Source organism: Geotrypetes seraphini, chromosome 2 (genome assembly GCF_902459505.1).
Source record: "Geotrypetes seraphini chromosome 2, aGeoSer1.1, whole genome shotgun sequence".
In the NCBI taxonomy this organism is placed as follows: domain Eukaryota; kingdom Metazoa; phylum Chordata; class Amphibia; order Gymnophiona; family Dermophiidae; genus Geotrypetes; species Geotrypetes seraphini.
The window spans coordinates 405627189-406780621 of NC_047085.1; the positions used below are offsets into that span (position 1 = coordinate 405627189).

Consider the following 1153433-nt stretch of genomic DNA (forward strand, 5'->3'; position numbering starts at 1 on the left):
GAAAGAGGGTACATGATGGAAGGAGGGGATAAATAAAAGGAGGACACATGATGGGGAGAAAAGGATTGAGTTAGGGAAACACTGGAGGGGTGAGGGAAAGAGATGGCAAGCTTAAGGTAGCCAGCCGTGGTGGTAGCAGCTCTGATGCTCAGAATTCTATGAGCGTCAGAGCTGTTACCACTGTGGCTAAAATCCACACTACAGTTTTGTAAAATAGGGAGGGGTTAGTGTGTGATTACATATTCCACACTAGGCGAAGGTGTTTCCTGTGTTCGAAAGACATGATTTTTGTTAGGATTGACTGCAGGATTGATCTGTACTAGTCTGGCTTGTTTAGTTTTACAATGGGAGTATTGATGTTGTACTGCTCACTGCAGTATGTAAGATGCTGTCTTTTCCTAGGTACTCATGTGTGACGTGGCTTGTTACTAAAAATCATGTTTTTCATACAGATGGGGGGTGTGTGTCAAAAAATGATGGGCCCTGGGTGTCACATATGCTAGGTACGCCACTGCTGCACACAGCATTTGAGGTGTGGCCATACCATAGAGTGATTTAAGAGCTTTATAACATTTTCATATTGGTTTTCCATTCCTTTCCTGATAATTCCTAATATTCTATTTGCTTTCTTAGCAGCCACCATACATTGAGCTAAGGGTTTCAACGTATCTTTACCAATGACACCTAGATCCTTTTCCTGGACTCTTAACACAGAACATAGCATCACATAGCTATAGTTCCTCTTTCCCACATACATACCTTTGCACTTGCTCACTTTAAACATCATCTGCCATTTTGATGCCCAGTCTTCCAGTCTCACAAGGTCCTCTTGTAATTTTTCACAATTCTCTTGCGATTGAACAACTTTGTGTCATCATCAAATTTAATTATCTCACTGGTAATTCCCATCTCTAGATCAATGATAAATATGTTAAAAAGCATCGGTTCTAGGAAAGACCCCTGGGGAACCCCACTATTTACCCTTCTCCATTGAGAATATTGATCATTTAAACCCACTCTCATCCTATCTTAGCTTTAGAAAACTAGTTAAAACAAACTTATTTAACCAACTCTTAAAGCCTTATCTCTGTATTCTACTTACATGTACCCAGGGCCGGATTTAGATGAAAAGAGGCCCTAGGCTATTCCACTTATGAGGCCCTTTCACCTCCCATTTTTAAGTTTGTAAATTACATGAGAGATAATAAAATACATCATTACTGTGATATATATCAATATGTTAAATGAAACATGTTATTGGTACTAACCTTTATAAAAAATGTGACACAGATAATAAATTTAAAAAAGTCGAGAACACTTATTTGGACATTTATTCTCAGCATCATGTACTTGTAACAATAACTAATCAAACTTAACACACAACATTGCCCCTTCCTATGTCCATAGTGCCCCCAATGCGTCCTTCCTCACCTCACACCCCCCTCTCCGATGCCCGCCTGCCTCCCATCCCCCTTCCATTGAACACCCCCCCATGCCATCCTGCCTGCCTTCCATTAAACCCCCCCATCCCCCCTCTGATGCCAGTCTGGGCCACCCTGTCCTGACGGATCCATGTTTTGCCTCTCTCCCCGCGGGGCTGGGCTTTATCCAGCTGTTTCCGGACTGACGTCTTTCCCTCCCCGATCCTCCTCCCAGGGCGAGAAAAAGAAAGGGAGAAGCCGAGTCGGCGCCCCGTTGTGGCCGGAGCTGATTCCGATCCCGAAGCGTAGAATTTCTCCTTATTTTCGGTTCAGTGTTTTAGTGTTCACTGTTTTTAGAATAGTGTAATTTTAATTTTGCTAACAATTTGAATGTAGGCCCCTCTTGATCTTGAGGCCCTAGGCTGAAGCCTAGTTAGCCTATAGGAAAATCTGGCCCTGCATGTACCCTATGACCCTACATTGTGACTATTACTCTGATTTTCTCCCTTTCTCTGATTACCTCTATAACCTACATACATGTATTCGACTTTCATTGTAATTATTTTGCTGATTGTCCAGCTCTTCTTATTGTAAATCGCCTCGAACTACTATGGTTTTGGCGGTATATAAGAATAAAATTATTATTATTTTCTGTCTTTCAAGCAGTTCTCAATCCTTAAAAGGACTATCCATAAAAGGACAATCCATAAAAGGACTATCCCATGACTTTCTAATTTCCTCAAAAGTCTTTCATGAGGTACTTTGTCAAATGCCTTTTGAAAATCCAAATACACAATATCAACTGCTAGCAGCCTAGTTCCACCCTGGTTAAGGTAGAGCCCATCTTTGCAGAATAGGCTCCCCCTTCCCCAGTATGTCACCCAGTTCCTAAGAAATCCAAGACCCTCCTCCCTGCACCATCATCTCATCCACACATCCGGAGCTCTGCTTGTCTTTTGGGACCTGCATATGGCTGCCTATGGAGAGGAGGAACTCAGTTGGAATCATTAGCAGAACTGAGTCCATCAGTCATTCCTGGAACAAAAAGGTCCATGGAACAAAAAAGCTTAGCTTTCCTTTTTGACACTGTATATAGGAAAAGGAAATCTTGGAGTTCTTGAGCAACATTAGAACAAACTTAATATTGTTTCCTGGCAGAACATGGAAGATGTCGATGTTGAAGAATTCTGGGTGGATGTTATCAGTTATACAGATACTGCTGGTGAGTATGAGTTCAATGAAATAGGGAAGTTTTGCCTTATTCTTGTTGGCTCTCCCATTCAGTAACGCAGCTGTGGAACGGACATTCTCTCAAATGAACCTCATAATTTCTAAGTACCTATTTTACTTATAATTTTAATGCACCCTATTGTCTATTTTTCTGTAAACCGCTTAGAATCCTAACGGAGTTTAGCGGTATATAAGAAATAAATTACATTACATAAAGCCTAAACTCAGGAACAGAATGCATCAAGAACTATTAGAATCAATATTGAAAATCCGTGCATTCATGTCTCAACACAACTTGTACTGCAACAGTTTCAAGCCATCTGCATCAATGTTGTGCTGTTTTTCATTGGATACCTACAGTACCCCAGATAATGAGTTTGAAAATGTTGATTTTTAGCCTCAGCAAGTCACAGCTCTCCCTATTTACATTGTGTTTGTTTTTATTGTGTTTTTCCTGAATGTTTTGTCTTTGAGTTTTGGCCTTTTGTAAACCATTATGGACTGTTTGGGATATGTGCAGTGCATAAAAGGATTTTGCCAAATTAGTATTGGGGATTGTTTTCATTGCGCTGTAGGTGCAAGAGTGAATTTGTGAGAGCCAATGTTAGAAATTATGACAGAGCATAGCTATGAATAAAGTTTCAGATAGCTATTTATGCCCGAGTGTATAAAATATGTAAGTGACCCAATAAATGAACTTTGAGATCATTAACACAGAATGCAGTTTAGAATATTCTACACATTCTTTTACATCGCAAGCAATATCACTGGAAGCCAAAAGAAATGAAATAAAGCACCACATATCAATTTTTGAAAGTTATTATTAATGCGGAGTTTCTGGTTTTCCATTTGCTTTGCTGCTGACTGCTAGCACTTTCAATGTACTTTTCAAAATTAAGTCCATAAACATAGCTACACTTCAAGCTCAGGCTGGGACGATAAGCACAGCACTGTATAAAGCTTACTTAAATGCAGAGGAAGCCTAGATCCACACTCAGGGGAGGAACACGTAGCCTCAGTACACATTTTTAATGTCTGCATTTTCCAGGAGTTATATTATCATGCATAGTTATGCTGCCAGCAATGGTTACCATGGGAACAGTTATCAAAAAGCACCATAGAAATCACTGTAAAGAGAAACCGTCCTCACTATGTATTACCTCACACAGGTCTGGCTCTCAGGATAGCCAAATTAAGGAAATTAAATTACCTCCGACTGGATAAAACGAGTGCAAATATATCCCATCTGATATCCATTCTAGAAATCCTGATAACTAGACCCGTGTGCAGCACTCAAGGCCAAGGTTCACCATTTCTGTGTTGTGCAGTCATAGGAAAATAATAATATTCCCCCTTATACAAAGCCACGCTAGCTAGATTTAAAGGGTTTGGGGACTTTTGCCGCATGACAGCCGCTAGAGCGGTTTTATAAAAGGGGGGGGAGGGGATAGACTTAAGAATTACAGATGTTACAAGAACATGCACAACACACTTGCTAGAGTCCAGCAGATTTATTTAATTTTATTTATTTTTTCAATTTTCTATACCGTTCTCCCAGAGGAGCTCAGAACAGTTTACATGAGCTTATTCAGGTACTCAAGCATTTTTCCCTAGGAAAAGTTACCCTCACTCCATCCAGACCATGTCCTTGTGAATCTGGCATGGTCTCCTATTTTATAAATGGGTAAGACCTCCATACGCATTATTGATGATTTCTGCATGCATGTTGCTAGGTGAAAGAGAATTTTTGCCTCTTGGCTAATTCTTTGTTCTGCACTTATTAGACCCAATCCATGATTGCATTTTCTTTTTTTTTAGATATTTTGAGGCCAACCCAAACTTATAGGTCCTTTTACAAAGCTGGGCTGCCAAGCAGCATGTGCTAAATGCTGAGTCACCCATTCTCTTCCTATGGGTGACTTGGCATTTAGCATGCGCTGCTCAGTAGCAAGCCTTTGCAAAACCCCGTGTTAGTGAGATGCCCTCTAATTGTCCAAGGGTTGGAGTGGAGAAATGGGTACCGTGAAAAGCAGAAGTAAATAGGGCAGGAATGGTGGAGTGGTTGATTTACCAATCTCATGGTGAACAGCATCTTAGGAGTGCTTGGATGATCAAACATGGTTATGAAAGTGATCCACCCAGCAACTCTTTCCCTGTAGGTACATGCTAAGCTGTCGATGGACATCATGGGGGTAATTCTTGAAAGGAAGCCTAAAGTTAGGCACCAGGATAGAACACGCTAAGTACAAATTCTACATCAGTAGTTGTGCGTGCAATTGCCTCTATAGAATACTAGTGTAAGTCTGTATTTGCACGCCTAACTTTAGGAGCGAGCGCTTACACTGACTCAATGATTGATGTAAATGTTAGCGCCTAACTGTATTCCCTAAATTGTGCTTGCATCTAGACAGTCACCAGACCTGCCCATGCCCCTCTTAGATCCACACTCCCCTTACATCTGTGCATGATAGTTTGTGTGCACATTTTATGCAATATTCAATACTCAGCTCTTACAGTATAAGTACCTTGCTCACTTAGCAATGCCAGCAAATACAATTGTATCAGTTTATGTAATAGTCACTGTCAGTTATGCATGTAACTGCTAATTAGTGCCAATCAACACCAATCATAGCCAATAATTAATGCCAATTAAACAGCTTATTATTAAATTGTAATACACTCACCTGACACTATTATATAACCCATGCTTGCTATTTTGTAAATTAACAGCCTAATTCTATAAATGGCACTAAAAATTACATGTTCTAGAAGATGATGATATAGAAACCTTTGTAATGCGCTATAGTTCTAAGAGTAATCTTGTGGTGAAAATAATCAGGAAGAATTGGGAAATGATGAATTTGTACCCGGTTTTTGAAAAGAAGAATTTAAGAATAGCTTTCTCTAGAAATCAGAATACCAAAGAACGTCTGTGCCCTTCAATGATCAGATCCAGATCTGCACCACAAACCATGAACTGAAATCTGTAAGAGGTGGTGATAGAGTAAAAAGATTAAAACAGAAGGAAATGCGCTGGATCCATAAACTTCAAAGTATGCACCCAAATGGACTTAATACTATAGCTGATTGGTCAGTGTTTATCTGAGCTTTGGCCAATATTCATTGTTGCTGTGTTGTCCAAAATGATGACACCGCATACATAATAATTGAATGAAGACCCTTTGAATGGTGTCATGCATCAAAGAAAGTTAAAGCCAATGATTTCTGCACACATTAGTAAGGACTGCGCACGTGTGAGCATCTTTGTGCTTAAAGTGCCATTTTGAGAATTCAAGTTTGTACAGCAACAAGAATTGCCTGGAATGCTGGAAGTAAGTCAAAAGTATTTTATACTGATGTATGTTTTGCAATTAGTTACTCTAGCTGAACCTGACTTTTTTGTGCTTAGGTACAGCCCAACATTTAAGCCCTGAAGAAGCCAATATATTTTGGTGAAACAGGTTCCCATCGGAGGATGTCTGGATTTAATACCAGTGAAAGTTCTAGCCGGTCTTGAAGAAATGGCGTATTCAGTTCTGGTTTGGCTTGATGCATCGTTAAAACACAAGCTAAGTATAGTTTTGTGTTTTATATGATAAGTGTAAATTAAGATACACATTATTTATAATATTTATAATCACTTATGATGTTTAAAAAAAAGTTTTTAAAAAATAATTAAAAAAAAAAAAAACCAAGGAAGAAAATTTTTTTATATAAATTAATGAGCGATTAGAAAATTTGAATAAGACTGTTAAAATACCCAGTCATGCAAAAGTGAAGGCTTGGATTGATGAAAGGTAACCTTAATCACCATAAGATCCAAAGGAGAATAGTAATATGATACTTGGGTGGTCGTCTGAGATCTTCCCTTCACGGCAGGCACTAGTTTATTGGGTTCAAAAAAGGAGGCATGGCCATGAGAGGGTCATGGGTGGATCAGGGGTGTTAGTGTAATTTATGCACACGGTTATAGAATATGGGAGATCTGTGCCTAATTTAGGCATGAGGATTTACAGCAGAGTTTAGTTAGTGTAAATTCTCATGCCTAAAGTTAGGCGTGGACCCTGGCACCAAGTGCTATTCTATAAATTTATTTTTTTGAAAACTTTCTGTACCGTATAAAAACTAGGCGGTTTACAAAATTACATGCATACATATTTAAAAATGCTAAACATATTTCAACAAGACAAACACAATAAAACATTAACTAACAATATCATTATTAAAACCTTCTTTTAAATTCATCCTACAAGATGGAAAGACAAAATCCCATAAAAACATTTACAGGACGGGAAAGCATTAACAGAAAATAAGCATTAGCACATGAAGGCATTGACAAATAATTGCGTTTTCAACATTTTCTTAAAGTTCAGTCTCCCATCACAGAATCGCAGAATACCAGGCAGCACATGCCAGAGCTTGGCATCTGCTACCGACAGCATTGTTGCCCCAATCTTAACATGAAAGACTAGCATCTTACACTCCAAACGCAACTTCATACTATTTTCAGATCTCAAACATTTTCTGGGTTGATAGATTTCAAAAAACTCCTTTAGTTGCCACTGGAGATATGCGATATAAGATTTGCTATAAATGGCATCCAACTTTGAGCACCATTTATAGAACAATGTTTAGCACACTTTGTCTGTGCTGATTATTTGTTGCCATGTATAGAATTCAAATGTAAAATTGGGCATGCAAGTTTGTAGAATTAGGGTGAACATCTGCATGTATCTTTTCACATGATGTCTCTTTCTGTCTGGCATACTGGTGTGGCACATGTTAACATAGTAACATGGCGGGCCATTTTCCATATCAGGTCTTCATCCAATTTTGTACCTTTTGAGAAAAATGTCCAAAAATCGGATAGAGAAAATGTCCATTTTCAAAACCAGAAGGCATCTTTTTTTTTTTTTTAATGATCTTACTATAGACATTACTGGCCCTTACTACATTTATCTTTTTTTGCCCATTTTTAAATATGAAAATGTCCAAATGTAAAAAGTCCAAAACGAAGCCATTTGGACATAGGTGGGGCCATCATCTATACTAGACTGGCCACACAGACATGCAAGTAGAGCAGTGGGAAACCTTAGGGACACTGCTATGAACTTCAAATAAAGGGTGCCAGGTACATGTCTCACCAGAACCCCCTTGCATTGAATGCTGTGCCCTCCAAAACACCCCCCAAACCTACTGGACCCATCTGTCTACCACTGCAATAGCTCTTATGGCTGCAGGTGTCACCTATATGTAGGTACAGCATATTTTGGTAGGTTTTGGTGGGCTCACTTTTTTCCACAAGTGTACTAGTTAGTGTGAAATATGGGCCTGGGTCCCCTTCTCTGCTCACCAGGCTACTCCAGATACCTGCTTGCTGTTGTACTAGGACTGGCTATGCTATCTGAGGCTGTCAGAGACAGATATGTATTGTTTCATTCAGATCTTTGCGGAATGGGAGGGGTCAGTGACCACTGGAGTTGTGTGTGTGGAGAAGGGGTCATGCCTTCATCCCTCCAGTGATTATCTGGTCAGTTTGAGCACCTTTTTGATCCTTATTAATTTTAAAACAAAGTCTAGACCCAAACATCTAAATTGTGCTCCAGACGTTTTATAAAAAGTTTGGTCATCGCTGCAAAACATCCAGGTGATAAGCCCACCCAAATCCAACTCATAACACAGCTCCAACACGCTCCCTTGAGATTTAGATGCACTGTAGACAGTTTTTGCAAGAAAAACATCCAAGTGCAACTTTATGCCTTTTTTGGACATCTTTCTGTTTTGAAAATGAGCCCCATAGTAACATTTTAAAGACCTGTGTGGTCCATCCAGTCTTCCCAAGAGTCATGCTTATCATCAAGGCAATGTTGAACCAACAATCAAGTATTTATTCAAGTTACTTGCTAAGTTCATCTATAAGAAGTCCTCCCCACCCCCATCCCCAGTACTTGGATTATACTGCACAGGTCCTGGACCTGTTGGGCCACCGCGTGAGCGGACTGCTGGGCACGATGGACCTCAGGTCTGACCCAGTGGAGGCATTGCTTATGTTCTTATGTACACATATGAATTAGATATAAAATACACATACTTGCCCCAATGCTGGAGTTGCCATCAAAGCTAACTCCAGCCTATCCCTGTGTGTCTTGCTATATATGGGACAAAGGCCATAGACGTCCGTCTGATATCAGCTTCACTTCCCCACTACCAGGGCTGAATTTAAACATCACTCTTGAGCATCATAAACTTATAGTTGTTGATCTGATGAGTTTTGTGTTGATACTGTCCTCTTTTTATTCAGAGTCCCTTTGTGTCTGTCCCATGAATTTTTGAACTCAGTCACTGTTTTTGCCTCTACCATCTTTAAAGCGAGTGAATTCCGACATCCACCACACTCACCATGAAAAGTATTTCCTGACATTACTCTAAAACTATCACCCTCTAACCTCATATTATGTCTTCTAGTTTTACCACTTCTCTGTCTCTGGAAAAGATTGGTTTGTGTTATGCCTTTCTTCATAATGTGTGTCCTTTGCTACAAAGTTAACATAATTTCTGCTCTCTTCTCTGCCTTTCCAGTTCATGTGAGTACGTGCCCTGGCATTGTTTCCTTTGTGTGCATTGGGAGTGGTCCTCTGTTGTAAGCAGTGTAAAGGCACATCCTGTTTCAGAGTTCTTTACATATTGTCTTTTTGTTTGTCTTGGTTATTTATGTCGCCCCTGTTCTGCATACCCTGCCTTTAAATTCTTTCTTCATGATATTTTTAACATAACTGTAACCCCATTTTAACAGTTTCTTCTACTTCTCTCTTTTGTCTTTCACGCAGGCATATGTGCAGTGGCTTGCATCTATAAACTGGAAGAATAAAAAGAATGTATACCTCTGGGCTGAGCTAAGTAGAGTTGGGTCTGGTTAGTACCTGGATGGGAGACCAGCTGGGAATACCAGGTGCTGTAGGCTGAGGGGCCCTTGTTGGGTAGCAGTGACATAGTAGAGCTACACACTGCGTAGGAGAAGGAAATTGCAAACCACTCCTATACTCTGCCATGAAACTTCACAGTGTTGATACCTCACTCTGTGTGTTGCAATGAGTCATTGGTCAACTCAGTGGCATAATCCATCCATCCATACCTCTGGTGCTAAAGAAGCACAACACAATTTTCCTTTCATAGGAAATAATGGCAGCTAAGCAAGCGGAAAGGAGGCCAGCTGAACTATCACAATGATGAGCTGGTGAAAAGTATCAGGAAGTCATAAAAGACATAAGGCATAGGCAGTGGAATGGCAGCATCAGCAAATAAAGAGCTTCATGGCAGGATAGATTTGGCTTCTCCAACCATACGGTGTTCCACAACCCCCTCGCATACCCTCCTAAGCTGTGGTAGAGGTTTCTACCATGGCCCAGAGCACAACGCTGCTCCAACACTCATGGAATTCCTATGAGCGTTGGAGCATTTAGTGGTCCAGGCCACAGTAGAAACCGCGGCTTAGTAAAAGAGGGCCATAGTTTCATGTCTAAAATAAGAGATGGGGGCAGCAATTCTAAAACTGGATACCTCCAATTATCATATTAATGAGCCCATAATCTAGGTAGGAACATTATTCCTTTTAGATTCAAACGGTTTTATTGATGCAAACATCAAATGCAACAAACATCAAGGCACTGATTACAAAAATAATGCATCAAATATAATAAAATATACATATTCCATTTTCAATAAATCCCCACTTTATCTATATGCGAGTATGTGTTTGAACCTTTCAATAACCTCTACCACCCCATTCCACACCCTCCCCACCCCACCCAATGGTACTCTCTACCCTAGCTTATCAAAACATACCAGTATTATTTTCATTCAATTAAATACAAGCCCAACCAAGAGACCCAACTTAAAACTGCACTACGGCCCTTAGGAAGTAAATCTTGCAAATATGAAGCCCAGGTTTGTAGAAACAACAACTTTCGCTTTCTAGTAAATCCAGGGCTGGTAATAGTGTGAGCTCCTATGTGCAGCATGGAAGTGTGTAACTTACAGTATTCTGTAAGCAGTGTTGTTCAAACAACTAGACCAAAGTACCTTAAGTAAAAGTGAAACTAAATGCATATTTTAATACTTAATTAAAAGTACAGCGAAGAGCACATTAAAAAATTACTTTAGTGAAAGTAAAGTTATTGCCTAATATAATACTTTCTGAGTAAAAAGTAAAAGTACAGCAACTACAATGAATGCTACTATTAACATTTTTATCTTAACTTTATTATTCTACAATTCAATCCACTTCGGCCCAGATTCTAAAAGCAGTGCTATAATTGGCAGGCACCTGTCACTCACATTATGGTGCCATTCTTAGAATCGTGGCCTATGTCAAAGGTAGGCACCGGAAATGTAGGCCAGGAATTTAAAGACATGGAGGGGCATAATCGAAAGGGACGTCCAAGTCCCTTTACGTCCATATCGCAAGTCGTTCAAAGTTAAAAAGAGCCTAAGACATTTTCGAAAGATACGTCCAACTTTTTTTTACTTTCAAAAATCGTCTAATTATACGTCCTGACGATCTGATCATCCAAGCCACTAAATCGTCTATCTTTATACCACATTTTCGTCCAACATTCCGTCCAAATCCAAAACGCCTAGAACAAGCCCTGTTGGACGTGGGAGGGGTCTGCAAAGTGATGGACTGCACACCCAGACATGCCACCTAAATAGTGGGGTACCTTATAGGGCACCGCTGTGAATTTCACAAAAAGGGTGCCATGGCTTCTCCTTACTACAGCTCCCTTATAGATGATGGTGAGCCCCCCAAACCACCTCCCTAATCCCCTGGACCCACTTATCTACCACCCCAATAGCCCGTATGGCTGCAGGAGCCACTTATGCCAGTAAAAAAGGGTTTTGGGGGTGTATAGGGCAGTGCACATGTTTCAGTATCAATGCAGTGATTACAGGTGCTTATGGGCATGGGTCCTTCTTTCTATGGGTCCCTAACCAACCCCCAAGACGACTTAAGCTGCCTCTGGGCTGGACAACTAGGCTTTCCTATGCCAGGCGGCTAGAGGATGATGGTCTGGAGGCTGAAATTTAAAGTTGTGAATAAAATTTTTATGGGGTGGGGGGGGGGGTCTGTGTTATGTGTTTGCAGTGCTTATCTGGTGAGTTTAGGTGGGTTTTTGTGACTTAGATCACAACATCCAAGTTCCATCTAGGCTCTGTTAAACTTTCTGTTATACATGCTGAACAACTAAGTCTAAGCCAGCCCATGTCCCACCCAACTCCCGCCCTCGACACGCCTCCCAAAATGCCCCATTTAGCTTTAGACGTTGAGCGGCACTATGAAGGCCTAGGTCGTTTTTAAATACATCCAAAACTTGGTTTTATTATTATCAGCGCTTGGACATTTTTGAGAAATGTTCGTCCAAGTGCCGACTTAGGCCGGTTTTTGGACGTATTTCTCTTTCGATTATGAGCCCCCTAGGTTTTAAAGGGCTACATTTCCGGTGCCTTCCTTCAATGCAGAATCATATGTAGTGGTGTCAAATTTCAACCCTGCCCTTAACCAAGCCTTTTTGTTGATGTTCAGCACTGCTAGGCATCTGCATACATGTGATTCTGCTGCTGTGTTTTATAGGCGTCTCATGGCGCCTACTTTTTTCTTTATTTTTAATTGATTTTTAACAACGCGACCAATTACCACGCTGTTAATAGCTAATTAAAACAATTAATTTAGGTGCCGGTAGAGCACCTGACAGCACCTTCCTAACACACTGGCCCAGATTCACTAAACCCCGATTGTGTCTCCGATCCATTTCCGATTGCATGCAGACTGACGAATTCACAAAAGGCATGCATGCAAATGGGGATGATCGTTGACACGCCCCCCACCCACAGCACGGATTGCTAGAGAGCAATCCTGGAGCATGTGCAGACTGACAGTAGTGACAGGAGAAGGAGCCTCCTGTCACTGCTGTCAGGCTTCTGACAGCTTTTTTAATTTTTTTAATCGGGCAGATATTTTGCATGTATTACACACGCAAAATAAATGCTCAGTTAAAATAAAGAGCCCACACCCGAAGTGCTGCCTCCCTCCCCAAACCCCTAAAAAAATGCCCCGCACGCCGATGCCCTGCCAACACAAGGTAGGAGGGAAGCCAACTCCCTCCTGCCATCTTAAATGCCACCTGGCCCGACCCGGCCCACCTCCCTCCCTGTAGTAGGCCGTCCAGCTGGCCAGGCTCTGCACAGCCCACTCCCTTCCCCATACCTTTAAAGTTGTTGGAAGCAGGAGGGGTGCCCAGTCCCTCCTGCTCCTGAGGCCTCCTGTGATCTTCAGGAAGAAGCCTAATGTCCTGCTGCTTCTGCCTCCGCCGCGATACTGGCCTTAGGCCATGCTCTGATGCATCATCTGATGCACTGGGAGGGACCTGTGGCGCCTCAGCCAATCAGGGACTTCCTTAGGGAGGAGTCTAAGGAAGTCCCTGATAGGCCAACATTTTTATCCTAACAGGCCAATCAGGGACTTCCTTAGATTCCTCCCTAAGGAAGTCTCTGATTGGCTGAGGAGCCACAGGCCCTTCAGCCAATCGGTACCTTATGCCCCTCCCCGTGTATCAGATGATGCATCGGGGTGGTCTAAGAACAGTATCACGGGAGGCCTCAGGAGCAGGAGGAACTGGGTACCCCTCCTGCTCCCAACAATTCTAAAGTTATGGGAAGGAGGTGGGCTGTGCAGGGCCCGGACAGCCTACTACAGGGAGGGAGGTGGGCCGGGCCAGACCCGGCCAGGTGGCGTTTAAGATGGCAGGAAGGACCCTCCTGCCTTGTGTTGGCGGGGCCTCAGTGTGTGGGAACATCGGCAGTGCGGGGAGTATCGGTGCAGGGGGGGGGGGGCGCAGAGCAAGCTGTGATTTTTTTTAAAAAATTAACTTTTTTACATAGGCCAGAGAGCCTGTGGTTTTAACCCGTGGGTTAAAACCACAGGCTCGTAGTGCGGGGAAGGAAAGGAGAGGTTTGTGGCAGCAGAGAGCAGGATCGGTAGAGAGCAGGGCATAGAGCAGGGCTAGAGCTAGAGAGTCAAAAAGATGTTTTCGAATGGTTCCCAGCAGTCGCTTTTTGGATTGATCGGCCAGCCTAGTCGGATCGGGAAATTTGTTTAGTAAATTGCATCCCTACCTACTTTGCATGCAGCTCCCCTCATTTGCATGCACGGATTGGAAGCAGATTGCAGGAGAGGTTAGTGAATCGTGCTGGAGGGAAATTTGGTCGCTAAGGGGTCGCAAACCGATCTGAACATGATAGGTTTGCTTAGTGAATCTAGCCCACTGTTTTTAGAATCCGGGCCTTCATGTTTAGTACAATTAAACTTTTAAAAATGTCACTCGTGCGAGTGTGCTTTTGTGTCATTATCCAGCATAGCTAAAAAGGTTCAACAATTACACTAGTGGAAAGTGGATTGTTCAGTTTAATAAAAAGTTCCTCCATATCAGGCCAGATTGCAATATTACTGATGTATTTTGACTGGGTCTGCAGGTTATGATCAAGAGAATCTCTGAAACACTTGGGACTTCCAATTAGCAAAGAGGACTTTGTCATTATTATTGTCATTATGACCTGCATTAGAAGTTGTGCTATCTAATTCATCGCTTGCATCTTCATCTTTATCTTTGTTATCATTGTCATGCTGTCCAATTATGAAGAAGGTTTTTTCAAAGATGGAATCATTGTCGGTTGCTCTAACAATTTTTTATCTGATGGCAAAATTTGTTTGAATATCTTTGAAAAGTGATGCAAGAAGGTCATACAGTATATACTAGAATATAAGCCGACCTGAATATAAGTCAAAGTAACCTTCGCCCCCCCCCAAAAAAAAAAAAAAAGTTGACTCAAATATAAATGGAGGGTGTTTTCCCATACGACAGACTCCGGAAGGGCGTTCCAGTTTTCTACCTCTCTGTGTAAAACAGAACTTTCTTACATTCGTACAGAATCTATCCCCTTTCAATTTTAGAGAGTGCCCTCTCACTCTCCCTACCTTGGAGAGGGTGAACAACCTGTCCTTATCTACTAAGTCTATTCCCTTCAGTACCTTGAATGTTTCGATCATGTCCCCTCTCAATCTCCTCTATTTGAGGGTGAAAAGGCCCAGTGGAATCCTTCTTCACACCAGCACCGCATCCACACATTGACTGCTTGCAGCTCCATCTGCCTCTTCTCATCAGCCCTGGGTACCGGCAGGATCTCTGAGAATGCTATCCTCTGCGTTCTGGTTTTCAGCTTCCGGAACTGGCCCTTCAGTATTTCCCTGTTGTAGTTCCTGTTCCTCATGTTGTTCGTCCCCACATGGATCACCACTTCTTCCACACTGTCGATGATCCTGTCAATGAGGCTCATTATGTCTTCTACCTTGGCACCTGATCCAGTCTTCCTCCTGCTATGTGGCTGTCGACTTGTCTGATGATGGAGTCCCCCACAACGATTGCTGTCCTCTCTATCTTCTCTTGATTCTCCAGCTAAGTGTTTTTGATGGAGGTTTGTATTATAAAACAGTGCTAAGTAAAGTAGACGCGACCAGCTCGCTACTGCATTTAACCATTTACAATAGGGCTGCTGGTCTATGATTTAATATCTGAAGGAGTATATTTGACTGAAATATAAACCAGGAGATTAATATTAAAGTGCCCTCCCCTGCCAGGCTCTGCACCGAGCCTTTTCTCCCTCCCTGCCCTGTCAGGCTAAGCACCCTTTCCCCCTTACCGCCATGCTGTGTACCCTTACCCTTTCTCCCAAAGCCTTGCAAGCCTCCACCAGGCTTGTCGTAAGACCTGGTGGTCCAATGGTGGGCCCGAACAAGAGGGATCCCTCCCACCTCCTGTCCCAGCCAACTGTGACAAACTTTTATCTCCCTCCCATCTCTTCCATATATCTTTCAATTCCCTGGTGGTCCAGTGGTGAACCAGAGCAGGAGCGATCTTCCTGCGCTCCTGCCCCATGCAAGAACTCATGAGGTCATATTTCCCGAACAGCAAAATATAAGATAAGGTTTGCAATAGTACAATTAAGTTTTGCTGTTTTATTCGATTTATTGCGCAACTGTCACTTACGGTATATCTTCCTTGCGCTTTTACATTTTACTTTTAACGGAAAGCATCAGATGTAACTAAGTAAAAGTAATAAAAATTAGTGAAATTTTTACTTCAGGAAAAACAACAAATGTTATCATGTACTTTTTCACAAGTAAAAATAAAACTTTTGCTTAAATACAGTAATTGGTTACAATTGCTTAGTTACTGTATAACGCTGTCTGTAAGCTACAATACATGCATAAGTGGGAGTTATGCCTGGGTTCTACTCATACTTCACCCCTGTGTACTGTTCACTCATCTTGCAAATGCATAATATGCAATTAAAGCAGGTATTTTTAGAATAGCACCTGAGCACCATGCTAGCATTTAAGCATATATGGATTACACATATATTGGATCACTGACAATATTTTAATAATATTTACCCATGCTATAAAGATTGTGCCAAGAGTTCTCCATAACTGAAGGTGTATGATCAGGTTTCAGGTGACACTCTGATCCTGTTAACCAGATAGTTTCCATGAGCTGGGATGCTGGCACAGCTCTGGTTATACAATCTGCTGAATCTGATTAGAGGGAAGATATGATAGAGATGTTTAAATACCTACATGGTGTAAATATGCATCAGTTGAGTCTCTTTAATTTGAAGGAAGCTCTGGAATGAGAGGGCATAGGATAAGTTAAGAGGTGATAGACTCGGGAGTAATCTAAGGAAATACATTTTTTTACAGAAAGGATGGTAGATGCGTGGGACAGTCTCCTGGAAGAGGTGGTGGAGAAAGAGACACTGTCTGAATCAGGGCCGGATTTAGATGAAGAGGCCCTAGGCTATTCCACTTATGAGGCCCTTTCACCTCCCATTTTTAAGTTTTTAAATTACATGAGATAATAAAATACATCATTACTGTGATATATCAATATGTTAAATGAAACATGTTATTGGTACTAACCTTTATAAAAAATGTGACACGGATAATAAATAAAAAAAAGTCGAGAACATTTATTTGAACATTTATTCTCAGCACCATATATAGTACTTGTAACAATAACTAATCAAATATAACACACAACATTGCCCCTTCCTATGTCCATAGTGCCCCCAGTGCGTCCTTCCTCAACTCACCACCCCTCCGATGCCCGCCTGCCTCCCATCCCCCTTCCATTGAACACCCACCCCATGCCATCCTGCCTGCCTTCCATTAAACCCCCCCACCCTCCTCCGATGCCAGCCTGCCTGCCTCCCATCCCCCTTCCACTGAAACTCCCCACCCCCACCCCCGATGCCAGTCTGGGCCGCCCTTTCCTGACAGATCCACGTTTTGCCTCTCTCCCCGCGGGGCTGGGCTTTGCCCAGCTGTTTCCGGACTGACGTCTTTCCCTCCTGGATCCTCCTCCCAGGGCGAGAAAAAGAAAGGGAGAAGCCGAGTCTGCGCCCCGTTGCGGCCGGAGCCGGTTCCGATCCCGAAGCGTAAAATTTCTCCTTATTTTCGGTTCAGTGTTTTAGTGGTCACTGTTTTTAGAATAGTGTAATTTTAATTTTGCTAACAATTTGAATGTAGGCCCCTCTTGATCTTGAGGCCCTAGGCTGAAGCCTAGTTAGTCTATAGGAAAATCCGGCCCTGGTCTGAATACAAGAAGGCGTGGGATTTCTTACAGAGGAAGAGATAATGGTTACTGCAACCCTGAAGCAGCACTGTTTTGTAATACAATACTGCGAAACGCTGGCCACGTTGGCGCTGTGGGACAGGATCCTGGTTAGGCCTAGTTGCCCCTCTGAATCCCAGTCCCAAAGTTTGAATAAAGGCAGTAGAATACAGCTTTCAGTGCCTCCCACAGATTGCACACAGATTCCTTTGTTGAATAAGGCAAAACATTTTAATGGCAAACAAAAACTCAACACAATGTAGGTATGGCATGAGCACAAGAACCACACACACAAAAAAGGCTTCTGTAAATCCAGTTAATTCTTGTTGAGAAAACAAATAAGTTCCAACTCAGCACAAACAGTGCTCTAGATAAAGTTCAATTTCTAAAACAAAAGTCCAAAACCTCTCCTTCTGGCCCCACTCTTGGGCCTATCCAAACAGTGCATTAAACAAACATTTTTCCTTTTGAAAAAAAAAAAAAAAAACAACCAACAACCCATACATTCCCTGCTCTGGCTGTGGTCCTGTTGGGTAGTGCCGAATCCCCAACAGGCTGGGAGAAGATAGGCCTGTACACCTCAGGTGTTGCCGCCCTCCCCAAAAGACAGGCTATGGTTTTAATTCCTCACCCCCAAAGCACAACTCAGAGCAGTGTACAAGCTGCTCCAAAACTAAAACTAAAAAACTGCAGCTACTGCTTCTACAGTTCTTTGGGGTGGCTGAACATACCCCAGAATGTCCTCAGCACAACATTCTGGAAGGTTCTAAAACACACTAAAATGCAAACTCCAGTGAGGAAAAAAATAACTGCTTGGTTTAACAGGTGCTGGCTCAAGTTCAGCTGGAAGGACTGGCCTCCTTTCCAGCCTACGTTCAGTTGCTTGTTCCAGCTGTTCCCACCGCCACGCCCCCTCCTAGCAGGGACAGGCAAGATCTTAAAGGCCCTGCACGCTCAACATCAGCCTGAGCTCTGGACACTCTTAAAAGGGGCGGGCTCCTTTATAAAGCTCTGCCCAAGATCTCTAAACACTAAAGGATATTTACTAGACCTGATAACAAGGTTTTTAATGGGGCTTACAGGGACATCCTCCCTGTTTCTGGTGAGACTAGCAGGATTCCTGTCACAGCGTATGGAGAAGCGGCTGACAGTTTGCATATTAAATGCAGCATATAAGATAAATAACAAACACATTTTTTGAATAATATATTTTTTGCAGATGCACAGTGGACAGTGTTTCTCAATATTTTGAATGTTACCAATCTGGTTACTACTGATATTTTGATATATTTATTGCTGAGTGAAGATTGTATTTAAAAGAGATTTTGAACTGAATGATTATTAAAAAAAAAAAAAAAATTATAAAAAGAAGAAGAAAAGAAAGGAGAAAAAATATGGTTGATGTTTTTTTTGCCTGTGATTATAATGGGAGTAATATGAATATCATATACTGACACCAGATGGTGCTACACTCCGGACTTCAGGCTTTTTTCCACCATTACCATACCTTGTTTTGAGATTTGGGGTTTTTGGTATCATTCTTTTGTTGTATAGTGGATGATTGAATGTTTCATAGATCAGAAAACGGCAAGAGCAGTATGACTGGTGCTGGACAATATGGTGTGTTCAGATGCCAACTTTGAATGGAACTTCAAGTCTGATCTAACTGGGGGAGCCTGTTTGGGTTCCTTGAGGTATGGGTCTTAAGGTACTGGGTTCTTGAAAAGGAAGGTTTTCACAGCCCTCCTGAAGTTCCATAGACTGTCATGTGCGCTGATGGATGGGGGATGAGGTTCCATAGTCTAGGTATGAAGTATGAGAAGGCGCGCCTGTGGGCTGTTTCGGTCTTGAGGGAACATCTAGGGAGTAGGGTCAGTTACCTCTCTCCTTGGGATCTCAGTGGTCGGCTGGAGGTGTAGGTTGGTAATTTGGTTATCATATAGCCTGATATCAACTTATGGAAAGTTTTGAAGGCAAGAACTAGGGCTTTGAAGGCACAGTGTTTTTGGATAGGCAGCCAGTAAACTGATGCTAGTGTAGGGGTGACGTGGTCATGGATGCTGAGGTTTAATAGGCGGACTGCATAATTTTGTACAAATTGGAGGAAGACAGGGTTTTAGCAGGTTTACCCACCAGTAATGCATTACAGTAATCCATGCGGGATAATTCAAAAGCATACAGTAGTTGAGTGAATTTGGGTTCTGAGAAGTATATACAGATACACTTTAGCTGGCAGAGGTAATAAAAGGACATCAACACTAATACATTGTGTAGTGCTAGAGATGAGGGGGTCACTGTGGTGAGAGAGAACACCAGTCAACAGACTGAAGATTTCTGAAATTGTTGGTAAGGATCAGTCATTTCTGGGGGGCAGAGTGATGAGTCATGAAAGTTATGAGATCAAGATCAGAGAGGTGAAGAGCTGAGGTAGAGAAGTTGACAAGATCAAGGCAGTAGCCTTTATGGAGCATAGGGGTGCTGGAGCACAGCTAAAGGTTGAAAGAGGATATAAGGGCAAGGAACTTTGAGGTGTAGAAGTTGGTAATGTTCTCAGCATAAATGTTAAAATCACCAAGGATGAGGGAATGTGATGAAGGTTCGAGAAAGACAGAGTCAGGAGTCAAGGTCAGTGAGAAAGGACGAAAGGCATGTCACAGGGGGTTGATAAATGACCACTATTCGGAGAGGTGGAAGACAGACAGAGTGGATTTTTTTTCTTTACTTTTTATTGAAACTATAAATATAACAAACAAAATAAATTTGCAACAGGATTGGAAAATTAACATCCTAAGTCGCAATGACTATTCCAAGTTGATACATATTAGAGGAAATTTAAAAAAAAAAATCAAACTATTTAGTCCACAAATAAGATCCAAGAACAAAGTTTACAAAAAGTAAATAAGGATAATTATAAATCACAATTAGACATATTAGAAGGCATGATCTCTCCCCCAAACAGCCGGTTCGTTATACTGCGGACATAGCCATTGAACCAATAGTCACCCCTCCCCCTTCTGTAACTACAATAAATTCTAGCTTTGCTTCATAAAATAAATTTTTTTCCCCTTGAAATGAAACACAGCATTTAACAGGAAACTTCAAAATATGATGCCCCCAAGGCAATTACCCTTGGGCGGTAAGAGAGGAAATATTTTTTCTTCTGTGTCTCTTTAGATATATCATTTACTTTTTTATCTCTGTGCCTTTAAGAGCGTTTCTAGCTCGACACAGCAGTACTTCCGGCTCCTTTATCAAGCAGCCGGGAGTATTTAAATTCAGCCAGCCCACCAGTGGGCCATCTTTTGAATGTCTGAGGCGCTTGTTGCGTCCGTTTACAAGGTATGTCCTGTATTGGTCTTTATATCTATATTATTATCATTTTAAGATTTTTGTACTGTTCCAGTTTTAACTTGATGTTTTTCTGGTTGTAGTTTTGATCAGAGACGTTACACCCTGAGGTAGCTGTAAAGTGAAACGCTGGCCACCGTCGGTGTACCGATCATCTAAAGTTAAGTTGATAAGATGTTTTTTTCATCTATCATTCAGTACATTCATTTTTGAACTTTAAAACAGTGCAGTGTTTTGGCAGTTTAAGGAGGTTTTTTGAGCCACTGATGTGAACGCCTTACTACCGCTATTCCACCATTGTGGAGGTGGGAGGGCCCTTGTCCAAGACTTTTTCCTCCATTGATAACTAACATTTAACCTGCACTCTGTCTTCATCACACCATCAGACAGTTTACATCTAACCCTTGTAGAAATGTTTCTTTATCATATTTGGTTTTCTACAATATCTGAGTCTTTTGTGGCTATTTACTTAGGAAAGTGGATAAGATGGCCTCTCAAGGATGGCAGCGACCCTCAATTTTTCAGCTTCCTGAGACTCTTAATGTGAATGCCACCTGGGTTGAATATATGAATCTAGCCAAGAAATTGGTTAGAGCTACTCTCCACGGGGCTACCCTATTGGAATACTGCAAGAAGGAATTCATTTCCAAGGGTCTAAGGATTGTTAAACCCCCCTACTTTATTTACAGAGGACTCGATCTTTGTCGCAATTGGCTGGCATTTTAAATAAATGCTCATTGGATCTGATGGTGCTTATTATTGAGAAAACAAGAGTCACTGCAGAATCTATACAATTTGAACTGGTTCATAGACAACCCCGCGAAAGACAAAAGCGCGCGCCGACAACTGAGCGCAAGATGGAGGCGCATGCCGAAGAAAATTACAGTTTTTAGGGGCTCTGACGGGGAGTTTTGTTGGGGAGCCCCCCCAGTTTACTTAATAGAGATCGCGCTGGCGTTGTGGGGGGTTTGGGGGGTTGTAACCCTCCACATTTTACTGTAAACTTAACTTTTTCCCTAAAAACAGGGAAAAAGTGAAGTTTTCAGTAAAATGTGGGGGGTTACAACCCCCCACACCCCCCAAAATGCCCCCACAACACGGCGCAATCTCTATTAAGTAAAGTGGGGGGGTTCCCCCCACGTCCCCCCGTCGGAGCCGTACAAACTGTAATTTTCTGCGGCGCGTGCCTCCACGCTGCGCTCAATTGTCTGCGCGCGCCTTTGTCCCGGCGCGCTTTTGACCCGACACCATTTGAACTAGACACTAAACTTGGTGAATTGAAAAGTAGTTTAGACACAGACACTTATGACAAAGAATTTGCTGACACACAGAAAAAGATTGAATCTTTCAGGGTGAATTTACAGAAAAAGAAAAAAACTTTTACTTAGGCCAGGGAGCCCCTGGTTTTAACCCATGGGTTAAAACCACAGGCTCGCAGAGCGGGGAAGGACAGGAGAGGTTTGGGGCAGCAGAGAGCAGAGTCGGTAGAGAGCAGGGCATAGAGCAGAGCTGGAGCTGGAGAGTCAAAAAGATGTTTTCAAATGGTTCCCAGCAGTTGCTTTTTGGGTTGATTGGCCAGCCTAGTCAGATCGGGAAATTTGTTTAGTAAATTGCGTCCCTACCTACTTTGCAAGCAGCTCCCCTCATTTGCATGCACGGATTGGAAGCAGATTGCAGAAGAGGTTAGTGAATCGGGCTGGAGGGAAATTTGGTCGCTAAGGGGTCGCAAACCGATCTGTACACGATAGGTTTGCTTAGTGAATCTAGCCCACTGTTTTTAGAATCCGGGCCTTCATGTTTAGTACAATTAAACTTTTAAAAATGACTGTCACTCGTGCGAGTGTGCTTGTGTGTCATTATCCAGCATAGCTAAAAAGGTTCAACAATTACACTAGTGGAAAGTGGATTGTTCAGTTTAATAAAAAGTTCCTCCATATCAGGCCAGATTGCAGTATTACTGATGTATTCTGACTGGGTCTGCAGGTTATGATCAAGAGAATCTCTGAAACACTTGGACTTCTAATTAGCATTACTCCTGCAACAACATGTGATATTACTACAGCTTACTAAATGACAGATTACTGTACGAATATTCTGAGGGCTTCCTACAGACATGCTGCTTGAATTGCCAGCTGGCCTACAAAAGTTCTTTAATCTAAGAAAAATAATGCAGAAAAGGTGAAAGACTATATCATTAATAACCTAGATATTAGTGCTGGGGAGGATACTGCTGTCTTGGTTTGTGTAGGCGCCATCAATGACATAGGAAATTGTGGGAGGGAGGTTCTGGAAGTCAAATTTAGGCTCTTAGGTAGAAAGCTGAAATCCAGAACCTCCAGGGTAGCATTTTTAGAAGTGCACCCTGCTCCACGTACAGGACCCAAGAGACAGGCAGAGCTCCAGCGTCTCAATGTGTGGATGATATGACGGTGCAGGGAAGAGGATTTTAGTTTATTAGGAACTGGGCAACATTTTAGGGGAGGGGGGGAGCCTATTCTGGAAAGATGGGCTTCACTTTAGCCAGGATAGAATTAGGCTAATCTTGAAGAATGAATAATGATAATGAATGTAAGATTTTAATTGATTGCTTTTGTATTCTCCCCCTTAGATTTTACAGCTTCTGTAGATGTAAATTACCTTGAACTTTTAGTATAGTCCAATTAATAATTTTTGTATTAAATTAGATTAGTTTTAATCGGTGTGGTAGTTGAAAAAAACAATTAAAAGCTCATTTAAAATGTAAGCACCAGAATTGCATCTATGAATGGCACATGTTATCATCTGCAAAGAGTTAAATCTTACCAGATAGCCTTTCAGCAATATCATTTACAAGAGTGTTAAAAGGAACAGGCCCATGAACTGGAACTTGAGGCACACCGCTGGTAACATCTTTCCTCAGAGCCATCTCCGTTGACCACTACCCTCTGTCGTTTTTCACTCAACCAGTTCCTGACCCAGTCCATCACTTTGGGGCCCATCCTGAGCTTATTTGATAGATGCCTGTGTGGAACACTGTCAAAGGCTTTTCTATAATCTAAATATACCACATCTAATGCACTCCCTCTATCCAATTCTCTGGTCACCCAGTCAAAGAAATTGAGATTTGTCCGACATGATCTGTGAATCCATGTTGCCTTGGGTCTGATAATCCACTAGATTCCAGAAACTTCACTATTCTGTGGTAAGTAAATTAATGAAAACTCTTTTAAAACAGAGAAGTCAGACTTACTAGCCTGTACTACTTCTTCCATACTTCCACTTTTGTGAAGAGGGTCCTCATCCACCCTTCTACAGTTCTCCAGTACCACTCCTGACTCTAGAGAAGCATTGAAAATGTCAGCTAGCAGAGCCACCAGAACTTATCTATTTTCCTTGAGAACCCTGGTCCTATTGTTTTGTCCACCTTTAGGCTAGCTAGCTCCTCACGAGCGCAATCTTATGAAAATCGATCAAGGTCTACCACATCTCCAGCCCTGTTTGCATTTGTCTTCTGTGGTTCTGCTCCGTGCACTTCAGCTATGAACACAGAACAGATATTTAAGCAATTCAGCCATATCTTTAGCATCTTCTACAGTACATATTTCTCTCCTTCACTTTGAGTCTCACAATGCCACTTTTGTACTTCTTCAATCACTAATATTTTTTAAATAATTGCTTGCCTCCTTTTTTTACTGTCTCGGTTTATCTCTGAGCTCAAGCAAGCTTTATTTTAGTTTGCCAGAAGGGGGATCTGTGAATGTTCCATGAAGATTTCATGATGATTTGTTTAGTCAGAAGGAGAGGAGCTAATATCAATGTGATGCTCAACCTAAAGAGAAGAGAGGAGAGGAAACTGAACAACAACGCAGCAGAGCAATGCTATTTCATTCCAGACACCATAGGCTGTCCTAAGAGGATCATGAGCTCCCAAAACCTATCCAGTAGCTGATCCTAAAGTACAGAAACAAAGGAGAGAGAGTACCTGTGGTTTATGACCGTGTAAATGGAAAACGGTTTTAAATGCAATATTGTTAGAACGGTGATTTCATGAGAGAAGAGGGATGTGGCTGAATTTGACTGCCTGTACTACAGCAGAATTTAAGGAAGCGTGTGACAAGTACATAGGATCTCTAGGGGAGAGGAAAGAATTTCAGAGCTTAGTGGGTTGTGTGGATGGGATGTTTTGATAGGCAGCATGATTCTTATCTACTGTCATTTTTTTGTGTTTCTATGGGGGGGATTATTTTTTTATTGGGATTTATTAACAACTTTTATGATGAGATTCACCTAAGGTGTGTAACTTGGCAATTACAATGTTACAATTGGGCATGCTTAGCACCAATTCTACAATGGCACTTAGGTGCACCTAAGATAAATAGGGCCCAAAAAGTGTGTTTACACTTAAACATGAAAAAAATCTGCATAAAAAAGTTTTGACTCTTCTGATGGCCACACAATGGCTTTTGCCATTGTGTGACTACTGACATCTTTACAGACAACATACTATGTACATTGTCACCATAATTCAATTCAGTTGAAGTGTACATACATTTTTGACCTCTCTGTGTATATATTGTCACCGTGCATCACCAGGCCAGGCCGCGCCCAAGCGGAAGTGGCCAAAAGAGCCCATAGCCCATGGTGCTGACCGATCGGATTATCAGTACTAATTAGAGTTGGTGGATCAAGTAAAAAACACCCAGTTTTGCTTCCAACACAAAATTCTTTTATTCCCATAGGAACTTCAGCTTTCAAACCCACAATTGCATTCACAGTTCAAAAGGAAAAATAAACTTGTTTTTCCCAGCTATAATCCAAAAATGACTCCTCTTCTCCCAAACTACTCTCAAATTGCTTTCATGCCGTTGGATACAGTCTCTTGCTGGCAATCACTTCTGGCAGCTTTAGACTGGATCTGCCTCTGAACTCTTTGGATGCAGAGCTCTGGGCAGAAGGGGCCTCCTCCCACAATGACCATTGGTTGTGGTCCCTCCCAACTAGGACCCACCATCCAGTCTAAGGAAAATCTCCCAAAGGAAAAAGGTCTTCAAACTACTGCCAAGGCTGTGCAGTGTTAATTGCTCCAGCCTAGACACTTTGTGGTTCTTGCCCAAAAGGAATGTAAGGAACCCTCACATGCCGCTAAGGCTTTCAGTAACCTTTCTTTTGCCTTAAGGTTACAGAGACAACCAGCCCATTAACTAACACAACCGGTCTCAGCCTAACTTCCTTTAAACCCCATCGGTTTCCATAGCCCACTGGTCAGAATCAACATTTCCCTCTTTAAAGTCCATGGATTCTTCCTGGTCTAAAAAGTCTTCATTATCAGAAGCTTCCCTCATTAATTAATTTAACATTTCAGCTTCCATAAAGTTAGATCTGACCTGGGTGTTAGACTGAGGTATACTGCTGCGTGCCCTTGGAACTGGTCTCCTGTCTCCATTCTGTTTCCTCTCCAGTGTGGGTTGGTTCAGTGGCTGCCTCCTTTCTGAGTACTGTTGCTGATCCCTATAAGCCTCAGGATAATGAGCAACAGGTGTGACTTGTTCCTGGCTAAATTGAGGACTAGAATGTTCCTGGTGTTGCCTAGAATTGTGTCCCCCATGAATGTTAGGAGATGTGTGGTTCATCCTCCTCCTAGGAACAATATCCTGAATACTTTTAGTTCCCCTTATCCATTGTTCTCCCTTCTCTAATTCTGGCGAAAACAAATAAGTACTTCCTTGCTCTTCACTGAACCTTCCTTGCCTGGCTGTAGTTCTGGGTTGAGGTGTTGGTGTGGGTAATGTTTTATCTCTTTGGGTGAATATTTTCCTCTGCCTAGCCCTAGGCATCGGCGACCTCTCACTACCCAGCTCAGTCGCAGGGCCTACCCTGTGACAATATGCACACATACCACACACACACTAAATATATACAGTATGTACTGTGTATGTGTGTGTGTGTATCTTTATCTATCTACACACACACACACACACACATACCCCTATTCAGAGCTGCATAGGCACATGAGAATCACAGAAAACAAATGATAAATACAATATAAGAAACAGCTGCATGTATACTATATGGTAAAGGATGAAAAGAAAATCAATACAAATGGGGAATAACACGATGCATTCTTCAGAGAAATAACTACTCATTACCATGAACTATGCTGATGTCACTGTCACTATGACAACATTATGACAAGAACAAGTCACTCGTGCTACCTGGTAAAGCAGCTGTCAACTCTAATTGTTTGAATAAGGACAAAATGCAACAGAAACCAGCACACCCTTTTTCTTAAGGCAGTGTTTCACAGTCATATTTCACTGTGCATGGCAGAAAGTAGAGCCACATCTTGTTAAGTTGCCAGTAACCTCTGGCCATCATCATAATGATAAAAGGACACCAAGAGCCTTCTTTCATTCAGTCAATACAAAATAGGGGAATAATCAGTTTTTATTTAAATGTCTTAAAATAAAGAGCATTTGACGTTAGTTTTTTTCCTGACTCAGTCTAATGTACAAAGTGCAGTGTTTTATTTCTGCTGAACAGAACTAATAATGTTTTATTTCTGCTGAACAGAGCTAAAATGTTGCCAGATGGACTAAATCCTTTTATAGGGGGGGGATCGGTGCAGGCATTATATCCCCAGCACTTGCATCATTGTATCACATAGATGGTATCTGTCAGGTCATTTTTCTCCTAGGTTATAAGAACTCATTTGCTGGCAATTTTACATTCGCAGGCATGCCCTCACCTTTATTAATATCTTGCATCCTGCTTTATTGATATATCAAACCTTCCTAAATATGATGTTATATGTGCACCTTACAGCACACCAAAAATACTGCAATGCAAACTTGAGAGTTGTCTCCAAAATTAAAAACATTTTTGAAGGAGGCAGGAGGTATGATAGGCAAGCCCAAGGATGGTGAAATGATTTACTAGATATAAGGTTAGTTATAGAATATGAGGGGTAACATAGAAACATAGAAGATGACGGCAGAAAAGGGCTACAGCCCATCAAGTCTGCCCACTCTGCTTACCCACCCCCTGTCTATGCCCTAATGACCCAATTTCCTTATATTGACCCTCGTAGGGATCCCACATGGGTATCCCATTTATTCTTAAAGTCTGGCACGCTGTCTGCCTCGATCACCTGCACTGGAAGCTTTTTCCAATGATCAACACTCTCTCTGTGAAGAAATACTTTCTGGTGTCGCCATGAAATTTTCCGCCCCTGAGTTTGAGCGGGTACCCTCTTGTGGCCGAGGGTCCCTTGAGAAAAAAAATATCATCTTCCACTTCGACACGTCCCGTGAGGTACTTAAATGTTTCGATCATGTCTCCCCTCTCCCTACGTTCCTTGAGAGTGTAGAGCTGCAATTTGTTCAGTCTCTCTTCGTACGAGAGACCCTTGAGCCCCGAGATAATCCTGGTGGCCGTCCGCTGAACCGATTCAATTCTGCGCACATCTTTACTGTAATGTGGCCTCCAGAATTGCACACAGTACTCCAGATGAGGTCTCACCATGGCCCTGTACAACGGCATTATGACTTCAGGCTTTCGGCAGACGAAACTTCTATTGATACAACCCAATATCTGCCTTGCCTTAGATGAAGCCTTCTCCACTTGATTGGCAGTTTTCATGTCTGCACTGATGATTACTCCTAAATCTCGTTCTGCTGAAGTCCTAGTTAAAGTTTCTCCGTTCAAGAAGTACGTCCTGCATGGATTTCCGCTTCCGAGGTGCATGACCTTACATTTCTTAGCATTGAAGCCTAGCTGCCAGGTTGAGGACCAACTTTCCAATGTAAGCAGGTCCTGCGCCATATAATTCTGTAAACTACATTCACTTACTATATTACATAGTTTGGCGTCATCGGCGAATAGTGTTATTTTACCTTGAAGCCCTTGAGTCAGATCCCCTATGAATATGTTGAAAAGGAGTGGACCCAGGACCGAGCCCTGCGGCACTCAACTGGTCACCTCCGATGTTTTAGAGAGGGTACCATTAACCACCACACTCTGAAGTCTGCCACTCAGCCAATCATTGACCCATGCAGTTAGTGTCTCTCCTAACCCCATCGATTCCATCTTGCTTAGCAGCCTGCGGTGTGGGACACTGTCAAAAGCTTTACTGAAGTCCAGGTACACGGTCTTAGCCCAACCATGAATGGAATGATGTGAAGCCATGAAACTTACAAGTTATTCCACGTATTCACCCCTAAGTTCAACACACTTAGCACATTGTCTCTGAAGTTTGTGTAACCCTTCCAAGAAATACTCTGATGTCTGGTCACTGCTCCACTGCTCCACTGCTCCGAATCACTCAAACATTGTCGCCCTTTTAAACTCTTTTTAAGGTTTGGAAACAGAAAATAGTCAGATGGAACAAGATCTGTTAAGTAGGATGGATGGTCTGAAATTAAACCCCCAACTGTGTCAAAACATCAATCGTTTTGCCAGCCTTGTGAGCAGGTGCATTGTCTTACAAAAAGAGAACTCCTTTCTGCAGCTTTCCTCTCCTTTTTTCTTTCAATGCCTCCTTTAATTGGCACAGCAAGTTATAGTAGTATTCTACATTAACTGTTTGGTTCCTTGGAAGATACAACACCTTCCTGATCCTAAAAAACTGTGGGTGTGACCTTTCCTGCTGACTTTTGGGTTTTGAATTTTCTTGGCCTTGAAGAACCTGAGTGCCACCATTACTATGCAGGCCAACTTAGGGAAATTTTTTTTATTTGATTCAATTTGGCCTATTGAATTGATTTTTCAATTTGATTTGATTCACTTTTCCTGTTCAATCTCCAAAACTGAACAAAATACTCCAAGTGGGGCCTCACCAACAACCTGTACAGGGGCATCAATACCTTCTTTCTTCTACTGGTTAAGCCTCTCTTTATACAACCCAGCATCCTTTTAGCAGCAGCCACCGCCCTGTCACACTGTTTTTCGCCTTTAGATCTTTGGACACTATCACCCCAAGGTCCCTTTCCCCATCCGTGCATATCAGCCTCTCATCTCCCAGCATATACGGTTCCTTCCTATTATTAATCCCCAAATGCATTACTCTGCATTTCTTTGCATTGAATTTTAGTTGCCAAATATTAGACCATTCCTCTAACTTTTGTAGATCCTTTTTCATGTTTTCCACTCCCTCCTCGGTGTCTACTCTGTTACAAATCTTGGTATCATCCTCAAAAAGCAAACTTTTCCTTCTAACCCTTCAGGAATGTCACTCACAAACCTATTGAATAGGATCAGTCCCAGCACCGAACCCTGAGGGACTCTACTACTTAAGAACATAAGAGCATAAGAATTGCCACTGCTGGGTCAGACCAGTGATCCATCGTGCCCAGCGGTCCGCTCCCATGACAGCCCCTAGGTCAAAGACCAGTACCCTAACTGAGGACTAGCCCTACCTGCATATGTTCCGATTCAGCAGAAACTTGTCTAACTTTGTCTTGAATCCCTGGAGGGTGTTTTCACCTATAAAGGCCTCCTGAAGAGCATTCCAGTTTTCTACCACTCTCTGGGTGAAGAAGAACTTCTTTCCATTTGTATGGAATCTATCCCCTTTTAGCTTCAGAGAGTGCCCTCTCGTTCTCTCTACCTTGGAGAGGGTGAACAACCTGTCTTTATATACTAAGTTTATTCCCTTCATTATCTTGAATGTTTCGATCATGTCCCCTCTCAGTCTCCTCTTTTCAAGGGAGAAGAGACCCAGTTTCTCTAATCTTTCACTGTACAGCAACTCCTCCAGCCCCTTAACCATTTTAGTTACTCTTCTCTGGACCCTTTTGAGTAATACCGTGTCCTTCTTCATGTATGGCGACCAGTGCTGGATGCAGTATTCCAGGTGAGGGCATACCATAGCCCGGCACAATGGCATGATAACCTTCTCCAATCTGTTCATGATCCCCTTCTTAATCATTCCTAGCATCCTATTCATCCTTTTCGCCGCTGCTGCACATTGCGTGGATGGCTTCATCGATATGTCGACCAGCACTCCCAAGACTCTTTCCTGGTGGGTCTCTCCAAGTAACGCCCCGGACATCCTTTTTTCGTGTATAAGATTTTTGTTACCGACCTGCATCACCTTACACTTATCCATTTTGAACCTCATTTGCCATGTCGCGGCCCATTTCTCAAGCATGTTTATGTCACGTTGCAGATCTTCGCAATCCTTCTGCGTCTTCACTACTCTGAATAACTTAGTATCATCTGCAAATTTAATCACCTCACTCATCGTACCAATTTCCAGATCGTTTATAAATATGTTGAAGAGCACGGGTCCAAGCACCGAACCCTGGGGCACTTCACTGGTGATGCTTTTCCAGTCTGAGTATTTTCCATTTACCCCCAATCTCTGTTTCCTATCCGCCAGCCAGTTTTTAATCCACTTGAGTATTTTACTATCGATTCCATGGCTTGCAATTTTTCAAAGTAGTCGTTCATGCAGAACCTTGTCGAACGCCTTCTGAAAATCCAGATATACAATGTCAACCGAGTCGCCTTTGTCTATCTGTCTTGCTCCCTCGAAGAAGTGCAGCAAGTTCATCAAGCAAGATCTTTCTTTACTGAAGCCGTGCTGGCTGGTCCTCATCAGATCGTGTCCGTCAAGATGCTCAATAATGCGGTCCTTTATCAGCACCTCTACCATCTTTCCCGGTACCGAGGTCAGACTCACTGGTCAGTAGTTTCTTGGATCACTGCTCGAACCTTTCTTGAAGATCAGCGTAACATTTGCCACCTTCCAGTCTTCCAGAATCCTTCCCAATTTGATTGACAGATTAGCTATTAGTTGAAGCAGTTCAACTATAGCCCCTTTCTATTCCTTGATTACCCTTGGATGGATGCCATCTGGACCCGGTGATTTATCATTTTTAAGCCTATCACTCAGCTTCCATACCTCTTCTAAACTGGCTGTCAACCCAGTTTCCCGTCTTTGTTTCCCGTGTATAGCCTGTCGGCTTCCAGTATGGTGTGTATATCCTCTTCGGTAAACACAGACGCAAAAAATGTGTTCAGTCTGTCAGCAATGGCTTAATCCTCCTTTAGCACTCCCTTTATTCCATCGTCATCCAACAGCCCCACCGCTTCCTTCATGGGTCGTTTCCCCTTAATATATCGAAAGAACGGCTTGAAGTTTTTTGCCTCCTTGGCTATTTTTCCCTCGTAAGCTCTTTTGGCCCCGCTTTATGGCACCTTCTTTGATGTTGTTTGTGATTTTTTTCCAGTTTTCGTCCGTTTTTGATCTTTTCCATTCCTTAAACGAAGTCTTCTTGTCTCTGATCGCTTCTTTCACCATTACAGCGAGCCACGCCGGTTCCTTGTTCTTTTTCCTCTTGGATCCCTTGCTGATACTCGGTATATATAGATTTTGTACCTCGGTGACTGTGTCCTTAAAAAGGGACCATGCTTGTTCTAGCGTCTTTACAGTGCTTATCCTCTTCTTAATCTTCTTCCCCACCATAAGTCTCATCCCTTTGTAATTCCCTTTTCGGAAGTGCAGCGCAGTGCCCGTCGTTCTGGATCGATGTTTTGCCCCTGTGTCCAGGTCAAAGCGGATCATATTGTGATCATTGGTTCCCAGCATCCCCTCTACTTCTACACCTTGTGCCGGTCCTTGTAGTCCATTTAGAATTAAGTCCAGAATTGTGTTTCCTCTCGTATTCTCCTTGACAAGTTGTTCCAGGAAGTAATCACCTACAGCATCAGGAACTTGGTCTCCCTACCACTGCCGGAGGTGCCTAGGTTCCAGTCTATCCCTGGATAATTGAAGTCACCCATGATAACTGCATTACCTCCCTTTCAGTTGTGTTTAATCTCGTTCATCATTTCTCCATCAATTTCTTAAGACTGCCCTGGGGGTCGGTAGTAGATGCTGATCTTCGTTTCCGTTCCATTTGTTCCATTTTGACCCATAGAGACTCTAACTTATTCTTCGTGTTCTCTCCGGTAGACTCAATTCCCTCTTTGACATATAGAGCAATGCCCCCACCTTTTTGAGCCACTCTGTCTCTGCGGTATAGCTTGTATCCCGATAGCACAGTGTCCCAGACATTTTCCTCATTCCACCATATTCTCACCTTTCCTTCCTCCAAGCGACTTCCATTAACCACCAGCAGGTTTCAGTTGTTATAAATCCTCGCGTCCAGTTTTGGGCATGGATCCTGGTTTTAAGTGCTGTGGTGCCAACAGAGGCATTCTCCAGTTAAGTGCTGCTGTATATAAGCACCTGGCCAGGCAGAGCAATTTAACTGCAAAGGAGTAATTCAACTAGGTAGGTTAAATTACTCTTAATATTGACCCCCCAAAAGTGGCAATGTTACAAGCAAGTCAATTGTGTTTCAAACAAAACAACATAGTACAGTTAGTTTTGGTTCCTAGTCTTATTATATCAAAACACAAAACATTTTGATCCCAAGCCACAGTAAGATCTCCATTAGGAAAAAAAAAGCCAGTTCCATGTAAAAAATAAGAATGTCCTTGGGTCCAGGACAGTCCCAGTACTTCAATGTGCACATCATATATTTGCATATTTTTCTCACCTATGTAGGATTCAATAGGGATCACCCCAATCCACACGAACAAGTAAGATATGCTTAATGCAGAGAGAAAACAAACCTATAATACATTAGAAAACTGCTGTGCTCGAGGAACTGCCTGCATGCAAGACTAGCATGTTGCCTATATATAGAAACACTCAGTAGTGGCATCAACATTGACGGTTCTTGTTACCTTTGATAGCTCAATCAAAGATTTATCTTTCAGAGCTGACTACTTCTCAAGAGGTAGACCAGGAAAAGACCTCAGAGCAATGAAATTATAGAATTCAGCACTTTTCTGTCCTTTTAATAAATCAGAGTCTAGCAAAGCTTTTTCCCTCACTCAGAGAGAGTCACAACCAGGTACTACCTCAGTATAACTCACAGGGTTTAAATATCCCTTTTCTCAGTCTTTAGCCAACTTACCTGGCTCTATCTTCAATACCTCTTAGGAACATGCTATACCCTGGCTTCCCATAACTTCTGCTTCATGTACAAGGACTTTTTCTAAGGGAAGGCATAGCGTGGTACCATAAATCAGCATTTTTTTCCTGACGCTCTTCTCACTCTTCGCTTGACTTCCCCAGGACAGCATTGTTTTTAGAGTTCTGTGGGCTATTCCTGCTTCAGTTACTTGGAAGGGAGTATTTTCTCCTTCAAAGGAAGCAGTGTGAATGGAGTGACTTTACATATCCATAAATGGTTAATCAGTCTCATGCTTAAGAAAATATGGCAGCTAATATATTATATTGTTTGGAACTGGGTGGGCTTCCAAATGCTTTTATATACTTTTATTACTGTCCAATCTATTGGTATTTAGCCTCCCACACAGCTGCTGTTCTGGTTATAAGTAACAATTTTTTTTAATTCACCAACATTTCTATAGAGGTATTTTCTATGGCCTGATAGAGTTATTTGAATTTGTGTTGTCTACACTAGAAAGAGACTTAAAATGATGAGATAGAAATAATAAGCATCTCAGAGACCTGGTGGAAGGAGGACAATGAATGGGACACTATGTTACCTGGGTACAAATTATATCGGAAGGATACAGTAGATCAAATTGGAGGGGAGGGGGGGTTGCGCTATATATTAAAGAGAGAATTGAATCAAATAAAATACATATTCTGCATGACGTAGATAGCAGTGTGTTATCCCTATGGATAGAAATTCCATGTGTGAAGGGAAGGAAGATAAAGGTTGGGTTATACTACCGTCCCCCTGGACAAAATAAGCAGACAGATGAAGAACTGTTTTCAGAGATAAGGAAAGCTGGAGAAATGGGCAACACTATAATAATGGGTGATTTCAATTACCCCAACATATGAACAAAGTTGGACAAGTTCATGCTAAACTGGTGAGACTGGACTCATTTGGAGCACTGGTCTTGACATAGGGGCTGCTGCGTGAGCGGACTGCTTGGCAGGATGGACCACTGGTCTAACCCAGCAGTAGCAATTCTTATGTTCTTATGGACAAGTTTCTGGAGGAAAAGTCCATAGTCTGTTATTGAGAAAGATATGGGAGAAGCCACTGCTTGCCCTGTATTGGTAGCATGGAATATTGCTACATCTTGGGTTTTGGCCAGGTACTAGTGACCTGGATTGGCCACCGTGAGAACGGGCTACTGGGCTTGATGGACCATTGGTCTGACCCAGTAAGGCTATTCTTATGTTCTTGTTCAGCATTAGCATAATAGAGCATTGTAATACAAATTTAGGGCCTGTCCTCTTTCAACTTTGATTTGTAAACTAGCATACAATTCCCACATTTATCCTATGCTGCCATCTTTGAACTAACAAATTTAAAAGAGAGAAAGATTCATTCTGTGGATTCTGTCAAGGTCAACCATATTTGGCAGAGATCCCAAATCTGCATACAAACTAATTAAATGGGCTATTAACAATCAGTTATTAAAATTATTTGGCACTAAGTAAGACTCATATGCGCTGATCTGGCTATGCACTATTCTATAACTCTACGTGCCTAAATTGTCTTGTGTGTAACTCAAAGGGTGAGGGGAGGGGCATGGGAGGACAGGAGTGTTCCCAGCATTTAGGCACAGTGCTATAGAATAGAGCCATTTATGCACCCAACTGCCATTGGTTATATGCTAGTATTTACCCCAGGATTCAGCAGGCATAAGTTCTCAAGCTAAGTGCTATTCTATAAAGACTTTTATAGAATTGGTGCTTGACACCGATCTTCCTGGCACCTAACTTTGAGCATCAATTTTAAAATTCCTCCTCCTCCTCCCCCCACCCCTCAGTGTGTGAACTGAAAGACAATTGGAAGATTTTTCTTCAGTTCCATGGACCAAACTGGAGACAGTGCTACTCACCTGTAACTGATGTTTTCTGAGGACAGCAGGATTGATAAGGCACAGAAGTGGGTGAAGTTATCTGATGATACTAGAATGGAATTTTAAAGTTCTGAGCATACATGGCACTTCCTGTGTGTAGCAGTCTCTTCAGGAACTCAGTTGGTTCTATAGCTCAACACAGTTAAATAACTCTTGGGGAGATGGAAGGGACTATGTACCTCATTAATCCTGCTGTCTACGGAAAACAGGCCATTGACAGGCAGGATTGTGTCAACACACAAGTAGGTGACTGCTAAGCTTAGGGCTGTTTAGCAATTCATTATCTTTGTCTTCAGAGCAGCCCACACTGTCACCTGCATGTGGTGTTAGTTGACAAGGTCGAGTTGGCTAATACTGCTTATCTGAAGGTGCTGTCATGTGCAGAAGTCTGATCCATACTCTAGTATTTGGTGAAAGTATGAAGAGAAGACTAGGCATAATAGCTGCCTTGCAGACTGTAGTCATTGAAGCAGATTTCAAGAGGGCTCCTGTACCTGCTGTAGCTCTTATTTGATGGATATATGATAGTTGATATGATAGCTACAAGGAAGAGTAATTTCAAATGAGACTTCATGAGTGAAGCAAGGACTAAATTCGGGTCCAAAGTATATGGGATTTGATAATGGAGAATTTACTGAAGCCAAGCCTTTCATGAAACATGCAACCAGCTGTGATTACAAAGCTAGAGAGTTACTTATTGGTAAATGGTAAGCTGACAATGCAGAGAGATAAACTCTGAGAGAAGAGGTTCAAATCCCAAGATGATATAAATGCTGCAGAATCATTACAGAAGGATAGATAACAGGATCATGGCTATTAATAGAGCATCAGATGCCTTTACTATTTGAAAGATATGTATATTTGTCTAGTAAAAACAGATTGGCCAAGGATCACCGAGAGTAGATGCTAAAGATTGATATATTTTGAGCTTTCAAAAGCTAGTATGAGGTTTTACAGGATTTGAAGCCATGAATCCATACATAACGGACTGGCCACTTGCAGCTGAGCCACAAAAGCCAATCAGTTATAACCCAAATTTAAGGAAACATGAGCTCCACTGATAACAAAAATTGTTCACCACCTGGAGGAGCTCATTGGATCAGCAAAAGGTATATTCTAATCAATGATCTTATATAAAGAGAGTAAGGTAGACAGCCTAGATAATACCAAAGTTCTTGGTTACTCTGCCCTGTGTTTACTACAACCCAGCTCCTCTTTATTACATAATAGATCATTCTTCTCTATTGTGCCATGAGCTAACTAACATTCTTCTAAGTTTCTGTTCCATATCCAGTTCCTGCTTCACTCATTGTTTCTACTCCATACCAGTTCTTGCTGGTCTCCTGCACTTCTCCACCTTTCCTTGGGCCTAGCTGTTGGCCAGGGACAGTCCTTAAAGCTAGAGACAAGTTCTTTGTGAAGAAGTTGGCCTTCTTGTTGAGTGATCAGTCCTAGGAATTAAAACAACTTGTAAGTAGGTAGAACTATTCATCAAATTCTACTACTATGGATACTAGTCTTTCCTGTGCTTGTGCAGAAAGAGCTAAAGAGAAGATTTGCACCTTGTAGAAGATAGTGTGCATATATCACAATATATAAAGCTGATGAGTATCAATTCTTGCTCAGAGTTAGCTCCCTGAAATACTGTACTTTCTTTCCTATATGATCTATCAATCTAGAATCTTTGGCAAGGTTTTGAGGAGAATATTAGAATATCTCTGAATTTTGTTTTTTATTTTCCACTCATGACTTAAAGTGTGACAGCTGAACTTTATTAATTCTTGGAGATGAACAAACTTTGTATTTAATAGAAACAGATAAAGGCCAAATGGCCTCTCCAGTCTGCCTGCACACACAGTCCACAGTCCACAGCATCCACTATCTTTTCTTCTCTCTAAGAAATTCCATGTGCCCGTCTTACACTTTTTTGAATTCAGACACAGTCTTTGCCTTCACCATCTCTACTGGGAGACTATTCCATGTATCTATCACCCTTTTAAATGTTCAGAAACTGGCTTAATAGAGAGTGAGTTTTCCCACATTTGAAAATGTTGGTCTTGAGCATGCCATATATAGGCACTGCCACTGTCGTTTTTGTGACCTCTATATAGTGGTGTTCAAAAGTCGGGAAAAAACACTGCATGTGGAAAAATAAGAGATTTGGGAGTTTCATTTATTAGGGAAATGCATTATTATGGAAATGATTAAATGCACAGTGGGTGTAAACAGGAGACTATAAGATTATGATTTAAAAGCAGCCTTAAAAAGGTGGGCTTTTAGAAGGGATTTGAATAGGACCAGGGAACCTAATGTAAGTGAGGCCCTGCCCTATCTTCCTTGCAACTGCTTGTATACTGCAGGAATTTTCCATAGGCTAAGCCTGGAATAAGGTATCTGGGACTTAAGCCAGCTAAAGAGTGGATGGCTTGTATCAATTCTATTCCAAATATTTGCATACAGCTGTGTATTTTTAAAGGCCAAAGACAAATTATCTGGGCTCTGTTTCCTTCTGAAAGGGAGAGAATACATCTTTAGCCATCTTAGGGGCCATTTTACTAAAGCTTAGTGCCTACTAATGGAATTATTCTGAGCTAAATGATAAGAAGCTCATTTTCTACTTATGGACATGGAGGGGCATTTTAGATAGGACTACATCTGAGTTTGGACGTTTTGGGGGAAAAATCCAGAAGAGAAAATGTCCATTTTCAAAACAGCAATATATCTTTTTTTTTTTTTTTTAAATGACATATCTAGACATTTTGGCCTTTAGTACATCTATCTTTTTTGGCCATTCTCAAATATAAAGACTTCCACAAGAAAAATACACAAAAGAAAGCTTTTCAGACATCAAAGCAGTCAGCATTCTTAGCAAACTGTTCACAGAAAGCTGAGCACAGCAGAGGGGCACTCTAGGGGGTACTGCAGTGAATATCACATTTCAAAGTTCCAGATCCATATGTCACTAAAAACTGCTTACATTATATGGTGAGCCCTCCAAAACCCACCCAAAACTTACTCTACCCACCTGTACACCACAGCAATAGTCCTTATGCCTGCAGGTGTCATCTTTATGTAGGTACAGTAAGTTTTGGGTTGGTTTCGGAGGGCTCACCATACAATATAAGCCATTTTTAGTGACATGTGTACCTGGGACTTTGAAATGTGACATTCACTGGAGTACCCCTCTGCTCTGCTATTCTGGGCTCAGATGTCTGTGTGAAAATCTGAATCTGTACAAGAGGGTGCTGAAACGTTCTTAGCCCAACCAAGAAGAGAATGACGTGGATATGATTCAATCAATGATCTGAAACAATGTCAAACCATAGAATTTTGTTTCTGCAAAATGGCACTTAATAAAATAACTCTTTTCAGCTACAGTGGCAAAATAACACTCAGAATTTAGGAAGTTGGTTGGTTGGGCTGAATATAAAAACACCACTGTTGATTATTGGCACCAATAAGAACATAAGAATAGCCTTACTGAGTCAGACCAATGGTCCATCTAGTCCAGTAGCCTGAGTTCACAATGGCCAATCCAGTTCACAAGTACCTAGCAAAAACCCAAATAGTAGCAACATTCCATGCTACTGATCCAGGGCAAACAGTGACTTCCACTATATCTGTCTCAATAACAGACTATGGATTTTTCCTCCAGGAACTTGCCCAAACCTTGATGCGTGCTAATAGCACATATTTCGGGCATCAGTTTATAGAATTGCTCAAATGTGACTTGGAACTAGGTGGCTTCCCTTATTATAAACTCTTAATTGACCATTTGATACAGGTCAGTCTTCAAAGTACCCTCTGCCAATGTTTAAAATAATGGTGAGATGGATATTGTGCTATTTGCTGTGGCTTCTTTTCTGATCTCAGATTTGGTAAATTAACCCCTATTCTAAACACTTAGGCCTAAATTCTCTATTAGTACGTTTAACTTAGGCGTGCTTTGGACGTCCGGTAAACGTAAATACCAATTAACTATATTTAGGCGTGAGATAGACGTCCCGCGAAATAGACGTGCGCAAAATAGACGTCCCTCGTCGCGCAAAATAGACGTCCCTCAAAATAGACGTGCGCAAAATAGACGCAGGTTTCTGAACCGTCTCTAATGGACCCGTGATAGACCTGAGTACGGGTTTGTTTTTTGTTATTTGTTTTTTTTAAAAATTATACTTTATATATACTCTTTATTATCACACATTCAGCATTGATAAGTATAGGATGATGAAAAACATAACTAAAACACTGTATCAGAATTGTACAATTTACCATTAATACAAGGAAAAGAAATATGTTATGTTTCAAAGGAAAACTAGAAAATGAAACGTACCGAGTGGGTGTTGAACTTACATTATCAGTAATGGAAGGTGGGAACCAGTAGATGTGTGCTACACAGAAAGCTATACAAGAATGTCATACTCACCTCATATTAGAAGTGGAAAGGATAGGACTTTGAACACCATATAGACTTTTTATAAACTTCGTTTAACTTCCACAAAGACTGGCAGGAAAGGCACCCTAAGTCATCCAATAAGCTTTCTCTCGATTTGCCAGAGACATTATTTCAGAGAGGATAGTTTAGAAGTGATATCTTGCTCCAAAGAACACTCTCCTGGTCTTAAAACATTCCTACTATCAGCTCATTCTTCACAACAAGAAACAGAATCAAAACACAGATTAAACCTGAATGTGGCTTCCAGTTCACAGGAAGAGGAAATAGCAAGCAGCACAATGCTGATCTCATTGTGACATCATCAAGGTGCACCTGGAAGGTAGATATACCACAAGTAAAAGACAAGCCGGGACTTGAACTCACAACCTACAGATGATCAATATAGTGCTTTTACTCACTAACCTACACTTGTGTCTCTGGTTCCCCTGTCAAAGCATACCTTAGTGATGCAATGATTACCCCTTGTCAAATCTTGTACCTAAAGCCATTTCTGGAGACTCCCATTCCCAAGTCCCCACCATAGCTCAGTGCTTAAAAGCACTGCCTGTATCTTCCAAAGGTCAGGAGTTCAAGTCCTGACTAAGGTTACCAAAGACATAATATTTTTTTTTTCCACCCACCCAAACATGCATGTGAACCTCACTTCCCAATCTTCACTTATTTAATTTGTCATTGTGTTTGGTGGAGGTGGTTCATTCTGCTGTACTTTTTTGTATAACAGCGATATCGGCGTGGTTTAGGATGTAATTAACAGTGTTGATGTAGTGCGGAATTGCCACCGTAAGCACGCCCAAGCGGCACAAACACGTCATCGCGTTTTTTTGCGTTGTGACATCATAGAATCGGCTGTTCTTCATACGCAGTTATTTCCTCTAAAATGGCAGCTAGGAGACAGCCAAATTTCTCCACAGAGGACTCCAGGCTGCTGGCCAGGCTCTTTTTAGGACATGAGCACCACTATTTTAGAGTGGCAGGCCATCGCAGGTCATACCTGCAGTTCAGGGACTCCTGGACCCGCCTGACCCGGCGGTTCAATCGTAGAGCCTCCTGTCCCAGGGAAGTAAGTATTCCAAGTCAGGCCCTCACAAATAATCATGTAAAATGTAATGATGGAAACCTGTCTCAATCAAATTGTTCATGTTTTTGTGGGCAAATTTTGATTCCTTTTAAAAACTACAATTGTGCATAATAAATCTTTTACATTGAATACTGAAATTAAAGCACATCCCAAAGGAGCAGTAGTAGGATTTCAAATGTCAAATTCAGCTCCTAGAAGGCATCTATTCCATTCACAACATGCACACAACTAATTTTTGGGTCACAAGCTTCGCATTTGTAATAGAAACATCTTGAAATCAACTTTGCCAAATTGCTGCTATGTCATTTCAAATACCTTCACCTTTCCTGGATCAATCTGCTGGTCTAGGGAGATAGTGGCATGACGTTTAAAGTGACAGCGTCAGTACCCTGACGTCAGGGGTTTCAAGCCACGCTGCTCCTTCTGACCAAACTATGTTATTGCCCCTGCTGTATGATTGTAAGCTCACCAGGACATGCTGTAATGTGGGGCAGTGCTGATAGGCTACAGCCTCAGCACCCTGGGGTTGTGAGTTCAATCCCACACTCCTCCTTGTGATGCTGGCCATGTCACCTCAAACCCCCCCCCCCCCCCCACTGTCCCAGGTACAGTAGAGAGATAGCGATGCCTCCAGCACAGAAAGGGGAAAGAGCTGGAGTACGTGAATACATTCATGTAAAACATGTGGCAGAAGGGGGTAGAGGCAGGCAGCAAAGCGGATAGCGGCTCTTGGAGGGCAGCGTGCTCCATTTTTATGTGCTTATAGAGGTCAATACTTAAGTAAACATGTTATGCCACAGTGCTAGATGGCACTCATCATATCCCTCCCTCTCTGTTCTTTCTCTCTCTCTCTATTATCTAGGTTGAGGATCTCAGGAAAAGGGGGCGGCTGCTGAGGCGCCAGGAGCGGGCCTTCCTTGAGGGGGTGAGGGAGGAATTGCGCGCTGAAGCCGGTGAGTAATGAGTCCAGCGTGTGTTTCTTTGTGATCAGCCTACCAGAATAAATAGATGAAAATGCTTGAGTAGCTGTCAACCATTCTTAATCATAAAATCTGCAGTAAAGCTGCTATTGTGATATCATGTCACAATGGCTTTATGGTGTTCTACTTGCCTCACTTACTTACGCTACATTTTGATGTTTACAGTGGAGTAGGTGCTTTGCATCCTGTTATTAGCATTTGAAGAAAATAACGTAGTAAATAATGTCATGTTCAAAAGTGTTGTTGACATATCTGACTGTATCCTATTTCTCTCTTGTCAAGCAGCACCGCAGGCACCCCCTCAGGAGGCCCCGCAGGTGATGGAGGGAGCCCCACCCTGGTCCTCAGCAGAGGAAGAGGAGATGGAGGAGGAGGAAGAGGAGGAGGAGGCCTGGCAGCCCTCAGGACCGCCCACACCACCACTGCCCCCTGGACCTCCACCACTGCCACCTGGACCTCCACCACTGCCCCCACCACTGCCCCCTGGACTGCCTGCCCCACCACTGCCCCCTGGACCCCCACCGCCTGCCCCACCACTACCTCCTGGACCACCACCACCATCCCCTGTTGGACCTTCCCCTTCCCCCACCCACAGCCCTTCCCCTCACTCTCCTGCCCTTCCTGTTCCCATCCCACCCCCTTTCCTTGCTGTTCCCCCCCAGGAGCAGCCCGACCAGCCTCAGGAGGGGGCAGCCAGGGAGATGGCGGCCTACTCTGCCATCTTGGAGGAGGTGCAGGTAATGAGAGGGTGTGTGGAGAGGATGGAACATGCCCTCTTGCGGCTGGTAGCCGAAAGAGGGCATGGTGCCAGCAGCCATACACCCTCTCATTGACTGCACCTCCTTCCGCCCCCCTCGCCTGAGGTAGCTCAAGCTGCTCTTGGGGGGCACCTACCCTCTTTCCCTGTGTTATGTGTATGTAAATAGTTATTTAAAAAAAAGTTTTAAGTTTTTAAAAGTTTTAAAAAGTTTATATTTTAATAAAAAAGTTGGTTATAGTTTAAACTTTCCTGTGTGGTTTTAACCATGTAGCATCAGCAGTTTAGTGGACAGAGTCCAAGGTAGATAGGGGTTCAGGAGGGACTGCTGAATGGGCCCTTTTCAATATACAAGAAGGTGACATATAGAAAGTTTGACAATCTTTATTGGGGTCTGTCATTCATTCTATTACCTGCTAGCCACTCTGATGTCAAATCATTGCAGAATCTAGGAAAAAAGTAAGTGAATGCAAGGGTATATGCAACTATAGGTAGATAACGACATCTCAGCTATGATGTGCAAAATAAGGCAGTCCCTGTTCCAAAGTAAATGGCTACATAAGGAAGAAAATATAAGTCACTGTGGTAGATTTGTTGTTAAGGAATAGGGTTACTGCTACTAAGAGTTGGCTCCACACCAGGAGAATCCAAATGAGACATGTGGGTTTTTCTTCCTTTCACGGAAGGTGATGGAAGTAAAGGCCACATACCTCAATCTATCCTCCTGGTTCTTGAGCTGCACTATTTTGGTTAAGCAGGTGTGGAAACCACAAAGATGCTCACAGCTGCACTGCTCTCAGTAATACAAAACTCCATCTGACAATACTGCAGTTGCCTGTTTAAGACACCTGAAAACAGAAAAGAGGAGAAGCTGGTTTACACAAGGTTCACAAACAGGGGGTTCAACCCCCAAGGTCCATATCTATCCTCCCTTCCCTGAAGCAATGTGTTAACCTCATTTATGTTGAGCTGCTGTTTGTGTGCATATAACAGCAGGAATGCGTGCCATGGTGTTCTATGAGGCCAACATTATCAATTTACTATTGTTCCTGAAAGTCATCAAGGATACCTGTGTGAAGAGAACAATAGAAGTGTGAAACATTTATTTCACTCATCAGAAGAGTGACTCAAGTGAAGAATAGTAGAGTATCATTCTCACCTACAACTGTTTGGCTAGGTGCAAGCTGGTGTGCTGAGCTGATGAGCAGAGTTAACCTGAAATGAAGAATAGAGAAACTGTTAACAAAGATCTATGTCTCCAAAATGAAACACTGAAGTTGTGGCAGAACACACACCTAGAAGTAACAGAAGTGCTAACATACCTTTAGACTCCTTATTAAAAATGGCAGCCATTAGCCACTCATTAGGAGTTTTCCACCTGAACCATGTACACTGATTGGATGTCCACTGAATGGCAGTGTTCCCCCCCCCCAACACACCCAACCTGTTCTTATCAATGAGTTAGTACACAGAACCATTCCTCACCTGATTTTAACTTGCCTGTAATTTGATTCTACAAAGAATTAACTTTAGCTCTATGAGTAAACCCTCTCAGATGTATGAACACATCCATTTTACTTATATATCCATATTTCTACCAGCAAAATTTCTACCAGCATGGTCTTTATCAGTCTTCTCAGTCATTTTTGTCAGCCCTGTGGAATGAAGAGTAAGAGATATCAGAAATAAAATAACTATTATAAACAATAGCACACAATGAAAGCCCATAAAGAGAAGTCAGTTTTTGCTGGTTGGTTTCTTTAGTTCTATCATAAGGACACCTAAGTAGCTTACAAAATATCATTCTCACCTGGACTTACTATCTGAGCTACTTCTAGAAAAGATAAAACAACATATTAGAATGACATGTAGCTTGTTAATGGCTCTGTGGAATAGAGAGAAATGGGAGGCAGAGATAGGAAAAAAAAAAGTAAAAGACTAAGACAGAGTAAAGTCTCAAACATCTGCATAAGGAATAGAACAGAATAGAAAAGAAACACTGCTCACCTGGACCTTCTTATACCCATGCACGCCTAATTAACGTCTGACGTCAGTAGGACGGGAAAGGTTTCTCAATGCCTATTGGGCACCGTTCGGGTGCGGTTCCTTGGCCCGCTTCCTAACCACGCCTATCACACCTCATTGGCTATTCTAATGGGGGTGTGTTTGAACGTGTTCTACAAGTAGCCTGAAAAGATATCTTCACCTTACAACATGGCTCCAAAACGGAAATCGAATTTCTTGCATGGAGAGTTGCAGATATGGAAAATGGAAGTGGGGCAGACCATGACATTTTGAAAGCAGGGAGAGTGGTGGGTGTAGGCATCTGTGTGTAACCTGGCCTGGCCCCTTCTTTTCCCTAACAATTGATTCCCCTCCACACTTAACACAAAATTTAAGTCCTCAACAATCCCTCACACCAACACCCAGAAAAATCCATAAACGAAAGAAATACAGATAATGGGGGTGGGGAGGAGTGTCAAAGGCAGAAGGGAGTATAAAGGAGAACAGGCAAGTTTCATAGCACAAAGTTTCATCATTGAGGAAACGGAACACCACAAACACCAACTCACATGAGGGGGTCTTACATAGGGAAAATGGCTGTGCCAAAGCTTTCTATATACTAAGCACGCCTAATTAGCGGCGGACGTCATAGAAACCGTTAGGATTCAAATCTAATTGGATGTGCATTGGATGTGGTTTTGCAATATACAGCTGTAGTGACGTTGTAGTCATTTCCTTCACATCTCTAAGCTCTATGTTCTAAACAAAGTTACCTCTATAGCTCTATGCCTTAAGGCATTGCTTTTTTTCATCGTCCATACATCAGGGGGTTCAAGTCTTGAGTAAGGTTAGCAAATAGGTTATATTCATTTCTCAGCCAGGACACCTGGTAACTCTTTAGCCTTGCCTTTACATATCAATATTTTGCTTCAGCTTTTATTATGTGCAGCCCATTGTCTAATAGTTAATGCAACCTGTTCTCTCTCATGCTGAACACCCTCCCCCCACCAAAAACATCCCCCCCTAACTGGATCATTCTTCAACACCTGTCCAAGCCCTCTGAAGTTTGATTTAACTCATAGAAAACAAATATGAAATATGTATTAAAGAATTGCAGCACAAAGAACGCCTAAACGGAACCGATTATTTACAGTCCTATATGCATTAGTACAGTGCTTAGAATGAAGATTAGCGTGTGAGAAAAACGGAGCTCCACCTCACATGCATTCAAGCACACTTGGGAATATGGGTTTGGGGCTCAGTGAAAGCAGCCTACTATGACATTATAGCTAAACTCCTTTTCCCTTAGCACTTCACTAAGATATGATATGACAAGGGAACCAGAGGAATTGGAGCTGTGGGTCAGTGAGGAAAGGCACTCTCTACCAATTGTCCGGCCTTTGAGGGTTCAAATCCCAGCCTGTATTTTACTTGTGGCGTATCTGCCTTCCAGGTGCACTTTGATGATGCTTTCCACTTCTTATAGGAGTTGAATATAACATTTCTCCATTTAAACATGGCATACGTTGTTAGTTTTTATCGTGGTAAAGTATACATTTCTGAAATGGTGAAGAAATGGCAGAAAGCGGTATAAGCAAATCCAAACTGCTATAAGCACAAGAAAGCATTTGTAGCTCAACACGCTAATGCTCCTTTTCTGAGCTTTGCCATCTAAAACTCCCCAGTTCGACTCCCACCTTTGCTAATTTTAATAAGGTCCTAGTTTTTTGCTATTAGCTCTTATAACATTTCCCTTTGCAGGCAAACCTATTTTCAACTTACCATGGCTCGGACATCCTAAGCAGTGATGAGAGACACCTTTCCTCTGACAGCAAGATGACATTTGTGGATCGCCTGGTTAATGTGCTCTCATCACTGCTTAGGATGTCCGAGCCATGGTAAGTTGAAAATAGGTTTGCCTGCAAAGGGAAATGTTATAAGAGCTAATAGCAAAAAACTAGGACCTTATTAAAATTAGCAAAGGTGGGAGTCGAACTGGGGAGTTTTAGATGGCAAAGCTCAGAAAAGGAGCATTAGCGTGTTGAGCTACAAATGCTTTCTTGTGCTTATAGCAGTTTGGATTTGCTTATACCGCTTTCTGCCATTTCTTCACCATTTCAGAAATGTATACTTTACCACGATAAAAACTAACAACGTATGCCATGTTTAAATGGAGAAATGTTATATTCAACTCCTATAAGAAGTGGAAAGCATAATCAAAGTGCACCTGGAAGGCAGATACGCCACAAGTAAAATACAGGCTGGGATTTGAACCCTCAAAGGCCGGACAATTGGTAGAGAGTGCCTTTCCTCACTGACCCACAGCTCCAATTCCTCTGGTTCCCTTGTCATATCATATCTTAGTGAAGTGCTAAGGGAAAAGGAGTTTAGCTATAATGTCATAGTAGGCTGCTTTCACTGAGCCCCAAACCCATATTCCCAAGTGTGCTTGAATGCATGTGAGGTGGAGCTCCGTTTTTCTCACACGCTAATCTTCATTCTAAGCACTGTACTAATGCATATAGGACTGTAAATAATCGGTTCCGTTTAGGCGTTCTTTGTGCTGCAATTCTTTAATACATATTTCATATTTGTTTTCTACTTGAAAACGTTCCAAATCTTTAGCCATTCCTTTGCTTAAACTTATTTGAGTTCATCCTGACATGATACCTAATGAAGCACGGACAGTTAAGTCAAGCAGCTGTAGCTCTATCGGTTAGGAGCCCAGCCTGTGCTGCTAACATCCAGAAGTTGTGGGTTCAACACCCACCACGTCTTTTAATTGTGGCATATTACTGGAAGATGCAGATTGATGAGGTCACAATGAGGTCAGTTTTGTGCAACTGAACACCTCCATTTTGCAATGAGGGAAGCTGGATTGTTAAGGTGTGTATCTGTTTATTCTCTTTTTAAGTGCTGATAATGTGTGCTGGTTTTTCTTTGCTTTCAAAAGAGAGCCGATTGCAGTGCTGTTTGTTGAGACAAAAAAGGGGGTTGTAAAAGCCATGTGAAAATTATATTATGGTTTGGGATGAAATGTGGTTTGTTATCCATGCAATATAATGTGTTCCATTGTTATGGTGTCATTATATTTATTCGGACAGAGAAAAGATGAAATATACCTATTGAAATTCACTATTGGAATTATTGATGAAAAACACAGCGGACGTCTGCCTCGCGTCTAACAAAGAGCCGCAATTACGATAGTTGAAACGGCATTGAAATCCAAGCTAGACCAGGGTTTCTTACGTCTACATAATTCACGAGATTTAGACGCACGCGTTCGCCCAAGTAGCGCCTATCTAGCGTCCCCACTTGGCACGCCCAACGGAACGCCCATGGAACGCCCACGTCCAGAGCTGCAGACGGGACTATGCGTTCAATAGACGTTAGTTCGTTATGTACTACCTAGGGACGTCTATGTGTCGTTAATTACCCAATTAACATCAATTAAGACCCTTAACTCCGTAATTATTCACTTGCAGCGGACGTCCAAAGCACGCCTAAGTTAAACGCAGTAATAGAGAATTTAGGCCTTAATTTCTACAATTATTTGGTGAACCTCAGATTCCTGTCTCCTGTACAATAATAAATACTGACTTAAATACTGACTACAAATAATATGAGTTGTTTTAATGTTGTGTTCAGTTTGAGTAGACATTAGTTCAGGTTATGTGTAATTTTATGAAGGGATAGTATTTACAGATAGCTATAAACCAGTTTTGTGAGCTGGGTGTGTAATGATATGCCTCTTTATTTAATATTTGACTGTTTACAGTTAGTAAAAATATACATTATGCATTATTTGAATCTTTTTTTTTTTTAAAATTTTTCATTAAATGCAATACACATAACAAAGACTATGGAACAATCAAACAAATATAATACAAACAGATTTTCCAAAAATGATCAAGCCCACATTATTGAGAGAAGACTGCTTCAACTTCAAAATTAAACAATAAAGGCAAATTTTTTTTAAAAAGAAATTTTTCCAAATGGGACAAACCCATCCCACAAGGAATTTTCTTTTAAACTCTCAGCACTACAAAATATTTAAAGATCCTTCAGTCAGAATCAGAATAATCACTTAAAGGGGAACTTTTTTTAAAAAAACGTAGCTCCCAGACCCAGAGCTCTGGATTTTAAAGCCAAAAAGGCCTTCCTTCGGAGCTGTGTGGGTCTGGCCACGTCAGGAAACATCATATTCTTATCACCAGAAAATTTAGCCTCTTTATTCTTAAAATATAATTTCAAAATCAATATTTTGTCCACTTCATTTAAGCAGGAGACCAATAAAGTGGACCTTTTCTATATCATCTTGAGTCTTCAAAAAAGTAAGTCAAATTAAGATCAACAGACACAAGTAGGTCCACTCCATGCTCTCCCGCTACTTATGTCTTTTGAGGTACTGTATATAATATATATTGGAAAAAACTAATGAGTCCGCGTTTGCCATACCCAATATCTCCTTAAAATACTTCCTAAGGAGTATCTCTGGGGAGATCAAATGTGTCTTAGGGAAATTTATCAAACACAGATTCTTAGCCCTTGCCAAATTCTCCATCATTTCTAATTTCAGGTAAATATTGTGTGAATCCTTAATTGATGATGCACAAAAGGAATGTAAATTTAAAAGTTGTTTTTCAGCTAAACCTGTTCTATGATCAAGAATTTTTATATTAGAATCAACATTTTCAAGTTTATTCACCACTTCTTTAGAGAAGACTTGAACTTGATTAGTAACTGATTTTAACATATTCTCCATCTGTACATTTTGTTCCACAAATCTCTCAATGTAACTTCCTGTGGTATTTCCTGTTGTTCCTCAGCCACTCCAGAGCAACTAATAAATTATGGAAGTTCTAAATATGTCATACTCATGGAAGGCCAAGGAGCAAGAGAAATTTGGGAAAGACCCTCCTCTGTACCATGTCTTAATCCCTTATCCGTAGGTATCTCTGAGAGAGGTAGGTGGAGTCCTATCAGGAGAACTAAGGGAGGCTTCAGATATTGATTCTACTCTATTAACCTGCATTTTTTACTGCTCTATTCTAACCAGGTGTCGGTCTATAGGGCCAGACTGAACTGGCATTGATACACAAATTTTAGCTTTACGTTTACCCATAATAAACAATAAAGTCAGTAAGCACTTATCGTTTTCTCAGGTTGGCTCTCCAGGCTCTTCATGGCTCCTAAGGTGCTCCCAAGGGGCAGGGCGTGCCCTAAGGCCACTAAAGCGTCCGCTTTTTCACTCCAAAGAGTGAAGCTCCTGCTGACTGGTAGGTGGCTATTAAAATTGCCTGGTGTTCAAGTCAGCACTTTTCAGGGTCCAGGAAGTCAACCCTAGCAGGCAAGCAATGCAAGTAATCAGAAAAGCACTTCAGCCAACACTCTCCGTCACTAGTGCTGCTCGGGAACAGCTTCTCTACAGTATGTATTATTAATCAGCAACCAAGACATCCCATCCAGGACACAAAGAACCACCACCAGCAGAGAAACACAGAAAAATTAAGAAACAAATAAAAAAGAAAAAGAAAAGTTCTGTTTATTAAAACAATGCATTTAAAAATGACCAAATATTACTGTTTATTCATACTGACACAAATACAGCACATTTATTTTGCATATTATATATTTTTCTTGTTTTATGTGACTTCTTTAGAATGTTATTTTTTAGGTTTTTTTTTAAATAAATCTTTATTAATTTTTCATATGAAAACGGTGCATTGAATTATACATACAATTGACAATTATTCAAAGAAATACTACAAACATTCCCCCCACCTATTCAAGAACCCAAACTCTTTAATTTGGTCAATTAATACAATAAAATATAATACCACCCTCCCTGGATGTGTTATGTTAATATGTTTAATGTAAACCCCTTCTTCTCAGACTGAGGCAAAAGGTATCCCTCTTGAAATAAGTTTTATTTTGTAGTTGTGCACACCGAGGGTTAAATGGATACCTTTCCCCAGGAGAAGAAGTGATTTACATAAACAAAATAATAATATATAATAATATGGTATAACCTTGGAATAAAAAATATTTATTAAACATATAATAAAATAAATATAAAGAAGCACTAAGGATTCAAAATTGAATATAGAAATAAAATTTAATAAACAAATGCTGTATATCAAATCTAAACAAAGAAATTTTACTTCCCCTCTGTAAAGTTCTTCTTTTTCCCCAGATTTTGGTATTTGAGGCTTTATGTTTTTCTTTGTAGGGGTACCACGTGGGTGCGCTGTGAAGTTAAAGAGGTATGAGGAAGGGAAGGTAGGAGGGGACAGGAAAGGAGCAGGGGTAGAGAATAGGGCTGGTGAGTGCCACCACCACTACCCTTGTTATGCCACTGATTGAAGACCTCCTCCCCGGCAGCAATGCAGTTGGAGGACCCCCGCTCAGCTTAGAGGGAACAGTGCTTGGAAAGAGAGGAAACAGAGATAAGCAGAAAAGAAAATCTGGATCAAAGAGAATGGAAAAGTAGTCACACAACAAAGGTTTAAAAATATATTTTATTCGGAATTTATTAATTCATGGACTTTTGGTTCAACACAGTATAACAGTAGTTAAATATTAAATTGGTCTGCATTCACAAAAGTCCAGGCTCCCCTCAACAAGTGCAGATTATAACTAGAACTATTCTCCATGGAAGTCACAATACAAAACTATTTTGATTCTCATGTCATCTGAGCAATAGCAACAGAAATCTCTCTGCTACCAGGTACACTGTGAAATCCAAAACTTAAAGAAAATCAAAACTCAACATACATTTAGCAAACATGACATACAACAGTAGCAACAACAAGAAGAACCCTACCTATTACTCATGGGAAATTTGGCGCAAAATGAAAATTTCTATGTATAAAGTTTGGAAATTCTATGCACAATATTTTAAAATCCTACATTATTTGTAATTTGTTTGTACAGAATTTCCCTATTCCATGTTCTACTCCAGCTCTTTTTCACCCTGACTTAAATTGAGGATGGGAAACTGACAGGGTTGACAGTCAGTCAAGAAGATGTATGCAGGCAGATTGATAGGCTTAAAAATTATAAATCCCCGGGACCGGATGGCATCTATCCAAGAGTAATCAAGGAACAGAAAGATGCTATAGCTGAACTGCTTCAACTAAAAGTCAATCTGTCAATAAAATTGGGAAGGATTCTGGAAGACTGGAAAGTGGCAAATGTCACACCAATCTTCAAGAAAGGTTTGAGGGGAGATCTGGGAAACTACAAGTCAATGAAGCCATCCACGCAATGCACAGCTGCTGCAAAAAGGGCGAACAGAATGCTAGGAATGATTAAGAAGGGGATCATGAGCAGATTGGAGAGGATTATCATGTCGCTGTACCGGGCCATGGTATGCCCTCACCTGGAATACTGCGTCCAGCACTGGTCGCCATACATATAGAAGGACACGGTACTGCTTGAAAGTGTCCAGAGAAGAGTGACTAAAATGGTTAAGGGGCTGGAGGAGTTGCCGTACAGTGAGAGATTAGAGAAACTGGGTCTCTTCTCCCTTGAAAAGAGGAGACTGAGAGGGGACATGATCGAAACATTTAAGATAATGAAGGGAATAAACTTAGTAGATAGAGACAGGTTGTTCACCCTCTCCAAGGTAGAGAGAATGAGAGGGCACTCTCTAAAGCTAAAAAGGGATAGATTCCATACAAACGTAAAGAAGTTCTTCACCCAGAGAGTGGTGGAAAACTGAAACACTCTTCCGGAGGCTGTTATAGGGGAAAACACCCTCCTGGGATTCAAGATAAAGTTAGACATGTTCCTGCTGAACCAGAACGTACGCAGGTAAGGCTAGTCTCAGTTAGGGCATTGGTCTTTGACCTAAGGGCTGCCGCATGAGAGAATTGCTGGTCATGATGGACCACTGGTCTGACCCAGCAGAGGCAATTCCTTCTCCCAGCTTTCTCTTTCCCCTTATTCTTTCTTTCCTCTTAGCCCCCAACCCCTACCTCTCTAATCTTTCTCTCTTTGCCCCACTTTACTATGTCTTCCTCCAAGATAAGTGGGATAAGAAGTAAGTGACAGCACATCACTTTCAATGCCTCTGTCAGGCTGAGCCAACTACTTATTTGAACCATGTGGACTCTTACAGCCATGTAGTTCAAATAAGCAGCAAAGGAAGAGAAACCAGTTTGTTGTGGAGCCATTTGTTCCTTATGCCACTTGATCCAGAAGGACAGGTTAAGCGAGGTGTGTGTGTATGGGGGGAGGGAGGGGGGTTACAAGCAATCTGTGAGTATGTGCTGCAAGGGGAGGGGAACAGAAACAAAACACAGTTTCTTCCTTCTGTTCACTACAAGAATTCTGAAAAAAATCATGACTGTGTTGAGGTGCAGAATTCCTTTAAAACTAATCTATGAATAGGCAGCTAAAGCAGAACAAGTGTGACTAACACATATCTCTACTGAGAGACTATATGCAAATGTAACATTACACCACAGTCACACAAAATAAAGATAGACCCTCATCAAACACAGACCAAGGACTCACATCAATAATAATAAAAACCTAATCGCGCATGCGCACTTAGGGTTTCGTGATCCCTGCCGCCATGTTTTCTGTTCCCTGGCTAAATTCTATTATAGAACACGGCAGCAGGGAACACTCCGGAGCTTCCCCCCTCCCGCCTTCACTCACCAACTGCTGCCGATGCCTTCAAAGGAGCCTGGTGAGGATTGTGGCCATCTGTAGCAAACTTTGCAGGCCGCATAGCACCTCGGTAGCACGTTTCCTCTGACATGCGCGATTGCGTCAGAGGGAACATGCTATCTCAAAAGCCGGCCGCAATCCTCCCCAGGATGCAAACGACCAGGCTGGACTGGGGGAGCAGGTGAGGGGTGCTGCTGGACCGGGGGAGCAGGGAAAAGGGACAAGGCAAGCAGGGAAGAGGTGCTGCTGGACCGGGGGAGCAGGGAAGAGGTGCTGCTTGACCGGGGGAGCAAGGAAGAGGGACAATGGGAGCAGGGAAGATGTGCTGCTGGACCAGGGGAGCAGGGAAGTGGGACCGGGGAAGCAGGGAAGAAGGACAGAGGGAGCAGGGAAGAAGTGCTGCTGGACCGGAGGAGCAGGGAAGAGGGACAGTGGGAGCAGGGAAGAGGTGCTGCTGGACCGGGGGAGCAAGGAAGAGGGACAGGGGGAGCACGGAAGAGGTGCTGCTGCACAGGGAAGTGGGGTGGGGGAGGGAAATGCTGCTGGTGAGTAAAGGGAGCTGGGGCTGAAAGGGAAAATATGGGAGAAGGGGGCTGGAGGGAGGGGTAAAAATGGGTTTGGAACTGGAGTTGGGGCTGAAAATAGGAGACATGTGAGGGAAGGAGGCTTTACTAGCACCCGTTAATGTAACGGGCTTAAACATTAGTCCTATATAATAAAAGGTTAGTGGCGCATGCGCTTTTAAAAAGCGTGATTACTGCGGCCGTGGTGTGTAATCCGTGGCCGTGTTCTATTTCAGAACCCGGCCAATGATCACTCTGGCCACTCCCCTCCTCCCGCCCTCACCAACCCGAAGGAAGCTCAACAGACCTCCCGCCCTCACCTCACCAACCCGAAGCAAGCTGGACCATACCTCCCGCCCTCGCTCACTGCTGCTGTCGCTGCCGCTGCCACTGATCCTCCTCTTCGGGGCAGCCTACGATCGTGGCCGGCTTTGGCGGGCCTCATGGGCCACTTTCTGGCCTCAGTGGCACGTTCCCTCTGATGCACGGGATCGCGTGCTTCCGGGTTGGGGAGCGGCCTGCGAAGTTCGCTGGGGCCGGCCACCACGATCGCAGCCTGCTTTGAAGAGGAGCAGGCCAGAAGATGCCGGGATGGAGGGAGGGTTAATTTAGGGGGCCAGAGGGAGAGGGAAAGGGGCCATGGAGAGATAGGAAGAGGGAAAGGGGGCTTTGGGGGAGAGGTGTCCTGGGGGAGACAGAAGGGGCCATGGAGAGATAGGGAGAGGGAAAAGGGGCTGCTTTGGGTGGGAGGTGTGTGCTGGGGGCAGATAGCTTTGCTCGGGGGGATCCATTGTAATCACGATCTCTCAGATACATGGAGCAATCCATCCGGTATGCCACAAGGATCATCACTATCCCCTTTGCTCTTCAATGTTTACATGTCTTCGTTGGGTGCACAACTATCCCAGATGGGGATAAAACTATTTAGCTACGTTGACGACTTCACGATATTCCCATTCACCAATTCTGTCTCGGAAGTCACCCCCAAAGCAACAGAAGTATTAAATCGGATGAAGCAATGGATGACCGAATTCAGACTAAAACTAAATTTTTCATAGCAGCGCCATACCCACTCGACACTAAAGCACCAATGTGCATTAACAACCTCAGCTATCCAATTCAACCCTCTATGAAGATATTGGGTGTAACATTGGACCAAAACCTGACCATGAAAGATCAGGTGGACTCCTTGATCAGAAAAATCTTTTATACTCTCTGGAAACTTCGGTCCATCAGAGCTTACTTCGATGCCTCATCATTTCGAATTCTAGTACAATCCCTTATTCTGAGTCAACTCGATTATTGTAACATCGCCTACTTGGCAATCCCCCAGAAATACATGCAACGATTGCAACTGGTTCAAAATACAGCGGTTAGACTACTTTGTGGATTGAAGAAGTTTGATCATGTGACACCTTCCTATCGACTTTTACACTGGCTACCAATGGAGGCATGTGTGAAATTCAAGTTTGGTTGTTTTTGCTTCAAGGTACTCTATGGATTAGCCCCTAAATACATAACAGACCTTTTCTCATTCTCAACCAACATACATAAGCGAAGCTCACACCTGAACTTCGTTTCTCCACCGGTTAGAGCTTTTAAATTTAAAAGTCATCATCAACATCTTCTAGCACATCAAGCAATCAAGCAGCATTATGGGGTAAAGACCTTGAACAATTGCTTGTGCCTACTACCTATGGAGAATTCAGGAAACGTCTGAAAACACATCTATTCCTGAAATACTTAGGAGACCAACCCATTCAATCTTAGTCCTTAACAACCGAGCGCAAGAATCACCTGTCGCTAAATCTGTACTTTGTTTGTTCATTCAATCTGTAACTCTGTTTATTCACTCAATCTGTAACATTTCTAAGCATTGTAAACCGCATAGAACTTCACGGTCCTGCGATATATAAACTGTTATTATTATTATTTGGGGGAGGTGTGCTGGGGACAGACAGTTTTACTCTGGGGGGAAGACAGAAGGGGCCATGGAGAGACAGAGAGAAGGAAAGGGGGCTGCTTTGGGGGAGGGGTGTGCTGGGGAGAGACAGAAGGGGCCATGGAGAGATAGGGAGAGGGAAAAAGGGGCTGCTTTGGGGAGGAGGTGTGCTGGGGACAGACAGTTTTACTCTGGGGGAAGACAGAAGGGGCCATGGAGAGACAGGGATAAGGAAAGGGGGCTGCTTTGGGGGAGGGGTGTCCTGGGGGAGACAGAAAGGGCCATTGATAGGGAGAGGGAAAAGGGGCTGCTTTGGGTGGGAGGTGTGTGCTGGGGGCTGACAGTTTTGCTCGGGGGGGGGGAGACAGAAGGACACAGACAGCGGTCAAGGAGAGAGAGAGAAAGAAACACAGACAGACAGACACTCTATTCTAGTACCCGTTAATGTATCGGGCTTAAAGACTAGTTAGAAATAAAAAGACAAAAATTGAACTTGGAACCCCAAGAAGTTAAACTGAACATGTACTACAACACTGTAGAAATAAAAGCAGAAATGAATTTCCTTTGTACTGAACACAATACTTAGATAGCTATGATGCACATTTCCCAGCACTAGCATATTTCAGTTAATAATTCAAAATAAAACCCTTTTTTCTATCTTTGTTGTCTAGATGTTTTATTTTTCCATCATGCTGGAACCAGTTTCTCTTTTCTGCTTTCCTATCTGTTTTCTGCTAATTCTGTTTCCAGCAGCCACTATCCATTTGTTATTTTTCCTCTCTTTTTCCATTCCCTCACTACACCTGTCTCTGACATATCAGTCTTTCCTTGAAGTCCTCTCCTCCCTTTTTTTCTTTCCTGCTGCTCTTTTCATTCAAATGTTACCCTCTCACTCTGTGTTTTAACTTTTCATTTACCTATCAGCATTCCATCCCCTTCTTACCCCTTTTCCTTTTTATCTACTTCCCATTGCCATATTTCTTCCCTCGCTAATCACTATCCTCCTCTTGCTCTTCTCCTTGACCACCTCCCCATGTTCTCTCCCACATGGTTCCACTATTCCTAGTATCTCTCCCATTTCTTACTCCACCTGTCTAGCCCAGAATCTCCTCCCTCTCTCCTCCATATCCTCAAAGCCTATCATCACTCTACCTCATACTCTATACCAACAGCATCTCCCTGTCTCCTCTCTCTCTCTCCTCTCCTGAGTCCAACATCATTCCTTTTCTCCTTTCTTCCCATGTTCCATATCTCTCCCTCCTTTCCTCTATTTATACCATCAACATTTCTCCATCCCTCCTTCTGCTCCTTTCTGACATCTCCTCGTCCTTCCCTTCCATTCTTGAAACCTCTCCTGCCTTCCCTCCCTTCCTCCACCTCTTCCAAAATCTCTTGCTCCCTCCCTTCTGCCCTTCCCTGAGTCTCTGACATATTTCTCTCTCTCTCTAGAGTTTACCTCTCCCTCCCCTTCTGTTCATCATCCATCTGATATATCATCTCCCCTCCATATTGTCTCATCCCTCCCTATTTTCTAGCACCCCCTCCTTCCCTCCCTTCTACCCCAGAACAATACCCCTCCTTTCCTGCTTTCTGTCAGCAATATCTTCTCCCTTCTGTTGTCCAGCATCACTCAATCTCTCCCTCTCTCCTTCTTCATTTCCCTTGCTTCTGACAGCTCCCCTTTCTCTCTCAACTCTCCATCACTACAGTCTTGACATCTCTGCCTTTCTCACCCAAACCTCCTACTCCCTGAAATCTGGCACCTATACCTTTCTCTCTCAAACCCCCATCCCTACCATGATCAGGCATCTCTGTCTTTCTCTCCCCACCCTATCATATACCAGTACTTTAACTTGCCTTCTAAATATTACCTATGGCAGAGGCAATCCATATATATTGCTCTGCCAATGGCCTTGGAATCATCTCTGAACTGCGTTCCTCCCCTGAGGAAAGAAAAAGGTATATCAGAGAAGGAAGCATGCAATACAAAGAAGACTCTGAGGTCTGCAGCAGGGTGGCATATGTGAATTTCTGCTGCCGCCAGTGACCTTTAGAAAGAAAATGGAATGGATACTGGGGGAAGAGGGAAGAGACAGGATGAAAGGTGAGATGCTGGACAAAGGAGAGAGATGGAAGAAGGTTGATTTTCCTCTCCACTAAAACCGTGTGGTTGTTCTATCAGTTGGTTAGAAAGAGTTTTATAAGGAATCCTCAGCAGCGTTTGGAAAGACATTCCTTTAAGTTTCAGGGATAAACTGGTCTATACAAAAGCTAAAGAAACCCACTAAGTCAGTGGCATGCAGTGAGGGTTTTCAGGGAATTCAGTGAATCCCCAGCTCTACAGCCCTGCTTTTCTAAAGTTTTTTGTGCACTTTTTGCTTGATGCAGTTTGATTTGTTGAGTAGGTAGCCTGTTCAACCAGTCAAACTACATGAAACAAAAAGTAAACAAACAAAAAAAAGAAGGGCTTTTGGTCTGGGGATTCTCCAAACCCCCCCGAAGGCCCCAACAGTACTGATCTGAATTTGGCTGAGCAGCATCTGCCTGTTGCCAATCAAATTCAGAGCAGTACCCTTAGGGCTTTAGGGGGTGAGCCCTGACCGCACACCACTGCACCAAGTACTTGTTCAATTAGCCAGTTGGAGGAGAAAATTTCATAAATTCCAGTCAGGTTTCCATGGCAGAAGGAGACATATGGGAAGCCAAGAGAAGCCCAAGTTTCTTATGACTTTTGCTCAAGTGGCATAAGATGTACTTTGTGATTTTTTTTTTTTTTCCCTCTTATGTTTCTTGCTTTGGACTGCTGAATTCTGCCAACTGTTTTTATTGATATTTGTACAACTGAATCTTCTAGTTTGTTTTTTTCAGTAAAGTATACTTTTGCCTAGAAGAAAATTCTATGTTCCCCTTGAACACCATCATTTAATTCTGTTCTCCAAAGCATAGCCCTTGATCCAAAACTTCAGTGAGGTTGCATTTATCTACAGTATTCAAGTATGGCTCCTTACTAACTAAAGATAATGACCTGGAAAAAGGAGCCATATAAATACACAGAGATGCACATTTGTTTAAATAAAAATACAATGAAACAAGCTGTTTCATTTCAGGACATTTTAAAATGAAACAAAATAAAGACAACGATGCAATAATAATGTTATCATTTTTATTCATTTCACTTGCTATTTAACATTATGTTTATATTTATTAGAATTTCATTATCTGTCCTTCTTAAAACACATCAAGGAGATATATAATGGCAGAATTATCCAAATAAAACATCTAAAGGCAATTAAAAACAATGCAAGACTGAAAACTGAAAACATCAAACAAAATAGGGGAAGATAAAGGCAAAGAAGACAAAAAAGTAAAGCAAAAAGAAAAGAGGTAAATACTAGTAAGTGCTGACTGTTAATAATGATGTTCAGCTACTGTTGTATGCACCGATCATCTGATGATTAGACTATGGTAGTGTTCTCTGCAATGGTCTAAAGCAGTGTTCTTCAACCACCAGTCCATGGATTAGTGCCGGTCCACAGAAATTTCCTGCCAGTCCACAGTGCCAGCACATGCATCAGGCTCAAAACAGTGTTCTTCAACCGCCGGTCCACGGTGCGATCAATGCAGCGTTATCTTCGAGCCAGCTCCCTCTTCCTAACTGAATCAGTGCACAAAGCCACGGGCAGTTGCTCCTATGGGCATCCTGTGCCTGAACCGGAAGCCTTCTCTCTGACGTTGCAACGTCAGAGGGAAGGCTTCCAGATGAGGCACGGGACGTGCCAGGTGCAATTAGTACTATTATGGGGCGGGGTCTGGGGTGGAGATTGGGTAGAGATGGGCGGGGTCTGGCCCACGACTTAGCCCAGTGTTCTTCAACCGCCGGTCCACGGACCGATGCTGGTCCACAGAATATTTTATTTCTGCCGGTCCATAGGTGTAAAAAGGTTGAAAAACACTGGTCTAAACATAGTAACATAGTAGATGACGGCAGATAAAGACCCGAATGGTCCATCCAGTCTGCCCAACCTGATTCAATTTAAATTATTTAATTTTTTCTTCTTAGCTATTTCTGGGCAAGAATCCAAAGCTTTACCCGGTACTGTGCTTGGGTTCCAACTGCCAAAATCTCTTTTAAGACTTACTCCAGCCCATCTACACCCTCCCAGCCATTGAACCCCTCCCTAGCCCATCCTCCACCAAACGGCCATATACAGACACAGACCGTGCAAGTCTGCCCAGTACTGGCCTTAGTTCAATATTTAATATTATTTTCTGATTCTAAATCCTCTGTGTTCATCCCACGCTTCTTTGAACTCAGTCACAGTTTTACTCTCCGCCAACTCTCTCGGGAGCGCCTTCCAGGCATCCACTACCCTCTCCGTAAAGTAGAATTTCCTAACATTGCCCCTGAATCTACCACCCCTCAACCTCAAATTATGTCCTCTGGTTTTACCATTTTCCTTTCTCTGGAAAATATTTTGTTCTACGTTAATACCCTTCAAGTATTTGAATGTCTGAATCATATCTCCCCTGTCTCTCCTTTCCTCTAGGGTATACATATTCAGGGCTTCCAGTCTCTCCTCATACGTCTTCTGGCACAAGCCTCATATCATTTTCGTCGCCCTCCTCTGGACTGCCTCAAGTCTTCTTACGCCCTTCACCAGATGCGGTCTCCAAAACTGAACACAATACTCCAAGTGGGGCCTTACCAATGACCTGTACAGGGGCATCAACACCTTCTTCCTTCTATTGACTACGCCTCTCTTTATAAAGCCCAGCATCCTTCTGGCAGCAGCTACTGCCCTGTCACACTGTTTTTTCGCCTTTAGATCTTCGAACACTATCACCCCAAGGTCCCTCTCCCCGTCTGTGCATATCAGCTTCTCTCCTCCTCCCAGCATATACGGTTCCTTCCTATTATTAATCCCCAAATGCATTACTCTGCATTTCTTTGCATTGAATTTTAGTTGCCAGGCATTAGACCATTCCTCTAACTTTTGCAGATCCTTTTTCATATTTTCCACTCCCTCTTCGGTGTCTACTCTGTTACAAATCTTGGTATCATCTGTAAAAAGGCACACTTGCCCCAGCACTGAACCCTGAGGGACTCCACTACTTACCTTTCCTTCCTTTGAGCGACTTCCATTAACCACCACCCTCTGGCGTCTGTCCGACAGCCAGTTTCTGACCCAGTTCACCACTTTGGGTCCTAACTTCAGCCCTTCAAGTCTGTTCAACAGCCTCCTATGAGGAACTGTATCAAAGGCTTTGCTGAAATACAAGTAAATTACATCTAGTCCTCGATCCAGCTCTCTGGTCACCCAATCAAAAAATTCAATCAGGTTCGTTTGGCACAATTTACCTTTTGTAAAGCCATGTTGCCTCGGATCCTGTAACCCATTAGATTCAAGGAAGTACATTATCAGACAAACAAAAATCTAAACCTTGGTCAAACCCCTGCGGAGTTCCCCAAGGATCCCCTCCAGTGGCGTACCAAGGGGGGAGCGGGAGGGGCGGTCCGCCCCGGGTGCCAGCCCTGAAGGGGTGCTCCCGGCCTTGCCGTTCAGTCCCCCCACACCCCTGAAGGACCGCTCGCCCCACTGACCTTCCTGCACCCCTGTGAAGCAGCAAGCAGCAGGATCGCGAGGTCAGCTATCCCTGAGCTGCTTGGGCGCTGCTTCTTGCGCCGCGGTCCCGCCCCTCCTCTGACATAAGAGGAGGGGCGGGAACGCGGCGCAGGAAGCAGCGCCTAAGCAGCGCAGGGATAGCTGACGTCGCGATCCTGCTGCGGCTGCTTCATAGGTGGTGCAGGAAGGTCAGTGGGGCGAGCGGTCCTTCGGGGGTGGTGGGGACTGAACGGCAAGGCCGGGAGCATAGGTAATGCTGCTTCATAGGTGGTGTGGGGAGGCCAGGGGGGCGAGCGGTCCTTCAGGGTGGGGCGGGTGGGCAGGCAGGCAGGCATTCAAGGGGGAGGGGGGTGACAGGCAGGCAGGCCTTCAAAGGGGGGGACAAGCCTTCGGGGGGGGGTGCAGACCTTCAAGGGGGAGGGACAGGCCTTCAAGGGGGGGGCAGGCAGGCCTTCAAGGGGGACAGGTCTACAAGGGGGACAGGTCTACAAGGGGGTGGGCAGGCCTACAAGGGGGTGGGACAGGCCTTCAGGGGGGGTGCAGGAATTCAGGGGGGGTGCAGGCCTTCAAGGGGGGGACAGGCAGGCAGGTCTTCAAGGTGGGGGGACAGGCCTACAAGGGGGAGGGACAGGCCTTCAAGGGGGGGACAGGCCTACAAGGGGGTGGGACAGGCCTTCAAGGGGGGACAGGCAGACCTTTAAGGGGGGACAGGCCTTTGGGGGGGACCCTGGTTTAGAAGTACACGAAGGGAAGGGGGTGTTCAAAGAGATGTGCATATGCCAAACTTGGGGGGGGATGAAGAAATAATGGGTCTGAAAATAGAGGAGAGGGAGAGAAATGATGGACTATGGGATTTAGGGAGGGAAGGAACTGAAAGGGAGAGAAATTGGACACAAGGGATGGTGTGGAGGAGGGATAGAGATACTGGATAGGAGGGTAATTGGGAAAAGAAAGGGAGAGATGGTGGACTCTGGGGTGGTGGGGAAGGAGGGAGAGATGCCGGATGAAAGGGTAGTTAAGAAAAGGTGGATCTGTGGAGGGAGATGAAAAAAAGGAAAGATACCAGACTTCCTGGGGAGGGAAGGGAAATGGAAAGGGAGGACAGAGTTGGCAGATGGATGGTTAGCACGCAGAAAGAAGAAAGAAGGAGACCCTGGCAAGCAAGTTATCAGAAGAAAACCAGAGCCTTGGACCAACAAGATTTGAAATATAACCAGACACTAAAAGGTAGAAAAATTAATTTTATTTTCTGTTTTGTGATTATAATATGTCAGATTTGAAATGTGTATCCTGACAGAGCTGGTGTTGGACTGCAAACGTGAGCTAGGATTTAACAGAGAGAGGAAAAGTCCTTTTTGTTTCTTTATTTTATTTACACCACAGCGCCAGTGTGGTTAGGAGAAGCCAAAGGGGGTGAAAAAGCTATAAAACCCACCAGGAGTTTTGAAAAAAATCACCCAACTGGGCAGGAAAATCGAATTGAAAAACCAATTCAATAGGCTGAATCGAATCGAAATTTTTTTTCCTGAATCTGGCAGCATTAGTTTGCGCTACTGTCTTAGACTTTAGGACCTAGGATTGGGGAGAGATGGCATCCTCAGTACTTTATAATGCAAGTGAAACGAGGATTTGGTCAGACTTTTGAAGGGTCTGCAGAAAAAAAATATTGTATAGGCCGGGGACATGAAACAGCAGGAAATGGGAACTTTTCTTCCTTCTATTTTTGTGAATGGAAAGGCTGAGGATGTCAGAGAGTTCAGTTAAAATATGTGCTTTATAAGAAAATATAATAATGTGTTTTATAAAGTTTATAGCATAGCTGGCCTACCCAGTGAGGTGTTCCTAGTGGTGATGGTGGCAGCGTGTCAATGTGTTGAGAGGAAGAGGTGGTCTGGGAAATTCTGCTGAGCAAATTCCGGGCCCATTTCCATCCCCCAGTTAGTCCACTCCACTCAACTGGTTCACACACTGAGTGGGTCTTTGGGTGTTGTGTTGGGATCTCTTCCAGTGGTTTATCAGTATCTCCTTCTGGTCCAAGGAAGGAAACTTTGTTATCCTTAGCATTAACCTACAGAATATGTTTGTAACAGCGCTGCTTGTGTGGCATTAGGCTATGTAGTGATCGAAAGAAAAAAAACAGACCTTTGTACATTTTTGCACTATATGGTGGGTGTATGAGGAGATTCACATTTCCTGCACAGCTAAGTCCATGTGAAGTTACCTTGTGCTGTATTTGACATCTAGCAAGGTCTCTGTTTGAAAGGAAAGATCTAAACTTAAAAATGAAGTGGCCAGAAGTTATGGTAAAACCAGATAGTGTAGCTGGTTTTAAGAAAGATTTGGACAAATTCCTGGAGGAAAAGTCCATAATCTGTTATTAAGACATGGGGGAAGTGTCTGCTTGCCCTGGATTGGTAGCATGGAATGTTGCTACTCTTTGGGTTTTGACCAGGTATTAGTGTCCTGGATTGGCTACCATGAGAATGGGCTATTGGGCATGATGGACCATTGGTCTGACCCAGTTAGCCTATTCTTATGTTATGTTCTCATCTGTAGGGGCCTTTGTTTTCACTTCTTATTTTAATGTATTTTTTTCTGGGAACTTATCAGTGTTTTTTATAATGGGAACAAAAATGGAAGAGAATTAATGTGTGCGGGATGAGGGGGTAACTAATTTCTTCAGCTAAATAATTCAATCCACCTCAAACAGACATAGGAGAACTCACGCACCATTCACACACCCTCCAACCAAAAACGTCAAAAGAAAAAAACTGTTCGACAACCTCCTAGCCATTCGAGCTGCAACACTCGACCCCCAACCCTACAACCAATTGACATCGACCACATGCTGCAAAACCTTCAAAAAGAAATAAAAACCCTTCTATTCAAAAAACACATAAAACCGAACTAACACAATCAGAACTGTCCCAAGCATCACCTGCAACTACTCCATATGTACTTCTGATGTCATGACAATTCAGACATAATTTATGTTATGTTATGTTTGGAATATAAGAAAATTTTCACTGCCTGTTTCTATTCTGACCATTTATTCCGTTTCATGGTCATTACAAAAAATATTTTTTTACATGGGGGGGGTGTCAAAAAATGATGGGCCCCGGGTGCCACATACCCTAGGTACGCCACTGATCCCCTCTATCCCCGACTCTCTTCAATCTCTATACAGCCTCCCTCAGCTCTCACCTGGACAAACAAGGCATAACCTCCTACAGCTATGCTGATGACATTACCATTCTCATACCCTTCGATTAACCTGAACTCTCCATGACGAACACAATATACCAAACACTAAAATCAATAGCAACCTGGATGAAAGATCACAAACTGAAATTGAACCCAGATAAAACGAAATTCATCCTCCTAGAAAACAACAAAATACCAACCATAACCAACATTGAAATCAACGCAATCAACTACCCCATACAAACCACCCTAAAACTGCTAGGAATAACTGTCGACAGATGCTGCACCATGCAACCGCAAATCAATAAAACAATACAAAAGTCATTCTTAGTCATGAGAAACTTAAGACAAGTTCGGAAATTCTTCGAGAAAACTCAATTCCAGCTCATAGTTCAGTCCTTAATACTAGGCCTACTTGACTACTGTAATATCCTCTATCTCCCATGTCCTACAACCATAACAAAACAACTACAAACTATCCAAAACACAGCACTAAGACTCATCTACTCATTAAAGAAACATGATCACATTACAGAAGCATATCTCCAATCGCACTGGCTTCTGATCCCAGCAAGAATACAATTTAAATTCTACTGCCTACTATTTAAGACTTTATACGGAGACAGTCCAAACTACCTGAATAACCGCCTCATCCACAACACCGCAACCAGACATAGGAAAACTCACACCCCATTCTCATACCCCCCAATTAAGGAGATCAAACGGAAAAAACTATATGATGGCCTCCTGGCCACTCAAGCATCCAAACTAGACAACCAAATTGCCAATCTACTGACGGCATCCCTCGACTACAAGACTTTTAGAAAAGAAATAAAAACCATACTCTTCAAGAAAACTCTGAAAAAAAGAAATAATACCGCAAGTCTCAAACTCCACCTCTCACTAAAGCCAACTACCCCAAACAAATAACCTTACCCATTTCTTACTCTTTTTGAAAATGACCAATTTTTTTTTTTTTTTTGTAAGTTCTTGTTGTAATACATCTAGGATAATTCTTTTGTAATCCGCCTTGAACTGCAAGGTAATGGCGGAATAGAAATCCCTAATGTAATGTAATGTAACTATCCATTCTTTCAGCAACACTTCCATTATTTTTCCAACAACTGAAGTGAGGCTCACCGGCCTGTAGTTTCCTGCTTCATCCCTGTGACCACTTTTATGAATAGGGACCACATCCGCTCTCCTCCAATCCCCAAGAATCACTCCCGTCTCCAGAGATTTGTTGAACAAGTTTTTAATAGGACTCACCAGAACCTCTCTGAGCTCCCTTAGTATCCTGGGATGGATCCCGTCTGGTCCCATCGCTTTGTCCACCTTCAGTTTTTCAAGTTGCTCATAAACACCCTCCTCCATGAACGGCACAGAATCTACTCCATTTTCTCGTGTAATTTTGCCAGACAATCTCAGTCCTTCTCCAGGATTTTCTACTGTGAACACAGAACAGAAGTATTTGTTTAGCACATTTGCTTTCTCCTCATCACTCTCCACATATTGGTTTCCAGCATCTTTTAGCCTAGCAATTCCATTTTTCATCTTCCTCCTTTCACTAATATATCTTAAAAAATTTTTGTCTCCATTTTTTACATTTTTAGCCATTTGTTCTTCCGCCTATGCTTTCGCCAGAAGTCCTCTGCTTTTAAAAACTAATACAAAGAAATATTTCTTTACGCAATGAATAGTTAAGCTCTGAAACTCATTGCCGGAGGATGTGGTAACAGCGATTAGCATACCTGGATTAAAAAAAGATTTGGATAAGTTCTTGGAAGAAAAGTCTGTAGTCTGCTTTTGAGATAGACATGAGTGAAGCCTATGCGTGCCCTGGAATCAGTAGCATGGAATGTGGCTACTATTTGGGATTATGCCAGGAACTTGTGACCTGGATTAGTCACTGTTGGAAGCAGGATACTGGACTAGATGGACCATTGGTCTGACTCAATATGGCTATTCATATGAAATTACAAAATAATTGTGAAGCTCCTAGTTTATTTATATATTTTCTTCTTCTATTATATAAATATATATTAGGCTACTAAACACATAGATTGTGATCCCATCTGGGACAGATGGAAAATCTATGTTCCATGGTATGGTTGAATCTGTCTTTAATGTTAACAATTTTCCTTGATGTATTCTTGTTGTTCACTGCCTTGAACCGAAAAGCATTTGTGCGGTATATAAATAAAAACTTATGTTATATCGCAAATTTGATGTAATCAGCTCTAGTTACAAGTTACCTACAGAGGTTAATTCAAGATCTTAGGGCTCCTTTTACTAAGGTGTGCTAGCGTTTTTAGCGTGCGCTAAAGATTAGCGTGCGCTAACCATGCGATAAATGAAAAATACTAACGCACGCTCTATGGAGGCGTTAGCGTTTAGCGTGTACAGTATTGTAGCGCAAAACCACTAGCACACCTTAGTAAAAGGAGCCCTTAGTCTTGAATTATTGTGCACTTTTCATTGACTTCTCCATATACTGTATCTAGCTGATTTGCTTATGTCCTATATTCCTCTGCATTCCTTATGTTGCTTACAGCAGAGTTTAATAACTATCCTTTCTCCTATTAGGATTCATCTTGAAGCTATGTGTTTCTCATCATGTGCATATTTGGCCCTACTCTTTTAGAATATGCCAAATTCAAGCACAAATATAAAATATAGCATATAGGTTTAATTTGTGATGGCAACACACCTTGCCAATTTTGTTCCATAGGGTACAGGAATTTTAATTTGAGGAGGTAATGTTTTCTTCTTGATATGATTTTTGTATACATGGGGATTATGTCTGTTTTACTGTAATCCACTTAGGTTTTAAGTGAAATAGACATTTTATAAATAAATAAAATAAATAACCTGATGAAATTTTTGAGAACCATTCCATAGAGCCTGCAAAGCCTTTCTCGAAATGGATATGAACATTTTTAAACTGTGACTACTAATTATGAACCGGCAGTAGTTTAGAAATCAAACTGACAGAACTAGGCTGAGAAGTGGCATTAGTATACACCGTGACATTATTCAGCTAGTTATTGTGCTGTAAAGAAAGAGCACTTTAGATTAATGAGGCTCTTATATACAATATTTACTGGCTTATTATTAAAGTGGAAGTTCCTGGAAGTGAACAACGGCTACTAAGTGGAAAGTTCCACTATATTAACACTGAAAGAATGGTTGCAGTACTTTCTAGTGATTTATTTTTGGAGTTGGATGAAAGGAAACCACATAACAAAAATTGTGCACTCTCTGATATGATCCAGTTGCTTGATCCATCAACAGGAATTAACAAAGTCGCTTATCATTTTGAAATCATGTTTGCTGATAGTTTATGGAGATTTAAGACAGTATAAAGCTGCATTTTATGAGAAATTACACCATGTAATGTGTTTATCCTTTTGCTGTAACCTAGTAACAGCTCTCTGGCTTTCAAATTACCACAATGGTGAAGAAAATTCAAAATAATCACAACCCTCACTTCCTACATCAAAAGATTCTTCTCACTTGTAAGAATCACTGTTTCTGCTCATAGAAAAACAGGATTGCTATGGCAGACAGGGATAGTAAGATGTTACTGTATTTTAGCCCTGGAAATAGAAGAGGTGAAACCATTACAGGATGAGGAGGAATTGATTTGGCGGCATAACCAATATTTAATAAACTTGGAAACTTAACTCCTGTGGTCAGCACTAACCACTGATATTCAATATAGGGCCATTTTCGATGGCCAGCATTTAATATCCAGTCTATCTTTGGCTGGTTCAAATTTAGCCAGCTATGTCAATTTAAAGTGCTGGCTTGGCTAAGTTATAGTGGTCAAAGGTAGATCTGCTTTTTGCATGGCCCAGTTTGGCCACTAAGCTTGGTCAATCAGCGCTTAAAATGTGCAGAAATTGCACAATATGTCCAAGTTTAAGCCACTAACTGCTAATATTCAACAGAGACAGCCAGCTATCTCCCACCTGGCTGGTTAATTAGCATTGACTATCGGGCCTGTAATGTTCAGAGGCAACGGCCACTGTGATGGTTGATGACTCATTTATGAGGGGCATAGAGGTATCCATCAATTAGCCAAGTACCAAGATCCAAAATATCACAGAAAGATGATACTGTTACATATTTCATCAAATATAACCAAAGTGACTTTGTGATTCTGGGAAACAGAGTGAAGCAGATAGGTTTTCAGCTGGTATTCTCCTCTATCCTTCCAGCTAGGGGAAAGGCCAAGGCAGTGAAGCTTGATTGAATGCATGACTGCTTGGATGGTGCCAGTAAAAGCATTTCAGCTTTCTGGACATGTGGTAGTTTTCCGAGAACTGCTACGCAAAGATGGTGTCCACCATTCAATAAAAGGGTGAGGTATTTCCCATAGCAGACTGGCTAACCTACCGAAGAGGACTTTAAACTTGGCTTGGGTGGGGGGGGGGGGGTGACAAAGAAAACAAATTATACAGTGAGAAAACCATGACAAGAAGATAGAAATAAAACACAAAAACAAAGGGATAACCACAAAAATATTTTAACTGTTCCCCAATGAAAATGAAATGATAATATATAATACCATTCGGAAACTCAAAATATACTCATCATTGTTTGATAAAATCATATATGTAGCACTTAGTATAACAGATTGGAGGAGTCTTCAACTCATGACTGGACTGCTGCTTGCATCTTAATGTTGCTGAGTAGTTAGCATAGGTGCACTGCAAGCCCCAACTTTCACTCCAAGCATTGGGTTTTCTGGGTCAGGGCTGCTCCAGGTCCAGCAACTCTCTTTCCCCCTCTATCCTGTGGCAAATCCAGGATGAGTTCAGGGTTTTCTCCATTGAATAGCTAGGATTTGCATAAGGTTATATTTGAGGTTCTGTCACTTTAAGGCACTCAGATTCTAGAGGCAGGGATGTTTTGCTTGCTTCTCAGTATGAAGTGCCTGATACTATTTTCCCACCCTGGCTTAGGGGGCATGGTCTAGAGCTGCTTAAAGTAAGGCTCAGGTTACAGAGCAGGGAGGAGAGCTACAGAGAACAGGGGGCTTTAGAAGGAGAGTGTCTGAGAGCAGGTAGACCAAGAGGCCAGCTAGGCACCAGCAGGAGCTGCCTACTAAAGCTGAACCAGCAGACTGGGGTATGCAGGAGGTGGGTGAAATTCCTTCTAACCCAGCTATTGAATTTAACTCAATGCCAGAAGCTATGGTAATTGGAGAAGGCATATTTGAGTTCATTGAAACTGTAGAGGTTTTGCAGATTGATTGCGCCTGTAAGTTATGTTCCTCTCTCATTCTACTGACCTGCTGACTAAAAAAGGATTTGTGTTTTTAAGAAAGCACAGTGTTTTGGGAAAAGCATGTACAGAAGCAAAAGTATTTGAATTTGTTTCATGCTGGTAGCAGGGTACTTTTCCGTCTGTGCTGATTATTGTGCTCCATTCAGCTATGTTGCTCAGAGTGGTTGCCATGGACACCTGTAACAGATTGAGGTCTGCAGGCTGGGAGCTGAATACTGTCCTGTTTGCTGCTAACGTTTTCCACCACTATATGGGGGTTTAAAGCTGCTTAAGGAATATACTGCCTGTTTTTGTCTGCCTGAGTGTGGGGGAGGTGCTGATAAGAAGAGCTGGCAGAGACTGCCTGAAGCAGTTGTATGCAAGCCAACTCAGCAATAAGTCCAAGCTGGAATTTACAAATCAGTGCATAGTAATTTTGGTGCTACTTTTTGGACTCTTTTCTGATCTTCCCGGTGAAACTAACTAGGACAGTCTAGTCAAGTTCCATTCTTGTGCAGAGACTGAGAACTGTGTATTGCATTTGAACTGTTTTGGCAATATTCATGACAATTGTTTATTTATGAAAACCTGATTGGCCAGTGGTTGGAATAAATCTTTATTTTGTTCTGAAGCCATTCTGACTGGGTGTCTGTTGAAAGAAAGTCTGCTGTATTTACCTGTACCTGCACTGTTAGGCAGTTGCCTAATTTGAAGGAGATCATCAAGCTATAGAGGGCACACTGGGGAGAAGGTTGTCAGAGCCCAATGTGCTAACCAAGCCAGTTAGGCGCCTAAGGGTGACAATCCCAAAGGTCCAGTTTCTTTCCCTTTACCTCCCCTCCCAGTTCCAGCATCTGTCCTGCTCCTCCCTCCCTGTTATCCCTGTAACTTGTCTCAATCGCTGCTGATAGCAGCACTGCATCAACTAAATCAGCCTACATTAGAGCTTTATTATATTACATTGCATTACCTATTGTTTATATTCCACCTACACCAACAAAAGTTTGAGACAGTTTACAAAAAGTGAAAAACAGCCCAAGAGACTGGGAATTACAAACAACATTATTTACCTTCTCTGTGGTATCCTGCCCCTTCCCCACCCCAACACAAATTCCTGCTTCTGTGAGAGCAGGACATGTCACAGGAAAGGCCAAAGTCATAGGAAAGGCTGATTTAGTTGATGCAGTGCTACTTCTAGTGGCAACTGAGACAAGTTAGAGGGACTACGAGGAGGGAGGGAACAGGACAAATGCTGGAAGTGGGAGAGATGTTGGACCTGTGGAATGAAGGGGAAAGAGAGGTGCTGGACACAGGGAGGGAGAAATGCAGAAGGTGCTGCTCTGCTGGACTTTGTTGGGGGTGGGGGCAGACAGAAAGGTGCTGGTCCCAGGTGTTGGATGGACAGAGAGAGGGAGAGGAATAGATGCTGGACTGAGGAGTGGAGGAGTGGAATAGAAGGGAGAGAGAAAGACTGAGACTAGTGGAAAATGAGGGGAGGGGGAACACTGGACCAAAGATGGAGAGATACTGGGCTGGGGGGGGGCAGGAATAGAAGAGAGAAGGAGATAGATACTGACCCCAGGAAGGAGAGAGAGGAGGGATAAGGAGACAGAGAAGAGATGCTGGGCATGGAGGGAATATAGGGACAGGGACACAGAAGGGCAGTGCTGGACAGAGAGGGAATAGGCACACACAGGGACAATGCCATGGTGAGGGATATGGACTCGGGTAGAAATGCAGGACAGGTCAAGATAGAGACACAGAGGAGAGATGCCAAATATAGGGGAAAATAAAGACACAGAGAGAAGATGCAGAACATGGAAGGACAGGGACACAAGAGGGGAGATTCTGGACAGAATGGATAGGGAAGTGGAGGGAAGATGGATGGTGGACAGGGGAAGAGAAGAAATGTCAAATGGGAGGCGACCCTGCAAAGACAGGAAAAATAATGAAAAGCAGAACAGAGATGCTGCGATTAATGCAAATAGGAAAAAATGCTCAGACAACAAAGATAGAAAAAAAGTATTGTATTCTAAATTTATTAACTGGAATGTGCCAGCTTTTTGGCAATGCAAATTTCTGGTACGAGACATTTCAGTTTCCATTTCTATGTTATTTTGTGCAGAGCCTGACTTCCTGAGGTTTCCAGTTCAGTTTCTTACTGTCACGTTTCTATCGCTGATATGCAGTCCTTATTTCATATTTGTCAAGGGTGTCTGTGTTTTCTATGTGACTAAGGTGTGTCATTCTGCATGTAGTGCCTTCTAGAGATCTTGTTGCAGTTGTGTTTGTTTTATGGTTTTCACTAAGTGGTGTATTGATTTTTTTAGGGCATAGTGATGCTTATTTAGGGCATAGTGATGGTTTTTCACACACAAGGTTGCTGCTCTTTGAATCTTGGGAGTTAGTGCTTTTAAGATACACCTCCTCCTTTACTAAGCATAGCGCAGGTTTTAGCGCCAGCAGCGGCGGTAACTGCTCTGACGCTCATAGGAATTCTATGAGCGTTGGAGCAGTTACCGCCACTGCCGGCACTAAAACCCATGCTACGCATTAGTAAAGGAGGGGGACAGTGTTTTTGCATTGTTTTTTTCAATGGAGGAATTGAGGTAAAATCAAAACTAATCTCATTCCAGTTTATCATAACATTATAGGGGGGGTTTTAGAAAAATTTTCAGAAATGTTTTTTATTGAGGTGGTTGTCTTTCCGGCTTAAATTATGAGACACTGAGACGTCAATATGACATCTAAAGTCTGAGTTTGGATGTTCTGTGAAGTGCGTCCAAAAACTGGGTAGAGAAAGTAACTGTTTCCTAAACTGCAAAACGTCTTATTTTTTTATTTTTGACAATGACCTTTCTAGACATGTTCACTCTTTAAAGTGTCTATCTTTTTGACCATTTTCAAAAAAAAACAAAATGTCTACATGAAAAATACATAAAACAAGTTATTGGGATGTTGGAGAAGTCAGTGTTTTTAGTAGTCTGGCTACACAGATATCCCAGCAGAGTAGTGGGGCACCCTAGGGGGTACTACAGTATACATCTCACCATAACTGTCTTACTCTGCTAAACTGTATAACTCCTCAATAGCCTATATATCTGCAGGTGTCACCAATATGTCAGTACTGTAGGGTTTGGTAGGCTCACACTTTCCACCATAAGTGTACTAGTTACACTGGGCTATGGGCCTGGGTCCCTTTTCTCTGGAGTCCATTGTACTGACCACCAGGATACTCCAGATATCTGCTTGCTGCTCTATTAGGACTGGCTATAACATATGCTGCTGTCATACATACACATATGTACTGTTTCATTCACATCTTTGCAGGGGGGGGAAGTGGGAGGGGGTCAGTGACTATTAATGAAGTATGGAGGGGGTGTCATACTTACATCCCTTCAGTGGTCAGGTTGGGCAATTTGTTGGCACTTATCAATAATAATAAAACCCTTAGCCGTGCATGCGCACTTTGAAACTCCGTGCCTCCATGCCACAAACGCATGCGCAGTACAATAGAACTGCCGAGCAGGGAAGCGCTGAGGAAGCCAAAAGTGTGCAATCCTGGAAGCCTTTTCACACCCTGTCTTCAGCTCCCTCCTTCCACCCTACTCGCATTCAGTCCTTCCCCCTCCCCAACCTTAACAGCACGAAGGTGCATCTACCCGCCTGAGAAAGAGAGCACAAAAATAAGGCGGTTTCCACCAGTCTCTTCCCTCCCCCCCCAAGGTCTTGAGGCACACTCCGGGGCTACGGTGTCCCACAAACCCTCCTTTGCTCCCCCAGAGGTGGCTTGTGAGGAGCTGTGCATGGTTCTGCGCTTGGAAGAGTCCGCACAGCAGCAGTAGCCGCCCCGCACTTCTAGCTCAGCACATCTCTCCTGTCCCTGGCCGCCTTCACCATGCGTTCACCAACCATAAAAGCATCTTAGCGCACAATAATATCAATGTCAGCGTCGGGGAAACAGGCTTAAATCAGCGGCGGTGGCTAGAGAGGCAGAGAAAGAGAGAGACAGAAAGACATGCAGGGGAGAGAGACAGACAGACAGACAGAGAAGGGGCAGGGAGAGAGACAGAAAGAAGGACAGTGAGGGGGCAGGGAGAGAGACAGAAAGAAAGACAGACAGGGGGCAGGGAGAGAGACAGAAGGAAAGACAGACAGGGGGGCAGGGAGAGAGACAGAAAGAAAGAAAGGCCTCAGTGCCCCATGGTGTTAAAAATCTACACATCTATTCTAGCACCTGTTAATGCAACGGGCTTAAACACTAGTTTGTTAATAAAACAAGTTTAGCCCCAAACCTCCAAACTGTGTCCTGGATATTTTGTGAAATAGCTATCACTGCAAAATGGCAAGGTCATAAGTCCATCCCCTTGAAATGTAGATAAACTACTGACAAGCGACATAGAAAACCATCTAGAAAATAGTTTTAAAAATGGAGTTTTGGACTTTTGAGCGATTTAAAATATCCAAGCGCCATTTTTTTGGATGTGTGTGTCTTTCAAAAATGGGCCCAACTGCCTCAAGAGGGCCATTTAAATGCAGTTGAATTGTTTCTTTAGATGTGTGTGCAGTTTAGTGTTGTTGAGTGCTTGAAATAATTGAGTTTAAATATATAACGTGTCATCCATCATATAGAAATCCATTTTTACATACATGTGAAGGTATTACTTGTCAAAAAAAGTAGCCAGCAGCCCTTCCTTGGGCTTCAGTTCCTTCACCACTTGCCAGATTTATATATTGAATGGTGGGTGGTGCATGTCACTCTTCCAGATGTCAATCACAAAAAAAAATCATTCACCAAGAAATGCCAGTGCAAGGACACAGTAACTATCTAAGTAAATGGAGGAAAGACCTCAGTGTCACCAGGGATACAGAATATACTGATATCCTGAGGACTCACCTGCTTCAAATTTAAAATTGAGGCAAGGTCAGAAAAACTCCACTAACAGGTCAACCCCTCAAATCCATTCTTCAAATCAATATTACAAAATAAACAAAATAGCCAGTCACTTATCCGTAAACAGTCCAATTTCTCAGCAACACAGTGCAAGAATAGCAGAAATTAGAGTTCCAGAGCTTGAACATAATATTTTCTGAAATTTACACCACTAATCCCAAATGCAAGCTCCACTTCATAGGAGTTATACAGTTTAGCAGAGTAAGACAGTTATGGTGAGATGTATACTGCAGTACCCCCTAGGGTGCCCCACTACTCTGCTGGGATATCTGTGTAGCCAGACTACCGTATTTTCACGCATATAACGTGCGTGTTATACGTGTTTTTACAAACCATGCATAACCTTGCGCGGTATACGCGTGAGCGCGCTATATAAAATTTTTTTTACATAGTTCCCCCCGACGTCCGATTCACCCCCCTCCGCAGGACCGCTCGCACCCCTACCCCGAAGGACCGCTCGCACGCACCCGCACCCCCACCCCGAAGGACCGCTCGCACGCACTCCCACCTGCACCCCCACCCTGAAGGACCGCTCGCACCCCCACAGCCTCCCGACCCCCCCCATCATGTAGAAGCTCCTACCAGTGTCCTGCTGCTTCCTCTTGGCGGTCCCGGCCCTTCTGTGAGCCCTGCGCCTGCTGCTTCCGCTTCCGCAGTTCGCCCTTTCTCTAACGTCAAGCCCTCTTGCCCCGCCGACTCCCCGACACGATCGGGGCAAGAGGGAGCTCAAGCTCTCTTGCCCCAGTCAACGGCGGCACCCCCGACACGATCGGGGCAAGAGGGAGCTCAAGCCCTCTTGCCCCCCCCCGACACGATCGGGGCAAAAGGGAGTCCAAGCCCTCTTGCCCCGCCGACTCCCCAACTCCCCGACAATATCGGGCCAGGAGGGAGCCCAAACCCTCCTGGCCACGGCAACCCCCTACCCCCACCCCGCACTACATTACGGGCAGGAGGGATCCCAGGCCCTCCTGCCCTCGACGCAAACCCCCCTCCCCCCAACGACCGCCCCCTCAAAGAACCTCCGCCCGCCCCCCCCCAGCCGACCCGTGACCCCCCTGCGTCGGCACGACCCCCACGACACCCCCACCCCACGGGAGCCAAACCCGCCTGTCCGGCAGGCAGCCAACGATGGAATGAGGCCGGATTGGCCCATCCGTCCCAAAGCTCCGCCTACTGGTGGGGCCTAAGGCGCCTGGGCCAATCAGAATAGGCCCGGGAGCCTTAGATCCCTCCTGGAGGCGGGGCCTTGGGCACATGGTCGGGTTGGGCCCATGTGCCTCAGGCCTCGCCCCCAGGAGGGACCTAAGGCTCCCGGGCCTATTCTGATTGGCCCAGGCGCCTTAGAACCCCACCAGTAGGCGGAGCTTTGGGACGGATGGGCCAATTCGGCCTCATTCCGTCGTTGGCTGCCTGCCGGACAGGCGGGTTTGGCTCCCGTCTGTCCGGCCAACTACACAAAGGTACGGGGAAGGGGGGTGGGGGTGTCATGGGGGGTCGGCCAGGGGGGTCGCGGGTCGGCTGGGGGGGAGGTCGGAGGTTCTTGGGGTGGCGGTCGTTGGGGGAGGAGGGTTTGCGTTGAGGGCAGGAGGGCCTGGGATCCCTCCTGCCGTAATGTAGTGCGGGGTGGGGGTAGGGATCGCTGTGGCCAGGAGGTTTTGGGCTCCCTCCTGGCCCGATATTGTCGGGGAGTTGGGGAGTCGGCGGGGCAAGAGGGCTTGGGCTCCCTATTGCCCCGATCGTGTCGGGGGGGCAAGAGGGCTTGAGCTCCCTCTTGCCCCGATCGTGTCGGGGGTGCCGCGGTTGGCTGGGGCACCAGGGCTTGAGCTCCCTCTTGCTCCGATCGTGTCGGGGTGCCGCGGTTGGCTGGGGCAAGAGGGCTTGAGCTCCCTCTTGCCCCAATCGTGTCGTGGAGTCGGCGGGGCAAGAAGGATTGATGTTAGAGAAAGGGCGAACCGCAGGAAGAGGAAGCAGCGCAGGCGCAGGGCTCGCGAAAGGGCCGGGACTGCCAAGAGAAAGCAGCAGGACACCGGTAGGAGCTTCTACATGATGGGGGGGGGTTGGGAGGCTGTGGGGGTGCGAGCGGTCCTTCAGGGTGGGGGTGGGAGTGCGTGCGAGCGGTCCTTCGGGGGGGTGCGAGCGGTCCTTGGGGGGGTGAATTGGACGTCGGGGGGGGGCATCAGGCTTTCAGGGTGGGGACAGGACTTCAAGGGGGAGAGGAGAGTCGGGGCGGGCGAAAGGAGAGTCGGGGTGGCCAGAGGAGAGTCGGGGCGGGCGAAAGGAGAGTCGGGCGGCGACGGGAGAGTCGGGCAGCATGCGCGGTATACGTGTGTGCGCGGTATATAAAAATTTCTGTACATAAATTTGTGTTTTCCGCGCGCTATACCCGTGTGCGCGTTTTACACGGGTGCGCGTTATCTACGTGAAAATACGGTACTAAAAACACTGACTTCTCCAACATCCCAATAACCATTCATAGGATTCCCAATAAGGCCCTGTTTCATGATTGTTTCATCAGGGGAAACACTATAAAATATCCAGAAAAGTATTTCTATAAATAAAAAAAAATGAAATAATAAGATGTAAACATGCAACACAAAAAATACCTTCTAAATGCAGCTTCTGCTTCAATAGCTCATTGCAAAATGGTTCCTCAGTGTCTGGCACGGCTTATAAATACATCATGATGATGTCATGATCACATGGCACCAATCCAATGTAGGAAATTCTCAAAAAGAGACCCGCAATGGAAGTAAGGAAGACAGATTGAGGCATCTGGGTTTTACTTCCATTGAAAACAACGGAAGTAAAACCCAGATGTCTTAATCTGTCCTCCTTTTTCTGGAGCCATATGGTAACCCTGAGTTAACCACTGAGACTGCTGACTGCTTATTTTATAAGTGTGAAGCAAAATGTGTCCAGGAAAGCGTACCCTTCAGCCTGCTGGGATTTATCCTGTGCCCAGCTCGATAAATAAAACTCTGTTTTGTAGATCCTGGTCAAGGTTAGGGTTGCCAGACATCCAGGAAAACCTGGACATGCTCTCTTTTTAGAGGACTGTCTAAGTGCCCGGATGGACTTTCCAAAACCCAGCAGTTTGTCTGGGTTTTGACAAGTAGGGTTACCACAGGGCTCCAGAAAAAGGAGGATGGATTGAGACATTTGGGTTTTACTTTCACTAAAAGCAATGGAAGTAAAACCCAGATATCTCAATCTGTTCTCCTTTTTCTGGAGCCATATGGTAACCCTAGGAAAGCTCTGGCCATGTCTGGAGAGCCTCTGAGTATGCACGGATGATGTCAAACATGTCTGCTCAAGCTTGGAAGCCCTCAGACATGACCCGGAGGTCAGAAATGAAAACACAAAGCTTTCTGGGGCTAGAGGCAGAACAGGACATGGCCAAGATGAACCATAAATATTGACAGAAGTTCAGAGACAGACACTCTTTTTTTACAATGTCTCGACTGCCTGGCAATTTTCATCAACAACAGATCTCCTTTATAAACCAATTTTGCAATGGAGAATCATTGAGATCAACATCGGAAAGTGTTCCTGCAAGAGCCTAATGTGCTCACAATGCTGGAGTTAAAGACCCCAAGTGCTGCTACTTCTGTCCTCACTCGTGCTCCAGGGAATCTCTATCAGCTATGGCAATGATGTGGTCTGGCCTCTGGAAGGCCTGAGGCAAAGCTGGACAGGCTCAGGTCCCCCACATCTTCCCAGGATAATGCCCCTGATATGCTTCACTAATGTTCAAGAATAAACTAAGGGGTAGATATTCAGCTTAATGTAGTCAGCAGTTTTTAAGCCTCTTACAGCCATAGGCTGAAGTAATCCCAGATATAATAATAATAATAACTTTATTCTTCTATACCGCCATAGTCAGATGACTTCTAGGCGGTTCACACCGAAGGCAGGACAATCAGCGAATTACAGAATGCAAATAGTGAATGTACAACATATTACACAAGAAACAGAAAGAAGCAAAATATAAATTTAGTGTGGCTTCCGTTTAGGAGATAGATCTGTTAAACAGTACAGTTAATTACTCTCTGAAAGGCGCTGTAGGTCAGCCTGGCTCCATTGATGTAGTTACCCAACCAAGACTGCTGTTTGCTTGCTTGAAACATGAAAGACCTGTCCAAAAAGGATTTATATTTACAGCCGGTGATCCTTGGGTATGCAAATATGTTACAGTTTCTGGTTGACCGTATGGGGTTGTGTAATACGAAATGTGGTAGAAGATAGGAAGGCGCTAGTCCCCAGGCCTGCTTGAAACAAATACAGGCAAACTTGAACATTATTCGCACCTCCATTGGCAACCAGTGTAACAGTCTGTAGAAGGGGCAAATGTGGTCGCTTTTCTTCAATCCGAATATAAAGCGAACTGCCGTGTTCTGTACTATTCTTAATTTTCGTACTGTTTTCTTTGGGATACCTAGATAAAACGATATTGCAGTAGTCCAGTATTGATAGAACCAAAGACTGTACCAGTAATCTAAAGGATGTAGGGTCAAAGTATTTTTTAATGGTCCTTTAATTTTCACAGTGTGCAAAAGCAATAGGCTGAACAATGCCCAGGCTCCAGCACTGAATATCTGAATACGTGTCGTCACCTGGAAATTAACTGAGCCCCAGCTGATATTCACACTGGTGCCAGGTTAGCTCAGTAGATAAAGTTAGGACAGTCTTTTTTTGCTGTGCTAAGTTTATCCTTAATTAGCTGACTGAATTACTGCTAACTGGTTAAGTTCCAGCTCCATATGGCAAACAAAACAGGGAAAAAATCTCCATAACTACAAAACCGAACAAAGCAACAGTGGAGATGTTCAAAAGTTTCTGAAGTACAACTTTATTTCAAAACTCTGCCAAAGTGTGCGAAGGCTCAACACACACGTGTTTTGGCCTCAGAAGCCTTGCTGCTAATTTTGAATACTACGCAGAACAACACATTATTGCAAAAAAATCAATACACTTGTAATGAGCTTTCCTTACTATACAGAGTGTCGCTTATCGTAAGTAACCATTTGAGCCCCTTTTGAATAAGCTTCTTTTTACGTACCATTGAGAGTTTGGAAATAAACTTTTGAACATCTCCACAGTTGCTTTGTTTAGGGTTACCAGATGTCTGGATTTCCACGGACATGTCCTCCTTTTCGAGGACATGTCCGGGGGTCCAGACAGCTTTTCAAAACCCAGCACTTTGTCTGGATTTTGAAAAGCTTCCCATCAAAATCACGTCGGGAAGAGGCATCCACACATGTGCAGATGCAACACGGTTACGTCATGCACACACACGCGTGCGTGTGACATCAGTGCTTTGCATCCGCACATGCACGGATGCCGTCTGAGGGCGGGGTTTAGGGGTGGAATGAGGCATGACATAGATGGAACTGGGCAGGTCTGGGGGCGTGGCCATGGGGCTGGATTTTCCTTCGGGGAAAATCTGGTATCCCTAGCTTTGTTAAATTCCAGCTCCACCCTAGCACTGACCAGAGAATGCCAGAGTAGTCAAAGGCAAGATTCAGTAGCACTAACTGCTAAATATTGCTGAATAGCCAGTTCAGTAGGGTTTAGCCAGGCAGGAGCCTCTTCTGCCCAGTTAAACGCTTTTGAATATCAAGTTCAAAGGCTTCAGGACTCGCATCACTGACCCCAAAGCAAAAAGACAGTGCAGTTAATTTGCTGACTGAAAGGGAGCTTAGTGAAAAGAACCAAACTAGAAGATCAACAGTCAAAGTTGGTAGCAACAGTGATATAACCTTTTCTTTTGAAATATCTTAAAGCTACAGTGACTATCTTTCATTGATTACAGAAAAATGGTGTACACACTAAAAATACAATGAATATAAAATACATTGTTTAAAATAAAGAGTTAATAAAGAGAGGAAAAGCACATATGTTGGACAATTTTGCAAAATAAAAAGGTAGGAGGCAAGTGATAACACCATATGCCACTCATATATTATTCTGGGTGGCTGCAGAGCTGAAACCAGGTGTGCAGAATAATACAGAGATAAAGGGCTCCTTTTACGAAGGCATGTTGGCAGTTTAACGTGCATAATAGCGTGCGCTAAACTGCCGGACGCGCTAGCCGCTACCGCCTCCTCTTGAGCAGGCAGTGGTTTTCCAGCTAGCACAGGGGTTAGCGCGTGATGAAAAGTCAGGTGCTAAAGCGGCTTCATAAAAGGAGCCTAACTCCTAGAGCCATTTTGGGTTCAGGGAGAATTAACTTTCAAGACCTTATCTCCTCTGAGGAACACAGTTTTTCCAGAAGCATATCATAGATCTCCAGTGCCTGGGAGGGCAATCTTTAAGTTTTCAACCTCAAAACCCCCCCCTCCCCCAATCCACACACATAATCACCTGCCATTTCTCTGCCCTGTCCAACACAAAAGTCATGTTTTCAAGAGGTGGTGACACAGCAGGGCCTTGGGTGTGTGAATGGCTCAAAATCCCCAAACTTATATTTGATTTCAGTGCAGTTGGGTACTTCTTAAATGTCTACCTCCCATGGGCTAGTGATGGGGACCATGACTCCCACCCATTCTCCCCAGGACTTAGTATACCACTGATTCTTCATCCTCTGGCTGTACCACTCCTATAAACCCTCAGGCACCTCTGGCCAAGCACAATTTATTCCGGTGTAGTCTTGTTAGCCCCTACTACAGACTGCTACACTGGCTGCCAATGGAGGCACGAATAATATTCAAGTTCTCTTGCAGATGTTTCAAGCTGGTTTGGGGACTAGCTCTTACCTACCTGCTACCTCACTTCGTATTATACAGCCCTACAAGACAAACCAGAAACTGCAATCTATTTGCATACCCAAGCACTACCGGCTGTAAATACAAAACCTTTCTGGATAGAACTTTTATGTACCAAGCAAACAAACAACAACACTGGCTAGACAACTACATTAATGGAGCTACACTGACCTATGACGCCTTTAGAAAAGCCATAAAAACTGCCTTATTCGACAGAAATATCACCTAAAAAGTATCTACACCAATCACTAAATCAAATTCTATTATTTCTAATATGTCCACTCCTGTGTATAAGTCTGAAATTTTTAACAAGTTTTAACAATCTGTATATTGTAATTCGCTGCTTTTTAAGATTCTGCATACTGTAATTCACTGACTATCTGCATATTGTAATTCGCTGACTGTCCAGCTCTCTTCAATGTGAACCGTCTAGAAGTCACACGACTATGGCGGTATAAAAAAATAAAGTTGTTATTTTTATTATTATTAAGCTAAATAGGCAAAAACACATAACATGAGGGAATAAAAAAGCTATCAAGCACTGTAGGGTATATCTTTGTTATCTTTAACTGTTGCGGTAGCAGTTTTATTTCTGGAGAAAATTAAAGGAAGAATGAAAAGAAACCCAAAGGATTGATAGAGAAAGGGAAGCGGAGATTGGAAAAATAGAAAACAATGAGAGCACAGGAACAATGAGAGCACAGGAACTGGGGGCACAGGAACAAACAATGGATGGACCTTGGCATGTGTGTGGAGAGGGAGGAGGGGTAGGAACAGGAACAGGGTAGTAGACAGATGGGCCTAGGGAGTGGGGGAGGGAAGGGGTAAAGAGCAGAAGCTGCCTGTCCTTCCCCTTCTTCTATGACTCCTGTACACCAAATCCTTTTCCTAACACTGACTTTCCCCAATCTCTCTCTTTACCCTAAACCACTTAACCCTTCACCACTAGGCCACTCACTTTTTGATTTCACCACCTCACTCTCTTCTCAGCCCTAAAGCTTCAACACTTTCTCTTTCTTATTCAGGTATCCCCACTCTACCTGAATGCATCTCAACTGCATTGCAGCCCCTCCCATATTTCTCCTACACTTATCAGTATTCTCTTACTCCTTCTCTTGCTCTACAGAGCACATAAATCCCAATCCCGGTCCTCCTAATCAGCCCTCTCCTCCAATGCCACCTCCAGACTGTCTCTTCTATCTTGCTGTGCCGTATGCATGGAACAAACTGCCTGTCATTACATCAGGCACCATCTCTGGCAGTATTCAAATCCAAGATAAAAGCCCAGTTTTTTTAATGCTGCCTTCAACTCCAAACTCCCCCTCATCATAAAATTAACTATATCCATCCTGTCATTCTTTCTGCAAGAAACTCCCCAACCCCTATGTGTCTGTCCAATTAAACTGTAAGCTTTTCTGAGCATGGACCGTCTATTGCATGTTGATTGTACAGTGTTGTTTATGCTTTTCAGCACTATAGAAATGATAAACAGCAGTAGTGTAGAAAAATTTATGGTATTACTTAAATTAGCGTAACATAATTAAATTACGTGTATCATAAATTAAATTAGCGTAACGTAAATAAATTACGTGTATCTTCGTTTTCTAGGGGAAAACCATAATCTCCTTACCCAAGGTTCTTTAGTTTGCCAGTTTATACTAAGAACTAGTATTTTAGCCCGTTACATTAACGGGTGCTAGAATATATGTTTGTGTGTCTTTATTTCTGTCTCTCTCTCCCTCCTGATGTCTGTCACTCTCCCTGGCCCCCTTTGTCTGTCTGTCTTTCTGTGTCTCTCCCTTCCCCTGTGTCTTTCTTCTTTTCTTTCTATCTGTCTCTCTCCCTGCCTCCTATGCAGCAGCATTTCTCTCCCACCACTTTCCTGTGCAGCAGCCACAGCAGCATTTCCTCCCCCTCCATTTCCCTCCCCCCCACCACTTCCCTGTGCATCATCAGCGTTTCCCCTAACCCCCCTTTCCCTTCCCGCGATCTGGCCAGCTCCCTTAGTCCCTTACCGCCCCCCCTTCCATTCTCGCGGTCCCGACAAACCTTCCGATTCCAGCAGCGTCTGCAGCACTCTACACACTGCTGCTTTGGGGCCTTCTACTGCCCAGCAAATCAGGGCAGTAGAAGGCCCCGAAGCAGCATGTGTAGAGTGCTGCAGACGTTGCTTGAATCGGAAGGTTTCAGGACCCGCAGCCATTGCCGGACCCGAAGCGAGCTCTGGGGGTTTTGGGGTTTTTTATGCGGGCCCAGCCGGAGCAGGAGGAGAAGCCTGGGAGGCAGGCATTAAAGTTCGTTTGGGAGGGGAGTAGGGAGGAGAGCAGCTCCTCTCCCTTCCAGCTCCAGTCCGGCCCCTGCTGACGTCGCCCTGGCCAGTTCACGCTCCAAAGCCGCAGGAGACGCTGCGCTGTACGACCTCTTCTTTCTGCTGCCGCGTGCGTGGGCTCTGGCCGACAGGCTCCGCGCTGCCGCGCGCATGCGCACTCCTACTTGCGGGTTCTTACAGCGCACGGAAAACGGGAGCACGCAGGTGGGAGTGCACATATGCGCTTAGGGCTTTATTATGAAAATAGAAAAATATAATTCATAAGCCAGCAGCAATAACTAATTATTGTTCACAAAATATCCGATTACATATAAGAAAATCAGTACACAATTATTACAACACACTTGCTAGATAAATAAGTAAAACTAATTCTTACACTCTATAATTCCTTATAATAATAATTCCTGATTAGCAGCAAACTATTACAGATTATCACCAAGGTGCTTCACTTCTCCTTATCCCGAACTACAATAGGATTCATTTATCTAACCCCAGCTGATAAGATAATAGAATTCCGTATTCTCACCATCCAATTAGGCCTTGGCACAAAATCAGGTGAAAGAGAAGACGTCCTCTACTCAGCACTGAAGATAAGAATTCTTTTGGTACCGGAACAAGAGTTCGTCAGCCACAGGAGAAGCTGTAACTTAGGTTGGCAGCAAAGATTTCCTTTATGTGATGGAATCCAGATCTGTTTAAAGGTCCAGTTCTTTCTCTCAGGTAGAGAGTCACAAGAGGTAACTGTTCAGGTCTTAATTATAAGATGTGCAGAGAATCCAATGTTAAGATGTAAGCTCCCAGAATAATTATAATTAACATGTTTCACTTGGATCTCGTCAGATGACCTCCCTTGACCAATTCAGAAACAGAACTTAGATGAATAGCCTCTCTGTATAGTCTCGTACAGGCTGTGAGACAGAGGCGCCTTCGTTAGATAAGAAGTATAAGAGCAATTCCTCCCCCAAGATTCACACAGGCTAAGCATGGAGGCATAGCTGGATGACCTTGACTAGAATACAATCTGGTACATACCCAGAATGCATCAGGCAGAAACAGCAAAGATGTGTTCTTCTTTCTCTTCTTGCTAGGTTCAGGCTGGAATGATTTCTTGCAAACAATGGTTCAGGCTTGATGATGTCATAGAGGCCTAACCTTCAGGTGCAAATAAGGATGAGAAAAAAAGTGTGTGAAGCACCAATGAAGGCATTTGTCTGTCCCAGAGACCACTAGTATGATAAGGAAAAGCATGGGAGAATAGGGCATGTGCAAGCTTAGCAGCTTATAAGTAGAGTCCTAAGCAAGTTCACAATCAGCAAGTTGCAGCTTTCAAATATAGGACACACCGACTTACAGTAGTAGGGAAATTCATGTTTCATGTTCAGATTTACACCAAAACCTGTTCATTTACCCTGTTATGGAAAATTGTTCATATAACTGACACAAAAAATGTTGTGTTTTTCTTTTTTGCTGATTCCAAGTGATTAACAAAATACAACGGCATAAAATTACTGCAATTTGGGACTCGCATTTATGACTCTTCTCTGCTTTTCTATCTGCCTCTCCTTTTGGCTAAAAAGGTTAGATTTCTATTAATAGGCCATCTTTTCATTGTAATCTGTAACGCTGCTTGTTGTTTGCCTATTTTAAAACTGGTGACATTTTGTTTTGAAGTTCGAGGCTTTATAACCTCAAATAAGCCTGATTAAACAGAATGCATAATAAGAGCAATAATAATATGCCTAATAATAATACTCTGTTGCAGACTCCCTGTAAATGCCTTCTGCCTATTTCTGTGATTTTCCAATGTGCTATTCTATGAACTAGTGCTATGTTTATGTTCCATGCATTATATTCACAAGACAATCATGTTATTGATCAAAGACAAAGGGAAAGCATGCGGACAGTTAAAATTAAAATGAGCAAAAGTTACCATTTCACTTTTACTATCACATCCTAAACCTTTTAGCATAACTGAAATGTATTTGGGCTTGAGCTTTGTCAACACTGTGAATTTTTTCCCCTCACTCTTGCCAAATGGCATTAGATAAAAGAAATATATGCCTATATATCCATTCTTAACCAATTAATTTACTGGTTCTACATTCCCTGCTATATTGTATACCACAATGAGAACAAAAGCTGCAATTGTAGAAACAGAGCATTTGAAAAAAAGAGTCATTTATCTTACTAGTGAAGCTTCTACATGAAGCAACATGCTTTATACAAATCAGCACCCTTCAGGGCATTCATCTATTAGCCTGTTTTAAACTTAGTGATTGTACCATGTTTACAAGGGGCTGTGGGTCTTTAAATAAAGTACTATGGCCAGGATTCACTAACCTGCCTGATTGGGCCCGATTGAGGCCCGATCCGGGCAAGTCCGACGAATTCAGCAAACTCCAACATGCAGATGAGGGCGATCAGAGGAACGCCTCCATCTGCAGGCACGGATTGCGCTATAGCGATCCCCGCACATGCGCAGACCATCTGTAGATGGTCTGAACATGCGCGGGACCTCCAGGCCGTTGGAGTTGTTGTTTTTTTTTGGGGGGGGGGGGGAGTTTACATTGAGCGCAGCCAGGGAACAGGCATTAAATAGATGATCTTGGAACTTTTGGGAGCCCGTGGTTTTAACCCGCTTAAGCCTGCGGGTTAAAACCACAGACTTGCAGTGCGGGGAAGGGTGGGAGAGTTGGGGCAGGCAGGCAGAGTGTTCAGGTTTGGGACTGGAAGGCAAGCACATTGGGGGCTGCAGGAGGCATTCGGGGCAGCAAGAGATTGGGGCTGACAGGGCAGAAAGCAGGGCAGTCGCAAAGGGCTTCAGCGACTGGTCCTCAGAAGTCGCTTTTTTTTTTTTTTTTTATTGGCCAGCCCAGTCGGTGTTGCAGGGCTTTGTTTAGTGAATCGCGTCCCTGCCTACTTTGCACGCTGTTGCTCTCATTTGCATGCGCGGATTGGAGGATGGTCGGAAGACAGGTAAGTGAATCGGGCCGGGGTCGCAAACCGATTGGTACACGATCGGTTTGCTTTGTGAATCTAGCCCTATTTTCTCCTACAGTACTTTTCAAAAGGAACAAAAAAAGAAAACCCTACATATGTATATTCTCTTTGAAAACTGTCCATAGGGCCCATGGATGTTGCACTTTCTTTTTCTGCAAGCTGATTTCTGCAGAAAAGCAGCACACATGGATGTATTTTGTTTTCCAATCTTATTTATTTACCCCTCCTTTACTAACACGTAGCGTGGGTTATAGTGCCCGCAGCGGCGGTAACTGCTTAGTTTGCTTTATACCAATCATTATCTAATACAAACAGGCCGATACTGGGCAGTCTAGCATGGTCTTTGTCTCGGATATGGCGATTTGGTTAGAATGGGATGGGGAGGGCTTTGATAGAAGCTCCAGTGAAAGAATAGTTAGGATAGGCTGAAGTGAGCTTTGATGGCAATTCCAGTAGTAGGGATCTAAATATGGTATCGCCTGATCTTCTACGATCTATGGCACAGAAATATTAAAGAAAAAGACAATTTAACCATGAATGTATAATGCGTGTGACGACTGAGCGGACTGGATGGACAATTCAGGTCTTTATCTGCTGTCATTTACTGTTACTATGTTACATTCTATATGCAAATCAGATCTCAAGACCTTCCTGTTTAAGGATGCCTTTGATCCATGACCTGCCTCCATACCATGTACTTGATGACCAGACTTGGATAACAGTGATATAAAATATATTCTTCTCTTTCCTATACCCAGATGTGCTTCCTTTCATATTTTCTGAAACATATTTAATGTATTGTTATAAATTTCCCATAAAGTCCCCTCATTGGGCAGTATATCAAGACTTATTACACTTGAAACTTTTTTTTTTTTTCATTTTTCTTTTCATTTTTAAGCATTTTTATTTCTAAATGCAGAAAACCTTGCATTTAATCCCAATGAGCATGTGTGGCGTTTTTACATCTTGTTTTCGATGAACACTGTTTATTCGAGTATGAAGGCAAACATTGGTAAGTTTTATGACCAGCTTAGAATCTTTAGAATTTATTTCTCAACCAGGCTCACTTTTTATTTTGATAGCTCTTTTTAGTGAGTTATGCAGTATTTTACAATTATTGTTTTAAACACTGTTTTTTAAACCTGTTTATTCATAAGTTTGTACTGTTCTCCCTCTTTTGATTGATTGTCTTTTGTTCATAATAGTTTTTTTTTATTATTAAGGGGTGCTTTTACAAAGTTGTAATAAAAAGTGTGCTTAGCACACTCTTATGTGAGTTTTTCCTGTTTGATAAGGTCATTCTTACTGCAGCCAGAAAATTGACCATTTTTCCATTTTCTGAATTAAAAACTTGGGAACTCCCTTGTTCCCAAGAATTTATCAAAGAATAATATTAAACCACAAACAGCTTTATTAGCATATTCTTATTTAAATATACTGTATTCCATAGCATGCAATTGAATTTGCAAGAAAGTAATCAGATTGATTATTACCAGACATCAATATAAAGTATTGAAATTGGTTTTGAGCATATTAGGGAGCCAAAACAAGATTAGGTATAATACATCAGTTATGCTCCTCACAGCTGAAATGTACTGTATATATTTTCCACCCTTTATCTCTTTTGGTTAAAATGCTCCAACACAAACCTGGAAAGATTGAAATGGCATTTGGACTAAATTCTGGTGCAACTCCCCCCCCCCCCCCCAGTGTTCCCTCTAAGGTGAGCGCATGAGCGATTGCTCACTATTTTCAGTGGCGTCGCTCATGCGCTTTCTCCTGTCGCTCACTCGAGGGCGAGGTGAGAGGAAGCGGCGGCGGCCTGTATTTTAAAGTTGAAATATGCAGCGGCGGCTCCTCTCAAGATCCCTGACTACATCGGACTTCCGACGCAGGTGGGGATTTGTGAGAGGAGCCGCTGCTGTGTCTTCAGTGTCATACCGGGGAGGGGGGGGGGCGGTCCGCCCTGGCTGTGCACCCGCCCTAAGGCTGCAGTTGGAGAGGAAGTTCGGGCCAGCCAATCGCTGCCTGGCTGGGCGGAACTTCCTCTCCGACGGCAGAATTGACGTCGGGGGAAGCAAAGAGAGCTTGGGGCAGCCGCGGCAGTGGCTTTGGGGCCTGTTTCCCCCCGATGGTTGTGGTGGTGGCTTTGGGGCCTGTTTCCCCTGATGGTGACAGCAGTAGCTTTGTGGAGGGTAGGGAGAAAGAAAGGGGGCAGGCAGGGAGACAGAAGGGAAACAGAAAAAAAGAAAGGGGGCATCAAGAGAGAAAAAAAAAGAAAGGGCAGGGAGAGAGGAAGAAAAAGTTGGGGGAGGGAATGAGGTCTGGAGGAGAGGAAGCATACAGGCTGAAAGAAGGGAAGAAAAATTGGATGCACAATCAGAAGATGAAAGTGCAACCAGAGACTCATGAAATCACCAGACAAGGTAGGAAAAATGATTTTATTTTAAATTTAGTGATCAAAATGTGTCTGAATTTATATATGCTATCTATATTTTGCACTATGGCCCCCTTTTACTAAATCGCAATAGTGTTTTTTAGCGCAGGGAGCCTATGAGCGTCGAGAGCAGCGCTGGGCATTTAGCGCAGTTCCCTGCGCTAAAAACTGCTATTGCAGTTTAATAAAAAGGGAGGGGGGTATATTTGTCTATTTTTGTATGGTTGTTACTGAGATGACAATGCATAGAGTCATCTGCCTTGACCTCTTTGAAAAAACCCCAGAATAGGAATGATAACATTTTCTCAGCGTATAGTGTGCTTTGTGTTTTTTAATTTTATTGTTGGTAGATCATTTTGTCTTGATCATTTTAAAGTAGCTCGCAAGCCCAAAACGTTTGGGCACCCTTGAGCTAGAGTGTTGAAGCTGTGTATTTCTATTTTATCCCCCCTTTTACAAAACTGTGGAGCGTTTTTTAGCGCCAGCCGTGGTGGTAGCAGCGCTGATGCTCTGAATTCTATGAGCATCAGAGCTGTTACCACCGTGGCTAAAATCCACACTACAGTTTTGTAAAAGAGGGAGGGGTTAGTTTGTGATGACATATTCCATACTAGGCGAAGGTGTTTTCTGTGTTCTGTGTGTTCGAAAGACATGGTTTTCTGTTAGGATTGACGTTGTAGGATTGATCTGTGCTGGTCTGGCTTGTTTAGTTTTACAATGGGTGTATTGATGTACTGCTCACTGCAATATGTAAGATGCTGCCTTTTCCTAGGTACTCATGTGTGACGTGTGGCTTGTTACTAAAAATCATGTTTTTCGTACAGATGGGGGGGGGGTGCCAAAAAATGATGGGCCCTGGGTGTTACATATGCTAGGTATGCCACTGTATGTAAAGATACCAGAAAGCTGGCGAAGCAAAAACTTTAAGTAAATTGTTATTCTTCTAAGTTTTGAGTATTTAACCTTCCCACAATCTCATGGGCACTCGTTTCAAGTTTCAAGTTTATTGAGATTTTGATTTAAACGCAATATCAAATATTTTCAATGTGTATAACAAAAATAAATTTGGGGAAATAAATAAAATCATTTGAACAATAAACATACAAACATATCCATAGATGATTAAAAATACATAAGGAGTACAAGGATAAACTACATTTGTTTAAAAATGCGTCCTCCGCGCCTGCTCATAAATTTGTGGAGTATGTAACTTGTCGCTCATCAGTGTTCTCCCCAGGGCCTTTCAGCCGGGCGCTCCGCCCAGCTAATTTAGATGAGCGCCCGGCTGTAATCTCGATCGCAATCCTGCTGCTGCTGCCGCCTTCTGCTCAACATTTTTTAAAAAAACCTTTTCACCGGCTTGGAGATTTACCGGGCTGACTCGGCACAGCCTGAATCGCAAGAGCCTGACTTTTTTTTGTTTTAGATTTTAACGCCAGCAAGCGACTTGAACCCATGCTCCCCGGCGGGGCTCTAACGTGCATGCCGCTTCCCTCTGAAACCGGAAGTCACGTCCCGAGGGGGGAAGAAAAGGGAAGTCGGCATGCACACGCCCCGGAGCATGGGTTCGCTATAGGAGACAGGTCAACTTACAACTTGCTCTTGCTTGCTTTCTGTTTCCGTAAAGGCAGGACCCGGCAACGAGGAAGGCCCGAAGCAAGCAAGAGCAGCGAGTTGTAAGCTTCCCTCCGTTGCTGACTTATGGAAGATAGATCAGCGATGGAAGGAAGCTTACAACTTGCCTTAGTCCAGCCCTGCACAACATGCGGCCCAAAACGGATGTCACTGCCGATATGGCTCTCACTCCGCTCTCCTTTGAAGATTAGCTCAGGAGGCAAGATTTAGCCCGAGATCAGACGAACATTAAAGGGCATCTGAGCAGATTGAGGAGAACATGTCCTGTTTTTCCATGCCTAAAAATACCATCTTGTCTAATGTAATCTCTGATCAGATCCTTAAGAGTGATGCAACTATGTATGCTGGACAGTCTCCTCCAGTAAACAGAGCTTTAAAGCCTGCAGCCATACAGAACCAGATAGTCAAAGGGCTCCGAAGTGTAGTATTGCCAAGGGATCTGTCTCACAAGTTTCTGCTGCTGGCAGATGTAAACACAGCACAAGAAATAGAGACTTGTGGCATTCTGTGTGGAAAGCTGATGCATGTAATAGTGCCAAAGCAGTCTGCTGGACCAGACTACAGTTCAGTGATATGGGGAATATGGAAGAATTATTCAGTGTTCAAGATCAACATGATCTCCTCACAGAAGAAAGACGGAGAGAAAGAGAGAGGCAGATACTGGAGAGAGGGGGGGGGGGAGAAGGGAAGGAGATAGAGATGTCAGACCATGGGATGGAGTGGCAAGGAAGGAAAGGAGAAGAGAGAGATGCCAGAGCATAGGGGAAGGGTGGAGACAAAAAATGGAGAGGGGTTGAAGCTGAAATAAATCATGTACAAAGGAGAGAAAGGGCACAGGATATAGAGTTTACTGAAGAGACATAGAAAGAGGGAAGATACCATATGGAACAGAGAGAGAGCAGACACTGGATGGAAAAGGCAGAAAGGGTGGACAGTGGATGCAAGGGGCAGAGATAGGGTGGACAGTAGATGGAAGGGGTAGAGAGAGGGTAGAGGCTGGGTGGAAGGGGCAAAGAGAGAGGACAGATGTTGCCTGGAAGGGAGCGAGGACAAATGCTGAATAGAAAGAAGAGAGTGAAGAGAAGATGACTAAAGCAGAAACGACAAAAGGTAGAAAAAAAAATATTTTTTTTGCTTTACGTAGAATCAAGTAGTATTGTAACTGTATTGATTAAAATTTATCAATAGGAAATGGAAATAAGGCAATTTTGGGGGGGACTAAACCCCTTTCCTCAGATCAGGACAGGATACCATAACAGCTGTTTACTGTACTGTCTTGAAGAAAGATTTGGCCTCTGAAAGCTAATTGAAAAATGGATTAGTCCAATAAAATGGTATTTTCATATTTCTCATTATTTGTTTTATTTCTATTTGTTAATTTGTAAAGTGGTGACTTATGTAGAAGTTTTTTTTCAAATTTACATCTACTGTCTTTATATTTTGCACAGTATTAGGGGACATGTGTCACTGTTTCTGTGGTGTTGCATTGTATGCAGAGTCTGGTTTCTTGGTTCAGTTTAACTTTTGACTACATATTTCTATTTTTAGTTTGTGATTATTCCATATTGGGCGAGGGTGTATCTGTGTTCTGTGTGTATGAAAAGGACATGGCTTTCTGTTAGCATCGACTACAGGATCAATTGACTGTAGGATCTGGTTTGTTTAGTTTTCCAATGCGTGTGTTGGTGTTCTAGTGCTCACTGCAGTGTTTAAGATGCTGCCTTTTCCTAGATACACCCTTATTGTGTGACTCATGGATTATTACTAAAAATATCTTTTTTTATATAGAGGAGGGGGTTGTTAAAAAAATAATTAGCACTGGCTGTCATATATACTAGGTACACCACTGGATTTAATGACCCTGTTCTAACTTTACTGTTGACGTAGGTGTTGTCTCCCCCAACACACAGACACACACATTATAAAGAATTAAATTAAAGTTGTATTATCATCAAGCAGCTTTCAAATGACATTATAAGCAAATAAAAATAAAATATTTTTAATACATTGCTAATTATTACCTGCATCTTTACCTATACTGTTTTGCCCTAGCTTTTACTTTGCACTATAGCAAAATAAAAAAGAAGCAGATAAAGATCAATCACACAGGTGCCCTTCAAGGCTCAGTAACACCTCTCCCTAAATTATGTGGAAGAGGTCTGGAAGTGGGGATAGCATCTATTTTATATCCTCAGTGAGACCTCAGGAAGGAACCTAGTGATCAAAACATTATTAGAGGTGTTGTACAGCCATTTTTTGTATGACTGTATGAGCTATATTTATCTTTTTTTTTTTTTTTAGTTGTTTAAATTCATGCAGAAATAAATGGTTAGATTGAACCTAATGACTTCATTAACGCATTTCCCTTTTTTAAACCTCTATACCATTTGAAAGAGGGTGAATATCTAATTATTCACTTCTAGAATTGGATACTTCTTAGATTTAGTAAAAATATTCTGGCACAAGTGTCAAACCTTAAAGGAAGTCATATCGAGCATTGGAAAATAATAATAATTAACTAATAAAAATAGTATACATTTAATTTTCTCCACTACCAAATTTCCCCGCCCCGCCCCACCCGGATACTTTTTCATGCCACCCGGCTGGAAAAAATTTCTGGGGAGAACACTGCTCATGCATATTTTTTTTTTGCACACACTTCATCAATCCTTAGAGGGAACATTGCCCAGGACCCTCCCTCTTCTTCTAAGGACCCATGGAGTTCAACCCCGGTGGACAGCTGAACTCTGTGGTCCTATCGGAAAGCAAAGATAATTTTAAGGACATTAAGAAAGAGATTTCTCACCTTACTGTAAAAATTACAAGGGTTGACCCTTGGCTTTCGGTGTTGGATGAAAAAAAAATAACAGCTCTTTAATGAGGTGGCTGTACAGCAGTGGTGGGGTTGATGAGCTATCTACATCTTGAAACTCTTTATGAAGATTTTGGCAACAGGAGTCGTTGCAATAATTTGCAAATTTCAGGACTATATGAAAAAATGGAAGGTGATCATCCCATTCCATATTTTAAATCCTGACTGTCTAAAGTGCTTAATCTCTCCTTTGAACGTCTGTTTGACATCAAGAGGGCCCACCGTGTGCCGGCGCGTGCACTACAAGGAGATCAGTGGCCACATATGGTGGTGTTAAAAATCCATCATTTTCCTCAAGTGGAAGAAATTGTGGCTAAGATGCGATCCATTCAAAAAATTTGGTGGCAGAGGCAAACCATCTTTACGAGTATTTCACCCTACTTACCAAAGAAATGGCAGATAAGAGATGTTCATTTCTATCACTGAGATCCCGTTTAAAAGCTTTGGAGGCACGATATGGTATTTTGGCACCAGCATGTATGAAGATCACATATCAGAATAAAACAAAGACTTATGTCCATCCAAAGGATTTGGTCACCTTTATAAAAGATCAAGAAGCTCTTGTAAACATGGACACTGGTAATTCTCAGGATAAAAGACCTGATTATGAGATCTTTTCATATGACATCTAAAGTCTAAGTGCTTGTTAGCTTACAATGCACATGTATTTAGTCTATATAGTCATATGTTTCATTTCGGTGTATAATGATAAATTCTATGAGCAGTTTCAATATAACCTTTTATATGCTTTGTTTTTGTATTTTATTATTACAATATGTAATGTGATCCGCCTTGTATAAAGGCAGAATATAAATAATAAATTATAAACTATAAACTTGTTTTTAGGTTTTCTTTTCTGATTTTCATTCATGGGGAAGTGGATCTTGATTTGCTCTCCTCAACTGAGCTTCTCTCCTCTGGCCAGTGGGGTGGGGCTGGGGGGGGGGCTATACGTGCTGTTGTTAAACTTTCGGTTATACATGCTGTACGACTGAGTCTAAGCCGGCCCATGTCCCGCCCATCTCCTGCCCTCGACACACCTCCCAAAACGCCCCGTTTAGCTTTGGACGTTGAGCGGCACTATGAAGGTCTAGGTTGCGCTCCCGGGAGAGGTGGTGGAGAGTAAAACTGTGACTGAGTTCAAAGAAGCGTGGGATGAACACAGAAGATTTAGAATCAGAAAATAATATTAAAAATTGAACTAGGCCAGTTACTGGGCAGACTTGTACGGTCTGTGTCTGTGTATGGCCGTTTGGAGGAGGATGGGCAGGGGAGGGCTTCAATGGCTGGGAGGGTGTAGATGGGCTGGAGTAAGTCTTAACAGAGATTTCGGCAGTTGGAACCCAAGCACAGTACCGGGTAAAGCTTTGGATTCTCGCCCAGAAATAGCTAAGAAGAAAAAAAAAAAAAAAAAAAAAAAATTTTAAATTGAATCAGGTTGGGCAGACTGGATGGACCATTCGGGTCTTTATCTGCCGTCATCTACTATGTTACTATGTTACTATGTAAATACGTCCAAAACCCGGTTTTATTATTGACGCTTGGACGTTTTTGAGAAATGTTCGTCCAAGTGCCGACTTAGGCCGGTTTTTGGACGTTTTTCTCTTTCGATTATGAGCCCCTTAGTAAACAGCTTTGGAAACCTTTTCCTGAGAGTATCTGTTATAAAGTTTATTGAGAATTTATTTTTTTGTGATTTGAGGAATAGGAAATTCTGGTGAGGGAAAAGGTATAGGGAATATAAATTATCTGGTTTTGCTTTTTTTGTTGTTTATTTTTAAGCTTAGGAAGTATTTAGGCAACTTTGGGGTTATTAGATTAGGATAGTGTTTTCCCTTATTAATTTTATTTTAGTCAGAGCAGTAGGTCAGTTCCAGGAAGAGAGAGTCTGCTAACAACAGCGCGCCAACATGGCCCCTACATAGAAAGGACATAAAGCCTCAAATACCCTAACCAGAAAAACCTCCAAAAAGAACTATACAAAGGGGAAGTAGAATTTCTTTGTCTAGATTTGATATACAGCATTTGTTTATTAAATTTTATTTCTATTTCCAATTTAGAGTCTTTAGTACGTCTTTATATCTATTTTGTTTATGATTTAATTAATTTTTTTTATTTCCAGGTTACATTACATTTTATTATTACATTCATTATTATTATTTTATGTAATTCACTCTTTCTCCTGGGGAAAGGTATCAATTTAACCCTTGGAGTTCACGACTCCAAAAAAAATCTTATTTCAAGAGGAATACCTTTTACCTCAGTCTGAGAAGGAGGGGGTTACAATAATAATAACAGTTTATATACCACAGGACCGTGAAGTTCTGTGTGGTTTACAATGATTAAAAGATGCTACAAGTTGAGTAGAGTTAATAAAGTTAAAAGCTAGTGATTAACAGCTCTAAAGATCAGTTATTGTGGAATAAGATCGTACAGATCAGTTTCCTAAAAACTTCAGGAACAGAGATAATAATAATAATAATAATAATTTATTGTTTATATACTGCCAAAGCCAAGATAGTTCGAGGCGGTTTACCGCCAAAGCCAAGATGTTTTTAGGTGTTTCCTAAATTCCCCATAAGTAGTAGGCATAAGCAATTGTTCCGGATCTTGACCCCATAATTCTACCTGATGTGAGAAAAGATGTTGATGATGTCTTTTAAATTAACATTCTCTAACTCAGCGGTCTCAAACACGCGGCCCGCGGGCCACATGTGGCTCTCCAAGTTTTTATTTGCGGCCCGCAGTCTGGACTGGATAATTCCTTCCTTTTGGAGCAGCAGCGGGTCTGGCCGGTTCGTTCCGTTCAAAGCCGCGGGTTGGCGGCTCCTTGCGCTATTCGCTCCTGCATCGGAAGCCTCTCTGACATCACAACATCAGAGAGGCTTCAGACGCAGGCCCGGATCTCGCAAGGAGCCGCCACCCGCGGCTTTGAATGGAATGAACCGGCCAGACACGCTGCTGCTCCAGTGGCGTACCAAGGGGGGGGGGGGGGGCGGTCCGCACAACTGGTCACCCTTCACTGTTCTTCATAGAGTGCGGCTCGCGGCTCGTCTAGAGCAGGGGTGCCCAACTGCTTCCCTTCCCTTCTCACCGCCGGCACCATGCTCTTTGATCTCCCTGCTTCTCTCGCTGCCTGACCTCAATTCTGACGTCGAGAGGACGTTCTGGCTAGCCAATCGCTGCCTGGCTGCCCGGAACGTCCTTTCCAACGTTAGAATTGACGTCGGGCAGCGAGAGTTGGTCGACCCCGTGGAGATCTCGGCCTGTTCCCAATGGCGCCAGCAGCAGCCTATTCCCCGGCGGCGGTGGCATGGGGGAGGGCAGGAAGGAAATAAGAAAGAAGGGGGGGGCAGGGAGCCAAAAGGAAAAAAGAAAGAAGGGGGGGGGACAGGGAGCCAGAAGGAAAAAAGAAAGAAGGGGGGGACAAGGAGCCAGAAACAAAGCAAAAAATGGGACATGGAATCAGAGAAAGACAGACATAGAAAAAGAAAGAAAAGTGGGGGGAGGGAATGAGGTCTGGAGGAGAGGAAGCATACAGGAGGCAGAAAGAAGAGAAGAAATATTGGATGCACAGTCAGAAGAATAAAGTGCAACCAGAGACTGATGAAATTACCAAACAAAGGTAGGAAAATGATTTTATTTTCAATTTAGTAATAGAAATGTGCCAGTTTTGAGAAAGAAAAGATATTAAACTTTAAATGTGAGTGCTGCAGAAAAAATAGAGTACTTGGAGGGCCGCAGAAAAAATAGTTAATGTCTTATTAAAGAAATGACAATTTTGCATACAGGTAAAACTGTTAAAGGAAAGTTTTATAAACTATAAAGAGTTTAACCTCATGCAAAATTGTCATTTCTTTAATAAGACATTAACTATTTTTTTCTGCGGCCCTCCAAGTACCTACAAATCCAAAATGTGGCCCCGCAAAGGGTTTGAGTTTGAGACCACTGCTCTAACTGGTGGAGAAACAAAATTCAAGTGTGAGCTTCTCTTATGTCTGTTGGTTGAGAAATAGAAAAGGTCAGTTATATATTTAGGGGCTAAACCGAATAGTACCTTAAGGCAAAAACATCCAAACTTAAACTTCACACGTGCTTCCATCGACAACCAATGCAGGAGTTGATAGGAAGGAGTTACGTGATCGAACTTCTTCAACCCCAAAATTAGCTTGACTGCCGCATTTTGCACCAGTTGTAATCGCCGCATATTCTTCTGGGAAATTGCCAAATAGGCAATATTACCGTAATCAAGTTGACTCAGTATAAGACTGTACCAGAATTCTAAATGATGAAGCATCAAAATATGCTCTAATGGACCAAGGAGTCCATTTGGTTTTTCATGGTTATGCTCTGGTCCAATGTTACACCCAATACCTTCATAGTTTTTTAATGAATTAAGCTTTAGTCTGAATTCAGTCATCCATTGCTCCATCAAATTTAGTACTTCTGTTGCCTTAGGAGTAACTTCCAATTGGTATTTATAATGACCTTGAAGCAGCCCTAGGTGAAACATGACCATGTCAGGCATTTGGGTTTAGTACCTGGAGCAAGATAAGTGAATAAAGTCTACTTTTTATCTTTACATCGGCTTCTGTTCTTATTGTTTCAGCATTAGAACATGGCCATTCATACAAGAAATATAAAAACACCATTTATACAGCTGCAATAAAAATAGCCTTAGCATGCAGGTAAAACTAGCATAAGAGCATGCTAAAACCAATTTTTGCTGCAGCTTAGTAAAAGGACCCCTTAATGATTCCTTCATGCTTTTTTCAGATATACCAGGTGTTTAATGTGTGAAATTTTTTTTTTAAATGTTAACACACCTGAAAATGTATAATACAATCTTGTTTACATGTGACCAGTTAAGTGTTTAATCCCCCGTACTTGCTATAAGATTCTGTTTGAATGTAGTTTGACTTATTTAAAACAGATTCAATAAGCATTTCTGAACATTTTTAGTCCACAATTAGGAGAATGAACAATAGCAATTATATTTTTAAAAAGCTCAATAACACATCCTGAATAGGAAACTAAGGGCTCCTTTTACTAAGGTGCGCTAAGAGTTGTAGCACGCGCTAACCACGCACTAAACACTAACATGTTCATGATAGTCTTTGGACACGTTAGCGGTTAGCGCGCGTGTATATTTAGCGCATGCTAAAACGCATAGAGCACCTTAGTAAAACTAGAGGTAAGATCAGTGCCGAGAAAGGGGCCGCTGAGTTGATGGCCGCAGGCACTATCAGTTAAGCGGCCCGGCAACCTACCCACCACAACCATCGCGGCAGGAGTGATGCCTCATCTCCCCTACCGCGATGCGATCACCCCTCTACCCGAACTGCCGCGACCCATGGAAGGAGAGATGCCCAATCTCTCCTGCCGTGGGTTGTGGCAGTTCGGGTACAGGAGTGATTGCATTGCGGCAGGGGAGATGGCCAATCTCTCCTGCCGCGATACATCATCCCCCCTGATGATATCGGGGCAAGAGGGAGCCCAAGCCCTCTTGCCCCAGCGATCGTGCCCCCCCCCCAACTTGATATGGCCAGGAGGGAGTCCAAGCCCTCCTGGCCCCGGCAACCTCTCCCCGACATGAAGAGGCCAGGAGAGATTCCAAGCTCTCCTAGCCCCGGCGACCCCCCCTCCGACACGAATGGGCCAGGAGAGAGCCCAAGCTCTCCTGGCCCCGGCAAACCCCCCCCCCCCCGACCAGATTGGACCAGGAGAGAGCCCAAGCTCTCCTGGCCCCGGCGACCTCCACCCCACTAAAATATGGGCAGTTGGGGCCTGAGGTGCCTGGGCCAATCAGAATAGGGGGGGGGGGGGTCGCCGGGGCCAGGAGAGCTTGAGCTCTCTCCTGGCCCAATCCAGTCGGGGGGGTCGCCGGGGCCAGGAGAGCTTGAGCTCTCTCCTAGCCCGTTCATGTCGGGGGGGGGGGAGGTTGCCGGGGCCAGGAGGGCTTGGGCTCCCTCCTGGCCATATCGAGTTGGGGGAGGGGATGATCGTCGGGGCAAGACGGCTTGAGCTCCCTCTTGCCCCGATGTCATCAGGGGGGGGTTGGGGGGTTGCGGTTCGACGGGGCAAGAGCGCTTGGGCTCCCTCCTGCCTAGATCGTTGTTGGGGGGGATTCTGTAACCGGTGTTGTTTTTGACAGACACTGGTTACAGAATCCAGCTTTTAGGCGAAGGACTGGCTCCTCCTTCGCCTAAAAGCCCTTGTGTTGGACGTTTGGGGCTTAGGCGTTTTTTTGGTTCATTATGGGCAAAAAGTGTAGACGTCGTGGGAGTGTACTTGTAGACGTAGTGGTGATCTGGGCGTTTAGTAGAGGCAGGCCATAATCAAAACAAGGACGTTTGTTTTGGTTATGGACACTATCCCTGCTTCTGCTTTGAACGTTTAAGGACTTAGGCCAAAAGGGGACTTAGACGGTTTTTTTGATTATGCCCCTCCACGCGTTTTAGCATACGCTAACCACACGCTAAAAGCTAGCACATATGTTAGTCTTTGGACACATTAATGGTTAGCGTGCATGAATATTTAGCGTGCGCTAAAACGCATAGTGCACCTTAGTAAAACAGGGGATTAATGTAGGTACCTGGCCCTCAGAGACTTTTCATTATGAGTTCATTGATGCACCATCCTATTCTGTAATAGGGACAGATTATTGGTTGAAATCTTTTTTGCTTTTCTTCCTGTGATCCTAGGCCTGTGGTTCCTGTTCCCTTATCCTCCATCATCAAAGGGTCTCTGAGCCTGGTAGAGAACCACTTATATGCTGATATTTTCTGTGATTAAATTTAGACATAAACAATTAAAGATTACACCCCAAAAAGCTTTATCTTCCTTCGTAACCAGTCTGAAGTGGCCGTTGTCTACATTAGTTTATGCTGATAACTTAAAGTCAACATGAACCTTGTCATTAGTCTCACAGTTTTGTTTTGTTTTTTTAACAATCACTCATGCCGGTCCTGAATTTAAGACACTCCAGCACCTCTTTCCTGTTTCTGATGCCGTTGAGGACTGAGGGTGGTTCGATGGTTTCTTTTCTGGCAATGTGGCTATGGATTCAAAGGTCGGACGGTGGTTGGGCCCTGCCTCTGTTGTTTATTGTTTTACTGCGACAATGGTATGAAGGCCGTGGGGAGATTCCTGAGGGAGGAGAAGGCTGCCCTAGCTGTGCTGCCTCGAACTGGAAAGGAGGGCCAAGTTTGCATCGTGACCTTGACTGACATACAGCTCTCAGCTGCTGAGGAGATGATCTTGCCTGGCTCAGGGATATAGTACTGTACAGTTTGAAATACAGGTAGTTTAATCTAACAGGGTCTTATTTTATTTTATTTTTATTTACTTTGTTTTGGGTTAATTTTTGCTAATTTTGTTTTTTGTTTTAACCCTTCTGGGGTTTTGTTTATGAATTTTGGTTTCTTTTTTCCATTTGTTATTTATTTAGTATGTAAGTACCGTATTTTCACATAGATAACGCGCACACGGGTATAGCACGCGAAAAACACAAATTTATGTATAGAAATTTTTATATACCGCGCACACCCGTATACCGCGCATGCTGCCCAACTCTCCTTTCGCCCGCCCCGACTCTCCTCTGGCCACCCTGACTCTCCTTTCGCCCGCCCCGACTCTCCTCTCCCCCTTGAAGTCCTGTCCCCACCCTGAAAGCCTGATGCCCCCCCCCGACGTCCGATTCACCCCCCCGCAGGACCACTCGCACCCCCACCCCGAAGGACCGCTCGCACGCACTCGCACCCGCACCCCCACCCTAAAGGACCACTCGCACCCCCACAGCCTCCCGACCCCCCCATCATGTAGAAGCTCCTACCGGTGTCCTGCTGCTTCCTCTTGGCGGTCCCGACTCCCCGACACGATCGGGGCAAGAGGGAGCTCAAGTTTTCTTGCCCCAGCCAACCACGGCACCCCCGACACGATCGGGGCAAGAGGGAGCTCAAGCCTTCTTGCCCCAGCCAACCGCGGCACCCCCGACATGATCGGGGCAAGAGGGAGCTCAAGCCCTCTTGCCCCCCCGACTCCCCGACACGATCGGGGCAAAAGGGAGGCCAAGCCCTCTTGCCCCGCCGACTCCCCAACTCTCCGACAATATCGGGCCAGGAGGGAGCCCAAGTCCTCCTGGCCCTGGCGACCCCCCCCCCCCCGCTAGTTGCTCAGGCCAGGAGGGAGCCCAAACCCTCCTGGCCATGGCGACCCCCTACCCCCACCCCGCACTACATTACGGGCAGGAGGGATCCCAGGCCCTCCTGCCCTCGACGCAAACCCCCCTCCCCCCAACTACCGCCCCCCCCAAGAACCTCCGACCGCCCCCCCAGCCGACCCGCGACCCCCCTGGCCGACCCCCATGACACCCCCACCCCCCTTCCCTGTACCTTAGTGTAGTTGGCCGGACAGACGGGAGCCAAACTCGCCTGTCCGGCAGGCAGCCAACGATGGAATGAGGCCGGATTGGCCCATCCGTCCCAAAGCTCCGCCTACTGGTGGGGCCTAAGGCGCCTGGGCCAATCAGAATAGGACCGGGAGCCTTAGGTCCCTCCTGGGGGCGGGGCCTTGGGCACAAGGTCGGGTTGGGCCAGGGGGGTCGAGGGTCGGCTGGGGGGGCGGTCGGAGGTTCTTGGGGGGGGGCGGTCATTGGGGGGGAGGGGGGTTTGCGTCGAGGGCAGGAGGGCCTGGGAATGTGTTCCCTCTAAGCTGAGCAGGTGTCCTCCAGCTGCATTGCTACCACTAGGGGGTGGAATATTTTCAGTCGCTAAGGACAGGTATGTTCCCTGGAGTCCTGCAGAACTTGCCTGTCCCTCACAATTGAAAAATGTGACAGTAAAACAGCACCCTCTATTGGTGAGACTGTGGGTGGAGGACTCCTGCTCAGCTTAGAGGGAACAGTGCCTGGGATCCCTCCTGCCCGTAATGTAGTGCGGGGTGGGGGTAGGGGGTCGCCGTGGCCAGGAGGGTTTGGGCTCCCTCCTGGCCTGAACAACTAGCGGGGGGGGGGGGGTCGCCAGGGCCAGGAGGACTTGGGCTCCCTCCTGGCCCGATATTGTCGGGGAGTTGGGGAGTCGGTGGGGCAAGAGGGCTTGGGCTCCCTTTTGCCCCGATCGTGTCGGAGTCGGGGGGCAAGAGGGCTTGAGCTCCCTCTTGCCCCGATCGTGTCGGGGGTGCCGCGGTTGGCTGGGGCAAGAGGGCTTGAGCTCCCTCTTGCCCCGATCGTGTCGGGTGTCGGGACCGCCAAGAGGAAGCAGCAGGACACCGGTAGGAGCTTCTACATGATGGGGGGGGTCGGGAGGCTGTGGGGGTGCGAGCGGTCCTTCGGGGTGGGGGTGCGGGTACGTGCGAGCGGTCCTTCGGGGTGGGGGTGCGAGCGGTCCTGTGGGGGGGGGAATCGGACGTCGGGAGGGGGAACTATGTAAAAAGAAAATTTGTACATCGCGCTCACGCGTATAACGTGCAAGGGTATGCGCGGTACGTAAAAACCACGTATAACGCGCGCGTTATATGCGAGAAAATACGGTAATTGTTTATTCAGGTGCTTTAACTAGATTGTGAGTACCTAGTATTAGATATCTAATTGTTTGGGAACCGCCGTGAACTTCGAAGAGGTATTGGCAGTATGCAAATAAAAATTGTATTGTATTGTATTTACAATATTTATTCCTTTAAATGTGTTTCCAATAACATTACAGTGTGAAATTTAAAGAACTTATCTGGCTTTGAAGAGCCCTTGCCAACTTAGCCATGTTTCGTTTACTGCAAAGAGGTAAATGCTCCTAAAAACAAAAGGTGAACATAAGTGACATCTTTTCACCTATAAAAACTTTATCTTCACTGCTGTCCACCGATCTTATTTGTATGTGCAGTTTTTTTTTTTTTAAAGAATGTCTCGGGTTTTTAGATTTGGTGCCAAAACGGCTGTGTTAGCAGACTGTAGCTTTTTAATGCGGGTTTTTGAAAATCCTGGTCTCAGTTCATTATGCAAACTGGAGTATCAAGCTGGCCGAGTCCCATAGAGTAGATGTGTTTTACACTTTATATATATATATATATATATATATATTTTTTTTCCTGTTGGTCTCATTACTTGCTAGGAACACCATGCACACATGCATTAATAATGCTACTGAAGCCACTTTAAATTGGAAGGTATTTGTAGCCTGATTAGTGAAGGGAAAGGAGGCTGTTCATCTTTAGCAATGGCTTGTCAGTTTATATGTTCATTATTAAACTACCCAGATTAAATACTTCTCACTCCAGTAGCCCTCCCAAACATTTCAGCGGCCATCGATAAAATGTATTTTTAGTGTTAGTTTATTGGACTAATTTAGATTCAAGAAATGAATCGCTTTTTTCACAGCATCTTCTTAGCAACATAAAACAACTACCAAAGCTTTTCTCAACTGTGAGAAAATTGAGATACTGTGGGTCAGATTCTACAACAGCCACTGAAAATTAGGCGGCAGTAGCCGCCCTACCACCACCTCACTTAATTGGGTTTAAATTGCACAATAATTGGTCACGCAACTAAAACCTAATTAAAACCTTGTAAATAAAATAAATAGCCATTAAGCAGCTTCCAGGACCCGTGCCTAGGTCCCTGGCGGCTAGCAGCGCAAAGTGACGTTGAAGCCCGGAAGTGGGATGATTAGGGGTGGTACCGGACTTCAGCATCACTATGCGCTGCTTGACGCCATTTAGGAAGGACCCTGGCCTACATTTCCAGCGCCTAGAGTCATTGGGAGCTGCTATTTTGGAAGTGGCGCCTGTAGGTGATTAACACGTGACACCTGCCATGACAGGCGCCACTTACACATTCAGGGCTTATGAGTCTGTGTCCAACATTTATAAGTTAAATTATAATGGGTCAGCGTACTACTATGCAAAAAGGGTTAAAATATACTCGGCAGTAATTATCACAAAGATTTTCCCATCTTATGGTCTAGATTCCATTTAGTAGCAGACGGCATAATTTATAGAACTGCTCATGACTTAAATGTGACATCTGTCTTAGACTCTTGTTTAGGGTTGAATAAAAATGATGGTGTTAAATATTGTTATCCAAAGGGTAAGAAAAACCAAAGCAGTCCTACTGTAAATCAAGCAAAAGACAGTGGGAATGGCCAATTAGGTAACCAGGATGATTGAAAATAGATTCTTTATTTGTAAGTCCAATAACTTGATTGAAGGTGGACTCAGCACAGGCTGTGTTTCATCAGGAATCCACATAAAAACCAAATATATATATTTTTAAATCATCCTGGTTACCTGGTTGGTCATTCCCACTGCCTTTTGTTTTTCATAAATATTGTTAAGCATCTTACCTATATTGTTCAGTATTGGTACTGTATCTACACTGTAGAAAAGAACCAGTGTCTGCCTACATATAAAAAATAGTTAATTTGGACCCGACAGATCTCAATTGTTATAACCCAATCTTTAGCCTACTGTTTTTGGTGAAAATAGTTAAATGTGCTGCTTTGCTTCAGTTACAGGAAATGGCCAGTTACATACATAGCAGTATTAACTTTGAAACAATTGTACTATAAAGAATTTGTTAAGTGTTGGATTGCCTTACACTGGCTACCTGTCAAAACTCGTATCACCTTAAAAACTATCATGCATTATGATCCAAATCTTATGAGCATAAACCGTTGAACTGCTCATAAACTTATTTGTCAATTCCTGATCTAAGTCAGCCAGAAAACTGAAATTGCTTCAACTGCTCTTCCTATCTCCCAAAGGGGTTAAATCCAAAAGCATATTCGACTCACTTTTCACATTTCTTGGCACTACGACATAGAACAACCTCCCAACTGACATCAGGATGGAAACATTCTACAAACAGATTTAAAAAAAAAATTAAAATTTTCTTCTTTGAAAGCATGCACACCATAGACAACTAACTTGAAATACCTGATGTCACTAAGGGGTCCTTTTACTAAGGAGCGCTAAATGATTTAGCGTGTGCTAATGATTAGCATGCGCTAAATTCTAAGGTACCAATAGAATATAATAGGCACCTTAACATTTATTGCATGCTAATCATTAGCACACAATAAATTGGTTAACGCACACTAAATCAGTTAGCGCGCCTTATTAAAAGGGCCCCTATATTCCACACTTTGCTTAAGTGCTATACCAGGAGTCTTAGAACCTCCATTTTCTCTTCCCTATAACTCCATTCATAATTCTTCCCTCCTCAAACTGCTATAATGTAGCATATTCATATTTTTTCTGTATTGCATTCTTAATTATTACCAAAAGATGATGATTATATTGTGTTACATATGAGAAAATCTATGGCATTTTAAAACAGTATCAGAATTCCCCTGATAATAACCACTGAAAAGGCTGGATGCTCATTAGCCAGAAATTTAATGTGTTGTGAGTTGTGTAGAATGTATGTTTTCACTAATAGCACAAGGAGGATCTTCAATACAGCTTTCTCTGTTTATTATTTACATTACATTAGTGACTTCTATTCCGCCTGTACCTTGCAGTTCTAGGCGGATTACAAAAGAGCTAACTGGACATTTCCAGGATAGTTACAATTTTTTGTTACAAGTGAGATAAGAAAGCTGGATATTTCCAGGAGAAATTGCGAATTCGATAACAAATAAGATAAGTGGACATTTCTAGGCAATATTACAAATAGGATAACAATTGGGAAAGCTGGACATTTCCAGGAGCTTTACATTTTAGGGGACTGTAATCTTGGTTGATATTTAGAAGAGGAAAAGATTACCAGAGAAGTGGAGGCTTTGAGAGGGGATTTTACCAGGGAGGAGAGGAATGAGGGTGAGAGTTAAGGTGTCTGGACAAATTTCTTGAATAGCAGGGTTTTGATCTCTCTTCGAAATGTTTTGAGGTCGCTCAAAAAATCAGATTGTGGTACAGCATTTATTTCGCTCAGAGTACTGTATATGTACAGAATGCTTCAGCAGCAAACTATTATCTTGCTGTAATATACAATACTTTTGATGCTATCCCCCAATAACTGAACTCGTGCTATAATGGATCAACTTGGTGATAGCTTATTTTCCTTTTTTTAATCTTTTTATTGTCGTGATGCCTGAATAATTTAACAGATTAACTTGAGACATCACTTCCTAATTAACACTGACATTCTTAAATGTAACTAGTGCAGCAAAAATGCTCAAGCATTTTTCATGGCCCAGTATTAACAGCCATTTATGGGATACCTATGTGGGATCCCTACGAGGTCATGCCAAGGGATAGGGTCACTAGGACTGAATGAGCGGGTCAGTAGAGTGACAGTATAATTACAATTATTCTTTAGGGGGTCAGTAGATTTAAGAGGGTGGGTAAATAGTGTGGGCAGACTTGATGGGCTATGGCCCTTATCTGCCATCATCTTTCTATGTTTCTATTTAACTTGGCAGGAGAGGCTCTTGCCCAGTTAAATGACACTCAGCCCCCTGGCCACCGATATTCAGAGGCACTTATATGGATCTTGGGCTGAGCTGGTATTTAAGCGATTAGCAGCTTGCCGCTAACCAGTTAAGTAAGCAGATCAGACAGCAAAAAAGATTGTCCTAATTTTATCTGTCAAACTTCCTGTAACTGCACACTTGTGGTTATCTCCTTATGACTTTTGGACTGTTGTCCAGGGAATGATACTAACTAGATTGGATTACTGTAATTCCCTGTTTCATGGCGTAGCTAATACAAAGTGTAGGGTTTTGCAGTTGATTACTGATGTTTCACATTCAGAACATGTGAACGCCTATTTTAAAACAATTGCACTGGCTACCCATAAAAAAAAAAAAATTAGTATAAGGTGTCATTGATAGTTCACCAAGTTTTATATCATTCAGCCAATGTATGATTTCAACAATTAGAGATATATCAACCAGGAAGATCATTAAGGTCAGAACATGGTATGCGGTTGTCAATTTGTGGAGAGATGGAAGTACATAATGCAGATACTAGAGCTTCTCTATGTTCTCAATAGCAGGGTTTAGGCTCTGGAATGCCTTGCCCGGTCAATTACACTTAAGTTCAGAATTAACCAGTTTTTTGTTGTTTTTTTTAATTATTAAAAACACAGTTATTTGTTAGTGCATTCATGTGAATGTGGTGCTAGTTTGAACAGAAGTGCAGGATTTAAAGCAGCTGTTGATACAGTTTGGGGCTCATAATCAAGACAGAAATTCATCTATAAACCCGCCCAGATCGGCACTTGGATGACCTAAAAGACAAGTCGTCTAAGTGCCAATAATCGAAACGGGTTTATAGACGTACCCAGAGACTTTTTTTAGGCTTCTGAATCCTGCTGTGTGCCAAGAGCTGAAATGGGTATTTTTAAAAGAGTGGTTAGAGTGGGATGTGGGCCGACCTAAACTTAGTCGACCTGCAGGGATAATCAAAAGTTTTACTAGGCTGCCTGGACTGAACTTATATGTTATGACTTAGGTGATCTAAAAACAGGTCTAAGTGCCCAGAAGGTATTCAAAGTGACCAGATAACCACTGCAGACACAAAGTACAGACCCCCCACACACTCCCCCAGTGATCACTGACATCCCCCTGGTACTGTATTTTTTATTTTTTTTTTTATGCATAGATGTTTTTGGACCCCTGTTCATTTGCAGAAATTAGATAGTTCTAAGTCAAATAGATGCTGGCACTGTCACCTGGATATAGAGACAATGGATCATTTATTATTCTATTGACCTTTGATACTTAACTTCTGGAGATCTATTTGGGGACATATTAATCTGATTCTGGAGACTGTGATTACACTGTCACATAAAGTGGTAGTATGTGGGACGCTCTTATTTCCTACATCTCCAGTAGACAGGCATAAAAACAGGTTATTGGGCATAATGACTGGGGTAGCCATCCAAATGATTATGAAAAATTGGAAAACTTATGACCAACTAAATTTCATATTCTGGTGGAATTCGTTATGCTTATGTTACCGATATAAGAAAATGTTTTCTGATCAAAAAGGTAATAAGTGGTTCAATCTGACATGGGGCTCATTAACTAATTTTATTGATTCTAATTAAACAGTTCATTATTCCTTTATTTCTGGCTATCAGTTACACATCCAGGGAGGGGTGGGTTGTATATTGGGATTGGTTTATCAAATTATATATATATATATTTGTATATGTATATAATAAATTATGTATATAATATATATTATACATAATTTATTATATACATATAATAAATATTATATATATATATTTATATATAATATATATATATATATATTTATATATATATAAAATACATATACATATAAAATACATATACATACACATTTTTATATATATATATATATATATGTGTGTGTATATATATATATATATATATGTATATATATACATATAAAATACATATACATACACATTTTATATATATATATATACTGTATATATATATATATATATATACACATATATAGACGGAACATGGACATTGTGACTTAGACCATGTAAAACATGGTCTAAGTCACAAAAACCCACCTAAACTCACCAGATAAGCACTGCAAACACATAACACAGACCCCCACACACTACCCCAGTGATCACCAACCCCCCCCCACCCCCATAAAAATTTTATTCACAACTTTAAATTTCAGCCTCCAGACCATCATTACCTGGCCACCTGGCATAGGAAAGCCTAGTGGTCCAGCCCAGAGGCAGCTTAAATCGTCTTGAGGTTGGGTTAAGGACCCATGGAGAGGAGGACCCATGCTCATAAGCCCCTGTAATCACTGCATTGATACTGAAACATGTACACTGCTCTATACACCCCCAAAACCCTTTTTTACTGGCATATAAGTGGCTCTTGCAGCCATACGTGCTATTGGGGTGGTAGATAAGTGGGTCTAGGGGATTCTGGAGGTGGTTTGGGGGGCTCACCATCACCTATAAGGGAGCTATAGTGAGGAGAAGCCATGGCACCTTTTTTGTGAAGTTCACAGCGATGCTCTTTAAGGTACCCCACTATTTAGGTGCCATGTCTGGGTGTGCAGTCCATCACTTTGCTGACAACTCCCATGTCCAACATTGCTTGTTCTAGGCATTTTGGACTTGGACGGAAATGTGGTATAAAGATAGACGATTTAGTGGCTTGGACGATCAGATTGGCAGGACATATAATTAGATGATTTTCAAAAGTAAAAAAAGTTGGACGTATCTTTCGAAAATGTGTCTTAGGCTCTTTTTAACTTTGGATGACTTGCGATATGGACGTAAACAGACTTAGACGTACCTTTCGATTATGTCCCTCGATTATGCGGTTCAAGGCGGATTACATCTGAGTTGTCAGGACATTTAGGAATACATTAGGAGTTGTCTGGACATTTTCAGAGGTGCTAATAAAGGGTGAAGATGATTGCAAATGGGGCTTGAGATGGATCTTACTATGTTAGTTTGTCTTTATGTAGTTTTTGAATTGCAGGGTTTTTATTTCTTTTTTGAAGGTTCTGTAGTCTGCAGTTGAGATCAGTAAATTGGAGAGCTGGTGGTCTAGTTTTGCTGCTTGGGTGGCTAGGAGGTCATCGTACATTTTTTTTTCGTTTGACGTTTTTGATTGGAGGGTATGTGAATGGTGCATGGGTTCTCCTATGTCTGGTTGTGGTGGTTTGAATTAGTCGGTTGTTCCAGTAGGCTGGGTTGTCTTCATTTATGGCTTTGAAAAGTAGGCTGTAGAATTTGAAGAGTATTCTTGCTTGTATTGGGAGCCAGTGTGAGTCGAGGTATGCTGCTGTGATGTGGTCGTATTTCCTCAATGAATAGATAAATCTTAGAGCTGTATTTTGTACTGTTTATAGTTGTTTTCTCATGGTTACGGGGCAAGGGAGATAGAGGATGTTTCAGTAGTCTAGTAGTCCTAGAACTAGGGATTGGACCACTAGCTAGAACTGTTTTCTGTCAAAGAATTTTCAAACTTGTCTTAGGTTTCTCAAGACTGCGAATGATTTTTGTATTGTTTTGTTGATTTGTGGCTGCATGGTACAGCCCATGTCTATCAGCATTCACAGAAGTTTTAGAGTGGGTTCAATGGTGTATGTGATAGAGTTTATTTCAAGGTTTGTTAAGGTTTGGGTTTTGCTATTTTTGAGGAGGATAAATTTTGTTTTGTCAGGATTTAGTTTCAGTTTGTGCTCTTTCATCCATGTTGCTACTGTTTCTAGTGTTCTGTGCAGCGTGTCTGTCATGGAGGGCGCCGGTTGATCAAAAGGAAGGAGGATGGTGATGTCGTCTGCATAGCTGTAGAAGGTCAGGCCTAGTTTGTCAAGGCAGATGCCGAGGGAAGCAATGTATAGGTTGAAGAGTGTGGGAGATAAAGGTGATCCTTGGGGTACGCCACAGGGATTGGATCATGGTTCTGATTTTTGTTTGTCTTTACTCTGTAAGTTCTGGATTGTAGGAATCCTTTAAACCATGATAGTACCTTGCCTGTGATTCCTATTGAGTCTAATATTTGAAGTAAGATGTCATGGTCTATCAGGTCAAAAGCTGCGGTTAAGATCAAGTTGAATAATTAGCATTTTTTTTTGCCTGTGCTAAGGTGTTGTCTAGTAGTGTCCATGAGGGATCCTAGTAGTGTATCAGTGCTGTAATTGGTTCTGAAACCAGACTGTGTAGGGTGGAGTAGGTTGTGGTTTTCTAGGTATACGGTTAGGAGTTTAGCTACGAGGCCTTCCATTAGCTTGACGTAGAGTGTTATTGAGGCTATAGGTCTGTAGTTGGAGGGTTGATCTATTGCTCCTTTGGGGTCTTTTAGGATCGAAGTGATGATGATTTCGCTGAGGTCTTGCCGGATAAGGCCGTCTGTGAGCAAGGCTTGTATGCATTGTAAAAGGAGGGCGCGGAATAACATACTGGCTGTTTTTAACAGATATGGGGGGCAGTGGTTGAGGTCACAGGCTGCGTGGCTGTATTTATTGTAGAGTTTGTTTATGGAGTGGAGAAGTGGAACCAGGTTCTGTCTGCTTCAACTGATTCTTTTTCTGTGGGGGGTATTGAGATCTCTTCTAGGTGGCTAGAGGTTCCAGTGACTGTAGCCCTTGTAGTTGTGATTTTGTTTTTGAAGAATTCCACTAAAAGGGTGGCTGAGGGAGGGGGGAGTGTCATTATTAGGTAGGGTTTGGTGTCTGTGAGTTCTTTTAGCAGTTGGAATAGTTTTTTTACTGTCTTGAGATTCTGTTCCTATTTGGTATGAGTAGTATATCTTTCTTTCAGTTTTTGTTTGTTTGTATTGTTGGTTTAGTTTTCTCCATGCTGTTTTAGTGGGCTCTTGATTACTTTTTCTCCATTTTCTTTCTAGTTGTCTGCATTGTCTTGAGTAGGAGTAGTTCGTTGTCGAACCACTTATCTGATTGTCTGCAGATTCTGTTTTTTATTTGTTTTGGGGCTAGCTCATCTAGGGTTGCTGTACTTAGACTGCACCATTGTGAGATGAAGTCCTTGGGTTGTAGTCTTGGATTATTGCGTCTGTTTTATTCCAGAATTTGCAGGATCAGTGCATTTACGTGAGTTGTAGGTTATTCTTTGCATTTTTGGTTTGCTTTTGCTTTTGGAGAATTAGAAGGCCTTGAGCATACGCAGATGCATGATCAAAGCCCGGCAGAGGCAGGAAGTTCTTCAAGCGGCATCGGCACTTCCTGTAGGCTGTAGGTTGTTCGGGTGGGGAGTGCTGGTTTGCACATGGGGGGGGGTTGCTGGTTCAAGCAGAGGGGAGCGATGTCGGTTCTCGAGGGGGGTGCTCGCAAATTGAGTCAACACTCGGTTTGCGAGACAAGTTTTGTGAGAATGTTTTTCTTGTCTTACAAAACACTCGCAAACCGGGTTACTCGCAAACAAAGGATTGACTGTAATTAATATTCAAGTGCAATTAAATTTCTTTGTACTTTACTAGAATCTGTTTATCAAGTATAAGTACAATACTTGATTTTAGCTTTAACCAAAGCTCTATTTCAGCTGGTTTAGTTAATTATTTTGGTGGAGTCAAATTTCATTGACCGGGTTTTCTCTCCTTTGATAAATTTTCGCTGACAAACCCTTCGGCAGCACGGCCACAGAACTAGAGAGGCAGCAAGTGATTCTCTCAGCGGTGGGTCGTGTCACATTTAAAATGATTTTCTATTTTTTTGTATTAATGTCCATATGCTAATATTGCCAATAGCAAGTGATCATTTTAAAAAAAATACTGTGTAAGTACTAACCACCATCCATTTTGCACGCAGTATTCTTGCACTAATTAGGTTCTGCTTATGTAAATGCACTAATGGCCAGATTCTTTATATGGTATCTAAGAGTGCCTACATTGTCGGCGCTGCTCGCTGCAGTTGTCAATAAACCGCTAGGTGTCCTTTATAGAATCCTGCCTAGTAGTGCCTAGGCATCCTCGTGGTAGGCACCAGTACATCTAAGGAAATTTTTTTTACAGAAAGGGTGGTAGATGTGTGGAACAGTATTCTGGAAGAGGTGGTGGAGACAGAGACTGTGTCTGAATTCAAGAAAGCCAGGATAGGCACGTGGGATCTCTTGGAGAGAGGAAGCGATAATGGTTACTGCGGACGGGCAGACTGGATGGGCCATTTGGCCTTTATCTGCCAGAATGTTTCTATTAGGCTAGATTTTACTTGGCCTAAGTTACCAGCGCCTAACTAGGAAGACTAGCGATGCCTAAATCATCCAAGTCTATTCTTTGCCTCTAATCAAGCCTACTTTTCAGATAGGCATCGTTAGGCACCTTGACTTAGGCATCACTAAGCGTCCTATGAGTTTTGCGTGGAATTTTAATTGGAGATTTAATTTAATTGGCTGAAAACTGGCGTAGTCAATTATGATGCCAATTAAGCCAATTTTTTAAAAAAGTTGCACATGTATTCCAAAGTTAGGCGTCGCTAGGTGTCCTTGATTAGGGCACCTAATATAGAGGTCCTATAAAGAACCTAGCCCTAATTGTTTAGGTCAACAATGTCTATTTTCTGAAGTAGTGGGATCTCCATTGCAAGATATTACGAGAAAATCCCTAGATGACTCATGCAATTCCAGCATCTTCAGCTGGATGTGAGAGACACTTCTTCAGCTCATTCAATGCTCAACACATAATTACATCACAACGGTATGTATCCTGAAACTGTTAAATCATGCTTGAGGGGTACAAAAATAGGCTGATCAAGTGATTTTGGAACAGTTATTAGCTCAGGCAGACAGTACATGTAGTCTTTGTTATTGCAGTCGCATGACACACGATTTGCACGTAGTAGTACTGTGACCATTAAAATTGTGATGCATGTCTTTCTGCCATTTATGAATGAATGGAAATTGCACACAGTAATCATAAAAAATAAAACAAGAAGAGAACTTGCACCATTGCTGTCATAATTAAAGCTAGTTTGGCAGTTAATAACGCAGTGCCAGTTAGCAAGAGGCCTATATTCATCAATTGTAGCCTTACCTGCTGACGCTGTGTTTGAACTGTTAAAATGCACTACAGGTCATGGGTCAAATGCATCATGGATCACAAAACATGCCCTCCTGTCAGATCTGAGTGGAACTAGGAGGTACTTATCAATTATTGTATCCTTGTAAGTGTGCTGTTAAGTATATTTTCTTTGAGCTAGATCATTTACAATTTCTTATTGAGGCTAAATAATCAAAGTGATTATTTTGATAGATTTGATCAATGGAGTTCTAGAAAGAAGTAACTGTTATTTTAGAATCTTTCCTGTTGGTTTCTTTTTACATTACATTAGTGATTTCTATTCCGCCAATGCCTTGCGGTTCAAGGCGTATTACATAAAAGTTATCAAGAATTACATAAAATTTTACAGGAATAGCATAAGAGATATCATGATAGTTACTTAAGAAGTACCAAAGAGTTGTTGAGATCTTAGGTGATAAATGTTGGGTAATTAGAAATATTTTAGAATTCGTTGGGTAGTTAGACGCATATTAGAGTATATTAAGGGTATAAAGAGGCTAGGTGGGGTTTGGGTAGAGACTGGCCATGCTAGATTGGTTTTATGTATTTTTTGAAGAGTATGGTTTTAGTTTCTTTCTTGAAGGTTTTGTAGTCTATGGTCGATAACAGAATGGTGATTTGTCTGTCCAGTTTAGCTGCTTTGGAGGCTATTAGGTTGTCATAGTTTTTTTCATTTGACATTTTTGGATGATGGGTATGTGAATGGTGAGTGGGTTCTCCTGTGGCTGGTTGAGGAGGATTGAGTTAGTCAGTTATTCCAGTACATTGGGCTTTCTCCGTTAATAGCCTTGAAAAGTAGGCAGTAGAATTTGAAGTGTACTCTTGCTTGTATTGGAAGCAAGTGTGAGTCATGGTATGCTTCTGTGATATGGTCATATTTTTTCAATGAGTAGATGAGTCTTAGGGCTGTAATTTGTATTGTTTGTAATTGTTTTATCATGGTCGCTGGGCATGGGAGGTATAGTATGTTGCAGTAGTCTATTAGTCCAAGGATAAGAGATTGTACCAAAAGTAGGAATTGTTTCCTGGCAAATTTTCGGATTTGTCTTAGATTTCTCATGGTTACGAATGATGCTTTTATTACTTTGTTGATTTGTGGTTGCATGGTACAGCCTCTGTCAATTATTACTCCCAGAGGTTTTAGTGTGGGTTGAATTGGGTATGAGATTGAGTTTATTACTAGATTTGTTAAGGTTGGAGTTTTGTTGTTTTCTAGGAGGATGAAGTCTGTTTTGTCAGGGTTAAGTTTTAATTTGTGCTTTGTCATCCATGTTGCTACTGTTTCGAGTGTTCTGTGTATTGTGCTTGTCATGGTGGGTTCTGGGTGGTCGAAGGGGAGGAGAATAGTGATGTTATCTGCATAGCTGTATGAAGTTATGCCATGTTTGTCTAGGTAGGAGCTGAGGGAGTTCTTATTTCCTTATATATTGACCTGTTGCTTCAAAGGATGTTTCCTTCAGTTTTTCCTTATATTTGGGGATCATATAGCACTTATTTTCTTTCCTTTCAGGTCTTATCTGGTTTTTATCTTGGTGTTTGATTTCTGAGGTGTGTTTTTTCTTAACAAGTGACTTTCACTTTGCTTGTACAAAATTGTAAATGAAAAAAAAATAAAAATTCAGAGATCTTGTATAATTCTCAAAGTTTTCAATTTTCCAATATGTCAGTTCTTTATCTGTAATTAAGGTAATCTGAATCCTCTTTACACTGCCCGTATCTTCCTCAACTTTATTAAGCTTTACCTGGAGTGATTTAATATCCTCTGTTACTTCAACTGAAGTTTTATAGGAAATTTCCACCACATTTTATATATTTAGCAATAGTACTGTGCAAAGTTGTAAGGGCCTCACTATCTAGGATAATGGAATCTGGTTTAACCAAGGAAATTACTGCAGCCATAGTTTCCATGAAAATTCCTTGCTGAGGCTTACCAAATAACTCTATGCTTCCAACTTCAAAACCAAGAATTGATGTACTCATGACTGAGGCCACCATATTTGGAAATAATCTCCTTGCATTCAGGCATACTGTCAAGCTGGGAGCCCCCCTCCCCAGGAGCTGTGCTGTCATGTGATGTGCAGGTCATTTGCAGCTGGTGATGCTGAGGCAGGTAGAGAAGGTGCCTGCCATAACACAATGCCGAGTGCCATGCTGGAATCTCCTAACTGCCACTTCCATGCTGTCAGCAGGAGGAGCCTGCACTCCAAATTGGGTAAGGTGCTCAGTGGTAGTAGTTTGCCAGCAAAAGGTAGAGATCTGGGACTTTGAGGGAAAGTCCTGTGTCTTACCCTTATGTTTCTTGCTCATATTCTGGGGAAGTGGTAGATATGGACTGGAACAAAGCAGCGGCTACAACCAGCAGCAGCAAGATGCTGCTAGCCTCCATGCGAGGAGCATGCTTCAAGCAGATGGTATTAGAACCCACCAGGGATCAGGCAATCCTGGATCTATTGCTCACCAACGGAGACAGTATCACAGAGGTATCAGTGGGAGATACCTTGGCCTCCAGCGACCACAACATGGTGTGGTTCTACCTCAAGAAAGGAACCACTAGGTCAAATACATCGACTAAGGTCCTAAATTTTAAAGGAACTAACTTTCAGGGCATGGGGGACTATTTCTACAAAGTACTGCAAAACCAAAGCACGACGGACAGTGTAGAGGTTCTATGGTCGGCTCTGAAATCTACCCTACAAGAAGCAACCAACATATACATAAAAACCGTGAGCAAACGACGCAGAAAAAATAAACCACAGTGGTTCTCCGTGGAGATCTCAGAACTAGTAAAACAAAAGAAAAAAGCTTTCAATACCTACAAACAATCACAATGACCGGAAGCTAAAGAAACTTATCTGGCAAAATCTAGAAAAGTTAAAACGAAAGTCAGCGAGGTCAAACTCCGGATGGAAGAAAACATAGCTAGGCAGGTAAAGAAAGGGGAGAAATCCTTTTCAAATACGTTAGCGACAGGAAGAAGAACACAAGCAGTATTGGGCACCTAAAGAAACCTGACGGCAACTTTACAGACTCAGACGCAGACAAAGCAGAACTACTCAATAACTACTTCTGCTCAGTCTTCACCTGCGAAGTGCCAGGATCCGGTCCCCAGCTACAGACAAAAGGGAGCTCGGAGGACCCATTCCGGGACATGGAATTTACTGCGTGCAACGTCTACCACAAGCTATCAAAACTAAAAGTAAACAAAGCTATGGGCCCAGATAATCTACACCCTAGAGTACTTCGAGAATTGAGAGATGTCCTGGCAGAACCGTTAACCGAGCTCTTCAATCTTTCCCTAAGTAAGGGAAGAGTGCCCCTGGACTGGAAAACTGCCAACGTTATCCCGCTCCACAAAAAGGGATGCAGGTCAGAGACTGAAAATTATAGACCGGTGAGTCTCACATCAGTAGTGAGTAAACTCATGGAAACGTTGATTAAAAACAGATTGGATACAATTCTGGATGATGAAAGATTAAGGGATCCCCCACCAGCATGGCTTTACGAAGGGAAGGTCTTGTCAATCCAATCTGATAAGCTTCTTTGACTGGGTAACAAAAAAACTGGATGGGGGTGAGTCCCTGGACATCATTTATTTAGACTTCAGTAAGGCTTTTGATAGTGTCCCACACTTTAGGTTATTGAACAAGATGAACTTGTTAGGACTAGGAGAAACACTGGCAGCATGGGTAAAAGACTGGCTTAGTGGAGGACTTCAGAGGGTAATGGTAAATGGTATTCCCTCAAAAACGTCGAAAGTGACCAGTGGAGTGCCACAGGGCTCGGTCTTGGGCCCAATGCTATTTAATATCTTTGTAAGGGATCTGACTTGGGGACTTCGAGGCAAAATTACATTATTTGCCGATGACACTAAACTATGCAATATTGTGGGCAGGGCAACAGAACCTGACAGCGCAACCAGGCCCAACACTATGGAGCAGGACCTACTTTCACTGGAACAATGGTCCAGTACTTGGCAACTGAAATTTAATGCCAAAAAATGTAAAGTAATGCATCTTGGAAGCAGAAATCCATGCAGAACATACACCTTGAACGGTGAAAACTTACTAAGAACTACTGCAGAAAGGGACTTGGGAGGACTCATCCGGGAAGATATGAAGGCTGCCAATCAGGTGGAGAAAGCTTCAGCAAAGGCTAGACAAATGCTGGGTTGCATCAAAAGGAGCTTTATCAGCCGAAAGCCTGAAGTCATACTGCCGTTATACAGATCCATGGTGAGACCTCACCTCGAGTACTGTGTCCAGTTTTGGAGGCCACACTATCAAAAGGATGTGAAGAGAATGGAGTCGATTCAGAGAATGGCCACTAGAATGGTCTCAGAACTTAAAGATATCCCATATGAAGAACGTCTGACCAGATTGCACTTATATTCTCTAGAGGAGCGCAGAGAAGGGGGAGACATGATAGAAACATTCAAATACATCACGGGCCGCATTGAAATGGAGGAAGAAATCTTTTTTCTTAAGGGTCCCACGGTGACAAGAGGGCATCCACTAAAATTTAAGGGGGGAAGATTTCATGGTGACACCAGGAAATACTTCTTAACCGAAAGGGTGATTGATCGATGGAATGGTCTTCCACGCCAGGTGGTCGAGGCCAGTAGCGTGCTCGACTTCAAGAGTCGATGGGACAAACAGGTGGGGTTGCTACAGAGTTATGCTTAACAGATAGATTCTCAAGGGAGGGAGGGTTCTTGAGTGGGCAGACTTGTTGGGCCACCAGCCCTTTTCTGCCGTCATACTCTATGTTTCTATGTTTTCTATCAAGATGTCATGTTGTATCTCCTATGTCCTTTCTTTTTCTTAAGATGTCTTTGGCTTTAATAACCATGTTTCATAACACCATCATACTTAAAGCAAAATAAAAAACAAACCAACAACTTATTTTATTAATTTTAAACTACCCAGGTTCTTTGGGATATGGCACCCCATCCTCATCTGACTATTCTAGATCACTGGTTCCAGTTAAGATATGATGACCCTTCAACTTAGTTTTAAAACTAGGTCAGGGGGAGAATGCCAACAGTCAATCTACACTCTTACTGCCCTACAAATACATTCACTCAGCTGCCTCTCACTATATCTCTTCACTTATCTCCCTCTATGCACCCCCCCCAATGAGCTCTGCTCAGCTGATAAGACCCTCTTATCTATACCCTTATCTTCATCAGACAACTCAAGACTCCTTCCTTTCTACCTTGCTGCGCCATATGCTTGGAACAAGCTGCCCAAATCCCCACTGCAGGCTCCGTTTCTGGCAGTGTTAAAGGCCCACCTCTTTGAGACTGCTTTCAACTCCTAACTCATAATAACATAAGAATAGCCCTACTGGGTCAGACCGATGGTCCATCAAGCCCAGTAGCCCGTTCTCACAGTGACCAATCCAGGTCACTGGTACCTAGCCAAAACCCAAGGAGTTCCATGCTACCGATCCAGGGCAAGCAGTGGCTTCTCAATAACAGACTATGGATTTTTCCTCCAGGAAATTGTCCAAACCTTTCTTAAAACCAGCTACGCTATCCACTCATACCACAACTTCTGGTAACGCGTTCCAGAGCTTAACTATTCTCTGAGTGAAATATTTTTTCCTCCTATTGGTTTAAAAAGTATTTCCCTGTAACTTCATCGAGTGTCCCCTAGCCTTTGCAATTTTTGACGGAGTGAAAAATCAATCTACTTGAACCCATTCTACTCCACTCAGGATTTTGTAGACTTCAATCATATCTCCCCTCAGCTGTCTCTTTTCCAAGTTGAAGATCCCTAACCTTTTTAGTCTTTCCTCATATGAGAGGAGTTCCATCCCCCTTATCCTCTTGGTCACTCTTATTTGAACCTTTTCTAGCATCGCTATATCTTTCTTGAGATAAGGAGACCAGAATTGAGCGCAATACTCCAGATGAGGTCACACAATGGAGCGATATAGGGCATTATAACATTCATAGTCTTGTTAACCATCCCTTTTTAAATAATTCCTAGTATCCTGGTTTTTTTTTTGGCCGCCACCACACATTAGGTAGAAGGTTTCATCGTATTGTCTACGATGACACCCAGATCCTTTTCTTGGACGCTAACCCCCAAGGTGGACCCTAGCTTCGGTAACTGTGATTCCGGTTATTCTTCTCAATGTGCAACTCCTCTCACCTTGGGTTCTGCATCCCTAACACTATGGGCTCCTTTTATCAAGCCGCGCTAGCGGGGTTAGTGCGTGTGACTTTTAATCATGCGCTAACCCCTGCGCTGGCCAAAAAACTACCGCCTGCTCAAGGCAGGTGTTAGCGGCTAGTACAGCCGGTGGTTTAATGTGTGCTATTACGCGTGCTTGATAAAAGGAACCCTATATGTCATGTCTGACTATTCAAGATATATTGTAAGCTCTCCTGAGCAGGGACTGTCTATTAAATGTCTAAATGTACAGCGCTGCTTATGCCTTTCAGTGCTGTATAAGTGATAAATAGTAGTAGTCACCTAGGATCAAATGATTCAGAGTGAACTGTCTTCAAAGAATACTATTAAGCCAGAGAAATGACAGTATCCTGAGAGAGAATTCTTTGAGATGCACAAGGACTTTCAGCTGAATGTTTCAAACATAGGCTAGTGACGTCTTTATTTGTGCAAAGCTGTGGGAATGTTCAGGATCCTATGCTTTCCCAAACTCTGATTTGGAGGTGGAGGAGGTGATCAAGCCTAAAGTGTACTAACTTAATCTATAACTTTTCACTTAACTCTTCTTCCGAGCATTTAAAAATGTAAAAATGTTTTGTAGCAACAGCATAATGCATAAGTTAGTGCTAAATACATGCCGCTATTTTCTTGAGTTAAAAGCTTTTACATACTGTCATTATTTTTCATTTTACAGTGTAATTGTGTAAGCCCATTACTCATCACTGTAGCCACTTCTTATGTTTCACGTACAGCTTCCAGTGCAATTGCTGTCAAAGCTACTAATAAAAAGAACAGATATTCTGCATTAACCTTTTATGTATAAATTTGTTTGTCAAATTATCCCATGCCTTGCCTAAAATTAAAATGTGCAGTTTGAAAGTATGGGGGTGTTTGCGTGATTCATTAACAAAACAACATCAATAATTTATGCAGTTGTCGGTGTGACTAGTTTTCTAAAGACAAACTGTATTGTAGATTTTCTGGAGTGAACTCTCAGGGTTTCTAAGCTGAAGAAGAGTAAGGTTTGAAAAGGCAATAGAAAAATGTATTAAGATGCTGAGGGTGGCATGTCAAATTCAGCTTTTTATTACATCCACATTGGTTCTATAGAAGCAAAAACTCCTCTCATCTGTGAGCACATTGAAAGAAATAGACTAATGAGAGCCAACATGGCTTCTGCAAAGAAAGATTGTGGCTAACAAACTTACTGTACTTCTTTGAGGGGGTAAACAGCCAGATGGACAAAGGGGAACCCATAGACATCAATTTATCTCGACTTCCAAAAGGCCTTTGACAAGGTACCCCATGAGCGGCTACTTAGGAAGCTGTGGAACCACGGGGTGGAAGGGGAAGTACACAGATGGGTTAAACACTGGTTGGCAGGCAGGAAGCAAAGGGTTGGAATGAAGGGCCACTACTCGGACTGGAGGAGGGTCACGAGCGGAGTTCCGCAGGGGTCGATGCTTGAACAGCATTGTTCGAGAGTGGTAAATTCACTGGCACAAAGTCAAGAAGTATAAAGACACAGAAATTTTGCACATCACTTTTGACCTAGTATCTGATCATCTCTTAAAGATTTGTTCAATAAATCCTTAGATATGGGAGAGGTTGCGCGGGACTGAAGAAGAGTGGATGTGGTCCCTCTTCACAAAAGTGGTCACAGAGATGAAACAGGAAACTATAGGTCGGCAAGCCTCACATTGGCTATTCGAAAAATAATGGAAATGTTGCTTAAGGAAAGGATAGTAAAATTATTAGAATCTAATGAATTATAAGATATGAGGCAACATGGCTTTATTAAAGATATATCGTGCCAAACAAATCTGAATTATTTGACTGGGCAACCAGAGAATTGGATTGAGGATGTGCGCTAGATGTAATTTGCTTAAATTTCAGCAAAGCCTTTGACACAGGTCCCCATAGGAGGCTCTTAAATAAACTTCACAGGCTGAAGTTAGGACCCAAACTGGTGAACTGGATTAGAAACTGGTTGATGGACAGATGTCAGAGGGTGGTGGTTAATGAAATTTGCTCGGAGGAGGGAAAGGTGAGTAGTGGAGTGCCTCAGGGATTGGTGCTAGGACTGATTCTGTTCAATATGGCTGTGAGTGACTTTGCTGAAGGGTTAGAAGATAAGGATGATATAAAGATTTGTAACAGAATGGGCTCCTGGAGGGAGTGGAAAGCATGAAAAGGGATCTGCAAATGTTAGAAGAATGGTCTAACATCTGGCAAATGAAATTCAGTGTGAATAATTGTAGAGTGATGCATTTGAGGGTAGAAATCTGTGGGAACCATATGTGCTGGGAGGTAAGAAGCTGATATGAATGGATGGGGAGAGGGACCTTGGGGTGATCGTGTCTGAGGATCTTAAGGTGTATGATAAGGTGATGGTTGTAGCCAAAAGGATGCTAAGCTGTATAGAAAGAGGAGTAACCAGCAGAAGAAGGTAGGTGTTAATGCCCCTGTATAGGTTTTTGGCGAGATGATACTTTGAATACAAGTGTGTTCAGTTTTGGAGGCCATATCTGGTGAAGGATATGAAAAGACTTGAAGCGGTCCAGAGGAAGGCAACAAAAATGGTAAAAGCTTTGAACCAAAAGAAGTATGAGAAAAGACTCCACACTCTGGAAGAGAGGAGGGCAGGAGAGATATGATAGATGTTTAAATATTTGAAAGGTATTAATAGAGAACCAAATCTTTTCCAGAGAAGGGAAAGTGGTAAAACTAGAGGGCATAAATTGAGGGTGAGGGGAGGAAAACTTACGAGTAATGTAAGGAAATTCTTTTTCAAACCACGCTCATGTTCTTGATGGCAAGACTCGGTAAATTTAGGTGTGTCAGCAATATTTTCAACAAAAGGAAGGTTCCAAAGAGTTAAAAATGAAATATGCTGGAAAAAAAATTAAATATGCTGGATCTTTAAGTCTAATTTGAGAGAATTGAGTACTATTTTTGTATTGCAGGGGATATCCTTGAAACAGCCAGATAGCAAAACCTGTCTGATTTGAGTCCCAGATCGATTTTATAAATGGAAAAGAGATGTGTTCTAAAATATTTTAAATTTTGAAAAAGGATTGATTAAAACTAACCCCCCCCCTTTTTTTTTTTTTTTTTACAAAACCGTTTAAGAGGTTTTTAACGACGGCTGGTACGCTGAATGCTCTGCACTGCTCTGACGCTCATAGGAACTCTATGACCGTTGGATCAGTGCGGAGAATTCAGCACACCGGACGTCGCTAAAAACCTCCTTCATGGTTTTGTATAAGGAGGGGTAAGTAAACAAAAAAACCATTTAGAATAATGATATATACTGTATGCACTTGTGTATGCACATAAATGTGATAAATGCCCAAAGACTGCCTAAGTGTTATTCTGTAAATATATAGTTTGAATTCCAAAGATCTGATATACTGGTAGGAGCAAAAATCCAAATCCTCAAACTAATAATTTTAAAGCTCAGTGCCATTTTATTTCATAACAATGGTGATGCAGTATATGAGTAAAACAGGCCTCAGTGGTGACTCATTTCATGTAGATAACTCAACCTGTGATTCATCCATATCATCATCTTAATCTGGTCTGTTATTACTATCAATATATATTGAAACATCCAACATCTATGTACTTTATTATTTAGATGCACTTATCTTTGACTGATGGATACTGCAGCAACTCCCATAATTTAAATCAGGACCCCACAGCTGACATGGCCCATATTTCACAACAGCTTTATCAATGTAACTAAGCCAATTTCCCCAACATTATACCCACATCACCTTAATAAATAAAGTGTGTCCTTCTTCCTCCATATGCTAATTAAAAATAGCACCCTAAACAAGAACTACTTTTAAAACCCTAGTCTCCTGACCCCCCAAACTTATCAGATTTGTTCAAGAGGGGAGAGTGTGGCGCAGTGGTTGTGGGTTCAAACCCACGCTTCTCCTTGTGATCCCTCATTGTCCCAGGTACATTAGATAGATTGTGAGCCCACCAGGACAGACAGGGAAAACTGCTTGAGTACCTGAATAAATGCATGTAAACCATTCTGAGCTCCCCTGGGAAAACAATATAGATAGATAAATAAATAAATTAAACCTCCCAGGGCTACAGGTTTTAAGGTATAAATCCACCACTGCACTTTATTAAGTTTCCACATTACCACCCATCTCAGTTTTATCCAAGATTCTCCAATGTATGTCATCAGTAGAATGATTCACTGTTATCCAGTGTGATACCAGCAGTCCCATTAATACTCGATTGTGAATCCTTGATTTATGTTCGAGTCTCGTTTTCACTGCCCTTGAAAAGTGTCCAATATAAAAACGGTCACAAGGGCAAACAGTAACAGATAACATTTGCTGAATCACAATCCAAATTTATTCGTGCTGTTATTACCCTATGGAATGAAAATAGATCAAGGATTCACAATTGAGTGTTAACAGCACCGCTTGTATCACATTGGATAACAGTGAATCATTTCTCTAGGGAACTCCTTGCCACAGTTGGAAGAGCATTCAGTTTGTATTAAATTTTTTTTCTATGTCTAGGCTAACAAGTTTCTGAGCCCCCACTGTAATATAAACATACTTTAAAACCCCTACAAATGGGTCCTGAAAAGAAAAACAGCAGAGGGAAAAGCAGTGGGAAAGAAGTTCTGCTTTCAAATTCTCTCTCCTGATTGGAGGACAACACACAAAGGACATGGAATAGATAAACCTCTATGGTAAGTAGTGGTTCAGGTCCTTCCTTTTCTCTTAGGAGCTGACTACCAGAGCTAAACTTGAAATAGCACAACTGAGAGGGACCTCCTAAGCCAGGGGTGTCAAACTTAATCACATAAAGGGACGAAATCTGAAAAAAAAAGGCTAAGTCATGGGCCAAAGGGGTCCTTTTATTAAGGTATGCTAACTGATTTAGCACACACTTAAATGCGCACCTTAATAAAAGAACCCCTTAGTCTTAGTAGAAGTATAGGGTTACAACCTCTCCAACCCCACACCGGCTCTGTGATGCAAACAAAATAAATAAAAAAGACAAAGCTATGCTGTTTCTGAAACACCAGTATCAGGATTGTTAACTGAGATCAGATAATATTGCATAATTATTCACTTACTTTGGGGTAAATGATGAAAAAACCTGTGCTTAACTAATGGTGGGAGCGCATGAAATATGTCCAGTTTATTTAAAATGATACCTCTAATGATTTTATATTGAATATTTATATATAATTTTGTTTTGATTTTTGCCTGACTAAATGATAACTTCCTAAGAATACCAGCCCCAAAATACCTTTCCTCAGCTGTGGTCCCGTACGTGAGAGGAAGGGTGGGACCGCACCAGAGGGAACATGCAGCTGAGGCTACAGCGGCTTGCTAGGATCACTGCTGCCAACCAGCGATCCTCTGCAGGCTGTGTGAAACTACAGATGATGTGGCGCTTGTACCGACAGGCCAGCTTTAGGGGAAATTGGAAATTGTCTGGGAGGCCAAATTTCAGTACCCCGCGGGCCAGATTTGGCCCACGGCCAGAGTTTGACGTTTGTCCTAAGCATTTTGGGCCCTAGCCATATGCCTAGTTTGCATCTAGTTTTAAAACAGGGGATAAGTGCTTTTTCTAATAGCTTTGAGCAACGTCTATGGTTTAATAATAGTTAACAGATAAGGGCAGGAGGGGGATCATGAGTCAGTGAGGTTAATTCCCTTTCTAGTATGATTGTTAAGGTTTTACAACACACAGGGATCTGAGGCTCTGTGCCCTTTGAAAATAACTGAAAACTATTAAGATGGTTATGAGCTTCTCACAGTAGAATAACACCTCTGAATAATTCTGATTAAGATTTTTGAAAATTTTTTGAGAAGAGTATTTTCTTTTTAAATTCTTTATACATTTCTTAATTTTACAACAAGTGTACAAATAATAAAACATTTAAAATTAAATACATCACTTGAATTTCTTTCTAGTATAACATCAAATAAATACATTTATTCCCTCCCCACCCATCCTTTTCTTTACCAATTAATCAAAAATATACAAAAAGAAATATTCTTTTCTATTGATTAAACCTACAGTAAAATTTTAATTCACCCTCCTCCCCCATTTGCAAATATACTTTCAATAGAAAATGGTATCTACTCATTACAGTAAGTTGTCAATGGCCCCCAAATCTTTATAAATTTATTATAATACGCTTTTTGAATAGCAATTATGCTTTCCATTTTATAAATGTGACATAACAAATTCCACCAGAAGGTATAATTTAATCTACTGCAGTTTTTCCAATTACTTGTGATATTTTGAATGGCGACCTCAGTCATAATCAATAGTTTCTTGCCTTGTTAACATTTATTGTACTTCATCTATTAAACTCAATAAAAATTTTTGAACTAAAAAAAAAAAAGTTTATTGTTGTTTGATGAAATCTGACTCCTTGTTCTCACTGATGTACCGAATAGAATAGTATCATATGATAATGCTACGAAGAAGAGTATTTTCTAAAGAATTATTTGTTCTTTCTCATTTTGTATACAATTCTGGTAAGTGAAATATTCCCCTATCTAAAAAGTTCACAGATATATTTTTCATGGGAATATTTATGCAAATCAGAAAGAAAATGCTACAGGGAATATTGATGGAGTGTAAAGTTCATAATTTCTTTCAGCCATTAGCTAAAAATTTTAAATTTCTGTCAACAGTCTTTATATATTTGTTAACCATATCTTCTCTACATGAGGTAGAACATATTCAGACTTATGGATGCATGTTCTAATAAGGTTGAATTTTTACCAAAGTCTTATGAACAATGTATATAAATTAAGGTGGTCCATAAGACCATGGTAAATGGTTGACAGAATTGCAGTATTGTACTTGTCACTGGCAACAGAGAAGAGAGGTTACTCAGAGTTCCAAAAATTGGTTGTAGAACTGTCAAACAGCAAGCTGAAGCCTGCCTTGCAATACTAGATGAGTGGAGTCTTCAATGATGAGTTCAAGGATTGGTGTTCAATATCACTGTGAGTAATATAGGCCTGAAGAATGGTGCGTGCACCTTCATTGAATCATCAGTAGGACAGGAGTTAGCATGTTGATACTATTTGATGGAACTGGTGCTTGGAAGCATCATCGCCCAACTGTTTGGAGTTAGTGGAGGACCAGATTTCAGCAAAATTGGCCATACATAGTACAGGATTCATATGAGGATGCTGCAGACGATATGTTTGATGCAGACATGTCACTCTTTTGGAAAGAACTGCCTTGAATGCATCACATCCAAGGGAAAACTACAATGAGCTTCTTGAGTTCTGTTTAATTTTTCTTGGCAACTTCTTGGATACAGATAAGGCAAAGCCATAATTTCAAGCGCATGGGGCTTTCTACCATGCACGGTGAATGGTGAAGGCTATCTACAGAATTAAAATATGATGTTCCAGCAGTGATTCTCTCTTACTGCCATAGAAAGGCAGAGCATCAAATAATTAGTTTTTTTTTTTATGTACAATAAATCTACTACTGGCACGAATTACCTCATCCTGTAAAAGCACCACTTAATGACTTGATTTTTGAATTCCAGAAATGTTAAACAAGGCTATTGCCAAGGCTGTATCAACAACATTCAACTTTACTCAGTTGCTGTCAACATTGGCCATTTTAATCCAGGCTATGGAGATACTACTTCAAATAAATTTTTTTTCACATTTTGTCATTATCATTTCTCGGATACATCAGAAATATTTGGACTCCTGATGCAGGCTTTTTAGCCGAAACACAGTCTGTGTCAGGCCCATTTCAGTCCTATACTGCATAATCTTCTATTTAAGTTTACTCTTCAGTTTGATGACTCGGTTCTCTCTGCTGTTGTTTTATTTGCTTTCGCTTTGTGCAGAGGTTTTTCTCCAGTTTTGCTGCAACATTCACCAGACATCTATGGTTCTTGTCAGAAATGTTGGATGGTCTCATCTTTTTTGATGAAAGACTAAGCAATGAAATAAAGTCCAAGATGATAGCAAACCTTCAGCTTCCACATTCCATAAGTACGGTAAAATGTCTCGACTACCCTTCCGAATCACTCAGTCCCATCGGCCTGGCATCATATATAACAAAGCGAACTTATATCATTTTTAGTTTTATTGACACAAAATGGCCAAGAAAAGGCTCAACAATTTCTAAAGATTCTGCAAACTGGAGAGATGATCCAAACTGCCAGTATTTGAAGTACTCATTATCATCAATAACAGTAGTCAACAACTCTGCTAAAAGAGCAATTACTACTACTACTTATCATTTAAATAGCACTGAAAGGTGTACGCAGTACTGTACAATTTGACATTTATAGACTGTCCCTGCTTGGAAGAGCTTACAATCTAACTTGGACAGACAGACATGACATATAAGGTTGGGGATGCAGAACCCAAGGTGAGAGGAGTTAGGAATTAAAAGCACTCTCAAAGAGGTGGGCTTTTAACTTTGCCTTGAACACTGTCAGAGACTGAGCCCACCATAGGGATTCGGGCAGCTTGTTCCTGGCATACGGCGTAGCAAGGTAGAAGGGATGGAGTCTGGAGTTGGCATTTGAAAAGAAGGGCACAGATAGGAGGGACTTACTAGCTGAGCAGAGCTCATGGGGGGGGGGGAGAGATACAAAGGGGGAGCTAAGCAAAGAGAGATAGGAGGGGCAACTGAGTGAGTGCAGAAGTAGCACCATTTTCACTTTGTTGATCAGCACAGAAAGACCTATCCAACTTGCTCCAGAGTCATACTGATGAACACTGACTGAATGTAGGACCACCTTACAGTGTTTGTACATAAACATTTTGTATTTACTGTGGATTAATGACATTAGTTACTAGTCATCACTGAACATTAAACAATGTAATATAATAATTATTAGGCCAACAAGTCTATTTTCAGCTGTAACAAAGAATGTATTTTAACTTCTTTCCATGTGCATTTGTTCATAATTCAGGTTTAGATGGAAAAGTAATATACATTTTGTATTTGCATTTTATATATTAAAATAAAAATCGTCGAGCGACCTCTAAATGGTCATGAAATTTAAAAAAATGGAAAATTGCTGGACTAGTGTATAGCCCTCAATGGACACTGCTCCAACTTTGTTGGTTGGGCTCAGAACTTTTCAGCGGCCCCTCGTGTATGTGTGTACCTTATTTATAGAGAGTCTAAGCCTGTCCTGCTGCTCACAATCAGTTCAATTCCAGGAATGGCCAATGTTTTGCCAATCTGCTTCAGGGGGTACTGGACTTCTCATTTCTATGGAAAAATAAATGAAGTGAACAATCTGAATTCTTTCTGCTATCATATAGGCTCAACATCATGACAGTTCTATTTATACACATCAATTCAAATCATCCCAATCAAAGGTTTCTTCATGATAGACACTGAGTTAGTCTATCAGAACTGAATTAACCTATTGCAATGTTGGTATTCATTTTCTGTCATAAAATCCAGCTTAGAAAATATGTTGTCAATCAGTTTTTCTATTCAGACCTGCGTAAGTGATGAGGCTCTTTTGAACCTGGGAGTGGCAGCCTATTAAAAATGGACAGCTATGTGGTAGAATGGGCAAGCATGAAAAATAAAATAACCATTATATTTTCATTCCATTGCTCTGGATTTACTAGTCAGGGTTTGTTTATAAGATAAGGACCTATCCAAGGGCAAAGGAGGAGGGTTTAAATGGCTAGATAAAATTACAATTGGAGAAGCCAGAACACAAACCAGATAAAACAAACAGGGGATAATATATTGACTAAATATGTGTTTTGTGCTGAGGTCACTGGAAACAGGAGTAGGCCTTCTCTCATGTCACTAGAATTAATATATAAGCTCTGTTGAAGACCAGAGAAGATACACACAGGCTGTAGCTTAGATTTATGAAGTCCCATTGTTTCAATGTGTGTCCAGTCTCCAGAGACCTGCAGAACAGATAAGGTTTGGCTTTTGACCTGGTTGCTTTAGAGATGGACTTTTCTTCTTACTACAGAGATTACATTCCAGGGGAGGGGGTTTCCCTCTTCTTTTTTGCAGGGTAAAGTTAGAAATGCTAATTGGATATGCAAAATGATGAATTAAATTTTAGTGAACTAATAACATAGGGACTTTTATATTTAAGGGTTCAGATTGGAATATAATTACCTCTAACAATTGTACTGGAGGAGTCATATAGGAAAATGTAGGGTCTGTGGGAGTGGATTGGCCACTCCCCTTTTCTTTCACTGAGACACGGGATTTTCAGTGCATGCTCTTAAATGACTTAGTCACATGGGAGCAGTAGTTGACTTTTAAAGAGAAATGATTTAAAGCTGTGTGAATGGATAATTTTTCCTCTGTAAGTATATTATATTGTAATACTTTTTCCTGGTTTCTTCTGTACTTTTTCTTTATTAGATAAGCTAGTATTAAAATGTAACTTTTAAGAATTCTTGTGTGAGGGGGACGGACACTCCCCCAATATGCATACAAGTGCCTTATATGGTATCAAGTATTCATGACCAATTAGATGCAGGCAGTAAAATGTCGTCATGCATTAGGTATATTTAAGTGAACCTAGCAGAACAGATTTTTGAGGGCATTATGTCAGGGAAGTTGCATTTACACTCTCTGACTTGTAATGTTCCTCCATTGTACAAATAAATGCCTTGAAACAGGACTGTCTGTTGAATTTTAATAAAACAAGATTTTATCTGGAATATTTGTACAATTATCATCATTTCAGTGCACCTATGGGCAGGGTAGAACCAAAACTCTGCTCAGTAAGTTCCAGAGACTCCAACAGAAAAATCAATTTTTGCTCACATTTCAAAAGTTGACATCTACGATTACTACTACACGATCTCTGAGGAATACAGTCAAGCACAAAGAAACACAAAGAGTGAAACATGCATTTTATCCACACAGTTTGCCACTAACAGAGCCTCTTTATTTTGTATTTTTAGTCTGCTCTGATGATCTTCTTGAGGACTTTGAAAGCTCTTGAATTTTGTCCAATATAGATTTTATTGCAAGGGTAGAGAATATAATAAACTATATAACCTATAATACTTGGAGTGTGATGTTTTGATTTATACATTTTTTTTCATCATTGCAAACTTCTGAATTTCCTAATTCAAAAATAATTATATAGGTCTGATAATTCCCACACGTGGAATGTTCTGTCACCCCGGTTTTACTATGCTAGCATGTTTTGACTACTCAGAAAGGCACAATGCTGCCTTTACATTTTTACCTCTACTTTATTCAGTTCTCAATGAAGTATTTTTAAAACCTGAATGTGATAAAATATTCCAATAGTGCTTATAATTTATTTAGTGCTATATGTATAATTGGGACCGTTTATCTATATGTATATATGCCTATCAACCACAAATTTTATACAAAATTGTTGTATTCAACATGGTTCTCCACTAGTGAAGTACTGAACTCAGACCCCTGAAGAAGGAGTATCAGCCCTTGGTAAACAACATTTTATTGACTTTAATAAAAGTTCCTAAACCTTGTACATTTTTCTCTGCAGTTCTTTTTGTTTTTCATTTTTGTTGCCAAACCATTCCAATTAATTATTTTCAAAAAATATTATGTAGGTGGATTTCTATGGCATTTATATGTAGTGCATCAAAATCTCAAGAGGACATAACAGAGACATGGTTTGGGTGGAACTAGGGCAGGCATATGATTTACATTTTTCTGCAATAATTGAATATTTTAGAAAATGTCCAGGGCACAATTGGATGTTTGGATCTATGCTTGTTTTAACAATACATAAGTGCCAAAAAGGTGCCTGAACTGACCAGATGACCACTGAAAGGATGAAGGCATGAACCCTTCACACTCCACCAGAGGTCACTGAACCTTCTTACCTCCCCCCCAAAAAAAAGAAAAGAAAAAAAAAAGATGTGAATGAAACAGTACATACCTGCCTGTATGATAACTTTAGATATTATGGCCAGTCCTAGTAGAGCAGCAAGCAGGTTCCTGAAGTAGCCTAGTGGACAGTGTAGTCAACCATAGAGATAGGGTCTCTACCTATAACACTTATTGTGGAATATGTGAGCCTTCCAAAATCTAGCCAAATCCTACTGTATCTACAAATAAGTGACACCTGCAGGCATAAGGGCTATTGGTGTGGTGTATAAGACCCAATTTGGGACTAGTGGAGCATGGTCACAGGATTTGTTGGCTGGGTCTACACAGCATGTGTTGAGAGCAGCTTCTTCTGACTCTTCTCCAAGCGAAGAATTTTTCTTCACCTGCTTTGGTTCTGATACATTTAGGTGGTAATGATATATACCATATGAAGCAAGACTTGTCAGCTGTTTGTCCTTTTCCTCATGCACGTTTTGTCCAGTCCCATATGATTCCCTGTAGGGTGTGGGAGACATAGTTGGGCAAGTAATATATTACTAAGTAATATCTTATGGTTGATTGTCTATTATAATTTAATATACAGTACCATCTTTCTTGAGGAGATAACAAAACAGTACAATAGACAGAAGAACAGTAGACAATAAATCTAAATCTGAGAAGAAAGAAGGCCAATTAGCAAATGAAAGGAAATGAATTGAAAGAAGGCTAAGAAAAGTAATAATAATTACTGAAAATATATTACTTGCAACATATCACTAGTAATAAAGTAGTAAATTCAGGTGAGCAACATTATATTATATGTTTGATATTATTGCTTGTTACTTAATGTTATGGATTTCATTTTGTACTTGTGATTTATGAACGTACTCTTGGAACCCACTTAGGTCTTAGGCAGGCTATAAGCTTTTCTACTACTACTACTTATTTTATTTCTTTTTTTTTATTTTTTATAAATCTTTATTAATTTTTAAATATTAACAGTGCAATACACAGCTGACAAGTCTTGCTTCATATGGCATATATCATTACCACCTAAATATATCAGAACCAAATCAGGTGAAGAAAAATGCTTGGCTTGGAGAAGACTCAGAAGAAGCTGCTCTCAACACATGCTGTGTAGACCGAGCCAGCAAATCCTGTCACCATGCTCCACTAGTCCCAAATTGAGTCCTATACACCACACCAAGAGCTCTTATGATAGAAAGAGAAATGTTGGGCATGGGGCTGGAGGGCAGGGACGAAAGATGCTGCACATGGCCCAGGGAATGAGAGAAGGAGAAATGTTGAATGTGGCAGTAGGAAGGGAATAAGAGAAAGAGAGGCAGTGGACAGTGAGTGAGAAGATGTTGCACAAGGGGTGGAAGAAAGAGAGAAAGGAATGATGTGGGGGGTGGGGAGGGGAAAAGAGGGAGTTTGATCCAGGACAGAAGAGAGTGAGGATGCTGTGCAATGGGAGGCAGGGAAGAGAAATGCTGGACCATGGTAGGAGGAACCAATGAACAGCAACGTGTTGAAGAAAAAGAGGAACTGGAACCAACTTGATGGAAAAATAAATCTCCAGGCAACAAGGGTGTTAAAAAAAAAAAAAAAAAGGAATTTATTGACTGAATATTTTAGCTTTTGGAAATGTATATAGCATATATTTTGTATTGTGTTCAACATAAAAGGAAATATATTTCTGGTTTTATTTCTCCAGTGTTGAAGTACTTGCTGATCCTTGCTGTAGCTGGTGGGGATCCCCAAACATTGCCAGCTGAAGACCACCTCCTCCAAAGGTGGCCAGAACTTCCTTCTACCAAGCGTAGCAGTCACTAGCAGCATCCTTGAGCCACTGAGGTGCCAGCATCTGTGGCTTAGAGATGTTGCTGCTGCCTGCCCAGTTTGGTAAAAGGGATTTTAGCCACCTTAAAAGGAAGTCTTCAGCTGACATGAGGGTCCTCATCAGCTGGAGTATTCATATTTTAAATTTACATTAGAGGCTCTGCCAGAGACCCATTTACAAAGTATGTATTCTTCCTAATTAATATTTCCAAATTTAAAAAGTGTATTTGCTTATTTGCAAATGGGTTTCTACCAGAGCCTCTAATTCAGTATCATAATTAAATGAAATAACTACTTCTGAAGCTTATGGGGATGGAAGCGGTAACTCACAGGGATGGGCAGGGCTGGATTTGATTCTACTGGGGATGGACAGGGGCGGGTTTAATTTTAGCGGGGACAGGCAGAGATGGATTTGATTTCTGTCCCCGCTCAACTCTCCCTTCCCCAGTTTCCTTGGAAAGCCTTCTCAACCAGCCCTCCAGTTCACTCCCTTGTGGGACTTTAAACTATCTAGAAGCACTGGGGAGCAACCTCATATGGCTCAGCTTCCCAAGGATACTGAGGAGATTTCCTCTCCATTCCTGGACTTTCAGTTCAAGTCCAGCTCTTGGGGTTATCTTGGGCTGGAACTGCTAGCTGAGGTCAAAACACTACAATCTGGAAAGCCAGACTGCTCAGCCAGCCTGCTTACTGAGGGAAGAGGGTGATGGGAGCTCAATTCCCATGGGCTGGAAGGTCTCTAAAGGGACAGGGCTCATTTTCTCCGCTGCCTCCTGGTATTTCTATTACAATATTCAAGGATGTGTTTTAAAGAACTGAGGTCTCCTTTTACTAAAGTGCGCTAACGATTTTAGCACGCGCTTAGCATGCACTACAATGCCGTGCGCGCTAAACGCTAACACCTCCATAGAGCTTCCGTTAGTATTTTTCATTTTGCGCGTGCTAAAAACGCTAGCAAACCTTAGTAAAAGGAACCCTGAGTTTCATTAAGATTTGGATTTTCTTCACTATTTCCTACGCAGTCTTAAAACTTGTTTAATTTTACTCTGCAAATCACTTGAGATATTTACCATAAAAGGTGGTATAGATAGAAACTGACCAATACATAAATTTATATTGCTCACCTTTCTTAATCCAAGGTCTACACAATTACAGTTAATATGTCAGTATTTTTTCACCTATTTTACAAGTTTCTTCTCATCACTGTCTGCTTCTTCACCCATCAATCAATACTCTAGGCTTCTTCTACTTTTGTTTTAAACTCCCAAGGCAATTTTGAATTTCCGCCAAACATTAAATAAAGGGTGAATTTCAGATGGAATTGTACACTTTATTTCTTCATGCTAAGACAAGCTTGACTAGGTTTCCATGCCATCTCTACTTTTCCATTGTTAGTTATAACTTCACACATTTTTAAGATTAAAGCACTCCTTTTCTGCATTACCTTAGTTCAGTGGTTTTTCTGTTGTGATACACCTAACAGACAATATTCATGTGTGTGACGCACTGAACATTAAAATTCACTGCAGAACGAAAAACTCATAGATATTTTATTGTTGACAGTAAACAGTGTGAATTTGTCTACTATTTAATCATATATTAAGCAATTGTATGTAATACATCAATCCAAGATATATCATTTGCCATACAAAATTATATATATTCAAATTCTGGTGTCACCTCAGTAATTACAAAATAAAACAGGGGAAACAAAACCCTTTCATTCAAAATTTGGTTTATTGCATGATGATTAAGATATTCTCTTATTTTCTATTCTGGTTTTAAACCTATTTTTGTTCAGTTTGCATTTCATCATAGGTGTTTTGTGTTTTTGTAGCTTAGCAATCTTACTCTTCCAAAGTATTTATTTGTATGATTTTTAATGTTTTTAGCAGGTTGATGATGGTTTATTAAATATTGAATGTAAACTATTAATTTAGAAATCTTATCAAATGTGCTTTTTAAATTTTATTGAATGAGATGATTAGTGTTACATAAGACAAATATGAATTTGCTAATCTTGATTTTATGAATTCATACGTGGGCCATTGGAACTGACGTGTGTTTTTGTGTCACTTGTATGTCTCTATGTGTATTCTTTGCTGTTATTATACATTAATTGGTATCATGTGTACATTTATATATTTATACATTAATTAAATATTGTATGTTTTTAATTTGTTTATATCCATGTATGTATTTATAGACTCCTGATGCAGGCCGGTTAGACCGAAACATGTGCATGTCGGGTCATTGAGTCATTGGATGAATTTTATGAGGCTTTGGATGAATAAAGGCATTTGGATTTATCAGATGAGTTGAAGGACACTTTTTGTTGAGTGCGCACCATTTTGATTGGGACAATTCCACTTTGGTTTTGTACGTTAGTAATTACAACACAAAATCCATCTATTGCTAGATATTGTGAAGCAATACAAAGCCCTGCAAATATGCAATTTGGAACCTGTGGGCAGCAGATCTTAAGGACTGGGGAGAGTAGGTGGAGGCTAAGTTTATGCATGAGGTTTTGGAGAGAGCTTTGGAAATAGTGGTGCTAGATATCACTGAGTTTTTAATAGCTATTGTGCTTTTAGTACAGACTATACTTTTTCATCTATACATCAGGTACTAAGCATTTTTAATGCTGCTCCTCCCTATATGCTTGTTTTGTATACTTATTAAAGTTCATTCTTCTGAGCATAAGCATAACACATTGTTGCTAATTGATTTTATGTGCTACATTTTACATATTTATATTAACTTTCAGTCATTTTTACATATGTTTTATTGTATATTAATATATTTCCTTCCCTTTTACAAAACCATTTTAGCGCCAGTCGTGATGGTAGCAGCACTGATGCTCATAGGAATTCTACGAGCATCAGAGCTGTCACCGCTGCAGCTGCTGCTAATAATGCGCTACGGTTTTGTAAAAAGGGGGGAGGGGATTATTAGGTGTATTTATGATAGTTAAGTGTTTTATAGATGAGTTTACATCTATTTTATATTACAATGAGGCTCATAATCAAAAAATAAAGGCATCCAAAAACCGTCATTAGTTGGCACTTGGATGTTCTAATTGCTGGGATGTTCAAGTGCCAATTTTTGAAATATCTTTTTGGACATTTTGCGAGGTGTTCTAGCCACTGTGCATCCAAAGATCCAGGGGTTGTGTTGGGAGGCATGTTATGGGCAGGTTTTGGACATACTTAGATTTGGATGTTCAGCATCTATATCGAACGTTTCCTAAGATATCCGGGATAGAACTTAGATGTTCTGAGCTAGATCAGATTTTCAAAAGTATCTAAATGCAAACAAAGTACCCAAACTGACCAGATGACCACTGGAGAGATAAAGTTATGAACTCCCACAGTCCCCCAATGGTCACCAGGGGATTTTCTTTCTTCAAAACCACAAAATGTGAATTGCAAATTAAGAAACCACACACATTTATTTTGGTGAGAGATTCTTGACAAGGGCAGAATTGCCAAAACACTGTCAGTTTTGCATCTATGCTGCTGACAAAATAGTTTGCTTTGGATTGTCCACTACTGTACAGTTAACATCTTTTCCTCATGACTCTTGTGTCTGGATGGGCTAATAAGCCATAGAGAGGAGGTCCATAAGCCCCTCTAACCAGTATGCTGTATTTATGGTAGAAAGTGTGAGCCCACCAAACCCCACCAAAATCCTACTATACTGCCATATAAGTGCCACTGACAGTTGTAAGAGCTATTGGGTGGTAGACAGGTAGGTAAAGTAGGTTTTGGAGGGATCACCACAAATTATAAGGGGTTGGTGAGATATACACATGACACCCTTTATGTGAAGTTCACAGCAGTGTCCCACTGCTTCACTGGCATGTCTATGTGGCCAATCTATTATAATGCTGGCCACTCCCACATCCAAATGGTCTAGATTTGGATGTTTTCAACTTGGAATTTTCAATGGTCGAAAATGGAAAATAAAGTTAGGTGTCCTAAGGTTGGACTTCCTGGTGGTCAAGATGTCCAAGTAGAGATTTTCAGAAAAAAAGAGTACGTCCAGCGGTTTAAAAAATGGATGTTTCTCCATTTCTAAATTTGGGAAAAGTTCAAGTTGGACTTAAATGTCCTTTCTGAAAATGTCCCTCCATGACCGTTTTTTTATCTTTCACTTACATTAATGATATTGTTCACACAGTACATTTTTACTATACTTTTTATTATATTTATTTTTGTCTTGTTTTCATGATTTATTTTAGCTTATATCCTGCTTATACCTAAGTGAATTACAAAAATAAAATACTGCTTTTTAATCACTGAAAAAGCTTCTATAAAAAGAGATGTTTTTAATCATTTTTTTTAAAACTCTGAATGTTATTATTCATTCTCATTGTCCAAACAGATAATTCCAAAACTTCACCCCTTTCACCAAAATAGCTCTAGAACTAGCATACTTCACTTGCTGTAACTCAACAGATACATAACCCTAAACATTAATGTATTTATTTATTATTATTGTGTTATGCCTTTTGGATTTGTGGTGGATTTGTTTTTCACTTTTCATCTGACAGCAGATCTGTAACATTTCCAGTTATTGTTGAGGATAGCCAGGAAGAAGAAATAAAGGACAACTTATGGAGCCTAGCTTTCTAAGGATCTCTGCTCTCCCCAACTTACAGACACAAATGGTTATTCAGGAAAGCACAGGCTTGTTGTCTACAACGAATTTTTTGTGACACATCTCCCACCTCTGTGTATACTGACCCACTGGTTGAGAACCACTGCCTTAGTTTAAATTATCTCGTATAGTTTAGATTTCTTTATTCTGCTTATTTAGAATTCTGCCCTGTATGGAGATAAAGCTTTTTCTGCTGGTCGTCTGTTGTATCCATGCGAAAGGGCTTATATACAACTGCACGGTAGTATACACATATAAGCATGCTGGCTAAAAAGACTAGGGAGTTAATATTCAAAACACAGCAGGCAGCCTGGCTATCTCCCATGGTCAGCGATAAACTCGGATATTCAATTCTAGGACCATATCCAGCCTTTGGCATTGAGGGGGAAATTCTACTGGCGCCTAAATTAATTGAAGAATACCATTAGAAATGGGAAAAAAACAGCAAAGTTGAAGCGCCTACCAGCACCTAAATAAAAGGTGCTGGAATTATGCCTTTGTAGATGCTTTAGGCTTCTGAATGCCAAAGTAAGCATGGCCAACACTGAAAGTGGCATTAGGTGGCCTAAAATGTTTACTTAGGCATGATTCACGCAAAGAAAGGTACTGGAAATGTAAGCTTGAAAACCCTGGCCTACATTTCCGGTGCCTATCTTTCCCATAGGTGTGATTCTGATGCTGGTGCCAATGATCAGTGGCCGTCAATATTGGCAATGGGTACAGAATCTGGATCTGAATGTCTGGATTAAATGTAACCACCAAAGACAACTGGCAAGGCCAATATTCATCTACTGCAGCTAAGGCACAGCAGCCAATGATAGACCTGCTTTCTAAGCCTCTAGACTTAGACTTAGCGGCCAAAGATAGACCTGCTTTTCTAAGCTTCTAGATTTAATGAGGCACTGCTGATATTCATTGGCGACATAGCCAGTCACCAGCAAGTCCACTGGCCGGGATATAAGCGAGAGATAGCCAGGTATCTCCCGCTGAATATCAGTGGTTAGCTGGCTTAGCAGTATTTAGCAGGCCAGGAGCAATTCCCAGCCAGCTAAATAGCAGTGAATATTGGGTGGTGTGTGTAGATGTTTCCTGGTGGTATAGTTTGGGCAGATTTGATAAAATACATGAGTAGATGCACACATTTTGTACCTTCTTCAGAGCAGGTGTTTAATTTATATGTTTGTTAATTTGCTTGCTTCTGTGTGCTTATTTTATATATAAACTTCCGTGTTTCCCATATGAAATAAGCATAAATATATGCCTTTTTGTTACTTTGACATAGGTACCCTTTTATAAAAAGGACATCCAAAATGGACTATTCATTTTTGTACAATAATTTTTATTGTGGTTCAAGCTACTTAGTTTTTTGTTGGAATTTCTAGAGAGAAATGTGTAAACACATCTGTGAGAAGAAGCAAATTCTCAGTGCCATCTGTTCCTGACTTCAGTCCATTGCCAATACCTCTAATGGATAGGATACACTGAAGAATTGTAGGAAAGTTTCCTGGCTAGGAGATAAATCTTTCACTAGAATGCATTGTTTACAGTGGTTCATAACTGGATTTGATGGTGTTGCATTACTGACCTAGTAACAATTCCTAAAAGACTCTGAAGATGCCATCTGTTTCAAAATACCCACTATAGACAGTTTGCATCACATTTTTCTAAGATCTTGTATTAGCCTTTTTAGCAGTAGGCCCCCTTTTATGAAACTACATTAGGCTTTTTTATCGCTGGCCATGGCGGTATTAGCTCCCACGCTCATAGGAATTCTATGAGCTAATACCGCCACAGCCAGCAATAAAAAAAAAAACTAACGCGGCTTCGTAAAAGGGGGGGTAGTTTGTCATATATTCCCCATTATTTATTCTAAATTAAGTGTTCAGCTAGTTAAATTGCATAGACTATAGTCAACTCTGTGCACTCAAGTGCATTTTTCTCAAGGATTCTACAGAACATTTCAGCAGAGGAATCTTAATTTAATGGCCTACCACCCAAGTCATAACTGGTGTAGGGGATAGTTTTTCTCTTTGCTCCTCAAGTAGTTTGAACATCTCTAGGTTCCAGTCTTGAAAACTTGTAGTTTATTTATTTATAATGAAATCTTTATTGATTTTCAAATTAAAGTTAAAGCATACCACTTGTACAGAAAGCAATAATAGTAATAGCATAAAATTAATTATACATCCAATAAAGAAGACATTATTTTACTATTTATATTCAAGTCTTCTTTCTAGATCCAAGTTTTAGAAACAGCAAAAAAACAAACAAACAAAGAAAAATAAATTATATTATAGCAAGATGCTAGAAGCTATAGCACTGAGGATGAGATCTCATATTTATCATATAGGGTTCAAGATATTTCTCCATCCAGACGAGACATTGCCACAAAAGTTGTCAATTGAGATGGTTCAAAGAACACATACTTAACAGAGCGGTAATACACTATACATTTACATGGATGTCTCAAATAAAAGGTAGCCCCCAGATATGTAACCCCAGGTTTCAAAAGTGTGTAGTTTATAAACATCAAAGCCTTGGGAGTTCTTGATGTTCTACTAAATAGTAGAATAACAATCAAGAATCTCTCCAAATTACAACTGACTGGCCACTTTATTGGGTTTATGACATCATTAAAGGACATAATTAAGCATACATAGTTGGTACATCTTCCAGTTGAATTACAATTGCTTCATTAAGGTCCAATGATAAACTGCATACTCTAGCAATGTTCTATTGGTTAGTTTCCAGTCACATGGTTTCTCATTAATCATATTTCATTAGTAATTTTCCCTAGCAACAATAACAACTTAGTTATCACATGCTATTGGTTTCATCCCTGTCAGCAATAGAGGGGATAACAACATGTTCACTTAGGACTGAGCACCCCTCCTGCTCCCAACTTAAATGGTATGAGGGGTGGGTTTGAAGCATCCCTCCTGCCTTTTTTTATCAGGGGGAGAGTAGGGGATGATTGGCGTTCGGGGAGAAATTGGCACGGGGCCTTCGTGGCAGGAGGGAGTGGGCATCCCTCCTGCCATTTAATTTGGGTTTGGGGTGCACAATGGCTCAGGGGTATCTGGCTTGGGAGGGAGCCACATTTGTTGAGGTTCATCGGGGAGGGCCGTCATTGGTGATGGGGGACTTTTTCATTTTTTTTTTTTTTTTTTAATGGGACAGATATTTTGCATGTGTAACACATGCAAAATATCTATGCCATTGAAAATAAAGGAAAAACCCCCAAAACAGGCAGAACTGTTGGTAACACAGGCAAGAGGAGCCCAGTGGCAAGCCTTTGAGTTTTTAATGACTTAACGAGTCTGCAGCACTTTGGTGGTCTGCTTTTGTCTGAAGCTCGTATTATTGTATTATCGTTGAGTTCTTGTGACCTGATGTAAAAACTTTCTCATGCCATGTTGGGTAGTACTGAGAGTAATTATTGGTGGCTGAGTTACCGTTTATTAATTTATTGGGTAACACAGTTACCGACGGGTCCCAGTCGGTTTTTTACGATCACTAAAACACCACTTGGAATAGCCAAGCAATGTTAATGCATCAATCGCTTGGCTATTTTGAATGGGATTTTAACTAATTTGCATGGCCGGATCGGAAAATGGGCAATTGTGGGGAAAAACACGTGGTGGGCCGTTATGTAAATTGAGTTGGTAACAGTGATCGTCACTAACGCTGTGAAAACAGGTTTAGCGATGATCGCTGACTTTAGTGACTCTAGCCCTAAGGCTCCAGATTTTTACAGTTAGTGCAGCTTAGGGATTCCTACCAGCAACAATATTTGTTTGAATGGGTGATGGTGGTAGTGGGGGGGGGGGGGGGGGGGGGGAGGAGAAGAGGGAAAGCAAATGATAAGTGCCAGGCAACCATTTTAACATTTGGCCCTCCCAAAGTTTAGCTCTGGCTACATAACTGGTATGTGTCAAGTTATTCTTTGCAATTTCCTGCTAATGATTCTAATTTAAAACTGCAATAATTTGTATTGTTTCTTATGATTTTTTTGGAATCCATGCCAGTATATACATTTTTTTCTGCTGAATTTGATGGATTATAGCATCTAATTCTTTATAATTTGAATTCCTTCTTAATATGAATAACAAATCGATAACAGTGTAGGCCAAAACTCTAGTGCACTTTCCAACGGAATTATTATTTATATTTTTCTTCGATTTGTCAGACAGTGCACTGGAGGTGCTGAGCAAAACACGTAAGATCCTAAAAACATTCTCGGCTCAGTTATATTCTTTTGAAACTGCTCAGCACTTCAGAATGTGTACTTTGTCCAAATCCAAGCCTGTACTCTTTCCCGGTACAGTACAGGGCAGAACATATACTTTATTAAATAGCAGTTAAAATGTAGTAATTTCATTTAACTCTTATTTTTTGACACAGTTCTAACTTGCCTATCTGCACATTTTAAGCGAGACGCACAAAAATATCAGAGAAAGACATGGGGGAAGCCACTGCTTGCCCTTGGATCAGTAGCATTGAATATTGCTACTCCTTGGCCTTTGGCCATGTACTAGTGACCTGGATTGGCCACCATGAGAACGTGCTACTGGACTTGATGGACCATTGGTCTGACCCAGTAAGGCTATTCTTATGTAAATCAAATCAATCAGAAAAGTGACATAAGCCCCCTTTTACAAAGCAGCGCTAGCAAGTGCATTGCGGCAAAAGTCCCAAAGACCTTTAAATCCCTATGAGTTTTGCAGCTTTTACTGCATTGGTCTGCACTAAAATGATTTGTAAAAGAGAATTATACATAATTCTAAAAGTATTACAGCAATAAAGTCAAAGGGGCACTTTTATTAAACTGCGCTAAAAAGTGGCATCTTGAGACTTCCCAGCTTGAGTCTTTCCCTCATGCTGAGGTCACTTTTATCATGGCAATAAAATGTCCACATTTTCCATTATTCCCATTAATGGCCACACACTAATTTCTCTATTAGCATATGAGCACTTACCAGTAACAGGCAAATTCTGTATAGGACGCCAGTCTCGCAGCCACCTAAGAAGCAGCTGAAAATTGCACACTACCATCCTATACAGAATTGTGTCTGTCCTAATAGACAGATGTCTAACCCCCCTTCCCCACATGATTCTCTAACCGGCACCCATGTCACAGGTACTAATCATAAAATTGTGCCTGCCTGATCAGGGATCCCTTACCATCAGCTGATTGCAGCAAGGGAATCACCGATCAGCTGAGCTGAAAGGCCTCCCCAAAGCCGTGGCCTGGTGGAGTTCTGCTGGCTCAAGGGTAAAAATACCCCTGCTGCGATTAGCTGCATTGCACCGGGAAGGAGGCCTAAGGTCGCTCTGAATGCCCAGGTGCATAAGGCCACTCCTATGGGAGGGGACATAGTCATCTGAGCCAATCAGAGCCTTAGGCCCTTCCCCGCCTGAGAAGGGGACTCCTGACTTCGGCAGGAGGGATGCCAGAAAAAGAGATACTCACTCTCTCCTGCCAGAAACCCCACTGGAAATTCCAACCCTCTGCAACCGGCAACACCCCTTTCTAAATCCTCCCAACACTCCCCCCAATCCTCTAGACCCCCGAGCCCGCATTCCAAAGCCCAGCACCGTCACCCTCAACCCCCCGTACCTTTGTAGGTGAAAGTCAGGCCGGAAGGGTGTTTACTCCCTCCGATCAGCAGTCCCACCTCTTCAAAATAGCAGGCCTTACCCTTCCCGGTGAATCCTGGGATGCACCAAGGAGGGGCCTAAGGCTCTGAATGGCTCAGATGCCTAAGGCCCTTCCCATAGGATAGCCTTAGGCCTCCTTTCTGGTGTATCCTGGGATGCAATGGGCGTAGCGCAAGACTCCAAATGGCGCAATCTGAGTCTTAGGCCATGCCCATTGCATCCCAGAATGCACCAGGAATGAGGTCTAAGGCTACCCTGAATAGCCCATGTGTATAAGGTCACTCCTATGAGAGGGGCCATAATCATCTGAGCCAACCAGAGCCTTAGGCCCTTCCCCGCCCGAGAAGGGAATGGCCCGCCATTTTAAAAGAATGGGCCTGACGACTGGAGGAAGTAAACATCCTTCTGGCTGGACTTTTATCTACAAAGGTACAGGGGTGAGGGGTGTCGGAGGGGGGACCTTTGGAGTGTGGACTTGTAGCTCTAGAGGCTTGGGGGAGTGTTGGGGGGGTCTGGAGGGGCAATGATTGGGGGGTTTGTAAGTTCCAGAGGTGTCCAGCAGGAATGAGTTTGGAGATTCTGGCAGGAGGGATTAGGCATCCTTCCTGCCGATGTTGAGGGGTTCTCTGCTTCAGCCAAACTTTGTGACCACTATATCTGCAGAGGTATAATAAGTAAGGGGTTATCCTTGATAAAGCTCTATAGTGAACATGTCGGTGTTATAATCCCCTGCCAGAGACCACATGACTAAGCTAAGTGATATGCTTAAAATTTAAAGTTTAGTTCTTAAGTCTTAAATAATTTTATTAATATAAAATACACAAAAAGTTAAGTTAAAGAAAAAGAAAAGTTTAAAAATAGTGATCCGATGACGAATTGACACGTAAAGCTTGGAGCAATGAGATTGTTTTGAGCTCCAAGTGGTGCCGCTGAGGATCGTGGTAAAATCTATACGCACATAAGGGCACTAAAAGGCTTACTCTCTGTCCCCAGCATGCACCAATCCCAAAATTGTCACGGGGCACCTGAGCATACCCCATGATAGTGTTTTGTAATCTGCAGTAAGCAAATGTTAGTGCATATCACAGCTTAGTAAAAGGGCACCTTAAACTTTTTCCTAAAATAGAGGTAATCAGTGTACTGATTTGGAAAAAGTTGAAGTTTTAGAAAACTACAAAGAAAGCTTGAGCCCATGTATTAGATCTCAGAGCAGCATCTGTTGCCAGGGTTACAAGATGCCATTGTGCATTTGAATAAAATGATATGAGGTGACACATAATTTGTCCACAAAGATTATGAAGAACAAATTATCAATTCTGTATTTGGGAAATAAATGTCCTTATCATAATCTCTAGGTCTACAACTTCATAGTGACTGAAAAATTAAAAAATTGCTTGTGTGTATTAACATCTATTAGATATTTAAATTTCTCTATTGTGTCCCTTTTCTCCTCTAAATGGACAGTGGGGTGTCCAACTCATTTCAGTGTCACTGTGTCAGGCTACATTTAGATAAAACTGGGCCCTCTGTTAGCAAAGGCAGCCACATTTGCATATTTAATTAGGAATTGATAAGAACAAAACAGAAAATAGAGAATAACGTATGCCTCTGTTGTTCTGTGATGCCACTGCACCTTGAGGATTGTATACAGTTTTGGTCATTGCAGCTCAAAAAAGATATAGTGGAATTAATAAAGGTACAGAGAAGAGCAATGAAAATGATAAAGAAAATGCTCTTCCCTATGAGGAAAGGCTAAGGGGTAAGGGCTGGTTAGAGATATAATACGTAAACAGGAGTTGGTCCAGAGGAAGGCTGCTAAAATGGTTGGTGGTCTTCATCATAAAACATATAAGGATGGACTTAAAGCTCTCAATATGTATACTTTGGAGGAAAGACAGGATAGAGGTGATATGATAAAAACGTTTAGATACTTACATGGTATAAATGTGCATGAGGTGAGTCTTTCAATTGAAAGGAAGCTCTGGAATGAGGGGGCATAAGATGACAATGAAAAGGAATAGACTAAGAAAAAAACCTCAAAAAAAAAATACTTTTTCATGGAAAGGGTGGTGAATGCAAGGAATGGCCTTCCACTGGAGGTGGTGGAAATGAAAATTGTATCTGAATTCATGATAGCTTGAGATAAGTACACTGGATCTCTGAGGGGGAGGAAGGGATTGTATATGACATGGATAGGCAGACTATATAGACCATAGGGTCTTTATTTGCCTCCATTTTTCTGTTTCTAGGTCTGTGAAACCATGGGTGTTAAAAGTAGGAAATACAGCTGGATTTAAAAATAGTTTAAATAAATTTCTGGAGCAAAAGACCATAAACCATTTTTAATTAGGTGAACTGAGGAAATCTATTGCTTACACTTTGGAGTTAGTAGTATGAAATCTATCTGCTTTTTAGTATCCTGTTAGACCTTAAACCATGCTTCTCTGCAAAGGAGCCATATTTTTTGACCCCACTTTTGCAGTGAGGGACCTGTTTTGATTTTAAGCCATGTGTCTCCTATAGAGAGCAATAGTTTTTGGGCAAAATCAAAGTAATGCTTCGCAAGAAGAAGATCATTAGAGACTTCCCAAAATATGACATTGAAAATATTCCATCAGAGTATTGGATAAAACTAGACAACAGATTTGCCTGTCTTGACATAGAAGATAGAGATCCCGAACAGTTATGGAATGACATCAAAACCATAATTAGTGATGGAGCTAAAAAACACTCCAGAAGAGAAAGAAAACCAAGAAATTGCCTTGGATCTTAGAAGAAATCAGAAAAGTAGCAGAACAAAGAAGACAAGCAAAGCTTTCCAGTAACAGAGAAAAAGTATCACAAATGAGCAGAGTGTTTCAATGGAAAAATATTGAATGATCCAGAAAACATTAAAAAAGATAGAATATATGGAAAATCTATACAAAAAAAGGCAACGAGGATCACATTGGGGAAATTGAACAGGAAAATGACGTTGAAAAAGAACCAGATATTTAAAGAAAGAAGTCATAGCAGCAATTATAGCTTTATCAAAAAACAAGTCACCTGGTATTGATGGTATTCCAATTGAATTAATCAAAGCTCAGAAGGTGCTATTATGGCCCTCATTTGAATGTGTCAACAGATTTGGAAAGAAAAAAAACATGGCCAATTGATTGGAGATAATTGTTCATACCTATACCAAAGAAAGGTGATGCTAAGGACTGAAACAACACAGAACAATCACATTAATTCCACACGCCAGCAAAATATTGCGGAAAATAATACAATGAAGGCTACAATCATGCATTGAGCAAGAACTACCCGAAGTTCAGGCTGGTTTCAGAAAAGATTAAAAACAAGAAACATTAATGCCAATTAGGTGGATATTGGTGAAGAGCAAAGAATGCCAAAAACCCCTATACTTTTGTTTCATCGATTACAGCAAAACATTTGACTGTGTGGATCACAATAAACTATGGAGAACTCGAGCACAAATAGGAATACTCAAATACGTAACTCACCTGATAAAGAGCCTCTACGAAAATCAAGAAGCTGCAGTGAGAACAAAATATGACAACACTAATTGGTTTCCAATAAAATGTAGCATCAGGCAAGGAATCACCTTACCTGGTCAACCTTTATGGCAAAGCCATCTTCAGAAAAGTAAATTTGGAAAAAGAGAGCATTGGCATCAAAGTTGGTGGCAAAAATATAAACATCCTGCGCTATACAGATGATACAACACTCATCACCAGCAGCACAGAAGACATGCTGAATCTACTGAGAAATGTCAAAGCCGAAAGTCATAATATGGGATTAGAACTGAACATATACAAATTGAAGATCATGAACATGGAAAATAATGAAGATTTTGACCTTGAAGGCGACAGAATAGAAGTTATAAAGGATTTCAATCTCCTGGGCTCTTTCGTAAACTAAGTTGCAACTAGAAGAAAAGAAATTCTCTGCAGAATAGCACTGGGTCATTCTTCAATAAAGGTTCTTGACAAAGTATTCAAACGCAAAGAAATAACACTCCAAACACAGATCAGACTTGTCCATGCACTCATTTTCTTAGTGGTCAATTACGGATTTGAAAGCTGGACACTATGGGGCTCATAATAATTTTTTTAAAAAAATTTCAAAAAGTGGCCTAAATCGATCAAAAAGACAGATGGTCCAAGTACCAATAATCAAAGCTGGTTTTAGATGTATTAATAACCAGCTTAGACCTTTACCCTACCTCTGAATGCCTAGAGCGAAAAGAAACATTTTTGGAGGAGGGGAAAGGGCGGGAGGTGGGCAGACCTAGACTTAGTCGTACAGCAAGTATAACAAAAGTTTAACAAGATTGTCCAATCGGAGCTTATACGTTTTGACTTAGACCAAGTCAAAACAGGTATAAGTTCTAAATAGGGGCCACTGAGCTGATCGCAGCTGCCGCGATCAGCTCAGCAGCCCCGGCAACCTGCCCACTCCCTACGGCAACAATCGCAGCAGGAGATGCCTAATCTCTCATGCCGCAATCGTGATCCTTCCCTCCAAACTTCCGTGAACTGCGACAGGAGAGATGCCCAATCTCTCTCCTGTCAGCACCCCAACCCTCCCAACAATACTGGCAGGAGGGAGCCCAAGCCCCCCTGCCGAGGTGCAGGCCCCCAAATACCCCAAACCCCGACAATACTGGCAGGAGGGAGCCTAAGCCCTCCTGCCAAAGTGCAGGCCCTCCCCCATGAACTTCCCCCCGACAAAAACATGGGGATGACCCTGGAGGACCTTACCGGCCTAGCACAAAACCAATCTCTTTATGGATGTGTAATTCATCAAGTTACTAGAACTCATGCATGAGTCAATGGCACTTAACTAACTAATTTTTGGGCCTGGGTCCCCGCTTTTTCATCAGGAGAACCATTTTAATCTTAGACCATGAATCTCTGAAAGGGAGCAGTCATTTTTAGACCTGGAACCCCACTTTTTCAGCAAGGGAACCATTTTTTATCTCAGATGCTGCTTCTAACAATGCTTGTTTGAACATTGGTTGAAGAAAAAGGATTTGCTAATGAGAGTAAATATTAAAGATGTTTTGAACTGAGAACTTGCTTTTAGATCTGTTTTGCCTGTGAACATGGAGGTGCAAAGAGTTTCCAATTTCAGTTCTGTTGGGGACCCCCCTCTTTTTTAGTGAGGAAATTGTTTTGATCTTAGATTACGTTTCTCTGAGAGGGACCCCGCATTTGCAGTGATGGGACCATTTTTGATCTGAGACACTGCTTCTAACAATGCACTGGCAAGACTATAGGTGGAGGAATCCCACTCAGTTTAGAAAGAATAGTGCAGCTCCTGAGTTACCTTCAGTGAGGGCTGGGAAGGAATGTTTCATTAGACCTGTCCAACTGTATGGTGGTGACCTCCAGTGTGAATCTTCTCAGGCTGAGTAGTGCATGGATGTTGGTCCTCCCTAGAGGTCTCATTGACCATAAACTTCCTGGAGATCCAGACAGTCTTCTTAGCTCTAGTGAAGTTTCTTCCCCTATTGTGGGAAAGAACAGTCTGTTGACAATATCAACAAGCAGGGAGGAACTAGGAGTCAAACAGTAGCCCTGAAAGCAGCAGCCCTTTGTCATTTGGTGGAGTCAAACCTCCTAGTACGGTCGGCAGTCCATTTAGCCAGCAAGTGAAACTGACAGTTTGGTTTTCTTGCCTTTCTTTTAAGTACTCTATGGATGCTATTGATGCAGACTCTGCTCTTTGACATCTAGTGACATAAATCACATTTGAAAAAGTATTTGTGATCCCTGTGTCAGGTTTTTTTTTTTGTAATCTGTCGGTGCTTTGCCAATAAAAGAGTGCTTTATATTCTACACTTGTGTACAGAAAAGCTATTGGTCTACATCTACTTCTGTGTGTTCCTTGGTTCTGCTATGCAGGAATTTTCTTCTTTCTTTGTTTTTTTCTTGTGTAGCAGAATTAAGGAACGGAAATTTAGGTATGACTAAATTTCACCATATGACTTTTGGTGAAGACCACACACCATTTTAATTGTCTTTCCTCTGGACTACCTCTGGCCTATCATTATGTTTTCTCAGGTACGACATCCAGAATGGTACATAGTTTTCTAGGTGAGTCCTCACAGTGACAGATGCAGAAGGATTATCACTTTCTTTGGGTTTTTTTCTGCTAGTTTAAACATTTCCATCTAATGCCTCTCTGCCTTACAGTTTTGCCTCCTTGAGATCATCAGACATCATCATCCATTGCTCTTTTAATTTCTATGGATAAAAATGTCATACAGGATGGGGAAGAATGAAGTGGTAAGATTGTGTTAATGACCATATAACTAGGATTGTAAAATATACTATGGCATACTAACAAAGATTACATGGGGCAGTTAAAAGGAGAAACACAACCATGGTTTCCAGGTTTAATAGTCATTTTGTTTTCCTGCCTATTGGAAGGCCTTCTGGGCAGCTTATAATCTACTTAATAACATAAGAATAGCCTTACTGGGTCAGACCAATAGTCAATCAAGCCCGGTATCCCATTCTCACAGTGGCCAATCCAGGTTCCTAGTAACTGGACAAAACTCAAGGAGTAGCAACATTCCATGCTACCGATCCAGGGCAAGCAGTGGCTTCCCCCATGTCTTTATCAATAACAGACTATGGACTTTCCACCAGGAAGACAAAGACAAAGAATTGATTGAGGACATAGAGAACATCACTTTGCGTGGTGACACAGTACTGTTAGGCGACTTCAACATGCCAGATGCAGACTGGAACACCCTCTCAGCAACTACGAGCGGTAGCAAAAGAATAATAACCTCCATTAAGGGTGCACAACTCAAACAAATGGTATTAGAGCCCACCAGAGAAAAAGCAATACTGGACCTGGTACTCACAAATGGAGACAGTGTCTCGGAAGTATCAGTGGGAGACACGCTGGCCTCCAGTGACCACAACATGGTATGGCTCAACCTCAGGAAAGGCTTCTCTAAATCAAACACAGCAACGAGGGTCCTCAACTTTAGGGAGGCAGATTTCGACCACATGAGAGACTTTGTCCATCAAGAGCTGCAAAACCATGCAGAAACTGACAATCCGGAAACTATGTGGTCAAATCTAAAATCCATCCTGAACGAAGCATCTAGCCGCTACGTAAAAACAGTAAGCAAACGCCGGAGAAACAAAAAACCACAATGGTTCAACAAGGAAATTTCGGACCTCATTAAAATGAAAAAAGAAACATTTATCACCTACAAACATCTTGGGAAAAGGGAGGCAAAAGAAGACTATCTGGCCAGATCTAAGGCTGTCAAAAAGGTAGTCAGGGAAGCCAAACTTCAAACAGAGGAAGATCTAGCACGGAACATTAAAAAAGGGGACAAATCCTTCTTTAGGTACATTAGCGACAGGAAGAGAAACAAAAATGGAATAGAACGCCTTAGGCAATCAGATGGAAACTACGCAGAATCTGATACTACCAAGGCAGAACTGCTAAATGAATACTTCTGCTCAGTATTCACCTGTGAAGCACCGGGAGATGGTCCACAACTACAAATAAGAGACAGCCAAAATGACCTGTTTCGTGATTACGAGTTTACACCTAGTAGCGTCTACCACGAACTTTCAAGACTCAAAGTAGACAAAGCCATGGGGCCAGACAATCTACACCCCAGGGTACTCAGAGAGCTGAGTGAAGTTCTGGCTGAACCACTATCCGTACTCTTCAATCTTTCCATGCGCACGGGAAAAGTACCCCTAGACTGGAAAACAGCTAACGTAATTCCACTCCACAAAAAGGGCTGCAGAACAGAGACAGGAAATTACAGACCGGTGAGTCTTACATCCATAGTGTGCAAACTCATGGAAACACTGATCAAACAGGAACTTGACAAAATTCTAGACGAAGAAAATTTACGTGATCCACATCAACACGGATTTACCAGGGGAAGGTCCTGCCAATCTAATCTGATTGAATTCTTTGATTGGGTGGCCAGTCATCTGGATGCCGGTGAGTCCCTTGACGTGATATATTTGGACTTCAGCAAAGCTTTTGATAGCGTCCCACACCGCAGGCTGTTGAACAAACTAAAATCGATGGGATTAGGGGATACATTCACTACATGGGTAAGGGATTGGCTAGATGGTAGGCTTCAAAGGGTGATGGTAAACGATACCCCCTCCAAAACGTCAGCAGTGATGAGTGGAGTACCTCAGGGCTCCGTCTTAGGGCCGATTCTATTCAATTTATTTATAGGAGATTTGACCCAAGGATTTAGAGGAAAAGTATCACTGTTTGCCGACGATGCCAAACTATGCAACATAGTTGGCAAAAGCAGTGTGCCTGACTTTATGACGCAGGACCTAAGACAGCTTGAACAGTGGTCATCAACTTGGCAGCTAGGCTTCAATGCTAAAAAATGTAAAGTAATGCACCTAGGCAAAAAAAATCCACACAGAACTTACACACTAAATGGTGAAACCTTGTCCAGGACCACGGTGGAACGTGATTTAGGAGTGATCATTATCGACGATATGAAGGTTGCCAATCAAGTAGAGAAGGCTTCGTCCAAGGCAAGACAAATGATGGGCTGTATCCGTAGGGGTTTTGTCAGCAGAAAACCTGAAGTCATAATGCCACTGTACAGATCCATGGTGAGACCTCATCTCGAGTATTGTGTTCAATTCTGGAGACCACACTACCGAAAAGATGTGTTGAGAATTGAGTCGGTTCAGCGAATGGCTACCAGGATGGTCTTGGGGCTCAGGGATCTCACGTATGAAGAAAGGTTAAAAAAACTGCGGATGTACTCACTGGAGGAGCGAAGAGAGAGAGGGGACATGATTGAGACCTTTAAGTATATTACTGGGCGTATAGAGGTGAAAGATGATATCTTCAGTCTTACAGGGCCCTCGGTAACCAGAGGACACTCGCTGAAAATCAGGGGAGGGAAATTTCGGGGTGATGCTAGGAAGTACTTCTTCACCGAAAGGGTGGTCGATCATTGGAACGAGCTGCCTCAGCGGGTGATTGAGGCCAGCAGCGTGTTAGATTTCAAGAGAAAATGGGATATTCATGTGGGATCTCTAGGAGAGTAAGAATCAGGGAGTGGGTCATTGGTATGGGCAGACTCGATGGGCTATGGCCCTTTTCTGCCGTCAATTTCTATGTTTCTATGTTTCTAAACCTTTCTTAAAACCAGCTACGCTATCTGCTCTTACCATAACCTCTAGCAATACGTTCCAGAGCTTAACTATTCTTTGAAAGAAAAAATATTTCCTCCTATTGGTTGTAAAAATATTTCCCTGTAACTTCATCGAGTGTCCCCCTAGTCTTTGTAATTTTTGTAGAGTGAAAAATTGATCCACTTGTACCTGTTCCACTCCACTCAGGATTTTGAAGACTTCAATCATATAACCCCCTCAGCTGTCTCTTTTTCCAGCTGAAAAGCTCTAACTTTTTTAGTCTTTCCTCATACAAGAGGAGTTCTATCCCCTTTATCATCTTGGTCACTTATCTTTGAACCTTTTCTAGTGCCGCTATATCTTTTTTGAGATAAGGAGACCTGAATTGAACTCAATACTCTAGGTGAGGTCACACCCAGGAGCGATAAAGGGGCTTTATAACATTCTTAGTCTTGTTAACCATCCCTTTTTTAATCATTTCTAGCATCCTGTTTGCTTTTTTGGCTGCCGCCACACATTGGGTGGAAGGTTTCATCATAATGTCTATGATGACACCCAAATCCTTTTCTTCGGCGCTAACCCCCAAAGTGGACCCTAGCATCTGGTAACTGTGATTTGGGTTATTCTTCCCAATGTGCATCATTTTGCATTTGTCCACATTATCATTCATCTAGCACTTGGATGCCCTGTCTTCCAATTTCCTAAAGTCTGCCTGCAATTTTTCACAATCCAATTGTGTTTTCACAACTTTGGAACAGTTTAGTGTCATCTGCAAATTTAATCACCTAACTCATCATTCCAATTTCCAGATCATTTATAAATAAGTTAAATAGCAGTGGTCCCAGTACAGATTCCTGTGGCACTCCACTATTTACTCTCCTCCATTGAGAAAAATGAACATTTAACCCAGGGGTAGGGAACTCCGGTCCTCGAGAGCCGTATTCCAGTCAGGTTTTCAGGATTTCCCCAATGAATATGCATGAGATCTATTTGCATGCACTGCTTTCAATGCATATTTATTGGGGAAATCCTGAAAACCCGACTGGAATACGGCTCTCGAGGATCGGAGTTCCCTACCCCTGATTTAACCCTACCCTCTGTTTTCTGTCCGATAACCAATTCCTAATCCACAACTGAACTTTGTCACCTATCCCATGACTCTTTAATTTTCTCAGGAGCTTCTCTTGAGGAAATTTATCAAAAGCTTTCTGAAAATCTAGATACACTACATCAACCAGCTCACCTTTATCCACATGTGTATTTATACCTTCAAAGAAGTCAATCAAATTTGTGAGGCTAGATCTCCCTTGGCTGAACCCATGCTGACTGTCTCATTAAATCAGGTTTGTCTACGTGTTCCACAATTTTATTTTTTAAATTGTTTCCACTATTTTTCCCGGCCCTGAAGTCAGGCTTACAGGCAAAACATTGGCCACCCTCCTATCTTCAGGTACTACAGACTATTTTAGCAGTAGGTTACAGATCACTAACAGCAGGTCAGAAATTTCATGTTTGAGTTCTTTTAGTACCCTGGAATGTATACCATCCGGTCCAGGTGATTTATCACTTTTTAACTTAGTTAGATGTGGCTTAGTTCATCTTCCAGATTCACTGAGATTTCTTTCAGTTCCTCTGCATCATCACCCTTGAAAACCATTTCCAGTTCAGGTAGGTCTCTTACCTCTGCCGTAAAGATTGAAGCAAATAATTTATTCAGTCTCTCTGCTATGGCCTTATTAACCCCAAGCACCCCTTTTGCTCCTTGATCATTCAACGTTCCCACGGATTCCCTCACAGGTTTTCTGCTTCTGATGTAGAAAAAAAAATTGAGTTTTTGCCTCTTTTTCAAGTTTCTTTTTATGTTCTTGCTTAGCTTTCTTTATCAATGCTTTGCATCTAACTTGCCAGTGCTTGTGTCTCTAGCGGAAACAGGAAGTTGTCAGAGAGGGCAAGCTTCAGTGGAAAGAAGACGCTGGCGGCAGGGTGGTGCAGCACTTTTATAAGAAATTAAATAATAATAATCTTTATTCTTGTATACTGCCCAACCATAAGTTCCAGACAGTTCACATCAAAGAAGGACTGTACAATCAGTGAAACATACATAAATGCAGAGATACAACAATAAGCAAGTTGCAAACTTATCAAAGATAAGTTTTTAATAACTTCCTAAAAGCATAATATGATTGTGCTTGTGGAATCAGAATACTTAACCAGAATTCATTTTTCCTAACTGAAATGCAAAAGTCTTGTCCAAAAAGGTAGACACGCGGTGGGCAGGTGTGCGGAAGAGAAAAGGGGGAGGAGTATATGCCGGCGAAAGGGCGTGGCAGAGAGTGCCGACCAGCGGGCACAGTGGCCGGTAGCAAGATGCTGTTCTCAGCCATGCAAGAAGTGTTTTTTCCCCCACAGGATCCCTGTCAGGCCCTGTTATAGAACTACGGGAAATTTGGGGGGAGGCCATGGTCCCTGTGGCCCTCCTCCCCGTTCTGACACCTATGCCTTATCCCTTTATATATGGGGAGTAAAGTCAGCACTGAGAAAATTTCCTATAGCTCCATTTCATGGTGATTGCTTTTATTGCCATTACTGGCTGAGGGACATAAACCACTCATTTGAATTAGTCTAGTAGAACTCAAGGAATTGAAAGCATAGATAAATCCACATTTTCCTATTTCATTATTATACCATTTTTGTTGTTTTATAGCTTTCATTTCAAAGACCTTGGTCCTCAGCACGTCAGGAAGCAGTTTAAAGTGACAGGTTTGCCTAAATTTTGCATTATTTGTGGTTTTCATTTTGTCTTGTCTTAAAGCTATGGCTATAGAAACTTCTTTTGCTGCCTGCTGCCTCATGGGAGTTCTTTTAGAAGGGATTCCAAGCTATCAATCCCTCCCTTCCTTCTGGTTCTCAACTTATCAGTTGGACTGACTTATTTACCTCAGTTAGGATTTTTACTGGGCTCCTCCCAATTCTTTCCTAATATGGGCTGTACCTTTCTGGGCCAATTGGGATAATAGGCTGCTCTTTAGGCTTTCCACTCTGGGCAGTTTCCTGTTAGACTTCCCCTGCTCCCAGCCCAAGTCATACCTCCCAACTATCTTCCAGCTGAGCTAGTTTCTACATAATTCCTCCTTCCCTTCCTTGGTTCTTTAAGTTCCTACCTCTAGTACCAAGCCTTATGGAAGTTGTAATTTCTTTCCTCTTAAAGAGAAACAACCATTTTCTTTGTTTATTTTAACTCTAACCAATAATAAGAGATTCAGAGCTCCTTGTACCAGTCATACTTTATAGTTGTGAGTGAACTGCTTTGGATGTTTTTCAGCTGGTAAATCAATCTATTTAGTTTGTTTGCAAAAATGTATTATGCCATAATTAATACCAGAGACACAACACAGTGGTTTATAATCTAAAAACAAATCAGGTAGTAAGATAGAAGTAGAGGGAGGTGGACAAAATGAGAAACACTCAGAAAAATGGTGAGAAGGTAAAGGAGAGAGCAAAAGTGGAGGACAGTTTATTTCAGTATTAGGGGGCTATGAAAAGCCATACTGGAATTGCCAGGTTTTAATTTTATTATTTTTGAACTTGGAAAGAAAGGATTCTTGCCAGATAGGCAAAGTGAATGAGTTCCATAGGAAAGGCCAAAATAAATAAATAAGGTGCCCTTTTACTAAACTTGCATTAGGTGCTAATGCACGCCTAAGACAGCAAAAAAAGAGTACCATGGGAATTACTCTGGCTTCCTGCAGTAACTTTGAAATGTATGCGTGCTGTGTGCAAAAAAGCAAAACATTTTTTGAGGGGATATGTCAAGGGCAGAGAGTAAGCAAAATATACTACCAATCCCCTTCTTATTTTGTGCGTGTTTTAAATTTTATTGATTTACCTTAGGAGTGCTCAGAATTAGAGAATGACACGGGGACTGTTTACCGCGGTAAACTGCGGGTCATCGCAGTAATGGAGACATTTGCAACTGGTTTACCATAGGAATGGAGACAAGACCTTTCACCGCCCCACGGGAATGGGGACAAGACCTTTTACCGCCCCGTGGGAGCAGTGAAAAGTCTTACTCCTGTGGTAAAAAAAATTGCACCTGTATCAGACTCAATATCTTCTCCCCTGCTCCTCTTATGCCTATCTTACCTTCAGGAGCCAGCCATCCCACGATGAAGACAGAAGGAACCTAAAACCAAAGCCTTAGCCCAATGTGATTTGAAAAATAAAATTACCAGACAACAAAAAGAAAGAAAAAAACACATTATTTTATATTTTGTGATTAGAATATTTCAGATTTGAAATATGTATCCTGTTAGAGCTGGTATTAGACATAACTGAGGACCGCAAAGTCCAGGCTGTGCTTCTTTAGCTTCCAGCTGGCTTAGGGCTCTCTCTCTGACCAGGGGGCAGTTGCCCTAGTTGCACTCCCCTAACATTATTCTTGCCATGTGTGACTAAAGTATTCTGTTAACTTGATTTTTCTGTGTAGCATTCTGTAGTAATTTCATTTGTTCAGTTTTCACAGTAGTGAAGGGGATATTTGTGAAAGGGAGGGGAGATGGGTTTTATTGAACCTTGCTCTGTTTTATTTGTGTTTATAAAATGACAATTGTCAGAGGAGAAGCTTCCACCCACACACATGCGACTGCAGAGCGGCATAGGCAGGCTTCGCCGGCATCAGTTTCTTTTCTAAAGCACCACGAAGGTAATGGGGAGGGTGGGAAGGGGGCCACACATGCGCGCGCGATCGGTGACTGCATGTCTTCCCTCCCTTAAGTTTCTTTACACCGCGAGGGTAAGGGAGAGGGAGGGAGATTCTCGAGCTGCTGAAGGGCAGTGAGGTGGCGAGAGGGAAGGGTGGATGCTGCTGGGACAGGGCGGTGAAGGGGACAGCGGGGATGGGGTGGTGAAGGGGACTGTGGTCCGGTGGCACACTTATTGCCAGCATGTACTAGGTACTGACCAACTGATAATACCTGGATCGGGGTGGGTGGGGGGGAGTTTTCTTTAAGGACAGGCACCTCTTAGGCAGTTATATACTGTATTGTGTGCCCTTGGGGCAAATTTTATATCGGCCACACGAGAAAGGTTATTAAGGTGCGTATTGCTGAGCACCTCAGTAATAGTAGGTGCCAGCATCTTACAGCCCCCGTGGCCGGTCATTGGTTGGAGTCTGGCCACACCATCGAGGATGCCAAATACATTGTGTTATTGAAAGCACAGAAAGTTAAAGGGAATGTTTCCCAATACTTACTTCAACAGGAACATCGGTTTATATTTCACTGGCACACTTTGTCTCCTGTGGGGTTGAACAATGAAATAGACTGGTTTCAGATTTAGGTTGCTTCTGACAGGTCCCACAGTCCCTTGTAAGCCCCGCCCACCAGCATCGTACATCATGACGTTGGAGCATGGGGGAAGCATTTTTAAGGACTTGTCCTGCTCAATGGCGGCGTGTTGTCAGAGTTATCTGTCAGCTGGGTGGAGGAGTTATGCATCCCGGTAAGCCGAAGCAAATATATTTAAATGTTTGATTTATTGGAAGTGTACAGTCAATGTGATTTATAGTTTGGGCTTCTAGAACGCCGTGGTCCCTATTTTCACTATGGTGTGGTAGTAATTTGTGTTATGTTTTCTTTATAGTAACATAGTAGATGATGGCAGATAAAGACCCGAATGGTCCATCCAGTCTGCCCAACCTGATTCAATTTAAATTTTTTCTTCTTAGCTATTTCTGGGCAAGAATCCAAAGCTCTACCCGGTACTGTGCTTGGGTTCCAACTGCCAAAATCTCTGTTAAAACCTACTCCATCCCATCTAAACCCTCCCAGCCATTGAAGCCCTCTCGCCCATCCTCCCCCAAACGGCCATATACAGACACAGACCTTGCAAGTCTGACAAGTACTGGCCTTAGTTCAATATTTAATATTATTTTTTGATTCTAGATCCCCTCCTGAAGAAGCCAACCATGAAACCCGGGTTGCGGGGTTGGAGAAAGTATGGCAGTAACAGTTTAGTAGTGACATAAGCATGTACCCGGAGCAGTTATAGAGCAGCAGCGTCGCCACTCCACTTGTCAGATAAGTAAACTTTGCGATACCTAGTAACACTTTGGGTTTTATGTTGCAATTATTTGCAAGTATTGCCTTAAAATAGCAGGTGGCGAAGGCAGTGGATTATCTGTGATAGTCTGTATTATAACTGGCTCCGCAAATTTTCACTAGAGTTTCGGTTATGGGTCTGAGCGTTCACTTTGGAGCCTAAGGGGCTCATAATCGAAAGAGAAAAACATCCAAAAACCGGCCTAAGTTGGCACTTGGATGAACATTTCCCAAATACGTCCAAGTGCCGATACTAAAAATGGGTTTTAGACGTATTTCTAAACGACCTAGGCCTACATAGTGCTGCTGAACGACCAAAGCTAAACGGGGCGTTTCGGGAGCAGTATCGAAGGCGGGAGTTGGGCGGGACGTGGGCCGGCTTAGACTTGTATAACCCACCTAAAGTCACCAGATAAGCACTGCAAACACATAAAACAGACCCCCACACACTACCCCAGTGATCACCGACCTCCCCCCCCACACACCCATAAACATATTAATCACACCTTTAAAATTCAGCCTCCAGACCATCATCACCTGGCCGCCTGGCATAGGAAAGCCTAGTCGTCCAGCACAGAGACAGCTTAATCCGTCTTGGGGGTGGGTTTGGGACTCGTGCAGAGGAGGACCCATGCCCATAAGCCCCTGTAATCACTGCATTGATACTTAAACATGTGCATTCCCCTATACACCCCCCAAACCCTTTTGTACAGGCATATAAGTGGCTCCTGCAGCCATAAGGGCTATTTTAAGTTCTTGTAAACCGTGTTGAGCTCCATTCTCATGGAGATGATGCGGTATATAAACTTAAGGTTTAGATTAGATTAGATTAGATAAGTGGGTCTAGGGGATTGTGGAGGTGGATTGGGGGGCTCACCGTGACCTATAAGGGAGCTGTAGTGAGGAGAAGACATGGCACCCTTTTTGTGAAGTTTATAGCAGTGCCCTGTAAGGTACCTCACTATTTAGGTGGCATGTCTGGGTGTTCAGTCCATCACTTTGCAGACCCCTCCCACGTCCAACAGGGCTTGTTCTAGGCATTTTGGACTTGGATGAAAAGGTAGATGAAAATGTGGTATAAAGATGGACGATTTAGCCACTTGGACGATCAGATCTGCAGGACGTATAATTAGACGTTTTTCGAAAGTAAAAATATTTTGGACGTATTTTTTGAAAATGTGTCCTAAGCTATTTTTTACTTTGGACGACTTGCGAGTTGGATGTAAACGGACTTAGACATCCCTTTCGATTATGCCCCTCCACTTTTATTGTTTGTATGACTATTTGATTGATATACTAGTGTTTTGAAACATTATGGTGATTAGTGTCTGAGATATATATTCATCACCTTAGGACAGAGAAGTTCCCTTCAATATTTGCGTGAATTCTTATGAAATGAAATATTCCATATAGAACTCCAATCCTTGTGAGGTGAAAGCTATTACAGATTATAGGTTGTTTGTATATGCTTTTAAAACATGGCTATTTCTGATTGCTTCGAGTTTTGATTGTATATTTTTTCTTTTTCTGTTATCTTATCTTGAGGTTATTGTTTTTTGTATTAGTATATAAATTTTAGATGTGTTTGGTTACATATTTTATTTATTGTTGAATTTTTAATATTGGTGCTGTTTTAAACAGAAACATAGAAACATGATGGCAGAAAAAGGCCAAATGGCCCATCTAGTCTGCCCATCCGCAATAACCATTATCTCTTTCACTCTCAGAGATCCCACGTTATCTTATGAATATTTTTGTGTATAAATTTCTGGTATGCACTTGATTTTCTTTGTTTTGTTATCTATTTTATAAATCTAGAGATGGAAAAGCAGGTTATAAATCTTTAATTTAATTATATGGACCCTGATGTGCTTATGAATTTTTAACACCATTAGTATACAATGGCTGTATGTTTTAAAAAATAATATAATGTGGTAGATTGAATGTAACCATGGTGTTATGTCAATATTACTGAAGAAATCGTCGGCTGATTCTGTAGATTTCATATAAATATTTGGAAGAGTATTCAAAATTTGACATATGGCATAGAGGCTGAGCTGTGAATCAAGCTCTGAAGCTCCATTACAGTTTAACATTCATTTGCTTATTCTAGTGCAAGCTTAAACAGCAAAACTTAAAAAAAAAATTCTTTCACCAGCTTTACTAGAACCTTTTGGCCTATATTCTCAAGAAGTTACATGTTTGCTTGCAATTGGTGTCACATATGCTAGGTACGCCACTGTTAAAAGGATTATTCAGAAAGACATAGCTGCAGAGGTTGTGCCATCAATGTTCTGCAGCTGCTGTTTTACTGTCGCCATGCTGTGCTGATCTATTTGCTTCTTCAGCTCTATGATGAGCTCATCCATCTCTTGCTGCTGTTGTGAGTGCTGAGCCCTTGGCACTATGGGTTTCTTTCTCTCTGTTGCACTTCTTGTTGCTTTAGCTGCTGTCGGAAGCAAGCAGTAGGAATGGAGCAGTACACATCAACGAGGGACCTGTCCATTCCCACTTTGCTTGCTTTTGATGGTTCTTCGTGGGTTTTTGGTCTTTGTTTTTTTTGTACAATTCTTAGCTGATCTCAGACCATCCTTCATTTGTTGCATTGCAGTGGCATGTCGCTGTGTGAGAGATACTAAAACAAACAGCCAATTAGTTTCATGCCTCTAACCTATATTTGCCATCGATTCTCATATGCCACCATACTACATAGATACTGAATTTTTCTCAATATGTATCCTATGTATTTGTTTAAACCTCATTATATCCTTTCTGTTCATTTTTTTTTAACCACTGTCCTTTGCTTTTAAACAAAATAGGACAGAACCCATTCTTCCCTGTTTTGTAGTAGCCAGTCCCATCACCACTTCATTCAATGTAACCCAGATTGTCTGCCAGACCTTACTGGGAGTACTGTCACAAATCTGTCCCTACTAAAGATGACCACCAGTGCAGCACACATAGTAAAACCTCAGCAATATGCCCTATTGCAAGATGGCCACTGAGAAGGAAGTGATGTCACATAGTTGCCCCTACTAAAGATGGCCACCAGTAAAACACACATAGGAAAAACAAGGCCAAATGCCCTATTTCAAGATGGTCACTGCAGCACTTCATTTTTAAATGTGTTTAAAGTTCTAGGGATCCCAGTCCACAGGTGGTTCAATATGAGGACACTCTTTGTAGACTAAGGGCAGATCTGCTAAGTCTCCTGCATTTAGGGTTACCATATGGCTCCAGAAAAAGGAGGACGGATTGAGACGTCCGGGTTTTACTTCCATTGCTTTCAATGGAAATAAAGCCCAGATGTCTCCATCTGTCCTCCTTACTTACATTGCTTTCAGTAGAAGTAAAACCCAGATGTCGCAATCCGTACTCCTTTTCCTGGAGCCATATGGTAACCCTATGGGCCACATTCAGCAGTACACTACTGTTTTCATGAGTCATTTCCCATACTCCCACTGGGGGGCGGGGAGAGAAAAACTTCCGTTCAGCATTCTCAAAGCAGAAAACCATTTGTGCTTCTCTCTCTTGCTTCCCTCCTCCTGCGATTTGGATTTCCTCACTCCATTTGCTCTGCCCCATGCCCTGGTCTGGCCATTTGTCACTCCTTTTGACCTCCAAGCTTGTGTTAGATTGCTGGTGGCATCACTCCACCCACACTGTTTTTGGACAGCCTCTGGGACTTTCTTCCTGCTAAGTTCCACCTTTCTGATGCAACTTCATGTGTTCAGAGGGCAAAACCTGGTAAAGGAAAGGCCCCATAGGCTGGTTGGAGACAGCTCGAGTGCAGATACCACTGTTGATGTATTCCTGGGAAAGTGGGGAAGGAACGAGAAGAGACAGAAATATTGAATCCAGAGAGTGGGTCTAAAGGGAGAGAAGAGAGAATAAAACATGTAGGTCCCAGGATTGGTGAAAGGGAGACAGAAGGGAAGGAAGAAGTGGGAGACATGCTACTCCCAGGGTTGGGGGAGGGGAACATACATATCTTAGAGGAAGAAAAGAAAAAGGAAGGAGACATGCTGCCTCGGGGTGGGAGGAAGAGAGATAGAAACTTGATAATCCCAGAAAGGGGACAGTGGTATAGGACAATTTGGGAAAGGTGAGAGGCAAAGTGCAACATAAGGAGGGGTAAGGGACACAATATTCAACATGGGAAAGGATAAAGGACCTAGGCCTAGATTCTGAGCTACTGGGAGGACGGGATAGAAATCAAATAAATAAATTCACTAAGCTTACCGATCGTGTCCTGACCAGTTGCAACCACTTTGCGACCCCGACCCGATTCACTAACCTTTCTCCTGATCCGATCCACACCCAATCTGATCCATACATGCAAATGAGGGGAAATAGCATGCAAAGCATGAAGGCAGTGATTCAGTACACTAAAGAAGGAACACCGATTGGGCTGGCCGATCCAAAGAGAAGAGACCAGTCACTCATATCCTTGCCGACTGTCCTGCTCTCTGCCACCTAGAGGAGTGCTGTTGAAATGGAAGCGTTCACCCATGTCCCTGCCGAACAGCCCTCGTATGTCACACAGGATTCTCTAACTTTTGCTGCACTGGGGGAAGTTAGGTCTGGAGAAAACTCAGGGAGAGCACACTGGGACTGCTTGCGAGCCCGTGGTTTTAACGTGCGGGTTAAAAGCGTGTTCTGTTCCTGGCTGCAGCGTGCAGGGTGAGGGGAGAGGGTTAGAATAGGAAGTTGGGAGTAGATAGACACTGTCAAACAGCTTCCCAAGAGTAAATGGAAGGCTCTGACAGTGCTTTGGGAGCATTTTCCTGCAGGAAGCCACTGCTGCTGCTTCAGATTGTGACAGGTTCGCGCGTTCCGATCTCTCTGCTTGGTTTGTCGGTGTCTCTAATACCTTGGCTAGCTTTGGATGAGGGGGGGTGGGGAGCTGTGCATGCTTCCTGTGCCTTGGCCACCTTGCTAGCGAAGTCAGGGAGCAAGCACATGCGCAGACCATCTACATGCAAAAAAGATGGTCTGCGCATGCATCAGGATCGCTCTGCAGGATCACTCTGGGGTCGCTCTGGGGCGTGCCTCCGATCGATGCAATTTGCATGAGGAGGCTTGGTGAATCGGTTGCCCGGGAAGACTCGGCCAAGGATCAGATCGCTTAGGTAAGTTTAGTGAATTTAGCCCATAGAATCTAGCCTATAGAAATGTGTGTGTGTGGGGGGGGGGGGGGGGAGGGCATAGTGGTGATGCTAGGATGCTAGCCAGATAATGAGGACAGGGACCCTGAGCAGCAATTATGGGCAGAACAAGAATAGGGACAGGGTGGAGATGGTATGAGGCTAAACATGGTATGAGGTTAGGAACAGGGAAAGGGGAGATGCTGTACAGGATGATTAGGAATGTAGAAGGAAGATGGACGATGGTCATGGAGAGAAAAGAAATGTTCAAATGGATAAGACCAATGCAAAACAGTTAAGAGAAAAGCAAAAAACAGAGACTGGGATAGCACAATTATGAAAATAAAGTGATAGATAACAAAGATAAAATAAATCATTTTATTTTCTATTTATTGATTAGAATATGTCATTTGCTAGATCTGGTGTAAGACATGGCTGGGAGCCACAAAAAACTCCTCACTTATTGACCCAAAATCTCCAGTATACTGGTGGCAAATCTCTAGTATGTTGACAGCAGGAGATGCGTTAATCAGACATCATTTCTTGTAACTGCAGGACCAGTCTCACGATAAGAACTTCAAAATTACATAATCCTTATCGCTGCTGCTGACAGAGGGGAAGGTGGCTTGTTTGTATTGCAAAGAATTTGAGAAAGAGAAGACTGCAATTGAGGTGTGCCGAGATAGGCCAGGAAGCGGAGTGGGCAGAGTGGACAGGGCTAGAGGCATGTCTCAAAATCTCCTTTATAAAAATTGGGCCCCCTTGGCTACTCTGCAAGGGTAATTCTTCAGGTCACCTAAGGCTGCTAACAAACTTTTTTTTTTGCCAGAAAAAATGCAAGCCCTGCAGGAGGTAAAATGGCTATAGCCTTAGGGCCAGAATCTAATAATGGTGTCATAAGTTAGATGGCGTTAGGCATTCTAATGCCACCTAACTTAATTGTTTAAATTGGTTCAATTGGCACAATAGTTGACTGTGCTGATTAAAAACCAATTAAAACACCCTTTACAAATAAAAGTGCCTAAACCAGAACCGTTCTCTTATCTAAGAAAGCGCCCTACAGCACCTAAGGCCATTATGGGCATGGTTAACGCTGGAAGTGGCCTTAGGTGACATTAGACGCTTCCTTAGATGTGATTCTTCTCATGAAAGGTAGGTGCCGGAAATGCAGGACTTTAAAACTCTGGCCCACGTTTCTGGCACCTATGTTTCGCGTAGCTGCGATTCTGCAAATGCTGCTGTTGTGTGATTGACATGTTATCGGTGCTGTGTTTGGAGGTGCCACCCAATAACGGTGCCGTTTGCAGCCCTCGCAAATACCGCCTGTGGTAGGATAGCTGGGGGGGGGGGGTATTTTAAAAAAAATATTATTATTATTAATAAGTGCTCCTAGTACAGCGACCATTTAGCTGCAATCCTCACCCAGTGTTTGTGCCCCCTCCCTAGATGCTTATTGTGTTTTCATTACATCCCTCCCCCTTTCACCCCCCCCCCCCAATACTGCTATAGAAATTCCTGATGCTGCTAATGGAAAAGGCTGAGTTCCAGCTCTGAGCATACGATCTTGCAGGGAAAGCTCTCCCCCTCTCTGTCACACACACACTGCTCTGTGCAACGTCTCTCCAGCATACCTGGTAATTTGCACTGAAAGGTTTTTTCCCTCCTGAATGCTGCTGCAAAGATCCCACAGCTGTACTGTAGCCCCAGACTCTGCAAAACGCACGTGGAGCAAGGCACTAGAGGGGAGGCTGCTCCCTGTTCTGCAGGTAAGGAGAGGGGCAGGAGCTAAAACAAAACGCTGCCAAGCACCCTCACATTGGACTGGCCTTATGCCGGGATTTCGGGTGTTTCCCCTTTCCTGTCTCTCCTCCTTCCCCTGTTCCTTTCTGTTCTCCTGTTCTTAACCCTTTCTTTTCTTAAGCCATTTTTGCTAACCCCTCTTGTGTTTCTTCTGTCTGTCCCTCCCTCCTGCTGTTCCTCTGCCTCTTTTCTTCTTAACTCCTCCAACCCCCTTTCTCGACCACCCTAACGCTCGGTCCATTTGTGTGCGGCCCCTTCTTAACACAGTTGCCTTTCTCTTTTTTTGTCGTCTTTTTTTTTTTTTTTTTTTGTAGCTTATAAATTGATCAGTGAAGCCAACAATTTGCAGCAGCTTGCTTCCTCGAGGATTTTCTGCAGACTGATTTTGCCTCTCAGAAATAGGAAATTATTACCAACTGAAGCGGTCCTGTTCCTTGGAGTCTCCAGCTCTGCTATTTTAATTAGCACAGTCCTATATGCCATTCATCTGACATTTGAAAGGGAGCTGTACAATCATTATGACTAACCAAGACAAGTGGGTCAATCTTAGCCCAGCAGAGTTTTCACAGCTGCAGAAGTATGCAGAGTGTAAGTACACGTTTGACTGGTTCATTTTTATGTTGTGGCTGTCTTTAATTGAATTGCCTTAGGTACAACAATTTCTGAGGTCCTATAATGGGAATTTAATTCATTTTCTTAAGCTATGGATTTGGAAAAATGCATTTTTTCCCTTTTATTATCTAGGAGCATTAATGTGCATGCCTCCTTTCGTTTTCTAAAATGATAAACAAATGTACATTTTTTTTTTCCTTTATCAAACAACGCATGATATAATTTCACTGGCTCATCAGATTTGTGAACTACTGTGTTGGACCTATTGGTGATTTGACAGTGTTTATTATACTGCTTCTGCTTATCATTTCTATAACTAGAAGCAGTTTACTGTCAATCAAATAGGCATATAAAGTACTTGCAGGACTCTCCTAAATTCTTTAGATTGCTATTTCTTACTACACGGAATTGTCAGTAATACAGTTATGTATTTTGAAACAACAAAAATTTGCCCCTGGACATGGAGAGTATTGATCCTTTTTAAACAACAGCACTGCTTTCGAACACTGGTAGTAACACTGACATAACAGCCCACAGTTCATTCTAACCATTTGCCAGACAACTAGAGAAGTCAACACCAGGCTGTAGTGTTGCATATTTCTAACCATACATCAGTGCTCAAATCAAAGCAAGAAAAGTAAATTGCTGATGGACAACACTATCTGCATTTGAGGGTTTTGAAAAAAAAAACAACAACAAAAAGCCAGAAAGAGACAGTGCTTTAAAAAGGAGTGTGCTCCTCTGTGTGAAAAATCTTAAAATAGAAAGCTGTGTCCCACTCGTGCCTATACACTGGCGCACACTCACGACGGAACCGACAATTTTGAAAAATGAATTACCAGGACTGTATAGGATTGCAACACCTGCAGCATTCAACATAAAGCTGGGCCCTTGCTTATTGCTTTCATGCATTGCTAGACTATATTTGTTTGGCTATGGATTAAGGGAGAGCCATGGTTAATTTTATGTTGGATATTTCAGCCATTTATTATATGGTCAACCATGGGCTAATGGATGACTGAAAGTGTCTGGGTTGGCAGTTCCATGTTGAAATACAGGCTTCCCTCCCAAAAAATTGTGAACAACTTATTCCTTTCATATTTGCAGGATTTTGGCTACATCCTTGCAAATACCGTAAATTTGGGAATAATGTACATTCCCTCCATATTCGTGAGCATGGATTGATTTAAAATAAGCAAGTTCTTGCAGCAAAACTCAGTCACACACTCACTTCTCCGATGCTGGCCTTTGCCCGATCATGCTGAAGCCAAACCCCGTCACATACTTCTCTGGCGCTGGACTTTTCTCTTGGCCCCACCCCAACCAGGGTGATCTCACTCGGGGGGCAGAGTCAGCTGTGTCCTGGATGAGATGAAACTGCACGAGTGAGGCTGTTTTGTTTGGAATGGTATTCTATAACCAGCTCGCAAATAAACGGTTGCGAGTGCCAAACCTGCAAATATGGGAGGAGACCTGTAATTTTGCTGATTTCTGCAGAGTGTTACATGATACTGGCACAGTGTCTATCATCTGCTTGAGAACTGGTCTGCGGTGTACTACAAGTTCATGTTTCATATTTCTCTTATCTACAAGGCACCATTGTGTTTAAGGAGTGAGGACTGTGCGATTATTGCTATGCTGATAACGTATAAATCTATAAACTGTGCAAAACTATATACTAAGAACATAAGAACATAAGCAGTGCCTCCGCCGGGTCAGACCATAGGTCCATCCTGCCCGGCAGTCCGCTCCCGCGGCGGCCCAAACAGGTCACGACCTGTCTGAATCACCAGAAGGGGCTCCCTTGCCACCTTGGTTTCTCATTGAAGTCCTATCTTCCCATCGTAGTCCTAACCCTCCGGTCTTGCACATGCACGACCTGTTGGGTTTCTATACTTATTACCTGGTTAGCTTTCTATACCTGTGTTACATCCCAGCACCTCTCTCAGTATCCCACGATCCCTTTATCCCTCAGGAATCCGTCCAATCCCTGTTTGAATCCCTGTACCGTACTCTGCCTGATCACTTCCTCCGGTAGCGCATTCCAAGTGTCCACGACCCTTTGGGTGAAAAAAAACTTCCTTGCATTTGTTTTGAACCTATCTCCCTTCAGTTTCTCCGAATGCCCCCTTGTACTTGTTGTCCCCTTCAGTCTGAAGAATCTGTCCCTATCCACCCTCTCTATGCCCCTCATGATCTTGAAGGTCTCTATCATATCTCCCCTGAGCCTCCTTTTTTCCAGAGAGAAGAGCCCCAGCCTATCCAACCTCTCGGTGTATGGGCAGTGTTCCAGCCCTTTTACCAGTTTCGTTGCTCTCCTTTGGACTCTCTCAAGTACCGCCATGTCCTTCTTGAGGTGTGGCGACCAATACTGAACGCAGTATTCCAGATGTGGACGCACCATCGCTCAATACAATGGCATGATGACTTCCCGCGTCCTGGTTGTTATGCCCCTCTTTATGATGCCCAGCATCCTGTTGGCTTTTTTCGAGGCTGCTGCGCACTGTGCAGATGGCTTCAGTGATGCATCCACCAGCACACCCAAGTCTCTCTCAAGTCTGCTGTCTCCCAACAATGCCCCCCCCCCCCCAATTTGTAGTTGAACAACGGGTTCTTTTTCCCTATATGCATGACCTTGCATTTTTCCATGTTAAAGCGCATTTGCCATTTGTTTGCCCAGTCTTCCAGTTTGTCCAGGTCCCTTTGCAGGTCCTCACACTCCTCCCTGGACCTAACTCTACCGCACAGTTTGGTATCGTCTGCAAATTTTATAACCTCGCACTTTGCCTCCTTTTCCAGGTCATTGATAAATATGTTGAAGAGTAACGGCCCCAGCACCGATCCCTGTGGCACACCGCTCGTGACTCCCCGCCAGTCAGAATATTGGCCCTTCACTCAGACCCTCTGCAGTCTACCCGACAACCAGTGCTTGATCCATCTGTGCACATCCCCACATACTAAAAAGATATAGATTTAGGAAGACTGTTGGAAATTAATCTGTGGGGGTGGTGGGGTGGGGGGTGGGGTTGCCACAAGTAGCCAAGTGACTTTATGAGAACAAACTGTAACTATAATATTGAGAAATCAAAGGTAGTATGGGGCAGAGGATGGCTCCACATCCAGGTCCAAGTTGGAGAGGGAGAGAGAAGATCACCTGTGGGGCAGGGTTCTTCTGCTCACCCAAAATTAGATGTCTGGCTATACCTCTGAATGATAGTATATTACATTCCAACTTCAAGATCATAAAATAGCCAACTTATGTTATGTTATGTTATGTTATGTTAATCAGGTTTTCTATGCCGCCTTCACCTATTCAGTTCAAGGTTAGATTACATTGCAAGACATTGGGTCAGTTATCCAGGAACTTACAATGGACAGAGTGACACGGACATTCAGTAGGGTTGCTAGTACAGGTAGATCAGTACAACTATTAATACAGTTAGATCATAGTTATAAATACATAGTTTTAAGTTCAATTTGGTCATCGTTGGCTATTTGTTTTGTCCCAGGAATTGCATTAGATAGTTTAGAAACAGGTTTTTACAATTACCATTCCAATTACTTTAGGTTGGCTCCCTGTCTTGGTATAGAAATGCTTTTAAACGTTTCTGAACCCGAGACAGTGATCACAAGATCGTAGTTTAAGTGGTAGTTGTTTCCAGCATTTTGCTAATTGACATTGGATGGATGCTAATTTACATTGTTGCATAATGGGAATTTTAAGTAGAAAAGATATCTAGTAGAGTATCTGTTGGAGGCGCCCTAGAGTAGGATGGCCAACTCTGTTAGGTTCCATATATACTCAAATATAAGCCGATCCAAATATACATTCCCCCCTAAAAGGAGAAAAAATGGTTAACTCGAATATAAGATGGGTGGCTTAATATTCAAATACCCTCCCCTTTCAAGCTCTGCACCCTGCTCCCTTCCCTCCCTCCCCTGCCAGGCTCTGCACCCAGCCCCCCTTCCCTGCCTTGTCCATTGTACCTCCTCTTTGCTGCATACCTGGAATCCCTGGTGGTCCAGAGGTGTAGTGGACAAGTGCAAGCTTTCTGCACTCCTGCCCCGTTGCTAAACTGGTCGCTGCCATGAGTTCTGACTTCAGCTGTACCAAGCAGGAGTGTGCTTTGGTGCTGCTGCTCTGCACTGAGTGGTTTCCCGAATGGCTCCCACAAATTCTCGTGAGACTTGCCACAGCCATTTAGGAAGTTGAGCAGCGCCAAAGTACACTCCTGCTCTGTATAGCTGAAGTCAGAACTCGCGGCAGTGACTGGTTTAGCAGCAGGGCATTAGTGCGGAAAGCTTGCTCCTCCTGCCCGCTAAACCTCTGGACTACCAGGGATTCCAGGTATGTGGATCATAGGGTATGCAGGATATCAGTAGAGAGGAGGTACAATGGACAGGGCAGGGGGGACAGGGTGCAGAGCCTGGCGGCCCAGCGGAGGCTTCTGACAAGACCAGCAGGGGGATGGGTGGGTGCTGGGCACTGGCCCGAATATAAACCGAGACCCCCCATTTTTGGCCCAATTTTTTGGCCCAAAAATCTCGGTTTGTATTGAAGTATATGTGGTAGTTGGGGATGTTGCCTGTCAGAATCTTAAAGGTAGAGATACCTAATTTAAATTTGATCCTTTCAGTTATGAGCAGTCAAAGTAGTTTCATATAGTAAAGCTATAGGTGTTCTGATTTCCATAATCCGCAAATGAGTCTTACTACTGCATTTTGAACTAGTTGTAGATGCGATAGCAACCTTTTAGAGAAAAGAATTAGTGTTGCATTACAGTAGTCTAGTCGAGATGGCATTAGGGATTGCACTAAGATTCAGAAGCCTTGTTTCGAAGGTTCAAAACAATATCTGACCTGAACTGATTTATTAAGGAAGGGGAAGGTGGTTTTGATGCTAGTGGCCTTCATGTTTTACTGGTCCTGATCTGAAACCCAGATCAGATTCCAAGAGAGTTAGCCTGTAACCAGGGTTACCTCCCTGAAGTTGTGCCCCTAGTTTGTCACACAGCAGGAAATAGCCACTGTGAGTGTCTCCCAGACTGGCAAAGGGGTTATACTAGCATTGATGGAAAAAGGTTTTATGAGGTGTTGTTGACTTCAGTAGGGTTTTTATTTATTTCTTTGTACTGTATTTATCAACCACGGCTACCTCAAAATATAAAAACAGATCTTACTAACAGAAAATTTTGTCATGTCTATCAACTTTTGACTTTCTCAAGTGCAAAATTCAATTTCAGACTGTAACTCAACAAAATGATCTGTTGAAACAGCCAAGACTTTGCTTCTCTTCTGTAGTGCCTTTTATTGTATTTCGTTAATGATGTAAATCACTTTGAATGATGATGATGCTTCCAAAAGTGCAAATAATTAGTTTGAAATTGCTGTTCACAAGCTAAAACATTCCATAACCAACACACATTATTCCATCTTTTGTAGATGAATGAGAGCAGGAGAAAACCCAAGATGCTGCTCTTCATTATTTTCCATATTAACACACAGTAATGACCCCACATCAACCCCAACTAGTTGCAAATGGTAACAGTTAACATGCTGTATTGCTAGTATGCTGCTTTGTTAAACGGTGATCTTAAGATGGCCATAGTGAAGAGGCAACGGCGACAGCTAGAAGGATGCTAGGTTGTATAGGGAGAGGTATGGCTAGTAGAATAAAGGAGGTATTGATGCCCCTGATGAGATTTCATTTAGAATATTGTGTACCTTTCTGGAGGCCACACCTTTAAAAAGATATAAACAGGTTGGAGTCAGTCCAGAGGAGGCTACTACGTCATAAGGCATATGGGAACAAATTTAAAGATCTCAATATGTATACTTTGGAGGAAAGGAAGAGGGGAGATATGATAGAGACAAGTCTCTTTTCTTTGAAAGGAAACTCCGGAATGAGAGGGCATAGGATGAAGTTAAGAGGAGATAGGAAATACTTACTTTTTTACAGAAAGGGTGGTAGATGCCTGAAATAGTCTCCCAGTGGTGGTGGTGGAGGCAAAAACTGTGTCTGAATTCAAGAAAGCATGGGACAGGCGTGTGGGATTTCATAGGGCGAGGAAGAGATAGTGGATGCCGTGGATGGGCAGATTGGATGGGCCATTTGGCCTTTATCTGTCATCATGTTTCTACTATGCGTTATAGTGAATTGAAATAACCTGCATTAATGTTGTAATGTGCTGCTCATGATGTTTTGATCTGACTATGACATCTGCTATATAAATGGCTTGAATTTTTATATAATTAGAACTCACCAAGTCTCAAATTCATGTTGCTGCTTGGCATAGACAAGTGGAACCTGCATCTCCTTGATTGCCACTCATTTCTTCATCTAGACCAGTACAGATTGATTTTGTAGAAGATGGACAAATATCCTGAGAGTTTGATAACTAGGCCTTATAGTGAATTAGAATAATCTACTTAGGGCTCCTTTTACAAAGGTGCGTTAGGGCCTTAACGTGCGGAATAGCGTGCGCTAAAATGCCGCATGTGCTAGCCACTACTGCCTCCTCTTGAGCAGGCGGTAGTTTTTCAGGTAGCGCGCGCTAATCCGGTGCATGCGCTAAAAATGCTAGTGCACCTTTGTAAATGTTAATGTTGTAATGTGCTGCTCATTGTGTTTGACCTGGCTTTAGCACTCAGTATGTACTGTAAATACCGTAGCTTGAATTTTTATGTCCCAAATTCATGTTGCTTCTTGGCATAGACAAGTAGAACCTGCATCTCCTTGCTTGTTGATGTAAAACAGGGATTTCAGAGTCCCTCCTTGAGGGCTGCAATCCAGTTGGGTTTTCAGGATTTCCCCAATGAATATGCATTGAAAGCAATGCATGCACATAGATCTCATGCATATTCATTGGGGAAATCCTGAAAACCCGACTGGATTGCGGTCCTCAAGGAGGGACTTTGAGACCCCTGATGTAAAACATGGCTGTTTTAGACAAGTACTGATTGATTTTGAAGATGATGAACAATTATCCCGAGGGAGTAAAAGATGTGGAAAATGTTGTCTGCTTTCCATCAGGCTTTCTGTGTTGATGAAGGCTGAAATGGGCTGCCTGGGTTGTGTTGGAGCATTTGTTATCAAGGCACGACTATGCTCAAGTGGTGCAAAAGAGCCATTTTTTTATAAAGTTGGCTTTGGATGTTCACTGTAACATGGTCTCAAGTACTGGTAACAGTAATGGATAAATGTAGTAGAATAGACCACCCTCATTCAGATTTTATTAGCAGCAATCTGGAGGAGAGGCCCAGAATATTTTTCCTGCAACCGGACAGGAAGGCACATTTTAGCAGCCTGCTATTTTATTATCAAAGTCACTTTATTCTTCTTCCTTGGACCCTTTATTAGAATACCTATACTGTATTTGTTTAATTGATAAGCGGTTACCGTATTTGTCTTTTTCTCTTATATTTTATAATTTACCATTGAATTAAATAAATTTCCTTAGCAACAGCAGCAGATGAATCCAGAGACCAATGGGATAGCACCCATCTACCAGCAAGTGGAGATAGAGAAACTGATTAACAGGTGGTCCTATTGGCTGGCACACCTCCTGCATCTTCAGTATGCTCTATCTCCCAGCAGGTGATAGTCGCTATTCAATTAGCGCCTGAATTCTGGCTGTGACTGGAAAATGATTTTCTCCTGTTGAGGTTTTTCTTCAGTAAGACTGCCATTCTATTTCTCCTGTTGAGGTTTCTCTTCAGTGAGACAGGGGTGTCCGGCTGAATGGTGCCGGCTTTAGGGGTTACACCTGGGCCCCCCCAGGTACCTGCCTCACCCTCCCTCCAATGATAGAGGGTCTGACTGGGTCTTGATTTTTCTTCTTTCCCTTCACTGTAAAAAAACCCCAAAAACAGAGACCACAGTGACAATTAAACAATTCTGCCCTCATAGTGCTGAGCAATCAGCATCTCCCGGCAATATCGACAAAGTTGAGTCTACAGAAGGAATATGTTTTTTATCAAATGCTATATTTTATAGAGTTGTGGAAATGGTTTAGTGACTGACAAATAAATTTACATTTGTATGAAGTTTATTCAGTAAAGGGCTTCAGCTGTATGGATAGAGCTCTGTTGACAGAACTAGTGCCTTCCCGTGTGTTGTAGCCACGCGCTTGTTTTCATACTCTGGCAGCAGCACCACAGCAGTAGTGGGATTTCTCCCTGAGGCAGACTCTGCATGGCAGTTCCCGCGGCCGGGTGGAGGTAAATATTTGGACGGCTCCGGGTGTGTTCTTCCCATAGTTGGTTCCTGACTGAGTGCAAGAGGCGTGTGCTTATTTTCCTAAGATGAGAATGAAGCAGCATTCCTTTATTTCTCTCCAATGTTTATTTTAAGCATTTTATACCATGATAGTGGGAAAAATATTTTAATGGTTGGCTCCGGGTAGGTTTTTAATGCATTGTGGAGCCAGCTCATTTCATCATGAAAAAGGCACGCACTTGGGTCTCCGGCGCTAGCGGGAGCACCGCAGTGTTCATGGAGTTTATTTTGCAGCTGACTTAGGTCACTATCCTGTGGCTTCCCTGTTTTCGGGGTTCTACGCATCAGGAATGTTTCAACAGCTTTTGCCATTGTTGCGGTGATATACCTTGTGTGTGTGTTTACCCACTCTCTCTGCTTGAAAACACTTAACTACTTTAATTGAGTCTGTACTGTTTTGCCTGACGGTGCTTAAGAAAGAGATTCTGCCCTGTGCTCAGCCACCCAATCTCGTTTTTTTTGCCGTTAAGGGTCGGCAGAAGGCAAATTGCTGCAGTGATGTCAGCGGCATGAGAGTACCCTGTGTTTCATTTGGGTATCTTCTTGTCTCTCTCGGTGTCCCTGAAGGCTGAGTCTATGTAGATTTAGAGGTTTTCTTATTCTTAGTGCCTCTGTGCAGCGCTGTGTGTATCTGGTAGCACTATAGAATTGATTCCTGAACTGTCTTTTCTATTTCTAATGTGCCAGAGACTTCAAGTTTCAAAGCGTCTCACACAGATTTCTCAGGTCGCCATCTTCTCATGGCACCTGCTAGACAGTCCCTCAAACTGGCAGAGCTGTGTGGCTCCTTCTAACCAGGGACAAGCTACCTATTCTTCCAAACCCACAGAGTAGCAAATGCTATGTGGCTGTTGGAATCATCCCTGAAGCTCTCTTTAGGGATGTGAGCTTTAACTGATAACAATTAGGGTGCAGATTGTTTCCCATGGGGCGGTCAATGCAGCTTCTAGATTACGTCTAGTACGTCTTCACTTTAAAGGCAGTAAATTTTTGGCTAACATTACATGGAGTTAGTACTGTTTTCAGAATTCCAACATACTCCATCTTACATCGCAAAGCTGGATTTTTTCAGGGAAAGTTCCTTTCTTCTTCCAGAATTTATAGCTCTAGTCCAGTCGTTCCCTGACTGCCTGCTCTTCATTCTGAAGGGGTCTTCACTTCCTCTGGTAACTCTTTATGCCTTCTCATGAGGGGGGAGTCATTATGATGTCAGGTCAGGGGACTTTGGGCATTTTTCAGGATGCTTGCAACTTTGAATCCTCCTCCCATTTCAGATTCTTTCTTAGAGTGATCATGTATTGAGCTTCCAAAGGTTACATTCGTGTGAGACCCTTTTTAAGTGTTACTGGTACTCGGGGCAGTAGTTTTAGTTCTTCCGGAACTAAGGGAAGTTATTCCATTTACTTCATAGTGCCTAAGATGGGGGAATGGTCAGACGGGGGCTGGATCTCATTCTGATAAATTAGTCTCTCAGAGTTAGACATTTCCAGAGAGGAAAAACTGTGAGAATATTTACAATTTCCCTATGAACAACGAATTTGCATTATCTTCGCTTGGCTCTCATCGAGCAGCGCTATCAGTTTTGGCAGATGCCATTTGGCCTAGCCACGGCTCCATGAACATTTTAGAAAATGGGGGCAGTAGTGGCGTTTTGGCGCAAACAGGAGATTCAGGTACTTTCTTTCTTAGACGACTGCTTGATTCGGATGTCTTCCAGCCAGGTCAATTTGTCAGACACAAATGGGTGATTTCTTTTATTTTAACTTCTTTTCTTCAATTCTTTGGATGTGAATCTTCAAATTTCCAAAGAGCTCTTTTTTTTTTTTTTTTTTAGTGCATAGCATTCTTTGCAATCTGTAGGTTTCTAACGACTTTTAGTCATTTAGATCACCTCTTTGTATTCTTCAAGGGACACGACAAACGTATGGCAGCGTCCAAAGCCTCCATCGCTCGAAGGGTCCAGGAGGACATTCTTTATGCTTACTTGATGGCAGGGAAGCGGTTTGGGGAAGAACTTTATGCCCATTCAGCCAGAGCAATGTCGGCTACTTGGACTCAGTCCAGAGGTTTTTTTCCTTGGAGGAGTTTTGTAACGCGGCTACTTGGTCTTCCAAGAATACTTTATCTCAGCTTTACCGATTGGATGTGGGGGCACATGCAGAGGCTGCGTTTAGTGCTTCGGTTGTTGCGGAGGCAGCGTTTGCTTCCCACCAGATTGAGGATTGCTTTGCTACATCCCATTGGTCTCTGGATTCATCTGCTGCTGTTGCTAAGGAAGGAAAAATTATGTTCTTACCTGTTAATTTTCTTTAGACGCAGCAGATGAATCTAGAGCCCCACCTTTTCTGGTTATTGACTGTCATTTTTTTCTTTTGCAACTTTCGAAATCTGTTATTATTGATAGTTGTATTCTGTATTATTACCTTTTGAAATTTGGTATAGGAAAGAAGTTTTTTACATGCTAAGCATATTGACGTTACGGCTGCTTGGGCAAGGAGCAATACTGATGATGCAGGAGGTGTGCCAGCCAATAGAACCAACTGTTAATCAGTTTCTCTATCTCCACCTGCTGGTAGATGTGTGCTGTCCCATTGTTCTCTGGATTCATCTGCTGTGTCTAAAGGAAAGAAAATTAACAGGTAAGAACATAATTTTTCTATAGTCAAACTGCAAAAAAAAAAGAAAGAAAATGCAGATGCATTCTTAAGTATATGCACACATTTAATTTCTTGGGAGCACATGCAAATTTATGTCAGAGCATTCACATACTTTGTGGAATACTTCTGGGTGAGTTTTTGTAGCGCTTAAGAACCTATGTGTTGCTTTTGTATAAAACAGATGTGTTTTTCAAAAATATAAACAAAAACAAAAAACACTGTGGAGAAGATGTCCAAGATGCAGGCTTTATTGAAGATACAATCATTTGATCCACATCATAAAATGTCTCTAGAACCCAAATGAAGGGGACTATGGACCCTGTCTTCCTTAGGGGTCCCTAAAAAGTCCTAAGGCGAAAACACGTGGATCAAGGCTAAAGAAAGTCCAGCTCGAAGACTCTGCTCGGTAGAGTGATACTCAAATGTCTAGTTTCAGTAGATATAAGTAATAGATAGAGGCCTAATTACTAACCTGTGGGCCCCCTTTACAAACCCACGGTAGTGATGCTGCTGTGGTAAATTCTCCAAAACCCATAGGAATTGAATGAGCTTTGATGCATTTACCACAGCAGGATTGCGACCATGGCTCTGTAAAAGGGGCCCTGTGTCAAGTGTTAAATACAGGTTTTATGTGTACACATTAATTGAGTTAAACATCAAATACAGAATTTCTGCCTAAGGGGCAGGAAATGGGCATGGATTGTGTCTTATAGCAAATAAAGGGAGGGGGGTGTCATATGCATTAGCTGCTAACTCAGCAATTAAAGTAGAACAGCTTTTCCTCCAGAGATAAAGGGCTTGATTCACAAAACTTACCTATCCGATCTGCACTTTCTATTGATAAAAGAGACTGACATTTCCCAAAATTTCTCAGTTTTGTGGATGTGCTGCAGCACCATCATATAAGTGGAGTTAAAAAAAAAATTGCTTTGATTGTCTTATTGTTTCAGCAAGCCAATGAATAATAGTGGAACTGCATTATTAGACTGTCATGTTTGGATCCTCTGCATGTGAGAAAACTTCTGATAATGCAGTTCCACTATTATTCATTGGCTTGCAGAAACAATATCCCACAAAGTACCACACAGAAAAAAACATCTTCAGTACTTAGCTGACATTTTCAATTCAGCGTGCCACTGTTTCAGTGAAATTTCTCCAAATTGTCTATTGTCCCTCATCAGCCACCTTAGATTACCAACTCTCCCCTGCACTAAACTCATGACAGCAGTACCCTGTTTCGCTCCATGCATCATCAGGGGATAATGTAGAGAGAATCCAAAACCATCAACGGCTGTTCACTTCTTTATTAGAAAGTAGAGGGTTTTCTGAGGAGGGGGGGGGCTTGCTACTTCTGTCCCATATACTGCATATTAATCTTAGTTTCCCAAGATGGAAGATAATTTTGTAACAGGTCACCTAAATTGGAAGTCCAAGTGGCACCTACGGTATTTTGAGTTCTTTATGAAATGGTCTTGCAAAACCTGCAGAAACCATGACTAAAATGTGTACATTTCTACCTACTTGGGTGTTGGTGTAAATGTCCATGACTACTTATCCCCCCTTTTACTAAGCCGTACATACTTACCCCTCCCCCCTTTTTACTAAGCTGCAGTAGAGGTTTCTACCATGGCCCAGAGTGCTAAATACTGTCACATCCCGGGTTCTTGCCGATGTTGCAAGCCCCAGGAAAATGACCAAAACTCCAGTCCTATGTGTCCCTTGCTACTAAGGGATCCTCCAGGTCTTACTTTAGGCATGCATGCAAGGAATACAGGTTTCAGTCAGAATGTGGAAAAAAACAAAAATAGCTTTATTTCAGCAATGGTAACATAATTCAAAAGCATTCAGGCATCAGCCTCGCAGTGCAGTATGCAGTCACAGCACATGACATCAAACTCATAAAGGTTCCAAAAACAAAACTCAAATAACACTGTAATTACCAACAGTCCCTGCTTCTGGGCTTGCAAGCTTATGTGTCTCAGTTCTCTTCACCAGAGCAACAGTGTTTTAAATCAATATTCTTTTATTCAAACAGTTCATTTGTATGTTCCAAAAATCATTGATATATCACAAATCTTCAACAGCACATGTATGTTTCCCTTCTCTGCAATAGTGCACTGGGGATTAGCCACAGCTGAGAGAAAGCAACGTGCTGGCTCAGCTTGGCAATCAGCCAGGAAGTACAAACACTCATACCACGTTATATAATTCAGGGCTTTAAAGAAAACTTCTGCATTTAAGCTTTCAGGGAGAGTTTTAAAACTGAAGTTTCTAAACTTTCAGATTCCCTAGCAGCACAGAGGAATGAACAGCATGAGAAAACATCCAGGTTTAAACTCACTATATTTCCATAGGCAATGGCTGAGTTTCAGTGCTTGCCTGGGTGTCCATTGCTTCCTCCTCTGGCTGCTCCCAAGGCTCCCTGATATGAGCAGCAAAATTCCTCTGCTTCTAGCATGGGCCAGTCTGAGAGAGTCTGGCTCTCTCCAGCTTCATACCCTCCTGGGTATTCCTCTCCCGGGTGCCTCGTGAGTCTGGCTTCCCTTGGCTGCCTCCCCCTCTCTGTTCCCAGCAGGCTCATTATATCTGGTGGAAAACCACTCCCCTTCTGAGACTGTGGGGGAAGGGTTTTCCACCCACTGACTTGCTTCTTGCACGGGATACTTTCTAGTCCTGGTTTTAACTGGCTGTTCAAATTTCCTGAGGTATTTAACAGTGTCAGGATGAGGTATGCCTAGAGTGAAACTTTCACCCTTATCCTGCCCTGTTTCTGTTATTTCCATTTCCCAGTCAGAGCTAGAGTCAGCTTGATTAATTAATTGGTCAGTTACCTGATCCGCTCTCCTGCACCTAGGTCAGGGGTGTCCAATGTCGGTCCTCGAGGGCCGCAGTCCAGTCGGGTTTTCAGGATTTCCCCAATGAATATGCATTGAAAGCAGTGCATGCAAATAGATCTCATGCATATTCATTGGGGAAATCCTGAAAACCCGACTGGATTGCGGCCCTCGAGGACCGACATTGGACACCCCTGACCTAAGTGGCTTGTGCACATTCCCGCTCACTGGGACAAAACCAGGAATGGATCCGGGTTTATTGTGGGTAAGACCCGAAATGGACCTGGGTTTGTCACAATACTCTAACACTGCTGTAATGCTCTTAGGGATTATATGAGCAATGGAGCAGCATTGGAGCATTTAGCCTTACAGCAGTTTAGGAAAAAAGACCCTTCTTTTATAAACTATTAAATAATTGATGACTGCCTGCTTTTCCATCCAAAGTAAACATACCTACTCAGGCCAGTACACACCTGAGCTTTTATGCTCAGGGTAATTGCATGCAACAGATTATAAGATTTATGTGAAGATTTCCATAATACACGTAATGAATATGATTAATGAAAATTGTTTAAAAGCTTCACATTTTATTATTATTTGATATACCGTGCATAAGAGGTACTTTCAGAGCAGCTTACAATTTGTAAAGATAGTAAAAGGGGAAAAATAAATTAATAAAATAATATGAATGACAGATTTTTAAAAAATGTAATACTTCTTTTTGCATATACAAAAATGTTCGATTTTCACAGTTTTTCATATAAAAGAAGAAATATAGGCCCCTTTTATTAAGCCATGGTGGAGGTTTCTACCACGGACCAGGGCGCTAAATGCGCCGCCACTGCTCCAGTGCTCATAGGAAATCTATGAGCATCATCAGATCAGCATTGGAGCATTTAACGCTCCAGGCCATGGTAGAAACCTCTATCGCAGCTTAGAAAAAGGGGGAGGGGGGGTTAATGAACATATGAAGATATCAGCATCCTATGATCTCTTCACAGAAGAGATGTTGGAACCTTTATTCTGGCAGACTTTTAAATTGAATATTGCCTTGTGCCCATAAATGGTTAATAATGCTATTTTGTGTGTTTAGTATTGAGATGTTCGGATTCCTAATGATATTCTCTTAGCTACTGTAATGATAATCATTGTCATAAAAAAAAGTAGACTTGAGGTCAGCATTTTTGTGCTCACAGTGTAAAACCTCTGGTAACAGTTATGTAGAGAAGTAAGGAAATTTGAAGATTAAAATGTTTCAAATATGTATAAACAAGCATACCTTTTGTTGGAGCAGGTTGCTTGCGTTGATTGCCTTGTCATTTCTGTTACAGATTCAACCAAGAAAGTTAAAGATGTTCTTGAAGAATTCCATGGTAATGGTATCCTAGCAAAATATAATCCTGAGGAGGTATATACCCTTTTTTATCTTCAGATATTGATATAGAATTTAGTTTTCATATACTGTATTGCAACTTTAGATTAGATTCTTATTTGGTAGGTGCAAATTTCAAGAACACATTTGATAAACATGCCAACATGCAGGTGATCGAGGCAGACAGCGTGCCAGACTTTAAGAATAAATGGGATACCCATGTGGGATCCCTACGAGGGTCAAGATAAGGAAATTGGGTCATTAGGGCATAGACAGGGGGTGGGTAAGCAGAGTGGGCAGACTTGATGGGCTGTAACCCTTTTCTGCCGTCATCTTCTATGTTTCTATGTTTATGTTTATTTGAATTTTATATTGTGACTAATTTATCGGAATCTTACAATGCCTAACCTCCTCTTCTATGAAACTGCGCTAGCAGTTTCTAGTGCGGGGAGCCACGCTGAATGGCCCACGCTGCTCCCGATGCTCATTGAGTTCCTATGAGCGTCGGGATCAGCGCGGGCCATTCAGCGCGGCTCCCTGCGCTAGAAACTGCTATCGCAGTTTCTTAGAAGACGGGGTAAGTTTACTGTAAATCTGTATTTAAATTAGGCTCAGGGCCTGATTCTACAAACAATTAAGTTAAAAGCACCACAAGGCGCCCTAATAGAGGCTATCTAACTAAAATCTGTGCCTAACCTAAATGAGTTCAATTAGCTTAAACGGTGTGGTGATTTGACTACGCCATTGATGTTAATTGAATAATTAATTTAAAAAAAATTAAAATTAAAAGATAGGTGTGGAATTCCTCATGGTGTCTAGTGACACCTAAATCGAGGCAGCTTCCAATGCCTAATGACACCTGCTTGAAAAGTAGGTATGGTTAGGGGGTGGAGAATAGGTGTGGTTGACTTAGGTGTTGCTAGACGTCTGAATTAGGCACCGGTAAATTAGGCCTGGTAAAATCTGGCCTAATATACTGTTGCCTGCCTCCCGGATGCCTGGTAATGCCCAAGCACGCCTAGTCGCTGCTAGGCAGGATTCTATAAATGGCACCTATCAGTTGATTGACAACTGAGCCGAGCGGTGCCTACAGTTTAGCTGCTTCTAGGTCACAGGTGTCAAAGTCCCTCCTCGAGGGCCGCAATCCAGTCGGGTTTTCAGGATTTCCCCAATGAATATGTATTGAAAGCAGTGCATGCAAATAAATCTCATGCATATTCATTGGGGAAATCCTGAAAACCCGACTGGATTGCAGCCCTCAAGGAGGGACTTTTGACAGCCCTGTTCTAGGTGCCGTTTATAGAATCTGGCCCTAACTGCCTGATATTTAGCTCTATCTAAGCAGTCAGGAATGTCTCCTTGTTGATTAAATAGTACTAAGCCAGCTAAGCATTAATATTCAGTGCAAGATGGCCACTGAATATTAGTGCTTAGCAGCGAGGCTGGTCACTGGTTATTGTGCCAGTATTAATTGGCTGACCAGCTAGTTTAGTGGCCAAGTAGACCTTCATATCAAGTTTCAAGTTTTATTAAAATTTGATATCCCGCTTATTATGCTTCTAAGCAGTTTACATATATAAAAATATAAAATCAGGTAACGCAGACTTTGACAAAAGACGCACTGTAACAAGAGGGATAAGGGGGAGAACTACATATTGAATAGGATAGAGAGCCACTGAAGGGTTGTTCAATAAGGGAGGGGGGAATCCTATCTGTAAGTTGAGGGTGAAGGAGAGTTAATAAGCCTAAGATCAAAGGCATCTCTGAATAAAAATGTTTTTAGTTTTGTTTCAAAGCATTCTAATATTGTTTCTTCTCGTTAGTCTGTGGGTCTATCTTTGACCGCTATGACTTAGCCAGTCAGCCAATGAATATTGGCTTAACCGGTTATATAAAAAACAGCTATAAAAAAAAGAACCGTAGAAATTTAATGCCAGTTGGCAGATATGGCTAAGCATTGAATTTCCAGGTTCAACGCCGACTACAGGAGTTAGCTCAGCTAACTCCCATTGTCTAAATATCAGCCTTTTAGTGTTACTGTTTTTGTATACCACAGCTATTAATTTTGTTGTATGTGAAATGTACTGATGCAAATAATTTAGAGACCAATTACCCCAATTTATTTTGACATCTGGAGGTTGCTTAGTGAAAAAAAAAAGTTGTCATAAAATTAAATACTCAGACAAAGGAATGCTAAGAACAGTCTGAGTAAATATACTTGCGGCATGCAGAGGGAGGCGGTACCCCAGATGTTCCATTAACTGCCTCTAGTACACCAATGAACATGCCTGAATGCATCTATTCACCCACAGAGGTACACATCTGATGATTATCTCTGGAATCCCTCAGACATAAGTCATGTAATTCTGGGGCAGTGATGTGCTGCACACACACAGACATTTTTAAAACCTATTATTACCCTGGGGAAAATAGCAAAACAAGGAGGAATAAACTATCTTGCTTCATTAAATAAAACATAAGTAAACATTGTCCCAAATTTTCTCTTATTTAAGTGAATAGATACATTTCTGTTTTATTGAAGGGCTAGTGCTCTGTTTCCTATAAGGAATTGGCACATACTCTGTGCTTTTTGGAAGTTGCATGATTTCACTTTGAGACCCACATTACTATAAACATGCAACATCCGTTATCAGATTAATTGTATGTTTTCTAAACTAAACTAAAACTTACGTTTATAGACCGGGTCATCTCCAAAAAATGGAGCTCGACTCAGTGAACAATCATATAATAAAAAAATGATAATAATGAAAATGATGAAGTAAAGAAAGGAGGGAAAAGAAAAATAGCCCAAGGTCATAGAGATGGCTTGAGAAAAATTAAGAGGAGTGGGTCGTTAAATGTTTTGAAAATAATGATGTTTTCAATGTTCTACAAAATAATTGAAAAGAATTTAGATCTTGTATTGTAAGTGGAATTGAATTCCAAATCTTTGATAATTTAAACATATATGAATGTGCCAATTTTTCTACAGATCTAATTCCCTTAATTGGAGTCAATTGGTCTTTCAGGCAGCATATTAAAATGGTTTCAGGGGTTTTTGAGCAAACGGTCATATCAAGTCTACAGTGACAATAAAAAAATCCTTTAGTTGGTTTAACTCTTGTGGAGTCCTGCAGGGCTCTCCTCTTTCCCCCACATTGTTCAACATCTACCTTGCCTCATTGGGGAACTTACTATAAAGTTTAAAGGTTAAATTTTATTTCTATGCTGACGATATCATCATTGTTATTCCCCTTACTACTCTGACCTCTGAGACAAAGACTCATCTATGATCCATTCTAAAGGAAATCGAACGATGGATGACCGAATTCAAATTGAAGCTCAACACCGACAAAACTAAATTTTTCCTGACAAGTCCTAATGACAAAATTAAAGACTCTTCGATCTCGAATGGTCAGGACTTCCCTATTAACCACTCCATTAAAATCCTGGGAGTTACCCTGGACTTCCCCCTCACTCTAAATATTCACACAGACTTACTATTTTAAAAAATGCTTTTCAGTACTATGGAAACTCAGAACCATCAGAAAATACTTTGATGCACCATTTTTCCGCTTACTGGTTCAATCTTCTATCCTGAGCTTGCTCGATTATTGCAACATTATTTACCTGGGTTCCTTCAAAAAAACCATTCTAAGACTCAGAGTCATTCAAAATTCGGCAGTTCGACTGATCTTTAGGCTGAAAAAATGGGAACACATAAGCCCCTACTATCAAAGACTCCATTAGCTGCCCCTAGAGGCGTGAATCCTGTTTGAGTTCGCTTGTCTATGTTATAAATCAATATTTGGTCTGGCCCCCACTTACCTGGTTTCCCAACTTATCTTAGGCAAGTTATCTTAGGCCCACACGAAGAATACATCTGTTCACCTATCAGACAATAAAAGCCTGCCACTACAAAAGATTCTTGGACAGAACTCTTGCCTTCCAGGCAGGCAAATGGAACGACTGGCTTAGTAACGTTTTTGTGCTCTCTTCATCCTACTTCAATTTTAGAAAACTGGTAAAAATGAGTTTGTTCAATCGATTTGTTAACTAAGAATCTACTCAGCACTGCTTATTCAATCCAGTAACCCTAAGAACTTTATAGCTTTCTATTCATTTATTATGTAAGATTGTATTGCTGACTTTGATTGTAACCTCTTCGCTGATTATCCAGCGCTTCTTACTGTAAACTGCCTCGAACTTCTATGGCTTTGGCAGTATATAAGAATAAAAATTATTATTATTATTATTATTTTTAAAAGAAGGAAAGGAAAGTTTTAATCTTTGAGTATTTCACGTGAATCTGGATCTTTGGGCATTCCAAGTGAACGGAACCAAAGGTCTTCATGCTTTCATAATTTGGATTTAGCTCACACCTTTTTCAGTAGTATCAAAAGGTGGGTTACATTCAATTACACTAAGGCCCCCTTTTACAAAGCCGCGTTAGCCATTTTAGCGCGCTCTAAATCTACGTGCGCCCTAAATGCTAACATGCCCATTATAAGTCTATGGACGCTTTGGCGTTTAGCATGCTAAGGGCTCCTTTTATCAAGCCACACTAGCGGGGTTAGCGCGCGCAACTTTTAATCACGCACTAACCCCCGCGCTGGCCAGAAAAACTACCGCCTGCTCAAGGCTGGCGTTAGCGGCTAGTGCGTCTGGCGGTTTAACTCACACTATTACGTGTGTTAAACCGCTAGCGCGGCTTGATAAATGGAGCCCTAAATCTATGGGCTACTTTTACAAAGGTGCGCTAGCTGCTACTGCCTCCTTTTTAAGCAGGTGGTAATTTTTCAGCTAGCGCACGCTAATCTTGTGCATGCGCTAAAAACGCTAGCGTACCTTTGTAAAAGGAGCCCTATGTGTGTGCTAAAACGGCTAACGCGCCTTTGTAAAAGGGGGGGGCCTAAGTATTTTGCTGTTCTTGGAGCGCCTATAATCTAAGGACGTCTTTTTGCTAAAGATTATTGCATGTTATCTGCTGCAGTGCCCCAAGGAATGAGTACTGTGGCAGATAACATGCCCTAACCTTCAGTAAAAGATTCCCTAAGAGCTCCTTTTATCAAGCCGCGCTAGCGGGGTTAACGCACGCAACTTTTCATCACACACTAACCCCTGCGCTAGCTAAAAACTACTGCCTGCTCAAGAGGAGGCTGTAGCAGTTAGCGGGGCCGGCGGTTTAACGCATGCTATTACGCGCGGCTTGATAAAAGGAGCCCTAAGTTTGTACCTGAAGGAATGACAGGTTAAGTGACTTGCTCGGGATTACAAGGAGCAGCATTGGGCTTTATTTATTTATTATAAAAATTTATATTCTGCATATCCGGCAATTCTATGCGGAGTACAATAAGACATACTGAGAAATATCAAATTTCAACCTGCACATACAACACATATTTCAATAAAACAGCATAGTACAATAAGCATATTACAATACAAACAAAAAAACATATGACAATTCTACCAACAATGAGCAACACAAACAAAACTACTTAATTGTTGTTACTTGACTGAGACTTGACTGCTGGTTCATTACACGCCATTACCGATTGCAAAAGCACGCAAGAACAGAGAGTTGTTTTCTAAACTGTAAAACCAAAGCTGCTTGTCTAAGATCCATAGAAAGCCTCTTCCAACATCACTTTCCGGTGACTCAAAAGTTTAACCACAGACATGGCACATCAAGACAGAGCTGATCTGTAGATCGTAAACTCCATGCTGGAGCGGAAAAGTGTACCAGCTTTGAACCGAATTTCCCGAGATTGTAAGCCTGGTGCTCTAACCACTAGGCTGCTCCGCCATTTCTTCTAACGATTATACTTGCCTGCATAGGCCTTTTTGCATTTGTAGAAATTATTTTCTATAATTTTCCACTTAATTGAGAAAAGGGTAGCATCACACAAACCATAAGATTTTCATTCTCTCCATTCTTAAGATCCAGAATCAACAGGTCTCTCTGAGCAAATCTAACCCTCAAATAGACTTTATGAATGGCTTTAACTGGATATCCTCATTGTTTAGAATCATTCAGTTAATCCCTTTACTTGATATTTAAAATCTTCCAAATTTGTACAAATTCTCCTTAATTTTAGAAACTGGTTTATTGGAATATTAAACCACTGAGGTCTTTTAGAATATCTAACTCTTTAGAAGAAAGGAGGGCCTATTGGTTAGAGCATGGGTATCAAATGTCGGACCTTGAGGGCTACAATCCAGTTGGGTTTTCAGGATTTCCCCAATGAATATGCATGAAATCTATTAGCATACAATGAAAGCAGTGCATGCAAATAGATCTCATGCATATTCATTGGGGAAATCCTGAAAACCCGACTGGATTGAGGCCCTCGAGGACTGACATTTGACATCTCTGGGTTAGAGCTACAGCCTCAGCACCCTGAGGTTGTGGGTTCAAATCCTGAATTGCTCCTTGTGACCCTGGGCAAGTCATTCAATCTTCCATTGCCCCAGATATGATAGAAAGGGACAGATAGGGAAAATGCTTGAATGCCTGATTGTAAACCGCTCAGATAACCGTGATAGGCAGGTATTCATATTACAGGACACAAGGTAATAGACACATGTTGTCACATTCCTTTCTCATGTACTTTATATCAGTGTTCTTCAACCACCGGTCCATGGACCAGTGCCGATCCACAGAAATTTCCTGCCAGTCCACAGGATCAGCACATGCATCAGGCCCAAAATAGTGTTCTTCAACCGCCAGCCCATGGTGCAATCAATGAGGCGTTATCTTCGAGCCAGCTCCCTCTTCCTAACTGATTCAGTGCACAAAGCCACAGGCAGTGGTTCCTACGGGCATCCTGTGCCTGAACCGGAAGCCTTCTCTATGACGTTGCAACGTCAGAGGGAAGGCTTCCAGATGAGGCACGGGATGTGCAAGGTGCAATTAGTACTATTATGGGGGCAGGGTCTGGGGTAGAGATTGGGTAGAGATGGGCGGGATCTGGCCCACGACTTAGCCCAGTGTTCTTCAACTGCCGGTCCACGGACTGATGCCAGTCCACAGAAAAATTCTTTTATTTCTGCCGGTCCATAGGTATAAAAAGGTTGAAAAACACTGCCTTATATCATATAAAGCACAGTATACAACTGGCTATGCAAAAACTGACAATATACACAATACATTTTTAGAAATTAAAAGGAGCATAAACTGTAAATGCACTCCCCCATCGTTTTGTGTAAGCTCGAAGCCATGGCAGTGAGGTAGGATATAGCTGGGACTCAGTGGGCCTTGTGCAGGAGGACTGATATGCCCCCAAAACACAAACATGTACATACCCCTGGGGTTCAGTGCTCCCCCAAGCTGGTGCCTTCTTGTGGGGGTGGGGCTGGAACAGGGTAAGTCCAGGTGTCCTCTTTTTTTTAAAGAGGAAATCTGGGATTTATCCTTTGCTGCATTCCACCCACTGGCAGTTGCATCAGTATGGCAAGACATGATAGAGGATAGCGCTCTCTCTGATGCTTTATCTGTGAAGGACCCGGGCAAGTAACTGAATGGGGTGGGGAGGGCAGGGAGATGCTGAACCTTGGTGCTCAGAAGGGAAGGTTTTGTTGCATGCAGCCCCTACCATTGGGCAGTCCTGGGAATTTTTCTGGACTCATTCAATGGTAGATACACCCTTGTCTCTCCTGAAGGTTTTCTTTGTTTCATATTTGGTGGATTGTGTGTCTTCTTTTCTTCCTATTTTGCATGTACTGGTTCTCTAAATGAAGAACCAGCACAACATGGTATAGCTAGAAAAGGAAACCCATGATGAAACAACAAATTATGAGATCTGTCTTGTCTTCCACACGTAGCTCCTGATTGGTGAGGCCCGACTTTAGCATACCGTGAGGGTTTTCTTTCACTTGCCAGCACTCCAGCTGCCCTCTCCTGTCTCCCCTGCTAAAAAACATATTCGCGGTTTTTCAACATTCGTGGGGGTTCATGGAACAGAACCCCCGCGAATATCGGGGGAGTACTGTAATCGAAACCACGATCGCTGAAACCACAAATATGGAGGGAGAAGTGTAACAAAGTAAATTGTTCAGTCTGATAAAATGTTATTCAAAGGAAGTCAGGTTGCATTATTTCTGATGTCTTCTGACTGGGTCAAGGGGATCTGTGAAACACTTGACTTCCATATAGCAAATAATACTTTTATAATCATTGTCATTATCATCTGCATTATAGGTAGTACTGTTTAGTTTGTATTTGCATCTTCATCTTTACCTTCATTATCATCATGCTGTCCAATTACAAAGGTTTTCACTAAGTTGGAATCATTGTCTTTGTTCTAACCATTTTTTTTTTTTTTTTCTGATGACAAACTCTGAATATCTTTAAGAACTGATGTTGGAAGATGGCTATGTCAGTCAACCAAGAATTGCCACCAGCTTCAGCTTTATCTCTGCTTTGAAGTGACTAAGGGGTCCTTTTACTATGGCACACAAGCTGTTTTAGTGTACGCTAAATATTAGCGTGCACTAACCGCTAATGCATCCATAGACTATAATGGATGCGTTAGCGTTTAGCACGCGCTAATATTTAGCTGTTCTGTCTGGAAACCAGTAAGCAGTTCAGCTCCACTGTTCTTTTAGGCTTTATTCAGTGAACAGCAAAATTTAAGCCGAGATGATCCATTGTTTGTGATAAGGCTTGCAACAGCAAAATCCTGTGTCTAGTTTTGTTCTTTCATTTACCCTCTTCCTTTACAAAGCCACACTAGCTTTTTTAGCACCGGCCACCAGGGTAAGAGCTCCGACGCTCACAGAATGCCTATGAGCAATCAAGCTGTTACCGCCACGGCTGGCGCTAAAAACTCTAGTGAGGCTTTGTAAAGGAGGGGAGGGGGGGTTAGTTTACTGAAGAACTATTGTTTATATCTCGCTTCCATTTTTACTTTTTACCCTGCAACTGCGCAAAAGAAGTAAAAATTAGTAAGTAAAAGTAACAAATGTTATCCTGTACTTTACCCGTAAAGTAACAGAACTAGTTACATTTATTTAGGCCCCCTTTTATCAAACCGCGTTAGGGTTATCATCGGCTGCTATGTTAAAGGCTTAAACGCTCACAGAATTCCTGTGAGCGTCAGAGTTTTTACTGCAGCGGCCGGCGAAAAAAACCTCTAACACAGCTTGATAAAAGGGGGCCTTAGTTATTAGAAAACACTGTATTTAATTGCTTTTTAATGAAGTGGTAACATTTTTCAGTCAAGGTAGTTTCAATTAATTTAGTTTAACGTTGTTTTATCTGGAAATTTATCTGTATCCTTCAAATCAGAATTTGATTTCTAGTTCCTACTTACTCAAAGTAACTTGAATTTAAGTGAGCTTAACACTTAAAGGCTAAAATGTGTTTTCTAATGTTAGCTAGCAATGAATAACATACTAATTCATTTTCCCATACAAATCATTAATATCAATATAATGTACTCATATGTTACTGCTTTATTTTTTCTAATATTTTTATTTTCTTTCATGCTTCCAGAAACAAGATATTCTTAAGCAAGTAAGCCATTTACTTTCCTTTTTTCTCCTTTGACCATTATTTTTATATCTCAAATAAGTTAAGGTCTGTGGCACCCTAATTTAGAGGAATTATTGCCATAACATTGAAATATTGATGAAAATAATTGCAACTGGGCTTAGAAAAATCAATTGCTGGGATTTTTGGTAGATAGAGGAACACTTCTGGTTACCCCTGATCCTGAAGTAACCCTCTATCCTGGGCAGTGCATCCCTCTTTTGATGCTAGCTGTAGATGAGCTTGTAGATCTGGACCGAACTTGAGTGAGGATGCATAGTGATTATGTATTAGTAAAGCTGACTTGCAGCAGGCTACAGTTAACTGTAATGGTGGGGGAGGTGAGAGCAAGAACAGTAGTGAGCGGACTGCTGGGTGCGATGCAGTGGTGTACCTAGGGTATGTGGCACCCGGGGCCCATCATTTTTTGACACCCCCCCCCCCCCCCTCATGGAAAATTTTTTTTTTTTTTTTTTTTGCAATAACCATGAAATGGAATAAATGGTCAGAATAGAAACAGGCAGTGAAAATTTTCTTTTATTGAACCTCATTTATGTAACCATTATTCCAAACATAACATAACATAAATTATGTCTGAATTGTCATGACATCAGAAGTACATATGGAGTAGTTGCAGGTGATGCTTGGGACAGTTCTGATTATGTTAGTTTGGTTTTATGTGTTTTTTGAATAGAAGGGTTTTTATTTCTTTTTTTAAGGTTTTGTAGTTTGTGGTCGAGGTCAATAGGTTGTAGAGTTGGGGGTCAAGTGTTGCAGCTCGAATGGCTAGGAGGTTGTCGAACAGTTTTTTTCTTTTGACGTTTTTGGTTGGAGGGTGTGTGAATGGTGCGTGAGTTCTCCTATGTCTGTTTGAAGTGGATTGAATTATTTAGCTGAAGAAATTAGTTACCCCCCCATTCCACACACATTAATTCTCTTCCATTTTTGTTCCCATTATAAAAAAACACTGATAAGTTCCCAGGAAAAAAATACATTAAAATAAGAAGTGAAAACAAAGGCCCCTACAGATGAGAACATAACATAAGAATAGCCTAACTGGGTCACACCAATGGTCCATCATGCCCAGTAGCCCATTCTCATGGTAGCCAATAGTGCTGCCCGATTCAGAGAAAAATATTTCATTCGATTCGATTCACCCTGTTGAATCGATTTTTCGATTAGATTCACTGTTAATGACACCGCTTTTTAAGTTTAAACAAAGTATAACAATAAATTTCACAACAACAATAAATTTCACAAAGTACTTAAAAAAAAAAAATCACATTTTTCCATTAAAGCAGTTCTGGAGACATTTGCTTGAACAGTCTTTTTTCCCAGTCCATAAGCAAGCAATATGAAAAAGATTTCCTTAATTATCTACTCAAACATTTTTGCTATTTACTTTCATTGTACCTAGACTATTATTCAGTAGAAAAAATTTAGTTTGTTCAATCAAGCAGAACATTCACTCATAGAAGTCCAATGTCCACACAGGATTTGATTGAACAAACCATATTTTTTCTACTGAATAATAGTTTAGGTATACTGAATAGCAAAAATGTTAAAGCCACACAGAAAAGCAGTAAAAGTCAATAGGTTCTCCAAGTGGGAACAACCTGATGTCTCAGCACTTGAGGAAAAGACCACGTAATAATGTTTATAAGATAAATCATATAAATGATTATACTGAAGCAGGGTGTCCTCAGCGTGAGAGGTAAGCGAGAGGAGAGAATTCTCCAGTGCTTTACACAATAAGGCTCCTCTGCCTGCAGTGCACACCATCATAGGACACCTCAGGTGTGCTCAAATTAATCATGTGATAAATTAAACAGTGATAAACAATTGGTCAATCACAAGAGTACAAGATCAAACAGGTTGTTCCCACTCAGAGAACCTATTGACTTTACTGCTTTTCTGTGTGAGTAGATAATTAAGCAAATTTCTGATAGCCTACAGAACTGATTCTCACCTTCCATCCCCAGCCCCCAAGACTTACCAGACCCCCCCTGCCGATGCATTTACTTACTGCCTGAACTGGATACTAAATCGTGGGGAAGAGAGGAGAAATGCGGGGAAAGAGCCAGCCAAAACTAGTATTTGTTGCTGCTGAGTGCACCAATCCAGGGCAAGCAGACGCTTCCCCCATGTCTTAATAACAGACAATGGACTTTTCCTCCAGGAATTTGTCCAAACCTTTTTTAAAACCAGCTACGCTATCTACTTTTAACATAACTTCTGGCCACTTCATTTTTAAGCTTAGATCTTTCCTTCCAAACAGAGACCTTGCTAGATGTCAAATACAGCACAAGGTAACTTCACATGGACTTAACTGTGCAGGAAATGAATCTCCTCATACACCCACCATATAGTGCAAAAATGTGCAAAGGTCTGTTTTTTTCTTTCGATCACTACATAGCCTAATGCCACACAAGCAGCGCTGTTACAAACATATTCTGAAGGTCAATGCTAAGGTTGACAAAGTTTCCTTCCTTGGACCAGAAGGAGATACTGACAAACCACTGGAAGAGATTCTAAAACAACTACCCAGAAATAACACCCAAAGACCCACTCAGTGTGTGAACCAGTTGAGTGGAGTGGACTAACTGGGGGTGGAAATGGGCCCAGAGTTTGCTCAGCAGAATTTCCCAGACTACCTCTTCCTCTCAACACACTGACATGCTACCACCACCACCAACACTAGGAACACCTCACCGAGTATGCCAGCAATGCTTATAAACTTTATAAAACACATTATTATATTTTCTTATAAAGCATATATTTTAACTGAACTCAGCCTTGCCATTCACAAAAATAGAAAAGTTCCCATTTCAAGCTGTCTAATGTACACTTTTCAAATCTAACATATTGTAATCACAAAACAGAAAATAAAATTATTTTTTCTACCTTTTGTTCTCTGATCAATATTCAAATCTTGTTGGTCCCAGGCTCTTGTTGTCTTGCTTGCCAGGGTCTCCTTTCTCCGTGCTAACCATCCGTCTGCCATCTCTGTTCTCCCCTTCCGTTTCCCTTCCCTCTCCCGGAGATCTGGCATCTTTCCTTTTTTTTGTCTCCATCCACAGATTCACCTTTTCTCAACTCCCCACCACCCCAGGATCCACCATCTCTCCCTTTCTGTTCCCAACTATCCTCCTATCCAGTATCTCTATCCCCCCTCCACACCATCCCCTGTTTCCAAGTTCTCTCCCTTTCTGTTCCTTCCCTCCCTAAATCCCATTATGCACCATCTCTCTCCCACTCCTCTGTTTTTAGACCCATTATTTCTAACCCCCAAAGTCTGGCATATGCACGTATCTTTGAACCCCCCCTTCCCTCTCTCCCTCTGTGTACTTTTACACCAGGACCCCCCTCCCCCGAAGGTCTGTCCCCCCTCAGAAGGGCTACACCCCACCCCTGAAGACCTGCACCCCCCGAAGGACTTTACCTCCCACCCGAAGGTCTGTCCCCCTCTGAAGGCCTAAACCCCACCCCTGAAGGCCTGCACCCTCCCCGAAGGATTGTACCCCCCACCCGAAGGTCTGTCCCCCCCTGAAGGCCTGCACCCACCCCGAAGGCCTGCACCCACCCCGAAGGCCTGCACCCACCCCGAAGGCCTGCCTGCTTGTCCCCCCTTGAAGGCCTGTCCCCCCCCTTGAAGGTTGGCACCCCCCCAAAGGCCTGCACCCCCTTGAAGGCCTGTCCCACCCCCTTGTAGGCCTGTCCCCCCCCTTGAAGGCCTGCACCCCCCCTTGAAGGTTGGCACCCCCCCAAAGGCCTGCACCCCCTTGAAGGCCTGTCCCACCCCCTTGTAGGCCTGTCCCCCCCTTGAAGGCCTGCCTGCCTGTCCCCCCCTGAAGGCCTGTCCCCCCTTGAAGGCCTGTCCCCCCCCCTTGTAGGCCTGCACCCCCTTGTAGGCCTGTCCCCCCCCCCTTGTAGGCCTGTCCCCCCCCTTGAAGGCCTGCCTGCCTGTCCCCCCCTTGAAGGCCTGCACCCCCTTGAAGGTCTGCACCCCCCCCCCCGAAGACCTGCACCCCCCCTTGAAGGCCTGCCTGCCTGCCTGTCACCCCCCTCCCCCTTGAAAGTCTGCCTGCCCACCCGCCCGCCCCTCCCTGAAGGCCTGATGCCCCGACCCACCCCGAAGGACCATTCGCCCCCCTGACCTCCCCGCACTACCTATGAAGCAGCGGCAGCAGGATCGCGACGTCAGCTATCTTTGCGCTGCTTAGGAGCTGCTTCCTGCGCCGCGGTCCCGCCCCCTCCTCTGACGTCAGAGGAGGGACGGGACCGCGGCGCAGGAAGCAGCGCCCAAGCAGCTGAGGGATTGCTGACGTCGCGATCCTGCTGCGGGCTGCTTCATAGGTGTGCTGGAAGGTCAGTGGGGCGAGCGGTCCTTCGGGCGTGGGGGGGGACTGAGCGGCAAGGCCGGGAACACCCCCTCAGGGCTGGTACCCGGGGCGGCCCGCCCCCCCGCCCCCCCCTAGGTACGCCACTGGTGCGATGGACCACTGGTCTGACCCAGCAGCGGCAATTCTTATGTTCTTATGATGTCTTAGCAGAAGGGAGTGGGCATCCCTCATGCTGATTTATGTTAAAGTGGGGAAGAGAAGGGGAGGGGTTGATTCGGGGGGGTTCTGGTTGGTGAGGGGTCAGTTCTGGGGGGGGGGTCACAGCAGTAAGAGGGAGCGGGCATCCCCCCTGCCAATTTTTATTGAAGTGTGTGGGGGTGGTAGTTTGGTTGGTGCCTGGGGGAGTGGCTTCACAGTTGCAGGAGGGAGTGGGCATCTCTTCTTCCTCTATTTTGATACTGGGGGTCTTTGAGGGGGGCACTCTTTCTTTCTTTTTTTTTTTTTAATGGGACAGCTATTGTGTGTAGCACATTCACATCTGTGCCATTTAAAAAAAAGAGAAGAAAATGCACCGAACAGCTAAGTGGCAGGAGGCTGCTTTGGGGCTTTTCCTGCTGCTCAGCTATTTGGGCATCCCCAGACTGGCTCTGCGCATGTGTCAAAGTCCCTTTCATAGCAACTGATCAGACAGGTGAAACCTTTGCACAAATCATTTGCATGCAAACTTGTTGGAACATCAGTCACTGTTTCAAATCAGCCGAACAATTGTTCCACAGTGACCCACACGGTTTTGGCAACTGTGTTTTGTGCATCTAGCCCCCAGTTCCCTAGGATCTCATTAGGCTTGAAATGAGGAATTACTGCATAAAACAGTATTTTGACTAGTTGGACTAGCCCAAAATAGGTGGGTCTGTGCCCACCTGGGCCCACTTATGGTTACATTGTTTCATTTATGTGCCATGAGATGATAGTGCATATTTTGCCAGTTGGTGTCTATAAAGCAGAACTGGGCAGACCATAAGTAGAAGTTGCAAATATGCACAGACATTATATTCTAATCGTTGAACCTACTGCATAATGCAGGCATTGGTTCTTGGCTGCACCACAGAAAGAGTATATCGTAATGCATGACCCATTCTTTTAAGGCACCACATTGTCTAATTAGTCATGAAAACGGAAGCTTATGGTGTTGCTCTGAAGTAGAGAATGACAAAAAGACAGGGACTTGTGGGTACCCGCGACAAATCTGTGGTTAAACAATGGGACATTTTTACTGTGTAGGCAAGAACAAAGCAAAGTTACAGCAGAAGGAGGGACTCCGGTACAGGAAAAATCCAAGAGCAGACCTCAGAAGGTTGTCAGTGGGGTTGAGAGCCAAAAGATATAAATAGGGCAGGGGGTGGGGTGCTGTGCTACTTCCTCTACTGCTGACATCAAAACCTTGTGTGTGTGTGTGTATGGGCTCCTTGTGATCCCGAGCAAGTCACTTAACCTGCCATTCCCTCAGTTACAAACTTAGGGCTCCTTTTATCAAGCCGCGCGTAATAGCATGCGTTAAACCGCTGGCCCCGCTAACTGCTACAGCCTCCTCTTGAGCAGGCAGTAGTTTTTAGCCAGCGCGGGGGTTAGTGTGTGATGAAAAGTTGCGCGCGTTAACCCTACCCCATCACCCAAACCACACTCTTCAAACCACAATATTTAGCGTGCTAAAACAGCTAGTGCACCTTAGTAAATGGACCCCTAAATAATGCACCACATAACACTGTCCTTCCCATCCATGAAAGGAATAAAATATGAGTCCACACCATAACTCGCTTCCCACAAAGATCCGTACAACCTCCACTTACACGTAAATTCCTAAAATCATGGCCAGGAGACTAACCCTACCCCATCACCCAAACCACACTCTTCAAACCACAATATAAACATGCCATCCTATGAACTCATGGCACAAGAACTCTATACCAGGAACAAAACCTGAACTGTCTCTGCATTTGATTATCTCCTGATTGTAATGTAATGTAATGTAATGTAATTTATTTCTTATATACCGCTACATCCGTTAGGTTCTAAGCGGTTTACAGAAAATATACATTAAGATTAGAAATAAGAAAGGTACTTGAAAAATTCCCTTACTGTCCCGAAGGCTCACAATCTAACTAAAGTACCTGGAGGGTAATAGAGAAGTGAGAAGTAGAGTTAGAGGAAAAATAAAAATAAAATAAACATTTTAACAAGACAGCATTGATTTAAATACTTTGTACTGAATTAACTGCATTTTGAATTACTCATACTGCACTGATTACTATTGTTTATACTGTTATAACTGCTTATCTTCTACTTGTATCAAATTAATTGCATTTGAAATACTCATACTGCACTTGATTACCGTACTGTGGTGTATACTGTAATAACCAATACTATACTGTTCTCTTGTTACACTGATCATTGTAATCTGACTCAAACTCCACTCTGGAGGATTTGGCGGGATATAAGACCACAAATAATATAATATGGGGAGGATAGGAAGACAAAAGGGAGATAATGGGCTTGAAGGGCATAGGGACACAGGGGAGGGGATAGGGACATAGAGTGGTGATGATGAATGCAGGGAGATATGGGAGCTACTGGAAAGGGAAGTATAGGAGACACAGTGAAGCACTGGTGTGGTGAAGGTAGGAGGCACTTGGGGCACTGCGCCCTCCTCTCTGTCCCCTCTGCTCCTTCTGCACCCCCTCCATTCCTTCCCCATCCCCCATGCCACCCTCATGCCCTTCCTTCCCCCTGTACCTCTTTAAATCTTTTCAGCGCAAGCAGCTTCTCTGGCCTGCTGCTAACGCCGGCATTGGCTTTCCCTCTGACATCACTTTCAGGCCCCACAACCAGGAAGTTATTTCAAAGGAGAGCCAGGTCAGCGTGAGCAGCAGGCCAGAGAAGCTGCTTATGCTGGCGAAGATTTGCCCCCTCCTTTAGAAGTTGCGCTAGCATTTTTAGCAATGGCCACGGCGGTAACAGCTTGGATGCTCATAGAAATTCTAAGAGCGTCCGAGCTGTTACTGTGGCAGCTGGCACTAAAAACGCTAGTGCGGCTTTGTAAGAAGGTGGTTAAAAAGGTAGTGGGGAAGAGAGGATGCAAGCGTGGCATGGGGTGGAGAAGTGCTGGCACCCCCACCAAGAGGGCACCTGGGGCGATCCGCCTCCTTACTATGCCACTGCAGCCAGGGGAGATGCTGAACATGGAGATTATAAAGGGAACTCACAGCAGTCATTCTGATGACGGCTCTGCACGGGGCAGGAGCATAGGAAGATCACTCCTGCCCCGCTTCACCGCTAGACCATCAGGTAAGGTTCCTGGGATGTAGGAGGGAGGCGGGGGTGGGTCAGAGCCGACCGAGAGATAATTTGCGATTTTTCACACTTCGTAGTCTGGCTCTGCATCTAACCCCTGCGAATACCGAGGGAGAAGTGTACTGTATATCAGGGTTTCCTGCACAGGTTAACTTATCTGCAGAAAAGAATACTGTAGTTCTTTCATCAGACTCATACAAACTATGCCTCAACATTTAATATACAGTACTCCCCCGAAATTAATTTTGAAAAACCGCAAATGCTTGTCAAAAAGCAGGGGAGGCAGGAGAGAGCAACTGGAGAGGCAGGAGAGGGCAGCTGGAGCGCCGGCGGGTGATGAAAATCACTCGCGATCTGCTCCGACCGCTTCTTCCTGTAGTAAAGTTGGGCTATACCAATCTTGAGCTGCGTGTCAAAGCTCCTGATTGGTATAGCCTGACTTTACTACATGTGCCTCAGGCCCCGCGTTTTCTACGTGAAAATACGGTAGTCTCTTCAGGAAAAGATTATCCCTCCCTCCCTCCCATTTGTGCTGGTGTTATGTTTTGTGTCAGTGTTGTGGGGTGTGTGGAGGGGGGAGGTACAGGTTATATGTCAACTTGGGTGGGTTTGGTGGAGATTATGTGGTTTGGGGGAGGTGGTCGCAGCTTTGGGTGGGGCAGAAAATGGGGTTTGGCCCAGTTGGATCTGGGAAATGAGCAGTTAATAAATAAATAAATGTAACACTCGTATGCGATACTGCTGCGAGGGGAAGCATGACCTTGCGTTACCATGGGTCATGTTTGAAGGAAGGGGAAGCGTGGCCTTGTGTCACCATGGGTCTTGTTTGGGGGGAGGGGAGGGGAAGCATGGCCTTGTGTCACCGTGGGTCATGTTTGGTTTAATGTTATAAGTTTAAAGACTTAATGGGAGCTAGTTTTGACACCAAATAGCTCCCTGGGGGTGTGTGAAATATGCATTGGGGGTTTGTTGGGTTTTGGACACAGATTGTATTGTAAGTGGAGATAATATTCAGATAGATAATAAAGCTGTGGCCAAATATTTATTCCAATAAAATTGAGTTGTGTGATTATTGATTGATGGTGATTAGCTTTCAGTTGCAGGTGACAGGAATGCGAATGCTAATGTTAATGTATTTTTAAACCCAGTTATACATTCAAGACAATGGTAAGGCATTTCTCTAAGCAAATTAATCATTTAAATTTCTGATGAAAGTTTCTATTGCCAGGATTAAAACTTGGACAAAAACAGGCAAACAAAAATGTAAACAATCTGTGAAAGTTAAAAAAAAATTCATCTTTTGATCAAGGATAAAAAGTAATTCTTGCCCAGATGGATCTAAGAGACTTCGGCAGAGAAGTACCAACTTTCAGTCTAAAAAATATTGCATTATAGGTAATAATATGAGAGGGTGCTGAAAAGTTCTCAGGCCAACCAACTTCATACATTTTGAGCATTATTTTGCCACTGTAGCTGAAAAAAGTGTTATTTTTATTTGCAAACTACCAATTTGCAGAATCGTAATGCTATGTTTTTGACATTATTTTATATCATTGATTAAATCATTTCAGTGAAAAATGTGAAATTTTCAAGTGTGAAACTCCGAGCTGTCATGAAGTTCTTATTCCTGCAGAAGAAAATTCTTAAAGAAATCTGTGATTATATGATGCAAACATTGTGTGAAAAATGCCCATCATATTCCACAGTGAATATGTGGTGTGCAAACTTTCAGCATGAAGATTTCAAGAGCGAAGAAGCAGCAAGGTCTGGGAGGCCTCAAATGGTATTGTTGACCATATCCATAACATGATTTTGGCAGATCAGCAAATATTGGCCAAAACAATTGCTGATACACTACAGATATACAGGGAACATGTTAGGTGTAAATTCATGAGCAGCTGCGTATGCAGAAGCTGTCAACTAAGAAGATGCCCAAATGTTTGAATGCTGGCGAGAAACAACGTTGAGTGGACACTTCCAAATTGATTTTGCTGCATTTTCAGTGAGCTGATGCCAGCTTTTTGGAATGACTGGTTACTTATGATGAAACATGGTTACACTAAACTGATAAGAGGTATGGAAAATTTTACATACGCTGACAGGTTGAAGATGCTGGGGCTGTTCTCCCTGGAGAAGAGGAGACTTAGAGGGGACATGATAGAAACCTTCAAAATCCTAAAGGGTATAGAGAAAGTGAATAAGGACAGATTCTTCAAACTGTAGAGACCCACAACCACTAGGGGTCACTTGGAGAAATTGAAAGGGGACAAGTTTAGAACTAATGCTAGGAAGTTCTTTTTTACCCAAAGGGTGGTGGACACATGGAACACGCTTCCGGAGGAGGTGATAGGCCAGAGCACTTTACAGGGGTTCAAGGAAGGTTTGGATAGGTTCCAAGAGGATAGGGGGATTGAGGGGTACAGATAGAACTAGAGGTAGGTTATAGAAATGGTCAGGTCACGAACCTGGTGGGCCACCGCGGGAGCGGACCGCTGGGCAAGATGGACCTCTGGTCTGACTCAGTGGAGGCAACTTCTTATGTTCTTATGTTCTTATGTTCACCACTATGATCTTGAGAAAAAGACAAAGCAAACAATAGTCTATTGAATGGCGGCACTCAGGTTCTCCAAGGTCAAGGAAATTAAAGACCCAAATGTCAGCAGGAAAGGTCATGGCCACAGAGTTTTGGGATCAGGAAGGCGTTGTAATGACTGCCTATCTTCCAAGGGGCCAAACAGTTAATGCAGAATACTACTGTAACGTGCTGTGCTGATTAAAGGAGGTGTTGGAGAAAAAAAAAAAGGGAGAGGGAAACTTCAGAAAGGAGTTCTCTTTTTGCAAGGCAATGAACCTGTTCACAAGGCTGGCAAAATGATGGATGTTTTGATGCAATTGGGGTTTCAGCGCATAGACCATTGATCCTACTCACCAGATCTTGCTTCATCTGACTACTTTCTGTTTCCAAACCTTAAAAAGAGTTGGAAAGTATGCGTTGCGTTAGGATAAAAACTTGCATTGAAAATCTTGCACTTTAATGATGGCAAGTTGTAACCCATTAATTGTATATTATGTATGTTAACCTGTAACACATTCTGAGCTCGTTGGGGAGAATGGGATAGGAAATAAATAAATAAATACATATTTTTGAGTGATTTGAAGGTGATTGCAGCAGCGGAGCAGTGTTTCAGTGACCAGATATCAGAGTATTTTTATAAGGGTGATAGAAACTTCAGACACGATGTTCCAAGTGTATTGATCTTAGGGGTGAATATATGGAATAACTTTTATGTTTCATGGTTTCACATCATGTCCTTCTTAGTTGGGAACTTTTCAGCACCCCCTTCTACACTTTACTGAAGTGTTAAAGATTTTCCATTCTCTCATGCAAAATACAATTTGCAGCATTTTTTTTTTTAATACTATTAATTGTTTTCTTGGGTAGTGTCAAGGCTGTTAAGAGGCTCCATTTTGTATTAAATATTTAATACTGTTGCAGAAAGAGATGAACCCTGAGAAACACCATGTTTCATTAACAAATACATGTATTCTGAATAATTTTTCCCATCCAACACATAGAAATAACGACCATCCTAAAAAGACTGAAACCAACTGAACACTGTACCAGTAATCCCAATTTTGCTTAGTTTGTGCAATAAAATATAGGGCTCCTTTTACTAAGGTGTGCTAGGGCTTTAACACGCGGAATAGCGCACCCTTCTTTGCCCGCTTGCTAGACCTTAACGCCAGCATTGAGCTGGCGTTCGTTCTAGAAGCGTAGCGCGCGGTAATTTCCTACCTGCGCTAAAAACGCTAGCACAGCTTAGTAAAAGGAGCCCATAATGATTAACTCTCTCAAATGAAGATGATACATCTAAGGACACCAAAACAAAACTGTCACCTCTGTCAAACCCAGTCTGAACAGTATCTAACAGAGAAACAACAATTCTGTATCATGATCGTCCCTGAAGCCAAATTGGAACTTATCCAGAATCTGATTTTCAGTCAAAAATTCAGTTAACTGAAGAACAACACTCTTCTCAACAATCTTAGCCAAAAAAAGGTAGATTAGAGATGGGACAGTAATTGTTCACATTTGACACATCTAAAGTTGGACTCTTTAATAAGCAAGTAACCACTGCTGTTGTTAATGCTTGTGGCATATGCCCCTCTTTAAAGATCTTAATCACAATCTTACAAATCGCATTCAAAGTGACATTCTTTTAAACTCTTTGCCAAAGAGGGATGATACACATCAAGTGGACAATATAAATTACTCACACTTTTTAATAAGGAAGATGCTTGTTCATAATTCAAAACACCAAACTCAGACCAAGTAGTACATATCCATAGCCCCAGGTACGTTAGATAGATTGTGAGCCCACCGGGACAGATAGGGAAAATGCTTGAGTACCTGATTGTAAAAACCGCTTAGATAACCTTGATAGGCGGTATATATAAAAAAATCCTAATAAACTACTACTACTAATAATATGTCGGGTACCGGTTGTGTGTCGGATGGAGAAAACACCCTCTCAAAATGAGATGTAATTTTCGCAACTTTCTGAACTAAACCCGTAGCCATACTGTGCACAGTCAACAGACTCTTATTTAAGATATCCTGGGAAGTTAATTTAGCCTTAAACAGCTCCTTCGTTTGAGACGGAGATTCCTCAATTATCTTATTGTAAATCTGTTTGGGTTTTTTTTTTTTTTTTTTTGTATCTTAAGCTTTAAAACAGGGGTGTCCAACCTTTTGGCTTCCCTGGGCCGCATTGGCTGAAAAAAAATTTTCTGGGGTCGCACAAATGCGCAAACGCTGCAGCAAGACAGAGGAGGGAGCCGGCAAGACGGTAAATATCTGGGGGCAGCAGAGAAAAACACTGCATCGCCCTCGACCGGGGCCACACAAAATACTTCCCGGGGCCGCAGGTTGGAAACCCCTGCTTTAAAACATTAAGGGCTCCTTTTACTAAGCTGCGATAGCGTTTTTAGCGCATGCGGAATTTTAGCGCGTGCTAAACCTGCGCTACACGGCTAGAACTAACGCCAGCTCAATGCTGGCATTAGCATCTAGCTCGCACGGCAATTCTGTGCACGCTAAGTGTGCACTAAAACCGCTATCGCAGCTTAGTAAAAGGAGCCCTAAGATTGCTGACACTCTTCATCAGCATCTAAATTCAGTTGATGGGACGCTCCACGCCACTCTCTTTCTGCCTTCCTAACTACCTGTTTACTGATCCTCAAATCATCATTATACCAGGGCGCAAAATAATTTCTAAAAACAGAATCACCGATTTCTTTGAAATGACACTATCTAAAGAAGTTGCCAAGGCCTCATTCTACATTTCCATTGCTTCGTCAGAGGTTTTACCAGAAAACTCAAGATTCTCATACAGGGGACTAACTCGGCTACCACACCTTTTTCACTACCAAACACCTGTTAACTTAGGAACATACCTTTGGAAAGTTGCCCTCTTAGTAGTCCTTTTACTAAGGTTCAGTAGCTGTTTTAGTGTGTGCTAAACACTAACGCAAGCTAAGGCGTCCATTATATCCTATGGACGCGTTGGCATGCCTTAGCATTTAGCACGCGCTAAAATGACTAGCGCGTCTTAGTTAAAGGACCCCTTAATTTGTATGGTGCGATATTGGAAATCTCGTCGGTAGTAAAATAGTGTGTAGCTGCAGAGCTGCTGAAAGTATAGGACTTGATTGTAGCAAGAGCTGTCTGATTAAATTATATTTTAATGCAAGGCACTAGGGTATGAGACTTTTGAAATTCAGCCTTAAGTAGCTCCCCTTTCTTATCTCCTGCTCTCCTCCCTCTCTCCTGTTCCCTGCTCCCCTTCTTTTAACTCCTTGCCCCCTCCCCCTCCCCTTCTCTCTCTACATCTTCCCACCTGTCTCTTCAAATGCCTATAATTTTTTTGTCCTGTAACTTTATTGTGACTGTCGATTGTAACCCATTCTGAGCTCCCGGGAGAACGGGATAGAAATCTAAATAAATAAATAAATGTTATTTCTTTTTCACTGCAGGCAATTGATTTTGAAGGTTTCAAATTGTTTATGAAGACTTTTCTGGAGGCTGAGCTACCAGATGACTTCTGCCAACATCTCTTTATGTCATTTAGCAGTAAAATTCCTCATCCCAGTCCTCTAATGCAAACCAAGGTGCTTTCTGGAGGTGGGTCATGAAAAAAATAACAATACCATTGATTCAAACAGTATTGTTTTATTCTTCTCAACCAAAGGTACTGGAGGGTAAGATTAGTTTTTGAATCACAATTATTGTTTCTTTGGATGGCATACAAGGTACCAAGGGGCCAGTTTTCAGACCACAAGAGGCAGCCTGGCTACTTCCCATGGTTGTTGTATCTGGCAACATAAATACCATATACCACTTAATATAGGAGAAGCACCCTGCATATATCTCACTAATATTCGGGAAAAGGCCTTAGAATCGGAGCCCACGTGTAGTCCTATCATGGACTGAACAATCAGTGTAGTGTTACAGCTCCATGCTCCAGTCATAGGCCAAAAACCCAAATCCTATAATAATATAACTTAATTTTTTGATTTTCAAACTTTTTTTAAAGCTTTTATCCAGTGCAGCTTAAATATTTAAAAACTTATTACTAACTGTTCAGAATGCATAACTCCTTTGGTTAGAAAAGCAGTTGACAGCTAATTACTTATCTTAAAACATTTTCCGTTGTTATTTTCTCGTTCATTTAGCTTGTATACTGCCTGTGTAGTGCCTGTGCCGACGCGGCCAGCGTTTCGTGGACTTTCTTATAAATCCACTGCTTCAGGGCCAGTAGCAAAAAACATCAAGGCATCTAAAACAGAATAAAATAATTGATGCCATATCAAAATCTACATTTAAGCCTTAAATCAACTGTTCCTCACAACTGAATTCGCAACTGCCAAACTTTCTCAACAACGGCAAGATGGCGGCAGCCTTTTCCCGAATATTAGTGAGATATATGCAGGGTGCATCTCTTATATTAAGTGGTATATGGTATTTATGTTAGTAGAGCATTTTTTGACCACTTTGGGTGATAACAGTTTATGTTGTATCTGGCAACCAGCATTGAATTTTTGATCTATTTTTAGCCACAGTTGAAATAGCCTGCCAAATCCATATTCATCAGCTGACCGGCTAGGTCGGAGCAACCAAAGAAAGACTAAGCTAGCCACTGACCAGGATATTCATCCGCTGAAAATGAGCAGTTGGCTAGCTTAGCACTATTTAGCTGAAGAAGAGCCATTCCTGGCCATCTAAATAGTGCTGAATATCAAGTGGCAAGTATTTAAACTGGGATAACATAAGAACATAAGAAACGCCTTCACCGGATCAGACCGAGGTCCATCTAGTCCGGTGATCCGCACACGCGGAGGCCCATTTAGGTGCTCCTTTTTGGAGACCCGGATTTCCCGTATCCTTCAATATGATCTGCAAGAAGGTGTGCATCCAACTTGCGTTTGAAACCCAGCACAGTATTTTCTGCCACTACCTCCTCCGGGAGAGCATTCCAAGCGCCCACCACTCTCTGTGTGAAACAGAACTTCCTGACATCTGTCCTGAACCTGCTGCCATTCAGTTTTAGGCTATGACCTCTTGTCCGTGTCACATCTGAAAATGTCAGTAATGCTGCTTCCTGGTCAATTTGATCAAATCCCTTTAATATTTTAAAAGTCTCTATTAGATCCCCACGCAGTCTTCTCTTTTCAAGGGTGAACAGTCCCAGTTTTCCGAGGCGTTCCATGTAGCTTAAATTCTCCATGCCTTTGACTAATTTTGTGGCTCGCCTCTGTACCCTTTCCAACAGAATTTTATCCTTCTTAAGGTATGGAGACCAGTGTTGGACACAGTATTCTAAGTGTGGTTTGACCATTGTTCTGTAAAGTGGCATTATAACATCTTCCGACCTACTCGTGATCCCCTTCTTAATCATGCCCAACATCCTATTTGCTTTCTTCGCTGCCGCCGCACATTGAGCCGATGGCTTTAGGGTTCTGTCTATCAGCACCCCCAAATCCCTTTCTTGTTCGCATTTGGCTAATGTCACCCCCGACATCTTGTATTCATGTTCTTTGTTTTTCTTTCCCAAATGCATCACCTTGCATTTGTCTATGTTAAAATTCATCTGCCACTTTATTGCCCACGTTTCCAGCTGATTTAGATCTTTCTGAAGATTCTCACAGTCCCTTTGAGAGCCAACCGCCCGACATAGTTTTGTATCATCTGCAAACTTGATTATATTACAAGATGTTCCATCTTCCAGGTCATTTATAAAATATTATTTTGTGTTTAAAAAATGTTATTAGAATTCAGTACTATGGGGACAATATTCAGACCATAGGAGGCAGCCCGACTACCTCCTGTAGTTGGCGGCAAATCCAGCACTAAATTTCCAGGTTAAATGCAACCACAAAGGCTTAGCTGGCCAAGCTTATATTTATCAGCTGCCAAAGTTAGACCTATTTTTTTTAGTTGGGTTTATCTGACTTAGCTGATTAGCCAATGAATACTCTATTGGTGGTGACTGGCTATATTGCACAATATGCCGGTCACTGGCCAATGCGCTGACCGGGATATTCATTGGGAGATGGCCAGCTATCTGTTGCTGAATTTCAGCGGATAGCTGGCTTAGCAGTATTTAGAAGGCCGGGAGCCATTCCCAGCCAGCTAAACACTGCTGAATATCAGCCAATAGGATATTAGAAGCAGTTTCTCTTTGATATTTATTTTGAACATTGTGATTGTCATGAATTTATGTAGTGATGTCATAGTTCGAGCTGTCATTACCAGAAACTACAATGAGATGTGAAACACCACTGATGTTTTTAGGAATGTGCAAACTTTTTATTATTGAGCTCAGGTCAAGTGAACTTCAGCCTGTATTCATTTAGCTGTACTTTTACATATATCGCTGTGATCTTTCGGAAAATCTGTTGTACTTTTCCATTTAGCATTCAGGAGGCTTGGATATGGATTCTTGGAAATTTGAAAGAGACTCTTGAAATCCATGTTGGATTTTGCTTGAATCCGTGGTGAACTGTGTCATTACTATTTATTTATAACATTTCTAACCCATTTAAACCTAAGCAGTTGCAAAATAAACCATACATAACTATAAAATAACACAACATTTGTTATTTTGTCCCAATATTATGGAACAGCTTACCTGTGGAATTGAGAAACTTTTAAAAGACATCTAAAGGCATATTTTTTTCAAATGGCCTTTTTAAATTAATGAGATGAATTCGGGACTGCAGTCTGCATTTATATATTTTTATAATTTTTAAAATTTGTATTAATTAATTTTTAGTTTCATTTGTTAATTTGGATGTAATAGGATATTATGTATTAGAAATGTTATTCTTTTTCTTTCCTATTTAAATGGAGTTCTTTTCATAAATTTGGTTGAGTTATATTGTAAACCACTTTGATCCTTTTTGGCTGTATATGCGGTATATAAAGATTTTAATAAACATAAACATAAAAGCAGAATATTTATTTATTTTATTTATTTAAAAATTTATATACCACATAAAAACTATGCGGTTTACAAAATTACATACTAGGTTGCTCTCCTTCAAAGAGGTTCATCAGGCTCATCTGAGAAACTTGAGAGGCTGTTTGAAATTGAATTTTGAACATTGTTTAAAGGGCTTCATGAGTCTTTAGTTAATACAGGCAGGTGAGTTCCTGAGGTTAAATACCCCTTGCACATATAAATGTAGATAAAATTAATATTCACGTGTATAAACGCCCTAATTAAAACTCCACCTCTTCAAGAGTGCTTTCAACTCCTAACTCCTCTCACCTTGGGTTCTGCATTCCCAATCCTATATGTCATATCTGTCTGTCCAAGTTAGATTGTAAGCTCTTCCAAGCAGGGACCATCTATAAATGTCAAAATGCACAGTGCTGCATACGCCTTTCAGCGCTATATGCGATAACTAGTAGAAGTAGTAGTAAACACTATTCTATAAGGATGCACTTAAGCACTGTAGTGCATAACTGCAAGGGAGCATATACGTGGGTGGAGCATGGTGGGACATGAGCAGAGCTTTCAATATTACAGATTTATTTAGCTTGATATATCACCTCGTTACAAAAGCAATCGAAGCGGTTTACAATTAAAATGCATACCACACACAATGAGAAAAGAACTCTATAAAACAAATAGGAAAGCCCCTCCCAGAGTCCATCCAGTCAATCTCAAACATAAAACTACCAGAAATATACTATTCAAGATGCTCTTCCCCACAACAAAAGCATCCATGTCCCCTCTATACCAACCTCCAGAAGGTGAACCAGGAGAGGCCTGCTGAAAAATGTGTGCCTTAAGCTGATTCTTAAAACAAATTTAGGAACGCTCCTCCCACAATTGAGTAGGAAGAGTGTTCCATAAAGCTGAAGCCTGGTTAAAAAAAAAAGATTTTTTCTGTCTTGTTGCCAAGTGAGTGGAGCCAACAGTTGGGACCTAAACTTAACCCTCAGGCACTGGAACGCAGTACCCGGTCAGGCACATAGAACATCACCAGCATACTTAATGATTTAGAAACACCCATGTGTACCACATTAAGGGTCAACAGCAAAATACAGTAAAACCTTGGTTTGCGAGCATAATTCGTTCCAGAAGCATGCTTGTAATCCAAAGCACTCGCATATGAAGGTGAATTTCCCCATAGGAAATAATGGAAACTCAGACGATTCGTTCCATAACCCAAAATCTTTAATACAAAGAACTATATGTACTTATATTGCAAGACCTTGCTCATTTAGAACAGTCACTACATTCCTGCAGCATCAGAGAGAGAAGAACCATCAGCTCGGTTGTGATGATATATACTGTATGTATTCGTATTGCAAGACTTTGCTTGTTTAGAACAGTCATTACACTCTTGCAGTGTCAGAGAGAGATCAGTTGTGATGTGTGTATATTGTATGTACTTGTATTGCAAGATCTTGTTTGTTTATCAAGTTAAAATGTAATCAAATGTTTTGCTTGTCTTGCAAAACACTTGCAAACTAAGTTACTTGCAATCCAAGGTTTTACTGTATTACTATTAAGTGTATTTTCTTTTTTCTGTAAGATTATGCTATAAAATATCTTTCAAGTAATTTATCTTACCCATTAGAAAATAAAACAGGATAATGGGAGTGAAATATTCATTTGCTTTGGTTTCATATATTTTCTTTTTTATTGCACATTATATTTGAGGTTTACTAGGCTACTATCTTCTCTCTAAGGGATATATCCCTGGGTACATCTGAGTGCATCTAATCTAATCTAATCTAATCTGTTGCTTATGTCTCATGCTATACCTATAAAGGCTCAAGGTGACTTACAGTGAGAAATGAAGAATGTACTTTACATCCTTACAGAATCTAGGAGAACATTGCAAAGAAACTTTGCAGGGCATTACAAGTATGACAATACATTAAGCATTACATTTTGAACATTACTGAATTTTAAGGAGACATTACAATGCAGGGAGCGTTAGAAGTCAATTAAGACCTTGGGATTACTTAAAACAAGGATATCTGGTCTGAAAGGAGAGGGATGGCCTGTAAAGAGATCTGTTTGGGGTACATTAATAGAGCAATTAGGGGAGAAGAAGAGAGCTGCAATTACTCTAAGAATAGGACAACAAAGTCAAGAGAAGGAGGCATCTGTAATGGTTATTAGCTGATTACATTACATTACATTACATTACAATACATTTCTAGACTGCAATACCTTCCAGATCAATGTGGTTTCCATCATCAAGAGCCTGCACACTGCAGTGAAATACCAAAGGGATTGTAGTAGATGGAAGTTGGACTTAGTTGCTAGTAGAGCACATGGAGTTGAAAAGGAGGGTCTTTTGTTTCTTCCGAAATGTGGAGTAGTTAGGATCTGTCCTGACATTTTCAGTGAGGTTATTCCCAAGTTTTCACTCCCAAGAACGTGAACATTGAGTAGAATATTCATTTGTACTTGAGAATTTTTGTTGTCGGGAGATTCAGTTGTATATGTTAAGATTTCGGCGTGAGGCGGACCATACCTAGAAGAATGGGTGAATAAGTGGAGCAACAGAGTTTCCGTAGAGTATGTGGCGTATAATGCAGTATGTTTTGAATTTTATTCAGGATGAGATGGGTAGCCAGTGAAGTTGTTTGAGGTAATTGGAGACCGAGCCATATTTTTTTCAGCTTGAATATGAGTCTTATTGCTATGTTTTGTATGAGCTGCATTTTGCAGACAAGGGTTAAGTTAATTTCCATGTAGATGGAATTACAGTAATCTAGCTGGGGTTGGATGAGCATCTACACAACTAGGGCAAAATGGTGTTGATGAAAATATGGTCTGATGAGTCTTAGGGCTCCTTTTACTAAGGTGTGCTGGCGTTCTTAGCGCACGCAGCAGATTAGCGTGCACTAACTCTGTGCTACAGGGCTAGAACTAATGCCAGCTCAGTGCTATTCCACACGTTAATGTCCTAACGCAGCTTAGTAAAAGGAGCCCTTAGTTGTCTCTGCATGGAAAATCCTCAACTGGGATTTTAAAGTTTAATTGCATTACTAGATCTGTTAGTGCAGTCTCATGTTGGGCATGAAATTGTAGCATTTCATCTTGTTGTACTACTTTGGTTTGTCTGGGACACCTGGAGCAATCAGGAGATTTAATTTAGACTCATGGTCATTTCAGGGGTGTCAGGTCAAAAGCGCGCCGGGACAAAGGCGCGCGCAGACAATTGAGTGCAGCGCGGAGGTGCGCGCCACACAAAATTACTGTTTTTACGGCTCCGACGGGGGTGGGGGGGGCGTGGGCGTTGTGGGGGCATTGTGGGGTGTTGTAACCCCCCACATTTTACTGAAAACTTCACTTTTTCCCTGTTTTTAGGGAAAAAGTTAAGTTTACAGTAAAATGTGGAGGGTTACAACCCCCAAACCCCCCACAACGCCGGTGAGATCTCTATTAAGTAAACTGGGGGGGCTCCCCAACAAAACCCCCCGTCAGAGCCCCTAAAAACTGTAATTTTCTTCGGCGCGTGCCTCCGTCTTGCGCTCAGTTGTCGGCGCGCGCCTTTGTCTTTCGCCGACTTGTCTATGAACCCATTTCAGGAGTACCTCTGTCCTGGCTTTTAAAAAGCTTATTCTGCAACACTGGGTGGGAGAGGTGCGTCCAACGATCCAGCAGTGGCAGGCTAGTATGTCCCAGATGGCGATTTGGGAGCAACAGCGCAAGAGGGGTGCCACTAGTTGGCAATCAGTGGCTTATTTGGACTGTTGGAGTTCTTTCTAAACTGGGTCAGATTCCTAGGATGCAAGGGGGGGGGCTTAGAGGGGGGGCATTGGGGTGGAGGGGTGTGGATGGGTGGATTTCTGTATTTCTGTATAAAATTGGGACTTTGCCTTGGAGTTCTTTTTATTTGTTTGCTTGTTTCATTCTTCGCCTGGTAGCAATGTTCACTTGTTTTGATGTTTTTTATTGTGGTGCTTCCAGCTTGACCACTGTCTATTTCTCCTGTGCTTTGTTCCTTTAATAAACATATATTAAAAAAAAAAAAGATACATCTGCCTTATTAGTATTAATATACTATGAATCCCATGTACATAGAGATTTGCTGTCCTAATGGTATTAATTAACTCACAACAAAAAAGGATAGATGATTTAATTAAAATATATATGAGGTCAGATGTTGCAGGAAAGTATAAGAAAATGGTATACTGTTGGTGATAAAGGCATCCAGAATCTATTTCCACACAAAAGCAAATTCATGAATCATTAAAAATAGAAATATAGAACATGTTGTCAATAGTAGTCTGATGTGTGTTTGTCTGTTCTTATGCATGTTACAGGTTTTGCTTGATGCATGGGCTTGTCCCTCCCTCTGCCAGTAAGGTTTCTGAAGTAAATTTTATAAAGTGTTTTTTTTGCATGTAAATCCTGTTTTATTTATTTATGTTTTATTTAAAAATTTATCTCGGGCTCATCTAAAAACACAAGTGGTTTATGTATAAAAAATAATCTTTATTACCTTATATACTTGAATATAGGATGAGATTTTTGGGCCTAAAAAATGGCCCAAAAACAGGGATCTCGTCCTATATTCAGGTCATCACCCAGTAACCACCCAACACTCTCCCAGACTTGCTGCAGACCTGCAGTTAGGCCAGGACAGGAGGGATCCCTCCCGTCTCCTGTTCCGGCTGATACAAATAATTTTTTAACCCTTCCCTTCGTACCTTTTCCCTGGTGGTCCAGCGGTGTATAGGCAGGAGCAGCGAGCTTTCCGTGCTCGAGCCCCTCCTTCCTATCTCGTGGCCAGCAGCTAGCGGCACACTTGGGCTGGCAGGCAGAAGCAAACTTTTTGAGCTTCCGCCCAGCCCTGCGCCGCTCCCTAAATGGCTGCCATCACTGTTGGTGGATTTTGACATCTCGCTTGCCTTCTTTCTTGTTTGTTTGTCACATATTGAGGCAAGTTTATTCTCTCGTCCTTTGTTCTATACTCCGGAATTGTACACAATATTCTAAATGAGGTCTCACCAGAGTCTTATAGAAGGTCATCAATACCTCCTTTTTCCTACTGGACATACCTCTCCCTATGCGTCCAAATATCCTTCTAGCTTTTTAACCTGTTTGATCACCTTATGATCATCACTTGCCTGTTCCATGCTTTCTTGAATTCGGACAGTCTTTGTCTCCACCACCTCTGATAATGCTCTGTCTAAAATTGTTTCTATCTTTAGTGAAAGTGCCCTGAATTGATATTTACATGGTGACATTTACATACTTCCTCTTATCCTCCAATGTGTATGTCTTTCCCTTAAAATATTCCTTCACTACTTTTGGAAGATCAGGCCATTGCCTGGAATAGTTCTATCTCTAATACATAACATTAGCATTCACATTCCATCATCTGTAACTGAAAGCTAAACACCATCAATCGATAAGCACACAACTCAATTTTATTGGAATAAATATTTGGCCTTAGCTTTATTTTCTATCTATCTTAATATTATCTCCACTTACAATACAATCCATGTCCAAAACCAACAACCCCCCAATGCATATTTCACCCTCCCCCCTCCCAGGTGTTGAAACTAGCTCTCGTTAAGTCTTTAAACTTATAACATCCCCTCAAACATGACTCATGGTGACTCCAGGCCATGCTTCCCCTCTCAGCGGTGTTGCCTACGAGTGTTACATAGCTCCAACTGGATCAAATCCCATTTTCTGTCCCGCCCAAAGCTGTGACTGCCTTCCCCCAACCCCAAAAGCTCAACCAACCCCACCCAAGTCGGCATAAAACCTGTAAACCCCCTGTCCAACACTGACACAAAACATACCACCAGCACACATGGTAGGGAGGGAGGGATAATTATTTTCCTGGAGACTACTCTACTCTTCCCCTTTCCTCACAGAACTCCCTCTAATCTGCCACAAACATCCAACCAATCCTGTGACTGATCTACCCCCATCACCTCAAAAACCTCTCCAATCCTTTTCATTCTTACAAGCTCTGTCTATTAACCCTTTCTTACCTCCTCTTATAAACTTGTCAATCCTTATTCTACAGACCCTTGACATCACCTCATATATTCCCCTCACCCTCTGTCCCCCCTATTTCACCTACACCTCCATCCAATAAATATTACCAGCAGGTGACCTCAGCTTTGCTAACGTTATATCACACCAGATGAATCTGATGTTCTTGTTTATCTTCTAACAAGAATGGTTTGTAATGCAAAAACGATAAAAAACCGTCTCTCTGGTATAATGGGAAATCATGTTTTGCTAAGTGAAAATAATGTAGGGCAGAAAGAATGTAGCATAAATAGAAAACAAAAGTCTGGCATATTTTAAACAAGATATATATTCACACAACTATCCACTCAAGGATGCAAAACGTTCTTATTTTGCAAATTTATTAGCCACTTCTACCGATAAACCTAAAATATTATTTCAGTTTCTTTATAAATTAGCATAGGTCATAGTGCCTTGATTATGCAATTCAGTATGAGTTCTGCTTTCGATCTGGTGAACCACACCTATCAGGTCCGTTTTAAAGATCTTTCAGAAATTTGGTGTAATCCATCCAGTATTCCTCAGGGCTCGCATTGTCCCCACTGCTCTTTAATGTTTATATGTCCTCTTTGGGTACCCAATTATCACACTTGGGGATAAAATTGTTTAGCTATGCATCCCATTTGCTAAATCACTCTCAGAAATAATTCCCATGGCAACAAAAGCATTAGGACTAATGGAACAATGGATGACTGAATTTAAACTGAAACTGAATTCAGAAAAAACTAGGTTTCTTGTGGCCTCTCCATGCCCATATGATACTGATACACCTTTGATATTAAACAATCACAGTTACCCTGTTCAAACAACTATAAAGAGCCTGGGTGTAATATTGGATCAGGGTTTAATTATGAAGACTCAGTTGGATTCCCTGGTTAGAAAAAGTTTTTTCACCCTTTGGAAATTGCAATCTATTAGGGCCTATTGTGATGTAGAATCATTTGGAATTTTGGTGCAGTCTCTTGTGCTTAGTCAGCTTGATTATTGCAATATTGTTTATCTAGTAATTTCTCAAAGAAATATGAAGCAATTGCGGATGGTCCAGAATGTGGCTGTTAGATTGATCTTTGGGCTGAAGAAGCATGATCTTATCACGCCATTTTACCGGAAATTACACTGGTTGCCAGTGGAGGTGTGTGCGAAGTTTAAATTTGGTTGTTTTTGTTTCAAAGTTCTGTTTGGACTTTCTCCCAAATAACTGATTGACCTCTTTACTTTTGCAAATAAGAAACATAGGAGAAATTCGCACCTGAACTTTGTCTTCCCGCCTGTTAAAGATTGCAAATTTAAAAAAACATCATCATTATCTTTTGTCATATCAGGCAGCATTATGAGGCAAGGATTTGCAAAATCTAATCATGTCTTTGAGTTCTTATGTGAAATTTAGAAGAAATTTAAAGACATACTTGTTTCTTAAATATTTGGGTAATTAATTTCCATGTTTATGGACATTATATTTTAGTAATCTGTTCTGTGAGTCTTTAACTCACGTAATTTTCAATTTATTCAGTTGTATACACTATTATAAACTTTTGTTAACTGCATAGAACTTCACGGTCCTGCGGTATATAAGTTGATTGTTATGTTATGTTAAATTTAGCAATCTTTCAAAAAATACTCAACAAAAGACTTTAACATCAGTGGATTCTTTAACACAATATTTTGTTTAAAAATTTCAAACTATACTGAATTCATTTTCCTGTTCTACTACAGTCAGGTCTCCTGATGAAATAGGTAGTAACCCTTCAGTTGGCGTATCTACATAGAATTAATTTATTTGTCCTCTGAGGTTGTGGGTTCAAATTTCACATTGCTCCTTGTGACCCTGGGCAAGTCATTTAATCCTCCACTGCCCCAGGTACATTAGATAGACTGTGGGACAGATAGGGAAAAAATGCTTGAGTACCTGATTGTAAGCCACTTAATACACCTTGTCCAAGCGATATATCAAATCCCAATTCCATTCCTGTTTCCTTTCCCTTTAACTACATTTACACAGACAGTTCAATAAATGTGTATGACTTCTTGTCCACTTGATCCTATGCCTTCTTCTTGGATAATACACTTCTCCCTCCCTATTCGCGGGGGTTAGGGGCAGAGCCGGCAAGTGAATAGTAACAATTTGCAAATAACATTTAGCCCGGCTCTGACCCACCCCAAACCTTATCTGGTGGTCTAGCGGTGACACGGGGCAGGAGCGATCTTCCTACACTCCTGCCCTGTGAAGAGCCGTGCTGTGAGTTCCCATGGTCTCATGAGACTACAACAGGAACTCCCTGTTGTAGTCTCGTGAGACCACGGGAACGTGTTGTGTCAGCAGACAGCATTTGTTTTCTTCGTGGCATGACACTCCTCTTTGATTGATTTGTGGTTAAATTTATTCGAGCGTTAGTACACTTCGTATATCTTCATTAGTGACTTTCAAGACTCCTGAGGCAGGCCTGATGGCCGAAACATACGCATGTCGAGTCAATTTGTCAATTTGATATTTGAACAATAAAGATCATCATTTCACCAGATGAATTGAAGGACAATTCTTTAGTGCACATCATTCATTTTTGGACAATTCCACTTTGGTTGTTGCATAATTCAAGTATTGTGCAGATTTCCAGTTCTGTAGAATCCCAGTAGCAAGTAGGAAGTCAATCAGCTTGGGTGGGCAATCTGAGTCTGCCAGAGATGGATGTTGGGATCGAAGAATAATCAATTCGTATGAGACATCCACAGGACAGTTGACAATAGCCTTTATAGTTTTCCAAATATGGATCCAAAAGGGTTTTATGCAAGAGCAGTAAAACAGCATATGAGCTAAGGTGCCGTTCTCTGAATTGCAGTGCCAACATGTAGCAGTCGGTCTTAGTTTTGTTTTCCACATGCGTAAAGGGGTTCAATTAGCATGCCACATTAAGAAGTACAATGATTGGGAAAGTTGCGAAGACATTGACGGGCGATTAGTTTTGGTCCAAAATCTGTCCCAATCAATATCATGTGTAGTATCAGAAAAATTTTTCATCCATTGTTGTGGAAAGTCAGATGACAATTTGTAATGAGTATCTCTCAGGATGCGGCAAATAAAGGAGCTAGCCTTCCCTTGAGCTATGGTTAAATCACACCAAGAGGCAATAGTTGAAAGAGATGCAGGAGGGAAAAAACATAATTTAATATCGGCAATAACTTTCACACAACGAAATACAGGCTCCCCCCCCAAGTTCTAGATTATTTATCACAGGCTTCTGTCAGTCTTTATTTAAACAGGCTGTACAGCACAGTCCAGTATGGGCTTTCCACTCAGCCCCTCAATGTTCCAGCTTGGCTTTAGCTTGGCCTGGCTTACCAGTGGCTTTAGTACCCTTTTATCTCTCCTGGGTTAACTGACCACTATGCAAATCTACACGGCATTCTCATGCTTTCTCATAGCAGTACACATTAGGCTAAATTATTCTTAACTTATTTGCTGTTAGTAAAAGTCATTTACTGAGCTCTTACTATCTTTAACTCAGTGAGGTAGGGGCATTCCTCCCTTGGATGGTATCCCCTCTCGATCCCCGGTAATAAGGTGTAAATAAAGCACTATGCTTGCTCTAAACACTAGAACTCTTATCACTGCTATTGCTAGCTCTGGCAGGGAAGGATTAAGTAATCCCTTCTCCCACTGGGAATTTTTTTTCCTTCACAAAAATACTGCGACAATAGGTTAGTCTTACTTTTTTAACACTCATAAACACCACACTCATGCTGAAACCACTCATACATTAAAAGTCTGAACTTATGGTTCTCATTGCATTTCTCTGCTATCATCTGAGCAAACAAATGCATTCCTCACACTCTATACGTTTCTCTAACCATGGCTCCTTCTCACTTCTGCAAGAGAAGATCATGCCTCACAAACTTACTGTACGTCTTTGAGGGGATAAACAGCCAGATGGATAAAGGAGAATCCATAGACATCATTTACCTTGACTTCCAAAAAGCCTTCGACAAGGTACCCCACGAATGGCTGCTTAAGAAGCTATGGAACCACGGGGTGCAAGGGGATGTCCACCGATGGATCAAACACTGGCTGGCAGGCAGGAAACAGAGGGTTGGAGTAAAGGGCCATTACTCAGAATGGCAATGGGTCACGAGTGGAGTTCCACAGGGGTTGGTGCTGGGACCGCTCCTGTTCAATATATTTATTAACTACTTGGAGACGGGGACGAACTGTGAGGTTATTAAATTTGTGGACGACACCAAACTCTGCAGCAGGTTAGAACCATGGAAGACTGTGAAGACCTGCAAAGGGACCTAACGAGATTGGAAGAGTGGGCAAGAAAATGGCAAATGAGTTTTAACATTGAGAAATGCAAGGTCATGCATATAGGGAAAAAGAACCCAATGTTCAACTATAAAATGGGGGGATCATTGCTAGGGATGAGAAACCTTGAAAGAGACCTGGGGGTGATGGTGGACACAACATTGAAAGCATCAGCACAGTGTGTGACAGCCTCAAAGAAAGCGAACAGAATGTTGGGAATCATTAAAAAGGGTATCATGACTTGCCGCTGTATCGGGCAATGATGCACCCACATCTGGAGTACTGTGTCCAGTACTGGTCGCCATACCTCAAAAAGGACATGGCGGTACTTGAGGGAGTCCAGAGAAGAGCGACAAAACTGATAAAAGGTATGGAAAACTTCTCATACGCTGACAGGTTGGAAATGCTGGAGCTATTCTCCCTGGAAAAGCGGAGACTTAGAGGAGACATGATAGAAACCTTCAAAATCCTGAAGGGCATAGAGAAGGTAGACAGGGACAGATTCTTCAGACTGTGGGGAGCCACAAGTACAAGGGGGCACTCGGAGAAATTGAAAAAGGACAGGTGTAGAACAAATGCTAGGAAGTTCTTTTTTACTCAGAGGGTGGTGGACACATGGAACGAGCTCCCGGAGATTGTGATAGGCCAGAGCATGCTACAGGGGTTCAAAGAGGGACTAGATAGGTTCCTAAAGGATAAGGGGATTGAGGGGTACAGATATAGGAATAGTCAGAAACCACTTCACAGGTCATGGGACTGATGGGCCGCCGCGGGAGCAGACCGCTGGGCGCGATGGACCTCTGGTCTGACTCAGTGGAGGCAACTTCTTATGTTCTTATGTTTCCATGTGGTATTAGTTCTATACCCTAGAGAAACTTATCTGCTTGGCTGGGTTTTAAGGGTTCTTTAGCCTGGTTCCTTTTGCCAGCCTTTCTCCTTTTAGTAGTTGTGATAGTTAGGCATCTGCAATTGCCCTGCTGCTTCAAAGGAATGAAGCGTTCTGGTTTCAGCTGCCTTCTGTGGTGGAAGCTCTATCCTGAAATAAGACTCTCTCTGCCTGGTCTCAGATTCGTTGCCTGCTTAACTACCTCCACAGGTTTATCTGAGGCTCTAATTGACTGCTGCTTAGGCAGTCAACTTGCATGCACTAGAATTTTCTCCTGTGTTCTCTTTGCTCCTATTTTTCCACCCCACCCTCTCTCTTGTCTTTTCCTGGTGTAGGAAATGTGTAATGTGGGACTGGATTCTTATTCTCAGGGCCTTTATTATGCAAGGTCAAATAAGCCTTTGGACTAGAAATATCTTTAATGCCTAGTGCCTTTTGCTGCCCTTGATTAACACTACTCAGTGACAGGGCTGGTTTCCGGGCTTGCAGGCTGGACCTAGGGTGTTTTGGGGATTTTAGCCTTTTCCCTGTCACAATGCTGACAATATTTTACTTTTTTCCAGTTTTACCATTTAATATTGATTTAACACCATTGCAGGACTGTTTTCATTCTATTGCAGACTGGTTATCCAAACATAATTTTAAATTAAATCCTGATAAGACAATAGCCAGCTGGATTTCAGGTTCCCTGTGAGAGATTCCTGGCTGGGATTTAAAGGAATCCTGCACATTTATATTCCACTTTTAACCAAAGGGGTTCACAAATTAACATACACAATCTTTAAACACACACACAAAACTACATAGCAGTCAAGGACAAATGAAGGCAGAAGTCTCAATGTGAGCATTACATCATACTTATTCTAGAATCTGCATTTCAGTAATCATTATATAATAAAACCCTAAGCCCGCATGCACACTCCTACCTGCGTGATCCATGATCCGTATGTCCGTGGCAGGTAGGAGTGAGCATGCGCGCGTCTGGCCGGCTCCCTTACACTCCCTGGCCGAAGTTACTTTTAAGTTCAAAGCTGCGGTGGTGGCTCCTCTCACAAGCCGCACCTGCGTCGGGAAAAGCTTCCAACACAGGCGGGGATCGTGAGAGGAGCCACCGTGGCAGCTTTAAACTTATAAAAACGGCAAAATACTAAGGGAGCCTGTAGCAGATCCTGCCCGCGCAGGAGGAGGAATGGGGCCGTCTGCTCGCTGGCCACTACGCGGCAGTGATCATTTATGATGAGAGGAGTGCGTGGGTGGAGGGTCTGCACGAGCAGCGAAACGGACATCTGCTTGCTGAAAGGTGAAGCGGGGGATGGAAAGACTTCTGGCCTCCTACGATCTGTACCTATAATGCCACCGCTGCTGCAAATCCTAAAGCCCCTGCCTGAGATTTTTCCTATGCGAAGAGGTGTTTATCATGAGAACAGACAGCAACTTTAAAGTAAAAAAAAAAAAAAAGAGGGAAAGGGGGCTGCTTTGGGGGGAGGGGTGTGCTGGAGGGCTGACAGCAATCATGCTTTGTTCTGGAAGGGGGGGGAACAGAAGGGGGCCACGGAGCAGGCAGGCATGGCAAAACAGGGGGCCAGTGGAAGAGGGAAAGGGGGCTGCTTTGGGTGCAGGGGTGTGTTGGGGCAGACAGCAATCATGCTTTGCTCTGGGAGGGGGGAAACAGAAGGGGGCCACGGAGCAGGCACGTATGGCACAACAGGGGGAGAGGGAAAGGGGGCTGTTTTGGGGGGAGGGTTGTGCTGGGGGGCAGACAGCAATAATGCTTTGCTCTGGGGGGAACAGAAGGAGGCCACAGAGCAGGCATGCATGGCACAACATGGGGCAGGGGGATAGGGAAAGAGGGCTGCTTTTGGGGCAGAGGTGTGCTGGGGGGCAGACAGCAATCATGTATCCCATGCTGATAAGAAGTGGAGGGGGAGAGGGAAAGGAGGCTGCTTTGGGGGAGGGGTGTGCTGGGGGGCAGACACCAGTCATCCTTTGCTCTGGGTGGGGGGCACGGAGATACAGGCACATATGGCACAACAGGGGGCAGGGGGAGAGGGAAAGGGGGCTGCTTTGGGGGGAGGGATTTGCTGGGGGGTAGACAGCAATAATGCTTTGCTCTGGGGGGGAACAGAAGGGGGCCATGGAGCAGGCATGCATGGCACAACAGGGGGCAGGGGGATAGGGAAAGGGGGTTCTTTGGAGGGAGGGTTGTGCTGGGGGGCAGACAGCAATCATGTATCCCATGCTGGTAAGAAGTGGAGGGGGAGAGGTGAAGGGGCTGCTTTGGGGGAGGGGTGTGCTGGGGGGGCAGACAGCAATCATGCTTTGCTCTGGGAGGGGAGGGGCCACGGAGAGACAGGCATACATGGTGCAACAGAGAAATACAAGCAAGCAGGGGGCCAGGGAGATAGACAGACAGGCAGGGGGCCAGGGAGAGAACAGAAATAATGACAGACAGCGTCCAAGGAGATAGAGAGACAAAGAAAAAAACCCCAGACAGACAGACAGACAGACATCTACCTTAGCACCCGTTAATGTAATGGGCTTAAACACTAGTTCCAGATATAATGTAATTTATTTCTTATATACCGCTACATCCGTTAGGTTCTAAGCGGTTTACAGAAAATATACATTAAGATTAGAAATAAGAAAGGTACTTGGAAAATTCCCTTACTGTCCCGAAGGCTCACAATCTAACTAAAGTACCTGGAGGGTAATAGAGAAGTGAAAATTAGAGTTAGAGGAAAAATAAAAATAAAATAAACATTTTAACAAGACAGCATTGATCTAAATACTTTGGAAGGTAGAAGAGAGGAGAGAAAGGAATAGAAGCAGAATGGGTCAGCGTCAGTGATGAAGTGGAGCAAGTAAGTTTAGGAGGAGCGATTGACGATTACAGAAAGGGCTTCTTCAGGGAAGAGACTTGGCCGACAGTTCCAGGATGCCTATGTCTCCTCCCCTGCGATGTTATAATACATTATAATCAATCTTACATAATACTAGGCTTTGCAAAACATCTCGGAAATCCCTCATTGTCAACATGTCTCTTCATATTTTTTAAAAGTTAATTTGATGTTTTTCTGGGATATGTTATTCTATATTTTGATAACATACTATGGGGGGCCTTTTACAAATCTGTGGTAAAAGGTGGCCTTAGCATTCCCTTACACAGGTTTTTCACATGCACTAAGGCCACTGGTAGAAAATGGCTAATTTCCCATTTTCAGAATTAATGACCATGGGCTAATGTTGCCATTAGCAAAAATTAGCAGCTAGCAATGTGCATGCACTGATTAGCATAGAAACACCCACTCTCTATTCCCAGTCATGCTCCCTCCAAGAAAAATGAAAAAAAATATATAATTTTTAGTGCAAGGCTTGCGCATGCATACACATTCAGACCTTACTATGGGATGCTTCAGCACAGCCCAAAGTAAGCTCTTTTAAGCTGTAGTAAGGGGCATGCTACTGCTTAGCACAACCAGAAACAAACAATCCAGCCAACTGCAGTAGAAAATTCAAACGACAAAACAAAGAAAGGATACTGCAGAGCTGATGTACAAGGGTTTAAAAGTCTAATCTTTATTAGGAAAGATGCAATGTAGCATTCCAAACAAATGGTCCTCTTGTTTGAGTATACGGACCCAACACGGTCCGTGTTTCAGAAAGCACGGCTTCTTCAGGGGTCCTAAGGGGAAATATATTATGACGATGTAAGATATGATATTTTGGCTTGTTACATATGTGCTCAAGCTAGACCCCATTTAGGAACTGTACCTTTTGGACCTCCCTCTTGGTATCCAACCATGCTTTTTTGGGTTATTTACCAATACCTCCTCTAATTCTACCGATCCCCTTTGTGCGCTGTGGCGTTCCAAATACCCTTTGCTGCCTGGAAAGAAAAGACCTGATATTGCCATTACCATCTATGAGGGTAATTATACATGTCATGTTTCTAATCTGGGGGGGGGGGGTGTCTTGGTGTATCAGAGAGACACAGGAATGATCAGGAGGAAGGGCATCCTGTTCACCCTTGAGGCCCAAAAGACCATTTAAAAGGAGGGCGGGGCCATAAATCGGGGCAGAATACCTGATGGTGAGATTGGGATTAGAAAGAAGGATAACCTCATAATCACTAAGGCGCTAAGCAGACATGTGCTGGGTATGAATGTTGCGAAGGAGGGCTTGGACATCGTGAGAAGTATGAAGGGTAGTGGGGTGACCAAGGGTCAGAGGAGTGGCCATCTCTACCACCATAGCACATGCAGCCAGGGCTCTCAAGCAGGCAGGCATGTCTTGTACTTGAACAGGAGTGACTTTAGAAAAAAAGGCAACATGGCTTGACAAATCTTATCTCATGATTTTAGCATTGTGCATTGTCCATATGATACTATATGCATACCCCAAATGTGTTTGTGGGAAACCTTAATATGCCTCCCTAATACCATGTAATCCATTTTTACATATGCAGTTTTATCTAATATATTTTTATTAGTGTGACATTACACCAACATTCTGTCTTGAACAGTTCATTTACACATGATCCTATGACTCAGTAGTTTATTGATTGTGTTTGTATCTATGCAAACGTGTTGTGAGATACCGTAACATGCAATTCATTTTTTCATATGTATTTTTATCTGTTCATATTTTTATCGATATGCTATTTTACCTTCATCATGTCTTGCACAGGACCTTCATGTATGTTCCTGCACTTAGCATTCACTTGATTGTGGGTTTATTGTAATCACATGATATCATTTTATTTTTTTACCCTATGTAATCATATTTGGAATTATGTTTCTAACATGTATTGACCATTACATCATGTACATATTGATGGACTGTATTTACTGTATTCACCTTACTTTATTTCAAAATTGTACTTTTATATTAGACTTATTTTCACCCCTTTGTCCAAACACACATCACTCACATATCACTAATCAGCCTATTCCATATATGTGTTCCTTCCAGTTTTCTGGCATTGTTTGCCTTCCTATGCCGGTTTCATGTCATCATGCATTCACTCACACCAATATTTTGCTCCAAGATACCACACACAAACCCATCCAAATAGCACACGTTCTCTTGTTCATTTTGTTTCCTTTTTCACTCCCTTTTTTTGGGCCCCTTTACCTTGTATTCATTGATTTTTTGGCGATGTCATTCTTCTTACGTCAGACGTTATCATGTTGCTTCCTTTTTAAACAGTGTTTTCCAGCAACGTCTTTTCACTTTCATTTATGGTTCCTACGTACTCACGAGCAGTAGCCCTCACTGGATGTTAACGTTATCTGTCCTTTTAAGGTACTCTCCTTTTCTCACTTCAGCACTGGCTTTTGTATGCACTATATTTTTATTTTATGGCATTGTTCTTTGGTTTTTGCATCCGTTGAAAATCAGGGGCGGGAAACTACGAGGTGACACCAGGAAATTATTTTTCACTGAAAGAGTGGTTGATCGCTGGAATAGTCTTCCACTACAGGTGATTGAGGCCAGCAGCGTGCCTGATTTTAAGGCAAAATGGGATCGGCACATGGGATCTATTCACAGGGCAAAGGTAGGGGAGGGACATTAAGGTGGGCAGACTGGATGGGCCGTGGGCCCTTATCTGCCGTCTATTTCTATGTTTCTATGTTTCTATGTAGTCTTGTTTGTCAGTACTTTTTAGCACATCGGTTTTTCACTTACTTTAGTATTTCCTCACATCGGGCCACTTCACGTAGTTCTGCTCTCAATATATTATCCTGTTAGTTGTCCCATTAGTTATATTTTTGCCAGTTTCACATCGTTGTCATCATTGTGGTTTTCCCACCATTAGTTTTAATTTTTTGCTGATCACATAGCTTCATGGTTCCCCTTATAATATGGTGGTCCTGCTGTATTTTTCCACTTTTTATGTATGGATTTCTGCAGGTTTGTTTAGCAGGTTTGAGTAGGCCCATGGCCATTCCATTTGGTGCGTTTGCACAGGCACTTTATTCACATTGCCCTTACTACTTATATTGTCTGTTTGTCCATCTCATCATTATATACCCTCATTCTTGACATCTTATCATTTTTAGGACAGTTGTATTATTCAGGTTCTCTACGCTGATGTACCTCTACATTGTGGTATGTAAAGCAAATAGGTTCTCATTTTCCTCTTTTTTTCTTCTTTCTTTTATTTAATTTTTTTATCTCATTTTATCTATTTCTGTATGGGTATCCCACTATTTCCTTTCTAAAGTATCCACACACAGGCTAAATCTAAAAAACTCTTACACAGGTTTCTCTCTGTCAAGTTGGTCCAGTCTTTCTTTGGCCTTCACTTTATTAACTAATTCACTTCACTTTATTTCACATTGTCACCATAGTTTATTCACTTATCTCCAAATGTCGGTATTATTACTTCACTTAACTTCATGCTTATCTTATGTCGTCATTATACATTTCCTCTTAGGACCCCTGACGAAGGAGTATTTTTCGAAACACGGACCCTGTTGGGTCCTGTATACTCACACAAGACGACCATTTGTTTGGAATGCTACATTGCATCTTTCCTAATAAAGATTAGACTTTTAAACCCTTGTACATCAGCTCTGCAGTATCCTTTCTTTGTTTTGGCATGATACTGCTTACCACAGCTTAGTAAATTGAACCCTATCATGTTAAGTATTTATTGTGTTTGGATCTGATTAGGATATAAAATCATTCCTGTCTAACATACTTTTCCTGTCCACTCACAAAATGAAAAAAAAAATTTCTTATGGAATTATTACCTTTGAGGTGAGGGTATTTGATGTATTTAAAATCCAATTTTCTTTTGTTCAGTTTGCATTTTGTGCATCTTAACTGGATGGTGAAAAGGGTATATGTTTATCCAACCCTCTGAAAATATGTCCAGGGCCAATATTTGTCCCAGTTAAAAATGTATATGAATGCAATAAATCTTTCTGAGAGATCTCAAGTTTATCTCTAACTTCAGAGTCTTAGAAACCAGTCTAAAGAGACTTTGAGTGTTGCCTAGGTGATAGACTTAGCCTTCAGGGCTTTTTCCATTTTGAACACTTGTATAGTCTTGTGTGTGACTATGTAAGTGTCTCATTTAGATTCAAGGAGTACTTTTCTAAGACTTACAGCGATTTGTTAGACAACTTGAATCTGAAGGTTTTAATGCCTGTTTTGTGGCATTTGTATTCAAATAGTTGTTCCTCTATGACTAGCCTGAAGCATTAAGAAGGAGGTTGAGGCAAAGAACTAAAATATTAAAGTAAAACAGAAAGAAGCAAAAATCATGTGTAAGCAGTAATTTTCAAGAGCTTTTCAACCAGACTTGATTAAAAATAGCCATTTAATTAAATATATTTCAGTCCCTATGAGAACTTCATCCTGTAAGCAGAGATTTATTCATTATAACAATAGCCAGACTTTGCATATAAGGAGAATTGTGTAATTGGCTGAATATTGCAATTGATTAGTTTTATTATGCTGCGTGAGGGATAGTTTACAGAGAAATGATATTGAAGTTGGCAGTAGAAGAATGATTCACCCACAGATGCTCAGTTTTCCACCAGCTGGTGAATATTTCAGTGGAAGTGCAAAGGTTTCAACAAGTACTTTCTCCAGGCCAACGGCTCCAGTTCCCCTGTCTGTGGACAGTCTTCCTAAAGAGAGAAATGTGAAAAAACATATCCCAGTTACTCGCTCGTCCCCTGAGGAAGGAATAGCCGAACCTGGAATCTTAGACAGGACTTCAACAGAAAAGATTGGTCTTTTGGACTTTATTTCAATATATTCCTTTTTATGGACTTGAATATAATGAATATAACAGTTTTGGTTATTTAGACATCTCGCTTGCCTCTTTTGTTACTTCGTGTGAGCGAAAAGCCATCATTAAATGCAATATTCTTTTGACATGAAGCTGATATGAGATAAAACTGCTTGAAAACCATTCTCTACTTTATTCCTATATGTTGGGAAGTATGGTACCCCCCATATTCCTATTTCTCAATTTAATTTAATTGGCATAGCGAAGGTAGGAAGCGTCTGGGGTGGCGGTGCACCCTGCCTTCCTCTCCACCACCCCACCCCCCGCCACTCAAGCATGCACGCCTATTTTCTTCCCCCATACCACTCTGGTATGGTCCCACAACCAGGAAGTGACTTCAAAGAGAGAGCCGAGGCCAGCACAAGCAGCAGGTTGGAGATGCTGCTTGTGCCGGTGAAGAGTTAGGAGCATGGAGAGGAAGGGAAGGCACGTGATGAGGAACGACGGTGGCTGGAGAGGAAGAAAGGTGACGTTGCCACCACCGAGATGGTGTCTAGGGTGGACCGCCCCACCCCCTCCATACCATGCCATTGTCTTTAAATACTGGTGGGAAATTAAACTGTTACTATAATAGCGCAGCTGGGATTTATGTTCAGAGGTGCTCTGACTCACTCTGTCTGATATGGATTGAGAGACTAGGATTTAACTAGTTTCTAGTGGCAATTGTGCGAGACTGCCGCAAGAGGTCATAGCAGCTGTTTTAAGAGTGGAGCTAACATGGGATCAGATCACTCCTGCTCTGACTACACCACTAGACCATCAGAAAGTCAGGGTGGGGGAGGGCTACTCTTTGTATTTCTGTTTTTTTTTTTTTTTAATGTGTGTAGTTATGGTCTTGCATAGTAATTTATATTGTAAATAGAGTGCTCCAAATAAATGCTTTTGATAAAAGTTTTTGGTTGTTATTTTATTTTTTATTTAATTAATACATTTTATGAAATTAAATCCAACTAGGATATAGGATATGGAAATCATAAGGAAAAAATGCAAAAGGAAAATGTTCAAATAATATTACATCATCCATTAAGCCTACATCAAGAGAGAATAATATCTGAATTTTAAGGAAAACATTTGGGAAATCTTGGATAATAGAATCTAACAGTTTATAAACTTGAAACAAAATATTCAAGAAATTCTGTGAAACAAAAATCCAACATTGTTTAGCGTAATTATTAAAGACTCCTTTTCAAATCAGTCTTCACTTTTGACTTTCACTGAATACCTCCGCACAGATAGGAAAAGGGGGCAATGTCTGGAAAGCAGTATATACTAATGCTCAAAGTATGGGAAACAAGATTCTGGATCTAGAAGCTGTGTTGGATGAAGATGAGCTGGATATAGTGGCAATCATGGAGACGTGATTCACGTTGAACCATGACTGGAATGTAGTTATACCAGGCTATAATCTGTTCAGGAGAGATTGGGTAGGAAGAAAAGGAGAGGGTGTAACATTATATGTTAAAGATCATATTAAAGCCATACAATTGCAGGATGTACAGGGCAAGGAGGAGTCACCGTGGATCAATTTGGAAAGAGGGAATGGTAAATAGCTTTTAAAATAAATCACTAAACTTCAAGCTTGGGCTATGTCTGTCCAGATGAAGCTAAATGCAGTCAAATTAAACTTTTATGATTAGGCCCAAAACTGGACTGCCTTCCCCCAATTGTATCTCTGGATTCTGGGACTTTCTGCCGATCGAGTTCTCCTCCAAGATATTGGGAGTCCTTTTTGACTCCTCTCTTACCTTTAAGGATCAAATAAATTCTTTGGTTAAGAAATGCTTTTTCAGTCTACGAATGCTGAGGAAGGTTAGAACTCTTCCACCAACGACATTTTTCAGTTCTGGTTCAATCAATCATATTATCCCTGTTAGATTATTGTAACGCTATTTATTTTGGCATTACAAAGACTTGTCTCCAAAGATTACAATTGATACAGAACACCGTGGCGAAATTGATCTTTGGAAAAAGCAAATTCGACCATGTGACTCCTTTGCTTTTGATCCTTCATTGGCTCCCAGTTTATTTGAGGATTCAATTCAAATGTGCTTGCATCACTTTTAAAATTCTATATGGTATTTTCATTCCTCTTGTTCCTTTGCTATGAAACATTTACAGATTTTCCCATGCAAGAGGCATTCAACAATTCAAACTCTCCCTCCCTTCTAGAAAAGGGATTAAAGGAGTCAAGAATTTTAGGACTCCTTTTACTAAGCTGCACTGGCGTTAGTTTATACGCGTAGCACGGGGGGCAGCGCGCGCTAAAATCGCTAGTATACCTTAGTAAAAGAAGCCCTTAGTAATTATTTGGCTTTCAAATTTTCTCAATTATGGAATGAACTTCCTTAACTTTGAGAAGCCCTAGTTTTTTTTCAATTCTTTTGAAAAAATCTTTAAAAACTTTCTTATTTGCTAAACACTTTGAAAATTAATTTTTTGTAATTTTCTGGGTTTTCTTTTTTTTTTATTCCTTTTCTAATTACTGTACTGTTAACCGAGTCGAGCTTCCTTTGGTTGATGACCCGGTATATAAAGCTAAGCTTTAGTTTAGTTTAATATATACAAGCTTCCTTCAAAGATGGAAGAAGTGGACAGAGATTTAATAGTAGACATTCAGAATATATCTAAAAAAGGGGAAGTTTTACTGATAGGTGATTTTAACATGCCAAATGTTGATTGGGGTATCCCTATTGCAGGGTATTCTAGAACTAGGGAGATCCTGGACTCTTTACAAGAAGAATTGTTCCAGCAGTTGGTAATAGAAGTGAGCACTTTTGGTTGCGGTGCTCACACTGTGCATTAGCCTGGAAGAAGTCTTTGCCTTCAATTCACAAATTTTAATTATTTTATACAACTATGCTGTTCTCCACATGTCTCTCTATTTGTGACACATAGGATTTGTTCAGACCCCTGAGGAAGGAGTGTTTCTCCACAACACGGACCGTGTTGGGTCTGTACTCCATGTATATGAGTTACTTCTTTGGATTACAATTTTATTTAGTATTTTAATAAATATTCCTGCACCTTGTACATTACAATGTACATAATCTCCCTCTCGCACCAATCTCCCTATTTCTCCCTTCTTCTACTTCCCCCTCCTACCTCCCCTTCCCTCTCCTAATCCTTCCTCTCTTGATGGCGCCTTGAGCCTGAATAGGTATACGCGATACAGAAATAGAAGATTAGATTAGATTAATATTAAACTGTGCCATACAGTGATCGCTGGATGACAGATGATCACCCACTGTAACATCAGAAACACTTTCCCTGTTTGTAAGCACTAAGGGCTAGATTCACTAAGCAAACCAATCATGTACCGATTGGTTTGTGAGCCCTTTGCGACCCAATTTCCCTCCGACTCGATTCACTAACCTCTGTACCGATCATCCTCCGATCCACGTATGCAAATGAGGGGGAACGGCATTCAAATGTAGGCAGGAAGCGATTCACTAAAATAAAAAAGCAACACCGACTGGGCTGGCCAATCCAAAATAAGCGACTGCTGAGGACCAGTCGCTGAGGTCCTTTCCGACTGCCCTGCTTTCTGCTGCCCTCGTCTCTGCCCTGATCTGCTCTCTGCCCCAATTTCCTGCCCTGTCTCAGCCCCGATCTCATGCCTGCCCTGATCTCCTGCTCTTGTCCTGAATCTCTCCTGCCACCCTGACTCGCGCCCTGCTCTCACCCCGTAGAGTGATCCGGGCAGGTGGTTGATGGCGTGATTCTGATCACCCTTATGTTCCCTCATCCATGCCCTTAATGAATCTAGCCCTAAGGGTCAGATTCAGTATAGGATGCAAGTTTCAGCAGCAGCCTATGCAGTTTTTGAGAATTACACATGGGTGTCCTATACAGAATCGCGTTTGTACTGACGAACAGATGCCTAATCTCGGCTAACCCCGCCTAACCATCCTGATTCTCTAACTGGTTTCTATCACAGGTGCTGGCGGATGCTTTGGGGAGGGAAAAGGTGCTTTGGGGGGAGTTTTTGCAGCTGGTGCTCAAATTTTCCTGTAGTGGTGTGAAATATGTTTGGCTTTTTTAAGTCAAATCTATTTAGTAAATATCTTACAAATAAGATGGCAGATGGAACTAGTTAACTGACTTGTATGTAGCCTCACTTGCTTGTTTATAAACATGTATAAATTAGTAAAGGGGCTCCCTTACCCAGGTAGTTTAATATTTCCTATTTTATTCCTGTTAAGATATTAAGTTGAATTCTCCTTTTATTTGTGTTTATTGGTGTTAGATATTTTCTTTCTTTCTTGCCTTCTTTTCTTTAAGGGCAGAGGCTCACTGGTTGAGCTGCTGCCTCTGCACCCAGGGGTTGCGAGATCAAATCTTGGTGCTGCTCTATGTGACCTTCAGCAAGTCACTTAGGGCTAGATTCACTAAGCCCACGGATCTGATCCGTGAGCGATACAATCTGATCTGTGGCCGGGGGGCTGATTCACAACGCGTCCTCATGCAAATTATTGCAATCGGAGGGACGGCCCAAACCGACCACGCGGATCGCTGAAGAGCGATCCCGACGCATACGCAAACCATCTTCTTTGCATGTAGATGATCTGCGCATGCTCTCCGCACAAGGACGAGCTGGAAATGTGATGCGTGGGGGAATCACCTAGCAGAAAAGAAGCAGCTTAACTTTTACTGCAGGGACTTGTTTGTACTTTCTGGGCCATTACGTTTAATCTCACTAGTAAGAAATGTTATTTTCCTATTAGCAACATATTCTAATATACTGTACAGTTTGGCATATAGCAGACTTGTTTTTGTGCTAATAATTGCTTCTTCTCCTTTTTGCAAGCCCTTGCCGCCCCAAACTCTCCTGCTCTCTGCCACTCTTCCCAGCCCCGCTTTAAACCTGTGGGTTAAAACCATGGGCTCGCACTGCGGAGAAGGTTGGCAGAGAGCAGGATAGTCGGGGCGGCAAGAGCAGGAGAGTCGAGGCGCTGATTCCTTTTGGGGCAGAGAGCAGAGCAGCAGAGATGCAGCCCAGTTGGTGTTCCTTAAATTGTTTAGTGAATCGCTGCCTTCCTACATTTGCATGCCATTTCCCTCATTTGCATGTGCGGATCGGATTGGGTGCGGACAGGATTGGCCAGAAGGTTAGTGAATCGGGTCAGGATCGCAAAGTGGTTGGGACATGATTGGTGTCCGTGGTGAATCTAGCCTTTAATCCTGCAGTGCCGTCAGCTTTGAAATGCCAAAGCGACAAAAAGGCATTATGCAAGTCCCCATTCCCTTTCCCTTAATGTACTATCACAAGTGTTTTTGCTGAGAAACTATTAATGTCTTTATAAAAATAGAGCAGATCAGGTTTTATAAAATGCCTTTTTCTTCATCTTATAATATGCTTGCATATTTGACTTGATCTGCCAGAAAGATACTGTACAACAAATAATATGTTAAATTCTGTTGTTTTTTTCAGGCACCAAAATGAATAAAGGAACTATTACCTTGCCACGATCTCCTTTTTTGGCTACTGCAAACCCTCCAGAAGTTATTCTTTTGAAAGATATTGTTTGTTACTTGTCACTGCTTGAAAGAGGAAGGCCAGAAGACAAGCTTGAATGTATGTACTGCTTGGTAGGGTTTTTTTTTATTTTAACCCCCTCTCCCCCCTCCCTTTTACGAAGCTGTATTAGGCTTTTCTATTGCTGGCTGCAGCGGTATTAGCTCCGATGCTCATAGGAATTCTATGAGCGTTGGAGCTAAAACTGCCGCAGCCGTCAATAAAAGCGTCTAACGCGGCTTTGTAAAAAGGGAGGAAGTAATTATTATTTTGTCTATGTCTAGGAAAGAAATTTGTTGTGGTTCCTTTGAATTCAAAAATATTAAATACTAGCTATATATGCTATATATAACTATATATGCTACTGTTAATTACAACCGATCTACTCACAAAACATTTAGGGCTCCTTTTACTAAGGTGCGCTATGCTTTGTAGCGCGTGCTAAATATTAGAGTGCGATAACCACATGTGCATGTTAGTCCATATGCGCGATAACCACGCGTGCATGCTAGTCTATGGACGCATTAGTATGCAGGTAGATTTAGCGCGCGCTAAACATGCGCTAAAACGCATAGCGCACCTTAGTAAAAGAGGGGGTTAGATATTGTACAATTGGGGGAAAAAGTTATCCAACTGTGGAATAAAAGCTGTAAAACAAATGGTTTGGTTGCATTTGTGAAAGCACACTTGTATAGCAGGTGCCAGTATCTATTTTTAAAAATAGAGGGAATGTGCTCTCTACTGGAAGACTTGAGTCACTGCATCAATGTTTGTGCCTTTTGAAGAGATATCCTACTATATGTAATTTGTTTCAGAGGTATTGGGAATAGAGGCAGGATTTTTCAAAGCAATAGTTTTTAACCCAATGTTATTATTTAAAGTTTGTACTGTATTGTTTTCTATTGAATGTATTTTAAATTGTTCATCGCTTTGAAGTATGATTAAGCGATTAATCAAGAGAATTATTAAACTTGAAACTTGATAGAATGTATGGCTCGGCATTTAGCATGCTCTGCTCAGCAGTGCATCTTTGTTAAAGGACCCGATGGTTTCTTATATCCAAGTTTTACTTTCAGCACCTGCTTACACTACTTTTTTAAATTTTTTCTATGAAAGATTATGGGCTCCTTTTACAAAATTGCGCTAGGGCCTTAACGCGTGGAATAGCGCGCGCTAAATTGTCGTACACGCTAGCTGCTACTGCCTCCTTTTGAGCAGGCGGAAGATTTCTGGCTAGCGCGCGCTATAGCGTGCGGTAATCCGGTGTGTGCATTAAAACCGCTAGTGTGGCTTTGTAAAAGGAGCCCTATATACTTCTGCAGGATTAGAAAATGGTCATTGCATTATCATGGGTAAAATTAAAGCAATAATGGGGAGAAAATTCCTTGGGATATGGTATTCATGACTTTATAGTGCACTGTAATATTGCACCCCAAAATTACTTCGTGTATGTTTTAATATTTTCCATTTTTCTTGTATATATAAAAAATTTCTCAGTCAACATCATTTTGCAGGGGAATGGAGAAGTAGAATGATTTTTAAAAAAATAATATGTATTTAATTCTAGTCTCAGTCACACACAGTCTGGGCATCAGCCAGCTCTTTGAATCAGGCACATGTGACTGGGGCATACAAAAATAAATTTAATTTGGAGCAATTTTTTTAGTCTATGAGCTGGGAGTAGGCTGGGGTTGGACTTACTCCTGTAGGCCATAGAATCACAATCCCAGGATTCAGTTATCTCACTTAGGCCCAGATGCACTAAAGTCAGCGATTGTTGCTAAACCAGTTATGATTTTTTAGCAACGATCATATTTGCCGACCCGATGCACAAAACGGCTCACCACGTGTTTTTCCCCTTGATCGCCCATTTTCTGATCCGTTCTTGCAAATTAGGTAAAACCCCATGCAAACCAGCCAAGCAATTGATGCACTAAAATCGCTTGGCTATGCCCAAAAAAACAACGGTTTTAGCAATCCAAAATAAGCTGGTCAAGATCAGTCGCTTACCTGTCTAACATAGTTCAGCCCTTTCTTTTTTAATGGGCACAGATGCTATGCTTGTTACACATGCACAATATCTGCCCCATTAAAAAAAAATGCCCCCCCCCTGCCGATGATGACCCTCCCTGACGAACTGGGAACAGCGAAAATGGTAGGAGGGAGTGGGCATCCCTCCTGACTTTTTTTGGAGGGGAAGGGGGGAAGGGAGGGGATGGGGTGGGGGTGGTGCCTCCTTTGGCAGGCCTCCTTTGGCAGGAGGGAGTGTGCATCCCTCCTGCCAATTTTTTCTTGCATGACGGGACTGCAAGGCAAGAGGGAGACTGGAGCGGACCCATTCAGTCTTACCGATCCTGTTTAGTGCATCTGGCCCTCAGTCCTTTATTTAATCACTTATCAAGGAATCAAGCTGAAACCAAGGTGCAATTGATAACTGGAACTTGAACATGATTGACAATCACGCACAATGGCGCCTGGAAGTTAGGTGCTATTTATTGAATGAGGTAGAGAATGACACGGACAAATTTTTACCCATCCCCACAGGAACTCAATTTCCCCATTCCATACCCACAAATTTTGTCACTGTCGCTGTCCTTGCCCCATTCCTGTAGGCTCTGCCTTAATCGCACAAGCCTCAAATACTTATGATTTTAAAGTGTTTGAGGCTTGTGCAGATGAGGACCGAGCTTGCAGGGATGGGGCAAGGACAGGGACAGAACTCGCCGGGACAGGATGGGAAAATGAGTTCCCACGGGGATGGGGAAAAATTTGTCTCCGTGTCATTCTCTGGAATCATGGCCTGTCTGAATTTTGACCAGTGCCTGGCTAACTTCCTGGTTGCTGCACTAACCTGGATATTCAATTGCAGAGGCCGGACATGCCCCGGTTTTGAAGATCAGGGTTAATTCAGCTCCCAAATATGTGTGGCTTACATGTTGCTTACCACTGCAGGCTGATTATCAGGTCCCATTTTTTATGGCCAATGCTCGGATGTTCCTAAAACCGCTAGCACACCTTAGTAAAAGGAGCCCTAAGTCTTGGCATTCTAAAGTAAAGCTTTTAAGGCATTCTATTAACATGCCTAAGAGAGATTTCCTTGCTCACTGGACTTAATTGACATGATATTCTATTCAGAATTTTATAAAACTACGAAAGATAAAACAAAAATTTCACTTTTGAAATCATCTAACTAGATGATATAACTTACATTTTATATTTCTTTTATAGTTATGTTTCGCTTATATGACACGGATGGAAATGGGTACCTGGACAGCTCGGTAATGTTCTTTACAGTTTTGGCATGTCAAAATTACATGTAACCTATCTCATTTGCAAGTCACAAGCTAGGCATTTCTTATCAGTTCACAGAACTAAAGACATTGGGCAATGCAAAATGTAATAGCAAAATTAACAAGATATTTTTACGTAAGAGTCAAGGACAGTTATTTGATAAGGCCTGCTTTTAAGAGCATTTTTGCTATAAAACTATGGGCTCCTTTTACTAAGGTGCGCTAGCGTTTTTAGCGCACGTACGAAATTATCACACGCTACACTGTGCGGTATGCTTCTAGAATAACGCCAGCTCAATGCTGGCGTTAAGGTATAGCGCGTTGCAATTTAGTACGTGCCATTCCACGTGTTAAGGCCCTAACGCACCTTAGTAAAAGGAGCCCTATAAGTCAGTAGAAATATTATTTTAAGAAGTTTTTTTAAACCAGTATCATAAGAAAGATTCAGCAGATTTCTGTTGCCGGTTAATACCTGTTGGATGCCCCTAAAGTTTGTGCTCTAAAATTTGTTCTTTCCCTCTACTTACACTGAATTTTCTCATTTCTTTGCATCTTATTTATTTATTTATTTAATTAATTTTCTATCCTGTTTTCCTCAAATAGCTCAGAATGAGTTACAGGTTAAACATACATAAAATACAGTTAACAGGTTACAACTGTTATACAGTACATTATAGTACAAGTTAACAAAACAAGTTTTTATCCTAACATGATACATACTAGGGGTCTTATTCCAATATACATATTATACAGTTTATAGGTTACAGTTCACCATAGTTATCCTTACAGTGCAAGTTTTTTCAATACAAGTTATTATTAGGGATCTAATTCCACATTAGGGATCTAATTCCAATATACATAGGGCTCCTTTTACAAAGCCACGCTAGGGCCTTAACGCGTGGAATAGCACACGCTAGCCACTACCGCCTCCTTTTGAGCAAGCGGTAGATTTTTGGCTAGTGCGCGCTATAGCGCACGCTAATCCGGTGCGTGCGTTAAAAATGCTAGCGCACCTTTTGTAAAAAGGAGCCCATAATATACAATTTACAGGGTAAATTTTCCGTAGTTACCATGGAAGATCTTTCAATTCAAATTTTTATCCTAATGTGACACATTCCGGGGTCTAGTATCAGTATATATTTCTTTGTAATCCATCGGTTATGGGCAGGGGAGTTAGGTGAAGAGTAAGCTTGCTTCCTGTAGTCATGGAATGGGAGCAAACCTCGGTGAATCAGGCGCCTTGTGTAAAGGTAGCTTTTGCTTGATTTTACAGTAGAAAGTCATACAGTGACTGCCATTTCAGTCTTACTAACCAGAGTCATGCAATCCAGTTCTGCAGTTGTGCATGGCTTATGTGCATGAGCGCACTGAAAAGTGGCACTTTTCTGTATTTATGTGCACTCTCTTCCTGGGATTCTGAGACTATGCCAAGATCGGGCGTGCCTTAAGAAACAACTAAAAGCTCAGCTTTTTTTTGTTGTTGCATTTAGGTAATATGCATAGTTTAGATCAGGGGTGTCCAATGTCGGTCCTCGAGGGCCGCAATCCAGTCGGGTTTTCAGGATTTCCCCAATGAATATGCATTGAAAGCAGTGCATGCACATAGATCTCATGCATATTCATTGGGGAAATCCTGAAAACCCGACTGGATTGCGGCCCTCGAGGACCGACATTGGACACCCCTGGTTTAGATGTTTCTAGAATGTATTGAGAACTCATCTGTTAGCGCATGTCGATGATACAGAGTATTTGTACATTGCTGTAATTTGACATTGCTTTGCACCTATGAGTTATTGAAGGGACCTTGTAAAATAAATGAGTTCCATTTTGATAATTCTGCCATATTGATGTAATTCTATTTAATGTATGTGCAGTTTGTTACTGTATTATGTATGTTAATTGTGTACACTGCTTTGATTTAAGGCGGTATGTAATTTAAAAACTGCACTGGCTGCCGATGGAGGCAAGGATCATCTTCAAATTTGCTTGCCTCTGCTTCAAAACCTTAACAGGCTCGTCTCCAATCTACCTGTCTGATCACTTTGAACGTTCAGGCCCCACCCGCACACGTAATGCCCACCTGTTTGCCTTCCTGTCCCTAAAGGGCTGTGTCTACAAGAGATTCCTTGACAGATCTCTGGCATTCCAAGCAGGCAAATGGAATAAATGTCTCACCACTCTCATTTCTAACTCACCCTCCTACCAAACTTTCAGGAAATCAATCAAAACCTATCTCTTTGATAAATTTTTCTGACTCCCTCCCAGCCTTGTCAACCTGCCTTGTATCTCCGATATGCCTCCGGATCGGTTCATAGACAACGGCACGAAAGACAAAAGCGCGCGCCGACAATTGAGTGCAGCACGCGCCGCCGCACCGCTCTAAATTGCAGTTTTTAGGGGCTCCGACGGGGGTTTTTGTTGGGGAACCCCCCCAGTTTACTTAATAGACATCGCGCCGGCGTTATGGGAGGTTTGGGGGGTTGTAACCCTCCAGATTTTACTGTAAACTGAACTTTTTCCCTAAAAACAGGGAAAAAGTGAAGTTTTCAGTAAAATGTGGGGGGTTACAACCCCCCACAATGCCCCCACAACACGGCGCGATGTCTATTAAGTAAAGGGGGGTTCCCCCCCCCACGCCCCCCAGTCAGAGCACTAAAAACAGTAATTTAGAGCGGTGCAGCGGCGCGCGCTGTGCTCAGTTGTCTGGGCGCGCCTTTGTACCGGCGCGCTTTTGACCTGACACCCTCCGGATCTCCTGACAACTCCCGACTTGCTAAGTTAAGCTGATTGCCTTGTTTGTAACATCGCTGTATATGTACAGTCTCTTACTCTGTTAACCGCTTTGAACTGTTATGGTACACAACAGTATACAAAAATAAAGTTATTATTATTATTAAAAATAAATAAATAAAATACATGCTATTCTATAAGATAGCAGGTAAGTGCCATAGCTTGTCATTGCAAAGGAGTGTACACACGGGCGGAGCATGTAAGGGGCATGGATGTGTCGGCAATACAGTGCACACAACCTAGATTTTTATGGTTTATTAAGATGCACCCATTTAAGCCTGCCATTGACCTGGCGTAAATGTGCATGCCTAAATTTAGGCACAGCTACAGTATTCAGGTTTATGTTAGCATTCCAAAATGGCATTTTGTTGCACAGATGCTGTTAGTTCTAGCCGCGTAGTTACGGGGTTAGCGTGCGTTAAAAATGCTAGCGCACCTTAGTAAAAGGAGCCCTTAGTGTTGAGCCCATGCTAATCGTCATTGCGTGCTAACACAGCATGCAGTAAATCAGTTAGTGCCCTTAGATGAATTCCCCCTTAGGGCTCTTTTTATCAAGGTGCGGTAGGCGGTTAACGCGCTTAATACCGCGCGTTCAACCGCCTGCCATGCTAGTCGCTAACGCCTCCATTGACGAGGCGTTAGTTTTTAGGCTTGCTGCGGGGGTTAGCGCGTGATGAAATGTCCGACGCGCTAACTCCCGTAGCACGCCTTGATAAAAGGAGCCCTTAGTGTGCCTCACTGGCATGTCTAATGAGAAGTGCCAAGTTCTACAATTGCCCCTTTAGCGATGTTAGAAATAAGGAAAGAGAGAGCAGAGAAGGAAGATGGTTTTAACATTGACAGAAGATATAGGACAAGAGCTACCGTATTTTCATTCATATACCGCGCACCCGTGTAAAACGCGCACACGGGTATAGCGCGCGGGAAACTGTAATTTATGTAAATAAATTTTTATATACCGCACACACCCCTATACCGCGCATGCCGCCCCGACTCTCCCGTCGCTGCCCGACTCTCCTTTCGCCCGCCCCGACTCTCCTCTGGCCAGCCCTACTCTCCTCTAGCCCGCCCCGACTCTCCTCTGGCCAGCCTGACTCTCCTTTAGCCCGCCCCGACTCTCCTCTGGCCAGCCCGACTCTCTTTTACCCCGCCCCTACTCTCCTCTCTCCCTTGAAGTCCTGTCCCCCCTTGAAGTCCTGTCCCCACCCTGAAAGCCTGATGCCCCCCCCGACGTCCGATTCACCCCCCCGCAGGACCGCTCGCGCTCGCACACGCACCTGCACCTGCACCCCCACCCCGAAGGACCGCTTGCACCTTCACAGCCTCCCCACCCCCCCATCATGTAGAAGCTGCCTACCGTCGTCCTGCTGCTTCCTCTGCCGGCGGTCCTGCCCCTTCTCTTAGCCCTGCGTCTACGCTGCTTCCATAGCAGAAAATTAGCTGAGATACCAGATTTCACTTTTCTGCCTCATTGTTTTGATGAGCTTTAAAGCACATATGCGTTTTAAAAATTGCAAATTGGTTGCAAATGTTTTTTTTTTTTTCTTTTTAATTGCAACAGTATTACTATGTCTGTAACCACTAATAAAAGGGGATGTTTAATTGGAGGTATGAAAGCTTCTACTTACAAAATACCCTTTAGAGTCTGGGGAATCGTATGGTACTTTGGGTTGTATAATTATTTTTACATGTTTGTTTCGAAAGTTAGTGGTTGTGTTGTGTTGTTTGGTGAAGGGTCATAAGCGCGCCAGACAAACGGGTGCCGACAAATTGGAGCGGACAATTGAGCGCAAGACATCAGCGCGCTGCACAAAAACCTTATTTTAAAGGGCTCCAATGGGGCCCCCACATTATACAGAAAACTTAACTTTTCCCCTAAAAAATAGGGTAAAAGTTAAGTTTTCTCTATAATGGGGGGGGGTTTACAACCCCCCCAAACCACCCCCCAACAGCAGCGCAAACGGTATTTAGTAAAGTGGGAGGTTCCCCCCACACCCCGCATCGGAGCCCTTTAAAATAAGGTTTTTGTGCGGCTCGCTGATGACTTGCGCTCAATTGTCCACTCCAATTTGTCGGTGCCTGTTTTTCTGGCGCGCTTATGATTGTGAACCGTGTTGTTTATATAACTTTTTGATGAACAGATTCATAATCCATTTGGGACTGAATGCTGTTTATTGTACCTGAAAAATTGACGTAAAAAAAAAAAATTGTCTATGCACTACTCTATAAATGACATCTTAAGTTAGGTGAATGGTGCCTATGCCTGGGAATACTCAAAGCCAAGAGAGCAAAGATTTGCCAATCAAAATTAAACAAAACAGATCTCAATTAACCTAAAATGGAGGTAGAAAGCTTCAGAAGTCCAGAGGTGAACAGCTGTGATGCTACTAGGAACACACAAATCTCGCCCCAAGCCTATCAAATATGGTGTTCCTCAAGGCGCCCTTCTATCCCCCCTCCTATTCAACCTCTACATCAGACCTGTCATTGATATAGCGCAGAAATATAGCATTAAAATCCACTCTTATGCAGATGACATCCAGCTGCTCCTCCCACTAGGCGAGAACCGATCGTCCCAAATTACTAACCTCCAACATTGCCTCTCTGATATGAAAACTTGGATGTCAAACAACAAACTTCAACTAAACGCCAGTAAAACAGAACTCTTATGGATCAGGAAAAAAAGCACCAAATTCACACGTCCTACCCTAGCATGGGACTCCACTCTACTAACGGCAACAGATCAGGTACGCAGCCTAGGAGTAACTTTAGATGGACACTTATCCCTATCTGCCCACATATCCCAAGTAATCTCCACCTCCTTCTACTACCTCCGCCAACTGACAAGGATCAAACCCTACATCTCCACACCTGACCTCGCCCAACTCCTCTACGCATATGTCCTCTCCAGAATGGATTACTGTAACTCCCTATTTAATGGACTAACCAAAAATAATCTCAAACGCCTCCAACGTGTCCAAAATGCAGCTATCCGCCTCCTACACAACCTCAACTACCATGATCCCGTCTCCCCAGCACTCCGCGCTGAACACTGGCTCCCAATTAGCCAGCGCTGTGCTTTCAAGGCCCTAGCAGTAGCCCACAAGAGAATTTATGCCACCACCCCCTCCTACATAAAATCTAAGCTTCCCATCTACACCCCCACTCGCTCCCTCCGCTCAAAATCGGAAATACGCCTATGCATTCCCCCTGGAAGGTCCCTCCTCTCAGAAACTGCCCACAAACGATCCTACAGCCACTTCATCCCACATCTCTGGAATAAACTCCCCCCCCAACTCAGGCAACAGAACTCTTTATTGACATTCCGTAAAATGGTAAAGACCCTCCTCTTCAACTAAAGATCTCCCTCAGTCTACACCCCCCCTTAAACCCCACCTCACTCTTCTCTCCCCTATTTAACTTCTCCTAAATTTCATTATAGTCCTCTCTTAGTCTGTACTCTGATAAATTGTCTGTACACTGAAAAATTGTTTGTACCCTGATAAATACTGCACAATTTTGTATGTCCAAGCACCTAAACCTATTGTACATCTTATTTGCCTAATTACTTCTACTGTGTATGTTTACTTGTAGACCGTTCTGAGCTACTGGGAGAACGGGATATAAATCTAAATAAATAAATAAATAAATAAATAAATGCAATAAGTGAATATAAATAATAAATCAGCACTTATCTTGTGGCCCACAAGATAAGCATGTGTATCACATGCTGAGTTAGATTATTTATATGGAGGGGTTTTTTTTTGTGCCTATGAGAAATATTGAGTCCATATGTGGGATGTTATATATGTTTTTCCTCCATTTTAGGTAGATTGAGATCTGTTTGTTTAATTTTGCCTATGCCTGGGAGCCATGCTTAACTTTAGGTGTGACCATTTGCACCAATGACAACGTAATGCCAAACCTTGCATCTAAAGTTAGACGTGGATGCCCCTTAGTCTATAATTACACACGTAACTTTGAAGCATGCCCCCAATCCACCCATGACTCTCCCATTTCCATGCCTCCTTTTTGATGCTGTGCATAAATGTTAGATGCAGATTCTGTGAATAAATTTATGTACATAAATTTAAATGAAAACCAATTAATGCTAATAATTGCTTGTTAAGAAATCAATTGTCAGTGCTAATTAGCTCATTATTCAGTTAAGTTGTGTGCAAAACTCAAAGTGCCATTTATAGAATTCAGGGGTTGGTGTTTATTGGAATCTAAAACCAGGTAATAAAATAATTGAATAAATAAGATTGCAGAAGAATAAATACAAATATGTAGCATGATATATCCAATATCCTTTAAGGAGCTGAACTGTGTTCCTCTGTGGCTAACTTCAACATTTTTATTTCTGCTTAAGTACTCATAAAACTGATGATCTTTTTTTCTGTGCAGTTCAGGAATTTTGAATGAGAAAGGCCTGATGTTTGATTTAGAGGGGGGAGGAAGTAGCTTCTCAGGGATTATTCAAATGATTTTTCTCTGGATTAATCTTTATGAATTTGCCACATCGGCCGCTGGATAACTTTTGTCCAGGTTTTTCAACGTTCAGACAAAAGCTATGTGGTTAAATTGATTATGAATTAGAATTGTGCTTGGTATAGGTTAAAACTTTTACCGAATTGCACTGATATTTAGTACTATGCAGTTAGTTTTCTGCTTACAGGTGGAATTACCAATTGCTCATCTCTAGCTGAACTGAGAGTGAGGCTACCCCCAGAGTGACTTCTTCCTGACATTAAAGTACTAAAGCGCTATGTACTTTCCAACTCTTTAGCCCGTTTGAGGATGCATTTTATATAGGCACATGTGGTTCATTGTTTAAATCAGTGGTTCTTAACCTTGTTGGAGGTACTGAACCCCACCAGTTTCATATGCGTGTTCACCGAACCCTTCTTTATTGGAAAAATAAAATATGATTTTTACATAGGTATACAGTGAGGGAAAAAATAATATCAATTTTGAAAACAAAAAAGTTCTCCTATATTTCGAATAATAATAACATAATAATGAAATTTACTGCAAATCAGTGTGACTTCTGCTGTTGATTGATAGATCAAGAAACCGAGTACACGATCAGTCTTGATCAAAATCACTGAATAACTGATAGATCAGGGGTGCCCACACTTTTTGGGCTTGCGAGCTACTTTTTAAATGACCAAGTCAAAATGATCTACCAACAATAAAATTAAAAAAAAAACACAAAGCACACTGTATGCATAGAAAATGTTAATCATCATTCCTATTCCAGGGTTTTTCAAAGAGGTCAAAGCAGATGACTCTAAGCACTATCACCTCAGTAACAACCATACAAAAATAGACAAATATACCCCCTCCCTTTTTACTAAACCACGATAGCAGTTTTTAGCGCAGGGAGCTGCGCTGAATGCCCAGCGCTGCTCTCGACACTCATAGCCTCCCTGCGCTAAAAACCTCTATTGCGGTTAAGTAAAAGGGGACCTTAGTGTAAAATATAGACAGCAGATATAAATTCAGTCACATTTTGATCACTAAATCTAAAATAAAATCATTTTCCCTACCTTGTCTGGTGATTTCATGAGTCTCTGGTTGCACTTTCTTCTTCTGACTGTGCATACAATCTTTCTTCCCTTCTTTTAGCCTGTATGCTTCTTCTCCTCCAGACCTCATTCCTTCCCCCCCCACTTTTCCTTCCTCTTCCCTGCCCTTTCTTTCTCTCTGCCTCCCTTTCATTTTTTTCTGTTTCTCTTCTTTCCTTCTGTATCCCTGCCTGCCCTTTTTCTTTCTTTCTCCCTGCCCTCCCCCAAGCCATTACCACCGCTTTAACATGGAACATCGCTGTATACGTACAGTCTCTTCTTTAGTATATGCCTTTTTATTACTGCTATTTATGTAACATCTTTGTAAATGTAATAACACTGTAATATGTATCATCGCTGTAAATGTACAGTCTCTTCTATTGTTAACCGCATTGAACTTCCATGGTATTGCGGGATACAAGAATAAAGTTATTATTATTATTATTATTATTACCATCGGGGACCAGGACCCAAACACCACCAATAACAGGCCCCAAGCTCTCCCTGCTTTGGCCAACCAGCATTCCTCTCTCCGACATCAATTCTGCCGTCGGGAAGAGGAAGGCTGATCAGCCCAAGATCGTGATCAACCTATTGGGGGAAATGCTGCCGGGTCCTGCATTTGCGGAAACAGAAAGTAGGCAGGACCCGGCAGGAACAAGAACAAATGCTTCACTAACCTGTCTCCCGCATTAGCCCGTAGCGAACGCTTGCTTCAGGGCTCTCAACATGTGCGTGCAGGCTTCCCTTCTCCCCCCCTCCCCCCCGGACATAACTTCCGGTTTCGGAGGGAAGAGAAGAGAAGCCGGCATGCACACGTTAGAGCCCGGAGCATAAGTTCGCTAGGGGCTGAAATCTCCAAGCCGGTTTTTTTTTGGGGGGGGGTTTAATGTTCAGCAGCGGCAGATGACAGCTGGGCGGACCGCCCAGCTAAAAGGCCCTAGGGAGAACACTGGAGAGGAAGGCTGATCGGCCCGTAGATCAGGACGGCAACAAGAGTGCGATCGACTCGAGTTGCCTTCCTGAGCTACTGGTCGATCGCGATCGACGCGTTGGGCACCCCTGTGATAGATGATTGAACGTGACCGAAGCGCTATATGAGTCGGAGGTGTGTTTTGACCTCCGCCGAACCCGCGAGACTGACTCACCGAACCCCTGGGGTTGGGTCGAACCCAGGTTAAGAACCACTGCCCTAGAATCTTAATGCTACTGATCGACTGTAAAGTGGAACCCTTGATAGTGATTGGAAAATTGAGCTTAAGACCATCTTTCCAGGGAAAGAGAATAACATTTGATTTATTAACATTGAGAGCTAATCTATTAGCATCGAACCATTGATGAATCTGTTCGAGTTTTTTATTGATTGCTGTTGTTTCAAGAGGGTTATTGGAGTCTAGCAGATGTAAAAGCTGAATATCATCTGTGTAAGCAAATGCATTAAAACCAATAGATTGGCAGAGAGTCATCAAGGGTGCAAGAAAAATATTAAACGAAAGTGGTTAGAGAATAGACCCTTGAGGAATACCATGTATTGCCGAGAAACTTTTGGAGGTTGTATTGCAGTGATTTTCCCTTTTGTGAGTGTTAACTGCACATGTTTTCATTTTATTTTGTATAATGCAGGGTTAATGTAGGAGCCCTTAACGTACAGTCTGTTTAAAACTACCACTAGCTCTCTCTAGGTTTGTTTGTTTTTCTCCTGTTTGTACAACTTCAGTTCTTGTTTATCTTGGCTGTTTGCTCCCATCAATCCTTCTTCCATTACCTGGAACTGTATTTTCATTTAAATAGCTAAACAGAATTAAATCTTATGAAGTCATGAAATTTTGTTGTCTATATTATATATTTATAGTGATTTACACCCTTTAAAGCCCAACATATTTATGTGGTATGTAAGCCATTGACAAACTGTCTGTGGCCTTCACCAAGCCTTTCCCTCTGAATCCAGGCTGCTCCTTCTGAAGTAACTTCCTGTTTTCAGTAGGGTGGACTGGGTCTGAGGGAAAAGCCAGGTGCAGACCACAGGAAATCTTTGAGTATGGTTGCCACTGGCGCTGCAGGGACAAAGACTTGCCTGCATTTAAAAAGATATAGTGTGTGTGTGTGGGGAGGGAGAATCTAAGGGTGAGCCACATGTGTGGATGCAAGTTAGGGAGAACAGAGAGTGAGCCATAGATATGGATGGGGTGACCTGACAGCAAGCTGCAGTCAAGCCCGGGAGGGGAGAAAAAGATGCCGGACAATGCAGGGTGATAAGAGAGGGAACTGGGTTGGAACCACTGGCAGGGCCAGGAAGGGAAGGAGAGATGCTGGACTGTGTGCGTGGGGGGGGGGGGGGAGTGGAATAGAGAGAGATGCCAAAGTGAGGGAGGGCACTGGAAGGAAGTAAAAGGGACTCAGAGGAAGGGAGGGGGAGAGAGAGAGATTGGACAGAAAGAGAGGGAGGGGTGTGTGTGTGAGAGAGAGAGAGAGAGAATGGGGTAGGGAGGGAGAGAGTTGGATGTGGGAACAGCAGAAAGGTAGATATAAAAATATTAATAACATCTCTTTTTAGAAGCTTTTTAAGTGTTTAAGATGCAGTGACTGAAGGAATGAAGTGATTAATGCAAATATCTGTATATTGTTTTATTTTATACTGCTTGTTGTTGTTTTTATAATCTTAAGATTGTGTTTGGGTTTCTTTTTGTTTTTTTGTAATTTGCTTAGGTATAAACAGAATGTAAGTTTTTTTTTTTTAAAATAAATAATAAATTAATAAATATTAGGCCTGTGAGCTCAGCCCCCTCAAAAGCTGCAGAACCTGTTCAATGGCTGATGGGGTATCTGAAGCCCTGCCAGCCAACGAAATCCATTGCCTGAATCATCATCCCCTTCCTCCTCATACTGCCCCAGGAGGGAGGAAGTCAACAATCCTCCAGATACTTTCACTTCTCAAATATGCTTGGTTTGTGCATGAACTGAGCATGGGAGTGCTGGACAGTACAAGGAGGAAGGGGGTGGCTTTGGCAGTGGATTTCTTTGATGGGCAGGGCTTCAGCATCCCCACCGATAAAGGCAGGGGAGGAGGGGGAGGAGAGGAAATGCATGGCCCCCCTAGTCCATCCCTATGCCCACCAATGGATTGCTGGTTTTGCCCCACCCTTAGTTTTATGATTAATTAATCACTCTCCTCCGTGAACGGCGCATAATCTACTCCATTTTCTAGTGTAACTTTGCTAGACAATCTCGGTCCTTCTCCAGGATTTTCTTCTGTGAACACAGAACAGAAGTATTTGTTTAGCATATTTGCTTTTTCCTCATCACTCTCCACATATCGGTTCCCAGCATCTTTTAGTTTAGCAATTCCATTTTTCATCTTCCTCCCTTCACTAATATATCTGAAAAGATTTTTGACTCCCTTTTTTACATTTTTAGCCATTTGTTCTTCCGCCTGTGCTTTCGCCAGACGTATCTCTCTCTTGGCTTCTTTCAGTTTCACCCTGTAGTCCTTTCTGCTCTCCTCCTTTTTATATTTCACGAACGCCAACTCTTTTGCCTTTATTTTCTCAGCCACTAGGTTGGAGAACCATATCGGCTTCCTTTTTCTCTTGTTTTTATTGATTTTCTTCACATAAAGGTCCGTAGCCATTTTTATCGCTCCTTTCAGCTTAGACCACTGTCTTTCCACTTCTCTTATGTCCTCCCATCCTAACAGCTCTTTCTTCAGGTACTCTCCCATTGTATTAAAGTCCGTACATTTGAAATCTAGGACTTTAAGTAACATGCGGCCGCTCTTCACTTTAGCTGTTATATCAAACCAAACCGTTTGATGATTGCTACTTCCTAGGTGAGCATCCACTCGAACAATAGAGATACTCTCTCCATTTGTGAGGACCAGATCCAATATCACTTTTTCCCTTGTGGGTTCCCTCACCATTTGTCTGAGCAGAGCCTCTTGAAAGGCATCCACAATCTCCCTACTTCTTTCCGATTCCGCAGACGGAACATTCCAGTCCGCATCTGGCAGATTGAAATCTCCCAACAGCAGAACCTCCTCTTTCCTTCCAAACTTTTGGATATCCATAATCAGATCCTTATCAATTTACTGCGATTGAGTCGGCGGTCCCTTACAAAATACAAAACATGGAATAAGAGCTAAGCCCATTAATGGCAGCTAGAATCATACTTGATTCAGTGTATCTTCTTCAAAAGTCAGCAAAGCAACACATACTCATTCTTAATACAGTGTGTCACACTCGCATGTCTTGTTTGTTCCAAATGTGTTTGTTTGTTTTGGTTCTAACTGCATCCCATTCACTTGCCTTGTTTGTCTCCACTGGCTTTGTTTACTTTAGTTGCTCTTCATGGGACTTCTTTTTGATTTTTGTGGACTGCAAATTTCTTAAGCCACATCAAAGGCCAAATATCTGAAGAGATTTGATTGCTAAAATCAAAATTTTATGCAGAAGAAAGATACCCTGGCTAGCATGGAGGACATTCAGTTTAGTGCTTGACACATTTACCCCTGTACATAACATTTGGCACACCTCTGAATTTTTAAGACTAGAGATTTGGGGGAATTGTATTTATATACAGTAGGTTAAGATAAAGAGACTGAATCTTCTTTGTTTAGCCAGATAGTTAAATTTGGAGCAAGTGGATGATTTTGTTAGCAAACTATGCATATAATGTAAACTACAAATAGGATATTGGTCAAAATGATTCTGAATTCAGTCCGAGCCAGTGCAAGGATATTGGGTAGTGTAGTGAACCTTCAGCTTTGAACTCCTTTAGTTCAGGACCCTGGGACCCCACCAAGATTTTGATAAATTCATCAATCGTGATCACTCCAAATACACCTCCCAGAATATTCCTACAAAAGCACATTATTGGACATACTTTAAAATATTAACCTTTGTTTTATTTATATGTTTACATGAAGAGAGCAATTTCCCAAAAGACATTTAGGGGTCCTTTTGCTAAGCTGCGCTAACCGATTTAGCGCACACTAAAGATTAGTACACGCTAAATTGGTTAGCGTGCCTTAGTAACAGGACTCCTTCCTTAGGTAAATGGGATATTGGACACTTGCCCACTCTCTTTGTTGGTTCTGTGGGTGGTATGTGTGGTTGTAAGGGCCTGCTGTTTTGCACTGATTTGCAACTACTGGTTTGTTGAAGCTCCAGAAACTGCTGCTCTAGGCAGTCACCAAGTCTGCCTAATGGCCAAGCTGATTTAGGTTGGAGAGTTTTAAGACTGAAGTTGGTTACTCTCTTAAAATGTCTCTTTTATATGCTTGTTTTTTAGGAGCTGGAAAATATCATCAGTCAGATGATGCATGTTGCCGAATATCTAGAATGGGATGTCACAGAACTCAGTCCAGTAAGTTTTGAGTAGACTATGGGCTCCTTTTACGAAAGTGCGCTAGCGTTTTTAGTGCACGCACACGATTAGCACGCGCTAGCTGAAAAACTATCACCTGCTTAAAAGGAGGCGGTGGCGGCTGGCGCTCGCTAAAACCGCTAGCGCACCTTTGTAAAAGGAGCCCTAAATTCTACCATCCTATTCCAATTTCTCTTCAGTACATGAACTTGTTTTGCTCACTTTTTCTAAAGCTGAAGTTTCCTTATCTTCAAATGAAAGTAATGTGCACAATTTATTTGTTTGGTTATTTATTTATATAAACTTAGAGACCACAAATAAGGTATTAGCTGATCAGTGCGGTATACAAAAGTTACATGTGCAGTAAAAGTACCAGGTAGTGGTCTATCAAGACAATGGATAGGGAGAATTGGGGCTTTCAGCACCCATGGAGAACCTATAGCTAAAATTAGTTATAAAGGAAGAAGAGTTAGTTAAATCTACTTCTTTCTCTTCCCAGGGCCAATGTTCTCCCATGTGGGTTCCTCCGCAGACATAGCAGTCAGTAACATTCAATGTCTGAGCAATGGTTTTGGCTAGTGTGAGGAAAAGATTAGTTGCTGCGGGGCCATATTCAATGTTATGTTCACTAAACGAAATTAAACGTCTTCAAATTATCCAGAATGTATCCATTAAACTCATCACTAAGTCTAGAAAATATGACCATGTTACCCCCTTTTGATAGATGCACACTGCCTCCCAGTTATCCATCGGATAACATATAAACTCTGTTTACTTGTTTTTAAGTCTCTTCTCTACAAGACTCCTGCATTCATATTTAAACATTTAATACCATATCATCCAAGCAGAACCTTGAGGTCTAATGAGCAAAATTTATTGACCATTCCATCACTTAAGGTTATTAATACTAGACGTCAGTTTATTTTTTCTGTAACTGCTCCTCAAACTTGGAACGCTCTCCCAATTTATTTACGGATTGAGCAGGACCTGGGAAAATTTAAAAGTAATCTAAAAACATTTCTTTTTAAAGATGCTTTTAATATTTAATTAAACAGTTTTTAAACCAGCGATTTTATTTTATTTTATTATGCTCTGTGGTTATTTATTTCCCTATTGTATTTTTCCTTTGTTTTGCTTTTCTTTATTAATTGTATTTCAAACCCTTATCTTACCTTATGTAATGAGTACAATGTATAATGTATTAGTTATCTACCCAATGTTATTATTTAAAGTTTGTAATGTTTTGTCTCTATTTGACTATATTTTAATATGTTCATCACTTAGAATTTGATTAAGCGATCAATCAAGAAAAATATTAAACTTGAAACTTGAAACTTCTTCAGTATGAGAAAGTTGGTGGGTAGTGATAGAGGGTCGCTTAATCATAATTCCTATTTCAAAGTATCCATAAGGGTCTTTTCCAGAATCCTCAATACCAATCTCGTAATGGTGTGGGGTAAGGAAAGATTTAGGGTCCAGCATGTGAAATGTGACCGTTACATGACTGATTTTGTTGGTACTTGGCTAGTGGGGGTTCCTGGCTAAGCCTTATTTTTGGGTTCCCATTGAATGTGGACAGTCCCAGGTTGCAGCAACAACATAATTCCAAGAGCCACACCAATAGAAAATTCTGTTTGAGTGTTCTGGACAAATGTATAGGACCCAACACTTCTGGCTCACCACACAATTGTTTCCCACGTATTCACCTTTATAGGCCCCCCAGGGACCCCTGTATCCCTAGCGGACTAGGTCCTTTAAAGCTTTTATGTGGATGATTTATTTTAATGTGGATGATTTCAGTGTACCTTTGGAACTTTGACACTTTCAAATAAAGTCCATTTAGGAACATTGTCACTCCACAGAGTTTTTTTGGTTTACTCAAATAACTAGACAATTCCTTGGGCAATTGAAACACAAATCCACAATATAACAGAAAAAAGGATAATATACAGAATAAAAAAAGGTACTTGAGTCAACCAACTCATAGGAAAGATATAATTGTGTCTTGGTGAATTGTGCTTTGGGGAATCTGAAAACAAAACCGAAAGTTAGTTTTACACCAATTAGCGAATCTTGTATTTCTCACACAACACAATATTATTATAATAGCAACTAAAAATAAAAAAGAACAAAATGTACTGAGAATAATGAAGTTCAGTCCACCAGCTCATATGACCAGCAGTTATGCATCATGTATCTCTGTGGGAGCTAGTTTAAGGGAAGGGGTAAAACGCGGACCTCGCGGATCTAAAACTGCACGTCCTTAAAAATCTGAAGTCCGTGCCACTTGTAGTTTCTGGCTCTGACAGACCTCTATGACAATTTAGCGCTGATGGATCTGTCTCAGCATAGGGAGGGGAAAGTATTAGGATCCGTCAGCGCTAAAATTTCATACAGGTCTGTCAGAGCCATAGACTAGTGCTGGAGCGGCTCTAAAACGAATCCTTTAAACTGGTTTCCTGCAGCCCCAATAAATTTAAAAATCTGAGGTCCACAGCTCTGACAGACCTCTATGACATTTTAGCATTGACGGATCCTAATACTTTTCCCTCCCTATGCTGAGACGGATCTGTCAGCGCTAAATTGTCATAGAGGTCTGTCAGAGCCAGAAACTAACTAACTACAAGTGTCACGGATCTCAGATTTTTAAGGATGTGCGGTTTTAGATCCGTGAGGTCCGTCAGGTCCGCATTTTACCCCTTCCTCTGGTTTAATGTCTTTGTGGTGTACAAAAAGTGCTGTGTCCTTGTAGTTTAACTGCGAAAGGATAAGATTCATCGATGGTGTAAGGGCCATGAAAGGCCAGTTATTTCCAGTTGTTCTTCTGGAAGGTGTGCTTATACACTTGCTGTCCTGTGTGATATTTGTATACCCACGGCGTTGGGGCCCTGGCAGAAGATTTCTTTTTTTTCTTCTAACAGCTGCAATACAGTCTGTAAAGAGAAAACATAATCCGATATAACTTGGGGCAACGCCCTCTGGCCTGGTTGTTGAAAAGGAGAAAAGTAAGGAAATCTTCCAGTATATAGCTGGAATGGACTGGCAATAACTGCAGCGTTCAATTTCGAACAGCATACAGGCATGCTGGCAAGTACTTAAGCCAATTTTTTGATTCTATAGGCATAATTTTTTTCAAGGACACTTTAAGCAAATCATTCGCCTTCTCAGCATAACTATTTTCCTGCGGGTGATAAATAGTAATGAACCTCTGTTCGATACCCAATGATTTGCATAATTTTTGCAGAAGCTCATTCCTAAAATGACTTCCATTGTCGGAGACTATGGCTTCGGGAACGCCATATCTACTTACAATTTCAGTGCAAATTTTTTGAGCCAGTTTCTGACGCACAAGGATATGCTTCTATCCACTGTGAAAAAGGACATACACACACCAAGTATCTGTTTCCCTGATTCTCAAACATCATATCTTTGTAATCAATATACCACCACCTACATGGCCCTTCTGGAATGGGAGTAACTCCTAGTGGGGTAGGAGTTCCTCTTGGATTTGCCTTAATACATACTGGACATTTTTGGACAATTTCTTTCAGGATGACATCTAACTTGGGATGCCATAAGATCAGTTTAAGTCTGGCACTTAGATGAGACAATGGGGCATATGTTTTAGAATGATAATCCTGTGCATATAGCCACAAAGAAGAAGTGGATAAGCAAGTTCTTGTGTCTGCTGTTTTCCATATCCCTTTTAATTGTTTACATCCTAATTTTTGCCATTGTTGCAATTCATCCGGTGTGACACCTTCAGCAAAAGAGGCTTCATAATTCTCTGGGTTTGGGTTTGCCCTAGTGCTAACGTACAATGAGATAGTATGGGGCTCATAATAATAATAATTTAAAAAAAACATCTAAAAAGTGGCCTAAATGGCTACTTGGACGATCAAAAGCCTGATCGTCCAAGTACCCATAATCAAAGCTGGTTTTAGACATATCTAAAACCAGCTTAGGCCTTTCCCCTCCTCTAAACGCACAGAGAGAAAAGAGGTATTTTTAGAGGCGGGAAAAGGGCGAGCGGTGGGCGGGAGGTGGTCCGATCTACACCTAGGCGTACAACAGATATAACTAAAACATTTGACAGGTTGCCTAGTCGGCACTTATACGTTTTGACTTAGACCAAGTCAAAACAGGTATAAGTGCCGAAAAAGGGGCCGATGTGCTGATGGCGGCTGGCACGATCAGTTCAGCAGCCCGGCAACCTACCCACCCCCCACCACAACCATTGCGGCAGGAGAGATGCCTCATCTCCCCTACCACGATGCGATCACTCCTCTACCCAAACTGCCGCGACCTGCGGCAGGAGAAATGCCCAAACTCTCCTGCCGCGGGTTGTGGCAGTTTGTGATCACATCACGGCAGAAGAGATAGCCAATCTCTCCTGCTGCGATACATCACCCCCCTGACGACATTGGGGCAAGAGGGAGCCCAAGCCCTCTTGCCCCGCGGCACCCCCGACCTCCCCGACACTATCGAGGCAGGAGGGAGCCTAAGCCATCCTGCCCCACAATCCCCAACCCCCCCTGCCGAGTCCGATCTGGCCAGGAGGGAGCCCAAGCCCTCCTGGCCACTCGACCCCCATCCCCTACAAGATTGGGCAGAAGGGAGCCCAACCCCTCCTGCCAGGCGGACCCACTAAAATAGGGGCAGGAGGGATCCCAGGCCCTCCTGCCCTCGATTCAACCCCCCCACGACTGCCCCCCAAACCCACGATCGGCCCCGCCGACCTCGACCCCCCCCGCCGACCCACGACTCCCCCACCCCCAATCCCACCCCCCCGTACCTGGACATCATTGGCCGGATGGACATGTGCCAAGCCCACCCGTCCAGCAGGCCATCCAGCGCAGGAAAAGGGCCGGATTGGCCCAGGTGACTCAAACCCCGCCCACAGGTGGGGCCTGAGGTGCCTGGGCCAACCAGAATAAGCCCAGGAGCCTTAGGCTCCTCCTGTGGGTGAGGCCTTAAGCACATGGGCCGGGTTGGGTCCATGTGCCTAAGGCCCCACCCACAGGAGGGGCCTAAGGCTCCCGGGCCTATTCTGGTTGGCTCAGGTGCCTCAGGCCCTACCTGTGGGCGGGGTTTGAGCCGCCTGGGCCAATCCAGTCCCATTCCTGCGCTGGCTGGCCTGCCAGACAGGCGGGCTTGGCACCCGTCCATCCGTCCAACGATGACCAGGTATGGGGGGGTGGGATTGTGGTGGGGGGTCATGGGATCGGCGGGGGGCCGATCGGGGGTTTGTTGGGGCAGTCATGGGGGGGTTGAGTTGAGGGCAGGAGGGCCTGGAATCTCTCCTGCCCTTATTTTAGTGGGGTGGGGAGTAGGGGGTCTGTCTGAGCAGGAGGGGTTGGGCTACCTCCTGCCTGATCTTGTAGGGGGTGGGGGTTGAGTGGCCAGGAGGGCTTAGGCTCCTTCCTGGCCAGATCGGAATTGGCGGGGGGGGGGGGTTGGGGGATTGCGGGGCAGGAAGGCTTGGGCTCCCTCTTGCCCCGATAGTGTCGGGGTGGTCGGGGGTGCTGCGGGGCAAGAGGGCTTGGGCTCTCTCCTGCCCCAAACGTAATCGGAGTTTCAGGGGTGCTGCGGAGCAGGAGGGCTTGGGCTCCCTCCTGCCCCGAACATAATCGGGGGTTCGGGGGTGCCGCAGGGCAAGAGGGCTTGGGCTCCCTCTTGCCCCGATGTCTTGGGGGGGGGGTATGGATTCTGTAACTGATGTTGTTTTTGACAGACACCGGTTACAGAATCCAGATTTTAGGCAACGGACTGGCTCTTCCTTCGCCTAAAAGCCCTTGTTTTGGACGTTTGGGGCTTAGGCTTTTTTTAGGTTGATTATATGGTATAAGTTTAAATGTAATTGTGGTCTGGGCGTTTAAACAGCTGAACGTAGAGGCAGGCCATTATTAAAAAAAAAAACTCCTTTTGGACTTTTTTTTGATAATGGACATTTTCCCTACTTCTACTTTCAACGTTTAAGGCCTTAGGCCAAAAGGGGACTTAGACATTTTTTTTTATTATGCCCCTCCACGTTGTTATGTGGTAGCCTTTTTTCTAAGAGGTCCACATGCTGATATGCCTGTTGGTGAAAAGAAGTGTCTGTGTTATCATGTGCTTTTATTTTGACAATAGCTACTGGAATTGATCTTTGCTGCAGTGTGTCATTAAACGCTTGAGTATTGTGACGTGTTGGAGTATTTTCTTGTGCTATCAATAAATCCTTTTTTTTGCCATTTGTCATGGTTTTCTTCAATACATTTGATCGTATATACAGAATTGGAGTAAAGTGTGAGATTTTGGTCCGGATATGTCTCAAGCATCTATAGGAGTGCTGCTAATTCTGTGGCTTGGGCAGTAAGGGAAGCTAGCAAGGTGCTCCATCCACTTTCCCAAACTTGTTCCTTGGTGTTATAAACAAATCATGCAAATATGGTGTCAGTTTTAGTTTGTGAACCGTCCACAAAGACGTGGAAGCCATCTTTGTACAGTTTTAATTTTTGTTTAGGAGGGGTTTGCCCAAAGAAAGCAAGAAATGGTTCAACTTTTGCAGAAATGGTGTCTGTATGTGTTACTGGTTTGAATTCAATATTTCCTGTCATGAAAATGGCAAGGTAAGTGGATAACCTTTGTGTAGTAAATGCTACAGTTGAAGTTGACAGAATTTTTTGTATAGTATGTGTTGAATGTAAAGTACCGGCAATACAGGCATAGAGAAGAAATTGATAAATTTTCAATACAGTGGTCACAACGGCCACTACCCCCTGTTCACAGCTGTTGAAACACTGTTCAACAGGTGTGAAAGATTCTGATACATAGCAAATGGTGTTATCTTGTTGTCATGCCACTGCGGTCCACCCCTCTGGATGATTGATAACATATAGATCGGAAAAGAATTTAATCTTCTATATATATAAAATCGGAGGTATGTATGTATATGTGTATGTGCCGCGATCACGCAAAAAACGGCTTGACCGATTTGAACAAAACTTGGTATGCAGATCCCTCACTACCTGGGATGATATGTTCTGGGGGTCTCGCGGCCCACCTGCACACGTGGGCGGAGCTACAAACAGAAAATCAGATTTCACCCATTCATGTCAATGGAAAAAATGTAAAAAGCTGCCATTCTCACAGTAATTCAAAACCGGCTTGACCGATTTGAACAAAACTTGGTATGCAGGTCCCTCACTACCTGGGGTGATATGTTCTGGGGGTCTCGCGACCCACCTGCACACGTGGGCGGAGCTACAAACAGAAAATCAGATTTTACCCATTCATGTCAATGGAAAAAATGTAAAAAGCTGCCATTCTCACTGTAATTCAAAAACAGCTTGACCGATTTGAACGAAACTTGGTATGCAGATCCCTCACTACCTGGGGTGATATGTTCTGGGGGTCTCGCGGCCCACCTGCACACGTGGGCGGAGCTACAAACAGAAAATCAGATTTCACCCATTCATGTCAATGGAAAAAATGTAAAAAGCTGCCATTCTCACAGTAATTCAAAAACGGCTTGACCGATTTGAACAAAACTTGGTATGCAGATCCCTCACTAGCTGGGGTGATATGTTCTGGGGGTCTCGTGGCCCACAACTCTATGTTGCTTGCTCAAGGGTGGGTTCACCCAAGAATTTATATGTTCTTGCTCCAGGAGGTGAAACTAAAATTGTTGTTTATAATCACATTTTGCGTTAGTTGTATTGTATTCATTTTGTCAAATATTTCACATTATAATTTGAATATTGTACTTTTTATTAAGCTGTAAAAAAATAATTTCCACCACTATAAAGTATCTTTATTTGAATCCATTTACAGTGTTATTGCTATAATTAAATACCCGTGCAACGCCGGGGCATCAGCTAGTGGTAATATAAACTGTGGGGCTTTCTCCAAATCCGCTTTCAGGGATGTGATAATGTCCGTGTCAGTATTTGATAATTTGATCTTATGGTTCCCTTCAGGGTTCCATTTCAAATGGACTCTCAAAGGTAAAACTCTTGTACTCAGGCATAGGATATAATCTCTGCAATAGTCCAGTAGTCCTAGCAAATGCACTCAGCTCTTTTACTGTGTGGAGTATTGATTTGTTCTACTTCTTTCAACAAAGTTGGACATAAAAATGTATTGCTCTCTCTGATAGTGTGGCCCAAGAAAGTAACTTTCCTTTGACAATATTGGACTTTGTTGGCATTAGTAGCATGGCCTTTACTGACAAGGAACTGTATGGATCATCAGCAAGTCCCTGGCATAGAGTTTCTGTATGTGCTGAAAGTAGAATATCATCTATATATACAAACAATGAGGCCTGGGAGTCGGGTGGCATAGTATCCCTGAATTCCTGCCCCCTCAAGCACAGTCGGGAGTCACCACTGAAGGCGCTGCTAAACCTCCAATGTATTTAAATAACCTCACACCGACAATCCAATTGCTATATATAATATGGGGCTCATAATCGAAAGAGAAAAACATCCAAAAACTGGCCTAAGTCAGCACTTGGATGAACATTGTCAAAATACGTCCAAGTGCTGATAATAAAAATGGGTTTTGGACATATTTCTAAACGACCTAGGCCTTCATAGTACCGCTGAACGACCATAGTTAAACAGGGCATTTCAGGAGGAGTGTTGAGGATGGGATTTGGGCGGGACATGGGCAGGCTTAGACTTAGTCATACTGCATGTATAACCGAAAGTTATGTAGCACAGGATCGACGGAACTTGGACGTTGTGACTTAGACCATTTAAAACATGGCCTAAGTCACAAAAACCCACCTAAAGTGACCAGATAAGCACTGCAAACACATAATACAGACCCCCCCCACACATTACCCCAGTGATCACCGACCCCTCCACCCCCATAAAAATATTAATCACAACTTGAAAATTGTGCCTCCAGAACATCATCACCTTGCAACCTGGCATAGGAAAGCCTAGTCATGCTGCACAGAGGCATCTTAAGCCATCTTGGGGGTGGGTTAGGGACCCATGGAGAGGAGGACCCATGCCCATAAGGGCCGGCCCCTCACAATTGAGGTTTATTTTTCTCCGTTGTTTTATAATTTTCCATATCGATGGTGTGATGTCAATAAGAATTTTTGTAAATGTGGTATGAATGAGTCCCTGCTACTAAATACCATTCACAATACGTTTCACATACATTTTGATCATATACGATTGTATTTCCCAATACATTTAGTTGTATGATGTGACTGAAACATTATCCTGGAAAGATAACTCTGAAATTGTAGAATAGGAGGATGAGGATCTTGAAAGTGGATAGTTTTCAGAATCCTTTAGGTTGATGATAGATTACCCTAAACAAGAGTCAAGGCTGTTATTTTGTTATTGATTGAGTACACTAAAAGCTTAACAAGAAATCAGCCGTTGGAAACAAGAGTCAGAACAGGAGTGGGATGAGAGAACTGCTTTTCCAAATGAAGAGTAGTCGAGTATCAAGATATTATGTACAAAATCAACAGTGCTCATAAAAAAGCTTTGTGGACCACCTTCCACCCCTCTACTGCTTTATCACGTGATGGCACCGGGTACAGATTTACGCCTCCAGCAAAGTAGGTGCCAGAAATGTAGGCCAGGGTTTTCCAGGTCATCTAACTTTGATGTGAATTGCTCCTCCAAAGGCACTTTAGGCTGCCTAACCCCACTTCTGATGTTAGCCACGCCCATAGTGGTGGTAGGTGACCTAAAGCGCCTACAGAGGCACGATTCCAGCACTGATTTTTTAGGCGTTGGTTGGCGCCTTGAAGCCCTATTAAAAATAGCATTTAAATGGCATTTTTTTTTACTGAGCTTGGGTGCACATGTTAAAGAATCGTTTTGCGAAGGTACAATGGAGCTAAGGTCCTCTTCTCAACTCTGTATATTTTATAACATTTTGCTGTGAAGCAGCATGTCATCTCTGCACACACAAATTCACAGTTTTGAGAAATGCAAAACCAACCATCTGTGATAATATCTTCTAGATAGAAAAATTGCCTGTGACATTATGAATAGATTAATGGAATTCATTTACTGAAAATTTTAAACATTACATGAATATACAGCCTCATAATTAAAAACAAATCCTTATTTCATGATGAATAACTTTGGACTATAATGTATCTTAAATAGAAAACTATCTTTAGATAGACGTTTCCTAAAAAAAACAACCAAACATTTTATTTAAATAATCCAATCCAAGCTTATTATTTTGTTTTATTCTTATACTTTTGTTTATCCCAGGACAAGCAGGCAGCATATTCTCTACATGTGGGTGACGTCACCGACAGAGCCAGAGCCCCCTAGCGGATGTTTTCGCAAGCAGACTTGTTCGAAGACCTTCAGGCTTGCGATTGGCCCGCGCATGCGCGCATGCCCCTCCCGCCCTGCCTAGAGCATGCGTGTCCTCAGTTCTCTGTTTTCTGCGGAGCCAGAAGCACTGCTCCCTTGCTTCGTGTGATATTGTTGTCCCTCTTTCACCACAGCTTTTTTAGTTAGTTTCTGTTGAGTCGCTGTGCTCGCGTCTTATTTTATTTCTTTTCATTTTTTTTACTTCATATATTTTTGACCGGGTTCCCGGTCTTCTCCTGGCTGCCGGGCCTTGCAGGGCTACGGCCCTCCTTGTTCTTATGTCCCGGCCTGGTTCCGGATTTAAAAACTGTACTAAGTGCAACCGGGTTATCTCCATCACCGATCCTCATCGTTGGTGTGTGGAGTGCCTGGGTGCAGAGCACCACGCTGAGTCGTGTCCCCGTTGTGTGACTTTACAACCGCGGGCTCTTCGTTGACGGGTGGCCAAGATTCTCCAAATCTTTGGCCCCATGGATCCTGCGGGACTGGCCTCGAGCTCGGCCTCGACGCCCTCGTTGGGCGCCCTGGCCTCAAAGTCCTCGGCCTTGAAGTCCCCATTGGCCTCGAAGGCTCCGGCCTCGGCCTCTCCTGCTACTCTGGCTTCGGGTAAGTCTCCTCTTTCCTCCTCAGGTATGCCAGTGAAGAAGCCTACCTTGGAGTCTCATGTTAGCGCCGCCTTGTCGGCATCTTCGAGACATCAATCAAAGCGTGCCTCCTCACGTAGGGAATACTCTTCCTCGAGGTCGTCCCCAAAGGAGCGCACTGCTGCACCTCCGACCCACCTAACTTTGGTCTCAGTGCCTATGTTTGAGGACATGCTTAAGGCTATTATTACCACACAGTTTTCCTCGGTGGTGAGCCAACTAGTCCCGACTTCGACGCCTTTGACCTCAGTCTCGACCCAGTCGTGGTCTGACCAGCCTGAGCGATCCCTCATTTCTCAAGGCCTCAGCCGTAAGACTCGTCAGATTCCCTCGAGCGAGTCTTCCTCCACTGAGTCACCGGTGACCTTTCGAGGGTCCAGGTCAGGGACCACTTTCTCCCCCGCTACTGCGGCGAGGCTCGCCTCTTCTAAACGGCCCCGGTCTTTCCCGCCCTGTCGGGGCAGGTCTCCGACCTCGAAACCGTCCAAACACACACTTGTCCTCGAATTGGACTTTAGTGTATGTTCCTCATCGAGGTGCTTGCCAGCTTCTAAAGGGACTGCTTCGAAGCCAGTTGGGGATTTTTCCTATACCCCATCTTCTCCGAGGCTTCCTCAATGATTTTCTAGGACTCCAGGGTCTTCCCCGGTCCATCTGGCGTGGGGCCGTTCCTCGACGCCCCCTACACGCCTTAGTTGAACCTCTTCGGTCTCCCGTTCACGGGACTCTGAGGCTCCGGCTTACTATTCCAGGGAAGTTTCTCCCTCTTTCTCGGCTGCACCCCGGTCTCGGTCGGAGTCTCCCCCGGAGGATAACTCTTCTTCTCAGACCTCCTCCTTTTCTCGTTTCATCTCATACATGGGCAGAGCTTTGAACTTGGATCTTCAGGCCGACTCCCGCTTTACCCAGGAATACCTGGCGGAAATGGGAGTTGACAATACGCCTCACGAGGTGCTTCGCCTTCCATTGCATCAGGTTCTCCGGCAGATGTTTCTCCAGAACCTGGAGACACCGTATGCTGTCACGGCTATTCCCTCCAAGTTGGAGTCCAGTTACCGGACTAACCCGGTTAAAGGGTTTGAAAGTGCTCAGCTTTCCCACCAATCCTTGGTGGTTGAGTCTTCCTTGAAGAAGTCTAACCCCTCAAAGGTTTACGCTGCTGTCCCTCTGGGCAGGGAGGGCCGTACGTTGGACAAATTTGGTTGCTGCCTTTATCAGAATTTGATGATGGTGAACCGTGCCCTTAACTACAATTTCATCTTCACGTCCTACCTCTGGTTCTGTATAAATGCCCTCTGCTCGTTCCGGGAGGTCGTGCCAGAGCCTCGGCATCAGGAGTTTCGTCTCCTCGAGGAGACCCTCTCCCAACTCCGCCTGTATATGTTTCAGGCCTCTTACGAAGCCTTTGAATTGTCCTCGAGAGTTTCAGCCTTTGCAATTGCCATGCGTCGCCTTGCTTGGCTCCAGATTGTGGATATGGATCCGAATCTACAGGATCGCCTTGCCAATCTCCCGTGTGTGAGTCATGAGCTCTTTGATGATTCCATCGAGGCGGCCACGAAGCGCCTCTCAGACCACGAGCGGTCCTTTGCGTCTCTGGTGAAACTCAAACCTAAGGCCCCTCCGGCTCGCCAATATAAAATTCCTCTCCAGAGGTATCCACAAAAATCTACTCCTGCTTTCTTTAGGCCTTCTTCAAAACGTCCCCTGCAGCAGCAGCAACGTCAACCTAAAGACTCAGCCGCTGGCCCTGGCGAAGACCGGGCCATCCTTTTGACAATTCCAGCCTGAGCCTTTGGGCTCCCTTCCTCCTGGAGCCTTCCCCCTCCCCATCGGGGGTCGTCTCCATCATCTCTATACCCAGTGGGAGAATCTTACCACTGACAGTTGGGTCCTGTCTATCATCCGGGAGGGGTACTCCCTCCACTTCAGTCGCGTACCCCCGGACTTGCCTCCAAGAGAGTTTTTTTTCTGTTCAGTCTCAGCTTCCCCTCCTCCTACAGGAAGCTCAGGCTCTTCTTCGCCTTCGGGCAGTCGAGGAGGTTCCCCTGGAGCAGTTGAACTCCGGATTTTATTCCCAGTACTTTCTGGTACCCAAGAAGATGGGGGATCTGCGTCCAATCCTGGAACTCCGTGCTCTGAACAAGTTTCTGGTCTGGGAACGATTCAGAATGCTCACCCTTCCCACATTGTATCCCCTCTTGGACGAGGGGGACTGGCTGTGCTCACTGGACCTCAAGGAGGCGTACACGCACATTCCGATACACCCGGCCTCTCGTCGGTATTTGAGATTCCGGGTGGGGAATCTCCATCTCCAGAATCGTGTTCTTCCCTTCGGCTGGCGGCCTCTCCGAGGGTTTTCACGAAATGTCTGGTAGTGGTGGCCGTGGCCCTACGCCTCCGCGGCCTGCAGGTGTTTCCCTACCTCGACGACTGGTTAATCAAAGCATCTTCTCGAATCAAAGTCCTGCGGGCGACGAGTCAAACAATCTTGCTCCTTAAGAGTCTCAGCTTCGAGGTGAACTTTCCCAAATCTCACTTCTGCCCGACCCAGTCTCTCGAGTTCATCGGAGCGGTCCTGGACACGGTTCGTCTCCGCTTATTTTTGCCTCTCCCTCGTCAGGAGGCCATAATCCGTTTGTGCCGAAGGGTGATCCATCTGCCCTCGGCGCTGGCTCGGCTCATGATGGTCCTCCTAGGCCACATGGCCTCCACGGTTCACGTGACTCCTTTTGCCAGACTTCACCTCCGTGTTCCTCAATGGACTCTGGTGTCCCAATGGAACCAGGATTGGGACTCCCTCTCGCGACGCATTGTCGTGACTCCTTTGTTGAGGAGGTCTCTCCGTTGGTGGATGCTCTCTTCAAATCTCTCCAGAGGTTTTCTGTTTCGTGTTCCTCCTCTGCAAAAGGTCCTCATGACGGACTTGTCGACCTATGCTTGGGGGGCTCATCTGGATGATCTGCGCACCCAGGGTCTTTGGTCCCATGCCGACCGCCTTTGTCACATCAATTTTCTCGAGCTTTGAGCGATTTTCCTCGCTCTGAAAGCTAGTTCGCACGGACAACCAGGTCGCCATGTATTATATCAACAAACAAGGGGACATGGGGTCCAGGTCCCTGTGCCAGGAGGCGATGTGGCTCTGGGATTGGGCCATCCGCCGCAACATATTAATTCGAGCTGTCTACATTCAGGGCCAGCGGAACTGTCTGGCAGACAAGTTGAGTCGTCTTCTGCAGCCTCACGAGTGATCCCTCTATTCCGTGACCCTGCGTCAGGTATTTGCTCGTTGGGGGACTCCAAATGTCGATCTGTTCGCGTCCCCCCTCAATCACAAGTTGCTCCGCTTCTGCTCCAGAATTTACACTCCTCTCAGGATCGAGGCGGATGCCTTCCTTCTGGATTGAACGAACGAGTTCCTGCATGCGTTCCCTCCATTCCCTTTGATTCTGAAGACTCTCATCAAGCTCAAGTCTTCGCATACCACCATGATTCTGATAGCTCCTCAGTGGCCCCGACAACCTTGGTTCTCCCTTCTGTTGCAACTCAGTTCCAAGGAGCCTCTTCCTCTGCCTATTTTTCCTTCTCTGCTTACACAGAGTCAGGGTTCTCTGCTTCATCCCAACCTCCAGTCTCTGCACTTAACAGCTTGGTTCCTTGAGACTTAATGCCCTCGTTCCAGTTCTCCCAGCCTGTGCTGGATGTCCTGGAGGCGTCTCGGAAGGAGTCCACTCGTCAATGTTACCATCAGAAGTGGACCCGCTTTTCTTCCTGGTGTGCTACTCGGCAGCTGGAGCCGCTGTCTGCCTCCTTGTCAGTTGTCCTAGATTATCTATTTCACTTGTCTGGCGCTGGGCTCAAGTCTTCTTCGGTTCGAGTCCACTTTAGTGCCATTGCTGCTTTTCATCAGCCGATTGACGGGAAGCCTATCTCTGTTCATCCTGTGGTTTCCCACTTCATGAAAGGACTTTTTCACGTTCATCTGTCCCTCAAACCTCCTCCGGTGGTTTGGGATCTTAACGTGGTCCTTGCTCAATTGATGTCACCCCCGTTCGAGCCGCTAGCACAGGCTCACTTAAAGTATCTTACTTGGAAAGTTGTGTTTCTTATTGCTCTCACTTCTGCCCATTGGGTCAGTGAGCTTCAGGCCTTGGTTACGGACCCACCTTTCACTGTCTTCCATCATGATAAGGTGGTTCTCCGTACCCATCCTAAGTTCTTGCCTAAGATTGTTTCTGATTTTCACATCAACCAATCTATTGTTCTTCCTGTGTTTTTTCTGAAGCCACATTCTCACCCTGGGAAAGTGGCTCTACATTCTCTTGATTGTAAGCGTGTGCTGGCCTTCTACTTGAAGCGCACTGTTCCTCATCGTTCTGCTCTCCAGCTGTTCCTTTCTTTCGATCATAATAGCTTGGGTCGCTCTGTCTCTAAGCGGACCATTTCTAACTGTTGGCCACTTGTATTTCTTTCTGTTATGCTCAGGCTGGTCTCTCCCTGCCGGGTCGAGTCACAGGCCACAAGGTCAGGGCGATGGCGGCGTCTGTTGCTTTCCTCCACTCTACTCCCATTGAGGAAATTTGTAAGGCTGCCACTTGGTCCTCGGTTCATACGTTCACCTCTCACTACTGTCTGGATGCTTTCTCCAGGCATGACGGCCACTTTGGCCAGTCAGTTTTGCAACATCTATTCTCCTAAATTGCCAACTCTCCCTCCATCCCTTTCTGGTTAGCTTGGAGGTCACCCACATGTAGAGAATATGCTGCCTACTTGTCCTGGGATAAAGCACAGTTACTTACTGTAACAGGTGTTATCTAGGGACAGCAGGCAGTTATTCTCGCAACCCACCCACCTCCCTGTGGTTGACTTCTTTGCTTGCTATCTGAACTGAGGACACGCTGAGGAGATGCAAGCTCTAGGCAGGGCGGGAAGGACACGCGCGCATGCGTGGGCCAATCGCAAGCCTGAAGGTCTTCGAGCAAGTCTGCTTGCGAAAACGTCCGCTAGGGGGCTCCGTCGGTGACATCACCCACATGTAGAGAATATCTGCCTGCTGTCCCTGGATAACACCTAAGGTAAGTAATTGTGCTATTTGTAAAATTTTAATAAAATTTCAATTAAAAAAAAAGATTTAAAAATCTGATTATTATTATTATTATTTTAAATCATTAATTTTTATCCACCTAGATATTTGTAGATCTGAAAAAGATGTGCAGCCATGGGAGAGGCATAGGTGGATCAGGGGCATCCCTGAAATTTGCACATAGTGTTATAAAATTTGGATGATCTGCACCCCACGTTTCAGTTGATATAGATTCTTGCAACCATTTGCATGGATCCTGTCACCAAATGCTATTCTATACATGGTGCCCAACTCTGAGTGCCATGTATAGAATAGCATTTAGCGCTAATTTTTACTGGCATCCAAATTTGTGCACTATTTCCAGAATTGACACCTATATTCTTGCTGGAACAACTGGTCCCAGCACTAGCAACAATGTAGTCTGATCTCGGTACCAGTAGAATGTAGAATCTGCTGCAAGAGGTAAAGATGAAAGAACTGATCAGTAGTAGTAATCATAATGCAAATTTGAGATAATTAGTGGAAGAAAAATAATAAATAAATACCTTTAGAAGGGAGAGACTCTGGGAAAACTAGTTAGAAAGAAATGTAAAAGGGGTAGTTCAAGGGTTAAGCATTTGCACCAGGCTTGGAAGATCAGATAAAATGTATTCTACTAATTAAAATAAGTTTGAAAGAAGTTCTGCTCATGAAGCTATTAAAGCTAAATACTGGAAAGCAGGACTTAATGAGGAAAATAGGAAGGTATGTGAACACTGGCAGAGCAGATGTAAAACACTAATAAAGCAGACCAAGAGGGAATTTGAAGAGACATGCCAAAGCTAATAATACAAATGTCTTCATGTAAAACAAGAAACCTGTGAGGGAGTTAGTTGTGCATTACATTAAATTTACCTAAGGGGAGACTGGACATGCCCGGAAGCTCAGAAGACTTTGGCTGGTAATGTCAGGGTACATGATTGATTAAGAAGTGCATTTTATTAAGTTCAGAGAAAATAATATTTTTGAGGGAGAATTAATATTTTGTTGTGCAAAAGCTGTGTACCTGGCTCTGCAGCTTTTGGAATTCTGGGCTGCACCTGTCATTTGCAAAATCTTGGGCAGCACAGCTCTGATATAATGAATGTTTACTGTTAAAAAGAATTTCAGCATGATGAACGCTTGGCATGGAGATTTGGTACTTTCGCCTAAGGAAGAGACGTGGTGGGAAGTTTGGAAAAATATGTTTAGATCTTCTCGCTCTGCCGGCGTTCTTCCTTATGTATAGAGCACACTGGACTCCAATTAAGGTAGCTAAGATTTCAAATGGACTCTCTACCATGTGTTGGTCTTGTAATAAAAAGGAAGGCACACTAACTCATATGATCTATGACTGTTCACATCTATCAGTCTATTGGAGCAAAGTCTGGGAAACCATTTCTACAATCTTGAATATACAAGAGCCCTTAAGTTTGCACATTATCATACTGGGTCATCATGGCCTACTGCACACGCTGCCTGATCATAATGCGAGGCTGTTTAATGTCTTGCTATTTTTGGCCCTTAAAAATATCTTACATTGTTAGAAAGCCCTATATAAGGTGAATTATATTAACTGGTGGAATACGTTATGCCTTACAGTAAAATATGAAAGTGTTATAGTGGAAAGGCACAAGTCTATGAGCTCATTTATCAAAATCTGGAGTACGGTCAACTTTTATTGCAATACAGACTGATGGCATTCAGTTATTGTGCTAGGATATAGATATCTTCAACAGAACTTATGCATTATATCATGGCTAGCTAGCTATATTTATACGGGGGTATATTTATACGGGGGGGGGGGGTCTGGTATTCTCTAAATTTAGAAGGAAACAGAAGGGTTTTCCCTCATAATTTCCCACCTCTTTTTACTAAGCCTCAATAAAGGTTTCTATCACAGCTCAGGGTGCTAAATGCTCTAACGCTGTTGTGACATTGATCCGATGCTCATAGGAATTCTTTAAGCATTAGAGCAATTAGCGCTCCAGGCCGCGGTAGTAACTGTACCAACAAAACCCCAGTCGGAGCCCCTAAAAACACTCTTTTTCTTCGGTGCGCGCTTCCATCTTGCGCTCAGTTGTCAGCGCGCGCTTTTGTCTTCGGCGGTTTTGTCTATGAACCAGTTTCTTTCCTTTGATTTTGATTTAAGAAAGGTTTAGGATGAAGAAAAGAGATCAACACTAGAGAATGACATGGGGAAAAATTTTGTCCCTGTCTCCACCCCATCCCCGTGAGCTCGGTCCCCATCCCCGTCCCGTCCCCTGCGAGCTCGGTCCCCTCCCCGTACCATCTCAAAGTTAAACTAGAGTTTCTTCTTAAGTTTAAGATCTATTCATTGTGCACTACTGTTGCTGAGATTAGTAATCATTGTGCAGTCTCCTCTTTCTTCCCATTATCCAGCATTTTTCTCCCTCCTTCCCAATATCTCCTTCTAATATCTCTCCCTTTTTCTTCTCTCCATCACAGTGTCCACTCTCTCTCTTCCCATCCCATCCAATCCTGGGCTCACTATTTTGTCCTCCAGTTTATCATTTCCCCCTCTCTCTCAATCACCTTGGATAACTTAAAGGTTCCAGGAGGCCCCCATGGTCTGGCAATTCTCCTCACCACAATTCAAAGTCTCCATCCTTTCCTCTTACCTTCTTAAAAAGCATTTCCCTTCTCATGGGGTTACATGTGTGGCAGCTATTCTGAGATGCTGCTTGCAGTTGCCCTGAAACTTTTCTTCTCCCAGTAGCAAGCTTTCAACAAGTCGCACTTGGCTGCTTGAGCTGAATCTTCTCCGAAGCAACATCCTGTTTCCAGTTGCGTCAGAGAAGATTTAACTCAAGCAGCTGCACGTGACTTGTTGAAAGCGTGCCGCTGGAAGAATAATGAAATTCAACACTTAAGGTGAGGGGGAGGGAGGGAGATGGCGGGACGGCGGTAATCGGGCAGGAGGGGGTCTGCTGAACTGCGCGATCTGTGACTGCGCACTATCCCTTACTTCACTGCGGAGCCAAGACCATTCACCGCTCCACAGGGCGGTGAATGGCCTTGTCCCCATCCCCGCAGGCGACCACTAATTTTCTCTCCCCATTTCTCTCTCCATTGTGGCTACCTGCAGGTAACAGCCACTGTGTCATTCTCTAATCAACACAAGAAAAGGAGAAGACCTGAAGTTAACCAAGCAAGCTGGAAGACTTCTGAGTTGAGGTTCTTGGGACTAATAACATTTTAAACCTTTTTTCACCAGTTTTAGGGTTCACCTAAATTTTTCAAAGTGTCAGACATACTTGACAGAAAGGTGTTTTAAATAGTCTTACATTGATGTTCCACTATTGAAGGAATATTGTATGGTTTTCTTTTGCATTAGTTTGTGCTGTCCAGTCAGGGCTTAGTATGTTATTAATTGGGAAAATTTTACAAATCTTCTGGCTTGTTAAATTTGAGAAAATAAACTTTTTGGTGCAATAAAAATTTCATGCACTGAAGAGAGTGAATATCCCTTCTGCCAATCTACCCTGGAGGGGGGGTTGGGGGATCAAAGGGGCCGGTGGCAGGAGGGTGTGGGCATCCCTCCTGCTAATCCACCATGAGAAGTGTTGGGGGATTGAAGGGGCTGTTGGCAAGAGGGAGTGGACATCCATCCTACCAATCTTGGATTGGGAGTGTGTATTGGGGGTTTAGGAGGGCTGGGCAGCAAGAGGGCGTGAGCATCACTCCTGCCAGTCTCAGATTGGGGGGTTCAGGGGGGTCGACATCAGGAGAGAGTGGGCATTCCTCTTGCTGATTTCAGGGGTGCATGTCGGGGGTCCTCTGGAACAGCTGGCTCAGCTGATTGCAGCAGGATATTTCCTCACCCCTTCCCCGATCAGCTGAGCCAGCAGGACTCTGAAGCGTGGCTTCCGGGAGTCCTGTTGGTTCAGCTGATTGGGGATTCCTTTGCCGTGATCAGCTCAGCCAGCCGGGTCTACTTTTAACATTTGAAATGTAGGCCAGAATTTGCTGGCCTACATTTCAGGTGTCTGTCGTGGCTCTAGTGAGATACCTAGGGCTGCTTAAACTCACCCAAGGCCACTTCTGGACAAAACCATGCCCATGCCCAGCCTTGAGAGAGCTTAGGTGTCCCTGCCCATCCCCTTAGACCTGCTGCAAATGCTTACAGTGTAGGTGTCCTGACTCAGGAGTTAAAAAAACAAACAGATATCCTATGACTGCCAGATGGTGGTAAGACGCCTACTGCCGCCTACAATTGGGATGCTCATTTGTAGAATCAGCTCCTAATTGTATGTGGCCACTGCATTTGATCCTTATCTAGTTACTTATGTAGACAGTTTTTTAAATCTTATTTTACTCATTTTGCAAAGTTATTTCGGTAAAGTCATATTTCTGTAACACTAGCACACCTTTTCTGAGAGAATTCTGTTAAAACCCTTGGCTAAACAACTACAAAGATTTAGGGACAGCAGGAAGACATCTCAGAGCAGGGGTACCGGGTTACATATAGATATTACATCTATGCTGATGATATGCAAGTGATCATTCCTTTTTGGGATCTATCTCAGTATAAATTGGAACAAATTAGTAAGGGGATGGGAAGTATTATATATTGGTTTAAATGGAATGGTTTAGTTGTAAATACTGACAAAATTGAATTTTTAAGGATGAAAAGGGATGAAGATCAGCTACCACTTGTAGAGTTAGTATAGGCAGAATTAAAGTCTCATCCACAGAAGAAAAAGTGAGAGACCTGGGGTATAGATTTCTCATAGGTTCAATTTTTATCCTTATATTCAATATGTGGTGAAGTCAGTGCATGGTAAATTGAGATGAATTAAAGGTCTAGAACCATATTTGACATTTCAAGCAATGACCTCTGTTATGGTGTCCATTGTATTATCCTCACTTGATTAATGTAACACAGTCCTTTTGAGCCTGCCAAAGTTGGGGATTCGTCAGTTGCAGCTGGTTGAAAATGCTGCTGCTAGGATACTATTCAGTAAATCACATCAAGAGAGAATCTCTCCCATGCTAGTGAAATCACATTAGTTACTAATATTGTCAAGGACAACATTTAAAAATCCTATTCTGTTACTGCAGTGAAGAATGACTAACCTAAATATTTAACAGGAGATTGAAATATTAGTATGTTCCTAGTTGCCTTTTGAAATCTGGCCAATATCTTCTGGAGATTCCTATAGTTAAAGAACTGAAAGGGGGACAAATAAAATCTAGGATGCTCTCTGTAATGGCTTGTTTGATGTTATAGTGTAGCAAATAATATGCAGAAATTTTAAAAAAAAAAAAAAGCATTAAAAACCTGGCTTTTTACCTCCTAATTTAATATCAGGACCAGAAAGTAATTGGACGTTGGTTCAAGCTATGGGGAGTTTTTATGTTAGTCTTTTTGATGCTGTGATAGGGAAAAGGCAGAAATCACTAAAACACCTAGGTTTCAGCCTACAAGTCATGAAAACAGCCCTGTCACTAAGAATAAACCCAAAGTGATAATTGGTGTCCTGGAAAGTAGGATTAGGGGGTGTCCTCCTCCTATGAAACAGCCAGCCTGACAGTTCATGCTTCTTCAAAGCAACATATAGTATATAACTAAAACAGACTGGTTCACCCAGATACACACTGTCACCCCATTTCTCCCCAAATCATCTCTCATAACCTATTGCTCCCCCTGAAATTTAATTTACCCTGCATCTATCTTCCTTCAATGCATAGATTCCCCCTACTTCATCTTTCTCACTCTTATCACCCACCAGTCAGTTTTCCATAATCCCTCCCCTCCCCCAAGCCGCTCCAAGATGTATTTCTGTACAATTTAGTCCCCTCATGTTCCTGTAGGCTTGATGCAGGCACTGCCTCTGGAGCATATGTTCTGTTCTTTTTTTTCTTGAGCTACATGAATTTGAGCTGCCTGGTACCAGAACTCCTTTTACCGTTCACATAGTCTTTTCTAATTTACAGTGACAGATTCTGTCTAGCTGAAATCAAATCTGAACAGAATATAAAACTAAGAACTAAGAATATAAAAGAAAAGACTGAATACATTAAAGTATATAATAGAAATATAGGAAAGATATGTAACAAGTTCGCTCAAGCAGAACAGCTAAATATGATAAGTTTTAAAAAAAGTAGAATATACTGAATTTAAATAAGCAAGAAAGCTAAAACTCAGCTAAAATAATTAAAAGAAATAATCAGACTTCTGGGCTTCTATAGGCCTTTCTGTAAGAGGTAGAATTTAGATCACACTAGTGATTCACATGAACTGTAAAAGTGCTGGTGATAGCAAGGCACTGCCTTGCTCTCTTGGCACCTTCCACCTGCTCGGAAACCTGGGCTGTAGCCCTGTGTGTCCAACTTCTGTGATGACAGGCCTTCGTTCATTAGGAATTTAGGATCTATGTGAGCTAAGGTTTGGAGGGCTCCTATGTTTTTGGGCCATGATGACTGGGTTAAGCAAGTAGAGTAGATTATTTATTTATAGTGACTTGATATATGCTAATCACACATACAATGCATCTAGGCAGTTTACATAAAATCAGTAAACACAAAGAGGAGAGAGAGGGAAATAAGGAGTAAGTGAACAGAGTATTAAAGAAGCTACTTCAAGACTGCAGGATATTATAGGCATGTCTTGAATACTGAATACAGAGATGTTAAATCTGAGTTCAATCAATAAGGTACAGTATTAAGAACATAAGCAATGCCTCTGCTGGGTCAGACCTGAGGTCCATCATGCCCAGCAGTCCGCTCATGCGGCGGCCCAACAGGTCCAGGACCTGTGCAGTAATCCTCTATTTATACCCTTCTATCCCCTTTTCCAGCAGGAAATTGTCCAATTCTTTCTTAAACCCCAGTACCGTACTCTGCCCTATTACATCCTCTGGAAGCGCATTCCAGGTGTCCACCATACGTTGGGTAAAGAAGAACTTCCTAGCATTCGTTTTGAATTTGTCCCCTTTCAACGTTTCCGAATGCCCTCTTGTTCTTTCATTTTTTGAAAATTTGAAGAATCTGTCCCTCTCCACTCTCTCTATGCCCTTCATGATCTTGTAAGTCTCTATCATATCCCCTCTAAGTCTCCTCTTCTCCAGGGAAAAGAGTCCCAGTTTTTCCAATCTCTCAGTGTATGAAAGGTTTTCCATACCTTTTATCAGACGGGTCGCTCTCCTCTGAACCCTTTCAGGTAATGCCATATTCTTCTTAAGGTACGGCGACCAATATTGGACGCAGTATTCCAGATGCGGGCGCACCATCGCCCGATACAACAGCAGGATAACTTCTTTCGTCCTGGTTGTAATACCCTTCTTGATTATACCTAGCATTCTATTCGCTTTCTTAGCGGCCGCTGCGCACTGTGCCGTCGGCTTCATTGTCATGTCCACCATTACCCCCAAGTCCCTTTCTTGGGTACTCTCATTCAATAACATCCCTCCCGTCATATAGTTGTACCTCGGGTTTCTGCTTCCCACATGCAATACTTTACATTTCTCAACGTTGAACTTCATCTGCCATCTCGTCACCCATTCCCCTAGTTTGTTCAGGTCCCTTTGCAATTCTTCGCAGTCCTCTTTTGTCCGAGCTCCACTAAATAGTTTGGTGTCGTCCGCAAATTTTATTATCTCACACTTCGTCCCTGTTTCTAGATCATTTATGAATATATTAAATAGCAGCAGTCCGAGCACCGAGCCCTGCGGAACACCACGCGTGACCCTCCTCCAGTCCAAGTAGAGGCCCTTCACCCCTACCCTCTGTTTCCTACCCGCCAACCAGTTTCTGATCAATCTATGTACGTCTCCGTCCACCCCATGGTTCTTCAGTTTCCGGAGTAGGCACCTTGTCAAAGGCTTTTTGGAAATCAAGGTATATGATATCTATGGGGTCTCCTCTGTCCATCCGTTTGTTGATTCCTTCGAAGAAGTGCAATAATTTAGTTAGGCACGATCTCCCCCTGCAGAAACCATGTTGGCTTGTTATCAGAAATTTGTTTCTTTCCAAATGTTCATCGATGTTTTCTTTTATCAGTGCTTCCGCCATTTTCCTCGGAACCAAGGTCAGACTCACCGGTCTGTAGTTTCCCGGGTCACCTCTTGATCCCTTTTTAAAGATGGGCGTGACGTTGGCTATCTTCCAATCCTTCGGGATCACGCCTGTTTTCAGGGATAGGTTGCAAACTTGCTGCAGTAGTTCCACTATCTCCTCCTTTAATTCCTTCAGAACCCTTGGATGGATTCTGTCCGGACCTGGGGATTTGTCAGTTTTTAGTTTTTCTATCTGCCTGCGCACATCTTCAAGGCTCACTTCCATGGATGTTAATTTTTCTGCTTGATTTCCATTGAAGAATTGCTCAGGTTCCGGTATGTTGGTTGTGTCTTCGTTCGTAAATACAGATGAAAAGAACATGTTAAGTCTTTCCGCGACTTCTTTCTCCTCCTTCACTACTCCCTTCCTGTCTCCGTCGTCCAGCGGTCCCACCTGCTCCCTAGCTGGCTGTTTCCCTTTAACATATCTGAAGAACGGTTTGAAATTTCGTGCCTCCCTGGCTAGCCTCTCTTCATACTCTCTTTTGGCTTTTCGAACCACATGGTGACATTCTTTTTGTTGCTAAGTTCATCCATTTGCCTATGTGTTTGCTTTAGGAGGCCTTTTCTTGAATGGATTTGACTAAAATTTAGAAGGAAAACCACTTATTAAGATGCCAAATTTTAGTCACATTTACCCAGCAAACAGGACCTCTGATGTTATACCTTAAGAGTGGAGTTGTCCCTGAATTGGAAAAAATGGATGGAAACTGGTGTAAAGAAGACTACAAAGCATATTTTCTGATACTTTAGAATTTCACTTTTTAGTTGGTACCTTTTTAAATGTTATCTGGAACTTGCCTGTGTCTGATCAGCACCTTCAAATTCCTTACAGGCATACATTTCCATGCCAAGGTCTTCATTAAGAGAGGCATAATCAAAAGAAGCATCTAAGTCCCTTTTGGGCCTAAGTCGCAAGTCGCCCAAAGTTGGACATGGGGAAAGGTCCATTTTTGAAAAATACGTCTAGCATATTTTTTTTTCCGAAAATCGTCCAACTATACGTCCAGCTGTCTGATCACCCAGCCCGCTAAGTCATCCATTTTTATTCCCACTTTCATCCAAAAATTTGTCCAAGTCACAAAAGCCTAGAAAAAGACCTTTTGGGCGCGGGAGGGGCCAGAAAAGTGATGGACTGGACACTCAGACATGGCACCAGAGAAGTGGAATACCTTACAGGGCACTGCTGTAAACTTCACAAAAAGGGTCCCACATACACATCTTACTGCAGCTCCCTTATAGGTCATGGTGAACCCCCCAAAAACACCCCCAGAATCTACTAAACCCACCTATCTACCATCCCAATAGCCCTTATGGCTGCAGGAGCCACTTATATGGCAGTACAAAAGGGTTTTGGGGGGGTGCACATTTTTCACCGTGAATGCAGTGATTAGAGTGGCTTATGGGCCTGGGTCGTCCTCTCCATGGTTCACTAACCCACCCCCAAAACCACTTAAGCCACCTCTATGCAGCTCTACTAAGCTTTCCTATGCCAGGCTGCCAGGTGCTGATGTTCTGGAGGCAGATATGTAAAGTTGGTATTACAATTTTTATGGGGGTGGGGTGGGGGTGGGGGTCAGTGATGACTGGGGCAGTGTGTGGGGATCTGTACTTTTTGTCTGCAATGCTTATCAGGTCATTTTGGACACCTTTTGTGGACTTAGACCTAGTTTTAGATGGCCTATGTCACAACATCCAAGTTCCATCTTGGCAGTGTTGTTAAACTTTCGGTTGTACATGCAGTACGACTAAGTCTAGGATGGCCCATGTCCCGCCCAAATCCCACCCTCGATACTCCTCCTGACATGCCCCTTTTATCTCTGGTTGTTCAGCAGCTCTATGAAGGCTTAGGTCGTTTTTAAATACGTCTAAAACCCGGTTTGATTATCGGCATTTGAACGACTTGTCTTTTAGATCGTCCAAGTGTCGATTTAGGCTGGTTTTTAGACGTTTTTCTGTTTCGATTATGAGCCCCTTACTGCACTTCAGGTCCCTTCCAGAAGAAAACTGAGCACAATTTTTTTTTTTTTTTTGTACTTTCAATTCAGAATAAACTCCCCCAAAACCTAAATTCTACCAATATTTATTTGTCTCTTCCAAATTTGGTAGACGTGAGTTGTAACAAATTTGCATGGAGTGAGACAGACAAGATACAGACATTAGATAGAGTGGAAGCCTGCCGGAACAGTTAGGGAATAATGCTTGAGTGAATAATTTATATTCCGCATAGAATTGTAGGATATGCGGAATATAAATTGTAAAAAATACTAAAACTCCCTTAAAATCCTGATCTCGTTCTTATTTTTTAACTTATGCATTGTTTTGGAAAGTTAGATGATTTCTGGATTATAGATATATTATGCTGCCAAACTAACTATTTCCATTTGTTTTTTAGATCCTTCGTGGGATGATGGAAGAAATTGACTATGACCAAGATGGAACAGTATCTCTAGAAGAGTGGATCCAAGGGGGGATGACAACAATTCCGCTTCTTGTTCTCTTGGGATTAGAAAACGTAAGTGCTAACACTGATAGCAACTGGATACTGCTGCCAATGCCACTCTGATGATAAATTGTCAGTATCACCTTTCTGGGTTTAAAGGGGGAATACTATCTGCATAGATTTTACATATTGTAAAACTGCTATTGAGACAGACATGGGGGAAGCCACTGCTTGCCCTGGATCGGTGGCATGGAATGCTACTACTATTTGAGTTTTTGCCAGGTACTTGTGACTTGGATTGACCTCCGTGAAGATGGGATACTGGGCTAGATGGACCATTGGTCTGACCCAGTAAGGCTATTCTTATGTTCTTGTGTTCATTGACCACAGATGATAAATTGTCAATATCAGCTTTACGAACTTAAAAGGGGAATTCAATTTGCACATATTTTATATATTGTGCTACTTAGAGATTTGTAGTCAAAAGGTTTGGGTAACTTTAGAAGTTAGCTGAACAGACTTTACATATTAGATATCTCCACTGCCATCCCCCAGCTGACCGGCTGAATTTTCTCCTTCAAACTATAATTCTCACAAATTTTAAATGGACCACAAAAAAGTAGTGTTGGCAGTGTTCCTGGAGAATGTTGACTAATCAAATATACTGTATATGGTTAACTGATCACTAATTTCATGGCTAAAGTTAACGGAATAATCCTTCTAATAGTGTTTCATATTAGAAAAAGAGCATTAGAAACAAACACAAAAGAGAGAGGGCCTTTCCCAATATCCAGGGCCTGTTTTAGACATTCTGGGGCTCAGGCAGAAATTAAGGAGGGGACCCCTGAACCCCTCTCCTCTCTGCACCCTCCCATTATTATTACACATACACCCCCATGTCCCCACCTACCATTACTACCACAAATAAAACAACTTTAAATGACTTCTTCATACACAAAACACAGAAAATAGATCAAAATAGAAATTGAACTGGGAACCCCAAGAATTTAAACTCAGCAATTATTACAACATTAGTGTTTTAGCCCGTTACATTTGTTACAGTAATGGGTGCTAGAATAGCCTCACCTATACCCTGACCCCACCCCCATGGCCCTCCATCTGGCTTCCTGGACCTCCATTACTTATGCGAGGTGGCAGCAGCGGTCCTGATGTACTAACCCCTCCTCCCTCAGTGCCCCAAAGCAGTAGCGGTCCTACCATTTCCATCTCTCCCTTTCCCCCTTGCACACCCTCTCTGACCCTGTTGCACCCCTTTTGCCATCTTTCCCTTTCCTGTCCCCTCCGTCCTTCCCCAAGGCCATCTCTCTCTCTCCTGCTCCCGCTGTACAGGCAGGCAGCCTTGAATGCTTGCAGGGTCTGCTGGAGTATATTAGGGGGGGATAGATTCAGTCTGCAGCCTTTCTTTTGCAACCCCATCTCTATCCCCTTCCTGAGTGGGTGTGACTTTGTTGGAGTTTTGATTATAGTATGCTGCTTGCCCCATGGTAGAGTCCCATGGTTACAGTTGACCATGAGCTCTCTACTCCAATGAGCTTTGACAGGCTCAAACACTGCTCTATTTGCAAGTGCAAGGGTGTTGGAACAGCGAGGAATTGTACAATTTGTGTAGGCCACGGAGTCTCTAATATGTCTGATTCCACAGCAGAGGAAGGAGGCTCAGATCTTGCTATAATGGCGGCAGCCCTGGTTCTTTTGTGAAGTTTATTTTTTAAGTTCAAAGCCACCGCCGCAGCTTCTCTCTCGATCCCCGCCTGCATCAAAAGCCTTCTCCGATGCAGGTGCGGCTCGAGAGAGGAGTCGCTGCGGAGGCTTTGAACTTCGGCCGTGTAAATAAAGAGGAGGTAGTGTCTCTGCTGTCGTTCTTTCCCCTTCCGTCTGTCTCCAATAGAGAAAATATCTGCAGGGCCGCAAGTTGTTCTGCAAAGAAACTTGCCGTGCTGAAGCTGTAGAGCTTTTTGCCTCCCCCCTTCCCTAAAGCTCCGATGGAGGAAAATCTGGAGGTCTGCGAGTGTGGGGCAGCTGAAACGTGGGCGCTTAACCGACTCGCAACTTATACCTTGGGGTCCGTGAGTGTGGGGCCATTTTCTTATTTCCTCGGCCACCCCCCTTCCCTTCCTGCGGTCTGGCTTGCTCCAGCCGAAGTTTTTTTTAAAGTTTAAAAGTGCCGAGGAGGTGGAGAGCAGGGAGTCCAGTGCTGGCGGCCACGGAGAGAGGGAGCGCTCCTGCCGCCACACACCTACTGATCATGGATCAGAGATCACAGAACATGCAGGTAAGATTGCGCATGCGCATCTAGGGTTTTACTATATTAGACTAGAGAAATACAGTAAAACAGATACGCACTTCTTTCTGTACTGAAAATACAAGGATCCCAGGCCCAGGTCTACCAAAAATTAACCACCTCCCTTGCTCTTGATGGTGGAGATCCCGAAACCCTGCCAATTGAAAACCACCTCCTCCAGTCTGGCAGCCAGAAATCTCCAAGCTCTGCAGCTAACGGCAGTGTCTCTGAGCTGCCACCAGCTGTAGAGCTTGAAGAGTTCTGGCCACCAGATTAGAGGAAGAGATCTTCAGCTGACAAGGCTTTGAGAAACCCACCAACTTAGATATTTATATTTTGCATTTGGGTAGGAAGCATGGGGCATGACAAGAAGAACATTTAGTGCCCACCCACTTTGGACTCGGGGCCACTGCCCACCCTCACTCCCCTATCAGTTATCTGGTAAGCCACAGGACACAATACAAAGATTTGTGATGTACATATCCCAAAGCTCCAACCAAATATCAATCGGTCAATGTATCTTCTATATCAAAAGATTTTTTCTCTATTTTTTGGGGCATCAGACATGCCAGTTGTTCGCCCCAATTTTTGGCGATACAACAATCTTGGTGGCTATGGCTGCGGCTTCTTCATTCGCCCACTTGCTACAAACTTTTAACGTTTTTATATTTTTTAATGTTTTTTTATATAAAGTGCTTCATGCTGTCATGCTTTCACAAATAATTGTAGAGAAATAACTTATCTTAAAAGCGTTGTTTCCTTGAAAAGATCGGGTCAGGGACCTGTCATATCGACATGTTTCGCCATGAGGCTTTTTCAAGATTAAGTCCCCCTTTTTTTTCAATTTTAACTGACCATCCCGATGCTCGATCAAAAAAGTCGGGCATCGGGATAGTCAGTTAAAATTGAAAAAAAAGGGGGACTTAATCTTGAAAAAGCCTTACGGCGAAACATGTCGATATGACAGGTCCCTGACCCGATCTTTTCAAGGAAACAACGCTTTTAAGATAAGTTATTTCTCTACAATTATTTGTGAAAGCATGAAAGCATGAAGCACTTTATATAAAAAAACATAAAAAAATATAAAAACGTTAAAAGTTTGTAGCAAGTGGGCGAATGAAGAAGCCGCAGCCATAGCCACCAAGATTGTTGTATTGCCAAAAATTGGGGCGAACAACTGGCATGTCTGATGCCCCAAAAAATAGAGTAAAAAATAAAAATAAAAAAATAGACAAAAAATAGAGAAAAACTCTTTTGATATAGAAGATAAATTGACCGATTGATATTTGGTATATTGCACTGGCCAATGTAGAAGTATTGACTGGTACATTTACATATCCCAAAGCTAACATATTCTGCCTCTGGCATACCTAGCGTATATGACACCCAGGGACGATCATTTTTTAACATCCCCTCCTCTATATGAAAAACATGATTTTAGGGCTCCTTTTACTAAAGTGTGCTAAGCGTTTTAGTGCATGATAAATATTAGCATATGCTAACCACTTGCTAAATGCTAATGTGCGCATGTCTATGGATGTGTTAGCGGTTAGCACGCATGTATATTTAGCACACACTAAACGCGCGCTAAAACGCATAGCACACCTTAGTAAAACAGGGGGGTTAGTAAAAAACCACAAATCGCAAAATAACATCAATATTCCCAATGTAAAACAAATAAGCCAGATTAGTACAGATTAATCCTGCACAGTCAGTCAATGCTAACAGAAAACTAGCCCCCTGTTTTACTAAGCTGCGCTATGCGCTTTAGCGCACGCTAAATATACGCGCACGCTAACCGCTAACATGTCCATAGACTAACATGCACGCATTGGCATTTAGCGTGTGGTTAGCGCACGCTAAAACGCTTAGCACACTTTAGTAAAAGGAGCCCTATGTCTTTCGTACACACAGAAACACCCTCATCCAGTATCAAATAAGTAATTACAATCTAAAAAATGAAATATATAGACAAAAGTTAAACTGAACCACCAATGTCTTTCGTACACACAGAAACACCCTCATCCAGTATCAAATAAGTAATTACAATCTAAAAAATGAAATATATAGACAAAAGTTAAACTAAACCACCAAGAAGACAGACTCTGCATACAATGCAACACCACAGAAACCAAAACAGTGATGCACGTCCCCTAATATTACACAAAATATAAAGACAGCCAATGTATATTTGAGAAAAGAGAAGCAACACATCACTTTATAAATTAACAAATAAAAATAAAACAAAAATGGAAAATAAAATAATGCCATTTTATTGGACTAATACATTTTTTAATTAGCTTTCAGAGGTCAAAACCTCTTTCAAGTCAAAACTTCTGCTGTTACAGTATCCTGTCCTGACCCGAACAAGGGGCATTTGGTCTTTGAAAGTTAGTCAAAAATGCATTAAAATTAGTCCAATAAAAGGATCAGCTTATTTCAATTTTCTATTTATAAATGTTTATCATCACAGCTACAATAGTACTTTATCCTAAAACAAATAAACAAATATATATATATATATATATATTCTATTTATTTCTTTATTTAAAAATATTTATAACCCACCTATCCACAAATCTAAGCGAGGAGCAAAGCCACATACAAAATAACAGAAAATAATACATACAATTTGTTGTTTGGTTTCTATTTTCCTCATCTTCTCATCATTCTCCTCCTTTCATCCACTGTCTGCCCTCTCTCTGCCTCTTCTGTATGGCATCTGCTCTCTTTCTGTGCTCCTTCCAGAAACTGTCTGGCTCCCCCTCCCATCTCTCCCCCTTCCATTGGTCTGGCATCTATCTTCTTCTCTCTGTTCCCCCCCCATGGTCTGGCATCACTGTCTCCTTCCCCCTCCCCCCACTGGTCTGGTGTCCATCTTCTTCCCTCCATACCTCTCATGGCCTGGCATCTATATCTACTTCCTTCCCCCTCCCCATGGTTTTATCATCTCTATCTTCTCATTTCCTCCCCTCAGATCAGGTATCTCTGGGTCCTTCCCCCTTTTCTCCCTCCAGTTCTGGTATCTCTGTCTCCTCTCTCTTCCCGTTCCTTTTCTTCCCTGAGATTCTCTGTTTATTTTCTGCCTCAGTCTAGACTAAATTATTTTTTGCTATCCTGTCCTCAGTTTCCCTCTTTTCACTGTGTCTACCTACAGCTTGCCACCCCTTTCTTTCACCCCCTCCAGTATCTCACTAACTCTATCCTTCCCATCTAGCATGTGCCCTTTTTTTCTTTACCTATCTTCTTTTTCCTCTCCTTCCATCTAGTATGTGCCCTCTTTCTCCACTTCCATTCATCATCTGCTCCCCCCTCTCCCCTCCCCACTGACATACAATTTATGTCCTTTTCTCTCTCTCCCTTTACTCTCACCATCTGCCCCCTTTCTCTCCTTCCACCTCAGTTCCATCGAGTATCCTGCTCCCTTCTTTCTCTCCCTCCACCCCAATTCCATCGAGTATCCTGCCCCCTCTCTCTCCCTCCCTCCCTTTACCACAATTCCATCAAATATCTGCCCTCCTCTCCCTCCACCCCAATTCCATTGAGTAGCCTGTCTCATTATCTCTCTACCACTGCTGCTGCTTTTCCACATGCTACTGATGGTAGATAAAGACCCAAATGGTCCATCCAGTCTGCCCAACCTGATTCAATTTAAAAATTTGTTGTTGTTATTTACTTATTTTCTGGGCAAGAATCCAAAGCTCTGCCTTGTACTTTGAAATTAGGACCCAATGTAGTGAACTGGATTAGAAACTGGTTGACGGACAGACGCCAAAGGGTGATGGTTAATGGAAGTTGCTCGAAGGAAGGAAAGGTGAGTAATGGAGTCTCTCAGGGTTCGGTGCTGGGGGCCTATCCTGTTCAATATGTTTATGAGTGCCATTGCTGAAGGGTTAGAAGGAAAGGTTTGCCTTTTTGCAGATGATACCAAGATTTGTAACAGAGTAGACACCAAGGAAGGAGTGGAAAACATGAAAAAGGATCTACAAAAGTTAGAGGAATGGTCTAATATCTGGCAACTAAAATTAAATGCAAAGAAATGCAGAGTAATGCATTTGGGGATTAATAATCAGAATGAACCATATATGCTGGGAGGTGAGAGGCTGATATGCACGGATGGGGAGAGGGACCTTGGGGTAATAGTGTCCGAAAATCTAAAGGCGAAAAACAATGCAACAAGGCAGTGGCTGCTGCCAGAAGGATGCTTGGCTGTATAAAGAGAGGCGTAACTAGTAGAAGAACGAAGGTGTTGAAGCCCCTGTACAGGTCATTTGTGAGGCCCCACTTGGAGTATTGTGTTCAGTTTTGGAGACCGTAGCTGGTGAAGGACCAGAGGAGGTTGATGAAAATGATAGGAGGTTTGCATCAGAAGACGTATGAGGAGAGACTGGAAGCCCTGAATATGTATACTTTAGAGGAAAAGAGGGCCATTGGAGATATGATTCAGACATTCAAATACTTGAAAGATATTAATGTAGAACAAAATTTTTTCCCAGAGAAAGGAAAATAGTAAAACTAGAGGACATAATTTGAGGTTGAGGGGTTGTAGACTCGAAAACAATGTAAGGAAATTTTTTTTTACAGAGAGGATGGTAGATGCCTGGAATGCGCTCTCGAGAGAGGTGATGGAGATGAAGATGATGACGGAGTTCAAAAAAGCGTGGAATGAACACAGAAGATCTAGAATCAGAAAATAATAGTAAATATTGAAAAACTAAGGCCAGTACTGGGCAGACTTGCATGTCTGTGCCTGTATATGGCCGTTTAGTGGAGGATGGGCTGGGGAGGGCTTCAATGGCTGAGATGGTGTAGATGGGCTGAAGTGAGCTTTGACGGAGATTTCAGTAGTTGGAACCTAAGAACAGTACCAGACAGAGCTTTGGATTCTTGCCCAGAAAATAGCTAAGAAAAAAACAACAAATTTTTAGATTGAATCAGGTTGTGCAGACTGGATGGACCATTCAGGCCTTTATCTGCCATCATCTATTATGTTACTATAATAAACTTCAAGCGCAACTCAATGTCTTCCCCTTGTAGGCCCATCTCCCCATCCTCTTCCCCTCACTTTCGTGGTCGCCTTTCCAAATCACAGTTTTCTTTTTCAGCAGAGCCACAGCGCGGCAGCTGTTTTCATAAGTTGCAGGAAGCTGCCCAGCCTGAAGCTTCCCCTCTAACACAACTAAAGCTTCAGGTCACTTATGAAAACAGCTGCCACACTAGGGCCCCATTAAAAAAGAAAACTGGGAAAGAACAAACAAACATCGATAAAGACAGTGGAAATGAATTTCACAGGAGGGGCTACATAACATGATTTGGAAATCACAAAGACAAACTTTATATCCAGAAAAACAAAGCAGTGTAAATGAGCAGTGAGCAGATTGTACTTATACTTGTATGTGACTTTACAGGGGGAGGTGGGAGGTACGCTAAGCGTTTTAGCGCACGCACCGGATTAGTGCGCGCTAGCCGAAAATCTACCGCCTGCTCAAAAGGAGGTAGTAGCAGCTAGCGCGCATTTCAATTTAGCGCGCGCTATTCCGCGCGTTAAGGCCCTAACGCGCCTTCGTAAAAGGAGCCCTATATCTTTTAGGCCAGAATTTTATCTTTTATGACTGATTATTTGAAAAAGAAGGATCATTAGTAAAAGTCTGGTGTTTCAGATAGTTCTGTTAAGACAGTTGGATCAGCTGACGTGGCAATAATGTATGAAAAATAGGCCTTTAGGTAAATGTTATGGGCTTTCTAGCATTCCCTGCATAATCACAAAGTGGAAGGAGATCTATGCTTACGCCAAAGGCATTCAATTCTTTAAGCCTGGCCAATGTGACTTTCCAGTTTTTAGAGCTGTGCAGCACACACTAATGGCATGCATCCAAAATATTGCCAATATTACTATGTTACATCAGTACTGTTTGGGAGAGAGAGACACACACAATAAGTCTTGGAGTTTAAAGGAATATGACAGGCTTGGTACTTGAACCATTATGAGCTCCACATGGAAAACAGTGTAATTGTTTTCTGGCACACTATGCTAAAGAAAATCAATAACTCACAGGATGGGTCCCTGGCTGTTTAATATCCTTTCTGCACGTTGTCAGTAGGGCTATAGAAAAAAAAAAATGTCTTTAACCCCTACTTCAAGGAATTTAGTGCACTAATATTAGCCTTTCAACCTCTGTCTCAGGTGTTTGAATTATTTATTTCAGGTGTTTGAATTATTCCTTAAATGGCTAGACAGCCATAGGAAATAGGAAATAATCTGTCTTTCATATAGAGAACAGCAACATAAGTTTTATTATTCTTTAGTTCCCAGAGCTTTGCAAAGGAACTTGTAGGCTCACAATCAGCCTTGCTCTCTATTTCTGCTTTCTGTTGGAGAGGCGGTAACATGGAGTTTGGGAGGAAGAGCAAGGGAGTGGTTGGGAGGATGAGTGATACTGAGAAATGAGAGGTAACATAGAAACAGAAAAATAGAAAAATGACGGCAGAAAAGGGCCAAAGCCCATCAAGTCTGCCCACTCTAGTGACCCTTCTTCTTGATTTTGCTCACCACCCCTGCCCTTACCTCATTAGAGATCCCACATGAATACCCCTTTTATTTTTGAAATCTGCCACGCTGTTGGCCTCAATCACCTGCCGTGGGAGTTCATTCCAATGATCGACCACCCTCTCAGTGAAGAAATACTTTCTGGAGTCACCATGAAATTTCCCTCCCCTGATTTTCAGCGGATGCCCTCTGGTGGAAGAAGGTCCCATAAGACGGAAGATATCCTCTTCCACCTCGATACGACCCGTGATATATTTAAATGTCTCGATCATGTCCCCTCTCTCTCTTCGTTCTTCAAGTGAGTACAGCTACAATTTATTCAGCCTTACTTCATACGGAAGATCTTTGAGCCCCGAGACCATCCTGGTGGCCATCCGCTGAACTGACTCCATTCTCAGCACATCTTTCCGGTAATGTGGTCTCCAGAATTGAACACAATATTCCAAATGAGGTCTCACCATGGACCTGTACAGTGGCATTATGACCTCTGGCATCCTGCTGATAAAACCTCTACGGATACAACCCATCATTTGCCTTGCCTTAGAGGAAGCCTTTTCCACTTGATTGGCAGTTTTCATGTCATCACTAATGATTACTCCTAAATCCCGTTCTTCCGTGGTCCTAACTAAGGTCTCACCATTTAACGTGTAAGTCCTGCACAGATTTCTTTTACCCAGGTGCATCACTTTGCATTTTTTAGCATTGAAGTTAAGCTGCCAAGTCGATGACCATTGTTCTAATAGTAGTAGGTCCTGTGTCATATTGTCAGGCATAGTGCTTTTACCTACTATGTTGCACAGTTTGGCGTCGTCGGCGAACAATGATATTTTTCCTCTGAGCCCTTGGGTCATATCACTTATGAATATATTGAATAGGATTGGACCCAAGACCGAGCCCTGCGGTACTCCACTGGTCACATTCGATGTTTTGGATGGGGTACCATTTACCATCACTCTCTGAAGTCTACCGCTCAGCCAATCCTTAACCCATGCAGCTAGTGTTTCCCCTAATCCCAGCGATTTCAACTTGTTCAATAACCTGCGGTGTGGGACGCTGTCAAAAGCTTTGCTGAAGTCCAAATACACTACGTCCAGGGACTCCCCGGCATCCAGTTGTCTTGTTACCCAGTCGAAGAAGCTAATCAGATTTGATTGGCAGGACCTGCCTTTGGTAAATCCATGTTGATGGGGATCACGTAGATCTTCATCCAGGATTGTATCAAGTTTCTGTTTGATCAGTGTTTCCATGAGTTTGCATACTATGGATGTGAGACTTATCGGTCTATAATTCGCCGTCTCTGTCCTGCAGCCCTTTTTGTGGAGTGGAATAACGTTAGCTGTTTTCCAGTCCAAGGGGACTCTTCCCGTGCTTAGGGAGAGATTGAAGAGCACAGATAATGGTTCCGCCAGGACTTCCCTCAACTCTCTGAGCACCCTGGGGTGTAGGTTGTCTGGTCCCATGGCTTTGTTTACTTTGAGTCTTGAAAGTTCGCAGTAGATGCTACTGGGTGTAAACTTGAAGTCTTGAAATGGGTCTTTCTGGCTTTCCCTTGTCCGTAAAAGTGGACCGGATCCCAGCTCCTCACAGGTGAAAACCGAGCAGAAGTATTCATTTAGTAGTTCGGCCTTAGTGGAATCCGATTCTGCATAATTCCCGTCCGATTTCCTGAGTCGTTCTATCCCATCTTTGTTTCTTTTCCTGTCACTAATATACCTAAAGACGGATTTATCCCCTTTCTTAATGTTCCGCGCTAGATTCTCCTCTATTCGGAGCTTGGCCTCTCTGACTGCCTTCTTGACAGCTTTAGACCTGTCCTGATAGTCTTCTTTTGCCTCCTGCTTTCCTAAATGTTTGTAGGCAATAAATGCTTTTTTCTTCTCCTTAATGAGGTCCGAAATTTCAGTACTGAACCACTGGGGTCTTTTGTTTCTCTGACTTTTGCTGACCGTTTTTGCGTAGCGATTTGTTGCTTCATGCAGGGTGGATTTCAGAGTCGACCACATATTCTCCACGTTGTCAATAAAGGTATGTCAATAAAGGTGAGAGGTGTGATAGCAGCGAGGAGTTTCTGAGTGGAGCTGTAGGAACAGAGAGTGGGAAAAGAAGAAATTAAAATGGAATAGCTTTCTGCTGGTTTAGACAATGGCAAAATAAAGACTAAAAACTCCACACTGATATCAATTGAGGTGCCTGCTTCCAGTTGCTAATGCTGCTTGTGCCAGGAAAGCCTTTCTGGTGGCCTTGTGGTTGAGGATTGGTAACTCAAGATTGGGAAAGAGGTGGTATCCAAACGAACGCAGGTATGGCTAGACTCAAATAGGGCACTGGTCTTTGACCTAAGGACCGCCGCGTGAGCGGACTGCTGGGTATGATGGACTACTGTGCTGAACCAGCAGCGGCAATTCTTATGTTCTAATGATGATGCTGGCAATGCTGCCAAGGGAAATTACTATTTATCCTGCATTGCCTCTCTGTCTCATCCACTCATATTTCTCTTGCATCCTATCAGCTTTTTCTTCCAGTAATAGAATATTGGCAATACTCCCTTTGACTCATGGTGACCACAAGCTAGCAATCCAAATGGTTGAGGAGTCTGAGCTGTATTTGGAGTTGAAGCTCATCATCTCCTCTACATAACAGGTCCGTTCGGCCGAAAAAAAATGGCGTAAAACACCCTCTAGCAATCACCTACTTTCTTATAAAGAAAAAGCCTCCCATTATAAAAAGTCCATTCAACAGACAAAAAAGGATTACTATTCAAAACTCATCTCTAAAACCAGTAATTCATCTACTCTCTTTAGCATCGCACAATCTCTTTCAAAATATTCAAAAAAAAAAAACTTCCTCTTCCTGCTTCAACATCACCATCCGCAGACGAACTTTCCCAATTCTTCCACAAAAAAGTTACTACTATTCAAACTCATCTCGGACCCTCTCTTCCCGCTTTCTCTCCACCCATTAACAATGATTCAACTTTCCTACCCCTCAGTTCTTTTTCTAATTTCAAAGTACCCTCATTATCCCAATTATTCTCTGTCTTACAATCTATAAATTCTCCCAATAATATTATTGAAAGCTTGCCTCCACAATTTCTTAAAAAATTCTTCTCTTTCTTCGGTCCTTATATAAGGGAAATGATTTCTAAATCTTTTTCCGAATGTCACGTTCCAACAGCATGGAAAACCGCACTAGTTTTCCCAAAACTCAAACAATACAATACTGATCCCTCTTTACCTAATAACTACCGTCCATTTGCAAATCTGTCTTTAATCTCTAAAGTTACCGAAAAAATTGTTCACTCCCAATTATCCGATTATTTTGATCAAACAAATGCCCTACATCCGTATCAGACAGGCTTTCGAACTTCACATTCCACTGAGCTATCATTACTAGGCCTCATTACAACTATACATTACTTTCACGACCACTTAAAATCGGTCATACTAATTTCTCTTGATTTATCCGCAGCATTCGACACCATTGATCATTCTTTACTTTTATCTAGATTAGCAGACTGTAACATCACAGGTCACGCTCTCAACTGGTTCATATCCTATTTTCATCAACGTAACTCCAAAGTCTATGCAAAAAACCAAATTTCTTCTTCAGTAACTCAAACTTTTGGAGTTCCTCAGGGCTCCATCTTATCCCCGCTATTATTCAATATCTTTCTATCCCCTCTTCTCTCTCTTGCACAATCAATAGGATTCTCTATTTTCGCCTATGCTGACGATATACAGCTGCTTTACCTGATTAACACTTCAAACCCTTCAGATATTACTGATCTAAATACTAAACTGGATATCTTAAGTGATTGGCTCTTCTCCAACAAACTCTCACTCAACGTCGACAAATCTTGTGGTCTTCTTCTCCCCATTAAAAAATCTGAAATACTACCAGGAACAATTTACATCAAATCCACACCTATACGTATGGATACTAAAATAAAATTATTAGGCGTCACCTTAGATAGCGAACTTACTTTTCATGACCATATAAGTTCTGTCGTAAAAACTTGTTTCTTCAAATTACGTATCATTCGTTCCCTCAGATCTATTTTAACTACTGACTCGATTAATACCTTAATTCATTCCTTAGTCATCTCCCACTTAGACTACTGTAATTCACTTTTAAATGGACTCCCCCAAAAAGAACTTCGACGGCTGCAACTCATTCAAAATACCGCAATCAAACTCATCTACAAAATAGGTAAATTCGAACACGTCACTCCTCTTCTTAAAGAGGCACATTGGCTCCCAATCACCCATCGGATAACTTATAAAATCATACTGCTCACTTTTAAAATTAAACACTCTCACCTGCCCTTATTTCTAGATAAACTATTAATCCCCCAAAGTTCCCCTCGTTCCTTAAGATCTACTGATCAAAAACTGCTTTTCATTCCATCGTTAAAAGAATCCTATTACACTAGGAAAACTAACTTTGCTATAACTGCCCCCACATTATGGAATTCTCTCCCTCAATTTCTTCGGGACGAAACCCAATTACCAAAATTTAAGATTAATCTTAAAACTTATCTATTTCAAGATGCCTTTGCCAAATCTTAATCTTTACTTGGTTCATTTGTTGATCTCTTTCTCAAAACTAACCTTCTCTTCAGCGCATATCTCTTATACCATTCACCCTTACCCCTCGTGTTATATCCCTTCCCTCTATCTCATTTCTTCTAATATTATGTAACTTTTCCCTTCCTCCCCACTCATCCTCACTGTCAGGTTTTGTTCGTACATGTTGTATATGTTGTTTTTTTTTTCTCACTAATCTTTCTAATACACCATTAATTAATTCTTTCTATTCTATTTTAAATTTTATTGTTAACCGGTCAGATATTTGTTTTATGATCGGGATATTAAAAACCAATAAACTTGAAACTTGAAACTTATACTTATAGACCGCGTTACCAGAAAGTTCTACGTGGTTTACAAAAGATTATAAACATTAAACATAATCATATATTTGAATGAGTCAGCTGTCTTCTAAAATATCTGTAAGAAACAGCTGTGAGCAACAATGATCGAAACTCTTTTTCATGAGAAGCTGCCTGAGATGCTAAAGCATGATTTAGGAATTTCTTGCTTTTACTACCTTTTAAAGAAGGGAAATTAAACAGAGTATGAGTTTTTCTACTGCATTTGTGCGTAGCTATGGAAAAACTATTAGCCAGATAAGTAGGGGCGGCACCATATAAAACCTTGTAACAAAAACAGCCCAGCTTGAACAATACCCGAGTTTCCACAGGTAACCAATGCAATTCGCAATAAAATAACGTAACATGATCGTATTTCTTCAATCCATAAATCAACCTAACTGCTGTGTTCTGTATCAATGATAATCTCAATAATTCCTTCTTAGTAATTGATAAATAAGCAATATTGCAATAGTCAAGGAGACTCAACAGTAATGACTGGACCAATAATTTAAAGGCTGAAAATTCAAAATAGGGTCTAATTGTTCGTAGTCTCCATAAAGTAAAATAACTTTTACGTACAACAGCATCAATCTGGGTTTTCATTCTTCTGGAAGCCCTACAATGTCTGTTCCATAAAGTTGGTTAACAACCTATGTAAAAGTATAACTTGTTAGATAATTCGGCATTGGACCTTTCCCTTCCCCCAAGACTGAATGACTAAAATCTAATTGGATTTGTTCATTTATAGTGGAGGGGTAGCCAAATAGAGCAGAAGGCTAAGAACGAGGGAAGCCAGGTTGAAATCCCACTGCTGTTCCTTGTGATCATGAGCAAGTCACTTGACCCTCTCTCCACTTCCCTTGTCTAGTTCGATCTAATCCACAATTTTCAGTTAAACTGTTGTACATCTTCCTTTCATTGCAGACTACTGTAAATTGTGGTAACTTCATTGCTGACTGTTGTAAATTGTAAATTGTTGTAATCTACTGTAAATCTACAGGTAATTTGTTTGTAAATCTGCTTGTAACATGTTGTAAATAAGCTTGTCAATGCAGATCATTTGTTAATTGTTGTAAACCGCCTAGAACTCGATGGGTATGGCGGTATATAAGAATAAAGTTATTATTATTATTATTATTAACCTTCCATTGCCTCAGGCGCAAACTTAATTTTAAGACCTCCAAGAACAGGAAAATACTATATCTGAATGTAACTTTTCCTGGGCTACTTGGACAAAAAAAGTATGAGAAAAATCCAAAATTATAGTACACTGTTGATTTCTTAAATATTTGAAGCTTGCTTTTCAATTTATAGCCACTAGATGATGGTGTTGAACTGTGCAAGAGGTATATGTATATATGTATATAATTTTTTTTGGGGGGGGATATTCATGGATGAAAAGGGTTTTATCTCTTGTTTAGCATTTTTAAATGAGCAGACACAAATCCCATGATACACTTGCTACAGTCTTTCAGATGAAAGTTTTTATGGTATATACTATAAAAGAAACAATCCTCTATATCTGTGGCTTAATACTGTACCTGAATGTTCCTTGCCTTGAACTACAACTGAAAAAAAGGCATGAGCCAACTTCAAAATCCTTTCTTGTTCTTTCTTTTATTATGTTGAAAAGTGAAAAAAACCCAACATTTTTTATTACACTTTTGACAGACATCTCTTCAGTTAAAAACATGCACACTGAAATATATGATTAAAAATTGGCACAACTGAGTTTCTAAATCTCTGATGCTTCAAATACAAATTAACGCTGGGTTTTACGAAGCCGCAGTAGAGGTTTTTACCACAGGGTGGCAAGGTAAATGTCCTGATGCTTATAGAATTCCTATGAGCATCGTAGCATTTACCTCGCCAGCTGGCTTAGTAAAAGGAGCAGGGACAGGAAAAATGCCTACTATACTTGAATGTAACATACCTTGAACTACTGAGAAAGGCATAAGTTAAATCTAAATTCCTTTCTATTTACCCTAACATAATGGGGTCAATAGAATATGATGCATAATTGAGTGACTACATAATAAATAGGCTTAAAAAAAGATTTTCTAAGGTAGATATATACACAGCTGTTTTTCTTCAAAGATACCTTAGGAAAATACCTTAAGATAGAACATCTCACAGACCTCAGCAGTGTTGCTGCGTGAAAATCAAGTTTTAACACACGCAGTCTTTACATACCACACTTGTCATCAGTTTAAAAATCTTGAAAGTGCGTAGAGTGCAATATATATATATATATATATATATATATATATATATATATATATATCTTATAGGTATAAATACTCATTTTAATTTTCAAAAAGGCGGCTTGGGAGTGCACATTCCGACATGGGACTATGTTTTGCCACCAGGCTGTATCAAAGAAACCCCTACAAGTGTCATTAGAAAAGTAATCTAAATATATAAAAGCTGATTGTGTCAAAATTTTTTGATCTAGAATCAGTTAAATATCCCTTCTTTCTAAAATTTATTTTAAAAAACATAGAAAAATAGCTAACCTTTCAGTCGGCCGGAGCAATGTCGCCCGCGTTTCAAAGTTCATGCAGGAAACATGGCCTTGGCTTATGTTCTATTTAAACGTATTTAAACTAACATGATGAAGTAAAAGTTTTTACGTGTCCAATCAGCAGAGAAAACCCCCCTAATGATGTGAAAAGCGTCATCCATACTATTTCAGCATTCAGGCCCCTTGGTTTCACCAAAACTAATGTGAAAATCCATTTCTGTTCTTTAAAATTAAGTTTCTCTTCATAATTCGCTTCCTCCCACCTGATCTTCAGCTGTCTCATGTGTTGAGTATCAAGTTATCTACTTATGTTAAGGACAATAGTATTATATTTGACACCTGGAAAACCTTGAAATTTATTAACAATTTAACAGAAATTCCAGTAGAGAATTCCATCTGTCAATCCTTATGGCTAAACTCCAAGATTCAAATTGGTGAGTCTAAGATCGCTTGGAAGCACTGGATGGAGGCAGGCATACGTACACTAGATGATATTATATCAAATGGGAAAATGCTTGATTTTTCATGACTGCAACAATCTTTTGGTATTTCAAAGTCTCAAATTTATAAGTGGTTGCAAATGAAGCAAGCCATTCAGAAGGGGTTCCCCGAATGGCGAAATTTAAAAAATTATTATAGCTTGCAGGTTCTGCGCTTCCAGACAGATTTGCTAGAACATCAGGCCACCTAGTGGTACAAATTAATATCTGAATTCTTGAATAAAAAGCCAAAAACTTGTCTTAGAGACATTTGGAGCATTGAGATAAAGCAGCATATTTCTGCATCTCAATGTGCACGAATTTGGACTTGGAGGATGAGATGTACAGCATCAGCATCTATGAGACAAACGTTTTGGTTTTTTTTGTTACATAGAAGTTTCTGGACCCCTGTTCGTTTACAAAAATTAGACAGTTCTAAATCTAATAGATGCTGGCACAGTCATCTTGATGTAGGGACACTGGATCATCTGCTGTTCTATTGTCCTTTGATACTTAACTTTTGGAAGTCAATATGGGGACAGATTAGTACCATACTGGAGACATCAATTCAATTGACGTATGTGGAACATTATTGCATATTAAGCCCCTCATGGACCGCTATAAATGCTGACTTATCCTAATTATGACCGGGATAGCCATGCAGCTGATTACTCGCAGTTGGAAAAATTGGGATCGCCTTAGTTTTCCTTTCTGGTGGGTGAGCTAAGCTTATGCTTAACTTATAAGTATGAGAAAATGAATTCTGGCTTGCTGGGGCATAATAAGATATTCAAATTGGTTTGGGGTCCATTGATGTCTTTTGTAGATTTGTTATAGTTTCCCTTTATCTTTATTTTCCATTGTATTGCACCCACACATCCAGGGGGGTGGGAGTGGGAGAGGGGTATATCTTTTGTTTTGGTATTATTCCTGATGGTAATGATGGATGGGGGATGGAATTTTTATCTTTTGTATAAATTCTGATTGTTTATAAGTGCTTATTTGATTATTATTATTATTTGTATGTAAATTGTATTGCACTTTTTGTTGGCATTAAAAACTAAATAAAGTTTTTTTTATAAAAGAGACACTACTTCCTTACAGGCTATGCACAGTGCATCTTGGGAAGCATTACTGTACCATATTCCTGCCTTAAATGTAGAGGCATTTCTTCTTGTCCCTCTACCAGCAGATTTTGGTACAAGCATGGTCCTATTGCACATGCAAATTTTTTTTTTTTACAAGAAACTAAGGAATGAATGACTTAATACTGACATTCTTCTATATCTCCAGGGAGAGAGGTCTGGGTGAACAAAATAAGGGAATGGAATTCCTCTCATATGAGATTAAAGCTTTTCAGCTTGGAAAAAAGATGACTTAACGGGGATATGATAGAAACCTACAAAATCCTAAATGGTGCAAAACCGGTAAATGTGAATTAGAAATATAGAAACATGATGGCAGATAAAGGCCAAATGACCCATCTAGTCTGCCCATCCACAGTATCCATTATCTCTTTCTCTCTCCGAGAGTTCCCACGTGCCTATCCCAGGCCCTTTTGAATTCAGACACAGTCTCTGTCTCCACCACCTCTTCTGGGAGACTGTTCCATGCATCTACCACCCTTTCTGTTAAAAAGTGTTTCCTTAGATTACTCCGGAGCCTATCACCTCTTAACTTCATCCTATGCCCTCTCATTGCAGAGTTTCCTTGCAAATTAAAGAGACTCAACTCATGCGCATTTAAGTCTGTCCCCATACGTCTTATGATGAAGACCACATATCATTTTAGTAGCCTTCCTCTGGACCGACTCCATCCTTTTTATATCTTTTAGAAGATGCGGCCTTCAGAATTGTATACAATATTCTAAATGAAGAAGATGTATCTGAGAATTGATTGTTTATTCTTTCAAAAAGTACTAAGACTAGGGGAAGCTCAATGAAGTTGCATGATAATACTTTTAAAATCAATAGGAGGAAATTTATTTTTTTTTTTCACTCAAAGGATGGTTAAGCTCTGGAACTTGTTGCCAGAGAATGTGTTAACAGTGGCTAGTGTAGCAGGGTTTAATAAAGTTTGGGCAAATTCCTGAAGGAAAAGTCCATATTCTGCTATTGAGATACAGTAGACACGGAGAAGCTACCGTATTTTCACGCATATAACGCGCGCGTTATACGCGTTTTTACCTACCGCGCATACCCCTCGCGCGTTATATGCGTGAGCGCGGTATACGAAAGTTTTAAAACATAGTTCCCACCCCGCCCGACGCCCGATTCACCCCCCCAGCAGGACCACTCGCACCCCCACCCCGAACGACCACTCGCACGCGCTCCCACCCGCACCCGCATCCACGATCGGAGCAAGAGGGAGCCCAAGCCCTCTTGCCCGGCCGACTCCCCGACGTCCGATACATCCCCCCCCCCCGGCAAGACCACTCGCACCCCCACCCCGAACGACCGCTCGCACGCGCTCCCACCCGCACCCGCATCCACGATCGGAGCAAGAGGGAGCCCAAGCCCTCTTGCCCGGCCGACTCCCCGACGTCCGATACATCCCCCCCCCCCCGGCAGGACCACTCGCACCCCCACCCCGAAGGACCGCCGACTTCCCGACAATATCGGGCCAGAAGGGAGCCCAAACCCTCCTGGCCACGGCGACCCCCTAACCCCACCCCGCACTACATTACGGGCAGGAGGGATCCCAGGCCCTCCTGCCCTCGACGCAAACCCCCCTCCCCCCTAACGACCGTCCCCCCCAAGAACCTCCGACCGCCCCCCAGCCGACCCGCGATCCCCCTGGCGACCCCCACGACCCCCCCACCCCCCTTCCCCGTACCTTTGGTAGTTGGCCGGACAGATGGGAGCCAAACCCGCCTGTCCGGCAGGCAGCCAACGAAGGAATGAGGCCGGATTGGCCCATCCATCCTAATGCTCCGCCTACTGGTGGGGCCTAAGGCGCGTGGGCCAATCAGAATAGGCCCTGGAGCCTTAGGTCCCACCTGGGGGCGCGGCCTGAGGCACATGGGCCCAACCCGACCATGTGCCTCAGGCCGCGCCCCCAGGTGGGACCTAAGGCTCCAGGGCCTATTCTGATTGGCCCACGCGCCTTAGGCCCCACCAGTAGGCGGAGCTTTAGGATGGATGGGCCAATCCGGCCTCATTCCTTCGTTGGCTGCCTGCCGGACAGGCGGGTTTGGCTCCCGTCTGTCCGGCCAACTACCAAAGGTACGGGGAAGGGGGGTGGGGGGGTCGTGGGGGTCGCCAGGGGGGTCGCGGGTCGGCTGGGGGGGCGGTCGGAGGTTCTTGGGGGGGGCGGTCGTTGGGGGGGAGGGGGGTTTGCATCGAGGGCAGGAGGGCCTGGGATCCCTCCTGCCCGTAATGTAGTGCGGGGTGGGGTTAGGGGGTCGCCGTGGCCAGGAGGGTTTGGGCTCCCTTCTGGCCCAACTACCAAAGGTACGGGGAAGGGGGGCGGGGGGTCGTGGGGGTCGCCAGGGGGGTCGCGGGTCGGCTGGGGGGGCGGTCGGAGGTTCTTGGGGGGGGCGGTCGTTGGGGGGAGGGGGGTTTGCGTCGAGGGCAGGAGGGCCTGGGATCCCTCCTGCCCGTAATGTAGTGCGGGGTGGGGTTAGGGGGTCGCCGTGGCCAGGAGGATTTGGGCTCCCTCCTGGCCCGATATTGTTGGGGAATCGGCGGTCCTTCGGGGGGAGGGATGTATCGGACGTCGGGGGGGGGGCATCAGGCTTTCAGGATGGGGACAGACCTTCAAGGGGGGACAGTGCACGGAAGTCAGGGGGGGTGAACGGAGAGTCGGGACAGCGCATGGAAAGTCAGGGCGGGCGAAAGGAGCGTCGGGCAGCATGCGCGGTATACCCGTGAGCGCGGTATACCAAAGTTTTTGTACATATCATCGTGATTTCTGCGCGCTATACCCGTGTGCGCATTTTATACGGGTGCGCGTTATTTGCGTGAAAATACGGTACTGCTGTCTCTGGGATCAATATAACTGGATGTTGCTATTTTAGGTTTCTGCTAGGTACTTGTCATCTGAATTGACCACTGTGGAAATAGGATACTGGGCTATATAGACCATTGGTCTGACCCAGTATGGCTATTCTTATGTTCTTATAGCCATATCTAATCAAAAATCTTTACCAAATTTTTTATGTCCTGCCAGTGGGGGGGCCAACTCTAGTATTTCAAGGTTTCTTGGTTCCAGATTATAACAGAGCATTGTATACTCTGTATTATTACTTAGTAATATAAGTTCAGTTTCAAAGTTTGCTTCCACTGGATTAAACCCACAGTTGGGAACTATATTGCCTTACCAACATTTTGTCCAGTTGGACAACAAAATTAATTCCCTCATTCAATATCAGGTAGAGAGGCTATTTCAATATCAGGTAGAGAGGCTGGTGCTCTTAAAGGACAGACTTAAAAAAAAAAAAAAGGATCTGCAAAAGTTGGAAAAATGGTCTAATGTTTGGCAACTAAAATTCAATGCAAAGAAGTGCAGAGTGATGCATTCGGGGAGTAGAAATCCAAGAGAGCCCTATGTGCCAGAAGGTGAGAAGCTGATTTGCACAGATGGGGAGATAGCCCTTAGGGTGATAGTGTCTGAGGATCTGAAGGTGCAAAACAGTATGACAAGGCAGTGGCTCTAGCCAGAATGCTAGATGTGCTATCTTGTATGAATTTGAAAGGTAAACATTGCATGTGAATGTCACTATAAAAGGAAGCCCTTCAGCATTGTTATGCTTGTAGCTCATCTGTGGAGTGAATACGTGCATTGCCCAGAAATCCTTCCTGTGGAAGAAGCTCCCTGCCTAACCGTAAAAGGGCTACCCAGTTTGTGAGAAGAGGAGGATGCAGGCACAGGCTCCCATGGTGAAGTATTATTTCATTTTTCCTGTAAATAAATACTATTCTCATTCTTAGAAAAAATTAGTATGTGCTGTTCTGTTCTCTTTATAAAAATCAGTGGATTGTCAAATGTGTACTACACTGGCCTGCTATATGGTACGGCTAGGCAGAACAGCTGTAGAGAGAAAGGTGTAACTAGCAGAAGAAAGGAGTTGTTGATGGCCCTGTATAAGCCCTTGGTGGGGCTCCACTTGGAGTATTGTGTTTAGTTTTGGAGGCTGTGTCCTGCAAATGATGAGAGGGTTCAGATGGGCTGGAGTGGACTTCGACAGTAACTGCAATAGTTGGAACCTAAGGACAGGGCCATGTGGACCTCTATGGTCTATGACCCAGTAATATCAAAGAAAATGTAACTATAGGGCAGACTGGATGTACCATGTCATAATTTTACTTTGTTACTATATAAGTATTTTCTCATCTCCAAGAAATCAAGTAGAACGAGACCAGTTTTAAATCTCAAAGTCTCAACTGATTTTTTAAAGAAAGAGAATTTCACAATGTGTACAATCCTACGATTGTACCACTGCTTTACAAGGGGTGACTGCCTAGTGTCTCTTGACTTAAAAGACCTTACCCTCTGAGCATGGGGCATTGACGCCATTTGTGAAAGCTTCAGGTTTGAAAATAATTCTACATGCAAAATGACACCAGCGCAAGGTTTTAAAATTATAACCAGGATTTATTGAATTATTGGTTCTATTTTCCCATTATTAGATCAAAAGAACAGCATAATTGCTTACGTTGCGCTCATGGGAGATCATCATCGTGGCCAAAGGCTGGCCTTCTCACAATGGTCTCGTTTTTTCTATCTCATTACAGTCTATTATATAACTTTTGGTTTAGTGACATCATCAAGTTTGACGACCAATAACATTTCTCTGGGTGGTCTTAAAGTTTAGACAAAGAAACATTCCTCCATGTTTAAAAGTTAGTCAAAGTTTCAGATGATTTCTGAATTAACATTAACATTCAAAAGAATTCACAATTATTAACATGGTAAATTCTCAGTCCTTCCATGCTGACAAGTTCTGAGCCTTAAAGGAAAAACAAACTCCTAAGCTGACAGATTCAAATTGCATAGCCTTACACAGAAACTTTACTCTGGAGAAAAAGGGGGGGTTAAATCCCCCTCTCCTCTCCCTGAAGCGTGGGCTTCCAATGCCCCCCTTCTCCCTATTCTTGAGACTGACTCTAATCACTTCCAGATGTTGTGCTCAAGATTTTTTCTTAATGTTTCTGCTTATAAACCATTTATATTTCCACAATCATATCACCACATATTACATTCAGGGGCCCCAAACATTCATAATTTCATTCATATCTTGGCCATTCATACTTCATACATTTTATATCTCAGTTTGGAATATGGAATCTAATATGCTTTTCCTAACTAGCCTGAGCACATCTGTTAACAATTAGAACCACGAGGCTAAAGGCGGGAAGCTGAACAAAGAACAGAAACTATTCACTGGCACAAGATGCTGGCCTAAGACAGGACAGTCATAGTACATACAAAAGAACCTAAACTGGGCTCCATGTAATCATGTAATCATGATTTCCACCATGATTTAGCTCAACAGCAAAGTACACAAGAAAACACCATTCTTTCCCTTATATTAATCTTTAGTGTGTTTTTTTTTTCTTCTGGCCTTAGCTACATTATATTTAAATGTTTTATTCACCTGTTTTTCCGTACGCTTCTATTTGGGCGTGGTCTTTAACTAACACAGATGTTTGTCTAACTAGAATTACCCAGAATCATACGAAAAACTGGCGCTACAAAAATACTGCACTATCATGCTTCTGACCTCAATATCGTCCCATAAACAGCACGCTAGCCACGACGAGCCACGATTCAGTCCCCTCTTGGATATTACTGAATTTATGAAGTAATATTCATAATTGAGCTCGTGGTCTTATCTGTGGCGCTGGGGTTCACTCAGGGTACGGTTCTTCTTATGGATCAGTGTGTCTGTGCAAGTATATTCTTTTAAATGCCAATTAGATAGCAAAAGCCAGAAAAATGTACTACCTAGGCCTGCAACGGCAGGTGCCTAGAAGATCTTACCCAAAGCTTACTTGAATTCTCTAGTGAGAATGCAAGCAAATCCCATCCATTATTCTAGATAAAACCCATCTAAGTGTACATTTATGTAAGTTGCTGTCTAAACCATATCATATAGGAAACTTACCATTCCAGTGGTAGTTAGACAGTGTCTGTTCTAGGTGCAAGTACAGTCCTAGAGCAGAGACGTCTGTTGTTTTATTCATAGAGGTATTCATGAAACTCCAGTACTTTTGAAGTTAAAAAGTCAGAAATTTAGAGAAAGTATAGCTAAAGAAAAATAGAACCCTAGATTTCCCTAAGATAAAGAGAACCTCAGTATTACCTAATTTAGTTAGTCCCTATGCTCAAAAGTGTTATGTTATAAAATCTTGGAATTATATCAATAAAGTGTAAAATAATGCACAGTGTTAAGAAAACCCAAATATATGCTTAATATGGAAATGTACTCATGTGCAGATAATGCATGCACATCAGATATAAGTTTTCTTTTTCTGTGTGTGTTGCAGGAATTCATTTCTCAAATTTAAATTAAAATCATTAAAAGGACTGATGATATCAGCTGTTAAACCCAATATTGTGGCACTGTGTTACAGCTTAGAAGCTGCCACTGTGTATGGAAATACAGTCATATGAAATAAAATTTAAAATACAGGATAAACAAAATATTTTCTGAGAACAATGCATGAAAACAATGATAAAGAAAATACAGTTATTAATACAATATCAGAATAAGTCTATGAAATTATGCAAAAGCATAATTAAAGTTCAGAAGCCTAATTCAAATGAAGTGATTTAAAGTAACATGGTTTAAGATAAAGTCTGTTTTTTCGTTCAAAATTTTTTTTTATGAGTCCAGAAATGTCTTTTGCAAATAGTTTTAGCAACTTGTAAGGTCGGAGTCTCTAAATTAATTTCAGTGAAATTTAAATCATGGCTTTAAAAAGTTCATGCTGCAACGTTTTCATAATTCAAGCTTGGCTTTTCTGTAACTATGGAACTGTTTTTCTTTACACCCGTACTGGTACAACTGAAAGGTAAGCACAGCTCATTAGTTGAAGACAAAGGAACACTGAAATTCCTGCCGAAAATTCAGCATCGGAATTTTTTCTCTGTGTTCTCCACAGCTCTAGTGGTGGAATGTGGTACTGCTGATCAGTGTAAATCCTGGAAGGAAAGCACATGTTCATTAACAAAAGAACAAAGAAAAAAGAAACACATGGCACGTTATCCCCTCTGCAAACAGTACTAATTCTTGTATTGCAGAGTCTTCTGTGTAGAATTGTTGAAAAGATTCAAAGAAGGTTCTTAACTGAAACAAAAAACATACAGATTAAATAGACTTTTCTCAGGGTCCTGTAGTACCAAAATATGGCCACAGGAAGATTTAAACATGCAGACACATTCTCTACATGGTAAAATTAGACTTTCTTTTTTCCTAACATCAGGGAATTATTCTCAATTCCATATTCTTTATTAGGTTCCTATCCTGAAGAGCTTACTTGTAAAAAGTAAGCAAAATTTCAATTCCGAATTCATCCACTTACATAAAAGTTTATTATAATTGTTCTTTTCCCGTTAACTAAGTTAGCAAGCCCTTTGTTTCACATTTATTTCGATTTTCAAAAAAATATATAGGTACTTAACCTCTATTTTTCTTAATCTTTTTATTTTAAACTTCCCAATTTAATTTTAAAATGTATTTAAATTTAATTACTCCCTAATCATACATTTCGGACAATGCACAAGTTTAAAAATACTTTATAAACCATGCAGGGGCACAAAAATTCATATTCAAAATTAATTTGAACCTTGAGATAAAAATATAAAGGCAGGGATTTTATTTTTCCCTTATGCACACTTGCCTGCTTTTAAGCATGGTATCTGTTTTTTGGAATAAATCTTTTTCTTTTCCACAAAATTATCCTTTCACTGTTGAATACATTCCCAAGTCCAGCAGAATTTTTTTCTTTTCTCCCATCTTCCCTATCGAACTCCACCATAGCAGATCCCAGGGAATTAACACATTTCACAAGCTTTCTTTCCACATTCCTGTACATTCGTTCTACAGACTATCTCCCTGCTTTGAAATCGCCAGACATTTAAACGATCTAGCTATTCAAACTTTCTTTTCCTTTTCACTTCACCATCTCGTTTAAAAATCACTAACAGTTCTGTTCTTCCAACATTCTGATAACCTTTTTAAAATATAAAGAAACAACATACAGGCTACATAACATCTTTTTAATGCATTCTTTGACATAGCCCTAGGCTACAAACAGCTCTGAAGCTACTAAAGTACCTCAATTGTTCTTAACAGCACAGATCTACACTACAAAAACAACATACACAAACTTTCCGGAACTCTAAACAGCATGCTGGTAAAGTTTTATCAGAGAGAGACCACATTGAATCCTGATATTCACACTACATAAGCTTTTCTTTTTTTCTACTACATCGAAAACAAATTTAAGCCACGGATACATAGGATTCTCATGTCTTGCTAAACTACCAGTTCTCAATAAACCCTTTTAATATGCAAACAGACTTGCTCCGAGACTTCTCAAAAAAGAAGAATCAAATTCGTTAACTGACTAGTATATAAGCAAATACCTGTTGGAAAATCTGTAGCCCTGAGACAAAGGACTCCATTGCTGCTATTCCCTCCCCCTCTTTCCTCACGTGATAGCTCTGTGGAAGGCATGGAGGAAAAAGGTGGGGGTGAAAATCCCCCATTTGCAGCTTGCTCTTCTTTCACACAAAGAAGACTGACCAGCAAGGGAACGGGAAGCCATTAACTTTATTTTTCTTTTTTCAGAGACAAGAGAAAAAGTTAGGGCAGAGCAAAAAAGACAGAGAGAGACAGAAACTGGAGTTTAGAAAGACAGAGCTGAGAAACACAATTTCTTTTTTCTTTTCAAAGTAGTTACTTCAGATAGGCACTGAAAATGCAGAGGGAGACAAAGAAGGAGGGGGGGGGTGCCCTCAGCCCGTTTTTTCAAACAAAGAGACGGGTGAGGGAAACTTTTCAAAGTCAGATTAAAACAGACAGTTTTCTTTTTCACAGAGAGAAAGAGTTAGTTCAGAGACAAAACTTAGACACACAGCCGGAGAATATATATTTTTTCTTCAAACTCAGAGGAGACCTGCTCTCTACTGGGCACTTCTATCTTAATTTTTTAGCACTGCAAGGGATTTTTTTTCTTTCTTTTGTTCCTCTTTTATTTCTAATTTTTTCTTTTTCTTTTTCCATTAATATTTAATTTCCACTAACTTCATATCCCTCTACCCACAAATTTATTATGTACAGATATATACAAGCAGCATGCTCCTTATTGTTAAATAAATTTTTTTTTATTATTATTATTTTTAATTAATTTTTTTTTTTTTTTATTATTTGTAATTTTTTTTTCTTTAAACAGGCGTAATACTCACAATTTTCCAGTTTTCCGGACCCGTTTTATCTCTAATTTCCGCCATATTCCTGCGCAGCCAGTCAACCTGTGACTACCTTTTGTTACACAACCATGCGAAATCTCTAGAGTTCCTAGAGTTTCTATGAATAACCTATAAGCTTTTTCAAGGCGTCAAATTAGTTAGTTCCCGGGTTTCGCCACCAATTGAGCATGGGGCATTGACGCCATTTGTGAAAGCTTCAGGTTTGAAAATAATTCTACATGCAAAATGACACCAGCGCAAGGTTTTAAAATTATAACCAGGATTTATTGAATTATTGGTTCTATTTTCCCATTATTAGATCAAAAGAACAGCATAATTGCTTACGTTGCGCTCATGGGAGATCATCATCGTGGCCAAAGGCTGGCCTTCTCACAATGGTCTCGTTTTTTCTATCTCATTACAGTCTATTATATAACTTTTGGTTTAGTGACATCATCAAGTTTGACGACCAATAACATTTCTCTGGGTGGTCTTAAAGTTTAGACAAAGAAACATTCCTCCATGTTTAAAAGTTAGTCAAAGTTTCAGATGATTTCTGAATTAACATTAACATTCAAAAGAATTCACAATTATTAACATGGTAAATTCTCAGTCCTTCCATGCTGACAAGTTCTGAGCCTTAAAGGAAAAACAAACTCCTAAGCTGACAGATTCAAATTGCACAGCCTTACACAGAAACCTTACTCTGGAGAAAAAGGGGGGGTTAAATCCCCCTCTCCTCTCCCTGAAGCGTGGGCTTCCAATGCCCCCCTTCTCCCTATTCTTGAGACTGACTCTAATCACTTCCAGATGTTGTGCTCAAGATTTTTTCTTAATGTTTCTGCTTATAAACCATTTATATTTCCACAATCATATCACCACATATTACATTCAGGGGCCCCAAACATTCATAATTTCATTCATATCTTGGCCATTCATACTTCATACATTTTATATCTCAGTTTGGAATATGGAATCTAATATGCTTTTCCTAACTAGCCTGAGCACATCTGTTAACAATTAGAACCACGAGGCTAAAGGCGGGAAGCTGAACAAAGAACAGAAACTATTCACTGGCACAAGATGCTGGCCTAAGACAGGACAGTCATAGTACATACAAAAGAACCTAAACTGGGCTCCATGTAATCATGTAATCATGATTTCCACCATGATTTAGCTCAACAGCAAAGTACACAAGAAAACACCATTCTTTCCCTTATATTAATCTTTAGTGTGTTTTTTTTTCTTCTGGCCTTAGCTACATTATATTTAAATGTTTTATTCACCTGTTTTTCCGTACGCTTCTATTTGGGCGTGGTCCTTAACTAACACAGATGTTTGTCTAACTAGAATTACCCAGAATCATACGAAAAACTGGCGCTACAAAAATACTGCACTATCATGCTTCTGACCTCAATATCGTCCCATAAACAGCACGCTAGCCACGACGAGCCACGATTCACCTCATATTCCAATTAATCAAAACCATTGGAGATTCCTTTGTTACACCTTCAATATCACACATTAAGAGAACTGAGTGCTACCCTTCAGCATTTTGTTGGCTTACAGAGTGTTGGTGAAGTTTCTTACCCTGATTATGGCACATCTTCCCCAAAGGGGCATTTATGCCTTTCCTTATCTAGACAAAATCCTCCTTTCTGCAAGTTTACCAGTTAAAGCCACAGAAGCACTACACCTAGTAATTTCTAGGCTTCAAAATATTGTAATCGTGACTAACTTGGAAAATTTGTCACTGTGCCCTACCCAAAATCTCATCTTTATAGTGCTTTCATCAGATTACATTTAGCAAAAGCATGTTTTCCCGAGGAGTGGCACTCTACTCTTATGTCTCTCTATAAACCATTAGCTACCACCATCAGTGTTTAGTCACAGAACATACAAATCAATGAGCTTTAGGCCAGATGGCAACAAATATTTATGTTCTGCCATTAGCAAAACTACATATGTGGAGTCTTCAGTGACTTTTGAAACAGCAGTAGAATTAACTCTAACCTTTATGAGGGGGTACTGAAAAGTTCTGAGCCCAAAGTAGAGTCATGAAATTTACAAGTCATTCCACATATTCACCCCTAACTTCAACAAACTTGACACAATATGTTTGAAGTTTCTGTAACCCTTTCAAAAAATACTGTGATGTCTGGTTACTGAAATACTGCAAAAAGGCAAGAATGGAAATGTCCAAAGAAGAATGATGTGCACTAATCAAGTGTCCATAAACTCATTTGAAGATGTAGAGATCTTTATTCTTCCAATATCATCATGGTACAATCAATGATTCAAATGACTCGACACGTACATGTTTCGGCCACCAGGCCTGCCTCAGGAGTCTTGAGAATCACAAAATAAAAATGAACTCACTGCCAAAGATACGTGGATGCTAGTGATATTCAAACTAGAGAATGACACGGTGACAAAATTCATCACCATTACCGTCCCCGCGGATAACCGCGGTAAACAATCTTCATGTCATTCTTTAAGGAGAGAGGGAAGAATCAGAGTATGAATGGCCACAACCACTGACCCTCAAGCTTTGCTTTGAAGAATGCTGGTGTAGAAGGACTGAGGCTGAAATAGACACTAAAAAATGACATGGGATTATTCCCCGCGGTTATCCGCGGGGACGGGAACGGTGATGAATTTTGTCACCGTGTCATTCTCTAATTCAAACGAAATTGGCGCGGTGAACAACACAAACAGACTAAGATCAAGGCGTCTCACGATAATCAATGATTATCAATGATTATCAATGATTATCATGAGACGCCTTGATCTTAATCTGTTTGTGTTGTTCACCGCGCCAATTTCGTTTGAATATCACTAGCGTCCATGTATCTTTGGCAGTGAGTTCATTTTTATTTTGTGATTCTCAAGACTCCTGAGGCAGGCCTGGAGGCCGAAACATGTACGTGTCGAGTCATTTGAATCATTGATTGTACCATGATGATATTGGAAGAATAAAGATCTCTATATCTTCAAATGAGTTTATGGACACTTGATTAGTGCACATCATTCTTCCTTGGACATTTCCATTCTTGCCTTTTTGGTATTTTACCTGTGGTTTGTTTTGCCCCTGTTCTGAGCTTACTGAAATATTGCTCCACTGCTGCACCTCCGATTCACTAGAAAATTGTCGCCTGTTCAAACCCTTTTTAAGGTTTGGAAAAAGAAAATAGTCATATAGAGCAAGATCTAGTGAGTTGGGTGGATGGTCTATGTACTGAAACCTCAACTGCATCAAAACATCCATTGTTTTGCTAGCGTCACGATTGGATGCATTGTCTTGCAAAAAGAGATCTCCTTTCTGCAGCTTCCTTCTCCTTTTTTTCTTTCAATGCCTCCTTTAATCGGTACAACAAGCAACAGTAGTATTCTGCATTAACTGTTTGGCTCCTTGGATGATAGTCAGTCATTACAACACCTTCCTCATCCCAAAATACTGTGGCCTTGACCTTTTCTGCTGACTTTTGAGTCTTGAATTTCCTTGACCTTGGAGAACATGAGTGCCGCCATTACATGGACTATTGTTTTGTCTCAGGATTATAGTGGTGTAACCATGTTTTATCAACAGTAACTAGTTGTTCCAAAAAGTTGGCACCAGCTCTCTGAAAATGCTGCTAAATTAACTTGGAAGTGTCCACTCAACGTCATTTCTCATCAGTATTCAAATATTTAGGCACCCGCTTGTCTGACAGCTTCTGCATATTCAGCTGCTCGTGAATTATAAATCCAACATGTTCCATGTTTATCTGTAGTGTCTCAGCAATTGTTTTAGCTGATATTTGTTGATCTACCAAAATCAGGTCATGGACATGGTCAACAATTTCAGGAGTTGACACTATTTGAGGCCTCCCAGACCTTACTTCATCTTCAGTCTCAAAATCACCATTTCTGAAATTTTGCACACCACTTCTCCTCTGTGGAGTATGATGGGCATTTGTTTTTCAATGTTTGCATCATACATTCATGGATTTCCTTTGGAGTTTTCTTCTGCAGGAATAGGAATTTCATGACAGCTCAAAGTTCCACACTTGAAAATTCTACACTTTTTGTTGACAAGTTTCAATTAATGATCTGAAGCAATTCTGAAAATTGGTATTTTGCAAAATAAAATAACACTCTTTTCAGCTACAGTTGCAAAATAACTCTCACAATTTAGGAAGTTGATTGGGCTGAGAACTTTTCAGCATCCTCTTGTATCATTATGGCTCAAGTTTATTATAGTTTGATATATTGCTTAAAAATTCATAAGTGGTTTACATAAAAACATTGCTTAAATAAAAATCTAAAAAAAAAGGGAGAGCAAACATGAATAATAAAGACAAGGGGGACGGCATATGATATAAAAGGAGAACTGCAAGGGTTTAAAAAAAAAAAAAAAAGAATGGGGATGGGAAAGCACAAAAGGCGGTGGGAATGAAATGATTCAAAATCCTGATTTATACCCCATAGGCATCTTTCTTAAAGAAAGGTTTTGAGGCTTGTTTTGAATTTGGCCATATTGGTTTCCTGCCTCAAATTCAAAGGGAGGGAGTTCCATAATTTGGGTGCTATTATTGCTGCAATGATGAAACAGTTTCTAAAGTTTGATAGAAGGCTATCCTTCTAACCCCACATTGTTCTAAGGATTATCCTTCTTCAGATGGGAGGAATTTCCACAAACCTCTCCACTCCTTGGAACTAAGAGTAATGTTTTGTGTTCTCTTAACATTTTATCTATGGGTATAGGGGAAAGGGGCCTAGATTAATACTGACACCCAAGTAGCTGTGTTTTATATCAGCAAATAAGGGGGCTCCATCTCTCTTTCCTTTTGTTAGGAGGTAGCCTTGATCTGAAACCTAGCCATCTCTAAGGAAGCAATGCTGCAAGCACTGCACCTTCTGGGAACTCTGAGTTGGTTAGCAGGCAGAATCAGCTGGTAGTTGGAGCACCCAAGTATTCTCTTGATGTCACTGTACTACAATGCCTTTTTCACGGGTGGGGTGCTCCTTTTGACCTTTTTTGCCTTAGGCATCAACTTCAAATGTCCTCTGTTCTGCTCCTGAATACCAACCAGTAACAGTTTTTCACACAATGTGTTCTCCCTATTCTAGTTAAAAGGTCTTCTTTATGTTTTTCCATCATGTCCTCTTCTGTCACGAATAATCCAAAGGATTTTGCAGGATAAGGCATATATCATCCTGATAACACCATTTTGGCCTTGTCAGCGCTAACACTGTTGATCACATCTAACACTGCAGACTTATCGTAAGGCCCATCTTCTCAATCAATATAAATTACTCTCATTCACTTCCACCAGAGTACTGGAGATTCGTGCAGCTTCCAGGTGATTTTCTACCAGGAAATCCTACTTAGCCATATGGAAGTGTTTCACTATATGGTGCTCGTAATGCTTTCACATTGTGCTGCATTATCTTCTCTACCTGCTGAACTATGGGTTACAGACAAATTCAGCACAACTTAATTTATTGGCTATTTCTGCCTATCACCATCCTGTGGATGGACGATTCATCTATTTTTATCCTTTAATTTACATATTTGTGAAGGGGCCTTTGAATAATATACATCTTTTTTTTTTTTTTACCCCTACCTCTTTCAAAGGACCTCAGTATTCTTCTGAAGCAACTAATTAAAGCTCTATTTGAACCTTTAGGCCAAGCACCCTTACATCACTCATCCTGGACATTTTTCATTCTTATTGCTTGCTATTACCTTGGCCAAGTGAAAGAGTGAATTACAATTTATTGTCCATTGTTATCCTTATATTCAAATTTTCCCTCAGTTGCATGTTATACAAACACACCCTGCCTTCTTACCCAAGGGGGTCTTGGACTTCCACCTTAATCAGACTATTGTCCTTTCTGTTTTCTTCTAAACCCAATGCCAGAAGCCACTCTACATATGCTGGACTGCAAATGAACTCTGCTGAATTATTTAAAAGCTATTCTCATCTTTTAAGTGTAACATATAATAATACAATAAAAGCATATTCAACTTACACATATTCATAACCAACCATTTTCTCCCACCCACCTAATGATTATTCAAGAAAACACAAAAACATGGATTATCGCAAAAACCTTACCCTATTCTAATTAATGATATCCTCCCAACCCCAAGTGTAAATACCCAAAAACAAAATTAAGACAGAAATAATCCCCCCTTCCCTGGATGAGCATGAAAACAAATAAAAACTGACTCCTGATCAAAGACCTACTATAGTGAAGAAATGTAAGATGTCAATGGGCCCCAAACCAATTTAAATATATTACTGTGCCTCAAACTGTCGGCATACATTCTTTCATATCTATAGATTTTATAGATTTAATTTTTTTAAGTATTGTATTCATATAATGTTATTCAGATTTCCAAGTACTGCTAATATTTTGTAGCGTGCATGGGCAAAAATCTAATTTTCTCTTCTGCAAGAGTGTTTTGTGCTTATGGAATGGATTTCTGCATTACTTACAGCTTGCTAGATGGTTAGGTGCTCTAATTAGCAGAACACCCACATAGGGACCTGTTTTGTTTTTTTTTTGCTAAATAAAATGCCAACTAAGTCAGTCCATATGTTCTTCTCAAATAAGATGAGGCAAATTCATGTGTGATGGCTGTTCTATTAAAAAAGAAGTTTCAAGTAAAATCAAAGTGAAAGTAATGTGACTCAAAAATGTATTTATGCATTATCATGTATTTTATGTTAATTTTAACAAAGAGAAAATAGGTGTGTATATAAAAATAGATGAATCGGCATTCTCTCTTACTGCGTACATTTTAATGACCAGCTAAATATGGAACACAATGACTTTGTGCTGGGTTTTTTTCCCCCCTCATTTTAAACTGTTCACAAACCTGTGCTTTTTTTTCTTCGAGTACTAGCTATAACACAAATCTTAGAGCTCCTCTTACAAAGCCTCAGTAGTGATGCTGCCTTGGTAAATATACCAAAGCCACCATAGGAACTGAATTGGCTTCGATTCATTTATCACATCAGCATTGTTACCATGGCTTTGAAAAAGAACCCATTAAGGTCTAATTTGTGCAAAATAACCCCCTCCTTTACAAAACCGCAGTAGCGTTTTTAGCGCCGGCTACAGTGGTAACAGATCATACGCTTATATAAATTCTATAAGTGTTGGAGCTGTTACCATGGCGGCTGGCGCTTAAAGCACTAGCGCGGCTTTGTAAAGGAGGGGGTAAATAAATAAAACAAACAAAATTTTGGTTGTACTTTAGTAAAACATGTTAAATGCAATCCTGTTGATACATACCAATATATACTATTGTTAACTCGTATTTCTGATTACTTGCTGTCATAGGCTCTGAATCTTTCTGCTTAAAAGGCAGCATGCTGAGAATAGAAAGTGGTTCATTCTTTGAGCTTCTGTTTCACAGACTAGCCTGCCTTGGGATTCAATAGTATCTGCTTCTCAGCAGCCCATGTGTCAGGAGTAGAGAACATCCAGGCTGACTTCTTAAGCAGACAGACTCTGGATCCAGAGGAGTGGACCCTGACCCAGAGAGCAATCAGCCTCATTGTACGATGCTGGGGAAGATTGGAAATGGATCTCATGGCCTCGGCCAAGAACACAAAAGCAGATTACTTTTACAGTTCAAGATCCTAACTGGGAAGTGCAGCGCTAGATGCTCTGGACCAGGCCTGGCCCATGGAGAGTCTCCTCTATGTGTTCCCACATTGGCTTATGATAGGCCGGATCATCTGCAGAGTTGTGAGCCACCAAGGTCTGGTGATACTGGAGGCTCTGGACTGGACTCACCAGCCTTGTATGTGGATCTGGTGCAACTACAAAGAGACAGGTGTCTCAAGCCTCCTCAGTCAAGGCCCATTTCCCATGGAGAATCCAGAATGCTTTGGTCTTACGGCATGGCTCTTAAGCGCACATCGCTAACTCATTATTCAGAAGATTATTCGGAGATAGTCATTAAAACTCTCCTTAGAGCCACGAAGCCTTTGATGTTTGTGGCTTATGCTAAACCTGGAAGGCTTATCAGCTATGGTGTGCCAAGAGGCAGGTAGAATCTTGTCAGGCACCAATTCTGGTAATCCTGGTATTTTTGCAAGCCGGACTAGAAAAAGGCCTATTGATCACATCTCTCAAGATACAGGTAGCAGGCCTCTCACGTTTTCGGGTTTGAGAAGGTAAGCATTCATTAACATCTCATTCAGACGTCTCTTGCTTCTTGAGGGGGGGCATCCTCCTTTGCTTCAGCTTTTCCTGTCATGGGATATTAATGCCATTCTAAAGGACCTCTCTCAGGCTCCATAAGAGCCTCTGTAGGACACATCCATTTTGGACTTTACGGTCAAGATGGTATTTCTAGTGGCCATAGTATCAGCAAGGCAAATCTTGGAATTACTGGTTCTCTCCTGCAGGGAACCTTTCCTCAGGATTATGGAGTCTGGTGTTTCTCTCCGAATGGTACCTTCCTATTGAAGGTGGTTTCAGCTTTTCGTTTCAATCAAGAAATTTGTTTACCGACTTCACCCTACGGGTTCAGCCAAACAGGACAGGATTTTGCAGAGGCTAGACATATGAAGAATCGTTCATCATTATATGGAGAGTTCCAGTGATTCCCATCTCTCTGACCATCTTTTTGTGCTTACCAGCCAGTCAAGCAGGCCAGCCTCTAAGGCTTTGATTGCCAGGTGGATTCTTTTGAAACTATGTATGTCCCTATGTGCTTTAGATAGACCCCCTTTTTTATTGAAACTATGTATGTTCCTCTGTAATCCATCCTGAGCTTTCTGGGAGGACAGGATATAAATCTAAATAATAAAATAAATGAAATTTCAATTTCATATATTGCCTGTGGAAAACTGCCACCTATCTCTATTATAGCACATTCGACTAGAACTGTTGCTGCTTCTTGGGCAGAGTTCCATGCTGCTCCACCTGATAAAACCTGTAGAGCAGCTACATGGTCTACTCTCCATACCTTTACAAGATTCTACAGGGTAGATGTGGCAATCCAAAAGAATGCCACTTTTGCTGCAGGCAGGCTCATCTGTCCCTCCTTGGACTTCTAGCATATCTTTGGTACATGAGCTTCAGTACATAATCCTATGTCTTTGCAACAGAATGGAAGATTAAGTTCTTACCTCAGTAATCTTCCTTCTGCTAGAAGACATAGGATTCTATATGTCCTGCACTGTGCAGACTTTTGACTCACCTGTTATTGCCTCAGACATTGCTGGTGTCCATCACAGGTCTTCTTTTCCTGTCAATTGGATGAGTTAAAAAAAGAAAAGAAAAGAAAAGATATTATAGCTATCCTTTTTATCCTTTGAGGTCTTACAAGATAGTGCTCATTGCACATAGCAGGATGATTCCTGGATACCCTGATTCTCTAACCGGCGTCTGTAACATGGGCGTCGGTTAGAGAATTGAATTTACTTTAGGTGGTGTAGCGGAGCCGGTACCTGTGTCCTCAGTAATCCCGGACTCTGCTCACTTCAACGAGGCCCTCACGTGCTTCCTGCAAGTAGGAAGTCCTGCTGGAACAGCCTTGCCAACACTGGAACTATAATGGTTACCAAAGAAAAATCAAATCTTGGTTCAAAAAGAAAGCCGTTTATTGTGGCATGTGTGAGACTATGCACAACTGGACCTGCCTCCACAAGTAATAATAATAGTCCAGCCACAAAACAAAGTAAAGCAGAGCTCAAATCAAAAGAGCCCAGTTACCACCTTAATTCAGGTAAGTAAACAATTCCCATAGTTCAAAATCATTGTTATTAGCTGGTCTAAGTAAATGTCCACAAATGTTGCTGCCTTCAAGCTTCACCAAGTCTTCAGCAATAAAGCTAGCACTCTTGACAGTGCTACATCCAAGCCTGTAGTTCTGCTGGCTTGTTCCCAATCAGCTTAGCTAAGCTGATGTGGGGGGAGGGGAGCAAGTGAATCCACCTTTTTAAACTTTTCTGCCAAAACAGAATGCCACGAATGGCTCCACTAACCCACCCAAATGGTAAGTGGATTCTCCCCAAAGTTCCTTACTTCCCTCAGGTATATTAACCCATTCAAAACCTAGTTCAAAAACTTCAGGAATTCAGTCATTCAACATTTGGAACAAAACAAACGTTTTTTTTTTTTTCCTTCCCTGTTCCGCATGAACACAGCAGTACCAGCCTCAATATATTCCCAAGGCAGCTTGCCTTGAGCAACCCCTCATTAGCTTAACCCTGCTATAATATAGACTGCACAGACCTGCCACTTAACTCCAGTCCATGCAGCAATCTTCAGGCAGTCCTTCTGTCTGTGTCCAGTCCATGGGTTCAAGTACTGGCTGCTGGCTGGTTCCAAGGTCAGTATCAGCCTCAGTCATTTCAATATCCTGGGGCTGCAGTGCTCCATCAGGTGAGTCCTCTCCTGTAGCTGGCCCAGGAAAGACTAACTTTCTCCTTCTGAGGGCAGCCTCTAAATTGCACAACTTCCCACGCCCTGTTCTCAGAGGGGGAGGAGTTAGTTGCACTGCCTTCTTAGGTTTAGCTGCATTCTTGCTTATTACCCTCAGCTGGGGACTAGCAGAGGGAGAGGTGTGTCTCAGAGGCTGTTCCAAGCTGTTCCTCTTAACAACCTCCACTCCCTGCAACTGGATTTTTTTAGACTTAAAGGGGCAGTCAGTAGTTTCCTTCTTACTGTTCACTACCCTATCTCTTCCATTAGTGCTCTGTATGAAAGGGGTGACCTTAGTCTTATCACGGCCATGCCCGAGTCCAGCTTTAGGGCTAGGGTCGTGACATACTCCTACCCTAAAATTTTGACTGTCCTTTGGTCTATTTTCCCCTTCTGAGTTGTCCCGCATTCTGGACAGACTCTCTACATTTGTCTTCAGCTGACCTGACAATCACATCTAAGCATAGCAGTACATCAAGTCAGTAACGTCTCCTTGGTTTATTAAATTTCTTAGCTGGTTCTAACATTGGCGGATCGGGGTCCTCAAAGTCCTCGGGCCATCTCAACAGCGGTGACTTGCATGGTTCTCCTAAAGCCCCATCAACCTGACCCTTGGTACCTTCTAACCCATCCACTCTCTGGGCCAATGCAGCTATCACCTGGGTTATACCACCCAATTCCTCTTTCTGCATGTTCTCCATCTGCTGTCTCACTTCCTCCAGGTCCTGGTCCATACCTTTAAATGTATCTAGAACCTTTTCAAAGTGTTGAGCGTGCTGTTCTATCTGCTCTTCCTGAAGTTTCTGTTTTGCCAACCACCCTTCCGACGTCCCCGTCCTGTTCGTAAGCTCCCCGCAAGTGTTCTTAATCTCTTTGACACTCTTCTGCATCGCTTGTTGTTGGGTCTGGCTTTCCCTTACTTGCTCTTGCACCACCTTGAGCTGGGAGGTAACCTGTTCTATGAGGCTATTCAGCTTCTCTGTTTCCCGATGGTACTGGGCTGTAAGCTCATCTCTAGCCTGCTGCCTTTCCCTGTTTAATTGATCCGCCCCATCTCCATCTTTGGTTTCTGCCTGGGACTTCCCTTTGGCTTCCCACTCGTCTCTTGCTGCCGTCAACTCCTCCCTTAACTTAAGTATCTCGGCATCCAAGAAGGCGAATTTAGCGTCCCCACTTTCTTTCCGTGGGTAGGGGTTTAAGGTTATGGGTGTTCCTGTTTCTAGTGTCTTCAACCCTGTGGACCCAAACCCCTGTTCTCCCCTGTCTGTTTCTGGGAGGTGAGACCACTGTGCCAGGCTGGGCTGCCAGATCCTCTCGCAAATTAGCTGGGCCATGCGTTCCCCTACCTGCACTTTGTACTCCTTGTCACCATGGTTGACTAATAGCACGGCCACGTTTCCTCTAAAGTCAGGGTCAATCACCCCCGCAGCCACATCTACGGAGTGTTTTAACGCCAACCCTGATCTTGGCGCAACCCTAAGGTAAGCGCCAGGTGGGGGAGACACTTGAATGTCTGTTTTTATCAGGGCCCTTCCCTTAGCCGGTATCACCTGGTCATGAGCAGCATACAGGTCATACCCCGCAGCTCCCGGGTACGCCCGTGTGGGAGCCCTGGCCTGGTCCGACAGTGGGGCCCACCTAATCGTAGGCTTCCACTGTTTAGTTTTCTGCGCTCGGGATCTGCGCGTCCTTGCTGAAGCATCAATTATACTTCCCTCTACCTGAGTGCCCAACACATATCCTCCCTGTCTCTCACCGCCGCTGAACCTCCCTGTCTGTGCCTGTACTAGCCAGTCCCGTCCCAATATTAAGGGGTAAGGCACCGAATCTAATACGGCCACTGGTAAGAGAGATTTTTTCCCTTTATACTGAAGGTTCAGGTGTCCAAGCGGGTATTCATGGGCCTCCCCATGAATACAAGTTATGGGTACCTTCTCCATCACTGTGCCTGGGCCTTCACCTAGCTCTTCCCACAGTTTTCTTGACACCACCGATTGCTCGGCGCCTGTGTCAACCAGAGCTAAGACTTCTTTGTCCGCTACCAGGACCTTCACCCGATATTCCCTAGGGTGCTTGTCCGCTAGTCCCCGGGCATACACAAAATCTCTTTTCTTTTTACAGAATCTTTGTGTATGCCCCACTTCCCCACAGCAGAAACAACGTAGCCCCTTCCGTGAGACCTCCCTGGGCTTGGACCACCCCGTTTTATGGGTCGGCCTTTGGGATCCTGTATTCTTATCCCCCCGGGCCTGTTCCTTACTTTCTTCAGGGGCCTCAAAGGAAGTAGTCCTTTCTGCTACCAGTCTCTGGACTGGCCCACCGGCTGTACTTGGGAATGAGCCCTGTAGCAGCTGAGCTAATAGTTTGGTCTGCTCACCCATTGCCATCACAAGTTCATTGTGCTGCTGCCTGGCTTGTTCCTGGCTGTGCTCCCATAAGTCCTGGGTCGCCTTGAGTACAGCCTGTAGGTCTTTGCTTTGTTTTTGCCTCTCGGCGGTCAGGAAAGCGATCAGCTGCTGTTGATCCATGACACCGGACAGCCTAAAAAAACAAACACAGAGAGACCAACCCAAGTGCGGTAACACAACGGTAGGGTAGCCAATCTCCCTCACCCCCCCTGGTCAAGTCCCTTACCAGAGAGAAAGGTGAGTCTACGCCTTTGGGTTTTGGGCCTCCTTGACCCCCAGTCGTTACTGCGTTTTTGTCCTCTTATATAGGTTCGCAGCCTCCTGGATCTTTCTCCGACTCCTGGCCCACCGCAAGTGTCAGCCGGATCCCTGTGGTCCTGTGCTTCCTCCGCACATCCGGTCGCAGCCGCCTGGAACTCAGCTCCTCACCGACAGGAACCAACACAACAAACTAACAAAATAAGCTAACACAACAAATTAGCTGCAGTCCACGGAAAAAAAAATTTTCCCACTCTATTTTAATTTTTTTTTTTTCCCAAAAGTTCCACCAGTGTCCAGCAGGAGGCGCTATATCCCACTTCTGACACCAATTGTAGCGGAGCCGGTACCTGTGTCCTCAGTAATCCCGGACTCTGCTCACTTCAACGAGGCCCTCACGTGCTTCCTGCAAGTAGGAAGTCCTGCTGGAACAGCCTTGCCAACACTGGAACTATAATGGTTACCAAAGAAAAATCAAATCTTGGTTCAAAAAGAAAGCCGTTTATTGTGGCATGTGTGAGTCTATGCACAACTAGACCTGACTCCACCAGTAATAATAATAGTCCAGCCACAAAACAAAATACAGCAGAGCTCAAATCAAAAGAGCCCAGTTACCACCTTAATTCAGGTAAGTAAACAATTCCCATAGTTCAAAATCATTGTTATTAGCTGGTCTAAGTAAATGTCCACAAATGTTGCTGCCTTCAAGCTTCACCAAGTCTTCAGCAATAAAGCTAGCACTCTTGACAGTGCTACATCCAAGCCTGTAGTTCTGCTGGCTTGTTCCCAATCAGCTTAGCTAAGCTGATGTGGGGGGAGGGGAGCAAGTGAATCCACCTTTTTAAACTTTTCTGCCAAAACAGAATGCCACGAATGGCTCCACTAACCCACCCAAATGGTAAGTGGATTCTCCCCAAAGTTCCTTACTTCCCTCAGGTATATTAACCCATTCAAAACCTAGTTCAAAAACTTCAGGAATTCAGTCATTCAACATTTGGAACAAAACAAACGTTTTTTTTTTTTCCTTCCCTGTTCCGCATGAACACAGCAGTACCAGCCTCAATATATTCCCAAGGCAGCTTGCCTTGAGCAACCCCTCATTAGCTTAACCCTGCTATAATATAGACTGCACAGACCTGCCACTTAACTCCAGTCCATGCAGCAATCTTCAGGCAGTCCTTCTGTCTGTGTCCAGTCCATGGGTTCAAGTACTGGCTGCTGGCTGGTTCCAAGGTCAGTATCAGCCTCAGTCATTTCAATATCCTGGGGCTGCAGTGCTCCATCAGGTGAGTCCTCTCCTGTAGCTGGCCCAGGAAAGACTAACTTTCTCCTTCTGAGGGCAGCCTCTAAATTGCACAACTTCCCACGCCCTGTTCTCAGAGGGGGAGGAGTTAGTTGCACTGCCTTCTTAGGTTTAGCTGCATTCTTGCTTATTACCCTCAGCTGGGGACTAGCAGAGGGAGAGGTGTGTCTCAGAGGCTGTTCCAAGCTGTTCCTCTTAACAACCTCCACTCCCTGCAACTGGATTTTTTTAGACTTAAAGGGGCAGTCAGTAGTTTCCTTCTTACTGTTCACTACCCTATCTCTTCCATTAGTGCTCTGTATGAAAGGGGTGACCTTAGTCTTATCACGGCCATGCCCGAGTCCAGCTTTAGGGCTAGGGTCGTGACAGTGGCCTTATACCCAATTCTATAAAGGACACCCATCGGCTTCTGAAACTGGGCATCCTATACAGAATCCGGGCCTCATTGTGCACCTGGACTAACTCGCTGCACACACTGTAACTTAAAGTAGTTTATTATATCTTGTTTAACTGTATAAACTTGCCTTGAGTTTAGTCACCCATCTGTTTATCCCAACGGACTGTGTGCCACCAATCTTGTCCCCATCTGATATCTGCACTTGGCATCTCAGCTATATGATAAGCTGTATTGCAGAAAAACATTAGTGTCATATTTCTGTTATTTGAATGTTCTAATATGTGCTTATTAAGTGTTTCATAAGTATTATGCTGACATTGTATTATATCTCTGCTATTTGAATTTTGGTGCTGTTAAATAAGTATATTTTTTAAACTGTTTCAAGGTAGTCCTGTTATTAAGTTTCAGTTTACTGATTTTGAGCTTACCTCATTCATTGTATTTATGTTTATATTTGGTCATTTTACTATTGTTATACTGCTAACATAATTATAATAATAAAATAATAATAATAATTTATTTTCTTCTATACTGCCCCACCAGCAGTCCTAGGTGGTTCACAACAGAAGAACTGAAACATTTCAGTTAAATAATACAATTTCAAAAAACACAACTATTATAACTACTACATCCATTAAATAATAATAATTGTACATTTAGGGCCGGATTCTGTATAGGACGCCTGGTCTCAGAAGCCGATAGGCATACTATATAGAATCGGGCCTAAGGCCACCTAAAATACACATGATTCTGTAACCGACGTCCATGTTACAGATGCTGGTTAGAGAATTGGGTTATTTGTAGACGCGGCCGCCAAATCCCTCCAGCTGGAACACCCCCCCCCCCGATGATCGCCGGCAGGAGGGTGCCCAATCCCTCTTGCCAGAACACCCCCCACCCTCACCTCCCCCCAAACAAAACCGGCAGGAGGGTATCTAATCCCTCCTGCTGGAAACCCACCGTAGAAATTGTGATGGCGTACCCTACCCTGCCCCTCCCCCCCGCTAACCTTGAATGATGGCCAGATGGAAAGGTCTTCCCACCATCCAGCCAGCAGGCCCGCTCTGTTGAAATAAGACAGGCCTGCCCCTTCCCTGTGTATGTGGGCTGCACCAGGGAGGAGCCTAAGACCTGATTGGCCCAGGCACCTAAGGCCCTGCCTATGGGTCAACCTAAGATTCCGGATCAGAAAAGACTTTCTTTTGTGTATGTATCCTTTAAGATACATTTTTGTATTCAAACTTTCAAAATAGAGAATATCATAACCAAAACTACAATAACATAAGTTTCAAATATGCTTTAAAATGATAACATTGACAAAACATAGATATTTACATACATATATACAGTACATACATACTTACATAGACATAAAGTCTGGCATATAGACATGGCTTTTTTAGTAGTTGACAATTACATTTTTTTCCAAAGAAATTGGATGCATACAATACACACCTTAAAGAGAATGAATTATCATAATTAAACTAGTTAAATGTTAAATGAGAAAATGAACACTTGATCTGATGTGTTCAGGATTCAAGGAAAACAGAGGTTTAAAAAGGATGAAATAGATTTAACCTCTTGTATCAGTTTTAGCTATGCTTGCTTCCTGTAATACTTAATAGACAAACAAAACAATGTGGGATTGGACAATGTAAAAAACAATCTTGTTTATTCCAAAAAAGGAAGAACATCAACTGTGGACCTGACACAGTACTGTGTTTCGGCGACACAAGTCGTCTGCTTCAGGGGTCACTGAGATGTAGTAATACACTGGTGAACAAGTCCTTTGTTAATACGAGGCTAAAACACAGGAACATTTGAAAAGTCGAGCAATTGGTTAGTTCTTCAGCGCTCAACTTTTTGAACGTTCCTGTGTGGGTTCTGGTCCTATTGGACTTTTGTTCATGGTTTATAAATAATAGACAGACATAATTAGTAAATCTATCTGAAAATCATTAATGCTGTGCACAACTTAACCCATAATGAGAGACACAGCATCTAACCCTGGCTTGGAATTTCTCGTATATCATTTGGTCCTTGAAGCAGAGATTTAGCTGTATAAAACAATTCTCTTGAATTGTTTTGACCATTTGCAATTTGAGAGAAGAAACAAATGTTGTATGCCAGGTCAGTAACCTCCTTATATACAGTACCATCATAATTTCTAAATATAGCACCTTATTAACTAACTCTGCTTGTACACTACTGGCATCTAGTGTACTACCTGACCTTTCCAAGGGGTAAATTTCTTCAGTGAAGCATGGACTGACTGTTGGCTGTTCTCTGAATGCTTTTTTAATGGGGCCACAACATTTGCTATGTGGCCTGTCATAGCAATGTTCAAGTAGTGCAAGGACTGGTGCTGTAGACAAATATATCTGGTGGAGCAGAATAGCCTTCCTAAATTAATCCAGGTCAGATTTTCCTTTCCTATAATTTCCTATTTCTTCTTTTTTTTTTTTAAACAAAACTCTACAAGGCTTTATCAAGAATAAATAAAAGCAGAAACTGATCTGACCAAGGTACTATGGAGACTAAAGCCTTATTTCTTAATACTTCCTGAGCTCCCTATCTGGAAGAATGATGCGTGCCCCATGCCTTAAGTGATTCTACAATCATTTCCAGCACCCTTAAAATAGATTTGGGTGACAGGTATTGTTAAGTGATATGTAAAAAAAAGGTTTATAATGCAAATGCATTCAAGAATTCACAAGCTTATTCATTGTAAGGTATAATAGAATAATTTTGCCCATTAACAATGACTTGTGCAACACTCACTATAACTTCCAGCAAATAAACACTAGTGGGGAGGGATTAGGATACAGAGTAAAAGGAACGTATGGAAAGATATTACAGGGTAGGATATGGAGAGAGAATAATAATAGTAGCATAATCAGTTAACTAACAACTGGATGATCTCAAAATAGTTAAGTTCATTCACACCTGTAGTGAGCCATGAATCAATTGTCCTTATTCAGGCCTAGGGTAATGGTATCAAACTTTTTGTGATGAGATCTGATTCAGCATTTTCATACTGGAATGTTCCTTTGAAGTTCTTATGAGGTGGGGGAAAAAAAATTTGTCCCTATCCCCATGAGCTCAGTCCCCATACCCACCCCATTCCTGCAAGCTCAGTCCCCATCCCTGCCCTGTTGCACGCAAGCTCGGTCCCCGTCTCCGCGAGTATAAAAAGAAACAATATTCTGTACAATTGTCATTTTATAAATCACAAATTATACAGAGCAAGGATCAGCAAAACCCCTGTCTCCCCAACTCTCTTCCCCTCACAAATATACCCTCCACTATCGAGAAAACTGAACAAGCCAAATTACTACAGAATGCTACATAGAAAAATCAAGTTAACAGAATACTTCAGTCACACATGGCAGGAATAGTGTTAGGAGAGTGCAACTAGGACAACTGCCCCCTGATCAGAGATATCCCTAAGCCAATTAGAAGCTAAAGAAGCATGGCCTGGGTTTTGTGGTCTCCAGTTATGTCTAACACCAGCTCTAGCAGAATACATATTTCAAATCTGATATATTCTAATCACAAAATAGAAAATAAAATTACTTTTTTTCTACCTTTTATTGTCTGGTCATTAGATTCTTCACATCACATTGGTCTCAGGCTCTAGTTTCTGTTTCCTTATGTCTACTCTTAACTCACTCCCCAGGGTCTCCTGACCATTTGACATGTCTTCTTTCTCCATGCTCATCATTTGTCTTCCATCTCAGTGTATGTTTTTTCTCCATGTTCAGCATCTCCCTTCTATGTCTCCTATACAGGCAGTCCCCTGGTTAAGAACGAGTTCCATATTTTAAACCATTCTTAAGCTTAATTTGTATGTAACTTGGATCCTGTACAGTACACAGTCTATAAAAACATTAAACATTAAAGAAACAGTCCTCAAAATAAAGTACTGTAGTTTAAATAGAAAGAAAAAAATAGGTTTACAAATACTTTTGTTCTTCATCCATCCCACTGTTCCCTCTCCACCACCACATCCAACATTTCTCCCTCTCATCTCTCTTCCCCATGCATCTGTATCTCATACCACTCCCATCACCATGTCCAATATTTCTCTCTCCCTCCCTATGCCCAACAATTCACCTCTTCCTTCATTTCCCCATGTGCACCATCTCTCTTTCCCTCTCACTGAGACACCCATGTCCAACAACTCTCCACCTCAGCATCTCTTTCCTTCACTCCCTCCATTTTCCATCCTATGTCCCAAGTTCATGCTCCCTCCCTCCTTTCTTCCATCCTTTGAAGTTTGTGCTCGCTCCCTTACTTCTTTGTGACAACATGACCCTGCTTCTCCCTTTCTGTGCCAACGCGCCCCCTCTTCTTCCCTTCCTGTCCCAACGAAACCCTCCTCCTCTTTTCTGTGTCCAAACATGACTTTCGTAGTCCTTCCCTCCTTCTGTTCTGCATCCCAAATTCATGCCTCTCTTCTGCGAATGTTTACCTCCTCTGGCCAGTGTCCTCCGCCCAGCCACACTTTTCTTCACAAAGCCACAACTGCAGTTCCTACACATGGCCTGTGGCTGACCTTGAAGCCTTCCCTCTGATGTCAGAGGGAAGGCTTCTGGGTCAAATGCGAGCCACGTGCATGAGCAACTGCTCAGGCTTTGAAAAGAGAAGTGCGGCTGGGAGGAGGGAGCTGGCCAGAGGAGGTAAACACCCACAGGAGGGAGGGATGAATTTGGGACGCAGAATGGAGGGAAGGACAACAAGGGGTACATTGGGACATGGAAGGGAGGAGGAGAGTCACATTTGGACAGGAAGGGAGGAAGAGGGGATGGGTTGGCACACGAAGGGAAAGGCAGGACCCCAGTTTGTAAGTACGAGTCCGATGTAAGTTGGATATTCTTAACCCTGGGACTGCCTTTCTAGTATTTCCCCTGTGTCCATCTCCCTACCTTCATCATCAACACTATTCTGTTCTCCTATCCCCTCCATACCTAGTGTCAGTCTTCTGTGTCCCTAAGTCCCCCTCCCAAGTCCAACATCTCTCTTCTGTGTTCCTCTTCTCCTTCATGTCTAGCCATCTGTGTCCATATGTCTGGCATTACTCCACTGACTGTGTCCATATACCATCCCCATGTAGTGTTACCTTTTGTGTCTCTGTTTCTATGCTCCCATCCATGCCCTCCATCTCCCCTCTTTTCATATATCTCCCTGTGTCCAGCTTCTCCCCTCTTACTCCCTTACACCAATGTGTCTCTCACCCTCCCTTTCCTCCCTCCACCACTCCACTGTGTTAAATATTTCACTCCCTTCATTCCCTTGTTCAGCATCTCTCTTTCCCTTCCCTCTCCTCCTCTCTGCAGGTCCAGCACCTCTCTTCCTTCTCCCATGGATTGAACACCTAGCTTACTCTTCCCTCCTGCCCCCACCCCTGTAGTCCAGTACCTCTCTTCCTTCTCTCAACACTCCCAATTAATTCAACACTCCCCAGGATTCCTTCTCTTTGTCCCTCCACTCTAGCCCCCCCCACCCCCCCCCCCCGGATCCAACATCTCTCACCCTGCTCTGTAGCTCCAGCTCTGAGCTGCAAATTTGATACATCTCTTTTCCCTTCAGCTCCCAGCTTTAGTTCTGGCACCTCTCTCTTCACTTCAGCTCCAGCCCCCCTCCCCCCTCCCCATAAGTCCAGTACCTCTCTCCTTTTCCTCCAGCCCCAACCCCCCCCCCCTTATGGATCCAGCACCTCTCTTCCCCCAGCTCAGATCCAGCACTGTCCTTCAGCTCCAGCTCTGGAGCCAGCCAGCAACACCCCATCTCCGCAAGTACAGTGATAGCCACAGACAACATCCCCCACCACGTCAGCATCTCCTCCCCAGCTTCTCTCACACCTACTACCCGAATGAGCCAGCCGTGCCATTCTGAAAAATCTTCAGAGGCCTGTTCTGAGGCCTTCCTTCAGCTGATGAGCCCCTTCTTGATATAACTTCTGGTTTCGCAAAACTGGAAGTTACATCAAGCAGGGACTCGTCGGCTGAAGGAAGGCCTCGGAAAAGGCCTCTGAAGATTTTTCATCATTGGCACGGCTCGCTCCTTCAGGTAAAATGGCCGCCATGCTGAAAAATCTTCAGAAGCCTGCTCCGAGGCCTTTCTTTACCTGACAAGTCCCACCTTGATGTGACTTCTGGTTTCGTGAAACTGGAAGTTATATCAAGGAGGGACTTGTCAGCTGAAGGAAGACCTCAGAGCAGGCCTCTGAATATTTTTCAGCATGGCATGGCTGACTCATTTGGGTAAAGTATGCATGAGGGGAGCTGGGGAGGAGATGCTGAGCTGTGGGGCGAGAGGGTGTTGCCGCGCTGACCCTGGTGCAATTGTTTACTGCTCCTGCAGGGCGGTAGAAGGCCTTGTTTCTGTTACCATTGTAATCTGGCTGCATTTTTCCCATTCCCACACTGTGGTTTGCTGCAGTTTACCGCAGGAACTTTTCTCCGTGTCATTCTCTATCACTGCTTTCAGCTGTATGCCTGAGCTTGATACTCCTAAGCTACTCCATTCATCAAATGGCATGTATTACTCTTCTAGCAATACGCTACACAGTTCTAGTTCTACACTCTTCCTCCTTTGCACCAGTCCTTGTAAGGGATTATTGGAGGTCACTGTTATTTGTACCTGACCAGTAAAACGCATCCATGAGGGCTGGAAGATTCTAGTCTATGCATAGGTATGAAGAACCTCCTTGTGGGCATTCCTGGGTCTGGAGTCAATTTGGTAATGCTGCTGAATCTGGGCAGGCTCAGTTAGTCCCTGAATGCTTAGCAATGGATGCCTCCACCTGAGGAAGAATGGTCTTAGCGGCTGGGACTTCCTTCCCTCTCTTCCCCAGAAAAAGAAACAAACAAACCCAAGTGTGATTGTGAACAAGGCTGACTGACAATATTTTAAAAGTTTATTCAGTTTATACAACTATAGGTTTATTTATAGCAAGTACCAACAGTGCACTTAAAATAGTTGAGATGTTAAACTCCCTAATGTATAATTATTCAGAGATCAGCATATATATTTTATGCAGTATATTGCTATAAAGTATGAGATAACTTCAGATTTGAGGTAATAATCTTAAAACAATATGTAGATGACAGTCTTTGGGAAAAGGTGATTAAAGTAGCAGATTGAAAATGTTGAGAATGACTGATTTTTTTAATGTCATGGGTCCATAAGCAGTCTGAAACAGTTACATGTTTTAACTTCTGTAACTTTTTAATTTTTTCATATAAGAGGTTGGAGTTTGGCTACTATATTCTATTAACAAATACTATGAGGACAAATACAAAATATGTTCATATGATTATGCAAAATGTTGTCTGACTGTGGCACTGAGAGGCACCCCGATTCAAACCAAGCATGCACCCAAAATAAGAGGGAGATTAACGTAGCAGTACAGACACCTGAAGGTACAGAAAAAACTGCTTTCAATACTTTTAGAGGCAAAAAAACTCCCTCACAAAACAGCTCAGGATTAGAAAAGGGCAAAGCCACCCAGAAGCAGGTTCAAGGACTTAGTTGAAAAGACAACTTGAGCTCAAACGCTGTCAAGGCTTGTGCATTGATCCCCTGATGAGCCAAGGAATTGATGAAACAAGGTCGCTTGTTGGGAGTTATGATGACAACAAACTCCAAAAACAGAATTGCCAAAGAACCTTACAAAGAGACCCACAAAAAGGCAAAAAGGTCAAAGGTTCCCAAGAGTAGTAGTGAAACAGTGTCCCCAGCAAAGGTTAAATCAATAACCAACACAATAATGTGTATAAGGTAAATAACTATCAGAATTTTACAAGACATAGGTACTCTCAGTGCGAAGGGACAGCGACGGGAGCGTAGCTTCAACGCTTCACGCATCAAGGTGGTGCCGGGAAGGCGTACACCTACACACCATCATAGGGTACCAGAGTGTGTGTTTTTAAATCAAAATGACACTATCACCAACAAAAGCAGTGCAAAATAAACACAGGGCACTATTACAGCAACCAATCTTTTGAAGCTAGTTTTGCTTTTTCATTTTTTGGGAGTTGGCTGGGGGGTTCCTGATTGGTTGCTGTAATAGTGCCCTGTGTTTATTTTGCACTGCTTTTGTTGGTGATAGTGTCATTTTGATTTAAAAACACACACTCTGGTACCCTATGATGGTGTGTAGGTGTACGCCTTCCCGGCGCCACCTTGATGCGTGAAGTGTTGGAGCTACGCTCCCGTCGCTGTCCCTTCGAACTGAGGGTACCTAAGTCTTGTAAAATTCTGATAGTTATTTACCTTATACACATTATTGTGTTGGTTATTGATTTAACCTTTGCTGGGGACACTGTTTCACTACCACTCCTGGGAACCTTTGACCTTTTTGCCTTTTTGTGGGAGTTATGATGAGACATGACAGCGTTGGAGCTCAAGTCGTCTTTTTCAGCTAAGTCCTTGAACATGCTTCTGGGTGGCTTTACCCTTTTCTAATCCTGAGCTGTTTTGTGAGGGAGTTTATTTTGCCTGTGAAAGTATTGAAAGCAGTTTTTTCTGTACCTTCGGGTGTCTGTACTGCTACGTTAATCTGAGGCTTTTTTCTCCCTCTTATTTGGGGTGCATGCTTGGTTTGAATTGGGGTGTCTCTCAGTGCCATGGTCAGACAACATTTTGCATAATCATATGAATACTACTATATTCTATAAATGATGTCTAACTTGCAGTCACCATTGAGTGCAATTGTCAATCATCCGCTAGGTGCTGTTTATAGTTTTGTGCTTAATACATGTCGATGCATGCATTTTTTTCTTCATTTAATTTTTTTTTTCTAATTTCCCTTTTTTACAGAATGTAAAGGATGATGGACAACATGTGTGGCGGCTGAAGCACTTTAACAAACCTGCCTACTGTAACCTTTGTTTGAACATGTTGATAGGAGTGGGCAAGCAAGGCCTCTGCTGTTCTTGTGAGTGTTGGCTTCATCTGATTGTGTTGAATTGTCATATTTCAATAATCTAGACAGGCAGGAGTATGTGTCAGATTTGGTTTTATTGTGTTGTTGAATTACATCACTTAGAGATATTACATAGGCGAAAAGCCCATATGTACCACCCATGGCACCTAAATCCACAATCTGAAGGCGAACCAGAATCAATTTAAAATCAATTCAGGGCCTTTTCCTCCATGTGAGAATTGTTTATTATGTCACTGTTTAATCACTTGAATAGGGCTGACTGGGTTTTTATTCATATTCTCTCTTGCATTCTGGAATGAATCTAGGAACCAGTAAAAGCACCACCTAATTTCTCTGCTTGCTTGTTAAGACAATTAATTTTATTGGTTTGTTCAAATCCATTACCCAGCATGAGGAAAATGAGTAAGAGACATGGAAAGTTGAGAAGGGCAGGGTAAAAAGACAGAATTTGAGTTCTCTGACAAGGTTTTTAATATTTTTATCATGATTCATGAACTATGTAGCCGAACATACACAACTTGTAGACTGTTGTAACAGCATAGTAATAGTAAAAGGAAAAATGTCAGTTTGAAACAACAATTAGAACTATATGGTAAACTGGTGGATAGTGATAGAATCAGCAATGTGAATGCCAAAACAGAGTATCAATAATAATAAAAGGCTAAGCGCGCATGCGCTTTTCAAAGAACATGATTCCTGGTGGCGTGAGGTGTGCCTCCTTGCCGAATTCGATTTTCGAACACGGAGGCAGGCCAGAACACGGAAACACTCCCCCCTCGCCGTCACTCACCGCCAGAGTCTACCGCTGATTCGGAGGGGGAGGGGGGGCACAGGCGCACCTGCCAGGATCTTCTCACCTTCCTCACCCGCCCGCCGCGGCTTCTCTCTTGAACCGCACCAGGCGGGGATCGAGAGAGGAGCTGCGGCGTCTAATTTCAAGTGAAACGTGGGCGGGCGGCCCGCAGACAGCTACTGAAGCTGGAAACGAAGCTTCCCGGGGAGGGGGGGGGGGGTAGCATGGCAAGCGACGGCAAGGAGGGAGTGGGAGCAGGCTGCAGAGGCTGTCGGTGCCTGCAGGCCGCGGCGGCTTTAGGCAGATGTCGGTGGAGGTAAGGGTTGCTGCTGGACAGGGGAAGAGGTGCTGATGGACGGGGGGGGGCAAAAAAGGAAGGGAGGCCTACTGCTGGACAGGGGGAACAGAAAAGAGGTACTGCTGGACAGGGGAAGAGGTGCTGATGGCCGGGGGGGGCAAAAAAGGAAGGGAGGCCTACTGCTGGACAGGGGGAATAGAAAAGAGGTACTGCTGGACAGGGGAAGAGGTGCTGATGGACCGGGGGGGGGGAAAGGAAGGGAGGCCTACTGCTGGACAGGGGGAGCAGGAAAGAGGTGCTGCTGGACAGGGGGGGAGTTAAAACAAAACGAGAAGGGCTGCTGCTCGATAAGGGGACCAGCGAAGGGGTGGTGGTGGACACAGGGGAAGAAAAAGGAAGGGAGAATGGACAGGGGGAGCAGGCAAGGGGTGGTGGTGGACAGCCGAGGAAAAAGAAAGACAGAAAGAAAGAAATACAGAAACAGGCTAAGGAGAGAGAGAGAGAAAGAAAGAAATACACACACACACACATATTCTAGCACCCGTTAATGTAACGGGCTTAAAGACTAGTAACTTAAGAATAGCCTTACTAGATCAGAACAATGGTCCATCTTGCCCAGTATCTCATCTTCACAGAGGCCAATCCAGGTCACAAGTACTTGGCAAAAACTCAGATAGTAGCAGCATTACATGCCACCAATCCAGGGCAAGTAGTGGCTTCCCTCATGTTTGTCTCAACAGCAGTTTATGGACTTTCCCTCCAGGAACTTGTCCAACCTTTTTTTAAAACCAGCTACATAAATTGCTCTAACCATATCATCTGGCAACACATTCCAGAGCTTAACTATTCTCTGAGTGAAAAAAATATTTCCTCCTATTGGTTTTAAAAGTATTACTCTAACTTCAAGTGTCCCCCAGTCTTTGAAAATCTTGATGCAGTAAAAAATTGATCCACTTGTACCATACAACAGAAACATGATACAGTGTCAGCAGAATACAAATGATATGCCATAATAGGCAGCTCGGTACAACATACATATGACTTAAATATACTGATAATGTCAGCATAATACAATGAAACACCTTAATAGGTAGCACAGTAAAATATTCATGTAATATAAAGATGATATTACAATGTCAGCACAATATAATGAAATATTTTGACTAGGCAGAAGATGGGACAAATGCAGTTGAGGCCTAGGTAACTAGATGGATAAGACAAGGTGCTGGGATGCATAAAAGGGTAAATTATATGTATGGTTGAATAGGGTATGTGTAACTAATGCCACTTAGGGCACCTTTAAGAAAGCCACAGTAGCGATGATGCTGCAGTAAACGCACCAAAGCCCACAGGAACTGAATGGGCTTTGGTTCATTTACTACGATAGCATCACTACTGTGGCTTTGTATTGCTTGTATTGATATTACGCTGTTCCATAGCAGTAGTTGAAAAGTTTTGAGGCTATTGTAGAAAAATAGATAAATATTAATGGCCTATTGTATTAAATGCACACAAGTGCCACCTCTGCCTCTGCTTCACCCATTCTCCAGTCATAGAAATGTCTAGGTATGTATGGCATAAAAGTAAGTTCTTTGTTTTCCAAGTACTTACCGTATTTTTCGCTCCATAAGACGCACTTTTTTGGGTGGAAATCTCGGTGCGTCTTATGAAGTGAAGTACAAATTTTGGTTCCCCGCCACACCACTTTTTTAGACCCACCCGCCAGCTACTGCTGCCACCACACCACCTTTTTTAAAATCCCCCACCCACTGCCGCCGCATCACCTTTTTTTAAAAACACAAACCCCCGTCCGCTGCGACCGCCACTGCACCACCTTTTTTAAAAACACAGCCCTGTCAATCGTCGTTGTTCCCCCTCGTCGTTGTCCCCCCTTTTTTACCTGGTGGTCAAGCGTGTATCCTTCGTTTTTTTTTGTGGCCTGCAGCGCAGAGATCAACAGCACGGACATCAGGAGCAAGCTTTACGCTCTCCTGCTTGGCCCCGCGCTGCTTTCCGAATAGCTGCCATAGGTTCTCACAGGACTTGTGAGAACTTATGGCAGCTAATTGGAAAGCAGCACGGGGCCAAGCAGGGGAGCGTAAAGCTTGCTCCTGACATCCGCGCTGCTGATTTCTGAGTCGCTGGCTGGGAAATAAGGAGGAGCCCCTGAGCACCGTCTGCAAGGTAGGTGCCGCGGCAGGGAGGGAGGGAAGCTGGCTGGAGCTGCTGGGCCCACAAGCAAGGGAGGTGGCCTGGGGCCGATGGACCCATGAGGAGGGGGAAGGATTAAAAAAGGTATGGGGAGGCTGGCTGGTTTGGGCCTGGCTGGGTGGCCTGGGACTGGCTGGCTGGTTTGGGACTGGATGGGTGGCCTTGGGTGACCTGCCTAGCCTGGGGCGGTTTGGCTGGCTTGGGGCTGGCGGGCTGGCTGGCTGGTTTGGAGCTTCCTGGTTTGGTAATGGCGGGCTGGCTTGGGGCTGGTGGGCTGACCTGGGGCTGGTTGGTTGGCTTGGGGCTGGCCAGCTGGCCTGGGGCTGGTGGGCTGGCTGGCTTGGGGTTGCCTACCATTAGACATGCCCACCACTAGATGTACCCTGTACCCTGTCCTGACCTACCACCAGAGGGGGGACAGGGTACAGGGCACACCATTTGGTTCAGAATTTTTTTTTTGTTTTGTTTTTCCTTCTCTAGAGGTGGGTGTGTCTTATGGTCAGGTGTGTCTTATGTAGCGAAAAATACGGTACTTTATGTGTATATACCACTGGCTAGTTTTATAAGCTCCTATATAAGCATGTAACATGCTGTTCTATATGTGGTTTGGTTGCTTATAAAATTATCCTATAATTATATAGATTTTAGCTAACATCTGTATTAATGCATGTTTAACTTGAACCTTAATACTGTCAGTTATTAGTACATAGGTCAGCTTGGTTTACTTTCAGGACCTAAAATTTAGCCATTTATCATAAATCATAAAGAATGACATTATGAATATTCTGTATTTTCCTTAGATATAATTTTCCAATATTTATTGATAGACATTTTCCTGTTGCTCTGTCACATTGCCATGCCATTGGCCTAGCATTGTTATTGTGAAATGTAGAGTATACTCATTACTTCCATTAAACCTCTCTGAATACATTAAAAAATTAACTAATGTAATGTGGAAGAGGTGTTGTGATAAAATCATCTCCTTTAACTTTTCCCAGGTTTTAGTTACTTGCCTTCCATTTGTTTCCAGTGTTGCCATATAAGTACAACTGAGATCTTCTTAACTGGTATGAAAAAATTACAGATAGAGAAAAAGTAAAAGGAATATTCAAGGAAGATAGTTCACCAACCAAGCAATACTTTCAGAAAAATATATGAAGAAAATATCTCAGGAATGTTTTATTTTATAGTAGGTTTGTAATGCTAATCTAAGAGAACTGAAAATCTATATTGTAATTTCTATGACCTTCATTTATCAAGTCGCATTAGGGTTTTTTATCACCAGCCACTGAGGTGAAAGCTCCAAGGCCTCTAAAGCTCCAAGGCCTATATGCAGTAAATAAAGTTGCTCCTTTGGCAGCTTTCTGACTTGCAGTTTTGGCATTCTGAAACAAGACTAGGGATCTTAGAGGTGAATAGTTATGTAATAAGCTCTGAAACCATAAGTGTGGACACAGTGAGCTTGTTATTTACAAGGATTTATATGGTCAGTGGGCATATAGATAGGCATAGTTTAATGAAGGGTGCTATGGATTTAGTAAAAAGAAGTCTTTTTTTGTTACCAGTATGTTATGGACCAACCAACCTCTAGTGAATGGAAAAATGCAGAAGCAAGCTGGTCACCTTAATATTACTTAAACTGTATATGTACTACAGTATTTAATTTATTATGGGGGACAAAAAGACCTCAAGCGCTCGCAGCTACTTGTTGTTAGAACTTGTCTTGACAAGTTAGCTGAATGCGAGCTATCACTGGTCTGAAAACCCCCTTTTTTTCTTTTTTATGTTTAATACTTAGTACTTTTCTTTTTCAATAAATTATTTTTTCTCAATAAATAGGTTTTTTTCAATAAATTATTCTTTCTTGTTCATCTGAATATCTAAACACCATATGTTATTTCATATTCCTTATAGGAACCCATGACTTAATATAGATGGTACTTAGCTTGGAATTTTCACTTTGCCAAGGTGGATAGGTGCGGTATGACGGAGATTCTCCGTTTCGCTCTATCATATTCAAAAAGAGCTTCTGTAGGATATGGGTTATCCTCTAATTTCAAAGTAAGAACCCGCTGTTAGCATCCCTTGGCAGTTGAAAAAGTCTCAATAGACCTCCTATGCCCAGTCTTTCCAAAGGCTCACTGATAAGACACCAAAACAAGTATTAATTTGAATCTCTTTTAACCATTAGTGTCATTTGCCTGCTTTGTTTGGGGTTGGGGTAGAAGTGGGAGTGGGGGGGAGTAGGGAGGTGAATGAACTTTTTCCACCTCTTCTCAGATTGGCATTAATATGTTTATTTCTCTCTCTCTTCCTCACACCCTTTCTGTCATCCATACATACACATTCATACTTTCTCATTTTTCCTTTTTTTTCACATGTCTTTTCAATAGTTTGTGTTTCTTTTTATGCATCAGCTGTGACATTTAAACTAGAGCTGCATTTTGATTAAATTTTTTAATCAAAATTAATCACGCGATTAAAATTTTTAATCAGGATTAATTACACAATTAAAGGTATTTTTTTTATTTTCCACTCCAGCTTCTTGTAACTCTTGTGACTGGGCAAGTCACTTAACCCTCTATTGGCTCAGATACAAAATAAGTACCTCTATGTAAATTGCTTTGATTTTAACCATAGAAAGATGGTATATCAAATCCTGCCCCCTTCCCTAAAAGATTCACAATCTTTCTCCCTCTCATCCCCAGATCCAACATCTCTCCTTTTTTCTTCCTCTTCTTCTCCCTCCTGTTATTATCTCTCTTTATTTCCTAGCATCTATTATCTCCCTCTCACCTCCACTCCCATGAGCAATGATACAAACTTGGTGGTGAGCAGCACCAAGCTCTTCTCATGGCTGCTGGAGCTCACAACCCTGACCATAGCTTCCATCAGTAGCCCCTCTTGTTCTGCTCACAAGTCTGTAGCTCACTCCCCTTCTATCACCCAGACTTTGGCACCTGCCCCACTCAAGCTCCCTAGAGTCTACCTTAAAGTTGGTCTTCTTTTGGTCGTGATAGCAATGCACATACCGTATGTTGTCTGCAACCTACTCTGAAGCTTTCCCTCTGGCCCATTCCACCTCCTCTGGCATTAGTTCCTGTTTCTGCTTGGATAAGATAGGTAAGAGGGAACGCTCTGGACCAGGCTGCAAGCAGGGCTGCTGGTGATGTTGAATTATGGGTGGGGAGAAAGATGCTGAATTGCACAGAGGACAGCGGTTGTTAGTGAATGAGATATTTGGAGGAGACGGGAGATACTGCAACATGATTACTTTTTTAAAATCATGACTAATAATTAATGTATTAATTATAAGTTAACTGTGATTGACTTACTGCCCTAATTGATCTGGGTACAATGATGAAGATTGCCATTATCCAGGTAATTATTTTGATAAGTTAGGATAGCTTTTTCACTCTCGTATAAAGTTCTGAATATTGTAGCTATTCAGATAATTTGTCTACCTTGTTTACATACACAGACCACCCTGACGCTTATTGGGGCTGCAAGGATTTTCAGCAGTGCTATCTATGAGTAGATAGGAGAAAATACTGCTGAAAATTTGGGAGATGGCCCCATTCACTGGTATTCATCTTGGTAGCAGATACTACTAATCAAAGATACTTTCACTGTGCCCTATAAATGTATTTCTTCTGTTATCCATTATATCCTGTCAGCAGTTCCTCTAGATCACTGGTTCTCAATTTAACCCTCAGGACACACCCAGATAGGTCTTCAGGATACCCATAATTAATATGCACAATATAGATTTGCATACAGTGGAGGCACAGCATGCATATTTATCTCTGGGTTGAAACCCTATGTTTCCATTCTGTTGTCAACTTTCTCATTATATATTCAATTTCTTTTCTTTTACCTTTTCATTTTCCCCTTAACTTTCCTATACTTTCCCCTTTCTCCTCTCTCTCCATTCCTGCTCCCAGTCACTCATCATGTCCTACTTCCCCATTAATGCCATCATTATTCACCTTTCCCTAGTCTTTTCCTTCCCTTCCGTTCTAATCTGCCCTCCACACTACCCTTTCCCCTTTTCTTTTTCTCTGCTTCTTCCCCTCCCCACTCATCTATCTGCCCCACCTTTCTCTGAGTTCTTCTTCTCACTAATTTATTTCCCTTTCCCTAATCCCCCTCTTGCTTGTTTCTGTCTCTTTCCTCTACCTTTCTTCCATCTATATCTCCTATTCTCCATCTAAGCTGAGTGGCCGTGACAGGGAACCCCCTTCCTCCATGAAGTTGACTTTCAGGAGGGATGCCCACTGACTCCCACCAGAACTCCTGACGCACCCGAGTAATCGCCTAGAAGCAGGGATGCCCATTCCCTCCCGCCAGATCCCCAGATGTACCCGAGCAATCCCTCTGCAGGAGGGATGCCCACACCCTCCTGTCAAAGTCCCTGACACACCCGAACAATCTTCCGGCAGGAGGAATGCCCACTCCCTCCTGCCGGAACCCTCCCGGAACTCCCCTCCAACTGGAGACACCCCCCTCCAGGGCCCTCTCTCCTATAGAACCCCCAGGCACCCCCCTAACCAGTAGGCCCCCCAGCATCCCCACACACCCTCCCCATACCTTTTAAGTTGAAAGTCCGGCCGGAGGGATGCATATATCCGCCAGCTGGTAGGCTCGCCACTCCAAAATGGTGGGCCTTCCCCTTCCTGGTTCATTCTGGGATGCACCATGAGGGACCCGATTGGCCCAGATGCCTAAGACCTGTCCCACTGGGAAGAGGAAGGTTTGCCATTTTGGAGTGGTGGCCCTACCAACCCGAGGGTGTATGCATCCCTCTGGCCGGACTTTCAACTTAAAATATATGAGGGTGTGTGTGTGGGGGGGGGGGAGGGCGCTGGAGGATGCTTGGGTCCACCGGTTAAGGGTATGTGCCTGGGGGGGTTTACAGGTGTAGGGGGGCCTGGAGGGGGTGTCACAGGGTGGGAGGAGATTTCTGGGGGGGTCCAGCAGGAGGGAGTGGGCATCTCTCCTGCCGGGGGATTACTTGGGTACGTTGTTTTTGAGCTCCTGTTACAACACTAAACTTTTCTCCAATAAAAATTCAAGCACAAAAAAAAAAATTGTAAGCAGGGAAATGCCCATAATTTTAATTTAATTATCTTTAGCTATTCTGAGTTGCAATATCAGTGTGGTTTATCCAAACTCTGTAAATGGTCTTTGTGTTTGGATCCATTTGTGCTAATGGAGGGCAAATGTTCTCCATGTGGGTATTCAAGGTATTAGGGTTTTATATTCCAGAATTAATTTTCATTATACCATATTTTATCTTAACTGGTAGCTCTGCACAGGCAAAGGTTAGCTTTAGGCACCAGTTTGATCCAGCAACACAGCAATCAAATAAATACAGTAAAACCTTGGTTTGCAAGCATAATTCGTTCTGAAAACATGCTTGTAATCCAAAACACTCGTATATCAAAGCAAATTTACCCATAAGAAATAATAGAAACTACAACCCAAAAACTTTAATACAAAATACTGTATGTACTCATATTGCAAGATCTTGCTTGTCACTACACTCCTGCAGTGTCGTGAGAGAGTGAAGAACCATCTGCTCAGTTTTGATGATGTGATGTGTGTATACTGTATGTACTTGTATTGGAAGACCTTGCTTGTATATCAAGTTAAAATTTAATGAAATGTTTTGCTTGTCTTGCAAAACACTTGCATACCAAGTTATTTGCAATCCGATGTTTTACTGTACATTGTTCATGATCTTTTACACAGAAACAGGCTAAACTGCAAACTGCTGTGTTAGGTTCTCAATGCTATGCAGACATCAGTGTCAATCTTGTTTGGTTCTTTGCCGCATTTGCCTTGTGCCCCATACTCCCTTTATATTTCTTAAACCATGACAACAGATGGATCGCCCAAGGAATCTGTACTGGGATCAGTGCTGTTTAACATGATTTGGAGAAGGGAATAGGGATTGAGCTCATCGAATCTGTAGATGATAGAAAATGATTCAAAGATATTGAAAGATGATGTGAGCAATTGCAAGACAGCTTTGAAAGATGGTTGGACTGGGCATCTAAATGGCAAATGAAAGTTAAAATAGCAAAATGCGCTTGACACACATTGAGGAAAATCCAAACTATAGGTATACAATGCTGGATGTCATATTAAATGTTTTCTTTTTTTTTTAATACTTTATTCATTTCATATCTTAAATCAAGTACAATCAATACAAATATCAATTTCACTTTCAAATACAGTTGACATCTTATAAACAACCCTTATCCCCCATATTAAATGTTTTCATTAAACTAAATAATATGTGTCCTTTATGAAAAGCACATTGAAAACATTTGTTTATTCTCCAGCACTAGCCACAAATGCAGATAGAATGTGAGGAATCATTTGGAAAGAAATTGAACCCAAAATATGGCATATAATAATGCCTCTGTATTGTTCCATGGTGCACCCATACTTTGAGTATTGTTTCCAATTCTGGCTTCCTTAGTTGAAAGATAGAACAGTACTAAAAAAATAAAATACAGAGAAGGTAAAAAAACAAACAAACATGATAAAAAGAGAGCTACCTTATTTGTAAAAGCATAGAGATGCTTTACAAAAAGAGTTGTATAGGACAAATGACTAAGGATCTGAATCTTATGCTATCAATAATTTCATTAATGATAGATTGAAATCAAATTTTAAACAATTATTTTTTAGTCAAAGAACAACTAAATGAAAAAATTGTTTTCAGAGAATGTGGTCAGTGGTTATAGTACTCCTGGCTCTCTATCTGTTATTTTCACTTAAATCAGCTTAATTTGTTTTTGTAGATTAAACATTCTATGCATAGATTTGAATTATCTGTTAATTTCAGTGTTTTTCACTTTTGGTGTCATGTCTGACAGTCCATAATTTATATGAGACTTTTTTTTATACTTGTTAAGAAAAAGTGTAGTTCGGGTCCTAAAGAGAATATCATCTCTATAATTCATCCAAGTTTTTGTCTGTGATAGGGCAATTAGTCAGTGATTATTTATTAAAATATAAGAATGTAAAAACATAAGAAATTCTGTGAAGAAAACTATTTACTTACTCCCAAATTCAATAAAGTATGCCTAAAGTCAGGGACCTACATTGGCATACCTAGCCAATGTAGGTGCCTATCTTAATTGACAAACAGGCTAAATTGGCACAGATAATCAGTATTTAATACTTTTAGTTGGAGCATTATTGAAAGTTATGTGCCTTATTTGGTAGCCATGATTCTAGAACAGTTAGATGCCTAATGCAAAACACTTAGTTAAAAGTGGGCATGGTTAGTGTTTTTGAGTTAGGTGCCTTTGGGCAGCATTTAGACCAAGAAAACCCTGGTATAAATAGGGTGTTCCTAAATGTTAGAACACTTAGTGCTACCTAATTACATTTAGGTGGTGCTAAGAGATTTTATAATAGGCGCCTAACTTTTATAGAATTGCACTTAACACCACACTAGATGGCACCGATTTTTTTAGGCAAAATACATAGAATTGTGCCCTTCCAGATTCAATTAAATTATGAAAAGGACTATCAGTCCAGATACAGAAAAAAGCCTGCTACCAGCATTAGTGTGCCACTTATTGTAATCTTCACCAGAATATCTAGTGCTCCAGTTTGCAACATATAAATCCATATTAATCATGCAAACTGTTATTTTTTTCCAGATCAGGTGCTGTATCTTAGAAGCATGATGGCAGATAAAGGTCAAATGGCCCATCTAGTCTGCCCATCTGCAGTATCCATTATCTCTTTTTCTCTCTGAGATCCCACATGCCTATCCCACACCTTCGTGAATTCAGACACAGTCTTTGTCTCTACCACTTCTGTAAAAAAGTATTTCCTTAGATAACTTCATCCTATGCCCTCTCATTCTAGAGCTTCCTTTCAATTGAAAGAGACTCCGCTCATGTGCATTTACGCCACATTGGTATTTAAACGTCTCTCAAAATAATTAATAGTAACAACTCAAACTTCAAAAATATTAGAAAATGTTACCAGGCAGCAGTGGAATCACCAAAGAGAGACTCATTAATCAAAAAGTGTGGAGAAAAAGCCTCAAATGTAACAATTTAGCAGCAATCAATAATGATTTTTAAGCTGCTCTTCAACCTGCCATTGGCATAAAAAAAAAAAACTCCACACACTCTTTAATGACAATCTCTCACCGGGCACAAGCTCACCACTGTGCACAGGGTGTCAAAAAAAAATAGAAAAAGAAAATGCTTCCACTTAGCTGCAAAACATGGAGTCCATCTTCACCAGCAGCTGTTCTTAACCAAAGATGGCAGCAAACACCTCCCACTGCCGTTAATGTCATCGTCTATGTTAGCTGACTTCCTCCTACAAGAGCCTTGTATCGCTGTTGACTGGCTGCGTCAGGAATTTTCACAACTGAAGCTCTCCCTATAACACCGTGCACTAATGGCATAAGAGGCTCACCATAGATATAACAGTCAATTTAAATGGTCCTTTTTCTTAGATATTTCTAGGCCGGAAACACAGAGCCCTGCCCGGTAGTGTGCTTAGGTTCAATTTACTGGAGTCTTCATCAAAGCTCACTTCAGCCCATCTAAACCATCCCAGCCAACGAAGCCCTCCTCAGCCCGTTCTCAACCGAATGGCCCTATACGGGACACAGACCGAAACAAGTCTTCCCCGTATTGGCCTTAGTTCCTTCAATATATACTCATTATTTTCTGATTCTAGATCCTCTGTGTTCATCCCATGCTTGTTTGAACTCTGTCACCGTTTTCCTCTCCACCACCTCCCTCAGGAGCGCATTCCAGGAATCAACCACCCTTTCCATAAAGAAGAATTTCCTAACATTACTCTTGAGTCTACCACCCCTCAACTTCAAATTATGCCCTCTGGTTTTACCATTTTCCTTTCTCTGGAATAGATTTTGTTCTACGTTAATATCTTTAAAGTATTTGAACATCTGAATCATATCTCTCCTGTCCCTCCTTTCCTCTATGTAAATTTTGTAAACCGTTTAGTTGTAAACTGTATAGAAATTTTTTAGAATAAATAAATATTCAGAATGGCTTTTGCAGACTCTGAAAATTGGTGAGGAGACCTCAAATATGCAGTGCATGCAAAGAGACCTAAGAATCTTTCTAAGTGGAGAACATTTTGAAAAAGCAAGAATAGAAAGATTCTTAGGCCCCCTTATGCTAAGCCGTGGGAGCAAGTGCCAGGCAGCAAATGCTCTGACGCCCATTCATTCCCTATGGGACACCTTCACCAGCATCTATTATATTCACTATTTTCTTATTTCAAATCTGTAACAAACTGCCAATTAAGCAACAAAATCTGCAGAAACATGTTTAATTTAAAGTTTCTATTCATTCAGAGATTCATTGAAAAATACAGCTTGCGTAAGCTTTTGTATGCAACTGAAAATAGTAGTTTAAACTATTTAAGGTTTAGAGTTTATTTTTACCGATTCTTTAAATTGAACTGCATTTTCGCTGTTTGACCATTATGCAGTATTTGTAAAAGAAGTAGGCCTGATGATGTTGTAATATTCCAGCATCATGGGCCTAATTATAAAAGGCTCAAATTGGAAGAAAAAAGGGCTTTGTGTTCTAATACATATTGGAAAATACTTTAATTGGTTTTCTTCTAGTATAAAATGATTCTGTTCTTCATCATAGACATACAGTATATTTTAATTCATTCATTTACCAATTTTACAGAATATCCATCTTATTTGAGCCAGAACACTTTTATTTATCATTGGATTTTTTTTTTGGAGTTCTTATAATATTATCTTTTCATATTATTTGCCTGGGAAGACAAGTGCTTAAAGCAGATGGTGAGTTTTGGAATAGGAAGCTTCTGGTGGTATGGTGGCAAGATAGGGCTGAATTTGTATTGACTAAACAGAATCCATGACAACAGCTATCTGGAAATGGCCTAATCAACCATTTAAGGTTCGGATAAATCAATAGACAGAATAATATAAACTAATATGGCTCTTATTTTCAGGTCTGCCATCTGCTCTCGTGCCTATAGTTTGCAAAATATATATATTTTTTTATTAGCAGAAGACATCAAACCATTTGGCAGCCATCAATTTGTCTTTAATATTTTCGTCATTTGGGAATTATCATGCAAAATTTTAGTTAGAACTGATTTAATTAAGCATTTCCTGCAAGGCCATGATAGAGTATTCTTGTTTTTTCATATGCATAATGTTTCATAATGTTTCCTGTACTAATTGACCTTTTGTATTCCATGGAAAAGCAGTTACTTTGAGACTTCTTTGATGCGGTTGACTGATGAAACTGTAGTACATTGAAATATGGTCCTGGTAATATTATTTGCTAATTGAAATCAGGGTCATTTTTAACTTAATTTTGACATCTGTTCTTCTTTACAGTTTGCAAATATACCGCCCATGAACGCTGTGTATCTAGAGCACCTCCCTCTTGCATTAAAACATATGTGAAGTCCAAAAAGAACACAAATGTAAGTCTTTCAGAAGCCTTAACCTTATGAAACAATATTCAGAACTGCTAACTAATGCCTGTACTTTTGGGTTGCTTTTTTTTTTTTTCCATTGCAGGTAATGCATCACTTCTGGGTGGAAGGAAACTGTCCAACAAAGTGTGATAAGTGCCACAAAACTATTAAATGCTATCAAGGCCTAACTGGACTTCATTGTGTTTGGTGTCAAATCACAGTAAGTAGATATATAGATTTAGAATTAAATCGCTAGCGCCTAAAATGCAAGCACTTTTTCATAGACCTAAGAAAGATGGATCTTCACTGGTGATATTCTTTGTAGACACTGAAAGCCATATTCTATAAATGACACTGAGCCAGACCTACATTGTAGGCACCGCTTGGCGTGGTTGTCAATCAAAAAATCAGCCCCGTTTATAGAGTCATTCCTAGTGGCGCCTAAATGGATGTAGACGTCGCAAGGCATCTTAGACCTAGGTGCTGCTCCATTAGGTCAACTTTTCACTCGCCCAATTTGGCGGTGCCTTTGTGTCGGATGCATAACCATGCCTAACTCAACCATGCCTACTTTTAACACAGACATCGTTAGGTATCCCTAAGTGTTGGATGGAACCTCCACATAGGCATCGCTAGGCATCCTAAGAGTTTGGCGCCAAACTCTTAAATTGCTTTTTTTTTTATTGGCTGAAAACTTGTGTGGTCAATTACCACACCGATTAAGCCAATTAAAAAAGTTTAAGTTTGGCATGGATCCCAAACATAGACATCGCTAGGCAGCTGCGATTAGGGCGCCTAGTGACGCCTAAATAAGGCACCATTTATAGATTTCCCAAGTGAATGGCTCAGTGTAATTTGGTTTCAATGAAGAATCAAATAGAAGTATACTTTTGTATATTGAGCTTTGTTAGTGTATGTAGGTTTAAAGACCAGTTAAATGTATAATTCAAATCATAAGATGTATAATATCCATTTGAGTACATATTTTATTTAAAAAATGAAAGATATGGACATTGGACATATGCAGATGACCTATAAGGCAAACATTTCAAATGTTATTAGACTCAAAGTTAGATGAAATCACAATATAATGCTTTTTAAGGGGCCCATTTAGGGGAAAATTCTCTAAATGGCATCTAAAAAGATCTCTTGTCAAATACACTTAGGTGCCTGTAATGTAGGTCAGGGTTTTAAAGGCCTACATTATAGGTGCCTAAGTCCTTTAGAGAATCATGCCTAGTGGCACTTAAATCCTTCTTCACCCTTAAACATGCCTACATTGGAGTTATCTTTTGTAGAATTGTGCCTAAGAATATAAGCGCCTATCACCCAACAATTTTTTTTTCAATTATACGCTTGTTAAAGCGCATAATTGAAGCGAATTTACTAATTATTAGGCACCGAACTTTAGGTGCCTTTTGATGTGCCTAACATTAGGTACCTTTTATAGAATGTTACCCTTACTAAACTACATTTGGGATTTGCACTTAATACATGTTAACTGCCAAAGTTAAATCACTTTAAGTGCAATATTCCACTTAAGACTGCCAGCACAGCACTGTTGGGTATTAACAGCATAGCTGGATGCGCATTTAATTCTTTTGTGTAGCATCTAGCATGCATAAACAACACTTACACTAGCAGCAAGGTGATCATACTTTGTGGAGACAGATTTTATTTATGTAAATATGAAGGGATTTTGGGGTTATAAATAAAAATCAAATCTGTTATGATTTTGATGGAATAAATAAAGGTATACCCCTATAATAAGAATTTCTATGTTAGCTGTTTAATGTGAGCTAATAAATGTTAACACTAATGCAGTACGCTAAGATGGCAACTCTGTAAGTCTGCACCTCCCTATAAACATCCTGATGTCTCATGGAAAGTACCTTCAGATTAAATTAACCAGCTAGCTTAACCAGTCATCAGCATGCCTTTTATTTAGGTGTCTTGGAACTGGTATAACTGTGTGCATAAATGCACATGATCTGTACTAAAACAAGGAAACAAAACCTCACAAAAAGTTGAGTAAAGATGATGAAAAATGTATTTATTGATGAAAATAGACCCAACACAGTCCATGTTTCAATTTGAAAGCCTGCCTCAGGGTTACACATAGAGGGGCATAATCAAAAGAAACGTCTAACTCCGATTTGGACGTACGGCACTAAACGCCCAGAGTCAGTAGTAGAAAAATGTCCATTCTTGAAAAATATGTCTAGAATATATATTTTTTTAAATCGTCTATCTGGACGTCCGGGCCATTGATTGTCCAGACCACCAGTACCTCTATCTTTATACCACATTTTCAACCATTTGGACATGGGAGGGACCAGCATTGTGACGGACTGATCACCTAGACATGTCAACAGAGCAGTGGGGCACCTTACAGGCACTGCTGTTAACTTATAGGATATGGTGAGCCCCCCAAACCCACTATACCCATCTGTCTACAACCCCAGGTGCCATCTACAGTATATGACAGTACAGTAGGGTTTGTTGTTTTTTTTGGGGGGTGGGCTCACATTTTCTGATTAGAGTGGCTTATGGGCCTGGATCCTCCTCTCTATGGTTCACTAGCCCACCTCCAGGCTACTTAAGACACCTGTATGCAGCTTTACTAGGCTTTCCTATAGCAAGTGCTGATGTTCCAGAGATAGGTATGTATGTTTTTATTCTGATATTTGTGGCAGTGTGAGCAGGTTAGTGATCACTGGAGAAGTGTGTGTGGGTCTTTATGTTGTCTCTGCAGTGGTTATATGGTCACTTTGGATACCATTTTGACACTTATACCTGCTTTTACATCGTCTAACTCACAACATATAAGTTTCATCCAGGAAATTTCATGAAACATTCGATTATCCCTGCAGGATGACTAAGTTTACTTTCATCCCCATTTGTCATCTTTCATGAACAATACAGATTCATTACTTGCAAATTACTATTGGCTCTAGAAAATGGAAGAGAAACCAAATGGCATAAGAATATATAGCTTAATATTTTTGATATTCCTTTGGCTGTGTAGAGGAAATACGTCAGTTTTAGGGCATTGCATTCACCAGTTGTTGTTGGTTTTTTAATAGTGTTGAATCTGCTGTTCTTTTTTTTTTTTTAATTATTTATTTATTGTTTTCAACTTAAATTTCAAGTATAACACTTGTACAGAAAGCAAGAATAGAATAGATATCAAATACAATAGTAATATAATTCCTAAATTAAACAAATATACTATTTATGCTCAAGTCCACAATTAAGATCCAAGAATTAAAGAAAATTGGCGAAATTATCAAAAAAGAAAGTTATAATATTAAGAAACTGAGAGCTATAGCACTGAGATGGGGTCACAATATCCCAAATATAGGGCTCAAGGATTGTTAACATTCAGACGAGACATAGCCACGAAATTTGTCAATTGTAATGGTTCAAAAAACACATATTTAAGAGTACGGTGATATACAATACATTTACACGGATGTCTCAAATAAAAAGTTGCCCCCAAGGATAAAACTCCAGGTTTCAACAGAAGAAATTCACGGCGGCGCCTTTGCGTCTCCCGTGCCAAATCTGGGAACATTTGTATTTTATACCCAAGGAAGCTTTTTTGTCTATTTTTAAAGAAAAGTTTTAACAACCATGTTTTATCAATTGGCAAAGCTAAAGTAATAATCATAGTGGCTGGTGATGCTAAATCCTTCTCAGATGTTTCTAAAATCTGTGATATATTTAAGGGTTCTTGATCTGAAGATTTTTCTTTTGGTTGTTGAGTTTGTTCTTTATCAGGCAAATAATAAACCCGTGAAAATGGTGGTAATGAATCTTCGGATATCTCTAAGTTCTCTACTAGATATCTCTTAAGCATATCTCTAGGTGTTACTAACTCAAGTCTTGGAAAGTTAATTAACCTTAAGTTATTACTGTGTGAATTGTTCTCAAGCATATCAGTCTTCTTCCTTAGGTTAATATTGTCTTTGACTAAGGCCTCTTGAATTTGTTTCAGTGATACAATTTATTTTTCCATTTTTAGAACAGATGAGTTAGAAGTATTCGTTTCTTTTCTTAAATCCTTCAATTCCTTATCATGTTCCTTAATTTTCCCTTCAATTTGTTGAAGTGTAGAAGTAATTTTTTTAACAAAACCAGCCAATAAGTCCCAGATAGAGTCTAAAGTCACTTATGCAGGTTTAATTAATTCAATTGAGGTTTGTGTAAATGTAGAGTGCTCACCGTTCTGAAGTCCTTCGGGGGATGTCTTCAGCCCTTCCCCCTCATGTTGAGATGATATTCCCCCAGATACCTCCATGGGGGCCCTGGAAAAGTGGGCCCCAGCCTCCAAACTCTCCAGTGAATCTTTCCTTGCCTCTGGGGAGGAGAAAACCAGTGAATCCGGGGTTTCCCCGCCCCTGGGAGAGCTGGTCGTCTGGGGTTGCGGGGGCGGTGCCCTAACGTCGGGGCTCAGTGTGGTATCGGGCCCAGGAGCATCCACGATGGTTTCGCCTCCCTGTGTTCTCCGCGGGCCGCCATCCGACATCGCTGCGACCTCCTGCATGCGCCACAAGAGTTCTTGAATATTTCCGAGACCCGGGGCTCCAGGACGCCGCGAGGCAGAAGCGGCACTCCGGCCCCGTTTCTTCAGCATCGCGGTAAGTAATTACCGTTAGAAAAGTTGAAAAAGCACAATCCTGGGACACGCAGCTCAGCGCGTCCTGTCTCAGATCGCCATCTTGGATCCTCCATTGAATCTGCTGTTGTTCTACTGATTTATTCCTCTTGAGTTCAACAATTCCATTTTGCAGGTGGTAAAGTCACAATGAAATGATGCAAAACTTTTGCAGAACATTAACCATGGCTATAAAAAGTCCTATGATGTTACCAGGGTAGATCAAAAGGTATGTGATAAGATGATGGTGACATGAAAAGTTGAAAATATGGCATTATATCAGCTTCTAACATTGTTACTTGAAAGAGCAAACCTATACATCTAAATTGGATTATGGTCATGTTGAATATGCAGGTCTCTAAAAAAAAATTACAAATTTTTACAAAATTCTGCAATTTTTGTTGTTGGGAGATGTGCCCTAGCATGATCATGTTACCTCCTTTTTTCATTCATTTTCATTGGTTGCCAGTAAAGTTTTGTATTCTTTTTAAAACTGTTGTGCTGTCACATAGGGCTTATTATAGTTAAGTCTCTAGTTATCTATTGTCATGTCTCCAATAGAGTTTTTTGGTCTCTGGCAGATTTTAGAATTGTAACTCCATCTCTTAGATGCTCACTGAGTTGAGACTCAGGAATCAACTTCTTGTTGGCTGACCCCTTCTTTTTCGAATCAACTTCCAAACATAATTCATGCTGAGGGTAGCTTAAAGAGGTTTAAAACACTACTGAAGACTCATTTTAAAAACTTATTTTAAGGGATATATTCTGGAGTGATGATAGTGCTGCCTTAGTGGCCGAGGTAGAACAATTAAAGTTTTGGATTGGCTTAGACAAAGTCCTGACCTGAACCCAAAAGAATGCTTTGGAAGGACCTGAACTGAGCTGTTCATGAATGTGTATTAAAATAATTCTGCAAAGAAGAGTGGGCTAAGATTTCTTAAATGTAATATAAAATGGCTGATATTGAAAGGGTTTTTTTTTTTTTTTTTAGCACAATTACAGTAGTTAAAGGTGCTGCAACTGTGCAATCAGTTGTTAAAGAAAGAGGGGAGTTGCTTTTTCACCTAGTGAAATAGGTGTTCAATAACTTTGTCCCTTAAAAGATGAAGTATTAATTTAAAATTCTGTATTAGGTGTATTCAAATTCCCTTTGACTAATTTACATTTTATTTATAGATCAGAAGCCCTTTAGTGTTACCATACTGTATATGCAATAATAGGGAAAATCAGGAGGAGGGAATCTTTTTGACATCACTGTATATACTTATGTATCTATTATCATGTTTTAGATGTTACATAACAATCTATGAACAATCTATAAATACATTCATTTATCAAGACAGACGTTCACAGATCTTTATCCATTATAGTTATATTTGCATAAAAAATAATATAAATATGGTGTTTGATGATGTGAGCAAGAGTAACAGAAGGGGGCTCTGTTCTGTGTTGGGTTATTGCCTTGTATATATACTGAAGGAAATGGTACAATTGGTTGGTCAGCGTATGGAAAATCTACATGATAACCATTGTTTTAGTCCAGGAGCTAACTGCAACATGCTCACTAATTCACATATCGTCATGTTAATAGGTTGTATATTATGACCTTCAAGTTTTATTATATCTTACACACATTTTGGTAAAAACCTTCTTAGTAGCTTACAGTGTAAAAAGGGGAGGGAGTGTTACAATATCTCTAGATGCGAGTGAAGACAGAGCTACAATTTCTTATAGGAAAGAACATAAGGATAACTGTGTAAATTTTCAGAATCCAACCAAAAGTTTGGGGAGCTTGGGATAATTGGAAAAGGGGATTATGAATATTCATCTAGGAACAAAGAATGTCTTTAACTCATTTTTTTAATTATCTAATGATGTCTGCAGTCTCAGTGATAGAGGGAGAGAATTCCAAAGTTGGGACCATATTCTGAAAAAATTGATTGTCTGATGTGCCCGTGGACAGTATCCCAGAAAGATGGGATCGGAAGGTGCCATTAGACAACAGGGAGGTTTTTTAATAGTTAAGTCAGAGGGAGGGGAGAAGTGTGTGCTTCTAGACATCAGGGACCTTGTGGAACAATGGGTGATGGCAGCCACTTGACTACCTGGGTTATTAAAAGAGGAGGTTCGTGTCTGGGAACACTAGACTACCAGGGAGATTTTGAGAAGTGGGGGAGGGAAGGGGTCCAATTGACTACTAGGGCTTTTTTAATATTAGAAGGAAGCAAGGTCAGTTCAGGCAGGAGTGGAGGGAGATTGGGACTGATGACCACCAGCAACATTTTTCAGCAACATTTATTTTTTATATCACCTTTCCTCAGGCACTGACAAGATAGGTGAACGTGCTCAATGAGTTGCAGATTATTGTCACAGTTTTAATGCAGCAGCAATTGCTTGATAATTGCATGGTCATTACTTATATCAGGTTGCCTTAATTTTTGAGTAAAGTGTTGCAGTAAAGTCAGGGGCTGAGCTGGTCTTACTGTAAGGCTTTTTGCATTAATCCCCATGAATGAAAAGATGAGAAAGTGTAAATGCTCCTTGGATCCTTTTCTGTCGTATCTATTTGCTAATATTCCTTCACAAGCAATAAATCGGTTGACTGTTCTTTTGAACTACGCACTGGAAAATGGACACTTCTCGCAACCCATGGGGTAAATAACTCTCACTCCTCTTTTAGAGTAGACCTGGATCCTACCATTTCGTCTCACTACCGACCAATTGCCAACATACCTTTGTTGACAAAAATGATGGAATCAGTCGTTGGTGGTCAACTTACTAACTTTCTTGAGAAATTTTCAATACTTTCACCTTTCCAACATGGATTTTGTTTGAATTTCAGCACCAAAACACTGTTGGTTTCCTTACTCTCAAAAATTCAACAATTACAATTACAAAATAAATATGCCATTTTGCTGCAGTTCGATCAATCTGTGGCGTTTGACATAGCGCATCATGACATTCTGCTTTACCTACTTTCAGACATCAGTCTCAACCAGGTTGTTCTGGACTGGTTTTCCAAATTTTTATCGTCTCGCTCTTATTCAGTCAACATTAAAGGTACATCTCAAAGTTTTGGCGTCCCCCTGTGGGGTTCTTCGGGGCTCTCTGCTTTCCCCAATCTTGTTCAATCTCTATATGACTACACTGAACCTTTAGAAATTGACAGCTTGGGAAACATTGTTCACCTATGCAGATGATATCTTTATCCAGATTGAGATTGATTCTGATCTCACCAGTCTCGCCTTTAAAATAAATCACTGTATCTCCAATCTCCAAGTTTGGGCTATGTCTGTTCAGACGAAGCTAAATGCTGCAAAAACAAAACTTTAATGACTAGGCCCAAAATTGGACTGTCTTCCTCCATCAGTAACTTTGGATTCTGGGGTTTCCTTTCAGATCAAATTTTCTTCTAAGATACTGGGAGTTCTCATAGATTCTTCCCTTACTTTTAAGGATCAAATAAACTCTCTTGTTAAGAAGTGCTTTTTTAGCCTTTGAATGCTGAGGAAGGTCAGAACTCTTTTCCATCAACAGCACTTTTCTGTTCTGGTCCAATCCATCATATTATCCCAGTTAGATTACTGCAGTGCAGTCTACATATCTTGGCATAACAAAGACCAGTCTTCAAAGACTCCAACTGATACAGAATTCTGCTGCAAAATTAATTTTTGGAAAAAGTAAATTTAATCATGTGTCTCCTTTGCTTCTAAATCTTCACTGGCTCCCGGTCCATCTCAGGATCCACTTACCCCTCTTGTCCCTTTATTATGGAATGTTTATAGATTCTCTCATACAAGAAGTTCCCAACAATTCAAACTCTCCTTGACTTCAATAAAGGGAATCAAAGGAATCAAGAAACTTAGTCAGTCTTTTTTGTTTTTAAATTAACTTAACTATGGAATGAAATTCCTCTTATCCTAAGGTGCCCGGTTCTTTTTCAACTTTTTCACAAATCTTTAAAAACTATTCTATTTGCTAAACACTTTGGAAATCATTCGCATTAATATTCTTTGAGTTTGTTATTTCTCTTTTATTTTTTTGTATTTCTTTTAGTTACTGTTAACCAAGTCGAGTTCCATTTTGGTTGAAAACCCGGCATATAAAGCTAAGTTTTAGTTTAGCTCAATGCCTATATTTAGTATTGTATACTGCGCTTAACACCCATTTATGCCAAGGAAAATTAGGCCTAAATATCTGCACCTAGCATGTACACACATTGGGTGTATTCTACAAAAGTGTATACAAATTTTAAGAATACCCACAATCTGCCTATACTCCTCATCTGGCCATAATCCCTTTTTAGATTTGTGGACTAGAACTGGCACGCAGCATTTTACAGAACACACTGACCAGGTTGTATGTGTAACTTTTAATTAGTGCCATCAACTCTGTGATGTTAATTGCCAATTATCAGTGCCAATTAGGCTTGCTATGAGAGTTGTGTATGCATAATGTAGGCACTACCTGTATATACAGAATTGTGGGAAAGTGTATAAATTTGATGTGTGCCAAGAAGGGACCTGAGGTGGCATTAGTTACCAGAGTGTTTGGGTCTGTCTAAGAGCCAGCTTTATGAAGACTATTGACTGTGACTGCACTAAGTGAGAAAGAGAGAGAAACTCTGCTTTATTAAAAACTAGGCCTGTGAAGTAACAGAAATGGCTATAACCTTTGTGCACATAAATAAAGCACATGTGACTTTTACCTGCAACCTGTGTGTGAGTCTGCTACCTTTGTGTGAGGTCCTGCAGCCAGCCACTAACCACACTGCCACGGACATCTACTATCATTCAATTTTCTTACATTTGATGAGCTAGAACGGAAAAAAAGCTGGGAAACGTCTTTGCGAAATTTTGATGCTTCTTATAATTTAATTTCCAGCTTTGCATAAAATACTATAGTGCTCAAAATAATAAAAAAAAAGGTCTAAAAAGTGGCCTAAATCAGTACTTGGATGATCAAAATGCCTGATCGTCCAAGTAACGATAACCAAAGCTGGTTTTAGACGTATTTAAAACCAGCTTAGGCATTCCCCCTGCCTCTAAATGCAAAGAGTGAAAAGAAGTGTTTTTAGAGGAGGGGAAAGAGTGGGAGGTGGGCCGACCTAGACATAGTCATACAGCAGGTATAACCATAAGTTTAGACAGGTTGCCTAGTCGGCACTTAGACGTTTTGACTTAGACCAAAACAGGTATAAGTGCTGAAAAAGGGGCTGCTGAGCTGATCGCGGCTGCAGTGATCAGCTCAGCGGCCCCAGCAACCTGCCTACCCCCCACCGTAATGATCGCCAATCTCTCCTGCCATGATCCCCCCCTCACACCGTAGCGAACTGGGCAGGAGGGAGCTAAACCCCTCCTGCCCGAAGACCGGACGAACCCCCCTCCAATGAAGATCATAGCAGGAGGGAGCCCAACCCCTCCTGTCCGAAGACCGGATGACCCCCCCAATGAAAATCGAGGCAGGAGGGAGCCCAACCCAACCTCATTTTGTACGTTTGTTTTGAGAATGGACATTTTCCTTGCTTCTACTTTCAACGTTTAGGGCCTAGGCCAAAAGGGGACTTAGACGTTTTTTTAATTATGCCCCTCCACCTATTAAACATTTATATTAATTATCAGGTATGGATAAATTTTAACAGCAGAAATCTGGGATGTCATAGAGTTCATGCACTCAATTTCAGGCAAGAAAGAAGAAGATTGTTGAGATAAAGTTGGATTATGCCTGCTGTTCTTAAGCCTCAGAGTTCTTTGTCATATTTAAATAAATAAAAGCTGAGCTTTTTGAGGTCATTTGCTGGTTAAGAACATTTAGCAAAACTCTCTTAGAATCCTCCAATAATGCAACTTAAAAAGCTAAGCTGTTCAGAATAACTAAGAGATGTTGGCTGTCATTATAATGTGCAAACATAGTGTACTAGTTTCTAAAATAGGGAATGATTTGTGAGGTGTGCAGTGAAGGGAAACTTATGGATAGGCAAACTGCTAACCTGTGAAAATGTAGGACAATCACTTGAATTTGCAGCATGTGGTTCCAGCAATTCTACTTTGCAAGCTACCCTGCTAATTACCCTGTTTTTAGGGAATGTACTATAAGATTGATATTTGATCATTTTTGCTATGGAATGACTAAGAATATAGCAAAGAAGTATAATAACCCTGAAAGGGCCAACTGAATTGATTAGAGAGCTCAAATCTTGCCTGCCCTAAGAAAGGTTAGTTTCATTATGGTGAAACCCTCTGTCGTCTTCTGAGATACATTTGAGAGACTAGGGGAAATGCAAAGGCTTGATTCCATAAACGGCACCTAAATCAATAGGCACCTACCACATGTCATTCAAAGTTAGGCGCCCAAATCAAATTAGGTGCCCCTAGACTTTTGCAACTTAGGTGCTGTCATTTTAGGCCAAGGTTTTCTTGGCCTAAAATACTGGTGCCTAATTCATTCCACATCCAAATTCTACCCCCTAACCCACCCACTCTTTCGGTAGGTGCAGGTAGGTGCCTTGAGGCAAATGCCTACATGGTTCCTTCCAAGCCACAGTAGATGCCTGCTCGGAAATTTTTTTTTTTTTTGTTTATTTTAATGGTGTTATTCAATTAATAGCACTGATTAAACCAATTAAAGAATTTAGATAGGCACATAGATTGGCTAGGCATGCCAGTCTAAGTGCTTAAAGGCAGGCAAATTTTATAGAATCAATAGAGTCAGGTTTTCAGGTTTGAAAGTCATTAGCCCTCCCCCCCCTCTTTTACAAAGCTGTGCAAAGCAGCAAAAGTCCTTTAAATCCCTGTGGGCTTCGGGACATTTACCACAGCTGCCTGTGCTATCGGGCTTTGTAAAAGAGGGGGGTAAATTCTTTTAGAATTCTTTAAAGTATTTTTTTGTATACTCGGAAGTCAAAATAGCACTACCAGAATAATATTTGAAGCTAAAAAATAATTTTGGTAAAAAAATGTGCCTTCATGGTGGATGTTATCACTGTGGGCTACCATTAAGATGGGTTATTTCACTGTTAACCTGTTATTAGTAACTAGGCCTCATCACATAAAAATGTACAGGTGCTATTATAGCATATGTTAGCAGTAAAAACCTTCTGTCTAATGTGTGGCAGCAGCAAACAAGATGCTAGGAATTATTAGAAAAGGTATGGTAAATATGACTAAGAATATTATAATGCCTCTGTATCTTGGTTTTTGGTTTATTTATTTATTTCCCACCCTTACCCAGGACGGGTTACAAACTTGCAGACAAAAATACAAAATTGCCGAGAATCTCGGCAAGAGGGAGAATTAGAAGGCCTTGAGCATGCGCAGATGCATGCTCAAGGCCCAGCAGAGGCAGGAAATTCTTCAAGCGGCACCGGCTCGTCCTGTGGGCTGCGTGCCGGTACTAAATGGGGGTTAAGTTTCAAGTTGTTCAAGCGGGGGAGGGGGGTGCCGGTTCGAGCGGGGGGCCTTTGCGAGCAGGGGGAGCGATGCCGTTTCTCGGGGGGAAGGGGTGCTCGCAAATCGAGTCAACATTCGGTTTGCGAGACAAGTTTTGCGAGAATGTTTTGTTCGTCTTGCAAAACTCGCAAACCGGGTTACTCGCAAACCGAGGTTTGACTGTACTATATCCTTGGTTTAATAGAAGGCCCCTATGAGAAACCGGAGGAAGCAGACACAGATCTCAGTGGGTAATTTTTTTTGTTGGACAACAACTTAATTTTATATCACAGATATAAATTTCTTTTTTGAGGGGGGAAGCCTCAAAGTGGATTACGGCTAATTTCTAAAATGCAATGAATAACTTCACAGAGGCAATTAGATTGTAAACTTTTCTGAGCAGGGACCGTCTATTGCATATTAAATGTACAGCACTGCTTCCACCTTTTAGCACTATAGAAATGATAAATACCGTATTTTAACGCATATAACATGCGCGTTATACACGATTTTACAAACCGAGTATAACCATGCGCGTTATATGTGTGAGCGCGTTGTACAAATTTTTTTTTACATAGTTTTCCCCCCCGACGTCCGATTAATCACCCCGAAGGACCGCTCGCACCCCCACCCCGAAGAACCGCTCGCACCCCCCAGCCTCCCCCCCCCGCATGGAGAAGCTGCCTACCATTGTTTCCCGATGCCAGTGAGCCCTGCTGCTTCCTCTTCCAGCGGTCCCGCCCCTTCTCTGAGCCCTGTGCTGCGCTGCTTCCTCTGCCAGCGGTCCCACCCTTTCTCTGATGTCAGACAAGAAGCGGGACCGAGGCAGAGAAAGCAGTGTAGGGCTCAGAGAAGGGGTGGGACCGCCGACAGAGGAAGCAGCAGGGCTCACTGGCATCGGGAAACAACGGTAGGCAGCTTCTCCGGGCGGGGGGGGGGAGGCTGGGGGGGGTCCGAGCGGTCCTTCGAGGTGGGGGTGCGAGCGGTCCTTCGGGGTGATGAATCGGACGTCGGGGGGGGGAACTATGTAAAAAAAATTTGTACAACGCGCATGCTTACAGAGCTGGGAGCAGGACAGGGCGGCGAAAAGAGAGTCGGGACGAGAGGAGACTCGGGGCAGGGCTGGAAAGGAGATTCGGGACCAGAGGAGACTCGGGGCAGAGGGCAGGGCGGCGAGAGGAGAGTCGGAGCGGCAAGCAGCATGCGTGGTATGCGCGTGTGCGCGCTATATAAAAATTTGTTTACATATATTTAGGTTTCCCGCGCGCTATACCTGTGTGCACGTTTTCCACGGGTGCGCGGTATATGTGTGAAAATACGGTAGTAGCAGCAGAAGCAATATTCAGCCATCATAATGAAGGGTTTAAGATACATGCTACCATCGAGTGTTTAAGTTAATCTTATGCATTTAGTGTTACCATCTGTATAGATAGCGTTTCAGAATATACAGATAGAGGGTCATTTTCAATAGCATGTCTAAGGGCTCCTTTTACTAAGGTGCGCTAGCGTAGGAAATTACCGTGTGCTACACTTCTAGAACTAACGCCAGCTCAATGCTGGTGTTAAGTTCTAGCACGCACTATTCCACATGTTAAAGCCCTAGCGCACCTTAGTGAAAGGAGCCCTAAGTGTGACTTTGGACATTCTCCGCAAGACGTCCAAAGTTGAGGGTTGAGAAAGGGCCATTTTCAAAACCTTTTCTAGTTTGGCTATATCGTTCTTGAGATACAGTGACCAGAATTGCACACAATACTAAAGGAGTGATACAGAGGTGATACAGAGTGATACAGAGGTATTATAACATTCTTAGTCTTGTTAACCATCCTTTTATTAATAATTCCTAGTTTGCTTTTGTGGCTGCCGCTGCACATTGGGCAGAAGGTTTCATTGTATTGACACCCAATGACACCCAGATTTTTTTTGTGGGTGTTATCCCCAAGATGGACCCTAACATACCGCAACTATGATTTTAGTTATTCTTCACAATGTGCATCACTTTACATTTGTTCACATTAAATTTCATCTGCCACTTGGATGCTCAGTCTTCCAATTTCCTAAGGTCTGCCTGCAATTTTTCACAATCTGCATGTCTTTTAATAACTTTAACCAGTTTAGCATCTTTCATGAGGTACTTTGTCAAATGCCTTTTCGACCAGCTCACCTTTATCCACATGTTCATTCAGCCCTTCAAAGAAATGTAGTAGATTGGTAAGAACATAAGAACATAAGAAGTTGCCTCCGCTGAGGCAGACCAGAGGTCCATCTCGCCCAGCAGTCCGCTCGCGCGGCGGCCCATCAGGCCCATTGCCTGAGCAGTGGTCCCTGACTAGCTCTATAACCTATCTCTACTATCCCTACAACCCATATCTACACCTATCTATACCCCTCAATCCCTTTGTCCTCTAGGAACCTATCCAAACCTTCTTTGAAGCCCTGTACAGAGCTCCTGTCTACCACAGCCTCTGGAAGCACATTCCATGTATCCACCACCCTCTGGGTGAAAAAGAACTTCCTAGCGTTTGTTCTAAACCTGTCCCCTTTCAATTTCTCCGAGTGCCCCCTTGTACTTGTGGTTCCCCTTAGTTTGAAAAATCTGTCCCTGTCTACTTTCTCTATGCCTTTCAGGATCTTGAAAGTTTCTATCATGTCTCCCCTAAGTCTCTGCTTCTCCAGGGAGAACAGTCCTAACTGTTTCAATCTGTCAGTATATGAGAGATTTTCCATACCCTTTATCAGCTTTGTTGCTCTTCTCTGGACTCCCTCAAGTACTGCCATGTCCTTCTTGAGGTACGGCGACCAGTACTGGACACAGTATTCCAGATGCGGCCGCACCATTGCACGATACAGTGGCAGGATGACTTCCTTCGACCTGGTCGTGATACCCTTTTTAATGATACCCAACATTTTGTTTGCTTTCCTTGAGGCTGTGGCGCACTGCGCCGATGCCTTCAGTGTTGTGTCCACCATCACTCCCAGGTCTCTTTCCAGGTTACTTACCCCTAATAGTGATCCCCCCATTTTGTAGCTGAACATCGGGTTCTTTTTCCCCACATGCATGACCTTGCATTTCCCTATGTTGAAGCTCATTTGCCACTTTTTGGCCCCCTTAAATAAATCCATGTTGGCTCTATCTCATTACTCCATGCTTATTTAAATGCTCTGTCATTTTATTTTTTATAATAGTCTTTACTGTTTTGCCCAGCACCAGTGTCAGACTCACTGGAACTCTTTTTAAAAATTCTTTAATGTACACACCAAAGTCTATTAGCACATACCTGTGAGGTGGGATATATATGGGCAGAGCATAGGCAGGCCATGGGCTTATCAGTAAGTGTTGTATGCAACATATAGAATATTATCAGGTGTGCGCATTGCATGGGACACTTGGTGTAAAAGTTTTACTCCTGCTATCAATATTTAGCATGCCCATATTTAAGTATGCTAATGCAACTTCGCACTAGTATTTTTTTAATACCTTAGACATTCACTGAAACTATTACAGAATTGATCCTAAGTGAACCCCATTATGGCGCTGTCTTCTTGGCACCAAGTTAAAGAATTGCCCTGTTAGTGTAACATTTATTTGCTTGCCAACCCCACAGGTCGAAATGATAAGAACATAAGAATTGCCATACTGGGACAGACCAGAGATCCATCAAGCCCAGTATCCTGTTTCCAACAGTTGACAATGCAGGTCAAAAGTACCTGGCAAGGTTCCAAGGCATAAAACAGATTATATGCCCTAAGATTTCCGCAAGCCTTCTCAATAGTTGCTTAGGGACTTTTGTTTTAGGAAATTATCAAAATCATTTTTTAAACCCTGCTAAGCTAACTGATTTCACCATTATTTTTGTCACCCTCCTCTGTACCTTTTCTAATTCTACTATATCTTTTGTGAGATACGGTGACTAAAATTGTACGGCTGTACCGTACAATGATGCAAGAGCATTATAACACTATCATCTTTGTTTTACATTCTTTCCTGATAATTCCTATCTTTCTATTTGTTTTCTTAGCTACTGTCACACACTGAACTGAGGGTTTCAACTTATCCTCAGCAATGACACCTGGATCTTTGTCCTGGGTGGTGTCTCCTAACATGGAACCCTGCATCACGTAGCTATAGTTCAGGCTCCTCTTTCCCGCATGCATCACTTTGCACTTGCTCATATTAAACATCATCTGCCATTTTGATGCCCAGCCTCCCAGTCTCACAAGAACTTCTTGCAATTTTTCACAGCCCTCTTGTGACTTAACAACTTTATATCACTACAGCTTGGGCAGTTTGATTATATACATCACGTGGATTATTTTATCAGTTTAGCTAACAATGGCATGTTTATTTGAAACATTTCTCCCTGATTTTTAAACTTTCTGATTAGTCGTCAACATTGACTTAAAATGCTGTTTGCAAAATTTATACTTGTGTGTAAGTTGGCCATTAGAAGTTATTCAAATATTGTCAATTTTCAGCATCGGTACCCATGATTAGCCATATGAAAGCTCTTTCACTGCCATAACTTATCCAAATGGTTTTCCAGGTGTGGCACTGAATAGCAAATTGAATAAATTCTGGATCCTCCTTGGACTGAATCAACATTATCTAGATTGTTCTGGGGTGGACACTAAAGATTTTCCGCAGCACTATCTGGATAATCACTGGTTGGTAAGCCCCAGTGAGCAGCAGTTATCCAGGTGGGAGCCTCTCCTACAAGGATAATGGCGGCTGAATATAAACCACATTGTATTGTCTAGGTCTTTTCCTGATCAGTATGATTTTCAGGCTACCTGGAATGAATACGAAGGACCTAGTATATGCATGAGAATCGTATCTCAAATTGTCACAAATTAATTGTGACAATCCTGAAAACAAAACTTAAGTGTGCCTCCTGAACAATGTTGGAAAACACTATTGAAAAGAATGATATGTATGGTCTAAGTTGCAAAGGGTGGTGAGGCACTAAGCGGATGTAATAGTGTTACTGTGTTATGGAACAGAACTCACTTTCACAGTGTTTCTAACATAATTCCTAAGTTAATTGAGAAAAGCTGTTTGACATAGCAATTAACATTAAATTTAGAGCGCCTATCGATGCCTAAACAAAAGGTACCAGAATCATGCACCTACCGGCACTGAACGTCACTATGGGCGTGGCTAATGCCAGAAGTGGCATTCTGCCCCATAAAACATCTACGTGGGCATGATTCACAGCAAAAATAGGTGCCGGAAATGTAGGCCTTGAAAACCCTGGCCTACATTTCCGATGCCTATCTTTCCCAGAGGTGCGCTTCTCTATATGGCGCCATTGCACGATTGACACACGATTACTGCTGTATTGAGAATCCGTGCCTTGATCTCTTGACTGAGAGAATGCGTGCCCCCCTTTCTTGTCTGATACAGAATTCTGCTTGAATACTTGAGTCCTTCTTAATATCAACAAATATAATCTCTTTAAAGAAGATCTTCAGTTTTGTTCTGTCAGAGTTGCAACACTGATATTATTTTGCAGACCTTCAAGAATGTCATCAAAGTTCCATCGTACAAGTGGTTGAAGCTTATCCCATTTGCAACCACACCTTTTTATTCTGTCTGGGCTTTTTCCTTACATAGTTTTCTTGAATATCCCTGCTCTAAATGATGATCATTATCACTGTGGTCCACTTGCTCAAGGGGGATGAAGGCTCTCAGTTCTGCTCCATAGATCATTTATATATTTGACATTCATCCTGCACTGTGGTTGTTTTTAAACAGAGAATTCCCATGAGGCACCCATAATATCCTGTCATTATAGTAGTGGTTTACTTGCAGAGTGGGCAGAAGCTGTAAAATTTCTTTTTTTCAGGTTACCTGATTGGTTGGCTTCCTAATTAGTCATTTGCAGTACAATTGTTTCCAGAGTTATGGTGTAAAGTCGCAGAGGTGGTATCATTAAGAGTTATGTGATGAGGCAATTATCTGTAGTCTGTTACATCCTGCTTGGATATCTGTCCAGAGGGATGCAATAGATTGGTCGGGGAGGGAGGGGGCAGTTTGAGCAATAGCTGAAGGGATGTAATAGAAGTTCAGTGATTTCTAAATTACACATTATAGGAATAAAATGTTATTTTCAAAACTGTAATGTATTTAGTGAACCAAGCATTTTTACTGAATCAAGTAAAATTTTTAAGTGACACCCTGTAGCACTTGATCCATAAGCATTAATCAAGCCTTGGGTCAATGCATGTTCACAATACCCCCTCTTCCAAAAATGATTCCTTAGAAACACTTTCTAGTGCACCTTTCTAATTTAATATATGCTGTTTCCCTCTCTGTTTTCTATAGCTTCACAACAAATGTGCTTCACACCTAAAACCTGAATGTGACTGTGGACCCTTGAAGGATCACATTTTACCACCCACATCAATCTGTCCAGTAGTACTGGTAAGCTGCTATAATGCTCACAATGCACTTACATGCTAGTGACTTTATATGTAAATACTTCATTTTCAACAGCCATACATGCTGCAAAATAATAAAATAACAGAAGTGCAGTACTTAACGAAATAGACATAGTTTATAAAAAAAGGTGTTGTGTTTCACTTTCTGTGACCATGGAATTGCAGCAGGGTATGCTGTCATGGAGGCTGGCACAAATGTAATCACTTATCATACAGTATTTACCGGAAATTGTATAGACGGCTCTCTCAAATATTTTGACTTCTAAAGATCTGGCTTCCCAGAAAGACGAAGACAGTTTTATGGCCAGTTCTTGGATGCATATAACAAATCAGAAATCCCCCCTGCCGCCACACGCTGAGACATTCCCCGGCAGGAGGGATGCCCACTCCCTCCTGCCGCTGGCCCCATCATCCCCTAAACAAACACTAAACATTCCCCGACTCCACCCCTGATACTCCTGGACACCCCAAGATCCTCCTGTTACTCACCAACTCCACCCCAACAACCCCAATATCCTCCTGCCACTCTCTGTCTCCACCCGGACAACTGCCCGACACCCCCAAGATTCCCCTGCCCCAACCCCCCCCCCCCCCGAACACCCACCGTACCTTTATCTGATGGCTGGCAAGAGGGATGCCCATAACCTCCTGCTAGTAGGCCCACCACTGCAAGATGGCGGGCCTTCCCCTTCCTGGTGCATTCCGGGAAGCACTGGGGAGGGGCCTAAGGTGCTGATTAGCTCAGATGCCTGAGGCCCTTCCCATAGGAGGGGCCTTAGGCACCTGGGCCAACCAGAGTCATAGGTATCCTTCCCAATGCATCCTGGGATGCACTGGGAGTGGCCTAAGATTCTGATTGTCCAGATAACTAAGCCCCTCAATATTTGGCCACCTAAACTCGCCTAAGGTCACTTCCGGGCAAAACCATGCCCATGCCTAGCCTTGGGCAAGCTTAAGCGGCCCTATGTGTTTCCCTAGGCTTGCAACAATGCCTATGGTGTAGGTGACCTGCTTCGAGGTATGGTTTTTTTTTTTTTTTTTAAATGTTTGTCTTGATTGGTTAGACAGTGATAGAACGCCTATCCCTGCCTACAATTGGGACGCTATTTATAGAATTTGGCCCCTACTATCCAGAAAAACATGTTCAGTTGAGTGAATATATAGAACATGTCATAGATTGTGAGCCTGCTAGGGACAGGGAAAGTACCTGCATATACTATATACAGTGCTGTGTACATCTAGTAGCGCTATAGAAATGATAAGTAGTAGTATTAGTAGTAAACTATCTTAAAATGCATATATTTTAACATACATTTTATCTGAGGAAATCAGTGATCATAATTATATACTGTACATTCACACCGTTTTCAGGGCATACTGTTCTATCATTTAACAATAGTTATTAATTAAACTTGATAACTGAAATGCTCAGTAACCAAATGTTTGGAAAATATTTTTCTGGATTTCAGATTTGACACTAATTACATTAGAAAGCCTATTCCTGTTCATAGAGTATTCTGTAATAAGATCATCTCTGAAAGATCTGTTTGCTGTTTAATTTAGTTTTTGTATTTATTTGTAAATTCATTTGGATTGAAGTCTATACCCTAATTATATTTCACATAATAAATGTTAGCTACAAAGAACATATGTAATGATATGATTGCTAATAATTAAGCATTTACTTTTTCTCTATGAGGGAAATGTGGTGACTATGCCTCACCAAGTGTCCAGGGGTGAAGTCACATTAATGTAATTTAGTTTTATGAGATAAATAAAACTGATCATGGCTTTATTTATCTGTGCTTAATTTTTCTGTATTATACAGAGCTGAGGGATCTAACTTGCTGAGAAAGTAATCATGTTACTGGTTCACCTAACACGTTTATGTGCTATTGCAAAGCAGCATTTTTTTTTTTTGAACACTCAACTATTTAGGACTGATCTTAGCTCCAGTATAAAATACATATTTGCAGTGTTTTCATTTTCCGTAAGTTCTTTCTTTCTTTCTTAACAAGAAGGTGGTGTTAAATTCCTAGAGCATTATTATAAGTATTTTATTAACATGGAGATGGGGGGATGTGTTAAAGACGCTGTCAAATTGTCATTTGGGTGTCTCTTAGGGGCATAATCCAAAAAATTAGAATGTTAAAAAAAAAAAAAAACACCAAAGTTTTCAATTGGGCGTCCTAATTGTGGGGATGTCTAATTGCTGAAAACAGAAACCATTTTTCTGAATGTCTAGCGAGATATTTTCTCCGCTGTACATCCAGAGTTCAAGGGGGCGTGTTTATAGGCATTTTATGAGCGTGCTTTAGGTGTGCTAGACTTGGACATCTTGCAGGGATAATCAAACCTTTCCCAAGACATCCTGGATGGAACTTAAGACATTTGGGACTAGACCTCTTTTGGAAGTGTATGATTTACACACAGCAGGCACCACTTTTCCAAGTGCCTGCCACCTCAGGCGCCATTTACAGAATGAGCATGCTCCTTGTAAGTGTGCTAGCTGGTTAACACTTCTATACCACTCTCTAACCATGCCATGCCCCTATTAGAAAAAATCTGTAGCACATGGTTTAAATGGAAACAGGCAAGCTGCTGCAAACCCCCTTTAATGCAGTTGTGTGGTAACTTGTTTCTATGCATTAACTATTAACCCCCTAAATTCTGTGTAGCACCATAAGTTCTGCATGCAAATAGGTGCACACAGATGATTTGCATTCACAACTTAGGGCTAGATTCACAAAGCAAACCGATCAAAACCGAAGTTTTGCGACCTCTTTGCCACCAAATTTCCCTCCTGCACTATTCACTTACCTCTCCTGTGATCCGCTTCGAATCCGTGCATGCAAATGAGGTGAAACGCATGCAAAGTAGGCAGGGACATGATTCACAACACAAAATTTCAGATCCGACTGGGCTGGCTGATCAACTGAAGAAGGGACTGCTGGGGACCAGTCGAAAACATCTTTCCAACCCTGCTCTCTGCCCTGTTCTGCTCGCCCTGAATGCCGCCCTGCTTTGCCCCGTGTCTCCCGAATGCCACCTTGCTCTGCCCCGTACTGTGAGCCCGTGGTTTTAATCCGCGGGCTTTAAGCGGGTTAAAACCACAGGCTCAATTAAAAAAATAAAAAATAATCAATGCTGCTGCTGGCATGGGGAGTGTTTTCAGTACCGGCCTGAAGTTGCTGGGCACCGCTTTCGGTTTCCTGGCTGCTAGTTTTGGCTATGCCGCAGATGGCTTTACCAACTTGGGTGTCTTGTGTGACTCGATGATGGGAGCAGACCCCACTGATAAAGCTAAGGGGCACTTGGCCTGTGTGGTGTTGGCCCGGGGAGGAAGTAAAGGCATCCCGCAAAAGAATATTAAGCCGCTGGTCAGGCCCTGCTTTCTCTGCCAGTTTCACATTCCCCTTCCCTCTGCCCTAGAAAAAAAAAGAAAAAAAACTCTCTGCCAGCCCAGAGGTAAAGCGCATGCGCAGACCATCTACAGATGGTCTGCGCATGAGCTGGGATCGCTAACGAGCAATCACCCCCATCTGCATATTGGCATTTAGAGAATTTATTGGACCTGCCCGGATCGGGCCCGATCGGGAAGGTTCGTGAATCTAGCCCTTAATTGTATAACAAGACTGAGCAGTGCTGATAATTAGCAATTAACACCTCATAATTGATGCTAATTGGCACTAGTTAGAAGTTCCGCGCACAGTTTGGTAGGCACATTCTATAAAGTAGTGCATATCAGTTCTAGTGTGCAAATCTGACCAAGGGTGAAGCATGGGCAGATTGTGGGTGTTCCTAAAATTTAAGCACACTAATATAGAATACGCCTGATCTGTGCACAACTTAGCTACAGGTGTTTAAGTCTGGTTTTCCTTGGTCTAAGTGGGTGGGCCTAAATGTTATGCTGTTTCTAGCCTCTAAACGCGATTCTGTGCGCATGCCTTTTATAGAATCATGCTAATCACTGTTCTACTTGATGCCAATATTTTTGGTGCTATGTATAGAATCAGTCCCTAAGAGGCTGATTCTATAAATGGTGCCTAAATTGTCCGGCGCCTATAAAATAGGCACGGCAGTGTGTCAATCACACTTAGGCACTGTTCACTGAATCACAGTGAGGGTTTTAAAAGCCTACATTTCAGGTGCCTAAGTTTTTAGAGAATCATGCTTACTGGCGCCTAAGTCACACTCTGCTAATAAAACCACCCAATTAGGCACTAGGTGCCGCTCAGCGCCATGCGATAGGTACCTATCTTTTATAGAATCTGATAGGTGCCTATCGCACAATTTTTTTTTCCAATTACTGAGCCTATTAAAAGTATTTTGCCAATTAAAACCCCTTTTTAATAAGCCGTGATAGAGGTTTCTAGCATGGCTCAGAGTGCACTGGGGAGGGGCCTAAGACTCTGATTGGCCCAAGTGCCTAAGACCCCTCCCATAAGAGGGGCCTTATAAGCATCTGGGCCAACTGGAATCTTAGGCCTCCCTCCCAGTGCATTCTGGGATGCACTGGGAGTGGCCTAAGACTCAGATTGGCCAGATCCATTAGGCCACTCCCATGGAGGGTGGCCTATAGGATATGGCCATTCAGAATCTTAGGCACTGGGAAGGGGAAGGGCCGCCATTCTGTGGAGGTGGGCCTGCCGGCTGGAGGGAGTAAACATCCCTCCGACCGGCCTACAAGAAAAAGATACGCAGAGATATGGGTGGACTTGGGGTGTGTTGGGGTGGGGGCAAGTTTTCAGGGGGTGTTCTGGCAGGAGAGAGTGGGCATCCCTCTTGCCAGTGATCTTCGCTGGGGGGTGGGGTTCCGGCAGGAAGGACTGGGCATCCATCCTGCCAGTGATCTTCGGGGGATTGTGGCAGGAGGAATTGGGTGCTTCTTTGCCACGGACATTCGGGAGGTGGGTGCAGGAGGGACTGGGCAGGGGGTTCTGGCAGGAGGGACTGGGCATTCCTCCTGCCAGCCAACTTCGTGGGGGGACGGGTTCCCTGCTGCGGCTGCTAAACTGACGCAGCAGGGAAATTCCCTTGTTGTGATCAGTTCAGCGGCCACTTCTATTTGAAATGTAGGGAGATACCTAGGGCTGCCTAAGCTTGCATAAGGCCTCTTCCAGGGGAAACCATGCCCACGCCTAGCCTTGGACGAGCTTAAGCAGCCCTACACACCTCCCTAGGCTCATGAAAACACCTACTATGTAGGCAGTCTGCCTCAGGGTGTCTTTTTTCTTTAAACGTGCATCCCGATTGGCTGGTTAGACTGCGGTAGGATGCCTACCGCTGCCTACAATCGGGATGCCATTTATATAATTTGGCCCTAAGTGCTTAATGCACTTTAGTAAAAGGGCCTCTCAGTTAAGAAGATATCAGTAAATAGGGAACATTGTGCTAACACTGCTGAAAATTGAGTTAATTAAATAGAATTCAGAAACTAGATAGAAAATCACTTTAATAGTTTCAAAATAACAAGCTTACATGATTAAGGGTGTCATATTTTCAGACCTTGAAATATTTATAAAAAGTTGGTTGTGATATAGTCGATTGCCTTCGCATGTACTTCCATCTAAAAAGTGTCTGTTGTCTGCATGTAGGGTCACTAGTTTTATCCGGTTTTGCGTGCTGTATAAGCTTATTCTGTTTTTCATATATGCCATGTGATGTATTTCAGCTGTTTCCTAGAAAGTCTAAAGAGATCTAAATTAACCCATGTGTAGCTGGTTGAAGCCTTATTTTTTAATGTTTAGTAATATTTCTTCTTTTAGATTTCATCGGCTTTTACAAACTATTCAGTATTTATTTTGAATGCTAGAGGGAGCCAAAGTGCCTAAAGAAGCATGCGAGATTGCAGGAAGATAATTTTTTGATCTAAGAGTGGACAAAATATATCATAGGTGAATTTATGTTGACTGTGACATACACTAACGAACTCTGAGAGTATTTAAAGGTTTCACAAACGTCCCATATGAAAAGCAGAAAAATTGTGTTGATATGTATTCATAGCCCTGAATAAATAAAAAATGAATGCCCTTATTGTTATATATGGCCCTCTTTTACTAAGGTGCGCTAACCGATTAGCGTTTGCTAAACACTAATGCGTGCATGTTAATCTATGGACGCGCTAGCATTTAGCGCGCGCTAATCGAGTAGTGCACCTTAGTAAAAGAGGGAGATAGAGTGGTTTAGCAAGAATTCCATAAATATAAAGCTATCCTGATTTTCTTTTCAAATAATATCAATAATCCCTACTCAAAATATCTTTCTAAGGGTAATTTAGACATTCACCCACTCTCTGGTACAGACTGTTATCAGCTTTCTTGAAAAATTGTACAAGGTGCATTGCTTTATGGCTATACAAAGTCATTCTAATGACATAAGGAGGATCTGAATTGTCACAAGAAGCATGATTTAACTGGAGGGGGGTGGGATTCAATGTTCAGCCATTGGGAGATATTCCAAGCTTTAATTATCTTGTTACTTTTAAGTTAGCTAAGTCAATATTCATAATTTAAGCGGCCATGAGTTACCTCATAACCCCCCTCCCCTTTTACAAAACTGTAACGCAGTTTTTAGCGCCGTCTGCAGTGGTAACAGCTCCCACACTCGTAGAATTACTATGAGCATCAGAACTGTTACCGCCGCGGTCAGCACTAAAAACCGTGCTACGGTTTTGTATAAGGGGGGAAAAATAGGACAGATTTTTATTCAATCCCATTTACATGGTAAACCTGGCCACTTAAGAGCTGAATACCAGTACTTAAGTGGCTAAGGCTGACTCCACCCCCCGAACACCCCTAACATAGCCGGTTTTGTGTTTAGTGCTAACCGTGATATTCAGTGGCATTTAGCCAGTTAAGTGCCACTGAATATTATTGGCTAGTCTAGCCCTGATTAAATGATTTAAACAGTTGGCAGGTGGCTAATTCACTTCGAATGGAAAATGGCTATCATTCCCCTCAAACTTTGCTTTTGTGATCAGGACATTGATACTTTGAAATTTACTTTTTTTGCAGAACATTCCAGATTGATTCCAAGCTGAGTAAAGTTAGGGGACCTTTTACTAAGCTGCAAACATCTGGCAGATGCAGTTTACTATGTGGCCAATTTATCAAGATAAGATCCACTTCCTGCTCCCGCCGGCATCGTCTCCTTTCTGACATCACTTCCTGGTCATGGGACCGGGAGGTGATGTCAAAAGTGAGCCGACGCCAGCGCAAGCAGTGGATGGAAGATGCTGTTTTCGTTGGCAAAATTTCAAAAGGTATGTAGTGGGGGGGGGGTTTGAAGTGATGGGGAAGAGTGGGGGGCGGCGCACAGCGTGGCGATGATGAACATCACCGCCCCAGGCACCAACTTCCCTTGCTATGCCACTGACCTGCACTATGCTCAGCTAACATTTTTTAAACTCACAGGCAGCAAAGATACTCTCCTAATCTTGTGATGTACAAGAATAATGCTCTAATAGTCCTCTAGTATTTATTTCTGTTAAATATTTGTATTTCTCCAATCCCAAGTCCTCAGTAAGTTACAAACAACACATACAGTAATCACATATACAGCAATCAACATCAAACCAGAGAGAAATCAAGGTATATAACAAATACCACAAAATTATAAAAAGAACAGTTTGAAAGCTATACATAATGCAGACAGCAAATAAACAATCATCTTATCCTAGATAACTTGAAATGCGAAAGATCAAGCACCAATTACCTTTTCAAACAAAGATATCTCCTTGTGCTTATGAAAATCCAACCTATCAGCAAGCCATCAAAGATCAGCCAAATTTAAGTTCCACAGTATTAGCCCTACACAGGACAGGGCATGATTATGGCCCTCTCTTATTTTATTTATTTATTTCTTCCATTTGTAGTCACACATACCTATACAAGCTCTAGGCGACATTACAGCGGAAGGAGTTAGAAGAGGGTAGGGAGGACTATGGAGGGCAGGAAGGAGTGGAGAGGAGAGAAGCATGTAGAATATCCTATATAATAAAAGGTTAGCGGCGCATGCGCTTTTAAAAAAGCATGATTACTGCCGCCGTTGTGTGTGATCCGTGGCCGTGTTCCATTTTTGAACCCGGCCAATGATCACTCTGGCCACTCCGCTCCTCTCGCCCTCACTCACCCTGGAGCCAGGCAAGCTCTCTTCCTGCCCGCGTCCTCGGCAGGGAACACACCTCGGCCCTCATTCGCCGCTGCCGCCGCTGCTGCTGCTGATCCTCCTGTAAAGAGCAGCCTGCGATGGTGGCCGGCTTTAGCGAACCTCGCAGGCCGCTCTCCAACTCGGTAGCACATTCCCTCTGACGTGATCCCGTGCGTCAGAGGGAACGTGCTCCCGAGGCTGGAGAGCGGCCTGCGAGGTTCCCTAAAGCCGGCCACCATCGCAGGCTGCTCTTCAGGAGGATCAGCAGCATAAGAGGAGCCACCACCGGCACTTTTAAAACTAACCTTTGGCCGCAGCAGGCCAGCCTGCGGGAAGGGAAGGGGGAGGGGCTGAACGGAGCAGGCCAAATCGCATTAAGAGAAGGGAGGGGCCGAACGGAGCAGGACAGCTCACGTAAGAGAAGGGAATTGCTTCACAGGGACCTGGAGGGGAAGGGAAATACGCTGCTGCTTCTGCAAAGGAAAGTGTGTGTGTGTGTGGAGGGCTTCACAGGGACCTGGAGAGGAACGGAAATACCGCTGCTGCTTCTGCAAAGGAAAGTGGGGGGGGGGGGCTTCACAGGGACCTGGAGGGGAACAGAAATACCGCTGCTGCTTCTGCAAAGGAAAGTGTGTGTGGGGGGCTTCACAGGGACCTGGACGGGAACGGAAATACCGGTGCTGCTTCTGCAAATGAAAGTGGGGAGGGGGGCTTCACAGGGACCTGGAGGGGAACGGAAATACCGCTGCTGCTTCTGCAAAGGAAAGTGGAGGGGGGCTTCACAGGGACCTGGAGGGGAACAGAAATACCGCTGCTGCTTCTGCAAAGGAAAGTGTGTGTGTGGGGGGGGGAGAAACAGAAAGAAATATAGACAGACAAAGGAGGCCAGGGAGAGACAGACAGAAATAAAGACAGACAGACAAAGGGTGCCAGGGAGAGAGAGAGAAAATAGCAGGAGGGAGAGAGGCAGAAAGGAAGGAAGAAAGAGACAGGAACAGGGAGAGAGACATAAATAAAGAAAGACAGACAGGCATATATTCTAGCACCCGTTAATGTAATGGGCTTAAACACTAGTTTCATAGAAATTCCTAACTTTACAGATTGGAGCACCATCTATGTAAATGATATCTATAAGATTTAAAGTAATATGTAAAAAGGAATTGATTTAGCATGCGCTGAACGCTAACGTGTGCAAATTAGTCTATGGACGCGTTAGCGTTTAGCGCGCGCTAATCGGTTAGCGCACCTTAGTAAAAGAGGGGGTATGTGTGCAGGCAAACACCTCAACTGATAATGGAGGCGCAGCCAACAGATCTTGATCCCAAAACTGAAGGACTCTAGTAGGTTTATAAAACATTACAGAGACTGCTAATGGTAAAGGAGTAGGTACAGCAAAAGGGAAGAGAACCACAGTGACAACTTTCAACTTTAAGAAAGGGAACTATGATGCTATGAGAGCAATGGTAAGGAAAAAACTCAGAAATAGCTCAAGGAGAGGAAAAACTGTAGAGCAAGCCTGTTCTCTATTCAAGGACACAGTGCAAGAAGCACAACATATGTACATCCCCAGATTTAGAAAAGGGTGCAAAAAAAAAAAAAAAAACGAACAAAAGACCCCGCATGGATAAACAATGAGGTGAAGAAAGCGATAGGAGACAAGAAAAATTCATTCCAGAAATGGAAAAAGGACCAAACTGGGGAAAACTGGAAGGAACACAGAAAACGCCAAAGAGAATGTCATCAAGTGGTTAGGAGAGCGAAAAGAGAATACGAAGAGAGGCTGGCCAGGGAGGCAAAAAACTTCAAATCGTTCTTCAGATATGTTAAAGGGAAGCAACCGGCGAAGGAGGAAGTAGGACCGTTGGATGATGGAGACAAAAAGGGAGTGATAAAGGAGCAAGAAGAGGTAGCCGACAGGTTAAACAAATTCTTCTCGTCAGTCTTCACAAGCGAGGTCACATCCACTCTACCAGAACCCCACGTGAACTTCCATGGTGATCAAGAAGAAAAACTGTCAACAATAGAGGTGACAATTAGCTTACTACTGAATTTCACAGTGACTGAATCTTTACATTCATTTGTATTTATCCATATAATAGATATATATCTAAAATCATTATGGTGATGTGCTCAGACCTGTAACCCAATAAATAGTGAAGCCACTACCATGAGTTTAACAAGGGGACCATCATTGCAACCACCTGTCCCCGACCTTCCCTTGATGATCTGATAGCTGTTCAGATACTATATTTGTACTTATCTGAATTGGGAGGTTGTAGCTGTTGAACTTGGTCTTGTTAAATCTCAATGGTGACTGTGTTGTAACAAATAAAGTGAAGATTAAAATTCAAAGGTGATTGTATTTGTCCTCATCAATTCCCGTCCCCCCGACTCGAGTTTCGTCTACTTCGTCGGGGAGGGACACTGGAAAGTTAAATCAAAATATATTCATTAATTCTACTTTTCTCAAAAATCATATAAATTGTTATATAATACGATCTAAGCTACATCTCTTCTAAATTCTCTTTCAATTCTTAACTAATAAAATTATCATGTTATATTACCTAATACCGGCTTGCTGAGACCAGCAAGTTAAAACAGTTAAACAGTTAAAACATAATTTAAACCATTATAACACTAGGAATAAGCCTTCCCACAAACCTTGTGGTAAATGCAGGGTCTGCCGTTATATATTGGACACGGATCACGTTGAAATACCGGGGAAGGAAGGACGACACTTTAAATTAAATACAGGAACAGATTGTGAATCAAAAAAAGTAATTTATTGCATACAATGTCCCTGTAGAAAACTATATATAGGCCAAACGATCCGTATGATTAAAACAGGAATCATAGAACATCTGAGCAATATAAGAAAAAATTGTGTCTCCGCCCCCCTGGTATCCCATTGGATGGAAAAATCACATGCACTGGATGACCTCAAATACACAGTCTTAATACAGATTCATAACACTGAGGGGGATATCTCGAAAATGTTAATCCAGAAAGAACAGCGGTTTATATATAACTGGCAGACCTTGCATCCACAAGGTTTGAATGTGGATATTGAGTGGTTAGCCATATAGTACAACATGGAATTTCCCTGGCGGTGTTTACATCCGGGGATTCAACTAGACCAGCCCTTTCCGTTCATTTCCCTACATAAGAATAAAGGCAGAGTAGAGTTATCCAGATGGCCCGAAGATTTTGAACGAATCTGGTCTCAGCAAGCCAGTATTAGGTAATATAACATGATAATTTTATTAGTTAAGAATTGAAAGAGAATTTAGAAGAGATGTAGCTTAGATCGTATTATATAACAATTTATATGATTTTTGAGAAAAGTAGAATTAATGAATATATTTTGATTTAACTTTCCAGTGTCCCTCCCCGACGAAGTAGACGAAACTCGAGTCGGGGGGACGGGAATTGATGAGGACAAATACAATCACCTTTGAATTTTAATCTTCACTTTATTTGTTACAACACAGTCACCATTGAGATTTAACAAGACCAAGTTCAACAGCTACAACCTCCCAATTCAGATAAGTACAAATATAGTATCTGAACAGCTATCAGATCATCAAGGGAAGGTCGGGGACAGGTGGTTGCAATGATGGTCCCCTTGTTAAACTCATGGTAGTGGCTTCACTATTTATTGGGTTACAGGTCTGAGCACATCACCATAATGATTTTAGATATATATCTATTATATGGTTAAATACAAATGAATGTAAAGATTCAGTCACTGTGAAATTCAGTAGTAAGCTAATTGACAGCAGTTCACAGAATATCACTGTATATCTTCCTATTATTGTCTAACAATAGAGGTGAGCCATGAGGATGTCCTCCAACAGATAGATAGATTGAAAAGCGACAAATCACCAGGCCCGGACGGAATCCACCCTAGGGTACTAAAGGAATTAAGAAATGAGATAGCGGGAATACTCCAACAAGTTTGAAACCTATCCTTGAAAACTGGGGAGATCTCGGAGGACTGGAAGATAGCAAATGTTACACCTATCTTTAAAAAGGGGTCAAGAGGAGACCCGGGAAACTACAGGCCGGTAAGTTTGACATTGGTTCCGGGCAAGATGGTAGAAGCACTGATAAAGGACAGCATCTCTGAGCACATCGAAAAAAATGGGCTGATGAAAGCGAGCCAACATGGCTTCTGCAAAGGAAGATCGTGCCAAACAAATTTACTGCACATCTTTGAGGGGGTGAACAGACAGTTGGACAAAGGGGAACCCATATACATCATTTACCTCGACTTCCAAAAGGCATTTGACAAGGTACCCCATGAGCGGCTACTTAGGAAGCTGTGGAACCACGGGGTGGAAGGGGACGTACACAGATGGGTCAAACACTGGTTGGCAGGCAGAAGACAGAGGGTTGGAGTGAAGGGTCACTACTCGGGCTGGAGGAAGGTCACGAGCGGAGTTCCACAAGGGTCTGTACTGGGACCGCTGCTGTTTAATGTATTTATTAATGACCTGGAAACGGGGATGAAATGTGAAGTTATAAAATTTGCGGATGACACTAAACTCTGTAGAAGGGTTAGAACTACGGAAGAGTGTGAGGACCTACAAAGGGACCTAAACAAACTGGAGGAGTGGGCGAATAAATGGCAGATGAACTTCAATGTAGGGAAATGTAAGGTCATGCATATAGGGAGAAAGAACCCGATGTTCAGCTACCAAATGGGGGGATTAGTATTAGAGGGAAGTAACCTTGAAAGAGATTTGGGTGTACTGGTGGATACAACAATGAAGTCAACGGCACAATGTGCAGCAACCGCGAAGAAGGCAAACAGAATGTTGGGTATTATTAAGAAGGGTATTACGACCAGAACAAAAGAAGTCATCCTGCCGTTGTATCAGGCAATGGTGCGCCCGCACCTGGAATACTGTGTTCAGTATTGGTCACCGTATCTTAAGAAGGATATAGCAAAACTTGAGAGGGTCCAGAGGAGAGCGACACGAATGATTAAGGGCATGGAAAACCTCTCATACACTGAAAGATTGGAGAGACTGGGGCTCTTCTCCCTGGAAAAGCGGAGACTCAGAGGAGATATGATAGAGACCTACAAGATCATGAAGGGCATAGAGAAAGTAGAGAGGGACAGATTTTTCAAACTTTCAAAACATATAAGAACAAGAGGGCATTCAGAAAAATTGGAAGGGGACAGATTCAAAACAAATGCTAGGAAGTTTTTCTTTACCCAGCGTGTGGTGGACCCCTGGAATGCACTTCCAGAAGACGTAATAGGACAGAGTACGGTACTGGATTTCAAGAAAGGATTGGACAAATTCCTGCTGGAAAAAGGGATAGAGGGGTATAGATAGGGAGTTACTGCGCAGGTCCTGGACCTGTTGGGCCGCCGCGTGAGCGGACTGCTGGGCATGATGGACCTCGGGTCTGACCCAGTGGAGGCATTGCTTATGTTCTTATGCTCTTATAAGGAGCATCTAAATGAAGTATTTAAACAATATCCAAAGGGCTTTACATCTAACATGAAATTCAGTTGGTATCCAGTGGAGACCATGTAATGCCGATATTATATGGTCATAACACTTTGCCGAGATAAATTACCGTATTTTTCGCTCCATAAGACACACTTTTTTCCCCTATGGAGCGAATACTCAACCCCCGCCCCCCCAGACCATTACTTTATTTAGATCGCCGCCCACTGCCGCTGCTCCTGCTCTCTCAATACCGCCATAAATAGAGGAAGGGAAAGGCCAGATGGGTGCAGCGATTGCACGCTGCCGGCCCAGAAGCTATGCTGCATTTGGGGCAATAAGGCTGCATATCGGCACTTAACTCTGTGCTCAAAAGGCTAACCTTGAGTTAAGTGCCGATACGCAGCCTTATTGCCCCGATGCAGCATAGTAAAACGCTGGCAGGCCATCGTTGGCTTTTGGCTGTTGGGCTTAACAAACCTGCTGTTTTTGAACAAGAGTGTGGAATGCTGATGATACCTTGAACTGCAAGGGATAGAGATAAGTGTTGTAGCTTAAGGCTTTTGTGCATATTTTATGCTAGCACTCATCTGATCACAGTTCTAACACACTAGCGGGAAGTGATTTTATGGTCACTCCTGAGTACCTCTGTTAGGCCCCCCTCCAGCTTAAGAAAGTAAGTCTAGAATGTAGTGTTTAGCTCTGAGGAAGTTTTTATAAATATAAAAACATTTAAAAATTATAAAATGATTTATTAATAAATTATAAAATTAATTATTTGATTATGAAATTATAAAATTGATAGGGAGTTATAAAATTAACAAAGAAACAGGGAGGAGGAGGTTTTTGAGCCAATGAGGTAGCTCATGAATACAGCCTGCTTGAAAGCTAATGAGCAGTGGCAGGCTGGGAGTCTTAGTCTCTTTCCTCCTTTCCTTATGGTATCCTTTGAGCTAAATATATTATGATAGCATAATACTATATTGAAAGTTAATTCCTTTAAATTAGGGAACAAGTAAATATATCCCATAGGTGTTGGAGTATTGAATTAAGTGACTTGCCCAGGGTCACAAGGAGCAGCAAAGGTTTGAACCCACAACCTCAGGGTGCTGAGGCTGTAGCTTTAACCACTGCAAAACAAAGAAAAACTGCAGAAAAAGCGTACAAAGATGCAGGCTAAATTTATTATATCAAATAATTGAGTGCGGTTAGCATTACCACCTTAGAACCGACACGGTTCGTGTTTCGGTAAACACGCCTTCATCAGGGGTCCTAATAAACCAAAGTGAAGATAACTCAGGATATGCATGAAAATAACGGAAAGTATATACTTATGTATATGTAAGTATATGGACATATGAAAATGGTGTGCACAGAAAATATAAAGCGTGAAAGTAAGAGACAACCAGAAATAATGAAGGAAAAGTTGACCTCAGAAAGGCTATTCTTAGGTTCTTATTGTTTTCAGAACTGTAGTGCTCTCCTAGGTTTCTGAGCTGGAAAAGTCAGCCATCTTACACAGGTGGTTAAGCTACCCTTCTGAGTCCTCTTCCCTCCCTGTCTCGTCCATCGAAAGATTTGTGGTCCAATCAGCCATACCCTTGGAACTGATGCTGGCAAAGGGGGAACCTTACTGGAGCTGGATGAGACTTCTGTCATCAGATCCAGGCATGGTGAAGCTCCGGAGAGAGGTGGTGGAGAAGAAAATGGTGACGGAGTTCAAAGAAGTGTGGGATGAGCGTTAAGGCCCTAACGCACCTTTGTAAAAGGAGCCCATATTACATACTAACCTCAAAAGAGACGTAGAAACCCAAAATCCATGAAAAAAAAAGAGCAAAAAGAGACATTAAGGGCTCCTTTTATCAAGCCGCGCTAGCGGGGTTAACACGTGCAACTTTTCATCACGCGTTAACCCCTGCGCTGGCCAAAAACTACTGCCTTCTATTACGCACGTTAAACCGCTAGCGCGGCTCGATAAAAGGAGCCCTAAGGGGTCCTTTTCCTAAGGTGTGCTAACCGATTAGGATGCACTAATGATTAGCGCGCGCTAAATGCTAATGCATCCGTACAATATAATGGGCAAGTTAGCATGTAGCACTCGCTAAATCTGCTATCGCGCCTTAGTAAAAGAGGGGGTAAATTTCTGGAAGGCACAAGGTAGAATGTTCACGAATATTATAAAGAGACATAAAAGTTCTATTGGTGTTTCTCCCAACAGGTCTTCATAAGGCACAGCCTACGAACAATGAAAGCAGAAATAAGGACACTATATAGAAAACTGGAAGAAAAAAAAAAGAGAGAGAAAATGTCAAAATCTGAATGATAATGAATGTTCTCTTGCATCAAAGGAACCCACAATTAGGGGGGGAAAAACATTGCCAGTAGATAGTTATAAATACCGGCCTTAAAGCGGGAAAGGAAGGGTAGGCAGTGCAAACAGGGAATTAACCTCTGGTTTAGGCCCATGGCTGATAACTGACTTAGAGCCAAAACTGCTCTATTCAGATGTAGAAGTTTCGATGTTATAACTAAGACGATGGAGAAAGATGAAAAATCCATAAGCCTGGAAACTGCAATAAACATTAAACAGGGTGCCATTGTAGGAATACAACATCTGGGAGAAGTAACGATGAGACAGCACACTGCAGCCATGCCATAAAGACAGCTGCTGTGGCTTTGCAAGATAATTTGGCTGCTGAAGCTGTGCTGTACAGCTGACAGCTACAGCTATGCCATATAATTGGTTGCTGTATGAGCTCCATATAGCTAAGTACTGAATCTATACTATAGAGCTGTCAGTAGAATCTATCTTAGACATTATGACAGAGCTGATTATTAGCACGTCATAAAGCTGGCTGCCATGTTCTTTCCGTGCTGAACCTATGCATGCCATACAATCATTCTTTCTCCATCCCATGCAGCTATTCTGCTCTATCTATGCCTTGCAGAATCTATGCACGTAGGCAGTTTAGCAGGGTTTTGAAAAAGTTTGAGCAAGTTAAAAAAAACATTCCAAAATCAACTTCTTATTTCTGGAATAAGAAGCATAAATTTTGTTTTACTCTTTTGGGATCTTGCTAGATAGGACTGCTTTCTTTCTCTGTCTGCAATCATTGGTTGACAAACATAAGCCACTGGTACTGGACTGGCCTGGTAGGACTAAAGGAAAGAAAATGATCAAATAAGACATCATTTTTACTTCCAAAGAGTTCCACTTCTGACTTAGCCATTCATAGAATATTATTCCAAAAGTTTGTGGGATCATCCATGCATGTTTTTACAAATGTGAGATGAGTATTAATATTAATCTCGGATAGCAGTGATTCTGACTTGCTACGTTCCCATGAATTCTATGTTTAACCAGTCTCTTTCTTATTATGGAGTCACGCATACTGAACTTAGCTGAGGGTATAGAGATCTGCAATTATTTGGGTGTTTTCTTTAGGATGTTTGTAACTTTCTGGAGGAGTAGTTTCTGCATCTTTGGAGTAATTTTGGCTGGTCGGCCTTTCCACTGCTTCAAGTCTTCTCTATGTAGAGATAATGGTTCTCACTGTGGTTCAGTGAAGTCCTGAAACTTTAAAAATGGCTTTGTAACTCTTTCCAGACTTATTTATTTCATCGGCTTTTCTTCTCAACTCCTCTGGAATTTCCTTTAATTGTGGTATAGCACTCTTGTAGAAACTTTGTGATGATGACTTCACTTTCATGGATAAGGCTGAATATATATTTTGAGGTTTTAAATAAACCGTTCTAGCTGCACTCAGACTTGGCTGTGTTCAATCAGCTGAATTTAATTGTCAATTAAATGTGATGAATTGGTTGATTAACTCAGGGGCAGTTACTTTTTCTGATGGGTGATATGGATATTGGCTAACTTTGAGCCCCTTTTATAACACCACGGTAGCGATGCTGCCACCGTTAATGTACTGAAACTCATTCAATTCCTAAGAGCTTCAGTGCATTTACCGTGACAGCATCGCTACCATGGCTTTGTAAAAAGGGCCCTTTGTTCTATAAATAAATGAAGTCACAATTTTAAAAACTGTGTTTCTCCCCAGATTCTATATATCATGCCAAAAGTTGTGTACTAAATTTTGGGCATTTGTCCAAGATGCATGTAATGTACAGCTGAACTGATTATAGAGCCCTTAACTAGCAATAATTAGGTGCTAACAACCAGTTATTGCAAGCAATTGTTTTGATTGACTCTTGCATGTTTGCCTCATGCTTCACACTATTCTATAAAGATCCTCTTGTAACTTTCATAACACATATCTGACAAGAGTATATGGCCAGGAGCATGTTGAAGGCGTTCACAAAAGTTATGTGCAGAATTATAGAATAAGGTCTATCTGCACCTAAGTTAGACACCGACACTTACACCTGCTTTTAGCAGACATAAGTCCCATATCCAACAGCTAGTATGGACTTGTGCCAAAGTGCAGTTCTATAAAGTGTACATACTTTTTATAGAATCATGCTTAATGCTGATTTTTGGGGGGATGTGGAATTTTGAGGGCCATTTACTGAATTCCCTTCTGTGTGTTTACTTGGGTTCCCTTTGTCTAATATTGCATTTTAATTAAAGATCATAAACTATTCAGAGTCATATATATATATATATATATATATATATATATATATATATAATATTTACTACTCTTTCTCTAAATATAAAACAGTATGTTTTAAGTATTTCTAAATAGACACAAATGAAGGGTGTCAAAATAAAATCTCTGCATATCACAGATTAGTTTTTTTGGTTATTCCTACTCAATAAGTGGAAGGTATCTGAAATACACTAAGGTGTTTATTTTAGAAGCCCATTCTTTTGAGGTGGAAAAACTGTTATGTGTACCAACTATCACAAAAACCAGTGTGAAAGTTTATCGATGTACACAAGCCATAAAATATGTTGTTCCTCCTCCCCTTCTATTTAATGTTGCTTCTTTTAAACTGAAATAGAATCTATGATATGGTAATGTGCTATCCTTATTTCTAGCACATCAGACTATTCCTGAACCTTTGGGTAGTCAACCTCTTCTCACGAGAATTCTTGTAGGAGCTTCATTTGCATTATTTTTGCTCCTCCTCCCTTACCTCTGTGCTGCCCTTCAACTCCTCAGTTGTCTTCCTACAAGCGAGACAGTAGGCACTTGTCTTTTCTGCTCATGTGTCTTTTCATTTTAAATTCAGTCTTTTTTACTAATCATTTGTGAAGTTTTTCGGTGCTGCAGAGGATCCCCTTTGTGGGATAGCTCTGGCTGTAGGACAGCTTAGACTCTGAGGTTGAGGGTCTCATAGGCAACAGAACGCAACAGACATGACCTTTTACCAGCATAGGCAACAGACATGAGTCATAGGCAACATACCTCATAGGCAACAGACATGACCTCTTACCAGCTCCTGACTCCTCCACCCACCTCTTCCCGTTGCTGTACTTTTAAATGAGTTGCCACATGGCATCAATGAGCAGGCCTGCCCCCAGAAGTAGAAATCTTAAATATCTCCTTTGAACGCCCTTTTGAGATCGAAAGGGCACCACAAGGGAATCAAAAATCACATGCAGTGGTGCTAAAAGTTCTCTTGTACCCTCAAGTAGAGAAAATCCTGGCGAAAATGCGCTCGTAGCATAATGTTCAGTGGCAAGGTCAACAAATCTTCATCTCCACTGATTTCACCATAGAAACGGCCTTGAAGCAGACCCAATTTTTAGCACTGAGACCACGCCTGAAGGCCTTGGAAGCAGACTATGGAGTTTTGGCTCCCGCGCATATGAAAATTACATATCGGAACAAAACAACTATCTATACTTCACCGGTGGAACTGCAGACCTTCATCACGGATCAAGAAACTCTCATACATATTGTGGCCACCAGCTTAACCCAGAACAGGGCTTTGTTGCAATTCTGATGGCTACACTAAACAGCACCCAAGCGTGTGACCCGGCCTGGAGTCACCCTGCAGAATCGGGTTTTCAAAAGTAAAAAAAAAACACCAAAAATAAAGGTCCAACACAGGGACAGTTTATACAAATAGTTCTCTTTACTTAATCCTTCCAATCAGGTAAGTAATACTTTCATTGATTCAGAATTCCAGACAGAAGTCCAAGAAAGAAAATATAAAAAACAAACAAACTGCCAAAAGAGAAAAGGCAGGAAAATAAAGCTGTTCACAATACAGTGCAACTTTCTTTCTGTGTTTCTTAAGTCCCACTTATCCTTGAGACCTCAGCTCAATACAGAGCTTACTCTGCCTGCTGAAAAGCAGGTATTTCACTTCATCAAAATACAGTTCAGCATTTAAGTTTTCCTCAATTTATAGTCCTTGCAGCAAATGAAGGAAAGCCTCTGGCAATCAGAATATGGTTGCCAGGAAAAGGAGAGAGTAACAGGTTTTGCCAAAAACAAAGGCCTTCAGAAAAGGCTTTCAAATTCCCTCCAGAATGGAAGCAAAACCTCTCCCCACTCTCTCAAAGCTTTCTCACAAAAACAAGCATTCAAAAACGAAAAACACAGCACACAAACAGTTCCAAAACACACTCACTGTTTGTGGCTCAAAGTCAGGTTCAGCTGCATAGGTTCAGGCAAATTACTCTCACAGCCAGCACAAGACTCTTGGAAGTCCATAGGTTCTTCAAACAGGTAAGACAAATCCTCTGGCTGTTCAACCTCCATTGGTTCCATAGATTGGGGTTTGTTGTCCCTGTTTGGCTCGGCAGGGTTCCTAGGGAGGCAAGGCCCAAACTTCCTCCCTAACCGGCTTGCTGGTTTGAATGCCACTGCTGGCTTATCTAGTCTAGGGGCGTGCCCTGCTCTAGGTGAGACAGCAGTAGCCCAGGGTCCTCTAGAGCTCCCCTGGTGGTGAGTTGTACATAATTCACTTATTTCATCCCCAGATAAGTCAGGCTCCACCTGGTGGTCACTGACCCTGTTGCTCACAATAAATTCCTGAGAAATCCTGGAATTTTTCTTCCGGGGTTTTATTGGAACTTTATCTTTTACCTTAGCCAGGACCTTGACAGGCCTTGTGTCTGTTTGGTCACATACCCCCACCCTTAAATGAGACTTATCCTGGGAAGCCTGTGGCTGGGTAGTATTTTCTGGAATGCGAGACAGAGTATCGACATTAGTGTTTAGCCGCCCTGGACGATGAACTACCGAAAATCTAAAGGTTTGTAACGCTAAGTACCACCTTGTAAGACGAGCGTTATTATTTCTCATGGTACCTAACCACTTAAGTGCGGCATGGTCGGTAACCAAAGTGAATTGCCGCTCCCCTAGATAGTGGTCTAAAGTTTGCATTGCCCACTTTGCTGCTAAACACTCCAATTCTACTACAGCATAATTTTTTTTCATTGGGGTGTAACTTCCTGCTCAGGTACAAAATTGGGTGTTCTACCCCCTTGTTTTCCTGGCTGAGTATGGCTCCCAAACCACAGCCCGAAGCATCCGTCTGAAGGATTAAAGGTCTGTTGTAGTCAATAGCAGCAAGGACCGGTTGACTACACAGGCTATCCTTCAGATCCTGGAAAGCCTCCACACTGTCGGCCCCCCATTGCAAAGTATCGGGTACCACTTTCCTCAGCATATTTGTAAGTGGAGTAGCCCTAGTGGCAAAATCGGGGATGAACCTTCTATAATATCCCATTAGGCCTAGAAATCCCCGCAGCTGTTTCTTAGTGTTAGGTTGAGGATATTCTTGGATACATCTCACCTTATCAACTAAGGGTTTGATCTGGCCTCTACCCACTGTGTACCCCAAATATTTTACTTCTCTCTGACCCAGGAAACACTTCTTGGGGTTTACAGTAAACCCTGCCTTCCTTAGTGAATCTAATACAGCGGCAACATGCTCAAGATGTTGCGGCCATGTGGAGGAATATATAACAATATCATCAAGATACGCCTCTGCGTAAGCATGATGCCCTCTCAGTACCTCGTTCACTGCCCTTTGGCAATTAGCAGCTGCCCCATGCAATCCAAATGGCATGCGGGTAAACTGATACAACCCATAGGGAGTGCTAAAGGCCGTCTTAGGCTTAGCCCTATCAGTCAGGGGAATTTGCCAATACCCCTTGGTCAGATCAATGGTGGTAAGGTATTGAGCCTGGCCTAAACGATCCAATAACTCGTCCACACGAGGCATTGGGAAGGCGTCAAACTGAGACACTTCGTTTACTTGACGAAAATCTATACAGAAACGAGGGGTCCCATCAGCCTTTGGTACAATCACTATGGGGCTACTCCAGGGGCTCTGCGAGGGCTCGATGACCCCTAGCGCTAACATTTCTTGCACTAACTCATTAACCAGCCTTTTTTTTTCCTCTGACAGGCGATAGGGGCGAACTCTAACTATCCTGCCTGGACTGGTTATAATGTCGTGAGTTATTCCCCGAGTGCGCCCTGGAATGGATGAGAAAACATCAGAAAACCTATTAATGAGGGCCTGTACCTGCTGGGTTTGTGCAGTAGACAATTCCACCCCCACGTTTACCTTTTCTGCCTGCCCTAGGTCCGCTATCTGGGGACCTAACTCATCTTCTTGATACCTCTGTGCCACTAGAGCTAAGGTCTCCCGATCTTTCCAAGGCTTTAACAAATTCACATGATAGGTTTGCATGTGTTCTTTCTCATCCTTAACTCTGTAATTTACAGGTCCTAATTTTTCTACAATCGTGGCAGGTCCTTTCCAATGCGCCAAAAATTTATGGGGATCTGAGGGCACAAGTATCAAGACCCTGTCTCCCACCATAAACTGACGCTCCTTGGCTTTTCGATCATAGTATACCTTTTGTTTTTTCTGGGCCCACTCAAGATTTTCTTTCCCCAATTTAGCAACTTTAGCCAGATTCTGCTTCAAACGGGACAGATAAGATATTACATCCATGCCCGTCTCTTCAGGTGGGTCCCAACCCTCCTTTACCACATCTAACAGACCCCTGGGAGCTCGTCCGTATAGCATCTCAAAGGGACTAACTCCCAAGGAGTCCTGTACCCTCTCGCGGGCAGCGAACAAAGCAAATGGGATAAAGAGGTCCCAATCCCTGATGTTATTTTCTAACCCTTTTTTTAAGTAAGTGTTTCAGGGACTGGTTAAACCGTTCGACCATTCCATTGGCCTGAGGGTGATAAGCCGACGTCCTAATATGCCTAACCCCCAGGTCCTTCCAGAACCCCTCCATCTCCTTAGACAGGAAGTTACTTCCCCGGTCAGATAATACCTCTCTCGGGAAGCCTATGGCGCAGAATAACCCCATTAGCTCTTTCATCAGCACCTTAGACGTCGTTTTCCGTAGGGGAAAAGCCCATGGAAACCTGGTGGCAACGTCCATTACAACAAAAATAAAGTTGTACCCCCTAGGAGTCCTCTCTAGTGGCCCTACAATATCCATGGCTAGCCTCATGAGGGGTTCCTCCACTATCGGAATAGGAATCAGTGGAGCACGCTCTGGTTTACTTAGGGTCAACCTCTGACAGGTGGGACAGGACTTACAGAACTCTTCTATCTCCTGTCTCCATCCTGGCCAGAAGAACCTGCGTTGCACCTGTATCTGGGTAGCCTGAACCCCTTTATGACCAGCTAATGAGGAGTCATGGGCAGTCTGTAGAATGGCCCTCCTGAATCCCTTTGGAACCACCAACTGTTCCCTTTTTTCCCCAGAGTCCTTGGCACCCTTATCTTCCTTATAGAGGAGCCCCCTTATGACTCGCAATCCAGTCCGCCCTGATTGGAGTCCGGTGGCCTGACGCCATAACTCTTGTAAGGAAGGGTCCGTTTTTTGTTCGTTCCCAAACGTAGGGAAGGTACTAACAATCTCTTGAGGGAGGCTAGGAAACTCATTCCTCTGTTCGGCCTTCCTAAGCCCTTGTGCTCTCTGTTGCTGTTGCCTCCTCCTTTGTGCCCTTGAGGCTCTTGCCTGCTTATTAGTAGGCCTATTCACCACTCCCTCCTGAAAGGGGAATACATCTCCCAGCTCTGTCCCCGGAACTGCTGTAGGTAAACCCTGAGATCGAGTATTCACAAACCCCTGCTTGACACTCAAATATTCATTCAACCCAGACCAGTCCTGTCCCAAAATCAGGTCATAAGGGGCCCCTGGGACCAAAGCAACTACTATTGAATACACCCTATCCTGGTGCAAAATTGTAGTTGGTCTAAGCGAATAATGCACACTATCACCATGTATGCACTTAATTACTACCTTCCCAACATTGGAGGATCCTTTTTCCCCTGGGAACACCTTTTTCCAGAACCCTACAGACATCATAGACTGATCGGCCCCAGTGTCGATCAGTGCTAACGTTTCCTGTCCGCCTACGGAGACTGTCGTAGTGCATGCGGTCCTTAGGCATTGTCCAGGAATACCTATTTTGGTTTCCCTAGCATTGCACTTGGTTCTCTGGCTGGACAAGTTTACCGCCCCACAAAAACTCTGTGTATGCCCTGTCTTCCCACAGCTGTAACATTTCCTACCACCTTCCCGAGTGTTAGGCCTGGATACAGGAGCAGATAAATATTTGACAGGGGGTTTCCTACTCTCCTTCTTGCTTGAATCCCCGGGGTACTGCCTAGGTATAGGTCCTTGCCTTATGCCCGGACCCCTTCCTAGGATTTCACTAGCATCAAAATAGGCTTCCTCAATTCCCAGGATTGGCCCTAGCATCGTGGAACTAAGGGAATCATCAGGAGCATCAATGTGCGTTGACTCTCCCCAGTTAAAATGTGTCAGTGTGTTAAGTCCTACCGGAGCTGGATCTGGAACACTAGGTAAGGCTTGACTTGCAGGTAGTGCTGTAGACTGCTGTAGTATCTGAGCAAAACTTTTCGCTTGCTCTTGTATGGTCACCATTAACTGTCCATATTGCAGCATCATAGCATCCTGGCGAGATTGCCACCGCGCCTCGTTGGTCCTCAAAATGTCTTCAAGTTCCTCAGTCTGTCTCCGGTCCTCCTCGGCCAGCGCTGCCAGCAACTGGGCTTGCTCCATAGTGCAGGCCTGAAAAGCAAACAAAAAGAAAAGGAACCCAAGTGTGGCCGCTTGGTAACCGTGTTCCTCCCTTTTCCCAGACCCCCCAGCCTAGGTACTCTTACCAATAGTACTGGTGAGTCTGTGCCTTTGGTGTTTAGGCCTCCTTGGCCTCCAGTCGTTCTCCGCACGGCTTGCCCCACTGGAACTGGGTCCTGAACTGGAACTGGCCTCTGGAACTCTGGTCTGGTTCTCTCGGACTCCCAATTCCCACTGAGCTCCACGCAGTTCACCTCCAAAGGATATTCTGCAGTCTTTATCTTTGTTTCCGGCTTCCGGGTAGAAACTCCTCCTCCGAATAGGATTCAGGAAACTCCTCAGATAAAGTACTCAAAAAAAAACATATGCTTCTCCAAGCAAACAATTGGTTAATAGTCCAAGAATCACCGTCCAAACATTCAGGATACGTCAGTCAAAAAAAATGGCGAAGCAAAAGAAAATTATTATTATTATTTTTTTTTTTTTTCCTTTTTTCAATTGCAGTTTTTAAAGTGTCCTGCAGGAGGTGCTGAATCCCACTCCTGATACCACTTATGTGGCCACCAGCTTAACCCAGAACAGGGCTTTGTTGCAATTCTGATGGCTACACTAAACAGCACCCAAGCGTGTGACCCGGCCTGGAGTCACCCTGCAGAATCGGGTTTTCAAAAGTAAAAAAAAAACACCACAAATAAAGGTCCAACACAGGGACAGTTTATACAAATAGTTCTCTTTACTTAATCCTTCCAATCAGGTAAGTAATACTTTCATTGATTCAGAATTCCAGACAGAAGTCCAAGAAAGAAAATATAAAAAAAAAACAAACTGCCAAAAGAGAAAAAGGCAGGAAAATAAAGCTGTTCACAATACAGTGCAACTTTCTTTCTGTGTTTCTTAAGTCCCACTTATCCTTGAGACCTCAGCTCAATACAGAGCTTACTCTGCCTGCTGAAAAGCAGGTATTTCACTTCATCAAAATACAGTTCAGCATTTAAGTTTTCCTCAATTTATAGTCCTTGCAGCAAATGAAGGAAAGCCTCTGGCAATCAGAATATGGTTGCCAGGAAAAGGAGAGAGTAACAGGTTTTGCCAAAAACAAAGGCCTTCAGAAAAGGCTTTCAAATTCCCTCCCAGAATGGAAGCAAAACCTCTCCCCACTCTCTCAAAGCTTTCTCACAAAAACAAGCATTCAAAAACGAAAAACACAGCACACAAACAGTTCCAAAACACACTCACTGTTTGTGGCTCAAAGTCAGGTTCAGCTGCATAGGTTCAGGCAAATTACTCTCACAGCCAGCACAAGACTCTTGGAAGTCCATAGGTTCTTCAAACAGGTAAGACAAATCCTCTGGCTGTTCAACCTCCATTGGTTCCATAGATTGGGGTTTGTTGTCCCTGTTTGGCTCGGCAGGGTTCCTAGGGAGGCAAGGCCCAAACTTCCTCCCTAACCGGCTTGCTGGTTTGAATGCCACTGCTGGCTTATCTAGTCTAGGGGCGTGCCCTGCTCTAGGTGAGACAGCAGTAGCCCAGGGTCCTCTAGAGCTCCCCTGGTGGTGAGTTGTACATAATTCACTTATCTCATCCCCAGATAAGTCAGGCTCCACCTGGTGGTCACTGACCCTGTTGCTCACAATAAATTCCTGAGAAATCCTGGAATTTTTCTTCCGGGGTTTTATTGGAACTTTATCTTTTACCTTAGCCGGGACCTTGACAGGCCTTGTGTCTGTTTGATCACAATATGGACACAGGCATAGAATGAGTGTAATGCTGGCTCTGTCACTCTCCTAGATATATCAGCTTTTGGATGAAACCAACAGCCTTATAATGCAGACATTTTTGGCTTTCCCATCTCTATGGGCTCCTTTTACTAAGGTACGCTAGCGGTATTAGTGTGTGATACAATGCTGCACGCGCTAAACGATAACACCTCCATAGAGCTTCCGTTAGTATTTTTCATTTAGCACATGGTTTGTGTGTGCGCTAAAAACGCTAGCGCACCTTAGTTAAAGGAGCCCTATGTGTCAGATTATAGGCAGCAGCATACAGGTTTCCAATGCAGGACTGTCCCACAGTTATATTTTTGGTTCCTTTATGATTTATCTTTCCTGCTCTTTCCTATTTAATCGACAAAGTTGTTATATGTTTTTGTTTGTCTCTGCCATTTCTGGTTGGGGGTGGGTATCTACTTTGTTACAAATCTTGGTATAATCTGCAAAAAGGCAAACTTTTCCTTCTAACCCTTCAGCAATGTCACTCACAAACATATTGAACAGGATTGGCCCCAGCACTGAACCCTTAGGGACTCCTCTACTCACCTTTCCTTCCACCGAGCAACTTCCATTAATCACCACTTTCTGGTGTCTGTCTGACGGCCAGTTTCTAATCCAGTTCACCACTTTGGATCCTAACTTCAACCCTTCAAGTTTGTTCAAGAGCCTCCTATGAGGCACCGTATCAAAGGCTATGCTGAAATCTAAGTAAATTACATTTAGCATATGTCCTTGATCTAGTTCTCCGGTCACCCAATCAAAAAATTCAATCAGGTTCGTTTGGCATGATTTACCTTTAGTAAAGCCATGTTGCCTCGGATCCTGTAACCCATTAGATTCTATGAAGTTCACTATTCTTTCTTTCAGCAACACTTCCATTATTTTTCCAACAACCGAAGTGAGGCTTACTAACCTGTAGTTTCCTGCTTCATCTCTGTGACCACTTTTGTGAATAGGGACCACATCTGCTCTCCTCCAATCTCCAGGAATCACTCCCATCTCCAGAAATTTGTTGAATAAGTCTTTAATAGGACCCACCAGAACCTCTCTGAGCTCCCATCTGGTCCCGTTGCTTTGGCCACCTTCAGTTTTACAAGTTGTTCATAAACATGAATAGCACAGAATCTACTCCATTTTCTTGTGTTACTTTGCCAGAGAATCTCAGTCCTTCTCCAGGATTTTCTTCTATGAACACAGAACAGAAATATTTGTTTAACACATTTGCTTTTTCCTCATCACTCTCCACATATTGGTTCCCAGCATCTTTTAGTTTAGCAGTTCCATTTTTCATCTTCCTCTTTTCACTAATATATCTGAAAAAATTTTTGTCTCCCTTTCTTACATATTCAGTCATTTGTTCTTCTGCCTGTGCTTTTGCCAGATGTATCTCTCTCTTGGCTTCTTTCAGTTTCACCTGGTAGTCCTTTCTGCACGCCTTTTCGTGGTTTTTTAAATATTTCAGGAACGCCAGCTCTTTTGCCTTTATTTTCTCTGCCACTAGTTTGGAGAACCATTCGGTTTCTTTTTTCTCTTGTTTTTATTTATTTTCTTCACATAAAGGTCCGTAGCCATTTTTATTACTCCTTTCAGCTTAGACTACTGTTTTTCCATTTCTCTTATGTCCTCCCATCCTAACAGCTCTTTCTTCAGGTACTCTCCCATTTTATTAAAGTCCATACGTTTGAAATCTATGACTTTAAGTATCATGTGACTGCTCTCCACTTTAGCCGTTATATCAAACCAAACTGTTTGATGATCGCTATTTCCCAGGTGAGCACCCAGTCGAACATTAGATATACTCTCTCCATTTGTGAGGACCAGATCCAATATTGCTTTTTCCCTCAAGGGTTCCATCACCATTTGTCTATGCAGAGCCTTTTGAAAGGCATCCACAATCTCCTTACTTCTTTCTGATTCCACAGATGGAACATTCCAGTCCGCATCTGGCAGGTTGAAATCTCTCAACAGCAGCACTTCCTCTTTCCTTCCAAACGTTTGGATATCCACAAACAGTTCCTTATCAATTTTCTGTGATTTAGTTGGAGGTCTGTAGACTACACCCAAGTAGATAGAAGTTCCAAATTCTATTTTCAGAGCGATCCATATCGCTTCTTCCTCTCCCCAAGCCCCTTGCATTTCGTTCGCTTGGATGATTTCTCCCTTTTCTTTCAAGTGGATCCCTTCCGGACTTAAATATCTGGGTTTAAATTTTTTTTCATCATCAGTAGCTAGATTACACTCTAATGCAGAGTATATACTTTCCAACTTACGGAATACTTGTCATTCCTGGTCTCCCTTGTGGCTTACCTGGTGGGGAGGGTTATTTATTTATTTATTTATTTTATTTATTTATTTAGATTTATATCCCGTTCTCCCAGTAGCTCAGAACGGTCTACAAGTAAACATACACAGTAGAAGTAATTAGGCAAATAAGATGTGCAATAGGTTTAGGTGCTTGGACATACAAAATTGTGCAATATTTATCAGGGTACAAACAATTTTTCAGAGTACAGACAATTTATCAGAGTACAGACTAAGAGAGGACTATACTGAAATTTAGGAGAAGTTAAAGGGGAGAGAAGAGAGAGGTGGGGTTTAAGGGGGGGTGTAGACTGAGGGAGATCTTTAGTTGAAGAGGAGGGTCTTTACCATTTTACGGAATGTCAATAAAGAGTTCTGTTGCCTGAGTTGGGGGGGGAGTTTATTCCAGAGATGTGGGATGAAGTGGCTGTAGGATCGTTTGCGGGCAGTTTCTGAGAGGAGGGACCTTCCAGGGGGAATGCATAGGCGTATTTCTGATTTTGAGCGGAGGGAGCGAGTGGGGGTGTAGATGGGAAGCTTAGATTTTATGTAGGAGGGGGTGGTGGCATAAATTCTCTTGTGGGCTACTGCTAGGGCCTTGAAAGCACAGCGCTGGCTAATTGGGAGCCAGTGTTCAGCGCGGAGTGCTGGGGAGACGGGATCATGGTAGTTGAGGTTGTGTAGGAGGCGGATAGCTGCATTTTGGACACGTTGGAGGCGTTTGAGATTATTTTTGGTTAGTCCATTAAATAGGGAGTTACAGTAATCCATTCTGGAGAGGACATATGCGTAGAGGAGTTGGGCGAGGTCAGGTGTGGAGATGTAGGGTTTGATCCTTTTCAGTTGGCGGAGGTAGTAGAAGGAGGTGGAGATTACTTGGGATATGTGGGCAGATAGGGATAAGTGTCCATCTAAAGTTACTCCTAGGCTGCGTACCTGATCTGTTGCCGTTAGTAGAGTGGAGTCCCATGCTAGGGTAGGACGTGTGAATTTGGTGCTTTTTTTCCTGATCCATAAGAGTTCTGTTTTAGTGGCGTTTAGTTGAAGTTTGTTGTTTGACATCCAAGTTTTCATATCAGAGAGGCAATGTTGGAGGTTAGTAATTTGGGACGATCGGTTCTCGCCTAGTGGGAGGAGCAGCTGGATGTCATCTGCATAAGAGTGGATTTTAATGCTATATTTCTGCGCTATATCAATGACAGGTCTGATGTAGAGGTTGAATAGGAGGGGGGATAGAAGGGCGCCTTGAGGAACACCATATTTGATAGGCTTGGGGCGAGATTTGTGTGTTCCTAGTAGGACAGTCTGGGTCCTTTGATGGAGGAAGGAGGTGATCCATTGGAGGGCTGTGTCCTTGATTCCGAGGTCATAGAGTCTGGATGTGAGGAGGTGGTGGTCAACTGTGTCAAAGGCAGCGCTGAGGTCAAGTAGGACTAGTAGGGCATCACTGCCTTTGTCGAGTATTGCCCAGCTGTCATCAATGATGTCAAGGAGTACTGACTCTGTGCTGTGGCCTTTTCGGAAGCCGGACTGGACAGGGGATAGAGCAGCTTGTTCTTCAATGAAGGGGTGAAGTCGGTGGAGCACAATTCGTTCAAGGAGTTTGGAGACAAATGGGAGGTTGGAGACTGGGCGATAGTTGCCGGGTTTGTTAGGATCAAGGGTGGGTTTTTTGAGAGTGGGCTTGATAATAGCTGACTTCCAGCTGAGGGGCACAATCCCAGTGGTTAGAGAGGTGTTAATGATGGGGAGGATGGATTCTGCCATGGCGTCTTCTGTGGACAGTAGGAGGCTGGATGGGCAGGGATCGAGGATGGTGTTGGAGGGTTTGAGTTCTCTCAGGGTTTCGAGAACCTCGGCATGAGTGGCCATATGAAATTGGGAGAGAGCGGCGGAGGGTGGGGTATTTGGAATCGGTTGGGGCTGAATAGGAGTGGGTTTGGTGTTGGTGTCAAGATTATCTCGGATGGTTTGTACTTTGGACTGGAAGAAGTCCGAGAGAGTCTCGCTATCAAGTTCTGTTTGGTTGTTGTGACTTTTTCTTTGGGCGCTGGTGAAGAGTTGGTTTGTGAGGGTGAACAATTGTTTGGATCTAGACGGGGCAAGTTGTAGGAGGTGAGAGTAGTAGGTCTTTTTTGCTTCTAGGATGGCAGCTTTGTAGGTGATGGATATGTTATTCCAGTGGGCTTTGGTTTCCGAGTTCGGGTGTTTGACCCAGATCCTTTCTGCTTTCCTCAGCGATCGTTTTATGGATCGGAGGTCACTGGTGTACCAGGGAGCAGGTGCTTTGTTGGTGATTATTTGGGTTGTTTTTGTCTTGGCGAGGCTATTATAGAGGGATTGGATGTTGGAGTGCCATGCGGAGGCTGCCTGGTCAATGGAGTGGGGATGTTGGGTGCAGGTATCATTTAGGGTGCGAATGCCTGCGGCCATGGCTGGAGGGCTGACTGAGTTAGGGAGTTGACGTAGGGTGGGAGGGGTAGGGTCTTTACGCGGGGCTAGGGTAGTTTCGAGTGGGAGTTCGAATTCAATGAGGTGGTGGTCTGACCATGGTACTGGTGTGGTGGTATAAGTTGTTTGTTGGGGCTCTGCAGTTGGGTCACTGAGGGTGAAGAGCAGGTCTAGGATGTTGCCTGCTGAGTGCGTGGGGGTGGTTATAGCCTGATGAAATCCCAGGTTGGTGAGGGAGGAGAGGAAGTTGTCAATTTGTCCTGAGGTGTTGGGGTAGTCTGGGAAATTGAAATCTCCCAGGATGGTCACGTGTTTGTGTGAGATGGATAGTTCAGTGATGAATTCGAGGAGGGTCTCTAGGGTATCTGCTGGGGAGCTAGGGGTTCTGTAGAGGAGTATGAAGGCAATTTTGTGTTTGTGGCCTATGGTGAACGCAAGTGCTTCTAGGGAGGGAATATTGATGGAGTTTATCAGTTTAGGTGTGGCGGAGGTCTTGACAATGGTAGTCACTCCACCTCCTTTCCCAGAGGTGCGTGAACAGGCTAGGGCCTGGTAGCCTGGAGGACATAGTTCGCCTAGTGTTATCCCATCATTGTCTTGGAGCCAGGTTTCAGTGATCATGAGGGCGTCCCAAGTCTTGTCACAGATGAGGTCGTGTAGGAGGAAGGATTTGTTGTTAACTGATCTTGCATTGATGAGTGCCAGTTTGAGTGTATTGTTAGAGGCGATAAGAATAACATTCACTCCACAAATTTTATATATTCTTCAGTTGTTGCCTTTTTCTTTTCCATATACTTTTTTTTTAAACAGGTAGACTCCATTCTGAGTAAAGTAGCCAGAATATCTCTCAAAACACTGCAGAGATACCGAGCGGATGGCGGAGTGAATTTCTCAGATTTTCGTAAATATGCAATAGCCTTTCGTTTATGTGCTGTTTGCTGTGGTTTCACTCCGATCCCTTGGTCTGTCTTCCAGCTTGTTTATTTTTGGAATTGGAGCTAGTCCACCCTTACCCCTTCCTTACAAGTTTTGATTGGAGCACCAAAGTTACCTATTATTTTATGTAATCTCATTCTAACTGCTGCTATTACGGCAGTGCAGACATTGGATGCTCTAGTAATAATAATAATAACTTTATTTTTTCTATACCGCCATAATCTTTCGACTTCTAGGTGGTTTACAGTGAAAGAGAGCTGTACAGTCAGCGAATTACAAGGTGAGAACAGGTAGGAAGTCACTGAGTAATCAGTGTTTACAGGTTACAAATAGGTTACAGTATAATCTTAAACATTTTACATCAAAGGGGCTGGATGGTCAGTGAATTGCAGAATACAGATGGTGAGGAAGACACTGAATAGTCAAGAGAAGAACAGAATACATTTGTGAAAAAGCGTAGTAACAGCATAAAGAGAAAAGTTTTAGGATTGGGGGGGCGTTGTCTAGCTTGGAAATAAATCTATTGAATAGAGCGATCTTGATTTTACGAAAGGCGCCATAGGTCTGCCTGGCTTTGTCAGTGAAGTTGCCTAGCCAGGTTTGCTGTCTGCCAGCTTGAAACTTAAAAGTTCTATCCAGAAAGGTTCTGTATTTGCAACCTATGACCTTCGGGTAGGCAAAGAGGTTGCGATTTCTGGTTGTCCTTATGGGGGTGTAAAGTTCGAAGTAATCTGACCCATTTACAAAACCCTAGATATTCCTTTATGGGGCAATCCCAATCTGGTTATTGGACATCAACCACTGTATTAGAAGCAGTGGATGATCTGAGGCATTTTTTCTTTGAGAGATATTCTGGTTGACAATAATCTTGCTACTTTCTCTGATTTACAAATTACCCTTGGTCTCTTAGATCATCAGGTTTATCATTACTTGCAATTATGTCATTGTGTATGACACTATTTGCTATCTCATCATACTACTTCTCAGAACCTGGAACTAGATGCTTTTCAGCTTTTGAGAACTGGTATTTCTAGTTCGCACTTTGCATCACGTATATATAAACTTACGATGTCCTCCTTGTCTGATAAACCTCTCTCAATTCAATTTATCTGGAAGTGTGACCTTAAAGTCTGACTTTCAGATACCCAATGGCAACTTTTTTAGTCTAAACTGATATGCCCATTTGGATCTGCTAACATTCTCCAGTCCCTTTATTCTTTGGCACACAAGGCTATCTGGACTCCCATTAAAAGCTGGAACATAAACCACTCCAACTCCTCTACTTGCTGGAGTTGCCAGAAGCATTCCAGTACTCTTCAGCATGTCTTATTTGATTGCCCATTAGTACATGCCTATTGGACAGATGTTTGGACTATTATCTCAGATATGCTGGAGATTAATGTTCCTCTTTCTTTTTAAAAAAAAAATCTTTTATTGATTTTTCAAACTACAAATGCGCAATAAATGATTCACATATTTGTACATTATATAATAAGCGCAACAAACCCTACAAATATTACTGCACAAATAAATTTTCCCCCATCCTCCCAGTTAATAAACAAATAAATCAAACCTTCATGAAATTATTTATAAATTCCTATATCAATATCATTTCCATTTCCATTCCCATTCCCATTCCCCCCACCCCCCCAGGATGTATATGTTTACAATGTCCACAAAATGAAAAATTATTCCTCTTTACAATATTTAGCCAATGGCTCCCAAGCATCCATAAAATTCTTAAAGCGTCCCTGTTGTATTGCCATGCAACGTTCCATTTTATAAGTATAGCACAGGGTTTCCCACCAAAATGAGTAATTCAACCTATCCCAGTTTTTCCAATTTCTTAAAATGATCTGCATGGCAACTCCTGTCATTACTAATAGAAGTTTGTTATTTCTCATTGATAATTGGCTTTTAGCTCTCATAAGAGTACCAAATAAAATAGTATCATAAGATAAAGCCACTGGATTCTCTAACATATTATTTACTTGGTCCTAGTCATTGGTAATTTTCAGATCTCTTGGTTTATCAGTTGTGATACCACCAGAGATTTCTACTCTGTTTAATATATTAATGAAAGTGGTGATTTCAATTGTCCTCTCTCACTGGAAATTAATCTCACAAGCTATTGTAGTCCAATGGTAGCATTTTGTTACATTACTTAGCACCTATGAATACCACCATGTGGAACCTACCAATACTATGTCACGTTTTCAACTGATTTGGTTGCATGACCCAGTGGAGGCATTGCTTATGTTCTTATGTTCTTATGTTTAAACAGTATTGTATGCTTCCTACTCTTCTCATTTCTCCTATTTGAACTTTTCAAATGATTATCTCTACTTACTTGTCTCATGATGCTCTTGATACCAGGGATATTAATTCCAGATATTTTTTCCGATGTGTATTTCCTATTTGGTAACAGACACCTTTTCCATTTGCTCTGTTTATTACCTGATACTGTGCAGTTTAGACTTTTTGTACTTATGTATACACTCATTTCCTACAGTTCTATAATATGTGCTGTATTGCAGATTGTTTCTTTCATGTTTTCTTGACAATTTTTTTCTCTTGGTTGTAACCTTCTCAAAATATTTAATAAAATGACTGAACTTAAAAAAAAAAAAAGTTCATAAAAAGATTGGAGGTGTCATTTTATATGTGGCTCTGATTCTTGTGGCAGGAATTGCAACCTCATAGGTGGACAATAATATGCCCTGTTGTCTAATACATTGTTAATATTGTTACATTAAAGTATATTATTTTAAAAATAGGTTTTTAGGCATGTTTTTTTGCTATTGTAGGAGAGACAATCAACTACAACAAAAGACAAGGGGTGTCCCCAGCAAGTGAATAACCCTGGAGAGCGAACTAAAATGCAGAGAGCAAACTCTGTCACTGTGGATGGACAAGGCCTTCAGGTCTGAAACTTTTATTTGCTACAATCCTTCATTCATGGAACTAGAGACATGTAGAATTTTCTTATTTTCATCTTTGTACTTTTTTTTATTTACCATATAACATATATGGGTCTCAAAATCAAAAACCTGTGGAGGGGCATAATAAAAAAAAACAACAACAGTCCCCTTGTGGCCTAAGGCCCTAAATGCTGAAAGTAGCAGCAGGGAAAATGTCCATTCTCCAAAAAAACATCCAAAATGAGGGTTTTTTTTAAAGAATGGCTTACCTCTACGTTCAGCAGTTTAATTGCCCAGACCACCACTACATCTAACCTTAGAACACATTATCAACCAAAAATAGCCCGTCCCAAACGCCCAAAACAAGACCTTTTAGGCCAAGGAGGGGCCAGTCCTTCGCTTAAAAACTGAATTAACATAAGAACATAAGAAGTTGCCTCCACTGGGTCAGACCGAGGTCCATCTCGCCAAGCGGTCCGCTCCCGCCGCGGCCCATCAGGTCAGCGTCTGTCAAAAACAACACTGGTTACAGAATCCACCCCCCCCCCCTGCAACAATCGCTGCAGGAGAGATGGTTCATCTCCCCTGCTGAGATCGCGATCTCCCCTTGAACTGCCAATCTCTCCTGCCGCGATTATGATCCACCCTCCACCCCCGAACCCCAACACAATACCAGCAGGAGGGAGCCCAACCCCTCCTGCCGAGGTGTCCCACCACTTCCCTCATAAAATATGGGCAGGAGGGGTCCCAGGCCCTCCTTACTATGGTGCCCCCTGACTACTTCCCTGAACCCCCAATTGCCATCAGTTCTCGCGGGACTCGCAAGTCTCGCGAGAAGCGAGAACTGATGGCAAAGGCATGGCAAAGTCACGCAGGAAGCAGCGCTGGGCCGACTGGAGATCGAAAAGACCTCTCTTGCCCTTCACTGCTGGCTGTGATTTGTGAAGCAGCGATTCCAGTTCATCCAGTGAGGGAGGTAAGGGGGGGGGGGCGGTGATTTTAAATGTATATAGGCTGCCCCAGTTACTGGTAGATAAGCCGCTGCTAATACAATGGGGCGGCTTATCTACCAGTTTTAGAACTTGTATAGGCATTTTTTGCGGCCTATACACTGGGGTGGCCTATATGCGGGGAAATACGGTATGCATCCAGCATTTCAGGGGGTATTTTGGGAGGCATAGTATGGTGTTATTTTGGGTGGGCTTTGAGCATGCTTAACTTGAACATCTTGAGCTAGATCTGTTTTAGAAGTGTTTAATGCCACAAAAGGTATCAAAACTAACCATTTAGAGTGCTCACTATAAATTATAAGGGGTATATGGTGATACGCACTTCTGGCGCTTTTTATGTGAAGTTCACAGCAATACCCTCTAAGGTGTCTCACTGCTCTGTTGGCATGTCTGTTTGGACAGTCCATCACAATGCTGGCCCCTCCCATGTCCAAATGGTTTGGATTTAGATGTTGGACATTTCTTTGGCTGAAAATGGGGTGTAAAGTTAGGCATTCTAAGGGTTGGATGTCCTGTCGGCCTAGATATACAACTATTTTTGAATGTCTAGTGGTTTGGCTTTCGAAAATGGACATTTCTATGCTTCTGATTTTGGATGTTTAGTGGGAAACATCCAAATCAAACTTAGATGTCATTTTCAAAAATGACCCTCCACATATCTAAATCTAATCTATCTTACTGTTTACAGTACTGCCTCTTTGAGGGACAAATTAAGACACAGTCAAATTAAGCACATGAGGGGAGGGGACTGTCAGATATGCTTTAAATTTAGGAGGTTAGAGTTGCCAACTAGCTGGCTTTACAGGTTTTACTTTAATGTATGGATTCCAGAAATATGTCTAAAGTAGAGATTTGTCAAAGTTTGGACTTTTTTCTGCTGCTTTTTAATCCTCCCAAAGAAAGAACTTTCTAGTGCCACTAGCAATGCCAGGAAGCTGGTTTCCTTCTTGATAATGTTCCCAGTTCCATCAGCCAATTCTGTGCAGGAAAGCTCTAAGACAGGAGTCAGAGAAACTGCACGTAGGATAAGTATATGAGAAGACACTGTGGATGAAAGCACTGGAAGGCAGCTCTAGTCACAGAATGGAAGGGGGTGAACCCAGGGAAAATCATGTGTGTGCCATGCAAATGAGGTAGGGAACTGAGTTCTTCAAGGGATACTGGCCTGACTTTGGAGAGTGTGCAAGTGATTGCTCTAGAAAGAAGGTGTTGAGAAGGGACCAGGATTAGGAAGAACATCTGAATGGACAATCACATGAGGAAAATAGGTAGCATCAAATGTAAGAATTTGATGTGATGTTGGGCAAAACTAATTTGGGGAGAGCTCTCATTGAATAAACACCTGAGCAATAGACAGCAGCACAGCATCCTGCAAGTGTTTTTATTTCTAAGTCTTTCTCTGGTGGAGACAGTGTCATATAAATAAAAGAGTTATTGGAACATTTGGGCTTGAATAGAGATCATTACAGTGCAGAGGAACCTTTGTGCATACTAAGTGGAGAGAAGTTTCTATTCTGGAAAATTTTTCCAGATAACTGTTTAATTACCTGGGCAAATTCCTTTGAAACTGTTGTAAAGCTTCCTCCAGTGTCTGTATCTTTTCAGAGGCACAAATGAAAACTATCATTTTTTTTTCTGTTCCTTTATCCATTTGTGAATTTTTTTCTGACATTTAAATTTTTCTAAAATCAATAAAAATATTTTGAACTAAATTTTTCTGTATTTATACCTCAGACACATGGCTTGTAAATCTCACTCTTTGGAACAGTCCACCTGTGGCATCAGTGGGGTGCTGGAGGTTGAAAATTACCCAGCTTTTTTGGTTATTTGATTTATTTATATATCACCTATTAAATGTGTATGTGATGTACATTCAGGTACTGAGTCATTTGTTCCTATCTATCCTGATGGGCTCATAATCTTTCTGATGTACCTAGGGCAGTGGAGGATTAAATGACTTGCCCAGGGTCACAAGGAACAGTGCAGGGCTTGAACCCCCAACCTCAGGGTGCTGAGGCTGTAGCTCTAATCACTAGGCCACTTATTCCTTCTCAACTAACTGTTCTTACTGCTAAGCTGCCTAATGCAAAGCATATATTTGCATATTCCTGGAACTAGGTCCTGCAATTTTTCCCTTGCAACTTCATGATTGGTGAAATGTCTGAGGAAGCTGTGAATGAAGATACCAGAGTGGGGCAGGAGAGGAATAGTTTTTGTGATTTAGGGGCTAGTCGGTTTACCTTCTGTTGTTACAAACAGTACGTGCACCTGATGCAGCATTCAGAGAAATTTGGTGCTGGGTTAGTTTTCATTGGCATGGGCATTGACTGATGTTGGCAAATAAGTCAATATCAATCAAGATAAATACAACTGCTCAGTAGTGCTGTATGATATGTTTTTACTTGCTAGAAGGACTTTGGAAATAAGCTGTTAATAGATTAGTTACATGGTGCCTTTTTAAAACCTAAATATTGTATGAAATGGAATAATAAAAAAAATGGTCTTATCAGTTGGGTTTGCTCACTGATATAGAGAAGCTCCTCAGTCTTTAGACTGGGCTGGTAAGAACCTATTATATCTGATGACACTTATCCACCCACTCGTATTTGGTACATAGGATTGAGTTTCTGCGAAGTGTCCCCAACCGGAATGTTTATAAGTGCTTTTATAAAATAGGCATAAAACAAGCACCTTTTAGGACTTCTCACATAGGTGTGTTGTTATAAAAGTATGTTAAAAGTAATATATCTCTTCTTAAAAGGAGCAACCAAAGCAAGTTAAAATGGTTCTGTTAATTTCTGAAACTACAAAGTCTTAAACGAAATCATTTGTTCATTTTATTTATATTCACTTGTTAAAAAGAGGCCAGAAAGAAAACATCCAGCCACAGAAAGGTATACATGTGTCTTAGCAAAAGCAGAGACCTAAGATCCTTAGTGAAGACCATTAATCATAGTTAAGCACATTCATCTTGCTTCTTTCTAGCTAACCAGAATAATGATCTGGATTATTATTTCTAATTAGAGGAAGTAATAGATCATGTATAACCTTAGGATGAGTCTCATTAATTAACCGAAGTCTTCAGGGACTTCAGATCGAGATAGTTAAGCACTCCGTCTTTGTCATACTCAGCACCATTGGTTTGCACTTGGTTGACAAAGAAGCAACACATTTAATTTCAATTGGAATAAATAACTAAAATTGATTAAAAGTGTTATGAGTAAAAAAATTCTGTAGAATGTTAGTAAGTGAGCAATAAAAATGTGCAAAAGTAAAAACAGTGACTTTCTATAGTTACAGGCTAATTGCCTCTCCAGGCCAAAAAAGAAACATCTGTCCTATACTACATCCATAAAGCCATTCAAGACATGCCAGCAAAATTATGTAAAACTGATATAGCTTGGGAACAATTGTGAAGAGAATCCAGAAATTGGACTTCTCAACCCTCACAATATTAAAAGAACATTTGAATTGCCACTGTAGCAATATACTCAGAGTATACATGTCCTGATCCAGCCTCGACTGCATGAAGTTTTCATACACAGCTTTGGATTTTTTTGGAGGTGTCAGTTTTTCATTTTTTTTTTCAGTCCATGCAGAAGAAAGGTTTGGAAACTATGCCTCTGTGCAAATGGGTACAAATTTGTCCATTTGGGGAACAAAATCTCATTAGTGAGATTTCAATTAGGATAGCAAGAACCAAATACTACCCAACAGGAAAACACACCTGGAATAATTGAGGCAAGCAGTCACTAATTTTAAACAATGTGTATTTTTTAGTAAATACAGATCATAGTGGTATTGATTATTTTTCCCACAAGTGATATAAGCTCACAATGCAGGTACTAACCTTTAACAAATTAGTCCCACAGTCTTGTCATCTACCGTATTTTCATGTAGATAACGCGCACCCGTGTAAAACGCGCACACGGGTATAGCGCGCGGAAAACACAAATTTATGTACAGAAATTTTTATATACCGCGCACACCCGTATACCGCGCATGCTGCCCGACTCTCCCGTCACCGCCCGACTCCTTTCGCCCGCCCCGACTCTCCTCTCCCCCTTGAAGTCCTGTCCCCACCCTGAAAGCCTGATGCCCCCCGATGTCCGATTCACCCCCCCGCAGGACCGCTCGCACCCCCACCCCGAAGGACCGCTCGCACGCACTCCCACCCTCACCCGCACCCCCACCCTGAAGGACCGCTCGCACTCCCACAGCCTCCCGACCCCCCCCATCATGTAGAAGCTCCTACCAGTGTCCTGCTGCTTTTTCTTGGTGGTCCCGGCCCTTCCGTGAGCCCTGCGCCTGCGCTGCTTCCTCTTCCAGCGGTTCGCCCTTTCTCTAACGTCAAGCCCTCTTGCCCCGCCGACTCCCTGACACGATCGGGGCAAGAGAGCTCAAGCCCTCTTGCCCCAGCCAACCGCGGCACCGCCGACACGATCGGGGCAAGAGGGAGCTCAAGCCCTCTTGCCCCAGCCAACCGCGGCACCCCCGATAAGATCGGGGCAAGAGGGAGCTCAAGCCCTCTTGCCCCCCGACACGATGGGGGCAAAAGGGAACCCAAGCCCTCTTGCCCCGCCGACTCCCCAACTCCCCGACAATATCGGGCCAGGAGGGAGCCCAAACCCTCCTGGCCATGGCGACCCCCTACCCCCACCCCGCACTACATTACGGGCAGGAGGGATCCCAGGCCCTCCTGCCCTCGACGCAAACCCCCCTCCCCCCAATGACCACCCCCCCCAAGAACCTCCAACCGCCCCCCCAGCCGACCCGCGACCCCCCTGGCCGACCCCCCTTCCCCGTACCTTTGTGTAGTTGGCCGGACAGACGGGAGCCAAACCCGCCTGTCCGGTAGGCAGCCAACGACGGAATGAGGCCGGATTGGCCCATCCGTCCCAAAGCTCCGCCTACTGGTGGGGCCTAAGGCACCTGGGCCAATCAGAATAGGCCCGGGAGCCTTAGGTCCCTCCTGGGGGCAGGGCCTGAGGCACATGGGCCCAACCCGACCATGTGCCCAAGGCCCCGCCCCCAGGAGGGACCTAAGGCTCCCAGGCCTATTCTGATTGGCCCAGGCGCCTTAGGCCCCACCAGTAGGCAGAGCTTTGGGATGGATGGGTCAATCCGGCCTCATTCCATCGTTGGCTGCCTGCCGGACAGGCGGGTTTGGCTCTCGTCTGTCCGGCCAACTACACAAAGGTACGGGGAAGGGGGGTGGGGGTGTCGTGGGGGTCGGCCAGGGGGGTCGCGGGTCGGCTGGGGGGGCGGTCGGAGGTTCTTGGGGGGGCGGTCGTGGGGGGGAAGGGGATTTGCGTCGAGGGCAGGAGGGCCTGGGATCCCTCCTGCCCGTAATGTAGTGCGGGGTGGGGGTAAGGGGTCTCTGTGGCCAGGAGTGTTTGGGCTCCCTCCTGGCCTGATATTGTCGAGGAGTTGGGGAGTCGGCGGGGCAAGAGGGCTTGGACTCCCTTTTGCCCCGATCGTGTCGAGGGAGGCAAGAGGGCTTGAGCTCCCTCTTGCCCCGATCGTGTCGGGGGTGCCGCGGTTGGCTGGGGCAAGAGGGCTTGAGCTCCCTCTTGCCCCGATCGTGTCAGGGAGTCGGCGGGGCAAGAGGGCTTGACGTTAGAGAAAGGGCGAACCGCTGGAAGAGGAAGCAGCGCAGGCGCAGGGCTCACGGAAGGGCCGGGACCGCCAAGAGAAAGCAGCAGGACACTGGTAGGAGCTTCTACATGATGGGGGGGGGGGGGTTGGGAGGCTGTGGGAGTGCGAGCGGTCCTTCAGGGTGGGGGTGCGGGTGGGAGTGCGTGCGAGTGGTCCTTCGGGGTGGGGGTGCGAGCGGTCCTGCGGGGGGAGGGGGGTGAATCGGACGTCGGGGGGAACTATGTAAAAAAAAATTTGTACAACGCGCTCACGCATATAACGCGCAAGGTTATGCGCGGTTTGTAAAAACCACGTATAACGCACGCGTTATATGCGAGAAAATACGGTATTTCAATTCCATTAGAAATGCAAAATGGACTAAATTAACACATATGAAGCCCCAATTTGCATAGGACCATGAGGTCAGAACTGCAATGATAAGGTCTACTGAATGTACAGCTTTTTGTAAAATATGCATAAAGTCTCCACATGTATTTACTAGGATGTATACTAGGAACAAGTTTCAAAAACCTGCAGAAAAATAGTGGCAATGTGGCAATATTTTCCTTGTATGATTGCTTTTGATTATATATAGAAGTACGGATATTTGTTACTTCTTTTGCATTTTAAAGACTAAAAACACGTATTGGGGGGCTGAGCACAATTACTGTCTCAATCCCTCATTTTCAACCCTGGACAGAACTGAGCAGGAGATGCAAAAGCCAACAAGGAAATTTTCAGAACTATGTAACTACTGTACTATCATTGTAAAATGTAAAATACACTTAGGGATTCTTTTACTAAGGTGCGCTAATTGATTTAGCGCACGCTAAATGTTAAGGCACTCATTGTATTCTATGGGTGCCTTAGCATTTAGCGCACTCTAATCTTTAGCGCACGATAAATTGATCAGCGTGCGCTCAATTGGTTAGCGTGCCTTAGTAAAAGGATGCTTATTTTTTAAACCACCCAAACAATTCCCAAAATATAACCTGTTTAAAATTGCGCATGGTAGCTTTCTGAGATCACACTTTGCATATCTATAAAGATAATAATAATAATAACAATTTATATACCGCAGGACTGTGAAGTTCTATGCAGTTTACAATGATTAAAGATATTACAGATTGATTCGAATAAAAATAGTACAGACTTAGTGATTAACAGTTCTAGAGATCGTTTGTTGAGGACTAAGATTGTATAGGTTGGTTTCCTAAGTATTTCAGGAACAGATGTGTTTTTAGGCATTTCCTGAATTCCCTATAAGTAGTAGGCATGAGTAATTGTTCTAGATCTTTACCCCATAGTGCTGCTTGATGTGAGAAAAGATGTTGGTGATGACTTTTAAATTTACAACCTCTAACCAGTGAAGAAACAAAGTTCAGGTGTAAGCTTCGCCTATGTCTGTTGGTTGTGAAAGAGAAAAGGTCTGTTATATATTTAGGGGCTAAGCCATAAAGTACCTTGAAGCAAAAACAACCAAACTTGAATTTCACATGTGCCTCCATCGGCAGCCAGTGTAGAAGTCGATAGGAAGGTGTTATGTGATCAAACTTCTTCAGTCCACAAAGTAGTCTAACCGCTGCATTTTGTACCAGTTGCAATTGTCGCATATTCTTCTGGGGGAGTGCCAGTGGGCGACATTACAATAATCGAGTTGACTCAGTATAAGGGATTGTATCAGAATTCGAAATGATGAGGCATCGAAGTAAGTTCTGATGGACCGAAGCTTCCAGAGGGTGAGAAAGATTTTTTTTTAATCAAGGAGTCTACCTGGTCTTTCATGGCCAAGCTCTGGTCCAGTGTTACTCCCAAAATCTTCATAGTAGGTTGAATGGGATAACTAAGGTTATTGATGCATAGTGATGCTTTAGTGTCAAGAGGGTGTGGCGATGCTATGAAAAATTTTGTTTTCTCTGAGTTTAGTTTTAGTCTGAATTCCGTCATCTATTGCTCCATCCGATTTAGTACTTCTGTTGCTTTGGGGGTGACTTCTGAGACAGAGTTAGTGAATGGGATAATTATCATGAAGTCATCAGCGTAGCTAAATAGTTTTAGTCCCAGCTGGGACAATTGCGCACCCAATAAGGATATGTAAACATTGAAGAGCAAAGGGAATAGTGGTGATCCCTGTGGCACACCAGATGGATTGCTCCATGTGTCAGAGAAATAGTGATTAAAATGGACTTGATAGGTGCGTGATATAAGGAAACCTCGAAACCAGTTCAGTACCTCTCTGATTCCAATTGCATCTAGGCATTGTAGCAGTTTTCCATGGTCCACTAAGTCAAAGGCAGAGCTCATGTCAAATTGCATGATTAGGGCATTGAGACCCTTACTAAACAAGTAACGCAAATTGTCCAGGATAGCCGCAATTACTGTCTCAGTGCTAAACAGAGGCCTAAAACCAGATTGAGTTTCATGCAGAAGAGAGAATTGGTCGAAATATTCCATTAGTTAGGTGTGTACCAATCCTTCCATGATTTTTACCATAAATGGAATAGATGCTACTGGTCTATAGTTGGTTACTGATGTTGATGATTCTTTACAATTTTTGGGGATTGGGGTTATTATAATATGACCATTATTAGTGAGGAATTTTCCATTGTTTAGGTTATTGGTTTGATAGTTCAATAGAGATTAAAGTCTAGTGGAGCTGCTTTCATAATTTCTGGGGGACATGAGTCCAGGACACAGTATGATTTAGAGTATTTGTTATATAATTTGATGTAGTTATTCCATTCTAAATTGTGGAAGGAACTCCTGATCATGTCCGCTGGTATTTCATTTCTTTGTATATCAATTGATTGATGTTCGTATACAACAATTGTCGAGTAGTTATTTCTTAGATTTTTGATTTTTGAATCGAAATGTTGTGCTAGATCATTTGCTGAGGGTAGCTTGGTATTATGCATGGGTTGAGTGTAGTGTGTGGTGTCAAATAAATTTGTAACTATGTTGAACAGTTCTTTTGCATTGGCTCCTTTTGAGCTAGTATTAGATGGGTTAATTTTGGATGAGTAAAAAGTTTTACGTTTTTCTTTTATCTGTTGTTTGTAGAGTTTTATGTTGGCTCTCCAGTTGTTTCGGTGTGACAGTTTTCCCATTTTTTTCCAGATTCTTTCTAATCGTCTTACTGATTGTTTCATTGTTAGGAGTTTGATGTCAAACCATTTGTTGTATTTGTTTGAGCAGCTTTTGCTATTTCATTTAGGGGCAATTTTATCTAAGATGGATGTGCCAGTTTTCATCCAGTGATCATAGAAATCAACGTCTTCTTCTATCTTCGCTTGTAGATCATATTGTGACCAATATTCCTCTGGGTTGATATGGCCCCTTGTGAAGTGTTCTCTTTTTGTCCGTGGGTGTGTTTTAGGTTTTAGCCGAGTCCAGATTAGATTGAAATAATAAGTGAAATGGTCAGATCAGATATCATGACACCAAGTACCATCCGAAAGAGAGATGGGAGGGTTTATGATCTTCTTTATGGACATCGCTACCACGTCTAAATGATAGCCTTTTTCATGTGTTTGAGTGGGTGAAGGGAGATTGTAATTGAGTAAAGAAAGAAAGTTTTTAGAGTCTTTCGCTTCTGGATTGTCTATTTCATCTAGATGTAAGTTTATGTCTCCTGCAATTAGATTATATGATGAAGTGATTGAGTTATGTAGGACAAATTCGCAAAAGTCAACTCTAGCTTTTGGCCAGCTTTTCAGCGGAACATAGAATAGTATACAAGAAAGGGAATCTTCTAGTTCCTTATTGCTAATTTTACAGGCTAATATTTCTAATTGATTGATCATTTTGGAATCTAATAGTTCAACTACAAATCCTTCCTTGGCGACAATTGCTAATCCTCCCCCTCTTCTTCCATCATGATTTAGCATGTGAATTTTAAAATTATCTGGTAGAAGATCATTTATTATTGGGTCATCTTCAGACAGTAGCCATGTTTCCATTAGAGATCCAATCTTTAATTAAAAATGCTTTGTTCCTAACAGATCTGGTGTTAAGATATGCACAGGGAATGGAAGTAGATGTGATAGGTTTGGTGGATGTAGTGGTTCTGATAGGTTTTACTTCCCTAATCCTTTTATTTTTTTTGGGTACGTTGATGTCTTCCGTTGCTCGAGATTACCTTGATATGGTTTGCTCTGTCTTCCTGTTGGTTAATTATGAGCCTGATGGGTAAATCAGGATAATGGGCTGAGTGTAGCTGTGGATAGAGTGACTTAACATCCTTAATGTTATTGCATATTAGATTAGTAGAATCAGTAGGAGATTCATGCTTGCAGATTAAACTGACTCCTTCTTGTCCTAATGGCTATTTGGTGTTTTTGTTACTTCCAGTTTCTAGAATAATTAATTAGCAGTGAGTCAGATAGCACCAGATCAGATTCAATAACGACAGTTAAATTAACAGTTAAATTAGTTAAATAGCAGTAAATCAGATATCTGGTATTGGTGCTGATTTTAAGTATCCCCGCTGGTTCGGGAGAGGGGCGAATCAATTCGCTTGTCTGCAGGATTGGGTACCTGCTTCTCTCTCCTGCCCGCTGGTATCGGTGCTGATTTTTTAAGTTTCTCCGCTGGTTCAGGGGAGGGCCGGATCAGTTCACTTGCCTTCAAGATCGGGCTCCTGCTTCTCTCTCCTCCCTGGGAGGGGCAAATCAATTTGCTTGCCTGTAGGATCAGGCTCCTTCTTCTCTCTCCTGCCCGCTGGTATCGGTGCTGATTTTTTTAAGTTTCTCTGCTGGTTCGGGGGAGGGACGGATCAGTTCACTTGCCTGCAGGATCGCGCTCCTGCTTCTCTCTCCTGCCCGCTGGTATCGGTGCAAATTTTTAAGTTTCCCCACTGGTTCGGGGGAGGGGCAGAGCAGTTCACTTCCTTGCAGGATCGGGCTCCTGCTTCTCTCTCCTGCCCGGGAGGGGCAAATCAATTCGCTTGCCTGTAGGATCAGGCTCCTTCTTCTCTCTCCTGCCCGCTGGTATCGGTGCTGATTTTTTTAAGTTTCTCTGCTGGTTCGGGGGAGGGGCGGATCAGTTCACTTGCCTGCAGGATCGGGCTCCTGCTTCTCTCTCCTGCCCGCTGGTATCAATAATGGGCATTTATAGCCTGCCAAATCCCCAAACAAGGTCTGAGGCGGGTTTACATATTAAGAAGCTGATTCATTAATCGGAAAATCATAGAATAAAATTAAACAGTCAAATACCAAGAGATCATAAAATAAAAAACTCACATATAAAGTTCATAATAATTATGTAGAAAATAATGTTTCATTAGCTTGTGAAACTGAAAATAATTTGAACACATCTTAGTATTCACCGGTAATGTATTCTATCTTTTGACCAATTGATATTTAAAAGACTTTTCATATAGAGATAACTTCTTTACCCTCTTAAGAACTGGATATTGCAAAGCAGAATAATTGCAAGCATGCTTATGAGTTCCTAACAATTATACAGTGCATATTGCGCTGATATCCTCCAAAATTTTAAAAGCAAAACAGAAAAAAATGTAAAAAATATTCATGCTCTAATAGGAAGTCAATGAAGATCAACAAGCAGAAAGGGATCACATGATCAAACTTTGATCTATAAAAGATCATTCTAGCAGCTGTATAAATACTACTATTTATAAAAGGATATTCCAGACAAGTATAAACTGACAATGCACCCCCTCACTAAGAGGCTGATATACTAGGCTCTTTTGGTACATAGGAATTTGCCATGATTACTACTACTAATATTTAACATTTCTATAGCGCTGATAGGCATATGCAGCGCTGTACAACAACACTTTGGCTCATTTACCCCTCCCCATTTTTACTAAACATGACAGCATGGGCCCATGCGGTAAATGTTCCGACATTCAGAGGAATTAAATGGGTGTTGGAGCATTTGCCGCATGGCTTAATAAAAGGGGGCCTTAAATATTATCCAAATGTGATTTGCATCACTTTATTGTGGAAATAGTAGATGTTCTAGCCAACATATCTTAGAAGAAGATTTGTAAATTTTGTGTCTCCCCTTCCCAGTGCACCCTGGGATACACTGGGTGGGAACTAAGACTTCCATTGGTCCAGATACTAGGGGTGGGGCCTTAGGTATCTGGGTTAATCAGGGCCTTAGGCCCCTCTCCCGTGCATCCAGGATGCACCGAGAAAGGGAGACCCACCATTTTGAAGAGGCAGACCTGGCCAACCTGACTATAAAAGGTATGGGGGGAGGGTCAAAGTGAACTTAGGAGTGCTGGGGTGGAATATTGGGGTTTATGGGGGTGTTAGGTGTGGGGTTCAGGGGTATTGGTGGTTGGGGGGTCTAAGGAGTTTAGGTGGGCCAGTGGCAGGAAGGAGTGGGCAGCTAGAGAGACTAGCGGGAGAGGCAAAAAATTTCAAATCATTCTTCAGGTACGTAAAGGGAAAGCAACCAGCGAGGGAGGAAGTGGGGCCCTTGGATGATGGGGATAGAAAGGGAGTAGTGAGGGAGGAAAAAGAAATAGCTGACAAGTTAAATGACTTCTTTACGTCGGTCTTCACGAGGGAGGACACATCCAACATTCCGGAACCAGAGGAAATAGAAAATGGAGATCAAGATAGCAAGCTGGTCCAATTAGAGGTGAGCCAGGAGGATGTCCTCAGGCAGATAGACAAGCTAAAGAGCGACAAGTCGCCAGGTCCGGACGGCATTCACCCAAGGGTGCTCAAGGAATTAAGGAATGAAATAGCAGAGACACTTCAGCAAATATGCAACCTATCCCTAAAAACTGGAGAGATCCCGGAGGACTGGAAAATAGCTAATGTCACGCCCATCTTCAAGAAGGGTTCGAGGGGCGACCCGGGAAACTATAGGCCGGTAAGCCTCACATCGGTCCCGGGAAAGATGATGGAGGCACTGATTAAGGACAGCATCTGTGACCATATCGAAAAAAATGGACAGCTAAGGTCGAGCCAGCATGGGTTCTGCAAGGGTAGGTCGTGCCTCACAAACTTGTTGTACTTCTTTGAGGGGGTAAATAACCAGGTGGACAAAGGTGAACCCATAGACATAATTTACCTAGACTTCCAGAAAGCCTTCGATAAGGTACCACATGAGCGGTTGCTCAGGAAGCTATGGAATCATGGGGTGTGCGGGGAGGTCCACCGATGGATCAAAAACTGGCTGGCAGACAGGAAGCAGAGGGTTGGTGTAAAGGGCCATTACTCGGACTGGCAAGGAGTCACGAGCGGGGTTCCTCAAGGATCGGTGCTGGGACCGCTCCTGTTTAACATATTCATTGACGACCTGGAGGCGGGAACAAAATGCGAGGTCATCAAATTCGCAGATGACACCAAACTATTCAGCAAGGTTGCAACCACGGTTGACTGCGAGAATCTCCAAAGGGATCTTACGACATTGGAAGAATGGGCGAAAAAGTGGCAAATGAGCTTCAATGTAGGGAAATGCAAGGTCATGCATATAGGGAGAAGGAACCCGATGTTCACTTACAAAATGGGGGGATCAATGCTAGGGGTCAGTAATCTGGAAAGAGACTTGGGAGTGATGGTAGACACGACATTGTAGGCGTCGGCACAATGCGCCACAGCCTCGAGGAAAGCAAACCAAATGTTAGGTATCATTAAGAAGGGTATCTCGACCAGAACGAAGGAAGTCATCCTGCCACTGTACCGGGCTATGGTGCGCCCGCATCTGGAATACTGTGTACAGTACTGGTCACCGTACCTCAAAAAGGACATGGCAATGCTTGAGGGAGTCCAGAGAAGAGCAACTAAACTGATTAAAGGTATGGAAAACCTTACATACACTGACAGACTGAGGAAGCTGGGGCTGTTCTCCCTGGAAAAGCGGAGACTCAGAGGAGATATGATAGAGACCTTCAAGATCCTGAGGGGCATCGAAAAGGTTGACAAAGACAGATTTTTCAATTTGAAAGAAACCACAAGAACAAGGGGTCACTCGATGAAATTGAAGGGGGACAGGTTTAAAACAAACGCAAGGAAATTCTTTTTCACACAGAGGGTGGTGGACACATGGAACACCCTTCCGGAGGCCGTGATAAGAAATAGCACAGTACAGGGTTTCAAGGATGACGTGGATAGGTTCCTGGAAGACAAAGGGATTGAGGGGTACAGATAAGAGCAGTGGAAGGTTTAGAAATAAGTGTAGAGGTAGGCATAAAATTAGTCAGGGACCGCTGATCAGGCAATATGCCTGATGGGCCGCCGCGTGAGCGGACCGCTGGGCTGGATGGACCTCTGGTCTGCCCCGGCGGAGGCGACTACTTATGTACTTATCCCTCCTGCCGATCATGGTTGGGAGGTGTCAGGGGTTCAGGTGTCAGGCAGCAGGGGATAGTGGGCATCTCTCCTGCTGATCCCCTCTCCCTGTCAGACTCTGCACCCAGCCCCCCCCGTCAGACTATGTACCCAGTCCCCTTCCCTCGCTCGCTCTGCATCCTGCCTCATCCTCCTACTTCCTCTGGCCTGGAGGGGTCAGTGGCGGCTGGCTTCTTCTGCCACTGAGCGGCAATGAGCAGGAGCGCTCCTGCTCATTTCTGCTCAGCAGCAGAAGAAACCAACCGCCACCGACAAGGTAGCAGCGGGCAGGAGTGGGAAAACTCGCTCCTGCCCGCTGCACCTCTGGACCACCAGGGATAGCAATTTTGGGGGAGGCCATGACCCCTGTGCTCCCCCCCCCCTCCATTCTGACACATATGGTTGGAAACAGGTTACTGGGCTGTCCCAGTATAGCAATTCTTATGTTTTTATGTTAACTATCTAGGAGTCGACAAGAGGGGGAGCTATTTTAGATTTACTCCTGAGTGAAATGCAGGGCAAAGTATGAGAGTAATGGCATTGGAAACGGTGTCCATAACACAATCAAATTTGAGCTAATATCCGGAGTGAAGTCACAAAGGAAATCTATTGTAGCGACATTTCATTTTTGAAAGGGCAACTATGATACAATGAGAAAAATTGTTAAAAGAAAGCTAAAATGATAAGCCAAAAAGGTTAGGACCTTAAATCAGGCATGAATGCTGTTTACAAATACCACCTTGAAAGCCCAGACCAGATGTATTTCATGTATTAACAAAGGTGGAAAGAAGAGCAAATGTCAGCCAGCATGGTTAAAAAGTGAAGTGAAAGAGGCTTTTAGAGACATAAAAGCATCCTTCAAAGAATGGAAAAATAATCTAAATGAAGAAAATAAGAAGCAACATAAGCACTTGGCAAGTTAGATGCAAAGCATTGATAAAGAAGGCTAAAAGAGAATATGAAGTGAAACTTGCCACTGAAGTGAAAAAAAAACTCACAGTAACAACTTTTCCAGGTACGTCAGAAGCAGAAAGCCAGTAAGCGAATCCATGGCACCGCTAGATCATCAAGGAACAAAAAGGGCTCTGTGGAGAGCCTGAAAGAATTCTTACTTTGGTCTTTACAGAAGAAGATATACGAGATCTACCTGATCCAGAAATGATTTTCAAGAGTGACAATGTGGAAGAACTGAAAGAAATCTCAGTGAATCTGGAAGATGTACGCAGCCAAACTGACAAGTTAAGAGTTATAAATTACTTGGGCCAGATGGTATACACCCCAAGGTACTGAAAAAAACTCAAACATAAAATTGCTGATCTTCTGTTTTTAAAATTGTCCATAGTACCTGAATGTTGGAGTGTGGTCAATGTGACGCTGATTTTTTAAAATGGTTCCACAGATGATCTGGGAAATTACAGACTGATAAGCCTGACTTCAGTTCTGGGCAAGATAGTAGAAACTGTTATAAAGAATAAAATTTCAGAACACGTAGACAAACATGGTTTAATCGGTCAGAGTCAGTATGAGTTCAGCCAAGGGATGTCTTGCCTTACCAATTTGCTTCATTTCTTTGAAAGTGTGAATAAACATGTGGATAAAGGTGAGCCACAGTTGACGTAGCTTTTGACAATGCTCCTTATGAGAAACTCCTGAGAAAATTAGAGTCATGGGATAGGAGGTATTATGGATTAGAAATTGGCTATTGGATAGAAAACAGAGAGTAGGGTTAAATGACTATTTTTCTGAATGGAGGAGGATGAATAGTGGAGTGCCATAGGGATCTGTACTGGGACTGGTGCTATTTAACATATTTATAAATGATATGGAAATTGGAATGACAAGTGAAATGATTAAATTTGCAAAAGACACAAAACTATTCAAAGTTGTTAAAACACATGCAGACTATGAAAAATTGTAGGAAGACCTTAGGAAATTGGAAGACTGGTACCCAATCAAAATTTGCAAAGACTAAGGGACACTCAATGAAGTTAGATGAAAATACTTTTAAAACCTATAGGATGAAATATTTTTTCACTCAAAGACATTATATTCTTTTTTTTTTTTTTAATTCTTTATTGATTTTTAATCAAAAACAGTGTCATACAAATGAAAGAACAAAATATATTCCACATATTACACTATTATCTATACAGGTAACATAAATATCATTCAATAATTTTATTTTCCTGCATATAATAATATCATAATATATCCTAATATACAATACAAATAAAGAATAAAGTTACCCAAATATCACTATCAATATTTATACCCCTCCTTCCAACCCCCACCCCCCTGGATGTGTAAAGATAAATAAACCAAAGAAAAGAAGAGATATGATGAAAATACATTATTATGTTTTTACAAATTTAGTCAATGGGCTCCAAATTTTATTAAATACCTCACTAAAACCCCTACATTCTGCGTTAATTTGTTTGTATCTGTATGTAGTACACACATTCACCCACCAAAATGTATAATTAATTCTATCATGGTTTTCCAATTACTTGTAATCAACTGAATGGTTATACCTGTTAGGATCATAAATAGACGACATATTTATCTAGAGTGGGTTTCACTAGAGTAAAATTGTTCCACAAATTATAGCCTCATATGACATTGGAACATTTGAATCTAGTACTAAATTTATTTGTCCCCAAATTGACTTCCAATATATTAATATAAATGGACAAAAATACAACGGATGATCCAAAGTCCCTATACCAATATGACAATGCCAGCATCTATTAGACTTAGAACTATTTATTTTATTTAATCGAACTGGGGTCCAGAAAATCCTATGTAACAAAAATAACCATGTTTGTCTCATAGATGCTGACGCTGTACATTTCAATCTCCAAGTCCAAATTTGTGGCCAACGAGACACAGAAAATATACTGTTTTATCTCAATGCTCCAGATGTCTTTTAGACAATTTTTTGGCTTTTTATTCAAAAATCCAGAAATCAGTTTGTACCACTGAGCAGCCTGATGACCTACTAAATCAGTTTGGTAGCAAAGGATTTGCAGTCTAAAATATGTTTAAAAATTTTTCCATTCAGGGAACCCACTCTGAATAGCCTGCTTCAACTGCAACCACCTATATTGTTGAGATTTTAAAATTCCAAATGACTATTGCAATTGTGAAAAATCAAGCAGATTTCCATTAGACATAACGTCATCTAATGTCCGAATACCTGCCTGCATCCAATTCTTCCAAGTGATCCCAGCACCGCCTATTTGAATCTTGGAGTTTAGCCATAAGGACTGCAAAGTAGACTTTATTATGGGAACATCTGTTAACTTATCAATAAATTTAATTGTTTTCCATGTGTCCAATAAAATCACATTATCCTTAGTGTGCCTAGGTATTTTAATACTTAATATATGAGACAGTCTCATCGGGGACATGATTTTCCACTCAAGATATAGCCAGTCTGGGTAATGTTTTAAGAGCTCAGGGAGTATCCAATACATACCTTGACACTTTATATAGGCTTGATGATACCTATAAAAATTGGGAAAAGTTACCCCAACCTCCACAATTGGTTTTTGTTGAGATACTAAAGCAATTCTTGCTTTCTAGCCAAATAAATTTTGTCAATATAATATTTAACTTTTTGTAAAAGGACCCTTGAAAATAAATTGGTAACATACCCAGTTGGTAACAATATCATCATTTTGACCGTTTGAACTCTCCCCCATCAAGACAAGTGTAAAGGGTTCCATTGCTCACATATCTCCGTGACCTTTAATAATAATGATTTTTCATTTATTTTTCATCGTTTCTTCCAATGTATTTTTAATCCATATACCTAAGTATTTAATACCATCCTCCTTCCAAATAAAAGGAAATTCATCAAAATAATCCTTTCGTACAATGTACATTCAATGGAAGAATTTCTGATTTACTCCAGTTTATTTTGTAACCAGAGAATTTTCCAAATTTGTTAATCAGTTCCAGTAAACATGGTATGGTAATTTCAGAACTTCTCAAATGGAGCAAAATATCATCTGCATATGCAGAAACTTTGTATTCCCGACCTGCCCAAGAAATACCACAAATCTCCTCTGCTTGTTTAATAGCCAACAGTAAGGGTTCCAAAACAATATCAAACAGCAAAGGAGATAACGGACATCCCTATCTCACTCCCCTTTCTGACTTATATTCTGCCAAAGCCCTTACACGTTCATTTCTATTACTGGGAACAAACCCAGTTAAACATAACACAATGACAAATATTCAAATAGAAAATTAACAATAGAAGATGATAAATTTCAATAAAAAATTATTAAACAAGAATGTCTCTAAAAGTTTTCTAAAAACAGCATATTAACCTACTGATCTTATTAAAATAGGGAGATCATTCCAATTTAAAGGAGCCTGATAAAAGAAGGATGCCTTCCATTGAACAAATGATCTAATTATCTTCAGCACAATTTGATCTGGTCTTCCTGCTAGTAATGAAATCAGTTCCACTAAATAATATGACACCTGGCCATATAGAATATTAAAAATCATATGGAAACTCTAGAACTCATTGCCAGAGGATGTGGTAACAATGATTAATGTATCAAGTTCCTGAAGGAAAAGGCCATAGTCTGCTATTGAGAAAGACATGGGGGAACCACTGCCTGCCCTGGGATTGGTAGTATGAAATGTTGTTACTATATGAGTTAATGTCAAGTACTTGTGACCTGGATTGGCCACTGTAGACATAGGATACTGAGCTGGATGGACTATTGGTCTGACCCAGTATAGCTATTTTTCTGTCCATGTGCAACATTTCTCCCTTTTCTTTCCTTCATATCTAAGTACAGCATTTCCCCTCCCTTCCTTTCATGCACATTCCCTCTTTTCCCCACTATTTCCATTCAAGTGCAGCATTCCCAACTCCCCTGATCTTACCCCTTCCTTCTGTATGTCTGACTTCTTCCCTTCCCTAGGCTCCTCACCCCACCCCCACCCCCACCTCCACCCCACGTGGGCCCTACAAACTTGCAGATTCACCAATGCAACTTATATCAAGCTCTCTCCGGCTGCTCTGAGGCTCCTTTCTTTCTACCACATTCTGCCTACATGGCAACAAGAAGTTGTAATAAAGGAAAGTACCCCACTGCTGGACAGAGAGGGCCTGATATAAGAGTGCCAGCAAACAGTTAAGTTTGTAGGGCCCACATGAAAGAGGGGAGGAAGAGAAAAGGGAAGAGGAGATGCCAGGCCTGTAGGAGGGAGCAGCAGAGGGAAAAGAGAGATGATGCAATGCCAGACTTGCGCGGGATAGCTCCAGATCACCGTGCAGTAGGGTGGAAGCCAATGCGTGTGATTGGGCCCCATAAATATGTAAGCTGGAGAAGGGGCCTGATTGTGTGTGCTACACTCTGAATGTGTGTGACTTGGCATGTCAGAGCTTGGACAGTTTCCTCTCCCTACACTGCCAATGCCCGCAACATTAGAAATATAGAAACATGATGGCAGATAAAGGCCAATTGGCCCATCTGCATTAACCATTATCTCTTCCTCTGTCTAAAAGATCCCATGTACCTTTCCCAGGCTTTCTTGAATTCAGACACAGTCTCTGTCCCCAGCACCTCTTCCAGAAGACACGCATCTACCACCCTTTCTGTAAAAAAGAATTTCCTTGGACTACTCCTGAGTTTATAATCTCTTAACTTCATTCTATGTGATTTCATTCCAGAGCTTCCTTTCAAATGAAAGAGACTCGACTCATGTGCATTTATATCACGTAGGTATTTAAATCAGTGTTCTTCAACCACTGGTCCATGGACCAGTGCCAGTCCACAGAAATTTCCTGCCAGTCCACAGAGCTAGCACGCGCATCAGGCCCAAAACAGTGTTCTTCAACCGCTGGTCCACGGTGCAATCGATTCGGCATTATCTTCGAGCCAGCTCCCTCTTCCTAACTGATTCAGTGCACAAAGCCACAGGCAGTGGCTCCTATGGGCATCATGCGCCTGAACCGGAAACCTTCTCTCTGACGTTGCAACGTCAGAGGGAAGGCTTCCAGATGATGCACTGGAAGTGCAAGGTGCAATTAGTACTATTATGGGGCGGGGTCTGGGGTGGAGATTGGGTAGAGATGGGCGGGGTCTGGCCCACGACTTAGCCCAGTGTTCTTCAACCGCCGGTCCACGGTCTGATGCTGGTCCACAGAATAATTATTTTATTTCTGCTGGTCCATAGGTGTAAAAAGGTTGAAAAACACTGATTTAAATGTCTCAGTCATATCTCCTCTCTCATGTTTTTCCTCCAAAGTATACATATTGAGATCTTTAGGTCTGTCCCCATACACCTTATGATGAAGACTTTCAGACCTCTCCCAAACTAATATTTCTTCCGAAGACCACTGACTGTGAGACTTTTTCATACCCTTTTCTTGTATTCCCTCCTCCTCAAGCAATAGGGAATTAGGGTTCTAAAATTCATCTCTCCTAGACCCAAAGAATGCAGCTATTTTTTCTCTCCTGTCTCTCTCTAGACCCAGGGACTTCTCCCTTTCATCCCTTTCTATCTACTCATCTAAAGAAGTAGGACAAAACCCCTTTTTAAACCATGCTTTTAACAGGTAGGGAGGGTCAGTTAATTTGTGTATTAGTGTAGCTAATAGCACTCGATCTCCTGGAATAGGACACTCGCAATCTCCAGACTTCTCCCTTAGCCTGGTACAGCTGACTGCATGCCCTCTATTGCCTCACTGATGTTCATCACTTATTAAAGAAAAAGCCTTTTTATTCTAATTCAGATCATTACAATGGGCATAACTGGGAGTATTATTCCATTCATCCCTCTTCTTGCCCCATATATTCAAGCTCTATATCAAATATATAGAAAAGGTGGGTCAGAAGGAAGAACTCGGAGACTTTAATCTACTGAATGTAGGGAGAAATATCCCATCTGTAAAATGGAATACCTTACAAGGGAAGGGGGTTGGGATTTGATATACTGCCTGTCTGTGGTTACAATCAAAGTGGTTTCCATTTTATATGCAGATTCTTATTTTGTACCTGGAGGTTAAGTGACTTCCCAGAGTCACGAGGAATTGAACCAGGTCCCCTGGTTCTTAAGGCACTGTACTAATTATTAGACTACTAATGTAAGTAATCATAGAGGAGTGGCCTAGTGGTTAGAGCTGCTGTTTCAGCACCCTAAGGTTCTGAGTTTGATCACAGCCTGCTCTTGGTGACTCTGGGCAAGTAACAACACTTTGTTGCCCCAGGTACTACAGGTAAATTGTGGGCCTGCCAGGACAGGTAGGGAAAATTACTGTTCAATAGATTGTAAACTACTTTGCGTGAATCTCTTCATGAAAAAGGCAGTCAATAAATAAAATGCCCCAACATTTAGGCACACCCATTTATGCCATGTCAATAGCATATATAAATGCATACATCTAAATGTGGCAGCTTAACAGTATGTGGCATAGTGGTTAGAACTACAGCCTCAGTACCTTGAGGTTGTAGGTTCAAACCCCACACTGTGCCTTGTGACCTTGGGGAAGTCACTTAATCCTCCACTGCCCCAGGTATATTAGATAGACTGTGAGCCCACTGGGACAGATAGGGAAAATGCTTGAAGCACCTGTATGTAAACCACTTTGAATACAGTTATAAAACTACAAAAGGCAGTATACAAATCCCTGTCCCTTATTCTATAAGTTATGCATGTAAATGTGAGAGCCACCTAAGACTCCATCTACATGCCAGTATGCCTATGTTGCAGAATACTGCTGGTCACTTAGCTCACCTTTAACATGTATAAATATAAGAGCTGGGCAGAAGCAAAAAAGTACTGTGGAAACAATGATCTCAATAACCAGTTTATTGTTCAAAATTAAAAGTCATCACAAGTAAAAGCGATGCATATGCTTGATACATCCAATTGATGCACAGTAAAAAAAAGTCTGTGGCATGGACCTGACATGGTCCGTGTTTCGGTATGTGACAACCTTCTTCTGGGATCCATCCAGTTTGAGCCACAATAGATAAACTAGTTAAATTGCATCCAAGATATGGTGTGATGAGGTCAGAATGGAGCCAACACAGTGAAAAACAGGCAGTAGTGGCAATCCAGATATAAGAGCTGCACACATAAAATAAATGATAGTATTTTATAACCAATGTGCACAATTGATGATGTCACACAGCTATCCCCTGCTTTGACCAGCAGGCGGCTTAGCTGTGCCGAATCCTGACCTGTCGGCGTGGCTTCCCCAGGAAAGAGGAAGGCTTTTCAGGTACAACAGACCTAGGCACCTGCCTAGTCTGCCAGGCCACACTGAGATACTTTGCCAAAAAGGAGACACGATTCAGGTTTGTTCAAATTCACATATTTAGGCTTTATTGAACAGGGGGTCTGAATACTTTCAGCCACCCTCATGGAATGCAAAAATTAAGCATAAAACAAAAATATCATATAGCTGGTCAGAATTGTCAGAATGGCTTAAAGTTCAAGTATGGCATACAATTGCAGTTCCCTGGACTTTCTCTGCTTTAAAGATAGTCCTCTTCATGAGGGTTCACATAAACAGAAATGCCATGAAAATAAACTTCCAAACTTTAGAAATAAAGTTCCAAGCTTCCCAGCTAATCTTTCTGGGTAAGTACCTAGTTTTCAGAGCAGACTCCTAGGCTCATTAGCATCAGCTGAGCTTCCCAGCCCACGGAGCACAGCAGGGTATCAGATAAGCTGTGAGCTTTACTGAGGCTTTATCACAGAGGCTTCACACTATCAACAATACAGTTCTTTAAGTAAACACTGACCTCCGGGCAGTCCCAAAGTGAAACAGAGAGGTTTTCCTTCTCTCCCTAATCAGTGACACCTGGGCTCTGATTGCAGAGGACCAGCACTCAAACGCAGCTTAGTGAGACAGATTCTTGGCTCTCCTTTAGCTTATGGACTAACCTCCATTCTCTCTGGGTTATAGTCAGCTTCCAGACACCCTTCAATTGTGTCCATTGCCACAGCTTTCTCAGCAGCAGCTGGGGTCAGGCTAGGGAAGTCCTCTGCCATCTCTATGTCCTCGCTACTGTGAAGTTGAGGAGAGAGACTTCTCTCCTCATCTGCTTGTTTGCTAGGCTGCTGGTCGTGCCTTTGCCTTGGTTCCTCAGCTCCACCTCTGTCCCTGCTCTCCTCTCTGTGATTCAGGGCTCTGCTTTTACGAGTGCCATAGCCCCACCCCTCTCTCCTAGGAGCAGGGGGGTTGGACAGGAAATAACTCTGGTTTCTCCTAGGCTGATAATGGGCATATCTTGCAGGACTAGGACTCCACTTCTCAGTAAAAGTCCTATCAGGCTTTCTGATGAACTTATTCTGATATGGATATTCTTGGGCTCATACCTTTCCTGCTGTACCTCACTGTCTGAGGGGTAGTCAGCCAATTCCCTATCCTTCCTTTTAACCTGGCCAGCTCTCCTGAACAGGGACCGTGCTTTGCTTTTATCCATTACAGGGACAAAGCTGGCTACGGGTTTGTCACAATGCCTAATGGTAGGCAATCTGTAATAAAATGAAGGGGGATGTGTTTCCAATAGTGTTTCTATAGATTCCAAAGATCCATAATGTGTTATATTTTCACACCATTAAACATTAATTGTCAAATTGAATGTCTTATAAAACATGAGAATATAATAATTAACTCAATGCCAATCTTTTGTCTTAGATCACTCCAGTTGCAAGTACGCACCCACTGTTAGTGTTTGTAAACCCTAAAAGTGGTGGGAAACAAGGAGAAAGGTATGTTTGTGTTTATGCATTTCTTATATCTACTTGCTTCAGTCAATTCAGTATATTAGAAAGTCCATTAAAAATGCGGAGGGTGAATAATCATGCAGCGGCAGCGAGCAATTTTCTGAGTGCTGTTGGCTTTGCTCCTGGATATTCAATGCTGGGCTATTCCTGGGATTGGGCATTAAGGGGCAAATTCTGTAAAGAACGTCTAACTTTAGGCATCCACAATGTGGATGTCCATCAACTTAGGCATCCAAATAAAGTGGATAATAAGCCCAATTAATGGTTTTAACAAGCAATAATTGGAAAACATCCAAATGCTGGACGCAATTCTACAAATAGACATAAACAATTTTATGAACATCCATTGGAAAAAGTCACGACTAACATGATAGGTGTGGGCGTGGCTTTGAATTAGATGTCCATTTACAGAATTGCATGCTGCTGAGCGTGCTAACGCGTCTACCTAACGCCTAAAATTTAGGCATTGCAAAAGCAGGTCTACATTTGAGCTTGAGCTGGATGCTAGGTAGATATAAGTTAGGTAGACTCGACTTAGACATTACATAGACCTGACGGAGGCATCTGCATATAGGTGAACAGGGCTTTATTTTGGGGGATATAGAGGACTCTAGTTTGATTGCATTACTCAAGCAAAGCATTAAGTCTAGGTCGGCCAACATCCCACCCAAATCCCACCCTCACCACTCCTTCAAAAACGCACCACTCCTTCAAAAACGCTCCTTTCAGCTCTGGGCACACAGCAGGATTAAGAGACCTAAAAATTCTCTGGATACATCTAAAAACCCATTTCAATTATTGGCACTTGAACGACCTCTTTTAGGTCATCCAAGTGTCAACTTGGACAGGTTTTTAGACAAGTTTTTCTTTCGATTATGAGCCCCATAATGTACAAAATACTGTATGGCAGTGTCCCGCTTGATGGCACAGTAAAATCCAGGCCATGACTGGAGGGCACCCGGAAATGCACAAATTTCGACGTGATGACATCATCATGTCTACACATGCACAAAGGCCCTCCAGATGGGGCCCTGAGCTGCCGGGGTGGGGGGGGGGTGCCGGATCAGGAGAGGCACGGAGAAAAGGAGAGGCACTGGCAAGGAGAAGAGGCATTAGTGCCAGCTGACTGCCTATAGGATGTGCATATCGCCATGAGAGGCACATCCTGTAGGCAGTCAGCTAGTGCCAGCGCCTCTCCTCCTCACCAGTGTCTCACAGCACACCCGGAATTTCACCATGGCACACTGTTTGCAATACACTGCTGTATGTTATACTTTTGTCTTTTTGAACTTAGGTATGTCCGTTTATTCCTGCCATTGACTTTATGCCAATATTCTATAATGACATCTATGTACATGGATGGCATTATGGAGAAGGTGCTCTTCAATCATCATCAGTGCTCCTAGTTGTAGAACTGCCCCTTAAATGCTGGTTGTGAAACATGATATCTTCCAGCAATAATGGGCTGGTGTTAGGTCTGCAATCACCCCTTTAACTCTTGCATCCCCCAGGCTCCTCTGGGATTTATCCTTCTGACCTATTCAGCTGAGTCACTGCCAGAATTTGAGATAAATTTAAATAAACCTTATTTGAAACATTAAAAGTATAAATAAAGAACATAAAAAGAAGTAATACAGTATGTAATATTTTAACAAGGAAGTTTCTCTGTTTGATGATGGGGTACTAATTTTCCCACGGAGAGTTGCAGAGACAACTTGTGTGGGTACTCACTGAAATCTTTTCCTCCTTCCATGTAAATATTTATTTTCCTATTTATTTTCCTATTGTTGTTCAGACTGTACATGTTTTGAGTTAGAATTTTTTTTTTTTTTTTTTTGTAGAATCGGCCTGTATGTTTATATAGTTAGTCTATGCCCCACATTTTAAAAGTCTACCATAATACTGGTCAATATTCAAAACCATTTGCCTGGCGAAATGTCTGCTGACTGATTAAATCACTTGTTCTGGACTATCTGCTCATTTTCAGCGGCACTTAACTAGTTATCACCGCTGAAAATTAGCAGTTTGCACCTAAGAGAAGCCCGGTTGTTTTGGGGGCATTCTAAGGGTGGAGTCAAAAGTTGACCAAGTCAGTGTCAATATTCAGCACATAACTAGCCAGGGTAACTTCAAAATGGGACTGTATTAAGCACAGCTGCTTAAGTTCTGAATAAACTGGATATTCAGGGGGAAATTCTGTAAAGGTCGTCTGAAAGTTAGGCGTCGTTTAGACATCCAGTGGGAAAATATTGAGTGCAATTCTATAAGAGATACACTGCTCACAATGACTGTGCCTCAGAGTAAATTTGATGTACAATCTTGATATCATTGTGACATCATCAATAAGCGTCTAGATGGCAGAATGTCACTAAAAAAAAGGAATATGTGCTGGGGTATCTGACCATAGTTGGGATTTGAATCCATGATCTTTGGAAAATAGAAGCAGTACCTTTAACCACTGAGCCACAGGCACTTTCCTTCAGGCAGGAGTTTCTGCTATGTGAGATGATACCTTAGGGAGATCATAACCATCTCTGGGTAAAAAAAAGTTTCCCTCTGGACCCTGGAAAGAGCAGAGTGCAAATGTAAATGACAAAGTCCACAATCCATACTCTCTTATGAGACCCAAAAGAAGTGGGTTAAAGTACTGGAGGGGGCAAGGGTTTATTGGGATTTGAACCCATGACCTGTGGAAGATTAAAGAAGTGCCTTTAAGCACTGAGCCACAGAAACTTTTAGATAGGCAGTGGATCCTATTATTTTTAGTGTCATTCTGCCATTCTGTCATTGTGTCTGATGTCACAATGATATCAAGATTGTGCATCAGACACATCCACTTGCTCTGAAGCACAGCCATTATGAGTACTGTAGTGTATCTTTTTATTTTCTTAACCTTTTGGAAATAAGGTTTAGAAATGCATTGTTAAATATCTTTTTCTATTATTAGCAAATAGGAGTCCTTTTTACCCCCCAAAATAGAAGGTTTAGTATGCAATATATATATTTTTTGCATGTGCTTTGTCTAAGTAATGCATTATCAAACATATTTTGGCTTTACTATCAAACTGGAGCTCTCTATATCCTCCAAAATAAAGCCCTGTTCACCTATATGCAGACGCCTCTGGCAGGCCTAAGTGATCAAGTGGACTTGTTTCCATTGTGAAGTCTTTGAGTGTTTTCAGACCTAAGTGATGCCTAAGTCATGCCTACCTAACTCACATCTACCTAGCACCCAGCTCACGCTCAAAAGTAGACCTGCTTTTGCAATGCCTACATTTTAGGCGTTAGGTAGACTTGTTAGCATACTCAGCGGCATGCAATTCTGTAAATGGACGTCTAATTCAAACCCACACCCATACCTGCTGACTTTGGGTAATTAGTGGCCTAGGCCCAAAATGGACTTAGACGTTTCTTTTGATTAGGCCCCTCCACATACATAATATTGGACATATGTTCATGTTCTGGCCATACTTTTCCCACATGTATGCCCCTATTCAGTTTTGTGCTAATAGAACAGAATAGACTCAAACATCCCAGCACATACTTATCACATTCAAAACTCAAAATAGTGAATCCAGCAGTATTAACATAAACTTCACAGCATACTAATCTGAGATCCTCTGTGGTGAATTATAAAGAGTGCTTAAAATAAGCTCTATAAATTCCTCAGTAAATCCAGTTAAACCAATATATTCAGCTTTGTGTTGATTAGGATCTTCAGATTGCTGTTGGGAGTATATTACTCCTTTTCAGCCACTTCTTCATTGATCCTTATCTTTTTAAAAAGATTTTCTTTATATATAAATTATTATGTGACACGTGTAAAATCCGTAGTTTATCTTAAATGTGTTCAAACTTTCATGACACCCCTCCTGCTAACTCATAAGGCTCCTTTTACTAAGCTGCGGTAGCGATTTTAGCGCGCGCTGCATGGCTGCGCATACTAGACGCTAACACCACCATTGAGCTAGCATTAGTTTTTACGCATAGCGCAGGGGACAGCGTGCGCTAATCTGCAGTGCGCGCTAAAACGCTAGCGCACCTTAGTAAAAGGAGCCCATAGTCACCTACTTCATCAATGGTCTCCCATATTAGTATAAGCAAATTGTATAGAAGAGCACATAGTGCACATATAAGCATATCCTTGCACTATGTGCTCTTCTATACAATTTGCTTATACTAATATGGGAGATATACATAAATAAGTGCACATAGTTATAGAATTACTCTTCTAATATTTGTTCTCCAGGAGATTGCACCCTTGACAAAAATGGCCATTTATGAGTGTTAATAGATGATGTTACTGCCATATTGTTTATTGTACACCGCCTTGGGTGAATCTCTTCATAAACATGGTTAATAAAACCCAATAAATAAAACAAATATAATTTATTAGCCACAACTTTTAACTTTAATAAATTAATTGGTCTGTGTCGCCACATAACAGATAATAAATTGTATATTTCTGTAAAAACAAAATTGTACTTACAGATTGTTCTGATTGGTCATTAGTGTTCTCTTTTTATAAATAAAAGTTTAGTTGTATGTGATGATATGTTCAAATTTAATTCTGAGAGAAGCAGCCTTTATTTTTATATGGTTTTTGCCAGTACCTCAGTTGTGCTGATCAGTGGCTCTCAAACCTGTCCAGGAACATAAGAATAGCCTTACTGGGTCAGACCAATTGTCCATCAAGCCCAGTAGCCTGTTCTCACGGTGGCCAATCCAGGTCACTAGTACCTGGTCAAAACCCAAGGAGTAGCAATATTCCATGCGGAATCCCTAAAGAGTAGCAAGATTCTAGAATCTAAAAGAGTATCAAGATTCTGGAACCCAAAGAGTAGCAATATTCCATGCTACCGATCCAGGGCAAGCAGTGGCTTCCACCATGTCTTTCTCAATAACAAACTATGGACTTTTCCTCCAGGAACTTGTCCAAACCTTTCTTAAAACCAGCTATGCTATCTGCTCTTACCATATCCTCTGTCAACACGTTTCAGAGCTTAATCATTCTCTGAGTGAAAAAAAATTTTCCTCGCAACTGGTTTTAAAAATATTTCCCTGTAACTTCATCAAGTGTCCTCTAGTCTTTGTAATTTTTGACAGAGTGAAAAATCGATCCATTTGTACCCATTCTACTCCACTCAGGATTTTGTAGACTTCAATCATATCTCCCCTCAGCTGTCTCTTTTCCGTTTTAGTCCTTCTTCATACGAAAGGAGTTCCATCCCCTTTACCATCTTGGTCGCTCATCTTTGAACCTTTTCTAGCGCCACTATATCTTTCTTGAGATTAAGAGACCAGAATTGAACGCAATACTCCAGATGAGGTTACACCATGGAGCAATACAAGGGCATTATAACATTCTTAGTCTTGTTAACCATCCCTTTTTAAATAATTCCTAGCATCTTGTTTGCTTTTTTGGCCCCGCCGCATATTGGGCAGAAGTTTCATCGCATTGTCTACGATGACACCCAGATCCTTTTCTTGGGCGCTAATCCCCAAGGTGGACCCTAGCATCCAGTAACTGTGATTCAGGTTATTCTTCCCAATGTGCATCACTTGCATTTGTCCACATTAAATTTCATCTACCATTTGGATGCCCAATCTTCCAGTTTCCTAAGGTCCGCCTGCAATTTTTCACAATCTGAATGTGTTTTAACAACTTTGAACAGTTTAGTGTCATCTGCAAATTTAATCATTAACCAGCGAGGATATCCATAGTAACATAGTAAATGACAGCAGATAAAGACCTGAATGGTCCATCCAGTCTGCCCAAATAGGTACACACATAAATTCATGATTGAATTAAATTGTTGTTTTTCTTTTTCATTTCTGGGTCATAGACTGTAGAAGTCTGCCTGGTAATGTCCTTAGGTTCCAACCACCAGAGTTACTATCGAAGCTCACTCCAGCCTGTCTAAACCATCCCAAATTACTGGAGCTCCCATTGAAGCCCTCCCCAGCCCATCCCAAACCGAATAGCCATATACAGGGGACAGATTGTGCAAGTCTTTCCAGTTCTGACACTGGTTCTTCAATTTATACCTTTCATTTTCTGATTAGAGACCCTCTTTGTTTATTCCCTCCCTTTTTGAATTCCGCCACCATTTTGATCTCCACTACCTCTCTTGGGAAGGCATTTTAGGCATCCACCTGTGAAAAAAAAATAATCTTAACATTGCTCTTAAGTTTTTTATTAGGAGTGTTTTATATACTGCCCATCAAGGTTTATCTAAGCGGTTTTACAATCAGGTACTCAAGTATTTTCCCTATCTACCACCCCACAACATAACATAACATAAAATCGACTTCTAGACCGCATTATCTTGAAGATCTATATGGTTTATAAAAGATTATACTAAAACACATATCCAAACACTCCTCATGAGAAATGGGTGGACAATGGGGAACCTATAGACATCATTTACCTTGATTTTCAAAAGGCTTTCGACAAGGTGCCACATGAAAGGCTGCTTAGGAAGCTGTGGAACCACGGGGTGGGAGGGGATGTGCACAGATGGATCGAGCACTGGTTGTCGGGTAGACTGCAGAGGGTCGGAGTAAAGGGACAATACTCTGACTGGCGGGGAGTCACGAGCGGTGTGCCACAGGGATCGGTGCTGGGGCCGTTACTCTTCAACATATTTATCAATGACCTGGAAAAGGAGGCAAAGTGCGAGGTTATAAAATTTGCAGACGATACCAAACTGTGCGGCAGAGTTAGGTCCAGGGAGGAGTGTGAGGACCTGCAAAGGGACCTGGACAAGCTGGAAGACTGGGCAAACAAATGGCAAATGAGCTTTAACGTGGAAAAATGCAAGGTCATGCATATAGGGAAAAAGAACCCGTTGTTCAACTACAAATTGGGGGGGGGGCAATGTTGGGAGACAGCAGTCTTGAGAGAGACTTGGGTGTGCTGGTGGATGCATCACTGAAGCCATCTGCACAGTGCGCAGCAGCCTCGAAAAAAGCCAACAGAATGCTGGGCATCATAAAGAGGGGCATAACAACCAGGACGCGGGAAGTCATCATGCCATTGTATCGAGCGATGGTGCGTCCACATCTGGAATACTGCGTTCAATATTGGTCGCCGTACCTCAAGAAGGATATGGCGGTACTTGAGAGAGTCCAAAGGAGAGCAACGAAGCTGGTAAGAGGGCTGGAACACTGCCCATACGCCGAGAGGTTGGATAGGCTGGGGCTCTTCTCTCTGGAAAAAAGGAGGCTCAGGGGAGATATGATAGAGACCTTCAAGATCATGAGGGGCATAGAGAGGGTGGATAGGGACAGATTCTTCAGGCTGAAGGGGTCAACAGGCACAAGGGGGCATTCGGAGAAACTGAAGGGAGATAGGTTCAGAACAAATGCAAGGAAGTTTTTTTTCACCCAAAGGGTCGTGGACACTTGGAATGCGCTACCGGAGGAAGTGATCAGGCAGAGTACGGTACAAGGATTCAAACAGTGATTGGACGGATTCCTGAGGGATAGGGGGATCGTGGGATACTGAGAGAGGTGCTGAGATGTAACACAGGTATAGAAAGCTAACCAGGTAATAAGTATAGAAATCCAACCAGGTCGTGCATGTGCAAGACCGGAGGGTTAGTACTTCGATGGGAAGATAGGACTCAATGGGAAACCAAGGTGGCAAGGGGGCCCCTTCTGGTGACTCAGACAGGCCGTGACCTGTTCGGGCCGCCGCGGGAGCGGACTGCTGGGCGGGATGGACCTATGGTCTGACCCGGCGGAGGCACTGCTTATGTTCTTATGTTATGTTATGTTCTTAATTACCCAAAAACCTAGAAAGCATATAAGTCTTCAGACACCTTCTGAAATCCAAATATGTTTGAATTTTTTATCCCTCAATTTATGCCCTCTAATTTTACTAATTTTCCTTCTTTGGAAAAGATTTGCTCTGTATTAATACCTTTTAAGTATTTAAATGTCTGTATCGTATCTCCCTTGTCCCTCCTGCCCTCTAGAGTATACATATTCAGAACTTCCATTCTCTTCTTGTACATCTTTTGGCTCAAACTCCCTGTACTGTGGAGAGGATGATGTTCAAGATGCAGGTTTTATTAAAAATACAATCCAATAATCCACATGAAGAAACATCTGGGACCCAAAACATTAGGGACTTTGGACCCAACACAGTCCATGTTTTGACAGAAACTGACTTCCTCAGGGGTCCCTGAAGGTCCTGATGCAAAAGTTCGTGGATCAAAGGCTAAAAACAATCATAAGCAAAACTCTGCGTGAATGAGAAGCTTTTGACGACTTCTCATTTGCGCAGAGTTTTTGCTTACGATTGTTTTTAGCCTTTGATCCACAAACTTTTGCATCAGGACCTTAAGGGACCTTGAGGAAGACAGTTTCTGTTGAAACACGGACCGTGTTGGGTCCAAAGTCCCCAACGGTTTGGGTCCCAGATGTTTCTTCATGTGGATTATTGGACTGTATTTTTAATAAAGCCTGCATCATCCTCTCCACAGTGTTGCTTGTTCTTGTTGGATTTTTATTTCTATGGAGCATCAAGGGTCAACTTTTTGTTTGGGCTCAAATACCCTACCATTTTCGGCACCTTTCTCTGGACCACTTCAAGTCTTCTTATATCCTTCAACATATACGGTCTCCAAAATTGAACACAATATTCCAAGTGGGGCCTCAATACCTCCCTCCTTTCTTCTTCTGGTTATACCTCTCTCTACACAGCCCAGCATCCTTCTAGCTACAACCATCACCTTGTCGCAATGTTTCTTCACTTTCATATCCTCAGATACTATCACCCCAATGTTCCTCTCCCCATCTGTGCATTTCAGCCTCTCACCTCCCAGTATATACGACTATCTCGGATTTCTACTCCCCAAATGCATCACTCTACACTTCTTTGCACTGAATTTTAGTTGCCAGACATCAAACCATTCTTCTAACTTTTGTAGATCCTTTCATTTTGCGTCTAAGGGAAAGCAAGTTTAATGGCTTTTCTTTTTTAAATAAAAGATTAAGCCTTGAATACCTTCCATGTAGAGGCTACAGCTGGGAACAGAAGACTAAGTTTAAAACAGTGGGAGTGGAGGCGGGAGTGTAGGTCACTATAAATGTAACTTGATACCTCTGATTGTGTTAAAGCAGACTGTTATAAGAGGTTATTTTTACTACACATTGCTAACGTCATTATAACCATTAAAATGTGGCTTGAGAATTGAAACTTTTCTTGTTGGATTATATACAGAGCTAGAAATGATTGCATTAATGAGGTAAAAAAGAAAATCATTTAATATGTATGCGAGACAAACACAGGTCTCATTCAGAAACAGTTTTCTCTAATTAGAGTCACAGATACCTAGTTAGGAACAGATTGACGTATCTATTAGTCCTCATTCTTCAAATAAAAATATAGATCATTTGATTTAAAAAGATACTTCTATTTTGCAATCAGCTTTTTAATTCCTGGATGCTCATTACAATCAAATATAATTCCTCTAAGAACAAAATTTGACTGTTATTTTATGATGGCCTCAAAAAAGGGCTAATATAGGATTTTGACATTGTTCAATACAGTGATGGTACTGCATTTCATTAAGCTGAATGTGAAATCTAATTCTAAAATAATGGAGTTTATCTATTAGTAACAAATGGCCTCTCTCTCTTTCTTTCTCTCTCTCTCTCTCGCAAGCCTCTATCATTGATTTTGCTTGGTATTTAATAATAATAATAAATTAATTTTTTTTATACCGCAATACCTCACAATTCAGTGCGGTTCACAACAAGAAAAACTGTGAAAACAAGATCCATGATTGATAAAATCACAATTTTCTTAAAATTCACAAATGTCATTATACAAATTTATCAAACAGATAAGTTTTCAGTGATCTTCTAAAATCCTTGTTCAAACAAAATACTTTTCTTGAATATAATGCTGACTAATTTATCTTGTTCTGTTGCTTTAAAAATCTTTAAGCCCTTTCAGTCGGATATTTGGGTACAAAATGTTGCCAGCCATATTTTTCTATGCTCATTACTTAGGAGAGAGTTTTACACAGTGTTTAAAGCTACAGCCTCAGCACCCTGATGTTGTGGGTTCAAACCCATGCTGCTCCTTAGGACCTCAGGCAAGTCACTCAATATGTCAGGCTCTATCTCTGGCAGTATTTAAATCCACTTCTTTGAAGATGCTTTCAATCCCAAACTCCAATCCACCTTCTAGGCACTAATATCTGTCTTATCATTCTTTTTGTAATTCCCCCACCTGAGCACTATGTATTATTGATGCACAGGGCAGGATTAATTCGTCGAGGGCTCCTAGGCACACAAGTACCTGGGCCCCACTCCACCATGCGCCCAGGCAGAAACAGGAAACTGCGTCAGAGGGAAGCTTTGGGCAAGCAGCACCGCTTGCACAATTACAGTTCCTGTTGCCTTTCTTACCTGCATTGCTTGCTTGGCTTACTTTCCGTCGATGGGGAGGGGCCTGCATTGCTGATTGGGGGAGGCCGCGTTGCCGATTGATGCTGGAGGGGTCCATCGCCATTTGGAAAAAACAATGTTGATGCCCTCCTTCATTGGGCCCTAGGCACGTGCCTAATTGGCCTATTGGTTAATCCTACCCTGTTGATGCACCTTCTTGTCCAGATTGTCTGTCTTGACTAGATTGTAAGTTTTTTTCAGCAGGGACTGTCTCATCTGTTTTTTTGATATACAGTGCTGTGTATTTCTAGTAGCACACTAGAAATGATAAGTGGTTGTAGTTTAGCCAGTTAAGTACAATATTCGGCAATTAATCAGCTATGGAGTACTATATAAAGATAGAACTGACTTTTATGTAGTCCTGTTTATGCAGTTAATCTGGCCTGTTAAATGCTGACCATCACCACATAACTGGCCCAATGCCGACTCCACCCCCCCAAAACGCAATCCAAAATAGCTGGTTTTCAGTTTGGCGCAAACTGGGTATTTTCAGAGGCATCTACTGGTAGTGTCATTGAAAATTAGTGCTTAGCCCCAAACAGACTATTTAACTACCCAGGAGCCATTACTGGCCAATTAAATTGTTTTGAATATTAACCCCATGAAGAACAGGGGTCATCAAATACAGAGAAAAATGATCATTTATTAGAAATGGATATTCATAGTGTAGAAGTAAATTTTATAATTATAATTTCACACCTGCATATATATGTGTAAATGCAGGGGGAAAATTGCATGTTTATAAGTACCCTAAGAACTTTTCTGTAAGGCTACATATGTTATAGTGCATAGCAGCAGGTGGGAGGAGCAAATCTGGACATGGGCATTTCTTCTACTGATGTGCCCTTGCTGCATTTACATGTCCACTGATGCACCAGCTCTATTGCAGGTGTAACTACAGGCATCTAAATTTTAGGCACACCAATGCAAACTTGCACTACTATTCAATAATGGCATCTGGGTGAGGCCTATACTGTATTGGCACCTAAAAGGAGGTGCCCAAGTATAAAATTGCCACCATAGTTGGTAACCTCAGATACAGATGAACCTGGCCCAACCAGTCTCCAGCATATTCAAATCACTAAAATGGATTCAGAGTTGCAGCTAAATTATTGTATTGACCTGATACGTTTTACATTTGTTTGATTTCTAACTTTATTGCCTGATATTTAAAACCATTTAACCGGCCAGGAATGGTTCCTGGCAAGTTAAATGGCACTTAACCAGCTAACCGGCAGTATTCAGTGGGAGATAGCTGGCTATCTCCTGCTGAATATTGCCGGTTAGTGCTTAGCGGGTAGCCAGTTGTATCATGCAATATAAGAACATAAGAACTGCCATACTGGGATAGACCGAAGGTCCATCAAGCCTAGTATCCTGTTTACAACAGTGGCCAACCCAGGTCCCAAGTACCTAGCTAGATCCCAAGTAGTAAAACCTTATGCTGCTTATCCTAGGAATAAGAAGTGGATTTCCGCAAACCATCTCAATAATGGCCTATGGACTTTTCTTTTAGGAAATTCTTAAAACCACTAAGCTAACTGCTTTTGCCACATTCTCCGGCAACAAATTCCAGAGTTTACTTACACGTTGTGTGAAGAAATATTTTCTCCGGTTTGTTTTAAATCTGCTACTTAGTAGCTTCATCGCATGCCCCCTAGTCCTAGTGTTCTTGGAAAGAGTAAACAAGTGATTCACATCTACCCTTTTTACTCCTCTCAGTATTTTATAGACCTCTATCATATCACCCCTAATCTGTGTCTTCTCCAAGCTGAAGAGCTCTAGCTGCTTTAGCCTTTCCTCATTGGGAAGTTGTCTCATCCCTTTTATCATTTTTGTTGCCCTGCTCTGTACCTTTTTCTAATTCCTCCACATCTTTTTTGAGATACAGTGACCAGAATTGCACACGGTATTTGAAGTGCGGCTGTACCAAAAAGCGATACAAGGGCATTATAACATTTTCATCTTTGTTTTCAATTTGTTTCCTGATAATTCCTAACATTCCATTTATTTCATATTCAGTGTATCGCTGGCTAAGTTTGGCAGTAAAAATACCTGGAATATCTTTTGCCGGTTTAAATCTTAACTGGCCAGTGATAAATATTGGCCTGGCTAGTTAAATTTAAACCAGCCAAAAATCACCCAGATATTCAGTGCCAGTCGCTGAAAATGGCCTTGTATGCATGTGGTTGGTGCACAGGAGGGGCAGAGCATGTCTCCAGCATACTTGTGCAGTTTATAGCTGTTATGTGCTTTGTATGGAACACTCAGTCATGTCCATTTATACCTGCCATTAACCTGATGTAAATGGTCACATCTAATTCTAGTTGGTTTATGCTAATATTCTATAATGGCATTTTGGTGTACAGGTGCCATTATAAAATTAGCAGTCAGTGTATGACATTGGCACACCTAACTGGAGGCATTGAGTTCCCTTGGTGTGTTCTAAAATGTCATTTAACATCTGGACCCCAAGGGTGGATATAAAAAAAACTTCTAGTATGAGGAAAAAAACAGACCAAACTTATATGTGTTAGATGTTTGCCAAATTGGAGAAAATCTAACATCAGAGAGTTTCCTGATCAGTCCCTGAGGAGGACATTGAAATTTGAACAATCTCCCCCCATCTCCCTACCAAATGAACACTCTGTAGTGTTGAAGCAGCAGTGGCACATTTATAATTGTTCAAGACAAAGCCTGAGAATATATGCAGTTGTATTTGGACACACTAAGCATAAGTCACTGTTTTGACATATGCTAGAGAAAACTACTTCACTTTTTTTTGTTTATGTAACATACATCCCATTTATCCTGTGAAAAAAATGGATATCCCATAGGGCCAAAAAAAAGATATGAAGGCTAACCTTGGTTGGAAAGAGGTTACTTCACGAGCATATCATCTATTTCCTACTGATGTCTTCTGTGAGAGCCATATTGCTCAGCATCTGAAGCCTTCATTCTGATGCAGTATCTGCTTTACTGACCATATCATCTTAGATCATGTAGGACACAGTATACAAGACATGCAGGCTTTCATTTGGAATATATGGGAAATCTATGAGGGGTGTTTAATAATTTATGTACCTCAGTAGGAAAGAAAAGAGCTTTTAAAAATGTTTTGTTTTATTTTTCAATATAGGGCTCCTTTTACGAAGATTTGTTAGCGTTTTAGCACACACACACGATTAGTGCGCACTATAGCACGCGCTAGCTGAAAAACTACCACCTGCTTAAAAGGAGGCGGTAGCGGCTAGCACGCGCTTAAACCGCTAGCGCACCTTTGTAAAAAGAGCCCATAGTCCCCTAATAGCTCCATATACTTCATCCACTTTTCCTGCAATGACTTTAACCCCTTTGAAAAGAATTATTTTGTTTGACCTTCAAACAAGGATGCCACAGCTTCCTTGACGTCTTCATCATTTGAAAACTGCTGTCCATGGAGAGATATCATCAAAACTCAGAAAAGGAAATAATCTGAGGGAGCCAGGTCAGGACTGTAGTGTGGATTGTTCAGCTACTGAAACCCACATTCTTGGATAGCAGCCTGTGATGGTCATGACATATACACCAGTGCATTGTTGTGAAGAAGCAGCATGCCTACTGTGAGTTTTCTTTGTCTTTTCTCCTTGATTGACTCCCACAAAGCGATCATTGTGTTGGCATAACTCTCCCCAGTTTTGGTTGTCTTGTGTGGGATGAACTCCAGAAGCAAAAGTCCTTTTACATCATCCCATATGACAGTTGCAATGACTTTGCCTGCAGACTTTTCTGACTTGAACTTTTTGGGGGTGGGGATGACTTGTGCTTCCACTGTATTGACTCTGGACTCAAGATATCTGCGATAGACCCAAGTCTCATATACAGTCACCAAACGGTGAAAGGTTTTTTACTGGTCTTCACGGAGCATCTCCAAGTTATCCTGACAGCACTGGAATTTCATGGTTTTCTGACATGGCGTTAGCATTCTTGGAACCCATCTTGCACTAACCTTGGACATGCCCAACTTTTCATGAATTATTTTCCAAACTGTACCTGCTGAGATGTCCATTTCTTCAGCTGTTCAGGAAACCTAAACCTTAATTCATCTGTCTAACAAAATTGAATCATTGACTTTCTTGTACATTTCTGTGGAAGTTGCTTCCAAAGGCCATCCAGCATGAGGGTCATCTTTAATGGACTCTCTACCCCAATTAAACTACTTGCTCCAAAATTTTATTTTGCAGGATGATGGGGTAGACTCACTATAAACTGCAGTCATGCGTTCATGGATCTCCGTTGGCTTTTTCCCTTCTATTGTGAGAAATTTTATCACCGAATGGTGCTCAAATCTAGTAGTTTCTCACTTGATTCACATGAAGACTCTCCTGATATCTTGTCTGTTGGAATGTTAGACTTGCATTGAGCTGCAGCTGTGCATGAGTAACCTTAAAACATGGAGTATTTAACGATACTTGAGACTTGAGCCCATGACCTTTGGAAGATAGAAGCAGTGTCTTTTTCATTTTTTATTGAAGTTTAACATATAACAAGTGATTAAATAAAATACAATAAGATTTTACAGAACAATTGATTTATAAATGTAAAACATAGATGCAGAGAAGACTAAAAGCATCTACTTAGACAATTTAAAAAATATATATATGTAGCCATACAATTAGGTAAAGACCAAAGATTAGATAAGATTTGATTAGAAAATTAAGCAGTGCTTTAACCATAGAGCCACAGACAATTCATATTTTCTAGTGCCACTATATTTTTCTTGAGATAAGGAGACCAGAATTGAACGCAATACTCCAGATGAGGTTGCATCATGGAGCGATACAGGGGCATTATAGCATTCTTAGTCTTGTTAACCATCCCTTTTTTAATAATTCCTAGCATCCTATTTGCTTTTTTGGCCGCTGCTGCACATTGGGCGGAAGATTTAATCGTACTGTCTATGATGACACCCAGATCCTTTTCCTGAGTGCTAATCCCCAAGGTGGACCCTAACATCTGGTAACTGTGATTCCGGTTATTCTTCCCAATATGCATCACTTTGCATTTGTCCACATTAAATTTCATCTGCCATTTGGATGCCCAGTCTTCCAATTTCCTAAGGTTCAACTGCAATTTTTCACAATCCGCATGCGTTTTAACAACTTTGAACAGTTTAGTGTCATCTGCAAATTTAATCACCTAACTCGTCGTTCCAGTTTCCAGATCATTTATAAATAAGTTAAATAGCACCAGTCCCAGTACATATCCCTGCGGCCCTCCACTGTTTACTCTCCTCCATTGAGAAAAATGACCGTTTAACCCTACCCTCTGTTTTCTATCTGATAACCAATTCTTAATCCACAACTGAACTTTGCCACCTATCCCATGACACTTTAATTTTCTCAGGAGCCTCTCGTGAGGAACTTTATCAAAAGCTTTCTGAAAATCTAGATACACTATATCAACCGGCTTACCTTTATCCACATGTTTATTCACACCTTCAAAGAAGTCAAGAAAATTTGTGAGGCAAGATCTCCCTCGGCTGAACCCATGCTGACTCTGTCTCATTAAATCATATTTGTTTATGTGTTCCACAATTTTATGTTATAATTGTTTCTACCATTTTGTTTGGCACTGAAGTGAGGCTTATTGGTCTGAAATTTCTCGGATCTCCTCTGGAGCCCTTTTTTTTGAAGAATTGACGTAACATTGGCCACCCTCCAATCTTCAGGTACTACAGATGATTTTAGCGACAGGTTACAGATCATTAACAGCAGGTCAGCAATTTGCACTTGCCTTTGGCTTCCCTGTATTTACATGTGCATGCATGCTAAAGTGTTTTCATATTGTTTTAATATTCATCCATGGCTTCATTCATTGGATGCTATTTTTTGTGCATTCTAACTGACCAGGGTATATATGTTAAGTTTTAGTGCATAGGCTCCTTCTCCTATTTTTTACATAGACCTGGCCCAATATATTTGTTTCCATTATTGTTGACTTACTGGTTACATTAATTCATGTTCTATAAAAATGGGATTTTGGCTGAAATTAAACTTAAATATTTTTTGGTCAATGGTGTACTTCTGCTTTATGACTTCCCCAGCAACTACTTAATTGTTATGAGATGCCTGGAGAAGAAAAGCCAGATAAGTTATAGTATCACTACTTTATTTTTTTTTTTCCTTTCTACTGCTGCAGAATATACAGAAAATTTCAGTATCTTTTAAACCCACGTCAAGTTTATGGTCTTGCTGGGATTGGACCAATGCCAGGGTAAGTCTATGACTAATTATTAGTTAAAATACTTTTGCAAACTGTACTGCTTTAGTTGTGCCAGTGCTACAGATTTCATTTTAACCACTAAATAGCCAGATTTCATGCCAGTGCTCTGACATTCAGGAAAACAAAATCTTAGCACATCGGGACCATAGTACAGTGATGTCTTGGAATCCGAACTTAATCCATTCCAGAATCCCGTTCGAGTTCCAAAGCGTTCGAGTTCCAAGACAATTTTTCCCATTGAAAATAATAGAAACTGGATTAATCCGTTCCTGGGTCCCACAAACTCAAATTTTAACAGTAAATACACTGGATTTTAAGGTAAAATATTAACAAATATTCCAAAGCAGCATTCAGATTCTGGAGCAGAAACACACACATACAATGTGCAGGGCGTTCGGATTCCAAAGCAGAGTTCGGATTCTGGGGCAAAATTTGTTTGGATTCCAAAACATTCGAGTTCTGGGGCGTTCGGATTCCGAGGTACAAATGTATTTTTTAAATATTGATTGTGCACTTTTCCCCTTCTCCTTTTCCTTGCAGTGCTATTAAATACAGGCTGAGATTTGGCACTATTAGTTTTTATTTGCACTATCTGGGAAATTTTTCTCAGTTTTACATTCACCCCCACTCCTATTCCAATAAACAGGTTTCAGTCATTAGGGTAACCATCTTGGGCTAAGGGCCCTGTATTCTGGCTCCTTTTGGAACCCTATAATCATGGGCTCTAATAACATCTAGGTGTCATCCTCATGCAAAGATACATCCCTACTCCCACCCTTCCCTTCCCCCTCATAACATCTCTAGTTTCAACTGACCAACACTAGAGTCAAATAGGGGATCATCCACAGCATTTACCATGCAGCCATGAACTGGCTGTGGAGCAAATATGTTAAGTGAATTCCTTCAAATATCAATTTAATCTATTGGGGGTAATCTCAATTATGTGTCACTTGACCCCATTTTATACGTACTATTTTTGAACTGATGTGCAGTATGCAGAAGCATAACAAATGGTCTATAAAGACACATATTGAATTTTTTTTTTTACTGAGAAATGATTTTCTGGTATAGCTTGTTCTTAGGCTGATGGTTAGTCTTTCAGTATCTCTGTGATTTTCAATTCCCTTTTTGAAATTTCCAATGCTGCCTCAAGCATTAAAAAAAAAGTGGGAATATCACAAAAGACTGAACTAATTCAGGGTATCTGCCAATATGTTCTCCAAGTTAGTCTCTAATGATTTTGTAAAACCCTAGTGTAGATTCATAAATTTGGGGAAATCCACAGTAGAAAATTCTAATGCGGATTTGTATAAACTGTCAAATCTGTGATAAATTTCAACAAATATACTTGAATTTCCCCTAGACGTCCTAGAAAAACTTTTTTGGAGTGTTCACTGAGTGGATTTACTACCCTGTTTCCCCGAATATATGACACTGTCTTATATTTTTAAAAACTCCAAAATATGCACAAGGTCTTATTTTCAGGGGGATGTCTTATTTTTCCATGAAGAAGAATACAGTACACATTTATTGCTGAAAAAAAGACATTTATTACCTGTATATGGTACAGGTTATCACAAACCAGAAAAAACTGTATCACAAACCAGAAAAACATTTAAGGCCCTGATTCTCCAAAAGTGCGTCCCGATTTTAGGCAGCTGTAGACGTCCTACAGCTGTCTAATCAGCCAATCGGGATGCACGTTTTAAAAAAAAAAATGCTCCCCAGGCAGGCCGCCCGGGAGAGGCGTCCTATACTAAACGCCGATTCTGTAACCGGCGTCTTTAGAGAATCGGGTTAAATTAGACGCGGCCACGCATACGGTACTGTACCAGTACTCTGGATTGCCAAGACATGCTTGCCAAATAGTGCCTTATTTTCGGGGGGGGGGGGGGGCTTATATTTCCCAGGTGGGGAAAAAAAGGGGGGTGTCTTACTAAAGGAGGAGGTCCTATAATGGGGGAAACACGGTAGGTACTGCTGCAGCATCAACTCTTAAAAGTGAGTTTTATGTGAAGCTGCCTTTTGACCTTCCAGTCATAGGTGATGAAGCTCGAGAATTCTGTTATTCTTGACTCTGCACGCTTCATGATTTATTTTCTAAAGGTTTCCTACATTCTATTTTTTGTTCAGAGCACAGTACATGCCTGACTCATATCAAATATTTTTTTAATTTAAAAAGATTAGAGTATAATAATATGTATTGATATTACTTTTAAGGTTGAATATCTTGAAGCAGTTGAACTGTGATTTTTCAGTGCAATGTTAAAGGGCTCCTTTACAAAGGTGCGCTCGGGCCTGAACGCACGCAATAGCGCGTGTTAAATTCCTGAGGGCGCTAGCCACTACTGCCTCTACCTTTCCAGGAGGTGGTAGATTTTCAGCTACCGTGCAGTAATTTTGTGTGTGCGCTAAAAACCCTAGCGCACCTTCATAAAAGGAGCCATAAATTTAAAGTTAAGAATGTTAAATTGGTTATAACCTGAATGGGAAGCACTACTAGGAAGATTTTTATTTTTATTTTTTAATAAAACCAGTATTTTGAAACTATGCAATAGGTTGGCATCTATCCTCCATTAAAAGGTTATATTCATTAAAACCTACCCTCCCCCTTTTTACAAAATTGCAGAAGCAGTTTTCCTATGTGCATTGGGAGCACTGCAGAGCATTCAGCGCCCTGGCCTGCGCTAAAAACCGTTTCCGCGGTTTTGTAAAAGGGGGGCTAATTCACAAGTGAGAGGTACTGTACTGTGCCCTTCACAATAATGAATGCATGTTATAATGAATGGCCCTCAGAATATAATCAGAAGTGTTGTTGCCCTTTGATAATTGTTATAAATTTGATACTCAAGCAAGGGTATTGAATACAACTAGATATTAATGGACCACTAGATAAATAATGTTATCAAAAAATCTTTTGGGTTGCTGAGAAAGTTAAGAGCCATTCATAGATACTTTGAATAACCAATTTTCACATTTCTAGGACATAATTTATCTGTGATGTTCCAAATTTCTACTGAAGAGATTATAAACAGTACAGAATTCTGCTTTCTAGTGCATTGTGTCTAGTAGTCCTGAACCCTGAACCCTGACCCTGACCCTGAACCCAAAAGTTGCTGCAGAAAGATGTCACACATCTTTTGACTCTGCCTCCTTCCTAGAGGGCTGTTCCATGCTCCTTCAGTTTTCCTTGTGCAAGCAAGTTTAAAAGATGTCTTTCTGACCTGCTCTGTGCTTTTGTTTTTTTTTCAATTATTTTTGGGTTTATTTCACATCCGAAGTTTGAGGCCAGTCTGCATTAATATTTTTGGAGTTCAAGGTCCATTGCCCAGTAGCTTGCTCATATGCTTGAACACAGGCTATTTGGCTCCATGTCTGGCTGTTTGGGCTTTATTGGAGCCGGCTATGTTTTGTTTTGTTTTTTTCTGCTCCCATCATGATACGAGGAGTGTATGGGATTTGAGTCTCAATCCGATATCACTCAGACTAGCTGCCATAAAATCACACTGTCAGTGTACAATTTGAGGCACAGTCTTCTCCAGCTTCCCAGCTACAGGCTCTTAAGCTGACACGGATGGACTCCACATAGCACTGTAAATAAGGCTATTATAGCTTAAGGGGAAAATTGGGGAGGGGGGTCTAAATTTTGTGGTTTTGGAGGTTTCTGGGACCAGAGATAGGGTTCCCCACCTCCAGAAACCCTTTTTTGACATATTTTGATTTTACAATTTTCACTCTGGGCCTTTTTTGAAACCAGAATCACTGCTGTGATGGTCATCTTGGATTTCTTGATTTTTTTTTTTAAGCCTCTATTTGAGTCAAAACCCCTCGATTTTGCTTAGAATCAATAAGGAAGGACTCGTAAGGCTTTTCTATCTGGTCTCCTTGGGAAATCTTTTGTAAAGCTTAAAGCTTAAGTTTTACATCTATGCGGATGACATTACTATTGTCATCCCATTAATTTGCTTGTTATCTGAGTCAGATTGAACTCTGGATGACCGCTTTTAAATTGAAATTAAATGCGGAAAAAACAAAATTTTTTCTTGCAACCCCTAATGATAAGATCAAAGAAACAATGATACAAGTGAATGGTTTGGATTATAATATAGAACAGTCCATAAAAATATTGGGAGTGACTTTGGATAGACATCTTACATTGGAACTACATACTGATTTGTTACTTAAGAAATGTTTTTCGGTGCTTTGGAAGCTTCGCACCATTAAGAAATATTTTGAGGAAGCTTATTTTCGTCTGTTAGTGCAGTCTTCTGTCTTAAGCATTCTCGACTACTGTAATATTATATATTTGGGTGCCTATAAGAAAATTCTTAAAAAATTGAAAGTGGTTCAAAATACTGCAGTTCGACTCATTTTTGGTTTTAAAAAAATGGGAGCATATTACTCCTTTTTATTAGGAACTACACTGGTTGCTGATTGAGTCTAGAGTAGAGAGTTGCACGGGGACAGAAATCCCACCCGTCCCCACCCATCCCCGCCAAAGTCCCACCCGTCCCCGTGAGGAATCCCACCCATCCCCACCTGTCCCCGCGAGGAATCCCTCCGTCCTCACCCGTCCCCGAGAGGAATCCCCTCCGTCCCCACCCGTCCCCGCGAGGAATCCCCTCCATCCCCACCCGTCCCTATAAACTACAGAAATAGTTATTTCATTTAATTATGCTACTGAATTAAAGGCTCTGGTAGAAACCCATTTACAAATAAGCAAAAAGACTTTATTAATTTGGAAATATTAATTGGGAAGAATACATACTTTGTAAACGGGTTTCTACCAGAGCCTCTAATGTTTATTAATTTTTATCAACACAACTAATCTACTACTTTATCCTAAAGCAAAAAAAAAAAAAAAAAAGAAAGAAATATAATTTTTTTCCTACCTTTGTTGCCTGGTTTCTGCTTTCCTCATGTTCTCATTCAATTCCTTCCATCCACTGTCTCTCTTCTCTCTGCGTCTTCCATTTGCTCTGTTACTGTGCCTCTCCCTTTCTCCCCCCTTCCAAATTGGTCTGGCACCCATCTTCTTCCCTCCGCTCCCCCCATAGTCTGGCATCTCTGTCTTCTTCCCTGCCAGCTTCTTTTCCCCACTCTCTCTTCCCCATTTCATTTCAGCGTCCTTCTCCCCCCCATCTTCCCCATGTCCTGTCAGCATCCTTCTCCCCCCTCTGTCTTCCCCATATGCTTTCAGTGTCCTTCTCCCCCCTCTGTCTTCCCCATGTCCTTTCAGCGTCCTTCTCCCCCCGTCTTCCCCATGTCCTTTCAGCGTCCTTCCCCCCCCTGTCTTCCCCATGTCCTTTCAGCGTCCTTCTCCACCCCTTTGTCTTCCCCAGTGCTTTCAGCGTCCTTCTCCCCCCTCAGTTTTACCTTAAGCGTCTTTTCCTCTCCACTCCACCTTTCCTCCCTTTCTACCTCCCTGCCCCTTACCTTTGTGGCGCTTCCCCGCCCAACTGACAACAGAACAGGCCCGGTCCGATAAACCTCCCTGCCCTGTAGCCGCAAATCTAAATTACCTTCTTACAGCAGCTGGAGTATTGAAGCTGCTGTAAGAAAGTAATTTAGATTCACGGCTACAGGGCAGGGAGGTTTGTCAAACCGGGCCTGTTGTCGGTCACCCTCCCCGCCCCCCCTTGGTACGCCACTGCCTTTTCCCTACCTGCCCTGCCACAGCACACAGCCGACCAGAAGTCTTTCCGATGTCAGCAACCAGAAACTACATTTATTCGGCATCTATCAATCCCCATGGGTGCCGGTCAGCTGAGAGTCTACTGTACAATACAGACATTTGTATACAGGAAACTTACAGACAAATGGAGCTATCTCTACAATTCCAGCTTCTACCCCTCACATACAAAAAAATCCATTATACAGTACATAGCCAAGCTACACAATACCACCATATCTGCTCTGACTCAAGAGACAGAGATAAACACCTTAAAACTTTTACTGAATCTTTTAAACTAAAAGGATATAACTTCAAGAGTTATTTTATAATAGCACCTAGTTAGGGAAAGCACATATGTTATCCCCATATTATAAAGGCCCTACATCGGGCAGTTTTATAAATTGGGTGCTGACATTTACACATGCGTTACACATGCTAATGTTTAGAATGTCAGTACATGTGCATGCCAGTATTCCACGTATGTGTTATTCTATAGAAGGTTCAACGTGCCTCATGCGCCTTCAATTCCTTTTTCCTTACGGAATTGGTTTTCATAATTGGTTTGTTGTTATCAGGATATGTATGGACTCCTGATGCAGGCATTTTAGCCGAAACATGTTGCGTGTCTAATCCTGTGACTTGTCAGATGTTTTTATGACTGATTGATTGACTCGTTAATTTGATTTGTACCTCTGGTTGCTATTAAAGTTTGAAGACCTGGCCCTTTCTTCTCTTGTTTATTGGATTCTGTATATATATACTCTCTTAGACAGTTGCAAGGTGAGTGCATACAGAAGCAGGGCATAGACGAAACATAAGCAGGGCCCCCCACATACACACATAGCTAGTTAGATCAGTTGTTAGCTTACAGGGAATGTTACATTTTAATAAACATAAACATAACTTACAGAATACTTTCAGGTGCTTAAACATATAGCAGCTCTGTGGCTGGTGTAAATGTGTGTTACCTAAATATTAGGTGCTTTGTGTTTTGGTTACAGTGATTTTCCATAGACCTGGATATTCAGTGCCAATAGCCAAATATGACCTAGAATTTTATATAAAACAAAAGAACAATCCAACAAGTCTGCAGTGAAAAATCAAACAACAAAAACAAGGAAAAAACCTGCAGATATGATGTACAAGGTACAAAATTTTTATTGGAAAAAAAATGCAATATAGCATTCCAAATAAAGGGTGGTTCTCTTTTATGAAGAAACATGACCCGACACGGTCCGTGTTTCAGAAAGCACTTCTAACCTCAGGGGTCCAGGTTGTTATTATTCATAAAAGTAGAGAACCTTATTTATAATCAATAATCCTTTTTAAATCATGGTAAATTTAAATTAAAAAAAATATATTTTGTCTATTTTTTTTCAGGCTGAATTTTTTCCGAGATGTTGCAGATTTCAGAGTTCTTGCATGTGGAGGAGATGGAACTGTGGGTTGGATTTTGGACTGTATAGGTAAAGTAATTTACTGTAAAGGGGTTTATCAACTCCTATTTTCTGATTTCAGTACATAAGATAATATTTATGGCCATCTTTGGGAAAAGATGACTAAAGTAATAGACCCAAAATGTTGAGAATGGCCGATGTTTCATGTCAAGGTTCCATAAGCAGTCTGCAAAAATGATATGTTGAACTTCTGTAACTTTATTGTTTTCCTTACATACAAGGATGGGGTTTGGACTAGAGGTCTGCACGGGAACAGGGATTGTGGGAATCCCACGGCTCCCGCGGGGGTCCCACGGGAATCCCCCCTAACCCACGGGACTCCCAAGGGGACCCCCCTCTAGCCAACGGGACTCCCACGGGAATGGAAGGCTTTGGAAGCAGGGTTCGTCCATATAATATAATGTACACGTCAGCCTTAGTAAAAGAGGGGCTTTATAAGTTAATTACCTGAACAGAAAACAAAAAAAGGGTTCCACCAAAGAGATTCCACAAGGAAAACAGCAGCGCAAACACAAAAGAAACTGTGGAATTGATGATCCTGTCAGAAGTAATTGCTGCTTTTTATGGGGATGGGCAGGGATCGAGGTAATTCCTTGCGGGTATGGGTTGGGACGGAGAGGATTCTGGCGGGGACGGGCGGGGATGGTTGTGATTTCTGTCCCCGCACAACTCTCTAGTTTGGACTGTTATATAACAAATTGTTTGCTCAAACAGAATTCATTAAAACTTTTTGTTTGTTTGTTTCTGGTGACTTTAGTCGACTTTTCCCAAAGATGGTTATATAAAGATAAAAAAGAAATAAGTACAACAGAGCTAAATTTACTAAAAGGTGCTGCTGTGCTACTATGCAGTAATAGACATCAGCATATGCTATGTCCCATATGAAGTGCAATTTTATATTAGTGTGTGTATATTTATATATATTGTATATACACCATGTTTCCCCAAAAATAAGACCCACCCCCAAAGTAAGCCCTAGTGCCGGGATTCACCGGCAGCAACTCTTCAACCCTGATCCTCTTCAACCATGCCTGATCCTCCATCCTTCCCTCCCATCCGAACCCCACCAACCGCAAGCGAGCCCTACATACTGTAACTTCATCCAAAGCAGCGTTGGGCCGGCAGCACTCTAAACAGGCTGCTTCGGCCTTGACCGCTGGGGAATTCACTCTGCCGTGTTAGTTTATTATCAATTCTAGCCCACCTTTATCCAAGGCGGGCTATACAAAATGTAGGTACATAATAAAACAAATAAACGTACATACACAGCAAATGACAAAACAACTTGCCCATAACAATCACCGAGTTACAGATGCCCAACTTAAGAACGACTCGTACTTAAGAACGCAGTTGCAGCTTCATTTGATTTCACTGAGCAGTATTTCCATAGTCTTCCATAGGCATAGGCTTCTACACTTCTCCAGTAGTCTATACTTCTCCTGTAGACTTCTACACTTCTCTTGTTCATGAAGCCACTGGTTCCTGCACGAAGCTTGTGGCTGACCTGGAAGCCTTTCCTCAGAAGGCTTCCGGGTCAGATGCGAGCCGAGTGCAAGAACTAGCAGCTGTGACTTTGTGAACAGAATTGCTACTGGAAGGAGAGAGCCAACCATAAGAGGTAAACACCCAGGGGAGGCACGAAGGGTCAAACTGCTGTGTCAGCTGCGTGCAGGAACCGCAGCCATGGCTTTGCAGAGAGAACCTAGATGGGAGGAGGGAGTCAGTCAGAGGAGGTAAACACCCGCAGGAGACACAAATTTGGGATGCAGAATTGAGGGAAAGACGATGAGGGTTGTGTTGGGACACAAAACGGGGGAGGAGGATCACATTTGGACAGGAAGGGAGGAAGAAGGGGCACGTTGGTATATGAATGAGGTCTTACCAAAGTAAGGAAAGAAAACTTTAAGGAAGATATTTTTAGTCTACCTGGTGAGCACACTACTCAAGCATCCAGCTTGGATAAGAGCTCACTTTCAATCCAACTTTAGCTACTTTTATGCTCATATTTATTAATAATAATAATAACTTTATTTTTCTATACCGCCAACACCCAAAGAGTTCTAGGCTGTTCACAAAGTAAGAAGACATGAGAAGACACAGTACAATATATCATTAAAAAAAACCTATAGTATGAGTACTATGATATAATCATTAATCAAGTAACAAATTTATCAAACAAATAAGTCTTAACTAATTTCCTAAAAGTGCAATAAGATGCAGTTCGTCGAATCATATCATCTAACCAAACTTATGTATGGGGGTGGGGGTGGGCTGAAGGAGGTTTAGTCATTATTTAAGGTACTGAGTAAGACTAAAGCCAATATGAAGACAGGATTAGGTGGGTTGTTTTTGTTATTGAATGTTTATTGCTGTGTTGAATTTTTGAGATATGGTTTAGTAGCTTTGTCTTTCCCTAGTTACCGTGAAGCTTGTATGAGTTCTTTGTAAATTATTAATGTAGGTAATCTCTTTTATTGATTAATTGTACTTCCCTGATGCATTTCATAATTACTATATATCTGATTGTATTATTTGTTTGTTGTAAATCACTTTGGTTTGGAATTGCATGGAAGGAGGGTGCTGTATAAGTATAATATATCATAAAATGTTGACAGTTGAGATAAGTTTTTAGTGATGAAACTTTTTCCTTATTATTTAAAGATATATCTTTCTTCTTCCTTATCCTCAGACAAAGCAAATCTGCCACAGCATCCTGCAGTTGCTATCCTTCCTCTTGGGACCGGCAATGATTTGGCAAGATGTTTGAGATGGGGAGGAGGTAAAAATCATTAAAATATATATTTTGTGCTTTCAAAAATATCAGTCACATAACATACTATTGAACAGTTTTGAGGAAATTCTATAACCTAAGAACTCATATTTACATCCATGTATGTAAATGTTTAGAATATATACATGATTCTATGTACTGTATAGTCCCCAATAAATTGATGCTGATTAGAACTGCATTTATGTAAAAGGCATGTACCATATATAGAATCGTACTAGCAGCTGTATGCGTCATTAACATTTAGGCACACCCATTTAGGTCAAGAAAAACCAGGCCTAAATACCTGTGCCTAAGTTGTGAGTAGATCGGACATATTCTATACCAGTGTTTCCTAACTTCTTCAAGCCAAGTATCCCGGCCTAGATCAAAAAATTTTCAATGAAGTGCCCCCAAGCTACAAGCAGCAGATTTAGAAATGGACATTTTATTGTTAAACAGTAACCTAACTAAGGCCCCCTTTTATGAAGCTGCGTTAGAGTTTTTTTATTGCGAGTCACTGCGGTAAAAGCTCCGACGCTCATAGGAATTCTATGAGCATCGGAGCTTTTACTGCAGCAGCCTGTGATAAAAATAAACCCTAACGCAGCTTCATAAAAGGGAGCCTAAGCAACATACAGAACAAATACAGGTCACTGCAACTAGCGTACAGACTAAGGCATACTTGGTATGATCTGTTATATTTCAGCCTCATATAAACTGACCCTTTGACAGGTGGCATGTAACACTGGAATTCGCACCACACTCAGATTGTTCACAATAAAATACACCAACTCGCATATAGTGGCAAAAAATGGGCCACAGATTCATTTTCATTGAGAACAAACCTTAATAAAATCAACTTATCAACATTTTCAAAAACAGTGTAGCTTATTCTCAAAATTCGAACTAGCACCTCTTCCAAAATTCTCCCCCATTCCCCAATTCCCTTACTGCAAGACTTGCGGTGCTGCAGAGTCCAGCCGCCACCCATGGCGGTATCGCACATGAGCACTTACAAATTTAGTCACCAAATCTGTTGCATAGCCACACTGATCCAAAAATTGTTTCCCCAACATAGAATTTTATCCGCAACCAAACTGCGACCAACCCTTCCCCCCTACCCAAAACAAAAACCCACCAAAGAGAGAACCCCCAAAATAGGGAAGGGGAGGGTGGGACAATTTACTCCTCCAACCCTAACCTTCCCCACTCCCTCCAAACCCCTAATTCTCCACTGCCCGCCAAATCTCCTCAGAAAACTCCATCAATCCTCGAGCCCCTTTTCCCATCCAATCCTCGCCCGCTTTCACCTACACCTATCCCTACCTTCTTACTTCCACCCCTCCCCTTACCTAACTTGCCTAAGAACCCACTACTCATCCTCCTACCTACCTACTACTATTTAATTAACCCTTTCCCTCCCCAAAAAAACCAATCTTCGCTGGCTCATCCAGCGTTATAAGCCCGCAGATTAATCTGCAAGCCACTTAATTCTTACAAATTTAGTGAAAATGAACAATGACACTTAGGGCTTCTTTTATAAAGGTGTGTTAGGGCCTTAATGCGTAGAATAGTGCGCGCTAAATTGCTGCGCACGCTAAACCTTAATGCCAGCATTGAGCTGGCGTTATTCTAGAAGCATACTGCGCAGTTTAGCGCACGGTAATTTTGTGCATGCGCTAAAAACGTTAGCGCACCTTAGTAAAAGGAGCCCTTAGACTGGGCCTATTTATAAAAACAGGAGAAAAGGATGATATCCACAAGGGGATGAGACTTAATATATACCTCTTTTTCTGTGTGGTTTACATAGGGCAATGACGTGTTAATTGACTTGCCCAGAGTCACAAGGAGCTGCAGTGAGAATTGAACTCATAATCTCGGGATGCTGAGGCAGCTGCTCTAACCACTAGACCACTCCTACATGCCTTTAGTGACTGATAGAGTTTCATCTTTTCTCTGGGAAAATGAAACATGGTCACTATGGCAAGTTTGTTCACATTCACATCCCACCTGTCTTTCTCTCTCTCGCATATCCCACCTGCCTTCTTCCCTTCTCTCCCTCTCAAACACACACCCATGTTTGCCTTTCTCCCCTCTCTCCCACATGTGGAGCCAGCATTTGCCCTGTTCACCAGCCCACAGCATAGATTTCCCCTGACCCACAGCATAGACACCCCCCCCTCTTTTAAACCTCCCACTCCCTGGTGTACCTTATCACCTTTGCAGGTAGGGGCAGTGATAAGCATCCACTGCCTGTACCAGCTCCACAGGCTTCCCTTTGCTACGCTTCACCCTTATTGATGTCACTTCCCTGTTGTCTCTCTGGAGGGACATGGCAGACAGAATCCTGCAGAGCTGGCACAAGAAGTGAATATATGCCGCCGCCACCCAGGAGGTGAGGTACAATGGTGGGGGCTGTGCGTGGCAACAGTAGCAAATACCAGATCCAGAGGAGGAAGAATAAAAGGCAAGATGCAGGATAAAGTATGTGGCGAGGGGAAATGTGGAAAGGTCCACCCAACATAATAGGTCTGGCTATGCTACTGCACTGCAGCCTTGTATATTCTCCCTTGCAAATACACACTATGTAATTTCAGCTGAGTGCAGAGCAGTACTTAGGTGTCTGTAATAGCAGTAGCAAGGGTTGGGTATGGACCTGTGCAAATACAGCCAGATGCACTTATAAAAGGGGGGAAAAAACAACTGTTTATTAACTCAAAGCCCTGAGTCCTGTTAATTCACAGGGCCAATCATGCAAAAAAACAATCTCTTTATTCAACAGACAAAACACTTGAGATGGGTCTGTGGCTGACAGGATCTAAAATGCCATCCGTGGACTGTGACGCAGTCTGTAAAAGTCTTTTTTCCAGTCAAGTAACAAGGTTTGGGCCCAGCCAGACCTCAGAACAGGGTTCACAAGTCCAATTCCTAAGGCCACCCTAATCCTGCCAAAAACATATCTCTAACACATACCCTTATGTTATACACATACTGAAGGAAAAATGACATGCAAGACATCTAAAAAGTCAGTTTTGAAAATTGGCACCTGCATGTTTTGGCAATAAAAGCATCCAAGTGCCACTTTATGCTGTTTTTTGGGGGGACTTCTGCTTTGAAAATGAGTTCCTTAGTCAACATATTTTGAGTTGATTCCTTAAAAGCCCTGCCACAGCAGCTGTGGTAATGGCAGTCACAGTAGTACGCGTATTCCATGGAGTATGCATACCATGTGTTGTGAACCACTGTTCTATATCAATGTGCTTAACTTTTAGGAATGCCCATGATTCGCCCATTCTCCACTGCTAGCCATTCCTCCTTTTGTGCTTCAAGCATTAGCAGTGACACACACCACTTTCTAGAATGTGCCAACCAAGCTGTGTGCAAAACTTCTAATTAGTGCCAATTAACATAAGAACATAAGAATAGCCTTACTGGGTCAGAGCAATGGTTCATCAAGCCCAGTAGCCCGTTCTCACAATGGCCAATCCAAGCCATTAGTACCTCGCCAAAACACAAAGAGCAGCAACATTCCATACTACCAATCCAGAGCAAGCAGAGGAATTTGTCCAAACCTTTCTTAAAACCAGCTATTATGAGATGTTAATTGTCAATTATCTGTTCCGATTGGTCTTGTTAAGAAATTAAATTTCATCCAGGATGTCTAGTAAAGCATTTGATTATCCCTGCAGGATGACTAGGTCAGCCCACATCCCACCCTAACCACTCCTCCAGATATGTCCCTTTCAGCTCTGGGTGCACAGTGGCATTCAGAGTCATACAAAGTTCCTTGACACGTCCAAAATGTCGGTTTGATTATCGGCACTTGGACGACCTATCTTTTAGGTCGTTCAAGTACTGACTTGGGCGGGTTTTTAAGTTTTAATTATGAATCCCTAAGCTTTATAGTTGTGATTCATGAGGTGATTTGAATTGATTTTCTGCTCCTGGTGCGTTTTTGGAGTGAATTTATATTAAATTACTCTGCTATAACCCTTTCTTATATATAACCAAGGCAGTATATCAAATCCTATCCCTTTTTTCCTTTTCCTTTCCCCTTTTTCTTTCTTTCTATACTACTCTATTCAGTTTTATTTCTTAGCACCGTAAGTATAACTTCTTACATGTACTGTACAAGATGGGGCCTCAGGTCAACATTCTGATGACTTTTCATCTCCAATATTTCTTTCACTCATTTTAAGAACTTTTTTTGTTGTATGTACTCTTAAGTAAAATGAAGACAATTCTATAAAAGGATGCCTGTTCTTAGGCACCTATTTTGATCCAGTTCTATCAAGTGAACTAGGCACATACTTTTCTTTCTAGAATACTTGTATAACCAGGTATACTGTATGCATGCATTTGTGTTTATCAAAAAACAAAAAAAGGGGCACTCAGAGTTTAAAATCCTTTAAACTGATGATGGTGCTCAGAACCAAAGGGGCAAAAATCACAAACGGGGACAAACCCCTGACTGTGTTTTTCAGAGTCTATCATTGCACCATTTTGTTGCCAGTAAGAAAGAATTTTCAGCGTGCTAATTTAAATTCATAAAATATGCAAAGTCTTTTCAATAAAGTGCATATAGTTGAATAAATAAACTTAACTTAAGTGCAAGTGCTTTTTAAAAGTATTCTTTGAAGATCTCATTGCAGCGTATATGGCATTTGTGTTTAGGCACAAGTGCATATACCAGCCATAGAGCTGATATGAGTTCATGAGATCTATGTGCATGCACTGCTTTCAATGCATATTCATTGGGGAAGTCCTGGAGACCCGACTGGATAGCGGCCCTCGGGGAGGGACTTTGAGACCCCTGGTATAGATAGAATGATAAGGGGGAATTAAAGGGTTTAGTCAAGGATCACCTTACAGGTCATGGACCTGATGGGCCGCCGCGGGAGCGGACTGCTGGGCGCGATGGACCTCTGGTCTGACCCAGCGGAGGCAACTTCTTATGTTCTTATGATGCTTAAAACTTTTCTCTTTAAAGAGGCATATGAGACCTAGACCCAGAGCAAGACATAAAATTCGTAGTATGTCTTTTTTTGTTTCCTTCCCCACCACTTTGTCTAACGGTGTATTCCTATATGTAATACCCCCTTTTAATTTTTACTGTTGTAAGATGTAAACCGCTTAGGTATGTAAAGTGGTATCGCGCACTAAAACTTCAAACTTGAAAACAGCTGTGGTGCATGGTAGTGTTGCTCGATTCGCTGTTTTGAATCAATTCACTATGGTAAATTGATGTTTTCCCCAAAATTCAGACTCACTGATTAAGTGAACAGCCCCACCCTCCTCGGTGATGCTGGCATACCTCCGGGGCCACCTAAAACAGTGGCAGTGGACAGCTAGTAGATGCAGGCTTTGAACAAGAGCCTTCCCTCTGCTGCATCACTAATGATATGGCAGAGGGAAGCCTTAGTGAGGCAGGCCGCAAACAAGCCTTCAGAGCCTGCGTCTGCTAGCCCTCCACTGCCGCTGATGGATTAGGGGGCAGATCTCGGGGTGGAGGGGATTGGTTGGACAGGAAGGGAGTATAACACAGGAGAGAAGGTGCAAGATTCCTGAAGGATAGGGGGATTGAGGGATACAGATAAGGGTAGATAAGAGTATGGAAAGAGTGAAGATAAAAACAAGGGGGCCATAGGGCTAAATCAAGTAAACATGACAGGTCATGGACCTGATGGGCCGCCGCGGGTGCGGACTGATGGGCGCGATGGACCCAGCGGAGGCAAATTCTTATGTTCTTATGTCTACTGTAGATTGGGCTATTTCTCCTCTACCTATCTAATTTATAAACACAATTTCCGTTATTATGAATGCTTCATTTGTATGGACCTTCTGTTTGTAACTAGGCACCACACTGCCAGTTACTATACTCTGCGTCAGTCCAAATTTTATTAAACACCTTTATTTTTTGGCCTTTTGGCTCATTTATTTATTTATTATTATTTGTTTATTCTTTTTTTAAAAAAGATATATCCATTCACTTTTAATATCTCCTAGAGTCTAATAGTTTTCATATTTCTATTAGCGCTGCGGTTATAGGAAAACCGTCACTTATCTTAACAGTGGACAGTTCCTCTTGCACCTATCCCAACTAGAAACTTTTCTTCAGGAGCGAGGTAAATGATTGTGGGAGCTATTTCGATCTGCAAATGAAGCATTCATAATAATGGAAATTGTGTTTATAAATTAGATAGGTAGAGGAGAAATAGCTTTGAAGTAAGACTTGTAATAGATCAAAAATTTTGAACAAACAGGTGATTTTTAATTGTGTGTTGTACTGTAGATTGGGGACATACACTGATAAATTATAGCATACTATAATTTATGCACAAGTGTATCTTATCCACTGATGTAGATGTCCACCTAGACCAGTGGTCTCAAACTCGCGGCCCGCCAGGTATTATTTTGAGGCCCTCGGTATGTTTATCATAATTGAAACGAACGGGGTCTGTTTCTTGGTCCCGAAACCACCTTGCACACACTCTGTCGCCCTTTCAGATATCTGGAGGCAGTCCCTTTAGGCAGGAAGGATACTCAGACTTGTCCTAAAGAAATTGTCTGTTTATTATTAGTCTTACATCCAGTTTTATACCTTTTTACATGGGTCAGTGGTATTAGCAGATGACGTGAATACAAACCATATCTGGTGACAGGATACATAAACTTCAAAAAAGTAACCAACACAAGAAAGGGGGGTGGGTGAGCAGCGTATGTGCTTCATTGTCTAAGATCAAAAGGTGCTGTCTTAGCAACAATGTCTTATCTAAAGCTTCCTTTATCTTTCACAACCAGAACATAGCTGTGAGGGAACCTCCATTGTCCCAAGCAGCTAGCTTCATTAACAAGATTAAATGACCTTGTCTCAGAACATATCAGCAGAATCAAAACAAACTAGGTCTGTGTTTGTGTTTCCCTAGCACAAACAGAGTTAGAAAACTTATACGATATATGTATGTCCCTTCAATCCCCTCTTATGTCATGAAAATGATGTCATAAATGCACAGTATGAGCGTGGAGGGAGAGATATTCTAGATATGTCTCTTGAGGAGGTGTTTTAGGAGCTGTAACATGAGTCAAGCAACACAGAAAAAGTCTAAAAATTACATAAGCAACAAGAATGCAGATAATAATAAAGATTATAACAAGAAGAAGGTCTTTTACCTATCCCTGCATCCAACTAAAATACTGATCCCAAGGATTAGATAAACCAGAATTACGTTTAAGTTCAGCAGAGAGTTCTTCTAATTTTTTAATGGCCATAGTGACTTTACCTGTGGGACCTGTATTGTTAGGAATAAAGGAGCAACAGGATAAAGTACTGGGGAGAATTTTACAGACACCCCCCTTCTCAGCAAGGATCATATCCAGGGCCATACGATTTTGGAAAGCCATCTGAGAAGTGGGGCCTAACTGATCAGCAATACCTTGCAAGGCATCCCTAGAGTAATTCATGAAGCGTTGCCGATTATAATAAATGTAATTAATCCAATCAACATTCTTATTGATAGTAATAAGGGGAATAAGGGACTCAAACCCAGCCTTAACCTGGTCTCGGGCCTTGAATTCATCTGGGACCCCTCTTGGGACCCTTATAGCATCTATGTATACATGCGGATCAAAACTACCAAGGAGATCACGTTTATGTTGAAGCAAAGGGGAGGAGGTGCCATGCGAATAGGAAGGGTGTCCTTCAGAGAGGATATGCAGGGGCATGATAACCTTAGCTAAAGCGCACTGGCCTATCCACTGGCTGGGCTTGCTCTATTTTGTCGAATCCTTTTAGTATTTTAAAAGACTCTATCATATCCCCTCACAGTCTTCTCTTTTCGAGGGTGAACAATCCCAGTTTTCCGAGTCGTTCCTTGTAGCTCAGATTCTCCATACCTTTTACTAGCTTCGTGGCTCTCCTCTGCACCCTCTCCAGCAGGGTTATATCCTTCCTTAGATAGGGAGACCAGTGTTGGATACAGTATTCCAAGTGTTACATTGCTCTGTAAAGCGGCATTATGATGTCCGCCGATCTACTCATGATTCCCTTCTTTATCATGCCCAACATCCTGTTCGCTTTCTTTGCCGCCACTGTGCATTGAGCTGATGGCTTCAGGGTCCTGTCTATCAGTACCCCCAGGTCCCTTTCCTGTTCGCTCTTGCCCAAAGTTACACCTAACATTTTATATTCATGTTCCTTGTTTTTCCTGCCCAAGTGCATTACTTTGCATTTTTCTATATTGGATCAGTTTCCGCCTCTTAATCCCTTGATTCTTGTGAAGCTTTGAAACATCAAATGCTTCTTCTGAATTGATTCCCATCCTAATGTTTTGCCACTCTCCATTAACCATCCTCTTTTTATTAATTTTACTTTGATGTATTTAAAAAAACCTTTCCCTCCCCTACTTTCCTTCTGTTTCATGTACGTTAACCTGAATTTGTCTAGGAGTTTTAATATCTGATAAAATACTGCTTTTATTTATTTATTTTTAATTGTTTTTTTGCAATCTTTTTATATTGTACACCATCTAGACACTTGTTTTGAGACAGTGTATCAAAAATAAAGAAACTTTAAACTTGTTTACCACCGCGAGCAACAACTTTAACTTGCTCCTCGCGACCACATCATCTCTCCCCCCTGACATCACTTCCGGATGCCGCACATAGGAAGTGACATCAGTGGGAGAGTGACAACGGGATCATGAGGAGCACATTGAAGTTCTTGTTGCTCACGGCGGTGAACTAGAGGTACAATGGAAGGGGGGGGGCGTGCGTGCGACAGGGGGGATTGGGGAAGGAGTAGGGGGCAGAGACAAGAGAAGGGGAGGGGCGTCACCACCCCAGGCGCTTCTCACTCTCGCTAAGCCACAGGGAGGAGGATCTGAATTGGTGCAATAATTTATAAAATACATGCGTATGCATATAGATTAACCAAGAAAATTTGTGCCTGCCAAACAGCAGGTGTAAATTTATACATACCGGTATGCTGTATTTTTCGCTCTACTGTATAAGACACACCCGACTATAAGTAGCACCCACCTATAGAGGAGGCAAACCCAAGAAAAAAAAATTCCCACCACCCTACCCTGTAATCCTTCTGGTGGTCTAGTAGTAGGCTGGGACAGGGTCTTATAGAACAAAAAACCCATAGGCAGCACAGGCACCCCACCCCCCCATAGGCAGCAGAGACAGGCACCCCACCCTCCCCCGTAGGCAGCACAGGCACACACACACCCATAGGCAGCCCCCCGTACCTTTTATTTAAGTCTTTTGTAGCTTTTCATGCTCCTGCCTGTCTCCCTTGCCGGACGGCTCTTCTGTTCGGGTGGAGTGGCGCAGAAGGCAGATGCATGCTGTTCGTGTTCCTGCCTGGTCCAGTGCTGCTCCCTGATTGGCTGCAGTCAGCTCTTGCAAGAAGTGACGCCGGACCAGGCAGGAACGCGAACAGCACGCGCCTGCCTTCTGCGCTGCTCTGCCCAAACTGATGAAGAGCTGTCCGGTGAGGGAGACAAGCAGGAGCAAGCAAAGCTCCAATGGACTGAAAAAAAAAAAATACCAGGGACTGCCTACGGGGGATATTCGCTCTTTGGGGGTGGAAAAAGTGCATCTTATAGAGCAAAAAATACGGTAAATTCACTTGTGAAATATAAAAACTGAAAGTACTTGCATAAAGTAGTTTAGTGGAACCCACACAGGGTAAGTACATGGACACCCAGAAATTATTTGTGTGCCTACTTTATTTAACAAAATTGTAAAATGAGGTTCATTGGATCTTTCCAAACTCAGCTCGTGATTTTAATTATCTTGCTTTCTTTCAGGGTATGATGGTGAGAATTTGATGAAGATCCTTAAGGATATTGAGAACAGTACAGAGGTTAAGTTGGACAGATGGAAGATAGAAGTAATACCTAATGATAAAGATGAGAAAGGAGATCCAGTGCCTTATAGTATCATCAATAATTATTTTTCGATTGGAGTGGTAAGATTTCTGGAGAACACTTCTTTTCTGAACTAATTTTTGCTCGCTGGGGATAATTCTTTAAATGGTTGCCTCCATTTAGGCACTCCAATGGTATGTGGTAGGATCCTGTTCTACAGTGGACCTAGGCACCTAGGTTCCATTATAAAATACTAGTGTAGCACAGCATCAATGTGCCTTATATTTAGGTGCTCACAATTACATCAGACATAGAGCTTGTGTAAATCTAAGCACTGAAATATGGCACATTCTTAACTTACAGTATTTTGTGGGTTTTAACGTGAATAAGTATGAGTCCTGCCTGTATTCTTCCCATGCACTATGCAAAATGAATGCGTATTTAGAGTGGAATATTGGCTTATATGAACATATGTATACATACATATATACTAGTATTCTAAAGATTTACAAACATAAATTTTAGCACCTAGTTTATAGCATTGCCTGCATTTTAGAATGAAAGTTGTTTATTATTTAAAAGTTTCAAACTAACTCACTAATGGGACATTTTCTTAAATCCATATCTGAGTTTTGAGATTTTTCAGAACTTGCACAAAAATCCAGTAGCGAACATGACCGTTTTCGAAACAGAAAGGCTGGGATTCTGTATAGGACGCCCAGTCTCAGAAGCCACCTAAGCGGCTTTTGAGAATCGCACACGGGCATCCTATAGAGAATCGCGCCTAAGCACACCTAAGAACCCAATTCTCAAACCGATGTCCTTGTCTCAGACGCCGGTTAGAGAATCGGGTTGCCGCTGAGCTTATTGCAGCAAGGGATCTCCTTTCTGCAATAAGTTGTAACCTAGGACAATACCAGGTGGACTTTAAAGTCTATGACCCAGTAATATCAAAGAAGAGACAAGTTAATTTAATCATGTATTTTTAATGAGTATAACTAAAGGGCAGACTGGATGGACTGTTCAGGTCTTTATCTGCTGTCATTTACTATATGCTACTATAAGTTTAGTGGCAACCCGTCCCCAGCCCCCCAAAGACTACCAGCAGCAGGGATGACCAATCCCTCCTGCCAGAACCCCACCAACCTTCTCTCAAAGATCGCCTGTAGGAGGGGCCATAGGCACCTGGGCCAACCAGAACCTTAAGTCCAATTTGCATTCTGGGATGCACTGGGAGTGGCCTAAGATTCCAATTGACCAGATCCCTTAGGCCAAAAGAGAGTTTTTGGGGAAAGGCAAGCTGGAGAGCTTCCCAGTTCATTGCATCACATGACCCCCCATGGTGTCAATCTTTAAGATAAAGAAAATTCAACTGTATTAAAATGATAGGGGATATTATCATTTTGTGCAGTACAAGCTTATCAATTGTTTGCTACACTACATTGAATTTATTTTTAAGACAGCATGTGGTGAGTTGAGATGGAATTAGCATGGAGGAGTAGCCTAGAGGTTACAGTACCAAGCTCATGACCAGCAAGGCCTAGTTCAAATTCTACTGCTGCTCCTTTTTGATCTTATGCATATCTCTTAATCCTCTGTTGCCTCAGGTATGAATTTACAGGCATGTTTACTAAAGTGCAAATTGTAGGTTTTTGCATTTAATGCGGATAAATACCAAAAGCAGCATGTGCTAAGTGTAAAGTTTCTGTGGTAACTGTTGGGGGCATTTCCTGTATTCCCTGTGCAGTTTCTGTATAGACAAGTTCTCCAACTTGTTACTCTTAAGGTAGCATTAAGTGAGCCCAAGTCAACTGCACATTTGACAGTGCACACCACCTGCTTTGTGCTGCCTGCAATGTGCAATCCATGCTTAATCACTGCCCATATGCTACCCAGTTAGCACAGGATTTCCACCACATTGGCTGTTTTAATGTGAGCTATGTGCTAAGTGCACCCTAGTAAACATGTGCCATAAATTGTAAGCCCTCAAGGACAGGGAGATACTTATTGTACCTGAATTGAACTCACCTTGAGCTACTACAGAAAAACTGTGTGAGCCAAATCCCAAATAAAAATGAATTGTCTATAATGCCAATAATCTACAACTCGTTGCAATCTAGCATAGATTTTTCTGCAACTCATTATTTTAAAAAAAGCAGAAGGCAGATATTCGCCATGGATTTCCATAAACTGCATGAATTCCTATAGAACTAAAACAGATGGAAAATCTTTTTTTTTCCTTTTATACATCTGAGAAGTTTTGTTTATGTATATTTTAAAATAATTCCCTTTAAGACATTAGACCAGTGATTCTTAAACTTTTTTGAATCATGGACCCTTTTAAGAATCTGTTGAAAGCTATGGACCCCCTTCCCAAGAAATATTCACATAAACACAACTTTGCAATGAATATAACGTACTTTATTTATCAAGATTTGATTGTCTCATACATTTATGACATAAACAAAGTATTATTAAACTTTTAAATACACAATCTAAAAAAATCCAATCCTTTTTTATGCAAAAAGTAATGGCCACTCATAATTATGAAATACAAACCTCTTGTGCAAATTAAAACAGATCTGCTACTACTACTACTACTACATTTTCTACTACCATTAGTACTATTACATCTACTCTCTCGTTATCTACGAGAAAAATCAACAGTACCGGGCTGTATAGTGAATATAAATGTTAATTTTTATCTGACCCACATGGACCCCCTGAAACCCATCCATGGAGCCCTTCCTCCCAGGACCCCAGCTTAAGAACATGCATTAGACAATAAAATGAATCTAATGGGTGTATACGTGCAAAAGTGTCATTTATAGAGACCATTTCTCTGTTAAGCATGTGTCAAGAATTAGAGAGCTTCTATTTTTACAGAGTATGTTATCGGAGAAACATTGTGCACTCAGTTCAATGTTCTTTCCACCATCAATTTTTGAAGATGTCTAGCATGTTTGTTTGTCAATTTGCTCTCAGAGCTATGAACTGGGCTCTCAAAAAGTTGGTCATGCATATTATACAGAACATTATCAGGGAAGAAAGGATGTCAATATTAAGTTTTCCGTTCCTTGGTCTAGTGGAAAGGAAAAGTAACATGAAAGAAAAGGTACAAAACCAGAAAAGCATCAATAGATTATTGCTGCAGAATCTCTGTATTCCTGTTGGAAGAGATATAAGTGAACGTGAGTTATTAATAGAGGCTTCTTGCCAATGGTATTAAAAAAAAAAAACAATCAAAACAGCTTGAATTATTTAAAATGCTCCAGAAAGGCAAGCATGTCAGGAAATATATTTTAAGGATGGATGAACTTTTCCAGATTTGACCTCATTTCTAAGAGCTTAGTGTTGATATGGAAATGAAGACTGGTTCTGATCCAAATCTAATTAGTATTAATTTAACTCTGATTCTTTTGAATGTCTAAAAGTATTTACAGATTTATCAGTATTCATTAAAATTTCCCTATCTATCTGGCTAATAATGGTTTATGGACTTTTCCTCCAGGAACTTAGAACATAAGAATTGTCTTATTGGAACATGTCAAAGATCCATCAAGCCCAATATCCTGTTTTCAACAGTGGCCAAGCCAAATCACAAGTGCCTGGCAAGATCCCAAAGAGTAAAACAGATTTTATGCTGCTTATCTAGGAATAAGCAGTGGATTTTCCCCAAGGACATCTTAATAATGGCTTATGGACTTTTCTTTTAGGAAGTTAGCCAAATCTTTTTTAAACCCTGCTAAGCTAACTGCTTTCACCATATTCTCTAGCAAAAAAAATCCTAGAGTTTAATTACAAGTTGAATGAATATTTTCTCTGGTTTGTTTTACATTTACTACTTAGTTTCTTCATTGCATGCCCCCTATTCCTAGTATTTTAAGAGTAAATAATTGATTCACTCCACTCAGTATTTTATAAACCTCTATCATATCTCCCCTGAGCATTCTCTTCTCCAGGCTGAAGAGCCCTGGGCACTTTAGCCTTTCCTCAAAGGAACAGTGCCCTATCTTTTTTGTCATTTTTTGTTGCTTTTCTCTATATCTTTTCTAATTACACTTCTCCCTCCGTATTCGCTGTGATAGAGGATTAGAGGGGCATAATCAAAAAAAGCGTCTAAGTCCCCGTTTGGCCTAAGTCCTTAAACGTTCAACTCAGAAGCAGGGAAAGTGTCCATAACCAAAACAAACGATATCGGGGCAAGAGGGAGCCCAAGTCTTCTTGCCCCACTGATTAATATCGGGCCAGGAGAGAGCCCAAGCTCTCCTGCCCCCAGCTACCCCCCCCCCCCCCCCCCCGCGACTGGCTTGGGCCAGGAGGGAGCCCAAGCCTTCCTGGCCCTGGCGACTCCCCTGCCGCTACTTGATTGGGCCAGGAGGGAGCCCAAACCCTCCTGGCCCCGGCGACCCCCATACCCCATCCCCCACTACATTACGGGCAGGAGGAATCCCAGGCCCTCCTGCCCTCGATGAACCCCCCTCCCCCAACGTCCGCCCCCCCAAGAACTCCCAATCGGCCCCCCCAGCTGACCCGCGACCCCCCCGGCTGACCCCGTAACTCCCCCACCCCCTTCCCTGTACCTTTTTAACGTTGGCCGGACAGACGGGTGCCAAACCCGTCCGTCTGGCAGGCAGCCCACAGCAGAATGGGGCCGGATTGGCCCAGCCGTCCCAAAGCCCTGCCTACTGGTGGGGCCTAAGGCGCCTGGGGAATAGGCCCGGGAGCCTAGGCCCCTCCTGTGGGCGGGGCCTTAGGCACATGGCCAAAATTCAAAAGTTCAAATATTTTCTTCAAATTCCCCCTCTGTTGTGAAATTCCAATATGATCAAGCACAGCACAATGGAACTCTTCAAAGGTATGATTTTTCACCATATGATGGAGACCTAGGCATTTGTTGTTGGAAGAGTGTCTATTAGCAACAAAGTAGGGAAGACACGAGCAAGCATTAGTACCTGAAGTATTGCCAGTATCCCACTGTCTATATTGATGAGCAATACGGGATGAGTGTTGGCCACCAACATATGGTCCTCACCTCAATCGTAAATACTTCCGCCACAGTTCCTGCAGTCTTTCCTACTGATAAAACATATTGATATGTACAGTATGTCTCCAGCAATTCTAGAGTTAAGACTTTATAAAATTAAACAATAGAATCATCATTCACAGGTATTTTCCCATTATGTAATGGCATTAAAGTAGTGGTTCCCAAACCTGGTCTTGGAGGTACCCTACCCAGTCAGGTTTTAAGGATGTCATAAGAAGAGCCTTACTGGGTCAGACCAATGGCCCATCAAACCCAGTAACTCGTCCTCACGGTGGCCAATCCATCTCACCAGTACCTGGCAAAAACCCAAAGAGTAGCAACAATCCATGCTACTGATCCAGGGCAAGCAATGGCTTCCCCCATGTCTGTGTCAATAACAGACTATGGACTTTTACTCCAGGATGAATATTCATGGGAGAAATTTGCATGCATTGCCTCCACTGCATCTGTGTTTCTACTACTGTGATTGACAGGATGACTTTCCTTCTTTGGGAGGCAGTGAAACATTTGTTGTTATGACTGGAAAGTTCAATTTTTGAGTCTTCTGAACAGTGAATATTATTCCAGAAGTGTTGTGGTGAACCTGAGTTGGGCATCAATGTCCTTTTATGAGAGCAGTGGTTTATTCCTGGCTATCCTCCCAGGAACATCTTTCCCATTTAGCATTTGCTTGATAATTGATGGATAAATGCTCATGTAAGCTACAGCAAGACCAGCTTGCAGATCTTTAGATAATAGCCTGGGGTTCTTTGTGACTTCATATATGTTGTTGTTTTTCAGTTTCATGGTGATCTTGGCCAGATGGTTGCTACTGAGTAGAGTCACATAGCCTTCAACTTTTCCATTTGTAGACTGTCTCTTTAATAGTGGGCAAAACAACTTGCTCATCTTCAAGGCTGGGACTGTGGCCTTAGAAATCAGGGAACTAGGGTTTGATTCCCAGTGCAGCTCTTTATGATTGCTTGTTCTTTTTCTTATCATAGCTGATGCTGAACACTTTGATTTTGGTCCACTGGGCTAACACCCTCCTCCACCCCATTCCAATATTAGCTAAGTAGTTTAGTGTTGACTGTAACACATTGTTGTGTATATGGGGGGGGGGGGCACACTATATTGAGAGTTAATGCATACTCAGTTGTTGCTCCACAAGATGGCTGTCATGGAGCTGCTATATTGTTGCTACTCATATTGGGTTTTCAGGTGCTCCCTCATTCACCTTATCAGCTGTCTGTCTTCCCTATAGTTTCTCCAAAAGTAGCATCTAGAAGTCCCAACAAATATAAAAATATCTGCAAAACACGTTTAAGGAGAGAGGGTTGAGGCTGTAGCCTTTTTTAGCTTGACAGACCAGGTTCTCATATTATATGTTTTCCTATGCTCCTCAGATGGCCTGTAACAGCGGAGGGAAGCAATTTGGGGGACTTGCTATGGTGTACCAAGACAGTACATGCCTGAGGTCCTACCTGACATTCGTGTGCATTGGGATTATGGATGGCTTGGAGCACTTTCTTGGTGACATCTGCACTTTGGCAAGGAGGTAGTGATGCAGTTGCTCATGGCATTTGGGACTTAGGATTGTGGGGGTCTGCATTTGTGAGCTACTGCCTCTGTGCATTTGTCTATATAAGTATGAAGCAGCAGCCTTGAGCTTAAATGGAGTATTCTTAGAGATGTTCAGTCCCTCATTTCAGCTTTGCATGCTGGATGGGGAAGGGCATATGCCCATGCAGGACATATTTTCGCATTTCCTGCAAATGTGGCCTCTAACTTTTATGATGAAGACCAAACTCAAAACATTTGGACCTTTATATAGGATAGAATGCCCAAACTTAACCATGCAGATTTACTTTACACAGTGACTTCATTGTTTGCCAATTTTTTAAACACCTAATTCTAATTAGGCAATTAAGGGTCCCTTTTACAAACCTGTCGTAGCAATTCCTGATGCGTCAGATGCAACGAAACCCTTTGAATTTCTATGGGCTTCCTCACATTTGATGTGCTGGGCAGTGTTCCCTCTAAGCGGGCGGGTGTTGTGAGCAAACTTTTTTCACTGTGAGCTAAAAATATCGGGCGCCAGCAAGTTATGAGCCAAATAAATATGTTGTCAAAGTTGCTGATACATGAGGACGAGGTATTCAAAGGAATTTTAGGCCTACACGCTAAATTAAATAACGTTAAATAATATTTTTAAGAACACAAAACAACGCATTAATTCTTGAAAGTACAAAATTCTTTATTTTTATTTTTTTTTACCAGAAAAACTCAAATTTATTTTAAAACAGTCTACAGAAATTGTAGGGATGAAATGATATCTTAATAAATGTTTTACAACAAATGTAGTTATGTCTGTTACATCCATATGTGTAAACTGTAAATTAAAAACAGTCCAGAAGACAATACGTTTGATGCTTTCAATTTCTAGACAATCTATCAATTCCAGCTTCTACACAAAAGTATAAATACATTAAAACAAAATATTGAAAACCATTTTATTGGGCACAAAGTTTGCCTTCAGTGAGAAGAGTTCACTCAATATGTTGTAGAATAATTGTTGTGAAACTGGAATGGAATCAATTCTTCACTCAAGTTAGATATCATCAATATCTTCATCATCATCCCCAATATCATCAAACTGGATTTCATCGTCATCACCGGGGCCAAATGTGTCCGTTTCATTGATTTTAGCATGTTCTGGAAGTTCTCCATAGGCTTTTAGGCTCCAAAATTCTTTATTAAGATTGTTCTCTTCTGCCTTTTTCTGATTTCCAAAAATTGTAAACACTGTCTATGTTTACATTATTTCCTGTGGCTAAATAAAGTTTGATTCTAATTAGGCATTCCAAATGTTCTACTTTTAACTTATTACGAGTCTTTGTCTTTATAGCATTCATCAAGCTAAATCCTCTCTCACAATCGGCACTTGAAGCCTGAAAGGTGCCACACACGTCTAATAGAGCATTTAGTCCACTGAACTGTTTATGCTGCTGAGCAAAATTGTACATTTCCTGAAGCGTTTGTATAGCTCCTGCTTTTACTTTTTCAGCAATAATATATTTGAACTCCGAATATTCTGAAATAAGCTGCCTTTTGAAACAATGTTCATCATCTTTGTTCATTAACAGAAAATAACGGTTAGATAATCGTGAAAATTGTTCGTTTCCAAATGTAAATTCCTCTAAGTTGGACGGATTTGAGATACAGTCTTTGTCGAAAACACGCCAGTCCTCTAATTCATTGTCAGGAAATCTTTTGTCCATATGATCACAAGTTTGTGTAATAAATGTAAGAATATGATCTGTTTTAATTACAGAATTACAAGATGAAATGAGAGTTTCAACATTTTCATTGAAATGTGGTTTTTCTCCCAGATATTGAGATCTGAGTTTCCTTAATTTGGCTTTAGTGAACTGGAATGCATCCAAAGGTGCCAAACAACTCTTCTGAAGAAGCTTACACAGTGATCCAAGCTCCTCAAGAACATCGCAGAGAATAAATAGCGCAACTTTAAATTCCAGATTACTCAATTTAGTCAGGCAGTATTTGTGCACGGGATCATTGTCTTCTTCCACCTGTTCTTGACAATATTCTAACAGGATGTCATAATTTCTAACCACTGCACTTACAGCAAAGTGCCGAGACAGCCACCTAACATCATGTATAGCTTTAAATGAAATGACATCTGAGTCTGCAGCATTAGCAATATCCTCCAGTTTGGCTTTTCGTACGCTCGATCTACTGAAAATCGTATACACGGTGCATATTAGAGTTTCGATCTCTTTCATGAATGGGATCGTTTTCCATGCATCGTCTATGCCTAGATCTTCGCGGTGAGCTACACAGTGTTGCTCTAGAAGATGAGGAACTGATTGACGTAACTTTGCAGCTACACCATTATGCTTCCCAAGCATGACTGATGCTCCATCGGACGTGAACATGACCATACGACTGAAATCTAAATCGTTCTCACTATAAAACTGCTTTATAGCATCAACTATAGCTGTGCTGTCACAAGCAGTTAGATGTTTGATGCCAGCAAAAACTGTCTCATGAATGTTGCTGCCACTTCTTCTAAATTTAATGTATATTATGAGCATTTTCGAAACAGAAATATCAGTACTTTCATCAATTATTAGGGTATGAAAAGGAGACCTCCGGATTTCTGTAAATGTTTCCCGTTTAACAATGGCATTTATGCAGTCAAGGAACTCGAAAGCATAGTTTTTGCTTCTCCAGCTATCAGGTATTTTTACGTATTTAGCCATGTGATTGTGAATTTCCTGGACGGATAGCATGGACGAATTCAACTTTACCGCTAGCAATATATTATCAATTAAAATGTTAACTTCCTCTGGACTTGATTTATATCTCTGTGCGTATTCGATTCTGTTGTTCCGACTATCGGGAGTTTCTTTCAAGAAATTCATTAGAAAACCTCGGCTTTGATTGTGAAGCTTTTGAACCGCTTCTAAATGAGAATTATGATTCAGATGACGCTTTAAATAATCAATTTTCCACTCAGACCAAGTCTTCCCTGTGCTCCATTCTCCGTTAACACCTGCTTTTCGGCATAGGGAGCAAATTAATGCGTTGTCCGTGTCGCTATATTCGAATATTTCTTTCATCGCCACTGTTTTCCGTCCACTCGCGTGCGGCAACGTGGTGTCAACCAAAAACTCGGTCAGCCATTCCTTCTTAAATTGGCTGCGCTTTTTCTTTGTGCTGCTACCAAACTCTTCATTCTCTTTACGCTTCGACATTTTCGAATGGATGTAAAAATTATTTGACTGAATCTATGGAAGATCGCAAAAGAAAGTTTATGCACACGCTTCAAACGATCGAAACTTGAAAAGAACTTGCTTCATGCATGTATAGATAAACAATGGTGCTCGTGCGGCCTCAGTTTTGTAGCGCATTACTAATTTACTAGTAGTAGTACCGTGTTTCCCCGATGATAAGGCAGGGCCATCAAATAAGACAGCCCCCCCTTTTTAGACAAAAATATAAAATAAGGCACCCCCGCAAATAAGCCACCCACCGATACCTGCGCTTACCCGAATCGAGTGGTACGGTGGGTGACTTCATGTGGTGCCTAGTGCAGGAAATCACTCGCATCTGCTCTGACCGCCTCTTCCTGCACGAAGTCGGGCCTTATCCAATCAGGAGCTGCATGTCAAAGCAGCTCCTGATTGAATAAGACCCGGCTTCTTGCAAGAAGAGGCGGTCGGAGCGTACGCGAGTCCGGCTGCCTCTCCTTGTTGGCGAGCTGAGCGGACCATCGGGATCGACCCCCCGCACCCCCTAGGTACGCCTCTGCAAGTCTTGCCTTGCCCGGATTTGCCGCTCTCTTCCGGTGTTACTCCCCCCCCCCCACCCGACTCTCCTCTCGCCGCCCTGCCATCTGCCGTACGCCTCTTCCGATCGCCCCCCTCCCTGCTCGCACCCCCACCCCGACGTCCGATTCCTCCCCCAGCCTCCCCTTACCTTTGCGACGCGTTACATGGACTGCCAGCTCGCCTGCCTGCAAGCACGTGTGTGCGCTGTGACGAGAAACTTGTGCGCTGCGATGTAATATTTTGTGCGCCAGCGCACGCCAGCGCAGCTTAGCGGGAACACTGGCTGGGACTCTCTACTGCGGCTTTGTCAAAGGGGCCCTAACTGTGCTCATGAAATGAAGGGTTTATTTACTATTTCACACATTGATTCTGAATTAGTTTTATTGTTCCTATTTTGTATAACATTATTGTTTCTCCAGACTCACGGATTTGTTTAATTTATACCCTATTAATTTCATACAAAGAGACTGAATTCAATTAAACAAGGGTATCATGGTAAAAACTTGCAATTCTCATTATTATACTTGAGGTTCACAAACATTTTCTCAGCACTATATATATATTTAGCTTGTCTGTTAAGCCTTGTTACAATTGTGCAGTTGATATGATATGAGCAAATATTCTTATACGATTTACCTCCCTCCTTTTATCAAGCTGTGCTGCCCATTCCAATGCTATAGGTAGCTTGGCATTTAGCTCTCACTGCTCAACAACATGGTTTGATAAAAGGGGAAGGGTAAATTAACTGAGAGTTATTCCTTGGAAATGCTCTTAGTTCTTAATATGATGCTGAAATGAAGCAATGCTACATATTTGTACAATTGCTTGAGCTTTCTATTTTTAAATTCTACTGAATTTGCTTCATGACCGATCTACTTTTAAGAGGGAAATTTAGGGCTCCTTTTTCTACCACGGCCTAGGGCATTAAATGCTCCAATGCCGCTACAATGCACATAGGGCAGCATCAGAGCATTTGGCAACCCGGGCCGCGGTAGAAACCTCTACTGTGGCTTAGTAAAACCCAGCATTAATAAGTAAAAATATTCAACTTAAAAAAAAAAGAGAAAAAGTTATTGTGTATTGCAATTGATAATAAATGGTTCATTTAATTGTTAAAGGTGAAATTAGAAAAATGCTGGTTCAGTAGGTAAAAAAAATGACAAGACACTTGGTTAAATATTCATCTGTATGTCTACAATAATGGGCACCCATGCTATTTAAGGAAGTCATTATTCTCCTATGTAGTCAACAAGCATATTGATTAGAAGTAATTCACTCTAAAAAGTCTCCAATCATTTTTAACATAAGTTTTTCCTCTTTAACAGTACCCCGAAGCTTGTATTATTGTGGTCAATTTAGCAACAAATTTGCAATTAATCATACACTGATTGCAGTGAATGCTCTGTCAATAATACACAGCTCACACTGCTAAAAGGGTTATATAGAGCTTTATTATTTTCTTTTTGTCTTGGGAACACTTTGTCTAGTTGTGTTTCCTAGAATGGATTTTAAATAGATGGTTTTGAAGTAATGCATGTCAATTTGAAGCAGACACCACAGGCTGTTATGGGACATCAATCAAGATACCTTTGTTTTGATACTGCAAATTTAAATTACTGAAGTTATTTTTGGCCCCTGTAGAAAATACCTGGATAGATACTGCTTTTTTTTAAAAAAAAACCTTGTTTGTGAGATATTCTTCAAAAAAAGCAGATTTGTCATGCATTTTAGCTCAAAACAAGTTATATTAAAGTATAGTAGGTATTTTCCTATCCAGATAGGGTTTACAATCTAAGGGCTCCTGTTACAAAATTGTGCTAAGAAATATCTTGGGACTATCCTGTACACTAACCCCCTAATTCTAGAAAAAAACATCAAAAATTGCACACTGAGTTTTGGTCACATGCCCAAATTGTACATTCAATTTCATTGAATATCAAGCTAATTAGCACCAATAATTATTAGAGCTAGTTAAAATCAATTGATGCTTAAGTGTATACATTTAAGTGTGAAATCCGTGCCTAAATTTTTACATGCGAGTCAAAAATGGATGTGCAGAAAAGGGCAGATTGGCGACATTCCTTTAAATTACATGCTTAATTACAGAATAAGGGCTTCTGCATCTAAATTAAATGTGGGTATTTGTATCACTTTTTCATTGGTGCAAAGAGCCATGCCTAATTTTAAGCATGATTTATTAACTAGCACTTTTTTTCTGCACTGATTGTTTGAAGAATTTACACTTTAGTCTATTTCTAACTTGGTTCTGAAATGGCTTTTTATTTTGCAGATACTGTACTAATTTTTCCATTAGGACATGAGATCTGCCAAAATATTAACATGGGAGCCCTTAGGTCATGATTCTATAAAATCTGCCCTGATTCTATAAAACTTAGACGCCAATTATAGGGAAAGAGAGGGAAGGAGATGCACAGCCGGCCGGCCGGCGGGAGAGAGGGGGCTGCCAGACCGTACGCTCATTCACCGCGCGTGCTCACTCCTTTAACTGCGGAGACAAGACCATTCACGATTAATACAAAGAGTATGCAGACTGAGTCAATCCCCCCTTTTATTCTTAAACGGTATTTTGATATTTTTGGACCCTCAATACTTTTTCTGATCAATGAAAGCTTACAGCACAGCATTATGCCCAGGGATTGGAAAACTTCCATTATTTACCCTATTGTTAAAGATCACAAAATAAGTATCAAAGAGAAATCAAATTACAGGCCAATTTCAAATATTCCATTTTTTCAAAACTTACAGAGAAAATAGTATTCAACCAAATATCAAATTTTATAGAACTAACAAATATTTTACACCCAAATCAAACAGGTTTTCGGCAACACTACTCTACTGAACATTCTTTGATTGGTATGACATCATCTATACTCTACCACTTAGATCATCATTCTTCTGTTCTCTTGATTTCGATTGACCTTTCGGCAGCTTTTGATACGATCAATCACAATCACAATCTCTTATTGAACAGACTACAATCCATCGGCATTATGGAGCAAGTCCTACTTTGGTTTAGATCTTATTTGGACAATCGTTCTTCAATAGTTTCCTTTAATGATTTTACCTCTGCTAGTTTCTCAGTTACATATGGTATTTCACAAGGCTCTATCCTGTCCCCACTTTTGTTTAATATATTTCTTGCTCCTCTTATGACTCTTTGCCAATCTATTGGCTTCTCCGTATTTGCCTATACAGATGATATACAACTTTTGCATCCTCTGGACTCTAATAGTTCATCCGAAATTTCAGCTATCAATGAGAAATTAAATCAGATTCATTTATGGCTTGATAATAATAGATTATCCCTAAATATCAATAAAACAAATATCTTGCGATTCCCTTGGAAAGACAATCATAAGCTCGCTGTTCCAATTTCCATCCAAGGGGTTACTCTTAAGCAGATAAATAAGATTCAAATTTTAGGTGTGATATTAGATCAAAATCTAACTTATCATGACCACGTTAGTTATGTGGTTAAAGCTACCTTTAACAGACTTCGCCAAATACGGGCCATTTCAAAATTTTTATGTCCAAAATCATTGAATATATTAATTCATTCAATGATTATCTCAAAAATTGATTATTGTAATGCATTATTCAAGGGAATGGCTCAAAAAGAAATTAGAAGATTACAGATAATCCAGAATGCTTCTATCAAATTAATTATGGGAGCAAAGAAGTTTGACCATGTAACTCCTTTACTTCAAAATGCACATTGGCTTCCGGTCTCCCATCGTATTCTATATAAATTATCTTTACTTACATTTAAATCTCTATTATATAAAACTCCAGCTTTTATTTATAAAGCATTGATACCTTATAATTCTCCCAAACTTCTGAGATCAAATGTCCAACTCTTGCTAGTCATCCCCTCTCTTAAAATTATCAATACTCGTAGGCAATTTATTTTTACTGTTACGGCGCCTCAGACTTGGAATTCACTCCCGCTATACTTAAGAGAGGAGAAGAATTTGGAAAAATTTAAGAGCCAACTTAAGAGCTTTCTTTTTAAAGATGCGTTCAATACTTAATTGAAATGTTAATTTGCTCTTTCGCTAATTGCTCTTTTGTTTACTTTTATCTTACTTATTTATTTGTCCTACCATTCCTGTTGTGTTTAACCTTTAATTGTTGACTCTTTCCTTTCTAAAGATTGTATTTCTATCCTACCTTCCCTATTGTATTCATGTCTTAACTTAATTAGTTTTTTTTTGTGTGTGACTTATCCCCTTGTTAATTATGTAGGTCTATTTTATGTATATTTTAGATAATGTATTTTACCAATTTGTACATCGCTTAGAATTTGGAATAGGCGATTAATCAAATAATAAATAAACTTGAAACTTGAAACTTCACCACTCCATGAATGGCATTATCCCCGTACTTGCGGTGACCTTTTTTTTTTTTTTGTAACAACCACCGTGTCATTCTCTAGTGCCTAACTTGAAAACATAGTAACATAGTAGATGACGGCAGATAAAGACCCAAATGGTCCATCCAACATACCCATCATCTGCCCCTATATGTTTCATGCAGATCCTTGAGGGGTGTCAGGGGGGTCAGTGATCACTAGGGGAGTGTGTAGGGGCCATATTTTCATCTCTCCAGTGATCAGCTGGTCAGCTTGGGTATCTTTTTGGCCCTTATTCATTTTAAAAACAGGTCTAGCCCAAAACATCCAAATTGTACCAGGCCATTTTGTAAAACGTTTTATAAAATGTTTGTTTATTGCTAATCCCACCTAAAACATTCCTCTAACGTGTCTCCTTAAGATTTAGATGCACTGGAGACAAAACAACCAGAAAGAAGTCTAAAAGTTAGTTTCAAAAATGCTCATTTAGACGTTTTGATTAATAAGACATCCAAGTGCTGGTTTATGCTGTATTTTGAATGACTTTTTTAAAATTTCTTTATTCATTTTAAAGCCATAAGTAAGTGCAAAATAAAATACAATCATATAATTCTATAAAAGCACTTAAATACAATTATAATCTGTGACAAAAAGATTATCATCTCCCCCCCCTAATTATATCTAAGAACTACACTCTAACTGAGAATTGAAAAATACATTCCAACGCGCCCTCCCACCCACCCACCCTGGACGTGTATGACCAAAGGGCATAATCAGCAGTCACTCTTTGCAAAATTTTGTCAATGGCTCCCAAATCTTTAGAAACTTCTTATAATATCCCTGATGTATGGCCATATTAATGTCATGACTTTTTTTTTTTAATGAGCCCCATAGTCTTGACAATTCAGACACACATCAATTAATCCAGAATAGCTATAAAGGCAATTATATAAGGGGTATCTAACGTTAGGCCCCAGTTGCACTCCAAAATTTATAGAATAGCTACAATTACAGGATTGGCACCATTAATTGGCTTATACATGCTTAAGTGCTGGTGCGCACATTGCCTAGAGAATATTCAAAAGTGGGCTGTACCTGTGGATATGACCCAGGCAGGTTGCCATGCAGTGTGTGTAACTTGTACAATATTGTTGTGCTGCAAGATACTTTTAGATGTGGCAACCTTTGCCAGCCATTGGCTTGCTTTGTGGTTGTTTTGGTGTCTAGAATAGGACTTAGTATGATTCTATAAAAGGCATGTGTCATATATAAAACTGCCCTTAGCAACTGCATGCGTCACTAACATTTAAGCGCACCCATTTAGGCCAATGAAAACGAGGCCTAAATACCCGTGCCTAAGTTGTCCGAGGATTGGGCGTATTCTATATCAATATGCTTAAGTTTTAGGAACGCCCATGATCTGCCCATGTTCCTTACCTGCCCATGCTCTTTTTCAGATTCGCACACTAGAACTGGTGTATAGCACTTCTATATACAGAATCTGGGGGTAAGTGTGCCCCACTGTAGTGCCTTAATTTAGGTGTCATTCAGTTGAATTGCTTCCTATGTGCCCAAATCAAGTGTAGAGAAGAAACAGCTCAATGGAATTAGACAAGCTACAGAGAAGAATGATAAAAATGATAAAGGGGATGGGACAACTTTCCTATGAGGAGAGGCTAAAGCGTCTAAGGCTCGTCAGCCTGGAGAGGATATAGCTCAGGGGTCTATAAAATACTGAGTAGAGGGGAACGGGTAGATGTGAATCGCTTGTTTACACTTTCCAAAAATGCTAGGTCTGGGGAGCATGTGATGAAACTACTAAGTAGTAGATTTAAAACAAACTGAAGAATAATTTCTTCACTCAGCAGGTAATTAAATTCTGGAATTTGTTGCCAGAAAATGTAGTGAAAGCGGTTAGCTTGGCAGGGTTTAAGAAAGGTTCGTATAATTTCCTAAAGAGAAGTCCATAAGCCATTATCAAAATGGCATGGGGAAATCCATTGCTTATTCCTAGGATAAGCAGCATAAAATCTGATATTCTCCTTGGGATCTTACCAGGTACTTGTGACATGGGTTGGCTACGTTGGAAACAGGATACTGGGCTTGATCAACCTTCGGTCTGTCCCAGTATAGCAACTCTTATCTATATATATAAAATCAGAGGTATGTATGTGTGTATGTATGTATGTATGTATGTGTGTGTGTATGTGCCGCGATCACGCAAAAACGGCTTGACCGATTTGAACGAAACTTGGTATGCAGATCCCTCACTACCTGGGGTGATATGTTCTGGGGGTCTCGCGGCCCACCTGCACACGTGGGCGGAGCTACAAACAGAAAATCAGATTTCACCCATTCATGTCAATGGAAAAAATGTAAAAAGCTGCCATTCTCACTGTAATTCAAAAACGGCTTGACCAATTTGAACGAAACTTGGTATGCAGATCCCTCACTACCTGGGGTGATATGTTCTGGGGGTCTCGCGGCCCACCTGCACACGTGGGCGGAGCTACTAACAGAAAATCAGATTTCACCCATTCATGTCAATGGAAAATATGTAAAAAGCTGCCATTCTCACAGTAATTCAAAAACGGCTTGACCGATTTGAACGAAACTTGGTATGCAGATCCCTCACTACCTGGGGTGATATGTTCTGGGGGTCTCGCGTTCCACCTGCACACGTGGGCGGAGCTACAAACAGAAAATCAGATTTCACCCATTCATGTCAATGGAAAAAAATGTAAAAAGCTGCCATTCTCACTGTAATTCAAAAACGGCTTGACCGATTTGAACGAAACTTGGTATGCAGATCCCTCACTACCTGGGGTGATATGTTCTGGGGGTCTCGTGGCCCACCTGCACACGTGGGCGGAGCTACAAACAGAAAATCAGATTTCACCCATTCATGTCAATGGAAAATATGTAAAAAGCTGCCATTCTCACAGTAATTAAAAAACGGCTTGACCGATTTGAATGAAACTTGGTATGCAGATCCCTCACTACCTGGGGTGATATGTTCTGGGGGTCTCGCGGCCCACCTGCACACGTGGGCGGAGCTACAAACAGAAAATCAGATTTCACCCATTCATGTCAATGGAAAAAATGTAAAAAGCTGCCATTCTCACAGTAATTCAAAAACGGCTTGACCGATTTGAACGAAACTTGGTATGCAGATCCCTCACTACCTGGGGTGATATGTTCTGGGGGTCTCGCGGCCCACCTGCACACATGGGCGGAGCTACAAACAGAAAATCAGATTTCACCCATTCATGTCAATGGAAAAAATGTAAAAAGCTGCCATGCTCACTGTAATTCAAAAACGGCTTGACCGATTTGAACGAAACTTGGTATGCAGATCCCTCACTACCTGGGGTGATATGTTCTGGGGGTCTCGTGGCCCACCTGCACACGTGGGCGGAGCTACTAACAGAAAATCAGATTTCACCCATTCATGTCAATGGAAAATATGTAAAAAGCTGCCATTCTCACAGTAATTCAAAAACGGCTTGACCGATTTGAACGAAACTTGGTATGCAGATCCCTCACTACCTGGGGTGATATGTTCTGGGGGTCTCGCGGCCCACCTGCACACGTGGGCGGAGCTACAAACAGAAAATCAGATTTCACCCATTCATGTCAATGGAAAAAATGTAAAAAGCTGCCATTCTCACTGTAATTCAAAAACGGCTTGACCAATTTGAACGAAACTTGGTATGCAGATCCCTCACTACCTGGGGTGATATGTTCTGGGGGTCTCGCGGCCCACCTGCACACGTGGGCGGAGCTACAAACAGAAAATCAGATTTCACCCATTCATGTCAATGGAAAATATGTAAAAAGCTGCCATTCTCACAGTAATTCAAAAACGGCTTGACCGATTTGAACGAAACTTGGTATGCAGATCCCTCACTACCTGGGGTGATATGTTCTGGGGGTCTCGCGTTCCACCTGCACACGTGGGCGGAGCTACAAACAGAAAATCAGATTTCACCCATTCATGTCAATGGAAAAAAATGTAAAAAGCTGCCATTCTCACTGTAATTCAAAAACGGCTTGACCGATTTGAACGAAACTTGGTATGCAGATCCCTCACTACCTGGGGTGATATGTTCTGGGGGTCTCGTGGCCCACCTGCACACGTGGGCGGAGCTACAAACAGAAAATCAGATTTCACCCATTCATGTCAATGGAAAATATGTAAAAAGCTGCCATTCTCACAGTAATTAAAAAACGGCTTGACCGATTTGAATGAAACTTGGTATGCAGATCCCTCACTACCTGGGGTGATATGTTCTGGGGGTCTCGCGGCCCACCTGCACACGTGGGCGGAGCTACAAACAGAAAATCAGATTTCACCCATTCATGTCAATGGAAAAAATGTAAAAAGCTGCCATTCTCACAGTAATTCAAAAACGGCTTGACCGATTTGAACGAAACTTGGTATGCAGATCCCTCACTACCTGGGGTGATATGTTCTGGGGGTCTCGCGTTACACCTGCACACATGGGCGGAGCTACAAACAGAAAATCAGATTTCACCCATTCATGTCAATGGAAAAAATGTAAAAAGCTGCCATGCTCACTGTAATTCAAAAACGGCTTGACCGATTTGAACGAAACTTGATATGCAGATCCCTCACTACCTGGGGTGATATGTTCTGGGGGTCTCGCGGCCCACCTGCACACGTGGGCGGAGCTACAAACAGAAAATCTTATTTCACCCATTCATGTCAATGGAAAAAATGTAAAAAGCTGCCATGCTCACTGTAATTCAAAAACGGCTTGACCGATTTGAACGAAACTTGGTATGCAGATCCCTCACTACCTGGGGTGATATGTTCTGGGGGTCTCGCAGCCCACCTGCACACGTAGGTGGAGCTACAAACAGAAAATCAGATTTCACCCATTCATGTCAATGGAAAAAATGTAAAAAGCTGCCTTTCTCCCTGTAATTCAAAAACGGCTTGACCGATTTGAACGAAACTTGGTATGCAGATCCCTCACTACCTGGGGTGATATGTTCTGGGGGTCTCGCGTTTCACCTGCACACGTGGGCGGAGCTACAAACAGAAAATCAGATTTCACCCATTCATGTCAATGGAAAAAATGTAAAAAGCTGCCATTCTCACTGTAATTCAAAAACGGCTTGACCGATTTGAACGAAACTTGGTATGCAGATCCCTCACTACCTGGGGTGATATGTTCTGGGGGTCTCGCGTTCCACCTGCACATGTGGGCGGAGCTACAAACAGAAAATCAGATTTCACCCATTCATGTCAATGGAAAAAATGTAAAAAGCTGCCATTCTCACAGTAATTCAAAAACGGCTTGACCGATTTGAACGAAACTTGGTATGCAGATCCCTCACTACCTGGGGTGATATGTTCTGGGGGTCTCGCGGCCCACCTGCACACATGGGCGGAGCTACAAACAGAAAATCAGATTTCACCCATTCATGTCAATGGAAAAAATGTAAAAAGCTGCCATTCTCACTGTAATTCAAAAACGGCTTGACCGATTTGAACGAAACTTGGTATGCAGATCCCTCACTACCTGGGGTGATATGTTCTGGGGGTCTCGCGGCCCACAACTCTATGTTGCTTGCTCAAGGCTGGGTTCACCCAAGAATTTATATGTTCTTGCTCCAGGAGGTGAAACTAAAAATGTTGTTTATAATCACGTTTTGCGTTAGTTGTATTGTATTCATTTTGTCAAATATTTCACATTATAATTTGAATATTGTACTTTTTTTTAAGCTGTAAAAAAATAATTTCATTCACCACTATAAAGTATCTTTATTTGAATCCATTTACAGTGTTATTGCTATAATTAAATACCCGTGCAACGCCGGGGCATCAGCTAGTGTTCTTATAAATATAAATGCAGTCTTTCTAGGATAATTCTCAAAACTGACAGGTCCCCCTCCAAATTTGCGTGTTCGGTACTCGTCAAGTTTCAAGTTTTATTTATATTTGATTAATCGCTTAATTAAATTGTTTCTAAGTGAATTACAATATATAAAAGTAACATGTAAATTAAACATAATACTAAAATAGGAAATGACATATACGATATTAAAAACTAACAATTTATACAATAAATACAATTTAAAAAAAAAAATTAAATTAAATTAAAAAAAAATTTACATAACAAATGTACTAATAAATTTATACAATAATGAAAAAGATCGTGACTGATTATTTATGGATTTCACCTTGCTGACCCACCCTTCCTCTCAGACCTCTTCACTTACTTTTTAAAGCCCGGTGGTCTAGTGGTGAAGCGGTGCAGGAGTGATCTTCCTACGCACCTGCCTCATGCAGAGCTGTGAACAAAAATGTCTACCGTGAATTCCCGTTGTCTCACGAGACTACAGTGGGAACTCACAGCAGCCATTTTTGTTCATGGCTCTGCATGGAGCACAAGTGTAAGAATATTGCTCCTGACCCGCTTCACTGCTAGACCACCAGGCTTTAAAAAGTAAGTGAAGAGGTCCAGGAGGCAGGAGGGACATGGGAGTGAGTCAGAGTTGGCCCTAAAGTTATTCACAAATTTTTCTTATTCACGAGCCAGCTTTGCACCTAACCCCATAAGGTCTACACAATGAAAACTATGCACGCATACTTTACTTATTTATTTGTGCATACACTTATAAAAGTATTAAGTAACGAAATTAATAAAGATCCCATTGGTTGAACTACGACTTCGGTGTTGACATCTCTTCCTCACGACTTTTGTGTGTGACTCCCCTACTTAAAGCATACCATTGGGAATATAAATATAAAATACTATTTTATTATCTTTAAAGCACTTGGAACAGGATTTCCTACCTATCTCAATTCTCTGACCATACCATACAAACTAGTGCTGCCCAATTCACGATTTAAATTGATTCACCGATTCAAATCAGGTGGATCGATTCGAATCGATTCAATTTTTTTAAAAACCGTCCTCCCAATTCAATGGCCGATCCTTCCCCTGTGCCTTCCTAAAGCAGGAGCTGCAGCGCTGCCTCTTGCTGGCCCTCCGCTGCTGCTCCTGCTTGAGGGGGGAGGGTCGGTCAGAAAGGCCTCCCCCAGCTTGCCCGCTCTTGCCTTCCCGCTCTTACCTCCCCCAGCTTTCCCGCTTTCACCTCTTTAGGCTAATAGGGCAGCTTGCAGGCTCGCTGGTGTTATAGCGATCCCTGCAGCTGCCCGTGGTCCTCAGCGGCATGTTCTCTCTGCCACAATCCTGCCCCTGACATCAGAGCAGTATCTGCTGCCCAGTAGTAATATGACAGCCTTACCGAGGGGAAACCCCTGACTCCTTCACATGCCTTTAGTTGGTATTCTATACCCGTAGCATGCAATTGTGAGGGGCATCGGTGGGCCAGGGAAGTGCCCAGCACTAAAGTTGTAGAAAATTTTCAATTACTCACAAACATTTATTCCAGCTTTTGACCTGGCATAAGTGTTCATGGCTAAAATTAGGCATTAAACACTACACTAGTATTCTATAATTCTTTAATTGCAAGTACAGTGGTACCTTGGATTACGAGCATAATCCGTTCCAGGAGCATGCTCATAATCCAAAATGCTTGTTTATCAAAGCGAGTTTCCCCATAGGAAATAATGAAAACTCGCTTTGATACGTTCCCCCCCCCCCCCCACGAGAACCGACATTGCTCCACTTGAAGGCCCCCCGCAATCCAGAACCCCCCCTGTGATCCGGCACCCCCCCCAGCGATTCAGCACCCCCCGCCGTGATCTGACACCCCCCCCCGCCACGATTCGGCACCCCTCCCCCCGCCGCTGCTCAAGGCCCAGCAGAAGAGGAGGCCGATCTTCGGGCACCGGCACCAACGCACAGGACATGCCGGTGCCGGTGCCCAGATGACGGTAAGAAGCGGCGGGGGGGTGCCCAATCGTGTCGGGGGGTGCTGGATCACGTCGAGGGGGTGCTGGATCTTGGGGGGAAGGTGCCGAATCGCGGGGGAGGCGTTCGTAAATCAAGCCATGCTCGGTTTCCGAGGTGCCGATTTTGGGAATGTTTTGCTCATCTTGCAAATCACTCGCAAACCGGTGCATTCGTAAACCGAGGTACCACTGTATATGCATGTTTGCCAATATAATATTCATGCATAGCATTTTGGTTCATAATTTTAAAAAATTAGCCCTCATGTGATTGCCCTGTGCATTTTCTAAAAGGGCTTTGCACTTACTGCCCCTTAAATTTTGTCCAGTATAGTCTGTCTTTGGCAACTGTGTTGGAACTCTTTCTCAGGGCCAGCATTGGTGGTGGGGAGTAATTGGCATATAATGCATATAAATAATTGGCATTTTAATTCTAATTTTAACCTCAAGTTTTAATTTGATATAAATTGAATAATTATTTTTATTAAAAAAAAAACCCCTCCCTTCAGAAATCAGACTCCTTTCTTCTTTGACATGCTTCAGAAAAACTTTGAAGACTTATTTGTTTAAGAAATACTTAACTGATGAATAAGGGATTGTAATAGTTGTACTTCTTGTCCAATTATGTTAACCTTTTGGGTTAATCCTGTGAATCCGACCGAGTCCCTTTTGGGAATGACCCAGTATATAAAAATAAGAATTGGATTGGAACATCTCTGTGTTGTGTATTAATTGGCATATAGTATCTTAAATGTTGGACTGCATGGCAATTTGTGTGCTCAAGGGGAGAGGCAAATAAGGCCCCACAGCTCCAGGGGGCCCCCATAGGCCAGGATGTCCTTCCCTTCTCCCTATCCCATTCTGAAGTCCTCCTCAACTTTTAAAAATGTACAGGGGTCGCCAGCACAGCAGTGAGTCTCTAATGCTGCTCATAGATTTCTCTGTGTTTCCCCTGTCATAGTCCGCCCAAGCGGAAACAGGAAGTTGTGTCAAAGGGGTCAGACCGCAGCAGGGGAACAAAACTGATAAATCTGGGAGCAGGACTAGAGAATCACTACCACAACAATGACCCCTTTGCATTTTAAAAGGTGATGGGGGCTTCAGAATGGGGTGGGGTGAAGGGAAGGACATCCTGGTGCATGGGGGATCCCTGGACCAGCTGATTTTTAAATGAAGGCAGAGATGCTGGATGGGAGGTCATCTCATGGGTGGGGAAATCAGGGGAGAGGCCCCTTCTTAATTTCTTCCCTGTGCCCCAACATGTCTAGCCCTGCTCTGGTTAATAATTCTTAAAAACCAATAAAAGGCAAGGTAAACCTCTATTCAACCAATGGGTAAATCTAGAAATAAAGGCTATCTTTATAAATAAAGATTTACCCACTGGTTAAATAGACGTCTACCTTGCCTTTTGTTGGATTGTCTGTGGTGTTCTTCTTCTCTTTGCTTAATAATTCAGAAAGAAATTGTCTTCTACAAGTTGATTTCAAGAACAGACAATTTTTAGGCAGGAAAATTGTTGCTCATCCTAATATATTTCAGGAAAGTGGCGATTGCAATTTTGTTGTTCTGACCTGGTGTTTTCCAAATGGGCATCTTTCTAATTTAAATTGCCCTTTAAATGTATTGCCAATTGTCAAATTGTAAGGAACAACAAAAAAAAGTCCACCAAGATAGTTCCACAAAATCAGAAGTGGAACAGGAGGCAAAAAGCTGTGGAACTGATGATCTTGAAAAAACTTTATTTGAACAAGGTGCAGAGAAAAACAATTGTGTTTCGGTTATAAAACAACCTTCTTCCGGGGTCCGGTGCTTCTATGAACCACAGGTTTCAAGTTTATTTAAAATTTCTTATACCGTTTAATCGGGCTTCTGAGCGGTGGACAATAAACATAAACAATGATAAAACCATGTTAGAACCTGACAATAAAATTGACAGGGGATGTTAGAAGAACAGGAACAAGAGAAAAAAGGGGAAGAACAATTCTGGAAACAATTCTGGAGGAAGTAGAAAAATGGATGACCAACCATAAATTGAAATTAAATGCAGAAAAAACCAAATTCCTTATGCTTGAAACAGACAAAAATCCATCTATAACTGAATTGGAATTCAAAACAATTAAGTATCCAATACAGGTCTCTCTTAAAATTTTGAGTGTATTAATAGACAGATGCTGCACAGTGCAGACTCAATTAAAAAAAACTACCCAAAAAGCATTCTTCACAATGTGCATTTTAAGAAAAATTAGAAAATTCTTTGATAAAGACCAATACAGGATTATGGTTCAATCTCTTGTACTAGGACTAGTAGACTATTGTAACATTCTCTATCTACCTTGCCCCATTTATATGATCAAACGACTTCAGACTGTTCAGAATACTGCTCTTAGATTGATTTATTCTCTTGGAAGATTTGACCATATAACTAACACTTATCTAGATTCACACTGGCTACCAATCTGAGCCAGAATTCATTTCAAGTTATACCGTATACTCATCAAAGTAATTTATGGTATCTTTACAATCGCATATTCAATCTACCTAAACTCTTCTCCTTCTATCTCCTCTTTATATTCCCAAATTTAGTCTACTACCTGGTTCAATTTTCTTAATTAATGTAACCAATTTCAATTTCTAAAGTCTTTTACTAAACCATTTACTCAATCAATGTATGAAATTCAGTTTAGAATCTTTGTAATGTTACTAGATTTAATTTTTTAATGATACATAATTTATTATGTTTATTATGTAAAATCCTTCCCATATATCGTATCTGAAAAAAAACTCCTTTATAATGTATTCTAAATTAATTTTCCTATGTACTGTTTTCCTGCCTTCTTCTATTCTATGTTTCTAGCCTAATTAATTTATTTTTCTCAAGTACTTTAGCAAGAATGTGAGCCTTTGGGACAGTCGGGGAACTCTAAGTACTTTTTCTTCATTTTATTAATCTTACTTAATTGCATCTCTTCTGTATCTACTGTAAACCGCTTTGAACCTCACGGTATAGCGGTATACAAGAAATAAAATTATTATTATTATTATTAAGAACTACAATATTCAAAGAAAAGAATAAATAAGGGATATACAATAGTAAGGGAGGTTTCTTTAAAGAAATGTGAAGAAAAACAACAAGATGCTGTGCACAGTGGCGTACCTAGAATATGCGACACCCAGGGCCCATCATTTTTTGACACAACCCCTCATCTGTACGAAAAACATGATTTTAAGTAACAAGCCACATGTCACACATGAGTACCTAGGAAAAGTCAGCATCTGCAGTGAGCAGTACAACATCAATACACCCATTGTAAAACTAAACAAGCCAGACTAGTACAGATAATCCTGCAGTTAAGCCTAACAAAAAACCATGTCTTTTGAACACATAGAACACAGAAAACACCTTCGCCTAGTATGGAATATGTAATCGCAAACTAACCCCTCCATCTTTTACAAAACTGTAGTGTGGATTTTAGCCACAGTGGTAACAGCTCTGACGCTCATAGAATTTTGAGCATCAGAGCTACTACCACCACGGCTGGCTCTAAAAAATGCTCCACAGTTTTGTAAAAGGGGGAATAAAACAGAAATACATAGACAAAGGTTAAATTGAAACTTCCTTCCCGTGTCCTTGGTGCCCACAGTGCCTCCTTCCCGTGTCCATGCTGCCCCCAGTGCCTCCTTCCCGTGTCCATGCTGCCCCCAGTGCCTCCTTCCCATGTCCATAGTGCCCCAAGTGCCTCCTTCCCATGTCCATGGTGCCCCCAGTGCCTCCTTCCCGTGTCCATGGTGCCCCTAGTGCCTCCTTCCCGGGCCCATGGTGCCCCCAGTGCCTCCTTCCCGTGTCCATGGTGCCCCAAGTGCCTCCTTCCCGTGTCCATGCTGCCCCCAGTGCCTCCTTCCCATGTCCATAGTGCCCCAAGTGCCTCCTTCCCATGTCCACGGTGCCCCTAGTGCCTCCTTCCCGGGCCCATGGTGCCCCCAGTGCCTCCTTCCCGTGTCCATGGTACCTCCAGTGCCTCCTTCCCGTGTCCTTGGTGCCCCCAGTGCTTCCTTCCCGTGTCCATGGTGCCCCCAGTGCCTCCTTCCTGTTTCCATGCTGCCCCCAGTACCTCCTTCCCGTGTCCATGGTGCCCCCAATGCCTCCTTCCTGTATCCTTAGTGTCCCCAGTGCCTCCTTATGTCCCCCCCACTGCCTTCCAGATGTTGTCCACCCCGAAAGCCAGCCTGCCTGTCTACCTATCTCCCTCCCTCCCTGCTGCGCTAAAGCTAGCCAGCTTGCCTGCCCACATCCTGCCTTCTCTGCCGCGTAAAAAAAAAAGCGCCTCTCCTCTTCCTTTCCCCCGGTCCGCCCCTGCAATCTTACCTCTCCCCGCCGACAAGAAGTCTTCCCGACGTCAATTATGACATCGGAGAGGACGTTCCGGGCCAGCCAATCACTGCCTGGCTGGCCCGGAATGTCCTCTCCAACGTCAGAATTGACGTCGGAAAAACTTCTTGTCGGCAGGGGGAGGTAAAATTGCAGCGGGGCGGGCCGGGGGATAGGAGGGGCAGGAGGACCTGGACCTGGCCAGCTGTGCACCCCCCCAAGCCGTGCACCTGGGGCGCACCTCCCCGCAGCCCCCCCCCCCCCCCTTGGTACGCCACTGGCTGTGCATGAGCGTTGTCTGCTAATCGACTGTGAAATATGTTTTTCTGGGCCCTTACAACTTTCTTGGTTACCAAGAAAGCTTAGGACAAGTATCTTGGATTTCTAAGGGTGATGAATGTACAGTAGATAGCATGGATAGGCAGACTAGCCAGGCCATATGGTCTTTATCTGCCTTCATTTGTCTATGTTTAAACATTTTTATTCATAAAATAAAGAGAAGTAAACAAATCTATGAATAACACATTTTTTTGTACAAACAGCACAGCAAGGTGAATTATTAACATGAATTGTTTATCAAATACAGATCATTTTAAATTACACATATTGCAGTTCTCAGTAGGCAGTGATAGTCTGTCTGGATCAACGATGACCTTTAACACAGTAATATATTTGCAGTGGGTATGCAAATATTACTATTTTACAACCACTGGCAAATACTTGCTTATGGTGCATCATGCTTGAGAAATATTAGTGAGTGATTTGACATTTATTGGATATTTAACTACCTAAATCATGAAGGCAAAACAGTGTGTTACAAAGACAGCATGTGCATATGTTTGCATATTTACAAATTGGAAAAGCAACCTTGCCCTTTTGTATCTATAGATTTTGCATTTTTGGGGAGAGAGAGGAGTAATGTTCCCAGCTCACAAGTACTTCACCATTTATGATTGTGGTTAAAGACATTTTGAATAATCCTTTACTTAAATCACAAGACTGAGATTGTATACAGAAAACTCAGCTCTCATTTATTTGCAGAAATGTTTACCTATATTTGAAGTTCAGAAAGCAAAGTTAGATTTAAGGAGGATTGCAGGAGGAAATAGTAGAATTCTGAATTGTATAGTAAAGAAACAGATGACAAATATTACACAGCCCATCACAATATCTTTTACTTATTTTAAACTTCTAGAAATTACGGGCCAGATTCTTTATAGGACACCTATATTAGGTGCTGCTAGGTGCCCTAATTAAGGATGTCTAACTTCAGAATCCATACTCAACTTTTTAGAAAATTGGCTTAATTGATGTGATAATTGACTTTGCCAGTTTTCAACCAATCAAAAAACAATTTAAATCATCAATTAAGAATTTGGTGCTGGACACATAGGATGCATAACGTCACATAAGCGGAGGCATAGTTAGCAGTGGAGAATAGCCATGGTTGACTTAGGTGTGACTAGGCGTCCAAGATAAGTCTAATATCCCAGTGATCAACTTAGGTGTTGCTAGGTATCCAAGTAAAACCTGGCCTAATATACCGGTGCCTACCGCAAGGATGCCTAGCAATGCCTAAGCATTCCTAGATGCTAATAGGTTGGATTCTATAAGCAGTGCCTAGTGGTTGATTGACAACCGTGCCAAGCGGTGCCTAAAATATAGGAGCGCTTAGGCATTGTTTATAGAATCTGGCCCTCTATGGATATTAAAGAGGATCTTCCTTTCCACTAAAGAGCCTCCCTCAACTGAGGCCACCAGTATTTACTATTGTGGGGAGGGGGGAGGATAAAATGGAAGCCTTGGGACATAGAAGGACTATTCCACAGCTTCTATAGAGTTAGATGCCCAGATTTCTGTCTTGCTTACAAATTTGGATGCATAAATTATAAAATAGTGCAGCTGTGCATCTAACTTAATTATTAAATTAGTTGCCAATTGGCTTTAAGTACCAAAAATAGCCCAGAAGAGGCATTAATTGGTGCTACTTGGCACTAAATTGCAATTCTGCGCATAACTTAGGGGCCAATTTTTAGACTGGGGGAGGCAGCCTCGCTACCTCCCGCAGTCAGTGGCGAGCTTGGAAATCAATCCAACAATGACTTCCCCGGTCTATGTTCAGCCATGTTTGGCATAGTCAGCTGAACTATATTCATCAGCTGACTTGATAGACGTGCTATTGACATTGACCAGCTGTCACCGCTGCTGTTTTTGTGGCTTCAGAGAGGAGGTATGTCATTCTCACAGTGGGAGGGTCAGCGAAGGAGGGATAGAAAGATGCTGCAGAGGGAAGGCCTGACCCCAGCAGTGATGAAAGCAAAACAGCCCTTCAGAGTGCTGCTGCTGCTGTTTTAGGAGTCCTTGGAGCGGAGGTATATCAGGTTTCACCGGGGTGGAGGTCGCTCAATTGACGAGTCCAATTTTCGGTGAATCAGGCAGCACTAGTGTCAGGGGTGGAGTCGGAGATTGTCGGGACATTCGTGAGGGGGTGGGGGTTCAAGGGTCGATCTTACATAGGGCTTATTTTTGGGGGAGGGCTTATATTAGGAGCAACGTTAAAAATCATGCTAGGCTTATTTTCGGGGAAACGCAGTATCAGCAAAGGTGCTACACATTCATGTATCTATTTGATCATTGTTCTTCAGTGCAAGACCCACTTAGACCAAAGTACATGTTACAGAATTATCTTCAAAGGGAAATAACCTCCTCCATGTTGGAAACCCCAGACCCCTTATATGAGTCCTGGAAAATAACAAAGTCCATCAGCATCCCTAAGGCTTCCCTTCTTTTTCAGCCTGGAACTACTATGGGCTACTTTAAGGGGTTTTCAGTGAGGCTTCTTTTCATTCTCCTCCCCCGGTCTTTAAAGACAATTTGTTTGTTTTTTCACTAGTCCCCTTATCACAATTCCTTATTCCAAAATACAGATCAGTGCTCAGTATCTTTCCTCTGACATGACACCCTCCAAAGAAATGAGGGCTTGCAGATAATAATAATAATTCTTATATACCGCCAAAGCCATGAAAGTTCGAGGCGGTTTACAACAAGATGTGCTGGACAATCAGCGAAGAGTTTACACTAGATTGTTATCAAATATAAGCCATGATGATTCGAGGCAGTGTACAACGAAAGGAGTTGAACAAACAGTGAAGTGGTCACAATACAAAGACATCGCATACAAGCTTACAGAAAGGAAGAAAAGGAAAGTTTATAAAAATTCTTAGGTCACCTCCCTCTTCAGCTTATAACAATTGTGGGCCTCCCACAGCTATGAGTGTCTGAACACTTCTTTAATAAAGAGAGGAGCCTTAAAAGTTCATTGTCAATACCTCTCCTTCATTCCTGAGATAAGCTTCCATCACTGCCATGCTACTATGCTATAGCAAGTGATTCTGGGGGACTTCTCTCCAAATTGCAAGCACCTGTCCCCAAGTCTTTAAAGGAACAGAACTTTCTTCTTTCAAACTTTGGTTCCTGGGCTTTAGGGAGCCATCATACTGTTTGAATGCATTTAAACCCCTAGGAAACCTTCCTCCCCTCCAATGCCAAACTTTACTGCCCCTGGGGAGCTCTTTCCCCTCTGCAGGCGTCCTTGGCTTATCCCTACTAGCCTCTCTGGGAGCAGTGGAAAGCCTTTCTACCTTCCTCTGTCTCCACAGCAATTGCCTTATACTGTCCTTTTCTAGCAGCTTCTTCTTCTTCTAATTACCAACATCTGGAGAGCCCTGCTGACTACTCAGTCGCTCCCTAAGGCTGCCTCAGCATCCCTGCTCTGAGCTGAAGAGCCCAGTGCATTCTGGGACATGTAGTTCACCCAGAAACACACCCCCTTTTCACCTTTTAAAGGGCTGAGGTAGGGTAATCTTTCACTAGATAGAATTTCATTTACTGCAACAAGTAATATTTGCTTTCTTGTCATAGTACGTAACTGTAACAGTCATGTACATAAGTAGTAGTATTCTATAACATGCAAATGCAATTGGTACCTAAGTTTAGATTATAGAGTAAAGGTTACTTGAATGATATTTTTTTTAATTGTACACCATCTTAAATAGTTTTAGACTAAAGGGAGGGTATATTAAGTTTTATAAATAAATAAAACATGAAGCTAAGTTGCCCCAGCCTGGTTAAGTGCTCTAAAGTTATTAGGGAAGTGTCAGGTAACAAGTTATGACCACAACTTCACAGCGTTTACTGAACTAGGAAAAATATATGGAGCTCCTGAAATACATTTCAAGGGATTTTTTTTTCTTCATCAAACTTTGGTGTCAGCTTTATCCATGGTGAAAAGTAAAGGGAAGAAAGGAATTATTTGCCAGACAAGTTGGAACACAATGAAGTTCTTATTCTCTATGCCTACATAAATAATTGAATGTGGAAAGGGATGTTTTCACAGGTGCCAGGATTATGCATTTTCTCACTAGGTTCAGTTATCAAGTGTAGAAATAATAAACAACTTGTCATCACATGACAAAATTCCATTCAGGTTTAGGAAAACTGAGGACACTGATTGGTTTTAAGATTAGGATGTAACATGCCAGCAAAGAAAGCTCAGGTTATGTCATTCGTAGCTGCTGCTTCAACTCCTCTTTACTTCTCTGTTTCAGACCTACAGGCCATGTAGAAAATGAAGTGTCTGGTGATTTCTCTGAAATCATTAGAAACTGAATACATTCATCTTCCTGTGTGTCTGAGTATTTTGCTTGGTTGTAGTGAATACACTGATTTTTCCACTTCAGTAATGGCCTTGATCCACTGCTAATCAAGGTCACAAATTAAAATGACAAATGATTTCAATAGGCATTACAATAATATTTTTTTAAAAGGCCACAAATAGCAGTTTGCTTCTTAAATTGAAAGTTTCAAGTTTCATCTTTATTTGCTATACTGCCCATCAAAATGATCTGGATAGTTTACAATAACACCTCTTAAAAAATAAAAACACAAAAACAATATTAAGCCATAAACAATGAGATTAACTAAGAATTCAAGTTTCAGGTTTCAACTGTTTATTAGTTTTATAACGTCATACATGCATAAAATGTAATACAATAAAATCCATAAAAGCACTTCAATTCTACATATGAAACATTAAATCCATTTCCTCCCAATTCCACCTCTCATTTTTACTCTGGATACGCTTTCGGAATTTAAAGATCTTTTATATAAAGTTCCAATGGTCCCCAAATCTCCTTAAATTTCCTGGAATTACCTAGTTCCTCTACTAATATTTTCTCATATCAATAGTACAAACAAAGAGTCTCCCACCAAAAAGGTAAATTTAATCGATCCCATTGTCTCCAATTCCTCATAATTATTTGTAAAGCAACTCCAGTCATAATAAGGAGAAGCTAATCCTTATGTTTTTTAAGTGGACTCTTATTCATGATTGAGGTTCCAAACAGTATATTTACTCCATATTGACTACCAGAAAGTTAGTATTAAGGGCAGGGCCGGATTTTCCTATAGGCTAACTAGGCTTCAGCCTAGGGCCTCAAGATCCGTGTCACATTTTTTATACAGGTTAGTACCAATAACAACATGTTTCATTTAACATATTGATATATATCAGAGTAATGATGTATTTTATTATCTCTCATATAATTTACAAACTTAAAAATGGAGGTGAAAGGGCCTCATAAGTGGAATAGCCTAGGGCCTCTTTTCATCTAAATCCGGCCCTGATTAAGGGACATTGAAATAGAAGGTGCCCACCTCCAAATGACAATACTAACACCTTTTAGACTGTGTTTTATCAATTTTTTACAGTTTCACTGAGGTCCAGGGAATTCTGTATAATAAAAAATACAAAGATTGTCTCATGGAAGTTGAGGCTCTGCGCTTCCAAAGTTCAGGCCATTGAGCTTCTGAGATATAATTTATTTCTAAGCTCCAAATGTCACGTAAACCTGTTTGCGGGTTTTGAGGTAAATATTGATGTATAGCTTTGTACCATGTAGAGGCATGGTGCCCTTGAAAATAAGAATTCAAGTTTCAAATTTAATTGCATCTTGATATACTGCTCATTGAAAAATATCTAAGTAGTTTCTAAACAAATCAAATAAGATAGAAAATGGAAAGAAGAAGTAAAAAGAAGAATGAGAGAGGGAATGGAGAGAGAAATACAATAATTGATAGGAAAGAGTGGCTGGGAAGAAAAGGAGGGCCTAGTTCCATAAGCCTGAAAGTTAGCTGCTATCCGTTCTAAACTGAAGGACAGTAAACTCATGGATTCTGCTTGCTCTGTTGTCTCATTTCCAAGTACCCTTTCAAGTTAAAATTGCTTAAAAGATTATCTTCTCTCATATTTTCAGTTTTCAGGATAAAATAAATATTCTTCAACCAAATCAGTCAAGAGTTAGTCAACATCATTCTACTAAAACTTAATTGATTGGTCTTACTACTAGTCTACTCTATCATTTAGACCATTGTAAATCTGTACTTCTACTTTCTCTCGATCTGACAGCTGAATTTAGTATTATGGATCATTCTGTTCTGCTTAATAGGCTTCACCAAATTGGTATCACATTCATTATCTTTGACTGGTTTGTTTCCTACTTTACTAACAGAAGATACTAAGTCCACTTTCAAGAGTCATTATCTAAAATTATACCCTGCCTTATGGCATTCCTCAGGGCTCATTTTGGCCCCTATTCTTTTTAATCTCCTTTTAGCTCCACTGTTAACTCTAGCACAATCTATAGCAGTGATCTCAAACTCAAACCCTTTGCAGGGTCACATTTTGGATTTTTTAAGTACTTGGTGGTCCTCAGGAAAAATAGTTAATGTCTTATTAAAGAAAAGACAATTTTGCATGAGGTAAAACTCTTTATAGTTTATAAATCTTTCCTTTTAGCTAAGTCTTAATAATAATATTGTAATTTATAGCTAAAGAGACATAAATAAACTGTTTTATTTTACTTTTGTGATTATGATAAACATACCAAGGGCCTCAAAATAGTACCTGGCGGGCCGCATGTGGGCCTTGAGCCACGAGTTTGAGACTACTGATCTATAGGGTCTGACAGCATTCATTTATGCAGATGATATACAACTTTGTCTATTTGATCCAGCCAATATTTCTCATATTCACAGTATCAACCAAAACTTTGTTCAGATTACTTCATGTCTTCATGACAATCAGCTTCTACTCAATCCCCCCAAAATACTTGGATAACTAGCCACTCCTATTCTTCTTTATAACACATCTGTTCCTTTAGCTTCCTCGCTGAAAGTACTTGATATTATATTAAATTAAAACTGTGGTCTTGCTCACTTGTTTAGATAGATTACAAATCATTCCATGGTTTTTTGGAATCTATATTCAGCATGCAACTGATAAACTGTCTCCAGCCAGTCTTCACACAAAAGCACTTGACTGACAGCTGGTTACATGCTAATTCTGAATACAAGGGTAGTAGGCACCCAAGGAGAACCTTCAGCTTTACATCCACTCTTAATTTACTTTCAAGCCCCTAGCCTGTAGCACACCTTCCCCCTAGACATCAAGATTTTGATAAATAAACTCCAACATCACAATATGAGCTGATGGTTCTTTGAGTTTGCGTCTTGCTGTCAAGACCTACAGTACATTTTTACTTCAATTGCAATTATAAATGTGTTCTTCAGGCAGTTGTACTATCTAATCTTTACCATTGTAACTTGGTGTTGTTAGGTACTGCTTCAGCAGCAATGCATATTTTTGGTTTTTAAAAGTTTGGTACTGGCAGGCGGTGGTACTGGCGAACTGCATGGTCAAAGAAGGAGCAGGCAGCAACTGAATGGAGGAAGGAGAGGAAGCCGGAGGGAGGAAGCCAGAAGGGGAGATAGTGGCGAGGAGCGGGCAGTGGCGAGAGTAAGCTCCGTCCACCCGCCCACCCGCACTGCGTTAGCAACCTAGTCATCGCCCGGACTCCCCCTTAAAAGGGGGGAGCCAACTGCGCGCAGCCGTTCAGCGAGCGGCAAAGGCGCTCGCCTTAGCGAGAGCACCTTTACGAAGGGCCTTGAGAAGGGCCGGGCCACTACATCCAGGAACACAAGGAAAGACAGCAGGTAAGGAAGTAGCAGGCACGAAGGAGAGCATACACATACAAGCGAAGTATACACATACAGGCAAAGTAAGGCAAAGGGGCAGCAGGCGCAGAAGACAAGGAACAGGTAGGACCAGGAGGGACCACACCCACATACGAACTAAGGGAAGAGACGGGCACAGAGGACGCAGAAGAAGAGCAGCAGGAACAGAAGATAAGAAAAGAGGCTCAAGAGGCAGATCCGAGAGGTAGCATACCTCAGCACAAGGGCAGCAGCAGAAGGACAGGAAAAGGCAGACTCTAAAGAGAACACACACACATGCACACAAGCAAAAAGGCAGCAGAAGAGGGACAGGAAAAGGTAGACTCAAAAGAGAACACACACACATACGCACACACAAACAAGGCAGCAGCAGAAGGCAGAAAAAGGCAGACTCTAGAGAGAACACACACACATACACAAGCAAAAGGAACTGGCAGGCACAGAGGGCTAGGAAGAGGCAGACAACACGCACGCATAAGCGAAGGGAAGCGGAAGACGAAGAAGGTAAGGAAGAGCCAGGAACAGGAGTGAGCGCACAAGCAAAGAGTACAGGGACTTCTAGAAGGCAGACAAGAATGAAAGCTGAAGGAACCCAGAGGATGAGCTTCCCAGTGTACTGTACGGACTACCACATGTATGACTACCTCCCCTCGGGGAGGCAGTCGTATGTGTGCGGACGATGTCAGGAACTGAAAAACTTGAAGAGTGAAGACAGTCGTCTGAAGCACAGGATCCGGGAACTGGAGGGACTCTACATCTCGGAAGACCCGTTCAAGACAGCTGAAGACCCTATGAGAGAGAGGCACATCGAGGAACAAGTCAGGGAGCTCGAGAAGTTCATCGAGGATGCCTACAGGAGAGTGGAAGAACAAGAACACAAGCAGTGCAGGAACAAGGAAGATGCACTAAGAGGACAAGAACCATCTGACACCAAGGCAGAGGGAACCCATGGAGGAAACTCGCAGGAAGAAGAGGCAAGATCCTACCAGTGCCTAGAGGGAGAAGAAATGAAGCGCACCAAGGACACGGACCTGCGACCACAGCAGAAGCTGAAAACAGGGAAATCTGCAATCCTGGTGGGAGACTCAATCCTAAAACAGGTGGACAGTCTCATAGCAGGAGGAAGAGAGGATCGGCTGGTGACCTGTCTCCCAGGAGCAAGAACTAAGGACATCATCGACAGAATTGAAAGGATCCTGGTAGCCCAGTGGTATAAATTGCTGACTGGACTTATTAAAAAGAAACCAAACACTGGTCTGAGAAACATTTGGAGCATTGAGATTAAGCATCAGATTACTGCATCTCAATGGCCACAAATTTGGTCTTGGAGGATGAGATGTACAGTGTCGGCATCTATGAGACAAACTTGTTTTTTTCTGTTGCATAGAGCATTGTGGACCCCTGTTCATTTACAAAAATTGGATAGCTCTAAGTCTAATAAATGTTGGCACTGTCATCTCGAAGCAGGGACTTTAGATCATTTATTATTCTATTGTCCATTTATTATGAATTTTTGGAAATCAATTTGGTACCAAATTAATTGTTTATTAGACAACCCAGTGGCATTATCATATGATACTGTGCTGTTTGGTATGGAAATGAGAGCAAAAAGTCAGATATCTACAAATAATAACAAATTATTACTTATAATGACTGGGGTTGCTCTTCAACAAATTACGTATATTTGGAAAAATTGGAGTAGATTAAATTATAATTTCTGGTGGAATTCCTTATGTCAGGTTTATAAAATGGAGAGATTTATTGCAATACAGAGTGGTTCTTTCAGGAAATTTCAGGATGTGTGGGAGCCATTTATAAAGTATTGTACCGATTTATTTATTTATTTATTTTCCCCCTTAAATTTACAAGTTCGATTGTGAGGGAGGAGGGAAGGGTAAATTTATGTTACATATTGTATATAGGTATTGATTATATGATAAGGAAGGGTGGGAGTTAAGAACATATCATTTGTACCATTGATGATTATTAAGTGATATAATTATTGTTAATTTGTCTGAATATATTGTTACACTTATTGTAAATTTGAAAATGAATAAAGAATTGGAAAAAAGAAAAAAAGAAAGGATCCTGGAAGGAGCAGAGATGGAAGAGACAGCAGTGATAGTCCACGTCGGGACAAATGATGTCACCAGGAGAGACTACAGCAGGAATGCACTTACCGAACAGTTCAAGATCCTAGGAAGGAAGCTGAAGATGAGGACTCAGAGGATAGCATTCTCGGAGATTCTGCCAGTACCGAGGGCTGATGTGAAGAGACAGATGGAATTACAATCAATAAATGCGTGGATGAGGAGATGGTGTGAGGAAGAGGGATTTCACTTTGTGAGGAACTGGACAACGTTCTGGGGCAAGAACAAGCTCTTCAGGAGAGATGGACTACACCTGAGCACGGCGGGAACTAGACTACTAGCAAACGACGTCAGGAGAGGAATAGGACAAGCTTTAAACTAGGAAGAAGGGGAAAGCCGGCAGTCGACCAGGTGTCGATGATTCGGAAGCCAGTATCCCAAGAAGATACTGAGTGAGGAAAGTGCTGGGAAGACATAAATGGCACAAAACAGGAGCTAAAAAACCAAGGGAGCCAGACGAAACAAGAGGAGGTAAGGAGAAGTGTACTACAAGGGGAAGGAAAAATGGAGCAAGATGAAGGGAAGGAACAAAAAGAGGACAATAAGAATATACCACAAGGGGATGACAAGAGAGACAATAACCAGGAGTCTGCAGGACAAGAAGGGGATAGAAAGAAAAATGAAACGCAAGAGAAAATAACAAGGAGAAAAAAATACCAAGACTTGAACTGCATGTACACTAATGCAAGAAGCCTAAGCCAGTGTTCTTCAACCACCGGTCCATGGACCGGTGCCAGTCCATAGAAATTTCCTGCCGGTCCACAGGGCCGACATGTGCATCAGGCCCAAAACTGTGTTCTTCAAATGCCGGTCTGCACTGTGATCGATGCGTTGTTAATAAGATTCTATTGTGTGTATATATGAAAAATGAATGGAAAAAATAGTGTTACAATTAGGACTATGGGGGCAGGGTTGGGGTGGAGATTGGGTAGAGATGGGCAGGGTCTGGCACATGACTTAGCCCAGTGTTCTTCAACCGCTGGTCTGCGGACCGATGCCGGTCCACAAAATAATTCTTTTATTTCTGCCGGTCCATAGATGTAAAAAGGTTGAAGAACACTGGCCTAAACAACAAAATGGGGGAACTAGAAGTCATGGCCAAAGATGAGAACCTAGACATCATAGCGATCACAGAAACATGATGGAATGAGGAAAATAAATGGGACATAGTCCTGCCAGGGTACAAGCTCTACCGAAGAGACAGGACACATCAGAAGGGTGGAGGAGTAGCACTTTACATAAAGGACACCATTCACTCGACCAGAGTGGACGCAGCAGTGACAAATGACCAACTGGAGTCACTATGGGTTAAAATACCGTGAAGAAAGGGAGCCGAGATAAAGATGGGACTGTACTACTGCCCACCTGGGCAAACTGAACAAAGGATACAGAACTGGAAGCCGAATTGAGGCGGGAATGCAAAAACGCAAACACCATAGTTATGGGAGATTTCAATTATCCAGGGATAGACTGGAGTCTTGGTGTTTCAGAATGTACAATGGAAATGGAGTTCCTGGAGGCTGTACGGGACTGCTTCTTCGAACAGCTTGTCAAGAAATCAACGAGAGGGACAGCTGTTCTGGACTTAATCCTCAACGGGCTGAAAAGACCTGCCAAGGAAGTGGAAGTAGTGGGACCATTAGGAAACAGTGATCACAACATGATCCAGTTCAAAGTGGAAATAGGAATACCAATGGGGATGAGAATCACTGCAACAACGTTTAACTTCAAGAAAGGGAACTATGATGCCATGAGACAAATGGTGAAGAAGAAACTCAGGAACAGCTCCAGGAAAGTACAGATGGTGTCAAAGCAGCTCCTGATTGGTAAGGCCCGACTTTAGTGCAGTAAGAGGCGGTCGGAGCATACCGCAAGTGATTTCCTTCACTCGCCAGTGCTCCGGATGCTGTCTCCTGCTTCTCCGGCTGCCCTCTCCTGTCTCACCCGCTAAAAACCGTATTCACGGTTTTTCAAGGTTCGCGGGGGTTCCTGGAACGGAACCCCTGCAAATATCGGGGGAGTACTGTATGTCAAAAGTGCATGACTGTACAGTAGGCCTACTTAGAGGTGGCCATAGAACATATGTGTAGCTATGATATACACATGAATTTTATAAAATGCACACAATTGTGTATTATGTATGAACATTTAAATTTGCTGTCATAAAGTCATTAATCTAGGCGCTGTTGCTAGTCGCTCTTCACCCCTTTAATCTAGGCACTTACTATGTATCTTTATAAAATAGCACCAAAATAAATATTTTCCTGCTTATGTAGCCCAGGCATCACATAAAATTGTCCCCATGAGGATAATTTTATAACAGTGACTGGTTTAAGAGGCGTCATGGCACATACTTTTAATACCAGTCGATATTTTACAAGAGGCCTAGTGTATGTGGCCAAATATGCACAAGAATGGCTATATGGTTACCTCCTATATGTGAACAGGTGTGTATGAGTCTGTTAAAGAAATTAGTAGTGAGTGTATAATTGATGTTAAAAGATTTTACAAATATTATAGAGGCAAAAATTATTCTCTTACCCCCAATTCTATACATGACACCTGAAAAATGGGCACTTTTCAGAACAGTGCTTAGCACCGTTCTATAAAAAGCTATATAAAGAATCACTCTTGGCAGCCATATGAGGCATAACATTTAGGTGTACCCATTAAGGCCAAGAAAAATCAGGTCTAAATGCCTGTACCTAAGTTGTGCGCAGATCCGGAGTATTCTCTAATAGTGCGCCTAACTTTTAGGAATGCCCACAATTGAAGCATGTTCCGCCCCTGGCCATGCCCCCTTTTGAGATCCACTCACTAGAAGTGACAAGCACACTTTATAGAATGCACCTACAAAGTTGTATATGTAACTTCTAATTAGTACCAATTAGCTTCAATTAGTTAATTCCCATTTATCAGTACTGATTGGATTGTTAAACAATTAAGTTGTGTGTGCAAATCTGCTATGCACACTAATTTACATGCACAACTTAGGATACTATGTACAGAATTTAGGCCTATCATTAACATATGGTCAATCCAAGACTTGCATTCTAAGTATCATTTTTGTTTAGACTTGTGTGGAGGCACACTTTAATCAGTTACTGAAAAACTTGGCTTCGGTTGTGCCGGTGATCTTTATTAATTGAATGTAGATATTTAACAGATTTGTTTCCCAGTCTCTCAAAGTGAATGTGTAGAATGAACTATAAAATTCACTGAGAAGTATCTTTGGTGTGCTAAATATAAATACAGGCTTCCTTGGGAAGTAGGAACTCTTTTCATATCATTAAGAGTCAGGTGGCCTAAGAAACTGCTGCAACTTCTTTTTGCAAATCTAAAGGTGTTATTCCACGCAACAAATTTAGCTTTAAATTTCTGTTGCACTTTTTCATTTTAAGCTTTGCATTTTTCCATAATGAAAGACTCACAGATTTCTTTTTCCTGGTAGGATGCTTCCATTGCACACAGATTCCACATCATGCGAGAAAAACATCCAGAGAAGTTCAACAGTAGGTAAGAATACAGCTAATGCAGTGTATATGATTAAGCCATCTCAGGATGATTAAGCACAGCTGTGTTTTAACAATGTGGAGCTAAATTTTAATTTGTTGTATTTACATAGAAATTGATGATTATTTAAAGAGAAAAGAATTGATGTATATCTCGTTGTGAAAATGTGCTTCCATTTTGCAGTGCAAATCCCTTGAATCACGATAGCAATTGCCTATGAAATTTCTAACTAACCTCAGGATTTGTATGGTTGTAAACCACAAACATCTAAGCTCTTAGATATAAAGAATGTGAGATTGTTTGAATTGTCTTTAAGTCCAGATACACAATGCACTTTCAAATTGCTAAACTTATCCCAGGACAAGCAGGCAGCTATTCTCACATGTGGGTGACATCATCCACGGAGCCCGGATAAGGACAGCCTCGCAAGCAGACTTGCTTGAAGAAACTCAGAAGTTTCAAGTCTGCTGCACCGCACTTGTGCGAGTGCCTTCCCACCCAGCACAGGTTGTGTCTCCTCAGTTCTCAGTTGCAGAGCCGAAAAGTCCGTTTTTGACGCTCTGCGCTGAACTTAGTTCGCTTCGTGCCTTCTTTCACTGTGGCTCGCATTTTATTTGTGTATTACCTTGTCGCTGTGCTTTTCTTTCGATCATTGTTAAAAAAAAAAAACCTTGATTTTTTTCGTCGACTGACTGGTGGGGAGTGTCGCACGACCCCAGCCTGCGGGCTTTGACTTTATGGCGGCTGTCTTTCCTTCTATGTCCCAGCAAATCACGGGCTTCAAGAAGTGTTCCAAGTGCCAGCGTGCAATCTCCCTTACTGACCCACACCGCTGGTGCCTTCAGTGTCTGGGGCCTGACCATTGCCCAGAGTCGTATGTTCGCTGTGCTACCCTTCAACCTCGAGCCCTCAAGTGAAGAAGATTTTCAGTATGGAAACCTTGACTACACCCTCGACCTCCGAATCGGTCAGACCTGCTATGGGGTGTCCTCCTGCTTCCACGACTTCGACCTTGACTCTCATCAGACCTTCATCATTTAGAACATCCTCGACCACAAGTAAATTGGCCAAGTCTTCTCCTGAGCTTCCCTCAGGTCAGATACCTTAGCAGACAGTTCCAGTGGTGGTCCTCAAGCTCCCTAAACATCATTCCTTCAAGTTGAAGCATTCTTCCTTCACAAGAATATTGGCCAGATGATCCTCAAGGAGCCTCAATCTACCTCCTTGTCTTCAGTTTTGGATTACATGTTCCACTTATCACAATCAGGCCTCAAATCCACATCCATTCGAGTCCATCTCATTGCAATTGCTGCTTTTCATCAGCCTATTGAAGGGAAACCCTTTAGGCTCATCCTGTGGTTTCCAGATTTATGAAAGGACTTTTCAATGTCAAACTGCCTCTCAAACCTCCTCCAGTGATTTGGGATCTCAATGTTGTTCTTGCTCAATTGATGAAGCCTCCTTTTGAGAACCAATAGATACAGCTCATCTTAAATATCTCACTTGGAAAGTGGTTTTTTCTCATTGCTCTTATGTCTGCTCGCAGGGTCAGCGAGCTACAAGCTTTAGTAGCAGACCTACCTCTCACAGTATTCCATCATGACAAGGTGGTCCTCTGTACTCATCCTAAATTCTTGCCTAAAGTGGTTTCAGTATTTCATCTCAATCAATCAATTGTACTACCAGTGTTTTTTTCCAAAACTTCATTCTCATCCTGGAGAAACAGCTCTGCATACTCTGGACTGTAAGCATGCTTTGGCTTTTTACTTGCAAAGCACTCAACCACATAGATCTGCTCCTCAACTTTTTGTCTCCTTCGATCCAAACAAGTTGGGATACCCGATTTCTAAGCGTACAATTTCCAACTGGATGGCTGCTTGTATCTCTTTCTACTCAGGCTGGACTGCATCTACAGAGTCGAGTCACAGACCACAAAGTCAGAGCCATGGCTGCTTCAGTAGCTTTCCTTAGATCCACTCCTATTGAAGAAATTTGCAAAGCTGCCACCTGGTCCTCAGTTCATACTTTCACCTCTCATTATTGTCTGGATGTTTTCTCCAGACGGGATGGCCATTTTGGCCAGGCAGTATTACAAAATTTATTCTCCTGAATTGCCAACACTCCCACCATCCCATTCTGGTTAGCTTGGAGGTCACCCACCTGTGAGAAGAGGCTGTCTGCTTGTCCTGGGATAAAGCACAGTTATTTCCGTAACAAGTGTTATCCAGGGACAGCAGGCAGCTATTCTCACAACTCACCCATCTCTCCTGGTTGGCTTCTCTGCTAGCTATCTGAATTGAGGAGACGCGCCCTGTGCTGGGTGAGAAGGCACTCGCGCTTACGCGGTGCAGCAGACTCGAAACTTCTGAGTTTCTTCAAGCAAGTCTGCTTGCGAAGGTGTCCGCATCCGGGCTCTGTGGATGATGTCACCCACATGTGAGAATAGCTGCCTGCTTGTCCTGGATAACACCTGTTATGGTAAGTAACTATGCTTTACGGTTACGCGATTTAGAAGCACAATGTTATGTTATGTTAGTGTTCCCAGCAAGGCTAGTTATCTTACACACCAGCAGCTATGAATTGATGTAAAACATGGCAATAACTTTGGTAAAATATTTGTCCTTATTGGCCAAACTTATTTCCTGTTAAATCAGAGGTAGTTTGTCTTACTTATTATGAATTATTTAAGCATTTGCATAGCTAATGCATAGTTAAAAGCAAAGGGAGCATGCTAAAATTTGTTTTGTTGGCTTTGATTTTTCCTGCAGCTAAGAAGGAAATGTGGGATATAGGAAATGTACAGGGTCTGCTTATAGCACCTTTTCTCACTACAACTTCCTCTGGTTCTTCTTTCGATACCCTGGCATGTCACCATCTTTGTGACTGTGCACAATAAGGAGACTTTGCAATAGGGGCAGTCAGCCTACAATAAAACAGCAAAATGCTGAATACTGGCACTTAACTGCCCACAAAATAGCAGGCTTTCAGTTTAGCAATTAGGCCCGGATTCTATAAAGGGTGCAATTTCTAGGCACTGATTAGCATGATTGTCAATCATCTGTTAGGCACCGTTTATAGAATTGCACCTAGCAGCACCTAAGCAGTCTTAGATGACTGTAGGCATTGAAAACTTAGTCACACTCCAATACATGCCAGGCTTTCCTTGGCCTAAATGAGTGCGCTTTCAATCCATAACCCTACTGCCCATCAGGAGGACCCGATCAAGCCAGGCAGGCCTGCCATTCGGCGGATGGCGGGCCTGCTGGGCGGACAGGCTTGGGACCCATCCATCTGGCCAACTGATTTAGATAAGGGGGGGGTGTCGCAGGGTTTGGGGGGGCGGTCGTGGGGGGAGTTCATCATGGGCAGGAGGGGTTGGGCTCCCTCCTGCCCATATCTGATTGGGGGGATGGGGGGTGGGGAGTGGGTTGCTGGGGCAGGAGGGGTTGGGCTCCCTCTTGCCCATATCTGATTGGGGGAATGGGGGGTGGGGAGTGGGTTGCTGGGGCAGGAGGGGTTGGGCTCCCTCCTGCCTGGATCGGGGGGTCATCGGGGAAGGAGGGGTTGGGCTCCCTCCTGCCCGGATCGGATTGGGGGAAGGTCACGTCTTGGCAGGAGAGATTGGCTATCTCTCCTACCGCGATGGTGATCCCACCCCCGAACCGCAGCACTTTGGGGGAAGGATCACGGCAGGGGAGATGAGGAATCTATCCTGCCATGATCATTGCTTGGGATGGGGGGATTCTGTAACCGGTGTTATTCTGGTTACAGAATCCAGCTTTTAGGCGGACTCTCCTTCGCCTAAAAGGTCTGGTTTTGGGCGTTTGGGACTTAGGCTGCTTTTTTGATTGTAAGTGTAGACGTAGTGGTGGTCTGGGCGTTTAAACAGCTGAATGGAGAGATAGGCCATTCTCATAAAAAAACTTTTTGGACGTTTTTTTTTTTTTTTTGAGAATAACATTTTCCCTGCTTCTACTTTCAGCGTTTAGGGTCTAGACCAAAAGGGGACTTAGACGTTTTTTTTTAAATTATGCCCCTCTACGGTGCTATCAGACTCTAAACAGGATGCTTGGAGAGTCAGTAAGAGAAAAGGAAAATTTTTGGCTCATACTATCATTATGGATTAGGCTTTCTATTACAATACATATATTTTTGCTTAGGCTTTTGGCACAAATTCTTCACACAGGACTTGGGATAGTCATGGTGGTGGGGTGTGTGTGTGGGGGGGGGGGGGAGTTAACTCTTCCAAAAGCAACTCTAAGGATTTATATTTGTTCTTTGGAATGCAGTGATAGTCTTTTCTATTTGACTATTGGCATTGTCTATATATTTTATTATTATAATTTTATAGTTTGTAAAACTCTATGATCTGCTAAAGCTTGGCAGTATATCACATAAAGACAAATCTTCCAGTGATTACCTGGATTACATATAGAGATTACATGGGCAGTATATACTGTACACTCTGAATGGAAGAGGGGATGAGAATTTAGGATAATTTATAAGAGGAATATGGTCTTTAGGAAAATACTCTTTTTGCTATACACAACTTTGCCCTCTTCTTTATTGGAAAAGCTAAGCAAGAATTAGCACTTTTGGAAACACGATTGGAGCAAGTGCTAAAAGCGGGTCCCAATAGAGGATCAATCTCTCAAATATATCAGGGACTTTTATTTAGGACTAATCCTATACAAAGCTGCTTACAGACATGGGAACAGGAATTTCGCCAATCATATGACCTTAAAAATTGGCAATATGTTTTTAAAAAGTTGTTTAAATTATCTCCTGGAACGGGGATGGTGCTATGACTTGCGCAGGTGCACTGCGAACCCTCTACCCGCCCGGCCCATCCCCGCGCATGCACACTGCAGCTCCGGGACTGGGTGCCATGCTGACATTAACCCGAATCGGAGCCTGAGGGTCGGCGACGGCGTAAACATGGAAAACGAAGCTGGAATCATGCGGACTCGACGCATATCTCATCCCCAGGCTCTGGCCTCGGGTAAGGCGGTAGAAATCCCCAGAATCCCACCTGAATCTGAAGTTAATCCCGGGGTCGTGAGGAGGATGAAGGCGGGGGGGGGGGGCATCACATGATGGGTGAAAATGGACATAAGATATTGTACCTGTGGTAAAACTTCAGTATATAATTCAGCTCTTGCAAAATACAGCAGCCAGACTAATTAGTGGGCTAAAATGATTTGACAGAACTCCTACACTGCATGATCTGCTTTGGTTATCAGTACAACATAGGATCAAATTCAAATTTGCTTGTATTATTTTTAAGGCACTGGCTGGCCAAAGTTCATCATCATTAAGGGCTCCTTTTACAAAGGTGCGCTAGCGGTTTTAGCGCGTGCTAGCTGCTACTGCCTCCTTTTAAGGAGGCGGTAATTTTTCAGCTAGCATGCACTAATCTTGTGCGTGCGCTAAAAACGCTAGTGCATCTTTGTAAAAGGAGTCCTAAGTGCAATCTGTCTTCTACTACATAATGTAGGTACCATGAGACTTCACAAGAGCAAAGTTTTAATATACCCATCATTAAAATCTGTCAAATATAAAAAACATCATGAACGCACCTTTCAATACCTGGGTACTAAAATCTGGAATGATCTTCCAATGGTAATTAGAACTATACCTACCTACTGCATATTTTGTAAATTACTGAAAACCAATCTCTTTGAACAATGGGCTTCACTAAAACCATGATGTTTAGCAATATTATTTCTCTAATTTTCAGTATTTTTGTTCTTAATCACCCTTTGCAAATTTTTTGTAATCATTTGTAAACCGCTTTGAATCCAGTAGGAGCTATCATGGTATAAAAAGATGTCATTAGCATTATTTTAATATATTTCCATTTATTGGAATACATTTTGCATTATACATTAGTTTAACTGGAAATCACTAAAGTCCATAAATTCTAAGGATGTCATTTACCAAATGTATTAATTTTCATTTGTGCAGTTAATGTGGGTTCACTTAGCACCACCTAAACAGGCAGATCAAAGTGCAACCAGTTTCTGCACACGCTAATGGAAATATCCATGTGTGCATTCTAAAGGACATGCTTTGGATTCCCCAACAATTAACATGCAGCTCTCTCCTCAAGTCATTTTATTGGCTCCCTATCCATTTCAACATAGAGTTCAAACTCCTCTTATTGACTTACAAGTTCATTCACTCTGTAGCTCATCTCTCTTTATACTCTTCTCTGGGAACTCTGTTCTTCAAGTAAAACTATCTTATCTTTGCGATTTTCCTCTACTGCCAACTTCAAACTCCGTCCCTTCTATCTTGCTGCACTGTATGTGTGGAACAGACTGCCTGAGTCAGTACATCAAGCTCCGTCTATGGAAGTATTCAAGTCTAGGCTAAAAGCCCACATTTTTGAGGCTGCTTTTCACTCGTAACTGCCACTTTCCCATGTCTGTTTTACCATTCCCTCTACACATAGATATAAAATCGGGATAAAAAGAAAAAGTCACATTAATTGAACCAGGTAATTAGTACAATTTTAATAAAACAATACATGAGAAAAAGGGGGGAAAAAAGGTTAAAGGATTAAATATAATTCATAAACAAATAAAAGAAAGAAAGGTAATGAAACAAGAGATTGGGAAAGGTTACCCGCTTAATTTTCGTTTACCAGCACTATTATTCCGCTGTAAAGTATCCTAAGTTAATAGAGTTTGAATGACTCAGTTAAAGGCATCCTTAAAAAGCCAGCTTTTCAGAAGACTTTTAAACTTACTAAGTAATTTTTCTTCTCTTATTTTAATCGGGAGTGAGTTCCAAATTTGAGAGCCATAACAGAAAAGATTGTGTCCCTCCTTGAATAAATTAATTTTAATGAAGGGACTCCAGTCTCATTTAAAGCCAAGTTATACAACTGGCTCTCCTCTCTCTTACCAACTGGTACTTTCCCTGAGGATTTAGGCCAGATTTTGATCACCCCAATCGTAAAAAACCTTAGAGAATCTACCAAACTGACATTTAATTACAGACCAATTGCGAGCACTCCCTTATTCGTTAAGCTAATGGAAGGCCTTGTCAACCAGGAACTAGTAATGTATCTGGACAAATTTAGCATACTGCAAGATAATCAGTCTGGTTTTTGTTCTGGATTCAGCACTGAAACTGTCATGGCATCTCTACTGGACTTCATATCTTATTCAGTCAGGGTACTAGTGCTCTTATTCTGCAACTAGACCTAAGTATTGCCTTCGATCTGGTTGACCATGTTATTCTGATTGACTATCTGGAGTCAATTGGTATTTCAGGTAACGTGTTAAAATGGTTTTGGGATTTTTTGAGCACACAGTCATATCAAGTCTATAGTGACAATAAAAAATTCTTTAGTTGGGTAAACTCATGCAGAGTCCCGCAAGGCTCTCCTCTTTCCCCTACATTGTTCAACATCTACCTTGCCTCATTGGGGAACTTACTACAAAGCTTAAAAGTTAAATTTTGTATCTATGCTGATGATATCACCATTGTTATTCCCCTTACTACTCTGACCTCCAAGACTAAGATTCATCTATTATCCATTCGAAAGCAAATTGAACTATGGATGACAGAATTCAAATTGAAACTCAACACTGACAAAACTAAATTTTTCTTTGCAAGCCCTAATGACAAAATCAGACTCATCGAGCTCCTTGAATGGTCAGGATTTCCCTATTGACCACTCCATTAAAATCCTGGGAGTCACCCTGGACCGCCACCTCATCCTAAATGCTCACACAGATTTATTGGTTAAAAAATGCTTTTCGGTACTATGGAAACCCAGAACCATCAGAAAATACTTTGATGCAGTATCCTTCCGCTTACTGGTTCAATCTTCCATCCTAAGCTTGCTCAATTATTGCAACATCATTTACTTGGGAGCCTTCAAAAAACCATTCTAAGACTCGGAGTCACTCAAAATTCGGCAGGTCGATTGATCTTTGGACTGAAGAAATGAAAACACATAAGCCCCTACTATCAAAAACTCCATTGGCTGCCCCTAGAGGCGCAAATCCTGTTTAAGTTCTCTTGTCTGTGTTATAAATCAGTATTTGGTCTGGCCCTCACTTACCTAGTTTCCCATTTTAATCTGGCAAGTTCTTTTAGGCCCACATGAAGAATACATCTGTTCACCTATATGACAATAAAAGACTGCCACTACAAAAGATTCTTGGACAGAACTCTTGCCTTCCAGGCAGGCAAATGTAACGATTGGCTTAGTAACGTTATCATGCTCTCCTCATCCTATTTCAATTTTAGAAAGCTAGTAAAAACGAGTTTGTTCAATCGATTTGTAAACTAAGAATATATACAGCTCTGCTTATTCAACCAGTAACCCTAAGAACTATATAGCTTTCCAATTCTTTCATTATGTAAGATTGTATTGATGACTTTGATTGTAACCTCTTTGCTGATTGTCCAGTGCTTCTTGCTGTAAACTGCCTCGAACTTCCATGGCTTTGGCGGTATATAAGAATAAAAAATTATTATTATCCTGTTTGTCTATTTTAACTCATAACTCCCACTCACTTGTAAAGTACCCATGTCTGTTTTACCATTCCTTCTGTCCTGTTTGCCCTTTGTTCTGTTTGTCTGTTTTAACTTGATTGTAAGCTCTATTCAGCAGGGATTGTCTTTTACAAGTTTAGGGCAAGATTCTAGCTAAGTAGAATCATGGCTAACAGCACCTACTTGGAAACTTAGACATCTGCAATGTAGGCCAGGGTTTTACTGGCCTACATTGCAGATTCCAAAGTTGTTTAGTGAGTCATGCCTAAGTCTCACTCTGCCCCAACGACATTAGATGCGATGCAACGCTTACACTGTAGACGTTTCCTGGTGCCTACTTTTTAAATGTGGTACAGGAGTGTCAGGTGATGTGTGGGGGTATTGCCAGTACTGTCGGGAATGTCAGGGGATTTGGAGAGGGGGTGTTGCCAGTGCTGCTGGGAGTGTTAGGTGATATGTGTGTGTGTGTGTGTATGGGGGGGGGGGGTGTTGCCAGTGCTGTTGAGAGTGTTGGGTGATGTGGGGATGGGGGGTGGCCAGTGCCATTTTTTAACCCATTGTCAGAATGGGCAGGAGCAAGTATGGCTTCCTCCCTCTCCAACCCTGCTACAACCACTATGGGGAGCTTATGGGGGAATGAGAGGAAGAGGAAATTTGGAGGTCTTCTTGCAAAATGGGGGCCTTTGGAGGAGTTCCTAGGATTGGAGACTGAATTACTATCATTACTTTAAGAAGTGGCCCAGTGCTCCCTGGATAGCAAAATAATACAAGCAGTATTATTCTTGTACCCAGAGTGACTAACCTGCAGCTCTGGGATACCGCAGGTTAGTTACTCCAATGGCAAATTCAGTTATGAAAAATCTGACTTATACTACACTGCACCTTAATAACGACCCCCTCCTTAATATTTTTGATTGTTTAATCATATCACATATTAATAAAAAAATTTTTAAATGTTCATTTAAGAGGGGTATCACTTAGATTTAAAATGGATTTCAAATATATGAAATGCTAAATAAGATCCATTAAGGGTTGGGACTCTTTTTTTAATTAAGATACTGTAAAACAAACTATAGGTAGATTCTTCATGAGCTTTTGAAAAGGTAATATGTGCTGGTTTTGCATTTTCTAAACTCAATTGCTCTTCATATTTATTTAGTGAAACATGTTTTTGTTCAAAATATGTAAATTATTTTTAGAAGCAAATTTCCACTTTATGCAAATGATATTGTCCGTTTAAAAGCATGTCCTTTTCCAATGTGTAAAACTTAAACTATCCTAACATTTCATCATTTTAAATAAATGCTATAGTCTTAACAGAATATGGTCATAGTTCTCTAATCTCTGTTTAAAGAGGGTCTGGTTAATTCCTGGGTTAGTTATGAATTTAAAGCTTTTTTTTCCTATGTACTATTATTTAGGTCTTTTCTGGTTTGATAATCATTAAAAATCATTAGTAAATGATAACCCTTATTCTTAATTTATCATCTATTGGTATTTCTTACAAAGAAGTGGAGAAGGTTAAATATTGTATATACTTGAATATAAACTAGATTTTTGGGCCCAAAAATGGGGGTCTCAGTTTATATTTAAGTCTTACTACTACTTAAAATTTCTATAATCTGCTAGACCTAAACAACGCTGTACATTAAACATGTACAAAACAATCCCTGCTCAACAGAGCTTGCAATCTAATTAAAACAGACAAAAAAGGACAATGAGGGAATGATAAAACAAGCATGGACCCATCGTAGGTCTTTTGCTGAGCCAACCTTAAGCCTTGCTGGTCCATTAGTGACCTAGAGCAAGAGCAATCCTCCTATACTCCTACCCAATGTAGTCTCATTACTCAAAATGGCTGACTCAAGTTCCCACAGTAACCTCACGAGACTGCCGCAAGTTCGGTTATATTCGAGTCAACCTTTTTTACCCATGGAAGGGATGGTGAATTCATGGAACAGCCGCCCACTGAAGGTGATGTAGATAAAAAATGTATCTAAATTGAAGAAAGTCTGGGAGAAGTACATAGGATCTCTAAATGAGTGAAAAGGACAGTAGATGGCCTGGATGGACAGACTGGAAAGGCCATGCAATCTTTATCTGCCTTCATTTTTCTATGTTTTGCTTCTATGGCATATATCCCAGGGTACTGAACAAATTTAAGGATGTTCTGGTGGCTCCACTAGCTAAACTTTTCAATGCTTCTCTAGAGTCACTAGTGGTCCTGAGGAATAGAGAAGGACATATATGGCCTTTTCTCATAAAAGCAGTAGTAACAGACAGGTTGAAAACTACAGGTCAGTAAGTATGACTCCTGTGATAATTAAGTTAATGAAAATGCTTTCAAAAGAGAATAGTGAAGTTTCTAGAATCCAATAGATTACAAGACCCGAGGCAGCATAGTTGGACCAGAGGCAGGTCTTGATAGACAAATTAGGCTAATTTATTTCAGTGACCAGAGAGCTGGATCAAAAGATAATACTAGTTGCAGTGTACTTAGATTTTAATAAAGCTTTTGACATGATTTCATATAGACAATTCAAAAATAATCTGAGTGGTCTTGGTATGGACCATAAAATGGCTGAGTTAGGAATTAGTTAAGTGGAATGCAAAAAAGCTCACTCTGATGAAAAGTGTTTTACCACTGGTGTGCCACAAGTTTTGGTTCTTGTATCTGTTCTTTTCAAAAATTTTGTAAGCAATATTGCTGAAAGGCTGACTCTTTGCATATGATACCAAAATCTGCAATAGAATAGAGACCCCTAATGGCATGGATAATATAAGGAAGGCTTGATAATATTAATCACAGTTCTAAACAAAATAAAGACTTATTTATATGTGAAAACTCAGACCCTGAACCCATAAATTAGTGATCACACCAACAAAGGTTCAACGGGGGACCATCATGGTTTTCACTGTCCCCTGTTACCATCCATATTCACTTTGATAATAATGAAAAACACTTATCTGTTCTGGATGGTACAAACACTGCAAAAGAACCTCTGTGGCGCGTAAAGTGTCTCGTGCTGATTAAAAGCATTTTGTGTGTACATTGGTGTTCACTCCATATTAATAACCCTGTCCCCCCGACTAGAGTTTCAAGTCTTCTTCAGGGAAGGACACTGTTAAAGGCTCAATACATCAGATGGACATCGAAAATGGGAATGACTGTTGCATTCCCGTTTTCCTGTTAAAGGCTCAATACATCAGATGGACATCGAAAACGGGAAGACTTGCATTCCCGTTTTCGATGTCCATCTGATGTATTGAGCCTTTAAGAGTGTCCTTCCCTGAAGAAGACTTGAAACTCGAGTCGGGGGGACAGGGTTATTAATATGGAGTGAACACCAATGTACACACAAAATGCTTTTAATCAGCACGAGACACTTTATGCGCCACAGAGGTTCTTTTGCAGTGTTTGTACCATCCAAAACAGATAAGTGTTTTTCATTATTATCAAAGTGAATATGGATGGTAACAGGGGACAGTGAAAACCATGATGGTCCCCCGTTGAACCTTTGTTGGTGTGATCACTAATTTATGGGTTCAGGGTCTGAGTTTTCACATATAAATAAGTCTTTATTTTGTTTAGAACTGTGATTAATATTATCAAGCGTTAAGACATTATCACAGAAGACTATTGCGTTTTTCCTCATAGATAAAAAATAATATAAGGAAGGACCTAGCAAGGATTGAACAATGGTCCAGAATTTGCCAGCTAAGATTTAATGCTATAAAATGCAGGGTCATAAACTTGGGTTGCTAAAAACCGAGGGAATGGTGCAGTGTAGTGGGTAACGAAACTCTGTGTAGAAAAGAGAAATGAGACTTGAGTATGATCATATGTGGTAACTTTAAGATGGCCAAATAGATAGAAAAGGTGATGGTGAAAGCTAGAAGGATGTTGGGTGCAAAGAGAAAGGAGTAGGAAAAAGGTGATGATGTCTCTGTATACAACTCTAGTGATATCTCATTTAGAATATTGTGTACAAAAAGTTATATATAGGATAGATTTGGTCCAGAGGGTGGCTACTAGAATGGTCAGTAGTTTTCATCATAAAGTGCATAGGGAAAGAAAAAAAAAATCTCAGTGTGTATACTTTGGAAGAAAGGCAGGAGATATAATAGAGACATTAAGGGCTCCTTTTACGAAGGCACGTTAGAGCCTTAATGCGCGGAATAGTGCGCGCTAAAATGCCACGCATGCTAGCCGCTACCGCCTCCTCTTGAGCAGGCGGTAGTTTTTTGGCTAACGCGCGCTAATTCGGTGCATGCGCTAAAAACACTAGCGCACCTTCATAAAAAGAGACCTAAATACAGTATTTCCTTTGCATAAATGCATAGGAGATGAGTTTCTTTCAGTTGATGGGGCATAAGATGAAGGTGAAATGGGACAGAGTGGAGGAGAAGGTGCTGGAGAGAAAAACCATAACTGAATTTGAGATAATGGGACAGATGCATAGAATCTCTAGGGAAGAGGAAAGGATAGTAGAGAGCATGGATTGGCAGACTGGATAGGCCATATGTTCTTGATCTGCCATCATTTTTCTCTGTTTCTATGTAAAGGTCTATGTATAGAAGTCTGAAGACTTCTACAGGGTACTCAAAATCAACTGCAAAATATTGAGATGCATCTGAAAAATTACTAAAGGGAACACAGCTTATAAGGTACCTGTGTAACTTGTACTTAGGTGAGTTATTCATAATAGACCATTCAGGGTTTGCTGCTTACTCCTGAAAATGTCTGTTTTCTCTAAACATAACTCCTATACGAGGAGCCATGGAACAGTTCTCAGCCCAACCAACAAATTTGGAGCAGTTTTCATCAAGGGCTATACACTTAGTCCAGTGATTTTTCCATATTTCATTTCTTCTCGCTAATTTCCATGGGCTTCTGATTACGTTTCATTGCCAGTCTAAGATACTTGTTTTTGCTTACTAAGTTATTCAGGATTCTGTTCCTCTCTATCTCTCTAATTCCTCTTTCCCTCTCTGATCTCCCCTCCTCCCTACTTGATATCTCTGTTGCTCTCACTGAATTCTTCTGTACACTTGATAAATGAGAAAATAAATAATTACAATATATAACAGTGCCTTGCCCAGAACATTCATCAGCACGTTAAGAAAGGTAAAGGAAGTCCTGCTAATATCCTGATGATTCAGCACAAAACAGGTAGAATGCATGTCATAAGACAAGTAGTCAACCATCATAAGCACAAAGAAATTGGCTTCTTACACTTCTTGAAAAGGATGCAGAAATTACACTTAAAATAATGAAAAAACTATTTTTAAAATAAATTTGAATGCTTTATCTAATTTTGTTCTCCTGTACCTTGCCTGATATAATTAATGGTGTGTGAAGATAACAGATGGTATGAGTTCTCAAGTACAACTGTAATGTTCAAGGTCGTTTCAAAAAGTAACAGCAAATTGAATATTTTGAGATATATAATTCAATTAGAGATACAAATTATGCTATTTTTCTACATAATCATCCCCCTTTTCAACACACTTCTCACACTATTGCACCAACTTCTTTATTCCATTGGAATAAAACATTTTTAGTTGTGCCCTCAGCCAGGAATGCACTACTTCTTTGGCCACATCATTGCTTCCAAATCTTTGTCCCCTCATAGAGTCCTTCAAAGGTCTAAACACATGATAATCAGAGGGAACAAGATCAGGAATGTATGGAGGATGCTTTAAGGCAGGGGTAGGGAACTCCGGTCCTCGAGAGCTGTATAGTCATTGGGGAAATCCTGAAAATCCGACTGGAATATGGCTCTCGAGGACCGGAGTTCCCTACCCCTGCTGTAAGGTATGAAATCTCAATCTCCGAAAGGAGTTGCAGTGGCCGTGTGAGGGAGGGCATTATCATGAAGGAAAAAGAATGCCTTTAGACAAAAGTCCTCTGCAATGATTCTGTATTTTTTACTTTAGCTCCTCCTCCAAAATTGCACTGTATTGAACACTATTCACTGCTTCACCCTTTTCTTGATAGTGTTCCAAAATTGGTATTGTTTCAAAAAGACAAATATGCATTATGTAGGGATCTGTTTCACTGATCTATACAATATATTTGCATTTTTATAAAGATTCGAGGTGAGTTACAATAAAATACACAATGCTATGTACATTTTAAATCACATTGCTAGTACATTCACAACTTTACTACCTTATGCTTAACAAATAACATTGCATGAGAGGTTTACCATCAATTGGTCTGTGAAAAGCATTGAAAGAACTCTAATCGAAGTGGTTTTGAGACCTTAATTAGATAAATGTAGAAGATACTCCAATACGAAGATACCGAGGTGGATTTAGTCTCATGATAATGAAGAGCACACCAAGTGGAAAACTGGGTCCATTTTACTGGTAGCACTGTTGCGTAGATAATTTTCTGGATGCTTCCAAGATTAGTCTGACAGGCTGGGAAAGATGAAGGTCAGCCGATGTTAGGCTGAGAGGTACAAAGCTGTCAGGTGCAATGCTGAAAGTTTGGGATGCAGAAGAGATCTGTGATTCTGTGAGAGAAGAGATGGGAAAATTTGAAGAGGGCTTGGTTCTTTGATACTGAGTTGAAGTAGAAGGGAAAACTAGGGAGCTATAAGAATCATGGTGGCTGATTCCTGCTTGAGCTTGACAAGCATCTTGAGGATGAGAGGAAGTGAAGGAAAGGCGTAGAGAAACTTGTGAGTCCAATCCAGCAGAAAAGCATCCACTTCCAGGCGGTGAGGAGAGTACTGCCAGAAGCAAAAGTGGGGCATCTTGTGGTTGTGGGGGGATGTAAACAAGTCAATTTGAGGAGTCCCCCACTGAGAAAATATGGGACGCAGAACTGCAGAGTTGAGTGTCCACTCATGTGGTTGAAGAAACTTGCTGAGTCTGTCTGCAAGTGAATTCTGTTCCCCTTGAATGTTTTTTGCTTTCAGGAATATATTATGAGCAATGGCCTAGGTCCAAATCAACTGGGCCTCCAGACAAAGACGGAGAGAACCTTTGACTTTTCAATGTCAAACCACCTCTCAAACCACCTCCAGCGGTTTGGGATTTTAATGTAGTTCTTTCTGCACTGATGAAGCCTCCTTTCAAACCAATGTCTATGGCTCATCTCAAGTACCTTACTTGGAAGGTGGTCTTTTTCATTTCCCTTACTTCAGCTCAACAAGTCAGTGAGCTTCAAGCACTGATGGCGGTATTCCACCATGACAAAGTGGTGCTTCGCACCCATCCCAAGTTTCTTCCAAAGGTCATCACATAATTCCACCTTAATCAATCTATTGTACTTCCAGTATTCTTTCCTAAGCCTCATTCTCACCCTAGGGAAACGGCTCTTCATACCCTGGACTTCAAACGAGCATTGGCTTACTATTTGCAGAAAACTCAACCGCATAGAACATCTTGTCAACTTTTTGTCTCCTTTGATCCTAACAAGTTGGGACGTCCAGTATCCAAGAGAACTATTTCCACATGGTTGGCATCGTGTATTTCCTTCTGTTATGCTCAGGCTGGGCTACAACTGGGAGTTGTGTCACAGCCCACAAAGTCCGAGCTATGGCAGCTCCAGCTGCTTTCCTTCGCTCAACTCTTATTGATGAAATTTGTAAAGCTGCTTTTTCTTATTCCAGACAGGATGGTCACTTCGACCAAGCAGTATTGCAAAATTTATTTTCCTAATGGCTAACTCTCCCTCCATCCCATTCTAGTAAGCTAGGGAGTCCCACATTTGAGAATATGCTGCATGCTTGTCCTGGGATAAAGCACAGTTACTTACTGTAACAGGTGTTATCCAGGGACAGCAGGCAGATTTTCTCACTACCCACCCACCTCCTCTGGTTGGCTACTTATCTTGCTTACCGAACTGAGGAGCTGCGTGTAGCATCTGGTGGGAGGGCACTCGTGCATGCACGGTGCGGGCAGTTTGCAAACTTTCTCAAGTTCTTAAAATTGCGATGCATTTTTAAAGCTGTCCGTACCAGAGTTGTGTGGATGACGTCACCCACATGTGAGAATATCTGCCTGCTGTACCTGGATAACACCTGTTAGGTAAGTAACTGTGCTATTTTGTATTTTTGTGTTTTTGAATCTGGACTTTCTACCAAAGCTGCAAGCCGGGCTAAGGAAATATGGGTGGGTGGCTAAAAATCAAGTGAGGTCAAGGCACACCTTCTTGCCTGCTGGAGAACCCTGGTCTGTCCTCAAGCTAGGCAATAGCCTGGACCAGAGAAAGTGCACTTAAAGTGGGGAGCAAAGTGTTCCTTTTCCTGTTTGATTTTGGTACTAAAGACAAAGAGTTTGTTTCAAGGGCAGACAGCCAGAATAATTGTGTTTTTCCTTTTTTTTTTTTTTTTGGGGGGGGTATTTTGAGAGATGCTTGCCGAGATAAGGGAAAGCAATAAAACCATGCTGGAGCCTCTGGACTGAGTTACAGAAGGGAGTTTTGAACTAAGACTCCATTGGACTCTATTAGAGAGAAGGGGGGGGGAGAAGAATTAGCATCCTGAGCCAGGCTCAGCAGTACAAAGCAATATTCTACGTTTTTTTTTTCTTTTGGACATAAAGACTGTTTGCCCCTCATGCCATTAAGTTACGTACATTCTGACAGTGGTTTTTTTTTGTGTGTGTGTGTGTTCACCAATAAACCTTTTATTATGAACAGTAAGTGTCTCAGTGTGCTTTGGGGAGACACTGAGGGCAACAGCCTACTGTGGACCACCAGTGCTACCAGTCAGGTCATAATCCCGCCCCCCTCCCCCAAGTAGCTTTGGCCTGAGTGGGATCCTGTCACAATATACTGTACATGAGTCCAAGGTTAAAACAGAAATACAATTTGTTATTATAAAAGAGGGGGAAGGTAAATACAATTTGGTAATCTTGTGTTCTGCAGTGCAGCTAAATCTATTATACCATACTATTTTACCAACAATGTTTTAAGATCAGTTTTAAATTTATCCAAAGAATTCAGTGATCTTAGAGATAATGGTAAAGAGTTCTAAAATTTAGGACCAGTTACAGAAAAAATAGCAGCCCTAACGTGCTCGTGTGCTCACATCAACTTTAAAGGAAGGTTTGTTTAGTAATGGAATCAAATACCGTTCATCAAAAATTATGATTTATTATTCTAATTTACAGCTAAGTCATTAAATAAAAAGAACGTATCATATATAGATGCTTTATAGTACCATATAATAATATGAGTACTATATACAAAGAAAACCTTTTACTGAGGCTGCCACTGGAAAACTTTGTTTACTTTTTTTTAATTATTATTATTCATTTCTCATTTTTTTTTTTTGTTAATCAAACAAGAATTATTTACACACTTGAATACAGATTCACTAAATTAAATAGGGAAATTAATCCCTGACATTAGAAAAACAAAGAAAACTATCATTATTTAGTACACAAGTTTTTTGGAGTCAAGAACTATAAATTTTTTTTTAAAAAAAGAGACAATCTCATTTACATGGAAGCATTACAAAGAGGACACTGTCAGCAGCCAGTTCACGTTACTCTTTTGGAATGGGAGCAGAGCCAATTATGATCTCCCCAACTTCGCTAGCCATAATAAATTCCAACAATTGTTTGGGCTCAAAGAAAAGAAAATTTTTGCCACAGTAAGTAATACAACATTTTATGAAAATTTCAATACAAACATAGCACCGAATGAAGTGACTCTCAGTCAATAGACCAGAAAGTCCCTTCTTCTATGTTGCGATATTTGCGAAAGATCAGGAAATATACATATTTTTGAGCCCATAAATTGATCATTAATATGATGGAAATAGGTCTTAAGTATTAAATCTCTGTAAAACTTGAGTGCAAAAGTCACCACAAGAGTAGTCCTTTCCATTACAACTCCCAAAGAATTTTCCCAAAAATTTATTAAGTTTATTATAGCTCCAGGAATCTCAGTTTCAGTTGGCATAGAGCTAGTTGGCTTAGCTTTAATAGTCAAATATTGCACTCTCACTATTGATGGTAGATTTTCACCAGGCAGAAGCAGAATTTCATGCATATATATGTGAACCATTTCAATAGCTGAGATTACTGGTGACCTCGGAAAATTCAGGATTCTCAAATTATTTTTTCTTTGATAATTTTTAATATACTCTAATTTTGGGGGAATAACAGATTTCTCCTTAACTATATCTGATTAATGATCATTCATGTGAGAAATCTGCCTTTCATGTTTCTGAATATAGTCTCACCATATTCCCTCAGGATTTCCCCATGGTGTTCCACTTTAGCACTGATATTGCCACAATCCTTCCTTAGAACTTCAACTGCTTTTTTGAGGTTGGAGTCCATTACCTCTATTGCCCTCCAAATGTCTTCCATCTTGACGACAGCAGGTTTTTCCAACCTTCCAAAATATTATCTTTCTTTCCCGGGTTTTTCTTCTCCATTCTCTGTGCTGGAGATCATTGTTAGATATCCGACTTGTACTTCAACCCAACGGGGTCTCCCAGCTGCTTCACACTTCCTTATCCGCATCTAGGGACCTCAGTGTTGCCTGCAGCACAAGGCTGGAACCTCTGGGCTGGATAAGTGCCTGTCTCACTTCGAGGCTAAACGAAGCTCCTTCAACTCTAAGAGCCTCCATTCAAAACGGAACTTCTCCTGAAGCTGGCTGTGCCATCTGAATTTCATGTCGAGCCAAGCTTTCTAAAGTCATCTGAACTAACCGACTCGGAGTTGCGGTCGCTGGAGGTACAGACCGCAGAGATCCTTTCCTCTTTACCATCGCAGTGCTGGCAGCACAGGTGGGTAAATTTGGAGTTTTTGGTCCATTCTACAAGAGCTTAGTGGCGCAGCTCAGCACGCACGTCTGCTTCCAACGCCATCTTGACTCCATATCTAACTTTGCTTAATTTTGATAGGTTAAGGAAACTTTCCAGCATCATCTCAGTGTCTTCAGAAATTTGTATTCCTTGTTTTGCATATGCAGATCTCAGCTGTTTTGCACAAAGTTCACAAATTGGAACATGCTGTACAATGTCAGTGAAAGACATAAAAATTACATATTACTATTCAGTGCATGATATCAATTTATCTTACTGTTATTTTGATGTTAGTAATAACAGTTGAATCACAAAAACAGGTATGCCTTTCTTCTGCAAAATTTTGGAGTCATTTAGAGGACAATTGAACCAGCTAAACTGTATATCTAAAACCTTTCGGCAGGATTAAAGAACAAAACAATGCATTTTTAAGGGGATTTTTACTGAAGTGCTATAGCAGTTATCACATGAATTAGACAGCATTTTTAACACACAACCATGTTAAATGTTGCCTTGCTGATATGACAGCATGTGCTAGAAAATCACCTAGTAACTTCATATCATAGAATGGGGCAGAAAGTAAATGTGTTTTGGGTATGGAATGTGTGTGAAGTGTTCCTTGTAATTTGCTCAAGGTACAGTCTCAAGAATTGAACACAGTATTCCAAATGAAGCCTCACCAGAGACTTCCAGTATACAACAGCACTATAACCTCCTTTTTCCGACTGGCTATTTGGCCATTCCTCTCCCTTTGCACCTGATCATCCTCCTGGCTTTGACCATCACAATTTATACCTGTTTTGCTACCTTAAGATCATCAGACACAGTCACCCCCAAGTCCTGCTGTTCTTTTTAACACAGAAGTACTTTACCCCTGTGCTATACCGTTCTCTTGGATTTTTGCAGTCCAAGTGCTTGACTGCATTTTTTTTGCATTAAATTTTAGTTGCCAATTACCAGACCATTCATTAATTTTCGCCAGATCCCACTTTATGTTATCCACCTACCCTATTACAGAGTTTGGTATCATCTGCAAAAAGACAAAATTTACGAGAGAGTCTTTCTGCAATATCACTCACAGAGATGTTAAAAAGAACCGGCACAAGGACAGATCCCTGTGGCACTCCACTACTAACATGCTTTTTAAATGGAGTAAACTCCATTTAGCACTACTCTCTATCTCTTTACACTTAACCAGTTTTTAATCCAGTCTGTCACTGTAGAGCCTATACAGAGAGCACTTAGTCTATTAATCAACCGCCTTTGTGGCACTGTGTCAAAGACTTTGCTAAAATCCAAATATATATCTAGCACCCATCCCATATCCAACTGTTTGGTCACCCAGTCAAAGAAATCAATCATATTTGTCTGACAAGATCTGCCTCTTATAAAACCATGTTGCCTCAAGTCCCGCAGTTCATTCAGTTCTAGAAAACTCACCATTCTCTGCTTAAGAAGTGTTTCCATCACTTTACTCACCACCAAGGTCAAACTAACCGGCCTGTAATTCCAAACTAGAGAATGACATGGTGGCTGTTATCCATGGCTAGCCGCGGGTAACCTGCTGAAATGGGGAAAGAAAAAAAGTGGTCTCCACGGGTAAAGGGACAATGCCATTCACTGCCAAATGGAGCGGTGAATGGCCTTGTCTCCGTAGTGAAGTGAGGGAACGTGTGTGGTCACCAATCGCGCGGTCCAGAAGCCTCCTCCCTCCCTCCCTCCTTCCTTCTGATTGCCGCTATCCAAACATCTCCCTCCCTTCCTTCTTCTCACCTTTGTGGCAATTTTCATTTTTCTTCTCTCCCAGCAGCACAAGCCTTTCAACAAGTCACGTGTGGCTGCTTGAATCTTCTCCTCTGATGCAACCGGAAACAGGAAGTTGCATCAGAGAAGAAGTTTCAGGCAGCTGCACGCAACTTGATGAAAGGCTTGGTCAGCTGGGAGGCAAATAAATGAAAATCACCACAAAGGTGAGGGGAAGGGAGGGAGGGAAATGCCCTGATGGCGACAATCGGGAGAGAGGGAGGGGGCTGCTGGAAGTACACTGAAGGGAAGTGGAAAGAGAGGTGGATGGGAGATAGGAACAGACGCTGCATGGAAATGGGTAGGGGAGAGAGAGGGGAACACGCTGCATGGAAATGGGTAGAAGAGAGAGGGGGAACACACTGGAAGGAAATGGAGAGAGAGAGGGAGGGGAGGAAGGAGCAGATGCTGCAAGTTAGTGGGTAGGAGAGAGGGGAGAAGACGCTCCACATTAGAACATAAGAATTGCCACTGCTGGTTCAGACCAGTGGTCCATCGTGCCCAGCAGTCCACTCACATGGCGGCCCTTAGGTCAAAGACCAGTGCCCTAACTGAGACTAGCCTTACCTGCATACGTTCTGGTTCAGCAAGAACTTGTCTAACTTTGTCTTCAATCCCTGGAGGGTGTTTTCCCCTATAACAGCCTCTGGAAGAGCGTTCCAGTATTTTACCACTCTCTGGGTGAAAAAGAACTTCCTTACATTAGTACAGAATCTATTCCCTTTTAACTTTAGAGAGTGCCCTTTCGTTCTCTCTACCTTGGAGAGGGTGAACAACCTGTCTTTAATCTACTAAGTCTATTCCCTTCATTATCATGAATGTTTAGTGGGTAGGAGAGAGAGATGAGAAGACACTGAAGGAGATGGGTGCCAGAGCAATGGGGATGAGATGGGAGGGGGGAGGGAGGGACAGATGGAAGGGAGAAGCACAGTAACAGTGCAGATGCCATATGGAAGAGGCAGAGAGAAGTCAGACAGTGGATGGAAGGAATAGAATGACGAGAAAATGAGGAAAGCAGCAACCAGACAACAAAGGTAGAAAAAACATTAATATTTCTTTTCTTTTCTTTAGGATAAAGTAGTATATTAGTTGTGTTGATAAACATTTATAAATAACAATTGTATAGAATATTGTTTCTTTTTATACTTTAATAAAATAAGTTTAATATAAAACTGTTTGAGGTTTATGCAGATGGGATCAGATGGTTGGTGGGGACGGGGCGGGGACTGAGCTTCCGGGAACAGGACAGGGATGGTGACCGAGCTCGCAGGGATGGGACAGGGATGGGGACTGAGCTCGCGGGGATGGAACGGGAACAGGGACGGGGTGGAGTCATAAGAACATAAGAATTACCGCTGCTGGGTCAGAGCAGTGGTCCATCGTGCCCAGCAGTCCGCTCACACGGCGGCCCTCTGGTCAGCGCCCTAACTGAGACTAGCCCTACCTACCTATGTTCTGGTTCAGCAGGAACTTGTCTAACTTTGTCTTGAATCCCTGGAGGGTGTTTTCCCCTATGACAGACTCTGAAAGAGCGTTCCAGTTTTCTACCACTCTCTGAGTGAAGAAGAACTTCCTTATGTTCGTACGGAATCTATCCCCTTTCAATTTTAGAGAGTGCCCTCTAGTTCTCCCTACCTTTCCAAAGGAACTTGCGGCAGCCGGTTAGCAGCAGGACAGGAACTTGGAAAGTTCACTCCTGCCCACTGCATCTCCACCGCAGATCGCTAAGATGAGGTACCGTATAGAGCAGGGAGGGAGGCAGGGGCAGAGCCTGGTGGCAGCCTTAAAAAAATTCTGGGAGGGGGCATTGACCCAAATATAAACTAGGACCCCTATTTTGGGGCCAATTTTTTGGCCCAAAAATCCCAGTTTATATTCAAGTATACACGGTATATGTTCTCTCTAAAATGGGGCTGCACCTGTCTTATAAAGTACAAGCACAAATCCTGCAGAAACAGTGGATAAATTAAAGCTGTGAACATCTATGCCTACTCAGGAGCAGGCATAAATATTGTCACATGATAATAATAATAATAATAATAATAATTTTATTTCTTATATACTGCTATACCATAAGTACAAAGCGGTTTACAAGTTACATACAATGAGAGTAAGAGATGTTTACAACAAGAAGTAAGAGATGTTTACAACGAGATACATACAATGAGTGTATGAGATGTAAGGGGAACAGAAAAAGTACTTTCTGGGATACAGATTGCTAATGGAAGAGAACCAAGATGGTTTGAATCAAAAGGAAGTATCTAGTCAGAGATTGGGGTGCAGGGGAAAACAATTTGGCTGGAATACCTTTACAAATAGGAAGAAGGATGAGTTAATCTAAAATCAAGAGAATTGGGGATTGGGATGAGGATGACTGAGGGGGATTGGGCAAGAATTAGGAATTAAAATTTGTTAGAGACGGGTCTTCAGTGATTTTCTGAAGTCGGCGTAAGAAGTGGCCTCAAGAATGGGTTTTACGAGCCATGTGTTCAGTTTGGCTGCCTGGAATGATAACATTCTGTCTAGGAACTTCTTGTAAAGACATGATTTCAGGGATGGGTAATTAAAGAGATATATTCTGCGAGAGCTCTTATTAGAGCTGTTGAGGATGAATTTAGAGGCGAGGTAAGTAGGCAGCATCCCAAAGATAACTTTGTAGCTGATGCAGGCAAACTTGAAGAGTATTCTGGATTCCACCGGCAACCAGTGGAGTATCTGGAAGTATGGGGTGATATGTTCCCATTTTTTTAAACCAAAGATGAGCCGGACCGCAGTGTTCTGAATTAATCTCAGCTTGTTAAGTGTCTTGGGGGTATTTGTGCATATTTTATAAAATGTCAGATCTATCAACAGCCATTTCAATATACTGGTTATAAGTCAGACCTTCAGATAGTGCAAACAGTATAGCCTTCCGAACTGTTACTGTGCCAAGTTCTTTATCAGTTCTCAATTTTTTCAATATTACATTTATCAATTGGTTTTAAATATTTATATTTCTCAGTTTTTAAGAAATTCATTTCAAACTTCATGCTTCAATAAATGAAAATATTTATCTAGACGGTTTCCATAAAAAAACATACATGACATAAAATCAACATTACAAAAAGCTGAATCTTCATGACATTTCTTGCCCACTTCCATCTATTTTCTGTACAAATAGAAATCTTTTCTTACATGAAAGTAGATGCAAATAGCTATCTTAGAACCCTTCACGGTCACATTTTGTTAAAACTGTTTCAGGGCAGAAGTTCCTGCAATAGATAATGTATATAAAATGTGCATGTAGGGAGCTGGACATACTACCTGTGGGATTTGAGGAGATTTTCTACTGCCGTCTCCCACAGCAGCTGTTTCTCGTTGGTGGAACTTTTCTGGCAGGCACTGATTGAGACGGACCCTTGACATCATCGGGTCCGTCTCTACAGGATATATTGACAACGCCGCAGCGGTTAACTTGGGAGCTGGACATACTACCTGTGGGATTTGAGGAGACTTTCTACTGCCGTCCCTGAGTCTCCCACAGCAGCGGTTTCTTGTTGGTGGAACTTTTCTGGCAGGCACTGATTGAGACGGACCCTTGACGTCATAGGGTCCGTCTCTACAGGATATATTGATGCCGCCGTAGCGGGTGCGGCCGCAGGGCATGGCCGAAGGGGCGTGCCCAAAGGGGCACGTCAGGCCCCTTGGGAGCCACAAGAAGCTACTTTAGCTAGATTGTGAGCCTTCGGGACAGATAGGGTAGTTTTTCTCAAGTACCTAATTTCATTTTAGTTTGCTACATTGTAAAACGCTTAGGTCAGTAAAATACAGGAACGGTATATCAAATCTTAAATAAACATAAACATAAATACACATAAAAAGATTTAAATATAGAATGAGTTAAATGTGGAAGATTTATGCTCAGAGTCCTGAAGCTGCAAATGGGGACCAACAAATAGATAAGTGCATCACCTTTATAAATACTTTTTTGAGCAAAAAATAATACAGCAATTGACTTCACTGAATTGTGTTATATGCACAAGCTGTCATATGCGGAAGACCATGTGATGATTGGGTGCTGAGGTGCTCGGGGGCTTGACCTCCATTTGCATCTTCCACATTTAAATCATTCTATATTTAAAACATTTTATGTGTATTTAACTACATGTTCGATGTTTGAGGGAAGATATATTTGGGTTTTTTTTTTTTTTGTAAATTTAGGTGCGGGCATTTGCACCATGTTTTTGTTGCTGCAAATACCGCCGCCTAAATTTAGTCACAATTCCTGGGCATAAGTGCTATTCTATAATCACATCTAATTTTAAGTACAGTTTATAGAATAGTGCTTTTTTGCAGTGCTAAATTTTAAGGCACACTACATATGTGCAAATTACCTCTGTTAAATCTATTTTACTAGTTATATATTGAACAATTGATGCTGGATGTGCCTCTGCTGCTCCTGCTTAGTAAGTATTACCCCTTCTTGGTACTTTTGGAAAGTTTAACTTCAATTATGCTTGAATATCATGCATAATTTAGAGTCTTGCAAAATACCAAATTATGAACATACTAGAGCAGAGAGGTCAAAATTCATCAGCACTCTTAGATCAAGCTAACTAATTAAGAAGACTGATCACACGCTGAATATTTGGAAGGGGCTTTATTTCGGCCCTATAAAAGCCACAGTGCTGATGCTCCTCCCTAATTATTGCTATTAAAATAAATGCCAACATGTCTAAGTTCATTCTTTAAAATGCAGCTGGACTCATCTACACATAATTATAACTGTTTCCAAGGTTTTTGTATGCAGAGAGGGAAGGCAGAAGAGAGGGGTTCATAAAGTTTAAACTGGTTTCCCGTTTATAATTGCAGCTCTTGTTTTCAGTTTGGTGCAATCGCAGTATGACCAAGTGGCACGGTAGATGTTTAAATTCAAATCTGCATCATCGGATATTCAGCTAGGTTTGCACTTTCCAGCATGAAATAACCTTATCGGCGGTGCATTTGTTTCAACATTTGCAGATTACAGATTACAAACTAAAAGGTTGCTTTTAAATTTATGATTAAAAAATGGGCTGAGTAACACACCTGTGTTGAGGCTGAAACAGAGACTGGGGCAAATTGCTGTTTTAGACTTGTGATGAGGAAAAACTCCTGCCATTCTTTGCTAGAACGGGGGGTCTGTTTGAATCTTTGAAACGGATGCAGAAAAAAACACAAAAGGGAGAAGCAATCCCTACGTAAGCATAATGTCAGCAGCAAGAAAGTAGGGAAGGAAGAAGGACTCTCACAGGAAACCCAACAATGTGATCCAAACTTTTATTATTGGAGAATCTCATTCACATGCAGAACCTCATTCGCATGCTATTGGACACAACACAGCCCCTGTTTTGCTGGGAAACCACACTTTTGTGTGAAGATTGTAATCGTAAGCTTGATTATGTCTTCTTACACTGGTAGTTCTCGGTCATCTGCTGAAGATTTTCGTTGTGGTCCATCCCATTGGGACAAGATTAAATAACATCATTAGTTTGCAACCTTTGAAACAGGCAGTTTTCTGCTGAAACACGGGTCGTGTTGGGGCCAATTGTATGTAAATGAGGTTCTGCATCTGAATTAGTTTCTGCAATAATAAAAGTCTGGATCACATAATTGGATTTTTTGTGGAGTCCACCTTCCTTTCCTACTTCCTTGTTGCTGAAATGGATCTTTGAAAAGACATATTGTAAATTTCATTCAAATGAGGGTATGAAAGAGGCTACGAAACAATACAACAAAGCAGTAACCATAGCCAGAAAGATGCTAAGCTGCATAGAGAGAGGAATCATCAGCAGAACAAAAGGAGGTGTTAATGCCTCTGTACAAGTCATTGGTGAGGCCCTATCTGAAATATTGTATTCAGTTCTGGAGGCCGTAACTTGCTTTCCGGAGGAAGGCAACAAAAATGATATCTGGATTGTGATGAGACATGTATGAGAAAAGGCTTGAATACGTTAATATTACATTACATTACATTAGAGATTTCTATTCCGCCTGTGCCTTGCGGTTCTAAGCGGATTACAAAATTGGGTGAAAACTGGACATTTCCAGGGAGTTTACATATCAGATATATAACATATACATAACAATTTTACATAACAATAGCAATACATACAAATTAGGAAGATTATTACATAACGTTGAGGGACGAAATATTCTGGTTACTGATGGAGGTTGTTTACATAGTGATAAGGGAAGCAATATTCTGATCCCGGGTGGAGGTTGTATTTTTAGGTTTCTGAGTATGATTTTGGGGAAGGTTTGAATAATTTGGCTAGGGGATACTATAGAGGTGGTGTTTATGAAGGGGTATGCGTGTGCGTGTAGGTTAGAATGATGGAAGGTGTTTTTTGAATAGAAGAGTTTTGATTTATTTTCGGAAAAGTTTGATGTCTGTTGTTTTGGTCAGCAGTTTGGAGACGGTTGGGTCAATTTTCGCAGCCTGTTTCACTAGAAGGTTGTTGTAAAGTTTCTTGCGTCGAGTACCATTGAGAGGTGGGTGTATGAATAGGCTTTGAGTAGTCCTTGTTCTGTGTGTGAGGTTACGGTATAGACGGTTGTTAAGGTAACTTGGTGCATCTCCATGGGTTACTTTGAAAAGTAGACAGTAGAATTTGAATTGTGATCTTGCTTTTATCGGAAGCCAGTGCGAGTCTAAGTATGCATTAGTGATGAGGTCAAATTTACTAAGAGAGTAGATGAGTCTGAGGGCTGTGTTCTGAACGGCATGAAGTTGTTTTATCATGCTGTTTGGGCATGATAAGTAGAGGCTGTTGCAGTAGTCTACAATGCTAAGCACCAGGGATTGGACGATGATTCTGTATTGATCTTTGTTGAAGAATTTTCTGATTTTTCTTAGGTTTCGCATGGTGAAGAAAGCTTTTTGGGTGATTTTGTGGATTTGTGTCTGCATGGTGCAGCGTCTGTCTAGTAGTATTCCCAGAATTTTGAGGGTGCTCTGTACTGGATATTTGATTGCGTTAACTTCCAGTTCTGTAAAGGATGGTAATTTTTCCTTCTCTAATAGTAGGAATTTAGTTTTGTCTGCGTTTAGCTTCAACTTATGGATAGTCATCCAGTTTCTATGTATACCCTAGAGCAATGTTTTTCAACCTTTTTTGGGCAAAGGCACACTTGTTTCATGAAAAAAATCACGAGGCACACCACCATTAGAAAATGTTAAAAAATTTAACTCTGTGCCTATATTGACTATATATAAAGTAATTCTCTTGAATAGGAATCAAATAAACACAAAGAAAGTATTTTATAATGCTGCCACCGCCAACAACACCGTTGGCGGCGGTGGCACTCAAGTGGCTAAAGAGCCGCAGTTTGCCGGCCTAGGGACAACACTGGAGGGTGGCCAGCTGTGCACCCCCTTGGGACGTAAACCCGGGGTGGGGCAGACTGCCCCCCCCCCCCACCCTGGTATGCCACTATCTGTACCTCACTCCCTCCCTATGACCAAAAATTCTCCTTTCTTCTATTCCCCGTGTACACAACCATCTCTTTCCCTCCCTTCCTCTCTCCAAAGTCCATGCCTTCTGTGTCCAAAAACCCATTCCCTCCCCCACCTCAGCATCTCTTTCCCTCCCTTCCTCTCTCCCTCCCTTCCTCTCTCCCAAGTCCATTTCTTCTGTGTCCAAAAACGCATTCCCTCCCCCACCTCAGCATCTCTTTCCCTCCCTTCCTCTCTCCCAAGTCCATGCCTTCTGTGTCCAAAAACCCATTCCCTCCCCCACCTCAGCATCTCTTTCCCTCCCTTCCTCTCTCCCAAGTTCATGCCTTGTGTCCAAAACGCACTCCCCCCCCCCTTTTGTGTTCCGTGTTTGCCTACCAGCCCATCTTTGCAACTTTCTCAGCAAAACGAAGCTCAAGCCACGAGGCTTGTCTTCTGCTTCCTGTCTGCCCTGCCGCACACAAATAGCCGAACGGAAGTATTCTCCGACGTCAGCGCTGACGTCGGAGGGCAGGCTTTGCTTAAGCCCTCCCTCCGACGTCAGCGCTGACATCGGGGAACGCTTGCGATCGGCTAAATGTTAGCTGCAGGGCAGGCAGGAACAGAAGACGAGCCTCGCGGCTCGAGTTGTATTGAACTCCGCGGGTCCCCCGTCCAGCTCTCTCCTGTCCACGTGGGGCGGACCGCCCCTCTCCCTAGACTGGTGGTACTGCCCTGATGGCGGCCCTGACCGTACGGCACACCAGGCAACATCTCGCGGCACACTAGTGTGCCGCGGAACAGCGGTTGAAAAACACTGCCCTAGAGGAAAGAAAGGATAGAGGAGAGATGATGCAGGCATTTAAATACAAAGGCAATAAAAACTTATTCAAAAAATATGTTTGCAACTAATTTACCCTCCCCCCTGCCTTTATCAAGCTGCATAAGGGTTTTTTTAATCGCAGACCACTGTGGTAAAAGCTCTGACACTCATAGGAATTCTAGCGGCCTGCTTTAAAAAACACGCAGCTTGATAAAAGGGGGCCTTCTTTTATGTATGAACTGTTATATGATAATGTACACTCAGTTTTGTATTCTAAAACATGCTAATTTTCCTAGATAAATGATCTAGTTATCTTAATGTAATTCATACTTAAAGGTTATTAACGTAAAACCAAATTTCTTCCAGAGACGGAGAAATGGTAACAATAGGTGACATAAGACGAGATTGCCTCTGTGAAGGTATATCACACCAATGTAAATATATTTACCATTCCCTCTTTCCAAATTGATTCACAGTGCCTCTTCCTTCCATTGCAGAACCTGCAATTGTGTGACTTTAATATGATCTTTAACATATAACGTTACTTCCCCTCCTTTTCTTCCTACCCTTTCTTTCCTGAACAGATTGTAGCCCGGTATAACTACATCCTAGTCATGGTTCTCTGTGAATCACGTCTCCGTGATCGCCACTATATCCAACTCATCTTCTTCATCACAGCTTCTAGATCCAGAATCTTGTTTCCCATACTTCGAGCATTAGTATATAATCCTTTCCAATCATTGCCCCCTTTTTCAATCCATGTAGAGCAGTGGTCTCAAACTCAAACCCTTTGCGGGGCCACATTTTGGATTTGTAGGTACTTGGAGGGCCGCAGAAAAAATAGTTAATGTCTTATTAAAGAAATGACAATTTTGCATGAGGTAAAACTCTTTATAGTTTATAAAACTTTCCTTTAACAGTTAAAAGGAAAGATATATAAACTATAAAGAGTTTTACCTTATGCAAAATTGTCATTTCTTTAATAAGACATTAACTATTTTTTCTGCGGCCCTCCAAGTACTCTATTTTTTTCTGCAGCACTCACATTTAAAGTTCAATATCTTTTCTTTCTCAAAACTGGCACATTTCAATCACTAAATTGAAAATAAAATCATTTTCCTACCTTTGTTTGGTAATTTCATCAGTCTCTGGTTGCACTTTATAACAGCGGTACCTGGAGTGACCTGCTTCCTTATAACGCTTTACCCCCCTCCCCACATACTTTTTCCCTATCTCAAGGAGACAAATACACTTTTGATGGTAAAACACCTGGCCGCAGCCCTGTTTATTGAACAGAAAACATATTCATATAACATTTTAATATAATTAAATATATATATAAATTAACAGCCATAAATAATACATTAACAATAGCCCAGAACAATGGTATCACCATTGTAACCTTGATCCCGAGCTACCATCAGATGGAATTGGCCCCCGACCCCGCCATCTAAGCAAGGGTCCGAGGGGTGGCATGTCCCACACATGCCCCATTATCCAGGGTCATCCCACCCACCAAGCACAGCTCCCAGCCGGCCCACCGCTCATCCCTTGATGAGCCCAGTAGCCAGTAGCTCGGGATACCGCCACAGGCCTGTAACCAGTTACAGGCCCCCCCCCACAAGAAACAGAGCTGCGGCTACTAGGAGACCAACACTCGCTCACAACAGGAGGCGAAGTCGTCTAACAACAAATCCCAACCAATATCCGACAGATGGACACGATCCCTGTAGTACAACCCAGAACAAGACACATCTACCCAGTCGTGCCTAATCTGAATACCACCCCGAGACTCCACCCATCAACCCACCTGACGATTAACTTTAGCGAGCCCCCTGGTCCACCGCCGAGACGCCAATCGGCCTGGCCGAGGAATAATATCAGACCAGACCAACCGCGCCTCAGGGAACTAACCCTGCGCCACCCCCAAATCCCCAATGACCATGTCAATAAGATGTTTGCCGCTAAGGGCATCGATATCATTGCCCCCCAGGTGAAGGAGCAACAGATCCGGACGACGAGGACGCCGCCGAAGATCGTTCAGCAGAGGGAGCAACTGGTGCCAGCGCATGCCCCTCTGCCCCCACCAAGAGACGAACACTCCGCGATGCCCAAGGCCCAAGTGTCGACCGCCGGACCGGACAACGGCACGCTCCCCAGCCCAATGGACGAAGGAATGACCGATAATCCAAACAGACAGGACCCGCTGCACAGCACCTGCAAGGCAAACTCCGCATTTAAGTCACATACCACCAAACTAGAAAGTTAGTAAGAAGGGAGCCATGCAGCAACCCCCGCCCAAACCCCCACCACCCAAACAACCCCAAACAAGAAACTTACAACATTCCACCAATCAGAACTCCCCGCTAATCCAATCTGCCCAACCCAGAATCACCACGAGCAGAACCCGACGGACAAATATAACCACAAAACGCATCAGACGACCACATACCCAGCTGTCGAATGACCGCCTCAGGAACCCCAGCCGCAAACGCACTGGTAGCTGCCCCAATGCGAAAGGAATGAGTGCCGTAACTAGCCGGGTCCTCACCACACAAACCCAGAGCTAGACGCAACACCGCCAGGAACTGATACCGAGAGAGAAGAGCGCCATCTTCATGCACCAATAACGCCAAGGCAGATGGAGGACGGACTGCCATATAGGCATCTAAAGATCGGACGGGGCACGACGTACAACCCTCCACTCGATGCAGGATCAACGTGCGCCCCCTGCCCAGCTGGTCCGACTTAGAACGAGCAATGAATACTCGCAACGTGGTCCCGGATATACACACCTGACTACGCAGTAGGCCACGCAGACCACGAACATCCGACGGATGGACAAGCAGCTCACCCACGCGCAGTGCTCCAAAAAAGGATAAGGAGAAAGCAGCTCGAAACAAGTACGCCTCAAAACCAGATCTCGTCACCCGTGGCAAAACATTGACGAGATTAACCAACAACGCATGCGTAATTGGCAGGCGGGAGTCAGGCACTCGCGGAGCCGCCCTCCCCCAGGCCGCCAACATCCGACGCGGCAAAAACCCCGACGAAGGGCAGGACCAACCGAGGGCCCTGCAAAAGAATGCGAAGCCCGCAAGGTGACCCGCCGCCGAACTCCGAGAACATCCCCGTAGCTGAGAGGAGGCTAGGAAGTCCGCCAGCAACATCTCAGACACAGGGCCAGGAGTCCATCCCCAAGACTGAAGAAAGCCGGACACCGTTACAAAACCTCGATTGTACCGTGCCTACGTAGACGGAGCTACGGAGCGTTGTAATAAGTACCAGATCCGGTCTCCACCAGGCTCCACAAACGCTCCGGCATCTGCGATCCCACCATCTGCGCTTCCGGCGCCAGCTGCCGAAACTGCAAAAAGCGAAAACGAGAAAGGGCATCAGCAAGTCTGTTTTGCACCCCGGGAATGTGACGCGCACGAATGAACAGGTTAAGATGCAAACAGCGCACAACAAGCTCGCGCATCAACGCAGTCACCCGTAGGCACTTCGCTGCCTGCCGGTTAACCACTTCAACCACCCCCAGGTTGTCACACCAGAACACGACTCGCCTATTCCGCAACCTGTCCGGCCATAACTCACAAGCCACCAGCAACGGAAAAAGCTCTAGCAAAGTGACATTACGGGTAAGTCCATCCCGCCGCCAAGCCTCCGGCCAAGCCGCCGCGCATCAGTCGCCCTGGAAATAAAGACCGAAACCAACACCACCCGCCGCATCCGATCGCAGTTCTAGATCCAAATTAGTAACCTCTGGCAGTTGGATGGGGAGCGATCCATTGAAGTGCTCAAGAAAAAGGGACCACATCTGCAGGTCAGCCCGAATCCCCGCTGAAATCCGCACAAAGTGTCTGCGGTCACGAACCCCAGCTGTCGATACCGCTAAGCGATGAGAAAAGGGGTGACCCATAGGCAGAACACGACAGGCAAAGTTAAGAGACCCTAACAGGGACTGGACCAACCGCAAAGTAGGCTTGCGAGCACCCCGCACCAGCGATATCAAATCCAACAACTGCTGTACTTTACCCTGCGGAAGCCGAGTAACCATCGCTACTGTGTCGATCTCAATCCCCAAGAACGTGAGACACGTGGTAGGACCCTCAGACTTATCAGCGGACAACGGAACCCCAAACTCCGCAGCCATGTTCTCAAAAGTGGTCTTCAAAAGCATGCAATCACCTGAATCCGCACCCCCTACAAAAAGAAAATCATCCAAGTAGTGAACTACTGAGTCCCTCCCAGCACGTCGAACCATGACCCAGTGCAGAAAGGAACTGAACAGTTCAAAAAAGGCACAGGAAATGGAACACCCCATAGGCAGACATCGATCAAAATAAAAGGCTCCCTCAAACTTAAAACCCAATAAAGGATACGAGGACGGGTGAACAGGCAACAACCGAAAAGCCGATTCAATGTCCACCTTCGCCAACAAAGCCAAAGGGCCTACCCGACGAATGAGATAGAGGGCACTGTCAAAGGATGCGTAGCGCACCGAACAGAGGTCACGCAGAATGCCATCATTCACCGAACGCCCTGCCGGCCTGGATAAGTTGTGAATCAAGCGATATTTGCCCAGCTCCTTTTTAGGTATGATCGCCAGGGGAGACAGCACCATCACTGGAAACGGGCGATCGCGAAAAGGCCCTGCAACCCACCCCAGCTCGAGTTCCTCAGTCAACTTCCGGCGAACCTCCATCCGAAGTTGAGAAACGGAGGAAGCGTTGGAAGCCTGTATATTATCTAAAGGCAGTCCATAAGGTATAACAAAACCCTCAGTAAACCCCCCCCCAACAGAACGTCCGCCGCCCGCAAATCCCGATACTGAGCCAGCCACGGACGCATGGCACCCACAACAACTGGAGTGGGAAACTCACGGGACCCAGCCTCATTTTGCCGGTGCAGGAGACAATCCGGCTCCCTTCTTGGGGCACTTGAGAGCCGAGTGACCCTGTCCGCACAGGGAACATGCGTGTCGGAAACGACAGTCGGTAAAGGAGCAGACCGATTTATTAAACTGCCAGCAGAGGCCCGGACCCCCTCTGACACCCGCAGCCCCGGGCGGACGAAAGGAACACACACCCCCTGCCGTCTGAGGGACCTGCTTACCCAAAGTTCCAGGACCCGAACCTCCCGGCTTTGCCATATGGGTGAGCCAGAGATTAATGTCCTGCGTACCCCAGGACATGTGCCGGTTCTCCTCCATCTTGTCACGGACGCTTCATCATAATTCAGCCACGCCCAACCCCCGAAGCGCTGACGCGTCCAAAATGGAGTCCGCATACGCCAGAAGAAGGCCATAATCCTGGGGCCTCTCCCTTCCCCAGACACTGGCCAACTGCAAAAACGCGCGCATCCAGTTGAGAACATTACGCGAAACCGTACCCACCTTGGGTTTTCCACCCTCCTTCTTACCCTTCTTCTTCTTACCGCGCACCCGACCTTCCATAAGCTTAAAGATGTCTACACAGGTACGCCTCTGAATTTTACGCCACAGGGACCGCGGGACCTTCTCCCACAATTCCGACAACGCCACTAGCGCAGGAGCCCCCCGATCATCGCCCTCATGCACTGGACCCCCACTCGCCACCCGCTGATGAGACCCCGAAGAGGAAGACGACAGAGAAGAGGAAGAGGATGTTAAAAAAGAGGAAGAGGACGAAGAAGAATCCCTGCCCCTACGGCTCTTCCTACCCTTCCCTTTCTTCCTCCCCCGCTTACCCCGAATATCAACCCCAGCCCCTAGGACCATGTTACCCTCAGTCCGGTCATCTCCGGGTCTGCATCCGCCACCAACTGCAACCGAAGCGGCGCCATCCGCAGCAACTGCCAAAGCAGGACGCTGCGTGGTCTGGTCAGGCTCCTCGACACTCATCCGCACGGCTCCAGCACGTCCATCACGAATAGGTCCAGCAGCAGATGTCCCGGCCACAGCAACACTTCCAGCGGCGACAGCCTGTGGGAAGAAATCCGGACAGGGGCCAGCAACCTGAACAGCAGGAGGGTAAGTTAGCCCTACAGAACCAACAGCCCCACCATGGATCTCCACCCCCCTGAAGCCACCAGACCCCCCAGCAAAACCCGGACCCCAAGGTGACGGAGGGACCATACCCGGAAAAGAAGGAGGGACCGAAGCCCACGGGCCCATCACCGAGGGAGAACCCCACATGCCCCACGGGGACCAACCGCCCGCTATACCCCCATGCGGGCCACTAGTCGCACCAGAAGTGGAAGGGTGAACGGAAGCCTCCTGGAACCCGCTCCCACAGTCCCCACTCCCACCGGAAAGAGAAGCCCCCAAACCACGCTGGTCCTCCACCAGCACCTCAGCCTCAACCCCCGCACCCTGAGACACCACCCGAGGATCAGCAGCAGTAGCAGGTAAGGTTTCAACTGCCGCCCTCCCTACACAGGCCCCACCACGCGATCGCAACCCAGGAAGACGGCCCCTACCCCTGCAGGTCGAACCCGCGCTCCCTCTGACCACAGGAACCTCCCCCACCACCTCCAGCGCTATTGCCGTTTGGGCGGCCGAACGGGAGCGCCTAGGAGGCAACGTCCTACCCCCGCCCGCAGCCGCACTCACCGAAGCCGTGTCCCCTTCGTCAAAGGAGTCGCCGGCTAACAGGGACAGCTCTGCTGGATCCGCGGCAGCAGTAGAAGGTGCACGCGCCATCAGAAATGCAGGACCGATCCACGGACTGCCACCAACGATCGCGCAACTAGAATCACCACGACCCGGACAGGTAGGCCGCGATCACCAGCAAGGACTAGCTACGTGGAGCAAAGGCTGCCTCGGAGGACCTAAAACCGTTAGGGTCCTCCGAGAGCACTACATTTAACCCCTCCCACCCACAATCCCCCTCGGCCGCGACAACCAATTGGGGGGGAGATCCCTCGACCACGGACCACCCCAGATGAACCCACTCCCAACCCTCGACCTACCCTAACCCTACCACTACTCTCACAAGCCCCACGGGCAACTCAGCGGGCCACCCAGCCCCGCGTTAAGGTCGCCCGTCGAGACTAGCTCTCGGGCTTATTTATTCTTCTGACTGTGCATCCAATACTTCTTCCCTTCTTTCAGCCTCCTGTATGCTTCCTCTCCTCCAGACCTCATTCCCTCCCCCAACTTTTTCTTTCTTTCTCTGTCTGTCTTTCTCTGATTCCGTGCCCCATTTTTTGCTTTGTTTTTGGTTCCCTGTCCCTTCTCCTTCTTTCTTCCTTCCTCCGTGCCCCATTTTTTGCTTTTTTTTTCTGGCTCCCTGTCCCCACCCCACCTTCTTTCTTTCTTTCTTCCTTCCTTCCTGCCCTCCCCCATGCCACCACCGCCGCGGAATAGGCTGCTGCCTCTGCCGCTATTGGGAACAGGCAGAGATCTCCCTGCTTCTCTTCTGCACCGGGCCGACCAACTCTCGCCACCCGACGTCAATTCTAACGTTGGAAAGGACGTTCCGGGCAGCCAGGCAGCGATTGGCTAGCCAGAACGTCCTCTCGACATTAGAATTGACGTCGGGCCACGAGAGTTGGTCGGCCCCGCAGGGAAGAGAAGCAGGGAGATCAAAGAACATGGTGCCGGCCTGATCCCCGATGGCAGCAATGAGAAGGGAAGGGAAGCAGGTTCGGCACCACTACTCTAGACGAGCCGCGAGCCGCACTCTAGGGAGAACAGTGGACCGCCCCCCCCTTGGTACGCCAATGGAGCAGCAGTGTGTCTGGCGGCTCATTCGTTCAAAGCCGCGGGTGGGGCTCCTTGCGAGATCCGTGCCTGCGTCTGAAGCCTCTCTGATGTTGTGACATCAGAGAGGCTTCCGATGCAGGAGTGGATAGCGCAAGGAGCCGCCAACCCGCGGCTTTGAACGAACGAGCCGGCTGCTGCTCCAAAAGGAAGAGAATGATGCCTCCAGACCGCGGGCCGCAAATAAAACCTGGAGAGCCACATGTGGCCCGCGGGCCGTGTGTTTGAGACCACTGATGTAGAGGTATTCAGTGATTTACTTACCTAAGAGCTTATATTCACCTGGGGGCTTTAATCACCCTGCTCCATCACTTCTAGTTTAAAGCCCTCTTAATTAGATTAGCCAGCCTGCCTCTGAAGACACTTCTTCCCTTCTTTGATAGATGAATACCATCCCTGCTCGATATCGATTTATTACAGCCAAACCAATATTTTGGCTCCCTGGAGTGGCCAATAGTTGACAGTCAGATAATGCTACAACAAAATCGGCAAAAATAAAAAGTTTGGAGCTGTTATAGCCGTAAAAATCGGCAAGTGATAAGATCACTGACGAAGCCTTGCAGTAGAGAATGACACGGGGAAAAAATCTGTCCCCGTCACTGCCCCGTCCCCGGCCCACCGGCCCCTTCACCGCCCCATCACCGCCATTCCCTCCACCGCCCCGTCACCGTCACCGCCATCCCTTTCACCGCCCCGTCACCGTCACTGCATCCCATTCACCGCCCCGTCACCGTCCCCGCAGCATCCATATAAGCCTCAGTACTGCAATATTTAGCTTATTCTTTCCTTATAAATCAAAGTTCTGGCTGATGAACTAGAGAAAGAGATGTTCAGCTTGCAGGGCTTTGTTTATAAATTTTTATCAACACAAATAATATACTACTTTATCCTAAAGCAAAAAGAAAAAGAAAATAAATATATATTTTTTTTCTACATTTGTTATCTGGTTTCTGCTTTACTCATATTCTCATTGAATTCCTTCCATCCACTGTGTGTCTTCTCTCTGCATCTTCCATTTGCTCTGTTACTGTACCTCTCCCTTCACCCCCCCCCCCCACCAATTGGTCTGGCACCCATCTTCTTCCCTCCGCTCTCCCATAGTCTGGCATCTGTCTTCTTCCCTTCCAGTGTCTTCTCCCCACTCTGTCTTCCACATTTCCCTTCAGGGTCTGTTCCGCTCCACCATCCTTTAATGTCTGTTCTATTCCTTTCCACCACCAGCCTTCCCTCCCTCCTTCACCATCTGTTCCTTTCTACCACCCTTCAGCTCCTCTTGTGCGGCCTATCTATCTACCTCCCTCCCTCTTACTTTTGTGGCATGTTACAATGTAATTTGTGCAAGCCGCTGGAGCCTGCGAGCTCAGTCCCCAAACAATCTCACTTCTGTGTTCCTATTTTCCCCATTTCTAATATCTCCCCTATGTATCTGCCATTGCCCCCCCCCCATGTCCATATACCATCCCCATGGCATGTATGTCCCCTTTATGTCTCTGTCCCTATGCCCCATGCACATAATTTCCCCTCTGTTTCTGTTACCTTCCTGTGTCCAGATTTCCCCTGTCTTCCTCTTCTACACCAATGTGTATCTTCTCTACAACCCCATCTAGCTTCTTTCGCTCTTTCTTCCCCCCCCCCCCACTGCTACCAGCATCTTGCTCACCTGCCTGTCCTCCCCTTTCTTTCCTGCTATGGGTTTCTTTCTCTCCCTCTTCATCCCCTTGGCCCAGAATCTCTTTCCCTCCCATTCCCTCCTTCCTAGTGTGAGCCGGGAACATGCGCAATCGCGCGGTCCAGCAGCCCCCTCCCGCCCGATTGCAGCGTTCAGTCAACTCCCTCCCTCCACCTCACCTTAGATGCCGAGTTTGACGGCTTTCTTTTTTGTCCAGCCACACGCGTTCAAAAAGCCACGCACTCTCTGTTGTTCAATCTTCTCCTCTGATGCAACCGGAAACAGGAAGTTGCAGCACAGGAGAAGATTGAATAAATTGAGCAGCCGCGCATGTGCGGCTCTTTGAAAGCGTGTGGCTGGGCAAACAAGAAAGCCGGCAAACTCTGTATCTAAGGTGAGATGGCGGAACGCCATGATCGAGCAGGTGGGGGCTGCTGGACCGCACGTTCCTTGATTGTCTCACTGCGGAGACAAGTCCATTCACTGCTCCACGGGGCGGTGAATGGCCTTGTCCCCGCTCCACAGCGACCATTATTTTTTCTTTCCCCATTTCGGCGGGTTACCCGCAGCCGCGGGTAACAATCACCGTGTCATTCTCTACCTTGCAGCCTGTAATAGAGGAACTGCGCGCCATGTGGGAACTCATGGCCAGCACTAAAAAAGATATGGAGGAGCTGCATGCCATGCGAAATATCATGGCCAGCACTAAAAAAGATACAGGGGATATTAAATCAGACTTAGGCCCAGATTCACTAAGGGCCATGGATCAGATCCTATCTGTGAGCGATCCGATCCGATCCAATCTGTGGTCAGGGGGCTGATTCACGAATCGCCATCATGCAAATGAGGATGATCGGAATCACGCCCCCAACCGAACGCCCAGATCGCTCTACAGCGATTCTGAGGCATGCGCAGACCATCTGTAGATGGTCTTCGCATGTGCTGGTCCTCCGTGCAAGGCAGAGCAGGAATCTTTACATTTTTTTTCTTTTTTTTTTTTTTCTTCGCAAGCCTGTGGTTTTAACCTGCTTTAAACCTACAGGTTAAAACCACGGGCTTGCACTGCAGGGAAGGGCAGGAGAGTTGGGGCTAGTATGGGTAATGTTTGCACGGTTCACTTCTTGCCCTTGGTTGGGGGGAGAAAGAGAAAGTAGTAACTGTTACCACTTGCATTTACCCCAAGAAGAGGAAACATGCTACGAAAGCGGTGCGCATCAGCTCTTTTTTCCTGAGAGAACAATCTACAGCATTTATCTGTGAGCTGTGATATGTCTGCATGGTTAATGCTTTCTGTGGCAGCATCATTACTAATAATAATAATAATAATAATAACTTTATTTTTGTATACTGCCATACCCTGAAGAGTTCTAGGCGGTTCACATTAGTTAAACAGAGATTACAAGTGGTTACATATCCAGTTGATCATAGAGTTGCAAACAGCAAGGAGAGAGTAGTTACAAAAGGTTACATATCAAATTGAACGTAGAGTTGCGAACCTCAGGGAGAGAAGTAGGGGGTAGAGGAGGGGGATGTGGGAGGGGAGAAGATCAGACGGGGGGAGGAGGAGGGTAGAAAAGGGGCATTAAGGGTCTTGGTCTCGAAAAAGGTGAGTTTTGAGTAGTTTTCTAAAGTCGAGGTAGTTGTAGGCCTTGAGGACCATTTGGGCTAGCCAGGGGTTTAGTTTGGCGGCTTGGAAGGCGTAGGTTTTGTCAAGGAATTTTTTTTGAGTGGCATAGTTTTAGGGAGGGGTAGGCGAAGAGTTGAATTTTGCGGGAGTTCTTATAGTTGTGGTTGAGGGTGAAGTGGGGGGTGATGTAGCTTGGGGATAAACCAAATATTGTTTTGTAGCAGAAACAGGCAAATTTGAACATGATTCTGGATTCTAGAGGGAGCCAGTGGAGTTTGTGATAGAAAGGGGTGATATGGTCCCATTTTTTCAGGTCAAATATGAAGCGGACAGCGGTGTTCTGGATCATCTTTAGTCTCCTGATGGTTTTCTTTGAGGAGCTCAAGTAGATGATGTTGCAGTAGTCCAGTATGCTGAGGATGGAGGATTGTACCAAGAGGCGGAATGAAGAGTCGTCAAAGTATTTTTTTATGGTGCGGAGTTTCCATAGTGTCGAGATACTTTTCCTGACTGTGATATCAGTGTGTTTCTCGAGGGATAGATGTTTGTCCAGTGTTACACCCAGTACTTTTAAAGTTTGTTCGAGGGGGAATGTGAATCCTTTTATTTGAATTGTGGTGTCTTTGATTTTGTCTTTGGGGGTTGCTAGGAAGAATTTTGTTTTGTCTGGGTTTAGTTTTAATCTGTAGGATAGCATCCAGAGTTCTATCTGACTAAGTATGCTTGTGAGGGAGTTAAGGAGTTCTTGAGTGAAACTGGTTAGAGGGATGACTATGGTAATGTCGTCCGCGTAGATAAAGAATTTTAGCTTGAGGCTTTGCAGGAGGTTTCCTAGGGAGGTGAGGTAAATATTGAACAGGGTGGGGGACAGAGGAGAGCCCTGTGGCACACCGCAGGAGTTTTCCCAGGAGTAGGAGAGAGAATCGTTTTTAAATACTCTGTAAGATCTGTTCTGTAGGAACCCGTTGAACCAGTTAAGGACCTGGCCGGAGATGCCAATGTAGGCAATGCAATCTAGGAGAATGTCGTGGTCGACTAGATCAAAACCACTGCTCAGGTCCAGTTGTAAGATCAGGGTACTGGATCCCAGGCTGAAGAGTGTGTGTATGTGGTCTAGGAGGGAGGCTATGATGGTTTCGGTGCTGTGATTGGAGCGAAAGCCTGATTGGTTGTTATTTAGGATATCAAATTTTTCTAGGTATGTGATAAGTTCGGCGTTTACCACCCCTTCTGCTATTTTGGTGAATAGCGGGATGCTTGCGATAGGTCTGTAGTTGGATGGGGAGCTTGATGGTTCTTTCTTGTTTTTTATGATAGGAGTTATTGAAATGTGGCCTTGTTCTGTTGGGAAACTGCCCCTGGATAGTAATAGGTTTACCCATGCTAACATATTGGCTTTAAAATGGATTGGAGCAGTTTTCATAACGTTAGGGGGGCAGGTATCCAGTCTGCAGAAGGAATTGGAATATTTGTTAAAGTATATGTTGAAGGTTAGCCAGTCGATGTTTGTGAATTGATTCCAGCTTAGGTCTGTTCTGGATCCTGGGTCTAGTTTGGGCCTGTCTGAGTTTAGGAGGATTGGGAAGTCCCTGTGGTGGTTGGCTGGGGCAGATATCGATGATCTTAACTTTTGTATCTTTGTGTTAAAGAAGTCTGCAAGGGTGTTAACGGTTAAAGCGGTTAAAGAGACCTTCTGTAGTCTTTTCCATCAGATGTAAAAAGATCTGCGATAGTACCATTTCTCCCACAGGAAGTTATTTGCAGATTGGGACAGAGAGCAGGAGATTGGGGCAGAGAACTGAGAATCAGGGCAGAGAGCAAGGCAGCAGAAGGCAGAACAGTCAGAAAGGACCTGAGCGACTGGTCCTCAGCAGTCACTTATTTTTTGATCAGTCAGCCAAGTTGGTGTCCCTCTTTTTTTTTTTTTTTTTGTGAATCGCTGCCTGCCTGCATTTGAATGCCGTTCCCCCCTCATTTGCATGTGTAGATTGGAGGATGATCGGGATAGAGATTAGTGAATCGAATCGGAGGGAAATTGGGTCACAAAGGGGTCGCTAAGTGGTTGGAACTTGATCGGTGGGCTTAGTGAATCTAGCCCTTAGTATTACTCTCTACTGAAATGGTGGTATTTCGTTCCTGTCTAGATATTGCTGAACAGAGTGTGGCGGTGTCAGAAGCAAATGTAAACCTGCAGTGCCAAATTTAAAAAATATCCATTTTAGAGCAGGAACTTGAGGACGATCAAAATCGATCAAGGAGGAATAATTTCTGAATATTAGGCATCCCTGAGAGCTGCGAAGGAAACATCTAGCTGAGCACAATGATTCCTCAAATACTTGGTCTGGACTTTTCCCATGACTTTGAAATTGACTGGGCCCACCGTGTCCTGACATATAAGTTGGACATGGCCGCTAAATATCCCCGGTTGGTAGTCATACTAAGATATGCTCAAGTGATTTCCATCATGCAGCAAGCAAAACTTTGTTTTCAGGTGAAATATGAGGGAAAGTCGATCTTGTTTGAACCAGATCTTAGCAAACCAACTGCTAAGCATTGTAAGTTACTCCTGGAGTATCGACCAAAGTTAAAACAAATTGGAGCCAAGTATGGAATGTACTACCCGGCCAATTTGAAAATTACATACAATAATACTACTAAAAATTTTACCAACCCTATGGAGTTAGCTAATTTTCTGGAAAAGATGGCTCTCAGTCCTATTGATGCTCCTTGAGTCTGCTCAGCTTTACAAGTTGTTGCCTTCGCTGTGGTTATGCAATACGATCCTCCTCACAAAGATTGGCGCTGTGCTAATTTGTGATCATCATATACTTGCCTGCTCTGTTCATTAATTTTTTGCTCAGATCTTTATGCTGATACTTGTTGTTCATGTGTTAACAACCCATTATAAAGTAAACTGCTGCTCTTACTGCATTATATTGGTATTCTAAGGAGTTTTAGTGCAATCTTTATCTTGTTGCTGCTCAAGCCCGCAGACTCGAAGAAAAATGGTGTAATCATGCTGTTAACGTAACAGATCTGATATTAAAATTATATCCCACTGCACAGATGTTGAGGGACGTTGGATTAAGGCACAAATTGATTTCAACGGCATGACTATAATTTGCCTAAATCTATATGGTCCCAACAGAGATGACCCTGACTTCTTTGACTCCATTTCCAAGACTCTAAATACAGATTGTGAATTTCCACTCATCATTGGAGGAGACTTCAATATGGTCCTGGACCCTGCAGTAAACAGGAAATCATCTTCAGTATACCGAAAACCAAGATCTTGGTATAAGGTCCAGGATTTAATCTCCCAATTCAACCTCATAGACCCCCCCTGGTATAATTTGCATTTGGAAACATGTAAATACACCTTCTACTCACCACCTCATTTCACCTGTATGAGAATTGACTATTTTTGGTTAGTTCCTCCATGGCTTCTTTTATTTCCTCAGCAGATATTGCAGGGATTCTGCTCTCTTGACCATGCAGCGGTTTCCATCCATCTGTCACAACTTAGTGCTACATCTCCTCAGAGACAATGGCACTTTAATAGTTCTCTCCTTCAAGAAGAAGGGTTCTTGGATCATGTTGGCAAAGCTATAGATGACTTCTTTCTGCTGAATGTCCCTTTAGAAACCAGCTGGCCTAATTGGTGGGATTCCTTCATTATCTCCTTTTCGGCTCGTGAAGAAAGAAAATGAACAGCGATTCCTGAAACTAGAAGAGCATATAGGTATCGTGGAAATGGCACATTCGGCTGATCCATCTAACTATCCCCTCTTAGAGAAATTACGCTCTTTCAAATTGGATTATAATCTTCTACTGAGCAAACAGGCCTCTACTCTGATTTTCTCTCGCAATGCCACCTAGTACATGGAAAATAACAAATGCGGACACCAGTTAGCACAGTACCTCAAGGGTAAATATGGTACAGCCATGGTTACTGCTATCTGGTATGATACTGGGACTGTATTTATAAAGTCAGAGGAAATTGTTGATAGTTTCCAGATGTAGTACAAGAACTTACATTCCATTGACTTATCACCTGACACCAACTTAGCACTCTACCTGGAACCCCTTCCATGTGACAAGATCTCTGTTCAGGAGGCTGATGTTATTTCCCAACCTCTAAATTTGTCAGAGATCTACTCTGCTATCCAGGCTTTAGCAAAAAACAAAGCTCCTGGCCCTGATGGCCTATCTATTGAATTATTTTAGGCGTTTCAAGCCTAGATTGTGCCTCATCTTCACGCCTTCTTTTCTCATATGATCCAGACTGGCCAGGTACAAGGATATTTTATAGAAGCAGTTATTATTGTTCTATTGAAGGAGGGGAAAGATCCTCGTAGTGTTCAGAATTATCGTCCACTTTCCCTCATCAACACCGATGCAAAACTATTTGCTAAAGTACTGGCTACTAGGATCCTAAAATGCTTACCTAACATCATCGGCTGTGAGCAAACTGGCTTTATGCCTGGAAGACATTCCAGTGATAACACACGGGTATTCTCCAATGTCGTCATCCACTCCTCTTGTTGCTATGGAGATTGATGCCGAAAAGGCATTCGATCGTATCAAATGGCCTTTTATTTTTCAATCACTTTCCTGGTTTGGATTCCCACCTACCTTCATAAATATGGTGCTAGTGCTTTATACTAAACCTACAACTAGGCTATTTATTAATAACATCTTTTCAAAACCCTTCCATCCGGAACATGGCACACGATAGGGTTGCCCCCTGTTGCTTCTGCTATTTAATCTTGCCTTGGAGCTGCTTCTGACTGCCCTGAGAATGAATCCCAACATCAGAGGCCTACAACTGGGATCGATGGAAGTAAAGCTTTCCGCTTATACAGACGATATTATCTTGTATACATCACTGGATTCCATATTACATATTCTGCAGGCCATATGCTTATACTCCAGTGTCTCAGGATACAAAATTAATTTGTCCAAAATGGAAATCTTCCACTTAACTGTCATGAGGTCTTGGTCTTCAATGGTCGCCTACCAAAATTAAATATTTAGGTCTTTTTGGTACAACTATGGACTGGACTATCTCCTATAATATTGAGTATATTATATCCAATATTAAGCAATTAACATCTGCTTGGTCTCCCTTTAAACTCACTTGGTGGGGCAGACTTAACACAATCAAGATGATGGTCACACTGGTAGTTACATACGTTCTTAGCATGTTGCCTTTGCTTCTTCCTCGTATTGTCTATAAGCAGATTGAGTCTATGCTGACTACCTTCCACTGGGCAAATAAGCCCCCTAAAATTAGTCCTCAATCTGAGGGTGGTGTTTGATTTCCTTGCTTCTTTACCTATCACCTGGCATATATCCTTAGATATGGAGCTTGATGGTTCTTTACCCTCCCAACATCGCCTACCTGGTGTTTATTAGACTCATTACACGCTAATACCAACTTGAAACTTCTCCCTTTCATGAACAGAACCCTTCTCTCTTCTATGAATGTTATTCTGGACTCCACTGCTACAGCAGTATTGACTATAGATACTATCTCAGCTCTCAGATGGGAAGACACCCTGTCATTCTAATCTAGAGCAACAATAGGATTCAAATTCAGGATGTCAATTTATTGGCTTATCTGGCAACGTTGTGGCATCTGGCAGGTGAATCAACTCTTCAAATATGCTGAATGGACCCCTTTTCAAGATCTCTGCTGTACATATGTTTTCCCTAGTAACCAATTTTTCAGATGGCTTCAACTCACACACTGCCTGCGGAAATTAACAAAGTCTGTCCCCCTCTCTTGTGACATCCCATCTATTCTCTCTGTGAATGACCAGATTATCCACAAGAAGGGAGAGACCTCTAGATGGTACAAGATCTTACAAAACTACAAATACCATGCAGCTCTGGGCCTTAGAGAAGTTTGGCACAAGGATACGGATATCCAGCTAGAGGATGACCAATGGTCTAATGTCTGGCTCATTTCACTCAAGTCCTTATATTCCTCCTCCGTTCCTCACTCCATTACTTACTTTTTGCTTAACTGTGCCAACAGTTTTGGGCCTGATGCATGTGCTGGCCCTGTGGACCAGCAGGAAATTTCTGTGGACCAGCACTGGTCCATGGACCGGTGGTTGAAGAACACTGATCTAGTTGCTGTCTGTAACTTGCATTACTGGACATTGGATAACTAATCCTGAATATTTTTGTTTTCTTATACTTGCTCAGTACTGCTTTGTTTTTTGTTCTTGTTCTTGCAAATCTTAATAAAAATATTAAACATAAAAAATAAACTGTGCCAGTTCAGCATGCTTTATCTGCAATGAGATCATGTATAGAAATGCCACAACAATATCCATATACTGTAATTGTAGTTCCCCTTATTGACTGACTCTGCTGGTTTTATTGCCACAAACTGAATCAGGGACTTGGATGAGGACAAACTTACACTTGATTGAAGATAGCTTCATATGCTGCCGGTTATAGACTCTCTGACCAACTGGATTACTTATCTTATATTCCACTTTTACCTAATAAGTTTCTAAGCAGATAGTATTAACGCCCCCTCCCCCCCCTTTTTTTTACAAAACCGCAAAAGCAGTTTTTAGTGACAGCTGGCGCGCTGAATGCTTTGCACTGCTCCCAACGGTTTTGTAAAAGGGGAGGGGGTAAGATCACTATATCATTTATCTAGGAAAATTAACAAAACCGAATACAAAACTAGAATACAAAACCGAGGGTACATCATCATATAACAGTTCATAGAATAAATAAATAAATTAGTTGTGAACATATTTTTTGAATAAATTTTTATTGCCTTCTTATAGCAATTGAAAGTCAGCAAAATGATGTTAAAAATGAAAAATAACCCACAAGTAAAGTGACCTGTTATTACTCCTTGCAAAAGTATTAATGTTATCAAATATTTTTAACACCAATGCAGAAAAGCACATTACTTTGAAATTTAGCTATTTTTTTTGTATAAACAAGAGTGTGAAGATATTCTAGTACCTTGTAATGATGATGGTCTTGATTTTTTAAAATTTGTACAGAATATTTTAGAACACAAGTTGGACTATCTCCATTGTCTTTCATCTGTAAAATCAAATTCCTATTATTGTATGAAACATCTTTCTGAACAGTACTTTTGGATAACTGTAATTTTCCAGTCCCTTAATTAAAGTCTTTGCATTTAAATTCAATCTTTAAAAAAAATAAATTTATAAATAAATTCAATCTTTGTTGACCAAATCTTCTTGGAGTGAAGACCATGAACCCTTCACAGACAGACCACTCAACTCTCTTTATGCTGATACAAATAATATGAGTTTTAATAATTAAATAGCAATAGCTTACAGGAATAAATCACACAGCATACAGAGTGATAGAGCATACACCAGGCTGGCCAGACTGATGGAGAACTTCCAAAGAGTTCTGAATCCTTGGTTCAAGGAGCTTTCTTTCATATGATTCTGGCAGCTCTGGCCCACATTGGTGTATGTTACATTTCACACTTTCATTGGTTAATCATATATATTATCTCATATATTAAGCTATGGATTGGTTAATATAATTGAGTGATTCTTTGTCACACCTTTTTTCTTATGCTTCTCTCTCATCTCCCCGTAAATGTCCTTTTAATATACCAAGTTCCTCTTTAGAGCACCTGGGCCTAACGGTTTTCCGGCTCTATGGTTAGCCTTCTTGTACACTTCTGTCCGTGGTTCGTCTTTCTTCTGGTGAAACTTTCATAAAGTTATCATGCTGCTTATATTTTTCATCAGAATTGTTTTTCTAAGAAAAAGCAGAAGTGCCTTTCAGAGTTCAGTGTCTTTCAGAGTTGACAATTTCTAGTCAGAGAGCCCATTTTGCTTTTTCAGCAACCATTTTAGGTCTTAGCTGTATTGGCTTTGCTTTGGCCTGCTACTGCTGTGACAGGGAAATTCTCGGGGGTCTTCACTTGAGCTTACAGGACTTTTCCTCCCCCTCTTCAGGAACAATGCTATAACAGGCATCTATCCCATGAAGTAAACTAAAGGTGTCTACTTTCCTTTATAGGATACTAATGTAACAGGTAAAATAAATGCCTGTAATTTGATTGAGGAAGTGGTCAAGCGGGATGTCGGCAGTGGAAAAGGGGAATAGCCTTGAAAAAGTGTGAAATTAAACATGTTGGCTTTAACCCTGGCTTTCAAAACCAAGAAGCAAAGTGTTATTTATTCTTGAATAAGAAACTGAAGTATTTCACAAAAAGAGTTACATAGAACCGATGAAGAGATGACACATAATGCTCCGGGCAATGAGTGAAACAAGCCAGGAGTTGCGTCACCGAGGTTCTAAAGTTTGTATTTCTAAAACATAGAACTTGAGGTGTAAGATATTATTGATATAATTCAGGCACAAGCACTTACGTCAGCCAGGGATATGCATGTATCTTATTGTATTCTCCAATTTGCTTGAGTGTAAGTCCCACCTATGCTCTGCCCTGAGTATGTGTATACCCATCTGTCAGATACACACTATAGAAGATATGTTCATGTACAGAATATGGCTTAGCTCTTTGTTACCAGAGTTTTGTGTCTGTAAACTTTGGGGCCATACTGAAAAGGATTTAACAGGGAAGGAGAAGTTTCCCATCCATTTCCAAATACAATTCAAACTCCTCTTACTGACTTACAAATGCACTCACTCAGTTGCTCCTCACTATCTCTCTTCACTTATCTCCTCCTATGATCTCCACCCCCCCCCCCCCCCCCCCCGTGAACTCCGCTCAGCTGGTAAGTCTCTCCTATCTGAGCCCATTCTGGCTCCATATTCCATCCCTTCCTCCTTGCTGCACCATATACTTAGAACAAGCTGCCTGAATACCTATGTCAGGTTCTATCTCTGGTAGTGTTCAAGGCCCATTTGAAAGGCCACTTCTTTGAGAGTGCTTTCGACTCCTAACTCTTCTCACCTTGGGTTCTGCATCCCCTACCCTCTATGTCATGTCATATTTATCCAAGTTAGATTGTAAGCTCTAACGAGCAGGGACCATCTATAAATGTCAAAATGTACAGTGCTGCGTACGCCTTTCAATGCTATATAAGTAATAGTAGTAGTGGTATTTTACCTCACGTGGTCCCTCACCATGGTCTTTTCTGAGCTTCCTAGCAACCTCTGTCTCTGCCATGCAAATGTAATACAATGAGGTCATTAATATTAAAACAAACACTCTGGGTGATTCTCTATCATCGCCAGGTAATTCTCCAAATTAAACGCCGGGTTTTAAAGACACAAGATCAACAACTGGTCTGGGGGTGCTGATACTGTGAAAAGTACATCTCAGGTGCATATACTGTAACTGGCTGTGGCTCATTATAAAAATGAAAAGAAAATACACTATTAACATACATTATAGTAATGGGTAAAAAAAATTCAAAAGCACATGTCTCTAACACGTGAAGAGGGCTTTTATCGCTTTTGCGAGACAAGCGCCTAACGGCTAAAGCTGTATGTGATATGCACCTATGACGTATGCCCATATTGTGCTACAATAAGTCATGCCTATGATATGCGTGCCTACCTCGTAGCTTTTCCTGGCAAATGCGCACATTTACGCTTCCGTGGACTATTCTGCACATATGCCAATCACTATCACCAGTGACAGATCTCATGGAAATTAGGTGACCCTCTGCAAACAAAAGAATAAAAGCCAACAAAGTCAATCATCAGCTATGACATAACAAGTAAAGAACAAACCATACAATCACTTTCAAATAGTAAGTCAAACTGAATTCTCCAGGGAGCCATTACAAGCTGTTTTTTTGTTTGTTTGTTTTTTTAGCTCGCTGCAACTCACTGCTACCTCTACAACTTCATCCTGGTGGCTTGCACTGCTGAACTAGGAGGCTGAGCAGTGGAGGCAAGACTAGCCTCATGCAGGACCTGCCAAGCTTTGCTCAAGATACAGACACATTGTCGGTTGCCCCTTTAGCAAAACAGAGTGCAAAGGGAAAGGCCCAACAATATTTATTGTGAGCTATAGTGAGGAGTTCTAAGGCTAGTTTTAGTGCACGATGCTGTTGCAAAGTATATACAGATAGATCTTTTCAGCCAAAAATATTTGCCTCATTGAAGAATACAAGGGGATATTGAAAAGTTCTCAGCCCAACCAAGAAGAGAATGAAATGGATGTGGTTCAATCAATGATCTGAAACAATGTAAAAAAAAAAATAAAATAAAAAAATCCACCTTAGAATTATGTTTTTGCAGATTGGCACTTAGTGAAATAAGATAACAGTCTTTTCAGCTACAGTGGCAAAATAATGCTCAGAATTTAGGCAGTTGGTTGAACTGAGAACTTTTCAGCACCCCTCGTAGATCTTGAGTCTGATGTACTTTCACCAAAATCTATTCTTTCTCTACAAAATGAGAAAAACAAGGAACAATATTCCAAGGTTTATTCTCTTGTCGTCTTCCCATTCCAAAAGTAGTGGTACAGCTTTGCCCTCAGGGCCCAATAAGGAACAGCACAATGTGCATACAGTTGAGGCCACATCTTCCATCTTGCCACCTTCAGCGACAGCGCAAACCTCAAATTGTTCTGCCTTCCTCGTTTCTCGAGATCATCCAATTTGTAAAGTAAGTCCTCATATTGTATAGCAAGCTTAGTGGTACTCTAATGTGATGCTGCCAATACCCAGATGCGGCGAGACTTGAACAACTGCAACAATCATGATGCCAGCTGCGGAAGTCTAAGAGAACAATAGATCCAAATGTTCCTCCATCTTAATCTCCAACTCGGTCACACAGCTTCCCAGTTCCCGCATGTCAGTGCTAATAGCACCCATCCACTCCTGGATCTCTTCCCAAGAAAGTTTAATCTTGTCACGGATCTGGTTTAATAACTGCATCAACGCTATTGGCAGCCATTTTACAGACCCAATGCCTTGGATAATTTTAGGGAATCAAGTCAGAGTCTGACTCCAAAGCAAGTATAGGAGAAGCATGGCAGCACAAACTTTTAGCTGCCGACTGAATTACATGTAGAATTTGCAGCCTTGCTCATGGCTGAAGTTATCGTAAGTCAAAATCCATTGTCCATGCAAAAGAAAATAGCCCGATAGTTTAAAAATTGAGGGATTTGCGTATGGTGCCATGGGAGCTTAAGACCTAAGTAGGCATTATACACAATGATATAATTTCCTCCCATTACTGATTTTTTTAAAAAATTTTATATTTTTTGGGGAGGGGATGGCGACAGAGGGAGATAAATGAAGATCGCTCTGAGAAAAGTGATATTACAGTGGTGTGCCTCAAGGTTCTGTTCTTGGGCCTGTTCTTTTTAACATTTTTATAAGTGATATTGCTGAAGGGATGTCAGGGAAGATTTGCCTCTTTACAAATAATACCAAAATATGTAAGCGTAGATATCCCGGATGGTGTGAATAACATGAGGAAGGATCTAGTGAAGCTTGAAGAATGGTCTGAAATTTGGCAGCTAAGATGTAATGCTAAGAAATGCAAGATCATGCATTTGGGCTGCAAAAACCTGAGGGAACAGTACAGTTTAGGGGTGAAGAAGAGTAGGATTTGGGTGTGATTGTATGTGATGATCTTAAGATGGCCAAACAGGTTGAAAAAGTGATGGCGAAAGCTAGAAGGATGCTAAGATCCATAGGGAAAGGTATGGTCAGTAGCAAAAAGGAGGTATTGATGCCTGTGTATAAGACTCTGGTGAGACCTCTTTAGTTGCTTATAACTGCTTACTAAAAGGGTTGATATAGGCATTCAACAAATAGCACTGTGTTAAGCTAGTAAAGGTGTGGCTGGAAATGATTATGGTAAGTAACAGTGAGTAGGAGTGGTGTTTTTGGTATAAGAAGGCTTACAATTTATGTGCAAAGATTATTTAATAAAATGACAAACTGTACTACTGGTAGGATACATTAATTTACTTCTAAAGCTGTTCCATGCTCTTTATAAGAAGGTGATAATTAGGTTTGCAGATTAGAATATAATCAGACCACTTGTGTGGATGCTTGTTAAAATATATTTTTCTCTTCATGTAAGCCTGAAAATAATTAAAACCGGTAGCAAAAACTTAGCTTTTTCTGCAAAGGGTTTTTAAATGCAAACTAATAATTTACTGAGATCATTCAAATGTAATGCAGCCCATTAATAGGTTAATGTTGGAAAAGAATAAGGGGACTAATTAATTGATGAATTTAAACATTATCATCAGATTTTGCTGGAACACCTATAAAGCTGAACTCATTCATATCCTGATTTAATTTTGTGTAATGCCATTACTGATTATTTCTTTTAAATCTTTCATAAGTCATATATAAATATCTATCTTGTATATGTCACTTAATAATCTGTGATAGCTGATGAAAATTTAGCATTAAAATAATAAATGACACTTGATTCACTCAAATTCATACATATTTAGGTCCCCTTTTTATCAAGCTGTGTTAGGGTTTTTTATCGCCGGCTGCTGTGCTAAAAGCTCAACATTCTTAGAATGCCTATGAGTGTCGGAGCTTTTACCGCAGCGGCCGGCGATAAAAAACCCCAACATGGCTTGATAAAAGGGGGCCTTATTGCCTTGAGCAAATAAAAGTTCTACATCTTAGCCCTGACACCAGAGAAGAGGCAATAGTTTATGGGTCTGGGAAAGGGAGAGAAAAAGGAAAAGATGCATTATGGGAAAACTGAGAAGTTAGAGGTAAGGAATAATAGGATAATCATAGGCTGGTAGAGGGTGTTAGGGAATTTTGTAGAAGGTGGAGATGTTAGGTGGAACGGTATTAGTGGGGAAGCGATAAGGGATGAGATGATTGGGTTTGAGAAGATATAGGGAGCTTTGGCAGGAGTTTGGGCATTTGGGTTATAGGTGAGAGATGGGAGGTGGTGTGAAAGGTCCCTTCCTCCCACCCTATTGTGTTATTTATATGGTTATTCTTTGGGTTTGCTGGTTGTTGGGGGGTCAGGAGTTGGGAGTCAGTTTTTATGTGCAGGAAGGTTGGGGATGGGGTGGTCACAGATCGTTTGGATGTTTAGCTGAATCTTGGGGGAATTTTACCCTGATGCGGCGGTTATATGAGCTGGTTTATTAGCTAATGTGGATTTGAAAATGGATTGCTCTTTGGCAGCATAGCCATGAGTTGGGGCAGGATCTGATGACAGCATAGGTCACACTATTGTCTGGATCAGCTGTTGAGGGCATGAATTACAAGCTAGTTTCATCACGGAATGCTCATGGGGTTGGGGAGCTGCATAGGGGGTGTATAATGCTAAAATAAATGGAGTTGTGAGTTGTTTGAATATGTTATAGAAAAAATTGTAATTAAAACTGCAGCCAAAACTTTGTCCACAGTGAGGGGTTAGTGTGGTTTGTTATTGGGAGGTTAACTGGTGGTGGGGGGGTGTGTCAGATATAATAGAGGGGCAGAGTGTGAATGCTAATGTTAGAAGTTTTAGAAGAATGTTAGTGAATGCTAATGTTAGAAGTTTTAATCTATGAGTAAAAGTGATGTTTGAATAAATCTGTGAAATGGCCTATTTCTCTCTCTTTCTCTTGTCATCTCTTTGCAGACAGGTGTCCCTCTTGGAAAACATGAAAATCATTTAGGTCCCCTTTTAGAAAGCCACAGTGGTGATTCTCCTGTGGCAAATGCACTTTAGTCCATAGGTAAGTTTTTAGTGTCGGCCACGGTGGTAACAGCTCAAACACTCTATGAGCATTGGAGCTGTTACCATCACGGCCTACGCTAAAAACCACGCTGCAGTTTTGTAAAAAGGGGGGACGGTTTAGTTAGTTACTGTATTTTTCGCTCCATAAAACGCACCTGACCATAAGAAGCACCATAGATTTAGAGGAGGAAAACAAGAAAAAAACATTCTGAACCAAATTCTCCCTTCCAGGCTCTGCACCCTGTCCCCCCTCCCTGCCCTGTACCCTGTAGCCCCTCTGGTGGTCTAGTTGTAGGACAGGGTACTGGATAGGTCTAAGTGGTAGGCAGTCCCAGCCATTTGTTTTTTGTTGTTGGGGGAGGTTAAAGAAACATATAAATTTCCCTAAAACAGCCCTCCATCTGGGGTGGGCGATGGTATAAAGCAAATCAAAGGATGCCGAAGTGAGTGTGTTTTTAGACGGCTCTTCTCAACAAGTAAACTGTACACAACGTGCATCCCAGTGCTCCCTCTGAGCCATCCTCCAGCAGGGTTCTCAGAGCACCAGACCATCCTCTGGTGAAGGAAAAAGCCACTGCACTGAACAGAAAAAGAAAAGTCCAGAGCCAAAATCCCATGCCAGACAGTTCTATGATAAGCTCAGTGGATCCCATGCCAGGCAGCTGCCGCCTCTCGCTTGCATCCCTTTCCACTCCTCTCTGGGAAGTGGGAAGAAGGGGGCACATGGCGGTTCTCCTCAGCATGCCCATTCGTAGCTTCACCACAGGGCTGCAATGAGGATGCATTGGACTTGCAAGGGAGTCGGGTCACCTGCAGCAGCCAACACAGCCAATCAGGAGGACAGCACCATCTGGTGAGGCAATTAGCCTGAGAGAGAGAGAGAGAGAGGCTGCACTGATCACTTGGACAGAGGAAAAGTAAGCAAGAAATCTACTGTATTCCTGTTTCCAGAGCTGGCCAAAGGAAAACAGCCAATAAAGAGGACAGCCCCAAGCTTCCCAGCGAGCCCGCACCATTCAAGAGCCACTGCATGCTTCCCTGGGTCAGCTGTCACGCGGCGCCATTAGCTGCTGTTCCCAGAGCTGGCCAAAGGAGGATAGCCAATCAGGAGGACAGCCCCAAGCTTCCCAGGGAGCACGCACCGTCCAAGAGCCACTGCATGCTTCCCCGGGTCAGCTCAGTCACGCGATGCCGTCAGCTGCTGTTCCCAGAGCTGGCCAAAGGAGGATAACCAATCAGGAGGACAGCCCCACACTTCCCAGCAAGTGTGCACTGCCCAAAAGCCACTGCGAGCCTCCCCGGGTCAGCTCAGTCGCATGGTGTCGTCAGCTGCTGTTCCTAGAGCCGGCCAAAGGAGGACAGCCAATCAGAACAGCCCCACACTTCCCAGCAAGTGCGCACTGCCCAAAAGCCACTGTGAGCCTCCCCGGGTCAGCTCAATCACACGGTTCCGTCAGCTGCTGTGATTGAGCTGACCCAGGGAGGCTCGCAGTGGCTCTAGGGCAGCGCATGCTCGCGGGGAAGTAAGGGGGGATGGAGGGAAGGGAGAGATAGCTGGGCCTAAGTTTTTCAACTCAGTCGTGGAGGTTTGGGCAGCGGGAAGAAGGGGCATGTACGACGCTTCTCAGCACACCTGTTCGCAGCTTCCCCATGGGGAGCAACGAACTTGCAAGGGAGTCGAGTCACCTGGGGAGGCTTGCAGTGGCTCTCGGGCAGCGCTCACTTGGAAGCGTGGGCGGGGAAATGGGGATGAAGGGAAGGGAGAGAGAAAGAGGCAGAGACGTTGTCTGGTACAGAGCCGTTTGTTATATTCGCTTCATAAGACACACTGTTATTTTCACCCACTTTTGGGAGGAAAAAGTGCGTCTTATGGAGCGAAAAATACAGTAGGTAGTTTTCACATTTATAACCCACCTACAACTAAGTGGTGTACAATATGAACATACACAGTAAAAGAAAAACAAGATCAGCACACATTTATTTTACAGCTTAATATATCTTTTGTATAGATTCTTCTAGTTTTGAGATGCTTAATCTAAAGAAAGGACACAAAACCAGGCAGATGTCCATGTTTCATTCAAGACTATTGTCTATTTTCTAAAGTATTTTAAATATGTCCTTGTAGTAGTTTTATTGATAAAATAATAATAAATTGCAGATAAATCCTGTGATAGAAAAAGTAGTTGAATGTACTCAGAGGTGCTGATGGTAAATTAGCTAATTTAATAGGATCACGATGGTGTGACAGCTTTCTTCCCTGCCACCCCTATGTCTGTTTCTGATCTAAGAAAATGAAAAAAGATGCATTCTAGAGAATCTCTTACAGCCATACAGACCAAAATCCTCAAACAAACCTCTGTCACAGATGTCAGCACAGCCTTACCAAGGCCTGTGGGAGATCATATCATTCATATCTGACCTTAGGGCATGTCTGTGCAGACAGCCTCAGATTGCCCCAGAATGCCTAAATTACATCAGTGCTTAAAGGTAACAAAGGGCCCTGGTACAGCTAAGAGGCCCTGGTACAGCTAAGAGGTGCTAAGATGTGCTAATGTTTGACGTTTAAGATGACCAAACAGCACAATTTTCTGTGAGAGTATAACCCAAACATAAGATTGGAAGGGTGTACATTCTCTTACCCCAACTAACTCTCTTCACAGTGAATAATACAACGTTTATAGATCCTCAGAAGTACCACCTAGCACTCATACAAATTCATTGTGTCAAGCGGCATAAATCCCTGAAAGCATGACCACAAGTTTTAAGCTAAATATTTAAACTATATATACAGTAAGGTGGAAAAAAGTATTTATAAATTTAATAGCAAAGTATAGAAGATCCGGTGAGGAAGTAGTACATAAAGCCTAACAATGAATTGGTATGAGTGCTAGGTGGTACTTCTGAGGATCTATAAATGTTGTATTATTCATTGTGAAGAGAGTTAGGAGGGGTAAGAGAATATATACCCTTCCAATCTGAAGTGATGTTTAAGATGGACAGCTTAAGATAGACAGTAGTCCCAGCTGCAAAGTTAATCAGAAACCATTGTCACTGGAAATTAACAATTTTTCCCTCTTTTCTTCTCCAGTCTCTCACACACTACTCACTTTATTTACCATTGTTTCAAACAGTTTACAAAAGATAGGGGTACTTATCTTCAATAGGCTCTATAAATATGGGAGGTTAAAATCCTCTCTCTCTCTCTCTCTCTGGAACCTAAAGCCTGGACCAACCCCATCCCCCTTCCCTCTCTCTTTCCTCTTGACTCTGTAATGCAGGTAAACTGTCCTCTCTCTCTCACACACACAAGCAGTCTCTGAATCCACTCTGTATTTGTAAAGCTTATTTCTATTTCTTTCTGTATATCTGTAACCCAGTATTCTTGAGGTATCTTTATAAATCTTACTTATCTGTAATATTAAGCCTCTTTCTACATAATACATTCATTATGCAGTCAGCACTTCCCGACTGACCCTTCCCCCTCGCCTTCTAAAGTAGGTGCGGCAGCGGCCGGCCAGCAAGAGCAGCGCTGCTGCTCCTGCTTTAGGGGGCGAGGGGGGAGGGTCTGACGAATCGGGAAGCTGATTTTTTGTTGTGTTAAATCAATTCGAATCGATTCACCCGAAGTGAATCCGTGAACCGATTCAAATCGTGAATTGCGCAGCACTAGTTTCAATCATACTTCTCAGAAAGATCATGAAGATTCATTTTCAATAACTCAATTTTTAACTCCATCAAAACAAATTATGGCATCCCTCAGGGCTCAATATTATCCCCCTTACTTTTCAACACCTTGGCCCCTTTACTAACACTCAATCAATCAATAGCATTCATGGCATTCGAATACGCGGATGACCTACAACTCTTATACCCACTGAACTCTGACTCATTAGAAGAGATATCAATTGTCAATAGGAAACTATCCACAATTGCAAATTGGCTCAACGATAATAAATTGGCACTGAACGTCACTAAAATAAAAGTTATGCATTTTCCTTGGAAAGAGGGACTAAACTCCTCTGTCAACATTAATAATGTTATTCTACAAGAAGTCTATAAAATCAAAGTATTAGGGGTCTTATTAGACCATAAACTGAACTACCATGATCAAATTAGTTCAGTAGTCAGAATTTGCTTCCATAGATTACGCATGATCAGATTACTAGCTTCATTTCATTTCTTTTCTTTTTTTAATGTTAAAATGTATTTATTTATTTCAGCAGGAATGGAACTGCAGTTCTTGCTGTCTCAGGACTCCTTTCTGCTTTTCTTGTCTTTTCTTCTGGGGCATGGTTAGGAGAGGATGGAGCAGGAGCCTGATAAAAGCAGCGAGGGTGGGGGTTCTTCAGACCAAGTTCATTCTGGCTCTGGAGGATGGCATGGTTATAAGATGAGCCACAGCTGCCCTTGGTGTGAATCTCAGCTGTATAGGATTCAGGCATTCTGTGCGGATGTTGGTGTTGGTGGGCTGGGTGTTACCTGCCTCTCGCAGTTGCACTCTGTATAACTCCGATTTATGAGGACTTCCCTTTGCTGTAGGGTTTCCTCTCATGCTCCAAGGGAGTGTGCCAAGAGGTTTACCCCTGCAGAGTTCAGTAGGGTTGTGGAAGATGGGACGCTGTGGAAATGGCCATGTGCTGAGCCTGCTTCATTTCTTGATACATCTTCTCTGAATATACTTATACACTCACTGGTGATATCAAAACTAGATTACTGCAACGCATTGTACAAGGGAATCACACTGAAAGAACTACGTCAGTTACAAATAATACAGAACACTGCCATAAAAATCATTACTAACAAGAAGAAATTTGATGAAGTAACACTACTGCTTAAGAATGCACACTGGCTACCCATCGCGTACAGAATTTCATATAAAATTGTTTTACTAATTTTCAAAATAATATGTGCTAAAGCTCCAATATTTCTAGAAAGATATCTCATTCTATACAACCCAATAAGAACCTAAGATCTGAAGTGAAAAATCTTCTTTGTGTTCCGTCTCTAAGACCCACTTTCCAAACTCTTGTGAATCACACTGAAATCCTTAAGACTTGGCTATCACACAAGTCTATAACCACCCAGAATAGGTAGCGTAGAGAGGAACTAGGGGTCTCAAGCGCTCACAGCTAAAAGCCCGATGTTTTTCTCAAGGCTAATAACTATACAGTGAGCTATCATCGGTCCCGTACACTCTCTGTAACATTTGTTTATAAATTTTTTACTTTTTATACTTTTTAAAAAATGATTTAGTGATCTAGTAATCTGAATTTCTTATGCATTACTCTCCCATTATAGTTAGAAGTACTTAGCTTTAATGTTCTTAGCTTGAAAGTACTTTGCTTCAGTATTCTCAAGCTAAAAACATTAAAGCTAAGTACTTTTAACTATAATGAGAGAGTAATGCATAAGAAATTCAGATTACTAGATCACTAAATCATTTTTTAAAAAGTATAAAAAGTAAAAAAATTATAAACAAATGTTACAGAGAGTGTACGGGACCGATGATAGCTCACTGTATAGTTACTAGCCATGAGAAAAACATCGGGCTTTTAGCTGTGAGCGCTTGAGACCCCTAGTTCCTCTCTATGCTACCTATTCTGGGTGGTTATAGACTTGTGTGGTAGCCAGTTCCGTCTCTAAGAATCATAAATATGACGAGACACAATTTTCTCTGTTTCAGCACCACAAATTTGGAATGCGTTGCCAGCCCACATCAAGAATGAAAAAACTCTCGATAGGTTCAAAGGAATGCTGAAGTGTTGGCTATACAAAGAGGCCTTCGAGACCTAAATTTTATGAGGCTTTCACTAGGTCACTAGGTCAACCAAATAAATAATGAAACTTTTTTTATCCCTCCCTTTGTTTTATCCTTATTTGTGCTTCTTTTCTATATGTATTGTAGTTCCTCCCACTTTCCTCTTGTATAAGTTTGTCATGTGTTTGTCTTTAGGAATACATAAATAGGTTAGTTCTCCCTTTTTTTTAACTGTACATAGCTTTGAATTAAGATATTACAATTGAATCAAAATTTTAATAAAACTTTAAACTTGAAAACTTGATTTCCCTCTTCACCATAGAGACAGAAATGGGGTCTCCAACTAACTTTACTGAACAGTGGTGCAAAATGATTACTGTTTTGAAGTTTAGAGCATTACACAAACATTGTGTATTCGTACATTTCCTTCACCTGTGTCTGTGAATCCCTATAAATATATGAATAAAGGTTATACAAGTTGAATTCTACCTTGTTTGTATGTTTACTTGTGAAGTGCAGAATTTAAATAATAAATGTGTATGCAACTCCAAAGTAATCATTATACTGTTACTTCCTGTTTTATAGTTCATGCTGGTGCCATCTGCTTGATCCATTTGTATAAATTAAGGTTTCCTCAGTGCTGGAAACATAAAGGCATTATCTGACAATTCTGCTAAATGCTCCATTTTCAAATATCAATAGTGTCTTTGGCAGCCAGCATTTTCAAACAAGTTCCCATACCTTATTGTAAGATGTACTCACTTTTAGATGAAGACATCTGGCACCTCTTCACCTTTGTCTGAGAATTATTATTATTATTATTATTTTTTTTTACTAAAGAATTTTCATTTATAAATGTTAGCTCAAATATTAACCTATGGTTTATATTCAGGTACCAAGGCAGAAGTGATCCCTCCCTTCCCGAGGTATCCAGTCTGCCTGCTCTGCAGCCAGCCAGCCAGTCTGCCCCCTCACTTGACCCGGTCTCGGTCCCTGTCTCTCTGCAATTCCAGTCCTAGTCCCTGTCCCTTTGAAATCCAAGTCCTTACTGCCCTGCTGGTCCAGTGGTATGGGAAGCCAAAGCCAGACTGGCCAATCCCTCCCTCCCTTTTCCGCAGAGACCTTCCTGTTGGCTCTGCAAGAAAGTAAGCAAGCAACCCACCCTCCCACCCTCCTCCCCTCTTGGTCCCCTTGTAGGCCTACCTTATGTCCCTGGTGGTCCAGCAGTGAGTCGGGGCTAGAGTGATCCTTTTATGCTCCTACTCTTGCAGTGTCCATAGTAGGAAATGGCTGCTGCAAGTTCCCATGGCAACCTCACAAGACTGCTGAGGGTGGGTTGCTTGCTTGCTTGCAGAGTTGGCAGGAAAGTTACCATGGGGAAGGGAAGGATTGGTCACTCCAATTTCAGCTGGACCACAAGGGAAGTATGGTAGTCCTGTGAAGGGGGTCAGCTGGATGGGTCTCAAATATAAACTGAAACCCCCGTTTTTAGCCCAAAAATCTCAGTATATATTTGAGTATACCTGTATATGGTACTTGAAAATTGCAAGAACTTACCAAGCATAAAAAACAATTTATACTACATTAATGCAATCAAGTCCACATCGAGGAAGAGATGGAATATATGAAGGTGATGATTTTCAAGAATCAAAAACAAATCCAAACAAGAAAAAAAAAACACCTAATAATGCAGGACTAGAGAAAATTTATGAGACACAAATTTAATCTTTGTCTTTTTTAACTGTTGCTTTGAATCTTCTTCCTTGAAAGAAAGTTTTTGAAATATATTGGGTCTATAAAAATAAAAGATTTGTCCTTAGTTGTGACCTGGCATTTTACTAGGAAGATAATAAGGATGCTTAAATTCAAAAGTTAGTTGTAAGACATTCTTAAAATAAATATTAGTTAACTCCAAAGGGGACAATTAATGAGTGACTGGAAATTTTTAAAAGTCTCTAATTGCACATTCTGGATGCGTTTTCCAAAGCCTCCATTTAAAAATGTAAAGACAAGAGTCCTTAGTTCATACTACCAAAGTAGAATAACATACGAGCAGTTTGAGGCTCAGATTTATCCATTTTCTTTTCCAAATTGACCAGTCTTATATCCTGATCAGTCAGCTTAGCTGAAACTTCTTTAATAAATGAACTATATATGGCAAGATTATCCTGCAGATTTTGTCCAGGTGGACAACTGCAGTAAGAATTTTTAAAGAAATATCCAACAATGATTCTGAAGCATCTTTCAAAGTCTTATAAGAAAACTCTGTATATGTGTGTACCTTAACTAAAGTAGTTTGAGATGATTCTGGTATCCAACAATAAGAGAGCGAGGGCTTCTGCAGGAGAAAAACCTGCAGAGGCTGAAATGCGCACCTTATTTGGAACATTATCATTTTCTTGCATCACAAGGTAAAGGAGTGGGGGGTTTCCCCAAACAAAAGGGAAGCCTTGAGAGAGGAGGTAGTACTCATTGACAGGGATGTTGTAGCAGAAATATTGGGCAGAAGATGGTAATCAATGGGTCCATTAACCACCATCAGTGCTGGAGATTTCTTCCTCCCTCCTTTTTTTGTTTCCCCATTAGAGTGGAGCAGAGTTCCATGCTCCACGCTCCTCAGGTGCTCCAAAGGGATGGAGTCCCTTTGGGCAATCATCTGTGGTCATGAGCCTATGGCTGCATCTTGTAGCACGGATGTCCTAATAAGAAGGTAAAAGCCCCACTTGAATGACACTAGTGGGTTTAGGCACCTGTTCTGGTGCCTTCAGCTATACCACTTCTACTTTGAATCAACCCTCTGAGAACGTTTTTCTTTAGTTTTAGTGATGCACTATCATACATATGTGGTGTTCGTATATTTATGCTATATACTTGTACCACTGCAGAAGCATTGTAGGCTATGCTTGTATTCTAGACCACTTAAAATATAAATATAAACTTTTTTAGGTATATTAAAAGCAAGAAGCCGGGAAGAGAATCGATTGGACCTATAGCCAACCAGGGTATAAAAGGGGATCTCAGGGAAGACAAGTCAATAGCAGAGAGATTAAATGAATTTTTTGCCTTGGTCTTCACTGAGGAGGATGTGGGGGAACTACCAGCATCAGAAATGGTATTCAATTTTAATGAATCAGAGAAACTCATACAAATCTCTGTAACACTGGATGATATAATAGGTCAGTTTGACAAATTGATCAGTGACAGATTACGTGGACCAGATTGTATACATCCCAGAGTGCTGATAGAATTGAAAAATGAACTTGTAGAACTATTGTTAATAATTTGTCATTTTTCTTTAAAAACCAGCATAGTACCAGAAGACTAGAGGATGGCCAATGTGACACCGATTTTTAAAAAGGGTTCCAGAGGTGATCCAGGAAATTATAGACGTTGGTACCAGGCAAAATGGTAGAGAACAAAATGACAGAACATATATGTAAGCATGTATTAATAAGAGAAAGTCAACATGGTTTTAGTCAAGGGAAATCATGCCTTATTAATCTACTGCATTTCTTTGAAGGGGTGAATGAACATGTTGCTAAAGGTAAACTGGTTGGTATTGTATATTTGAATGTTCAAAAGGCATTTGACAAAGTACCTCATGAAAGATTTCTGAGGAAATTAGAAAGTCATAGGATAAGAGGTAATGTCCTTTTATGGATTGACAAATGGTTAAAAGATAGATAACAGAGAGTGAGTTTAAATGGTCAATATTCTCAATTGAGAAGAGTAAATAGTGAGGTTCCTCAGCTGACTGTGCTGGGACCACTGCTTTTTAACATATTTATCAATGACCTAAAAATGGGAATTACTAGTGAAATAATTCAATTTGCTGATGACACAAAGTTGTTAAATTGCAAGAGGATTTTGAAAAATTGCAAGAGGATCTTGTGAGACTGGGTGTCAAAATGTCAGATGACGTTTAATGTGAGCAAGTACAAAGTGATGCATGTGGGAAAGAGGAAGCTGAACTATAGCTATGTGATGCTGGGTTCTGTGTTAGGAAAAGGACCTAGAGGTCATTGTTGAGGAAACATTGAAACCTCAGCTCAATGTGCAGCGGCTGCTAAGAAAGCAAATAGAATGTTAGGAATTATCAGAAAATGAATTTTATATATTTATTTATTCTAAAAATTTATATACTGTCTGTGTTGGGTCTGCTGGGAAACAGTGATAATAACGTGATCAAATTTGAGCTGATACCAGGAGTGACGTCACAAAATAAATCTACTGTAGAGGTGTTTAATTTTCGAAAGGGTGACTATGATAAAATAAGGAAAATGATTAAAAAGAAGCTAAAAGGATCAGTTGCAAAGGTTAGGACTGTAAACCAGGCTTGGATGTTATTTAAAAATACCATCATGGAAGCCCAGATCATATGTATTCCACATATCCGCAAAGGTGGAAAGAAGAGAAAACGAGAGCTGGCATGGTTAATAAGAAGAAACACAAGCACTGGCAAGTTAGATGCAAAACATTGATAAAGACAGCTAAGAAAGAATATGAAGAGAAACTTGCAAAAGAGGCAAAAACTCATAACAATATTTTTAGGTACATCAGAAGCAGAAAACCTGTGAGGGAATCTGTGGGACTGTTGGATGATCAAGGAGCAAAAGGAGCACTCAAGGAGGATAAGGCCATTGTGGAGAGACTGAATGAATTAATTGCTTCGGTCTATACGGAAGAAGATGTAAGAGATCTACCTGAACCGGAAATGGCTTTCAAGGGTGATAATGCAGAGGAACTGAAAGAAATTTCTGTGAATCTGGAAGATGAACTAAGCCAAATCAACAAGGGTGACGATGCGGAGGAATTGAAAGAAATCTCGCTGAATCTGGAAGATGTACTAAGCCAAATTGACAAGTTAAAAAGTGATAAATCACCTGGACCGGATGGTATACATTCCAGGGTACTAAAAGAACTCAAACATGAAATTGCTGACCTGCTGTTAGTGATCTGTAACCTGTTGTTAAAATCATTTGTAGTACCTGAAGATTGGAGGGTCACAAGGAGCAGTGCGAGATTTGGAACTGTGTATTTTGTTTGTTTCTTCAATTTCATATATGCATTTCCAAATACTATTAAAGACATATCTTTTTGTAAAATGCTTAGGAAAGTAAGGAAGATGATATTTTTCTTGTATTTCACTGTGATGTACTGTACAATCTCTTGATGATCTAAACTGCATCAATCTGGAAGGTATTGCGGCCTAGAAATGTATGAGTGGAGTGGAAAGGGTAGATGCGAATCGTTTGTTCACTCTTTCCAAAAATACTAGGAATATGGGACTTGCAATGAAGCTACCAAGTAGTAGTTTTAGAACAAACTCAAGAAAATATTTCTTCACACAATGTATAATCAAACTCTGGAATGTGGTGAAATCAGCTTAGCGGGGTTTAAAAAAGATTTGGATAATTTCCTTAAAGAGAATTCAGTAGACTATTATTGAGATGGCTTGGGGAAATCCACTGCTTATTCCTAGGATAAAAAGCATAAAATCTGTTTTACTACTTGGGATCTAGCTAGGTGCTTGGAATCTGGGTTGGCCACTGTTGGAAACAGGATACCGAGCTTGACAGTATGGCAATTTTTATATTCTTATGTATGTCATGGAAGAGAAACAGAGAACATGTGAGTAAGCCAATATATTGTACGGCTCTCTCTCCTATAGCCAAAGGACAGTGTTTGCTTCCTACAGCTTCTAAGGCCTTTTTCCTCCATGATTGTAGTTGGAATACAAATAGGACTGTTTTTCACTGGAGTTTGGATTTATTATTTGTATTTTGATACTCCAATCCCTCTGTTACAGTAGGGTTTTTGTGATTACACATAAATATATACATCCATATTTAGTATTGTGTACTGTGTTCATATTACTCCTATTTCAATTCATGCTTAGTGTCTGCATCGTGATCTATGTTCATCTTGGAAGTACTAACTTCCTGATAAATCTAGCTATCTGTGCTATGATAATCTTATCCCTTGTCCCTATTATCTTTATCCTATAGATATTTCTACTGGGGACTAGCCAACTATCTCCTCTTTGTTGCATTATTTGCTATAGTATTCTGTGAAGAGGATGGTCTTCATCCCTTTCTTGAACTTTCCGGTGTCCTTTTCTAGTTTTAGTTCCTTGGGAAGGCTGTTCCATCACCTTGGAGCCATCACTGAGAACATTCTTTTCCTGACGCTTTTGTATTTGATGTTTGTGAAGGAGGGTATTTCTATCATAATGCATGTGCTGATGTGTGGTAATGAACAATTTTATGTGTCAGCAACAAGATCTTGAATTTCACCCTGCTTTCGATCAGGAGCCGGTGTAGTTCTTTCAGTAGTAGGATTCGTCAGCCTCAATTTTCCCAGCAGAAATTTCACTACTGCATTTTATACCTTTTATCTGCCGTAATTTACTATACGACTATATTACTATGTATAGATGGGTGCTATACACTCTTACTAACTTCCTAGGTGGTTTATAGAATTGTGCTAAGTGCCAAACATTTTGGCACTGATTTTTTTAGGTAACATATATAGAATTTAGCCCATATTCTATAAAGTAGCACAGATACATTCTACTGCATGTATCTACTACTACTACTATTAATTATATGTATCTCAAAAGGGGGCGTGGCCAGGGGAGGAACATGGGCGGGTCGTAGACATCCTGAAAAGTTAATCTCACTGTTATAGAATATGCCAGATCCACACACAACTTAGGCGCAGTCATTTAGGCCTGGTTTTCATTGTTATAAATGCCTGCGCCTAAATACTAGTCAAGCAGGCATGCACTAAATGTGATTCTATAAACTGCACCTAGGTTCGGAGGTAGTTCATTGAATCACGCTAAGAGCTGACTTTTTTGACGTTGATTATATAGAATTTACCACTATGAGTGTCACTTGGCACACCAAGGCACATCAACTTACACCTGCTATTAACATGGCATAAGAGGGCATGCCATTGCCGAATTAGAGAATGCTACTATTATTTATTTTAGCATCTATATATCACTTATGGCCTAGGTGGTTTACATTCAGGAACTCAAGCATTTTCCTTATCTGTTCTCTATCTATATGTACCTGGGGCAATATAATCTTGGTGTCATGATGCCATTATAGAATTGGTGCTAAGCACACAGCACTGGAGTGCATAAAATGAGGCATCAATTTACACTGGAAAATTGTCTCTTATATGATCCATTATATGTTATGCTGAGTCTTCATATTGCTATCATGATAGGTGTAACCTTTTCCAATTATCTTAAAAACTGAAATTTCAAGTTAGATTACAGTATGCTTCTAAATGTTAAAATATAGCTTACAAAATGTTAAAGGTTATAGAGCATTATTCAGGCCTCCTGTTTTTCATGTTTATTATCTACAATTTAAAAACATGCAAGTGTTAACCTTTCCAAGAGCTATAGCAGAGTAAGGAGATTAAGAGATTCTTAATTATCTGCATCTTCAAAGAAAATATTGCCAAGCCCCAAACCATCCAGCTACTAGCACTTGCATGGTGTTGTAAGGAATTACACATCTTCTTGCCTCTCATTTAAGATAAAATAAAGCATCTATAAATGCTGTCATCTATAATGTATAAACTTAAGAGTATAATTCATTGAAATCTCACATCTGACCTAATCTGCCATTCCAGGAAGGTGGATTTTTATTTCTGTTTTGTTACACAAATCAATTATCTAGCTAAACAGGGAGTATTGACAATAAATCATGAACAACAAACAGTCCTGGTATGATGATGTTACAGAGTTATGTTACATTTATTATTCTATTCCTTTTTTTTAACTGGGAAAGCACAGTCTATTTGGTCTGTTTTTAGAGTAAACCCTTTGTACGTCTTCTGTGTTTTTGTTTGTTTCTGGGTTTGTTTGTTTGTTTTTTCACTGAATGAATAGTACAGATTCACTGATGTCAAAGGGGTTGGGCCTATTTAGGAGCAAAAAATGCCACAGCCATGTTTAGTGAAGCAGGAAGACATGTGGCAACACAGACTCTCTGGAAGGTATGCATATTTTTTAAGCGCTTTTGCTGATTATAAAGAGTTTTCTCATACAGATACTTTCAAGAAACAAATAAATATATAAATATATATATATATATATATTTTTTTTTTTTTTTAATTTTTTTTTTTTAATTGAGGGATGAATGCACCCTGATGTAGCTATTCTGTCGAAACGCTGATCAACGTCGGTACATCAAGATTCTCTAAAGTTGGTTTAAGTATTCCACTATCAAGTTTCTGTATTGCTCATTACGTTCTAAATTTAAATATATTAATAGCATTTTTGCATTGCTGAAGGCTTGAGGATATAATTTTGAGACAGGGTTTTTTTATGCCAGTGACATAACGACCCTGCTTCTACACTATCCGATCTCTGCAAGGTAGTGGCGGGGCTCTAAGGTTTTTTTCCTCCTAGTCTAAAGTGATTTACTCGAGCCTTGTAAGCATTTTGTTGACATTTTTACTCATGCAAATGTATAATTTCTGTTGATTGATTTGCCAGGATGTTCTTTGGCTCCATTTCTGGTGTTTAGTTGCAGTGTATTTTGAAGATCTAACTAGCACATGCCATAATTACTTAATTGTTCATAAAGATTGGTCACAATTCACTGGAATATTATAGCCTGATAAAGATTTCATTTTCACTATCCATAGTGTTAATTCTGACTGTAATGTGTATCCTTGAACATTCATTACTCCCCCCCCCCCACACACACACCCCTTTTTACAAAAGATCGAAATTAGAAAGACCCTCTGCAGACAGAAATCATACAACTGCAGGCCAATAGCACTATCTGTGTAAAAATAAATGTCTTCAGAACAGTAAATACAAATTTTGCATATTGTATTCCTGTTCCTTACCCCAGCAGAGATTTACATGATACTGTTTTTCTTTCTGGCTGACCTTTTGCTTTTTAATCTGCTTTGCATCTAAGCTTTAGAAAAAAAATTAAAAAAACAAGCTTACAATCATTTTATTACTACCTCTTTCAAGATGTGCCCTAAACATATGAGGGGCCGCTAAAAAGTTCTCAGCCCAACCAACAAATTTGGGACAGTCTCCATCAAGGGCTATGCAGCGATCTTTCTTTTTTTTTTTTTCATTCCATCATGAATATACTGTACAGAACGAAAAAAGTGGAAAATCATTGGAGTACATGTATAACCCTCGATGGAGACTGCCCCAACTTTGTCGGTTAGGCTGAGATCTTTTCAGCAGCCCTTCGTAAGAATTTAAAAATTGCCATGCTGGGTACCACCAAAATACCAGCAAGTCCAGTATCCAGTTTCTAGCAGTAGCCAATCCAGGTCACAAGAACCTGGCAGGACCCCACAAACTAGATAGATCCCAATGCTGCTTACCCCCAGATATGAGCAGTGGATCTACCCAAATCTACCTTAATAATGGTTTATGGACTGCTTTCAGTGCTGTTGTCTTTGCAGTTTACACAAGAAACCCTTGCTAGTGCTAACAACTGTTGTCAAGGAAGTGTAGCTCTAATCATGGCATTTCACAGTGAGTTTGGGAGACATAATCATTTTAAGAAATAGTGGGCCTTATTTAAATATGCAGTTGTTCACATAGAAAAAATATGGAATGATTAGGGACACTGTGATGACAAATTCCAGCACATCAAACAATCCCAAAAGACCTGCATATACTTATTGCTAATAATTCTTTTGGCTCACACCAACAAAATATGTGAAGCTCAGATTTATTTATTTAATTTTTAGTTAGGCAGTATATAAATATCAGTGACGGTTGCCTGTTTGGTTCACATTCAAGTACGGTAGCAGCCAGAGTAAAAGCAATGGAATAGAAAAGTATCCAGTCAAACCTACGATTAATTTTGTACCAAAGATACATAAAACTCTTGATAGGCCACCGGGCAGACCCATTGTTAATACAAAAAACAGTCTGTTGGAGCCCCTGTCCAAATTTTTAGATGTTTTTTTGAGTAAGGAAGCATCAAAAGTCCGTTCATTTTTAAAAGATTCCTCCCATTTATTGAGGTTATTGTCTGAAGAGCTTTCCATCATTCCAGACACCTGGCTAGTTTCCCTCGAAGTGGTGTCCCTTTACACTCGGATTCCCCAGTAGGGAGCATTATCCATTATTAAGGAGACTTTACTTAATAGAGAAGGTGACCAGTGTATCTTTGAACCTTTTTTGAGCCAGTTAGCTTATTGGGGTATAGAAAACCTATTGCCCGCAATACACTGCTCCATTTTTCCACTTACCAACCATATCGTTTAAAGTTTAGCCTCCCGATTAGTCAATTTTTGAGAGCAAGGAGAGCATGTTCAAATCTTGAAGATTTTAAGATAGTGGCTAGGGATTTAGAACAACATTTTGAGACAAGAGATTTATCCTAAAAAATCTATCCGTCAGGCTTACCTCAGCGCACGTTATGCCCAGCGACCCTTGTTACTACAAGAGAAAACTGATAATCAGAACATGGAGAATTTGTGATGCCTTATTCAGAAGCGTTAAAAGTAATGATTTCTTCTGTAAAAATTTTTTGGCATATATTACATATGCATAGACAGTTAGTGGATCCTCCTATGTTTGTCTTTAAAAGAGGCAGAACATTTGGACAAGTGTTCAACATAAGGGAAGAAATATTCAAGAAAAAGGCATGCATCAAGCATGCTTACATTGCCAATGGTGTAGTTCTATAATAGAAGGGTATGAATGGAACGATCCTCAAACAGCCCAGATTATTAGGGCTCATTCTCACACAAACTGTAAGTCAGTTAGAGTAGTTTATATTATAGTTTTCCCTCGTAACCTGGTTTATGTGGGATGCACTAAGCGTCCCATACATATTCGTTTGAATGAACATAAATCTCGCATACAGAATGGCATTTTGCAAGCCCATTTGGTCCAACATTGGATGGAAAAACATTACTTCAGCACCCAAATACATTGGAGAATTATTGATAATATACAAGCAGAGAGGGAGGGAGGTAATTGGGAGGACAGACTTAATTTTTTAGAACAGAAATGGATATATTCTTTGAATACTATAGAACCGAAAGGTTTAAATTTAGAATTGGAATGGGCCACTCTGCTATGATTTTCTGGGGGAGGTTTTCCAGGCATCCAGTATTGAGTTAATAATAAAAAGAAGAGCTTGATTCCCGGCACGCTTCCTCCTGGAGTTGATGACATCATCGCTCAGCTGGTTCCTTAGCGGGCTATTTAAGATGTGAAAAACACGCCACCGCCATCTTTTGTGGATGGCTGTGGTATAAAATAGGAGCGTTAAGCATGAAGGTGAGCCTTTTTAAAGTTTAAAAAGTTTTAGAGCAAGTCACATTGATAAAGTTTGGTACTTTTTAAGTAGGTCGATTTAGAAACTAAAGCTATATTTATGTTTCAGGGAATTATCGCCTTGAGAAAGCCTTTTAGGCGAAACATGTTGGCCTGATATCCCTGCATTGTGACAACTAAGCTAAGTACTTCTAAACTATTACTGATTTAAAGTATTGATTAAAGTAAATATAAATTAAATAAGATAATATATAAAGGAGTCCGATGAGGAGAGGACACATAAAGCCATGGACTGTGAGAGTTATTGAGTCCCTCGTGGTGTCGCTGAGGACTATGAGTGAATGAGATTGAGAAATATACTGGACGCTGTTTAAGAGTTTGAACAGTTTCTTAATACTTATTGTGAACTATAGATTTCTCAAAACAAGTTAGGTTCATTAAAATTAGAGTGCTACAGTAACTTTGGGTGAGAGCATTTATACCTGTCAAAGGCTAGTGTCAATGTTGGTGCCCAGTTGATGGCAAATGCAGAATGTCTATAACATTGTGACTAATTTCTGGGAACACCCCAATCTGCCCATTCCCCTCCCATGACCATGCTCCCCTTGAAGTTACAAGCTGTGGAATTTAGGTACGCGTGTTATAGAACAGGGTGTAGGGCCGCTCTGCATGTAACTCCTAATTACTGTCAAGTAAGTGCTTGTTATCACCAATAATTGATTGATATCAGATAAATAGCTAATTAGTTTATGTGTTTATGGATTTGTGATCCAAGTAACACAACTTTCCACTTTAACAGAATCACCAAGCACACAATGAAGATGAAAGAAAAAGCCTCAGGTCTCAGGTGAAGCGTATTTATTCAGCTCTATCAATCACAACATCATTGGCATAAAAAACTTTCATCAAATCAATAAGCACTATGAAAAAGAGGTTGAAAACACACGGAAAAATCTATAATTCAACACTAGTCCTTTCTTTTGCAGTCAATGTTTCATGGAAAAGACCAAGACAACTGGACCTCCATGTTTATTGGAAATATAGTTCCGTGCCCAACTTTGGGTGACTTGTACAGAATCTAGCAGTTAGAAGATAATTCTATTCTATAAAGCAATGTAGATTTCCATTTTCTTTCATAAAATACTAGCATAATCAGTATCTGTGCTCTGTGTCTCTATCCCACCCAGTCTCCTTGCCCCCCCCTTCTTTTCCCCTTTATCCTGCACTCCTAACCCCAGGGTCAGCATCTCTCCCTCTTCTATCCTTTGCTCCATCCCCATGGTACTCAATTTATTTCTCTCCTCCCAGATACAGCATTTTTCCCAATATCTCCTCCCCTCCCCCATCCCAAGGGTCCAGCTTCTCTCCTCTCTTCCCCCAAATCCTCATCACTGTTCTTGCTTCCCCTTCAGTCTGGCATCTTTCTCTACCTTCACGGGGCTGCTGATATTGCTCCTCCCTCCTCTCTCCATCCTCCCCAGCACTGCAGTTTTCCAAACTTGCAGGCTACTGGCAGCGTCAGTGAGATAAGTGCTGTTCAGCCTGCCTTGGAATCCTTTAGTGTACAGTGTCCTGCCTGTGGGGACAGGAAGTGGCTGTGCACAGAAGGTTTCAAGGACAGGACAAAGGCAGCACTTACCTCACTGACACTGCTGGTGGCCTGCAAGCTTGAAAGAATGTTGTGTGGAGGGAGCAATGATAGCAGTGGGGGACGGATGGAGAGAGAGGAAGCAAAGCAATATTTGTGGCCCCTGTGGGGGTATAGAAGAAAGGAGAGAGGTGCTGCACCACTTGGGCAGAAAATGAGGTGGCAAGCCGTTTGGAGGGCATTGCTCCCCCTTGCCCGCCAAACTGAACCTATGAGTGCCATTGCTGTTGTGGCACTTCCTCTCATGTTGCTGATACCTGATTTTCCTTCCAACATCACCTAATACCTCAAATTCATTCTCCAACTTCTCCTTGATTCTGATCTTCTCTCCTGATCCCCTCATTCAAAATCCCTTCGCCTTGAGAAAAATCCCTACCCCTTTATGATCCTTTCCATCAAAAATCCTGCACTCCAAGAAAAATCCCTGCTGCCCAAAGCTTAACCCCTCCACCCCCCCAGACCTACTCAATTCATGTTTTGTATCTTGTTACTATGTAAATACCATAATGCTTCCAGACCAGCAGAGCACGTACCCCTCCACCCCAGCTTATTTCCCACCCTCCCAAAGGTTTATGTGTCCCTCTAGTTCCAGACCCCCCTCCCCACCAGGCTCAAGCTCCAACCCCTCTATACTTCACACCTACCAAAATGTCCAAGTCATTTACCCCATTCCTACATGGCCCATATGGGCGCACAATTTTTTTAAAAGTACAAAAGAGTTAAACTGGGATTTGAACCTGGGTCCCTTGGTTTAAAGTCTACTATATGTAGGGTTACCATATGGCTCCAGAAAAAGGACAGATTGAGACATGCGGGTTTTACCTCCATTGAAAGCAATGGAAGTAAAACCTAGATGTCTCAATCCATCCTCCATTTTTCTGGAGCCATATGGTAACCCTAACTGTCTGGGCATTTTGCTCACTTCAGAATGCCCATAATGCCTGAAGCTGTCTTAGAGCCTCATATTCCTTTGCATTTTCTCTTTCAGAGTAGAAGGAGGGAAACAGCAACCACTGGGAGATCCATGAGGGGTCATGCCTTAATCCCTGTAGTGGTCAGCTGCTTAATTAGAGCACCTTTTTGTACCTTAGACTCGACTGAAACAGGTCTAGCTAAGGAAGTCCTTCTTTTTAGACTTCTTCCTGTTTGGTTCTCGTTAGACTCCCAAGTTTGGCTGAAAATGGGTCACAAATTTAGGAGCATAACTTAGAACATGAATTTAGGTGCTCATCTTTTGAATACTGAGTTTTTCTTTTTTGAAAGGTTTTTCAACAGAATCTCAAAACAGTCAACATCACCAAGCGATGAATTTCACAAATAGAAGGGACCACCAGGGCATTACTGTTCAAGGAACGTAAGTTCCATGTTGGTTGATAAATACAAAAGCAGTCTAACAAAACTAGAGATTTCCTGCCAGCCAATGTTTTAAAAACAAATAGCAACAATTTATAACGAATACGATACTCAATTGACAATTTATTAAGAACAGGAGTGATGTGTTCGTATCTAACAGTTCCAGTAATTAACCTTGCCACAGAGTTTTGAGCAACCTATAAAGCTCTCAAATATTTTTAGGAACACCGCTTATCAAGGAATTGCAGTAGTCAAAATGTGGAAAAATCAGACTTTGAATAACCAAATGAAAATTAGAAAATATATCATTTTTTTGAGTTCCATTGTGATCCAACAGATTTTGTATATTACCCCATCTACAAATCTTACTTACTCTGTAACATTGGCAATTACTTTCACCTTGTGTCCTCAGAGGGGGACTCTGATCTTGCCATGGATGCTAGTTACCATTTAGCAGTTTCTGCTCCTAACTTCAAGACATGCTGCAATTTGTTTGGGATTCAGGGTAGGGAAGTGCTGTGATCACTTCTTAGAATGTTAATTATTGTTGTGATTTTCGGTTGTAAACTTTAGATTTTCCCACACGGTACAAAACTTGCAAATACTTTATGCAGGGCATACTGTTTAAAAAAAGAAAATGCAAGGTTTACACCTGTACTCTTAATTTAAGTAAGTGGACTACTGACTTGCAAAGATTCAACTTTTTAATGGATCTAAAAGCTGTTTACAATGTATGGATAAGGACATAACCTTAAAAAGCTCTTGTTGCCTTTTTTTTGTCATCTGTACCTGCAAAAATAGAACAATAACATAAGCATGAAACAGCTTTTTATGTTAGATATAAAGCAATGCCATTAGTACTGTTCTGTTTTGGCAGGTACAAATGACAAAACATGCACACAGGCTTTTTAGTTAGTCATTTATTTAGTAATTAAGGAACCTTTGCATAAAAGTGTCTATTAGGATCTGTTAGAAGCAGAGATTACTTGGAAACAGTCCTTAATGGTTCAAGTGTCCTCATAGTCTATTGATGTATATTTTTTTTCTGATGGATATTTGCAGAGGAGAATAATTATGTATATTATTGTCTTATGAGGTTTCCAAAATGCTCAATAACTCGAGGAAAGGAAGCTTTTGCCGAATTTATTGTGACCTGACATGAGATGATGCAATAAATGCAATATTAAGCAGTTTCCAAGAAATGCAAAATGAAACATCCAAGGCCTTTTAATAATTGCATGCATGGTGGTTCTCAGAAATCCAATTTATCGATTGCAACTGTTAGGGCCAACTTTTTTCTTGGCCTTTTAGGGACATCACATACATATATAGTACAGGAGACAGACAAATTCAGTGCTTGCATCAATTTCAAGTGAACTTTAAAGGGATAATTTGTGGGAGAGAGAGTGTTGGTAAGCTTGCATTTTTTGAATACCTGTGCAAGTGTCATAAACATGGTTCTAAAAATAAAATTACATTTCTGCTGACAATAGCACCTTATCATTCCAAATTCATAGCCAAGTACACTGAGAGGAAGCTAGAAGCAACAAAACAGCATGACTGCTACCTGCTGTGGTCACACATCCAGCTGCAACACTGGGTAAAGGAAGAACAGTAAATGAGAGAAGAAAATTACTTAGAACAATCAGCAAATTACATCTGTAAAACTTTTCTGAATACAAGCAGGTATTTTCTTTGTCTAAGTATTTGATTTAGGAAACAATAATGTATTATTGTTTTCTTAGAACCATTTTTGACAATATTTGTACAAGATATTGAATGATTATGTTTTGGGAAAGTTTGGGAATGTAGATTTATATAATTTACCCTAGTAGTACATTACATTTTAAACAACTTTTGATTTGATTGTTGGTATATACAGTAGTCTTCGCTAATTTTAATTCAGTGCCGCTTTGAGTCAAGAAGGGCTGAAGGAGAGCCTACAAATATCTTCATGCATCAAGCCACAACACCAAACGATATGTGACTCCCTTGCTTGACCATGGCGGGAGCGTGTTGCACAGGTTTCAAGTTTATTTAAAAATTCTTATACCACCTAATCAGCCTTCTATGCAGTGTACAAATTCATAAAAACATGCATTAGCTAAAATACAGATTTAAGGTGACAAGGAATGACGATTACATACAAAAACATTTAAAACCATGACAAACGAGGACAAAAGGTAAAAAGCCAAGAACTACAATTTTCAAGGGGAAAAACAATGGAAGGGGATACCTAGGTCGCCCTTACAAGGGCAGTTAGATCTCAAAGGCATCGAGAAATAGAAATGTCTTTAGCTTGGTCTTGAAATGATTAAAGATTGATTCTTCTTGTAAATAAGTTGGGATACTATTCCAAAGAGAGGGAGCATTCATGGACAAAATGGTAGATCTCATTGTGTTTATATACGTCAATGACGGAATAGAAAGAAGATTCTGAGCAGACGATCGAAGAGTCTTAGATGGGTTATAAGGGATAAGAAGATTATTAATGAATTCTGGCTGATTATTTTGGTGGGTTTTGAATGTTAACAGAAGGATTTTATAGGTGATTCTGTGTTCTATTGGCAACCAGTGAGCTTTGCTGCAGTGTTCTGTACTATTTTTTGCTGCAGCTGAGAAGCCCTCATTTTGATGCTCTGCACTAGAGTTAGTTCTACTCATGCCTTCTCTCATGTATTTTCCTTACAAGGTCGCTGTGTTTATTTGCGTATTTCATTTTTTCAAGAAAAAAAAGAGAAGTTTGTTTGTTTGTTTTCTTCATTTCATGGCAGGGCCTATTCCATGGCCTCAGCCTGTGGGCTTCGATTTAGCCGCGGCTGTGTTTCATTCTATGTCCCGACCGGTCATGGGATTTAAGAAGTGTAGCCAGTGCCAGCAGGCCAGCTCCCTCACTGTCCCACACAAGTGGTGTGTGTATAGTGTTTAGGACCTGACCATTGTCCGAAGTCGTGCTACACTTCAAACTCGAGCCATTAACATCATCGAGTTCAGGTAGAAAAAATATTCGGCATTGATCAGCCTTTACCTAAGGCCATGACCCCTATTACAGCCCCGACCTCGACCCCAGCAAAACTTTCTAGGGGGCAAAAGCCCTTCACCTCGACTTTGATCAAACCTTCCTTGTTTGGAAAGTCATTGTCTTTGGGGAAATCAGCTAAATCTTCTCCTGAGGCGCCGTTATCCTCACTGTCTCCCTCATGTAAGTTAGCTAAGCAAACCACTCCAGACATGTCACCCTTAGAACCGGTGGGTCCGAGGCTAGCAAGGAAACGTGTCTCCAAATTGAGGCACCACTCTTCCTCGAGATCATCTTCCTTGGTGTACTATTTGCTGCAGTGTTCTGTACTATTTTTTTACTGCAGTGTTCTGTATTATCTGAAGTCTTTGTATTTCTTTTTTTGTTATGCCTTTGTAGAGGGCATTGCAATAATCTATACAAGAAATCACAAGAGAGTGAATCAGAATGTTCAAAGAGGCAGGTCTAGCAATTTGGAGAGAGATCTAATCATGTGCAGCTGATAAAAGCAGTGCTGGACCACTGTACTAATATGAAGACGATAATTTAATTTGCTATCAAAAGTGATTCCAAGTAATTCTAATGAAGGTACGACATTGATTAATCGAGTTTTGAGCTTGAGGGGAACCTGTAGGGACAGTCCTCCTTTGATGGGAAAGATCATTAATTTGGACTTTTCGATGTTCAAGGAAAGCATATTAGAATCAAGCCAAGAGTTAATTTTTTCCAATTTTTGGTTTATGAATGAACATCATGAAACCAATTGATTGGCCTAATGTTAAAAGCGGGGCCAAGAAGATATTGAAAAGTAGAGGAGATAAAATTGAACCCTTTGGGATACCGTATTCAGTCGTGAATGAGTCTGAAGATGTTGCGTTAAAGACTACCTTGGAAGACCGTTCTATGAAGAAGGATGAAAACCAGTTCAGGACCTAAGACACGACAGAAGAAGCTTGTGATCTATTGTGTCAAATACTGAAGAGAGGTCTAAAGAGATGAGCAGAACTGACTGGTGGTGATCAAGATGATAAAGTATTTTTGTGGTTAACCCAATGAGTGAAAGTTCTGTAGAGTAGTTTTGACGGAATCCAGTTTGATTTGGATGTAAAACGTTAGTTTGCTCGATGAAATCAGAGATTTGGTGAAAAACAATCTTCTCCATAAGCTTTTCCAAGAAAGGGATATTTGCTATGGACTGGTAATTTGATACTTCATGTACACTGATTTTGTGGTCCTTGATTATTGGATGAATGATTGCCTCTTTCCATGTTTTGGGTAATGTTCCTGAAGATAGACTTGTGCAGACCAGATTTAGGATGTCAGGCCCAAAGACTGAAAACAAGCGTTTCAGAAGGAATGGTGTAATAATTTCTGATGTGGAAACTTTTATATTTAGTGAGTTCAGACATCTCTGGATGTCCTGAAGAGTGGGTAGAGTAAATCTCAAGCATTTGGAGAAAGGAAGATTTGTGGACGTAGATGTATTGACTGTTAACGCTTGCTTGTGAGATAGAACCTCTAATTCTTTGGATTTTATTGATTAGATAAGAGGCACTGGTTTGAGCTGAGGGTAATTGGACAATCAGATTTGATTCAGTCTTCTGTGTGGTGAGTGATTTTGCTATTGCATATGATGCAGAGGTGTTTTTCACTTTTTTTATTTGTTTGGAATAGAATTCTTTTTTTGCTCTGTTGATTTCATATTTGTAATAGATGGCTTGTTCCTTAAATTTATTTAGGTTGTGTAAAGCTTTGTTATGCCGCCATTTTCTCGAGAGAGAGCGCAGTTGTTGTTTTTTTTATATAAGGGTTAGACTAGGCGTATACCAGGGTGTTTTTTGTTTACATGGGGAAATGGTGAAAGTAACAGTAGGTACTAAAGAATCTAAAAGTTTGGTTATAGTGGCTTTCCATGAGGCGACTTTTTACTCAATGGAGGATTCAGACATTTGCAGTAATTTGGATTCAAAGTTAGATGAGATGGATGCCTCATCCAGGTTTGAGTAGTCATGAGAAACAACTGTCTTGGGGCAGAGGTTTAGTGTGTGAGTCTTGGTGTACTGGGAGAAAGAAATGAGAAAGTGATCAGACCAGGGAAGTTGTTTACAAGCCACAACCTGGAAATGATTGTTCTGCGATACTGGCATGAGGACCATGTCAAGAGTGTGCCCTGCTGTGTGAGTTGAACTAGTTATCAAAGGGAGGAGATTCAAATCTTTAAGAAGGGTCAAGAGATCTGAGGTGGCAGCATTATTAAGATCATCAAAATGTATATTAAATCAACTAAGATGACAGGGTTGAGGAAAGAAATACAGAACTCAAAGATGGTGGACTGAAGAAGAGTTAAAGATTGGCTACTAATGGGAGGAGGAAGATAGAGTAGTAAATAATCTGAGACAAAGTTAGTCTTCAATCTAAACTGGACAGATTCCAGGAAACTGTTACCAGGAGAATATTCTAGTTTAGAAATTACAGATTCACGGTGAATTATTGCTAGACCACCTCCTTTTTTTACCTTTTCAGTGGTTAAACTGGTAAGAATAGCCTGGAGGACAGGAGTAAGCGAGATAACTTTCTTCATCCTCTTCTAACCATGTTTCAGTGATACAAAGTATATCAAATTTATTTTGTTTTATTGAATCATACAGCAGATGGTGTTTGGATTTTAATGATCGGGCATTAATTAGTCCTAAGTTAAGTACCTTCGACTGCAGAGTAGATGAGTGAACAGGAGGAGTTGGACAAATTAGATTTATCTTCTGAGAAACAGGAGGAATGTCAAGTTTATAAGAGGGGATGGGACGGTGTCCCCAGTGAACCAGAATCTGAAAATTAGAAGGAGTCATATTAAAAGTGAAAGTGACCAGTAATAGCAAGACCAGGGCAAGTAAATTTGAGAAACCTTACATGAATAAGAACCATGCAGTGAAAGGCCAAATAAAGGTGCACGAAGGAGTGCACTAAGGAGCGTTATGAGCGCCTTAGGCACACTTCTTAGGCATGCGCCGCAAGCAAGTCCAATATATATAACATGTACTGGCACATACACTTTGTGGGCGGGGTCAATAGAGAAACACGGGCGTTGATACTTTGTGGGCGGGGTCAATAGTGGATCACAGAATATAAATAGCCCCTCTTCAAATACAGGATAAGTGACCATAGACTAAAAGTACTAATATAGACACTGAAAGATGCCAGACTCTGCACCCAGTGCAACCAGATAAAAAGAAAGAAATGCATTTCCTCCTGTACACTGCAAAATATAAAGAGAGCAAATGTAAAACCTCAAAACTGACATGTTTCAGTCACTAAAGTGTGTATCCATGTGCAGCATCTCCTCCCCCACTTTCCCTTCCCTTCCCATTCATACATGTGCACCATGTCCTTCTTCTCTATTCCTTCTCTTCCATCCATCCATGTGTACCATTTCCTCCCTCTTTCTTCCCTTCCCTTTATCCATGTACAGCATTTCCTTCCTCTCTCTTCCAGTCCTCTTCTCGTCATTCATATGCACCATCTTTTTTCTCTTTTCCATCCATCCATCCATGTGCAGCATCCCCTCCTTTTCTCCTTTCCGTCCCCTCCATTCATATGCACCATCTCCTCCCTCGTACTCCTCTCCATCAATGTGCATCTACTCCCTCTCTTCCTAATCCCTCTTCTCCATCCATTTACAGCATGACCTCCCTTTTCTCTTCCTTTCCATCAATGTACATCATTTCCATCTCTTTCTTTTCCTCCATATAGCATTCCTCTTGGTGTCCCTATTGCTTCCCCTGTGTGCAGCACTGTCCCTCTGTATTCCTGTTCTCCCCTCTTTTCCTGCATATGTTCCTTCCCAGTCCAACATTTTTTTGCTGCGTCTCAGTCCCTACCTGAGTTCAGCTTCCCCTTCTCTCTTCCATTTCTCCTGTACCCTCCACCCCAGAGCCAGCATTTCTAAGAATATAAGCATTGCTAGCAAAAAAATAAAGCAGACCAACATAATAAATAAATATATATATAAAATGTATTAAGAATATAAAGCACGATCTAAAAGCCCAACATGGTCATGTTTTGCTCTGTCAGGGCTGCATCAGGAGCTGAATATAAAACTGTATAATGAATACATGCAAGACAATCTGTATAGGCATTAAATTCATTGAAATCATTATCAAACTAAATATATATATATATATATATATATTTAGTTACACCTCCCCCCTTTTACTTAACTGCAATAGCGGTTATTAGCGCAGGGAACTGCACTGAATGCTCCGCACTGTTCTTGATACTCATGGGGTCCTTTTACTAAGGCATTAGCCGATTTAGCACATGCTTTATAGTGCGTGCTAATTGCTAACGCATCCATTATATTCCATGGAAGTGTTAGCATTTAGCGTGTGCTAAATTGGCTAGTGCATCTTAGTAAAAGAGGGGATATATTCTTAGCAAATTTTATATTAATTTTATTCTGTTGTCTGCTTCATTTTTGCTGGGAATGTGTATATTCTTATGTTCTTAGAGATGCTGGCTCTGAGGTGGGGGGGTTCAGGAGAAATGGAAAAGAGAAGGGAAAGCTGGGCTCAGGGAGAATGTTTCATAAGAAGAGTATATACCCAGAGGTTGCAATTTCAGACTCCAAACAAGTAAATAGATAAATAGAACTATTTCAGTTAAAACCTTAACATATCCAGCTGAAACGCGTAGACAACCTGAGCCCAAAATTTAATACAGCAGACATTACTTACCAATTCATCCACAGTAATAGACTACAATCATAGCACGCTGTTCACAATGAATCAGCCACAGCTGCTGCAAAGGCTTGTTAAATGTGCATGTGTGGGAGGGATCAAAGTGCAACATTAGATCTTCCTTGTGATTTAAAATCTACTTAATATAAATTTATTGTTAAAGGCTAAGATCACATCTAGAAAAATACAAAATCAATGCTCACAACATACACTTACAGTTTGTCACTGAAGCCCTTTATGTAGACATATAAAATACAAAGAATAATAAATTTTTTTAAAAATGAGCAAATCAAAAACTGAAGGTCACATTTAAAAGACCTGCCTCAATTTGTCTGATACCAAGGTCCAACTTGAGGCCTGAGTGATCTTCCTTTGACATTGATGGGCCGTATAGCCTTGATTCGCATGGTAATTTTCCCATATTGGTTGTATGTGCTGCAAACTTTGCCATTTCGTCTGTTGAAGAAGGATCTTTCTTATTTGAACTGATTATTGTCTCGCTTTTGTTGGAATTCTCGTAAGCTGAAAGTTTGCTTTCATTATTTAGTGGGTGGATGGACACAGGGGGGACTTGGACTTCCTGATTTTGGCCTTTATATTGAAGCCTGTTTGCTTAGGCACGTGAAAGACTGGTTGCAGAGTGAACAGCAATATACTCTTTTGGATTTTGAACGTGCTTTATATGCACCTCATTCTTTGTCGAGTCTCTTACATTTGCCTATTGAGGAGCTTCCCGCCATGTTCCGTCCATATGTTCTCTTGAAATCAATGCGCGCTGTGTGTGGGAGCTTGATAGGTAGATTGGGAGGGGACCCCCGAGTGACAAATCAGTTACCCATACGTGGGAACTTGGCCTGTCTGCCAGGCTGGGATAACCCTGTTTTTAATAGCTGGGTTGCTCGTGGAATTAGTCTTGTGGAACACTTGTTGACTAAGGAGGGGTGTTTGAAACCCCTTGCTGCTTTTGGTGATCAACTGGGTGAGTGCTAGGGTGATAATTTTGCCTATCGTCAAGTTAAACACTATTTTCTCTCTCGTACTCAGGAGTGGATTGCACAGCCAATGGGGGAACACCTTTGGGTTTTCTTTGCTGGGGTGGTGGTTTGTTCTACTTCAGTGTCGGCGTTGTATAGGGCCCTTTCTGAATTTGCAAGCTCCAAAGATATATCACGGATACAAGGGAACTGGGGTCATGAACTTCATAAAAACCTTAGCCATTGGAACATTCTGCGTGCCCTGAGGGGGGTCCCTAGATTAATAACAGGAGCGATGTTTAGAGAATGTTATGTTAGAGTGATATATAAGGCCTATTATATGCAGGCACAATTACATAAAGGGGTGTATTGACTCACCCCTCTGTCTGAAATGTGGCTGGGATCCCAATACTTTTGCTCATTCCTTTTGGGATTGTTGGACTGTACAAGCTTTTTGGAAGTCCATAGCACATTACTTACAGGGCTTATTTCTGAGTCCCATTTTGTAGAGCAATTGGTCCTAGACCTGCCTGGGACTTTCCGTGGCCTCCCCGAGGGGGATCCCCAATGGTGTCTTAAGGTGTGTCTTCTTGCTCGCAAATGCATTTTGCAATCCTGGACTGTTTTCGAGCCTCCCTCTTTTTGGACTTGGAGATCTTTGGTGCATAATTTGGCCACATAGGAGTCCCGAGAGGCGGTTGGTCGGCCTCTTCAGCGGCTTAGTTTCCTGCTTGTTTGGGGAGCCTATATGGCTTCCTTATCCCCTAGAGGACGTAGCCTCCTTTTGAATCCTCTTACTTAGCTCTGATGGTGTTCAACACGCTCGCTCCCAGGAAAGGTTACTGCAGGCCTTTTTCTTTCCTTTGGGGGATTATTTCTGAGGTTGCCCAAGGGCCACAAGAGTATGGGCCTTTGGAATGTTTGAGATCTATTGGTCGTTTTCTGGAAGGGGGGGGGTTGCGTTAGGGGATCTTGGTGGATGGGTAGGGTTGGGTTTCCTACTTTTGCTTTACCAAAAAAAATTTTATTGTTGGATGTTGGTTCCCTTGACCTTGCTGTTTTCCTTGTTATTTGTTATTGTTGCATTCACGATAAAAAAGATTTGAACATAAAAGACCTGCCTCACAATAGCTGAATTGTTACGTTTTGACTTTTAGAAACACTGTAAAAATGACTGGGAAAGTTGTGATTTTGGCATTGCTATACTGGGACAGACCAGAGGTCCACCAAGCCCAGCATCCTATTTTTCAACAGTGATCAATCCATGGTCAGAAGTACCTGGCAAGAACCCAACGGAGTAAAACAGATTTTTATGCTGCTTATCCTAGAAATAAGTAGTGGATTTTTCCCAAGTCCATGTTAATAATGGCGTAATGATTTTTCTTATAGGAAATTATCTAAACCTTTTTTAAACCCTGCTAAGCTAACCACTTTTTAACACATCCTCTGACAACAAATTCCAAACTTTAATTACACATAGACCCTCAAATTCTATAAATGATGCCTAAGGTTTTGTGCATAGAAAATGTATGTGCACCACTTGATTAATTTGCCTAATCAGTGCTGATAATTGGCAAGTAATATCTTGTATTTGATATTAATAGAGACTAATAAGTTATGCACACAATTCAGATAGCATGATTCTATTAAAGTATATGCCAGCTGCAGTGCGCAAACTCGAAAAAAGGATGTGGCCAGGAACAGATTTGGGTAGTGTGGCGGGGCCAGGGATAAGCCTAGTGCTGGCAACCCGGCTCCCGCCCCAGGCGCAGGACGGAGCGCTCCCTGGAGGACTCCCGCTGGATAATCCCAGTAGAAATATAGCATACACTGCTCCCTTGGTAAAGTTCAGGTTTTTATTTTTATTATCCCCAGTTCAAGGCACTGGGTCTCAAATAGTCCCTCTTGGCTGAGTGGACTTGAAACAAATGATACATCAGCAATGCTTCTCCTTTATAAGAGAGTCCAGACTGCTGTTCAGGCACATAAATCATAAATAAACAAAAACGTTTTTTTCTTCTTTAGTTTCACCAATTGTGCCTGTGGATACTTCAGGAAGCTTTTCCCACCTGACCCACCTGAAGTACCATGCCCCCACTACCAGTATGCTCCTGGGGTAGGGGCTGGGGAACCATCCACCCTTATCTGACAGGTCTAAGTCCCCACCCAAAAGTTCCCCTATTCAGGGCTATGAACGTCAGGTCACTGAATTCCCGTTCAGGCTTTTCTTGGAAGTTAATTAGGGTTCCCACCTCCTTCACTCTCTCTGCAAGGCCTATTTCTTGGGCTCTAATTGACCCATTCACACTTCCTTACAGTCCTGCCTAAGGGAGAAAGAACGCTGCACAGAAAGACTTTTAACTTTCATTCCCCTCCCCCATTCATTACCTCATTGACTGTAATTAGATATGAGATCCCAGGCTGCCAGACTGCACTCCATTTCACTTCCTTCAGAGACCTCTATATCTATCTCCTTTAGGGACTCCCCGCTCTCTGAGGCTGGATAGGAATTCCCTTCAGGGGCAGCTACCGGCCAGCCCTGCTCTGGAAGCCTTTCTCCTCCCTTGAGCTTCTGCCTGGGAGACAGAAGTTTGTTAATTCGTGAGGACTGTAGGACAGCCTGTTCTTTAGCCCTGGACTGGGAAAGAAAACTCCTAGCTGTCTTCTTCCTGCTCTGCACGGCACTTCTCTCTCTTGCAGTTCCTGAGTTCCCCTGAGTGTTCCCAGGTGTGTTGGTTTTATGCTGCAGGCTCGTTCCCACTCTCCCTCTGGGTTTGTCTTGCCTGTCAGCTCCGCCCCTTTCCTTAACCCTTCCTGGGCTAGTTTTCTTTACCAGAGGCTTTACTGGAGAACTGCCCAAGGAATTATAAAAGGGATTATAGTGCCCTAAATCAGGTATTGTGGTTTCTGCCCTTCTCTCTCTGCCTTGCCCTGCCTGTTGGCTCTTTGTAATAGGAACAGGGTTAATGGGCAGCTTCCTGGGCTTAGGAATAGGAACAGCCCTTTGCCTGGCAGGGTTTAAAACCGGGTTTAAACTGGTGACAGGAGCTTCCCTGTCACAGTAGATTGGGACATATCAAGGGCATTCCTAAAAGTTATGTGCATTTTTAGAATACGTCCGATGTGCACACAACTTAGGTACAGGCATTTAGCCTTGGTGTTAGTTGGCCTAAATGCCTGCACCTAACTTATATATCACACAGTGGCCCTAAGCACAATTCAATAAAAAGTATTCACATTTAGTATAAGTTGGCACCAAATTTTTAGGTGTGATATATAGTATTAGGCCCTGAGTAGAGAAATATTTTCTCCACTTTGTTTTAAATTTACTACTTAGTAGCTTCATTGTGTGCCCCTAGTCCTACTATTTTTTGAAAGAGTAAACAAATGATTCATGTCTACTACTCAATATTTTATAGACCTCTGTCATATCTCCCCTGTCATAGCTCCCTCTTCTCCAAGCTAAGAGCACTAGTCTTTTTAGCTGTTCCTTATAGGAAAGTTATCCCATCTCTTTTATCATTTTCATCACCCTTCTCTGTATCTTTTCTAATTCTGCTATATATTTTTTGAGATGCGGTGACCAGAATTGCACACAGTATTCAAGATGCCATTGCACCTTGGAGCAATACAAAGGCATTATAACATTCTTAACATTGTTTTGCATTCCTTTCATAATAATTTCTAATATTCTATTTGCTTTATTAGCCTGTCCATCAATGCTAGAGGGTGGTGGTTAATGGAATTTGCTCGGAGGAGGGAAAGGTGACCAGTGGAGTGCCTCAGGGATCGGTGCTAGGACCGATTCTGTATAATATGTTTGTGAGTGACATTGCTGAAAAGGTTAGAAGGTAAAGTTAGCCTTTTTTACGAATGATACCAAGATTTGTAATAGAGTGGACACCCCGGAGAGAGTGGAAAACATGAAAAAGAATCTGCAAAAGTTAGAAGAATGGTCTAACGTCTGTCAATTGAAATTCAATACAAAAAGTGCACCATGATGCATTTGGGGGGTAGAAATCCGAGGGAACCCGTATGTGCTGTGAGGTGATAGGCTGATAAGCACTGACGGAGAGAAGGACCTTGGAGTGATTGTGTCTGAGGATCTAAAGGCATCTAAATAGTGTGATAGGACGGTGGCTGTAGCCAGAAGGATGCTAGGCTGTATAGAAAGAGGAATAACCAGCAGAAGAAGGGAGGTGTTGATGCCTCTGAATAGGCCGTTGGTGAGGCTGCACTTGGAGGATATAAAAGGATTTGAAGCGGTCCAGAGGAAGGGTTGAAAATAGTAAGGGGTTTGAACCAAAAGAAGTATTAGAAGAGACTGGAAGATCTAAATATGTATACTCTGGAGGAGAGGAGGGACAGGGAAGATATGATACAGACATTTAAATACTTGAAAGATATTAATATAAAACCAAATCTTTTCCAGAGAAGAAAAAATGGTAAAACTAGAGGGCATAATTTGAGATTGCGGGGAGGAAGACTCAAGACGGAGCAATATTAGGAAATTATTTTTCACGAAGAGGGAATACCTGGAATGCCCTCCCCAAAGAAGGGGTGTAGAGGAAAATGGTAATGGAATTCCAAAAAGTGTGGGATAAACAGAGGATCTCTAATTAGAAAGCAAAGAATGCTAATTAAAGAGCTAAGGCCGGTACTGGACAGACTTGCACAGTCTGTGTCCCATATGTGATGATTTGGTGTAGGATTGGGCTGGTGAGGGCATCAATGGGAACTCCACTAACTTGGAACATGAGGATGTTACTGGCCAGACTTTATGGTAGATATCCTGCAAACAGGATGGTTGGATAGGCTGGAGTGAGCTTGGATGGCAACTTCAGCATTTGGAACCTAGGACAATACCAAGTGGACTTTACAGTCTATGACGCAGAAATATCATAGAAGAGACAAGTTAATTTAATCATGTATTTTTAATGAATATAACTAATAGGTAGAATGGATGGACCGTTTAGGTCTTTATCTGCCGTCATGTACCAGTGTTCCCTCTAAGCGGGCGGGTGTTGTGAGCAAACTTTTTTCACTGTGAGCTAAAAATATCGGGCGCCAGCAAGTTATGAGCCAAATAAATATGTTGCTTTCTACCACAGAACTTCCTTACGTTTGTATGGAATCTATCCCCTTTCAACTTTAGAGAGTGCCCTCTCGTTCTCCCTGCCTTAGCTACTAAGTCTATTCCCTTCAGTACCTTGAATGTTTCTATCATGTCCCCTCTCAATCTCCTCTGCTCAAGGGAGAAGAGGCCCAGTTTCTCTAATCTTTCGCTGTACGGCAACTCCTCCAGCCCCTTAACCATTTTAGTTGCTCTTCTCTGGATCCTTTCGAGTAGTACCGTGTCCTTCTTAAAGTACCAGTGCTGGACGCAGTACTCCAGGTGAGGGCGTACCATGGCCCGGTACAGCAGCATGATAACCTTCTCTGTCTCTTCAGTCCAGCATCTGCCCCTTCCATTCACTGTCTGTCTTTCCCTGCCATCTCTCCTCCTGCCCCCCCCACCCCCCAATTTGGTCTAGCATCCATCATCTTCCTTCTGTTCCCCTCATGGTCTGGCATCTCTATCCTTCCCTCCCCCCTGTGGTTTTTAGCATATCTCTCTTCTCATTTCCTCCACTCAGATCTGATCATTCTCTGCTCTCTCTTCCCTTTTCTTCTCTGGTCTTCCTTCTCTATTTTCTGCCTCCATCTAAATTAAATTCTTTCTTACTATTTAGTCCCGTTTCCCTCTTTTCACTGTGTCTACACACAGCTTGTCACCCCTTTCCCTCACCCCTCCATTATCTTACTATTTTCTTCCCCCTTTATTTATCTCCTCCTTCCATCCAGTATGTGTTCTTTCCCCACTTCCATTCAGCATCTGCTCTCCCTTCTCAACTGACATCCATCTGCCTTCTGCTCTCTCTCCCTTCTTCTCACTTCCATCATCTGTCCCCTTCTCTCTCTCTCTCATCTCCTCCATTCCATCATCTGCCCCTTCTCTCTCTCTCTCCCCCCCCCCCCCAACTTCCATCATCTGCCCCCCTTCCCCTCACCTTTGTGGGTCACTTTCTTTCCCCTGAGGGTGGCTCATGTCACAGGGGAAGCTTTGGCCGAGCAGAACCGCTTGATTGACAGTGGAACTTACTTGATTGATGTCGATGCTGGGGCCCGTTGCCGTTTGAAGGAAAAAAAAAAGGTGGAAAAAAGGAACCTGTAAAGGCGAGAGGAAGGGAAACCTCCAGGACAGCTGCTTTTTGCCCTCCTTCAGCGGCCCAAGAGTTCAGACCAGCAGCGGCAGCTCTGTATGCTTTTAACTTCGGCACAGAGCTGCCCCTAATCAATAGTTTAGCGCGGTTTCATGAGGCAGCCTCGGGGCCTTTGATAGCCGGCCCGCTTCGATGATGCGATGTGGGCCGGCCTAGCAAAGGCCCCGAGGCTGCCTTATGAAACCGCGCTAAACTATTGATTAGGGGCAGCTCTGTGCCGAAGTTAAAAGCATACACAGCTGCCGCTGCTGGTCTGGAGGTGCGGAGACAAGGCAGGAGGCAAACGCGGTGGAAGGCAGGAGTCCCGGCGAAGGCAGGAGTCCCGGCACAGCGACTGCAACAGGAAGTTGCAAGTCAGCTGACGCCGGCCTTTCGTTGCGGCGGGGACCGAATCCTTCGTGGACCGGCAAGATTTTGTTTGCGGACCGGCGGTTGAAGAACTGTGCTCTACACTGTGTGCGCTGCGACGAGAAACTTGTGCGCTGCGAGGTAATATTTTGTGCGCGTGCGCACGTCAACGCAGCTTAGCGGGAACACTGTCATGTACTATGTTACTATGCTGCTATGTAGATGTATTGTGGGTCGTATAATTGAAATGCTTGGACATCCAGTAGAACCGGCTTTGGATGTCAACTTTTCAGACGTTTAGTTAGTTCATTTTTAAAATGGCAAGTTCTTCCTAGATGTCATTTCGATTATAGACTCTGTATTTTGGACATCCAGTTCTGAACATCTTGGATCGGACTTAGACGTCCTATCAAAAATGACCCTCTATGCCTACCAAGTTGTGTGTATAACTTTTAATTAGTGCCAATTAGCATTACTTATGCGGTGTTAATTGCCAGTTATCAGCGCTAATTAAGCATATTAAATAAGTTGTGCACAAAAATTGGTCTGCACTCTCAACGTTAGGTGTCATTTACAAAATTAAGGGATAACTTTACCACACTTTGGAAGAAGACCCCTATAAGTTGTGTTCAAAGGCTGAAAAATATTCCTGTATTTTAACTCAACTTAGTCTGTATTTTACAGTCCTGTTATCATAAATGTGTAGAACAGTCTATGTTATCATTGAAGGACCTATTTGCTGAAATGCAGTAACGTCTTAATGCACAGTAATTATTAGGGGATCGATATTCAAGGGCACTTATCCACTTAGCAGACCATCAAAAAGGTAGTTTTAACCTTATTTGTGGGTTGGTATTGAAACTGGATATTTGGCCCCAGCCAATATCCAAGTATTGTCACTGAACATCCAGTATCATTTGTACCATGGCAGCCAGCATTTTGCTTAAACGCTGAACATCACAGTTAAGAATTGACCCCCCCCCCTAGGATTTATTTGTAAACAGTGCATGCTCAAATAGTGTTCACACATTAATTGGATTGGATTGGATTTATTGAAATATAGTGAAGTTACAATACAAGATAAATTTGATGGAACAGGTGTAGTACAAGAACATATATTTCAATAGAACAAGAGTCGTGCAAGAAGAGCAGATATTTTAATGGAAAGCTGAGTGGAGTAGCAGTGAGTTAGTTTCTTCAGTTGCTGTGACATTTTCCGAGCTTGATGTTAGCCTGGTCCATAATATTGTTGAAAAAGGATGAACTTCAGTTGTTTGCGAAAAGCATAGTAAGATAGTCCATCCTGGAAGCTGAATTACAGAGTGACGGTCCTGCATAGGAGAAAGTCCTTTTTTCTAGTTGACTTCAGTTTGATTTATTTTGGGCCGGGCACTCTAAAGAAGTCTCATTGCAAAGAATTCAAGGATCTTTGTGGCGAGTGTTTGAACAGCTTCTTGCTTAAGTATTATGGGAATGAGAGGTGCTACACTTTAAAAACTAGACAAAGCATCTTAAATTCAAAGTGGTTGGCCATGGGCAGCCAGTGCAGCTTGAACAAGACTGGTGTGATATGGTAGTTTTTGTGCACTCCTGTTATAAGCCTAGCAGCTGTATTTTGAATCAGCAGTAGATAATGCAAATGGCCTGATATGATTATATTTCAATTGGTAATGGATATGATTATATTGCCATTAACATTAAAAAAAATTGTTTATGATGGTAAAGGCCTTCCGCTAAACCTTCTTTTTCCCCTTCAATCTGTTCAGAACTCTCTGCATGCCTCATATTCTGTCAATGTTGCTATGCCCGCATTATCCCTCTCCTCAAGTCACTTCATTGGCTCCCTATCCGTTTCCACAGTTCAAACTCCTCTTACTGAGCTAAAAGTGTATTCGCTCCACAACTCCTAAGTATCTTTCCTCTCTCCTCTCCCTCCCAGGCACTCCACTCATTGGATAAGTTTCTCTTATGTGGACCCTTCTCTTCTACAACCAGCTTTCAGACTCCAAATCTTCTATCTTGCTGTACCATACAGTATGCCTGGAACAAACTGCCTGACTCGATATATCAAGCTCTGTCTCTGGCAGTATTGAAATCCAGACTCAAAGCCCACTTCGTTGAAGATGCTTTCAATTCCAAACTCCAATTCACCTTCTGAGCACCAATATCTGTCTTATCATTCCGTCTGTAATTCCCCCACCTGAGAACAGTGTATTGATACACTTTCTTGTCCAGTTTGTCTGTCTTAACTAGATTGTAAGCTCATTTGAGTATGGACTGGCTCTTCTGTGTTTTAATGTACTGTGTTACGTATGTTTAGTACTGCTAAAGAAATGATTAGTATTAGAAGTACAAATATTCACTATGTAACACAATTTTTGTTCCTGGGCAGTAAGTGCAATTTCCTAATTGCTCATGCCTAAAAAGTATAGAAATGTCTGTTATTTCCATAAAACTGTTCTTTTGTAACCAGGGTAATCAAATTTTGCAATTTACTTGTTTAAATCATTAAAATGCTGAATTTTCATCTTTTCATTCTTATAAAGTCATAAAAAGCAACATATGAATCACAATTAACAGAAGATTTAGAAGTGAGTAGTTTTTTGAGATTTGCGATTATATTGTAAATCACTTTCATGAATCAGCCCCCAGATGTAGTCTCCCATCGAAAAGATCTAAAATCTTGGCTGTTTACACAATACCTTAGAGGCTCATCTAATTGAAGTGTCATATTAAGAGTATATTTTATCTTTCTAGCTCTCCTAAGTTTATATTTTATTATATATCCTAATCTAATTACTTGTAAACCAAGTCGAGCTCCTTCGGGAGATGACCCGGTATATAAACCGAAGAATAGATTAGATTAGATGTTCTTATTATATTGTCCTTGGTAGTGGTGTTTAACATGGAATTAGAACTGAACGTAAACAAGACAAAGATCATGAACATGGAAGATGATGAAGATTTTGAGCTTGAAGGCGATATACATCGTAAAGGATTTCAATCTCCTGGACTCTTTTGTAAACAAAGAAGCAACTAGCAGGGAGGAAATACTCCACAGATTAGCACTTGGTCGCTCTTCTATGAAGGCTCTCGACAAAGTATTCAAAGGCAAGGAGGTAGCACTCCAAATGAAGATCAGACTTGTCCATGTACTCATTTTCTCAGTGGTCAGCTCCTGGATATGAAAGCTGGACATTACGGAAACATGACAGAAAGAAGATTGACTCTTTTGAGCTTTAGTGCTGGAGAAGGATTTTAGGCGTGCCATGGATCGCCAGAAGAACTAAAAAATCAATTCTGCAAGAGATCAAACTAACTATGTCATTCAAAGCCCAAATGATGAAGTTACAACTGTCTTATTTTGGTCACACCATCAGAAGAGAAAGATCACTGGAGAAGGACATCATGTTTAGAAAGATCAAAGAAACCAGATGAAGAGGGCGACCTGCAATCAGATGGCTGGACATATTGAAAACAACTGTGTGGATAAAGCTGGAGGACCTTTCCAAAACTAGCACAAAACCGATTTCTTTTTAGATCTGCAATTCATCAAGTCTCTAGGACTCAAACATGAGTCGATGGCACCTAACAACCTAACAGTGGCATTTGAAGTCCAGTATATCCTGGTGGAAGCACTAACCTTGCTCCTCTGAATATGCCCACATGTTCTCTTTGAATATCTCAAGAAGAACTTCAAGGACATGGACTTTAAGAAACATTTTACAGCCCAACTCCAAATAGTTTTTGACTTTGTGATTACCCAGGAAACCTCGAACCACTGCAACAAAGCTGTTCCAAGTCACTTTCTCCTTCCTAGTTAGCTTCTTAGGAAATTCCTTGCACTCCAGAATCTTCTTTATATGTTGTCCAGCTTTGACCTTTGCCTCAGACAGATTAGGGAAGATATCTTGAAGGTACTTGAAGGCTGCTGACTTTATCTAGAGCTCTGACAAATTGTTTCATTAGGCTCAATTTAATGTACAGTGCTGGCATCAGCACCTTCCAGAGGTCCACCAATTGTTCCCATTTGATGCTGTTTCTCCCCACAGAGAACTCAGTCTGCTATGGCCAGTCATACCTTTGATAGTGCACCTTTGTGCCCCTGCTGTCCTAAAGGCAGAGATAGCAGGGAAATGTGGTAAAACTACATTAGAGACCCATTAGGAATGCCACCTTTTTGAAGTCTCTGATAACCTTGCAACCATATTCATCATACTTCAAGGCACCTAGTAAGGTCTTGATGCTGTTGTAATCCTCTTTGAGGTGCACTGAGTGAGTCAGTGGAAGAGAGAGGTACTTGTTCTCATTATGGAGCAGCACAACTTTGATGCTCCTGGATGAGTTGTCAATGAAGAGATTACACTCTTTTGGGTTACAGGCAATTTCAAATGCCTCAAACAGACTGGTCACATTATGACAGAAGCAGGATCTATTTTGATGGGTGAAGAAGGTGACATTGGATCTCCGATCAAGTCATTTAAGTCTTTTTAATTTGGATAGTATGGGTTTCTCTCATTAGCTGCATTAGCTCATTAGATTCATTTTAGCTCATTAGCTGCTAAAATGAATCTACAATATCTTCCTCACTCTGACTTGCTACACTGTTCTGAAGACAGCTGCTGTCTCTGTAGTAGAGTGGGTATGGGGAACTCAGGACACCAGAGCATTGGTTGACAGAATGTCCAGATATGTGATTGCCAATACATGCTTTCCAGTTTGATGTTTGGAAGGGTCCACCATAAAGAAGTAGCAGTTGGGATTACAAACTTCAAGGCTCTTTTTTCTCCTAGAAGAACAAAATGAAATTATGGTAATGAAAACAATAAATTTATTTCACCTATGACTAATGTGTACGAGATTCTTGTGACATATTTCATATATGATATATTTTCAAATAACATTGAAAATTTTTAAATTTAAATATTTTAAAAAATTAAACATTCTAAGAAATTTTATAGCAGAAAATTCCACCATTTCAAAACTGTCTTACCTTACAGAGTTTTTTGGCAGTGCTCTCATGTGAAGAAAGGTGCCCAAGGTTTGTCTTGATCCTCAACAAGCATGCTGAAATATGCCTTGTAGGCACTGCACATCTTAGCAGTTGCTTCTTTGGAGTACCGTATTTTCACGCAAATAACGCGCACCCGTATAAAACGCGCACACGGGTATAGCGCGCAGAAATCACGATGATATGTACAAAAACTTTGGTATACCGCGCTCACGGGTATACCGCGCATGCTGCCCGCCCTGACTTTCCGTGCGCTGTCCCGACTCTCCGTTCACCCCCCCTGACTTCCGTGCACTGTCCCCCCTTGAAGGTCTGTCCCCATCCTGAAAGCCTGATGCCCCCCCCCGACGTCCGATACATCCCTCCCCCCGAAGGACCGCCGACTCCCCAACAATATCGGGCCAGGAGGGAGCCCAAATCCTCCTGGCCACGGCGACCCCCCTAACCCCACCTCGCACTACATTACGGGCAGGAGGGATCCCAGGCCCTCCTGCCCTCGACGCAAACCCCCCTCCCCCCAACGACCGCCCCCCCAAGAACCTCCGACCGCCCCCCCAGCCGACCCGCGACCCCCCTGGCGACCCCCCCACCCCCCTTCCCCGTACCTTTGGTAGTTGGGCCAGAAGGGAGCCCAAACCCTCCTGGCCACGGCGACCCCCTAACCCCACCCCGCACTACATTACGGGCAGGAGGGATCCCAGGCCCTCCTGCCCTCGACGCAAACCCCCCTCCCCCCCAACGACCGCCCCCCCCAAGAACCTCCGACCGCCCCCCCAGCCGACCCGCGACCCCCCTGGCGACCCCCACGACCCCCCCACCCCCCTTCCCCGTACCTTTGGTAGTTGGCCGGACAGACGGGAGCCAAACCCGCCTGTCCGGCAGGCAGCCAACGAAGGAATGAGGCCGGATTGGCCCATCCATCCTAAAGCTCCGCCTACTGGTGGGGCCTAAGGCGCGTGGGCCAATCAGAATAGGCCCTGGAGCCTTAGGTCCCACCTGGGGGCGCGGCCTGAGGCACATGGTCGGGTTGGGCCCATGTGCCTCAGGCCGCGCCCCCAGGTGGGACCTAAGGCTCCAGGGCCTATTCTGATTGGCCCACGCGCCTTAGGCCCCACCAGTAGGCGGAGCTTTAGGATGGATGGGCCAATCCGGCCTCATTCCTTCGTTGGCTGCCTGCCGGACAGGCGGGTTTGGCTCCCGTCTGTCCGGCCAACTACCAAAGGTACGGGGAAGGGGGGTGGGGGGGTCGTGGGGGTCGCCAGGGGGGTCGCGGGTCGGCTGGGGGGGCGGTCGGGGGTTCTTGGGGGGGGCGGTCGTTGGGGGGGAGGGGGGTTTGCGTCGAGGGCAGGAGGGCCTGGGATCCCTCCTGCCCGTAATGTAGTGCGGGGTGGGGTTAGGGGGTCGCCGTGGCCAGGAGGGTTTGGGCTCCCTTCTGGCCCGATATTGTCGGGAAGTCGGCGGTCCTTCGGGGTGGGGGTGCGAGTGGTCCTGCCGGGGGGGGGGATGTATCGGACGTCGGGGAGTCGGCCGGGCAAGAGGGCTTGGGCTCCCTCTTGCTCCGATCGTGGATGCGGGTGCGGGTGGGAGCGCGTGCGAGCGGTCGTTCGGGGTGGGGGTGCGAGCGGTCCTGCTGGGGGGGTGAATCGGGCGTCGGGCGGGGTGGGAACTATGTTTTAAAACTTTTGTGTACCGCGCTCACGCATATAACGCGCGAGGGGTATGCGCGGTAGGTAAAAACGCGTATAACGCGCGCGTTATATGCGTGAAAATACGGTACTTTTTCCCTCTTGTCTTGATAAATTGGCCTCATACATAGCAAAATTCATCTGCTGGACATTTGCACCTTAGTAAAAGGGGCCCTTGAGTTTACTCAGCTTGGAATCAATCTGAAATGCTCTGCAAAAAAGGTAAATTTCAAAATTTACCTGGTAGACTTGCATGCTGGGAATTTTAAATGGAAAAGATTTCTGGTGGAATATCTGTTGGAGGCACCCTGGAGTAGGAAGCCAACTCTGTTAGGTAGTCGGGGGCATTCCCTGATAGGATCTTAAAGTCAGTGATGCCTAATTTAAACTTGATCCTTGCGGTTATGAGCAGCCAATGTAGTTTCAAATAGTAGAGCTGTAGGTGTTCTGATTTCCATTGACACTAACCTGGCTGAATTACTGAATTACTGTGCTGAACAGGCTAAAATGTCCATTTTAAACACTATGAGGATCACACACTGAGGAACCAAATATGCACATTATTAGAATAAATACAAACCTCAAGAATTTTAAGTGGGTGCTATCACTTTGGGTTACTGTTAAGTCAGGTTGTTTTACCACAAGTTGGGTTGTTTTAGTACAGGTTCCCATTTCATGGCACGAAACCCTGTGCTAGAAAACTCAACAGTAGCCCATGTTGATAACTCCCTCCTTAAATATTTTTGGGGTTTCTATCAAATCTAATAATGTGCTTCAAATTTTGGTTCCTCTTTCCCTGTGGGATTACATTTCTACTACATTATATATTTCAGTACAATAGAATACACCAAAACATGCTTGCTTGCTTTCTGTCTGCCTTTAAGAGGAGAGAGCAAACTGGTTAACTGCAGCACTGGCTTAGCAATATTATACCAATTATGGGAAATGTTGGAAAAGTAGCCTAATGCAGAACATTAAATTTAGAGTTAATGAAACAATGATTCCTGTAATGTAGTTGAGTGAAGGAGAGGCAGATCCTATGCCAATAAAACTCTCATCAGGTGATGGCCTTGACAGAGCATCCCAGTGTTCCTGTCACCCAGAGCCGTCATAAACAAACCGCTGATGAGACAATGACAATAATTAACGCAGCATTGATGGGACAGAGAGACTCGCAGTTATTTTTCAGCTAGAGTGAGCTGAATGAGTGCCAAGTGGTGCACATGGTGTATCCAGCGTCATTGCTTGCTTCAATATCTCTCGCTACCGTATCTGTTGGTTATATTAGTTTCGTGGCTGATAACAGTATACAGTACCTTCTCTTGCATTTCTTGTGCTTGAAAAATATCACTAGTAATTAAGCATAAAGTAACAATACTTGCAATCAACTTTGGAGATAAATATCCATTTGATAAGTGGGGCTGAACTCAAAACCACCTACTTGAGTGGAATAATTTGCCTTTTACTCTCTGGACATTGCTCTGATTAGAATGATGAGACATTATTTAGAACAGATGGTAATAAGTATAATTAGATGAAGAACTTGACCCTCTCATGGTTTGTTAGATATTCAGGGAAGAAAACACTATGTACCTTGCTTTGCTTTAAAAAAAAAAAACAAAAACAAAGAACAATATTCAAACAATAGTGCAGCATTCAAGCAAAAGAGCGAGACATTGAAATGGACTATTTTTTTTAATTTAATTATTACGTTATTCATATTTTAATTACTCATAATCTGTTAATTGTTATAATTTATGATTGATCATGTTGTCTGTGTCTGTGATATATTTGGGGAAGGTATTTATAAGCCCTTTACATAATAAATAAAAAGGAAGCATACCAGGTGGCTGAATTCAATCCTGTTTTAAAAAGTGGCTCTAGTCTGAAAGGACTTGGCAAAATGGATAAGGAGGAGGGAGGGAAGAGATGATGGGGAATAGAGAGAAGAATGGAGAAAGGGATATTTGAACAGAAAGTATAAAAGTGGAGGGAAGTATTGGGGGCTGGATAGGATGAAGGAAGACTTGAATATTGGAAGAAAAAGTGTGGATAACAAGTACAATGGGTAAAAGGGGATCAGGGTTAGGAGTACAGAACAACACAGAGAAATAATTTGTACCCGTCCCCGCGATCACTATCCCCACTCCATCTCCGTCCCCGCAACCACTGTCCCTACCCCATCCCCATCCCCGTGACCACTGTCCCCGCCTCGTCCCCATCCCCATGACCACTTTTACCACCCTGTCCCTGTGATTATTGTCCCTGCAGCATCCATACAAGCCTACGTTCCCAAGCTTAAAAGCTGCCTCTATGGCTTTCCCAGCCCCAGCCAATCCACGAAGCAGAGTCCTGATATCAGGTACCAAATCCAGATCCTCTTGCCACCAAATCACCAAGTCAGCCTACCAAAATATGCATGTGTGCATCGTACCTTTAAAACCCTCTTTGTCCACCATGACTGTGTAGTCCTCTGAAGTTTCTGTCAAGCTGAAGAATTTACATCTGCTTCGATGGCACAGAAAGAGGAGCTTGATGAGCGGGTGGGTATACAGCCAGAGGCCGTTCTTCTTGACTCTCGTCACCTGTTGATCCAGGAGCTGTAGCGTCATGGCCATCCCAGGGCTGGCTCCACAGTCCGCCGAACCACGCTCACTGCCCTGCTTCTGCTCCAGAGTGGCCCATCAAGCCCAGCACAGAAGCCAAACCCCGAACCTCTCGGCTCTCTCTCTATTCCTGCTGGAGCCTTGAAGTCATGTGCGGCTGCTGGAAAGTTTTTCTCTGATGCAACTGGAAACAGCTAGTTGCATCAGAGGAGGACTTTCCGGCAGCCGCATGCGAATTCAAGGCTCCAGTGGCTTGTTAAGATTTAAATTAAAGTAAGCCAGGGAAGGGAAAAAGGGAGGGAGATGCCTGGACCACGATTCGGAGGAAGGAGGCTGCTAAACCACATGATCCTCAGTTAATTGTGGGGACAAGGCCATGGCCTTCTACCGGTCCCTGCGGCGACCAATTTTCTTTTTTGTCCCCATTTCGGCGGGTTACCCGCAGCTACCTGTGGGTAACACTCACCTTGCCATTCTCTAGTCTGGCATCTCTCTCCTTTTCATCCCTTCCATACCCCATGGTCTGGCATTTCACTCTCTCCTTCCCTTTTCCATCATGTGCCCTCTTTCTCTACCCCTGCCATCTAGCATCTTCTCCTCTGTCAACTTCCATCCAGCATCTGCCACCTCTTTCCACATCCATTGAATGCTCCTCTCTTTTGCTCCTCCCCAATGGTATCTATTTGTGCTAATTGCTGAACATATTCCTATAGAGGACAATCTGTTTATCCATACACTTCCAGTACTGTAGAAAATGCTATACCAGAAACAGATTGAAAATGACCAGAGTGCACACAAAAAACAAACAAAAAAACTCTCAGCTGTGTGTGTCTAAAAAATGGATCTAATCAGTTTTTCCAAAATAATTTTATCAATTAAAATGAACAAGTCTGTCGGTTGTATAGATTTTCTCTAAAAGACACAGCTGTTGAGCAGGAAAGGCAAGGGGAACCACATGATCACTAGCTAGATGTGAAGGACAGAGCATGGGAAATGGAGATCAAGCTAAGAAAAATCCTGCTAGAGAAATTTTGCTCCCTGTCATGCCTTTCATTCTACAGTGCATCGGTAGGGGTACTAAAAGGGGCAGGCTGCAGTGTAATGTGACTATCATGGGCTTCTCAGACTCTGGGTCTCCAATACCTATAGATTTACTTCCCCATGGTTGCTGCTGCTTCACTGCCCTGGACGTCGACTATTGTTCGTGTCCCTTCCTCAGTTCTTAAGTCACGTGCGATTGCTGAAACTTCTTCTCTGTTGCAACTTCCTTGTTCCGGTTGCGTCAGAGGAGAAGTTTCAACTTTCAAGCAGCCGCGTGCGACATGTTGAAATGCTCGTGCCACTGGGAGACAAAAAAGAAAATCGCCATAAAGGTAAAGTGAGGGGAAGAGAGGGAGGGATATGCCTGCATGCGGCGATGGGGTGATGCCTGCATGTGGCAATGGGGAGATGCCTACACACTGTGATCGGGAGGGAGGGGGGTGCTGGACCATGCGATCGGCGACCGCAGGTGTTCCATCGCTTCACTGTGGAGACAAGGCCATTCACCGTTCCACGGAGCAGTGAATGGCCTTGTCCCCGTACCTGCGGTGACCACTTTTTTTCTGTTCCCATTTTGGCTAGCCGCGGGTAACAGCCACCGTGTCATTCTCTAGTTAGGAGTAAAGAATGGGATACAATAAACATATTGAGCAAACCAAACAAAAGCAGAAACGTGGGACAGTACAGTTTAGGGGATGATGAACTTTTGTGCATGAAAGAGTAGCAGGTTTTGGGTGCGATAGTATGTGATAATCTTAAGATGGCCAAACTGGTTGAAAAGGTGTTGGTCTTTTTGAATGATCATTTGTATTTTGAATGATGTCAGTTACAGGTTTCAGATTAATTCAAGTATGGATATTTTTCTAATGTCCAGGAGATTGATGACCAATTTAATTTATGTTTTTTTCTTAATGGTGGTAGGCTTGATAATTTTATAATTATGTTTCTTATTAACAGTTGCAATTAATTAATTATTATAAGATGAGCAGCAATTTATAATCCAACTATTTTAGTTTTAGTTTTAATATAGTTATTTATTAGTGGGATATTTGTATTAAATATAAATTAAATTATGTTTTCTTTGGAGAGTCTACTTTTGTTTCATTATAAGGGGTTTAATTTGATGAAAATGTCCTTTGTTATTGATAGGCTGGATTTAGAAAGTTTTTAATTTTAGTTAATTGATGATATTTAATAACAGTGCTATATAGATGGTCTTTCCGAGAGAGAGCAGTGCAGATGCCGCGTTGCAGTCGATGACCTACGGTTGGAGGATCTGGAGAAGGATTCCTGCAGGGTCAGCTATCAAAAAATGTTTGGGAGGCCGGAGCAAGAGAATCAAGCCCATGGTCGGAGCGGTCTTCTTCGCCACTTATGCATGTCCCTTGTTTGCCTGGTTTCAGGCAGCATGGGCCTGTTCGGCGCTTGCTCGGCCCGGGATCTGAAGACTTTTGCCCCGAGGTCACATCACCCATCTGCCCAGCCTTTTTCCAGGGTTTCTCGCCGAGGTTGCGGAGTTCATGCAGTGCGGGAGCGTAACAACAGCAAAGAGGGAGCTCCATGTTGGCCTCGGCCCCAGCGATACCAGTGTATAGCTCGGCGCCTTGTGACTGTTGCAGTGCATTTGCCTCCTCCGCCTGATTCCTGCATACAGAACTGCAGCAGCGTTGGTCTAGTCGTCACCTGCCTACCCGAGATTTGGAGGACTTCTACCCTGGTGTCCCGCTGTCCATCGACCCAGGTTGGCACAGTAAATACAGGACAGGAGTACCCTATTTACCATAGCAACAACGGCACCAACGTACATATTCTTTCAACACCGCTTGCTTGCTCCAAATTCATCAATGACGCTGAAACTGTGTTTAAAAACACTATTTTTCATTTTTACTTTATTTTTCTTATCATATTACGAATTTCTTTAACCTAATCTATTGTTTTTAATTCTGCCTTTATTATGTTATATCTCCTTCATTTAAATTCTCTCCAAAATTCTATTTTCCAACGGTTCTTTATTTTTAACTTCTTTATCAACTTGCAGGTGCTTTAGTTAGATTGTGAGCCTTCGGGACAGTAAGGGAATTTATTAAGCACCTTTCTTACTTCTTACCTTCAATTTTAAATGTATATTTTCTTAAAACCGCTTAGAACCTAACGGATGTAGCGGTATACAAGAAATAAATTACATTACATTAAGGGTATCACTACAGCATAATAAACAGAAAAATTTCTTAAATTCTTTAAATGATTGAAAATTAATGATGAAATTATTATGCCAGTATGATGCATAAGTTAAAACACAGTTTTTAGGATGTTGTATATGTATTAATATTTGTTTATTAAAGTTTGTTTGTATTTATGTTATATAGTGCTCCCAGCAGGAACCCTTGAAAAAGCCAGTTGTGGCGAAACGGGTCCCATCGGGCAAAAAAGCATTGGGGCAAGCACACTCGTATACAATAGGAAGTAAAGAATGACATTAAAGTGGTTTGTCATTTATTTTTCGAATACTTTTGGATTTTGATTGATTGGTGATTTTCAATCCTGACTAGTGATGATCTTAAGGTGGCCAAACAGGTTGAAAAGGTGACGGCAAAAGCTAGAAGGATGCCCGTGTGCATAGGGAGAGGAATGACCATTAGGCAAGAGGAGGTATTGACTCCCTTGTATAAGACTCTAGTTTTACTCCATGTAGAATATTGTGTACAATTCTGGAGACCACACCTTCAAAAAGATATAAACAGGATGGAATCGGACCAGAGGAAGGCTACTAAAATGGTATGTGGTCTTCATCATAAGGCGTATGGGGACAGACTTAAAGATCTCAATCAGTATACTTTGGAGGAAAGGCGGGAGATGGGAGATATGATAAAGACATGATAGAGACATTTAAATACCTACGTAATGTAAATGCGCATGAGTCGAGTCTCTTTCATTTGAAAGGAAACTCTGCAATGAGAGGGCATAGGATGAAGTTAAGAGGTGATATACTCAGGAGTAATCCAATGAAATACTTTTTTTTACAGAAAAGGGTAAATCTCCTGGTAGAAGTGGTGGAGACAAAGACTATCTGAATTCAAGAAAGCATGGGACAAGCATATGGGATTTCTTAGGAAGAGGAAGAGATAATGGTTAATGCAGATGAACAGACTGGATGGGTCATTTGGCCTTTAATCTGACATCATGTTTCTGTTTCCATGTAAAAACATCAGAAAAGGGGAAATAATGACAGCAGATATTTTTATGTACTATGATTTGTTCATTTATATCCATATATATGAACAAACTCACAGAAATCAACCTTTGAGTACAATTCAAATCATTGGGAAGATAATTTTAAGTTTTGCCACAGACTCTGAAGTGGAAATTATTTATGTATCTATATACTGAATAAACTACTAAACTGCTAGAACCTTATTTCTAAGAATAGAAGGATACATTCTATTTAAGTGTAGCCATTTGATATGGATTGAAAGAAATATATTGCTCTCCAATGGTCATAGCTGCCATTTTCAGAGACAGAAGAGAGAACAATTTTAAGATGGAAAATGTTTTGTGTCAGTGTCAGAAATTTTTCTCTGTCAGGCTTGTGTAGCTTAGTATATTTGGAAAAATGTAAATCTTTGAAGCCTCAAAACAAAACATTAGGATGCAAGTGTGCCGACCAAATTACCCAGTCTCTCTGATGTAATAACTAATGTAATCATCAAAGGCCATTTTATAAATTTTTGATTCTCCTGATCCACAATTCCTGTTCACTCTCATTAGCTTCCTTGGAATATGACAATATTGTTATAGTTTTGTTACATAAAACTGTGTTTCCTTGATGTTTTACCAGAAAGAACCCAAATCTTGCGATTAGAGGGCAGGATGACTGCTGTATTGTACAATTCTTATTAAAATATTTCAAACTGCTATACTAACCCCCTCTTTTACTAAGGTGTGCTAGCTGAATTAGCATGTGCTGATTTAGCTCGTGCTAACTGATTTAGTGCATGCTAACGATTAGTGCGCCCTAAATACTAACATGCCCATTATATTCTATGGATGCGTTAGCATTTAGCGCGTGCTAATCATTTGCATGTGCTAAATCAATTAGTGCACCTTAGTAAAAGGGCCCCTAAATTGTGTTTACTTTTGCTGAAATGCCCCCAAATGCAAAAATGCTGATAATGAGTAGTTTTTATAAGGAAATTTGTCTTTTGTTGTTATATCTATTTGTATTTTATACTTTATATTTCATTTATGCTTACGTATATTTTGTTTTATTATAACACTGCAAGTGATGGATTAAGTATGTTCTTGAGGTACGTAACAAAGCAATAAGCAAACTTAATTGGGTCAGTATTCACCCTGTGGCAGTCAATGTTTGTTTAAACACTGGCCACCAAGAACTGGGGCAGCACTACCTATCTGGTTTCCAGTGATGTCAAAACTGGTATATGGATAGGTAACCAGGTAAAATGAGTACTGCTTTCTTGCTGACCTAACTTAATCCAAGCACTTACTCAGCAGTTTGAATATCTCCAGGTGGCTCCCCCTGACCACCTCAGCACTGCCCATATACTGGGGAATTCTACACAGGGCAGACAAAGCTAGGTGCCAGAATAGAGTATGTCAGTGGACGCCAACCTTTTTCATGTAAAGGGCCACAGTGTGAATAAAAGAAAGCTTACACATACTACTAACTGTGTAAACCATCTTACCCTGCTTGTTCAGACTGGGTATTAAACATTAAAAATTAATACTAATATTGATTTTACAACACTTCAAGGATATATTTTAAAAACTCATTTTATTTTGGATTGTCAACAATAGCAAATTCCGTATATGAGACACCTGAGTAGCACACTTGTTTGCAGTTACTAAATCAAGTGGGCAAGACTGAAATTGTCTCATTTACAGGATTTGAAGAGCATTTCAGTCAACTATTTAAGGGCTGTAATACAGGACTTCAGGGGGCATATGTGGCCTTGGGGCCGCGCATTGGAGACCACTGGAGTACACTAAATCCAGGATTCTGTCTTCCGATTTGTACATGCAACTTAATTAGTAAACAAGAGAGTCAGCACTGATAATTGCCAAGGAACAAGCAATTATTAGCTAGAATTGATGTGAACCACTTTCTAAGCTTATTCTATAAAGTAGTGTACGTAAATTCTAGTGCGTGGATCTCAAAAGGAGGCGTTGCCAGGGGAAGGGCATTGATGGGTCATGGGTGTTCCTAAACATTAGGCATAGTGTTGTAGAGTACACCCAGTTCACGCTCAGTTTAAACTCAGACATTCATGCCGTTTTCATTAGCGTAAATGGCCGCACTTAAATTTTAGTCATGTGGACGGGTGCTACACGTATTCTATAAATCACGTCTAACTCCGGATAGGGTTTATAGAATAGTGCTAAGAGCAGATTTCTTGGGGTGCTAATTTTTTAGGCAGCATAAATAGAATTTCCCCCTAATGTTAGGTCTATAATGGTAGTTCCACACAGATCTGCCATTACAGACTACTTGCTTAAGTAATATGCCCGACTTTAAGTGTGAGCACTTATGCTGGCCAAAAGCTTGTATAAATGCTCATGCCTATATACAAGCAGTTTGTCATGTAATTTATAGTGTTCTGTAACTATGTGTGCTCAATTCCTGGCCACATCCGACCCACCCATGCCCCTTCCTTAGGAACACACCCTTTTCCTTTTGAATTTACACATGTGAACACTTAAGTGCCCATTTGTAGAATAAGCCCTAAGGCCCAGATTCTCTAAACAGTGCCATTGTTGGCGGCCACCATAAAAGTGGCCACCCCCTTTAGATAATTGCACCTGTGGCAAAGGTAGGTGCCAGATATGTAGGCCAGGGTTTTCAAGGCCTACATTTCTGGCGCCTACTTTTGATGTGATTCGTGCATACAGAGGTGCTTTATGGCACCTAACGCCATTTCTGGTGTTAGCCACACCTACAGCAGTGTTAGATGCCGTAAAGTGCCTCCATGGGCTTGATTCTGGTGCCATTTTCTAGGTGTCAATAGGTGCCTTGAAAATTATTTTAAAAGGTCTTTTAAAAGGCGTTTTGCTCTTAACTTAGGCACCATTTATAGAATTTGGACCTAAGTGTGTTTCTGTTATTTTATTCTTGTTTTGGCATTCAACTGCCTTTTTTCCCTGTTTCAGCAACTAACTTTGCATTCTTTAAGTAGAATTCTCTCTCTCCCCCACACCCCCACTCCCCCCCACAGTGCCAAAATGTTCTACCTGAAATATCTTTTGCACTATCTGAGCAAATGCATCTGAAAATATGGGCTTGACTCATTCAACAGGACTCTTCTGGGTAGGAGCCTCTCCTAAACACTGGTCCAAAGGTTTCTATAAACTCTGCAAATAGTTCATATCTAGTTGAAATTAGCCATTTAAAAATAATACATTATGATCTTGAATGTTATTTTCTTAGTACCTGGTAGCCAATATAGTATCCTCTACTTGCTACCTCTACTAAAAATGTTACAACAGTATTTTGAATCACCTGAAGAAGATTAAATAATCATAAGACTTTATCCCCCAGATTTTTTTTTTTTTTAAATAATATATATATTGGATCAAACAGTATAGCCAAAGCGCAACAAACACATGCTCTCCGAAAAAAGGATAAGAATCAAGAACAACAGAGGTAAACACAGGGGTGTGATCCTAATATGTGCATGCAAATATGATTGCTAACAAGCCCTTAATGAGGAATAATTGGCTGCATTATTTCTTCACACAATGTGTAATTAAACTCTGGAATTTGTTGCCGGAGAATATGATGAAATCAATTAGCTTAGCAGGGTTTAAAAAGTTTTGGATAATTTCTTAAAAGAGAAGTCTATAGGCCATTATTGAGATGGCTTGGGGAAATCCACTGCTTATTCCTAGGATAAGCAGCATAAAATCTGTTTTATTACTTGGGATCTAGCTAGGTGCTTGGGTCTTAGGTTAGCCACTGTTGGAAACAGGATGCTGGGCATGATGGACCTTCAGTTTTTCCCAGTATGGCAATACTTATGTTCTTATTACTGTTAATTGGCATCATGATCTGCACACACATTTGGCTGCATACTATTCTATAACTGATGACTTCCAAATCCCACAGTTCACAACTCAAAATGAGGTGAGGCCAAGATAGAGACTTGGGTGTGTCAGTGACATTCTGAAAAGTTGTGTGCATTGTTGCAATATAATGGGTCAGCATTTACACCAAGTTTCATCAGACATACATCTGGTGCTCAAAGTTAAGCTGCAAGAATTGTTGCTAAGTGCCTATCCTTTATAGAATTGCACTTAGTGTCAATCTTTCCATTGCTCATTTTTGAGCATCATTTATAGAATCTGGCCCTTTCTATCCTTGGAGTATTATGTTCCATTTGAAAAGCTATATACCTTTTACTAAACCTTACAGTCCAGATTTAACTCATTCTTACTATTACATTATATTAGAGATTTCTATACCGCCATTACCTTGAGGTTCAAGGCGGATTATAAAAGAGTTATAAACAGTGGGTTACAATGGAAGATCATTGATCGTTTCTAGAGAAGGTGAAGAGTAGATCAGGTAGTATCTTTGTGGCAGGAAGAAGGAGGGAGGAAGGTATTTGTGATGTTAGAGCTGTTTCAGGAATTTCTTGAAGAGTATAGTTTTTATTTCTTTTCTGAACATCTTGTAGTCAGGGGTAGTTAACAGTAAATTGGAGATCTGGTTATCTAGTTTGCTGCTTGGGTGGCTAGGAGGCCATCATATAGTTTCTTCCATTTAACTTCTATGATTGAGGGGTGTGTGAATGGGGTGTGTGTTTTTCTATGCCTGGTTGTGGTAGTTTGGATGAGGCGGTTGTTCAGGTAGGTTGGGCTGTCTCCATTTAAGGTTTTAAATAGCATACAGTAGAATTTAAATAGTATTCTATCTAGTCTTCAAGTTTCATTTTTTTAATGGTCTACCAGCAGCTTTCTATATTTTTCCCTCACCCTGGCTCTCCTATAGTACTTCCACTTATTCCCAGTCATTCACTAACTCTGCCCTCTTTCTCTCCCCCTTCTATACAACATTTGCCCACTTTATATGCTCATTTCCACTTCCATCATTATCTCCCTCCTTTCTGTCTCTCTCCCCCCAAAAAATTTGCTAATTTCTCTCCCCTCTTCCATTTAGCATCTCCCCCCTCTAAACTGTGTCTGCCTCCTCTTCCCCTTTCCATCCAGCATCTACACACTCTCTCTCCCTCTCCATTAGTATTTCCCTTCTCTGTCTCTTCCCCCTTCTATACAGTCTGCCCTTCTCTCTCTTTTCACTTCCCTCTTCTTCCTATCTCTCCCCTCTTCCATCCAGGCTTCAGTCTCCCTCCTATACAGCTTTTCCCTCTTCCCTTTCCATCCAGCATCTCCCCTTTCATCAATATTTCTATCTTCTTTGTATCTCTCTTCTCCCATATGTCTGCCCCTGTCTCCCCCCTCATCTTCCATCCAGCATCTCCCCTTTCACTTCCCCCATTTCATCATCTCCTTCCTCTTTGTACCCCCACCCCTACCCCCCTTCTGATTTCTCTCTCCCTTGCTCTATCTAGAATTTGTCTTCTCACTTCTGGGCTGAAGTGCTCTCTTCCAAGCCTGGTTCCAAACTCACTAGCTCCCACAGTCCAACATTTGTCTTTTTCCTTTCCATTCTTCCCACAGCTCAGTATCTTTTTCTGCACCCTTTCCTGCACCCTATGGTCCTTCAAACTTACATCTGGTTAGAGCAGTGATAGTGATAGGCTGCCTCAGACTGACCCTGAACATTTTCCCTCTGCTGCATCTTACCTCCAGTGATGAAATTTCAATGAGTGGGATAGAGCAGAGGAAAATTTCTAGAGCTGACCAGGGGAAGCATGTCTTTATTGCTGCCACTACTGGCAAACGCAAGTAAGTTTTGAGGACTGTGGGGGAGTGGAATAATGGTGCAAGGAGAGATACCAGAGCCATGAGAGACAGGGAAGGAGAGAGATGCCAGAGGGAGGGGAGAGAAGGGAAAGATGCTGGGTCCAGGTAGGGAGCAAATTGGAGAGAAAGAGAGATGCTGGACCTGCCAGAGAGAAGAAGAGATGAGAGAAAAACTGGATGTAAAAGAGGGGGGAAGAGAGGGGGAAAGATGCTGGAGTGGAGAGAGAGAGATGCAGACAGGGGAGGGTTTGCGTTTTGCAATGTTTGGTTATTGGAACTCTAAAAGGGTTCCTTTCTACTCTGGTCCTTGCTACCTTGGGAGAGATTATGTTATAGGGGCCCATTCAATCCTAGCTATATCACTGATTTACAGGTCCTTAAATGGTAGGGTTTCAATACATAGTTTCCTCTTAACTTCTCTCGGTGGATTTTCCACTTAGTTCAGGCATGTTTATCCCTCTCATTTACATTTTGCAAGTCCAGCTTTAGAAGGATTCCTCTCATCCCGACTCACTGCTGTGTTAGCTACATAAGGGTTCCACCTTCCAGGTTGGCTCTAGACCCTTTGCCACTGGGCTCCACAGGAAATAGCAGAGAACAGATCCCTCCTTGGAGACTCTTCCTGTTCCCCTTGTTTCTTTGGGTCTGACACAGCAATGCTGACCTCCACTCTACTAGGAGTTCTTCCTCTTTCCTGGCCCTTGTGCATGATAATTTCTATTTCCTCATTGCTGCTATAGCTCTACTCACCCTTTACAGGACTCTGCAGCTCTCTACACCTCCAGACTGCTTCTTGGGAGACAGAAAAGTAAAAAGTTGCTTATAGAAACATGATACAAAATACAAAAAATCACTCTTATATTGCTTCTAAACTTGCTGTATTAGTAATTCATAGCTTGTTGCTACGTTTTACACTCAGAATTATGGAGGCAAGGACTTGGGAAAAAAAAACCCGATGCCATTGCCTCACTGCCCTTTCATCGCATATATGAAAAGTAAACAGGAATTTCAAATATATGAACTTATAGCATGCCATTAGGGCTAAACTAGCTTGAAAAAAACTGCAAACTTATCTTATAGCTTGCAGGTTACGACGTGCCACGTTTTGTTCCTGCTTCAGGGAACCAACGATGATTTACAACAAATATCTAATAACGGGCGAGCGTGATTAACTGATGGACTAAACCTCACTTAATTATTCACATATGATGGCAGCTAAAGGTCAAAATGACCCATCTAGTCTGCCCAACGGCAGTAACCATTATCTAGGTATGTTCTGTAGCTATCAGGATTGATATGGCCCATTAATGGGTGACATTTAATATACTAGAACCAAACTGATCTCCTAGATCTTAGTAGGCTAAAGATCTGAGCATGTGCAGCCCTTCTTGCTGTCAGCAGAGCTCATCCATTGATTTCAAAGCTCAACACAACTACTGGGGAGATGGAAAGAATTATCTTCCTAATTCTATGTGGCATGTCTGAAGCTTAGTCTTTGATTAGGCATGTAAATCTCTTTAAATTGCCAATTGTGCGACTAAATGGGGAAAATGGAAGTTATGCATGTAAGTGCATTTAAGTACAAAGTTAAACTATAGTGCCTAAAAGTGCTCTAGCGCCTAACTATAAAAGCTATAAATGTGGAGGAGACATGGGCTTGGATATGTCTAGCATTTACGTGAAACCTTTCTAGAATACTGTTACTAAAGCATGCAACTACCAGAATTTAGGCACAAGTATCCATTGATCACCTTCGGCCAGTGATTAGAGCCTAACGGACTTCTATTCTGTCTTGCTTTGGGACTTTGAGGTTTTTTTATTTATTTTAATTTTATTCTTCTTTTTATTTTTTCTCTTGTATTATTTAAATTGTATCCTTCCCTCGCCTTTCTTAAACTTTTGTTATATCTTTAGAATTTCAATAATTGTTTACTCAGGTACTTTAGCTAGATTGTGAGCCTTCGGGACAGATAGGGAAGTTCTGAGTACCTAATTTTATTTTACTGTAAAGAAGAGCCCGAGAGCTCGTCTCGATGGGCGGCCGTAACACGGGGATGAGGGCCCGCGCGGCCTCCCGTCGAGACGAGCGCTCCGCGCGAGGGGAGGGGGAGGGTAGAGTGCAGGAGGCAGCATAGGATAGGCGGGTTTAAAATTCCCGCGGCGGGGCTGCCTCCTGATAGGATGGGGGGAGCCGGGCGGAGATGTTAAAGCCGGGACCTTGGAGGACCCGGTCTCTTCCTGGGTCCTCCGAGGCGGCTTTTCCTGATTTTTCAGCTCTTCCGAGGCGGCGCGACGATGGCGGGTGCGAACAGAGAGGCGGAAATCTCCCTACTCGCCGGCGACTCCCTTAGTGATGACGAACAGGTGGGAGTCAGCGGCGGCGGGGAGAGGGGGAGACCGATGCGCCGTTCTAAATCGGCTGCTCTTTCGGCCCTCGTGGTCTCGGGGGCGGGCCTGGGTGAGGTGGGAGGCAGGGCGTCTCGATCCGGCGCGGAGCCTTCTGCGCCCATTCTAGAGCGAGGGAGGGGGAGGACACCTGCCAGGAGACCGCGTGGTCGTGGTGCAGGGAGAGCGGCAGGGAGGCCTTCCAGTCTGCCGGTTTTGGCCGGCAGACTGCATAGCCATCACAGCCCTTCTGTGGCTGGCTTGGGGCCTTCTGTGGTCGGGGAGAGGGATGCTGTGGGAGGCAGACAGTATGGGCAGCTCAGCCCTTCTGTTTTAGGTGAGAGGGAGGTGGCCAGAGATCCGGGAGGCATTGGGGCTGTCGGGGTGGGCGCTTCTAGTGACTGGCACTGGGGTCCCCCCGGGACTGGACCTTCCTGGGGTATAAATCCCTGGGGGTCTATGTGGGGGATGCCCCCTTGGATGTCGGGCGGCCCCCCTGGCGGATCGTCTTTGCCATGGGGTTCGGTGCCGGGAGCGGGTTGGCACCCGGGACAGGGCCAGGGGTGGGCTGCTGGATTCCAGGGTCAGGAGAGTTTTGGGGTCCGCGAGGGTGGGGGAGTGTCGGTTGCTGCTCCTCTGTCTGGTTTTTCGTTGCAGGTCCCGAGTGCTGGAGTGGCTGTTCCTTCTTCGCAGAGGCCGGAGCGTGAGAGGGCGGTGCATGGCGAGCCTCCTGGAGTGATGGCACAGCATGGATCTGGTGAGGCTGTTGCTGGTGATGCTCGGGAGCCAACGGCTGAGCGTGCGGTTGCTGCGGACGGCGCTGTGGATCCTCTGGCTGGAGTGCGGGACCCCCCGCTTCAGAGTACTACGGCGCCTGTGGCTGCTACAAGGGGTAAGAGGGGGAAGTCAAAACGTAAGAAGCGGGGTAGGCGTGGCCGAGTATCCTCGTCGTCGTCCTCCACTTCGTCATCGTCTTATACTACTAGTTCTTCTACGTCCTCACATGCATGCCAGGCGGGGGTGGGGACGGGTGGTGGTGAGGCGGGGCCGTCCGGGTCTCAGGCGAGGGGTGCTCCGGCGTTAGTGGCGTTGTCGGAACTATGGGAGGGGGTGCCAAAACGGTTGCGTCATAGGATCAGAAAGCGCGCTTGTGTAGATATCTTCCGCTTGATGGAAGGCAGGTCTCGCCGTAGGAGTAAAAAGAAAGATAAGAAGGTGGGCGAGGTGTCCAAGACGGTACCGGTGTCGCGGAACATAGTTAATTGGATTAGATCCTTCCTGCGCTTGGCCAGTGTTTGGGGTAGGGCGCGGCCGCAGGACTACGGGATTTTATTATCTTATGCGGACTCGGTGTTGGACGCCTACCATCGTTTCGGAGGCTGGTCGTGGCTCAATTACGACGAGGCCTTCCGTGACAAAATGGAGGAAAACGGGTTCATGTCCTGGGGCACGCAAGATGTTAACTTGTGGTTAACCCACATGGCGTGCCGGTCCAATTCCGCGGTTCAGGGTCCCGGCAGGTCCCCCGCGGGAGGGGGTGGTGGACGGTCCTTTCGGCCCACAGTTGGAGGGTTTGCGGGAGGAGGCACAGGAGTGTGTTGGCGCTTCAACCAGGCTACATGCGCCTTTACGGATTGCAGATTCCGGCATGCCTGTTCAATCTGTAGTCAAGCGCATTCCGCCCTCAAATGCCCCAAAAAAGGGGGTGGAGCTTCGACCGGACCAAGTAAACTGTAAGGTGAGGGGCATGTTGCCCACACCAGTGCGGGTGGCGGCCTTTCGCCCTTGGTTACAGCGTTATGGGGATCGCGCGGCGGCAGACCAGCTGGATCGGGGGTTTACGGAGGGTTTCCCTATTCCTTTTCAGGGCAAATTGCGGGAATGTCGGGTACACAATGCATCTTCTGTGCGGCACTTAAGGGAGGTAGTGCAGGCAAAATTGGATGGGGAAATTGCATTGGGTAGGATTGCAGGGCCGTTCCGGGTTCGCCCCTTTCCTTCCCTGATTGTATCCCCCTTAGCGGTGATTCCCAAGAAGGAGCCTGGGAAGTTTCGACTAATTCACAACCTGTCTCGCCCAGTCGGCGCCTCGGTTAATGAGGGAATCCCAGCGGATCTCTGCTCGGTGCGATATGCTTCTTTCGATACCGCTGTGCGCCTGGTGTTGCGCGCTGGTAGGGGGGCGTGGCTGGCGAAGGTAGACATAGAGGCGGCTTTTCGCCTCTTGCCGGTCCATCCTGATTCGTACCCTTTGTTGGGCTTCCGCTTTCAGGGGTTTTACTATTTCGATCGTTGTTTGCCTATGGGTTGCTCCATTTCGTGCGCCTACTTTGAGAGATTCAGTTCGTTTCTCCACTGGGTTACGGTAACGCGGTCTTGCCTGGACTCAGTGGTCCATTATTTAGATGATTTCTTGTTTGTCGGTTCTCCGGCCTCAGATGATTGTGCTCACTTGAAAAGCGTTTTTGAGCATATGGCTGCGGAGTTCGGGGTTCCCTTGGCGGTGGACAAATCAGAGGGGCCGGTGCATGTGCTTACCTTTCTGGGCATTGAAATAGATACGGTGGCCATGGTTACTCGGCTTCCCGCGGGTAAAATCGTTCAGCTGTTAGCTTTGATTCAGCTTGTTCTCCAATCGCGGTCGGTGACTCTGAAGCAGGTGCAGTCACTGTTGGGGTCCCTTCACTTTGCTTGCCGGGTGCTTCCCATGGGTAGAGCGTTTCTGCGACGATTGGCGGTGGCGACGTCGGGTGTTCGTGATAAACGGCATTTTATCAGACTGTCTGCGGGAGTGCGGGCCGATTTAGGTATGTGGAATTCCTTTTTGCGTGGGTTCAATGGCACTCTTCGAATTCAGGCCCTAGAGGTGGCCAATTTCGATTTAGAGTTGTTTTCGGATGCTGCAGGAGGTCTTGGATTTGGACTGTATTGTCAGGGCGAGTGGTGTGCGGCGCGTTGGCCTGAAAATTGGAGAACTCAGGGTATTACGCGTAACATTACCCTGTTAGAACTGTTTCCTTTGGTGGTTGCGTGTGAACTTTGGCCTGCAAGGTTACGAGACAGGCAGATTGTTTTTTGGTGTGACAATCAGGGTGTCGTGGAGGTGGTGAACAAGCTGAGCGCGCGTTGTTTAGAGGTCAATGTGTTGGTTCGGGAATTGGTGTTGCGCTGCCTCCAATTAAATCTTTTTATTCGCGCGCGTCATGTCCCAGGGTCGCAGAATTCCATAGCTGATGCATTATCTCGCTTTCGTTTTTCACAGTTTCGGCTCCTTGCTCCGGAAGCACGCCTGGAAGGCACACCGATGCCCGAAGGTTTATGGGACCTGGTCAAGACGAAGTCTGGGAGATGCTCCGCTTGTCAGTAGCTGCGTCAACGTGGACTCATTACTGTGCAGGCTTCCGCATGGTGACTGCCTTTCTGGAGTCGAGAGGATGGGTCTCGGGTTCCGTGTCGGAGGCGTTGTTGGTGGAGTATGTGTTGCATGCTTTCCGATCCGGGGATTCCCGGGGTTCTGTTTCGGGGCGCCTTGCGGGCTTTGCCTTTTTCTGCAGAGCCTTCGGTTGGGCTTGCCCTATGTCGGGGTTTTTAGTGCGTCGCATGCTGGCCGCCATGGGGCGCTTAGTTCTGCGTCCTCCGGATAGCCGTTTGCCCATCACACATGACTTGCTGGTACGTCTACTAGCGGCACTGCCTGGGATTACTCGCTCCCCTTTTGAGGGGCGGCTTTTTCAGGCAGCTTTCTCTGTCGCGTTTTTTGGAGCGCTGCGGGTGGGTGAGTTGCTGGGGACGCAGTCTGTTGGTGGATTGGCGCAGGGGTTACTGCGTAGGCATGTTAGTTTTTCGGGTCCCACATTGCGGGTTTTTATTGCGCGTTCCAAAACGGATCAAACGGGTAGAGGCCATTCTATAATTTTGCATTCCATCCCTGGCAGTTCGTCCTGTCCTGTTACTTTGATGCAAAACTTCCTTCAGGTACGGGTTCAGGTGGGAGCTCCCTTATTCATGCATGAGGATGGCTCTTCGCTCACGCGCTACCAGTTTTTGGCGGTTCTTCGGATGGCTCTTGGTAGCTGTGGCGAACTGCCTACTCGTTATGGGACTCACTCCTTCCGTATTGGGGCTGCGACCAGTGCCCACGCGGCGGGAGTGTCTGCTGAGGGTATACGACGCCTAGGGTGTTGGTCTTCCGGGGCTTACAGGGGCTATATTAGGCCTGGGGGCCTCGGGAGGCCAGACAGGGTCTAGGTTCCTTTGGACTGGGGTGGAGTGTGTTGGGGTTGGAGCATGGGCACGGGCACCTTATTTCACTTACAACTGTCTGTGCTTGTCGGGACTGGTGTTCATTGTGTGCTTTGTTTTGCAGCCATTGTTTCCCGGGCCTGTTCTGTGTGGATCGTGGGCCACTCCTTTATACATCGGGCGGGGGAGCGGGCACTTATCCGCCCAGGTGGCCGTCATTTAGGATTGGAGCACCGGGGAGTCCGTGTTTCCTGGTGGGGGCAGCGGGGAATGCGCTGGCGACAGCTTCTTCCTCTGATGGCTCGCCAGCGTTCTAATCCCCGGAGGCCGGATCTCCTGTTGATTCATCTGGGCGGCAACGATGTGGACGCCATGACAGTCAAACAGCTCATCGACCGCATTAAAGATGACCTTCGCTGTGTACTGGACTGGTTTCCCCATTTGCGGCTGGTATGGTCGGATATCATTCCACGCCTGCGCAGATTAGAGTCGCGCAGATGGACTCGAGGGTTAATTAAAATTAATAGACAGGTGGCTAAGTGGGTACTGGGGATGGGGGGGTTGCAGATTCAACATTCTTGGGTGGATGTAAATTGCAAGGGTTTGTATGCACGTGATCGGGTTCATTTGTCGGCGGTGGGGTGTGACTTGCTCCTGGATGATTTTGCCACCTGTTGCGAGTCTCACCTTGTGGTAGCGGGTGTGTAGTCGCAGCTCCTGTTTTGGGGGGAGGCCTGTTTTCCAGGCCTTGTGGCGGTTATCCCGAGCTACGGTATGGTACAGCTCATCAGGAGATGAGCGGGGGGGGGCCGGCAGGGAGTCGTGCCCGGGTTCTGGTTCTATGGTTAAAGGGGCATGTTGGGACATGCCACCCCCCAGAACCTTGCTGGCATGGCAGGATCGGGGGCCGAATATTATTGGGATTGGTTAAGGTGTAGCTCGGGAGAACTGTTTGTTATGTAATGTTAAATTAATGGTTTATTAATAAACAGAGCTGCGGCTGTTTATCCATATTCATGAGTTGTGTTGTTATTGGAAGGGAAGTTTAAGTGTGGGTGGGGTGGGGGAGAGAGAGCGGGCTAATACATATCCCGCTGTTAAGAAGAGCCCGAGAGCTCGTCTCGATGGGCGGCCGTAACACGGGGATGAGGGCCCGCGCGGCCTCCCGTCGAGACGAGCGCTCCGCGCGAGGGGAGGGGGAGGGTAGAGTGCAGGAGGCAGCATAGGATAGGCGGGTTTAAAATTCCCGCGGCGGGGCTGCCTCCTGATAGGATGGGGGGAGCCGGGCGGAGATGTTAAAGCCGGGACCTTGGAGGACCCGGTCTCTTCCTGGGTCCTCCGAGGCGGCTTTTCCTGCCCACCCTCCCGCCCTCTCGTTGTCTGGGTTGGTGGGTGACTGAGTTTCGGTAGGCGGTTATCCCGAGCTACGGTATGGTACAGCTCATCAGGAGATGAGCGGGGGGGGGGCCGGCAGGGAGTCGTGCCCGGGTTCTGGTTCTATGGTTAAAGGGGCATGTTGGGACATGCCACCCCCCAGAACCTTGCTGGCATGGCAGGATCGGGGGCCGAATATTATTGGGATTGGTTAAGGTGTAGCTCAGGAGAACTGTTTGTTATGTAATGTTAAATTAATGGTTTATTAATAAACAGAGCTGCGGCTGTTTATCCATATTCATGAGTTGTGTTGTTATTGGAAGGGAAGTTTAAGTGTGGGTGGGGTGGGGGAGAGAGAGCGGGCTAATACATATCCCGCTGTTACTCGTTTTGGGCTCCTGGGGAGGACGGGCTATAAAAATGAACAAATAAATATTTGCACCACCCATTCATAGTTCTCTCTAAGCTGAGTGGGAGTCTTCCACCTACTGTCCTGCCAGAGGTGGACACTGTTTTACATAGTAACATAGTAGATGACGGCAGATAAAGACCCAAATGGTCCATCCAGTCTGCCCAACCTGATTCAATTTAAATTTTTTAATTTTTTCTTCTTAGCTATTTCTGGGCAAGAATCCAAAGCTTTACCCTGTACTGTGCTTGGGTTCCAACTGCTAAAATCTCTGCCCATCTACACCCATCCCAGCCCATCTACACCCTCCCAGCCATTGAAGCCCTCCCCAGCCCATCCTCTACCAAACGGCCATATACAGACACAGACCATGCAAGTCTGCCCAGTACTGGCCTTAGTTCAATATTTAATCTTATTTTCTGATTCTAGATCCTTTGTGTTCATCCTACGCTTCTTTGAACTCAGTCACAGTTTTACTCTCCACCACCTCTCTCTATCACATTTTCAATAGTTAGGGACAGGTGAACTCTTCAGGACTCCAGGGAATCATAACCTAACATATAACTAGCAGTCTTAGAGGACCTTAGTAAAAAATATTCTTACTCCCTTAGCAACTTAACAACAACAAAAAAAGAAATCACCAATATTAAGATGCAGGTAGCAGTCCAGCAGCAAGATGGGGGCTATCCAGTCTTTTGCACTAAGTGTCATATATTTGATTATCTCCTATTTGGTTAGAGGTTGCATGTGTATACTCGATGCAAAGAGCTCCTGGCATTTAGGGAATGATCTGATGTCTTCAGGCTAGCATAGCAGACTTGGAGGAGGTAAGGTAAACAGAGAAGTTATAAAGAAGTCCCACTTCCAGTCTGGCAACCCCCGTGCCACCTTGGAGGAAGAAGGTCTTCTTAAAGGAAAGCATCACCCTGGTGAAGTAGGAAGTAATCTTGTAGCCAGGACCTGCCCACCAGGGGATGCAATATCAAGTTTAAGTTTCAAGTTTATTAAAAATTAGATTATTCACTTATCATGGATTCTAGGTGATGTACATTAAAATATGGCAGTATAAAAAACAAAAATATGTAGGACAAGTTACATGGATAAGGAAAAAAAGGGATGGGGTAGAACTACAATAAATTCAACTACAATAAATTCAAGAAAAGAAAACAGTTATAGGTTGGATCGAATTGGTGGAGGCATAGCATTATGGCCCAAATTCTCTAAATGATGGTGGCAGTAGGCGTCTTACCATCATCTAACTTTAATTGATTATCATCTTTAATTTAATTAACACCTAACTTTAATTGGTTCAAATGGTGCAGCAAATGACTGCACCAATTCAAAAACAAAATGCTTTCACCAATCTCCAACAAACTTTCTGGCCTGACACCAACTCCCCCTGATTTTGTCAGTGACTTATTGATGTCAACAGCAGTTAATTTCTGATTCTGTAGAGCCATTCTCACTATCCTTCTATCAGTCTGAGGTGTTGTAACCTTTTTCTGCCCCCATCAAGCCTTGTTTTTGATGCTTCTAGTCTCTTCAAAGTACTTGCAGAGTTTCAGTACCCCGGCAGGTGATGTACCTTGACAAACTGAACACACTTTTTGCGTCTGTATTTACCAAAGAGGATATACACAACATACCAGAAGCCGACAGGCTATACGCAGGAAATGAAGAGCAGGAAATGAAAGATGGGAAACTGACAGGGTTGACGGTCAGTCCAGAAGAGGTATGCAGGCAGATTGATAGGCTTAAAAACAATAAATCCCCAGGACCAGATGGTATACATCCGAGGGTAATCAAGGAACTGGTCTGACCCAGCAGCGGCAATTCTTATGTTCTTAATTTTGGCTGCAATTTCTCTGTAATTGTAGCCTTCTTTTCCTAAGGTTATGACTTTTGCTGTCTTTTTAGGTGACCAGTCAAGTCTCTTCTGCGAAATTTAACACATAGCTGTAATTTTAGTATCTTTAGACAATTACCGTCTCTTTTATCAAGACGCATTAGGTTTTTTTATCGCGGGCCAGGGTGAAAAAAGCATAGCAATTCTGTGAGTGGCCAAGCTTTTACCGCCATGGCCTGCAATAAAAAACTCTAATGCAGTTTTTAGCGCCAGCCACGGAGGTAACAGCTCAGACGTTCATGGGATTCCTATGAACGTCGGAGCTGTTATCGCTGCAGCCAGCGCTAAAAACCGTGCTCCAGTTTTGTAAGAGGGGGAGGGGTTTAAATTGCAATTAATAAAAAATAGAAATTCCAATTTTGTCATATTGCACAACAGGCCTTTAGACCAGTGGTTCCCAACCCTGTCCTGGAGGAACACCAGGCCAATTGGGTTTTCAGGCTAGCCCTAATGAATATGCATGAAGCAAATTTGCATGCCTATCACTTCCATCATATGCAAATCTCTCTCATGCATATTCATTAGGGCTAGCCTGAAAACCCGATTGGCCTGGTGGTCCTCCAGGACAGGGTTGGGAATCACTGCTTTAGACAACACCCACAAGCTGTGATAATAACAGAGCATCAAAACAAAACACATAACCAACTGTACTGTATGTGCTCAAAATCTAAGCAATATGTACATATCAAAAGAAACACGACCTATTGCTTACCTTTTCGATGTCAAATCATTAAAAGTCATTCCTAACCACAAAATAAACAAAATATTACCAGTAATGTTTATAAACAATCAAAGAATGTTTATAAACATCATACATTGCAGGATTAGCTAAGTAACTGGAACAACAGTTGAATAAAATTCTGCGATCTTGTGAAACCTGAAGTGTTTCCACAATTTTGGGCACTAGTGTCAATAAAAGATGTGATGTACTTGGATGCAGTGTATGTGTGTCAAAACAGAAAAATGAATCTCCAGTACTGTACTGGCAAGCTTTACAATTAGTAAAACAGAAAGAGAAAATAAAAGTTATTAATTCAATTGTGGTTCTTCTAATCATCATAAATCAAATGCAGTACATTGTAAAATTTGCCATTTTGTTTGGAATAATCAGGCATTATTGACCGTCTTCCATAATGAATGGCCTTTTACTAAATAAATCAAATTCAGTTAGTTTTCTATTAAAAACATTATTGTAGGGCCATTTGTTAAAACAGAAATTGATGTTGATAAAAGTGAAATATTGATAATGTGTTGATTAACTATCTGGTTATAGGTGATTGTTTCTCAATGGCCTTTTTTTCTCTTACTGTGTTAGGAGAGGTTGATCACTTTTAAATCCTCATGATGCAGTGCTTTTAGAACCTACTACTTTTTGGATTCAGGTTTATTAGGTGAAAATATATAACTCCACTATTAATAGAAAGCCTCGTATATAAATTATTTAATATTACTAATATTCTTATTAACTTAATATAAAACATACATACTTGTAGTGCATCCTCAGAGCAGTAGACTATATGTGGGGATGCTGTGCCTGTTTTGAAATCTGTTGTTCCTAAGATCTCCCTCAGTCTACACCTCCCCTTAAACCCCACCTCTCTCTTCTCTCCCCTATTTAACTTCTCCCTAAATTTCTGTATAGTCCTCTCTTAGTCTGTACTCTGATAAATTGTTTGTACTCTGATAAATACTGCACAATCTTGTATGTCCAAGCATCTAAACCTATTGTACATCTTATTTGTCTAATTACTTCTACTGTGTATGTTTACTTGTAGACTGTTCTGAGCTACTGGGAGAACGGGATATAAATCTAAATAAATAAATAAATAAAATAAAATAAATAAATGTTTGCTTCTAATGCCTATTTTTGCGAGTTTTATTGAGGTTTTTAGCATTGTAATATATTTTTTTAAAATTTTTCTTTCATTTTCTTTCCCAGAAATAGAAATAACCTTTTGTAACTTCTGTCCACAGTTATGATGTCCATTGCTTTGCAAAAAGACTCTTCCACAATATCTAAAGTAACAAACTCATCATTGGTAATGATTATAATAAACAGTAATCTTATTTTCCATTGCAGCTCAATATGGATTACAGTAAGATGAAGAATGTAACCATTCATTCTAAAAGTGATAGCATAACATATCATCATAGCGTAACTGACAGACTGCAGTCTTAAACATAAATGGAAATGTTTTTAAATCAAATAAGAGTAAATATTTTTTCACTTAACAAATAATTAAAGCTCTGGAACTTGTAGACAGAGGATGTGATAACAGTGTTTAGTGTATCTACTTATCATAAGAACTTATGAATTGCCGCAGCTGGGTCAGACCAGTGGTCCATCATGCCCAGCAGTCCGCTCCTGCGGCGGCCCTTAGGTCAAAGACCAGTGCAGTAATTGAGTCTAGCCTTACCTGCATACGTTCTGGTTCAGCAGGAACTTGTCTAACTTTGTCTTGAATCCCTGGAGGGTTTTTCCCCTATAACAGCCTCCAGAACGTATATAGCACTGAAAAGCATATGTAGCACTATACATTTTTACATTTAAAGATGGTCCCTGCTCAGAAGAGCTTACAATCTAACATGGCCAGACAGACATGACATATAGGGTTGGAGATGCAGAACCCATGGTGAGAGGAGTTAGGAGTCAAAAGCATTCTCAAAGAGGTAGACTTTTAACTGGGCCTTGAACACTGCCAGAGATGGAGTCTGCCATAGGGATTTGGGCAGCTTGTTCCAAGCATACAGCACAGCAAGGCACCTAAAGAGAAGGGCACAGAAAGGAAGGACTTGCCAGCTGAGCAGAGCTCATGGGTGGGGGAGCGGGGGGGGGATATCATAGGGAGAGATAGTGAGAGGCACCTGAGTGAGTGCGTTTGTAGGTCAGTAAGAAAAGTTTGAATTATATTCGGAAAAGGATGGGAAACCAATGAAGTGACTTTAGGAGAGGGGTAACGTGAGTAAAGTGGCTCTCCTGGGTTTAAAAAAGGATTGCTCATGTTAAGAACATAAGAATTGCCATACTGGGACAGACCGAAGGTTTATCAAGCCCAGTATCCCCACTATTTACCCTTCTCCATCTAACCTACTCTCTGTTTTCTGTCTTTTAATCAGTTCTTAATCCATAAAAGGATGTTACCTCCTAGCTTATGACTTTCTAATTTCCTCAGAAGTCTTTTATGAGATACTTTGTCAAATGCCTTTTGAAAATCCTAATACACAATATCAACTATTTCACCTTTATCCACTTGTTCATTCACCCCTTCAAAGAAATGCAGTAGAGTGATGAAGAAAAGATTTCCCTTGACTAAATCCATGTTGGCTTTCTCTCATTAATCCATGCTTATGTATATGTGCAGTCATTTTCTTCTTTATAATAGTCTCTACCATTTTACCCGGCACCGATGTCAGACTTACCAGTCTATAATTTCCCAAATCATCCGACTATATTAGTATGTGAGAATCTGCAGAGGCATCCTTTGGACCTAGCAATGTGTAGCTTTTTTTGAATTGTATTTATTTACACCAGATTGTATACGGAAACTCAGCAGCCCCTCTCATCCAATTATTCTCTACTACTTGGTCGACATCAAAAAGAATCCTTAACAGAATCCAACTAAACTTGCCATCCACAAAACACCTCCACTACAAATGAATTTTCCACTCTATGCTAACTTATCTGGGTATAAAAGCCTGGAATGACCGACCAGAAGCAGTCAGGAAAGAGATAAACTACACCACATTCAGAAAAAACCTGAAGACCCACCTCTTTGACAACTGTTTCAACTTTTGTATAGCACCCCTACTTCTAGATCCCTCCTCTTGCTTCTCCATGCCCCCGTTCCCTATTACTTTCCCACTTCCTTTTGAACTGTTGCCTTGAGCTTGTAGAGGTTTGTGCGACTCACAAATGGAAGATTAGATTAGATTTATTCATGTCATTTGTTATGCTGCCATTCATCAATTCTTCTACAGCAGAATAACAATAATGGGGTATATTTGATATACCGCCTTTCTGTGGTACAATCAAGGAAGTTTATATTTATTGTATACTGTACATTTATTGTGTTACTGTTTTATATTTACAGTATTGCATTATTGTACCAGGGGCAACAGAGGGTTAAGTGTCTTGTCCAAGATCACAAGAAGATGCAATGGGAATAGAACTCGGTTCACCAAGTTCTCAGTCCACTCTGCTAACCATTAGACTACTCCTCCATGCCTAAAAGACTTCTAATACTACTGAATAGAACTCTAGGAAAACCAAAACATCAGATAAGCTGCTGCTAGCTATTGAGGGACTGTCCAACAAAATATCAGGCTTATGGGAAAAGATCAGAGATGAAAGCCAAGCTCCAGCTCCCATAGCAGCTTGATGCAGATAGCAAGGTTGCTGCTGTCTCTATGCTCCTGCCATCTCCTCTTTCCCCTCACTACACTTGCTAGCTGCCATTTCTGCCCTCCTATGACTGAACCTCCTCCTGCCCCCAACCCCTTTGCCAGAATGCCTGTCAGTATGCTTCTTTCCATTGTTTTTCATGGCTTTTGGAGTAGCTGTGCCAGGCAGATGTATGATGTTCTATTGACACCTCAGAGGCAAATGGTTCCTCATCATACATGCCTGTACAGTGTAGAAGGGGAGGAGAAATGGGTCAGTGATATCACAGTATGGTCACCCTCAGAAATGACAGCATATATCACAGAGGAAGTGAAAATAAAGAAGTTCAGTTACTCAGAAGCATTGTCTGTGAATCAAGTCATTCCTCACTGCCAGGTCCTGCTTATCTGCTAGTCTTCCCACTACCTAGTTTCCTGTCTAGTCTGCCAGTCCTGGCATGCCCCTATGAGGAGCAGGCTGCTTATCAGTGAGGGCAAAATTATGCATATTATGTTAGAAATCTTAGAAGGATACATTATAGAAGCTTTTCCCAAAGTTTGTCTAGGCATCTGATTTAGCTTTTGAATAGGCCAAATGTTCTTTCTATTATAGCCTTTGACAGATCATAGGCCCTGTCGAGATCTTCCTCTTCTTCAATGTAGTTATCTGAAAATGGGATCATCAGCATATTATCAGAGAGTATCCTCTATAATCTTTGTAGGAGAAGGGATAGAAAAGAAAGAGTTGAATTGGTTGGGATGTCACCGGTGATTGATCATATGTTGTAGGAGCAAAATGAGAGACATCTATGGAGAGAAAATAGCAGTGTTTTGAGGTGTCATCTGTGGGAGCTGGTTGGTTACCTAGAAGTCATCCCCTGGAGGTTTGGGCACTCTCAAATGTGTAATGTATTCCTCAATGAAATTAAATGTTAGCAACCTGAGATTTATCACAACTCTATTTCTATTTGCCTTTGTCTTCTGTGGTCCTGCTCCCTGCCCTTGAACTGTGAACACAGAACAGAAATATTTGTAATCAGTTCAGCTTTATCTTTATCACTCTATATATTCCTCCCCTTTGTCTTTGAGTCTCGCAATGTCATGTTTGCATTTCTTCCTATTAATATCTATCTAAAAAAGTCTTCTCCCTCTGTTTTACCAGGTTGACTATTTTTCTTCCAGTTGTATCTTTGCTTTCCTAACTATGGTAATACCTCAATAACAAGTGAGTCATGGGTTATTTAGAGGAGGTCCTTTCAGCTATTGGTGCCAGTAAGTGGAGCAGGCACCAGAACATAAGGCTGTTTGAGGACTTTTTGCAATTTAGCAGACTTACCACCTTCATAGCATTGAAACGAAAAGTGTCAGAAAAGTGTGGAACGACTTGTAAGTTTCATGGCTCCACGTCATTCTCTTCTTGGTTGGACTGAGAACTTTTCATTTGCCACTTGTATTCTTGAAGAAACTTTGTCTCAGCTCTGTAAATTCATGGAGGTTTCCTCTGTGAAGTTGGCAGAATATGATCAAAGGATTGATTCTATTGACCAGAAATTAGTAAATAATAACTCCAATATGGTTAATATGCAGTCAGCTGTTAAGCAAGAGTTATTTTGTGGACAGGCTGTTCAAATGTTTCCCAGTATAACCAAATCTACTCAATTAAGGAGAAAAGTTTTTCTACAGCTGAAGCCTAAGATTTTGGCTGTGAGAGCCACTTTTTATTTTCTACAATATCCATGTAGTTGTTTGGTTATATTTAAGGAAACAAAATATATTTTCCTGGATCCTGTACATTTGGAAAATTTTCATAAAGAAAACGTGGAGAGACATAATAAAAAGAAACGTCTAAGTCCCCTTTTGGCCTAAGTCCAAAGTGAGTTGTTTAATTGCCCAGACCACCACTATGTTTATCCTTAAAACCCATTCCCAACCCAAAAACCGCCCAAGTCCCAAATGCCCAAAACAAGACCTTTTTGGTGAAGGAGGAGCCAGTCCTAAAAGCAGGATTCTCTAACAAGTGTCTGTCATAAACAGTGCCGATTACAGAATGCTGGAACTGTTCCCCTCCCATGATCTCAGCAGAAGAGATGCCTAATCTCTCCTGCTACGATCCCTCCTAACCTCCCTGGCAGGAGTGATGCCCCATCTCTCCTGCCAACCCGAACCCTGAACCCTCCCCCCTCCCCCCCGACGATTAGCAGCAGGAGGGAGCACAAGCCCTCCTGCCAACACGAACCCTGAACCTCCCCGAAGCACTCACAGGCAGGAGGGGGCCCAAGCCCTCCTGCTAACCCCAACCCCCCCCCTCCCTCCCACAGTGCTCATCCTGGTGGGCACTAGAGGATTAAGTGACTTGCCCAGGGTATCAAGGAGCATCACTGGGATTTGATTTCACAACCTCTAGGTGCAGAGGCAGCAGCTCTACCAGTGAACCTCACCAGTAGTGTGTGGAGCTCATTTGTTTAGAGATCTTGTAAGGTCACCTGGTAGCTGACAACACACCCTGAGTGGAAAAGGGTGCTGAAAAGGACAGTTCCAGAATAAAGAGCTGAGAAGAATAAGAGCTCCATTGGGAGCCAAGCAACCCTCAATGGGACGAATGTTGGCTTCAGCCTAACCTCAATAAGCCAGATAGACCAGCCTGCCCAGTATGACTTGGAGTCCAGGGGGACTCAAGGTTGACAACCAGCAGAAGGCCTGGTGGAGAATGTGTGAGTGACCAGGAGAGTGAATGACTGGGAGAATCTTCATGGAGAGAACAGGAATATGAGTGACTGGGAGAGTTCTCACAGAGAGAGACTGAGCAACTGGAAGGAGTCCTCAGGGAGAGTCCGCAGAGCATGTGTTCAGGAAAAGACATCTGAGTGACTAGGAGTGGGTATGACAGAAGGAGTAGCCAAAGGGCCCATTAGAGCTTGGAGTCCAGTGGGAGCTCAAGCTTGATGACCGGAAGAGGAACTTGTAAAGAGTATGTGTTGATCCTGTTTTAACAGAGCCTGAAGGAGAGCTAAAAGAGTTTGAGGTCCTCGACTGATGGGGACTGGCGAGTGACATACAGAGGGATTTATGGGGATGGTGGGGCTGTTGGTGACTGGACACTAGTTTCTACCTTGCTGTCACCAGACTTTTCAAGTCTTTGACTCAAGTGTGTATGTTCATGGTGCCTACATTCGAGACAGACTCTTGATAAAGGCACATATGCCGAAACACTGCCAGTATTGAGCTATTGTGACATTCTCCAATAAAGTAACTTTTTGAACTCTACACCATTGGCTGAACTTCTGACATCTTATCCTCATGACTCCTTGTTGTGTGCTTTTGTCTCGTCGTTGAGGCCTGTCCTTGGCTTCTGATTCAATATAACAGCATAACTATATAACTATTGGTACTGTGTCATTATTTAATGCACAGCTCAGATTTAGAGCCTCTAAACCAAGATTGTCCAATTTCAATCTTTGAGGGCAGCAATCTAATTGGGTTTTCAGCATTTCTCCAATGAATTTGCATGAGATGTATTTGCATGCACTGCTTCCATTGTATGTAAATAAATCTCAAACATATTCATTTGGGAAATCCTGAAAACCCGACCTGGCAAGGGCTGAGGTTAGATGCCCCTGCTCAAAACAAATAACCATTTAGTTGCTGCTTTTGGTGATATATATTACACCACACCTTTTGTGCTGAGTCAGGAAGGCAAAGTCTATTGAACTTCAATGAACTTGCTTCCAGAAAGAGCCCCTGCAGCTTTCATAAACACACATTTGAAATTTGATGTGAGTTATAGGCTTAAACGTGAGGAATAAATAGCGATTGATATTGTGAGCTGACAGCTTCACAACAGTGTTTAATAGAAAGTAATTTGAAACAGATTGAAATGAATAATGAAAGACTATGCGATATCTAAGTGAAATAACTCCTGCAATAGCCAAACTCATAGTGAACGTAATGTTTGCTATGCAAAAATCTAGATTTTGAAACAGTACACCAATACCATCTTAGATACTTCATAAACATTTCAGTTGTGAAATTAATTACTCTAATTGTTATAGATCTACTAAGTTGTAGTGAAATAAACTGAACTGAACATCAAAAATCTTTTAACATTAGTAAGGATATGGTCCACTTAAATGTGTTAGAGAGAGATGAACTAAATAACAAATTTATCATTACTCCCTGAGGATTATAGTTTCATCCCAAAGGAGTGCAGTAAGCCAGAAAAAAATCCATATCTACTGGCTAAAGAATAGCCAGAAGGCTGACTAGAGATATTGATTTGCTTTCCAGGCCATTTAGGCCTTAATGGTGGAGAAAAGCTGAAGTGCTGTTTACTTTTCTGCCAGAATCGACCAAACAACCAGTGTTTTTTTCTTTTTTTACAGGTTTTTGATTGATTTTGCTTAGAGGAATTAGAGGTGATTTATTTTTAAGCTGAAAGCAACTCATAAATATCTCCAACAGCATGAGTAAACTCAGAGCAAATGCTAACTGAAAATTCTTATTGAGAAAATGCTTTGTTAGAAATCAATGCAAGCAGGTAACACATACCAGAAGGTTTGGTCAGGATTCAGACACCTGTCCAGGAACTAGACTGTTAAAAGTATTTGGTTTGTTTTGAAAAAATGCCTTTTTTAGGTTTCAGTTTTAAAAAATTATGGTCTAAAATTCAGAAAATGCTATGGACCCGATATTCAAATTTTTTTAATCGGCCAGGAAAGGCTGTCCAGGGCTAACTGGGCAGTGCTGCTGAAAATATCCAGTTAGAGCCCAAGCTGAAAACAACTATTTTTGGAGTGTTCCAGGGTCAGATTTGGCACTTAACTGACTAAGATAGCTGCATAAAAATGGCCACATAAATCACAATACTGTCTTTATGCATTCTTCATAGCTCATTAAATACCAAATATTGCACTTAACCAGCTGTTTTTGTCAGTTCCATGTACTTCAAAATTCAGTGAGGCCCAACATGGCTCAGCATTGAATTTTCAGGTCTAACTTTAGTGGTTATCAGCAAAATGCTGATTGACACCAGCTGATTATAAAGCTCTATGATCCACATTCTTTATATGCTACCTGAAAAATCATTGTCAAATAATGTGGCCCTAAGTGCGATTCTATAAAAGTTATGTGTACTGTATACAATTGTGTATAATGCTGCCTAAGCATCTCTATGCATTACTAAGCATCCCAAAATTTAGGCACACCTTATTTATGCCAAGGTATTCTTAACCTGAATTCTTGTGCCTAAGTTGTGCGCACAATGGTGCCTAAATTAAAAACATGCACATAACTCAAAACCATGCCCATTATCTACTCCTAACCATGCCCACTTTTAACTATGTGCTTTTCACAAGGTGCATACCAAGTTGTGCTATATGCCTACCATCCATGTCTAACTTTCAATTAACTCCATTTAATGTCAATTATCTGTACTGATTAAGTCTATTATTCAAGTTATGCAAGTACATCAGCTATGCACACTGATGTATGTGCATAACTTTGGGCACCTGTGACAGGGTGGAGTACCTGTCACTGGCCATCAGAGGGAGCCAAAGCAGTGGAGCTCATTGAGCCTGAGTGCATAGGAGCTATACACCCACCCTGAGTGGATTGTGGTGCTAAAAAGTACAGCTCCCAGCACAGAGAGATCAGAAGGCAAGGAGCTCCTATGGGAGCTGGGTGACCCTTGGGAGGAGGAATGCTGACCTCTTTCCTAACTCCTGGCAAGCCCCTAAGGCCACTGCTGACAGGTGCTGATATAGGGCCCGATGCAGCAGAGTAGAATGGCCAGGCTGACCAGTCCTGAAAAGGGGAACTGGTGCAGTGGAGAAGTGGAATCCAGGTGGTGGTGGGAGGGTCTACAGGGACCTATACACCAGCAGAGTTATCTGGCCCTCTAGTGAAGCCCAGTGGTAGGAGGGTCTGTGGGGACTATATACTGGCAGGAAAGAGCTAAAGAGTAGCCAGACTAAGCAAAGTGCTTGTAAGGGAAAAGTAGAGTAAAGATTGCAAATTATCCCTGACAGATGCTAAGCAGCTTCTGGATTTAAAAAAAAACAAAAAACTTTGAAAGTCTGTGTACCAATGCTAGAAGCCTAAACAATAAGAAGGAAAATTTGGTATCTATAGCACTAAGGCCCTGATTCTATAACCAGCATCTAAATTTAGGCATCGATAGGCGCCCTGCCAATGGTCAGAAAAGGCAGGGTTGAAGCGCCTACTGACACCTAAATAAAAGACGGCAAAAATGGCTGCTGAAATCATAGCTAGGTTGGTGCTTTAGATCGACTAACAACAAAGTAGGCATGGCCAACGCCCGATGTGGCGTCAGGTTATCTATAGTAGCTACCCAGCCCTGAATCACACCAAAATAGGTAGCTGAAATGTAGGCCCATGAGAATGGGCTACTGAGCTAGATGAACCATTGGTCTGACCTATTAAGGCTATTCTTATGTTCTTATGATTAGCATATCCGGATTTAAAAAAGGTTTGGACAAGTTCCTTGAGGAAAAGTCCATAGTCTACTATTTATACAGGCATGGGGGAAACCACTCCTTGCCCTGGGGTGCAAAACATAAATTACAAATAACAAAACATAAATTGCATTGGTAGCATGTAATGTTGCTACTATTTGGGTTCCTGATAAGTACATGTAACCTGGATTGGCCACTGTTAGAATCAGAATGCTGGAATAGATGGCCATTGGTTTGATCCACTATGGCTTTTCTTATGTTCTCAAAAAGAAATATAAATATGGGAGAAATTATTAATTAAATAATGAATTCACCAAAAACAAAAAAATATATATAAATATAAGAATTCAATAGTTTGTCAACCTAATTATAAATTATAAATCAGAAATAATAAAAAAAACTATATACTAATTATAATTGAGTGCTCAGTTTGTAATATAATTCAAACACAGCAGTGTTGTAGAATAATGATATTGTGACTTTCCATCATTGCACCCGCCTACCTACCTACCTTATCCATAGTTGATGAGATAACCTAATGATAGTATATTCAATCAATAACTAAACCATAATGGAAAAAGAAAAAGATGGTACTTAGCTTCACATAATGATTGGCAATGTCCAGGTTCAGGTACGAGAGGTTAAAGAATCTCCTTTATGTCCACTGTCGCTGGTTTGAAATCAAATTCAAAAAGTTCAGATGTTATTGTGATAATAAATCCCCAAGGAAAAATCCCAACGTGTAATGAAAAAATAACCAAATCCTCAATGTGAAATGTTGTATGATAATCCACAAGACTCGGTCTACACCGCTACTTCCTCAACACCGATCGTGTTTCACAAAAAGTTGCTTCATCAGGAGGAAGGCTGAAACTAAAAATCAAAATAACAAATATAAACCTATATATCAAACAATTACCTGAAACTTATTATTAAAAAATCTTATAAAATTAAATACATTTAAGTTGTAGCAGAAATCATTCATTATGCTCTAAATGAAATTACCCTCGGATCTCACATCGGAAGGAACGCGAGGACAGAGAATCACGTCATTGATTCTTATGTTGATAAGATGAACTAACGTTGAACGGCAAGAAGTATATACTAACGTCAGATGGTCATGTGATAAAGTTAGCCAATCCAGAAACACTCGCTGATGACAAAAAGACTATAAAAATAAATGTCAAAAAATCCAAGTTATCATATAGTCCATTCAGTCTTTTTGTTGAGTCCATTGGGGGCAACAGTGTTCCAAGAAAATATTAAACGTTATTCATGATATGTTAAAACATGAGAGATATCACCCTGTCTGTAAAAATCTAAATGTCTATTTACACAGAACCTCAGATCATCAAATGAGTGTTTTGCTGTGTACCAATGGTCTGCTAGAGGAGCTTCAGATTTATTGGTACGAATGCAGCTCAAGTGTTCAGCTATCCTGAGTTTAATTGCTCTCTTAGTCTGGCCTATGTAAATCTTTTTACATGGACAAAAGATCGCATATATTACTTGAGTTGTATCACAATCAGAATGACCCCTTAAAAAACAAATTTTACTTACATTAGGAATCTCAATGTGATCAGTAGATAAAGAATAACGGCAATATTTGCATTTACCACAACTGGTATGTTTACCTAAGTATGCATTGTCCTGAGTGAAAAACTAGAATTAAAGTGTTCACCTAAATTTTTATTTCTTTTATGTGCAAACATTGGAGGATCTGAAAATACTGAATGGTAGCTTAAATGTTCCAATGTTTATATATGTACATAAAACACTCATTAGGGAACAAATGCATTCAGCTACTTTATTAGAATACTGTCATACTCAGAGAATAACTTGGATTTTTTTGACATTTATTTTTATAGTCTTTTTGTCATTGGCGAGTGTTTCTGGATTGGCTAACTTTATTACATGACCATCTGACGTTAGTATATACTTCTTGCCGTTCAACATTAGTTCATCTTATCAACATAAGAATCAATGACGTGATTCTCTGTCCTTGCGTTCCTTCTGATGTGAGATCCGAGGGTAATTTCATTTAGAGTATAATGAATGATTTCTGCTACAACTTCAATGTATTTAATTTTATAAGATTTTTTTAATAATAAGTTACAGGTAATTGTTTGATATATAGGTTTATATTTGTTATTTTGATTTTTAGTTTCAGCCTTCCTCCTGATGAAGCAACTTTTTGTGAAACACGATCGGTGTTGAGGAAGTAGCAGTGTAGACCGAGTCTTGTGGATTATCATACAACATTTCACATTGAGGATTTAGTTATTTTTTCATTACACGCTGGGATTTTTTCTTGGGGATTTATTATCACAATAACATCTGAACTTTTTGAACTTGATTTCAAACCAGCGACAGTGGACATAAAGAAGATTATTTAACCTCTTGTACCTGAACCTGAACATTGCCAATCATTATGTGAAGCTAAGTACCATCTTTTTCTTTTTCCATTATGGTTTAGTTGTTGATTGAACATACTAACATTAGGTTATCTCATCAACTATGGATAAGGTAGGTAGGTAGGTGGGTGCAATGATGGAAAGTCACAATATTATTATTCTACAACACTGATGTGTTTGAATGATATTACAAACTGAGCACTCACTTATAATTAGTATATAGTTTTTTATTATTTCTGATTTATAATTTATAATTAGGTTGACTAACTATTGAATTCTTATATTTATATATATTTTTCTTATGTTCTTTCATATTGAAAGTATGGGCATTTTGTGTGATTAATTGATACAAATTCCAACTTTAATGCGTTTTGAATTATTATTATTTTTTATTTTTACAAATGAATGTGACAAACATACAAGGATGTGTACAAGGTCCTGGAGTAAAGCAAAACATGGGGATTCTTTAAGAAAAATAATTTCTCTTTTATTAAGGGAAACTTGTTTCTTCAAATATTGTAGGAATACTGGAATTGGTGGCAAATATCTTCCTAATCAACTGTTCTAAAATTAATTTTAAAACATTTATAAAAGGGAAATAAGCATGTTCAGACACTACTTCACCTAAAAGAAAGTGTTTATGTTCCTGGGCCATAAAGGAAATTACCTCCCTCTCTATGAGAGTAAGGAGACAAATGGTTAGCAATTTGTCATCCAAGTGTGCCTGATGAACAGATAAAGTACTCCCTGTTGTGTCTAGACCACAAATACCACAACTTTGTCTTCAAAGAAGGAAAGACAAACAAGGAACAATTGCAAGACAAAATCTAATATGTTAGAAATTGCTAGAAATAACATTTCTTCAAGATATAATAAAGCAGTGGTTCCCAACCCTGTCCTGGAGGAACCACCAGCCAGTCAGGTTTTCAAGATAGCCCTAATGACTATGCATGAAAGAGATTTGCATGTAATGAAAATGATAGGAGTACAGATCTGCCCCATGCATAGTCATTAGGGCTAGCCCGAAAACCAGACCGGCTACTGGTCCTCCAGGACAGGGTTGGGGACCAATGTCATAAAGTATACATGTATAATTATAAAATGCTGAACAAATCTTTCTTGCATGTAATATACAACAAAGAAGGCAAAGGGTGAATGTGGGGATAACATGTTCCTCCTAACAATGGCATTTTAAAGTTGTTTCTGATGGATAGAAACAATAAAAATACTTCCTGCTCTTTCTGAGATTGTGAAGAAAATGATTGAGGCATCATTGAGTTTGTGTGTGGGGGGGGGGGGGGAGGCTTCCTATTTAAAAGGGCTCTTTTGGAAAGATGTGCTAAGAAATGGACTTAGCCCATTTGAACACAGGACTTTCCTGCACAATTAATGCCACTAAGGGCTAGATTCACTAAGCCCACCGATCGTGTTTGCAATCATGTACCAACCCGACTTTCCTCTGACCTGATTCACTAACCTTGATGTAATTAACCTCTGATTCGATCCAATCCGCACATGAAAATTCCGGGAAATGGCATGCAAATGTAGCCTGCAATGATTCACTAAACATTTTCAGGCACACCGACTGGGCTGGCTGATCCAAAAACAAGCGACTGCTGAGGACCAGTCGTTTGTGCAAAAACCCTGCTCTCTGCCTCGACTCTCCAGCTATTGCCGCCCTGCTCTCTGCCCAGCTCATGCCGCCTGCTCTCTGCCCCGACTCTCCTGCTCTTGCCATCCCGACTCCGTGGTTTTAACCTGCGGGTTAAAGCGGGACTGCACTGCGGCGTGTTCTGTTAAGTTCCAGAACACGTCGCAGTGCAGCCCTGCTTTAAACCCATGGGTTAAAACCACGGCGAGTAAAAAAGTAAATAAATTCAGAAAAAAAGGCACGGAGAGAAAGCGCATGCACAGACCATCTACAGGCAAAGATGGTCTGCACATGCATCGGGATCGCTCTTCAGCGATCCATGTGGTTGGTTTGGGGCGTGCCTCCAATTGCAATAATTTGCATGAGGACACTTCGTGAATCAGCCCCCCGGCCACAGATCGGATCTGTGGGCTTAGTGAATCTAGCCCTATGTCCATTTCTAGCAGGTCCCTAAAATAGGGCTATTTTTCTTTTAGCAGGCTCCATACTAATTTTTCTATTAGTGTGTGAGACCTGCAAATATATTAACAGGGAAGTTGGCATTATCCAGATAATGCACACTGATGCAAGGGCACTAGCTGGATAACGCTTCCACACCCATTCCCCACCTGTAACACGCCCCTCCCAAAAATATTTTTAAAAAATAGCACACAGCATGGGGCTGACAAAGAATTACCACAAAACACTTTTAGAGGTATAAACAAAAACCCGCCTAAAACAGCACTTGGATATAGTGCCAATAATCAAAATTGTTTTCCTGCTTGCCAAGCAATACATTTCCCGCTTTCAACGGGGCATGTTATGGGCATGCTTTGGACAGGCTAAACTTGAACATCTTGCAGAGATAATCAAACCTTTTGCAAAATGTCCTGGACAGAACTTAGACATTTTGGGCTAGACCTCTTTTGGAAGTGTCTAAATGCCAAAAGGTACCCAGACTGACCAGATGACCACTGGAGGGATTAAGTAATGACCACACACATACTCCCCAAAAATCTGAATGAAAGAGTACATACCTGTCTCAAGAACAATAGCACTTAGTATGGGAAATACTAATAGGGCAACACATAGGTGTCTTAAGTAGCTAGGTGGATGGGCCATAGAGAGGAAGAGCTAGACACATAAGGCATTCTAATCACATCTATAGCATTAAGTATGAGCCCACCCAAATCCTACTTTACTGCCATATAGGTACTACCTGCAGCCATAAGGGCTATTGGGGGTGGTATAGTAGATTTTGAGGGGGTTTTAGAGGGCTCAGCTTAAATTATAAGGGGTATATAGTGAGATGTATATCTGGCACCCTGTATGTGAAGTTCACAGCAGTGCCATCTAAGGTGCTCCACTGTTCTGTTGGCATATTTGTGTGGTCAGTCCATTAGAATGGTGGCCCCTCCCACATCTAAATGGTGCTGATTAGGACGTTTCTAACTTGGACAGCTTTTATAGTTGAAAATGGTGAATAAAGTTAGACATCCTGGCAGTCCAGACATTTGGGTGGCCAAGACGTCCAAGTAGGTGATTTTCAGAAAAAAAATATTTATTTGGGCATCCCATTCAAAAAATGGACATTTTTGTGCTCCTGACTTTGGATGTTTAGCAGGAAATGTCGAAGTCAGACTTAGATGTCCTTTTTGAAAATGGCCCCCTTTATGTTTTATGTTAAGCACTAGCGCTTAACACAGTTTAATAAAATAACTCTAACTTTGGAATTTGGGAAGTGAGAAGTATTTCAGGGACCAGGAATAGGAAGGCAGATAGACAGTCTAGAGCAGGGGTGTCCAACCTGCGGCCCCATGAAGTATTTTGTGCAGCCCCGGTCGAGGGCGATACAGTGTTTTCCTCTACTGCCCCCAGGTGTTTACCGTCTTGCCGGCTGCCTCCTCTGTCTTGCTGCAGCGTTTGCGCATTTGTGCGGCCCCAGAAACATTTTTATCGGCCAATGCGGCCCAGGGAAGCCAAAAGGTTGGACACCCCTGGCCTAGAGATGTATACATCTAGAGCAGTTTTAACTTGATCAATGAGCATTGTCTTGCAATACGAGCATGTCGATGTGTGCCGCATACAAGTATGCACAACCTACAAGTGTTGCATCGCTGACTGCAGCACAAGCATCACAACTGAGCACAATATAAGCACGACACAAGCATGCACAACACACGCGTCGCATCACTGAGCGCAGCTGAACGCAGCATAAGCATTGTAACTGAGAACAATATAAGTGCGACAAAAGCGCGCACAACATTACAGTATTTTGTATTAAAGTTTTTGGGTTGTGGAACAAATTGTTTGAGTTTCCATTATTTTCTGTGGGGAAATTCGCTTTGATATACAAGTGCTTTGGATTACAAGCATGCTTCCGGAACGAATTATGCTCACAAACTAAGGTTTTACTGTACTTCAGAATCTAAAAATGGAGGTGGGGGGAGAGGCAAAAACTTTTTAAAAAAATCATTCCATTTGAATAATTCTCTCTTTAAAAAAAAATTTGGGCTTAGGTTAATGGCTTTAGATGTTTGAGCTCCATTTGATCGTGATCAGGCTGTGCTGTCAATCATAGCATCCAGTGTGAAAGTACAGCATTCTTAAATTGCCTTACTGTAACCGCTTTTACCTTTGCAACTGTGATTGTCAGAGTATTTTGACTTGAAATCTAAAGGTAAGGAAAGAGAGGGTTACCTGTCATTTTTCTGCTGGATTGACATTTAGAGGCATACATTACATTAGTGATTTTTATTCCGCTTGTACCTTGCGGTTCAAAGCGGATTACATAAGAAGAGAACTGGACATTTCCAGGATGGTACATGACAATAGAGAATACAGTTTGAGGATAGAGACTTAATAACAGAATGATAGTAAAGACTTAATAACATCGGAAGATGTTTTGGACAGCAGTGTTTTGGTTTCTTGGGGGATGGGGTGAGGGAGGTTAGGTAGATTGTATATGCTTTTTGAACAGCAGTGTTTTGATTTCTTTACGGAATGTCTTGAGGTCTGATGTTGTGGTTAACAATCTGGTGATGGAAGGTTCGAGTTTTGCAGCATGTGTTGCCAGGAGGCTATCATAAAGCTTTTTGCGGTGAGTACCCTTGAGTGGTGGGTATGTGAATGATGTCAGTGTTCTTCTTGTTCTGGTTGGAAGGTTACGGTTTAGGCGGTCATTTAGGTAGGTGGGTGCAGTACCGTTAATTACTTTGAAGAGTAGACAGTATAGTTTGAATTGAATTCTGGCTTGAATCGGTAGCCAGTGTGAGTCTAGGTAGGCATTGGTGATGTGGTCAAATTTTCCGAGTGAGTAAATTAGTCTAAGGGCTGTGTTCTGAACAGTTTGAAGTTTTTTGATCATGTTTGTGGGGCATGGTAGATAAAGGATATTGCAGTAGTCCACGAGACCTAGTACCAGGGATTGTACAATTATCCTGTAATGTTCTTTGTCAAAGAATTTCCTTATTTTTCTTAAGTTGCGCATTGTGAAGAATGCTTTTTGGGTAGTTTTGTTGATTTGGGTCTGCATAGTGCAGCATCTGTCTATCAGCACTCCCAAGATTCTGAGTGAGGTCTGGATTGGGTATTTGGTTGCTTTAATTTCTAGGTCTGTTATGGATGGGTTTTTGTCCGTTTCAAGCATTAGGAATTTGGTTTTGTCCGAGTTTAGTTTCAGTTTGTGGTTTGTCATCCATTTTTAAGTAAAGATAAAGCATAAGTAAAGATTCTGTAAATAGCACTGGACGTTAGGCGTCTAGATCACCACGCTTAATTGATCTAGGTACCTAACTTAGAGCTCCTTTTATGAAGCCACGTTAGCGGTTTAACGCGTGTAATAGTGCGCGCTAAACTGCCGGCTGCGCTAGCCGCTACCATCTCCTCTTGAGCAGGCAGTAGTTTTTTGGCTAGCGCGGGGGTTAACACGCGATTAAAAGTCACGTGCGCTGAAGCCGCTAGCGCGACTTTGTAAAAGGAGCCCTTAGTGTGCACTAATGCAGTAGCGCCCTTTAATGAATTTCCATCTTAGTGAGTTAAATAGCCAGACTTTGTTCATATGAATGCTCAAATTTATGGCTGAGTTACACATTCACCACCCTCCAACAACCATATAACCCACTTTTGAATTTCAGGCCTGATATGGTTTACCTATACTGTATGATATCTGATTACTTTTTGTACCCAATATCCTTGAAAATGAAAATAACATGTTTTCTATAATACATAGATTAATATTGATAACATCGGTTCCTTTTCCATTTCAGGATGAAGAACAAATTTTGGTATTTTGAGTTTGGTACTTCTGAGACCTTCTCAGCCACCTGCAAGAAACTGCATGAATCGGTAGAATTAGAAGTAAGAACATGTAATTATTACTTTCCATTAACTACACTTTTGTAAGACTATTTGAATTCTTTTAAATATTGTTCAGTATATTAAACTAACATATATCACAGTAAGGGGCAAATTTATAAAGCTTGATAACTTTTTATTATAGGAACTGCCACAATCTAATATACCTGCTCTAACAGTTAATGCAATAAGGAAGACCCTAATGGGAATATTAATAAACACTAATGCAATGTAATCCCCTAATGCAATTCTGGATAAGTTAATAACATTAACATACTCCCAACAGGGATATACATCTAACTAATAATTATAATATTATATATGTGGCCTCAGTGCATAGATGAAAGCTAATGAACAGCTGGCGAACCAGGGTTCCAGGCTTCAACAACTTAGGGCTCCTTTTACTAAGGTACGCTAGCGTTTTTAACACGTGTTGCATTGCCCCGCATGCTAACCCCATGCTACGCGCCAAGAACTAACGCCAGCTCAATGCTGTTTTTCAAGCCCCACTGTGCACCATCATGGGCCCACGTACGTACACTAAATTAAATATGTGACCATAAAGTGAAGGTTTCAAAATGTGCCTAAACAATAATAATGTTGTCAACTTATCCAAAATGCTGCTCAAAAAACTGGCGAGTTACTCAGTACTTATCTTCGGATAGTCTGCAGCTCTTTATAGCAGTGCTCAGCAGTGTTTAACTCAGCCCTGGTAATGTAGAAACTTGTCCACCTTTTACAGCTCAACCGGCCCAGTTTCAGGTATAAAACCCCTTCCTCAGGAGCTTCTGTGTGGCTGACATGCCATGCTGCAAGGAGAACAAACCGAGTGAGCAATCTCCAACTGCTGAGGGTATTAAAAAATTATTTTTAGGAAAATTATGTCTGATAAGATCGATTTGTTCTCTGTTATTTCCAAAGGCTTTGAACATCTTAGTACATTCTCTCGATATTCAGCAAATTAATAACTCTCTTTATGCTGGACTATGTCAGAAGGATATCCAAATATTACAGATCATACAGAACACAGCTATTAGAGTGATCCACAACCTCCGTAAATTTGATCATATATCCTCATTCGTGAAAAACGCACACTGGCTTCCTGAATACTGAATTGTGTATAAACTGCTTCTTACAACATTCAAGGTTATGAGAGTAGATGAGCCATTATATCTAGCACCCTTGCTGAATCCCTACGTAGCGGGTATGAACTTGAGATCTTTAATTAAGCAATTGCTTATAATTCCATCGTACAAAGATATTGTACATGAACATGTAAGAGATGGAAGTTTTGCTATAAATGGACCTAAATATTGGAATTCTATATCATTGGCACTTAAAACTAACTCCTCAGTAGACAAGTTTAAGGAAAACTTAAAGACTTTTTTCTAATGCTTGTTCTCAGGTATATCGTGTAGCGCTGTGAGAATCTTGGAAGACAAAAGAATATTATTGATGTTAATTTTTGTATATTTTCTATGTTTTATATTATGTGTTGATTATTTTTTGTATATTGTGTATTTTAAATATGTTTTAGATTGTAAGCTGCCTTGAAGGTTTTCCCTAGGGTAGGATAGAAAATTTTAAATAAACTTGGAATTTGAATGATAATTGAGTGGTGGGGAAGAGAGCACAAGGCTGAAACCTTGACTAGGGAGTAGAGAATGACATGGGAATAAATTTGTCCCGCAGGATCTATCTCCATCCCTCTCCGAATCCTGTGAGTTCTGTCCTTGTCCTTGTCCCTGTCCTATCCCAGGGTCAGGGACAGACCTCGCCGTGACAGGACGGGGATGATGATAGATCCCGCAGGGATGGGGACAAATTTATTCCCCTGTCATTCTCTAAGTAGGTAGCCTAACAACTTTTGAAATAGCCTTATTCATTACATGGCAATTTAGTAAATAAGACTTTACGGGCCAGCCAAATTCTGTAATTAGCACCTAAAAAAAGGCACCTTCTGCATGTCAATCACACTTAGACGCCCATTATAAAGCCATGCTTAGTGATGCCTAACTTAAAACTTAGATGCCTGTAATGTAGGCCAGGGTACTAAAGGCCTACATTATAGGCGCTTAAGTCCTTTAGAGAATCATGCCTAGCGGTGCCTAAGTCTTTCTCTATCCCTGGTGTTAGATGCCTAGCTTTTGTAGAATCATGACTAAGAAGACAGGAGCCTGTCTCCCTTTTTTTTTTTCAATTAAGAGTTTGTTAAAGTTTATAATTGAAGCCAATTTAATAATTAAGGCTCCCTTTTATCAAGCTGCGTTAGGTTTTATTTTATCGCCAGCCACTGTGGTAATAGCTCTCACACTCATAGCAATTCTATGAGCATCAGAACTTTTACCACAGTGGCTGACGATAAAAAAAACCCTACTGCTGCTTGATAAAAAAAAAAAAAAAAATGCTATCCACTTTTAGCACGACCTCTGGCAATATGTTCCAGAGCTTAACTATTCTCTGAGCAAAAAATATTTCCTCCTATTGGTTTTAAAAGTATTTCTCTGTAACTTCATCAAGTGTCCCCTAGTCTTTGTAATTTTTGATGGAGTAAAAAATCGGTCCACTTGAACCCATTCTACACCAGTCAGGATTTAGTAGACTTCAATCCTATCTCCCCTCAGCCATCTTTTTTCCAAGCTGAAGAGCCATAACCTTTTTAGTCTTTCTGCATATGAGAGGAGTTCCATCCCCTTTATCATCTTGGTTGCTCTTCTTTGAACCTTTTCTAATGCCACTATATCTTTCTTGAGATAAGGATACCATAATTGAATGCAGTATTTATGTATTTATTCAATTTTCTCCCAAGAGAGCTCAGAACGGTTTACATGAGTTTATTCAGGTACTCAAGCATTTCTCCCTGTCTGTCCTGGTGGGCTCACAATCTATCTAATGTACCTGGGGCAATGGAGGGATTAAATGACTTGACTAGTGTCACAAGGAGCAGCTTGGGTTTAAACCCACAACCCCAGGGTGCTGAGGCTGTAGCTTGTCCAGGTGAGGTTGCACCATGAAGAGATACAGAGGCATTATAACATTTTTAGTCTTGTTAACCATCCGTTTTTTAATAATTCCTAGCATCTAGTTTATTTTTTTGGCTGCTGCTGCACATTGTGTGGAACGTTTCATTGTATTGTCTACAATGATACCCAGATCTTTTTCTTGGGCTTTAGCATCTGATAACTATGATTTGGATTATTCTTCCATGAAAGTTTATTGAGATTTTGAAAATGTGCATCACTTTGCATGTGTCCATATTAAATTTAATCTGCCACTTGGATGCCCAATTTTCAAATTTCCTAAGGCCTGCCTGCAATTTTTCACAATCTGCATGCATTTTAACAACTTTGAACAGTTTCATGTAATGTGCAAATGGCCTATCCATTGTGCCCATCCGCAGCATCCACTATCTCCTCCTTTCCCTAAGAGATCCTACGTCCCATGCTTCTTTGAACTCAGACACAGTCTATTTCCATCACCTCTACCAGGAGACAATTCAAAGCAATTTAGTAGCCTTCCTCTGGACTGGCTCCATCCTGTTTATATCTTTTTGAAGGTATGGTCTCCAGAATTGTAAACAATACAGTAGAATCCCAGTACTCAACCAACTGACAAAAATAATTGCAGTAAAAAAGATTGTCTCCCGCGCTCCTGACCCGAAAACCCTCTCTCCCCCTCTAGCATCGGCAGGGACTTTCCTCTGTAGCATCACTTCTGAAGCGGCAGAGAAAACTTGGGGCTGACCACAAGCAGCCTGTTTACAGTGCTGCCTCTGCTGACTGGCTGCCTTTGGAGAGTTGCATGTAAGAGATACTGGCTCTACAGGATGAAGGGGGGGGGGGTTCATCAGAGGCCAGACCCATGCGGTTGGAGGGAGGTATGACCTGGGGAGGGGAGAGGAAGGGACATGGTTTCTAGATCTGCAGGGTAAAGGGCAGGGGAGAGGAGGTGGATGGATGGTGGACCCATAAGTGGGTGGGAGAAGAAAGTGGCCCAGACCAGAAAGGTAGATGATGGATAAATGTAGCTTCTGGTTGCTTGAGTGTTACTATTCTAAATAGGCCTCAGGTCCTCTAATCCACAGGATTCCAGAAACATCATAACATTGGGACTCATACATCAGCCATTTCCATACTACATTACTAATTCAATAATAACTCTTACAATGTTCCATTGGGCAAATATTGGCCGCAGCTTTATTTCATATTATTTAAACATTAATTTTCAAACTTTTGAAAAACATACCAAACATAACACTTATCGATTTATGATTTCCTTCCAAGAGCTAATTCGGTATCGACACTAGCTCTCCTATCCAAACTTTCCCTAATCTCTCGGTGACTTACGGTGTCGTCAAGTCACCTCACCTCGTGGCGGTGTCGCACACGAAGACATATTTAGTATTCACAATCATAGTACTTCAAATTGTATCTGCCTATCATAAGGCACAGGTCTTAGGCCTACCAACATAATAGCTGCGACCTCCCTCCCCCCCCCAATTCCCTATCTGCATCCCCATCAGTCACCCTTCGCGCTCTTAATGCACCCAAAGCGGTGGGAGGGAGGGAAACTGAAAACCCTTTCCTCTCCTCCCTAGCTCTTTCCTCCGTGAATTTATCCCGCAAATTTCTTTTCTACTCTCCTCAGCCCCAGCAACACCTTTATTCCTTTTCCTCCAATCCCATGCTCTTATCTTCAACCAATCAAAATTATCTTCCCTGTTGCTAACCCTTCGCTCTTCTTTCCAACCCCCATTCCACCTCCCTTTTTTTTTTTTTTAAATACTTTGGCCTTTGATATCGCCCACTGTTATTGGCCACCCAGATTAGCTGTGTGGCCTTTTTAACATTGGGACTCATACATCAGCCATTTCCATACTACATTACTAATTCAATAATAACTCTTACAGTGTTCCATTGGGCAAATATTGGCCGCAGCTTTATTTCATATTATTTAAACATTAATTTTCAAACTTTTGAAAAACATACCAAACATAACACTTATCGATTTATGATTTCCTTCCAAGAGCTAATTCGGTATCGACACTAGCTCTCCTATCCAAACTTTCCCTAATCTCTCGGTGACTTACGGTGTCGTCAAGTCACCTCACCTCGTGGCGGTGTCGCACACGAGGACATATTTAGTATTCACAATCATAGTACTTCAAATTGTATCTGCCTATCATAAGGCACAGGTCTTAGGCCAAAAGCAGTGACAGAATTTCTTGTCACTGCTCCCCCCACTACTGCAGCCAACTAGCCCAATACACACGTCTGTAACAAATCCTGAATGGAACTAAGAAAAATATTTACCCCAATTAAAGATAAATGTATGCCATCTGGGCGAAATAAACCCAGACAGTCCACTGAAATGAGGTCATGGACCAATACCAGACCTCCCATCATAGCTATGAATTTTGACACTTCTACATTTACTCGCCTGCGAAGACGCTCAATAGCTGCAGGCCTTTGTGCACCTTTCCAGCAACGGCGAGGAAGAATGTGGGACCATACCAGGCGCGCTGCAGGGAAGGAGCAGGCAATGAACAATAAATCTTGCTTTATTTGACGAATTAATGCAACCCCTGTGATTGAGCATAAATCATTGCCCCCCAAATGCACTAATATAAGCACTGGAGAGGAGAAACGATGAGCTTGAAGCAAAGTAGGCAACAGCTGCTCCCAGATCATTCCTCGAATTCCCAGCCAATGAATCCGGATGCCGGCCTCAGCCAGGCCCAAATTGTGACCCCAGCAGGATTCTCTGGCATGCTTATGGGCCCAGAAGATGTGAGAGTGTCCACAGAGCCAGACGCATATATCTGGAGACAAAGATAACAGTGGTCGAGGACCTGAAAAATAAACTAACAAACATCAGTATCACCCAACTCAATCATGCCAACTCCCTCACATAACCCTTATATTGATTGGATCGCCACCGTCCTACTCTCTGAATCAACGCAGAAGGTGCACCAGCAGCTGCTGCAGAAGTGGCTGCTCCAATTCGAAAAGAATGGGTTCCAAATTCCCGAGGATCATAGCCTAGGGCAATCACACTCTTCTTTAATAGAGCTGCAAATTGATAACGAGTTAAAGGTAAGGAATTCATATGCTCTAACCAATAAAGGCCCCCCGAAGGTCGAACACCACTATAGCGGAATGCCAAATGTATCGGGCAAACCGCCAAATTATTCAACCTCCGCAACACAGACCAAGCTCCTCTACCCTCTTGGTCCGTTTTGGACCTACAAAAATGGAGCTTCAAATAAGATTCCTCCAAAATAACGTCCTGAACAAGCAAGCCAGTTTCTCCAACTACACGCTGTGATGGAGCTACCAACTCTCCAACCCGACATGCTGCAAAGAAAGCCACTACAAAGGCTAGTTGAAACAATAGGGTTTCATACTCAGAGGAACAAATACTGGACAGCTGACCACATATCAAAACCAAAATTTCATAAGTAATAGGATGGCGTCGCAAATGCGGATGGTACTCAACACCCGACCGCGCATATCCTTTTAAAAGCTGCTTCACTACGAATGTCCCAGTGACATTCGGCCATTTGTATAAACGAGACACAAAAGCTAAACTAGCTATTGTTTGAGACACCATCGCAAAGGACCATCTCTGTCTGGCACAATATCCGATAAATGCCAGAAGTGCCGGTTCCGATATAGGGAAATCACAACCAGAATACTCCTGATCCAAAAAGAACAGTAAACGTTTCCATCCAATCGCATAAGATTTCCAAGTATTAGGTGCTAACGACCGATGCAAGAGCTGCTGACCGCCCTCTGGAAGATCTCCCATAATTCCTGCCTCATGGGTGTGGGGAAGCCATCCGCTGCAGGAGCTAGAGCTCTGAACCTGGACCACTGTGAACGAGAAAGGGCATCAGCTATTTCATTTAAAACTCCTGGCACATGCTTCGCTGACAAACACACATTCAGATGCAAACATGCTAGCACAATGAGTCTCAGCAGCTCTATCAATTTAGGGCATTTTGCCGATTGTCGATTAAGAGCGGAAACCACCGCTACATTGTCTGAAAATATGACTACTTTCTTGTTAGCCAAACGAGCCCCCCAAGTATCCAAAGCTACCCACACTGGAAACAGCTCCAGCAATACACAGACCAGCTGATCTCCACCAGTGCGGCCACTGATGAGCACACCAGGCTCCGCCAAAAAACACGCCAAATCCAATCTCGCCAGACGCATCTGTAAACAATTGAAGATCAGAACTAGAAACCACTGCAGATTGCCAAATACAGGCGCCATTAAAAGACAACAGAAATGAATGCCACAGTCTCAAATCCTGACGTACCTCGCTTGTCAAACGCACTTTATAATAATGTCTCTTCAGTCCCACTGACAACAATGCCAAACGCCTAGAAAATACTCTCCCCATTGGAATAACTCTAGCTGCAAAATTGAAATGGCCCACCAAAGTTTGGATTTCCTTTAAAGTCAATTTTCTTTTGGCACAAGCTGATTCAATAGCTGCCACTAACTTTTGCACTTTATGTAAAGGCAAATGGGATTCCATCCGAACTGAGTCTAATTCAATCCCTAAAAATATCAAAGATGTCACAGGCCCTTCACACTTATCCAGAGCCAACGGGATACCTAAGGCGTTTGCTACCGCTTTAAAGGCAGACATCAAATCAGCACATTCCTGGGAATTAGGAGTCCCAACAAACAAGAAATCATCCAAATAATGGACAATGGAACTGCTCCCACTTACTTGTTGGACAACCCAGTGCACAAACGTAGAGAATGCCTCAAAATATTTGCAAGAAATGGAACATCCCATTGGCATACATTTGTCAAAATAATATTGACCGTCAAATTGGAAACCAAGCAAGGGAAAGGCAGTGGGATGTACTGGCAACAAACGAAATGCTGATTCAATGTCTGCCTTAGCCATCATGGACCCTCTACCAAAATTCCGCACCAAAGCTACCGCCTCATCAAACGAGGCATATTGTACACTACAGAGCTGTGGATCAATGAAATCATTAACACTGGCACCTGCTGGGTAAGACAGATTGTGTATCAGCCGAAAAGAACCAGGTTCCTTCTTTGGTATAATACCTAACGGGGACACCACCAAATCTTGAAATGGAGGGACCCTAAATGGCCCCGCAATCCTACCCAAACTGAGCTCTTTCTGTAACTTAGCACAGACAACATCCCTATGCAAAGCTACAGAGTGAGAATTTCGTGAGCGATGCCACAAGGGCGGCCCCTCAAACGGTATTGGGAAACCTTCAAAAAATCCAACCCTCAAAAGATCAACATCACACCTATTTGGATACACATGCAACCACATTTGTAAAATCGTATTATTGATGGGGGAAGGAGCTTTGCCCACCACTCCTGGTGGCAAAAGACCCTGAATTTCCAAAAGACTGCCCACGACCGGGTGGCATGCCTCCCGGGCAACGAAAGGCTGGGTGGCCTCCCATACACTGACTACAACAGTGTCTGAAGCGACATGTGGAGCGAGTACAGCGCCCTGCATTAAATTGAAAACATGCTGGGGGCGCCAAACCCCCTTTTCCACTAAGTCCCCTTCCTGCTCCCACTGCTCCCACATCAGCCGAGGGTCCCGCAGCCCCGGGAGCCCATCGAGTACCTGCACCTCCCGATCCCCCCTGTGAATTTCCACTCCCAAACTGACCACCTGCGGAACCAAGGGTCCGAAAGGACGCCCCCCTGGAAGGAGTCATCTCAGCTAGCCACAAGTCGACATCCCGCACCCCCCAACAATCTGCTTTATCATGCACTAGACTTTTCCTAAACTGTTCGTCATAATTAAGCCAAAACCATCCCCCATAGGTCCTGTATGCTCTCAAAATGAGATCTAAATCATCTAAGGTGAAACTGTTAGTTCACCCTTTCAACCTTGTATCCAAAGGAAAGTGTAACGTTTGTTTTCAAACCCTCAGAGACGCCACCAGAAGATCACATCATCATATCCTCTGGCTTTACGCATCTGATCCTCATCGGGTCAATATATAGTGTGTGTGCTTCTCTAATTTTTATCTATTTTTGACTTTTTTTAATTTTAGTTTATTCTAAAACAATAAATAGTTTTAAAGAGTATTGTTATGTACTTAGCTTCACTGGTGGTTGTTGGTTAGCAAGGGATTAAAGAGCCAACATGTTTCACCCGTAGAGGGGGTTTCTTCAGGGCTACTATCCCTGCAATAAGAAATCCTCACTTTAATCGGAGAAACGCCAAGTAATATACATCAACATCATGCACACTATAATAAATAGCCATACATGCCTACCTTTTTAATACCAATTCTTTTTCCATAGGTCCTGTATGCCCTCAAAATGAGATCGGCATAACGCAACAACCCAGGATATAAATCAGGACGAGCCTCACCTAACACACTAGCAAATACATTAAATCCTAATAACCAATTAAATATATTCTTTGCTACCCGACCACCTTTTTTCTTGGCATCCTCTTTACTACTATCCTTATTATAATTCCCCGTATTTTCCCGTGCCAAAAGAGTGAAGAAATCAATAAACTTGCCCCTCAAAATCTTCCTTTTCCACTTAGGAGAAATATGACAATCTAACGGAGCAATATCACATAATGTATGCCCCTTTCTAGATAAACCAGGGGCACCACCGACACTAGGGCGAAACCCCCCAACAGCCGTCCGGACAGAACTAACCCTCACTTCCTCTTCAGAAGAAGAAGATGAAGAAGACTGCGAGGACCCAGAAGAGTCTGAGGACTCCCATACGGACAAAGGATCTGACCCCACCATATGTCGCTGACGCTTCTCACGATCCATACGCTTTACTACATGGCGCAGGCGCTTCAAAAACTTTTTATCCCTTAAACTTTTTCGCAATGCCTTTTTACCCGTATGCTGTAACCCAATCGATTGTCCCTCCTGTGAGGACACACCCAAATCACCCCCCCGCACCTCTCCTAATGCAGAGAGTAAAGAATGAACCAACTCACCAGATGTCCGCGGTATCGCTGCAACACTGGTACTGGCAACAGCAACTTCTTCACTCGCAGCCTCGACAGCGTCCGGGACCGGAACTGGCTCGACATCACATGTCTGAGATATCTCTGCTGTGCTACCAGGCGCTGCAGTCACCGGAACAGCCTTCCTTGCAGCTTGCCTGGCCAGTCGAGCCCGTCCAGCACCAGCCGAGCGCCCTTTAGGCTGCTGCTTACCTGTATTCAATTGAACCCTTTTCCCAACCCCAGACTGACCCTGCTTTCCCCAGTCACTCTCTGCTTACCACTAACACCTAGTTTTTTCACCCCACCCATCCCGCACCTCAATGAATAAAAACCCACCCGTGTAAAACAAGTTATAACCCTGGTTCCACTCAGTCACAATGTCACTCAAACTAATACAATGAATCACTGCCCTATTCAGACGCAACTTGCACACAGACTCATGTGCCCTGAAAAGAAAATTCTGACCATCAATATTCTAACAAATATATCCCTCAGACTGCAATGACCTCCCAACTGGACCCGTCTGCAACACAAGCAAACCACACCACTAACACCCGAACCTGCCAGAAACGCTGAGAAAAATACTAAATTACCTGAAAGCCCCTGTCCGGACTCCCCCTTCGGCACGAAACCAAAGCTCCCCCCTTCCGTGTGAGAGACACGCCGCCGACAGGAAACTCCACCCCTGTAATAGGTAACCCGATCCCGCCCTATGCAGTGCTTGTGGCCCGACGAAAACACCTTTTCCTGCACTCAAAAAACAGCCGGTACGGTCGAAAAACGAAAAAAGGCCAGAAGATGTCACTTACCCCAGCGACACAGAAGGGGAGGGGGAGTATGAAGGAGGAGTGAAACCTCCACACACAACTCGGACTTCGGACTCTGCACGACAAAACGAATCCTTCTTTAATACCACCAACAATCCAGTAAGTTCAAAAGCCACTATACCCCAAAACTGAAAACCCTTTCCTCTCCTCCCTAGCTCTTTCCTCCGTGAATTTATCCCGCAAATTTCTTTTCTACTCTCCTCAGCCCCAGCAACACCTTTATTCCTTTTCCTCCAATCCCCTGCTCTTATCTTCAACCAATCAAAATTATCTTCCCTGTTGCTAACCCTTCGCTCTTCTTTCCAACCCCCATTCCACCTCCCTTTTTTTTTTTTTTTAAATACTTTGGCCTTTGATATCGCCCACTGTTATTGGCCACCCAGATTAGCTGTGTGGCCTTTTCTATTCTCTGTTTTAAAAGTGTTTCAATTAATTTGCTTACCACAGAAGTCAGAATTACCAGCCTGTAATTCCCTACTTCTTCCTTACTTCCACTTTTTGTGGAGAGGAACACATCTGCCCTTCTACAGTCCTCCGGTACCACTACCGATTCTAGAGAAACTTTGAAAAGGTCAACCAACGGAGCCGCCAAAATTTCCCTAAGTTCCTTCAGTACCTTTGGATGTGCACCACCAGCCTCATCGCTTTTCCTCACAAACACAATCCTCTGAAAATCGATCAGGGTCTACCTCACCTCCATCTCTACTTGTGTTTTTCTTCTGCGGTCCCTCTCCCAGTGAACACAGAACAGAAAAATTTGTTATGCAATTCAGCCTTATCTTTAGCAGCTTCTACATATTTCTCCCCTTCACCTTTGAGTCTCACAATGCCACTTTTGCAACTTCTTCCTATATACCCCCCCCCCCCAAAAAAAAAATAAAAAAAAATCTTGTCCTCCTGTTTTCCCATGTTGGCTATTTTTCTTTCATTTGCATCTTTGATTTCCTGACTACTCGACCAGCCTCTCTCAACTTTTCCAGATATTTTAGCCTGTCTTCATCTTTCTTCAATCTTTTGTATTTTATGAAGACTAAACTCATTGTCCTTACCTTTCTAGCTACTACTTTTGAGAACCAACTTTCTTTTTCTCTTACTTTTACTTACTTTCCTTAAAAAATGGTTTGTTGCCCTTACAACAGCTCCTTTCAGTTTTGCCAACTTCCTACTTTTTCCAGATGTTCCATCCGAACAATTCCTTGATTTAATCCCCCATCTGAACAAAGTTGTTATTTTTTTAGTCTATAACCTTTACTTTTGAATGAATTTTCTCTAGATCTGTCTTAATATTAAACCACACCATGCAATGATCATTGAATGCCAAATGATCATCCACTGTAATATCAGAAACACTTTCCCTATTTGTAAGTACTAAGTCTAGTACAGCCCCATTCAGCATGGATTCCATTATATACTGCTGGAACAGTTCTCCTTTTAGAGAATCCAAGATCGCCCTTCTTGTAGAAGACCCTGCAATAGGGATACCTGAAACAGCATATGCCATGTTAAAATCACCTATTAGTAATACTTCCCATTTACAGCTTTATTCTGAATGTCTACTATTAAATTTCTGTCATTAATTTAATCTGATTGGTTCTTTGCTAATTTGAATCAGCAATGTCAGACGCTGTCGCCATTTTGAACCGCAGCAATCAGGTGTGAAAATTCATTGTAGTACACTAAAATTATGAACAATGGGCTATTGTAGTAGTTATTCTTACATTGGAGTATTTGGAAATAGCTAGGAGGCTTTTTCTGTTTTGATGCTAACTGAGCACATTTAAGATAAGTGTGGCTTTTGTATATATTTTAAATATCAATATGCAATGCATTGATGTAGACTGAACTGGAATTTATCTTTCTGGAGGGGGGGGGTTGGACTTCTTGGATATTTTGAATTTTGGATCTTTAAATGCTACTAAAAAGAAATCCAATGCTATAAAATTGGACCAATGAAGATGTGAAGTGTGATCCAGTCTGTGAATGGATGTTGAAGTTTATACATACCATGTGAAGGTTCTAAAAAATTGTTTTGCTTAATTTGAATTATCTTTCTGGGACTGTGTGATAGTCAAGAACAAAAGAATAGCCATACTGGGTCAGACCAATTTATCCATCTAGCCCAGTTTCCTCTTTCCAACAGTGGCCAATCCAGATCATAAGTACCTGGCAGAAACCCAAATAGTGACAACATTCCATGCTATCAATCAAGAGAAAGTAGTAGCTTCCCCCATGTCTGTCTCAATAACAGATTATGGACATTTCCTCCAGGAAGGTGTCCAAATCTTTCTTAAACCCAGCTAAGCTAACTGCTGTTACCACATCCTCTTTCAACAAGTTCTTTGGGTTATAGCTCCAGTTGGGACTACTTCTTTAGTAAAATTCTATCTAGGTCATTTCAGGGCAGGGTGCCCAGCCTTTTGAGTCAGCAGCTCCCACTATTTCCACCTTACCAGGCGAAGCACAATTTCTGCCCTGCCTGGGTATAGACTGTAGAAATGCCAATGCATTATCACTACTTCTCTCATCAGGGGTTGCCATAAAAGCACATTCCCCTCCTTAACCATTGAATCCTTTTCTTGATGCCTTCAGCTCCACATCAGAATCTACGGTAGGCACTGCTATACTTCTGCTTCTCTGTCATTGATCACCTCCATAGAAGAGGGGGGCCGCCCTTGGGCTTTGACATTATCCTTGTCACTGCTAGAATGTGACAAAACAATTCCACATTTGACTATTGTTAAATTGATTTGGTCTAAACATATTGCTCTCCAGCATACCTGCTAATCTGCTGTGGTTTTTCCTCTTGTATGCTGCTGCTACACTGATCCTACAACTGTGCTGTAGCCTCAGAGCCTGTAACAAGCAGGTAAAGGGAGGGGTAGGAGCAAAAACTAAATGCTGCCATGCACCCTGTGCTAGCACCAGTAAAATGGAATGCCTCTCCTATCAGGTAGCGTTCAAACCATGCGGCTCATATGTAGCCTTAATGTATGTGATATGCTATAAACATATTTAAAAGTTATGGTGCCCAACTTCTAAAGTTGCTAGCCTCCACCTGATGCCTGCCCCATAATCCTGCTAGTGGCGGGAGGAAGACCCTCTCATAATTCAAATCCTGAGCACAAAAACAAATCCTGCTGCTAAAGCTATCTCTTATTCCAGCCAGTAACAAAGTTAAAAAAAACAAACACCTCAGAATAAAAATCCTGAGCATCAGAATCTGCTCAGTATTCTTTTCTCCCTCTGAGCCTCCCCATAAGCACTGCTAATGATCCTGTACCCTGCTAGGGAAGCTCTTTCTCCATCCTCCTCTCTCCACAGGCACTGTCCTGTTCAAAATGCCTAAGGCATACCTGTTAATAAACTGGGATTTGTGCCAGGAAGGACTTTTTCTTTGAATTCCTCACTGCAAGGAGCCTGCAGAGGCACTCTAGTCCCAGAAATTGAAATTTCTGGACACTGCAGAAGCTCTACCGAATAGGCTGCTCCCTGTGTAGCAGATAAGAAAAGGGAAGGGATTGGAGCAAAAACTGTTCCCTGTGAGGCAAGTAAAAAAAAAAAAAAAGAGCAGACAATTTAGAGCAGAGACAGCAGTTGGAGCTGCAGGCAAAATGGTGATCATGCTCTTGTGTAACAGCAGGTTGTCTGTTACACAAGAGTATGATCACCATTTTGCTTGCAGCTCTAACTGATCCCATCTCAGCCAACCTGGAGTGACAGGCTGTCCTGGCTTTTTAGGAGAGATCAGCACACAGAAACCATACCACACTTAACGCATACAAGAAGTCTGGCTTACCTTAACCAAATGTGTCTAGTTTAGACCTCTCCTTTCTCCTGTGACTCCCTCTAACTCTCTATAAGTTTCAATCCTGTAGTCCACAATAAATGCTTCAGGCTGCTCAGAACGGTCAGACAGAGATATCACTTTTTAAAGCACTTCATCACCCATTATTATACTGTTGCTCAATTTGCCAGTTTTCCTAATCTCTGAAAACATTTCTTCATCTGACTGCTCATTCCGTCCCGGGAGATGGTAGTATAATCCTACCTTTATATTCCTTCCATTCACACATGGAATTTTTATCCATATGGATTCCACACTGCTATCTGTGTCATGCAGAATGCTTCAATTCCCTCTTTAACATATAGCACAACCCCACCCCCCTTCTAATTGTATTTCAATATAATATGTATCCAGGTCACACAGTGTCCCATTGATTGTCCTCCTTTCACCAGGTCTCTGAGATGCATATCTACTTCATCATTTAGTGCTATATACTCTATCTCTCCTACTTTATTTTTAGACTTCTAGCATTTGTATACAGACCCTTCAAATTGCGTTCTTTCCTTTTATCTACAGACTGCTGAGATGACGACAGGGATAACTTCACATCTTTACTCTGCTTCCTCTTAAGCATTCTTAGCTTTTTTTCACCATTTTGGAAACCTTTCTATTGGGATTTCCTAAATGTTCTAATTCAACAGTATCCTTCAAGGATACTCCACACCGAACCATCTGCTCCTGGGTGAGTGTTGGCTCCCCCCACCCCCAATATTAGTTTAAAAGCTGCTCTATCTCCTTTTTAACATTAGCGCCAGCAGCCTGGTTCCATCCTGGTTAAGGTGGAGTCCATCCTTTCAGAATAGGCTCCCCCTTTCCCAGAAGGTAGTCCATAATAAATCTAAATTCCTCAACCCTGCACACCATTATCTCAATCATGCATTGAGACTGCAGAGCTCTGTCTGCCTGCCTGAAAATGCTACCCTGGAGGATCTGGTTTTCAGCCTTCTACCTAAGATCCTAAAATTTGGCTTCCAGAACCTCCCTCCCATATTTTCCTATGTCATTAGTACGGACATGTACCAAGACAGCCAGTTCCTCCCCAGCACTATCTAATATCTTATCTAAGTGGTGTGTGAGGTCCGCCACCTTCACACCGGGCAGGCAAGTGACCAGGCGATCTTCAGGCCAACCAGACACCCAGCTGTCTATATGCCTTATGATTGAATCTCTCACTACAATGGCTGTCCTAACTCCTCACTTCTGGACTGAAGCCCCTGGAGATAGTTCCTCGGTACAAGAAGATGTTGAATCAGCATCTCTTGTTGGGCAGGTCCTGGCTACAGGATTATTTCCTGCATCACCAGGATGATGATCTTCTTTTAGGAGACCTCCCTCCTCCAATGCAGCACAGGGGCTGCCAGATTGGAAATGGGACTTCTCTACTACGTCCCTGTAGGTCTCCTCTATGTACCTCTCTGTCTTCCTCAGCTCCTCCAAGTCTGCAACTCTAGCCTCAAGGGAACAGACTCGTTTTCTGAGAGCCAGGAGCTCTTTATAGTGAGCACACACATACATATGACACTCGGTTCAAAAGACTGGATAGCTCCCCTCTTGCTGCTGGACTACTGTCTGTATCTTATTATTGAGCTGCTTAATTAAATCCTATGAAGGTACTGGGTATGTTAGACTGTTATAGAGAGCTTTAAGATCATTTGTATGCTTTATTTAGTTTTTGAGTCTTAGCAAGTAATGAAATGCAAATTATATATGTGGTTCACAGGTTGCTGTGAAAACTATGTTTAAATGCTGAGCCTCTACAGCAGGGGCTGCCCAAAACGTTGATCACGACTTACCGGTCGATCGCAAAGGCAACGCCGGCAGATCGCAGAGCCAGTGTTCTCCCTAGCGTATTCCCCCATGGTCACTGTCTCACCTTTAAAGTAATTACGGCAGCCTGCAGAGTGAACGTAGCAAGCTGCCGTCAACCTCTGTAGCACGTTCTCTCTGCGGCAGTCCCACTCCTGACATCAAAGGAGGTACGGGACCACGACAGAGGGAACGTGCTACAGTTGCCAACAGCAGCCTGCTACGTTCGCTCTGCAGGCTGCTTAATTACTTTGAACTTGTGGTAGTTAGGCCCAGAGAGAAGAACGGAGGTGAGGGATCCAGTCTGAGGGAAGCAACTCAATGATCCAGTCAGAGGGAAGCAGCGGAGGTGAGGGAAGCAGCAGAGGTAAGGCCCCGCACGTCGGGGTAAGACAGTGCCCATCGTGAGGGCCCCAGCGGGATGGGGGTTGCCTTAGAGATGCTGTATCGGGGGGGGAGACAAAAGGACCTTGAGGAGGGGCGGGAAAGCAGCTTTGAACCAAAAGGGAGGGGGAAGACAGGGCAGATCCTGGAATACTAGAGGGGTTAGAGAAGGGAAACACCCTGAACTGAGGGCAGAGAGGTGCCAGTCCCTGGGGAGGGGGAAGACAAAGAGAGTGAGAGAAACAAAGACCTGGACCAAAGGTGGGAGGACTCAAAATGTTAGCAGAAGGAAGATAGAGAGAGGGAGAAACCAGAAACAAAGGGAGGGCAGAAGAGGGGGGGGGGCAGATGTTGGACTAAGGGAGGCGCAGACAGAAGAAACAGAGGGGGAGAGACCCTGAGGAAGAATAGAGAGATGCATGATCATAACAGAAGAGGGAGAGAGAGGGAGACGTGTTGCCAATAGGGGTGGAGAAGAGAGGGAGAAAAGTTGGACTCCTGGAGAGACAAAGAGAGATGTTGGTTGGGGAATGGAACGAGGTCTGGAGGACAGAAGAGGTGCACTCGGTATATAAATAAATAAATATGAGGGGGGTCTTATACTAAGGCACGCTCGCCAATTTAGCGCGCACTAAATGCTAACACATCCATAGAATATAATGGGCGCATTAGCACTTAGCGGGTGCTAAATCGGCTAGTGCACTGTAGTAAAAGAGGGGGGTATATGTTTAGTATTTTTATTGTTGGTAGATCATTTTGACTTGGTCATTTGAAAAGTAGCTCACAAGCCAAAAAAGTGTGGGCACCCCTGCTCTACAGCCTCTCTCTTAGAACCAGGCTTACTGAGGGTTATGTACTAAACCAGCAATTCCTCCCCACAAGGGTCACCTGTGGAATCCAATCTACATAGTAACATAGTAGATGACGGCAGATAAAGACCCGAATGATCCATCCAGTCTGCCCAACCTGATTCAATTTAAATTTTTAAATTTTTTCTTCTTAGCTATTTCTGGGCAAGAATCCAAAGCTCTACCCGGTACTGTGCTTGGGTTCCTATTGCTGAAATCTCCGTTAAAACCTATTCCAGCCCATCTACACCCTCCCAGCCATTGAAGCCCTCCCCAGCCCATCCTCCCCCAAATGGTCATATACAGACACAGACCGTGCAAGTCTGCCCAGTACTGGCCTTAGTTCAATATTTAATATTATTTTCTGATTCTAGATCCTCTGTGTTCATCCCACGCTTCTTTGAACTCAGTCACCGTTTTCCTCTCCACCACCTCTCTCGGGAGCGCATTCCATGCATTCACTACCCTCTCCGTAAAGTAGAACTTCCTAACATTGCTTCTGAATCTACCACCCCTCAACCTCAAATTATGTCCTCTGGTTTTACCATTTTCCTTTCTCTGAAAAAGATTTTCTTCTACGTTAATACTCTTCAAGTATTTGAATGTCTGAATCATATTTCCCCTGTCCCTCCTTTCCTCTAGGGTATACTTCTTCAGGGCTTCCAGTCTCTCCTCATACGTCTTCTGGCGCAAGCCTCCTATCATTTTCGTCGCCCACCTCTGGACTGCCTCAAGTCTTCTTACGTCATTCGCCAGATACGGTCTCCAAAACTGAACACAATACTCCAAGTGGGGCCTTACCAATGACCTATACAGGGGCATCAACACCTTCTTCCTTCTACTGGAAATCCTTCTGGCTGCAGCCACTGCCTTGTCACACTGTTTTTTCGCCTTTAGATCTTCGGACACTATCACCCCAAGGTCCCTCTCCCGGTCCCTGCATATCAGCTTCTCTCCTCCAAGCATATACGGTTCCTTCCGATTATTAATCCCCAAATGCATTACTCTGCATTTCTTTGCATTGAATTTTAGTTGCCAGGCATTAGACCATTCCTCTAACTTTTGCAGATCCTTTTTCATATTTTCCACTCCCTCTTCGGTGTCTACTCTGTTACAAATCTTGGTATCATCTGCAAAAAGGCACACTTTTCCTTCTAACCCTTCAGCAATGTCACTCACAAACATATTGAACAGGATTAGCCCCAGCACCGAACCCTGAGGGACTCCACTACTCACCTTTCCTTCCTTCGAGCGACTTCCGTTAACCACCACCCTCTGGCGTCTGTCCGACAGCCAGTTTCTGACCCAGTTCACCACTTTGGGTCCTAACTTCAGCCCTTCAAGGTTGTTCAACAGCCTCCTTTGAGGAACTGTATCAAAGGCTTTGCTGAAATCTAAGTAAATTACATCTAGCATATGTCCTTGATCCAGCTCTCTGGTCACCTAATCAAAAAATTCAATCAGGTTCGTTTGGCATGATTTACCTTTTGTAAAGCCATGTTGCCTTGGATCCTATAACCCATTAGATTCAAGAAAGTACACTATCCTTTCTTTCAGCAACACTTCTGTTATTTTTCCAACAACTGAAGTGAGGCTCACCAGCCTGTAGTTTGCTGCTTCATCCATGTGACCACTTTTATGAATAGGGACCACATCCACTCTCCTCCAGTCCCCTGGAATCACTCCCGTCTCCAGAGATTTGTTGAACAAGTCTTTAATAGGACTCACCAGAACCTCTCTGAGCTCCCTTAGTATCCTGAGATGGACCCCGTCTGGTCCCATCGCTTTGTCCACCTTCAGTTTTTCAAGTTGCTCATAAACACTCTCCTCCGTGAATGGCGCAGAATCTACTCCATTTTCTCATGTAACTTTGCCAGACAATCTCGGTCCTTCTCCAGGATTTTCTTCTGTGAATACAGAACAGAAGTATTTGTTTAGCACATTTGCTTTTTCCTCATCACTCTCCACATATTGGTTCCCAGCATCTTTTAGTTTAGCAATTCCATTTTTCATCTTCCTCCTTTCACTAATATATCTGAAAAAAATTTTGTCTCCCTTTTTTACATTTTTAGCCATTTGTTCTTCCGCCTGTGCTTTTGCCAGACGTATCTCTCTCTTGACTTCTTTCAGTTTCACCCTGTAGTCCTTTCTGCACTCCTCTTCTTGGGTTTTTATATACTTCAAGAACACCAACTCTTTCGCCTTTATTTTCTCCAACACTAGTTTGGAGAACCATATCGGCTTCCTTTTTCTCTTGTTTTTATTGATTTTCTTCACATAAAGGTCCGTAGCCATTTTTATCACTCCTTTCAGCTTAGACCACTGTTTTTCCACTTCTCTTATGTCCTCCCAACCTAATAGCTCTTTCTTCAGGTACTCTCCCATTGCATTAAAGTCCATACATTTGAAATCTAGGACTTTTAGTATTGTGCGGCCACTCTCCACTTTAACCGTTATATCAAACCAAACCGTTTAATGATCGCTACTTCCCAGGTGAGCACCCACTCGAACATTAGAGATACTCTCTCCATTTGTGAGGACCAGATCCAATATCGCTTTTTCCCTTGTGGGTTCCGTCACCATTTGTCTGAGCAGAGCCTCTTGAAAGGCATCCACAATCTCCCTACTTCTTTCCGATTCCGCATCCAGTCCGCATTCCAGTCCACATCCAATCCCCGGCAGGTTGAAATCTCCCAACAGCAGAACTTCCTCTTTCCTTCCAAACTTTTGGATATCCACAGTTAGATCCTTATCAATTTGCTGCGATTGAGTCGGAGGTCTGTAGACTACACCCACATAGATAGAAGTTCCATCTTCTCTTTTCAGAGCAATCCATATCGCTTCTTCCTCTCCCCAGGTCCCTTGCATTTTGGTCACTTGTATATTGATCAGAGAGCTACTCCTCTGCCTTTTTGACCATCTCTGTCCTTCCTAAAAAGATTATATCCCGGTATGTTTGCATCCCATCCATGTGATTCACTGAACCATGTCTCTGTGATAGCGACAATATCTAGATCTGCGTCTAAGTATAAGGGAGATACAGAGAATTCTGTCTGCCTCCACTGCCTGCTGTGGAGCTGAAAGAACAAAAAGAAATGCTACTAAATCCAGTTGGAATAGATCAACTAAGTTAAAGCCTCTCAACTGCAGATATCCCTCTGAGGAACCAATATTCTTAGAACTGTAAGAGAGGAGAAAAAGGATGGAAAATACTGAGGAGTATAGCTATTACTATTTTTGTGGTTTGTTGTGTCTCCAGTCTCCAGTACCTCCGCTGGCAGAGTGTTCCAGGTTTCAACCACCCTCTCTGTGAAAAAGTAAACCCTTCTCAGTTTGGAACATACAAGGTTGTGCTGAAAAGTTCTCAGCCCAACCAAGAAGAGAATGGCGTGGAAAAGGTTCAATCAATGATCTGAAACAAAGTCAAAACATAGAATTTCATTTCTGCAAATTGTCACTTAACGAAATAAGACATACATTCTAAATCTTTTCAGCTACAGTGGCAAAATAATGCTCAGAATTTAGGAAGTTGTTGATTGGGTTGAGAACTTTTCAGCACCCTCTCGTATCTAACAGTGTGGATTGATGGAAGATTACTGAGTGAGTAAATTTCAAATGACCTCCTAGTTGTGTTAATCTCAGCTCTAACTCCAAACCAATCCAACAGATTCTATATAGCAGCCCATTTGATGCTCACATGGTCAAACAAGGGTGACAATTGCTCTTTGTTATTTTTTTATTAAATTCATTAAAGTATTTTTTTTTCTTTCTTGTGATCTATTCATTGGCACCGAGTGCCTATAGAAAATTAGTGTGTTTAGTACTTCTCTTTTTATTTCAACTTTATATGATGCATACCACTCTAAAGAGCCTTCCAGTATGTTTATAACACCATGACAGCAAGTCCATCAGTATTTTTAAAAAATGACCACATACATTCTAAATCTAATGTCATCATACCTCCTTTCCTTCAGTCACCACATAAAGATAGGATCAAATAATTTTATTTTTTATTGTTTTTTCTTTTATTGTTATACTCCTTTATTCACCTTCTGATCTTGTATTTTAAAACTGCAGAAATAAGAGATTCAAAAGAAATGCATGTCCTTAAGCACCAAGGATATAAACTAGAAAGAAAATGGCATAAATCTTCCCTACAGTAAGGCCAATCCAACTTTGGTAAATACAAAAAACAACCCCTCCCCCCTGCTATTCACAATGATTTAAGCGGAAAATCACTCCTGGCTACCCAACTGCCAATATTCAGTACTGCTGATTATTGGGTCTGATTGCCCATTAAAAAATAAATAAATAAAATTGGACAGATTAGAGGCAGTAGAGTGGGCAATATTGGGGAGGAGCTAATGGTTATGCAGGTGCTCACAATATTCAGTGCTGGCACTTGTAAACCTAAGTGGGTGAATTTAGGATAGCTTCAGACATATCCTAAATCCATTGTGACCATCCATTTTGCTTGGACAGCCACTAGAGGCAGGAGCGAGTGAGGTTTGCTTCTTCCCCCTCCCCCACTACCACTGCTAGGTCCAGGAAGGAGTCTTCCAGGATCAGGGGGTGAGAGGAGGATACACAATCTGTTGCAGGGAAGGAGAAATGGGGGAGGGAGAATCTGGAGGAAGGGGAGTTGTTTCAGGTGGGTGGATGGAAGGGGGGGAACGCTCGGGGAGGAGGGGGGTGTGAATGAAAATTAAAGGGTGCGAGCATTTGAAAAAGTTATGCAGGTCCTGGCCTGACCAGCTGAATATCATCCAGGACCCTCATAAACTTCAGCAGCCAGACCATATAAAATTAGCCACAGATATTCAGAGCCAGTGCCCACACATAGCCTGGCACTGTATATCTGAGGCTAATCTAGTCAGTGACGGTAAGCGTTTTAAAAAATGCTGGCTGAATATTACCACCACTGTTTCCTGCAACACAATGAACAGACTGCAAATTCAACCAAACAAATGTTCAAACTAGCAAACCTGTCTACTGCCGCCCCACAAAAGAACCAGCCTACAGGAGGATTGATTGAGACATCTGGGCTTTTCTTTCATTGTTTTTAATAGAAGTAAGACTTCTATGTCTCAATTTGTCCTCCTTTTTCTGAATCTACAAAAAATAGAGAATTTGCTAATTTGCAATATAATAAAAAATCTATAACAAAGATCTTATAAATAATAGTGCTCAGTAAAAGCCAAAGTGAACTATACAATACGTGAGCGCAGAGTTCTATTAGTTCATCAAGCTTAAATCATCATTGCACTCCTCCCTCCGTACCAATAAATAAAGCAGGTAAAAACCAGCAGTAAATAAATAAGAGTAGAGGAGTACTTATCTCCATTAGAATTGTTGTATCCTCCTGGGATCAGCTGCAAATCCAAAAGTGCACAGTGCTCCCCATCAAATCAAAACAAAAACAAAAATCAAAATAAATGTTCAAGTTCATTCATTTCAAAGTTCATTCATCCAGCTATAATTTATCAATTCAATCATTTCATCTGTTAAATCCAAAGCTTCCTCGACACAGTATATGGTCTCTGGTGAGTTGACACAATACGTGTTTCCCTATTTGCTTTATCGAGGAAGATGTTTGCAGCACTCTAGAAAAAGCAGCCATATATCAGTATAAATTTAACCATAAAAACAAAATTCATTTCAGAAAAATCCTTCATTACTTACTTATTTACATCTTCTCAAACAGCATATGGCCTATTATTTATAAGATCTATGTTATAGATTTTTAATTATATTGCAAATTAGCAAATTCTCTATTTTTTTGTAGAAGCATTAACTTGTTGGAGAGAATTAGATATATACTTTTATACTCCCATTTATAGTGAAAGTGTTGATACTCCTTTTTCTGAAGCCATATGGTAACCCTAGAGCCTGCCTAATTATAATTGATAAGAAATTATTTTGCCATATGCTTTGCCAGAACAATGAAAGGCTTCCATCAGGACCTACAAGCAGTTTCATCAAGCCTCCCAACAGCTAGTGAGGAAACTCTCTTGCCTAACCCATTCACAGCTATCTGGGTGCATTCAACCAGGTAACAGAGAAGGCTCTAAAAAAAATAAAATCTAGAAAAGTTTATAGCTGACTTCCTGTGCTCTTGGGCCCTGCCTGGCAAAGATAGTACAACTAAGTAGCACTGGCTTCATTGAAGGGCAACTAAAATTGTTAGCTCCTTTTCATGTGGAAGGGCAGTTGCCAGCAACACTAAAAAAGGCTGTCTCTCTACAGAATAGATAGTCTGCATTCAATTCATCGAGTAGCTAAATGAAAGAAACTGACTAGGCCTATGCCAATCTGGTTTCAAACCTGAGTATGGCATAGAGATAGTTTTTGTATCTATATAATAACATAAGAACATAGTAGATGACGGCAGATAAAGACCCGAATGGTCCATCCAGTCTGCCCAACCTGATTCAATTTTATATTTTTTCTTCTTCTTCTTAGCAAGAATCCAAAGCTCTGCCCGGTACTGTGCTTAGGTTCCAACTACTGAAGTCTCCGTCAAAGCTCAATCCAGCTCATCTACACCATCCCAGCCATTGAAGCCATCCTCAACCAAATGGCCATATACAGACACAGACCATGCAAGTCTGCCCAATACTGGCTTTAATTCTTCAATATTTACTATTATTTTCTGATTCTAGATCTTCTGTGTTCATTCCACACTTTTTTGAAATCTGCTTTTTTTTCATCTCTACTTCATGATCTCCACAAAAAGTACAATACGGATTCACCTTGATGCTAGTGTTGCTGGATATCCTAGCAGTCTAACACCATGGACCTTAATATCATGCTTGCACAGCTGGCAGAAACAGATATTAATGGTACTGTATCTGCATGGCTCAAATCCTATTAGACAACAATTACTTACTTCTCTTCAGCAACAGCACATCATCTTTGACATTGAACTGTAGAGTACCACCAGGATTCATACTGTCATCTGTTTGATTTAATAACAACCTGAAGCCTTTAGTTGAGCTGTTTCAATCGATGGACACAAATCTGTACCGATGAGGTACGGCCAACCAGTCATAGCCACTGAACCAGATATACCCACGGATTTGCTGCCCAGCAACAATTCAGGAAACAGGTAATAAACATCAAACTCTGCCTGAACCCAAGTAAAACAGAGATTCTGTAGACTTTTTACGCAAGTGGACAAGTAGCTAACTTCAAAATATCCCCCCTACTGCTAGATTCATCATCCACTTTGATCCTGCAAATTCAAACAGACATTCAAAACTTCTATCACCTGTGACAACAACAAAATCTTTCTCCAAATATAGCAAAGATGAGGCTGATTACAGTGGTCCCTGCTGTGATAATGTCATAACTAGGTAAATTAAACATCTTGAACTTTGGTTAAAGAAAAAAATGTTTGCCTCAGCTCCAGCATGACTGTTTGCAAGCAACATGACCATATCACCTCCTTCCTACAAAAACATGGACTGGCTACCAGTACCTTAAAGGGCCAAATTTAAAATTTTCAAGGCCATAGAAACATAGAAATAGACGGCAGATAAGGGCCACGGCCCATCAAGTCTGCCCACTCAGTGACCCTCCTTATCTATCTTTGCGGATAGATCCCACATGTCTATCCCATCTGGCCTTAAAATCTGGCACACTTCTGGCCTCATTAACCTGAAGTGGAAGACTATTCCAGCGATCAACCATCCTTTCAGTGAAGAAGAACTTCCTAGTGTCACTGTGCAGTTTCCCGCCCCTGATTTTCCACGAATGCCCCCTTGTTGCCGCGGGACCCTTGAAGAAGAAGATGTCTTCTTCCACCTCGATGCGGCCCGTGAGATACTTGAATGTCTCGATCATATCTCCCCTCTCTCAACGTTCCTCGAGTGAGTAGAGCTGCAATTTCCCTAACCGCTCCTCATACGGGAGCTCCTTGAGTCCCGAGACCATTCTGGTGGCCATTCTCTGGACCGATTCCAGTCTCAGCACATCCTTGCGGTAATGCGGCCTCCAGAATTGCACACAGTTCTCCAGGTGCGGTCTCACCATGGATCTATACAGTGGCATAATGACTTCAGGTTTACGGCTGATGAAACTCCTGCGTATGCAACCTATGATTTGCCTTACTTTGAATGAAGCTTGCTCCACTTGGTTTGCAGCCTTCATGTCTTCCCTGACAATCACCCCCAAGTCTCTTTCTGCTTCAGTTCTTGTCAAAATCTCGCCATTTAGGGTGGAAATCTTGCATGGATTTTGGCTTCCCAGGTGCATGACTTTGCATTTTTTGGCATTGAAGCTGAGTTGCCAGGACCTAGACCAGTGCTCCAGCCATCTAACAAAATGGGTAAGAATACCTAAATAACATGTTAGATGCCTTTGAGGCCTCTAAGGTTGTCTCCCCAACAGCATCACAATCTAGAGCAGGGGTGTCCAATCTTTTGGTTTCCCTGGGCCGCATTGGCCAAAAAAAATGTTTCTGGGGCCACACAAATGCTGCAGCAAGACAGAGGAGGGAGCCGGCAAGATGGTAAACACCCAGGGGCAGCAGAGGAAAACACTGCATCGCCCTCAACCGGGGCCATACAAAATACTTCCCTGGGCCGCATGCGGCCCTTGGGCCACAGGTTGGACACCCCTGATCTAGAGCCTCATAAAAGGGAATCACATGATGTGAAACCCATCAGTGATCATTCTCAGGAGTAGCCCCCATGCTCTGGAACTCACTCCAATAGAGGCTACACCTACCTGAAGTCTACCTGTAGGAAGAAGGTGAAAGCCTAGTTCTTTTCCCAAGCCTTTAATATTTGTGGAGACTGACTACCCACACTCACTCTACATCCAACAAGCTTTCTAAAGTACCTTGTAACTAAAACCAGTTCCAGATACCTTATTCAACAGTGCATATAAGTTGCTTTCAATTTAATAGCCCATTTATTTATCCCAATTACTTTTTCTTACCCATATCATGTGTCTATGGAATTCATTTTCAAAAGAGAAAAACATCCAAAAATTTCATAAAGTGGCATTTGGATGTGTTGTTTGCTAAAATGTCCAAATTGCCATTTTCAAAACTTATTTTTAGACAGTTTTCTATACTGTTTATTTGAAGTGTGTCTAAATCTTAAGGTGGCTTGATGGGGCATGTTTTGGGTGGGATTAAGGAGCACATATGATTTGGGTGATTTTCTGCAGTATTGGAATATTGCATTAAATTTTGCATTCTGAACCATTTGTTCTATATAAAATCAAGGGTGGAAAATATTCAGAAAAACTGATTGGCAGTCAGAACTTTTTGAATCTAGTGAACCTTTGTTTTTTGCTTATAACATTTTTTTTTTAAATTCTGGTTTGTGTAGTGTCTTTTTTTCCTCTATTTTTGATTATTGAACATAAGAACATAAGAAGTTGCCTCCGCTGAGGCAGACTAGAGGTCCATCTTGCCCAGCGGTCCGCTCCCGCGGCGGCCCATCAGGCCTAATTGCCTGAACAGTGTCCCTGACTAATTTTGTAACTGCCTCTAATCCTCTAATCTTATCCCTATAACCTATCTCTACTCCTATCTGTACCCCTCAATCCCTTTGTCTTCCAGGTACCTATCCAAACCTTCTTTGAAGCCCTGTAGCGTGCTCCTGCTTATTACATCCTCCGGTAACGCGTTCCATATATCCACCACCACCCTCTGGGTGAAAAAGAACTTCCTGGCGTTTGTTCTAAACCTTCCCCCTTTCAATTTCTCTGAGTGCCCCCTTGTACTTGTGGTTCCCCATAATTTGAAAAATCTGTCCCTGTCTACTCTTTCTATGCCCTTCATGATCTTGAAGGTTTCTATCATGTCTCCTCTAAGTCTCCACTTCTCCAGGGAGAAAAGTCCCAGCTTTTTCAGTCTATCAGTATATGAGAGGTCCTCCATACCCTTTATTAGCTTAGTTGCTCTTCTCTGTACTCTCTCAAGTACCGCCATGTCCTTCTTGAGGTACGGCGACCAGTATTGGCTTACTTGTTTTATAACAGTCAGTTTGAGAGGTATCTTTTTTTCTTTTTTTATAGATGTGGGTTTTTTTTTTTTTTCTCTTTTTGCTTTATTCTTCCTTGTTTCTCTAGCCTTCTACTCATTCTTCATCACCCTTCAGCTTTTTGCTCCCTTTAAAATCCTGCCCCCACTCCCATTAGCCCTTTCCCATCTTCTCAAGGTGAGACCTCTTATGCTCTCTGTGGACTAGCTAGAGGGGCTGTTTCCAGTCATAGATGCAATTCATGCTTTGTGCAGGCTAGTGGCAGAAGCAGGAGACAGCTGGTTGATGAGGTGATGGAGATATTTACACTCATGTAGAGGGAATATATAGGATACATTTTGGAAGACAATGTAATTATTCAAATACATTATACAGATTAGCTAACATTGACTTAAATATTACTAAATTTGTTTGGTACTGAAAATATTTGCAGCAAAATGTATAGTTTGTGAGTAGTATAATAAATATAGTTTTTATGTATACACATAAAATGAGGCCTCCTTTACTAATTCTGAAAGTAACAAGTCACAGTAGGGTTCTGAGGCCCAGTCAAATAATTGCCTTATTGTACTACCTGCTGTGTTCAATATTGAGTGAAAATGGAAGCCAAACCTCACACCAGCCTACTCCACAATTCTCTTATTTTAATAATTCCAGTTGGTCTGGGGGACTCCAGGCCTTTATAAATTAACAGCAGGGAAATACCAAAGGTGTCAGATTGCATATTTATCATCTTTTTTTGTGTAATACTTAAATATGTATTAAGAAGTGACTGACATAAATTAGGCAGATTTCAGAAGCCACAGGCCGTGGCTTGTAGAGGACCCCCCTCTGTTTGACATTTCATCCTTGTCAAAGATCAAATTATTTTAATTTGGGCTGTAAATTATAAGGAATGAAGACTTCTTTGTGGGAATTCCCTGTGGTAATCTGACTTTTGTTGTTACTGCTGCTTGTCAGTGTGCAAAAGATATAATATGCATGCAAATAAGGTTAAAAAATGTGTACTATCTAATTATCCAGCCAGTACATTCCACTTGAAGACAGTGGGAGGCCTGACACACAGTATGTGTTTGATTCATTGAGGCCTGCAGGGTATTTACACAAGATTACTTTTAATTATGAAATTAATATCTTTTTATCTGGAATGTATAGCAGTAAGTACATACATACATGAGTAGAATATTTAAACAAAATAAATCAATGTAATGCAGCTTTACCTTTATAAACAATGGGCTCCTTTTACGAAGGCACGTTAGGGCCTTAATGCGCGGAATGGCGTGCGCTAAAATGCCGAGTGCTAGCCGCTACCACCTCCTCTTGAGCAGGCGGTAGTTTTTCAGCTAGCACGCGCTAATCCGATGCGTGTGCTAAAAACGCTAGCGCACCTTCGTAAAAGGATCCCAATGTGTTAGATTTTGTTATAACTAACAACTTCCGTATATAAGAATTTCAAGTTGCACTAGGTTGCATCTTTTGTTAGTTTCTAATTCTAGTTTATTTTTCTATTTTCAACTTTTTATTTGTTGAATCTTTTTAAGTTTACAAAGCAAAGTTTCAAGCTTCTTCTAGAGAGGAAATAAAGTCTAGAAAATCCTCTAATAGACCACAGTATTGCCGGGAAATAGGAGGGAGAAATCTGAAATACAAAATTGACCTATGAATAGTAAAGATGTGTATGTTGTATCTTTTTGCTTTGTTTTCTAATACTGCATGCTGTTTTTCTTGAGTGCATACTAAACTTGGCTTTTTAGGTATATCGTTGGTTCCTAATTTCCATCTTATATACTGGATCATTCCAGCAAGGACTCGAGCCGGTTAACAAAGATTTAAAAGAATATAATAGAAAACAATAATGAAGGTAATAGAAAAATTTTCAATGAATTAGATCAGTCCGCAGTTAAGAATCTCTGAAAGAGATAAGTTTTCAGATTTTTCCTAAATGGCTCCTATATCAGCAACATCTACAAAAATAGCCGCTGGCCAAGTGTCAATCACGCTTAGGCAATAATAACAGAATCAGGGCTAATGAAGCCTAAGAAAAAACTTAGACACCTGCAATTTAGGTCAGCGTTTTACTGTCCTACATTACAGGTATCTAAGTTCTTTAGTGAATCGCGCCTAAGTCCCCCTTTGCCCCTAACAACACCCACTAAGGCCTAAGGTGCCATTAGACATTTTGATGTAAACGCGAGAATGATCCCTGCATTTTTTAAATGAGTTTTTAATCGGTTTTAAATGACATGATCAGTTACCGCGCCAATTAAAACAAATAATTTAGGCAGTAGTAGTGTGCCATTTATAGAATATGGCCCTAAGTGCTTAGAATGGATTTACTGAGACCTGTGTGAGGATCAGAACAAAAACAGTCTTTTCTATTTCCCTTAACCCTTACAGCTTTGTTAGGAACTCTAGAGCACTGTTCTTCAACTGCCGGTCCGCAGACCGGTGCCGGTCCGCAGAAAATTTCTGCCGGTCCGCACAGGGCCGGCGAGATCAGTCGACAGTTCAAGTTCCTGCCGACTGCTGTTCCTCCCAGCCTCGGGCGATCAAGACAGGCTGTTGACGTTGGGGCCTTCCCTCTGTGAGTCTCGCCTGTTCAGAAACAGGAAGTTGAAACAAAATAGGCGGGACTTAGAGAGGGAAGGTCCCGACGTCGGCAGCCTGTCTTGATCGCCGCCCCTGCCAAGTTGCTGAAGAGGGCCGCTGGGAAGGTGCAAGTGGAACGGAGAGAGTCACAGGTACAGGTGCAGGTGGAGGGAGATGGTCAGCATGTGCGAGCAAGATCCTGGGGAGCCTTCACAGTGGCTGTCTCCCCCCCCAGCAGCTCTCCTACTTGCCAGGGCAGTGATTCACCGGAAACTTCCTGCAGGCAAGTACTGAGAGCTGCTGGAAGGGGAGGAAGCCACTGTAGGAGGCTGGGAAGCTACTGGATAAAGGGAGAGCTGCTACAGGACTTGGAGGGAGGTAGAAGGAGAGATGTTGCTAGGAGGGGAGGAGGGAAAGGGATGAGAAAAGAGTTAATGTTGGATAAGGGGAGGAGGGAAGGGGAAAGAAAAAAGGAAGGAGGGAAGGGAGAAAGAAAAAAAAGGAAGGAAACAGCTGGCAGGGAGATTACAGGAGAGGAAGGGGTCAGGGTGGAATGGAGAGATCAGATGAGGGAAATGGGAGAGAGAGGAATGAGAAAGTAGAGAGAGATTGATGCTGGAAAGGGGGGCAGCAGAGAAATGAGAGAGGGATAAAGATGCTAGATCTGGTGTAGGAGAGATAAAAATGAAGAAAGCAGTGAAGCTGGAATGAATGATGTAAAAAGGAGAGAGGAGGCACAGGCTGGATGGACAGGGGAGAGGGGCATAGAAAGAAGTCAGATACATATGGAAGGGGGAGAGGGCAGACAGTGGATGGAACGGGCAGATGCTGGATTGAAGAGATAGGGCAGACGCTGGAAGGAAAAGTGAAAAGAAGATGAAAGCAGAAACCAGAGACAACAAAAGGTAGAATAAAATAATTTTATTTCTATTTTGTCATTAGAATATATCAGATTTGAAATATATATCCTGCTAGAGACATAACTGGGGCCTGCAGTATTCTGTTAGCATGATATTTCTGTGTAGCATTCTATAATAACTTGGCTTGTTCAGTTTTCTTGATAGTAGAGGGGATATATGTGAAGGGGAGGGGAGACAGGGGTTTTGTTGTTCCATGCTCTGTATATTTGTATTTATAAAATCACAATTGTTCAGAATACTGTTTCTTTTTATACTTTAATAAAATACGTTCAATATAAAATCATAACTGCGGCTTGTGCAGATGGGATCAGAAGGTTTGCGGGGATCGAGCTTGCGGAGATGGGGCGGAAACAGGGTTTTTAAATTTTAGTTCTAGTAGTTTGCCGGTCCACAAAATAATTATTTTATTTCTGCCGGTCCACGTGTGTAAAAAGGTTGGAAAAACATTGCTCTAGAGGGTGTGTCTCACAGGCTGCATTTTTGGCTCAGAACAGGATAGTCCTGCTAGGAAGCTTCCGGAGAATCCAATTCTAGATGCTCAACCATCGCTCCCTATGCCCCAGGTTCTAAGCATTTATATCAGTGCCACTCAGTATCCCTCCCGACCATTGTAACATTCTCCAAGCAGAGTTGATGTGGATGACAGGTAAGGTCAAGGTGGTCCTGGAAGTTATGCATGCTAACTGGGCAAGTAGGCCCACTTAAGTAACAGTCCTTCCAGGTATCATCACTGACCTCGATATTCAGGGCCAGATTCTGGAAAGGACATCTAAATATTAGGCATCATTTAGATATCCAGGAACACAATGCCGAAAGTGTCTATAATGCATAGACACACTATAGAGAATCACGCTCAGTGGTGCTGAGCAAATTTAAGCATGTCTATATATTGCTAGACGTCCTTTGCAGAATCGCCTTTTAGGCGTTTCATAGACGTCCTAATAACTTCTATAATGTTATCGTGTGTTAGTGTTATGACATCATTAGAACGGCAGTTTTATGCTGTTTTGTACATTAAAATTGTATGCAGTAAAATGCTGGCACCACTATTATATTTTATTTGTTTTATCTATTAATTATTTTTATACCATTTATATCCTATGTGGTATTTAAATTTGGCTCCTTTATCATCTTTCTCTTCTGTTCCAGTTGCCTAGGGTCACAAGGAGCAGTGGGGGATTTGAACCAACAATGTCAGGGTGCTAAGTCTGTAGCTCTAACCACTGCACCATACACACCCAGAAAGTAAACTGCATGTCAATTCCAAAGCCAAGCTATTTTTCTAGAATAAATATCAAACATGTACCTTCAACACTTGCCCAGTTCCTCTTTTGGCCTCTATGTTCCTCAATCAAAGTACGTGGAAAAATATATATATATATTGCATACTATATCTTCTATTTTTGGGTGGAAAGAGGACTACTTTTGGAAGCAGGAAGCAGGTCTACTTTTGGGTGGAAGCAGGTCTACTTTTGAGCATGAGTTGGGCGCTAGATAGTTAGGTGGACGTAACTTAGGCGTCACTTAGGCATGCTTGAGGCATTCACATATAGGTGAATGGAACTCCTATTTTAGGGGGTATAGAGGACTCCAGTTTGATATTAAGGTCAAAAGATGTTTAATAATGCATTACTTAAGCAAAGCACATGAATATATATATATATTACATACTAAACCTTCTAATTTTGGGATAAGGAGGACTCCTCTTTGATAATAATAGAAAAAGATGTTTAATAATGCATTACTCAAGCAAAGCACATGAAAAATATATAGCATACTAAACCTCATTCCCAAAAGGCTAAGAAAATAAGAAGAGAATCCCTACGCACAATGGCTGTGGTTCAGAGCATGTGGACATGTCTGATGCTCAATCTTGACATCATTGTGGCATCATCAATATGCACCTAGATGGCAGAATGTCATGAAAAAATAATAGAAACATGTGCTGGGGTTCCTGACCATACTAGGGGTTTGCGCCCATCACTTTGGGAAGATGGAAAAAGTGCCTTTAATTACTGAGCTACAGGAGATTTCTGTTAGGCAGGGGTTCCTGCATTGCGAGATAATACCTTAGGACAGGGATGTCAAAGTCCCTCCTCGAGGGCCGCAATCCAGTCGGGTTTTCAGGATTTCCTCAATGAATATGCATGACATCTATTTGCATGCACTGCTTTCATTGTATGCTAATAGATCTCATGCATATTCATTGGGGAAATCCTGAAAACCCGACTGGATTGCGGCCCTCAAGGAGGGACTTTGACACCCCTGACTTAGGAGATTATAGTCATCTCAGGGGAAAAAAATAAGTTTCCTTCCGCATCCTGGAAAGGACAGAGTGCAAATGTAAATGTCAAAGTCCACAACCCATACTCTCTTATGATACCAAAAATAAGCTGGTAAGGTACTGGGGGGGGGGGTTTGAGGAGGATAAGGGATTTGAACCTATAACCTGTGGAAGATGGCAGAAGTGCCTTTAACTACCAAGCTACATGAGCTTTCATTTAGGCAGGGGTTCCTATTATTTTTTAGTGACATTCTTCCATCTATATGCATATTGATGGTGTCACAATGATATCAAGATTGTGCATCAGACTTGCTCACTTACTCTGAACCATAGCAGTTGTGAGTAGGGATTATCTTCTTATTTTCTTAGCCTTTTGGGAATGAGGTTTAGTAAGCTTGAGTAATGCATTATTAAACATCTTGTTCTATTATTATCAAAGAAGAATCATCTTTACACCAAAAATAGAAGGTTTAGTATGCTATATATATATATATAATTATTATTTTTTTTCATGTGATTTGCTTAAGTAATGCACTATTAAAACTCTTTTGACCTTAATATCAAAGGTCCTCTATACCCTGTTCACCTATACACGGACGCCTCTGGCACATCAATTTTTTTTTTTAATCATTGATTTTTATCTACCCTGCATACTACTACTACTATTTAGCATTTCTAAGGTGCTGAAAGGCATATGCAGCATTGTATATTTAACATTCAATAGATAGTCCTTGCTCAAAAGAGCTTACAATCTAATTTGGACAGATAGACAGAACATTTCAAAGTTAGGCAGTTTCTGTCAGAAGGAATAATAAAACAGGTATAGGTTTCTGTCAGTGATTGAGAGTTAAGAGTTAAAGTTAGCTTAAAAAATGGGCTTTTCGCCTGGATCTGAACACTTAGAAAGACGGAGCATGACTTATTGACTCTGGCAGCTTGTTCAAGGCATATAAAAACATAAGAAGTGCCTCTGCTGGGTCAGACCAGAGGTCCATCGTGCCCAGCAGTCCGCTCACGCGGCGTCCCAACAGGTCCAGGACCTGTGTAGTATTCCTCTATCTATACCCCTCTATCCCCTTTTCCTTCAGAAAATTGTCCAATCCCTTCTTAACCCTAATTCCGTACTCTATCCTATCACGCTGTCTGGAAGCGCATTCCAGGTGTCCACCACCCGTTGGGTTAAGAAAAACTTCCTAGCATTGGTTTTGAATCTGTCCTCTTTCAACTTTTCCGAATGCCCTCTCGTTCTTGTAGTTTTCGAAAGTTTGAAGAATCTGTCCCTCTCTACTTCCTCTATGCCCTTCATGATCTTGTAAGTCTCTATCATATCCCCTCTAATTCTCCTCTTCTCCAGGGAAAAGAGCCCCATTTTCTCCAGTCTCTCAGTATATGAAAGGTTCTCCATACCCTTTATCAAATGTGTCGCTCTCCTCTGAACCCTCTCGAGTATCGCCATATCCTTGATTCTGGCAGCTTGTACTCCAGATGCAGACACTCCAGATGCGGACACATCATCGCCCGATACAACGGCATGATAACTTCTTTCGTTCTAGTTGTAATATCCTTCTTGATTATACCTAGCATTCTATTCGCTCTCTTAGCGGCCGCTGCGCACTGTGCCGTCAGCTTCATTGTTTGGTCTACAATTCCCCCCCAAGTCCCTTTCTTGGGTACTCTCACTCAATAACATCCCTCCCATCGTATATCTGTACCTCGGGTTTCTGCTTCCTACATGCAATACTTTACATTTCTCTACATTGAACTTCATCTGCCATCTCGTCGCTCACTCCCCTAGTTTGTTCAGGTCCCTTTGTAATTCTTCACAGTCCTCTTTAGTCCGAGCACCACTAAATAGTTTGGTGTCGTCTGCAAATTTTATTATTTCGCACTTCGTCCCTGTTTCTATATCATTTATAAATATATTGAATAGCAGCGGTCCAATCACCGACCCCTGTGGAACACCACTCGTGACCAGTGTTCCCTCTAAGCGGGCGGGTGTTGTGAGCAAACTTTTTTCACCGTGAGCCAAAAATATCGGGCGCCAGCAAGTTATGAGCCAACTCGCCCGATTCTCCTCTCGCCGCCCTGCCATCTGCCGTACGCCTCTTCCGATCGTGCGCTGTGACGAGAAACGTGTGCGCTGCGATGTAATATTTTGTGCGCCAGCGCACGCCAGCGCAGCTTAGCGGGAACACTGGTTCAAATGGTTTTATTTATTTCCCCAAATTTATTTTTGTTATACGCATTGAAAATATTTGATATTGCGTTTAAATCAAAATCTCAATAAACTTGAAACGAGTGCCCGTGAGATTGTGGGAGGGTTAAATACTCAAAACTTAGAAGTTTTTGCTACGCCAGCTTTCTGGTATCTTTACATACAGTGGCGTACCTAGCATATGTAACATCCGGGGCCCATCATTTTTTGGCACCCCCCCCCATCTGTAAGAAAAACATGATTTTTAGTAACAAACCACACGTCACACATGAGTACCTAGGAAAAGGCAGCATCTTACATATTGCAGTGAGCAGTACATCAATACACCCATTGTAAAACTAAACAAGCCAGACCAGCACAGATCAATCCTACACCGTCAATCCTAACAGAAAACCATGTCTTTCGAACACACAGAACACAGAAAACACCTTCGCCTAGTAAGGAATATGTAATCACAAACTAACCCCTCCCTCTTTTACAAAACTGTAGTGTGGATTTTAGCTACGGAGGTAACAGCTCTGATGCTCATAAAATTCTGAGCATCAGAGCTGCTACCACCAAGGCTGGTGCTAAAAACGCTTCACAGTTTTGTAAAAGGGGGGATAAAATAAAAATACATAGACAAAGGTTAAATTGAACCAGCTGGACTCTGCATACAATGCTTCACAGAAACAGTGACACATGTCTCCTAAAGCAATAAATAAATAGAAATTTTTTTCTACCTTTGTCTTCTGTGGTTTCTCCTTTCCTCATCTTCTTGTAACTCTCTTCCTTCCATCCACTGTCTGCCGTCTCTCTTCCCCTATATGGCATCTTCTCTCCTTCTACGCCCCTTCCAGAAACTGTATGCCTCCCCCTTCCATCTCTCCTTTCACCCCATTGGTCTGGCATCTCTCTCCTCGCCTTCCCTCTCCCACACCTCTCCTCATAGTCTGGTATCTCCCCTTCCCTGATTCTCTGGCATCTCTCTCCTTTCCTTTTCTTCCATCTTTCGCTCCCCCTCCATGCTCTCACATCTCCCCCTTCCTTTTCCCTTAGACTGGCATACCTTCCTCCTACGCTCCAAGCCCTGGCATCTCCTTTAATTCCCTCCCTCATCTTCCTTCTCCCTCCAGCTGGGTACCGCAACACTCTTCCCTGCAGCTCTGCACTTCCCCACAATTGCCATGCTTCGGTTCCTCTTCTTCCTTCCTTCCTCCCCCCCCCCCCCCCGCGGGACCCTGCGGCACCATCAACTCTTACTCCCTCTAATGTCGGCCCTGCAGCTCCAGACTTCCTCGCACCTTCTCCCCTCCCCCTTTGGATCGCTATTATTTTAAATGTTATAGCCGCGGAGCTGTATCCATCAGTGGAGATGTCTAACCTCGGCCTGCCCCGGAACTCTTACTGCAGCAGCCGCCCGTCTAGGCAGGAACAGGAAGTCACTGTTGCAGTAAGAGTTCCGGGGCAGGCCGAGGTTAGACATCTGCACTGATGGATACAGCTCCGCGGCTATAACATTTAAAATAATAGCGATCCAAAGGGGGAGGGGAGAAGGTGCGAGGAAGTCTGGAGCTGCAGGGCCGACATTAGAGGGAGTAAGAGTTGATGGTGCCGCAGGGTCCCGCGGGGGGGGGGGGGGGGAGGAAGGAAGGAAGAAGAGGAACCGAAGCATGGCAATTGTGGGGAAGTGCAATCCCCCCAATGCGTCCCCTTACCTTACCGACGCGTGTGTGCGCTGTGAAGAGAAACTTTGCGCTGCGATGTAATATTTTGTGCGCGAGCGCTGGCCAGCGCAGCTTAGCGGGAACACTGCTCGTGACCCTCCTCCAGTCCGAGTAGTGGCCCTTTACTCCTACCCTCTGATTCCTACCCACCAACCAATTCCTGATCCATCTATGTACGTCTCCTTCCACCCCATGGTTCTTCAGTTTCCAAAGTAGGCATTCATGGGGTACCTTGTCAAAGGCTTTTTGGAAATCTAAATATACGATGTCTATGGGGTCCCCTTTGTCCATCCGTTTGTTAAAGAAGGGATGGAATCTGGAGTTTGCGGCGGTGGAGCAGAAGGGTACAGATAAGAAGGATTTACATGATGAGCAAAGTTCATGGGGTGAGCATAAGGGGAGATAAGTGAGGAGAGATATTGAGGGGCTACAGAGTGAATGCACAGGGGCTACAGAGCGAATGTACTAAATTCAGTAAGAGGAGTTTAAAATATATTCGGAAGTGGATGGGGAACCAATGAAGTGACTTGGGAAGAGGGGTAATGTGAGTGTGGTGGATCTCACGGAATGAGTTGTGCAGCAGCATTTAGAACAGATTGATAGTGAGAGACCTGAGAGAAGTACGTTGTAGTAGTCTAAGTAGAGGTGATGAGAGCATGGATAAAGGTTTTCATAGTGGGCTCAGAGAGGTCAGATTTTAGTAATATTATAGAGGAAGAAGCGACAGGTTTTAGCAGTTTGTTAGATCTGAGCAGAAAATAAGAGAAAGGAGTCAAAGATTACCCCAAGACTGCAAGGAGACAAGATAGGGAGGAGGAGAATGTTATCCACAGAAATTGAGAATGGTGGGAAGGGGGATGTGGGCCTAAGCAGAAAGATAAGGAGTTCGGTTTTAGCCATATTCAGTTTTAGATGGCAGTGAGACATTCAAGGGGCAATGTCTGTTAGGCAGGTTGAGATTCAGGCCTCAATTCCTGTAGAGATATCTGGTGTAGAGAAGTAGATCTGGGAGTCATCAGCACCCAACTCTTAACATCCAAAATGGACATCTAGTTCACATATACTCGTATTTTCCAACAGGAAATATGTCAGGATTTCCTATTTGAAAATATTTGAGATGGATGTCCGTGTGCTAAGGATGTCCAGAATAAACAGCCATTTTACAAACTGGAACATCCAGCATATTATATGAATAGCAAAAAAAGCAGGGATGCAGATGTTCATCTGACAGCATTCTTAGAAGAAGGGCCACACAGACATCCCTGCAGAGCAAAGGGCAGCCAAGTAATTAGTGCAGTGGATTTTAAACTAAGGGACTCAGGTTCAAATCCCATTTTATTTTATTTTTTTTGTTGCAATCCCTCTAGAAATAGAAACATATCTGCTGTACTTGAATGTGCATTATTTCAATAGCCTTTCAGGCTTGCAGGTGACATATTCAGTATTTAGGTACATTCGGTATTTTTCTTTTTCTGGTGGGGTCACAATAAAACAAATTAAAGTAGGATTTGAACCTGGGCCTCTATTGGTTTAAAATCCTTAGTACTAACCACTAAACTTACTTCTTGATTTTGCTAAGAATGCCCATAATATCTGAAGCTGTCGTAAAGCCTGGTATCCCCTTTCAATTTCGCATTCAGGGGAGAGGGAGAGGAAAAGCAGCCAATGGAGGATTAAAGAAGTATCTTGTCTCAGTCTTTCCAGTGTCAGCTGCTCAATCAGAGCAATTCTTTATACCTTGTTTGTTTTTTGTGTGTGTGTGTGTGTGTTTTTAAAATCTTTATCGATTTTCCAAACAATAACAGTGCAAAACACAAATATATATATACATATAATAATACCAAGAAAAGCACATTCATCTTACAGATATACATAAGCAATCATTTTAACCCTCCCACCCATGTCCTCTCTCATCCATGTCCAAGCCACTTAGTATATCCTTCTTTTTAGGTTTGGGCATTCTATCCCAATCGGTAATCGCTGTTAAACATAGAAACAGAGAAAAATGAAGACCGATAAAGACCATGTGGCCTATCTAGTCTGCCCAATTGTGCCATCTACTATTCCCTCCTCTTCCTTGTCCCAAGCTTTCTTCAATTCAGTGTGCCAGACCAGCCTAGGCTTCTCTTAGGGTTTCAGCATATACACACACAACTAAACCACACTTGCAGAGAACACAAAAGAAGATTTATTTTCTTTACAGCTCAAACCTGTTGCTCCACAGGCTTAGTGTACTGTCACAGGGCACGATGCACAAAGCTCTGACACCACAGTTAAAAATACCATAGTGGGAGCTTTTTTTTTTTTTTTAAAAATGATGATCAACAAATAGCACGACAGCATGCAAATTATATGCATGCTATTTGTGCAGAACATCGCTGGTAAAAGGGGGAGGAACTGTGCCTAGTCCTTACTCAGAAGAGCAATCGCTATTACAAGCTCCTCCTGTCTGCCCGAAATAAAGCAACCCTGCTCTCCCTGCCTGCCCATTCAGCTGGTCGGGGCAGGACTCTCTAAAGGCGCCATGTGGAATGTGCCTGGTGTGGTCTTTATGGAGTAGTCACTGTAAAGTTGGCTTTAAATTGTCTATAGTAGCCGACTAGCTTTTTATTTCACAGTATTGGTGTTTGGGTATTTGAGTGATAGCCCCCATCTTCTGAATCTGGTGTTTAACCTGTTCTCAACCAACTATATATCCCAGGTACAGGACGCATTTCTTGTGATTGGCCATTATGCTGGCTTCCCTTAAGCTATGCAGGACCACTTCTAGTTGTATCAGGTGAGACTTCCAGTCAGGACCATAAATGACAATATCATGAAGGTAGATTGCAACATAGCCATGGTGAAGTTTTAATAGCTGGATGACTAATCTTTGGAAAGTACTAGGGGTGAACTGGAATAGTCCTTGGGGTGTATAGAAGGCTGTCTTTTCCTTGGAACTCAGTGTGAGGGGTGCCTGCCAGTATCCTTTTGTTAAGTCCAGCATTGAAATGCACTGAGCTTCACCCAATTGTTTGATCATCTCATCCTCTCGAGGTATGAGATAATTCTCTAGTTTGGACACGGCATTCACTTTCCAGAAGTCTATGCAGATTTGCATGCTGCCATCTGGCGTCGGCATAAGCAACCCCAAGGTCCAACATTTCGGCCACATTCTGTTGCCACGCTTTTGGAATTTGGTATGGATATTGGAGAATGACCACTTCGGGTTTGGTGATGTTATCATAGGTTGGTAGGTGAGTCCATCCTGGCTTGCTGGAGAGCACATTTTGTTTCTGATGCACAAGTTAGGTTAAGTTAGCTTCCTGCATCGGTGTAAGGTATTCCACAAAGGGAAAATGAAAGGGTCCTGTGTCCAAGGTGCTTTCTGGCCTGAAGGCATCTTCCCAGGGAAAAATCCTGCAAAAATATACTTCTCTGCTTCCAAAGGGTTGTTTGATGATCCAAGCCCAGGCGTCCCTTAATCCCGGAAAGTCCTTTCCCAAGACAACCAGGTATGGAATCCACGGCAGAACCGCTAATTCCATCTTGACTTAGACTTCCAGAATTCTTAACATTACACAGGTGGTGGAGTACTGTCAGTGGTCTGCATGTACACTGGATAAATGCACCTTTTGGGCATAATTTATTTTCAAACAGTCAAGAGTCTCTCTCTGCAACAGAGTTTTTATGCTGCCAGAGTCTATGAGAGCTGGGTGGGCATCACTCCTGCCTCTTCAGGTCCACAGGATCTTCCAAAAAGATTTTGGGGTAGATGCCATTAGACACCAGAGAATGTTGGGGTAGGGGAAGGGAGGGAGCCCACTTGACCACCAGAGACTTAAAAAAAATAAAAAAAAAATTCAGGTCGAGTAGGGTGGAAGGAGGGCTACAAAAGACTCCACCCGACATTTGAAACAATTTAACTGATCAGGAATGGCTCCTGACTGGTTATATGGCATTTAACCGGCTTTGTGGCAAAATTCAGTGGCAGTTTTCCCACTGAATATTGATGGTTAGTGCTTAGCGCATAGCCAATTATATCAAGGCTGCCAAAATGTATGGAACATTTTTAGCCATTGTAAATCTAACCAGCCAGCACTGAATATCGGCTAAGTGCCAGCAACATTTTTGATTTAAAATATTGCCCTTCCTTTCAATGCCTGAGCTAATTATCACTTAGGCACTGACAGGAAAGGTGACATTTTACAATGAATTGCAGACTACCGAAACCCTTTAGAATTGTGGTAGAGATAATCAGAAAATACCACAGCATGTTATACTGAATGAGCAAGCAAATTATTGCCATGCTATTTATGTGGTCCTATTTGACCACTAAATTTAACTGGTTATGGTAGGTGCTGAATAAGTCACACAATATAGACAGCGGCTAGCCACTAACCGGGCATATTTAGCAAGAGGAGCTGGTTATCTCCCACTCACTATCTGTAGTTAGGCAGTAAAAACAATTTAATCAGCCAGGAGCCATTCCTGGCGGGTTAAATAGCTTTGAATATTGGCCAGATGGTCTTAAGTAAAGAGATATTGAAGATTCCTGCAACCATAATCCCTCTCCAATTCTTTCTGTTTTTTCTTTCTTCTGTTTATTAAGTGTGATGGAATTCAGCTGGATCTGAACAATATTTCCTTGGAGGGTATTGCCATTTTGAACATTCCAAGCATGCATGGTGGATCAAATCTTTGGGGGGAGACCAAGAAAAGGCGTAGTCATCGTCGAAGCGAAAAGAAGAACTCCAACAAAAGAACCACTGTTACAGATGCCAAAGAACTGACCTTTGCAGCTCAAGGTAAATCTTCTAATCAGAGTTCTAAAGTGCAGTGAAGCATCTTTTTGATTGGAGGAGCCAAAAAATCAAAAAAGCTCTGCCACAAACTCTCTAGCTGCTGATTCTGTGGTGATCAAAATGCATGGCCCATGTGGGTCACACTGTTCTGTTACCTATGAAAGTAATCCATTCATTTTCAGCCTACAATTACAATTGTAATGCATATTTTTATTTTGTTTGAGTCAAATAATATGTGTAGTAAATACAAGCTTAACAGGTTTTGCACCGTTTAACATAACTGATTTGTGTGCATAGATTTTGCCAGCATTTTTCATCTTTCCTTATGGTTTAATCTCTCTGTTCATTGTGATTCATTACCAAAATTTAGAGTACAGTGTTCCCCCACGAATTCGCGGTTCATGGACTCGCTCATTCGCAGTCTGCTCCGACTGCCTCTTCCTGTAGTAAAGTCGGGCTACACCAATCAGGAGCTGCGTGTCAAAGCAGCTCCGGATTGGTGTAGCACAATTTTACTACAGGAAGAGGTGGTCGGAGCAGACCACAAGTGATTTTCTTCACCCGCCGGCACTCCAGCTGCCCTCTCCTTCTTCCCCTGCCTTTTGACAGGCGAAAAACCGCATTTGCGGTTTTTCAAAATTCACAGGGGTTCTTGAAATGAAACCCCTGCAAATTTGGGGGGGAGTACTGTATTCTAAGTTTTCTGAGTTTCTGTTTTGCTGTGTAGAAATATAACTTTGCATTCCTGAGGAGAACATTGGATCTTTTGGTTAAACTGGGTGCTGAGCTTAAAATTTTAAAATCATTGAAGTACATGTCCTTTTTAGACCACTTTGCTCCTCTCATCATTTTTAGAGCTTTTTTTTTAAAAAAATATGTTTTAATTGCTTAACATGGAATATATTTGTGGTTTTAAAGTAAAAGCCGAAGGTAATGAAATAGTTATATCAAATACCAAAATCATTCTTGCTGGGATAAGTATAAAGCTAAATACACACCCTGTACATTAATCATGTATTTATTTATGCTTAGAATAAACATAATTTCTTTCGGATTATAATGTCTCTTAGATGTAAACATCAGGGGGTTCATAATAATAAAAAAAACACGTCTAAAAAGTGTCCTAAATGGTTACTTGGACAATCAAAAAGCCTGATCGTCCAAGTACCCATAACCAAAGCTGGTTTTTAGACATATCTAAAACCAGCTTAGACCTTTCCCCTGCCACTAAACACACAGAGAGAAAAGAGGCGTGTTTAGAGGAGGGGAAAGGGTGGGCGGTGGGCGGGAGGTGAGCCGACCTACACCTAGGCGTGCAGCAGGTATAACCAAAACCTTAGGCAGGTTGCCTAGTCGGCACTTATACCTTTTTGACTTAGACGAAGTCAAAACAGGTCTAAGTGCTGAAAAAGGAGCTGCTGAGCTGATGGCCACTGGCGCAATCAGTTCAGCGGCACGGCAACCTACCCACCCACCCACCGCAACCATCGTGGCAGGAGAGATGCATCATCTCCCCTACCGCGATGCGATCATCCCTCTACCCGAACTGCCGCGACCTGCAGCAGGAGAGATGCCCAATCTCTCCTGCCGCGGGTTGTGGCAGTTCGGGTAGAGGAGTGATCGTATCGCGGCAAGGGAGATGGCCAATCTCTCCTGCCGCGATACATCACACCCCCCCCCCCCGACAATATTGGGGCAGGAGGGAGCCCAAGCCCTCCTGGCCCCAGCGATCCATGCCCCCCCGCCGATTATTTTCGGGACAGGAGGGAGCCCAAGCCCTCTTGCCCCACGGGCCCCCCCCCCCAATTATGATCAGGCCAGGAGGGAGCCCAAGCCCTCCTGACCTCTCGCCCCCCACCCCCCTGCACGATCGGGTAGAAGGGAGCCCAACCCCTCCTGCCCAGGCAGACCCACCTATCCCCCACCCCCCACTACAATACAGGCAGGAGGGATCCCAGGCCCTCCGCCCCCCCCGAGCCCCCGATCAACCCCCCTGCCGACCCCCCGACCCCCCTCACCCTCAACCCCCTTCCCCGTATCTCTTTCGCCTAAAAGCCCGTGTGTTGGACGTTTGGGGCTTAGTTGTTTTTTTGGTTCATTATGGGGTATAAGTGTAGACGTCGTTTGGGTACAAGTGTAGACGTAGTGGTTGGCTGAGCGTTTAAACAGCTGAATGTAGAGGCAGGCCATTATCAAAACAAGGACATTTGTTTTGGTTATGGACACTTTCCCTGCTTCTGCTTTCAACGATTAAGGCCTTAGGCCAAAAAGGGACTTAGACGGTTTTTTTGATTATGCCCCTCCATATGTTTTACAGTATTAACCTATTAACTATGACCCCTTTTACTAAACAGCAGTAGAGGGTTCTACCGTGGGCCGCTGAGATAAATTTTCCGACGCTCGTAGAAATCATATGAGCGTCAGAGCATTTACCTCGCCAGCCTGCAGTAGAAACCTCTATCGTAGCTTTGTAAAGGCCAGTATAACAGAGGAAACCATAGTTTTTAAAACTGTTGAATCAGTTGATTGTTAAATATTTTTATATAGCACAACACTGTGGTTTGATATTGCTAAAGATAAAATCCCTGAATGTAGGTAAGTAATAACATTAAAACTTGCTCTTTTGAGATCTTTTTCACCCACCCGGTTCTCCCTGTTTCTCACCTTACCCACACCTTCCCTCTTCTTGTGAGAATGTCATGGAATGCTTTTATGTTTCACTTCTATGTTCTGATATTTGTCAACATCTGATCACTTTGGATCTACCGCTACTACTTATCATTTATATGGCACTGAAAGGCGTACGCAGCGCTGTAGATTTTGACATTTATAGACGGTCCCTGCTCGGAAGAGCTTGCAATCTAACTTGGACAGACAGACATGACATATAGGGTTGGGGTTGCAGAACCCAAGGTGAGACGAGTTAGGAGCCGAAAGCACTCTTAAAGAGGTGGGCTTTCAACTGGGCCTTGAACACTGCCAGAGACAGAGCCCATTGTAGGGATTCGGGCAGCTTGCTCCAAGCATACGGCGCAGCAAGGCAGAAAGGACGGAGTCTGGAGTTGGAAGTTGAACAGAAGGGCACAGATAGGAGGGACTTATCAGTTGAGCGGAGCTCACGTGGGGATGGGTAGGATGGATCACAGAGGGAGATAAGTGAAGAGAGATAGTGAGGGGCAGCTGAAGAAGAAGAGTTACCTTCGAAAGCTAGTCTAATAAAAGAGGTATCATCTTTTTTTCTTTTATTTCTGCATGTTATTTATAAACACAGATTGGGATATAACTCTAGTAAACAGGTCAGTTGTAGACTATTCATACAGTATATATGAATTCTATATTTAAATGTTTTTTCAAACATTTTGATGGGGGTTAAAGGTTGCAGGAATTTGTGAGTTTAGCTTTGTTCCAAGGGAGAGGTTGGGGGATGTCAGAAGGTTTGCTTTGTGTCAGTCAGTCAAGGGAGGTAAGGGAAGTTGCTTTCTTTTGGGGAAGGGGTTACTTCAAGCTTTGCACTTGCCCCTTCAAACTGGCATTTTTATGTTCCCGTGGCGGGTACAAAAACTGACAATATTTTGTAATAAGAAACCACAAAACAAAACGCCGGCAAACCAAAACAAGTAACGTGGAGTTGATGAACTGGAAACTCCTAGGTTTATTGATAGCATACAATAGAACACATGAGACAATAAAATACACTATGGTTGTTGGAAAAATAATGGAAGTGTTGCTGAAAGAAAGGATAGTGTACCGTATTTTCGCGGATATAACGCGCACCCGTGTAAAACGCGCACACGGGTATAGCGCGCAGAAACCACACTTGTATGTACGGAAACTTTTGTATACAGCACTCATGGGTATACCGCGCATGCTGCCCGACTCTCCTCTGGCCACCCCGACTCTCCTTTCGCCCTCCCCGACTCTCCTCTGGTTGCCCCGACTCACCGTTCACCCGCCCTGACTTTCGGTGCACTGCCCCGCCTCTCCGTGCGCTGTCCCGACTCTCCGTTCACCTGCCCTGACTTTCCGTGCACTGCCCCGCCTCTCCGTGCGCTGTCCCGACTCTCCGTTCACCTGCCCTGACTTTCCGTGCACTGCCCCGCCTCTCCGTGCGCTGTCCCGACTCTCCGTTCACCTGCCATGACTTTCCGTGCACTGCCCCGCCTCTCCGTGCGCTGTCCCGACTCTCCGTTCACCCGCCCTGACTTTCCGTGCACTGCCCCGCCTCTCCGTGCGCTGTCCCGACTCTCCTTTCGCCCGCCCTGCCCTGCTCCCAGCTCTGTAAGCATGCGCAATGGTCTGAGCATGCTTGCCGCTTAGTTTTCACCAAGGCTGTTTTTCTGGTGGTGTGCTTTTCACCACATGGCTGTGGCCCCCTCTATCTGGCCTTGTAATTTGCCCAGTGAATACTATTTTGACTATACAACAGCATCTCAGCCTTTGGGTAAGCCTATAAAAGATTAATGTTGCATGTAGAGCCCACATTTTAATTTGATCACTTCAGATTGGTATTCTGCATTTATCTACCCTGTAGTAGAGTTTATCAATTAAATTTACCGGTAAATGTACCGCCATAATGGCAGGAATGAGACGAAAGTCATATACAGCGGACTTTAAGCTTAAAGTCGTTGCGAAAGCTGAGGAAATAGGCAACCGGGCCGCAGCGAGAGAGTTCGATGTTGGAGAAACATCGGTGCGTGAATGGAGAAAAGATAAGAAGGAACTGGAGAAATGCAATCCGCGCAAACGGGCACGTCGTGGGGCCAAACCAAAATGGCCTCAGCTGGAGGATGACTTGAAGCAGTGGATTCTGGCGAGAAGGGAGCAAAATCAATCAATTTCTACTGTTGCGATTCAGATGAAGGCAAAACTACTTGCCAATGGAAGAGGAATACCCGACTTCAAAGCTGGCTTCACATGGATCTCAAACTTTATGAAAAGGAACGGACTATCAGTTAGAATGAGAACAACTGTTGGCCAGCGACTTCCAGATGACTGGCAGCAAAAATTGATTGATTTCCGTGACTTTGTCGCCAAAGAAATATCTGAACTTGGCATCACTGCAAAGGACGTCATCAACATGGATGAAATTCCAATGGCATTCGACATTCCAGCAACAAGAACCATAGCTCCCACAGGTACTAAATCTGTTGCCATCACCACAACTGGGCATGAAAGAACGTGTTTTACAGTCGTTCTTGGTTGCTCAGCTAGCGGGGTTAAGTTAAAGCCCATGCTCATTTTCAAAAGGGTCACTATGCCCCGTGAAAAGCTGCCCACCAGTGTGGTTGTGCACTGCAACAAGAAGGGATGGATGGACTGCGACGTAATGAGATTGTGGGTAGATAAATGCTTTAGGGCAAGACCGGGTGGATTCTTTGCAAAAAAATCCTTGTTAATTTTTGATGCCATGGCTGCCCACAAAGAAAAAAATGTTCAGGCCTACATTAATTCTACTCGTGCCCACATCGCTGTGATACCTGGAGGCCTGACGTGTAAGCTGCAACCACTTGACATCGCAGTGAATCATCCATTCAAGACTTTTATTAGAAAGGAGTGGGAGGAGTGGATGCAGAGCGGCACGCACGAGTACACACCCGCGGGGCGGCAGAAGCGGGCAACTTTCACAGAAGTCTGCAAGTGGGTGGCTTCAGCATGGGACAAAATAACACCAGATACCATTCGAAACGGATTTAGAAAAGCGGGCATTGTTTATGAAACCAATGAAACTACGGCTACTACCAGTGCAGCGGAAGGAGGCAACAACACGGATTTCAGTGATGATGATGATGATGATGATGACGATGATGACGATATCACTTCGGAAATAAACAAGGATCGTCTGCAGGCCGTGCTCAGTTTATTTAATGACGATGATGACAATTCGGATTTTGATGGATTCAAGGATTCAGATGACTGTGATGATGATGACTGAATAAACCTGTAAACTTTGTTTATTTACAACTTTACCGTAATTACGGTAACTGTATTTAGATTATTTTGTCCTCCATACTTCGTTTGATCTACTGGTTAATGTTATAGTTTATAAGAATTAACATGTTTCTGTTCTTGTTCCTGAATTCATACTCACTAACTCTAGATTAAAAGTTATAAGGTTGTTTATAAGAATGAACAGTTTTTTTCTTTTCACGTGTTTGGTTGGAGGGTGTGTGAATGGTGCGTGAGTTCTCCTATGTCTGGTTGAGGTGGATTGAATTACCGGTATTTAGCTGAAGAAATTATGGTAGTTAAACAACCCCCCCCCATTCCACACACATTACGGTAATTCTCTTCCATTTTTGTTCCCATTATAAAAAACACTGATAAGTTTCCAGAAAAAAATACATTAAAATAAGAAGTGAAAACAAAGGCCCCTACAGATGAGAACATAAGAATAGCCTAACTGGGTCAGTCCAATGGTCCATCATGCCCTGTAGCCCATTCTCATGGTAGCCAATCCAGGTTACTAAATACCTGGTCAAAACCCAAAGAATAACAACATTCCATGCTACCGATCCAGGGCAAGCAGACGCTTCCCCCATGTCTTAATAACAGACTATGGACTTTTCCTCCAGGAATTTGTCCAAACCTTTTTAAAACCAGCAACGCTATCTGCTTTTACCATAACTTAAATCATTCCTTCCAAACAGAGACCTTGCTAGATGTCAAATACAGAAAGAACAAGGTACCGTAACTTCACAAGGACTTAGCTGTGCAGGAATACCTATACCTATATACGGTACCTATACCATATACCGTACCTAGTGCAAAAATGTGCAAAGGTCTGTTTTTTTCTTTCCATCACTACATAGCCTACGGTAATGCCACACAAGCAGCGCTGTTACAAATATATTCTGAAGGTCAATGCTAAGGTTAACAAAGTTTCCTTCCTTGGACCACAAGGAGATACTGACAAACCACTGAAAGAGATCCCAGGAACAACACCCAAAGATCAACTCAGTATGTGAACCAGTTGAGTGGAGTGGACTAGGGTAACTGGGGGGTGGAAATGGACCCGGAGTTTTCTCAGCAGAATTTCCCAGACCACCTCTTCCTCTCAACACATTGACACGCTAGTGGGTTTATTTTATAGCTTTTTCACTCCCTTCGGTCTGCCTGCCCCCCTTGAAGTCCTGTCCCCCCTTGAAGTCCTGTCCCCCCTTGAAGGTCTGCCTGTCCCCCTTGAAGGTCTGCCTGTCCCCCTTGAAGTCCTGTCCCCCCTTGAAGGTCTGTCCCCATCCTGAAAGCCTGATGCCCCCCCTCGACGTCCGATTCTTCTCCCCCCTCGGCAGGACCACTCGCACCCCCACCCCGAAGGACCGCCGACTCCCCGACAATATCGGGCCAGGAGGGAGCCCAAATCCTCCTGGCCACGGCGACCCCCTAACCCCACCCCGCACTACATTACAGGCAGGAGGGATCCCAGGCCCTCCTGCCCTTGACGCAAACCCCCCTCCCCCCCAACGACCGCCCCCCCCAAGAACCTCAGACCGCCCCCCCAGCCGACCCGCGATCCCCCTGGCGACCCCCACGACCCCCCACCCCCCTTCCCCGTACCTTTGGTAGTTGGCCGGACAGACGGGAGCCAAACCCACCTGTCCGGCAGGCAGCCAACGAAGGAATGAGGCCGGATTGGCCCATCCATCCTAAAGCTCCGCCTACTGGTGGGGCCTAAGGCGCGTGGGCCAATCAGAATAGGCCCTGGAGCCTTAGGTCCCACCTGGGGGCGTGGCCTGAGGCACATGGTCGGGTTGGGCCCATGTGCCTCAGGCCGCGCCCCCAGGTGGGACCTAAGGCTCCAGGGCCTATTCTGATTGGCCCACGCGCCTTAGGCCCCACCAGTAGGCGGAGCTTTAGGATGGATGGGCCAATCCGGCCTCATTCCTTCGTTGGCTGCCTGCCGGACAGGCGGGTTTGGCTCCCGTCTGTCCGGCCAACTACCAAAGGTACGGGGAAGGGGGGTGGGGGGGTCGTGGGGGTCGCTAGGGGGATCGCGGGTTGGCTGGAGGGCGGTCGGAGGTTCTTGGGGGGGGCGGTCATTGGGGGGAGGGGGGTTTGCGTCGAGGGCAGGAGGGCCTAGGATCCCTCCTGCCCGTAATGTAGTGCGAGGTGGGGGTAGGGGGTCGCCGTGGCCAGGAGGGTTTGGGCTCCCTCCTGGCCCGATATTGTCGGGGAGTCGGCGGTCCTTCGGGGTGGGGGTGCGAGCGGTGGGGGTGCGAGCGTCCTTCTGGATGATGAATCGGGCGTCGGGCGGGGTGTGAAATATGTAAAAAAAATTTTGTATACCGCGCTCAGGCATATAACGCGCGAAGGGTATGCGCGGTACGTAAAAACGCGTATAACGCGCGCGTTATATCCGCGAAAATACGGTACTTCCTTGAATCTAATGGGTTACAGGATCCGAGGCAACATGTCTTTACAAGAGGTAAATCGTGCCAAACGAACCTGATTGAATTTTTTGATTGGGTGACCAGAGAACTGGATCGAGCTAGATGTAATTTACTTAGATTTCAGCAAAGCCTTTGATACAGTTCCTCAAAGGATGCTGTTGAACAACCTTGAAGGGCTGAAGTTAGAACCCACAGTGGTGAACTGGGTTAGAAACTGGCTGTCAGACAGATGCCAAAGGGTGGTGGTTAATGGAAGTCACTCGGAGGAAGGAAAGGTGAGTAGTGGAGTCCCTCAGAGTTTGGTGCTGGGGTCGATCCTGTTCAATATGTTTGTGAGTGACATTGCTGAAGGGTTAGAAGGAAAAGTGTGCGTTTTTGCAGATGATACCAAGATTTGTAACAGAGTAGACACCGAAGAGGGAATGGAAAATATGAAAAAGGATCTGCAAAAGTTAGAGGAATGGTCTAATGCCTGGCAACTAAAATTCAATGCAAAGAAATGCAGAGTAATGCATTTGGGGATTAATAATCGGAAGAAACCGTATATGCTGGAAGGTGAGAAGCTGATATGCACGGACGGGGAGAGGGACCTTGGGGTGATAGTGTCCGAAGATCTAAAGGTGAAAAAACAGTGTGACAAGGCAGTGGCTGCTGCCAGAAGGATGCTGGGCTGTATAAAGAGAGGCGTAGCCAGTAGAAGGAAGAAGGTGCTGATGCCCCTGTACAGGTCATTGGTAAGGCCCCACTTGGAGTATTGTGTTCAGTTTTGGAGACCGTATCTTGCGAAGGACGTAAGAAGACTTGAAGCGGTCCAGAGGAGGGCGACGAAAATGATAGGAGGCTTGCGTCAGAAGATGTATGAGGAGAGACTGGAAGCCCTGAATATGTATACCCTAGAAGAAAGGAGGGACAAGGGAGATATGATTCAGACGTTCAAATACTTGAAAGGTATTAACGTAGAACAAAATCTTTTCCAGAGAAAAGAAAATGGTAAAACCAGAGGACTTAATTTGAGGTTGAGAGGTGGTAGATTCAAGAGCAATGTTAGGAAATTCTACTTTACATAGAGGGTGGTGGATGCCTGGAATGTGCTCCTGAGAGAGGTGGTGGAGAGGAAAACGGTGACTGAGTTCAAAGAAGCTTGGGATGAACACAGAGGATCTTGAATCAGAAAATAATATTAAATATTGAACTAAGGCCAGTACTGGGCAGACTTGCATGGTCTGTGTCTGTATATAGCCGTTTGGGGGAGGATGGGCTGGAGAAGGCTTCAATGGCTGGGAGGGTTTAGATGGGATGGAGTAGGTTTTAACGGAGATTTTGGCATTTGGAACCCAAGCACAGTACCGGGTAGAGCTTTGGATTCTTGCCCAGAAATAGCTAAGAAGAAAAAATTAAAATTGAATCAGGTTGGGCAGACTGGATGGACCATTCGGGTCTTTATCTGCCGTCATCTACTATGTTACAATTAAAAACAAATACAGCTGGAATTGAAGGCCAATAGTCCTAGGTAAATACCAATCTGTAAAAAGAATTAAACGTCTGTGTGCAGATGATTTCACTTTGTCAGCTGAAATTATATCAAACAATTATTTCCATAAACACAATATAGTAAACAGCTGGCAGATGATGTAGCATGTAGATGACCAAGCCGATGAATAGGACCCTACAAGGTCCATGTTTCGGTGTGTAGAAATGCTTTCATTAGGGGTCCCATATATAAATCACCAAGCTGATCCAAAGAATAAATAAATTCTTAAAACACAAAATGTGTAAAATGTTTCCAAATGCCAATGCTGAGCATCAATTGCTAAGCAGTATTTTGTAATAAACCTCTGAAGAGAGGTAGATGAAAGGTATCACCACAGCACTTAGGGTTAGAACAGGGTATATTAAGCAAGGACTGGTCCTCACTTGGATGACGAGGTGTTAGCATTGGGAGCTCTGTACAATCTTTTTAACTGCTGACTGCAGGGATACAGTACTCCTCCAAAATTCATGGGGGTTCCGTTCCAGGAACACCTGCGAATTTGTAAAATCCACGAATGTGATTTAGGAGCTGATCGAAGGCAAGAGAGGTCAGCTGGGGTGCCGGTGGGTGCTGAAAATCATTCTCAGTATTTTCCAACCGCCTCTTCCTGGTACTAATGCCAGATAGCGTGTTAAAGCAGCTCCTGATTGGTGTAGCCTGACTTTAGTACCAGGAAGAGGCGGTCAGAAAATACCGTGAATTACTGAATGGTGAATTTGCAGGGATTTACATACATAGATACCTATCAGTGTACTTATTCCATGATCTACATGTGTAAATGGTGCCATGTAAACGTGTAGATGCTTCTAAAATTATCCTTATACTAACAGTGGAGGTACATGGTGCAGAAAGTGTTTGACACTATGGAACCAGAAAATACAAGGCATATGGAGTCAATGTTAAATTGCATTCTTAAATATGGAGAGTGATGTATATATGCAAGAAGTATAACTGAATAATATACTGGCCCTTTGGACCTTAAAGCAGATCAGGTAGAAAGTAGATACTAACAGGTCTTTCTTCTTAGAAGAATGATCTTAAAGTGTCATTGCACTTTCTGCTAAACAGTTTTTCATCCAGAAGACACACTTAACCCCAAAATTCTGATATCCTTGATTATATTGTTTTTGCCCAAAAATAAGAACTATGGAAAAAATAAGTGATGTAATTGCTCTAGATATAAAGGCTGGCTGATGAGTCTTTTGTCAAGACCATCTGGAACATTCATGACATCAGTGAGAAAGCATATGAATGATTTGTGAAGGAAAGACTGGTATACTGTACTATACCACTACTGGAACCACTCAGTAAACACAAAGACCTGGATTCTGAAAGTGGCACCATTAGGAAGGTGCTCTACCGGTGCTTGTTAATTGTTTTAATTGGCTATTAACAGCAAGGTAATTAACTGCACTGTTAAATGCCAATTATAAACAAATTAAAAGGAAAAAAAAAGTAGGTGCCATGAGGCACCTACAAAACATGGTGGCAGAATCGCATCTACACAGATGCTTAGCAGTGCCAAATGTCAAAAGAAGAGTGGTTATGGGTGGTGTTGACGGTTGACGCCACTAAGTGTGATTCTACATCGAAGAGAGGCGCCAGAAATGTAAGCCTGTAAAACCCTGGCTTACATTTCTGGTGCCTATCTTTTACGCAGGCCGTGATTCTAAAAACAGCGCCAAAATCGGAGTGACACGCGACCAGTATCATTTTTTTTTGCAGGCGCCTGCTGATTATGGCGCCACTTTCAGAAGCTGGGCTAAACTTTCTCTATGCAAATGCAAAATGTTAATGCGTGCCTTCGTGTGGAATGGCTGCATCCTCGACACAGCTTACAGTTCAACAAAACCTTTGCACATACAGTGGGATGAAAACCAGGGAAGTCATGTTCAGCTGTCTAAAAAAAAAAAAGAAAAGTAAATTAATTGAAATAGGAGTTTGCTTCGCTGATTTATTCAACATACTCTTCACTTTCAGTGTAAAGGAACAATTGTAGAATTACTTTAATGCATTTTGAACTATATTTTTTTAGACAGAAGAGTGTGATAAATGCAGAAACCTGGAGCTATAAGAAATAAAGTAGCATTGGATAAATGACCACATCTGAGTTAACTCATCTAAAGTCCCCTTTTACAAAGCCATGGTAGCGAGCCTGCCACGGCAAATGCACCAGAGCAATAGGCTTCGATACATTTGCCGCAGCAGACTTGCTACCACAGCTTTTGTAAAAGGGGCCCTAACCCCCTCTGCTACAAAATGAGCGTCGGGAGTAGTGCGGGCCATTCAGCGCGGCTCTCTGCTCTAAAAACCGCTAGCGCAGTTTCGTAGAAGAGGGAGTATGTCTTCAATAGTAATAAAATGTATCATGATTGATTACAATAAACCCTTAGCATCTGCTCATCCCACTGAAAGGAAATATCAGAGCTGCCAAGTTATTTCGATCTAGAAAGGAGACTTCATGGCCAGTCTTGTAACTAATATCTTAAAGCAGTGTGGTATTTGTAGTCCTTTTTTCTCCTTATTGAAATCAGTGCTGTAAATCCCATAGTGCATCATTATAATGCTCTTAGAAATCTATGACTGGCCAAAAAACTCCCTCCTGGAACATGGTAATTGGTAGCTCTAAAATATCTATTTTTCTCCCCCGCTTCTTTCATGTTCCACACAACTCTAGAATATATTTTTTTTCTTTACTTATGTTCCAGAATCTATTATTTTCTTATTTCATATACAATGTCCGTATATTTTTGAAGCCAAAGATTCACCCTATACTTCTTTCTAATCATGCTATCACTTTGGGGAAATTATTTTTTTATTTTATTTATTTAATGATATTTTTATTGCAATCTAGTAAATTACACCATACAAAGACAAGAAATTCCATAGCAATGTCTCCTACCCATCCCATTCCCAAACCCCTTACCCATACAGAACCACTCTCCCCTTCGGTCCCCTCCCATCCCACAGAAACACAGTAGGCAACCCAGTTATACAGTCCAGAAAGTACAAATCATCAAATCATAGAGTGTTCAGAATCTGGCTTCGGCTTCTCAGAGCCAGGACATTCAGATAGGGAGTCCACACTTGAAGGAAAGTTTTATGTCTGCTCCGGGATCCAGCTACAGCTCTTGCCTCACACTACATCAGAGCATGTAGTTTATTCCTCCAATACCACACAGAAGGAGGCTGGGCAGACAGTTATGTCTTTCCTATGACATAGCACTTGCCCAAAAATAATTTTTCCCAAAATCCTTTATAAAGGCTCAACAAACATTACTTGAATATAAAGGGCCTCTTCTATTAAACTGAGCTAGCAATTTTCTAGCGCGGGGAGCCACGCTGAATGGCCCACACTGCTCCCAATGCTCAGAGTTCCTATGAGTGTCGGGAGCAGCATAGCTCTCTGCGCTAAAAACTGCTAGCGTAGTTTAATAGAAGAAGGGGAAAATGTTAATTATTTATTTAAAACATTTATATTCCACATATCACAAAAATCTATGCAGCTTACAGAGTACACATATAAGTGTAATTAGACAAACAACCTAATACACTAAAATTCTCATAACTTCAGCAAGCTTCTGATGCAAAAATAATAGCTTCCTGACATCACAAATTGCCAAAGGCCTGCTGAAAATAGTAGGCCTTCAAACACTTATGAAAACTTAAGAAGGAAGAAATCTGACAAACATTATAGGGCAAGGCATTCCACAAAAGTGGATCCACTACATTAAATACTTATAACACCACTGAGTTTTACTTCAAGACAAATGCTACAAATGAGATCCTATTTCCAATGTTATGGAATACTGTTAATGTTATCCTGTTTGGGGTAATTATCAGTTTCACGATTATAAAAGCAAGGGGAGAATCCAACAAATCAGTTCCCGGCTTAGAGAAAGAAATAGAAATATATCACATTCAAATCAATAATTATCTTGACAACATTTTGTAAATTAAAATAAGAATATAACAAATAATTGAGTTTGCTAGCAACCAATGGAGTCGGGGAGGCGTAAAAGAATGGGTAAGTGGCAGGGAGAAGAATGTTGCAGTTAAATATTACATCCAGCATCCATCCCACTCAGAATTTAGGTACTGACATTGTAGAGAGATGGTGGTAGCATCTGTTTTTGATAAGGCTAGATTTTTATTGAGTAAATCTATAAAGCTCTTATTTTACAGTTCGATCTGGTGGACCAAGAGATAATGTTATCAGAACTAATTGAAATTGGAATTGCTGATAATGTTTCAAATTGGTTCAAGTGCATATAAGTATGATTGTAATGTAAAGTTTCTATTTCTTGGTGCTGCTGTATACATGGGAAGGCAGCGGACCTACAACTGAACAAATGGCAGCAGGGAGAGGAAGGCAATGATTGGGACTCAACAGGGTGCTGCATACCTCCCCCCCTCCCCCCCCCCCGCTGATGTCTGGATACGTGTACCCTGTGTTGGGAATCTATGTACTCTTTTATAAAATGACACCTAGTGATCTTTAACCTGTAATCATTAAAATCATCCATAGTACCTGAAGATTGGAGGGTGACTAATGTAACACCAACCTTTAAAAGGGTTTCAGGGGTGTTCTGGGAAATTACGGACAAGTAAGCCTATCTTCAGTGCTAGGCAACATAGTGGAAACTATTAAAAATAATTCAATTATGGAACAAGTAGAAAACATGGCTTAATGGGACAGAGTCAGCCCAGGTTCAGCCAAGGGATGCTTTGCCTCACCAATTTGCTACATATTTTTGAAGGTGTGGATAAAGGTAAGTTGGTTGATGTAGTGTGTCTAGAATTAGAGAAAGCTTTCAACAACGTTCCTCATGAGACTCCTGAGAAAATTAAAAAATCATGGGATAGGAAACAATGTTATGTTGTGGATTAGGAATTGGTTATTGGACAGAAAACAGAGGGTAGGATTAAATAGCCATTTTTCTAACTGAAAGAGGGTGAATAGTGGAGTGCTGCAGCGACCTGTATTTGGACCAGTGCTATTTAACATACTTATTGTATAAATGATCTAGAAATGAGAATACCCCTCCTCCCACTTTTACTAAGCCACAGTGGAGGTTTCTAACATGGCCTGGAGCGCTAAATGCTCTGACGCTACTCCAATGCTCATAGAATTCCTATGGGCATTGGAGCATTTAGCGCTCCTGGCTGCAGTAGAAACCTCTACCGCGGCTTAGTAAAAGAGAGCCTAAATGAGGTGATTAAATTTAAAGATGACAAATAATTCAAACTTGTTAAAAGACATGCAGACTATGAAAATTTGCAGGAAGAACTTAGGAAATTGGAAGACTGGGCATCCAAATGGCAGATGAAATTTAATGTGGACAAATGCAAAGTGATACACATTGGGGAAAAATAATCCAAATCATAGTTAGCAGATGCTCAGGAACACTTCAGGAGACAGCACCCAAAAAGATCTTGGGGTCATTGTAGACAATACAATGAAATCTTCTGCTTAGTGTTCAGTGGTGGCCAAAAAAAAAAGCAAACGGGATGCTAGGAATTATTAGGAAAGGGATGAAAAATAAGGCCAAGAATATTATAATGCCTCTGTATTGCTCTATGGTGCAACCTCACCTTGAGTATTGTATTCAGTTCTGGTCACTGTATCTCAAAAAAAGGTATAGTGGAATTTAGAAAAGGTTCAAAAAAGAACAGCCACAATGATAAAGGGATGGAACTCCTCTCATATGAGGAAAGACTTGGAAATGAGACAGCTGGGGGAATGACTGAGGTCTACAAAATCTTGTGTAGCGTAGAACGGGTACAAGTGAATCCATTTTTACTCATTCAAAAAGTACAAAGACTAGGGGACACAATGAAATTACATGGAAATACTTTTGAAACCAATAAGAGGAAATATTTTCTTCACTCAAAGACCAGTTCAACTATGGAACTCACTGCCAGAGGATGTAATAAAAGTTGTTAGCGTATCTGGGTTCATAAAAAATTTGGATAATAGTCTGCTGCTGTGATAGAAATGGGGAAAGCCACTGCTTGCCATGGGATTGATAACATGGAATGTCATTACTATAAGGGTTTCTGCCAGGTACTTGTGACCTGGATTGGTCACTGTTGGAAACAGGATACTGGGCTGAACCAGTATGACTATTCTTATGCTCTTAAGTTCCCCCTGTTGCCACCTACTTTTTATGCTCCTAAATTTAGGAATAAAGGGGGAAGTTATCAATATGGGCAGTTGATAAGATGTGTTATTTTACCATTAACTTATGTTATTATTAACTGGGTCTCATTGCATAAAATAGGTCCTGTGCTAAAGGGTTGCTAACCATGCCCCTAAGAGAATTGTGAGTATAAATTTAAGCACTGACTAGGGAATTCTATAAACGGTGCCTACATTAGGCACTGCTAGGCACCCTATTTGCAGTTTCCTAGCAATGCCTGAGTTCGGGATCCACACCCAATTTTTTTTTTAATTGGCTTAATCGGCATAGTAATTCACCACGCCAGTTTTCAGCCAATAAAAAAAAATTAATCAATTTAAGAGTTTAGTGCTGAACTTTTTGGATGCCTAGTGATGCCTAAGTGGAGGCGCCCTCCCACGCCTAAGGACGCCTAACTATGCCATGTTAAAAAGTAAGCGTCATTATGGGTGGAGATTAGGAATGGTTGACTTAGGCATCCAACATAGGCATTATCAAATTAGGTGAGTAAAAAGCTGGCCTAATGGAGCAGAGGTTATGTGTAGGACACCTAGCAACGCCTAAGCCTGCTTAGGCGCTGCTAGACATGATTCTATAAACGGTGCCTTTTTTAATTAACAGCCACACTGAGCGTCCGCTTAGGTATAGGCGGTCTAGAAATTTTAGAAATAAATAAACGTAGGGACCACTAGGTGCCATTTATAGAATTTAGTCCTGAGTAAATTTTCAGAGGCCAGCTCATAAGCCTAACCCTCAAGTTTAGGAGCATAAATCCTTTGGTATATTGTGCCCTACATTCTTATTGTTTTGTTTCTCTTACCAGTATTTTCTATATAGGCTTTTCTCTTCTGCTTCTTATATGTGCTTGTTCCCTTATCCTCCTGTGGCAGTTCCCTGTTTGTGTTAGCTACTGAAAAAATACAGTTTTGAAGGAAGTTTAGAAAACCTGCATCTTAAAACCCTCATTACCCTAATCTAACCTTTTGATTCAAGTGATTTTTTTAAACAAAGTTTTAAAATGCCCTTTAATTTTTATACTTCTGTAAACATTGGAATGGTGCATTAGACAGAAGATTTAGATTATCTGCAAGAATGTACTGGAACTTGGCCAGATTGAATATATCACTCTAAGGCTGCTTTATAAATGCAAACTTTTTTTTTTTAAGGTGCACAAACTCGTCTTTATACTTTTTGAATCTGCACTGTAGTAAGAATTAATTACAGATGAATTAGAATGCAAATAATAATGCCAGTAGCAAACTTACCCCCCTCTTTTACAAGCTGTGCTAGCGGCGGCTGCACAGCAAAAGCCCTTTAAGTCCCTATGGGCTTTGGGGTAGTTACCGCAGTAGCAGCCGCTAGCCCAGCTTTGTATAAGAAGGGGTTAATTGCCTACCTTGCTTACACTATAGTTTTGCATAATAATTTCTACCTTTCAATCTACAATATTCGTTTCTGCATACTTGTGAACCTTTTCCAAAGGAACTGAAGAACTTTTTTGCTTGCAACCATAGAGACTAATAAAATAATTATATTTCATAGCTATATCTTATTGTTGTAATAAATGAAATTGACAAATTTACATAACGATAACTGTACTATGTCACAGAAGAGTCTGTGTTGAATTATTTGACTATTGATCATTAGGCACAGTACAGGATACACACTTCAATTTTTTATAGTAATGGATAGTATTAAAATTGAGGGAGGAATTTATCAAGTTGTAGTAGAACTTCAGCCTATGGCCTGGCTGGCTGCGCTGAGTATGTCCACTTTTACCACTGGAAAAAACTAATCAGGGTCAGGCCTGGCTAGTATTTGGATGGGAGACCACCTGGGAATACCAGGTGCTGTAGGCTCAGGGGCAAATCACTCCTGTACTCTACCATGAAACATCACAGGGTGGATTCCTCACTGTGCCAGGGGTCAGTAGCCAACCTCGTGGCATAATCCATCCATTAGGGCTTTAAGTCACATAATTTGCCCCTTAACATGGTGATATTTAAGTTACTGCAGGTCGAATAGTAATGAGATACAAAGTATGCAAATTCCATAACAAGACTTGCGGTGAACACCCAGTGCACACCACAAGTCTTGTTATGGCCTTAAATGTATGGTAAAATAACTCCAGCTTTTAGCCCAGGAGCATCATGCCACCAAGTTATGGCCTAATGCTCCCAGTTTTAACATCCAGGGTTCCCCTCAGATCCAGAGTCCTCTGAAATAGTCCTCCCCCTCAATCCAAAGCTCTCCCGAAAGTAAACTCTGTTTCCAGTTCAACCCCTTCAGACACAGAGTCTGTCCACAAGATTCCTTGATCTGACCTCCTCTGAAGTAGACCCACCTGATCAATCCCCCCCACAAAGGATCTACCCCATCTAGGGGTGGCCTAGGGATCTCCTGGCAAGAATGATGCCCATTCGTGCCTACGCTTCCGGCAAAGTTCATCAAAATAGCACCCCTAGTGGTAGTCCCCAATTTTATGTGACTTTTTATATGCTATATCAGGTAATTTAGGGACTTGTTTTTAAAAGAGAAAATCAATCAAAAGTGGTATAAAGTGACATTTGGACATTTTGTGTGCTAAAATATACAAATTGCCATTTTCGAAACACATTTTTTAGACATTTTTCTATGCAATTTGTCCGCAATGTTTCTAAATCTCAAAGGGTTGTTTTGGGGTGGGGGAGGGGCCTTTGGGCAGGATTACAGAGGACTTATGATTTGGACTTTTTTCTGCAATAATGGAATATTGCAGAGCGAAACTTGGATGGTCAAAGCTAGACCTGTTTCAATAATGAATAAGTGCCAAAAAAATGTACCCAAACTGACCACATCGCCACTGGAAGCATGAAGACATGACTCTTCTTACTCCCCCAGCGGTCACTGACCCTCTCCCACCCTCCCAAAGATGTGAATGAAACTATGTATACCAGCCTGTATGACAGCTTTAGATGCTATCCTAATCCTATTAGTGCAACAAAAAGGTCTCTGGAGTAGTCTAGTGGTCAGTGCAGTGGACTACAGAGATGGGAACCCAAGTCCATAAGTCACTCTAACTAGCATACTTGCGGTGGAAAGTGTAAGCCCTCTAAAACCAACCCAAAACCTACTGTACCAACATATAGGTGACACCTGCAGGCACAAGGGCTATTGGAGTAGTATACAGTTGCATACAGTAGGTTGTAGGTGGGTTTTGGAGAGCTCGGGACAATGTAAGGGGATTATGGTGAAATGTGTATCAGGGACCTTTTATATGACATTCACTGCAGTGGCCCCTACAGCTATGCTGGGCTGTCTGTGTGGCCAGTCTGTTAATATTGCTATCCCTTCCTACTTCATAGTGGCTGTTTTTTGTGTGTTTATCATTTTGACTTTTTGAACCATTAAAAAAAAAGATAGACACACTGAGGACAAACATCTAGGAAATGGCCATATTTTTTAGGGGGAGGAAGAAAGATGTTTTTCTGATTTGAGAACGGTAATTTTCTCTACTGAATTTTTGGACGTTTTTCTCAATATGTCTAAACTCAGATTTAGATGTCATATTGAAAATGCCTTGCCATGTAAAGATTGTACAAAATTGGCTAAGTATTGTGATAAGTTGCCTATGCCTACTATCAGTGATCCCGACCCAGGAGAGCTCTATGATACAAAATGTAAGCCATGTACCACAGATAAAGACATACTAGAGGGGAACAACAGACACCAGGAGCATTGCAAGGACCTCTCAGGGCTGAGAGTCAATGCTGACACAGAGCTGCTGGTGTCCATGGAGCTCAAGGAGGCCGGGGGAAAAGCCCCAACCTCAGAGAGTCTTTTGAATCAGCCCATGGAGGTGGAAATGGGCTCTTACCTGTTAATCCAGGAGCAGCAGGACAAGGACACAAACTAACAGACCCAAGACAAGTGAAAAGCTTCTAATTAATATTTTGCTGTTGAATACAGTTGTTTTTTTACTGGGGAAAAAAGGCTTTTATTCTGACCACCTGGCAACCCCTGGAATTGTGTGTTTGCTATAAGGACTTTGAGGAGTCATTTAAAGGTTTGTTTGTTTTTTCTTTTTCCTTCTATCTTCTTGTGAAGAAAAGACTGCCAGCGCAAGCCCAGAGAGATTGGGGAGCTTTGTATTATATTGTGGTGGGAATGAGGGCTTATTAATTTAGGTTTACCAGTACACAACTCTCCGTCCAACACAGACACACGTTGCAGAGCCGGTGTTTCACACACTGGTGCAGGCAGGGCCAGATTAAAGGGTAGGCCCAATAGGCACATGCCTCGGGGCAAAAAATATCAGGGTGGCCCCAGGGCCAGCATTAGTAGGAGAGCAAACAGGGCAAGGGGGCCCCCGACTGCCTGGTGAGGTCAGCTTCCCTCCCACCACCTGCAAGTGAACCGGCTTCCCTTCTCATTATCAAATAAATACACCCTCTGTGATGCTGGGCTGAGCCCAGTGTTCTGGCGCGCTCCCGACACCTGCCAGCAAAATCCCACACACTTGGGCCCCAATCAGGGCACAATTACTCTTCCAGACCCCAGCGCCCATCAGGCTGGGGTCCAAACACCTACCCGAAGCTGTCTTCTGGTTTCCCCGGGCCTTCTCTGCTCTTCCTGCCCCTTAGGATTCTTTGGCGCGCTCCCACGCCTTAGCCAGGCTTGCAGCCTACTTTGGGGCATTTTTGCGCATGTGTGGGAACCCACGAATGCACCAATGCATCTTTCTCCTGGTGTTCCTTGGCGGCTGGCAATCAGATGATTGCCGCTGTGCGTGCGGGGAACTTGACTGCCGCGCTCTTCAGGGGGAGGGAAATAGAAGAGAAGGATGCCAGGGCATGGGGTAGAGAAGGGAAACTAAGGCAACAGATGCCAGACCAGAGGGAAAGGAAGGAGAGGAGATGCCAGAGCATGAAGGGGGAAGGGGAGACAGAAGAGAAGAAAAGGAGAGAGATGTCAGGCTATGGAGTTGAATGAGAAGGAAGGAAAGGAGAAGAAAGAAAATTATCGCATGTTAAACACTAAGGGCCGGATTTTTCAAAAAGTAGCCAAAAGTTAGGCATCAGCAGGCACCTAACTTAAATCTTTTAATTGGTTTTATGTGGCACGATAATTGGCCATGTCATTTTAAAAAAACTATTAAAAAATTAATTTTTTAAAAAAAATTAGCCACCACTAGGTGGCCTCCTGTACTGGCGCCTGGGTCCATGGTACCTAGTCATATTGAAGTCCAGAAGTGGGAGTGTTTAGAGGTGGCACCAGACTTCAGCATCACTAGGTGGTGCTGGCTGCAATTCTGCAAGGACCCTAGATGCTGGAAATGTAGGCCTGTAAAATACTAGCGTAAGTGGCACCTAGCACCACTTATAGGATCAGCCCCCTGAAAGCCCATGATTAATTATTTCCTTAAATATATATATGTATATATATATATATACATAAACACACACACACACACAGAGAGGCATAATAGAAAGGAATGTCTAAGTCTGTTTTCGTCCAAGTCGCAAAGTAAAAAATAGCTTAGGACACATTTTCGAAAAATATGTCCAAATTTTTTTTCATTTCGAAAATCATCTAACTATACGTCCTGCTGATCTGATCGTCCAAGCCGCTAAATAGTCTATCTTTATACCATATTTTCGTCCAAGTCAAAAACGCCTAGAACAAACCCTGTTGGACGTGAGAGAGGTCTGAAAAGTGATGGACTGAACACCCAGACATGGCACCTAAATAGTGGGGTACCTAACAGGGCACTGCTGTGAACTTCACAAAAAAGGTGCCATGTCTTCATCTCACTACAGCTCCCTTATGGGTCATGGTGAGCCCCCCAAACCACCTCCAGAATCCCCTAGACCCACTTATCTACCACCCCAATAGCCCTTATGGCTACAGGAGCAACTTATATGCCAGTAAAAAAGGGTTTTGGGGGTGTATAGGGGAGAGCACATATTTCAATATCAATGCAGTGATTTCAGGGGCTTATGGGCATGGGTCCTCCTCTCCATGGGTCCCTAACCCACCCCCAACACAGCTTAAGATGCCTCTGTGCAGCACTAGGCTTTCCTATGCCAGGCTGCTAGGTGATGATGTTCTGGAGACACAATTTTCAAGTTGTGATTAATATTTTTATGGGGGTGGAGGGGGGTCAGTGATCACTGCGGTAGTGTGTTTGGGTCTGTATTATGTGTTTGCAGTGCTTATCTGGCCACTTCAGTTGGGTTTTTGTGACTTAGACCATGTTTTAAATGGTCTAAGTCAGTCGTTCCCAACCCTGTCCTGAAGGACCACCAGGCCAGACAGGTTTTCAGGATAACCCTAATGAATATGCATGAGAGAGATTTGCATCTAATGGAGATTTCAGGCATGCAAATCTGCTCCATGCATATTCATTAGGGCTATCCTGAAAACCTGATTGGCCTGGTGGTCCTCCAGGACAGGGTTGGGAACCACTGGTCTAAGTCACAATGTCCAAGTTCTGTCGATCCTGTGCTGTATAACTTTCAGTTATGCATGCAGTACGACTAAGTCTAAGCCAGCCCACATCCCGCCCAACTCCTGCCCTCGACACTCCTCCTGAAATGCCCCGTTTAGCGATGGTCATTCAGCGGCACTATGAAGGCCTAGGTCGTTTAGAAATACATCCAAAACCCATTTTTATTATCGGCACTTGGACGTATTTTGACAATGTTCGTCTAACTGCCGACTTAGGCCAGTTTTTGGACGTTTTTCTCTTTCGATTATGAGCCCCACAGTATCCACCTCTTCTAAGAAACTGCGCTAGTGGTTTTTAGCATGGGGATCCACGCTGAATGGCCCACGCTGCTCCCAACGCTCAAAGGAACTCAATGAGCGTTGGGAGCAGCACGTCCATTCAGCCCCGCTCTCTGCGCTAAAAACCGCTAGCGTGGTTTCATAGAAGAAGGGGTATATATTTGTATCAACAACTTAATTTGTCTTTTCAGTAAGTTTTCAAGCTAAAAATAAATCTTACATTTAAAAATAAGTGCCCGTTTCTTTTTTTTCTGAGAAAGTGTAGGTGTTCCACATTATCTAGTTTCCTTGACTCCTGCTTTTGATTTTTGGAGATTCATTTCTTTGTTCACATTGCTCTTCCCTTATAGCAGGTGTTTCCCTTCTTGGGGAAAATGAATATGATGCTTATTGTGAACACTGTAATTAAGCTTCCTTTATAAGTCAAGGGATCATTCTGTTATTCCAAAAATTGCAAGCAAACAAAAATATCTAAGGCAACTGTTAAAAAGATGCACTGTACGCAATCTGAAACAGTCTTTATTAATCCTTTCAGGTTGCTGATTTATTGACAGCACACAGACTATACATATATACTCGAATATAAACTGACCCGAATATAAACCAAGGTAACCTTTTTCTCCCAAAAAAGGTGACTCTAATATAAACCAGGAACGGGGAGGGGGCTTGTGTGTGTTAATATTCAAGTGCCCTGCCCTGCCTTGAGATCTTCCAGGCTCTGTATCTAGCCCCCTCCCTTACTCCTTTCCCTGCCCTGCCAGACTCTAAACCCAGCTCCCCCTCCCTCCCTCACCTGTCCTGCCAGGCTCTGCACCCAGCTTTGACACGCATCTCCTGGTTGGTAAGGCCCAACTTTAGTACAGGAAGAGGCGGTCGGAGCATACAGCGAGTGATTTCCTTCACTTATGAGGTATTCAAGAAACACCTCAAAACTCACCTATTCCTGAAATACCTAGACAGCTGACCCACTTCCCTCCTTCCCCTTTTTTGCCCTTTCTCCCCATTGTTCCCACATCCCTTAAGTTAACTCAACCTGTACGTCAACTCAACTTGTACTCCACTAATCTTCTGTAAACCGCATAGAACTTAACGGTATTGCGGTATATAAACTGTTATTATTATTATTATTATTCACTCACCGGCGCTCTGGCTGCCCTCTCCTGCCTGGTCATTCGCAGTCAGAAAATACCACGAATGACCGGGACCGCAAACTGCCAACCGTGAATTTGTGGGGGAGCACTGTATTTGCTCCTTTCACCAATCTAATTATTTTACCTTTCACTGAAATGATAATGAACATAAGAATAGACTTACTATGTCAGACCAATGGTCTATCAAACCCAGTAGCCCGTTCTCACAGTGGCCAATCTAGGTCACTAATACATGGCCAAAACCCAAGGAGAACCATTGCGTCTCTTCAAATTCCTTTGGTCTGGGATATCCCATTACACTTTTCAGGGCTGATGTCATGTATGTGCTCTTTCACTTACTGTCTCTGAATTTCATCTTCCAGTAATCCCTTGCAGTTTTCATTGGAATGCATTTCAATTGTCATGGTATATATGATTAGATGCCCTTTTTCCATGGCTTTATGTAGAAAAACATCATGAGCATTGTTCCTGTATCAAGTAGTCCTGTTTAAATCAGTATGTAAAGTCCCAATGGACTGACCACTGCCACAGTAGAACATTCATAGGCGTTATTTATTTATTCATGTTGATTTCTAACCCATCCTCCCAGAAGCTCAGAATGGGTTACAATAAAAAACATTCACAATGCAAGATAAGGACATGAGTGGATGCGAGTGGAGAATACAAAAGGAGTTAGATTGCTATCAAATTTACTGATGGTAAATATTGCATCCGTGGCCTAAAGATGAAAATTATGTAGTCTATGTTTTTGTAAATGTGTTTAACAAAAAAAAGGAAAACTGCAGACAGAAGTACAAGCTGCAGGCTAAATTTATTTGAACAGTCTGTCGTTGCAGATAAAAACACCACCTTTATACAAACCAGAGGACCTGACACGGTCCACGTTTCGATCAATATGCCTTCATCAGGGGTCTTGATAAATAAAAGTGTGTGTCATCAACAGTATGTGCATAGAAAAAAAAGTGAATTATGGGTGAGATAAGTGAAGCCAAGTGTGAATATTGATTGGTGAACGTGTTCACATGTGATGTGATATGCAAAGGAAAACTGAAAATAGCACATTACATTGTATGGTGCATGAAAAAAACTTTAAGGTATAAGTGAATAAAGTATAAATGTGTTTGACACTGCTTTAACATTTTAACCTGCCAGTGCAGATGTAAGAACACCTTGCGGGAACCTTACTAGTCCAGTATGTGGCTTCCTCCAGGACCATAAAAGTTAGTTACCTAATGTGTAACGTGGGTTTTAGCGCCGGCAGCAGCAGTAACTGCTCCGATGCTCAAAAGAATTCCCATGAGCGTCAGAGCAGTTACCGCCACTGCCAGCGCTAAAACCTGCGCTATGTGTTAGTAAAAGAGGGGGTTAGAGCAGAGAAAGTGTGCAAACCATTTGGTTGCAACAGTCCTTTTATAGGGCTGGTTGCAATGAAACTGCCTCCTCCTTTATAATCCAGAGGTCCTAGTGAGCATGTGTGTTTTTGGCGGTTCATAGTCAAAAGTGCGCGCCGACAACTGAGCGCAGGACTTAATCGCGCCGAAGAAAAAATGTATTTTAAAGGGGTCCGACAGGGGGTTGTTGTGGAGAACCCCCCACTTTACTTAATAGAGATCGTGCTGACGTTGGGGGGGTTGGGGGGTTGTAACCCCCCTCATTATGCTGTAAACTTAACTTTTCCCCTGTTTTTCAGGGAAAAAGTTAAGTTTTCAGTATAATGTGGGGGGTTAAACCCCCACACCCCCCCAACATGGCAGCGTGAGGCTGCGCGATCCCTATTAAGTAGAGTGGGGGGGTTTCCCCCCACACCCCCCGTCAGAACCCTTTAAAATACGGGTTTTCTTCGGCGCGATCAAGCCCTGTGTTCAGTTGTCTGCGCTGGTTGTCAGCGCGCCTTTGTACTTGAGCGCTTTTGACCCGTCAACATTTTTGGCAGTGATATAAGTGATGATGTTGGGACTTTGGCGGGGACGGGTGGGATTTCTGTCCCCATGCAACTCTCTAGTCTGGAGCAGGTATGCACTCTGAAGCTGGCCCTGACACTGTTTCTGTGGGAAAGCTAAACCCTTTTCTTTCACTGCAGGGAGCTGATTAGTCCTCCCTGCAGGTGTGTTAGGGTAGCCTACCCTCAGAGAACTTCTCATCTGGCCTAAACCAGTTTGAGCTTGTTTGGGTGTGGCCAATATTCCATTCCTGCTCTTTCCTTTCCCTGGCCCTGTGACTGTTGGGAGATGTAGTCTCTCCATCTGTTTTCCCTCAACTGGCTTAGATAAAGCTAAACCAGATCTGCCTGCTTTAGTCAGGGCTTTAGGAGGTTTCATTGCTGGAAGGCTTGGCTTGTAAGTATTCCTAGGGGCTGCTTTGAGACTCTCCTTAGCCAGCTTAGGAATACTTTCAAAGGTTTTATCCTCATTTCCCTCGTCTGGCAATGCTTCCTCAATGGGAACAGGTGCCTCCCTGTGACAATGGACAGATTTCCTACTCCCCAGCCCTTTTTTTCCATCTTTGAGGGATGCCACGGAATAACAATCAGACGCAAATTGAAGTTTAAAACATAAGGGCCTCTAAGGGAGAGCAATTGAAGCTCACTCAATCAGGCACCCAAGCCATGAGCTGCAGGCCATTTTATTAACTTTATATCATTTCCTTTATTATTATTCATATGTTACATCATTTCCTTTATATCAATTCCATTACATCATTTTCTTTATTATTATTCATATATTATTATACAATTACTTCATTAGAATCCAAAGATAAATTGCATATGACTGCATTTTGCCACTAGGTCCATATTTGGTTCATTGGTCATATGATTTCTTGTCAATCTTACTTATTTAATAATTTTTCCTAACTTAGCAACTCTATAATGATTTAGTTAATCATGTACAATTAGTTTTGCTCTTGTCAGCAACAGAAAGAGGCTTACATCTAGATTATCTAAGATCATCATCTATTTCAATGCATTGGACATCTTATAACAACATGTTAGCTTATGGTCCAGTGACTTGTTCCCTGTTCTAGGACTTGGGTCTTAGATCAGTAAACATGGTACTTCCTTTGTTCTATCACTGTGACAAGATGTAGCTGGGACAAACATCTATTTTAGACCTTTAAGTAACACTTGCCAATAACCCTTAAAGTACTTTCTCTTTTATCTCTATTGGTGTCTTTCTTCAGGTATCCCAGACAAAGGTTGCATCTCACATATTGGGGAATGCCTCTTACAGTACTGTATTACAACTTGCTGCCTTGGAGAAGAGTATGATTTAGAAAGAGAACTCATTGAAAAACATTTTAATTGGTAGATTCAAATGTAGTTAATAGTGGCATAAAACTGGTCTGGAATTTGGCATCTAGTATTTAATGTTAAAAAAATGCAGGATCATGCATTTGGGCTGCAAAAACCCAAGGAAACAGTGCAGTTTTAGGAGGTAAAGAACTTTTCTGCACGAAGGAGAAGCAGGACTTGCGTGATCATTTATGATGATATTATAGTGGCTAAACAAGTTGAAAAGGGTGACTGTGAAAGCTAGAAGGATGCTTCACTAACAATTCAGATGCCAAATAATTTTTGAAGCTATTTTTCTCCTACATGCAATTGCAATGAATCTCTGATGAAATTTTGAAACAGGGACCTCGTCGGATGCACGCTATCATTCAGAGCTAAGATATTAACATCAGAGCTTTAAAGAAAATAAGTTGTTTATTTTCATGGCCTTTATAAACAACAGTTGATAATTGTATCTTTTTTTATTTTGGATTGTTTCTCTTGAAACACGGTTCTCCTTTATTTAGTCACTAGTCTTTAAGCCCGTTACATTAACAGGTGCTAGAATATATGTCTGTCTGTCTTTCTTTCTGTCTCTCTTCCTGCACCTGTCTCTTTCTTCCTTTCTGTCTGTCTCTCTCCCTGTCCCTCTTTGTCTGTCTGGCTTTCTGTCTCTCTTCATGCCCCTGTGTCTTTCTTCCTTTCTTTCTATCTGTCTCCCTCCCGCTATCTCTTTCTTTCTCTCTCCCTCCCACTGTCTTTCTTTCTGTCTCTCTTCCTGCACCTGTCTCTTTCTTCCTTTCTGTCTGTCTCTCTCCCTGTCCCTCTTTGTCTGTCTGGCTTTCTGTCTCTCTTCATGCCCCTGTGTCTTTCTTCCTTTCTTTCTATCTGTCTCCCTCCCGCTATCTCTTTCTTTCTCTCTCCCTCCCACTGTCTGTCTTTCTGTCTCTCTCCCTGCTCCCTGTGCAGCAGCAGCATTTCCCTCCCCCACCCCCATTTCCCTGTGGAGCAGCAGCATTCCTTCCCCCTCCACTACCCTATGCAGCAGCAGCAGCAGCTGTATTTCCCTCCCCACTTTCTTTTTTTTTTTCCTCCTCAATAGTTGTCTGTCCATTACTTGTCTCCTCTGTCTCCAGCTGTCCTTTACCATTGCTTCCCCTCCCCAATTTTCCAATTAATACTCCTTCTTCACAGTCTTTCTCCCCAACTATCTCTTACCATCTATTATTCTACATCCTCTTGCTGAGGTGTTCCTAATCTTCTATATCTGTTAGCTGGATAAGACAGGGACAAAAACAGAAGCTGGAGCCTTGACAGTGACAGTCCTGCCTGCATTTAGGTTTTTATGCTTATTTACTGTGTGCTATCTTATGCCATTCAGCAATGTGTATTATTATTCTTACCATAGAACTGTCCTCCTTGACCTTCTCTCCATCTTTCTCCCTTCCCAATGAGCAACAAATCATTTCTGTCAACTGCTGGAACCTTTCTGCTTCTGCTAACCCTTTGTCAGTTCTCCTTTTCTGTGTCTATCTCCTTCAGTTCCAAATGTTTCTTTGCCCCGTTCCTTTATAATTTCCAATAATTGAATGATAGGCTTCAGCCATCTTCCGGTGCAGCTTGCAGCCGCCGACAGCCACCGCGGCCGACATCTACCTCAGGGGATTCTTGCGCATGCGCACTCCTACCTGCGGTGCCCTACAGTGCACAGAAAATGGGAGCACGCAGGTGGGAGTGCGCATGCGTGCTTAGGGCTTTATTATATTAGATTAGTGTCACAGAGTTTCATATGAGACATAAATACACATTGAGATATGTACTTTCGGATGAGTTAAATGATGTGAATTGCTTGTGACAAGCAAATCCATTGAGGCTCATCATTGTCTCACAATTAGTGCCTGGTATGCACTTACAATTGAAATCTCCTTTTTCACACACATAAAAAATTCATTAATTTTGAACTTTCAGCTATTTATTATTGGAGAACCATCTCCCCAGCGTTACTTTCTCAGGTATAGGGGAATTTTTTTATTTGTTAATCTTAAACCACACCATGCGGTGATCACTGGCTGCCAGATGTCCACCCTAAAATGGTGCACATTAGAGATCATACACAGTATTTAATAAATAACTAAAGATGTGTTATATGTCTTAATACTACTCATACATATACCACACATCTTTAACCATTCTTAGCAATCTTGAAAAGGACCCTCAGAGGCGAGATACTCAAATGAGAAACTCAATTGAGAGCAGTCATTTCAATGCCTCACCAACATTTCTTCATCAGTCCAATGTGTCTTTTATATTGTAAATATTATTTTTACCTCTATTACTTTTCGTTACTCATTTAATGCTTATTTCATATTCATTTAACCAATTCAATCTTCAAGAGAGCCAACTACTTACTGAGAGAGGACATCTGAAGAGGAGGATCAGCCTTGAGACAGCCTGTCATAGGCGAAACATGAAATTGTGTTGGCTTTATTCTACTCCCCATACGACTAAGAGAAATTGTTGCTCTCTTGAAGATTGAATTGGTTAAATGAACATGAAATAAGCATTAAGGGGTCCTTTGATCAAGGTGCACTAACCGATTTAGTGCATGCTAAAGATTTTCCTTGGAAAGATAACCCTACTCTTATTTCGCCAATCTCTATCAATGGACTCCCTTTACAAGTAGTACAAAAAACCAAAATTCTTGGTGTAATTCTGGACTATAAACTTACTTTTCACGATCACATCAGTAGTGTTATCAAATCTTCTTTTTTTAGACTGAGACAGATACGTTCCATTTCCCAGCTATTCAATAATGACTCTTTGAAAATTCTCATCCATTCCCTTGTAATTTCTAAATTAGACTACTGTAACGCTTTATTTAACGGTATATCACAAAAAGAAATCAGACGTCTTCAGATTATTCAGAATACAGCTATCCGACTTATCACAAAAGCTAAAAAATTCGATCACATAACTCCTCTTTCTTAAGGAAGCTCACTGGCTTCCAGTAGCTCACAGAATAACTTACAAACTTTGTCTGCTCACATTTAAATCTCTTCTGTTTAAAACTCCGGCCTTCATCCATAGATTATTAATTCCTTATTCTTCCAATAGAACTCTAAGATCAGACCAACAGCATCTATTAACGATTCCATCATTAAAAACAATAAATACTCGCCGGCAGTATATTTTCTCAGTAACGGCTCCCCAAACTTGGAATTCTCTTCCCATCTATTTACGTGAGGAACTTAATTTAGACAAATTTAAAATCAAACTGAAAACTTTTTTATTTAACGACGCATTTGTCACCTGATTTATAGTTCTCTTTTTAACATTATTCAATTTCATTTACTTCTATTTCTCTTGTCTTCATATATTCAACTATTTTTATCCCATCCTTTTCGTGTTTTCCTTAATTGGTTCCCCACCTTGCTTAATTACATTGTAACTTCTTTCCCGTCCTTCCTTTTGTTCCCAGTTCGTACAGTTGTCTAGTCTTGTCAGTTTTTAACTATTTTATTGTGTAACTTTATTAATATGTAAATCGCCTTGAATATTGAAAAGGCGATTAAACAAATAAATATTAAACTTGAAACTTGAAACTTGATTAGTGCGCGCTAAATGCTAAGATGCCCATAGGAATATAATGGATGTCTTAGCCTTTAGCACGTGTTAATCTTTAGTGTGCACTAAATCAGTTAGCAAACCTTAATAAAAGGACCCTTAAATGAGTAATGAAAAGTAATAGAAGTAAAAATAATATTTACAATACAAAGACACATTGGACTCAAGAAGAAATGTTGGCGAGGCAGTGAAATAACTGCTCTCTCATTCGAGCATCTCACCTCTGAAGGTCTTATTCAAGATCAATAAGAACGCTTACAGATGTGTGGTTGCATGTATAAATAGCACATAATATTAGAAACACATAACATGGACTGCATTTTGACACGGAATCGAATCAAGTTCTCAAAAGTTTTAGCAAACTATTTGGCTGAAAGTGATTTGTCAGGCGTCTTTCACCTCACCTAACTCAGAATTTAATATTTAATTTGGCGAGTCAATTATTTCTTGCTGTGTCATTTGTGGTTTACCATTCAAACCAGTTCTCAGTGTAACCTTTCATATGTTTCAGCAGAGTTGCTTTAAAATGTAACTGTTCCTAGCTCAGAGGCACTTCTAAAATAAAGCAGTGCTTTACAGAGATAGATGTTTGACTAATTCTTTCCGTGCGGGTTTGCTGCTATCCTTTGGTATGTTGACCCGCAGATGTACGACGCATTCTGAACATGAGTCTGCATTCTGATAAGATTATCCAGGAAATCTGGCGTTAGACCAGAGTAGGTCAGTTGGAGAAGCAAAGACTGACCACTGCTAAAACACTTCCTTTGGAAAGCTTTCGTGCAACACAGAGAAGTCGACAGCAGTCAGATTTGGAGCAATTATTATTATTTTTTTTTCTAACAGGTGCATCTGTATGCAGTCTGAAAACCTTCCCACTTGGTAAACTTTCGGGCCTGTCTCCTGTAGGCACACAGCTACAAAGTTCCTTCTCATGTGTCAATATTGATACTAATGTTAGTGTTTTCTTTTACCTGAGGTGTCAAATAACGTAGCTCATCCACCAGCTGCGCTCAATAATATCTCACGCATCACTTCACAAAATGTAAGACAGTTCAGTCAAGATGAAGTAAATTTGACTAAATCTGGACTATTTCAACATATTGCGATTGTGTATTTGATAATCACTGAACAGTTAGGAATTTAAACAATATAGTTGTATGCATATGAACAATAGATACTCTATTGGATCCTCTTCTGTGGTTGCAGTATCTTCAAAGAACAGCACATATGGAACATTTTGCATCTGAATCATACCCTCGGTCATTACTACTTGTGCTTAAACAAATAAACAAGAATACGGTGGATGTTTGTTTTATGCATTCCATTAGTGCACACTAGTGCTGCCCAATTCACGATTCAAACTGGTTCACCGATTCACTTTGGGTGAATCGATTTGAATCGATTTAAAACAAAAAAAAATCAGCCTCCCGATTCGTTAACTGACCCTCCCCCCTTGCCCCCATAAAGGAGGAGCGGCAGCGCTGCCTCACCTGCTTTAGAGGGTGAGGGTAGAAGATCAGTCGGGAAATGCTGGTGTCTGGCTTCCCCCCTGGCCTCCCGCGCACCATTTACCTACTAGCAGCAGCCTGCAGAGAAGATTGCTGGGGCTAGTGATCTCTGCAAGCTGCTATAGGTCTTCGGGGCTGTTTTCTCTGCCATAATACCGCCCCTCCTTTGACGTCAGAGGCAGGATCGCGGCAGAGGAAACAGCTCCGAAGACCTATAACAGCTTGCAGAGATCACTAGCGCCAACGATCTTCTCTGCAGGCTGCTGCTAGTAGGTAAATGGTGCGCGGGAGGCCAGGGGGAACACACAGGCCTTCCAGGAAGGGTGTGTGTGTGTGCACAGTCCTTCAGGGGGGGGATGCAGGCCTTCAGAGATGGGGTGCAGGCCTTCAGGGGTGGGATGCAGGGCTTCAGGGCTGGGGTGCAGGGCTTCAGGGGATGGGGGCCCTGGTGTAGAAGTGGAGGGAGGGAGGGAAGAAGGGGTTCAAAGAGACGTGCATATGCTGGACTTTGGGGGGAAGAATTAATGGGTCTAAAAACAGAGGAGAGGGAGAGAGATGGTGGACAGTGGGATTTAGAGAGGGAAGGAACAGAAAGGGGGAGAAGTTGGACACAAGGGATGGTGTGGAGGGGGCATAGAGATACTGGATAGGAGGATAGTTGGGAAAAGAAAAGGAGATATGGGGTACCCTGGGGTGGTGGGGAAGGAGGGAGAGATGCTGGATGAAAGGATAGTTGAGAAAAGGTGGATCTGTGGATGGAGACGAAAAAAAGGAAAGATGCCAGACCTCCGGGGGAGGGAAGGGAAGGGAAGGGAAACAGAAGGGGAGGACAGAGATAGATGGATGGTTAGCATGGAGAAAGAAGAAAGAAGGAGAACCTGGCAAGCAAGTTATCAGAAGACAACCAGAGCCGGGGACCAACAAGATTTGAATAATGACCAGACAACAAAAGGTAGAAAAAATAATTTTATTTTCTGATTTGTGATTACAATATGTCAGATTTGACCACAAACGTGAGCTAGGATTTAACAGAGAGAGGAAAAGTCTTTTTTGTTTATTTTGTTTACATCACAGCGCCAGGGCAGGATTAATTCATCGAAGGCCCCTAGGCACACAAGTACACTGGGCCCCCTGCCCCGCCCCACCTCACCATGCGCCCAGGCCAAAACAGGAAGCTGCGTCAGAGGGAAGCTTTGCGCAAGCAGCACCGCTTGCACAATTACAGTTCCCGTTGCCTTTCTTACCCGCGTTGCTTGCTTGTCTTACTTTCCGTTGATGGGGGGGGGCTGTGTTGCCTATTGGGGTGGAGCCCGCATTGCCCCCCCCCCCTGGCCTGCATTGCCGATTGATGCTGGAAGGGTCCATCGCCGTTTGGAAAAACAATGTTGATGCCCTCCATCGGGCCCCCCTGACCATTTCGGGCCCTAGGCACGTGCCTACTTGGCCTATTGGTTAATCCTGCCCTGCACTGCGCCAGTGTGGTTAAGAGAAGGCAAAGGGGGTGAAGAGGCTCTAAAATAAACCCACCAGGATGTCTGAAAAAAACACCCAATTGGGCAGAAAAATCTAATCGAAAAATCAATTCAATAGGCTGAATCGAATCAAATCAAATTTTTTTTTTCCTGAATTGGGCAGCACTAGTGCATGCTAAGCTTTAGTAAAAGGGTGCCTCAGGAATGAGTGAAACTCTATAAACTAACATATTTCTGGAAAATTTGAGTGAAACATAGAAACATAGAAATTGACAGCAGATAAGGGCCACGGCCCATTCAGTCTGCCCACCCTAATGACCCTCCCCTGCCTTTATGTTGCGAATAGATCCCACGTGTCGATCCCATTTGGCCTTAAAATCAGGCATGCTGCTGGCCTCAATCACCTGAAGTGGAAGACCATTCCAGCGATCAACCACCCTTTCGGTGAAAAAGAATTTCCTGGTGTCACCATGCAGTTTCCCGCCTCTGATTTTCCACGGATGTCCTCTTGTTGCCGTGGGACCCTTGAAAAAGAAGATATCCTCCTCTGCATCGATGCGGCCCGTGAGATACTTGAACGTCTCGATCATATCTCCCCTCTCTCTGCGCTCCTCGAGCGAGTATAGTTGTAATTTATCTAACCGTTCTTCGTACGGGAAATCCTTCAGTCCTGAGACCATCCGGGTGGCCATTCTCTGGACCGACTCCAGCCTCAGCACATCCTTACGGTAATGCGGCCTCCAGAATTGCACACAGTATTCCAGGTGGGGTCTCACCATGGATCTATACAGAGGCATAATGACTTCAGGCTTACGGCTGACGAAACCCCTGCGTATGCAACCTATGATTTGTCTTGCCTTGGAAGAAGCTTGCTCCACTTGATTGGCAGCCTTCATATCCTCACTGACGATCACCTCTAAGTCCCGTTCTGCTACCGTTCTTGCTAGGATCTCACCATTAAGGGTATAAGTCCTGCATGGATTTTGGGTACCCAGGTGCATAACTTTGCAATTTTTGGCATTGAAGCTGAGCTGCCATGTCTTAGACCAGATTTCTAGTAAGAGTAGATCATGCATCATATTGTCGGGCATTTAATTTTTTTCTATTGTACTTTTGCCCACTACATTGCTTAGTTTGGCGTCATCAGCAAATAATGTTATCTTACCTCGGAGCCCTTCTGCCAAGTCCCTTATAAAGATATTGAATAGTATCGGGCCCAAGACAGAGCCCTGGGGCACCCCGCTGATCACCTCCGCCATTGCAGAGGGGGTGCCGTTCACCATCACCCTTTGAACCCTACCTCCAAGCCAGTTCCCAACCCACTTCGTCAATGTGTCGCCCAATCCTAAGGAACTCATCTTGCTTAGCAACCTGCGATGAGGTACGCTATTGAATGCCTTGCTAAAGTCCAGGTATACAATGTCCAGGGACTCTCCAACATCTAACTTCCCGGTCACCCAGTCAAAGAAGCTGATCAGGTTGGATTGGCAGGATCTCCCCTTAGTAAATCCATGTTGACGGGGATCCCGTAGGTTCTCTTCATTCAGGATCGTATCTAATTGGTGTTTGATAAGAGTTTCCATTAGTTTGCTCACTATTGATGTGAGACTGACTGGTCTGTAGTTTGCCGCTTCTGTCTTGGAGCCTTTCTTGTGGAGTGGAATGACGTTAGCCTTCTTCCAGTCCAACTGGACCCTACCTGAACTAAGGGAGAGATTGAAGAGCGCTGACAGCGGCTCCGCCAAGACATCACTTAACTCCCTGAGCACCCTGGGGTGCAGGTTGTCCGGTCCCATTGCCTTGTAAACCTTGAGCTTTGACAGCTCCTCGTAGACACTGTTGGGCGTGAATTTGAAATTGCTAAATGGGTCTATTGAGTCAGCCCTTGTCTGTAGCTGAGGTCCATGCCCCGGTGCTTCTCGGGTGAAGACAGAGCAGAAGTATTCATTTAACAGATGGGCTTTTTCTGAGTCCTTTTCCACATAGTCTCCGTCTGGTTTTCTTAGACGTACTATTCCCCCTGAGTTTTTACTTCTGTCACTGATATACCTGAAGAATGATTTATCTCCCTTCTGGATGTTCTTTGCTAGAGATTCCTCCATGTTGAATTTAGCCTCCCTGACTGCTGTTTTGACGGCTTTTGACTTGGTCAGGTATTCTGCTCTGGAGTCCTGTTCCCTTGATTGTTTGTAAGAGATGAATGCTTTTTTCTTTTCTTTGATGAGGTCTGAGATCTCCGCAGTGAACCACTGTGGTTTATTGTTTCTACGGCGTTTACTTACCAGCTTAACATAACGGTTCGTCGCTTCCTGTATGGTGGCTTTCAAAGTCGACCACCTTTCTTCCACACTATCGGTTTCTGCTTGGCTTTGTAGCATCTGGTGAACAAAGTCACCCATCTCTTGGAAGTTTGTGTCCTTGAATTTGAGGACCTTGGTTTGTGTTGCAGATTTAGTGAAGCCTTTCCCAAGATTGAACCATATCATGTTGTGGTCGCTGGAGGCTAATGTGTCTCCCACCGAGACCTCTGTGACACTTTCACCATTGGAAAAGTAACAGGTCCAGTATTGCCTGATCCCTTGTTGGTTCCAACACCAGTTGCCTGAGATGTGCTCCCTTCAAGGAGTTTAATAGCCTCCTGCTGCTGCCGGAAGCAGCGGTAAGTGTGCCCCAATCCACATCAGGCATGTTGAAGTCACCTAACAATACTGTGTCCCCACGTAAGGTTATATTCTCTATATCTCCAATCAGTTCCATATCCAGGTCATCCTGTTGTCTTGGGGGTCTGTAAATAACGCCAAGATACAGGCATTTACCCTTCCCTCTGGCCAAATTAACCCAAAGGGATTCCCCAGTGTATTGGATATCTGTGATTCTTGTGACCTTAATGTCATCCTTTGTATATAGTGCAACACCTCCTCACAATCTGCCCTCCCTGTCCCGGCGAAGCAGGTTGTAACCTGGTATGACCATGTCCCATCCGTGGGAGTCAGTGAGCCAGGTCTCAGATATTGCCGCCACATCCAGGTCGGCATTCCTTATTTCTGTTTCCAGATCCAGATTCTGTTTCCAGATAAATGGGGGGCTAGATAGAAGTGCCAGTGAACCCAAAATTTCCTCCAGTTATGTGCACGTTTGTTCCAGCTGGAAACCGTTCATCAGGCTCGGCGGGATACTCAGACACTGGCCCAATTGCAGCTGGTGAAAGATGAAATTTATCAACTTCAGGTGGCAGAGACTGACCGAATGAGAGAACGTTTCCAACTTAACATCTATGAACATAGTAATAAGGCTAGTGCACAATTTGCTAGGTACATTAGGATCAAACAGACTCGGGCCACTATAGTTCGGATTTGAGGTGCTGCAGGGGGAGAACCGAAGGTAACAGATTCGGCGATTCAGCAGGAGTTCTTGAATTTCTATTCTCAGCTCTATGGTCCTCCTGAGCTGATGAATAAGGAGGCACAGACTAGATTCATTAGGCAACCCCTTAATTTGCTTTGGGCAGCTGGATCCCACCCTGATAAGACGGTAATGATGGCTATAGACACAGAGAAGGCCTTTGATCGGGTCTTGTGGGGATTCCTATGGGGCAGAAAAAAATACACATTGAAAATGTCCAAATGCAGACCATTTGGACATGGGAGGGACCAGCATAGTAATGGACTGGCCACATAGACATCCCAACAGAGGAATGGAACGCCTTAGAGGACACTGCTGTGAACTTCACATAAAGAGAGTGTCAGATATATATATCTTACCTTGATACATGCAGTGGTCATCTGGTCAGTTTGGGTACCTTTGTGGCACTTAGACGCATTTAAAACAGGTCTAGTTGCAAACATGTAAAGTTCTATCCAGGATGTCGTTGCAAAATGTTTGATTATTGTTGCAAGATGTCTAAGTCTAACCCGCCCTTAGGCACGCCCAAAGCCCACCCATAACAAGCCTCCATCATGCCTATCTCATGCTCTGGACACAGAGAGGCTGGGATGCTTCGCTAGACGTCCAGAAAGGCAGTTTCAATTACTGGCTCTTGGACATTCTGGTGATTAGGATGTCCAAGTGCCAATTTAGGATGCTTTTTGGATATCTATATTTTTTTATTATGAGCCTGAAAATGTCCAAATGTTACCTTATGCTATTATTTGGATGTTTCTCTCTTTTGAAAATAATTTATGTGAACTGATTCAGGTATTACCAATATGCAAAAGATGGAGATGAAAAGTTACAACTGTGTGGAAGTTGCACAGCATAAATTGTAGAAGCAACTTTGTGGAGCAGCAGGGATGCATTTATTGTAAAGATAGAGAATAATTAATATTGAAAATGTTGTGCCAGCAAAAGAAAGTGCAAACTATCTTTTACAAATCCGTAGCACGGATTTTAGTGCCAGCTATGGCGGTAATAGCTCTATCGCTCATAGAATTCCTATGGGGGTCAGAGCTGTTACCACCACGGCTGGTGCTAAAATTCACACTACGGTTTTGTAAAAACAAAAGGGGTGGGAATATTTTTAAGTTCATAAAATAATTTGATTAGCCAGGAAAAATTCTGAAGATGAACTGATTCTGCTCAACATAGATTGTGAGCCCACAGGGATAGATAAGAGTAATGCTTGAGTACCTAACTGTAAACTGCTTAGATAATTTTGATAGGCAATATATAAATACCTAAAATAAACAAATATATTGAAGAAATTGGAGACAGATAAAAAAAATATATTGCTTGTCCAGAGATAATCTCTTGTGTGCTTTGTGCATTGGATTTTGACAGATTTGCATCAGGCTTCCCTGAAATTCACAATGGGCAGTTCGATGAGTTTTTAGTACAAATCTCAAGACAGCCTATAGATTCTGTTCAACTAGAACCAAATTAAAATCCACCTGATTGAAGACAGTTACTGAATAGTTTAAACATCACCAGTTAGCATTTGTGTCTAACAGTATATTTTACTGAGCACTGATATATCCATATGAAAGGGTTAACATAAAGTAGGATTATACCCTAACAATAAAGTAGGATATGGTATATTATGAAAACAAAAATGCTGTTAGTAGTCTGTTATGATGTTATAAAGGGAAATTTGCTACTAGAGGTTATTGGAGATGATTTCAAGAAAGGCGGTATTCAGCCAGCAAGAAAAATGGATAATTTTAAATGTCATTTGAGCTTTGGTACTGGAGAAGAATTTTAGGTGTGCCATGGATTGCTAAAAGAACTAACAAATCGATTCTGGAAGAGATCAAACCAGCTATGTCACTCGAAGCCCAAAATATGAAGTTGCGACTGTCTTATTTTGGTCACACTATCAGAAGAGAGAGGTCACTGTAGAAAGACCTCATAGAAACATAGAACTAGACAGCAGATAAGGGCCACGGCCCATCTAGTCTGCCCACCCTAATGACCCTCCCCTACTTAACTCTGTGAAGAGATCCCACGTGACGATCCCATTTCTTCTTAAAATCAGGCATGCTGCTTGCCTCGATCACCTGAAGTGGAAGATTTTTCCAGCGATCAACCACTCTTTCGGTGAAAAAGTATTTCCTGTTGTCACCTTGACCTCATGTTTGGGAAGATCGAAGGAACTAGGCGAAGAAGGCAACCTGTAATCAGATGGCTGGACATGTTGAAAATAACCATGGGGATGACGCTGGAGGACCTTTCCGGACTAGCACAAAACTGATTTCTTTTTAGATCCACAATTCATCAAGTCGAGCACGAGTCGATAGCATCTAACAATAACAACAGTTAAGAAGTTAATTTGTAACTTGATATAATTGGTAGGAGATGTTCCTGCCTGGTTAAATGACCTGAGTAGGGCTATCTGCTGATATTTAATAGCACTTAACTGGATAGTGTTACAGAATATCTGGCTATTCAGTGGATAGTCTGGGGGTGGAGTCAGGGCAGAGTCAACACTTAACTAGTTAGTTGCTGATATTCAGCCCTTAACTAGTTAAGGGACTCTTTTACTAAAATACATTAAAAATGGACATTTAAAAGTGGGACTTTCCCATGTGCTAAGCCCTTTTTTTTATCATGGCCATAAAATAGGGATATTTTCCTTTTATATCTTTTTGCAGATCCCACACTAATTTTTCCATTAGTATATAAGACCTGCATAAAAATTGATGCTGGAGTACTTAGGGCCAGATTCTATAACCAGCACCTATGTTGGTGGCTGCCTAAAAAGCAGCCGCTGATCATGTATCAATCACTTGACAGCGCCGGTTACAGAATCATGCCTAAATTCAGCCAAAATAGGTGGCTAAAATGTAGGCCCCTAAAACCCTGGCCTACCTATCAGCCGCCTATGCCACTGCAGAATCTTAAAGTCAGGCCGCAGCAAACATAAGCTGATCTCGACAGGGGAAGTTATCCCCAATCAGCTGAAGCAGCAGCGGTCCCCGAAGCCGCTGGGAATTATTCTTATAACTCCAACATTATTGCTTTGGTGGGCAGATCAACTAAGGTTTGCAAGATTATTTCTTGTTTCCACACTGAAAACATGGTTGTTGTTTCCCCCCCTCCCCCCCAAATACTATACTTCCACAGTACAGTATATTGAAACTTTTCATGCTATATCAAAGTTCTCATGATTTTTTTTTTTTTTAAGAAGATTGCAAGAGCACTCCAACAGTGAACAAGTCAGCATGTCAAGAACTCAGCATTAAAACAACAATTACTCCATATTCTGAATTAATTCAGCACATGCTGCAAAGGACAGTGACATGCCTTGCCAGAGATGTTCAGCAACAGCTTAGCCTTTGTCCTTCAGGGTTGTTAACCTCCTGCTTTACTTCCTGCACATTGAGGAAATAATCAATAATACCAGCTGCAGCTGCTTCTGTCATTTTGGCTGGAAGCCAATCAGCTTCCGCTGGGTAAATCTAAGAAATCTACAGAGAACTCTTCAGTCACATAGAGCCATCTAAAACAATGGGCTCCCTGTACACATGGGCAAAAAGATTTGCACCCTTTGCCTGAATGTATTTGCTCCTTACTTCATGCAAACCCAGTTTTGTACCAGTTGAATCAATCTGTGTGAAGGGGCTCCGAAATTACTTCCAGAATACCTAAGGGCCCTTTTTACAAAGCTGTGGTAATGATGCTGTAGCAATAAATGCACTGAAACCCATAGGAATTAAATGGGCTTTGGTGCATTTACAGCGGCAGCATCGCTACTACAGGAGACTGTCAACTCCTCTTCTATAGTAACCAGAAAAGCATCAGATCATGCTCCAATTTGTTTTAACTTGGTGATGCAATATGCCCAATCGGTTAGAAAATATTGGCGCTTACATGATAGTCTCTTATTAGACCCTAAATATATACAACAGCTGGGTAAAGATCTGGAGGAATATTTACAATTTAATGATACTGAAGATATACCCCCAGAAACTTTGTGGGAATGTTTAAAATCGGTTATGCAGGTAAAATCATTGGCTTAGGGTCCTATGTTTGGAAAATACATATGCGTAAGATTAGTAATTTGCGAGATCAGATTTATGCATTAGAGTGGGAATGGAAGGGTGAGAGTTTACCCCCGGAAAAAGAAGCAAAGTTATAACAACTTAAATTAGATCTCCAGGCTTTAGATCTGGAGATAATTAGTATTAAACTTCAATAGCTAAGACAAGAAGATTTTGAAACAAATAATAGAGCGGGTAAGATATTGGCCCATAAATTAAGAAAAAGACAACTCCGCAATGTCATTATGTGTATACAGAGCCCGACTGGGAATTGTACTACATCAGATCATATCCAACAGGCTTTTATTAATTATTATCGTCATTTATATCAACCTGAACATATAGTGCAGGAAGCAGATATCCGCTCTTATTTGAAACCCATACAACTACCCAGTCTTACACCGGGAGAAGCTATAGAATTATCTTTACCTATTACAGTAGAAGAATTAACATGGGCTAGTAAAGATATGTCAGTGGGAAAATCTCCAGGATTAGATGGCTTTACTGCCAAATTTTATAAAAATGTTTCGAACAATCTTGATCCTCCATTTATTACGTTTTTTAAAATACATTGACAGATAGACAGGAATTGCCGTATTCATGGCGCCTAGCAGGTATAACTGTGATATTAAAACCAGGTAAAGATCTGACATCTTGTTCTTCTTATAGACCTATTTCATTATTAGATGTGGATTATAAATTATTTACTAAGATTTTAGCTAAACACTTACAAAAATATATGCCACAATTAATAGTTGATGATCAATCAGGGTTTGTACGGGGTTGCAAGACTTTTGATAACATACGACAAGCCTGTCATTTAATATGGCAAACAACTGGTGGACAATATTCAACTCTTATTCTGGGCATTGATGCCTAAAGGCATTTGATAGGGTATACTGGCCCTACCTGTTTCAAGTTTTAGAAAAGGTAGGGATGGCTGGAAATTTTCTACACTGGCTTCAGTTGATATAAGGCCCCCTTAGCATCAATAAATATACCGGTAAATGAAGGATATACTGATTGATTTACAATGGGGAGAGGAACCCGTCAAGGTTGTGCCCTGTCAAGGTTGTGCCCTGTCACCTGTACTCTTTGCATTGACCATGGAACCTCTCATACAATTTGTGCGACAGGCTTCAAATATTTTAGGTATAAAATGTGGTGGGTTAGAAACAAAAATATTATTGCTTGCAGAGGACATTCTCTTTACAAAATGAGATCCTCTTCCTTCACTCAAAGTTATAGTGGAAACTTTGACAAGTTATGGCCAAATTTCAGGATTTCATATAAATGTCTAAATCGGAAATTTTGGATCTTTCCCTAACAGATTTAGATCATAGATGGATTGCTAATAACTATTTGTTCAAATGGGCACAACAATCATTATGATATCTGGGGATTAATTTGACTAAACAACTTGAGATGTTATATGTTGCTAACTACCCTCCCCTTCTGAATGCAATCTCTCAGGATATTGATAGATGGAAAAATCTTAATATTTTGTGGCTAGGCAGAGTGCAAACAATTAAGATGGTAGTAGTTCCAAGACTACTCTATCTATTTTCAGCCCTGCCAATTTCCCTTCCAAAAAATTTTTTTCTCCAACTGGAGCGGAATATATTTGCATATATTTGGAAATATAAAACTCCAAGGGTAACTCGTATGATGTTATACCAACCTAGGAAACTGGGAGGAATGGCAGTGCCTCATTTTTGATATTATTTTCAAGCAGCTCAATTGTGATATTTAGTTCATTGGAAATGAGACATGGGAAAATCGTGGGTGAATATGGAGCAAACTATAATGGGTACATTTCCACTATGGGTGATACCTTGGTTCCCACTACCTCAACTCTTTACTATAGCTAAAACGTCTAACCCCGTAATATGGCATACTTTAGATCTATGGACCCAGGCACGTAGGCGATGCTATGGAGATAAGATCTATTTTTTTGGGGGGGCAGCTATTATATATTTGCCTAATTTTGCACCTGGCGAGGCTGGTGTGGCCTTTCATATATGGAGTAAAAAGGTCTTAGAACATTGGGTCAATTCTTGGACAATGGGAAAATGGTCCCTTTTGAAGTATAGGTAGATTAATATGGCCTTTTACCGAGAAACTTATTCTACTATAGACAAATTGAAAGCTATATAAAAAAAAAAGATCATTAAAGAATTAATCACTATTGAACAATCAAATTTAGAGTGTGCCATGATGAAAGAAAGTGGAAGGTGTATTATCACCAGGTTATATAATGTGCAATTGGAGCATCTTCATCCACCTATGAAATATAGGCGCCGCTGGGAAGAGACCATTGGTAAATGCTATACTGATAAAGAATGGTCTAAAACAGGGGTGTCGAAGTCGGTCCTCGAGGGCCGCAATCCAGTCGGGTTTTCAAGATTTCCCCAATGAATATGCATGAGATCTATGTGCATGCACTGCTTTCAATGCATATTCATTGGGGAAATTCTGAAAACCCGACTGGATTGCGGCCCTTGAGGACCGACTTCGACACCTGTGGTCTAAAATAATGCATTCCCTACTTTATGGCACTACAGCAAATAATGATAGAAAATTGTTATAAGATGTTTTTATGCTGGTACTACTCCAGAACGATTGTGGGCTATGTATGGTAAAGAGTCAGATAAATGTTGGAGAGGATGTATAGAATTGGGTAACTTTGAACATATATGTTGGTATTGTGTTAAAGCACAGGGGGATTAAGTGATTGGGATAAAGTGATTTCTTTTATAGAGAAAGTATTAGGTATTAAGATTCCTAAGACTATAGGACCAGATGACCTCACACTCAAGCAACCGAAATGGATACATTTGATAATGACAGCAGGTCGACTTGTTATGGCATCAGCTTGGAAACAACCAGAGCTTCCGGCATTTCAAGTATTGTTGACTAAAGTTCAATATACACAACAAATGTCGGAATTGACCGCTTTTCGGAGAAATCAAATACATAACTATAATAGAATATGGGGGGGCATATGAAACTTGGATTAGTCTCCAAAAAGATACTACCTTAGCTTATTGAAAGTTTTTATATCTTTCATATTTCATGAATCTCCTGCATACATCCTTCCATCGGGGGGGGGGGGGGGTGGATGGGGAAGGGAGGGTATGCTTAGAAAAGTTGTATAAGAAATAAAAAATTTTCTTTTTAGATACTATGAAATGAGATTTATAATGACTTAATGTATTAATTAATGATTGAATATGAAAGAAAATTTTTTTAATGTATTTAAATTATTAATAAAGATTCTGGAAAAAAAAATAGAGAGTGCCCTCTCGTTCTCTCTTGGAGAGAGTGAACAACCTGTTTCTATCTACTAAGTCTATTCCCTTCATTATCTTCAATGTTTCGATCATGTCCACTCTCAATCTCCTCTTTTCAAAGCAGAAGAGGCCCAGTTTCTCTAATCTCGCGCTGTACGGCAACTCTTCCAGCCCCTTAACCATTTTAGTCAGTCTTCTCTGGACCCTTTCAAGTAGTACTGTGTCCTTTTTCATGTACGGCGACTAGTGCTGCACGTAGTACTCCAGGTGGGGGGTGTACCATGGCCCGGCACAGTGGCATGATAACCATCTCTGATCTGTTTGTGATTCCCCTTCTTAATCATCCCTAGCATTCTGTGCGCCCTTTTCGCCGCCGCCGCACATTGCGCAGACGGCTTCATTGACTTGTGGGTCATTCTCGTGCAAAAAGCTATTTTTACCACTGTTTTCTATTTTTATCATTAATGGACAAGTGCTCAGGCTGCCTATTTTGTAGGCAATAAGTCCCAGTGTTTGCCTATAAAATCAGCAGCGACTCGTGCAGCACTAAGTGTGAGTCTATAAATGCACAGAATCGCAGTGCCACCTATGTGGCCTTAGGCATCACTAGGCATCCTAACTTTAGGCACACTGTATACCAGGGTTTTCTGGGCCTAAATGCCTGCGCCTAAGATAAGTGCACATCAGCCCACATTCTATAATCAGAAGCATAGCTCAAAAAATGACCACGATCTGCCCTTAACCATGCCTATTTTTAGACAGGCACTATAGATAAAGTGCCTAATTTTTATAGAATTGTGCCTACAAGTTATCCCTCTCTTTTACGAGCACATAGTGTGGGTTTTAGTGTCGGTAGCAACGGTAACTGCTCTGACGCTCAGAGAATGCCTATGAGTGTCAGAGCAGTTACCGCTGCTGCCAGCGCTATAAACCCGCGCTATGCATTCGTAAAAGAGGGGATATGGGCCTCACTTACAATTAACTTCCATTCACATCCGTTGTGAGTTGTTAAGTGACAATTATCTGCACCAATTATACCTATTAAGTTCTGCGCCTGCCTCAGCTAGGCGCACCAATTAAAGTGCCTAACTTTAGGTAGGTTTTATAGAATTTGGGAGTAAGGGCTCATATATTATCTGTGTGCTAACCAGTTAGCGCATGGTAATGTACATGCACTAACTGGTTAGCACAAGGATGCCAACTCTCTGCCATTGACACGCCCACTCAAAAAAATAATTCCCTAAAAGTCTAAAATGCAGTTAGTGCACAGAAATGCAAAAACTAACCAGATTAGGCTATTTTGTGCTGTGATAAGCCTGTGACAATGTCTAATGCAGTTTACTTAAAGGACCCCTATATTCTGGTATACTAATAAGATTATAAATCTGTCCAATATTCAGGAAATATTTAATAGGAAATAGATGGCTAATTCATGCTGGCTACCCCCATCAGCGGATTGGTCGGTGACTTACTAAATTGCATGACATAGCTGGCTGTTCACCACCAACGTTCATAGGCTCACTGGCTAAGTCTAGCAGCCAGATAGACTCACCTAAAAACATGGTCTATCTTTGACCTCAAGGCCTTAGTTGACCAGCCAATGAATATTGGTTTAGCCAGCTAAGTCTGCAATGCCAAAACTTAACCTGGAAATTCAATGTCGGTGGCCGGATACAAACCTTTTTTTTTAAACATAGCTATGTTAACTCATTTTACTCTCTCAGCTGGCAGCGAGTTCCAGAATTTAACTATATGTTGAATGAAAAAAAAAATTCTATTTGTTTTGACTGTATTACTGTATAATTTCATGGCATGTCTTCTAGGGCTGGATTCTCTAATATTGCTGGTAAAATCCAGCGGCTGCAAATTTAATTTAATTTATTCAATTTTCTATACTATTCTCCCAGGGGAGCTGAGAATGGTTTACATTAATTTATTCAGGTACTCAAATCATTTTTCCCTCTCTGTCCCAGCGGGCTCACAATCTATCTGATGTGCCTGGGGCAATGGGGGGATTAAGTGACTTGCCTAGGGTCACAAGGAGCAGCATGGGTTTGAACCTACAACCTAACAATTCAAAAAAGGTGAGCTGGTGATAGCGATCGACAAATGCGCAGAATAGTTCATAGAAAGAGGCATGGGTGAATAGAAGGGGAACAAAACTACCAGCAAATGCTATGTTGTTGTGTCAGTCATATGCCAATGCTCCATGAACAAATAAGTTCAGTAGTTAAGAAATGTTTCTACCATCTTCGAATTATTAGTTCTCTTGCCACCCTATTAGATCAATCTTCATTAAATATTCTTATTCATTCGCTCGTTATTTCATGCTTAGATTACAGTAATGCCTATAGAAAGGAATCACTATGAAAGAAATAAAACGTCTTCAAATTATTCAAAATACTGCCATTAAAATTTATTTCAAAAGCACGTAAATACGATCATGTCACATCTCATTTGATCAATGCTCACTGGCTTCCTATAGACCATCGAATTTCCTATAAAATAATGTTACTGACTTACAAGACCAAAACTTCCGGACAACCTGATTTTATTAACAGGCTACTTATCCCCCATACACCCCATCGTACATTACGTTTATCTAATCAAAACTTGCTATCCATCCCCTCTTTAAGATACATTAACACTACGCGCACTAACATCTTTTCTGTTACGGCCCCTACCATCTGGAATTGAGCACCAAATTATATAAGAGAAATTGCATCCCTTGATAAATTTAAAAGTAACTTGAAGGCCTTTCTTTTTATAATAGTCCTTCTAAGGACGATAATGGAAGTCTGTTCCTTGCCATTTTTTAATCATTTTAGCTTATATTACATTATTCTAGACTATTTATATTTTGTTCCCCTACCTTTTGTTTTGGTCCTTTTCCAACTCTTTTTCTTTATACAAATTGTATTTCTACCGTTCTCCATCTTGTATCGGTAAGTTAATGTTTGTCAGTGCGTTTTAATGTTTGTAATTTGTTTTTAATGCATGTTCTTATTATACTTTGGTTTTATATTATGTAAAACTGCTTTAAATTTTAATAAGGCGGTATATCAAATTTATAAATAAACCTGAAACGTGCTATCGGATTGAGAGGATGGAAGGGAGGGCCTAAGATTCCGGTTGGCCCATGGGCACTGAGAAGGGGCAGGCCCGCTTCATTTTGACATAGGTGGGCCTGCCGGACGGACGGTGGGAAAACCCATCCGGCCAACATTCAAAGGTTAGAGGGGTCCGGGGAGGAGTTAGGAGGGGTGGGGGTCCGCATGGGAGGGGGTGGTGCACGTGGGGGGACCTGGTGTCAGGAAATCTACGGTGGGGTGTTTCCAGCAGGAGGGATTGGGCATCTTCCTGCCGGTGATCTTCAAGGGGGAGTGTCCCAGCAGAAGGGATTGGGCAACCTCTTGCCAGTGATCTTCAGGTGCGGGGGGGGAGGTTCGGGCAGGAGGGATTGAGCATCGGGATTGGGCATCCCTCCTGCCGCTTTGGGGTGGGTGGGGGTGTTTCGGGCAGGAGGGATTGGGCTTTAAGCGTATGAGGCAGGCAGTACAGTGGGTCAGATGCACAGCATCCAGCTAAGGGAAGGCACATTGTTGCACTTGTTGAGAGTAAAGAAAGCGGCAACAGATGGCATTCCAGAAATAGGTGATGTCAACAGTCTGAGAGGCGTCTCCCCGCTTGGACAACGGAGAGGCCGGTAGCCTTGAGTTCAACTGACATGTGTAGAGGGATCCATCCTTGGATGGGATGGGGGAGAGGTAGGGGTGGCTTGAACGGCACCCACCACAGAGAAGTGGCCAGACAGATTTGCTGTGTAATACATGGAAAAGTGGCTGATTGAGTAATGTGCAATTATATGAGTGGTGTTCAATTTCTTTTGATGTTCTTTACTAATGGCTTGAATTGTTGGTATTTGCTGTTTAGACAGATGTTTGTAACTGGTGTTTATGGCTGTAGCCTTAATAAAATCCACTATTGTTGAAAGAACATTGGGGCTGGTGATATTTGAGCAGGTGTCTTGGGAAAAAAAAAATATATTTTGAAACAAGGAGTGCCAAATGCCAGATTTGAGTTGCATGCACAACTTGAAAAGCACGATTGTACAAAAAGTATGCACCAATTGCAGTATACAAATTTGAAAAGCAGGCATGACAATTCCTAAAAGTTATGTGCCTTGATGTAGAATACACCCGATCCATGCACAACTTAGGTGTAGGCATTTAGGCCTGGTTTTAGCTGGCCTAAACGGGTGCACCTAAGAGTTATGTAATATACAGGCACTAAACAAGGAAATTCTATAACCAGCACCTAAACTTAAGCGTTGGTAGGTGCCCATCTTATCCCTAAGTTAATTGAAAAACGCTGTCAGAAACGGCAAAAAAAATGGCAGTGTTGAAGCGCCTACTAACGCCTAAATAAAAGGCAGCTGGCTTAGCGTCTAGGTAGCTGTTTTAGGCTGCAGAACGCCAAAGTAGGCATGACCAATGTTTGAAGTGACGTTAGGTGGGCTAAAGTGGCTACTACCTAGCTGCAATTTACAGTAAGATAGGTGGCTGAAATGTAGGCCCAGAAAACCCTGGCCTACATTTCAGCTACTTATCTATGCTGCCGTGGGATCCTAAAGTCAGGCTGCGGCAGTCATAAGCCGATCGTGGCAGGGGAAGTTAACACCGATCAGCTGAGCCAGCAGTGTTTTCCCCCATCTCCCAGCTTCAAGAAGCAGTGCCAGCTCAGCTGATCAAGGATAACTTCCCCTGTCATGATTAGTTTATTGCTGCTGCGGTCTGACTGTAGGGTCCCGCAGCAGCTTAGATAGGTGGCTGAAATGTACGCCTGGGCTTTCTGGGCCTATATTTCAGCTGCCTATCTTGGCTGAATTTAGGCACGATTCTGTAACCGGCACTGTCATATGATTGACACACAATCGGCAGCCGCTTTTGAGGCGGCCACCGACATAAGTGCAGGTTACAGAATCTGGCCCTAAGTGTGATTCTATAAAAGATATGCGCTAACGCCATTCTAGTTGGTGCTGATTTTTTTGACACTATCATATAGAATCAGGTCTTAAGCTCTCAAAGTGGAGATCCTTATGCCTGCTTTGTTGCGATTCTTCCCTTAAGGATATGCACTTTTTTTGCCATGGTCTTGCAGAAGTTATTTCTCAGAGAACTATTTTGTGAACTTTGCACACTTTTTCAGATGTTTTAAAATGCACACATGTTAAAAACCTAGCAATTAAACCAAAAGTCAAATGTGTTGGACAAGCTAGCCTTAGCATTTTATTAAAGGTTAAGGTTCAATCACAATAATTAGATGCAATGGAACAAGAGGAAAAGACTGATAAATGATGCATGCCAAATTGGTTAAAAGACATACTGCCTAGGAAAGCACACTGAAGAATATAGGTAATCCGGATGCATTAGAAGAAATAAATATATGTGTGTCGTATGTCAGTGAAAAGGCTTAATTACATTTATTTAAGACAAGTAACTTCGTTGAATGTGTCCAGAATAGAAATAAATAATGCAAAGATCTGACTGTTTGTACTAAATTTGCATTGTAGGAGCACTTAACATGGTAAATGTGAAATCCCTCAAAGGACAGCAACAAGACAAGTTTTAGTTTGTGTATTTAGTCATTGTATTTTACAGTGTATCTTTTTTAATTTCTGAGTTTGGATTTCTATTTACTGTCTCACTTTTTCTCTCTCGCTCACTCATGGGTAAATTTTCATGAGTGACAAAATGCGCATGTACCATTCAGCCAGCACATGCCAACTTGATCTTCCAGTACGCAGTAAAGAAGGGGCCCTTTTACTAAGATGCTGAATGTTTTTGCACTTACAGTATGTTAGTTTCAAGAACTGTGCAGCATTAAGCACAAAGTCTGTCCAGTACATGCAGGGGGCGTTTACTGCAAAGGGCAAACACTTACCACATAGGACATCACGGCATGCTGTGGCAGAGAGTGCAGGTGCTCCCGCACTATCTGCCCCTGCGTGTGATGCAGTACATGCCTCCTCAGAAATAAATGAAAAAATAGAACCACGGCACTGCTGTGGTAGCGCACCCTCCGCAGGCAGTTTAATTCCCCCATACACACACACACACAATCTCTAATACCCCCTAATGTGACCTCCACCCCATGACGTCACTGTTCCTTTCCCTCAAGCTCAAACCCCCATCCCCTAAAGTTCCAAACCCTGCCCCTTGACCTAAATCCCACTCCTTCCCAGTGTCCCCTACCCAATAATCTACATTGGTAGATCTGTGTGCCAGGTATTCCTCTGCTCCTGGCCAGGACTGTGCCAAAATAGTAAATGACTGTCATGAATCCTAGTGGTTGTCTCATAGTACTACCACTAGACAGCATCCTTCCATAAAATTCTTCTTATCTGGAAGGATACCCCCCAGTAAACTGATTCATTGAAACCATAACCTGGGTACCAAGGAGTCATCCTTGTTAGATATGAAAGTGCCACCACCCATCTTCAAAGGCCTAGGGGTAGAAGCAAGATTCCAATGGATGGGGTTCAATTTTGGTACCCCCAGCTCCTTTGCACCTTTTGGGCCAGATTCTATAAACGGCGGGGATGCCTAGCCAAGTTCCGCACAAAACTCAAAATTAAATAATGTGCTTAATTGGCATGGTAATTGACTACTATACAAAGTAGGGTAAATATAGTCAATTACTGATATTCAATTCATTAAAATGCTATACCAAGAATACCATAACATAAAATTAATAAAATATTTAATTTATTGATTTCTTTAATTCAATTCATACCCTAAAAACTAACAAAATTGATTTTATCTACATTTAAAATCTACAATAGCATGTAATACAAAAGTGCAAAGTGCTACTAATAACAAAATCATAGGCTGGGAAAAGCTACAGGTACTATCTAAAGCTTTAAAGTAGAGTCCATCAATCAATCTTAATGATGTTAAGTTTTAAACCATTCAGGCCCAGTGAAGCTCACTTAATTTGATGATGAGTCAATTAAAGTCCCAATATATCTTTGTCTGTAGGCTTGACCAGGCCAGTTGTTCCTTATATTAATGATCCAATTAGAAATGCTTTAATCAGTTCTGAGGTTCTCTCTTCTTAATCCTTAAAGTTTTCCAGTTTTAATTACTTATATTGTTCAATCAGCATAAGCCTCCAACTCCAGCTTTCAGTTGAGTCCATCATCAGGGAGGTTGAAGATATAAGTACTAAGATAATAAGAGTTTTCTAAATACTACAACTAATGCATTTACTATAGTCAAATACATTCTAATAACCATTAATCCTTAGTTCCTAGTTATGAATACCTAACTTACAACTGTTTAAACTATTTAAAATTATAACTTTTACCTGAAATTACTTCTGATACAGATCTCCGGCTGAAAGTTCCTGCTGGGAAACATCAAATGAGGGAACTACCACCACTGAGCTCCTTATATAGGAGGAGACTACCTGGTCACATGACTCCCAATGACCTATCCTCTGGGAGTTTAATTGTCATCCAATTTAACATCCAAAGAATGGAATTAAATTGGAATGAAGTTAAATTAGAATCAATTGAGATAAATTGAATTAAATTAAAATGTCTCCATATAGTAAAAGAGAGCTAGAACATTTTGGCAGGCCATTCAATTTCATGGTTAAGACCCCATGGTTCCACTTTGTGCCAGTCATGTATTAATTTCTGTTCTTTATAAAGCAAAGATTGAAATAAATCTCCTCCATGAAGTAAAGTTACTTTTATCAGAACTGTGTATCTTAATTCATTTAAAGTATGACCAGCTGTTATCCAATGTTGAGTCAAGGGAGCCTCCATTTTGCTTGTCCTAATGGTGCTCAAATGTTCCTTAATTCTCAATTTAATCTGACGTTGTGTATGACCTATATAATATTGGCCACAGGGACAAACTATGGCATATACTACCCCCTGAGATTTACAGTTTGTGGAAGATCTGAATTTAAACACTTTTTGTGAATGTGGTATTGTTATTTCAGTAATGTGCATAGATGCATAACAAACTGAACACTGCCCACAAGGAACGTGTCCCAGGGAATGTTCCATACTGTAAGGTTGAGTTTTTAATATTTCACCTAAATTTCTAGCTCACTTGAAAGCAAATCTTGGGCATTCTTTTAAATTTGGATGAAGGTCAAGTATATGCCAATGTTGGTGTATTGCTTTTTGTATAAAATGTGCATTGATAGAATAAGGTAATACACAAACCAGAGGATTTTTTGCTTGACGCTTATTTGATTTACCCCATTGAGTATAAATATACTTAGTTCTTTTGAAAGCCTTTTTTACTATGGGTAAAGGGTACCCTCGTTGGCTAAATCGAGTGGTGAGATTTAAAGCATTATGTTTGAGAGATTCATCTGATGTGCACAATCTTTTTATTCGCAAATATTGCCCAGTGGGATACTATCTTTTAAATTCCTAGGATGAAAACTTTTATAATGCAGAAGGGTATTACAATCAGTTGTTTTTCTAAACAAATCAGTCATAAACTTATTATTTTCTAAAGTGATTTGTATGTCCAAAAAATTAATTTAACATCTATTCCAATTATGGTCAAATTTTATATTATCATCAACTCTGTTAATATATTGAAAAAATTGAATTAATTGTTCTTCAGTTCCTTGCCAAATGAAAATCACATCATCAATGAAGCGCCTCCAGGATAACATATGGGTACTATATGGACTATTGTAAACAAATTTAGTCTCAGTCAGATATAAATAAGCATGCTATCGAGGGAGCTACTATAGCCCCCATCGCTACTCCCTTTATCTGGAGAAAACATTCATTTTCAAACTCAAAAAAGTTATTCTTAATAATTTTTGTATCCATATAGTTTAATAACTCAATTTTTTCTTTGGATGTATGGAGTCTATTCAGATATCTATCAATCATAGTCAAAGCTTCATCTTGAGGGATATTTGTGTATAAGGACACTACATCCATTGTGACTAATATAATTTGCGTTGAGTCTGAGATGTCAATCTCCTCAAAAATTTGTTTGTAATGCTGAGTCACATATATAAGAGGGTGCTTCAGACACAAATCTTTGTAAATAAAAACCCAAATATTATGATAAAGATTCAAGTATAGATGATTTCCCCAAAACTATAGGGCGTCCAGGAGGATTTATATGTGTTTTATGTATTTTGGGTACAAAGTAGATATAAGGTGTTTTAGGATGTTCATTATAAAGAAATGTATACTCTTTGATAGTAATGGTACCCGACATGTTAGCCAAAGTTAACACTTGTTTTAATTCAGAGGCAATCTCACTTGAGGGATTTCTTAATAAGAAGTTATAAAATTCAGTGTTGGAGAGCTGCCGTTTAGCTTCCTCTATATACTGATCTTTAATTATCCTTGATAACTATGGCCATTCAGCACGGCTCTCTGCACTAAAAATTGCTAGTGCAGTTTAATAGAAGAGGGAGATAATGTTCAAAAGTGATCTCAAACTCAAATCTAAAACTGTCAAGTTGTGTAAAAAAAAAATTCAGGGAAATATATTAAATATTCCTCAAAAATCAGTTCAGTTCAAATGTCTAGAGCAGTAATGAGTACAGAGTCACTTCTCAGTTGCAAACAGTCTCTCATATTACATATATTTGCATTTACTCAAAATTTCATATATGCTTGCAGCTTGCATTTGTTACTTCAAACGCTCAAAGGGTCATTCCCTAAACTTTTTTGTGCGATTCGCTCAAGAGATCAGTCCCAAATCTTTTTGTGCAATCCGACGCTGTCAGTGTTTGTGGCTCCCATCACTGTTGTTTCAGAGAAATAACTGCTCTTCAAACAATCCCCCAGGCAATTACATTCAATCTTAATCTTTCAGATTTCTTAAATCCAACTATGCACCAATCATGCTTTGGCTAGACTCCACCCATGTGTATGCTCACCCTCAAACTACACACCTTCACATTTAGGAGTCATTTTATGGAATAGCATCTAGCCGAACATGGACATTTACCTGCATATAAGTTATGCACATATATGTTGGCAGGGCATTTTTTTAGCAAAAAAAAAGTACCAGTACTCAAATACCAGGCTATCTATAAGGAATGGGTTGATCACTGAGAGACCCACCCCACAATAGTCAGGTGCCTTTCAACCAGCCACAGAGTCAATGAAAAGGCAGAATTGGTGTGCAGAACCTAGGCACTTCCATTAAAACTTGAGGACTATGAGTCAATTTTAGTGAGCAATGAAAAAGATACCAGTATTCATAATTCCTGACCATCTCCTCATAAAAGCCCTGTATATTGGTATCCTGGTCATTCTTGGTAGTAAAGGGCTGATTTTCAAAGTGATTTAAGTGGGAAGAGTATTTACTTCCCCCTTAAAAAATGTCCTAGTGGCTACGTTGAGATATGCTGTGGCATTTAACCAGAAAGAGCTTCTGAATATTCCCAAAGACTGGTCAACTAAAATGTGGGAAGTCAGAGGGGTGTTGAGGGCAGCACTAGAGATGAGCCCGGGGTATGTCTCCCCCTTCCCTCCCCCTCTAAACAACCCTCCTATCACCCTCCAATCCAATGTCCAGGTAGGCCCACCCCAGATCTACCCATTTACCTGATGGTCCAGTAGGAGTCTTTGGGGGCAGGAGCACTCGCAACTGCCTTTCAAAATGGCTGCTGCATCCTCTTTCAGCAGACAGTAGTGCAGACCTTCGCTGCTGTCTACCATGTTGAAAACCCTGTGTTAGCTACTTAACACAGTTTGGTAAAGGGGCTCCTTACTTTAGATCTCTTTCTCATCACTTTTAAATAAATTGTACCGCAGTCACTATGGTACATAGTCTGTTGAAAAGTATTTGACAGATTTCATCACATTTGCTAGGCCACATCCCACCCCCATTCCCTTCCTCCATGCCTATCCTTTCAATATTAATATTCCCATGTTCACTCACATTGCAATTGCAGCACTTGGACCATTCATATTCATATTATTCGCACATCACTAAATTATTTACTTACACAGCCATGGCACAAATGTACAAATTTCAAACCTGAGAGAAAATCAAACACACTTAAAAAAAAAAAACCTCACCAAATAGTTTTTAACTGTAGCAGCTACAATTGCTATAAGGTATTTATATCCTGAGCAAACTAATTACTGCTTTGTAATTTATGGGTTCTTTTACTAAGGCATGCTAAAAGAATGCGCTAAGGATAAGCCCATGCTAAATAAGATGCAGCCCATAGGAATATAAAGACAAATAGAAGCATACCTATCTTAATAAAATACTGGCATATGTGGCAAAAAATGTGCCTTCAAAATAAAAAATTAGTCTTCTCTCTCCTCCCAACATCTCTCCCTCTCTCTTCTTTTTTTTTTCCTATAATATTTTATTGAAAATTTTTGAATAAAATCAAAACAAACAATATAATATAATACAATAGTAATCTAAATGAATAAAGTCAGTGTCACAATATACAATACAAATTAAGTATATCAGCATTCAGTCTGTAACCTTGAGTAAACAATTCCATACCTTATTAAATTGTCTCAAACTTCCACACTTACGGCCTCTTTTACAAAGCCGTGCTAGCGCTAATGGCCCCGAAGCCCATAGAGATTTAAAGGACTTTGGGGCTGTTGCCACGTGGCAGCTGCTAGCATGCCTTTGAAAAAGAGGTCGTTAATCGCATAAGTTTTTTTCCAAATTTACTATACAAAGTATTCCACCATGTGTTATATTCCAATTTAGAAAAATAGTTAATTAAAATAGTTAATTAAAATAGTTTTAATAGTAATCATTAAGTTATTCAATGATTTTGTCTCAGAGGAACTCAACGTAGACTGTAAACCCAAACCACCCAGAATAATTAATAACCCTATGTATAAGATACAAGGATCAATGATTAATTGGAAATTTGGAAAAAAGCTGGTATTTGGCAGATTAGGCAATTGATTCAGCAACAAAGTTGGATACCGTTTTTTGATATTGTGGAAAAATATGGTATTCCAAAGCATCAACACTACAGATGGGGCCAGTTATTGCATTGTATTCAGTCAGTTCATCCCCAAATTACAATCTTAGAGGGGCAGCAGGAGTGTGTTTCCCTTTGCACTGCTTTATTCAATTGTAAGGGTGCTGCTGCTCAATGGTATAAACGACTGAAGTTGAATACAGTACTCCCCCGAGATTCGCGGGTGTTCCTGGAATGGAACCCCCGCGAATCTTGGAAAACCACGAATACGGTTTTTACCGGGAGAGACAGAAGAGGGCAGCCGGAGAGGCAGGAGAGAACAACCGGAGCGCCGGCGAGTGAAGGAAATCACTCAAGGTATGCTCCGACCGCCTCTTCCTGCACTAATGTCAGGCCTCACCAATCAGGAGCTGAGTGTCAAAGCAGCTCCTGATTAGTGAGGCCCAACTTTAGTGCAGGAAGAGGCGGTCGGAGCATACCGCGAGTGATTTCCTTCACTCGCCAGCACTCCGGCTGCTCTCTCTCCTGCCTCTCTGGCTGCCCTCTCCTGCCCGGTCATTCGCGGTCGGCAAATACCGCGAATGACTGGCACCATGAATCGCTGACTGCAAATGACCGGGGGAGCACTGTATATGTAAGGCATCTATAGGAATACAAGGAACTTGGGAGTTTGACCTGAATACAGATTTTGGGCTCCTTTTACTAAGGTATGCTAGCGTTTTTAGCATGCGCTAAAGATTAGCGTGCGCTAACCACGCGCAAAATGAAAAATACTAATGCAAGCTCTATGGAGGCGTTAGCGTTTAGCGTGTGCCGTATTGTAGCGCGCGCTAAAACCACTAGCACACCTTAGTAAAAGGAGCCCTTAGTTGAGTCTCAATGAAAATCAGTTTGGAGATCAGTCACTACCTTGTTGCATTTGACAAGTTTAATGTGATCTTCCTTCTTTTTACTACATATGGCTATATGGACTCCAGTTAAGTGTCATACATAGATGCCTCCAGTGGAAAATTATGTTGGTTATGTAGGGATGGGATTGGTACATTAAAACATATGTTATTTGAATGTCCTTATGTGACTGATTATTGGAATAAGATCTGGTCGACAAGTTCAGCTTTGTTTTCTATCTCAGAGCTGTTAACCTATTCTCCCTCTCTCTTCTACTTCAAATCCCTGTTCTTGGTACAATCTTTCACCCTACCTGCGATTCAACATCACACACATACACACACACTCTCTCAAAACCCCCTCCCTGGGTCTATGCTAAAGATGGTCTTCTGTTGGTTCCTGGCAAGGGTAGTGGCAGTGATGCATAGATGTGGTCTGCTCCAAAACTTTCCCTCTGACCCATCCCGCCCATGCAGCAAAAGGAAATGTTGTCAGAGAGAGCAGGATAGGTCAGAGGGAAGGCTTTGGAACAGACTGCAGGCAGCATCAGAGTGTCACTGCTGCTACTAGGGATCAACAGAAGACTAAATTTAAAGTAGACAGGTGTGTGTGTGTGTGTGTGTGGGGGGGGGGGGGGTTGGAGATGGTAGGTTCCTGGCTATTCAGCTCATTCTGTATACATTGTTTATACCATTGAGCCATCCCCATTGTTTCTTAGATTTTGAATATTTGGGGAAGAAAGGAATATGTAATTGCTGTCCAGAACCTCTCTCACTCTTTTCCCCTGCCCCAATGCTAAATCTCTCTCACTCCTTGCCCACTCTGATGTAGCACCTCTCCATGCAGCACCTTTATTCCTCCTTGCGCCCAATGCAGTGCCTCATTCCCTCCTTGTCCCCCCTCCCCCGATGCAGCACCTTTCTCCCTCCTTGCCTCCCCCACAGTGGCATTACCTCCTCTCATGCATTCAGCCTCCCTCCCAGACTTACCCGAATGATTCCCTAGTAGTCTAGGGTAGGTTAGGCAGCAGTAATCCCCAATCGTTGCTTTCCTTGATGGCTCCAAAGCTCAAAATGGTGGCTGCAACTTCTTACATTTAGGTAGGTCAGGAGGAGGGAGGCTGAATGCATGAGAGGAGCTGAAATCCAGGGCTGAATGTGTGTGTCCCACACCAAATGCATGTGACTTAGTATGTCTGGACTGCATAATAAAATGTAGTGGTATGGTGAAATGCTGACAGGAGCAGTTCTAACATATGATCTGTCTAGTGGGCTGGCAAGCATGCAGGCAGTGTTCTCATAATGACATTAAATGCCAGGACAAAAACTGAGCTTTATCAGACCACATGAATGGTACGTGGACAGAAGTGAAAGGGACGGCTGGTTCCTGGCTATTCAGCTCATTCTGTATACATTGTTTATACCATTGAGACTTCCCCCATTGTTCATTGGATTTTGAATATTTGGGGAAGAAAGGAATATGTCAGTGCTGTTTGAGATGACTGGCTACTATACCATCATTGTATTGTTGGAAAACAGTGACTGGAAGAAAGCCATGGCTACACTCTATCTGTGTAATCCTTACTGAGAGCACCATTACTGAAATAATATACATAAATGTATATGTATACATTTCTACATATGTACTTTGGCAAGTGCTTGTTTACTTCAAGGGTGGAGATATGCTTCTGTACAGTTTATAAAGTACAGGAATTCATTTAGGCAGCTCATTTCTTGTACACACATTCACCTACTGTAGCCTGTGATTGGAGCAGTATACTGGCAATCATGGAAACCCGGTTCAAATCCTGTTCCTGCACCTTATGATCTTCAGAAAGTCACTTTAATCCTCAATTGCTTCATGTACAAACTTAAGTTCCCTTTTACTAAAGCCCAGCAGATGGTAATAGACATTGTTTTTGCACTAAGGGCCTCATTCTGTATAGAACGTCAATATTGGCGGCCACCTAAGAAGTGGTCGCCATTCACGTGTCAATCACGCATCAACATCCTATTCAGAATCATGTCTACACTCCCAGACAGATGCCGTATGTAGGCCAGCATTTTGCAGGCCTATATTTGAGTCATTTGTCTCGCATCTATGGAGAAGATGTGTACTGACGCTTAAGCCCGCCCAAGGTCACTTCCGAGCAAAACCATGCCCCCCCCCCAATGTTCAATAATGGCAATTTCATGCTGTTACATAATTGGATCTTAGTGTCCATAGTTTTGACACCCTTTGTAGAATCTAAGCCTTAACTTCTAGTATTCTATATTTTGTGTGCAGCACTCATGCTCTGCTCACATGTATGACCCCTTGCAGTTATGTGCTGTGGCACTTATGTGGTGCTCGTATTTTAGAGAATAAGGCATTGTGCACATACATATTTAAGTGGTACTTTTCTGTGCACTTATGCATTCAAGGAATGCCTAACTACACAACTGCCATTAAATACCTCTATGCAAATGGAGAAAAAGGTTAACGTTCTTGAAAGCAGTATATACTAATGCCTGTTATATGGGGGAAAAGGTTTTGGATCTAGAAGCTTTGATGGAAGAGACATCTAAATTTAGTGACAGTCATGGAGACATGGTTCAGAGAGACCCATGACTGGGATATAGTTTATACTGGGCTATAATCTATTCAGGAAATACAGAGTAGGCAGAAAGGGAGGGGGCATGGCATTTTATATTAAAGATAATATTAAAGCCACAAAATTGCAGGATCTACAGGTTATGCAAGAGACATTGTAAGTCAATCTGGAAAGAGGGAATGGAAAATGTATTTACATTGCTGTGATATACAGGCTTCCTTTACAAAAAGAAGTAGAAAGAGATTTAATTGAAGCCATTCAAAATATAGCTGTGGAAGGTGAAGTTCTACTAATAGGTGATTTTAATATTGGGTATATCTATTGTGGGTTTTCTAGAAGGACATATTGGATTCTCAAAAAACAAACAGGCAACCGATCTGCAAAATCTGTAAGATCCAGTCTGAACAAAAACATGGCAGATCACAGTGCTGAAAATATAAAAATATTTATTAAAACACTCCTATTAGCCCGACATAGCCATGTTATGCCCCTCTTGGGGCTGCATCAGGGGCTGAATCACACCAGAAAATGCTAATCCAAGATCTCATTAATCTGGCAGACTTAAAGATCCTAGTATGTATACTTTGAAAGAAAGACTGGAGAGGGGAGAGATGATAAAGTACCTATGTGGCATAAATGCACAGGAGGCAAGTCTGTCAATTGAAAGGAAGCTCTGGAATAAGGGGACATAGGATGATGATGAAAGGGGATGGACTCAGAACTAATCTGAGGAAATACTTCTTTACAGAAAGGGTAATAAATTTGTGGCACAGACTTGCAATAGGGGTGGTGGAGATGAAAGCTACATATATCTGAATTCAAGAAAGCTTGGGATAATTAAATACAGTAGCATATCTAAGGGAGAACAAGGGATAGTAGATATCATGGATGGGTAGATAGGGTTGGCCATATGGTCTGCATTTGCCTTCATTTTTCCATGTTTCTATGTATAAATTATATTTTAGTTGCTCAGTTTTCTTTACATTCATTGCATAATATAATTAACATTGGGGTTTTTTTGTATATATCTTTATTGAATTTTCAAACTACAATTGTGCAACAAGTAATTCATATACATATAATATTACAAGAAAAGCACGATAAACTTCTCAGATATTAATGTACAATTATATTTTCTCCCACCCTCCCTCCTAATATTCAAATAAAATAAAAACCTTCAAGAAACTATCCATAAATTCCAGTGCAACTCCCTTCCCCCCACCCAACCTGGATGTGTATGTTTACAGGTCAATGAAATAAAATCAGTTATCATTCCTTACAAAATTTATCCAATGGCTCCCAAACATCCATAAAATTCCTGTAACATCCCTGCTATATGGCCATGAAATGTTCCATTTTAAAAATATAACAGAGGGATTCCCACCAGAATGTGTAATTTAATCTATCCCAGTTCTTCAAATTTTTTAAAATAAGCTGCATGGCAACCCCTGTCATCATAAGAAGTTTATTATTCCAAGCAGATATTTGACTTTTAGCTCTCATGAACGTACCAAATAAGATGGTAACATTGTTCTTTTTCATTTACATAGATACTCATCACTTTCATGGTGTTCACCGATCAAGTAAAATAAATGTGCTTTTAGGCTGTCCAGTAATGGCAGCGTGTGTGTTTTACCGTTTAATAAAGACGAGGTGTCTAGGGATCATCTCTGAATGTGGTCTGCTCTATAATTTAGGATTCACAATATTATATGAAATGTATTATGCTATGTGTAGGAATTGAAGTATGTTGCTTTAATGGAAACCAGAAAAATTGAAAATTATATTTTTGATTTTGCATTAAATAATCTCTACTTCATTTACAGCGTTTGTGACAACAAGAGTTTTGGCTCTGATCTTTAAAACTTTTAATGTCGATAGCATCATGTAACCTATTGTGAAAGCCAGATGTGTCCTATAAGCCCTCTAATGGGCAGTCTTGAGCTTGGAATATAGGAGTTATTATGACACAGGCAGATGCTAGCAGTCAAGATTACTCAAGCTGTACTTAAATTTCCTTTGCACCTGCCACTGGAGGTGTTGGCAATGCCAGTTCTAGCACAGATGTTCTCTCTTTGCCCTTTCTATTTAATGCAGCATTTAGATTGCTGTTCACCATTACCATGCTATACACCGATGCTATAATCCAAAGTCCATCCATTGATTAGTGCATCTGCTTCTATCTATTTGTATATATTATTACAATGTTAGACATACAATTATATATGGGATTAGAGAAACTTTCTAATGCTGTTAAAGCTGAATCAGGCTAAAGGCATAAGTTAATGTAAAAAGATGAAAGTAGAATTATTTACTGGTTCAGATTTGATTATCTGATTTATTGATAGGACTGTAAGCAGGTAAAACAAAAGTGTAATAAGCACTATTATGGAATATAAATGTACTTTGCTCAGGTGTGCAGCTGACTTTTATTCATTTGTATTCTATATTATTACTACTATAATTGTAGTCTCCCAGAATACAAGTGCGTAAAACTTGAATAATTTATGTGCAGGAGCTTTGATGCTGGTTTGAAAACAAATAGTTGGGCTTGGGGATATTACAGTTGTTACAGTTGTTAAGAGAGTCTGACGGAAACATTTTTAGAACAAGATGCTGAATATTTATTTATAGGATTTATATTCTTTTTTTTTTTTGAAAATGTGTTTATTAAAGGATCAATGCATACGAGAAAATACAAAATGCAACCATCCAAGAAAAACATCATGTACAAAAGTCAAAGGTACAGGTAAAAAGGAAATAAACATAGACAAATCCACAACGTATCAGCTCCCATGCAGATCCAATTTTAAGTGGAACCCACCCCTTCCAACCCCCCCCCCCCCACTCCCAGCACCCATGATCTCTAACCAGCACTAAAAGGAACTCCAATAATCCAAATAGGTCCTAGATTTCCAGCTCGCAACACCCCGGCGATGCTGTCGCTCCCAACCAGCCATTAAAGACATATTGGCCTGCCACTGTTGGACCGTGGGCCGCGTGGTGCCAATCCAGTAGCGAAGAATTAGTTTCTTTGTGATTCCCAAGTACATCTGCAGATTCTGCACCAATCTTATTTAACGAGATGTAAGGGGCGACAGATGGGGTTATGGCTTAATGACTGCTGCCCCCGTTGCCCGGCTCGCCGGGATACCTTGGTACATCACTTTTTGGAATGCTCATATGTAGGGCCCTTGTGGATATTTGTGCTTCGGGAGCTGGAGAAAGTTATAGGACTATCTATAGACTGGTCTTATAAGACGTTGCTGTTGGGTGTCACAAGTCCCCTGGTGGAAGCGGGTGTTGGCGAGCCTGGAAGGATTTATATTCTGCACGATCACTCAGTTTCTAGGCGGATTACAGAGTAGTAATCAGGTATTTCTTCCTATCGGTCCTGGCAGGCTCACAATCTTACTGTACCTGGGGCAATGGTGGGTTGGATGACACGCCCAGGGTGACGGAGAGCAGGCTGGGACTGAGCTTGCAACTTCAGCGTGTTGAGGCAGCAGCTCTAGCCACTATGCCACACAATCCCACCTCCATTTTGAATAATAAAGGGTAGTGAAAATTCTGATTCCAAGAACAAAATCCAGATTTCTTTGAATACAGAATCTTTATTCATCAATACTAAACATGACAACAAAATGGTAACCTGGCTATGTACCATAAGTCAACATAAACCTTACTAATAAAACCCCCCAAAAATAACTTGGCAAGCAGATCAAAATTGCAATCCAAAATTCATATTTAATAACAAAAAAGACCCCTACAGACTGATTGAAAGTGACCTGCAAACCTTTATGAGCAGACTGTAGCTTTCTAAGACATTCTGAGAGAAGAAGACATTTAACATATTTATAAATGATCTGGAAATTGGAACAAATGATGTGATTCAATTTGCAGATCACTCAAAACTATTCAAAATCATTAAAATGCATGCGGACTATGAAAAAGTACAAGAAGACCTTAAGAAATTGGAAGACTAGGCCTACAAATGGCAGATGAAATTTAATGTGTGCAAATGCAAAGTTATGCACATTGGGAAGAATATGTAATCCAAATCATAGACACCAAATACTAGGGTCCACCTTAGGAGCCAGCACCCAAGAAAAATAATCTGGGTGTCATTTTAGACAATATGCTGAAATGTTCCACTCAGTGTGTGGTGGCAACCAAAAAGTAAACAGGATGCAAGGAATTATTAGGAAAGGTATGATAAATAAGACCAAGAATATTACAATACTTCTGCTTTGCTCCATGGTATGACCTCACCTTGAATATTGTGTTCAGTTTTGGTCACTGTATCTCAGAAAAGATATTGTAGAATTAGAATAGGTTCCAAGAAGGCCAAAATGATAAAGGGGATAGAACTCCTACTCTTCAGCTTGGAAAAGAGATGGCTGATGGGAACTATGACTAAAGTCTACAAAATCTTGAGTGGTGTAAAACACTAGTGAATCGATCTATTACTCTTTCAAAAATGACAGAGATTAGGGGGCATTCAGTGAAATTTGCATAGAATTACAATAGGAGGAAATATTTTTCACTCAACAAATAGTAAAGCTCTGAAACTCATTGCCAGAGGATGTGGTAACAGCAGTTAGCATAGCTGGGATTTAAAAAGGTTTGGACAAGTTCTTGGAGGAAAAGTCCATAGTCTGCTATTTAGATAGACATGGGGGAAGCCACTGCTTGCTTTGGGATTGGTAGCATGGAATGTTGTTACTATTTGGGTTTCTGCCAGGTACTTGTGATCTGGATACTGGGCTAGATGGCTGCTCTTATGTTCCTAAGAATCCCAGTACTCTAATCAAGTACAGAAACATCTTTATTCATAGCATAGTAACATAGAAAGTAGTAACAAAATGGCAAATTGAAATTTAGTAAGCCAAATTTAAGATTTTACCACACAGTTTGAAATTTGCAGCAGGCTAAATGATGTCCTCCTCTCTTCTCCCCCCCTCCCCACCCCCAAACACACACACAAACTTACATTTTAGACAGTTTGGGAAAACTGCACTTAAACCATATGGTTCATCTTGTTTAGAACTGTGCACACTGCCACTTTTAATTTAACAGGAACACTTTTTCTACAGTTCTTACCAAAATAATCATTTAATAGTTAAGGAAATGCAAGTTGTTGAAGATACTGAAATAAAAATGAATATAATCTGATGTTTGTGTTAGTCCTAGTAGTTTGGCCATTTTGTGGAACTTGAAATAGCAGAACAATTTGGGAATCTTAGGACAGAGAGGAAGTATCAAATTGATACAATGCATAGTGGCACAATCCCAAATTTGCACCATACCCATGCCATTCATTTATTGTTTACTTTGACTTAGATGTATCAAGGCTGGTGATACAAGAAATTTCAGCACAATAATTGTCAAAATCATGAAATAACACTACCGTAATGATATGCCATGATGTTAAAATGTTAGATGTGCCATATTTACTGAGAAAAAAAAAAGACCCTGGCTATGAAAGGAAAGAATAGCAAAACAATCATTTAAATGTGTGGCGCTGAGAATTTGTGAACCATTTTGGATGATCTGTATTTTAGCATAGCTCATACTCAAAGCATTAGATCTTAATCTAAGCTCTGATAAGAAGGCTAACCTCAGTAAATAAATAATTCAGATAAACTAGTATGATGAATTGATTATTTAATCAGCAAAGAGATTCAGAAATAATTATCTTTTTTTTGAAAAAAAGAAAAGTGAAACATTCAATAACTAGTGACACCTTCTTGGATAGCAGTAACTTCAATTAAAAATGAATTCCAGACCAGTATAGACAAATGGGTTACCTCCCTTCTGCCACAGATAAAGACAGCTAAACTGTTGAACTGCTCTAAATAAGCTGTTGCAGCTGGGAAGTTGATCAAAATCTGCTGCCTCTAGTAGATGGACAGATGTATGTACTGGTTGCAACTAAGGTGGAAAACTTGTGCCTTAAGTGTCCGGCGGTCGCATTTTGGAGCATTGCCCGCCTCACTGCTGTAACCTCATGCAAGCGCTTTCCTGCGTCTGTACGCGATTGTCCTCTCCACTCCACCTCACAATCACGTACAGACGCAGAAAAGCGCTTGCGTGAGGTTACAGCAGTGAGGCGGGCAATGTTCCAGAACGTAAGGTAACCGTTGGAGGCAGTGCAGCTTGTGCGTGTGTCCGGTGCTCGAGAAGGTGAGAGCTGAAGGCAGTTGCGACCGCTGGACACTTAAGACACAAGTTTCCCATAAAGAGAGCCTCAAAATAGTTGGGCCAAAATCTTGTCTCTTGCAGTTTATACTTTGATAGTTTTTCACTGTCTGTATGTTGCACTGCTTTCAGCTGTGTGTAGCTGAAATTATCAGAAGCAATTAAGGAAAGATTTATAAACTATAACGAGTTTTACCTCATGCAAAGTTGTCATTTCTTTAATAAGACATTAACTATTTTCTCTGCATCCCTCTAAATACCTACAAATCCCTGCAAAGGGTTTGAGTTTGAGACCACTGAGCTAGAGCATCAGTAGAGCCTACCTCCATCCTGGCAGACATGGCCCTCTCCATGTAAAGAAGGCCTTGGGAGTCTTCCCAGCCTAAAATTATGGGAGCTGGGAACGAGGAAGTAAGAGACTGGGGAAGAAGAAACAGATCCAGTGATATATCTCTTCAGAGGGGAAGAGCAGAAACTGGGGAAGTAGCACAGTCTCAGCTCTTTTCTTCTAACTTGCAGTATTTAGTCATATTGATAAATATCATATATTGTAGGATTAAATAAGTAATTGCAGCAAAGGTTTAATAAAATTCTGTGATCTCAAAAAAACTAGAAGTGTTTCCACAATTTTAGCCATGTGTATAGTGGCATTTAATCTAGAGCTGATAAAACTTTGAAAAAGCATAAAAAATCTAGAGCTGCTATTCCAGAAAGCTTAGCTAATGAGAGAGATATTCTCAGCTCTGCCCTTGGTAGCCTTTGACAAAAACCAAACCTGAAGCATAAATTAGTGAACAACAAGCTCCCAAAGAAGCTCAAAAAGAAGAGAAAGCCACAGGTCCCTGCAATTTACCAAATTATAGTTTCTGCCAACAAATATCACATATGAAAAACATTCAACATAGGGATCCAACTTGTGCTTTTCCTCAAATCATCGGATAACTGGACAAATATTATTCAGTGCAGAAAATGTGAACAAGAGTGCTATATTGCTTGTGAAGTGAGGTGCCCAAGGTTTGCCTTGACCCCCAACAGGCATGCCGAATTATGCCTTGTAGGCATCGCACATCTTAGCGGATGCTTCTTTGGAGTACTTTTTTCTCCTCTTGTCTTGATAAATTGGCTGCATACATAGCAAAATGCATCTGCTGGATGTTTACAGCTTCTGGATGCCATCTAAAACAATGATGTTACCACTTAGGCAGTTGGAACTAAACTAAGATGGTGGGCCTAAGATCTCTATAGTAATACTGCACTACTATTTATATTGATTGAAAGTTCTAGAAAGTTCTTGAAGCTACTCTAAGGGGCCATTTTACTAAGGCCTATGGCCAGAAACTATTATGGCCTGCAACAATTACTATGGAGTAGCAGCGCATCTGAAAAGCCTTTACCACTTGTTTTTTTTGCAGATGGTAAAGGCTGCTGTGCTAATCTGGTGATAAGAAGTTCCACATGCCTTTACCGCAGTGTGCCAGTGCATTGTGGGTAGGCATGCCCACAACATGCCACTTCCTCCACCATCTCTGCCTACAGCTGAGGCAGGCCTTACCGGCTGAATTGCTGCATGGGAAATCTTTTTACCACAGCAGCAAGTGTGGCGCACCTGCGGAATTTTTTGCCAAGCAGCAATACCATGCCTTAGTAAAAGGGCACCTAAGTGTACTCAGATTGGAATCAATCTGGAATGTAATGCAAAGAAAGGTAAATTTCAAAATATCAGTGTCCTGGTCACAAAAGTAAAATAAGAGGGAATGATAGCCATTTTTTAAAATACTTTGTGGCATAGGCAATTAAGAAAGAATACTTATTACACAGGAACAGAAATATATATATATATTGTTACATAGTTTAATTAAGGAAAGGAAAATTGAAACCTAAGGATTAGAGATAGTTACAACCCAAGACAGTGGATTAAGGATTTGTGAATTGGGTAAGAAGGAGCAGGAAATGGCTGAGAAGTGCTAATGGTGAAAATTTTTATACAGAAAGGCATAACAGGGTGGCACATATACCGTATTTTCACTCATATACCGCGCACCCGTGTAAAACGCGCACACGGGTATAGCTCACGGGGAACAGAAATTTATGTAATAAAATTTTAATATAGAGCGCACACGCATATACCGCGCATGCTAAAACCTCCTCCCGCCTATTCCGAACCGGCATCCTCCCCCCCCGCTCACATCACCCCTCCTCCCCCGTGATCCTACATCCCCCCCAGCACCTCAAAGACAACTCTTACCCGATTGGGCACCGGCACCAGCACCAATGCACAGGATGTGCCAGTGCCAGTGCCCGAAGATTCTCCCTCATTGGGCTGGGCTGGGCGGTGCGAGAGAGATCCTCCTTCTTCCTGTGCCGGGCTGGACTGGGCTTTGAGCATTTGCGCATGCTCAAAGCCTTCTGGTCTCGCTCTCTCTGAGATAATCTCGGAGAGAGCGAGACCAGAAGGCTTTGAGCATGCGCAAATGCTCAAAGCCTAGTCCAGCCCGGCACAGGAAGAAGGAGGATCTCTCTCGCACCGCCCAGCCCTGCCCAGCCCAGACCAATCCAACAAGGGAGGATCTTCAGGCACTGGCACTGGCACATCCTGTGCATTGATGCTGGTGCCGGTGCCGGTGCCCAATCGGGTAAGAGTTGTCTTTGCGGTGCTGGGGGAGGATGTAGGATCGCGGGGGAGGGGGGGTGATGCGAGCGGGGGGGGGTAGGATGCCGGTTCGCAGGGGGAATGCCGGATCAGAATGAAAAATAAAATGTGTACAACGCGCTCACACGTATAACGCGCATGGTTATGCACGGTTTGTAAAATCGTGTATAATGCGCGCGTTATATGCGTGAAAATACGGTAATTCATTAAAACTTTGTAACCATTACAACCTCACTATCCCTTCCCCCCCCCACCCCAACACACACACCTTTTACAAAACCACAAAAGTGTTTTTTAGTGCAGGCCGGCATGCTGAATGCTCTACGCTGCTTCCGATGCTCATAGAACTCTGAGTGTAGGGAGCACCGCAGACCATTCAGTGCGCCAACTAGCACTAAAAATAATATTAATAAATAATAACAGTTTATATACCGCAGGACCGTGAAGTTTTATGCGGTTTACAATGATTAAAATACAGTACAACTTGAGTGGAATAAACAGAGTTAAGAGTTAGTGATTAACAGGTATTGATTAACAGTTATTTTGGAGAAAGAATTGTACAGGTCAGCTGCCTAAACACTCTTTTTGTGGCTTTGTAAAAAGGGGGGGAGGGGTATACCAGAAAAGCACTGGGATCATGACTCTAAGAGAACTGTAGAACACAAAGAGATTATGATAACCTGGAACATTCACATTCCAGCCTATAAATAAATGGATACACAAAAGCCAGACTTAGTGGTGAAAAGAGACACCAGAATAGCATTAATTATATGTGTCAATCCCAAGTGATTACTCTATGAATCAGATTGAGAGAAAGAAGATCCTGAAGTACCAAGAAATACAGTCTAAGATGGTAGAAAAATTCAGAATTATCTGGCCTTAAAACTTTCTTATTTCTGATGCCTATAGCCCTTGATTTTACCACCTTGGCATCCACCAGTAGGTCAGCTCCAGCCACTGCTACTCTGAACTATCTCTATATTTCCCTTGCCTTTAATTATTATGTATTTCTCATCATGCTATATTATATATACTGTGTAAGCCACCCTGAAGAGTAATCTAAGGGAAGAAATGGGAAGAACGAGAGAGCTGATTAAATTTGTAGATGACACAGAACTATTCAAAGTTGTTAAACACATGCAGACTGTGAAAAATTGCAGGAAGACTTTAGGAAATTGGAAGACTGGACATCCAAATGACAGATGAAATTTAATGTGGACAAATGCCAACTGATGTACTTAGGGAAAAATAATCATGGTTACCTTATGTTAGGTTCCACCTTAGAAGTCAGCACCCAAGATCTAGATGTCATTGTGAACAATATGCTGAAATCTTCTTCTTAAGAGTGTAGCAGCAGCCAAAAGTGCAAACAAAATGCTAGGAATGTTTAGGAAAGACAGAAAAAAATAAGATGTGGAGGGGCATTTTCAATAGGACATCTCCCACAAAATGTCCAAAGTCGGAGGCCATTTTTTTAAAATCAGTTACTTAGACATCTTGGCTGTCAGAACATCCAACCTTAGGATGTCCAACTTTATTTGCCAATTTCGACCACAAAACTGTCCAAGTTCAATACATCCTAATCCAGGCCATTTGGACATGGGAGAGGCTAGCCTTGTAATGGACTGACCACATAGACATAACAATAAAGCAGTGGGGCACCATAAAGGGTGCCAGAAATACATCTCACCATAACCCCCTTATAATATATGGTAAGCCGTCATAAACTCCCCCCAAACCTACTATACTCAACCCAATAGCCCTTATGGCTGCAGGTGGCACCTTCAGTATATGGTAGTATAGTAGGATTTTGGTAGGTTTTGTTGAGCTCACACTTTCCACCATAATTGTAATGTTTAGAATGGTTTATGGACCTGGGCCCACCTCTCTATGGCTCACTAGCCCACTCACCACGCTACTTAAGACACTGTGTGATGCTCTACTAGGCATTCCTATACCAGATGCTGCTGTTCTAGAGACAGGTATATATTATTTCATTCAGATTTTCGTGGGATAGGAGGGAGTTAGTGACCACTGAGGGAATGTAGGAATGTCATAACTTCATCCCTCCAGTAGTCGTCTGGTCAGTTTGGCTACTTTTTTGGCACTTACTATAGATGCTTATAAAACAGGTCTAGCTCAGAGTATCTAAGTTCAGTCTAGAACGTCTTGGGAAAGGTTCGATTAAGAACATAAGAATTGCTGCTGCTGGGTCAGACCAGTGGTCCATCATGCCTAGCAGTCCGCTCATGCGGCGGCCCTCTTGTCAAAGACCAGCGCCCTAACTGAGACTAGCCCTACCTGTGTCCAAGTCTTCTCCTGACCAAAGCCTGCCCAGAACATGCTTCCAACACATCTTCCCTTTAGTTCTGGATGCACAGCGGCTAGGACACTTCACCAGACATCCAGAAAAATGATTTCAAATATCAGCACTTGGACATTTTGGTGAAAAAAATGTCCAAGTGCAGATTAATGCCATTTTTTGGATGTCTTAAGAGTTTTGAAAATGCACCTAGTAGAGTATTATAATGCTTCTGTACCACTCTATGGTGTGACCTCACCTAGAGTATTGTGTGCAATTCTGATCGCCATATCTCAAAAAATATATAGTTGAATTAGTTTCCCTTAGTTTCTCTTTACCATTACTATTTTTTATACAGTATTTTATCTTTGTAAACTGTCTTCGTAGGTTTTCTTTACAAGGTGGTAGAAAAGCTCCAGAGAAGGGTAATTAAAATGATTAATGGGATAGAACTCCTCTCATATGTGGGAAGGCTTAAGAGGTTAGGGCTGTTCAGATTGGAAAAGAGATGGCTGAAGGGGAATATTATAAAGGTCTGCAAAATCCTGAGTGGTGTAGAATGGGTAAACATGAATCAATTGTTTATTCATTCAAAAAGAACTAAGACTAGGGAACACTGAGGGGAAGATTCTCTAATGTTCTGGGTAAATTCTGACAGGTCACTATCGTGGCTGCTGGAGTAATGATTTATAAAAGACGAGCCATTCTTTAAAAACTGCCTGCAAATGAGTCGCGGAGGGTCGCTAAATTTGCATGTGCCAATCTCTGGTGATAGTGATCAGCATGTGCACCCACAAATATTTAAAAAAGGACCCCAAATCAAAGATTGGCAGGAGGGATGCCCACTCCCTCCTGCTGCCACTGTAAAGCAACCTCCTGACACACAGATCCCCCTGGCAGAAGGAGGGATGCCTACTCCCTTCCGCTACAACCCACCCAACACACAGACCCCCGCAGCAGAAGGGATGCCCACTTCTTCCTGCTGCTGCCAAGCAACCCCCTTGACACACACACCCCCAGCAGTGGGAGGGATGCCCACTCCCTTCCCCTGATGCCGTCATTCCCCCGATGACAACTTTGTGCCTCTGACAATCCCCGCCCCTCTACCTTGTACATGAAGGCCAGCTGGAGGGATACCTACTCCCGCCAGAGGGAGGCCTACTTCATCCAGCAGCAGGCCTGCCTCTTCAAAATGGTGGGACTTCCCCTCCCCAGCACATCCTGGGTTGCGCTGAGGAAGGACCTAAGGCTGTTAGTGGCCCAGGCTGCCTATGGAAGGTTCCTTAGGCATCTGGGCCAATCAGAGCTTAGGCCTCTCCCTCGTGCATCCTGGGTTGCACCGGGGAGGGGAAGGCCTGCCATTATGAAATGGTGAGCCTGCTGGCTGGAGGGAGTAGGCTTCCCTCTGGTCGGCATTCATGAACAAGGTGGGGGTCATCAGGGGCATGACGGCAGTGGGAGGTAGTGGGAATCCCTCCTGCTGCCGGATGGGGTGCGTGTGTGTGTGTCGGAGGGTTTGTTTTATGGCGGTGGCAGAAGGTAGGCATCCCTACCACTGCCAGGGGGTATATGTCAGGTGGGTTACTTGATGGCAGCAGCAGGAGGGAGTGAGCATCCCTCCTGCTGCCAGGGTGTGTGTGTGTGTTTTGGGTAGGTTGCTTGATGGCAATGGTGGGATGGAGTGGGCATCTCTCCTGTCGGGGGTAGGAGGCAAAATTTTCTGGCAGGTTTGAGTTGTCAAGCCTTACTTTCCTGTCAATGCCTGAGCCGGAAAATTTTGGCTGCAAACGTAGGACAGTTAGGTTAGGGAATCACCTGGCAATAATAGAGAATCACCGAGAGTGCTTGTTTAAAAATTAATATCCTCATTGTAATACATTTACATGGCAGAGTCGGAGTCTACCAGGAAGCTCAGAAAAGACCATGGTGAGCCCTTTTGAGAATTGGCTGGTAGAATACATCCACACTAAACGGCCTGGAACTAGTTTAGCAACCATCGTTAAAGGAACAGTGGGTCTTGAGAATCTTCCCCTGAATGAAGTTACATGGAAGTACTTTTAAAACTAATATGAAGACATGAATAGTTTAGCATTGGAACGCGTTACCAGAGGACATGGAACGGCAGTTAGAATATCTAGGTTTAAAACAGGTTTGGACAACTTTCTGGATGAAAGTCCATAGTCTACTGTCCCTGGGATTGGTGCCATGGAATCTTGCCACTATTTGGGATTCTGCCAGGTACTTGTGACCTGGATTGGCCACTGCTGGATGCCCCACTATGGCTATTCTTATGTTCTTATGAGATGGAAGTGGAATGGGACTTGTCCTGTCCCATCCCTTTTTACTACCAGGGAATCCCTGGATGAGTCCTCGGTGAAAGGGGTTTGGGGGAGGATGGGGATCTCCTTGGGAGAGCAACTGCCATGTTGGCTTTATATTTTAGGACAGTTAAGGCCGTGCCAGGCATGTAATTAGGAGTCATAACAACTAATGTGTGTCATCGGCCTCTAGCTATCACAACTGGCTATGCCTGTGCCTCTGCCGTGCCCTCAACTCGAGGCAACTGTGCCAGTGTTTGCTCCGATAAACTGTTTTATCTCAAATACATATGCTCCTATTGTGACGAAATAGGACCCCTGAGGAAGGCACAGATTGCCGAAACACAGACTGTATTGGGTCCTAGATTACAATATTGCCATCCACAGTTGAGATTGTGTTTTATTAAATTTTAATTGGTTCAACTAGATACTATGGTTAATTCCCACTCTTTTTGTGCTGCTCCTTTATCCGCTGTGGGATTTGTTTGCTCCCATTTTTATGGTTGCTGTTTTGCTTAATGCTTTGTAGCCATTAGCTGTGAGTCTGCACTAATGTCTGCTCTGCAGTAAAATCTGCAGTGGCTGCTTGATGCAACTTAGAAAAAGATCCCCTTAGTTTCTTTTCACCATGAACGCTTTTTTTAATATATCTTTGTAAACTGCCTTCATGAGTTTTCTTTGAAAGGCAGTAAAGCAACTTTCTATAATTATACAAGTAAATCAAGTAACGGACCTGGAAGGAGAATAAAGATACTGTGTTTGCTAACTAATGAGCTGTGCTGTTTGGAGCTGATTGGCAGAGGATCAGAGCAGGTCAAAGTTAGTGACTTGTCACAGTGCCACTAGCAACGGCAACGAGATATTCCAAGTCAGAACTCCATAACAATTATATGAAAATCATATCTGTATTTTTACAACTTCAAGCAAACTTTATTTTTTAAAATTTCCTGAGACATTTTAACATGAATACAGCGCTAACTAAGAAAAGTTTTCATATTCATGATAAAAATAGGATGCAATACGAGCATGTTGAAATTCACTTTTGCAAGTTATGTGTTTGCTGCTGATGACTCCCACTGATCTTAAATATATTTTAGTGTCTGTAACCGAAGAGAGGTTTTCCGTACAGCATGTTCTAATGGTGCTCTGGCATAAAGCCAGCAAGACTCTGAATAAGGCTATTTGTAAAATACAGAAACTAGGAACAGCTGCAGCAATCAAATTTGATAAAAACAGAGAAAGACTTTGCTTTTTTTCCCTTCATTAACGGTTTGCCCAAGTTTAGACTCTCTTCATAGGGCTGCTTTTGTTCTAATGTATAAAGGGGGTACAAGAGTAATATAGTAAAACCAATTTAAACAAATACATTTTAGAAAGTATAAGGCTTTTATAAAGCATCTGAGTTTTGATGTTCCTACCTCTGAAATGGATTACTCGCAAATCTACAGAAAATACATTTTGTGTTTTTTTGCCAGTTTCGTTATTTATAATTTTCCATATTATTGAGTGGTCTTAAGACATGAAGTTAAAGCCTGTGAATGTACTCCTAAAGAATATTGAAAACTGTTTTTCCCCCTCTAATGACCAGACATTCTCCCCCCCAAAAAAAAACCCTCCCGAAAAACACTACCACAGTCAGAATGTTGGCTTAGTGCTTTTTAAAATATATGATGATAAATTTTTAATAGTTGGTGCAAATGTGCAAATGTTTTTTTGCAGTGACCATGTGTATACATTAAAATCCCTAACAAAAATAAATACTTATAGAAAGGGCCTGGTTTTTCTTTTAAGCATTTATGGGACTTGTCATTACGTGATTAATGAATCATGAGGTGATTCTGAATTCAGCATCATGCGTATGTATACACAGTGCTCTGTTGTGCACCGTGTCTTCTGTGGGAGGTTTTAAACTGAGTACTGAATCAGTAATTGACACAAGTAAAATGATATTATAATCCCCCTAAGTATTTACAGTTACCAATAATGTTTGAATCTTATCAAAGCCATTTATGTCATTGGCAATTAAGCTGGGTGACTCAAGACATTGACCTCCCTTGATTCAGGAAGCAAATTGTACCGTTGTTACGAAAATGAATAAGGCACATTTACTGACCATGAGTAAACCTAGACGTAGAATATGGAACTGCTAATTACTGAGGTGATGTTATACTAAGGTGCTGATGTAATAAGTGCATAAACTTTAATGTATATGCTGTGCACGTGTCAACATTGTCACACTAGTAGTGAAATTTTGACAGAGGCAGCAGCCAGACCCCATTCTTCGCAGACCTAACAGAAGGAAGACCTCTACCCTCTGCTTCTCACTGCTGCTACTGAAAAGGCAGTGCTGAAAATATGAAATGGTGCTTATTGCCTCCTGTTTCTCCAGTAAATGTGAGCTAACAGGAAGTAAGAATCATGTTTTGCCAGTGGAGGAGGAGCTTTTTCTTTTCTTTTTTAATAAAGGATCAAGTGTTACCCCTCTCCTCATGTTTCTACATTGGTTTCCTGTCTGCTTGCACATTCAGCTCTAACTACTACAAGTGCATTCACATTACGGCTTCACACTATCTCTTCTCTCTCCCCTCTGTCCCTCCTTGGTGTTATGTTCCTTGGCCTGAATCAGGAGCTGACATTGCTTAAACAAGGAACTTTTTATTAACAGACCTGGAAAAATAGCATGCACACTCTTTCCTCTCTCTTCTCTCTCTTTCTCTCTCTCTCTGGCCCAGCCATGAACGAAGCCTGTTCTCAAGGGTAGATATATTTCTGACCTCTGCATTGGTGAGGTCACCTATTTTTGGTATCTTCTCCAGGTTGCTTCTTCTTAAAGGAGATATTTAGAAATAAAACAAAGGAATTAAGGTAATACCAAACTTAAACACAGGGTAGCTCCACTGCCACGCTGCCCCATTGGAGTCCAGCATTGGCAGAGGAGGGGAGTGAGTTGGGCCAGTGTGGTAGAGTCGCGCCTCTCCCGACACTCCTGCTACGTGCAGCCATTAATGGGAGCCCAAGGGCATCAAACCTAAATTCAGGGAGTTCCATTGCTACCAGGAGCTGCCCCACCAGGATCCACTATCAGCAGAGTTGGGGAATGAGTTGGGCCGGTGTGGGGATTGGGAATCACTCTGCCCCCTAACACTCCTACTAAGTGCCTAAGGCCCAAGCCAAAGATGCGCTTCTTAGTGTGCTTGTTTGTACAGTTCTTTGAACAGTTCACAAAAGCAACTGAAATCCAAACTGAGAACAAGAGCTGCATTACCCTCACATAAACTGCTCATCAAAGTCCCCAAACCACTGCAGCAGCTCGAAAAGCATCAGAGGAGCGGAGAGAGTCGGGACTGGCGTGGGAGAATTGCACCGCCCCCTGACACAGATGTCATTCACATGTCCTTGTCAACCATCCTCCAGAGCACCAAAAAGCAGGGAGGATGTTGGGGCAGCCGCCCCCTACATTGATGTCACTCATGGCGCCCACTCAGACACAATTATAGCAATTAATCACACCTACCAGCTATAGGGAACCAACTTCTGAGCATGAGCCATCTCAGATACAATTACATCATCTCACCAAACTTACCTGCTATAGGGCACTAATCTCTGAATATGAGTTCACTCAAATGCATCTACAACACCCAACCAATCTATCATCTACAGTGAACTAACCAAAATGAGTTGATATCTCATAACAATTCTCTGCCTACTGATCAGTACCAGATGAACCACAGGCTACTCCACCCCTCCCAACAGTAGATCAGTTAACCCCTCAGAATACACAGTCCCATCATGGTAAACTGTGTCAACCACATGCAGTGGGTAATCCCAACACTGGTTGAACCACCCAGACAGCAAAAACCACACCACAATCACATCACTAAACCAAACCCAGACAACCTAATAAGAATCCCAGCCACTTACACTAATGAAGTCATACTCACCCCAATCCCATGTGGATATATTCATGTGAGATCAGTGGTCAACAAGACTGAAATTATAAAAGATTTGCTTGATGAATTACGACTCAGCTTTCTATTCCTAACCAAAACATGGATAACAATACAAGATGACCCCAGGTTACCACTACTCTACCCAATAGATTACAAAATAACCCACCTATTGAAAACTGCTCACAAGGGTGGCGGTCTGACGATACTGTACAAATTATCTTTTCACATCAAAATCATGGAATCTATACCTTACCTCACTAGAACTACCAATGGTAGAAATAAATAGTCTCTTCTTAACACCCCTTCTACTGCATACTATTCTACATCCCTCCTAGAAAGTGGCTAGAAACTGAACCACAGGTCTCAGACATCATCTCAAGAACCACACAATATGAGTCCACTTTCGACCTAGGAGACCTCAACCTCCACCTAGACTCAACCTCAAACTCTCAAACCCTGAAATTCCTCCACCTCTTAAATGAGGTAGACCTCAAACTCTTGTTTCAACAACCCACACATGGAAACCTTTTGTAAAGACTAGCTTTTTCAGAAGTACTGCCTACTTATGGAAAGGGAGAGGAAAGAGTACAAAATACTGAGAACTTCAATAAGTGGCTTAAAGCCTGATGTCATCAAGAAAGTTTTAGGTACATAGGAGGATAGGGCAATACATGGAAGAACAAGAGACTGTATTGTAATGATGGGCTGCACTCTACCAAGGCAGGAAAAAGAATTCTATCTGAGAGATTCTGGCAATATGTTTTTAGGCATTTAAACTAGAGGGTGGGGATGGTGTATGTATGGAGGTTACTTCCAGTGGCCACCCTCAGCAAAAGACAAGATATGATGATACTAAAGATAGCAATGAAAACAACAATATTAGCAATACACTTCCTAGCAATGCAACAGGAAATGAGACAAAATTAAAAACTATACAAAAATTAAGATTGTTGCAGAACAGTAGCTGGAAAGCAATGACCATAAATGAACACAGTCTAAGCAAGAAAAAAATCAGGATCTTTGAAAGCCCTGATGTTAGAGGCAGACTTGGATATTGTTGCTATCAAAAAGACATGGTTCAGTGAAGCCCAGGGATGGGATGCCAACATACCAGACTATAATCTTTTTAGGAAGGACAGAGATAGTCGAAAAGATGGAGGAGTAGCTCTCTATGTAAAGACAGATATCCAAGCAACTGAAATGCAGGGGACCTGGGGAAAAGAAGAAGCAATATGGATTGCTTTGAAAAGAGAAGATAGAACTTCTATCCATGTAGGTATTGTCTACATACCTCTCACTCAATCACTGCAAATTGATAAAGATCTGATTATAGATATATAAAAGTTGGGAAAGAAAGGGGAAGTGCTGTTGTTGGGTGATTTCAACCTGCCAGATGTGGACTGGAAATTTTGTCTGCAGAATCAGAAAGAAGTAGGGAGATTGTGGATGCTTTTCAAGGGGATCTGCTCAGACAAATTTATTTATTTATTTAGATTTTTATCCCGTCCTCCCAGTAGCTCAGAAAGGTTTACAAGTAAACATTCACAATGGAGTGAATTGGACATACAAGATTATACAGTAGATATAAATACTTGGACATACGAGACTGTGCAGCAGTGTAAATATAGGGACTATACAGCAAATTAAGAACAGTAGTTTAAATATAAGTAGTTTAGTTTAGATACAAGTTGTTTGAGTATAGGCTGAGAGTGGACTATACAGAAATTTTTGGCAGAAGATTAGAATGGAGAAAGAAGGGTAGAGGTGGGGTTTAAGGGGTTGGGTGTAGACTGAGGGTGACCTTTAGTTGAAGAGGAGGATCTTTACTATTTTCCGGAATGTCATTAGTTAGTTCTGTAGTCTGAGTTGAGGGGGGAGTTGGTTCCAGAGTTGGGGAATGAAGTGGCTGTAGGAGCGTTTGCAGGCGGTTTCTGAGAGGAGGGACAGAACCCACAAGAAAAAAAGTGATACTGGATCTGGTGCTCACAAATGGTGAAAGTGTCTCTAATGTCCATGGGGGGGGGGTCCATCTAGAAATTAGCAATCATCATAAAGTTTGGTTTGATATAACAGTCAAAGTGGAGGATGGCCACACAAAACTCGAAGTCCTGGATTTCAAACGTACGGACTTTAGAAGCATGGGGGAATACCTGAAGAAAGCGCTGATTGGATGGGAAGACATAAAGGAAGTGAAAAAACAGTGGTCCAAGTTGAACGATTCAATAAAAAGAGCTACTGCACTTTATGTGAGGAAAATAAATTTTAAAAAGAGAAAAAGGAACTCAATATGGTTCTCCAAATTAGTGACAGAAAAAAATAAAGGCAAAAGAGTTGGCATTCATGAAATATAAAAATAAACTCAAGAAGAGAACAGAAAGGAATATCAGGTGAAACTGAAAGAAGCCAAGAGAATGCAAATGGATAGAAATATAAAAAGGAGACACACATTTTTTCAGTTATATTAGTGAAAGAAGGAAGACAAAAAAATGGAATTATGAGACTGAAAGAAGATATGAACCACTATGTGGAGAATGATGAGGAAAAAGCAAACATGCTAACCAAATATTTCTGTGTTCATGGTAGAAAAACCTGGAGAAGGGCTGTGATTGGCTAGCAAAGTTACACCTGAGAATGGAGTGGATACTGCGCCGAGTAGCCTCTTATTATATAAACAAATTAGCCCCTGAATCATACTGAAATGAACTAGATAACTCATTACTATTCCTCCCCGTCCCTGACCATGACTTTCTGGACCATTGGAAAATGATGAATGAACAAATCCTAATCAAACTAGCCCCACTCAAATGTAGCAAAATAATCCAAAGATATGGACTCAGGATTTATGTCCCTAAAAAGAGCATAAATACCCCTCCCCAGAAAACAAGACCAAGTGGCACCTGAAAATCTATATATATATAAAATCGGAGGTATGTATGTGTGTATGTATGTGTGTGTGTATGTGCCGCGATCACGCAAAAACGGCTTGACCGATTTGAACGAAACTTGGTATGCAGATCCCTCACTACCTGGGATGATATGTTCTGGGGGTCTCGCGGCCCACCTGCACACGTGGGCGGAGCTACAAACATAATATCAGATTTCACCCATTCATGTCAATGGAAAAAATGTAAAAAGCTGCCATTCTCACAGTAATTCAAAAACGGCTTGACCGATTTGAACGAAACTTGGTATGCAGATCCCTCACTACCTGGGGTGATATGTTCTGGGGGTCTCGCGGCCCACCTGCACACGTGGGCGGAGCTACAAACAGAAATCATATTTCACCCATTCATGTCAATGGAAAAAATGTAAAAAGCTGCCATTCTCACAGTAATTCAAAAACGGCTTGCCCGATTTGAACGAAACTTGGTATGCTGATCCCTCACTACCTGGGGTGATATGTTCTGGGGGGTCTCACGGCCCACCTGCACACATGGGCGGAGCTACAAACATAAAATCATATTTCACCCATTCATGTCAATGGAAAAAATGTAAAAAGCTGCCATTCTCACAGTAATTCAAAAACGGCTTGACCGCTTTGAACGAAACTTGGTATGCAGATCCCTCACTAACTGGGGTGATATGTTCTGTGGGTCTCTCGGCCCACAACTCTATGTTGCTTGCTCAAGGGTGGGTTCACCCAACAATTTATATGTTCTTGCTCCTGGAGGTGAAACTAAAAATGTTGTTTATAATCAAGTTTTGTGTTAGTTGTATTTTATTCATTTTGTCAAATATTTCACATTATAATTTGAATATTGTACTTTTTATAAAGCTGTAAAAAAATAATTTCATTCACCACTATAAAGTATCTTTTTTTGCTTCCATTTACAGTGTTATTGCTATAATTAAATACCCGTGCAACGCCGGGGCATCAGCTAGTGCTAGAATATAAATCACCAATGATGCAAAAGAAGAGTACTACTGTAAACAGATCAACACAGAAGATAATCTTAAAATTACATTACATTAGTGATTTCTATTCCGCCATTACCTTGCGGTTCAAGGCGGATTACATCCAAACTAAAACAAAATTACATTCAAAATTTGAAGGAATAGAATAAGCGATGACATAGAATTTTTAAGGTAATATATATTGGGTAAAGAGTTACCAAAGGGAAGTGGAGGTCTTTAGGAGATAAGAATAGGGTGAAATTATGGGTTTTAGATAACGTTTGGTAGATAAAAGAGTATTAGAGAGATCTAAGGGTAATGTTCTCAATATTAGATAACCTAACCAACATGAACAAGATAACAAATAGTGACAACCCTCTATTCTAACAGCCCTAGAACTAGCCAACTATTTAAAAACAAAGATGCAATCCACATGATACCAGCTACCCCCAACCAGTCCAGCTAGACCCACTGCAATAAAACCACCTATTGAATACCAGCAGACAGATTTGGAATGATTTTTATGAGATTAAATTCAAAGGCACAAATGGCTTCTCCTAAAATATTGCAAAGCATACTGTACCCTTGAACAATGTTCCCTCTAAGGATTGATGAGGTGTGTGCAAAAAAAAATATGCATGAGCAACAAGTTACATACTCCACAAATTTATGAGCAGGCGTGGAGGACGAGTGCCCTTGAGATTGTGGGAGGGTTTAATACTCAAAACTTAGAAGAATAACAATTTACTTAAAGTTTCTGCTTCGCCAGCTTTCTGGTATCTTTACATACAGTGGCGTACCTAGTATATGTAACACCCGGGGCCCATCATTTTTTGGCACCCCCCCCCCATCTGTAAGAAAAACATGATTTTTAGTAACAAGCCACACGTCACAAAATGAGTACCTAGGAAAAGGCAGCATCTTACATATTGCAGTGAACAGTACATCAATACACCCATTGTAAAACTAAACAAGCCAGACTAGCACAGATCAATCCTACACCGTCAATCCTAACAGAAAACCATGTCTTTCGAACACACAGAACACAGAAAACACCTTTGCCTAGTATGGAATATGTCATCACAAACTAACCCCTCCCCCTTTTACAAAACTGTAGTGTGGAGTTTAGCCACGGTAGTAACAGCTCTGACGCTCATAGAATTCTGAGCATCAGAGCTGCTACCACCATGGCTGGCGCTAAAAAACGCTCCACAGTTTTGTAAAAGGGGGGATAAAATAGAAATACACAGACAAAGGTTAAATTGAATCAGCAAGAAGCTGGACTTTGCATAAAATGCAACACCACAGAAACAGTGACATATGTCTCCTAAAGCAATAAATAAATAGAAACTTTTTGTTCTACCTTTGTCTTCTCTGGTTTCAGCTTTCCTCATCTTCTTGTTACTGTCTTCCTTCCATCCACTGTCTGCCATCTCTCTGCCCCTTCCTATATGGCATCTTCTCTCCTTCTATGCCCCTTCCAGAAACTGTATGCCTCCCCCTTCCATCCCTCCTCTAGACCCCCCCCCCATTTGGTCTGGCATCCATCATCTTCCCTCTGTTCCCTCATGGTCTGGCATCTTTCTCCTTTCATCTCTCTTTCCCTCCCCCCTGTGGTTTTTAGCATCTCTCTCTTCTCATTTCCTCCGCTCAGATCTGATATCTCTTCTCCTTCCCCATTCTCTGGCATCTCTCTCTCCTCTCTCTCTTCCCTTTCCTTCTCTGGTCTTCCTTCTTTATTTTCTGTCTCCGTTTAAATTAAATTCTTTCTTATTATGCAGTCCTCAGTTTCCCTCTTATCACTATGTCTACCCACAGCATGCCACCCCTTTCCTTCACCCCTCCACTATCTCACTAACTCTATCTTCTTCCCCCATCCAGCATATATTCTTTTTCTTTATACCTCCTTCCATCCAGTATGTGTTCTCTTTCTCCACTTCCATTCAGCATTTACTTTCCCTTCTCCATCATCTGACCTCTTCTCTCTCCCCTTTCTACCCACTTCCATCATCTGCCCCCTTCTCTCAATCTCTCCATCCACCACAGGCCCATCTTTCTCCCTTCCTCACCTTTCTGATTTTGGCAACAAGATTTGTAACGCCCCCCCCCGGACAACAGGCCCGGTCCGACAAACCTCCATGCCCTGTGTCCGGCGATGTCTAAACTGCCTTCGTACAGCAGCCGGAGCGTTGTAGTTGCATATGGCTGTTGTAAAGCTCGTCTCTGATGCAACTTCCGGTTGTGTCAGAGATGGCCTTCACGGCAGCCACATGCAGCTGCAACGCTCTAGCTCAGGGGTGCCCAAACTTTTTGGGCTTGCGAGCTACTTTAAAATGACCAAGTCAAAATGATCTACCGACAATAAAATTAAAAAACACAAAGCACACTATACCCTGAGAAAATTTTAATTATCATTCCTATTCTGGTTTTTTTTCAAAAAGGTCAAGGCAGATGACTCTATGCATTGTCACCTCAGTAACAACCATACAAAAATAGACAAATATACCCCCCTTTCTTTTTATTAAACCACAATAGCAGTTTTTAGCGCAGGGAACTGCGCTAAATGCCCAGCGCTGCTCTCGACGCTCATAGGCTCCCTGTGCTAAAAAACACTATTGCAGTTTAGTAAAAGGGGGCCATAGTGCAAAATATAGACAGCATATATAAATTCAGACACATTTTGATCACTAAAGTTAAAATAAAATCATTTTTCCTACCTTGTCTGGTGATTTCATGAGTCTCTGGTTGCACTTTCATCTTCTGACTGAGCATCCAATCTTTCTTCCCTTCTTTCAGCCTGTATGCTTCCTCTCCTCCAGACCTCACTCATTCCCCTAACTTTTTCTTCCTCTCTCCCTGCCCTTTTTTTCTTTTTTCTCTCTTGATGCCCCCTTTCTTTTTTTCTGTTTCCCTTCTGTCTCCCTGCCTGCCCCCTTTCTTTCTTTCTTTCTGCCTATCCTCCACAAAGCCACTGCTGCCACCATCGGGGGAAACAGGCCCCAAAGCCACTGCCGCGCCTGCCCCAAGCTCTCTTTGCTTCCTACCGTCGGGCCAACCAGCATTCCCCCGACGTCAATTCTGCCGTCGGAGAGGAAGTTCCGCCCAGCCAGGTAGCGATTGGCTGGCCCGAACTTCCTCTCCGACGGCAGCCTTAGGGGGGGTGCACAGCCTGCCAGATCTGGACCTGGCCGGCTGTGCACCCCCCCTAAGGCTGCACCCGGGGCGGATTTCCCCCCCTTGGTACGCCACTGAAGACGTGGCAGCGGCTCCTCTCACGATCCCCACCTGTGTCTGAAGTGCGTCGGGGATCTTACTATGCAGTCCTCAGTTTCCCACTGCGTATTTTAGTGAGCTACATGAAAAAAATTATGAGCGGCACCAATGAAAATAGTGAGCGATCGCTCATGCGCTCAGCTTAGAGGGAACATTGCCTTGACACCTGTCCACCTTTCCTGATCAAAGCAGCCACCCAACAACCATAGGAAAAATAACCCAATGGCTCAACTATCACCTAAAAACTGGCCTTTTCCACGAATCAGGAGGAATTATTTTAATACCCATTCCTAAGAACCCAAAACGCAGCCCCTCTGATGTGACCAGTTATCATCCAGTAGCTTCCATCCCCCTATTTATGAAAATGATGGAAAGAGATGTCAGAGAACAATTTGAATGCTACTTATAGCACTTCAATATCCTCCACCTTTCACAATTGGGATTCAGGAAAAGTCACAGCATTGAGATTATGGTCAAAGCACTAGTAACATTCAGCAAAGAACTACTAAGCAAGGGTCACAGCACAATAATAATCCAATTTGACCTAGAAGACTTTGATTAAATGTCCAAGATCTTCAGTGATTTGGGATTTAGTGGTCCAGTCCTCTCCTGGTTCCAAGGCTTCCTAACCACTCATCACTATGCTGTATGTAAGAATGGCATACTTTCTGTCAGCTGGCACCCTCCCAGGATTCTCCACTTTCACCATCAGTGTTCAACCTTCTAATGCAATCCTTGGGAGCCAACCTAGATGTAGCACCAGTAAAACATTTCACCTCTGCAGACAACACAATGATCATACTACCTGTAATGGATGCATTAACCAACACCCTCACTACTATGAAAAAATGTGACCACATCATAGAAAACTGGACCTCAGCCTACTGCCTCAATCTAAATAAGAACAAAACCAAATTCCTTTGACTAGGACCCTCAACTGACCCAAGCTACACTCCAAGGATTACAGTAGATGACACAGACTTTCCATTAGAACTACAATCTCAAATCTTAGGAGTATAAATTGATAACCACCTATCCATGAAGAGCCATGTACAATCAATAATAAAATAATTTTTCCTTGTGATGAGAAAACTAAGATCCATCAGAAAATACCATATTTTTTGTTCCATAAGACGCAGCTGACCACAAGACATACCCTAGATTTAAAGGAGGAAAACAAGAAAAAAAATTCTAAACCAAATTGTGTACTAATATATACCAGGCTCTGAACCCAGCACCTCTCACTCCCTGCCAGGGTGTCAGGGGTGGCGGGGGTGGGGTCACGGGGGTCAGCGGGTGGGGGGGTTGGGGGGCCGATCAGGGGTTCGGGGGTTGATCAGGGGGTCGTCATGGGCAGGAGGGCCTGGGATCCCTCCTGCCCATATCTTAGTAGGGGTGGGAGTCTTTGGGCAGGAGGGGTTGGGCTCCCTCCTGCCCGATTCGATCGGGGAGTGGGCTGCGTCGGGGCAGGAGGGCCTGGGATCCATCCTGCCCAATCCGATCGGGTGGGGGGAGCTGCGTCAGGGCAGAAAGGCCTGGAATCCCTCCTGCCTGATCCAATAAGGGGTGGGGGTGGATTGCGGCAGGAGAGATTGGCTATCTCTCCTGCTGCGAAAGCAATCAGAAGTGCTGCACTTCCCAGGATCGTTATCGCGGCAGGGAGATAAGCCATCTCTCCTGCCACAATTGTTGCCGGGGGGTGTGTGTCTGTGGATTCTGTAACCGGTGTTCTTTTTGACAGACACCAGTTACAGAATCCAGCTTTAAGGTGAAGGATTGGCCCCTCCTTCACCTAAAGTTCTGGTTCTTGGCGTTTGGGACTTAGGCTTTTTTTTGTTTGATAATGTGCTGCAAGTGTAGACATAGTGGTGGTATGGACATTTAAACTGCTGAACGTAGAGGTAGGCCATTCTCAAAAAAAACTCATTTTGGATGGGTTTTTTTGAGAAAGGACATTTTCCCTGCTTCTACTTTCAACGTTCAGGGCCTTATGCCAAAAGGGGACTTAGACTTTTTTTTTATTATGCCTCTCCACGGTACTAGAGGTGGTGGTTTAGCTTTGTTGGTCCCTATGAATATTTCTGGTTTACAATGATCTCTATCTTCTCCACCCCAAATAGAGGCAATGCTTTTTTGGTTTCCTACATTGTCTGTACATGCTTTACTAATCTATTTACCTCCTGCTTCTTCATTGCAGATTCATGATTCTTTTTTTATCTTTTCTATCAGATTTAGTCTTAACATATTCTAATGTGATTGCCCTTAGTGATTTTAATATTCATTTTGACAACCCCCAACGTCCGTTTGATTTTCATCTTTTTTCTTTAGTTGACAAATAAGGGTTATCTCAGCATGTTCTACAACCAACCCATTTAGCAGGACATACTCTTAATCTTATTTTTATTTATTTATCTGCCTCTTGCTCAATTTCCTCTCCATTTCTGTTATTCCGTGGTCTGCCCACTCTATAGTTCAAATTATTTATCTAACTCTGCTATTTTTTCAACTCTTAGTGAACATTCCAGATTCATCACTAAGTGTGATTTTCATGCCTGTGATTGTTCTACACTGTTTTCCCATTTTCCTTCTGATTTATATCTCTCCCTCTTTCTTCGAAATCTTAGTTATGGAATTCTTCTCTAGAAGATGCCATCAGACCAAAAGTTCTCCAAAAAAATGTTGTTCCTTCAAGAGACGCTTAAGAGTTCTTAAGCGTAGATGGTTTAAATCTTGGGAAGTTATGGATCTTCAGAAATATCGTTCATTTTACATCGAATATCATTCATGTATAAGATCCGTTTGTCGTTCTTATTAAATAAATCAAATTAAACATGCTCGGAATAGACCTAAACAATTGTTTGCTACATTAAATAAACTTTCCACCAATAAAACATTACCTTTTCATATCTCAAACTTAACTGCTGAAAATGTAGCTGATCATTTTGTGAATAAAATTTCATCTCTGAAAGATTTGTTTCCAACTTCACCTACTCAAATTTCTCTATTTCAGACTAATAACTCATCAGTTGCTGAATCCTCATTAAAGGTTTCTCCAACATGGTCAACTTTTAATCTACTTTCTTTAACCATTCTAAATAAAACTATAAATTCTATGAAAAAGCCTACCTGTCCTTTGAACCCAATACCTTCTACTTGGATCCTTGATAATAAACATGGTTTATCTGCTTTAATCCAAAACATGATCAACAATAGCTTGTCTTCTGGAGAGAGTCACCAAGACTGTAAAACTGCCATTATTTATCCAGTAATTAAAAATCACTCTTTGGAGTCATCATAAGAATCTCATTTTCAGCCTAATTCTAACATTCCTTTCATATCAAAAATTCTGGAACATTTAGTTTTTCAACAACTTTCTCAGCATTCTGAATTCTCACATATGCTTCATCTTTCACAATTAGGTTCCAGAAAGTTTCATTCTACTGAAACAATCTTAGTTTCACTTCATAATGACTATTATTCTGCGATAGATCAAGTTAATATGGTATTATTAATCCCTTTGGATCTTTCTGCAGCTTTTGATTCAATCATTCTCATCCAATGACTCGCCTCAAATCTATAGGCATTATGTGTACCACACTTAGTTGGTTTAAATCCTTCTTAACAGAACATTTAAAGTTTTATTTGGTTCCACTTGCACTTCATCTTATTATCTCTCTTGTGGTGTTTCGCAAGGGTGTATATTATCGCCCCTGTTATTTAACATATTAAGTCCTCTTGCTTTAAGGATTCAAGAATATCAGATTAAGGGCCTCTTATGGTCTATTAAACTGCGCTAGCAATTTCTAGCGCAGGGAGCTGCACTGAATGGTCCGCGCTGCTCCCGACGTTCATAGAGTTTCTATGAGCGTCAGGAGCAGTGCGGGCCATTCAGCATGGCTCTCTACGCTTAAAACTGCTAGTGCAGTTTAATAGAAGAGGGGGTAAATGTTATATCTATGCCAATGACATTTTTACAGTCTTGCTTAGATATGATTGATGAATGGATTCTACAAAATAAATTAATTCTGAACCCTCATAAAACCACAGGGTTATAGATTACTGGTTCTCTAAAATCTCCGACAGTATCTCCGATTTTGCGGTCTCAACCTATACAACTTCAAAATTTTATGACGTATTTAGGAGTTCACCTAAATTCAGCATTAACATTTCACCCGCACTTGATTTCAGTAGTTAGATCTTGTTTTTATTCTTTACACAAGATCCATTCAATATGCTCATATATAGATACTCCTTGCTATGAATCCTTTATTTATGCACTAGTCACCTTGAAATTGGATTATTGTAACATCATATACACTGAACTACCTCAGGTTTCTATTAAAAAATTGCAGATCGTTCAAAATACTGTTATCAGAGTTATCACAAATGCTCAGATATATGACCATGTCACTCTGTTGTTTAAGGATCATCATTGGCTCCCTGTTAAATATAGGTTAATGCATAAAGCATTAACTTTGGCATTTAAAGTACTACACAAGGGCTACCTGATTATCTTGCAAAACTGCTTGTTCCATTTAAATCTACTTGCAATTTGCATTCATCAACTTCAAACAGATTAGCATTACCACCAATTCATCTAGTTAGACTAAAGTCTACTCGTAATTCTTCCTTTTGTGCATCTATTCCAAATCTATGGAACTCCCTTCCAAATGAGTTATATTGTGAGTTTACATATTCAAAATTTAGAGCCTCCTTAAAGACCTTTTTGGATTGGCATTTTCTTAATTTTAGGTTTTTATCTGATTTTTTAATCTAACATATCTTAATTTTTGGGTAACAGACTATGCAGTTACTAATAGACTTTTTTTCCCCTCTTCTTACTATCTGTTCTTTAAATATTGGTGTTACAGTACTCCCACAATATTCGCGGAGGTCACGATCCAGGAACCCCCGCGAATGTTGAAAAACCGTGAATACAGTTTTTAGCGGGGGAGACAGGATAGGGCAGCCAGAGATGCAGGAGAGAGTAGCCGGAGCACTGGCAAGTGAAGGAAATCACTCGCGGTATGCTCCGACCGCCTCTTCCTGCACTAAAGTCGGGCCTCACCAATCAGGAGTTACGTGTCAAAGCAGCTCCTGATTGGTGAGGCCCGACTTTAGTACAGGAAGAGGCGATCGGAGCATACCGCGAGTGATTTCCTTCACTCACCGGCACTCCGGCTGCCCTCTCATTTGCGGCCGTAAAATACTGCGAATGACCAGGACCACGAATTGCCAACCACGAATGATCGGGGGAGCACTGTATTTTCCTTTTTAAACTGTTGTAAACTGCACTGATGTTTTAACGAAGAGCAGGTATAAATATTAATAAACATAAACAAGTACTTGAAATTTGATAGTAAGCGATATTGTATACTGCATGATCAAGTGGAAGATTATGTAAGACGACTCCTGAAGCAGGCCAGATTGGCTGTAACACGTTCGTGTCAAGTCATTGAGATAATAAAGAACATCAGTTTGTTGAACATCTCCACTGTTTTCCTGTGCTTTATCCATTTGTGGGGCTGATTCCCCTGTTCTGCAGCTGGTCAATGTAAAGTCTACCAGGCAAATTGCTTATCCATTCAATATCAATTAGCAAAATGCTGGAACCAACTACCACTTACACTACGATCTTCTAATCACTATTTCAACTTTTAAAAGCATTTCTGCATCAAGACAAGGAGTCAACCTGGAAGTAACTGAAATGGTGATTGTAAAAGCCCATTTCTAAACTGGCCAATGCAATAGAAATCCGTAATGTAATGTAATGTAACTCCTTGAACATAACAATGAGACAAAGATTACCTACTTAATCTTGTAACTATGTATTTGTAACTATGACCTAACAGTATTAATAACTGTACTGATCTACATGTACTAGCAACTTTATCGAATGTCCATGTCAAACTAAACTGTCCATTGTAACTTCCTGGTAACTGACCCAGCTTCTTGTAATGTAGTCTGACCTTGAACTGAATAGGTAATGGCGGAATAGAAAACTTGATAAACTTAACATAACCTTTTTTATTGGACTAACACAATGGGCTCCTTTTACTAAGCTGTGGTAGCGTTTTTAGCACACGCTAACCCCTGCGCTACACCGAAAAACTAATGCCAGCTCAATGGAGGTGTTAGCATCTAGCGTGCGTGGCATTGTAACGCGTGCTAAGCGCGAGCTAAAACCACTAGCGCAGCTTAGTAAAAGGAGCCCAATTTATGTTATGATTAGCTTTCAAAGGTAACCCCTTCTTCAGATCATAAATAAATAAATGTTGACAAATACCAGTATACAATATATAAGGGAAACATGAAAGCATTTCAGTGATAGTTTCACAGACAGAGGGAGGAGTGAGTGGGTAAGGAGGAGGTAGAGAGGTGACAAAGTAGTTTAAATTTCTTTGTAGTGTGAAAGGAAGCTGCAGTCTTTCTTAAGTCCTTTTAATCATTTTAATTTCAAAGATTTTATATTCTTGGATAGTTTTAAAATTTCCTTTTAGTATTCTCACCATAAAATCATTGGTACAGTGATCAGTTTTTCCAAAACATTGTCATGAAATCGATTATTCTCGATTTTGTTTGCCCCTTGTTTTTTAATGTAGAAATGCTGCTCTGGACCTCCCCCAGACCTTACCTGGTGGTCTAGCGGTGATGTGGGGCAGGAGCAAGACTACAATGGGAACTCAAGGCGGCCATTTTGATGATGGCTCTGCACAGGGCAGGAGCATAGGAAGATCGGTCCTGCCCCGTGTCACCGCTAGACCACCAGGTAAGGTCAGTGACGCATGAGGAAGACAGGAGGGAGGCAGGGGTGGTTCAGAGCCGGCCCAAAAAATAATTTGCGATTTTCCCTATTCGCAGGCCTGCTCTGCTCCTAACGCCCGCGAATATTGAAGGTCTGCTGTAGTCTCCAAGAAAATTGCCTCATCCCTTAAAACACACAGAGAAAACTTATTATACTACAAGGACAAGAAAACCACAGAAAGGACCCCTTTGGTAGTGACATACAATCTAGAGCTGAAAAATTATTCAAGATCTACAACCACTACTCCAGAAAGATGAATTATGGAAACTGGTAAAAAGCAATCTCCCTACACAACCCCACAAAGAAGAGAATGGCACATATCTTTTTTGGTATGGAATCTGCAAACTGTGCAAGCATATCTCAAAGGATCCCATAGTCACTCATATGGGAAAGACATTCAACATAAGGGGATCCTTCACATGTTCATCTTCTAATATGGTATACAACACTCAATGCAAAAAGTACAAAGAAGGATAAAACAGGCTAGATGCTAAAAACTAGGATCAACTTACACAGATATATTAAAAATTGAAATACCAACCAGGATGTCACCTCTGTTGGACAACACTTTGATTTTGTGGTGAGAATACTAAAAGGAAATTTTAAGATAATCCAAGAATGTAAGATATTTGAAATTAAAATTATGAAATATTTTGATACCTACCAGACTTGAAAAGTGGACTAACTTGGCCACCATACCATTTCACTTAAAGGGGATAAAATTAAATTGTCTTTTAACTTTAATATTTCTGGGCCATAGACAGAAAAGTCCGCCTGGTACTGTTCTTACGTTCAAAATACTAGAGTTGCCGTCAAAGCTCACTCCAGCAAAGATTGGTTGTGATGAGATTGGGGACATGAAGAGGGACTGACTAAAGTGACTTGTGTACTGGAAATGTGTCTGAAGAATTGCTTTGAGAGACATTTGTAAATCATTTTGCAAGTTTACCTGCAGCTCAGATTTATAAGTAAAGTTCAAGTTATCAAATTTTCATCGGTCTCAACTTGATTTCTTTAAGTAAAAAAACTTTGTGAAATGATTGCATACCAGGAAAAATTATCCTTCACCTACCAGAGTAAGTCTGGACCTAGCCCAAAGATGTGGTGATTGAGACCAGGATTACACTAGAACAGAAGACAAATTCATGACAGAACTATTGTTGCTAACTGCTTTACCTTTTTTCCTTTACCATTTTTGCATGGCATTCATAGACAGATCTATTTCTTATATACATGTAGATTACACATATTTGAATATTTACACTATGTACCAAAATAAAATCCTAAAGTGCCTAAAAGTGAATCATTGTGTACAGCAATACAATAAAATACAGGGGTCCTTTTACTAAGGCGCTCTAGCTGTTTTAGCACGCGCTAAACGATAACGCGTCCATAGGATATAATGGATGTGTCAGTATTTAGTATGCGCTTAAACGGCTAGCGCGCCTTAGTAAAAGGACCCCACAGTGTCTTATATACTGCAATTCTCTGCAAGGAATCTATGTGGTTTACAATAAGAATTAGATCAAGTTTGGAAGTTACATTATTAGAGTGGGGATGGTTGTTGGGAAGAAGGAGTGAAGATAAGAATAAGATTATAGGGAGAAGTGTTATATCTTTAGTCTTTTCCTGAAGTCAAGGTATATGGTAGCTTGTCTTAGTTGTATTGGTAGTTTGTTCCAGATGTGGGGAGCTTGGTTTTCGAAGGTAGTCTCAAACATCTTTTTCCGTCATATTTTTTTTAGGCGACGGGAGGGGTAGTTTGAAGCAAGTGTACACTTAAGCAATGAAGCAACTGTATAAATCCTACACTCGAAGTTCATGGAACTCATGAACTGCTAGATGGACATGGGCCACCTATCTCCCTGATGACTGATATCCTTCCATCTGGAATGAGCGCAAGGGGTCAGATGCTGCTCTACACCGTTCGCAATCCATTGCTATCAGCATTCATTCATTAAACTAGCTATGTTTTCTGGTAGTGCTAATACAAAGAGACACATGAAGGAGCATGGTTTATAGAAAGGGGCAGAGGAATGTGGTGACATGAAAACATTCCCATAAAGTCTCACAGTTTATTCACGCACAAAACCAGCAAGAGCCTTCAGTCATTCTGCAAAGCTTTATGTATAACACACAGAGGTGGAAACGAAAAGTAGCTAGCACACTCAGCTCTCATTATTACTAAGGAACTTTGCATCTTCTTGATTTACATATAAGTGGTAGGGAAGTATTTTCAGGGGATAAACCAATTGAATCTATATAATTTATATTAGCTTAATGTTTGTGCTACCATGGAGCTAGAAAATTAGTAATTGAACATGTTAAGATGAGGCTAACAAATATCAAATGAAATACCCATGTCTAGGTATGTTACTTGAGTTTTTAATAGTACCAAGATATTAAATTTAATGCTCAACATACTTACATGATAGCTTCAAATTCATGGGTTGTTTATAAAGAGCTGTGTCTGATGCAGATACTATGAATAGCTTCAACCCTGAAGGAGAAAGGTTGGAAGGAAAATAGCATTAATATACTGACTTCTAAGTACAGGAAGTATACAGAACTGCCCCATATGAATACTGTTAGAAAAGGTACCTACATTTGCATCCATTTCTCAGTTGTATAGTGCAATGCAAGGGTTGTTGTTTTTTTTACCTTATTGAACTACTCTACCTCATAAATGTGTTCACTTTTTTCGCATTCTGCTGTTTAAAAAATACAGTTGAAGTAGGAGTGTGTTTCACTGATGTACAAAATAAATTCTAAATCAGAGGTTCTCAATCCATTCCTCAAGACACACCCAGCCAATCAGGTTTTCAGACTATCCATAATGAATATGCATGTGAGAGATTTTCATAGGGTAGAGGCAGAATATGTAAATTGTCTTGTACGTATTCATTGTGGAAATCCTGAAAACCTGACTGGTTAGATGTGCCCCATGGACTGGTATGCAAATCACTGTAATAAGCTCACAACTTGAAAGAACAATTATGTACAAGCAGTAAATAAAAATAAAGAAACCAAAATTCTTGATTGCATAAGCCTTCACACCCTGTTACTTAATACTTAATGGAAGCCTTTTTTGTGGCAAAATCAACCATATGTTATTTAGGGTAGGTTTCTACGATCTTCTTAACAAAATAGCTGAAGCTTTTTAAATTTGGCTGAGGATCTTCTGTGGACTGCTGTCTCAAGTCTCTATTGGATTTAAGTACAATATGCTTTAACTGAACCAGTTAAAAAATCCTCTTTCTCCTTCTGAACCATTCCATTATTGGTTTTGCTTTTGTGCTTAGGATGATTGCCTACAAAAAGGTGAATTTTATCCCCAATCCAATGTCTGCAGTAAATGGGATCTGGCTTTACATTATTTTCTCTCAGTCTTCACAATCTTCCCATTCACGGCTGTAAACTGCATTCCCACAATATAATGTAAGGATGGTGTTAGAGTGGTATGCTAACACCATACATGTTGCTCAGAATGGATACTAAAATATTCCATTTTAATCTGATGTGACCACAAAATCTTTTCTAGTACGTGTGCAGTATCCCCCAAGTATTTCTGTTCAAACTGCGCATCACCTGGTTTTTATTCAACAGTTTCTTTCGTATTGTTTCCCTTACTGATATAGTCTTTTGAATTACACGGGCATAGGATTGTCCCGGCTCCAGCGTCTTTCGCCTTGCAAGTTTGTATTTGGTTACTAGTAGCTGTATTACAGCGTTTGTACATTAAACACTTGGATCAAAATATCCTTGTGTCTGAAGACTCATCGGACTCCTGTGGCAGGCCAGTTTAGCCGAAACATGTACATGTCCAGTCATTGAGTTTTTGAGCCATTTTGGGATAAATAAAAGGTTTTTTTAAAACCAAATTGTGCCCACCTTTTTTTGGGACATTTCCACTCCCAGCTTCACGGTATTGTAACACCACCACAAAGCTCCATGTATTTCAGTATAGTGCCCGTATATTGTAACACCTTACAGAAGTTCTTTGTAACTCTGTATGATAATATCTCTACAGAAGCTCACGTAAACCTCTCTAAATTGACTCCCCAGTCATTAGTAGTGCTATAGAAACTCTCAATAAACAAAAACATATATAGAAATAAGTATATTACAAATGTACAGAAAGGATATTTGGTTACAGAGCTGCTTCTGTCTGGGCATAAGGAAGATATGTCTGTCCTTCTGTAAATGGCTGAGGAGGGATATATATCTAAATATGTGTGTATGAGATAGAGAAGAGAACATAAGAACATAAGAATTGCCGCTGCTGGGTCAGACCAGTGGTCCATCGTGCCCAGCAGCCCACTTATGTGGCGGCCCCCAGGTCAAAGACCAGTGCTCTAAATGAGTCCAGCCTCACCTGCATACGTTCCAATTTAGCAGGAACTTATCCAACTTTGTCTTGAATCCCTGGAAGGTGTTTTCCCCTATAACAGACTCCAGAAGAGCGTTCCAGTATTCTACCACTCTCTGGGTGAAGAAGAACTTCTTTATGTTTGTACGGAATTTATCCCCTACCTTGCTAAGTCTATTCCCTTCAGTATTTTGAATGTTTCGATCATGAGAAGGTTTATTCTGCCTGAAAGAATGTGTGTGTCTGAATGGTTGGGTATGAAGAAGCTAAAGAAGGGAGAGAAAGAAAGAAAGAGGCAGGGGGATGAAACCTATCTTTTGTAGATTTGAATTCCCTGTTGTAGTATTTTCCATTATCTTTCTGTGTCACAATTTGGCATTTGTTTGATCTAATGGCCCTCCATTGACAAGTTTCAAGTTTATTTAAAATTTAATATATTACCCAATCAGCCTTCTAGGCAGTGTACACAGTCTTAAAAACATATATGAGATAACAATACATCATTTAAAACAATAATAGTTATTAAAAACAATTTAAAAACAAATAGAAACAAAAAGGGAAACAGGGTAGAACTACAATTATCAAGTAAAAACAAAAGGAGGGGTGTTAATAGGTAGAATAAAACTATGTAGCCCTAAAAGGACATTTAGATCTCGAAAGCATCAAGAAAAAGAAATGTTTTTAATTTCATCTTAAAATGGTGAAGAGTTGACCTCAGAGTCAGTCTGTCTGGGTTTCTTTTGTTATATTCCAACGCCATACATTTTAAAGTCCAAGACTTGAAGGATACTCCCAAGCACTAAGCAAAAGGTATTTTGTTGGTCTTAAGTACTGGTCTTTAAGCTGACCAGAATGTTTTGTTTGTTTTTTAATATACCGCTTGGGTAAGGTGTATTAACCAGTTAACAATCAGGTACTAAGCATTTTTACCTATCTGTCCCAACAGGTTCACAGTCTATCTAATGTACCTGGGGCAGTGTAGGATTAAGTGACTTGCACAGGATCACAAGGAGCAGCATAGGATTTGAACCCACAACCTCGGGGCACTGAGGCTGTAGCTCTAACCACTATGACTATAGTCTGCTTGCAGTGGCATTCCCAAGGATAAGATTGTTTAATATAATATCCCAAGAACCTTTGCTGATACTCTGGATAGGCCAGCACAAATGTTGACACCCTACAGGCCATGTTTGTGGAATTCACTTGAAATTGTTGAACAATCAATATTTTCTCAGCCAGTTCTCTTAAAGTAATATTAGGACTAACAGTGACCTTATTCAATAGGTTTTTTTTAGCTTAAACCACTTCCTTGATGGTTTGTGACAGTATCTTCATAGTGTCCAGACCAGTTGTGTCCACTTCATAGTTATAGACTCGATAGTCTCCTAAGGTAGTACTTCTCAGCCCAGTCAGGTTTTCAGGATATCCACAATGAATATGCATGAGAAAAATTTGCATGCCAACAAGGCAGTGCATTTAAATCCCATTCATGCATAGTCTTTGAATATCCTGAATACCTGACTGACCAAGTATGCCCTGAGGGCCGGGTTGAAAAGAACTGTCCTAAGGAATATTCAAACACATGAAATTTTCTTATAGCATTTCCCCAATCCATACCTTTAAATAACTTTATCTTGGAGTTCTTTTGGCAGCTCCATGTTCAACATGTTTAGACCTTTGTTTCAAATTCACTTCATATAACAGCTTGCTTATTTTATGAGTATTTGAATCAACTCAGCTACTGTACTTTGACCCAGATAGGCTTTATTTATTTATTATGGGCTTTGACAAAGTAGTTTTTGCTAACAAAGTAAATTTAGGTTAACTATGACAAAGGGTGTGAACGCTTATGTAACCATGACTTTTTTGTTTCTTATTCTTGTCTTCCAAATGCTTCTATAATTGTTCTTTGAACTTAAACATGAAAATGTGTAGATCAGTGAAACAAAGTAAATTTTAGATAGCAGAATGTGGAAAATATACCGAGGGTGAGAACACCTTTACAAAGCACTGTACATAGGGAAATTGCCTCTTCTTTCATATTCATTTTCTTAGAATATTGTGTGTCTACCAAGCTTAATAGTTGGTAGCAATATCCCTATGTGCGAAAACTGAACATTGGTGACTCAGGGACACTGCTGCTTACTGCCAAGTTTGGCTAAAGTAAGCTTTGGCCGCCTTTGGAGGAGGTCTTCAGCTGGCGGGACTTGGAGATACCCACCAGTTAAGGTATTATTTTGAGTTGGGAGATCCAGGGGGGTGGAAAGCAGAGGGAGGAGGCAGTGGAGAGAAAATTTCATGGCCACTCACTTTGGCTTTATGATGCCTAATGCTATTGTAGGCATGGCTAATGCCAGAAGTGGCAATAGGTATCATAAAGTGCCTCTATAACTGCAATTCACTTGAAAGGTAGGTCTTGGAAATGTAGGCCTTGAAAACCCTGGTCTACATTTTTGGCGCCTACCTTTCACAAAGCCCTAATTCTATAAACAGCGCTGTTGCATGATTGATATGCGATTGGTGGCCATTTTTTAGGCGACCGCCAGCGCTAGCTTTACTTATAGAATCCAGGCCTAATAGTTACTCCAGCTCTAAATGTTAGTGCCTAAATGCAGCATATAATTTACAGTATTCTGTAAGTTACATAGTAACATAGTAGATGACAGCAGATAAAGACCTGAATGGTCCATCTAGTCTGCCCAACCTGATTCAATCTAAAAATTTGTTGGATTTTTTTTTTGTTCTTCTTCTTAGCTATTTCTAGGCAAGAATACAAAGCTCTACCCGGTACTGTTCTTAGGTTCCAACTACTGAAGTCTCCGTCAAAGCTCACTCCAGTCCATCTACACCCTCCCAGCCATTGAAGCCCTTCCTAGCCCATCCTCAACCAAATGGCCATATACAGACACAGACTGTGCAACTCTGCCCAGTACTGGCCTTAGTTCTTCAATATTTACTATTATTTTCTGATTCTAGATCCTTTGTGTTCATTCCACACTTTTTTGAACTTGGTCACCATTTTCCTCTCCAGCACCTCTCTCAGGAGCATTCCAGGCATCCACCTCCCTCTCCGTAAAGAAGAATTTCCTTACATTACTCTTGAGTCTCCCATCTCTCAACCTCATATTATGTCCTCTGGTTTTACCATTTTCTTTTCTCTGGAAAATATTTTGTTCTACGTTAATACCTTTCAAGTATTTGAATGTCTGAATCTTATCTCCCCTTTCCACCTTTCCTCTAAGGTATACATATTCAGGGCTTCCAGTCTCTCCTCATATGTCTTTTGGCCGCAAACCTCCTATCATTTTTGTCGCCCTCCTCTGGACCACTTCAAGTTGCAGTGCATGTTTAGATGTCAGTCTCTCCCCTGTAAATTCCCACCTTAGACTTACACTCATACACTTACCCCCTCTTCTATTACACTGCGCTAGCAGTTTTTAGCGCAGAGAGCCACGCTGAATGGCCCGTACTGCACCGGATGCTCATAGGAACTCTATGAGCATCGGGAGCAACGCGGGCCATTCAGTGCGGCTCTCTGCTCTAAAAACTGCTAGCGCAGTTTAATAGAAGAGGAGGTAAACTATTTTCGCATGCAATAATAGATTAGCTTGTAAGTACACAACTGCAATTTACACGTGCAAATTTACACTTACCGAATGAATGCTAATATTCTATAAATTTAAGTGCCTGAGAGATGCCTAAATTCTTCAATACCGCCACAATCTTGCCTAGAAGTCACAAGATTGTGGCGGTATAGAAGAATAAAGTTATTATTATTATTATGATTATTATTATTATTAAATTTAGGCACCCTGTTATAAAATGAGGGGGATAGTGCTGGGATAATTCATGGGTAGGGGACCTATTGCAATATGGATAAGTCCTTTTGCACGTCAAACCTTTTGTTTCTATAAAAGTGTGCAAAGCATGCAAGTTAGTTTGCTTGCAAATTTTTTTCCATACTGTACAATCCACACTCTATAAATCCAATCTTATACCAATTTTTATTATTATTTACCTCTGCAAAAGGAAATATTTTACAGTGTGACCTGTGCAGCTCTCAAATGGGACTTTGCCCCGAGTTTAGGGCAGTGATATTTTGTGAACTTTGTGAACTTGCTTCTTCTCCTCATTGTAACCGCAGTTGAAGATGGAGGCTGCCTCTGGGACCTCACTTAGCGGGCAATTTATCAATGGGTGCTACTGTTAGGATTGGTTATTTTACCACAAGTCGTGCTATTGTGGCACAAGGTCTCATTGCATAAAATGGGCCCCTGGGCTCAAATAGTACAACTTGTGGTAAAATATCCCATCTTAACAGTAGCACACTTTGATAAATACCCCCTTAGTCCTTTTTTTGTTTGTTTTTAAGCACTGCTGCTAAAGGAGTCTGCAAAATTTCCAGCACCATTTTTTGCAGAGAGGACATGCTTTCGGAACTTTTTTTTAATTATGTGTGGAATATCTCCTTTGCAGAAATTTCAATAAAGTTGCATTATACAAGAATTGTACAAGTAAGCTGATTTACAGGCATCTTGTAAATCTGTGGTCCTAATTTTGCCTGGGGCTTACATCTGCCTCTGGCTATGTATACTTTATTTCAAGTGCTTTACTCCCTCCTGGGCTCCAGAGTTAGAAATATAATATTAATCTATTTGTTCCAGATCTGAGTGATCAGCTACTAGAAGTAGTCGGCTTGGAAGGCGCCATGGAGATGGGACAGATTTACACAGGACTTAAAAGTGCTGGAAGGCGACTTGCACAGTGTGCATCTGTTGTCATTAGGTATGGTGTTTACTTTTTTATTGGCTCATTTTCAAATATGTATTAATATATTGCATGCTAGTAATCTACTTAATGGAATATCTCCTGGCACAGTTATGTGGCCTGCTGGTTAAGATGTGGACATTTATAAGCATTAGACATACAATTGCAAATATCCTGTATTGATTATCTTCAGGGGAAAACAAAAAAGAATTGCAGACAAGCGTACAAGACTGTGTTGGATTTTCTTTTGATTATCTTCAGTGCATTTCCAATAATATGCATTCGCTTTGATAATATTGATCAGTGCCCCTGTTTTGTTTTGTTTTTTTGCCAGGGAAGAGCTGCAGAATTTGACCTTTCCCTCAGAACTTCTGTTGACCGCTGAATTACCACAAGAGCAATGCAGGTCCAGGAGTTATGATGCCCTGAGCTAACTTTTTTGTACCTTCATCTTTGGGCATAACTTGTGGAATTAGGCAAGCAGATAGGGATACATTTTCAGTCAGCAGTGCCTCTGGCTTGTTAAATGCTAGTGCTGGTGTTGAAATTAAACTATATATTCAGCACTACTATCCATATAGGTAGCAGCACTACAATTATTTGGATAGACTAGTGACCATGCCAGCATTATGAACTACCGTGTTTCCCCGAAAATAAGACACTGTCTTATATTAATTTTGGGCCTAAAAAGGCACTAGGTCTTATTTTTGGGGAGGTCTTATTTTTTTTAATGTACAATTATATCTCCCTTCCTCTCCTCCACCCCAATTCTTCCTATTTCCTTTCTTTCCCCCACATGTGCAGCATCTTTCCTCCCCTCTCACCCATTCCCTTCTGCAGCATCTTTCTATTCCTCACCCCTATCCCCCTGTGCAGCAGACCCTTGCAGCTTATATCCCTCCTTTCCTTCCATCCCCCCGTGGAGCATTTTTTAATCCCTCCTGTTCCCCCCCCCCCAGCCGCAGCCACTTACCCCACTCTCCCTGCTGACCCTTTCATCTCTCCCACCCATCCGAACCCCAACCGCGAGACTGAAACACAGTACCTTATAACAAACCACATCATTGGCAGCATAGCCCCATCGCGGCTTTCTCCCACCCAGGTGTTCCTCTGCTGTGTTGCTGATGACATCATCAGCATTGCAGCAGAGGAACGCTCGGGCATGAGAAAGCCACGATGGGGCTTGTGCTGCCGACGATGCGGTTTGTTATAAGGTACTGTATTTCGGTCTTGCGGTTGGGGTTCGGATAGGTGGGAGAGATGTAAACGTTGTGGGGTGGGGGAGCGTTGTTTCCACCGGTGACTAGGGCTTATTTTGGGGGGTAGGGCTTATATTAAGACCTACCCCGAAAATCATGCTAGGTCTTATTTTCGGGGAAACACGGTATATTCTATATGTGATAACTAAAAAAACTGGCGCTGAAAAAAATAGCAGTGAGCACTATTCTATAAATAGCCCTCAAAGTTAGGCTCTGGTTATAGAATAGCACTTAGGGCCTGATTCTGGAAGCAGCACCTGCCGCAGCAGGCACCTGCCCTGAGTCAGTCACCAGCAAGCGCCACATCCAGAATTGTGTCTTATTTTAAATATAGATGCCTTAAATATAGGCCAGCATTTTAAAGGCCTACATTTAAGACCTTGGTCTCGTACCTACAGAAGCGCATAGGGATTCCTATAGATACCTAAGGCTACTTCTGACAGAAACCTTGCCCACATCGGCCTCTGTAAGTGTGAGAGTGGCGTCTAAGAATGGCACCTTTTGTCTTTTTTTTTATGTGTGTCCCAATTGGTTTGTTAGATGGCAATAGGACGCCTACTACCTCCTAGCTTCGAGATACCGTTTGGAAAATTTGTCCCTTAGTGCTGGGAGTCACACCTAACTTTAGGTGTAGCCATTTACACCTACTGAATTGTGGTAGAAATCTCCATGCCTAAATTAGGCACAATTCCCCCTTATTCTACAACGATGTGCTTAGATTCCATGAACCAAACATTTCTGCACCCCCTTTTTGGACCCACATGCAAAATTTAATTATTTCCAATTAGCACCAGTAATTGCTAATTAAGATCCCAATTATGAGTGCTAATTAGCTCATTATTTAACCAAATTTAGCGCTTTTTATAGAATTCAGGCCTACCATTCAAGCAGCTGAATGTCACTGCTATCTGAATAATTTTGTTAGTCCATCTTCGCTCATCCTCTATACCAGCCCACAAATATACAGATAACACATTTTAATGGTAGGCCACATTGGTCATTTAGGGGGAAAGTTACTAGTATATCAGTGCATATAATGGATCTGTGCTAAAATAGCATGAGTTTGTGGTAAGATCTCTTACTATTAGCTCAAGTTGATAACTATGCCACTTAGCAGCTCAAATGGCCCATTATTATGCACATAAGCAATGATGAGTTCACTAGCAAATACATAATTGCCTTTAAATATCAATCTGATATTCATTCACATGGACATTCCTGAACCAATCAATAAAATTCCCAACAATGGGTGTAAGACAGAAGTAGGATATAAAATGATTCAATTCAGATTTTTATGTCATATCAGTGACAGTAGCCAGACTCCCTCCATTGGGGGTCCTTACTAATCTGTTGTAAGTGCTAATGCATGCTTACTGCAGATGAAAAAGCACTACTGCAGGGTGTGGCTTAGGTATCCCCTGGTAGTTTTGGGATCGGTGCATGCTTCCCACACACTAAAAATAAAATGTATCTTTTAGCACTAGGGGCATGTATAGGGGCAGAGAGTAGGCATATTCTGCTCTAATCAGCACAGTGTGGCAGGGACACTCAGCTGGTCACATGGTAACCCGCTCAGCTGGTCACATGGTAACCCACCCGTAATGGACAGGTGTGTGACCTCTGCACAAAGAGTAAACAGTGTCTCTCATGCCCACTGTAGAGCACTACTTAGAAGCTGTTCTGCCAGCAGCTTTTCTGTCTGTGCATAATCACCACTGAAACCACTTTGGGTAAAATAAACTTTAGTTTAATAATGCTTGCTGTGCTGTTTTTTTTCTTATCATAAATAAACAATTGCAAAAAAAAAAAAAAAAAATAATGCTTTACAGTTCATTTCTTCATTCATGTCAGGTAGCCAAAAATGTACAAGCTGTCCCGCCCAAAGGGGAAAAAAACAAACAAACATGGGCACAGATATCAGTTCATACTGGTTCCCCACTAGCCTATGGTGCTAAAACAAACAAACAGTCCCATTCTAATATACTCTCTCAAAAGAGGGGGGGGGGGGTTGGAACCCCCCATTCAGAATCTCCTTCCTGTCTGTCTAGAAAGCTGGGCATTGCCATCCCATCTTCTGGCTTCTATACTTAAAAAAATAAAAATAAAAACCTTTCCTTCGCAACATTTTTACATTGTTCAATAGGCTTTGGTTTTGCTGTGCTGGTAACGAGCCTTTATCACCAGGCAGCCTGGGTAGGAAGAGCTAATCCCTCAGTTGGATACTTCTCTTCCAAACTGTAGTGCACCCGCTGTACAAACAGTAAAGCTGCATTCCAATAGTTCACCAGACTGTGGTAATTAACATTTACCCAGTGACTCTAATGTCTGGGAGCAATGTAGCAGGCAAAAAACCAAACACACACACACACACACACACACACACACACACAAGCTTCCAACTGAGACAGAACAGTTGTTGCACAAACACTTGAGCTCCCAGTCATTAGTGCCCCACCCAGGCAACTCAGATAGTAGCCCCAAGAAACACTTTCCAACATGCAGCAAAAAAACCAACCCAAAATAAAGCACAAATTATAAAGTCCAAAGCACTCTAACCTTGCAACTGGGTTGTTAACACAGGTCCATTCTTTCCTCGACATTGAACTCTGGACATGATGAATTCTTCTACCCCATCTCTGGGTCCTAGCAGTTACTTTCTTCCAGGTTTCCTTCCTCTGGAATTAATTCCTCAGACATGTCCCAGTCTCTGGAGTAGTGCTGGTTTCCGTCTCCACTCACTTAGCTCCACCCTCTTCCTACTCTCCTCCTGTAAGCTTGCTGAGGAAAAGGGCTTTGCGTGACCTCACCCCACCCCTTTGGTCACCCCTGGCAGATTATTGCCTGGCTTCTATTCTGATGCTTCTAGTTCTAGGCTGTTTTCTCCTTTTCTTCTGAAGTACTTTATGCTTAAAACTGGACTCAGCGGTAGGACTGGGGAACTGATAAGCACATGATTCCAAGTGAGGATTGTGCAGCGCAGGGTCCCTGTCACAGCAGCTACATTATTGCATGTTAACCAGCTAGCACATAGCACTGGAGCTCTTTATCATCTACAAATGGGTGGTAATAAAAGCTCACTTGCTAATGGCCATTTGCTAATGGGGAAATTAGACATTGACCATTAATTTTTTTAGATAATAGAAAATGTGGAAATTTTACTGATGTACTAAGGGCAGTAAAAGACCACTTTTTAGAATAACTTAGTAAAAAGGCCCCTGTATAAAGTAACACAAAAGTTTGCATATACTCAAGTCACTTATAAAATTAACCCTTAAGGGTCTGATTTTATAACAAGACACTTATCTGAGAAGTCCAAAAAGGCATTTAAGGGTTCTTTTACTAAGATGCTAAAAAATTTAGCAAGCGCTAAATGCTAAAAAGATTATTTTATATCTATTGGTTTCATAGCATTGAGGACTAAATTCTTTAAATAGAGCCTAAAAAAATCAGTGCAGAAATAAATAGCACTGAACGCTATTCTATAAATGGTGTTCAAAGTTAGACACCGCTTATAAAATAGCGCTTGAAACTGGGAACCGCACCTCACTTTAGACACAGCCATTTAACCAACGCGGGATAAATAATCCCCCCTTATTCTATAACTATGCACATAAATTACAGGAACGCCCCTGATCCACCATGATCCTCCCACTGCCACGCCCCCTTTATGGACTTGCATGTAAAATTTAGGTGTGTAAATTTCAATTCCAATTAGCACCAATAATTGGCTCTCTATTCAATTAAATTATGTGTGCAAACATGTAATGTGCACAAATTTCTGCATGCAATTTGTATCACTTTTTATTGAATTGGGGGGTTAGTGCATGCTAGATCTTTTAGTACACCTTAGTAATAGGTCCCTGTTGTTTATAAAGGCAATCTAGGTGTCTCTATATTGTCATTGAAAAGGAACCCAGATCCATCCACAATAGCTGAAAAACTGAGGGGAGAGAGTGGCCTAGTGGTTAGAGATGCAACCCCAGCACCCTGAGGAAACTGGGACTGTTCACACTCGAGAGGAGAAGACTGAGAGACGATTTGATAGAGACCTTTAAAATATTAAAAGGACTAGATGAAATAGACCAAGAAGCAGCATTACTAACATTTTCAGATGTGACACGGACAAGAGGTCATAGACTGAAACTGGGTGGCAGCAGGTTCAGGACGAACGCCAGGAAGTTCTGTTTCTCACAACGAGTGGTGGGCGCTTGGAATTCTCTTCCTGAGGATGTTGTGGCGGAGACTACTCTTCAGGGTTTCAAGCACAAGTTGGATATACACCTTATTGCAAATCATATTGAGGGATATGGTAATTTCAGGTTTTCATAATAGAGAACCTAAACGGGCCGCTGCGTGAGTGGATCGCCGGACTTAATGGACCTCGGTCTGATCCGGTGAAGGCATTTCTTATGTTCTTATGTCCCAGCCTGCTATCTCTGGGCAAGCCACTCCCTCCATTGTCCCAGATACCACAGTTAGATTCTGAGCCTGCTGGGACAGATAGGGAGAGTACTGATTACTAGCCAATATATTGTAAACTACTTTGGGTGAATCTCTTCATGAAAAGGCAGTAAATAAATAATACTCGTAATATTCCAATGCACACATTTATACCTGCTCTATAATGTTCATATATTTCTACTACTACTATTAATTATTTTTAGGGTGCTTCCAGAGATACACAGTGCTGTACATTTTCATGAAAAGTATTACCCAACTGTTAGTGTAAATATTTGCAGCGTAAATGTATAACACAAACTAATTCCTGTATTCTTATCAAATATCCGCTCACATACTGCGCCATCATATGCACTGCTAAGAGACTACTTCTGTAAATCCAATTACAGACATTATCTTAAATGTATAAGCTTGTAAATACACATTTTTCTTTTTTTATTTCTTCTTTTCTTTTGTATGGACCTTCAGACACTAACTGGATCATAGATTATGCCCAGCTGTCTCATGTCTTTGTCAGTCCACTTTATTTATTTCAATCAAAACCATAAAATCTGCTTTAAGTTTCAATAATTCTTACTAATGTTGCTTCTAATAGTTCATACTAATATTACTTTTTAAACTTACTATTTATTCTCTTACTCTTCATTTATATTCAATTTATTTATGTGTTTTTCTTCATATTTAATTAGCTACTTAGCTTTGAGGTTAGCTCTCAAAATTCATCAATGCCACCTCTCCCAACATGCATGTTTCAAACAAAATTTTTCTTCAGGGTTGAGGGCGAACTGAAAAAAATATATATAAAATTTTAAAATTCAACTCTCTTATCAGTCAATTGCTTCTTAAAACTAATCAGATCATTACAGACACTAGTGACCTGTCTAATATTGAAAGCATCATATCTTTATGCTCAACCAATATAACTTAGCATAGTGGAAGCAGGCTAACTACAGATTGCAGGACAAGAGATTCTTTTCAGAAAGTTCTATTCAGAAAGGGAGAACAGTTCAAGCAAAAACTTTATCTCTTACCAATCGAGGGAGCAGCCATTCGTTTCAAACATGGCAGCGGTTTCTAATCTGCTGGTTATAAAACAGCTGGGATCTTCGCATTTGTGCTTCTGACGTCAGTAACAAGGCCAACCCATCGCTAGGCAACCTAAACGCACTACCGGCAGTGAAACGTCGACAACATAAAGCTCAAATAATAGAGAGCCATTCTATTTCTTCATTGAGTCCCACTGTCTCCAGTGATTTTAGCTAAAATATCCATCTCTGTTCTTTCATTGCCAAAGCTTTTTTTATATTTCCACCCTCCCATCCAACAGATATTTGTGTTGTATATTTTCATGAGACATGAGGAAGACTATCTAAGTGATTGGTTTAATGAAAGTTTTCACCATCCCTTTTCCTGTTGTTTTAATCTCATTCTTGAAGTATTTTTATACTTGCTAGGAAAGGTTCTCATAATGAGCCCTGTCAGCCATTCATTCTGTTGGGCTTACTTATCTTTGAGCAAATCACCTTCCTGGACATCTAGTTTGTTTAGCTCCCATTTGTGATGGTTCAACAGAGTTATAAAATATGCATACTTTCAAAGATTACTGGCTAAACCTGTATGGTCAAAGTTTTTGGGATGTACCAGGTTTTCACCAATTCACAATCCTGCAGCTCGATTGCTCCTTTTTGCAAAGTATAGGCCGTGGTGTGTGATTTCCTCTTGGTAGTAGCATATAATCTGAGTAGAGATATATTCCAGACCAGTAATAATCAGGGAATTTCTTATACTCTTATCTAGTTCAACATGGTTACCTGATTTCAGATCCTGATCAATCTGTGGAATTAGAGCATTTGTAGTTGTTCATCTGTAGAATTCAGTTGAGGATGATGCTTGCTCATCTGTAAAATTCAGTTGAGGATGATCTATCCCCAGTAGCTGGAACATTCTTTGAGAAGATGTAGAGGTAACTTGAGGTGCCATCTACAGTTTTTATCATATATCACTTCATCCTTTACTCTATTTTTTTCACTATTCCTGCACATATGTTGAACATGTGAGGTGAATGGTCCCCCTGAATTTTGACCTTCAAAACATTCTGTTACTTTGATCATTCACGATGACATACATTTTTATTGACCGCTCAGGGTGCAGTTGGCTCTAGAATATATAAGCCAGTGCACTTGTAATTGATTGATAAAAACATCTTTGACTTTGCATGTGGAATAAAGCACTACCCTGAAGAAGCCATTCAACAGTGAAACAGACAGGCCAGGGTTCCGTTGGTAATAAACTAAGTGCTATTTATGTTACACAGTTGAAATTTAAAATGTAATACGTTAAAGGTTATATTTAAAAAATTAAAAGTATTTAATAATTTGGAGCCGTTACTGCAGGCTACTGAAACCAAGTTGCGTATGTGGCAATCGTTCCCTCTCTATTTGATGGGTTGTATAGCTTTATATAATATGATTGTAGTACCTCAATGGTTATATTTTTTTCAAATGCTTCTGTTATTGTGCTCGGCGACATATCATCTCCGACTTTGTAGGGCTGTACTGCGATTCTTGTGGGGGGGCAAACGCGCTTGTATTTCCTAGGCAATTCTTACCATGCCTCGGGATAAGAGAGGATTGGGATTACTTAATATTCATAATTTGGCTATTGCCTGTCAATTGCATCATTTAAATGATTGGTATCGTGGGACCTCTTATTTTTCTTTTACTGCTGTGGAGTTGGAACTTCTTGCTCCTTATACGGTCAGTTCAATTTTGCATGCTCCGGATCAGTGTTTGCAATTTGTGTTGTCTACTTATCCTGTTTATTTTTCGGTTCATAAGGCTTGGCAATGGACTTGTGCATATTTGAAACTTTCTTCAGTTAGCTCTCCATTATTGACAATTAGGGGAAATCCTCAGTTTCGCCTGGGATGGAAACGTCTTTGTTTGATTCTTGATCAGACAAAGGCTTAGTTTACTTACACCATATACTTACTTCAGCGGGCCAGATGCATTCCTACCCAACTTTGGTTCAGAAATATGGGCTTAGGCCTAATGATATTTTTCCAAATTTGCAGTTGCGACATTATGTATGCACCTTACCATCTGTAACTTTAACTAAGGTTGTTTTTGATTCTTTGAAGGAAGCTTATTGTTTGGAGGCCCAATCTATGATTCCTTTGCGATTCCACCATAAATTTTTGTTGGAAGAGGCCCCTGGTTTTGATTTTGTTTCTTTAAGTGAGCGTTGGTCTGTTGATTTGGGGACCTCTATATCTGCAGAATTGCTTAAGGGAACTTTGAAGTCTTTTAAGCAGTCCTGGGTTTCTATTTCCTTACTTGAATTGCAATATAAATTGCTTATGCGGGTTTATATTTCACCTGCCAGAGCATATCGTGCTGCTCTTCATCGGGATTCTTGTTGTCCTAAATGTGGGGGAATGAATGCAACTTTGGGGCATATGTTTTATTTTTGTCCTGCTATTTTGCGTTTTTGGAAGATTCTTCATTATCACATTGCTCAGCTTTGGAACACTCATTGTTTGCCTCATACAAAGATGCTCTTCACTACTTCGGCCTTGGCTCATCCTGTTCCGAGAGGCCTACGTCCTTTCTTGAAGCGTGCCTTATTGTTTGGGAAAAAAACTATTTTAGTTCATTGGCTGGATGTTCATCCTCCTACTTTGGCACAATGGAGATCCTTGATGATTTATCAATTGTGTGACGTCAAGGTTGTGACGTTACTGAGATGGACTCTGTGAAGGGCCATCAATTACAACTTACTTGGGAGCCTTTTTGGGCCTCTTTGACCGGGTATGCTCTTAGCAATGTATTGAATGTTTGACTGCGTGGTTCATTTTAGTATGGTTTGTGATAAGTGCTCTTCTGCTGATCTATGCCTTTAATTATTATTAGGGTTTTTGTTTGTTTTTTTTGTTTGTTTTTTTTGAGTGGGGTGGGGGAGGGTTTTATGGTATCAAAATGTGGTCTCTGTTATATTCTTTGTCTGGTGTTTTTTGATTGTGCTTTTGACCAATAAAAAGTTTTTTGCAATAAAAGTATTTAAAGAAAATCATTTTTGAAACTGCCAATAATCGATCACATAAGTATATCCAAGTTTCCAAGTTTATTGAAATTTGATATACCACCTTAAAAATTGTCAAAGCGGTGTACATTACATTAAAAATATAAAATTGGGAGCATATTATTAATACTTTGGGTAGATACATGACAAACCGAAACATAAGGGAAGAAGAGTGGAATTACAATCATTTATAGGAAAGAAGGATAGCACAATAGGGGAGGGAAACTATGCTCTTCCTTAATTATTATTTTTGGCAATAGTCAATGATCTAGTTTGGACATGACATCTTAAGTTATGTACGTCCTTGAACATGAAGGTTTTTTAATTCGTTTTAAATTTATCAATATTTTCTTCCTCTCATAAGTAAGCTGGTAATGAATTCCAGTGCTTGGGTGCACTCACAGAGAAAATATGTTTGTGGGTTGTATTATAAAAAAGGGTCTTAAAGAAGGGTTATGTAAAAGAAGTTGACTACTAGATCTTAGGGCTCCTTTTACGAAGGCGCGTTAGGGCCTTAATGATTGGAATAGCGTGCACTAGCCGTTACCGCCTCCTCTTGAGCAGGTGGTAGTTTTTCGGCTAGCACGTGCTATAGCACGTTCTAATCCGGTGCATGCGCTAAAAACGTAAAAGGAGCCCTTAGAGTTCTTGATGAGCAATAAGGGACAAGCAATCTGTCCATGAAATTTGATCTATCCCCTTTTAACTTTAGAGAGTGCCCTCTCGTTCTCCCTACCTTGGAGAGGGTAAACAACCTGTCTTTATCTACTAAGTCTATTCCCTTCATTATCTTGAATGTTTCTATCATGTTCCCTCTCACTCTCCTCTTTTCTAGGGAGAAGAGGCCCAGTTTCTCTAATCTCTCGCTTTACGGCAACTCCTCCAGCCTCTTAACCATTTTAGTTGCTCTTCTCTGGCCCTTTCGAGTAGTACCGTGTCCTTCTTCATGTACGGCGACCAGTGGGGAGGGAATATTATACAGAGTAAAGAGAAAACATTGAAATGTGCAGAACAGGTTGTAGAAAAAGAGTGATAATAATAGCATAGTTCAGTTAACCTCCAAAAGTGATGAATGAAAAGACAGGATAACCTCAGAATAGTTAAGCCTATTCAGACTGTAGTGAGCTGTGAATCCATTGTCCCTTAGTCAAGCCTAGAATGATGGTGTTATGCTTTTTGATTAGTTCCCATTCAGCAGTTTCACATGGGATTGCCCCTATGTTGGAATATGATAACATAAAGGTCAGGTAGAAAGTGTCTTTGAAGGCTGAAATATGTACTGGTTTGGTTTTTTTAAAAAAATATTGTTATTTCTAATGTCAGACTTGTGTCTATTGTTTTCCTTAGGGACTGACCTGTTAATGTCCTTCTCCTGACATGTGGGGATTGCTAGCAGATGATTGCATATATTACAGTGAAAGAGCAGATAAATGAGCCTTTGATGTTGTAGTTCATATTGATAGTTTAACCTCAGTAAAAATGGCAACAGATATGGCATCTTCTGACAATTATTAATGGATACTGCTCAGTAGGATACTGTTAGAGCATCAGGATAGGAGTGCAGCCCACAGCCTGTGAGAACATGGCATCATTGCCCTAGATGTGTTGTAGATCCTCACCCCCAAAATGCTGTACTAACATTTAGATGACATTTGCAGGCATAAGGACTATTGGGGTAGTATACTGTTGGGCACAGAGGTTGTGGGTGAGTTTTGAAGGTCTCACCATACAATGTAAGGGTTGTGGTGAGATGTGTACCTGGGACCTTTTATATGAAGTTCATTGCAGTGCCCCCTAGTGTGCCCCACTGCTCTGTTGGGGTGTCTGTGTGGCCAGTCTTCTAAGAACACTGGCCCCTCCTATGTCCCAATGGCTGTTTCTTTTGCATTATTCATTTGGATGTTGTTGTATTTTTTTAATGGTTCAATAAAAGTAGACACACTGATGACAAACATCTAATAAATGGCCATTTTCAAAACAAAATGAAAGATGTTTTTCTGGTTTGAAAATGGACATTTTCTGTACTGTTTTTTCCCCCAAAACATCAAAAATGAGATGTAGAGGGCATATTGAAAAGGTTCCTCTATGTATATTACCTTGTTTTTATTTGATTGGACAGTTGATAAAGGTGAGAAATAAATATTTTTTGTTCTAGGACCAGCAAGTCCTTACCCATGCAGATTGATGGAGAACCCTGGATGCAGACCCCCTGTACAGTAAGTACAAACTTAGCAAGAAATATAACTGAAGTTTGATTTCAATAATACCAACTTCCAAATAAAATTACCACAGTTTGTTTTAAGCTAGCAACTCGCATCTGAACGGAAATTTGTGATTAAATTTGTTGTTTATGCTTTCTGGTCTATGAGCCTATTAGGCTCATAATCAAAAAACACGGATGTCCAAAAAGTATCCTAAATTGGCACTAGGACATCCTAAGCACCAACACGTCCAAGTGTCGATAATCAAAACCATTCTGTACATCTAACGGTGTGCTACAGCCTCTGTATGTTCAGAGCACGAGATAGGCGTGGTGGAGGTGTGTTATGGATGGGCATCTAAGGTGCCCATTGCTCTGTTGAGATGTCTATGTGGTCAGTCCATTACTATGCTGGCCCCAAACACGTTCAAATGGTCAGGATTAGGATATTTTCAACCTGGGTGTTTTTTGGATCGAAAATGGGGTGTCAAGTTAGACGTTCTAGCAGCCTAGATGTCCCAGTGGCCAAGACATCTAAGTAGACAATTTTAAAATATATATATATTTGGACGTCCAGCAGTTTGCCATTCAAAAATGGCCATTTTTGTAAGTCCAACTTTGGATGTTCAGCTGGAAATGGCCAAGTTGGACTTAGACTATTTTTTTTCAAAAATGCCCCTCCACGAATAAGATACATAATATTGCTGGCAATAATATTTTTTTCCCTTAAAATGATGAAAGAGCCAAAGAGTTAGAATGGTGGAATGGAGACTAATTTTAGGCAAACAACCTGATCTTCTCTTCAATTCCTCTGGAAATGGCCAGATAACTTCTTTTGTAATCCGCCTTGAACCACAAGGTATTGGTGGAATAGAAATCACTAATGTAATGTAATTCAATAAATTTAGTAATGCATGTCATGCTGCATATTATATCACTTCAATTTCTTTATGTTCTGCTAAATGCATTTTATTCTTCTTCCTTATAGTGCATGCAAAGGATGCATCAAAATCCTATCAACTGTAAACAGTTTACATGAAATTATCCTAGAAAAGTGCCATGAATTCATTGTCCCTTATTCAAGCCCAGAAAAACTATCTTATCTCATCCTGTTTTTCATTAATCATTTCCCTCCCTTTTTACTAAGCTGCGATAGAGGTTTCTACCACAGCCAGACCTCAGAGTCTATTTCTATAACTTCTATCAATAATACTGAACTAGATTATGGGGCTGCAAAGATATGTATGTGTGAGGCATAGTTGCGCATTGTTGCCCTGAAGCAATACACCAAAAACTCTAAAAATTTAGGAAATAAGGTTATTTCTTGCATTTTGAGCATATTTATGGTTTCAAAAATGTTATGTGTATCAAACTATAAATTTGTGCACTATAGGGTTAATGCTGGTGGCAGACAGTCAAAGTGCTGCTCACCGCTGGCTAAATACCAGGGGGTCTGTGGGGGCAGGTGTATTTATTTATACTTTTCAAATATTTTTACATTTCCCTAATTTTGTTTTATCTTAAAAGTGAGAGGAGCAATGCTCACTAGTAATTAAATAATTAAACAGGGATCATGATTATCTTTTATCAATTTTAATAGAAAAGTTCCTTCATAATGAAGCTTTATATACTGTTTCAGATATATGACTTTCTCAAACACTGCTACCTCACTGTTCAGTTGTGCATTAATTTTTATATTCATTGTTTACATTATGCATTAATTATTTGTGTTTACCTATGCATAATTTCTCCTAATTTCACAACTGTTGGTGTTTGATAATTGACAGTGCAATTTACTGCATGTGTGCATTTTGCTCCTCAAATCAGGCCGCTAACATGTAATATACCATTCTTTCTGTTACTGATTGGTAAGAAAAAATTAGTTGTGACTAATTTCCAATTAATTTACAGCAGTTAAAAGAAAAAAAAAACAATTGCATCTTCTAATTAAATTTAAAATATTCAAACGTGCCATCCTTAGGTGTCTACGGAATATATAATTTTCATTTTGGTTCACTGCTAGATCTGTAACAACCCTGAGTTTGACAGCTCTATTAATTTAAAGGCTTGGTGATACCTATTAGTATGAAACATGAAAAAAATACCATTAATCATTTATTTTAATTTTGCAACTCTGTCATTTTCTCAGTATGTTTAAAAATTATGATGACACTGTAATGTTCTCCAATCTACCTGGGTGAAGGGGAAACGGATCACACTACTTAGGAAGATATGAGAGTACATTATTAGAGCTTAATTAATGCCAAACTGATTGGATTTGATTGCATTTTGCACAATAATATTTTAAAGACATTATTGAAAAGAAATGTCACATAACAGTCATACTTAAAATCTATTATGTTTATAATTATTCCTCAATTTGATTTCTTATGCATTTTAACCTTTGCTTTTTTAAAATATTCCATTAAATATGTTTCAGAATATATGAGGGGCCATTGAATAGTTCTCAGCCCAACCTTGAAAAGAAAATGTGGAACCATGAAACTTATGTTATTCCACTCTTTTCTTGAAACTTTCAATGATATGAAATGAAATTAAAAGTGTCAAGAAAAGTGTGGAATAACTTGTAAGTTTCATGGCTCCACATCTCCTCTTCTTGGTTGGGCAAGAAATTTTCAGTGGCTCTTCCTAGGATTTTTTGCATTTTTGTATACTTGCTTTTAATATCATTTAATAGTACATTGGAGTGGAGAAGTAACCTAATAGAATAACAGGCTAAGAACCAGAGGGCCGAGGATCAAATCCCAAAGGCCTGGATGCACTAAAGATCATCACTAATACTGACTGGATTGCTGTTGGCCGATTTTCTGGACGAGTGTTGGATGAGCGATTGAACTACTGAGTTAACATGCAAATGATTTGAATGGAGGTTCGCCCTAATCTCACCCGATCGAGTGCTATGAAAGTGATTTAAACACATGTACAGAATATTCCTGTTGGTTTATGCTGCAATGTACGCATGTGCCTGTTGTATGCCAGTCATAGGGGTGGTTTATTTGCATGTGTCATATGCGCAAATCAGCGGTGCACATCGAAGGCATTGGCTGCAAAACATTGTTGTCGTAAAATGCAATATAAGGAATGCCAGTAGAGATTTCCCTTCTTTTGGGAGCTGTTGGAAGTAGCTGTTGAAGCTGTTGGACAGAGCTGTTCTAAGGAGCTGTTGAAAGGAGTTCAAAGGTGGTGTTGGAAGGAGTTATTGAAAACGGTTGGACGGCGCTGTTGTATAAGGGAGCAGTGAAGTGGCATTTATACTTCTCTATCCTGTTTTCTGTTTACTGCTTTTTTTCCATTGCATATCTAAATTTGTTTTTATAGTATAACTTCGATACAGATTCTGTTACTTTCAGGGTTGAAGAGTCAGCAACGATCGTGAGCGACTGGTCTTCACCAATTGCTCTTTTTTTCGATCGCTAAACCAGATCGCTATTTCTTCTGCTGGCAGAAGCCATTTTGTACATCAATTGCTCGTCTAGTTTGCATGGCATTTCAATACTAATCCACTCATTTGCATGCTTGGATCGGAGAATGCGTGATCACTCGGAGAAACACACGGTCAGCAGTTTGATACATCGGGTTGGGAAATCTGATCGATCAGAAAACCGGTCAAAACAATTTAGCAATGATCAGTAGAAAATTGGTAAGTTTAGTGCATCCTCTAGATAGTGTCTCCTAGTGGCCATGGGAAAGCTACTTATACCTTCATTTCATTGGGATGGTTGGGACAGAGCTGGCAAACTACTTTGCTTAAAGCTTGACATGGAAACCCCACTTGTGGAAGTTTGATGTTCTTGGAATTACAGTTTGATGTTCTTGGAATTACTATCCCATAAAAAGTAAATTATCGGTAAAACTAGGAGCACCTAAGATCACCAGGTTAAGCCTTAACCTGCTAATCTTAAGCACATTTCAGCCACAATAGGTTGCAATTGAAAATGTGCATAAATTTAGCTACCAAAATTTGACAAATTAGATATGAGCATCCTGTTTATAAAGCTGAGGTTGGCTTTCTAAACTTAGTAATATATTTTCCAAAGGATGGATCTCATGTACATGAAGACCAGACCCAACATGGTCCGTGTTTCGGAGAAACACTCCTTCTTCAAGGGTACGAGTTGTCCTGTGCTTCACTATTAGAGAACCATATGGAATGCAGCGATGTTGGATAAAATCCTTAAAATTCATAAACGTTCCTTTGGGGCTGACACTTAGTGTGAACACTGCTTGCCCTGGATCAGTAGCATGGAATGTTGCTACTCTTTCGGTTTTTGCCATGTATTAGTGACCTGGATTGGCCACCATGACAATGGGCTACTGGGCTTAATGGACCATTGGTCTGATCCAGTAAGGCTATTCTTATGTTCTTAAGTGAGGGCTGTATCCAATGTATCCAAAATGCATTGGGAGGGGGAAGACCCATAATTCTCAACATGCAGCCCTGTAGGCAGGAGGGAGTGGGCTTCCTTCCTGTTTATTTGTGCTTGGAAGGTACGGGGAGTTACAGGGTTGTGGGAGGGAGGTACAGAAATGTTGAGGGATATCAGGGAGGGTCAGGGGATGTTGGGGGGGGTCTAGAAATGTTGGGAGATGTGGACGGAGGTGGTCTGGGGATGTCAGGGGGATGTTGGGGGATGGCAGATGGAGGAGTGTTGGGCTCCGCGGCTCAGCTGATCCTGGCAGGGGGAATCCCTGCTGGCAGGAATTCCCAAAACTGGCTCAGCTGATAGGGATTCCTCTGTCACAATAAGCTGATGGCAAGCCCTCAATGTGCTGCTTTTCCCCCATTCCTGGGTGATGGGAGGAAGTAGGGACCACTGGGGGAGTAGGAGGGTAGGGGGGTCATGCCTTAAACCCTCCAGTGGTCATCTTGTCAGTTTGGTCACCTTTGGGGCACTTAGATCTGTTTTATTTTGGTCTAAGTCCCGGCATGTAAGCTCTGCTTAGGACGTCCACGCTAAAAGACTACCATAGCTTTATAAAAGGGGTCCTAAGTAAGATAAATTGATAATTGAGGTACAAAAGGAATTAATATGCAATGTAAACACATAAAATTATCAGAACACTTAAACGTATTTCAATAATTTTTGTGTTTTTGCATAATTTTCTAGAAATTCCAGGTAAGTAAATAACATATTACATAAGATTTAAAGCTAGTTGTTGATTTTCCAGATTAAATTGTACCATTTAATTCACTTCTTTTTTTAAAATTATGACCTCTCCAAAATTGACACACCCTGTTCTGTGTCAGGATGTTGTATTCTTCAAAAAAATGCATACCATATTGTCATTATATGGAAGGCTGACCCCTAGTGGAAGTACCAAAAAACTACTGCTAGGAGTCAGTTCTGCCATTTTGAGGCCAGGAGCCAATGGAGCAGAAGCAGACCTACTACACACCAGGGTCACCTTTACAGGTAAGTCCTAGGAATGGCTACAGGACTAATGGGTGGTTGGGGAAAAGGAGAACATGAGGGGATCAAGGGGTAGGGTTCCCAGATTTCATCTTTTTTTAAAAATAAAGAGGATACATGGCCCTGCCCCATTTTACCTCTACCTCTAGCTCTGCCCAAGCCCTATCCCCTTACAAGCCTCCAGTATCCTTCCCTGAGCTCCGGATCGCATCTGGAGATCCTCTCACATGCACGGCCATCAATGCAATGACATCATGTGCATGCACGCGTGTATATGACTTCAAGTCAACATCTGCACCTGCGCAGAGGGCCCCCAGACACAGCCCCAAATTCGGGGACTTCCAAAACCCAAACTGCCAAGTTTTGGAAATTCCTCAGGGCACTCGGACAGTCCTCTAAAAAAAAGGACTTGTCTAGGTTTTCCCAGACATTTAGTAACCCTATCAAGGGGGATTAGAAAAGGGGTGAAATCAGACTGGTGATCTTGAAGTTAAGTGGTTGCTGGACCATATTCAGGACCAGCAGACACATAGTGAAGCAGTAAAAAAAAAAGTTTAGCCTTTTATGTGGCCCCCGTCTGGCCGCTTAGCTGTGCAGGGCACCAGCACTGAATATGGCCCATGCCTGCATAATTGCCAGTTCCTCCCATACTCTATCCCTGGACTGCTTCAGCACTGCTCGGGTCTTGATTGTGCGGTCTGAGTCGATATTCAGCAGCTCTGCCTGGTCACATGCCACTGAATAGCAATTGCCAGCCTGTTCAATTATTACATTACATTACAATTGTAGCTCTATCCTTCCCCCCTTTCTCTCCCCCCTTCTACACATAAGTTCATGTAATCCTTTTTCTTCTTCTCTACCCACTATTTTAAGTTCTTGTAAACCGTGTCGAGCTCCATTCTCATGGAGATGATGCGGTATATAAACTTAAGGTTTAGATTAGATTAGATTAGATTAGATTAGAGATTTCTATTCCACCATTGCCTTGCAATTATCAATCCTGCTGAATTATCAACCCAAGAATAACAAGGTGATTACGGTTACCATTAAACAAGTATTTAGGGCTGGATTTCATAAGGCATTTCAACCATTTTGTCTATCTTTTGGGTATTTAAATAGTTCTGTTTCTGTACTTGCACAGAAATTTTGAGCTATGGAAGGATAAAAATGAGCAGCTCGGTGTTTGAATGGTCTTCTACATGACATACATTTTTTGTTCCATCAGTCTTAATAAATTACATGTGCAAAATATTCATTTCAATTTGAAAATGTCAGGTATGCCACCTTAAGAGATATATATATTTTTTTACATTTTTTTAATAAGGTGGTGTTTCTTTTCGAATAAATACTCCTTTCCAATTGGATAATTGCAGGTGACAACTGATATTTAATCATTGATGAATCTTATAATAGCTGTCGTATGCTAAAGAAAATGTCCCTGACTGCTTTCGAATATCTCTTAGCATCACTAGCCTAGAGGCGAGCTGTGACCTTTTTATTATATAATGAGAATCATTTATTATCTCACAAAATATCTTAAAGTCGCAGACAAAATGCCACTTTCGTAATTGCTTTCAATTAGCTTTGGAAGTAGCATGCATTCATACAATGTCTTTTCTAATATAGATTTGAATTAGAATTGCAGACATAATCTTCTTTACAGGTGTAAATGTAGGATGGATTGCAACTTCATGGCAGAGAAATTAAACTTGAGTGGTTTTAAAAGTTTCTCTCAAAGTGTGTTAAATATGTGTTTAAATATTTGATTCCACTGCCTGTTCATTAACGATTAGCATGGCAGTTCATCATTTTTGGCCTTTCCTATGCGTTAACCTTTGCATTTACTGTTAATCATCACATTAAAGCACTGAATGTCATATGAAAGAAAGTAAGAGTCTAAACAGCAATACAGTGAAAAAGTATATAGTAAGTCACATTTTAATTACTGGACTGAAGCCTAACATACAGTACAATTTCCATAAAATCTTAATTTATTTCTTTGGATGACCTGTCTTTAATCACATGAAAGACAGTGGTATATAATGTAGGCATATACGCCCAGATTCTGTAACCAGTGCCATTGTCGGCAGACACCTTAAAAGAGGCCACCAGTCGTGTGTCAATCATGCAAAAGTGCCAGGTACAGAATCGCCCCTCCGGCAAAGGTAGGTGCCAAAAATGTAGGCCAGGGTTTTCCAGACCTACATTTCTGGCGTCTACCTTTGATGTGAATCACGCCTCCATAGGCGTTTTAGGCTGCCAATGCCATTTCTGGCATTACAAGCCAGGAACCAGCTCTATCTCAATTAGTTATTTTAAGACTCACAGTACATTAAACTCAAAAAGTATTAAAGCAAGAGTCTTATAAATTGAATCTTATAGGCCTCAGCGGTACCACCTGTATGTATATAAACTTTTAGACATACAGAATTCAGGCACCAAAAATCCTCATTGGTCTCAATACTTTAAATATTTTAGTTATTTTATACTTAATCCTTTAAATAGTTGATAAACAGATACTCATCTTTATCTACGCGGGTGGGGGTAGGCACTCCAACATAGTCCTATGTTTCACCCATAAGGGCTTTATCAAGGAATTCCCCCTTAAGTTAGCCAACTCATGCTTCCCGTGTTCATCGGTTTTAACATGGGAAGCACGAGTCGGCTGACTTAAGGGGGAATTCCTTGATAAAGCCCTTATGGGCGAAACATAGGTCTATGTCGGAGTGCCTACCCTCACCCGCGTAGATAAAAATGAGTATCAACTATTTAAAGGATTAAGTATAAAATAACTAAAATATTTAAAGTACACTTCTCCCTCCGTATTCGCGGTGGATGCGGGCAGCCAATTGGCACGAATATGGAAAATCCATAAATAACTTTTCAAATGTTATTTGCGGTTTTGGGAAAGCGCCATCATTTTTACTATTGAAACTGTGAATAACTTTTCAGGGGCAAGCAAGCAAGCAGCGATTTCAGGGCAGCCAACCAGTGATTTAAGGGCAGCCAACCATTGATTTCATACAGCTGGGAAGAAGCCTTTCTCTCTAGGGATGCTGGGAAGCTGCATTTTTCTCAGTGAACATTGGGATGAATGGAAGCAGCGATTTTCAGAGTTACAGTACTGTAATGGTAAGCGATAAACTTTAGTGATGACGTTTTTTGGGGGGTGGAGTCAGCAGATGAAAAATCGCAAATAAGCGAAACCGCAGATACGGAAACCGCGAATATGGAGGGAGAAGTGTATTGAGACCAATGACAATTTTTGGTGCCTGAATTCTGTATGTCTAAAAGTTTATATACATACAGGTGGTACCGCTGAGGTCTATAAGATTCAATTTATAAGACTCTTGCTTTAATACTTCTGGCATTAGCCACGCCCACAGTGGCATTTGGCAGCCTAAAGAACCTAAGAAGGTGTGATTCCAGCACCGTTTTTTTAAGCACCAGTAGGCACCTTGAAACTCAGTTTAAAATGATGTTTTTTATACTGAGCTTGGGCACCTATAAAACAGCACCAGTTAGAGAATCCGGGCCATATTGTGGTACCCTATAGAAGAAGAAATATTCATTCTGTATTGCTGATATAGCCAATATATTTTTGCACTGATTGTGACTGCCATGGTAGCAAGTCATAGGATTATTTACTGCCTCTGATTTTACTTTTACAGATATTTATTTATATATTGAAGACCCCTGTACAAAACCCTCCAGGCAATGTACATGATTAAAATACAATGAGACCCTTTTATTAAAGCCTAGTATATGTTAACAGAATTAGTGTGCGCTTAAGATTGGCACTCACACTGCTTCCATCGCACACTTAATATATTAATCAACCACTCCTACCAAATAACCACTCGATAATTTTAAATGTGGATTAAACTATTTTGGCCGCAGCTTTATTAAACAACAATCATATAACCTTACAACCTTTTGTAGTAGCAATGTTACTTTGCACCTTCTTCCAGAGCAGTCTCTTAAACCCCATACTAGCTGTCTGTCCCAAAATTCGTACTGTGCTTTACACTCAAAATTAAACCACCCCCACCTACCCCTACTGTGAGACCTGCGATGTCACCCAGCCTCACCAATACCTGTGGCAGTAACACACATAGGTATCTCCCATCCATAAATTACTATAGTAATACCACAAACATATTATTAACCATCTCGAAGAATCCCCATCTCTGCTCATAGCAGCAACCCAATCCCCCTGCCCCGAAAACACAGCCCCTCCCCCCAAAAAAAACACCACCCCAAAACACACTGGTATAGACTAGCAAGGAATACCCAAACCCACCAAATCCACAACCCCAAACTATGGGTGGGACTGTGAGGGCAAAATTTCCTGTCCTTGACAACCCAATCTTTTGTCCCTTTCACCCCAACACACAACTCCCGCCACACAACACCCTTTTTAAATTTCCTCCTTAATGCACCATTAGCACGAGGGACCAGGCTACCACCTGACTGCATTAAACTAAATGTTATTGAATTTTATTTTCAGGGGAACATGGAAGAATTACCCAGATAGTGCATTATACTTACCATGCACTAAGCACCGGATTTTATAAATGGCGCCTAGCAACACCTACATTGTAGGTGCCACTCAATTGCTAGGCGCCACTTATAGAATTCCACCTAGCTGTGCCTAGGCATGCTTAGTCATCATTAGGTGTCCTAGAGGCAGGCACCAGTATATTAGGCCAGGTTTTACAAAGCCTAATTTACCAGTGCCTAAATCAACCATGCCCATTCTCCACCCCTAACCATACCTACTTTTCAGCAAGCAGCGTTAGGCGGCAGAAGGCATCTTGACTTAGGCATTGCTAGGCATCTAAAGAGTTTGGTTCCAAACTCTTAATTGTTAATTACATTTTTTGGGGATTGGCTGAAAACTGGTATTGTCAATTACTATGCCAATTAAGCCAATTTTTTTTAAAAAGTGTGTGGATTCTGAAGTTAGGAATCACTAGTCATCCTTGATTAGGACACCTAGCAGCACTTAATGTGGACATCCTACAGAGAATCAGGCCCTAATTGGTAACACACAGTTAATGTGGAAGCACTTATTGCCTTCTACATCAGTGGTTCCCAACCCTGTCCTGGAGGAACACCAGGCCAATTGGGTTTTCAGGCTAGCCCTAATGAATATGCATGAAGCAAATTTGCATGCCTATCACTTCCATCATATGCAAATCTCTCTCATGCATATTCATTAGGGCTAGCCTGAAAACCCGATTGGCCTGGTGTTCCTCCAGGACAGGGTTGGGAATCACTGTTCTACGTAAATGCTAAGGGGCTCATGATAAAAAAAAAACGTCTAAAAAGTGGCCTAAATGGGTACTTGGATGATCAAAGCCCCGCCCACAGGAGAAGCCTAAGGCTCCTGGGCCTATTCTGGTTGGCACCTCAGGCCCCACCTGTGGGCAGGGTTTGAGCCACCTGGGCCAATCCGGCCCCATTCCTGGATTGGCTGGCCTGCTGGACGGGCGGGCTTGGCACCCGTCCATCCGGCCAATGATTGCAAGGTAAGGGGGGGGGATTGGGGGTGGGTGGGTCAGCGGGGGGGGGTTGCGGGTCAGCGGGGGGGGCCGATCAGGGGTTGGAGGGGCGGTCATGGGGGGGAGTGCGTCGAGGGCAGGAGGACCTGGGATCCCTCCTGCCCATATTTTAGTGGAGGGTGGGGGTTAGAGGGTGTCCCCAGGCCAGGAGGGGGGGGGGGTTGAGGGTTGTGGCGCAAGAGGGCTTGGGCTCCCTCTTGCCCTGAATGTAATCGGGGGTTCAGGGGTGCCGTGGGGCAGGAGGGCTTGGGCTTCCTCCTGCCCCAATGTCATCGGGGGGGGGGGGGGTTGGGGATCGCGGGGCAAGAGGGCTTGGGCTCCCTCTTGCCCCAATGTCGTGGGGGGGGGGGGAGGTGTGTGGATTCTGTAGCCAGTGTTGTTTTAGGCGAAGGACTGGCTTCTCCTTCGCCTAAAAGCCCTTATTTTGGACGTTTGGGGCTTAGGCTTTTTTTAGGTTGATTATATGGTATAAGTTAAGACGTAGTGGTGGTCTGGGCGTTTAAACAGCTGAACGTAGAGGCAGGCCATTATCAAAAATAACCTCCTTTTGGATGTTTTTTTTTTTATAATGGACATTTTCCCTGCTTCTACTTTCAATGTTTAAGGCCTTAGGCCAAAAGGGGACTTAGATGTTTTTATTGATTATGCCCCTCCACGTGTCTCCTCATTAGCCCTTGTCAGATTCTGTGCTCTAATTGCCACATTAATGTGGGACCAGTATTTATAAATGCTAGTTACACTCCCCACTGGTTTCTGTGTAAAATCCAAAGCTACTTTAGAGTATATTCCTTCGTTAAGTTACAGTAAGTACAAATATTATGATGGTTTAGTAAAAGGGCCCACCACATTCCTTGTCCTTCTTTGAAACACTTGTACTTTGCAAGGACTCAGTTGTCACAATAACAGCATTCACAGGTCCAAGTAAATAACTGATTTGCATTTGACGACTAAAGTACCCATTTGGATTTTTTTTTTAAGAATTCTGAATAGCATGTTCTTTTTAATTAATCTTGAAACAGTTAAGTTGAGCTTACCATATGTTGACTGTTTCTTTCAGATAAAAATTACTCACAAGAATCAAGCTCCAATGCTAATGGGACCCCCTCCAAAAAGCAGTTTGTTGTGTTCGATCATCCAAAGAACGCACCATAGCAGAGAGTGAATGGAATACTGCATGTTGTCGGTGCTGATGAGAAGCAGAGGCACAATTGGCTTGGGACTAATGCTGCTAAAAATATTACAAGAGTTTTGGTATCCTGTACTTACACAATCATGGAATGGGTTTTCTGTGATTAAAGTCTGAAATGAAATCATACCGCTAGAATTTTCACTGTAACGGTTTTCTAGGCCTCCTGCATGACAGAAGCCAGCGTTCTTAGACATGACTGCATCCTTTCCTGCATGCTTTCAATTGTATTTTCATCTGCTCATCTGCAAGTGTATGAGAACATGCTGTTGTGGAACATGGACAAAGGCAGCTGTTATTTCTTCCTGTTTTATTTCCAGTCTATAATCACTGCGCTCATGATCACTGGATGCTGCAATTGTTTCTGAATTACGATGATCTCCAATTGATTTGACCTGTAACCTGCAGGGGCTTGAAAGGTGAAAGGTTCCATTAACATGTTTTCTTTAACCTTGTTGTTTGTTGTTGGTTTTTTTTGTTGTTGGGTTTTTTTTGGGGGGGAGATCCTAAGTAGGAGTATGTTTAACAAAATAGCATTGCAAAACACCAAAACAGTGTCGTTTAAGCATTAACTATCAAGTTAAAACATTAATCAGTCTCATCCATATCCAACCTGCTCATAAACAAACTATGAACTCTGTTGACTAGTGTGTATTAGTACACAAAAATTGCAGTAAAGCACAAAGGGGCTGTTTTATTAAAGTGCACTGTTTTTGCAATTACTGTGCTTTAACATTAAATATTAGCATGCAATAGTGCAAAGGCATTGCAACAAATGTTAGGGGGCACCCATCATATCCTCTGCAGATACCAAATTGAAATATTCTTTTAAGTGCTTTAAGACTATTTGCAATTTGTGCAGATGCACTTAATATCTCCTGTTGAGGAGGCACTAAAGGGGAAAGTATACAAATGGGTACCACAGTGACAAAAAAGAACAGTTGACAAAATCATAAAAAAACGGAGAAAAAATAAACCTCAATTGTGGGCTGCCAGGACTACACAAGTGCCCTAAGCCCCCCACATCATCACGGGTTTATAAAAAAACTCCGTACAAATATAAATCACTTTCATACTTTAAAGTATAATCTCAAAGGATTTTCAAAAGGTAAATATCAAAAGTTTCAAAATCTTTAGTGATTTAAATGACAACATCCAAAAATGTCTTATAAACAAGTGATTAAGTCCCAAACTCGCTATACTGTGGCAATCAGCTCAGCTGTAAGCAATTCAAAATGGTTAAGTAGCGTAGCTGTAAAACCCGAATATCAAAATCTATAGGAAAATCTATCACTCATCTGAAGGTGAAATCATTCTTCGTCCCGACAGAAAAGACTTTCTTTTTCGCTTGAAAACAGGCTACTTCAGGGGATCCATATTAAATAGGTTACTTCCACGCTTCTCAGCAACATATCGGAAGGCTGGCTTCTCTCAAAATGGACCATTTTGAGAGAAGCCAGCCTTCCGATATGTTGCTGAGAAGCTTGGAAGTAACCTATTTAATATGGATCCCCTGAAGTAGCCTGTTTTCAAGCGAAAAAGAAAGTCTTTTCTGTCGGGACGAAGAATGATTTCACCTTCAGATGAGTGATAGATTTTCCTATAGATTTTGATATTCGGGTTTTACAGCTATGCTACTTAACCATTTTGAATTGCTTACAGCTGAGCTGATTGCCACAGTATAGCGAGTTTGGGACTTAATCACTTGTTTATAAGACATTTTTGGACGTTGTCATTTAAATCACTAAAGATTTTGAAACTTTTGATATTTACCTTTTGAAAATCCTTTGAGATTATACTTTAAAGCATGAAAGTGATTTATATTTGTACAGAGTTTTTTATAAACCTGTGATGATGTGGGGGGCTTAGGGCACTTGTGTAGTCCCGGCAGCCCACAATTGAGGTTTATTTTTTCTCCATTTTTTTATGATTTTGTCAACTGTTCTTTTTGTCACTGTGGTGTGAATGAATCCCTGCTGCTATTATTATTTACAATACGTTTACAAATATATTTTTTTCTTTATTGAATACGATTGTACCTCTATTATACAAATGGGTACCACCAGAATGCAAGGTAGGAGCTTATTCTATAATGAACATGGCTACCCAGATTCCATTATATAGTTGTAGGCTAATCCAGTATCGGCATACCTAACGTAGAAACATGATGGCAGATAAAGGCCAAATGGTCCATCCAGTCAACCCATCTGCAGTAACCATTATCTCTTCCTCTCTTTATCCCAGGTTTTCTTGAAATCAGACACAGTCTCTGTCTCCACCACCTCTACCGGGAAACTGTTCCACACATCTACCACCCTTTCTGTAAAAAAAAGTATTTCCTTAGATTACGTCTGAACCTATCACCTCTTAACTTCATCCTATGCCCTCTCATTACACAGCTTCCTTTCAATTGAAAGAGAATTGACTCATGCGCATTTACACCACGTAGGTATTTATACGTCTCATTCATATCTCCCCTCTCCCGTCTTTCATCCAAAGTATACAGATTGAGATCTTCAAGTCTGTCCCCATACGCCTTATGACGAAGACCACTCACCATTTTAGTAGCCTTCCTCTGGACTAAGTCCATCCTTTTTATATCTTTGCATCCGTTGTTACAGCAGCCATAGACCAGGCCTCTAAATGCAGTAGGGATGTGCATAACTTATACTTTTCTGTTAGGTGCATTACTGGAAGCCCTGCCCCCCTGCTCCACCCATGTGTATACCCCTTATGCATATATGCAGTATGCAAGTAAAACAGGTATTTGCAGGATAGCACTTAGGTGCCTTGCAGGCACTTTAACAGTTAAGTATACACACGTGAATGTAAGTGCTAGTATTCTGGATATTTACATGCACAAGGGTGCATAAATGCGGGACCTATATTACAGAATTTTCCTTCATGTGCTTCCATGTTAACTACACAAGTGACAGTGTGCTTCATTAACTTTAGGGGGTAGTGTATGGGAATTCTTCAGCCATAACCCACCCAGTTTCTGCCCCATGACACAGCATGCTGTTACTATACAACTTAGTGTGCCTTGTCATGCTGCTGCAGTAAGTTATCACACTTCTACAGTAATCACACATCCTAATTTGCACATTAACCTCCAAATTCTCTATATGGCACCTAAAAAACGGTGCTGATCAGAATGGTGCTTAGCATGAAATATGAAAGGCGCTTGCCATATATAGCATTGCACTTAGCACCCATGCATGTGACTAACATTTAGGCCAATGAAAACTAGGTATAAATACACCTAAGTTGTGCACAGATCGGGCATATTCTATTGCGGCATACCTAACAATCAGGAATACCAACTATCAGCCAATGCTCCTCCCCTGGCCACACCCTCTTTGTAATTCATGCACTAGAATTTAAGCTCACCACTTTATAGAATGTGCTTAGAAAATTATGCACACAACTTCTAATTAGTGCCAATTAGCTTCAGTTATTAGGTGCTAATTGCCAATTATCAGTGTTATTAGCTTGTTAAACAATTAAATTGCATTATTCAGGGAAGGGGTACAACGCGGACCTCACGGACCTGACGGACCTCGCGGATCTAAAACCGCACGTCCTTAAAAATCTGAGGTCCGTGTCCATGCCACTTGTAGCTTCTGCCTCTGACAGACCTCTATGTGATTTTAGCGCTGACGGATCCGTCTCAGCATAGGGAGGGAAAAGTATTAGGATCTGTCAGCGCTAAAATCTCATAGAGGTCTGTCAGAGCCAGAGACTAGTGCTGGAGCGGCAGAGCAGAAGCCTTCTTATGTATAGGTTTTCAGAAAAGAAGTCTCCAAATGTTGCTGGGTGCTGCCGGGGTTCAGTCTGAGGATCGTAGGCATGAGGCAGAGTCTCGGCTGCTTTCCTTCCTCTGAATTGCTCGATGTACCTCTCTGCTCTGCCTTTCTTGTAGAAGGGGTAAAACGCGGGCCTCAGTCTATGACAGACCTCTATGAGATTTTAGCGCTGACGGATCCGTCTCAGAATAGGGAGGGAAAAGTACAAATAAGCAAAGCTTGATCCAGAAGGAAAGCCTGGCAACAAAATCCAAAGGGATCCTTCTCAGTCAGCCTGGGAGCATCAAACCTCATCTTTGCAGCCGATTCTGCTGGGTAGTGAAGAAACTCCAGTAAGTGAAAAAGTAGGAGTTATTTTACTATCATTTTTTGGGGGGGGCCTTAATGCAACTTGCAGTGCATCACCACAAGTAACAGTAGGCTATTTCTGTGGGGTGGGAGCCATACTTGCATTTCTCCAGTAGTCATCTGGTCAGTTAGGGTACCTTTTTGGCTCTTATTCACTTTTAAAATAGGTCTAACTCCAACATCTAAATGACACCATGGATGTCTTGAAAAAGCTTTCTGCAAGATGTTCAAGTGATAAGCCCACTCAAATCACACATTTTACATGCCCCCTTAACATTTAGACGTCCTGGAGGGCGAATGCCTTGCAATATGTCTAAAAACTTAGGGCTCCTTTTACGAAGGTGCGCTAGCGTTTTTAGTGCACACACCGGATTAGCGCACGCTATAGCGCACGCTAGCCAAAAAACTACCGCCTGCTCAAGAGGAGGCAGTAGTGACTAACGTGCGTGGCATTTTAGCGCACGCTATTCCGTGCGTTAAGGCCCTAACGCACCTTCGTAAAAGGAGCCCTTAGTTTTGAAAATCAGCACTTGGATGTTTTGGTAATTAAAATGTTCAAGTGTCAGTTTATGCCATTTTGGGGATTTTTTTTCCTTTTGAAAATGAGCCCCATAGTCTAGAAAAAAAACCACATAAATATTGTACATAATAAATAACATAAATAATAAAAATAATTATCTTAAAATATGAACATAATAAAATTATCTTAAAGTGTAAATCAATAATTAAATAAATACAATAAACAAATTTAAATCAATAAAGTATATTTGGAAGAATCTTTCATCACGGATACTTGATTGTAAGGCTACATCCCCGGTTGTTGTATACTGTTCCATTCCTACTTTTCTTTTTACTTTGCTTGTTCTTTGTGGGGTTTGTTTCCTTGTTTTTGTATAAACTCTTGTTCTCCAGGATCAGATCAACATACACCCAGCATGAATCCTGGGATCAGCAAATTCTTAAATTTAGGCTTTATATTTTATTGGACCTCGATGGTACCACTCAGGGCTCAGACAACTCACTGCTCACAAGCTTCATGTACCCACGTCATCATAGGTCCATTATGCCATACTAGCGTTACTACTTCAGCTTATTCAAGATTTCTTCTCTCAAAAAGTGAAAAAATAGAAATGCTTATCTTAAGCTTAATTGCATCATCCACAGCTAGGTCATTGCTTAGCCAATATGTTTGCCCACTGGCTTTGTCAAGGTTCATCCCCTGCAAAGAATACAAATGTTACTACGTTGTACTCATTTCTAAATAATATAAAAATCAACTCTGTAGTTTTTATTCATTGCCTAATAGTGCCAAATATGCCATCAAGCCCCAAGCCTTCTTCAGAGTAAGATTGTGGTGGCTTCAAACTCCCCCTATTTAAATCAACTCCTCTCTATCAGCTGACTTCTTTATTCCAATCTCAGAAACTACCTAGATTAAACCAATTACTTCCATTTAATCTCCAAATTGAGACCTAAGGAAGTACCTGTCTTTAATGTATAAATCCAGTGTTGTTATTTTAGATTTAACAACCTCTCATAAGATTTAATTCTAAAAAAGGAAGGGTCATGCACTTGAGCTTCAAAAATCCAGAATGGTATAGTTTAGGAGGCAAATAACTTCTGTGCATGGTAGAAGAGTAGAACCTTGTGGGTGATTGTGGCTGATGATCTCAGTGTGGCAAAACAGGTAGAAAAGGCAACAGTCAAAGCCAGGAAGATGCTTGGGTCCAAAAGGAGAGGAATGGCCAGTAGGAAAAGGGAGGTAATAATGCTGTTGTATAAGAACATAAGAATTGCCGCTGCTGGGTCAGACCAGTGGTCCATCGTGCTCCCGCAGTGGCCCCCAGTGAGCCCCATTTGGAATACTGTATGCAATTTTGGGGACCACACCTTCAAAAAAATATAAATAGGATGGAGTCGGTCCAGAAGGCTGCTACAAAATTGGTTAGTGGTCTTTCTCATAAATCATATGGGGACAGTCTTTGAGAAAATAGGTACACACTGGAGGAAAGACGGGAGAGAGGGGATATGATAGAGACATTTCAATATCTCTGTGGCGTTAATGTACATGAGGTAAGTCATTTTCAAATGAAGGAAAACTCTGGAAGGAGAGGACATAAGATGAAGTTAAGAGGTGATAGGCTCAGGAGAAATGTAAGAAAATATTTCTTCACTGAAAGGGTGGTAGATACATGGAATAGTCTCCCAGTGGAGGTGATGATGAAGTCTGTATCTGAATTCAATATAGCATGGGACAGGCATGTGGGATCTCTTAGGGAGAAAAGGAGATAGTGGATGCTGTGGAGGGGCAGATTGGATGGGGCATTTGACCTCTATCTGCTGTCATGCTTCTATGTTTCTTTAATCCCCACCCTTTATGAACTTGATTTATTGCTCTCATTCTAATATCTTCTACAGCATGATTATAATCCCTCCAATGTTGGACTAAGGGGGCCTGTAAATTCTCAGTAATTATTCAAGACTTCTGTTCATTAAGACAGATTTTTAGCGGTCTACTATTCCTACCTGCATGCACTAACTTACAAATGATGTACATGTACATGTAGTGTTTGATCTTACACCTATCCTATAATTAGGTTGGGGATCCATCCATTCCGGTCCCATCAATGTTTGTCAATGCCTTATTTCTAAAAATTTCTATTTATATGGTTATTTTTGGTCTTTTGTAGACATTGCCTTGTTAGTGTTTTGTTTTTATTTATAAAAATAACATATCTACTGGTAAGTCCTCTTTCCCACTAGGGGTAATTATATAAGCAACATAAACATATAGAACAGTGATTTACGTGCCCACTTAGTTGCTTTTAATATTTCCAAGAAGTGTTACGCATAAATGCAAGAACTAGGACAACATAAAAACTACTTTTGTGCAATATACTTGTAGCATTCTTTGAGGCAGAGAATGGGTGAGGCAAGGATAGGATTGGCATTATGCACGTAATTTATAACAAGTAGAGATATACATTAATTCCTACTGATATCTACATGTACAAAGTTTTCTTGCTTCAGAGCTGGTGTAACTTTATGCAAAAGCTTTCTTATAATTTACGATATAAATACAAATAGGCATACATTGTATTGCCAATTTAAAGTAGGTGCAACAAATGCACATATGTGCTTCGACAAGCTAATCTATTTTTTATAGATTTTCTCTGAGTGGTACCATTGAGGTCCAATAGAATATAAAAGCTAAATTTAAGAGTCTGTTGATCCCAGGTGATTCATGCTGTGCGTATGTTGATATGTTCCTGGAGAATAAGAGTTTATGCCATTTTGAAGTTAATTTTATATATATATATATATATATATAAAATAGGAGCATTATTTCATTTTTTTTGCCTAGACATTCTGTTATATAATTATCCCCTGCATGTTTCTCCTATGATATTCTGTAAGTTTTGCAAAGCAACTCACTGAATTGTGAATTAACAAAAATTGGATGTACTTTCTTTTACTATAGGAAGATTTGATATACTAAGGCCAAAGTTGTACATGTACATCTATGAATTGTTGATCTGTGCATGCAACTTAATTGTTTAACGAGCCAATCAGTGTCAATAATTGCCAGTTAACACACAATTATTAGCACCAATTCAATTTTATGTGCACAACTTTATACGTATATTCTATAAAGTGGTGAACATAAATTCTAGTGCATGGATTTCAAAAAATGGTGTGGCCAGGGGAGAAGCACGGGTGGATCATAGGCATTCCTAAAAAGCTCGCTGATCGACCCTCCACAGATCCCGATGCATACTACATCTATTAACCATATATTCTCCCTGGGAATGCTCAGGCCAACTCTTGTTGTAAACCTCCTAGAACTGAAAGGTATTGGCAGGATAGAAGACACCAATGTAATGTAATTAAATATGCCCAATCCATGCACAACTTAGGCACATTTAGGCCTGGTTTTCAATGGCATAAATGCCTGTGCATAAATGTTAGTTACATGGTTTGGTGCTGCACATGATTCTATAAACTGTACCTAACTCCAGAGGTGGTTTATAGAATCAGACTACATGCCAACCTTTTTGGTGCTAATTTTTAAGGTGTAGAATTTACTTCATAGGAAATAATATAGTACCTACACTGATTTAGGCTCCTCTGGGGTTTGCACCAATCATCATGCAAAACTACACAGGCAGATTTGTTTTAACACCTATGAAAAGTACCTGCAAGAAATTTGTGACTGCCTTTCCTGGTCAAAATAGTATGTGCTGCTACCTCCCCACACCTGTCCCTGCCCCCCTGACCCTGGGAATGCCTCTGCTGAATGTTCATGCATTGTGTTACAGGGCACACACGTTTACCAGAGGAACAGCTTTCAAATACCCTCTTTCCATAGGCAACAAAATGATTTGGAAAATTGTTTTCCCCACAAATAACATGAAAAACATCTATTTGCACTATAGTATCAGATACTCACTGCAAATTTTTTTTTTTAATTCTTTATTGATTTTTAATCAAAAACAGTGTCGTACAAATGAAAGAACAAAATTGATCAATAGTATTTGACACCATCAAAAATGTTTTTTGTACATTCCCAGAGACTGTTCAAAAACGATGAAAGGGGTATAGAGGAGAAGACAGTTTGTGGTTTGTACACATTAATACTGCCAACTTTTATGATCTCTTCTTTCTTCTATTGGGCCTGCTGAAAATATAATATACTGTAGCTGTCAATTACTCTGGAAATCCATGCTTGGGAAAAAAATCATTTAAAGTCCCCAAAACATTCTCTCTCTACTTAGCAAAAGACATTCGAAAATAGTACTCAAAACTCCAAAGAAGTTCCAAGGCACCAGGGATGCACCTGGTTTAGGTCTCAAAAAGACCCTAGGAAAACACAGCTTGAAATCTTTGGAACGTACCTGGTCTAGGTTTCAGTGACTCCATGCTTCTGTGCATCAGCAAATCCCCCGAACAATCCACAATGCCAGCCATTCATAGTTTGGACTCCTCTCAGTTACTTTCTCCTGGCTATATCTAGTTGGCCTGGGAGATTCCCTTCATTTGTTCCAGGTCTAGCCAGCTCCAGAAAGAAGCTTCTTACGCAGCAAAATCCAAGTGTCCCCACACAAAGGACCTTTTATAATTCCCTCCTAAACATTACATTACAGATGTCACTATTTGCACACTCTCCTATGACATCCCTTCATTTCTCCGAACGCTTAGGAGCTGGGGCTTCAGAATTACTCATCCCTCAGCACAGAAAATTTTAGCACACTGGCACACATATTTTCTATACCTAGATTTAGCTAAGATAGCCATACAAGTCAGACTTTTGAAAATGTGATCTAGCTTTCTTTTTTAAAAAAATTCTTTATTTATCATTTTAAATTTTAACAAAATCAAACATTTTGTACAGAAAGATTGTCTGATCATACATAAAATAAGAAGAAAAATAATTTCCATAATACTAAAAATCTCTAATCATACAATCTCAAGTCCTCAAAGAGATGATCCAAGAATTTATGAGTGAACTTTAAGGAAATCAATTAATAAATTCTATACAAGAAAAAAAGTATCTAATGACTGGATTAAGGAGCTTATATTCTATTTAATCAAGTCCATTTGTTGTTACTATTATGTTGTTCCTTTCTTTTCCAAACATTTCAGCGTCAAGAAAGCTGTAAGTTGAGCCGGTTCAAAAAACACATATTTATTATCTCGATACCTTATTATACATTTACATGGGAAACGTAAAAAGAAAATACCACCCAGCTGTGTAACTCCTGCTTTCATCAGAAGAAATTGACGTCTACGGTTCTGAGTTTCTCTATTAACATCTGGAAACATTTGAATTTTCAAACCCAGAAATTCCTTATTCTTGTTCTTAAAAAACATTTTTAATATCCAATCCATCTGGCAACAAACGCCACAGATAATAAGGATAATAGGATGTGATCTAGCTTTCTATGGATAAATCTATCATTTAGTACTGCTCTTTCTAAATTCAGATATCTGAAGAGCAGTTGAATATCACCACTATCTGACTCTCTAAATCCACCCCACTTTATCTTGAGAATTTGTAGCTATATATCAACTACTATATGGTTAAAAGCTCTCTGTACAAGGGGGCAAGACTTAGAAAGCAAAGGATATAGATGTGTAACTCTGGAATCTACATGGATAAGTCCCTTAAATTTGACCCTTGTGTGTCCTTAATCCAATGCAAAATGAGGCTGAAGGAAACTCCTACACTAGTCTAGGCAAAGCTTGAATAAGCAAAAAACGTGTACACCAAATCTTGTGCTAGTCTGGCAAAATCAGAAGACATGTGGGTCCTTTTACTAAGGCGTGTTAGCCGTTTTAGTGTGCGCTAAATGCTGACGTGCATCCATTATATTCTATGGACATGTTAGCGTTTAGCACGCGCTAATATTTAGCGCACGCTAAAATGGCTAACGCGCCTTAGTAAAAGAGGGGGATAATTAGGCACTTCCAACTCATATAGAAAGGTGAAGCTTGAAATATCTGGACCAGAACATTTGCTTTATTATTTTAATTTATTTATCTTTAATGGTGGTTTTTCAGTGTTGATCATCCCCCCACCCCCTATAACTAGGATATAAGTAGAGGGAGAGGAAGGGAACAGACAGACTGGACAGGCCATATGGTCTTTCTGCCTTCATTTTTCTATGTTTCTATTCTAACAAGAAACATTGTCAAAAAGTTTAACCAGCTATTTTCTGTATTTGGCCAGTCAAATCTGTGATTTTTAGATATTCTGAACAGAATCACACCTACATTCACAAAATGGACAAATGTAGCAGTGCAAAATAGGAATGGTTTCTGGAGCATTCCAGGATAAGTTTAGTACTTCAGTTTGCACAAAAAGCTATTCTAAAATCTAGCTGGGCAAATTTTGGAGGTCCTTCTACTAAGATGCACTGATGGATTTAGTGTGCACTAACGCCACTTGCTAAATACTAAGAAGCCCATAGGTGTATAAAATGGGCTTCTTAGCATCCCCCCTCCCCTTTTTACTAAGCCGGAGGAAAGGTTTCTACCATGGTCCAGAGCGCTAAATGCTCCAACGCTGACACTCATAGAATTCCTAAGAGCAGCATTGGAACATTTAGCGCCCTGGGCCACGGGAGCAGCCTCAACCACGGCTTAGTAAAAGAGGGCCTTCTCTGAGGTTCATTGTTCTTTCCCTTCCTATTATTTTTTTAACCATAATTGTCTTCTCTTCTATCAATCAATTTGTATTTATTTTCCCATCCTTTCCTTGTGTTTATTATGTTTGTAAAGTTAGTCTTCAATATGTTTTGTAAGGTTTAGTTCTCTGTTTTGTTGCCCCCTTAATTTTGTAATTTTACTGATATGTTAATCGCTTAGAATTTTGAATAAGCGATCAATCAAATTTATAATAAACTTGAAACTTGTGCTAATTGTTAGCACATCTTAGTAAAAAGACCTCTATGCCTGTTTTTGATTGATATAGAAACACAGACACATGGCGTCAGTTAAAGACCAAATGGCCCATTCAGTCTACCCATCCACAGCATCGACTACGGTATTTCCATCTCTCCCTAAGAAATCCCACGTGCCTGTCCCAGCTTTCTTGAACTCAGACACAGTCCTAGTCTCTATAATCTCTACTGGGAGACTATTCCACACATCTACCACCCTTTCGGTAACAAAAAAACTATTTCCTTAGATTACTCCTGCGTCTATCACTTCTTAACTTCATGTCTTAAATCTATTTGGCTAAAAGTTAACCACTTTATCCTTAGCCACTGAGCAGATCTTTGAAAATTTACCCTAAACTACATAGCGCTAAATAGTTCTGTAACTTCTGGCTCCCTAGGCCAGGGACTTGGTATTGCAATTTTTGTAAATAATAGGAAAAGTATAAAATGGTAGGTCTAGCCATGTGCAAAAAGGAAAACTAAAATTGTTTGGTCCTCTTAGAAAAATGAAGAAAAAAAGTGCAGACCTGCAAATCCTTTTCGCTCTCACTGCAATATGGAAGTATTAAATTATCATTCGAGCTGACTCATGGAGGTATATAGATAACCAGACAGATTTTGAAAGCCCCCATGCTTAATAAACTAGGTTTCCCATCAAAAATTCACTGAGTAATGGATTAATATGTAATTAATCAAGAACATGAAATCATATGCACTGCCAAATATTAACAGTTAATCTGATTTCTTTGGCAATACTAAGTAACATGTAGGGCGAGGGTATTAATCCATTAATCAAAATAGAAATCCTCACCGTGTTCGCACTGTAGACACATGCTGCAATGTAATTACTGTTGCTGCTCACCTTTGACCTATTTGAATATTTAGAACTGTACAGAATTTTCTTCCTTCTGTTGAAAGCCCTTTGGTTACTGCTACTTGGTTTTGTCCTGTGGGTTACTATTTGGAAGCAGGGCTATCCCTGCTGTAATCATTATTTTGGTGATGCATTCATTGTCTGCTTTACTCAAAATATTTCCAGCCTTAATAAGATTTAATTTTTCAGATGAGTATATGCAAGCATGATACATTGTCTTTAAGTTGCATGGTACTGCCTGATTGTGTAACAGTAAAAAAAAAAATTATGAATGGCATCCTTTTCAATGCTATATATATAGACTTATAAAACAGAACTACAATATAATTCATATTTGTGCAGACTGATATTTTTCTTTGTTCTGTATGAACTGCATGCCTTCAAATCTTTTCTGGGGTCTGATGAGCATCAGCATCAGGTGCCTTAACCCGGCATTTGGTTCATTCCACAGTGCCAGTTCTGCTTACCAAAAATGGCCCTCCGGGCGCTTGCATTCTGCGCTCGGCTCCAAGCCAGCGAGTTGGGCTTCTTACCCATTTAAAGTTTAAGAACAGATTGACATTGTTTTGGTCCCAAGACCTCTAATCATCCGCTTTTCCAGACTGAGCGCCAGCTATCTTGAGGGAAACTGTGGCGGGAACCAGCTCCTAGACGGTTCGATTAGTCTTTCGCCCCTATACCCAGGTCAGATGACTGATTTGCATGGACCTCTGCCAGAGTTTCCTCTGGCTTCGCCCTGCCCAGGCATGTTATGTACTCATACATTCCATCTAAAACAATGCTTGAAATGCAAGGTTTATCGTTGTTCCCCTCTCCCTCAAACTTAAAGTGCCAGTTCCTCATGTTTTATATTAACTGATTAATCATGTATACATTTTCAGTTTTGTGCATGAAACTAAATTTGCCACATTGAAATCTCTCAAATATAAATGCTGTACCTTACTCCCAAGTACAGCTGCTTTATGTTACACACATATTTTCAGCTTCCCATTGAGCAAAAATGTTTGCGGGAGCAAATAGATCCATTCATTTAAAAAAACAAATACAGCGTTTTATTGTATGAAGCTGGACATGATTAAGATTGCCAAAGTGCATCCTAGTCACAGACTATCTTATAACATGGAAAGGAACATTACAGACTGTTATGCTACGGATGTGCAAGTTACACTTCTCCCTCCATATTCGCTGTGATAGGGGATTAACAGAACCACAAATACAGAAAAACCGCAAATAACTTTTTCATATGTTATTCACTGTTTTCTATTAAAAATCATCGTGAATATAGTGAAACCGCGAGTAACATGGTAGAAGACCTGGTCTGTTCCTGAAGGAGAGGCAAAACATGGTGAAGAAAGTGCTGGGAATCAGCAATTTTTTCTGTAAACACTTGGAATCAGCAATTTCTCTATGCAAGCTGATATAATTTGGGGGGAGGAGCCAGCAAGCTAAAAACCATGAATAATCGAAACCGCAAATGCTGAAACCGCAAATACGGAGGGAGAAGTGTATTTTTCTTCCTCACTAGTATCTCTCCTCTGCCAGTTTATTAAAAAAATGAAAATGATTGCACCCTCAGACCTCAAGAATCAAAATCTAACCCCTTGTTCTACGAAACCTTCTATGAGCGTCGGGCGCAGTGCGGGCCATTCAGCACGGCTTGCCGCACTAGAAACTGCTAGCGCGGTTTCGTAGAAGAGGAGGTGAGTCACACTAATATTTTCACTAAAGGTTTTTATTTATATTTCACATTGATTACCTAAATTCATGCCTTATATCTATCTAAATAAAAGTATCAACATCATTCTTCGTCATTAAATACTGTTCTTTTTTTTATTACTGCATGGAGGGGCATAATCGAAAGGAACGTCTAAGTCCATTTTCATCTAAGTCGCAAGTCGTCCAAAGTAAAAAATAGAGTAGGACATATTTTTGAAAAATACGTCCAAAAAATAATTGTTTTTGAAAATCGTCAATCTATACGTCCTGATCGTCCAGATCTTTATACCACATTTTCGTCCAACTTTTTGTCCAAGACCAAAATGCCTAGAAACAGACTTTTTGGATGTGAGAGGGGTCTGCAAAGTGATGGACAGGACACCTACACAGGGCACCTAAACAGTGGGCTACCTTACAGGGCACTGCTGTGAACTTCACAAAAATGATGCCACATAATCATCTAACTACAGCTCCCTTATAGGTAATGGTGAACCTCCCAAACCACCTCCAGAATCTCCTAGACCCACTTATCTACCACCCCAATAGCCCTTATGGCTGTAGGAGCCACTTATAGGGCAGTACAAAAGGGTTTGGGGGGGTTTTAGGGGAGTGCACACGTTTCACCATCAATGCAGTCATTACAGTGGCTTATGGGCATGGGTCCTCCTCTTCTTGGGTCCCTAATCCACCCCCAAGACCACTTAAGATGCCTCTGTTCAGCATGACTAGGCTTTCCTATGCCAGGCTGCCAGGTGCTGATGTTTTGAAGGCAGAATTTAAAAGTTGTGATTACGATTTTTAGGGGGGTCGATGATCACTGGGGTAGTGTGTGGGAGTCTGTACTATGTGTGTTTGCAGTGCTTATCTGGTCACTTTAGGTTGGCTTTTGTGACTTAGACCATGTTTTAAATGGTCTAAGTCACAACGTCCAAGTTTTGTGTATGCTGTGTTGTAAAACGTTCGGTTATACATGCAGTACGACTAAGTCTAAGCCGGCCCACATCCTGCCCAATTCCCGCCCTCGACACTCCTCCTGAAACGCCCCGTTTAGCTCTGGTCATTCAGTGGCACTGTGAAGGCCTAGGTCATTTATAAATACATCCAAAACCCGGTTTTATTATCGGCACGGACATATTTTGACAATGTTCGTCCAAATGCCAACTTAAGCAGTTTTTTGGATGTTTTTCACTTTCGATTATGAGCCCCATAGTCTCTATAGCAGGTAATATTAATCAACTTCATTAGCATTCCAATGACAAATGTAACATGTTTTGTCATTAAAATTCTGGTTTTATTTCAAAATCAATTTAACTCATTCATTTGTCCGTGTAAGAGACGGTTTTGTTTAGCAGAGCAAAGTGCAGCTTGCAGCCATATGTCACAAATATCTTCAAATTTCTCAATGTCAATTGCTTTTGTATTAAAAGGATAGATATTGAAAGGCATTTATTTGGTTAATGTGCTAAATATTTATCTCAGGTGAGGGGTACTGAGAGAAATATTTAGCACACTAACCAAATTATGCTGCTGAACACTGCCTCTGACCACCTTGGCACTATCTGGACATGGCAAGGGTGATAAATGGGCAGACCTTGAATGGAGCCAGAGGACATCCAATTAGGACTACACTCAGTGGCATAGTGAGGGTAGGAGGCACTCAGGGAGGTGGCGCCCCCAAACACCCTCCTCTCCACCTCCCACTCTTTCTGTGCCAATCCCCCTGCTCCTTCCGCACCATGCTCACGCCTTCCCACCCCCGTACCTCTTAAAAATCTTCACCAGTGCAAGCAGCTTCTCCAGCCTGGCCTTGCCCCTGACCTCACTTCCTGACCCCATGATCCAGAAGTGATTTCAGAGGAAGCCATGCCAGCACAAGCAGCAGGCTAGAGTAGTTGCTTGCTCTGGTGAAGATTTTAAAGAGGTATGGGGGCAGGGAAGGGAGGGCACGAGTGTGGCATGGGGGGGGGGTGAAGAGATGCTGGTGCCCCCACCAAGATGGCCCCCCTTATTACACCACTGACTACATTTTATAAATGGTGGCCAAATTTGGACGCAGATAAAAAATTAGCACTAAGTGCTGTAGTGTTCAGAGTTGGATATTGTTTATAGAATAGCGTTTGGTGCTAGGATCCGTGCCCAAAATTTACACAAACTGAAACCTGGTGTAAATTCTCACACCTAAATCAGGCACAGATCTTCCTCATTCTGTAACATACATGCAAATTCCAGGAACACCCTTAATCTGCCCATTTTTATCCCATGACTTTGCTCTAAAATTTATGTGCAAATTCCAGCATCTAAAGATGCATGTATAAATTTAAATTAATGCCAATTAGAACCAATAATTAATTGTTGGCGCCCAAATATCAGCACTAATTAGCTCACATCTCAAATTGTATGCACAAATTTGCATGCACACCCAAATTTGTGCGCATAATTTTGAGCACCTTATATAGAACTAGTGTTTAAGTCCATTACATTAATGGGTGCTAGAATAGATGTGTAAACTTTTAACACAATGGGGCACTGGGCCTTTCTTCTTTGCTTCCTGCTCCCCCTGTCCAGCAGTAGCCCTTCTCCCTTCCCTTTACCTCCCTCCTGTCCAGCAGCACCCCTTCCCTGCTTCCCCTGTCCAGCAGTAGACCTTCTCCCTTCCTTTTACCTCCCCCCTGTCCAGCAGCACCCCTTCCATGCTCCCCCTGTCCAGTAGTACCCCTTCTCCCTTCCCTGCTCCCCCTGTCCAGCATCTGCTAGCCCAGGCAGCCTTGAGGCTTTTGCTAGGCCGGCCCACCTCACATTATCCAAGTTGGCCGGCCTATCAGAGGCCCCACGGCTGCTTGATGAAACCGCGGCTGCTGCCGCTGCTGGTCTGAGGGTGAGAAGAAGAGGCATACCGGCAGCATAGGCAGAAGGCAGGAAGTCAGCCGGCGTCAGAGATCATGGCAGAAGGCAGGAAATCAGCTGAGGCAGGCACAGGTGATCGGCGGCAGGCAAATTATTGTACTATCCAGGCGGAGGCACAGAGGCACAAAGCACGGATGTATGGACTTTGAGGTGCGCATGTGTGCTAAGGGTTTTATTATAGTGAATTAGGGTGTTAACCACTAGCTGGATAATGTTAGGAAAGTAAAAAGGCTGTCTTAACTTTCTCCAGTCAACTATCATGTTAGTGCTTTGAATCTCCAGTTGGTATCTGGGTACTAATGCTGAATATCCCATTTATTTTTAACCATGGCATCTGGCACTTTCCTAAATGCCGACTATAGTGGTTAAATATTGGGCAGAATAATTTTTTATTATGATAATCACTGAAAATTCCAACCTTACTTAACTAGTGATATTGCAATGGTTAAACCTCCACAAGTTGCCTCATGCCAAACATCCAACACACCTGGCCTTTCCTTTCCCTTCCCCCTCTCCACACATTTCAAGTTTTCAGAAAATTCAGTCTTTTAAATGCTGCTCAGTGAAATCAAATGAAGCTGCGACCACATTCTTAAGTATGAGTTGTTCTTAAATCAGGCATCTATAACTCAATGACTGCCTGTACTCGTAACTTCCTGTTTCCGCATAGGTGGGATTACACCAGAGGGAAGGCAGTGAGGCCAGTGGAAGGAGTGTGTATTAATTGCTATTAAGATCTGCTATTTAACAGGTACACAGGGAGCAGATGGGGATGGGGAAGCAGTGGCATAGCCTTGGGTAAGCCAGGGTGGGCACAAGCTTACCCACTTTGAATGCAGGCAAACCCATCAGTGACACCCTATTATGCCCCAGCTTTGCCTTGTTCTGGCTCCAGCCCCTAGAAAGTCTCATCTTTCTTCTTTGACCTCCAGGCTGTGTCTGGAGGGCCTCTGAGCATGAGTGGATGTGTGTAACATCATCCATTCATGCTCAGAGGCCTTAGAGATATGGCCAAAATTTGGGGCTTTCCAAAAACCAGGCAAATTACCGGGTTTTGGAAAATCCATCTAAGCACCCATACAGTCCTCTAAAAAGAGGACATGTCTGAGTTTTCCCAGACGTCTGGTAACCCTACACAGGGCCACCCAATTTTAGTGGCCATGTGCTGTGGTAAATCCTCCCTTACTCCTCACTTCTACATCTCCAGCATTCCTTAATCTATGTCCCCACTCTGCATGGAACTGGAGTTTTTACAACCCCCCCTACCCCAGGCAGAACCAATATTTATTTAATCCCTCTTTTTACACACACCCTCTGCAGCTCTCCTGAAAATGTGCAACGTGTTACCGGCAGAGGCCTCTGCCATAACACTCCACCAGAACTGCTGCCATACCCCCCCTTAGCAATTAGTAGCAGTATAGAAGCTCACAATAAACAGTTTTGTATATCATATGACAAGGTGCATATGTATGAAGAGCAATCCCATCTCAATTAACCCTATGCCCTAAATTTTATGTAACTCTGCATGAAAAGATAATGTAGTGGCTGTTCAGAAGTGCATACTCCATAAAAGTGAAATAACATGCCCAAGTTCATATGGAAGATAAGTTAAAGAAGTAGGATTTGAACCTTGACTTCCTTGGTTATCATCCCATTTCTTTCTTTCTTTCTTTAAATATTTTAATCCCACCTATTTCTAGGTGGGTTGCAATGAAAAACAAACATTCTTAAAATAATATACAAAAATCAGCAACAAAAGCTCAACTCGGCATTAGCTCTTTATTTTACTCATTGCAATTTCTAATAGAACATTTAACATAAAAAGATAAAAATAGCCACACTGGGTCAGACTGATGGTCCATCTAGCCCAGGGGTGTCCAATGTCGGTCCTCGAGGGCCGCAATCCAGTCGGGTTTTCAGGATTTCCCCAATGAATATGCATGAGATCTATTTGCATGCACTGCTTTCAATGCATATTCATTGGGGAAATCCTGAAAACCCGACTGGATTGCGGCCATCGAGGACCGACATTGGACACCCCTGATCTAGCCCATCTAGTATTCTGTTTCCAGCAGTGGCCAATCCAGGTCACAAGTACCTGGCAGAAACACAAATACAGTCAAACCTCGGTTTATGAGTGCACTGGTTTGCGAGTGTTTTGCAAGACAAGCAAAACATTTGCAAAATCGGCACCTCGGAAAGGGAGTTTGACTCGATTTACGAGTGTCACCCCCTGTGATCTGGCATCCCCCCCACCCCCGTGATCTTACATGCTCCCCCAAGCACCAAAATGATATCCCTTACCCCGATTGGGCACCTGCACCAGCACCAACGCACAGGACATGCCGGTGCCAGTGCCCGAAGATCCTCCCTCTTCTGTGCTGGGCTGGGCGGTGCATCGGCGATCCTTCCTCTTGCTTGTGCTGGGCTGGACTGGGCCTTGAGCATTTGCGCATGCTCAAGGCCTTCTGGTCTCACTCTCTCCAGGATTCTCAGATTCGGATCGCCGATGCACCGCCCAGCTCTTAGACTGTGAGACAAGTCGTCCAAGTGCCGATAATCAAACTGGGTTTTAGACATATCTAAAAATGACTTAGGCCTTCACAGTGCTGCAGTATGCCCAGAGCTAAAAGAGGCATTTTAGGAGGTGTGGTGAGGGTGGGATTTGGGCAGGACGTGGGCTGTCCTAGACTTAGTCATACTGCATATATAACCAAAAGTTTTACAACACTGCCTAGATGGACGTTGTAACTTAGGCCATCTGAAACCAGGTCTAAGTCACAAGAAGGTATCCAAAGTGACCAGATAACCACTGTAGGGACAAAGTACAGACCCACACACACCCCTATAAAAATCATAATAACAACTTTACATATCTGCCTTCAGAACATCAGCACCTGGCAGCCTTGCATAGGAAAGCCTAGTAGAGCTGCACAGAGGTGGCTTAAGTGGTCTTGGGAGTGGGTTAGTGAGCCATGGAGAGGAGGACCCAGGCCCATAAGCCACTCGAATCACTGCATTCATGGTAATACATGTACACCCCCCAAAACCCTTTTGTACTGCCATACAAGTGGCACCTGCAGCCATAAGGGCTATTGTGGTGGTAGACAGATGGGTCTAGTCAGTTCTGGGGGGGGTGTTTGGGGGGCTCAGCATGACCTATAAGCTTGTTGTGGTGAGATGTGTATGTGGCATCCTTTTTGTGAAGTTCACAGCAGTGCCCTCTAAGGTACCCCACTACTCTGGTGCAATGTTTAGGTGTCCAGTCCATCACTTTGCTGACCCCGCCCACATCCAAAAGATCTTTTTCTAGGCGTTTTTGACTTGGATAAATTTTTGGATGAAAATGGGGTATAAAGATGGATGACTTAGCAGTCTGGATGATCAGACGGCTGGACGTACAGTTAGATGATTTTCAAAAAACAAATTATGTTGGACTTATTTTTCAAAAATGGACCTTTTTGCCATGTCTGACTTTGGGCAACTAGCGACTTAGGCCCAAAACGGACATAGATGTATCTTTTGATCACGCCCCTCCACATCTTTGGTATAGATTAGGATGTGAAAAATCTTAAAAAGGCTCTTGGAAGAGTTCCTATAATGGACTATCAAGTTATTGTAATGTGTTATTTTTGCTACAGTTGTGGCCAGCTGGTATTGTTTAAATGTCCTGTCTCTAGGCGATATAGTGCACTTGTGTTGGTTGCTTCTTCCAGAGTCTTTCTAGTCTTCTTGTCTTAGTTCTTAAGGTCAATAGCAATTCTGAAAACCAAGGATTATTTTTCTGTTTTGATTTTACACTTCTGGCTGAAGCGATCTCATCTAGGACTGATGTTGCAAGGTTTTGCCAGGTGGTTAATGCTCTATCAACATCTTCCCTTTTGGATTCTATGTGGTCAGTAATTGCGCTCCAAAATTCGTTTGCTGGGATTTTACCACACTTTACCGTAGACCAGTCTACTGGTCATACATGTTACTGCTAGTTTCAGAAAGAAGTTTAAGAGATAGTGGTCTGACCAGATAACTGGTTCCCATGTGACATGGTCTATCAGGGGGAAATTTAAGTTTCTAGATATACTGGCAATGAAGTCTATACAATGACCCCCGTTGTGAGTAGGATCACACAGAAAAGTAGTAAAGTTGAGCTGTCCTAGTAGCTTTATGAATGCCTGGGTTTTAGGATCATCATGTATTTCTAGATGTACATTTAAGTCTCCTAGGACTATCAGGTGATTGAATGTTGTGAAATAGTGAGAGATCAATTTGGACAGTTTATCCTCTACCTTGTTCCAGTTACCAGGAGGTCTGTACATTAGTTGTAAACCCTATTCATTATTGCTATCTATTAATGCTAATGACAGAAATGATTTGTATAATATGCGTAGACCCTTATCTCTCCTTATCTTTCTGGGGCAATGAATCACTTTGTATCCTGGCGGGCGGAAGTTGATTAAAACTGGTGAATCATCATCAGGGATCCATATTTCTGTAATGCATGCTATGCCATCTTGGCTTTTGGCTATTTGGTTGTGTAAATCAAGGTCTTATTACAGACTGATCATGCATTCACATATGTACATTCTATAGTTGTGTATTGCTTCTCTGAGTGTATATGTGTGCTATATGTGACCCATTATAGATTTTCCTAGTTCCTTCTTTTTCGGTTGTAATGTGGGGAGGATTTCAAATTTCTATTACCCATAATCACTTTTGGGACTCTTGGTGGTTTGATATCTTGTCTTAAGTAGTGTTCATTGCTAGGCCTGTGATCTTCTCATGACCTGATTCTGCACAGTGTATTGATATATTGCGGACTAATGATAGGGGCCAAATTTCTGTAGATAAAGTTATTGTTGTATGCCCCTTCCATTAGGCCTGCCTTATATAATAGCAGCCCTGTTAAGGTCAGGAGAGGATATGTAGCCAGTTAATTCTTCTGGCTTATCATGTGGTCTGCTTCCGAGGAACGGCACAGTTATTTCTTATGATTTTGACTGGGAGTCTACAGTATATTCTAGCCTTTTAGCAGGACTGAATAGGGTCCAGTGTGCTGAAAATTTGACATGAAAGTAGCCCCTAGTGTTATGACAAAAATCACTGACCATTTTAGTAGCCACTCTCGCTCCATACATATTTTATTGCAAGTACTATTGTAATATCTGCCCCTTTCAGCACTGAATTTTCAAAAGGCAAAAGCATTACCAAATCTGAAAATTGATGGAATACACACAGAAGATCCATAATTATGAAGAAGTGAAGTGACAATGGAAAAGTACTAGATAAGCTTACATTCTTTATATGCCATTATATTCTACACTGCTGTTATTTAAGGATGGCAGGAAGAATGTGCATCAGAAGAAGTGTGTTGGCTCCAAGACTGCTGGCAGATTCAGTTTGAAACTTTGTCACTTTCAGGGCTTAACATTAGCATTCACACCTTGTCTACTGCAACTGAAAGTTAAACACCATAAATCAATAATCACATAACTCAGTTTTATTGGAATAAATATTTGGCCTCAGCTATATGAACTATCTTAATATTATCTCCACTTACAATACAATCCATGTCCAAAACCAACAAACCCCCAAAGCATATTTCACTCCCCCACCCCCAGGGAGTTATTCGGTGTCAAAACTAGCTCCCATTAAGTCTTTAAACTTATAACATCCCCCCCCCAAACATGACCCACAGTGATGCCAGGCCATGCTTCCCCTCACAGCAGTGTTGCCTACAACTGTTACATTTATTTATTTATTAACTGCTCATCTCCTAACTCCAACTGGGCCAAACCCCATTTTTCGCCCCGCCCAAAGCTGTGAACGCCTCCCCAACCCCAAAAGCCACCCAAGCCAACATAAATCCTGTAACACCCCACCCCCAACACTGACACAAAACATACCACCAGCCCACATGGGAGAGAGGGAGGGATAATATTTTTCTGAAGAGACTACTCTACTCTTCCCCTTTCCTCACAAAACTCCTTCCAATCTGCCCCAACATCCAACCAATCCCATGACTGTTCCACCCCATCACCTTAGAAACCTCCCCAATCCTTTTGCTTTCTTACAAGCTCTTCTATTTACCCTTTCTTATCTCCTCTTATAAACTTGTCAATCCTTATTCTACAAACCCTTGACATCACTTCATATATTCTCCTCACCATCTTCCCCCCCCATTTTACCCACACCACCATCCAATAAATATTACCAGCAGGTGACATCAGCTCAGCTAATATTAAATCACACCAGATGAATCTGGTGTTCTTCTTTATATGACAAGAATTCAATATACGTACAGTATCTCTTATATATCTCTTATAATACAGTATATGTTCATTAAGCATAAAGATTAGCCAGGGAGACTAGCTGAAATTCAGAAGAAGGCTTTTTTTTCTGCTGCCCATCTATTGTGTCATCTACATGTAGAAGCCCAACCTGAGAACTAGAGAAGGCTAGCAAGAGCACTACTCAGCTTTTCCAAATCTGAACTCAAATCAATTTCCATTTGGGGACCCAAATGCTGAGAAGGGTTTACATTCTGAATTGTACTTCAGACAATGGAGGATAAAGTGACTTGCCCAGACTCACGTAGCATGTGTTTAGGCTAAGTGGTATTTGAACCGTGGCTTTTCTGGTTCTCAGCTTACTGCTCTAACCACTAAGCTACTCCCTAAAGGCTTTGAACATTGACTTTGGTTTCACAGGTATTTTAGGATAATTAAAGCTGAATTCTCTCTATTATTTTTAAATATGCATAATTGTATAGAATTCTGAAATATTTTGCTTTATGTTATTGATAATTATATGGTATTGTTGATAATTAGAGGCTATGCACATGCAAATGTTTTTGCCGGTATTTGCTTTTATTACTGCTGTATTTATTCTGAATCTTTATTGTAAGTATTGGTATTTTATTATTCTTTTGCTATTTATTATCTTATTATGTTATATTTCTCGATCATTTATTTAGAAAAGTAATCTCTACAACCACATAAAGACATGAGTAAAACGGAGAATGAATTTTTTTAGACAAGTATGGTAGCTTCATTCTAATGATACCGCTGCTTCTTGCTGCTGTGATGCTTTCCCTTAGTATCCACTTCTGATGGGATGAGGGAAAGAGGAATTCTAGGGTTTATGGGCAAGAGGGTCGTGATTTTTGAGCTGGAAAAGTTGAGGTGATAAGTGAATAAAGGCAACAAGTAAAGGGGGGATTGGGTCATAATTTCTCAGAGAAAAGAGTTGGGAGTAGAGTAGAAGATAAAGCGAGCCATGAACTTGGGAACTGGAAAGTCAGAGTGATATGGCAACGCAAGTTGATAGCATTGCAATTTTGCTTATATGCAGAGACTGTTCTAGCATTGCTTCCAGAATCAAAAATGTTGGAGCAGTGTGGAATATCAGGTTTTTCATACTTTGATGACAAATAGCTCATAGCCTTTGTATTCAAATCTGCTTACCCAGTGTGGTAGACTAGAATATAGTTTGCCTTTTCAACAGATATTTTTGAGAAACATCATTTTCATTGATTTGCCCTTGGCCAAGATCCCTCCCTAACAGCAACTTGTGATCTATTTTGAGTTGTACCTCACACCTACAGAAATAATCCTAGAATTTCTTGGATTCTGATGTTCCTACTGGTTATAATACTGCAGCTACTCAACATTACTATAGTGTGAGGGTTTACAGAACCATGCGAATATACACATAACAGACTGTGCCTGCTCTATGGAACTTACAATCTAACCAAGAAACAGTGATAGAACAAATAAATTTCTAATAAGAGTGTTTATACTAACCCCCTTTTCTATGAAACTGCGATAGCAGTTTCTAGCGCAGAGTCGCGCTGAATGGCTTGCACTACTCTGGACGCTCATAGGAACTCTATGAGTGTCAGGAGCAGCGTGGGCCATTCAGCATGGCTCCCCACGCTAGAAACTTCTAGCACAGTTTAATAGAGGGGGTTAGTGGTTAGGGAGGCAGTCAGTCACTGAGGTGATAACTGAGTTACTTTTTTTTTTTTAACTAGAATATAATTTGTTTTACCACAATGTGTGGAAAATGCTGTTTAATCATGAAAATCTCCGATACAATTGTTTTGTTAATTTACTTAAAATGTCAATAAAAAGAATGTGAGAAAAAATTCATTTCTATTTTTTTTTTCATAGTTTACTAGTATTCCTTTGGATAATGGTGTTTGCTTAACTATGCATAGGATATTTTGTGATAGTTCATTCCCTCATATGGTACTTCATTGCCTTTAAAGTGGCAAAGAGAATCTTGTCAATTGTGTCATTCAAGAGATCGCAATAGAAGAGAGGAGTCTAAGGAAAACTGACAACTCCTGCTTGGAACAAGGAGCATTATGGATGGCTAGAGTCCTCTCATCAATTGCTATCAGTCCTAGTTTGTCAACGCAATAATAAAAGGACTCGGCACAGCAGCCTAAAGCTTCTAATAAATCTTGATTAAAAGCTCTTCTGATCTGACAACAATAAAGATGTTGTCAAAATTCAGAAGGATTCCTTTTAATCTAGCTATAAACATGTTCATAAATCATTTAGATATTCCTGGTGCAGATGCCATGGCAAACTGTAAACATCAAGTTCCAGCCTTTGCACGACTATAAGATTGTGTTCTGTCAGCACTCTAATCAGTGTTGGTATTTAGTATAGCTCTAGCAAGCATGTTGCGCCTTGCTAGATCCCCAATTCTTCTAGAAAAATTTCAGCAAATTTATTATCTCCTTCTTAACACTCCCCCTCCTTTTTATAAAACCATAGTGCAGTTTCTAGCGCCGGCTGCAGCAGTAATAGTTCTGACGCTCATAGGAATTCTATGAGAGTTGGAGCTGTTACCACCACGGCCTGGGCTAAAAACTGCAATACGGTTTTGTGAAAGTGTGTGGGGGGGAGGGGTTTAATTAGATCTTATTGAATTCTAAATGCTTTGAGCAATTATTTCTAAGTGCATCTGCCAATTATTACCAATAGTGGAGACTGGTCTTTCTATGTGCTTTATTGTACATTTACAGCACAAGATCCAGCAATACCATTGCTATTTGTTCTGGTGGTCCCATAAGAAAATGGCTGGTAGTTGTAACATATCTTCTTGTCTCTTGTGGGTTAACAGTAAAAGCAGCTTCTTGCATTTCAACATGAGAACCAATGTGACTCATTGATGTTCATGCACTGATCCCATGATTGAACTAATTTGGGTAGAAAAGGTTTGCAGATGCTCATTTGAATCTTCATTCTTCCTTGAAATTTTAGACTATGTGAATATGGTTGTTGGTTTTTTTTTAAATAATTATTGATTTTCCAAACTTCAATAGTGCAATACACAAATATATCACATATAATAAGTCAATATAAGCACAATTAACTTACAAATATACATAACCAACCATTTTCTCCCACCCACCCCTTCACCCACCCAATGATTATTTAATAGAAGCATAGATTTCCCCAATAACCTTACCCTATTCAAATTAGTCATATCCTTCCATCCTCTCACCCATCCCAAGTATAAATATTCAGAGATCAAATTATGACAGAAATAACACCCCCCCCTTCCCTGGATGTGTACGAAAATAAACAAAAACTGGCTCACAATTAAGGACCTACTATAGTGTCAACGGGCCCCAAACCAATTTAAATATATTACCATGCCCCAAACTATCGCTGTTCATCCTTTCATATCTATAGCTAAAGCAAAGATTTGCCCACCAGAAAGGAAAATTTAAACGGTTGTAATTCTTCCAATTTGGGGTAATCATCTGCATGGCTATCCCGGTCATTATAAAGAAAAGTCGGCATTTATATTGATCCATAGGGGGCTTAACATGTAATAATGTTCCACAAATGACAACCTCATACATCAGTGGAATTGATGATTCCAATATGTTGTTAATATTACCCCATATTGACCTCCAAAAGTTAAGTATCAAAGGACAATAGAACAGCAGATGATCCAGCATCCCAATGTCTAGATGAATATGTTAGAGGTACTATAGCTGACAGCTTATAAAGACTGAAGTAGTCCATCTAGTCTACCCAGTAAGATTGGTTAGTATGATAACTTTTGCTCCATACAGGTTATTTCCCCCCTCCCCCAAGTGTGTCCACTTAAGAAGTGCAAAATCATTTCTCTGCTGTTGCAGCACTCAATGCTTGTTTTCCATCATCTTGCTATTTAGGAATCATCTTTTAGAGAATGACATGGGGACAGAATTTGTCCCTGTCCCCACGGTTAACCACAGGAAACCATCCCCATGTCATTTTTTAAGGAGAGAGGGAAGAATCAGAGTATGAATGGGCACAGCCACTGACCCTCAAGCCTTGCATTGATGAATGCTGGTGAAGGACTGAGGTTGAGATAGAAACTAAACGGAATGGTTTCCCATGGTTATCCGCAGGGACAGGGACAAATTCTGTCCCCATGTCATTCTACTACTACTACTATTAAATATTTCTATAGTGCTACCAGACTTACGCAGCGCTGTACAGTCACATAGAAGAAGAAAACAATCTCTAGCTGTATATCCCTCTTTCTAACATTCATCACTATTTTTGACTATCTTCTCCAAGAGGACATTCCAGGCAGCATCCTCCACCCTTTCCATGAAAACTATTTCCTGATATTGCACCTGAACCTGCACCCTGAAGAATCATATCTAGTCCTCTAGCTCTACAGTTTATTTTCCTTTTGAAAAGATTTATTTCTTGGGCATTAAAATAGATCAAGTATCTAAATCAGAGCTGTCCAATTCCGGTCCTCGAGATCTACTGGAAGGCCAGATTTTCAGGATATCCACATGCATGAGAGAAATGTGAACACCAAGAAGGCAGTGCAGACAAATCTCTCTCATGCATGTTCATTGTGGATATCCTGAAAACTTGACCTGCCAGTAGATCTCGAGGACCAGAATTGGGCAATCCTGATCTAAATGACTGTATCATATTTCCTCTTGTCTATCCTCTATTCCAGGAGTGTCAAAGGTCAGTCCTCAAGGGCCGCAATCCAGTCAGGTTTTCAGGATTTCCACAATGAATATGCATGATATCTATTTGCATGCATTGCTTTCATTGTATGCTAATGTATGGGGAAATCCTGAAAACCTGACTGGATTACAGCCCTCGAGGACTGACATTTGACACCCCTGCTCTAGGATTATGAATCTGAATTGTGATTTCTACTGTAATGGAATAACTTGCAGTTTTTCGTCTGGGTTTTGGGAGAATAACATGTTATTTGTTAGCTATTTCAAGCTTGGTTTTACTTTTAAAATTGTCCACTCTGGGACCAATGACAAGAGGAGGTGCATAAAAGACATGAAGGTGGTATTTGTGTAGGGGACCAAAAAGGATAGGCAGGTGTCCGTCTACTGACACCTAGCACAGTAGTTCTCAAACCTCTCTGGGGGACCAACAGCCAGTTGAGTTCTTGAGATATCCCTAATGAATATTTACATATAATGGAGGTGACAGATATGCATACATATTAGGGATATCTTGAAAACACGATTGGCTGGTGGTCCTTCAGGCCAGATTTAAGAAACACTCACCTAGAAAATCTCTATAATTAGAGCAGAGTAAGCAGGGACACCTGGCCAAACTTACTATTGCTACCTATGATTTTATTTGTTTATTTCGATTTCTATCCTATTCTCCCAGAAGCTCAGAATTGGTTACAAGAAGACATTCACAATCTTTGAAAAGAGACTACTGGATCTTTTTTTTTTTTTTTTTTAATTCTTTATTCATTTTCAAATTTACAATAAGTGTAACAATATATCCAAACAAATCTATATATATAAAATCGGAGGTATGTATGTGTGTATGTGTGTGTGTATGTGCCGCGATCACGCAAAAACGGCTTGACCGATTTGAACGAAACTTGTTATGCAGATTTCTCACTACCTGGGATGATATGTTCTGGGGGTCTCGCGGCCCACCTGCACACGTGGGCGGAGCTACAAACATAAAATCAGATTTCACCCATTCATGTCAATGGAAAAAAATGTAAAAAGCTGCCATTCTCACAGTAATTCAAAAACGGCTTGACCGATTTGAACGAAACTTGGTATGCAGATCCCTCACTACCTGGGGTGATATGTTCTGGGGGTCTCGCGGCCCACCTGCACACGTGGGCGGAGCTACAAACATAAAATCATATTTCACCCATTCATGTCAATGGAAAAAATGTAAAAAGCTGCCATTCTCACAGTAATTCAAAAACGGCTTGACCGATTTGAACGAAACTTGGTATGCAGATCCCTCACTACCTGGGGTGATATGTTCTGCGGGTCTCGCGGCCCACCTGCACACGTGTGCGGAGCTACAAACAGAAAATCTGATTTCACCCATTCATGTCAATGGAAAAAATGTAAAAAGCTGCCATTCTCACAGTAATTCAAAAACGGCTTGACCGATTTGAACAAAATTTGGGATGCAGATCTCTCACTACCTGGGGTGATATGTTCTGGGGGTCTCGCGGCCCACCTGCACACGTGTGCGGAGCTACAAACAGAAAATCAGATTTCACCCATTCATGTCAATGGAAAAAATGTAAAAAGCTGCCATTCTCACAGTAATTCAAAAACGGCTTGACCGATTTGAACGAAACTTGGTATGCAGATCCCTCACTACCTGGGGTGATATGTTCTGGGGGTCTCGCAGCCCACCTGCACACATGGGCGGAGCTACAAACAGAAAATCGGATTTCACCCATTCATGTCAATGGAAAAAATGTAAAAAGCTGTGGACCGATTTGAACGAAAATTGGTATGCAGATCCCTCACTACCGGGGGTGATATGTTCTGGGGGTCTCGTGACCCACCTGCACATGTGGGCGGAGCTACAAACAGAAAATCAGATTTTACCCATTCAAGTCAATGGAAAAAATGTAAGAAGCTGTGGGACCGATTTGAACGAAATTTGGTATGCAGATCCCTCACTACCTGGGGTGATATGTTCTGGGGGTCTCGCGGTCCACCTGCACATGTGGGCGGAGCTACAAACAGAAAATCATATTTCACCCATTCAAGTCAATGGAAAAAATGTAAAAAGCTGTGGGACCGCTTTGAACGTAAATTGGTATGCAGATCCCTCACTACCTGGGGTGATATGTTCTGGGGGTCTCGCGGCCCACCTGCACACATGGGCGGAGCTATAAACAGAAAATCAGATTTCACCCATTCAAGTCATTGGAAAAAATGTACAAAGCTGTGGGACCGATTTGAACGAAACTTGGTATGCAGATCCCTCACTACCTGGGGTGATATGTTCTGGGGGTCTTGCGGTCCACCTGCACACGTGGGTGGAGCTACAAACAGAAAATCAGATTTCACCCATTCAAGTCAATGGAAAAAATGTAAGAAGCTGTGGGACCGATTTGAACGAAACTTGGTATGCAGATCCCTCACTACCTGGGGTGATATGTTCTGGGGGTCTCGCGGCCCACAACTCTATGTTGCTTGCTCAAGGGTGGGTTCACCCAAGAATTTATATGTTCTTGCTCCAGGAGGTGAAACTAAAAATGTTGTTTATAATCACGTTTTGCGTTAGTTGTATTGTATTCATTTTGTCAAATATTTCACATTATAATTTGAATATTGTACTTTTTATTAAGCTGTAAAAAAATAATTTCATTCACCACTATAAAGTATCTTTATTTGAATCCATTTACAGTGTTATTGCTGTAATTAAATACCCATGCAACGCCGGGGCATCAGCTAGTTAACAATAAATATAACACTTAATAATCATCAATGGTACAAATAATATGCTCTTATCTCCCACCCTTTCTTATCATATAATCAATACTTTATACAATATGTAACAATAAATTTACCCTCCCCTACCTCCCTCACAATCAAACTTGTAAATTTAAGGGAAAAAAATAATAATAAAATGTCATCTAATCGATATAATACTTTGTACATGGCTCCCACACATCCTGAAATTTCCTGAAAAAAATGCGCTGTATTGCAATAAATCTTTCTATTTTATAAATATGACATAAGGAATTCCACCAGAAATTATAATTTAATATACTCCAATTTTTCCAATTGTATGTAATTTGTTGAATGGCAACCCCAGTCATTATAAGTAATAATTTCTTATTATTTGTAGAAATCTGACTTTTTGCTCTCATTGCCATACCAAACAGCACAGTATCATATGATAATGCCACTGGGTTATCTAATAAACAATTAATTTGGTCCCAAAATGATTTCCAGAAATTCATAATAAATGGACACTAGAATAATAAATGATCTAAAGTCCCTGCTTTGAGATGACAGTGCCAACATTTATTATACTTAGAGCTATCCAATTTTTGTAATCGAACAGGGGTCCATAATGCTTTATGTAACAGAAAAAAACAAGTTTGTCTCATAGATACCGACACTGCACATCTCATCCTCCAAGTCCAAATTCGTGGCCATTGAGGCGCAGTAATTTAGTGCTTAATCTAAATACTCCAAATGTCTCTCAGACCAGTGTTTAGTTTCTTTTTAATAAATCCAGTCAGTAATTTATACCACTGGGCGGCCTGGTGACCCAAGAAGTCCACCTGAAAGCATAAGAACTCTATACTAAAATTATTACTAAGGTTTTTCCATTCAGGGAACCCCGCCTGAATGGCCTGCTTCAGTTGCAACCATCTAAAACATTCTGATTTATTAAGATCATATTTATGTTGCAACTGTGAAAATTCAAGCATTTTACCATCTAATAAACGTATTCCTGCTATCATCCAATGCTTCCAGGCGAGCCTTTCTCCACCAATTTGAATCTTGGAGTTCAGCCATATAGATTGATTTGTAGATTTGTGAATTGGAATTGTTGTTAAATTACCTACATAAAGCAATGTTTTCCATGTATCAGCTAATATTCTGTTATCTTTACTGTAACTAGGCGTTTTGATACTGAGCACATGACAAAGGCGCAAAGGAGACATGAGTTGCCATTCAAGCCACAACCAACCTGGGAGTTTTTCCATGAGCTCTGGGAGGACCCAATACATACCCTGGCGCAAAATATAGGCTTGATGATACCTATAAAAATTGGGAAAATTTACCCCTCCCTCTGAAATTAGCCTTTGTAAAGATACCAAGGCTAATCTGGGAGTTTTACCCAGCCAAATAAATTTTATGAGAATACTATTTAATTTTTTATAAAAGGACCCTTGAAAATAAACCAGTAACATACCCATCTGATAACAAACCACAGGCAAGATCATCATCTTAATAGTTTGGACTCTCTCTCCCCCATGAAAGATGTAAAGGATTCCATTGCTCATACATTTCTGTGACCTTCTGTAATAATGATTTTTCATTTATTTTTATTGTTTCTTCCATTGTATTTTTAATCCAAATGCCTAAATATTTTATTCCATCTTCCCTCCATAGAAAGGGAAATGAATCAAACAAACCTTTTGTACGATGGACATTGAGTGGAAGAATTTCTGTTTTACTCCAATTTATCTTGTAACCTGAAAATTTTCCAAATTTCTCAATCATTTTAAATAAGCAAGGAATGGTTGTCTCAGGATTTCTCAAATAGAGCAATATATCAACTGCATAAGCCGAGACCTTATATTCCCGATCTCTACGAGGAATGCCCTGAATCTCATCTGCTTGCTGAATAGCTAGTAACAGGGGTTCCAATACAATATCAAAAAGCAGAGGAGATAAAGGACAGCCTTGTCTATCCCCCCTCTGCAACCTAAAGCCATCTGAGAAATTATTATTAATATACAATTTAGCAACAGGGGAGCTATACAATGTTTGAACCATTTGTATAAATCCTGAACCAATACCAAACCATTCCAACGCTAGATACATGAAGGTCCATTCAACACGATCAAAGGCCTACTCTGCATCAAGGGATATAGAAAAAGCCAGATCATTTAAGGCTTTTGATAAATTCAGCATATGCAAGGCAAGCCTAGTGTTATTAGAAGAATGTCTTTGAGCAACAAATCCAGTTTGGTGCATTCCAATAATAAAAGGCTTTCAGACTGCAACTTTGGTTTGAACTGACATCACAGTGGGATCATCATGCTTAGAAGCATATGCATGCAGTACAAAGCCAATTGTTGATGTCAGTACAAAAAAAAATCGACAAAACAAATATTCTATTTTGCACATTGTCACAAAGCTATGGGGTGGGGCATCTAAAAAGGCCATAAACGGGGTTCATGCTTATCTGAGGAACAAGCTTTTAAACATGAAATATTTCCATTTGCAAAAAGTATTTGTAATTAGTTCTACATCCTGATTCTGAATGAATGATGTCATATGGGGAACTTACTACTGCTGTCTGTGATTTCAACCAAACCGACTACTCAAAATAGGAGCAAGGTCTGTGATTATATAATCACAGATTACAATTTTGATAGTAAATCTCTACTCTGCGCAAATGTTGAGGGCAGTTTTGAAACCATGCCCAGGTATATTGAAAAGGCTTTCCTTTGTAAAAGCTGCTGAATGCAGGAAGGGAGCTCAGTCGTCAGCTTATACGAGTTACATTTGCACCACCTTTGACCACCATATGTTCTTGTGTGGATTTCAAAATGAAAAGCCAATGCTTACTTTTTTTTCCTTTGATCTCACTACTTCCCACTGCCATCTCTTTCTGTGGATGGCTGAAAGTATACAGTATACTGTAAATACTGTGAACAGCATGCATATATATATATCTGCTGAGGGGGAATAGTGATTAACCAATGGGTCAATATATAGCCAGCGAAAGTATTCTTTTAAGCACTGACCACCACTAGCTACATTAGACCCAGATATTGAATGTTGGATCATGTCTACATACTGGCAACAAATATCTAGCTCTTCCACAAGCCTGGAAGCTAAGCAAGTGCCAGACAATATCATACCTGACCAGGAAATGATAGGCCTGCTTTTTGTGTGGTCCTTCCTGCTAGTTAAGTATGCAACGAAAACCAAAAAAACGCTGTGGAGTGACGATGTTCCTAAATGGACTTTATTTGAAAGTGTCAAAGGTACACTGAAATCATCCACATAAAATAATTCCATCCACATAAAAATAAATCATCCACATAAGAGCCTTAAAGGACCTAGTCCGCTAGGGATACAGGACGCAACACGGTCCGCGTTTCGACAAAAAGTCTTCTTCAGGGGTCCCTGGGAGTCCTATAAAGGTGAGTACGTGGGAAACAATTGTGTGGTGAGCCGGAAGTGACCGTGTTGGGTCCTGTATCCCTAGCGGACTAGATCCTTTAAGGCTCTTATGTGGATGATTTATTTTTATGTGGATGGAATTATTTTATGTGAATGATTTCAGTGTACCTTTGGAACTTTGACACTTTCAAATAAAGTCCATTTAGAAACATCGTCACTCCACAGAGTTTTTTTAGTTTTCTCTGGATTTTCTTCTTTGTGGATATTTTGGGGTCAATTCCTTTTGTTTTTAGTTAAGTATGCTATCACATCACTAAACATCAGCAGTGTTTGCATAACTTCTGGAATGGATCCACCCTGATTCTGCCTCCAGACTGCTCCGACAACACCCGGTCTGCATCAAGGCGATCAAAGCTGATATTCAGCAGCGCTGCATAGTTTGTAGTTCTTTTCCTTTTCGTACATCCTATTGGGGGTTTTTATTTGTTACAAACTGCTTAGATTGTTTTTTTCCAAATGGGTGGTATGTAAAGTATATAAGAATCTTCAAACTGGAAACTTAAGTATCACTGAATATCGGTGCAAGGCCAGCTCAGGATGTTTAAGAAGGCAAAAATCCTCTTCTACTCGCTTAAGTCACACTGAACATCACAGGGGCAGAGCCAGCAGCCCATTTTGGGGGGAGAGCTCTGGGGTGGACTGGGGAGGCCACCTATTCCTCTACTTTCTTCTTTCTTCCCCCTTCCCCCATTAAAATTGCTGGCAGTGATGCTCAAGCTGAAGAGCTCCACATCCTAAAATCCTGAACCTCCCCTGGTGTGAGGAGGGTCCATTACTTCTATATTTAAAATTAATATGGTATAAGCAAACTGAGCATGCGTGAGGCGTGCCAGTGTCAGTGGCTGGAAAGCACACTGCTGACTTTCACTGGTGAGACGTGGGCATCCTCACCAGCCATTCATGATACTGCAATTTAGGAAGGTGGCTGAGCCCATCATGGGGGGGGGGGCAGCAAGGCCCCTCTCCTGTGGTTAGACCACTGGAATATTCACCCCCCAAGTTTTTATGTGGATAAAATGTTGCTTACTGGTGGAATCCCTTTGGTAACATTTTGGCATGCAAATTGAAGATATCTATGAGTTGTACAAAGATATACCTAAAAAGTATGTAGCCCAATGATTCTCAAACTAGTGTATGCAATTCTATTTCATAAACATTCACTGTGGATATCCTGAAAATCTGACTGGTTGGGGATTCCCTGGACAGGTTGGGAATCACTGATAAAGAATATTTGAGAATCGCATACTACTTTATAATTTGTTTATGCCATATTAATTAAAAAAAATAGAAATAATGGGCCCAATATTTAGAAAATGGTGAGCTCCTACATTTATACTCATTAATTTGTGCCCTATTTTCAGCCACATTTATAAGTATAACTTTTCAGCTGAAAATCCATTTTAATAGGAGTTCAAAAGTTATGCTTATAAGTTTATCCGTCCATCTATTTACCTAGATTTACAATTCTAATTTATGAGCCTAGTATTGAAAATCGGTGCTATGATATTATCTTCCCCCCCAATAAATCTGCCCCAGTGGCCATCCATTTTGTTATGCTCGAAATGGTGGAGCTTCCCCTTCGCGGTGCATCAGGGTCTTAGGTCCTCTTTGTGCAACCCAGGATGTACTGGGAAGGGGAAGGCCCACCATTTTGGAATGGCAAGCCTGAAAGCAGGAAAGACTGAGCATCCCTTCTGCTGTTTTTGTCACTAGAGGTACGGGGTAGAGAATAACACGGTGACAAAATTAATCTCCATTCCCGTCCCCGCAGATAACCGTGGGAAATAAACCCATATCATTTTCTAGTGTCTATTTCATCCTCTGTCCTTCTACACCAGCATTATTCAAAGCAAAGCTTGCGGGTCAGTGGTTGTGACCATTCATACTCTGATTCTTCCCTCTTTCCTTAAAGAATAACATGAAGATGGTTTCCCGCGGTTATCCGCGGGGACGGGAACGGTGAATAATTTTGTCACCGTGTCATTCTCTAGTATGGGGTGGTTTGGGGGGTATGGGAGTGGTTCAGGGTGTGTGTGCTGCAGGGCATCCTGTGGCAGAAGAAAGTGGGCATCCCTCCTACTGATTTTTTGTAAAGTATGGGGAGTGAGGGAGGAGAGGTCGGTTTGAGGGGGGAGATCATGGCGGCAGGACAGAGTGGGCATCCCTACTGCCAATTTTTATTAAAGTACAGGGAGGGGGGCCATGGCGGGAGGAAGGGTGGTTCAATTTGTCATGGGGGGCATCAAAATGGAAGGAGGGAGTGGGCATACCTCCAGCCCCTATTTTTGTTCCGAGGGTCATCGGGTGGGGGCCATCATTGGGTGGGGGCAGCCTCAAATTTTATTTTTATGGGCCAGATATTGTGCATGTGTTACACAAACATACACACACCATCTGTGCCCATGTTAAAAAAAAAAAAAAAAATTAACATACGTCTAGACTTGTTGGTTTTTTCAATTCAGTATTAGCGATCTGACTTTGGGCTAGATTCACTAACTCTCCTATCCTTGTGCGATCCATGTGCAATTGGAGGCAGGCTAACCGATTCATTAACCATCTGCATGCAAATGGGGGCGATCGGAGGCATGCCCCCAACCGACTGCATGGATCGTTATAAGCCCTGTCACTACTGTCAGGGCTTCTGCCGGCTTAAAAAAAATTTTTTTTAATCGGTCAGATATTTTGTGTGTATTACACAAGCAAAATAACTGATCAGTTAAAATATAAATTTTTTTTTAACCCCGAAGTGCTTCCTCCCTCCCCAAACCCCTAAAAAATGCCCCGTGTGACGATGTCCCGCCGAACACAAGGCAGGAGGGATGTGATCTCCCTTCTGCCATCACAAACATCACCTGACTGAGCCCAGCCCGGCCCACCTCCTTTCTGTAGTAGGCCGTCCAGCTGGCTGGGCCCGGCCCACCCCCTCCCCATATCTTTAGAAACGTTGGGAGCAAGAAGGGTGCCCAGTCCCTCCTGCTCCTCAGGCCTCCCAAGTCCCATGATCTTCAGGAGCAGGAGGAAGGGCAAAGTCCTCCTGCTTCTGCTGCTCCACCGCGATATCGGCCTTAGGCTATGCCCCGTGCATCAGATGATGCCTAAGGCCCTGATTGGCTGAGGTGCCTCGGGCTTCTCCCTTGGGAAAGGCCTGGGGCACCTCAGCCAATCAGGGACTTCCTTAGGGAGGAGTCTAAGGAAGTTCCTGATTGGCCATAAACACGATCAGTTTGCTTTGTGAATCTAGCCCTATGGCATTGCAATGTTAGGTCGTCGATCAGATGGATTGTTTTAATATCAATGACCTCATTTTAATAGTAATGAGGTTGTTTGCATGCCAAAGTCGGAGAATGTCGAAACTCATGAAAAACCATGTGGTGAGCCATTTTGAACATCGGGTTGGCAAATTCGGTCAGTCGCTACCCAATCAAACACGACCTGTACACGATCTAGACCTCAATTCCTATAAATGTCAGAGCATTTACCTCACTGGCCCATGGTAAGAAGCTCTTCTGTGATTTAGTAAAACCCAGCGAAAACCAGGACAGATAGTTATACTGTCTCATTTATGCAGTAAACCTGGCCACATAAGGGCTGACTCTTCCCCATAGGCTGGCTTTGTGTTTGACATGAACAGCAATATTCATCAGCACCTAGCCAGTTAAATTGCTTTTAATATCAGATCCTTAGTGAAATTTAATTTAAAAATATATGCACTCAGCTGTAGTAAATTTTAAGAGGCCAGTTTGTGAGCATAACTTTCAAAAGTTGGGAATCATAAATCCTTTTAATATCAGGCCCAATCTTTTTAACAATTTTATTTATTTAATAACAGTAATTTTAGACTGCAAATCTCACATACATAACAAAACTAACAAATCAATCCAGAAACTAATCTAATCTAATGCTTAGTTTTGTATACCGAGTCTTCAATCCAAGAAAGCTTTACTCGGTTTACAGTAGCAAATCGTGCACTCAGCACTTGTTGCTCTACATGAAGGTAGGACCAGGTACAAAACGACACTCAGACAATTTCAACTCAAAGTGGTATTTATTAGGCCGCAGCCATAAGTGCAATATAACATTACTTATCTGTAACAGATGAACATAACATAAATCATAACATAACAACATAACATAACAACAGCCGCACAGCATATGCCTATCTCCCGGCGCGATTTAGGGGGCCGTACAAGCTTCCCCGGCTCGCCGGACCCTTCCCGTTCAAGGAGGTGTCCTCTCATCAGCGTTAGGTTGCAGTGAAGCTCATGGCCTGGCCTCCCTGCCGTCCAAGCAAGGTGACATGCCCTATTTCTTAACACTGCCCAGATGTATGCCTTTTAGACATATGCTGTGCTTACCTTCCAGGCGAATGGCTGCGACGATAGTCGAGGGTGGGTGGGAGGGATGCTGCCTCCTTCTCTAATCTCTTGCGTCGCTGAAAAGGGGTGCGTCCTCCCTCCCACTCCTCTTTTATCTACCCTTCCTCCCCCCGCCCCCCCCCCCCCCCCCCCCCGGCGACTATTGGCAACGGCTTCCGGCCGATTTGCCATCGCTCCTCCCTATGGGTATCGGAGCTGATTCTCAAATCGTGCACTCAGCACTTGTTGCTCTACATGAAGGTAGGACCAGGTACAAAACGACACTCAGACAATTTCAACTCAAAGTGGTATTTATTAGGCCGCAGCCATAAGTGCAATATAACATTACTTATCTGTAACAGATGAACATAACATAAATCATAACATAACAACATAACATAACAACAGCCGCACAGCATATGCCTATCTCCCGGCGCGATTTAGGGGGCCGTACAAGCTTCCCCGGCTCGCCGGACCCTTCCCGTTCAAGGAGGTGTCCTCTCATCAGCGTTAGGTTGCAGTGAAGCTCATGGCCTGGCCTCCCTGCCGTCCAAGCAAGGTGACATGCCCTATTTCTTAACACTGCCCAGATGTATGCCTTTTAGACATATGCTGTGCTTACCTTCCACTACCCGTGCCTAGCGAAACCTCGCTTAGCGCGGGTTCCCCCCAAGTGTCATGGCTGCGGCCCGGGACGTATCAGTAGCGCTTCTATGACATCCTGTAGGGTACTAAGGAATATGTCTAGCCCGATATCGGATAGATGTACCCCATCCGGTCGGTACAAGCCCGGACTGCCGTCCTCTAGTAGGTCATGTATTATGTAAAGACCTCTGATGGTAGGCATGAATTTGCACATCCATTTATTTAGTTTTTTTCTTGTTCTCTCTACTGCTGCATGGGATCTAGCCCCTTTCCACACTAACCGTGGTATTATTTGCGACCACATTAACGTGGTATGGGGCAGCATTGCGGCTAAAGACAAACAGTCGTGCTGCATTCTCTTCACTAGCAGGACGCTGTTCGTGGATGTGATATCGTTCCCTCCAAGGTGTAGAATGAGTGTGTGAGGACTGCAGTGGGACCGTAGCGCCCATTGAATGGATGGCATGAGCTGATCCCATAGCATTCCCCTTGTACCCATCCAAGTGACCACTGCTTCGGACATCGGGAAGCCGAGATTATTACCCCCAGGTCTCACCTGAGTTCTTCTCTTGGCCCAATGAACGAAGGAGTGGCCGCAGATCCAGATGTGTTTCAGAGAACCTGCAACCGGGAAGGGAGATGTGAGAAGAGTTAATTAGTGAGCCATGGGTAGACGGATGTATTTTTTGAAAGCCGCAGACTTCCATCTCCCCAAGACTTTTATTTGATTGTCAGAGAGACCCTGGTCTGCGGCGGTGGTAGCTGCTCCTATGCGAAAGGAGTGCGTACGGAAATGTTTGTCTTGTAAACCTAGATGAATCATGGAGAGTTGCAAAATTCTAGCAAATTGAAAACGGGACAGCGGCGAACCGTCGTAATGTAACAAGAGAAGGCCGGGTGCTATGGGCCTGAGGGCCATATAACGTAGAAAATTGTGTATCGGGCAAGTCCGCAGATCGGTGGAGGGATGTAATGATAGCCAGGCGCCTCTGGCTAGTTGGTCGGTTTTAGATCTCGGTATCTTGATAGATAAGGAGGTCTCTGTGAAATGGACGTTGGCTAGTAATATGCCTCCTAACGCACCCGGACGTTTGGAGTTTGGGACCAGTTCGCTAACGCGTAGGGCGCCATGGAATGCCAGGCAGTAGGCACACCGGAACAGCGTCACCTCGTAAGAGTCGCGGCATACTTTTGGCAGCACCTGTAGAATCAGAACTAAGTAATCGAGGGAAATAGGGAGGCGGCGGTCAGGGAGGGAAGCCTGTTCGCGCTCCCATCCTCTCATCATGCGGCGTACTACCGCCGCCCTCGTGGGGTTTGGTGCGCCCATCGCATCGGTGAAGAAACTTAAGCTGGAGAGTGTGGCTGCTATCTTAGTTCTTCGTATGCCCGACTGTTTGGAGTGTAATATAAAGTGGACGAGGGAGGGCAGTGTGCAGTCTATCTCTGCCGATGTGTATTCAGTGAACAGTTGAATATATCTTCGCCGTGTAGATGGGGATAGCGAGTTGAGCATCAACTTCCAAACCTCGGGGGTCCAAAGCGCCATACCTCGTCTGGAATCGCTGTTGGGTGCTGTTCTGCTGCCGGGGCCAGCGCCCGGAATGTTGACATCTTAAAGCGAGATAAAGCATCAGCAATGGCATTTTGAGAACCGGGTATATGCTGGGACTTGACAGTAATGTTGTAGCGTAAGCATAGCAGTACAATGTGTCTTAACAAGTTAATAATGGGTAAGGATTTGGAGGTTAACCTATTAATGGCTTCGACTACGGCCGAGTTGTCAGACCGAAAAACTATGGACCTATGAGTTAACAATCTACCCCATATGTGTAGGGAGACCATGATAGGGAACAGTTCCAGAAATGTGATGTTCTTGAGGATGCCTGAGCTAACCCAGCAACTGGGCCACTTTGCCGAAGACCATGCCCCCTGAAAGTATATACCGAATCCCTGGCTGCCTGCTGCATCGGTATAGAGCTGTAGGGCGTCGGCATTTTCGGTAGACGATTGCCAGAACACACGTCCATTAAAATTGGTCAGGAATGAGTCCCATAGTCTGAGGTCGTCCCTGATAGTTCCGGTGATTCTAATGTGGTGGTGGGGCTTATCTGCTCCCACTGTAGCTCTAGCTAGTCGTCTAGCGAAAATTCTGCCTATGGGAATTACCCTGGTGGCAAACCCCAGTAAGCCCAGAAGTTCTTGGAATTGGCGTAATGTAGCCTTTTTCCTTGTACACATGTGCTGTATTGCCGAATGAAGTTTTTCGAGTTTGTCTGCTGGAAGGCGTGAAACTTGATTAATCACATCCAGCTCAATACCTAGGAAGGTGAGTACGCTTGACGGGCCTACTGTTTTGTCTTGGGCTAGTGGGATGCCAAAATGTTTTGCCAATCTGTGGAATGACGACATTAAATGTTCACAGTCATTCAGACTCTGAGCGATGAACAGAAAGTCATCTAAATAGTGGACGGCTAAACCCCGTGATGTTGTCTGACCAAATACCCAGTTGACAAATGTACTGAACTGCTCGAAACAAGCACAAGAAACTGAACAGCCCATGGGCATACATTTATCAAAATAGAAATGCCCGTTCCAGTGAAAACCCAGTAAGGGAAAAGATTGGGGGTGTACCGGCAAAAGTCTAAAAGCTGATTCTATGTCCACTTTTGCTAACATAGTGTTAGGGCCAGATGCTTTTATGAATGAAATAGCTTGGTCTAGTGAGGTGTACTGTACGGAGCATAACGCTGGGTCGATGAAGTCATTAACTGCTGCCCCAGCAGGGTGGGAAAGATTATGGATGAGGCGGAACTTTCCAGGCTCTTTTTTTGGAATTACTCCAATGGGAGAAACAAGAAATGCTGGAAAAGGTGGCGAGGTGAAGGGGCCCGCTATCCGACCGAGTTGTAATTCCTTGTCGATCTTATCTTGGACTATGAGTTTGTGGGCCTGGCATGATCTGGAGTTTTTTGGGAGTATATGCTGTTGATTGAGTGGGCCAGTGTAAGGTATGGAGAAGCCATCTAAGAAGCCTCTCGTGATGGCTTGTGTGTCCTCCCTCATCGGGTATAAGCGCAACCATGGGAGCAAAGCGCTAGCCTTGATGGGGGAGGGGGCCAGGTGCATCGGTGTGTGTTGGGGCAGGTTGATTAAACGTTCTGCGGTCTTTTGCATTCCTGCACTGGCTGGCAGGGTGCGTACCTCCGCAGGAGTGGCAGGCATGTCTGTATTTACAGTTGGTCCACGTGCAATGGCCTCTGTTGAATAGCCTGCAGATCTGCTTTCCTGACATGTGGCCTCCTTGTCGATTAAATTGGGGAAGCGGCAATGTTCTGCCTCCGAACCCTTGGGGCCCCCACCCTTGGGGCCCGCTAGTGGATCTGTCTGGGAACCTATCGGGCAGAAATGGCCGCAAAGCGCACATTTCGTCCATCCACAGGTCAAATACTCTGTGCTTCCATGTTATTGTTTTGTTTTCAGCCATACTTTTCCGGAATTTGATATCGTAGTTGAGCCAGGCCCATCCCCCGTATTTTTTATGCGCCCGGATAATTGTGTCCGCATATCTGATTAGATAGGGGGATATCTCTGGCTCTCTTTCTACTACTACACTCATGTATATGTGGAAGGCGGATGTCCAGTTAGCTAAGGATTTATAGATCTTTGGTTTTCTCTCCCTGTCTAACTGGATGTGTATCTTATCTGTCTCTATGTAGTTGTCTTCCTCCGTTTCTCTCTGTAATAAGGAAAACATGTCTACATAGTCTCTCTTCCATATTTTTTCTTTCACTGCTCTAGGGACTCCCGAAGCCAGAGTGGTTACACCACATGTGATGTCGTCCCCTCCTCTGTTAACTATGGGGTCTGTTAGAACTAACGGCCCTGCGTTAATAGTCTCAGAAAGGGGGATAGCCCTAGACTGCTCGAAGATCAACAGTGCCTCACGTATAGTACGTGCTATAGTAAGCTGATCCTCTGCCTGTCCACTAGCCAACCTGAGAGATGAGGGCGTAATGTGTGAAGAGAGCACGTCCCGTGTAGCGGACGCAATATCAGGTGCTAGTGGTGGGTATGTTGGTGGTGGTGTCTCACCTGGGACCAACAGCGGCTGTGCTGGTAACATCGGCTGTGTTGGAGGTGGGTAGGTCGGTGTTGGTGCAGCTTGTGGTGGCTCTATGGGGACCCGTGTTGACTGGCCAGCAAGAAGTCGTTGGCGCACATTTTGAACCCCTTGCTGTAGTATCTGCCTCTGGAACTCAGCCATTAAGTCAATCAGATCTTGATGAGATTGCGCAGCCGTAGAAGCTGCCGCTGCCGTCTGCGCAAGTGCCGCCGTAGAAGCTGCCGCTGCAGTTGAGGCCGTGGAAGCCTCGGTTATTAGAGCAGCTGACCCTGCAGTTGAGGCCGTGGAAGCCTCTGCTGCTCGAGCCGCTGCTTTTGTGGCCCGCGTAGTCTTGGTAGTTGTGGCACGCGTAGTCCTAGTCCTTTGACTAGTAGCCGAGGGCTTTTTCTGCACTGCTGGTTTTGTTCGTGGCTTGCGTTGAGCCGGCATGGCTATACAAAGTACTAAAAGAATAGAGACAGTGAGACAGGCCCTATAAGCAGCATAAGATGCAAAAGGACTAAAGCCGTCATGTCCTCCGAGAAGTCCAGCTGGAGACAAGCGCCTTTGTAAGCAAGCAATAGCATATAATGGCCAATCGCATATAATAGCAGAAAAGCATGTAAAGAGCATGGCCAATCGCATATAATAGCAGAAAATTGCATGTAAAGAGCATACCCTAGCCAGCCATAGCATATAATGGCCAATCGCATATAATAGCGTAAAATAGCATGTAAAGAGCATACAATAGCAAGCAATAGCATAACATAGCATGTAAAGAGCATCCGATAGCCCGCAATAGCATATAATGGCCAATCGCATATAATAGCATAAAATAGCATGTAAAGAGCATCCAATAGCCAGCAATAGCATCGCATATAATAGCATAAAATAGCATGTAAAGAGCATCCAATAGCCAGCAATAGCATATAATGGCCAATCGCATATAATAGCATAAAATAGCATGTAAAGAGCATGGCCAATCGCATATAATAGCATAAAATAGCATGTAAAGAGCATGGCCAATCGCATATAATAGCATAAAATAGCATGTAAAGAGAATCCAATAGCCAGCAATAGCATATCCTAGCATGTAATAGACTTTATGCCAAGCATACCAGGCCTCAGAGTAGCATAGAATGGCCTTTCAGCATATAGTATTACATCGCATTCAATAGCATGGGATACTAGCACAGCAGGTAATAAAATCTTACCTTAGTCGGGCCACGGCACAGCCTAGAGAGGGGCCGCGTGGGTGGTCAACCTTCTCTCCCTCGGGCTCCAAAGGGCTGTGGAAGCTCCGGTACAGCCCAGAGAGGGGCCACGTGTGTGGTCTATAGAATCACCCTCGGGCTCCTGAAGCCGGGATCGCTGGGACTGTTCCCTGCCCTAGTGGCTACAGTCCCGCTGGGTGAGGGGGGGGGGGCGACACGTGATAGTAATGCAGCGCGCTGCAGAACGCCGGCTTAAGGTTTTTTTTTTTTTTTTTTTTTTTTGTTTTATTTTAGCCGGCAGGAAGCGGAGCAGATGCTCACAGCCAGCATGAACGCGACCTCCTCGGGCTCGCCGGCAGGAAGCGGAGCAGATGCTCCCCAGCATGCATGCGCCCTCTCCGGCTCCCCCCCCCCCCTAACCCTCTTCTGGGCAGTGGCTTGCCGGCGGGAAGCGGATCAGATGCTCCCGGGCAGGCCGAAACCGCCGAAAGCGCCCTCCGCGTCCTCCCACCCCCCTCCCCCTTTGGGGCAGCGGCTCGCCATCCGCGTGCGAGGCAGCGAACGAAAAGCAACGTCGGACATCGCGTGCGAGGGAGGGGATGAATGACAAACGTGAGGCGGATCGCAGGGCTGCAGAAGATCGAGCCTGCGTTGGCACACGTGTGCCCGCAGCGTTGAGGGCCGGGAGGCAAATTGAGGGCCGCTGCCACGTGGCCGCTGCAGGCAGAAGATTCTTACCTGAAAATAGGACGGTTAGTTATTTGAAATATTTCTGTTGTTGTCGGTTGTTAAATTGTTTTATTGCAAAACAAGCAGAAGGGTGGCGATGGAGATATAAGGAGGTGGAAATGCTGCCTCCTTCTCTAATCTCTTGCGTCGCTGAAAAGGGGTGCGTCCTCCCTCCCACTCCTCTTTTATCTACCCTTCCTCCCCCCGCCCCCCCCCCCCGGCGACTATTGGCAACGGCTTCCGGCCGATTTGCCATCGCTCCTCCCTATGGGTATCGGAGCTGATTCTTTAGATAAGGTAATGAAAATATAAAACAGTAATTAAATTAAGCAAATAGTAACATAGCAGAAGTGAGAGAGGAATTAATTACCAAAGTGTTTGGTGAACAGAATGGTTTTCAAAGATTTGCGAAAGATTGAAAGAGAACTAAAACTTCGCAAAAAAAGTGGAAGATCATTCCAATGTTGGGTGAACTTGAAGAACAGAGATTGACCAAAAGCTTTGGTTCTTTTGATACCTTTACTAGAAGGACAAGATAGCTTAAATTGTTGATCGTTCCTTGCAAAAGAGAATCCATAAAGATTCCAAGATAGAGGGACTAACGGAGAGAAGATACCAAAGAGACTTTTGAAAATGTCACAGGCACATTTAAACTGGACTCTAAAATACACAGAAAGCCAATGTAGATTATAAAGTAATGGTGTCACATGATCAAACTTACATTTCCTGAAAATCACTCTGGCAGCATTGTTCTGGATCAAATGTAATCTAGAAAGACAATTTTTTTTTAATACCGAAATAGAAGGTGTTGAAAACCATACATTACTATGAAATTAAACTTTAAATTTTGTCTTTACCAATCAAAATATTAAGCTATTGTTTGGCAGAATTGTAGCCACCAATTTAGCAATAATGCTTTCAAAAGTATGTTATGGCTTGAGATATACAGACTCTCACCAAGATATATGTCAAGCTCAATATATGTCTCAAACTCCTCACCTCTAATGTATAATCCCAGGTGGTACTTCTGAGGTGAGGAGTTTGAGACATATATTGAGTTTGATATATATCTTGGTGAGAGTTCGATTAGTAATCTTCTCAAGAAAGTTTATATATAAAAATTGAGTGCTGTTTGAATAAATTGAGATATACAGAAGCTTTTGTTGTACAGTAATCAGTGAATAAAATACATGGTTGGGCCTTTAATGCAAACGTGCTTTTGTTGATATGCCCTACTAAGGGCTCCTTTTACTACGCTGCGTTAGCGTTTTTATCACACGCAGCATTATAGTGCGCACTATACCCGCGCTGCACGGCTAGAACTAATGCCAGCTCAATGCTGGCGTTAGGGTCTAGCGCGTGTGGCAATTTAGCACGCACTATTCCGCAGGTTAATGCCCTAACGCGGCTTAGTAAAAGGAGCCCTAAATGTCTCCAGATTCTTCAGATTGGTAGTCATAGGTACAAAGAAAAATCCCTTGAACTCTTGCTGGTGGCAGAAAAGTTTTTACAAAAAAATTCTGCTGCCAATAGGCAAACAATCTTTCAGTATAGATTCTAGTGTGAAATTTGCCTTGCCAATTAAACACTTCCACTGCCCCAAGCATAGAGAAGTCTGACTGAAGCTCAGATTCTTCTCCTGTGCACCCTTGCTCATTTTCTGCCATGTAGATAAGGCATTGGATTTCACAGCACAGCAAGTTTAATCAGGACATGTCATCTTTAATTTGTACTGAGATGTACTGATGAATAGGACTTTCCAGAAGCATGACTAGCTGTTTATCAAACTATCATCAATTGTCAGTGAAGCCTGCTCCCATCCGCCTGTTGTTTTGTGGCATCTGCTTTACGAGGCCATTGCTTTTTTTCTAGTTTCCTGTGGATTTTCCACCTGTTACTAACAGACATCTTCATCTCCCTCGTTTCTAACTCCTTTGAGTGAAAAATGCACATAATGTCTCGTCTGATCCTGCTTTCCACATCCTAGGGATGAGCGATGGATAAAAAATGAACGCCAACACAAGATCAAATAATGCAATCTGTATTTGGAGGACAATTTTGTAAAATGTCTTCCAGGCCTATTTTGCAGCTGTATATAGAGACACGCACCAGCTAATATTCAGCGCCAGATAACCGTCTGGGAACAGCCATCGACCAGTTAACTCATGTTTCAGCTATTTGTGCTATGCACAAACAGGCAGAAAATATGTATCCCTGATAGAAATACCAACCAGCTAACTGGTCATTTTCTGTGGCATTTAACAAGTTATAGCTGCTGAAAAATGCCTGGTCAGCACAAAAGAAAATATCTGGTGATCTTGTGGGCAATACGAGGGCATGACTGCTTAAGTCCCAATAGTCGGAATTTAAGCAGCCAAGCCTTAGCCGTCAAATAAGACCGCATAAACCCCCTGCTTTACAAAGCCGCACTAGCATTTTTAGCACTGGCCGTGGCGGTAACAGCTCGGAAGAATTCCTATGAGCGTCCAAGCTGGCATGGCCGGCGCTAAAAATGCTAGTGTGGCTTTGTAAAGGAGGGGGGATAAAGCAGGCCTATCTTTGCCCAATAAGCCATGGCTGGTTAAGTCTGAATATCACCTTAACTAGATCAGTTGGAAAAATCCTTTAAACAGATATTTATTGAGGAACTACACTTAAAAACAACAGTAGCCCAACAAGGCCATGTTTCACCCCCTCCACGGCTGCATCAGGGGCTATATGAACTGTTATTATATACGGAAAATACAATGTTAGTATAAAATCATAAGATCTCAAAAAATGCAAATTAAAAAAAAAACATTAATTGCATAAATAAATATTACCACAGTCCAATCATACAAAGTTAAGAGCACCAAAAGTCAAATATAAACAATAGAGACAACCAAACAACTACATAGCTACTACTACTATTTATTATTTCTATAGCGCTGAAAGGTGTACGCAGCGATGTACATTTTAACATACAATAGAAGAGCTTGCAATCTAATTTAGACAGGACATTTCAGGGTTAGGGAGGTTATAGTGGGTATCTGACATAAAAGCAGATAAGTCAATAAAAGAAGGTGGAATAATCAATACATTTATTTATTTGCCCCCTCCTTTAAAAGCCACGCTAGACAACAATTGCAATGGGATCTCCAGCCCTGAAGGCTGGCATCTGTCACTACCACGATCCAGGAGGAATGTGTAGCGGTACGCCCCTGCGGAGCGATTGCGAGAGAAGCCACCAGTCCATGCTTGCTCAGGCTTCCAGAGTCCAAGATAGACAGGCCTGTAAGGCATTCCTGTGCGGAGCCCAGCCGCGTTCTGACCATAGGCATTTGACATATACTCACATAACAGACACAGATGCAGCTACCAGCAGCTCCAGACTTCTCAGAAGGTTTGACGCAATAAGAGGTGGGCCTTACCCGCTCCCGTTCGTGCATCACAAGGACAGCTCCTTGCAATGCATTTGCACAGGGTTCTCAGTGGTTGCCCCTGAGAACCCATTTGAACATCAGAGGCTGAGCTGCCTTGCAAGTAAGACTGGTTACAACTAGTCTTACTTGCATAGCAAAACTTTTGAACCTCAAGGGGGAAGGGGAGCAATAGAACCGACAATCATTACATATCTAAGGTGATAGCAGATATGTGAAATATGGGGGGGAGGGGAGAGAGAGCAATTGCTTCAACAAAAAGTCACAGAGTCCTCCAAAACAGCTGCACCATCAAGGAGTAGATACCAAGTATTGCCAATCCATACAATGGGGCGGGGGGTGGGGAGGAGCCTTACTGGATGTGATATATGCCCATTTGGCAAGACTTTAATATTTCAATTAAGCTGTTGGCAGCCCGCAAGCTCACTTCTTACTCTGCCTATCAGCCTTTTTTTTTTCAAGATTCTTCACTTGCATTTTTTTGTTTCTCAGCTGGTTATGCTTATCATCTGAGCCTATTACGGCTCTAAATGATCGATAAACATTCTACAATGGTTTTAGTTATAACTAACATGTAGCCTACACTTTTAAATCCTTCACCTCTGTAATAAAAACAATGATTTATATATATATATATATATATATACATATACATATACATATACATATATATCTTGGTTGTGGAATATGTTATGGACCCATGCAACTGAAGCTTCTATTTCCCTGTGTATGAAATACAACTAAATAATTTACTGGAAATATTTAAAAGGAATAATTACCTAATTACAACCATAGCATAATATAATCTCCAGCTATTAGAAACAATACTTTCTGAGTAACTCTGTGTATTTTCTTTAAAACTGGCTCATTTGTGAAACAGTTTCTTAGGTTTGCATTCTAGAATAAAGAATTTCACAGGTGTTCCAATTATAACAATGACAAATCTACAGACATCATCAGAATCAGGAACTCTGTGTTAAATACTGCAGAGATCACATCCCTAGCTTTCTAATAAGAAACAAAAAGTAAAATGTAATAGAAAGACAACTTTGCATTGCTGTATAGTTGGCCCGTTTTACAAAGCCATGGTAGCGAGTCCTCTGCAGCAAATGCACCAAAGCCCAATAGGAATTGAATAGGGCTTTGGTGCATTTGCCAAGGGAGAATTGCTACAGCGGAGCCCCAAAGGACAATGTGGCTTCTTTACTAAAGACTTTCTTCTCTTTTTTTTTATCTATGTGAAAAATGTTTAGTAAACAGAGCCCAAAATCCTCAAATAATTGTTAAGAATTTTTTTTTACATAAATTAATGCTGATTAAAATGTTAAACTAAGAATGAAAACTAGGGTTTTTTCAACTTTTTTTTCTTATTGAGGAGCCCTTTTACTAAAATGTGTTAAATCTGGGCTTGGGGCGGATCCAAGATGGCTGCACGCTAAGTCTGGCGTCTCTTACCTCTCCCGAGGGGCCGGTTAACTCCTTGATATTCTTCATATATTTGAAACCTCTACGGAGCCTTTGTGTCCTGATGCCGCATACTAAAAGGAAGGGGGTTCTGAGAACGGCTTCCTCCCAGCTCAGAACCTCTGTGCCGGTACAGCAACAAACCCTGGAGAGGTTTCTGAGCCAGCTTACAACCTCGGAACCGAGAGAAGAGGGCCCTGCTGCAAGCTTGGACGATGGAGCGTCCAGCTTCTTAGGGCATGAAATTTCACTGTCCCCTCCGGTATCCAGCGCACCGCCGTGTCCAACGTCAACGCGGGTTGCCCCGACAGAGAGTCCAGGGGCGGAAGTCGCGGATCTGGACTTGAGTTTGGAGGAAGGAGCGCCCGTGGGAAGGACAGTTGAGCAACTGACTCTGGGAGCCTCAGCGAGTTCATCGCTGCCTCAGACTCCCCCAGTGGTAACACTAGAGACCATTTGGCAGGCCTTGCAGAGCCTCGACAGCAAGCTTTCAGGATCAACATTAGAGGTACATAATCTCTCAGAGAAAGTGGATAATTTATCTAAAATAATTCAACAAACTAAACATGACTCTGCTGAACAAATAACCTGTGTTAAATCTGAAGTTAAAGACTTAAAGGCAATAACATCAACGCTGGTTAAAGATAAGACATATGTGCATACTAAATTGGAACAATTTGAGAATTTTAATAGGAGACTAAATTTACGAATACTAAATTTTCCAAAATCACCGACATTAAATCCTCTTGACTACTTTAAAAAATATATGATTGAAATTCTTAAAATTCCTCAACAATCTATTCCTCCTATAAATAAAATTTATTATATTCCTACTGCTATGACTAAGGCTGATGAAGGAGGAAATTTGGTGGTGGAAAAAAATTTGACTGCAATGTTGGAGGAATCTCTTTCAGATGTTAAGGAAAGGGGAACGCTTTTAGTCTCCTTGGTGTTTGAACAAGACCTAAACCTTATAATGAAACTTTACTTTCGGAACTTAAATCAAGAATTTTCAGGACAAAGAATTTGGATTTATCCTGATGTATCTAAGATAACACAGGACCGCAGAAAAGAATTCCTTTCTATGCGTGATGAGACTAAAAGTTTGGGGGCTTCCTTTCTTTTGGCATACCCTTGTAAATGTTTGATTCAATATTTGGGGATTAAGTACACTTTCTTTTTACCATCACAATTGAGAGACTTTCTAGACCTTAAAAAGATCTCTAAAGATAAGTAATGTATATGATCTGTTGGATTTATGATAAGTGGGGTTGTTTAACGTAGTCAGCTTTCTGATAAAAGTTTTTTTTTAATTTTATTTCCCTCCATGGAATGTATTGGATCCCTCCTCTTTTTCTTGATTTTGAGGTCTAAGAAGGATGATAATTTAAATGCTGCATTTATACTTTTGTTTATGTTGTTATTACCTATCTGTATTTCTTTAACAAGTGTTAATTTGTGATAATTTTCAAATTAATTTAAAAAAAATAAAAAAATCTGGGCTTAATACATAAGGTTGGGGAGGCCTCACTGGAGGGGCCCCTGTCTACCCTCCCCTCCCCCCATGTCAGAGTCAGACCATGGTTAAATTTACGCTAAGGAAGTTTTTATTTATGGCCGCAGCATGGTTACAATTGCAATAATAACATATTGAAATAACTTGTCAACTTCAACTCATCCTAACTTCTACTAACCTCATCCTCGGGGGAGAGGTCTACCACCCTACCAAGCGGGGTCTAAGCTGGGGGTGCCAGGCGCGCCGCAAAAGAATGGCTACGCTGGGAGAGTCTGCTTTTCAAACCTCCCGCTGCCCCTCTCCTCCACCTATCCCTGCCTAGCCTCTTTTTCTCCCATCCTGCCCTAGTCCCCCGGAGCCCCCCCCACCTTGTGCTCGCCCCCTGCTATTCGCTCCTGGGCTTCTCTTTTTAACTTAGGAGAATCTCACATGATAAGCCCAGATGTAATGTATCAGTTCTTAGGGGGGTTTGCTTTTTTCTGCAGTCCTGCACTCACTCATTTTTCCCATTGTTACAAGGGCATCCAATTTGGAATCTGGGTATGGGGCCAGGTAAGGGCTTCCACATTACTACTACTACTACTATGTATTATTTCTAAAGCGCTACCAGACGCAAGCAGAGCTGTATATTAAACATGAAAGAGACAGTTCCTGCTCAAAAGAGCTTACAATCTATTTATGACATCAGAGGACACAGGTGAATGTATATACAAGATACTTAGGGAATTACAAGGGACTTAAGGGGGGGTAGGGGTAGAAAGAGGGAATGACAACAGATATGGGTGTTTTACAAGTTGGCAGGATAGAACTTAAATGCAGTATCAAAAAAGTGGGCTTCCAGCCTGGACTTCAAGATTACCAGAGACAGGGCTCAACATATTGAGTCAGGCATTAAGGTCCACATTCTTTTTTATTCATTTTTTAATCTTACAACAAGTGTACAAATAATAAAACATTTAAAATGAAATACATCACTTGAATTTCTTTCTAGTATAACATCAAATAAATAAATTTATTCCCTTCCCACCCACCCTTTCCTTTAACATTTAATCAAAAATATACAAAAAGAAATATTCTTTTCTATTGATTAAACCTACAGTAAAATTTTAATTCACCCTCCTCCCCCCATTTGCAAATATACTTTCAATAGAAAATGGTATCTACTCATTACAGTAAGTTGTCAATGGCCCCCAGATCTTTTTAAATTATTATAATATCCTTTTTGAATAGCAATTATGCTTTCCATTTTATAAATGTGAAATAATGAATTCCACCAGAAGGTATAATTTAATCTACTGAAGTTTTTCCAATTATTTGTGATATTTTGAATGGTGACCCCCGTCATAATCAATAAAAGTTTATTGTTGTTTATTGTTTATTCTGTAACCGGTGCCTAATGTTGCGCACCAATTTTGGAGGCGCCGAACTAGATAAGCGCCTATCTAAATGGAATAACAAGCCAAATTAAGCTTTTTAATCAGCAATAATTGAAACTTAGGCGCCTATCAAGAAAGAGCGATTCTGTAACAAGGCATCTCTAAAAATTTAGGCGGCCTTCAAAAAAAAAAAAAGTCAATATGCATGACAGGTGTGGACGTGGCTTCGTGTTAGGCGCCTTGTTACAGAATCACTGCTCTTACGCGTGCTTAAGCACTCGCATGACTACCTAAATTTTAGTTGTGCCTAGAGCTGGCCTATTTATTGGGTGCCTCCAAAATAGGTGCCGCTCAGCGTTATTCACTAAACAGCACCCAATTTTACTTGAATCGCGTTGAACAGTACCTATAGCGGCGCCTACCTTTTGGGCGTTTCTTATAGAATTTGCTCCTAAGATAGGGTTACCAGACATCCAGATTTCCCTGGACATGTCCTCCTTTTGGAAAATCTGGCAACCCTAAGTAAGGGCCTCTTTTACAATGTCATGGTAGCGAAGCTGCCGTGGTAAATGCACCAGATACCATTCAGTTCCTATAGGCTCTGGTGCATTTACCGCAGCAGCATTGCTACATGGTTCTGCATAAGAGGCACTTAGGGCCTCTTCTATCAAACTGCGCTAGCAATTTTTACTGCAGAGAGCCATGCTGAATGGTCCATGCTGCTCCCAACGTTCATAGGAACTCTATGAGCATCGGGAGCACTGCGAGCCATTCGGTGCGGTTCACCGCACTACAAACTGCTAGTGCAGTATGATAGAAGATGCCCTAAGTCTGAGTTATCCAATTGACATAGGATAATGTGAATGCGATAGCTGAATAACACTTCCACACCCTCTCCCAAAAATATTTCACAAACTGGCAAATTACTGCAAAGTGTTTTAACATGTTTTGCAATAAGCCTTTTTTCACATGTAAAATGAGCTTTTGAGCTTAATACCCTTTAGTAAAAGGCCCTCTAAATTTTCATAGAATAACAAAATCATAATAAGAATTTTTTTCTGATCCACTAGGTTCACCGATCAAGTATAAAAGCACATCAGAAGGAAAATATAAATCTAGGTTAAAAAAAAACCAACCCAAAACAAAATAGCAAACTACAGATAACATGGCTCTCAATAAAGGAAACAAGGAATGGGGAGGAATGGAAAATCAAAAGAAAAATATATAGGCAATTTCAGAGAAACAATGCACTTATTATACAACTTGATAATGAATTTGCATTAACTCTTTACACACTGATTACCAAGAGAATTTGGAGTCACATCCTTTGGTGAAGATTTTTGAGACTGAACTACCTCATCTCATGCACATCTTCCCGCCCCCTCCCCCCCCAAAAAAAAAAAATAAAATAAAATTTCAGCCAGCAGCAGTCAGCATTTTTTTAAATTCCAATCATTGCCTGCTAAATTATGCCCTGATAGTCAGTGCCAGACCATATCCAGGCACTGGTAATGAATATTGGGGCATAATTCTGGAAGGCCAGCGATGCATAAGAGTTATGCGATTCCCTGGCCAAATATCAGGTTGGAGCCCACATAAGTATTTTTTTCTTTTTTTAAAAAACACCCTCCTTCCTCCCCCAACAGTGTCTCTTCCTTCCTCCCTCCTTTCCTATGGCAAAGACCCACTCCTGCCTGCCCATGCTCTTCCAATGTGTAGCTAGGCCCCCTCCTAAATTCACCTGCCTATCTTATGCAGGATCTGGCTGAATATCACCAGCACCTGCATAAGTCCCAGCTCCTCCCCTTGTCCCACCCCTGACTGGCCCTTTTTTTTGGAGGGGCGGGGGGCTGGTCAGAGCTGATATTCAGTGGTACTGTCTGACTTAGTGCCCTGAATATCATTGGTTAGTCACTGATCGGTGATTTAACTAGACCACAGCCCACTGGCCATACACACTGGCTACAAGTAGATGTCAAGTAGAATTGGTGGCAAAATCAAACCCAGGTAAGAACACTTTTGGTCTAGTACCCCTTTTAGTTTTGTATTGGATAGAAAAGTGTAGAGGAATAGCTTAATTGTTAAAGCAATAGTCTGGGAATTGGAAGACCCAAATTCAAATCCCACAATGGCCTTGGCTAGTCACTTAACCCTCCATGCTTCAGGAGAAAGCAATAGCAAGCCATTCCTGTATCATGCCAAGAAAATTACAGTAGGGGGAGGGGGATTGCTCCTTGTATGGTCATCAGGAATTAACTGACTCAATGGCACATCTGTATCTGGATGGGACAAAAAAGAGGAAAACCACATAAAATCTCTCCTTCTGAGGCTCAACTCTTACAAACTCTGAAGTATTTATTTATTTGGTTTTATATCCTGTCCTCTCAGGGGAGCTCAGAACGGGTTACAAGTTTACATACATATTAAAGTGTTTTTATACAAGCTGTTGGCAAACATTGCATGGCAGGATATCGTGTGACAGGGATGGCAAAACAGTCAATAAAGCATGGCAAAACTTGATGATTTACTATGCTGATGATAATCAAGTAAAATAAGACTGACAATATCACCCTCATCTCTTCCATGAAGAATCGGATTAGATATTATCATCATCAATGTTATTGTACTCATACAAGGACAAAAACCTGACTGGAATACATCCAAGTAATTCAGATCAACCAAGAAGTTATTCAGCTGGTTTCAAAAGGTCCTTTGAACAATTTTCCTAAAAAAGAAATATTCAGCACTGAACAAAAATGTGCCAAGTCACCCACATCAAGAGCAGTTGTCTCTGTGATCCCTGAGGAGCTATGTTCAGTTCCTCCTGCAGCCCCTTGTGATTCTAGGCAAGTCAAGTAACCCTCCATTACCCCAGGTATAAAATAAGTATCTGCACATATGTAAACTGCTTTCATTGTTTCAAGTTTCAAGTTTAATCTTTATTTGATGAATCGCTTATAACAACATCTAAGCGATGTACAGTATAAAAACCATCAGATTGTGGTAATACATTTAGTTTACAAAAGTCAATTAAATGACATACAATATTGGACTAACAAGAAGGGGTGGGAAGGAAGGGGAAAAGTTACAATTTTGTTTTATGTTAGAAATTAACATCAAAAGGGAAGCACATTGGGTAGTAATGGGTTAAGATGATATAAGAAGAATGTGAAAACTTAAAATGTTATGTTTTATGAATCGAATGCGTCTTGAAATAGATATGTTTTTAAAATTTTCTTAAATGTGACAAGGTCTGTTTCGTTTTTAATATAATTAGGAAGGGAGTTCCACAATGTAGGGGCTTTCACAGAAAACATATCATTTCGTCTTGTAACCACAGAAAGGTAATATATCATATTCCACCCTCCTCCATCCAAATGTTTCTTCAGAATAGGTATAAATTACCCAAGCTTAAGTCCATCAGGCCGAAGAAATAGTGACTACTGTTAGAGAATATAAACAACTGGGTAAATTCAAAAAACAAAATTGTTCCTAAATGTCCATGACAAAAAACAAACTGATAAAGGAACAATGCTACTTCAAAAAACCTTTGAACCTTGGGTGGTGCTCAGATTCCTAGATGGAAAGCAAGAGACCTCAATATGGGGACTTAACCCCTATAGAGACTCTGTGGTATCTATCATTGCACCGTATGAAAGATTTGTATGAAGTATTTGTTAGTGATAACTCGATGATTGTATAGTCTCTATCATTAAACACTTCAAAGTGGAATAAACTTTAAATTGAGCACCACCCAAGGTTCAAAGGTTTTTTGAAGTAGCATTGTTCCTTTATCAGTTTGTTTTTTTTACTGTTAGAGAATGCCATTTGCATAAGTCTCGAACACAATGTATAGATGAGGGCAGAGATTGCAGGGATGGAGCAGAGGCAGGGACAGAACTTGCGGGGACGAGACAGGCATGGAGTTAAATCCTGCGGGGACAGAGACAAATTTGTTCCCGTGTCATTCTCTCTGTGATTGCACTCTTGGCACTGTATTTGAACCAGGAGACCTCAAATACGTGGGTCCAAAATCATACACAGTAGTCCACACCTTAGACACAAGAGGTCTAGTGGCTATAATAAAGAAGAAAACCTGTTCAAAGCCCAAGGTACCTCCATCACCTCAGTTTCAGAAAACCTGAACCCAGTGGCCTACCAAGGGGGGGGGGTATAGCTGTCTCAGGTGCAGACCATAAGGGGGTGCTCCTGGAGTCGGCATCGTGGTCCGGGAACTTCAATGCTCTGCCGGCATTGAGCCTTCATCTCTGCCGGGTCCTGCCTTCATGGAAGCAGGAGGAAAGCTCAGCACCAGCAGAGCAGTGTATTAAAGCTGCCGACAATGAGAGAATGCTCTGAACAGGCTTCTTATGTCCCGCCGGAGCCTTCCCTCTGCTGTGTCACTGATGACATCATTAATGATGTGTCAAAGAGAAGCGGGGAAAGCTGCAAAAAAAATCTCACATGGGGCTCGTTTGGGTCCGGAGGTGCTGCACAGGGATTGGGAGGGAGGGATGGAAAACTGCTACAGAGAAGGATAGGAGGGAGGGCTAGAAAGCTGTTGCACATGTGGGAAGAGAGGAGAGAGGAAGAATTATTGGACATGGGCTGGAGAAGAGGAAAGGAGATGCAACAAAGAGGTAGAAAGGGAGAGACTGGTGGGACTTGCAGTGCTACGCCTAGCATTCACTTAATCCACAAGTCCTCCCTGTAAGCTGTGCTTTTCATTTAAGGACAGCCTGACCAGTTGTGTTCATAACCTATCATGCTTTAATTTCCTAATATGGACTTGGTGTTGTTTCATAAAATCGATAGGACTCGAGCACGAGTCAATGACACCTAACAACAACAGCATGGACTTGGTAATTTGTGGTGAGTCGAGCACCCCCAATCGTTTTGAAAACCTGGCTCTTATGATGGGAACATATCTGATCCATCAGGATAGAGATCATTAAATAAGAAGAAACCATCCTGTTCCCTGCTAATTCAATGAATACACCAATAATTTTTTTGCTCAAAATTTTTTTGTGAAAAGCATTGCATCACAAAATTGAGCAGTCTTGGCGAGTTCCTGAAAATGTAGAGGTTGCTTACTATTTGACAATCAGAACCTGCTATCATGAACTATTACTTGAATGTTGAATAGACATCACATAAAACATCTTTCGCTATCTGCTGATCTTTTTAAAAAAAATGTATTATGAGCCTATGATCTTTACATGCCTTTATATGCAAAACATCACAACACTTTCTCAATTTTCTTTAAATATTCCCACCTTCTCTTTTTAAAAGGCACAGATCAGCAATATCCCAAACTGATGATCTCTTGATTACTTACGACAGATCCTCATTCTATCCCCTAACCAATTCAGATACCTCCAGCTGTTCACTCTTGGCAGGTGCTGTATGAAGACTAAATAACAAATCCTTAATTTGTTATTGTCTTTCTTTAACTGTACTACCCCCTTAAGAACATAAACATTCAGTAAGAGAAATCCTATTAAATAACAGTTATATATAAAAAAGGAGTAAGCTTCATTTTAATAAACTTCAAGTCAGCACTTTCACAGAACAAATAAAGCATGTAAGTAAATGATGTGACATCCCACAAAAGTGATTCTACCAGTTGTGAAAAAAAACTAATGCTGACATATTTCCTAAACCCCTCCTTCAAATCACCTAGAGGGACTTCAAAAGGAATGTTGAAGTCTCCCACCATTATGAGATTTGTGATAGTTAGAGAAAATGTAGTTATTCTTTCTAAGTGCATCAGAAAACCAAAATATCCACGTGGGGCTCATTTGGGTCCAGAGGTGCTGCACAGGCGGATGGGAGGGAGGGAGTGGAGATAGAGCAGTGAAACAAACTTGATGGGACTCAGCTAAGTTGAAATTTTCTTAGCATTTTTTGTTCAAGTTTAAGTTTTGATTTTTTCATTATTGATTACTTTGGAAGTTTGTTGTTCTGGGGGTTTGAAGCACTTCTTGGTCTTTTTTCTCCTAGCTTGGAATTATTCTCAGGGCTCCTTTTACAAAGCTGTGATAGTGTTTTTAGCGCACACAAAATTGTCGTGTGCGCTAAACCCGCGCTACACAGCTAGAACTAATGCCAGCTCAATGCTGGCATTAGCGTCTAGCGCACGTGGCAATTTAGCGTGTACTAAGCGTGCGCTAAAACCGCTATCGCAGCTTTGTAAAAGGAGCCCAAAGTGTTTCTGGGCTCATTGGTATGAGTATTTATTTCCAAAATATAATTTTATAAGGACGTTATGATGTACAGGGTGGAGTTTATTTAGATTTCGATCTGGTGCTAGTAACCAATGAACATCCACCCGGGGTTAAATTTGAACCACACGGTTGACTGAGCCCGTACTGAAAGTCCTTTTAAAACTTTAATAACATAATTACTATTACTCAGACGTTGGGGTAATTTCAAAGGGATTTTAAAGCTTTCACCAATTTGTTTTTAGTATAGTTATTCTTTCTAATCATTAATTGACATAGAACCCAAATTAAGGGCATGCTAGATAGCTAAAATGTCAACTGGGTAATTAGCTTTTATTTTCAGGTGTAAAAATTCAATACCCACACATCTCTGATCTGACAGATTATGTAAAACTAAGGTGTCCTGAAGATACACACTACACCCCCTCTCACACACTCCACTTTAGTAAAGCCTAAAAGACAAAGCTCAGGTAATGATACAGAGTCAGTCAGTTAACTATGACTTTATAATAGCCATTAAGTTGTCTATACTGTCTGAAAAATACTCATGGATCAGTGATAATTTGTTATTTTCTGACCATTCATTGAATAGTACTACAGAAATATCCTGCACTACTGTACTAGAAACACAGTCATTAAGGATTTTGGTGTCATCATAACATTTTACATGGTTTTTATAACCACTATGATATGCACCCCACTTACTCAACACCAAGATTGGATTATGGCGTGGTTTCAGAAATTACTCGCCGTACACGAGGAATCTTTCTGTTTTCTTTTCCAACTTTGAAAGGTTATATTTATAAAAGATTCTTTGATAGGATCACATAACCCCATACTATAGAAAACTTCATTGGTTACCGTTCAAGGCCAGAATCATCTTTATATTTGGTTGCCTTTGCTACAAGACACTATCTGACACCTCGACCACCTACCTCCTGAATCACTTTGTCCTACAGGACAAACCCCGCCCCTCCTGCAAAACATTGATATTCTCATTCACAACTCCCAAGAGATGCCACTACAAAAGATTCCTCAATAGAACACTATCCTTCCAAGCAGGCATCTGGAACAACACCTTAAGTGACCTCCTCTTGAATTCCTCAACATACCATGCTCTCAGAGGAGCACTGAAAACCCATTTATTCGACAAGTTCGTCTGATCCTCCAAGCCCCTGACCCATTATAAAAACCTCTCTGTCCCTCTCTTCCTGCCTCTTTTCCCTTCCCCCCTCTACATCCACTTCTTCATCTCTTTCCCTCTACTCCCTACCGCCCCTTACTTATATTGACACCTGTTCCCACAATCCCACTTTGTAACTATCTACTACTGTATACCGTCTAGAACTGAAAAGGTTCATTATCCACTTTGTATTTTTCCACTACTGTATACTGTCTTGAACTGAAAAGGTATGACGGGAAATAAATAAAGCTTATTATTATTATCTTTTCAAGTAGGTAAATGGAATAAAAGTCTAAATGATTTGATTCTAAATTCTTTCTCATATCAAGCCTTTAGAAGATCAGTGAAAACTTACTTATTTGATAAATTTGTTTAACTATATTGCTCAATGGTGTATTATATCCAGGAAACACACATCCACTACGGAATCTAAGAAGTTAGAAGGTGGATGGGTAAGTATTGTTTTTTTGCTCCAGCAGTGGGTAATAAGGCTGGGGTGGCTATCTTGATCCATAGGAAATGTTCAGCTGCATTTAATCTGATCTCTGCTGATCACTTGGGCAGGTGGGTTCATGTGGATATGAGCTTGGGGAAAGATATGCTGGCGCTCTTCAACATCTATGCTCCTAATTTAAATCAGGCTGAATTTTTCAAAACTATTCAGCAGTTGATTTACCACTGGCTACTTCTAATTTAGTTGTGGCGGGGGACTTTAATGCTGTTATGGATCCATTGTTGGACAAAAAACCTAGTAAAATACTAAAATTGTTAGGGCTAGATAACTTGGTACAATCCTATAGATTGAAAGATATATGGTGGATCCTTCATTTTGATGCTTGGGAATTTTTTTTTTTGCTCCCATGTTCATAAATCATTGTCACAAATAGATTATGTTTTTGTTTCAGATCAGCAGGTAACAAAGGCCACCATAGATCCAATTATTTTGTCAGACCATGGTGGAGCTTGGATTGAATTCAAGTTTGCTGAGCAAGATTGTAATAGACCTGTGTGGAGATTTAATAATACATTGCTTGCGGACTCAAACTTTCTTGAAGAATTTCAATTAAAAATGAATGAATATTTCCAAATCAATGCTTCAGAGGAAATCTCCTTAGAAACATTGTGGGATGCTTTCAAAGTTACAATGAGGGGGCAAATCATATCAAATTCGGCACATATTAGGAAACAACTTAAAATGGCATTTTCTAATTTGGAACAAAATATTAAGGATTTGGAGTCAAAATTGGCAGCAAAATAGGAACAAATTACTTTACAGGCCCTCTTAAAAGCAAAATATAAATACAATGAGATCTCTTCACAATTGGCAAGGAAAGATTTGTCTTCTCAACAGGCTCTGTATTATGGAAACTCGAATAAAGCGGGAAGATTATTAGCTAATTACCTTAAAGCTAAAAAAAGAAAAGTAAAGACTGTCGATTAAAGATGAGAAGGGTGAAACTCATTCTCAAATTGGAAATATTTTTTAAACAATTTTTGAAATTTTATAAAGTTTTATATTCTTCTGAGCCTTATTCAAATAAAGAACTAGAGGGTTTAGAGTTTTTAAAGTTGATCAAGGGACCAAAAATTCCCGAGCATATAAAAGGAAATCTTGAGACGCCTATATCACTGAAAGAATTATAAGCAGCGTTGAAGTCCCTTAGAGTTGGATCCACTTCAGATGGTGATAGTTTTAATGTAGAATTTTATAAATCATTCCAAATTACCCTATTACCTCAACTTTTAAATTCATATCGGGCTCAACTAACTAAAGGTTGCATTTCAGGTACTATGGCAGAATCTCTAACTATTGTTTTACCAAAGCCAAATAAAGATCCCATGTTGGTTTCAAATTACAGGCCTATTTCTTTGATTAATGTAGATGGAAAACTGTTGGCTAAGTTATTGGCTTTGCGCTTGGCTAAGGCTCTCCCTTATATTATCGGTATGCACCAAACGGGTTTCATGGCTCAAAGACATTCTTCAAATAACACCAGATTGACTTTTCACATGCTAAATTTAACAAAAGCCATGGAAGATCCAGCCTTCTCTGTGTCCCTGGATGCAGAGAAGGCCTTTGATTGTGTGGAATGGACCTTTATGTATCAAGCAATGGATTGGTTTGATATAGGATCCGATTTTATTCAAATGATCTAAACCTTGTATAATTCCTCTTCTGCCAGATTAAACTAAACTAAACCTTAAGTTTGTATATCGCATCATCTCCATAAAGATAGAGCTCAGCACAGTTTACAGGTAATTCAATAAATGAGGGAAGGACATAATAAGAAATTAGAGGTTATGAAGAGGATAGCTAGCTTTACATTTTAAATAGATAGCTTGAATATTAGGCAGGTACATTTAAAGTGAATCCTAGAAATCACTGGAAGCCAGTGAAGTTTTGACAGAAGCAGGGAAACATGATCGAATTTGCTTTTAGCCAAGATCAACCTAGCTGCAGTGTTCTGAATCTGCTGAAGTCGTTGAAGATTTTTCTTGGTTAGACTTAGATAGATGGAATTACAATAGTCCAGTCTGGAAAGAATGATTGATTGTACAAGGACAGCAAAATGTTGTTGGCGGAAGCAGGATCTCACTTTCCTCAACATGTGAAGACTAAAAAAACATTTTTTTACCAGAGAGTTGAGATGATCATTAAAGGAATGTGTAGAGTCAATAATGATGCCCAAAACTTTGCTTCAGAATTCGAACTGCAGTGTGGGACCATAAAGTAGTGGAATGAGCGTGGGTAACTGATCTAATTTTGGGCCAAGCCAGAGTAGTTTTGTTTTGGACTCATTCAGCTTCATTTGTACAGTGAGGGCCCAGGATTGGAGTTTCGTTATGCAAGCTGACATTACCGATCTCCCCCCTCCCCGACAATATCGATCGCTGGCAGGAGGGTGCCCAATCCCTCCTGCCCGAAGACGCTCCCCCTCCGGCGCTAACAACCCCCAAACCTCCACTCCACCAAACCTGTTCTTACGGCAAGATGGGTCTTACATGTCCAGCCGGCAGGCAAGCCTCATCGAAATGAGGCGGGCCCGCCCCTTCCCGGCCCATCCCGCTGAAGCCTAAGGCCTGATTGGCCCAGGCTCTAGAAGCCTGGACCAATCAGGCCTTAGGCATAGCGGGTCCGCCCATCCCCACTTAATCTAAGGCCTGATTGGCCAATCTGACCTTAGACTTCGGGCAGGAGGGATTGAGCACCCTCCTGCCAGCGATCGATATTGTTGGGGGGGGGAGATCGGTAATGTCGGGGGGGGGGTCGGTAGTGTTGGGGGGGGTCGGTAGTGTCAGGAGGGTGCGTCTTCGGGCAGGAGGGATTGGGCACCCTCCTGCCAGCGATCGGACAGGCCGCGGCCCGCTATACTTATAGCGGCAGAGATCCCTTGCCGCGATAAGTATAGCGGCCGCGTCTACTTACAATGTAGACCAGCATTTTGCTGGCCTACATTTTAAGCTTCTCCTCTACTAGGGAGACGCGTAGGGCCGCCTAGGTTCAGCCTAAGGCCCGCCTAAGGCCCTTAGACGAGCTTAGGCATCTTGCGGGTCTCCCTAGGCTCCCGGAGGCGCCTTCAGGCCTGCCTGGGGAGCATTTTTTTAAAAAAACATGCATCCCGATTGGCTGATTAGACAGCTGTAGAACGCCTACAGCTGCCTAAAATCGGGACGCACTTTTGGATAATCAGGGCCTCTGTGTATGCAGATGATATTTTGCTTCATTTGAGGAATCCTGAAACTACCATTCCACATTTACTGGATTTGATTGACAGATTTGGGAAATTTTCTGAGTATACAATAGTATTTTATCTGACACCTGGAAAACCTTGAAATTTATTAATAAATTAACAGATATTCCAATAGAGAAATGCACTTATCATTCCTCATGGCTAAACTCCAAGATTCAAATTGGCCAGTCCGGGACCTTCTGGAAGCAATGGATGCAGGCCGGTGTACGAACACTAGATGATGTTTTATCATATGGGAAAATGCTTGATTTTTCACGACTGCAACAATCATTCGGTATTTCAAAGTCTCAGAATTATAAGTGGTTGCAGTTGAAGCAAGCCATTCAGAAGGGGTTCCCTGATTGGTGAAATCTAAAAAATCATTATAGCTTGCAGGTCCTATGCTTCCAAACAGATTTCATAGGACATCAAGCCACCCGGTGGTATAAATTAATATCTGAATTCTTGAATAAAAAAAAACAAAATCTAGTCTTAGAGACATTTGGAGCATTGAGATAAAGCAGTATATTTCTGCGTCTCAATGGCCACGAATTTGGACTTGGAGGATGAGATGTACAGCGTCAGCATCTATGAGACAAACATGGTGTTTCTTGTTACATAGATCTTTTTGGACCCCTGTTAGGTTACAAAAGTTAGACAGTTCTAAATCTAATAGATGTTGGCACTGTCATCTAGACATTGGGACACTAGATCATCTGTTGTTCTATTGTCCTTTGATACTCAACTTTTGGAAATCAATATGGGGACAGATTAATACTGTACTGGAATCATCAATTCCATTGACATATGAGGTAGTCATATGTGGAACATTGTTGCATATTAAGCCCCCCATGGACCGCTATAAATTCAGGCTTTTCCTAATTATGACTTCGTTAGCTATGCAGATGGTAACTCGTAATTGGAAAAATTATGATCGCCTCAATTTTCCTTTTTGGTGGGTGAATTTATGATCCAGCTATAGGTACGAAAATATGAATGCTGACATGTTGGGACATAGTAATTAATTTAAACTGGTTTGGGGCCCGTTGATGTCTTTTTATTACTTAATTATAGTCTTTTGTCTTTAATTTTTGTTTATTTCCACAAACATCCAGGGAAGGGTAAGGAGGGGGGATATTTCTATCTTAATCTTAGCCCTTTGAGTATATATATCCAGGGTGAGTGGGAGGAGGATGGGTTTACATTACTATTTTAAACAGGGAAAGGTTATTGAAAGAATCTATGTATTTGTATTTTTATTGATTAGTCATTGGGTGGGTGGGTGGGATAATATGGTTGCTCATGTATGTCTGTAAAATGAATGTGTTTTTCTTGATTTATTATATGTTTATATATTTGTGTATTGTACTGTTAATATTTGGAAAATCAATAAAGAATTTTTTTTTAAAAAAGAACGTTTTCATATATTCTCGCAGTGTTTTCGCAGCTTCTCTTGTTGTGAATTGCTCTGAACTGTAAGGTATTGGGGTATACAAAAATAAAGTTATTATGATTATTATTATTATTTTCAATCCAGTATTTGAGACTTACCTAGCCAATCAAGTTTTCAGAATACCCACAATGATTATGCATGAGATAGATTTGTATACCCTACCTCCATGGAAGATCACAGACAAGGGGAAATCATCACTAAAAATACAAATAAAGAACCAGAACTTCTTGCCATGGAACACCAAGCTCAATAAATTCAGAAATAGAAATACATAAAGTATATAATATGTAATTTGTAATATAATAGATATTTTTTTTAAAAAAAAACCTATAAAATCACTAATATCAATCACACAAAAATTTGAAGTACATAGTATAGACGAGACAAAAAGTGCCCTTGTTCTCACTGCAAGATGAAGCAGTCAAAGAATTCAGTAAAAAACATGTTGGCGGTGATAGATAAGCTGTCAAAGCTTTAGACATCAATAGATAAGATCAAGGCAGTTTGGAGTGGCAGGGCCACTACATATAGCATTCAGAGCAGTGCAACTCGCAGCAAGAAGATATATTTGGAGCCATGAAGGTAAAACACTCAAAGTGTGCCTAAAGGATCAGGAAAAGAGAAGGCGGAGAAAGAATCTGCCTATTATAGGCCTACCAGAGACTATTAAGGATGCAGACATAATGGTTAATAGTAGAGACATGAATTCCAGAATTAATAAGCTTTGGCCCAGCAGGCATATGCATCAAAGTGAAGAGAGTACACCATGTGGGCCCCAGACTGGTTCTCACCCAAATGCTGAATTATACTGAGAAGGACAAGATAATGGCATTTTATCGATAAACGAAGCAAAGGTTTTATTGTTCAAGTTTATTCGACAAATATGAATACTAGTTGTCAGGTCCTGGCCCCTCACCACTTTTTTTTTAAGAAGCGTTAGCGAAGTTTGTCAATATTCCCAACTATTTGATGATAGTGGTAGGGTATTTTTACTTTACATTACATTAGTGATTTCTATTCCACCATTACCTTGTGGTTCAAGGCAGATTACATAAGAATTGTTGTGACATTAAGTAGAACTTAAGGAATAGTCTGAACATTTTCTAATTTGCTAAGGAGTAGATAGTGTTTCAGGTGAAGCTTGGGACATGTCTGGTTGTGTTATATTTTTTGAAGAGTAGGGTTTTTTTGTTTCTTTTTTGAAGGTTTTATAGTCTGTGGTCAAGATCAGCAGGTTGGTGATTTGTCTGTCCAGATTCGCTGCTCTGGTGGCCAGTAGGTTGTCATACATTTTTATTTGTTTGATATTTTTGGTTGGCGGGTGTGTGAATAGTGTGTGGGTTCTCCTGTGTCTGGTTGAGGTGGATTGAGTTCGTCGGTTATTCCAGTAGGTTGGGCTATCTCTGTTTATAGCTTTAAATAGTAGGCAGTGGAATTTGAAGTGAACTTTGGCTTGTATTGGGAGCCAGTGTGAGTCGTAGTATACCTCTGTGATGTGGTTGTATTTTTTCAGTGAATAGATAAGTCTTAGGGCTGTGTTTTGTATTGTTTGTAGTTGCTTTATCATGGTTGCTGGGCAGGGGAGATATAGTATGTTGCAGTAATCTATTAGGCCTAGGATTAGTGATTGTACCATGAGTTGGAATTGTTTTTTGTCAAAGAATTTTCATAATAGCGAATTAAGTTTTTGTTATTTTGTTGATTTGTGGTTGCATGGTACAGCCTCTATCTATCAGCACTATTTTAATATCACAAGTGTCCCTGAATTAGATTGTAAGCCCCCTAAACCATCTAGAGAGGAAGTAAAAGAACAGGAATGAACTTCCTCATGAAAGAACTTGACTTAATAGATGAGTGAAGGACATATCCAAGGGAGGCTGATTTCACTTTCCATTCCAAGGTCCATGATAGCTATTCACAAATGGATTACTTGTTAGTACCAGAAAGGTCAATTGGATGTATTGGACTGAATTCTATATATGGAGCCAAAAAGAAACTGGCGCTGAAAAAATCTCACTGAACGATATTCTATAAAGTTTTAGAATAGTGCTTATGCCCAGACATATCCATTTGCACCAACAGAAATGTGTTGTAAAACCTTGCACCTAAAGATAAGCACAAATGGTCCTTATTCTATAGGTATGCATGTAACTTTGAGGAATGCCCCTGATCAATCCATGACTCTCCCATTTCCACACCCCTTTTACACACATAAATTTTGCTAAATTAATGCTAATATTTGCTTGCTAAGAAGCCAATTATTCAATTAAATTGCATGCACATATTGAACATACACCCAAATTTGCATGTGGAGCTCAAAGTGCCATTTATAGAATTTTGGGGATTATACATACTAATATTCTGGATGTGGTATTAATGGACCATTCAGCAGTGAGTCTATATGAGATGGCAAATTGAACAAAAGACAAAGAACAGTATTACTGTAGCATGATAGGATTAAATTTGCTGGATTATAAAATGTATTTCTTAAAACATCACTCTGATTTAATCTAGTCCTTCTGCCTTCAGACCATTGAAAGCCTGAAACAAAAGCAGTTAAATGACCACTCTGTGGATAACAGGCTGGGTTGGTGCAGAATTGTTAACAACCTCTATATGATATTCACAACAATCAAAGAGACTGGAGTGGGACAAAAGAGACATCAGCCACTGGACTCTCCGACACAACGCTCTTAGGGCCAGATTCACTAAAGTTAGCGACTCAATCGCTGTTAGCAGATTTTCTGGCCGATTTTTAAACAGCGATTGATTCACTATCAAGTTTGCATGCAAATGATTTGCACGGATTAGCATGCAAACCCACCGACTCAATCGCTCACAGAGCAATTGAGACACGCACAGAGCCCTAACAGTAGTGATAGGAGAAGCAGCCTCCTGTCACTGCAGTCAGGGCTTCTGCTTTTTTTTATAATGGGACAGATGTTCTGCGCAACTTAAACGCACACCATCTATCCCATTAAAAAAGCTCTCCCCCCACGCTAGCACCCCTGAACTACAGTTCCCCCCTCCCCCAAACCCCCCCAAAATGACAGGAGGGATGCCCACTCCCTCCTATCATGAAGGCTGCTGCCCGCCTGCCCACTCTCCCCCCCAAAAATGGCAGGAAGGTTGACCACTCCATCCTGTCACGAAGGCTAAAAAAAAATTAAACTCTGGAATTTGTTGCCAGAGAATGTGGTAAAAACAGTTAGCTTAGCAAGGTTTGAAAATGGTTTGGATAATTTCCTAAAAGTCCATTTTAGAATAAGCAGCATAAACTCTGTTTTACTTGGGAATTGGGATCTTGCTAGGTACTTGCACCCAGATTGGTAACTGCTGGAAAAAGGATATTGGGCTTGATAGACCTTTGGTTTGCCACAATTAGGACTATCATATGGCTCCAGAAAAAAAGAGGACAGATTGAAACATCTGGGTTTTACTTCCACTGAAAGCAATAGAAGTAAGGAGGACAGACTGAGACATCTTGGTTTTATTTCCACTGAAAGCAATGGAAGTAAAACCTGAATGTCTCAGTCCAGCCTCCTTTTTTTGGAGCCACATAGCAATCCTGAGGGGAGATATATGAGATTAAGAGAGGCCAAGGAAGCAGGCCAGAAGGAACAGCTATGAAGTCTGGTAAGTGAAAGTGGGGACCCTAGAATTGAGTTGGAGGATTCATACACTGGATCCTCAGAGACTGGGGTGAAATATTATTCATAAATGTATATAACATTGAGAACAACAGTTTTAAAAAAATCAAACAATTCATAGATGTCATTAAAGTAGTCAAAGAATAAAACACCTAACATCCAATTGACATACCCTATTCTCACTAGTATCTAAGACCTCAGACTTGCATCAGCTCTACATCTGCTGCAACGTTTTCAGTTTGCAAGGTTTAAATATAACACACTGGGAGTAATTAAAACGTGTAAAGTGTAAAAGTGCTTTTAGAACCTTGTGTGGCTTTATACTCCCATGAAAGTCTGCATGCCAAAAAAGACTGTACATTGGCATTTCCAGGAATGAAGTTGGGATGGCGTGGAGGTAGGTACGCAGTTATTTTATAAACTACACAAATACATACACTATGACCAGTGTATAAGAATTTACACGTAGTTAGATCTGGTTCCGCGTGTTTATTTGATAAAAAGCAGTTAGGCACCTGTGTTGTCTTGATACAGTATAAATCAGGTGCCTTTTTTGTGTCCACTTATAAAACTACCCCTATTATAAGTGTTGGTCATGTTTAAAAGAGGTTGGCACATTAATTCATTTATTATACTATTGTGATAATATGCATGAATATTGGCTGAGTATGGGATACTATCTGTAATCTACTGAAATCAAGGAACTGCTAACATTAAACTCCTCTTCTACTAAACTGTGCTAGCAGTTTTAGTGCAGAGAGCCCACATTGAATGGCCTGCGCTGCTCCCAACACTCATAGGAACTCAGTGAGCAGCGGGAGCAGCATGGGCCATTCAGCGTGGCTCTCTGTGCTAAAACCGCCAGTACGATTTAGTAGAAGAGGGGGTAAATATCATCGTATTAGGTAATTTTGGGCTGCAGCAGCAAATATCTAATAACTATTCAATATTATTAAGAATTTTGATCAATTTGGCCATCAAAATTGTTTTAAGACACTGGAAGGATACATCAAAGGTGGAATATATGACTTGGTAAGGAAGTTCTTTTTCACCCAGAGAGTGGTGGAAAACTGGAACGCTCTGCCGGAGGCTGTCATAGGGGAAAACACCCTCCAGGGATTCAAGACAAAGTTAGACAAGTTCCTGCTAGACCAGAATGTAAGCAGATAAGGCTAGACTCAGTTAAGGCTCTGGTCCTTTACCTAAGGGCCACAGCGGGAGCGGACAGCTGGGCACGATGGACCACTGGTCTGACCCAGCAGCGGCAATGCTTATGTTTTCTTATGGTGGAATACTGTTTGTATTACTGCTAAATTTGAGTGTATTGCTGCAGAAAGATGTAATGCGTCAAACAAATTTAATAAAATATGGAAGCCATTGAAATCTTATAGTTATGCGCCTGTTAAACCCTGAGGATTTGTTGAATACGGTGTCCAATCATACTGTTTTTCTCTTTTATCTATGATAGCATTAATGATTAATTGTTCCTTGTTATTCATATTGTTTTGGTTTGGTTTTCTTCCTTACTTTTATATGACTTATGTTGTTTTACATATGTGTATGATTACTTTAAATGCCAATAAAAATTATTGAACTAAAAACAAAAAACTACCCCTATTATGCATAAGGCAAAAATCTGGCACCAGGCAAAGCTGTGCACCAAATGATTGTGCATATTGGAAGACAGCACTGCAGTAAGTCCTTGCAACGGATCCTATGCTGTTGTTCCCATTCCTCACATTCGGCTCAATTCACCCAAATTTGCTGGGGGAAAGAGTGCTTAAAATATTTGCGCTTTGCTGAACGGAAGCATTGCAAGAGCAGCAATTCATGAGACAAGCCACCTCAAAAAAGAAAATGTGTATTACAGCCTGAATAAAAGATATTCACAGGACAGAAGAGGAGAAACTATAATAACCATTTTATTTACAACTTCCACTGAGTCTACAGACTGCCCACAAACACCCATTTACCCAAAACACACATGCCTCAGCCACAAATATATTTACTGCTGTCTGAGGCTGGCCCTAGCCTTGGGTGGGACAGTGCTGCAACCACGCAGTTTCCATTAATTCCTGCAGAAGCTATTTTTAAACGCTAGCTAAAGTTTCCCATGTGAATGCTGCTTTTCCTGTTAGGAATGACAATTGCCTTTCTAAAAACACTTTGACCTTCCTTTTCACCTACATTAACTCGTATGCCCTGTAATCTGAATTTGAATCCCACAATGGGATTTCTGTCAGGTAGCCGACCTCTGGCCAACTCAACCGTGTATTCTCCTCTGGTCAGTACGTGAATATCTGGCCTTAGCTGGGGGAGGTAAAGATGACTGGAAAAGGCAAACTACTAATAGGAGCCCTTTTACCAAGCAGTGATTAAAAAGTGGCCTGCAGTAGCCCCAACACAGGTCTTTCCTGCATGCTGAGGCCGCCTTTAGCGCTGTCAGTAAAAAGCAGATTTTTTTCTACTTTTCCAATAATGTCTGTGCACTGTTTTCCCCATATTTTATAGGCAGTAAGTGAAAGGGAATGGTATACCACCTTTTTGTGGTTTTGGCATTTCAAGGCTGTGGGCACTGGAGGATTAAGTGACTCGCCTAGGGTCACAAGGTTCAGCACTGGGATTTGATCTCACAACCTCTGGGTGCAGAGACAGCAGCTCAACTAGCAGTAGTGAGCCACAGCTCTTCCCTTCTGTAAATGGCATCAAAAAAGATAGGTGTCTATCTCTTGTCAATCACACTTAGGCACCTATTACAGAATTGTGCCTATAATGTAGGTCAGGGTTTTAAAGGCCTAAGTTATAGGTGCCTAAGTATACTACTGCTACTACTATTATTATTATTTCTATAGCACTACCAGATACACGCAGAGACGGTTCCTGCTCGAAAGGGCTTACAATCTAATTATGACAGACACATCAATATCTGCTGCTCATGTAGGGAAATATGAAAGGAGAAGAGGTAGAAAGGGCCTTTTGAGAATCATGCCTAGTGTTTCTCTGTCCCTAAAGATTCTTACTTTGGGAGTGCTTTCGACTCCCAAATCCTCTCACCTTGGGTTCGGTATCTCCAACCCTATATGTCATGTCTGTCTGTCCAAGTTAAATTGTAAGCTCTTCCGAGCAGGGACCATCTATAAATGTCAAAATGTACAGCGCTGCATATGCCTCTCAGCACTATATAAATGATAAGTAGTAGTAGTTAGGCATCACTAGATGCTATGTGATAGGTGCCTTTCTTTTGTAGAATTGCGTGTAAGGAGATAGGCATCTATTATCCAATTGATTTTTACTTTTTTTTTTATTATGAGCTTGTTATAAGCTCACAGTTGAAGTCAATTTACTAATTAAGTTAGGCACTAACTCTAGGTACCCATTTATGTAGGCGCCTCTTATAGAATTTCCCCCGAGGGCTGACGTGCTAATTCTGCGTTAATCAGTTAGCACACAGCAGTGCCCACGTGCTTTCCAATTAGCATTGTCATGCTTACTCTCTACCCCCAAACATGCCTCCAGCAGTATATATCATCATATTCCATTTGAAATGCTTCCTACATGTGGGCAAACCCCTCTGTCTCAATATCTAGTATCTTTATCATATACACATAGGCATAGTACAAGGGAGAATACTTCAAGACTATATGGAAGTCATAAGCCACTTACAGTAGTGTCATATAGCAATGTGACATTAATGAGCATGAACGATTTGTTCCGATTACTTAGAACCATAGGCTGTATGATGTCCCTTCTATATTTGAACAATACAAGGATATTACAGAACTTTGGCACCATCATGCACCTCACAAAGTTTCCAGGGATTCTTCTAACAGAGGGAAAGGTTTGCTTCAAAGCATCTTGTGCTTTGGGGACCTGCTTGGGGATCCAGGAGCAAAGGCATATTTACTCTTATAGATGCTGTGCTGAATGCAAAATATTTTACTGAGGTATTTGGTAAAGTGTGATCAATTTGCAACAGGTATGTTTGTTGCAAAAATTTAGTCAATACAGAGAGGGAATCAAAGTACAAACAACAACAAAAAAAAAAACAGGGGAAAAAAACCCACCAAGGGCCTTCAAGGTAGGAATAATTGGAAGGGCATAATCAAAAGAAACGTCTAAGTCCATTTTGGGCCTAAGTCACAAATCACCCAAAGTCGGACACGGGAAAAGGTCCATTTTCGAAAAATATGTCCAACATTTTTTTTTTTAATTGTCCAACTGTACATCCAGTCGTCTGATTGCCCAGACTGCTAGGTCGTCCACCTTCATACCCCATTTTCGTCTAAAAATTTGTCCAAGTCACAAATGCCTAGAAAAAAACCTTTTGGGCGTGGGAGGGGCCAGAAAAGTGATGGACTGGCACCAGAGTAGTGGGGTACCTTACAAAGCACTGCTACGAACTTCACAAAAAAGGGTCCCACATAAACATCTCACTACAATTCCCTTATAGGTCATGGTGAGCCCCCCAAAACACCCCCAGAATCTACTAGACCAACCTATCTACTATCCCAATAGCCTATGGCTGCAGGAGCTACTTATATGGCAGTACAAAAGGGTTTTTGTTTTTTTTGAGGGGTGCACATTTTTCACCATGAGTGCAATGATTAGAGTGGTTCACTAACCCAACCCCAAGACCACTTAAGCCACCTCTGTGCAGCTCTACTAGGCTTTCCTATGCCAGGCGCTGGTATTATGGAGACAGATATGTAAAGTTGTTATTATGATTTTTATGGGGGGGTGGGAATCAGTGATCACTGGGGTAGTGTGCTGAAGCTGTGCTGCCTGGTCCTCATCAGATTGTGTCCGTCAAGGTGCTCAATGATGCGGGCCTTTATCAGTGCCTCTACCATCTTTCCCGGTACCGAGGTCAGACTCACCGGTCTGTAGTTTCCCAGATCACTCCTCGAACCTTTCTTGAAGATCGGCGTAACATTCGCCACCTTCTAGTCTTCCGGAATCCTTCCTGATTTGATCGACAGATTGGCTATTAGTTGAAGCAGTTCAGCTATAGCCCCTTTCAGTTCCTTGATTACCCTCGGATGGATGCCATCCAGTCCCGGGGATTTATCATTTTTTAAGTCTATCAGCCTGCCTACATACCTCTTCTAGACTGACCGTCAACCCTGCCAGTTCCGCGTCTTCGTTTCCCACGTATAGCCTGTCGGCTTTTGGTATGTTGCGTATATCCTCTTCGGTAAACACAGATGCAAAAAATGTGTTCAGTTTGTCAGCGATGGCTTTGTCCTCCTTTAGCACTCCCTTTATTCCATGGTCATCCAACAACTCCACCGCTTCCTTCGTGGGTCATTTCCCCTTAATATATTGAAAGAATGGCTTGAAGTTTTTCACCTCCTTGGCTATTTTTTCCTCGTAGTCTCTTTTGGCCCCTCTTACCGCCTTATGGCACCCACTTTGATGCTGTTTGTGCTTTTTCCAGTTTTTGTCCGTTTTCAACCTTTTCCATTCCTTAAACAAAGTCTTCTTGTCTCTGATCGCTTCCTTCACTGCTACAGGGAGCCACGCCAGTTACTTGTTCTTTTTCCTCTTGGATCCTTTGTCAATATGCGGTATATTTTGTGCCTCAGTGACTGTGTCCTTAAAATGAGACCATACTTGTTCTAGCGTCTTTACAGTGCTTATCCTCTTCTTAATCTTCTTCCCCAGCATGAGTCTCATCCCTTCATAATTCCTTTTTCGTAAGTTCAGCACCATGCCCGTCGTTCTGGATCGATGTTTCGCCCCGGTGTCCAGGTCAAAGCGGATCATATTTTGATCACTGCTTCCCAGTGTCCCCTCTACTTCTACACCTTGCGCCGGTCCTCATAGCCCATTAAGAATTAAGTCCAGAATTGCATTTCCTCTTGTATTTTCCTTGACAAGTTGTTCCATGAAGCAATCACCTACAGCATCCAGGAACTTGGTCTCCCTACTGCAGCCGGAGGTGCCTAGGTTGCAGTCTATGCCCGGATAATTGAAGTCATCCATGATAACTGTGTTGCCTCCCTTGCAGTTGTGTTTAATGTCCGTCATTTCTTCATCAATTTCTTCGGACTGCCTTGGGGGTCGGTAGTAGATGCCAATCTTCGTTTCCTTTCCATTTGTTGCCGGAATTTTGACCTATAGAGACTAACTTATTTTTCGTGTTCTCTCCGGTAGACTCAATTCCCTCTTTGACGTATAGGGCAATGCCCCCACCTTTTTGAGCCACTCTGTTTTTGTGGTATAGCTTGTATCCTCAGACATTTTCCTCATTCCACCATGTTTCCATGATGCCAGTGATGTCAAGGTTATCTTTTTGTGCCATAGCTTCTAATTCATCCATCTTATTCTTTAGGCTTCTTGCGTTCGTGTACATACACTTGAGTTTGCGGCCTGTTACTTTCTTGCATTTCCTTCCCTCTTGTGTCCCTTTCGATCTGTCAGGATTTCTGTCTTGCCTATGATCTGTTGAGTCTTCCCCACTGTCTTTCTGCTCAGTATCCTCTGGGTTCCCGAACCATCAACTCTCGGTCGACTGTCGGCTTTCCCCTTCTTCTTAGTTTAAAAACTTCTCAATTTCTCTCTTGATGTTGCCTGCAAGTAACCTCGTTCCATCTCCACTGAGGTGGAGTCCATCCTTCCTGAATAGCTTGCTCATCCCCCAGAACATGAAGTGCATGAAGTGGAATCCTTTCTTCCTCACACCGCCGCATCCACGCTTTGACTGCTTGCAGCTTCGTCTGCCTCTTCTTGTCGACCCTGGGTCTCCAAGAATGCTACCCTCTGCATTTTGGTCTTCAGCTTCCTTCCTAGCATCTGGAACTGGTCCTTTAGTACTTCCCTGTTGTAGTTCCTGTTGCTCACGTTGTTTGTCCCCACATGGATCACCACTACTGTATCTTCCTCTTCCACGCTATCGATGATCCTGTCGATGCGGCTCACTATGTCTTCTACCTTGGCTCCCGGTAGACAGGTCACCAGCCGATCCTGTCTTCCTCCTGCTATGTGGCTGTTGTCTGATGATGGAGTCCCCCATGACGATTGCTGTCCTATCTATCTTCTCTTGCTTCTTTAGCCGCAGGTCTGTGTTCCTGGTGTATGTCCATCTCTTCAGCCATAGGTTCATGTCCTCTGTGCACTTCCATCCTCCCTCATCCTGGCATTGGTTTGCACTGGACTCGTCTTCTTCTGGGTTCCCTCTGCTGTTTCCAGATCTTGCTGCTGTGTCACCCATTTCTTCCTTGTGGCTGTCCTCCAGATGGTCCTCATTCTCTGTAGGTGTATTTCGGCAGTTCCACTGTTGCTGGTGATTTTCCACGGCCTCCCTATATGCCTCCTCGATGAACTTCTCTAACTCCCGGACTTCTTCCTCAATGGTTTCCTCTGTCTTGAAGTTCTCTGCATCCCTGTCCTCCTCCTCCACTGCTCGATGTGCTTCCAGTTCCAGTATTCTGCCCTCCAGGAGTTTGACTTGTTTCTTCAGGCTCTCCAGTTCCCTGAATCGAGTGCATACATAAGACCACCTCCCAAAGGGGAGGTAGTCATACATATGGCAGACAGTGCAGAAAACTGGGTAGTTCGACTTCCTGCTTCTGTCTGCTGCTTTCATTGCTGCCCGCTTGCCAGTCTGCTGTGGTTGTCCTTTGCATCTGCTGTGGCTGTCCTCTGTGACTGCTGTGGTTGTTCTCTCTGTCTGCTGTGGCTGTCCTCTGTGTCTGCTGCAGTCACCGTCTGCTCTCCTTGCTTGTTTGTGTGTCCTCTGTGTCTGTTGCAGTCACCTTCTGCTCTCCTTGCTTGTTTGTGTGTTCTCTGTGTCTGCTGAGGACACTCTCTGCTCTCCTTTGCAGTGACTCGTCCCTTCTTATGGCCCTTCACAAAGGCGTTCTTGCTAAGGTGAGCGCCTTTAACGCTCGCCTTCAACGCGCGCCAACCGGCTGAGCGCCGTTGGCCCTTCCCCTTTTAAGGGTGATCTCTGGTGGATGATGTCAGGGGATGGGTGGAGCTAACTCTCGCCACTGCCACCTTGCTCTCTCCTGCCTTCTCTCCCGTGCTGTTTCTCTCCTCTGTCTCCTCCTTTCTCTCCTTTGTCTGAACTCAGTAGGTACCAAATGTGGTCTCTTATGAGTATCTAAAGATTCCTCCAAAACATTCAGAACTTCATCCTGGGGTATAGAGGTATATAGTGCTGTAATGTCCAATGTTACCATCAAAAATGTCTCCTCACACAAAGTAACATCTTGTAAAATAGACAAAAAAAATGAGTGGAATGCATTGCCTACTGATATTAAGGTATCTTGAAGTGTGTTGCAATTTAGGAAACATGTGAAGACAATTTTGTTTATACAAGCTTTCCCTTGAAGGTTATATTATTATTTTATCATTGTTTATACTGTTTATGTGATTATATGTCTTGATTTTATTGTGAATGTTTTTATTGTACCCCATGCAGAATTGTGGGATGCTGTTGGTAATAAATTTTAAAATTTGGGGGATATAGTAATGCATTTAAAATGGTGTGGAGCTCATTGACATCATTTATTGTGTCACATTTGCTATCATGTACCTTTTCTTTTTAGTTGATTTCCTTATGCATCCAGGGCGGGAGAGAGGGAAAGCATTATTGTTTATTGAAATTATATACGTGTTTCTACTTTTATTGGTGAAAGGGAGGGGGGAGAAAATGATTGCTTTCAAAATGTTTGTATATTTAAAGTAGAGAATGACACGGTGGCGGTTACCCGCGGCTAGCCGCATTTAGCCGCAGGTAACCCGCTGAAACGGGGAATAAAAAATTGTGGCCTCTGTGGGGACAGGAACAAGGCCATTCACCGCCCCGTGGAGCGGTGAATGGACTTGTCTCCGCAGTGAGGCAACCAAGAATTGCGCGGTCCCCACCCAGCCATCTCCCTCCCTCCACCTCAACTTTGATGAAGAGCACTGTTCCTCAATCACTGCCTGGCTGGCCCAGAACGTCCTCTCCGACTTCAGAATTGAGTCGGAAAGAAGACTTCCGGCTTTTTTGCAGCTGCAGCATGGCGGTAAGAGAAGGGGAAAAGGAGGGAGGCTTTTTTTTTTTTGAGTGGCAGGGAGGCAGCAGGCTGGCTTTGGCTAGGGAGGGAGAAAGGTAGACAGGCAGGCAGGCTTCGGGGCTGGGGGGTGGGACAAAGTCTGGAAGGCAGTGAGAGGGACATAGGAAGGAGGCACTAGGGGCACTAAATACATGGGAAGGAGGCACTGGGGGCACTAAAGACAGAAAGGGGCACTAAGGACATGGGAAGGAGGTACTGGGGCACTAAAGACATGGGAAGGAGGCACTGGGGGCATTAAAAACAGGAAGGGGCACTAAGGACATGGGAAGGAGGCACTGGGGGCACTAAAGACATGGGAAGGACATAGGAAGGAAAGAGGGAGGGAACAGAAAGGGACAATTCTTGGGCCTGAGTGCAGAAAGAAAGAAATGAAAGAAAGGATACACAGACAGAAGGAAACGCAACCAGAGACTCATGAAATCAATCACCAGACAGCAAAGGTAGGAAAAATGATTTTATTTTCAATTTAGTGATCAAAATGTGTCAGTTTTGAGAATTTATAACTGCTGTCTATATTTTGCACTATATTTGTCTATTTTTCTATAGTTACTGAGGTGACTGAGTTTGCGGAGATGGGGCGGAAACAGGGTTTTAAAATTTTAGTCCTAGTAGTTTGCCGGTCCACAAAATAATTCTTTTATTTCTGCCGGTCCACGGGTGTAAAAAGGTTGAAAAACACTGATGTAGAGTATGCTGGCTTTCTTTTTCGCTCAGCCGCACGTGCGGCTTGTCGAGTTGATCAATCTTCTCCTCTCTTGCAACTTCCTGTTTCCAGTTGCGTCAGAGGAGAATATTGAACAAATGAGCAGCCGCACGTGCAGCTGGGCAAAAAAGAAAGCCGACATACTCTACAATACATCTAAGGTGAGGTGGAGGGAGGGAGATGGCGGAACTCTGCAATCGGTCGGGTGTCTGCTGTTTTTGTATCACTGCCTGCCTGCGCTCACGTTCCAGATCCTCCTGCATTTTGTGACCAGGCGGACACGAAGCAGGCCAAGGTCCCAGTTAGTTCAGGAGTAAAAGTAAAAGGGAAAACCCGGAAGACAAATTCCAAGGTCTTTCCGGACCAGGTTTCTGACAATTTTTCCTTTGACCACCAGAGGGAGCCTGATATAGCTGGGAATGAGATAGGTGAACTGTACCCAAGCCACCACCGGGGGAACCCAAGAACCTCCAGGTACACTGCTGACTCAGCCAGAGTAGGGCAGGGCCCTAGGGTATATAAGCCAGCAGTGGAGATCAGACAGGCAGGCTGGCTGGGGAGGAAGTTCAAGTCTTACCTCCCTGAGGAGTTCCCTGGGCCAAGCAGGAGCAATGGACCCATGTCCATGGAGCTAACAGAGGCTGGACAAGTTAAGGATTTGCCTTTACTGGCTGTGGAGCCCATGGACTATCAAGAAAGTGGTGCAGTGTGTGAAACTGATTGTCCTGAGCCCATGCAGGTGGATCTCATCTCAAGCTACAAAGAGTGAGTGTTTTGAATTGTTTGCCTGTTTTGGACTATTTTGATATTTTTTTGAAAAGCTAAGAGTGTGGAATTGGGGTGAGGTTTTGTTAACATCCTGGGTGGGATTTTGAAGGCCATTACTGTGGCTTTATTTTTGGCAAAACCTGAATCACTCTCCTTTCCTGGCATTAGGATAAGACTGCCAGAGGCTTTACTTATTGGTTTTCTTTCCAATTACTGTGAAGGGTGGAAGCCAGTACCCTTAAAGCTAGCTGTGAAATTGAACAAGCTGCTTGGGAGCAGGCTTGTAGTAGCTCCACTGAGAGTTGAAGACTTTTGTGGCCAAGGTGAACTTTACTTTTGGAGTTATTTGAACTGCTGTTTCTTTTTGGTATTTTTGTTGCTTAATTACTGTTTTGAATGCTGGCCATTTTGCAGCTGTACAATTCAAGGCTTTACTTACCTGAATGCAAAGCATAAGTAAAACAGAACTATTTTGACTACAAACTTTAGTGATGGTGACTTTGTTTGTTTAATTTTCAAGTTCCTATTTAATTCCAGTTCAATCCTGCAGGGTGACTCCATTTCGGGTCACATGCTTATGCTGTTTTCTTAGTAACCACTGGGGGAGCTGTGGAGTCCCGCTCGGTCCACAGTTCCGGTTACAATTTTTAGTGTGCACAATTGACCTGATTCGAACTATATGGGGACACATCATTGCAAGGGAGGACAAGTCAATTGATTTATTTTATGTTCTGTTTTTACTACAGGGCAGAGGCACTGAAACAGATTCTCAGTGCAGGAGTAGTAGTGGCAGGACTCTCTTCTGTCTTCATGGTGTTTCGCAGTACTGAGGCTTATATGGATGCTGCGGGGACGGTGACGGGATAGCAGTGGTGAATGGGATGGCAGTGGCGGTGATGGGGCGGTGAAAGGGATGGCGGTGACGGTGAAGGGAACGGCGGTGACGGGGCGGTGCAGAGGATGGTGGGCCGAGAACGGTGCAGTGACGGGGACAGATTTTTTCCCCGTGTCATTCTCTAATTTAAAGTGCTTTTCCTGATTTGTTTATGTTTAAATTCTTTGTAATGCACTGTTAATATTTGAAAAATAATAAAGATTTTTTTTTAAATTAAACTAAATTAAGTGGTGTCCCTAAAGTAAGCAGGATGATTCTTTACAAATCCCTTGAAAAAAATCCACATATGTTGACAATGGCAGTAAGAGTGATTCATGTGATAGGACAGCCAAGCGGATTCATAGGATTTTTATGTACCTTAGGTAACAGATAAAACACTGCAACAATTTGTTTAGCTACATTCAAAAACTTAAATTCACATTTAGTCAAAAATCCTTGAACAAAATCTATCTTGGTAACTTTAGATATTAAAGATCTCAGTCTGGGAGTGGGGTCCAAAGACAATTTATTATATTTTGATATGTCTCCTAATTGTCTGTTTGCTTCCAAAATGTAATCTTCTGTATTTAAAAGGATCACCACCCCTCCTTCATCTGCCTTTTTTATCACTAACCCTCCCTTTTACAAAACCGTAGCGCAGTTTTTAGTGGCCACGGCGGTATTAGCTCTGATGCTCATAGAATTCCTATTAGCATCGGAGCTGTTACCAAGTTTCCAAGTTTATTCAACACTTGATATACCATCTATCATCTAGTACCTAGATGGTTTATAATGCTAAAAAAAATCATTAAAATTAAAACAAGATAAAAAGTATAGATAGATGGATGGATAGATAGATAGATATACAAATTCAATGGGTAACACATAGACAAACAGAAGCAAGTGGATCAAGGGGGAGATAAGAATAAAATACATCAAGATAAAATTAAAATTAAAAAGGGTGGTAAGTGGGGAGGGGAAAACCATAGAGAAGGGGATAGCACTTCTTAAAAGTTGGTTGGTATTCATTATTGTGAATGGAGTAAGAAGGTTAGAGGAATTGCCCATTCTTAGGCTAGAAATGCGTCTCTAAATAAGAAAGTTTTTAGTTTGGTCTTAAATTTGTCCAATGATTCTTCCAGTCGGATATCCAATGGGAGAGCATTCCATAGGGTGGGGGCTCTGGCTGAGAATATAGTGTTAGGCGTAGTATCGTAAAATAGCTCCCTAATGGATGGGATAGTTAATAAATTCTGACTGTTAGATTGTAGTGCTCGAGGGGAAACACACGGGATAAGATATTTATCAAGAAATGCTGGTGAGTTGGTAAGTTTGATCTTGAAGGCGAATAGAAGTATTTTATAGGTTATCCGGTACGATACAGGGAGCCAATGGGCCTCATGGAGTAAAGGGGTGACGTGATCGTATTTCCTTACCTTATATATGAGTTTAATAGCCGTATTTTGGATGAGTTGTAGTCGGCGTGTTTCTTTTAGCATTATGCCATGATATAAAGAGTTGCAATAGGCGATGTGTTAGATGACGAGTGAATGAATCAGAATCCGAACAGAGGAAGGGTTAAGAAGAGAGGTTATGGATCGTATTAATCAGTTATTAATTAAACCGACAAGGCCAGTGCTAAAAACTGTGCTATGGTTTTGTAAAAGTGGGGGTGGGGGAGTTAAATTCTTATTGTCCTTTAACTGTTGTACTGTCTCATGTTTAATTCAACTTAAATTATTGATATTGTAAGTATGTTCTTGATCTCATGTAGAATCACTTGTTTAAATACTGACAAAACTGGTCTAATAGACCTGATGGAGACCAATTTGATTTATGATAAACCACAGATCTATCAAACATCTCCATAAAAAAGGTTGCTCTTTGATGCGTCAAGGGCTATCTTTGAAGTGGGAGAGTGGGGGGCATAAACTTGTCATGTTTGCAATTACTAAAGCAGTAAGTGGGACATGGAAAATGATCTGAAAGTCAGTAGCTTCCTTTTAGCTTCAACCATGTGACTCATAAATGATATTTTCACTATTGATGTCATTGCATTTTATTAAATAATAGACGGCAAGTTTCCAATTTTGAAACTGTGTGTCATCCTTTTTTCTTTTTGAACTCTCAGGCTGACATTGCCTCTGGACAATGGCTTGCATAAAGGAATGTGAGTTGTGGTTGCAGAGAGCCTCACTAATAAGAATGAAATGGCATCCCTTAAAAGTATACTTTAACAATGGCAATATGGTTGAAGTAAATATTTTGTCCAGTCCAAAAAGCACTATCAATTAATGTTCAAATGTACGTCTGGATCAATGTACGATTTTAATCGCTTATACTAAACGATAAGCGATTAAAATCGTACATTGATCCAGATGTACTTTTGAACATCCCTTAAAAGTAAACATTTCCATTTAGCTACATGCAGACTGTGACGCATGCTTCAGCTTTATAGTTATGTTTTAGGGTGTTTTTTTTGTGAACTCCTCCCTCCCCCCATAAGTTTTGCTTATCTTCCTATGGTTCGCATATTATCCATCAAAGTAGAGGCATTGATTCCTGCAAGAATTTATTTTAGCCTCTGTTCCTTGGTGTCGCATTTCTCTAATATCTTTTTCCGGTTCTCTTTTTTCTTAAGTTCTTTCCAATGATAACTTACATCTTACTTTACAGCTCATCTAATTGTATCGTATCATTTTCTTATGCTTCCAGAGTTCGTTACAGGTCATGGCTTCATTTCCTGTAGGGGATTTCTATGTATTGTTCAGTACAATTTTAAGGTGATTAATAACAATACATACATACACACACAATATATATAATATATTTAATGAAGATTCTAGTAAATAAATCCCCACATCCTACTTTAAATATTTTCATTATACCTTAACAGAGGACAGTGGAGTTAACCCTCATAAAATATTGTTACCAAGTTTTCAAGTTTATTCAACACTTGATATACCATCTATTATCTAGTACCTAGATGGTTTATAATGCTAAAAAAATCATTAAAATTAAAACAAGATAAAAAGTGTATATATATATACACTAGTCTTTAAGCCCGTTACATTAACGGGTGCTAGAATATGTGTGTGTGTCTGTATTTATTTCTTTCTCTCTCTCTCCTTAGCCTGTTTCTGTATTTCTTTCTTTCTGTCTTTCTTTTTCCTCGGCTGTCCACCACCTGCTCCCCCTGTCCATTCTCCCTTCCTTTTTCTTCCCCTGTGTCCACCACCACCCCTTCACTGGTCCCCTTATCCAGCAGCAGCCCTTCTCCCTTTGTTTTAACTCCCCCCCTGTCCAGCAGCACCTCTTTCCTGCTCCCCCTGTCCAGCAGGAGGCCTCTCTTCCTTTTTCTGCCCCCCCCCTCCGTCCAGCAGCACCTCTTTTCTGCTCCCCCTGTCCAGCAGTAGGCCTCCCTTCCTTTTTCTGCCCCCCTGTCCCTCAGCACCTCTTCTCCTGTCCAGCAGAACCTCTTTTATGTTCCCCCCATCCAGCAGTAGGCTTCCCTTCCTTTTTCTGCCCCCCTGTCCATCAGCACCTCTTCCCCTGTCCATCAGCACCTATTTTTTGCTCCCCCTGTCCAGCAGTAGGCCTCCCTTCCTTTTTCTGCCCCCCTGTCCATCAGCACCTCTTCCCCTGTCCATCAGCACCTATTTTTTGCTCACCCTGTCCAGCAATAGGCCTCCCTTCCTTTTTTTATCCCCCTCCTTTTTTTGCCCCCCCCCGTCCATCAGCACCTTTTCCCATGTCCAGCAGTACCTCTTTTCTGCCCCCCGATCCATCAGCACCTCTTCTCCTGTCCAGCAGCAACCCTTACCTCCTTTATTTTTTGTCTGCCCTCCACCGACATCTGCCTAAAGCCACTGCGGCCTGCAGGCACCGACAGCCTCTGCGGCCTGCTCCCACTCCCTCCTCGCTGTCGCTTGTGGTGGCTCCGTGCTTAGCCATGGTGGCCTGCAGCTGCTGACAGCCGCCATGGTCTGCAGCCGCCGACAGCCACCGCGGTCTAAAGCTGCAGTGGCAGACAGCCGCCGGGGCTATTAGGCTTCCACCTCTCACTTTTGCCGGTCTGATCTGGCCTGCTCGCCCTGTCGTATTTTTTTTTTTGTTGAAACACGCGGCGGTGGCTCCTCTCATGATCCCCACCTGCGTCGGAAGTCCGACGCAGGCGGGGATCGTGAGAGTAGCCACCGCTGCGTCTTTCAACTAAAAAATGCAATACGGCAGGGAGCAGGCCAGACCGTAAGCCGCGCATGCGCACTTCCTATGAGTCGCTACAGCTCACGGAAAACGGACGCACGCGATGGGAGTGCACATGCGCGGCCTAGCATTTTATTATATTAGATATATATACACAAATTCAATGGCTAACACATAGACAAACAGAAACAAGTGGATCAAGGGGGAGATAAGAGTAAAATACATCAAGATAAAATTAAAATTAAAAAGGTGGTAAGTGTGGAGGGAAAAACCATAGAGAGGAGGATAGCACTTCTTAAAAGTGGTTGGTATTCATTATTATGAATTGAATAAGAAGCTCGTGATTGGTGAGGCCCGACTTTAGCACAGGAAGAGACGATCAGAGCATACCGCGAGTGATTTCCTTCACTCGCCGGCGCTCCGGCTGCCCTTTCCTGCCTCTCCAGCTGACCTCTCCTGCCTCCCCTTCGTGGTTGGAAAACACCTGGAATGACCGGGACTGCGAACTGCGGACCACAAATTCATGGGGGAGCACTGTATACTGTATGTACTCGTATTACAAGACTTTGCTTGTTTAGAACAGTCACTACACTCTTACAGTGTCAGAGGGAGAAAAACCATCGGCTCAGTTGTGATGTGTGTATAATGTATGTACCGTACTTGTATTGCAAGACATTGCTTGTATATCAAGTTAAAATTTAATAAAATGTTTTGCTTGTCTTGCAAAACACTTGCAAACCAAGTTACTTGCAAACCAAGGTTTCACTGTATTTTCAATTTAGTGATCAAAATGTGTCTGTTTTGAGAATTTATATCCGCTGTCTATATTTTGTACTATGGCCTCCTTTTACTAAACTGCGATAGTGATTTTTAGCATTGGAAGCTGTGAGGGGCATTCAGCGCAGCTCCCTGTGCTAAAAACCGCTATTACGGGTTAGTAAAAGGGGAGGGGGTATATTTGTCTATTTTTGTATCGTTGTTACTGATCTGACACTGCATATTTTAAAGTCATCTGCCTTGACCTCTGAAAAAATCCCCGAATACAAATGATGATTAAAATTTTCTCTGCATATAGTATGCTTTGTGATTTTTAAAATTTTATTGTTGGTAGATCATTTTGACTTGGTCATTTTAAAAGTAGCTCGCAAGCCAAAAAAGTGTGGGCACCCCTGATTTAGACCATATTTTCAGGTGAAAATTCATCATAATTTAGGAGCTTAAAAATTATGCTCATAAATTTAAGATCAGTAATTAGGCCTCAATATAACATCCTATCCAGAATACCAAAATCACATTATGGAACCATTGGGCAAACAGATGACTAACCTGCAAATAATGCTTCATACAAACTATTCTACTTAACTGTACTCCATTGTCATGTTGTAATGCAACACGTAGCACATATTTATATATAGCTCCCTCAACTGATCTTCAAAGTACTCCCACTGAGTTAACTTAAATGTAGAAGGTAGGTATATCATAGTCGTTTGGAGGTGAGATCATAGGACCTTCTATAACTTATATGTTATTCCAGGTCCGCATCCTGAGACAACAGCTTTAATCATTTATACACATAAACTCCTTCCTTTCCCTTACTTTCACCCAAGAGATATAAGGAGTTATCAGCTATTTATATCACAACTATTTATACTCAACAGCTGCTGATACTCTCGATTAATTTCTTTAACCTATAACATTATGTCCATTGGTCTCTTGTACTGAAACAATGTTTGAAAAAAGGTTGTTTGAAAAAGAATGGCAACACTTATCTTCGATGGTAATTATCACTCCCAGCGCTGGCATTGATCTATCTATTCCCGACGCCCTCCCGGCACTGTCAACTTGAAATAAGGACACTGGATCATCTATTGTCCATTAATACTCAGTTTTTGGAAATCTATATAGGTGAAAATTACTATGGTACTAGGCGTTTCCATACCATTATCATATGACATGGTCCTTTTTGGGACATTGTTAAAACCTAAAAGTCCAATCGATATAAATAAAAATAGACTTTTTCTTGTCATGATGGTAGCGGCCATGCAGCTAATACTGAAAAACTGGAAGAATTGGGACAGACTAAACCTTGTGTTTTAGTGTGAAACCATTTGTCAAAGTTACAGGTATGAAAGGATGTTATCAGAGCAATTGGGGACTAGTAAAAGATTTTAAACCATTTGGAGTTCATTAGAGGTTTATGTTAGACAATAGATTGTTCTTTATTTAAGGTTTCTGATTCCTACACATATCCAGGGAAGGGGGGGGGGGGGAAATGGGAGGGGTGGGGTGGGATTAAGTGATTTTCTAATATATGTATGTACAAACATAAGTGCTGTGTTTTTATGATATTATGGGCTCCTTTTATGATGCCGCGTTAGTGGTTTAACGCGTGTAATAGCGCAGGGGTTAGCGCACGCTAAAAATGTGCATGTGATAAAGCCGCTAACGCGGCTTCGTAAAAGGAGCCCTATATGTATATGTATTTTCCAGAATAGATTATATATTTGTATCAGATCATTTAGTGCAGCAGGTTACAAAGACCACCATAGATCCAATCATTTTGTCAGATTATGGTGGAATTGGATTGAATTTAAAATGGATGAACAAGATTATAGCAGACCTGTCTGGAGATTCAATAATACATTGCTTGCAGATTCCAACTTTATTGAGGAATTTCAATTAAAAATTACTGAATATTTTCAACTCAATGCCTCAGATGAAGTCTCTTTAGAAACATTATGGGATGCTTTCAAAACTACTATGAGAGGGCAAATAATCTCATATTCGGCACACATTAGAAAACAACTCAAAAAGGAATTTCTAATTTGGAGGAAAATATTAAACTATTGGAGTCACAATTGGCCTTGAAATGGGAACATAATATTTTGCAAGCCCTCTTAAAAGCTAATTATAATGAGATTTCATCACAGATGGCTAGGAAAGAGTTGTTTTCTCAGCAGGCTCTATATTATGGAAATTCGAATAAAGCGGGAAGACTATTAGCTAATTTTCTTAAAGCTAAAAAAAGAAAAGTAAAAATTGTAGCTGTCAAAGATGAGATGGGGGAAACTCATTCTCAAATTGGAAATATCTTAAAACAATTTTTGAATTATTATAAAGCTTTGTATTCTTCCGAGCTTTATTCAAATAAAGATCTTGAGGGTTTAAAGTTTTTGGAGTTAATTAAGGGGCCTAAAATTCCCAATCATATAAAAGGAACGCTTGATGCGCCTATATCAATGAAAGAATTACAAGCAGCATTGAAGTCCATTAGAGTTGGATCCACTCCAGGTGGTAATGGGTACACTGTAGAGTTTTACAAATCATTTCAAATTACCCTATTACCTCATTTACTAAATTTATATCAGGTTCAACTGATTAAACGCTGTATTACAGTTACTATGGCAGAATCTTTAATTATAGTTTTGCCGAAGCCAAATAAAGATCCTATGTTGGTTTTGAATTACAGGCCTATGTCTTTGATTAATGTAGATGGAAAACTCCTGGCTAAGTTATTGGCTTTACGCTTGGCCAAGGCTCTCCCTTACATCATTGGTATGCATCAAACGGGGTTCGTTGCTGAAAGAAATTCTTCAAACAACACAAGATTGGCTTTTCACATGTTAAATTTAACAAAAGCCATGGATGATCCAGCTTGGATCATCCTTGGATGCAGAGAAGGCCTTTGATCGTGTGGAATGGACCTTTATGTATCAAGCAATGGATTGGTTTAGTATTAGTTCTGGATTTATACAAATGATTCAAACCTTGTATAGTTCCCCTTCTGCCAGAATATATATTAATAATACTTTTTCGGAATGTTTTCATCTGGAGAGGGGAGTTAGGCAAGGGTGTCCGTTATCTCCTTTACTGTTTGATATTGTGTTGGAACCCTTGTTATTGGCTATACAGCAGGCAAAGGAGATTCAGGGTATTCCTTATGCAGGTCAGGAATATAAGGTCTCTGCATATGCAGATGATATTTTGCTTCATTTGAGGAATCCTGATATTACCATTCCACATTTACTCGATTTGATTGATAGATTTGGGAAATTTTCTGGCTATAAAATAAATTGGAGTAAATCAGAGGTTCTTCCGCTAACTGTACATTGTTCAAAGGGATTATTTGAGTCATTCCCCTTTCTTTGGAAGGAAGAGGGTATAAAATATTTAGGAATTTGGATTTATAAAACACTGGAAGAAACGATGAAAGTAAATGAAAAATCTTTATTGCTAAAGGTCACGGAAATGTGTGAGCAATGGAACCCCTTACATTTGTCTTGGTGGGGGAGAGTCCAAACGGTTAAGATGATGATTTTGCCTGTGATTTGCTACCAAATGGGTATGTTGCCAGTGTTTTTTTCAGGGGTCTTTTTACAAGAAATTAAATAGTATTCTTACAAAATTTATTTGGAAAGCTGTGAGATTTGCTTTAGTATCTTTACAAAAACCAATTGCGGCAAGGATGGTGGGGGGGGGGTAAATTTTCTGAATTTTTATAGGTACCATCAAGCCTATATTATGTGTCAGGGCATGTATTGGATCCTCCCTGAGCTCATGGAAAATCTTCCAGACTGGTTACAGTTGGAATAGCAACTCCTCTCTCCACTGAGATTGAGTCACGTTTTAATTATCAAGTTACCTAGGTTGTTTAAGGACAATAGAATTTTATTAGACAATTGGAAGACATTAAAAATTTTTTTTTAATTCTTTATTTGTAATTTGTAAATCAGTACAAGTAAAACACTTGCGTTAGTAAATCGAAAAAGTAACAACAAATAAAATATGATGAAAAAATATTACTTTTATATTCTTCTTAGACCCCCCAATTAGAGACATTAGGGGGAACTGCCCATATTGGGACTTCACTATCTTATAGAGGAAAAAGAAAAATTCAAATTAAATAGGCATTAACAGGTATAACTCCTTCTATTTATCTTAAGTCCATTAAGCCCTGGAGATCTTCTTTAGGTCCAGAGATGATCTGGGACAAAAAATATGTATTTTGTTCCTAAGTATTTGATGAGGCACTTGCATGGATAAACCAGCTGAAAAGTGGTACCTAAGTCTTTTGTCTCTTGCCTCATTACAAGAAAAAGTTTCCTCCTTTCTTGGGTTTCTTTATTTACATCTGGAAAAATCCATACTCTTTGTCCCATGAAAGGGGTCTGTGCCTTATAAAAGAAAAGTTTCAAAACTGCATTATAATCTTGTTGGAAAACAAATGAGATAAGCAGGGTGGTTCTCTCTGTCATTGTTGTGATAGATGTTTCCAAGATTTCTGATCTGTTTCCCAGATCCATTGCTTGATTTTGATTATGGGGATCTTGTATGTTCTGAGTTGTCGATGGTATTTCACTTCCTTGTCGTTTGTTAGAACCAGGTAAATAATACATTTTGTTCAATGGAGGAATAGCTTCAGGAGCAAAACCCAATATTTGAACCATATATTTTCTAAATAATTCTACTGAAGAACAATCCGATGTTCTGGGAAAATTCAAGATCCTCAAATTTAATCTTCTATTGAAATTCTCTAACTGCTCTATCTTCTTGTGAACCATTAATTTATCCTTAATCAAGGTTTCTGTAACGATTTTTAGAGCACTTATATCCTCGGTAACCTTGATGAACTTCGAATCATTGTCAATTTTCATGTCCGATACTGTTTTTGTAAAAGTCAACTTTGCTTACCAAAATACTTGTTTCTTCAGCCATTTTTTTTAATCATCCCATTCATTCCCTGGAGAACTTTCCAGATGTCTGCCAGGGTCACCTCCGAGGGAGTCGAAATAAATCATTCGATCCATTGATGTAATTTTCTCTCTGCGGTTCCTTCTCCCATCTTGCTCCCCTCAGCAGCCAACGTTATGCCCATCTTTAAAAAGGGATCAAGAGGTGACCCGAGAAACTACAGTCCGGTGAGTCTGACCTCGGTTCTGGGGAAAATGGCGGAACATCGATGAACATTTTGAAAGAAACGAACTTCTGATAACCAGCCAACATGATTTCTGCAAGGGGAGATCATGCCTAACGAACTTATTGCACTTCTTCGAAGGAATTAACAAACGGATGGACAAAGGAGACCCCATAGATATCATATATCTAGATTTCCAAAAAGCCTTTGACAAGGTGCCCCATGAACGCCTACTCCGGAAACTGAAGAACCATGGGGTGGAAGGAGACGTACATAGATGGATCAGAAACTGGTTGGCGGGTAAGAAACAAAGGGTAGGAGTGAAGGACCACTACTCGGACTGGAGGAGGGTGACGAGTGGGGTCCTGCAGGGCTCTGGCCGCTGCTATTTAATATATTCATAAATGATCTAGAAACAGGGATAAAGTGTGAGATAATAAAATTTGCGGATGACACCAAACTATTTAGTGGAGCTCGGACTAAAGAGGACTGCGAAGAATTGCAAAGGGACTTGAACAAACTAGGGGAATGGGCGACGAGATGGCAGATGAAGTTCAACATTGAGAAATGTAAAGTATTACATGTGGGAAACAGAAACCCGAGGTACAACTATACGATGGGAGGGATGTTATTGAATGAGAGTACCCAAGAAAGAGACTTGGGGGTAATGGTGGACACGACAATGAACCCGACGGCACAGTGTGCAGCGGCCGCTAAGAGAGCAAATAGAATACTAGGTATAATCAAGAAGGGTATTACAACCAGAACGAAAGAAGTTATCCTGCCGTTGTATCGGGCGATGGTGCGCCCGCATCTGGAATACTGCGTCCAATATTGGTCGCCTTACCTTAAAAAGGATATGGCGATACTCGAGAGGGTTCAGAGGAGAGCGACACGTCTGATAAAAGGTTTGGAAAACCTTTCATATGCTGAGAGATTGGGAAAACTGGGACTCTTTTCCCTGGAGAAGAGGAGACTTAGAGGGGATATGATAGAGACTTACAAGATCATGAAGGGCATAGAGTAGAGAGAGACAGATTCTTCAAACTTTCGAATAATAAAAGAACAAGAGGGCATTCGGAAAAGTTGAAAGGGGACAGATTCAAAATGAATGCTAGGAAGTTCTTCTTTACCCAATGTGTGGTGGACACCTGGAATGTGCTTCCAGAGGGCGTAATAGGGCAGAGTACAGTACTGGGGTTCAAGAAAGGATTGGACAATTTCCTGCTGGAAAAGGGAATAGAGGGGTATAGATAGAGGATTACTGCACAGATTCTTATGTTCTTAACCAGGGAGACATTAAAATTTATTAATAATTTAACATCTATTCCAATTCATAAATCCACTTGTCAGATTCCACTTGTCAGATTCCAAGATTCAAATTGGCGGGTTTAAGATAATCTGGAAGCACTGGATGAAGGCAGGCATACGTACTCTGGATGATGTAATATCTGATGGAAAGCTGCTTGACTTTTCACGACTGTAACAAACATTTGGTATTGCTAAGCCTCAAAGTTTTAAGTGGTTGCAGTTGAAGCAAGCCATTCAGAAGGGGTTCCTTGATTGGCAAAATCTTAAAAATCACTATAGTTTTCCGGTCCTATGCTTCCAGATGGATTTCCTGGGACACCAGGCCACATAGTAGTATAAATTAATATCTGAATTTTTGAATAAGAAACAAAAGACTGGTCTTCATGACATTTGGAGCATTGAGATAAAGCATCAGATTACTGTGTCTCAATGGCCATGAATATGGACTTGGAGGATGAGATGTACGGTGTCTGCATCTATGAGACAAACTTAGTTTTTCTTGCTACATAGAGTATTTTGGGCCCCTGTTAGATTACAGAAATTAGATAGTTCCAAGTCTAATAGATGCTGGCACTGTCATCTTGAAGTTGGGATGTTGGATCATTTATTGTACTCTTGTCTATTGATACTTAAATTTTGGAGATCCATTTGGGATCAAGTGAATAAATTATTGGAAAATCCAGTGGCATTGAAGTATGATACCATCCTATTTGGTACGTTAATGAGGGCTAAAAACTAAATATCTTCTCGGAATAACAAAGTTCTTTTTATTATGACAGGGGTTGCCATACAACTCATTTTGAGGAACTGGAAAAACTGGGATCAGTTAATTATACTTTTTGGTGGGAATCTCTATGTCACACTTTTAAAATGGAATGTATGATGGCCATACAACAGGGACATTATAAGAAGTTTATGGATATTTGGGAGCCATTGACAAAATTCTGTAAAGACTGATGGTTGATTTTGCCCTTTGATCATACACGTCCGGGGGGGGGGGGAAGAGGGGAGGGGAGGCAGAAGATAGGTTTTTTTTTAAATTTTGAGTGCAATTTTTAAATATGTAGACGAAGGGGGAAGATGATAAATGTATTTGTCATAGAGTGCAATTTTGATTGAATTTAAGTGCTATTATAGTGTAAAATGATTGTATAATATGTTGCACTTATGTTTGGATTAAAAATAAATAAAGATATTTTTAAAAAATGATATATGTATGTATACTTGGCACTTTTTTCAGTTTTAAAAATGAATAAATAATTTTTTTTAAACAATCTATAATCCCCCATTTTTTCTACCTCAAAATGTTTTTTTTTAAACAAAATCTTTTTGTGGCACAATTTGCTAATTGTACATGTAGTTTTATGAAAATCATACAAATAGACATGTAAGTGCTGACACCTATGCATGTAATTTGTGAATTACCACTTCCACATTGAAGCACTGGCATTTACATGCAGAAACCTGCAAATGAGCTACTCTTGTTTTCTACATAAAGTTTTGAACAATTGTTGCTCCAGCTCTTCATACCAGCAAAATGCATGTGGCTTTGCTAACATCCCTATATACATATTTTAGAATAGACTGCAAATTAGGGCTTCACGTTTTCAGCAGAAACTTTGCCTAAATTTAGGAGTCTAAATGTTACGCTCTTAAATTTAAACCTGCCAATTGTTTGTCTAGGTCAGTATTATTGTATTGGTGGATTAAAAGTGACTAGATTAGAAACAGGGGTCTAATAATGATAGGATTTAAAATCGAGGGCTAGTCCTGAGGGATTGAAAGAATGACATGAGAGCCTGGGAGGTTTGTGTGTTAGTTTATTTTGGAAGGGTAGGCCTTAATGTTTAAACAAAACAAGTGAAAATGAGCACAATTTTGTTTTTAGTTTAGTTTAATTAAATGAAATAAGAAAGTAATCTCTTTTTCTTCTCTTCAGTACTTCCAACCTTTCCTCATGAGTGTATCTCCCTCTTGTGCTACTAGGCTTGATGGACCATTGATCTAACCCTGTATGTTTTTATGTTCTCCCTTAATTACTTCCCACCAGTTTTTCTCTCCCTCTCTCTAGATAAGCCAAACTATTCTCTCTAGACTAGATGCACTAAAGTCTCCAATCATCTAACGATCGTCGCTAAACCAGTTTCACTGGTTTAGTGACCAATCGTATTTGCCGACCCTATGCACAAAATGGCTCACTGCGTGATTTTCCATGTGGTCGTACATTCTCCAATACTGCCATGCAAATGAGGACATTAATATTAAAACCAGCCATCTGACCAATGGCCTAACCTTGTATGCCTAACCTTGTGCCCATTAAAAAAATGGTCTACCATACCAGCCTTCCCCGATGACCTTAGTCCCAAAATAGAAGCAGGAGGAATACTCACTCCCTTCTGCCACCGTGAACCCCCTCTCTCCCTCGCAACAGACAAACAGCATCCCCCACTTCAATAGAAATCGGCAGGAGGGATGCCCACTCCCTCCTGCCACTGGATACTCCCCAGTCCCCCTGAACCCCCTCCCCCCGTATCTCCCCATACCTCAAAACTAGATGACAGCAGGAGGAATGCCCAATCCCTCTTGTTCACAGGCCCACCACTCTAAAATGGAATGCATGGGGAGGGGCCTAAGGCCCTGATTGGCTCAGACAACTAAGGCTCCTCCAAGACGAGGGGCCTTAGGAATCTAAGCCAATCAGGGCCTTAGGCTCCTCCCACTTAGCTTGTCCAAAAGGACTCCAGCACTGGTTTGTGTGACAAGCTAAGCGGTTGCTTAATTTTTCTGTGATTTTTGAAGTTTTTGAATTTTTTAATGTGTGGGATTTAACTACTGAGTTTTCTGACAGTTAATATTTATATAAGTTATGAAGTTGAAAGCCATATGATTTGGAACTTTTTTGACTGGGACCTGAAATAACTGTGTGTTATAAGAGGCCCTGTGATCTGTTAGTCCATTAAAGTTCTGATGCCTCTCCCCTTCTTGTTTGGTCACGTTGATTGTTTGATGACTCCTCAATATTTGAGTATTCTAATTGACATCTAAATTGAAATGATACTGTCGCAGTATAATTAACAGTGTTTTGGGTAACACAGTTACCAACAGGTTTTCCGAGTCAGTAGTACCAATCCAATTCTGGCATGCAGGGTTAGGCCATCTATTGGATGGCTGGTTTTTAATATTAATGACCTCATTTGCATGCCAGAATCAGAGAATGTATGAAGAGCAATGAAGGGTTAAGTGACTAGCCTGAGGTCACAAGGAGTTGCAATGGGAGTTGAACCCAGTTCCCCAGGATCTCAGTCTATTGCGCTAACCATTATGCTGCTCCTCCCTGATCTTCCTGTCAGCTGCTGCCATTGCTGCTGGTGTCTGGCTTACATGGGGGTCTAGGTCAATTCAGCATGGACATATCATTACGACCATTTCACCTTGGAATCGGCCATGATGAATCATCCACGGCAGTCTCTGACCTCTTGTAGGAGGGGGCTATGCTCCCCAAAGTAAGAGCTCCCCCACCCCCCAAAATAAAAGTCTCCCCGCATTCTCCCCAAGGTAGGATCACCCCCCCTGCCCTGCATATCTCTTGAAAAGTTCACTGGCATGAGCAGCATCTTCCATCACCTGCTTGCGCCTGCCTCAGCTCCCCTCTGACATCACATCCTGGTCCCGTGACTAGAAAGGAGTAGCAAGAAGAGGCACTGGAGATGTCACAAACAGTGCGGGAAGTCAAATCTTTTATTGACACAAAATGATTAAAAATCAACGAAATCCCAACTAGGACCCAGTTTCGACAACAGCGTTGCCTTCCTCAGGGGACAAAGTTTATCGTGTTGGCGTCTCTGTAGCACGACTGAGGTGTCAGAAAGTAATGTCAGAAGGCAGCCAAGGCCGGCCGAGCAGGGGGTGCAAGTTGCTGCTCACACTGGTGAACTTTTCAAGAGGTATGTGAGGGGGGTCAGAGAGGAGGAGAGGCACTGGGCATTGGGGGTTAGGGAGGAGAAGAGGCACCGGCATGGGGGGAGGGGAGGAGAGGCATCAGTGGGAAGGGAGGAGGAAACGCACAATTCATTGCAGTTCATTGCAGCCGTTGTGGCAAGGATAATTCATCGCTGCAGTTTCATAGTGGCCGTGATGAAACGTCCTGCGATGAAACGGAGTGATAAATTGTCCCATTCCACTTACGTGGACCTTTTGCTTTGACACTTTGTGGTATTAAGTGGTATATCAAATCAATAAATCAAAATCATTACTCCTGGTCTGCAGAGACCTATTGGTGCAGCTGCTTTGACTGTTCCATTCTTGTAATCCTGTTGTGCCACTGCTGATTCGTACAGGAAGAGAGCCTCCTGTTCCTACTCATTCTCCTCACTGGCATCATTTTAGAATGATTGAGAGTGACTGAACATAGTGAAGGAGTTTACTCAATACTGGGGGAACCTATAGAGTTGGCTTCTATACTCGAGAACTACTTGTGATAGCTTCACAGACCCATAGGCGTTGGAACAGGGAGGCCACAGGGGCCCTGGCCTCCCCAAAAATTCTCATTCACTTTTTCTGGGGGGGTGCCTCTCCCGTCCACCCTTCTCCCAGTGGCGTTGCTTAAATTTTCAGGCACCCACCATGCAGCCGCCGTGCAGCATCAGACTTCAGGCCTGCCCCAGAACCCTTCATTCTACTTTCGGGGGCAGGCCTGCTTGTGGACGCTGCACAGCAGCTGCTGAAGATTTAATTAAAGCATCAGGAGGAGGTAGGTGGGGGACTCGGGAGCTGTTTAGAGGTGGTGTGCCGGGACAGAGCTCCTGGGCCCCCAAACAAAGCAGCGTTCCGCTGCTTATGCACAGACCACAAGTTTAGAACTACGATAATAGTTAATTCAGTGGTGTGCTAACACAAGTTTAGACATAGCACAATCCACTGGCCACATTCATTAAGCCTTTTTGACACAGAATGAAGACAAATCTCACACACTGAGGGCTCCTTTTAGGAAGGTATGCTAGCATTTTTAGCGCATGCGTCGGATTAGCGCACGCTATAGCGTGCGCTAGCCAAAAAACTACCGCCTGCTCAAGTGGAGGCGGTAGCGGCTAGCGTGTGCGGCATTTTAGCGTGCACATTAAGGCCCTAACGTGCCTTCGTAAAAGGAGCCCTGAGTCAGACGAAAAAACTGCACTCATACATTGAATACTAAAGAATAGGGGTTAAAAAAAAAGAAAATACTTTAAAAACCTTAGAGACATAAGAAAGAAAAAAACCTTCTTCTTTTTTTTTTTTTTAAACTCGCAATCACACACATGATCTCACACAATTTTAACAGCAGATAAAAGTGGGAAAACAATCAACACACTGAACACCAAAGACATGAAAGGAGCTCTGCCAAAGAAGTAGAGGAATTTTAAAGCAAATGTTAGTTCAGCCACAGAAGCTACACAGGACAAACTGGCAGGGAACAATGCTTAGCTAATGTGTGCCCAGGTTTGTATCTAGACTTAAACCACAGATTCACTTGAAGACAATCTGACTGTAGTGTCAGGAATCCAAAAGTTGCAAGCCCATCAAAACCCATGACAGTCTTTATTTATTGGGATTTATTAGCTGTCTTTTTTAATGAAGAGATTCACCCAAAGTGGTTTTACAATACATTGAATAGTAATCAGTATGTTCCCTATGGGCTCCTTTTACGAAGGAGCGTTAGGGCCTTAACGCGCGGAATAACGCGCGCTAACCGCTACCGCTACCGCCTCCTCTTGACCAGGCGGTAGTTTTTCGGCTAGCGCGTGCTATAGCATGTACTAATCCGGTGCGTGTTCTATAAACGCTAGCGCACCTTCTTAAAAGGAATCCTATGTGTCCTGGCAGGCTCACAATCTAAGTGTGGTATCTGAGGCAATGGTACGAAGAGTGAGGTGATTAAATTTGCAGATGATACGAAGCTATTCATACGTTAGATAGATTGTGAGCCCATCAGGACAGATAGGGAAAATGCTTGAGTACCTGATTGTAAACCGCTTAGATAACCTTGATAGGCGGTATATAAACACCTAATAAAATTTAAATTTAAAAATTTTAGAATTTAAATTTGAAGACAAAGAAGGATTGCGAAGACCTACAACAGGACATAAACACGCTCAAGAAATGGGCCGCGACATGGCAAATGAGGTTTAACGTGGATAAGTGTAAGGTGATGCATGTGGTAACAAAATTCTTATACACGAATACAGGATGTCCGGGGTGGTGCTTGGAGAGACCCCCCAGGAAAAGGACTTGGGAGTACTGATCGACAAGTCAGTGAAGCCATCCGTGCAATGTGTGGCGGCGGCGAGGAGGACGAATAGAATGCTAGGAATGATTAAGAAATGGATCACGAACAGATAGGAGAAGGTTATCATGCCGCCCTCACCTGGAATATTGCATCCAGCACTGGTCACCGTACATGGAGAAGGACACAGTACTACTTGAAAGGGTCAAGAGAAGAGCGACTAAAATGGTTAAGGGGCTGGAAGAGTTGCCATACAGCGAGAGATTAGAGAAACTGGTCCTCTTCTCCCTTGAAAAGAGATACTGAAGGGAATAGACTTAGTAGATAAAGACAGGTTGTTCACTCTCTCCAAGGTAGAGAACGAGAAGGCACTCTCTAAAATTGAAAGGGGATAGATTCCGTACAAACGTAAGGAAGTTCTTCTTCACCCAGAGAGTGGTGGAAAACTGGAATGCTCTTCCGGAGTCTGTTGTAGGGGAAAACACCCTCCAGGATTCAAGACAAAGTTAGACAAGTTCTTACTGAACCAGAATGCACGCTGGTAGGGCTGGTCTCAGTTAGGGCACTGGACTTTGACCTGGGGGCCGCTGCAGGAGCAGAATGCTGGGCACGATGGGCCACAGGTCTGAACCAGCAGTGACAATATTTATGTTCTTATGTCATGGGGAGCAGGCTGGGATCAAACTCACCAACTGAGGGTGGTAATGCAGCAGCTCTAACCACTAGATCATGCCTCCCCTCTGTCCTCCTTACTTCCGTTGCTTTTAGTGGAAGTAAAACCTGGATGTCTCAATCCGTCCTCCTTTTTCTGAAGCCATTTGGTAACCCTGTAAGTATGAATCACTGCAAAACCAAAACACAACCCATTGCTCCAAGTGAGAGCAGCATCTAGATATGAAACCCTAGTCTGAAAAACGCATAGCAAGGATTATCTGGCTAATATGTATAGTTAATATTGTGAAGCTCAGTGGCAAGTCAGGAAGCTGGATAGACTGGAAACATGCACCCAGAATAGCAAATTTTGGGATCTGGTGGTCAGAGCAGGTATTTAGGCCCTCTTTTACTAAGGTGTACTAAGCGTTTTAGCTTGCATTTAGCGCACGCTAAATCAACGCGTGTGCTAACCGCTAACGCGTCCATAGGATAACATGTATGCGTTAGTCTTTTACGCGTGTTTAGCACGCGCTAATATTTTCCACGCGCTAAAAAGCATAGCGCACCTTAGTAAAAGAGGGGGGGGGGGGTTAGTGATGCTTTCTAGATAAGTGCTGATGAATATTGGTGTCAAGCCTGCTCAGCCTCTCCTGTAGCCTCTTCTGCCCACTTGACCACCCCCATGTGTAGAAATGCCATGCAAGCTTCTAAAAAGATCTTTGAAATGCAGCAAACTGAGCGACTGAGATAGAAGGATGCTGTTTCCAATGTTCCTGTTTTCCCTCTCTCTGTTTCTTGCCGGGTCTTTTACCATGGACCCTTTAGTTTAATTTAACAGAATTTCCACCATCAAACCAGGCTGAGCAACAAAAATAAACTGTATCTAAATGGAGGCCTTTCTAACTAATTGGTGAAATAAGAATGCTTCTAACCAGTAGCCCACACATCCATGGTCATCCTTACTATCTTCTGTGTTCAATATTATCAGCTCAATATAACTATCAGCCTTTGATCTCACATTGGTTTTCCAAACATCATTAAAGTGATCTGCATGAAAGGACCAGATGGCCCTGGTAAGTGAATTTATAAACCAAGACCAGATTATCATCTCATTATGACAGGGAGCTAAACTGGCACCATTGGCTTTGCTACTGCCAGTCAAAGAAGTTATGTTCTCCTATCAAAGGACTGTTAATATATTCACCTTTCAACAGACTGACTGGCAGATTGCAACATGCCTGATGGACACAGAAGGCCTGGTTTGTACTGAAGTGTGCTGGAAAATGAGAGAATTAATCACTGCTTTGCCAGAAAGTCATATTCTCTAAGAGTACTGCTATTATTATTTTGATTTTGCTTCTTATGATTTACAGAATACTCACTTGGGACTGATATTTTTCTCAGCCATACCATTTCTGTAGGGCTTTGTTTGTTTTCTTTTTTTATTTAGCCGTTGTGTCCAGTTAACAGCGGAACCTGGAGCGGCCCGCTTCCTTAAAGCATACACTTCCTCCCCACCCTTCTTCATACCTCTAGCCAATCCCAAGGAGACACATAAACCTGTGTGGTGAAACCTGGCCGCAGCCCTGTTTATTGCAAAATAAACATATTTAAATAACATTTTAACATATCTTAAATAACATATTACAAACAGCATTAAATAACAGATTATCAAATTATAGCAACACAATGGTATCACCATTGTGACCCTGATCCCCAGCTACCGTCACAGATGTAAATGGCCCCCGACCCCGCCGTCTAAGCAAGGGTCCGAGGGGTGGCATGTCCCCACATGCCCCATTGTCCAGGGTCATCCGACCCACCAGGCAAGGCTCCCAGCCGGCTCACCGCTCATCCCTTGATGAGCCCAGCAGCCAGTAGCTCAGGATACCACCACAGGCCTGTAACATCTTCACAGCCCCCCCCCTGCCCCCCAGTGAATAGAGCTGCAGCTAAAGGTCCAACACACTCTTGCAACAGGATGCAAAGTCGTCGAGCAACAGATCCGAAAGATGCACTTGATCCCTGTAGAACAACCCCGAACAAGACACATCCACCCAATCGTGCCTAATCTGCACCCCACCCCGAGCTTCCACCCACCGGCCTACCTGGCGATTCACCTTATTAAGCCCCCTGGTCCACCAGCGAGACACTAACCGCTTCGGTCATGGTATAATGTTGGATCAAACCAGCCACGCACTGGGAAACCACCCCTGAATCACCCCCAGATCACCGATGATCATATTGATCAGGTGTTTGCCACTAAACACATCCAAATCGTTACCCCCAAGGTGGAATAGCAAAAGATCTGGGCGATGGGGGTGATGCATAAGATCCTCCAGAATAGGCAGCAGCTGATGCCAATGCATACCCCTCTGTCCCCACCAAGAGACATATACTCTGCGATGATAAAGGCCCAAGTGCTGACTGCATGGCCGGACAACTGCACGCTCCCTAGCCCAATGGACGAAGGAGAGTTCAATGATCCAGACCGACAGGACACGTCGCACCGCACCTGCAAGGTAAAACTCTGCAGTCAAGCCATGTCTCAGGAACCTAAGAACTCAGCCATGCCACCCCCACCCCAGCCCGAGAGATCCCCGACTAACCCGACCCACTGGGCTGAGACCCCCCTTCCGAAATGCGATGGACAAATGTAACTGCGATAAGCATCCGATGACCAGCGTCCCAGCCGGCAAAACCGGCAAAAGTTGGTATCGTGAGAGAAGGGTGCTATCCTCATGCACCAACAATGCCAAGGCCGAGGAAGGATGTACCGCCATATAGACGTCCAGTGACTGGAAGGGTCACGATGCACAACCCTCAACTTGGTACAGGACCAGCATACGCCCCCCTGCCCAGCTGGTCCGTCTTAGACCAAGCGATGGCTTCGCAGGAGACCCCACAATCCCTGAACATCCAACGTGTGGACAAGCAGCTCTCCCACCCGCAGAGCCCCGAAGAAGGTCAAGGAGAAAGCCGCTCTGAATAAGCATGCTTCAAAGCAAGAACTCATCACCACCGGCAATACCCAGATGAGACCAGACAGCAGCGTGTGGGTGATAGGCAACCGAGAATCCGGCAGCCGCAGAGCCACCTGACCCCAGGCAACCATCATCCGGCGCGGCAAAAATCCGGTCAACAGGCAAGGCCAACCGAAGGCCTTACAAAAGAATGCAAAGCCCGCTAAGTGACCCGCCGCCACACTCCGGGAATAGCCCGCCAATTGTGAGTCCATCAAGAAGTCTGCTAGCTGGACTTCCATTTCCGGCCCAGGAACCCATCCACATGTGCGAAGAAAGATGAACACCATACGGAAACCTTACCGGGTCCAAGTGGCTGGAGCTTCGGACTGCTGCAACAAGCACCAAATCTGCTCACCACCAGGCTCCACAAATGTTCTGGCATCGGCGATCCATCTGTCTTTGCCGCCGGCGCCAGCTGCCGAAACTGCAATAACTGAAAATGGGAAAGTGCATCAGCGATCCTGTTCTGAACACCAGGGACGTGACACGCCCGAATAAACAAGTTGAGATGTAAACAGCGCAAGACAAGTTCCCTCATCAATACGTTCACCTGCAAACATTTTGCAGCCTGCCGATTGACCACTTCTACCACTCCCATGTTATCACACCAAAAAACGACACGCCGATTCCGCAACCTCTCCGGCCACAACTCACAAGCCACCAGCAATGGAAAAAGCTCCAGCAGGGTCATATTACGAGTAACACCTGCTTGCTGCCAACTCGCCAGCCACGCCACAGCGCACCAGTCCCCTTGACAATAGAGACCAAAATTCGCACCGCCCGCAGCATCCGATTGCAGCTCGAGATCCACACTAGAAATATCCGGTTGTTGAATCGGAAGCGTCCCATTAAAGTGCGCAAGAATTAGAGCCCACTTGTGCAAATCCTCCCGTATCCCAGCCATAATACGAACAAAGTGTCTGCGGTCATGGACACCCGACGTCGCCACCGCCAGCCTACGCGAAAAAGCGCGGCCCAAAGGCAGGACCCGACAGGCAAAGTTAAGGGACCACAACAAAGACTATACCACCCACAGAGTAGGTTTGTGGGTACACCCAACCAGCGAGAGCAAATCCAATAGCTGCCGCACCTTACCTTGCAGAAGTCGAGTCACCATTGCAACAGAGTCAATCTCTATCCCTAAGAACGTGAGACAAATAGTAGGCCCTTCAGATTTTTCAGCCGACAACGGCACCCCGAATTCCACAGCCATGCTTTCGAAAATGGATTTTAACCGCCCGCAATCACCGGAACCCGCCGCTTCGACAAAAAGAAAATCGTCCAGGTAGTGAACCACGGAGTCCCTCCCCGCTCGCCGAACTGTAACCCAGTGTAAAAACGAGCTGAATAACTCAAAGAAGGCACAGGATATGGAACATTCCATCGGCAAACAGCGATCAAAATAAAAGGCACCCTCAAACCGAAATCCCAGCAACTGATACGAGGACGGATGAACCAGCAATAATCGAAAGGCTGACTCGATGTCCACTTTGGCCAGCAAAGCCCCACAACCCGCTCGCTGAACGAGGCGTAACGCACTGTTGAAGGACAGGCTCCTTGACTCTGATCCGCGGGGCTTCGTCCAATCCACCTCGAGACATGCCAGCAGCAGACGTCCCAGCCACATGCTCACGTCCAGTGGCGAGGTCCTGTAGGAAAAAATCCGGACAGGGGCCAGCAACCTGCACAGAATGAGGGTATATTAGCCCTGCGGGACTAACCCCCGCCCTCCGGCCCCCAACTCCCACAAACTCCCCCGGTCCCCCTCCCACAGTGGTGCCTAGACCCCAAGTAGACGGTGGAACAGCGCCAAAAAATGGTGGCGGAAACGCAGACCAGGGGCCAGGTCCTCAAGAAGACCCCCACGGCTCAGCTGCCCAATGCGACGCCCAGCCAGAAGAACCAGCCAACAGGCAATGACCCACCCCGAAGTTGAGGGGCGAGCCCGAGCCTCCTCCTCACCCCCCACTGACTCACCACCCCCCTCTGGGGAAAAAACCCGCACAGCCTGCCTGCCTGCAGCTATCTGCACACTGGACTCCCCCCCTCTGGAAGCACAGCCGGAGAAACACCAGCTGCAGACACATCCTCCCTAGCTGTGCCCCTCACCGCCCCTCCTCCGGCCTCTGCAGTACCCCGACGCCTCACTCCCGGCATCCTACCTCTGCCCCTGCGGGCCGACCCTGAAACACTCGCATGAGTCGGCACCTCCCCACTACCTCGAAGGCGATCACTACCTCGAAGGCAGCTGAATGCGAACGCCTCGGAGGCAGTGATCTCCCCCCCGTGCCAACCTACTCACCGGTGCATGCACGTCCTCGTCAAACGAGTCACCGGCAAACAGCGACAGCTCTGCGGGTTCCGCAGTTGCGCTGGTGGATGTGCGCACCATGCTCCCCTCTGACCTTTGGCTCCAACAGGCACTCTCGCGCACGGCAGGAACACCAACACTCGCTCCTATGAATGCCTCGTTGTGCCAGGTATTTGAGGCCACCGCGAACCCCAATCCACCACGTGCTGGAAACGAAAGCTGACTCGGAGGACCGGAAACCATTAGGGTCCTCCGAGAGCCCTCCCTTTTATCCCCCTACCCACCATTCCCTACAGCCGCGGCCCTACCCAATTGGAGGTCAATCCCATGGTTGGAAAGACCTCCCCCGCTATGGACCTTGCTGCCCTTCCCTAACTAACCCCCCCCTCTTTTACCTAACTGACAGGCGACCCCGCGGGCTTCCCAGCTCCGCGTTAGAGTCGCCCGTTGAGACAAGCTCTAGGGCTTTATATTCCTAGCATAGTCACAGTTGTCAATCAACCACTAGGTGCCTTTTGTCGAATCACGTCTAATAGTGCCTAACTTGCCCCCTCTTTTACTAAGGTGCGCTAAAAAAATTAGTATACCGAGGCGCGTAGCCAGAAATTGTGCACGCTAATAGTCACATGGCGTTTAGGAGGCGTATATGCGATAGAGCCACGTTAAGGTAGTCGTGCACTGATTGCCGTGTAAGCAAACAGCGCGCGACAAAGACATTAGAGCGCAGTAATCTACCAGACTTATGCCTATTCATCTTATGGACACAACTTTTCTCCATGTCCTAAGTAGAATCGTTTAGTGCATCCCAATGGCCCCCTTTAACAAAAGTGTGCTAGCCTTGTTTTGCATGTGGGAGCTGTGCTGAATGTCCTGTGCTGCTCCTGATGGTTCCTATGAGTGTCAGGAGAAGTGGGCAGCATTATGTGGGGTCAGGGTGCAAAAAATTGCTAGTGTGGTTTTGTAAAAGGGGTGCGTGTGTGGTGTATACTAACGCAGAGAACAGCGTGTCACTAACCTTAATGCTGTTCTACTGTAGGTGTACTCTGTTACACATAAATGTCACCCCCCCACACACACACATACTTTTTGGCAACCTGTGCTAGTGGTGTTTAGTGCTAGACAGGGTGCTTAATGCTCTGTGCTGCACCTGACACTCTTTGAGTGTGTAGGAGCAGTGTCAGCAGGCAGTTTGACCATAAAAACCCCTATCATGCTTAGGTAAAAGAGGGGGGGGGGGGTGTGGTGAGTTAGTGATGGCCTGATCTCACCATGAGTAAACAGCACTGTGTAAATACACACATTCAGTCACTCACTGAACTGGCAGGACTGCTCCTGCCAAACTCTGGCTGCCTCCGCTCATCAGACAGGAAATACCCCTGCTGCAATCAACTCAGCTGCCTGCCCCACACCACCTCTTTCCTAACAGTCATCCCTGAGATTGCCAGGATCAAGATGGAGGCATGGTCACTCCTACTTACCTGATACCATCAATCCCCCTCACCTCTTACATTCCCAGATCAGCAGGAATATTGAGTCAATTAGAGTTGACAATTGGCCCCTAATAATTATCAGTGTTAATTGAGATTAATTTAAATTTACATTTGCATATTTATGTGTGGCTCTAGGTCAATTCCGGTTGGCCCAGTTGCCTAAGACCCTTCCTATGGGCGGGCCTTAGGTGCCAGGGCCAATGAGGCCCTAGGCCCCTTCCCGGTACATCCCACATTCCGAGGACCAGGGACCCGTCCGGCTTCCAACATTAAGATTAGTGGTGGGGAGGGGTCCGGATGGTGGTGGTGTTGTCCGGGGGGGGGGGAGTGGGGTTGCCGGGATGCAGTCTTTAGCAGAGGGCCTGGGCTCCCTCCTGTCGGTATTGCTGGGAGGTGGGGGGGTTCAGCGGGTTCACAGGGGGCCATCTTTGGCAGGAGGGCCTAGGATCCTTCCTGACGGTATTGTCGGGGGTTCAGGGGTGTCGGCAGGAGAGCTTGGGATCCCTTCTGCCGCGATTGCAGGTTCTGGTGGGGGTGTTGGCAGAAGGGCTTGGTATCCCTGCTGCCACAATCGCAGGTTGGGGTGGGGTTGTCGGAAGGAGGGCTTGGGATCCCTCCTGCCGGTTCATGGCCATTCGGGGGGGTGGGGATCGTGTTCGCGGCAGGAGAGATTAGGCATCTCTCCTGTAGCGATCGTTGCAGGGGGGGGGAGATTCTGTAACTGGTGTTGTTCTTGACAGACAATGGTTATAGAATCCAGCTTTTAGGCGAAGGACTGGCCCCTCCTTCACCTAAAAGGTCTTGTTTTGGGTGTTTGGGACTTGGGGGGAATGTGTTTTAAGGTTAGACATAGTGGTGGTCTGGGCGATTAAACTGCTGAATGTAGAGGTAGGCCATTCTAAGAAAAAAAAAAACTAAACTAAACTAATGCTTAACTTTGTATACCGAGTCATCATTCTCGACTTGGTTTACAGTAATTAAATAAACAGGGAATGATTTACAAATGATAAATTGAAGATAATAGCAAAATTTCAAAAGAATTAATTTTCAAAATGTTTGTCAAATAGAGTAGTTTTTAAAGATTTATGGAAAAATTGAAACGAACTGGAACACCTTAAAAAAAGGGGAGATCATTCCAGAGTTGAGAGAATCTAAAAACCAAAGATTGACTGAAGATCTTGACTCCTTTAATCCCTTTTTTAGAAGGAAGGGAGAGTTTAAATTGTTGGATACCTCATTTTGGACTTTTTTTTTTTGAGAATGAACATTTCCCTGCTGCTACTTTCAGCATTTAGGGCCTTAGGCCAAAAGGGGACTTAGCCATTATTTTTTTATTATGCCCCTCCATGGCTTGAAGTACCTGCCTTAAATCACAATTTGATATTATATTCTTTTAAGTGAAACAATTTACGGAAGGTAAAATAAGTAGATTAAATTACTTTTGAAATCTGAGCCTTAAATGTTAGATATGCATCAAGTATTATTCCAAGTGTTCTAACTTCTTCACCTACATAGATCACCTACATAGATCTCTTTAGGCCATTGATCTTCATCTATATCTCCAGCAATCAGGATCTCTGTTTTTTTAATATTCATTAATTTTATAATCTTTTCCATGTATTTATTCAGGTCTTTAACTAACTGATCTTCCCAATCCTGTATTCTAAAGAAAAACTGAACATCATCTGCATATATTCTATAGGAGACATGTAAATCATCCAACAGAGCTCCAAGGGGGAACAAACAGATGTTAAATAAGGTCGCAGACAAAGCTGATCCCTGTGGAACTTCCCTGTTACTGCTGTGGCTGGAGCTAAAAATCACGCTATGCTTTTGTAAAAGAGGGTGGGGGTAAGATATGGAACTGGAATCCCCTGGGTCATCAGTTTTTTCTCTGCATTTCTGTCAGTCATGATCCCAATGTTGTTGCATATGCTTACACAATTCCCAGTGTAAGCAGCTTTATTTTCATTTTTTACATGAAGGCCTTTTAACATCAGTGCTATAGATTCTCAATTGTCTGTTATTCTGGGCTGTTTTCCTATGCTGGCTGTAAATCATCTTGTTTGTAATCAACCATCCCATGCTGTAATTACCAACCTCCTATCATTAATTGCCTCTCTCTGGCCATTATTGGGTCAGGTTGTTATCTACCTGTTGTATTGCACCATTGTATTTGTATCTTTTGAACTTGTTTCTCCTTGTTTGCCAATCAAACACTTTAAAGAGCTCTTCTTTCAAGTGCAAATGTTTTTACTTCTTCTATTGGCCACTGTTAGAAACAGGATACTGTCCCAGTGTGGCAATTCTTATTTTCTTATGATCATTTCTTGCCTAATAGAGATTCAGTATGTTATGAAATATCAATACCAATGAAATACCAAACTGAGTTCAATTATTCACCATCCTTAGAATGATCAAAATTAGCTATATAACAGTGGGGGAGTATAAAATACAATTCAAATCAGCAAACACAATTCAACAATTTCAGTTCAATATGCAATATAAACATAAGCATAAATATAAAAAAGAACTAAAATCATAAAATGATCACTGCAGTAGAACTTGAAATAGAATTATCCTCCTAATAGTAAGATGCTGAAGTACTAAATCTGTAGCTAAGATTCCATGGTGGCAAGAAACCAATGTTTGATTTATTTTATTTTTTTATACAGTCAATAACAAATAAAAATGAAAAAAAAAATCCTTTATAATGATATAAAATATTAGATACAACCGACTAGGGAGGGCATTAGGGAGCCCAAACAAGATGGAGGTTTGACGCATTGGCTCCTCTCCTCACAACCACAATTTGCTCTTAAACTGCCTGTTATAACATAGTGATACGAGTTCTCACCTTTCAGCATGCCTCAACAGAAGTCAGCAGTTTGGTTTAAATTTAGGTGCCAAATGACCTAAACCTCATCCTCCATCGCTGTCCAAGGAAACGTGAAGTCCAACTCTGGTCGATAACATGACTGAGATTGTCGAAAAGCTGAAACAGGTATTGACTGTCCTTACCGAAAGTAAAAATGACATTAAAGCCATAAAAAAGGAGATCTCTCATCTTACAGCAAAATTATCTGCTACATAAACATCTCACCAGAACTCCCTTATAGGATATGGTGAGCCCCCCAAACACCCCCAAAACCGACTATACCCACCTGACTACAACCCCATTAACCCATCATGCCTGCAGGTGCCACCTATATGGCAGTACAGTAAGGTTTTGTTTTGTTTTTGGTGGGCTCACATTTCTCATCATGAAAGTAGTAGGTAGAGTGGTTTATGGGCCTGAATCCTCCTCTCTATGGTTCACTAGCCCAACTCATAGGCTATTTAAGAGACCTGTGTGCAGCTCAACTAAGTTTTCCTATACCAGATGCTGATGTTCTAAAGACATGTTTTTATTCCGATCTTTGAGGAAGTCAGTGAACACTGGAGGAGTATGTGTGGGTCATTACTTTATCTCTACAGTTGTTATCTGGTCACTCTGGATAACTTTTGGGAACTTATACCTATTTTTACATCATCTAAGTCACAATGTATAAGTTCCATCCAAGAAGTCTCATAAAACCTTTGATTATTCCTGCAGGTCCACTATGTCTAGGTCGGCCCACATCCCACCCTAACCACTCCTCCAGATATGCACCTTTTAGCTCTGGGCGCACAGCGGCATTCAGAGGCCTAAAAAGTCCCTTGATACATTTTTTTAAAAAAATAGGTTTGATTATCGGTACTTAGACAACCTATCTTTTAGGTCATCCAAGTGCCGACTTGGTGGGATCTTAGACGTGTTTATGTTTTGATTAATAGCCCCAAGGTATACAGGCACTGGTTATATGCCTTGGTTTCAGTTCAAATCCCAGTGCTGCAGCTCCTTGTGACCCTGGGCAAGTCACTTAATCCTCCAGTGCCCACCACTTTGAAGGTCAGCTATGAAATGCCAAAGGACAAAAAGGCAGTATTCAAGTCCCCGTTCCCTTTCATAACTTACTCTATTTGCTATTGCCTGTGTCTTTACCAGCTTTATACTACTTGTATTGTTACTCATACTGTATTGCATAAGCCTGCTACTTTCTTCGTAAAATCCATGTTTGCAGGTATGTTTTTATGCTGTGCACTTATTATTTCTAGTGGTTGTGGGGAGAGAGTTTTCTCAGATGTGTCATCATTATTTGCATTCTCTCCTCTCCAGGAGGGTACATTATCTGTTTGATGTTCCAGTCAGTGACTGAAGGACAGGGGGAATGGTTGGGGGTTGGGGGTTGGGGAGGGAGGGTTTTTCTGATTTCAGTGGAATGTGTGTTTGGTTTTCGACGTATTTTGTATGAAAGAAATGAATGTGTAGAGACCTATCCTAAGTGTATCTGCTGAATGGACCCTAATCTTTCTATGTATTGACTAGTCCAGTGTTTTTCAACCTTTTTGTACCTATGGATCGGCAGAAATGGAGGAATTGTTTTGGGGACCGGCAGTTGAGGAGTGCTGGTGTGGACTCAGGTGCCGCTACTGGACTACCAAGGGAGACCGGGGAGGGGAGTGACTTTTCCTATTAAGAGGCTTCTCCTCAGCTTACCTGGGGTGCTCTGTCTTGCTGCTCCGGTTCCATGCCATGTGTTGCAGCAGCGGGACTTTCATTCCTTTTGGCTGGGTCTAGTAGTGGGGAGACCAAGGAGAGAGTGCAGGCCGGGGAGGCGGTGGCTTTCTGTGCACGCACAATGGATGCCTTCGGGTAGCACGGTCGGCAGACTCACCGTGTGGCGCCCACTTCATGTGCTTCCAGCTCTCCAGTAGCCTTTGACCCAGAGTTGCCCATTGGCCACTACACCAGGTTCGTGGGAGCTCCCCGTTGGTGGCCCCGGCGCTGCCTGAAGGTGTTGGAGGACGGCTGCATTGGTGTTTTTGCCTGGGTGGTCCATGAGGTGTTTTCAATGAGCCACCTTTTTAACTTTGTGCTTGCAGGGGACGCTGGTCCTTCGTGGACCGGCAGGAGATTTTTGTGGACCAGCGGTTGAAGAACACTGGACTATTCCTCTCCTACTTGTTTCTTATTGCTTCTACACAATTAAGCTATAGGTGATCACAAGTGTTTCTTTAAATGCTAAAGGAGAGACCCATCCCATTAAGCCAAAAAAAACTACTATTATATTTTAAATATCCAAGAGTGTCAATAATATTTCTCCAAGAAACCCATTTAAACTCTTGAATCTCAGAAATTAAAATGAGACTGGGCACAAGACTTACTATTTTCCCTTGCTAGTGGATGGAAAGGTGTTGCTATTTTACTTTCCCATAACTTATCTTATCAAATTCTATCTCATAGTCATGATGACAATGGGTGCTGGGTCATGGCTACACTCTCTATTAATATGTATAAATATACATTGTTGAATGTTCATGGTCCTAATAATGATGAAAAAACTCTATATTAATTAATATCAAATGAAGGAAAAGATCTCAGAATTGCCACTCCAAGGATCATAATACTATCATCCATATAATGAATTGTGGTGTGGATATCTTTCATTGATCAAAAATCTTCATATTTTTATTCATATAACTTAATTCGTCATTCTTTCAGAATTGTAAAAATTTTTCTTATTGTGACTTAATTAGTCATATTACCAGAGTAGGTGATCCTACTACTCAATAACTTTTAATCAATTTTTTATCAGTTTTTGACTTTTTAAATAATTTTTTATCAAAACAGTGCAACTAGCATTATCATATGTGCAAATTGCAATAAGGATGTGCAAAAATAGCTGTGCAAAAAAGGCAAAATCATTTATAACATAGCTGCATTGAAGCCTTAACTAAGCACTTATCTTTTAACGTGATATTGTGTTATAGAGCGGCTCAGGAATACTCCCGCTCAACGGGAACCCGTTTCGCCGCTAACAAGCGGCTTCCTCAGGGTTTTTTTTAAAGATATGGGTTATCAGGGTCAACGGTCCGTTTGTTATAACTTATGCATATCTTGGATCATTCATGTGTCATTTTTAGCCTTTCCATGGGGCAGTCAAAGTTTGTATCACACAATTAGCAACTTAACTCATGCTTTTTGGAAGATGCAGATTTTATTGCTAAGCTTTAAATATGGACTTCTGAATACTTTAGTTTTAATGACACTTTTAATGACATATCATGTAGTATTGGATGTGTATAAAGCATATATCAAGGGGGGAATTATTAAATTTACGTCCCAAAAAGGCTAAGGACCAACAACGATTACTTGAACTCAAAAATCATATTAAACTTACAGAAGGCAGCTATATTAGGAATCCCTCCTATGGTATTAAAACTCTTCTCCAGAAACTTAAATTTCAATATAACATCCTTCTCTTAATGAGAAGGAGTTTTGTTTTATACAATTAGTGCAATCTATTTTGAGGGTCGCAATAGAGCTGGCCACCTACTAGCCAATTATTTAAAATGGAAACAGCGGACTTCCAAAATTCAGGCGATTGGTCTGAAGGACTCTTTTATACTAAACCAAAAGAAATAACAGCATTATTTCAGAAGTTTTATCAAACTTTATATACAGCTGGAGTTTTCCCTTCAATGGATGAGATCAACTCCTTTCTTTCCAAAATAACCTTCCCAAAATTAACTCCTGACCTCATTCAAACACTGAACTCACCTATCTCCATTTCTGAAATTCACAGACAATCAAACGATTGAAACCCCGAAAAGCACTGGGCAATGATGACTTCACTGGGGAGTTTTATAAGTCTACTGCTTAATTTTTATCCCAAATTGCTTCATTTATATGATTCCTTTCTTACCGCCCAAGCTAGCACAAGCACTTTTACAGAAGCCACAATCATTGTTTTCCCTAAGCCTGATAGAAATCCCCTACTCCTATAAAAATTACTGGCCCATTTCATTAATTAATTACAATTGTAAGATTTATGCCAAAATCCATATAGATAGGTAGCTACATGTATGCCTCATAAATTCTACTCAATGCGGTTTCAGTCAAGGTCATATGGCTCTTGATAACACCAGGGTTTTTAGTCACATCCAGATTTGGGTTCAAAAATTCAATCAATCTATCTGTGTCATGGCCCTTGATGCAGAAAAAGCCTTCAATTATGTTGAATGGACTTATCTGTTTGAAATGCTAAATCGGTTTCAACTGGGAAAGCAATTTATAGACATGGTCAGGCTCTTATATTTTCAACCTTTGGCACAGGTGTCTGTTGAAAGGGCCTCTCTAACTCCTTTTCTTTAACCAGGTGCATGCGTCAGGGCTGTCCTCGCTTCCCATTACTCTTTAACCTTCCTTTAGAGCCTCTCCTCTATAGTATATTGACAGACCCACAGATTCATGGTGTCCCTCTGGGGACTTCATATAAATATGAAGTCAAGCTTACGACATTTGCTGACGATGTTCTGTTGCATCTGATGCATCCAGATAAATCCATACCTGAAGCGTTATTGCTGCTTAAGCATTTTAGTACCTTATCTGGATAACTGGGAGAGGAGAGAAGTTAAGCTCCTTAACATTCATTGCACTAATGATAGTATAACCCCCCTTCTGTCTTCAGTGGTGTGCAGCAGGTGTTAAATATCTTGGTATCAATTTTCCCCAAAGTGGGAAGCACAATTCAACTCAATTCTCAGAATTTACTTACTAAGGTAAAAGAACTCTAACTCATGGTCTCCTTTGTGGCTCACATGGTGGGGACATCTGGAGGCTATGGGGCTCATAATCAAACCAAAAATATGTCTAAAAACCCACCCAAGTCAACACTTGGACAACCTAAAAGACAGGTCATCTAAGTGCCAATAATCAAAATGGATGTATTCAGAGACTTTTTAGGTCTCTGAATCCCAAGAGCTCAAAGGAGCGTTTTTGGAGGAGTGGTGAGGGTGGGATGTAGGCGGAATGTGGGCTGACCTACACTTATTTGTACTGGAATTGTCAACAATGTGTGGGTATATTTCAACATATGCTTTTTGATTGTCCATCAATTATTCGGTATTAGAGAGCTATATGGATTGTAATTTCCACCGATCTTTCTCTTTCTGGTTCTCTTTCCATCTCTACTGTAATATTTCGTTCGTTTATGCTGCCCTCAAATTTACCACCTGAGACATAAATTATTTGATATTCTAATGACTAGAGCACTCAAAATTGTCCTGCTACTTTGGAAATGTACCCATAATGCTACAATGTCTCAATGGTGGAATCAAGTTAGCTTAATAGCTATTTACGAGTATCATCTGGCAGAGTGCAATGACAATGTACACCGTTATAACAAGATTTGGTCTCCCTTCCATGTTTATTGTAATTCTTAGTAATGTACTACAATTCCTTTCATTATGTGATTCCTTCTACTATGTTATAAAATTTCATTCACTATGGTCTATGGCCTGTCATTGTATTAGTTTCTCAGATCACATTGCAAATACCTTTAGCTATATCAGATAGGTATGTGTTTTGTTGTTAGGTGATATATTGCACTTATCCCTTATATTGCTATACAATTCTCTCATATGTAATAATTTGCTATCATCTTGATGGTTGTTGGTTTCTGTCTGTTTGTTTATAAGTTTTCTGGAAAATAAATAAAACATGATTTAAATAAAATATGGATATACACTGAATATATGTTTTGACACTGAAGAGCATGAAATAATTTGGTAAACACATTTCTTTAACAAGTACTAAGCAGAACTAATGGAGTCTAGTTTCCAGGACATCCATGCATGCCTATTTGCATACATGAATCCTAACAAAATTTCCCTAGTCAAGAACGTCTTGTACTTCTCTGAGATGTCCTGACATTTCAGCATGGATTGGATAATGAACACAAAAGTTATTAGGGTCACACTTTCACACAGAAAGCAATCTCAAAAGCCTTCTGCCCTTTAGAAAGTAAGCCAATGCTATTCTTTTTACTATAGGAGCAAACATTTCAAATAAGATGCCAGAGAATAAATTTTGCAAGGGGGGGGGGGGAGTTCCCCGCTGCAGCCGCTCAAATCAGCAGTGAGATTTCTATGCCGCGATCAGCATAGTGTCTGCATCTATTTGAAATGTAGACTAGCTTTTTGCTGACCTACATTTCAGATGCCAATTGTGACCCTAGGGAGATGTGTAGGGCTGGTTAAGCTCGCCCAAGGCCACTTCCGGGTGAAACCACACCCATGCCTAGCCTTGGGCGGGCTTAACCATCCCTATAAATCTCCCTCAACTGCAACAGATGCCTACAGTGTAGGCGGCCTGCCTCAAGGTGGATTTCTTTTTAATGTGTGTCCCAATTGGCTGGTTAGACAGCAATAGGACACCTATTGTCGCCTATAGTCGGGCTGCCGTTTATAGAATATGCCCCTTAGTATTTAATGTGTGCTAATTCCCTTAATATGCATTAAGGTATGTTAAGGCCATAATGATGCATGATGAATTCCTCCCTTTATCTCCTTTGTGATGGGCTCTCACTCGGGTTCTCCTGCATCTCTCAGTTTCATTCTTTTCCATTCACCTGTGGGTGGGTCTTGTACCCTCTCTGCACCTTTGTAAGTGCCTCTCTGCTACAAGGACTGTTTTAGCTGCCTCTAATCTCCATAACAGTACTCATTGGTACGAACATAAGAATTGCCATGCTGGGAAAAACTGAAGGTCCATCATGCCCAGCATCCTGTTTCCAACAGTGGCTAACCTAAGACCCAAGCACCTAGCTAGATCCCAAGTAGCAAAACAGATTCTATGCTACTTATCCTAGGAATAAGCAGTGGATTTCCCCAAGCCATCTCAATAATGGTCTATGGACTTCTCTTTTAGGAAATTATCCAAACAGTTTTTAAACCCCGCTAAGCTAACTGATTTCACAACATTCTCCGACAACAAATTCCAGAGTTTAATTACACGTTGTGTGAAGAAATATTTTCTCCAGTTTGTTTTAAATCTACTAATTAGTAGCTTCATCGCATGGAAAGAGTGAACAAGCGATTTGCATCTTCCCTTTCCACTTCACTCAATGAGTTCTAAAGTAAAAGGCAAGAGGTATAATCTGACTGCCCTTCCTTGCTTATTTTTCTTTCAGTCACTCTATATCAGGCACTCCCCTTTCTGGGACTTAGTTCTTTTCTCCTCTTATGACATGCTCAACCTCTTTGGACCACAGTAGACCAGGCAAGCAGGATGGATCTATTGTCTGAGTCCTATTTCCTGTCTTCAACATACACTTGCTCTACTCCTGGATTCCAATCCTTCTCCTAAAGTAACTTTATTCTTCTTTCTTCTTGGAGATGGGATCCCTTCATTTTTCATAGGATCCCTTTATTTTCCTACAATAGACACCTTGGGCCTGATTCTATAAATGGTGCCTACCGAGTTAGGTGCCTAACAATTTTTTAAAATGGGTTAATTGGAGCTGATAATTGAAAGCACCATTAAAAACTGATTAAAACATAATTTTTTAAAAAATAATAATTTTTAGATAGGCATCTAACTCGGTAGATGCAAGGTACACCGAGGCGTCTTCCCGTGTCAATCCGCAAAGTAGGAGTGGTTAGGGGCAGAGCTTGGGCATGACATGAGGTAGGTGCCTAAGTTACAGATGCCTAATGGTGCCAATCTCAAGTTAGGCACCATTAGGTGCAATTCTATAAATGGTGCCTAACTTTGAATGACACGCGGTAGACTCCATTTATAGAATCAGGCCTTTCCTGTCTCTTATGGTCTCTAGGACCAAGGTTCTGCTTGGATCCTAGGCACGATACCCACAACTGAACCTACTACACTGTTACTGGGTTCCTTTTAAGGGGTGGAGGAGTAGCCTGATGGTTAGTACAGCAGACTCTGATCCTAGCAAATTGGGTCCATTTCTCACTGCAGCTCCCTGCGACTCTGGGTACACAACCTAACACTCCACTATACCAGGTACAAAAAAAGATTGTGAGCCCACTAGGGACAGGGAAAGTACCTGCCTACACCTAGTAGCACTACAGAAATAATTAGTAGTAGAAAGGAAGGAAGACCCCCAGATATCACCCTATGCCCAGTTTTTTTAAACTTCCTTCTAATTCCTATGCAATAGCTATTGAACTAGATTTAGCAAATGGCGCCCACATTTGGGTGCTGAAAAAAATGCACGCCCAGAGTTTTTCTATAAAGAGTGCTTTGAGTCAGGTGCTGTTTACAGACTAGCACATGATGCTGGACTCAATACCCAACTTTGGGCATGTGGATTTACACCTATTGAAACCTGAGATCCCCCCCAAAAGAATCTATTGCACTGTATGAATCTTTAATGAATGCCCTTGACCCACCCATGGTCCTCCCCTGGCCACACTCCCTTTTTAGATGTCTGTTAAAAGATTTGAATGCACATTGTTTTTCTTTATTTTTATTGAAAAATTTATTACATAGTACAAACATACATTCCAAACTAAACAATAGTACAAAGTCAACAGCAGACAACACCAAAACCTCCCTGTTGATCCTTCATGGAGGCCTTAAAGACCCAGACCCCCCTCCCCTCCCCAAAAACCCACCCTACCCACAGCAAACCCCCCACCTCCCTCCCCCCAACACTCCAGTGTCAAAAGTTCAAGAGAGAACTTCTAGTTCTATGGGATAGACCGTCCCATACAGGGGCCCATATTCTCCGAAATTTCCGCCAGGGACCAGGACCGCCCTTACGCAAATCCAAATATTCAAATTTTAAGAGAGTAAACATTTCATTTCTCCACATCGTTACCGTAGGCACCTCAGGCTGTCGCCACAACACAAGGATACATTTCCTGGCCAATAAGGATGCTTTGTGTAACAGCAAGTTACCTCCTCTAGACAAACCCAAGGAATTTAGTTGGGAAAAAAACCAAAATATCCGCCCACAGAGGAATCAGCTTACTCAATGTCGTTTGTAAATACAAAGCAACAAAAGACCAAAAGGTCTGAAGTCGGTCACAGGACCAAAACATATGAAGTAGGCCCGCTGGGGTGAACTGGCACTTAGGACACCGAGCATGGGATGCAAACCCAGAAACATAGGCCCGCAGAAGAGTCGCAGAAGAAACTTGTATTGCTGTTCCTGTAAAACTATAGAACGAGTCAGCCTAGTTAAATGTTTCATGAGAATACGGAGGCCCTCCCCTGTGACCTGCTCAGAGGGAGACAACTCCTGGTTCCACACAGCAGCCACTCTTTCGTAGTCCCAGGGAGCACTGAAACTCCCCAAACTAGTTTGATGAAAAGACAAGCTAGTCCTGGTCAAGCGAGATAGAGTCAGACTCTCCCACACCATATCTGCCATGTCTTCATTCAAAATGGTGGCATCTAAAGACAGGAGGTAGTTGCATGCACATTGTTATAGAATAGCACTTAGCAAGATGTGCACGCCAATCCAAATTGTTGCCAATAATTGATTGTTAGCATCCAATTATTGACACTAATTAGCTTATTTCTTCATTAGCCCCCCCCCCCTTTTTACAAAACTGCACAAGAGGTTTTTTAGCACTGGCCGGAGTGCTAAATGCTCTGCGCTGCTCCGATGGTCATACAGTTTCTATGAGCTTTGGAGCTTTGCTGGTTTCTTTCCTTTTATATATCTAAAAAAGGGCTTGAAGTTTTTGGTTTCTTGTGCTATCTTTTCTTCATAGACTTTTTTGGCGTTTCTTACCACTCTGTGACACTTTTTCTGGTCGATTTTGTGACAGTTCCAGGCCTCCGTTGTTTTTTCCCTTTTCCATTTTTTAAACGAGTTTCTCTTCTCCCTCGCTGCCTCTTTCACCTCTCTGGATAACCAAGCTGGTTCACCTTTGTTCTTTTTTCACTTTCCTTTGGATATCCTCGGAATGTGTAGATTCTGTGCTTCTGTGATGGTGTTTTTCAGTAGAGATCATGCTTTATCGACTGTTTGGTATTCTGCTTTGCCCTTCTTGAGCCGTTTTCTAACCATGGTTCTCATGCTGTCGTAGTTCCCTTTTTTGAAGTTAAAGGCCGTGGATTTAGTCTTGATTGGTTTCCCCATTCCGATGCCAATGGTAAAATTGATCATATTGTGGTCACTTGTCCCTAGCGGAGCCATAACCTCTACATCCGCTGTCCTTCCAGTAATGCCATTTATGACCAAGTCCAGGATTGCAGTTCCTCTTGTCGGTTCTACTACCATTTGTTCAAGGAAGCAATCTCCTATCATTTCCAAGAATTTTATCTCCCTTCCGCAGTTAGATGTTCCCAATTTCCAGTTTACTCCTGGATAGTTGAAGTCTCCCATAATTGACACATTTCCTGATTTACAATTACGAATAATTTCCTCCATCATTTCATTGTCTGTTTCCTCAGTCTGACCCGGGGGTCGATAATAGAGGCCGATATGTCCCAGAATCATTATCCAGAGTGACTCTAGTTTACCATTTTCTTCTGTGTCTCCTTTTCTAACAGACTCTATTTCTTCCTGGACATAGAGAGCAATACCTCCCCCTTTTTGCCCAATCCTATCTCTTCTGTATAGTTTATATCCTTGCAAGGCTGTGTCCCATTCATTTTCCTCATTCCACCATGTTTCTGTTAGACATCAGAATAGAGTCCTTCTTAGACAAATTCAAATTCAAAATAAAAACCTTCCTCTTCAAGGAGGCTTACAACTCTTGAGGTGAAACTCTTCACTCAGAGAATGCAAACATTCAAGCAGAGAATGATAAACGCTTCCTTAGAAGTGAACCCCTTCCTACTGTACTCTTCTTCCCTTTTTCCCTTCCCCTTTTCTTTTATTTTCAATCACAATATATTTTTTCACTCCCCCGTCCCCCCCCTTCCCTACTGTTTAATTCAGTATTATTTGATATGTACTCCCCTTTACAATTTTATTTAGACTCTTTTATTCGATTTTGTCTTTATTTATCTTTTTTAAGCATATTTCATTATCGTTTAGGTATTCTTTGATAAACTGTATATCAAGTGACAAATAAACTTGGAAATATGCTTTAATTTTGTCTTTATAAACACAGATTGATTCTACTTTGAATGAAACAAGCGCTAGGTCAGTGGTTTCCAACCCAGTTCTCAGAGACCACATGACCAGTCAGGTTTTCCAGATATCCACAATACATATGCATGAGATAGATTTGCACGCAGTGCCTTCTTGGTATGCAAATCTCTCTAGTGCATATTCATTGTTGATATCCTGAAAACCCGACTGGCCAGGTGGTCTCTGAGGACTGGGTTGAAAACCACTGCTGAAGTCCCTTAAATATTTCTGTCATTCTTCATCAGACTCAAAAGAGGTAATTCTATGAAGAGTCATATAGGGTTAGGTGGCAAATATGTACAAATGACCGATATCCTAGTCACTGTCAAAACTATACAGTTTCATTCCATGATTACACAGCAATTCAAAAGCCTGAATCAAGGCACTGGTTCAAAAACAGGACAAACAGTATGTATGCCCATTTGAGATTTTGAGATATTTCAGTAATCAAGCCATTTAAATACATTTTTGTCAACAGAATTGTGATAATGAAATAAGTCTTTCAAGTTAGGCTATCATTTATTTGCTCACTTCACATCATATCTAATCTAATCTAATCTAATCTAATCTAATCCTTAGGTTTGTATACCGCATCATCTCCACGTTCGTAGAGCTCAGCGCGGTTTACAGTAGAAGAAATAGGAAGGAACTACAACAGAGGGTTAGAGGTAGAAGTGTGAAGAAAATTTAGAGGACTTGGTATGCCAAGATATAAGAGTTTCATTGATTCCTAAGTTGGAGGGAGACTTACATTTTTGAGAAAAGCCAGGTTTTCAGATGTTTGCGGAAAACTTGGAGAGAGCTCAAGTTCCGAAGAGGGGAGGTAAGGTTGTTCCAGAGCTCAGTGATTTTGAAGTAGAGGGAGGTCCCTAGTTTTCCTGTGTGGGAAATGCCTTTTAGCGAGGGGAAGGATAATTTTAATTTGTGGGAGGATCTGGTGGTATTAGGGTTTGAGGAATTCCAAGAAAGAGGGATAAAGGGAGGGAGGATACCGTGTAGGATTTTGAAAGCTAAACAGGCGCATTTATAGTGGACCCTGGCGATAATCGGAAGCAAGTGGAGCTTGGCCAGGAGCGGGGAGACATGGTCAAATTTACTTTTAACGAAGATGAGCTTGGCCGCGGCATTCTGAATCCATTGGAGTCTAAAATATTTTGTCAAAATACAGTTTTCTAGTGCCAAATAATAATAAATGTTAAAATATCCATATACCACCATAAAATAATTGGTGTGCAGTAAAAATTATCAATGAAATTCAACATAACAGGGACGATTATTGATGTTGTTTAGACATATCTATGTTATATATGATAATCGTAGGGAAACAAGATTTTATGTATGTGATATGGAAACCGCATAGTTGTATGCGGTATATAAATTTTTAAATAAATAAATATCACAACCAGAGATGAATACCAGCATCAGTCCTTATATTCAATCAGAGACTGAACAATAAAGATATAAATAAATTTATTTGGAACAGAAACTGTTACCAGTTCTTCATAGTTCCATTTTGGTACATCCTTCCAAAACATAGCCAGATATCAAGATTCCACTATTCAGTACAAACAGCTTCTGAATATAATGGTGAACTACATTACAGTATGTCATTTTGGGCCCCTTTTACTACACTACTCCAGATAACCTGTCACTGGAATTTACAAAAGATACTTACAAAAAGGCAGAACAAGTCAAAAGGTTCTGAGAGTGGTAACTCAAAGACAAGAGCCCCTGTGAATATCAACACAATTTCAAAATGAGATAATATAATGAATATTTAGTGCAATTGTGTACCCTCAGTGTGGAGGATCAGCGAAGGGAGAATTTCTCCAGCGCTTCACACAGCAAGGAGGAGACAACCATACCCCCGCCTGCACACCATCATCGAGTACCTCATGTGTGCCTTAAATCAAAATGTGAATCAAACCACAGTGAAATAACTAATAAAACACAGGTGAAATCGATCATTGAGACCACTCTGAGAACCCCCCAGCAAACTCTCCAAATAGAAACAATGGACCTACCTTCAAATAGTCTTCATGAGTCGTACAGCAAAAACAAGGGGAAATAGGTTGTCAATACACCCCTGGATACCAGGTTCAACCAAGCCCGGTTTCGGGAACTCAGCGTCCCTTCATCAGGAACCCGCAGATGAAAAAAATGACAAGTCCAAGCCGGCTGGGAGGAGGGCAGAGCTGACAGAGTGGAGCGCAATACGCACTTAAAAGCCACAGAGGAAGTGACATCATGCATTGAAAAGCCAATCATGGCAAGGCAGGAAAAATTAAACAACAGTACTAAATGATCGTGTTCCATTCAATGCTGTCATTCAGTCCATATGGATGCACACACTGCAGTTGAAAAATCCAGAACTGTTCTCTAAGTTGAATATGTGCCATCTTATCGCCCCAGAAATCCCCTAGCAGCTGTTTCAGTACAAACCATGTAAGATCATAGAAATCATGGCCTTTGTCCAAACAGTGGGGCAGATCTGGAGGCAGTATGAATCCTGCTTTTATGTTCAGACAACCTAGTCTTAATTCTCCTACTAGTAAGCCTCACATAGATCAATTTACAAGGGCACATGATAACATAAATCACCCACTGGGATTCACGCGATGTATGGTGCCTTAGCTGATACTCCCGAAGGATCTGAGGGTGCTGCCAACATGAGATAGATAACGTGTTACAGCACATGCCTTATGACTCCCTGGAGTATTGACAATCTGAGGCAAAGTAGATGTTATTAAATTTTTTAAATTTCTAGAGCAGGAAATTAGAGGCATGGGGAAAGGGAAGGGGTTCGCCCAGTGGGGGAGGAGTGGGGAAAGGGAAGGGGTTCGCCCAGTGGGGGAGGAATGGGGAAGGACCGAGGGTCAGAGAGGAGGAGAGGAGCTGGCACCCCACAAAGATGACCCCCTCACCCTTTAAAACACCACTGAGTCCCAGCATGGTAAATGCAACACAGCCTATAGGAACTGAATGGGCTGTATCACATTTTCCATGTGAAAATTGCTACTGCAGCTTTGTAAAAGGGGCCCTTTATTAATATTAATAATAATAAACTTCTTATACAGTCTTATTTATGAGTAAGCACTTATTTAGTTAAGTTGAATAAGTGGCGATCACAGAGATATGGTTCACAGAGAACCATGATGGAGATGTAGTTATGCCAGGCTATAATCTGTTCAGGAAAGAAAGGGTAGGAAGAAAAGGAGGGGGAGTGGCGTTATATGTTAAAGATCTTATTAAAGCCACACAATTGCAGGATTTGCAGGACAAGGAAAAAACACTGTGGATCAATTTGGAAAGAAGGAATGGTAAATATATTTACATTGGTGTGATATACAAACCTCCTTCACAGACGGAAGAAGTGGACAGAGATTTAATAGTAGGCATTCAGAATATATTTTAAAAAGGAGAAGTTTTACTAATAGGTGATTTTAACATGCTGGATGTTGATTGGGGTATCTCTATTGCAGGGTCTTCTAGAAGTAGGGAGATCCTGGATTCTCTACAAGGAAAACTGTTCCAGCAGCTGGTAATGGAACCTACGTGGGATGGGGTCATACTTACAAATGGGGAAAGTGTTTCTGATGTTACAGTGGATGATCATCTGGCATCCAGTGATCACTGCATGTTATGGTTTAATATTGACGGGTACAGAGAGGACTCATTCAAAAGTAAAGGTTCTAGACTTTAAAAAAAAAACTAACTTTGAACGGATGGGGGATTATGTCAAGGAATTGTTCTCTGGATGGGAACGTCTGAAAGGAGCAGAAATGCAGTGGGCAAAACTGAAAGGAATTATTGTAAGGGCGACAAATCTTTTTGTGAGGCAAGTAAGTAAAAGATATAGGAAAAGAAGGCCACTTTGGTAAGGAATAAGAGGTTAGCTTTCATAAACTATAAATGATCACAGAAAGAGGAAGACAGGCAAAAATATCTGGAAAAGTTAAGAGAGGCTGGTCTTGTAGTCAGGAAAGCAAAGATGCAAATGGAAGAAAAAATAGCTGACACAGTAAAACAGGGAGACAAGACATATTTAGATATATCAGTAATAGGAAGAAGTGCAAAAGTGCCATTGTGAGACTCAAAAGTGAAGGGGAAGAATATATAGAAGCTGATAAAGAAAAGGTTGAATTGTTTAACAAATATTTCTGTTCATGGCTGAAGATCCAGGAGTGGGACCGCAGAAGACAAATGTGAATAGGGATGGTGGAGTGGTAGATCCTGATCGATTTTATGTTTTATGTTTATGAGGAGCTAGCTAAATTAAAGGTAGATAAAGCGATGTGCCGGATGGTGACATCCAAGGATAAGATTGGAAAATAGATGACTCCTAGTAGGTCATTATTTCATAAGCGAATATATTGTTACAGGGATGAAACCAATAGCATGTTACAGGGATGAAACCAATAGCATATGATAACTAAGTCATAATAGTTGCTAGGGAAAATTACTAATGAAAGACATCATGTGACTTGAAACTAACAAATAGAACATTGCTGGAGTATGCAATCTATCATTGTACCTTAATGAAGCAATTGTAATTTAATTGGAAGACGTACCAACTACATATGTTTAATAATGAATTAATTGATGATGCCATAAAGTCCAATACAATGGCTGTTTTATAATTCAGGGAGACTCTTAGTTTGTTCCTTACCAGTTAGTAGGACACCAAGAATTCCCAAGGCATTGAATGTTTAAACTACACTTTTATGTTTGGTGTTTTTTTTCCTTGGCCTCCTCCAGAAATGGAAGAAAGAGCTGTGGGGGTATGAAGCCTGTTCATGTAGTTATATAGAGCAAACAGTCCCATACCATATGATACTTTATACATCAATGTAACCACTTTAAAATGTAAGAACATAAGAATTTCCACTGCTGAGTCAGACCAGTGGTCCATCATGCCCAGCAGTCCGCTCACGCGGCGGCCCTCTGGTCTAAGACCAGCACCCTAACTGAGACTAGCCCTACCAGCGCACATTCTTGTTCAACAGAAATATGTCTAACTTTGTCTTGAATCCTTGGAGGGTGTTTTCCCCTATAACAGCCTCTGGAAGAGCGTTCCAACTTTCTAGCACTCTCTGGGTGAAGAAGAACTTCCTTATGTTTGTACGGAATCTATCCCCTTTCAACTTTAGAGAGTGCCCTCTTGTTCTCCCTACCTTGGAGAGGGTGAACAACCTGTCCTTATCTACTAAATCTCTCCCCTTCAGTACCTTGAATGTTTGATCATGTCCCCTCTCAATCTCCTCTATTCGAGGGAGAAGAGGCCCAGTTTCTCTAATCTTTCGCTGTACGGCAGCTCCTCCAGCCTCTTAACCATCTTAGTCACTCTTCTCTGGACCCTTTCGAGTAGTACCATGTCCTTCTTCATGTACGGCGACCAGTGCTGGACGCAGTACTCAAGGTGAGGGCGTACCATGGCCCGGTACAGTGGCATGATAACCTTCTCTGATCTGTTCATGATCCCCTTCTTTATCATTCCTAGCATTCTGTTTGCCCTTTTTGCTGCCGCCGCACATTGTATGGACGGCTTCATCAACTTGTCGATCAGAACTCCCAAGTCCCTTTCCTGGGAGGTCTCTCCAAGTACCGCCCCGGACATCCTGTATTCATGCATGAGATTTTTGTTACCGAAATGCATCACTTTACACTTATCCACGTTAAACCTCAACTGCCATGTCGATGCCCATTCCTCGAGCTTGATTAGGTCACGTTGCAGATCTTCGCAATCCCCCTGTGTCTTTACTACTCTGAATAACTTCGTATCATCTGCAAATTTAATCACCTCGCTCGTCATACCTATGTCCAGATCATTTATAAAGATGTTAAAGAGCACGGGTCCAAGCACCGAGCCCTGCGGTACCGAGCCCTGGAGTCACCTGATCATATTTCTTAACTTTGAATATTAGATGTGTCGCTGTGTTCTGAAGCAATTGCAAATTATATTTCAACTTCAGTGTAATACCACACTACAATGAATCTACAATGAACTACAATAATCTAACTGGGGTAAGCCAATTTCCCTAACTATTGTTTGAAAACTATTAGTATAAAGGCAGAACGTATTGCACATAGTTGATGTAATCGGAAAAAAAAATCCTCTTACTCAATTCATTAACTTGGTTCTCAAAAGTCAAACCACAATCCAGTATAATACCCCAAACCCTAGATTTCTCCTCAACTATAAGTATCTCGCCAGTAGACAATACTATTTTTTTTACCCATAAAACCTGGATTGCCAAAACAAACCAGCTTAGTCTTCTGTTTATTCAATCTTAAAAAATGAATAGTTGTCCAAATATCAACTAATGTCAAAATTTTCTAAAGCTGGACTCAAAATAAAAATGTCATCTGCAAAAGATAACACAAATATTCCTAAACTAGTCAGCCATTCCCCCAAAGGGCTCATATACAAATTAAAAAGTAAGGGTGAAATTGGTGAGCCCTGTGGAACCCCACAATCTGCCAACTAAAAATGAGAATTTGAATTATCTCCTTTTACACAATATCTTCTTTTAGTCAAGAAATCAAAACAACAACTCAACACCTTATCACCCATTCCCACAGTACTCAATCTATTCAATATTACATTATTATATATCAAATCAAATTCTGTGGATATTTCTTTTTTGTATAATTCTCTGTCTGGCTCATTTTTTTCTTTTTGTGCTCATGTTTCTTTAAATTTATCATGTATACCGACACTCACAGCTTTTAAAACGCATCCAAAACGCATGTGCACCTCTTTCTCTTGGTTCACAAGCATTTGCTTTTGAGAGACAACAAAGCGATAAGTCTTACCTCCCTTTTTATCTGTTTTATCTTTTTAAACAATTTTGCGATGTTTTCCTGCGCCTCATGCCTTCTGTCTGGTTATATTCCTTTACAATTTAATTGCATGACAGTTTTTCAGCTGACATTATTTGGACCCTTTGTACCTTACCTCACATTTTCGGACCATGCTTTAAAATTCACATAGCAGCTTTTAAATGTGTGCTTCAGTCTCACTTGGTCCCTCTTTTACTAAGGTGCACTAACCAATTGGCGCACGCTAATCGATTTAGCACGCGCTAAACACTAACAAATGCATGTTAGTCTATGGACGCGTTAGCATTTAGTGTGTGCTAATTCAATTAGCACATATTAATTGGTTAGTGCACCTTAGTAAAAGAGGGGGTTGGTTTGGCTTTCTCTTCTGTTAACGCCTTTAACACTCCGCTTTACTTCCTGCATGTAAAGGTTTTACGTATCTGTTCCACCCTCAATGATGCGGTTTTCACAGTTCTAATTCAATGTACTCGATATGCTCAAATAAGTTCCTTATTTTATGCCTCGGAATGTCTCTGGTTTTATTCATGTTTATTCTCATATCCACACATGACTTTTGCACATACGATAGCTTTATTACATTTATGTACTGGTTTTATTGCATGTGTCATTTTGTACATCTGCTTTCTCTATTAGTTTGCTCATGTTATTTTATTTCAAATGTTGCCCAATTTTGGCAACTGCTCTTAGGATGAATGTATTTATGTTTTATAGCGCACCTTTTTACATTGAGCTATCAGGTATGTTTTTAGTCTTGTTTTTTTGGACCTTTATTATGTTTTATTTAAATATTTTTGTACATGTTTTAAACTTATTTACGTCAGTCATTTTATCTTTATTGCAATATTGCTTATATTTTCATTTTTTGTAGCTGCTTTGTCCCCTGATGAATCCTTGTCACACTTAGATAATAAAGCTTGTTTTGGTTTGATTGGACATCAGACTTTCCTTTTCTTGGATTTGTTTACTTCATTAGGCAAGATATTCTTCCTTCTATTCTTTTATTTACCAAAGCTCATAATTTTTCTAATTTCAGAGACCAGAATTAACAATAAGGTTTCCGTGCTGTGGGGTGGCTGGAAACTGTTTGGGTTATATGTAAACAACCTTTGGAAAATATGTAATCACAAAATTGTTGATATATCACAAATTCTAACAATTTGGCCCTGCCATGGAATAACAGTTACCAAACATCTACTCTATAAAAGTCAGTTCTTTCATAAGAGCAATGTAAAAACAGCAAAAAACAAGCACAAAATAACAATAAAAATAAACATAACACATTTAAAATATGACCAGACTTACCCTACATGCCAGTCACAATAGAAAGTCATGTGAGGCAAAGACCAACACAGCAGGCAAGGAGTCTGGGCCCCACCTGCCAAAAAGGAGGCAGTGAAGCAATGAATCAGAGTGATGTAGCATGGGAGGCCTCACAAGTCGCAGAAAACAATCTCACTTACCATACCGAGTCCTGTTACCTCAGGTCATATATCTAAAAGTTCTCTTAATTGGTCCTTCTTAGCAGTGCTTTCTGAAGTAGGGTGGTGTCAATAAATCATAATCCTATCTTAGCCCACAAGACAAACACAATTAATATTTTTAAATATAATGCACCTGCATGTCTAGTTTGCAGTTTTACTTAAAAATTCCAGTTTGTCAACAATTCAGTAAGCAGAGGAATGTAAATGACAGTTGTTGCAAAACTGCAGTACACAAATATAATTAAGAGTACTGTGCAAGCAATGAAATTATACTCATAACTAGAATATTTATTCTGATACCCATCAGAATGTATAATGTAAGTATATTTCAGGAAGGCTCAGCTCTGTTTGCAGGCCTCCAGGATGCAGCAGTCCCGAGTTGTGTAAGGGGCTGAACATCAGACAATATTTAATCCACAACATTTCTTTGCTAATCTGCACATAAAGATATTCAGCCTATCTTGGGGAATATTCACATCTGCCTGCCCGAGAATGAATGTTTACACCCCTTTGAATTATGCAGAACTGCGGCCTCTCATTATTAATCCACAGACCTTGTTCAAATCAAACATCCCAAAGGAAATAAAGCTGTGTTTCTTAGTTCTGAGATGCAGTGGCGTATCTAGGGTATGTGGCACACAGGGCCCATCATTTTTTGACACACCCCCACCCACCCTCCATGTAAAAAATATTTTTTGTAATAACCATGAAACGGTATAAATGGTCAGAATAGAAACAGGGAGTGAAAATATTATTTTATTGAACCTCATATATGTAACCATTATTCCAAACATAACATAACATAAATTATGTCTGAATTGTCATGACATCAGAAGTACGTATGGAGTAGTTGCAGGTGATGCTTGGGACAGTTCTGATTGTGTTAGTTCGGTTTTATGTGTTTTTTGAATAGAAGGGTTTTTATTTCTTTTTTGAAGGTTTTGTAGTCTGTGGTCGAGGTCAATAGGTTGTAGAGTTGGGGGTCGAGTGTTAGGAGGTTGTCGAACAGTTTTTTTCTTTTGATGTTTTTGGTTGGAGGGTGTGTGAATGGTGTGCGAGTTCTCCTATGTTTGGTTGAGGTGGATTTAATTATATAGCTGAAGAAATTAGTTACCCCCCCACTCCACACACATTAATTCTCTTCCATATTTGTTCCCATTATAAAAAACACTGATAAATTCCCAGAAAAAAATACATTAAAATAAGAAGTGAAACCAAAGGCCCCTACAGATGAGAACATAACATAAGAATAGCCTAACTGGTCAGACCAATGGTCCATCATGCCCAGTAGCCCATTCTCATGGTAGCCAATCCAGGTCACTAGTACCTGGTCAAAACCCAAAGAGTAGCAACATTCCATGCTACCGATCCAGGGCAAGCAGACACTTCCCCATGTCTTAATAACAGACTATGGACTTTAACTCCAGGAATTTGTCCAAATCTTTCTTAAAACCAGCTAAGCTATCTGCTTTTACCATAACTTCTGGCCACTTCATTTTTAAGCTTAGATCTTTCCTTCCAAACAGAGACCTTGCTAGATGTCAAATACAACACAAGGGAACTTCACACGGACTTAGCTGTGCAGGAAATGTGAATCTCCTCATACACCCACCTATAGTGCAAAAATGTGCAAAGGTCTGTTTTTTTTCTTTCGATCACTAGATAGCCTAATGCCACACAAGCAGCACTGTTACAAAAGGTCAATGCTAAGGTTAACAAAGTTTCCTTTCTTGGACCACAAGGAGATACTGACAAACCACTGGAAGAGATCCCAAAACAACTACCTAGGCACAATACCCAAAGACCCACTCAGTGTGTGAACCAGTTGAGTGGAGTGGACTAACTGGGGGGTGGAAATGGGCCCGGAGTTTGCTCAGGAGAATTTCCCAGACCACCTCTTCCTCTCAACACATTGACACACTGCCACCACCACCACCACCACCACTAGGAACACCTCATTGGGTAGGCCAGCAATGCTTATAAACTTTATAAAACACATTATTATATTTTTTTATAAAGCACATATTTTAACTGAACTCTCTGATATCCTCAGCCTTTCCATTCACAAAAATAGAAGGAAGAAAAGTTCCCATTTCCTGCTGTCTCATGTCCCCGGCCTAAACAATATTTTTCTTCTGCAGACCCTTCAAAAGTCTGACCAAATCCTCATTTCACTTGCACTATAAAGTACTGAGGATGCCATCTCTCCCCAATCCCAGGTCCTAAAGTCTGAGACAGTAGCGCAAACTGCCTGATTCAGGAAGAAAAATTTTGATTCAGCCTATTTAATTGGTTTTTCGATTCGATTTTCCTGCCCAGTTGGGTGATTTTTTTCAAAAATCCTGGTGGGTTTTATAGCTTTTTCACCCCCTTTGGCTTCTCTTAACCACACTGGCGCTGTGGTGTAAATAAAATAAAGAAACAAAAAGGACTTTTCCTCTCTCTGTTAAATCCTAGCTCACGTTTGCAGTCTAACACCAGCTCTGGCAGGATACACATTTCAAATCTGACATATTGTAATCACAAAACAGAAAATAAAATTAATTTTTCTACCTTTTGTTGTCTGGTTATTTTTCAAATCTTGTTGGTCCCAGGCTCTGGTTGTCTTCTGATAACTTGCTTGCCAGGGTCTCCTTCTTTCTTCATGCTAACCATCCAACTGCCATCTCTGTCCTCCCTTTCCATTTCCCTTCCCTCCCCAGGAAGTCTGGTATCTTTCCTTTTTTTCATCTCCCTCCACAGATCCACCTTTTCTTAACTACCCTTTCATCCGGCATCTCTCCCTCCTTCCCCACCACCCCAGGGCCAACCATCTCTCCCTTTCTTTTCCCAATTACCCTCCTATCCAGTATCTCTATCCCTCCTCCAAACCATCCCTTGTGTCCAATTTCTCTCCCTTTCTGTTCCTTCCCTCCCTAAATCCCATGGTCCATCATCTCTCTCCCTCTTCTCTATTTTCAGACCCATTATTTCTTCCCCCCCCAAAGTCTGGCATATGCACATCTGTGAACTTCTACACCAGGGTCTCCCCCAAAGGCCTGCACCCCCTTGAAGGCCTGTCCCCCCCCCTTGAAAGCCTGTCCCACCCCCTTGTAGGCCTGTCCCCCCCTTGAAGGCCAGCCTGCCTGTCCCCCCCCCGAAAGCCTGTCTCCCCCCATGAAAGCATGTCCCCCCCTTTAAGGCCTGCACCCCCCGAATGCCTGCACCCCCTTGAAGGCCTGTCCCCCCCTTGAAGGCCTGTCCCACTCCCCTGTCCCCCCCTTAAAGGCCTGCCTGCCTGTCCCCCCCTTGAAGGTCTGCCTGTCCCCCCTTTGAAGGCCTGCCTGTCCCCCCCATGAAGGCCTGCACCCCCCTTGAAGGCCTGCACCCCCCGAAGGCTGCACCCCCCAGAAGGCATGCACCCCCCGAAGGCTGCACCCCCCCAGAAGGCCTGCAACCCCCCGAAGGCCTGCACACCCTTGAAGGCCTGTCCCCCCTTTGAAGGCCTGTCCCACCCCCTGTCCCCCCTTAAAGGCCTGCCTACCTGTTCCCCCCCCCTTGAAGGCCTGCCTGCCTGTCCCTCCCTGAAAGCCTGTCTCCCCCCATGAAGGCTTGTCCCCCCCCTTTAAGGCCTGCATCTCCCCCTGAAGGCTTGTCCCTCCCCTTGAAGGCCTGCACCCCCCGAAGGCTGCACCCCCCCAGAAGGCCTGCACCCCCCACCGAAGGCCTGCACCTCCTTGAAGGCCTGTCCCCCCCTTGAAGGCCTGTCCCACCCCCTGTCCTCCCCCTTAAAGGCCTGCCTGTCCCCCCCTTGAAGGCCTGCCTGCCTGTCCCCCCCCAAAAGCTTGTCTCCCCCATGAAGGCTTGCCCCCCCTTTAAGGCCTGCATCTCCCCCTGAAGGCCTGCCTGCCCGCCCCACCCCGAAGGACCGCTCGCCCCCCCTCCCATCCCCCATCCAGACGTCCGGTTCTTCCCCTCTGGCCTCCCCGCACCATTTAGAGTAGAAGCAGCCTGCAGCAAGATTGCGATGTCAGCGATCTTGAGCTGCTTGTGCTGTCCTCCGCCGCGGACTCGCCCCCCTCCTCTGACGTCAGTGGAGGGGGCGGGACCGCGGCGGAGGACAGCATGAAGCAGCGCAAGATCGCTGACATCGCGATCTTGCTGCAGGCTGCTTCTGTACTCAATGGTGCGAGGAGGCCAGAGAGGAAGAACCAGACGTCGGGGGGGGGGGGAACGGACGCCGGAGCACCCCCTCAGGGCTCGCACCCGGGGCGGACCGTCCCCCTCGCCCCCCCTTGGTACGCCACTGCTGAGATGAATACAAGACTTCTATTTGTTTTAATAAAAAATAACAAAAAGGCCACATTGTTTGCTAAATAACTGGATACAGTTAATACAGCAAGTGTGTTTATCTATGGTGCAATGATTTTATAACATCCTTATTTGCACCATCTTTCCACTGGAGTAACTGTGGACAGAATCTGGCAGTGCTGCTATTGTTTCACAGTAAATCTAATGGCATTTCTCCATTGTTTATTGTTTATTGTTTAATTAGTTTTTTTGATTAAACGCTTTATCGATTCTGCAAAGCGTTGTACAAAGCATAAAATGACATTTCAACAAACAAAATTACGATTAAAACATACTTTCAAAAAAGAACTGTAAGACAAACTACAACACATACTAGGTTATTAAGGACGAACAAACAGAAGACACATGAAGGAAAGAGGGAAGAAATACAATCGCTATAGTAAATGAGAGAGACATTAAGGGTAAACACAAAAGGGCAGGAGTTAATAGAAAAAAATAAAAATGACTAAAATAACTTTAGTTAAAATCCGTTTGAATAAAAACAAAACAAAACAACAACAAAAAAAAAAATAGTAAAACTTCAGTTAAAAGCATCTTTAAAAAGGAAACATTTTAAGTTGCTTTTGAACGTTTTTAAAGTTTTTTCCGTTTTTAAATAAAGTGGAAGAGCATTCCAAATCGTAGGAGCAGTTACAGAGAAAATGGAGGTTCGGCGTGTGCCAATTATTTTTAAGGAAGGGATAATAAGGTTAGATTGGGATATGGATCGTAAAGATCTCGGTGGGTCGTAAGGAATCAATACTCTATCTATGAAAGCTGGGGAATTAGTCTGCATAGTTTTGAATGTTAAAAGGGCTATTTTATAAGTTATCCTATGTGAGATTGGTAACCAGTGGGCGTCTTTTAACAGAGGGGTAACATGGTCATACTTTGTTGCTCTGGAAATTAATTTGATGGCCGTATTTTGAATTAGCTGCAGACGTTTCAAGTCTTTGTGATATATACCTTTTAAAAGCGAATTGCAATAATCTATTTTTGAAATTATGAGTGAGTGAATCAAAATGTTGAGAGAACTGGTGTCGAGAAAAGGAGCCAATGATCGAATCATTCTTAGTTTGTAAAAACAGTTTTTAACCAGAGCACTTATATGTGGACGGAAAGTAAGCTTATTGTCTATAAGGACCCCTAAGATTTTTATAGTTGGCATGTTTTATAGTTGGCATTTTTATAGTATGTTATGTTATGTTATGGCATGTTGTGATCACTTGGGACATTCTGATTTCTATAACTTAGATTAAATGCTCAAAGTAAAAAAAACCAAAAACAAAATCCAACATAAAAAGGAAGCAAAAATCTGTGGGTTGTAACAAAAGAAGAGCACTGTGCAGAGAGAGTAAAACCTCAAATACACGCTTTATGAGCCCCAATTTATATAGGACAGAAAGATCAGAACTAAGACATCCAGGTCAGGACTTGCTCAGTTCCGCTGGCATTTCAGAAAAGGATCTGTAGACACGATAGCCTTTTCTAAAATACCTGCAAAGTGCACATTTTATTTATTTATTCCAATTTTCTATACTGTTCTCCCAAGAGAGCTCTGAATGGTTTGTATGGATTTATTCAGGTACTCATGCATTTTCCCTTATCTGTCCCGATAGGCTCACAATATATCGAATGTACCTGGGGTAATGGGGGGGGGATTAAGTGACTTGCCCAGGATCACAAGGAGCAGCATGGGTTTGAACCCACAACCCCCAGGGTGCTGAGGCTGTTGCTTTAACCACTGTGCCACACTCTCCCCTCATGTATTTGCTAGTAAGTTCAGCAGAAGACGTTTTATAAAAACAGTCAAACCTCGGTTTGCGAGTAACGTGGTTTGTGAGTGCTTTGCAAGACGAGCAAGAACACTCTTGAAAATCGTGCCTCGCAAACTGAGTGTTGACTCGATTTGCGAGCCCCCACCCCCGAGAACCGGCATCGCCTCCCACCCGCGAGCCCCCACCCTTAGATCCGGCATTGCCCCCGCCCAAACCCAAACCCTTACCGTGATCTGGCACCAGTACCGATGCCAGAAGAGCCTGCCACTTGCCGCTGATCTCTGCTGGGCTGGGCTTTAAGCATGGAAGCCAGAAGGTTGTGTTTTTTTTTCAGTTCAAAAAGTTTTTTATTGAAAATTTTTTACAAAACACAAAAATGAAATATTCAGTACAAATTTGTTGCGCAGTGATACAACAATCAAAAGGTCAGTGGGATAAAGAAATATGGAGAAATGATCAAAAAAACAGATACACTTATTAAAGTTAAAGCAACATCTGTATGCTATGTAATACGACATTATAGATGTGTACAAATATGCCAGCCAATAATAACTTTCTGTAGACATAGATAGCAGTGTGGAATCCATATGGATAGAAATTCCACATGAGAAAGGAAGGAATATACAGATAGGGTTATACTACTGTCCCCCAGGACAGAATGAGCAGACAGATGAAGAAATGTTTACAGAGATTAGGGAAGCTGGCAGATTGGACAACAATATAACAATGGGTGATTTCAATTACCGTATTTGCCGGCGTATAAGACGACTTTTCAGTACCTTAAAATCCTCCCCAAAGTCGGGGGTCGTCTTATACGCCGGGTACTGTTTACATGCCCTTACTTTACATGCCCTAACATCTCCTTCCTTACCTCCTTACGGTGCTTACGGTACTAGTAAACCTGCCGGGACATCAGCGGGGCCATGGCGGGACATCAGTGTGACAAGGGTGCCATCTCCTTCATCCTGCGCAGCGGGAAGCAGCGGCGCTCTGGCCCCACCCCTTTTCTCTATACTATGTCTCTCGCACATGCGGCCGTGTGTGGAGTCTAGCCCTTAAGGAAGTTGCGGGGGCGAACAGGAGGCTTTTGAAGGCTTTTAAAGGGAAACTGTCATGCCAGCAAACTTGCTAGGGACTTGCCCGGCACTTGCTCTCTCCCTCTATGTGTTATCTTCCTTCTATCATTGACAGTTTCAGTTTGGTTAACAGTTTAGAAAACAAATAGCATGGCAGCTCCCATGGGTTTATTGTTCTATTCAGCTTTAGTGAATTAATTAAAATTGTTGAAATAAATTCTGATGTTCTTTTAAGTTTTATTTGTTGTGCAGAAGGTGTGCGGAAGAAGGGGTAGTCTTATATGGCGAGTATATAACAAACTCTATATTTTAACTGTAAAAGTTGGGGGGTCGTCTTATACGCCCAGTCGTCTTATACGCCGGCAAATACGGTACTTTTCTTCTAGGAAAAAGAACACATCTTCAAACTCACAATGCTCTAATAAGAATACAGGTGCTAACATCTCTATTTATTTAATTTTCTTTACTGTTCTCCCAGGAGAGCTCAGAACAGTTTACATGAATTTATGCAGATACTCAAGCATTTTTCCCTGTCTGTCATAGTGGGCTCACAATCTTTCTAATGTACCTGGGACAATGGGGGGATTAAGTTACTTGCCCAGCCTCTGTTTGAACCCACAACCTCAGAGTGCTGAGGCTGTAGCTTTAAGCACTGTGCCACTCTATCATGATGTAGTGAAAGTGAGCCAAGTATAGGACAATCAAGCCAATGTGACATCACTGATGAGATTGGCTCTTAGACATTGGTGGAATGAGTCATTATGACATCACAATACCAACTTTTTACATTATTTATTTATTTAATGTTCTATACTGTTCTCCCGGGGGAACTCAGAATGGTTTATATGAATTTATTCAGGTACTCAAGCATTTTTCCCTTTCTGTCCTAGCGGGATCACAATCTAGCTAATGTACCTGGGGCAATGGGGGGGGATTTAGGCCCAAATTCTAAAACCAGCACCTAATGTTAGGTACCTATTTTGGAGGCGCCCAACTAGATAGGTGCCTATCTAAATTGAATAACAAGCCCAATTATGTTTTTTAATCAGCACTAATTGAAACTTTGGCACCTATCAAGAAAAAGCGATTCTAGAACAAGGCGCCTCTACAAATTTAGGCGGCCTTAAAAGAAATAGGCACTATTCATGTTAGGTGTGGGCGTGACTACAGGTTAGGCACCTTGTTACAGAATCACTGCTCTTAAGTGCTCACATGGGCGCCCAACTTTTAGTTGTGCCTAGAGCTGGCCTATTTATTTGGCGCCTCCAAAATAGGTGCCCAAATAGGTGCCACTCAGCGCAATTCACTAAACAGCAGCCAATTGTTCTTGAATAGCATTGAACGGTGCCTATATCAGTGCCTAACTTTTGGGCGCTTCTTATAGAATTTGGCCCTACGTAACTTGCCCGGAGTCACAAGCAGCAGCATAGGTTTAAACCTACAACCCCAGAGTGCTGAGGCTGTAGCTTGAACCACTGCACCATACTCTCCCAGCTCCTCCAACTGTTCACTACCTCACACTTTGTAAAAGAAATTTGTGGCGATAAAAGATCTCAGCTCAGTTTCATGGGTCTTAAAAAAAACCCTCCACAAATATAGCTCCAATTGTATTACGTCACATCAATTCTCTTCTCCAGCAAGAATCCAAAAAAGCTGTGACTTGACCAATAGAAGGTGTAGCATGTACTGTAACTCAAAAACTTTACAAATATCAGATGCAATAAGCACTATAATTCAAAGACTCAATGCAGATTTCAATTACCCAATATTGACTGGATAAATGTAACATCAGGGAATGTAAAATTTCCCAAAGCTAACATATTTTAGTCTCTTCCCCCCTTTATGCAACCCCAACCCTTTATTCTGCTCTTCCTGTATTTAAGTTCTTGTAAACCGTACCGAGCTCTACATCTGTGGAGAAGATGCGGTATATAAACCTAGTTTAATAAATAATAAATAAATAATAACAAGATTTAGTCCTTAGTGGAATGCAGGACATAGTATGAGAGGTTGGGTGTTGAGTCCACTGGGAAACAATGATCATAATGTGATTAAATTTGAGCTGATATCTGGAGTGACCACTAAAGAAATCTACTGTAGCAAAATTTAATTTTTGAAAGGGCAACAACAATAAAATGAGGAAACTTATTACAAAGATGCTAAAAGGATCAACAGCAAAGGGTAAGACTTTAAATTAGGCATGGACGTTATTTAAAAATACCACCGAAGAAGTCCAGACTAGATGCATTCTGCATATTACAAAAGGTGGAAAGAAAAGCAAATGAGAGCTGACATGGTTAAAAGGTGAATTGAAAGAAGTTATTAGAGACAAAGGAACATCCTTCAAAGAATGTAAAAAAGATCCAAATGAAAATAGAAAGCAAATAGTCACAGGCAAGGTAGATGCAAAGCACTGATAAAGAAGGCTAAAAAAAAGAATATGAAGAGAAACTTGACAAAGAGGCAAAACTCATAGTAGCAACTTTTTCAGGTATATCAAAACCAGAAAGCCTCTGAGGGAATCTATAAGACTATTGCATCATCAAGGAGGAAAAGGGGCACTTAGGGAAGATAGGGCCATAGAGGAGAGACTGAATTAATTTTTTGCTTTGGTCTTTAAAGGGAAGATATAAGAGATCTACCTGAAAAGGAAATGTTTTTCAAGGGTGACAATGTGGAGGAACTGAAAGAAATTTCAGTGAACCTGAAAGACATACTGAGCCAAATCAAGAAACTAAAGAATGATTAATCACCTGGACCGTATGGTGGTGTATATACCAGGGTACTGATTGCTAATTTACTATTAGTGATCTGTAATCTATTGCTAAAATCATCTGTAGTACCTAAAGATTGGAGGTTGGCTAATGTTACACCAATTTTTAAGAGAGTTCTGGGAGTAATCTGGGAAATTACAGACCAGTGACCCTGACTTTAATGCAGGGAAAAATAGTTGAAACTATTACAAAAAATAAAATTACGGAATACGCAGACAAACATGGTTTAATGGGACAGTCAGCATGTGTATCTATATTTCAGAAAGCTTTGACAAAGTTTCTCATGAGAGGCTCCTGAGAAAGTTAAAGTCATAGGATAGGAGGCAATGTTTTATTGCAGATTAGGAATGGGATATTGGACAGAAAAGAAAGGTAGGGTTAAATGGCCATTTTTTTCTCAATGCAGGAGGGTAAATAGTGGAGTGCCACAGGTATCTTTACTGGGATCAGTGCTTTTTAACTTATTTATAAATGATATGTAAATTGGGACGACGAGTTAGATGATTACATTTACAGATGGCACTAAGAACTTAAGAATAGCCTTACTGGGTCAGACCAATGGTAGCCAATCCAGGTCACTAGTACCTGGCAAAAACCCTAAGAATAGCAATATTCCATGCTACCGATCCAGGGCAAGCATTGGCTTCTCCCATGTCTGTCTCATACCCTTGCAACACATGCTCCTCTTTGCAAAAGGTCACTTCTACCAGGACAGCCTACCATCTCACTAGCAGCGCCCCATTTCCTGCATCTAACTATGTTAACTTTAAAGCATTCAGGTTTATGTTTTTAGGTATTTTATTTGTAAAAATATACCAACTAGGCAGCAATAATAAATGTTTTTAATGTGGGAAACAATCTTTTCCAAAGTCATAGTAGTTTATGCTCCACAACAGGCAGGTGCTGTTCTTACAAAGATGAGCTACAGGAAAGAGTAGCAAAAACACAACTTTTAAAGCATATTTAATGTTTCCAAAGTCTAACACACTTCACTCCACTACCTACATAGGTGAGGCAAATTGAGAGTTAGTATCTGGTGTGCCAAACAGAGTTTATCTGCAGTTGAATGACTGAGATGCAATCTTTTCAATTATGTCATTTCTTTCTTTTTTTATGTGTGTACAGAAATGCAACTTAGAGATTTGGTAAAGCTAAATTAATTATGGGACGTATAAGGGGAAGACAGCAGCTTTCACATTGTTTCAAGGCTTAAAGGCACCTTCTTCCTCCATCTACAGATTGGAGACCCAAAAGAGACCAGTAATAAAAGCCAGACCTCTTTTGGGTCTCCAAACTGGAGATGTCTTAGTACTGTAGGGCTTTTGCAGATGTGAAAAGTAGAGTGACCTCTTGTTCCAATGGGTTTGTTCTTTTAATCTGCTCCTTTGTGCAAAGATTACATTACATTACGGATTTCTATTCCGCTGGTACCTTGAGGTTCTAAGCGGATTACATTGGAAGATAGCTGGACATTTCCAGGAAGATACATTACATTGGAAGATAACTGGGCATTTCCAGGAAGTTACATTGCATTGGAAGATAACTGGGCATTTCCAGGAAGTTACATTACATTGGAAGATAGCTGGACATTTCCAGGAAGTTACATTACATTGGAAGATAACTGGGCATTTCCAGGAAGTTACATTACATTGGAAGATAGCTGGACATTTCCAGGAAGTTACATTACATTGGAAGATAGCTGGACATTTCCAGGAAGATACATTACATTGGAAGATAACTGGGCATTTCCAGGAAGTTACATTGCATTGGAAGATAACTGGGCATTTCCAGGAAGTTACATTACATTGGAAGATAGCTGGACATTTCCAGGAAGTTACATTACATTGGAAGATAACTGGGCATTTCCAGGAAGTTACATTACATTGGAAGATAGCTGGACATTTCCAGGAAGTTACATTACATTGGAAGATAACTGGGCATTTCCAGGAAGTTACATTACATTGGAAGATAGCTGGACATTTCCAGGAAGTTACATTACATTGGAAGATAACTGGGCATTTCCAGGAAGTTACATTACATTGGAAGATAACTGGGCATTTCCAGGAAGTTACATTACATTGGAAGATAGCTGGACATTTCCATGAAATTACATTACATTAGAAGGTAGTTGGTTTCAAGTTACATAGTGAGGTTTCAGGTTATTTTGTGACATAGAGAAGAAGATTCCAGCATGATGGGATTCATGTTAGGTTAGGTTAACCGAATATGTTTTTTGAATAGTAGTGTTTTTATTTCTTTTCGGAATGCTTTATAGATCTGTTTTGTATTATGTTTCTGGGGAGGAAAGGGGAGTCAGTTACAGTCACTTTTGATTCAGTTGGTACTGCAACCAATTTATGACTGCATTTGAGGCTGAGCAGTGCAGTTGTGAGTCAGAACTAGAATTAGCAACTTTGAACTTCTGTTCTGGAGACAGCATCTATGCTTAGGGTTACCAGATGTTTGGATTTACCTGGACATGTCCTCTTTTTAGAGGACTGTCCAGGCATCCGGACGGCTTTTCAAAACTCGGGAGGGCGTCTGTGCATGTGAAGACGCAACGCGGTGATGTCACAGGCATGCACGCATGCGTGTTACGTCATCACTTCACATCTACACATACGCAGATGCCCTCCCGATATGGCTCTGAGCACAAGAGGTTTGGGGGGCAAGGCTGGGATGGAACAGGTCGTGACATGGTTGAACAGGGCGGGGCTGGGTGGAACTGGGCCAGCCTGGGGGGCGGGGCCACGGGTCTAGAATTGACGATTGTAAAATCTGGTAACCCTATCTATGCTACACATGCAAAAAGATGTCTCCTCAGGGGGAGATGCTCAAAAGGTTGTAGTAGGTCTTACTTGCAAGGTAGCTTGGCTTCCGATGCACCAAAGGGTTCTCAGGGGCTTTTGCCAAGGAGCTCATTAGTATTAAAATGAGCACTCTTTGTAATACATAGTAGGGAACGCTCACCTCTTACCGTGCAAAATTTTCCAGTAGTTCTGGAACTGCCGGGAGCTGTGCTTGTTTTATGTCCATTGGTGTAGAGAGGGTGAGTGTCACTGGGTTGGTAGTGCCTCTCCCATGCTCTTTGCCGACCCCCTTCCACGCACGCACCCCCTTCCCAGTGCGAGCAGCGTCACATGAGTGAACATACTGCCTTTGGCGGCCCCGGAAGCTTTCTATTGCAGCTTCCTATGTGTAGCAAAGAGAAAGCTTCCAGGGCCACCGAAGGCAGCGTGTTTATTTCATTCACATTGCCCGCGTCCCAAAGAGTGCAGCGCTGGAAACAAAAAAAGTGCCGGATTCCAACAGTGAAGGGGGGGATGATATTCTGCAAAAGCTCTGCAGACTGCCCTGGAAGTCTTGGAGGGCTGCCATTGGCTTACAGACTTTACAATGAAGACCACTGACCTATGACTATACTAATTTTTCTGTCACTCTAACACTATTAAGGCTAATATCTACTTAAGGGTGGGCATCCCTGACAGGGCAGAATAATATTATGTATGTTGCTTCTGTACTTCGCCCAGATCTGTGAATGAGCAGGTTCTAAATATTTTTAAATAAATAAATAATCCCCAATAGCTACCTACAGATTTGATAGTCTTTTCTGTCTTCCTAGAGAAGTTTGAGAAGAGGAATTTCCAACCCCACATCCCAACACTAAACTGTTACCAGACCATAGGGTGGGAACTTTGAGTTTTGGGTGTCATGAAAAAAGCTAAGAGCCAAAAAATTATGCATGTGCTAACTTAAAAGTTTATATCCATTTAACTGAAAAAAAAGACTCAGCATAGGGGAAAGGAGCTATGGGAAACTTGGGAAGATCCATCACTGCTGTGCCATTGTTCTTGCTTCCTGCACAGACCTTATGTTCTGCTCCTAACCTTCTGACAGTCCGACTGAACTCCTTCCCTGTGAGAATCAAAATATCTGCAGGCCTCCCAAAGCAGCTGCAGTGGCAGCGTCCAGCCAGCAGGGGCAAAGCTGTGAACAGGCTGCTTGCAGCTGGTCCTGCAAGGGCCTTCCCTCTGCCATGTCACTTCCTGTAGATGGATGATGCAGCAGGGGGAAGGCCCCATTGCTGCCTCTGACGGCTGGCCAGCCACCACCGCTTCTGTTGCTATGGGAGGTCTGCAGGTATGTTGACTCTCATGGGGGAGGGGAGGGAAATCAGTCATTTGGAGAGAAGCCAGATCTGCACAGGGGAGGGCATGGGCAAGGACATGGATGCTGGACTGCAATTTGAGGGGTGGGGGAGAAAATTTGGATTCTAGGCCCACAGGGAAGAAGGGAGGGGACATGGATGCTGGATTGCAAGTGGAGGGAGGAGGGGAGGGAACATGGATGCTGGACTGCAAGTGAGGAGGAGGGGACATAGATGCTGGACTGCAAGTGGGCGAATAAAAGATGGAACATGGATGCTGGACTACAAGTCGGAGGGAGAGGCGGGAACATGAATGCTAGACATGCAGGGGGAGGGGACATGGATGCTGGATCTGTAAGTAGGGGGGAGAAGGGGGTGAGAAGGAGGTCCAGGTCAAAAAGGGGAAGTGAAAAGGAAGAGATGCTTGGCTGTGGAGAAAGAGAGATGACAGACCATTGAGCCAAGGAGGGGATTCAGGGTGCAAGTGATAGAGGGTTGGGATTTAGAGAGAGACAGAATTGCATTTGGCGAGAGAGAGAGAGAGGGATCTGAGGAGGCTAGAACTTGAGAAAGAAAAAGAAGGAAGGAATTGTAGGCCTCATGCTTGGAGAATTCTATGCAAAACACTACAAATAAACTTTGCAGAATGTTGAAATATTGTGTGCAGAATTTTCAAATTTTGTGCATAGAATTCCACGAGAAGTAATCTATATTCAGGGACAGCTAGAAGTATCTGCCTGTGCCTGCTGATATCTAGAACATAGGGCTAGATTTACTAAGGGCATGGGTCGGATCCAATCCTTGAGGGATCCGATCATTGTCCGGAAGGCTGATTCATGAATCGCCCTCATGCAAATGAGGAACCAAAGGAACGAGGGGCTGCAATACAAAGAACTGCTGCAGAAAACTTTTTAAAGGATACTGGTGCTGGTCCAATCTCTTCATGGGAGGCTGGGTTTTGCTGCCCCGACTCTCCTGCTCTCTGCCACCCTTCCCCGCAGCGCAGCCCTGCTTTTAACCACACAGATTAAAACCACAGGCTTGCATTGCGGGGAAGGGTGGCAGACAGCAGGAGAGTCAAATCTGCTCTGTCTTGGCTTCGCCCCCAGAGTGCTGCTTCTGTTGGGAAAGCTGTGGTGTTTTTGTTTTTTTGCGAGGCCAGTAAAAACGGATAATTGGAGCCAGGGTCTGTATACCATGAGCTCCCTGATACATGCCCTGCCTGCTTGATAGGGATGGAGCTGGCGGATGGTGGGAGGGATAAGGCTGCAGTGCAGCCCGGCGGCTAGAGCAGGAGATGTGCCTCAGTTGTGATTGCTACTTTTCAGGGTAAATGTTCAGGAGTGTCAGCAGGGACGTGAGCGACTGGTCCCCAGCAGTTGCTTATTTTTGAATCGGCCAGCCCAGTTGGTGTTCCTGAAAATTTTTAGTGAATCGCCGCCTGCCTACATTTGCAGGTCGTTCCCCCTCATTTGCATGCCCGGATCGGATCGGAGGATGATGATCGGGTCCCAAAGGGGTCGCAAACTGATCGGTACACGATCGGCTTGCTTAGTAAATCTAGCCCATAGCCAGCACTCCAGGATTGTGGGTATCAGAGAAGAACCATAATGCTTTGTGCTTCCTGAAGGACTAACACTAGGATCAGCAGGCATTGCTACAATTGATAGCAGTGAGTTGCTTTTGCCTAGTAAAGTTGTTGGATCCTTCTGATGTAAACACTTATTTAGTACATGTCACCACAGAACCCACAACCTCAGAGGCAGGGGAGGGGGAACCAAACCTAACCATATGTAAAAACTAAGTGTAGCCCGAGAGCTTGTCTGGAGGGCATAAGGTAACACGGGGCTGGGAGGCCTGCGTGTCACCCGTTGAGACAAGTTGGAGGCGGGGAGGTAGTGTTGTCAGGGAACGTTAGGATAGAGTAGGGCAGGTGTTATTCGCGTTGAAAGACTGCAATGGGATTGGACTGGGGAGTAAGTGATGGTGCGGGGGGAGGTTATAAAGCCGGGACCTTGGAGGACTCGGCTCCTTTCCAGGGTCCTCTAGGGTGGCTTTTTTCCTCATCCACCTACCCGTGTTTTGGTGGCTACAGGGTAGCTCGGGAGGGCGGGTCTCCTGAGCTACTGGGTGCTGAGGCTCATCCGGCGATGAGCGGTGGGCTGGCTGGGAGCCATGCCTTGGGGTCAGGTGACTCGGTTAAAGAGGCATGAGGTCATGCCACCCCTCAGACTCTTGCTCTTTGTGGCGGGGTCGGGGTCTGTTGCTGATGTTGTTAATTTGCTAATGGATGTTACTATATGCAATGTTAATTTATTTGGTATGGTTGATCAATAAATAGAGCTGCGGTTATGTTTCATAATTGAGTGTGTTGTCTTATTAGTTGGTGTAGGCAAAGAGGAAGAGGTGGGGGTGTGGGGCGACAGAAGGGGCTATCCAGATCCCACTGTTACTATTATCCGCTATAATAAATCCCTTAGCGCGCATGCACATTTCAATTTTCGTGATCCCAGCATCCGTGATCCGTGCTTCCATGCCACACATGTGCAGTAGAAGGAGCCAGTGGCGGTTTCCCCGTCGCCTTCCCTTAGCGATGCTGGCTCCTTCTACTGCACATGCAGAGGTACATTAAGCACGGACGCACAGAGGCAGAGACCACGGCGGTGTTTTCCTCCTCTCACCCTCATTCTATCTAACAGGACCAAGGAGAGCACAAAAATAACGGAAGAAGGCAAACCGACGCTCAGCATCTGGACTGTGGTTGGCGGTTGTTGAGGCTGGGGAGGAGGCAAAAGGAGTGATTTAAGGGTAGGTGGGAGAAGGGGGCTGGAGCTGAAGCGTCTCAGTGCATGAGAACGAAAGACAAACACACAGAAAGACAGCGGGCAGGGAGAGAGACAGACAGAAAGAAAGACAGACAGGGGGCCAGAGAGATGCATGTCGGTAACAAAAATCTCATGCATGAATACAGGATGTCCAGGGCGGTACTTGAAGAGACCTTCCAGGAAAGAGACTTGGGAGTTCTGATCGACAAGTTGAAGAAGCCGTCTGCACAATGCGTTGCGGCGGCAAAAAGGGCGAACAGAATGCTAGGAATGATAAAGAAGGGGATCACGAACAGATCGGAGAAGGTTATCATGCCGCTGTACTGGGCCATGGTGTGCCCTCACCTGGAGTACTGCGTCCAGCACTGGTCGCCGTACATGAAGAAGGACACGGTGCTACTTGAAAGGGTCCAGAGAAGAGCGACTAAAATGGTTAAGGGGCTGGAGAAGTTGCCGTACAGTGAGAGATTAGAGAAACTGGGCCTCTTCTCCCTTGAAAAAGAGGAGACTGAGAGGGGACATGATCAAAACATTCAAGATACTGAAGGGAATAGACTTAGTAGATAAAGACAGACTGTTCACACTCTCCAAGGTAGGGAGAATGAGAGGGCACTCTCTAAAGTTCAAAGGGGATAGATTTCATAAAAGCGTAAGGAAGTTCTTCACCCAGAGAGTGGTGGAGAGCTGGGACGTTCTTATGGAGGCTGTTGTAGGGGAAAACACCCTCCAGGGTTTCAAGACTAAGCTGGACAAGTTCCTGCTAAACTGGGACGTACGCAGGTGAGACTGGACTCATTTAGAGCACTGGTCTTTGACCTGGGGCTACCGTGTGAGCGGATTGCTGGGCAGGATGGACTACTGGTCTGAACCAGCAGCGGCAATTCTTATGTTCTTATGAGAGAGACAAACAGAAAGACAGACAGACAGGGGGCCAGGGAGAGAGACTGACAGAAAGACAGACAGCGAGCAGGGAGACAGACAGACAGAAAGACAGGCAGACAGTGGGAGAGAGATAAAAGAAATAAAGATAGACAGTGGGAGGGAGACAGAAAGGAAGAAAGAGACAGGGACAGGAAGAGAGACATATATTCTAGCACCCGCTAATGTAATGGGCTTAAACACTGGTATCACATAAAATACAAACTATCAGTTTAACAGGGGATGCTGAAAAGTTCTCAGTCCAACCAAGCTCCTAAATTCTGTGGTTATTTTGCCACTGTAGATGAAAAGAGTGTTATCATAGTTTGTCAAGTGCCAATTTGCAGAAACAAAATTCTGTGTTTTTTTACATTGTTTCCAATCATTGATTGAATCATATCCATGCCATTCTCTTCTTGGTTGGATTGAGAACTATTCAGCACCCCCTCTATACAGCACTCTCCAACCGTTGTTCAGAGACATAGAAGTTTTAAGAGTTTTCACAGAAGTTCTTAGCTCCTGCTTCATCTTTCGAAACCTCCCCCTCCCCCCCAAAAAAAGGCAGCGTTGTATAGCCAGTATATGCTCCATTTTACGTTATTTTATTCTATATATTTTATATTCCTTCTAGCTATACAATTTTTAAAAATGCTTAAATCCCCCCTTCATTTTCAATTCAAAACTGCCCTTTCTCATCTTGCTTTTTTCCCTCCCCCCCAGGTGTTTGGCTTTTTTAATTCCTTCTCTCCTCCTCCCCCTCCCCCTCCAATCACTCTCTTTTCTTTCAGTAACTTTGGCCCGTTTCCTCTCCCTCTCCCATGTGACCCTGTACGGAATTTTTGTGAATGAAGCTCTGTAACTCTAAGGCCCCCAAAGGCAAAGCTCCGCCGCGAGTCTATGAATAAACACATCAATCAGATTGGAAAAACATGCACCCCCATTGGCTGCTGCGCCATGCTCCGCCCCCGCCCCTATGTTGCCCGGGGAACCAATCCTACCCCGTCGACTCGAGTCAGTCCTTTGAAAACTGTTGCTCAAATTACAAGGAAAGGTAGCCTGGATACTAAGCAATATCTGCCTGAATTTTTTTTCTTCTTTTTTTAAAGGCAAAGTCTGCCTGCTGGAGCCCTGTGAAGGTACTGGTAGTTTACCCGTCCTCCGTATATGTTGCTTACGCTCATTGCATAAGGTTTTTGGCTGGATAAACCTTGCACAACAGGCCAATACACTGTAAGAATTGTAGCAAGCAGGACAAGGAGATTGCTGTAGGGATGTGGGTGTTTGTTTTTTTTTTTTTACTGTAAGGTCTTGTGCAGGACGGCTCTGCAGCTGAATTAAATAGAAAGAATAATAAATATGACCGCAATAACACGGAATGTTCTTTTTTTTAGCGCATATGAAAAAATAGCACCAAGAATTCTTATTTAGCCACGCTTCAGCGCTATTTGATTCTGAATCTCTCAAGTCCTAGATATTTTCGGAACGGAAGGCTCCAGGATCCCTTGGAAACTTGAGACACGCTTGATGAGGATGATTTAGACCCCTTCCCCCACGGGGAGAGAGAAAGAGAGAGAGAGCACTTGTCCCTGCTCTGTTTGGTTTGTTTCCCCTCACCCCTCGTGCACGAATCCTGATCCGCCTCTACCCTCCTCCTCCCCCGGCCAGGTTCCAGTTTCTGTTACCCCGGAACCCCCTTTCGGTTTAGTTTAGTAATAACAAATGCACCGATAAATACACACAAACTGATTATTATTATTATGCTAAAATGTCAAGCTGCATGGCGTGCATACGGAGGGGAGGCGGAGGAGGTGGTAGCTCTGGTTTATTTGGGGGCACTTCCTGCAAAGGGTGGGGTACAGCCCTGGGGGGTCGAAGGACGGTGAACCCCAGGGTGAAAGGTGGGGGGGGGATAACTCAGATCTCTCCCCCCCCCCACCCCCGTTCCTATCAGAGGGCGAGAGGGAAGGCTGATTGACAGCCAGAAATCTGATCCAGTGAAAGAGACGGGGAGGGAGGGAGCCATCAGCTGAGACTGGAGGCCCCTGGAGGAGAAGCAGAGGAAAATCCACCGACTCGCAGCCCTCGTCAGCGCCGCTTTCAGCTTCCAAGGTGGGGGGGGGGAAGTGCTGGAAAATAATTCATGTTTTTATTATATTTGGAGAAAATATTTTTGCAGCCGATCGCTTTGTGTTACCGTCAGGTGAGTCTCCAGACGAAAGAAAAATAACTTGTTTTATCTTTTATATTTCTCAGAATGTTTTTTCTTCTTCTCGGTATTAGCAAAATATAGTGTAGATGAGCCGCTGCTAGAATATATATGCATGCATGTGTGTGTATATATCTATATCTCTATATATTAAAAAGGTGTCTCTGTTCTTACTCCAGTTAGGTACAAAACAAATCATGCTGATCGCCATTACTAGTTTTTGCTGGCGTTTCAGAGTCGGTACTGCTAGTTACATAAATCAGAGGGGGAATACGCCAGACCTGGGACTAAAATCTCTAGCTTCGCGTTTTCTGCGGCTGTTAAAAGGTGTTTTTAGATCCTAGATTTTTCTCTTTTTTTTTTTTATGAGTCTTACTGTAAATCCAGGTTAGGGCGGTGGAATCGGGTTTTATGAATGGGACTAGCGAAGGTTAATTATCTATGCAAATTCAAGCAGTTCATTCATGAATTTTTTTTTTTTTTCTAAAGCCATCTTGTTCTCTCCAGGTTGATAGCACTCCAGATCCTGAGGAAATATCTAGATAAATGCCCAGAACATACAATACTGCCACAAGATTTGCATAAAAGCTGAAGAAATGGATGGATTTTATGACCAGCAAGTGCCTTACACGGTCACCAATGTGAGTGATTTAAGTGAAAAGTTGATGGTTCTAAACTTAACTCTCGCCGCGTCCCTGTAAAGTGTCTTTATAGTCAGGCTGTTGTTTTGTAACCATTGTACAGTACTCTGTGATTCTTGGGCCAGGAGTCCTTATGGTAAACTAATGTAGCTTTTCTTTTTTTTTTTTTTTTAGTGCTTCATCTTTTCTAGAAGTGTTTTCACTTGTCAGTTTCAGAAGAGTCGATGCCACATAAAGGGCATCAATGTTAAAACACTGTTAGCATTGACTTATTAGGAATATCTGCCAATTCTGAGCTCTACCTGTGTGATTTAAGGGGCACATCATATTTTTTTTTATATGTTATTTCTATTGCTTATCTGTGTTCACATAGAAGGAAACCTCTGTAATAGACACAAACAGTTCTTGGAGGCTCATTTCATTAAAGGTTTCTTACTGAAAACACTTGGCATGCTTTAATTGCTTAAGTGCAAGTTTACCATTAGAATAGGAAAGGCAATCAGCCGCCTCAGTTTTGACAATATTAGATATCTCCAGTAAACTTGTAACTTGTTCAGTGTCAAAATAAGGCTTTGGAATCCTGTTTTTGAACTTTTTTTGATTTGGGCAAGGACCAGTCCTTGAAGTTCAGCATTGCTGTTTATATAGATAGCCATGGGCATTTTAAAAAAGTAATTGATATATCCTGTTTTTAGAATTCGCGTGGGAGAAACTGTAATGAGAGATCAACGAACCTCAGGAAAAGAAAATTCATTAGCAGGAACCTGGCCCATGATTCAGAAGGTGAGAGGGTTATACAGTTGTCCAAAGAGCTGTGACAAAGAGTTTCATATTTTCTTGAAGTGATATCTTTGTGTGAAAACATCCCGACAGCTATTTCTAAAATACATGTGATTGTTAAGCCCATCTCCCTGCTCCCAAGCGATTTATCCATTCATTTACATCTGCTCCCCCCCCCACCCCCAATATTATCCTAACTCATAGCCATGGATTGTTCTGTTTAGTCAATGAGGACATTGTGTCTTGCAGAAGTTGGTTTGTTTAACATTTGCTGCCTTATAGAGGCTGAATGTGACTTAAGCACTACTGTTACAAAAGGGCTCTGCAACCATTGATTGTAATTGCTGTTCTTTATTCTCCCGGTTCACTGGATTGTCTGGGCGCAGTTAGAAAAATGTGCTCATTTAGGAGTATATGAATACAGTCATATTCTGAAAGAGTACTTTTTTTTTTTTTTTTTCATTTTGCCTTACTGCCTGTGTTCACTTTTATTTTCAGAACTCTTCCAAGATCTGAGTCAGTTGCAGGAGACGTGGCTTGCAGAAGGTAAAGATAACCTCCTCCTCTTACCTTCTCTCCCTCCCTCCCTAAACAACCCTGAATGTCGAAAGGGGGGGGGGAACTGCAGAAAAAGAAAGAGTCCTGAACTTGGTGTCTTAATGTTCAGCCCAATTAATTGAGCTCTAAAAGAGCCACCTCATGTGTCATGCATACATTAGAGCCTCTGATGAGTTTGTCTTTGGGGACTCTGGGGCTGTTCTACCCAGTGTCATCACAAATTACCAGGAGAAATTGCTTCCAGCTCACAATCACATCTGCTTTTGGCAAGATCTAATGCTCCAAGACTTCAGGTTCTAAGCCTCAGTTCAGATTTTAATTGCCATTGATCAGGTTTGTATTATTGTACCTCAAGAGACTGCATATAGCCAGAAGTGGGCTTGCAGTTTACCTTCAGGCAGCACACATGATTCTTTGGTGTTCTGGTGGACTACTTCTCTGATGGCAGAAACGCGTTTCTCTGTGTTCATCAGGACGGGATGCTTCAAGATTTAAGTGCAAGCGTCTTCTTTCCATCTTGCTCACAGCATAGAAGTTTTGGTGTGTATCATATCCATAAGAAACAAATCTTTTTTTGTTTTTCCTTTCAGTGCTTTTTTTTTCTTTTTAGAATGGAATGCAACTTTTTATTTTCCTGTCTTCAAGTAATGTATTTGGTTATGTACAAGACTAATTATTGAATATAACAAATGTCTGTCCGCAGTGGTTATGTATTTAATATTTTCAAATTGCCTTCCATGATGCAATCTATAACAGGGTAGTTGAAAGTCATTGAAAGGAAATAAGAATGTAGATTATTTTATAAAGAATAAATAAGAATAAGATTACTTTATAAAGTGTTTCTGCATCTGCTTGCAAAGTAACATGCAGGAAATGTAGGTAAAAGTGAGTCCTTTTAGCAACCGGTAGACGTTCCTGCTCATTGAGGTCTAATGTGTTTAGACATTTCTTATGATTTTTTTTTTTTTAAATTTTTGTTTTGAAATCTAATGTATTCAAGAGTTCAGTTTAATTTTTTAAATACTTATGGTGCTCTGTGTTGAACTTGGAGGTGTAAGGTAGATTTTTTTTCTTTTGGTTTGACTCGAAGCTGTTCTCTGTTTGCGAGGTGCTCTGTGCTTTTGATTCCTGTATTATATATTTGATTCACAGAATTGTTGCTTTATATACTGGTGGATTTTTTTTTCCATATAGATGGAAATGTTGAAAGAATGGAATGTGGCTGTGCTTAATTGGATAAATAAGGAATTAGGTTTTGGTGAAGATAGTGGCCCAGAAACCCTAACTAAAAGTCTCATGTTTTCAGTTATTTTATGGTACAGTAATATAAATATCTGCTATTTCTGAAAATCTTCAGCAGATGGTCTAAAAGGTTTTAACTAATATGGTAAGAGTTTGGGTGACAGAGGCACAGTATTCTCTATCAGAAAATCCAGTGAAGTTCTTATCCCCCTCTGTTGGTTTGGCTATATTACAGGTTAGAAAGTTGGGTGATCTTGATGAGTCCCCCTCCTCTACCAATTTATTCGTTCATGAAATTTACTTTTTCCTTCCATTTTTACTGCTAGTGATAGCTTTTCGCTGCAGAAAAGAAGTAAAATGTATGAACTTTAATCCTCTGAATTCTTAGAAAACCAGCTGTGCCGTGTACCTAGTAAATCTGAAACTCCTGGAGATTAAGGAAGTGATGGTAAACTTGCTAAACACGGGTCTATCAGTAATTAAGTTCCTAAAACCGTAGCTTTTTGACTCTTTCCCTGTAACTTTCTTTTGTTTTGGATCAGACTTATGTGTCGCAATCCTTCTGTTATGCTTTCCTTAAACCTTTGAACTGACCTCACTTACAAGCTGTGGTCTAACTCATCAGGTTAGAAGTCATTTTAGATTTGCAGATTTACATATACAATAAGCAAAGCAGAGAAGGGAGGAGCCCTCTGTAAAATAATGTTTATAGATATCAAAAACTGTGCCCAGAAAATGATTCTAGGAACACAAAATTAATTTAATATTCTTGTCTGTATAAGGCTAAGCTCAATTATAAAGGCTGAATAGGGGAAAGTTGTTGGTGGGAATTATTCTGTTTCAGTTATAGGACACTTAAGGGTTCTTTTACTAACGACTTAGGGCTCCTTTTACAAAGGTGCGCTCAGCGTTTTAGCGCACGCTAACCACGCGCTAAATGCTAACGCGTGCATGTTAGTCTATGGATGCATTAGCGTTTAGCACGTGTATAGATTTAGTGCACGCTAAAAATTCTTAGTGCACCTTAGTAAAACAGGGGGGTTAGTGTGCCTTAAGTGCCATGCAGCCCATAAGTATACAATAGACTATATGACATTTAGCACACTCATTGTTGGTGCATGCTAAATCCATTAGCACACCTTAGTAAAAGAATCTCTTAGCCTTTAAAAACCTAGTTATACTACTACTACTACTTCTGATTTCTATAGCGCTGATAGGCATACACAGTGCTGTACAACAACCTATTTTAAGAGATGGTCCCCCCCTCAGTAGAGCTTACAATCTAAATGAACAGGCAATAGGACAAGTAGAGGATTAGGTCGTATCTTGGGGTGCTTAGGGTGAGAGGGTTATGAGTTAAATGCATTCTCAAATGGTGGGCTTTCACTCTGGATTTGAATAGTTCAGGGACAGAGCTTGACGTACTGACTCGGGCAATTTGTTCCGAGCATAAGGTGCAGCAATATACAAGAATGCCTCATTTGTGTTAGAAAAACAAAAGTTTTGAGGGCAAAAATAGAGCAGATTATGCTTTTTAATGGTTCCCTATTTTTAACTTTATATACCACTTATATCCTAAATGGTTTTAAATTCAGGTACTTTATCATATTTCCCTTTCTATCCCAGTGGGCTCAAACTCTATCTAGTGTACCTGGGACAATGGGGGGGGGGGGGGGGATTAAGTGACTTGCCCAGGGTCACAAGGAGCAATGAGGGATTTGAACCCACAACCTCAGGGTGCTGAGGCTGTAGCTCTAACCACTGCACCACACACTCTCTATTTATTTATTTAAAATATTTGTAACCTGCATATCCAACAATTATAAGTGGGTGCCAGCATTACATACATAATAAAATGGAAACAAACAATATACCTAGACCTGCCATCGGGCACGCAAAATATACAAAACAACATACAATCATTGACACAAAAATTAGCACGTTGAGTCTGGTCGTTTAATTTGGAGAATACTTTCAGGCTGTACAATCTTACATGAATACATATTTGTATTCACAGAGCAGTTTCAACAAAAGTTTGCAAACTGTCAGTACTTACAGAGTAGTAACGTAAAGAGTTGTTAGAGATGTTGCTGGTTGCAAGTCTGTGAAAGACCTTGGCTATGAAAGCAAGCTTAAAATTAGCCTTGCTTTTTAACCTCTGCCTGAGTTTGTTAGTGCATGTCCTTCTGCATTTTCTGAACCTGCGGTGCTTCCAGTTTGGCAGGTTAAGTGATGTTTGTTGCATTTATACTTTTCATTTTGTAGTCGGGGAAAGAAACGATGAAGGTTTTAGGTATCATGACAGTTAGGATGAGCCAGCGACCAGTTCAGAAATCCCCCACTCCCTGTTAGTAACCAGGTCAGACAATCCTCCTATTCCATGAGATAGCTAGCTTGGTTGTACTGTAGTGCACATGAAGAATGTTTTTCAAGAGCTGATGAAGAAGGCGTCATTGGTTTAGGAGGCGTAATTTTTTTTTTGGTCTGCATATTTTAAAGTTCAGCTGTTTTCTGAGAACATTCCTGCCAGCATATAAACAAATAGGGACAGCTTGGATTGCTGTTCTGGTCTAATGAATGCAGTAACTAAAGAGAGAATTTCCGGCTACACTCAGGAAGTGCATGCATGGACAAAGACCCTTCCTGAGTGGTGGCTTGCAAGGCAGGTAAACGTATTACACTTCTAGGGAAATTGTGCTTATGGCAGTTCTCCGTGTTACATGCAGTGTCTCAGACTTCTAATTTACCTGTTGTCCAAAGTTAAAGCTCAGACTGTTATCATAAGAGACAATCTCAAACGGAAAGGAATACCACAGGCCTTTATTCTTCTAGTGAAATTTTAAAATGAGTTAAAAACAAAACAAAACACCCCAAAAACAACAAAACCAAATGAGAACCTTAGTGTAGCTGATGGGGTGGGGAGCTTAAGTTTTATATTTAATACCAGTAGATCTGGCTGGCCCAAGATGGTGTCTTGTGTTGTGGAAACTGCCTCTCTGATTATAGTCCTTTGTATTTCCACATGGCATCCGCCGGGTAAATATAGCTCTATGAACTGAAAAAGTTTCCACTTTGTAGAAGAGGAAAGACGATAGAAATTGAAAGATAGATATTTGCAGTCAGCTTCCACTTTTGTTAGAGGTGAAGTTTCTTTCAACTAGTTAATGAGGAACACCAAACTGATTTAAGAATACATAATGCCAGTATTTATTTTCTGTTGTTCTAGTGTGTAATGGAATGCCATTTGGAGAACCTTGCTAAAGCTTTCACCACTTGATTCACTTAAGATTGTACGGCCTGGAAGTATTCTCCAAATTAAATAACCAAACTAACAGCTAACAGAACATTCATTGCCTTTTGACCAGGGGATATGTTAGAAAGCCAGATATTTTTCTTTCGTCTTGTTTCAGCATCATGAGTGTAACCGGTGTAGAATTTTTAAAAATACTGAGGGGGGCCATCAACAGTCTAAAAAGCCATATTGCTGTCTGTATTTCAAGGATCACAGATGATGATAATTTTATTTTTATATACCGGTTTTTATATAGCGGTTTACACAATAGGTACTCAGCATACAATATAATAATAACATCATACATAATAAAATTCTAAATAACTGATACAAGCATTAAAACTAATGAATAAGGAAAACGCAATATAAACTAAAATAAGTATAGATTAAAAGATTTAAAAAGTACATTATAACTACGAGATAATATAAAAATCACTAATACATGTTATAATGTTTAAATAAGTGGGTTTTAAGATCTTTTCAAAATTGATAATAAGTAAGAAACGGAGAAATAAGAAGATTTAGCTGGTGAGAGCTAAGGGCTCCTTTCACGAAGCCGCATTAGCGGCTTTATCGCACATACCTTTTTTAGCGCGTGCTGATCCCCGCGCTAGCCGAAAAACTACCGCCTGGCTCAAGAGGAGGCGGTAGCGGCTAGCGCGGCCAGCAAATTAGCGCGCGCTATTACGCCCATTAAACTGCTAACGCGGCTTCGTAAAAGGAGCCCGCCATGATTAGTTGAAGCACATATTACACTGGTGAACCGAGCAGGTCAAGCAAAAAGCTTTGTGTGGAGAAAGTCTTGCTGCATTTGTTGTTTTGAAATTGATTGGACAGGCTTTCATGTTGGACTCTGCACTGTACAGCAGTTCACTTTCCTTTCTGTGTCCTAAAGTGAGCTTATATGACTTTCATCCAAACAGTATCTCCGCACCTTCTTTTGACTGGGGGCATCTTTTTTTTTTTTTCCTTCCATTGTGTTATTATAACAATGTGAAAGTGAAGGCATTTTTTTCTTCTTGGATACAAATTACTCCAAAAAAGTGTGCTGAGTTTTTTACACAGTCTCTTGGATTGAGATTTTATATCGCTTGCCTGTCCAAATCTATGTTCAGGGTGACTTCCTGCTTGTACCTTCCTGTTAGTTCCATGTCAAAGTGTGCTTAACACTCTTAAGGGCTAGATTTGCTAATGTACAGTAATGTTTTTATGCATACTAATTGCATTAATTCAGGTTAGTAAATCCTAGTTCTAAGTACCTGAGGCAATCAAGGGTAATATGACTTGCCTAAGATCTTAAGTGCTTGCAAAGGCTTAGCCAAAAAAGGTACCACAGTGTATTTTATAAGGAGGTGTAATTGAAACATTGGTAAGGCTTGGTAAGAAAATAAGTGATATAGTAGTATTGTAGGTTGAGTGTGCATCTCTTGGAACTCTTTGCACACGCAGGGAAGATCTACTAAGTAATCATTTTTCCTAAGGAGACACAAAAGGTGCGGACCCTCAGTGTGTCGAGCCTATTACTTCTTAGCCACTCAGATTTATGCAACATTAGGGGCAGTGTTTTTTTATAGACCTGATGACCTCTGAAACACTTCTGTACCCCATTTTACTAGATATTTATAAGCTATATTAAGGCTGATTTTTTTTTCCCCCCCCCTTGTGTATGTTTGGACATGTGAAAGTCAATGCACTGAAAACTCTAGGAGTCTGCATGACCACCGGGAAAGTGAGCAGAGATAAGAATTTGGCCAGCGTTTCCCACACTTGGGTTTCGCTGCCAAACACATAATATTGCAGTTGAGCAGCTTTTCTTGTAATTGTGTCCAGTGTTTTCCCCCTTCTGTAATCCAAAAAGCCCAGGTCCTTTTTTGATTCTGAGATGCGCAAGGCACGTGATGGCCTAACTCGTACAGCGTTTTACTGGTGCAGAGCAAATAAGTGAGCCTCTTATTCTCTTTGCTCAATGACACAGTTAAATAATTCTGGACTACGGGACTTGAGTCTTTTCACATTTTGAAATGAGTTGTTTATTAAATTGGGAAATGTATTCAGCTTGCTTTACCGTGTGTTGACAGTATAATCTTCTTGTATTCTTCCCTGCTTTATGCCATGCACATTCTTTCGGATGTAAAGGCATTACCCTGCCCAAGGAACTCCCAGAAAAGCTAACTTTTTTTTCAGTAAAAGGTTAGGGAAGAGGGGAGGTTGTGAGACAAGTGCTCCGAATGAAACAGTCTCCATTTTCCATCTTTGTGGAACTTTGGCCCTACCAGGTGCACTTTGCTGGTACGTGGTGGTTAATTTTCAAGCCTCATCCACATTTCTTATAACTTTTATGTAACCCTAAAAAATACTGGGGGAAAATAACGATGCGGTAACAATACTGCTTTCTTATTCTGCATTCACTGAAGTTGCTCGAAAAGAGCAGTTATTTAAGGCAACAAAATTAACTTGAATTGCAGTTATTTGGAGCCCCAAATTTTTTCTGATCGGAACAAAATTCTGTGAAATCGCCTTAGAGGAAGACATGATATGTTGCTATTCTAGATAAAGGACAACAGAGAACTGAAAACATCATTTTAACTTGAATGCTTGATTGTGGTTTTTTTAATTTTTTGCATTCACATTTTCTTGAGTTGGATGTTTTTGTCTTTGAGCAAAGGCTGCAGAGTGTGAGGAGTTAAACCTGAGTGCCTTTCCTGTGCTTTTAACTTGTAATTTATTATATTCGTTGCGTTGTGGATTTGGACGAAGTAAGCGGGATCGTGGTGTTTGTACAGCGAGTTCAAGTTTACTTTGCTGCAGCTTTCTGGAAGGGTGTGACATGAAAAGACTGTGGTTGGACCACATGGTAAATGCTGGACTATGTTTTTGTGAATGGAGGCAGAACTCCAATTCTGACTGCTTGTCTTGAGAAATTGCTTAGGAGATCAGCTGTCTCATTCACTGGCAGAAAGAATGACTCATACATCTTCTGCCTTGTTTGGCTCCGGGTCATTGTTACAGTGCATAGAGCTGGTTTTAATTAAAATGTTAACTCTTAGCATTCTGGGGCTCTGCAGCCAACTGGGATTTTTTTTTTTTTTTAGGGAAACACATTAACATCTTCCCCATATCAAATGGCTTGTTGGCTCTCACCACTCTTTTCCTTTGGCTGATGTCAGTTTTAGCAGCTTGGCATTGCATAAAATGCACATTTTTGTTTTGAATATCCTGGATACAGTTTTCTGTTTATTGAAGAGATCTGAATTGTCTTGGGTTGCTTTGAAATCGGCAGGTAGATTTTTTGTAACTGCTTCCACAATGTCTCCGCTAATAATAAATGGAAAGTGGATGGCAGGGTGTGGGGTGGAAACAGGAAACCTTTCATTTTAACTCCAAATAGGGATCATAATTTGCGATCATAATTTGCTACAGCCTCAGCACCCTGAGGTTGTGGGTTCAAAAAAAGGGGAAATCCAACGTGGTCTGCAGTAGAACAAAGAGCAAGCAGAAAACAACAAACTGCAGATAATGTACAAATGCAGGTGTTGTATAAATGCAGTAACATATACAACCTTATAGCCAACCAAGGGACCCGACACAGTCCGTGTTTCGGATAACACGCCTTCCTCAGGGGTCCTTGGTGGTTAAGGTATAAGACAAACCGCATAAGAGGTATCAAACAAACGCCAATATTGAACAAATATGGTCAAGTGAGTCCTCCACTGCTGTTGCGTAGGACTCGCTTGACCATATTTGTTCAACATTGGCGTTTGTTTGATATCTTTTATGCGGTTTGTCTTATACCTTAACCACCATGGACCCCTGAGGAAGGCGTGTTATCCGAAACTCGGACCGTGTCGGGTCCCTTGGTTGGCTATAAGGTTGTATATGTTACTGCATTTTTATTAATAAACAACGCCTGCATCTTGTACATTATCTGCTGTTGTGGGTTCACTCCCACACTGGTCCTTATGACCCTGGGCAAGTCACTTAGGGGTCCTTTCACTAAGGCGCGCTAGCTGTTTTAGCACTCTCTAAATGCTAACGTGTCCATTATAGTCTAAATATAGTCTAACGGCTAGCGCGCCTTAGTAAAAGGACCCCTTAATCTCCCCATTGCCCCAGGTACATTAGATAAGATTTTGAACCCGCAGGGACAGACAGGGAAAAATGCTTTGAGTACCTGAATAAATTCATGTAAATCATTCTGAGCTCCCTTGAGAGAATGGTATAGAAAATTGAATGACTAAAATCAAGTCTGGGTTTGTTTAATTTTTTTTTTAATGATAACTTTTTAATATGCTCTTTGCAAAATTGATTTATTCTCAGTTTTGGAGGTTTGCTGATATTTGGGGAGCACATCTCTGCAAGAAAGTTGAGCAGGAGATGAAAATAAACCCCTGGATCCTGGAACTGTTTGTACTCAAGTTATTCGGCACTTAATGTAGCTTTTCTCCTCTGGACCATTCTGTGAGCTTTGGGAGCGGGGAATTAGAGAAACTGTAGGGAGTAATCTCAGCTGTAAGGAAAAACTGAAAGTGCAGAATCCCTACCTCTTCAGGCCAGAGACGCAATGGCAACTTGTCTATTAAGGTGGAAGGAGCTGATAGAACCGCTCTTGTTATTACCAATAAAATCCACATGACTAATCTCCTTGAAAGAACTTTATTGGCCTTTTGGTATCTCTTTTTTTCCCCCCTTTAATTAAGTAGCATGAAGAAAATATTTTTATTTTATGGCAAGATCATTTCAGTTATGGTTTATAACAGCCTGTTCGATGGAGTGGAAATATGTTGAGTTCATTTATCCATATTGCACTCTGATATATTTTTCAGTAATGTCTATGTCTAGTCACTGAATGTAAAGAACCTGCATCTTTTTTTTGCTAAATTATGGCATCTAATAATGTGTTGTCAAAACTAACCAGGAAAAGAAGTGAATAATTGATTTATTCTCAGTTTTGGAGGTTTGCTGATATTTAGGGAGCACATCTCTGCAAGAAAATTGAGTATATATATGTATCAATAATAATAAAATGCTAGAGGCGCATGCGCTCTTGAAAATTTGTGAGCACTGGCGCCCTGAGGTGTGCTTCTGTGGCAACATTCTAAACCTCAGGGCGCATGCGGGGGCTGGAGGCGCGCGACTGTGCTCTCTCTCTCCCCTAACCTCCCGGCTCTAGCAGCGTAGGCAGCAGTATAAACACGCTGTTTCGCGGCCTTCTACTGCCGATTTCCTCTGCCGCGTCTCTGATGACATCATCGGAGACAGACGCGGCAGAGGAAATCGGCAGTAGAAGGCCGCGAAGCAGCGTGTTTAAAGTGCTGCCTACGCGGCTGGAGCCCCGAGGTTTGTTGGCGGTGGGAGGGTCAGGAGCAGGCCGGATGGAACAGGACAACGGCAGTAAAAGAAGGGGGAGGGGCCGAACGGAGCAGGGAAGAGAAGGGAAGAGAAGGGAAAGGGGGGTGGGGGAAAATGCTGCTACTGTTTCTGCACAGGAAAGGGGGGGATAGGAGGGAAATGCTGTTGCTGCTGCAAAGGGAAGTGGGATGGAAATGCTGCTGCACAGGAAAATGGGGAAAAATGACAGACAGACAGCGGGAGGGAGGGAGATAGAAAGAAAGACACAGGGGCAGGGAGAGGAACAGAAAGACAGACAGAGAAAGGGGGCCAGAGAGAGAGTCAGCGGGAGAGGGAAAGGGGGCTGCTTTGGGGGAGGGGTGTGCTTGGGGCAAACAGCTTTGCTCTGGGGGGGAAGACAGAAGGGGCCATGGAGAGACAGGGAGAGGGAAAGGGGGCTGCTTTGGGGGGAGGGGTGTGCTGGGGGAGACAGAAGGGTAAATCTTTCAAAACTTCTTTTGAAAAGTTTCTTCTTGTTCAAAAGTCCAGACAGACAACTTGGGTAATTCTTAATCTGTATCTTTATTAGATGTGTATTGCTTGCCCCAACATAAAAGCCTGACGGGACCCGTTTTGCCTGGAAAAGGCTTTTTCAAGGGTTCCAAGGGGGGCACTCTTTATAAGTCCTCTCAATCCCAGGGCCCTGGGATTGAGAGGACTTATAAAGAGTGCCCCCCTTGGAACCTTTGAAAAAGCCTTTTCCAGGCGAAACAGGTCCCGTCGGGCTTTTATGTTGGGGCAAGCAATACACATCTAATAAAGATACAGATTAAGAATTACCCAAGTTGTCTGTCTGGATTTTTGAACAAGAAGAAACTTTTCAGTAGAAGTTTTGAAAGATTTATCCTTGACGAGTGAAGACTTGTTTTTGCTGTGACATTACTTCTTACCTCACGTCCCGTCTTCTCCTTCAGTGCTGCTTTTGGGAGACAGAAGGGGCCATGGAGAGATAGGGAAAGGGGGCTGCTTTGGGGGGAGGTGTGCTGGGGACCGACAGCTTTGCTCTGGGGTGGGAAGACAGAAGAGGGCCATGGAGAGACATTTGGGGGGAGGTGGGTGCTGCGGGCAGACAACTTTGCTCGGGGGGGGGGAGGGGGAGACAGAAGGATACAGGCAGCGGCCAAGGAGAGAGAGATAAAGAAACACAGACAGACAGATATCTATTCTAGCACCCGTTAATGTAACGGGCTTGTTTTTTAATGGCTTATGGCTTAGGCCACTTTTTCCTTCATTGGATCCAGGTTACATATGCCTGCATAATACATTAAGGCTTTGCCTTTGAAAATGTGGCTCTAGAAAGCCTTGCTATTTTGAGTGATATATATCGCGCTCAGATGGGCACAACAGGACATGTGACACTGTCGACCTCTTTTACAAAGCCACACTAGCGGCTGCTGCGTGGCAACAGCCCTGAAGCCCTTTAAATCTCTATGGGCTTCGGGGCCGTTAGCGCAGCGCAGCCGCTAGCGCGGCTTTGTAAAAGAGGCTGTGTGTTCTGTTTATCTTCCATTTAAGAAAAATCTGAGATTTCATTTGTGTGTATCATAAGGGGAAGATTCGACGGACCACTGTCGCGACCGCTACTGTAATGATTTTAACAAGAGGTTTCATTCTTAAAACACGGCGTATGAAAATGAGATTAGCGGAGGGTTGCTAAATTTGCATTTGCTGATTACTGGTGATAGCGATCAGCACATGCGTAGATTAAATGCACAAATAAAAACGCACAAATAAAAAATAAATTGAAAATCAGCAGGAAGGATGCCCACTCTCTCCTGTCACCACTGTCGAGCAAACACCCCCCACCCCTGACAGCAGGAAAGATGGCTACTCCCTCCCACCACCAAGCAACCCCCCCCAGCAGTGGATGTGATGCCCACTCCCTCCCGCCATCAAGGCATCCCCTCCCCCCCGGCAGCAGGAGCGATGCCTACTCCCTCCCACCACCAAGCAAGGTTCCACCGACATCCATCCCCCGGCAGTGGAAGGGATTTCCACTCCCTCCCGTCACTGTTGTATACCTCTGATGACCCTCCGCCCCCCCTTACTTGTTTACGAAGGCTGTCTGGAGGGATGCCTCGTACCTCCAGCTAGTAGGCCCGTCTCTTCAAAATAATGGCACTTTCCCTCACTGGTGCATCCTGGGATGCGCTGGGAAGGGGCCTAAGGCTCTGATTGCCCTGGTTGCTTAAGGCTCTGATTGCCCTAGATGCTTAAGGCCCCTTCTATAGGAAGGGCTTAAGCAACCTGGGCTAATTAGAGCCTTAGGCCCCTCCCCTGCTGCATCGGAGAGGGGAAAGCCCGACATTTTGAAGAGGCAGGCCTGCTGGCCGGAGGTAGGCGGCATCCCTCCGGCTGGCCTTCGTAAATAAGGTAAGGAGGGAGGACGGGAGATCATCAGAGGCACAGAGAGGGGTCATCAGGGGTACGACTGCGGTGGCAGGAGTGGGGGTGTCAGGTTTGCTTGGCGGCAGGAAGGAGTAGGCATCTTTCCCGCTACAATTGCTTTACGGTAGAGGCGAGATGGAGTGGGCATCCCTCCTGATGTGGATGGGGGTTGTTTGACATCGTCAGTAGGGAGTGGGCACCCCTCCTGCTGATCTTCGATTTGGGGTCTTTTTTAAATTTTTTATTTGTGCGTTTATTCTGCACATATGCCGACTGCCATCACCAGCGATCAGCACATGCAAATTTAGCGATCTTTCATGACTCTCCGCCAACCTCATTTGCATGTGTGGTTTTTAAGAATGACTCGTCTTTTTGAAATCGTTACAGTAGTGACCTTGACAGCGGCCCATCAGATTTTACTGCAAATATTTGTGAATCTTCCCCTTAAGAAGCATACAAATTAAATCTCTTATTTTTCTTAAATGGAAGATAAACAAAACACAGTCCGTCACATGTCCTGTTGGGCCCATCTGAACGCTATACATATCACTCAAAATGATAAGACCTTCTAGAGCCACATTTTCAAAGGCAAAGCCTTAATGGATCCAATGAAGGAAAAAGTGGCCTAAGCCATTAAAAAAACTTTGTATGTATATATATATATATATTATTCACTTCTTTTCCTGGTTAGTTTTGACAACACATTATTAGATACCGTAATTTAGCAAAAGAAAAAAAAAAAGATGGAAGTATATAATTACGTTTCAGTATTAAATAAAGTTGTAAATATATTTATTTTAACATAATATGGAATATCAATATATTTTGAACACAATTTTAATTAATGCATTTGAAATCTGTCAAAACCCCATGGTGGTATTTTTTGTTTTTTGTTTTTTTTGTGGTTTCTCATTGGAAAATTAGTCCAATTGGCACATTTCTGCACAATTTTTCCACAGACAGGATAAAATCGCATCACGAGCCAGATGTGGCCTGCGGCTGTACTTTTGGAGACCCTTGATAGGCAGGAGAAGGGAGATATGATAGAGATGTTTAAATACTTATGTGATGTAAATGTGCATGAGTCGAGTCTCTTTCATTTGAAAGGAAGCTCTGGAATGAGAGGGCATAGGATGAAGTTGAGGTGATAGGCTCAGGAGTAATCTAAGGAAATACTTTTTTACAGAAAGGGTGGTAGATGCATGGAACAGTCTCCCAATAGAGGTGGTGGAGACAGAAACTGTGTCTGAATTCAAATAAGCCTGGGATAGGCATGCAGGATCTCTTAGAGGAAGAGATAATGGATGTCCGGGGGGAGGGGCAGGGGGTTGTGTGGCAGGAGGGATGTGAATAGCTCGGCATCTCTCCTGCTGTGAGGTGACAGGTTGCCTGGGCCGGTGAACTGATCAGGCAACTGCGATCAGCTCAGTGACCCGATTCAGAACTTATATATCTGTATTGACTGTCAAAACGTATAAGTTCCTTCTGCCAACCTGTCAAACTTTTTTGATTATGGCTGCTAGACAACTAAGTCTAGGTCAGCCGACCTCCCACCCTATCCACTCCTCCAAAAACGCCCCTTTTTTTCTCTGGCCGTACAGAGGCAGTGAAAAGACCTAAGCACGTCTAAAACCAGTTTTGATTATCGGTTCTTGGGCGACCTTTCTTTTTGATCATCCAAGTACCGACTTAGGCCGGTTTTTTCAAATATAGAACAATTAACACTGTATATATGTGGAATAGTACCTAAAGTTTACTCTGTTTTATTGCTGTTTTAAAATATATTCCAGTATGCTTTCACTCTGGTTGTAGATTCCATGCCTTCACATTTTGAGGTCATATTGACTTTAGGCTGGTTTATGAAATCTTTTTATTCTTGAGTGGTTTCTCCCTATTAACTCCTAGAGTTTTTGAACCCCTCAGGCCCCATCACTGCCCTTTCAGACTGCCGTTATTCTAGGTTCAGGTGTCTTCTGATATTGGGCCAGAGTGTCGGGTGCATTGGCACATTCAAGAATTCTTATGTTTTATTATCTTCTGGATTCGGTGTGAAGACATGAGACTTCATAGTGGCAAATAATTTAGGTCCTCTTTTACTAAGGTGCGCTAACCGATTAGCACGTGCTAATCGATTTAGCGTGCGCTAAACGCCAACGCATGCATGTTAGTCTATGGACGCATTAGCATTTAGCGCGCGCTAATCAGTGCACCTTAGTAAAAGAGGGGGTTAGTAATGTTATATGCCAAGTAGTTTGACAGTACATTTTTATCAATTTCCCCTGATTTTTTTTTTCCCCCCTGTGTACTTGGAATGTCTTTGTATTGGTGTAGCAGTGTAATATGGTCTGCATGTAAAAATCTGGCCTTATGAGGGCAAATTCTATAAGAGGTAATACAGCACAGGCCGGCGAGGTAAATGCTCCAACACGCATAGGAATTCTGACCCACACTAAAAACCTCTAGTACCGTTTAATAAAACAAGCCCTTAGTAAATTGGTTTCAATTATGAGCTCTTAAGAAGTAATAATTGTAATTGGACGATAGGTACCTATCTTCTTAGGGTGCAATTCTATAAAAGATAAGTGCTTAACAGTAAAGTAGGCATGTTTAGGGGTGGAGAGTGACTTAGGCATCACTAGGCATGATTCTCTAAAGTTCTTAGGCACCTTTAAAACTCTGGCCTACATTACAGGCACCTAAGGGCTCCTTTTCCGACGCGCGCAGCTTTTAATCACGCGCTAACCCCCGCGCTAGCCAAAAAACTACCGCCTGCTCAAGAGGAGGCGGTAGCGGCTAGCACGGCCGGCGGTTTAGCGCATGCTATTACGCGCATTAAACCGCTAACGCGACTTCGTAAAAGGAGCCCTAAGTTTAGAGTTTGGTGCTGTTAAACGTGATTCTGTAATGGGTACCTAAGAGTGATTGATATAATACAGGCGCCTATCTTTTTAGGCACCAATCACAGAATCTGTCCCATAATGCCTTGTGATTGAACTTAAAACCTCTTGCATCATCAAGAAGCTGAGCTCTAGGGTGAGCTCTACCCCCCCGTTAAAAATATTATGAATATGTTTTCTTGTACTATCTGGAACTGCAAATTAGAGGAAACCAATGCTCCCTCTGAGGATTGGCTGGGTGCGTGCAAATTCTTTTTTCATGTGAGCGAAAAGTTCTAAAAACCAACAATTTTCCAGATTTGCAAATATTTTTGTGAGCAACCATGCAGAATCTGTGAGCGACGCCACTTGGACATATGAGTGATTGCTCACATGCAGCTTAGAGGGAACATAGGAGGAAACCCCTTATTTCTTTTTTTTTTAATATTTAAATTTTTATTTCAAGTTTTTCAAATTATACAATGCACAATGAATCTCAAACTGCAGACACAATAACATCAAAATCAACAGCTGCAAGAGATGCTCAAAAGTAAATAATGCCCCTACCGCTCACCAATTCACCCCCCCAAATCCCCCCCCATCCCCTTACAATGCACAGCTACCCGTCTACACTTTCCCCGCTGAAATCCCCCCTCCCCGACCCTCGCTCCATCCAAGGAGCAGACCAGGCAGAAATAACTATCAAGACTCTACAGAGTGTTCAGTGTATCTCTAATTTTATCCCAGGTAAAAGACCTGGACTGGAATTTGTGACGCCGAGTAGCCACCGATATCTCCATGCGTCCAATAGACAGGAATCTCGTTATCCATGCCGATGTAGATGGAGCTGCAGTATTTTTCCAGTGATTCGCTATAAGACATTTAGCTGCAGCTAGACCCCAGCGCAACAATTTAGTTTGCCAGAGGTGTTCTTTCTCATTATAGAGTCCCAAAAGACACGATTGCGGCGTAACCCCCACCTGAACCCCCAACAGGGTGGACAGGGTAGTGGCAACAGCCTTCCAGAACAGTCCAATAGAATCACAGTCCCACCAAATATGTAAAAAAGTACCCACCTGTTTCCCACAACGCCAACATAGAGCTGGCGTCCCGGGAAACATTTTGTGTAAACGCTCAGGAGTATAGTACCATCTAGTGAGCACTTTGTACGCATTCTCCTGAATCAAAGCACAAGTCGAAGCCCTGGACACCTCCCTGCATATAACTTCCCAGTTCGTAGTAGAAAAGGAAAACTCTATATCCCGTTCCCATTGTATCTGAAAGGATGGTATAAGTGGCGAATGGCCTCTCCAATATTGGTACAACACTGATAAAGGCCGGGGCACTTGCCTAAGCAGCAACCAAAGATTCTCAAAAGATTCCCGTTCGACGCTAAAAGATTTTCCCCATCCCTGGGACTGCAAAAAGTGTCTTATCTGAAAATAAGCCAAATAGTCCCGGTTTGGCAAATCAAATTTCTTCTGGAGCATCCCAAACGGTAAGATCCCTGTAGTCCCTATCAAGTCTCTAAAGACCCTTAATCCCCTTTGGGCCCACCGATGAAAAACCCTGTTATCACTCCCTGCTTGGAATTGGGGCTCAAATTGTATTGAAGCCAGCGATGAGACCAATGCTCCAGTACCCAACTGGGCTCGGGCTCTGGTCCACACCGTGGCCAAATGTTTTACAAATGGATTAGCAATATTTGAAATCCAAGAACGGCTGGATCCAGAGATCCACAACCTATGGTTCAACCTCATACTGTCCCCCTGGTCCTGTTCTAACTGAACCCCACTTTTATGTTCCCCCAGTTCCCAATCCAAAATCAATTTCAATTGGGCCGATTGGTAATACCATTCCAAATTCGGCAGTCCCCTCCCCCCAGCCGATCTATCCGCCCACAACAGAGATTGGGCTAACCTTGGGGATTTACGTTGCCAGATAAAATTACGTAATGTTTTCCCAATCCCCCTCAGCTCCCGAGCTGGGACCTGCACTGGTAATGTCTGGAACAGGAACAGCAGCCTTGGTAGCACATTCATCTTTACTAAAGCTATCCTACCCCACCAGGATAACCAAAGTCCATGCCACCGTTGAATGTCAGTCCGAATGCGCTGATAAAGTGGCAGGTAATTCTTCTCATGGATCAGGGTTAGATCCTTAGGGATGTATATGCCTAGATATTTAAGTCCTTGGTGCACCCATCGGAAAGGAAAGGTCCCCCGAATATTCTCAACCTCAGAAGGCGTAAGTGTCAAATTCAAAACTTCTGTTTTATCCAGATTAATTTTGAACCCTGAGAGGCTTCCATACCTCTCAAAAAGCTGCATAAGATGCGGAAAAGAGACCTCTGGCTGCCCCACATAAAGTAAAATGTCGTCCGCAAACAACGCTACCCGATGTTCAACCCCATTGAGCTCAAACCCACTCAAAGAAGGATGGTTCCGAATACTCAGTGCCAATGGTTCTATAGAAAGAGCAAATAATAGCGGTGAGAGCGGACACCCCTGTCTGGTCCCTCGAAAAATGGGAAAAAAATCGGTATAAGATTGATTTATGCGTAGACAAGCCCGTGGTTTTGCATAAAAAGCCTGGATCCATGCAATGAAAGTCCGACCCAGTCCCATACGATCCAAGACGTCCCAGAGAAATCCCCAGAGAACCCTATCGAAGGCTTTGTCCGCATCCACCGACACCAGGACCGCTTTATCGTCCCGTTGACCAACACCCCAGAGTAGATTAAGCGTCCTCCGAATATTATCGCTCACCTGTCTACGTTGTATAAATCCCGCCTGGTCTTGGTGGATTATAGATGGCAAGACTTTCCCCAAACGCAAAGCGAGTACCTTAGCCAATATTTTTGCATCTATGTTCAATAGCGAGATGGGACGATAAGCCCCGCAATTCAAGGGATCCCTCCCCGGTTTTAAAAGTATGGTAACTCCCGCCTCCCCCATAGTAGTCGGCAGGGGTGCTCCCTGTGTTACTCCATTCGCTACCCGTGCCAATAAAGGTCCCAACTGCCCGGAAAACCGTTTATAGAAACATCCAGTATATCCATCAAGTCCCGATGACTTCCCATTTTTCAACTGATTAATCACTCTCGAAATTTCCGCCACAGCGATCGGTTCTTGTAAATATGCTTTATCTGAGTCCGATAATCTCGGTAACGGAAGGGAATCAAGAAAAGCAGCCTGATCATCTCGATGTGCCATGTCCGGAGCACTATATAGGGAAGAGTAAAATGATAGAAACTCACCCCTAATCTCTGAGTCCGTCACTTTTAGATCGCCCCTCCTGACCCCCCGTATCGATGTTATTGTAGCCCTGTTCTGCTTAATTTTAATATATCTAGCCAAATGAGCACCAGCCTTATTGCTGTGTTCATAAATTTGAATACGAAAACTGGATCGCATCCTGTCCAGTTCATCAACCTGGAATTGATATAATTCATCTCTTACCCTCTGCAATTGAATCAAAACCTCAGTCTCCTTTGTGTCCTGATGTACCCGTTCCAACCCTATCAACATTTGACGTAGCTGTAAAAATCTTCGGGTTCTGGCTCGTTTGTATCTAGCCCCCCATTTAATAAGTTCTCCCCGGACGACTGCTTTCAGAGCATCCCATAAAACCACATCAGTTACCTCCCCATTATCATTTTGTTCCAAATATTCAATGATAGTGCGTTCCACTGCTGCGCTTACCTCCGTGGAGCCCAATAGCGACTCATTGAGCCTCCAGTATTTACGCCCACCTTGTTCCAACATACCAGTGCAGGCCACCCAAACTGGGGCATGATCAGAAATATGCATCGGCTCTATTTCAGCCCTGCTGATCCCACCCATCTGATTTCTATGGATCCACAGTCCATCAAGTCTAGTATAAATATGTTGTGCATGAGAGTAAAATGTGAACGATTTCTGAGTACCATGAAGCAAGCGCCAGCAATCCACCAACCCCAGTGAGTGCATTAAATTACATAATGCCTTTGCTGGCTTGTTTAGGGATCTACGCCCCCCACCCGAATGGTCCAAGACTGGATCCGGGGGAACATTGAAATCCCCTCCAAGGTAGACAGCCCCTTTGACAAATGATCTTAACTCATTCTTAAGGCCCTTGTAATAGGCAACCTGAGCTGAACAAGGGCCGTATATATTAATGATTGTCAGTTGGTGACCCTGCAGCCCTCCTTGCAGAGCCAAACATCGCCCATCCTTGTCCCGGAATATATGTTCCACCTGAAAACCCAACCCTTTTCGTATCAATATTGCTAGCCCTCCCGCTCTTTTGGTAGCCCCCTCTCCCTGATGAGTCCAAATCAAATCAAATTGTGGTCTTCGGAGGAGGCCTACATCCCGGGGTCTCAGATGGGTCTCTTGTAACAAACATATATCCCATTTCATACGTGTCAATTCCCGAAACACCAAGCTCCTTTTACCGGGACTATTTAACCCATTAACATTCCAAGATCCAATGAGAATCTCCGGCTCCCCACTCCCATCCGTCTGCTGCCTGGTCTGCTCCCTCCCAACAGCCATTCCCCCCCCCCCCCCCCCCCCCCCCCCCCCCCCCCCCCCCCCCTCCTAATAGCTGATCCGTCTATTTTGGAATCAGCCATATGAGAAATGTACGTCGTAGCCAAGAGGCTCAGCTTTTATCACATTCTTATCTCTACAAGCCCACCAACTGTCCATGCAATTGTCCCCTTCCCCCCCTCTCCCCAATGTGTCAACTATGATCAATCATGCTTCCTCCCTTCAGAAATAATTATTATAAGACATCTCTACATACATTGCAGTCTCTCTATAACATAAATCTTAAGTAACTCCTATGGGAGGAAATAGCCCCATATTGAACCAACTATCATTAACTAATTCCCCCAACAAAGCCCAGAGTGATACATCTGAAAACTATAATCAGATTTCCCCGTCTCCCCCACTTATATGACCAATTAAAATCATTAGTACCATACAGGGGGGAGGAGAGCTGTATAAGCAAGCAACCCGCTCAGCAAGAATAAATCACTACTACTCTAACATACTATGAAATCACACCTATTCCCAATAAGCTCTCACTCCCAGACAATCTTCACATACTCCCCTACCCTCATACCGTCACCACACTCTATACTCCCAACAGTCTAGTATTTCTACGCCCAAAGCATTAACAATAAATAAGGGAAAGGTCAACTCACTCCCTTATGGAAGTACAAACAATAGCAACATCTGCCCTCCCCCTTGTATAACCATGTCACCCTTCTGAAAGTATACCCAGGAGGATTATCAATATAATAGAGAATCCAAACCCCAACATTCTGCTCCCCGGAACCCCCCCACTGTATGGAAACAAATCAAGAACTGTCCAGTCCTGGTACAGTGAAGCTGCTCAAGTGCCAGATGTAGACGGCTGTGGGCTCGCCAAGGGAACTTCCACATTCCCAGGTCTCTGTTCTTCCTCCTCTCCTGCAGGGCCCCGATCGTTTCTGTCCCCCGTCATTCTGCATCCCAGCTACTTCAGTGCAATCCAAGCATCCCCTGAGGAATCCACCCGGCGATGTTTCCCATTTACTGTAACTAGCAGGCCAAATGGGAATAACCAGCGGTAACGGTAGCCCTCGACTCTCATGAATTGGGTCACGTCTTTGAATGCGCGACGTTTTTGGAGGGTCGCCGCCGCTAAGTCCTGATAGACCCCCACCGCTATCCCCTGCCATGTAAAGTTAGGATGGCGCCGGGCTGCTTGAAGAATCCGTTCTTTAAGCGGGAAATCACCAAAACAGGCAATGATGTCTCTATTGCCCGAGCCCCTCGCTGGGCCTAAGCTCCGATGAGCCCGTTGCAGAACTATAAGGCTCATGTCTTCCCTGTCTTCTTCCCGAGGCAGATCTTTACAAAAATCCTTAACTACAGTCTTCGCATCTTTGTATTGGTCTGTATCCGGAACTCCTTTAAAGCGTAAATTATGTCATCTCGAGCGATTTTCTAAGTCCTCCACTTGACTCCGCAGTTCATCTAGCTGGGATACCGCCACGTGCAGTTCCGAGGAACAGGCCTGTAGTGTAGGTTCCATCTGATTTAGACGTTCCTCAGTCACCGTCACCCGAGTGCCCAGCTCGCTCACCTCCGACATTATTTCTGCTAAGACCACTCGTACGTCAGTGCGGAGCCCCACCATCTCCTCCTTAAGGTCCCGGAACCATCGTTCCAAAGTCGCTTCCATCGAGATGTCTCCCTGTGCAGTACTGGCCTTCTGAAATCCTGCTTGTTTAGGCCCCGCCTGCAACGCCATGTTAATCGAGGCAGTCGGGGACTCCCCAGCGTGCGATCTCGTTTTCACGCTCCCCGTTGCTGAGTATTGAAACTTTGCCAGTTTTTTCCTACTCGCCATCCATTCACGATTACAAATCACCGGCCACTGAATTCCCACCGCTCCGTAGAGATGTAGTATAACACTGCCTGTATCGAGCCCCTCCGGAGCTCGAGAATTAACCAGCCATGCTTCTCGGTGACGTCACTTCCTCCCGGAAACCCCTTATTTCAACGCTCTTCGGCTTGGATCTGGGTTGCCATCCTGGTGTCTGCATGGATTAGAACCCAAATAGCAACAACCTCTGGGGCTTGATCACAAAACATCAAGGGGCATATTCTATAAACAGCGCCTGAAGTTAGGTGCCGGTAGGTGCCATACCGGTGCCTATCTTAATTGGGGAAGCTGTAAAAAAGAAAAAAAGATAAAAAATGTAGGTGCGTAGAGGTGCCTGCAAAAACGGTGCCTTCATCACACCTTAGAAAACCTAAAGTTGAAGTAGGCATGCTTAACACCAGAAACAAGCTTGTGTGTCTCTGTAGACGCAATTCATATCAAACATACGCACCAGCAATGCAAACTTTCAAAACCCTAGCCTACATTTACTTATGTATTTATTTTAAAATTTATACACTGCCTAAATCTAGGTGGTTTACAAAAACCATACATAATATTAAAAGAATATATAAAAACACAGCCCATTAACTGCTCCTGCACGTTCTACCCAATGCAACTAATTAGGCAATAAAACAGCAGTTGCAAAAAAGTTGAGTTTTAAGTATATTTTTTTTTAAAGGCCAACTATGTGCACATAGCCGTGAAAGTCCAGGTAAGCCATTCCACAGCACCACTCCTGCCACAGCAATTGTAGATGCCCTTATGTAAACATAATGCTTCGTCACCATCTTTTCCTGAGAGATTAAAGTTGCCTGTTATGATCAGAACTCCCTACCAGATGGGCCATTTGGCCTTTATCTGCCATCATGTTTCTATGGTGGTAGATGCAAGGAACAGTCTCCCAGAAGAGGTAGTGGAGACAGACTATGACTGAATTCAACAAGGGCCTGGGATTGGCATGTGGGATTTCTCGGAGAGAGAAAGAGAGAATAGTTACTGTGGATGGGCAGATTAGATTGGCCTTTATCTGCCATCATGTTTCTACCAGGACAGTACATTTTCAAACACTGCTTGAAATATCATGGTGCTGGAGCATACAATGTTCCGGTGCCTATGTTTGAGGTAGCCACAGCTCCACAGATGGCACCATTGTGTGATTGACATGCCATCGGCGGCTGTTTTTTTTAGGTGGCCGCTGATATCCGTGCAGTTTGTAGAATTCAGCCCCAAGTGCATGCTGGCAAGGTGGACCTAGTCTCTGGAAGGATTTGCAATGTATTGCTCCATGTTTCAAACATATTTTGGGATTTTATCTGCTTGAGCAAGAGTACAAATCCATTTTTTTTTATTTTGCGCTAGCTTGGTTTACTTCTCGATAACGCAAGTAAAGGCAGCTCTGTTGAGAGATCAGAGTAAATGCCTTGCATACACAGTGTTTTGTGTAGACCCAGTATTAGGTTAGAAATGCCTTCTCTAAAGAGGAGCTTCAGTCCTTCCTCCTGCACAGCATGCTAAGAAGAAAGTCACGTGAATCTCTTAGGAAAGCATTTGCACTAATGTCAGGAGACATAATTCCAGCTCAGCAGCATGAAAGCATAAATGGTTTTGGCCAGGCCAAGCTGAAGTTTTCTTGTAATTCATATTAGAAAGTGATCATTCTGAGCGCTTCATATTTTAGTGAAACATCAAGGCATTTGCACATGTCCAGCTTGTTGCACATACTTTGGTCTGGGTGTGGTATGGTTCCCGGGGCTGCAGGTTAGAGACATTATGATAATTCTTGTGTGGTACCGTTCATAATTAATTAATTCTTTTCTTTTTTTTTTTTTCCCCGCCCCTACAGCTCAGGTGCCTGACAATGATGAGCAGTTTGTGCCAGACTACCAGACTGAAAATTGTAAGTATAGTTTGACTCATCTTAGTGGGCATGTGTTTTTTTTAATTCTTCTTGTTGTATTGCTTTTTTTTAAATCTAATTCTAGCTCTTGTGCTCCAGCAGCTCATTTTTAGCCTGCAGTTAACCCGCTGGTTTGCTTGTCAAGTCTGACATCAGCAGGTGAATGGATTAGGCTACATTTATCTTGAAAAGGGAGGGCCTGTAAACTGAGCTAGAAAGGAAATGGATTCGATTTAAAATAGCCACACAAAGTCTGTGCCAGAGTTTTTTGTTTTTTTTTACACAACAAGCTGCACCAGTCATTGACAGCAAATTATGCAACAAAGAAAAAACAGTGAAGGGGAAAAAAGGTGTGAAAAAAACCCCAAGTCTGGCTAAATGGCTCCATAAATGTTAGTAAAAGACTCCCTTCAATACCACAATTAGCACATATTATCTGCCACGGGCCCATTTTATTCCTAAGGGTCCTGCTGCAGATAGCATGCACTAATCTTTTAGGAAAGGACCCCCTGAACACCATTTTGGTAAAATTTAAGCATGCACATTTAAACATAAATATAGATTTCCTTTGTTTCTGCTTGTTATTTGATGGTAAGGGTAAGTGACTTGTACAGTGAAGAGCTGGTAGTGCTAACTGATAGGATTGTTAACCCCCTGCAATAAAATTATTTTTTGATTTTCTTTAGCTCAGATTTTTGTTCTGCCATCATTCAAGGCCTTTTTCATCTAATCTACTGAAACTTATTTGTGTACTTGTAGCTGACCTGCACTTTCCCTTCCATATAGCGACAGTTGTAGAATTCATTCCTAAAGAGAAGATGTGGGTTGGCATGTGGCAAGAAAATTGTTCCTTTAAGACACTGAAACTTTGGCTAGATGATAGCCAGACAGATCTTGCGTTTTCTTCAGCTCCCATTTATGAACCCTTTTTTATTTCACATTTTCTAAAAATGCAGTTAAGACTGAAGTCACTTCCATAATATATCATATTAACATGTTGTATTATGGTAGTCTGTTTTTTATTAATGCAGTGCATCATATTAAAACAAATTAAATCACGTCAATCAGTGAAAATGTCAGAGAATCGGTTTGCTATGGTAGTGACTTCCTTGGACTCTGAAAGATGCCCTGGGTCTATCTTGGATGGGGGAGCGAAAGAATTCAGGGGGTGAGGGAGGGAGAAAAAATTGACCATCTCTTTAAAATAAAGTGAAAGTAACATAGTGTTAAAATAAGGAGAAGGGTTTTTGGATTTTGCTTGTCCTTTTTTCAGTTGTAACTCGTGATGAATTACATTCAGATACACTAGGCATTTTCCTGTCTCCTAGGGGCCTTTACAGTTTGTGAATATTTGTCCTCTGGCTTTTGGTCTTCTTGCTGAAGGACTTCAGGTTCTGCTTCCACTGAGGGTGTGGCACAGTGGTTAAAGCTACAGCCTCAACACTCTGGGGTTGTGGGTTCAAACCCACCCTGCTCCTTGTGACCATGGGCAAATCACTTAATCCCCCCTTTGCCCCAGGAACATTAGATAGATTGTGAACCTGCTGGGACAGACAAGGAAAAATGCTTGAGTACCTGAATAAACGCCCTTCTGAGCTCTCCTGGGAGAACGGTATAGAAAATTAATTAAATAAATAAGAGAACGGAACTGTGAGGTACAGATCTGCTCTGCAATAAGAGAGAAAAATAATTTAAAAGGATCTTTTTCAACTGATTTGGGCTTATGTACTAAGCGTGTTTTCACATAGAGACAGAAGGGGTAGAACACTATAGTCCATCTGGCCCTCTGGAAGTTGCAGTCTCTTCACAGCTTGTGATACTGCAGCTGGGAGCTGCAAAGGAATATTTTGCGTACCCAGTTGAAAATAGATTTTGGTATCAAAGTACGCTATGGTGCTCTGCCAGCAGTCCATCACAGTTGCATCTCCCCAGTTTAGAAAGAATAAGATCTTCTCGTTTGCTTTTGCTGCTGCTGCTGCACTTGATTTTTGGTTTTAGGTTATTGTTAATGTTACTTGGCCATGCAGCAAGATTGCTGCATTAGAAATATATTTGTTTGCATTCCGTCACAAACTGTATTTTAGTAGGGAGCAATTCTATAACTGGGTGTCTGGAGAACATGTGGTGGGAGCCTATTCTATAAAGGAAAGTGGGCAACTATTTTATTTTCATAGTTAATAGCATAACCAATATGTAAGCACCTAATACTTATGCTAGCCTTAGAGTCTTTGTAAGTGCAAATGCCTGTATGTGGCAGGAACATGTGAAACCTAGAGTTATGTACCTAGGTGGGAGCTGTGCCTATTTACTCCCCCCCCCCTCACACACAGTATTTCACACCTGTGTACACCCCCTTGCATATCTATGCTATTGAAGGTAAGTGGGCATTTGCAAAATATCACTTTGGTGGCATACTGGTGTATATGGGAACCAAACTGGAACGAAAAAAAAAAAAGAGGACATGCAATACAAATTTATTCAGTCCATCCACAAAGGTGTAGACCCAACACATCACTGTGTTTCGGCGTGCAATACACCTGCTTTAGGGGTCAAATACACACAACCCTGAGCGAAGATAAATAAATAAAATAAGCGCCACTCATAAAAGGGGAAAATTTTGTGGACCAATGTCGTCCTAAACTTTCACTAATACTCGTTGCGAACAAGCACTTCCAGTTTGGTTCCTGTTCTCGTGGGATTGCTTCCTGTTGGACTCTTCTTCATACTGTTGTATATGTACATGTTTGCTAGTATTCTAAACATTTGCAGATGTAACACACACACAAACATAAGTACCTAGGGGGAATTCTATAAATAGCACACAGAAACGAGCACTGAAAAAAACCCAGTGTTATATGCAATACTTTGAAGGGCATGCAACCCTCCTAAAATAGCTCTTAGTGCCAATTTGCATGTCTAACTTTAGCCACCAGGCTTTAATGCCTGCTGAAACCTGGTATAAATGCTGGCATCCAAATCGGGCACACTGAGGCAGTATTGTGTAAGTATGCGTACAGCTTCTCAAAATGTGTCCTTATTTTAGTTGCACGCTAGTAGGGTTAGGCATCGTGCTTTTTAGTATAGCATGTGCAAATCCTAATTGGTGTCAGTTGATTTCAGTAACTGCTTGTTAACACCCAGAGCCGCCACGCTCACACTACCCCTCTCCTGAAGTCACTTCATTGGCTCCCCATCCGCTTCTGAATATAGTTCAAACTGATCTTACTAACTTACAATTGCATTCACTCTGTAGCCCCTCAATATCACTCCTCACATATCTCCCCCTATACCCCCCCACCCCGTGAACTCCATTCATCGGGTTAGTCCTCTTATCTGTACCTTTGTCATACACCACCAACTCCATACTCTGTCCCTTCTTTCTTGCCACGCCGTATGCCTGGAACAGGCTTCCACAGTCAATACGTCATGCTCTGTCTCTAGCAGTATTCAAATCCAAGCTAAAAGCCTGCTTTTTTTTTTTTTTAAGCTGCTTTCAACTCTTAACTCGCCATCAGTTACTGTTACCCATCGTACCATTCCTTCTGCTAGAAACACCCCTGTCTGTCCCCATGATACTTGGTTGACAGATCTGATATTCTAACACAGAAGAATAATTGAAGATCCCATGCTCTGTTTGTGTTTCCTTCGGTTAAGGGCTGTAAAAGTAAAATATCATGAGCATATCCTTGCTTATCAGCAGCATATCATGACAAAGATTTCCGATTACTCTTAATGAAGCCTATTCATATAAGCACTTTAGAAAATTGCTAAAAACGTGTCTTTTTTCCAAATTCTTGACAAATAAATTGTTTCTGCACTCTTCATAATACCTATTTGTTTTCTTTTCTTTAGTATAATCTTTTGTAAACCGCATAGAACTTATGCGGTCTAGAAATTTGTTGTTATGTTATGTCATCCAAATTATATTGTAAGCTCTATCAGTAGTTAAAGGCTTCTTACTCACTTAATTTGTGCATGCCTCTTAGGGATGTGCACAAATCTGGGTGCCATATGGAATCTAGAGGCTAGTTTTATAGAATTTCACTGATAAAGTCTGTTTCCATTTTGTTTAGGCCGCCTATTTGAAATATATCGAGTCCTGACAAAATCAGAACATGAGTATGTAATTTGAAATGAGATTGAACTAAGAAAAAACGTGAATAACTTTTTCATGTGTTATTCGCTGTTTTCTATTTAAAAATAATTGTGAATATGGTGAAACATGGTGGGAGACCTGGATTGTTCCTGAAGGAGAGGCAAAAAAACACAGTGAAGAAAGTGCTGGGAATCAGCGATTTCTCTAGGCAAGCTGATGTAATTGGGGGGAGGGGGGAGGAGCCAGCAAGCTAAAAATCGCAAATAATCGAAACCGCGGATGCTGAAACCGTGAATACGGAGGGAGAAGTATACTCTTTTTGTTTTTGCTTTTACTTTACCAAACCATATTATAACTTCTCTTTGTTGCAAGATAACATGGAAAAATTCTGGGTGCTCCTTCTGTATGATGATATTGACGTGACTGTAGTTATTTGTGTTAAGTCGACTTGTCTGGATATTACCAATCAAAGCAGCAGTAAAGTTTGAAAAACTGCCTTTGGAGAAGAGTATAAGGTAGTCAACTTCCTGCCATTTATTTAATTTAGTTTTCATCTACTCATTACTTTTGAATGGCTATTTAACAACATCATCTTCCTCTGCGACGTTTGACCTTTCTGAAGGCTATTGTCAATGTCACGCTTGTGTTGTGACTGGCAAGGGATACACTTGAGACTAGGGTAGCTCACATTTGACCTTCAGATAGAACACATCACCTCTGTATAATATCTTTAAAAGCTAGTCTGCTTATAACAGTGCCGTCCATTGCTGCTTCTCTGCCTGCTGGGCAAACTCGCTCTAAGCATTCATATCAGTTGAATGAACTACTGTCTGCTACGACTTCCTAAACAAAGGCATGCTCCTAAAATAAGCTTGTTTAAATTACGTCTTTTTATGGTGTGGCAGGATATCAACTAAATGTTCAGAAACCAAGCGGATGCATGCACTTTTTTTTCCAGTGCAGTTATTTAAAGGAGATACTGCTCAGATAAAGGCAAAGGAGGGGAGGGGGACTTTTAGGTTTATTTTTTTTTTTAATGGGGCCTTTCCAAATGATTGGTGCGTTGTTGTTTTTTTTTTTTTTTTTTTTTTGGGGGGGGTCCTCTGAGCTCTGTTACAAATTGCTTGAGCTGTTAGTAAAAGACCTCCTTAGTGAGTTAGGGAAGGCATGCACAAATACAAGCACAACTAAAAGTTGAGTCCTGAAGATTATGACAAATATGTATCGGTTATGAATATTGGAAAGCCTTTTTAAAAAAAAAAAAAAATGTTTATTAGCGATTGCAACACAGAGTGTACCAGCATCCAACAGTACAAGGACACAATGCGCAAAATAAGTACGTACTGTATGAGAAACGCAAAATGGGCATTATACAGGAAAAACGGATGTGGTATCCAGCATTTTAATTTGGTCATCTTTCACTAGTGTATGGTCTGTGAAGAAGCCCCAAGTTACTGGCTGTTATGGAACTGGCACAGTCCCTTGAGCAACACACAGCTGACATCTGGAGACCCTACCACTTCCCAATCTGTTCCTTTTCTTTCCCCCTCCTCCCAGTTAATTGGCAGAAGGATTAAATTATATTACTTGTCAGATTTATATTCTGCTTTTAGCAAAACAAATTTTGCTTTGTAGTAGATCACAACAAAATTAAAATCCAAAATAAAAAAAATATATAAAAATATGCATCAGAAATATAATAATAAAATTTACGCTAAATATTCTCAATAAAAAATATCGTAACCTAATCCACCATTTTTTAAATTCCCTTTCACGATAGATCAATGATGATCAGGCAGCATTTTTAATTACCCCAAAATACCTTACTTCTATTAACCAAATCTCATTGTCTCTTCCTAATTTCCTTCAAAGTTTAACTTGATTCCGATTTGTGAGAAGAGCCATGTTTTCAGTTTCTTAAGATAGTGAATACAGCTCATTTTAAGTTTTAATTCAGTAGGCAAAGCTTTCCATTAATGAGGTGTTCTCCTGATAAATTCCCAGCTTTAACTCCTATTGACTTTGTCTCTTGTTATTTTGGCTTTGGCTAGTGTAGTTTTAAGCTAGTTTGAACCAAATGCTAACAGGAAGATCCCTTTGTGCTGGATAGTACAGTAAATGGGGACCCAAGGGATATGTAAAAAAAAATTAAAAATTAAAAAGTATATTTTTATGATACTTTTTGCTACTTTTGTAAAAATATTTCAGGTGTTTCTGTTGGATTGGGGGAGATATGTTACAAAATATGATACAGTAGATGACATGGGCACATGTGTATATATTTTAAAAGTTTTGGTCTTGAGGAAATGTTGACTTTAAGGACCAGTCTTTTCTGAGCTAGAGGTTTCAAGGCTTTAAACTGTGTGTCTCTCTTTCTCTCTCTCTCATTATTCTGCAAGGAGCCACCTAGTGTTGGGTGTCAAAAATGCACATAAATACCAGTATTTTAATCATGTGTATGTGCATAAATGAACAGTTTCCAGCTAGTCACTATTTTGTAAGTATATTTAGTTGCAATAGAGTATATCCTGTCGGTGGGCATTCACTTGGACATAGTTTTGGGTAGAGCAGTGTATCACAAACTGTGTGTCACATCACACTAGTGTACTGCAGCAAGGTTCCCGGTGTGATGCCGGTGAGGAGGAGAGGCGCCAGCTGACTGCCTCCAGGACATGCCTTTCGTGGCAAGAGGCACATCCTGTAGGTAGTCAGCCAGCACCTCTCCTCATCTCCGCGCTTCTCCTTTTCCAGAAACACCTCCCTCCCCACACACACACACACACACTGGCAGCTCAGGACCCCATCCAGACGCCCTCCACACACGTGTGGACATCGACGTAACGACATCACGCTTGCGCGTGGCATCATCATGTTGATGTATGCACATTTCCTGATGCCCTCCAGCCGTGGCCCCAAGTTTATTGGGCTGTGGCTCCGGAGAGTTTGCGAGATACTGGAGTAGAGTGTACACATATACCCCCTTTTATTAAACTACGATAGCAGTTTTTAGCGCGGGGAGCCGCAACAGGTTTATTGATTTAACTCTACTCCACCCCCTCCCCCTTGCCCCTTTTGCTTCACTTTCTGCATTCTCCTAAAATTCTGTGTTTTTAGGTATTTAATTTGTGGTAATGACACTAAGGCACTTATAATCGAAACTGAAATACATCTAAAAACCAGCCTAAATTGGCATTTGGACGATCAGTAAGACAAGTCATCCAAATGCCAATAATCAAACCGGGTTTTAGACGTATCTAAAAACAACTTAGGCCTTTTCAGTGCTCCTGTACGACCAGAGCTGAAAGGGGCATTTTAGGAGGAGTGGTCAGGATGGGATGTGAGCTGACCTAGACTTAGTCGTACTGCAAGTATAACCGAAAATTTAACAAGGCTGCCTGGACGGAGCTTGTATGTTGTGACAGGCTATGTAAAACCAGGTCTAAGTGCCAAAAAGGTATCCAAAGTGACCAGATAAGCACTGCAGACACAAAGTACAGACCCCCACACACACTGTCCCAGTGATCACTGACCCCCCCCCCCCCACAACACCATAAAAATCAGAATAAAAACGTACATACCTGCCTCCAGAACATCAGCGCCTGGCATAGCAAAGCCTAGTAGAGCAGCACAGAGGTGGCTTAAGTAGTGTAGGGGGTTGGCTAGTGAACCATAGAGAGGAGGACCCAAGCCCATAAGCCACTATAACTACTGCATTTATGGTGGAACATGTGCAACCCCCAAACCCTACTTTACTGCCATATAGGTGCCACCTGCAGCCGTGAGGACTATTGAGGTGGTAGACAGGTGGGTCTAGTAGGTTTTGGGGGTGCTCACCATGACCTATAAGGGAATTATGGTGAGATGTTTATGTGGCACCCTTTTTGTGAAGTTCGCAGCAGTGCCCTACTACTCTGTTGCCATGTCTAAGTGTCCAATCCATTACTTTGCTGGCCCCTCCCATGTCCAAAAGGTCCTTTTCTAGGCGTTTTTGACTTGGACACATTTTTGGACGAGAATGGGGTATAAAGATAGATGACTTAGTGGTCTGGACAATCAAACAGCTGGACATATGGTTAGATGACTCTTGAAAAACAAAATATTTGGGGCGTATTTTTTGAGAATTGACTTTAAACACTGCTGACTTTGGGCAAGTAGCGACCTAGGCCCAAAACGGATTTAGATGTTTCTTTTGATTATGCCCCTCCACGGATATTTAAATGCATGTTATACCCTTTATGAGTTAAAACACATGGTGCACTTTAGAAAATGGAGCCAAAAATGCACTATAATCCATGGAGCTGACTTTAATATGTTTTTTCATAAGTGATGTCACAATGCCTTGTAAAAGCTTCAAAGATCTTCGTTTTTCACATTCTGCCATCTAAAAATATAATTCAAATTACATTAAAGAAAGAGTTTTTCACTGATATATACACAGCATAAGTCTTCACACCCCTTGTTTTGGCAAACCCCGTTTACAATAGTTATGAACATTAACAACATAAAACCAAGGGTTTGTCTAGCTTAGCCTCCTTTTTCCAACAGTGTCACAGGTACCTGGCAAAGCCCCTGGTAAAAAAGATTTCATGCTACTTACCTCGGAGATAAGCAGTAGCTTTCCACACATCTGCCTTAATAATGGTTTATGGACTTTTTCTCTAGGAATTTCTCCAAACCTTTCTTTGAAACCTAGCTACAGTAACTGCTCTGGTTCCAACTATTGTCTAATTGCAGTAACAGAGCTGATTATGTGAAGTAAATTTGAAGCTAAGGGAATAAAATAAGTTGCTGAAAGAGAATTAGAAGTTTTTCTGTGCATTTGAATATCTTTTGGGATACTGTGAAAGTGGAACAAAGACACTGCTGCCTCCAATGACTGCTTCCAAAGTCTAGCTATGGGTTAAAGAAATGACTGATTACTTTCAGTGAACTACACAGGTCTGTGGCAGAGACTGTTCAACAGTTTCCAGGTTACCTCGTGAACTACACAGGTCTGTGGCAGAGACTGTTCAACAGTTTCCAGGTTACCTCATGAACATAACTATCTGGGAAGGTAGCAAGAAAGAATCTACTGCTAAAGAAAAACCAAACAATACAAGGCGAAAACACATCTATGGACTAATTTACCTGGACATCTAAGATTTGTGCACAAATTGTATTAACTTTAAGAAGTTCTTAAAGACACAATGCGTTGTTGATGTCTATTTGTAATGAGGCTAATTTCATTCTAACTGCCTTGACATATTGCCACCATATAAGATGAGAAGTTAGAGAATGTTGGTCTTTTATGTTAATACGTTTTATGGTAAAAAAAAATTTTTTGTGTGTTTGCTGCTGGAAACCGCTTAGATATTAAGCGGTCTATAAATGTTTTCAATAAATAAATAAAAGATTTGCTGATGCGAATCTGCTTCAGACTGATTGCTGTTTGTTTGGTAAGCACTTTGAGCTGCTTTTTGTAGGAGGTTTTGTATTTTCTCCTTGTATTCATTATAACCCTGATGCAGCCCATTAGTGGGTTAAACGTGGACCACGATGGGTACATCTGCTAATAAAGAATATCGATGTTTTGAACCACTATTTGGATCTGCTCTGGTTTTCCGTTTGCTACTGTTTGTGGGAATGAGCATCAAGCAATTGAAAGAAACTATGGAAGACAGGGAAGCATGGCGAAGACTGGCTTACAGAGTATTCACGGGTTGGACATGACTGAATGGATAGTAGTAGTACACTTCTCCCTCCGAATCCGCGGTTTCAGCATACGTGGATTCAGTTATTCGCAATTTTTTTTTTTTTTTTAGATCCATTTTCATTTTTTGGGCTATTTTTAAGCCCTCTTAGACCCCCCTCCTTTAAGGTAGTGCAGCAGAGATGTGTACTGGGATTGGTTCTATTTAACTTATTTATAAAAGATCTGGAAATTGAAACTATGAGCGAGGTGATTAAATTTGCAGATGACACTAAACCAGTGATCTCAAACTCGCGGTCCAGGGGCCACATGCGGCCCACAGGTATTATTTTGAGGCCCTCGGTATGTTAATCATAATCACAAAAGTAAAATAAAAGTTTCTTGATCATATGTCTCTTTAGTTATAAATGACAATATTATTATTAAGACTTAGCCAAAAGGAAAGATTTATAAACTATGAAAAGTTTTACCTCAATTGTCATAAGACATTAGCTATTTTTTTTCTGATACTTACAAATCCAAAATTGTGGCCCTGCAAAGGGTTTGAGTTTGAGACCTCTGCGCTAAACTGTTCACAGTTGTTAAAACATATGTGGACTGTGAAAAACCCCAGGAAGATCTTAGGAAATTGGAAGACTGGGCGTACAAATGGCAGATGAAATTTAATGTGGACAAATGCAGTGATGCGCACTGGGAAGAATAACCAAATCATAGTTACCAGATGCTAGGGTTCACCTTAGGGGGGTCAGCGCTCAAGAAAAAGATCTGGGTGTCATCATGGACAATGCGCTGAAACTTTCCACCCGATGTGCAGGGGTGGCGAGAAAAGCAAAAAGATATTAGGCATTATTAGAGAAGGGATGGTAAACAAGACTAACAATGTTATAATGCCTCTATATCACTCTATGGTGCGACCTCATCTTGAGTATTGCGTTCAGTTCTGGTCTCCTTACCTCAAAAAACATATAGCAGCACTAGAAAAGATTCAAAGAAGAGCGACTGAGGTGATAAAGGAGATAGAATTCCTCTCATATGAGAAAAGACTATAAAGAGGTCAGGGCTCTTCAGCTTGGAAAAGAGACAGCTGAGGTGAGATATGATTGAAGTCTACAAAATCCTGAGTAGTGTAGAACAGATACAAGTGGATCAATTTTTTACTGCATCAAGATTTACAAAGACTAGAGGACACTCGATTAAGTTACAGAGTAATACTTTTAAAACCAATAGGAGGAAATATTTTTTCACCAGAGGATGTGGTAAGAGTGTTTAATGTAGCTAGTTTTTAAAAAAGGTTGAACAAGTTCTTAGAGGAAAAGTCCATAGTCTGCTGTTGAGACAGACTATGGACTTAGCCACTGTTTGCCCTGGATTGGTGGCATGGAATGCTGCTACTAATTGGGTTTTTGCCAGGTACTTGTGACTTGGATTGGCCTCCATGAAGACGGGATATTGGGCTGGATGGACCATTGATCTGACCCAGTAAGGCTGTTCTTATGTTCAGCGTAATTGCTGATCTTGCTGCTGTGTTTATGGCTCACTTTTTGAATGCTAGCCCTGCTCTTTATTCTGTATCCTTCATGCATGTAGTTGAGGCACCTGATTAAAGATTAAAAGACATAGTTAGACAATGGCCAGTATAAAGTCTAGAACAGCCACAGTCTTCAAATATATTTGAAAAGACCACAGGCATTATTTACATTACATTAGTTGTCTAAAAAGCCTGACTTGGCCAAGTTTCGGCACATTAACCTACATCAGGGGCTGAGTCACACAATTTGTATAAAGAAGATCAAGAAAACAAAAGTATAACGATTTCAACATATACAAAATATGCAGTTTATATATGGCAGATGCAGCAAAGAAGAATATACCATTATTGCATAGGAATACAATATCAATGTAAAGTCTGAACATAAAATTCCTTAAATAGCAACCCAGCGTCTGTCTATTGCATATAATAAAACACATCCAGTCAAACAATCCTTTTGTCAAAATAAAAGCAACCTCCATAGCAAGGGGAGCATCATATCTAGTGGATCATGTATCTTCTATAGCATTCTTAAACTGTACTAAATTGTATCTCCTTAAATTGTACTATGTCGCCTTGAACCTACTTGGTCATAGTGCAAACCATAAATCCCAGATTAGATTAGATCATCTACTAACAGTGTATAGGGCCGTTGTATGTGTTAGTAAATGACCCTCCATAATGAAGAACTGCAGTCAAATTATTAATTATGTGGTTGAATTGTCAGTTATTAATAATGCCATTGCTTATCCTTTTAGATAAGCGATCACTCCTCTTTTGGGCTTTTAGAGTTGAGCATTAATCTTCCTATGGTTTTATCATCAACACAGTCTGTATAGTTCATTGTCCTTTGAGTTCTTAGAACTAAAAATTGTCACTTTAGGTATTCTGGCCCAAATTCTACATATGCTACATTATGTAAAATGTGGTAAAATAACTTGTCTTAACTGTAGCTCATGTTGATAACTTCCCTCCTTAAACATTTATTTTGTATAAAGTCTAAATTCCCAGTTTACAAAGGTAGGATATCTATGTTAAAAAAACCCCATATGCATGCAAATAGAAAAGGGGTGAGGTCTGGGTGTGTTTTTAGGTAGGATTAGGGCGTGTCTAGAAGAAGGATAAACATCGATGTCCTAATACAGGGGTAGGCAATTCCGGTCCTCGAGAGCTGGAGCTGGGCCAGGTTTTCAGGATATCTACAATAAATATGCATGAAAAGAAAACAGGATCCAAGATGGCCGCTGCTAGCCTACTGCAGTGAAGACGCCTCTGACTGTAATCTTTAACATGCCGAAAAGACAGGGAAGGAACACTGGTGGTGCCTCCCGGTGATCGATAGCCCCTTCGGTTACCATCGATGACTTTCTGCGAAGCCTACAGCAGAAACAAGGAGCATTGGGGATTCGCCCGCTTGGAACGCCACCAGGGAGTAGTGCGGCGGCGAATACCTTAGGGCTTGATGTCACCTTAAGCCCTGACGTAAAGATGCAGCCTCTTTAGCTGCTGCCGCAGGCAGCCAGCTCACCGCGGGCCCAGAGTGCACCTGAAGAGGAAGCACTCTCATCTCGAGAGGCCACCATGTTGGAGGGCTCGCTGATCGAAACATTCCAGAGTGATTCGCTCACTCTTCGAGGACCTGCGACCGGGACAACTAAAGCTGAGGAAGAACAAAACTTCAATGAGATAAACCAATTGTTAGAACAACCTCTAACTACATAAGCATACCTCTTTTCAGTGACTAAACCCCCAGAAGTCACCCTAGAAGCATTGTGGGACTTGGTGGTGAATTTGGGTAATTATTTAAATCCTCAAATAAAAAATTTGGACAGAGAAATTAAAGAACAGAAAGGAGAAATAAATTTCCTAAAACAAGATACATCTCTGTTAAAAGCAGATATACAGAAGATAGATAATGAATTAATATCAGCAAAAAATAATCAAGCCCAATTGGTTAAAGACAATATAATTATGAGGAGGAAATTGGAAGCTCTAGAGAATAATAGTCAAGCTAATAATTTGATGATCATAAATTTTCCTAAGATTTTATCAATTTCTCCCCAAGAAATGGTGAAGCGATATTTTATGGATATTTTACAAATACCTGAAAGTTTTCTACCTCCTGTCACAAGGGCTTATTATCTTCTTGTTAAATCCCAAGTGGGGTAAAAAGAAAAGGATGGGAAATCTCAGGACGATCCATTGGACATTTCAGTTATATTGGAACAATCGGATAGAGAAGTGGCTACCCCAGCCACCCTCTTGCTGTCTGTGGCTTTGGCCCCAGACAAGGATTGGATCCTAAAACTTTTCTTCAAAAACAGATCCAAGGACTTCCAGGGATACCATATTCAGATATTTCCTGATGTCTCCAGAGAGACTCAAAAAAGAAGAAGAAAATTTCTAATTTTGAAACCTAGAGTGACTCCAATAGAGGGGCTTTTCTTTTCGAGATATCCATGCAAATGTGTAGTCAGATACCGTTCTTTGAAATGTTTTTGTAGACCCATCTCATATGATAAGTTTTCTCTAAATGAAACGTCTTGAGAATGGAATAACAACTGTGCCTAATAAGGATTAATTCTCTGTGCTGCAGTAGTTATAGAGCTTTCTTTGATAAATATGTGAGCTTAACCTCTCTACTCTTTAAGTTTTGGATCCCAGATTAGAGGACTAGTGTGTGATCAAGTGAGCTTGGTTTTTTGTTGTTATTTTAATAATTTGATTTATCTTTCAAGTCTTGAAAGTAATTTAAGTTAATATGTCTTTGATTACACTTTTCTGTACAAGATGTTTATGCTTGGTAATTGTTTAAAATTATATAACTAAATAAAAATAAATAAATATGCATGAGATAGATTTGCATCTCTAGGAGGCAGTGCATGCAAATCCATCTCATACATATTCATTGTGGATATCCTGAAAACCTGACCTGGCTCCGGCTCTCGAGGACTGTAATTGCCTACCCCTGTCCTAAAAGATCGACATCAGGAGTTGTATCTGCTACCAGGAACGTTGGCAAACTGCTCAACTATAAGGATTAGGGGTGAATGCTCCCTTAATCTTTGTTGGCTTTTTGGAGGACAAAAATCAAACTGGGAAGGGATACTAGTCTCTGCGACAATGTCAGGAAAATAAATGTTTATATTTTTAAACTGGCAAAGGCTATGTGATGGCTTTCAACCCTTTGAAATTTTGAACATTTATTTTTCTAGAATGAATGTGTATGCTGCATGTACCCAGCATATAAACATCCATTTCTTCTGCGTTTTAGAACAGGCTGTTTGTCAGCAGATTCTGTTCTGAAATATAGGTGAAACTTGAGAGGTCCTGACCTGGATGGCTCAATTCTGACTTCTGTTTCCTTTCTAAAATAAGGCTATACCTGCAAAATATTGAAAACATCAAGTTTGATTTGCTATCATTAAAAGTATAGTAGGTACATTAAGAATACGTTTTTTTTGTTTTTGTTTTAATATGAAATGGAAATGCTGGCTAAAATAGCAGCAAAGAAAAACAACAAATCAGAGCAGACAAAGAGCATTATGCATAAGCATCAAACGAGAAAAACAGCTTACAATGTGTATCAAAAGACTTCCAAGGTTTTGTTTTGAATGTTAATCCCCTCCCCCATTCCTCAGTCCTCCCCCCCCCAACGCACCATCACCTCACAGTAAAAAAAAAAAAAATTAGTATATGCATGTTTTAAAATAGTCAAGCAAGCTTGCCATAATCTCCAGTACACAGCTCTCCTGTGTACCGGTATCCTTAGTATGTCCATGTATCTCTCAGTGAGCCATTTCCTACATACTCTCCTTCCAAACCAGCAACTTTGGAGGTGCTTCGTCCATCCAAAAAAGGAGAATGCCTCTCTTAGCCAGTACAAGTACAATAGAAATAAACTTGTAATGCAAAGACGACAAATGCTGACTCTAAATCGGCAGTATGACTAAGAATGAGAACCTCATAAGACCATTGTATTTGCAGATTAAGTACCTGTGCAATAAAATCCCAAACTCCCCTGCAATAAGGCCCTAAAATCACACATACCACCAACATTACGTTACATTACATTAGAGATTTCTATTCCGCCATTACCTTGCGGTTCAAGACAGATTACAATAGAGTTATAAACGATGGGTTACAATGGAAGATCATTGGTCGTTTCTAGAGAAGGTAAAGAGTAGATCAGGTAGTATCTGTATGGCAGGAAGATGGAAGGAGGACATGTGAGTTAAAGTACCCTGGACCCATTACACTTCACACATTCCTCTCCTATCCAGAATCCTGCATGCACCCCCTGATATCTAGACACCTAAACTCTGTGAATTATCTTGTATTGCAATTCCTGCAATTGTGCAGTTGTCAAACTCCTAACTATCTGGGCAAAAACACTCTTGCAAGTACTTTCCCGTAACTTGGGGCCCCTAGATCAGCAGACCACTGCCAAGCCAGAGAGTCCAGATAAGGTAGCTGTCTTTCTTCCCTCTCCACTCCATACCAAATGGAGATTGAGCTGTTAGGAATCGGGAGGTGTAAGAAGATTTTGTCAATTTTCAAAAACTGACCTCCCCAGAGTTGGCAGTGGTGCTTTTGATGATGATAATGCCAAAGTTGGAAGTATGTGAAGTATGGCATAGTCTACACTAAAGAATGACACAGGGACAAATTTTTCCCCGTCCCCGCGGGAACTCATTTTCTCATCTCGTCCCCACGAGTTCCCCATTCCTGCAAGCTCTATCCTCATCTGCACAAGCCTCAAACACTTTAAAATAGGGGTCTCAAAGTCCTTCCTTGAGGGCCACAATCCAGTCGGGTTATCAGGATTTCCCCAATGAATATGCATGAGATCTATGTGCATGCACTGCTTTCAATGCATATTCATTGGGGAAATCCTGAAAACCCGACCGGATTGCGGCCCTCAAGGAGGGACTTTGAGATCCCTGCTTTAAAATCATAACTGTTCGAGGCTTCTGCCGGGACGGAGAATTTGAGTTCCTGCGTGGGACAGGGATAAATTTACATGATCTTGCAGTTAATGTGGAGATTATTAACATGTGTTAACTGTTCTGGGCTATCTGTCTCCCTCAAGAGGTAGCTAACTGCATCACATGTTATCTGACCTACAATTAGCGTACAGTAATTTTTTTTTTTTCTCTGAGCAAACTGCACTGCAGCCCTCTTAGAACTCTAGGAATTTCTGCAAAAATTAGTACAGAAGTTCTTCAGCTATTGCACGTTGCTTGTGGCACATACGCATCAGTACGTGGTACCATCCATATGCTGACTTTAGGGTTTTTTTTTTTAAAATCCTGGCTAGATATAATTCATTACCAATTTCAGTAGTTACAAAGAGGGAGATCATTATTAACTTTAATCGATAATCTGCTACTTTTTGCATTTCTGCTTCTTTCTATATCTATCATTAATGCTTGACAATTTGCTCATGTCTTATTTGGGAAGTTTTATGACCCGAATGCTAACATGGCAGTCTTTACATTTGACACTCTGAGTGGACTAAGCATGTAGCTGGGATTAGCACTCGGAGCTCACAGTGAACTAATAGTAGTACATTCACAAAGATCTTGGTTTGTCCTCAAAGACTTATATAAATGAAAGGTGTCATTGAAAGAAGCTGAATTCTGTTTTTGTTCATCTATAATTAATACAGTATATGATACAATTTTATGAAGCATTTTCTGTATAAATACAAAACAAAGTTAACATATGCCCTTACATAATTATCCCCAAGTTTTTGTACATAATATTATATATGGCATCTAAAGTTGTGTGCATGACCAATTTATGTGTACAACTAATAAATTGTCTTAATTGGCACCGATAATTGGCAATTAACTTCACATAATTGATGCGAATTGGGACTAATTGAAAGTTATATGCATGACTTGAAAAGTGCAATTCTATAAATAAGCATAGAAAACATAGAAACTGACGGCAGAAAAGGGCCACGGCCCATCTAGTCTGCCCACACTAATGGCCCACCCCCTAACTACCTCCATGAAGAGATCCCACATGCCAATCCCATCTTTTCTTAAAATCTGGCACGCTGCTGGCCTCAACTACCTGTTGTGGAAGATTATTCCAGCGGTCAACCACCCTTTCGGTGAAGAAATATTTTTTGGTGTCGCCATGAAATTTCCCACCCCTGATTTTCAACGGATGCCCTCTTTAAGGAAAAAGAGATCCTCCTCCACTTCGATACGGCCAGTTGCGGCGTATAAATTTGTAAAGGGGCGAGGCCGGGACAGATCAGGGCATTTCTAAAAGTTATCCAATTCATAATAATGAGTAGAATACACTAGATTAATGTACAACTTAGGTGCAGGCATTTAGGCCTGGTTTTAGCTGGCTTAGATGAGAATGACTAAGTTACGTGTCACACATAGGCACTAAGCAAAATTTTGTAAAAGCTAGGGGGCTCATAATTTAAAAAAAACCCAAATGTTCAAAAAGTGGCTTAAATCTGTACTTGGATGATTAAAAAGACAGATTGTCCAAGTACCGATAATCAAAGCTGGCTTTACCCTGCCAAGGGTTTTACCCTTTACCCTGCCTCTAAATGCTTAGAGCGAAAAGAGGCGTTTTTAGAGGAGGGGAAAGGGCAGGAGGTGGGCCGACCTAGACTTCAGTCGTACTGCAAGTATAATCAAAAGTCTAGGAGATTGCCCAGTTGGAACTTATACGTTTTGACTTAGACCAAGTCAAAACAGGTATAAGTTCTGAATAGGGGCCGCTGAGCTGATCACGACTGCCACGATCAGCTCAGCAGCCCCGGAAACCTGCCCATCCCCCACTGCAATGATCCTGGCAGGAGAGATGCTTAATCTCTCCTGCCGCAATCCCCCCTCTTCTCGACAAAACCCTGTACCCCGAAGACGGCCCCCAACACCCCCGTTCCCGACAATTCTGGCAGGAGGGGATCCAAAGCCCTCCTGCCGAAGACAGCACCCTGAAACCCCCCCCCCCCCCGTGAATACCGGCAGGAGAGATCCCAATCCCTCCTGCTGAAGACGGCACTCCTAACCCCCCTCCATGAATACCGGCAGGAGGGATCCCAAGCCTTCCTGCCGAAGACAGCACTCCGAACCTACCCCCTCGCACGAATACTAGCAGGAGGGATATCAAGCCCTCCTGCCGAAGACAAACCCCCCCACTAACCTTTCTAGTTGGCTAGACAGACAGGTCCCCGTTCCTTCCATCCAGCCTGCCATCCTCGGAATTGGCCCAGTTGCCTGATTCCCCTCATATGGGCTGGGCCTAGCACATGGGCCAACCCATCAATTTCGGTTGGCCCAGTTGCCTAAGGCCCCTCCTATGAGCGGGCTTTAGGCCTGGACCAATCAGCCCTAGGCTCCTCCCCGATGCATCCCACAATGCACTGGGAAAGGGCAGGCTGGACCAGGGACCCGGCTGGCCAACTGAAAAGGTTAGTGGGGTGGTTCCAGGATAGTGGCAGGTCAGGTTTTTTTGGGGGGGTTCAAGGGGGTTCATGAGGAGGCCGTTTTCAGCAGAAGGGCATGATATTCCTCCTTCCGGTATTCGTGGTGGGGTTTGGGGGGCCATCTTTGGCAGGAGGGCTTGGGATCCCTCATGCTGGTATTCGTGGGATGGGGTGGATTTGGGGGGCCGTCTTCGTCAGGCGGGCTTGGGATTCCTTCTTCCTGTATTCATGGAGGGGTTCGTGGGGGCCGTCTTTGGCAGGAGGGCTTGGGATCCCTCCTGCCAGTATTCTTGAGATGGGGTGGGTTTGGGGGGCCGTCTTCATCAGGAGGGCTTGGGATTCCTCCTGCCGGTATTGTCGGGGGGGGGGGGGGGTGTCGGGGGACCTTCTTCGTCAGGAGGGCCTGAGCTCCTTCCTGCTGGTTTGGGGTTTTGTCGGGGAGGGGGGATCGCGATCGTTGCAGTGTGTGTGTGTTGGGGGGGGGGGGGCAGTTACAGGATTTTGTATCTGACGTCGGTTTTTGACAGAAGCTGGTTACAGAATCCTGCTTTTAGGCAAAGGACTGGCCCCTCCTTCACCTAAAAGGTCTGGGTTTGGGATTGGGTGATTTTTTGGTCAGGAATGTGGTGTAGGGATAGACATAGTGGCAGTGTGGGCGAGTAGATTGCTGAATATGCAGGTAGGCCATGCTCAAAAAAACCTCATTTTGGATGTTTCTTTTGAGACTGGACATTTCCCTGCTGCCAACTTCAGCGTCTACAGACTTAGGCCAAAGGGGGACTTAGATGTTTTGTTTTTTTTATTATGTCCCTCCAAGTGAACCTTGTAGAATTGCACTAAGTGTCGTTCTAGTCTGCTCTGATTTTTTTAGGTGCCATATATAGGAGGTAGAAGATATATTTTTCCTTACAGGACCTACGGCAACAAGAGGGCATCTGTTGAAAATCAGGGGTGGGAGATTTCATAGCGACACTAGGAAGTATTTCTTCACAGAAAGGGTGGTTGATCATTGGAATGACCTTCCACTTCAGATAATTGAGGCAAGCAACGTGCTCGATTTTAAGAAAAAATGGGATAAGCATGTGGGTTCACTTCGAGGAAGTACTTAGGGGGAAGGGTCCTTAGAGTGGGCAGACTTATTGGGCCAGTGGCCCTTTTCTGCCATCATTTTCTATGTTTCTATGTTTCTATATAGAATCTAGCCCTTACTGTATACAAGTATTTAAGCCAACAAGAAAATATATACTTTCTGAGATCTGCTTATAGGTATTTACAATTTTTATAAAATGTGCATGTAGATGCACAAATTTACAGCTTCTTAGGAACGGGTGTTTGTGTGAGAGAATTTGTGAGCCTTTAGGACTAATTCAGAAAACCTGTTTTTATAAAAGGCCATACACCCCTATGTGAAAAATCGGATAGGTGCCTTGTTATGAAATTACCGCCATCATGAGGGTAATACTATGAAGGGGCAACTCAAGCGTAACAGTTCAAATACTCACATATAATTGAATCACAAACACACCAGTCATAGAGCTGTTGTAAATATTAGTACCTAGATTGTTAAAACACATTTGTAAAGGATAACACATTTGTTGGGTGTTTACTCAGTATGGGTATGATCATAATCATTGTCTGAAGTGTATAAACACAGAGGGTAGCAATGAAATTGTTAAATAGATAATTAATGTAACCAAGGAACAATTTTTTTCATCATTGCATTGCACAAAAAACCCCCCAATACAAAATAAAGTGTATATTTTGGTTGAGTCAATACATTATGTAACATTGCAAAGATTCAAATTGTCTTGTGTTGTAATAGTATGTAATTTATTTCCATGTTCCCACTTGTTAATGATACCAAATGGATGTGAAACACTTAGTAAAAGGTATTTTTGAGGAGTACAAGACACATTATGCTCCATCATTCTTACTGTTCATTCCCCAAACCCCTCATACTACTACTACTACTTATCATTAATATAGCGCTGAAAGATGTATGCAGCTCTCTACATTTTGATAATTATAGATAGTCCCTGCTTGGAAGAGCTTACAATCTAACTTGGATGGACACACGACATATAGGGTTGGGGATGCAGAACCCAAGGTGAAAAGAGTTAGGAGTTGAAAGCACTCTCAAGAGGTGGGATTTTAACTAGGCCTTGAACACTGCCAGAGACGGAGCCCGCTGTAGGGATTTGGGCAGCTTGTTCCAAGCATAAGACGCAGCAAGGCAGAGGGGCAGAAGGGGTGGAGTCTGGAGTTGGCAGTTGAAGAGAAGGGCACAGATAGGAGGGACTTATCAGCTGAGTGGTGCTCATGGGGGTGGGGGAGGAGGGGTGGGGAGAATCATAGGGGGAGATAAGTGAAGAGAGATAGTGAGGGGCAGCTGAGTGAATGCATTTGTAGGTCAGTAAGAGGAGTTTGAATTGTAGTCTGAAATTGATGGGAAGCCAATGAAGTGATTTTAGGAAAAGGGATAACGTGAGTATAGCGTCTCTCCCGGAATATGAGTCGTGCAGCCGAATTCTGGATGGATTGGGCAGGTGTGAGATGGCTAAGTGGAAGGCCTGAGAGTAGCGAGTTGCAGTAGTCTAAGCGCGAGGCGATGAGGAAGTGGATAAGTGTTTTGGTAGTGTGTTCAGAGAGAAAGGGTCAGATTTTGGTAATATCATAGAGGAAGAAGTGGCAGGTTTTAGCGATATATTGTATCTGGGCGGTGAAGGAGTGAGAGGAGTCAAAGATGATCCCAAGTTTTCTAGCAGACAAAACAGGAAGGTTGAGAGTAGTAGAAGAGTAGTTGTTGCAGGGATATTCGAGTACATGTTGTCACACTACTAATGCAATTTACAGTAAGGAAAGTGGTGAGGTTAAAGTTTTCTGGAGCGTTCCCTGGAAGAGACCAGAGGGTATTGGAGGGAGTGTGGTAGAATTGTGTCCAAGAGACATGCAAAAGCTCTAAAAAAAAAAAAAAATAAACCAAAGATATCCGTAGTTGCTGGAGAAAAGGAAGAATAATGATCAAGATCCTTGGGAGAGGAAGAAGGAGGGGACCAAGACTAGTTGGAAAGGAGGAGGATTATTAATTTTGTAGACTTGACTATATTTTGTGGCATAAACTTTCAAGGACAAGAGTGTACTTGGCCATATATCGATTTTTGGCCAGGAAAGCTCATGATGCAACAGTTCTGTTTTGCTTGAGGTACTATCAGTCACGTTGTTGTTTTTACTGGTACAGACTAAAATAACTACTTCTTAAAGGCTAGTTGAAAGCTGATCTCTCAAAGAAAAAGAGACTGAAGTGGGAGGAAGGAGAAGGCTTAGAGAAAAGAGGTGTTTAATAATAAAAGCCTGTGTATAACACATTGCTTCACTTGTAGAAATGCTTTTTAATATTAACCTCTTTGCTTTTTTAAAAACCAACAAAGAGACTTTTCTTCCAAATGGCAAGAAAATTGTTCATCCTATACTATATGTTTTACCAAATGGTGGTTGGAATTTGGAAGCCTCAAAATATCTAGTTAATATATATTATGAGGTTAAATTTTATAAACATTTTGTTAGGGATAATTCCCTGCAGCTTGTTTGCTTGTTTACGGAATTGTCAGCCATATACTTTTTGGGGGTATCTGTGCTTTGATCTGTAATGATAAACTTCTCTTATAATATTAAGGGCTTGTTTACTAAGCTACGGTAATATTTTGCAGTTTTAATGCAAAGTTTCTGTAGTTAAATTAACTGTTGGAGATGTCTGTGACAGTTTTTCATCCAGTTAGAGCAGTACCACATGTTAATTGCAGATAATGTGATGAAATTTGTTTTACCTATTGAAGTACCAAACAACGAAACCAAGAAAGTGGAGATTAGTCTGAAAGAAATCAACCCAGGGTATGCAGAATAGACATTGATAAATGAAGTCTTCAAGGAAGACTTTAATGACTTAAAATAAAGGACCCAACATGGTCCATGTTTTGACCCATGCAGGGGACCTATCTCAGGGGTCACAGCAAGAAAAAAATCATGAGCATTAACTCCACTGCTGCTAAAGAGACTAATCATATGGTTGCACACATTCAGCATTTGACCAACAGCATCAACATAATTGCTTCTGTGTAGCAGCAGTGGAGTTACTGTTTACAATTTTTTCTTGTTGTGACCCCTGAGGCAAGGTCTCTGCCGAAACATGGACAGTCGGGTCCTTTATTTTAAGCCACTAAAGAATTCCTTGAAGTCTTCATTTTTCAGTGTCTATTTTGCATGCCCTGGGTTGATTTCTTTCAGACTAATCCCCACTTTCTTGGTTTTGTTGTCTAGTCCTGTGGGGTTTGCTTGGTTTATCCATTGAGGTACACCATGTTATTTTCCATAGGGGTAGGCAATTCCGGTCCTCGAGAGCCACAGGCATGTCAGGTTTTCAGGATATCCACAATAAATATGCATGAAATAGATTTGCATCTCAAGGAGGCAGTGCATGCAAATCTATCTCATACTTATTCATTGTGGATATCCTGAAAACCTGACCTGCCTATGGCTCTAGAGGACCGGAATTGCCTACCCCTGTTCCATAGTAACAGTCAAAATACTTTAATTTCCTCTGCATTTAGTGTAAGGCATAGGTGCTCATTCTCTGCCCATTCCACATTTCCTTCTGGTTAAACTGTTAAAACAGTGGTTCTCAACCTTCCTAATGCCACGACCCTTTAATACAGTTCCTCATGTTGTGGTGACCCCCAACCATAAAATTATTTTCGTTGCTACTTCATAACTAATTTTGCTACTGTTATGAATCGTAATGTAAATATCTGATATGCATGATGTATTTTCATTGTTACAAATTGAGCATAATTAAAGTGTAGTGATTAATCACAAAAACAATATGTAATTACAGTGGAACCTTGGTTTATGAGCATAATTCGTTCCAGAAGCATGCTCATAAACCAAATTACGCGTATATCAAAGCAAGTTTCCCCATAGGAAGTAAAGGAAACTCGCTTGATTGGTTCCACCACCGGCGCTGCTCTACCCCACCACATCCCCAAAAGACCCCTCTACCCCCAAGGCCACTGGTGCGCTTTCACATCCCCCTCGCATGAACCGGCATCCCCCGCCCGCCCAAACTGAAGGCTTAACCCCAATCTGGCACCGACACGCAGCACCAACCCACGACAGGTGCCAGTGCCTGAAGATCTTGCCTCTTGCCGGACTGGGCCTTGAGCATGGCTCTCGTTCTCTCCGAGAATCTCGGAATACGCTGTATAAGGGGAGGGTGTGAAATGATTCTGCTCCAGTTTGACATCTCTGCACCATTCGATACAGTAGATCACAACCTTTTACTGGATAAATTATCTTTGTATGCTTTTTTTATGATTTAATTTCTTTATTAGTTTTATAATTTTGACAAACAAAATCAAAACATATGGAAAATTATAATGGAATTAGAAATATCATCAAATCTATATAATTCAAGAAAAGGAAAAAAAAAAATTAATTACATGATATAGTTAGTTAGTCCACAATCAATGGAGACGGTGCTGAAATAGCTGAAAATTAATAAAGAATTTATAATCAGGAAAACCAAAAGGAGGCTCTACTGCCTTGGAACATTGCTTATAAATGGTCAGAGAATCAGAATTAATTATCACTTACTATCTTGAGAAGAAATAAATTTTGATAACTGCTACGGTTCGTAAAAAACATATCTGTTCTCTTTATATTTCATTACACATTTACAGGGGTACCTCAGAACAAAGGTCGCCCCCATCTGAACCACCTTAGGTCTCAGCAAGAGAAACTGTTTCTTTCTCCTCTGTGTCGGTTGTGAAACATCTGGGTACATTCTTATAATATTAGTCACAAAGGGAACATCTTTATATTTGAAGAATATTTTCAACATCCATTCCCTATCTGATTCAATAGCAAATTGTACTAATAATTGCTGGTACCTGAGTCTCAGTTTCCGACCTCTCCAGGAAATCAGTTAAATCCAAACTATCTGCAGATAAATACTGCTGATTGGGATTTTGAGACCTAGATCTCATAGGTAAATAATATATTTTAGAGAGAGTTGGATGTGAGGAATCAGGTACTTTAAAACTTCACTTAGGTAACGCTTAAACATATCTTTTGCCGTTATGGAAAATAATTTTGGAAAATTAATAACTCGCAAATTACTTCTCCTAATGGAGTTTTCCACCATTTCTTGTTTGAAATGTAAACTTGCACTATCTTTAACCCAAGTTAGTGCTTGCGTTTCTAATGACTTTATTCTGGTGTCGTAGTCATCTGTTTTATTTTCCAATAATGTTACTCTATTCTTCAAATCCAAGTTTTCTGATAGTACCACAGTACAATTTTGGGAAAGTTGCTGTATCTGGTTCCCCAGAGTAAACTGGAGATTTGAAATAGCTTCCCAAAGTGTTTCCATGTTGAAGACTTTAGGTTTAGGTAAGGGCAAAAACTCATCCTTCGTTACCCCTGGTAAACTCAAAGTACTTGAGTTTGCTGCAGTTAATGTTGAAACAATTTTGGTCTGATCCTCTTCTCCTCGCGGCTGCTTAGCTGGAACCGCACACTCCCCCTGCTTCCGTATGGCTCCGGGAACTTCGCCCTGCTGGGCAAGCAGGAAGGCGTCCTGTATACCACTCGGCGATGGCTGCTCCTCTCCCAGCACTTCAGCTTCCGTTTTCGTCGCATCAGGGTGGGCCAGAGGACTCCGTTCCTCCGAAGAGAAGCTGACACCCTCAAAGGAGGTAAGAGGCGCCTCAGCTAGCGCTTCCCCTCCTGCCAAGGTATTGCTCTCCGGATACTCTCGCGTCCCATGGCTTTGCTGCACGAACTCGTTCATCGGGCCGACTGTAGGAAATCGCTCAACCGGTTGCCCCGGGTGCTTAGATTTTCTTTTAACCAATCCTGGTTAGGAAAAATAGAGCAAATCTGCTACAATGTTGGCGTGCTGCTAAGAACCGCCTTCTTGTCAAGCTCCGTCTCTGGCAATCGGAAGGATGCTCTATCTTTGTATGCTTTTATCGGACCAGTTATTGCTTGATTTACAGGCCTATTGAAAAATAACATAACATAGTATTTATATATCGCAAAACCTTGCAGATCCTTATGGTTAACAGTAGATTATACCAGGTACTTAAAGATGTCTCGGTCTCCAGATTTTGGAGCCCTCCATTTGGTGTCCTGCAGGGACAGAAGAAAGTGACAAAAATGGTAGGGGGTTTGTGCCAAAAGAAGTACAAGAAAAGGATAGAAGACCTCAGTATGTATACTCTGGAGGAGAGGAGGGACAGGGGTGATATGAGATAGACATTTAAATATTTGAAAGGTATTAATATAGTACCAAATCTTTTCCAGTTAAAGGAAATTGGTAGAGGACATAAATTGAGGTTGAGGGGTGGTAGACAAGAGTAATGTTTGAAAATTCTTTTTCAAAGAGAGGGTGGTGGATGCCTGGAATGCCCTCCTAAGAGAGGTGGTGGAGAGGAAAACTGTGATGAATTTTAAAACGCATGGGATGAACACAAGAGGATCGCCAATTAGAATATGAATGGGCAAACTTTCACAGTCTGAATCCCACAAAGGAGATAGTTTGGATAGGCTGGAGTTGTCTTCAATGGCAACTCCTGTAGTTGGAACCTAAGGTTAGTACCGGGTAGACTTCTAAGGTCTATGGCTCAGAAATAACAAATTAAAAAAGACATTTCAGTTTAATAATGAAATTGTAATGCATGTGATTCCAGGGCAAACTGGATGGACTATTCACGTCTTTATCTGCCATCATTTACTATGTTATTATATATATTTCTTCTAGTACCAATTGATTTGACATTGACTTGTCCTTACAGTATATTCCAATAATTAATGGTATTAATAAGATCAAGAAGTAGGCACTGACTAAATAATTAAAGATGAATACTGACAAAACCAAATGACACTTGTCAATGTGTGTTAGTGCATGGTATCATGGTAATGTCTAATCAAATATCATATGTAAGAATGAAATAAATGGGGTGGTGGGTGAGGGGGAAGACCCAATATGGCTGCCTAATGGGAGACATGGGAGAGCACAGCTCTGAACCTTCCCATTTGTTGGAAATGGTCAGGAAGCAAAAGGGGAAACAGAAAGACTTTCCCTTCGAGTCTCAAGTGAATTTCCCTTACCACCAGCTGTCCATTGCAGAGGCTTTCACCTGATCTACAATCCTGGTCCCTCCTGCACAGCTGCTAGAGGCTAGTGGCAGTGGAAGACACCAAGGTCACACTGAACCCAGAGCAGCGACAAGCACTCCTCCTGCCAGTGTCGGAAAACCCTGTTGATATTAAGCTTTAATGATCCTCATCGTATATCGGTGAGACAGTTGTGGGGGAAAGCTCTTGATGAGAGGATGTGCCTGGTTCAACTTCATGGGGAGAGGAAGGACTGGATCATTGGGGCCAGACTTCTTTACCTTCATGTACTGTTTCTGACTTTACCTTCCGTGCTTCTTTTAGAAGCACAGTTGGAATCTTTAAAGATTCCTAATCCCCTTGGCCTGACCTGAAAGGATCTCACTAGACTCTGTGGGATATTTTGTCCTCTCTGTTACTTCATTAACTAGAGTTGTGATGATTTTTGGTACCACAGTGGTTAAAAATGATTCTTTTTTTACCTTAATTGCAATCTCAAGTTCAGAAGGTAGAAGCTGAGTCTATTGAAGTACAGAAGCAACAAACTATTTTGATAAAGGATAAAATTGTGACTAATAAGCATTTGGAGAATCTGGAAAATTCTGTGCATTTTTTAAACCTTTGCTTTTTGAATTTTCCTAAACATCAGCCTTATCGTGCTGTGAACCACCTAGAACCTTTTACTGGTTTGGCGGTATACAAGAAATAAATTATTATTATTATTATTTTTTTTTTTTTCTCCTAACCAATTTTTTAAGGAATTTCTTTGAAGAGGTTTTAAGGTATACCTAAAGATGCTTTTCCATAAATTTCTAAGGTTTATTATATCTCTTAAGTCTAAATTTAGTATATGAGATGGCTAAGTCCCAGTTGGTGGATGTAGAAGGAGATATGGAGGATATCTCACAAGCAAGTTTCTTGAGAGATCTAATAACGATACAATGAAATGTGAGACTCTTAGCAACCTTTGTTTTTACTCAGGACTGTGAACATATTTTGAGACTTTATATATGTCACCGACGAAAGCTTTTCATGGGACAGAAAATTTAGATTTTTCCTGATTTGACTAAAGTTATGCAAGATCAGAGAAAGTAAATTTCTAGCAATGAAGCAGCAAATTTTGGTGCTAAATCTTTTGCTTTGATTTCTTTGTAAATGCTGTATAATGTTTTCCACTTATATGTAAGGTTTTCTTAACCTTGATCAGTATATAATCTTTTTAGAAGCAAAGAGGATTGAACACCCTGTATCAGTTAGTAATGATGTAAAGCTTGCGTTGAATTAGTTTTGTCTCTCTTAAATGGCAACAGATTATATGATTTTCTTAAGAATGGCCTAGCTTTGGACTCCTTTATTGTGGACTAATAAGCACTCTTATTTTTCCTAATTGGATTATATATTTCTCTTTAGTATATTTTACTATTGCTAAATGTGCTTTGCTAAACAAGTGCGTATTGTTTGAGTTTGCAAATTTGCAAAAAAAAGAATCAAATAAATATAAACCTAAGGCCTTCTTTTACAAAGGCGTGTTCTAAATCAACGCATGCGCTAACTGCTAATGTGTCCATAGGATAACATGCACGCGTTAGTGTTTAGCATGTGATAATATTGCGCGCTAAAAAGCATAGCGCACCTTTATAAAAGAGGGGAGTAAGTGGAGGAATCTAAGAGTAAGACTATTACAGTTTGTTTACTACTTCAGAGGGACTGAAAGCCATAGTTAGACCTAAGTAATACAGTGATTTTCATAGAGGCACAAATAATTTTCCTGACACATTCCTAAAAGCGTGTCTGACGTAAACCTGCAGTAGGGCAAAGAATTTTCTCTGTATGATTTATAGTAAGTGCCATGCTTTTTTCTCCTTATCTGTAAGAACTCTTAAATCCGAACTGTCATGCGGTCATGATGGAACAGTTTCTCATACAACTGATGATATCATAGCATTGCTTTATTGTTATTCATAAATTCAAATATATGATGATATCAGCTGTGGGACAATCCATTTCCCTTTTCTGAATGGAAGAAGGAATAAGCAGCTTGAGATAGTGGTTGTGTAGACATAAATAGAAAGAGAGAACAGGAGGGATCCTTTAAAACATTGCTTAACAATCTTTTTGTGAAATAACTTAATGATTAGTGCAGTGGGCTAAGAACCTGGGGAACTGGGTTTGATCCCCACTGCAGCTCCATGTGACTCTGGGGCAAGTCAACTAACCCTCCATTGCCCTAGGTCAGGGGTAGGCAATTCTGGTCCTCGAGAGCCGGAGCCAGGTCAGGTTTTCAGGATATCCACAATAAATATGCATGAGATAGATTTGCATCTCAAGGAGGCAGTGCATGCAAATCCACCTCGTACATATTCATTGTGGATATCCTGAAAATCTGACCTGGCTCCGGCTCTCGAGGACCAGAATTGTCTACCCCTGCCCTAGGTACAAAATAAATACATGCACATATAGATATGCCTCATTTAACGACCAAGTTTTGTTCCTACGAGTAGGTCATTAAGTGAATTGGTCAATAAATGAGGAGCCACCACTTACTGATATCCACATCCCCCCAGCCCATAAAATATCTCTTTCCTTCCCTTCCCAACCCTTGCAACATTTCTGGAGATCTGTTCAGCCGCATTGTTTTCTGTCTCTTCAAAGGCTGCCAGCAGCTCTCCTTACACACTGCTGGCAGCTGACCCAGAAGCCTTCCCTCTGATGTAAAATGTGTCATTTCCTCTGATGTGTTTTGCATCGGAGGGAAAACTTCTGAATCAGCCACTGGCAATGTGTAGGGCAGTGATTTCCAACCCTTTCCTGCTCTGGCTTGCAACATGTAGGGCAGTTGTTTACAATCCTATCCTGGAGGACCACCAGCCAGTCAGGTTTTCAGGATAGCCCTAATGAATATGCATGGGGCAGATTTGCATTCCTGTCACCGTTATTATCCTCCAGGATAGAACTGGGAATCACTGGTATAGGGAGAGCTGCTGGTGACCTTTGAAGAGACAGCGGTGTGGCTGAACAGAGAAAACAAGGCAAACTTCCACGAGAGATCTGGAAAAATTAATTCCATCCCCTGGTCAGATAGCTGGTTGTAAGTCCACATGGTTGTTAAATGGGTAAGTTGTTAAATGAGGATGATTTTGTAATATACAAACCGCTTTCACCGTATCTATAAATCAATTCCCTTCCCCTTCCCTTCTTTCCATGACTTCATGATGGCGGCCAAATAAAATTAAGTGACCTCCCCTCCTACCCCCTGCTTTGAGTTGCAGAATAATGATGTACCTATGGAGGGCCTAGCTAGGCTCTGAGCCCCAAATGCAGCTTTGGTGACCCAGTTTGGGATCACGCCATACAAATTGAGAAACTCTGCTTTTAGAATATTGTTGCTTTTTGTTCCAGAGGTTCTCTGGGACAGCCTGCATGCTGTAGTAGAAACTTTTTCTATTGACTGAGCTTTTATTTTGCTGACACTTGGTAGCTGGGTTCCAGATCTAAATTTTTCTAACTAATTAGCTTTTGGTTTTAATCACCAGCCCTGGATGAAACTGTGGAACTCTCTCAGCAGAAGCCCTTTTTGCTCTCAACCAGTTTTTTCTGGAATTTGGTCAGATTGTGGTGTTCCCCCCATTCCTCTCCCTATATAAAAGGAGGTAACCTAGACTCCTCTCTATTCCAGTTACTGTCCAGTTGCACATATTTCAATTTTAGTGAAGATTATGGAGATAATAACAGCCATTAAATTGTGAAAACATCTGAATGATTATGATCTGTTAACTGAGACTCAGTCGGGGATAAGCTGTTAGCATATCGCTGTGATGGTAATTACTGCACTGTTGCAGGAATTACAGGTGGTGCTGGACAAGGAGAATCTGGCCTTTGTGATGAAACATGAATGATTTATTAAGATTTATTTGTCACCTTTTTGAAGACATCCATCCAATGCAGTCAGTGTACAGCAAGAATAAGCCAGATATAAGCAATAGACAGTTAACAGCAGTAAAAACTATTCAAGTAATGGTACACAATGTGGCATAATATGCTACTTACTATATGAGCAAGGTCATGGCAACAATATGTGGATATTTGGGGTAGATTTTTGGCAGTGGAGGGTTTGAAGTTGGGGAAGAGTGCTGGGGTGATGGGGGATGCTTACGGGGTGGGGGGGGTCATGCTGGTTCTTTTTCTTGTTCATTCTTGTTGGGCTGCTCTAATTGATGTCTTGCTCTAATTGCTGTATTGGGGGTGCCTCTCTGTGTGTGGGGATTTGTTGTGGAATTGGATTGAGGGTTGGTTTTTTTTGTTCTGCTTATCTGCTGTTATTGGGGGGGAGGGGGGTTGGGAGTTGTTCAATCCGGGGAAGGATTAGAGTGGGTGTGCTGATGACTATGTATATTGATTTGCTGCTTGTATTGTTTGCTCTTTCTCTTTCTTCTAAATAAAGAATTACAAAAAAAATATCTTGATAGTCAGCCTGACTCTACCAGACCCGCCCAAAGGTATAAATTATCCTTCCCCTCTCTACAAGGTATTCGCTATGCAGGCAAACTAGGAAAATCCCTTCTCTTCAGAATCACAGGTCTTTGGAACGACCTTACTACCCCGCTGCAGAACCTGGGCTCCCTCCAATTATTCTGCAAGCAACTGAAAACCTGGCTTTTCACTAAAATGTAATTCTATCCCCCATTACTCTTCTCTTCTATACATAAGTTCATGTAAACCTTTTTTTTTTCCTTCTCTTCCTATATTTTAAGTTCTTGTAAACCGTGCCGAGCTCCATAACATCCGTGGAGAAGATGCGGTATATAAACTTAAGGTTTAGTTTAGTTTAGCCTAGCAAGTAATCGGAAGTGGAATATACAGACAGCTAAGATGGAGTAATATGAGTTAGCTAGAAAATGAGGGTAACAAAGTAAAATTGCACATGCTGTCAGAAAAAGTGAGTGAAATTGAATTCAGCTAGAGTAAGAGTTCTTATGGAAGAGTGGGCAAAAAAGTGGCAAATGAGCTTCAACATAGAGAAATGCAAGGTCATGCATGTAGGAAAAAAGAACCCGATGTTCAGCTACAAAATGGGGGGATCGCTGCTAGGGGTAAGTAACCTTGAAAGAGACCTGGGGGTGATGGTAGATACAACATTAAAGGCGTCGGCACAATGCCTCAAGGAAAGCAAACCAAATGCTGGGTATCATTAAGAAGGGTATCACTGCCAGGACGAAGGAAGTCATCATGCCACTGTATCGTGCAATGGTGCGCCCGCATCTGGAGTACTGTGTCCAGTACTGGTCGCCGTACCTCAAGAAGGACATGGCAGTACTTGAGGGAGTCCAGAGAAGAGCGACTAAACTGATAAAGAGTATAGAAAACTTCTTGTATGCGGACAGGTTGAAAAAGCTGGGGCTATTCTCCCTGGAAAAGCAGAGACTTAGAGGAGACATGATAGAAACCTTCAAAATCCTGAAGGGCATAGAAAAGGTAGACAGGGACAGATTCTTCACACTGTGGGGAACCACAAGTACAAGGGGGCACTCAGAGAAATTAAAAGGGGACAGGTTTAAAACAAACGCTAGGAAGTTCTTTTTTACCCAGAGGGTGGTGGACACGTGGAACGCGCTTCCGGAGGGCGGGATAGGACAGAGCACGTTACAGGGCTTCAAAGAAGGTTTGGATAGGTTCCTAGACAATAAGGGGATCGAGGGGTACATATAGGAGTTGAGGTAGGTTATAGGAATAGTCAGAGACCACAGCACAGGTGATGGACCTGGAGGGCCGCCGCGGGAGTGGACCGCTGGGCGGGATGGATCTCTGGTCTCACCCGGCGGAGGCAAATTCTTATGTTCTTATGTTCTTAAGAGTGGATAAGCAAGTTCTGCTACAATACCGGCAGTTGGTGTTGGTTTTTGTGCGTGACTAGCTAATTAATTACTTGTTCTGTTAAAGGCCTGGGAAGAGAGCCAAGCTTTTACCTGTTTTTTTAAGGAACAGATAGTCTTGCATTATTTGAATCCTTCTGGGAGTGCATTTAGAATGTGAGGGCCATTCTGAAGAAGGCTTATTGGTAGGTATCACATCACGTGACTTCCTTTGAAGGTGCAGAGAGGAAATTCCTGTTTTCTTTTAAGTACTGTATTATAGACCGTTTCCTTTAAGGACCCTGAAGATTAGACACGGAGGGCCGGATTCAACAAACGGCGCTGATATCAGCAGCCATTTAAAAAATCTATGGGTCAATCATGCACCGGCACTGTTTTGTAGAATCGCGGCATTGTGAAAGGTAGGAAATTTGGGGTACAGTTGGACTCAACACAATACTGATTCCCCAAATACAAGCAACCTTCAGGAGCTGTCTCTGTCATCTACAATGACGCCGATGGCATATTGAAAAGACAAATCTTGTTACAATGGTTCACAGGATAATAACATCAATTCTGGATTACTGTAATGTTCTCTACATTCACCTGACTACAAAGGGTTTCCACCAGCTTACATGGGCAGGGATGTTTTTGCTTGGGATGGAGGAAGGGAATGAGCACTAGCTGACATTCCCTGAGGTTGGGACGGGGTGCAGGCTTGCCATGATCGCAACAGCAAAAGTCTGCTGGTTCTGGGGAGGCTTGCAATGACGGTGAAGTGGTAATACTACTAAGAAGGAGGGTGGTAGGACATCACAAGGGAGGAATGGTAGAATATAAACCCTCGGTTTATATTCGAGTTACCATTTTTCCCCTAAAATGGGGGTGAAAAAAATGGTACCTCAGTTTATATTCAGATAGGTTTATATTCGAATATATACGTACTTTTTTAGTAGTACGGATGAATAGTTCTACACTAATTGATTAGCGCAGCTACATTGTCGCAGTAGTGGCTCGCGTGCTAATTATGTGCTAAAATAAATAGGAAAAGCAGCAAAAATGGCCTTAGTACATGGGAATGACCTGCGTAAGGACAAGCTAATATAACTTTTTACCACATTTTGATAAAAGGGCCCCTTAGGAAATAGAGGAATAGCATAGAGGTTAGTGCAGCAGGTTTTGGACATGGGGACTTGGATTCAAGTCCCACTGCAGCTTTTTGTGACCCTGAATAAGTCACTTAACCCTCCATTGCCCCAGGTACAAAAACTTAGATTGTGAGCCCACAAGGGACAAAGTAACCCTCATATCACGTGTACAACACTGCCTTTACCTAGCAGCGCTAGGAGGGGAGTGTGGCATAGTGGTTAGAGCTACAGTCTCAGCACCCTGAGGTTGTGAGTTCAAACCTGCACTACTCCTTGTAACCCTGGGCAAGTCACTTAATCCTTCACTGCCCCAGGTATATTAGATAGACTGTGAGATAGGGAAAATACTTGAGTATCTGATTTGTAACCTGTTCTGAGCTCCCTTGGGAGGATGGGCTAAAAAATCAAATAAATAAAAAGTGTTGTCCTTCAACTAACATTGCTTTATATAATTTACAGCATTTTTAAACTGCCTGCAGATAACATTGTACCTGTGTGACCTGAAAGCTAAATTTCAGTGGGCAGCTTTCCATGGAGTGTTTTAGCTTGGGAAAGTGGATGCTCTATACCAGTGTCTCTCAAACTTTCTCAAGCCGGGGCACACTAAAAGTAGTGGCCACGGCTTGAGGCACCCATAAGTGTGCAGATGTCGCAGTGATGACATCATTCATATGCATGACATCACGTCGGCGTACGCACATGTGCAGAGGCCCTATAGATGGGTCCTGAGACGCCAGTAGGGAGTGCCAGCAGGGAAGAGGGCCGGAGAGAAGGAGAGGCACTGGTGCCAGCTGATTGTCTACAGATTGCCTACAACTACTTCAAGCTAAGTACCCCCTAAGTCTAACAAATATCAACTGAGTACCCAAACCAAGACCTCCCTAGGGCCACCCAAGCTCTGCCCCAGATCCCCTTTACTAATTGTAATGCAATTTTTTCCATTCATTTTTCATATACAAACAATATACACAGCAGATATAAATTCTCAAAACTGACACATTTCAATCACTATATTGAAAATAAAATCATTTTACTTACTGGCGATCCTCTGCAGGTTGCCGTAATTAGCTTTAAAAGTGAGCCCGGGAGGCCAGGGGGAAGCCAGAGGACGCTAGAGAGAAGGGGGAAACATGCAGGCCTTTGGCGAATTGGGCAGCATTGGCACTGTACTGTGTAAGGAAGTCAGCTGGCAGGCGCCTCTCTTCCTCCTCAGTGTGCCGCGGCACACTTGGAATCTCAGAAGGCACACAGTTTGAGAAACACTGTTCTATACCTACATGCTTTGTATTTGAAGTTTGAAGCTTGTTTGCCTCTGTGAAATATTTTGAAAATTACCCTTCTTAAGCTTATATAAATTGCAAAACCATATGTGCACAAAAAATAGATGTACCTAAAGATTGTGCCTGCTTTTTTACATAGCTTGAATGCAAGTATTCCTGGGGTATAATTTGGGTAGAGGCGGGATTACTGTGTATGATTGAATGCTTAGGGGATACATTTATAGAGGCGCTTTTCCATGAATATATCATTGTATGTGCATAAAACGCCTTATGAAATTACACTTTATGTAAAAGTATTTCCTGACAAGAATGAGTGAATTTTTAGGTGACTGGTTCTGTGGTAGTGTTCAGTGGCAGATTAGAGGCACAGTTGTGATTATACATGTTCATAAAATATGCTACAACTTTGCACAGATATATTAATACTTTTTCCTGTGCACATATAAATATATGTGAGCTGCAATTTATCAGGATTTGTGCTAGAATTTTATGTGTCTTCGTAAAATTAGCTCAAATTAGGTGTCTACTTGACCTTCCCACATAAATGGCCATTTAATCTATGAGAGCAATTGTATATTTGCATCAACTTAGAAGCTGGGGCAAATGCATGTACTCTTATTAGCATTTGTGCACTACTGGAAGGGATGGAAGATATGATAGAGGTGTGTAAGATCCTGGAACAGGTAGATATAAATTGACATGGTTTGGCAGACTAGATAGGCCTCATGGTCTTTACCTACCTTCATTTTTTGTTTCTGTACTGTTTCCAATAGTACAAGGACTAGGGGATTGCAAAATTAGATGACTAATGCCCTCTTTCACAAAGGTGCGCTAAGCATTTTAGCGCACAAATAGCATGCGCTAAATCAATATGTACACTAACCGCTAACGTGTCCATAGGATAACATGCACGCGTTAGCATTTAGTGCGTGTTTAATGCTCAAAAAAGCATAGTGCACCTTTGTAAAAGAGGGGGTAAGTAGTGCATTTAAAATAAATTGGAGAAAATATTTCTTCACTCAACCTGTAATTAATCCCCTCTTCTGTGAAACCGTGCTAGCATTTTTTAGCGCAGAGAGCCACGCTGAATGGCCCGCGCTGCTCCCGACAATCATAGGAACTCTATCAGAGTCGGGAGCAGCGCGGGCCATTCAGTGTGGCTCCCCGCGCTAGCGCGGTTTAGTAGAAGAGGGGGTAAGTGCTTGAATTAGTTACCATAGAATGTGGTAAATGTAATTTGCATTGCAGGGTTTTTTAAAAAAGTGTAGACTTTATTGATTACAACAATAAATAGAAAAAACCTGATGGTAACCTATTAATTAAATATAATTTAGAAAACCATCGGTATTAACCAAAATGACACGGAAGGTGCTTATTTAACTTTTTTCTCTTTATCTAATGTCTTTTATCCTATAAACAGGAACAAGCCTCAGATTGTGGCATTTTATCCATTCGGGGCTCTTTCAAAGAGAAAGACGGTTTTTCTTCTCTTACTCCTGTTAACATCACTGGCTTGAACCCATCCTCCTTTTCTTCAATCTTAAATTAATTTCTGCTAAAATACCTAACTGAATTATTATTGCCTTCTAATCTTATTACTTTCTGATGGTGTCAGGTCAAAAGCGCGCCGAGACAAAGGCGCGCGCAGACAACTGAGCGCAGTGTGGAGGCGCGCGCCGCAAAAAATTACTGTTTTTAGGGCTCCGACGGGTGGGTGTGGGGGGATCCCCCCCACTTTACTTAATAGAGATCGTGCCGCGTTGTGGGGGCGTTGTGGGGGGTTTGGGGGGTTGTAACCCCCCACATTTTACTGAAAACTTTACTTTTTCCCTGTTTTTAGGGAAAAAGTTAAGTTTACAGTAAAATGTGGAGGGTTACAACCCCCCAAACCCCCCACAACGCCGGCGCGATCTCTATTAAGTAAACAGGGGGGGCTCCCCAACAAACCCCCCCCCCGTCGGAGCCCCTAAAAACTGTAATTTTCTTCGGCGCCCGCCTCCGTCTTGCGCTCAGTTGTTGGCGCGCGCATTTGTCTTTCACGGGGTTGTCTATGAACCCTTTCTGATAAATTCAATATTTTAAATACTCAATTCCTAGATTCCTAAAAGGTTATTAATTCATTAATATTAAAGACCATTTGAACCTCAGAAACTCAGAACCGACAAAAGGGCACTAGTGCTCCGAACTGGCAAGAGTCTGTGTACAGCCTAGGTAAGCGTTGCTAATAAGACTTCCCTGACGCAGAGGGGATGTAATTTGACCCCGCAAAACGTAGGCCACGTTGGATTGAGAGTAGCAAGCAATGGCCCTGGTTCTTAAAGAGCACAAGAGCAAAAGCCAAGTACTTTTGGTTTCAAGAAGTTTTAAACGTTTCAAAAGTCATAATGAAGCTAAAAAAGTTTGCAGCACTAATGCATTTTTGTTAAGGTACTTTTGATACGGCACTTTAAAGTACTAGTACACTTTTGTCAGTTCTAAGTTTCTGCAATGTACTGTGAGGTTCAAATGGTCTTTAATATTAATGAATTAAACCTTTTAGGAATCTAGAAATTGAGTACTTAAAATATTGAGTTTATCAGAAAGTAATAAGATTAGAAGGCAATAATAATTCAGTTAGGTATTTTAGCAGAAATTAATTTAAGACTGAAGAAATAAAAGATTAATTGTATATGTTAAGGTAGGGAGGATGGGTTCAAGCCAGTGATGTTAATAGGAGTAAAAGAAGAAAAACCATCTTTCTCTTTGAAAGAGCCCTGAATGGGTAAAACTCCACAATCTGAGGCTTGTTCCCTTTTATAGGATAAAAGAAATTAGATAAAGAAAAAAAAAAGTTAAATAAGCACCTTCAGTTTGGTTTATACCGATGGTTTTGACTTTATTGATGAAATATGGTCTACTTTTTCTTTTCTTGGGATCCTCATAATCTTGTTTTATAGCATTTTTTTCTAGAGTAATTTGCTGTGTGTGTATTGATGCTTGTTTCCCTTTTGTATTTTCATCTTTGTCATTACTATACTAGTATTACTTGAATTTTCTTTTTTGTTAAATTGCATGTATAAATAAATTCTAAAGGTTTAGAGAATTTCCTAAAAGAAAAGGCCATAAACCATTACCAAATTAGATTTAGCAAAATCACTGCTTATTCTTGGGATAAGCAGCATAAAATCTAGGATCATGTCAGGTTCTTGTGACCTGGTTTTGGCTACCGCTTGGAACAGGATACTGGGCTTGATGGACCTCCGGTCTGTCCCAGTATGGCGATGCTTATGCAATTGCATAGCCAATTTTATAAAGGCTGGCACTATCTCAGTTGGACTATTGCAGACCTTTGTACCTTGAGCTTCCACAGATGAGGATGAAAGTATTGTAGTTAGTCCAGAGTTTGATACATCTATTATCACTGGCTTTCCTAGACATCGCATTACTCTGCATTTGCAAGATTTATATTGGTTACCCATTTTAGAAGATTTAGAATATTTATATTTATTAAATAGGCAGTCCAGGAAGGGCTATGGCTTACTAGTAGAGCTGCGGTCTCTGCATCCAGAGGTTGTGAGATCAAATCCCAGTGCTGCTCCTTGTGACCCTGGGCAAGTATCTCAATCCTCCAGTGCCCACCACTTTGAATGTAAGCCTTGAAATGCCAAAGCTACAAAAAGGTGGTGTTCCTGTCCCCTTTCTCTTTCCAACATGATATTCCATCAGTAACATATATCACAAGTCTACTATCCAACATGTTTGGTCTGAGAGTGAGAATACATTTTAAGGAGACAGCACAAATCCTGCAGGATCTCTGAAATGGAACAAACTTCCAATGTCATTGGGGCAGATACTGTACTTTTTAAACAACATTTGAAAACTTATATGTCCAGGCACGTGGGGGCAATTAATATTTTACGTTAGGTTGTCTTTGAGGAGACATGTATTGTTAGCCAATCTAGATTTTTTTTTATATTTTTATATTCTGTATGGATTTGTACGTGTCTGTTACATATGTACTGTATATTGGTTTTGCACGTGATTGTTATACGTCTAGTTTTTAGAGGGGATAGAAAAATAAAATAGGTGCCTTTTTGGACTTCTCACGTACTGTAGATGGCTTGTTATAAAATTGGGCCCACTGTTAGCTAGTAAGGAAAATCATTTTGCTTGATAGTTGATAACATGTGCCTCTGATGCAAGTGGAAAATCAAACGAGTTTTGTGTTTCATTAATTTTGCTTATGGTGTTTCAGCTGCGTATCGTAGTAATTTCTCCTAAACTCTCAGGTTTATGAGTCATAGTGAAAGGTATTTCAAACAAATGAAACAAAAACAAAGGCCATGCTTTCAACGGACACGAGAGAGAGATTCATTTAATGCCGAAGATTTAAATGTAAAATAAAACCAAACACCAATTAAGTGCTAATGTCGTGAGCTCTCTCTCTCCCCCTCCAAAGCACAGGCTTAAAGTTACACAGTAACCTATGAAACTTTGCACGTCTGCTTTGAAAATGAGCCCCAAAGCAAGATTTTATTTTATTTTTTTTAAACATACTGGAATACACAGTATATTTTAAGCACCCTTCTCTCTCTCTCTCCCTTTTTTTTCTCACAGTTGTGGACACAAAGTTCTGAAAGAAAAGTAATCCTTTTCAACTGTTTGACATATTGTAAAATTTTTAGCTATGTTCATTGCTTAGAAGTATGATTAAGCGACTTATCAAATTTTAAATAAAACTTGAAACTTCTTCCTCTCACATCAGTGCTTCTGCTAATTCTTCACTCCCAACATTCCAGTATGTGCTTTATTCACAACTGTCCTTACTCCGTTGCCAGCTGCACCAACACCATATACAACATACACAGCCAAATGTAGACTGTGTTCAGAAGTCTTGTAGCACACTGGGTCTTACCAGCCAGGATTATTTCACTTAATTCTGGTATTCCAGAAAACCAGCAATTGAAATACCTAGTATCTTGCTCTTCCACCTATCACCACATCCACTTCAGAAAGAAGTGAATCGTTGGTAAATTTATTTCAGGTTTCCTCTCCCTTGCCCTTTTCATGTTGTTTGTGGATTAATTTAGCAAATTGAGCTGCCAAAGGCAAGTTAAAATAGTCAAATATTTTGCAAGTAACAGAGAAGTGTGGCTGCCAAGTCATGGGATCACTGAGTGCGTAGGTTGCTTATTTTAGCTTACTGTTATGGGTCACCATTCACAGATCATCCTGCACCTTTAACTTGTCCCTTACAATGTATGTTCTTGGACAATTATTCGTGGAAGTGTGGGCCAGGGAGCTTTTATTTAACTGCTGGTTGTTTTCTCCTGACCCCTTTAGTTGTCATGCATAGACTCCCAAAGTAGAGTAATTGAAATAAAAATTTAGCATAGGGGGAAAAAAAAGTATGGTATGGAATACTGATAGATCTATGCCAGCTCAGATGCCTTCAGACATTGAGAAATTTTGCCAACAGCAGTAAACATATATCAAACTAAATATTCAGGCCATTTATAAACTTGATGTTGAAACACTTTGTGAAGGGTTGAGGGAGAGGGTGCCATAGGAAGAAACTTGAAAGAAGCCATGTGCCAAATTAGTAGCCGGCTTGAAAATGTGTTGACAGAATCTTCTGTTAATCATGCAGATTTCTGGCATATTGATGTGTTCAAAGCATAACGCCAAGGGGCAGCCTGTGTCTTGACAATGTGTGTGTACTGCCAGGCCATTGCAGGTTTAATTTTTTTCATACTCATACTTGTCCTTTATACTTTTTGAGAGCAGGTTACATTTTGTGTTAGTGGCTGCAGAACGCATTCCTTTGCTTTTCTTTGTGGGGTTGGGGGGGCGTAGGTTTGCTTTGTTTTATAATAAGGGAAGTTAATTTTGTACTATATTAATGCTTCAAGCTTTGTGATTTAGGCGGGCTTTTGCAAAGTTGTGTTTTCCAGCGGTGCACACTAAATGCCGAGCCGCCCATAGTTTATAGAAAGGGTGACTCTGAATTTAGCGTTCGGTGCTCAGCAGCACATCTTTGTAAAAGGACTTGTTAGTGTTAGCAAATGTAATAGATGGAATATTTGCAGTGCCGACTGTTGATTTATGACAGTGGTCTCAAACTCGCGGCCCGGGGGGGGCCACATACAGCCCGCCAAGTATTATTTTGAGGCCCTCGGTATGTTTATTATAATCAAAAAGGTAAAATAAAACAGTTTCATGATCATATGTTTCTTTAGCTATAAATTACAATATTATTATTAAAACTTAGCCAAAAGGAAAGATTTATAAACTATAAAGAGTTTTACCTCATGCAAAATTGTCACTTCTTTAATAAGACATTAACTATTTTTTTCTGAGGCCCTCCAAGTACATACAAAGCCAAAATGTGGCCCTGCAAAGGGTTTGAGTTTGAGACCACTGATTTATGGTGACTTTTGAATAAGGACCCAAGGTCCAAACCAGTGACTAGTTAAAAGTTGATGCTTACTTAAATTATCAGACTCTATAGAGTGCACTAAGTGAGCATGTGGCAAATGATGTAAAAATCTTCCATATTTAGGCACAAGACATGGAGGACCTTTATGGTCTGATTATATAGACCTAAATATGTTAGCTTTTACTAGAGGCTTTTGAGGCATCAAAATAAAATCAAACGCTTTAAAATCATAAGTGTTCGAGGCTTGTGCGGTTAAGACAGAGCTTACAGGAATGGGGCAGGGATAGTAACAGCAACAAAACTCGGAGGGATGGGAAAACTTGTGGATTAGGAATTGGTTATTGGATAGAAAGCAGAGGGTAGAGTTAAATAGTTATTTTTCTCAGTGGCGGAGAGTAAACAGTGGAGTGCTGCAGGGATCTGTACTGGGACAGATGCTATTTAACTTATTTATAAATGATTTGGAAGTTGGAACGACGATTGAAGTGATCAGATTTGCAGATGACACTAAACTGTGGAGTAGTTAATATGATGTTTAAATGGTAGGACAGAGAGCAAGCATGTGAATTAGAATGCTGCTACACTGTCCGGAGCCCTGACGCAGCTTGTTAGCGAAACGGCAGCTAGCCCAATGTCTGTCGATGAGGACTGGCAGGGATATAATGACATTTAAACATCATATTAACTGCTCCACCTACAGCTAAGTAGTTTTGACATATTTTGACATATTTTTTTGAAAAATTCGAAGTGTCTTGCTGTGGGTAGGAGGGGGATTAAGAGCCGGTGAAGATTTTTTTTCCCTTTCCAGTGCGGCAGCGACTAACTGTTACGCAAGGGGATCTGAGGCTCTCCCCTTATCATTTACTATTTCAATAAGTTTTGAAGTGTATGAAACTTCCAATGAAATCGTGGTGTAATTCAATTTACTTTTGAGCATAGCAGTGAGAAAGTTATAGGACGTAGAACAAGTCACTTAATCCCCCATTGCACCAGGTACATTAGATAGAGTATGAGCCCACCGGGACAGAGGGAAAAACACTTGAGTACCTGAATGTAAAACCACTTAGACTATAAGTGGTATATAAATGCTTAAATAAAAAAATAAATACATCTCAGTAACATCAACACAAAATTCCTCCTCTGCCAGATACTATATAGTAACACAAAACCCTGTAAATAAGCTATCCAGAAACCATGCAAGAAAACACAACCTATAAATAGCAGATCTGCAACATTTCTCATTGAGGCTGGTGGCAGTAGTTATCATTGGGGTAGTGGGGAAGTAGAAATAAAGGCCAGTTAATGGGGATTTCAGGTATTTAACTCTGGGTCTCTGCTGCTCTCCCCAGCTTGCAGGCACAGGTAGTTAGGTAAAACACAGACTTGCTGTCTATGTCAAATATTTTGTGACACATCTACATGTCCCAACACATTGGTTGAGAGTCATCGGTTGAGAGTCGCTGGTCTAAGCGGTTTACAAGATATATTGGGAAGCACATTAAATGGGTTTGATGCAAAGAGACATACAGGAGGAACAAAAGGCAAAGTTACAATTAGTTCACAAGGAGCTAGTTATGTGTGATAACTGTTAACACATTAGATAATGTAGTACAGTTAGTACCCTCTGAATAGCTGTAGTTACTGCATTGTGCAATCTGTAATGCAGTTAATGCATAATGACAATTCCTCTGCATTAACAGAATTAGAAACTGCTGGGAATATGCCCAACAGTTGATACTGAGGTTTTGCTATTACTGTCAATTTTGCAAATAAAACATTTTAACTACAACAATTGACCTCCTTTAGTAAATAGGGTCTTATGGAAGAAGGAAACATATAACTAACTTTTATTATATAATGTTAACTAGTTTTTTGGGGTTTTTTTGGCCCCAAGTTTCAAGTTTATTAAAAAAAATTTATACCGCTCAATCAGACTTCTGAGTGGTGTGTTTTTTTTATTGCTTCATTATTTCAATAGAAAAAGTTTGATTCAATGCCATGTGTGTCATTATCAGCTTGTTATTTTATCACAAATCCCTTGACCTAATTGTCCAGCTTTTAAAAAAAACTAGTCTTAATTACTGTATATACTCGAATATAAGTCAATCCGAATATAAGTCAAGACCTCCATTTCCCCCCCCCCCCAAAAGGAGGAAAAATGGTTGACTTGAACATAAGATGGGGGCTTAATATTCAAGTGTCATGCCCTTCCAGGATCTGCAACCAGTGTCCTCTCCCTCACACGCTCCCCTGCCAGGCTCTGCACTCAGCCCCCCTCCCGGCCAGGCTCTGCACCCAGCCCCCTTCCAACCCTGCCCTACCAGGCTATGCAGCCAGCCCTCCTCTCTGCCAAGCTATGCAGCCAGTTCCCCTCACTACTTGCCAGGCTCATGCACCGCACCCTGTCCCCTCTTCCTGCCAGGTTTTGCACTTCACCCTGTCCTCCCCTCCCTGCTAGATTCTACACTACCTCCTCTTCCACCTCTGGTAGTCTAGTGGTAGGCTGGGACAGGAGAGATCCCTCCTGTCTCCCATCCCGGCCCAGACAATACAAATTCCCCCCCCCCCTCGTGTACGTTCTGTGATATCCCTTGTGGTCCAGCGGTGTATGGGCAGGATCACGCTCCTGCCCTTTGCACCACCTTTCGGGCTCAGGGCTCACGGTGCGCAGGCATGCAGGAGAGAGCTTCTCAAGCTCCCATGTGGCCCTGCGCCGTTAGCTAAATGGCTGCTGCCAGTTCTTGCGAGACTCACAGGACCTAGTGATAGCCATTTAGCTAGCGGTGCAGGGCCACGCAAGAGCTCGAGAAGCTTGCTTCTGTGTACTGTGAGCCCCGAACCTGGAAGGAGGTGTTCAGGGCAGGAGCGTGGTCCCTACCCATACACCGCTGGACCACCAGGGATAACACAGAAGGTACACTGGGGGGGGGGGGGGGTTTAAAAAAAATGATTTGTATCGGCCGGGATGGGAGACGAGAGGGATCTCTTCCTTCTTGGTCTATTGGAGGCCTGCATCAAGTCGGGCAGGGGGGTCAGGTGATAACCTGAATATAGGATGAGACCCCCATTTTTGGGCCATTTTATTGGCCCAAAAATCTCGTCCTATATTCGAGTATATACGGTATTTGCTCTTGTAGTTTTGAGAGGAGAGACTGAGGTGAAAGAAGTGAAGTATTGCTTATGCACAGGTGTTTTCTCGTACAAAGAAAATGCATTGTACTACTTTTCATTTTGTTGAGTTGCACTGCTGCACACTTACAGGCAGATGTATTAGAAGACCTTTCTAGGGCCATAAATCTGATTTTGCCAGACTGACAGATTCTTTGGGTATATCCTCTCATCTACTTGTTCTTGTCATCTTCTCTGATAGATAAAGGCAGCAGGAAATAAAGCTGCTATACTTTTGATTTTGAACTGCTCTTAACTCTCTCTCTCTCTTGTGTTCAGAGTGTGTAGTCCCTGCATTTTTGTTTCATTTTGACAGGCTGTTTGAAAAACCTTCTGTTCATTGTTTTCACTATTCCATTTCATTTTATCTATATGCATAATTGATCTTGTGAGCAGAAATTTATCATTTACACACAAACACATGATCGATCTACCTGCAATAAAAACAAACTTAACATTCTTAAAATGTTGACTTGTGTTGATGCAAGAAAAGAAACAAAATGGCACTGAATTTTTTGCATTGCAAACAACTTTTGATTTTGTTATGAGGTCTGTGTTGGGTGGGGTTGAAGTAGGTCCAGGATGGGTCCCACTCTGAAGTCAGTAACAAAAAGAATATTACTTTGCCCTTTGATTAGAGGCCAGAGAATAAAATGTGCCGTTGAAGAGAAGCTCTTTTGAATCAGTGAATGCACTGCATGCTTTAATGAGTGTCTAGAGGAACTCAGAAGAACATCCTGGAAGGAAAATTGTTATTACTGAGCATATTACAAGCATGTATATTAGACACAGCTTGTGCCAGATCATCTTATTTGAAAAGTTACAGCTGTTTGTTTCACTGCTTCCTTATTTTTCCCCATCTGCTCTCCCTTCTTCCCAATGAGTAAATATAAATATTTTATAAGAGGGCATCTAGGATGTTGAAGGCATATAGGTGCATATGCTGTACCTATATAGATTATGCCTGCTTCAAGGCATGTGCATCTTTTTTTACTCAAGTTTGTGCCCTGCCCAGCCTCCACCCCTGTATTGTCTGTAGAGTCTAGATCAGAGGTAGGCAATTCCAGTCCTCGAGAGCCACAGGCAGGTCAGGTTTTCAGGATATCCACAATAAATATGCATGAGATAGATTTGCATCTCACGGAGGCAGTGCATGCAAATCCACATCATACATATTCATTGTGGATATCCTGAAAATCTGACCTGTCTGTGGCTCTCGAGGACTGGAATTGCCTACCCCTGGTCTAGATTATCTGATGTTAGACAGTTGAATAATCAAAAAGTCATATAATACAGAAAAAGTGGATGAGGGGTAAAAAAGAGGCATGCTGAAAATTTCAAAGAGGACTCAAATTAGCTGGTCCTATATGGCTATAGCTATGAAGCTCTTAAACCAAATACCATATATGTAGCTTCGCACTAGAATTTTCAAAAGCAATAATATTCTCTACAGGGACCTTCAGATATTTGAAACTTTCTGATTCAAATGCTAGTCAGCATAAATCCAGTATATATCTTCATTGGTCTGAATTTTTCTTTTAAAAAATTTTTTAAATATTGTTTTAACCGAGCATCTTAGGAATATTTCCTCCCATAGTACAATATATCATTTCTTTCTTTCTTTTTTTCTTTGATAAGTGAAAGTGAAGTATTTATCTTTTCTAGATATATTCACAGAACCTCCAGCACTTCATGTTTGGTTGCTTCTGTTTTAAGGCTTTGTTTGGTTTAGCTCCCAAGTATATAATTAAACTTTTCTCTTTTGCAACCAACAAACATAAAAGAAACTCACATCTGAATTTTGTTTTTCCACCTGTTAAAGGATGTAAACTTAAAAAAACATCATCAAAACCTTTTTTCATATCAAGCAGCGTTATGGGGTAAGGATTTAGAACAATTGCTTTTGCTTACTGACACTTATGGGGAATTTAGGAGACATCTAAAAACATATCTGTTTTCGAAGTATTTAGGCAGCTAATTCTTAAAAATGTTATTATGCACTATTTTGATCATTTTAGTTCTATTCAACTTCTTTTATTGTTGTTATTTTTTTTTTTTTTTTAACTATTGTAAACCGCATAGAGTTTTACGGCCTTGCGGTATATAAACTGATTATTATTATTATTATTCAACATTTCTTCTCTCTGTGCAGCAAGCCTTTGACATAATGCTTTCCTGAAGTAGCCAGTGAGGCGAAACATAGCGTTTGGCTTGCTGCACGGAGATGAGAAATGTTGAAGTGCTGGAGGTTCTAGGAATATATCTAGAAAAGATAAGTATTTCACTTTCACTTATCAAAGAAAAAAAGAAAGAAATTATATGGGGGTCCTTTTACTAAGGCACGCTAACCAATTTAGCAAATGCTAAACGCTAATGCGTCCATAGACTATAATGGATGCTTTAGCATTAAGCGTGTGCTAATATTTAGCGAGCGCTAAAACTGCTAGCATATCTTAGTAAAAGGACCCCTTATTGTACTATGGGAGGAAATATTCCCAAGATGCTCGGTTGAAATAATATTTAAGAAATTTTGAAAAAGTAAACAGAAAAATCCATACCAATGAAGACATACGTATATTAGATTTATGCTGACTAGTGTTTGAATCAGGAAGTTTCAAATATCTGAAGGTCCCTGTAGAGAATATTATTGCTTTTGAAAATTCTAGTGTGAAGCTATATACAGGCAGTCTCTGGTTTAAGAACATCCGACTTATGTCAAACTCATACTTACAAATCGGGATCCTGCCTCTCCCTTCCTGTGCCAATGCACCCCTTCTTCATCTTCCTGTCCAAACACAACCCTCCTCCTCTCTTCCATGTCACAACATGCCCCTCGTCCTCTTTCCCTCATTCTGCATCCCAAATTCGTGCCACCCTCCTTCCCTCACGTGGGTGTTTACCTCATATGGCCGGCTAAGGCTCCCTCCTCCCAATTACACTTCTCTTTGCAAAGCTATGACCAGCGGCTCCTGCACGTGGCCCGCTGACCCAGAACTCTTCCCTTTAATGTCAGGAAAGGCTTCTGGGTCAGCTGCGAGCTACTTGCAGGAGCCGTGGCTTGCGACTTTGCAAAGAGAAGTGCACAAGTGCACAAGGGAAGGAAGCACAAATTTGGGAGGCAGAACGGAGGTAAAGACAACGAGGGGCGCATTGGGACATGGAAGGGAGGAAGAGGCATTTGGACAGGAAGGGAGGAAGAGGTGGTGCGTTGCACAGGAAGGGAGAAGCAGTGTTGCGTTGGGACACAGAAGAAAGGGAGGGAGCACAAAGTTCGGACAAAGGATGGAAGGAAGGAAGAAATGAGGGAGGGAAGCATGAACTTGGGACATAGGATGGAACAATAGAGGGAGTGAAGGAAAGATTTGCTGAGGTGGGGAGGGAATAGAAAGGGAGGAGTGTTGGGCATGGACGTCTGAGTGAGAGGGAAAGAGATGGTGCACATGGAGAAATGGAGGAAGAGGTGAATTGTTGGGCAACCAGGCGGAAGAGGGAAATATTGGACATGGTGGTGGGAGAGGCATGAGGTACAGATGCATGGGGAAGAGAGATGAGAGGGAGAAATATTGGATGTGGTGGAGAGAACAGTGGGATGGATGAAGAACAAAAGTATGTGTAAACCTATCTTTTCTTTCTATTTAAATTACAGTACTTTATTTTGAGGACTGTTTCTTTAATGTTTAATGTTTTTATAGATTGTGTACCGTACAGGATCCGAGTTACATGAAAATTCAACTTATGAACGGTTTAAAAATGGAACTCGTTCTTAGCCCAGGGACTGCCTGCATATGGTATTTCAAAGAGGAAGCAATAACAAGAGTTTATAAGATTAATGAGCCCAAAAATCTTACCTAATACTTCTGTCTCTTGACTAAATGTGACATTGAGAAAGAGAGAAAAATTCACATGTAAATCACTAGCGATTATGTGATATAACCTAGTGTGTCGGATAAGCAAGACTCTTCTGTATATACTACTGAACAGAACGAGGGCCGTTCAATAAGTATCAGAACTTTATTCATAAAAAATACTCGTATTCAGATATAACAATCTAATACTAATCTCTTTCAATCTAATACTAATCTCCCATTGGGCTGCCACACACTTCTTCCAACGGTTCTGCCACTGTCGGAAGCAATGCTGGAATGCCTCTTTTGAGATTGCTAGAAACTGGTCTGTTGCATTCTGCATGATGTCTTCTCTTGACTGAAATCTGGTCCCTTTAAGGGGCATTTTCAGATTGGGGAAAAGCCAGAAGTCACAGGGAGCCATGCCGGGAGAGTAGGGAGGTGTGTTGTGTTTGGCCAGGAAACTCCATATCAAATTTGAAGAATGGGCAGGTGCATTATCGTGATGGAGCTGCCAATTGCCCGCTGCCCATAGGTCTGGCTGTTTGCATCTCACAGTGTTATGAAGGTGATGCAGAACCTCTTGGTAGTACCCCTTGGTGATGGTTGTGCCATGTGGTGTGTACTCATGATGAACCACACCACTGGAGTCAAAGAAGACGGTCAGCATGACTTTGACATTGCTGCGGACCTGCCTTGCTTTTTTTTGTCCTCGGGGATGTTGAATGCTTCCATTTTGATGACATCAACTTGGTTTCTGGGTCGTACCCATAAACCCAGGACTCATCGCCAGTGATCACTGTGCTGAGGAAGTTGAGATCACTGTTCACAGTCTCCAGCAAGTCCTGTGCAATCTCCAAACGGAGTTGCTTCTGCTTGATCTTTAGCAGCTTTGGCACGAACTTCACTGAAATTCTCCTGAAGCCCAAATCCTCAGTTAAAATGGAATGAACGGATCCAATGCTGATGCTCGCCTCGTCTGCAAGTTCTCTGATTGTAATTTGACGATCCTGCATCACCAGAGTCCTCACTTGGTCAATGACGATCTCATTTCTGGATGTGCTTCACTCTCCACTGATGGGCGGCCATCTCTGAAGCGGTTGTACTACTCCTTTATCTGTGTGGTGCCCATTGCTTTGTCCCCAAAGGCTTGTTGAATCTTGCAAATCGTTTCCACTTGGGAATCGCCAAGCTTTACACAAAATTTAATGCAGTAGTGTTGTTTTTTTTGTAATTTTGCCAAAAATGAAAATTGGACGGTGCTCACTTAAACTTCCTCACTCATCAGCGGTCTGCCGGCGACTGACAGCTTCTGTAGGTGGGAAAATATTCAAGCATGTGCATTAAGGTCACTTACATACGTGCACCAGACCACACCTCCCTAGTTTTATTTGTTTACACAAGAAAAATTACGGTCTGATACTTTTTGAACAGCCCTCGTATGTGCTATACTTTAATAGAATGTATCTTTAAGTGTGTGGACAGTTTTATAAATGCTTGTTTCTGGGTTTTACATGCAACATAAGAACATGAGAATCGCCTCTGCTGAGTCAGACCACAGGTCCATCGTGCCCAGCAGTCCGCTCCTGTGGCGGCCCCCAGGTCAGCGACCTGTAATTGATCCTTTATTTAAGACATTCTGACCTGTATAGTACCTGATCTAACAATACCCTTCAATCCCCTTTTCCTTCAGGAACTTGTCCAACCCCTTTTTGAAACCCAAAATTGTACTCTGCTCTACCACCTCCTCTGGAAGTGCATTCCAGGTATCCACTACCCTCTGAGTGAAGAAGAACTTCCTAACATTTGTTCTGAATCTGTCTCCCTTAAATTTTCTTGAGTGCCCTCTCGTTCTTGTTAGCCTGGCCAGTCTGAAGAATCTGTCCCTCTCTACCCTCTCTACACCCTTTATGATATTGTAAGTTTCTATCATGTCCCCTCTAAGTCTCCGTTTTTCCAGAGAAAAGAGCCCCAGTTTCTCCAGCCTCTCGGCATATGGAAGGTTTTCCATGCCCCTTATCATTTTTGTTGCTCTTCTTTGGACTCTCTCGAGTGTCGCCATATCCTTCTTAAGGTACGTCGACCAGTATTGAACGCGCACCATCGCCTGATATAACGGCAGAATAACTTCTTTGGTTCTGGTAGTGATTCCTTTTTTGATAATGCCCAACATTCTGTTCGCTTATAAATTTATCCTATAGTGCATGTTTTTAATTGTGTTCTCCTTTAATTGGAGGAGAAATATTGCATCAAATTGACTTTTCATATAGGAGTTAATATTTGAAAGCATTTACCTGGATTGTAGCATCTGCTACCCGTTTAAATGCCCCTAAGAAAGATCTTTAGGAGGGAAGTTACCATTTCAACATGCACAACCATTAAGACAGATTATTTTAACAGAAGTCATACTATTTTAGCTCATGATCTCATTGTATAAAACAGGTCTGTGGAGTTGGAGTCAGAAAAAATGTACTATCCCTGACTCCAGCTTCAAAATAAAAGCTTACATTATAATATATGGTCAATTTATCATTTTATACTTACATATATATATATATTTTTTTTGTCTTGATCTAAAGTATTGGTAAATATATTTACCAATAGTTTTGATCCAGTACAAAAAAATGTAAAGCCTAATATCTGTTGAAGTTGAAAGTTTGATATGCTGACTCCATAGCAGTGGTATAAAATGAGACATCAGGGCCTGTCTTGATAGTTCCCCCCCCTCTCCCCCTCCCTTTCGGTATCTGGTGCTTGCTCACCCTGCGCTGCTGTAACTCTTTGGCTGTCGGCTGCATGAGTGAAGCAAACGCGCTGCCTTCCGTTACCTGGAAGCTGTCTCTCTGCCTCTGCTTCCTGTTTCCGCATAGGCTTTGAATATCGACTCCTTAGTTTTTAGCTTACCCAATTTGACACTTTTAACACTCTTTGTTTTAAAAATCTTTCCCCAATAAATTTGTGCATGTAGTGCTCTTCCTTCTTCCAAGGCAAGAGATACTGTACTGTATATTTCAGAAATAAGTTGCTGTTTTTTGTGCTAAATGCTATGAGTTTTTGTTTCTAAAAAGCCCACGGATCCGAGCAGTGTTTGGGGGATATAGCACTCTAGCCATTAAACATTAAAACTGTTTTGACCCTTTTCTTCTCTTCTACTTTGATGTTCAGGCCGCTAATCTTCAGGATCGTAAAAGCTTATCCGTTTCATAGCTAAGCTAGAACATAAGCCATCTCAGAAACATTAGATGATCTCTTTCCCAGATGCAGCAAATAAGATGAATCCTGAAAACCTGGGCTGGCTTGCCAAACCACCCCTCCCCCAATCCTTTAAATATATTTCTCAGTTTGCATTTTGATAGCAGTTTAGCAATGTTGTCCTAGGTTGGGTGACGGGCATAATTCACCTTTCTTTTTTTTTTTTTTTTTTCAGGCACTGTAAACAAGTGAAATGGTTTAATGGCTCCATAAAAGGCACTCTGCGCTGATAGCCGAGATTGTGCCTTGTAGTAATGGATTTTGGTGGGGGTGGGGGAGGGGTCCTGGCAGAAGTAAATAGATTCAGAATGAATCTTTGAGAGGCCCTGATGTATTTCAAGTGCCTACTGTTTCTCCGTGTGCATTGGAAGATGGATTTAAAGAGCTGGTGAGACCGTAGCTTAATCAGCATGCCAGTTTCTCTCTCGCTGGTAGAGGGATACCAACTTGGATTAAATGTTTTTACGCACTGATTTATTTGAATCTGTTTTAAATGATTAGTTGATTTATATGGGAGGAGATATGTTTGTTCTATAGTGCTGATGTCCACACACTGCTGTAGTTCAAAGGAAATGGGGACTGATTGCAACACACATCTAATTTGGCTGTGGGAACCAAGAGAACAAACATTGCCTTTGCTTTCAGAGCTTGACTTCTTTGATTATGTACAACCATGTGATGCAAATATAGAGAAAACTCTAAGCATCGGTATCCAATATATCTAAGACATAAGTATTCAACCGAAGGTGATGAGCATTTTGCTAACCACTGCTGGTGTTATTCCTGGATATTCAGTGTCTGGCCATGTCCAGGCTTCGGCACTGAATATCTGTTTTTTGTTGTTTTTTTTTTGCAGCACCGGCTAACACAGAGCCGGTTAAGTCGATGTACAGAACTTACATAACCGGCCATAGGTTACTGCATAAACCCCCTCTTTTACTAAGGCGCACCGGCCGATTTAGCGCGCTAAATGCTAATGTTTCCGTAGAATATAATGGACGCGTTAGCATTTAGCACGCGCTAAATCGGCTAGTGTGCCTTAGTAAAAGGACCCCAAAGTTAGGACTGAATATTTATTCAGTCCCATTTGCATGGTTACCCTGGCCGGTTAAGTGCTGACTCCGCACCAGAATGCTCCCAAAAGAGCCAATTTTAATGTAAACTGTTCTGAGCTCCCCTGGAATAAAGGTATAGAAAATGAATGAATAAATAAATGCATCGTTTTGAATATCGACCAGTAAATGTCTTGAAGTTTCCACAGACATTGCTTTACAGCTGACAGGGCCTAGATACTATCCCTGCCTTCCCTATATTCCCCTACTTTAGTACCAAATGAGGAGGCCTCCATTGGTCTATTGCAGGGGTGCCCACACTTTATGGGCTTGCGAGCTACTTTTAAAATGACTAAGTCAAAATGATCTACCAACAATAAAATTAAAAAAAACAAAACACAAAGCACACTGAAAGGCAGAGAAAATGTTAATTATTCATATTCCGGGTTTTTTCAAAGAGGTCACGGCAGATGAATCTATGCAATGTCTCCTCAGTAACAAAATACAAAAATAGACAAATACACCCCTTCCCTTTCTACTAAACCACAATAGTAGGTTTTAGCACAGGGAGTTAAGCTGAATGCCTCGTGCTGCTCTCAATGCTCATAGGCTCCCTGCGCTAAAAAACGCTATTGCAGTTTAATAAAAGGGAGCCATAGTGCAAAATATAGACAGCAGATATAAATTCTCAAAACCGATACATTTTGATCACTAAATTGAAAATAAAATCATTTTTCCTACCTTTGCTGATTGGTGATTTCATGAGTCTCTGGTTGCACTTTCTTCTTCTGACTGTGCATCCAATCTTTCTTCCTTTCTTTCAGCCTCCTGTATATTTCCTCTCCTCCAGACCTCATTCTCTCCCCCAACTTTTTCTTTCTGTCTCCCTGTTCCCCCTTCTTTCTGTCTCCCTGTCTGCCCCCTTTCTTTCTTTCTCCGTGCCCTCCCCCAAGCCACTCGGTTTGCTGCCACCGCCATCGGGGAACAGTCCCCAAGTCACCGCCGTCCCAAGCTTTCCCTGCAGAAGCGTCGCGCTGACCAGCATTCCGCTCCCTGACGTCAATTCTGACGTAGGAGAGGAAGTTCCGGGCCAACAAGGCATTTCTCCTCATTCCATCCAGCCTGAGCCCCATCTCTCCTTGATCCAGCATTTCCCTTTCTGTGTCTGTCAGAATTACCATTCCACCTATTTTCCAGCATCACCCTTCTTTGTGTCCATCTCACCTATATCCCTATCTCACCACTTTTTCAGAATCTTCATTTGTCTCTGTCCTTGTCTTTACCCCATGTTCACCATTTGCCCTTTCAATGTCTTTATCTCCCCCCCCCACACACACTTTTTCAGCATTACTTCTATGTCTCTATTCACCTCCTCTTCATGTCCCCTCTGTATCTCTATCCTTATTCAGTAGGTCCTGCTTACCCTTTCTCTTCTTTGTGTCACTATCTCCATTTTCAGCTTTCCCCCCTTTTCCTTTGTTACTGCACCCTGTAGCCAGAATCTTTCCACCCTCCCTCCACTCCGGCCCAGCCCAGTATGAAATATTTCCTTTTGTTTCCCTCCCCTCTCTCTCTCTCTCTCTTCTGCTCCCTCACCCACGAGTCCTGCATCTGGCCCTCTCCCTCTCCTGGCAAAACCCCCCTGCTCCGCGGCTCTCTTAAGCAACTCGTCAGCAGCGGTGATCAAGACAAGCTGCCGACATCGAGGCCTTCCCTCTATGAGTCCCGCCTTTGTGGAAAAAGGAAGTTGAAACAAGCGGGACTCGCAGAGGGTAGGCCCCGACGTCAGAAGCTTGTGTCCATCGCTGCTGCTGAGTTGCCGAAGAGAGCCGCGGAGCAGGGGGTGTGGCCGGAAGCAGGTAGAAGGAAGAGGGCTGCTGGAAGAGGTAGAAGTTGCGAGTATGACACCGACCCGGGCCAGGATGATTTCTTTTTCAGGCTGTTGCTGCTGCTGCTGCCGCCACCACGCCCCCCCCCCCCCCCAAATGACAAAAACAGCCTAATGCCCGGCGTCGGCGTCTTTGACGTCGGGGAGAGGAAGGCTGATAGGCCCGGTAGATCGGGACGGCAACACGAGTCTATCTCAGAGCCCGGGATGGGCTCTGGGATCGACTCAAGTTGCCTTCCTGAGCTACCGGTCGATCGCGATCGACGCGTTGGGCACCCCTGGTCTATTGGATCACTGTTAAAACATGTCCTTAAATCTGACTTAGGTTTATTTTTGTTGATGAATGGCAAGGTTTTGCCCACTGGTGCATGGAAGAATTTTCTGGTTTCATTTCATCCGAGTTTTAAGGTCTACTCGGATAATTAACCCTGTGAAGTAGTATCTAAGAATCTAAGGTTAAATTTGCAAAAGCTGAAAAGTAAATGACTTCAAGATAAATAAAAGCGTAAGAACATTTCTTTGAGGACAAACAAGACAGCAAGTCCTCTCAAATGAGCAACATCATCGGAAGTTGCTTTCCTAGTTTAAATTACTCTAGAAGCCTTTTGAGAAGCCGGACTTCAGACTTTGCATTCAGGCAGTTTCCTACTTTCACTTTTGCACTAGATCTCCCTTAATGTTTGTTATTTCACAGGCTGAATGGATAAGGAGACCATACGTCCCGTTTTGAACGGGACAGTCCCGTTTTCGGATCCCCTGTCCTGTTGTCCCCACACACAGCTTCGAGACGCCAAAATGTCCCGTTTTCAGGGACAGCGTCCCGAAGTTGTGCGCGGGGACAACGGGACAGGCGATCACTTCCTGTCCCTCCCCTGCCGCACCAAAAAAAAAAGCCTCCCTCCAGGCCCGATTTAAGTCCACCGCCGCTGCTCCTATGCTGCCTCTACTCGCACCCGGAAGCCTTCTTCCCGACGTCAATTCTGACGTTGGAGAGGACGTTCCGGGCCAGCCAATCGCTGCCTGGCTGGCTCAGAACGTCCTCTCCAATGTCAGAATTGACGTCGGGAAGAAGGCTTCTGGGTGCGAGTAGTGGCAGCAGAGGAGCAGCGGCAGTGGACCTAAATCGGGCCTGGAGGGAGGCTTTTGTTTTGCGGGGGGGGAGAGGGGGGAAAGGAGGCAGGCAGGCTGGCTGGCTGACTCTGGGGAATGGAGGGAGGCAGGCTTTGGGGGAGGTAGGTAGGCAGGCTGGCTGGCTCTGGGGGAGATAGGCAGGCAGACTGGCTGACTTTGGGGGAGACAGGCAAACTGGAGGAGGTAGGCCAGCAGGCTTTTTGGGAGGGAGTGGGACAAAGGTTAGAAGGCAGTGAGGGGACATAGGAAGGAAGGATGAAGGAAGGAGAGAAAACGGCAGAAAAGGGAGGGGGGTTGTAAGTAGAAGAAAGACTAGAGAGATAAAGGCCTGGACCAAAGGGGAAAGACAGGAGGCAGAAGCAGGACTTTAGGAGGTGCAGACAAAGGGGGAGAGCCCCTGATGAAGAGCAGAGAGAGAGACAAGATCATAACAGAGGAGGGAGAGAGGGAGACCTAGAACAAAGGTACAAAGGAGAACTGACACTGGATCTGGGGGCACTAAGGACATAGGAAGGAGGCACTGGGGGCACTAAGGACATAGGAAGGAGGCGCTGGGGACACTAAGGACATAGGAAGGAGGCACTGGGGGCACTAAGGACAGGAAGGAAGGAGGGAGGGAATAGAAAGGGATAATTGTTGGGCCTGAGTGCAGAAAGAAATGAAAGATAGGATGCACAGTCAGAAGGAAACGAACCAGAGACTCATGAAATCACCAGACAGCAAAGGTAGGAAAAATGATTTTATTTTCAATGCAGTGATAAAAATGTGTCAGTTTTGAGAATTTATATCTGCTGTCTATATTTTTTTACTATATTTGTCTATTTTTCTATAGTTACTGAGGTGACATCGTTGAAAACCCCCCAAATATAAATGATAATTAACATTTTCTCTGCATATAGGGTGCTTTGTGTTTTTTAAAATTTTATGGTTACCATTATGAAATAATAAGATATTGTGTGTACATGAAAAATGAATGGAAGAAATTAGGGGCGGGGCTAGTATGTGATTGGGGGTGGGGCTAGGGTGGGATTGGGGTGGGGCTAGGGTGGGATTGGGGCGGGACTGAATATTAATAGATGTCCCATTTTGATGAAAAAAATAAATGGTCACGTTATGAATGGATATATCCTGGTGTTTTCATTTGAGCAGTGCTTCTTAAATCCAGTACCCTGCCAGATAGATTTTCAGGATATTACAGAAATTTACAAGCACTGGCTCTTTGGTATGCAAATCAGTATCATTCATATTCATTATAGATATCCTGAACACTGGACTGGCTGGGTGTTCACCAAGAACTGGGTTGAAAGGCACTGCTGTAGTGTTCAAATGTTCTTTTTTTTTTTCTCTCTTTCCCGTCATGTAGACTTGAAAGCATTTTCCCCATTAGCTGACATTTTCAGTTGCATTTGTTTTCTTTCTTTCTTTCTTTTTTTTTTTTTTTTGTTTTAACATACCTATTCAGACCTGGTTAAAGGTCTGGTGGTATCCAGTCAGGTATACTTTTTTTAAAATGAAGTAATTTGCTTTTGCTGTGACTGTGGCTTTATTTTTTGATTACATGTTCAAGAAAAAAGCTTCCAGTAACCTAAGAAATGTAGGCGGTGTGGTGGTTGCATTGTCTTGAGCCCAATCACAAACCTTCTTAATGTCGTCCGTACTCTCAGTTGACAAAGGTGAATCATGGCAGTGAAGATTTGAGGATCTTTGTTGTTAAGACTTCACCCATTCAACTGTGACTGGGTTGTAGTCATCTCAAATACTAGTGCAGGGGTCTCCAAAGTACAGCCCGTGGGCCACATCTGGCTTGTGATATGATCTTAGCCAGCCTGTAAAAGAATTGTGTGGAAATGCACCAATTGGACTAATTTTCCAATGAGAACCCGCAAAAAAAAAACAACCCAATGGGTGTTCATAGATTTCAAATGCATTAATTAAAATTATGTTCAAAATACTCGTATACTGATATTCCATATTATGTTAATACTAGTATTTTAGCCCGTTACATTAACGGGTGCTAGAATAAATGTCTATCTTTATTTCTGTCTCTCTCTTTCCCTCCCGCTGTCTTTCTTTCCGTCTGTCTCTCTCCCTGGCCCCCTTTGTCTGTCTGTCTTTCTGTGTCTCTCCCTGCCCCTGTGTCTTTCTTCTTTTCTTTCTGTCTCCCTTCCTCCCGCTGTCTGTCTTTCTTTCTATCTGTCTCTCTCCCTGCCTCCTATGCAGCAGCATTTCTCTCCCCCCACTTCCCTATGCAGCAGCCACAGCAGCAGCATTCCCTACCCCTCCATTTCCCTCCCCCCACACCACTTCCCTGTGCAGCAGCAGCGTTTCCCCTACCTCCCCTTTCTCTTCCTGCAGTTTGGCCAGCTCCCTTACTGCCCCCCCCTTCCCGCGGTCCCGACAAACCTGCCAATTCCAGCAGCATGTGCAGCACTCTACACACGCTGCTTCGGGGCTTTCTACTGCCCTGATTTACTCTTGCACATCCCTGATGACATCATCAGAGACGCATCAGAGCAAATCAGGGCAGTAGAAGGCCCTGAAGCAGCATGTGTAGAGTGCTGCACACGCTGCTGGAATCGGCAGGTTTGTAGTCAGGACCGTGGGAAGGGAAGGGGGAGGCAGTAAGGGAGCCATGTCTCTGTCCGGCCAGCCAAAGTTCATTTTTTAGTTCAAAGCCGACCCTGCGTCTCCTCTCTCGATCCCCGCCAGAGTCGGAAGTCTTCTCCGACTCTGGTGAGGTTCGATAGAGGAGCTGCGGCGGGGGCTTTGAACAAAAAAATGAACTTTGTCTGGCCGGAGCTGGCAAGCCCGCTGCAAGACAGAGAGATCCGTGGTAAGTGCGCATGCGCACTCTGCCGGCCACGGAACTACAGATCAGGCAACACGGCGTTAAGAGTGCGCATGCGCGCTTACCATTTTATTATTATAGATTAATATTATTCACAGCTTTATTTAATACTGAATCGTAATTATATGCTTCGTGATATTTCTTCGTACTTGTTTGGCCTTGATCAACAGTGTCTATTTGCGGCGTTGTAGGTAGCTCTGGTGCTATGACTAATCTTATAATTAGTGTTTCAAAATTTTAACCTTAGTTTAATAAGATTTTAAAAGCACAAAAACAGTTCCATCATTCACATTAATGGTTTTTATTATAATTTGTGATGAAAATATGAGAATTTGCTGGTAGTTTTCATTGTCATTAATATGTGATAATTTAATCTCACATGCTCTATAATGAGTTTATAAAATTTTCAGATTTCAATAAAACTCATATATCTAGAGTTATTTTATATTTTCTTTTTTGTTTACTATGGCCCACTGAAAGTGCTGAAATACCCAATGTGGCCCTCATGGCGAAAAGTTTGGAGACCCCTGGACTAGTGGATCCTGGAGGTAGTTCAGTGAGTCTACGATCTGGATCTCACAGAGCCCATTTCATATGTTTTGGGGTGTGGGTTTTTTTCAGTGTCTTCCTCTTTGCGTCTTAAGAGAGAGTGGCTATCTAGGATATGCAACAATTGAGGCGCTGAAAAGTTCTTAACCCAACCAAGAAGAAAATGACATGGATATGGTTCAATCAATGAACTGAAACAACGTCAAAACATAGAATTTTGTTTCTGCAAATTGGCACTTAACAAATAAGATAACACTTTTTTCAGCTACAGTGGCAAAATAATGCTCAGCATGTAAGAAGTTGTTTGGTTGGGTTGAGAACTTTTCAACACTCCCTCGTAGCTTCTGGACAAGGGGTGTCTAACTTTTTGGCTTCCCTGGGCCACATTGGCCGAAAAAAATGTTTCTGGGGCTGCGAAAACGATGCAGCAAGACAGAGGAGGGAGCCGGCAAGACGGTAAACACCCAGGGGCAGCAGAGGAAAACACTGCATTGCCCTCGACCAGGGCCGCACAAAATACTTCACTGGGCTGCATGCGGCCCTCAGGCCACAGGTTGGACACTGCTGTTCTAGACTGTAAGCTGTAAAGCAAACAAACAAAAATTTTTTTTTAACTTACCGGATGTGTATATGTGTGGTTAATGCTGGGTTTGTGAACCCATTATTGTGGGCCAAATGCTCAGGGGGCTTGAGTGCGGGTGTTAATGCGTGTGGTAAATATGGCCACAAATTTTATTGAATTGTATTGCAATGGATGTTAATAAGGTCAGTAAGTTTTCCTTCTCAATGCACAGATGGAAAAGATGGTTTGTAATACAGAGATTTTACCAGGTCAGAGGAAGTGTCAATTTTTCAGACTGGACTACTGAATTTGTCGTCTTTCGTAAGCAGAAGGAGGCTCTTGCAAGTTAAGGCAGACAGGAAGTAACAACATGCACACGTCCAAGCAAAATCCAAAGTAAAAGCACATATCTGCGCCTGTTCTCCTGCATCTAAATATAAGCCTTGCAAAAATCCCATATGCTAGTAATATTTGTGATGCTCATATTTAAGTAATTAAGAAAAAAAAAAGCACTCGTGTGTACCGACACATTAGTTTTTGTCTGGATATGCGCACAAGAGTTGTGCTTACCGCAAAATATTTGTGCGCATATACCAGACATTCGCCCCTCCCCCCACACACTTTTGGTTTAATAGCGCCATTTAACCACACAGAATTTAAATACAATTTGTTTTGAGCATTGCTTTGCTTTTGTTTTTTTTTGTATTGCTGTTATATTGACATATCTGTGCGCGTCTTTGAGATTTTGACCACTCAATAACTTTGCAATCATTTGCCAGTGTTAAAGATCTGGATTACACAGAGTTTTGTATTTTAAAGGCATTCGCAGACTTCTTACGAGGCTCATTGACTATTAGCATCTCTGGCTGGCTGTAACTAAGATAAAGTACCTCCGTTAAATAAATTTTGGCCTGCTATGTTTTTTTTTCTCTCTTTAGATGAAATGAAGGAGTTCATTGACTTGATTTTACACACCCATAAACTGGAAGAGAAGTGGGTGGGGGCAGTAACCTTTAATTAAAAATACAGCCAGTATAAATGCCTTCTATCTAGCATCTCTGCTCTGGGTTTAGGATGGTACAGTAAGCCAAATAAAATGTTATGTAGCAGTTGAGACAGCAGGCTGGAGCCGTATTGAGTGAAAGTAATTTAATTAGTGTTGATCATGACTCCAGATGATGGTGATTTGATAAGGAATAATTTAGTACTTAACGGCCTTTTACATCCACCAACTCCATGTGGGAAGGTAAAACAAATTGTGCAAAATGAATGTGCTGCTTTCTCTTGTGAGTGTGCCAGTGGGCTGGAAAACTGCCTGTTAGCAGAAGAACAGGCTCTCTGCAGTATGATAAAATACCAGATTGGCCCGCAGTTCAGAGCTGTAGCGGGAGCTTCCATCCTGTAGCTTTGAAAAATGAAAATTAAAGAAGGGAAGCAGCTTTCAAAAATGGTTAGATTTTACATCATCGTGAGGTTTTTTTTTGTTTGTTTGTTTGTTTCCCCTAAGTAAAAGAATTGTAGAACAAGGACAACAGAAGTGGTGGTACAAGATGAATGGAAAAAACAAGTGGTTCTCCTGTGCATTAGGTATTTTATCACATTCCATCTTCATAAAAATGACATCGGTGCAGTAGACCACAAAAAAAATAAATAAATAAAAACCTGAAGTATGATTTGCAAGTCTAGCAACTGCTGGTAAACACCTCACTGAATTAGCACCCAACCTTCTGTAATAGGTTTATAATTTATTTTTAGTATTTATACACCATTTATAGCCTGAGTGGTTTACATTCAGGCAGTCAAGTATTTCTCCCTACCTGTCCAGGTGGGCTCACAATCAGACTAACGTCCCTGGGACAGTCGTGTTAAGTGATTTGCCATGGGTCACAAGGAGCAGCACTGGTTTTGAACCTGCAACCTCAGGGTGCTGAAGCTACTGCTTTAACCACTAGGCCACTCCTCTACACCTAATGCCCTTGAATCGTTTGCTAAGAAGTGGTTGCACTTCCGTTAATTTTGTTTGCATGCTTTCTGCTGGAAAAGCAGCTGCCTAAAGAAAGGAAAGTTAAATACTGCTTCGATAGGATGCCTTCTAGATAGGTTATAGCATTTTTTGGGTCATTTTTGTTTTGTTAAGTTTGTAAAACTTGGACATACTGGTGTTTCATTTCTATAGCAACTTGCAATAGTGCTGGTATATTGATCATAATAAAATGAGATTGATTAAGGGACAAATTTTCAAAGGGAACTAGCCACCTAACAATAGAAAAATGCAAACTGGATTGGCCATTTTGAAAACTGTTGGCATCCGAGTGACTGTATTTATCTATTTCACCCTATTAGCTGGTTATATTTAGCCATTTTATTTTAAAGGATGATCCCAGGGTGAAAGGTTAGATGAAAAAAAGTTAGGTGGCTAACACTAATTTTCAGTTTTAACTTGGCTGCAGCAAGAGCTAGCTTAAATATAGCCACTGTTGCAGTTTACTGAACCAGTATCCAGCCTTTCACTTAAAGGCCCCTTCTGGACACTTCCCATTCCTTCTTCCAGCCATCCATTTTCATATAAATGATCCTTGTAACAGTTTTTCAACCCTACTCTCATCTACCAGAACTTTCTCAAAGATGAGCCGGCACCTCTTATCAGCTTGGCGTCCAATGGTTTTCTGCCACTAGGTATTAATAGAGCTACATTGGACAGCAGGATGGTAGATCAGCTGAGTTGGCTATAGAGCTTTTGGGGGGAGAGTATATAGGGGGTAGGGAGCTCAAAAATCATTTGGTTGGTCTTTTTATTATATCAGTGAGTGACTGGAAGGACACCTTTTGAGGGTGGGGAGGTGCTTTTTGTATAAGATGTTTGGGTGGGAGAGGTGTGTCTGTCTTGGTGGCCTTGGGGGCATGGGTAGATCCTTGAAAGGAGAAGGGTTAGCACTTTTTTCTCAATGCTAGCTTGCTACATTTAGCTCCAAAGTCTAAGTGGCTTAAATATAGGCCATCTAAATTTAGACCTTCTAAAACCTGGTTGCCTAGGTCATGAGCTCAGCATCCTTTTGAAAATTGACCTGTTAACCAGTATATTTACTTAATTGTTACAAGCTGCCTCTGTTTTTACAACTGTACCGTATTTTCACGCAAATAACACGCACCCGTATAAAACGCGCACACGGATATAGCGCGCAGAAATCACGATGATTTGCACAAAAACTTTGATATACCGCGCTCACGGGTATACCGCGCATGCTGCCCGACGCTCCTTTCGCCCGCCCTGACTTTCCGTGCGCTGTCCCGACTCTCCGTTCACCCCCCCTGACTTCCGTGCACTGTCCCCCCTTGAAGGTCTGTCCCCATCCTGAAAGCCTGATGCCCCCCCCCGACGTCCGATACATCCCTCCTCCCCCCCCGAAGGACCGCCGACTCCCCAACAATATCGGGCCAGGAGGGAGCCCAAATCCTCCTGGCCACGGCGACCCCCTAACCCCACCCCGCACTACATTACGGGCAGGAGGGATCCCAGGCCCTCCTGCCCTCGACGCAAACCCCCCTCCCCCCCAAGAACCTCCGACCGCCCCCCAGCCGACCCGCGATCCCCCTGGCGACCCCCACGACCCCCCCACCCCCCTTCCCCGTACCTTTGGTAGTTGGGCCAGAAGGGAGCCCAAACCCTCCTGGCCACGGCGACCCCCTAACCCCACCCCGCACTACATTACGGGCAGGAGGGATCCCAGGCCCTCCTGCCCTCGACGCAAACCCCCCTCCCCCCCAAGAACCTCCGACCGCCCCCCAGCCGACCCGCGATCCCCCTGGCGACCCCCACGACCCCCCACCCCCCTTCCCCGTACCTTTAGTAGTTGGCCGGACAGACGGGAGCCAAACCCGCCTGTCCGGCAGGCAGCCAACGAAGGAATGAGGCCGGATTGGCCCATCCATCCTAAAGCTCCGCCTACTGGTGGGGCCTAAGGCGCGTGGGCCAATCAGAATAGGCCCTGGAGCCTTAGGTCCCACCTGGGGGCGCGGCCTGAGGCACATGGTCGGGTTGGGCCCATGTGCCTCAGGCCGCGCCCCCAGGTGGGACCTAAGGCTCCAGGGCCTATTCTGATTGGCCCACGCGCCTTAGGCCCCACCAGTAGGCGGAGCTTTAGGATGGATGGGCCAATCCGGCCTCATTCCTTCGTTGGCTGCCTGCCGGACAGGCGGGTTTGGCTCCCGTCTGTCCGGCCAACTACTAAAGGTACGGGGAAGGGGGGTGGGGGGGTCGTGGGGGTCGCCAGGGGGATCGCGGGTCGGCTGGGGGGCGGTCGGAGGTTCTTGGGGGGGAGGGGGGTTTGCGTCGAGGGCAGGAGGGCCTGGGATCCCTCCTGCCCGTAATGTAGTGCGGGGTGGGGTTAGGGGGTCGCCGTGGCCAGGAGGGTTTGGGCTCCCTTCTGGCCCAACTACCAAAGGTACGGGGAAGGGGGGTGGGGGGGTCGTGGGGGTCGCCAGGGGGATCGCGGGTCGGCTGGGAGGCGGTCGGAGGTTCTTGGGGGGGAGGGGGGTTTGCGTCGAGGGCAGGAGGGCCTGGGATCCCTCCTGCCCGTAATGTAGTGCGGTGTGGGGTTAGGGGGTCGCCGTGGCCAGGAGGGTTTGGGCTCCCTTCTGGTCCGATATTGTCGGGAAGTCGGCGGTCGTTCGGGGTGGGGGTGCGAGTGGTCCTGCCGGGGGGGGGGTGTATCGGACGTCGGGGAGTCGGCCGGGCAAGAGGGCTTGGGCTCCCTCTTGCTCCGATCGTGGATGCGGGTGTGGGTGGGAGCGCGTGCGAGCGTTCGTTCGGGGTGGGGGTGCGAGTGGTCCTGCCGGGGGGGGGGGGATGTATCGGACGTCGGGGAGTCGGCCGGGCAAGAGGGCTTGGGCTCCCTCTTGCTCCGATCGTGGATGCGGGTGCGGATGGGAGCGCGTGCGAGCGGTCGTTCGGGGTGGGGGTGCGAGCGGTCCTGCTGGGGGGGTGAATCGGGCGTCGGGCGGGGTGGGAACTATGTTTTAAAACTTTGGTATACCGCGCTCACGCATATAACGCGCGAGGGGTGTGCGCGGTAGGTAAAAACGCGTATAACGCGCGCGTTATATGCGTGAAAATACGGTAATTTATCATCCAAATGTATAAGATACAGTTGAGTAAACTTGTGCATAATATTAAAATGAATCCTCAGAATTATAAAGCAGAAAAAAAAAATATATTACTAGTATTTCATGGGCTATAAATAAGTTTATGAAACCTTTCAGTAATGTGAGCCTTAAAGAGGCTGGTGTTTATCCTTTGGTTCGACTCTTGGGCACAGCATATTCTGACGGTTGAAGACATTAACATCCGGGTAAATAGTATGTCCATAGAAGATTATTACAAATTAAAGTACCATCCATTCATCCTAGGAAGCAAATTTCATGTTTGTTTTCTAAAAAAAAGCAGTTAGCATGAATAATTTGAGACTTAATAAGGGTAATTTTGTGAGTGCAATCAAAGAAGTTTACATATTCTATGCTGGTACTTTGTCTGTCGTTATACCTCCTAGTGAGGATAAGGTCAAAATTTCAATACAAGAATGTATATATATAAATTTACACTTGCTCTTAACCACATACACATTTAATACCCCTACATACACTTTCAGAGATATGCACATACATACAAATCTCTTAACCCTGCCCCATATGCCTCAGTTGGGGTAAAAATTTGTAACCTCTTCCTTCAATTGACTGCCAATAAAGTTGCATTGGTAAAATATAGCAGTTTATACAATGTTATTAAATATTCAATAGATATATTTATTAGATACTTCAATTTTTGTTTTAAGTCTTTCATAATATGCCAACCTCCAACCAATTGATTCGTGGTTGAGGCATTTCCTGGCACATTGATCCTCATCAGACTTGTTTTCAGAAAAGATTTTTTTGAATTGAATTGAATTGAATTGATAAGTATTTCTAAAGTGCTTCTTTCAGTGCAATAAATAGTTCTAAAAAAAACCCAAACCCTCCAATACTTAGGAAACTTTATATATTGTACTTAATTTTATATTTTGTACTTCGCTTTTCATGCTTGCTGATCGCATGAGTCGCTATTAGTTAATCTTAAACGTCGACTAGGGACCTGTACTTTCCGACATGTTTTGCCACAGGCTTTATCAAGAAGAAGTCTCCTGTGAAATGAAGCAAGTAGATAAAGATCATTAGTTACTAAATCCTTTTACAAAAAAATCTCATTAAATCGATTCAGTCCAATTTTAAAGTTGTAGCAATCATAAAGTTACCCCTTCAGTGTTGATCCGCTGCATCCCGACCAAGCTTCTAAAGTGCTAAGATGGCTGCGGCGTTTTTTCTTTAGACTTTTAATCTCGTGAGTTAATATACGTCGTTGATGATTTCATCTAAGCCTGGAAGATTCAAAAAACAAAAACTTTATACCAATGTCATCCATTCTATCTCCTGGTTGAGTCCAAAAGGAGTCACCGTATTCAAAGTGAAAATCCAACGTTGTTCAATGTTATTAAGTCTCCTTTCGTAATTTCCTCCTTCCCACCCTTCTTTTATGTGATCAATGATTCGCCATTGGATATCGTCCACTGTGTGAGCCTTGTCCAACCAATGTTGAACTAACAGAGCTTGGGTATTGCCTGTGTTGATTCTAGACTTATGTTCTGTTAAACGCACCTGAATTGGGAACTGCTACGTCCAACATAAATCATGCCACAAGGGCATATAATTGCATACACTACATTATGTGACTTGCATGTGGTGTGAGAATGAGATTCAATTATGATGTTCCTATTGGGGGGAGACCATCTCTCCCCCTCATTGGCAGCGTCCATATCTGGCATGATATTTATTTACCTCAGACCTTGAATATTCCTTGTACCAATTCTTGGATAATTTTTCTCCCACATTTTGTCCTCTACTAAAGACAATTTAATGACATTCTGTAATTGGTTGAACTCTTTAGATCCTCAAATAAAGTTTACCATGTCCAGTAACGCTGAGAGGATCAAATATTTTGATATGATGATTTTCAAAGATCAAGACACTTCTATGCTATCATAGTCATCACCCCCAGAGATTAAAATCCAATCTCCCAGTGGGACAATTCTTAAGATTAAAACAATTATGCACAGACAAGGGGGAATTTTGCAGACAAGTTAAGATGTTGGAGACACGGATAGCCCAGAGACGCTATCCAAAGAAATATATTAGAAAAGCTTATTTACGAGCAAAATTTGCTAATTGTGAACTGCTATTACAGCCTCAACAAGCACAATCTACCCTCTGAAGAATCATCTACATCTATTGATCCATTGGGACTTATTGTAGAACAACAGAACAACTCTGATGACGAACAAATAGTATGTGTTATTCCGTACTACGATCATTCCTCTGTATTGATAAGCAGCATGAGAAAACACTGGCACATTATCCAACTGGCAGCTCCATTTTTTCGTGAGTTTCCAATTATCGCTTATAGTAGAGGACATAATTTGGGAGAAAAATTATCCAAGAATCGGTACGAGGAATATTCACGGTCTGAGGTAAATAAATATCATGCCAGATGTGGACGCTGCCAATGGTGTGACAAGACCATTGAGGGGGAGAGATGGTCTCCCCCAATAGGAACATCACAATTGAATCTCATTCTCATACCACATGCAAGTCACATAATGTAGTGTATGCAATTATATGCCCTTGTGGCATGATTTATGTTGGACGTAGCAGTTGCCCAATTCAGGTGCATTTGACAGAACACGTCTAGAATCAACACAGGTAATACCCAAGCTCCGTTAGTCCAACATTGGTTGGACAAGGCTCACACAGTGGACGATATCCAATGGCAAATCATTGACCACATAAAAGAAGGGTGGAAGGGAGGAAATTAGGGAAGGAGAATTAATAACAGTGAACAACGTTGGATTTTCACTTCAAATTCGGTGACTCCTTTTGGACTCAACCAGGAGATAGAATGGATGACATTGATATAAAGTTTTTGTTTTTTGAATCTCCCGGGCTTAGATGACATCATCAATGACGTATATTAACTCACGAGATTAAAAGTCTAAAGAAAAAACGCCGTGGCCATCTTAGCACTTTAGAAACTTGGTCGGGATGCAGCGGATCAACACTGAAGGGGTAACTTTATGATTGTTACAACTTTAAAATTAGGCTGAATCGATTTAATGAGATTGTTTTGTAAAAGGATTTAGTAACTAATGATCTTTATCTACTTCCTTCATCTCACAGGGGACTTCTTCTTGATAAAGCCTGTGGCGAAACATGTCAGAGAGTACAAGTCCCTAGCCAACGTTTAAGATTAACTAATAGCGACTCATGCGATCAGCAAGCATGAAAAGCTAAGTACAAAATATAAAATTAAGTACAATATATAAAGTTTCTTAAGTATTGGAGGTGGCTTTTTTTAAGAACTATTTATTGCACTGAAATAAGCACTTTAGTAGCACTTTAGAAATACTTATCAATTCAATTCAAAAATATTTTTTCTGAAAACAAGTCTGATGAGGATCAATGTGCCAGGAAATGCCTCAACCAGGAATCAATTGGTTGGAGGTTGGCATATTCTGAAGACTTAAAACAAAAATTGAAGTATCTAATAAATAAATCAGTTGGAGTAAAGTCATGTGTGTATACAGTGACATATGGGAAAGTGGAGCGCCCCAGATGCTGACTGGTGGCATAAGGACCTCTCCTCCCCTACCCCTTGGCGATGGGGTGGGTCTCTGAAATGCACTTCTCCTGCTACCTCTTCAATTCTTCACCAGCAGTGAACAGATTTTCCCATCTACTGCTCAGGCTGACCTCATCCCTCCCACTGACTTCATTTCCTGTTCATGGAACCAGGAAGTGATGTCAGAAGGAAGGCTCAGCTTGCACGAGCTGCAGGTAGGAGAGCTTGCTTGTTGCCAGTGAAGATTTGAAGAGATACAGGGGATAGGAGTAGAAGGCATAGCGGGAAAGAGTGCATTCGGGTGGGTGCTTGCGCATGGCATGGCGAAGCCGGGTGCTTCCGCCCCTTGTTACACCATTGTAATTTTATGCACTTTCCATATGTTAAATTGCATTACTGGCTATTTTCTTGCATAAAGCATTGCTCTCCATACAGAAATGTATTTTTAAAATTGTCCTCTAAGCCAGTGAAAAGGGAACATTTTTGAAAGATTAATATAATGTGTTCTAAGTGGATCACTAGACTGAAACAAAACATATGTGAGTAGAAACAAACGTACATACACCAGACAGACAAAAGTAACAAGAGGAAAAAGGGGAGAACTACAATCAGTAAAGGAAAGAACAAATAAGGGAAGAACAGTAAAGAGAGGGTAGACTTGAAAAATAACAAAGAGATTGTTGCATTAATGAGGGCAGTTATGTATCAAAAGCATCTATGAATAGGAAAGTCTTCAACTTAATCTTGAAAGGTCCTACGGAAGTTTCTTCCCTTATATAGTTGGGAATGGAATTCCAAAGGGAAGGTGCTGTTACTGCAAAATTATTGGATCTTAAAGTGTTAATATATAGATAGATAGATAGATAGATTTTTTTTTTAAGTTCATGAAAATTTTATTGAATTTCATTAACATCACAGGAAAATACAGGAGCAACAGTCTTAAAATGCGTACAGTTGCAGAAAGATGGCTCACAGTGCTTCTGCAATAATATATTTTAAGGATGGAATATTAAGGAGATTTTGAGCTGCAGAAAGGAGGACTTAGGTTTCATGTCAGGTTTTCCGTTTCCTAGTCTGGCTGAGGCTTGGGAGGCTGCAAGGGTAGTATCCATACCTCCTTGAGAAGGTAGGGAATCTTAACTATAGCTTGAGTAACACCTAGCAGCTAGAATTATGGTTGACCTTGGTTGAATTTTGGAAGTAACTGGTTTGTGGTCCTCGGCCAAAGGCTGTTATAGCAATCTCTGGGCTAAGTGCAGTGGAATAAGGATTTAAAACAAGAAGATGAGAAGAGAACCCTAGGAAATTGTGACTAAAGACTCATTGCAACAGATCTTTCCAAACGAGGTATAAGGAGAAAACCAACAGTCCCAAAAAAGTGTTCATTTCTCCCTTTTTTTTATGTATGCTGAAAAAAATTAAGTTGTGAAATTGTAGCCCAATGAAATATTGCTGTAGTGTAATTTATAGCAGTCTGGTTTTCCCAATTAACGCTTGCTATTTCTGCATTCATGTTTTTAATTTACATTTTCTTCCATTATAGTGGCTTTTCATAGTCTCCCATTGAAAATCAAGAAAGAACCACATAGCCCTTGTACAGAACTCAGCTCTGCTTGCAGTCAAGAACAGCCATTCAAGTTCAGCTATGGGGAAAAGTGCCTGTACAATGTCAGGTAAGATAGCAAGCGATAGATTTCTGGTCCATGCAAATAAACACTACAGATTAACAAAACTATCACATGGTTTATTAGAGTTGCATTATCATCTGGTGCTGCCTGAACATATAGTATCTGACTTCTGTGGTATATGTTGAGTGGAAGCAATAACAACCATACCCTTTGCAGAACATACTGATAGAGGCGGGGGTGAGAGCCCAGAATTGGTTCAGAACCCTATCAGGTCAGTATTTTAAAGCACTTTTGAAGTTGAAGGTGGTACAAAAACACAGAATTGGCTTTTTTTTTTGTAATGTCCATAGCACTTAATCACATAATTTTGGATTTTTAAGCGACTAAATTGCCAAAATTATCCATATTTAAAAGCAGGTTTTGAGGCAGACCAAGGATGGGGGTCAAGTTATCCATTCAGCAACAAAGTTCAGGTTCATTTGGTGTTTGATATAAAGCCCATCGATACAACCATCTGAGAGATTCACAATCAGTTCACAATCTAATTGGGTATTCTAAGTATTTTCCCTATCTGTCCCAGTGGGCTCATATATAACTATGGTACCTGGGACACTAGAGGGTTAAATGACTTGCCCAGGAACACAAGGAGTGGCACTAGGTTTGAACCCACAATCTTAGGGTGCTGAGGAAGCAGCTCTAACCACTAGTCCATTCCTTCACTTAGCCTTTAAACAGAGAACTTAAGCACACAAAAAAGGACTTTTATAAAACTACCCTGTAGCCTATGTGCACATATACGCTGATAGGATGGCCACAGCCATCCTTGGGGGTTTAGTTTGGGAGGAACAGAGGCAGAATTATGACATATCTGTGAATTATATGAAATACACGAGTACATGCATTCATACCTGCTTCGAAGCAGGTGGAAATGTGTGCATTGGCATTGAGGCCGGATCTGGATGGCACATAGGAACCTATATTGCTTTTGTAAAATAGGCTTCTGATAAATGCCTTTTTTAATAACTGGACACTTAGGGGCAAATTCTATAAATGGTGTAGACGGTAGTAGGCGTCTAACCAGCCGATCAGAACGTACATTTAAAAAAAAAAATCCCATTGCAGGCTGCCTACATTGTAGGTGTCTTTGCAAGCCTAGGTGTGGGCGTGTTTTCCCCCGGAAATGGCCTTAAGTGAGCTTAGGCGGCCCTAGGTGTCTCCTTAGGACCGCGATAAGTGCCTGAAATGTAGGCCAGCAAAATGTAGGCCGCGGCTGCTGAACTGATCGTGGCAAGGGAATTTCCCTGCTGCGGTCAGTTTAGCGGCCACGGCAGGGAACCCATCCCCCCATGAAGACTACCAGCAGGAGGATTGCCCAGTCCATCTTGCCGGAACTCCCAAATGTCTGCCCCCCCTCAAATGTCCAAGGCAGTTATGATTTTATATTGAACTTATTTTATTAAAGTATAAAAAGAAACAATATTCTGTACAAATTGTCATTTTATAAACACAAATAATACAGAGCAAGGATCAACAAAACCCCTGTCTCCCCTCCCTCCCCTTCACAAATATCCCCTCCACTATTGAGAAAACTGAATAAACCAAATTTTCACAGAATGCTACACAGAAAAATCATGCTAACAGAATACCACAGTCACACCTGACAGGAACAGTGTTAGGGGAGTGCAACTAGGTCCCCTGTTCCAAGAGAACCCTAAGCCATCTGAAAGCTAAAGAAGCATGGCCAGGATTTGCAGTCCCCAGTTATGTCTAACACCAGCTCTAGCAGGATACATATTTTAAATCTGATATTTTTAACCACAAAATAGAAAATGTATTTTTTTCTACCTTTTGCTGTCCCCTCATTTTATTCTTCAAATCATGTTGGTCTCAGGTGCTGGTCTCTGTTTTATTTTGTCTTCTATCTCTGTGCCTTCCTTCTGACTTCTGCATTAGAAGGAAGGCTCCTGGGTCAGCAGGCCGCATGCATGAGCCACCATACCACAATAATAAAAATGCAATTAATATACACAATTGTAAAAAGCCTTGCTAAAAAAATAATAATAATATCATCCAAGTCTTCACAAAAGTACATGCTTTCTTGTTACTGAATGCACTTATACATATGACCTATGAGATAATTTTATAAGAGACCTTTTATATGTATAAAATGGCATTTATGCATGAAAAATCATACATAAAAATTACCCCCTTAAAGCCCTACCCTTTACTATTCCAGATGGCCTAGCCATGAGCATGGAAGAGTTTAGTGTGCATGGTTGGACAAATAAATTAATTTACTTCTGTTACTGCTAATAGGATTTGGTTAGTGTAAGCTCTGAAAGGAACAAATGAGATATAAATGTTTTCTGAAAAAAAAAAGGCAACTCTCTTATTTATTATGGAGATGCCACTAGTATACAAAATACAAAAAAAGGTGTTTGCAATGGCACTAGAGAAATACAAGTACCTTCTATACACGGAGCACCTATTTTTCCCCCCATAAAACCATAATAAAAATGTTGGTAGATAAAACCATTTGACCCACTCAATCTGTTTGGCTTCCCCTGCCTATGGATATAATAATAACTTTATTTTTATATACCACAATACCACAAGCAGTTCAGAGCAGTTTACAGAGGAAGTGACTGTATACAGACAGAGATGTTACTCACTTCATATTGGTTGACCCTGCTCGTCTTCTTGGATACCTGATACAACAATAATGCCTATCTAGGCATATAGCTTTGTTTTTCTCTTATTTGGCCCTCTAAATGTTACAGGTAGTTAAACATATGGGGGCAATTGTATAACCAGGTACCTACCTCTATTTAGGCACCATGAGGCCACGTGGTAAGAGCTTATTCTATAACAAAACCCTAGGCACTTAGGTTCCATTATAGAATAGTAGCATAACCTGGTATTGGTGCACCTAACATCTAAGCACCCACAAATACACCAGTCACAGAGTGGGCATACATGCAGGTGCCTAAATGAAGCAGGGACATGCATAAATGCATAGTTACTCACCTGTAGCAGGTGTATCTGAGCACAGCAGGAAGTTATTTTCACATGTGGGTGAATTGAACCACAGATCCCCGTAACTATCAATTTAAGTCTTTTGAAGACTGCCTGTACCACGCATATGCCAGTGCCTTCCCATCCATTGCTGGCTCGCAGGACCATGAATTAAATAACAAAGCTAAGAAGCCAACTAGGGGAAATGGGAGGGTTGTGATAATATCTGACTGTTGTCCTCAGATAACACCTGCTACAGGTGAGTAGCTATGCTTTATCTGAGGACAAGTAGGCATGCCTCTGAGAAGAGGGTTATCAATAAGTACCATGAGCCTGGCAAAACCAAATGGGTTGGAGGGAAGTTGGCATCTAAGTAGAGAATACATTTTGTAGAACTACATGGCCGGAACTGACTATCCCATCTGGAATGATTCTCTAAACAATAGTGGGATGTGAAGGTGTGAATTGAGGACCAGATGGCTTCCTTACAGATTTCCTCAATGGGAGTAGAGTGTAGATGAGCTACTGAAGTCGCCATTGCTTGAACTTTATGTGCAGTGACACGTTCTTCAAGCGTCAACCTAGCATGAGCATAACAAAAGAAGATAGTCCACTAGCCATGTGGAGATGAAGCTCCAAGTCTGTTGAGATCGAATGACAGGAACAGCTGAGTGGAAGTTCTGTGAGGTTTGGTGCAATCCATGTAATAAGCAGTTCAATGTGGTCACCAGGGTGAGAATGTGGTCTTGGAAAGATAACAGGAAGCACGATAGATTGGTTAAGATGAAATTCCAAGATAACTTTTGAGAGGAATTTGGGATGAGTGCAGAGAACCATCCTATCATTGTATAATGTCATATGAGGTAGATCTGACATAAGTGATTGGAGTTCACTGACTCAGCATACAGAAGTGAGAATTGTGAGGAATGCCACTTTCCAAGTGAGATGTTTGAGATAGAGAATGGCATGGCGACTGTTTCCCTCGTCTAACCATGAGTAAACCGCAGGAACAGGGGAAAAAAATCAATTGGTTGCACAGGTACAGGGACAAGGCTCTTCACTGCCCCGTGGAGCGGTAAATGGCCTTGTCCCCACAGTAAAGGATCTGCCGCAAGATACCTTCCTTCCCACCCCTTCAGGTCATCAGCCCCCCTCATGATCACAGGTCCAGTAGCCCCCTCGCGAGTCCAGTAGTCCCACTCCCTCCCTATTGTAACATAGTAGATGACGGCAAATAAAGACCCAAATGGCCAATACAGCCTGCCCAATCTGAATCAATTTTTTTTAAAAATTTTAAATTAAATGAAAAAAATTTTAATTTAAAAAATTTTTAAAAAACTTTTCTTAGCTATTTCTTGGCAAGAATCCAAAGCTCTACCCAGTATTGTGCTTGGGTTTCAACTGCCAAAATCTCTGTCAAAATCGACTCCAGCCCATCTACACCCTCCCAGCCATTTAAGCCCTCCTCAGCCCATACTCCCCCAAATGGCCATATACATAGAAACATAGAAGATGATGGCATAAAAGGGCCACGGCCCAACAAGTCTGCCCACTCTAATGACCCACCCTATTAAATATTGAGCTAAGTCTGCCCAGTACTGGCCTTAGTTCAATATTTAATATTATTTTCTGATTCTAGATCCTCTGTGTTCATCCCACGCTTCTTTGAACTCCGTCACCATTTTCCTCTCCACTACCTCTCTTGGGAGCGCATTATATGCATCTCTTGGGGTAATAAACTTGAAACTTGGATTTAATACACATTTTAAGAAACTAGAAGCAATTCATAAATGGTTGGGCAATCATTGCTTTAAATTCAATGAAGATGAAATATTTTACATTTAACTAAATGATCCTATTGGGACCCTGCCACTAAATTGAATAAGCTACTACTTTGGCTAGTAAAGAAAATGAAAATTAAGAAATGGCTAGATAAAATTATAGATGCTCAAATCTGAAGAGATTGCCAACATGTTTGCCTTAGCTGTGCAAGTGTGTTAGTAGATTTGTGTGTTAAAATAGGTGGGTGAGCAAATTTTGCTAGGGCTAATGTGATATGAAGACTTACTGACCATCTAATGCTCACTGGTCTCCAAAGTATACTTACAAGTTCCATATCCCCAAAAGTTCCATATCCCCACAATCAACTATAACTTCTAGAAGATCTGAAGGCAAGTTAGAAGTTTACTGAGATACAAGAAGAAAAGAAACACCAACTTTATGTATGTACCTGTGAATGTAGAAGGGAAAAACCAAGCTGGAAAAATCACCAGTACACCACAATTGTATGTGAAATGAAAATAATAAGAGTAATAAACACTGGTTTAACTCCCTGTTGTTAAATGCTGTAAGCTCCAGCGGTACTCAAAAGAATTAAATGTTTAATACAAAGAGTGAGTAGGCCTTGCTGTACGTACCTCCATTGATCCAGCAGCCAGAAATGCTTTGGGCTACAAACAGTCTTTAGAACAAGAAACGGTCGCTGTTCAAATATAGCAAGGTTATGTAACAGACATACATTTTAATAACCCTGGATGACTTAAAGACTATACAAGTTCAAGCACAGTTCTCCAGCATGCGCATATTGCGTGCACATTTTCTGTCCTCAGCAGACAGCTACCATCACAAGATCAGTAGAGAGTCACAAATGCAGCAAAGACAAAGACCATCATTGGCATGTTTTTATAGTCTAGACCAGGGATTGGCCACGTGGCTGAGGCTCTTCTCTTGCTTCAGTGAGTTAGCAGCAGCGATTCCTACAGCTGCCTGCCACTAACCTGATAGTCTCTCCTCTGCTGCGACCCGCCCTTTGTCAGAATATCCTGTTTCTGCCTGGGCAGGATGCGACAGAGGAGAGGCTTCCGGGTTAGCGGCAGGCAGCTGTAGGAATCATCACTGACCCTTCAAAGCAATAAAGAGCATAATATTTATGAATGGGATTGGGGGGGAGGAAATATGTTGCAGGAGGGATGAGAGTGGTGAGAGAGGAAGAAATGAATATAAAGGTGGAGGGGAAGGAGAGATGGTGCATGGGGAGAGAGGGCGATATGGATATAGGGGTGGAGGGGAGGGAAAGATGGTGCATGGGGAGAGAGGACAAAATGGACATGTTGTGGGAGGGGAGGGAGAGCTGATGCATGCTGATGCTTCACACTGCTGACGCTGAACAGCTAATCCTTATTTGCTCTGATGCAGCAGTGGTATTGCCATGAAATGCTGATTTCATTACATTGTTTTTCTTATTTTCTGTAAGTACTTGAAGTTTTGTTTTTGTGTTATATGTATATATATCCATATCGCATTAAAAATTGTATCTCAACCCCTCTTCTCTACACAGTATGGTTCTTTGTAAATCTTGGATAAAATGTAAATCTAGGTAAAATGGCTCTTTGCTTTAAAAAGGTTGCTGACCCCTGGTCTATCTTTTTTAGCAATTGTCTGTGACTGATGCGAGCTACTGGCCCTTAGCATTTTTCTTGAACTGTGTCCTTTGCTTCTTTTTTGGAGTTTTTATTTTTATCTCCTTTTCTTCTAATCATCTAATCTAATCTTCTATTTGTGAGTCGCACATACCTATATAGGCTCAAGGCGACAGATCAAAGAGGAAGGGGAAAGTAGTGGGAAGGGGGCATGGAGAAGAAGTAGGGAGTGCTATATAGAATTGAAGAGAGTTAATTGTCAAAGAGGTGAGTTTTCAGGTTTATTCTGAAAGTAGTGTAGTTTGTTTCTTTCTTGATGGTTTCTGTTAGGTCATTCCAGGTTTTTACACCCAGATAAGTTAGTATAGAGTGGAAAATTAGTTTGTAGTGGAGGTATTTTGTGGATGGCAGGTTTAGTTGGATTCTGTTAAGGATTCTTTTTGATGTCGACCAAGCAGTAGAGAATAATTGAATAAGAGGGGCTGCTGAGTTTCTCTATAGAATCTGATGTAGGATACATGACGATTTGAAAATTATCCAGGATGAAATTGGGAGCCAATGTAGTTGCCTGATGAAGGTTGTGATTGAATCAAATTTCTTTTAATTTGTAAATTAGTCTAACGGCTGTGTTCTGGATGAGTTGCAGTTTGCGGATGAGAGTAGTGTTGATGCCAAGGTAGTTGCAATAGTCCAGTTGAGGTAGGACCATCATCTGAACGATTAGAGCAAAATGGTGTGGGTGGAAGTATGGTCTTGTGAGTCGCAGTTGACGCATAGTATAAATGGTCTTTTTCCGAAGGGTTAGAAATATGTGGTTCCATTGTGAGAGTATCGTCTAAGATGCATCCTAGTACCTTGGTGGATTTTTCCATGATGAGAGTGATGCCTGATGGAAGAGTGAGTTTAAAAATGACATTCTGTTGTGCAGTATGGAAAACAATGGCTTTGGTCTTAGTGGCGTTCAGTTTCAGCTTGTTGTTTGTTTCCCAGGTTTGAATTTTATCTATATTGTTTGAGATTTTTTTGGCAATATTAGGATAGTTTTTGGTTATGGGGATGAGGAGGAGAATGTCATTGGCATAAGAAAGTACAGTTTCATCTTCCATTTTGATGTGTCCCAGTGATCTCATGAATAAATTGAATAGGATTGGGGATAAAGGGGAGCCTTGTGGGACGCCACAGAATGCCTTCCAAGGGTTGGAGTATGATTCTTGCCTTTTGACCAAGTATTCGCGATTTTGTAGGAAGTTGGCAAACCATTTTAGTACAGTCCCTGTTATTCCGATTTCCAAGAGTTTGGTTAGGAGTAATTGGTGGTCCATTGAGTTGAAGGCTGCGATGATATCAAATTGAAGCAATATTGTCGGATGATCCGAGCTTAGCAACTGTTTGATTTTAGTGATTACAGTGATGAGGAGGAGCTCGGTGCTGTGCTTTTTCCGGAAGCCGTATTGGGATGTATGGAGGCATGAGTGTTGCTCTATGTATAAGACTAACTGCATGCTGACATGGGACTCAAGGATTTTAGTGAGGATCGGAATTCCAGCAATCAGTCTGTAGTTGGATACTATGGAGAGGTCTGCTTGGACTGTTTTCGGTATAGGGGTTAAGGATATTTTGCCCATTTCTTTGGGTAGATGCCCTTGGTTCAGGGAACGATTTAGTAGGTTGGTGAGCCAGTTAATGATATGATGCGGAGCTGCAGAAAGAAGATATGGAGGACAGTTGTCAAGGGGGGCTGCTTCATAAGGCTAGTTTTGTTTTGTTTTTTAAAAAAATTCTTTAATATTTAAAACTTTCAATAAGTGCAACATAAGATACAATCACTTTATACTTTAACATCACTTAATATTCCATCAAGACTAGTTTTGATAATAGTCTATTGGTGTCAGAGATGGAAAGGTTGGTGAATGAAGACCAGATTTGGTCAGCTTTTATGGGTTCAGTGTATTTCGTATAGTTGGGTTGGGAAGTGTTTGTTGTGGCTGTCTTAGCAACTTCCGATTGGACCAACTTGACTTTGTTGAGGAAGAAATCTGCTAGTTCTTGGGCTGAGATTTTATTGGAGAGGGTTGCAAATTCTTGGTTTTGGGGGGATGTCAGTTGTCATACTAAGCAGAACAGTTTTTTGCTGTCGGTTGTGTTGCCTCCTATTTTACTGGCGTAGTAGTTTTTCTTTGTTTCGGATATATTGTCCTTATATTTATTTCTCCATTGTGTTCTGTGTTCTGGTGTCTTGTTTTTCCTCCATTTCCTCTCTAGACATCTGCATAGTTGTTGTCTAGTAAACCAGGGTGAAGTTTGATTTGATTTTATTATGCATGGGTGGAGGGGGGATACAGTATCCAGGGTTTTGGCTATGATTTTGTTCCAGATGGGGGGAGGGAGTGATTTTGATACTAATTTCCAGAAGAAATCAGGTCTTGTTTTCCTGCGAACTAATCTTGTGTCTTAGGTGGCTTTGGAGTTCAGGTCTATGTCAGTTAGGTTTAGGCAGAATTCTAGGAGAAAGTGATCTGTCCATGGGACAGGGGACCATTTGGCCTTGGGGAGATGATGCAAACAGGTCAAATTCTAGTATTGAGGGCTAAGTGGAGTAAGAGATTACTATCTGTCTTTAATTTCTAAGATACTGATATTGATACAGCAATTTCCTCTTGTAATATTGTTTTTTTTATAATAATCTCTGTTTTCTGTATCAGGTATTGCTTACTTGAATGTATCATTAAAAAATTCTGTATAAATAAAAAAGTTAAAAAAAGAAGAATAAACATTTGATCTTTTTCACAGTGCCTATGATCAAAAACCACAAGTGGGAATGAGGCCCTCCAACCCACCAACGCCATCAAGCACTCCAGTGTCACCACTGCACCATGTATCACCGAACCCTGCTCAGACTCCAAAATCTGATCGGGCTTTTCCTACTCATCTCCCTCCTTCCCAACCCATCCCAGACAACAGTTACTCCATGGACCATAGGTAAGATTGCAGCAGATACGTCTATGTTTAAACACTTTTCTCTTTTCCCTTTTTGGCTTGGAGATGCATCCTAATTTTTTTGAGGTTCCAGCTCAACCAGAGCTGAACTTTGTTGGATCATGATATTATTAGACTTCCTTTGCAGCATCTCTGGTTTTATCTCCTTTCATTTCAATCTACCTGTTGCAGGGGGCAGCCTAGAGAATGACACAGTGACAGAATTCATCACTGTTTCTGTCCCCACGGACAATTGCAGGAGACCATCACCATGTCAATCTTTAAGGAGAGAGGGAAGAATCAGAGTTTGAATGGGCACAGCCACTTACCCTCAAACCTTGAATTAAAGAATGCTGGTGTAGAAGGACTGAGGTTGAGATTGACACTAAAGAATGAGAGGAACGGTGATGAATTCTGTCACCCTGTCATTCTCTAGGACAGCCCCTGATTAGGGGCCACAAACAGCAGCACTCTCTGGAACCTTTATAGCATGAATTAACTCGATTTAGGGGATTTTTACATTTAAATTTGTTGACCAGTAGTCAGAGGGCAAGCAAGTTGACCTGATGACTCAGTTGTAACTGTGTAGACCCAGAATAAGAGGATGCCTTTTTTACTTCCTTAATTTCATCTTAATAACACAGTTCAGTGTAATGCACAATTTTGTCTCAGATCTGGTGGAGGCAGGCAAGGCATTGGGAGAATGGGGAGACAGTGTGCAGAGTCTGGCAGGGCATTTGAATATAATATCCCCCCCCCCCAGGGGTTTATATACGAGTCAACATTTTTCCTTCCTTTTTTGGGGGTAACATGTATGTGTTTGGACTGTACCCGCTTTGGGAAAGGTGGGATACAAATAAAAACATTAAACCTCGGTTCATATTCAGGTCAGTTTATATTTGAGTATATATGATAATATCAACCAAAGCAGCTTAGTAAACAGACTCCTGTGTGGTGTTGCTTCCCCTCATCTAACCCTGGCCCTGGGAATGCCTCTGTGCTGTGTTCATTGTAGTACAGTATACATATATTTTATTGCCTGCATTGAGGGTAGGCTGTTTTGAAATACAGAATGACAGGGGACTAATTTTTCCCTGTCTCCGCAGGAACTCAATTTCCCCCATCCCTGCAAGTTTTGTCTCTGTTCCTGCCCCAATCCTGTAAGTTCTGCCTTAACCACACAAGCCTCGAACATTTATGATTTTAAAGTGCTTGAGGCTTGTGCAGATGAGGATGGAGCTTGCAGGAATGGGGCAGGGGCAGGAAAAGAACTTGCGGGAATGGGACAGAAAAATGAGTTCCCGTGGGGATGGGGAAAAATGTGTTCCCATGTCATTCTCTGTTTTGAAACAACCATTGACCTGGGGAAATAGCTTTTGAATACTGCCATCACAGATGAGTTTACTGCAATTTGTTTTCATGATAGCAACAAATATCTAATCTGGCATGTTCAGTTATTGAGGCTGGTAGGATGCATTTGCTTGCCTAGGTGAATGTAGGAAAAAATTACGCATTAGCTGCTGTGCCAAGTCTTGTCACCATGTCTTGTAACTTTAACTAAGTTTTCTAATTTGCCTCCTAGATTTCGCCGTCAGCTTTCTGATCCATGCAATTCCTTCCCACCCTTGCCCACCATACCGAGGGAAGGACGTCCGATGTACCAACGCCAGATGTCTGAGCCAAACATTCCTTTTCCACCACAAGGTTTTAAACAGGAGTACCACGATCCGGTTTATGAACACAGCACTATGGTTGGAAATGCAGCCAATCAAAATTTCCCTCCTCCTCTAATGATTAAACAGGAGCCAAGAGATTTTGCTTATGACTCAGGTAAGTGAGACTTTGCTCTGTATGTTTAAAGAGTAAATAATACAGTGGGGCCTTTTTAAAAAAATTGCATTTGCTTCTTAATACTTGGTATAGTAAATGGCAACAGCTAACTCAGAGACGTGTTAACCGTTCTTGTGGTAGAAGTGCCGTTAGCACATGGCAAGTTGCGCAATGTTGATTTCTCACAGACAATTTCACTCGTGTGTGTGTGTTTTATGAACTTGTTATTCATTGCATCAGCTGAATGATTTCTAATGCACCTCTGATGAAGGCGTTTGAGCAATGGACTCCTGATGAAGGTATTTGCCGAAACACGAACCGGGTAGAGTCCGACTTTCATGTCCATTCTGCTACTACACCATTTGCTAGCTGACTCGATATACTGCATTTGTGGATTTATATACATATACAGTAGATGACCATTTTATTTAATAAACTGGTCTTCATCTGGGACTACTTGTTATTTTCCACAAGTTGCATTTGTTTTATTGACTTTTAATTGTGTTTTTCCACAATTTTATGTGAATAATAAACCTGAGAGTTTCCAAATCAACAACTCCACTTTGCTGGCTTTTGTTTGTTTGTTTATTTATTTGTTTATTTACTTCATTTTCTATCCCATTCTTCACAAAGAGCTCAGAACGGCTTACAGGTTAAACGTACATAATATACAGTATACAGGTTACCTTTTGTTCCCATTTGTCTTTGTTTTAAATGTTTTTTTAAATTATTGTTATTTTTAATTATGTTTTGTCATCTTAAATATGTATTTTAGTCAAAGTATGTTTTTATGACTTTGTACACCGCCTAGAAAGTTGATTGGGTGGTATAAGAAATTTTAAATAAACTTGGAAACTTGATTTGCCATAGTTACAAGTTTTTCAATACAAGTTTTTATACCAATGAGCTCAGAATAGGTTACAAAGTTAACATACATAATGTGTAGACAGGTTGTGAATTGTACATGTATACAGTAGTCTTAGGTTGTCTTGGTTTGACATATACAGCAGGTCAAAGTTAGCATACAATCTGATCATTTTAAGTTTGCCGCAACTTGCTTGTGTTACTCGCATGAGCATGGGCATAGGCAACAAGTATGAGCAAGAATTATTTACAATGTCTCTGGAACTCAATCACCTCTCCCAAATTCCAGAGAAAGCCCACAATCCTCTGCTAAGTCATTTATAATTCCCCTTGTCCTCTTTCATTTATCCCACTACTAGTGGTAGTAGGGAATTTTTTTTTAATTTTATTTTTTTAGCCCAGCTCTATTGTGCTGTAACCGACTAACATGACTAATCGTAATCTATAAAGGGGCATTCCGCACTTAGCACTGATTCCTATAACCAAATGGCTGTGTGGATTTAAATCAAGTGAAACTTGGCATAAATCCTTGTGCGCATGTTGAGCGAGCAACCTCGGAATTCTGTGACATCACAACTCTACTGTATTATGGGAATGCCCCCTTTTGAATTTTGCATGAGACAGTTTAGGCACACAGCTACGTACATAGAACTGTGCATAGGCAGAAGTGTACGAAATTCCAAATAAATGCCAGTAAACACCAGTAATTGGTGTTAATTGGTTCGTTAAGCAATTTATGTTGCGTGAGCATCTCGGGATCGCACCCATAATTTGGCGCACAAATTTTGATGTCTTTTATAGAATCTGGGGGTAAGTGCCTATGCAGTAAGAGCTTCAGACGCTGTTTATGTTAGCTCTGTTCAGCTGTTCGAACGCTGCACAAGCTCTTCTTTGTGTTTTATCAAGTGGATTCTTTCTGAGAATCCCTGATGCAGGCTTTTTAGCAGAAACACGGTCCGTGTTGAATCCGTTTTTAGTTTCTACTTTCCACGGTTGCCTTGTGAATTTCCTAGCTTGATGGTCTGGTCTTCCTGCTCCTTTTTGTGTTCCACTGGCAACATTAACACATAGCCAGAATGAGCAAATGCCGGGAACATCCACATGTGATGCCACGTTAGTGTTAGACTTGCTGACTTCAAAATCGCACATTACAGTGTATTAAAGCAGAGTTCTTCCAGAATGTGATCTCATTTCAAAGATTGTTTTAGGAAGAATTCTATCAGGAATTAAGTTCTTTTGTTGCCTGTTGGGATTATAGGCCCGGATTCTCTAAACAGCACCGTTGTCGGCAGCGGCCGATCACATGTCAATCACACAATGGTTTCATTTAGAGAATCGCGCCTCCGGCAAAGGTAGACAGTGGAAATGTAGGTCAGGGTTTTCAAAGCCTATATTTCCGGCACCTACCTTTGAAGTGAATTGCACCTACCTAGGTGCTTTACACCACCTAGCGCCACTTCTGGTGTTAGCCATGCCCACAATGGGGTTAGACGCCATAAAGCGCCATTGTTTTAGGTTCCGGTAGGAACCTTGAAAATCAATTTAAAACATCTTTTAAACAGTATTTTTCACTTAACTTAGGAGCCGCTTAAAGAATATGGGCTATAGGAGCTGTTCTTTTAGCCACTCAGATAAAGGCTCTACATTTTGCTGCTTTGCTACTGTAGGCCTGGGAAACAAAATATCACTCCCTTCAAGGCCTTATTGTAAAATTAGCAGCTGGATTTGCAGGCTTTGACTCCTTCCAAGAACATTCATGTACATTGTGAGAACAGAGAGGGACACTCCATTGACTCTCATAGGGTAGTCCTTTCGGATCAGGTGAGATGTGTTAGCAGAGGCATGTGAGAAGTAACATCATTGACTACAACAGAACATCAGCTCAGTAAACAGAGGAGGAGTTCAGCTAAAGGCCTGGTGCCTTTCAACCTACACAAACAGGGGTATTCATCTTACTGTATTAAAAGAGCCCTTTGTAAGCAGGCAACATATCTGGCAAGTTTAAAAAGCATGATACAAATAGCTGTAATTTCAGCTTTCCATTTAGTTTAAGCTCCAATTTAGAACCATAATGTTAACTTTTACCTGATATACATAATTCAAGACTTTTAAATAATTTACAGCATGTGATGGTGTCAAAGCAGTTTGTGTTGGATGTGAGTAATTATAGGTTCTGAAACCTGCTTTAGTCATGTGACCAAGAGTACTTACATATTGACATGCGAGTATTCAAACCTATTTTTCTTGGATACTGGGTTAGTATATTTCAGTTGACACTTTGGTGTTGGCCCTAAATTACAGTGTGTCATTCCAGTATGGAGGTCTTTTGACCTTTGTGCTCTGTTCTGCAACGTGTCATTTTCACCTTCCTGAGAGTGCGTTCGCTAGACCTTATTCCATCACAGGATGCTTGATTCCCTCCCTTACCCTCCCTCTGTAATGCGGAACAGATATGGTATTGGAAAAACATTAATATAGGGTTTGTGTTTGAATTTCTAGAATTGATGCATGAATAAGTGAAAATTTGTCTTGATTTTGAGAGGCTTTGCTTTCTCCAATATATTTGGAATTAATTTATTTTTTATTTATTTATTTAAAACATTTATATCCCGCAAGTCTAAGGTTCTAAGCGGCTTACAAATATGACATACATAAAATCATACCTTACAAACAATTATACATATGATGTCATTTACAGTAAAGTTTACTGTAATGATGTGACATATGGCATCCAAAAATCAGCTATTTTGTTTTCAGAATAGAGTAGTTGGGTGGGGAAAAACTGAAGGCAGATTAATGTCTATACCATTGGAAATGCTAGCTCTGATCATATTTAAAATTTGTTTGATAAATTATGTAGTCGGAATGTATTTCTGGTTGCTGTAACACAGTACATGATGGCAGATAAAAGCCCACATAGTCCATCTAGTCTGCCCAGCAGGGTGGCCAGAGCTAAGGTTACCAGATTTTATGTCAGTAAAATCCTAACCCCTAGACCCACCCTCCAAGGCCTGCCCCATTCCGTCCCCAGCCCCGCTCCACTGCCTGTTCGTTGGGCAGGAAGGCATCCACACATGTGCGGATGCCCCCTCCCGATGCAATTTCTTTTCAAAGCCCTGACAAAGTGCTGGGTTTTGAAAAGCTGTCCAGACCCCCGGACATGTCCTCAAAAGGACATCTGGTAACCTCAGCCAGAGCCATACCTACCACTCTATGCGGGCCCCAGTCACCCATGCTTAAATACTGGTTGTCAAGTGTCCACCTTGCCAACCATGATGTGGATGGAATGTTTTATAACCAAGACACCCAAGTATTGATGACAGTCACAATGTCTTCCTCTTCTCCCTGCGCTGCACAGAACCCTCTCGCAGCATGTGACACTTCTACATATGTGGGTTTGGGGACAAAAATAGCAAGGTTTATTTCTTGGCTTGGCTAAGAATTCAGGTATGTTAGTCTATTATTAGATGGAGTTGCTCTCTTTATTTCTCCTTTTGTTGATGTCTATCTGAAATCCAGCACCTGATATGCTGCTGGATTAGTGAATATCTTTAACTGGTTAACTTTATCCTGATATCAGGTTAGTTCTGTTGAATGCAGACAGGTAAAGTTAACTAGATGAAAGTATCCAGTTCATGCTGGAGATCTATCCCAGAGTGGTCAAGGTGGTCTACATAAGCTTAGCTAGTTAGTGCTTATATTTAGTTTTATCTAGCTAAAATGAAGCTGTACCCTCCCTCCTCACACACATGTCACTATTGATGAAAGGTTTTCCTATCATGAACATGTAAGCAACACCGTCAAATCTTGCTTTTATAGGCTACGAATGATTCGCTCAATTTCTAAGTTTCTTGAGCCAAAATCACTCAACATACTAATTCATTCCCTAGTTATCACTAAACTCGACTACTGTAACTCTTTATTAATAAATATTACACAAAAAGAAAAGAGGCGTCTTCAGATAGTCCAAAATACCGCCATTAAATTGATTCACAATGGCAAAAAATACGATCATGTTACCCCCTTTTTGATCAATTCCCACTGGCTTCCAGTTAATCACCGCATTACTTTCAAAATCTTACTTTTAGTATTTAAAACTTTTGTCTTCCAATGAACCTCAATTTATTAACAAACTACTTATTCCTCATAATACATCACGCTCCCTTAGGTCCATTAATCAAAAACTTACAGCAGTTCCCTCATTGAAAGTAATTGGAACTCGTCGACATGACATGTTTTCAGTAATGGCTCCGCAACTATGGAATACCTTACCTCAATATATAAGAGAAGAAAATGACTTAAGTCACTTTAAAGGCAATCTGAAGAGTTTTATTTTTAAAGATGCTTTTAATCTTTAACTATGCTTAAAGTTCATTTTAGTACTTTCTTATTTTTTACTCTCCCCCCCTATTGTTCTTTCCATTCATGTCTTCTCTTATAGTCTAATAAATACAATTGTAGTTCTGCCCTTCTTACCTTATGTATCTGTTAGTCTGTAAGTTTGTCAGTTAAACCCATTATATTTAATGACTAAATTGGTATATGCTTATAACTTTTTTAAATTTGTAAATCGCTTAGTAAAGTAAATAAGCAATTCATCAAGACAAAATAAAACTTGAAACTTGTCATCTTGATCAGATGACTGTTGCTTGGGTAACTAAATGATTAGACAAAAATTATCCCACGCTAAAGAGAAATTTTTAAAATCGATGGTTTGCCTAAATAACCTCAGAAGATACCCAGATTTTCTGTCTCCACCCTCCCACCAATATACAGCTTGTATCTAGTGGTATATTTTTAAATGCCAGCTGCTGTGGGCAGCACCCAATTAGTGTCTACTAGATATCTTGATATTGCAATACTGATGGGCTATATATGGGTCATGATAATATTCAACTGCTATTCTAGTGCAAAAGGCATATGAGTCTTGAACCAGTGGGTTATCCACCTCTACTCACAAATTTGTATAGAAGCTGTTATCTATATTTTTTGGCTCTGCCTTCTCTATCTCTGCACTATACTCCTCAGTTTCTCCTTCTACATGTGAGTTGAAGGAGTCTTTCTGATGTGCTGTGCTTGGTTTATTTTTGGGCTTTTTGGTCTCATTTTTAGACCTCTGCATCGGTGCTACAGAGGTCCCCTAGTTCCCTGGGGCAGCATTGTCTAGGTTATGACACAGACCTTAACTGTCAGAGGTCTGTAGCTGGGATAGTATCTCTTTTCTTCAGGGCACCTACCTAGCTAGCCTGCACTAACATTTTTGGTGGCTCAGGGACCATTCCCCTGGTAGCGAAGCTCACTCCTGGTCATTAACTGGAGAGGGAGTATAGGCTCTGACATCTGTGAGGAGTTGTGGGGGGTCTACTATTCTGATCCTGGAATCTTAATACCATTTTGCAAGGTCTCAATAGACCTTACAGGAGGCTTTCTTCTTAGACCTGATTCAAAACAGTATTCTTGGTGGTGATTACTTTGGCAAGACAAGTCTGAGTTGCAAGCTCTCTCTTGCAGGGAGCTGTTTCTTCAGATTATGTTCCTTGCGCATAGATCCGTCCTTCTACTGAAAGCAGTCTCTGCCTTTCATGTCAATCAGGAAGTCCATTTGCCTGCCTTTCCTACAGGGTTGAAGGAAAAGCAAAAAATATTGTATTTGCTAGATGTCAGGAGATTGCTTCTTTAATACCTCGAAGTTACCAATGAGTTTTGAGTTTCTGATCACATTTTTGTTCTGCCCAGTCATTCTAAGAAAGGCAAGTCCACATCCAAGGCCTCGATTTCCAGATGGATTATAATGGCACTTTCCTCCTTGTATATGGGCTGTGGTAAGCAGCTGCCGATTGCTTTGAAGCACACTCCACCAAAGGGGTGGATACCTCATGGGCAGAGGCTTGGGTAGTCTCCCCTGTGAAGATTTATAGAGCAGCAACATGGTCTACTCTTCATAGACGTGAAAGCCAAGGAGGATGCCACTTTTGGGTCCTCAGTATTAAAGGCAGGCTCAGTAGTCCCGCACTTATCTGAGTTGCATGGGGACCTTTCTTTCCAAGTTGTTCAGGCTTCTGAAGGAAATGAATTACTTGTCCCTTGCTATATGAGGACAGACTAAATGTACGATTCCCACTGAGCCACATTTTATGAAGAATAATGTGGCAGGTGCATGAAAAAGCCTTTCAGAAGAATTTACAAACTTAATGGGCAAATTGTAGACAGAAGAAAGTTTTCCTTCTTTTGCAAGAGAGGTGGCCTAGAAGTCTAATAAGAAAGTATTGTCTCTTACATGTCTAGCAGTACTTTAGAACTGATAAGTATTACTAGTAAGTAGTGCTGCCCAATTCACGATTCACTTCGGGTGAATCGATTTGAATCGGTTAAAAACAAAAAAAACCACGGCTTTCCGATTCGCCTGACCCTCCTCCCATGGCTTCTGGCTCCCACCCCCTCGGCCTTCCGCTCCCCCCCCCCCCCCCGGCCTCCCCGCAGTGATTACCTTCCACCCGGACAGCCTGCAAACAAGATCGCGGTGTTAGCGATCTTATTACCGCTTCGGAGCTGGTTCCTCCGTCGCGGTCCCGCCCCTCCTCTGATGTCAGGAACAAGTCTTCAAGGGGGGGACAGGCCTTTAGGGGAGACAGGCAGGCCTTCAGGGATGGGATAGGTCTTTAATGGGGGGGACAGGCAGGCCTTCAAAGGGGGACAGGTCTTCAAGGGGGGACAGGCAGGCCTTCAGGGATGGGATAGGTCTTCAATGGGGGGGACAGGCAGGCCCTCAAAGGGGGACAGGTCTTCAAGGGGGGACAGGCCTTTAGGGGGGACAGGCAGGCCTTCAGGGGTGGGATAGGCTTTTAAGGGGGGACAAGCCTTCAAGGGGGGAGGCAGGTCTTCAAAGGGGAGGACAGGTCTTCAAGGGGGGGACAGGCCTTTAGGGGAGACAGACAGGCCTTCAGGGGTGGGATAGGTCTTCAGTGGGGGGGACAGGCAGGCCCTCAAAGGGGGACAGGTCTTCAAGGGGGGACAGGCCTTTAGGGGGGACAGGCAGGCCTTCAGGGGTGGGATAGGCTTTTAAGGGGGGACAAGCCTTCAAGGGGGGAGGCAGGTCTTCAAAGGGGAGGACAGGTCTTCAAGGGGGGGACAGGCCTTTAGGGGAGACAGGCAGGCCTTCAGGGGTGGGATAGGTCTTCAGTGGGGGGCACAGGCAAGCCTTCAGGGGTGGGACAGGTCTTCAAGGGGGGGGGGGACAAGCCTTCAAGGGGGGAGGCTTGACTTTAAACAACTGAACGCTGAAACACTTGGTTCATTTGTGATACTTTTTCTCTATCACTGGAAAGTTTTGCTTGTCTTTTTTGTTCTGCCACTTTTCTTGTTTCTTCTGAGATCCAAGGCAATTTCTTGGCTTTCTTTCTCTTCTGGAGTGTTTTTTTTTAGTTTCATCACTAATTATGGTTTTGATGTCATTCCATAACTGTTCGGGCTCTCTATCTCCTGTATCAAGATAGGCAAATCTGTTGTCTAGTTTTATCAATAGTAGAGAGGCTTTTAGTTATCTGATCTATTGTATACCATCATGTTTTGCTGATTGTTGAAAATCAAGAGACTAAACAAAGTCATACTATAGAAGACTTTTGGTATAGAATCACTTTCTCCCATCAGTCAGGATTTTCCACAGTCTGAAATCCACAAAGTAAACGTTCAACATTTTCAGTACAGAGCCCTTCCATTTGACCTAGTATTGGCTAAAAGAGGGTTCTCAGTTCTTCAAAGATTCCTGTTTGTGAGGATTTGTGTCCTATAACAGCAGTCTTTCATTGAAACTTGTTAGTTGGAGAAAGCCATAGAGCAGGGGTCTCAAAGTCCTTCTTTGAGGGCCGCAATCCAGTCAGGATTTCCCCTATGAATATGCATGAAATCTATATGCATGCACTGTTTTCAATGCATATTCATTGGGGAAATCCTGAAAACCCGACTGGATTGCGGCCCTCAAGGAGGGACTTTGAGATCCCTGCCATAGAGATAGTGGTGTAGCAACAGGTGGGCCTGGGTGGTGTCAGGCCCACCCTGTAGCAGCACACTTCTGATGTAGCTGGTGGGGAACCCCATGTCCCACCAACTAAAAACTCCCAACACTTCTTCCTCCCTTGTATTTTTTAAAGTTCTGTTCGTCACCAGATTACCTATGGGGCAGGGTTCTCGCACTCAATATTGGGTGTCTGTCTAGGCCCTTGACACAGATTAGAATTCAGAAGGTAGAGATGGAAGAGCAGTGTCTAACTCCAATAAGGATTCATGGTGGTGGTGATGAAGATTGGCCATATGAGAGTATTAACAATATTTATTACTAAAGCAGTGAAGGCTGTTGAGAGATGATTTCACAATAAGATACTCTGTACTAGGGCAGAGAATTTAGACAGAGAAGACCCTTGTGGAGAGTAAACAGGATATTCATTTCAGTAGATAAGGCCATGGTCTAAAGGAAAACCCCATATTTGCATTTTGAATTCCAGGCGTTTAGTCTGAGTTGGAGAGGAAGGTGTGTATGACTGTTCTGGAAATGAATGCAGTGGGAACTGTTTTAGTAGCTTTAGGGCCAAGTTTTGAGATGTGAGGCCTGTATGGCTGCACAGAGGTGCCATACATGGGGGATACTCTTCCTTTCAGGTTCATGGACAAGTCTTCCTTGTCCTATCTGCCATCCCTCAAAAGGAGGTAAGTAGCACTTTATGCATGCATTTTCCTATGCTGGCTTCATGTCCGAACCATACAGAATTTTGGAGATGCTGACCCAGATGTCCTAGAGAAACCAGGGGAGGGGGAGGAGGCAGATTGAAAGAGGCTGAAAACTGACCTCTGTAAGGACAGAATTGATGGATTTTATCCAGTGTTTTTCACTGCACAAATAAAATAAAAGTTTTAAGAAAATAGAGATGAAAGGGCCTGATATTAGCTACATGCTTTTACAAGCTGTCAAGAAATATCTTGCCTTTCATGATTATCAGGTCAGTGTTTGTTGTTTTGTTTTTTCTTTTTTAATTGTCTTTATTAGCAATTGCAAAGGGAACATACAACCAGGAGCGGGGCAAGCCTAGCAAAACATAGCAGGCAACGAAAACAACACTGGAAAACTATGACAGCAAATGGTTCATAGTGCAGGAACCCAATGGCTGGATGCCCAACACAATTAACATTTTGTGAAGTACAAAAACCCCCCAATCAAGCACACACAAACCTCAAACACTCGGCCTCAAACCACAACAATCATACAGCAAACACTCCACAATCATACCCCCAAACAATCAAACACCCAAATGCATATACACACACAAGTGCAACCACCCCGGGGAGAAACAAAAAGAGAGATCAGCCCCACCGAGAAGAATAATCAAGGTATGGAGTCGGTGTCCTCTGGCTCCGAGCTCCATAGATCTTGATAGCAGCGGAGGACCAGAGGTCGTTTATTCTACATAATATCCTTTATTCTAGGCAGTTTCTTGGGATGCACAAAGGGACAGTTTTCAAATGACCCACCAACATATATAGTGTGCAGGCACCTTTGCATACTTTACACAAACTAGTCGGTACTTTTTACTTATAATTTTAATGCACCCTATTGTCTATTTTTCTGTAAACCGCTTAGAATCCTAACGGAGTTTAGTGGTATATAAGAAATAAATTACATTACATTACATTACATTACTTTTCCTTCAAAACGAAGGCATACATTCTAAGAACATCTGCATGCTACACAGCTGTTCATTTGTGTTAGAGACCAAGAATGTAAAAGAGTATTTTGCATTACAGTACCACGGTGCAAAATGAATGAAAAGATTTTATTTCTTTATTTATTTGGTTTTATATCCTGTCTTCCCAGGAGAGCTCAGAACAGGTTAAAAGTTTACATACATAGCAAAGCATGGTAAAATATAACATGACAAACATGGCATGATGTGACACAGCATGACAAGGCACGACAAAACATAGGATGGCAGCTTAACATGATATATTGATTGTATTTATATTTTTCCTGTATCCTAGTGTACGGTAGTGCTGCCCGATTCAGGAATAAAAATTTTGATTCGATTCAATTCAACCTATTGAATTGTTTTTTTGATTCGATTTGATTTTCCTGCCCAGTTGGATGTTTTGTTTTGGGGTTGTTTTTTTTTTCCAAACATCCTGGTGGATTTATTATATAGCCTCTTCACCCCCTTTGCCTTCTCCTAACCACAGTGGCACTGTGGTGTAAACAAAATAAACAAACAAAAAAGACTTTTCTCTCTCTGTTAAATCCTAGTTCACGTTTGCAGTCTAACACCAGCTCTGGCAGGATACACATTTCAAATCTGACATATTGTAATCACAAAACGAAAATAAAATTAGTTTTTCTACCTTTTGTTGTCTGGTCATTATTCAAATCTTGTTGGTCCCAGGCTCTGGTTGTCTTCTGATAACTTGCTTGCCAGGGTCTCCTTGTTTCTCCATGCTAACCATCCATTTGCCATCTCTGTCCTCCCCTTCCGTTTCCCTTCACTCCCCAGGAGGTCTGGCATCTTTCCATTTTTTTCATCTCCCTCCACAGATCCACCTTTTCATCCAGCATCTCTCCCTCCTTCCCCACCACCCCAGGGTCCACCATCTCTCCCTTTATTTTTCCCAACTACTCTCCTATCCAGTATCTCTATCTCCCCTTCCACACCATCCCTTGTGTACAACTTCTCTCCCTTTCTGTTCCTTCCCTCCCTAAATCCCATTGTCCATCATCTCTCTCCCTCTCCTCTATTTTCAGACCCATTATTTCTTCCCCCCCCCAAAGTCAGGCATATGCACGTCTCTTTGAACTCCCTGTCCCCCCCCTGAAGGTTTGCACCCCACCCCTAAAGGCCTGCCTGTCCCCCCTGAAGGCCTGTGCCACTATACCTGAAGGCCTGCCCCCCCCCCCCCCCCCGAAAGGCCTGCATGTTCTCCCTGGCCTCCCACTGGTGTCCGGCTTCCCCCCTGGCCTCCCCGCACCATATACCTTTGAAGAGCAGCCTGCAGATAAGATAACAATGCTAGCGATCTTTGCAAACTGTTTCAGAGCTGTTTCCTCTGCCGCGGTCCCGCCCCCTCCTCTTACATCAGAAGCAGGATCGCGGCAGAGGAAACAGCTCTGAACCAGTTTGCAAAGATCGCTAGCATCGCGATCTTGTCTGCAGGCTGCTCCTCAAAGGTAAATGGTGTGGGGAGGCCGGGGGGGGTAAACCAGACATCAGGGGGGGAAGCCGGACAGCAGCACTTCCTATCTGACCTTCCCCCCTCGCCCTCTAAAGCAGGTGCGGCAGCGGCCGGCCAGCAAGAGCAGCGCTGCCGCTCCTGCTTTAGGGGGTGAGGGGGGAGGGTCAGCCGAATTGGGAAGCTGATTTTTGTTTTGTTTTGAATTGATTTGAATCGATTCACCCGAAGTGAATCGGTGAACCGATTCTAATCGTGAATCGGGCAGCACTAGCGTATGGTACAGTCTACATGTAAACAAAGTTAATAAAACATGAAGACAAGACATAAATCAAGTCTAAATCACTACACCAAAACTCTCCGATACTGTATAGAATATAATAAAAAAAAAATTCATACCATTCCATAGACTTGAGAAAACAATTATTCCTCCAGCTCCTTTTTAGTATTAAAACATTTTATTGAAAAGATATGCCATACAAAAGACCAAATATACAATCAACAAGAACACCACACAACAATCCCCAAACCATTCCCCCTCAAACCTCCCCCCTCTACATTACTCAATGGTAGAATCATAGACCCGCAATTCCATCCTATACATCAGGGGTGCCCAAAAGGTCGATCACGATTGACTAGTAGATAGCAAAGGCAGCGCAAGTCGATCACGGAGCCCATCCCGGGCTCCGTGATATGTTTATGTTTATGTTTGTTTTTTGTTTATGTTTATTAAAAACTTTCTATACCGCATAATAGTCTAAAAAAGGATCCAAGCAGTGTACAATATATAATACACGTTCATCAAGAAAAGAACTCCATTTAAAAATAGGATAGAAAAGAGTAAAAGCAAAAGTTGCTTTTGCGTTCTGTTCTCCCTGCTTCCCCGATGCCAGGCCAGGCGTATACAAGCACTGCAACCACAGCCTTCCCCCCTGACATCAATTCTGACATCAGAAAGGAAGTTCATGGCCTGGCATCGGGGAAGCAAGGAGAAATCGGCGGCGGTGGCTTGGGGTGGTGGGGGGGAGGGATAGGGAGAGAGAAAGAAAGAAAGGAAGGGGGAAGGGAGAGAGAAAGGAAGACAGAAAGAAAGAAAGGGGGGAAGGGAGAGAGGAAGAAAAAGTTGGACTCATGGAGGGACATAGAGAGATGTTGGTTGGGGAATGGAATGTGGTCTGGAGGAGAGGAAGCATGCAGAGGCCAAAAAGAAAGAAATAATTGGATTTATAGTCAGAAGAAGGAAGTGCAACTAGAGTCTCATGAAATCACCAGATAGCAAAGGTAGGAAAAATGATTTTATTTTAAATTTAGTGATCAAAATGTGTCTGTTTTGAGAATATATATCTGCTGTCTGTATTTTGCAGTATGGCCCCCTTTTACTAAACCATGATAGTGGTTTTTAGTGCAGGGAGCCTATGAGCGTCGGGAGCAGCACGGGGCATTCAGCACAGTTCCCTGTGGTTTAGTAAAAGAGGAGGGGGTATATTTGTCTATTTTTGTATAGTTGTTACTGAGGTGACATTGCATATTTTAAAGTCATCTGCCGTGACCTTTTTGAAAGAAAAACCTGAATATAAATGATAATTAACATTTTGTCTGCTTAAAGTGTGCTTTGTGTTTTTTTTTTTTTTAATTTTATTGTTGGTAGATCATTTTGACTTGGTCATTTTAAAAATAACTCGCAAGCCAAAAAAATGGTGGGCACCTCTGCTATGCAGCATCAAAATAGATACCCGGGAATCTGGATTCTTATAACCCCCGGGACCCCAACATCCTAAACAAGCATATGTACCATCCTATAGCAATAACCTCCCCCCCCACACACACACACCTATGATAACAAAATTATTACACAATTCAACTTGTCTTATCAATTAGCAGCTTATTCCATGCAAGTGGCCTAACTAATGAAAAAGCACCCACGCCCTTGTTTCTGGAAAGTGTACCTTTGATTGTGTTGGACTAGTCGACCATAAAGTTGCCTCCTAAACAGTGGCATAGTGCGGGAGGGGAAGCCGATCCACCCCAGGCACAATGTTGGTGGGGGCACCAGCACTCCTCCTCCTTTTCCACCCCGCCTCTTCCCACTCCTCCCTTCACCAAGTGTGCACCCCCCTATCCTTCCTCCGTACTTCTAGTTGTTCACCATCGCGAGCAACAACTTTAACATGCCCCTCGCGCCCGCATAGTCTCTCCCGCTGACGTTACTTCCGGGTGCCGTGCAGAGGAAGTGATGTCAGTGGGAGAGAGGACAGGGTCGCGAGGAGCTCGCTGAAGTTCTTGTTGATTGCGGCAGTGAACAGCTAGAGGTACGGGGAGAAAGGAAGGGGGCACCTAAGTGGTGGGGGGATTGGGGAAGGGGGGGTTGAGACGAGGGCGGACGTGGGGCGCTACCGCCCGGGGCACCTCTCACCCTCACTACGCCACTACTCTTATATGTTTTTTTTTTTTCAATGCAGCATACATTGCATCTTAGAATGCAATAGTACATTGAAAAAAATTAAGCTAAATACTGAAGAAGGACATAATTTGCACGTGACGTGTGCATGCATACAGAGTAAAAATACATTTATCCAGCATGCACTTTGCATTTGTGAGGCAGTAGATCTTTTGTGAACTCCGTCAGCCACAGTTCTTTTTACTTCTAAGAAATGTCTACATATCCCATAAATCTCCACTTAACAGTAAGTAGCAGTGGCCAGTGATTAGATTTGTGAATTGAGAATACAGCCTGGAGTTAGTCTTTGTGCATTAGCAAAGGTCAAATGGACAGGAACAGTGTTTTAAATCAGTAATGGAAGGCCGAGGCCTGCCTTAAACCAATCGAAATGCTTCTCCCATGAATGATTGATCCCCCAGGGCTGAGCCCTTGTGAGCTTAGCTCTTACATGAATGGACTTTGTATAGTCTAGCATTTCATTCATAAAATGGAGGCAGAGCAGAAAAAAAAATTCTGGAATGTCTAGTTGTTGAAAGCTAAAGGGTGTAACATTGCATCAGCTGCTGCCCTTTGCCAAGATTGCTTGAACTAATGATTAATGCTCATTGGCTGTGCCCCGTGTGTAACATGATACCATCCTCCTGGCCTTAGAGTGTTCTAATGTATAGTGAATGAGAAGACTTTACATTCTCGAATGTGAAAGATAAACAGGAACTGGTTGGTCTGAATTCCATTCAAATATGTCACTCCAGCCAGGCTTGTGTTTGTGCAGCTTAGCTTTTTCAGGCAAGGAAGGAGGGAGGAAAAGCAGGGCTAGAAGAGTTATTTTTTTCCTGTAAACCAGCAAAACGAGGAGTAAAATTACAACAACAAAAAGTTATTTTCAATGTTCAAAGGGAGAAACTTTGCACTTCAGAGTTTTTAAGCTTCAGCAGTATTTTATTTCAGTTATTCTAAGCAGAAATAAGTCTTTTATGTGCTGCTTAGGACTAGAATATCTAAAGTTTGCTAAGTTGGCGGTGGGGGTGGGTGTCGATGCTGAAAGTTTGTGTTAGATCCTTACTCTGATGTTTTTAAGGCAAGTGTAATGCCCACTATGTGCTTGCCAATGCAATAAACAAATATGTAAATAGGACCTGTACAAATCTTGTGCACTTATTAGGCAGAGCACACCAGATGCATGCGCACAAGTTTCTAGACTAAGAACAGCTAATTCCGTGGTCATGTCTGAGCAGAAAACTATATTGAGATACATCTCTAGAATGTTGTTTTGTGCATAAAATATTTGCATTTCTGATATTTAAGTGCAAAATAGCATTCCAAATCATGCACATATGTGTACCGATTATCTCTACTCAGACCTGTACGGAGCTGTAGCTACTCTTAATGCAGAACTGTCACCTTCCGAGTTCTGGTTTTTTTTTAAAGCTCATGCTTTTTGTGGAGGTGCTGTAAAAATTGTCTGGTCCTATACACTTGGCAGGAAAAAATACAGGCATTTAAATCCTCACAGATGCTACTGCAGAAAAAAAGAGCTAATTCTTCTACACTGCCACAGAGTTCAGTTAAAACCTCCTGTGTGCTTCTCTGCATAGAATGGAATAGCCTATAGTCTCTCTAACATATATTTTAATATATTGTGCGCTGGTGAAAAGTCTTGTTACTGTGGTAAAAAAAAATTGCACTCGTGTCAGACTCGGCATCGCCTCCCCAGCTCCTCTTGCGCCTATTTTATCTTCAGGAGCCAGCCATGCCACGATGAAGACAGAAGGAACCTAACACCAAAGCCTGAGACCAATGATTTGAAGAATAAAATTACCAGACAACAAAAGGCAGAAAAAAAATTAATTTATTTTATATTTTGTGATTAGAATTTTTCAGATTTGAAATATGTAGCCTGCTAGAGCTAGTATTAGACATAACTAGGGACTGCAAAGCCCAGGCGGTGCTTCTTTAGCTTCCAGCTGGCTTAGGGCTCACTCTCTCTGACCAGGGGGCAGTTGTCCTAGTTGCTCTCCCCTAACACTATTCCTGCCATGTGTGACTGAAGTATTCTGTTAGCTTGATTTTTCTATGTAGCATTCTGTAGTAATTTGAATTGTTCAGTTTTCACAATAATGGAGGGGAGACAGGGGTTTTGTTGATCCTTGTCTGTATTATTTGTGTTTATAAAATGACAATTGTACAGAATATTGTCTCATTTTATACTTTAATAAAATGTTTAGTATAAAATCATAACTATTTGAGGCCTTATGCGGATGGGATATGATAATTTGCAGGGCGAGGATGGGGACCGAGTTTACAAGGGCAGGGACGGGGACCAAGCTTGTGGGGATGGGGCAGGAATGGGTATTGAGCTCGCGGGGACGGGACAGGGATGAGCTCACGGAGATGGGGCGGGAATGGTGATTAATTTTTCCCCAAGTCATTCTCTAGTATACATGTTAGAGTTTACATGTGTAGCAAGTGGGTTCAGGCCAAGATCTTTTGTTTGGGGGGGGGGTTTAATGTTTTTCAAAGTTATTTTTAATTCAGGGTAAATGTGAATGGTGCATCTTGTTGCCGGTATACTGTGCACTGTTGAGTAATACTACATACTGTTAATGATGCAGGGGAAAAAAAATGAAATTTTGTGGTTTTATTTCCCTGCTCTGAGCCTAAAAAATGACATGAAATAATACGGGAAATTTTATTTCAAATGAATGCACATCTCTAATGTTTAAGTGCTCTCTTTTGCAAAGCTGCATGTCTACATCTAGTCAGTTTGGAAGCTGTGGGCCTTGTTTTACAAAACCGCGGTAGCAAGTCCCGGTGTTGCAAATGTGATGTAACCCATAGAAATTGAATGGGCAGCGTCGTATTTGCCACGTGGGAATGGCTACCGCAGCTTAGATAAAGGAACCCTGTGTGAGCAAGCTGTTATTTTAGACATTAGGTCTTGGTGTTAACACCAGAGAGATAAAACTTGTATTGAAACATCTTGAACTTTGAAAATTTAGCCTGTAAGCTATATATTATGGGCTCCTTTTACAGAGGTGCGTTAGGGCCTTAACGTGTGGAATAGCGCGCACTAAAATGCCGTGTGCACTTGCCGCTACCGCCTCCTCTTGAGCAGGTGGTAGTTTTTTGGGTAGCGCGCGCTAATCCGGTGTGTGCGCTAAAAACGCTAGTGTAAAAGGAGCCCTATGTATATTGGTATTAGATCATTAGTATGTATCGTGTTAATAAAAAGTTGCATCAAAAACTTGAACTGTAACTATGGTAAAATGTAACCTGTTAATCGTATATTATGTATATTAACCTGTAACCTGTTCTGAGCTCTTTAGGGAAAACAAAATAGAAAACAAATTAAATAAATAAATAAGCACAATTGTCCTCTCCAAGACTGGTGTGAATACCAGGTCCAAGCAAACATTTTCTTTACATTTATGCCTGCCATGAAGCAGAAGTAAATGTTGATGTCCAGTTTTTGGGTTTTTTTTGTGTGTATGTATTCCCACTATAAAACTGTGAATATTTGTGTAATTCATGCTCTTATCTAACTCACACATATGACATACCCACAACCCATCCTCTTCCAAACTGTGCATCCTCCACTATTCACGTGTATCAGCCATTTACCCTTGCAAATGCCACTGTTTACACAGCCCAACTTTAACCATGGCTGTTTAAGTTTTGCTGAGCCAACATTTAGTTTGAGAGGGGGAGGAGTATGTCAGATGTCAACGTTTGTCTGGCTAGCATTCAAAATTCGCCTTTTGAATTTGACTACTTGCACTCTTCATGCCTTCTTAAATCACACCTCATTCTGTCTAGTTCCTCAGATATGCTCACTATCTTGCAAATGTTGGCACCATCTGCATAAGGACAGATGCCCCCAGCCCTCCAGTCCCTCCCCGGTATCTCTTTTGTCTTGGGCACTCTTTCTTTAAAAGGAGTTCTATTTACCAGTGCACCAGTAGTGTAGCCAGTACTGTTTGTTCTTGAGGGGGTTCAAGGATATCATAGGTGAGCACTAAACAGTGCAGGTGTTTATGCTGCCTCTCATTTGTCTCTGCTGCTGCTGCTGTAGACTGGGTGAGCGTGAGCCTAAAGTGGTGGGGCCATGGCTAAGCTCCAGCAATATAGTCTGTCGATCACTGAGCCAGTTTCTAATCTATTCAGATACCTTGGGGTTCACTTCAAGATTGTTCAGTTTATTTCTGAGCTTCCTACTCAGGAGACTTACAAACCTGTATAAATTATCACGTCTAGTGAATGTCTTTCATTTAACTCTTTAATCATTTCATCAAAGAAATTGATCATATTTGTTCTTCTCTGGTAGAGCCCTGCTGTCCTGTGATGCTGTAGCACAGTGGGTTCTCCATACGTCACCATCTCTTCCTTCACAAGAGTCTTCAATTTATTTTCCTATCACTGAGGTTAGAGTAACCAGCCTGCTGTAGTTTCTTCTAAGAAAAGCAATATTCACCCTTCTCCAGTCCCAAGGATTTATTCAACAGCTCCTTCAGCAGATGCCAGAACTTCTGAGCTGTATTAAGATGTATCCCATCCTACCCCATCGTTTTCTCCACTTGCAGTTTGCTGCTTTTGCACCAACTACTCTATAAATACCTCAGCTCTACCCTAGTACAGTAGCTTAAAACCATTGCATCAGAGGAAAGGCCCTGCCGGGGCTGGCCATAAACTGCCTGTTTTGAGCACTGCCTCCTGCTAACTGGCTGCCGCTTTGGGGAAGGAAGGAAGGGAGGGAGGGGGGTTTGTGGCCCAGGACTGTCACCTGCTTCTGCTGCTTTGGGGCTGGAGGGAGGGGGGGGGTTGCAGCTCAGGACCGCTGCCACACTGGTGCTTCTGGGCGAGTGGTGGTTCGCAGCTCAGGACTGCCACTGTTTCTACTGCTTTGGAGTTTGAGTGAGGGTTTCGTGGCTCAGGACCGCTGGTGCTTTGGGGGCCATTTTTTCCCTTGGCAATTTTTTTGCACGTTGGGTGAGAGTGCCATTTGGGTGAATACCGGTTTGAAGTCTGCCTTCTTGTGCCTAACATTAGACAGAAGCATTTAAGCCAGCCAAAGACCATCGTAAATGCTTACACCTGCCTACTGGCATTTAGGTCCATAAATGCAAGTAATCTGTAAAACCATGCCTAAATGCACCCACCCATGCCTCCATAGAAGATGCAAACTAAGAAAGGGGTGTAGATCCATTATGCACATAACTTCTAATTGATGCTGATTAGAACTTAGTAAGGCTAGTTATGAATAAATAGTTCCAATTAAGCATCAATTAGGTCAATTAATTTTCACATGCAAGTGACCCTGTTCTATAACTGTGCACTCAGTTGCACGTCCATCATTGGGTGCCATTTATAGAATCTTAGGTGTATTCAGTAATTCAGATACAACAATCTTACACTAATGTCCTTCAAAGTAGTCCCCTTGGGCTGCCACACACTTCTTCCAACGGTTCTGCCACTGTCAGAAGCAGTGCTGGAATGCCTCTTTTGAGATTGCTCGCAACTGGTCTGTCGCATTCTGCATGATGTCTTCTCCTGACTGAATGTGGTGCCTTTCAGGGGCATTTTCAGCTTGGGAAAAAGCCAGAAGACAGACACACACCATCCACGCCCAATTATCTACTTCAGCAATTGTTCATAATCTAATATATGCGGTAAGGTGGAACATGGGGAGGTTGCTTTTATTTGGCAGGGACAGGGGAATTGGATTGGGCTTTTATAGTAGATTTTAGCATCAGGGCCCACATTTCATGGCTCAGTAGGTAGCATGGGTGAGGTATGTGTCTGCCCTATGCAGTAGATGTTGGGTACCCCCACCTGACTTCACCACATGGGATTTGCACTTACTGCACCTTTAAGTTTAGCTCTTAAGTTTTGGTAAATGCCAAAACTTACTGCACTGCTGTAAACATGCCCCTATGTGCAATCCAAGACGTTGAAGGAAAAAGTGCACCTTGAAGATGTCACCTTTGGAAATAGAAGATGTTTGAGACTATGATATTGATGGTAGACTAGTTGTGCTTGCATCTGAGGAAGAGATACAATTAGTCTGCAGTTTACAGTAAATGTCGGCTTTGAAGTATCCTTTTTTAACTAGTTAAGGCACTGCCAGACCTTGGTAGAGCATTTAGAACAATTTGAATCTGTAAATGCTAGATTTCTGTGGCTGAACTTGTTATTAGATAAGATAGAAATGGAAGCAGCAGGCAATTTAATTAGCAGCAATTTTTCTGGGCAAGTCATTACTTTGATGAACTTCAGAGCAGTGTTTATGTCTCCTAATTAACCATGCTAGTCATCTGATTGAATAATCACTTTGGAAATATTTCTACAATTTGATTAGTGTTTGACCAGCTCTGATAGTCATAAATTAACTGTTAGCACTTTAGAATAACGAGACCTTACTTCATGATGACAAAACCCTTCTCGCTCATAATTTTTCAGGCCTCTGTGGACTATTAAAATATACTTACTTTTTCTGTAGGTTGCTTTTAAACCATGTTATCACAACAAAGCTTATGTTAAAAGCCTTCAGAGCAAATTATAATCGACTCATGGAATTCAAAGTATAGGAAGATTGGCTCAGGTTATAAATGTAATGATACAAATCCCCAAAACTCCCTTAATAATAAATATAAATATGTCAGTTTCCTGAGTCACGATAGCTTTTACTTTTGCACTGAGGGTACATCTACCAAAATTTTATATTTTAGGTTTAGAGATAGGGGTTATTTGTCCCCTTTGAGACTATACAACCTTGTTACCCACCATCCTAAATTGGAATAGAGGTATTGTTAGTATTATAGTGCAAAAATACATATATTATTTGTATGCATTATGTCAGAGTCAATGACAGCAAACTTTTAGTAGGAGCAGCAGTTAACACCATAATGGTTAGGTTTGGAAGTTAAATTTATCTTGATCCTGTTGATCCTGGAAGCAGCATCTGGCAAAACTCTACCCACCATCGGGTGAAGTTTAGATTAGATAAGTCAAACGCTGAAACTAACTTACCTCCCCCCCTTTTTTTTTATTTTTTTACAAAACCGTAGTGTGGTTTTTAGCGCTGGTTCAACACTCGTAGGAATTCTTTGAGCATCGGAGCTTTTACTGCCATGGCCAGCCCTAAAAACCGTACTACGGTTTTATAAAGGGGGAGGGGGTGTTTAGTAAATGACGGTCTGCCCAACTGATAATGTTATTTTGAAATTGATAGTGAGATTCGTTTGCTTTATTAAAATTTGCATTGCACAGAATCTTTCAGGCACAATAGAATTAGCAGAAAGATGCCTATGAGGTGTTTACCTATAAATTCTATAAATTAACATATATAGTAAAGGTGTGATTCTGAGACTCCCCCACCCCTCCACTGTTAGTTTGTTGCCATTAATTCTAGTGTAATGCTTATGTTATATTATATTAATTAGGTTTTCTATTCTGCCTTCACGTATTCAATTCAAACATAGTAACATAGTAAATGACGGCAGATAAAGACCCGAGTGGTCCATCCAGTCTGCCCAACCATATATGCTCCATAAATTAATTTAGTTTAAATGGTCCTTTTAAAAAAAATATTTCTGGGCCAGAAACCCAGAGCCCTTCCCGGTAGTGTGCTTAGGCTCCATCTACTGGATTCTCTATCAAAGCTCACTCCAGCCCATCTTAATCATCCCAGCCATCGAAACACTCCCCAGCCCATCCTCAACTGAATGTCCATATATAGGGCACAGGCCATACAACCCTGCCCAGTACTATCCTTAGTTCCTTCAATGTATACCCATTATTTTCTGATTAAAGATCCTCTGTGTTCATTCCGCGCTTGTTTGAACCCTGTCGCCATTTTCTTCTCCACCACCTTTCTCGGGAGCGCATTCCACGCATCAACCACCTTCTTCGTAAAGAAGACTTTCCTAACATTACTCTTGAATCTACCACCCCTCAATCTCAAATTATGCCCTTTGGTTTTACCATTCTCCTTTCTCTGGAATAGATTTTGTTCTATGTTAATATCTTTGCAGTATTACCTTTGCAGTATTTGAAGTCAGATTACATTACACAAGAGGTTGGGTCAGTTACCCAGGAAGTTACAGTGGACAGATTGATGCAGACATTCAATAGTGTTGCTAGTTTAGGTAGATCAGTACAGTACAACTATTAATACAGTTTCATAGGTCATAGTTACAATTACAGGTAGGTCATTATTGGCTCTTTGTTTTGTCCCAGGAGTTGCAATATACAGTTACTTCAGGGTTGGCCCCCTGCCTTGTTATAGAAATGTTTTTAAACATTTTCTGAACCTGATATAGTGGTCACAAAATCGTAGTATAAAATGGTAGTTTGTTCCAGCATTTTGATAATTGATATTGGATGGATAAGGTAATTTGCCTGGTGTACTTTATATTGCTGCATGCTGGGAATTTTAGGTGGAAAAGATTTCTGGTGGAATATCTGTTAGAGGCACCCTGGAGTAGGGTAGCCAACTCTGTTAGGTAGTCGGGGGCATTCCCATTCAGGATCTTAAAGGCAGTGATGCCTAATTTAAAATTGATCCTTGCGGTTATGGGCAGCCAATGTAGTTTCATAAAATAGGGCTGTAGATGTTCAGATTTCCATAGGATGCACTAGCAACATTTTATTTTAAAGTAAAGAACTAGAGTTATGTTACAGTAGTCTAGTCAAGATAGAATTAGGGATTGCACTAAATTTCAGAAAGCCTCCATTTCAAAATATTTTCTCATGGATCTTAACTTTCTCATTACAAGGAAAGTTTGTTTAATTATTGATTGTACATGACTTTTTGTGGATAGATGGTTATCAATTTCTACTCCTAAAATTCAGGATTGTATTTCTAATGAGAAGTCTGCATCATCTACTGTGATCCTTGGAGTATAGCGTGAGTTATTCAAGAGTCCTAGCCAAAGGAATTTGCTTTGTTCTTATTTAGTTTGAGGCGGTGGGTTGAGGTACAGTTTTCTATGATGTGGACACTTTTTTGGATAGTGGTGAGGGTGTTGACTAATGCAGCCATTACAGGTAGCATGATCCTGTTTAATATGTTTGTGAGTGACATTGTTGAAGGGTTAGAAGGAAAGATTTGCCTTTTTGCTGATGATATTAATATTTATAAAAGCAGACACCGAGGAGGGAGTGGAAAACATGAAAAGGATCTACAAAAGTTAGAGGAATGGTCTAATATCTGGCAAATTCAATGCAAAGAAATGCAGAGTAATGCATTTGGGGATTAACAATTGGAAGGAGTCGTATATGCTGTGAGGGGAGAGGCTGATATGCATGGAGGAGGAGAGGGATCTTGGGGTGATAGTGTCCAAAGATCTAAAGACAAAAAAACAATTCGACGCGGCGATGGCTGCTGCCAGAAGGATGCTGCACCAACATTTATTTATATTTATTATTAAGGGAATTTTTGGGGGATTTGTATTGTTTGTTTCTCCTTGATCCTGTGTTTGGTTTTCAGTACAAATGTAATAATAACTTTATTGATTAATGTGATTTCTAGCCTGCCTTTCTTCATAGCCTCTGCCCCTTCCAAATAGATTATATTTTAATAGAAAAGCAATGCCATAGAAAACAAAAGCAAGCAGTATAATCTATATAGACTCCAAACACAAAAATACAGTCAATACCTAACAGTATAACATAATATACAAATATGTCTAACCATGTGCAGCATAGTTTTGATTTAATTTATTTACCCAGTAAATTTGGGCATTAGTTTTAACTAACAACATGAATTGTCTTCAGCTATCATAGATTCTGTTTAAATCTGTAAAAATAAATGAGCAATATAATAAGAGAAAGGGATGGGATTTGCATGCCCACTACTTGCTTTATAGGCAAATCTTGCTCATGCATATTCATTAGGGCTACCTTGAATGCCTGACTGGCTGGGGTCCCCCTGGACAGGTTTAAGAACCACTGGCCTAAATAGTTAAATAAAGTAAGAAAAAAAAAACCCAGAAGCCTGCTTGAACACAACAGGAGAGGAACGGCCAGCAGGGAAATGAGGTCATGGTGCTTTTATGTAGGACTGCTGAGATATCATTTGGAGAAGTGTCTTAAGATTTGGAGACTGCACCTTCAAAAGGATATAAATAGGATGGAGTCAGACCAACGGGCGGTTGCTGAACTGGTAAATGCTCTTCAATTTAAATCATATAGGGACAGACTTAAAGATCTAAACATATATACTTTGGAGGAAAGGCAGGCGAGAGGATATATGATAAGACATTTAGGACTCCTTTTATCAAGCAGTGGTAGAGCCTTTTACCACAGGCCGGTGAGGTAAATGCTGTGACGCTCATTCAATTCCTATGAGCGTCGGAGTATTTACATCGCTGGCCCACGATAAAAGGCTCTACCACTGCTTGATAAAAGGAGCCCTTAAATAACTTCATAGTATAAATGGAAAGAAGGATCTGGAATGAGTACTTAAAAGGATAAAAGTAAAAGAGGATAGAATAATTTAATTAAATAATTTACAGACACCCTTTCTTAAAAACTTGACAAATATGAGGCCCTCAGCCTGTTGCCCTAAAATCACAAATTATTTTAGTATACTGTATATACTTGAATATAAGATGAGATTTTTGAGCCAAAAAAAGACCCAAAAATGGGGGTCTTGTCTTATATTTGGGTCAGCACCCAACACGCTTTGTACCGTGCAGGACTCATGAGTACTGGCAGCAGCCATTCATGGCACGGCTCAGGGCCAGGCAGGAGTACAAAAAGCTCACTCCTGCCTGGTACACTGCTAGATTGCAAGAACTCGCAGCAGTCATTCAGAGGGGCTGAGCGTGGAGCAGGAGTGTGAAAAGCTTACTCCTGCCCAATACACCACTGAACCAGCAAGGATTCAAAAAGGCACACGGGGGGAGGCGGGAGGGAGGTAAAAAAATTTTCAGAATTGGCTAGGACAGGAGACAGGAGGGATCCTTCTTGTCTCGGCCTACCACTGGACCACCAGCTCATAAGGCAGGATTGGTGGAGGCCTACAGGACATCGGGAGAGAGGGGGGACAAGGTGCAGAGCCTGGCAGGAAAGGAGGGAGGCTGGGTGGAAAGCCGGGTAGGGAGGATGGGGGGATGGGTGCAGAGCCTGGCAGGGCACATGAATATTAAACCACCTCCCCCACAGCTTATATTCGAGTCAACCGTTTTTCCTCGACTTGTATTCAGATAATCTTTTATTTTAGTTATGGTTGTGTTTTTTTTATATTTTGTATATATCTGACCAAACACCATCCATACAATTAATATGGATTAATAAAAATTGCTTTGAGGCACATAATGTAAGTCAAGTCAAAAAATACTAGGCATGCTTTATTTTTTTGGACTCTGAAAAACTGCCATTAGACAAGAAGTAGATGTGCAAAATACCAGGGATGAATTGACTTCTTAAATTGATTGTAGAATAGGTAGGTGAGAATGAAAACTGGAAGTACAAAGTAGAATGTTTTTCATAAATGAGTTTTGACCTGAGTTTTGTTAAAGTTACTGATACTTAATGAGTTTTAAGTTCAAGTGCCTGTATTAGGCACAGTCAGTGATCATGTCTATTTTCTTTTGGCTGTGCATTTGCACATGCATTTTTAAAATTCTGTTTTTGACAGATTCCTTCTTACTGCAACTGGTGTCCTGTTCTCGTTAGCCGTCTGTCTGCAATCTGCTATATTAATAACTTGCACCCGTTTTCTTTTCCAGACGCTTTTCTGAATTTTCTCCTTTTCTTGCAGAAGTGCCTAGCTGCCATTCCCTTTATATGAGGCAAGAAAGTTTCCTGGCTCACTCTAATAGGACAGAAGTTAAGTTTTACATTCTATCATTTGCTTTGATTCTATGTGTTATTTGTCTATCACTCTAACTTCTAATTTGAAATATGTACACCGCTCAGGAACCTGATGAGCGGTATATTAAATTTTAATAAACTTGAAACTAGACATCCTGGATGGAACTTAAACGTTCTGAGATAGACAATGTAAAAACAGATATAAGTACCAAAAAGGTATCCAAAGTGATCAGATAACCACTGCAGAGACAAAGTAAAGACCCACACATACTCCCCCCCGGTGTTCACTGACCCCGTCACACACAAGTTTCAAGTTTATTAAAAGATTTTTTAAACCGCTTAATCAGGTTTCTAAGCGGTGTACAATATAAAATTACATAAAAACATATTAAAATGTAAAAACATATAAAAACAAGGGATACTGGATAAAATCCAAGTGTCATAATAAAGCACAGATAAAACGTTTGGACCTACTTCAAACAATAGGAAAGTGGGGAAGAACTATAATCGTTATAGAAAAGTGCAACATAAAAGTAAAGTACAATAGGTTAGGGTAAAAAGTAACAGTTTACTTTAATTTTGTCATTAAGAGGAAAGATCGGAATAAAAATGTACATACCTGTCTCCAGAACATCAGCACCTGGTATAGGAAAGCCTAGTAGAGCTGCACAGAGGTGTCTTAAATAGACTGAGGGTAGGCTAGTGAACCATAGAGAGGAGGACCTAGGCCCATAAGCCACTCTAACCACTACATTTATGGTAGAACATATGCGCCCACCAACCTCCCCCCAAACCCTACTCTACTGCCATATAGGTGCTACCTGCAGTTATAAGGGCTATTGGGGTTGTAGACAGATGGGTATAGTATGTTTTGAGGGACTCACCATAACCTATAAGGGAGTTCTGATGAGATGTTTATGTGGCACCCTTTTTGTTAAGTTCACTGCAGTGCCCTGTAAGGTGCCCCACTGCTCTGTCGCATGGCTGGGTGGCCAATCTGTTATAAGATTGGCTCCTCCCACGCCAAATGGTCGTCTTCTGGGTGTTTGGGATTTGGACAAAATTTTGGTCGAAAATTGTGGTATTAAGATAGACATACTGGTGGTGTGGACGAAAAATATATTTTAGACGTATTTTTTGAGTATGGACATATTCCCATTGCCGACTTCGGGCATCTAACACCATATGACCAAATTCGACTTAGACATTTGTTTTGATTATTCACCTCCACATGTATGTGCATGCACAGTTTGGGGTGACATTTGGTGGGAGCAAAGATCAGCAAAAATTTTTGCATGTGCTACATAAAATAGAAGCGATTGTGCATATTCTCTGTTGATATTCAGGACTGAATTAGGCACACCAATGAGTGGGATCTGATACAACTGGAATTGTTCTCCACAGCATCTAAGTTTTGTTTATTCTGCTTTGCACATGTCACTGATCTCTTTCATGAGGTGTTTGTTTATGAGTTTTAAAAAATTTACTTTTTCAGTGTAACTTTGAAGTTTCTTGACATTATTGTTTTCCTGGATACTGCAGCTAAGCTTTTAATTTGTCAGAATGTTGTCTTTTTTTCAAGTTGGGGGGAGGGGCAGTTGCGGCTCACTTTTAGAGCTGCTGCCTCTGCACCCAGAGGTTGTGAGCTCAAATCCCAGTACTGCTCCTTGTACTGCTCCTGGGCAAGTCACTTAATCCTCCAGTGCCCACCACTTTGAATGCCAAAGCCACCTTTCTGTGGACTGAGTGTGTCATGGTCAGTCTAGAGCAGGGATCTTCAAAGTCCCTCCTTGAGGGCCGCAATCCAGGCGGGTTTTCAGGATTTCCCCTATGAATATGCATGAGATCTATGTGCATGCACTGCTTTCAATGCATATTCATTGGGGAAATCCTGAAAACCCGACTGGATTCAGCCCTCAAGGAGGGATTTTGAGATCCCTGGTCTAGAGCTACCACAGGCTTGCTCACAAATTTCTTGATCTCGGTTGTCATGATAAGAGGAGTCTCAGAGACTCCGGAGCTCCAGTCAAGTAATTGTGTGAATATAGTTGCCTCAGTGTTGATGGATGGTGTTTTTCTTGGTCTCACATTGCCATCTTCAAGCTGCATCTTCTCACCTCCCTCACCTCTGATATTCAAGATCTTCTCCACTGCATCTCTTCTCTTCTGTTCCTCTTCACTGCACAACATAGCTTTCAGAACAGGCTCCCTGTATCCATACCAAACTGTAGACATGACTTTCTTCCTACCTCTTCACCCTATTCTTTCAACAGTTGAATCTGGAAAGGAGATGCCTAGGACCTTGTGTCCAATTGCTATTTATTTTTATATTGAACCAGTTTACTTTGTAAACCCCAACACAGAATTCTACAATCATTCTTGAGTTTTTCAACTTCTTTCCTTTCGAATTATGCTTGGATAGCTATTAATATGCAATGCAAACACATAAAAACTATTATCAGAGCACTTAGACATATTTCAGTAATTTGTGCATATTTGCTTAATTTCCTAGAAGTGCCAGCTAGGTAAATAACATTATGCTAAATATAAAGCTATTTGTTGATTTTCTACATGGAAAGTGTGCCATTTTTTTCACCAGTGCTTAAAATCATGACATCTCCAAAATTGACACACCCTAAATCATATATGAGAAGCCCACAAAACCCCCCAGATACAAATGGTTATGACAAGAGGAAAATATTTATTGTCCTTGACCTCTGGACAAATAGAATTCCAGTAGCTGAATATTTTATTTGAAATTATGTGGCTCCTCCAAATCCTTGTATTGGTAATTTGTTAAATAATTTCTTGTTACTTCTTCCCGTTGATGTGGGCTATGTAATATTTCATTTGAAATATGTAACTAAATAATCATAAATTTTTAAAAATGAAACTGTCTCCCTCTTCTACAAAGCTGTGCTAGGGACTGCCGCGCAGCAACAGCCCCGAAGCCCTTTAAGTCTCTATAAGCAAATAGAACAAATAGAAGGAAAATATTTGCAAGAAAGCAGGTATTCTTCCCTTTTTTACAGCTAGACTTCATCAATTAGCACTATTTCCTCTCAGTAGACCACTTTTTATGTTCTAAACGTTTTGTGCCCTTTTTGCATAGGGTTTATTTTTTTTTAACACCTGTTTTATATTTTAGCATTGTTTAGATCGGTGTTTCTCAACTCTGCCCTTGCCAGTCAGGTTTACAGGATAGCCACATTGAATTTGCATAAACTTGATTTGCATACACTGCCTTCATTATATGCAAATGTCTTTCATGCATATTCAGTGTAGATATCCTGAAAACCTGACAGGCAAGGGGGTACTCCAGGACCGAGTTGAGAAACACTTGTCCCACTGGATAATTATTCAAACATGTAACCACTATCAGGGGAGGGGCTGAATAATACTATATATAGCCCTGTCCTCAAGTATTCTAATTGATGATTGCAAGAGTGCGGAATGTTGTTGGATTTGTGGTCCCCGCAATCCAATGCATAAGAACATAAGAATTGCCGCTGCTGGGTCAGACCAGTGGTCCATCGTGCCCATCAGTCCGCTCACGCGGCGGCCCTCTGGTCAAAGACCAGCGCCCTAACTGAGACTAGCTCTACCTGCGTACGTTCCGGTTCAGCAGGAACTTGTCTAACTTTGTCTTGAATCCCTGGTAGTTTCTCCAATTTTTCTTTCATATTCATATAACCCTGACTGCCTTTAACTTGAATTGCAGTTATCTTTAAAGATCCTTCTCGCTCTTCTCTCTGAGCACATTGTAGTACAGTAGACCCCTGCAAATTCGCGATTCGCAGCCTCAGTCATTCGCAGTATTTTCTGACCGCCTCTTCTGGTCAGAAAATACAGCGAATGACTGACTAGCCAATTAGCCTTTTTCACAGCCAATTAGACTTCTGCACAGCCAATCAGCCTTCTGCACAGCCAATCAGCCTTCCTATGTAAGTTAGTGCCCCCTTCCGCCCTCCCTCTCTGCTGCACCGAAGCCTGCCTACTTGCAGTTGATTCCTCCTCCTCTCTCCCCGCTCAGCCTTCTGCACAGCCAACATCACCTCCTTCCAGCCTAAATATTGTTTTTTAGCAACCGCCGCCGCCCCTGCAGCCCTCTCCCGCCTCCAATCTGCTCCTAAACCACATTCAAAGTTTTTCAAAAATTCGCGAGTTTTACCTCATGCAAAATTGTCATTTCTCTAATAAGACATTAACTATTTTTTCTGAGGCCCTCCAAGTACCTACAAATCCAAAATGTGGCCCTGCAAAGGGTTTGAGTTTGAGACCACTGCTATATTCCACCCCCACCCAGCTTATCTTCTTTTTTTACACTTTCTCTTGTACCCCACCCCACCCCCACCCCACCTCTCATCTCTCCCCTGCCCCTCCCCACGGTACTGCAACTCTTCCCCTCCCTATTCCAACATCTGCCACTTTAACCCTCTTCACCCAACCGCACCCCAACACTAGAGCTTGCATCAATTCAAACCTCACCCACCCTCAATGGTATCCTCAGACCACTCTCTCCAGCTCCTGACTCCCCCACCTATCTCCTCCCTGGTCACTGCACTGCATCTTTGGGCAGGCTGCCCCTCCTCAGCCTTTCACCCTGATAGACCCTACACACACACACACCTAGTCCTCCGTTCCCACAGGTCTGCCATCCCTCCCTCCGCATGGGTCTGGCCTCTTGGACCCCCATTACTTACCCGAGGTGGCAGCAGCGGTCCTTACCTACCAACCCTTCCTCCCTCCCTCTGTGCCCTAAAGCAGTAGCAGCGGCAGTAATCCTGACCCGCCAACCCCCCATTCCTTACCCAAAGCAGCAGTGGCAGCACTGTAAACAGGCTGTTTGCAGCCAGCCCTGACAGGGTCTTTCCTCTACCACATCTGAAGTGATGCGGCAGAGGAAAGGCCCTGCCAGGGCTTGCCACGAACAGCCTATTTACAGGTCTGCCACTGCTACTTTGGGTAAGGAATTGAGTGGCAGGTCAGGATTGGTTGGCTGCCACTGCACTGAGACGTTTCCCTGCTCAGCAGTTCCTCCATGCTCGGCGGTTCCATTGCGCTGAGATGCTTCCCTGCTCGGCAGTTCCTGCTGCCTCTGCGCTGAGACGCTTCCCTTACTTGGCAGTTCCTCCCTGCTCGGCCGTTCTATTCTACTGCGCATGCAGAGGCACGGAGTTTCAAGTGCGCATGCGCGGCTAGGGTTTTATTATTATAGATACCTAACAACATTTTCCACTCTTATGTGTTCTGCTTCACAGTTGAAGGAACCTCTCTCTATAGTGTGATTAAAAGAACATACATTGTAAATTCTATGGATATATTTAACTACTCTCAGAAAGGCAAATTACAGACAGATCAATTTATCTGAATATAAGCGTTTTATATAAATAGACTTTGAAAACTCCCTCTAAAGTAGCAGATCTAAGACTATAACTAATTTATGGCAGAATCAACTACTGTACAGTATTTCTAAATGTCCTGGCATTCCCTTAGAATACTTTTTCAGGCAGAATATAAAATGATGATAGAGTTATAGTTACTGAGATGCAGTAAAAGTTTGTGATTTATCGCACCTTACTTTATTGTGGAAGTCACCTGTGATAACAGTTCTGCAGATTAGTGACTCCTATGGTAGAGGATTTATGCAACTTTTTGATCAGCCTCACTAGTTCCACTGACTGAGATAATTGGGCTACTAATCCACCCCACTGTAACCTCCCTCCATAAGCTCCAAGCCGGACCTACCTGAAGAAATAGTGGTAGTTTTATGGTTTTACTACTAGGGGTCAAGCTGCCATATAAGCAAAATTACTATTAAGTGTTGCTCTTGCTGTTTTGAACCCATTTTAACAGAGGCAAGAGCAACTGGGGATCATTCTGCCCCATATCTTTGGACCGCCAATGCATTTTTAGATAGGCCTGATTTGGGTGTCTTTGTGGTGGAGAGGAACAAGAACTTGGCCAAAGGAAGCCTCTAGTATGATGAGATGTGGTGTGGCATGCCCCAGGAAATTTGTCTTCCAGATAGAGCATTTGTGTCTATGTGTGTGTGTGTGTGGGGGGGGGAAGAGGTGTAGATTTGCCAAGGTTAGTATTAGGAGGGGGCACACCAGGCCATGCTTTTTTTTTTTTTTTTACTTGAGTTGACCCTTTTAAGACATTCTCATTGGGAATATTGGGCTTTATATTTTTTATTTGCATAGTAATTAGGTATTTTACATGCATTAGCATGCTTTCCATCTCATTATTATGTATCCCATGGCAATATAGCTTGTTGCTGTAATATAACACATTTTATTGCCTTTTAACATGCAAATATGATGCATTATTGTCTTGAATACACCTTATTAACTAACCATTTTAGTCTTTCTGCTCTGAGTAAATAAATGCATGTCTTTACCTTACAGGTTGCATGTTTGAAAAGGGACCCAGGCAATTTTATGATGATACCTGTGTGGTTCCAGAGAAGTTTGATGGTATGTTGATCATGTTTTTGTTTTAGTTTTGCCTGTGAGAATGAAGTACATTTTTTTTAACTGTTCATCTTTGCTAGCAGTAGGTAAGTAGGAGGGAGGTTAACTGGGGCTGTATAATACTAATAATAATAACTTTATTCTTTTATACTGCCATAACCAAAAGTTCTAGGCAGTTTACACTAAAAAGAGCTGAACAATCAGTGAAATACAATAATACAGTAAAAAAAAATACAAATATTTGTAAAATAGAATTTCAATGATAAAACTCTCACTAAGTAATAAACTTATCAAACAAAGTGGTCTTAATTTCCGAAAACAGCAATAGGATAACATAGCTTGCTGAATACATTTACCTAACCAAGATTGTTGCCTACCAGCTTGAAATGCTAGGGTCCTATCTAAGAAGGTCTTGTATCTGCACCCATTAATTTTTGGATAAGCACATAAGTAGAAGTTTCTAGTTTCTCTTGATGGTCTATGCACCACAAAATGAGGAAAAAGGTAAGCTGGAGACAATCCCGATATCAGCTTAAAGCAAATACAGGAAAATTTGAATAATACTTTTGCCTCCAAAGGCAGCCAATGAAGTAAACGATAATATGGACTAATATGGTTGTTCTTTTTTAAACCAAAAATCAATTGAACAGCTGTATTCTGAATTATCCTTAATTTCCTTATAATTTTTTGGGGTGCTCCTAAATAGATGATGTTACAAATACGATCCTCCACCAACCTTACTGAAGCTATTGTGGCTTGAATGTGAATGTAATGCTCTAAACTTGACACAAATAGAAGAGGCACTTGCACAAATCAGTATGAAATACCTCTTTAAAGAATGCAATAAATCATGATAACCCTGCTGATCTTTACTTAGGAGGAATGTTGGATTTTGACTTGATTTTGACTTTTACTTCCAAATATAATTAACATTTGCAAACTTTTCCAGGATCTTAAAAATTCTTAACATCTTTGAGGTGGAAGACTATGGGCTTCTTTTATGAAGGTGTGCTAGGGGCTAAACACGCGGAATAGCGCGTGCTAAATTGCCACGAGCGCAAGCCGCTACCGCCTCCTTTTGAGCAGGTGGTAGATTTTCAGCTAGCGCACGCTAATCCGGTGCATGCGATAAAACCACTAGCGCACCTTCGTAAAAGGAGCCCTATGTTTCTAGAGAGTGTGCTGGCCAAAAGTTAAATCATTAAAAAACTTTGCATTTACTAAATATATACAGATGCGAATTTGAAAGAAAAAGCACATTATAAAATAAAGAAAAATGGTCACGAAAAACAGTGGTGTATTAAGAAGGGAGAGGAGCACTTCGGATGCCATCTTGGTGGGGGAGCCGGCATCTTCCTCCCCCCCTCCCCCAGTGGAGATGGGGGGGATCTCTTACATGCACTCCCCCATGTATGTCTTTAAGTCCTTCACTGGCACTGTGCAAGAACGTCGCCCTGCTTCTCACATCGGGCACAGGCCTCCCTCTGATATCACTTTCTAGTCACAGAACTAAGGAGTGACATCAGAGGAAAGGCTTAGCCAGTATGAGCCGCGAGTAGGAGACACTGCTTGCCTCCACCAAACACTAGAAGACTTGAAGAGATGTGTGTGGGAGGGGGAGTGCATCTAAGAGACTCCCTCTTACACACACACACATTTGCTGGGAGGTGCACAGCATGGCGATGCTGAGAACTTCTACTGGGCACAAACTTTCCTTGCTACGCCACTGACAAAAAGAAACATCTGCTCATAATACAGCAATAGCCTGTGCTACTCAATCCACAAAAGAAAAAGGAGAGAACCAAGTAGTTAACCCTTGAAGCTAAAGTGCACAGTTTTTAAAAGGGAAAAAATTCTAACAAGAAAAAGTGGCCGGGAGAGTAATCCGAATTGTACATTCACTCCATTTATCACTCCAAAAAACATGTTGGCTTGAGCCTATATAGGAGGATACAGTCTTTTTGCTTCTGTGAAATATTGCAATTGATTTGGATAAAGAAAAACAAACAAAAAATCTTGTTGAGAAAAGAACAATCTCCTGAGTGGCTTTCATTAGATTTGGAAAAAAAAATCCCAATCTTTTGTCCCATGAATTCCACATTTCTAAGCCAAAAGAAAAGATTTAGCAAATGATCATGATCCTGAGGAAAAATAAAAGTAGCCATCAGGGTAGCTTGATCAACTATACCCGTGTCCAAATGTTCCAAAAACACTGTTAAATCCAAACTTTTAAGTTAGTCATTCTCCAACCTGGAAGTGTTCTGTCTTCCTTCAACACTTCCTTAGGAATATGTAATACGTCTTCCATCAGGTCAGGAGACTGCAGTGCCTTAAGGCACACTACTTTCTGAAGTCTTAACATCTGTTGCCACCTGTTTATGGAGTTGCAATTTTCTCATTTGGAATGAATATGTAGCTATCAGTAAAACAAATGCTCCTGCTGTAATAAGAACTTAACTTTAGTCGCCCTTGCTGAGAAATGAATACTTAGATCAGGCTGTCGTAGGGGGGGGACACCTTCCAGGGATTCGGGACGGGGTTGGACGGGTTCCTGCTAAAAGGGGACGTGCGCTGTTGGGGCTGGTCTCGGTTAGGGCACTGGCCTTTGACCAAAAGGGCCGTCGCGTGAGCGGACTGCTGGGCATGATGGACCACTGGTCTGACCCAGCAGCGGCATCGCAAACTGTGTGCCGCAGCAGATTCCAGGTGTGCTGTGAGATGCCTGAGGAGGAGAGGTGCCAGCTGACTACTTACAGGACATGCCTTTTGCCGTGAGAGGCACATCCTATAGGCCAGGGGTAGGGAACTCTGGTCCTCAAGAGCCGTATTCCAGTCGGGATGAATATGCATGACATCTATTTGCATGCACTGCTTTCAATGCATATTCATTGTGGAAATCCTGAAAACCTGACTGGAATACGGCTCTCGAGGACCGGAGTTCCCTACCCCTGCTATAGGCAGTCAGCTGGCACTGGTGCTTCTCCTGCTATCCGCACCTCTTCCTCTTTAGTTTCAGGGCCGCGGCTGGAGCATATCTGCACATGCACGGGTGTCAATGTGATGACTTCACACATGTACGTGAAGTCATTATGTCGACATTCGCACACTTCTGGATGCCCTCCAGCCGTGGCACACTGACTTAGATGTTGAACAGCAAGCTTGCTTTTAAGACGCAGAAAATGGCATCACTTTCGGTAAGATGCACAATGTGCCTCTGAGTTAGTCTTAACTAAACGTGAAAATCACTGTACCTCTTTTGTATATAAAGGAAGGCTAATTAGGTTTGAACACTTCAGCCTCGAGATGAGATAACTGAAAGATTTAAGATTTTGTTAGACATCAGTAAAATCATTGGTGGGGTGAAACGGGTAAATAGGGAACAGTTATTTACCCTTTCAAATAGCACAAATATGGAGGGTGGGGGGAGATGCTGCATGAAACTGATAAGTAGCACATTTAAAACAAATTGGAACTCAGTGTACAGTTAAGCTGAGGAATGTGCTGTTGAAAGTGGTGGTCAACACAGTTAGCATAGCTGGGATTAAAAAGGGTTTAGACAATTTCCTGGAGGAAGTCCATAAACCATTATTAGCTATGCAGGCTTGGGAAGCCCAGCGCTTATTGGTTGCCATGTTAGTCCACTTGAATGCATGGTATTGTCCTTGAGTCTAAACTTACTCAGAAGAAACAGGTCAAAGCTGTGACTGGATTCTCCTTCCATAAACAGAGTACCGGTAATGAGGAGACTGAAATACATATTGCTGCCAGCTGAATTCAGGATTGTATTACAGGCCTCCTCTTTAACCAGAATCGACTACTGCAGTGCAGTTTATGTAGGGCTCCCTGATTTTCTGATGAAGGTACTACAGCTTGTATAGAGAGCAGCTGCTTTGTTAATGACCCCTATTGGTTACCTGATGCCTAAATGATAAAATTCAAAGATACTATGCTTATGTTCAATGTCATAAGGGATGGCCCAATCTATTTATAGGATCTTCTGGAGGATTGTATCCTCTCATATTTGTTAGGCTCATCTGGAAAAGCACTTATGTTTGGCCTGCCACCTAAAAAGGCAAATTCAGCAAAGGGGAATTTATATTTTGCCTGCTGACAACTGAGTCAGGCACACAAGTGGGTTGCAGTCCTTGCAGGTTGCCAGTGATGTGTGATGACATCCCCAGTTGTGTGTGTGATCAATCCTTCTGTCTTTGGCAAATGCCTGTTAGTGGTGAAAAAGTTTTTTTCTGCGATTTATCCTGGTGCTTTGGAATTGTCTGCCTATAAGATTTGAAAGGAACCAGACTTTTTATGCCCTTTGGAAAATGATCAAGGTCATTTATTTTAATATGGAGTTCAGTTCTGATGAACGAATGTTTTAATTTCATTGGATTTCATGAAACTATTGTTTGTCCTTTTTATTGTGTTTTTTTTGTTTCACTGTTGCATTGCATTATATGGATGTTCACATTTACACACCTCTTACACGTGTAAATGTACAGACTACTAGCACTTTTGCACGTGAGTGCACCTGTCCCCATGGAAGTGTCAGAGTACCTACGTTCTATTCTAATGCAATATGCATTCTGGACAGTAGGGAATTCTCCCCATGCTCAAGAGCCATGCAGAAGGAATCCACTCCTGGTTTTCAACTCTTCCTCCAGAGGGCTCTGCTGCCCACCTTGAGTTTTTCCTTTTGCACGCAAGCTGGAAGGTGTCTTTTTACTCTGCTCTGTAGATTTCTTTATTATTCGCACTTTTTGTAGCTATCGGTGCACCAGAGCTCCCTAGTGCGGGGGAAAGCTCTGCCTGCATGGAGAAGAAACAGACTTTGGTCTGCAGCTGGCAGGCTAATCCCTTAGAGACCTGTTTGGTCAGCCTGCAGAAAACTTTGTGGAGCTCAGAGTCTGTATCCCTAGCAGCTTAGCTCACCTACTGAATCGCTGGGGCTTCAGCACAAACTGTTAGGCATCTGCAGGGAGCTCAGTGGGATTCTTCAAGGTGTTGGCTTTGATTTTGCCACCCCCACCCTCCTTAGCAGGTGTGGTTCGGTGGGAGTTGAGGATCAATCCAACTTCAGTTCAGTTTGGAGGACTGGCTGATTGAGGCAGGATTCTTCTCCCAGATTCAGCTACTTCTTAGAGCTGAGGAAGTCTGCAGCACCTTCAAAGCACATGAGTAAGGTTATTGCAGCCTATGGGCAAAATCGGGGAGGTCTGAAAAACCTATTTTTGAAAGCTTCTGCCACATTCTGTAGGGTCCTCCACCTCTAAAATCCTGTTGTCTAAGTTTATACTTTTAGTAAAGTCATTTTCTAGCCCTTTCTTGGTGCTAAAACGCTGCTACGCCAGACATCTTAGATTTCCTGATTTATTTATTTTTTCAACGTTCTCCATATCCTTCAAATCACCTCATTTTACCTCAAAACTGATAGGGATGGAGTATGCAGGCTCCTTTAACCCTAATTCATACCAGATTTGCACTGGATGGACTTCATGAGTGTGTTTGTGCCACTTGCCACACAGCATGTAAAGGGGGATGGGAGCATCGGGCTTAGCTTACCCTGTGTTCTCTAGGGCTGAGAAACCTTTAGTGGGGCCTGTCTACTGGGAGAAAATCCTTCCCAGAGCCCTGAAACAACAATGTATCTAAGTGTAAGAGTGTGGTTGCTGCGGAGTCCAAGAGAAATAAGGTGGAGTTACCTAAAGGGGACAGTGCTTCCTAGTAAAGCCTTTTCTCCTGAATTTATTAACTTGATGTGGAGAGCTTATTTGGATAGCTAGGATTCTCATATGAAGTCTGGCAACAAGCTAGGACTCATGCAAGTGGACTTGGGCTCCCAGGGTGCATCAGTGCCATTGACAGAGACCGACCAGGATCCTGTAAACCTTTCTGACAGGGACTCAGAAGGCAAGGCATCAATCTGTATGCCCTTGCTGTCATAGACAAGTCTTCCCTGCTGGACATTACCTGGAAATACTATTCAACACGGCAGAAGGCCAGGTCTGTCTTCCAGAGGCATGCAAAGAGAAGCTTTTACACTCGGATTACAGACATAATGGCCAGGCCAGCTCCATCTGCATGGCACTACCTCCAAGTACTAGGCTCTATGGCAAACCACTATAGATGTGGTCCCATGGATGGAGGCACTGCTGTCTCCCATGTACTCCAGAATTTCGCTGTAGTATGAGTTGATGGCTCTGTCCACAGTCATTATAGGGCATGTCCCTCAGAATATCTTTGTGGGTGATTCTCACAACAGATGCCAGCTTTTTTGGCTGGGGAGGCCATTGCAACAGATGCCTAGTCCAGGGGTGGTGGTCAGCCTCCCATAGAAAGTGATCCATCAACAGACTGGAGCCATCTTTCTCCTCTTCAATCTGTTCAGAATTCTGCACATCTTGCATTCTGCCAGTGTCGTTATGCTCGCATTACCCCTCTTCTCACTTCACTGGCTTCCTGTCCATTTCTATATATAATTCAAACTCCTCTTATTGACCTACAAGAGTATTCACTCTGCATATCCTCAGTATCTCTCCTCTCTTTCTTCCCATATTCCGTTCCAGGAACTCTATTCATCGGGTATGTCTCTCATGTTGGTTCCCTTCTCCTCTACTGCTAACTCCTGACTCTGTCCCTTCTACCTTGCTGTGCCGTATACCTGGAACAACCTGTCTGACTTGGTATGTTGGCTCCATCTGGCTGAAGACCCATTTTTTTGAAGCTGTGTTTGTCCTAACCCAACCAACATGTAAAGCACCCATACTGTATCTGTTTGTCATTCCCTCTATAGTCCCTTTCCCTATCTGCCTTATCATTCCTCTTGTAAGTCCCTACCTGAGCAGTGTGTATAGATTTACCCATTCTTCCTGCATGTCTGTCACAATTGGATTGTAAGCTCTTTCGAGCAGGGACTATCTCTTGTATGTTTAATGTATAGCGCTGCATGTATCTGGTAGCACTATAGAAATAATAAATAGTAGTAGTAGAAAAAGCTTCAGGAACTCACATTACAAAACAGTAAAGAAATATAAGCTACAACAAAGAACATCATTGGTCAGAAAAACCTCCCAGAAATTTTTACAACCAATTTTTCAGTCAGTTTTAAATACGAGCAGTTTCAATTTTGAACATGATATAATTCCTCAATAATAGCAAAAAAACAAAATTAGCTGCACCTTATCCAAAATAGCTTAGTTTGAAGGAGCTCTCTGTTTTCACTATAGTTTTAAATATTTTTTTTTTTTTTTTGGGGGGGGGGGGAGAGGGGTTGTTTTTTGGTTTTTTTTGTAATTTTTGTGTTGAATGTTTTGTGCTTGTTTTGGTAAAAAAAAAAAAAAAATCAGTTCATCTGAAGGGATTTGCATCTCTCTTTTCTGCAAATCACATGTATTGTCTATGACAGGGGTAGGCAATTCCGGTCCTCGAGAGCCACAGGCAGGTCAGGTTTTCAGATTATCCACAATGAATATGTATGAGATGGATTTGCTTGCATTGCCTCCTTGAGATTTCATGAATATTTATTGTAGATATTCTGAAAACCTAATCTGACCTGCCTGTGGCTCTTGAGGACCGGATTGCCTACCCGTGGTCTATGGAAATGTATAGTAGATAACTAGACACATCTTATTTTGCAGACTAATAACTTTAATTTTTTTTTAGTGCTTTTTTTAATTATCATTATTTTTTTAGGTTTCAAGAAGTGTTTACCAGAACTGTATTTTTAAAAAAAATATTAAACAAGGCAAACTATAATTCCAAGTAAAGTTTTAATTTTTATTTTTCAGGGGATATTAAACAGGAGCCCGGATTGTACCGGGAGGGGCCTACGTATCAGCGACGGGGCTCACTTCAGCTCTGGCAGTTTTTGGTAGCCCTCCTTGATGACCCCTCAAACTCTCACTTCATTGCATGGACAGGCCGAGGCATGGAGTTTAAGCTGATTGAACCTGAGGAGGTTTGTTGTTTCTCCTCAAATGGAGGTCACAAATACCAGTACAGTTTTTTTTCCCTTCGTTCTGAAATAATTTTGGATTTATTTTCAAAGGGAAGAAAATTTTGTTAGTGAATTGTGTAGTACTGAGCAAGGATTAGTACGGTATATATATGCTTGAATGTAGGAATTGTTCATTTACTGGAATCTAAGGGCTGTGATAGCATTTTTAGTGCGCGCAGAATTAATGCACACGCTAAACCCGCGCTATGTGGCTAGAACTAATGCCAGCTCTATGGTGGCGTTAGCGTCTAGCACGTGCTGCAATTCTGCACACGCTGAAACCGCTATCGCAGCTTAGTAAAATGAGCCCTAAGAGATTCTATCACACAATGCTCACTATAGACATTGCTTATGGTGCCTGTTTTAAGCATATATTTTATTCAATAGAATACTAGCCCGGGTACCTACTAGCATGGTCACTTAACACCAGTCCTTCTTTAGCTAGTGCAAATGCTCATACCTACATATTAGGAATGTAAATGATAGATTTCTATAACTATTGTTGTTGGAAGGTCTATTTTCTAAACTTTCTCTTGGTAGGAATTTTTTTCTCTCCTTTGTCCTTTCTACAGTAGAATTCTATAACTTGTGTACTCTGTTTAAATTCCCTGTTCTTTTCCACTCGTTAATATTCTATAAGGGGTAATGTGCATGCAAAAGTGGCCACCTTAAATGACTAGAATCCTGCCGTTTACACATCTTCTCGCTGCCTAAAACTAGGTGGCTTCATATAGAATTACAGTACCCACCTAGGCACTAGGAAAGCACATATTTGAAGCCTGTTCTATAAAGAAAAGTAGGCACTTAGATGGAAATTCTTTAAATAGGCGCCTGTAACATAATTGGTAAACTGGCTTCAATAATGAGCTTTAACAAGCTCAAAATTGAAAAAAATAAAATTTAATTGGGAGATAGGCGCCCATGTTCTTAGGTGTAATTCTACAAAAGATATTTGCCTGTTGCATGGTTGCTTAGCAGCACCTACTACCAAAGTAGGCATGTTCAGGGGTGGAGAAAGACTTAGGCGCCACTAGGCACAATTCTGTAAAAGACTTAGGCACCTATAAAAGCCTGGCCTACATTACAAGGACCTAAGTTTTAAGTTAGGTGCCGCTCAGCACAATTCTGTAATGGACACCTAACTTTTGACGCCTTTCTTTTTTTTAGGTGCCAATTGCAGAACCTGTCCTTATAGTGTAGGTGGCTGAAAACACGCCTATAATTAAGGTGCAAATGCTTAGGCCAGCCAAAGCGTTGGTGTAAATGCTCATAACTAGATTGCAAAAGAGCACATATAGATTGAGATCTTATAATCTACATCAGTGGTCTCAAACTCGCAGCCCGGGAGCCACATGCGGCCCACCAGGTACTATTTTGAGGCCCTTGGTATGTTCATCATAATCACAAAAGTAAAATAAATCAATTTCTTGATCATATGTCTCTTTAGCTATAAGTTACAATATTATTATTAAGACTTGGCCAAAAGGAAAGATTTATAAACTATTACTTCATGCAAAATTGTAATTTCTTTAATAAGACATTAACTATTTTTCTGAGGCCCTCCAAGTACCTATAAATCCAAAAATACCACTGATCTACATGTTTTGTTTACACCCAGACCAAACTTTGCTCACTTGAGCCCTATCTGCAAAGTGTGTACCATCATCACATCTGGGTGTATAGTTAAAGAATGCTATATACTCAAATATAAACCAAGATTATTTTTTGTCCAAAAAAGGGCCCAAAATGGGGGTCTATGTTTATATTCGAACCTCTCATCTCTCCATGCCACCCAATGATGGGAGTTTTTTTTCAACCCCACCCTATTCTCCTGCAGTAGTTCTCATCGCCATTGCCTCCAACCCCGTCACAGTAACCAACATTCCTTTCCAAAATCCACTCCCCCCAACTCTGACGCCAAAGTCACAGCAGCCAACATCTCCCGCCTCCAACCCCCTCGCAGCAACCAACATTTCTTTCTGAATCCCCTCCCTCCCAACTCTGTCACTACCACAGCAAACAACATTCCCCGCCACTCCCCGATCATCCAATAATCAGCTCTTCGCTTACTGGCATTTGCTTCCTTGACACACACTGAAAAAGTTATGCGCTCACTGCATCATAGAGGGGCCTTGTGCATCTGTGCATGCTCAAAGGCTTGCCAGCTCTCGCTCTCTGAGAGGGCGGAAGCCGGCAGACCTAAAATGGATGAGGTGAAAGAGCAGCTTTGTTCTTGAGAGCTTTGCTTTTGAAAACAGACCTTTCAGTCTTCCTTCACTCTTAACAGTTATCCATGTTTAAGTGAATTTTTAGCTAGAGTTACTAATGTGCACTATTGTGTTATCGTGTTATTAGTAACTAGGTCCATAATGTGTGTTAACTGTATAAAGAGTTGCACACATTAGTGACTAGCTGTATGTCAGCCTTTGGAGAGTTTGGGGCTAAGAAACCAGAATGCCGTTGACAGTTTCTCTTTTTTTTCATTGAGGCTCTATGGCGGTGTCTCTCAAACTTTCTCGAGCTTCCATTCCCTGGTCTGATATCTCTCCCTTCCTTTAGTCATCTCTCCTTCCCCCCCTCCCCCCAGTGTAACATTTCTCTTTCCCTTCCTCTTTTCTGGCCCCCCTCCCAGTCCAACATTTCTCTTTCCACCAGTCCAACCTTTTTTCTCTTTTCCTCCTGCATGCTTCTCTGGTCCTCCTTCTCTCCCCCAACCAATATCTCTCTCTCTCTCTCTATCCCTCCATGAGTCCAACTTTTCACTCTCTGCCCTCTCACCCTTCCCCAGAGTGTAACATTTCTCCTTCTCTCCTTTCTCCTTCTCATTTCTCCTTCCCTCTCCATCCATCTCGCCCTCTCCATGAGTCCAACACTTTCCCACCCCTAACCCAACATGTTCTCTCCTCATGCACCATCTCACCCTCCCCTCCAGTATGTAGCACCTTTCCTTTCCCTCCCTTTCTGCCAGGTCCAGCAGCACCTCTTCTCCCTTCCTTTTACCTCCCCCTGTCCAGCAGTACCTCTTCCCTCCTCCTCCTTTCCAGCATTACCCCTTCTCCCTTCTCCTTCCCTCATCTCCCCTGTCCATCAGCACCCCTACTACCTTCCTTCCTCCTCCCCCTGTACATCAGTACCCCTCCACCCCTCTCCAGCTGTACCCCTTCTCCCTTCCCAACTCCACCATGTCCATCAGTACCCCTTCTCCCTTCCCTGTTCCCCAAGTCCAGCAGTACCCCTTCTCCCTTCCCTCCTCCTCGCCTGTCCAGCATTACCACTTCTCCCTTCCTTCCTCCATCCCCCCAACCCCAGCAGTACCATGTCTCCCTTCCCTCCTTCCATTTCCAGCATACTTCTCTCTCTAGGCTAGCAGCAGCTCACTATATGGTTTTAACTTAGCCTCACAGCTGCCACTAGATTTAGTTTAGCCGCAGTTTCATCAGGCAGCCTTGGGGCTTTTGCTAGGCCGGCCCGCCTCACATCATCAAAGTGGGCCGGTCTAGCAAAGGCCCCGCGGCTGCCTGATGAAACTGAGTCTAAACTAATGCTAGCGGCAGCTGTGTGACTAAGTTAAAATCACACTGAGCTGCTGCTGCTGGTCCCGGGGGTGGGGAGAAAAGCTGCCGGGACTCCTGCTTGCCTCCTCTTCTCTTATTTTAAATGTGCCGTGGCATACAGGGGCAGGAAGAGAGGCGCCGGCATAAGCTAATGTGCAACTTCCTGTCTTTTGCTGCCAATACTCCTGCTTTTGTATCTGCAGCAGAAGGCAGGATGTTGCAAGTTAGCTGGCGCTGGCGCCTCTCTTCCTGCCCTGTATGCCGCGGCACACTTCAAATCTCAGGAGGCACACAGTTTACGATACAGTGCTCTATGGTGTGACTTGGGTTATCTTTCCTTTATCCTACTGGTGTAAATTGGAAATTCATTCCTAAATGCTAAGAAACCCAGAGGTATAAAATGGGTTTCTTAGCATTTAGAATGCGCTAATTCCATTAGCAAATGCTAAGCTTTAGTATAAGAGCCCCATGGTTTATTTGAATCATTTCAACTATATTTTGTTACTTTTGCAGTGACGGGAATTATATTGTGTTTGCTTGTTGATCCCTTTCTCCTATAAAGTATTGCTCCTCTGTTCAACTATACAAAAACCGAAGTCAATATTTCTGAATGGTTATATGGGTATTTAAAGAGACCTGCTGAAAACAAATGTTATCTTATCTGGATATTCTTAGGGTTGTTGTAACTGCAGCCAAGAAACTGAGATAAAGTTAGGCAGACAGCAACTAAATATTGCCTCTATCTGGCTAACTTGACATCTTTCCCTGGACTGCCCTTGCAGCTTCCTTACTTTATATGGGTAAATTTGGCCGGCAGCCAGAACTAATCTGTTAGAACATAAGAATTGCCATCTCCGGATCAGACCCTGGGTCCATCAAGTCCGGTGATCCGCACACGCGGAGGCCCCGCCATGTGTACCCTGGCATAGTTTTAGTCCCCATATCACTGTATGCTTCTCAAGGGAGATGTGCATCTAATTTACCCTTACCCATATCACTCTATGCCACTCTTAAGGAGATGTGCATCTAGTTTACCCTTAAATCCTAGAACGGTGGATTTTGCAATTACTTCCTCTGGGAGAGCATTTCAGGTGTCCACCACTCGCTGCATGAAAGAGAACTTCCTGATATTCGTCCTGGACCTGTCCCCCCTCAGCTTCAGTCTATGGCAGGGGTCTCAAAGTCCCTCCTCGAGGGCCGCAATCCAGTCAGGATTTCCCCAATGAATATTCATGAGATCTGGGTGCATGCACTGCTTTCAGTGCTTGGGGAATGCAATGGGGAAATGCAATGGGGAAATCCTAAAAACCCGACTGGATTGCGGCCCTCAAGGAGGGACTTTGAGATCCCTGGTCTATGGCCTCTTGCCGTGTTACATTGGACATTGTAAATAACTGCTTTCCCTGCTCCATTTTGTCAAATCCTTTCAGTATTTGCCAAAATGGAGCAGGGAAAGCAGTTATTGGTTGGTTGCTGGCAGATTTTAAAAATGAAGGACTCAGCAGCTCCTTGTCAGACTTACGTTTTAGTGAATATTCAGGTGCATTGTTCTATTTATTTACAGCTTTTTAAACTACAGTAGTTATAATGTGAAACAAAATCTGCAAATATGGCAGATTTGGACACTTTTCAGGTAGTACTTTGAAATATTGCCTTTTACAGAAATAAGTTTGCAAATATTTCCTGAAGCCAGTTCAGAGTAATTCTTTTTTTCCATTTGGAATGTTTCCCTTCCTTGCAGAGCTAGTTTGAAAAATATTTGGAATTTCTTTGCATGTAATACATGTTTGAGATGTCCCTGCAGATTTTCAGTTATGTTTAAATCTGTGGGCTATGAAGACTACTCCTAAACCTTAATCTTTCTCATAGTTGTTTTTGAGGATTGTTTGAGATTGTCTTGCTGAAATGTCCATCTTCTTTTCAGGTTAATTGCTTTATTGACTGTGGGACATAAGCTAGCTTCTACTATATTGATATTTAGTTGAATCCATTCTTCCTTTCACCCACATAATATTTTGTGTGCCATTGGTTACCATACAATTCCAAAACACAATGAATATATCTGCGCTTAACAGTTGGCAAGATTTTTTCATCTTCAAATGCTTTGACCTTTTTTTTTTTTCCCCTCTACAAAGGTTATTGACTGAACCATTCAATTTTCATTTCAGGAGCCCAGAACACTTTCAAAAAATTTCAGGCTTGCTAAAGTTTTCTCTTGTATTCTTTAGATGATGATTTTTGTAATGAAGCCATGGAAGAGGTTTTCTTTTGTTAATTTTTCTGCAGATCAGTATTAAGTAAGCAATGCTATGCTGGTGACAGCCAAACTTATCAGTAGGCCACATGTGGTGATATGTTGATCTGGTCAATAGTTAGGCAGTTCTAACAAAAATTTTTCTTGGTCTTCCATATCTTCTCTTTGTTTTGACAGTTCCATGATATTAAATTTCATATAAATTTTTCTTGAAATTACTAGCTAAAAACATTTTAACAAGATTTTTTTTAATACCTTCCCATTCCGTGTAAGAGTGATTAATATTAATTTTCAAATGCTCAGACAGCTAATTAGAAGTGCCCATGATTGTTGAAGATAGAGCAGTAATCATCAGCTGAGAAGTGAGAAAGGTTAGAGTATTTTGTTACTCATGGAATTGTCTTCACCTGACTAATTGAAGGTGTAACAAATCATATGGAGGGCAAATAGATGCTGATTTAGGTGCTATATTATAGTTTGTAGTTCATCTTTGTTTGATATACCACCTATAAAGTTGCTTATCTAAATGGTGTACAATATAATAAAACTTGAACCGGGGGATCTGTAAAACTGGGAGCACACATTAGGTGGTCTGTGTTACAATTGAAGCAAATAATATAAGCCAACAAAAATGCTAAGCTATGTTTCAAAGAGCTACACTTTACCTAAGACACACAGGTTACTGTTGTTTAACTGTTTAACAGGACAGAAATACTGATGTAACTTAGTCGATGATGAAATGTGGTGGCAGGAAGTAGAGAAGAATGGAATAGATCCAACAGAAATGCATCAGGGTACTATAGATCATCAATTGTAAAAGCAGGGATAAAACAATAAGTTTTTCAGTCCTGTTTTTTTTAAATATAGGTAAGGTTTCAGTGCAAATATCAATCGGTAAACTATTCCACAATGTGAGAGCCACAATGCTAAAGTAGGATTCACAAGTGCAGTGTAAGTAAATGAGTCTGTGAGATGGAACAACCAGACGATTGTGGAATTTAATTAAGAACAGGGAGGGCTTGTATGGAAGTAGGAAACTGAAGTAAAAAAGAGGTAGTGTTCCCCCGGTCATTCACGGTCGGCAGTTCGCAGTCCCGGTCATTCGCTGTATTTTCCGACCGTGAGCCGCCGACCAGGAGAGGACAGCAGGAGAGAGCAGCCGGAGCATCGGCGAGTGAAAGAAATCACTCGCTGTATGTCTCCAACCGCCTCTTCCTGCACTAAAGTTGGGCCTTACCAATCAGGAGCTGCTTTGACTCGCAGCTCCTGATTAGTAAGGCCCGATTTTAGTGCAGGAAGAGGCGGTAGGAGCATACAGCAAGTGACTTCCTTTACTCGTCAGCACTCTGGCTGCTCTCTCCTGCCTCTTCCGCTGCCCTCTCCAGTCTCCCCCACTAAAAACCATATTCACGGTTTTTCAAGATTTGCGGGGGTTCCTGGAACAGAACCCCCGCGAATATCGGGGGAGTGCTGTAATAGACTCATTAGGCTATGTTAATGGTCTTATATTGACAATATAGCATAGGCAACTAGTGTTTAGAAGATAGTGACCTCTAATTTCCTTGCCCAAGACAGGAGCTTCACTGATATGTATTGGATATTCTGAAGTCTCTTGAGCTGTGATGATCTCAGTCCATGAAATAAGGAGTTAACAGTAACCAAGTAGTGATAAGACCACTGAGTGTAATAATAGACAAAGTGAAGCCTGATCTGTAAGGAGTTTTATTTTATTCAACTGTCTCAATATGAAGAATTAATTTTTCACAACAGAGGAGACATGATCAAAAGTTGTTAAAACGCATATGGATTGTGAAAAACTGCAGGCAGACCTTAGGAAATTGGAAGACTGGGCGTCCAAGTGGCAGATGAAATTTAATGTGGCAAATGCAAAGTGATGCACATTCGGAAAAATAACCCGAATCACAGTTACCAGATGCTTGGGTCCACCTTGGGGGTTAGCGCCCAAGAAAGGGATCTGGGTGTCATTGTACACAATACGATGAAACCTTCTAATGAAACACAGCATTCTGCAGGAAATTTCAGAACAAAAGATGTTCCCAGAGCATGGACCCTTGGTCTGTATTAAAACACTCAGTAAAACATGGAAGATGGTGTGTGGGATTCCTTTGGAACAATCCTCAGCTGCAAAATGAATCCCACTGAAGGGTATTCAAAAGAGATTGTGGAGAAAAATGGTTTAAATCTGCAGCAGAATTAAACAGCCCTAAGTGAGGCGAAATGGGTCCCCATCTAGCTTATCAGTACTCTGCACACTTTAAGATAAGTGATGTTTTACAGTTTATCAAAAGAAAAAAGTAAAAGTATTAACTTATGATACAGTAAATACTGGTTTACACAATCAAGGAGATAGAGGTAATTTGGTCAGTGATGGTAATCATTAACCCTGAATGACTTGGTATTGGATTGAAATATCCTTGGATCAAAATGTCCTTATCTAAGCAGGTTACTGAGACCATTTTTCTCCACAATCTCTTTTGAATACCCTTCAGTGGGATTCATTTTGCAGCTAAGGATTGACCCTTGGTCTGTATATCAATAAGTCTTTTCTTCTCTTCTGTGTTACTTGAGATATTTCTGGAAACACTCGGGCCATTACCAACTACTGGAACAGTTCTCCCTGTAGAAAAATTCAAAAGCTCCCTACATCTAGAATACTACAGGTCACCTCAGCAGGCTCCTGCACCTGGCTTGAGGTTATTGGGGGTTTTTTTTAAGTGCCATCTAGGCTTTCTAATTTCCCCAGCTCAAACAAACCACACTTTCAACTTTATTTCAACGATCCTCCCCCCTCCCCCCACTCCACACAAACAGACACTAACAAATGTATGTTCCTCTAACACACAAATACCACACCCAGAAAAACAATACAAGTACAAAACAAGATCTCGCACCTTGTTAAGGAGAAGTAAAAAGCATTTCTTTCCTACAAGCATACGGAAACAAGAGAAGCCATCATGGAATATAGGACCAGATCTACAGCGGTCAAAACAGCAATTAGGGAGGCCAAACTTCGTGTGGAAGAAACTCTAGCAAAGAACATTAAGAAAGGGGACAAATCCTTCTTCAGGTATATTAGTGATAGGAAAAAGAACACAGACGGGATAGTACGCCTTAGCAAACCGGATGGGAATTACGTGGAAGCAGATTCAGATAAAGCTGAACTACTGAACGAATACTTCTGCTCTGTCTTCACTTGCGAGGCACCAGGACACGGTCCTCAGTTAGAGGCTAAGTCAAGTGCGGATGACCCATTTCAGAATTTTGAGTTCACACCAGGTGAAGTTTACAGCGAACTGTAAAGCCATGGGACCAGACAATCTGCACCCAAGAGTGCTCAAAGAGTTGTGCGATGTCCTGGCGATACCGCTAGCCGCACTCTTCAATCTCTCCCTAAGCACGGGGAGAGTACCCTTGGACTGAAAAACAGCCAACGTCATTCCTCTGCACAAAAAGGGTTGCAGGGCAGAGGCTGCGAATTACAGACCGGTGAGTCTCACATTAATAGTGTGTAAACTCATGGAAACTTTAATTAAACGCAAATTAGACACGATCCTGTCTGAGGGAAATCTACGGGATCCCAATCAACATGGATTCACCGGGGGTAGGTCCTGCCAATCTAATCTCATCAGCTTCTTTGACTGGGTGACAAGGAAGCTAGACTTGGGAGAGTCTATGGACATCGTGTACCTGGATTTCAGTAAAGCATTTAATAGCGTCCCACACCACAGGCTGTTGAGCAAAATGAAATCGATGGGGTTAGGAGAAACACTAACTACTTGGGTCAATGATTGGCTAAGTGGAAGACTTCAAAGGGTAATGGTTAACGGTACCCTCTCTAAAACATCGGAGGTGACCAGCGGAGTACCACAGGGTTCAGTCCTGGGCCCACTCCTTTTCAACATATTCATAGGGGATCTGACTCAGGGGCTTGAGGGTAAAATAACATTATTCGCCGACGACGCTAAAGTATGCAATATAGTAAGGGAATGTAATTTACAGGATAGTATGGCACAGGACTTGCTTACATTGGAAAGATGGTCCTCGACCTGGCAGCTGGGCTTTAACGCTGGGAAATGTAAGGTTATGCACCTCGGTAGCGGTAATCCATGCAGAAATTACACCTTGAATGGAGAAACTTTAACTTGTACTTCGGCGGAACGAGACCTAGGAGTAATCATCAGTGCAGACATGAAAACTGCCAATCAAGTGGAGAAGGCTTCATCTAAAGCAAGGCAGATGATGGGATGTATCAGTAGAAGCTTTGTCAGCAAGAAGCCTGAAGTCATAATGCCATTGTACAGAACCATGGTGAGACCTCATCTGGAATACTGTGTACAATTCTGGAGGCCACATTACCGTAAAGATGTGCTTAGAATCGAATCGGTTCAACGGATGGCCACCAGGAGGATCTCGGGGCTAAAGGGTCTCTCGTACGAGGAGAGACTAAACAAACTACAGCTCTACACTCTAGAAGAACTTAGGGAGAGGGGAGACATGATTGAGACATTTAAATACATCACGGGACGTATCGAGGTGGAAGATGATATCTTCTTTCTCAGGGGACCCTCTGCCACTAGAGGGCATCCGCTCAAACTCAGAGGCGGGAAATTTCATAGCGACATCAGGAAGTATTTCTTCACAGAAAGAGTGGTTGACCGTTGGAATGAGGTTCCAGCGCAGGTGATCGAGGCCAGCAGCGTGCTGGACTTTAAGAATAAATGGGATATGTGGGATCCCTACGAGGGTCGAACTGGAATATCGGTCGCTAGGTATAGACTTAAGAGGATGGGTCAGTAGGGTGGGCAGACTTGATGGGCTATAGCCCTTTTCTGCCGTCATCTTCTATGTTTCTATGTTTCTAAGTACACAATATGAATGCACCTGAAACACCAAGAACAGGCCCTCTCCAGCTAAGCTAACAAATCAGGACAGCTGGCACCATACTGAATTGCCACAGAAAAAATGCGAGGCATGGGAAAACCCAGGAAGCCCAGAAAGGCCACAGCACAAAAGGAGAATTAGGAAGATGGCCCCAATTGACACTCCAACAAAATTTAAAACCGCGATTCTGCAAAAACGGCAAAACCCTACAGCAAAGGAGCTGCTGAGCACACAACTGTTGCAAAGGCAGCCAACAGTGCTCCCAGCCACGAGAACACCAAACCCGTGAAGGTCGCGAAGCCACAACTCTTCCCAGCTGTAAAAACACACCCGAATGCAGCATCAGTGCCTTCCAACTCCCTCCTTATCTCTGACACCAGAATTCAGCGTTGAAGCCTCCAAATCTTTGCAGAAGTGCCCAACTGTGCGGCATACAGACAATCCAGCCACCACCCTTGCAAACCAAAGACCAGCCTATCTGCCAGCTCCCCCCAAACCAACCTACTAAGAAACAACTCAGCAAAATCACACCTCAATAGAGGTGTCTCACAAAAACAACCCCAACTGGTAAATCCCTCTCTCACATACCATACATTATCGAGCAAACACTTTTCACACAACATCTCCCTCACAGCCAACCCACTCTCTACCCATGGTCATGCAGACAACTCATGAGGTGGCAGCCCGGCGCTAACTGCTGCTCCACACAGGGGACTGTTGTGCTGCCAGGCTGTCAAACCTGCACAGAACAGCTCAAATAGCTGCTCTCCATTGCAGCCTCTGCTCCCCAGGCAACAAAATCTGCCTGCTCCCCAGGCAACAAAATTTCATCTGTCAGCGGCCTGACAGATGAAATAGCCTGCCCTGACTAACATCACAGGTGCAGAGAAAGTTAACAAGGTAAAAAAAATCTCTTACTCAAAATAAACCAGACCTCCTAACATTTAAGTCCCAATGAAGAATAATAATATTTTTAGGAAGAATTAATATACCCTGAAGAGAATAATTTTTTCCTGAAGAGACTACTCTACTCTTCTTTCCTCACAGAACACCCTCCAACCTGCCACAACATCCAACCCAATCCCATGACTGCTCCACCCCATCACCTCAGAAACCTCCCAAATCCTTTTTCTTTCTTACAAGCTCTATTAACCCTTTTTTACCTCCTCTTATAAACTTGTCAGTCCTTATTCTACAGACCCTTGACACCACCTCATATATTCCCCTCACCCTCTGCCCCCCCCCCCATTTCATCCACATCACCATCCAATAAATATAACCAGCAGGTGGCATCAGCTCATCTAATGTTATATCACACCAGATGAATCTTGTGTTCTCCTAAATTCAATTCTTAGACATTCCATAAAGCTGTGCCTGGCTAAGGTAGTTGAGAAAAACTGAGCAAAAGCTAAGTTTCCTATATTTTTTGCAAAAAGATTAACTGACAGCTGCAATATAAATCAAACAATAATAGGAAAATAATATAGGGAAAAGCCATCTCATTTGGGAATTTTGTCTGCTGAAGCATCATATTATTGAACTCTGTGCTTTTATTGCATCATCATTTCATCCTGACTTCTCTGTGGTTTATGCCCAGTGGTTCAAAACTGTAGGGTAGCAGTGGTCTGGACCAATCTGTTCAGGGTCAGAACTGGATAACAGGACACTTTTGTAAGAAGTCCAGAAGGTGCCTACAGTATTAACACACACATAGACATATAAACACACATACATACATATATATATATTGATATTAACTTCAATTGCTAGGAGACAAACCAAACCAAAATCACAAATCTCCTATGCTTTATGTTGGACCATCAGAAATGCAGATCATTTCAAAAAGAGAGACTACTTTTGGTTGTATCAGTGCTATGAGTTGAAATGTATTTTTTGTCTACGCAAAACATCCTTGACACAATAAACACAAATTCAAGTGAGCTTCAGCTCCAGTCAGCTATAACTCCGAATAATACATTTGCATGTTTTGATGAAACTGTCTGCATCAGCGTTCTCTCCTTATCTGTCATCTTAATAAATTATCATCAGTGCATGCATATATATATATATATATATATCTAATATAATAAAACGGTAAGCCGCGCATGCGCACTTCCTATGCGTGCACCAGTTTTCCGTGAGCTGTAGCGACCCATAGGAAGTGCGCATGCGCAGCTTACGGTCTGGCCTCATGCGAGGCAATACAAGTGCGCATGCGGGCCCTTCCCTGCTCTCCACCTGCGGAGCGGCAGCTGCCGGCCGCTAGCACCCCTTGCCCTCTCCGTCGCCTCCCGGCTCCAGCGGCGTAAGCAGCACTACAAACACGCTGCTTTGCGCCCTTCTCTACCGATTTCCTCTGCCGCGTCTCTGATGACATCATTGGAGACAGACGCGGCAAAGGAAATCGGCAGTAGAAGGCCGCGAAGCAGCGTGTTTAAAGTGCTGCCTACGCGGCTGGAGCCCCGAGGTTTGTCGGTGGTGGGAGGGTCCGGAGCAGGCCGGATCGACAACGGCAGTAAAAAAAGGGGGAGGGGCCGAACAGAGCAGGGAAGAGAAGGTAAGAGAAGGGAAAGGGGGAGTGGGGGGAAATGCTTCTACTGCTTCTGCACAGGAAAGGGAGGGGATAGGAGGGAAATGCTGTTGCTGCTGCATAGGGAAATGGGATGGAAATGCTGCTGCACAGGGAACTGGGGAAAAATGACAGAAAGAAAGAAAGACACAGGGGCAGGGAGAGGGACAGAAAGACAGACAGAGAAAGGGGGCCAGAGAGAGAGTCAGCTGGAAAGGGGGCTGCTTTGGTGGGAGGGGTGTGCTGGGGGGAGACAGAAGGGGCCATGGAGAGATAGGGAAAGGGGGCTGCTTTGGGGGGAGGTGTGCTGGGGACAGACAGCTTTGCTCTGGGGAGGGAAGACAGAAGAGGGCCATGGAGAGACATTTGGGGGGGAGGTGTGTGCTGAAGACAGACAGACATATATTCTAGCACCCGTTAATGTAACGGGCTTAAAGACTAGTATATATATACTTTATGTTACACTGATATCTACATTAGTAGGTGCTAACACATACACCAGCTCTACAGCCCCATATATCTACAGTAGTTACACTAGTATTATATAAAGGATGGTAGGCCCTAGCTTTCTTTTATAGAATAGACATTTACCACATGCCCTATGGATGCCTAATCATAGGTCCCCTCTTACAGAATTGCCTTCTAAATGCACAAATGGTCAGTTGTATGAATATGATTAAGGGATGAATATAGGAGCGTAGACAAATTGAATGTAGGGAAGATAGAATACTTGTGGATTGGTTGGTATAATTTCCCCTCCACCTGAGTTTTCAGCCTTGAGGGTGGAAGGGAAATATCTCAAGTATAAACAGTAGATAACAAGTTTGTGTTGCCTATGATTAGTTAGGAAGATCCACCTTTTTTTCAAGATTGCAAGATCTTTTTGATCAGTAATTTAGAGGCAGCAATTCTTTTGCACTACTACAATGGTTGCTTATCAGGAAATACTTAAAAGAGCAATGAATAAATTAGATTTAGGGAGCACTTCTATAACCATACTAGTATATACCGAAATTGGTGCACCCAAATTTATACCAAGTCTTACTTATGAGGTTCATTTAAGTTAATCAGTAATTATTATTTTCTGTGGCAGGTGGCACGTCGCTGGGGGATTCAGAAAAATAGACCAGCTATGAACTATGACAAGCTTAGCCGCTCACTCCGCTACTACTATGAGAAAGGAATCATGCAAAAGGTAAGAAGCGAGAGTTGCATTCACATATGGTAGGATGCAGAGTACCCTCAGCTCATAGCACGTTTATGGGATTAGTGGGATTGTGCCCAGTCTCAGGAAGGAAGAGGAGGTTACTTAAAGTTATTGCAGAGCTGCATCCTAGCTATCGAAGAGTGCCTAAAGTGAATCTTTATCCGGCATGTACCAATCCCCATGAGTGCCGATTAACTGAGAGTCTACTGCATCTCACTTTTGACTTTGAAATAGTCTGCTTAAGGCATATTGGTGAATGCAGCTATGGCGTGAGCCTCACTCTCTCCTTAATTCTTCGTTCTGGCATCTATAAGGCGGGCATGATCTTTCTTCTTTTTTTGCTCTGTTTGCTCACACCTGTCTCAGGTACAAGCCTACCCCCAATGCTTGTTATAGTAATATCACACAGAAGGTTAGCAATTTGTGATAAAAATACCGTATTTTTCACTCCATAAGACGCACCCTGGATTTAGAGTAGGAAAACAAGAAAAAAAACATTCTGAACCAAATTGTGCACCCAGCCTGTCTCACTCCCTGCCAGGGTCTGCACCAATCCCACACTCCTTGCTGGCAGGAGCACCCTGTCTGCACTGCTGCCTGGGCCCACCCCGCTTTCTGAACAGCTGCAGTCAGTTCTTGCGAGTCCCGCAAGAACTGTCGCAGCCATTCAGAAAGCAGGGCAGGCCCAGGCAGCAATGTAGACAGGGCGCTCCTGCCGGCCCCTACACCGCTGGACCACCAGGCTTCAGGGGGCGTTTAAAAAGGTACTGCAAGGCAGGGGTGTTTTAAAAGGAAGAGCCAGAGGGCCGTGTTATTAAAGGATACTGGGAGGGAGGGGGGTTGTCTTTGCTCCATAAGATGCACCCACTTTTCTACCCCCCTTTTTGGGGGTGGAAAAAGTGCGTCTTATGGATCAAAAAATGTGGTACATCATTAGAATGTAAATCACTATAGCATTGCAGACCTGACATTTGCCCATTAACCTGACTTACCCTCCCCCACCTTTTTTTTTTTTTTTTAACTAAGCTGCGGCCTGGGGCACTAAATGCTTTGACGCTGTTCTGATGCTTTTAGAATTCCTATGAGCATCAGAGCATTTAGTGCCACGGGCTGCGGTAGATATCTCTACCATGGTTTATGTATAGTATTTTCTGTTCTCCACTGAAGTGCCTACTTATCTGAGTAAACATTGTAAGTGTTTCTCTGTTGTGTTTTATAAAATTCAGACACTAGTCTTGCAACTTCACAACAAAAGTTTCATTTAAGGAGGAAACAATTTTTTTAAGCTCATGTTACTTTATAAAAGTGTTACTGAGGCAGATCTTATTGCTTATTATTATTTTTTTTTTTTTTTAAGGTTGCTGGTGAGAGATATGTCTACAAATTCGTTTGTGACCCAGAAGCGCTTTTCTCCATGGCCTTTCCAGACAACCAGCGGCCATTACTGAAGACGGATATGGAACGCCATATCAATGAAGAGGATACAGTGCCACTGTCCCACTTTGACGAGAGTATGGCCTACATTCAAGAGGGTGGCTACTGCAACCCCCATCCATACAACGAAGGCTATGTGTACTAGCCGTAGTGATGAAGAATGAGGGAGTCCCTGCTTTTCCTCTTTTGCAAGATCTGGAGAAAAGCAAAATTCACTTTTTTTTTTGTTTGTTTTTTTTAATAGTATGCAGAGGGGCTTTTCCTGTTGCATTACTCCTATGGTCTGCCATGGACAGCGCACTTTATTTCAGGGGATGGGTTAGAATCTAAACTTTTCTTGTATGTAACAGGGAGAGAAGGGTGGGTTTACTATTTACATATGCCTGGGAAGGGGTACATACAAGTTTTGAGTACAGCAATGCTATTATTATTGTCTGGTTTCACACAAGCATAAAATATATTGTACATTTTCTCTGTGTGTCAGTAGTACAGTTAACTCTCATTGTGTAAATAGCAAGTTTGAAGTAATATTTTCACACACACACACACACACATATATATATATATATATATATATATACATACACATACACACACACACACACACAGTATATATAAAACCTAAATCTGAATTGAGGAATTTATATTTAGAAGCTAAAGGTGTTTGTGCCTTTCCTTTTTGCTTTTTTAATGGGTGTATAAAGAGCTTTCTTTTTCATTTTATTCTATTGCACAGGCCCATATTCTATACGGTGCCTAACATAAGTGGCAAAGCTGTTTAATAACGAGTTAAATATAGTTTTTAAACAAAAATATACAAAACTGGCACTTAGATTGCATTTATGGGAGAGCCTTAGAACGCTTGAGGTTTAAGTAGGTGTGGCTAATGCCAGAAACAACCTGACTCAGCTTTTTGTAATATTGATTTTATGTTATGTATGTTTTATTTGGAAACTGTCTAGATAAAGACGGTATATAAATTTTAAAAATAAATAAATGTCCTTAGGCGCCTCTGTAGACACGATTCACATCAAACATAGGCGCCAGAAAGGTAGACCTCGAAAACCCTGGCCTACGTTTCCAGCACGTATATTTGAGGTAGCTTTGGTTCTACATACGGTGCCGTTGCGTGATTGACACCGCATTCGATGACCATTTTTAGGCAGCTGCCGATACCAGCGCTGTTTGTCAAATCCAGTCCTTAGTGCACATGGCCACGAAAGCTGTTGTCCTCTCATTCTCTTCCTGTGAAGCTTCCATAAAGCAAACTCTTCAGATGTGCCACAAAATGCATTGCATCCTGTGCCACCTTGCTGTCTCAATATGGCACACCTTTATTTTATCAACCTTTCAAAATCCTTTTCAGTGAAGCAATGATACATAGTGTGTTTTTTTATAGCATCAGCATTAAATATAGAATCGTGATGAGGGAAAACCTTTGTTTCCTTCCATTTCCTTTGGTGCATAAATAAGTTATTTAATCAATAGGAATTAACTGTACTAAAGCCACATATCTAATTATGCTGTTCTAGATACAGCAAGCACTCCTTGGAAATATATCCAATACACTAAAGGTACTTCAGTAATTTTTAGACACGATACCCATTAATATGCATTTAAGCCTTTTATCGCTGTGTTATGTTGATAATATATATAAATATTAGATAATGCTAATGCTTCTACTGCTGTTTTTTCTGTAATATTCTCCTTGATGCTGAATTTACAATGGCCATTATAAGCAGTGCTGTAACTACAGGTAGCATTTCAGGACAAAATAGATTAATCATTTATTGCTTAGACAGTAGTTTACATCCTAGCTATGCTGTAAGCAGCTTTTTATGCTCATTGACAAATGGACAGTAACCTTCAGCTTGCTAAGGAAAACTCTGCAGAGCCTTTTGTAAATTTTGACAAGGAGGGAGGCAGAGACTTCAGTTCTTTACAAAGTGTCAAAGAATACAATGAAGTCACTGTGTGCGTGTGTAGTGCTGGCACTGATGATAGTATCCAAAACAAGTTAATTTTTATAAGTGTAAATGTGAGCCAATATGCTTGGAAGACAATTTCATGTTTTTGAGTTTTTGAAGTTTCTTTAGAAGGGGAGTCTTAAAAAGGAAAAAAAAAAAAAAATATTGCTCAGCTTGTAAAAAAAATACCCCCACTTATGCTGTATTTCAAAATTTATTAGCACCTTTTTGAAACTTCTGTTTCCTGCATCAGTTTGAAACAGGAAATACTTCACAGGAGTGCCTCCCTTTCAAATTGTGTAAAATAAAATGAAAATGAAAAGAAATCCGTAATGGTAATAATAAAACTTTCACTGTACAAAATTGTACTGGGTGTTGTTGCAAAGGTATGTTTTATTGATAGGAAAATATAAAAATTGCTGCTAATGAATTATGCAGACAACAAATATGAATACATGTGAAGCAATAATAAACCATATATATCTTCAGTATAAGATCTATTTGGGTCATCGGAGATGCTTTCCGTATCTTGATCACTTTTAATCAACAGAAATATGTGCACAGCTTAGGCAACGACTTCATAATTTTAATCATTATTTAGCACTCCTCATTGACCCAGTTTTGTGCGCTTTATATGCTTTATTCATGTGCTTTATTTATTCATTTTGTTTAAATACTAAGGGCTCCTTTTACAGAGGTGTGTTAGGGCCTTAACGCGCGGAATAGTGCGCGCTAGCCGCTACCACCTCCTTTTGAGCAGACAGTAGTTTTTTGGGTAGCGTGCACTAATCCGGTGCGTGCGCTAAAAACGCTAGCGCACCTTTGTAAAAGGAGCCCTAAATAGTATCAAAAATTTCAATTTTTAAAAAATATGCTTAGAATTTGCTTAAAATTTCAGTTTTTTAAAATATGCTTTAAATGTTAAGCATATTTTTAAAAATTGAAATTTTTGATACTATTTAGTATTTGAACAAAATGCATAAATAGTGTGTGTTACAGCCTTAGCCCCCTGAGGTTGTGGGTTCAAATCCCTCGCTGCTCCTTGTGACCCTGGGCAAGTCACTTCATTCCCCCCCCCCCAATTGCCCCAGGTAATTTGAGCCCACCGGGACAGAAAGGGAAATATGATAAAGTACCTGAATGTAAACCACCAAGGATATAAATGGTTTATAAATAATATAAGAAAGAAAACGCATGAATAAAGCACACAAAACTGGGTCAATGAGGAGTGCTAAATAATGATGTGCACATCTTTCCGTTGATTAAAAGTGATCAAGATACGGAAAGCATCTTATACTGAGATATATATGATTTATATTGCTTCACATGTATTCATATTTGCTGGTTTTGATGAGTGAGCAAAATATTAATAATTTAAGAGCTGGATATTGAATATTAACTGTGGCTAATGAATTGTGCACATTTTTTAGGGAAAAACGGTTTGCAAATGATTCACGTTTCATTTAATTTTCCCTCGCCGGTGAGAGTGAAAACGTGTTGACTCAACTTAAGCCACCTTACATATGAAGCTTGTTTTGAATATGAATGGGCATTTAGTTGAAACAACATGTTTCATATCATTTTAACCTGAAATGATGGGAACACCACCACAAAGGGCTCCTTTTTACTACAGTACATTAAATTTTGCTGTTCCCGTGCCTTATCAAGTTTCAAGTTTATTAGGATTTTATATACCGCCTATCAAGGATATCTAAGCGGTTTTTACAATCAGGTACTCAAGCATTTTCCCTGTCTGTCCCGGTGGGCTCACAATCTATCTAACGTACCTGGGGCTATGGAGGATTAAGTGACTTGCCCAGGGTCACAAGGAGCAGCGCGGAGTTTGAACCCACAACCCCAGGGTGCGGAGGCTGTAGATCCAACCACTGCGCCACACACTCCTTCACAAGAAATGAACTTATGTTAAGCACCAATTAACATGGTGCCTAATAGGGAGCATGCCCAACATTAATTTGCAGATTGCATGTAAAAATATCCATTAGCGCATGATACCAGGTTGCACTTAGTGCCTCCTATTTAGTAGACCTATGTTAACTACGAAATTATCGGTTAGCACCCATCTGCAATATACTGGACTCTCCCTGCCTGTTCTTGCCTATGGCCCGCCTAGTTATGCTTCCTAACACAAAATATCTGTAACACGAAAATTAGCACCTGCCAATGTATGCATTAACTTCTAAATTCTCTATATGGTGCCCAAATTGTGTGCCAATATTTGATCACCAATCTAAGATGTGTGTCCAATTAAATTGGCTAAGCAGCCAATTAGTGCTAGTTGGCATTAATCAACTGGGTGTACATTTTCCTAAGTGCTATCCCATAACAGCATGGGCTCAGATCCCATAGTGTGCAACCCTAAAGGGGGTGTGGCCATGGCAGGTATGTGGGTGGATCAGAGGCATTCCTAAAATTTGTGCACAGTGTTACAGAATACTGGGGTTGTGTACCAAAATTGGGTGCAAGGAATTACACCTGGTTTCAGATTTTGGTCCCGAAATCAGCACGCAATGCTGTTTGTATAACGAGCACTCATCTTACCCATTATAGCAGTGTTCCACAGAATTTCTCGAGCCGCAGCACACTAAAGGAAGTGGCCACAGCTCAAGGCAATTGGAAGTGCATAGGCATCACCTTGCGCCAACGTCCATGCATGTTCGAAGGCCCTTCAGACCACCCTGAGACACCAGTGGTGGGTGCCAGCAGGGAAGAGGGCTGGAGAGAAGGAAAGCCAACTGATTGCCTACAGGACTTTCCTCTCACCGCAAGAGGCACATCCTGTAGGCAGTCAGCCAGCGCCTCTCCTCCCCAGTGTGCCCTCCAACCCAGCCTATTGATTAACCATTCCCCTTAACTGTATTCATAGCATCCTGTTTGTCTGTCTTGCCTGTTTAGATTGTAAGCTCTGTCGAGCAGGGACTGTTTTCTTATTCTTTGTGACTTTTTGCAGCATTGTGTGAGTCTGGTAGCGCTACAGAAATATTATTTTTTGTTGTTGAAATCTTTATTGATTTTCAAACTTTGATAGTGCAATGCAATTGCTAAATCAAAAATACTGCATAAAACGCACTATTAACTATACAATTATTAAACAGTCATTTTCTCCCATCCTCACCTTAATTATTAATACAATAATATATATGATGTGATTACAATAATATAATTAAATAATTTAACTCCTCAAAGTACTTTTCCCTCCCCCCACCCTCCCTGGATGTGTAAGGAAATCTAATGAAAAAGAAAAACATTACTGTAATGCAACAAAAGTAGTCAATGGACTCCATACATCATTAAAAGACTTACTAGTCCCCAAACGTTCTGCCATCATTCTTTCATATTTATATGTGGTACACACATTTACCCACCAAAAAATATAATTAATCCTGTCATGGTTCTTCCAATTATCTGTGATCAGTTGAACAGCTATTCCCATCATGATCAGGAAAAGGCGACTTTTATACTTATCTAAAGTAGGCTTAACATGTAGTAATGTATCACAAATTACAGTTTCATAGGATAAGGGAATAGATGATCCAAGAATAAGATTAATTTGTCCCCATATTGACTTCCAGAAACTAAGTACCAATGAACAAAAATATAACAGATGATCCAAAGTCCCTATATTAATGTGACAATGCCAGCATCTATTAGATTTAGAATTATCTATTTTTTGTAATTGAACTGGGATCCAAAAAGTCCTATGCAATAAAAATAACTATGTTTGTCTCATAGATGCTGACTCTATACATCGTAACCTCCATGTCCAAATTCATGTAAACAGAAATATACTGTTTAATCTCGATGCTCCAAATATCTCTAAGACTATTTTTTGGCTTCTTATTTAAAAATTCAGAAATCAATTTGTACCACTGGGCAGCCTGATGCCCTACTAGATCTATCTGGTAGCAAAGAATCTGCAAGCTATAATAAGTTTTTTAAGTTTTTCCATTCAGGGAACCCACTTTGAATAGCCTGCTTCAACTGCAACCACCTATATATTGTTGAGATTTTAGAATGCCAAATGATTGTTGCAGCCATGAAAAATCAAGCAGTTTCTCACTAGACATAACGTCATCCAATGTCCGAATACCTGCCTGCATTCAATTCTTCTAGGCGATCCTAGCGCCGCCTACTTGAATCTTGGAGTTTAACCATAAGGACTGCAAAGTAGATTTCATTATAGGAACCTCTGTTAATTTGTCAATAAATTTAATTGTTTTCCATGTATCCAATAAAATTATGTTGTCCTTAGCATATCTAGGTAATCTGATACTTAGTACATGAGATAGTCGCATAGGGGACATAATTTTCCATTCTAGATATGTTCCATGAGCTCAGGGAGGATCCAATATATACCTTGACGCATTATATAGGCTTGATGATACCTATAAAAATAAAGCGCTATATAAATAATTAATAGTAGTAGTGGCGGCACACCTGAAATCTCAGGAGGCGCACTAGTATGCCACAGCACACAGTTTACGATACATTACATTATAGAATAGCATCGAGCATTGCTTTTTTTTAAAAAAAAAAAAGTCTTTATTCATTTTTAAAACTTTCAACAAGTGTAACATAAAGATACAATCATTTTATACTTTAACATCACTTAATATATCATCAAAGTTTAACTCACATCAAATATCCCTACCCCCCTTATACTCAACAATTCTACTTAAGCATAATAAATCATAAAATATTCCCTCCCCACCCTGAACGTGTATGAACAAAGGGAAAAAAATAATATTAATTCTGTACAATATTTTGTTAAAGGCTCCCCAACATCCCTAAATTTCTTAAAATGCCCCTGCTATATGGCTATTTACCCGTTCCATTTAAAAACTTGGCAAAATGAATTCTACCAAAATTATAATTCAGCCGATCCCAATTTTTCATAATTTGCTGTATGGCAACCCCTGTCATGAGCAAAATTTATTATTATTAGAAGAGATTTGACTGTTGGCTCTCATGGAAGTACCAAATAACACAGTGTCATATGATAATGCCACCGGATTTTCCAGTAGATTATTCACTTGGCCCCAAATGGATTTCTAAAAACTAAGTATCAATGGACAATAGAATAGTAAATGATCTAATGTCCCAGCTTCGAGATGACAGTGCCAGCATCTATTAGACTTAGAGCTATCTAATTTCCGTAAACGAACTGGGTCCAAACTGCTCTATGTAACAAAAAAACAAGTTTGTCTCATAGATGCCGATGCTTCTTTTTTATTTCAGTGCAGATTTTTGACTATCATTTATAGAATTTCTCCCTAAGAGAGGCATAATCAAAACTTTTAAACATCCAAAAACTCACCTAAGTTGGCACTTGGACGTCCTACTAGCAGGGACGTCCAAGTGCTGATAATCAAAACAAACTTTCTGGACATTCAGCAGCACTTCTAAGCTGTGCATCCATAGCTGAAAGGAGCGTGTTGGGAGGTGTGTTATGGGCAGGCATCGGATGGGCTAAAACCTAGACGTCCTGAAGCAATAATCGAAGCTTTCCCAGGACATCCTAGGCAGAACTTACATGCTGGGACTTAAACAAATGTAAAACAGGTCTAAGTGCCCAAAATGTGACCAAACTGACAAGATGATCACTGGAGGGTATAAGGCATGACCCACCCCCCCACCCCTTTTTACTCCCCCAGAAGTCACGACCCACTCCTAGCAAAGTTACACGAGAAAATGGAGTAGATTCTGCGCCATTCATGGAGGAGGGTGTTTATGAGCAACTTGAAAAACTGAAGGTGGACAAAGCGATGGGACCAGACGGGGTCCATCCCAGGATATTAAGGGAGCTCAGAGAGGTTCTGGCGAGTCCTATTAAAGACTTGTTCAACAAATCTCTGGAGAAGGGAGTGATTCCTGGGGATTGGAGGAGAGCGGATGTGGTCCCTATTCATAAAAGTGGTCACAGGGATGAAGCAGTGAGCCTCACTTCAGTTGTTGGTAAAATAATGGAAGTGTTGCTGAAAGAAAGGATAGTGTACTTCCTTGAATCTAATGGGTTACAGCAGGGGTCTCAAAATCCCTCCTTGAGGGCCGCAATCCAGTCGGATTTTCAGGTTTTCCCCAATGAATATGCATGAGATCTATGTGCATGCACTGCTTTCAATGCATATTCATTGGGGAAATCCTGAAAACCCGACTGGATTGCGGCACTCAAGGAGGGACTTTGAGATCCCTGGGTTACAGAATCCGAGGCAACATGGCTTTACAAAAGGTAAATCGTGCCAAACAAACCTGATTGAATTTTTTGATTGGGTGACCAGAGAGCTGGATCGAGGACATATGCTAGATGTAATTTACATTACATTTGTGATTTCTATTCCGCCTGTGCCTTGTGGTTCTAAGCGGATTACAGTTAAAAGAGATCAGGACATTACCGAGAGAATTACATTACAACGATTTAAGTAAATTACATGTTGTGGTATAGAAATACAAATATAAGATATCTGGATTTATCGATAGAATAACTTGACAGGGTTCAAGTAGTTACAAGGTTCAGTGGGGAAAACAATATAAGCAACTGAAGAAAGATACCTAACTTTGAAGGAATCAGTTAAGTGGATACCTAAAGGAGATGCTTATTTAGGAGGTTAAATGGATACCTAAGAGAGATGCTTATTTAGGAGTTTGGATATTTTTCGTAAATGAGGTTCAAGGGGATGGATGACTAGTGTGCTATTTGCCGGGGAGAGTGCATGTGCGATTTACTTGGATTTCAGCAAAGCCTTTGATACAGTTCCTCATAGGAGGCTGTTGAACAAACTTGAAGGGCTGAAGTTAGGACCCAAAGTGGTGAACTGGGTCAGAAACTGGCTGTCGGACAGACGCCAGAGGGTGGTGGTTAATGGAAGTCGCTCGAAGGAAGGAAAGGTGAGTAGTGGAGTCCCTCAGGGATCGGTGCTGGGGCCAATCCTGTTCAATATGTTTGTGAGTGACATTACTGAAGGGTTAGAAGGAAAAGTGTGCCTTTTTGTAGATGATACCAAGATTTGTAACAGAGTAGACACCGAAGAGGGAGTGGAAAATATGAAAAAGGATCTGTAAAAAGACTAGTGTGCTATTTGCCGGGGAGAGTGCATGTGCGATTTACTTGGATTTCAGCAAAGCCTTTGATACAGTTCCTCATAGGAGGCTGTTGAACAAACTTGAAGGGCTGAAGTTAGGACCCAAAGTGGTGAACTGGGTCAGAAACTGGCTGTCGGACAGATGCCAGAGGGTGGTGGTTAATGGAAGTCGCTCGAAGGAAGGAAAGGTGAGTAGTGGAGTCCCTCAGGGATCGGTGCTGGGGCCAATCCTGTTCAATATGTTTGTGAGTGACATTACTGAAGGGTTAGAAGGAAAAGTGTGCCTTTTTGTAGATGATACCAAGATTTGTAACAGAGTAGACACCGAAGAGGGAGTGGAAAATATGAAAAAGGATCTGTAAAAGTTAGAGGAATGGTCTAATGCATGGCAACTAAAATTCAATGCAAAAAAATACAGAGTAATGCATTTGGGGATTAATAATAGGAAGGTACCGTATATGCTGGGAGGAGAGAAGCTGATATGCACGGATGGGGAGAGGGACCTTGGGGTGATAGTGTCCGAAGATCTAAAGGCAAAAAAAACAGTGTGACAAGGCAGTGGCTGCTGCCAGAAGGATGCTGAGCTGTATAAAGAGAGGCGTAGTAAGTAGAAGGAAGAAGGTGTTGATGCCCCTGTACAGGTCATTGGTAAGGCCCCACTTGGAGTATTGTGTTCAATTTTGGAGACCGTATCTGGCGAAGGATGTAAGAAGACTTGAGGCGGTCCAGAGGAGGGCGACGAAAATGATAGGAGGCTTGCGCCAGAAGACGTATGAGGAGAGACTGGAAGCCCTGAATATGTATACCCTAGAGGAAAGGAGAGACAGGGGAGATATGATTCAGACATTCAAATACTTGAAGGGTATTAACGTAGAACAAAATCTTTTCCAGAGAAAGGAAAATGGTAAAACCAGAGGACATAATTTGAGGTTGAGGGGTGGTAGATTCAGGGGCAATGTTAGGAAATTCTACTTTACGGAGAGGGTAGTGGGTGCCTGGAATGCGCTCCCGAGAGAGGTGGTGGAGAGTAAAACTGTGACTGAATTTTAAAAAGCCTGGGATGAACACAGAGGATTTAGAATCAGAAAATAATATTAAATATTGAACTAAGGCCAGTACTGGGCAGACTTGCACGGTCTGTGTCTGTATATGGCCGTTTGGTGGAGGATGGGCTGGGGAGGGCTTCAATGGCTGGGAGGGTGTATATGGGCTGGAGTAAGTCTTAACAGAGATTTCGGCAGTTGGAACCCAAGCACAGTACAGGGTAAAGCTTTGGATTCTTGCCCAGAAATAGCTAAGAAGAAAAAAAAAAAAAATTTAAATTGAATCAGGTTGAGCAGACTGGATGGACCATTCGGGTCTTTATTTGCCGTCATCTACTATGTTACTATGTTACCACCCAGGCTTCCCATCAGTTGATCGCAGGGGAATCCCGATCAGCTGAGCCAGTTTCAGGAGTCCTTCCGGCTTAGCTGATGGGGGATTCCACTGCCAGAATCAGCTGAGCCTGCAGGACTCCCCGAAACCAGCTCAGCTGATCAGGATTCCCCTGCTGCAATTAGACAAGGTAATTGGGTACATCTGCAAAACTTGCATGTGGCTGTTTTGATGTGGCAGTTTTTATTTTTGAAAATGGCCAAAAAAGATAGTCCTAATAACTAAAACAACTACATACATAGAAACATAGAAGATGATGGCAGAAAAGGGCTACAGCCCATCAAGTCTGCCCACTCTGCTTACCCACCCCCTGTCTATGCCCTAATGACCCAATTTTCTTATCTTGACCCTCGTAGGGATCCCACATGGGTATCCCATTTATTCTTAAAGTCTGGCACGCTGTCTGCCTCGATCACCTGCACTGGAAGCTTGTTCCAATGATCAACCACTCTCTGTGAAGAAATACTTTCTGGTGTCGCCATGAAATTTTCCGCCCCTGAGTTTGAGCGGGTGCCCTCTTGTGGCCGAGGGTCCCTTGAGAAAGAAAATATCTTCCACTTCGACACGTCCCGTGAGGTTCTTAAATGTTTCGATCATGTCTCCCCTCTCCCTACGTTCCTCGAGAGTGTAGAGCTGCAATTTGTTCAGTCTCTCTTCATACGAGAGACCCTTGAGCCCCGAGATCATCCTGGTGGCCGTCCGCTGAACCGATTCAATTCTGCGTACATCTTTACTGTAATGTGGCCTCCAGAATTGCACACAGTACTCCAGATGAGGTCTCACCATGGCCCTGTACAACGGCATTATGACTTCAGGCTTCAGACTTCAGGTCATTTAAAAAAAATAAAAGATAAGACATTTGGCTTTTTTGAAAATGGACATTTTCTGTACTTGATTTCTGGATGTTTTTTTCCAAAACGTCTAAATTTGACTTGGACATCCTATCGAAAATGTCCCTTTAAGTGCCTGTAGCAAAATGGCCCTAAATTAGGTGTTTCATGTTTTGCCAATAGCGTGCATTATTGATAGATAGTGCACACTGTTACTCAATAGTGTAGCTAATTAAGGGACCCTTACTAAAGCTTTGCATATACTAACAGATATTAGCATGTGCTAAGTGCTGCGCAGCCCATATTATACTTGTGGGCTACATGGCAAACACCAATGCACAGTATCAATAATGTCACTCTCCAAAATGAAATGGAATTTTAAATATATCATGTAAACAAAATGATCATATTATTCACCTAAACTTCCATAGTTAAGACATTTGTATTTTGGAGTTTCACAACTTCTACAGTGTCGACTTGATTTCTTTTCCCCCAATATCACATTAAATGTGATGGTTTTAACCATATCACATTTGCCTTATCCAAATTTAACTTCAAAGACAGTTGGGTCATCCAATTGAAAACCGCCATAAACATATCATTCATCAAAACCTTAACTGAAGACATAGATAGCACAGGAAAGATTAATATAATATCATCAGCATAGAAAACTAGTGAACACTTTATTTCCTAGAGCAATAAACCTAAGTCTCTCATATATGTTTAAAAGAATGGGGGAATGGGGAGAACCCTGGGGAACTCCTTGGGTCATCTTCCATTGTTGTGAAAGATTCTCTTGCCAACTAACCTGTAGATCTTCCAAACATTTCCTCCTTTGGCCATCCCATCCATTAAAGCCAAAAGCAAGTCATGATTGATTAAATCAAATGCTGTAAATAAATCTTAATTGCATCATCAACACTCCTACATTTTGATCAAAGTAATTTCTCACTTTAGCCATAAGCACTAGAAGAACTGTTTCAGTGCTATAAAGTATACAGAATCCTGATTGAAAAGGATCTAACAGATCAAAACATTCTATATATTCCTGAACCTGTAATGCAACAATTGTTTCTATGACTTTAATTAAGGTTGGAAGATTAGCTACCGATCTATAATTCACACAATCTGTAGGATCAAGGTTGTCTCCTTTTAATAAGGGATTTAACAAAATTATTCCCATATCTTTCGAATAGATACCATGTTGTAGTAATGAGTTTATTAAATTAATAAGCCATTGAAACCGATTCTGGCAGTGAACTTAACAACCTCGCAGTACAAGCGTCTAGTCTATACCCCCCTTTTGAAAATCATACAAGCATTGTCTTAGCATCATGTTTGTTGGCCAACTTAAATGAAGTCCACATATGATCTTCTGGAATAGCCTCTAAAATTTCATCTGTTTCCGCTTGAGTAATAAATCTACATCTATCTGTGGTAGGGATTTTACAATCGAATTTATCTTTGACTGAAAAAAATCTGCAAGCTTCTGAGCAGTAATTAGTATAGGACAATTTTGTGTTGAAGGTTGTGTAAAGGACCTCGCCAATCAAATAACTATCTACTAGGATTAGAACTCTGTCTAATGTTCTCGGAAATAAAGTACTTCTTTGCCAACTGTATTTTTTCTTTGTAAAGATATATACAGGCCTTCCAGGTAATAAGATCTTTTTCCTTTGTTTTTACCCAGTGTCTTTCCAGCTGTCTAACTTTGCATTTGAGTGTATTTAACTCAGGAGTAAACCATGTTTCTTTCTCCTCCCTAACTTTCTTAGTTTGAAAAGGAGTGATATCCAAAACTTTTGTTATTGTCACTGTCCAAATTTCAAAGTTTTATTCAGGCTGATTTAAATTCAATTGAGTTTGTGATAAACAAGCATCTACCTTATTCCATAAACTTTCTACAGGGATATACAACCTCTTGTAGTAATTATCTTATCTGGTTTTGCCATCTGACACCTTAGTGCAATAAGCTGGACATTAAATTTAAAATGGTGTGACATGGTACTGGTTGAATTTTCCAACCATCAGTTATCAATTGTCCAGTACCCAACTTAGGAGAAACAATTAGGTCAAGCAAACCTCAATTGTAGCACCAGTCCCTTCTGGTAGAGTCTGTACTTAGGAAGACTAATAGTTCCAGAACCTACACCAGTAACCCATCTGGATGAGAAGGTAGGACTCCAGATAAATTTGGATACAGAATCTATCAAAGTTCCATGCTATGTCGTAGAATACATGGATATAATTTTATATGATATTCCACTTTAAATCTCTAGTCCATAAACTTACTTATAAACAGTTTTTACCTTCAGATCAATTGGAGTCATTTCAAAACATCACCAATGATCTCCTGGAGATGCAAAAAATCATGGCACATTCAATATTTGGTACCTTGAATGTCACATCAAGAATATCTGCAGTCTCTATAGTCATGAGGAGACAGGCATGAATCTGAGTCTCAGATCTGGATGCCAGTGTACAAGAAAGGTTAGCCAACATTCCTTGTTTAAAAGAAGACTTGTTTAGGGACAAGATAGAAGGCATGAGGATTCTGTGGTCACTTTAACCTCAAAATCTGTCAAGCCTTAAACATCTAAGCACTTCTACACACCTACCAGCACTTCTACACACCTAAACAATTCTATTACACCACGAGGAGATACTCTCCAACCATCTACATTTTCTTGGTTCCCAACACAAAGACATCCCAGGCAACAAAGGTCTCAAAAATCTCAACCCCAGACTCAACAGAAGTCCCAACAGTTATTTTGACTCCATGCTAGAGAGTCTAGCCAGTGTCTCTCAACCCTTACCCCACAGTCTCATTATAGGAGGCAGTCTATCTCACTTCTATCAATGATGGACCCTTATATCAACCAGTCATTGGGTCCTACAAGTAGCGAAATAGGGCTATGCCCTCTGGTTTCAGAAAAGACCTCCAAATCATCCTCCAATAGAGTCTTCTTTCAATTCCCACAGAAAACCCTCCTTTGTCAGGAACTCTCAGTCCTCTAGCTCAATCCCATAGAAAATGTTTCTTTGCAGGAGAAGGGATGAGTATTCTGTTCCAAATACTTCCTAATTCCAAAAAAGACTGGAGGTCATCATCCAATTCTCAAACTCCAAGCTCTCAACAAATATTTGATGAAAGAGAAATCTGAATGCTCTCTCTGGGAACCTGGTTACATCTCTTAGAGAACAACTGACTATGCTCTCGTCCACAAAGAAGCATACACTCATATTCCCATTCTACCTGCTCACAGAAAATATCTCCACTTTCACATCACTTCCAATACAGAGTACTCCCATTTGGGCTAGCATCAGCACCCAGAGTGTTCACAAAGTGCTTAATAATAACAACCACACTTCTTCACTTTTACAGTTTTCATGTATTCCCTTATTTAGATGACTGGCTGATCAAAGCTCCAATCTCTTAAACAGCTCATCAATGACTTAGAGCAGTGGTTCCCAACCCTGTCTTGGAGGACCACCAGGCCAATCGGGTTTTCAGGCTAGCCCTAATGAATATAATGAGTATAAGAGAGATTTGCATATAATGGAAGTGAGAGGCATGCAAATCTGCTCCATGCATATTCATTATGGCTAGTCTGAAAACCCGATTGGCTTGGTGGTCCTCCAGGACAAGGTTGGGAACCACTGACCTAGAGCTTGGATTTGCAGTCAATTATCCAAAATATCATCTTAGAAACATAGAAATTGACGGCAGTAAAGGGCTGCGGCCCATCAAGTCTGCCCATACCAATGACCCACTCCCTGACTTTTACTCCCCTAGAGATCCCACGTGGATATCCCATTTTCTCTTAAAATCTGACACGTTGTTGGCCTCAATCACTTGCTGAGGTAGCTCGTTCCAATGATCGACCACCCTTTCGGTGAAGAAGTATTTCCTGGCATCACCATGAAATTTCCCTCCCTTGACTTTCAGCGAGTGCCCTCTGGTGACTGAGGGCCCTGTAAGACAGAAGATATCATCCTTCACCTCTATACATCCCGTAATATACTTAAAGGTCTCAATCATGTCTCCCCTCTCTCTTCGTTCCTCCAGTGAGTACATCCGCAGTTTTTTTAGCCTTTCTTCATACGTGAGATCCCTGAGCCCCAAGACCATCTTGGTAGCCATTCGCTGAACCGACTCAATTCTCAGCACATCTTTCCGGTAGTGTGGTCTCCAGAATTGAACACAATACTCCAGATGAGGTCTTACCATGGATCTGTACAGCGGCATTATGACATCAGGTTTTCTGCTGACAAAACCCCTACGGATGCAGCCCAACATTTGTCTTGCCTTGGACGAAGCCTTCTCCACTTGATTGGCAGCCTTCATATCATCACTGAGGATAACTCCTAGATCACGTTCCACCATGGTCCTGGTCAAGGTTTCACCATTTATTGTATAAGTTCTGTGTGGATTTTTTTTCCCTAGGTGCATCACTTTACATTTTTTAGCATTGAAGCTTAACTGCCAAGTTGACGACCACTGTTCCAGCTGTCGTAGGTCTTGTGTCATACTGTCAGGCACACTGCTTTTACCTACTATGTTGCATAGTTTGGCGTCATCGGCAAACAGTGATACTTTTCCTCTGAGCCCTTGGGTCATATCCCCTATGAATAAATTGAATAGAATCGGCCCTAAGACGGAGCCCTGTGGTACTCCACTCATCACGGCTGACGTTTTGGAGGGGGTACCGTTTACCATCACCCTTTGAAGTCTACCGCTTAGCCAATCCTTAACCCATGTAGTGAGTGTATCCCCTAATCCCATCGATTTTAGTTTGTTCAACAGCCTGCGGTGTGGGATGCTATCAAAAGCTTTGCTGTAGTCCAAATATATCACATCCAGGGACTCCCCGGCATCCAGATGACTAGTCACCCAGTCAAAGAAGTCAATCAGATTTGATTGGCAGGACCTTCCCCTGGTAAATCCGTGTTGGTGTGGATCACGTAGATTTTCTTCGTCTAGAATTTTGTCGAGTTTCTGTTTGATCAGTGTTTCCATGAGTTTGCACACTATGGATGTGAAACTCACCGGTCTGTAATTTTCTGTTTCTGTTCTGCAGCCTTTTTTGTGTAGTGGAATTACGTTAGCCGTTTTCCAGTCCAGGGGTACTCTTCCCGTGCGCATGGAAAGATTGAAGAGCACGGATAGTGGTTCAGCCAGAACATCACACAGCTCTCTGAGCACCCTGGGGTGTAGATTGTCTGGTCCCATGGCTTTGTCTACTTTGAGTCTTGAAAGTTCGTAGTAGACGCTACTGGGCGTAAACTCGAAATCCTGAAACAGGTCATTTTGGCTGTCTTTTGTCTGTAGTTGTGGACCAGCTCCCGGCGCTTCACAGGTGAATACTGAGCAGAAGTATTCGTTTAGTAGTTCTGTCTTGGTAGAATCAGATTCTGCAAAGTTTCCGTCTGATTGCCTGAGGCGTTCTATCCCATCTTTGTTTCTCTTCCTGTCGCTAATGTACCTGAAAAAGGATTTATCCCCTTTTTTAATGTTCCATGCTAGATCTTCTTCTGTTTGGAGCTTAGCCTCTCTGACTGCTTTTTTGACAGCTTTAGATTTGACCAGATAGTCTTCTTTTGCCTCCCTCTTCCCAAGATGTTTGTAGGTGATAAATGCTTCTTTTTTCTTTTTAATGAGTTCCGAAATTTCCTTGTTGAACCATTGTGGTCTTTTGTTTCTCCGGCGTTTGCTTACTGTATTTATGTAGCGGTTAGTTGCCTCGTTCAGTATGGATTTCAGATTTGACCACATAGTTTCCGGATTGTCGGTTTCTGCATGGTTATGCAGCTCTCGATGGACAAAGTCTCCCATATTGTCGAAGTCTGCGCCCCTAAAGTTAAGGACCCTCGTCGCTGTGTTTGATTTAGAGAAGCCTTTCCTGAGGTTGAGCCATACCATGTTATGGTCACTGGTGGCCAGCGTGTCCCCTACTAATACCTCCGAGACACTGTCTCCGTTGGTGAGTACCAGGTCCAGTATTGCCTGTTCCCTTGTGGGTTCTAATACCATTTGTTTTAGTTGCGCACCCTTGATGGAGGTTAATATTCTTCTGCTACCACACGTAGTTGCTGAGAGTGTGTTCCAATCTGCATCTGGCATGTTGAAGTCCCCCAACAGTACTGTGTCGCCACGCAAAGTGATGTTCTCTATGTCTTCTATCAATTCCTTGTCTTTGTCTTCCTTTTGTCTTGGAGGCCTGTATACCACACCGAGGTAAAGGCATTTTTCATTCCCTCTGGCCAGGTTCACCCAGAGTGATTCCCCTGTGTATCTAATCTCTGTGATTCTGGTGGTTATGATATTATCCTTAGTGTATAGTGCTACCCCCCCTCCTAACTTGCCCTCTCTGTCCCGACGAAGTAGATTGTAGCCTGGTATAACCATATCCCATCCATGCGAGTCTGTGAACCAGGTCTCGGATATCGCTACTACGTCAAGGTCAGCATTCCTTATCTCTGTTTCTAGTTCCAGGATTTTGTTGCCCAAGCTGTGTGCGTTAACATACATAGCTCTCCAAACTCCTGTCCCTGTTAGTATGGCTCCTATTTTTTTGTGTATACTATGGGTACTTACCTTAGGCTCAGAAGTGTGGGTGCTACTTGCTTCCTCAGGGTGGATCCTTGCTTTTCTGGAATGTGTGTATGTACCCTCCCCCAACTTACCTAGTTTAAAGCCTTCCGAAGTAGTCGTGCTAGTCGATGTCCAAATACTTTCTTGCCTTTCTTGGTCAGGTGTAGTCTGTCAGATCCCTGTAGTCCTTGTAGCGCCTCTCCGTGGTCTAGGAATCCAAAGTTCATCTCCAAACACCATTCGCAAAGCCAATTGTTGGTCCAATGGATACGCTCTTCCCTGTCTCTGCCTTTGCCTCTTACTGGGAGAATTGACGAGAAGACCACCTGTGCTCCTGTCTGCTTCAGCTTCTTTCCCAGGGCTTCGAAGTCTTTAGGGATGCTGTCTGATGTGCTCCTGGCAGTATCGTTGGTACCTACATGAATAAGAAACATAGGGAAATGGTCAGTAGGTTTCAGAAGTTTGTCTAGACTGGTGGTGATGTCTCTGATCCTGGCTCCAGGGAGACAGCAGACCTCCCTTGATTGCAAATCTGGTCTGCAAATTGGCCCTTCGGTGCCTCTTAGCATGGAGTCCCCGATGACCACCACTCTACGCTCCTTCCTAGGGGGTTGATCAGCGATTATTATAGCTGATGTTCTGTGTTTGGAATTCTCCTGAGCCCCTTCTGTTTCATCCTTGACAGTTCCTTCTTGAAGGACATGAAATCTGTTCTTCAGGGAGAGTTGTGGGGTTGGTGTAGAATTGCCCTGTTTGAGAGAAAAAGAAGAAGAAAGTGAGAATGGGGGGGGGGGTTTCTTCGCCTGCCAGTAGAGGAGGTTACCAGCTGCCAGGGACCGGCATCTCCAATCATTTCCTGTATTCCAATCGTAGAATTTAGAGCCGTAGGTTTGGGAGTGCCAAGAATGGACTTGTCGTGGGTTCGTTCTGTGATGTGAGACAGTTCCTGGATGGCATCGTCGATAAAGGCCTCGTCCTCCCTGATGCACCTCAAGCGTTTCACCTCCTCCCTGAGGCTCCGCAGTTCCTGCATGATATCCTCGTCTACTTCTACCTGTCTCATCTCCTCTGTCTGCGTAGAGACTGTAGCGTACCGTGGGAGGGGGATGGCCTCGGTCAGCACTGAGACATCTGTCCTCCGCTCAGTGGCACTTTCTTCCTTCTGTGTAGAGTCCTTGGCCATCCCCCGGGTCTCTCCAGATACTGGAGTGTTGAACTTGATAGTAGTCTTGGCGCTCCGTGTTCTCCCTGCCATTTCCAAGTGTGAAAGTTTAAATGTTAAAAATAGAAATTTAAGGGATAAAAGTTGTGAGTATGTGAGAAAAGTGTCTGAGATTAAGACAGTGTCTGAATGTGATAAGAGGAAAGAGAAGAGTGTGCTTGCCTGAGTGCTTGCTTGAGTGTGTTTGCCTGAGTGCGTGCTTGAGTGTAATAAAGGAGAGTATCTTTTAATGTGAGAGAAGAGAGGAGAGTATCTGGTTCAAAGTGGAAAGGCTCTGTTTAAAGGCCCTTCTTGAGGCCCTTCGCAAAGGCGCTCTCGCTAAGGCGAGCGCCTTTGCCGCTCGCCTTCGCCGCACGTCGAACGGCTGCGCGCCGTTTTATGGAGGGGCCCGGGCGCCTACTGCTGATGCGTTGGGGGTGGGCGGAGCTACTCTCGCCGCTTCCCCGAGGTAAAATCTAAGGCTTTTGCCGCTCGCCTTGCCTTGCCCTGCTCACCACGCTGTGCTGAGACTCCCAATCGCCTCCCTCAGCCCTCGCCTGGCTTCCGCAGCTTCAACCCACTCAGACACTAGCGTTCATTGGAGCATTTCTAGACACAATTCAAGCTTGACACAAAACAGACTTGACAACCTTGTCCAGATCTGTCAAAAAGTCATAATCTTGTTGACAAATCACAGCACAGCAAATGTTCGATAAGTTTATTATTTAGTGAGTTTTATTATTGAAATTCTATTTTACAAATATTTGTATTTTTTACTATATTGTATTTTGCTGATTGTCCAGCTCTTTTTAGTGTAAACCGCCTAGAACTTTTGGTTATGGCAGTATAAAAGAATAATTATTATTGTGTCTTCTAGGACACATGGCATCTGCAGTGCATGAAACTCAATTTGCCTGGTAACATCTCAGGATAGCTCAATGGACACTATCCAACCAATGAACCCAATTCTCTGGAACATTTTCCCAACAGATACAAGTAACCTCAGACCTTTGTCAGTCTCTTCAGCGGTGGTGCAAACCAATTTTTCCAAAGGCCTTCTATTCCATACTTCACCACATCAAAAACATATTAACGGATGCTTCCATACTCAGCTGGCCCTCACCTGGACAGCCTTCATACTCATGGAAACTGAAACTCTCACAAGAAAACTCTCCACATCAATCTCGAGCTCCAAGCAATCTGAAATACTTTGTCCACATTCCAGGATCGCCTCCTCAGTCAGACAGTACCCATTTGAACAGACAACCTAGTAGTATTGTACTATGTCAACAAACAAGGCATGGGGTCTCATCCACTTTGTCAGTAAGTTATCAAAATTTGGTCCTGGATGGTACCTCTCAACATATTCCTCACAGCAATTTAACAGGAAAATAGAATGTCTTAGCAGACAGGTTGGGCAGACTCCTACAACCTCACAAATGGTCACTCAACTGTTTTATAACAAATATTCAAAATCTGGGGATTCCTCAGGTGGATCTTTTGTGTGTCCCCCACTTCCCCTCCCCCTCCCCCCCACACACAATCACAAACTTTCTTCATGGTTTAATTTCCTCCTGCAGCACAGTGTATGGGAACCCATCACACTTCAAATATTTCCAACGGTGCTCACACAGAATGAAGGATCTCTCTTCCATCCTAGTCTATGTTCGTTAGCACTCACAGCATAGTATTTTTCCCCAGTAAATAGATGCTTTCCAGCTCTCTACACCAGTGTCAGCCATCATTGAATCTTCTAGAAAATCTTCCACATAATGCTGCTACCATTACAAGTGGACTCGTTTCACAGTCTGGTATAATTCCATTCATTAGATCCAATCACTTGTCCTCTCCCTTTGGTTCTAGACTATATTGTACACCTCTCAAACTCCGGTCTCAAGACTACTTCAGTCAGAGTTCATCTTAGTGCTAGTACAGCTTTTCATATACTTTTGGATAACAAATCATTACAAGATTCATTAATGGCCCTTTTCACAACAAACCACCAATCAAACCTCCAGTAGCTTGGGATCTTAATGTTATACTTTCCACTTAGATGAAGCCTCCATTTGAACCACTGTTGGCATCATCTCTCAAATGTCTAACTTAGAAAGTAGTATTTATAGTTCACATCATATCTGCATGACAAGTCAGTGAGCTTCAAGCACTACACATTATCCAACATTCTACCACAACAGTGGTTCTTTGCACTCATCCTAAATTCCTCTCCAAAGTTGTCTCGGAATTTCATTTGAATCAGTCAATAGTTCTTCTCGTCTTCTTTTCAAGTACACATTCTCACCCTGGTGAGACAGCTTTCCACACATTGGACTATAAACGTACTCTGTCTTACTACTTACGTTGCACCAAACCTCATAGAACTTCCAGTCAGCTGTTCCAATTTTATCCTAACAAACATGGAGTGTCTGTCACCAAGAGAACCATCTCAACTTGGCTGGTAGGCTGTTTCTCCTTTTGCTATGCACAGACTGGGCTGACACTGGAAGGTCATGTCACTGCACATAAAGTTAAATCAATGATGACTTCAGTAGCTCATTTACGTTCCACTCCCATTGAGGACATCAGTGAAGCAGCCACTTGGTCCTCAAGTTTATGTTTATTGTTAGCTTCTATACCACTACTAATGACTGGGAAGTCAATTCAGAGCGGTTTGCATGAGCTTCTGTAAAAGGTGTTACAATACTGAGTTACAAAGAGCTTCTGTGAGGTATTACAATACATGGGCTCTATAGAGAGTTACAGGGGCTTCTGTAGTGGTGTTACAATACAGAGTTATTAATATGAGTATAATTATGGCATAATCAATCATCCTACTTATGTTACCGGCACATCGATTGTCCTAGTTATATGTATATATTCATTCCAAATCAACTGTCCTACCTATCTTCACATCCAATATTTGGTTTACTATTGCAGCTAAGTACAAAATATATACACACCTCCTAGGAATTTAGTCTATTCAACTAAATATAGTCTACATATACATGTATCTGTATCGTGTTTTCTGTTTATCTGTGAAATATTATCTTCCTCAAGAGTCTAGTTTTCTGGGCTTTAGCCCTTGGTCTATTTGTATCTTATTGTGATCTTCCTATCGAGTTCCATTCCACTTCTGTTTGGAGAATCATTCCAGATGGGATAGTCAGTTATGCCAAACAGTTCTGCAAAATTTATTCTCCATTTAGACGCCAGCTTCCCTCCATCCTTTTTACTTACACCAGGCTCATAGACGTGACCCTGGCAGCTAGGGAATCCCACATGTGAGAATATGTTGCCTACTTGTCCTAGGATAAAGCACAATTACTTACCTGTAAAAGGTGTTATCTAAGGACAGCAGATAGATATTCTCACACCCCTCCCACCGCCCCTAGTTGGCTTCTTAGCTTTTTTACTGAACTGATGGTCCCGCGAAACAACACTGGGCAGGAAGCACCGGCGCATGTGTGGTACAGGTGGTCTTGAGACTTCTCAGGCTTTAAAAGTGACAATACACTTTTCCACTGTCTGTACTGGGCTCCATGGATGACATCACCCACATGTGAGAATATCTGCCTGCTGTCCCTGGATAACACTTGTTATAAGTAAGAAATTGTGCTATATGCATTTCAGTAAGCCTGCTAATTTCCCCTGATGGACATTGCAATTTTCAAAAGCAGTTTACCTAGAGAAGTTGACTTTCTGAAAATTTTCCACCCTTTACCCAAGTATGCCTAGGGATGAAAAATGTGAATGCTTTTACCTGGATTCAGAATAGATGTTTCTTGGGATGTATTTGATTAGGGATGAAAGTAGCAGGAATAGATTATATTTTTGCATCTCTACAAATAATCCTGGGGTCCTTTTACTAAAGAGCATTGGAATCTGTGTTTAACTTATCATTTCATTGAACTTTCCATACACACTAAGCCCAAATTCAAAGCACCACTTTTTAAATGTTTTTAAAAGGTTTTTTTGCAGGCTTTGTGCTAAAGATGCTATTAGCGTGTTGTACCTGCAACAAGTTAATGCAAGAACACTTACTGCCTCCTATTTAGGAATATTAAGTGGTCCTGCATTAACCCTGTGTTTGCCAATTAGAGCACATTAATTAATGTACTAGCTGGTTAACGCTTCCACACCCACTCTTCAGGCATGACACGTGCCCTCCAGAAATTAGTTTTGAAAATTAGTAATGTGCACGTTTCTGTTCACTAATAGGCAAATACAGTTAGTACATGCACATTAAGGCTTAACACCCTTAAGTAAAGTGTAGAAAGCATTCTTATAGAAAAAGCAGGTATAAATATCTATGGTTTCTTTTCTCTGGGCTAGTTTTAAAAGGGAGCATCATGCAGTGTCTACACACTCTCCAGCTATGCACATACTTTTGGAAATATCCACTTAAATGATAAATTCCCAATGAGGACAAAACCACATAGGAGCCTGTTAGAATCACAGATTTTTTGTGAACTGAAACCTCTGAAATTTCCAGTCTGAACTGTATGAGCCACACAATCTTTCATAACATTACTTCTACAGTTTCTCATACAACATTTCCATATATTTTGGTAAATATTACTTGAAATAGCAAAACAAAATAAGAAAATCTGCCTAATATAGTTAAAAGGCAAAAATAGTAATAATGTATAATATCACTCTGCAATGACAGGTCACAGATCTCAATATCAATCTATGTATTCTTCTGATAAGTCGGATTTTATTTAACCATTTCTGAAACACAGTTGAATAAATATTTGATTACAGCATCTGCCTAGGATACCTACTGCCTGCAAAGGAACTGTAGGTTGCTAAGAGAAAAGGCGTCATCAGAAGAAAAACAAACATGTATTTACAGAACACGGCAATGACGCACTACACAAAAAACCCGACACAGTGAAAGTTCCAGTAAGCTGAAACAGAACTCTGCAAATTTGGTGATGGCTGAGGGGGAGGGACAATCATTATTTAAAGATTTATTAAATGTTCTGTTTTTATTCCCCCCCCCCCTTTTTTTTTCTGGTAGATGAATAAATCTAGCAGCTGATTTTCCAAAGATTGGTGTGTCTAGACTCTTCATGTTACTGTGGTGATGGTTGTCTGTCAATTATTACCTGTGGAAAAGAGTTCCAGTAAATGTGGTTTGCATTGTAAAAATTCCCAGAATGTTATTCCTAATCATATCTAGCTACATCAGTGGTCTTTGCTAAATTTTAAGTGAGATCCATTTTGGGTCCAAAAGGGCTGAAGAAGACCCAACAAATGTCTTCCTACTTGGGGCCATGAAACCAAAAACGCTTCATTACATTCATTTCTACCAGAGCACCTGACCTTGGTCACACATGCAGAACTAAGATAAACCCTATGCAAATACAGGACTACAAACTAAAAGTTCTAATATACACAAAGGAAAACCTAAGATGCCAGGCTCTGCATGCAGTACACCAGAGAAATAGAAACAAATGCATTTCTTCCTGAACAGTGCAAATTATAGACAGCAGATGCAAGTTTTCAAAACTGACATGCATTTCAGTCACTAAATTGAAAATAAAATAATTTTTCCTACTTTTGTCTGGTGATTTTACTTTTCTAATCATCTCTTCCCAGTCTCTGGTTGCACTTCCTTCTGTCTGTTTTCTGAACTATGGAATCCTTTTACTAAGCTGCGATAGCATTTTTAGCGTGCGCTAAACCCGCACTACGCAGCTAGAACTAACGCCAGCGTTAAGGTCTAGCGCACATAGCAATTCAGCGTGCGCTAAGTGCATGCTAAAACCGCTATCGCAGCTTAGTAAAAGGAGCCCTATGTTTCTGTTTTTCTCTTCTTCACTTTCTGCTCTTCATCTTTCATATATCTTCAGTCACCTTCCTAGAACACCAACTTAACTCACACGGAGTAAGGCATATTTCTGACCTCAGACTTTTAAAGTACTGGTTTTTTTTTAAATTTAAATAGACTCGTATCAGCCTCTTCATCGGTCATCAGAATCCTTAATGGCTATTTTCTCCATACATTAATATTTCTCATTGATGCTTATTTAAATTTTTCAAAAGAATAGCATCACCACCCTTGCCTCTTGATGATGGCTAAGAAAGGGGTTTCCTTGAAAAAGCATTAGCGAAATATGGATTCTGTGTCGGAGATTCTACCCCTGCCGTTAGATCTGTCAAAGATGAGTATTGCCTTTTATTCTTTACAAACTTTACTTTTGCAAAATTTAAATAAGCATCAATGAGAAATATTAATGTATCGGGAAAATAGCTATTAAGGATTCTTATGACCGATGAAGAGGCTGGTGTGTGAGTCTGTTTAAATTTTAAAAAAACAATAATTGGAAATATGCCTTACTCCATGGGAGTTAAGCTTGGGTGTTCTAGGAAGGTGACTAAAGATATATGATTTGTTAAAATATTTCAGAGATTAATTATTTGGGTGCTTGCTGAAAGATTCTTCATCCATATTTAGCATTAACTTTTAAATTCAGCTTTCTTCCATGTTGCTACTTCCTTTTCAAATCTAACTACTTTTCCATGTCTTTCTTATCCATCTATCTATATGCACTATCTCCTCCCTCTCTCTGCCCTTCTCCATCCATGTGTCCCATCTCCTCTCTCTTCTCCCCTATTCCCATCCATCCATAAACAGCATTTCTTCCATCTTTTTTCCCTTCCCCACTCCTTCCATCCCTGTGCACTCTTCCCTCTTTCTCCCCTTCCCTTCCATCCCCGTGTACCATCTCCTCCCTCTCTTTCCCTCTCCTATGGTCTGGCATTGACTTCCCTCTTTCCCCCTCCTATGATCTGGGATCCTCATCCTCTCCTTTCCACAGTCTGGCATCTCTTTCCCCCTCCTTTACCTCCCTCCCCTCTTTGTGGTCTGGCATCTCTTTGGTTCCCTTCCCCCTCCCCTTACCTTAGCCTGGAATCTATCTGTCCTTCCCTGGTCTGGCATCTCTCTCCTGCCCCCTCCCCCATCCAGTGGTTGGACATCTCTCCTTTACTTCCCTTCTTTATGTGGTCTAATATTTCTCTTCCCTCCTTCCCTTTCATCCTTTTGGCATCTATCTCCTTCCCTCCCCACTCCATAAGAATAGCCATACTGGGTCAGACCAATGGTCCATCTAGCCCAGTATCCTGTTTCCAAAGTGGACGATACAGGTCACAATTACCTGGAAGAAACCCTAATAATAGCAACAATTCCATGCTACTGATCTAGGGCAAGTATTGGTTTTCCCCATATCTGTCTCAATAGTAGGCTATAGACTTTTCCTCCAGGAACTTGTTCAAATCTTAATCCCAGCTATGCTAACCACTGTTATCACATCCTCTAGCAATGAGTGCCAGAGCTTAACTATTCTTTGAGTGAAAAATATTTCCTTCTATTTGTTTTAAAGGTATTTCCTTGTAACATAAGAACAGATAAACAGTAGACTCTATCCACATTCCAGTCAAGCTTCAGAAAATACCACAGCACAGAAACTGTCTTACTCAACATCATTGGCAACTGCTGGCAATTACTGCACAAGGGAAATGACATTCTGCTCAACCTGAGTGCAGCCTTTGATTCCATTGATCATTCTCCAAGTTCATTCGATACTTGATATACCGTCTATCATCTAGTACCTAGAAATAGGTATCCGGGACATGGCACTGCACTAGTTTCAATCCTTTCTGAACCAAAGATCCCAAAGAATATTACTCAGAACTAACCTATCCAAACTGAATCAAATTAAATATGGAGTACCACAGAGAGCCTTACTTTCCTCTATTATGTCAATATCTACATTAAACCAATACTAGACATAGCCCCAAAATACCAAATCAAAATCCACTCATGCTGACAACATTCAACTACATCTACCATTAGGAGTGAAATGCAGTACTCAGACTATAATCCTACACAACTGCTTATCCAAAATTAAACACTGGATGATCATGAACAAACTTCAAATGAATACCTCCAAGACAGAACTGCTGTGGATCAGGAAAGGAAAATGCACTTTCGTCCACCCTTCCCTAAACCGGAAATCAACTACTTTGATGGCATCTCTATCTGCCCCTTTCCTTTCTTCCCCTGGAGGTTTGGCATTTTTCTTTTCTTTACCTTTCCTCCCCATCCCTGCAGTCCAGCATCTCCCCATTACCCTCCCCTTATTTCTATCCCCCTTTCCCTTGTATCCCCTTGTGTGGCACCTCTGTCTCCTTCCCTCCTCCTCCCATAGTCTGGCATCTCTAGCTTCCCCTCCTCTTCCCTTTCTACCCCCTGAAGGTCTGGCATCTCTCTTTTCCTTTCCTTCCCATCCCACGGTCCAGCATTTCTCTGTTGTCTTCCCCACGTGATTATCCCATGGAATCTGGTGATTGCTCACCATTCTCATTCTCAGTAGTGCTGCTCTTACTCTTCAGACTGCTGGTAGCTTGAGTGAAGTAAACACACCGCTGGTAGCTTGAGTGAAGTAAACACATTGCCTATGACAGTCCAGAAGCTTTCTCTCTGCTATTACTTCCTGTCCCTGCATAGGTGAGCAAGCACTAGATCTCAATGGGGGGGGGGGGGAGGAGGACTCCAGATATGGGCATAGGTCACCCAGAAAGTCTCCACAGGCCATCATTGGTTCATGGGCCTTTCATTGAAGACCACTGAGCTACATTGACCGTTCTTTTCATGATATTGAAATGTCATAAACATTTCTAGCAATAAATGTTGCTCACATAGCCATTGCAAATGTTAAATCAGGGTTGGCAGTCTGTGGCACACCAAGCCCAGCCATCTGAAATTGACCTCTGCCAAGCACCCTGATCAGTGGAGAAATCAGTGGTGTGCTTCCTGCTGCTGATACTGGATCCTCACATGCCAGCATCAGGAGCTAGAAGTGCACTATGGACTTCCCTGTTGCTCATTCAGCAACTCAGGGTTTGGGCAGTGAGCATCTTCAGCTGATAGGGTTGGTTCCCCCAGTCAATGTATTTTTAATGTGGTGGGGGAGGAGGGCGGGGAGAGAAAATTCATGGTGGCACATGGTTTTTCATTGTAGTTAATTCTGGGAGAAAAAATGTGGCACACAATTGATTTGCTTGACCCCTATTAAACATTTCTTATGCTAAGTTGCTGTACCTAGCACTTTCACCCTGATATTCTGTTAAGTGAGACAAGTGTGCTTGAAAAACACTGCTGATTTTATATATAATTTTTATTTATTTTATATAATAACTTACACAAAGTACAAGAAAATATCATAATAAAATCAAACAGCACTTACATACTACATCAAATTCTTAAAACAACCCAAACTTCCTCCCACCCAACCCCCTTTACCCTTCCTAGAGGTGTATAAAGAATATGAATAATACAATAAATAATCTGAATAAAATAAAAGAAACCATCATATACCACCATGGTCTTTAACAAACATATCCAATGGGCTCCAGATGTCATTAAATGCCCGGAACTGACCATTTTGTTACGCTAACATTCGTTCATACTGATAATACAAACACAGTGACTCCCACCAGAATGTGAAGTTTAGACGATCCCAATTTTTCCAGTTTCTTATGATTAATTACAACCCAACTCCAGATATTACCAAGAGAAGCTTATCTTTGTGAATATCAAGCGGACTCTCAGGCATAATTGAAGTTCCAAATAAAATGGTTCCATATGATAATGGAATAGGAACACCAAGAATTGACGTAATTTTGCCCCATATAGATTTCCAAAAGGCCTTAATTAACAGGCAATGAAATAACAAATGATCTAATATGCATGGCTCAAGCTGACAATGCCAGTATTTATTGGAGTGATTTTTATCTACTTTTTGTAACCTCACTGGAGTCTAGATCTAGAACACTCTGTATAGCAAAAAGTACAGAGTCTGCCTCATTGCAGCAGAGGCTGTGCATTTCACTCTACAATTCCATATTCTGGACCACTGAGACACCGGGATGATATATTGAATTTCCATACTCCAAATATCACAGAAACTTGTTTTAGATTTTGTAGGCATATGCTCAGATAATAACTTGTACCTTTACAAACATTTGACTGGAATTACCCAAACAGTAAGAACTTTTTCACCCTCTCCTTCTTCAGATGGGTGAGTCCCAACACTAGATCCCTTCCACCCCTGCCTGTCTAACACCTCTTAACTTCATCCTATGCCCTCTCATTTCAAAGCTTCCTTTCAAATGAAAGACTCAATTCATGCGCATACATTTCAGTGGGTATCTCCTCCACTTGACTAATAACATTGCCTTCTATTTTGTTGTTTAAATGTCTATCATATCTCCCCTTTCCCATCGTTCCTTTAAAATATACATATTGAGATCTTTAAGTCTGTCCCCATAGGCCTTATGATGAAGACCATGCACCATTTTAGTAGCCTTCCTCTGGACTGACTCCAGTTATGACTTCTATCTCTGTATTACAAGATGATGTTACAAAAAATTAAATCTGCTAGTAAGGAGATGCAAAATCAAATGAAAGTACTTCAGTCATTTAGTACCTCAGCTGTTAATAATCTATGCTTTTTAAATTTCCTTTGTTCACATTTACTTTCAGCTGAAATGTATTTATTTATTTATTTGTTCATATTTATAGCTTGTCCTCCCCAGAAGCTCAGAATGGGTTACAATAAAATAAAATAAAAATTAGGTACTTGGAAGTTCCTTAACTGTCCCGAAGGCTCACAATCTAGCTAAAGTACCTGAGAAAACAATTATTCAATAGTAAAGATATAATAATTCAAATAATAAACATAAAAAGAATAACACTAAAGTAAATCAAAACCCCAAAGACCCAAAGCAGTCCAAGCAAGACAGAGTAGATTACAGATGGAAAGGAGAAGGCAGGACACAGCTGATATTGAAGTCCACCGTCAAAATCACTGCTGGACCTAAGTGGTTTACAATTGAATAATGAAAGGAAATCCATTAAACATATTCAGATAAGAATGATAGAGATAGAGACAAGATATGCACATTCCAACAAGTATTCAACAAGTAAATGTTGCTTAGAAAATATTTTAGGTAAATTTTAAAACTGGAAATATCTGAGTCAACTGTATTTCAGAAGGTTATATACTTGCCATTATCACTAGCAATGCTAACTAGAGGAACGGTGGATTTAGCCCCAGCATTAGCAGCTGGGGAACTCACTGCCTTCTTAGAGGACACTTGAGATAAAATTTCCACTCGTTCAATTTGTTGGAACTCTCTTGTCAGAAAGAGATAAATTGCTAGTTTTAAAGAATTACTTTAAATATAAAAAAGTTGTTTTTTTGTGGGCAGCCAATTCAAATTTTTCCAGATGTAACGAGAGCCACTCAGGAACGAAGGAAATAGCTCTTGGCCCTGAAATCCAGGGTTTTGGATATTGGAGCAACTTTTTTCCTGCATTTTCCCTGTAGATGTATTTTACATAATCAGGTAAACAATTTACATTTTTTTTATTATTCCCATTTGGAGACATTTCAATTGGAACATAAAAAAGGGGTAATTAAAACAGAAAATTGATCTCAATGTTTATAGTTAGGATGCTAACTGGATTTCCATCAGGAATTATTTACTTTTAGTTTATCCTCGCAAATCTCTCCTTGATGTGAACTTTAGAATTAGTTTCTTTCTAATATTTCTTTATAATATTTCTTGTAAAATATGTTTCACCAATGTTATTGTTTTCTTGTATACTTGATATGTACAATTGAAATGACTAAAAAAAAAAAAAAAATTCCAACATTTGAATGACAAAAAACGGGCATCATTTTCAAGTACAGCCACAAAGACAAAGAAACATGATGGCAGATAAAGGCCAAATGGTCCATCCAGTCTGCCCATCCACAGCATCCACTATTTCCTCCTCTTCTTTAGAAATCTCACATATCTGTCTCACAATTTCTTGAATTCAGACACAGACTTTGTCTCCACCACCTCTACTGGGACACTATTCTATGCATCTACCAATCTTTCGGTAAAAAAGTATTTCCTTAGTCCTGAGCCTATCACCACTTAAACCTGCAGAACAGAGGTTTAAACCTCACTAATCTTTTTATTTTGTAAATGTGATCCCCCAGGATCTGAAAAATACCTACTATACCTATATATATGAGGGTCATATCATAAATAATGCACACTATTTTTTAAAATTTACATGTTTTATTTTTTTTTCAATTATTTCTTTACAGTCCTTCAATATAGTCTCCCTGCTTTGCAATGACCGAGTCACAGTGTCCAGGAAGCTTCATTATTCCATCCAAGACACCGTTTTTGTTCAGTTGTCGAATGGCTCAGGTACTGGCAGGAGAAAGCTCTTCCAGAGATGCAAAATGATGTCCAACTTTGGAAAAAGATCAAAGTCTGGTGGTCTCTTGTCTGGACTGTAGGGAGCATGAGGTAACACCTCCCAGCTGTATTCATGTAGTTTTTCAATGACATTCCCTATGTGCGGACAGGCGTTGTCATGAAGAATAAGTGGTACAAAATAAGCACTTGTAAATAATACAGTATGGGGCTCATAATCAAAATTTTAAAATTTCCAAAAACCAGCCTAAGTCAGCACTTGGATGTCCTAATAGCAGGGAAGTACAAGTGCCAATAATCAAAACCAACTTTCTGGGCATGCAGCAGCACTTCTAAGCTGCTGTGCGTCCAGAGAGCACAGTAGCTTGTTGGGAGGTGTGTTATGGGTGGGAATCGGGTGGGTTTCAACTTGGATGTACACCAGCCATAATCAAAGCTTTCCTAGAGGGAACTTAGATCTGTATGAGTTGCATCTAAGTTCCACAAAGGTGCCCAAGCTGACAAGAAGACCACTGGAGAATTTAAGGCATGACCCCCCCCTTACTCTCCCCCAGTGGTCACAACCCCCTCCCTCTACCCAAAGAGCAAAACAAAAAAACAAAAAACTATAGGCTTCCCATCAGCTGATGTGGGGAATGTCAGGGGATTTCTGGGGGAGGGGTGTAGGGCTCCGTGGCTCAGCTGATGCTGGCAGGGGGAATCCTCATCAGTTGAGCCACCAAGAATCCTGGAAACCGGCTCAGCTGATGGGGATTCCTTCTGCCGCAATCAGACAAGGTGGGTACGTCTACAAAACATATACCTAGCTCATTTTCAAAAATAAAAGATTAGACATTTGTCAGCTTTGAAAATGGACATTTTTCCTGCTTGGTTTATGGATATCTTGCACAAAACATCCAACCTCAGACTTAGGCACATATTTGATTATGCCCTTCGATGTATACTGCTTTGATTATAAACAAAACCAAATAAAGGACAGGATGATTCTTATGAGTGTCAAAATGTAAAATAAAAAAAGTAAGGTCCCATAAAAAAGGAAGTCCAAGAAATCCAAATGATTTTTATTCCAAATGGACAACACATATAGGCATATGTATAATCATAAATGACCAATCACTTGTATTCTTGATAAACATTCAACAATAAAGGAAAAAACTTGTTCAGTAGAACCCAATCCAACACAGGCCTTATTTTGGCATTGATGCTGAACGCCCAGTGCTGCTCTCGATGCTCATAGGCTCCCTGCGCTAAAAATTGCTATTGCGGTTTAGTAAAAGGGAGCCATAGTGCAAAATATAGACAGCAGATATAAATTCAGACACATTTTGATCACTAAATTGAAAATAAAATCATTTTTCCTACCTTGTTGTCTGGTGATTTCATGAGTCTCTGGTTGCACTTTCTTCTTCTGACTGTGCATCCAATCTTTCTTCCCTTCTTTCAGCCTGTATGCTTCCTCTCCTCCAGACCTCATTCTCTCCCCCAACTTTTTCTTCCTTTCTCCCTGCCCTTTCTTTCTCCCTGCCTCCCTTTCTTTTTTCTCTCTTCATGCCCCCTTTCTTTTTTTCTGTTTTCCTTCTGTCTCCTTGCCTGCCCCCTTTCTTTCTTTCTCCCTGCCCTCCACCAAGCCACTGCTGCCACCATCGCTGCGGCTGCCCCAAGCTCTCTCTGCTTCTCTGCGTCGGGCTGACCAGCATTCCTTTCTCCGACGTCAAATCTGCCGTCGGAGAGGAAGTTCCGCCCAGCCAGGCAGCGATTGGCTGGCCCGAACTTCCTCTCCGACGGCAGCCTTAGAGAGGGTGCACAGCCGGCCAGGTCCAGAAAATGGTTGATCGCCAAGGCAAAGTGAGTCTATCACAGAGCCCGGGACGGCTTATGTTTTGACTACCTCCTTAGTTGAGGACTATATATTTAGAATATTGCTTTGTATAGTTTCTTTCTTTAGTTTGTATTGACTAAATATATGTATTTCAGTATTTCTTGTACCATTTTTTATTGGTTGTTTAGAAATTATAAATAAATAATTAAAAAAAAAAAAATTGCAGCTAACGTCATCTACCAGAAAACTTACACATCAGCAATGTAGGCCAGGATTTTATTGGCCTATATTGTAGACCTAGTTTTTTAGTGAATCACACCTAATGGCACCCAAGTCTCACTCCACTCCTAGCCATGCCCACTTAGGTATAAGACGCCATTAGGTATCCTGCTATAGATGCTATTTCAGTGCCTATACTGTAGACTCCTCCTGACACCTACTTTTTAAACAATGTTTTAATCACTTTTAAATGACGCAGTCAATTACCGATTAAAGTCAATTAAAACAATTAAGTTAGCCAGTGGAAGGGTACGTAGCACTGCATAACTCAGGGTGCCGTCTATAGAATAGGACCCTTTTTTGACTGCAGCAGAGAGAAGAAGATTCCTGTGATGGAGGCAGCCTTTATAAAAGGTCAAAGAAAGAATGGCGTGTTGGACATCATCAGATTGGACCAGTCAACCTCCCTGATGCCAGAAGATAAGAACTACAGAAGGAAAAAGCAGGAAAAAAGGAAGGAGAATGAAGAAAAGCAGAGAATGAAGAGTGAAAAAAGAACAGCAGAGATGATGAAGGGATCTGTGCTTGAAGTGAAACAGGGGAATTCAGATGATGTGACAGAAGACCAATGGAAGAAGCTACTGTTGCTCGAGGGCAGGGGTGTCAAAGTCCCTCCTCGAGGGCCGCAATCCAGTTGGGTTTTCAGGATTTCCCCAATGAATATGCATGAGATCTATTAGCATACAATGAAAGCAGTGCATGCAAATAGATCTCATGCATATTCATTGGGGAAATCCTGAAAACCCACCTGGATTGCAGCCCTCGAGGAGGGACTTTGACACCCCTGCTCTAGAGAAAGATAGAAAGAGACCAAAATATAATACTGAGGATATAACCAGTGGTATAATAATGGGGTGCAGGGGGGAGGGTTGCAGTCCACTCCAGGCGCGGTCTTCCTTAGGGTATGGCACCCCTCCTCTTCTCCACTCCCCCGCTCCTCTCCTTGCCGTGTACGCACCCATCCTTGCCTTCCCCCGTACCTTTTTTACTTCTCCTGCACGAGGTTGCTACCCGCTTCAGCATTGGTGCTCTTTTTGATGTCACTTCTGGGATCCGCATCTAGGAAGTGACATCAAAGGGCAAGCCAACACCGACATGGGCATGCTGCTCATGTCAGAGAAGTTAAAAAGGTACAGGGAAAGGGACACTTGCATGGCAGGGGAGTTGGGGAGGGATTGGACGGGGGAGGCACCACCCCTAGGCACAACTCTACCTTACTACGCCACTGGATGTAACCAATATAGCCCTGGACTGAGAGAGAGACGGCGGAGATTGCTTTGGCGATTGATTACGACGAGGTGAAGAGGACTCAGACGAGAATCGTGAAAAAAAATTGGATGTCCAATTTGAAGAGGAGCTGCAGCAGATTGACAGTTGTTGTGATGATACTAAGTCATGTTAAAAGCAGATGAAAATGGCAAAATGCACCCAGGTATGGTGAACGAGGAACATTACACAGCTGAGCATTGTCTTCCTGCAAAAAGCAACTAAAGAGAAGACTCATGCAGAAATACAGTAATTGCTGATAATTTGGCTGCATGGCTGAGAGAAAGAGGAGCAGGCAAAACTCTTCAAGCTATTTGAAGTGATTCCTGTAATGTAAACACTGGTTAAGAGGCAGAAGTGGTGCATTATGTTGAGGAGAAAGCTGGTGTGGATTGTCTGTAACCTGCAATAATCAAAAATTGAGGAATGGAGGGAACTTAGGGCTCCTTTTACTAAGGTGGACTAGGGGTTTTAGCGCATGCTAAGCATGCGCTATAATACCCACGCGCTAAATGCTAATGCCTCCATAGAGCTTGCATTAGTATTTTTCATTTAGCGCCTAGTTAGCACACGCTAAAAACGCTAGCGCACCTTAGTAAAAAGAGCCCTTAGATAAGAAACATGCAAAAATCACTTCATTGAAATTAAACTAAATTAAAACTTAGTTTTATAGACTGAGTCATCAACCAAGAGGAGCTCGACTCGGTTTACAATAATGTAAAACATAATACATATATTTGACAAGAAAAAGTAGACTGAAATAGTTAATTTCCAAAATGTTTAGCAAACAAAAAAGTTTTCAGAACTTTCTGGAATAAAGCAAAAGAACCTAAACTTCTTAATGTAAGTGGTAAAGCATTCCAGAATTTAGTTAATTTAAAAGCAAAAGAATAACTAAATCTTTTAAAGGTTCAGAATCTTTTAAAGGTTCAGAAGATAATGTTCTCAGAGATCCTACCAGTACCGAGGGCAGATGTGAAAAGGCAGGAGGAACTACAATCAATAAATGCGTGGATGAGAAGATGGTGCGAGGAAGAAGGATTCCACTTCGTGAGGAACTGGACGGCGTTTTGGGGCAAGAGCAAGCTCTACAGGAAAGATGGACTCCACCTGAGCGCAGCGGGAACTAAACTCCTAGCAAACAACGTCAAGAGAGGAATAGACCTGGCTTTAAACTAAGAAGAAGGGGAAAGCCGACAGTTGACCTAGGGTCTACGATTCGGAAGACGGTATCCTGTGAAGATACTGAGGGGAAAAATGGCTGGGAAGAAACAATGGATAAATTGCAGGAATCGACTAACCCAGAAGAGGTTACAATGTTTACAGCAAAAGAAAAGAAATTAAGGACCGAAGCACAGGGAAAGGAAAGGAGGACAACAAAATATCAAGATCTAAATTGCATATATGCTAATGCAAGGAGCCTAAGAAACAAAATGGGGGAACTAGAAGCCGTAGTCGATGCAGAAGACATCGACATCATTGGAATCTCTGAAACATGGTGGAATGAGGAAAGCAAATGGGATACAGCACTGCCAGGATACAAGCTCTATCGCCAGGACAGGGCAGGACAAAAAGGAGGTAGAATAGCCCTGTACATAAAAGAAAGCATACAATCCACAAGAATGGACACAGCAGAGACGACCAACAAGCTGGAATCTCTATGGGTTAAAATACCGGGAAGGAAAGGGCCTGAAATAAAGATGGGCCTATATTATCGCCCACCCGGGCAAACCGGAGATATCGATGAGGAAATGGAAGCCGAGATGAAGCGAGAATGCAAAAGTGGCAACACGGTTATTATGGGAGACTTCAACTACCCCGGGATAGACTGGAGGCTTGGAAGCTCGAAATGCGCTAGGGAGACAAAATTCCTGGAAGCCACACAAGATTGCTTCATGGAGCAGCTTGTTAGAGAACCGATGAGAGGAAATGCCACTCTGGATCTAATCCTAAATGGGTTAAGAGGACCTGCAAAGGACGTTGAAGTAGTGGGGACGTTAGGAAACAGCGATCATAATATGATCAAGTTCAAGGTTGAGGTAGGAGTATCAAAAGGCAAGAGATCCATAACGACAACCTTTAACTTCAAGAAAGGAAACTACGAAGCAATGAGGGAATTGGTAAGGAAGAAACTTAGGAACACTTCCAAAACATGGCTAACGGTAAATCATGCCTGGTCCTTCTTCAGGGACATGGTGAACGAGGTGCAAAATCTGTATATCCCCAGATTCAGGAAGGGGTGCAAAAAGAATCGAACAAAAGACCCGGCGTGGATAACCAAAACAGTGAAGGAAGCGATAGGCAATAAGAAAAATTCATTCAAGAAATGGAAAAAGGACAAATCTGAGGGGAACTGGAAAGAGCACAAGAAGTATCAAAAAGAATGTCACCGTGAGGTTCGGAAAGCTAAAAGAGAGTATGAAGAAAGGCTAGCCAGGGAAGCAAAAAATTTCAAACCGTTCTTCAGATATGTTAAAGGGAAGCAGCCAGCTAGAGAGGAAGTGGGACCGCTAGATGACGGAGACAGGAAGGGAGTGGTGAAGGAGGAGAAGGTAGTGGCAGAAAGGCTTAACATGTTCTTCTCGTCTGTATTTACTAATGAAAACACGTCCAACATGAGCAATTCTTCAACGGAAGTCAAGCAGAAAAATTAACATTCATAGAAGTGAGCATTGAGGACGTTCGCAGGCAGATAGAAAAACTAAAAACTGACAAATCCCCGGGTCCGGATGGCATACATCCAAGGGTTCTGAAGGAATTAAAGGAGGAGATAGCGGAACTACTGCAGCAAATTTGCAACTTATCCCTGAAAACAGGCGAGATCCCGGAGGATTGGAAGATAGCCAACGTTACGCCCATCTTTAAAAAGGGATCAAGAGGTGATCCGGGAAACTACAGGCCAGTGAGCCTGACTTCAGTTCCTGGGAAAATGGCAGAAGCACTGATAAAAGAAAGCATTGATCAACATTTTGAAAAGCACGAACTTCTGATAGCCAGCCAGCATGGTTTCTGCAAGGGACGATCGTGCCAAACAAACTTATTGCACTTATTTGAAGGGATTAACAAACAGATGGACAAAGGAGACCCCATTGACATCATATATCTAGATTTCCAAAAAGCCTTTGACAAGGTGCCCCATGAACGCCTACTCCAGAAACTAAAGAACCATGGGGTGGAAGGAGACATACATAGATGGATCAGAAACTGGTTGGAGGGTAGAAAACAAAGGGTAGGAGTG

The 1153433-nt window shown here is 42.0% G+C and overlaps 2 protein-coding genes and 1 long non-coding RNA gene across 15 annotated transcripts; 2 read left to right on the plus strand and 1 right to left on the minus strand.

Moving 5' to 3' along the window:
- Positions 1 to 870: 870 nt before the first annotated feature.
- Positions 871 to 33749, minus strand: LOC117354107. The gene is made up of 3 exons (XR_004538116.1): positions 33670 to 33749; positions 16156 to 16296; positions 871 to 911 (listed from the first exon to the last, which is right to left on the minus strand). It is a non-coding gene; the product is annotated as an uncharacterized LOC117354107 (long non-coding RNA).
- Positions 33750 to 69925: 36176 nt separating this feature from the next.
- DGKB (diacylglycerol kinase beta) lies at positions 69926 to 803844 on the plus strand. Of its 9 annotated transcripts, none has more exons than XM_033930985.1 (25): positions 69926 to 70039; positions 167376 to 167649; positions 182774 to 182850; positions 192311 to 192331; positions 206074 to 206221; positions 234046 to 234189; positions 237358 to 237407; positions 251066 to 251140; positions 277708 to 277827; positions 328586 to 328703; positions 342420 to 342508; positions 342606 to 342722; positions 360912 to 361010; positions 395919 to 396035; positions 420674 to 420747; positions 437410 to 437484; positions 444548 to 444633; positions 447314 to 447403; positions 457210 to 457370; positions 497956 to 498020; positions 636265 to 636355; positions 678373 to 678568; positions 779105 to 779225; positions 791160 to 791220; positions 803261 to 803844. In XM_033930985.1, exons 2-25 carry the CDS (start codon positions 167580 to 167582, stop codon positions 803363 to 803365), a joined length of 2370 nt encoding a protein of 789 aa, XP_033786876.1. In that variant the 5' UTR covers positions 69926 to 70039; positions 167376 to 167579; the 3' UTR covers positions 803366 to 803844. The 9 variants fall into 9 exon arrangements, with proteins under 9 accessions (XP_033786876.1, XP_033786877.1, XP_033786879.1 ...); XM_033930986.1 differs by lacking the exon at positions 69926 to 70039 and adding an exon at positions 125521 to 125551; XM_033930984.1 differs by lacking the exon at positions 69926 to 70039 and adding an exon at positions 166788 to 167027.
- Positions 803845 to 950513: 146669 nt separating this feature from the next.
- ETV1 (ETS variant transcription factor 1) lies at positions 950514 to 1117751 on the plus strand. Of its 5 annotated transcripts, none has more exons than XM_033930995.1 (13): positions 950514 to 950643; positions 952221 to 952354; positions 953050 to 953137; positions 953633 to 953680; positions 977145 to 977198; positions 1047380 to 1047509; positions 1056689 to 1056877; positions 1058457 to 1058704; positions 1084975 to 1085043; positions 1091438 to 1091506; positions 1099288 to 1099457; positions 1113869 to 1113970; positions 1115340 to 1117751. In XM_033930995.1, the coding sequence occupies exons 2-13, from the start codon at positions 952310 to 952312 to the stop codon at positions 1115559 to 1115561; spliced, it is 1434 nt and encodes a 477-aa protein (XP_033786886.1). In that variant the 5' UTR covers positions 950514 to 950643; positions 952221 to 952309; the 3' UTR covers positions 1115562 to 1117751. The 5 variants fall into 5 exon arrangements, with proteins under 5 accessions (XP_033786886.1, XP_033786890.1, XP_033786888.1 ...); XM_033930997.1 differs by lacking the exon at positions 950514 to 950643 and adding an exon at positions 951473 to 951707 and having other exon boundaries at positions 952203 to 952354; XM_033930996.1 differs by lacking the exon at positions 950514 to 950643 and adding an exon at positions 951473 to 951707.
- The last annotated feature ends 35682 nt before the right edge of the window (positions 1117752 to 1153433 follow it).

Excerpts from the sequence above, each read along its gene's own strand:
- DGKB (XM_033930985.1), top strand. The coding sequence starts at position 167,580 with ATGACTAACCAAGACAAGTGGGTCAATCTTAGCCCAGCAGAGTTTTCA. Across the intron at positions 396,036-420,673 it reads TGGATGGACAAGGCCTTCAG|ATCACTCCAGTTGCAAGTAC; the intron begins GTCTGAAACTTT and ends CTTTTGTCTTAG. Across the intron at positions 457,371-497,955 it reads ATTATTTTTCGATTGGAGTG|GATGCTTCCATTGCACACAG; the intron begins GTAAGATTTCTG and ends TTTTCCTGGTAG.
- ETV1 (XM_033930995.1), top strand. The coding sequence starts at position 952,310 with ATGGATGGATTTTATGACCAGCAAGTGCCTTACACGGTCACCAAT. Across the intron at positions 952,355-953,049 it reads TGCCTTACACGGTCACCAAT|AATTCGCGTGGGAGAAACTG; the intron begins GTGAGTGATTTA and ends TCCTGTTTTTAG. Across the intron at positions 1,056,878-1,058,456 it reads AGTTACTCCATGGACCATAG|ATTTCGCCGTCAGCTTTCTG; the intron begins GTAAGATTGCAG and ends TTTGCCTCCTAG.